This window comes from Narcine bancroftii, chromosome 7 (assembly GCF_036971445.1).
Source record: "Narcine bancroftii isolate sNarBan1 chromosome 7, sNarBan1.hap1, whole genome shotgun sequence".
Lineage (NCBI taxonomy): Eukaryota > Metazoa > Chordata > Chondrichthyes > Torpediniformes > Narcinidae > Narcine > Narcine bancroftii.
The window spans coordinates 166,176,569-167,216,015 of NC_091475.1; the positions used below are offsets into that span (position 1 = coordinate 166,176,569).

The 1,039,447-nt window shown below is 39.8% G+C and overlaps 7 protein-coding genes, 3 long non-coding RNA genes and 1 other non-coding gene across 40 annotated transcripts in view; 6 read left to right on the top strand and 5 right to left on the bottom strand.

Moving 5' to 3' along the window:
• Positions 1-36,887, bottom strand: part of LOC138739332 (uncharacterized) — a 49,726-nt gene extending 12,839 nt beyond the window's left edge. Inside the window, exons 1-3 of one of the 5 annotated variants that reach the window (XR_011342178.1) lie at positions 36,582-36,887; positions 21,777-21,854; positions 10,344-10,449 (exon numbers count right to left, since the gene is read on the bottom strand). This is a non-coding gene — a long non-coding RNA (uncharacterized lncRNA). Of the gene's footprint in view, positions 1-9,152; positions 10,450-19,486; positions 21,193-21,776; positions 21,855-28,171; positions 28,445-36,581 lie in introns of those variants that run through there. The other 4 variants (XR_011342177.1, XR_011342176.1, XR_011342180.1 and 1 more) reach the window with 4 other exon arrangements.
• The window catches only part of LOC138739328 (GRIP and coiled-coil domain-containing protein 2), a 134,642-nt gene extending 25,970 nt beyond the window's left edge, over positions 1-108,672 (top strand). Inside the window, exons 1-23 of one of the 2 annotated variants that reach the window (XM_069891140.1) lie at positions 36,804-36,842; positions 39,675-39,731; positions 39,874-39,958; positions 47,865-47,932; positions 52,697-52,801; positions 53,583-56,060; positions 57,534-57,606; positions 60,312-60,412; positions 60,504-60,593; positions 62,771-62,890; positions 65,770-65,934; positions 66,085-66,189; positions 72,079-72,241; positions 74,125-74,225; positions 75,459-75,536; positions 84,586-84,723; positions 92,799-92,920; positions 94,494-94,670; positions 96,282-96,499; positions 101,143-101,337; positions 101,738-101,877; positions 103,791-103,992; positions 106,540-108,672. In XM_069891140.1, the coding sequence (XP_069747241.1) occupies positions 36,837-36,842; positions 39,675-39,731; positions 39,874-39,958; positions 47,865-47,932; positions 52,697-52,801; positions 53,583-56,060; positions 57,534-57,606; positions 60,312-60,412; positions 60,504-60,593; positions 62,771-62,890; positions 65,770-65,934; positions 66,085-66,189; positions 72,079-72,241; positions 74,125-74,225; positions 75,459-75,536; positions 84,586-84,723; positions 92,799-92,920; positions 94,494-94,670; positions 96,282-96,499; positions 101,143-101,337; positions 101,738-101,877; positions 103,791-103,992; positions 106,540-106,607 (5,055 nt within the window). In that variant the 5' untranslated portion in view covers positions 36,804-36,836 and the 3' untranslated portion in view covers positions 106,608-108,672. Of the gene's footprint in view, positions 1-36,803; positions 36,843-39,674; positions 39,732-39,873; positions 39,959-47,864; positions 47,933-52,696; positions 52,802-53,582; positions 56,061-57,533; positions 57,607-60,311; positions 60,413-60,503; positions 60,594-62,770; positions 62,891-65,769; positions 65,935-66,084; positions 66,190-72,078; positions 72,242-74,124; positions 74,226-75,458; positions 75,537-84,585; positions 84,724-92,798; positions 92,921-94,493; positions 94,671-96,281; positions 96,500-101,142; positions 101,338-101,737; positions 101,878-103,790; positions 103,993-106,539 lie in introns of those variants that run through there. The other variant, XM_069891139.1, reaches the window with a different exon arrangement.
• Positions 108,673-115,460: 6,788 nt separating this feature from the next.
• LOC138739335 (uncharacterized) lies at positions 115,461-141,332 on the bottom strand. The gene is made up of 3 exons (XR_011342181.1): positions 140,896-141,332; positions 120,892-121,012; positions 115,461-116,546 (listed from the first exon to the last, which is right to left on the bottom strand). It is a non-coding gene; the product is annotated as an uncharacterized lncRNA (long non-coding RNA).
• On the top strand, positions 140,961-263,155 carry LOC138739333 (LIM and senescent cell antigen-like-containing domain protein 1). 8 transcript variants are annotated; one of them, XM_069891154.1, is made up of 11 exons: positions 212,032-212,122; positions 215,221-215,380; positions 222,663-222,729; positions 224,051-224,171; positions 230,197-230,346; positions 233,037-233,187; positions 254,985-255,077; positions 256,522-256,570; positions 258,685-258,760; positions 258,953-259,096; positions 260,857-263,155. In XM_069891154.1, the coding sequence occupies exons 2-11, from the start codon at positions 215,225-215,227 to the stop codon at positions 260,969-260,971; spliced, it is 1,122 nt and encodes a 373-aa protein (XP_069747255.1). In that variant the 5' UTR covers positions 212,032-212,122; positions 215,221-215,224; the 3' UTR covers positions 260,972-263,155. The 8 variants fall into 8 exon arrangements, with proteins under 8 accessions (XP_069747250.1, XP_069747252.1, XP_069747251.1 ...); XM_069891149.1 differs by lacking the exons at positions 212,032-212,122; positions 258,953-259,096 and adding an exon at positions 140,961-141,319; XM_069891151.1 differs by lacking the exons at positions 212,032-212,122; positions 258,953-259,096 and adding an exon at positions 172,334-172,437.
• Positions 263,156-267,563: 4,408 nt separating this feature from the next.
• Positions 267,564-355,030, top strand: ranbp2 (RAN binding protein 2). 7 transcript variants are annotated; one of them, XM_069891157.1, is made up of 33 exons: positions 267,564-267,896; positions 268,681-268,748; positions 277,424-277,535; positions 279,348-279,503; positions 280,270-280,500; positions 281,836-281,981; positions 282,861-283,056; positions 283,158-283,248; positions 287,616-287,825; positions 290,878-291,059; positions 291,135-291,310; positions 291,404-291,527; positions 292,084-292,245; positions 299,782-299,919; positions 299,995-300,144; positions 301,111-301,317; positions 302,210-302,293; positions 302,545-302,680; positions 303,552-303,646; positions 307,368-312,411; positions 312,514-312,636; positions 321,085-321,222; positions 323,672-323,755; positions 323,833-323,913; positions 323,994-324,086; positions 324,217-324,288; positions 337,949-338,151; positions 339,228-339,441; positions 348,605-348,691; positions 349,111-349,253; positions 352,372-352,645; positions 352,895-353,229; positions 354,552-355,030. In XM_069891157.1, the coding sequence occupies exons 1-33, from the start codon at positions 267,579-267,581 to the stop codon at positions 354,858-354,860; spliced, it is 10,182 nt and encodes a 3,393-aa protein (XP_069747258.1). In that variant the 5' UTR covers positions 267,564-267,578; the 3' UTR covers positions 354,861-355,030. The 7 variants fall into 7 exon arrangements, 6 of the variants coding, with proteins under 6 accessions (XP_069747258.1, XP_069747256.1, XP_069747257.1 ...); XM_069891155.1 differs by having other exon boundaries at positions 307,368-312,636; XM_069891156.1 differs by having other exon boundaries at positions 307,371-312,636.
• On the bottom strand, positions 349,411-373,204 carry LOC138739339 (uncharacterized). Of its 4 annotated transcripts, XR_011342187.1 has the most exons (4): positions 368,609-369,149; positions 364,693-364,942; positions 350,048-350,173; positions 349,411-349,681 (listed from the first exon to the last, which is right to left on the bottom strand). It is a non-coding gene; the product is annotated as an uncharacterized lncRNA (long non-coding RNA). The 4 variants fall into 4 exon arrangements; XR_011342188.1 differs by lacking the exons at positions 364,693-364,942; positions 368,609-369,149 and adding an exon at positions 372,989-373,204 and having other exon boundaries at positions 349,419-349,681; XR_011342186.1 differs by lacking the exon at positions 364,693-364,942 and having other exon boundaries at positions 349,419-349,681; positions 368,682-369,149.
• LOC138739338 (coiled-coil domain-containing protein 138-like) lies at positions 368,814-643,467 on the top strand. 7 transcript variants are annotated; one of them, XR_011342184.1, is made up of 16 exons: positions 368,814-368,978; positions 372,033-372,087; positions 372,549-372,666; positions 382,805-382,917; positions 385,970-386,151; positions 390,026-390,184; positions 393,670-393,789; positions 396,156-396,233; positions 396,926-397,039; positions 405,114-405,275; positions 410,251-410,370; positions 417,038-417,227; positions 421,745-421,921; positions 434,440-434,578; positions 436,087-436,326; positions 643,339-643,467. XR_011342184.1 is itself a non-coding variant. In XM_069891162.1 (15 exons), exons 1-15 carry the CDS (start codon positions 368,850-368,852, stop codon positions 436,229-436,231), a joined length of 2,001 nt encoding a protein of 666 aa, XP_069747263.1. In that variant the 5' UTR covers positions 368,814-368,849; the 3' UTR covers positions 436,232-438,023. The 7 variants fall into 7 exon arrangements, 5 of the variants coding, with proteins under 5 accessions (XP_069747263.1, XP_069747265.1, XP_069747264.1 ...); XR_011342183.1 differs by lacking the exon at positions 643,339-643,467 and adding an exon at positions 482,709-482,795; XM_069891162.1 differs by lacking the exon at positions 643,339-643,467 and having other exon boundaries at positions 436,087-438,023.
• On the bottom strand, positions 387,540-387,646 carry LOC138740200 (U6 spliceosomal RNA). Its single transcript, XR_011342739.1, has one exon. It is a non-coding gene; the product is annotated as a U6 spliceosomal RNA (small nuclear RNA).
• On the top strand, positions 541,279-922,082 carry LOC138739337 (E3 ubiquitin-protein ligase SH3RF3-like). Its single transcript, XM_069891161.1, has 10 exons — positions 541,279-542,489; positions 795,722-795,997; positions 798,577-798,672; positions 839,946-840,293; positions 855,812-855,918; positions 867,284-867,454; positions 868,837-869,084; positions 877,009-877,322; positions 913,929-914,269; positions 920,248-922,082. The coding sequence occupies exons 1-10, from the start codon at positions 542,115-542,117 to the stop codon at positions 920,414-920,416; spliced, it is 2,445 nt and encodes an 814-aa protein (XP_069747262.1). The 5' UTR covers positions 541,279-542,114; the 3' UTR covers positions 920,417-922,082.
• A 26,551-nt stretch (positions 922,083-948,633) lies between these two features.
• On the bottom strand, positions 948,634-1,015,542 carry LOC138739342 (septin-11-like). Of its 3 annotated transcripts, none has more exons than XM_069891172.1 (11): positions 1,015,525-1,015,542; positions 995,290-995,404; positions 989,378-989,573; positions 984,634-984,820; positions 972,055-972,216; positions 971,556-971,652; positions 969,880-970,048; positions 966,034-966,166; positions 955,322-955,512; positions 952,351-952,388; positions 948,634-950,187 (listed from the first exon to the last, which is right to left on the bottom strand). In XM_069891172.1, exons 1-10 carry the CDS (start codon positions 1,015,525-1,015,527, stop codon positions 952,382-952,384), a joined length of 1,260 nt encoding a protein of 419 aa, XP_069747273.1. In that variant the 5' UTR covers positions 1,015,528-1,015,542; the 3' UTR covers positions 948,634-950,187; positions 952,351-952,381. The 3 variants fall into 3 exon arrangements, with proteins under 3 accessions (XP_069747273.1, XP_069747271.1, XP_069747272.1); XM_069891170.1 differs by lacking the exon at positions 1,015,525-1,015,542 and adding an exon at positions 999,608-999,895; XM_069891171.1 differs by lacking the exon at positions 1,015,525-1,015,542 and adding an exon at positions 999,608-999,895 and having other exon boundaries at positions 955,318-955,512.
• Positions 1,000,004-1,002,728, top strand: LOC138739340 (ankyrin repeat domain-containing protein SOWAHC-like). Its single transcript, XM_069891167.1, has one exon. It carries the CDS (start codon positions 1,000,126-1,000,128, stop codon positions 1,001,986-1,001,988), a length of 1,863 nt encoding a protein of 620 aa, XP_069747268.1. The 5' UTR covers positions 1,000,004-1,000,125; the 3' UTR covers positions 1,001,989-1,002,728.
• Positions 1,015,543-1,039,447: the final 23,905 nt, after the last annotated feature.

A 1,039,447-nucleotide genomic window follows, 5' to 3' on the forward strand; every position in this document is an offset into this window, starting at 1 on the left:
CAAAAGACTAGCAAAAAGAATAAAGTGGCCAAATTTATGGTTAAATCAATGCAGGAAAGGCAACTTTTGGATATATGGAGGAGGCAGCACCCAAGGGAGAAGGAATACTTATATTATTTGAGTAGACATAAAACATACTCAAGGATTGACATGTTCCTGTTGTCTGCCCATATCCAAGGGAGAGTTAGGAAAACGGAATATAAAGCTAGATTGCTATCTGATCATTCACCCCTGTTATTAGCATTAGAATGGGAGGACATCCCACCAAGAACATATAGATGGAGATTAAACTCCATGTTACTTAAAAGACAGGAATTTAAAGAATTTATTGAATGCCAAATTAAAATGTACTTCGAAATAAATACAGAATCAGTGAAAGACAAATTTATATTATGGGATGCAATGAAAGCCTTCATTAGAGGGCAGAAAAATAAGTTATGTAACTAAGATGAAAAAGGACTACAATCGGGAAATAGAACAGTTGGAAAGAGAGATAGTAAGTACAGAAAAATAACTAGCAACAAGGGAAGATACAACAAAAAGAAGAGAATTGGCAGACAAAAAAAATACGAAACATTACAAACATATAAGGTGGAGAAGAACATAATGAAAATAAAGCAGAAGTATTACGAGCTAGAAGAAAAAGAACGCACAAAATATTAGCCTGGCAACTTCAAACTGAACAAGCTAAAAGAACTGTATTGGCATCAAGGAAAAAGGACAAACAAATTACATATAACCCAACAGAGATTAATGAAAACTTTAAGGAATTCTATGAACAATTATACTGAACTGAGAACGAAGGGAAAGAAGACAAAATATATGAGTTTTTAGCTCAAATTGAACTACCAAAATTGCAAGAAGAGGAGCAAAGCAAATTGATAAAACCATTTGAAATAGAGGAAATCCAGGGTATATTAAAAAAGCTGCTGAACAATAAAATGCCTGGAGAGGATGGACTCCCAATAGAATTCTATAAAACATTTAAAGAGTTATTAATTCCTCCTCTCCTGGAAATAATGAACCAGATAGAAGAAACACAAAACTTGCCAGATTCATGTAAAACAGCAATAATTACAGTAATACCAAAGACGGGGAAAGATCCACTAACACCAAAATCATATAGACCAATATCTCTACTTAATACAGATTATAAGATAATAGCAAAACTATTAGCAAACAGATTGGCCGACTGTGTACCAAAAATAGTAAAACAAGATCAAACTGGATATATTAAGAAAAGACGAACAATGGACAATGTTCATTAATTTAATCCATGCAGTACAAGGAAATAAGATACTAACAGTGGCTGTTGCTTTAGACACAGAAAAAGCCTTTGACAGGGTAGAATGGAATTATTTATTCAAAGTATTAGAGGTTCAATCTTCCAGAAAAATATATTAATTGGATTAAAGCATTATATAAGGGAACATTGGCGAAGGTGACAGTAAATGGATATGTATCGAACCAATTTAAATTAAGTTGGTCAACTAGGCAGGTATGTCCACTATCTCCCTCACTGTTCACTTTAGCAATAGAACCATTGGCAGAACCGATAAGAACAGAAAATAAAAAAAGGGATAAAAATAAAGAAGAAGGGGTATAAAATCAGTTTATTTGCAGATGACATCATAGTATACTTAACAGAACCAGAAATATCAATAAAAGAACCTCATAAGAAATTGAAGGAATATGGAGAAATATCGGGGTACAAGATCAATGCAAATAAAAGTGAAGCGATGCCAATGAATTATGCAGATTACACAGAGTTTAAAAAAGAATCACCATTTAAATGGCAAACACAAGCAATCCGATACAAATTAAATTATCAGCCATTAATGAAGAAATTACAGAATGACTTAGTACATTGGAAAGAATTGCCACTAACATTGATAGGGAGGGTAAATTGGATTAAAATGAATATCTTTCCAAGGATACAATACCTATTTCAATCGTTATCAATTCCCTTAACAGAGAAATGTCTTATTAGTTCATAACAATGAACTAATAAGAAAATTCTTATGGAAAGGGGGAAAACCGAGGATAGCACTAGATAAATTAACAGAATGGAACAAACAAGGTGGTTTGCAGCTAACAAACTTTAAAAATTATTATAGAGCAGCACAATATCAGATTTTTATCAAACAAGGGAAAAACCAGATTGGACCAAGATAGAGCTAGATAAAATAGGGGAGAAGGTACCAGAACATATACTTTATAAGTGGGATGAAAAACTGGTGTAATGTAAAAGTTCACCAGTACTGCACTATTTACTCAATATATGGAAGAAGATTCACGTAGAAAGGAAAAAAACAAATTACCAATGACCAAAATTATTATTATTGATGCAAAATCAACTAATCCCTTTCACAATAGATAACTTTTCCTTTAGAGAATGGGAGAGAAAAAGAATTAAAAGAATAGAAAATTGTTTTTTGGGAAATAATTTATTAACATTTGAACAAATTAAATACAAATATGGAATAACTCATAGTACAATGTTTGGATACCACCAACTGAAAACCTACTTAAAGGACAAATTGAGAAGCAGACTGAGATTACCAGAAGGAAGCAGCTTTGAATATGTGATTTCAGAAACAACGATAATAAAAAGATTTATAACAAACATGTACATCAAGCTGCAAGATAAGGAAAATGATGAAATAAGCTATAAACCCAAACAAAAGTGGGAAAAAGATTTAAACATAAAGATAAAAAATGAAATATGGAAAAAGCTATGCTCCAGAACTATGAGAAATACAATAAACACGAGGTTAGGCATGATACAATATAATTGGTTACACAGGCTATATATTATGCCCCAAAAGTTAAATAAATGGGATCCAACATTGTCAGATAGATGTTTTTGCTGTAAGAAGGAAACGGGAACAACAGTACATGCAATTTGGGCATGTGAGAAAGTGAAAAAGTTTTGGGAAGATCTAAATCAGGTATTAAATAAAACACAAAAAGCAACATACCAAAAAATCCAGAGATCTTTCTTCTAAGTAATATAAGAAGTAAAGAATTAGGCCTTAAACTGGATGAAGTGCAAAGATTCATTATGATAGCCTTAGCTGTAGCAAAAAATGTATAATGTCATCTTGGAAATCAGAAGAGAGCCTGAGAGTACAGCAATGGTACATGGAAATGAATAAATGTATTCCATTGGAAAAAAATAACATATGATTTAAAAAATAAAGTCACATTATTTGAACAAATTTGGGAACCGTACATGGAACACAACAGAGAGGGTTTGCCTTGGACCTCCACCCCCTAAAATTATACAATGATAAGAAGACAAAATGACCTGATCCAGTGTGTAAAAGTAGATGACACAATTTTCTTGTTTATTTTCAATGTGTGATGACATTGTTTAAGGGTTTTATTGTATTGTGTATGTTGAACATTTAATGGGTTTGGAGGGGGGTGGGAAGGAGGGAGGGAAGGTAGGGGGGGAAAAAGGGGAGAAAATGCCACTGTGTATATTTAAGAGGGAAATGTTTGTATGTATTTTGATTGATATGGTTCATAGTGTGAATATTTTTATTTTAATTTAAAAATCAGATAACACCTAAAGCCAATATATAAATCTGGATTAGAACACTCAAGCCAGTTAACTGCCTTTACTCTGCTTTGCTAAAATATATACCCCACATCATGGATCTATTGGTTTCTTTACCTGTTACAGTGTCCAAAACAAATAGTTTTATTCACACAATAAAGTAACAAATCAACAACTATCTATCTACATCTAGAATGCAAATCATCCATTACAAAAATGCCACGGAACAGAAATGTAAAAGTTGTTCACCTAAAACAGCCATCAAGAGAACAGAAGCACAATCAAATCACTCAAAGTACTTCCAGGGGACACTTTCACTCAATTTTTATTTATCTTAGTCTATAATGTTTCTAAAGCATTCAAAATAGAATAAAGCTCAGCAACATGATCAAATATTTCTAAAACTCCTCTTCTTGTTTTGCATATCAACCACAGAAATTTCTTGCCAAATTTGCTGCTCAATTTCTTCTTAATAATTTTCATATCAGGTTTAAGCTTTCTCCTTCACCCATATTCATGTATGTTCGAACTTATACTACTCCATTACTCCTGCCTGATTATACCCAATTTTTGCTTCGTCAGTTTCTCAGCTTGTAAAGGTTCAAAGATTCCTTTTATTGTTATTTATTTAATAACACATTAAAAATGTAATATACATGATATATTTCAACGTTTGTCTGCCATAAAGCAAACAAAGAATTGCCATGAGCATTGCCTGGTGTCCCGAAAAATAGGAGAATGAGAAGCAAAAGAGAATCCCTTCAGAGACACTGAGTGTCCATGGATTCATCCTCAGCGTTCCCACAACCTCTGCAGCTGCACAGACTCCAGTTCAAACCATCAGCAACCCGAGCTCCAGATCCAAACCATCGACACATTCAGGAAGCCTTCAGTGCCAAGGCCCTTCGGGAGCCCTTCTTGCTTTTAACTCCATTTTGAAGTGCAATTCTGAAACAGGGCTCCCTTGATCCAATCTCCATCAGCCGCAGCCTGTGTGTGTCGAGTCTCTTGACTACAAGAATCCAAAAGCCCGCAGCCTTTATGGCTCCTTCAGCCACTAAGTCTGTTGCTGATTTGCTACTTTGATCACCTTCCCTGCAGGATCATCTCCCATGTTCTCCTTCTCAATGTGGGGCTGTTCTCCCCATTTCTGGTCCCACGCAATGATCTGCAGCTCTCCCTGAGTCTGCAAATCCTCATGCTAAGCTGCCCAGCACAGGTGCCACCATCTTGGACAGACTTTGTGTTTGCAGGATTTATAAAAAAATGTTTAAAGCCTCTACAGAGACATTGGCATTAGGACCAGGCAGTAGGATCCTGTGAAGCAGTGCTGTGGCTCTTCTCCCCACTCTCCCAAGTCTCCACCAGCAGCAGGGCTGCCATTATTGCAGTTAAAGAAATGCCACCATTTTTTTTAGAACTCAAGCTTGGAAATTATTACAGGTCAAATCTGTTAGTGTTCCTTGGGGCACATGACCTCCTAGATTTTGAACATAAGTTTTTTCAGCCCAATAAGTTTTATAAATGATCTGATAAACTCTGGGATCTTATTTTCTTTGTTAAAACCTGGTGCTTCATTGTTTTAAAGAAAATGGCCAATGTATACTTAGGGTTATTGATCTGCTTCCAATTATATCATCTTAGAAGAAACACAGGATTCGTAAAGGTGATGGTTCATTTAAGTTTTATTCTTTTTCTTTTAGTTTAACTATTTTACTTTCTGGATAGAGAACAGTTAAAAAACTGAGTATTTAATTTCCGTATGATTGATTTTACCATTACCTATTCAGTTTTCAAATTGCTTCACTATTTAGTATGGGTACTTCATTGGTCAAACCTGGTCATTTATTCTCTGAACCAGTTAATGATTCTATGGAGTACTTTCCACTTGAGTTTCTTTCTCACTTCTATTTATTTTAGTCTATGTTTCTTAGAATCGATGTTAAAAAGTTGCTTGTCAGTTTTGTCAATCTCTTTTATATTTTTGAAAATTTCAATTAAGTTAGCTCACGGTCTTCTTCCAAAAAAAATTAAACAATTTATTTCACCTCTCTTCATAACTTTAAATCCTCCAGAATAATCTTCCTTGTACTTCTCAAAAGGGGGTCTGACTATCAGCTAATGTAACAACCATATTCATTGGAAGGTCAAGCAAACCAACGTCACTGTCCTCTCTAAAGATAACAGTACTGAGGCTCAAGTTGCACTCAATTACCTACACTTGACATGACAATGGTTCCCATGTCTGACAATTCTTGAAACATTCTACTTGAGGTTTTATCATGGAAAGGATAAAGGCAGACAAAGCTTCTTGAAGAAATTCAATATCTCTACTGATTCTTGGGGAGCTCTGACCAACGACTACACAAAATGGAGAAAAAAAAATGAGGGTCTTACATAAGAAACACACAAAGGCCTATCCATGGGCTTCACGAACAACACACCCCTGCACCATCAGCCACTTTCACCCCATTTAATTACAAGACTGCAATTCCCATAGTGGTCTCATTAGGTTCCTCAGAACCCACTAAATGGGAGTGGAAGTTAATCATATTCAATCCTTAAACTTTTTGATTTTTCTATTCTAATCCTTTAGGAATAAATCCAAACATTTTTTCCCCAAGGCTATTTAACTCACCACACCAATTTCTGTTTTATTTCTTGATTCTTTTGCCCCATTTAGATTCTATAATGTAATATCCAGCTTCCATGTATTGCTATCAAAGATCTCCTAGTCACCTGCACTGAAATTCAATTGGAAGTTATATGCCCATTCTGCAAGTTCATGACTGAGCAAGATACTCTGATAGTAAACCAGCAGTTAGACAAATCATGTACCTCTTGCCACGAAGCTCAGGACTTAATGTCCCAACATTTACATTGGCCTAGAGCCTCCCTTTCAACAATCTAGGTCTACCAACATTATGGAATGCTATGATAATTGAGAAGTAAGAAGTCTCTGACTGAGTGAGACCCTAGGAAGGAAATTGGACTCTGGCATTGGAAATTGCTCTGGATGGGGATGGTGTATAACAGGAGATGAGTCTGGTGTGAGGAGGTGAGGGCATTGAAGAGGGATATTTCTGAGATTGAAGGAAGGGAAATTTAGGAAGAGGAATTCAAGAAAGGAATAATGTAAGGAAGATGAGGCTGAATCATTTTTAAAGAGGGTTAAAAAAAAAGGTGGAAAGATTTTTAAAATAATTTTAAAATTAACTTTTCCTTCCAAAAATTTTCATGACATTTCCTAGCTATTTCATTATTTGAATTGCAGGATGCATATGAAGCCACGTAAATCCAAAAGTATAATGTAGACAAGAAACATCTTCAAGTAACTCCCTATCAATCACCAGTCATGGTATCACCAAACACTGCTGGTCAACATATAGAAACATTTCACCAGAGATCCAGCTTGTGAATAAAGTTGGGAGATCAGCAAGTCATTTGGTTAGATAGAGACGGATGAATCTTATAGCTCAAATAATCCATGAGTAGTGGGTAGAGATCAGAAAGCTGCAATCACTCTGATAGGGGCTATACTATTTCCCCCCCCCCCCCCCAATAACCACTGGGTGGAAGAGGAACAGATGTGGAGTCAGGAGATGGAATACAAAAGCAACAGGATCCTCAGAGTTGGAAACTTCAATTTCCCCAATATTGACTTGGATGTCATAAGTGCCAGAGGTTTAAATGTGAAATAATTTGTTGTGCATCCAGGAGTACATAGCACGTAGATAGTGTTACGAGTTCAGAGGACCCCAAAAACCAGCAGCAATAGATATGCACCACAACACAGGGTTACTTAAACAAAAGTAGTTTTTAATTATAATTGAACAAGAAAACAGAATTGAACTTTAACTTATTACTTAACCTACCTAACCTACTTAATCCCCTCTCTAATACTAAGCGCAGGTGTGTGTAATGTATATTTAAGATTAGAAAAGTTATTTGGATCACTGGTTGCAGGCAATTCTTGGACTGTGCACAGAAGTTAGCATGAACCAAAGTTCACCCACTCAGGAGGGTTCTTGCTGGTTTTCAGAGAGAGATTCCTTTTCCAGGACATCCGCACCTGATTCTTTTCCAATCAGTCTTGCTGATGAAACTTGGCCCCTTCAGGGTTCTCCAGATGGTTCTCTTTCTTTCAGTCACCTCAGACAGTTAGTCTTCTCCTTTGACCAGACAGCCTTCCAAATGTTTGCCAGCTTTGTCCTTCTGGAACTGATTTCTGTGTCTCTCCTCTCTGTTTCACTCCCTCCCTCTCTGAGAGCCAAACTCTTCTGTCTCTGCCTGCAAAGATCATATGCTCTCCCAGACCAGCTGTATTCAGCACCTTTGCTGCAAATATCCTGTGTTTTAAAATGTGTGTGTGCAAGCTGCTCCAGCAATTCCTCCCAAACCACCTCAAAATACTCTATCACAATAGCCTAACCATGATGGGGGCTTTACTTGTTTTTGCATTAGTAAATGAGCTCTGCCAGGTGATCAGAGTTCAGTGGGAAACATTTTGGGTATAATGATCACTTAAACTTTCAAGATAGTTCTGGACAAGGAAAATTATAACATGATTACACAGGAACCATGGAAGAGTTAATTGGGAGCCCACAACTGACATGTGGCAGTTCTTTAAGGAGCAAACTAATTGGGAGTCCAGGACCAACGTATTCCATTGCAAAGGAAGGATAAGGATGGAAAGGTGGAAGAACGTTTGATGTCAAGAAAGGTTATGAACTTAATCAAGAAGAAAAAGGTTCAGGAAACTACATTCAGATAGGGCCCTGAAGGAATATATTGAAGGGAAGAGCTCAAAAGGACAGAACAGACCATGAACAGTCCAGGACATGCAAGATTATAGGAAATATCAAGGAATTTTATACACATCAAAAATAAGAGAGAGAATAGGATCATTCAAGAACATGAATATGAAGGGGTTGGGGGGCTATATAATCAGCTCAAAGCATCAAATATATAATTTTATTTGGTTGTCATATTCAGCACAGACAAATGGGCCAAAGGACCTGTTCCTGTGCAGTACTGTTCTATGTTTATGGTCTATGAATAAATATGTGGTCATCCATTTGGGTAATCTCACCCATCATCCATGTTAAATTTGTTGCAGACATTCCTCACATTGATCATCTCTTCAATTTTGTTTCATTCACAAATTTACAAATTATGTTTCTGATTCCAAAGTTTAAATCATTAAATTAATTGGTGAATAGTGTTGGAGAAGCAATGTAAATTATCTGACCAGCAATCCCAACATCTGGAATAATAATCCAGAAATTCATAGTCAAATTCCATCATACTAGCTGTGGAATTTAATTTTAGTTAACAGTCTGGAATTTTTAACAACTCTTCTTGGTAAAAATTATTATAAAAGCTAAGGAGTAAAACACAAAAGTCTGCAGACTCTGTGGTTGAAGTGAAAACACAATGCTGGAGAAACTTTTTTTTTTTTTTAATTTTTTTTTTTTTCACACCATAAATCACATTAGCCATGATATACACTATTTCTTTTTCACACATATACAGTGACTTTTTCTCCCCCACCCTTTCCTCCCAAACCACCCCCCCACCCCCCCCTCTCATCCATTTTAGGTATACAATCTAGGTTGCATTAAGCCAGTCAGACAATGTTGTCATTCAACAAAATTACACCAGAAATTCTACTGAGTCCATTCTTTTCTTTCCTTCTCCTTCCATCAACTTAGGTACTGTTTGTCCCCGGTAGGTTTTCGCTATTGTATTTAATGTAAGGCTCCTATACTTGTTCGAATATTTCAATCTTATTTCTTAACCAATATGTTATTTTTTTTTAATGGAATACATTTATTCATTTAAATTTGGTAGTTTCTTCCTTTTAATTTGGTTATGTATTCCATTAATATTTAAAGACATATAGTTCAGCGTAGCCCTTTTATATTTTGTTTATCTTCTCTTTCCGTTTTTCCATCATTACCTTTCCTCCTTTTCCATTTCTGTTTTCTTATTTTCAACTCTTTATAAGACAACATTCCTACAACATCTAACATTTTCCTTATTCTCCTATTTCTATCTTATTTATCCCCAATCTCCCCTTCCCCTCCTGAGTTGTCCTTTATCCCTTGTCGGACAACCACATCTCCCCTCTCCATTTGAATGCTGGAGAAACTTGATGAAGACCTCAAGCCCAAAATGTTGGTTATGTATCTTTATCTTTGCTAAACTGTAAAAAAAAATACACTGTCTGACCCGCTGAGTTTCTCCAGCTTTGTGTTTTTATTTTAGCAACAAAAAAAAATCTGTTTCAGAAGAAAACATCTGCCACATTATGGTCTTAATGTGACTCCAAGGCAGGCCTACCAATGTGGTTGACTCTTCCAAGAAAGGCCTTGTAAGCCATTCAGCTATCACCACCTTCTCAATGCTGCCCATATTCTTGAAAAATGAATTAAACAAAATGGTCCCAACACTAATCTTTGTGACACTTTGAAGCACCCTCTTTGCCATTCTTTCCAGAGAAGTATTTTGCTTTCAGGCGACTCAAAATGCTGCCACACCATACTGTTCAACCTAGATGTATAGCAAGTTCTTATTAATTACTTGCTGCTTCAAAAGCAAAAAATAATGCCCCAGCCCCCACCATTAGATCTTGTCAATATTAAGTATAATTGATTATATTGCACTTGCTTGATGCATGCATCTGCAACAGCAGGCATCAATCTCAGTAACATTCAGTGCAAAGCAATTTGCTTGATCAGCATCACATTCACAAAATTAAGCATCCCCCACTTACAAAATCAGTAGTCCAAGACTCCAATTTGTTCTAATTACAGAAGACACAATAACAATTTATGAAGGCTCATTCTTTAGAGTTGCCCAAACTTTCAATCTTCATCACCCTGGAAGACATGACAGCAGAAACATGGAAACATTGCTTCTACTAACTCTTGAACATATATTGTCATTCCTTTATAATCTTTAAGTCAGGTCCTAGAACTTCGATCTAACTGCATTTTTCACCATATAAACTGACGTATTTCAAGATTACCCAATATCAACCCTTAGGGATAGTTAAGAATTGATATTAAATGACAGTTGTGCCAGTGATGTCTGCCTCCTTACAATGAATAAAGCTATCCTATTTTTCTTAATCTGTGGTACAGCATGATGCAAAGGGTAATTACACAGGAAACTAATTATTATGCATCTTGAAAAAAAAGCATTTTGGAAAACATTTTACTCCAAATATTAAAGAAATTGATGGTCATTCAAATCATAATCCACTCAACTTGAAAAAAAAATCCTTAGTTCCAAACCATAATATGTCTTGACAAGGTACTGCTGAGAAAAGAGTTGTGAATTGATTGTTTATTGGTTCATCTCAACACAAGAAGCAGAACTGAAGATTAAAGATTAAATACAGTCATTCCCCCCTTATCAACAGGGGATTTGTTCCAAGACCTTGAGAGGATGCCTGAAACCGTGGATAGAACTGAACTCTATACAGGGTGTACACCCCTTAACATCCACAATAAGTTCTGTGAAATTGGGCCTTATGCAATGTGGACGTTGTGTGAACACCATATTGTATACTTAGCAAAGCTATATGGTATACTGTCATGTACCTGTAAACTTTTTATTCATAATTGGGGACCGACACAGGGCTGTGGGCAGAGAACGAGGCAGTAGAATCAGTGTGGGGACTGTCGTGGGGCTGTGGAGAGAGAGCGGGGCAGTGGGATCAGTGTGGGGACCGGCACAGGGCTTTGGAGAGAGAGCTGTGCAGTGGGATCAGTGTGGGGACTGACATAGGGCTGTGGGAAGACCGTAGGGCAGTGGGATTAGTTGGGACTGATACAAGGCTGTGGGGAGAGAGCAGACCACGGTTGACTGTGGGCAACTGAAACTGTGGAAAGCAAAACTGCAGATAAGAGGGAACCATTGTACAACAGAATGTCTAGATTGACCATTCTCAATCTTTTTTTTTGGACCTCTTAGGACCCTGCTCAAAATTTATGAGTCCCCTTCCCTGTAAAGCAGTCAAGTTTAGTTGGTTTCTTCTGTATTTTTCTCCTAATGATGACATAAAAACAGAAAAAAATATTTTATTCAGTCCATAGACCCCTCTCAAATGTGTTGTGATCTCAGGGGGTGGGGAGGTGGGAAATGGGATGGCCCCGATTTAGAATGGGTGTCTAGATGCTCCATTAAGAGGATAACCTGTCCCAGGAAACCTCTCCCTCTCCCCAAACCAAAGTCTTCATGCTCCCAGTGTAAGATGTTTAGCAAATCAGAGACAATATACAGAGAGCAAAACCTCAAAAAAAAAGCAGCAAGCTGCAAATAACATCAAATGTACTTAGTTGTCAATATATAAATAGAATCATAGAAATTAGGTCCCCCACCATTCAACACAATTATAGCTGATCATATAACTTAAGTACCCTGTTCCTGAATTCTGTCCACAACCTCTGATCCATATGGCCATAAGGGCCACATCTAACTCCCTTTTGAATAATTCTATTGAAATGTCATCAACAATTTTCTATGCTTAAAACGTTCCAAGGGTTTCTCCTCACCTCCGTCCTAAATGGTTTACCCCTTATCCTTAGAGTACTGTGGCCCCTTGTTCTGGACTTCCCCAACATCAGGAACATTCTTTCCATATCAAAACTAGAAGAATTTTATATGTCTCAATGAGATCCCCTCTCATTCTTCTAAATTAAAATGGCTAACCCTAGTCTATTCAGTTTTTCTTCATACATCAGTACTGTCATTCTAGCAATCAGTCTGGGGAACTTTTGCTGCACTTCTTCAATAGAAAGAATGTCCTTCCTCTGATTAGCGGACCAAATCTGTACACAATTCTTAAGGTGTGGCATCACCAATGCCCTATGCACTACATTAGACCTCTCGCAATAAAAGCCAACACACCATTTGATTTCCTCATTGCCTGCTGTACCTACATTTCAACTTTCAATAACTGATGCACCATGACAACCAGGTCTCGTTATACTTCCCCCTTTCCTAATTTGTCATCATTCAGATAATAAGCTGCCTGCCTGTTATTGCCAACAAAGTAGATCACCTTATATTTATCTGTAATATTCTGAAACTGCCATGTATTTTTCCCAATGCATTGCTTGAATTCACAAAAGCTAATTTGCAACAACAGTCTGGGGTCTGGAAGGAGGAGGGGGTGAGGATGGTTCTTTTGCTGGATTGAGATAGTGGGAAGGAATTGGTAAACTAGCCATCCTTGACAGTGTAGTGGGGATTGTGAAGGGTCATGTGAACTCTCCGTCTGGAACCTAGTGGGAATGTGAATTGTGGAGGGTCACATGACCTCTTCATCTGGAACCTAATTGGAAGTCGCATCACCTGTCAATCAAGGTTGGACTCTGCTCACCTATTACTGCACACCTGACCAGTGGCCCCTTTTAATATCTAGTGATTACATGGGCTGGATCCTCCATCTTACTGCATTAAAATGTCCATTACATGCAGTAGCTCTTCCTCTTTTGCTCTTCAGCACTGAAATGAACCCAGCAGTGGACAACACAGGAGGACTTGCTGGTAAGGTGTGCACTACATAGGGATTGTTGTATACTATTGTAGATAGTATGACCTGTGCCCATGTTAGATAAGAAGTGGTGGGTAGCACAATGTAGTCCTTGGTTGTGATGTCTGTATAAGTAGTTATTAGTATCTGTATTATTTAGTCTGATGTGACTGAGTTGTACTGTCCCTATGAGAGTATAAGCAGTTACTGGTATCAGTAGTATTAAGAGCGATGTGACTGGTTGCACTGTTGTGTTATTGAGAATATTTGCATGTGTATTCCCTGTTGCAATCCCCTTACATGTGCTTCAATAAAGATTATTTCATTCAGTCTGTGTCCAGATCACTATTCTTTGAACCCACAAAACTTTTCCCTTCTGACTCAACAATTTGTGCTGTGAGCAGGGTTCAAGGAGTCTCGGCTAGACACACGCGCAGTCACAATCTTTGTGTGGGTGTCTTGTTGTGTGTGTGTGTGTGTGTGTGTGTGTGTGTGTGTGTGTGTGTGTGTGTGTGTGTGTGTTATGGCATATTTCCTCACAAACAGGACAGGCAGGATCCTGCAGCTAGTTAGGGAGCCTCAGGGCATGAGAGTAGAAATCCTGGGTAGACTGATGGAAGTGCGAGGTTTAGTAAGTTAGCAGGTTTACTGGTGGAACACGGGACCTGGTAGACTGGGCTGACAGTTTGAAAACCACTGTTTTAATTGTACCTCATTGACTCATTATGTGCATGGTTTCATAACTCCAAAGGAAATGTGCCAATGACAATTTTTCTCAAGCAAAATATTTCACAAACAATTGGGTCTAGAGCAGTGATTCTCAACCTTCCCTTCCCACTCACATACCACCTGAAGCAATCCCTTACTAATAATCTCAGAGTACTTATGGCATAGGGATTACTTCAAGTGGTATGTGAATGGAAAGAAAAAGGTTGAGAACCACTGGATTACATCGATGATATCCTTCTCCAATGACCCTCAGAGGATGCTGAGGCACAGTCCCTAGACACTTTAATTACTGCAGGGATCCAATCAGACAGTCCTTTTCCTAAGAATACAGTGGCATTCAGTCCACGGAGAGATCCCTACTACCATCAAAAATAAAATTCTTAACACGGTGTTGCCCACCAATAAAGTGGAAACCCAGAGCTTCATTGGCCTCAAAGGCTACTGGTGATAACATATTCCCCACCTTACAATGATTCTCTGCCAATTGTAGCAGGTCTCCAGGAAAAAAAGCTACCTTTCGATGGGGTCCCAAGCAGAAAACACACTTTTAACAGGGCAAAACAGGTCACTGAGCAGCTACTGTCACTAGCCCCGCCCTCTGCCAAACTGGGGTCACCTTCAAGCTACAGGTTTCTGCCACCATTACAATGGCCGAGTGGAGTCTCTGGCAAAAGATGAAAGTTGACAGAGTCCCATTTGGATTCTGGACAAGTCCCTCCCTGAGGCTGCCTCCTGCTACAGCCCATTCAAGCGCCAACTGCTAGCATGCTACCTAGTGCTCATCGATATCAAGCACCGAATGACTGGTGAGATCATCACACTCAAACCTCACCTCCCCATCATGCAATGCATCGTCCACTGATGCCATTCACAAGGAGGGTCATTCCCAGTGGTCCTCCAAAGTAAAGTGGATGTAGTACATTGTGGACTGTGCCAAGGCCAGTTCTGGGGGCAGGGAGGAGGTGAGCCAACTGCATGAATAGGGCATGTCCTTTCCCAGAAGTGACACTTCCCCTCCCTGCAGTACACCTATCCCCCATAGCCTGGGGCCAGTCTTTTGACACCCTCGATCCAGACCAGCAGCAACAGGCCTGGTTCACAGACAACCTCAGCCTGTGGAAGAGCAGCAAGCACCTTTGTGAAAGGCAGCGGTGCTTCACCCCCCCAAAGGTAAGACACTTACACAAGAGGATTGGGGGGGGGGGGGTGTTCCAGTTTCAGTCAACAAGCCAAGGTAACCACAATAGCACTCCAAAAAAACCACAGGCCCCATTCGTTTTTACTCCTGGACAATGGTTAATGGCATGGCTGCATGGATGGCCCGGTGGCACGACATGGGCTGGGAAATTTACAGTTGCCCACTCCAGGGCCAGTAACACAGGTGATTTATCTCGGAGTAGGTTGGGTAGAGATTGCTCATGGTTCACCGTGTGGACCATACACCAACAGAGGCACAGCGGAGGCTGCACACAATGCTCCCCTGGACCATGCAGCATAAGTCTGTTCTGCCACCATGCATCCTGATCACACTGACCTCAATGCACTGGCAACATGGGCACACTATAAGAGCAGCCATCTGGGGTCCCACGGCACACGACAATGGGCAGAGAGACCAGGAGTAGTACTTATACATGACAAGGCTAGAACTGCAGAGGCCCCATCTGCCAACTGGTCAAACCACAGGGTTGGCCAATGGATCCACCAGATTACATTCGCCACAGCATGGGAGCAGGCCAGGTATGGCAGGTCAGCTATGTCAGGTTGTTAGCATGCCAAAATAAAGAGCAGTATGGCCTCACAATGGTTGACACAAACTTGAGTGTCCTGATGGCGGTGCCTTGCCAGGACAGTGCCATTAAAGGGTTACATTGCCTCTCTTCTATATGGAGTACCATGGGTGTACAGTCCGACTAGGGGACTCACTTCATGGGGACAAGCGTACAGAACTGGGTGGTGGAGGTTGGTATCTCACGTCTGCTGCACATGCACATCTCCTACCCCCCACAGGCATCTGACTTAAAGAAAAAGTTTGCATACTGACACCCAAACATATATTGCAAGGGTGGCTCAGTGTGCTCCAACAGCCAGTTGACCAGTTGAATTCACGCCCCAATGGGCAGGGTGGGGGGGGAGGGTGTTCCCCACTTTCATGCCATCTGGCATCCTCCGATGCCCCAAAACTGAAGAATTAGACATGCAAGACTCCAAGGAGTCCGGTAGAGTGTGGGTGCAGCAGCCACATGATCTGCTGAAAATAGGGGAGATCATGGCGCTTGGCCCAGGCAATACGCGAAGGGTCGCAATACTGGGAGAATTGAACCTTTCATGTTACCACACTAAGCAGACATGAGTGAGTTCTCCCAGACCCCTTCTCCCCTCCACCCCGCCCCCCCAACCACCCAACAGAAGAAGACTACCATTCAAGCTGCTCCTCTTCCTGCTTATACTGATCGGTGCTGTGGGAGCCTACGAATATGCATGCAGCACTACCACAACAGACAGTGGCACTTGCATCACTGCTCTGGCACATGCAGCTGAGGGTCTTTCACCTACGCCGAATCTGTCGACAGCTACCGGAGCTGCTTGTATGGATTCTCTTATCCAAAATATTCTTCTACTCCCCTCACCATTTTACCACCTCAATTCCAGTAATCCTTGCTGGGATGGGTACTTCATGAACTGGTTTCTTTTTACTCTCCATGCAATTTGCCATACACAGTCCTGACTCTCCCAGTGAGTCCACAAAAGGAGCACACCCTGGCTATGTGGTGCACCTAGTTCAGTCAGCACCGGTCTAAGCAATTAGTAAGAATGCAAGCAGGAATGGTATCCTGGCACGAGATGGCCAATAGTCCACAGCCCATCAATGGGGTGCACCTATGAGAATCACCAGTACGACCTGGATGACTGCCAGGCCAAATCTTGGCTTCCCACGAGACAGCAGGGAAGCAGCCATTTGGGATCCAAACGATAGGGAAGCACCCTGTAGGATGGCCACTGTAGTGGAAACACTGGGCAAAGAAAAGTTGTGGTACTTCAGATCAAGGTAAAGCCAGGTGACCTTACATTACCTGCTCAGAGACAAAGGTAGTATCAGTGCTGTTGTCAGTGAGGCACACTGCACATACATCCGGGGAAGTCGGCAAGACCACATATGAGAGTCAGTGACAAAAAAACAGATAAAGGCCCAGTTCTCGCAGCATGACACTCCATGGGGAGAACAATAACTTTTTAGGTCTGTGGACAGTTGGTAGGCTGTTGTCATTTTCTGAAACAAAGACTCTGCTCACCCATTAGTGTATTCCTGACCATTGGCCCTTTTAATCACCTTGTGATTACGTGAGCTGAACCCTCCATCTTACTCCACTATAAAGACCATCATGTACAGTAGCTCTTCCTCCTTTGCTCTTTATCACTGAGATGAATCCTGTTGTGGGCAACGCTGGAGGAGTTGCTGGTAAGATGTGCACTACATAGGGATTGGGGCTGCTGTATACTGTTGTAGTTGTAGATAGCATCTGAGCTGTCCCCACGTTAGACAGGGAATGGTGGGTAGATATTGTAGTCCTTGGTTGTGATAAGTCTATATAAACAGTTGCTCTCTTGGTGCCTGCCACATTGACCACCGCCAGTGGGCTGATATCGCCTCAAACCATGCATCTTGGCGCCTCACAGTTTGGCGGGCAGCAACCTCCTTTGAAGAAGACCGCAGAGCCCACCTCACTGACAAAGGGCAAAGAAGGAAAAACCCAACACCCAACCCCAACCAACCAATTTTCCCCTGCAGCCGCTGCAACCGTGTCTGCCTGTCCCGCATCGGACTTGTCAGCCACAAACGAGCCTGCAGCTGACGTGGACTTTTACCCCCTCCATAAATCTTCGTCCGCGAAGCCAAGCCAAAGAAGTATAAGTAGTGTTAAGTCCAATGTGACTGGGTTGTGCTGTGCTTGTGAGAGTGTAAGCAGTTACTGATATCGGTAGTATTAAGTCCAATATGACTGGTTGCACTGTGTTGGGTGATTGAGAATACTTGCGTGTGTTATCTCTGTTACAATCACCTTACGCGTACGTTAATGAAGATTTCTGCAGTCTGCTTGTGTCCAGACCTGCTATTTTATTAAACTTTTCGCTTCTGACTTTATAAGGCAGCTCAATTCAAATTTATTAATCAAATGTTTGATGTAGTTAAATTTTCAGCCTGAGTTAAAATAGAATTGAATAAAATCAGTGAAAACTGTACACAGGACTTTATTTATAAACGTAAGTCAAAATTATTAATAGCAAGCAGAGATACACCTATTTTGAAACATTTGATTGAACTATGATTGAAATAGATTATGAAAGGTGGAAAAGGTTTAATTTCTCAAAAACTGCCTTTATATCAAAATAGACCTTGCTTTTTCTATGGATAATAGATTTTTGAGGATTTGGAGTCCAATGGGGATTAAGAAAATAGAAGACTGTTTTGAAGTTTTTATTACTTTTTAATGAAGGAAAAATTTAATGTCCTAAATAATACAATAATACTTTTTTTTGTTATTATCAGGTTAAGGCTTTTTTGATTGATAAGTTAGGTCATAATTTTATACTACCTAGACAGAATGAATTATAATTATTGATATGCAAGGGTGGTATAAATAAGTTTATTTTAGTGATGTATAAATTACTTCAAAAAGTAGCTCCTAAATTAGGAATTCATAAATCAAGATTAAAATAGGAGGTTGAGTTAAATAGATAAATAAATGAAAATGACTGGATGCAACCACATAAAGAAAATATGACAAAATTATTAATGTTAGGTATAGACTTGTTCAATATAATTTTTTACATCAATTATATTTATCTTCTCAAAACTTAAAAAAACTTTGAACCCAACATTATCATATTTATGTTTTAGATGAAATCATGAAGTTGGTTTGTTTTTACATATGACTTGGAAGTGTTCTAGAGTAAAACCTTTTTGGTTAGAGATAAGAAATTTTTTTGGAGAAAATATTGGGGGTAAACTCCTACAAGATCCAATGTTATTTTTGTTGGGTAATATTAAAGTGGTTAGATCTAAATTAAGATTAACTATGTATCAAATTGAATTTTTATGATTAGCATTAGCTGTTTCTAGGAAGTGCATAGCCATTACTTGGAAATCAAATACGGACTAAGGAATGAAGAAATGGAACGCTGAATTGTGTTCTTGTATTCCACTTGAGAAAATAACTTATAATTTACTTAATAAGTATCTTTTTTTTTAAATATGGAGCCCATATTTACAATATATTGGTTTGAAAATTTGAAGGACTCTCTGAAAGCCTGTCCTGTTGGAAACCCCCAGTTCCATTATTATTTGTATTGAGACTTATATTTCTTTTTGACATTCTCCAAACTGTTTTCTTTTTCTTTTCTTTGATATTTTAGGGAAGGGTTGGTGGTGGGGGATGAGAAGGGAGGGAGAGGGGTTTTTTATATATACCACATATTGTTAGTACTTAATTTTTTAATTTAGTTTTATTGAATATGTATACATGGATGTGATTTTAAATTTCTTAAATAAAATGTTCAAAAATAAAACAAATTAATGACTTGATACAAAAGACACATACAAGCAATCAAATAAGCACATAGCAATTTATTATTGCTTCAAAAAGCGTTTTTTAAATGCATCACAGGAAAATAATTGATAGGAAAATAGATACTTTCCTTAAGAGAATATCACCTGCTGTAACAAAAATACTCAGCCAAAAAGGTGCACATTAAGGATATTTTTAAAGAAAGTGTGTGACATGGAGGTTAAAGCTGCCACTGATTATATGACTAAGGGTGAACACACAAAATGGGTTTCATGCATTCAAACTGCTGGGTTGAATGTGCATTGGAAATCAACTACACATGAGAGGCAATTTATAGAGACTAATTAACCTTTAATTTCACACATCTTTGGGTTGTGGAATTAAATGGGAGCATCCAAGAGAAACCTATGCAGTCAAGGAGAGGATGTGCAAATACCATATAATGACCTCCATGATGTTTCAGAGAAAGACACTTCTTTAAATAGGTAATCAAACAATTCACATGCCATTAAAGTGCACATTCCAGATTTTATTCAAGGTCTGATCATGTAGGAATTACAGCACTTTTTATACATATTTCTCTGATACATGTTAATCTTCCACAGGACCTGTTTTCCAGAATTCTGCAGGATCTTTTAAATACTTCTTGGCAAACTGTAATTTGGATACCCTACTTCTGTGGCTAACTAATGGTTTGCATCTTGCAGTGTGGCCTCTGTATTTCTGTTAATGAAGTCATTGACTCATCCGCACTTGCCTCCTGGAGAGTGTTTCTGATCTGTCAGACAAGCATTGGGGGATTTTTCTTCATTATGATGAGAATTCTTTGGTCATCAGCAGTGGAGATCTTCCTTGGCCTACAAGTCTTTTTGCGATTACTGAGCTCACCAATATGCTCTTTCTTCTTAATGATGTTTAAAACAGTTGATTTTAGTAATCGTAAGGTTTGAGTGATGCCTCTTACTGTTATATTCTTGTTTTTCAGCCTCATAATGGCATTGTTGACTTTCATTGGCACAACTCTGGTCTTCATGTTGAAAAATGGCAACTACAGGTGATCAAAACCTTACAAGCCTACCTCATTTATACCTGCACCAATGAACCAATTAAACATACCTGAGTACTTACAAACACCTGTGAAGCCAAATGTCCAAAACATTATAGTGCCCTGAAATGAGGGGAACTATGTATAAAAAGTGCTGTAATTTCTACATGGTCAAAACAATATATATACAAGTAACCGAATAAAATCTGAAATGTGCACTTTAATCACGTGTGAATTGTTTGATTACAAATTTAAAACTGTGATGCGCAGGGGCAAATAAAGGGAAAAAAATAGTGTCTTTGTCCAAAACATTATGGAGGACACTGTATATAGATAGCACTTTTTTTTCCTTAACACGTCATTGAATATTGAATCAGGAAGCACTGTGAGCAGAAAATCTGTCCAAAGATATGTTTCACATTATATTTAAATTCAATACGTCAATATTACCATTGGAGTACAGTATTTTGAGTGACAAAGCTCAATTGAAGATCATTTTTACACACAATTACAGTGTCAATATAAACCCATATAAAAGTATAATTTAGTTACTCTATTTCACTGCAAGGCATAGTTTTAGAATTAAATCCATCCATATTTCTTAGAATCATAAAAACTAAATCATAAGGTAGTATTTATCATCACTCTCTGGTCAATATATAGTGGAATGGAGTAGTCTTATTTTGTGGAATGAATATTGTCCTGACCTCATTAAAGTTGATCCAATGAAATTCAAAGGGTTCTGAGAAAATAGAAAATAACTGCAGATACACATTGTCATGTACACATAAACTTTTTGACAGTTTGCTGTTTAAATTGAGGTTAAATCTCATTACATCCAGTCACAACAATTTATTTATTTGTTTTTCAAACAACATTTTATAATGTTATATTCCCAACCAATCTAAAATTTTAATCAGTACATTATAACAACACTCCACAATCTCATCTGCTGCATCACCATATTAACAGCAACAACGCTGTGCACACAACCATGACCTGTTTTAAAACATGTTTGTGAAACAAAAAGTTTCACATTGCTCCAAGATTGAATTGGTATGGTGACAAATTCAGCTAAGAAAATTTCAGTCACTTCATTATAAAGTAGATTCATTATTTCACCAAACACGAGATGGATGGTAAATGTCATATGTCCTAGTAAATTGTTATTTAGTTACATTGCATTTTGTATGGTGCCTCGAGCAAGAGTTAAAACCAGGTCATTTTATCCAAGATTAATCATATACTTAATTTATTCAGGAACAAGTTAATTGTGTTAATATTGTATGTGTCCATTAAAGATGAACATTTGAGACAATTATATACCTGTATTGTTTAGTCCTAAAATTGAAGTAATATGATTCCATTTTTATCCATGCTTCTGCTGCTTATTTCAACCAAAATCTGAAAAGACAAAAAGTGGCATTTTAGATCGAGACCCTCAACAGATACTGCTTGACCCATTGAATTCTTACAGTGTTTCTTTTTGCAAATTCTCACATCAGCAATCTCCTATGTCTCAGTTGTCTGCCACCAAAATCTCACACTAAGCTTCGCATTGTTGACAGTAGCATGATTTATTTTAAATTAGAGATACAGCACAGTATCAGGCCCTTCCGGTCCACACCCCACACTACACAATTACTCCTGTGTGACCAATCAACCTATCAATCCTGTACATCTTTGGAATGTTGGGAGGAAACCGAAGCACCCAGAGGAAAATCATACTGTCATGGTAGTAGCATACAAACGCTTTACAGATAGTGCAAGATTCAAACCTGGGTCACTGGCACTGTAATAGTGTTTGCTAACTGCTGTTGAGGAACATTATCTAAGATTACAACAGGATCTTGATCAATTGGGTCAGTGGGCTGCGGAATGGCAGATGGAGTTTAATTCATATAAGTGTGAGATGTTGTAGTTTGGTAACTCAAATCAGGCCTGGACTTGCACACTAAAAAGTAGAATCCTTGGGAGACTTGTTGAACATAGAAATCTAGAGATATAATGTTCAATGTGAATTTATTATCTCATACTTAATGTGCAAATGCACCAAAATTCTTACTTGGTGCAGCTATACAAGTATATAGTTCCCTGAAAATGTCGACACGGGTATATAACAATATAAGGCGGCACTTGGTACGCCTGCATTCATTGTTTAGGGCATTGACTACATGAGTTGAAACACCATATCAACATGTTGATAAAGGTCACATTTGGAATATTTTATGTAGTTCTGGTTGCCTTGCTATAGGAAAAATGTCCTTCGACTGGAATAAGACCACAGAGATGTTATCAGGACTGGAAGGCTTGAATTATAGGAGAGGCTGGGTAAGATCGTACTTTTCACCCTGAAGAATGTGGGTCCAAAGAATGTCCTTATGGAGGTATACAAAATCAAGGTGGTAAATTGTGGAATTTGTTGCCCCAAGCAGTTGTGGAAGCTATGTAAAAGGGTCTATTTAAGGCAGAGATTAATAGGTTCATGTTTAGCCAGGGCATCAAAGGTTATGGGGAGAAAACCAGGTAGAGGTGCTAAGTGGGAAAATGGATCAGTGGGGGCAGACTTGATGTCTTCTGGTCTTATTGGTAAGGTGAATAGTCACAGTTTTTTTTCCTCCAGTTAAGAGTGTCTAATACTAGAGGGAGAGGTATCAGTTTAAAATTAAGGGAGAAAGATTTAAAAAGGACATGAAGGTGAATTTTTCTATACAGAGGGTAGAGCACATATGGAATGAGCTGCCAGAGGAAGTGGTGGAGCTGAATACAAGTTTAAAGGATACAAATAAGCATGTGAGACTAGCTTGGATGGGCAATAATTAGCTTGGATAAATGTGGACAATGTTCCTGATTCCTGCTGTGTGAACATATAGCTGAAAACTCTAATGACGTCCTTTTTACTTTGGGCTTATAGTTATACCATACATTCATTACACTCCAGATTCATCTCTGGACTCTCCGATTCAACATCAAACCACACCTTTATCCTATCTCCATCTACCTACATCATCCATGGATCTGCCATTGCAAATCCCTCACCGCGCTAATTACCATGCAATTGTTAGAATAATCATTTATTCTTTCCTCTGTCCCTCAATTTCCCCCATTGATAAAATGTTGTGCTTTGTTTTGGTTTTAAATTCTGTTGAGGTATGCATTATTCCCTATCTTTTATTGACTTGTAAATCTTCCATTTCCATTGCTCTTTTTCAGGGTTCCCCTTTTTTTTCCTTTTTTGGGAAGGAAGAAAATCTTAATGCTTTCCTAATAATTTTCTGTGTTTATTAATTGTCAACCTTAATATGAAAGAGTAATTGTTGATTCTCATTCTTCTTTCTTTCTTCTTCTTTGGCTTGGCTTCGCGGACGAAGATTTATGGAGGGGGTAAAAAGTCCACGTCAGCTGCAGGCTCGTTTGTGGCTGACAAGTCCGATGCGGGACAGGCAGACACGGTTGCAGCGGTTGCAGGGGAAAATTGGTTGGTTGGGGTTGGGTGTTGGGTTTTTCCTCCTTTGCCTTTTGTCAGTGAGGTGGGCTCTGCGGTCTTCTTCAAAGGAGGTTGCTGCCTGCCAAACTGTGAGGCGCCAAGATGCACGGTTTGAGGCGTTATCAGCCCACTGGCGGTGGTCAATGTGGCAGGCACCAAGAGATTTCTTTAGGCAGTCCTTGTACCTTTTCTTTGGTGCACCTCTGTCACGGTGGCCAGTGGAGAGCTCGCCATATAACATGATCTTGGGAAGGCGATGGTCCTCCATTCTGGAGACGTGACCCATCCAGCGCAGCTGGATCTTCAGCAGCGTGGACTCAATGCTGTCGACCTCTGCCATCTCGAGTACTTCGACGTTAGGGATGAAAGCGCTCCAATGGATGTTGAGGATGGAGCGGAGACAACGCTGGTGGAAGCGTTCTAGGAGCCGTAGGTGGTGCCGGTAGAGAACCCATGATTCGGAGCCGAACAGGAGTGTGGGTATGACAACGGCTCTGTATACGCTTATCTTTGTGAGGTTTTTCAGTTGGTTGTTTTTCCAGACTCTTTTGTGTAGTCTTCCAAAGGCGCTATTTGCCTTGGCGAGTCTGTTGTCTATCTCATTGTCGATCCTTGCATCTGATGAAATGGTGCAGCCGAGATAGGTAAACTGGTTGACCGTTTTGAGTTTTGTGTGCCCGATGGAGATGTGGGGGGGCTGGTAGTCATGGTGGGGAGCTGGCTGATGGAGGACCTCAGTTTTCTTCAGGCTGACTTCCAGGCCAAACATTTTGGCAGTTTCCGCAAAGCAGGACGTCAAGCGCTGAAGAGCTGGCTCTGAATGGGCAACTAAAGCGGCATCATCTGCAAAGAGTAGTTCACGGACAAGTTTCTCTTGTGTCTTGGTGTGAGCTTGCAGGCGCCTCAGATTGAAGAGACTGCCATCCGTGCGGTACCGGATGTAAACAGCGTCTTCATTGTTGGGGTCTTTCATGGCTTGGTTCAGCATCATGCTGAAGAAGATTGAAAAGAGGGTTGGTGCGAGAACACAGCCTTGCTTCACGCCATTGTTAATGGAGAAGGGTTCAGAGAGCTCATTGCTGTATCTGACCCGACCTTGTTGGTTTTCGTGCAGTTGGATAATCATGTTGAGGAACTTTGGGGGACATCCGGTGCGCTCTAATATTTGCCAAAGCCCTTTCCTGCTCACGGTGTCGAAGGCTTTGGTGAGGTCAACAAAGGTGATGTAGAGTCCTTTGTTTTGTTCTCTGCACTTTTCTTGGAGCTGTCTGAGGGCAAAGACCATGTCAGTGGTTCCTCTGTTTGCGCGAAAGCCGCACTGTGATTCTGGGAGAATATTCTCGGCGACACTAGGTATTATTCTATTTAGTAGAATCCTAGCGAAGATTTTGCCTGCAATGGAGAGCAACGTGATTCCCCTGTAGTTTGAGCAGTCTGATTTCTCACCTTTGTTTTTGTACAGGGTGATGATGGTGGCATCACGAAGATCCTGAGGCAGGATCTGTCCAGAGAAGAAACAAGCCTTCCGTCGCGCATGCAGCCATCTTCAGCGCAAACTCCGGGAGATCCAAAATGAGTGGTGGACTAGCCTCGCCAAACGAACACAGCTCAGCGCGGACATTGGCGACTTCAGGGGTTTCTACGAGGCTCTAAAGGCTGTGTACGGCCCCTCACCCCAAGTCCAAAGCCCGCTGCGCAGCTCAGACGGCAAAGTCCTCCTCAGCGACAAGATCTCCATCCTCAACCGATGGTCAGAACACTTCCAATCTCTTTTCAGTGCCAACCGCTCAGTCCAAGATTCCACCCTGCTCCAGCTCCCTCAACAGCCCCTAAGGCTAGAGCTGGATGAGGTTCCCACCCTGGATGAGATATATAAGGCAATCGAACAACTGAAAAGTGGCAAAGCAGCAGGTATGGATGGAATCCCCCCAGAAGTCTGGAAGGCTGGCGGCAAAACTCTGCATGCCAAACTGCATGAGTTTTTCAGGCTTTGTTGGGACCAAGGTAAACTGCCTCAGCATCTTCGTGATGCCACCATCATCACCCTGTACAAAAACAAAGGCGAGAAATCAGACTGCTCAAACTACAGGGGAATCACGTTGCTCTCCATTGATTCTCATAAATAACCAAAAAATGATTATTTTTCTTTTTTCTGTCCTTATTAAATCTATCAAAAATGGTTTCTTCTTTATCCACTCTGAATAAAAATACTGTAGGTTTTTCTATGATTTCTTTGAATGTTAAAATTGTTCATAAAACCAATGAAATGACTCAGCTGAGATGTATGTTGTATGGGTTAGACAAAAGTAAATCTATGTGCACTGCTCTATCTAGTGGTCCAACTCAGCACTAACATGCTCACTGATATATTTGCACTAACATGCTCACTGATATATTTGCACAACACGTGTCTTAGGGTCATGTCTCACTGCATGGTCTGATTTTTTTCCAATACATCATTTCCAAGGTCACCCATTCTTTCCTCTGTTCAGGCCTTTAACACCAATGATCAATTTCCATTGTCTTCTCTTCACTTTCTCTAATGTTTAAATATGATCCCTATTCCTCTGTGACCAGAACTGACCCATAATATTGACGATATAATATAACTGCTTAATTCTGCAACCTTTGTTGTATCTGGTGCACTGTGCTATTTCTTGATTTCATTGAACCAAATTGCCATGGAAGTTCTTGTCTATGATGATGGTGATCTGAAGAGGAGGTCAAGAAGGCACATCCTCTCAATATCTCTGACTGAAGGTCATTGCAAAAATATTACCAACTTTTCTGTAGTTATACTCTGGGCTCTCCCATTCCCAAAAACAGGGATATCCATGGAACCTCCTCTTTCATTAGTTGCAAAATTCCTCACCACCATTCAAAACTAGTTTACATGTTAAATGTTAATAAAAATGAACAAAACACTAAACTGAAATTAAAGTTAATTCTTATATTGATATCCAAACAAATAATCCTCTTTAATTGTGCTTGATCCAATAATAGCATGAAATAGAATTATGTAAATTTTAAATTTTATTTACAAGGTGACTCCAGCCATTTAAACCCATGCCACCCAATTACACCAAAATTAACCTGCAATCCCATACATTTTGAAGGGTGGAAGGAAGCCCATGCAGATATGGTGAGAATGTACAAATTCCTTATAGACAGCGCTGGATTCAATACTAGTCACTGGTGCTGTCACAGCATCTTGCTAATCGCTGTGCTAACTGAGCTGCTCTTACTTGAGAAATAAGTAACAAATTCCACTGTGTATATTTTAGAAGAAAATACCACCCTTGTTATCATCTACTCAAGGACTGTAATGGTTGGTGTAATACTTTAGTGTAATTACAATAGTTTTGAACCTCAGAAGCACTTCCCAGTTTCAATGGAATTGCCCTCCATTGAAAATCTAACATATACAGAATATTTACAAGGTATCCAAAATGACAACACACAGACTTATTGAAATACTTCTTTTAAAAATTTATCTATTAGCTATTTCATATGAAAATAAAAAATATTACATACACGTAATATTACGTATATGTATACGCTTGCTCTGAATTTAAATCATTGTTTAGTCTAAAATTATTAATTCAACAGTTAAATGTTTCATTTAAGTACACCAAAATTCAATTGTGTTTTGCAGTGTATCATGTTCTCTTTATAAAAGATCATTTGTGGTAAAGTCAATTCCATTTTATGTTCTCTAATATAACCAGTACAAATGGAATTTTTTTTTTTCAAAAGTCAAGCAATATGTGTGATTTGAACAAGCAAAATAATTTGGTTGTGCTCTTTTCCTTTGAACTAATTAAATATAATCTTTAAAAATGAGGGATGGCATGGTTAGTATGGTGGCTAAAGCAATGCAATTACAGCACAAATCAGACACTGTCTGCAAGGAGCTTATACCTTCTCCCCATATCTGCGTGGGTTTCCTTCGGGTGCTCTGCTTCCTCCTACCCTTCAAAATATATCTGAATTGTAGATTAATTGGTGTATTTGAGGGGCACAGGCTTGTGGGCTAGAAGGTCCTGTTACTATGCTGTATATCAAAATTTAAATTTAAAAAAGATTAGACATGGGGAAGACAGAAGGAAATCCAGAACCACAAACCTAGTTCAATTATTTCTAAACAAATTAAATTGGTGATGCTGGAATCTGAAACAAAGACACACATTGTGATGGACTGCTGCAGCAGTAAGCAGACACAAAACTCGAGAAAGACTGTACCACAGGTTTTATTCAGTTAAAAGTCTCTGCTAAGGTGGTGGCTGTACTGGTGACTCCTGAGTGACTGGCTTGAGAGGGGCCAGCTCAGGATTATATCCTGGGTGGTTGATTCACAGCCGGCTGGGTGGAGTTTGGTCTATTCAGGTTGGCTGATTGACAGCGGCCAGGTGTGATCTGTCCTTCGGTAATCTTCCTGCAGGTACAGAGATCACCCCCTGCAGTATCACCCAGACATTTTGGGCGAATTCAGCCAGTCAAGCAACACCTGTGGAAAGAGAAACCTATTGATGCTTCAGATCACGACTTTCTCAAAATGAATGATCTCTGAAATGATTTAACAGAGAAGTGTACATAATGAAATGACAAAAGAAGTAACAGCATAAGGAGGGAGACAGAATGTAATAAATAAAAATATATCTCAATTATTAAAAAAATTATACTTTGATGTACCATTTACCCCAGTTTGTTGAACACCATTCCATTTTACTCACACTCCTACTCTTCCCCATGTCCACTGAAGTATTTCCTTTTCAAGTACTTATTCAAAACTTCTGAAGGCGGCTGTTGAACCCATACCCACCACTTTTCTGGCAATGCATTCCAAAGCTTAACCATTAATGTTGTCATTGAGAAGGTAGTGGTGATCCATCTTCTTAAACTGCAGTCCTTCTGGAGAAGGTACTACCAGTTTATTTGAGACAGAAATTCTGGAATTTAGACCCAGTGATGATGGATCAAAATGATCTATGACTTATTGGTGAAGTTATATGTGCTGATGTTCCCAATGTGCCTGCTGCTTGCATCCTTCTTGAGGTTGTGGCTTTCACAATCGCTCTTGGAAAATCTCGGTGTGTAACTGCAGTGCATTTTCTAACCGATACACACTGGAGCCACTCCATGCTCATGATGGAGGGAATTAATGATTAGAGTGGTATACAAGGCCCAATGAAGCTGGTTGTTTTGACCTGAATGGTGTTGATCTTTATTGAGATATGCTGGAGCAACACTCATCCAGGCAAGCAGAGATTAGTCCTTCGTTTATGCCTTTTAGATAATGAATATTATCTGGGATATCACAAAGTCATTTACTAGAAAATGCACCTGTTCTTGTGGCCATGGCATTTATACGGCTAGTGATAACAAGATGTTGAAGGTGGGGGGGAGGCTTGCCAATGATAATACATCAAATGTCAAGGGTTGGGCTTTAGGCATTCTCTTGATGGAGATGGCTATTAACTATAACAATTGTATAGCAAATATTATCTCCATTTATCAACTTGTACTAACTATAGCCTTGTCTTGCTGCCTCATTTACTGAGTTGTTGCAAATGGAATTGAGCACTGAACAACGGATGTATTTCCCCACATCTGAATTACTTATGGAAGCAAATGAAGATGTTTGGTCCTAAGATTTGTGTTAATAACTCCTAAAGTTAAGTGTGGGGCTATGACAATTTTTCTGACAACTTGTCAAGTGTGGTCATTGTTATTGAGATTTTGTTGTTGTACCAAACTATTAACTGAATTTACACTCAACAGCTGCTGTGGTGGACAGGGAACTTGAGTCTCTATTTTGTCAATGCAGGTTTGTGGCTTTGCTGGTCTTGGCTGTTGCACCACCATTATATATGCAATTTCCCCCTCACAAATGCTCCTTTGCCCGCTGCTCGGTCTCACAGTCCTGAAATCATAGACATTTTATCAACTCAGAACAGGGCTACTAGCCTGAAAGGTGAAAGGGGTGGGGGGTGGGGGGGGAGAGGGGGGCAGAAGTCATCTGTACACTCTTTCTATTTCAATGTTGTATCCCATTTTTCCTGTCCCAAAGTTCAGGGAAGGCAGTCTTGGAAGTATGTAATTGGGTTAGGACCTTCAATACCTTTCTTAAGGCCTACAATTTTAACATTGTTTCTCCTACTAAAGTTTTCTAGAACATTAACTTTGTCCCAAATTCTGACTTTTTCATGGTCCCAAGTGCTAACAACTTTGTCCAAACTGGTTACCTAATCTATTGCATCTTCAAACTGCTCTTTAACAACATTTACTCTTTCATTTAACAACTCTATAGCCCCTTCCAGCTTTTAAAATATTATCAAGTTTCTTATTGTATTTTTCTCTTTTCTGTCCAAAGCTTTCAAAACATCATCTATAGTATGTCCAGACTTAACTTTGCCTTTTGCTTCTCCACTGCCCTGGCAGCCTCTTCTTCTACTGGTTAATTCCTCTGAACTCTTATCAGGGTCACTACTTTGTGATGACTCCTCTTCCTCGATTAGTTCTGACTTCTGTAATCGATCTGTTGAATCGCGTATGCGTGTAATTACGTGTCTGTGCGTTGAGTCAAGGGTTCCCCCTGAAATTTATTCTGTCATTGCCAGTGCCAATGACATCACAGCGCTGGAACCGGGGAGAGATGTCTCCAATTGGGAGGTAGAGCAAACTTCCTCTCCAGGTTTCTTACTGTGCGAGGGCCCTTGGTCCCTTGTACCTTCCTTCTGCCAATGTGTTCTGGAGGCCGCCAGGCGAGTCCTATTCTTCTTTAACCCCATTAATAAATAGGTTCAAATATTGTTTAGGGAAAGAAAGTTGTAAAAAAGTTAATATATTAAACCTTTTTTTTTACAAATTCTGATCTCTCACGTGAACCCCCTCTCCCCTCCGATCATTGTAGGGGATTTCAACTAGGCCATCCTGAAAAAGTCTCTAATGACTATCATCAAAATATTATCTGCGAAACCAGGGGAGCCAACGCACTTGACCACTGCTGCACCACCATGAAGAATGCCTGCTAAGCCATCCCACAACTGCACTTCGGCAAGTCTGATCACCCACCTGTACTTCTACCCCTGGCATACAAGAAGAGACTGACAACTACAGTATTAGTGGTGGAAATGGTGAAAGTATGGTTGAGGGAGATGGAGGAGTGCCTGCAGGACTACTTTGAATTGGTGGACTGGACCATATTCCAAGGACTCATCCTCAAACTTGAATGAATATGCCATTATTGTCACCAACTTCATCATGAGCTGCTTGGATGAGTGTGTGCCCATGTGTACATACTGGGAGTACTCCAACCAGAAGCTGTGGATGAATCGAAAGATTTGCAACCTACTGAAGGTGAAGTCATTTAAGACGGGTGATCCAGATCTCCACAGCAAGTCCAAGTATGACCTGCCATCTCAGCAGCAACAAGGCAATTCTGTGGGAAACTAGAGATAGTCAGATACTTGCCAGCTATGGCAGGGATTGCAGGCTAATTACATCCTACAAGGCAAGGCCAAATACCATAAATGCTTCACTACCCAATGAGCTGAACACCTTTTATGTTAATTTTGAAAAGGAGAACACAACGGTACCGATAAGAATCCTTGCAGAAGCTGAAGTCCCCGTGATATCTATCTCTGATGCCGATATCAGAACATCCTTCAACAGGTGAACCCTCGCAGGGCATCAGGCCCTGACAGTGTAGCTGGCAGGCAGCTGAAAATCTGTGCCAACAAACTAGCCAAAGTTCACTCTCACTCTCTGCTGCAGTTGGAGGTTCTCAACTGCCTCAAAAGGGCATGAATCATCCCAGTGCTCAAGAAGAGCAAAGTGAGCTGCTTTAATAGCCCCTATTCCACTGGCAACCTGTCTCAGGAATTAATTGGGACAGGGTCCAGCGGAGGAGGAACATTGTCCAAACGCCAGTGAAAAAATGGCGTCATTTCACGCCGAGGATTAACCACCTCTACCCCTACTCATATCCTCGGTGTTTGCTGACACCAGCGTGCTGATAAAACAAGTGGAAAAGGGACAGCAGAAAGTCACCTGTTTCCAGTTGAAGGTAGAACACTCCGATCTCCGGGGATGAGTGTGTTCAGTGGAAAAGCAAATAGAGTCCCAGTGAGGGGTGGCCCGGTGGAAATAGCACAAAAAGCTTCCTATCCTGGAGCACTGCACAGACAATTCATTGAGATGCCAGTGGAAAAGGGGCTAATAACTATTGTCCAGTAGCACTCACATCTAATGAGACAAAATGCTTTGAGAGTTTGGACATGAGACAACCTTGAAGAAGTGCTCAAGCCCGAAACGTCAGTTATATATCTTTGTTTCCCCCCCCAAAAATATATTTAATCTGTTCAGTTTCCATGCTCCTTTCACACCTTGGGCTTCCCTTATTAAGAATTTCGGTCTGTGCCACTCCTTTAAATGTGCTGTGACTCCTGTATGGCCCTCATTGAGAATGGCTGTTCTAAATTACAATGTCTGCTGATGGCTATCAGATGGCATTGTGTCTTCATTATCAATGCCACAACTGCCCAGCCTTATGGTAATTTATGGTTATTCTGATAGTCACAAGGATACAATTGTGGTTAAAAAAAGAGGTAGATGCTTGTCAAATCAAGAGAAAGTTGACATGAAAAAGCAAATTAAACAAGTCAGCTGTACTTCATCCATTCTCCACCTTGAAATTTGAAAGCAGTCCACAAGGAATTTGATGCTCTTGGAAACCTTAACTTTCAGATTTTCTCATTTCATTCACGAAGTCTTGTGGTGAACACCACAAATGGCAAAGATTGAGATTATGTTCAAACAAGAAAGAGCTATTATAAATTAGTTATAAATTAATTTTAATTCGGAATTTGATTCTGGAAAAAAAATCAGTGCATTCACTTTCTTGTAACTAAATAACCAACTGACAACTGAAAGCCAGGTATCAGTGTAAGTCAAGAATGCTAGGTCATCATGCAATACATCATCCAGATACCTGCCTTTACTATGCTTTGTGTACTTAAAACAACATTTAAATATTCCAAAACACATTCAAATAAATTATAGGAACTAGAAGTAGAACTAAATAATAATGTTTTTGGGATTTTTATTATATGCAAGAATTAGCAATTACAGTTAAAAAAAAACCCTGGATCTGGAACCTATGGGGATTGGTAGCTGCCAGGTGTGTATTTTTCAGTTGCTTGAGACATACTCTTGCAATGCCTCACTAATACTCCTGCAATAAGAATAAGCAGTTTAAAAGACAAAAATACTATAGTGTCCTTACAATGAACAAACTTCATTTGCATGATTATATAAACCTTAAACATATTTTCAGTATAAACCTTAAACATATTTTCAGTTACATTCATTGAAAACATTTAACCACTGCTGCATCTGCTGGTTCCTCCCCTCCTCAGAGCTGCCAGAAAGATAAACAATAACATTATAATTAACTCCCCTTCTCCCAAGTTTACAGATGAGGCCTCTGACCATGGAAACTCTTACAAAGCAAGGATAAGGAGACATTTTAAGAGAGTCACCCCAATGGCAAGCCGTATCAACTATCCCTTCATCCTGGGTGAAGCCATTGCTATTTCTCACGACTTTATTCAAAGAATTGCTACGAGCAAAGCAGATCAGGGCGCTCTGCTGGCTGAATATTTGCTCTCATCTTCACCGAAGTTTTATGTTAGCTCAGAGAATATTTACTTTTACAATTTTAAACTGGCATTTTTTTACCTATTATTTTATTCTTATTTATTTTCATTTTTAAAATGTATTTTCCTTGATTTTTTTTACTAGTTGCTTGAGATTTCCAGTTGCCTGAATTCCGTATACTAGGGGTTTTACTGTATCTCAAATAAGAATGTTGCTTGTAAAGAGAAAATGATAATTTCAGAGAAGTTATATTTGATTCCTCCTTGGTATGTGAAAAGGTGTATAACATAAAATGGTAGTTGAGAGATAAAATGGAGTCAGCTTTGAATGCTTTGAGAACTTGAAGAACTTTAAGGTTTTTCTGTGACGATGCTATGTCTATTTTTTAGTTATGTTGGGAGTTATGAGAGATAAAGAATATGGGTACTATTTAAAAAAATAGTTCGAAGTTTTGAATGGTATAAAAGGGGAGGGAGGCTACTCCTTTGCAATTGTTCAATCATTATAATAATTAAACTTGGGAGAAATCTCATCTTAGACTGGATTCACAGAAAGTGTGAAGCAGTTCAAATAGACTGCTGCTGACTGTGGTGGTCCACCACCAGTCTACTGCAAGAGTGTAAGGGGACAGGACAACACCTGGCCAGCTGTCAATTAGTTGGCCTGAATGGATCAAGCCCCACCCCATTGGGTGTCAATCACCCTCCAGGATATAAGCCTGCGACGGCCTCCCAAGGCCTCACTCAGAGTTGCTGCAGCCACAGCCAGCCTGGCTCTGTGGAAGTCTGTGGATTAAAGCCTGTTGTACAATCTTTATCTTTGTGTGTATCTGATTCTGGCTAACAATGCATCGCACTGACAGAGAGAGAGAGAACGAGCGAGCGAGAGAGCACAGGGAGAAGGCTACCTGACACTTGGGTTCCCACCAATATTTAGAGTTATTTCCTCCTGCATCTCAATGAAGTATTTTATAAGTACCAGTAGTCCTTATATATTCACAATAAAGTAATTTCTTTAACCTTTAACAAATATATAGTGCAGCCTTTGTGAATACCTCTTGCTGCTAGATCAGGAAAGGACATGAAATGAATTTTAAAATATTTTCTTTACATTCCTGAATGTCAGATTATAAAAATCAATTTATTAATAAATACAACTGATCTTTATTAACCTTAGAATAAGTTTGATATTGTACTGACAGTGTTTATCTTTATCTCAGAATTTTTAAAAGATTCCAATCTCTTTTTGAACATAATCCAGAATTTCACTGATCAACTATGCTAGACTGCAATGTATGCCATTGTCATGAGAAAAGTAAATGTTTGTATGCAAAGAAATCAATGGTAAAAGTTGTCCATGATAAGGTGTCGCCTTGAAAGTTCTTTAAGTCATAATGCACAAGTCAGGATGTGAGGCAATATGTTCCACTTATCTGGGAGAAATCACACTGCAAAACTATCTGCGAGTTCCTCTCCAAATCACCGTTCTTCCTTTGATGTTGGGCCTAAAACTTAATTCTTGGAATGGAGTGTGGAGGAACAATGAGAGCTTGGAGTCCAGATCCATAGATGCCAAGGTTGTCACATCAGTGTTTTAGTGGCTTTCATTAGTTGGGGGATTGAGTTCAAGAGCTGTGAGGTAATGTTGAAGTTCTACAAAACTCTGGTTAGGCCACAAATGGAGTATTGCATTTAGTTCTGATTGCTGGAAGGATGTTGCCTGGATGGGAGAATACATATTATGAAGCAATGTTGCTAGAACTAGGGCTGTTCTCTTTGGAACAACGAAGGATGAGCGGTGATTTATTAGATGTATATAAGACTATGAGGGGCTTAGATAGGGGGACAACCAGCACCTTTTCCCCAAGGTGAGAATAGCAAATACCAGAAGACACCAGTTTAAGGTGAGTAGATGAAAGTTTAGGGGAGAGGTAAGTTTTTTTTTTTTTTTTTTTTTTTTTTTTTCACACAGATTGAGCTGGGTGCCTTGAATGCGTTGCCAGGGGTGGTGGTGGTGGTGGTGGTGGTGGTGGAGGCTGGTTCAGTAAGGATATTCAAAAGACTCTTAGACAGTCACAAGGATGTATGAAAAATAGAGGATTGTGGGTATGAAGCAGAGGATTAGATTGTTGTGGAGTAGGTTGACATAGCTCAGCAGAACATTGTGAACTGAAGGGACTGTACTGTGCTTCTGTAAGGTTTTAAGTTCTAAATCCTACAATTAATACCCCAAAATTCTCTTTTGGTTCTTTTTAAAATATTTTTTATTGAATTTAACAAAAACCCTTTCATCAGGGATAACATAAATCAAATCGTATCATATCCATATCACAAATCAATTGTAAATTGGAAGCATAACCATAATTATTTCATTCAGGACATCAAATTCAATCATTATAATAATTAAACAATTCAATTATGTTCAAAATAATGATTAATACAAAAACTATACAAACAATAATGTAAAATTCCCCAAAAATTCAACTTTCAACTCATTGGCCACAATGGCTCATAACATTTCACACCACCTTCTCAGAGATTATCTAGCCTATCATATCCACATCCTGTATATGAACTTTTTAAAAAAAATCAACCTGGAAACAGAAATCAGGCGCCAAATACTTTGCTATCCTGTTGCTTCCTGCTCTTGGGCCAATATCCGATCTCATTTATATTCTGCAGTGGTCAATGGCCGGGTACTCGACCCCCGAATCCCCAGTGGCCCGAAGGTGGGGAAGCCAGATTCTCCCCAGGAATCTGAAAATGTTTCAATGCCAGCTCGGGCTGATCACGGGGCCACCAAAAATTCCACACACGTTGACCAACTTTTAAAGAGATGACAAACTAAAAAGCGGGTCTGACGGGGTGAAACCGACGATTAAAGGCCCGAATGATCAAGGAAGAAAATCATCAATTGCTTGGAAATTTGCGGGTCGACCCGAGAGAAACTATGAAGCTTTCAAAAGATTTAATCAGCGGCCTGACCTCCCATCTGAACTAGTTCCTCTTTGCACCCAATCGCAGTCCGTGGCAGCCAAACACGAGAGAAGAATCGTTTGAGCACCGGTCCTTCCCTCTACGCTCAGGGAGACGCCTGTTGCCATGGTGTCCCTGGCTTCCGGTGTTCGTTGCAGGCTTGAAACGTCAGCAGGCACGCGGCCGGAAGAGCTTGAGCTTGGTCCGGGAGTGGTGTAGGGGGGGGGGGGGGGGTGGGAGGTTGTGGGACCTGGGCTGAAAACCATGGAGGTGAGTGGACAGCTTTGGGCTTTGATGAGTGGCTATCCGGCTGGCCTCTGGTGCAAGGGACTCTTGTTGGGTGACAAGAACCTAAACTGTTGGATCACCGGTACTGCGTCAGAGCCTCCTCAATGCTCATCTTTACTATCGGCGTTAAAGATGACGTTTAAAACCCAATCTACTAATTATTCAGATTGCATCTAAATTAGCAAAGATTTAATCTTAAATATTGTCGTCTGTACCATCTACGAGCAGGATATTTGCACTGCAGATCCTGGGAGAACCAAGGTGTCAGTCATTTGAGATCATCAATGAGGCCCAGTAAACATTAAAACACGAAATCTACAGACACTGTAGATTTACAATTGCAATACACGGGAGAAGCTCAGCAGGTCAAACACTGTGCTTTACATAGCAAAGAGGATATGCATTCTGCTGTTAGCATTCTCCATTTATATTGCTTGTGGAAACGGGGAGCCCGCAGTTGCATAATACCATACCCCAGCCTGTGTCAATATTAATGATGTGCAATCAATGCAAGTTGTTGCGGAAAGAATCTTCTTTCTTTCTTTGGCTTGGCTTCGCGGACGAAGATTTATGGAGGGGGTAAATGTCCACGTCAGCTGCAGGCTCGGTTGTGGCTGACAAGTCCGATGCGGGACAGGCAGACACGGTTGCAGCGGCTGCAGGGGAAAATTGGTTGGTTGGGGTTGGGTGTTGGGTTTTTCCTCCTTTGTCTTTTGTCAGTGAGGTGGGCTCTGCGGTCTTCTGATGCATTTCACATAATGATGGAGGTTTACACTTAAATTGATGTCCACTTGCTTTTCTAGATACGCAGTCCATCAGTCCATTAATAGTGTACTTCAGTCAGCTAATATTATGTGCCAGCCCAAGAATGGGAATTGAACTCGTGATCTTTTAGCTCTGTTGGACCATACAAATTAGCCAAGTCATGATTAGGGGTGAAAACTTTTGAGGTTCCTGTTGTTTTGAATCTGTGTAATTTATTGAAATAAAATGCTATGTGTATGATGCCTGTATTGCAATTGTAATGTCAAAATTTGATTGAAACACAAGTAACCCAGTTATTTCCTTATCTGCCACTCTCTGGAAGCAGGGAAAGGGCTAATTGGTATTGCAATCATACCTTGGTTCAAGAAAATTTCTTTCCAACACCTTCAGAATCTTGAACCTTTGGTTCACTAATTATAGACTGCTCAGACATCACAAAAGGACTGTTTGCACTATTGTGTCACTTTTTTGCAGGTTACTGTGAATATTTACATCTGATTTATTTCTTGCCTTTTTAATTCATTTAGTTTACTATTATAGTTTATTTCTTGATAAGCACCTGAACAGCTGCAGAATTTTGGTGCATATGTATATTTTTACAACAAACTCATCCCCATCATATCTTGGGAGAGTACATAATATTAATAAGTAAATGAGATAATGGAGATTAATGCCTAAATACCCTGCTGTGAAATGTGCTTGCAAGTGAATAGTTTGTTAGGGCTGTGTCACTAATGGAAAAAGGCAATGTCTTAATATAATCACCACTACTTGAAAAATATAATAAGTTACATAAATTAATGTAACATTTTATTAAATAACCACTAATTGAGTTAATTAAGCAGGCAGGTTATGTAAAATTCCACGTATATAATACTGCTCAATATAACCGTGAAGTATGTCTTTCAAAGACTACATTATGTAAAGGAGAGCAGTGTACAGTACCTTTTTTGTCTCTAATGCCAAGATATATTTTTGGGAATGCTAGGATAACTTCAGGTTTTGGGACTTTCACAAATAATTAGTTTTTGATACCATCAGATTAATGATGTGCTTAATCAAGTAAAATTGCAACTAAAATGATGCTGATTATTTATTCCTTCAATAAAATAAGAATTTAAATGGTATTGAAGTGAAAAATGTTGCTACACATACATATTTTAAGAAAATCTGTCAAAATTCCAATGTATAGGTATGTTTATGTAATATCTGTAGAAGCCATGCAGAGTTAGATCTAATAATTTCATAAACATCCAGTTTATTCAGTGAGAATTTTTTAAACATGTCTGGGTAATAATATTTTGCAATACTGTTGATAGGTGAGATTTCAAGAAATTTATCCCAAGTGTTTAAAAATTTCCAAACGAACCACTGAAAATGGGAATGTTCTCTTGCAATGAGATCTCCAATTATATAGGTTGGAGAAAATAAAGAAAAGCAATATTTCGCCTTTACAGTGTTAGCGACAGACTGGGGTTCGAAGCCCATGCTATCTATAAGGAGTTTGTAGGTTCTCCATGTGTCTGCGTGGGTTTTCTTTGGGGGCTCCGGTTTCCTTCCATGTCAAAATGTACCGGGGGTGTAGGTTGATGGGGTGTAAATTTTGGCCCACTGACTTGTGGGCCAAAATGACCTGTTACTGTGCTGTATGCCTAAATTTAAAATGTTTAATGGGAATCCAAATGTGCACAGTGTGGATTCACTAGTTTTTTTTATTTAATGGTTAAATTTGCTCTCCCACTGTTTAAGCAGAAATGTAATTTTGTCAACAGTTTCAAAAAAGTTATGAATAGATGTTACTTGAAGAAAATAAATAATTTTATTGGAAAGAGATTCTTATTGCTGGATAGGAGTTAAACTGTTTTCAAATAGTATTTATATGGATAGAATTTGATTTTAAAGGTTCAATTTGAATTACATTTGCAGAATTTCTCAATTATTTATTACAGATAAAGGAAATAGGGAGTAATACTGTGAGTGCTGGTTTCATGTTAAAACTGTGCTATCAATGTTGCAAGTTGTTAAGATTCTATTTCTATCACTCATCAGGAGAATGGCTCAGATGGTGTGGCGTTGCCAGCAACTTCTGGAACAGGAAAATCGAAGGTTAGATGAAATGTCTTCTGTATTTTTTCTGAAACATTAACTGCAGGATTTCTCAGAGTTGTTCCTTATACATTTACATATCCTTTCTGAGTTCACATTGAAGTAGATCATTTCAAACTAATTCATTCTCTTGTATTTGCAGCTGGACACTCTATCAAAGGAAGACCTTATTAAATTTGCAAAGATGCAGGTGCTGCTTTTACAGAAGACAAAGACAAAATGCACTGGTAATTTGCTTTTAGTCCAGATTGGAAAGGATCTGCAGCATCATCAACACTTCCTTTTAAATGATTAAATAATTTGCATTCTTCTGCTGCTTAAATAGTGAATACTATTTAATGTATTGAAATATCTACTGCGGCCAGTTGCATGAGGAGGCTGAGAAGTGTTTTAATTCACTTGATCTTGATTGTTCAGTTTGGCTCAAAATAGGAAATTGATAAATCATTTTTGCTTGTCTTATTTATGCAATTCTAACAACTACATACAATAATGCTGTTGCATTTTTAAGTTCAATAACATGCCCAGAAGGAATATGACTGGCTGACCCAAATGATCAAATGACTAGCCCTCCTGTCTTGGAAGCATATCCCTATGTATAAAATAGTTTTCAGAGAATGGCATTCAAAAGTTGATGCCTAGAATTCCCATTGCACTCTGTCCAACTCCAAAGTTTAACCCTGCTGTCCAGATAGCAATTTAGTTTGGGCTATCAGCTTAAAAGAATCAAATGCTTCTGTAAACTAAATTTATTCAACTTTTTATATTTTTTAAATTTATAGGGCACTTGTAAATGAATATTTTCCAAGAATTCAATATTTATTTCAAAATGTACCTATGTCTATACCTCAAAAATTGTTTTGAATATTTAAATTTCTCTGGAAAGGGAAAATGGTAACAAATTCATTAGAAAAGTTAACATGGAAATATGAACACGGGGGATTACAACTTCCTAATTTAAAAAAATTATTATAAGGCAGCACAATTAAGATTTCTAGTCTCCATGTTTATTAAAATTAAACCACCTTGCATGGACATTGAATTAAATAAGATAGGAGAAATTATACTAGAGGAGTTTATTTATAAATGGGAGCCAAAATCTATAACAATAGATAAAGATGCTCCAATATTAAAACATTTGCTTAATATTTGGAATAAAGTTAAATTAGAAATTGATGGAAATCTTCCTTCATTATAAACACCATTAGTAAATCCTTTATTAATTTTTTCAAAAGATAACTTTTTTAAAAATATATGGAATAATAAAGGAATTTCAAAACTGGGAGATTGTTATGATAATAATAGATTGATGTATTTTGATCAATTAATTAAATGATATTCCTCGCAATACGTTATGTTTATTATTTTCAATTGTGAGCTTATTTAAGAGAGAAATTAGGATCAAAAATGGTTCTAAAAGATCTTTCAAATTTGGAGCAAATTATAGTTGATGGAATGATTATAAAATTTATTTCAGTTGAATATATTTTGTTACAAGAACCAACACCTAAAGTAGGTTTTTTTTTAATTCAAAAGAAAGGTGGAACAAGATCTAGACATGATAATAGATCAGCTGGATTGGCAAAATTTATGTAAAAGTGTTACGACTAATACTATCAATGTAAGATGTAGATGACTCCATTATAATTTTTTACATCAATTGTATATTACACCTCAGAAATTGAGTAGATGGAGTTGAAATTTATCAAACCAATGTTTAAAATGTGGAAAAGAAATTGGAACTTTCTTTCATCCCACATGGTCATGATTGAAGGCCAATTCTTTTTGGGTTTCTGTTAGTAAACTTTTGCAATGAATAACTAGAGTGATTTTTCTGTTAAATTCTGAATTATTGTTGTTAGGAAATTTGAAAATGTTACTCCTAAATTATTGTTGTCAGATTCTCAATTAAAATTTGTTAAGTTACCTTTAGTAATAGCAAGGACATGTATTGCAGTAAATCTGATGTTTTGTTAACATTAGACAGATGGCATGCTGAGATTCAAAGTTGTATTCCTTTAGAAAAGGATACTTAGAATTTTTGGGGCAAATATTCTTTATTTCTACAAATCTGGAGCCCATATGCTAGAATTATGAGGTTAAAATTATTTTTTTTTAAATTCTCCTGACCAGTGAAGTTCTCCCTGAAAGAATAACAATTTTATGATATTTATGGGATCCTTGATTGTTATCTGATGCAGTCTGAATTAGTTACTTTGCAGTAATGATATTGTGTATTTTAGTTATGGGATTAGATTGGGTTGGAGGGTTTAGAGGTTTTTTAAATTTTTAGGTTTTTTTATTTTTTTCAGCATTTATTTGTTAACATTGTATTATAGTTGTTTACTACTGTTTGTTATTATGATCCTATATATGTTGATTTTTTAAAAAGTTGAATTTGCCCATCTTCTATATCTTTGGCTCTCTCATCCCCATTGAAATCTGAATTTTATATGTTCAGTGTTAATGCTTATAAGTAGCCTCAGCCATAAGGAGACACAAGACTATGGATGCTAGAATCTGGAGCTCAGCAGTAAGTCATTCCACATGGATTTCAGCATTATTAAGGATGCTAAATCAATGTTTGGGATTTCCTCATTTGAAGGAGTGCAGAGGCACTGAAATTGATTCCAATTAAATGGGTAAATATTGATGATTTTGTTTGTTGGGCATTGTTTTTTTTTATTTGTGAGAGGCTTGAAAGGATTATTCAAATAGAAAAAGGGGAGAAACTAAAGTGGCACTGATCCAAGGCTATTAGATGGACCATCAATCTGCCGAAACAATTAGTGCCATTATTAACGGAAATGCTATCATACATGGAAGATGATTTGTGTCTTCAAATAATGTTACGGAGCATGAAAAGAAATGATGAGATTATTGATGGTGTCTTGAGGAAATTTCCAAGTTATTGATTGTGTCAAAATCATTAACAACACTATGAAGAATATAAATTTACATGGGAATATTTAATTTGGACATGCAAGTCCTTTTGGCCCTCGAGCCCATGCCGCCAATAACACCAAATTGACCTATAACCCTTCCCACCACCCAACACAATGCTGGGGAAACTCAGCAGCAACTCAAACAACATACTTTATACAGCAGCCAATATTTGGGCTTGAGCCCTTCATCAAGTTACGAGCAAACAATAGGCAGGGAGCTTGGATAAAATGGTGGGAGGGGCCAGAGGTCCACAGGCAAGAGAGGGAGGGGAGCACAAAAGAGAATGGGGAAGGGGATAGCTCTGTGAATGGAGAGGGAAGAAGGTGGAGAGCTGGAGGAAAGGAGACAGGGGAGAACAGGAAGTGGACTAGTAGAAACCGGAGAAGTTGATGTTGATGCCATCTGATTGGAGAGTGTCATCCTTCTCTCGTGTCCCTTCTCCTGCTGCTTATTATCCAAGCCAAACATTTTGGTTCTTCTGGGTAATTTTTCTCTTAAACAATAGTTTTCTTCTCTCAGGAAAAACTGTGTTTCTGGAGATTTGTTGTGTATGCACTCACACAATTAAGATTTGAAGACATGATGCTGTATCATCCTTTTACTTCTATTAGATTAACATGGCTACTGACACACAGAGTTATATATATATGGAAGAGTGACATCCTGAAGTGGGTGTCATGATGTTCAGCAGAGGATGTGCTTATACCCAACATTTCCCCCCCCCCCCCAACTGTGCCGTAAATGCTGAATGGGCCCCTTCTAACTAATGACATTACATTGGGCCCAGGACTACAAGTGGGAATTAGAATACATCTCATGAGTAATTATAATTATAAAAGGGGAAGTATTTACTAATAATCAGGGCACATAGTGCTTAAAATGCTCAGGTGATCTTCTTTCTCTTTTCGACTGCCTTGGCGTGGTATGCTGTGCCGATCTTTGCTCGGGACCTGCAGATAGTCAGGTCAGTGGTTGAGTTGGTGGTCTTAAGTGCATGTCTCAGTTAGTGGACTTGGTTGGGCAGGCCACGGCGGGTCTGGTTCCACCTCCTACAGTTCATGAGGCAGTTCATGGACATAGTGTCAGTCAATGCTCGTAATTGCTCAATGTGTCGCTTCCACATTCTGTCCCCAACTAGAACAGAGTATGAGCAGGGGCTCAATTTTGTAAGATTACTCCTACCACTCATGGGTCTTTATATTGTCTATAATCTTGTACCAGAACTCTCGCCCATTTCCAATGTTCTAGGTGAGGTTTGTGGCGATGCTGTTTTTTGCAATCGGAGACCCAGATCTGGATGAACTATGTCCAAACATTAGTTGTGCTGGGGTATGTTTTGTGGTAAAATGTGACGTGTTTCTGTATCCCAACAGGAAATCTGTGATTTTGTGGGTCCAGAAGGCATTTAGAAGTTTCATGGTTTTCATTGCTTTTTTGAATATACAAAACGTTCTGCCTCCCCATTAGTACTGGGTGATAGGGCGTGGACAAAATATGTCTGATATTGTTGCCGTGCATTTTTTTTTTAAATGTTCCGATGTAAATTGGGGCCCACTGTCCTTAACTAATGCATGAGGCAATCTGTAAGTGGCAAAGATAGCTTGTAAACAGTCAATCGTGGGATCTGCTTTGGTGTTTTTCAGCTGTGAAACTACTGGCCATCTGGAGTGTGCATCCACAGTTATTAGGAAAGTCTCACCCATGAATGGTCCAGCAAAGTCGACATGAATCTGAAGCTAGGTTTGGGTGGCCACTTCCATGGGTTAGCTTTGCCTTGCGGCATTTTTGGCTGCATTGTCTGACATCGCATTCTCTTAGTGTTGTTTCAATGTCTATGTCCACCAGACATGTATCCAGGCCAGGGCCTTCATGTTCACGAATCATACGCTACTGGATGCTCATCTTTTTCTGTGATTTGGGATAGTACCCACTGGTGAAGCATCCACGGCTAGTGTAACTTCTTTACTAGGGTCATAGTGGATCAGCACCTTATTTGTTGATGTTAGTATTTCCTTTAGTTGATCGACTGCTTTTAGTTTCTGTGTTCCAATACCATGTTTGATCTTTCTTGAGTAATTGGTTCAGCGGGCTGCATAGTGTAGACATATTAGGGATATGTTTTCGGTATTGATTAACAGGTCCTAGGAAAGACTGTAATTCCGATTTGTTGGTTGGGTATGGGGCCTTGCGAACGGCTTCTGTTCCTGCTGGATTCATTTGCACCCCCTCATTATCGACTGTAAATCCAAGATATGTTACTTAGGGGCGCATGAAGACACATATCCTTTCGTAATTGTATATTAGCCTGTAGTAGTCTGGTTAAAACCTTTTCAAGTTTTTGTAAGTGTTCACTGTCATTTCGGCCTGTGATGATGACATCATCTAGGTAACCCCCAACTGAGAGTCCATGTAGTAATTTGTTAATTGTTGCTTGAAAAATCAGACACTGCTGAAATTCTGTGAGGCCTGTGTGTAGGTGAATAGTCCCAGATGGGTATCGATTGTCAAATATTCCCGTGATTTTTTTTTTTCGTCCAATTCCATCTGTTGATAGGCTTGTGACAAATCTAGTTTTGTGAATTTTTGCCCTCCGTTTAGCACTTGGAACAATTCTTCTGCCTTGAGCATGGGGTGTTCGGGTATTTTGAGTGATGGATTGATGGTGACTTTTTAATCACTGCTAATGCGAATCTCACTGTTTGCTTTTCGTACGGGTATAATGGGCACTGCCCAATCGTTGTATTGGTTCTAATATGCCTTCATGTTTTAGTCTGTTTAATTCAGCCTCAATTTTCCCTTTCATAGCAAATGGGACTGTTCTGGCTTTAAAGAATTTTGGTTTTGCATTATCTTTTAATTGCAGTTTGGCTTGAACACTTTGATTTTCCCCAACTCTTGTTGGAAAACTACTGCGTGATTGTTGAGGATTTGGTCGAGTTCTGGCTGGGAGGTGTCCGTGTGGTTTACATTTTGTATTGAACCAATTTCCAGCCAGTCTAGGGGAATGTGTTATAGCCAATTTCTTCCAAAGAGTGCTGGTCCCTGGGTATCTACAATGTAGAGAGAGAGTGTTTTTGGTTGTTTGTATTGTACTTGGACGATACTTTTTCCAAATACTTTGAGTCTGTCTCATGTAACAGGTCTTAGAGTTATCTCAGTTGTTTTTAATCAGGAGGCGTGATAGCAAGCGTTCCTTTACATGTAATGGCATTAGGGATACCTCTGCCCCGAGTCTAACTCCATCTTCGGGGTGTCTGTTTATAAAGATTGCTGTGTTTCCTCCGTTTATTCCTCGGATGTGTAATATTCAGGAGCTGAAATTTCAAAGCTTGAAGCTCAGTCGTTGGGCTGTTATTGTCATCATTGCGAGGTTGCCTCTGTGTCTCTCTCTCTCTCTCTCTCTCTCTCTCTCTCTCTCTCTCTCTCTCTCTCTCTCTCTCTCTCTCTCTCTCTCTCTGCAATTGTTTTGACTTCAGCTGCCTCCTTATTTCCAGGCCACCTGTGCTTTAGAAGCAGACATCTAGCTTTGATATGTCCTTCTGTTTTGCAATAGTTGCACAGAATTTGTGAAGAAAGAGTTTTCTGGTGGGTGGTTATGTTTCCCACAACGGAAGCATTGTTGGTGGGAAGACCTCCTGACCAGTAGGTTTGGTTGACCCACATCCAAGTTTTTATCTGTCATTTTAGAGCTGCAGGTAGTTATATATAACCATATAACCATTCACGGAGCGGAAACAGGCCATGTCAGCCTTTCGAGTCCGCACCGGTTCAATAGAACAATTCCACTAGCTCAAACCTCCCGCTCTCTGCCAATAACCCTCCAAACCACCCCCCCCCCCCTTCACCTCCATGTACACATCCAACCTTCTCTGAAATGACAGAAGGGACCGTGCTGCAACTATCTCATTCGGAAGATCATTCCATTAGCTGTTAGGCAAAATAGTTCTTTAACCTAGAGGCACTTGAACTTTGTTCTGTATGCAATTTGTAGCCTAACATATTTATCCATTGCTAACAATTTTTGCCTTGCCTGGTGATTTGCCAGCCCCATCACTAATCTATCTCGCAGGGGCTAATTTAGAAACTGCTCGAAATGACAGTGCTCCGTCAGTTTGTGCAATGATGCCAGGTATTCACTTACTGTTTCTCCTGGTCCTTGTCTCCTTTTGTAGAATCATTGCCTTTCTGCCATAACTGGTGGTCTGGGGATTAAATGGTTCCTTAGAGTTGTGCATAATTCGTTGAATGTCTTCATCCCTGGATCCTCCAGGGCCAGCAAGGTCTTAAGGAGGTTCAATGTGTTGCTGCCCATAATACTGAGGAAGAGGGCACGCTTGCTGGATCTTCCACAATATTATGGGCTGTGCAGTAGTTATCCCAACTTTTTTCTGCTTTATTGAATTCCCCAAACTTTCCCTCCGCCATCTTGGTGCACTTTCACCTTGATCTTTTGGCGGGAACTTATTGGGGTTGTTAGGTAGTTGTTTTCTACCTTCTATTGTTTTCCTTCTCACGGTTGGTGTATGGAAAATGTGTAGGATTTGTTTTGTTCCTCGCCGCCACTGCTGTGTATGCACTCACACAATTAAGACTCGGAGACATGATACTTTCTTAGACTAACCTGGCTACTGACACACAGGGTTATATGTATGGAAGGGTGATATCATGACGTGGGCATCACAACGTCCAGCAGAGTCCGGCTTATTCCCAACATGTTTGTCACCTCTTTCCATCACTTCTCCTCAAGTATGGCTCACCGTTAGCAGATGATCCTTTAACCTGGAATTCCTTCCCTAAATGCCTCCCTTATTTGTCTACCTCACCTCCTTAAAGGCCTTAGTAAGATCAAATCAATTTGATTGTCCAATCTATTATCTCCATCTATATTCATTAGCATATTGATGCTTTGAAGCCCTTTGGCACAATTTGTTCAGTGAACTTCTGATTATAAAAACAGGCTTTTGGGTCTTGCCCCATTTTCCCAGTGACCAGTACATTTACTTTTAATTTATCTGACTGGATCATAGATCTTTCACTGTCTGGATCAACTTGTATCATCTGATTGCTGACATTTTTAATCTTTTTAAATTATTACGTTAATTCAGTGGTATTTTTACCTTTAAAATTGATGGCTTTTTAACAATATCTAATCAAGGTTTTTATACAAATCTTGTAATGTCATTTCAGCACTCGAAAATGAAATTGAACAGCTTAAAACAAAACCAGTAATTGAAGCTGATGATGCAGTCATCCAGGTAAAATCCAAGAAGCAGTTAATTGTAATGTTAACGTTGCTACTTAAAGGCTGCTCCAATGCATATCATTGTAAATTGTGCTTAAGCAGGTTTGATGGGTAATCACAATAAAAATAATTTCACTTTTGGGACATAGTAAGTGTAGCAATTAATCTAATGTTGTTAGTGCAGTGAACTGGGATTCACTGGTAGGATGTTGTGCTAATGGCTGCCCCCGGCTCTGCCCTCTTCTGTCCACATATAATCCTGGTTTCCCGCTTAAACACAGAACCTTTCTGAAAACTACTGTTTAACTCTACCGTTAGTTATGAGCGTTTGTTCTCCTTCTAGTTGTGAGAGCTTTTATTCACGCTACAATCTTGAGCTTATTCCCTAATGATGGAAGCACTACTCAAGCCAGGTGTGCTACTGATAGACCCTCTATCCTCTGATGCAGCTGAGGAGTTCACATACTGGCTAGACTACTTTCAGGCTTACCTGAATGCGACCAGAGACGTCTTACACACTGATGAACTCGGGAGGTCTGGACTCATTTTGAGGGTAGAAAGGAAAGGGGGACTGCTCTACGTATGACACTGCTATTGAGGCGTTGAAGGCATGGTAACTGAAGTCGGAGATCGAGGTCCTAGTGAGGCACCGACTCACTCTACGTTGCTAGCGGCCAGGAGAGACCATCAATGACTACCTGCTGGATCTGTGGAAGCTTCTCAAGAAGTGCAGGTACAAAGCAGTTATGGGCTTTGTTCATGAGAAAAAACCGATCCAGGACACTAGTCGCAGGGGTCTGCTCGAGTTACATGAGGCAGTGACTGCTTGAGTCAGGAAAGAAGGACCTGGCTAGCCATGACAAGCTGGCCAAATCGCTGAAACAGGCCAAGCTCGAGAACGACAACCTCGAAGCCAGTGAGCTCACTTACCCAGGTGAGTCCTTCCAAGGACCAGCTGCTCCTGCTACCCCTGCCCTAACAGCTGGCCCTCCCATGCCAGGGAGGGCTTTTTATGCAGCAAGAACCAGCAGCCCCCAATCTTGTTGCCAGGCAAAAGACTCAGTGTGTTTCAGCTGTGGCAAGAAAGGACATTGGGTGAGGGTTTGCTGCTTGAGGGAAGTCCACGGCCTGGATCGCTCCCGAATCAGATTTCAGCCTTAAGCCATCTGCTCCGAATTCACTTGCTGCGCAACGTGCCGACAGAGGGTGGTGGTGAGGAAACGGCGCAAAAAGGCTCGGTGACCATCATCATCAGAGGAAAAAGGAGGGTCGCCATCTTGCCGCGCCATGAGGTCAACGCCATCTTACCCATGCAGGGCAACCCAGGATGGTGGGGGCCACTTGAATGAGGAGCATGGAGTCTCCGGGGGCCTAGCCTCGATGATACTAGATCAGGTCAGACCTCACCAGCTTAGCAACGCTATAGTATCTGTAAAGGTAAACGGACATCCACTAAATGCCTAATCGTCATGGGCTCTACTGAAAGCTTCAAAAACTCGCGGACTGTGCTAAAATACAACCTGAAGATGTATCCTTCTAATTACCGCATATTTATCGCATCTCATTAGCATTCTACGCGTGTTCAACAAATTGTATGGTACACCTGTCATTTGTAGGGAGGAATTCTGTAAATTTTGCTTGTATATTCTTGATGAACTGTGTGCTCTGGTTTTGTTGGCTCTGGACTTCCTGTGTCACTTTAAAAGCGTGACCTTGGAGTATTCTGGTCCCCTCCCCCTGTAACGGTTCGGAACGGAGGGCCCCTAAAATCAGAACCCACGTGCAGTCTCTCCACATTAAATATTGACCCCCAACCTCCTCTCTTCCTGAATCTGTCCCAAGACTGCAAGCCCATTGCTACTAAGAGCAGGAGGTACAGTACAGCAAACTGAGAGTTTATAAAGTCTGCTGGATGAAGGTATCATCAAACCTAGCTCCAGCCTGTGGAGAGTACAGGTGATAGTGGTAAAGGCCCAGGCTAGTAATTGACTATGGTCAAACTATTAATCAGTACACACTCCTGGACGCATAACCCCCCCCCCCACCCCTCTTATTTCAGACATGGTGAATGATATTGCGCAGTAATGGGTCTATTCGATGATTGACCTAAAAGCTGCCTATCACCAGCTGCCAATCCATTCTGAGTACTGTCCATATATGGCATTTGAGGCTAATGATCATCTCTATCAATTCCAGAGGGTCTCTTTTGGTATCACTAACAGGGTTTCTATCTTCCAAAGGCAGATGGACAGAATGGTGGATGAGTATGGGTTGAAGATTACCTTCCCCATCCTTGATAATGTCACCATCTGTGGCCACACCTTAGAAGACCATGACACCAACCTCCAGAGTTTTCTCCACGTGGCTAAAGCCCAGAACCTCACTTATAACTCTGGCAAGTGTGCGTTCAGGACTAAACGGCTGGCTATCCTTGGCTACGTGGTGGAGAATGACATCATTGGCCCTGATCCCAATAGGATATGCCCCCTGTTAGAGTTTCCTATCCCCAGGACCATAAAGCCTTTGAGGAGGTGCCTGGGGTTTTTCTCTATTACGCCCAGTGGATCCCTCAATACGCTGATAAGGTTCGCCCTCTCTTGAAAGCCACTAATTTCCTCCTCTCGGCTGAAGCCCAAATGGCTTTTAACTACCTCTGGAACCACTTTGCGAAAGCCACCGTGCACGCAGCGGATGAGAATGTACCTTTCCAAGTGGAAAGCGATGCTTCAGACCTAGTCCTGGCTGCTACCCTCAACTAGGCAGGCAGTCCAGTTGCATCTTTTTCACGGTCATTACAAGGCCATGAGCTCCGGAACCCATCGGTGGAAAAGGAGGCTCAAGCTATTGTAGAAGCCGTAAGGCATTGGAGACACTACCTGGCTGGTAGAAGGTTTACACTCCTGACTGACCAGTCGCATTCATGTTCAATAATATCAAGAAGGGAAAAATCAAGAATGACAAAATTGCTAGGTAGAGGATCGAGCTCTTCACCGACAGTTATGATATTGCCTATCGGCCAGGAGCCCTTAATGACCCTCCAGATGCCTTATCCAGAGGAACCTGTGCCTCTGCATTGCGGTCTCTGCATAATGAGCTCTGCCATCCAGGAGAAACCCGCATGGCTCATTTTGTCAAGGTGCACAATCTGCTCTACTCCATGGAAGACGTCAGGGAAATGACCAGGTCTTGCCAGGTTTGTGCGGAGTGCAAGCCGCACCTGATCAAGTCATCCAGGCCCTTTGAATGGCTCAGCATCGTTCTTTTTTTAAAGGACCTCTCCTCTCCATGAACAGGAACACCTATTCCTCTCTGTCATTGATGAGTACTCCCACTTCCCATTCACCATTCCATGCCCAGACACGTCCACCTTGTCAGTTATGAAGGTCCTAGACTCCATTTTCACTCTGTTCAGGTATTATAGTGACCGGGGCTCATCCTTTATGAGTGATGAACTGTGTCAGTACCTGCTGGTGAGGGGCATCGCATCCAGCAGGACTACTAGCTACAACCCCCAGGGGAATGGGCAGGTTGAAAAAAAGAATGCTACAGTCTGGAAAACTATCAAACTGGCCCTGAAGTCAAAAGGCCTTCCAGACACACACTGGCAGGATGTCCTCCCCATGGCGCTCTCTCCGGTTGCTACTATGTACTGCGACCAATGCTACTCATGAGCTTCTATTCACTTTTAAAAGAAGCTTGGCATCGGGACCTACACTCCCAGCCTGGCACACCGCTCCTATTCTAGTCCTTCTTAGGAAGCTTGCGAGGAGAAGCAAGACCGACCCCCCCCCCCCTCCCCGCCAGGTGGAAAGGTGAAACTGCTCCACGCCAATCCCATGTACACTTACATGGAGTACTTGGATGGCAGGGAGGTCATAGTCTCCATCAGGGACCTGGCACCCACCAGAACAGAGTGTCCGTTGCCTCAGGTGCCCTGCGAGCCACGGTGCTCATTTTCACCGCCCCCAGTCAGGGCCTCAGGGATCCAGTTCAAGAGGAAAGTGCACCCCCCTCCATCGTCGAGCTGGAGACCCAGCCTGCCTTTCCTCCCTCACAAGGGGAACCACAGACCCAAGGAGTCCAAGACCCCACCCCCCTCCCCGGGATCTAAGGCGCTCCACCAGGATCTCCAGACTGCTTAAATTTGTAAATAACTGTATATATTTTTATTAATTGTTTCTGAACCCATGTTCTGTCTTCACTCACAGAATGCCAGATGTCTAGATGAAGGATTGTATTATAAATCTAGGGTGTTGTGCTGATGGCTGGCCGCACCTCCTGGCTCTACCCCCATCTGCTCACATATAACCCTGGTTCCTCACCTAAACCCAGAACCCTTCTGAAGACTACTGTGAGACCCTACCCTTAAGTTATAAGCTAACAAAAGCATTTGTTCTCCCTCCAGTCATGAGAGGTTTTATTCATTTTACAATTAGAGAGCCAGTAACCTGGGTTCAAATCTATTGCTGTCTGTAAGGTGGTGGTGCATTCTCCCCTCATCAGCATGGTTTCCTTGGGGTGCTGCAGTTTCCTCCCATATTCAAAAGACTCATGGGTTGCTAGGTTAATGGATACATAGGTGTATTTGGGCAGTGTGGGCTGAAAGGGCCTGTTACCATGCTGTATCGCTAAATTATTTTTAAATTAAAAATGAAATGAATTTTTCCATTAATATTTTTGTAAACTTTTGGTTATGTCATAATTTATAAGTTATGTTTTCAAGTGATTATCAATTGACTAAATGAAGTGAATTGCACTGTTTTGGTTCTTTGACCAGGAACTGACAACCAGGCTGGATTCATTACTCTTGGAAAAAGCAGAAGCTCATCAAAGCATGATTTCTCTAAAAAAGGAAAATGAAAAATGCAAAGAAGAATTAAAGGTAGTGATGAGCCATTGTTCTTGCCCTTGGACGATTATGTTCTGTACAGAATAGTGCAAATTACTTGCGATGTTTGGGATTGCTAGCTGAACTGCTCACACAACATTCTCACTGCACATTGGTGCATGCAACAATAAACTTGAATAAAATTTTGTATGAGTCTAGAAATGCTGCATGTATATATCCTGTGTGTCAGCATTAAATGAGAGCTGATGGCTTCATTCCCCTCCACTCTAAGTTGTGTTTATAATTTAAAATCCGTCATCTGGACATCTAAAATCTGGAAATCTCCAAAAATTGGCAAGTAGAGAGAGAGATGGCGGGCGAGAGACCGGCAGCGCGAGTCTGGCAGCCGGTGGGAGTCAGCAGCGCGACTGGAAGGAGGTGGGGGTGGATACAGCAGCACAATTCGAATGGGCTTAAATCTGGCTTTCCGAAATTTGGAACACACTGTCCACGAAGGGTCCTGGATAAAGGATCATGTACCTATATATACTTTTAAAAATCATAGTTCTAGAAGAATATTGATGAATTTGTGTTTTGTTTTAGAACTTTGTACTTCAAATTGATATAGAATTAACAGCGCTGATACTGTAAGACGGATATGTTACAATGCTCATTGGTATAATTTTCTGATGAAAAAGCTTCTGTAAATCAATGTAATTTTTTTTCATTGCATATAAAACATTTGGTTGAATATTACTTCTACCTCAATATAATAAGAACAGAATGAGCATCCATGATACATGTGCAATAATGAAATTATTCTTAATCTTTTAAGGATGCCTTCTCAAAAGAAGCAGCACTTCAGGATGAAAATGAATTGTTCAAAATTCAGCATTTAAACAAAATTGAAGCTTTATGTTGTGAATTAGAAACTGCTCAAGGAAAGCACAAAGATGAAATGACCAGGTTGGAAAATAAACTTCAGCAGTCAAATCTCGAACACGTTACCCACATTAGACAACTTGAGCAGCAGCTTGAAGTCTACTCAGTGTATCAGACTGAAGCAAAGAAGCTGGAAGAAGAATTAAATGAAGTTAAAAAGTCTTCTGAGGATCATATTTTGCAGTTGAAACAGCAATTAGAAGCTATAACCAAGGAGCAGAAGAAAGAATTGCAAAGGCTGCAAGAAATTAATAGGAACACTATTTCTGAAATTGAAAGTAAAATGAAGAACCTTCAGAAGACCAATCAAGAAGAACTGACAGTGTTGAAGCAACAGTTTGAATCTGCTGCCTTAGCGCATGAGCAGGAGCTTAAGAAGATGGAACAAGATTTAGTAGATAAGCATTCTCAGAAAGAGAAAAGTCTTGAGGAAGAACACATTGCTAATATTAGCACCTATGAACTTCAGTTGAATCAACTCAAAGATCAGTTAAGAAAAATGACAGAAGAACAAAAAGAGGGTCAGCATTTTCAACAAAATCTTCCAAAGGAATGTGCCTCAGACTCCAGTGAGCAGATGAAATCCCTCGAGAACTATGTGAGAAAATTGGAATCACAGCATAGTTTGATGGAAAGTGAACTTGCTTGTATGAAAAATGAAAAAGAAAATATAGAAATGGAACTGCAGCACATAAAAGAAGAGCTGTTTCATGAGAGAGAGGATTGGGAATTTAAGATCAATGAACTTCACCTATCCAAGGAAGAATATATGAGCATGGTTACAAAACTGACGGATGAACTTCATTCCGCTAATGACTGTTGTGAAAGGGCAGTGATGCAGCATTCCTCTGATATACAGGTTCTAAGAGAACAGCATAAAAAAGATATTTCAATATTAGAACAAACTTTACTTTCTGCAGCTGAAAATGAAAAATTAGAATCTCTTCTTAAGATAGATAATTTGACTAAGAATTGCCAAGCATTATTGGAAGAGAAAGAAGAGGCAGAATGTCAGTATGAAAATTTGCGCAAGACAATGGAAACATTACAGATTGAATTGGGAGAATCTGCTTCAAAGATTAGCCGTGAGTTTGAAGTTATGAAGCAGCAACAATCTGATGAAATTCATGATCTGCAGCAGAAACTCAGAAAAGTTTTTAATGAAAAGGATTCTCTTTTGGAATTGATCAACAAATTGAAGGCTGAAGTTGAGGAGACTGAAGAACTGAAGCAAATTGTAAGTGATTTTCAAGAGAATAATCAAGAACTGGAATCTTTAATACAGAAAAAGGAGGCCATTGTGATTGATTCTAAAGAACAAATGGATAATCTAATGAAAGAGAAGGAGGAACTATTGACAAAAATTGGAATCTTTGAAAAATCGATACGTACGTTGGAACAATCTTTCCTAGAAGAACAGGGTAAATGTGCCGAATTCCTACAAGAAATACAAGTTCTAAGTAAGGACAGATGTGAATTACAACAGAGATTGGATGAAGTTGCACATCATTTAAAAGAAACAGTTTCAGAAAAAAATACTTGCTATCAAAAATTAAGTGAAGTGGAAAACAGACTGGAAGCCATTAAAATTGAGAAGGAGCACTTGGACACTGAAACCAAAAAATTAAAGGAACTTGTGACAAAGATAGAAAAAGAAAAGGAATCATTGCAAAATGAAATGGTTATGTTCTGTTTACAAAATGAAAACATGGGAGCAAATGAAGAAAAACTTGGAGGTCTCAATGCACAGGTACAAGCCTTAATTCAAGAAAAGGAGAGATTAGAGATAGCAGATAAAGTTAAAATGCAGCAATTTTTTGATGTTAGATGTGCCATAATTAATATTCTTGAACAAGAAGCTTCCAGTTTTGCAATTGATACTAATGAAGTTAGCGTAATTGAGGCAATGCACTTACTTGAAGAATATGTGACAAAAATTAGGGAAGAGAAACAGTCTATGGCGCTTCTATGTGATGAACGCCTATTACATTTGCAAGAAGAAATGCAGTTGCAGAAAGATGCAAATAAAGATCAACAGGCTGAACTTGGTTGTTTAATTGATGACCTTGGAAAAGAGAAAACTCTTTTGCAAAAGCATCTAGATGAAGCATTGTTTGATAAGGAAGGTCTGCAAAGAGATCTGTTAGAGATGCAAAACTTAAGTGAAAAAATTAACCATGAGAATGAAAAGCTTCTCAGTCAGATTCAGAATATTACACAGAAGCTTGAAAACTTGGAAACACAAAAGCAAGAACAGAATGAGAAAAATGAGAAAGAAACAGCACAAGACAAGGAGGAAAAATTGAAGTGCCAGTTGAATGAAAAAGAATCTGAGCTGTCAAAATGTAAAGAAGAGCTTGAAACATTGAAGGTAATACAATAAATAATGCAGTAAATAATTCTAGGAATAACAAACGTATGTGGTGAAATATTGTGTTTGGGAAAATATTTCTGTTGGCTGTGTGCATTCAAACCCAAGCCAAGCTTCTAGAAATATTAATAGTCACTTCACTGGGAAATACAAGCATAAAAACATGTGTCCTCTGGTAAGGGTGGCACAGTTAGCGTAGCAAGGCGTAGCTAACCTCTGATAAGGGTGGCATGGTTGCGTAATGGCAGCGCATCGCTCTAACAGTGCCGGTGACCGGCACTTGGATTCGAATCCCATGCTGTCTGCAAGGAGTTTGTATGTTCTCCCTATGTCTGCGTGGGTTTTCCCCGGGTGCTCCGGTTTTCTCCCTCTGTTCAAAATTATTGTAGGTTAATTGGAGATAATTAGGTGGCATGGGCTTGTGAGCCGAAATGGCCTGTATAAAATTTAAAAAATATATAAAACTCTTTTTCCAGTTATGTTGCTTTGAATTTTAAAGACAAAGTTGTCATTGCTGGAAAATGTCTTTTTTAATTTCTTTTCACGATTAGTGTATTTTTCAAGGCATATCATAGTGTTTCAAATAAATTTGATGTTTAACCAAAATGAGTTGGGATCACTTTTATAAAATTATTTTTAAATTTTTTTTTCCCAACTTGGAACATTTTTTAAAAATGGAATTTGAAGATCATTGCCTGAATAAAAATTTATTGGCCATTCATAATTGGATGAGGGAATGAAGCACGTGAAAGATGCCTAGCCACAGACCCATTTTAGTCGCCACAGCTCCTGTATATTTGGTCCAATTAAATTTCTCTTTGAATGGCAAGTTCCCCAGTAGTCACGTGTGGCAATGGTGTCAGTATTTTGTATTAGAGATCATTTTTGCCTTTTGTATGTGTGGCACAATTGGTTTTGCCATTTTTCAGTCAATGTCTCAACCTTGTCCAAATCTTGCATAATTAATTTATCATGGTTTTGAACATTTTGAAATTATTGACCAACATTCTCTTGTAGCCTGAAAATGACTGAGATTGGCTGATCTCTGAAGCTAAGCAGGCTCAGGCCTGGTCAGTACTTAGAGGGGAGACTGCCTAGGAACACCAGGTGCTGTAGGGGTGCTGGACAAACTGAACACTCTTATGTCTGCCTTATGAAAGACAAAAAGTTAAAGAATTTCATGTATGTAATATTACTGAAGATGACACTTCCTGAGGAACTCCTACAAAAAAACTGCAATTGCTGGGTATCTGAAATAAACAGAAACACTTTCAAATGCTCAGCAGGTAGTTCAGGTCTACAGATGGAAAACCATTTTTTTTTTAATTTTTCCAAATCTTAAATTGACTATTGAGCAATGTTTTTGCAGAAATTGAGATGGATGAGTGTATTTTGCTTTCTGCTTCAAGAAAGTTTATAATGCAAAGAATCCTCAACTTAAAAGTAATTTTTGTTTTCATGCATTCGGTACAGAATTTGATGGTGAAAATCTCCAGTGAAGAGAATACCTTAAAAAACACAATTGTAGAAATGAACGAGAAAGTGGGTATGTTTTCATTTCAGTACTAGTTCATTTTCAATTAAATTTTGGGATGCAAGTATTCTGTTCAGTACCAGATGGGAACACAATATTTTATCAGAAATATTTTTATTAAAGATTTTTCCCACTGATACTTTAACTCTGACAATTTTTTAAACCAATCAAGCTCAAGCATATTGATTCTGTGATCACACCTAATAATTTCATCTGATTAAAGTAATATTAGACTTTAGTTGTTTCAAATGCTTTATTTATTTGATAAGTAATTTTGCTTAGGCTAATCTTTTAAATGTAGACATGATTCATTTAGGGGAGTGAAGGAAGTTTTGTTTCCCAACTGAAGCAGAGCGCCATTTCATTAGATGAAAGTTAATTAACTAAAATTATTCTATTTCTCCTGAGGAGGATAGGTAGCATTACCATTTTCTGCTTTTGTTACAGTTTTACAGTATCTTGAATATTTTTATATTAGAATGACTTAATGTGCTATCTGGTAAAATTAGTTCTCTAAACCAGGATGGTCTGAGATTTGACAGCTTGTAGAAAATAGTTGAGCTGCAAAGGAATACAATCATAGTCCGATCACTTGTGATTCATCATCTTTACAACAAAGTGCATTCATTGTGATATAATTTTAGAACGCACCAGTTGTCATCTTGAATATTATTCCAAAAACAATTAAAAAGAGCAATTCAAATTTTGTTTTCAAATTGGACCGTGTCTATCTTTGCAGTTTATGTTTCCTATCCACCAAAACTATAGTAGCATTATTTAGTGCACATGCGCAACCATTGTATAATTTTTATTGTCTGGTAATATATTCCAAGAAATAAAGTTGGTTAGCCTGCTGGTGTATATTTTAAATGTTTCTGCCACAGAACAACATAACCAGTGGAGCAAGGGCAATTACTTTAATTTCATCAGCTTCATTTTTTCTTAATGAGCATTCAAGATTACAAATTTTTTTAATACTTTCTGCATTTAAAATTAAAGGGAAGGTTCAATGTACAAACAATGAAGGTATGATTGCAAAGAAGAAAATCAGCTTATAATGTTTAAATCGCACATGGGATGTTCAAGTGCATATATAATGCAAATTGGTACATTTTGTTATAATTTCAAATAAATGTTTTAATCATTCCTCTTTTCAATTCCATAATGTCTGGCTTGCAGACTTCCAGATTTTATCCTCCTTAAATCAACTTGCTGTAAATTTTTGCATTCTTTTGACGTGCATATTCATAAACTCCACTGACAAAATCCGATGTGTTTTTAGAGCTATCTACATGCTATTACTTTGGCTGATCACTGCTTTTTTTTGTGTTTTCTTGAGGCAAAGAAGGTGGTTATTCAACCCATTATGCGAACTCAGCAATCCCTTACCTCACAAAATTCCCTATTTCCATTTCTCTCATGCCCATTAATGCTATTCTGTTTCCTCTATCATCCTCATAAATAAAAAATAAGTTGTGGTAACCTACCAGCCAGTGTATCACATAATGAGGGAGGAAATTAGAGCACACCGATTAAAATCAAAATATGGAACATGCAAACTCAACTCCGACCAGATCTGGGTTGCTGAAGCTGTGAGACACCAGCACTATCCATTACATCACATCACAGAGGTGCTCTGAACGATGGGATTTCAATTTTAAAATCCTCATCTTTTATATACAAATCTTTGTGGAACTTTCTACCTCACCATTGATACTTCTTGCATCCTTGTATTATAATGTCTTCTGTTCTTTTTCAGCTCCCATTATAGCCCTAACCTACTAAGTATGATTTTCAAGTTTCCAATCCTCTGTTATTACTTGTTTAAATTCTTAGGTATTGCATGCCACAGTAAATACCATACCATTTTGTAGTCTGACACATATCCTTTAATATATTATACATCCAGGCCTTCACAGAGAAAAAGCTGTCTAATTGCAATAGTGTTACAATCATCAGAAACTGGTGAAATTTGAGATTGTTTCCTTTGAGGTGGTTGTAGGCTTTTGACTTTGAAATCCATTTGATTGTAATTGCACAAAACATTAATAAGGAAGTGTGTTTACTCTGCCTTGTCTATTTTAAAAAAATCTTTTACTATGGAGTGCCAAAGCAGAGGTCAAATATTTTATGCATGACTAATCATGAATATTGAAAACTCTTTGCACTAACTTTAAAGGCACTGGTTCATACATTTGATAAATGAACACTGATTTCATTATTGGCCAAAAATTTGACCAGAATTAATAGCTTTAATTTTCTTTCAATTTTATTGTTTCATATTTCATTCCCCTATTTGGTAAATGTGTCCTGAACCACTTTCAACAAGGACCATACAAGGATCTGAAAGGGTTTACATTTACATAATGCCTTTCATTAATTTGCAGTGATAGTTAATGTATCTGAAAGAATTCTAAAAGCAAAAGCAGTGCATGCTGAAGACATTCAGTAGGGTTATTTTCAATGATTTAAAATCATAGACTCATTTAAAGATGCTATTTTATTTATAAATCCATTCAGCTTTATTAATAAAAACAGATCAACTATCACTCCCACATAAATTAAGTAATATTTTAATGCATTTGTATATTCGCATGTTTTTATTTTAACATCTTCCATCCTCAAGAAAGCAATAACTGAGGGATGTGGGAGGGGGCAGAAGAAGAGGACTAAAAGATTGTGATTTGGTTATTTAAAATGTTTTAATTTCAAAATAGTTGAACTGGAAAAAGTAAACAATGACAAGGAAAACCGAATAAACAAGATTAAAGCTGTGGCTGTGAAAGCTAAGAAAGAACTTGATGGCAGCAAAAAGCAGGTAAGTATCCAGTCAAGATTTTCTTTTTCCACTTGAATTTAATATTGTATAGGTGTTATTTGCATGTAAAGAAATACTTATTTTCAATTAGGTGTTACTCTTAACGGAAGAAATGGAGATTGTAAAGTCTGAACGAGAGAAACTGTCGAAAGATGTCATACAAGGATCTGAAAACTACAAGGTACTCTTTCCGGCACTGTGGAGAAAAATTGTAAAAGCAGAAGAATGTGATGTGTACACTTGCACTTACTTTAGAAAAAGTGGCATTTCAAGTGGATAGTGAACAATTCTGGTGTTTTTTTTTATAAAAGCTTCAGTAAAGTTTTAGCAGTGGTGTAATTATGCAGGCTAAGGGAAGTGTACTAAGACAAAGGTAAAACACAAAAGTCTGCAGTCACATGGTAGAAATAAAAACACAATGCTGGAGAAACTCAGCAGGTCAAACAGTGGATTTTATATAGCAAAGATCAATACATAACAAACATTTTGGGCTTGAGCCCTTCAATAAGGTATGACCAAATGCGGGCAGGGTGGAGGGGAGAGACGCGGGGAGGGGTGGGGGGGAGAAGCCCAGTCCCAAGGGCAAGAGGTAATAGGTGGATAAGGGAGGGGTGGTACACCAACAAGCAGGGGAGAAAGGGTGGCTCTGTGAATGTAGAGGGAAGGGGGTGGAGAGCTGGAGAAAAGAAAATGAAGGCAGGAAGAACAGAGAGGAGGCTAGCAAAAACCAGAGAAGTCTATGTTAATGCCATTCGGTAGGATTACACTCATAAATTGAAGGAGAAACATTTAATTTTCTGTCTCTTCACTCTCCAAATGGATGGCGTTAACTGACTTCTCTTGTTTTTGCTAGCTTGCTCTCTGTTCTCCCTCCCTTCCCTTTCCCTTTGTCTTTCCTTCAACTCTCTAACCCCTTCCTTCTCCATTCACAGAGCCATCCCTCCTCCCCCTGCTTGCTGGTGTTCTCTCCCTCCCTTATCCACCCATATTACCTCTTGCCCTTGGGATCATGCTCCTCTCCCTCCCCTTCCTCCCCCCCCCCCCCCCCCCACCATTTTGTTTGGGCACCTGAACACTTTTTTTTCATACCTTGATGAAGGGCTCAAGCCAAAAATGTTGGTTATGTATCTTTATCTTTGCTATTACAAAGTACTTTGTTTGACCTGCTGAGTCTCTAGCATTGTGTTTTTACTTGTATTAAGAGGAAACTCTGGTTATGAAGCAGAATCAACATACTGCAAATAATGATACGGTGAAACAAAAGAACATTCTGAAATATTCATCAGGTTATGCCAGATATCTTGTTGGTTATGCAGTTTTCTGAGTGGAGGGGAGGAACAGGAAGCAGTAGGTAATAGGCCAAGGAACTTTAATGAGTCGACCAATTGACTCTATCTGATCACTTTAAAGTATCTAAATTTTAAAACTCAATTGAGCAATATAATTGTTAATTCTTACCTCTTGCCCTTGGGAACATGCTCCTCTTCCTCCCCTTCCCCCACCCCCCCCCCCCCCCACCCCACCATATATGACATCTGCTGTCAAGAAAATATTTGGGATACAAAGGTGTCTCTACTTATTAAGAAAATAAACATAAGGTGTAATTCATTCTAGTGACTTTTCTCTATAAGATTTAAACATAATTAAAACTCTTTACTGCTTGTATTTCAGACCTAATCCTGGTAATTTGAATTCCACTGTGCAATTGTTATTTGTAATCCTCACTTTAGTTCAATGAATGGTTCAGTCATGGTTCAATGTATAAAAAATAGCCTGAAAATTTTCAATCCTTGTCAGAGTAGAAGGTGTTCATAGCATATGAGCTAGATATGAGAATTAAAGTTTACAACTGGTAATATAAATAATCACATGTTTAGCTGTTACCTTGCTGAGAATGGGATCTTTTCCATGAAAGGAAATTATATTGCCATCACTTGCTATTTTCCAGGATTTCTCCACTTTTTTTCTCTCCAAATTTCTTTGTGTTATTTCTGTTTGTACCGACTTTTCTACAAATATCAGATAGCTTCTGTGACCTCTTCTATCTAGTTATTATTTATGTAGTGGTATGTGCAGGTCCTTTCCTCACCAAACATCTAACAAACACTTTGAATTGAAAAGTGGTCAAGATTGGAGGAAAGGCTTTTTATTTTGGGGTTTTTTTTCCAACACAGGATCTTGAGGTATTCCTCCTATTATATTAGCTGAAGAGTGGGTAAGGTCAGATCATCCTATTACCATGGCTTAGGAGCTCATGGGAGGAAAAAACTGAGTAGTTTGACATTTAAATTAATGAACAACTCCCACAAATGAACATCCTATCACTGTTGTAGTTCCGATCATATTTCTTTCACTCAGAATCTTTTGTTGGAATATGAGAAGCAAGCAGAAAAATTGGATGTAGAAAAGGAGCGAGCAATTAACTGTGAAAAACAGATGGAGGATCTTACACAACACCTGCATGCATGTCTTCAACAGGTATGGTGCCAACTTCCATTTTCTACTGAGCAATATTTTTCTATTCATGAACACTGAAGACTGCTGCTTACAATAGGTGCCAGTCTTTTTCCACTGCATAATACAAGGAACCTATAAAGATGTAATCTGTAGGGGCAACATCAATATATGCATTTTTATTGCACCTCTAACATATGAGATGCCTAATAATACTTCACTAGGAGAGGTGACAGAAAGCATGTTAAGTTTTGAATATAGAGGAGAGAAGTGATGAAGTGAGGGTCTTGCCAAGATTGTAATAAGATGGTTGAAAGCTCTTTTGTTGTAGAATTTAGAAAGGAGATGATTGCACAGATTGGCACAAGGTGGAAAATTGTGTAAAAGGAGTTGTACAGTACAGCAACAGGCCATTCAGCCTTCAAAGCCCATGCTGAACTTTTGGCCCATCTATACTAATTCCATTTCTTTTCAATGTACATCTGTAAATACCTCTTGAACATAGTAAGCGGTTTGACAACATTAATCTTTTCGATCTTTCATGACAGTTGGCTCTCCCCTTTTTTTAAACTAAATTGCAGCAAATATAAAGCTGTGTTTATGCCATTATCTGATCTGAAATTTTAAAATCAGTAACAGGCATTGCTGCATAATTATTCCCTCAAACTAAAACAAGAACTAATAAGCAAACAAAACAATGTGAAAATAATAAACAATTCCAAATGTTAATCTCCAGCTCAATGCTAATTAGAAAGATTGCATCTTAACTAGTGGCAAAAGACTCAGTAACCTTTATCCTTAGCAGATTTTGCCAATCGTTTTATTTCTTTTCACACCTTGAGAGGGAAAGTAATCAGGACAATTTTCAGAATTTATTCTCACAAACAAGTCACAAAAGTCGGTGTTATGCGGCAGCATCAGAGTGTAAACATTCATATTAAAACCATCTTACAACATTACTATAAAAAAAATAATAGTGCAGTGTCTATGGTTCATTGATTATTCAGGAATCTGATGCGAGTGGGGAAGAAGCTGTCCTTGTGCTGTTGAGTGCTTGTCTTTAGGCTCCTGTACCTTTTTCCTGATGGTAGCATGGGTGGTGGGAGTCTTTGAGGATAAGGGGTCCTCTTTTAAAACACTGCCTCACATAGGTGTCCTTGATAGAGTGAAGTCTGGTGCCCGTGATGTCGCAGGCTGAGTTAACAACCCTCTGGAGTTTATTCTTGTCCTGAAAGTTGGCACTTCCATACCCAGCAGTGATGCAACCAACCAGAATGCTGTAGAAGTTTGAGAGTCTTTGGTGACGTACTGAACTGCCTCAGATACCTCGCAAAGTACATCCATGTGGAGGCTCCAGGACAGATCCTCGGAGATGTTGACACCCAGGAATTTGAAGTTCTGACCCTCTCCACAACTGAGCCCTCGACTGGGTCGTGTTCCCATGACTTCCTCGGGGTCCACAATCATTTCCTTGCTTTTTCTGACATTGAGCGCAAAGTTGTTGTCATTGCACCGTTCAACAAGCTGATCTCTCTCCCTCCTATATGCTTCTTCATTGCTCTTTGTGATTCTGATGACAACTGGTGTCATTGGCAAATTTGTACATAGCATTGGAATTGTGACTGGTCATACAGTCATGGGTGTATAACAAGTAGAGCAGTGGGCTAAGCACGCATCCTTGGGGTGCGCCTGTGTTGATGATCAGTCAGGAGAAGATGTTGTTTCCAATTCGTACTGTGGTCTTGCATTGCGAAAATCAAGGATCCAGTGGCAGAGGAGAGAGTACAGAGGCCGAGAGGTTGTAGCTTCTTGACCAGCACTGAGGGAATAATGGTATTGTAGTCTATGAAGAACAGCCATATGTATAAATTGCTGTTTTCAAGGTGATCCAGAGCTGAGAGGAGAGCCAGCGATATTGCTTAGGTACATTAATTCTGGCCATGATCCGCCTCTCAGAACATTTCATCACAGTAAACGTCAGTACTACTGGGTGATAGTTGTTGAGGCAGCTCACCTACTCTTCTTGGGTACAGGATGATTGATGTCCTTTTGAAGCAGATGAGAACCTCTGACTGCCACAATGAGAGGCTGAAAATGTTCATGAATACTCCAGCTAATTGGTTGCCACAAATTTTTCAGTACCCTGCCAGGTACGCTGTCAGGGCCTGATATCTTGCGAGGGTTCACCCTCTTGAATGATGTTGTGGCATTGCCTTCAGAGAGAGATATCATAGGTCCTCAGCCTTTTCAGGGATTCTTGTAGGCACTTTGGGTTCTTCTCGAAACGATCATAGAAGGTGTTCAGCTCATCAGGTAGTGAAGCAGTACAGCCACCAATTAACTGGCTTGGATTTTCCTGCATAAATGTGACCAAATGCAGGATTCTTGCATATTTGTTCGTGAACACAGAAGTTGCGAATGTGGTGGTACCTGCTTTCCAGAGCTTTTAATAACTAGCTCAGTTGGGGATACAGTAATTTCAGCTGCCAAAGTTTCTGACAGTTTTTTGTGTGGGCAAAATTTGTTCTGATTGCCCATAAGTAGAATTTACATTTTCAAGGATCTGCCTCTGCATAGGGCTGTCACTGCAGATTTGGTTGCATATTTCTCTGAAAGCTAACCATGGGGCATCATTGAAGAATATTTTGGACTTGGAGCATAGGGCAGTGTTAGTGACACTGGGAGCAAATTTTTTATCTGTGCTTTTTCGTGGTAAATGTATATAATATTAAATATTTCACAATGCAAATTGATTATTTTGGGGCCCCAATTATGCAAAATGCTACCTGAGTTAAATATTACATTATATTGAAACATTCTCCAAAATGTGAGCACTACAAAGAAATAAGCTTTGTATTTTTTTTAATTAATCAGTTTCTGTTTTTTCATTGTTTTGCATTTAGCATAAACAGTTGGCTTCAGATAAAGAAGATATCTTGGCTCATTTAGGAACTTTGCAGTCAAATGCCAAACAGCTGGAAATCCAGATATTGGAATCTGATAAAGCTAAGATGGCTGTTGAAAAGGAGCTAGAGGCCATAAAACTTGTTAAGGAGCAGATATCTAAGGTAATAGAAGCTGAATAAAGCACAATGCACAATGGCTTAGAGTCCTGGATTTACCTTTAGTGGAATTATCAAAGTTCACCCCCCCCCCCCCCGAATTATTTTTATCTTATTCAAATAATTCATATATTTAAAAATGTACTTGCATTGCAGGAGAATTGTGCACTGGGAAAAGAAATTGAAGAACTCAAGAAGCAATTTCAAAATGTGAAGCACCAACTTCAACAAACAGTACAAGAACTAGAACTTGTGAGAAAGGTAGGAAAGTTCAACTGATACAAGCCCATTGCATTCAAAAGCAAAGTAAAATGTGACTCTGGAAATACTGAACTTCCAGTATCCATAACTTTAGCTCTTTGCCCTAATCCTCCTTTAACCTCTGGCTCAAACATTGTTACAATTAAAATTAATGTAAGCTTGAATGGATTGGTGTGGCTAATATTGAAATGTATTATAACAGCTACATACTTAATATGATAATCCTTTTCTTTCTCTTTCTATATGGACTTTTTGGAAGACATATTTACCACTTTGGAGAATGCAAGTTGGTTTAGTTGTTAAGGGAGATAAGCAGTGAGAGGTGAATGAAGAGTATTTGGATATTAAAAAGAATCCTTGAAAAGATGAATAATATATTTAAATTTGAGTTTTAAATTCAATGGAATTAATGGGAAGACATATTAAGAAAATGAAAATTGACGTCGTATTCTGACAAGAAACCCATTTAGTTAATAAAGAACATCAAAAATTAAAAAGGGACTGGGTGGGACAAGTCTTAGCTTCTTTATTTAATTCTAAGGTGAGAGGAGTAGCAATTTTGATGCACAAGAGTCTCCCAGTTAAAGTGTGATAACTGATCCTGCAGGTAGATATGTTGTTGTACATTGTCATACATTCATAATTATGGACCCTTATGAATATTTATGCACCAAATATTGATGATAAGAAATTTATTCAGGAAACATTTCTTAATTTAGTAAATGCTCCTGAAAATATTTTAATAGGAAGAGACTTCAATTTTGTCGGGACCCAGCTTTAGACAAGGTCAACAAGAGTAACTCCAAGGGCAAAAGTTACTTCATTAATGAGGGGTTTACATTTAATAGATGCTTGGAGGAAAATTCATCCGAGAGAAAAGGATTACTCTTTTTATTCTAATAGACATAATTCTTATTCAAGGAGAGATTTGCCCAAATACAGGGTAGGATTATTGAAACTGAATATAAAGCAAGAATACTATCAGATCACTCTACACTGACATTGGAAATCACAATGGCAAATAAAGAGATTTGTTTATAGGTGAAGTTTTAATTCTTTATTGTTGATTACATTTAAGGAAATTTGTTTGTAGATGAAGTTTTAATTCTTTATTGTTGATTACATTTAAGGAAAGACTGGATCGTTACATGGATAGGAGGGGACTAGAGGGGTATGGACCGGGTGCTGGTCAGTGGGTCTAGGAGGGTGGAGATTTGCTACGGCATGGACTAGTAGGGCCGAACTGGCCTGTTCTGTGCTGTAAGTGGTTATATGGTTAAAAGACAAGACTTTTGTGATTTTATTAGAAAACCAATTCTAAAGGCATATTTAAGGACAAATTATGTTATACTTCTAGATTGAAAAAAGACATATAAGAGAGGTGGAACAATTAGTAAATAAGATTACTAATTTAGAAAAAGATCTCCAACAAAGGAATTCTGAAGAGAAAAAGAGGAAGTTTATTAATAAAAAAAATTAACAATACAATACAAACATAGAACCAAAAAAAAACAAGAATGAAACAGAAATATTATGAGTTAGGTGAAAAGACACATAAAGGTACTTTCTTGACAATTGAAGGCAGAACAAATTTCAAGAACAATTAACGCAGTGGAAACGGAGACAAATTCTGTTAATTAAAATTTTTTTACGATTTTACACCAAGTTATATCAATCAGAATCCCAGGGAGATGTTAACAGAATAGAAGACTTTTTGTCACATATATCATTACCAACATTAGATTTAACTGAACAAGCAGATTTAAATGCTTCCCTTTAAGAAAGGTGGAGGAAGCATTAAGTACTTTACAAAGTAATAAATCTCCAGGAGAAGATGGATTTCACCTGAATTTTATAAAGGGTTTAAAAATTTAGTGATACCTTTGTTTACGGATGATTTAAATCAGGCGTGCAAACCCATACTCTCTGTGAATTATTTTCAACAGCAATAATTACTGTGATACCCAAAAAGTAAAAGAGATCCATTAAAGTCATCATCTTATAGACCTATATCTTTATTATATTCAGATTATAAGATCATTGCTAAAGTTCTCACATATAGATCGACAAAATATTTACCTAAATTGATCAAACAGGTTTTGTGAAAAAGAGACAGTCATCTGATAATAACTAGATTATTGAGTATATATTGATCTAAGGGTAGCAGTATCACTAGATGTAGAAAAGGCATTTGATAGATTAGAATGGGAATATTGGAAAAATTTGGAGTGGGATAAACTCTTAAACTGGATAAGAGCTTTGTATAGGGAAGCCAAAGTCAATGAGGTGACAAATGATCAAATCTCTGCCCCATTTCAATTAACAAGATCTGGTAGACAAGGATCTCTATTGACACCAGCGCTATTTGTTTTACCTATAGAGCCTTTAGCAGAAGCAATTCGTAGGGATCCGATATTAAGGGTTTTTTAATTAATGAAGAGGAACATAAGATTAGCTTATTTGCTGGTGGTGTGTTGATATATCTGACAGAACCAGTAAATTAATTACAAAAGCTGCATTCAATGTTCGAAGAATATGGTACAGTTTCAGGTTATAAATTAAATTGGGATAAAAGTGAAATTATGCCTCTCGTGAGAGGAGATTTTACTAGTTGTCAAAGAAATACTCAGTTTAAATAGACGACAAGTGGGATAAAATATTTAGGAGTTTGTATGGATAATAAATTACAAAATTTATATAAATTTAATCATTTGCCACAACTTTTTAAAAAATAGTTGGAGAATATTGCCCATAGAGGGCAAGAGTGGGAAGAGTGCCCATAGTGGGAAGAGTAAATTGTATAAAAATGAATATATTTCCCAGAATTCAGTATCTTTTTCAATCATTGCCTATATTAATACTTCAAAAATTCTTTCAAGTATTAAATAAATATATTAGAAAATGTTTATCAAAAGGTAAACTCTCCAGAGTCTCTATAGAAAAATTAACATGGAAATATAAATTGGGAGGTTTACAGCTTTCTGATTTAAAAAAATTACTATAAAGCAGCCAAAATGAAATTTCTTACCTCTTTTTTTTGAAGAGGGGTAAAAATCTGCTTGGGTAAAAATAGAATGAAATAAAACAGGAGAGAGAAAAACTGCTGAAAGAGAAACTCCTCTATTAAAACATTTGATTAAAATTTGGCATAATACAAATACAGAAATTGGAATAAAGAGTAATTTATCTCTTAAATATCCTTTGGCTCATAACAGACTCGTATACTAGATAATCAAATTTTTGAAATGTGGTCTCATAAAGGAATAAGATATATTTGAATACTTTTATGAACAATTGATGTCATTTGAACAACAAAAGAATAAATATGGTATTCTTAATAATACGATATTTTACTATTTTCAAATCACCTTATTTAAGTGATAAGCTGGGTCCAACAATATATTTACCAAAGTGTAGCGATATAGAAACTCTAATAAGAAAGGGAAATACACAGAAATTTATCTTTGCAATTTATCATTTACTTCAAGTGTGGACCTCTTAAACCGGGGATTTGTAAATCTTGACAAAGATGGAAGACAGACTTAAATGTGATAATAGATGAGAAGAATTGGGCTGATTTATGTCAGGACTGTATGACTAATAGAATAGTTAGATGTAGATTGGTACAATATAATTTTTTTTACATCAGCTATACCTCACGCCACAGAAATTAAATAAATTGAAATCAGATTTATTAGATTAGTGTTTTAGATGTGGCAAAGAGGTGGGAATTTTTTACATTCAACGTGATCTTGTGATAAAGTAAGAACTTTTTGGCTGGAATTAGGAAAATTTTTAGAAAAAAATTAAAGGAGTCCATATTTCCATGAAGTCCAGACCTAAATTGAAATTAACTAGATATCAGATAAAATGTGTTAAAATTGCATTAGCAGTGGCCAGAAAGTGTATTGCAGTTGCTTGGAAATCTAATTCACACCCAAGTTTAGAATGATGGAATGAGGAAATGTACAGTGTGTTCCCCTCAAGAAAATTACATATCATTTAAGAAAAAAATGATATATTTTTACAAATTTGGTGCCCATATTTACAAAAAAGAGAATTTAATTTTTTAGATTTCTAAATGTTCTTCTTAGCCTCTAAGACCTGCGTGGAACCCTATTAATGATGAAATAGATATGAATTTTAGACTAGATGGATATTAATATTTTCAGCAGTCCATTCTCATTCTTTTCTCTCTTTTCCCCTTTATTCTAAAACACTTTACTATGTTCTTTCTTTTCTTTCCTGTATTTTTTCTTGGGATTGTAAGGGGGGGGGGAAGGGGGTATTATCATCATGTATTTGATATTCAATATATTATTCTATTTGTATTTTGAAATATATTTAACTGTATGTATGGCTAAAAAATTTTAGTAGAATATTTTAAAAAAAATAAACAAAAAAAAAGCTTGAATGGAAACTTTGGACAGACACAGAAATGGTCAGAGTTGGGAAAGGAGAATTTTGTCTTCTAAATTTTCCAGATCATTATGTGCATTGCGGCACCTTACTATTTTATTTTTAACTCTAGCCAAAGGCAGTTCAAAATCAGATACAGATGCCTAACCTTTTATGCTGGATTCCGAAAACTGGCAACCTCCAAAAACTCACTTGTTTTGGTAGATTACATCTGCTCATCAAAGACAGAGATTGGCATCAAACATGATCCGATGCAACCTTCGCTCAACCTCTGTGTATTCCGTTGCATTCCACATTGCTAATTAGTGGTATAATTACTTTATAAGTACCCTACCTGTCAAGCAGGACCCTTGCTCAACTGACATGGGAATATCCTGTGTCATTCCGCTACTTTATAAGTGCCTCCGAATCGTCATATACTGACGCCTGTCCAGGATTGCGGTGCTTTCATTTGGCCCGGCAGTGGCAGCTCAATGGCCATCGTCGCTATCCATAATTCCCCACGCAGCTGAAATCACTTTACCAGCGCTGGGGAACTGAAAAGATGGTCGTTCCTCTGACGCTGGTACAGCGGTCGGGGTGGGGGGGGGGGGAGAAAGATGGCAGCGCAATTTTGGCATGCTGGGTGGAGGAGAGATAGCAGCGCAACTTGGGTGAGCTAGGGAGAGGAGAGATGGCAGCGCAATGGGCGGGGGGTGAGAGATGACAGCGTGACTCAGGTGAGGGGGAGAAATGGCAGCTCAACTCGGGTGGGGGGGAGATATAGCAGCGCGACTTGGACGGGTGAGGGAGACGGCAGTATGATGTGGGCGGGCTCATAGGGACAAATCAAAATGATTCCAAAATCCGGAAGATTCCAAACATGGCAGGTATCTGGTCCTGACAATCTTGGATAAAAGTTTAAGCACCTTTAGCAATTATTGAAAGTGCATCCTTCAGAAATTTACTATTTGGCATGAGATGCAGTGGAGTGGACTGCCAGAAAAGAACTCTCATCTAGACCACTATATTATCAAAGAAAACAATGTTTAAGTCAAAATTGGTGCATAATATATTTAAAAAGGAGAAAAAAAAATTATGTCCTTGACCTGTGAAAATAATTTAACAGCTGATAGGAGTGCACACATTGATGTCTGGAGATAAACAAGATAACTTGCACAAAAAAAGTATGCACAGTAAATTAGATTGACAACCAGTTACTGTCTTTGATGGTGGTCCTGGTTAAAAATTTTTCATTGATGAGGGAAACAATTGTCTATCATTAAACAAGTAATGGCTTTCAATTTAATTTAGTCCGGAAGTGGTAACTCAAGCAATATTCGACAGCACTGAAATGTTCACCTGAATTTGTGTTCAGATCAAGAAAAGAGATTCGATTGCATACCAATGAAATAAATCCAGTACTACTGAGTTGAATATAGTCTATTTGGAATCTAAAAATAGAGTGCAAATTACTGTCACTGTTGCCAGGATGCTCAAAAAAGCACGCTAATGGACATGGAGATTGCAGATTATGAGCGCCTGGTGAAAGAACTAAACCTGAAAATTGCTGATCAAGACAACAGGATTGATGAAGCTGTAGAAGAAATGGCATCAAACAAACATAAACTGGAAAACATGGAAGATGAAATCAGTGAGTTCAGTTTTCAGAGTGGATTTAAAGTGACTTTGGTTAATTGGAAGGCTTTAAATTTTATTCCTGATTAACATGGAATCAGTGTAATTACTTAAACCACACTGATAAAAGCAATTTTTCTTTGATAGTGATGTCACAAAAGTGGTAGATTTACATGAAGCAAGGAACTGTATAAGGGGTGAGAGTGCAAAATGATGTAAAATGATTCAAGTTCACTATCTTTAATCTTATCACCACTATATTTTAATAACAGTGAAATTATTTCTTGTCCATTTTTCACACAGGTATCAAGGTTTTAAAGAGTACTTTCACCTTAATTTATCCTGATGTGAACAAATTTTTGGAAAATTAAATGTTTCAACTTGCAGATCAACTATATGCTGTTATTCCAATTAAGTCTTTATCTCAAAATTTTATGATATTGGAGTCTATCATAAAAGGAGTAATAGCAGAACACTTAGGCAGAAATAATAGTATAAGGGCTAGTCAGCATGAATTCCTGAAGGGTAAGTCATGCTTGACTAAACTTCTGGAATTTTTCGAGGATGTGACAAAGAGGGTAGACTTGGGAGAGCCAGTGGATGTGGTGTATTTGGACTTCCAGAAGGCCTTTGATAAGGTACCGCACAGGAGACTAGTGGGCAAGATCAAGGGAGCATGGTATTGGAGGTAAGGTGCTGACATGGATAGGAAATTGCTTAAGAAATAGGAAACAAAGGGTTGGAGTAAGCGGGTCTTTTTCAGGATGGCAGGATGTGACGAGTGGAGTGCCGCAGGGATCGGTATTGGGTCCTCAGTTGTTTGTAATTTATATAAATGATTTGGATGAGGGGATTATTAATAACATGAGCAAATTTGCAGATGACACTAAACTTGGTGGCGGTGTGAGGAGGATGTCAGGAAAATGCAGAGGGACTTGGACAGGTTGGGGGAGTGGGCTGCTGAATGGAAGATGACGTTCAATGTGAGCAAATGTGAGGTTATCCATTTTGGGGGCAATAATAGGAAAGCTGAGTATTATTTAAATGGAGACAAGCTAGGGAGTGGGGAGGTGCAAATGGATCTGGGTGTACTTGTTCACCGGTCACTGAAGGCTAACATGCAGGTTCAGAAAGCTGTGAAGAAGGCAAATGGCATGTTGGCTTTCATAAAGAGGGGATTGGAGTATAGGAACAGAGACGCCCTTCTGCAGTTGTACAGGGCCCTGGTGAGACCCCACCTGGAGTATTGCGTCCAGTTCTGGTCTCCAATTTTGAGGAAGGACATATTAGCTATAGAGGGTGTGCAGCGCAGATTTACAAGGTTAGTTTGAGGGATGGCGGGGTTGACATATGCTGAAAGGCTAGAAAAACTGGACTTGTATCCGATGGAGTTTAGAAGGATGAGGGGGGGACATGATTGAGGTTTACAAAATTATCAGGGGGATAGACAGGGTGAAGTCGGATTACTTGTTCCCAATTATGGGGGAGACGAGGACTAGAGGGCATAGTTTAAGAATACAGGGTAGGCCCTTTAGGTTGGAGTTGAGAAAACATTTTTTTACCCAGAGAAGTGTGAATCTGTGGAATGCTCTGCCACAGAGGGAGGTAGAGGCAGATTCGCTGATTATGTTCAAAAGAGAGTTAGATAAGACTCTAGTGGGCAAAGGAGTTAAGGGTTATGGGGATAAGGCTGGAAAGGGGTACTGATAGTAGTGATCAGCCATGATCTGTAAAATGGCGGTGCTGGCTCAATGGGCCGAAGGGCCTACTCCAGCTCCTATTGTCTATTGTCTAATTCCAGAGTAAATAAATTGTGTGTACTTGTTAAATTCTATGTCCGTTTCAACCAATTAAGTAATGTCTTCTGTAATAGATATTAAATTACATGGTCATTTGCAGAATCTCTTCTGAAAACACTGGAAGAAAATAAAGAGAAAAACACAAAGATGAAACAAATGCTAGTGAAAACCAAGAAAGAACTTACTGATTCAAAAAAAGTTGTGAGTAACAACATCTACAATGTTTCTAATCATTGTGAAGTGTTTTAGTACAAAATAAATGTTTTTATCAATAGTTGCATAATTAAATAAATGGCATCCTTGTTAGCCTCAGTCAAGTTTCAAGATATGACTTGTATATCTGTCAAAGTTTGACTAAGTCAGGAAGGTTGCTGAGACTTGAAATGACATAATTTTTAAGCGGTGAACATTTTTTTGCATAGTCATGGGAATGAGACAAGGAACTAGAGGAAATGGGAAGCATTCTTGCAGAAAAATAAACTGTTTATAGAGATTCCCAAGAGAGAGAAAATAGCATAGTATGGGTTCCTTGGCCCATGATGTGGTAACAACCTATATAAATCTATTCCACATCAATCTAACCCTTCTCTCCTTCAGCCCTCAATTTTTCTTACACCTATATTCCTATCTGAAAGTCTTTTAAATGTCCCTATACTATTGGCCTTTACCACAATCCCTGGCATTGCATTGCAAGCACCCACTTTTCTTTGCTCTGACATCTCTCCCAAACTTCCCTCCACTCACTTTGATCATTGCCACCCTGAGGAAAAAGGTGCTGGCTGGCCATCTGATTTATGCCTCTCATAATCTCTATTAAGTTGCTTCTCAACTTCCATCACTCCAAAGAGAAAAATCCCTTGCTTACTCAACCTTTCTTCATAAGATGTCCTCCAATTCAGGCAGCATCCTAGTAAATTTCTGCACCCTCACTCAGGCTTCCACATCCTTCCTATATGAGGTGACAGAATTGAACACAATACTCTTAAGTGTGGTCTAACAAGAGTTTTATAGAGCTGCAACATTACCTTGGTACTTGAACTCAATCCCCAGTCTAATAAAGGCCAGCATGCCTTCTCAATCAGTGACCTTGAGGGATCTATGGACTTGGACCTTAAGATTCTTCTGTTCATCTGATAGCCTGAAAGATCTACAGATTAAATGGTAAAAATGCCATAAAAATACAATTTTTTTTAAAAAATAACAGAATTCTAAAATATTGATGTTATTCTTGCATTAAAGTGGAAATACACTTTGTGAGGTAGTGTCAGATGAGATGTTTATATATTAATTTCTTTGAGTTTAAAAAATTTCATAAGATATAAAATAAAAAGTTTAATTGCACAACTGCAACTTTTTGTTAAATGGAAATTGTACCCCAAATTTTACTCACTGGGGTTGGCAGGAAACTGTATAATTGATATATTATGTTTTTAGGAAACAGAGCAATTAGTTCTTCAAGCATCTATTCGAGGAGATCTGGAATTTGCCCAACAGCAAGTGGAAAATTACAAGGTATCTTTTTAAAATGTATTTTTCAATTAAGTTCATGCAGATGCTGTCAAGTATTCTTATTGTTTTGACATTATATGCCAAATACCTGAAATAAAAACAGAATACTGGACATGCTTGGGAGATCAGGCCGCATTGGTAGAAAGAGAAACAGTTAATATTTTGTTATTCTAACCTATGACTTTAACATTAACTCTATTTTTGATTCTCGAGATGCTTGGCCTGCCAAATGTTTCCAGCAATCTTTATTTTATTTCAGATTTTCAGAATCTGCAGCTTTTTTAAAAGATTTCCATTTACCATGCTTGGCATGGTTTAGTGGGACAGTTATTTTCCTGTTCAATAAATGTAGACATTGAAATAGAGATGTCTTTTGAATACCATGAGTTTCATGCAGTGTTGGTTTTGTTGTTGATGGGAGTTGGATTCTGCTTGGATTGTATACACTATAACCATCTAAAGCTGATAATGTTGGGTTGAACATTTTTAATTTTTGAGAAGTTAAATATAACTGATGTAAAAGAAATTACATTGAACCAGACTACTAATATTAAAAATTTTCATCATATTTTCCTTACATAATTGCATTCAATCATTTTTATCTATTCGGCTATTTAAATCAGTGTCCCATCTTAATCTAGATTTATTAATTCCTAACTTAGGAGCTGCTATTTGATGTAATTTGTGCATTGTTGCCGACTGCCTCAAAGAAACACACACTTGCAGTGTGGGAATTTAAGCTCTGAGATTTATTGAGGCTAGAAGGGCTCCTTTTATACACTTGGAGTTCCCGCCATTTCTTTGATTGGCTGACGTCAGCCGCATGAATAACAATAGCGAGTAGGTACATTCTTGCAAGTGAATACCCTTCTTCCCCAGCCTATTATTGATCTGTTAGTTGGGCAGCTTGGCCAGTGCCATTTTAGGGCTGCTGGTCTTGTACTGCTCCAGCTTTCAAACTGCGCCAGTTTACTGTGTTAAGGGACGTGTTGCAGTGTTTACTACTGCGCACGCCACGTGATGTGCTGGCTCAATCTCCGCAGTGGTGGGCCGCCACAGTATCACCGAAATAAACATTTATACCACCCTTACATATCAATAATTCTAATTCATTCTGTCAAGGTAGTATCACCTAACTTATCAATCAAGAAACCTTAACGAGGTAATAAAAAAAATATTATTTTGGACATGAAATTTTTCCTTCATTCATTGAAAAGTAATAAATTTACTAGCTTCAAAACACTCTTCTATTTTCTTAAACCCCATTCGATTCCAAATCCTCAAAAATTGATTATCCATAGAAAAAGCAAGGTCTATTTTGATATAAAGACATTTTTTGAGAAATCAAACCTTTTCCACCTTTCATAACCTATTTTATTCCATAGTTTAATCAAATTTTTACTTTTAATAATTTTGAGTTCCATTTATAAATAAAGTCCTGCGTACAGTTTTCACCAATTTTACTCAATTCTATTTTAACCCAAATTTATCTACATCAAACATCCCATTAGTAAATTTCAATTGAGCTGTCTTATGGGGAAGTTGCAAACCTCCTAATTCAAATTTCCAGGTCAATTTTTCCAAACACACTCCAGCCATTTTTCCATTCCAGAAAAACTTCCTAATACTTGAATGTAAATCCTTTAAAAATTCTTGAGGAAGCCAACAAAGAATTGACTGAAAAAGATATTGAACCCCTGGAAAAATATTTATCTTTATACAATTTACCTACTAAAGTTATAGGCAAGTTATTCCACCTATTTCCATCTTCCTTAATTTTATTAAGATAAATAGTTCATTATTTAAATGATTATCAACTTTAATCCCCAAATATTTAATTCCATCATCTGGCCACTAAAATCTAGCAAATTCTCTAATTGTGTATAATCCCCTTTAATCAAGGAAATAATTCCACTCTTGTCCCAATTAATCTTATAAGCCGATATTTCACTATATTTTTCCAGTCTTATATTTATTTGACACAAATAATTTTTGGGATTTGTCATATAAACCAAAACATCATCATCAAATAAATTAATCTTATGTTCCTCTTGGCTAACCTTTATACCCTTAATATTAGAATCTTGTCTTATTAACACTGCTAAAGATTCAATTGCTAAAACAAACCAAGCTGGAGATAAAGGACATCCTTGTCTACTTGATCTAGACAACTAAAAAAAAAACAGAAGAAATTTGTCCATTAGTTACAACTTTAGTAGAAGGATTTTTATAAAATTTTAACCCAATTAATAAATGTAAATCCAAAACCAAATTTTTCTAAAACCTTAAATAGATAATTCCATTCTAATCTATTAAAGGCCTTTTCAGCATATGAAGTTACCACCACCATTAAATCTCCCTTCTTTTGAGATAAATGGAGTAAACTGATCAATCTAGCAACATCATCAGTGGATTGGTGTTTTTTTAATAAAACCAGTTTGATCCATATGATTTAAATTTGATAGATATCTAGCCACTCGATTTGCCAAAATTTTAGCTATAATTTTATAATCAGAATTTAATAAAGATATTAGCCAAAAGGATTCAGTTTTTAACAGATCTCTATCTTTCTTAGGTATCACAGTTATGATTGCATTTGAATTAGTTTCCAGTAGAGAATGGGTTTCCGCTGCTTATTTCAACACCTCCATAAAAGGAGGTATTAATAAATCTTTAAATTTCTTATAAAATTCAGTCAGAAAACCATCTTCCCCCAGTGACTTACCACTTTGCAAAGAATTAAGAGCCTCACTAATTTTTCTTACTGTAAATGGAGCATCTAAATCTTTCCAATCTTAACAATTCAAGGCAGACAAACTAATTTGAGACAAAAAAAATTATCAATTTTATCCTCATCGCTATCAAGCTGAGATCGATATAAAGTAAAAATCCTTAAATCAGTGGTTCTCGACCTTTTTCTTTTTACTCACATACCACTTTAAGTATTCCCTATGCCAGAGGTGCTCTGTAATTAGTAAGGGACTGCTTTATTGAGGTATGTGAGGGGTAATAAAATGTTTGGAAACCACTGTTTAAATTGTATCTAATTGACTCATTTATGTGCATGGTTTCATAACTCCAAAGGAAATGGGCCAATGACAATTTTTCTCAAGCAAAATATTTCAGTAACAATTGGGTCTAGAGCAGTGATTCTCGACCTTCCCTTCCCACTCCCATACCATCTTAAGCAATCCCTTACTAATCACAGACCACCAATGGCATAGGGATTACTTAAAGGGATATGCAAGGCGGAAAAAAAAGGTGAGAACCATTGCCTTAAATTAATCATTTATTTCTTGAGGTTTATAAGTAATTTTCTTCGAATTCTTCTTAATAGCATTAATTGTCCTAGAAGTTTGTTCGACCTTCAATTGCCAAGCCAAAACCTTATGTGCTCTTCTGTTTGGTTCCCTCAATCAATTTTTCAGTTCTATAAGTCTGCATAGTTTTATAATGAAATTTCTTCTTTATTAAACTTTTCCCTTACTAAACTTTTCCTTTTTTCATCAGAGGTGTGAAAATTCAACTCGCCCAGCAGAATTAATCAAAACCTGTCTTAAAAATAATTTTTTAAATATTTCTTAAATTTAAAAACTTTGAGATTTACTTGCTAATCAATATATTATGGCTGCAAGGAAAGGAAAGATTCAAACAATTAAGAAAACAGTTGCTAAAGAGATTAGTACAATTGAAGAAGTTGGGCCTACCTTTACAATGGAGCCTCAGGTGCAAGTTCCTCTTCCGTACTGCGGCAGCAAGGATTCGTACGACTCCAGCACTGTCTCTCCGGGGAGCAAGTGAAGATGGCGCTGGAGTCCAGAAGGAGACGATCGAACTGCAGACGACACAGGAACAACTGTGCATGCGCGAAAGTTCACACATGCGCAAAACGGAGCAATCTGTTTCCCTATGGGGAGCAGTTGAATTGATTAAGGCTATGGTTATAGTGTTGCTAGTCAGACCCAGCCGTTGATTCAACTAGATGTTGAATCAGGTTTATCTGCTAGCAATTCAAAGGGACAGAAGGCTGATGATCAATACAAAGAGAAGGAAGTAAAAGTTCATGAAGAATTGGAGGGAGCAGGAGCAGAATATGAAAAATATGAAGCCCAACTGATTCAAGGGTTTAAAGCAATGCAATTCAGATATCCTGAAGCCAGTTCATGAATAAACCTCTCTAATTATCAACCAAATGTTGTTAATGTGTAAACACATGGATTTGCAATTTATATCTGTCTGAAGTGATGTTAAAGAACAATTTGAATATGTTAAGAGTGAAATGAAAAATATTAAAGAAGGAATGGCAAAATATACTGAAGCTGTTGATAAAGTTAAAATTCAAGTCCAGAAAATTGAAGATGACATTCAAGATTATCGTTATGAAGTAGAGCAATGTAAAGATACAGTTATTAAAATGGAATATTCTGTAATGACTTGGGATGTGCAAAGGAAAGAACTTTTACAAAAGATTGATGTATTGAAAAATCATAGTCGCAGGAACAATGTGAAGATTGTCAGGTTGGTTGAAGATTTCAAGGGCTCTAATCCAGTACAATTATTTCAAAAGTGGATACCAGAAGTTCTGAGTCCCAAGAACTTTCCAAATGGACCTGAATTGGATACAGCACATAGGGCTAAAAGAAAGAAGTCATTCCTAAGACAAGCACCACGCTCGATTTTTTTTTTAGATGTTTACGTTATCAAGATGGAGAAATGGTATTAAGAGTGACGGTGCAAAATGCCCAAAAATACCAAGGTCCATTAACAGTGGCAAATAATAAGGTTTTTTAAGGTAATTTTTATGCAGATTTAAGTATGTCATTGTCAAAAGAAGAAAGGCGTTTAATCCTGCAAAATCAGTGCTTTGGGAAAAAGGGATATAAATTCTCTTTTCGATACTCAGCCACATTTAGTGTTTTCTGGAGAAAATCAATCACCATTTTTTATTGATGAAGAAGCAGCTTTGGAATTTGCAAATTCCCTTCTGAATATTAAACAAGATCAACGAATAAATGCTCAGAGTCAAGTGTTACAGTCAAATGCCCAGAGGACCACAAATTCCAGCAGCAATAGAAATTCACCAAGACAAATGGTTACTTAAACAAAAATTACTTTTAACTTTCTTTAAACATAAGAACAGGATCAAACTTTAATTTATTACTATTAACTTAACTTAACCCCCTCCAACTTCACAGTCCAATCTCACTTCTTACTCCTCCAAGTTCACCAGTATAGGCAATTCTCATGCTGTGCTTAGAATTTAATATTTATGAATCTTCACTAGGCTTTGGTCTTGAAAGGTAAATGGTTACTGCTCAGGAATGTTCTTGGTTGTTTTCAGAGAGAGATCTGTTGCTCGTTGGACACCCACAACTGATTCTTTCCGATCAGCCACGTGTCTTGCCTAAGAAACTTGCCCCATCAGGGTTTTCCAGATGATAGCCTCTTTCTTTCAGGTCACCATAGAGTTCCTTTTCTCTTTCTATCATCTCAGGCATAACATACAACCAGCCACCTCCTCTTGTATGGGCCACAAGGGCTTTAAACAGGCTGAGTTCAGAACTCGCAATCTGTCTTTCTTCTATTTTTTCTTCCTTGGAGATGTCAAATGTAATTGAAAGTTTGTATGGAGTGGTGGTCTAATAGGATAGGTGGTCAGAGTTCTTTAATTTTTGTATTTAAGAAATGGCAGTTAATAATGTATTAAATTTTATAAGTTTTAATATAAATGGCCTTAAAAATCCAATTAAGAACAAAAGTTTTAGCTTTTTTTAAAAAAGTTGATACTGCTTTTTTACAAGAGACACATTTAACTGAGAAAGAACATCAAAAATTAAAATGATATTGGGTAGGTCAAGTGAAAGACGGGTTACTATTTTGATTAATAAGAATGTACCTGTTAATATTTGATCTGTGGTCACACATCCTGCTTTGAGGTTTGTTTTGGGACATTAACAAATTTATTCAGAGATGAGAACACTTATGAGTATATACACATCTAATGTTGATGATGAAAGATTTATTAATGACTCTTTAATGTATCTTGCTGAGGGACATGAAAAGGTTTTAATTGGAAGAGATTTTAATTGTTGTCTAATCTAATTCTGGATAAGTCACGGAAGTCAGTTACTAGGACTAAAACGGCGAAAAGGATTTTGACTTTGAAAGATTTGAATTGATAGACATTTGACGAAGGGTGAATCCGAAGGAAAATTATTCTTTTTATTCCTATAGGCATGACTCTTACTCAAGAATAGATATGTTTTTAATGTCATCACAGTTACAAGGAATAATTATGCTTGCAGAGTATAAAGCTTGGATTTTATCTGATCATTCACTACTTTTTTACATCATGTATAGTTTCTGAAAAGGAAAAATTGTTTTATAGATGGAGATTTAACTCTATGCTGTTAAAAAGGGTAGATGTTTGTGATCATATAAGAAAACAAATTCAAGAAATTTTAGAAATTAATTCTAATTCAGTGCACAATAAATTTATTTTATGGGATGCTTTGAAAGTTTACTTAAGAGGTTAGATAATAAGTTATTCGGCAAAAATCTAGAAGGATTATGTGAAAAAATTAGATTACTAGGTGCGGGGGTTTTTTTTGACTTATGATTTTTTTCAACTTACAATGGGTTTGCCAGAACACAACCCCATTGTAGGTTGAGGAGCACCTGTAATCAAAATAATTAATTTCTGCATTTTTTGAGGTTGTCCTCAACTAACTGGTTCATGCCATATGCAAAAGTTATAATAGAGAATTGAGTCAACGATGTCTTGGAAACTCTAAGTATGCACAAACATAAATGAAGTCTGCTTTTAATACACAAACGTGCTGGAGAAACTCAGCGGGTCATGCAACATTCTTTATGTAGCAAAGAAACACAACCAATGTTTCTGGCCTGAGCCCTTGTGTAAATAAAATGGTGGGAACGGGATAGAAGAGGAGCACAGGTTTCATTTGGTCAGAGATTTTCTGTTATTTTCCTTGAACAAAAGTGAAAGAGGAATATTTGATAGCTGTAGATTCTGACTAGTTTTGATATTAAGAAAAAACCTCCTCCTACTAACTGATAGTACAAGGACGAGAGGTACAAATTTGAGATTTTGGGCAAGAGATGTAAGGAACAACATTGAAAGTGAAACAAAGTCTGTAGATGCTGTGATTGTAGTAAATGCACCAAAGTGCTGAAAAAATTCAACAGTCCTTGCAGCATCCACAGGAAGTTAAGATATATAACCAATGTTTTAGGGCAGAGTCCATCAAGGTATGAGCAAAGAGCAGGAAAGGCTGGGGGAGGAGGGAAGAAAGGGTGTCGCAAGAGCCTATAGATTAAAGGCCATTGGGAAGGGGGACTGATTCTGTGAATGCAGAGCTGGAGGACAGGCAATGGAAAGGGAGAGAAAGAGAGACACACACAAGGCTGGAACTAAGGAGACGGGGACAGGTGAAAGAAATGAGATGGGGTGGGGCAGAGGCTAATGAAAATTGGAAGATTATATCATTGCCATCTGGTTGGAGGGTGCCTAGATAGAATATGAGGTGTTTTTCCTCCAATTTGCAGGTGGTCTCAGTCTGGCAGGGCATATGAGACCATGGACAGACATGTCAGCATAGGAATGTGGCAGGACATTATAATGAGTTGCCACTGGGGGCTCCCCACTACTGCAGTGGACAGAATAAAGGTGTTCAATGAAGTGATCTCCCAGTCTACATCCAGTATTTCCAATGTAGAGGAAGTCAAAACTGGAGCATCTGATATTGATGACCCCTCCAGATTCACGTGTTGCTTCACTTGGTGGTGAAGGAAGTGGTGTGGGCACAGGTGTAGTATTTCTTCTGACCACGGAAGTGGGTACCAAGGGGTAGATTGGTGGAAAGGGAGGAGTGGACAAGGGAGTCATGGAGGGAGGAGTTCTTGCAGGAGGCGATGAGGGGAATATATGTCTGGAGGTGGGATTACATACAAATGGCAGAGGATGATGTGTTGGATGCAGAGATGGTCAAGTGGAATCCTGTCCATGTTGCGCATGTGGCAGAGGGAGCTAGGGCAGATGTGCGGATAATGGAGGATATGCAAGTGAGGGCTGATTTGATGGTGATATAGGGCAAATCTTTTTTTTGAAAGAAGGTGGGCATCTTGGATGATCTTGACCTGGAAGCAAATGCGACAGAGAAGAGGAAATTGCGAGAAAGGAATGGGATTCTTCCAGGGACAGGGTGTGAAGAGGTGTAGTTGAAGTTGCTGTGGGAGTTGGTGGGTTTGTAGAAAATGCCCGATGAGAATTTTTCTGCAAAGATGGAGACAGAGAGATTGCGAAAGGGGAGAGTGTTGCTGGAGATGGACCAAGTGAATTTGAGGTCAGGGTGGAAATTAGAAGCCAAGTGTTTAAAGTCGATGAGCTCATCCTGGGTGCATGAGGCAGTACCAAAGCAGTCATTGGTGAGGCAGTGGAAGAGTTGAGGGGACTTGCCTGTATAAGGCATGTATCCTGGATTGCTCCATGTAGCCAAAAAAAGACTGGCATTGCTGGGGTCCATGGTTACCCCTTTGACTTGGAGAAAGTGGGAGGAGTCAAAGGAGGTTATTGAGGGCGAGGACAAGTTCTGTCAGCCAGAGGAAGTTGATGGTGGAAGGGAACTGGCATCAACAATTTGTCTCCTGAGATGGAGACAAAGCAAGAAAGGAGAGTGTTGCTGAAGATTTAGAAAGAAAATTGGTTCAATGTTTGGGGAAAATCAAATATTATGGGATGAAAGAATGGGACTGACTAGATTGCTCTTTGGAGTCCCAGCATTGACTCAATGAGTCAAATAGCTACGTCCAAGACCTGATGCAATTGCAAAACTTAATTTTGTACCTATGCTTTAGAGTTATTTTAGGCCATTATCCAGAGTAATTACTGTTGTGATTACTAGAAAAATAAACACTTCCATACTTTATTCATTTTCTTGGTCCCTATATATTTCACAATGAAACTACAGTATATAGGTTGTAGTATTTAAAAATAGGTTTGCAGAAAACTAATTATGTTATCATGTTTCAGATTCAAGTGGCAGAGTTAACTGCTGAAAACCACAAGATTCATGAACAGTTACGTCAGGCAAATGAGCAAAATCATCGTACTTTGAGTGCATATACACAGAAGATGGCAGCTCTACAGGAAGAGTGCAATAATGCCAAGGTACAATCTTGAATGCATCTACAAGTTATCTGTGGTATGAAATTGGAGCAAAAAGAATGGAGTTAAAGGGAATTTGTATGCAGTGGAAGAACATGGGCAGTTGTTTTTCACCAAAGCGACATGGTTAGTATAGTGGTTAGAGCAATGCTATTACAGCACCAGTGACCCGCGTTGGAATCCATAGCCATCTGTAAGGAATTTGCATGATCTTTCTGTGTCTGCCTGGGTTTCCTCTGGTGCTCCAGATTCCTTTCATGTTCCAAAGACTTGCATGTTCAGTCAGTTAATGGTGTATTTGGGGATTGTGGGTTTGTGGACCAGAAGGGTCAATTACCATGCAGTATCTCTAAATTAAAATCATTGCTAGGACCAATGTGGTTCATATATTATTATAATAATAATTTAGTCTCTGATTTTAGAATCAAAACATTTTTGCAAATGACAAATTAAGGACAGATTGTCAATACTGAGGAAAAGTTAATAAATTTGCTGAATAGATTGATAATTATCAAATGTAGATATATATTTGCAAGAAAGAATAAAGAAGTAATTTGTGGGTTAAACTAGTCTGTGGATGCTGGAGAAATGGAACAAGACAAATAAAAAGTGCTGGAGTATCTCAGATAGTCATGTAGAATTCATGGAAAACAAAAGGCATCAACATTTTGGGTCTGAGCCACTCACTGGGAATTCCAAGATGGGGAAAATATCTAAATAACAAGGTTGGGTAGGGGTGGCAGGTGTATGTTGATGGGATGGTAAGAAAGGAAAGGTGATGGGGAAGGGGCAGAGGACTGAGAAAGATGCTCTATAATAGAATGAAGGAAGGGAAGTGGGTAGAGAACTGGAAGGAGGGTATAGGTGTCAGGCAGGGGGTAAAAACACTTTTATATATTAAGAAATAATTTATTACTTGGAAAGTTCATCCAGTAATAGTGGAGGGACAAAAGAATTTTGGAGTAGAAATGAATTCGTTATCAAGACCATTTTTTTAAGTTAGCCAAGCACTAGAGTATATTTTCAGAAAAGTAGTATTGGAAAAAGTAGTTAAACCTGCATCAAATCTCAGGCTTTCTTGGAGTAGATAAGATAGCCACATGCTGCTAGCCAATGAGGATTTCAGTGACCTATGGAGAGTTGCAACCCGTGCTGACATTCTCTGGCGGGCTAACGGAAGAAAGCGTGACATCCATAGGACAGGTAACCAGATCCCACTCACAGCAGTAGGACCATGCATCTCCAACATTAGTCCGGCAGCAGGGTTGATCAAATCCATTGTCAGTCAGCCAGGAGACAACAGCACACCTATTAGTGTTTCTACCATCAACAATGGAGTGCAGAAGCTTGCCGTTGCCGACCTCCCTGTGCGTTTCAGGGAAAACTCCGGGGCCAGCCGTTGCTGGTGGCTGGCCATCAAGTCAGCTTTTTATCTGTCTGGGATAGACATTCCGGCTGGCACTTCTTGGTGGATACAGGGGCTGAGATCAGCATGCTTCCCCCTTCAGTGCGTGACACACATAACAGAAAACCCGGGTCATCATTGAAAGCCACAAACTGCAGTACTATCCAGAAATTTGGTCCGCATAGGATCCTGCTTCAGTTCGGCGATACTAAATTCACGTGGACATTCACATTGGCTGTGGTCGCACAACCGCTACTGGAAGCTGATTTTCTCAGAGCACATGGCCTGCTGGTTGATCTAGAGGGATGAAGGCTCATTCATACCAACACTTTCCAGACCTTTGCCTAGGGGAGGCCAAGCTGTCAGCCCCGCACTCAGATTCCATTACTCTTTCGGACAATGAATTCACCAGGTTGTTGGAGGAATTCCCCACAATAGTTACGCTGCAATTCACCTTGACGAAGCTGAAACCTGGGGTGCAGCACCACATACTAACTGAAGGGCCACCACTGCATGCCCGAGCTTGCAGGCTCACTTAAGATAAACTTCGTATGGCTAAAGAGGAGTTTGAAAGGATGGAGAACATGGATATTATACAATGGACTGATAGGTCCTGGACCTCCCTGCTCCACATGGTATCCAAGGCCAAAGGCGGATGGAGACCCTGCAGGGATTACTACAGGTTGAATGAGGTTACTGCACCAGATTACCACCCGGTACCGCATTTACAGGACTTCATTTCCAACCTGCAGGGATCCCGCATCTTTTTCAAGATGGACCTGGTCCTGGGGTATCATCAGATCCTGGTCCACCCAGATGATATTCCAAAAACTGCTATTATTACACCCTTTGGCCTTTCTGAATTCGGAAGGATGTCTGTTGGGCTCAAGAATGCCATACAGACTTTCCAACGTTTAATGGACAGATCATGGAACATGATCTTGACTTTACTTTCATATACCTAGACAACATACTTATCACTAGCTGCAATTGTCAGGAGCATCTGTCCCACCTGCACAAGCTTTTCACTCATTTGAATTAGTTTGGGCTGACCATCAACCCGGCCAAGTGTCAATTTGGGAGAGTGACCATCAACTTTTTGGGTCAAAGAATCGACAAACACAGAGCAAAGCCACTACTGGCTGAGGCGATCTGGGCATTTGCTTAGCCCAGCACTGTTAAAGGCCTCCAGGAGTTTGTTGGAATGGTGAACTTTTATCGCTGGTTTCTACCATCAGCGGCTCGCATCATGCGCTCCCTCTTCGCCCTGGTGTCAGGCAAGGCAAGGGATGTCACTTGGGATGAAGAATTAGCAGCAACATTCGAGGAACCACTGGCTAATGCTGCATTGCTGGTCCACCAAGAATGGAAGTGTCCAGTGTGGCAGTAGGAGGGGTGCTTCAACATCGATGGGCTTTGGAATCAATTGGATTTCTTTAGCCACCACCTAAGACCACAGGGACTCAAGTATGGTGCTTTTGATCGAGAATTGTTGGCACTGTACCTAGCTATCAGACAAATCAGGTACTTTCTGGAAGGCAGGCATTTCACAGCTTTTACAGACCACAAGCCGCTTACATTTGCCTTCACTCAGGTATCAGATCCTTGGTCAGCTCATCAACAGAGATATTTATCATATATTTCTGTGTTCACAACAGCCATCATACACATATCGGAAAGGCCAACATAGTGACAGATATAACCATATAACCACTTACAGCACAGAACAGGCCAGTTCGGCCCTACTAGTCCATGCCGTAACAAATCCCCACCCTCCTAGTCCCACTGACCAGCACCCGGTCCATACCCCTCCAGTCCTCTTCTATCCATGTAACTATCCAGTCTTTCCTTAAATGTAACCAATGATCCCGCCTCGACACGTCTGTCGGAAGCTCATTCCACATCCCCACCACCCTTTGCGTAAAGAAATTTCCCTTCCCCTTTTAATTTTCCCCCTTCAATCTTAAACCATGCCCTCTCGTTTGAATCTCCCCCACTCTTAATTGAAAAAGCCTATCCACGTTTACTCTGTCTGTCCCTTTTAAAATCTTAAACACCTCTATCAAGTCCCCTCTCAATCTTCTACGCTCCAGAGAAAAAAGCCCCTGTCTGCACAACCTTTCCCTGTAACTCAAACCTTGAAATCCTGTCAACATTCTCGTGAACCTTCTCTGCACTCTCTATTTTGTTTATATCTTTCCTATAATTTGGTGACCAAAACTGTACACAGTACTCCAAATTTGGCCTCACCAATGCCTTGTACAATTTCATCATAACCTCCCTACTCTTGAATTCAATACTCCAATTTATGAAGGACAACATTCCAAATGCCTTCTTCACCACACCATCTACCTGAGTATCAGCCTTGAGGGTACTATTTACCACAACTCCTAAATCCCTTTGTTGCTCTGCACATCTCAATAGCCTACCATTTAAGCATATGACCTATTTAGATTTGCCTTTCCAAAATGTAACACCTCACACTTATCTGTATTAAATTCCATCAGCCATTTCTCAGCCCACACCTCCAGCTTTCCTAAATTAACTTTTAATCTACGGTAATCTTCCTCACTGTCCACAACACCACCAATCTTTGTATCATCTGCAAACTTGCTTATCCAATTCTTCACCCCTACTTCCAAATCGTTAATAAATATAACAAACAATAGTGGACTGAGGACCGATCCCTGAGGAACTCCACTAGTCACCGGCCTCCAATTGGACAAACAATTTTCTACCACTACTCTCTGACACCTCCCATCCAACCATTGCTGAATCCATTTCACTACCTCCTCATTTATACCTCCACCTTTTTTCCTAACCTCCTGTGGGGAACTTTGTCAAAAGCTTTACTAAAGTCTAAATAGACAACATCCACAGCTTTCCCTTCATCAACCTTTTTTGTAACCCTGCTGTCTCACCTGGCCATACAATCTGTGCAGACCTTAGCCCAAGGGTGGACTATGTGGTGCTCACAAAAGCGCAACAGGCAGACGAAGAAATTCCACGTTACGGAATAGGAGACTCGAACCTGCAGCTGGAGGAAATTTTGGTAGGCCCAGGGGAGCTCAAATTCCTGTGTGATGTATATACAGGTTGTCCTCGCCCAGTCGTTCCGGTGCCCCAGGTTGGTACATCTATCAATCAGAACAACTGTTCGGATGATAGCCAAAAGATTTGTGTGGCATGGCCTTCGAAACAGGTCAGCAATTGGGTGAAGACATGCATTTGTTGCCAGACATCCATAGTCCAGCAAGACTCGAAAGCCCCACTACAATCTTTTGAGCTGACGTATTGGAGGTTTGACCACATACACATGGACATTGTAGGCCCCTTGCCGGTGTCACGTGGTTCCCATTTTCTTCTCACTATAGTGAGAAGTTGTACCACCCACAATCTAATGGACTAGTAGAAGGGATCCACAGGCATTTGAAATTGGCCCTTATGGCGGGTCTGCGGGGACCTAACTGCATTGACAAATTGCCATGGGTACTTTTGTCGATACGAATGGCACCCAAGGATGATTATTGGTGCCTTATTGGCAGAGCTGGTCTATGGCATGTCTCTGATGGTTCCAGGAGAATTTGTATCAGACTGTGAGGACGAAAGGAGACCCACAATGATCCTAAGCAAGCTCCGCAATAAACTCGGTTCTTTACTGCCCATACCGACATCTCAACACAGTCAGGCCAGGTCCTATACCCCAGAACTTCCAAGACTGCAAGTATGTTTTCATACAGAAAGGAGCACATCGACCACCATTTCAGCATCCGTATGAGAGTCCCATCAAGGTGCTAAGATGTACTGGTTCAACGTATATTTTGAATATCTGAGGTAAAGAGGAACCTTTTGCCAATGACTGCCTCAAACCTGGATCTGGATGGACCAGTCGTGGTGAAGAAGGCTGCCCAAACAAAAAAAAATACAAACTTTGAGATCCACAGCAGGATTGCTGGTTCTGGATGGGGTGGGGGTGGGTGGTCATGTGGCGAACCACTTGCCAGCAAGCGAACCTGCTCCCAAAATGGCGGATGTGCTGTGGAAAACAATGGAAATTGACCTGCATCCAATACAGTTTTTTATCTGAGCTAATGACATCACTTCCTGTCCATGTGACAGAAACAGTATATATGAGTGTGAGCTTCAGTTAAATGCATAAAAGCATCATGAATAAATCTTTCACATCAACGTTAGGTGCATAAATGCTCATAAGTGTCCACATCTCTGAATAAATTTGACAACGTGCCAAAATAAACCTCTCAGCAGGATCTCCACCGATTGAATCTTAACAGGTAAAATCTTATGAATCAATGAATCAAAAGATTTCATTGTCTTAAAAATGTGTTGTAACTATTTCTGAGGTTGTAAGTAATCTTCTCCAGGGGAACACAACTATGTATTTCTGACTTCCAGCGGGTCAGACTCCGTACGCGCACAATTTATCGTGAGCACGGGGAAGTAATAGCGGCAATGAAACCTGCATACAATTATAAGCGAGAGTGGGGAAGTAATAGTGACAAAGAAGTACATACAATTTACAAACAAATGTGGCAATTGGGTACGTACAAATGGCAAAATTTAAAATTTTGATCTTGGAGGCAGTCTCGGGAATATCTCTTTGGCCTGAGTGCTATGGTATTCCGAGAAACAGGATATTCTGGCTAAGGCACTGCACCTTATCTCTAGGTCCTTTCAAACTGCCATGTGAAATGGGGTTAATCAGGCAATTAGCACCCCAGTTATGCGACAGTTTGAAAGGGTCCAATCAGAACAACCCTATCGGATCCCAACCGGGTCCCTGACCTACCTCGGAGGTCGTCAGGGAATCCAGTAAAACTTACCTAGGTCTCGTCCACAGCTGATTTGTAAAGTAAAATGGCCGACCCGCTTATTCTGGTGATTTCAGTGCTTGCATGTGTATGTCTCAGCGGCAGCTAGCATCTGAATATCCTTCCCATTCGACATTTGGACTTTGATTCTTAACTTCTGGCAGTACTTCCGGTGAGTGAGTGACGCGTCATTCACTGTTTCATCGCGGGGGCAGGATCCCCTTAAATTGCCAAGTTGGCAAATTACTGGCTCGATTCCCCCTGCAATTTGAAAGGTGCTTCCAGTACCTTTGCCCCAGTAATAGCACCCAGGTCCCAGGAAGGCTACCCAGGTGCTGCAGTTTGAACATTCCCAAGACCCATCCCCTGAGAGAGGAAATTAACATATCAAGTACCTCTGAGACAACATTAGGATGATTCTGCCCTATGGCATCAATTTAATCATCCCCACTACATCAGATCAAACCATAAATCTCTCAATTGCACACTATTTTTAACAATATATGGTTTCTTTTTAAAAAAGGCTTTTTAAATCATGACAGAATTAAAATCCTGCTTAACTCTGAAGCCTATCTTCAATCTATTTAGTTGATTTCTATCCTTGCAAATAATCACTGCATCTCTTTCCTCCCGACCCTCTCCAAAGCTTGTTAATGTGTTGCAGGAGGACATCATCTATATAATGGACGATTGACACCTCTGGGGAAAATTGTATGGGTTGTATAATGGAAGATTAACTGTGGTAGATAGTGGGACTATGGAATGTGTTTTGTCTCCTGTCCCAAGTAAATGCAAGTTGCTCTTGTGAGTTGGAATGTAGAATACTACACTCACGCGGTATATGCGTGTGTGTGCTGTACGAGAATGTTTTTACATATTTAAGACATGCTGTGCGTTGTATGCTTGTGCACTTTGAGTGAAAATACCGTTCTGCTTTTGTCGTTTTGGGTATGTGAATATCCTTATCTTTCATCCATTTTTAATTTTTAATGATACTATGATATAAATTCATTACTATAAAATGTCAATGAATTTTTGGAAATTTACATATCAGGATATTCTGTAGTTTATTTTTCCCCCCAAATTGTATGGCGCAAGAAAGAAAATGAAACCATAACAACAAATTTTAAGAAAGTTTAATTCACAGAAAATCTAAATTTGTGCCTGAAACTGCTGTTTTGAATTCTTTTGAGATTCATATTTGGTAACTATCAGATAGTAATGTGATTTTTGAGTTGATTAGCTGCACTTTTTATCTCATAGCAGGAGATGTGATTCTTTTTTGTTTACCTAAGTTGTTTTACTCAATCTTTTACTTTTCAACCTCTCTCATACCTTTCTCCCCATTCCTGCCATTCTATGATATGAATTGTTAACATTTAAATGTGGATAATGTATGAAATGGAAAATTAGTTTCCTTTCATTAAATCGTAATTTATTTTTGATATTATTAATTACTGAGATCTCAATGCTTCTATTCGTCAAGGTTCAATATAAACATGGATCTGGAAACCTGATCCTCATTGATCTCCACCCCAACTAAGAGCTTGCAAACAGTTCCTGCTGATTTAGAAATCTTGTCTGCTCCAATTAAACATCCGGTAGTTTATATACTTAAAAAGTTCACTTTGCAAAGCATGCATGTTTACCATACTTGGGAACAGGTAGAGAATTTCCAGAAGTGCAAACAACAGAATTAAGTAATCCTGATCAAAGAAACAAAAGTTTCCTAAGTAACAACTTTAAATGATTAATTCTGTTCTAATAAGGAGGTTACCTAAAATACGAGAGAACTTAATTCCATAACATTCTTGTACTGAATGATTTTTAATATTGCTTTATAGGCTGAGCAAACTGCAACGGCTGTAGATTTTGAAAGTTACAAAGTTCGTGTCCATAATGTTTTGAAGCAACAGAAGAATCGATCAGCTGCGCAGAATGAAAATGATTTGACCCAGCAAGAAAAGTGAGTATTAGAAGCCAAAAGGATTTTCTCCATTCTCTATCTATATGTTCACTCGAATGATTTTATACTCCTTCTTTCATTTGTGTAGGTACAAGTTTTTGATTTGAAATCTAATCCACAATAAACCCGAGCTCCTTTATGCCCATTCTGTACCTACACACCAGTTTAGGACAAGTTGGGGATTTGGATTGTGTCAACATAGTTTTCCGGAATAGTATTTATAATGGCTAATAGTAAAATCACGGTAATATAGTGAACCTCCAGAGCAGGGATGGCCAACTTTTTAATTTAGACATATAGTACATTAACAGGGCATTTCAACCCACGAGTCCATGCCGCCCAATAACTTACACCCCCGATACGTACTTGTGGGCCATAATTACCTGTTATCGGTATGTCTAAAAATTAGGTTGGCCACCCTTGCTCTAGAGCAGTGGTTCCCAACCTTTTACTTTGCACTCACATACCACTTGAAGTATTCTCTATGCCATAAGTGTTCTGTGATTAATAAGGGATTGCTTAAGGTGGTATGTGAGTGGAAAGAAAAAGGTTGAAAACCACTGTTTTAATCGTACCTAATTGACTCGTTATGTGCACGGTTTCATAAGTCCAAAGGAAATGGGCCAATGACAATTTTTCTCAAGCAAGATATTTCAGTAACAATTGGGTCTAGAGCAGTGATTCTCAAGCTTTCCTTCCCTCTCACATACCACCTTAAGCAATCCCTTACTAATCACAGAGCACCGATGGCATAGGGATTACTTCAAGTGGGATGTGAGTGGAAAGTAAAAGGTTGGGAACCACTGATCTAGAGGAACGGAAGTAAATTTAAAGGATTGTAGGAGTTAGATTATACTGATTATTGTCAGTGTATAGAAACAAATAGAAAGTTGGAATGCCAAGCTAAAATGTTTAACAAAAGATTAAGACTACATCAAAACATTCTGAATGTGTTAAAAATATTGCTTGCTAGTTTGGTTTTTGGCTTCAAAAATATTTGAACAAAATGTACATTAAATGCCTCAAGTTTAAGGAATGTTTAATCTGGATTGTTCAGAGCGTGGAAAGCGGGTAGACACTGCATCAAGAAAACAAGAATCAGGTGAGTTAAATGCGTAATATTGCTTCGTTAAAGTCCGGTTAAAAGGAGTAAATCCAGTGGAAAGAATCTTTGAAAATGACTAAGATCTCTTTCAAAGATCAAAGAGTGGAAGACATTCAGAACAGTGATTTGGAATGTTTCGTCTTGTTAAAGTTATGGTAAAATTATTTTAATCTCAGAATCATTAGGATCAGAGGTGAGAAGTGTTTGAAATGCAATTTTTTGGGGATGTGAGAAAATGCTGGATGATGATTTTGTGTATTTACCTGATTTATGTCATTTTAGAGAAAGCTTTCTCTCTCACTTTCTAATCTGTCAATATGCTAACACTATAACCACTGAAGACAAGAAAATAAGAATTTAATACCATCCTTGCACTGAACCAGATAATAATCTAGATTGCAATCCCATGTCATTTCAGGTGCCATGCAGAGATTATGAGGAATAAAGGCAATTTTTTTCTTATTGTAGGGAGCATCTCCAAAAGGTGATTGACCAGTTGAAAGCCAAGTTACAGGAAAGTCAGTGTAATCTGCAAGTCCGAGGGAGTGAGCTGCAGACTCTGCAGTTAGACCACGACATGTTGCTGGAACGACATAACAAGATACTGCAGGAAACGGTAACCAGAGAGGCTGAGATTCGAGAAAAGTATGTCAATCTCAATTTTTCATTTAAAAAATTGTAACCTGGAATATTTACTGTATAAATGACCTGGATATTTATTGGGGTGGGTAACATGGTTGGAAGAGTGCTAGAGGTTTCACAAAATTAACCAGATTCTTCCAAAATTGATAGTATATGTATGACATATCCTTATTACCTATTACCTCTTGCCTGTGCTCCTCCCCACCCCTCACCTTCCCACAACCTCCCCCTGCCCCCAATCATTTTATTCAGCAGCCAGTCTACATTTTGCTTATACATTTATGAAGGGTTAGAACCCAAAACATTGGTTATGTATCTTTGCTACATAAAATAGGCTGCGTGACCAGCTGAGTTTCTCCAGCATTGTGTTTTCATTCCTGGAATCATCCTTGTGAACCTTATCTTAACCCTCTCTAATGTTCCATTATATTCGGTGGCACATCATTGCAAATGGCTGCAATAAACAATTTGAAATGCAAGTCATCAAAATGTGCTCTTTACACAGCTGTATACATTTTCTTAACATTTAAAATTTTACTTATAGCATGATAGAAGCCAATTCTGTCCATTTAAACCCTTCCTGCCCAATTATACCCAAATTAACCTACAGACCTATATGTTTTGAAGGGTGAGAGGAAACCAGAGCACCCGGGAGAAAATCCATGCAGACACTAGGAGAAAGTACAAACTTTTTATGGACAGTGCCACATTCAAACCTGGGTCCTGGTGCTGTAATAGCATCAGTCTAACTGCTACGGTAGTCATTAAAAAAAAAAACCACCTGTTGGTCTGTTCACAGAAGAACCCTTTCACTACACTGGATATCTTGTGACAAGTTTGGTCACCTAATTACAGGAAGGATATCAATAAGGTTGAAAGAGTGCAGGAGAAATTTAGAAGGATGCTACTGGGACTTAAGGAACCGAGTTACAGGGAAAAATTGAACAAATTTTATTCTCTGGAGCGTAGAAGAATGAGGGGAGATTCGATAGCAGTATACAAAATTATAATGGGTATAGATAGCATAAATGTAAACAGACTTTTTCCACTGAGATTAAGAGAAATTGAAAACTACAGGTTAAGGGTGAAAGGGGAAAAGTTCAAAGGGAATATTAGGGTGAACCTCTTCTTGCAGAGAGTGGGTGGGATTATGGAATGAGCTGCCAGATGAATTGGTAAACATAGGCTCAATTTTGATATTTAATAAAAATTTTGTGAGGTATGTGAGGGTGTAAGTCAGTGGATCTAAGATGAATAAGAGTTTGGCACAGACTGGAAGGGCTAAGGGACCTGTTTCTGTGCTGTAGCGTTCTATGGTTCTTCAAAAATAAACTTTGTTAATATTCATGCAAGGTTTTGATGTATGATATTTTCTACTTTGTGATTGGATTCAATTTTTACTATTCATCCAATTGCTTAACAGATTATTTTAACGAAGATCTAGATTTATTTATTGTGCTAGAGTTCAAATTTGCATCATAGAATTCCTTATTTAATTAATTCTTCAATTAACAGGGATATCAGTTTGAGGGAACTTGCCACTCTTGTATGTCTCCCAAAAAGAAACTGTTGTTGAGTTCACCTTAATCTATGCATTTGTACAATAATTTACAGACTTTGCTGTGTCCAGTCAGAAAATGCAATGTTAAAATCAGAGCATGCTCAGATGGTGAGTCAGTTGACTACCCAGAATGAAACAGCACAAAGCCACTTTCATAAGCAAGTCCAGCAACTGCAAGAAGATCACAGAAAGACCGTTGAAATTTTACAACAGCAATTATCTACAATGGAGGCACAAATGGTACAGCTTCAAACTGAAACATGTTTATCAAGTGAGTGTTAATACTTGTCAGATTGCTCTCTGCTCATTTGAGATGGAGGATAAATTTAGAGATGATGCTGTGTTGATTTGAAGGGAAAAGGATCAGTAATACTTACATCTTTATATTTATTGTTCTTTCAATTTTGATCAATTAATTAGAGAATGCAAATCATTTGTTTTAATAATGTGGAAAATTTAATCAGGTTGTTACATGATTTTAAATTTAAAAGTACAGCATGGTTACAGGCCATTTTGGCCCATAAGTCCATGTTGCCCAATTTACACCCAATTACCTACACCCCCGGCATATTTCAAACGGAGGGAGGAAATTGCAACTCCCAGAGAAAACTCATGCAGATGTAGGGAGAAAATACAAACTCATTACAGACAACGCGGGATTTGAACCCCAGTCCCGATGGCTGGCGCTGTAAAGGCATTGAGCCAACCACTACGCCAACCATGCCGCCCAAACAGTTCATTGAGGGCTGGATGGGGTAGAGTTTGTTAAGTGTGTTCAGGAAAGCTTTCTTAATCAATACGTAGAAGAACCGACTCAAGAGAGGGCAGTATTGGATCTCCTATTTGGGAACATGATAGATCATGTGACAGAAGTTTGTGTTGGGGAACACTAGTGATCACAATACTATTAATTTTAGACTAATAATGGAAAAGAATAAAGGTGGGCCAAAGGTTGGGATTCTTGATTGGAAGAAAACAAATTTCGAGGGGATGAGATAAGATTTGGAGGGTGTGTATTGAGATCAGATATTTTCAGAGAAGAATGTAGCAGATAAATGGAGTGTATTCAAAGGAGAAGTTCTGAGAGTGCAGAATTGGTATGTTCCCGAGAGGATTAAAGGAAAGATTAGAAACTGTAGGAAGCCATGGTTTCCAAAAGATATTGGGAACTTGGTTCAGAGGAAGAGGTATGTATACAAAAGGTATAAACAGCAAGGCATGGATGAACTGCTTGAGTAATACAAGGAGTGTGTATTTTTAAAAAAAATCTCAAGGAAATTAGAAAGCTAAAAGGAGATATGAAGCTGCTTTGGCAGGAAAAGTAAAAATAAATCCAAAGGTACATTAAAAGTAAAAGAATAGTGAATGAGGGGGGAAGAGGTGTGTGAAATTTTAAATGATTTTTTTCTTTAGTATTCAAAGAAAAGAATATTGAGCCAGTGAATAAATATGGTAGGGAGCTCATGGATAATATAATGAGGGGGTAGTGTTGGCTATATTGAAAAAGATCAAGGTGGATAAATCTCCAGATCATGACAAAATATTCCCTAGGACCTTGAGGGAGGTTAATGAACAAATCATGGGGGCGTTGACAGAAATATTTAAAATGTCACTGGCAATGGGGGAAGCACTGGAGGGTGGCTCATGTTGTTCCGCTGTTCAAAAAAGGATCCAAAAGTAAACCTGGTAATTATAGGCTTGTAAGTCTGACGTCATTGATGGGTAAATTAATGGAAAGTGTTCTTAGAAATGGTATATACAACTATTTGGAAAGACAGGGATTGTTTTGGAGTAGTCAGCATGGTTTTTTAACGTGGTAGATTAAGTCTAACAAATCTTATAGAGTTTTTTGAGGAGTTTACTAAAAAGGTTGATGAGGGAAAGGTGGTGGATGTTGTCTATTTGGACTTTAGTAAGGCTTTTGATAAGGTTCCCCATAAGAGGTTAGTAAGGAGGGTGGAAGCATTAGGTATTAACGATAAAGTAGAGAAATGGATTCAATAATGGTTGGATAGGAGATGCCAGAGAGTAGTGGTGGAAATTTGTTTGGCGAATTGGAGACCAATGATGAATAGAGGCCTCAGGGATTGGTACTGGGTCCGCTGCTGTTTGACATGTATATTAACGGCCTAGATGATAGGGTGGCAAATTGGATTAGTAAATTTGCAGATGATATAAAGGTTGGTGGTGTTGTGGACAGTGATGAAGATTATTAAAGCTTACAGGGTGATATAGGACAGTTATTAAAGTGGGCTGAAAGATGGCAGATGCAGTTTAATACTGATAAATGTGAGGTGCTACATTTTGGTAGTGTTATGGGCCCAGAGGACCCCAAAACCCAGCAGCAATAGATATTCAGCAAGACAAATGGTTACTTAAACAAAAGTTGTTTTTAATTATCTTTAAACATGAAAACAGGATCAAACTTTAACTTATCACTATTAACTTAACTAACCTAACTTAACATCCTTCTAATTCTAAGTGCATGTATATGTAATGTGTATGTAAGTTCAGAAAAGCTCTTTGATTCACAGTCCAATCTCACTTCTCAATCCTCCAAATTCATTGGTTGCAGGCAATTCTTATACTGTGCACAGAATTTAACATTTATGAATTTCACCAGGCTTTGGTGCTTGAAAGGTAAATGGTTACAGCTCAGGAAGGTTCTTGTCAATTTTCAGAGAGAGATTTGTTGCTCATTACACACTCACAACTGATTCCTTCTGATCAGCCACTTCAGTGACTTGCTGAAGAAACTTGCCCATTCAGGGTTTTCCAGATGATAACCTCTTTCTTTCATGTTACCTCAGAGTTCCTTTTTGTTTCCCTCATTTCAAGTGAAACATTATGCAGTCAGTCCTCTCCTCTTGTATGGATCACAAGGGTTTTGACCAGGCTGAACTGAGCACTCACAACCCATCTTCAAACTGGGGTTTTTCCACAAGCTTGCCAGCTTGTCCTGTTCCAGTCCCAGCTTCTGCTGCTGAACTGTACAACTGAACTCTCTGTCTCTCTCTCAAAAATCTAGACTCCACAGCATGACCAATTAAAACCAACTCCTTATGTACATTCTTCAAAGCTTATGCAAAGGCACTCAGAGCCTGAACTGTTTGTCTTGAGCAGAGCACTCGCATTTTAAATGAGGTCTGTTTTGAAGTGTTTGTATGTGACCTACACTAAAAAACCTGCCACGATTTATCTCCTTTTAAAACATCAATATGCAATATAAATGATAACATTATCTGTCACAGGTAGGGCTAATCAAAATTGGACATGCACATTAAATGGCAAACAATTGATGAGTGCAGTGGAACAAATGGATTTAGGAGTCATGGTACATAATTCACTGAAAGTTGAATCACATGTGGATAGGGTGGTGAAGAAGGTTTTTAGTACATTGGCTTTCATAAATCAGAGTACAGAACACAGGAGTAGGGATGTTATGTTGAAATTGTATAAGGTATTGGTGTGGCCAAATTTGGAATATTGTGTATAGTTTTGGTCACTGAATTACAGGAAGGATATAAACAGTATATAGAGAGAGAGAGAGTTCAGAGGAGGTTTACAAGAATGTTGCAGGGGTTTCAGGGTTTGAGTTGCAGGGAAAGGTTGAGCAGGCTGGGACTTTATTCCCTGGATCATAGAAGGTTGAGGGGTGATTTGATAGAGGTATTCAAATTATAAGGGGGACAGATAGAGTCAATGTGAATAGGCTTTTCCCACTGAAAGTGGGGGAGATTCAAACAAGAGGGCGTGGATTGAGAGTAAAAGGGGAGAAGTTTAAGGGAAACATAAGAGGGAATTTCACATAGAGGGTGGGGGGAGGGTGGAATGAACTTCCAGCAGTGGTGGTAGAAGCAAGATCAAAGTTAATATTCAAGGAAAGGTTGGATAGGAGAGGTGTGGATGGTTATGGGTCAGTGGGACTAGGTGGGAGAAGATGAGATTGAAGTTAATACTCAAGGAAAGATTAGATAGGTATATGGACTGGAGAGGTGTGGAGGGTTATGGGCCAAATGTGGGTCAGTGGGACTAGTTGGGAGATGTTCCACATGGACTAATAGGGCCAAACTGGCTTGTTTCTGTGCTGTAATTGATTACATGGTTAAATATATAGAGAGCATGTTTTGCAAATTATCTGCAGCCTTACATGTATCATTTTAGAGTGGAGAAAGCTTTTGGATAATGAATTATTGAGTTTCATGTTTTTTAAATGTTACACCTCGTAATGAAATCATTAAATGTGCTATCAACCAAAACTTACTCACTAATTATTTGCTTGTTGGTGGTCAATTTAGTTTCTTCCAGGACCACTTGATTGAAGCATGAACAAAAGAATTAAAGTTAAGAGCCCAGATGGGAGCAGCTATGCTTAGCAAAGCAATATTTGACCATCAAAGAGTTGTAATTAAATTTAAATTAATGAGAATCAAAAGAAAAACATTGCAGTGGTTGGAAGACAGAGCAGAAAGCTAGATAATGTAATTGCTGGGGGCTGATCATTTGGTCACAGGACATTGCTGGAGGAGTTCCTCCAGGCAGTATTTTGGTGAGGTAAGAGGACAGAGAAATACGTAAAGATTTTCGGCACCCAATAATCCTCTTGCTCTACTTCAAACCAAATCAACATTATCCTTCTGTGCTTCTTGTCCCAACTAAATGGAATTATAATCCTGGATTTTTTTTAAGTGCATGTTGTTTAAGCTTTAGAAAACCTTTTTACGAAGCAAAAATTTTGTACATTCCTCTCAAATAACATTAAATTTGCTTTAAAATAATCCTGCAGCACCAGTGAGTGATTCAGGCAGAGCAAGAATGGGTGCTATGGGCAGATAGATTTACATTTTGGAAATTAGAACATCTCATTTTAAACTAGTTTTTTTAAAAGATGGTAACATAATTTTTGTATTTAAGGTTCTCCACCAGTTCAACCCCCGGGTAAGATGTTGCGTGACCGTAAAAACATAGACGTTTCTGTGTTAGATATAAATTCCATTGATCGTGAAGAAGGAGAGGGAATGGAGATGACTGAAACAGAGTCGGTGCCATCTTCTGACACCCCAGTTGGATCTCTTGAGCAATTGCTCAGTTTCCCTGAGAGTAATTCAGGTTGGTTGACAATATGGAACAATCTTAGAACAATATTATAACTTTCATCATCAAGCTCATGAGATTTAAGGCCATAGACTTCCTATGTCTTTTCGATATTTGTTATTATTTTGCAGAAAACTGTTTAATTTAATTATCCTCTGCAAAATGGACTAAATGCTGTATATTTTTAATATATTTGTATAGGCTAGAATTCAATGAAGATTTAATTGAACAATGCTAAAAAATACCAGCTGTCTGTAACCAAGTCTCTAGATAAAAAGTAGAAACGTCTTTTTCTCATGAATTGCAGGGAGCAACTTATTTTTCACCGTAAAGGAAGGACATACCATAATACAAATATGACAACATTTTAATTGACTCTGTCCACTTTTCTCATTTATTATATTGATGATTGTAGATGTTTCTCAGTGGCAGCCTGAGCCAACAAAAGAAGAAATAATTCAAAAGTTAAATAAAGCTACAAAAAATATTGACCATTTAAATGGACTCCTAAGAGATACAGAAGCCACCAATGCCATCCTTATGGAACAGATCACGGTAAGGATATTTATGACCAATGGAGCTTGACCACATCCCAAGAGTGAGCCTTGTCTGACACATTCCTTAAAACCAACCTTTTGATTGCGTCGACATTATATGCCCATTCCATATTAAATATAAGTGCCTGTGAGCGATGAGTACATTCTTGTCTATATGCTATTACCGGTAGTTACAATGCTCGTGTTGTTCACTTATGAAGATTTTTAAGTATAAGTGTGTCCATCTTTGCAGTTAGTGCAAAGGACACATCATTGTTCCAAAATCGGGGGTGGAGATGTCATGAAAATTTACTGTAAATACTGAGGTAAATTTGAGAAAAATAACCATGAAGAAGGCAATGAGAGAAGGTTTGATCTATAAAAGAACACAAATGTTTACTTGTGGTATTTTTGTATTTCTGTTTGGTTTCTAACAGTGAATATGCTTTAATTAGAAAGCAAAGTTGTTATACTTGAGTGTGGATATATTTAATCAGGTAGCCCTATCAGAATATAGAACATAGGACAAGGTGTAGGCCATCTGACCTCTCAATAAGGCCATTCAGTAAGATCGTAGCTAACCCGCTGTGGATTTGACACCCCCTACCCATGGCTCAAACATGTGTATGATTTTTTTTTTCAGAAATAGCTGACATTCTAGCTGTTTTAGTCTAGTGTCTAGTTTGCAGGTCCGACATGGATTTCTTGGTCAAGTAGGAAGATTTGGCCTTAATTATTTTGGTAATTGTTTGGTAACATTTCCTAGTCATTCATTTCATTGCAAAATGAGTTAACGATGCTGAATTTTGCCACCTGCGCTGAAAAAGAATTAGCAGTCAGCAATCAAAATCTTGGGCCATTCCCTTTAACTACATACTAAGGCTAACTGCAATTTACCATCTGCCATGACTGAGATGCGCCTAATTGATTCTGGATAATTGGCTGGAAAACAAATTATTGTAATTTGTCTCTGTCCTAAAAGAGAATTAAATTGCCTTATTTGAAATATTATGGCCGTAGTTATTCCAAGCCAAGTGGTTCTGATGAGATAATTACATTGGAAATAGTCTTTTGGCCACATTGATGTCAATTACTCAAATTTAATGCACATATGTTTATCACTCATCTTTGCTCATTGCAATTTTCTGTAGAATTGGCCTTGTTTTCAATACATGTTATTTATTCTGTTTTCACCTTTCTATGAATATTGTCTTCTGAGAAAATTATATGTTGCACAATTTGCTGTGAGCACAGACTCTAATCCAGCCCTCCTCCAAAGTGGGCCATTAGTATTGCTTTATCAAGAGTGCAAAATTCACAAGAAAATAATTGTGGATTGAAATCAACTGCTTGAGATGTTGGGTAGAAGCGTATGCAGGGCAGCGGGTAGTGCCGCTGCTTTACAGCTCCAAGGTTTGGGTCTTTTGACCCTGACTGTTGATTCTGTCTCCCATGGCAGCATGGATTTATCTTGGGTGCTCTAATTTCCTCCTGTAACCCAAATTCTTATCTGTTGATAAGTTCATTTATTATGATAAATTGCTTCAAGTAGAGGTAGATGGTAGGCATATTCAAGGTGACTTTGATGGGCATTAGGGGAAATAATAGGCTAGAGTAGCAAGTATAGACATGAAATTGTTCGGAGATACAGCACGAATTCCATGGGCCAGTAGCCTTAACGGAGAAGTTTGAAGAAAAGGGTAATTGCTTCCAAAAAAAACTCAGCAGGTCACACAGCTTCCATAGGAGGTAAAGATGTATAACCAATGTTTTGGGCCTGAGTCCTTCTATCCTCTGCAGACTTTTGTGATTCCATTGCTGTAAAATCTCTGCTGAGTCTTTGTGATGCAAAAAGCTACAACCCACAAAATGCTTTGTTTAATTGCATGTTCCTTTCTAATTTTTGCATTTTATCTCTTTTTTTCCACATAGCTGCTGAAAAGCGAAGTAAGGAGGCTAGAAAGAAACCAAGAACGGGAGAAGTCTATTGCGAACCTAGAATATTTAAAGAATGTTATGTTGAAGTTTGTATTCCTAAATGCAGGAAGTGAAAAGCAGAGCCTTCTGCCTGTAATTGACACAATGTTACAGCTGAGTCCAGAGGAAAGAAGTAAACTTGCTGCTGTTGCTCAAGGTAAAAGATGACATCTAACAAATGCTTACATTTGCACATAGACTTTCAATGGGCTTTTGCGCTGCAATTTGTAGTAATTAAAGAACAAAGAGTATGACATCCTTTTATGAAAATATAGGATATTTCTTTGGCTTGGCTTCGCGGACGAAGATTTATGGAGGGGTAATGTCCATGTCAGCTGCAGGCTCGTTTGTGGCTGACAAGTCCGATGCAGGACAGGCAGACACAGTTGCAGCGGTTGCAAGGGAAAATTGGTGGGTTGGGGTTGGGTGTTGGGTTTTTCCTCCTTTGTCTTTTGTCAGTGAGGTGGGCTCTGCGGTCTTCTTCAAAGGAGGTTGCTGCCCGCCGAACTGTGAGGCGCCAAGATGCACAGTTTGAGGCGATATCAGCCCACTGGCGGTGGTCAATGTGGCAGGCATCAAGAGATTTCTTTAGGCAGTCCTTGTACCTCTTCTTTGGTGCACCTCTGTCACGGTGGCCTGTGGAGAGCTCGCCATATAACACGATCTTGGGAAGGCGATGGTCCTCCATTCTGGAGACGTGACCCACCCAGCGCAGCTGGATCTTCAGCAGCGTGGACTCGATGCTGTCGACCTCTGCCATCTCGAGTACTTCGACGTTAGGGATGAAAGCGCTCCAATGAATGTTGAGGATGGAGCGGAGACAACGCTGGTGGAAGCGTTCTAGGAGCTGTAGGTGATGCCGGTAGAGGACCCATGATTCGGAGCTGAACAGGAGTGTGGGTATTACAACGACTCTGTATACGCTAATCTTTGTGAGGTTTTTCAGTTGGTTGTTTTTCCAGACTCTTTTGTGTAGTCTTCCAAAGGTGCTATTTGCCTTGGCGAGTCTGTTGTCTATCTCGTTGTCGATCCTTGCATCCGATGAAATGGTGCAGCCGAGATAGGTAAACTGGTTGACCGTTTTGAGTTTTGTGTGCCCGACGGAGATGTGGGGGGGGCTGGTAGTCATGGTGGGGAGCTGGCTGATGGAGGACCTCAGTTTTCTTCAGGCTGACTTCCAGGTCAAACATTTTGGCAACTAAATTCTACATTTCCTCAATCTTGCAAATTATTCACTTCAAGGAGTTTATAAATTCATTATCTTGATAATGTCCAACTCATTTCCCTCTAGTTCTCTTAATTACTGGTAGTTTTTTTTTAATCTCTAATTTTTGTTTATCTTCCCACTTCTGGTCTGATCTGTTTGACTAGATTTCACAGTTGGCAGTTTATGAATGGCTCCATTTGTAAAATCCAGACTTCTTTCCCAATCTCTTGATGACCTCAGTCTTTCCTATGTTCTATGCTCCCAATTTAGGTCTTAATACTATAGGTATTTTTTCAACAGCTAAGACTCAAACTCTGGAATTTCTTCCTTGAACCACTCCATTTTTCTTCCGGGACTTTAAAATTATATTAATTTGATCAAGCTTTGAGATAGTGTTTCATTATGTGGCTTTGTTTCAGATTTTGTTGGGTAATGCTCCTCTAAAACACCTTGAACTATTTTACTGTTATAGAATTTGTTGTTTATGATATCCTTGTTGTTATTTTTGATGCAGTACCCAAGTCATCATTCCTCGAGGTCCCTAAGCAACATAAAACTGTCAGATGACCAGAGCAGTTGGTGCTGTTGAAATCAGCTGTAAAATAAAGAGAATTAGGAGAAATGTAATCATCTGGAATTTTTTCATGGACTCCCCTGATATTTCTGAAGATGGTAATTTATTGGTAAAGTAGGGTGTTGCTTTGTATCCAAGAAAATACGGCAGACTCTCATTCACAAGCAGCCTGTGTTAACTTGCCATATTTCAGCCACTATTCAGACCTCTGGTAATAATGGAAATTCCCTCCTTCTTTGGCTTCTGCTCCTCATTCTTGGCTCCAGAGACTGCAGACTTGTGCCAACAAATCCAAAGAGAAATTGTTTTGTGATATTGATCATTATACTCCTTAAATAAGAGTTAAAAATAATATTCCCCATGGAATGAATTGTCAGACTTAAGTGGAGAATGAGTTTAGGCTCTCCCCAAAGAGAACATTGATGTCAAATAACCACAAGTAACCTTCCTCTGCTGGATTCATTACAGAAGTAGATCATGGAATGTCTTGTTCAAAGTGCATAGTAAGTGATTTTGTATTCAGGGGTAAAATAGTAGTATAACTTTAATTCAAAATTTGTATTGCCAGTAATCTGGCATGATCATTGACTTCTTGAAGATGACAGTCTTCTGGGAGAGGGTGACACATCAAGCAGAGAGCAAATGATCGCCAAGAAGTTGAACGAAAAAGTGAACTGCTGTTCAGTATCCAACCTGACAGTTGGAGGAGCATTGGCAGCCTTCCAAGCAGTCTGACCATCTACTAGATGAGGAATTTTCCATGTAGGGAGAAAATGCATGAAGGCATTTTTCCCTGTTCAACCAAATAAAACTCTAAAAACATAATCCTAGATCATTATTTCTCCATCATTATTAATTGTTTTATCTTCTAGTATTATGTAAATATAATTAAGACTTTCAACTTTCTCTTATTTTATGTTTAGGGGAAGAAGAAAGCACTTCCCGGACTTCAGGTTGGGCTTCATATCTTCACAGTTGGTCAGGACTTTGATAAAGTTTAATGCGATAAGATATTGAAGTTAACATTCCAGCCTTGCCATGATGAACAGACACTATTGGTTTATGGAGAGAAGACCTGCCTGTTGTTTCTCAAGTTGATTTTTCTACTGTGATCCCTACATGATTTGTAAATAACATTGTTATGTGTTCATTTTTTGGTCTTTTTTAATACTTCTAACTTTATATGGGGAAAAACATAACTGGAAGGAGATATTTTAAAGTAACTTGCACAGATGAATGATTGATCTTTGGTGTAAATTTATTATCTTATTTTTCTTATTCCAATATTGTAAAAGCAGTGTCAGCATGTATCTGATGATGCTTGGAGTGACCAATATAGTTACTTCATATACTACCGTAAAAAGTGCTGGTGATGTAAAGTGATCTACAGAAGTGGTAGAACAACTTAAAATGCTCAAGAAGAAATCTGTGATAGTGTGGGAAGTGGACATAATCCTATATTATCATCTATTTTAAATTAAAATAGCATCCATGTTCCTTTGCATTCAAACCCATTTTCTATTCATTCAATCCTGTAATTTTCTGTTTATTTCACATTTAGAGCAATAATTATTTTACTTGTGGAAACAATGGTTTAAATGCTGCAACATTAATCACAAACTAAATATTTGTCATGAATTAAACATGAATGGATTGTTTTTAATATATACAGAAAATTGTTTGAAAGCTTGGGGCTTGGTATTATAGGTACATAATAGTATAAAATTCCAATATTATGGGGTTATCTGTGTCATACTGACATCAAGCTTTTGGGGAAAATTAGGCTAATATCAATTTGGATCATTTGCATGTTTGAATTAATTCAAATCTACTGCATGCAGTAATTTAACTAGAATAAATTTATGCCAGAACGAAACTGAGATTGAAAGATTTGCACACCATTGAGAAGATTTTAAAAATGGTTTCTGGTGCCTCAAAGGCCAAGTGGGATATAATTTAAACAAAAATACGGTGAAGTACTCTTTACAGTGACTATTTAATTACATCTTTATTTTTTCAGTGAAGGGAACAAATGAATGATTTTGAAATGTATATGTGATGTACTTGCATTCTGAGACCATACCTTCAAGTTCATTCTTCATACATTGTTAAATCTGTCATTTAAAGATTCTTCTTTACATGTTGTTTTCTGTTTGTTTTTATTATTAGAAACAAGGTTCTACTAATTTCCCTTTTTCAGATTTTCATTAATCTCTTGTTTATAATGACTGAATCGCCAAGTGCTTCTCGTACTGCCTGAACTAGAATGTCGTGATGAGTCTCTGAATATGTTTTGCATTTTCACATGAATGCATCCAAAAGTTAAATTCCCCTGTTAAATCAAATCTTTGCCCTTAATTTTATTGACATTTTACTTTAAAGAGCTACAAACTATTTCTAATATATGACGCATCACTGTTCCTTTCAAAACTGCACTAGAAAAGGGCAATTCCATTTGTAATATGCAAAGTAAGAAATGTGAAGATTCATCTGGGGTCAGATGCTGGTTAATGTTGACTTTTAAATGGATTTTCAGCTGGTGGCCATTTTTTTTGTATTAGCACATTATGATAAGGACGTTCAAATGCAGCTGCACTTAGCTACTGTGTTGAATGAAGCACATTTTGTAATGCAATGTATGTGCAGTATTCTTGCCATATACATATTTTGTAAAATGATGCAGATGGACTATGGAAAAATCTGACCATTTCTTCTATGTGAAATCATATCTGTTCCATTCTCGTGGTAACCATTCCTTGAAAGCCAAGGATTGTGCCTGATTATTATTAGCAGAGTTTCAGTGAAAGCCCCTTATAATGTGAGGAATTCCCAGCCTGCCTTGCCACAGATAACAGTCTGCATATTTGTGATTCGCCTTGCAGATCAAATACATTTAATAATGTGAATGAAATACTGCAATTTCTTTTCACTGTATGTTAATTTAAATTCAGCCTTTGACATATTCTAGAGATAATGTACAGTTTGAGAGATGACTGCAAAGAGAAGCAGCAAAAAGTGAAAAAGCTTGTAAATTAAACAGTCTAACCTTTGAAGAATTTTGTCAGAAGTGTGACTTTGTTTTCAAATAGATATAAATTTATATCCCAGAAAACAATGTTAATAGTCAACTGATAGCTGATAAGAAAATCACTATTACTTTGGAACATAAAGTGTGTAATAACAACAAATCAAACCAATGCAAGGCTTACAGTTAATTTACAATTGAGAACAGTCAGAAATCTATTTAAGTGCATTTTGGTTTGAAAACTATTTTTGCAAAACTCAACATTTAATTTAGCATTAATGTTTCAATATGTTTTATGTAAACTTGAAATCTTTCAGAATCCCTATTTTGATTACAAATGGGGAGCTTCCTCTATTTATTATGATCTCTTTCTTCATATTTCAAATTCATGAGGCTCGGGTAATATATTTCAAGGAAGTTGAGAGTTGCTGGTATATGCTCTATTGGTTCTCAGCATGAGGTTTTTTTTCTATGTACTGTCCCCTTAATTTATCTATTGCCTATTTATATGGCAACCTCAATTTTATTGAACAATGAAGAACACCACCTTTGCAGCTCAAATTTCAAATTTATTGTCAAGACAACATTAATGACATACAACCTTGAGATTCTTTTTCCTGTGGGCTAGGCAGAATTTCTACTTATCAGTAACTAAACTGTATTTGAGAAGAAATCTCTCTCTACAAGTGTTTAGAGAGAAGTGTAAATGAACAAAGAAATGTTCAGAGTTCAATAGTTCAAATTTATTGTCAGAGTACCAGATGATGGACCAGACCAGATGCTTTCCTTGGATTCACTCTCCTGCAGGGAGTAAGCACACCAGTAAAAAGATTATCGGGGACGTGGGGGTACACAGTGGTTTTTGTTCTGATGGTCAAATTGGGCTTAGAAGGCATTGAGTGAAATACAGAAGTCTGCAGACACTATGATTGTAGTCGAAACACAGTAAATGCTGGAGGAACTCAACTGGTCTCACAGCATCTATAGGAGGTAAACATATATTACTGATGCTTTGGACCTGAGCCCTTCTTCATAAGCAAAAAGAACAGGCAGGTGTCTCAATAAAAAGTGAGAGAGGAAGGTGGAAGAATGGGAAGGAGAAGAGTCTAGACCAACAGACACGAGGTGTTAATTGTATATTGAAAGGTGAGAATTGATTTTGGCTCTGTGAAAGGCTCAGATTGGACCCCCTGCAATCCACTGGCGGTGATTGGTCGATTCGACTGCTATTGCTGCGGCCTATGGGAGTGGGTGTCTCATCCCACTTGCTGTCTACCCGATCATAGTGTTCGACAGCTATTTTCTGTGTCCTGTCTCCTATTGCATTGGATTTAGTTTTGTAGCAGGTTATGTCATTCAAATTATGCTTCACAACATGCAGGGTTGTCAGTTAATTTGGATGTAATTGGGTGGCAGGGGTTTAAATGGCCAGAATCTGCTTAAACTGTGGTATAAATAAAAAAAATAAACAAATTGGGTCCCATGCCACAGCATGGCATTCTTTCCATTCTCTTTTTTAATATTTTACTTAAGTTTTAAGAAAATATAGAATATAGGACTCAATTAATATAATAACAATAGCATCGAGTCCACGCTGCTGAAGATCCAGCTGCGCTGGATGGGTCACGTCTCCAGAATGGAGGACCATCGCCTTCCCAAGATCGTGTTATATGGCGAGCTCTCCACTGGCCACCGTGACAGAGGTGCACCAAAGAAAAGGTACAAGGACTGCCTAAAGAAATCTCTTGGTGCCTGCCACATTGACCACCGCCAGTGGGCTGATATCGCCTCAAACCGTGCATCTTGGCGCCTCACAGTTTGGCGGGCAGCAACCTCCTTTGAAGAAGACCGCAGAGCCTACCTCACTGACAAAAGGCAAAGGAGGAAAAACCCAACTCCCATCCCCAACCAACCAATTTTCCCCTGCAACCGCTGCAATTGTGTCTGCCTGTCCCGCATCGGACTTGTCAGCCACAAACGAGTCTGCAGCTGACGTGGACTTTTTACCCCCTCCATAAATCTTCGTCCGCGAAGCCAAGCCAAAGAAAGAAAAGAATATAATAACAATAATATATTGAATATAAAAACATAAGGTCTGAAAAAAATTAAAAATAAAAGGGAGAGTCCCTTCTCCCAGAACCCTTTCCCCAGATTGGAAAGGAAAGGGGATAGACAGCAAGGAATAGAAGGAGATAAAAAGAAAGAAAAAGCAACAGGAGCTAAGGTTCGACATCTCAGAGTCGCATCATTTTAAAATTATTGAATTTCTAATGAGTATACTAATTGACAAATATCAAAATAAATTATACAATCTGGGCATTTAAGTAATCTAAATAAAGTTCCCAAATTTCAACGAATATACTATATCAATTCCTAAGACTATAAGTAATCTTCTCAAGGGGAATAGAACTTTGCATTTCCATGTTTCAACGATCAATGTGAAGTTGGGAATTGGATTTCCACATTACTGTTCTACATTTCCTGGCTATTGACAACACACTTTTAATAAATTTAGATTTACTTCAGGACAAGTTACATTTTATAACTGCCAAATTCCTCAGTCGAGGCAAGTTCACCCCCACAATTTTTGTCAACGCTTCCCCCAGTTCTATCTAAAAGGGTCATAATTTCATGCATAACCAGGTGGGATGTAAAAAGGTACCAACATTTATGCCACACCTATCAGAAAATTTGGGTTTATTTTTATGCATCTTTTGAGGTGTGAGATGTAATTGGTGCAGAAAACTATAATGAATTGGTCTATATCTAGAATTAATTAAGGTAGTCATACTATCTCAACATAGATCTGATCAGCAATGCCCAAATCTGATTTCCCATCTCTCCTCTGATCTATGTAGTCCAGATTTAGGCTTTGATCTTGGATCATACAAATTAGAGATCAATTTGGTTGCACTCCCTTTTCGAATTAGAATTTCCATGGCTGAGCACATTGGTAGGACCATTAATTAACCCCACTTTTCCCTCAAAAAAATCACAATTGGCAATAGCGGAATAACGTTAGGTAAATTATATTTATTTTTATGTCCTTCAAAAGACATAAATTACCTCTGTTGATCATAACAATCTTCAATGCACCTGATATCATGTTGGTACCAGGTAGCCAAGATTCTGTTTCCAGTCATGGGTATTAAACTGTTTTGAGATAGAGGCATTTTTGAGGATAATTCCTCCTTTAATCCCACAAATTGTCTCCATTCTCATCCAGAATCTCCTCTTTGCCTAGGAGATAGCTTTCAGTAGCTGTACCTCCTCTTGTGTAGTGTGTAGCTGTAATACATGCTGATTGACCAACAACCTCTCTTTGTTCAAACTTGGAATTTGGAACCTTGATTACTTGTTCAACTCCCTCAAAGATCATTCCAATACTACAGCATTATCTCACCAATTGACTTAATTGGGTACAGCATTTCATCCATCTCAGCTTGCCTCCAAATTGATTCCTATCCTTTAAGACTTGATTACCCCATCTGGCCACCAACCTTTACAACTGCAATTATGCTTCCTGGCCTTAAGTTCCTCTCACCTCTATTGGTAAATTCATTTTAAATTGTTCAATCTGCCTCAAATGTATTTTTAAACTCCTCCCCCACTGCCAAAAATCTGAACAAATCCACCCTCTCAAAAGGATCTTCCTCTTTGAAGTAATTCACACTTTTGATAGCAGCTGTGACTTCAGGTGCCTAACTCTCCCTTTAATACTTTTTAAATCACTTTTTCATATGCACTCTTCCATGTACTTTCTCTCCTCTTCCACATCATTCGATCAACATAGAGAATGTTATGGAATTGTCTAGGGTTTTCTTTTTCTACATTGAAGTCCCTTTACAAGTAAAATAAACGTGGGTGTACATGTAGAGTAAGCATTCATATTTTGATTTCATCATGAAAATCAAGGCCCTTGATTTCTTTAAATCCCTAGATATTAAAAAAAATCTGTACTGTTGAAAGCCTGCCATTTTTACAGGTTCTTAATAATGTATCAGTTGTCTTGTATCTCCATCTAATATTTGTCATTGATTAGGGTGGCATGGTTAATGTAGGGGTTAGCGCAATACCGTTACAGTGCCAGTGACCCGGGTTCAAATTCTGCACTGTCTGTCAAGAGTTTGTACATTCCCCCCGTGTCTGCCTGGTTTTTTCCCAGGGACTGTGGTTTCCTCCCACTGTTCAAAGCATACTAGATGTTGTAGGTTGTTTGGGCAGCACGAGCTCGTGGGCCGAAATGGCTTGTTACTATGCGGTATATCTGTATAACTTGGCACGAGAATATTGCATTTCCATTAGATAGTTATCAGAATGTGAATCTAAATATGTATTTCCATTACAATTGGCTCAGTCTGATTCCTCAAAACCCAGAATATTTTTAAATGTTTATTATCTTAAGGATAGTTTTTAAAGCCATTATAAAGTCCATTCTCATACTGTCATGCAACAATAATATTGGTAATATGTGTATTATTGATTATTTAATCTGGATAGAATTAATCCTTTCCTGTAATTTTTGATTAAATATTAGATCTTTAATTTGTATTCTATTTCTTTCCTCTTGGCCTTTGTTAAGATCACTATTTTGTTATTTTCAATATTTAGCCAAGAAAGCAAACATTTATTGCACCTCTCCAATTGCTGTTGTAAAGGTGATAATTAAATACCTTGAACTGCTGCGAACTTGCTGGTGAAAGTGCTCCCATAGAGCTATTGGAGAGGGAGTTGTAGTATTTCGACCCAGTGATAATGAAGGATTGTCAATATATTTCCCAAGTCAAGATATTTTCCAAGCAGGTGTTGGAGTTTTCATACATCTTCTGCCCTTGTTTTCCTTTGGTAGGGATCATAGTTTTGTGGGATCCGCTGTCAAAAAGGTTTTGCAAGTGATTGGAAAGAATTTATAGATAGTAGGAGAATGAATATTAAAGGAGGTTGAAGTACCAATCAAGCAGACTGCTTAATTCTATCAGGAACAAGATTTAAGAATACTGTATTATGTTTTCAACTTTTATGATCAATGTTCATCAATAGATTTGATTACAAATATAGTGGTGAAAGTCCAATGTGCTGTCTACAATTACCCACTTTGCACTATCTACTATATCGAAAATGTAAACAAAACTTGTATTTTACTGGAGTTTAGAGGTAAAACTTGTTTTTTTCTGATTTCATACTACAAGAGTAAAGGGTGGATTAAATCATATATATTCAATTAATTTTCTTAGTAATATAATTAAAACAATACACGTGTTACCACATGGTTTCAGTTTCTTTTACAAGGCTAATATCCTTTTCATCTATCTAACCCTGTACTGTAACATTATTCAGGATGTCAATTATGTAAGACAAATATCCACTCTCGGGTGAATTCCTTGAAAAAAAAGTTTCTAAATTGTAAACTTTCATACCAACTCTGGTGAGAGCCATATATAGAGATCACTATTTTTCAATTTGAAAAGGTGCCATACTTTGGTTTGATGTAATGCAGCCTTAAAATGTGCATCTCCACAGCCAGAATAATATTGAAAATTTGATAATAAACATCAGCATAATCTACTAGAGAAGATGGAATGCAATCTAAACCAATATAATCTGTCCTCATCGACCATCCCACCAGTATCTGCATTCAGTGACTGTCCTTTGCTATTTCTGCTTCTTTCAGTGAAATTCCAGAATCAAACACAATTCCACACCCTCCCTTTCAAAGAGACCACTCTCATCACATCTCCCTAGTACGCTTTTCCATCTCCAGTCCTCTTCTTATGGCACTTTTCTAAGAAATGGCAGGAGATGCAACTATTCATTTAACTAGTCCCCTTGCACTATCCAGGGACCCAGAGATTGTGTTCAGGTGAATAAGCTATACAAGTGCACTTCCTCCAATCTAATTTACATTCAACGTTTATTTCATGATCTTTGTATTTGGTTTCTCCAATGTAGACTGCAAAATAGTTACCCAGAATACCACTGTTCAGCCCACAGGTGCAACCCCAAGCTTGAGGTCTGCCACTGTAATTCTCAGCTCACTCCTGTTCTGACTTGTCTGCACTGTCCTGCTCATGTCCAATTAGACCTAACACAAGGTGAAGAAACATTACAGCTCTTTTGTCATGGCACCCTTCAAGTCTCAACATTGAATTCAAGAATTTCAGATATCAAGTTTTTTTTCTAGATTAGAACTGGCCATTTTTACTGTTGGACTTACAATTTGTAATATTAACTTTTCTTCCCAGATAGAGATATTCCCTTTGTCTCATTCATCCCTCCTGTAACCCCTCTGCAATTCAAAAAGTGATGAATTTTCATTTTCCCATTTGGATTCTTTGGTCTGAAAAGGTCATTGCTTCTCTTACCACAGATGCAGCCAGATCTCCTGAATTTTTTTAACATTTTTATGTTTTTCTTGCAGGTTTTTGACTTTTCAACCCCACAAAAGAGAACCTCTCATCTTCACTTTGCCAGGACCCCAGTCTTCTCATGGTTCTGAGCCGCGGCAGATATAACATCAGTTCAATACCTCCTCATAAAATAACCTACCCATTTTTTTTCAAAATATATTTATTGAGCATCTATGTGCTCATATCTGTTTTTAATAAGTGAACTTTTAAAATCATAATATTGGCCAATCTGTGTACATCTTTCAGGTTAGGGTTTGTTATATTGTTTACATGCTCCATTAATGGGAATTTCAGGCAATTCTGTATATTTTATCAGGTACTTTATGTGCCACTGGAAACACAAATGTTTTTAGGCCTCTTCCAGAATGTTTCAAATGGTAAATCATCATCTATTTTGTATAACTGCCTCACATTCATATTTATCCTGAAAAACATGTTACTGAAGCTGCATTGCCTTTAAATATCACTTTATTTTCATACAACGTGCTTCTAATATTGTCATTTAATGAATACCAACTTTTCAATACAATTTGGAAGATTACTTGTGTTTTTATTTTATGCTTTGGTGAATAAAGTTGGTTTTCACTAAATAAAAACAACTTTGTACACATTCTTCAGATTTTGCTCCCATTTTTTTTTAAAACAGAAAAACCAACACATAGACACAAATGTTCACATATATCCTCAGAAACATGCCTGGGCCCCCATTCCCTGACCACCCTGGTACCTTCATTGACAGTATTATCGGTATATTAGCAATAGTACAGGTACAACCGTCTCACAATCTTTTCGTCCAAAAGCACTCGTAATTGAGAGAAATAAAGGTGGTGATTTATGGACACATTTTCTGGTGGAACCTCTTAATGTGCATTTGATTTTCTCCAGTTTAATAAATAAACTGATATCCTTAATCCATTATGTAATAGGACCCTTATCAGACTTCAAGAGTAACTGATTAGATGCTTGGCTAATAGGGATGCAGATGTTACCACGTCCTTCTGCAGGGAATTTAGGGAATTGTCAGAAAGGCCAAATATTGCTGCACACAGGCAAGGTTGCAAATTGACTTTAAATATTTTGGATGGTGTGTTGAAGACTCTGTTCCAGAACACTGATTTTGGGACACTGATGAAATGTGTGTCTCAGGTGGCAAGGCGAGCCATTATACCTGTTGCATTTGTCCTCTATTAGCTAATTAGTTGACAGGTTGGATTTAGAAAAGTGAACCATGTGCAGCACCTTTAACTGACTAATTCCAAAGGGAGCACAGGAGGTGGTAGAACAAATTCTCTCGAGGCTCTTCCAACGATTTCTCAATTTCCATTTCCAATTCTTGCTGCCATTCTGTCTTTATTTTAGAAAGTGAATGACTTTTAGTTGACAATAAAAAAGTTATAATTTTTTGAAATTGTCCCTCTCACTCCTGGATTAGCTGATCCTCAATCTCCCCAGAGTTGTTTGGCAGGTTTGGGAAAGACTTCAAAATAAAATGTTCAATCTGAAAATAGCAAAATAAGATATTTTGGTAAGCCAGGTAAGCCATTTGTGTGTGACAGAGAGGCGAAGCTGCTAAACACTCTGGCCACACAAAGATCTTTTTTTTTATTTTTATTTTTCACACTATGAACCATACTAACCAAAATACACACAAACATTTCCCTCTTGAATATACACAGTGTCATTTTCTCCCCTTTTTCCTCCCCACCCACTCAACGTTCAACCTATATGATACATTAAACCCATTAAACAATGTCATCACACAATGAAAATAAACAAGAAATTTGTGTCTTCTACTTTTAAACACTGGGTCAATTCATTTCGTCGTCTTCTTCTGTCATTTTAGGCGGTGGAGGTCCGCGGTAGGACTTCTCTGTTGTGTTCCATGTACGGTTCCCAAATTTGTTCGACTACTGTGATGTTATGTCTTAAATTATATGTTATTTTTTTCACAAAGATCTTGAAGACATTTGATACCTTTAGTTTGCCATGTTTTAAAAAAAAAGGATCAGTGACTGAAGGTGACTAAGTGATTGTTATTTAAGGGATCCAGAACTGATGTCGCCGTCCACTTAAACTGACGTATAATTTGGTACCAAATTTTTACCGTATTGAGCACCGATATTGAGCTGGATTGTCTGTGTGGTTAGTGGTAATTCTCAGAACATTTTCCAGTCTTTTGATATTCATCTCTAAAGAAAGCAATACTGCACATAGACCTCCAGATTACTACATGAAGAACTCTGTGTGATGTGTGGAGTTTCTCCAGCATTTTGTGTAACTAAAATCACAGTGTTTGGAGCCTTTCTTGTTTAAGACCATTGTACTCCAGACAAAGTCTCACCAAGCACAGTCTTCCTATTTTGGAATCCCGTTCCTCCAATAATAAATAACATTATATTAGCTTTTCAAATTGATTGCTATATGCGTACACCAATCTTTCATACATTACTCACGCATACAGCAAAGTCTTTCTGCAACTTCACCTCTTGTCATTTGGATATTATATTGAAACCACAATGCTGGAGAAACTCAGCTGGTAAAACAATGTACTTTATATAGCAAAAATAAAGACACATAACCAATGTTTCAGGCTTGAGCCTTTCATCAAAGAATAAGCAAAAGGTAGGCCGTCGCCCCAACAAAATGGTGGAGGGGAGGGGCAAGGAAAAGACCACAGTCCCACTGGCAGGATGTAATAGGTAGATAAGTGAGGGAGGGCACACCAACAAACAAGGGGAGAGGGAAGGCTCTGTGAATGGACAGGGAATAGGGTGGAGAGCTGGAGTAAAGAAGACAGAGGGATAAGGAAGAGAGGGAGAAATGGGAGTAGGCTAGCAGAAACCAGAGAAGTTGATGTTAATGCCATTGGGTTGGAGAGTGCCCAGATGGAAAATAAGGTGTTGCTCCTCCAATTTATGGGTGGCCTTGGTTTGACAGTAAATGAGACCATGGATAGATGCGTCAGCATGGGAGTGGGGCACAAAATTGAAATAGATGGCCACTGGGAGATTCCTGTCATTGACATGGACAGAGTGAAGGTGCTCAGTGAAGTGGTCTGCACCCAGTCTCTCTGATGTAGAGAAGGCCATCTTAGAGACCAAAACTGCACTGTACTCCAAATATGGCTTCACCAATGTCTTACACAACTTTTTCTATGTTGAACAATTTTCCAAAATGTTTCACCTTACACATGTCTTCATTAAATTCCCTCTGCCATTTTACAGGCCATTTTTCCAGCTGGTCCAGATCCCTCTGGAAGCCTTGAAAGCCTTCCTCGCTGTCCAGAACAATTCCAATCTTTGTGTCATCTGCAAACTTGCTGATCCAATTTACCACGTTATCATTCATAAGACCATAAGATATAGGAGCAGAGGTAGGCCATTCAGCCCACTGAGTCTGCTCTACCATTCTATCATAAGCTGATCAATTTTCCCACTCAGGATCTTCAAGATTCCATTATTGTCATGTAATGGAAACTTAATACTATACAAAAATTGCCTTTTGTCTGCTATAAGGCAGACAGATTCACTATCAGCAGAAACTGCTTGGGGCCTCTTACAGTCGGAGAAAGAGAAGCAAAAGAGAGTCCCCTCAGAGTCATCAAGTGTCTGTTGATTCGCTTCCAGTGCTCCTGCAGCCTGCGCAGCCACACTGACTCCAGCCCAAATTATCGGCAACCTGAGCTCCAAATCCGAACCTCCAACACAATTAGGAACCTCCAGCGCTCTCGATACCCTCTCGCATCTCTGTCTCGCCAGTCTCCAGCAGCCTGCAGCCTGGCAAGAGTCCTTTGACTACAGTCTCCAGCAGCCCGCAGCCTGTGTGGGTTTCTTGCCTTGTGTCACCAACAGCCCACCACTTCCTCAACCATAGAGCCCCTCAATGGTCTGCCACTGTGGTTACTGTGCCACAGATCATCTCCTCTGCTTCTCTTCAAATGGAGGGTGAGGGTGTTGCTGTCTCCCTGTTTTCTAGTTCCCTGTGCCAGTCATCTGCTTCCCTGGAGTCTGCAATCCCTTGTGGCTTCTCCCATCTTCTCCATAACTTTTGATATCCTAACTTTTCAAATACCTATCAATCTCTGCCTGAAATACACTCAATGATTGGACCTCCACAAATGCTTGCGACAGCAAATTCCAAAGGTTCACCATTCTCTGGGTAAAAACATTCCTCTGCATCTCTGTTTTAAATGGGCTCCTCTCAATCCTGAAATTGAACCCTCTTGTCCAAGACTTCCCTACTATGGGGAACAACTTTGCCACATCTACTCTGTCCAAGCCTTTCAACATTTGAAATGCTTCCACAAGGTTCCCTCCTCATTCTTCTGAACTCCAATGAGTACATAGAACAATACAGCAAGCAGAGTACAGGCCCTTTGGCCCTCGAGGTTGTGCTCACCCATATATCCCTTCTTATAAAAAAAGAACTGAACCCACCCTACCCCATAACCCTCTATTTGTCTTTCATCCATGTGTCTGTATGAGTCTCTTAAATACTCCAAATTTTTCCGCCTCCACCACCATCCCCGTAAAAGGCATTTCAGGCTCCCTCAACTCTATATGTAAAAAAAACACCCCTGATGTCTCTCCTAAACTTCCCTTTCTTAACTTTGTATATATGGCTTCTGGTGTTTGCTGATCTTGTTGGCTGTCCACCCTATTGCAGTGAACTGGAATTCACTGGTAGTGTGTTGTGCTGATGCCTGGCCCGTCTTCCATCGCTGCCCCCAACTGCTCACATATATAACCCTGGTTTCTCGCCTAAACCCAGAACCCTTCTGAAGACTACTGTGAAACCCTACCTATAGATAAAAGCTAATAAAAGTGTTTGTTCTCCCTCCAGTCGTGAGAGCTTTTATTTGTCCTATAATTTTATTAGCTTATTCCCTAACAATGGAAGCGCTGCTCAAGCCAGATACGCTGCTGATAGACCCTCTGTCCCCCAACATGGCTGAGGTCTTCACGAACTGGCTAGACTGCTTCCAGGCCTACCTGAACGTGAGCAGAGATGTCTTCCATATCGATGAACTCAGGAGGTCTGCACTCATTTCAAGGGTAGGAACAAAATGGTATACAGTCATTAGGGACTGCACTACATACGACGTTGCTATCGAAGCATTGAAGGTTCGGTACCTAAAGTCACAGAACGAGGTCCTAGTGAGGCACTGCCTCGCTCTATGTCACCAGTGGCCGGGGAGACTATCGATGACTACCTGCTGGATCTGTGGACACTTGCCAAGAAGTGCAGGTACGAAGTGGTTACAGAACGCATTCGTGTGGAAGAACAGATCTGGGTCACTCTACTCGAGGTGGGAAAGAAGGAACTGGCTAGTCACGTTGAGCTGGCTAAATCGTTAGAACAGGCCAAGCTCGAGAACAATGACCTCGAAGCCAGTGAGCTCTTTCACCCAGGTGAGCCCTTCCAAGGACGGGCTGCTCCCGCTACCCCAGCCCTGATGGCTACCACTTCGCATGCTAGGGAGTGATTTTTATGCGGCAAGAGCCAGCACCCCCGATCTCATTGCCTGACTAAAGACTCGGTGTGTTCCAGCTATGGCAAGTAAGGAAAGGCATTGGGCAAGGATTTGTCGCACAAGGGAAGGCCGGGGAAGTCCACGGCCTGCACCTTTTCCTGGATCTGATTCCAGCCCAATGCTGTCTGCCCCAAATTCACCCAAACCCACTTGCTACACTACACGTCAACGGAAGGTGGCAGTGAGGAAACGGCGCGAAAAGGCTCAGCAGCCATCTTGCTGGGACCCAAATTCAAACTCTCTGCCATCATAGTCGGAGGAGGAAGGAAGATGACCATCTTGCCGTACCACGAGATCGATGCCATCTTACCCATGCAGAGCAACCCAGGATGCTGGGGACCACTCAAGTGAGGAGTATGGAGTCTCTGGGGTCCTAGCCTTGATGGTCCTAGATCAGGACAGAATTCACCAGCTCAGCAACTCCATAGTAACTGTGAAGGTAAACGGACATTCAACATGGGCTCTACTGAAAGTTTCATACTCACAGACTGTGCAAAAATACAACCTGAAGATGTATCCTTCCAATTACCGCATATTCCTTGCAAGACATTGTATGGAACATCTGTCATCTGAAGGGGGTAATTCATTAAATTTTGCTTGTATCTACTTGATGAATTGTGCTCCTGTGTTGATGGGCCTGGACTTACTGTGTCACCTTAAAAGCGTGACTTTGGAGTATTCTGTTCCCCTCCCCCCTGTAACGGTTCAGAATGGAGGAACCCTAAAATCAGAACTCACATGCAGCCTCTCCACACTGAATATTGATCCCCCACCCTCTCTTCCCGAATCTGTTCTCCGACTGCAAACCCATTGTTACCAAGAGCAGGAGGTACAGCAGAGCAGACCGAGATTTTATAAAGTCTAAGATACAACTTCTGCTCGACGAAGGTATCATCAAACCTAGCACCAGCCCATGGAGAGTGCAAGTGGTAGTGGTAAAAGGGGAAAACAAGTCCAGGCTAGTAATTGACTATGGCCAAACTACTAATCGGTAAACACCCCTGGACGCATACCCCCTCCCTCGAATTTTGGATATGGTGAATGATATTGCACAGTATCGGGTCTATTCGACCATCGACCTGCAAGCTGCCTATCACCAGCTGCCAATCCATTACGAGGACCGTCCATAAACGGCATTTGAGGCTAATGATCATCTCTATCAATTCCAGAGGGTCCCTTTCAGTATCAATAACAGGGTTTCTATCTTCCAGAGGCAGATGGACAGAATGGTGGATGAGTATGGGTTGAAGGCTACCTTCCCCATCCTTGATAATGTGTGGCCACACCTTAGAAGACCATGACGCCAAAATCCAGAGATTTCTCCATGCGGCAAAAGCCCAGAATCTCACTTATAACTCTGACAAGTGTGTGTTCAGGACTAAATGTCTGGCTATCCGTGGCTACATGGTGGAGAATGACATAATTGGCTCCGATCCAAATAGAATGAGCCCCATTATAGCTCCCCATCTCCAGGATCTCAAAGGCTTTGAGGAGATGCCTGGGGATTTTCTCATATTACGCCTAGTGTCAATATGCTGATAAGGTTCACCCTCTCTTAAAAGCCACTGATTTCCCCCTCTCAGCTGAAGCCCAAACAGGTTTTAACTACCTCCAGAACCACATTGCGAAAGCCGCCATGGACCCAGTGGACGATAATGCATCTTTCCAAGTGGAAAGCGACGCTTTGGACGTAGCCCTGGCCACTACCCTCAACCAGGCAGGCAGGCCAGTTGCACTTTTTTTCTTCGGACATTGCAAGACCACGAACTCCAAAACCCATTTGTGGAAAAGGAGGGTCAAGCCATTGTAGAAGCCATAAGGCACTGGAAACACTACCTGGCTGGTAGGAGATTTATGCTCCTCACTGGCCAGTGCTCGGTCGCATTCGTTTTTATATCAAGAAGGCCAAAATCAAAAATGACAAGATTGCTAGGTAGAGGATCAAGCTCTCCACCCACAATTATGACATTGCATATCAGCCAGGAGCCCTTAATGACCCTCCAGGTGCCTTATCCAGAGGAAGCTGTGCCTCTGCACACACCGGCCAATTGCAGTCTCTGCATAATGAGCTTTGCCATCCATGGATCACCCGCATGGCTCATTTTGTCAAGGCATGTAATTGGCCCTACTCCATGGAGGATGTCGGGAAATGACCAGGTTTTGCCAGGTCTGCGCGGAGTGTAAGCCGCACTTCTACTGCCCCATAAAGGTGCACCTGATCAAGTCATCCATGCCCTTCGAACGGCTCAGAGTTGATTTTAAGGGACCTCTCCCCTCCATGAATGGGAACACCCTCTTCCTCTCTGTCATTGATGAGTACTCCCACTTTCCATTCACCATTCCATGTCCAGACATGTCCACTTCATCAGTCATAAAGGCCCTAGACACCATTTTCACCGTTCGGGTATCCTAGGTATAGTCATAGCAACCGGGGCTCATCTTTTATGAGGGACATCACATCCAGCAGGACTATTAGCTACAACCCCCGGGGGAATGGGCAGGTTGAAAAGGAGAATGCCACAGTCTGGAAGGCTGTTAAACTGCCCCTGAAGTCAAAAAACCTTCCAGACTCACGCTAGCAAGTTCTCCCTAAGGCGTTCCATTCCATCTCGTCGCTACTATGTACCACGACCAACACGACTCCTCATGAGCTGCTATTCACTTTCAAAACAAGGTTGGCATCGGGAACTACACTCGCAACCTGGCTCACCAATCCTGGACCAGTCCTTCTCAGGAAGCTTGTGAGGAGAAGCAAGACCGACCCCACTGGTGGAAAGGGTGAAACTGCTCCATGCCAATCCCATGTATGCCTATGTGGAGTACCTGGATGGCAGGGAGGACACCGTCTCCATCAGGGACGTGGCACCCACTGGAACAAAGGGTCCATTGCCTCAGGTGCCCTGTGAGCCACGGAGCTCATTCTCGCCACCCCCAGTCAGGGTCTCGGGGGATCCAGTTCAGGAGGAAAGTGCATCCCCCTCCAACTTTGAGCTGGAGAATCAGCCCACCTCTCCTCCCTCACAAGAGGACCAGGAGACCCAAGGAGTCTAAGGCCCCCTGGTGCTAGGGTGCTCCACCAGGATTTCCAGACCCCCAGACCACTTAAATCTGTAAATTTGTCAATAACTGTATATTTTTCAACCTTTTTTTCTGAACCCATGTTCTCTGTCTTCATTCACAGGGCCTAAATTCTACAGGAAGGGGTGAATGCAGTGAACTGGGATTCACTGGTAGTGTGTTGTGCTGATGGCTGGCCCTGCCTCCAATCTCCGATCCCATCTGCTCACATGTAAACCCAGAACCCTCCTGAAGACTATTGTGAGTCCCTACCCTTAGTTATAAGCTAATAAAAGCTTTTGTTCTCCCTCCACTTGTGAGAGCTTTTATTCACACTACACCAATCTATCCTTCTCATAATCTTGGAGACCTCTATCAGATCTCCCTCATCCTTCTACGCTCCAAAGTGAAAAGTCCCAGCTCTGCTAACCTTGCCTCATAAGAGTTGCTTCCCAATCGAGGCAACATCCTGGTAAATCTTCTCTGCATCATCGCTATAGCTTCCACATCCTTCCTATAATAAGGTGGCAAGAACTGAACACAATGCTCAAAGTGTGGTCTTACCAAAGATTTGTAGAGTTATAACACGACCTCTCTACTGAATTCAATCCCCCTATTAATGAAGCCTAGCATCCCATAGGCCTTCTTAAATATCCAATCAACCTGTGCAGCAATCTTGAGAGATCTATGGATTTGCGCCCCAAGGTCCCTCTGCTCATCCACACTCTTAAGTAACCCTGTACTCAGCTTTCTGGTTAGTCCTTCCAAAATGCATCACTTCACATTTATCTGGATTGAAATTCATCTGCCATTTTTCTGCCTAACTCTGCATCCTGACTATATCATCTTATAACCTTTGACAACCTTCAGCTCCATCCACAACTCCTCCAACCTTTGTGTCATCAGCAAACTTACTGACCCATCCATCTGCCTCTTCATCCAGGTACTTTATTAAAAAAATCACAAGGAGCAGGGGTCCCAGAACAGATCCATGCAGCACTCCACTAGTCACCGACCTCCAGGGAGAATACTTTCCTTCCACTACTGCTCTCTGCTTTCTTCCTTCAAGCCGATTTTTTATCCGCAGCCGATGTTCCACTGATCCTGTGTCCCATGACTTTCTGGATGAGTCTCTGGTGGGGAACCTTGTCAAATACTGCATTAAAATCCATGTAGACTGCATCTACCGCCCTACCTCAATCAATATTTATTTGTTACTGCCTCAAAAAACTCAATTAGACACAACCTTCCCTTCACAAAGCTATGCTGACTATCCGTGAGTAGACTGTACTTCTCCAAATGTTCATAGATCCTATCCTTAAGAATCCTCTCCATTAGTTTACACATCACTGGCATATGACTCACTGGTCTATAATTCCCAGGATTCTCCCTATTACTTTTTTTAAACAAGGGGACTACATTTGCCATTCTCCAATCCTCTGGCACACTGCTGAAGTACAGTCCAAAAGCCATCAAACGTTTTTCATAATCTAATCCCATTATTCCAGGAATTATTCTTTTCAGTCTTCTCTGTATCCTCTCCAATGCCAGCACATCCTTCCTTAAATGAAGAGCCAAAAACTGTACCCATACTCAAGTGAGACCTCACCAATGCCTTGTAAAATGTCAACATCACATTCCTGCCTGTAGATATGAATGTCAACATTGTATTTGCCTTCTTCACCACCAATTCAACCTGGATGTTAACTTTTAGGGAATCCTGCACAAAGAATCAAAGTCCCTTTGCACCTCTGAATTTAGAATTAAATCCCCATTCAAATAATAGTCTGACCTTTCATTCCTTCTACCAAAGTGCATGACCGTACACTTGCCAGCATTCTATTTAATTTGCTTCTTTTTTTCCCCCATTCTCCTAATCTGTCTACTTCTCTCTGCAGCCTCTCAATTTCCTTCTCACTACCTGCATCTCCACCAATCTTTATATCATCTGCAAACTTAGCGACAAAACTATTTATTCCATATTCCAAATCGTGAATGTAAAACGTAAAAAGAAGTGGTTCCAACATCGACCCTGCGGTACACCGCTGATAACAACAATAGGATCATTTTATTTCCACTCTGTTTCTTGACAATGCTCTATCCATGCAAGTATCTTTTCTGTAATTCCATAGGCTCTCATTTTGTGAATCAGCATCATGTCTGGCACCTTGTCAAAGACCTTTTGAAAATCCAAATATATAACATCCACTGCATGTTCTTTGTCTAGCCTGCTTGTGGATTCCTCAAAAAATTGCAGTAGGTTTGTCAGACAAGATTTTCCATTAAGTAAACTATGCTGACGTTGGCCTAACTTGTCATGCACCTCCAGGAACTCCATAATCTCATCCTTGACAATCGATCCTAACAACTTCTCAACCACTGATGTTGGACTAACAATCTAGAATTTCCTTTCTGCTGCCTCCCTACCGTTTTAAATTGTGGCGGGTCCCTTACAATTTTCCAGTCCACCAGAATCTATTGATTCTTGGAACATCATTACTAGTGCTTCCACAGTCTCCATAGCCTCTTCTTTCAGAGTCCGAGAATGCATCCCATCTGGACTTATCTACCCTTAGACCTTTCAGCTTCCTAAACACCTTCTCTCTTGTGATCAGGACTGCACTCCCCTCTCTTCCATTTTCAGTCCGAACCTGGGTTTCCCAATCTACTTGCATGTTAAAATCAGCCATAACATTGCCCTCCTGACATGCATTTTCTGTTTGCTGTTGTGATTTGTTGTTTGGAGATCTGTATATAATGGCCAACAGTCCTTTTCTTTTGCGATTTCTTAACTCAATCCATAGTGGTTCTACTGATCCTATGTCACCTCTTTTTAATGAGTTTATGTTTTTCCATATCAACAGAGCCACACCACCCCCTCTGCTTACCTGCCGATCCATTTGATACACTGTGTATCCTTGGACATTCATCTCCCAATGACATCCATCCTTTAGCCATGACTTCATGATGCCCACAACATCATATCTGCCAATCTGTAGCTGTAGCATAAGATCATTCACTTTATTTTTTATGCTGTGTGTAATTAAGTACAAAACGTTAAGCCCTGTATCTGTCACCTTTTCGACTTTGTGTCCTTGTTGTGTTGCAACTCATCCCCAAGGCTGCAATTTTTGCCTTATCTGCTTGTCCTTTCCACACAGAACTCCCTACTAGCTGTCTCTACTTGTTCGCTAATCGCCTCCACTTTGGTTCTCACCTCGCTGCCAATATAGTTTACACATCCCCCCAACAGCATTCGTAAACCTCCCTGCCATGATATTGGTTCCACTTCAGCTCAGGAGTAATCTGTCCCATTTATACAGGTCACCAGTTCCCCAGAAAAGTTTCCAATCATCAAAGAACTTGAAACCTGGAATATTCTTATCAGCCACTCAAATCTGTGCTCCCTTACTGTTCTGACCTTGCCCAGCTCGTGGCACCAGAAATAATCCAGGGATTACCACCTTGGAGGTCCTGGTCTTCAGCTTCTTTCCTAACTCTCTAAATTTACGTTGCAGTACTTCTACCTCACTCCTGCCTATGTACCATTATGTTCTATGACCTTTGGCTGCTGCCCCTCCCCCTTAAGAATATTCTGCATCCACTCAAAGACATCCTGGACCTGAGCAGCTGGGAGGCAACACACTATTGTGGAGTTTCTTTTGCAGCTGCAGAATCTCCTATCTGTTCCGCTGACTACTGAGTCTCCTCTGAGTATCGCTCTGCCTAACTTCACCCTTCCCTTCTGAGGGTCAGAGTCAACCAGAGTGCTATTGGTCTGGCCGTTGCCTTGTGTGGAAGGACAGGCAGATAAGGCAGAATTGCAGGCATGGGGATGAGTTGCAATACAATAACGTCACAGAGTTTAAAAAGTGACAAATACAGGACTTAAGGTTTTGTATTTAAATGCACACAGCTTAAGAAATAAAGTCAATGACCTTGTAGTACAGCTACAGATAGATCATTTCCCCCACCCCCTCCCTTCACCAGCATCTAAAGGGGTATTCTTGTTGTTGAGGGGATTCACCACAGGGGTGTTGTGCACTGGCTGTCTATCCCTCTTACCTCTCCCAACAGTCACCCAGTGACTCTTCAGTGTGACTGTCTCCTTATAGCTTCTGTCTCTCACACCCCCCTGCCTTCTGAATGATCCAAAGCACATCCAGCTCAAGCTCCCCAGCACGGTCTGCAAGGAGCTGCAGCCCGGATGCAACTCTTGCAGTGATACTTCTGCTGTCCCAGATTTCCCCACATCATACAATTGGAGCATTCCATTGCCTTAGCTTCCATTTCTACTATCTATCTGGGTTACTATGAAAAGATCTTACCTATTGCACATCCTCAGGCTCTTCTCAGTGAAGACTCTTGAGCCAAAGCCACTAACTCCCCACTCCTACACTAGGCCACTCACACACTGGTTCCTCTGCTTGTGCCTCCCTTCTTTTTATTTGCTACTGGCTCCATCTGTAGCACAGACTCCCACTAATCACCATTCTGCTTGCCTTTTAAACTCTCATGAAACAAAGCACAGCTCCATATCAGTGATATTGATCACAAAAAAACAATGGACCCAGCACTGATCCCTAAGGCACACCACTAATCACTGTCCTCCAGATCGAGAAGCAAGTATCGACTGCTACTCTCTGGCCTCTCCCTTAAAGCCAATGTCAAATCCAGTTTACTACCTCACCATGAATACCAAGTGACTGAACCTTCTTGACTAACATTCTATGTGTGGCCTTGTCCATGTAAACAAAGCCCACAGCCTTTCCTTCTTCTGCTTTCCTGATAATCTCCTCATAAAACTCCATCAGTACCGGAGTGCCAAAGGGCTGGGTTCTTATTCCCCTGCTCTAGTCACTTTACACCTACGACTGAGTGGTTCAGTACGACAATAACATCATCTACAAATTTGCCGACATCACCACAGTAGTGGGTTGTATAAAGAAAGATAATTAGTTGGCATACAGGAGGGAGATGGAAAACTTGGCTGAATGGTGCACCAATGACAGCCTTGCACTCAATGCCACCAAAACCAAGGAGCTGATTGTTGACTTCAGGAAGGGAAAACCAGAGGTGTATAATCCAGTGACAAATCATTATTAAGGGATCAGAGGTGGAGAGGTGGAGAGGGTGATTCTCTACCTCAGAGAATCTTTCCTGGACTCAACACACTGATGGCATCATGAAGAAAGCACATCAGTGCCTCTACTTTCTCAGGAGTTTGCGGAGGTTCGGTACGACAGCTGAAACACTGGAAAATTTCTACAGATGTGTGGTGGAAAGTGTGCTGACCAGCTGCTGGAATGTTCTGGTTCTCATGACCTGGTATGATGACACCCATACCCACAACTGTAAAACCCTCCAAAAGGTAGTAGATACAGCTCAAAACATCACAGCCAAAACCCTCCCCAACAGTGACAACATCTACAGGGAATGCTGCCATCAGAGAGCAGCAGCAGTCATCAAGGATCCATACCACCCAGCACACCCACTATTCTCGCTGCTGCCATCAAGAGGTATAGGTGTTACAAGACTCGCACCACCAGATTCAGAACACAGCTGCTACCCCTCCACCATCAGGCTCCTCAACAATAAACTCAATCAGAGACTCATTTAAGGACTCTTTGTTTACATGTATATGCTGCACAGTTTTTTGTTTGCACTATCAATAAAAATCTCAGGGTTGTATGCACTCTGACAGTAAATCTGAAATCTGCATGGTAGCTAAGATGTGGTGGCTTTGAATAGGGTGCAGAAGAGGTTCATCAGAATGTTGCCTCCATTAGACAGCATTGGTTATTGGAAGAGGTTTTGTCAAACTTAGTTTGTTTTCTTTGGAGTGTCAGACACTGAGGGGTGACCTGATCAATCTTCATAGAGTCTGAAAACTCTATAAGATTGGTTAAACATGATCTACCCGGTACTTGAGACACTACCTGGCTGGTAGGAGATTTATGCTCCTCACTGACCAGTGCTCGGTCCCATTCATTTTTATAATAACACGAGGGGAAAAATCAAAAATGACAAGATTGCTAGGTGGAGGATCGAGCTCTCCACCTACAATTATGACAGTTGACTATCCCTAATCTGTCTCTATCTATCCATCCAAATAGTCAAACATCCAATCTCTGAGAATACCTTCCAATAATGTACCTACCACTGACATCAGCCTCACCGGCCTATAATTTGCTGGGTTTCTTTTTGGAGCTTTTTTTAAACAAAGGAACAACATAAGCTATCCTCCAATCCTCTGGCACCTCACCTGTAGCTAAGGACATTTAAAACATATCTGCTAGGGCTCCTGCAAATTCTATACCAATCTTCCCTTAAGGTTCAAAGGAATACTTTGTCAGGCCTGGGGAGTTATTCTCCCCACCCCCACTCCCCACCCCCACTCCCCACTTATTTGCAAGCACCTCCTCCTCTGTAATCTGAATAGGTTCCATGATCTCACTGCTTGTTTGCCTCACTCTGTGCCAGTTTCATGAGTAAATACAGATGCAAAAAAAATCTCTTCTACTCCATACATACATAGCCGACCATTGTGATCTTTAAGAGGTCTCATTTTGTCTCTTACTATCCTTTTGCTCTTAATTTACCTGAAGAAGCCCTGAGGATTTTCCTCAGTGTCTGCCAAAGTAACTTCATGTTTTCTTTTAACTATCTTGAATTCCTTCTCAAGTTTTTTTCTTGCATATTTTATACATTTCAAGTACTTCATTTATTCCTTGATGCCTATACCTACTATATGCCTCTTTCTTCTTAACTTGATCCCCAATATTCCTCAAAATCCAAGGTTCCTTCTGCAAGTTAACTTTGCCTTTAATCCTAACTGAAAATTACAATCTGTACTCTCAAAATGTTGCCTTTGAAGGGCTTCCACTTGCCTCACATATCCTTGCCAGAAAACAACTTATCCCAATCCATATTTTCTAAATCCTTTCTCATTTTCTCAAAATTGGCCATTCGGCAATTTAGAATTTTAACCCAAGGACCTTCTCCATAATTATCTTGAAACTAATGACAATATGATCACTGGACCCAAAGTGTTCCCCTACACATTGAGGGTGACATGATTAGTGTAGTGGTTACAGCACCAGCGATCGAGACTTGGGTTCGAATCCCATGCTGTCTGTAAGGAGTTTGTACGTTCTCCTCATATCTGCGTGGGTTTCCTCCAAGTGCTTTGGTTTCCTCACACCCTTCAAAATGTACCAGGGGTTGTAGGTCAATTTGGTGGCACATGCTTGTGGGCCAAAAGGGCCTGTTTCTGTGCTGTATGTCTAAATTTAAAATAAAATAAAAAATAAAAGAAACATAATTCTATCAGCTATACTATCTTGTTCCCCAAAATGAGATCTAGTCTTGCACTCTCTCTTGTTTGTACCTCAATTGAGAAAACTTTACTGAACACATCTGATAAACTCAAAGCCATCTGGCCCTTTTACAGTATGGGACTCCCAGTCAATATGTGGAAAGTCAAAATCATTTACTATCACAACTTTATGTTTCCTGCAGCTGTCTGCTGTCTCTCTACTGATTTGTTCCTCCAATTCTTGATGACTATTGGGTAGTCTATTATACGCCATTAATGTGGTCATACCTTTCCCATTCCTCAGCTCCACCCCATAGCCTCAATAGACAAGCCCTCTTATCTGTCCTGTCTGAGTACAGCTGTGACATTTTCCCTGATGAGCAATGCCACTCCTCCCCTTTCATCCTTCCCACTCTATTGTGTCTGAAATAATGGAGCCCCAGCACACTCAGCTGCCAGTCCTGCCCCTCCTGCAACCAAAACTCACTGATGTCCACAATATCCTAATTCCATGTGCTAATCCATGCATTAAATTTGTCTGCCTTTCCTACAGTACTTCATGCATTGAAATAGATGCACCTTTAGAACATTATTTCCACCACACAGAGCCCTGCCTTTATATTGCAGTCTTAAGATGATCTTTTTCCTTCTCCATTCTATGGTTCCCATTCCCTATTATTTTTCATGTTTTCTAAATGCTCTAGTATAACTCTTTAATAGTTATTTATTTGTTAGATCTTTTCTAAATGAATGACAAGGTTTAAAAAAAACCATAAATTAGTTCAAATTACAATTTTCTTCCCAATTCTTGTTCTGAGTATACCAGCAGTTGTGGTTCCATGGCATTATAAAATCTCCTGCTAACTTCCCTTTAAATCATGAATGCCAGCCACTGATTGAAGAAAATGAATCAGATAAGCTTGATTTTGTCTTTTGAATTTTTCAGTGAATGCATATGCTTTCTGGCATACCACAGCTGATTGAGGTAAATTACAGGGCTCATACATGGGTTGGAACAGCCCTGTGATTTAGCACAGACTCGACCTAATAATAAGCATTAATTAATAATGCACCTTTCAAAAATTGCATGGATAACCAAACCAGACAAGCAGTACATTCCACACTATCTCTCTCATACCAATTAGTCATCATTCTTAGATACATGTTATTCTTTTTAACATGAAACATCATTTTTAATTACATTTTTAAAGTTGTTGAGGTTTCTGCAGATGTAATTGATAAAGCATTTCCAGATGCTGTGATCACCATGTTTATAATTTCCAACTGACCAAATTCCATTTTAAATGGTGCCTTATGCCAGTTAATTGAGGGTTATTAATGTTTAATTTAACAGAAAAGTTGGTCAAGTTTTGATACAATGTTGAGTGTCAGAAATGGAATGTTACTGGATCTTGGTGCTTGTTCCCTTTTGTTTCTTAAAACTTCCTCGTCTTTAAGAAAGAGTCAAAGTCCCAGATGATTATGTTTTCTCCAAAGAAATCTGAAAGGTCAGAGGATCATTTCATTAAAGCCCCTTCGCTCTGTTCTCTGCAACAGCAAGGATTTCCAAGTGGCCAGCCACTTCAATTCAACTTCTCTATCCCACATGTCTTCATGTACTGCTAGGTTGAGGCCACACTTAAATTGGAGTAACAATGCTTTGAATTTCATCTTGGTTGTCTGCAACCAGATGGTATCAACATCAACCTCCAATTTCTGATAACCCTCTCCTACCATTCTCCTTTTTTCCTTCCCTACCTCACTTTCTCTCATTCCTCTGACTCCATCCCTTCTCTTTTCCGTCTGTCACCTAAAGCCTACCTTCTTCTGAATCCTTTTTCCTTCTTCCTATCAAAGTACATCTTTCTAAAACCTCTGCTGCCTGCCCTATCATCTCTGCTCCTTTAATTTCTTCCTCTTCTCACCTATCACTATAAGCCTGTGGTCCTCCTTCCAGACCCCCTCCTTCTTATTCTGGCTTTTGCCAAATCTTGGCAACCCTAAAAAGGGGCCCAAGCCTGAAACATTACTTTCTATGGATGTTGTGTGACCGGCTGATTTCCCCCTGCACTTTGCATATTGTTCCAGTTCTCCAGCATCTACAGATTTCTTGCATCACTGCTAAATCCAAAAGCTTTTTTTTGTAGAAACATATATTTAGGATGTTCAAATCTTAAATTCATAGATTATTGGTATGATAGGGATTAAACCATATGAGGATAATTGAGCAAAGAGGCCCTGAAGCACACAATCAGTCATGATCTCACAGAACATGAAGCTTCCCAGAGGAGCATAATGGCCTTCTCCTGCTTCTATCATCTTAAAGCTGCAATTCTTAATAAGTTAAGGTCATGCTCTGATCTGTGCTTGTATTTCAGAGTACTTAGTCTGCGGTTTAATCCGCAGTCATTTAAAACAACTAATGTATGTTATGAGTTCTACTTGTGTTATGCTTCTTTTTCATTCTCTGTCTGGAAGAATATGAAGTGGATTGGATGAGGTTAGGGTGGAGCTTCCCCATGATGCCTTGGAGTTTTTATGAGTCCGCTGATGTCAACAAAATTTGCATGTGAATAAAAGCCACTTGGTTGTGCAGTGGCTGTACAGTGGAACTGGTAGAATAGGCAAGGACTTTGACCATGACAAGCAAAAGAAGCAGAGAAACTTTCATTTTTAAATTTAATGGCATACTGTACTTAAGCATTAAAGGTTCCAAATTATAACCCTTAAAGTCATTACCAGGGTCTAGTCTCATTGGATTGAAAATATCACACCTACTTTCAAGAGAAGTCATGACAAGCTGACAACTTATAATTACAAACATCATTGTGACCTGCTTGTTTCAGAAGAGTTAAGTCTGCTGAACTGATTTTGATTATGAGTGAGTAACATTCCAAGTGTACATTGCAAAATACTTAAACATTAAGGATACCTTTGATAAAATCTCACATGAAAGACTGCTACAAAAGTTGAAGGCAGAGGAGTCCCATATAAATCGTGGCAATGACAAAAAACTTCCAGAGGAAGCCATTGGTCTCATTCGAGGGAATAGTAATGTGAGTACTGGTGGAAAACATCAGAGGTTAGCTGGTATTTAACTGGCATTGAGCTATTCTACAAAACTGACAATTTGGAAATGTAAACTATTTGCTCATTTTTTTATCTAATACGTAATTAGAATGGGAAGGAGGTTAGTTCTCAAGTTAAGCAGTATGGCAAAAACTCTTTGATAATATTTGCTATCAGAAACAGAAGTTGACAAGTGTGAGTTTCGACACCTTAAGATCATAAAACCATAGGACATAATCAGAAATAGGCTATTCAGCCCATCGAATCTGCCCACCACTTAATCATGACCTGATCCATTTCCCCGCTTAGCCCCACTGCCAGCCTTTGCCTCATAACATTTGATGACCTGACTAATTCAAGAACCTAACAATCTCTGCCTTAAATATACCCAATGATCTGGCCTCTGCAACTGCCTGAGGCAACAAATTCCACAGATTTTACACCCACTGGCTGAAGAAATTCCTCCGCATTTCTGTTCTAAGTGGACCCTCTTCAATCTTGAAGTTGGGCCCTCTTGCCCGAGACTCTCCCACCAAGGAAAACAATTTTTCTACATTTACTCTGTCCATGCCTTTCAACATTTGAAATATTTCAATGAGATCCACTCCCATTCTCCACAATTCCAACAAATACAGGCCAAGAGCTGTCAAATGCTCCTCATATGATAACCTTTTAATTCCCAGAATCATTCTTGTAAACCCCCTCTGAACTCTCTCTAACATCAGCACATTCTTTCTTCAATGAGGAGCCCAAAACTGCTCACAATTCTCCATGAAGTCTTACCAGTGCCTTGTAAAAGCTCAACATCACACCACTGCTCTTATATTCAATCCCTCTTGAAATAAATGCCAGCATTGCATTTTCCTTCTTCACCACCAACTCAACCTGCAGGGTATCCTGCATTTAGGAATTTTTAATTTTCCCACATTTAGAAAATAATCTGCCCGTTTATTTCTTCTACCAAAGTGCATGACCGTACAAGAAACATACACTTTTTTCTTTATTTGTATACTTTTTGGTTTGACCATGTAGAAATTACAGCACTTTTTATACATAGTTCCCCCATTTCAGGGCACCATAATGTTTTGGACATAGCAATGGTGTATACCATATATTAAAGTAGTCACATTGAGTTAAGTACTTTGTGGCATACATATCCCTTGCATGCAATGACTGCTTGAAGTCTGTGATTCATAGATATCACCAGGTGCTGAGTATCTTCTCTGGTGATGCTCTGCCAGGCCTCTACTGCAGCCATCTTCAGCTCCTGCTTGTTTCAGGGGCTTGTCCCCTTAAGTTTTTTCTTCAGCCTATGGAAGGCATATTTAATTGGATTTAGATAAGGTGAATGACTTGGCCATTCAAGATTTTTTCAGTTTTTAGCTTTGAAAAACTCCTTTGTTGCTTTAGCAATACATATGGAATCATTGTCTTGCTGTAGGATGAAGCATCGTCCAATGGGTTTGGAGGCATTTACTCAAACTTGAGTAGATGTTTCTATACACCTCAGGATTCATTTTGCTACTGCCTTCAGCAGGTACATCATCAATGAATATGTGCACTAGTACCTATGGCAGTCATGCACCCCCACCACAATGTTTCACAGATGAGAATTTGTATGTATGCTTAGGATCTTGGACAGTTCCTTTACGCCTCCACACTTTGTTCTAATCATCACTCTGATATTGGTTAATTTTGGTCTTATCTGTCTATAAGACCTTTTTCCAGAATTCTACAGGCTCTTTGAAATACTTCTTGGCAAACTGTAATCTTGCCATCCTGTTTCTGTATCTAATTAGTGGTTTGTATCTTGCAGTGTAACCTCTGATTTTCTGTTCATAATGTCATTGACACATCCACACCTGCCTCCTGGAGAGTGTTTCTGATCTGTCAAACAGGCATTGGGGGATTTTTATTCATTATGATGAGAATTCTTCTGTCATCAACAGTGGAGTTCTTCCTTGCGGTTACTGAGCTCACCATTGTGGTATTTCTTCTTAATGATGATTCCAACAGTTGATTTTGGTAATCCTCAGGTTTGGGTGATGTCTCTTGCTTTTTATTCATGTTTTTCTGCCTCATAGCATCTTATTTGACTTTCACTGGCACAACTCTGGTCCTTGTGTTGAGAAATGGCAGCTCCAGACTCAAAAGGTGATCTAAAATTTAGAAGCAAGCCAAGTTCTCTAATACCTGAACCAATGAAGCAATTAAACATGCATGAGTACTTACCTGTGAAACCAAATGTCCCAAACATTGTAGTGCCCTGAAATGGGGGAACTATGTATAAAAAGTGCTGTAATTTCTACATGTTCAAACCAAAATGTATAGAAATAACCCTGAATAATATCTGAAATGTGGACTTTAATAACATGTGAATTGTTTGATTACAAATTTTAAATTATGGAGCACAGGGGCAAATAAAGAAAAAAAAGTGTCTTTGTCCCAAACATTATGGAGGGCACTTTAATTCTAAATTACAGCCATAGATCAGTAGAGGATATATTTTAGGACATACTGTTGAAGCTGTACGAAACTGCCTATAATGAATTAGAGTACTGTGTTAAAGTCAAGGAGGTGCCATTAAATATCTAAGTCATGAAAGCCTTGTGAAGGCTGTAAGGATGCTTCCTTGTCATATGAGACACCTTCAAAGATATATTTGATTATTATTTCAAAGTGAACCATGATTGCAGGGGGAAAAAAAAAATAGGATTGAACCAGTAAAAGCTAAATTCTAATCTGGTGTCAAAGAATGTACCTGCACATGGAAAGTGATTTCAAAGTGAATAATGTAAACACACCCTTTGGAACCATTGAGCAAATTGTTAGATACAATGAAAAATGATTTAAGCCTAATGGAAGGGTTTGTAAGAACCAAGTGCTTTCCAGTTATCTATATGAAGAACCAACACTGATCAGTCATGATCTTATGTAGAGCAGAGGTGGCATGAGGAGGTAAGAGGTCCACTTTTTAAAGTTTATCTTAACAAAACATGATCAATAAAATACACATATATTGTGGATCGTAATGATTAAAAAAAATATGATGGTGCTGCCAGAGCTGCTGGTACATAATCGGGGAGAGGGGAGCAGAGACATAGCACTCCTTCACATGGTCTGACTGCAATGCTGAAGCCTCCATACATGCTTTAAATGGCCTGTTAAAGGAGCTAATGGTGCTTTTATTTAAAATCTTGCAACCATGGGGTCTGTGCTCAAGAAGGCAGCGTCTGCACTGGCATGGCCTCAAGGGGTTGCAGACTCTAGGTGAGAATTGGACCAAAGGCACCAGAAAATGGGGAGACCCATAGTAGTGTACCAGCAAGAGGCTGAAGGACCCACGCAGGTTGTGAACTCTTAGCAACTTGCAGTCAAAGGACCCACACAGACTGTGGGCTGCTGGAGACTAGCTCATGGGAACCAGGAATCGGAACTGGGATTCGAGAGGGTGCTGAGGGCAAGACAGACTCCCAAAGGGCCTCAGGAGCTAAGAACTCATGTCTGGAGATCAGGTTGCCAAAGGATAGGACAGGGGTCCAAGAACGCTGAAGGTGAATCCACAGACACTCAGAGGCTCTCCTTTCCTTCTCTTTCATTTACTGTAAGGGGCGCCAGGCAATACTAATAGTGACTCTTTGTCTACCTTACGACAGTCCAAAGGAAATTGTGTGTAATATTACATTTTTTAAAATTACTTGACAATAAAAGAATCTTGAAACCTTGAAACAATAAGGAGACTGAGGCAATTGGTGCAGCTCACAGATCTGCAACCTCACACAGCCAGAGCCACCATATCCCAACCTCTGGCTCTGTCTGTATAGTCCTGTGATGGCATGGATTTTCTCAGAGTGCTCCAGTTTCCTCCCACATTCCAAAGATGAGTGGGTTGGGAAATCGCCCAGTTTATAATTTGGTGAAAGAATTTAGAGAGATTTGAAGAAAATTACGAGAAAATTTTGAAAATGCATTTAATGTAGAATCAGTATAAAATGGATGGTTGATGGCTAATGCCAAGTGGCCTGCTTCTCTGCTGTATCCATCTATGATTCTAAAATATTGTATCAATGGTTGCACAGTGTGGTGATTATCTGTGTCAGTGAAGAAAAGACAGTTAAAGACAGAAGCTCAGAAGGTGACATTGCTGTGTGTAGATTCTGAAGGAGGAGAAAGAATAGCCTTACAGATTTGGTCAAAGGAGACAAACTGATGAAAAATGACACAACTCAGCATATCAAGGGATGTACATAGGACAAAGGGGACATAGAGGCTTCGATGGCTCAGTGGTGAGAGCACTGGTCCTGAAAACCAGGGGTCACAAGTTTATTCCTCACTGGGGCTTCATTTCTGTAAGGGGTGCTGAACAAAGTGGTAGACAAAGTTTCATGTATGTTACATTTTAAAGGTCATGTTACATGACAACCTTTACCTTTAATGGACAATGGCGGTTGCCATTAATTGTTTATGAATTTGACCAGAGTTATATTGATATTGTGATCAGAAAAAAAATGATGATGCAATTTCAGTAAGGGTATTTGAGAAAAATGGCCAAAGAACAGAAAATATTCAAGAAAGAGACAAAATGTATTCAGTGGATGGCCCTGGGGATACAATTAAAGATGGATGAAATTGAGAAAATAATGTTAAGTAGAATAATATATGGAAGGCAATGTTAATAATTCGGTGCTGAACATTTTTAAAATTTGGATGTAGGTGGAACTGTCATAATTTATTGTTCGTCCCTAATTTCCCCTGTACTGAGGGTGTATTTAAGAGTGGGCCCAGACTCATATTAAAGGCCAGACTAGTAAATTACCTTCTCTAAATGATATTAGTGAGCCAGATGGATTTTTATGACATTGAGACATCTTCATCATTACCACTACTCAGACCAGCTATAAATGTAGGTGTATATAATCATAGAAATTTAAATTCTCCAGTTGCCATATTAAGATTCAAACTCTTGTCTTATTATCAATAGTCATGACCTCTGGATAATGATTGTGTAAATTTACCATTGTGCCTGCCACATTCACATGGGAAGAGGATCTAAGGTGCAAAAAAAACTGGGCTCACAGAAAAGTTCAGCTGATGTAGATGGATAAACCCCCAGTGATAGATGATCAAAACTGGCGCAGTTGGAAGCATAGGAGAAGTAGCAATTATTTTTTTTGTGTGTTACAGCATGGTAACAGGCCCTTCCGGGCCACGATCCCGTACCATCGAAATACACTAATTAATCTACAAACCCTATGTGTTTTGAAGATGGGAGGAAGCAGGAAACACACACAGACATGGGGCAAATGTACAAACTCCTTACAGACAGCACAGGATTTGAACCCGGGTCACTGGCACAATAATAGCAGTTCCCTAACCACTAATGCTAACCATCTCACCCTATTAGAGAATAACAGAAAGCAATGATTAGCAGAGATATCTGCACAGATAGGACTCGATCCCAGTCTTGTGCAAAGTTATGAGAATGTAAAGGGCGATCAAGACAAAAGGAAAATAAGTCATTGAAATATCCTTGCTTTCAAAGCCATTTTGGTTGAGAAATAACACAATGTGATCCTGCCAAAGTTTATGCTGGTTGACTAGAATGAACACGTCATCTGTGCTCACGTTGAAAGCCTACTTTCAAAAAGAGCAAAGATGGAGTTTGTCGTAATGGCAAAGGGTGAGTAATTTCCAAGAACTACTAGCACATCAAAACCAGAGAAAGAACATTTTTTCAGATCCACAGGGGAAGGATTTTGATTTTGGTTCAACTGTAAATGCAGGAGAATTGGTGGTGGGCGATTGAGGGTGAGGGTGGATGGGAAATAGTCAGCAAAAAATCAATTTGTAATTAAAACTTTGGGGCTAATAGGATACCAGAGATGTGCTTATTAGTAAGGATTGTAAAATTTATGAAGGGAAATATTACTGAAAAGAGGTCAAAACATTTACAGAAAACAAGAGGATTAGGTGAATGGAAAATTGCCCATAAGGTCCCTCTTACCTAAACCTCTATAGGGTCACCCCTCTGTTTTTTGTAGAGACCCAGCCTATCTAATCTCTCCCTGTAACTCAAGACCGCTAATCTTCGTGACATCTTGGTGAATCTCCTCTGCAGCCTTTCCAACCTTCCGATAACTAAGCAACCAGAACTGCGCACAGTCCTCCGTGTAATCTCACCACCACCTTGTGCAGCTATATCATGAGGTCCCCGTTTTTGCCCTCATTACCCTGCCCAATGAAAGCAAATGTGCCAAACACCTTCTTCATCACACTGTCCATCTGAGTTGCCACTTTCAGGGAACTATGCATCTGTGCAGTGCTGTTCAATTCGCCGTGTAAATCTTACCCTTATTTGACTTACGAAAGTACACCTCAATCTTGAAAGCCTTAAATTCCATTTTCCATTCCTTGGCTCATCTTCCCAACTGATCCAGATCCTGTTGTACACTTGGTCATGCTTCCCCTCTGTCCACCTCACCAGCACTTTTGGGCGTCATCTGCAAATTTAGTAATTATGCCAACTCCAATGCCATCGATAACAAACAATAGTGGATCCAACACCAACCCCTGAAGCCGCAGGCCTCCAATCAGTAAAGTCAGCCTCCACGAAAACCATCTTGAATCCAATTGGCCACCTCCCCTCGGATCCTAGTCTAACCTTCTATTCAGGGCCTCTATTAAAGCCCTTTCTCATCACCGTTTCAAGGATCTCTGAGCAAAGTGGTGAGACATGAACTCCCACTCACAGCCATGCGGACTCCTTTTTCTGAAAGTGTCACCATGCACTTTTTATGATTGCATGGACTTATAAACTACTCGCCTTGTTCCACAATGAATCATCGACACAGAAGTTATTCTTTAACTTACTGGTGTGTGAGATTCAGTATTGAATGTTGAACATCACCAAGTGAAGCAATCATATCGCAGGCAGCTCAAGGGTGTAAAAGTGGAACTTTTTCCTATTAGCAACGCGGGGTTCCGTTTGCAATCCCCTTTCTGCGTCGGCGTGCATGTCCACACCCCCTTTTTGCCTGTGGAAGTGATTACATTTCTCCACTGCCGCCACAAAGGTTCGTCGGCCAATTCGCACGGTTCCTCCCGCAGACCGGTCTGTCAGTGAATGATTGGCAGCTCGGAGGTGCGAGCGCGAGCTCTGGGTTGCCGGCAGCAGCATCGCCCTCGCTGGGGCCCCTCGGTCGCAGAGGCGACGGACGGCCGAGAGGGAGAAGAGAGGAGAGGACGCAGTCTGACAGTCACAGGGAATGTTTGCCGTTGCTGGAATGACCGGAAGGTAAAAAAAAAATCACAACGAGGCAAGAAAGTGCACTTTGCATTCTGCTTTCACGGTGCCTTGAGCTTGTCTTCATATTAATTTGTTTCGGCCAAGGCGGGCTCGGCGGGGGGGGGGGGCTGCAATTAGTGCTCTTGTAGTTTGTGTTCTGTTCAATGCATTAACCAAAACAATGGAAACGAGGCCAACCCCCCCCCCCCCAGCTCTTTTTCACGGTGATCGGAGGTTGATTTAGATTTCAGTCAAATCTGCTCCCCCCCCCTGACGTTTTTGAGGTGACTAAATGTGGACACGAGCGTCTTAGTCTGGAGCCACCACGCCCTGAAATGGCCAGATTAGTCATGTTAACTTCTTAAAAGAAGTTGCACTGCATCAAACTCTGCCCAACTGAGGCCTAAACCAGTGCTCCCCGCGAGTCCTGTATCGGGAACATTGGAGGGGCAGAGACGATTACTTTTTTTTGGCAAAACGAAACAATATTCCGGTGCAAATTTCAAATGGGAGGTCAGCTCCTCACGGGGTGCGGGAGCAGAATGGAAATGTCAACAGAAAGGGGGTGGGGGGAGTGGGGTGGGATGGGGTGGGGTGGGGGTGGGATGTGGAGGGGGGGGGGGGGGATGTCCACAATGAACCCAGAACATTACTCATCGCGTCGTGAAATCACCGCGAAGGCTGAAACTTCAAATGTCTTGACTATATAAGTCATGTGGGGCTTCATTTCCAGTCTGAGTTCACGTGGCTCGAAGTTTTTTTATTTGTTTCCATTCCGAACGATTTCCTGAGTAGTTTTTGAAATGATATTGTTTAAGTTAAACCAATTGTGAGGCAGCCTTGTCGAGATTTTTTTTGTATTGTACAAAGCATCTTATCTTGCATACTTTGCATGAGGTGGTTTCACTGTTAATTTGGGTGGATGGTCCTGGTCCAAGAGTGGCCGTATTTCCCTGGCCCATTGGGCTCACAGAGCAATCCTCGTCCTCCCAGATTCCTGGGACCTTTTCCTTGCATTTTCCCTCCCGTTCACTGACAGAGAGCGAGAGAGTGAGTGTGTGTGTGTGTGGGGGGGGGGGGGGGGTAGGGGGGGGGAGCACTGGACAGTAGGGAACTCACGAGGACGGAGGAATTGTGTGTGGTCACAGGACGATGGCATAAATTCCACGCGTCGCTGGGTGTCGGGATTCAACCCAGTTGCTGAAGATGTGAGATAGCAGCTCCAGCAAGTTTTACAGAAGACCTAGACAAGGGCGAGCGAGCAGACGAACAGTTGGTGAACAATGAGATTGCAGAAGAGAATGTGGATAAAAGAAGCCAGATTGATTGGAGGAGGTTGCAGAGATGGAAATTAATTTGCTGTCAAGCAAGAGAATTAGAAAATTGATCAGAATTTATTGCCATGAATGTATCAAAAAATTTGTTGTTTTGTGGCAGCATGACATTGCAAATATTGCTTTAAATTACATTTCAGAAATAAATAAGAGAAAGTAAGGCAGTGTCTGTCTGTGGTTTCATTGCCCATTCAGAAATCTGGTGGCAGAGGGGAAAAAAGCTGCCCTTGTGCCACTGGGTGTGCCTATTTCAGGCTTCTGTACCTTTTTCCCTATGGTAGTTGTGTGAAGAGGGCATGGTGAGGGTCCTTGAGGATAGAGGCTGCTTTCTTCAGAAACTTCCTCGTAGATCTCCTCGATGGAGAAGAGTCTGCTTTCAGAGTTCACAGCTCTCTAGTTTTTGTAGTCCAGTGCATTGGCATCTCTTTACTAGACAGTGAGGCAACCAGTCAGAATGCAAGAGTCTGGTGACATACCAAACTTCCTTAAACTCTCACAAAGTATAAGCACTAACAAGTCTCCTTCATGATGGCATCGACATGGAGTCACAGAATAGAACTTCAGAGATGCTGACACCTAAGAACTTGAAGCTCTTGGCCGTTTCTACTACTGATCCCTCAATGTGGCCTGGTTTGTGTTCTGATTTTCCCTTCCTGATGTCCACAGTCAGTTCCTTGGTTTTGCTAATGTTGAGTGCAAGGTTGTGGTTGTTTTGGCACCACTCAACGAGATGATCAATCTCCCTCCTTCATTGCCATCTGTGATTCTGATGACAATCATGGTGTTATCGGCAAATTTGTAAACTGCATTTAAATTGTCTCTAGCCAAACAGTCATGTGTCTAGAGAGAGTTGAGCAGTTAGATGAGCATGCATCCTTGAGGTGCGCCTGTATTGATCGTCAATAAGGAGATTTTTTAAAAAAAATTTAATATTCCATACAAGCAGTAATGACAATCGTTATAATACTACAATCTTAAAAAAAAGAAATTTATTACATATATGATGGTTTTCATCCTAAACCAAAAGTCCCCTCCTATATTTTAAAAAGTAAAAAATTATATAGGTATAAAAAAGAAAGAAAGAAGGGTTTTTTGGATTGCAGTACATTTCATCAGTTCTAAAATAAACATAAAGAGGAGAAATCTGCAGAGCCAGAGAGATAAGAAGGATATCACTACCAGTTTAATCCCATTATTTGAGTGTAAGGTCACCAAATTTGTAAAAACAGAGAATATTTATTTTCTAAATTATAAGTAATTTTTTTTCCAAAGGAATACAATTTTGAATTTCAGCTTGCCACCTTGGCAGAGTAAAAGATTTATCCGATTTCCAAGTAATTGCAATACATTTTCTCGCTTCTGCTAATGCTAATTTGACAAATTTCAATTAATAAATTGATAATTTCAATTTAGGAGTTGTACCTTCAATATTTTCTAATAAAAACAGATCGTGATTTAACAGAAAAATAACTCCTGTAACTTGTAAAAAAAACTTGTAGACAACCACATTTAAAACATTGATCTAATAAATCTGATTTCAATCTATTTAATTTCTGTGGTGTAAGATATAATTGATGTAAAAAAAAATTAAACTAATCTATACCTAACATTAATAGTATCAGTCACAGAATCTTTACATTTAATTTTCCAAAATTTGTTGATCTATCATAATATTCAAAACTTTTCTATCTCTGCCAAGATCTATATAATCCTAATTTAGGAGTTCCTAATTGTAATAACAAATCTATCAAAGAGAAAAAATTTTTGACCATCCCACTCCTAGTAAGAAGTTCTACCTCAGTATAATTAGACCAAAACATTGTTGCCCCTTATTTATCTCTCATATATGCCCTTAATTGAAAATAACAAAAAAGAGTATTATGTGATGTAGCATATTTGTTTCTCAGTTGTTCAAATGACATTAATTATCATTTTTAATAATGATAAAAGTCCTCCATCAATATTTTGATTTATTTTATTCCAAACGTTAAGTAAATTTCAATAGTGGTGTGTCTTTATCAGCCACGAACAATTTTGATTCCCACATATATAAATTCTTCTGATTTCTTTTCCATTTTATTCAGTTTTATGTTAACCCATGCTGGTTTTACATTTTCAAATAAAGAAGCAAGAAATCTCATCTTGATATTAATTCTTAAAATTAGCGAGCTGTAGTACTCCTAATTCATATTTCCATGTTAACTTCTCTATAGAAACTCTTGCCATTTTACCTTTCCATAGAAATTTCCTTATTTGTTTATTTAATTCTTGCAAAAAATTTTGAGCCATTAATATTGGTAATATCTGAAAAAGATATATTCTTGGAAATAGATTCATCTTTATACAATTCACCTTTCCACTAAAGTTATAGCTAAATTTATCCATTTTTAAAAATCTTCCTCGTTCTTTTTGATTAAAGGCAAATAATTCATTTTATATAAATTATTTAAATTACTTTGGCCATTTAAACTGCGTATCTCTCTGATACTGAGTATAGTAACCTACTGTCAAAGGCATAATTTCACTTTTATCCCAATTTATTTTCTAACCCAAAACCCAATTGGGCATATAATCTTTGTAAAGATGACTTGGGTTCTGTCAAATATATTAAAACATCATCTGCAAATAAACTGATTTTATGTTCCCCCTAACCATTAATTTGTAAATCAGAATGAATGACCTGGGCAAGTGGTTCTATAGCTAAAACAACTTAAATGACAGACACATGTCCATTTTTTACTACTTTACCTTTGGGATTATTAAATAATGCTTTAACCCAATTTTAAAAATTTGATCGAAATACAAATTTTTATGATACCTTAAACAAAAATAATCACACTAATCTACCTGAGTCTAAAGCTACAGCAATACTTAAGTCATCTCTTTTTTTGCACTAAATTGTCTTTTTTTTAAAAATAAACCCGGTCTTATCCATATTAATTAATTTAGGTAATAATTTATTCATTCCATTTGCCAAAACATTTGCTACTATTTTACATTAATAATGAGCTAGTCTATAAGATGAAAGTTTCAAAGGGTCTCTATTATTCTTTTTAGGAATCACAGTAATTATTGCCATCAAAAACGATTCTGGAAGAGAAGAAGTTTGTGAAGCTTGATGTAATAATTGCATAAACATAGGATTTAATAAATCTTTAAATTCTTTGTAAAATTCAGATGGGAAACCATATTCTCCTGGAGATTTATTACTATGTAAAGAGTTCATTGCTTCTCTTACTTAAGGAGGAGATGTTTCTCATTTGTTCTAACTGTGGTCTTCTGTTGAGGAAGTCAAGGATCCAGTTGCAGAGGGGCAGGTGCAGAGTCCCAGGTTTTGTAACTTGTTCACTAGCGCTGAGGATGCGATGGTGTGGAAAGCTAATAGCCTGGTGTCGTCTCAGTGATCCAAAGCTGAGTGGAAAGCCAATGATATTGTATCTGTTATGGGGTGATTGTGATAGTAGGCAAATTGCGGTGGGTCCAAATCTTTGTGTGGATGTGAGTTAATTCTGGCACTGACCAACCTCTCAAAGCATTTCATAATGGTAGATGTGAGTTCTACTGGGTGATAGTCTGAGGCAGCTCTTCTTGGTCAGATGTAAAGGTAGTAAAACAAATGCTAAAATATAACATAGGACTGTGAGTATACGATTGGTCTGTGGGAGAGGCCATGGCACTTGTATGCCCAATACATACCAACAATCCTGGAACAGACTCTCTTGTGGGGAGATATTACGAGGTGATCAGAGTTCTCTTGAAGAAATCCAGAATGGCATTGATTACTTAAAGTGGGGAACAGGTTGGTATTGAAAACCTTGAGCCATGAATCAGGATTACAGAGAAGCCCAGTGAGCATACCTGCCCGTCTGTGGGTAAAGTCTCAGTTTCCACATCTAATCAGTCACCTCCGAGTTCACAAAACTGAAATGGAAGCAAGTTGTCGTCCTCCATCCCGAGGAGCTGATTAAGATGGATGTGTGGATAGAATTTGAACTTGGGAAGCATTTCTTTTGGCCGAACCAAGTTTACAAAGAATGGAAGATGGTGCTGACCAGGACAATCTGGTGAATGAGACTGAGCATCATGTGACAGTGTAGTGTGTGTGACATTATTGAAGTGGAAGTGGGCAGCCTTTGTGATGGATGGTAAAAGACCTCGGGAGATCAGCGAAAAGTAGAATTCCAGTAGTTTTCATAGAAATATCAGGATTCATAAAAAGGTTGTAATGAGGCAAACTTGCCTCAGATATTACAAGACATTTTTAATTTTTTTTCCAACCAGTAGGGTGTCAGTTCTTCATAATGGGAATTTATTGTCATATACATAATTACAATGTACCAATGCACCAAAATTCTTACTTGCTGCAGCCACACACATACAAAAGATACACCAATTAAGTTACCACAAGTTATCGTGAGACATAGAAGAAATGACTATACAAAAGGATAAGTAAATAAATATTCACAGTTTCAGTCAGTGCAAGAAAAAAATAGTGCAGATAGATCTGGAATGATTTTTGGTGGAGCTCTACAGGGAGGTTGAAGACCTGATAACTTTTTTTGGGGGGGGGGTAGAAGAGGAAATATTGTTCTTGCATCTAGAGTTGCCTGACATCAGGCCTCTGTATCTTCTGCCTGAAGGTAGAAGAGATCATGGCCAGAGTAATAGGGATCCTTTATAATGTTGCTTGCCTCTCCAAGGCAACATCACATAGATGTCTTCAGTGGACAGGATGTCAATACACAAAATGGACTTGGCTAGGTTTGCCATTTTCTGCAGCCTTTGGCATTCTTGGGCACTCATCTTCCAAACCAGGCTGTGCTGCAGACAGTCGGTGTACTCTCTACTGTGAATCTGTAGAAGTTTGAGGGGGTATCCAATGAGATGCCAAATCTCTTGACAGAAGGTAGACACATTATGCAAGCAGCCTTCACTTGGATGGCTGGCTGCAGGAGAGGTTCTCTGATCGTTGGACTCTTCTGAACTCTCTTCACTGATGTCCCACCAATGAAGATCTGTGTGAGGTCCCTTGGTCTCCCCTTCCTAAAGTCTTGAAGTTTAGACAGCAAATGGTGACCTTTCATTAATATTTTTGGACTAAGGATTGGTAGATAGGAATCCTTGTTTATAAATCTTGCATTGTTGTCTGTGATAATCTAATTACACTTAAGTTTTTGATTAACTGTGCTTTCAGTTAACTTTTCAAGTGAGAGTTAAAAGATTAAAAAGTGTGGAGCACTGGGGAAGATTGGCTAGCTTGAAATATTTTCTCTGGTTTAAACAAATTAGAGTTCCACAATTTGGGCATATTTCTATTCATCCAAAGTTGCATCTTTTGTCTGTTTTCCTTTGTCCTTGTTCCTCCAACGAAAATTTTCTCAAGATCCTGTAAGTAAATACAGGATTATTCCATTAATCGGATTCCCTGTCTTCCGTTCAATTTCAGTGATGTGGTGAATGAGCTTATTGTGTCTGACACTGTGCCTTTGTAGATGGTAGAAAATGTTTGGGATTCATAAAGCATTACACTTTGCAGTACATCCAAGCTCTGACCTCATCTAGGAGGTACCAAATTCTTATGGTTAGTCCAATGAGTTTCATGGCTGAGCTTTCTATGTACACTTGGCTAGAGAATTTGAATGAAGGGTGTCCTTGAAGTTATGAAATCTATCTTAGTCTTAATTTCAAACCAAGCAGTTGAACAATTTTGTTTACTGGCTCTAGATTTTGCAGCTGAGGGAGCATCACAGCATCCGTCTTATCAAAACCTCTTAGAACAGAGTTAAACAAGAAAATGTGTAGATTCTTGGGTCTAATGCAGTACACAAAATTGCTGGAGAAATTCAGCAGGTAACGCAGCTTCTATAGCAATTACAGTAAAAGTCTAAAAATCCAGACGCCAGAAATCTGGGCACCTGAGAATCCAGACTTCTCAAACTTTTAAAATTCAGTGGGCTTTTGTGTGCATGCGCAAGTGCCATAGATGCACACAAGTCGCGGAAATTAAAGAATAATTTTTTTTGTACTTCTATTTTATATGAAAAAAGTTTCAATAAGCTATCAAAATTTACCTGTTCATCTCTTTTTTTTATTCTCCTTAAATATGGTCCAAGAATCCAGAAAATCCAGACCCACCCAATCCCCAAGCTGTCTGGATTTTAGGACTTTTACTGTACAGGGCATTCGATGTTTCAGGACTGAATCCTTGATCAGAAGTGTCTAAAGTCAGGCAAATGTTCGAATAAAAAGGTGGGGGACAGGGTAAATATCAATTCCCGTTTACTTCCTCTGGATGCCATGGAACATGCAGGACTTTGTGTACTGCACTTTTGAACTGTAGCTTTCTTAGATCACACTTCACTTTTCCAAACTCCTGTGACAATTGGTCAGTTGCCTCATCTGAGGAATTAGACCAAAACCATGCATGACACTCCAGTTGTAATATTGTCAAACTATTGCAACTTTTCTTTAATATATGTACATTAAAGTCCAGTTTACCATGTAGAACTGAAGACATCAGAGAAAAATTAGGCCATTTGGCCCCTTGAGATCTGTGTGAGGTCCCTTGGTCTCCCCTTCCTAAAGTCTTGAAGCTTAGATAGCAAGTGGTGACCTTTCATTAAGAGTTTTGGACTAGGGATTGGTAGATAAGAATCCTTGTTTATAAATCTTTCATTGTTGTCTGTGATAATCTAATTACACTTAAGTTTTTGATTAACTGTGCTTTCAGTTAACTTTTCAAGTGAGAGTTAAAAGATTAAAAAGTGTTGAGCACTGGGGAAGATTGGCTAGCTTGAAATATTTTCTCTGGTTTAAACAAATCAGAGTTCCACAATTTGGGCATATTTCTATTCATCCAAAGTTGCATCTTTTGTCTGTTTTCCTTTGTCCTTGTTCCTCCAACGACAATTTTCTCTAGATCCTGTAAGTATCCGCCATTGGAATCATGGATGATGTATTTTTCCTCTCAAGTTACATGGCATTCTCCTCCCTTCTCTCCATAACCTTTCACATCCTTATTAATTAAGAACCTATCAGCCTCCATTTTAAATATACCCAATGACTTGTATGTGACAACAAATTCCACAGATTCAGCAACCTCTTGCTGAAGCAATTTATCCACATCTGTGAGGACCCATGCTACTCTGCACATAGCTTTTTCCAGCTACTCCTGTTGAGAAAGAGATACAGAATATTAGAGCCAGATCCACCAGGCTGAGGAACAGCTTCATTTCACAGGCAGTGAGATAGCAGAATGACTCCTGAACTGCTAAACCAACTCCCAGTGTTTACTATTTATTAATCATAATTATTTTTTAATATCTGTATGTAAGACATGCATCTACACCAGCGTTGTCTCCGCTCCATCCTCAACATCCATTGGAGCGGTTTCATCCCTAATGTCGAAGTACTCGAGATGGCAGAGGTCGACAGCATCGAGTCCACGCTGCTGAAGATCCAGCTGCGCTGGATGGGTCACGTCTCCAGAATGGAGGACCATCGCCTTCCCAAGATCGTGTTATATGGCGAGCTCTCCACTGGCCACCGTGACAGAGGTGCACCAAAGAAAAGGTACAAGGACTGCCTAAAGAAATCTCTTGGTGCCTGCCACATTGACCACCGCCAGTGGGCTGATAACGCCTCAAACCGTGCAGCTTGGCGCCTCACAGTTTGGCAGGCAGCAACCTCCTTTGAAGAAGACCGCAGAGCCCACCTCACTGACAAAAGGCAAAGGAGGAAAAACCCAACACCCAACCCCAACCAATCAATTTTCCCCTGCAACCGCTGCAACCGTGTCTGCCTGTCCCGCATCGGACTTGTCAGCCACAAACGAGCCTGCAGCTGACGTGGACTTTTTACCCCCTCCATAAATCTTCGTCCGCGAAGCCAAGCCAAAGAAGAAGGTACTGTGTATCTATATTGACTGTATGTGTGTTGGTACTGCTTTTGCACCATGGATTGGAGATCACTTTTATCGTGTTGTACTGAAACAATCAGATGATAAATGAACTTGAATGGTCAATCATTTATTCTGAGGCTGTGCCCTCTGGTCCTAGACTCCCCCACTACTGGAAACATCTTTTCCATGTCCACTCTATCCAGCCCTTTCAATATTCAGTGTGTGTCTTTGTCTTTTCAGTTGTTTGCTGTTCTTTCGCATAGTAATTCTCCAATTTTAAATCCAATGATACCTATTGGTCACACCCAGTTTTCTACACAAAAGACCAAAAGAATTCTTTATTTCCTATGACGAACCAAACATGAGTGGCACTATCCTAAGACTTGTTGATCCTTACAGGATATTTTGTTTTGCTGTTGCCTAGCTTTTCCCTTCCCCTCCAAAACCTCTTTATTTGTTTTTTGGGGAATTGGGTATTCTCTGGCAACTTGACAAATGGTTGTTATTTCTGCGGGAAACTTCTGCAGTTGACATCGTTGGCAAGCCTTGTCCTGTCCTCAGTTGGCTAATGATTGCAATAGAATGCCAGCAGTTATGCAGTACCTCCATTGGTATTCTTGGCAAGGTTTGCCAATTCAGCATCAACCGGATAAACCAAAAGCCCTAACAAACACTGTAATGCCAGAGGATTGAAGCTCTTTTTTAAGGAGAAAAAATGTACTTGAGATATTTAAATTAGATTTATTTTCATTTTTATGATTAACTTTTTTCATTTGTTTAAAAAAATCCTAACAGTGTATAGGTTAATAGGGTGTAAAATAAGCACCATGGACTCATAGGGCCAAATTGGCCTGTCACAGTGCTGCCTGCCTAATTTTCTTGGTTTTAATTGAACAATAAGTTATTTGTCACCAGGAACATTTGCAGCATTCCAAGCTGATATCTGAATAGTGGTCATTATTATGGTTCTCCAATCGCATGTGGGGGATTTGCTCCTTTTATTATGATTGTTGGCGAGCTTTTTCAAAGAGCAATACATTGCTATTAGTCTATTGCAGAATAAAGAAGTAATCTTGTTGGTCTATTAAACTTCTCAAAATGTGTTTGCAACGGAGTTGGGTGTTTGGGATGGAACCAGTTTGTAATGACATGTTGAACATGCCTTTGTGCTGTGTAATTTGTGTTCATGCTGATCACATCTGCAGAAACTCGCATTGTGATATTTTCCACATGAGTGCAGTTTCAAATGACCGTTATGGAAATTTGTTATTGGATATTGTTATTTTTACATCGTGAGATCTGTGATGGCGGTAAGTTGTTTTTTCTAATCCATAAAAATACACAGTTGCTAAATAAACTACTATGATCGAAAATGTGTGAAACTATTTTGACATGTTGACAATGTGAATTATTGGACTTTGTGGTACAAATGAGGATGCCAGCAGCATCTAATCTTGCATATCATGTTAAAATAATGTTGGTTATCAGAAGTAAACTGAAAAGTTTATTCTTTTCCTCAAGTCTATTCCTCAAGTAAGTCGTTCAAGGAAATGCATTATCATCAATGAGTCTGATTTTTTTTTTATTTGTAGAAATCAGAGAATCGGAAATTTAACTGTGGAAAATGTGTATCTACAAATAGCAGCTAATAAAATTCTATGTGATATGCTGAAAGAGGTAGAGTTTCAGGGTAACACTAAAAGATGAAGAAATTGGTTAGGGTAATGTGTTTTCTTGCGATCAATATCGGAACTTTCTGGTTAAATTGTTCTAAAGATTTGATTATAAATAATATTTGTTGATTTTAATCACATTTGTAGATGACCTAATGAAGAGCATTTTATTGTCAGGAGAATTATTGAAAAAGTAAAAGCAATCTGTTGGAGGAAGTCAACAGTGGAGGGAAGGAATTGTTCACGTTTAGGAGTCGATAAGCTAGTTGAAGGGTGACCTTGGTGAGGGAAGGTGGGCGGTATGAAAGGTTGGAAGCAGTGAGCTAGAAGCCAGCAGGGGACTTGTGAACGAGGGAGGGGCGAAGAATGATGGGAAGAGTAATAGGTGGAGTTGCCAGATGTAGGCTGCTGGGTGAGGGGGGGGGGTGGTGGGAATGAAAATGAATGGGGGGCTGGAAGGGTCGTGGGAAAGGAGACAAAAAGGGGGAAAGGGGAGAAGATGAGGTGGATCAGAGGAAAGAGAAAGAGAAGAATACAAGATGTATTTGAAAGAATGTTTGATTTGCAAGGAATCTATTGATTTTAATAGCCTATTTGCAGATTTACACATTGCATCATAATCATTAGGAGTGGACACTTGGGCCATGAACTATTCGTTGAGAGTTATGGAGTAATGTTGGAGACTGTCTTGTCCCTTTCTTTATCTTTCTCCTGTTCTTGTTTTGCACCCAGCTTTTTATTTTGCACTTTTTTTAAAATTAGTTTTAAAGAGTTTTATTTTATTCACTTATATTACATTTAAGAGTCCTATGTGAGCACATCAATAACTACTGTAATGTCAACAGTTTTTAAAAAAAAACTGTTCAGTAGGGTATAGCTATTTTGATAGAAAATGAATTTTTGATGGTGCAGGGATTTTCTGGTCTAAAAATACCATTTTTCTTGCAAAGTAACTGGTTGAAAACTGCCAAGCTTAATACTGTTTGACCCGTGACTCCTTATATTTTTCTGGACGTGGCCCACAACCAAATAAGGTTTGGCCACCCGTGGAGTAAGGGATCACGAGTTCCGATGAGTTTATATAAAAAAAAAGAAACTTGAATAGTTATAACTCTTCTTGCACACAATTAACAAGCTGTTGATGTCTATGGTTTGGTGAGGTGGACAGGAAGTTGCAGGATGACAGTGAAATATTCATCTTCATTTATTTTCACCAGTGTATTTTTTTAAATAAATGTGTTAAGGACTATAACTTGTAGAACAAAATTTGATATTGGAGTTAAATAATAAACAGTGAAGGAATGGATGATTTGTATATTTTTAAATTAAGCTATTGAAATGTGCAACTGTATTCACTTCATTGATGTTTCTTTGCATTCAGATACCATGGAAGAGCTGGGATTTTTTAAATCTACTATTTGACTTTGTAGATAGACATTATACTACATATAATGCCTCGTTAGAGAACTTCAGTGCATGGTTATTAATTTACCTCCAGAATTGCTATTTGGCCCATAATTGTTCAGTGCATACTTTACACCAGGATGGCAGTATAATTTTTTTTGAGGGCAGTAATAGCGTTTGTCACAACACCTTCCATGAGCCACTTGTGGCTCTTTGTCGTAATGTATGGATCGTGGAACGTGTCGTGACAAACGCTATTACAGCCTTCAACAAAAAATTATACTGCCGTGGCAATTACGATTGTGTTCGAGACGTGGGTGAAATAACAAATAGAAATGCACCTGAAACACAAAAAAGGTATTTATACAGTTTAATAAAAGGCCTTGGTTATGAACTGCAGCAATAATTGCATAAACATTAATATTTCATCCAGGTTTCTTTAGTAACCAGCACAGAGGGAAAAATTCTGAAACAAACCTGAAAGCAAATAGAAACCAAGTGGGAGGGTGGCAGGTGTCGAATCACTTGTGGTCTGAATGTAAGGTTCAATAAAAAACACAGGGACTATCCACCAATGGTTTGCAGTGCAGGACCAGTGAAACAAAACATTATTGGGTCTTCTCTTCTAAATCTTACCCACGTTGCAAGCAGGGCTGGCCTGTGGCTTTATTGATGTCATAGTACTGGAGCCTAGGGGAAGGGGAGAGGTTCATTTTGCATTTAAGATAGGAGTCTCTGTCTTGTAAAGAAATATTGAGAACACTGCTCATAATTGTCAAGATTATCATCAAATAGTTCACGTTATATTGCAGGTAAAATGGACAAGCTTTCTGCAGAATCGAATAATGCAAAGCACTTTCAATTGCACAAAACTGGGCAGACACTACATCAAGCATTACACATTTTTTTTAGAAAACAACCTTTTTGTATGTAATCCAATTTACCTTTTGCAACAATATCAAAATAAACCAATTTGACAGTGGTGGGGCCAATCCAAAAATAAATGTAAAATAATAACATTCTATTTCAAATTAGCATGCAAGTAGGATTTGAAATGACACACGTAGCAACAGAAAAAAAATGAATCATTGCTCATTCAAGATTTGTCAGTGATACAAAAATAATATTGTTCATGTTTGCTCAAAGGTAGAACTTAAGTGAGGCAACATGTATTTCTTAATATTTATATAATTTTTTGTAACATATTGCAATCATGAAACATCTCAAACACCTGAAGTTTATCGTACGTGGCTCTTATGTTAAGTAAGTTTGGTTACGCCTACTGTACACTTTTTTAATTTTAGACGGTCAATATAAACTGTATTTGGGTTTCAAGAAGGGCATTGGGTAGACATTTGAAACTGAAGGATACAGAAATTGAGCGGGGAAAGTAGATGAGGCTTAAGATCAACTCTGATCTTGTTGAATGGCAGTTATATGGTCTACTTTAATTTTTATGTTCCTCCTTATCTTTTTCAACACATAGTTTAATTTTGTTCTACCCTCCATAAACACGAGGTTATCCAATACTCTGCTTCCAGCTCCTTCCACGCACTCCAGTTTCTGCAGAGCTACACTGGATCTGATGAAGCAGAGGCTTGAATCAACATTCTTGTTTATTTTTTCAAATCCTTTCATGTTGCATTTGACTTTTCTCAAATTTGATCTCCCCATCATTATTGGATATGTCTTCATAGCTGCCAAGGAACTAATCTCTGGAATTCCTTTCTCATGTTTTCCATCCATATATCTAATATGTTAAAGCACTTTTAGTAATCTGCCAATACATGCAGCCTGTTATCACATTTTATTTGATATCCTTTGTAAATTTTATTTCAAAGGTGTTGAACAAAAATTAACTTAAACAAGCTGGAGAAACTCAGCAAGTCACACAGTGATTATTTTTTTATTGTAGTGTTATGGGTTACATTATATATTAATATGTCTTTTTTTAAAAAAAAGATAGATTGTGGGGGTTTAGTGTCGGTCACTTCACAAACAGGTACTTACACTTCACATATCATTTAAAATACAAGAGCTTTGTTGAAAGAGAGACATCGTGTCCACAGCGACTTTGCAGAAACTTTGAAGAATCCCTATGGAGACTTCACAAGTAGGTGTTAATTGCACTGATGTTGTCTTTAAAGCACAGATGTCCAGGCAGAAACTAATTCTGGTGCAGGTAATCTATCCGGTTGCAGTTTGTTGTTCTAAGAGGGGTCATGTGGTTTTGCAAACAGAAAAAAAAGTGATTCTTAGAGAGAAAACTGTTCTGCAGTGGCTTTTTGAAGGCTGCAACATGATAATCTGGCAGCTTGTGTAAACCCCATTTTGAAGATGGGTTGTGAGTTCTGAGTTCAGCCTGTTGAAAAACCCTTGTAGTCCTTCCAAGAGGAAATGGCTGGTGTTAGGAGCCAAGAGGGCCCCAAATCCCAGCAGCAATAGATATTCATCAAGACAAATGGTTATTAAACAGAAGTTGTGTTTAATTATCTTTAAACATGAAAATAGAATCAAACTTTAACTTGTCTTCATTGACTTACTTTACCCCCTTCTAATTCTAAGCACATGTGTATGTAAGTTGCAGGCATTTCTTATACCATGCACAAAATTGAACATTTATGAAGTTCACCAGGCTTTGGTGCTTGAAAGGTAAATGGTATCACTCAGGAAGGTTCTTGTCAGTTTTCACAGAGAGATTTGTTGTTTCAGGACATCCACAACTGATGTACTTCTATCAGCCACTCCAGTGTCCTGCTGACGAAATTTGCCCCTTCAGGGTTCTCCAGATGATAACCTCTTTCTTTCAGGTCACCACAGAGTTCCTTTTTGTTTCTCTTATTTGAAGTGAAACATTAGACAGCCAGTCCTCTACTCTTGCATGAACCACAAGGGCTTTGACCCTGCTGTCTTCCAAAATGGGTCATTCTACAAGCTTGCGAGCTTGTCCTGTTCCAGTCCCAGCTGCTGTTGCTGGCTGTAACACTGTTGAACTGATGATCTCTCTCTCTCTCTCTCTCTCTCTCTCTCTCTCTCTCTCTCAGAGAAAAGCTTGTTTTACTCTCTGCTTGCAAAACCACATGACCCTCTTACAACAGCAAGTTCTCCTCCAGACAATATGCGGCACAAAAAAGCGCTCTAATCTGTTGCCTTTTGTAAACAACAATCCATTAGTGAAGTCTCTTGAACACTCTCCAAAGCTCTTGCAAAACTCTGAGGCCCTGATTATGTCGAGCATTACCAGAGCTCCATTGTTTCAAATAAGATCTGTTTTAAAGTGTTTGTATGTACCCTACTCTTAACAAACCTTTTCCAATTTATCTCCCAAAAAACGTGTGTGTGTGTGTGTATAGAGAGAGAGAGAGATAATATACTCTGTCACACTGGCTAGAGTGTTTCCCCTGAAATAAGGGAAACAAGAGGAACGCTGTGGTGACCTGAAAGAAGAGATTATCATTTGGAAAACCCATGATGGGACAAGTTTCTTCAGCAAGACACTGAAGTGACTGATCATGGGAAATCAGTTTGTGCTTGTCCAACGAGCAACAAATCTCTCTGAAACCAATGAGCGGTAACCATTTATCTTTCAGTACCAGAACCTGATGAAAATTCATAAATGATTAATTCTGTGGACAGAATAAGAATTGCCTAATACTGGTGAACTTGGAGGGTTGACCAGTGAGATTGGATTGTGAATCAAAGAACTTTCCTGAACATATACACATTACATAAACGTGCGCTTAGAATTAAAAGGGGGTTAATTTAGGTTTAGCTAAGTTAATAGTAATAAGTTAAAGTGTGATCCTGTTTTTATGTTTAAAGAAAATTAAAAGCAACTTTTGTTTAAGTAACCATTTGTCTTATGAATTTCCATTGCTGCTGGATTTTGGGGTCCTCTAGACTCGTAACAGTAGCAAAGATAAAGATGCATAACCAACGTTTCGGACCTGAGGCCTTCATCAAGGATTTGATACCTATTTGTATTGAATTAAATGTATTCAAATTGTCAGAAATAAAACTTCTCACACATGAGTCTCTTTAAAACTGATGACATGACAAGCTTTATTTACAAGTCTGCAGAGTTGGACTCAACTGGTTTCTCACCAGTTAAGCCCCGATACATACAGTGCATTGATTTTTATACCTTTATTATTTGCCCTTCCCCTTCTTATTAATACTGTTTTAATTGGTTAGTATTACAAAAACATTCTAAGTATAACTGCATTATTAATTATCACGTTCATTACGTACGCTGTGAACTCTACATTCACTGAATTCTGTTTCTCACACTTCTTATCAATCCTTTGTCTCCTGCATGTCTCTCACTATGACCATGAAAAGATAGGTTTAAAAAAACATATTCAGCAGCTCCTTCTGTCCTTGACTGCTAGTAAACTCTCTGTCCATTCTGGCTTCCCTGTTTATGATTAATCATCACATTTTAACTTAAGTCTTTTTAACCTAAATTCTCTATATCACACAAATCCTTGCAAGTTCTGAAGGTTCTGTAATTGAACAAATACATGATGCTTTCTCTGTATCAAAGAAATGCTGGATATTTAATAATTTTGCAACAATTCTAATGCATTCAAAATTAAGTATTTTTTTAGGAAATGAAGTGAAGCATTCAAGTAGCTCTTGCCTCTTAAATATCCCAAATTATTTACAAAATATGTTGGCAAGTATGTCATCCATTTTGCAGATTCCAAGATTCCCCAAATTGAATTGAATTGGTTGAAGGACTTATCCTGGTGTTTCTGATGGGATGTTAGGCAGTACATATCAACTTAAGTACTCAAGAATGAAAACAATGGGTGCGAGGCCATTTAATTCTTCCTTGAATAGTTCCTCTTTCAGATGGCACTTTTTTTAAAAAAAAAAGCACAATTGTTAATATTGTACAGTACATTTCTGATTATCTGAAATGTTCGGGTCCACATGTGTGTCAGTTAACTGTATTTTCTGGATATCAGAAAAATCGCTTTAAGCAGCCCGGTTTAAGTAGCAGAATACTTGTATCAGTTGTCACCGATCCCGACATCTCCTGCCTGGGAGCCCAAGGACCCCGCTCCAATCTCAGACACCTCTCCACACCCGTTGCCGAACTTTCCCAGGAGCCCAAGGTCCCCGCTCTGATTCCACCCCAGTAGCATCAGCATACAATGACGACAAAGAACAAAGAAGGTTTTTCAAGCATGAAATAAATTTAATTCTTACCAAAAAAAGTGACCTCTGCCTACAGAAATAAGATAAATGCAGCAACATTCAAAATGGAGCACGAGTGCTTTGTTGGATTCAAAATTGTGCTAACAGCGCGTCAGAGTCCCAACTTGAGCATGGCAGGTTTAAAAAAAATTAAACTTCTTTCAAATTGTGATGTCATGTCACCACTGAAAACATTTGCAGATAACTGGGAATTACAGTGAAGTGGTTTTCAGAAAATCGGAAACGTACTGCATAAAGTGATGTGTTCAATTCACATGATTAAAGAGATCCAGCCAGAAAAGTTTAACTTTTCATGGATGCTGAATTCTTCCAGCAGTTCTGTTCTCGTTCCCCAGCATCTGCAGACTCCTTGTTTACCCTCAAAACACTTTTTTTTAAAAGACCATGTCGCTATCTGTGTTTTAGCTCAAAGTAATAGATCTTTTGGAATTCTTTTGTGCTGTTCTCAATGCAATGGATATAATTTGCTAATTTTAATGAATGGTCACAGTGCTTCCAAAGTATCCAGATCAATTGATGTGATCGAAAGCTTTCCGCTCTTGTTTTTGTTTTTTTTTTTTTTTTTTTAAATTTTTTTTTATTTTTCACACCATAAATCACATTAGCCATGATATACACTATTTCTTTTCACACATATACAGTGACTTTTTCTCCCCCCCCCCCCTTTCCTCCCAAACCACCCCCCCACCCCCCCCTCTCATCCATTTTAGGTATACAATCTAGGTTGCATTAAGCCAGTCAGACAATGTTGTCATTCAACCAAATTACACCAGAAATTCTACTGAGTCCATTCTTTTCTTTCCTTCTCCTTCCATCAACTTAGGTAATGTTTGTCCCCGGTAGGTTTTCGCTATTGTATTTAATGTAAGGCTCCTATACTTGTTCGAATATTTCAATGTTATTTCTTAACCAATATGTTATTTTTTCTAATGGAATACATTTATTCATTTAAATTTGGTAGTTTCTTCCTTTTAATTTGGTTATGTATTCCATTAATATTTAAAGACATATAGTTCAGCGTAGCCCTTTTATATTTTGTTTATCTTCTCTTTCCGTTTTTCCATCATTACCTTTCCTCCTTTTCCATTTCTGTTTTCTTATTTTCAACTCTTTATAAGACAACATTCCTACAACATCTAACATTTTCCTTATTCTCCTATTTCTATCTTATTTATCCCCAATCTCCCCTTCACCTCCTGAGTTGTCCTTTATCCCTTGTCGGACAACCACATCTCCCCTCTCCATTTGGATTTGCGAATCCACTCGCAAGCGTCAACTGATTTTGCAGTGACCGCTATTTCCCCCCACCCCGCCTCCCCCAGAAAAGATTTCACTTTTCATATGTCACAAAGGTCCCTCTTTTAATTCCCTCCTTATTCTCTCTATTCCATTACCTTCCCTTATTAATTCTTGTCTATACTATCCATATTTTCCTCTAAGTACAGATACATTCATGTATGCTCATTGTCTCTATTCACTCTTATACCTCTTTACCTGCATACATATCAATCGTGATCATTTTTACTCTCATTACCCGTCTTCATCCCTCAGTCTATTTTTGTCTTTACCCACATACATATCAGTCGTGATCATTTTAACTCTCATTACCCGTCTTCCTCCCTCAGTCTATTTTTGTAATTGTTCTGCAAATTTTCGTGCTTCTTCTGGATCCGCGAATAGTCTGTTTTGTTGTCCTGGAATAAATATTTTCAATACCGCTGGATGCTTTAGTATAAATTTATACCCTTTCTTCCATAAAATCGCCTTTGCTGTATTGAACTCTTTTCTCTTCTTTAGGAGTTCAAAACTTATATCTGGATAAATGAAGATTTTTTGTCCTTTATACTCCAGTGGTTTGTTGCCCTCTCTTACTTTTTCCATTGTCTTCTCCAGTACCTTTTCTCTTGTAGTATATCTTAGGAATTTTACTACAATAGATCTTGGTTTTTGTTGTGGTTGTGGTTTAGAGGCCAATACTCTATGTGCCCTTTCTATTTCCATTTCATGCTGTAGTTCTGGACATCCTAGGGTCTTAGGGATCCACTCTTTTATAAACTCCCTCATATTCTTGCCTTCTTCATCTTCCTTAAGGCCCACTATCTTTATGTTATTTCTTCTGTTATGGTTTTCCATTGTATCTATTTTTTGAGCTAGTAGTTCTTGTGTCTCTTTAGTTTTTTTATTAGATTCCTCCAATTTCTTTTTTAAGTCTTCTACCTCCATTTCTGCTGCTACTGCCCGCTCTTCCATCTTGTCCATTTTCTTTCCCATTTCTGTTAAGGTCATCTCCATTTTATTTATTTTCTCTTCTGTGTTGTTTATTCTTTTTCTTAAATCCTTAAATTCCTGTGTTTGCCATTCTCTAAATGATTCCATGTATCCTCTAATAAGAGCAAGTATATCCTTTACCTTGCCTCTCTTTTCTTCTTCTATTTCACCATACTCTTCCTCTTCTTCTTCCTCTGGGTTGGCCATCTGTTGTTTCTTTGCTGCCCTTTCCTCCTCTTCTATCTTGTTTCTATTGTCTTCTGTGGTGTCTTCTTGCTGCAGGTGTTCTGCAGCTGTCGTTGCCGGCTGTGGAGATCGACTCCCCAGCTGGTCCCCCCTCCCGTCGGTGTGTTTTTTTTCATTCGCATCGCGCATGCGCGAAACTTCGCGCATGCGCGGTTGCGCACTTTTGTTCGGCTCTGCGAGCCATTTTTGTAGTCCATTATTTACCGACCTGAGGGAGCGGGTTTCTCTCTCCGCAGCGGGCCTCTTCGGACAGGTAAGGCCTTCACCTTTTTCCTCCTTTGTCTTCTCTTCCTCTCTTCTTACCGTTGCTTTCGACTTTTCTTTTTTTGTCGCCATCTTCTTTCCACCTTTATACTCACTTTTCTGTAACTTTTATTTCTGTGCCTTTGTGTTTTCTCTTGTTTTTCCCGACTTTTCTGGAGAGGGCTGGAGTTCACCGTCCGGCCACTACTCCATCACGTGACTCCTCCTCTTGTTTTTGTTTTGACGTTATATTGAATATGGCAATTTGGGCCATTCGTATTTTTGCTAGCTCAAAGGAATCCCATTCCCCCGTTTTAATTTCTCACATGCCTATCAACTGCAGCCTGATTAACCAAGTGCAGTTTCTGATAACTAATTAACCTACCTATCATCTTATCTTGGAGACGTGGGGGGAAAAAAATGGAAGCATCTGGGGCCAACCAAAACTCTCATGAGGAGAAGATACAAACTCCTCGCAGACATCACCAGAGGTCAGGATTGAACCATCTTTGCTGGACCTATAAGGCACCAGCTATACTTGATGCACGACTCTTTGTTCCTTTGGTTTGAGTTATGTTAAGAAGATGCCATGAGACTGTGGGTTCCAAAGTCGATGCATATGGTTTCCAAGACCACTCTCTCCTGACTTTGTATCAGTGTGCCTCTGGTGGCTCTATCCTCAAAAAATATATCTGAGGTCATTAGCATTGGCTGGGCTAGGTGAGTCTTTCTGTCTTGGATCTTGTCCTGTGAAGTTGGATAGTTTGGCCAGATAAGTATTTTGATCAACCTAGTATTCTTTGTTCAAAAGTAAAATGTCAATGCAGGAAATTTGACAGAAAAGCAGTAAATGCTGGAAATGCTCATCAGGTCAGTCAGCATCCATGAGAGAAACAGTGATAACATTTGGGGGTTGGGGAGATTCTTTTGAGAAAGTAACAAATGAAGTTGATGCAGGTAGGGCAGTAGATGTGTATATATATATTTTATTAATAAGAGATTTGACAAGGTCCCCATGGGAGACTCTATCAGAAAGAAATGATGCATGGGATCTGTGGAACCTTGGCTACGTGGATACAGAATTGGCTTGCCTGTAGAAAGCAGAGAGTAGTGGATGGAAAGTATTCAGCCTAGAGGACAGTGATGAGTGGACTTCTGCAGGGATCTGTTCTCGGATCTTTGCTCTTTGTGATTTTTAAAAAAAATATATATATAAATGACCTGGACAAAGAAGTAGAGGGCTGGGTCAGTAAGTTTGCAGATGATGCGAAGGTTGGAGGTGTGGTGGATAGTGTTGAAGGCTGTCATAGGTTACAACAGGATATAGTCATGATGCAGTTGGGTGGAAAAGTGGCAGATGGAGTTCAAACTGTGAGGTGATGCATTAAAAAAAAAATTTAATTGTTTGCATCACTACAGGAAAAAACTGGATAAAATGTTAATCAAATATCCACGGCCAATGATACAAAAAAGTACTTTTAATTTTTCTCCCCACCCCACCCAAAAGTAATAAAAGAAAATTTTCTTTGGCTTGGCTTCGCGGACGAAGATTTATGGAGGGGTAATGTCCACGTCAGCTGCAGGCTCGTTTGTGGCTGACAAGTCCGATGCGGGACAGGCAGACGCAGTTTCAGGGGAAAATTGGTTGGTTGGGGTTGGGTGTTGGGTTTTTCCTCCTTTGTCTTTTGTCAGTGAGGTGGGCTCTGCGGTCTTCTTCAAAGGAGGTTGCTGCCCGCCGAACTGTGAGGCGCCAAGATGCACAGTTTGAGGCGATATCAGCCTACTGGCGGTGGTCAATGTGGCAGGCACCAAGAGATTTCTTTAGGCAGTCCTTGTACCTCTTCTTTGGTGCACCTCTGTCACGGTGGCCAGTGGAGAGCTCGCCATATAACACGATCTTGGGAAGGCGATGGACCTCCATTCTGGAGACGTGACCTGCCCAGCGCAGTTGGATCTTCAGCAGCGTGGATTCGATGCTGTCGGCCTCTGCCGTCTCGAGTACTTCGATGTTAGGGATGAAGTCGCTCCAATGAATGTTGAGGATGGAGCAGAGACAACGCTGGTGGAAGCGTTCTAGGAGCCGTAGGTGATGCCGGTAGAGGACCCATGATTCGGAGCTGAACAGGAGTGTGGGTATGACAACGGCTCTGTATACGCTAATCTTTGAGGTTTTTCAGTTGGTTGTTTTTCCAGACTCTTGTGTAGTCTTCCAAAGGTGCTATTTGCCTTGGCGAGTCTGTTGTCCATCTCATTGTCGATCCTTGCATCTGATGAAATGGTGCAGCCGAGATAGGTAAACTGGTTGACCGTTTTGAGTTTTGTGTGCCCAATGGAGATGAAATACCTACCATTTAATATACAATAATATTAACATATACAATTATTAACTGTTATTAAAAATTACAAATGAAGAGGAGTGTTTAAGATAGAAGACGTGGGCGGAAAATTATCCATAAAATCCTTATATGGTTTACAAATACTAAAAATTTGCAACTCGATTCCTTAAACTATGCGTAATTTTTTTCCAAAGATATACAATTTCACTTCTTATTATGCCAGGTGATGCATTTTTATAGGTCAAACAAAGTCAGAGTATATGGTTAATGGTAAGATACTTTACAGTGTGGAAGAGAAGAGGGATCTTGGAGACCAAATCTATAGATCTCTTAAGGTCACTGCACAGGTTGATAGGATAGTTAAGAAGGCCTATGGTATGCTGAGCTTCATTAAACAAGAGATTGAGTTCAGGAGTCGTGAGGTAATGCTGCAGCTCGATAAATTTCTGGTGAGACCACACTTAAAATATTATGCTCAGTTCTGGTCACCTCATTACAGGAAAGATGTGGAAGCTATGAAGAGGGTGCAGAGGAGATATACCAGGATGTTGCTTTGATTAGAAAATGTGTCTAATGAGGCAGGTTTAGCTTTTCTCTTTGAAGTGATGAGAGGAATAGATAAGGTAGACAGTCTGCTACTCCCACCATGGCGAAAAAGTGCTAACACCAGAGAACATCAATACAAAGCCGGGGGTGGGGGGGGGGGGTAAGGTTTAGGGGAGACATCAGGATATCTCTGTGTGGAAGGTGGTAATAAATGTGGATTTTTCACACCACAAGGATTGAGAAAATTGTGCCCACCATGGAATATTTTTATTTTGACCCCTTTTGCCACTCGCGCACCACTCACTCTATCAACTAAACCTGCTCCTTCCACAAACAATTGTTAAAAGTTTATTGAGCATGCTCGCTCCAATGAAGTTCCATGCTGACAACTTCTAATTTCTCCTTAACGTGAGCAGAAATTCTGGAAGTATTCAGCAGACCATGCAGTTCCAGAGAAGGAAGAAACTCAGTTGACTTTTAGCTGGACGACCTTTCAACAGAATCAGGATTTTTTTAAAAATCAAGCCTGTTTAAAGCTTTAGAGATGGGGGAAGGGTGGAATGAATGTAAGGAAGTGTGGCGGATGGTGAACACAGCTGGTCTGTCTAGGCCAGATGTAAATAAATGCTGAATGGGAACTGAGCTAGGAGAAAGAAAGAGGAGGGTGCAGAGGTTAAAAATGGATGTGGTTGTTGGAAATCTGAAATGGAAGAAAATGTTGGATCTTCAGTTAGGAGAGGAAAAAAAGAGTTGCATATTAATGCCCTTCATCAGATCTGACCAGTTCTCGATACACAGCAGAAAAGCTGATTGTCTGAAAAGAGAATCACCAAAGAGAATTGGGGTTGATTACTTTTAGATTTTTAAATTCCTTTTTATTTGGATATGTGATCATTTTATTGTTAATTAGAGACTCGTGCTTTTCTATCGCTCCTTGTATTAATTGTCTTGTTATATCTGGATCAATTCTGCATGTTTTTAAAAAAAGTTTACTGTTGGCCTCCCTCGACTGACAATAAATTGTGCATTGTTTGTAAGTTGATTAAATTGAGTTTGTATTGGGTGAAAAGGCTGCTTTCTCATTTACTGCGCCACTACACATTGAAAGGCTAGTAGTTTTACTGCATGAATATTTTTTAAATATCACAACCAAAGGACTTATTTTTTAAAATTCAGTATTGAGTACCCAAACATCTCATGCAGAAATTGCATCAGCTAATTCATTGTGAATAAGAAATGTGATTGCTATGAATTGGTTGAAAATGTGAGTGATATTAATGGATTTCTGCTTTCATGTTCTTTTTAAATTTTGATTGGCACGCAGCAGGCGTAATTAAGGTAAGAAAATTTAAGATTTTTTTTAAGGAGCTACATCCCCAGAAAATACCAATTGCATCTAGATTAATTATTAGGAAGTACAAAATGTAATTGGTGAAAAGGCAAGTGATTTACAGCAGTATTAAAGCAATGTAATGGAGGTGAAGATTGCAACATTTGTGGGAAGGAAGTGGGGAGTTATTCCCAATTCATAACTTATGATTGCCTCAATCCTGATAATAGGTCATCAGTCCCAAAATGTTTTTCTTCATGGGTTCTACCAGCCTAGATAATTCCAACATTTTCTTTTAGATTTTTCAGCAAACTCTGTTTATTGAATTTTGCAAATTGGAGACATGATTACACATGTTGGTAGTTGAGCAGTTTCTCTCTGTGTTGGCAAAGTACATTTTAAATTTAGACATACAACACAGAAAAAGGCCCCTTTCAGCCCTTGAGCCAGTGCTGCCCAATTACACTCAACTAACCTACAACCCTGGTATGTTTTGAACTTTTGGAAGGAAACCCATACAGACATGGGGAGAACGTACAAACTCCTTACAGAGAGCACTGGATTTGAACTCTGGTAGCTTGTGCTGTTATAGCCTTGCTCCAACCAAACTGAATCACAAATTCAGGTTGAATTCCAAGATTGCTTGACCCTTGCATTCTATCATGAAAGGAAAATTTGTGGTCTTAGGCAGTGGGAAAACTTCTTGATTGAATGCATTATTATTCAGACATCTGTTTCCACTGAACAGAGAGCCTATTGATACTGTGAACTCCCCTGGAATCGCACCCTTTCCACAACAATCTGAATGCAGATGTCAGCACTCCAAGTTGCTTCCTCCCTGCTTATAAGCCAGCCTCATTGTGCTGCTGGACTTTGTGAACTCTCCTATTATCTTTATACACACTCCCTTCTTAAAGCAGGATGTACCGATATATCATAATCCTCCTCCTTCTCATGTCAGATGAATTCCTTGTGTGTTTGTGTGCAAAATATGGCTCCAGCTCCAGAAATGAACTCTATTTTTCTTGCATTTCTCTCCTCCTCTCATTTCTGTTCTTTTGCAGCCTTCACAGTTCCTTGTAGCTCTTGGTATTGTTGCACCCATCAAGGGAATCAGTATCTGTATCCTTCGGACACAAACTCCGCAGCCATGTCTCGCACATTCTCTCATAGAGCCCATACACTGGCTGTGGGGGGAGGGGGGTTGTTGTTACAAATCTTGCCAATCCACCACTATCTTGTTTGGATTCTGTCAGTTGAATATATCTTGCATTTCTTCTCAAAATTTCAGCCCATGGGTTGATTTAATCACACTGATTATATATGATAACATGATACTGTAGCCTTGAAATAATCATGGCCTGAACTTTGTCACCTTAAAAGCATCTTGATTTACTTTTTGTAAAGTGCCACATAGGATAACTAGTTTCTAAATTGAGTTTGATGTTTCTCCCAAACTGATATTTTCATTTGAAAATTTATCATTTCCCCCTGCACAGCACTGCTCTTCTCTTTTTTTCCACTGACATCCACTTTTAGATAGACTGTAGAAATAGTAATATTTCATCTGAAGGGGTCCTGTCGGACTCTGGCTTTACCCTACCCTCAATTTAGTCTATGTGTCGTCTGAGTCCAGCGTGCTCGTTGAATGAAGTGATAGGAGAAGGTATTCGGTTCAACAATCAGTTTATTACACAGCACAAGAATAAAGCTTAACAGAGCTCTGGTTCAGTCGTTAGTTCATTGGTCACCTGCTCAGTGAGCTATTCCCCAAGACTGACCTCTACTGTCCAGTCTCTACAATATATCTTTGGCTTGGCTTCGTGGACGAAGATTTATGGAGGGGGTAAATGTCCACATCAGCTGCAGGCTCGTTTGTGGCTGACAAGTCCGATGCGGGACAGGCAGACACGGTTGCAGGGGAAAATTGGTTGGTTGGGGTTGGGTGTTGGGTTTTTCCTCCTTTGCCTTTTGTCAGTGAGGTGGGCTCTGCGGTCTTCTTCAAAGGAGGTTGCTGCCCGCCAAACTGTGAGGCGCCAAGATGCACGGTTTGAGGCGATTTCATCCCACTGGCGGTGGTCAATGTGGCAGGCACCAAGAGATTTCTTTAGGCAGTCCTTGTACCTTTTCTTTGGTGCACCTCTGTCACGGTGGCCAGTGGAGAGCTTGCCATATAACACGATCTTGGGAAGGCGATGGACCTCCATTCTGGAGACGTGACCTGCCCAGCGCAGTTGGATCTTCAGCAGCGTGGATTCGATGCTGTCGGCCTCTGCCGTCTCGAGTACTTCGATGTTAGGGATGAAGTCGCTCCAATGAATGTTGAGGATGGAGCAGAGACAACGCTGGTGGAAGTGTTCTAAGAGCCGTAGGTGATGCCGGTAGAGGACCCATGATTCGGAGCCGAACAGGAGTGTGGGTATGACAACGGCTCTGTATACGCTTATCTTTGTGGGGTTTTTCAGTTGGTTGTTTTTCCAGACTCTTTTGTGTAGTCTTCCAAAAGCGCTATTTGCCTTGGCGAGTCTGTTGTCTATCTCGTTGTCTAGCTCAACCTTATCATACAGAACAAAAGTTGGCTTCCTTTGCTAGATTTCATTATCATACAGAACAAAAGTTGGCTTTCTTTGCTAGATTTCTTGCACAAGATTTATCACAAGTAATTTCCTGCTCTGCAGCTATCTGAGGTGCAGAGCTCCCATCTTAATCCTCAAGGCCAGAATATCCTGTTGTTTTGATCAGAAATCAATTCATACCCCAGATATTTCTAATTATTTCTTTGTTCTCATCTGGCCATATTCTTCTGTTCTACTCAACACCTCCTTCTGCCTTAGCTTTCTTACTGAGTTAGTTTCCATTCTCTTTGTTTCTGACAGTCTCTGTCAGGATTCTCTTTGTTCTTGTCTGGCCATTGACTCCTGTGCTCATCATCACCTCCTTTTGCCTTAACATTCCTACTAAATTGTTTCATACATATTCTCTCTTTTGTATTTGGGGAGCAGGCAATTCTAAACCTACTGTAATCAGCCAACTTTGCTACATACTGTGGCTGCCCCTTACTTACATTACTCTTTCCCTTCACCATGAGGTAAATATTAAATTGTTACATAGTACTGGATTCATGTATACAAACTGAATAGTACATAAGCATATATTCTACATATTTTCTATGATTAATTAACCCCTATATTCCAACAGTCCTCAGCTTTGTCTCTGTTTCTGTCTGCTCATCTGCTGATGCTCTCATTGATGACTTTGGATCTCCTCAAAATCTTAGAATCTTTTCCAAGGCCATTTATCTAAAACGATGGTTTTAAAACTACCCCCCCCCCCTCCCCAACTCACATTCTACCTTAAGCAATCCCTAAGCTATAAATACTCTGTGATTAGTAAGGGATTGGTTAAGGTGGTATGTGAGTGGAAAGAACATTTTTTGGGAAACCACTGTTTTAATCATACCTAATTGACTCGTTATGTGCACTGTGTCATTCTTTCTTTTCTTCTTTGGCTTGGCTTCGCGGACGAAGATTTATGAAGGGGGTAAAAAGTCCACGTCAGCTGCAGGCTCGTTTGTGGCTGACAAGTCCGATGCGGGACAGGCAGACACGGTTGCAGCGGCTGCAGGGGAAAATTGGTTGGTTGGGGTTGGGTGTTGGGTTTTTCCTCCTTTGCCTTTTGTCACCTCACCGCACTGTGTCATAACTCCAAAGGAAATGGGCCAATGACAAATTTTCTCAAGCAAAATATTTTAGTAACAATTGGGTCCAGAGCAGTGATTCTCAACCTTCCCATCCCACTCACATACCACCTTAAACAATCCCTTACTAATCACAGAGCACTTATGGCATAGGAATACTTAAAAGTGGAATGTGAGTTTGGGGCAGTTTGAAAACTACTGATCTAAAACATTAACTCTCTCCACAAATGCTCCTTAGCCTGAGTGTTTCCAATATCTTTCTGTAATCAGAAATCTGCATTTTCTGCTTCTTACATGTGACCAGTTTTTGCAAAGCATTGGTTTTCATTGTTCCATTATAGTAGCAAAGGCCAAGGTCTGATTCCCTCCCTCCATCTTCAAACTTCTCAATGCTGTCTTATTTTAGTCTCCTTAAATTTATGTTTTGTTGGCCAAGCTTGTGGTTTGATGTGTGTTAATATGACCCAGTGCCTAATTTAATCTTACAAAGAGTTAAAATTGCATTAAATAATCTTCTGTGAAACAGATTTAAAAGCATCATTTATGTAGTTGTTGAATTGTCTGTTCCCCAGATCTAACTACTGCCCAAAATACCTTTTAAAATTTCTTCTCCATAAGTGAAAATGAATGTATTTATTTTTCTTATTTGGTGTAAATTAATTTAATTTTAATTTTTACAAATATTTGTAATTTTGTTTTGAATATGCACAAAGTGGGAAAGGGAGAATATATTTTCATTTGTACTCCAGATCTGGGCATCAGTGACAAGGCTGTTGATTTGCTTTAATGTCCCTGTTTGCTGAATTTTACATTTATTTGAAGGGCCACATCAGTCATGTTTTAAAATAAACAAATCCAGTTACACATGGAGCTTCTCCCCTCCCAGTGGTTTCAAGTGGAATTGCATCTAGTTGAAACCAAAGTGACTTTTAACAGACTGACAATACAAGGTGAGTAGAAATACTCAGTTTAAAGGTTCTAGAACTGAGGAAGATTAGGATTCCTTGATTTATTCTAAATCATTCCCTAGTTTTTAGTTGCAGAAAATTTAGTCAATGAAGGATTTTTGACCTGAAATTCAGTTTACTTGCTAATACTAATGTACAATTTAAATTAAGGATATCTTGTTATCCACCAAATGCAATACACATTAAACTATTTATTTGAATGAAATTTGAATAACAGCTCACAAAGCATCTTGACATGAATGTTGAGTTCAGTAATCCATTTCATAACATCAGAATGTGAGATGTTGCATTGGTTCTGTTGTAACTATGGTGGATAGTGGTTGTCCAGGAGATGATTGCATCCTATGCTGTGCTAATGCAGCTGTTATAACGGCAGCTCCACTGCTGGTGAGGACCCAGGGACCGCTCCCCTGTAGGGTCCACCGCCCAGTCCTACTGCCAATAGCTCTGTACAGGCTTTAAATGGCCTGTTAAAGGAGCTGACAGTGACTGGGGTTGGGCTCAAATTGATGGTGCCTATGTTCAGCAACAGCTTAGGGGAGTTGGAGGCTCTGGGGGAGCAATGGACTAGCGCAGGACATGAGTAGAGGGGAGATCACCACTTCCCTTCCCCCCCCCCCACCCCCCCCCACTGCTGTTGAGTCTGACATCCTTGGGTATTTGCTCCAGAGAGATCTGCTCGAAGAGCAGGCAAAGCTTGTGACCTTTGGTTAAAGTGATCATCTCACTCATTAGGCGGACAGGGCCCTGTCCCCCAATCCGTCCATGTGCAGCAATTGGGTGGTGCACTCACGCTGGGAGAGTCCAAAGTGGGGGTTAACAGCTCTTTGAGGGCCGCATATTTGCCTTGCTCCGGAAGCTGCCTTAGGAAATCTACGACCCTTGCAGCTCTGTCCCTTGGTCGTGTGTGCTTGCGATGTAGATGTAGCGGGTATTGTTGGCGGTGATGTGTTGAAGCTGGAATTGACCCTCGGCCTGCTCAAACCACAAATGTGGCTGTGACACCCAAAAGGATGGGAGCCTGAGTGAGATCACGTGGATGGTTGCTGGCTCCGCTTGGTCTGTCATCTTTGGATCCACCTGCTGGTTGGACCTGTCGGGGTCACCAATGTAGCGTTCATGCACGCAGCCGTGGAGAAGAACAACACACACACCAAAGTCTTGAAGTTTATTGTACTGACCGTTGTGTTTATGTGGGCCCCAGGTGCTGACATTAAAGCACTGTGTCATCGGAGCACCGGCCTGGGATTCACCAGCATTTCTGCCACAGCTCGCTGTCTTCCCGCCATGTGAGATGTTACCTGAGATGACAGCCAGTGCCCCCAGATTCTTGAGGTCACTGTGTTCGTCGGCTATTTTGTGGGCCTGTCCGCGTGTCCAGGCGTGGGTCACAACAATGCTTTCTATTTATTAATATTCCTCCATTCAGAGTCCCACCAAAAATAGTGACACAGAAAGGGTACTGACCAGAAACATTGACTGTCCTTTTCTCTCCGTGGATGCTGCCTGACCTGCTGAATCCTTACCACTTGTTTACTCAGTATTTCTTTCAAAATGCTTTGTTATCATTCTTGCAAATATAAGGCATTTGAATTGGGTCAAATACAAAACAGGAAAAAGATGTTGCTGTGGATAAGTATATTTATAGTTAGAAAATGAATTGTCAGTAAAATATTAAATGTCATTCTAATGTATTTTTGGCAGCTGAAATGTTACTTGTTCCTCCCCATTTGCCTCCCATCACCCAAGTCAAAAGTAGATAACAGCTGATATTTCCCATATTAGGTTACAATGTCACCAGATGCTGTGTTCAGTAAAAAAGGAAGTGGTTTGATGTCTCGTTTTGTAATATGGGTACTTTTGCAAATTAGTGGTATGTTATACTTTAAGACTCAATGTAAGGGGTCATCTTGTGAAGAACTCCTCGGATGAAACTTGTAACTGTTCTTTCAGAATGTAAGTGTTTTGGGATTCCTATGTTGATATTCTTGAGAGATGGGAATTCCTTTCTGAATAATTATAGGTTTAATCTGCAAAAGGAACCGGGGTCAAGGTCCTATTGTGCAGGGTTGATGGAAAATTTAAGAGAGTAATTTTCTGGAATCGTTTGTTCATGGGAAGCAAGTGGTTTGGGAGAGGAGTAAGTGTCTTTTTCAGTAATGTGATCTTTCTGTGAGATTTGTAACTGGTCCTGGGAGAGTGTTTAAAGAAGGAATGTGAGCAGTATTTGAATATTTAAAATGTCTTTCCCAGTTAATTCCATTGAGCTGAATATATTTTGATTTCTACTTATTTCTTAAATCGGGAAGTTAAATGTTATAATTGGGAGAGCATGATGCTTTAAGGAGAAATGTTTTTTTTGTAAATTAATGTCTTTGGAGAGTTAACTTATTAAAAAAATTGATATTACATCTAAAATGTTGGTGATTTGGTAGAACTTCATGAAATATTTCTGTTTGGTATAGAGAAATATAAAAGTTCAAATTACTTGGAAATAAGAGCAGTTTACACCACCTTTTTACAGACCAGATGAAGTCTGATTTGCCAATATTTTTTGTAATTTAGAATTGTTTTATTAATACTGTTTGTTTCAATAAGTTTTCTTAAATGGGTTAATTAATCTTCACTGCATTTAAAACACAAGACCCTACACTCCACTATATGCCAAATATCAGTACTCATTTCTCGACATTCTTCCTAATATCAGTGCCCATTTCTCTGCTACATTTTCTAATCAAGCAACCTCTGTCAAAGCCCATTTTTTTGTTTTATTTCTTCCTGTCCCCCAGTGTTTGAACCATTTTCGACAAAAACCACTGAGATTACATCTCTACTTACTGCCAAACATCGTCAAGTTAAGTGATGACACATAAAGGAAACAGAAAAGCAGTACTTGTGTGCACAGTTTGACAGTTTAGTTTGGAATATTCCCAACGTCGTAAAAGAAATTTAAATCCAGAACTAATTTTTGGCAAAATTAGCACAGTCCACCGATGACAATAAAGAATTGGAATGCATGTCATCCTTTGCCAAGATCAACCAGAAGGAAATAATTATATTACATGAAAGGCAGCAAAGTGTCATATTTGAATATCTTCACACAAAAATAAAACCTGAGCTAAACTGTGTTTAGATGCATCACAAATAGTACTATTTGCCTATTTAATTTTGAACATTGAAGGAATTCTGGAGTGTAGGAATGTAACATAATGTGTGTCTAGGATTCTATTAGTTCTAGGATGAATAAGACCACATCATAACTGCTTTTGCAGAGGTGTGGCAAATCAAAATATGGACTTTTATGGGTGCAAGATAGGAAGTGATGTCTAATGGGGAGAACAAAATGAAGTTGGATAAGTATTAGAGTTGAACAAGATTTTTAGATTTTGTTAGTAATTAGCAACTGCTTAATGAAAAAATTTGATTTAAACAATTAAATCAAATACAAAATGCAGGATAGTTTCCAAAGTATTCTGGAGCCTATCTATAATTGAACAATTCAGACAAAATACACTTTTATCAAATCTTTCCCCTCAGAATCTTGGGTATTCCCTTAGTACATTGAGGCAAAGTACTTAGCCATGCTAATAAATCAGCCTAGGATTATAAAAAAAACATGGATGGCCTTGAACGGATCTTGCCTGCCTTTGTACAAGGTTATATAAATGACACGTACGTTCCTCATTCTAAAGCACAAGCAAATGGTTTTGTGTACCTTTCACCATGGAATTGTTCTCACTGATGTCCTTTGTGTGTCAATATGTATTTCCATTTCAATTTTGAGTGTTATTAGTCCCTAAGTATTTAAGTTCATTTTTTTTTCCAAATTTCTTTCTTTAAAAGGTTGTCATTTTCCAGAATATATTTTCATAATTTTACATTTTTAAATGCGAAATGTTCATTTTACATTGACTTTTTCTTTATTCTCTGAGTATATCTGAAATGCTTCTTGTTAGAAATTGTTCATTGGAGTATTGTTTATTCATAGTAATTCTTGTTTGTCTTTGTCTCAGGAAAGAACTTGCCTTGGGGAATTTTAAAGACTTGCTGTAGTTGGATTGTTTTTTTTCCCCATTTTTAAACACTGATCTGGGATTGAAAGTTTATAATGGTGTTAACATTGGGGCATCTCAAGCAGCCAATGAGATTTAAGATGAAGTTATGAATAAGATTTTTAACATGCTTGTAAATTATCCCTTGACATTAACAATGACCACATTATCAAAATGTTGTGCTTCTACTTTCATTTTAATAAGATCATTAGTGTGCTTTTTCATCTCGTTCCTAATAATATTAAAGCATCTCATAGAATTTACTGCACAAATCAGAAGACTAAGTCGTGTGTTTGGTGGGGAGGGGGGGGTGCTGAGGGTGGTATCAATCTTTTAGGAATTTCTGAAGATCTGCAGTTCTTGTCAAGTCCCTCGACTTGCTGGCTAAATCCGTATCGTCAACAGCTTCTTTGTTTCTTTCCAAAAGGTTGTAGTAGATATAATCAGCTCTGGAACTTTGGCCTCCACATCAGAAGTTCAGCATAAAACAAATAGCTTTGGAGTAATATTCAGAGAGTGCAGAGTTGTTTGAGATGTCACCTTTCAGAAGAAGTGTTAAACCGAGACCCTGACCATGTCTTTGGTAGACACAAGAGATCATGCTCTTTGAAGAAGAACAGGAGAATTGTCACCTCTTATGTCTTTGGTAGACACAAGAGATCATGCTCTTTGAAGAAGAACAGGAGAATTGTCACCTCTTATCCCTGATGATACTTGTCAATGCTATTTTTTTTTTTTGAAATTTGCTCAATGCAAATTGTCTTATGTCCTATATTACAAAAACAGTATATTCAGTTGGGATGCATCGTAAATGACAAGTCTTTATAAAAGTGCCATTTTTTTAATGTTTAATTTCAAACCAGACCATTTGGATTGAGAAGGATCTCTGTTGAATACTTGATGCCTATATGTGTGTAAAAGTGGAGTATAATTAGTAAAAAATTTCAAATGGTTAAATTACTAGGTTTCTGTTTCAAATTATTCAAGCTGCAATTAAATGCAGAAGGTAATGACTAATGACATAGAAATACTATACTGTGAAGTTTGTTTATTTATCACAAATACCTAATGCAGTGAGAGGGCTCTTCTATGAGCAGACTATTGGATGATCTCTAACATTCATAGAATCCAATTTACAAAGTATAGGATTGCAGTTAAAAGGAAGAAGAAAAGTTGCAGCAGAAAACACTGTCAATAGTTTGTCATTTAGTGGCTGTTGATCAGATTGAACTTTTAACTATTTTGACAGAACCCAGTTTACCACTTCCCTAATGTGAGGCAAGAGTGTCAGAGTGTGAAAGAACATCTTAGAATTTAATTCATCCAAGTAAATGGCATCTTTATATAAAAACAAACTGCTGGAGGAAAAAAGTGAGTCAAGCTGCGCTGCCTCTGTCAAAGCAAAGGAATAGAGTCATGTTTTTGGTCATGACCCTACACCAGGAGTGAGTGGAAAGGGGAGATGACCATATAGAGAAGTGAGAGGGAGGAATGAGAAGGGGGAGAATCATGAGGTGGGGAGTAATGGGTGGATAAGGAGGAAAACCACAGCAGAGAGTCTGAACAGTGCTTTGTGCTGATGGGCATGAAGACCCTAACAATGAACTGAATGATTATGGAAAGTAATGAATATGACCTTCAAGTATTTATCAATTTTTGGGGGGGGTGTGTGTGTTACCCACAACATTACAGTTCACGGCAAAATCCAGAAAGTTATTTCAAAGTTCAGTCTTTTAAATTCAGTGTTGAAGTGTAGGCCTTTGAAATTTGATGCCTAGAATTAATATTGAACTGGTGGGAAGGCTGGAGTTGTGGCTGCTACAGACTCGTGAATTCTCCTTGCGTTTCCTTTGAAGAAATTTCCATCCACACGAGCTGTGGTCATAACACTCCTGGTCCTTTTGGAGGCAAGACTCGAACTGGGCGGCCTCCACGAAGCTTCCAAGACCCTAGCACCAATCTCTCCAAGTAACTTCACTGCTAGTCACACTTAAAATGAAATAGCCTCTCCAAGTGACCTCCACTGTTAGTCACAATCAAAATGAAGCACTTTGCTTTCCAAAAAGACCCTCCTGGCACGCCTATCCATTGAAAAGGCCCAGTTATTCGCAGACCATGCTTGGCTCTGAATTCCACAGAAATGGCTGGTCACAAGAGCTGTTTTATCTTCAGCCATCAGAATGATTCTCCCTTGCAAAATTAGTGTCTTTCCAAATTAATTGAATTCTGGAACAGACTGTGATAAGCCTTCCCTCAGTTCTTCCAATGTATCGAAATATCGCTGTGCTGTGACTTGTACTTTGTGAAATGCTAACTGTGACCATTCAGTCCCTCCTGTCTTTACTATCTCTTACAGTGATGATCCCATTTTACTAAAACTGGAGCTCGTAATAGTACCAAACTATTTTTATGCCTCATCCCACTGACCCACACCCAGTCCATAGCCCTCCATACCCCTCCCATCCACATACATATCCAAATTCTTCTTAAATGTTAAAATTGAGCCTACATTCACCACTACAGGTGACAGCTCGTTTCACACTCCCACCACTCTCTGAGGAGAGGTTTCCTCTCGTGTTCCCCCTAAACATTCACCCTTAACCCATGTCTTCTGGTTTGTATCTCACCTACCCTCAGTGGAAAAAGTCTACCTACATTTGGAGAGAAACTCTCTAGATTCATGCTGTAAAATTGACATCTGCCAAAAGTCAGATGTTATAGGAGTCTATTAATCATCCATGAGTCACTGCTTTCAACACTGAAAGGAAGGGAGAGAATGTCCCATATCAGTAAAATGTGATAATTAAAAATTGAAATGTATTGTTTTGAAAGTTCAAATATTGTTTCAGTTGAATATATCCTGTTGGTAAAACAGCTATAATTTTAAACAAAATGTATTCTCCCTCTGCTGAGTATTTAGCATTGTCTTGTACAGAAGGGTGTGGCATGAAGGTTTGTACAGTATTGGACAAGTTTTAACAGATTGAAGTACATCATGGTATGTACTTTGCAAATCTTTTACATTCTTCCTCTTCTCAGGAGCAAAATAGTTTGCTTTATCAGGTATATTACAATTTGATTATATTCAGATTTTTAGTTAAAAGCTGTGTTTATTCAGTGCATTTATTCTAAAGCATTTTATTAGCACGTTTGTGTTTTGAAGTGTAGCATTGCTGTAATGCACTATCAGCCTGGCAGCTTAGACGTCCCATGCTCCAGTTTATAGAAGGTGACTTGAATCAAGAACAACCTTTTCCGATTCAGCCAGAAATGTCATCGACTAAAAATGCTGGATTGTAAAGTAATTATTGTACATCTTGTTGATTACATATTCATTTATATTCAAGTGAGGGCACAAACTGTGTACATATTGAATTTAAATTGATTTAGTTCTTGGACTAAATGTGCTTTATTTTCGTGAATTTTGTTATAGTGTGCTGACAGATATTTCAGCTGTCTGGACCCAATGTTCTCTGGAAGTCTTTAGCTTTCTGGAAAATCATCTCAATTTTTTAGCAGTGTTACCAGGGGATTTAGGGAGCCATTTTGGCCACATTTGCACATCCCAGCAGGAGGTCTATTCATTGCAGGAATATATTTATTAGACAAGTGTAATTTCTCCATTCTTTTATCAGTCTGCATAATTTTGCCTTTTTAAATGAAGATTGCTAGTTCCCATTGAAATCCACTTGAAGTATGGTTATGTTTAATTTGAGGCACAGATGTTCCTGTTGAATTTGATTGGAAATGACAGCATGAGACAGTTTTTAAAAATTTAAACAAAGTTTAATTAGAAACTTTTTATGGTTTGTTTCAACATTCTCAATGGGGGTCATATATGACTCCACCCCAGATGCCGCAGCACATTTAAGTAAAAGCCTCGTTAAATTTTCACCTTGTGTAACAACTTTTTTAAAATTTGGATATGCGAAAGACACACAAAGTGTCCTTGAACTCAACGAGGTAAACATTAGAGCAGGGGTTCCCAACCTGGGTCACATGTACCCCCAATGGTACATTTGCACTTTTCAGGGGGTACATTGGGTCTGAGAGAATAACCACTACTGTACAATACATGGTGTTGTAATCTGCAGTCAGATTGCATAATGTCATTTTTTTTATCCTTAATTTTTAGGGGTACATGGGAACCTATAAAAATGCCCAAGGGGTTCAGAGGAACAAAAAGGTTGGGAACCCCCGCCTCCGCGAAACCCCCGCCTCCGCGAGACCCCCGCCTCCGCGAGACCCCCGCCTCCGCGAGACCCCCGCCTCCGCGAGACCCCCGCCTCCGCGAGACCCCCGCCTCCGCGAGACCCCCGCCTCCGCGAGACCCCCGCCTCCGCGAGACCCCCGCCTCCGCGAGACCCCCGCCTCCGCGAGACCCCCGCCTCCGCGAGACCCCCGCCTCCGCGAGACCCCCGCCTCCGCGAGACCCCCGCCTCCGCGAGACCCCCGCCTCCGCGAGACCCCCGCCTCCGCGAGACCCCCGCCTCCGCGAGACCCCCGCCTCCGCGAGACCCCCGCCTCCGCGAGACCCCCGCCTCCGCGAAACCCCCGCCTCCGCGAAACCTCCGCGAAACCCCCGCCTCCGCGAAACCTCCGCGAAACCCCCGCCTCCGCGAAACCCCCGCCTCCGCGAAACCTCCGCCTCCGCGAAACCTCCGCGAAACCCCCGCCTCCGCGAAACCCCCGCCTCCGCGAAACCTCCGCGAAACCCCCGCCTCCGCGAAACCTCCGCGAAACCCCCGCCTCCGCGAAACCCCCGCCTCCGCGAAACCCCCGCCAAACCTCCGCGAAACCCCCGCCAAACCTCCGCGAAACCCCCGCCAAACCTCCGCGAAACCCCCGCCAAACCTCCGCGAAACCCCCGCCAAACCTCCGCGAAACCCCCGCCAAACCTCCGCGAAACCCCCGCCAAACCTCCGCGAAACCCCCGCCAAACCTCCGCGAAACCCCCGCCTCCATAGATCCCCTTCAATAGGGTCTGTCCTAGCTAACCTGTGCTATCTCCTCAGCATCTGTGACTGTTGCCTATCACCTTGGCTGTCGCCAGCTAGCAACTCGACAAAATGAGCCTCTTGAATGGCTGAGTACGGTACAGAATAGTAGCCTTATGGATGTCATATGAGAGATTATTATCCGGATCAATTCAAATATCCTCCACTTCACAGGCAATCTGCTCTAGAAGATGAGCTACAAGTAAACGGAATTTCATCTTCTGACTTGTCACACTGTGGGTTGAGAATCATGATCCTTGAGGATCATGAACCACGCCATGTATTGTTAATAAAAAGGGGGCAGGAAACCTCTAACTCATTGATTCTCAACCTTTTTCTTTCTACTCATATACCACTTTAAATATTCCTGATACCATAGGTGCTCTATGATTACTAAGGGATTGCTTAAGGTGGTATGTGGGTGGAAAGAAAAAGTTTGAAGACCAATATTTTAATCATACCTAATTGACTCGTTATGTGCACGGTTTCATAACTCCAAAGGAAAAGGGCCAATGACAATTTGTCTCAAGCAAAATATTTCAATAACAATTGGGTCTAGAGCAGTGATTCTCAACCTTCCCTTCCCACTCACATATACCCCCTTAAGTAATCCCTTACTAATCACCGATGGCATAGGGATTACTTAAAGTGATTGTGAGTGGAAAGAAAAAGATTGAGAACCACTGTCTAGCTTGACCTCTCTGACTGCTTCTGTAAGGGGTTTATTCTCATGTCTTTCCATTTTAACCTAGAAGGTGCTGTGAACCCATATGGTCACCACTTATAGCTCCAGTAATTTACCTAGGAGACACACAATTTAAAGAATACACTTCATTTTTTTTATACAAAATGGAGTTAACTCTTTTTTTTATTCTTCTCTAACACACACTGAAATCTTCATCTCGCCAAACCCCTCTTGCCTTTTCAATGGTTCTACGCCACACAGATGATCTCCATCTCCTCCTCCTGCATCCGAGATTGATCACAATGTATGTAGCCTTCTGAACTAAACTGCACATGTGCACTTTTACTCCCACCATGTGTCGCTTCAGATAAGTCATTAGTGGTGACCAGCACTGCTTCCAACTCAGGTAAGTAAGCAATTTCAACGCTACCTTTTCTGCCTCCAAGCTTGATTATTCTTCTAAACGTTTGGCCAAATTCCCAATGACAGATGGCCTGATGGAGATCGAGCCTCCTTTCACTCATTAAGTTCTGGAAATGTGGCATTTGCTGCTTGCTATTGTTGGAATGCCTGGACACCAGAAGTTCCCTTCAAAACCAGGGGCTACAGCCAATAAGATACAGTCCAATGCTTTCCTGTACTCCATATTAGATTTTGCTTGATTTCGCGCTCATTATTTTTAAATTTAGAGATGCAGTGCGGTAACAAGGCTCTTCTAGCCCGCACTGCCCAAATAAACCAATGTGACCATTTAACATATTAACTCCATACGTATTTGCAATGTGGGAGGAAATCAGAGAACCCAGAGGAAACCCACATTGATACATAGAGAATGTACACACACTTTGCAGACCACGTCGGACGGTAACCCAGGTCGCTGGTGCTGTAATAGCGTTATGTTACAATATCAGAATGATATTAGAAATACGCATTTAGTTTTGTATTCAGCCTTAAGGAATGTTAAGATATCCAAACTCATAAGTAAATTTTGCTAAATACTGAAAACGTCTCGGTGAGTTGGGAGTTAAATAAGATGTGTGTCATGCCTTTCAAAACTATGGTTGGGCAAAGCTGAAGTTATGCCTGTTTGGACTTGTGTGGTCAATCCTTGCATTAATTCAGTTGGTTTTGCTTTATGAGCTGTAAATAGACACAAAAACGTAGTTACAAAATAGTCTTGCGTAAAGGTGTTTTTTTTTCCTGAAGCAATTTACAGATCAAGTCATGTAATCTGTTCATGGAAGGAGGGGTGAGATTTGTAGTGAGGGTGGAGACTTTTTAAAACAAATGAGGTTAAGTGAAAGAAAGTGAGAAAATCATTGGATCATTTGTAATGTTGATTTGTGTGCAACGACAGACTGCTCACATGTTCACTCGTTGGTTAGATTAATACTGTGCATATGAAAGTTTCAAGGGGAAAAAAATCTCCCAGTGCTCTCTTTGGAAGGGTGTGTTCACATGAAAGCCGTGAGCCAATGCAATAACTGATTGCGTTTGTAAAGTAAATCAGCAGTATTGCAGGTGTAGGCATTGTGACAAATACCAACTCATCAAGTGTGGGGCTGGGCTACTAAATCAGGCTTCTTTAAAAAAGAGATCCTGAAATTCGCCATAGCTGTTCAAAACCCCAGGCCCACAGACCTGATCATGAATTTGCTACAGTTGAAGGAACTTTCTCAGTCTGATCTGTATCGAAGGAGGCTGGAGCGACATGACAGCTTTGGAACTGCTGGTTTAGAGAAGAGAAAGTTAAGGTGTGTATGTTTCGAGTTGATTATTAACCACACCTGCTATGTTTATATATTTTAAAAAAAAACTGTATTCCAATTTTCACATCAAAACAGCGACTTTGGAATTGGTGTTCTTACCTCAAGCGTGAGATGTATAATGTCAAAAGGCATTTGATTGCACATGCAAATGTATATACGTCTTGCATAACCTTGAGAAGTTGATTGGTATTCCTAAAATCGGTGTTCTTTTGGTCACCAATGTCAGATGTGGTGTTTAATAGTCTGTCAATAAATTTGCATAAGGATTATTTTGAACAGAACGTTTTGCACAGCATTTTTGTTTACAGGTATTACTGAAATTGATAATTTCCTGTAACATTGACATCTAAAAATTTGTTTCAAAAATGAAGTTGGTCTTTCAGTTACGATAATCATTTCTTGTTGGGCCCCTGGGCAAATGAGCCTCAATGAACTGAAAAGTATTTGGAGAGAATAGTGCTCTCTCTACCTCTGTTCTCTTAAAGGAATGTGTATGTGAGAGGGGGAAGAGAGAGATGAGCCATCTGTGTGACAGCAGGAGTGCTTTCATCTCAATGTAAGCATTTTCAAACCTTTTAATTTAGTTCCAATGTATCAATTCTGTTAACAAGTATTGAATGTAATACTTCTACAGATGTCACAGCTATAGATTCAACTTGTGGAGAAGATGGACTCTTACAATGGAATGTGCCTGTAGGGAACTATGGTGGAGTGCAATTTTCATTTCTGTGCAAAACGTAAAAGGTCACCATGTGATCCATAAGCCTGAAGCTAATAAAAATGAGTAGACTTGCCCTATGTGGAGGGTTCACAAACACTAGGACATTTTTTTCCATTTTGTTTAGTGATTTTTTTTTTCAAAGCTATATAATTGTATCTCTATGAATTTGTTTCAGGAAATCTTAACTTTTTTTTATTGAACCTAATCCCATTTGTCTCTTGGCTACCACATTATGATAATGATTTACTTCAATTCCTTTCAAAGAATAATTGATCTTTTAACATTTTTGTCATCTTTTTGCAACCTTTGCCCATTCTATAGATCACTAGATTAACATGGAAATATTTACAACACCAAGTATTTGTTTAATATTTGTGCTAAAGGATGAACAAAACTGATTCTTGAAAATGAAAAGCACATTCTACATATTGAAGATGAGTTTAACGCAGTGGAACTTTTTTTTCCAGATTCTTATTAATGCTTATTGGGTTATTTGCATTCCCACTTCATTTGTCTTTTTTTTTGTCTTGGCCCAAACAAATAGAAGTAGAGTGATTATTATTTTGTTCTGCGCTGTAATAACAAATCAAAAAGATTCCTTGACAAGTACTTTGAATCCATTATTCCCATACTTGAAAGTTGATAAATTTATCTTCAAGATCTATCTTGAATTTTATTTGAAATCTGAGAAGTAAAATATTTCAACAGTGGTTATACTGACGTTCACCTTAATTGTATGAAGTTTCATCTCACAAGTTTCAATATTAGATTTGTTTTTTTGAATTTCATTTTATTAGCAAAAAAGATGAGGGAATATGATGCAGCTATTATGTACAAAAATATTTAAGGTAGAAATAGAACATCATAAAGTTGGATTTCGTTTATTTTAATAAAACAGTTAATTATGAAAATCAATAGAACTGTAAATGTTGGAAATCTGAAATGAAAACCGAAAATGAGGAAAACGTCAGGGCAAGTAGCTTCCTTGCAAAAAGAGCTCCGTTCAAGAATTCTTCAAGAAAGAAACTTTTCAATTTAGACAAAGGGTGTTCAACCTGAAAACTACTCTTTCTGGAGATGTTGCCTAATCTGCCGAGTACTTTCAGCATTTCTTATTTTGAATTAATACTCACTTTTGCATTAATGAAAAGGGAGAGATTGGAAGGGGTGTAAATGGTAAGGCCCTGGAGAGTGTTGTAGAAAGTGAGTCCTGGGTATACCAATGTACTTCCTTAAAATTAGCAACCTGGTGGGACAAAAAGTGTTGGGCAGATTTTCCTCAATCTATCAGGACATGGAGTACAAAGTTAAAATGTATTGTCAAGAATACATACATGACATCACATACAACCCTGAGATTTCCCTGTGAGCCAGGAAGAATTTCTACTTATTGGTAACTGTAAACTGTATCCCAGAAAAAGATAAATGTACAAAAGGAAGAAATGTAAACTGTGCAACACAAAAAATAAATATTTAGTAATAAATGATGTTCAAGTTAAGTGTCTTTAAATGAGTGTTGTTAAAGAGTCTGATGATGGAAGGGTAGCAACTGTTCCTGAACCTGGTGATACAAAGCTTGTTGCTTCAATATCTCTTTCCTGATGGCAGCAGCAAGAACAAAGAATGTTCTGGATGGTGTGAATCCTTGATGATTGCTGCTGCTCTCCAGAGGCACCATTCCATGAAGATGTACTGGACAGTGTCCACTACCTTTTGCCAGGCTTTCTGCTCAGGTATGGTGCCCCCATGATGCAGCTGGTCAGCACACTTTCCACAACACATCTGTAGAAGATTGCTAAAGTTACCAAAGTCGTACTGATCCTCTACAAACTTGAGGAAGTAGAGACGCTGACATGGTTTCTTCATGATGGCATTAGTATGTTGAGTCCAGGTGAGGTCTATGTTAAAGCTGCTCAAGACTAATGAGATCATATTGGGAGTATTGTGGGCAGTTATGGTTTGTCCTTTGATAGGATAGATGTCATTAACCTGGAAAAGGTATATATTTAAAAAAAAAATTCTAATAAATATTTTCAGTCTCGGGGATGTGAGCTACAAGGAGAGCTAGAAAGGCTTGTATTTTTTTTCTTCTGAAGCTTAGGTGATTCAGGGATGATCTTTACAAAGGGTATAAAATTATGAGCAGTATAGAGAAGGTAAATAGTTTGGTCACTTACTCTGGATAGGGGAGTCTAAAACTAGAGCTATAGGTTTAAGGCGCAAGGGAAAAATTTGAGATCAGAATGGCAAGTTTTTATAGGAAGTGAGCTACCAGAGAAAGATGTAAAAGTTGGTTTTAAAAAAAAAAACCAGCATTTAAAGGACATTTATGCAGGTGCATGGATAGGAACAGTTGAGATGAATATGGGCCAAAAAGAGGCAAATGGGCCTAGCTGAGAGAGACAACTTGGTATGAATTGGACAAGTTGGGCCAAAGGGTCTCTTTCTGTGTTCTTTAACTCTTAACGTCATTAAGGAGCCCTGAATGGAATTTATTTCCAAAATACAGTAGAATAGGGTGTGGGAATCAGCATGGGAAAAATAAGGTCCAGATATCCAGTTAAATTTGGTTTGAAATTGGCAAATATACTGGAGCAAACATTAAAAGGCCACCTTTTGTTTCATAATCATAAAATTAATAAATCTGAATAGATTTGCTCCCAATGGAAGTATAGATCCTCATACAATCTCCCCCATTTGATCAATGTTAAAATAATCATCACTGAATTAAAAATAGAAAATACTGGAAGTATATCCTGCCTTGGTTTGACTTGCAAAATATATAATCTCATACATACCTGAATTAAACCCCATCTTATTTCTTCAGCTCACTTATCCAGTTGATCATGATTCAGAAACCCTTCCTCACTGTCCACTACACCAGTCGAGGCTGTCTGTAAGGGCTGGTGTCGCATGGCCTGAGATGTGTTATTGCTGCGTATCCAACTCTCACTTCTGTTAAATAGGAAGGGTCTCTGTCCTGAAATGTTAACTGGTTCTTCTTTTCATGGATGCTGCTTGTCTGACTGACTTCTTCCAGCATTTTTGTTTTCCTTTCTAATTTCAGCATTTGCAGTTTACCCTCTTTATTTCAATTTTCATCTTAGAGCAAATTTTAAGTATTGTAATTTGCCTATTCAGCTACTAAAATATTTTATCAGTCCTTTATCTTTCTGAAATTTAAAGACATAAAATAAATTATGGGACCATCTATGGCACAGAAGTTTGGTTAATTGCATTGGTATATTTCTGCTGAGTTTGGTACGATTCAGCAATAGAGAATGTAAATTTTTACAACATTTTGAATAAAAATAAATATTTGAAAACCATGTTGTGAACCTTCAATAAGAAGGAGCCTGCAAAATGCTGGAGCTCCAGTGTTGGGTTAGAGGAGAGTAAGTCTGGTATTTTAAAGGCACTCTTTTTAAAGCATTTTTCTAATTTTTTTATATATATACCCAAATATTCAGCATTGAGCCTGTTAGTTCATGTTATGAATAACTCTGGTTCAGTTTATGCTATTGTTTTGAATACAAGATAAAGGATGGAATGCCATCTCTGAGGATTTTCTTTGAACTGTGCCTGTACAAATGAAAATATTGTACCATAATTGAGGACCAAAATGATCTACCGTACCAATAAGAACAAAAAAATGAAATTTTGATTTAAAACAAGAAGTAGCTTGTTCTTGTATATGTGTTTCTGTTGTGTACGTTGTACATCGTATGCACCTCAGAAATTCTTTCAGCTCTAGTTACTAAATCTTGCAGTAAAAATGTGGAATTTTCCAGCATGAATTGCTCTTCGTTTTTATAGGTGGTTATTAGCAGCTGTCTTGTTCTCACCAAGGCTGGAGAAGTTGTTCTCTGTAATTGGTTTTAGGTTTTTTTTCTCTCTGTAATGACTAAGCTGCTGTGGAATGAGGTGGAGTTATTGTGAAATATACGCTAAATTAACTTTCACATTTTTTGGTCTGTTTTGGATTGGCTGCTGTGAAGATAGGCTTAAAACCACTTCCTCTTGAGAGTTCAAAATTTTGCCACTCAATTGAAATGCAGATTGATGACATTCTTTCATTGCTGTTGTAGTACATTGCAATCGTTCTGTAGTCAATCTACAGAATGAAGAACTATGTTATTAGTCTTGCCCAAGATTAGAAGTCTGAGCAAACAGTTGTGAATTGAGATGATGGTTAACTCCTTTAAATGTGGTAAGTGGTCAGGGAAAAAGGATGAGATTCCTTAAATTTATCATCAAAAACTTTCAAAATAAAACAGAAAATGCTAGCAATTCCAGAAATAGTGTCAATTAATACTGGAAGGATGTGGAGACTTTGGAGAGGGTGAAGAAGAGGTTCACCAAGAGGTAGGCTGGATTAGAGAATGTTAACTGAAAGGAATCTGTCCAATTAAGGCCATCCACAAGTCGAGGAACAGCACCTTTATATTTCATCTTGGCAGATTTCAACCAGATGGCATCAATGTTGACTACTTCAATTCCTGATAACCTCCTCCCTGGTCTCTCTTTCTCCATCCCTCTGTCTCCTTTCCTCTAACACCCCACCATCTTCCTTTCCTTAACTTATCAGAGAGCTCCCCTTCTTGGCCCTCTGCCATCTCATCTTTTCACCTCTTGGCTTCTTTCTCTCCTACCCTCTCACCTGTATCCACTTATCACCTCTTAACTGTTAGCAGGTGCTTCTCCCCTTTTTAAATTCAGGCATCCACCTGTTTTTCCAAATACAGTAAAACCTCCTTAGAGCACAGTAGTTGGGGTCCAAGATTTCATATCGCATTACAGCCGAGTCGCAGAACAGATGCATATATGTCAGAGTGCAGGGCGGCCGGCGCGGGACGCTGGGGCAGGGGCGTCCCGCGCCAACAGTCCCTGCCCCGAAGTCCCAGGGAGGGGTCTGTCAGGTGCGGTGGGTTGGGTTGCTGGCTGATTGTCATCAGCCCGCCCCTTAGCAGCTTGGGGTCCACGGACACCTGACCTATAAGCGATTCTGCAGATTAACGAATTGCGTTCTAAAGAGGTTTCACTGTACTTGAAGGACTCAGACCCTAAACGTTGATTGCCTTTTAATTCCTATGGATTCTGCGGGACTTGCTGAGTTTCTCCAGGACTTTTGTGTATTGCCCTCAACCCCAGCATCTTCAGATTTTTTGATTTACCTAACTAAAAGGAGAGGTTAGACAAACTTGGACTGTTTTCTCTGAAGTGTCAGAGGCTAATGGGTAAGCTGATAGAACTGTATAATATTATGAGAGAGGTTTTAGGTGGAGTTGTTCTCATGCCCACTACCCCACCCCCCCCCCCCCACCCCTTCCCTGTAGAGTGGAATAGGTCAAATATTTCAAAGGCATAGGTTTAAAGTGAGAGGCAGAGGGTTTTTGAAGAAGATTTAATTGGAATGGTAGATGCCTGAAACACACTGGCAGGGAAAAGATAGAAGCAGATGTCAGCAATGCTTAAGAACCATTTTGACAGATGCATGAACAGGCAGGGGATGGACGGAGATGCAAGGGACTGTAGATGCTTGGATATGAAGCAACAAATAATCTCATGGGGGAGTTCAGCACGTGAAGCAGCATCAGTGGGAGGGGAAAAAAAGTAATCATTTTAGACTCTGAGTACTGAAGGGAGATAGCCACTACAATGAGGAATGCCTGTATGGGTAAACCACCCAGACACAGAACAGACAATGCGGGATTCGAACCCCAGTCCTGATCTCTGGCACTTTGCTAACCCATGCTTTAAAGTGGTTGAAGCTTTTTTGTCAGGAAATCCTGAAATACTAAGTTTCTCTTTCCAGAGATGCTGACAAGTGTTTCCAGCTTTTTTTTTGTTTTATCTTGATTTAAATTTGCAGAATCAGTAGAGTTATGCTTGTGGTTCAGTAGATGCACAAGAATGTTGACAGGATTTCAAGGTTTGAGTTACAGGGAAAGGTTGTGCAGACTGGGGCTTTTTTCTCTGGAGCGTAGAAGATTGAGAGGGGACTTGATAGAGGTGTTTAAGATTTTAAAAGGGACAGACAGAGTAAACGTGGATAGGCTTTGTCAATTAAGAGTGGGGGAGATTCAAACTAGAGGGCATGGTTTAAGATTGAAGGGGGAAAATTATAAGGGGAACATGAGGGGAAATTTCTTTACGCAAAGGGTGGTAGGGATGTGGAATGAGCTTCCGACAGACGTGGTCGAGGCGGGATCTTTGGTTACATTTAAGGAAAGACTGGATAGTTACATGGATAGGAGAGGACTGGAGGGGTATGGACCGGGTGCTGGTCAGTGGGACTAGGAGGGTGGGGATTTGTTACGGCATGGACTAGTAGGGCTGAACTGGCCTGTTCTGTGCTGTAAGTGGTTATATGGTTATATAACAGTGGGTGATTGAAAAACAAATGCTCCGTGATAAGATTGATCATATGGAGAAATTTAGCGGGGGAAATAATATATGAATGATTGATTTAAAAGAAGGCGCAGAAGGAAGAGTTAAATTCTTTGAATCCTGGATTCCCAATGTACATTGTGCTGAGTCACTCAGTGGACAAGTACGGATTGAGAGAGCCCATCGAACCTTCGGATCTAGAAGAAATGAGGATACACATCCTCGACCAGTCCTTGTGAGGCTGCTGAGCTTCAGGGATCGAGAAGTAAATCTTAAGAGCAGCATTTAAGTACTCTAAAATAAATAATGCCCCACTGAAATGGGATGGACAAGAAGTCATGTTTTTCCAAGGTTTCAGCCCAGTGGTCATACAGAAATGAAAAGAATTCAACAAGGTCAAGCGGCAACTCCAGATGAAGAATCTTTACAGGTGGAGGTGTCTGAAGGTAACTAGTGGTTTTTCAAGATAAAACAAGAGGCAGAAGAATTTGTTCATGGACTTTAAGAAAAAAAATTACTTTGGAAGAGAATTTTATGAAGTTTGTATTTTTGTGGACGAAGTAAAGATGTATTTTTTCGAGTCATCTGATATTTATTAAGTAATGTTAACCTTATTGATACTTCAAAGAGAGCTCGGTGGGGGTGGGGGAGAGAATGTTGAACAAAGTAGCAGCAAGGCGTAGACTTCGGTCTAAAGGGGTGATGGCATCAGGAGGGAAGTTTATTTTAAAGATGACACTTTAGGGTGGGATTCTTCTTCATCCCTGGAAGATTCTGTGGGGTTCTTGTTTACGACACCATTAGACCAGGGACTTTTTTTTCCAAAAAGAAGGAGATCACAAGATTGTTTAACTATTTACTGTGACTCTACAGTGCAATGTTTGTAAATCAATGTAGATAAGTCGTTAATGTTTATAAGTTTTAACATTAATGTTTTGAATGGTCAATCAAGAGAGGTTTTTGGCTCACTTGAAAAAATTAAAGGCAGATGTGCCCTTTTTACAGGAAACATGACAAGTTAAAAAGAGGATGGTGGAGCACCTCTTCACTTTGTCGTTCAATTCTAAGGCAAGGGGGTTGCGATTTTAATAAATAAAATGTTCTGGTTCTCATAGAGAAGATGTGTGATGGTAAATTGTAAGATTTGTTCAGAATCATGGATGCTTCTTAACATTTATGCGCCAAACTATGATGACAAAACCCTTATGAAAGGTATATTTTTGAAATCTTCTGAGGGTAGACAAAATATTTTGATAGGAGGAGATTTTAATTTCTGTCTGGATCCAAAATTGGATAAATCTTCAAGAACAGTAACTAGGGCTAAGGTTGCAAAAATGATGTTATCTTGATTAATATTTGGAGGCAGAGTAACCCAACGGAGAGAGAAAATCTGAATAAGATTAATTATGTTCCTTTTGTTTAGTAAAATAGAACAGTACTTATAAAAATGGAAGGATTTGCCGATAACATTAATAGGAAGAGCGAGTTGTGTGAAGATGAAAGTGATGCCAAAACTTCGATACTTGTTCTAATCACTTCCTATATCTTAAGAATTTTTTTCAAATTGATAAACAAGTAAGACAATTCCTATGGAATAACAAAGTGCCCAGAATTGCATTGGTAAAACTAACCTGGGATTATAAATTAGGAGGGCTGAGACTTCCAGACTTCATATTTAAAAAAAAAATATATTATCTGGCTGCACAAGCAAGATTTTTAACTTTTTTTTAAGATAATTCACCAAACTGGGTTCATATTGGGCTACATTTTATGAATGAAGTACCAGCTAAAGACTTTATTTGACTTGATGCTCAGTAGCAGCAGCTGCACTGCTACTGAAAGAACACACAACCAGACGGGTTGAGCTTAGTGAGCAGAAAACTGGTTTATTGCTGACTGCCAAGCTAGACTTGTACTCCCAGCCCGGACCTGGCTGAGAGGGGCTGGGGGGCGCCGATGTCATTCGGGCGTTACGTGGTCCCCCAGCACGGGCTTCTGAGCCTGGTGCTGAGAAGAAGGGGAAACCCCCGACGATGCCATTTTGGCCGGCTGCCCCACCGCGTGGATTACAAGCGGGACCGGTTCGCCTGCCTAGTGGCATGCCGCCACACAGCCCCCCCACCTCCCCAGAACTGGCACCAATGTCCTTTTAAGCTGCGCAGCCTTGCTTCTTGGGCTGGGCCACAATCACTGTTTCAGTGGGGTTGAGGTGAGCTGGCTTCAGCCTGTCCACAGTAAACAGCTCCCTTCTGCTGCCGATGCCAAGCGTGAACATAGATCCCGAACCCTGTACGACCCCTCGTAAGGTCTGTGCAGAGGTGCTGCGGGCGGGCCCTGCTGAATAAAATCTTACTCTGCAGAGTGCAGCTTGCTGGGGATGTAAGATGGTCGTGTGCCGTGTCTGGGTGGCAGTGGGGGTGCTAAGGAGTCCCAAGTGGGCCCAGAGGTGGGGAAGTAGCTCATGTGGCAACCGCTGTGAGTTGTGAGGCACGTTGATGAACTCACCGGGCAGTGCTAGCAGTGCGCCGAAGACCAGCTCAGCTGATGACGCCTGCAGATTCTCCTTGGGCTTGGAGCGGATGCCCAGGAGCACCCAAGGCAGTTCGTCCAGCCAGTCGGGACCGGTGAGTCGGGCCATAAGTGCTGATTTAAAGTGGCAGTGCAGACGCTTGACCAGCCCATTGACCTGCGGATGATAGGCCGTGGTGCGGTTTAGTTCTATCCCCAACCTGTTGGTGAACTGTGCTCAGAGCGCAGAGGTGAACTGGGCGCCCTGATCGATGATGAGGTGATTCAGAACGCCGAACTGGGTGACCCAACCGTGCAACAGCGCTCAGGAGCAGGAGTCTGTGGAGGCATCTGGCATCGGGATCACCTCGGGCCAACAAATGGTGTGGTCTACCACCGTGAACAGGTAACGGTTGCCCTGGGAAACTGGTAAGGGCCTGACTATGTCCACGTGAATGTGGCTGAACCATTCTCGGATGTGCTCGAACTCTTGCACGGGCGCCCTGGTGTGTCTGTGCACCTTGGACATCTGGCAATGGATGCATGTTCTGGCCCAGCCCGCGATCTGCTTCCGCAGCCCATGCCAGATGAAACACACTGCCACCATACGGACCGTGGACCTGATAGAAGGGTGCGAAAGGTCATGAATATGGTGGAAAACTTGCCTGCACCACTGCTGGGGAACCACTGGTCGCAGGGTGCCCATGGAGACATCACACTGGGCAGTGCCCTCACTGCTAGGAGCCGAGAGGTCCTGGAACCACAGGCCCATGATGGCAGTCCTGAAGGCTTGCGTCTTCTAGTCCCGGGTGAGCTGGTCGAATCGAGGCCGGGTGTCAGTGCGCAGATGGCCAGTTGTGAGAATCCATTGGTGACCACGTTGTCCTTCCCCACCTTGTGCCGAATGTCGGTGGTAAACTCCGACACAAAGGAGAGGTGACATTGCTGGTGGGCCGACCAGGTATCCTTTGCCATTGCGAATGCCTGAGTAGGGGGTTTATGGTCCCCTCCAAGAAATAGCGGAAATGCCGCACCGTCAGGTACATGCCCAGTAACTCACGGTTGAAGGTGCTATACTTGCTCTCTGGTGGGCGGAGCAGTCGGCTGAAAAATGCCACCGGCTTCCATTCTCCATTCACCTGCTGCTCCAGGACAGCGCCGATGGCTGTGGCAGATGCATCAATGGAGAGCACCATATGCAGGACAGTGTGCAGGTGGGCGAGCATGGTAGCCTTCACGAGGGCATCCTTGGTGGCCTCGAATGAACTGCAGGTCTCTGGGTCCAGGTGAGCATTTTGTGCTTGGCTGTGATGAGGGCGAATAGCGGCTGCATGATGCGCGTGGCTCCTGGGATGAAATTGACCATACCCCCAAACTCCTGCAGTCCCTTGAGGTTGTCCGGGCGTGGGAACTCCTTGATAGTGGCGACCTTTGTATCGGTGGGCGTGGCTCCTTCGGCCACAATGGTATGGCCCAGGAACTGCATGCACTCTTTCCTGAACTGGCACTTGGCTGGGTTCATGGTGAGGCCGGTCGGCCAGCCAGGAGAAGAGGGCGCGCAGGTGGGCCTTGTGTTGCACCCAATCCCTGCTGGCAACGAGGATGTCGTCCAAGTAAATGAAGATGAAATCTAGGTCCCTGCCCACTGAGTCCATGAGGCGCTGGAAGGTCTGAGCGGCGCTCTTTAGCCCGAAAGGCATGCAAAGGAATTTGAACAATCTGAAGGGTGTAATGATGGCCATCTTGGGTATGTCCTCAGGGTGCACCAGGATTTGGTGATACCCGTGCACCAGGTCAACCTTGGAGAAAACCCTTGCACTATGCAGGTTGGCTGTAAAGTCCTGGATGTGAGGGATGGGGTAATGGACAGAAACTGTCGCCTCGTTGAGCTGTCAATAGTGTCCGCAGGGGCGCCAGCCGCCGAAGGCTTTCCAGACCAGGTGAAGCGGCGAGGCCCACAGGCTGTCGGAGTGTCGAATGATCCCCAGCTCCAGCAGATGCGAAAACTCTTCCTTCGCCACCTGGAGCTTTCAGGTGGGAGCCAGCGTGCCTTGGCATGAACCGGTGGACACTGGTGGAACACACCGTAGCGCGGTTAGGCAGCGGAGAACTGTGTCCTGGGGGGGGGCGGGAACTCGTCCAGGATTCACTGGAACTCATCTCTGGGCATGCTGATTGTGGCCATCTGCGGCTGCTCTGTGCGGGAGGTGTCGAGGCGAATGGCCTGGAAATGTCCACCAGGAGGCCGTGGGCGAGGAGGAAGTCGGCACTCAGGATGGCGGTTTGAAGGGACGAGATGGTGAACCTCCATGAGAACTTTCACTGGTTGATATGGAAATGGACTGTCTTGTTCCCATACGTCCGGATCTCTGTTGCGTTGGCTGCACGGAGGGGAGGTCCTCGAGGTCGGTTCCTGGATTCGATGGCCAGGATGACGCTGATCTGGGCCCCAGTGTCGACGAGGAAGCGCCGGCTGCTGACTGAGTCCTGCAGGTAGAGCAGGCTGTGTCCTTGGACAGCCGCTGCAATCATTAACAGCGGCCAGCCTGCTCATTTCCCTTGAACGAGCAGGGCTGACGACACTTCCGAGCCTTGGCTCTCCAGCGCTGGTGGTAGAAGCAGAGGCCTGAAGCGGATGCCATTCCCCTGGTTATGCTCTTGGTGGTCCCTGCAGGGGCCAGGTGTTCTGCCACAGCGCTAGGGGCAGGCTTGGAATGGTCAAGCCTGTGCCTCGTGATCTGCTGGTCCGCCGAGCCCTCTGGGAATCGCTCGAGCCATAGCACTTGAGCCGCCTTCTTTTTTTTAAAAATTTTTTATTTTTCACACCATAAATCACGTTAGCCATGATATACACTTTTTCTTTTTCACACATATACAGTGACTTTTTCTCCCCCCCACCTCCCTCCTCCCAAGCCACCCCCCCACCCCCCCCTCTCATCCATTTTAGGTATACAATCTAGGTTGCATTAAGCCAGTCAGACAATGTTGTCATTCAACAAAAATACACCAGAAATTCTACTGAGTCCATTCTTTTCTTCTCTTCTCCTTCCATCAACTTAGGTAATGTTTGTTCCCGGTAGGTTTTCGCTATTGTATTTAATGTAAGGCTCCCATACTTGTTCGAATATTTCAATATTATTTCTTAAACTATATGTTATTTTTTCTAATGGAATACATTTATTCATTTCTATATACCATTGTTGTATTTTCAAATTATCTTCCAATTTTCAGGTTGACATAATACATTTTTTTGCTACGGCTAGGGCTATCTTAACAAATCTTTTTTGTGCATCCTCCAAGTCAATTCCAAATTCTTTATTTTTTATGTTACTTAGGAGAAAGATCTCTGGATTCTTTGGTATATTGTTTTCTGTTATTTTATTTAATATCTGATTGAGATCATCCCAAAATTTTTCTACTCTCTCACATGCCCAGATTGCATGAATTGTTGCTCCCCTTTCTTTTTTACATCGAAAACATCTATCAGATACTGTTGGGTCCCACTTATTCAACTTTTGCGGTGTAATGTATAGTCTGTGTAACCAATTATATTGTATCATACGTAGCCTCGTATTTATTGTATTTCTCATCGTTCCAGAACATAATTTCTCCCATGTTTCCTTTTTTATCTTTATATTTAAATCTTGTTCCCATTTTTGTTTAGTTTTACCATTTGTTTCCTTATTCTCCTTTTCTTGCAGTTTAATATACATATTTGTTATAAATCTTTTGATTAACATTGTATCTGTAATCACATATTCAAGGTTACTTCCCTCTGGTAAACTCAAATTGCTTCCTAATTTATCTTTCAAGTAGGATCTCAGTTGGTAATATGCCAGCGCTGTATCTCCAGCTATACTGCACTTATCTCTCATTTGTTCAAAGGATAAGAATCTATTTCCTGAAAAACAATTTTCTATTCTTTTAATCCCTTTTTTTTCCCATTTTCTAAAGGAAAGGTTGTCTATTGTAAAAGGGAGTAGCTTATTTTGCGTCAATATTAGTTTTGGTAATTGATAATTTGTTTTATTTCTTTCTACACGAATCTTTTTCCAAATATTGAGGAGATGGTGTAATACTGGAGAAGTTCTATTTTGTACCAATTTTTCGTCCCATTTATATAATATGTGTTCAGGTATCTTTTCCCCTATTTTATCTAATTCTAATCTCGTCCAGTCTGGCTTTTCCCTTGTTTGATAAAAATCTGATAGGCATCCTAATTGTGCGGCTCTATAATAATTTTTGAAGTTTGGCAATTGTAAGCCTCCTTGTTTATACCATTCTGTTAATTTATCTAGTGCTATCCTCGGTTTCCCCCCTCTCCATAAAAATTTCCTTATTATTTTCTTTAACTCTTTGAAGAATTTTTCTGTCAGTTGTATTGGCAATGCCTGAAATAAGTATAGTATCCTTGGAAAAATGTTCATTTTAATACAGTTTATCCTTCCTATCAGTGTTAGTGGTAGCTCTTTCCAATGCTCTAAATCGTCCTGTAATTTTTTCATTAGTGGATTGTAATTGAGTTTATATAATTGGCCTAGATTTTTGTTTATTTGTACACCTAGGTATCTTATTGCCTGCATTTGCCATCTGAATGGGGATTCCTTCTTAAATTTTGAGAAATCCGCGTTATTCATAGGCATTGCTTCACTTTTATTTACGTTTATCTTGTATCCCGACACTTCTCCATATTCCTTCAATTTCTTATATAATTCTTTTATTGATAGTTCTGGTTCTGTTAAGTACACTATCACATCATCCGCAAATAGACTGATTTTATATTCCCTGTCTTTTATTTTTATTCCTTTTATATTATTATCTATTGCACTTGAGCCTTCTGAGCAACCTTCCTCGGGTCGGTAAAGTTCTCTTGGGCCAGTAACGGCTGGATGTCATCGGACTGATGGTCGAGGAAAATTCGCTTAATGAGTGGGCAGTTGGTATGGTCACCCATGAGCGCAAGCATCTCGTCCATCAGCTCCCCCAGGGACCTGTCCCCTAAGGCGTCGAGGTGCAGCATCTGAGCAGCATGCTGACACCTGGATCGTCCGAGGGATCCGGTGAGCACTCGCTTGATGGTCCTTTATTTGTCTTCAGCGGGCAGATGCTGAACGAGGTGCAGCACACGTTTGACGGTGGCCTGGACCAGGGCGGCGACCACATGGTAGAATTTGGTCATATCGGATGAAATTTGGCGGAGGTGAAACAGGGCCTCCGCGTGGCCAAACCAGGTCTCCGGCTCCTGAACCCAGAAGTCAGGCAACTTGACAGCTATAGCACTGATCCCAGGTTCGCTCATGTTGGGTTCAAAGACATTTGAACCAGTCGGGGTCACCAATTGTAGCGGCAGCTACACTGCTACTGAAAGAACGCACAACCAGACAGTTTGAGCTCAGTGAACAGAAAACTGGTTTATTGCTGGCTGCCGGGCTGGACTTCTACTCCCAGCCCGGACCTGGCTGAGAACCGCACTGAGGGGCTCTGACGTCATTCGACAATCATGTGGTCCCCCAGCATGGGCTTCTGAGCCTGGTGCTGAGAAGAAGGGGAAACCCCCAACAGTGCCATTTTGGTCGGCTGTCCCGCCGCATGGATTACAAGTGGGGCCGGTTCACCTGCCTAGTGACATGCCGCCACAGCTCCATCTATAAATAAAAAGGAAGACAAGTAACCCTATCTTGGTACATATGGTGAAAATATGTCAGGAAATTAATGAATGTATCGAGGGGGAGGAGTGGGTATTTTGCTAAGAGCTCTGTGTGTAACAATGTATTGTTGTCTATGAATATGGGTAACAGAATTCTAAATGTGGTTACAAAAGGGTATACATTGTAGAGTGGACTGATTTAAAGATGGTGTTTTGATGTTATTTGAACAAATGAGACAGACCTATGGTGTACCTAATGGAACATTGTTTTCTTCAACTGAGAGCTTTCACGAGGGAATGAAGGGGACAGGCATTGACTCTTCCGGATTTGGATGGGTAATATGCCCAAATTCATTACCAGAATGTATTTTACTCTTCATTTGGAAAATTCCAAACCTGGTCTGCAGAGATCAAGGGAAAAGTGGGAGGCGACTTGGGTGTTGCAATACCAGAACAATCCTGGACTGAAACTGGATAGTGAAACTTAAATCGTTAATGCAAGATATGGGTTGGTTCTGCGGGTATAAGCCCGCCCTCTGCTGGATGTCATGACGCCTACGTCATGATGTCACCCTTACATATATATAACCTAGAGCGTCAATAGCCATGTTAGTCTAATAGAAGTAAAGGATAAGAAAGCATCACGTCTCCAAGTCTTAATTGTGTGAGTGCATACACAGCCGTGGCGATGAGGAATGAAATAAACCCTACATATACTCCATGCACCAACCATGAGGAGGAAAATGACTATTTAACTACCCCAACAAATTTCTGCCAATAGAACAAGGTGAAAGTGTGCCAAGATGGCAGAGGGAAGTTCAGAGAATTCAATGAAGTAGAAGGAATTTGGGATAACTACATAGAATGGTTTAAGCACTACTGTGTAGCCCACAATATTGTGGAAGATCCAGTAAATTCCAAATATGCTCTCTTCCTCAGTATAATAGGCAGCAAAACATTTGACCTCCTTAAGACCTTGCTGTCCCTGGAGATCCAGGGACTAAGACATTCAATGAATTATGTAAAACTCTAAGGAACCATTTAAGCCCCAAACCACCACTTGTGGCAGAAAGGCAATGATTCTATGAAAGGAGACAAGGACCAGGAGAAACAGTAAGTGAATGCCTGGCCTCATTGCGCAAACTGGTGGAGCACTGTCATTTCGAGCAGTTTCTAAATTAGACAGATTAGTAATTGAGCTGGCAAATCGTCAAGCAAGGCAAACATTATTAGCAATGGATCAAGATGTTATGTTAGAGATTGCATACAGAACTGCCTGCAGCTCTGAAATGGTAGATAAAAACTTGGATGTGGGTCAACTAGACCTACTGGTTGGGAGGTCTTCCCGCCAACAATGCTTCTGCTGTGGGAAATACAACCACCGACTGGAAAACTGTTTCTTCAAAAATTCTAAATGCAACCATTGCAAAGCAGAAGGACATATCAAAGCTAAATGTTCGCTTCTAAAGTGCAGGTGGCCTGCAAATAAACAGGGAGCTAAAGTCAAAACTATTGCAGAGAGAGAGAGAGAGAGAGAGAGAGAGAGAGAGAGAGAGAGAGATAAACAAGCAATGATGACGATAACAGCCCAACGGCTGACCTTCAAGCTCCTGAAATTTCAGCTCCTGAGCTATTACACATCCGAGGAAACTCAACAATCTTTATACAGCTAAAGATGGAGATGGAGTTAGACACAGGGCAGAGGTGTCCCTAATGCCGTTACATGTAAAGGAACGCTTGCTACCATGCCTCCCAGTAAAAACAACTGAAATAATTCTAAGATTTGTTGCAAGAGACAGAATCAAAGTATTTGGAAATGTATGGTCCAAATACAATACAAACAACAGAAACCAAAAACACTCTCTATACGTCGTAGATACCTTGGGACCAGCACTCTTCGGAAGATACTGGCTGGAAATCAGTTCAATACTAAATGTAAACACAGACACCTCCCAGCCAGAACTCGACCAAATCCTCAACAACATCACAGTGGTTTTCTGACAAAAATTGGGGAAAATCAAAGGTGTTCAAGCCAAACTGCAAAGATGATGCAGAACCAAAATTCTTCAAAGCCAGAACAGTCCCATATGCTATGAAAGGAAAAAAATAAACAGATTAAAAAATGAAAGCATATTAGAACCAATACAGTAGTGATTGGCAAGTACCAATCATACCCGTATGAAATGCAAACAGTGAAATTCGCATTTATGGCGATTACAAAATCACCATCAATCCATCACTCAAAATACCTGAACACCCCATGCAGAGATCAAGGGAAAAGTGGGAGGCGACTTGGGTGTTGCAATACCAGAACGATCCTCGTAGAAGAGTTGTTCCAAGCACTAAACGGAGGGCAAAAAATTCACAAAACTAGATTTGTCACAAGCACATCAACAGATAGAATTGGACCAAAAAAAATCAAGGGAATATGTAACAATCATTCCCCATCTGGGACTATTCACCTACACACAGGCCTGACGGAATTTCAGCAATACCTGTGATTTTTCAAGCAACAAGGGACAAATTACCACATGGACTCTCAGTTGAGTGTTACCTAGATGATGTCATCATCACAGGCCAAAACGACAGTGAACACTTACAAAACCTTGAACAGATTTTAATCAGACTACAATTACAAAAGGACAAATGTCTTCATGCGCACCTCAGTAACATATCTTGGGTTTACAATTGACAATGAGGGGGTGCGAATGAATCTAGCAGGAACAGAAGTCGTTTACAAGGCCCCATACCCAACCAACAAATCGGAATTACAGTCCTTCCTAGGACCTGTTGATCACTACTGAAAACATATCCCTAATATGTCTACACTATGCAGCCCACTGAACCAATTACTCAAGAAAGATCAAACATGGTATTGGAACACAGAAACTAAAGGAAATACTAACATCAACAGATAAGGCGCTGATCCTCTATGACCCTAAGAAGTTATACTAGCTGTGGATGCTTCACCAGTGGGACGAGGAGTGATACTATCCCAAATCAAAGAAAAAGATGAACAACCAGTAGTAAATGCTTCGCGATATTAACCACAAACAAACGCAATTACACCCAACTAGAAAAAGGACTGGCAATAATTTTGATGTGGGGGGGGAAAAAATTCCAACAATATCTTTACGGGGAAAAAAAATCACCCTGACCACAGACAACAAACCTCTTAGTTTAATCTTGGAGCCACACAAAGGTATACCAATATTAGCTGTGGCCAGAATTCAGAGATGGGCCATGCTACTAGTGGTGTATAACTATGATATAAAACAAACCAGGAACACTCAACAGCCATGCAGATTCCTTAACACACATGCCGTTACCTGAGACAGAACAACAAGAAGAAATTATTAAATGGAGAGCAGAGGCAACAGCCATCAACCAAGAACAACTTCAACAACTGCCCATTACAGCCCAGTTGATCGGAAAGGAAACCTGAAAAGAGGCAATACTAAGCAAGATCGTATACTTCACCCTTAATGGGTGGCTCAAATCTGAAGTCATTCCAGAAGATCTAAAACCTTACCACACATGCTGCCATGAACTATTCGTCAAAGAAGGATGTTTACTATGGGGTACCCATACAATTATTCCAGCCAAATGCCAATCTACCATGTTATCAGAACTACACCACAACCATCCGGGAATGGTACGAATGAAAGCACTGGCCCAGATGCATGTCTGGTGGCCCTCCATAGACAGAGAGAATGAAACAACAGTAAGAGAATGCAAAGTATATCAGTCAGTGCAGCCAAAAATGCAGCAAGCTGAAGTTAACCTATCAAAATGGCCATCCAAACCCTGGTATTGAATTCATGTAGACTTCACTGGACTATTCATTGGTGAGACTTTCTTAATAGCTGTGGACACACACACCAAATGGCCAGTAGTTTCACAGCTGACAAATACCAAAGCAGATCCCACAATTGGCTGTCTACAAGCTATCTTTACCACTTATAGTTTGCCTCATGAATTAGTTACAGACAATGGGCCTTAATTTACCTCAGAACATTTTTAAAAATTTGTGCGCGATAACAATATCAGACATATTTTGCCCCTTCCCTATCACCCAAGTACTAATGGGGAGGCAGAAAGTTTTGTACAAACATTCAAAAAAGCAATGAAAATCATGAAACTTCTAAATGCCTCCCGGACACACAAAAATGCAGATTTCCTATTGGGATTCAGAAACATGCTGCATTCTACCACAAAATGCACCCCAGCAGAACTAATGTTTCGCCACAACCTACAGACCAGGCTGCCTACTGTTCATGCATATCTGGGTCTCCAATTGGAAAAAAAAACAAACAAACAATATTAGAAGTGGGCGAGAGAGTTCTGGTACAAGATTATAGACAATATAAAGACACATGGGTGGTAGGATTAATCTTACAAAAATTTTATGTTCTAGTGGGGGACAGATTGTGAAAGTGACAAATTGAGCAATTACGAACATTGATTGACACTAAGGTCCATGAACTGGTGGAGGTGGAACCAGACCTGCCACGGCCTGCCCTGACCATCCCACCCCACCCCTCTGACCGAGAGTTGGTGGAGGGAGTAGAGATGATTGTGGAGCCAAGGAGTCCAGTAACTGAGACATGCAGCCAGGAGGGCAGCGATGATCGGCAGTCGCCATCTAAGGACAGCGAAGGCGGGCAGTCGCCACCGACCCGACTACGGGTCCTGAGTAAAGACCGGCACAGCAAACCAAGCCGAGGCGGTCCAATAGAGAAAGAAGACCACCGAACACTTTAAGGACTATGAGCCCTGATTATTATTAATACTTCCCCTTTTATAATTATAATTACTCATGAGATGTATTCTAATATTCACTTGTAGTCCTGGGCCCAATATAATTTTATTAGTTTGAAAGGGCCCAGTCAGCATTGGGGGAGAAGGGGAAAGAGAAAGAGTGTTGGTTATCAGCCCACACTCTGCTGGACATCATGACGCCCATGTCATGATGTCTCCTTTCCATACAAATAATCCTGTGTGTCAGTTGCCATGTTGGTTAAGGATGAGAAAGCATCATGTCTCCGAGTCTTAATTGTGTGAGTGCATACCCCACAGGTTCAATATAACTTTTTACATCAGCTGTATCTCACTCTACAGAAGTTGCACAAATCGAAGCCAGAAATACCAGAATTGTGTTTGAGGTGTGAGGTAGAGGAACATTCCTTCACTCAACTTGGTCATGTGTGAAGGTTAGACCTTTTTGGCAAGAAATTTCTGAAGTATTAACATGAATTATCTACAAGGGTGACCTTTTCAAGTGATCCAGAGCTTCATTTGTTAGACAATTTTATAGACATAGTCATCTCGAATTTTCTTTGTTAAAATTGCACTGGCAGTGGCCAAAAAGTGTATTGCAATCATGTGAAAGTTGGACTCTCCAGTTATGTTGGCGAGGTGGTGGCAGAGATGGATAGCTGCATACCAATGGAAAAGATAACATACAATTTAAGGAATGATATATTTCTTAAAATATGGTGACCATATTTGAACTTTTGGTGCCCAACTCTGATAATGGTACTAAATTCAAATGTGATCTCTCCCTGAATCTTGAGGTTAATCTAAACTGTGAGCTCTGATGGTGTATCATATATGTGTGTGTGTGTGTGTGTGTGGGGTGTATAATATATACACACATACTAGTACAAACATTGGCAACACTGTTAGCGTAGCTGTTAGCTCAATCCTGTTCCAGTGCCAGTGAATAGGGTTGGAATCCCATGCCGTCTGTAAGGAGTTTGTTTATTCTCCTTGCACCTGTGTGAGTTTTCCTTGGGTTCTCCAGATTCTTGCCACCCTTCAAAATGTACTGGGGGTGTAGGTCAATTGAATGTAATTGGATAGCATGGGGTCGTGGGCCAAAAGTGCCTGTTTCCGTGCTGCATGTCTAAATTTAAAATTTTTTTTAAAAAAGCACCACTTGTGAAGTCCAGCAACTTCTGTGGAAAGAAAAATACCTCTAATGTATCTGTCAGTGACATTTTATCAGAAAATTAATATTAATAAAATTAATAATGTTGGTAAACTTAAACAATCATAGAACCCAGTATTATGAAGTTTGACAGTATATGTGTAACAAGTAAATAACTACTATTTAATATTTAAATGATTTTGAATAACAGCATATTTCCAAAGCTTTGTGTTGGTGTCCAATTTAATCAGCATTTGAAATTTAACCAGCATTTGTGTGTTCATAACAAATTTAACTGTTCTGTGCATTTAACTGGTGGGCTATAAATGAAGGAAGAACAAATGTAAAACCCGGAAATGGAAGTATTCAAAGACTCTGCTGGGGTTCTATCTAGTTCTATCTAGAGCTGCTCTCTGTGCATTTAAAGGAAGCAAAGGTAGTTTCCTTTTGACAAGTACCCATGGAAAGACTATTTGTGAGAAAGCCAACATTTGCATTTAGAGACTAAATTTGCATTTAAAATTCTGGTGTTTATCTGCACAACCAGATACACTTGGTTCTGCTACAGCGATCGTCTCTCTTCAGAGAGTCCGATAGGACTTTGCAGGAGAGAAAGAGGAATGGTTGGGGAGAAGTTATTTTTGAGCCTTTTTGAGAGAAGATCTGAGATGATTGTTTCCCACGGGTCATTTAACAGCAGGGAATAAATTAATCTGGCGTTGTAAAGTATGTATGCTAAACTAAAATAGCAACAAATATTCTATGCAGTGAGACTAGTAGATCAAAGTACCCATTTAGTATGCTCAAAATATTTACATTTTTACAGCAACTTTTCTGGCACCTCAGGATTCCCTTCAGTTACAGCTGACCAGTTTAATACACAACATTTAAACCTGGAAGTTTGTGAGCAGACAAATGCTAATTAAATTTCAGCATTAGTCACCAGTACAAAGCTTTGGAAATACACTGTTATTCCAAATAATTTAAATACTAATTTGCAGTTATTTGTTTGTCCATGTGTATCCTTTCAAACCAAGTAATGCTGGGTTCTGTTTTTGAAGTTATTTATCAACATTATATTAAATCTCTAATGAAGTGATATCACAAGCTAATATCAAGCTGCATAAGGACAAAATGTTTAGACAGAAAGGTAGCTTTCAAGGTGTGTCTTTGGTAAGGAAGAGAGGTAGTGAGGCAGAGATATTTGGGGAAGAATGTATATGTTATCAAAGGTGGAGTCATTTTAATTTGGGTTTGTGGAAGAGGTCACAGCTCTTTGAAGCTGAAGGATGTTATTTGGGAGTGAAGTCAAATAAATTGGTAAACAAGGATAGGAATTTTAAAATTTGGGAATGGGGAAATGCCTCTGGTAATTCTCTGGCTGCAACTGGATTGATGATTAGTTGGAAATGTGGGCAGGAAAATGCAGATGGAGTTTAATCAGGAGAAGTGAGAGGTCATATATAAGAGGAATATAAAAAATAACAAGACCCTGGAAACTTAATGTTAAAAGGGATCTTGGGTGCAACATTTTGCTCTCAGAAAATGGCAAGATAAAAAAAAAATCAAGGCTTATTGGGGCACTGAGTATTAATATGAGGAAACCATATTGTGGCCATGTTTGGAGTCTTGTATGCATTTGTAGTCATTGCATTGCAGCTAGGATATGGTGGCTTTGAAGAGGGTGCAGAAGGGGTTCATCAGAACATTGTATTCATTGCAGAATATTGGTTATTAGAAGAGGTTTTGTTTTCTCTGGAGTGTCAGGCACTGAGGGGTGACTTGATTGATGCTGATAAAATTTGAGAGATAGTTGGAGTCAGTTACCCCTTTTACACAGAGATCCCACTAAATTGGTGTGTCAATGACCCATGTTTAAAGGCAGTTTGGATAAGAACATTCACGCTGAACCAAGAAAATCCAGTTCAGTCAAAAGGAGGCAGGATGGGGCCAGAGCATGATGGCATGAGGAAAGGAAGTGGATCAAGGACTCACTTTGGGGAAAATTTTTAAAGCCTGAAAACAAGAACTTTTAAAATAATCTACAGATACCAAAAACCTCTGGAACCTACCTGTAACATGCTAGAAATGGCTGATAGAGGAAAGAAGACAGGAAAAAGCAAGTTAACAGTGAGTAAATAAATGAATGGGGAACTGAGGAAGATGGTGCTGGAGCCATTCAGATCTCTCCGAAGGAATATCAAAATGTTGTGCGCATGCTCGAAAAGGAAGAAGCTTCAGAATGGAGACTTGACAGTGGCAGAATGGAGGAACTACAACTTGGAACAGAGCTGTCAGAAACGCCTGTTCCTTTTTGACAGGTAATGATACAGAAGAAAAGGGAGACCAAGAGAAATTTGATGAAGAGCTAGAAGAAAGTCAAAATGCAACTATAAAAAATCTTTCTTCATTAATAATGGGGCAATTTTCAGATTTTAAGAGAAGATGTACAGAATATTAAAAGTGATATAAAGGATGTTGGAACCAACATGATGAAGTATGCTGCAGAAGTTAATAAAGCTACAGTTCAAAGAGTGGAATTGGATGTGCAGATTGTTAAAAAAGATGTTAACATTCGTATGGACCGAGTTGAGAACATTGAAACTTCTGGGAACATTTGGGAAATACAGAGGAAAGAATTGCTGGAAAAGATTAATATATTTGAAAATCATAGCAGATGTAATAATGTAAAGATTGTTGGTCTTAGAGAGAAGATTCCGAAGGCAGTGAGAATCCTGTGGAATTTTTTCAAAAATAGATTCCTAAAGTTCTGGGTGAAGAACATTTTCCTAATGGAATTGAATTAGAGAGAGCACATGGAGCATTAAGGAGGAAGCCACTGCCAACTCAGCCTCCCAGGGCTGTATTATTTAAATGCTTACGTTATTAAGTTAAAGAATTTTAAAAGTTGTGGTCCAAAAGCAAGACAAAATATGGGACCTATGGTGATCAATCCTTTTTTATTCTAATTTGGTGATGAACAGAAGAAAACAATTTAATCCAGTGAAGGTGATTCTTTGGAAGAAAGGTTACAAGTTTATGTTCAGACACCCAGCTACATTAAAGGTGTTTCTATATAATAACCAATTTTGATTTTTTTCGCGATGGCAGAAGAAGCAAGAATCTTTGCAGAATTTCTTCCTTCAATTAAAGAAAATCATCAGGGAGCAGGAGGTTCAAGTCCTCAATGAGAAATGCAAAGGGAGGTGATACAGATACAGCTTACACCCAAGAGAGCTGTACTGTTACAGGTTTTAAGCTGGGGGGTGGGGGGGGATAAGAATGTTTGTTCCCTTGCTTGCCTTATCACTCATGTGCCATATTGTGGTGGGATCCACAACCCGTATGGTGGAGGGGAGTAATGGTGTTTATTTTTTATACAGCATTTTTGGAGGAGTCCTGCATCTATCTCTTTATTTCTTTTCTTTCTTTTTCAGCATTTTTCCTTTGGGACAGAGACTTTCACAGGAGTAGCTTGTGTTTGATGATGGAGATCTGGGAGGGTGGGACTGAAAGAGAACTTGATTTAAATAATGGATGGGAATAAAACACTACATTTTCTTAGTTTTAATGTTAATGGGCTTCATAGTCAAATTAAAATAATTTTTTTGCTTATTTGAAGAAGATGAAAGTTGATATTACATTTTTACAAGAAATTCATTTGACTGAAAAAAAATTTTTTTGAAATTAAAAAGGGAATGGGTTGGTCAAATGGCATGAGGAGTAGTAATATTAATAAAGAAATCATTTCTGGTGAAAATTCAAAAAGTTGTATTGGATCCTGTGGGAAGGTATGTTCTGGTTCATTGTCAAATTTATTCTGAAATGTGAGCACTTATGAGTATTTATGCACCAAATGTAGATGATAAAGATTTTGTATGTGATACTTTTTTTTTACATTTGTCAGAGACACATAAAGAAATTTTAATCGGAGGTCATTTTAATTGTTGTTTGGATCCTATGTGGGATAAATCAACAAAATTGGTAACAAAAACTAAAATGGCTAAAACTACATTGAGTTTGATGAAGGAACTAAATTTAATAGATATTTGACATAAGTTAAATCCTAAGGAGAGAAGCTATTCTTTTTATTCCCATAGACGTGATTCTTATTTGAAAATAGATTTTTAAATATAATGTTTGCACAATTACAGAGAATAATTCATTTTGTTGAATATAAATCTAGAATATTACCAGATCATTCTCCACTTTTAATGGTATATACAATGCCTGACAAGAAATCTTCACCATATAGATGGAGGTTTAATTTTGTGTTGTTTAAAAAAAAAAGGGGGACTTTTGTGATTTTATAAGAAAATAAGTTCAATATTTTTTGGATATTATTTCTAATTCAGTAGAGAATAAATTTGTTATATGGGAAGCACTTAAAGGTTATTTAAGGGGACAAATTATGTTTTTCAGCTAAAATTAAGAAAGATTATTTAAAAGAAAAAGATTAGTTGGAATGAGATGTGCAAAAGAAATTCTTTGAAGGAAACAAGAGACAATTAATTAATAAAAAAAACTTCAATTTAATACTATTCAGACATATAGAACTGAATTTTTTTTTAAAGCAGAAATATTATGAATTTGGAGAAAGACCTCACAGTTTTTGCTTAGCAATTGAAAGCAGAACAGGTATCTCAAACAATTAATGTAGTTAAAAAACATTCTGGGACTATTATGTATAAACAACAAGAAATAAATGATTATTTTAAGGAATTTTATTCTTAATTTTTATTAATCAGATAAGTAAAGTGGGAAAAAGGCAGTTAAAGGGCAGTGTAAAAAGGCCTATTAATAAAAAATTACACATGAAAATCAACATATGCAAATAATTTTTTAAAGGGGATGGGCAAATTTAAAAGATTCTAGACCGAAGGTTAGACAGCAGCGTGGACTGGGAACCTTGTGATCAGGGCAGAAAGGAGTGATCTGAACACGTTGCTGTGATAACAAGATTAAATTACTTTTCTGTGCGTTTGGCTCAGCATCTACTTTCAGGAAGTCGTAAGCTTCAATTGTTCGATGAAGAACAGAAAGTTGATCTTGGTTATCAGGATTATTTTGCATATAGTTTTTATATTATCCATGTCTGTCTCGCTGTATTCAAGAGATAATGGCAGCACTCCTGTGCCAAGTAAAGGTGATTTACTGCTCTGCTGTAATAATTGTTAATATGTGTTGATTAATTTTTAACTCGTGAGTCACAACTCATGAGGTCAGATACTTTTCTGTTCACATTTTGTTTTATTAGCACGTAATTGATAGCCATAGTTTACATAGCCATAGTTTATAGAAGCCAAAAAAATTACATGATTTTATAAATTCCCCCCTTCCCCTCCCATTCCTTCCCACAGTCACCCCCCCCCCCCCCCGCCACATAGATAGAAGGAAGGAAGAAAGTCAAGAAAAGAGAATCACAAAGCAAACTGTGTATCCATTATATTTTAAAATATTATCTCCTACAACTAATCTCCTATAAAATATATAACTGAAAAAATACAACAATATTACCTAAAATACTTGATCAAAGTTTAATTCTATAAATATATAACAAAATTATATATAAAATAAGCTAAACTAATAATAGTTTAAATTTAAAAATAAAATGAGATGAGGTGAGGCTGGGGAGTGACCAAGGGCAATTTATAATTTAACAATTAGTTTAATAAGTAATTATAAAGTTATAACACCAATATTTTGTATATACAGAAACCAAATTTTCAGGAAGACTACATATTGATTCCTTAAATTATATGTAATCTTTTTCAGTGGTATACAACTTTGCATTTCTCCATGCCATCTATCTAATACCAAATCAGTTTCTAATTTCCATGAAATAGCTATACACTTTCTAGCCACAGCTAATGTAATTTTTAAGTCGTCTCTTTGAAACTTATCCAATTTTGATTCTGGATTTATCTGTGAGATGACCCCACAAAAGGAATAACATAGGATTCCTTGGGAGTCTAACACCTATCACCTGTTGAAAAAAATCTATTATACTAGTCCAATATTCAGCCTGCGACATGTCCATGTAGAACAGGGGTGTCAAACTCAAATTCACAGAGAGCCAAAATTAAAAACTTGGACTAAGTCATGGGCCAAACTAAATATTTATTGAAAATTTTCAACAACATCTGCATGTTTTCTCTTCTTTCAACATATGTAATGTTGAACTTTTTCTTATTAAAATAAATGTTTAATAATACTTTTGGTTAAACTCTTTCCAGAAGAAGCATTAACAAATGAGAAATAAAATATTCAATAAATAATATTTCTCTATAGCCTTTAAGCACCTTTTAAATGTATTTTTTTCACAAGACAAGAAGTCAAAAAAAAACAACTTGTTTCAATGACAAACAGGTTTGTCTTTTAAAATGATGAACATATAGTCTCCCTCCCATCTGTCTTGAAAGGTCCTGTTTTCTGTCTTTCGTTTGGCCATTTTTCGTAAGGGGTTTATTACACGTGAGTTGGGCGACAGGTCGCAGATGCTAATGAAAGTGAAGAGAGGAGGTGGGGGCGATTAGCGGGCTGACGGGGCGGCGCCAACGCATTTGCAAAGCATTCTGGGATTTGTAGTATTAGCTGTGCATGCGCTATACTGGCGCGGCGGCCAGCGGGCCAACTCTAATACATATTTGATATGATCTTGCGGGCCAAATATAATTATATCACGGGCCAAATTTGGCCCGCGGGCCTGAGTTTGACATGTGTGATGTAGAATGTAAAAATGTACCTATACCCTGTTTACATCAGAAATATTTATTTGAAATGTCTGGATGCAATCTATTTAATTTTTGTGGTGTAAAATATGACTGTTGTATAAAATTATATTGTACCATTCCATATTGCACATTTATTGTGTTTTTCATACTATCATAACATATTTGTGTCCAATTTCTATTGATTAAAACTATACCCAAGTTTTTTCCCATCTTTGTACTGAGGTCAGATACTTGTGCATGACTGAATGTAGGGATGGGCATTCTTCCACAGCAAACATGGACCAAAAGAATATATGTTGTAGCCTTTCACAATCACAGGCTGTCCAAAAACTATTTTGAGGCTATTGAGATGGAGTTATTTCTTTAATGCAGGAATTGAATGCCACAGTTTTTCACACATCAAAGTTTTGATGAGTGCAAAAAGTGAGCTTGCAATATTGGTTGAGGGTTAAAACATCTCAATTTCAACAATACCATGAATTATATCATGGGTAGAGGGTTTCTCATTTGGAAACGGGCAATGTTTTGATGTTGCCTGATTTGCATAAAAAGTACAATTCATTGTCATGTTGTGAAATAAATTTAATAAGGTTGGGATGCATGTTTATGGTTCATTGGTGACTTATTGAATGTCTCTGGCTATTATAAGGAATAACATTGATAAGATAAAAATTTTGGGTAAGTATTGTATGGTGATTTGATTCTTAAGGCAATAATGGGCAAAACGGGAGTCTGCAAACTGACTGTAATAAAGCATGGAATTGTAATAAAGCATGGAATTGCTGGAGGAACTCTGCAGGTCTTGCAGCATCCATAGGAGGTAAAGATATATAACTGACATTTCGGACCTGACCCCTTCTTCAGAGTATGAGTTAAAAGTGTCTTTTGTCAGTTGGTCTGTATTCCATTCCTTACTCATTTTTCCATCCCCACTCTTTTAATTCAGACACCTGTCTGCTTTTTACTTGTACCTTGAAGAAGGACTCAGGCCGAAATGTCGGTTTGCCTTTTATGGATGCTGCAAGACCTGCTGGGTTCCTCCAAGTTTTCTGTGTTTTTACTTTAAGACAATAATGACACCATATCTGCAAATGTTCTCTTTTAAAATGGTCTAATAGGAATAGTTATTCCAAACTGAACCATTTCAAGCAGCTGCTGTTATTGAACTCCTAGTTTGGAAATGTGACTGGCCTGTATGCCTATTTGTGGAAGAAGAAGAAATATTTAGAAGGCACTGCAACTAATCTGTCAACTGTTTTTAGAAAAAAATGTTTTCAATCAAGACGTCTAAAACTGCAAAGAGGCAATTGGCAGGCCTTTTTAATGAGAAATGATTTTGAATTCAAAGTGTACAGAATTGATTATATTTCTTATTATTCCAGATAGTTTTATTATCTGATAAAGTCATAAAATTATTTATTATAGCTGTGGGAAAAATTATGCCTGTCAGTTAGTCGAACTGAAGTCGTTGTATCCTGTATTTTGTACAGATTTCTGAATTTATTCAATCCCAAATTAATATTAGACGTTAAATATTTCAAAGTAAACCCTGAATTAGTATAACTGATGATGTAATGGGTAATTGTGAAATGCAGAGTCATGAGGCACATTTAATTCACATTACTTTTTGTTGTGTCAAAATTAGATGTGTTTATGTGTAGAAATGTTGCTTTATTAAAGAGAATAATGTTCCAATCAACCTTTTTTTTTACTTTTTGGGTTTCATTTGCGTGATCCAATAGTCAAAATAAACTTGGCAGCCAACTCTTGTAAACACGTTAAAACAGTAAAACCAAACCTAGCAAAGCTACCTCATGCCACTGCTATGCAATCCCATGCATCACATCCGTGTCATTCCGACCTTTCTCTTGGCTGAAGCTGTAACATATCCACAGAAGGTTAAGCTGACTCTTCTCACTGAGAGTTGGGAAAAGTTTACATCACTTTGGAAGAACATGTTTCAATAATTTACCAGATCAACTTTTGTGATGTGCACTAACGGTGACTCTGCTCAGATTTGGAGAGTATTAAATTTTGGATCAAATGTAATGGCCTCCACCATTCCACAGGAAATTCTTCAGACCACTATCAGTGGTGGCTCAGAAATTGTGGAAAGCAACGAGGGTGAGAAAGCTGTGTCTAAGTCGCAGAGAAGATGGAGTGATATAAAAATATATAAAGAATTCTGTGATTTTTATGCTAGATTGTAAGTTATTTTTATAATGGTGTGATTTGAGTTTTTTTTTGCAGTATTAAAAGCTTTTTTACATTAATGATCATTTAATTTCTGCAGAGCATTGTTCTATTTTTATACATCTAAGACCAGTAATGAACATAATGGTGCAATAACAAACTGGAATGTGCTATCACACAGGTTCTGTGTGACCTGTTGTATTTGCTATAAATGTGTCTTAAGTGTTTTTACTTGATCGAAGGCCTCTTGTATTGAGTGTAAGAACGGCTTATGTGGCACTGCTAAGGAAGGATTAAAAGGTGGGCCTTTTTTGTTGCAATTTCTGCAAGTCAATTACTGGAGGCTTTATTGCCAGAAATGGTAGTAAAATGATATTGACTTGCTGCCATGCTTAGATCAGTAATTAAGTAAGCAAAGCTAAGTCCATAATTTTGTGCAAAACAATGAATAAAGCTGACAGGCCAATATTAAATTATATGAACGACAGTCATTAAAGTAAAATAACAGAATAGATGAGAGGTCATCTGACTGAATTGTAGATTCTTTCTTGACACCTGAAAATTTCTAGCATTTTCCTATTTTTATTTTAGATGTACGACATCTGCAGCATTTTTCCATCAGCATAAAGTTGACAGATAATTTCTGTAAAAATGAAAAGCTGGGGAAATTCAGTGGATTAAACAGGTTACTTTATATAGCAAAGATACATAACCAATGTTACGGGCTTGACCTCTTCATCAAGGTAAAAGCAAAATGTGCAAGGACGCCTGAACAAGATGGTGGCAGGGAGGGGCAGTGGAGGAGCACAGTTCCATAGGCAGTAGGTAATAGATGGATAAGGAAGGGAGGGCACACCAGCAAATAAGGGGAGGGGTGAAGTCTCTGTGAATAGAGAGGGAAAGGGGTGGAGAGCTGGAGGAAAGAAGACAGCGGGATAGGAAAGAGAGGAAAAGGGGAAATAGTCTAGCAGAAACCAGAGAAGTTGATGTTAATGCTCTCTGGTTGGAGAGTGTCCAGACAGAAAATTAGATGCTGCACCTTCAATTTGCAAGTGGCCTTGGTTTGACAATACGAGGCCTTGGACTGACGTGTCAATGCAGGAGTGGGGCACAAAATTGCAATGGTTGGCCACTGGGCGATCCCTGTCACTGATGCGGACAGAGCAAAGGTGCTCAGCGAAGTGATCTCCCAGTCTGCGTCCAGTCTCTCTGATGCGGCTGCAGGGGAAGGTGCTAAGGGGGCGATTAATGGGAAGGGATGAGTGGACAAGGGAGTCATGGAGGGAGTGGTCCCTATGGAAGGAGGAGAGGGGAAGATGTTTCTGGTGATGGGGTCATGTTGTAGCTGACAGAAATTGGGGTGGTAGGTGAGAACCAGCGGAATCATCATTTTGTCGTCTTGGAGCAGAGGGTGCCAGTGCAGGCAAGTGGGAATTGGAAGAGATGTGGGTTAGGGCTGAGTTGATGGTTGTAGAAGAGAAACAATGTTTTTGGAAGAAGGAGGACATCTTTTTGTTTCTGTATTTGCTAATTTTTGTAGTATTAAATTTATTCTTTCCACTGAAAGAGTAGTTTATTATGCGAAGAGAAATTTTAAACTAACCCAGTAACACAATGGATTTTGAGTTGATGTACTTCACTAAATATCATTATAAACTCAGTTAGGTTTTCATCCACCTTGATCTCTTTATCATATGGAGGTGTGATGATAGAATTTTTTAAAAATGTTCCCAGTTGTTGAGCATTTTTGAGATAGACAGTGGAATAGGACATATGGCACAGAGGATAGCATCTATCTGTATTTCCTTAAGTTAATATTACAAAAAATTTGGCTGTCAGAATTTATTGTCAAGAACAAGGTATTGTTTTGTAGCAGCATTACAAATGCAAATATTGCTACAAATCATATTTGAAATTTAAATATATATGTGAAAAAGAAGAGAAAGTGAGGTAGTGTCTTTGTTCATTGTCCATTTAGAATTCTCATAGCAGAGGGGAAAAAACTGTTTTTCTGCTGTGTAATTATTTCTGATGCTCCTCATGCTCCGGTGGTTAAAAACTTGCTTTGTCTTTCAGAAATTTTTTTCTTTAGCTAGTGTTTCTATGGTTTCTAAGAATGCTTGAAAATGCCACAATGTAAATTTCTCTCATTGAATTCCCATTTCTCTTTTTTGTGGTGTTTTATTTCAAAAATGATCACCACATTCAAGTGATTTTGTTTTTATAATTTCTGCAAATGCTGAGGTCAGGCAATATATTTTGTTTAATTACACTTTAAACTAAAATGCACAAATACAGACAGAATTGTCATTGTATTAGTTTCTTTCAGGTCAATAGCTAAACTCCAAAGTGAGAAGCTGCCAATTTGGAGACTTTTATGAATCCTATTTACCTTTAATTGACATTTAGGAGGTTTTCTGAACTACCTGGTTAGTGTCTTTGTTAATGGGTAAATAGCAAGGCCTTAAACTAAGTAATGTTGCAGTTATTTTGCTCTTTTTCAATTCCATTGACACTACACAGAGTGAATATTTCATTTTGATTCAGTAGTAAGTGGGCTGATATCGCCTCAAACCGTACATCTTGGCGCCTCACAGTTCAGCGGGCAGCAACCTCCTTTGAAGAAGACCGCAGAGCCCACCTCACTGACAAAAGACAAAGGAGGAAAAACCCAACACCCAACCCCAACCAACCAATTTTCCGCTGCAACCGTGTCTGCCTGTCCCGCATCGGACTTGTCAGCCACAAACGAGCCTACAGCTGACGTGGACATTTACCCCCTCCATAAATCTTCGTCCGCGAAGCCAAGCCAAAGAAACTTATTGGAGCTTTAAAGTTTTGAAAGCTGGAAGTCTGGGAATTGCACCTCATTGGTAGCTAATTAGTTGTGTTGTGTGCAATGGTCTTTATAAAATGTATTTAATAGCTTTTCCTTTAATGGCATACAAGGTCTCTGAATGTGTGTTTATATTTAAAAAAAAACAGCAAGAGCAGTTGAAATCACTTTGATTTATCACTCACCTTCAAAGGTAAATCTTTTTAAAGTTTGTTTGGTTTGTGATGTACCTTGGAAGCCTAAATCTAACATGTTATCTTTTAACTTCATTATAGCAACATGGCAAATGCTCTGGCTAACGCCATGTGTGAGCGATGCAAAAGTGGCTTTGCACCCGCGGAGAGAATTGTGAACAGCAATGGAGAGCTGTATCATGAACAATGTTTTGTATGTGCTCAGTGCTTCCAACAGTTCCCAGAAGGGCTGTTCTATGAGGTGAGTAGATGTGTGTAGAGTCCATTGTCTTTTGATTAATTTCTCAGAAAAATGCAGATTGTTTCCTGAGTCGCCAAGTATTTTCTCAACTGGTCATGTCTTTGGTGAGTGCTGTGATCAGGGCTTGAGATGATAAGCAGAGGCTTTTAAACTGTCAAAAATGTTTTTTAAGTAAAATAAAGAAAAATTTTTTGAAAAATCTTAAAGCTGTCAATTAAATGCACAATATACATTGAAAGAAAGAAAAGTACAGTTAAACCCGTTATCTGGAATTCAAGCAACCAGGAAAAAAAATCGAGGAGAATAAATCATTTCTTTAAATTAAAATTTAATAAAAGCTTAAAATTGTAAAAGTAAATTTTCCCTGAACTAAAACATAAAACTTTGGTGAAGATGGGAGCAAATATTCAGACAGCACAATACCTTGTTTGTGCTTTGCTTGTAGCAGCTGTTTTAATAAAGTTGTGTTTGAATAAAAACGCATCTTCCAGGATGAAGAGCTAGTTAATGCCATTCGCCATTGAGGTGACTCTCTTAAAGTGCCTCCTTATCCCTGTTTAATAAGGGTCTTTATCTCAAGGGGCTTTATCTGGTGTTAATTATGATGACGGCATGGTTATTAGCATAGCGGTTAGCTGTTACAGCACCAACAACTAGGGTTTAAATTTAAATTTTGTATGTTACAGGAATTATCTGATTAAAGCAAATTTTATATAATTGAGGACTATAATGCTGATTTTTTTTTCAAAATTATTTTACATTTTGCCCCGTCTTCTATCTTAAATTGTTTATTCTTAATGCTGTACTGTACAAAGCTTAGTTAAATCATGTTTGGCCTGTTATGAAGTTATCCAGCCTTTGGCTGAAGACCAGGAATATCTCTGGTCTCGATCATTTGATGCATAATCCTGTTTCTTAATGCGCTGCTTTGGACGTTTCATCCTTGCGCCCATTATCCCTTCTGCCAAATTAGATGTATTCACCCTTTCAGCATTTATTAACCTTGTTTAAGGTGGTGCAATTTTAAAAAAAATCCAAAACAAAAGCATTGAAAACTGGGAGGAAAAATTACTTGGCTTCAGATAAATTTGGAAACAGAGTTAGAAATGAAGAATGAAGTATCCAAGATGCAGGGAGTTGTAGTATTCAAGGCTGAGCATGAATTAGCATGTATGCGCGTAAAGCTGTTTTCACTATTACCAGAACTCAAGAAATTAAGTGGGAAGTGGTCAAGCAGATTAGTTTATTTTATAATTTGGAAATGTTTTAATGTGCAGGCATTTCAATTCAACAAGTATATATTTTTATTTAAACATTTGAAGGTAATTGAACATTTTAAATGATTTTTAAAATAAAAATATTTTAAGAGCCATGTGATCTATGACACAGTCTGCTCACATATCTCAGTGACTCACAAAAGTACTGCTTTTAACACCAATGTTCAAGGCACCACCCACTATGTGCAACCAAAAAATTTAAGAAACCAAATGAGGATTAATATACTTTGAAGCAAGTGGGTTGAATATTGCAAAAATCGTTTATACCGATTTGGCATAAAAATAAACCAAAAAAGGTGACTCAACCGTGGATAACAAGGGAAATTAGAGACAGCATTGGGTCCAAAGAGAGAGCATATCAATTGGCCAAAAAAAGTACCGCAACCGAAGACTGGGAGCAGTTCAAGATGCACCAAAGGGATTAATCAAGAGAGCAAAAATAAATTACGAAAGTAAGCTTGCGGCAAATATAAAAACCGACTGCAAAAGCTTTTATAAATATGTCAAGAGGAAAAGATTGGTGAAATCCAGAGTAGGTCCTTTGCAGTCGGAATTAGGGGAATATATAATGGGGAATAAGGAAATGGCAGACCAATTAAATTCTTACTTTAGTTCTGTTTTTACAAGAGAGGATACAAATAACCTCCCAAGGATGTTGGGAAACAAAGAGACTAATGCAAGGGAGGAATTGAAAGAAATCAGTATCTCTAAGGACATGGTCTTGGGGAAATTGATGGGATTGAAGGCAGATAAATCCCAAAGGCCTGATAATCTACATCCTAGGATACTCAAGGAAGTGGCCATTCAGATAGCAGGTGCTTTAAGAATTATTTTACAGAACTCGATCAGTACCTATGGATTGGAGGGTAGCTAATGTTACCCCACTATTTAAAAAGTGGGGTAGAGAAAAAGTGGGGAATTATCGGCCAGTGAGCCTTACATCAGTAGTGGGCAAAATGATGGAATCCATTATTAAGGATGTAATAGCGGAGCATATGACTAGCAGAGAAGGGATCGGACGGAGTCAACATGGATTTACAAAAGGTAAATCGTGCTTGACAAATCTATTGGAATTCTTTGAGATGGTGACAGGTAAAATAGATGGGGGAGAGCCAGTGGATGTGGTGTACCTGGACTTCCAAAAGGCCTTCGATAAGGTCCCGCATAAACGACTGGCTTCCAAAATCAAGGCTCATGGGATTGGGGGCAAAGGATTGATGTGGATTGAAAACTGGCTGGCAGGTAGAAGACAGAGAGTTGGGATAAATGGCTCGTTTTCTGAGTGGCAGGCGGTGACCAGTGGGGTACCACAGGGATCTGTACTGGGACCCCAGCTGTTCACAATTTACATTAATGATCTGGATGAGGGGATTGGATGTAATATCTCCAAATTTGCAGATGACACTAAGCTAGGAGGGGTTGTGTGCACGGAAGAGGGGGTCAGGAAGCTCCAGTGTGATTTGGATAAATTGAGGGACTGGGCAGATACATGACAAATGCACTACAATGTGGATAAATGTGAGGTTATTCACTTTGGTAATACAAACCGGAGGGCAGATTACTATTTGAATGGCAATAGATTAAGAGATGGGGAAGTGCAGAGAGACCTAGGGGTACTTGTACATCAGTCTCTGAAGGCGAGCATGCAGGTACAGCAGGTGGTTAAAAAGGCAAATGGTATGTTGGCCTTCATATCAAGAGGGTTTCAGTATAGGAGCAAGGATACCTTACTGCAGCTGTACAGGGCCTTGGTGAGACCACACCTGGAGTATTGTGTGCAATTTTGGTCACCTTATCTAAGGAAGGATGTTCTTGCAATGGAGGGAGTGCAGAGGCGATTCACCAGGCTGATACCTGGAATGGCAGGAATGACTTATGAGGAAAGATTGCGCAAATTGGGATTGTACTCGCTGGAGTTTAGAAGATTGAGAGGGGATCTCATAGAGACCTATAAAATTCTGGCAGGATTGGACAGAATGGATACAGATGGGATGTTTCCAATGATGGGAAAATCCAGAACCCGGGGCCATGGTTTGAGGATAATAGGCAAACCATTTAGGACCGAGATGAGGAGGAATTTCTTGACCCAGAGGGTGGTGAATCTGTGGAATTCATTGCCACAGAGGGCAGTAGAGGCAGGTTCATTAAATATATTTAAGAGGGAATTAGATCTATTTGTTCAGTATAAGGGTATTAAAGGTTACGGAGAGGGCGGGGACGGGGTACTGAACTTTAAGATCAGCCATGATCTCGTTGAATGGCAGAGCAGGCTCGAAGGGTCGAATGACCTACTCCTGCTCCTATTTTCTATGTTTCTATGTAACACGATGGTCGCACCAGTAAATATTTAAATGGATTAAATATCATTCATGAAGATGCAAGTTCTGCATTCTCTTATTGAATTTTTTATTTTTCACACTATGAAATACACATAAACATTTCCCTCTTGAATATACACAGTGTCATTTTCTCCCAATCTTCCCCCTTCCCACCCCCTACCCACCCACTCAACGTTCAACATATACAATACATTAAACCCATTAAACAATGTCATCACACAATGAAAATAAGCAAGAAAATTGTGTCATCTACTTTTACACACTGGGTCAGTTCATTTCGTCGTCTTCTCATTCTATCATTATAGGTGGTGGAGGTCCGCGATAGGACTTCTCTGTTGTGTTCCATGTACAGTTCCCAAATTTGTTCAAATACTGTGATGTTATTTCTTAAATTATATGTTATTTTTTCCAATGGAATAGATTTATTCATTTCTATGTACCATTGCTGTATTCTCAGGCTATCTTCTGATTTCCAGGTTGACATAATACATTTTTTTGCGACAGCTTAGGCTATCATAATAAATCTTTTTTGTGCTCCATCCAAATCAAGATCTAAACATAAAGATAAAGAATGAAACATGGGAAAAGCTATGCTCCGGAACGATGAGAAATACATTAAACACGAGGTTACGCATGATACAATATAATTGGTTACACAGGCTATACACCACGCCCCAAAAGTTAAATAAATGGAAACCAACAGTATCAGATAGATGTTTTCGCTGTAAGAAGGAAACGGGAACAACAGTACATGCAATTTGGGCATGTGAGAAAGTGGAAAAGTTTTGGGAAGATCTAAATCAGGTATTAAATAAAATCACAAGAAGCAACATACCAGAAAATCCAGAGATCTTTCTTCTTAGTAATATAAGAAGTCAAGTTGTTCATTCTTGATGAAGTGAACCTTCACCTAGTTCTGAACTAGAGTTGAACAATTTCAGATCATTAGATGAAACCAGGAAGCTCATTTAATGTGGATCCATCTTTAGGATTCTGACCAAGTACAAGCTTTTTCTTTTGTTTTCCATTAAATGTCCTCTCCCTAATACTTGCCCTTTCTGTGTTCTTCACTTTTCCTCCTATCTGCATCAGAGTAAAAGTTTATCTTTTTTTCCAGTTCAGATCAACCTGAAATGTATCAGTTTTGCAAGATGGTGCCTGATTGCAGTATTTCCTGCATTTTCTATTTTTCAGACTTTTGTGTCATTTTAATTACAAAGAATCCTGGCATTTTTATATAGGATTATTATACAAGGCATCACCAATCCAAAGGAAAGATTATTAGCTCTCATTTATATCGGCATGACATCCATATTGAAACATTCTGAATGTACACTTCATTAATGTTCTAGAACACACATGTCAAACTCTGGCCCGCGATATAATTATATTTGGCCCGCAAGATCATATCAAAAATGTATTAGAGGTAGCCCGTTGGCCGCCGCGCCAGTATAGCACATGCACAGTAACCGCTGTGTCCCAGGGTGAGAGAGAGAGAGAAAAATCCTGGTCCTTGAAAAGTAGTGGTGGGTGGTTTTATAAACACGCTGTCGTGTCCCCCCGCCCACCCCCCCACCGCAGCGCGGCCTGGCCGGTGTCAGGGGAAGCCAAGGCCGCTTCCCAGCGCCCGGAACCCCAGTGGCACAGCGTTTCTTGGAGCTGCAGATGGAGTTGGGACGCTGGAGGGAAGATTGGGGCTCCCTGCCAGGCGGTGGGGCCGCCGGCCGCCCTGCGCCTTCCCACCGGACCAGCGGCGGGTGCCCAGAGTACACGTGGAGAGCGAGGCTGGTCGGGCAGGTAGGGTGGAACCCCCTGCCAATCTCGGGAGTGGCGTGGGCTGGATCGGGATTAGCCGCGCTCACCTGCTCCTCCAACGCTGACAGGGATCCCAGCGCGGTCCTGAGCGCGGAGACTGCCCTGGAAAGGTCCTGGGACACCGGCACGGAAAGAAAAGGGGGTCCGGGAGAAACTCAGCAGGTCAAGGGAGGTCCGGGAGAAACTCAGCAGGTCAAGGGGGGTCCGGGAGAAACTCAGCAGGTCAAGGTGGGTCCGGGAGAAACTCAGCAGTCAAAGGGGGATCCGGGAGAAACTCAGCAGGTCAAAGGGGGGTCCGAGAGAAACTCAGCAGGTCAAGGGGGAGGGGTCCAGGAGAAACTCAGAAGGTCAAGGGGAGGGGGTCCGGGAGAAACTCAGCAGGTCAAGGGGGGTCTGGGAGAAACTTAGCAGGTCAAGGGAGGTCCGGGAGAAACTCAGCAGGTCAAGGGGGGTCCGGCAGAAACTCAGGGGGGGGCCTGACCTCGCCAGGACCGTTGCCCACTCCCCCTCCCTGCCGCAGGCTGACCCGCGACTCACGGCGACGGGTCCGCTGATCCGCCGAGATGCCGCCCTGCAGCGAGAGCCAATGCCCCCACACTGTCGTTGTCCAACCCGATCGCCCGCAAACCCCGCCCTCCCGCACACAGGCCTGAGTAAGGATTATGAACTTTAATCTCAGGATAAAACGATCTTCCAATAGTTTCATGTCACAGTGATAAATATATTCCTGGTTAAAAATGGTCCTGCACCTGGATACAAGCTCATTAGGCATAAAACTTGAAAAGTGTGTAAATCAAAGGATATCTGTACCAATGGAAAAAGGGCATGGCAAATAACCCTGCTAGAGTTCATGCCCACAATCAGTCACCCATTTAATTGTTTCAGGAATCATGTTATTCTCCCACATTCTCAATAGCCCTCAGATTTTACTATTCGACAGCAACATTTGACAAATCCTCTATAGAGAAATATTATTTATTGAATATTTTCTCATTCATTAATGCTTCTGGAAAGAGTTTATCCAAAACTATTATTAAACATTTATTTTAATAAGAAAAAGTTTAACATTACATATGTTGAAAGAAGAGAAAACATGCAGATGTTGTTGAAAATTTTCAATAAATATTTAGTTCGGCCCTCGACTTAGTCCAAGTTTTTAATTTTGGCCCTCCGTGAATTTGAGTTTGACACCCCTGTTCTAGAATATCACTCTTTCAACATTTGTAACTTTCTCTTCTCAAACTCATGCCTTTACCCACCTACTTTAAATACCTTTTCTGTAACTTGGTGTTGGTTTTGTCTTGTAATACTCCTGTGAAGTGTCATTAACTTTACAAAAGCACTCAGAATTCAACATCTCTAACCATTCCACTTTGCTGTCCATGTTATCTTAATATTGACAAAAGAAAGAAACTCATGCCCACTGCATGTTTGCAAAAAAAATTATTTTAAGGTGAGGCCAAATTGCAGATCCTATCAAGATTGACGCGTATAACACAACATTTTATCATCCTTTCCGCAGGATTTAAATATGAAACATTTCAAATAATGCCTGATCATGTACTTTCCACAACCTAAAGAGATAACTTTATTGGGACCAGGTTGAAAAAATAATTATAACCAGCTATTGGGATACAAGCCAGATATATTCATTAGCATATAATTGTTGTGAAATAGTTTGGTAATTTTAAAATCATTTCTTCTATTTAAAAAGCATCCACATACACGCTGCCCATGTCTTGCACTTGTGTAAAGATTCAGTCTTAATTTTGTTTAAAGCACATTTTACAATTAAAATGAAGGCAATATCAGTACAGAACTAGTTAAATAATTACATTTTGTTTTTTACAGTTTGAAGGGCGAAAGTACTGTGAACATGATTTTCAAATGCTTTTCGCACCCTGTTGTCATCAGTGTGGTAAGTGGTCATCCTAAATTAACAAACAATTATTTTTGCTATAGTTTGAACTTTTTTGCCTACTTAAATATAGATACTTGTATTAATCTGTTATTATACATATTGAAGGGTGAAGCCACTCTTGGCAATGGACAATAATGTTCCCAAGCCAGAATGTATTCTATGCCCTGGATACGTTTGGTGCTATTTCAAGTGATGTTCCACACGAGGAATACAAAGTCATCCATTCTGAGAAGATGGCTGCATAATACAGCAAAACACACAGAAATGATGGAGGAACTCAGCAGGTCTTGCAGTGCCATTAGGAGGTAAAGATAAACAAAGAAAAGGAAAATAAAATGTCTCTATGTCAGAGAGACTGGAAGATTGCTTTGTTGGGCATCTTGGCTCTGTCCGCGTCAATAGTGTGGATCTCACAGTGCCCACTCTTTTCAATTCAACACCCTGCTGACACGTCTTTCAATGGTCTCATGCACTGCCAGACTGAGACCACCTGCAACTTGGATGAACAATACTTTATCTTCCATCTAGGCACCTTTCAACTGGATTGCATTAACATCAATTCCAGCTTCCATTAAAACCTCCCCCATATCCCTCTTTTCCCCCCCGCCCCCACTCCGTGCATGCTCTTTCACTCCTTCCATGCACTCTTTCTTCACACCCCATCCTCTCATAGTCAACATCATTTCTCACCTCTCCTCATAATTCATTTAACCCATTTTGGTGGTTGGTTCCTTAAGGAAGGGCTCAATCTCAAAATGTTGATAATATATCTCCTATGAAGGCTACAAGACTGGCTGAGTTCCTCCAACAATTCTGTGTGTTTTAACTACATCAGGAAGGAACTGTGGTTGATGTGAATGAGTTGGGCCAAAGGATGTTTCCTGCTATATAACTGACAATGAGCAACCAAATCTAGAATCTTCTTGTCCTTTGAATAAATGTAATAAAGTTTGATGTTAACATGTGCCACAGAGAATCTGATGGGAAATTTTGCATCTGGCTCATTCCTTGGTTACAAACACTGACCTTGTGACTCTTGTGTGCTTTTTGATGCCATTTGTTACCAGTCAAGATGCAGTTTGTGTGTTTTCTAATGTGGGGGCTTTTGCCTGTACTTTGAACAAAGTAAACCAAGCAGGAACTGGATTAACTAAAAATAAATTACTGGATTTTTCTATCCTTCAAAGGTTCAGCCATCAACACCATGAAGTTTATAGATGAAAGCACATTTCAATTTTGGATAGAGTGAAAAATAAGAAGAAAATACTGTCTCCTAGTATTGTTTTTTTTAATGTGAGTGCTGTCTTTTTCGTTATAGGTGAGTTTGTCATTGGCCGAGTGATTAAAGCCATGAACAATAGTTGGCATCCAGAATGTTTTCGCTGTGACTTGTGCCAACAGATTCTTGCAGATATTGGATTTGTAAAGAATGCTGGCAGGTTGGTATATTTGATGAACTTATTCTTATTAATACAGAAATTGTACTTCATACACAAAAGGGTATGGTGGTTACAAGAGGCTCCATTGTGTATTTATATTGCCTTTTTTTTGATCGTAAATTGACCACAGAATATTGCAATAAAGAATAAAGTCTATCAAGTTGTCTCAATTATCCTATCTTATTTTTGCATTCATTAGTGACTGTCCAACTCTGAGCTATAATATGAAATATCTGGAAATGGTTGGTTCTTACACTGCCCTGAAGAAGCTTGCAGCATTGTGCTGGTGCTCAGTTGCTTCCTTTGTAACAACTATAAACCATCTTTCTCTGTGCAATGTATAATTCAGCCATTGAAGCAACTTCTTTTTAACTTTTACCAGGACACCTTGATGCCAAACTGTCAAAGTGTCTCCTTGGTATCAAGGTCAGTCTTTCTTGCCTTATTGGAAGTTAGTTGCAAGGAGGCAATGAAGTCTGGCATTGAGTGACCCTAGCAAAGCTTCTGTTGGGTATTGGTGATTAAGTTATTGGAGAAGAGGTGCCACTTGACAACACTGCAAATAATAGTTTCTAGCATTATTGTGGGTAGTAATTAGTCAGACTAGTTTTGTCCTTTTCTAGTTTACTCTAGTAAAAGCAGCACTGAACTTGTTCAGTGACCATCATGTGTCCAAAAAGAATTGCTGGATTGGGAACAGGAAAAGGCACAATATATTTTCTTCAATTTTTTTATGCATTTGAATTATTATAATAAGAGTATTAGGTTCATTTTCCAACATTTGTGACTCAATATCACAATTGGCTTTGGAGAATATTTTAAGATTTTACTTCAAAATTGAACTGTGTTTGCCTTCAGTTTGTACTTCAATTAAATAAGTACAGGTACACGATCCTTTATCCAGGCATCTAAAATCCGGAAAGCTCCAAAATCTGGCAAATGGGGACCGGCGGCCGGGTGAGGCGACCGAGGGACAGGCGGTCGGGGGAGGCGGCCGGGCAACTGGAAAGGGGTGGGGGTGGATACGGAAGCACAATTCGGGTGGGCTTTCCGAAATCCAGAAAAATGTGAAATTCGGAACACACTGTCCCCCAAGGGTTCCAGATAAAGGATAATGTACCTGTATACCTCTCTCTTTTCAAACGTTTTATAGCTCTGTTATCAGCTTTCTTGATCTCATCACCCAAGTTCAAAACTTCTTGAAATGTCTAGAATTATTTTAGGAAAATGGAGTTGAAATGTGCCAACAAATTATTACTAAATTATCATGAACTATTTGATGAGATAAAGTGAATTTTAGAAAACCTAGGCAGTTTAAACATTCTCCATATTTGATAAGAAGAAAATAATTTATTGGACCAGAGTTGTTTCCAGTTATTATCCCAATTATCAATGAAGAGCATGAGAATATTTGAGGTGGTTTCTGCACAAAAAGAAAGAAAGAGTATGATTACATGTCTGGCTTTAGGGTAGGGAAATGAGTCTCTGAAATCCAAATTTGATTTATCAAAACATATTAATGATCAGAATTTTATACCTCATAGGTGGCATTGTTCAACATTTAATAGGTTGCTAGAATACAAATCAAGCAATTTTTTTGTTGAATAAAAATAGTTTGTGGTCAAGAACTACTTTCTAGTAGTGTTAACACTAGGGTGAATATCTTGGCTATTGTATTCTGTTGTAGTCTCTCCACAAAGGGAGTCTTTAAAAATTCTCCCCACAAATAAGTAAACAATATATTTGATGCTAGCCAACCAAAAGAAAGCATGGTTGATGACCGTACGATTCTGAAATATGGATGTTTTCTGCAAATGCTGATTGCCATCATAATTAGAGAAAATAAACAAGGTGATAAGGTAATCAGAAACACTACTGGGCCCTTTCAAATTTCCTTGTAAAATGGGGTTAACATGGCAATTTACTCAGTTAAAGATTCTAGGATCAGACTCTTTGAAAGACAAGACTGGTCAAAATCCACCCGGGTCCTGGACCTACCTCTGAGATGGACAGGGAACCTGGTAAAACTTACCGGGGCGTCATCCAATGCCGATTTGAAAGGGCAAAATGGCTTCCCTAAATCTCGTGATGTCGGTGCTTGCATGGGTGCATCACAGAGAATCCCTGGCTGGCTCAATATAGGATCAGTGGCCTTACCCATAATTCCCCCATGCTGCTGGAACCACTCTGGCATTGGCAGAGCATTCGCAGCAACCCCCCAGAGTCATTTCTGTACCTGATTTGGAGTGTTAATTATTTAGACATCTGGCAACACTGCTCAGCAGCACTGCACCCCTGCTGCCAAGTGTGGAGTTAGATGGGGGAGTTAAGTGCAGGGGGTGGGTAAATGACTGCTGGGAGCAAGGGGCCACTGATGGGGTTGGGGGTGTGGCATTTAGGAGAACTTTAAACAGAGCACAGGGAATGGGATTCCCTGTGGAGCTGCCTTTGAGTGCATGCCACGTCATCATGTCACCACAGGTGTGGGATCCCCTTAAATGGCCGGGTTATCAATTTAGCAGGTAAATTAGAAGGAGTTTAGAAGGAGTGGGAGGTACCAACTAGCCAGTAATCTCACTCGAGTCGTAGTTGGGGTACCCAGGTGCTGCAATTCGAAAAGGCCGACTGTTAACACTGTAAAAAATCATTCTGGGAGCTTTCTGCTTGTATTTGAGGCACCTGTATGACTGGAGATGTCTGGTTATGCATAAGTAGTAACAGGCAATGACAAGGAATGGAAAAAAAAATACAATAATAACCACACTAGCATCAAGTGTACAGCTGAAGCACACGGTGGTGTTCTCTTGTGTTTGAACATTCTGAGTGGTCACAATAAGTTGAATTGTTCCAAGTATTGCATTTACTCACACAGTAGCACTGATTATTTTTACATAGGGAATTTTCTGGAAGTTGATTGATCGAACTGAATGGACTATTGCCAAGTAACGTCAAAATTGATGCAGGTAACAAAGTAGAAACTTCAGTATAGGTCAAGATAAAAAAGGAAGCCAGTGATTCAGCAGGCTGTTTCCCCAAATGGCCAAGGGCTTTGAAGCACATGATAGGCAAAACACAATAGCAGTGTCAGAATGAGGCAGAGATCTGCTACTGCAAGATTTAGCATGTAGATGCTGCTTTTGGTCTTGGTTTTCATGCAATGGCCACACTGAAATGCTATTCTCAATTAGTCCAGCTGTAAACACAGTGCTGTAGATAGAAATGTAAATTAGTCTTTCTACAGATATTGTGGTCAGGTTGAAATTGGACTCCATATCCAACTGTAACTTGATGCTATTATAGTTGTGTTCTTCAGATACAGAAGATCAGAAAGCATTTAACTGTTGTAGACTGGAAATAATACAAGGTCTTGTTTAGACTAGCAGATTCATAAAACATCTATGTTTAAAGCAGTTTTCTGTAAGGCCTCTGATTATCTAATGTTGGAAGAAATGGTGAAGAAAACAAAAGAATCAAACCCAGAGTAGTGAATTACAGATTAATGGTTTTACAAAAAGAACTACTGAAAGTTTATGGTTTCAAATAAAAGAAATTTATGATCATTAGAAAAACAATAGTTATTTTGAACATGCTCAAAAACAATTTTCACCTCATGAAATTTTCCCAGCTTAAGAATCAAGAGCTTGTGTTGCACTGAGGGGTCACCTGCAGCTGTTTGAAGAATAACACTTTAGCAAGGTACAATTCCAGCTCTGTTGTGAAAGTAACTTCCCCTTTGTACTGAAATCGGGTATATCGCAGCTGTGATCTGTAGCACTGATAAACTATTTTCCTGAAACTATGAAGTAACTTCATTAGTTTGCAGGAAAAACTTCCTTTGGGAACAGCATCCAATTTAGATTGTTGTTTTCCTCCATAGAAATAGATGTTTCCTTTTCCTAACCATGGCCAAATCCTTCAGAACACTTAGCAGTCTGTGAGCATTGTGCTTTATAATCTATTTCCTTTTTCATGCTATCAGAAAAAGATTGGAAAGAAAAATAATGTTTCTATTGATGAAAATATCAATTTTAATCAAGATAAATGTTTGGGAGAGGAACAATGCATAAAGATTCTAAATCAGAGATTTGGTTTCCTGTGATACCAAGATGTGGTGATTGCACCTTGGTGTTTAATCTGGCTTTGTAGCTTGTTGAAAATGAAATCGGTCCTGAAAATACGACAATTAAATAAACTAAGCAAAATCCAAACTTTGAGATTAATATCTTTTACCATCACCTTTTCAGCTGCTAAGAAATGTTGGCCAGAATAAAAGTAGTGGAGTGATAGGAGAAGTTGGTAACACTGCCCTGCGGGGAGGAGGTGGGGGTGTCGACAAGAAAAGCTCAAAGGAACCATGTTGGCTGCTGAAGAAATAATGCACATAGCAGACAGATTCCTTGTACAAGTACGCTCCTGAAAAGAAGTTGCCTGGGAGCTGTTTATCAAGAAACAAGTTCCCAAGATGAACACTTTCCTTTGTTGCCCCTCTGTGTGTGAATGCAGCCCTACCTTGGCAGTTGAAAATGTTTTGTCTTCAGCACTGCAGTAAATGAGCTAGAAAGTGTCACATGTGGCACATATCTGCAGAGACCACCTACAAGATTTCTGAGAGTGTGGGCCATCCTGAGTTTAAGATCATTTAGGCATTATGTGGGTGCTACCATGTGGATGGCTAACTGCACAGACATGAATGGATCTCTCACTGTGGAATTGAAAATCTGGAGAAAGAGACCTCTTGTCAAATATCTTGGAATTCTTCTTTTTCTTTGGCTTGGCTTCGCGGACGAAGATTTATGGAGGGGTAATGTCCACATCAGCTGCAGGCTCGTTTGTGGCTGACAAGTCCGATGCGGGACAGGCAGACACAGTTGCACTGGTTGCAGGGGAAAATTGGTTGGTTGGGGTTGAGTGTTGGGTTTTTCCTCCTTTGTCTTTTGTCAGTGAGGTGGGCTCTGCGGTCTTCTTCAAAGGAGGTTGCTGCCCGACAAACTCTGAGGCGCCAAGATGTACGGTTTGAGGCGATATCAGCCCACTGGCGGTGGTCAATGTGGCAGGCACCGAGCTTTCTTTAGGCAGTCCTTGTACCTCTTCTTTGGTGCACCTCTGTCTCAGTGGCCAGTGGAGAGCTCGCCATATAACACGATCTTGGGAAGGCGATGGTCCTCCATTCTGGAGACGTGACCTACCCAATGCAGTTGGATCTTCAGCAGCGTGGATTCGATGCTGTCGGCCTCTGCCATCTCGAGTACTTCGATGTTGGAGATGAAGTTGCTCCAATGAATGTTGAGGATGGAGCGGAGACAACGCTGGTGGAAGCTTTCTTGGAATTATCTGTTTATTATTTGATGAACAACTTGAAATTGTAAGGGAACCTTCATGAAACTACCTTGACATGCAGTGACTGGGATCCCAATTTGGATGTTTTGTGGAGAAGGTAAAATTATGTAGCACTATAATCTATGAAAACATGAGAAATGAGGCTGTTTTATTTCTTGAGCTTTCATTGAGAGCCTCGGCTTTATTAAATGTTCACTCTTTATGTGAATCATGCCAATCTCTAGACAAGAGATTGATTACTCCTGTTTTAACATGAGTCATCTGACTGAGGGCAATATTTAATGTTGCTATCATTGAGACACTATTTGAAATTTGGTCAGGAATCCCAGGTCAACATACTAGAGTATGGAGTCTTCAAGCAGGACCAGGATGAGTGTGCTGTAAAAGAAAAGGTGGCATTGAGATATCATCAAGGAGGCCAGTATTACAGTCAGGGGGGGGAGGTTCTCCTTAAAAAGCTCTTCAAATGAGGCTGCAGGGGTAGAACATTCAATTCAATGTCACAATTCTGAACCAATGTTGGATTTCAGGAATGGGATGATTTTAAATTTTCAACCTGGGGTCATTTAGGATCAGGATGTTTAAATTCTTTTGGTTCTAAATTGAATCTTAGCCTTTTCTTTTATCTTAAAGAATGAACATCAGATGTTTTATTAATAGAAACTATTTATCATCTTTCTGCTTGTAGGCATCTCTGTCGTCCATGCCATAACCGTGAAAAGGCAAGGGGTCTGGGGAAATATATTTGTCAGAAATGCCATGCCATTATTGATGAACAGCCACTTATATTCAAGAATGACCCTTATCATCCTGATCATTTCAATTGTGCAAACTGCGGGTAAGCAATATAACGATTACTAATATACATTTCATTCAGGTGACTGCAAATCCACCGTATATTATGGGTAATTTATGGGGGTGGGAAGAGGGGGAATATCATTCATTATGTCGATTAATCTTTTAGAGGATGGGAGGATTTACAAATATTTTCAGTGAACATAGTTTAGATTTATTTATTCAGCAGTAATTACTTTAATCCACACTCCAATTTTTTTTTGTTTCCTTTTTCTTTGTTTTTACTTCTGTACCTTTTCATTCTCCTTTCCACTCCCTTCATGTTACCATCGATCCAACAATAATGTACAGTCTCAAACCTAAATACTTGTTCTGCAATAAGTGTAATCATTGAGTGCATGTGGGATTTTTTTAAACCATAAAGGTATTCTCAGTTCTGGTGATATTTATTTATCTTTTATGCTAAGAATTTATTACTGTATCAGAATTTTGACAATCTTCCTTTCATATTACATGATGTTCTGGACGTATTTGGAACAATTTTTGAACATGATCTGATTCCATAGAGTTAAACATGTATCTCAAGCTTCCAAAAACCTTTTAGTCTATAGTGTAACTGATAAAACTATCTGTATGTATTGCTCAATCGTATTAATCCAATAATAGAAAGGCAAATTAATTACTGATTTGGTGCATCTAATAAGGTTCTTGCTCGAAGCTACATGATTCAGTTTTGTCCCTGAAGGAGATATAAATAAATTAATGAAAAAAATAAATGAAGGAGAAATAAATAAAATAAAGGAGATATAAAATATACAGATTTCTTTGGAAGAATGTCAATTTGAACAATATATTAGGAACTGCTCATCAGCATGCGAGGAGAAAAATTAATTAAAATGTTTGACTTCTTGAGTGCACAAGACTTCTGTATTGCAAGTCTTATTTTATGAGAAAGAGAGGCTTTTATGTGCTGAGGTCACATGGTTATGACATTCACTACCTGGTAGAGTAATAGAGGATGGTTAAATATGTTTGGTGAGATGAAACTAATGTAAAGTGAATGCTACTAGACCCAAGCTTATTTCACATCGAGTCTTCTGAGCAAAACCTATGAACCAAACAAATCGCACTTTGTTCTGGAGAGGATGTTGAGAAGTCACTTTCTAAAACCCAGTTCAGTCTCCATCTTGGTGAATTTTTGCAACTTAATCTGAAATATTAAGGGACCAGCGGATCTGTGCTCCAGTGAAAAGTTGCCTCTTAGTTGAATAAGAACTCCTTTGCTATTCTTTATCCTGTGTGCCGCTGTTATTTCCTTCACTTTCTGATCCTGCACTGTCTTCATTTTAAGAAAAAAATAAAAGAACGTGTTAATGGTTGATTTCTCATTTTGAGATGACTGAAAATTTTCTTAGGACCATAGTCTTAGGACTAAATCATTTCAGATTTAACTGAAGTTGGTGGCTACTTGTGATCTCAACCACTTTGGATCTGATGTCTTCAAGATAACTTTCATTTCACATGAGTGTGCGCATCTTCTCTTTGCAAGATTTGTGAAATCCAACATGCATTTTAAGAGTTGTAACCCTGCTTTGGACCTCTTTTGGTCAGTTTTACTTTCTTTCAGCCCAGATAATTTTTATACAATAGGCCTTTTTTTTGGTTCCATAGGAAATGTCTCTTGGCAACATGCTGATACATTTCTTTTGAACTTTCCAGTGTAATTGCATCTTTTCTGTAACATGGTGACCAAAAGTAATCAGTACTTAAGGAGTAGGTTAACTATTGTTCAAACCATTGGTTCTCAACCTTTAACTTTCTACTCACATACCACTTTAAGTATTCCCTATGCCATAGGTATTCCCTATGCCATAGGTAGTCTGTGATTAGTAAGGGATTGCTTAGGTGGTACTTGGTGAAAAGAAAAAGGTTGAAAGCCACTGTTTTAATTGTACCTAATTGAATCGTTATGTCCACGGTTTCATAACTCCAAAGGAAGTGGGCTAGTGACAATTTTTCTCAAGCAAAATATTTCAGTAATAATTGGGTCCAGAACAGTGATTCTCGACCTTCCCTTCCCACTCACATGCCACCTTAAGCAATTTCTTTCTAATCACAGAGCACTTATGGCATACGTGGTAAGAAAAAGTTTGAGAACCACTGGTTTAAACAGTTCCACAATTAAGTACTTGCTCTTTTGTCTGCCTAGGCTAATAAAAGAAAGAAAAAGAATCCTGCTCTCTTTTTAAGCAGAGTGTCAGCTTGCATGCTACCTTTAAGAACTACACATGTACTTGCACCTCCATAGCCTTCCATTCATTGTATATTCCCTTCCTTTGTTTCACTTTCCTAAAATCTTACTGCTGTGGATTAAATTCCATTTGCCTTTTTCTGCACAACTGACCAGATCATGGTAATGAGTTTATTATCATACTCATTGTACAACGTACATATGCTAAAAAAATTTACTTGGTGCAGTTGAGCAAGTACTTGCAAAGAAAAATTATTGTAGTAAACAAATTAAAAGAGGCAATAAGATCTACATTTTTCCTACGGACCAAAGCTTTTCTCATTTCAATTACACAACAAATTTTGAGGTTTCAAAATTCAGAAAACCTTTTATTTGACATTTCTTTAACAATACACTAGAAATATTGAGCATATTTTCATTGTGAATTTTTATGTAGAAGATATATACATGGACAATATGCTTTGGTGCTTTATTTTAATCAGAAAAGAGTTGACTGCCGAAGCTCGAGAGCTGAAAGGAGAACTGTATTGTTTGCCTTGCCATGATAAAATGGGTGTCCCCATTTGTGGTGCTTGCCGGCGGCCGATCGAAGGACGCGTAGTCAATGCCATGGGAAAGCAGTGGCATGTAGAGGTAAACTAACTTGTGTCCTGTTCTATTTGTTGCTTTGACTATATCTTTCTCTGAGTAGAGTGGTCGTTATGAACATGTGATTTGTATATGTGCCCCAAATTTATGGCATTTCTTTCTGTGTTTGAGGCTACCACTGAGTGCTAAAAATTGGGAAAATCCTCCTTTATCATGGAATGAATTCAAGCAACCAGGGAGGGAAGGTTGCAGATCCCTTTATTACCAACTAGTAGGATACCCAGCATTGTCTGGGAAATAAAACACTCAGTTGACTACATGGTTGAAACAAAATACCCAAAGACTTTCATGGTAATTCTGCATAAATATATTTTTTCAAACACAACATTTATATTCTTTTTAACAGAGATGCATGGTTCAAATAAAGTTGACTTCTGGCATAACATTGACAAACAATGCTCAGCTAAGGGCTTCATAATAAACAATGTTCTTAGTTTTTTCATCTGAAGAGCAATGGCAAAATCAAATTAGATGAACAAGGAACAATTGACAAGGGACTAATCAGTATAAATGTATCAGCCTGAGCACTGAGGCAAGCCTGGTGTTGCTATTCTGTTTCCTGCTGCCTGCTCCTTGCCTGTCCAGAGGCCTGAGCACTGAGACAGGTGTATCACTACTGTTCTGATTCCTGCTGCCTGCTCCTTGCTTGTCTGGAGGCCTGAGTACTGAGACGGGTGTATCACTGCTGTTCTGTTTCCTGCTATCTGCACCTTACATTTCTGGAAGCATCAACAGTAGGTGAGACTGCTGTTCATCTGCTTTCTCTTGCTTTCTCCTTTGTCTAACTCTACAGGCTTGTGAAGAGCTTCTGCCAATGCTGCTTTGCTTTTTTTTGGGCCCATATTGAACTTTGTTTGGCCACTTGTTTTTATTCTGAATGTACATTGATGCACGACACTGTAACTAATTGAGGTGTCCCTAGTGGAAGTTCAAAAGGTTAAATTCAATGTGGTCATGACATTCAGCATCAAATGTTACCACAATTATAATAAACAGTAATGCAAGTCAGTACAAGCTGGTCAAAAAACACTTTCAAAGCAAGAATTTTATCCGATTACTCTCCATTATTAATGACATTTACAATGTTAGATAAAGAAGAATCAATTTAACTCAATGTTATTAAAAAGACCAGATTTATGTGATTTTTTTTGTTAGAATACAAATTCATATTTTTTTGATACTAATTCTAATTTGGTTAATGGTGAATTTATTTTATGGGACATAATAAAAGCATATTTGAGAGGACAAATTATAAGCTGTACTTCTAAAATTAAGCAGGGCTATATGAAATAATTGGATCAATTGGAATAAAGAGATAACATGTTTAGAAAAAGATCTGTAAAGATGGGCATTGAGGAAAAACATAGAAGATATAAATAAGAAACTTCAGTATAATACATTACAAACATATAGAACAAAGAAAGCAAAAATGAGAACTAAGCAGATAGATATGAGCTCGGTGAAAGGGCTCATAAGATCCTTGCTTAGCAATTGAAAGCAGAACAAGTTTCAAGAACAATCAATGCAATTAGAGTCAAATGTGGCTACCTACAAACCTCAAGAATCGATGAATTTTTAAAACAATTTTATTTTCAGTTATATAAACCAGAGTCACAGAGATATGATGATAAAATAGAAGTTTTTTTTGTCAACGATAAGGATACCAAAGTTAACTTTACAAGAGCAAGTGGAGCTGCCAGTGGAGGTGGGGAAAGCATTGAGCTCACTACAAAGTAATAAATCTCTGGAAGTAGATGGTTTCCCATCTGAATTTTATAAAGAATTTGAATATTTAATGATTCCTCCTTTTATGGAAGTATTAGGTCAGGTGTTGGTAACACACACACGCACTCCCGATATGTTTTTCTACTGCGATAATAACAGTAATACCAAAAAAAAGAGACCCTCTAAAGTCATTGTCATATTGTCCAATTTCAATGTTAAATGTTGACTAAAAGATTGATGAAATTTTTTGAAAGTTTATAAATATGGATCATACAGAGTTTGTGAAAAAGAGAAAATCTACAGATAATGTAACTAGATTCCTTAGTATAATACATCTAGCACAAAAAAGCAGAGGCCCAAGTGTGGCAGTGGCTTTGAATGCAGAAAAAGTGTTTGATAGATTAGAATGGGACTTTTTGTTGCAGGGGTTTTAAAGATTCAGGATGGGGCAGGTATTTGTAAATTGGGTTAGAACTTTATATAATGAACCTAAGGCTAAATTTGTTACATATGGACTAGTTTCAGGACCATTTCCATTAACTAGATCCAGTAGACAAGGATGTCCATTATCAGCTGCTTTATTTATTTTAGCGATTGAACCTCTTGCAGAATTGATTCAGTCTGACCCTGATATTAAAGGGTTTAAAGTTAATCAAGAACAATATAAAATTATTTGCTGATGATGTTTTGATCTAATTGACAGAACCAATAGGCTCGCTGTATAAATTATATTTGAAACTGAAGGAATATGGGAAAGTATCAGGTTATAAAGTAAATTGGGATAAAAGTAATATTATGCCCCTTACTGTTGGGGATTATACAGTGTCAACAAGATACCCAATTTAAATGGCCGATGAATGGAATAAATTATTTAGAGATATTGGTAGATAATTCAATTATTGGAGAAGATTTGAACAAGTGGATGTTACTGCCAATTAGCTAAGGTTAATAATGTACCCCCTCCATAAATCTTCGTCCGCGAAGCCAAGCCAAAGAGAAGAGAAAAGAGAATAATGTTAACATGAATATATATCTGAGAGTACAATATTTATTTCAAACATTACCGGTAATGACACCACAAATGTTTTTCATGAATTAAATATATAATAAATTTTCTTTGGAAGGGTAAGATGTTGAGAGTTACTTTATACAAATTGACATGGAACTTTGAGTTTGGAGGTTTACAGTTACCAAATTTTAAGAATTACTATAAGGCAGCTCAATTGAGATTTTTGTCTTCTCTCTTTGATGAGAGAGAAAGACCAGCATGGATTAAAACAGAAATTGATAAAATAGGAGAGAGGATATTGGAAAATTTTAGATATAAATGGGAATCAAAATTTATACCTGGGGAGAGAGCAGCACCACTGCAATTGATTAATATTTGGAATAAAGTAAACAACAAAATTGAAAAGAGGAGGGTTGTCCTGCCAAAAGTGCCTTTGATGCAAAATCAACTTATTCCATTTTCAATGGATAATCAATTTTTAAGCATTTTGTCTCGGAAAGAAATTAGATAGAGAGAAGATAGTTATGAAGAAAGGAATTTAATGTCATTTGAACAATTTTAAAAAAAAAAGCGGGATGCAAAATAAAACACTTTTGTTATTATCAATTAAGGGCTAATTTAAGAGATAAATTGGGTTCAATAATGTTATTACTGAAATGTGGTGATGTAGAAGTGTTGATATGTTATAGATATATAAATAAATTTATCTCAGCTATGTACACTTTATTGCAGAAGGGGACTTCCATACAGGGGATACAAAGGTCCAGACCATGATGGGAGATGGATCTAAATATTAACATTGATGAACAAAATTGGTCAGATCTATGCCAAATTAGTATGACAAATACTATAAATGTAGATATAGATTAATTCAATATAATTTTTACATCAATTATATCTCACACCACAGAAGTTAAAGATTGAAATCAGATTTATCAGACCAGTGTTTTAGATGTGGCCAGGAGATGGGTACATTTTTACATTCTACTTGATCCTGTCCTAAAGTGAGATCTTCTTGGTTAAATTTGGCTATTTATTTAGAATGGGTTACATCAATTAAATTTCCACAAAACCCAATGTTATTTTTATTAGGAAATATTGAAGAGATAAGACCAAAATTGAAATGATCTATATATTCAAAAAGAATTTGTAAAGATTGCCTTAGCAGTAGCAAGAACATGTATAGCAGTGACATTGAAATCAGATACCCACCGAGATATGGAGAGATGGAATGTAAAAATGCATAGCTACATTCCTCTTGAAAAGATTACATAATCTGAGAAATAAATATGTACTTTAGAAAATTTGACGCCCATATTTACAAATTGAGGGAATACATTTATAGATGTTTAATCTAAGCTTCGAACCTCGATAGCCTCCTTGGAAGTATTAAAAGATATAAATAATTAGAACTGTGTGGTGAGAGGTGCCCTTTAGCATCCAGGTTTTTATTCTTGTTTTCTTATCTTTTTCTATGCTTTTTCTTATTTTCATTTTTTTTTTCCTTGGGGTTTTGTTTGGGGAGGGAGTTGGGGTTATATACACCATCAAGCTTCATGAATTTTATACTAATATTTGACTACTGTATTTTGTACCTGGCTAGGATTACATGTCTGGAAAAAAAATTAAATGAAATTTTCAAGAAAAATACACTTTTGAATTTCATATGACCTTAAAGGTTAAATTCAATGTCGACATGACATTCAGCATCAAATGTTATCCCTTCTGAACCTCCTTGGACATATCTAGAGTGGTCCATATTGATTTGCATGCAGAGCAGACAAATAAACAGAAATACACATGCAAATATATATTAGATAATTTTACTATTAGGAAAGAAGGAAGCTAAAAAGCAGGACCTTGAAGATGGAAATCTCTGTATTGCTGCCTGTACCACATGCCAGCGAGGACAGAAATTGGAAAAGATGGCAGATGAATGTGTGGCAAAAGAGTTGGAGCAGGGGTTCAGATTTGTGGATGATTGGGATCCCTTCTGAGTAAGGTATGACCTGTTCCAAAAGGATGGTTGCTCCTCAATGGGATAGGGCAAATATCCTGGTGGATAGGTTTGCTATAGCTCTTGTCAAGGTTGAAACTAGTTTGGCAGGGGATCCACTGGGGAGCAAGAGGATGAGTAAGGATAAGCAGTCTAGAGCAAAATTGCAAGTGCAAGATTAAAGATTTAACTTGGGGTACTTTGGAAACAAAATTGAAAAGGGTGATATATATACAGAACTGAAGGTCTTGTATTTAAATACCCACATTCTAAGAAATCAGGTTGATCATCTTGTAGCCCAACTGGAAGTTGGCAAGTATGATGTGACCATTACTCTGTCATAGCTGAAAGAAGATTTCAACTAGGAACTAAATATCCATGGATACACAGTGTATTGGAAGGCAGGCAGAAGGAGTGGTGTGGTTCTCTTGGTTAAAAATGTTATTGTATCTTTGAAGAGAGGAGACAATGGATGGGGAAGATGTAAAATCCCTGTGGGTAGAAATGGAAAAACTGCAAGGGTAAAAAAGACCCTGATGGGAGTTGTCTATAGGCCTCCAAACAGTAGCCAGGATGTGGCATGCAAATTACAGAGGGAGGTGAAGAAGGCGTGGAAACTAAAATCAGAGGGATCTTTATACCAGTGGAATAAAGGAGGCTACAGAGGTATGAGAGAGGACCTGGAAAACATTGATTGGAAAGGCACACTAGCAGGGAGAACAGCAGAGGACCATTGGCTGGAATTTCTGCAGGAAATAAGGAAGGTGCAGGACAGGTATGTTCTTAAAAAAAATTGAATGGAAAATTGATGCAACTGTAGCTGACAAAAGAAGTCAATGACAAAGTAAACACAAAAACGACGGCATACAAGGAAGCAAAAATTAGTGGCAAGATAGAGGACTGGGAAGCTTTTAAAAGCATACAGAAGACCACTAAGAAGGTCATTAGGAAGGAAAAGATACTTTTTTGAAAGGAAGCTAGCAAAAATATCAAAAAGGATAATAAAAACTTTATTAAGTAAATTAAGAGAAAAAAAAGAGGTGAGAGTAGATGTTGGACCAATGGAAAACGACCTTGTAATGGGTGACGATGAGAAGGCAGAGGCACTAAATGAATCTTCACTGTGGAAAACATGAGGAGTATACCTAGCATTCAAGGGTGTCAGATAAGAGAGGTAAGTGCAGTCATGATTAGAGAGAAGGTGCTGGGAAACTGAATGATCTAAGGGCAGGTAAGTCTTCTGGCCAGATGGAACCAACTCTCAGGTTCTAAAAGATAGAGTTATAGAAATTGTGGCTGCATTAGTAATAATCTTCCAAGAATCAATTGATTCGGGCATGGTTCCAGTGGGTTGGAAATTTGCAAAGGGGACTTGCTATTTAAAAAGAGAGGGAGGCAGCAAGAAGAAAGTTATAGACGTGGTTGGGAAGTTGTTAAGCGTCGATTGTCAAGGATGAGGTTACAGAGTACATGGAGATGCTTGACAAGATGATTTAAAGTCGACATGGTTTCCTTAAGGGAAAATCTTGCCTGACAAAAATGACTGCAATTTTTTCAGAAAACCACAAGTAGGCTAGACAAAGGACATGCAGTAGATATTACACAGAGTATTTGGTCGGTGTTGGGGCCACTTCTTTTACACTGTTTCTTAGTTATTTGGATTGTGGAATAAATGGCTTGGAGGCTAAATTTCCAGATGATGGAAAAATGAGGGACCAGGTAATGTTGAGGAAACGGGGAGGCTGCAGAAGGACTTAAGACAGATTGGGAGAATGGACAAAGAAGTGGCAAATTAAATGCAATGTTGGAAAGTGTGTGGCCATGCACTTCAGTAGACTATTATTTAATTTTTTTAATTTAGGCATACAGTACTGTAACAGGCCAGTTCGGCCCTACGAGTTCATGCTGCCCAATTTACACCCATTAACCTACACCCCAGTACGTTCTTTTTTGAAGGGTGGGAGGAAACTGGACCCGCGGAGAAAACCCACGGAGAGAATATACAAACTTCTCACAGCACGGGATTTGAACCCAGGTCCGGTCCCAATCATTGGTGCTGTAAAAGCGTTGAGCGAACTGCTATACCAACCATACTGCGTGGATGGGGAGAAAATTCAAAATTTGGAGGTGCAAAGTGACTTGGGAGTCCTTGTGTAGGATACCCTAAAGGTTAATCTCCAGGTTGAGTTGGTGGTTAATATGGCGAATGCAATATTAGCATTTGTATCCAGATGAATCGGATATAACAGCATGTGATGTTGAGGCTTTAAAAGGCACTGGTAAATCCTCACTTGGAGTGTGGGGTACAATTATGGGCATTGGAGAGTGTTCAGAGAAAATTCACACGAATGATTTCTTGAATGAAGGGATTAGCTTATGAGGAGCATTTGACAGGTCTTGTACTGTACTACTTGGACTTCAGAGGAATAAGGAGGACCTCAGAAACACTTTGAATATTGAAAGGCCCAGGCAGAGTAGAAGTGGCAAAGTTGTTTCCCATGGTTTTGTGGGGTGGGTTCTCAGACAAGAGGGCACAACCTCTGGATTGAAGGTTGCCCATTTAAAAGGGATGTGGAGGAATTTCTTAAACCAGAGTGTGGTGAACCTCTGGAATTTGCTACCTTGGGTGGCTGTAGAGGCCAAGTTGTTAGGTGTATTTAAAGCAGAGATTGATAGGAATCTGAATAGCCAGCGAATAAAGAGTTACGGGGAGAAGGCAGGGGAGTGGGCTGAGTGGGGAAAATGAATCAGGTCATGATGGAATGGCAGAGCGGACTCTTGAGCTTACTTCTGCTGCTATATCTGGTCATAGTAACTATAGTAATTGGCAATGTATATGAAAAATTAAAAAATTGAAATCAATTTGGACAATGAGAATCTTCCTAATATAAATATTGCTCATCCTTCCCTCCCCAATTAATGAATTTAAATTGGATATAGTGGTGGGGAATACTCTTCAATCAGTAGTACCTGTATTATGTCATCAGAATGAACATTTAAGAATATTTTGTGTTTGCCATGTTTGAGATGCAAGTTAAATGACAGTCAGTAAAGTTAGTGCACGACCTGTTATAGGTGTTCTCATAAGCGTTAAAGTAAAAATGATCTGCTATCAATATTGGGGACATGGGGCTGACATGCCTGCCTAATGAAATAATCTCATGCACCTGAAGGAGTAGGCATGGCATCAGTTGAACACCTCATCCAAAAATCAATTCGTGATATAACATGGATTGTAGACCTAGAGTTGTGTTCACCAAAAGCCATTTGACTTGGAGATAAGATTAATAAACAAAATCAGAATGGATAGTAAATATCTACAATTTGTTTATCGTGAAACACGAAAGTCTACAGATGCTGATTATGGTAAAAAACAAAATACTGGAGGAACTCAGCAGGTCTCGCAACTTCCAAAGGAGGTAAAAAAATATTCAGAATAACCAGCGTCTTAGTGTTCTGGGGTTCTTTTGTTTTAAATGCAGTAGAGCAGGAAGGATCATAGGGGATCACAGCTGTGCTCAGACAGGACAGACTAGAGATCTCATCTACAGAGGTTTTATGGGTGAACTGAGGAATGGGAAAGGTATGACCATAGTAGGCAATTTTTAACTTTCCAAATAGTGACTGGGACCCCCATATCACTTAAAAGGGCAGGAAGACTTAGAGTAAAAATAATTCTGGAGAAACTCTCCAGGTCGAACAGTCTATATAGCAAAGATAAAGGTACATAACCAACGTTTCGGGCTTGAGCCCTTCAAGGTATCTGGAGTTTTACTTTCACTTTTGTGTTTTATTTGCTGTATGGCTTGGAGTTTGTCAAATGTGTTGAGGAAAGTTTTCCAAATCAATATATCAAGATACCAACTAGAGCGAGTGCAATACTGGATCTCACTGTGATCATAATGCCATTAGGATAGGTCTGGTCAGGTTGAAATCTAAATTGGAGAAAGACCAATTTTCAGTCAAGCTATCTAGTTTTCATGTGGTTGTATCTCCTCATTTTGATTAAATGCAACAATGGAGATACTTCATTAATTCATACGTTCTAAATGTTAAAGCCTTGAGAAACATTGGAACAAAGTATTTCAAACTTTCTCTGCCCTTTTTAAAGTTAATTTTAAACCTAATCCCTTAACTGCTTTATTTGGTATTGTTGGAGATAGTGTCATAACTTTAACGACATCTGGCGTACATGTATTAGCTTTTATTTCTGTTATGGCTAGGTGGGCGGTGTTGCTCAGATGGAGGGACAATACCCCACCTAATCGTGCTCAATGGCTACGTGATGTCGTGTCATGTTTAAATTTAGAGAAGATTAACACTCAATTTCCAATTTGAATTCAAATTTTCAAACACTTTGAGGACCCTTTTTGAATTTCTTTTATAATTTTTGATTTGTTATGAAGGTAGAACTGTTGAATAAGGAGGTAATTTATCAATATGATAAGCATTCCGTCTTTTTTTTTCTTGGTAGTTGGTTTAGATTTTCCTTTTTTATATTAAAATAATAATATATCAATACAATGTAATTTGTTTGATTAAAATGTGGAGCACCTTGGATGAAATGATATGATTTAAGTGAAATATATCTTTTTGACTTTTAACATGCATCCTTATGAACTCTGTATTTTTGGATGTGAAATTTCAATGATAATAAAAATATTTGAAAAAGAAGGGAGGATCTAAAAAGTATGGATTGGGATAGATTATTTTCCGGCAAGTGTTTGGTAAGTGGAAAGCCTTCAAAGTGAAATTTTGAGAGTAGAGTTTGTATGTTCTGGTAAGGATTAAGGACAAAGTTAACAGGCATAAGGAACCTTGGTTTTCAAGGGATATTGGGGATCTAGTCAGAAGAGAGAGGTTTATACCAGATATAGGCCACAAAAAGCAAATGAGTACTCAAATTGTTTTAAGAAAAAAAGTAGGTAAAAATGAGGGAAATCAGTAAGGCTAAAATAAAGACACAAAGTTGCTTTGGTGAATAAGATGAAGGAAAGTCCTAAGGGCTTCTATAGATATATTAAGAGAAAAAAGTCAAAAGGGACAAAATATTGAAGATCAGAGTAGTTTGCTATGTAAGGAGCCAGCATCGGACTTGTCAGCCACAATCGAGCCTGCAGCTGACGTGGACTTTTACCCACTCCATAAATCTTCGTCCGCGAAGCCAAGCCAAAGAAATTTACTCAGAAAACTGGGAAAGTAAGGAAAATGAGCAGTAAGGTCATGGAACCTATACAGATTTAAAAAGGAATTGTTTGCTGCTTAAAGTATATAAAAGTGAATAAATCTGCAGGGCCTGACAAGCTATTCTCTAGGAGTTTGAGGGAAGCTTATGCAGAAATTGCAGGGGCCCTAGTAGATGTATTTAAAATATCCTTAGCCACAAATGAGATGCTGGAGGATGGGAGGGTAGCTTTTATTGTTCCATTGTTTTATATAAAAAAAACATCAGAAGAACTATTTGGAAGGTGTTTGAAGAGATCAGATGTACAAATATGTGGACAGTCAGGGACTGGTGAAGCACAGCTAACATTGGCTTTGTGCGTGGTAGGTCATGTTCAAACAACTATATAAAGTTTTTCAAGAAGTTACCAGGAAAGTTGATGAAGGAAAGGCTGTGTGTCAGAAATAAAACTTCTCACACATGAGTCTCTTTAAAACTGATGACACGACAAGCTTTATTTACAAGTCTGCAGAGTTGGACTCAACTGGTTTCTCACCAGTTAAGCCCCGATACATACAGTGCATTGATTTTTATACCCTTATTGTTTGCCCTTCCCCTTCTTATTAATACTGTTTTCATTGGTTAGTATTGCAAAAGCATTCTAAGTATAACTGCATTTTTAATTATCACGTTCGTTACGTACGCTGCGAACTCTACATACACTAAATTCTGTTTCTCACCCTTCTTATCAATCTTTTGTCTCCTGCATGTCTCTCACTATGACCATGAAAAGATAGGTTTAAAAAAACATATTCAGCAGAACCTTTTGTCCTTGGCTGCTAGTAAGCTCCCTGTCCGTTCTGGCTTCCCTGTTTATGATTAATCATCACATTTTAACTTAAGTCATTTTAACCTAAATTCTCTATATAACAATCCACCCCTTTCTCTCTTTAAAATGTGTTGAATATATATATAGATATGAATGGGGATTTTAACCTGGGGAAGAGAAACGTTTTATGATACATTAATCTCATGCTGAAGTAAAAGTCTTACAGGGTCTCCCAGTCCCCCTGGTTGCATAGCCTGTTGGGCCATGGAAATCACCAGGCTGCGTAGACAGGGAATAATACAGGGCAAAATAAATAGGAGGAATAAAATACCTCCGATGACCCACAAGAAGGTACGCCACCAGGTTCCCCCAAACCATTTGTCCATCCAATTTAATTGTGCAAAAGGATGCCAGGTTTGAACCGGTACATGGGACAAAGTACGAATATTATCAGCGATTTTTCGAATGGCTTGGCCATTATCATCAATCTGTAAGCAGCAGTTAGTCAAATTAAGCTTTCCACATACACCTCCTTCCGTGGCTAGGAGATAGTCTAGGGCCAGACGGTTCTGATATATAGCAGAGCGCATTTGACCTTGCTGGGATGCAAGTAATTGCAGGGCTAGAGCTGTTTGATTTGTAACAATTTCAAGGACTGCTTGTAAGCAAATTATGCGATTTAACATATAAATAGGAATACGATAACCCCAGGATCCATCTTGAGCCCATGTAGCGGGACCATAATATTGAATTATGCGTTCTGGAGGCCAATCATCTCCCCATTGTCCCAAATGTACCTTGGTAGAGCGGGGCTGACGGTGTAATGTATCAAAAACCTTCACGCCTAATTTATGACCGTGATCGTGGGGTAGGAGGAAAAATTCTGGGCGGATTATTCCTAGGAAACAAGTTCCACTCCACTGTGAGGGAAGATGAGTATAAGCTTTATTACCACATACCCAGAATAATCCATTTGGGGATACTCCATACCCCCTTTCCCAAACTCTTTTAAGAACGGGGTTTGATTGGTATGGTCCTGTGATGGTGGAAGTGGTACAATTCCAAAACTGAATACTGCTATTAGACAGGGGTAGGCAATTAGTTTTAAAAACAGTGGATAAGAACCAAGTCAGGGGTTTAGGAAACCAAGTGAAAATACCAGGCGAAATGCGAATCCATACAGCTTTGCAGGGACTTTCTCCTACTGGGTATTTGCCGGCTCGTGAGAGACAATAAAAACCAGAGGGGACGTTAGAGAGAGACCAAGTTTCTCTTGATCTCGTTCGGTTAGTTGTCCAAATTCGGGAAATCATGGTCAATGAATTGAGGGGCTCCCCCCACCAAGGCCATTGCTCTGACATCCGTGGACCCCCGCAGACCCAACAATTGGTTACATTAAAAGTTCCTGCAATTTTAGTTGCAAGATCTACAAAAAGGTTATCTCCCCCAACTGCATTACCGAAACTTACATGGTTATTTGGATGGACTCGAACTAAGTCCGGCTGTCTTAAAGGGACAGGCATTTTCGAGTGTGGAGTGGAACTTTTCATTGGAACAGTACGCTGGTGTATGCAAAACCAGAGTCCATCAGGGCATGGTGGGCCTGAGTCACCCTTCCAACCGTTAAGAGGGAAAGGAGTGGTAATAGGAATCTGTATATAATGACCCATATTATTTCCTTCTTTTTCCACACAAGGGGTATATGGATGTTGGGTGGTATTTTCTGCCCAGCATTTCTCAGGAACTGAGGTATGGGAAATGAAATTACCTTCCTTTCTTCCCCAAATGTGGTCCTGAAACAGGACCACTGTGTCTCTGCATTTCTTACATTTCACACCTGATAAAGACATAGGCAAACTAAGAAAAATCAAAGAACATAACAATAACATTGTGAATCAAGTCTTTCTGCGAAATCGTAAGGTAAGAGGTTTTTCTCCAGGAACACAAGTCCAATCTGAGTTCGTATCAGGGTCCTGAGGCGCCTCTACAGGTCCCTTAAATCTGGATGCGTGCGTCCACCCCTTCTCTCTTGTTCGTGCTGCAGCCTCTGTAGTTAAGAGAACTTGGTATGGACCTTCCCACTGGGGCTGGAGTTTTTCAGTTTTCCAGGTCTTGATGAGAATCCAGTCTCCTGGTTCCACTTTGTGTAAAGAAAAGTCTAAAGGCGGTGTTTGTGCCAATAGTCCTCTCTTTCGTAAATCTGCAAGAGAGCGTGACAGTGCCTGTAAATAGTTCCTAACAAATATATCCCCTTCCCCCAAGGTCGGACACCCCTCAACTGTACTCCAGAAGGGAAGCCCAAACATCATTTCATAAGGGGACAACCCTACATCTTTTCGTGGGGCAGTACGAATTCTCAATAAAGCCAGGGGCAGACACTTTATCCAAGGCATTTTAGTTTCCACCATTAATTTTGTCAATTGCATTTTTAGGGTTCCATTCATACGTTCAACCCTCCCTGAGCTTTGTGGATGCCAAGGGGTATGTAATTTCCAAGAGACTTGTAATGCATTACAAATCAATTGTTGGATTTTTGAAGAAAAATGTGGACCCCTGTCTGAGTCTATAGAATCCATTATACCATATCTGGGGATTATCTGCTCTAGGAGGAGGCGAGCTACTGTAGAGGCTGTAGTATTTACTGTTGGGAAGGCTTCCACCCATCGGGTAAAGTGATCTATTATCACCAACAGATATTTCCATCTTTGGACTTGAGGTAACTCTGTGAAGTCGATCTGGATACGTTGAAAAGGGCGTATGGCTAATGGTTGACCTCCCATGGTCCCTGTCCTCATTACCTTCTTATTAATTTTTGTGCAAAGGTGACATTTCTGCACCTCCTGTTGGGCCAAGGTGTAGATTCCCTTACACACATATTCTCGAAGCACTGTGTCACATAAGGCTTGGGTGCCCCAGTGGCTCTGATGATGCAGGTGTTTTAAAATATTGCGAGTTATTTCTTTATTTAGAACCATTCTTCCATCTGGTGTCTTCCATGTTCCATCAGGCAACTGGCTTGCGCCCAGCTGAGCCATGTCCTTTTCTTCCTTAGTAGTGAAAATGGGAGCCTTTTTTATGCCTTGCCTTATTGGGATTAAGGTCAGCAAACGGACTTCTTGTTGCATGGCTGCCCTTTTGGCTTCTTCATCAGCCAGTCTGTTTCCAATTGCTGTCGGGGTATCTCCCCTCTGATGGCTTGGTATGTAGACCACTGCTATTTCCTGGGGTAATGTCAAGGCTTCTAAAGTCAGAGTAATCATCTGTTCGTGTGCCAATTCCTTTCCTCTTGATGTAATTAGACCACGCTCTTTCCAGATCTTACCAAAGGTATGCACTACCCCGTATGCGTAATAGTATAGGGATTAGGCACCACTGGGTGGCGGGTCTGAACAATAGCATTCAAACTTCTTAGATCTTGAACTAGGCGATAGGATCCATCTGACTTTTTCACTGGGAGTATAGGGGTGTTATAAGGTGACATGCATTCTTCTAATAGTCCGTCTCGTATTAAAGTCTCAATTACCGGCTGTAGCCCTTTTCTCCCTTCCAAAGAAATAGGATACTGACGTTTCCTTACCGGCTGATGACCTGGTATTAATGTGACATGTAAAGGTGGGATGTCCAGACCTCCTCGATTTCCCTCCTTATACCAGACTCTCTCGTCAATCTGCCGTTCATCCTCTTCCTTTAAAGCGCAGAGGTGGACTCGCACTTCTCCGTCCACAGGGAGAGCACCCAAACCTAGGAGAGCCTGTAAGTCCCTTCCTAGGAGGTTAAATCCAGCCGACGGTAATAACAAGAGGTCTTGTACCCCTTCTCTTTCTTCCAGTTTCACTGTTACTTGGGGAATTATTGATACCATTCTGGGAGCCCCTTCTATCCCAGAAATTGTCAAATTACTTTTTACAGGCTCAGTTCCGATTGGCACAGTTATTACACTACTTCGTTCCGCTCCTGTGTCCACCATAAACATCACCTCTTCTCCCTTGGGACCAATTTTTAGTTTTACCAGGGGTTCCCTCTTATATTTGGTCCCTAACATTTGGAACCCCTGACACCCCTAATCTTCTTCCATAAGTTCGAGGGCACGCAATTCCCTCTTGTATCGGGGGCATTCCCTCTTAAAGTGTCCTTCCTCATTGCAGTAATAGCACTTAACGAACCTCCGGGGTCTTCCCTCTCTTGGATATCTTGGATTGTTTAGAGGAAGGTTTTGTTTTCTTTCCCCTCTGGATTCAGCATTCATCTGTCGGATAGTCTGTACCATAACCTTTGTCGCCCTCTTTTGATCTTCTTCTTCTCTCTGCACATATACTTTTTGCGCCTTTTTTAACAGGTCACTTAGGGGTTTTTCGCTCCAGTCCTCCTCCTTTTCTAGTTTCTTTCTAATGTCCTGCCATGATTTGGAAACAAATTCAATTCGAATAAGCTGTTCACCCATTGGTGTACTAGGGTCCACGCCCGCATACTGTTGGACATTCTTTCTCACCCTCTCCAAAAAATCAGTAGGGGACTCGTCTTTCCCCTGGTGGTTCCCAAATGCCTTGGTGAAATTGTGACCCTTTGGCACAGCCTCTCGTATCCCTTTAATTGTCCACTCTCTATATTGTCTCATACTTGCCAATCCCTCGGGTGTTCGTTTGTCCCACCTGGGTTCATTTAAGGGATATTTTTGTTCATGGGGTCTGGGGTCCCCAGGTTGTTCATATTCCCACATGAGGAGGGCAGCCCGTCGAATCATCTGCCTCTCCTGGGGTGAGAATAATGTTCCCATTATTGCCTGCATCTCTTCCCACGTATATGTGTTTGGTCCCAGGAATTGGTCAAGCTGTTCAGCCAGTCCTATAGGATCTTCTAATAACTTTTTCATTTCTTTCTTAAATCCCCACACCTCTGTACTAGTTAGGGGAACATTCACATATCCCGTTCCCCCTCCCGGTCCTCCCATAGGAACTTCCCTCAGGGGATTTAGGCTTATTGAAAATTTTGATGGTCCTGGACCAGTCTGGGATCTTGTCCAGGGTCGGTTTACCGGTGGAAGTTTAGGGTCCGACTCCCTTAATTCATCCTTTTTTTCCCGGCCCCTTTCGGGGCAATCAGATTCATCACCTTTCCCCTCCGGTAATAAGCTTTCCTCGGGCGCAGTAGGCACCGGGGGAATATAAGGAGGGGGAAGGTTGTCCAGAGGTTCCCATTTCTTTTCTCCCGCTACCCTCAATTTAAAACATTTTGTTAAGGATCCTGGCCAGGGAACCCAACAAAATGCATATGCTGACTCTTCTTGATTCACCTTTGGTCTCGAATTTACATATATGTTTAATGCTTGTCTAACCCAATCCTCATCAGATCCAAATTTCGGCCACCAGACCGAGGAACCTTTAATAGGTTGTTTCGACCAAAGGAGACAATATTGGACCATCTTTTTCTTGTTTTTGTCTCGATATCTTTTACTATCCCAATTTTCAAACATTCTCCCCAAAGGGCTGTCAAGGGGAACTCCCAGGAATTGTCCTGAATTTTCAGATGAGCCCTTAGATTTTGATCCTCCCATTTTCCCACCTAGATCTGTTTATCGTTGCTGAGGACCCTCGCATTCTGGACCCTACTCCCTTCTTCTCAGACGCCTCGTCGGAGGTACTGTCCCTCCTTCGGTTACCGCTGAGGTTTCCCTGGGGTTGACCCCTCTCTTCTCGGCACTTCGTCGGAGGTGTTGTCCCTCCTTCGGTTACTGCCGAGGTTTCCCTGGGGTCTATCCTAGAGTCCCACGACAGGGTCCTCACGCCACGACAAAAGCTCTATACCTGATCTATTACGTTAGGTTTTTTATCCAAACAGGTGTATCCCGTTACACCTGTTACCCAATCCCCACACCACAATCGTAAGTCGTCACTTACCGGTGTCTTCCCGGGGATTGAACCGTCACCCTTCTCCTCTCCGTCTTGTCGTGTCACCTTGTCCGGATACCACTCGCTCAAGCCGCCCGAAGCGACGAGCAAGGGACTAGGAGCCGCTGAACTCAGCGGGGTGCACCGCCTCCGATGTCCCTCTTCTCGCCTCCCCTCACGGCCGGAGTGTAGATCCCGGACGAGCCCCCATTTGTCAGAAATAAAACTTCTCACACATGAGTCTCTTTAAAACTGATGACACGACAAGCTTTATTTACAAGTCTGCAGAGTTGGACTCAACTGGTTTCTCACCAGTTAAGCCCCGATACATACAGTGCATTGATTTTTATACCCTTATTGTTTGCCCTTCCCCTTCTTATTAATACTGTTTTCATTGGTTAGTATTGCAAAAGCATTCTAAGTATAACTGCATTTTTAATTATCACGTTCGTTACGTACGCTGCGAACTCTACATACACTAAATTCTGTTTCTCACCCTTCTTATCAATCTTTTGTCTCCTGCATGTCTCTCACTATGACCATGAAAAGATAGGTTTAAAAAAACATATTCAGCAGAACCTTTTGTCCTTGGCTGCTAGTAAGCTCCCTGTCCGTTCTGGCTTCCCTGTTTATGATTAATCATCACATTTTAACTTAAGTCATTTTAACCTAAATTCTCTATATAACACTGTGGATGTTGTCTACCTGGAAAGTAGTGTCACAGGTAGATAAGGTCATAAAGAGCTTTTGGCACATTGTTCTTCCTAAATCAAGGTATTGAGTAAAGGATTTGAAATGTTATGGTAAAGTTGTACGAAGCATTGGTTAGACCAAATTTAGAATATTAAGTGCAGTTTTGGTCACCTAACCTCAAGAAAGATATTAATAAAATTGAAAGAATTACTAAGATGTTGTCAGCACTTGAGGAAAGGTTAAACAGGTTAGGACTTTATTCCCTGGAGCGGAGAAGAATGAGGGGAGATTTGATAGAGGTATTTAAAATTATGACAGAGATAGACAGAGAAAATGTCGATAGGCTTTTTCCACTGAGAGTAGGTGAGATACAACCCAGAGGACATGGGTTAAGGGTGATAGGGGAGAAGTTTAGGAGGATCATTAGGGGGAATTTCTTCACACACAGGGTAGTTGGGAGTATGCAACGAACTGCCAGCTGAAGTGATGAGCGTGGGTTCAATTTTAAACATGAAATTAAAAATGTGGATAGGCACATGGATCGGAGAAGTATGGAGGGATATGGAATGGGTGTAAGTCAGTGGGATGAGGCAGAATAATAGTTTGGCACAGACTAGAAAGGCCATACTACACCAGGTTCCAAAAAAAAGAGTGCTGGGAAAACTTGGTGCATTTAAGTAACAGCCTGCTGAGTTCTCTAGCAACTTTTTGTTCCAGATTGCAGCATCTGCATTCTCTTTTGTCTTCATACCTTGCCACGTTCCACTTATTGGTGAGTTGGCTAGCCATTTGAAAATAGTGCTCCAATTTAATTGCCTGCCAATGCACTATGGATCCCATTTCTCTCCCCCCCCCCCCTATCTAACTTGGGCTTTTGGAGCAGAGATTTTGCCCAGCAATAACTTTCAATACACATCCCACTGAGGTATTCTGATTTGTTGATGTTGACTGTTTGGCAAGTGACAAGCATGGATTTAAACAACTCATTTACTTCTCAATAGATCAGTGTGCTCAGCATCAACATTTGGATATATCAGCACATATTCAAATATCAGGCATCTTGGGATCTTTCACTTAAGTGTGAGTTTCCACAGCAGCTGCATCAAACCAGACATGTTTGATCCCATTATTGACCTATTCTTAAATAATTCTTTGGTAATAGGCAATGGACATCATATTTTTTAGTGGGAGATGAGCCTCACCAAATGATTAGTGTTTTAATGGAAGAGAATTTTGGAAACAATGATCATAATCAGACAGTTACAGATAAAAGCAAGACTGGACCTTGGGGAGTGCTATCTATATTGGGAAAGGCTAATTAGGACAGTACAGTATTAAGCAGTAACTGGAGAGAGTGGATTAGGAGTGGCTGTACTTGGGTAAGTCCACATCAGATAATGTGGTGTAAAGCACAAGATCTGTTGACATTGTGATTAAGTGGAAAAAACACAAAGGCTGGAGAAACTCCAGGGCACAAGCCTGAAATGTTGGTGATGTATCTTTACCTTTGCTACATAAAGGCATTGTTTGACTAACTCCCACATTATCAGAAAAAACACACAAAGGCTGGAAAAACTTGGCAGGTCAAAGGCCAGCAGAAAGAAGAGGACAATAAGATTTAGGAACCTTGCCGATGAGAGGTGTTGCAAATTTGGTCAAAAAGGGGAAAGGAAGCATATGTAAGGCTTATGAAGCTAAAATCTGACAGGGATGTTGACAAATATGGGGTAAGCTAGAGAAAATGAAAACTGAATCAGGAAGCTAAACAGAGCATGAAATATTTTTGGTGTGTAGGATCAAAGAGAATCTTAAGGCATTTTATAAATCTGTTAAAAACAAAAAGGTAACTAGGGAGAGGGCGGGGGCCATGCGAAGACTAAAGGAGTTTGTGCCTGAATCCAGGGGAAGCAGATGAGGCACTAAATAACTACTTCACATTGGTATTCGCCAAGAAGGAGGATGGTGAGTCTAGGGAGGAGGATGTTGAAATTCTGGGGCATTAATATCAAAAAAGTGATGGTATAAGGCCCATTGAAGTACATTAAGGTGGATATGTGCTCAGGGATAGATGGGATTGAACTTGGGTTATGAAAGGAGGCAAGTGAGATTGCTGAAACCTTGACGAGACCGTTTTATGCCATAGATGTCGATCCAGAGAACAGAACCATAGCCAATGTTCCTCTGTTCAAGAAGGAAATGGAGACAAACAAAGAAATTGTCAACTAGCAATAGGGAAAATATCTGGGAAGATCCTGAGGAAAAGACTCTACTTGCATTTGGAAGTAGAGGTAGTCAGCATGGCATTGTGAGAGGGAAGTCATACCTTACTAACTTGATTGAGTTTTTAAAGTGACAAGTGATTGATGAGTGCAAGGCAATGGACAGTATTAAGTGTAGACTTCAGTAAAGGTGTCTTAAGACAAATTCCAGAAAATTTAAAGCACATACGATGCTCAGCAGATTGGATTCAAAATTATCTTGGAGTTGGTGATCAGTGCTGTTCTGCAAGGATTAATGTGCTGGGACCTTGGTTGTTTATATAGGAGGGCTGATTAGTAAATATGCAAGTTCCACAAAAATTGGCATAGTTCTGCATATTGAGGATATTTATCAGTGAACTCAACTGGAGATAGACAAGTTAGAAATACGGTCAGGGAAATGGCAGATGATGTATAATGCAAACAAAGGTGAGGTGTTGCCCTTTGAGAGATCAAATGTAGAGGAGAGCATAGAATAATGGCAAGACCCTTAGCAGCATTGATGTACTAAAGGACCTTGGAGAGAATGTTTGCAGCTTCCTGATGGAGCGATATAGAATACCTATAGAGTTGGAAAGTTGTGTTGCAGCTATATAAAACTTTGGGCCATATTTGGCCTAGTGAGGTTTTGGTCACCACATTACAGGAAGGATTTGGGGGTCTTGGTTAGGATGCGAAAGATGTTCATCAGGGCGTTGCCTGGATTGGAGAGTATTATCTGGAAGGACATTTTGGACAAACTTGGATTGCTTTCTCTGAAGTATCTGAGGCTGAGGGAATACTTGGTACAAGTGTGTAAAATTATGAGAGGTATGTATAGTCTTTCCCAGGATGGAAATGTCAAATACTAGAGGGCATATGTTTAAGGTGAGAGAGGGGAAGTTTAAAGGGGATTTACAAGGCAATTTTTTTTTTGGAGTTATTAGGTGTGTAGAATGGCCTGCCAGGGGAAGTGGTGCTTGAAAGAAATTTTCTTTTAAATTGTAAAAAAAGATCATGGACAAAATTATTAGTTGTGCATTAAAGTAACTAAACACAGTGACTTCAGAAACTGTAAAACTCTTGTTTGAAGCTATTTGTACATAGGCTTCTGTACTTAGTAGGCCGAAGAGAAAACTAGATAAATCTCACCAGGAGACCCAAGTTTTGCTTTGTTTTGAGATGCTGACCTTCACACATGTACCAGAGAGTTCGAGATTTTAATATGGGTATGTAGTTTAACAGTCATATTTTGAGCAATTATTTACCTGTTCAATTCCCCTCAAGCCATCTGCAAAACAGTTGCCACTTATCCCTTTATAAATCTTCTCCAACATCAGAATCATCTCCCAACACCATCTTACCCTTCTAAGCCTCAAAGATCTTCAGGTCCAATTCCTTAATGATTTCAGTTTTCTGTTGTGATAGGCAGAAAGGCCAATTCATCAACATGTGATACTTTGGGACTATCAGTGCCTTCTATCCATAAACACTCCACTTTGGTAAGGAAAATAAACAAGTGGTCCTTATGAGCTAAATTTGCCTTGTGTGTTGCATTATGGAACTATGATGGTGTGTTAAATATGGCCTCAGAAGTTGTGAATTAGATGGAAAGATTAGGTCTTATCAGCATAATCATGAACATTTTTTAGATGTGTGCCCAAATGTTTTTGTTTTTATTGTTGCTTAGGTCTCTAGTTAGTTCTAGTTGAGGTTGTAGCTATAGTTCTTTGAATGACATCCATATTTTAATCCCAGTTTCAGTACTCGAATTCATACATTTCAAAACTCATCAGCCTTTAGGCAGATAATGGGGTGGTGCAAGATTGCAGAAGTGTGAGGTTTATTTTGTTGTATTCCTGAAAAATAGATTAAATGCAAAAAAAGTGAAATTTTCAAAAGATCATGTTTATTTTGTGTTAGTGATATTCAGGAACCAAATTCAAGATTGTCTGAACAATTTGTTGATCCAACTTAAAACAATGAAGAGATTTTGCCATTTTGGGTTTTTTTTTCTTGTTTATTTAGTCAGTCTTGCATTTTTCATGTAGGCTTGTAAAATTAAAGTTTATAATGTAAGAGAGTATGAGAAGGTTCAAAGTATAGAGTGTAGTTTTGATTATATTTTGCCCTGAACAATTCATTTCTGCTTCACTTGTTGATCATTTCACCTTGCACTGACTGTTACAACTTTTGGAAGGAAGGATCACTTATTCAACTGAACATGTTACAATCTATTTGCAGCATTTTGTATGTGCCAAGTGTGAGAAACCATTTTTGGGTCACCGTCACTATGAAAGGAAGGGACTGGCTTACTGTGAAACACACTATAATCAGGTAAAATGAGAATACTCTAATTTAATAACAATTTAAATTTGTTTTACCTTAAATATGGCAATTTTGGTATGAGTTCTACATTTAAACATTGAGTTAGCATTTTTAATTCTAAAAGAATGTTGTAAATCTAGCATTTCAAAATTATTTGCTTAATGTATAGAAATGACCAGGTTTTTGTGTGTCTTTATTCACAATAGTATTTCAGATTATTTTTCAAACTATCCATCTTTGGTAAGTTTACATTTAGAACCTTTCAAGAGTCAGGAATACATTGATAAGTAAGCAGGAAATATTCAGGTAGCAAACCATGGTGATATAGTTAAGTCGTGGACTGATGTGCTGCCTGATGACCAGAGATTCTCAAGGAAACCTCTAGCTATTGACTATTTGCATCTCAGCTCATCTTAGACATCCACAAGAGACAGTAAAATGCACAACTTTTTGCTCCATCTGTCTCTTCAAGTTATTTTACTTAATGTAGTTAGTGCTTTTACTTTAATCTAAATGTAATATTTTTTAAATGTTCCAGAATTAAATACCTCAATCTGCCATGGCATTATAGTCAAGGTTCAAGATTATTTTATTGTCATGTAATAAAACGAAAAATTTCCTTTCCATAAAACAGACAAAGATTTGCCATCAGAAGAAATTGCCCAGTGCTGTTAAGTCAGAGAAAGAGAAGCAAAAGAGAGTCGTTCCCCCCCCCCCAAGTCACTGAGTGTCCATGGATTTGCCTCCTGCACTCCTGCCGTCATATGGCCTTCCAAATCATCAGTAACAAGAGCGCCATATACAAACCTCTGACATAATCAGGAAGGCTCCATCAGTCTTGGCACCCACTCATGCCACGGTTCCAATACCTGATACCCCTTCAGCCAGTCTCGAGCCTCTCTTCAGCAGTTCACAGCCTGGTGTGATTTCTTTGACCACAGTCACCTGTGAAAGAAAGCACCTTGGCAGTTGTGGGATTCAAACCCATGCTATCAAAATCCAGTGCCTTGAACCACTCGCCCTCGCTAGGTTTCAGAGACATCACTTGAGACCAACTGGCTACACAGATCCTGCTCCACTTCATCTGTGGGGTGTAGGATGTTGGTGATGGGAGTCAGCTCATCTGCCCATTATATCCTGAAATACTGTGGTCCACCAGGCATCACAGAATGAATACTGTTTAAAATGCTGAAAGAGCTCTATAAGTGATATCATGAGAATTTTTTTTTGTTTCAGTTTAACATACATGAAGAAAATGCCGTCTTTGCACCAAAGTCTGAGGTTGAACTTGCAGTGATAATTAGATGTTGAGAGAAACTACACTTGTGCCCTATTCGTTCTTGAAAATAGTATTGTTCCCCATTATAAGAAGTAGTTCAGTTGAAAAGCTTTTGTTTTGAATCTGTACCTTTTGATATAAATTACTTTGAACACTTTACAATTATATTTTCAGTTATTCGGTGATGTTTGCTACCACTGTAATCGTGTGATTGAAGGTGATGGTAAGTTTGCACTTTTTAAAATATTTATAATGGCGCACGTGTAAAATCTCTATTAACAGTTCCTTAGCCACTGGGACAGTTCCAGTTTGCTTCAATCGTGCTGAGATCCAGCCCCTCCTGGGAATAAAAAAACCCGACCAAGACCCCTCCACGCCCAAAAATTACTGACCTAAACTGCCATTTCTGTCAAAGGTCCTTGAAAAAGTTGCTCTTAGCAAATTATTGCCTATTGCCCTACCTACATCAAAACAACATATTTGAAAAATTCCACTCAGGTTATACAGCCCACCACAGCACAGAGTTGTCCTTACTGAGAGTATAATGACCTGCTCCTTGTCACTGACTCAGGAAACTCTGCCCTTCTAATTCTCCTCGGCCTTAGTGCAGTGTTCGATATGGTGGACCATACTATTTTAATAGATTGCCTCTGGCAGAGGGTTGGAGTCGAGAGAAGGGCCCTGAATTGGTTTAAATCTTATTTCAGTGATTAGGACTTTCTCAGTCAACATGAGCAAATTTTCATCCTTGCCTGCTACCCTTTTCTGTGGGGTCCCACATGGGTCTATTCTGGGCCCCAATCTCTTTTCCTTTTACATGCTTTCCTTTGGCCATATCATCCAAAAACATGGCATCTCCTTGCTCTGCTATACTGATGACACCCAGATCTATCTCCCCCAAAGCCCAACGATCAAGTAAAGATAACCAGCCTTATTGATGGTCTGGAGAACATAAAGTGCTGGATGGCTCAAAACTTCCTGCAACTAAACGAAAGCAAATCAGAGATTGTCCTATTTGCCCCCCCAACTACGCCAAAATTATTGCTAATAACCTTGGCAACTTACCCACCCTCATTAAACCACACATTGAATCCCTTGGTGTGAAATTCGATTCTATCATCAAGTTTGGCAAACAAGTCAATACAGTGGTAAAAACTTTATCCAGCTCCGCACTTTGGTCAAAATCAAATTATTCCTCTCACTGAAAGACCTCAAGGAAGTTATCCACGCCCTCATTTTCTCCCATTCAGACTGCTCTAATTCTCTTTATTATCCCATCATTATCCTGTCTGCATCTGGTTCAGAATGCAGCAGCAAGGCTTCTGACAGGAGCCACTATGGCTCAGGTTAGATTTTTAAAGTTCTTCAGTTTGTTTATATAGCCATCAAAGGACTAACCCCCTCCTACATCACTGATCTCCTAATGCCCTACTTCACTTCAAGACCCCTCAGATTGGCCACTTTAGGCCACTTGGTTGTTCAATGCTCAAATTGCAAACTCAGGGGAGATCGCACCTTTGCGATAGCATCCCCCAAACTGTGGACAATATTCCTCCCTCCATCAAATCAGTCCCTTCCTTTAACTCTTTTAAATCTAGGCTGAAGTTGTATTTTTTATTTGCAAGTGTTTTAAAGTGATTGTTGATTGTTACCATATTGTATGCACAATTCTAAACCTTGGGAACCCATTTTGTACTGCTTTTTAAATACCTGTTTAAGTTGAGATGTTATGTATGATCTGTACAGCACTTTGGTCAACGTGAGTTGTTTTAAATGTGCTATATGAATAAACTAAAACTTTTTTTTTAAATTACATGATTCCAGAATTTTCTATTCTGACATAGTTGCAGTAAAACTTTACAATCCAAAAAATCTGTTTTGCTGATATTTAAAATAACATTAACATATTCAAATACTTTATATTGTACTGTGTATTCTCTCTGGCTTCCTTTCATTCATCCTTGAAAGTTTGGCCATCCAAAAATATTGTACAAAATCAAATACAGTAAAACCCCTGTTATCTGGAATTCAAGCAACAGGCAAAAAAAATTGAAGATGGAGATAAATAGATTTTTAAAATATGGATGTTTAAAACTGGTTCGCCTTGCCATTGGTTCGCCACTCGCACAACACACAATCTCGAGCAACTGGAAAATTCATTTATCTGCATCTACTGATCCCCATAGGTGCTCGACACCAGGAGTTTTACTGTACTATTAAATAGTAAAACAAGTTTAACCCAACATGTACTGTTTCTATTCAGCCAAATGAGTAAGTACTAATTCAAAAGCATACTAGGAGTGTCATAGGTTAATTGTGTATTGCCTTTCTGTACAGTTGTATCTGCTTTGAATAAAGCTTGGTGTGTGAACTGCTTTGCCTGTTCGACTTGCAACACCAAGCTGACACTCAAGTAAGTACTTTTATCCCAGTTACTGTGTTTCCCAAATTATAAGCTTTTAATACTACCAGCTTCCTAATAACTTCCAAAGAAATTACTGTGTAAAGCAGCTGATTTTTTTTCTCTCTGTGATTCTTTATTTTTATTGTTCATACATTGCTCTCTCTGTTCTATCCTTTCCTATTCATTCTTTGTTTGCTGAAGAGACAAATTTGTTGAAATTGATCTGAAGCCAGTCTGTAAACACTGTTATGAACAATTGCCTGAAGAGTTAAAGCGGCGACTTGCTAAACGGGAAAGGGATGCAAAAGAAAAACAGAAAAAGAAAAAAATGATGGATATCTGCCTGTAAGGAATGTGTGTCTCTTCTGTCTTTGGTTAGTATCTTTTGACTTCCAACTGTCTTGTGTTTCTATCATAATTTTTGCCTTGTTTTCTCTCTCCTCTCTTCTCTTTGACCTATTTCTGTGATGTTGTCTGTCTGTCCATTACAATAATCACCTGCATTTCTGTATCTTCCTGGTTTTATCTATTTTAATCTTCTCCTGGCTTCCAAACTACATAAAACTTGGCCTCCAGTATGCTGCCCTTGACTCTCAAAGCCTTACTTGTACATCATGTCAATGCTCGTTGAACCACGTTAGCTTCCTGCTCATCAAAGCTCTGACCAGCAACTCATCAAATTTAATTTCTGATTCTCCTTTTCAAATGACTTCCCAGATTCTCCCTTTTCTACTGCTATGACCCCTTTTCAAACTATACAATCTTAAAGTCCCTGCGCTTCATCAATTCTGGCTTACATCATTCCTAATATTTGATACCTTCACCTCCAGAAATGATGCCTTCAGCTGGTCAAACCCAAGGTTTTGGCTTTCCTTTTCTCAAATTCTCTTGCTTTATATTTTTAAAAGATTTTTTAAGCTTTGGTCACTTGCATTAATACATCTTTCTGTATCTTGATGACAAGTTCTATCAAGTAATATTCCTGTGAACTATCTCAGAATATTTAGCACTTAAAACAACTTGTATTTATTTTAAATCTTTATAAGTCAAACATTTAAATTCTTAAGAGCATCATTCCACCAATTGCATATACACTAGCACCTACAGTAATATTACTTACGTGGTTTCATCTTAATGTTGGTCACTGCTTTTGTGTTAATAAGAAAATCAACACAGGATTCAGAAGCCCCATCAACCTGAACTCTCAAACATATTACATGAACATGTATTATCTCAAAATATATGAAATGAAGTACAGGTGCTCCCAACTTGCGACCTATCCATCTTGCATCCTTCTGCACATATGGCTGAATTTTTAAAAATATATATAAAAAAAAATAAAATTTACAAGGTTTATGTTGTATTTCACAAACTATAGCAGAGATACAGGGCATGTAAGAGCCAAAATATGCATATTTACTTTGTTAGTTGGCACAAATATCGTTAGGGCCCTACACTCTTGCGCATATGCTACCCAAACATCAATTCATGAACCCACTGTGCATGCGCCAACTGAAGACTTGCGCATACGCACAGGAAACAGGATGGCTGCACCTAGCCTAGGGACCCCAGGAGACGCTGATTAACAAATTAAGAATGCACATTTTGGCTTTTTCATGCCCTGTAACCTTGTTATAATTTGTCTAATACAACATCTGATTAAAAAGTTTGGTCTAAGACTTTGGTACTCCACGTCCGCGTACAAAATTCTGACTTGCGTCCATTTCGAGATGCGACCGATCCTTCAGTCCCAATCGTGGTCATAAGTCGGGGAGTAGCTGTATTTTGAATTGTTCGGGAGGTTGAACACCAACAAATGCAGAAAACTTAATCTGTTCATTTAACTTTTAAGTGTATATTTTACTCAATAGAAATTAAATCAAGAATATCATAAACATCTCCATGATTATCCTTGTGCTGATGGACATTGTCCTTTTTTGTCATGGGTCTCTTGTAAACTTTTTTTCTTTAATTTAGGTGGTATAAACTCTTGCTCTGGTTTCATTCATATTTAACAGTACACACTCCAAAATTGCTTGGCGTTTTATTCCACTTTATATTTTCATTTGAAATTGTGAGCATTATTGTTGATTTTTGTTCCATAGAAACAAGTTTGTGGAGTTTGATATGAAGCCTGTTTGTAAGAAATGTTATGAAAAGTTTCCTCTGGAGTTGAAGAAAAGACTGAAGAAACTGGCTGAAAGTGCAGGACGGAAATGAGGAATCCAATTAACAGCCAAATTCAAATTCAGAATGATTTCCAAATACAATAAAATTCTAATAATCTACTTAACAGCTAATATCACTAATCTGATATTGAATGTTGAAACACTGTACCATATTACCATTTTTAAGAATGGTGAATTTTTTTTTCTAAAATGGTACTGATCAGAAATGCCGATGATTTGGTCTTTACTCACTGGCCCTGGTTCCTGTGCTCCCTTTGAAACTCTAACTTGAAACATTAATTGTGCCTCTATATCGGATCTTAAAAGTAGAGTAACTTAAATAGTCCAGAAAATCTGATAGTTCAGCTCTACCGAAGTCCTGAGCATGCTGGATTAAGTTGTGCTGTACATTTTTTTGATCTGTTATTAGATTATTATCCTAAATCCAAATTATTTAAATTCAAAATGGCTGAAGAAGATTAGTTTTGATTTTTAACTTGCAGAACCACATCCATTTGTTCAGTTTGATATCTTTTCAAAAGTCATCAATATTTGAAGGTTGTTTTACCCTGTCATCTTGTGATGCTGCCCAAGTGTAATCAGGTTGGTTAAATTAAATGGCCTATTTGCATTCTTCCAGAAATTACAAAATCCGATTTACATGATTAAGCCTCCATATGTTTTGTATATTGTACCTTCCCTTTTGTTATTAGTGGTGAGATGGAGTTTGTGAATGCACACGGAGAATCCAAATCTCACTACTCTGATAGATGTCTGAAAGTTAACCCTGGGCTACGTCATCTCCAAAGTTTGTGAATTGGATCTTTTTTCTAAAATGGTATTACTTAACTGTATTTTCCAAAGATTTTGATGCATGCTGTCAAGCCTCCAAATGCATGTCCAGCAAATAAAAATACAATGAAAGTTTCCAGTGCAGGGAATTAATATTAAATGTGTTCACTTGTCGAAACAAAGCCAATGAGATACAGCAAACCTAAACATTTTAATACTATTTAAAGTGCTTTGATTTGCCACATGTAATAAATGTACCGTATTTTACTTACTATATTTCACACTGCTTACACTGTATCAAATCGGTGCTTTTACTCCATTAAAGAAATTTATGAACTTACATATATGAAAATTAAAGGAAGGCACGATTCCACATTCCTTCATTGTGTACTCTGCTAGATATTGATCAGTATATTTCAAAGTATATTCCAATGATATATTGTTAAACCCTTACTTTTTGTACAGTTTATAATCAATATCTTAAATTGATTATAAGAAAATGCATTAGAAATAACTGGAATATCTTGTGCATGAGAACTGCTTGTAGTGAAGATCAATGACCAATTTCAAACACATGGATGATGCACTTGATGAGCTTTAGTTTTGAAAACTATTAAGATAAAGTAAAAGAACACCTATATAGTTGAAGCAAGTGGTGATTACACCAATTATCATCTTCCTTATATATTTATGACTGATGTCTCACATAGTAATATTTTAAGTAAGAAGATGCTATTACAACAGCTACAGTATTGTTTTGACAAATATTTGTTTTGCATGTTTTTAAATTGTACAATTTGTTTATTGCTTTCAACATATTTAGCATGGTATTTACTGTAATAACTCGAGGAATAAATCCAATGGTTGCCCAAAGTGTACTTGAAAGAAAAACTGGTCGATTGCTATACTTGTACTTTTAATGTTCTGCGGAAAGTGTATTGAGCTCTCCAGGGAAACTTGATGGCTAAAAAAAAAACTTGGGATTGGTAGATCTGCAGAACATTTGTTCTTGCACCTTTTAATTGAAGGTGCTTTACAAACCACAATGAATGAAAATCTTGTTCTGTTTTATGGCTTAACATGCTAACAGTATGTATGAACTTCTCTTTCTTTTGGTTTTGTTGCAGTTGAATATATTAATTGTAATAACTGCTGGTGCTACGTGATGAAATTGATAGGATCTGGAAATGAGTTCATCTCGTATATTAGTTTTCTGATTACCACTGATACATTCTAGTGAAGTGGTTATTGTCATGAAAGTGACATCCGTAGATTAATTTATTGAAAACTATGAGTATTGATATTTGTCCAGATGAGTGTGCGGGGTAGCACATACTGAATTTATTTTCTCAATAAAGAATTTTTTTTGTGGGTATCTCCCATACAGAACCCCAGTATTCAGTATTATGTCATAAAAATAAATATTGTGAATTTTTGCACTTGGTCATATTGGCTGATTTGTATTTTATTTTGAAAAATTCTTGAAAATCACTATTGTATAAGTCAATTTATAGAGGTCATCTGTCAACAATTGGGTTAAACGATGAAAATTCTACTTTTCAGCTCGATGTTTATTTTGTTGGTAGTAATGAGTTCAAAGAGAATAATGCAATACTTTTTAATCCAGCATTTTTTCCCAAAACTTGCATGAAAATGAAATGGTCAAAGATTAAAACAACTTCACCTTAAGTAAATATATTATTTCTCTCAAATTTTGAATATGTAATCAACTTAATCTTACCTGAGCAGTTAAATTGGCAATTTTCCTTGATATCAAACTATGTTTCCTTTCTCATACCATTTATATTTATTTTTACAAGTAATTGTTATGCATTGTGCAAATGTAGACAATGGAATTGCTGTGCATCAGTGGATGATTTTCAGGGTCATTTATGTGATGCTCAACGAGATTTACATATATCTAGTACCTAAATATACCAAAATACCTAGTATTTTGATAAGGTTCTTCAGTGAGCAGACCAACAGGGTATCTCTAACATTCATTCAGTTGCATAAAATCAGTGAACCGGTGCGGACTCGAAAGGCCATTTCCGCTCCGTAAATGGTTATATGAAAAACATGATTACAGAGTACAGGCTTACAATGGAAAATCAAGATCAATTAACACCAAGCAAGGGCAACACAATGCCATGGTTGTGAATTTCATTCAGGATCTTCATGGCTGGGGGAAAGAAATGTTATTTAAGCCTCTGTGTACTTTCACATCCTCTAAGCCTTTGTTGAGAGAAGAGAGCATTTTCGTAGTTTGATGGGTTTTTCAGTATGTTGACCAAAGAATTGCTAAAGGCAGGTCAGCGTATCCATAAGTATAAATGGTTAGTCAGTGTTTTGGTTGTGAACCCTTTATCAAAACTCATATTGAATAGGTGAAATTACATGCATAAAGGGGATAGAAATGAGGGAGGAGCCCAAAGGTGATTGTTTAGGACAGAAGGTGTGAGAGTTCAAGAGATGGATAGAGAGTGAAATCACTGAGGGGTGGGAAAAGAAATTAGAAAAAAATGTATACGAGTAGGTAGAGATGGGAACAATGGAATCAGATGGGTGTAGGAGTTATCCAAAGAATTTATGCTATAACATTTAAGGCGATCCAGGAGGAATTGATGCATTGTTGCTCAGGTTTACATTATGCCTCTCCCTGCCAATGGATGAAGTCACTGACAGGAATGGTTTGGGGAGTTAAAATGATTGGATACAGGAAGGTAAGTGTAGACCCACAAATGGCTCAGGTGTTCACTGTTTTAGGTAAATCCTAACCCCATCGAATTTTACTGTTTGCATCTCTACCTACTTTGTTTCTTGATTATCCCATCAACATGTTTGTCCCAGGTCAGCTCATTGGAATTACTTTTAAGAACTTGAAGCTATCTATTCCTGATTTCAGCACCATTGTTGTGGACAAGAGTCTGAAGTCTGGGAGGGTGGGAGATAATCAAAATATAAGATTTGGCGATCCAAGATCTGAGGGGGTGAACAGAAGGGATTGTGAGGAAGAAGCAGTGGTTGCAGGCACCCTGGGCCTTGGCCCATCTGTAGGCATGGATGGGTCAAAGGACATTTATGCCACCAATGTGTCAGCATTAACATTTAGGCAGCAAAATCTGGTCTTTGGTGACTTGGGTCCCTTTTACCCCTCATTAAAGAAAACCATCAAGGCAATTTCCATTCCATGATTCTTTTAAAATATTTTTATTGAGTCTAACATATAAGCATATACACAGAATTGAAAAATGCATAATCATTTGTATACAAGCATGACAAAAAAAAGATATAACTACATCAACAATTGGTTATGATAGCTCAAAAACATTTAAATGAAATGATCTCTGCGTCCATGTTAAATTGGTTTATTGAAATAACGAATAAAATTTAAAAAAATTAAAAACTGAAACTACAACTAATCTACCCTCTCAATCTAATCAAGGTTGCCTTATATAATTAAAAAAAACATTAATGTGGAACCACTGGCAAATTCCTGGAGAAAGATTACATCATATATCCACTGTGTATGAGTCGGGGATGAATCTTTCCATTTCAATAAAATTGCTCGTCTGGCTATCAACATGATAAAACCTAAAACTTTATTTCAAAATCATTCATAATTTTTATTTAAAAACCATTCCATGACTCTTTGATCTTAATAGTTCTTGGGGCAACTTTGCTTTTATAATGGATCCTGGGTAAGAATTTTTTATTTTCTTTCCTCAATCCCTGTTCAAGATGCTAAGGCTCTGATTGATTCCAACCCTCGACCCTAAGAAATCTCCAGTACAACTATGGAGTGCACTTCAGGAACAGATGATTCTTGGGTAGGAGAAAATTGTGCATCCATTTTATGCAATGAAAATGACCCCAAAAAAACCAAACTTTCACATTGTGTTCCTTGTTGGTGGAGGAGGGGAATAAAAGTGAAATACATGAGACCAAAAAATAAATGGTGACTTAGTCATGCTATGTGCTTCATAGCTAATTTGCAATTACATTTCAGAAGTAAATCAAAAAATAAGGCACCATTTTTGCACACGGCAAAGCCACAAATAATACATAACTCCCTATTTCTGTTCAAAAGAATGCCACAAAATTCTTAATGCTCACCTTGGAGAGAACTGTGCCTTGATTTAAAATCTCATCTAACAGGCTGGCTAGAAAAGTGAAGTGATTTATTCAGTATAAGAAAGTTTTGAATTTTCTAAAGTCATCCTTTGGGGGGAAAAAAAAATGTCAAGTCACACAGTAACAACGAGGCCCTTTGGCTCAACTTGTCAATGTCAACTAAGATGGCATTCTGGGCTAGTCCCATTTGGCTGCATTTGATACAAACCCAATCAATATATCTATCCAAATCTCTGAAATGTCAAAATTGTACCTACTTCTGGCAACTTGTTCCTGATATGGACCAACCTCTGAGTGAAAATGTTACCCCTCAGGTTGCTCTTCAATCACTCCCCTCTCACCTTAAACTCCTACCTTCCAGTTCCAGAATAGAACTATCACTTTATCTATGCCCCTCATGATTTTATAAACCTCTATATTGTTGCCCCATCAGCTTTCTACAATTAAAGGAATAAAGGCCCAACCTTTCCCTATGGCTCAAGCTCTCCAGTTCTGGCAAGTATTTGAAAATAAAAATAAAGCTTAATATTCTGTCTCCAGCTAGAAGATAGTCCAAAAAGTATCTTTTTTTAATGTGATGCCGTTTATCTGAATTGCCCAATGGAGATTTCAGAATGCAATTTAGAATCAACCACATAGCTGTGGGCCTTGAGCAAACATTAATAGACAATGGCAAATCAAAACTGAGTTAAAGTGTAGTTGATGCAGGCCAAAGGGCAACTTTTACTGAGTTAATGGTCTTCTAGCAATTTCAGGTGTCTGTTTCTGTGTCCGTCCCCTGGCACAGACAGTAAATCAGTCATATGTTATGCTGCTGGGGATAAACCACGATAAGGACTCTTGCATCCTTCTCCACATGATGATGTTCTGCAAAGAGGTGGGTGTCTGACTCATCACAACTGCAGTTATATTGGGGACAGGATGCATTGTCGGTGATATACCCATTGTACAGGGAGGATCTGACCGGGAGGGCTCTCACTGCCAGCCAGGCAAAGTTCTGAACACTGGTTTAAAGGCCCCGGACAGTCTGCTCAGAGGACCTCCCCAAAGTATCCATCGGGTTCTCATCTCTGTGTTTGCAAGACATTTCATGCTGACCACTGCCTGATGGATTACGGTCAATGGTGTTTGGAAATTTTTTTTTCTACAAAGGAAAGGTAGTTGTGGCTAAGTCCAGCTTTTTTTTTTGAAAACTTTATTTAAAATTTTATAACATGAATACAATAGAGAATTACATTTAAAGAAAAATAAAAAAAATTAAAATGGTATGATTACAATATTACATCAGAAAACTACACAAAATAACCCCCCCCCCCCCCCCCGGCTAAGTCCCTGTGCAACAACAGGAGCTGGCCCATCCTTTCGCAGCACCTGGATGAGGCAAAACCTCAGGTGACCTTGTACTTTAGCTCCACGCTCAACCTGATGCACCCCCACACACCCCAAGGTAGTCATCCGATCGAGGGCCAGGTTGGCTCTGCCCTTGCCCCTGGTGTGTAGACGGTGACCCTTTCCATCATGGAACCGGAAGACCGCTCTGGGGACCTCCAAAGCGGAGGAGTGGGGAAAGGGCCACCTCGGAACAGCAGGCCCGAGAGGTACCTTGCACCTGATCACCTTTCCTGCGGTTGAAAAGGCCCACAGCCCTGATTTTTGTGCACCTTTGGACTCCGCTCCAAACTCTTCTTGTTGCTCCCCTTGGCCCCTCCCAGCCAGATACCTGACTGAAGGGAATGACAGACCGGTCCGAACAGTCACCAGAACATTGCCTCGCACTTCCGGTTTACCCGGGGCTCGACTCAGAGGCTGTTCCTGCATCTGAACAGAAGACGGCGACCTTCTCCCCGAGCGGCTCCCCCTGCCTGGCAACGTCACCCTCTTATGCCTCATCCTTTCCAATGGATTCGCCAAAGGGCTCTCCACAGCACAGAGAGCGGGACCAGACTTTCCGGTCAAAGGCCATCATACTTATCCTGAACGCGAACGTGAAGCCCTTTCCTCACGCATCGAAATTATTGGGCCCCAAATTACTGGCCCCGCGCAGCCGCACGGTAAATCTCGCGACTCTGACTTGAAAGGGGGGGGGGGGGGGGGATTGTGACGTCAGTTTGTTCTGTGAGCATGCGCGGAAGAGGAGTGGCGGGCAGGCGGGGGCAATAGCTGGCTCGTCGGTTGCGGTTCGTGCTGATGCGCGGTACCGACGCTGAAGCGCGTGTGCAGGTGGAAGAGGCCGTGCAAGGTCTGCGAGGGCCGGTGCTCACCGCATCTTGTGTGAACGGCAGCTGGGAGCTGCTCAGCAAACATGGTGCGTAGCAAGGCGGAGGTGGAGAAGTATGTGGCTTCGGTGGAGGGCGCCAAGCCGCTCTCGCCCCGCGAGGTGAGTGCCTGGATCCAGCATCGAGGGGATGAACTCACGGGAATGGGTCGGGCGCGGGCATCGCAGGCGGCGGCGGCGGCGTGGGCTTGTCGGGCCTTCCCTCCCTCCGTGGGTAGGCCGGAGTTGGGTCGTGCATCACGTTTTGTTTTCTCGGGCATTGAGACTCGGGAGGAGTGAGATTTGCTGGAACTTGAAGCAGTGTTTTCTGAACTGCATCATATGTTGCATGGTCCAGGATTGTTTTTCATGGCCTTATTTCGCGTGTTGAACACAATTGTTTTCATTTCCTCACGAAGAATAGTAACTATTTTGCTGCACTACTTTTTGGGCTTCAATTTGCCTGCGATGCCATCATTTGTGCAACTTAACATAATTTTCTGGAGAGATGTTTTATAACTGGAACATGGAATGGATTGTAACAAAAGTTTTTGGCTGTAATTTGTCTTACTTTGTCTTAGAAATCCCTCAAAGGATTTTTATTTGCAAAACTCTACTATGAAGCCAAAGAATATGAACTTGCGAAGAGGTAATTAATATATTCCTAATATCTGATGATACTGCCTTTATTTTCATTGGTGAAAGTTCAAGATCATAAGTCAAGTTGTCGGGTTTATTTACACTGAAGACCACCTGGCTTATTAACCATTCAGTAGTCTTCCAGATCATTTTAAAATGTGGACAGTGTTTTTGATTTTATTTCTGGTGACTTATTTGATTCCCTCTTTTCTTTCTTCTCCCCCCAGCCCCCCCCCCCCCCCCGAAAAAAAAACCTTTATATCAACTTTGCAACCATGAAGGAGGTGCTGCAAAACATACTGACTGTAACATTCTGGAAGTCATTATACTCTGGCTGCGGTATTATCATTGTGCCTCAACAGTAGAACAGAATACTTTTCCTTTTCTCCCTGTGTTAGCATCTTGTAATTTTGTGTACTTCAATTAAACATTCCCTTTATTCTAAAGAAAGCTAATCCACCTTTGTGGCTTGCTTACCAGAATGAAAATGATAATCTCTCTGGTCTTGTCACAATCTTCTGGAAGTGTGAGCAGAATTGCATGCAGTATTCTAGATGTTGCCTAACTTGCTTGGCCTCATTCTTTCCTACATAACCACCTTATTTTCCCATTCAGATTTCCAGGAATCGAGAGTTTGATAGGATGAGAGTTGACATTATTTACAATATATTGACTTTCTTGATGCATTGATAATTGCCTGGCAATGAGTCTAGAACCAAGCACTGTTATGGAATATGAGGCAGATTGTTGAGGGCAAGATGATGAAAATGTCTTTATTCAGAGTCATGAACCTTTGGAACTCTACACCTCAAAAGGCTATGAAGGTTTTATCAAGATGATCATTTGAAATTGATAGATCTCTGGGTGTTGGAAAAATGTGGAGTGATGCAGGAAATGGTAACGCAGATATATGGATGAATGCTGTAGCACCCATGAGAGGCTTGGAAACCTACATCCAACCATATAGTTTTATCTGTCATGCGGATGCCAATATTCCTCTACAGTATCCTACTGGTTATTTTGTATTCATTCCTTTGTCTTCTCTAAAGGCATGTCGCAGATTGAATTCTATTTCACTTTTTGCTAATCTAACATAAAATATTCTTCCATGCTATCAACCACTTGACTAATTTTATTTGCAAAATTTTAATTAAGATCTACAATCATGGGGGGAGGGAGGGGGTGGGGTTTTTTTGTGTTTAGTTTATTTTGTCTTTATTTTTATGTATTCTATGTAATTTGAAAATCTTAAATAAAATTTAAAAAACCAACATTAATCTATATAACTGATATATATATATATACTATGAAAAGCAAAAGAATTGACACTGAGACCTGTAAAGCTTACTGAATTCAGCTTTCCTGTCACTTAAATTCCTCTGATCATTGCTCCATGCTTTCTGTAACAGACTAAAAAAAATTAATTCTTGTCACTTCCCTTTAGATCGCAGTGTCTTTCATTGTTTGGGTCAGACTATCATAACAGGCAGCATTAAGGGTATTCACAATTGAAATAAAAACATGGAACTCTTTGTAGAAAGTATCTAAGAGGGCATTGATGGAAGGTTCCACCACTCTGAACATGTGTTCATGATCTACATTTTGTTACATTGTCATGGGAAATGGTTCAAAATGGTTTTCTTAGAATGATTTGGGGATTATTTTATAAAGAAAAAATTAACAGGTTGGGCTAGAATTATTGAGGTCAGGAACTGAGGATGTTTCACATTTTGGAAAAATTTGGGACAAAAGGGCAAAGTCTTGCTTATCTCTTGAGATTGGGCGTTTGGAATTCTTTACCCCAAAACGGCTTTGTAAACAGAATCCTTGATTATGTTCATAGTTGAGGAAGTTATTGATCTAAATGAAGAGAAGTAGGATGGGAAAGTGAAACTGAGAAAAGTTGGCTCATCCATGATCTTATTGAATGGAGGAATAGGATTGGGACCAAATGGCCTGTACTTCTATTTCTTATGACTTTAAAAGTCAAATGTTATCAACAATATAGTAAAACCATTATTTCCAAATTCATGAAATTAATATATCTGGTTCCTATCTCTTGATGTAAAGAGCAGTTCTGAATTTAGGTTGGAAAATTGCCAGTGGATGATAAAGTAATTGCAAGGCGACCGTGTTGAATTTACATGTTCACCTGTGATTGAATGCATTTCCTCTGGGTGCTCGCATATGCCAAAAGAGGTTCTGTAAAGTGCTCCTGGTGTGAATGGATAGAGGTTGGGGGAAGCTGTTAAAGGTATGGACATGAGAGCGGGAATATTTACAGGGACATGTAGGCGTATAGGATTGCTCTGAGAGTTGTCGTAAACTCAGTAGGCCAATTAGCTTTGTTAGGAAATATGAAGAATACAAGTGACTTCTTTCATTACATCACTTTCAGAAGGTGATCAAAAGTTTCATTTGCAGCCAATACTACTTGGAGTTATGACGAAATGGACCCTTTTGTCCAACTTGTACAGACTGACCAAGGACTCTATCTGAGCTAATTACCATGTCCCTCTAAACCTTTCCTCTCCACGAACTTGTCCATATGTCTTTTAAATGTTGTAATTGTAACTGCTTCTGCCATTTCCTGTAGAACCTCTTTCCAAATATGTATCACCCTCTGGAAAAACTTGCATCCCTGGTCCCCTCTACAGTTTTCTCCTCACCTTAAATCTATGTCCTCTAGTTTTAGACTCTCCTATCTACTGTGGCATACTCTGATATGTGGATGTGACCTTTGGATTTGGCGAAGGCAGGTTGTGCATGGTTTATTACTGCTGATAAAATTTAAAATGTGCGACTTTTGTCTCAGTTTCCTCATCTTTATTCTATATTTCAGAGTTTAATCTCAATTGATGAGGCTAGGTATAGAATTGTGCACATTTTTTCTTTTAAATTGGGCACGAGGTTTTTTGCTTTTCATGAGAAATTGGCAGTTGAGATTCCTTCTTTGAAATCCTAATTTCAGAAATAGAAACATTAAATTTCTACAGTAATTATTTCATACTTATTTGGATTGAAATCCACATGCATCATCAGCTGGGGTTTATTTACACGATCCTTGGCTTGAGTAAAACTTCTCGAAGATTCTTGTGGTCTGCTTCTCATTGCTAACATTCCTTACAAATGCTTGTCTGTTCCTGGCTAACAGGTCTTTCATGAACATACTCCAGAATTACTACTCTTCATTGAATTAATCAGAAATGTCCTGCAGGAGCATGTGATACAAAAAATGTAGAATTCCACTCAGCAGTTGATGGCTAAACAAAATTGTAATGTTGCTCTGCCATGGAAATAATATTGATGCAAAACAAAGTGGTTGTTCATTCTATTTACAATATGGTAAACAACAAGAATTTGAATTCGGCAGCAAGTGCTTTGGATCTTGGAGTGTAAGAGCTTGTTTCTTAGTTCTGTTCCATGTTGTCTTGTATTTCAGTATAGGGATCCAAACACTGTTCAAAAAAGTTAAGTAAGCTTTCAACACTCAAGTCATTTGATCAGGTGAATCCTAATTTGAGTTTCTTCAACATTGTTTTTACTTCAAGCAGTCAACAGACTTCCGTGTTTCATTCTTGCATCCTAATTTGACTGTCCTCAGATGGAGTTCTTCAGCATTTATCATAGATTATTTCTGAGGTATCAAATAAGTCTTTCCCAATCATATTTCTACCTTTCTGGAATTGAGAAAGTATCCCTTGTAAGTTTTCTGGGTGTTTGTATTGTCTTTTCAGGCAGCAAGAAGATCGGCAATTAGCCAAATTCACTAGCAGACCTTTGATTGTTGCCCTATTTAAAATTCCTGAGCTGATGCTATCCCACAGTCAATTTCCATTAATGTCTTCAGCCTATGCTGATTTAAGAAAAGGTTAACTTTATCTACTGCATTACCCATCACCAGTATTAGGCTCTTTAATTAACTTGGTGCAATACAAACTATGAACATGGCTCAAGGTAATTTTTATAACAAGCGTGTCTGAACCCATCACGATATGGTGCCAGAAGTGGAGCTTTGAGCCACAGAGAGAAGGACAAGCTGTGAAAGAATAAAAGTGAAAGAGGTGAGCTAAGATGGAGGACGGGCCTTAACATGTAGAGGGACCCCAGTTGAGAGTGGCGGCTCCTCCAGTGGTGACTTTTACAATAAAACCTTCAGAAGCCTTCAACTTCTCAAAGCCACAGGATTGGGAAAAGTGGATTTGAGCGCTTCAGACTGGCAAGTAATTTAAATAATTCCTCTGAAGCTAACCAGGTGAATACGCTGGTATGCTGCATGGGGGACGAGGCTGATGACGTACTACAAGGCCTAGACTTAACAGGCATGCAACAGCAGCAGTACGATGCAGTGTGGAGAGAGTTCGATTATTATTTGATGCCCAAGAAGAATGTAATTTACAAACAGGCGAAATTTAACAAGAGTGCAGCAGCCTGCAGAAACAGTAGATGCATTTGTTACACCCTTGTGTGCACTGGCAGGGAATTGCAAATATGAGGATCTGCACAACAAACCTTCACACGACAGACTAGTAGTGGGTCACTGTTGGAGAGGATGCAATTCGACAAAGACTTCGAAAGTAGTCACAATGGCTAGACAGTCAGAGGCAATAAAGCAGCTGCAAACCAACATGTGAGAAACGTGCAACCACATTAGCAGTAGACACAGTGCAATTTGAAAGGAAGACACCAGAAGTTTAAAGACAAAGAGCAGATGCCAGGACAGCAAAAACTTAAAACAATGATGCAGAGAAAAATAGAGCGCAAGACGTGCCCCAAATGTGGAAAACTACTGTTCCACCCAGCATTTCAATGCCCAGCCAGGAGTGCAGAATGCCACAACTGCGTTAAATGAGGATACCATGGAAAAGTCTGTAGGTCAACCCGCATGGTGAATAAGGTAGTGGAGGATGTGGAAAGATTGTTCCTTGGAGAAATAGTATCAGGCGAGGAGCCCTGGATGATCGACATTAACATAGGAGGCAGCAAAATGACCTTCAAAATCGACACGGGCTGATGTTACAGCCACTCACGAGCAAGTGTTTAAAAGAATTATACTCTTGAGGCGGCAAGCAAGGAAAAACACAGAAGCCACTCTACAGTCCGGGAGGAGTGAAATTAATGGTTCTGAGACTGGCAGAGAGAGGAACACCACAGGAGAAGTATACGTGGTGAGAGACTTGCAAGCAGGGCTGTTGAGCAGACCAGCTTCGGTGAGACTCCAGCTAGTGGCCAGATTGGATGCCCTAGACCAGGAGATGGTTGGGAAAGCATACTCCAAACTTAGCGACAGACTCGGGCTAGTATAGAAGCCATACGTCATTAAACTCTAGCCTGATATGAAACCATTTTCACTGAAGGTACCTTCAAGGGTCCCATTGGGGCTCATGGGCAAACTGAAGGGAGAGCTTGAAAGAATGAAGCTTGGAGTTATCAGCCACAAAGAGAAGCCTACAGAGTGGTGTTGCGGCATGGTAGCACCAAAAAGATTAAAGAAGTTGTTCACATTTGTGTGGACCTGACACTCTTGAATGGATTAGTGTGCAAAGAAAAGTTTATACCTCCTTTGATCAAATCCTAGGCAGGCTCACTGGTGCACAATACTTTACTAAGTTGACGCGAACGTGGGATTTTGGCAAATTCTTTTGTCAAAAGAATCAGCTCTTTATACATCATTTATCATGCCATTTGGCCATTACTATTTCAACTGCCCCTGAACACTTCCAGAACAGAAAAGTGGCCAAAGTTGCCAAAGGCCTGGAAGGAGTTGTCTGCCACATGGACGATATCCTCATTTGGGGACACGAAGGATCAGCACAACACAAGGATCCATGAAGTTCTAGAAAGGGCAGGGGTCACTCTTAACATGGCGAAGTGTGAGTTTGGAAGGAGACAGGTAAAATATCTGGGGTACATCATCTCAGCAGACGGCATGAGACCAGACAAGAGCTGTGCAGGATATGAAGGAGCCAACAAACGTTAGTGAGCACAGAAATTTTCCTCAGTATGGTGAACCAACTAGGGAACTTCATACCAAACTTGGCTGAAAAGGACAAACCACTGAGATACCCGTTGTCCAAGAAAAGTCAGTGGAGCTGGGGACATGAGCAACAGAGGACATTTAGTAACCTCAAGCGAGACCTATCATCCACACTGGTACTTCATCATATGGACTGGGAGCAGTCCATACAGAAGGAGGGAGGCAATTGGTCACCAGTTGTTTATGCTTCCAGATCACTAACAGAAACAGAGCAAGGGTACACGCAGCTGAAAAAAGGGACATGGGCACTGATTTGGGCTTGTGAGAGATTCAACAGTTTCATTTTGGGACCACAGTTCAAGTTGGAGATGGACCACAAACCCCTTGAGTCTGCTAGGTGGGTAAGCGCTGGATTTGCTGCCGCCACGGAAACAGAGGTTCAGGATGAGGCTGATGAGATACTCCTACACAATCTCACACACATCTGGTAAGAACCTCACAATTGCGAATACAGTCCTTCATTCCCCACTACTACAAGACGAAACCGCAGTGCTGACAAAGACCACATTAGGACATGTAGAGATGGAAAGCCTCAGAAAGCAACGGATACCTGACAGAGCTTCAAGAGCAACTATGTGCTGACAGTGTTCACGCGCAGGTCATGAAATACTGCATTGGAAGCTGGCCAGACCGATACCAGTTACAAGGACCAGACAAACACTACTGGCAAGAGAGGGCCATTCTGAGTGTGCACAATGGACTATTCCTGTGTGGTACGAGATTAGTTATTCCGGCTAACATGCAGAATGAGGTACTCAAGAAAATACTCGAGGGCCACCTGGGGGTTGTAATGTGCCAATCAACAGTATGGTGGCCAGGTCTGAGTAATCAAATGTAAGAAAACTGCTGATGTCGATAAATTCCTGACAGGCCATGGCAAAAGCTTGGCACAGACTTATTCACTCTTGGAGAACACATACTTATTAGTGGTGGACTATTTCTCTCGATTCATAAAAATAGCACAACTCAGTCTGACATGAACTACTGATGTAAATGTTCATTTAAAATAAATGTTTGCATGGCATGACATTCGCAGCAGATTACAAGTTCAAGCATCTGACCAGTAGCCCCAATTATCCACAAGGCAATGGCGAGGCGGAGCGAGCAGTACAATGTGAAGGACCAACTAAAGAAAGCAAAGGACCCTTTCCATGCACTTTTGGCGTACAGAGCCACACTGCTGAGCAACGGCTACAGACCAGCCCAATTGCTAATTGGATGTCACCTTTGCACGACTCTACCAACCCTTCCAGAGAGGTTGCAGCAGGAACTCCCGGACCTGCTACAACTCCAGAACAAGGAGAGGGAGAAGAGATGTAAGAATGCGGAGTGGTATAACAAGAGACACAGAACGAGCAACCTGTAAAAGCTGTCACCAGGAGATGAGGTGCGGTTCTCCGATGCAAGACAGCAAGGTACAGTAACTTCATTGCACCACAGCCCATGGTCATACATAGTTAGTGGACCACAAGGGACACTGAGACAGAATCACCAATATCTTATTCCCATACCAGAGTCTCCAGGTGAAAAGCAATAAGAGCATGGGCTGGAAATGGACACTCTTGCAAAGGCAGGTTCCGAGACTCTGCTGACTGAAACAGAGTTTTTCTGGCATAATGAGAATGAGGTCTGGACGAGAAGTAAAGAGACTGCAAAGACTGAATCTGGACATTAAAACACCCAGTCAAGAAAGACTTGTGTATTGTAAATATTGTATGTGTATTTATATCGGAATGCGTAAAGGTAACTGTAGCGGGCGAAGCCATAGAAAAGGGGGCTTTGAACGCAAAGTAAGGGGGATGTGGTGTAATACTATTGGTGGGACATCGAGCAGGCCGATGATGTCACGGGGTGGGAGTTCCGCATCTTGGAGAGGGGCTCAGAACTAACAGGGTAAAGCCTGTGCATGTAGATATTCACTGTATGGTAAAATAAAATAAACTATGATCGAGACGACAGGGTCAAGGTTATTTTTTTATAACAAGGGTGTCTGAACCCAACACAAAGATGCACATCCCTTACTGTTTCCTTTTATATCTTTTAGTGATACGGCATTTATTTATTTAGAACTGCTGATGCCTTTCATGTCTGCTCAGTTATATTTTAGCTCTTTAGAGACCTTATCTTTTTTTATGTAGTTATAAAATATTTTGGGTATTTCACTATATCTGATTTTTGTTGTACACTTACCTTGGCTTCCTTTATAATTCCTTAACATTTTATAATTCTTGTTTCTGGAGTGAGTTCTGTACTTGTAATAAGATTGTTTTATTTTATTCCTTTTAGTTTTTGAAGTGAGCTTGGATTTGGGAGTTTACTCGCCCTCTACCTATCCTTATTGGGAATATATTGGGATTTTTTTTTCGCTCCTTGAATGCCTCCCTACTGGCTTGGTTATCCTAAGGTTTTTCTGAAATCGTTTAAACATTGCTCCAATGCAAAAATTTATCACTGCAGCTGTGTGCTGACCTTCAGAAAGAGCCATCCAATTAGTCCCACACCTCTGCTCTTTTTTTGTCGCTTGAGATAATGTTTTACAATTCAGTATTTTTCTATTTCACTTTTTCTTTTTCATTCAGATGTTTTGAATTGTAGATTACTTTCTTGCTGATCAGAATAATAAGTTCTTTTTTTAAATGGATCTGCAGGCAGGTATCAGCATACATAAAAGTACAGGAAAGGGATCCGAAAGCTCACAACCTTCTTGGCCAGATTTATGAATCTGAAGGTGACATTGAAAAAGCCATTGGTTGTTACAAGGTATGGTTTAATGTGTGCATTCATTTGTTTTATTCTCTTAATTGTTAGAAATAGAAAAACAAACCCTCAGTTAATGACCTGTAACTGTAGATATTGCGGAATGACAATTGATCTTAGAATTTTAAATTTGATTATGGTACGTGTGAATGCATAATTTATCAGTCAGCATTACTAATTTATCACAAAATAATTCTTTATAGCTGGTGAAAAATTTCCCATTTCTGTTGCTAGTACAAGACTAAGCTTTAGTAGTTAAGGATGTAGTAGAAAACAACTAACAAATGGAAAGAATTAGTCTTTCACCATTTAATAAAATTTTGGTTAAAGATTAGGAGAATAATTTTAATTAAAACTCCTATTGTATTAGTGAATGTTATATGGGCCATGTTGTGCCTGATGGAATTGTATCTAATTTTAAAAAATGATTTATGGTTTGATTTCCTTTCGGGAAAAAGATACTGAAATATTAAAACCAGATCCACCAGGCTGAGGAATAGCTTCTTCCCACGGGTAGTGAGACAGCTGAATAACTACTAAAACTTCCCATGACTCTTCTATTAATTAATAATGTTTCTGTGCATATGCATCATTTGTCTGTTTGTTTTACGTCTTTGTGTGTTTGCACTGTTTTTGCACTGGACCAAAGAACACTTGGGTTATGTTGTTACAATCAGGTAACTTGATAGGTAATGCTTACTGTATTTTTACCTTTTTTAAAAACCTAAATGATCATCCGATGAACAGGTCATGACCATATTGACATACTTTCAAGAATGACATCCTGGTGTGAAATTGCCAGTGGTTGTTAGAATGTTAGTGGAGAGAAAGCAGGATCATCCAGTTGTTGTGGTCCATTTTGGAACCAATAATACTGGAAAGAATGGGTTGAGGGACTTCATAAAGATTAGTAAGAAAAAATTAAAGCTGGAAGTGTTATTTTCTCTCTTAATACTCCCATCACCTGAACATTAATTATGTCCCTGAGTGGCGAGGGGAAATATATTGCTAATACTGTTGATGTTTCTGGGAAAGGAAAGAATGCACTCCATAAAACCTGCCAAAACAAATTAAATAGTTTTGCACAGCATAAAACTCATTTGGATGTTTAAAGTTGCATATCGTGGGGAACTGGGATAGACAAAAATGACACCACCACTTGCAGGGATGTCTGTTTTTTTGCAATTATCAGGAAGTTGTAAGAATTGTGAATCCCTTAAAACGGATTATGGTGATGCTCTAAATGAAACTAATTCACATAATAAATAACTTGCACCAGTATTTACAGAAGAGGATTTTGCATGCAGGACATTCCAAGTAAAGTAGTGATGAATTGGGAGTAGTTATTACCAAAATGAACAGAAGAAAAATAATGAATAGAATTGTAAATGAGGTAAAAGAATAATGAACTTATTAAACTAACTGCAAAATTTTGAAGATCTTCAAATGTTCCAACATTAATGTTAGCATTTGGTTTCTTTTGCATTCCATTGTTGTTCTTGTGACAGTATATTTGGAACTAACAGTTAAAACTGCAGAAAGGGTTATTTATTATTTATTTACTGTAAGATACTAAACCATTGTTCTCTTGAATAATAGATAAAACATCATCTGGGTCATAGTGATTTACATGTTCCTTTTCTCTCTCAATAAGACAGTTGCACAGTTTATTTATTTGCACCTACAAGTGTTCACCTACCTGTTCTCTTTGGATGCTGATATCTGCATGTTCCCAACATTTTATTATAAAGCATAATTAGATTTTAAAATTTTATTATTTATTTAAATTCTTATATCACCCTTAATTCTTACCAGCGAGTTGTTGAACTAAACCCCGTGCAGAAGGACATTATTTTGAAAGTGGCTGATTTGCTGTGCAATAATGAAAACCTGATTGATGGAAAAGCTGAATACTGGTTGGAGAGAGCAGCCAAGCATTTTCCCGGTAATAGGATTGTTTATAAACTGAAGGTAAGCATAGTGCTTCTCTTTCAAAGTGAATGAAAATTCAAGAGCACAGATCCATAATCTGTTTTTAGCTGATTTTATTCTGGTGGTGTTTGCTCTTTGACTTTGAGATACTGGGTTATCCAGTTTACAACACAGAGGAGCAACTCAGTGCTGTAATGATGAGTTAGTTAGGTTAGCTCCTAGCAAAGAAGCTGTTGTCCATTTGCTAAATAGAGCCTATGTAAAGAGAAACATTGTTTAATAAGATGGTAGCTTTCCCCAATTTTAAAGTATAATTTTTACAGGAAATTGCTGTGAGTGGAAGGTTGTTGCATGCAGATTGTGCAAAAAAAAATTAATCTCCATTCTTGAAAAACAGTGTGGTAACTCTGCTTGATTGATGTCAATTGTCCAGGAGTATTTCTAACACTACATGCTGTGAATTTAAAACATTTCTTAAATTTCTGACAATAAAGACAAGTAGTATATTATAACCTTTAATGAATCTCCACACACTTTTTCTTGAGTGGTAATTTTATCTGTGTAGCAGCAGCATGTAAAAATTTCAGTGCATCTGTACATTATACTTTTATGACAATAAACTCGCATTCATGTGTGCTCTTGATGTATAGAATTGCAAAAATATATTTTAGTTTTTTGGTGTGTAGTCATCTTTTGATTTTTAAAAAGAAATTGTTAGACGAACTCTGTTCAAGCAGCATCTGTGGAAGCAAAGGGTTGGTTTATATTTCAGGTCATGACCCTGCATTTTGCTTTTTCTCTGAAGGAAAAGCTGCTGAGCTCAAAGGGACAGTTGGATCATTCTCAACTATTTGATCTTATTCAATCTGAACTGCATTCTAGACCAGATGATCCACATGTTAATATGCGCTTGGTAGAATTCTACTGTTCTTTTGGGAAACTTGAAGAAGCTGTGAATTTCTGCATAAATATAGAGAAGAGGAGAATACTTTCTAGAAATCTTGAATGGAATACCTGTCTGGTACAAACGTTAAAGGTAATCAGTTATTTTTGGAATTTTTATTTGCAACAGTTCCACCTCTTCAGGAGATCAGGTGCATAAAAAGCAATAAAGTATTTTCTGCTTGATGAACTTACTTCAATTTGATGTTTTTCTTATTTCTGACTTTTAGAGAAAGCTTGCTTTAAAAAAAAGTTCTAAAATAGACAATCTAGTGAATAGTTTGAGGTAGCTTGTTACGAGCCCAGAGGACCACAAAACTCAGCAGCAATATATATTCACCAAGACAAATGGTTACTTAAACAATAGTTACTTTCAATCATCTTTAAACATGAAAACAAAATCACACATTAACTTAACTAGCCTAACTTAAAACTAGCCTAACTTAACCCCTTTATAATTCTAAGCAAATGTGTATGTAAGTTCAGAAAAGTTATTTGATTCACAGTCCAATCTCACTTCTCATTCCTTCAAGTTCACTGGTGGCAGGCAATTCTTATACTGTGCACAGAATTTAATATTTATGAAGTTCACCAGGTTTTGGTGCTTGAAAGGTAAATGGAAGGTTCTTGTCGGTTTTCAGAGAGATTTGTTGTTTGCTGGACACCCACAACTGATTCCTTTTTAGTCAGCCACTTCAGTGTCTTGCCGAAGAAACTTGCTCCATCAGGGTTCTCCGATGATAACCTCTTTCCTTCAGGCCACCACAGAGTTCCTTTTTGTTTCCCTTATTTCAAGTGAAACATTAGGCAGCCAGTCCTTTCCACAAGGGCTTTGACCAGGCTGAACTAAGCAATCACAGCTCATCTTCCAAATGGGGTTTTCGCAAGCTGTTCCAGTCCCAGCTGCTGCTGCTGACTGTAGAACTGAATTCTCACTCTCAAAAAAAGCCTGTTTGACTCTCTCTGCTTGCAAAACCACGTGACCCCTTTAGAACAGCAAGTTCCACTCCTTGCAGCCTGTGGCTCCAAGAGTTCTTTCGTCTGTTGTCTTTTTGTAAACAACAATCCATTAGTGAAGTATCTTGGGCACTTTCCAAAGCTTTTGCAAAGGCTCTTGGCCCGATGTGTCTAGCATGTGTAGAGCTCCAATATTTTAAATAAGATCTGTTTTAAAGTATTTGACTGTGACTTACACTTTTAAAAAAAACTGCCCCAATTTATTTCCCAAAAACATATCAATAATCTGTCACAAGCTTACCATATTGTGTTTTCATTTGTAAATCAAAACTTTGGGAATGCAGTTGATAAGCTGGGATCCTTTCTCCTGTTCTTCCTGAATTTTGTTATCCTATACATTCCAGAGAAGTGTACATTTTCTTGCATTATAAACTTTATGTTCTATTTAAATGAGTATTTTTGTGTTCTGCAGAGATATATTAGTTCATCAAATGTCACAGGAGCTGATAAAAATAGATGGCGATCGATGCAGAGAGAATTGCTTCTGGCTTCCTCTAATCTTGTTTTTTTGATGATATCAAACAGAGATGTCCAAGATGCTGTAGATGCTCTAATGAGGTAATAATTTGTGAGTCTTTGGGGTGGGGCGGAGGGGGAGAGTCTGTTTTGTTTTCCTGGTAAACTTGGATTTCTGTTGAAAATTGATTTTGTGAGCAATTTGTTGCATACTGAAATCAACTTTTGTCAGCTCTTCACTTTCTGACCTTGCTGTTTTATTCCACTGGGCATCAGTATGTAGGATAAGCTCTTCTCTGAAGACTTGGAGTAGCAGCCAAAGCATTTTTAGATGACTTATTACTCTAATGTGGTCATCAGTTCTATGTTCTCTAATACTAGGAATTAAGCCTTGTATCTTGTGTGAGTTGACAATGCTTTAAGAAAAATAATCATGAACTTCAGTAATTCTTTCACAGTAAAATGACCCAAGTTACCTTGTATTCAAAGGCACAGTTATGGAATTTTGAAAGGCTGAGAAGAAGCAGTCAAATAAAGCCTGGAAGTGGCGTTGAATTCAGGGCAGGTTTACCTGAGATAACTGATGTGACATATCAATTTTGGCAAATTGTTTAGTGATCTCAAGTCATTTCATTTTCTTTTTTGCTGAATCAATACTACCACATCTACCTTTGTCATTTATTTTAGATTACTTTGTCAGATGACTTCAATAATTAACACTACTTAATGTAATCTTGAGATTAATAAACTGCAAATCATGGATTTTTTGATCCAGCGTGAAAGGGGTTAAATGTTTTTACTCAGTGTGGGTATCCTCATGGAGATGATGTGGATGAGGTCAGCCAAGCTTGGGATTGTTCACTCAGATTTGAAACACAAACAATTCCTTGAGTTTAGAATAGGAATTTGTGTGGATTGCAGAAACTGACATGTCAACTGTTGTGGAAAAATGGGCCAATTTCATGCTTGCTTTTATTTTAGTTTTGATCATACGATGCAAATTACAAAATCGTATATTACCAATACTATGGATGAACTTTCTGCTGCTTTCACTGAAATAAGAGGACATCTTTATTTGCATGCTGGAACATTACTTCTAAAGATGGCTCAACAGAATGAGCTCCAATGGAAAGCAGTTATGGATCTTGCTGCACTGTGCTATCTGGTTGCCTATCAGGTAGGGTTTCTTCAGTGTTCAAAAGATCTTGAATCATTATCTTAAATTCTTATTTTTCAATGGCATTTCTGTAATAAGAATATATGTATATACAATTGCAGGTTCCAAGACCCAAGATAAAATCTATCAAGGTACAAGATGCAAACAAGGAATTACTAAACTGGTTAGCATCAGACAGACAAAGTCAATCAGGTAATCTACTTCAAAGAAAAGTTCTTTTGACATCTTAAATCAGGCATTGATGCATCTTATGAAATGTCGTTGTTGGTATAGTTTTGAAAATGGGGTTAATAATTAGTTTAGAAAATACTATTACTTGGTTATTGATTTGTGGTTCAGACGTGCGTTAAATCCTGTATACTTCAAAATAATCTCATGAGATATTTATAACCTCGGAGAACAGACAGGATTTCAGAAAAATATTAATGTGGAACACAAAAATAGGAGCAACAACTTGCCCTTCTGAGTCTGCTACTTCAATCCAAATGACTGGTCGACTGTATAACTCGGTAGCATGTCCGTTCCCCCCCCCGCCCCATACCCCTTCATACCCCTTTTGTGCCTTTGTCTAGAAACCTATCTATTTCAAATTTTTTCAACAACTTGGTTTCCGTAGCTTTCTGAGGTGATGGAGAATTCACAGCTTCTGAGTGAAGAAATTTCTTTGTCTTGGTCTTCAATGATTTGCCCCATATCCTGAAACTGCAATCTTGCTTTAGGCTCCTTTGTTTTGGGAAACTTTCTCCCTGCACTTGATCTAGCCCTGCTACAATTTTAGACACTTAACAGAATTCTCTTACATTCTAAGGCCTGGTGGATGTCTGTGTAGATGACTTCTCCTCAAGAGTCGTTGCTGCACAGATTATTCTGGTGGATCTTTGCAAAAGTAATTTAATTGTTTACAGTGCTCTGGTTTGTATCTCACCTACCCGCATTTATTGTCTACACCCCTCATAATTTCAAATACCTCAATCAAATCTCCTCTGATTTTTCTACACTCCATGAAAATAATGTGCTAACCTGTTTAACCTTTCCCTATAACTCAGTTCCTGAGTCACATTTTTTCAATCTTATTGACCAAAACAGCACACAATACTCCAAATTTGATCTCACCAATGTCTTGTACATCTTCACCATAACATTTAGTCAAAGGTTGCAGAGGGATCTGGGCCATCTGGAAAAATGACTGAAAAATAGCAGATGGAATTTAATTCAGACAAGTGTGAAATGTTGCATTTTGGATGGACAAACCAAGAAAGGACATGGTAAATAGGGCACTGAGGAGTGTGGTAGAGCAGAGGGATCTGGGAATACAGATGAATAATTCCCTGAAAGTGGCATCACGGGTGGGTAGGGCGGTGAGAGCTTTTGGTATATTGACCTTCAAAAATCAAAGTATTGAGTATAGGAGTTGGGATGTTATGGTAAAGTTGTATCAGGCATTGGTGAGGCAAAATCTGGAGTATTATGTGCAGTTTTAGTCACCTAACTACAGGAAAGATATCAATAAGATAGAAAGAATACAGAGAAGATTTGCTTCAGGAACTGAGTTACAGGCAAAGGTTAAACAGGGTAGTACTTTATTCCCTGGAGAATCAGAAGAGATTTGATTGAGGTATTTAAAATTGAGGGGGAGACAGGCTTTTTCCACTGAGGTTAGGTGAGCTTCAAACAAAAGGACATGGGTTAAAACTGAAATGGGAAAAGTTTAGGGGGAACATGAGGAGGAACTTCACACAGAGTAGTGGGAGTGTGGAATGAGCTGCCAGCTGAAGTGGTGAATGCAGACTCAATTTTAATATTTGATTACTTTGGACAGGTACGTGGATGGGAGAGGTGTTGAGAGCTATGGACTGGGTGCAGGTTAGTTGGACTAGGCAAAAAAAAAATGGTTTGGCACAGACTAGAAAGGTCAAAGGGGCCTGCTTCTGTGCTGTAATATTCTATGGATAAATTCCCACTCCTATACTCAATACTTTGATTTATGATGGGCAATATGCCCACATCTTTCTTTACAATCTTATGATGGCGCTTTCAGGAATTATTCATCTGTATTCCAAGATCCATCTGTTCTTCCACACTCTTCAGTGCCCTACCATTTACTGTGTATGTCCTTTCTTGCTTTGTCCTTTCAAAATGCAGCACCTCACACTTGTCTGCATTAAACTCTCATTTTTAGCCCATTTTCCAGCTGGCCCAGATCCTTTTGCATGCTTTGAAAGCCTTCCTTGCTGCCATAATGCTTCCAATCATTGTCATTTACAAACTTGCTGATCCAATTTGCATCATTGATATAGGTGACAAACAAGAATGGTGCCAGCACCAATCCCTGAGGCACACCACTGGTTACACACATCCAGTCTGAGAAGCAATCATCCACCACCACTCTCTGGCTTCCCCCATATAGTCAATGTCAAATCCATTTTACAACCTCATCATGCATACTGAGCCTCTGAACCTTCCTGACTAGCCTCTCATAAGGGATCTTGTTAAATACTTTACTAAAGTCCGTGTAGACAACATCCACAGCCTTTCCTTCATCAACTATCCTGGTAACCTCCTCGAAAAACTCTGATTGGTTAAACATGACCTACCACGCATAAAGCTATATTGACTATCTCTCATCAGTCCATTCAGAAATCTGATGGTGAGGGGAAGAAGCTGTTTTTGTAACATTGGGTGTACATCTTCAGACTCCTGTACCTCCTCCCTGATGGTAGCATGAGAAAAGGGCATGAACTGGTGTTGAGGGTCCTTGATGATGGATGCTGCTTTCTTGAGACACTGCACCTTAAAGATGTCCTTAATGGAGTGGAATAATACCCATGATGGCATTGGCCAAGTTTACAACTCTGTAGCCTTTTCCTGCCCTGTGCATTGATATCTCCATACCTGAAAGCAATGTAACCAGTCAGAAAGACCTCCATGATACATCTGAAAAAAAATTGCAAAAGTCTGTTGGTGACCTACCAAATCTCCTTATACTCATAATGAAATACACCAGATGATGAACCTTCTACATGTTGGCTCCAGGAAAGATTTTTAGGGTCCAACTGCAATAATATAAATGACCACAATATTGCCAATACAGAAAAAAGATATTTATCTATCCATTTAGTTTTATTAGATGTTCCTCAGTACTGTGATATCTCATAGATTGTTGTCCTCTTGTTTAGAAAAACCTTGATGTTGCAACTATTGATTAGGCAAAAATACTACCCAATTGAACTGTAGTTGATATTAATGCTGATTTCCTTGAGATTTTTAGTTTTGACTAATATATGGAAGTTTTGTGGCGATGGACATCCTCGTGGCGAACCGGCCCTGCTTGTAACGCCGCACCTGCTGGGCAGCCATGAAAAGATGGCACTGTCGGGGGACCTCTGTGCCACGTGGGTTAGAGCAAGGCGCGCACCTCGGGCTAGCGTGGTGACGTCTCCGCCGACGGGCGCGAAGCTCATGCTGTCCTTAAGGGGGCGCGTGCCACGCTGTCCTTAAGGGGGCGCGTGCCACGCTGTCCTTAAGGGGGCGCGTGCCACGCTGTCCTTAAGGGGGCGCGTGCCACGCTGTCCTTAAGGGGGCGCGTGCCACGCTGTCCTTAAGGGGGCGCGTGCCACGCTGTCCTTAAGGGGGCGCGTGCCACGCTGTCCTTAAGGGGGCGCGTGCCACGCTGTCCTTAAGGGGGCGCGTGCCACGCTGTCCTTAAGGGGGCGCGTGCCACGCTGTCCTTAAGGGGGCGCGTGCCACGCTGTCCTTAAGGGGGCGCGTGCCACGCTGTCCTTAAGGGGGCGCGTGCCACGCTGTCCTTAAGGGGGCGCGTGCCACGCTGTCCTTAAGGGGGCGCGTGCCACGCTGTCCTTAAGGGGGCGCGTGCCACGCTGTCCTTAAGGGGGCGCGTGCCACGCTGTCCTTAAGGGGGCGCGTGCCACGCTGTCCTTAAGGGGGCGCGTGCCACGCTGTCCTTAAGGGGGCGCGTGCCACGCTGTCCTTAAGGGGGCGCGTGCCACGCTGTCCTTAAGGGGGCGCGTGCCACGCTGTCCTTAAGGGGGCGCGTGCCACGCTGTCCTTAAGGGGGCGCGTGCCACGCTGTCCTTAAGGGGGCGCGTGCCACGCTGTCCTTAAGGGGGCGCGTGCCACGCTGTCCTTAAGGGGGCGCGTGCCACGCTGTCCTTAAGGGGGCGCGTGCCACGCTGTCCTTAAGGGGGCGCGTGCCACGCTGTCCTTAAGGGGGCGCGTGCCACGCTGTCCTTAAGGGGGCGCGTGCCACGCTGTCCTTAAGGGGGCGCGTGCCACGCTGTCCTTAAGGGGGCGCGTGCCACGCTGTCCTTAAGGGGGCGCGTGCCACGCTGTCCTTAAGGGGGCGCGTGCCACGCTGTCCTTAAGGGGGCGCGTGCCACGCTGTCCTTAAGGGGGCGCGTGCTGTTTGAATAAGCAGTTCATTGAAACCTCCAACATGATCGTGATGAGTTTCAATCTGTGTAGCAGTCGCTACAGTTTGTTAATTTTTGCTTTACAGAAGTCCTGTAATATTCTAGCAAACCGTTCCTCCTTCTTTTTAGGTCACATGTTAATTAACATGATGGTTGGGAAGCCTGACTTTCACAATGAAGTGGTGGAGACCTTTGCAAACAAAAGTGGTCAAAATGCATTAATTGAAGCATTATTTGGAAGTCGATTAACTTCTGAAAGGTCTTTTCTAGCCAACGATGATATCAGCAATGTAACAGGAAAGCATCCAGATGTGACTGATCTTGTAAAATCGGATGATGGTAAGAACTTTGAAAATTTGAGATTTCAGTTTGTGTGAAGAGTCGTGCTGTTTTCCTATTTATTTCTGATTGTAACATAGAGCATGATGTTTGGAGTAGATTTCATTGTCCTTTTACTTTATAAAGTAAGGGAGGTGAAGTGTGCACTCATGTGTCACACCATCCATGCCCATCAATGTGATCACTTGTTTTGGTCCCGTTTGATAAAATTGCATCCATATCCCTCCAAACTCTTCCCATTTGTATAATTACCCAAGTCCTTCGTAAAGGAAATTCATGTACATGCCTCAACCTCTTTGTTTGGCAGCTCCTTCCAAATGCTCAACCCTCCGAGTGAAGAACTGTTCCCTCATATCCCCTTTAAATTCTACCACCTTGTTTTGTAGTTATGCCTTTCTGTCTTGTATTCTCCTGCTCTTGGAAGCAGATGGTCACTATTCACCTTATCCATCATCCTTTTGATTTTATGGACCTCAATAAGATCTCTCATCAGCCGTGATCTGAATGGCAGAAGGGACTCAGTGGACTGAATTGTCTAATTCTGCTCTGGCATTTTCTCAAATCAACTTATCCTCCCAAATCAGGAGAAGAACTTTGTAAACCTTTTCAATAATCTTTTGAACTTTATATCCTCCTTGTAGAAAGTCGATCAAAGGTGCACATGATATTCCAAGTGTGGCCACACAATCATGAACATGATATCGCACACTTGTATACAGTGCCCTGACCAATGAAGACAAGCATCCCAAGCACACTCTTAACCACTGTCTATCTGTTCTCCCATCTTTAAAGACCTTTTTATCTTCACCTTTGGGACCCCTGTGCTTCAAAACACTCTTGAGTGAATCTCAGTTAACTGAGTAAGTCCCGCCCTGGTTCAGTTTACTCAAACATATCACCACCCACTTCTCATAGTTGAAGTGCATCTGCCATTCCTTAGCCCACTTTTCCATCTGTGTTGTAAACCAAGGTAACCTACTTCATTGTACACTTTTGTACATTTTTTCGTGTCGTCAGCAAATTTGCTTTGCGACAAATGTGTTCAAATCATTTGTGTATATTTCAAAAAGCAAGGGTCCAGTACCAAACCTGAGGCACTACACTGGTCACTGTCTTCCAGTCTGGAAAACTGGACTCTGAATCCTTTCACTAAGCCAATTTTTTAGCCACTCAGCTAGCTGACTTTGCATTCTGTGTCCTGACCTTCCCTGCTAACCTATCATGAATGACCTTTACTAAAACCCATATAAATAACATCAACTACCTCTTCAAAAAAATCTTACTGAGTTTGTGAAACACTTTCCCACACAAATCCATGCTGGCGCTCTTTGATTTCCACTGGCCATTCATCCAGATTCTCTCCCTCAGTTCTCTCAGTAGTTTCCCTACCCCTGACATCAGACTAACAGGACTGTAGTTACCTAGATTATCCTTCCCAATATGTTTCCTTAATGATACCTCATTTACTGTGTATGTGAGAGAAACCGGTTTGATGGTCCCAAGGGTAACGAATCTGAACACTGCTGATTGAACAGTATTTTTACACACATAGGGGAGTCACAACAGGGGTAAAAGTCTCTCTCTCTCTCTTTCTTTCTCTCTCTCTCTCTCTCACTCTCTCGATTAAACGACACACTGGCAACCTTTCACTGATAGATAGGAATACCATCAAGTTACAACATATGATACCCACCACCCCTTGATGTCTCTAGCAGGCACAGCTCTTATCTAAACAAAACTAGGGACAGTAATTTCTAGACTCAATACTGTAGCTCCCAACCCTTTGTCTGCATGCACCTGGCCTACAACTCTCCTGTGTTGCCCACGGTTCCCAACCTAGTCGAGCTAAGGTTTGTTCCAGAAGAGAAAGGCAAATGTCTCACACGGTGGGCTTTATAGTACCACCTGCTGGAGATTCCAGCCCAGTTATTGATGAGCCAATTAAAGGAGCCATTGTCTAAGTGTGTGGTGACTTGTGGGCAAGGTTGACCTTGATTGGCAGGTGAGGTGATTTCTGACTAGATTCTAGATGGAAAAGTCACTTGCTCCTCCGCAATACACATTCCCACCAGGTTTCAGACAGAGAGGCCTGCAAATTCCACACTAAATTTCACTTCTCGAAGTCACTATAATCACAAATCATTACATACATCAATGTAGACTAGGAGCTTTCCATATAAATACAATAGAAAAGACAAAACCTCACCACCGTGAGAGTGATAGTAGTGATCCAGTGAATGGCAAAAGCCCACCAACTCCCCAGCTTCCCCAGGAGGAGTCATGACCCAAAAGGCTCACTTTGCATTTCAATTTTGTTGGTGGGCACTGCCACATTGAGGATTTTGTTTTTAGTGGCTGCGGGAATTTCTTCTGGAGTGTCATTGGATGCCCAGGAATAGGGCTGTTTGACTGGGGCCCTTTACCTTTTCTCAGTTAATGGCCCATCCTCACGACCACAGGGAGGTAATTAACATGTCAAGGGCTTGTGCTACAAGGGCTGATTCCTCTGAGGAGCCCTGGAGGAGGATATCATCGATGTAGTGGATCCTTCGTCCCAGAAGGAAAAAAGGACAGATGGCTCACATGTGGTGGACTTTATAGTACCATCAGCTGGAGAATCTAGTCAGGTATTGAAGGGCCAATGACTAGGTGTGCACTGACATGTGGGCAACCCGACCTTGATTGGCAGGTGAGGTGACTTCTGACGAGGTTCCAGGTGGAGGGGTCACGTGCCCCTCAGCAATTCACATTTCCACCAGGTTACAGATGGGGTCACATGACCCTCCACACTACACCTGACCACCTTCATTCCTTAGTAAAAGGTCCAATATTTCCCCTTCCCTTGTTGGCCTATCCACATTGTTGCAGAAAGTTATCTTGATCCACTAAATAAAGTTTACACCATTTAATCCCCCAACACTTTGGCATGTAATTATAAATTACGATTTAGATTAGCACATAATTTGGTTGGTATGTTGTGTCTTAGCCATGAAGTATATAAAGAAATTAAACTTTCAGTTAAAACTAGCTTTGTAATCTGGTCTTTTTTCAGGTTGTATTATGTTGCATGGTGGAAATTTGCAACACCTTGTCTGGCTTGGTTTGCAGCAGTTTTCAATGGCACAATTGCCTATAGTTCGGAATTGGCTGAAACGGTTATTTCCAAGATTGCCCCAGGAAACATCACGGCTTGACTCAAATGCTCCTGAGACCATTTGTATTTTGGATCTAGAGGTATGATTAAAAGGTGTGCTAGTTTTTAAGGTGTTTCAAAAAATAGATGATTCTGATTTGATAAAATATTTTCAGGTTTTTCTTCTTGGAGTGATATATTCAAGCTACACACAGTTACAAGATAAATCAGCTCGTCTCTACAGTTTACATCAACCAAAGTTCTTGCCACTATCGATAAGTAAACTACTCTACACAGAACGTCAAAGAGCCTGGTGGGATGCCGTCCACAGCCTGGTCTCTAAAAAAGCACAGTAAATATACTATTGTTTTTATCATCAATTGATGATTTTTGTACGATCAGAAGTTCATTGAAACAAAGTTTATTGCACTACCTTTCTATTCAGACCAGGTTCTTCAGTTAAATTAAGACTCTTAATCCAGCGTGATCTTGGTACCTTGAGGGCATTGGATAGACATGGACTTCAACCTGCCCTAATTATTCACTGGGCACAAAGCTTAGTCAATATAGTAAGTCTTAATTGGAATGCTTTAAATGTTGAATTGAAAATGTTCCTTTGGCTTTTATTATACTTGGAATACTTGGTGTTTTTTTTTAAACAGAATTAACTGCAGAACATTATTACATTTGTATAATCCTTTGACTTTTTAAAACTCAAAGCACTTCAGTGAACACATAATTTAACATCTATGAATTCTTATCGCCTTAATCTAGTTCATTCTGTTCAGTAAATAAATTCTTATTTCCAACTGTAGTGCCTGATATCTGCCTTTCCCTCACGTATTTACTGTTGCTGTGAAATCCACAATTTTGCTATTATTCTGTTTCTTCCTCTTCCCTCCCCCTCTCAGTCAAAATGACGTGCATCTGATCATAATAATGATGCAATGTTTGATTGAAAACATTGCCTATTTCTGAGGCTTTATCTCCTATTTATTCCATTCCTTTTTGAACCAGACTATATGAAGTCTAGCTTGTTTGCTTTCTAAGACAGTTAACACTGTTGTTTGTATGTGGTTAACATATTTAATAATAATCTTTCACCTAACTTTTTTCTTTGTTTAGGGAAGTCGATTAAATTCTTATTATGACCAGAAGGAATACATAGGACGGAGTGTCTTCTATTGGAAGAAAGTTCAGCCATTACTTCAGAGCATCAGAAACAAAAGGAATGTTCATGAACCCATTGATCCATTGTTCATGCACTTCTATAGTAAGGAAATTAAGGTACCTACGCTGACTCTAATTCATCCATGAACTGAAATGTCTCTGGTTAAATTTTTGATCTAACTTGCAGGTGTGTCTTGCCCTGCCTTGTGATATTTTTTATTATATGTAAAATTTTGAGAAGGCTTGGAAATAAGTGTACTATCTTGGCCCCATGTCATAACCATTACTGTTTTGCTATGTTGAGATTGTCCTCAGTTTTTCTAATTTTTATCCAATGATATCAGAGCTTTAAAATGAAAGTTACATCAGTCACCAGTGCAGGGCACTTTTTAAAAAAAAGTTATTAAAATCATTAATTGTCAATCTGAATCTAGACTGTATGATCTGTTTTGAATTTGAGTCTTGTATTTGCTTGGCACTGTTTCCATTAGTTTTCTCGAATTTCATCTTTGTTTTGGGACGACAGCTATTAATTTTTTTCTGAAAGCTGCTGTACTTTTAGTTGAAGGTTTAGCAATGGATTAAATATAATTACCTCATTCCTCCAATAAAATGTTCTATTTGATCCTGCAGCACATGCTATTTTTGAAGGGAGTGGCAGGTTCATCATCTAGGCAGAGCCAGGACCAATGTCCTGGGGTTGGTTTGCTCGAGCTGTTGGGGAAGGTTTAAACTAATGTTCCAGGGGGGATGGGAACAAGTGTAGAGAGACAGAAGGGTGTAAAATAAGGATAGAGCAAAAGGAAGTAAGGTGAAAAGCAATAGTGACAGGCAGGTAAAACCCAGGGCGAAAATCAAAAGGTAAATGGCATAATAATGTGGCTAAAGCAAGTCTGAAGGCCTTGTGTCTGAATGCAAGGAGCATTCGTAATAAGGTGGAGGAATTGAATGTGGTGATGGCTATTAATGACTATGACATAGTCTGGATCACAGAGACATGGCTTCAGGTGGACCATGACTGGGAGCCCAACATTCAGGGGTTACTCGATATTCAGGACTGATAGACAAAATGGAAATGCGTGGAGTAGCGTTGTTGGTTAGAGAGAAGGTGAATACAGTAGTAAGGAAGGACATTAGTTTGGAGGATATGGAATCGATAAGAGTAGAACTATAAAACACTAAGGGGCAGAAGATGCTAGTGGGAGTTGTGTACAGGCCACCTAATGATAGCAGTGAGGTAGGGATAGCATTATGCAGGAAATTGGTAATGCGTCCATCAAAGGGACAGCAGTTATAATGGGTGACTTTAATTTGCATTTAGATTGGGAGAACCAAATTGGTAAGGAGGAAGAGGAGTTCTTAGAATGTATGTAGGATTGTTTTCTAAATAAGCTATTCTAGACTGGGTGTTGAGTAATGGCAAGGGGTTAATTAACAATCTTATTGTGAGGAACCCCTTGGGCAAGAGTGACCACAGTATAGTGGAATTCTTCATTAGGATGGAGTGTAACAGAGTTGATTCAAATACAAAGTTTCTGAACTTAGAGGGGTAACTTTGATAGTATGAGATGAGAACTGGCTAAAATAAATTGGCAAATGGTACTTAAAGGACTAACAGTGGAAATGCAATGGCAATCGTTTAAAGATAGCTTGGAGCAATTACAATAAATGTACATCCCAGTTTGTAAAAAGAATAAATCAAGGAGGGTAGCACAGCCATGGCTAACAAGGTAAGTCAGGGAGAGTATCAAATCCAAAGAAGCAGCATATAAATTAGCCAAAAAAATTCCTGATGATTGGGAGAAATTCGGAGTTCTACAGAGGAGGACAAAAGGATTAATTAGGAAAGATAAAAGGAATTATGAGAGAAAGCTGGCAGGGAACATTAAAAAAATGACAAAAGCTTTTTATAGATATGTAAAGAGAAAGAGGTTAGTTAAGACAAATCTGGATCAGTTGCAGTCAGAAATGGGTGAATTAATCATGGGGTACCGCACGGATGGCAGTCTCTTCAATCTGAGGCGCCTGCAAGCTCACACCAAGACACAAGAGAAACTTGTCCGTGAACTACTCTTTGCAGATGATGCCGCTTTAGTTGCCCATTCAGAGCCAGCTCTTCAGCGCTTGACGTCCTGCTTTGCGGAAACTGCCAAAATGTTTGGCCTGGAAGTCAGCCTGAAGAAAACTGAGGTCCTCCATCAGCCAGCTCCCCACCATGACTACCAGCCCCCCCACATCTCCATCGGGCACACAAAACTCAAAACGGTCAACCAGTTTACCTATCTCGGCTGCACCATTTCATCAGATGCAAGGATCGACAATGAGATAGACAACAGACTCGCCAAGGCAAATAGCGCCTTTGGAAGACTACACAAAAGAGTCTGGAAAAACAACCAACTGAAAAACCTCACAAAGATAAGCGTATACAGAGCCGTTGTCATACCCACACTCCTGTTCGGCTCCGAATCATGGGTCCTCTACCGGCACCACCTACGGCTCCTAGAACGCTTCCACCAGCGTTGTCTCCGCTCCATCCTCAACATCCATTGGAGCGCTCACACCCCTAACGTCGAGGTACTCGAGATGGCAGAGGTCGACAGCATCGAGTCCACGCTGCTGAAGATCCAGCTGCGCTGGATGGGTCACGTCTCCAGAATGGAGGACCATCGCCTTCCCAAGATCGTATTATATGGCGAGCTCTCCACTGGCCACCGTGACAGAGGTGCACCAAAGAAAAGGTACAAGGACTGCCTAAAGAAATCTCTTGGTGCCTGCCACATTGACCACCGCCAGTGGGCTGATAACGCCTCAAACCGTGCATCTTGGCGCCTCACAGTTTGGCGGGCAGCAGCCTCCTTTGAAGAAGACCGCAGAGCCCACCTCACTGACAAAAGGCAAAGGAGGAAAAACCCAACACCCAACCCCAACCAACCAATTTTCCCCTGCAACCGCTGCAATCGTGTCTGCCTGTCCCGCATCGGACTGGTCAGCCACAAACGAGCCTGCAGCTGACGTGGACTTTTTACCCCCTCCATAAATCTTCGTCCGCGAAGCCAAGCCAAAGAAAAAGAACAAGGACATAGACATTGAATAACTACTTTAGTTCTGCCTTTACTAACGAAGACATTACAAATCTTCAGGAAATTGTAAGGGATTGTGGATTTAATGTGGGGAAGGGACTGAAGGAAATAATCGTGTCAAGAGGTTGTTAATTAAATTGAAGGGATTAAAGGTGGATAAATCCCCAGGGCCGGCACATTAGGGTTAAAATTTGCTTAAGGAAGTAGCCCAGGAAATAGTGAATGAATTAGTGATGATTTTTCAAAACTCTTTAGATACTGGATTAGTTCCTGAGGATTGGAGGGTGGCCAACATAACCCCACTCTTTAAGAAGGGAGGGAGAGAGAAATCGGGAAACTACAGACCAGTTAGCCTGATATTGATAGCAGGGAAAATGCTACAGTCAGTTATTAAAGATGCGATTGCAGCACCTTTGGGAGAGCAGTGGTATCATTGGAGAGTCTGTATGGTTTTGTGCACAGTATATGAAGTATGGTATTAAGGTGGTTAGAGAATTGGTTGACGGACAGGAAGCAGAGTAGAAATAAATGGGTTATTTTCAGAATGGCAGCCAATGACTAATGGGGTACGACAGGGTTCTGTGCTGGGGCCACAGTTATTTACAATATATATCAATGTCTTAGATGTGGGAATAGAAAGCAGCGTCTTGAAATTTGCATACAACACGAAGTAAGGTAGCGGGGTTACCTGTGTAGAGGATTCAAGGAGAGTGCAGGGTGACTTGGACAAGTTAGGCGAGTGGGCCAGAATGTGGCAGTTGCAATATAATGTGGATAAATGTGAGGTTATCCACTTTTGGATTATTATCTAAATGGTATCTGTTTAGGAAAAGGGGAAATGCAATGAGACTTGAGTGTCACTGTGCATCAGTCATTGAAAGTGGGCATCCAGGTAAGGCAGGCAGTGAGAAAGGTAAATGGTATGCTGGCACTCATAGCAAGAGGATTTGAGTTCAGGAGTAGGGAGGCCTTACTGCAGCTGTACAGGGCCTTGGAACACTTGGAATACTGTGTTCAGTTTTGGTCTCCTTATCTGAAGAAGGACATCCTCACCATGGAGGGGTTGTAGAGAAAGTTCACTAGATTAATACCAGGAATCGAAGGACTTTCATAAGAAGAAAGGTTGGATCAACTAGGCTTGTATTTGCTGGAATTTAGAAGATTGAGGGGGGAATCTGATAGAAACATAAAAATTCTTAGACTAAATGCAGGAAGGTTGTTTCTGATGCTGGGAAAAACCAGGACCAGGGGTCATGGCTTAAGGATAAGGGGGAAGTCTTTTAGGACTGAGATGAGAAAAAATTTCTTCTCTCAGAGTGGTAACTCTGTGGAATTCTTTGCCACAGGAAGTAGTTGAGGCCGGTTCTTCCTCAATATTTGAAAGGAGTTAGATTTGGCCCTTGTGGCTAAGGGGATCAGAGTGTATAGGGAGAAGGCAGGAACCGGGTACTGATCAGCCATGATCATAATGAATGGCGGTGTAGGCTTGAAGGACCAAATGGCCTACTCCTATACCTATTTTTCTATGTTTCTAACCTGTTATGAATTTTGTGACTTGTTCATGACAATAAATTCCGATCTGATCGGAATTTACAACCCTACAAAATGGCATTTCTCTGGACTACAGTGTGCTTATGCGCGCACACAATACACGGTACAAATAATGACTCTAAAAATCCATAGGATGTAGGAGCAGAAATGGCCAATTCAACCTATTGCGTCTGCCCTGCTGTTTAATCATTAGCTGATCCATTTTCCCACTCAGCCCCTCTGCTTGGCCTTCTCCCCATAACCTTTGATGCCCTGGGAAATCAAGAACCTATTAATCTCTGCCTTAAATACACCCAATAACTTGGTCTCCACATTCACGTGTGGCAACAAATCCCAAAGATTCTCTGCCCTCTGGCCAAAGAAATTTATCCATATCTCTGTTCTAAGTGGACATCCTTCAATCCTGATGTCCTCTTGTCCTAGACTCCCACCATGGGAAACAATCTTTCTACATCTACTCTCCATGTCTTTCAACATTCAAAACATTTCAATGAGATTCCCTCCCTCATTCTCTTAAATTCCAACGATTATAGGCAAGAACTATCGAACATTCCTCATATGATAATATTTTATTTCCTGGAATCATCCTCTGAACCCTCTAATATCCTTTTTAAATGAGGAACGCAAAACTGCTCACAGTACTCCAAGTGAGATCTCATTGGTCCCTTGTAAACTTCAACATCACATCCCTGCTCTTGTATTCTATTTCTCTTGAAGTGAATGCCAGCATTGCATTTACCTTCTTCACCAATGACTCAGCCTGCATGTTTATTTATTCTGCTAAACTGCACAACTGTACACTTTTTAACATTGTATTTCCTTTTCCTCTTCTACCCATTCTCTTAATCTGTGCAAGTTCTTCTGCAGCCTCTCTGTTTACACCATCGCTACCTGTTCCTCTGCTTAACTTCATATTATCTACAAACTTGGCCACAAAGCCATTCATTCCATAATCTAAGAAATTGATATAACATAAAGATGCAGCAACGACCCCTCTGGAACTCCACTGGCAACTGGCAGCCAATCAGAATATGTTCCCTGTATTCCGACTCTGCCTCCTGTCAATCAGTCCATGCTAGTATATTTTGAGGTCATACGGCAGCTCTTAAGTAACTTCGTATTTGGCACCTTGTCAAAGGCCTTCTGAAAATCCAAATACACAATATACACTGCATCTCCTTTTTCTAGCAAGCTTGACATTTCAAAGGATTCAAATAGGTTTGTCAAGCAAAATTTTGCCTTAAGGATACTGTGCTGACTTTGGCCTCTCTGTCATGTACCTCCATGTACTCCGTAACCACGTGATTGATGATGAACTTCAGCGTCTTCCCAACGATTGATCTCAGGTGGAATGGTCGATATTTTCCTTTACGCTGCCTCCCTCTCTTGAATAGTGGGGTAACATTTGCAATTTTCCAGTCCTCCGGGACCATGCCAAAATCTATTGATTCCTGAAAGATTACCAATGCCTCCACAGTCTCTACAGCTACTTCTTTCAGAATCCAAGGGTGCAATACATATGGTCTACCCTTAAACCATTCAGCTTTAGGAACACCTAGTAATAGTAACTGCACTCACTTACCTCCCCTAATGCCCTTGGCCATCTGAACTGCAGATGACTTCCACAGTGAAGTCCAGTGGAAAAATACTCCGAGCTCTCCTGCCATCTCTTGTCTCCCATTATTATTTCTCCATCATCATTTTCTTATGGTCCAATATCTACTTTTTAAAAACTATTGACACACTTGAAGCTTTTTGTATTCTCTGATATTATTTGCTAGCCTATTTTCATACTACTTCTTTTCCTTCCTTAATGAATTTTTTAGTTGCTTTCTGCAAGTTTTTTTAAAAAAACATCCCAATCCTCTATCTTCCCACTAGCTTTTGCTTCCCTGAATGCCCTCTTTTGCTTTTATGTTGGCTTTGGTTTCCCTTGTCAGCCACAGTTGTGACATTTTTTCCATTAGAATATTTCCTCTCTTTTGTGTATTTGTCCTCCATCTTTATTATTTCTTGCAGACATTGCAACCATTACTGCTCTGCTGTCTACCCTACTAGTGCCCCCTTCCAATCTACTTTGGTCATTTCCCCTCTCATGCCACTATAATTTCTTTTACTCCACTGAAAAACTGACACATCTGACTTTAGTTTTTCCTTGTTAAATCTCAAATTGAACTCAATCATACTGTGATCACTGCCCGCTAATGGCTTCTTTACCCTAAGTATTCTAGTCACTTTTGGTATATTGCGCAACACCCAAGCCAGAATACATTCTGGTAATTTCATGTTATTCCTTACCAACAGAGCCACACCACCCCCTTTACCTACACTGAATATCCTTGGACATTTAGCTCCCAATGATGTCCATCCTTTAGCCACGACTGTGATGGCCACAGCATAATGCCTGCCAATCTAGCTGTACTACAAGGTCACCACTTTATTTCTTATGCTGTGTGCCTTTAAATATAAAACGTTTAGCCCTGTATTCGTTACTTTTTTGACTCTCTATCCCTGTTACATTCCAACATCCCAGTTTTGCCCCTTTTTCTGTCCTTCCAAACTCCCTACCAGCTGTCTGTACTTGTGCAATATCTGCCCCTTCATTTTGGTCGTGTTTCTCCCCCCCCCAACTCTGCCCACAAATATTTTGGGATGATTTACTCAATTACAAAACTTAATTAATCACACAGCATGTGAAAAGAAGCTATTTCCCAGCCTAGCAATCGCGATTTTGATGCTTCTGTACCACCACCTTGATGGTAGTGGGTCAGAGGTAGTGTGCTGGATGGAAAGGGTCCTCAATAATTCTTTGAGCCCTATTGAAGCAATGCTCATAGGAAATGTCAATAATGAAAAGCGAGACCCCATTGATATTCTCAGCCATTTCATCCGGTGTAGGTTGGTGTTTCATTTACAGTGATGTTCATTCATAAAGCAAATTTTAATAACACAAATTTAAATTGATGTTTTGGATTCTCAAGTCACTGTTGGCAATGCATAAGTTATGATTTTGTTGTTTTAGGTTGATGAAGTTGATGATTATGAAAAGCAATCAGAAATTGCTTTTGCTACGCTTAATGTAGTCGATGGGAAAATTGATGAGGCAATTGCTGCTTTTGAATCCATCAATAATATTACTGCACATTGGAATCTTGCTTTGGTAAGTGATGGGAGGATCTTTTTTCCAAGATACATCAGCAACTACTAGTATAATTTGTATTTTTACTTGTTTTAGATATTTCATCGAAGGTCTGAAGAGTATGAAAATGGTGATGGGATGACACCTGATGAGCAAGAAGAATGTAAAAATTGTTTGCTCAGCAGCAGAGAATATTTAAAAAAGGTCCTGAACAAAACTGAAACTAATGTGGCAGCTATTAACAGTGTAAGTGTCCATTAATAGAGGATTTTTTTAATATAACATCACATTGTTGAAAATGTAATTGAGGATATTTAAGAGAAACGGTCACATTGTGTAAGGTTTATATTTTTAGTTGGTAAATTATGGGCAAAGTCATGGCAAATTAAAATACAAACATTAATAATATGGTTAATAATTATATTTCATTTTCACCATTAGTATTCATTTATTTAGATCCTAAATAACAATGATTATTCAGTGAATAGTTGAATGAAACAATGAAACAAGGTTTAACTTGTTGATCTAGAACATAGAATATTATAGCATACTGCATGCCCTTCAGCCCACAATGTGCTGACCTATGTAAACCTACTCCACAATGATCTGAATTTTCCCTACTTTACATCCATAATCCTCTATTTTTCGTACATCTATGTGCCAATCTAAGGATCTTTTGACTTAGCAAGAATGTATTCTGGCATTGGTGAGATTGAGTAAAAATAGGTCAAGGATATTATGGGTAGATATTTAGTTGTGCTTAAGTGAATAGTTGCTTGGTAGTTCTTGGCTCTAGCATGGCCATAGAGAAATATACAACAACAAATGCTGAAAACTTGAGTGAATAAAAAGAAGCTGGAGGGACTTGATGGGTCCAGCAGCATCCATGTAGAGAAATAATCAGTCTTTGTTTTGAGTCAGAACCCTTTATCAAGTAATTTGCATAAATTTTCCATGCCTTTCTAGGTGTTGTTTGCTAAATTACTTTATCCAATTCATTGAACTCACACAAGGTTTTATTTTGCATGGACATGTTTCCATAATTTTCCACGGCTCTGAGGAGGCTGTTTAAGTGACTTGTTCCGTTTCCGATGTTTTTTCCAATTTTTTTCCATCTGTCACGGGAAAAATGTTTCTGAATATTTCTCCCTATTTCAATTTTCCCTTGTCCTTTGCTTCAGTTATTTCAATTTAATTATTTCTTTTTGTCAGTTGCCTGTACCAATAGATGCAGTAACAGAAATGCTGGAGTTGGTAAATCAGCATCTTCAAGAATATAATGATGAGCTTGACCCTGGTGAAGAAATAAATGAATTTGCCCAGATAGCTGAAAATGGCACATCTCCAGAGTTGATACCAGCAAAGCATTCCACTCTATCTCCAATAAAGCCTAGTCCATCACCAACCAAAAGTTACAAGGTAATTTTTATTTTTCAAATTATTTTGAGTCTGATGCAAATAAATATTGCAAATTACCACTGTCCTGGTTTAGTTGAAAAATAATGTTTAAAGTTGTCTTGTAAGTATAAAGGCATCTTGACTTCTATTCTTTGCACTCCCTTGATTTCCCCTGTCATTGGTATCAAGTACATGCCTCCAGATAAATTCGGTTTCAATTTTAAACTTGTACTGCATCCATACCTGTATTTTTTTTAAAAAAAAAGCTATCTAATTGATAGTCTTAAGTTAGTTTGGTAAGACATTAGATTTGTTCAAACCTATGTCCTTTGCTTATGAACATGTTGTCTTCAAGCAGAAATCATAATGATTGTTCAAATTTTAATTTCCTTGCAGTTTCATTTGGCAACGTAGTGACTTAATAAATCGTGCTGCTGCTTCATCTCCAGCTACCACTATGATACTGAACTGCAATGCTGTCTGTGTGGAGTTTGCACCTGCTCCCAGGACTGCAAATGATTTCCCTCTGTGCCTTGAATTTCACTTACATCCCAAAATGTGCAAGTTTGAATGTTAATTGGCAACTTTAAATTACTGCCAAGTAGATGTAGGAGAATCATGGTGGTGTTGATGGGCATTTGAAAGCAGATGGATTATGTTGGAATAAAGTTGGACTTGGACTGAGAGCTGTCATAGGCTTGATGGGCTGAATGTACTCATGTCATGGGAAATGTAAAATATCTAGGAACTAGATTGTTTAAATTTACATTTATTGTCATGTGCCATAGTACAATGAAAAGGTTAGTTTGTTTTACAGGTAGTGGAAGATGTTACTTGCAGTTGAACTTCTCTCAATGCTGGGGATAAATTCCTGTTGAAGTGTGACCAAAATTATTTCAGATATTTTTTTCAGTGGTCTCCAAAGACTCCACCTCGTTGGGCTGAAGATCAAAGACATCTGCTGCAAATGCTTTGCCAACAAGTGGAACAGCTGAAGGTACGAAATGTCATTCAGTAAGTGTTTTATAATCAGCAAGGAATGAATCTTTCAGTGGAAGAACAGAGTAAAATTTGCTCTGAAGTCTTGTGTTGGAATCAGAATAAATTTCATAATTTAAACCTGTAGTGAAATGATGAAGGAAATTTTAATTCCCCTTTGTTTAGGAAATGGATTTTGAATCATTGTTTTGAATCAGTTCCTTGTCAGCTTTATGAGATGCAAATAATTTTCCATTTATAATGTTCCAGGGTGAAGTCCTTGAACTGAAACTGAATAATTCAAGTGCAACAGACTCTCCACGTCGCCAATGGCACACAAATAGTTATGATTCCCGAACAGAAAATTATCAAGGAGTACAGAGTTTTCAGGGGGCACCATTGACAGGTAAATGTAAAGCCATTAAAATTGCCTTATAATAAAATAATTAAAGAGATGAAATCTATGCATTGTGCTTTTAAGGGGAGCATCAAACTGTTATTTTAATACTACATATTTAATTATCAAGCAAAATGTCTGCAGATGCTAGATTGATGCATAATCAAAAATTTTTTTGGAAACTTGATAACATGGAATTTGTTTTAAATTGAAAGTTGCAATTCGATCATTTAGACCTACCACAAATAATTATTATTAAGGTACAAACTCCCTAAATTCAGTTTTTTAGGGAAGTTACAAATAATGTTAACAATAGGTTTCAGCGCCTTCAGGGAAAATTTTAATATTTAGAGACGAGAGGCTGCAGATACTGGAATTTGGGGGGGGGGGAAATGAGCTGCTCGAAAAACTCAGAAGATTGGGCAATATCTCTGGAGGCTAAGGGATGGCTGATGTTCCAGACTGGGTCTTGATGCAAGGGATCAACCTGAAATAGTGACCTTACCTCCACAGATGCTTAGTTCCTCTAGTTCAGTGGTTTTCAAACTTTTTCTTCCACTTGTCATAGGTGTTCTGTGGTTAGTAGTTGGTGGGGGTGGGTGGGGAGTTGAGAACCACTGCTCTAGACTCTATTGTTACTGAAATATTTTGCTTGTGAAAAATTGTCATTGGCCCATTAGAAAGAAGTTTGCAAACCACTGCTGTAGCTGCTCCTCTTTTTTTCTATGTTGTCATGCCTAAGAATAGGGACTATGGCTGTGCCAAATCATTAAAATTACAGTTGAAATGTTATTTAAGAGTATGTGTAATATATGAGTATTCAGTTTACTAGGGAGATGTTTGTGGAGAAGCTACAAAATTAATATGCAAATTATTTTAGTTGCTACCTCAGGGTCAACTGTGTTCTACAATCAATCTCCTACGTACAATTCCCAGTACCTTCTGAGAACAGCAACGAATGTGGCTCCAACCAAGGTACCCAGAGTGAGATTGTGTTTGGACCTGGATATAAAACATAAAGCATTGAAGCACAGAACAGGCCTTTCAGCTCATAATGTTGTTCTGAGCTATATAAACCTAATCCACAACAATCTAGCCCTTTCCTACCACACACCTATTAACCCTTTTTTTTGTTTTGCATCCATGTGCCTATTGAAGTCTTTGAAATGTCCCAATTGTACCAACCTCCACTACCACCCCAGCAATGCATTCCATGCACTTAACCACTAAAAGTGTTTTTTAAAATATCCACTCATCTTAAACATCTTTTGTTATTGTTGTCACCCAGAAAAGAGATACTGGTTCTCAACCCTACCTATGCCGCTCATAATCTTGTCTACTTCCATTAGTCACCTGTTATTTGTCATTCCGAAAAAAAGCCAAAGCTCGATCAACCTTGTTTCATAAGACATGTTCTCCATTCCCGGCAATGTCCTGGTAAATCTCCTCTGCAACCTCTTCAAAGCCTCTACAAGGGAGGCACAGTTAGTGTAGTGGTTAGTGTGATGCTGTTATAGCACCATTGATGGGGACTACGGTTCTGCACTGCCTGTAAGGAGTTTGTACATTCTCTCTGTGTCTGTGTGGGATTCCTTCCATCATTCAAAATGTACCAAGGTTGTAGGACAATTGGTGGTACGAAAGAGCCTGTTACCATGCTACATGCCTAAGTTTAAATTTAAAATCCATCCTTTAATGAGACAACCAGAATTGCATTCAATCCTCCCAAGTGTGATCTAATCAGTTTTGTAGGACTGCAGCATTACCTCACAGTGCTGTGTGCTGAAGTCAATCCCTATACTAATGAAGGCCAGCATACTATATCCCTTTTTAATCACCCTGTGTGGTAACTTTGAGAGATCTATGGGCTTAAACCGTAAGATCCCTTTGTTCTTCTACACTGTTAGGAATAAGAACATGAGAAATAGGAGCAGGAGCAGGCCATCTGGCCCATTGAGCTTGCTCTGTCTCTCAATAAAATCATGGCTGATCTGATTATTGACTCAACCCCACCAACCTGCCTTTCCCCATAGTCCTTGATTCGTTTTTTTATGTAAAAAAAATCTCTATAACTGAACCTTAAATATGTTTAATTAAGTAGCCTTAACTTCTTCCCTGGTTAGAGAATTCCAGATTCACTACTCTAGGAAAAACAGTTTTTCCCTTATCTCCGTCTTAAATTTACTCCCCTGAATCTTGAGGCTGTGTTCCCTAGTTCAGGTCTCATCTACTAGTGAAAACAATTTTCCTGCTTCTATCTTATCTCTCCCTTTCATAATTTTATTTCTTTCTATAAGATCTTCCCTCATTCTTCTGAATTCGAGTGAGTATAATTCCAGACGATTTAGTCTCTCCTCATAAGTCAACCCCTCATCTCTGGGATCAACCTGGTGGACCTCTTCTGTACTGTCTCCATGACCAGTATATCCTTAAGTATGGAGACCAGAACTGGACACCGTACTCCAGATGTGGCCTCACCAGTCCCTTGTACAGTTGCAGCATGAGCTCCCTGCTCTTGACTTCAATTCCTCTAGCAATGAAGGCCAACATTCCATTTGCCTTCTTAATAACCTGTTGTAGCTGCAACCCAACTTGTTGCGTTTCATGCACGAGCATTCCCAAGACCTTCAGCATGATGCAGTTTTACACCACAAAATAATATGCTCTTCTATTTTTCCTACCAAGGTGGATGACTTCACGTTTACTAACATTGTATTCCATCCGCCAGTCCTTTGCCCATTCACCTAACTTAACTATATCCTCTGCAGCCTCTCCATTCTCTGTACAATTTCCACTCAATTTAGTATCATCCACAAACTTGGCTACATTACACTCTGTCCTCTCTTCCATATCATCAATGTAAATGATGAACAGCTGCGGACCCAGCACCAACCACTGTGGCCCCCCACTTACCACTGTCTGCCAATCAGAAAAACACCCATTTATTCTGACTCTCTGCCCTCTGTCACTTAATCCTTAATCCATGCCAATATACTCCCCCCAGACTCCATCTGTATTTTATTGATAAGTCTCTTGTGCGACACCTTGTCAAAAGCTTTCTGGAAATCCAAATATACAACATCAACCTGTTCCACTCTATATACAGCACCCATTATATTCCCAAAGAACTCCAGCAAGTTTGTCAGACAAGACCTGGCCTTTCTGAATCCATGCTGCATCTGCCTGATGGAACCTCCTAGTTCTAAATGCTATTTCATCCTTAATAATAGCTTCAAGCATTTTCCTGACTACTGCCTTCATCCCTTTTTAAAAGATGGTGTGACATTTGCTGTCTTCCAATCTGCTGGGACCTTCCCAGAATCCAGAGAATTTTGGTAAATGATAACCAACACATCAACTATAACTCCTGGCATTTCCTTCAGTATCCTGGGATACATCCCATAAGGATCAGGGGATTTGTCTGCTTTTAGTCCCATTAGTTTGCTGATCACTATCTCTTTTGTAACAATTATTGAGGTCCTCACCTCCCTTCGCATCCCTATCACCACTCTGGCATGCTGGACATGTCTTCCACCGTGAAGACTGACACAAAATATTTGTTCAATCCCTCAGCCATTTTCTCGTAACTCTTATCAATCTCCCTTTCTCATCTTCCAAGGAACCTATGTTCACTCTAGCCATTATCTCTCTGTTAATTGCATCACCTCACACTTATCCAGATTGAATTCCATCTGCCATCCCTGCCCAGCTCTACATCCTGTCCATATCCTGTGGTAACCTGCCATAAATGTTTACAATATCCTCAATGCCCCCAACCTTTGTGTCTGCAAACTTACAGACTCGCCCCTTCACTTTTTTTGTCCAAGTTATTTTCAAATATCATGAAATGCAGGGGTCCCAGAACATATCCCTATGGAAAACTACTAGTCTCTGACCTCCAGTAAGAATATTTTTCATCTACTACTATCCTTTGCCTTCTGCGGCCAAGTGAATTCTGAATCCACACAGTCAAATTTCTATGGATCTCTTGCTTCATGACTTTCTGAATGAGTCTACAATAGGGGACTTTGTTAAAACACCTTAATAAAATCATTGTACAGCACATCCATTGCTTGACCTTCATCAATTTCTTTTGTCATGTTGAAAAATTCATAACAAAGCCCTGATGACTATTCTTGAAAAGACTATGCTTCTCTAAATGCTTATAAATCCTGTCCCTAAGAATCCGATCCAATAGGTTGCCCACCAATGATGCAAGACTCGCTCATCTACAATTCCCAGGATTTTCCTTCTTGCCTTTCTTAAATTAGGGGGCTTCATTTGCCATTCTCCAATTCTCTAGCACCTCTTCTGCGGCCAGGGATGATGCAGATATCATTGTTGATGCCTGAATGATCTTGTCCCTTGATTCCTGTTGCAACCTAGGGAATGTCTGATTCAGTCCTAGAAACTTGTTTATCCATATGATTTTAACACCAGCACTTTTACCTCAACTTCCACATGCTCCAAAAGTGTTCTACACAAACATTATATTCACCAAGGTTTATCTCCTTAGTGAAACAGAAAGTATTAATTTAGGGCCTCCCCTACCTCCTCAGCCTCCAGTCACATTTCCCACCTTATCCCTGTGGCCCTACATTAGTCATTTTGTTTTTCATGAACATATAGAATGTCTTTGTGTTTTTCTTAATCCTATTTAGTTATACTTTAACATTGCATGTTTTCTTTCTTAAAGCAGCCTCCTGCATATGGAATTGGTCGGATTCCACCACAACAGTCTGTGTATGGATATCAACAGCAAGCTCATACACCCCCTGGTCAAAACAATTCTGCATGTATTTATCCACGGGATATGTATGGGCCACAGTTGCGCTTTGAATCGCCTGCAACTGGATTACTTTCACCTTTTGGTGAAGAGTACTATAGCCGCAGTGCACAAACCAGTACAAACCCACCTTTACCAGAGCCTGGTTACTTCACCAAGCCACCTGCAGGAATGCATCTAATGAAGCCTGCAGAAACTAAAGGAAGATTTGGAGCACCTAATCAACAAATGCAAAATGAAGCTACCAAGAATTCTTTGGTTACTGGATTATTGCACTCAACACCAGCAATAACATTTAAATTTCATTCAAATTTCAAGAATAATGAAGGAGATTTTACATTTTCATCACCACAAATGAAAGCCCAGGCGCCACCTTCATCTTCTAATGATGGTCTCCTGGGAATTTTAACTGCAGGGAGATGCATAAAAAATGATTTGATTTTAACCCAAGGAATGCAAAGTCGGGGGTTCTCCTCCCAGGGAGTGCAGGATTCTTTTAATGACTTTTCAGCTCCAAAGCAAAACAAAAATGCATTCAACAATGTATTAAGTAACCAAGTATTTTGTTTCAAGGATATTGGTAAGATAGCAACTTCTAGAGATAATGCAGAAGACAAAGATGGTGAAAGTGAACATGACAGTGTTCCTGATGAAGATGGGCCACATTTTGACCCAGTGGTACCACTTCCTGACAAAGTAGATGTAAAAACAGGAGAAGAAGATGAAGAATTACTGTATTTCAACAGAGCTAAACTCTTCCGTTTTGACAAAGAGGCCAAAGAATGGAAGGAGCGAGGCATTGGGCATATAAAGCTACTACAACACAAGACATCTGGTAAAATTCGGCTCCTGATGAGACGAGATCAGGTTCTTAAGATCTGTGCAAATCATTACATAACAGCAGATATGAAGTTAAAACCGAATGCAGGATCTGATAAATCATGGGTCTGGTGTGCCTTGGATTATTCTGATGAAAAGCCAGTACCTGAGCAACTTGCTGTTAGATTTAAAACAGCAGATGAGGCTATATTGTTCAAAACCAAATTTGAAGAAGCACAAAACTTGGTTAAAGGGCAAAAATTTAAATCAAGCAGTGCATTTGTTCAAGAACCGAAAATGGGAATCAAAATGTCTGATGAGCTGAACTTAAGTGCTGTTAAAACTTCTGAAGATTCTGGATTTGGTGCCCAATTCTTCAAGAAATGCGGTGAATGGGAATGTAACTTGTGTTTTGTACGAAACCCTGCTACAACTTCTTTCTGTGTATCCTGTCAAAATCCTAAAACTAACAATAGAAAACAAGGCTTGCCTTTTACTTCACAAACCTTGTTGCAAAATGGAAATGCAATTGAAGGAACTGAGAATATGACTGCTTTTACCAAACCTGTAGGATTTGGTGACAAACTTCCTAACAATGATACAAAATCTGCATCTTTTCAGACAGCTAAACCTAATGGCAAAGTTCCTACTGTTACTTCATTTGGCCAGTCAGCCTTCAGTGAAAGAAAATCTACTTTGCCTAGAGACACTTTAGAAGGATTATTTTCCAGAAAGGAAGGACAGTGGGATTGTGGGACCTGTTTAGTGAGAAACGAGGCAGAAGTAACAAACTGTGTTGCCTGTCGGCTACCCAAGCCTAATGCCAAAGTTCCAGTGGTTACTCCATTTGGCCAGTCAGCCTTCAGTGAGAGAAAATCTGCTTTGCCTAAAGACACTTTAGAAGGATTATTTTCCAGAAAGGAAGGACAGTGGGACTGTGGGACCTGTTTAGTGAGAAACGAGGCAGAAGTAACAAACTGTGTTGCCTGTCAGGTACCCAAGCCTAATGCCAAAGTTCCAGTGGTTCCTCCATTTGGCCAGTCAGCCTTCAGTGAGAGAAAATCTGCTTTGCCTAAAGACACTTTAGAAGGATTATTTTCCAGAAAGGAAGGACAGTGGGACTGTGGGACCTGTTTAGTGAGAAACGAGGCAGAAGTAACAAACTGTGTTGCCTGTCAGGTACCCAAGCCTAATGCCAAAGTTCCAGTGGTTCCTCCATTTGGCCAGTCAGCCTTCAGTGAGAGAAAATCTGCTTTGCCTAAAGACACTTTAGAAGGATTATTTTCCAGAAAGGAAGGACAGTGGGACTGTGGGACCTGTTTAGTGAGAAACGAGGCAGAAGTAACAAACTGTGTTGCCTGTCAGGTACCCAAGCCTAATGCCAAAGTTCCAGTGGTTCCTCCATTTGGCCAGTCAGCCTTCAGTGAGAGAAAATCTACTTTGCCTAAAGACACTTTAGAAGGATTATTTTCCAGAAAGGAAGGACAATGGGACTGTGGGACCTGTTTAGTGAGAAACGAGGCAGAAGTAACAAACTGTGTTGCCTGTCGGATACCCAAGCCTAATGCCAAAGTTCCAGTGGTTCCTCCATTTGGCCAGTCAGCCTTCAGTGAGAGAAAATCTACTTTGCCTAAAGACACTTTAGAAGGATTATTTTCCAGAAAGGAAGGACAGTGGGACTGTGGGACCTGTTTAGTGAGAAACGAGGCAGAAGTTAAAAACTGTGTTTCCTGTCAGGTACCCAAGCCTGATGCCAAAGTTCCAGTTGTTACTTCTATTGGCCAGTCAGCCTTCAGTGAGAAACCATGTACGTCAACACAGGGAGCATTTGAGGGATTGTTTTCCAAAAAAGAAGGACAGTGGGATTGTGACTCTTGTTTTGTAAGAAATAACGCAAAAGCAACAAACTGCATTGCCTGTCAGGTGCCCAACTCAAATAATAGAGCTGTAGGAGTTTCAACAACTGCTTCTGCCCCATATGTTCTTGGGAATGTTTACCCTAAATCAGATGCACCTGAATTGGGATTTAAACCCAATTTTCCTGCATCTGGCATTAAATTTGGCCATGGTGATGTAAACAACACTGCAAAGTTCAAGGTTGAAGCATCATCTTCAAGGCCATTTTCCAGTCCTGCATTTGCATTTTCTTCTAATTCGGCTACTAGATTTACATTTGGCTTGCCGGATACAGGCAGAGATTCTACTGAAAAAGGCACTCAGCAAGGCTCTGCTACACTCTTTTTAAAAGCCTTTGCTGAACAAAAGGAGAGGGAGAAAAATGCTTCAAAACCTAACAAAGACCAAGTTGCAGCATCTGATATTTCAAGCCAAAGTCAAGATTTTATTCTGGGTAAAGATATGAATGTCTCTACCTTTGCTGATCTAGCAAAAACTGCAGATAAAGGATTTCAATTTGGCAGTAACGATCCTCGTTTCAAAGGGTTTGAAGGAGTGGGTCAACAGCTTTTTTCAACAAGCATTGCAACTGTAGTTGATGATGATGAACTGTACAGAACTGAAGAGGGAGATAATATCCATTTTGACCCTGTGGTTCACATGCCTGAAAAAGTAGATCTTATTACTGGTGAAGAAGATGAAACAGTACTTTATTCACAGAGAGTTAAGCTGTTTAGGTTTGATACAGAAAGCAGCCAGTGGAAGGAGCGGGGTGTTGGAAACCTCAAAGTTCTCCAAAATCAAGCTAATGGCCGCCTTCGTATACTGATGCGTCGAGACCAAGTTTTGAAAGTGTGTGCAAATCACTTGATCACTACCACGATGAACCTTAAACCCTTAATGGGCTCAGACAGGGCATGGGTGTGGTTGGCTAGTGACTTTTCAGATGGTGAGGCAAAACCAGAACAATTAGCAGCAAAGTTTAAGACTCCGGAATTGGCTGAAGAGTTTAAGGATAAATTTGAGGAATTCCAAAGATTGCTGTTGGATATACCACTACAAACACCTCATAAGCTATTAGACAATGGCAAGACTGCTCAACTAATACAAAGAGCTGAAGAAATGAAAAGCGATTTAAAAGACCTGAAATACTTTTTGAAAGATGAGAAAAGAAGCTTGAAAGATGAAGGGAATGTAATGCTGAGTTCTATATCTAAAAGCAACAGTACATCTGGCTTGCTAATCAAACCACATTCTGAAAGTACTGGACCTACATTAGAATGGGATAATTATGATCTACATGAAGAGGCTTTGGATACAAGTATATCTGGCACTACACGTGGGTCTCCTAGCACTAGTAGTCCAGTGAGGAAAAATCTCTTTCGCTTTGGTGATTCAGCATCTGGATTTAACTTCAATTTCCAGCCAAGCTTGAGCCCATTAAAATCACCTAAACTGAACCAGAGTGGGCTGTCTGTAGGTACAGATGAAGATTCAGAATTTGGTCAAGAGGAGGAGAAGGATGTTCAGCATTTTGAGCCAGTTATTTCATTGCCTGATCTGATTAATGTATCAACAGGGGAGGAAAATGAGCAAGTTATCTTTTGTCACAGAGCTAAACTTTACCGCTATGACAAAGAAGTGGGCCAGTGGAAAGAAAGGGGAATCGGAGATCTGAAACTTTTACAAAATTATGATTCTAAAAAAGTTCGGATAGTTATGAGGCGAGATCAGGTGCTGAAAATTTGTGCCAATCACTGGCTAAAACCAGATGTAAAAATAGAACCCATGAAAGGAACTGAAAAAGCCTTTGTTTGGACTGTAATGGATTTTGCAGATGATGTGCCAAAGGTAGAACAGTTGGCTGTACGTTTCAAGCAGCAAGAAGTTGCTAATTCTTTTCGAGATCTATTTGAAGAAGCCAAAAAGGCTCAAGTACAAGGAACATTAGTTACACCATTATCTTCAAGGGAAAATACACCAAGAGAATCTCCTTGTTGTAAGATTTCAGTGTCAATGCTAGAAGAGGCTATGAAGGAATCAGCAGAGCAAACAAGTGTTTGTGTTTCAACGCCAAGCAGTGCAGTAAAGTCAACAAGTACCAGCTTGGCAGAAGAACCTCGATCAAAATTTGTTTTTGGACATGATTCTTTGAAAACCATTTTTAACAATGAAAAAGAGAGACCTTTCACCTTTGGTAACTCAGCAACTGGATCCTTGTTTGGTTTCAGTTTTAAAGGTAGAGATACTGTGTTAAAAGACCAAGTACAAAATGACTCCTCTGCTGTTAAGAATAAACTACAGAATATAACTCACAGTGGATTTGATTTATATAACGCAGCTGGAGCTCTATCAAAACCTTCAATGGCCAGTTTACCTTCAAATTCAGCATCCCAATGTTTGGAAACTGCATTTGCAACTGGGGATAAATCTAAGGTCACAACATTTAATAGATCATCAACTGGTAAGTTTTACTAGCACAAAGAGCTCTTTACTTCCCAGCATACCTTTTCAATATAGTCCAGTGTAAGCACTGAAAGATGTTTTTGCATCAAAAATTTCTTTATCACTTTTGTACACACCACAATTCTTATATATTTTTCTGAGTTGCCCTATAATCCTGGAATGAAATCTACTCCAGTCATATAGTATTCCTTTCCTGACAACTGAAACTTGGTTTTACCTCCTTTGGCCTACAAGTTAGCTATTACCTATCTCTACTTTTGTTAGAATGCTGATGTCCACTCCATATAGCAAAGGTTTTCCATTTTCATAATTTCTTGTTCAAGAAATTTCTAAATTATTTTAATAATGAGAGGCTATCTTACGTATACATGTATAACTTGTTCTTCATAATTTCATGGAGAAATTTTCTCCAGGACTATACTTTTGATTTTTAAAGCCATTTATTTTTAATTATATCAGTAAAATCCCCATTATCCAGCACCTAAAGGGATCACTGATGTTGGATGTGCACATTTTCCAGTTGACTGAGACTCACACTGGCAATGCCTAATATACCTGTATGAAGAATACACTGTTTAAAAGACAAAAGACAGTGCAAAATGTAATTTGAAAAAATTAATTATGTAAAAGTACACTTTAATTAAGTAATTACCATAACTTTCAAAATTTATTTTTGAACCCCAGTCACAAGTGATGTAACAGTGTTGTGCTAGCCGCCAGACTAACCATGCTGCTATCACAATGCCCTCCCCAAAATGCCCCAGCGGCGAACAGCATTGACTGACTCTTCATCCATATGCCCAAGTCAAACCTTCAGTGCAACCCGACTCGCCTCCACACCAGTGCCCCAGTCAGGCCCTCAGCGCAACCTGACCCAAGTGGTGTCAGCGAGAATAATGCACGTGCATTGAGGAGCATTGCTGGATCAGCAGAGCAAATCCATGCGTGTCGAATGAAGACCCAGCATTTCCCCTATGGGGTCCATCCCCCCAATCTTACTCATTTAAAATTTTTATTTCGTCTTTTTTCTACACCAGTTGTTTGAGTTTCCGGTTGATTAAATTCCGGATAATGGAGATTTTACTGTATTCCAATTAAAAAAATAAAGTGCTCAAATCTTTTGTGATGGTTGTTTGCAAATTATATAGGTCATTGTCAATCATTTTTTCTCCAGAAATTCATTGGTAGCATGGATGTAAAAATTACACACATTATTTGTAGCACTATCTAGCCCAGGAGAAATGCAAGAACTACAGATGCTGAAATCTTGAGCAAAAGAGAAACTGGAGGGATTCAGCAGGTCTGGCAGCATCCATAGAGAAATGGGCAGTCAGTTTTTTTGGGACAAGACACTTCCTCAAGACTTGGTCTGTCTAGTCCAGGTTCTCTAAATGGAACCATCTTTTGTAGCATTTTTCTTAAGTCTAGTATTTGTAGGCTTTATAATGTATAAACGTTCTCCAATAGGAGAATTACATTAAAATTGCCTCAGGCGTCTACTAGGACTTGAAGACTTGGGGAGGCACAAGGATTGATCTGAATGTAGAGAATTTTCACATAATTATAAAGGCAAGGCATTTTGCTTCACCTTTCAGAAATGTGTTGTAACAATTATTTTTTAAACTGAATACTTTAGGTTAAATTTTTAACTAATTTATAGGATTTAACAATATTCAAAATGATTTTAAACATTATCCTAACTTCATGGGGGCGTGAAATGGGCAGAAGATGTTCATGCTCCTTTAGGTTGAATAAGTGGTCAGTGGCATCAGCATACAAGTACGGTTAGACTTTGCATTTGAAGAGGATCCTTTGTTTCTTGGTCACTTATTTTTATCTAGACACTTATGCAAGCATTCTTATTTTTAGGGTTTAATTTTAGTCTTTTCAAATCTAATCCATCTGCATTTTGGACCAACACATCTCTCCCTTGGTGTGAAAATAAAGGTATTTCTGGTATCTTGCATCAGTTACAAAATGATAATGGAGTGGTATTATAGAAAATAATATTACGATAGTACAATCTAACTTCTGCATGCAATTTTGTTTTTGTTTGGCTTTTTGAAAAACACTAAGCATGTGTTTTTGAGGGTATCAGGTGGGTAGAAATAGCTATGGTGATATCTTTTTAATCCTTAGCTGCTTATTTTTAAAGAATTCAAGGCATGTATAATGCAGACCCTTTTTCTTTAACTATACTGGTAATTTTGTGTTATACCCTTGTATTCGACTGGGAGTTGCCCAATTAATATTCTGTTGATCTGTGTGAGGTGTTCATTATAAATTACTACCATTATTGGCAAATTGTTTACTAAAACTATCTTCATGTGCACTATTTGGAGCTACTACAGTCTATGAACCTGTTTTTTTTTCATTGAAACTATCTTTTGGATTCTTCCTGTCTGCATTTAGCTCTTCACCTGCTTGCCTTTGGTGCTCCTCATCACTTTATAGAAGATTCTGTCAATGGCACTTTCAGAGTCAGAATTTATTGTCATGAACAAGTCATAAAATTTGCTGTTTTGTGGCAGCATCAAAGTGCAAACATTCATATTCTAAACCATCTCACAACAATAAATATATTTTAAAAAAAAGTCCATGAAAAGTAAGGCAGTGTCTTTGGTTCCAGAGTGCTGTTGGATTTCTACAGATGTACTAATGAGAGCGTGCTGTCATACAGTATTTCAGTGTGGTTTGGGAATTGTTCTGCACAAAATAGGAAGGCACTCCAACGGGTAGTGAAAACTCCCCAACAGATTGTTGGAATGCAATTGTCTACCATCGAATCTATCTTTTAGGGATAATGTTTGGACAAGATGAGGAATAACATGAAAGACGCAACACACTCTAACCATGAACTTTTTTACTCTCTTACCATTGAGCAGATGTTCTAGGAGCCTTCGCTCGAGAACTACTAGACTTAAAAAGAGCTTTTCTCATGAAGCCGTGATAATGTTAAATACTACTTCACGGCATTGAGCGGTGCTGCACTTGTATTTCAGAATCAGTAATTTTTTTTAAACAATTTATTAGAATAGTCCGGTCTTAGTGTACATGGTTTATTGTGTTTTTTATTGTATGTGTTTTAGTATTCTATTTTATATTCTGGTTTATGCTAATCATATTTCGATGTCATTATGCTGGTATACCAGCCAATAAATTGTATCACATCACATTATTCAAGAATCTGATGACAGCAGGGAAGAAGCTGTGCTTGTGCCGCTGAGTGCTCGTTTTTAGGCCCCTGTACTTTTTTCCTGATGGTAGCAGAATGAAGAGGGCATGGCCTGGGTGGTGGGGAGTCTTTTAGAATAGAGGCTGCTTTTTTAAGTCACCACCTCATGTAGATGCCTCGATGGAGTGAAGTCTGGTGCCTGTGATGTCGCAGGCCAAGAGTTTATTCTTGTCCTGAGAATTGGTGCCTCCATACCAGACTGATGAAAACAGCCAGAATCCTCTCTGTGGTCTTTCTTTGGCTTGGCTTCGCGGACGAAGATTTATGGAGGGGGTAAAAAGTCCACGTCAGCTGCAGGCTCGTTTGTGGCTGACCAGTCCGATGCGGGACAGGCAGACACGATTGCAGCGGTTGCAAGGGAAAATTGGTTGGTTGGGGTTGGGTGTTGGGTTTTTCCTCCTTTGCCTTTTGTCAGTGAGGTGGGCTCTGCGGTCTTCTTCAAAGGAGGCTGCTGCCCGCCAAACTGTGAGGCGCCAAGATGCACGGTTTGAGGCGTTATCAGCCCACTGGCGGTGGTCAATGTGGCAGGCACCAAGAGATTTCTTTAGGCAGTCCTTGTACCTTTTCTTTGGTGCACCTCTGTCACGGTGGCCAGTGGAGAGCTCGCCATATAATACGATCTTGGGAAGGCGATGGTCCTCCATTCTGGAGACGTGACCCATCCAGCTCAGCTGGATCTTCAGCAGCGTGGACTCGATGCTGTCGACCTCTGCCATCTCGAGTACCTCGACGTTAGGGGTGTGAGCGCTCCAATGGATGTTGAGGATGGAGCGGAGACAACGCTGGTGGAAGCGTTCTAGGAGCCGTAGGTGGTGCCGGTAGAGGACCCATGATTCGGAGCCGAACAGGAGTGTGGGTATGACAACGGCTCTGTATACGCTTATCTTTGTGAGGTTTTTCAGTTGGTTGTTTTTCCAGACTCTTTTGTGTAGTCTTCCAGTCTTCTAGAGCGCATCGGATGTCCCCCAAAGTTCCTCAACATGATTATCCAACTGCACGAAAACCAACAAGGTCGGGTCAGATACAGCAATGAGCTCTCTGAACCCTTCTCCATTAACAATGGCGTGAAGCAAGGCTGTGTTCTCGCACCAACCCTCTTTTCAATCTTCTTCAGCATGATGCTGAACCAAGCCATGAAAGACCCCAACAATGAAGACGCTGTTTACATCCGGTACCGCACGGATGGCAGTCTCTTCAATCTGAGGCGCCTGCAAGCTCACACCAAGACACAAGAGAAACTTGTCCGTGAACTACTCTTTGCAGATGATGCCGCTTTAGTTGCCCATTCAGAGCCAGCTCTTCAGCGCTTGACGTCCTGCTTTGCGGAAACTGCCAAAATGTTTGGCCTGGAAGTCAGCCTGAAGAAAACTGAGGTCCTCCATCAGCCAGCTCCCCACCATGACTACCAGCCCCCCCACATCTCCATCGGGCACACAAAACTCAAAACGGTCAACCAGTTTACCTATCTCGGCTGCACCATTTCATCAGATGCAAGGATCGACAATGAGATAGACAACAGACTCGCCAAGGCAAATAGCGCCTTTGGAAGACTACACAAAAGAGTCTCTGTGGTACACCTGTAGAAATTTACAAGAGTCTTTGGTGACATACCAAACCTCCTCAAACACCTCACAAGGTATAGCCGTTGGCAAGCCTTCTTTATGATTGTATCAACATGGAAGCTTCAGGACAGATCCTTGGAGATATTGACACCCAGGACTTTGAGGTTCTTGACACTTTACTATTGAGCCCTTAATGAGGACTGGGTCGTGTTCCCCTGATTTCCTGCTGAAGTCCACAATCATCTCCTTGGCTAACGTTGAGTGCAAAGTTGTTGGTGTGACACCACTCAATGTGCTGCTCTATCTCCCTCCTGTGCACTTCCTCATTGCTGTGTATGATTTTGCTGACAACTGTTTTTTTTTTGGCAAATTTGTCGATAGCATTGGAATTGTGCCTGGCTGCACAATCGTGGATGTATAATAAGTAGAGCAGTTTTTAAATTATTTAATTGCACCATATTGTTTGTACCTTGCTGACATCATTTGTTAATTTTTGCATTTGATGTCCAGTAGGAAACCTAATTGGTCCTCTTTGCATCACTGAAGGTATCATCTAAGTTGTATGAATCTCCCAAAAGCAGGAACCTCTAATTTGCATTTTGACTATTCATTGCAAGTCTAATGCTATTCCTGTGACATTTCAAACTATGGTGGCTGACATCTCATTAATGTTGTCCACCTGGTTCTTTTCCCTCGCTCTGTCATCCTGATGATGGTAACATTGCTTCACAATAAAATGTCTCACCAATTTTTTTTATTCTCTTCACCAAATGCATGTATTGGGACAGCTTGAATTATTTCAATTTTTCCTTAAACTGCTCTTATTCCTGCAGTGAACAAGCCATCAGTTTTCCGTATTCCTTTTGTCAATACCAGCAGTTTAATTTTCCCATTTCAAATAGAATGCTGTTAAACCTAGGCTTATGAAGCAAAAACTTGTATTAGAAATTGTAACAGTCATCTGCTGATCATGATCTCTAGAACCAGATTGTACTATTGTGTGGAAGCAAGGGAGGGGATTGCTGAGCCACTGGCAATAATCTTTGCATAGGTGCAGGAAGATTGGAGAGTCCAAATGTTCTCCTAACACAGGAAATTATAGACCAGTGAGTCTTAATTCAGCGATGAGTAAGCTGTTGAAGATTCTTAAGTAACAGGATTTATTAGCATTTGGAAATGCATAGTTTGATTGGGGATAGTCAGCATGGTTTAGTAAGGGGAAGGTCATATCTCACAAGTCTGATTGAATTTGTTAAGTACATAATAAAGCACATTGATGGTAGAGTGGTGGACTTGATTTAAGGCTCATTCAGAAAGTAAGCAGACATAGAAGCCAAGGAGGCCTTGCTTTGTGGATACAGAATTGCCTTGCTCAGAGAAGGCAGAGGAAAGTAGATGGTTTTTTTCTGCATGTAGGTCAGTGGCATTCTGCAAGGATCTTTTTTAGGACTTTTTGCAGTTTTCATAAATGACTTGGATGAGAAAGTGGAAGGGTGGCAAAGTAAATTTTCAGATTACAGGAAGGTTGGATTGTCTAGAGCAGGGGTGTCAAACTCAAATTCACAGAGGGCCAAAATTAAAAACTTGGACTAAGTCGTGGGCCAAACTAAATATTTATTGAAAATTTTCAACAACATCTGCATGTTTTCTCTTCTTTCAACATATGTAATGTTAAACTTTTTCTTATTAAAATAAATGTTTAATAATAGTTTTGGTTAAACTCTTTCCAGAAGAAGCATTAACAAATGAGAAATAAAATATTCAATAAATAATATTTCTCTATAGCCTTTAAGCTCCTTTTAAATTGTATTTTTTCTCACAAGCCAACAAGTCAAAAAATTAACAACTTGCTTCAATGACAAAGAGGTTTGTCTTTTAAAATGATGAACATATAGTCTGCCTCCCACCTGTCTTGAAAGGTCCTGTTTTCAGTCTTTCGTTTGGCCATTTTTCGTAAGGGGTTTATTACATGTGAGTTGGGCGACAGGTCGCAGATGCTAATGAAAGTAAAGAGAGGAGGTGGGGGCGATTAGCGGGCTGACAGGCCGGCGCCAATGTATTTGCAAAGCATTCTGGGATTTGTAGTATTAACTGTGCATTGGCGCGGCGGCCAGCTCTAATACATATTTGATATGATCTTGCGGGCCAAATATAATTGGATCACGTGCCAAATTTGGCCCGTGGGCCTGAGTTTGACGTGTGGTCTAGAGGTTAGAGAGAAATTGATAGGGTACAGAGTTAGTGGCAGATGTGGTTTAACTCAGAAAAGAGAAGGGATTTATTTTGGAAGGTCAAATTTGAAAGCAGAATACAATGTCAATGGGAGGACTCTGAACACTGGATAAGCTGAGGTTGTGTCCATGCCAATAGGACACTCAAAGTTGCTGCACAGGTTGACAGTAATAGAATCAAGTTAAAGTTGGTGGACTGCTAAGCATACAACTTTTTTAACAAAATATTACTGAATATCTAGGTTTTATCACAAAAGTAACACAGACCCGATATAAAACAATGGAATACCCCCCCTCTCCCCCCACGAATACAATTAAAGCACTATGCCTTAATACAGTTTTTTTTTTTAAAATCAGTGCGAACCTTAAATAGAATTTTGGTGCAGGGTTTGTAATTGGGGCAAAAATTAAATCAAAATTAGATAGGTCAACTATTGAGGGACACAATGGGCAAATGTACCCTTTAATAGTTCTGATGAAGAAAATGCAATTAAAGAGTAAAAATTAAGAAATCTGATCTTGCTTGGGGTATGGATGGGATTTGAAAAAAATGATTCAAGAAATATTAACAATGTCAGGAACAGCAGAGGTAATTAGGATAGCTTCCCAATGACTCATAGAAAATATGATAGATTTTGCATGAGGAATGAATTACCACCCAGGAGAAAAGCATTGTGACCATGAGCATTTGGGAATAGAAAGGATGCAATCCAACTGGGGAAAAATCAGAATAGTTGTGGCGGTAAATGGATGATGGAGCGATGGGGTGGATTGATGTGTGAAGGAAAGTAATCCAGTCATCGAAGGAAATTTGTGCATTACTTTGTCCCAGAAGACTATTTTTGTTTATTTGGTAAGAATTTGACAAGCTGATTTCTTGAGGTCAAAATTTAGAGTCAGGAAGAGAAAATTGTCGTTCATTGTGTAATTCCAGTTCAAAGTAAATAGCATGGGTTTAAAGGACTGTGCATGTTTTTTTTCTATTCACAAAATTAAATAGATTGAAGCAATAAAACATTTTTAAACATTCACGTTCTGATAGGGAGCTCTGGTAATGAAATTAAAGGGCAAGGTTATTTTTGCATGAATGACCCTGATGTTTGCTTCAGCATAAACTTTCTTATTTTACGTTTTTCTGCAAGTTGCTTTTAAAGTAGATTCTCTATCAAGGGATTGAAAAGTTTTCTGCATTTGGAGTTCACAGACATAATGAGCATGGTCAGATTTAGAGAAAATAGCCACTGTTTTAATACAGCAATAGTGTCTAATCTTCAATGCCAGTTGAACCAATGTATATTGTGATCAGTATTCACTAACATCTATCTTTATAGCTCTACTATTGATTTAGGTTTACTCACATTATTTGGATTGTCCTATTTAAGAGATTTTGCTTGCTAATACAATTAATTCCCTCCTAGTTGAAGATGAAGTAGTACAAATTACTTTTGTGTTGACACCCACGCCTGAACAAGAAGAGCTTGCAAAAGAACTGAAACTTCCTCCAACATTTTTTTGCTACAAGAACAAACCTGGCTATGTCAGTGATGAAGAAGATGGTAAGAATTGAAGACATTTATGTCCATTGTGGTGAAGGAGTTCATTTTGTGTATAATTATGTTAACTCTGTCATTAGCAAATTATGAAAAGACTGTGCAAAATGAATTGTCCACTTTGTTTTGAATCTGCCAGTTATCATGTTCGCAATGAAATGCTCGCTTTCCTTGCCTGCACTCTGACCTATTGATTCAATGTTTAGATTTGCCCTTTTTCTTCATACTTGCTCCTTTCCTGCCACTACTTTCTGGGCATCATCTCCATTTTAAGATTTTCCTTGTTTCTAAATCTGTCTAGCTTCTCTCTTCTTCAGATTTATGTCCATATTAATCTGGCCTCTTGTTCATCCTAGATTTAACTGGTAGTGGTGGTGCCTTTTTTCGTGTCAAAGCCAAATATTGAAATACCCAATGTAAATTCTCTTCCTCTTTAAACTAGCATTTCACCATCTTTTATCTGATTTCCTTGTGTCGCATCTTGTTATATTCAGCTCACTGATACTTGTACAAAGCCCCTTTGTATGATTCGTTCTGCAAGAGAAAGTGTTGTACATCTGAGTTGGAATGACAATACAGGGAAACTTCTAGCCAGTTGCATTTTCTGTTGCACCATATGGGTTAGAAAAGTATGGAACTGTTTTTGTATATTGATTTTTAGTATGATCAGATTGTGGTTACTATTTTGTTTTTAACCAAAGGAAAAATTATCAAATATACATGATATCGACCACTACATATCTTTATATCATCTGCAAACTTAGCCACAAGCCATTCATTCCACAATCCAAATCATTAACATGCAAGGTAAAAAGAAGTGGCCCCAACACTGACTCTTGTGGAACACCAGTGGAAACTGGCAACCAATCAGGATAGGATCCCTTTATTCCCACTCTTTTTCCTGCCAATCAGTCGATGTTCTATCCATGCTAATATCTTTCCTGTAATTCCATGGGCTCACATCTTGTTTAACAGTTTCATGTGCAGCACCTTGTCAAAGGCCTTTTGAAAAACCAAACATCCACTGCATCTCCTTTATGTCCGCTTGTGATTTCCTGCAAAAAAAAAAATTGGATCCAGGTTGTCAGAAAAGATTTTCTCAAGGAAACCATGCTGAATTTGGCCTATCTTGTCATGTACCTCCAGGTACTCAGTTACCTCATCCTTGACAATTGAATCCAACTTCCCAAACAACAATGTTAGGCTAACAAGTCTATCATTTCCTTTCTGATACCTCCCTCCCTCCTTAAATAGTGGTGTGACCTTTGTAAATTTCCAATCCCCTGAAACCATGTCAGAATCTTTTGATTCTTCGAAGATCATTAAGAATGCCGCTGCGAAGCCAAGCCAAAGAAAGACAATTTATACAATTACTTCTTTCAGAACCCGGGGATACATTGTTTGGTCTGAAAGACTTATCTGCCCATAGACCATTCAGCTTCCCAAGCATCTTCTCTCTGATAATTGTGACTCAACTCACCTTTTTTTCCTAAAAGCTTTGAAAGTCAGATACAGTCTAGGGTCTTCAACAGTGAAGGCTCATTCAATTCCTCTGCCATCTCCTTGTCTCCCAATACAATTTTTCAGTCTATCCATGTCCTCATGCACTGCCAAATCAAGGCCACCCATAAATTGGAGGAGCAAAACCTAGTATTCCATCTCGGCCCTCTCCAAACTAAGGCATCGACATCTAGTTTCTGCTAGCCAACTTCCTATTCCCTCTTCCCTATCCCTCTTCCTTCTTTCCTCCAGTTCTCCTCCCCTTTCCCTCTCCATTCACAGAGCTATCCCCCTCCCCCTCTTTGTTGGTGTGCCCTACCTCCCTTATTATGGCCTTTGGGACTGTGCTCTTCCCCCTGCCCCTCTCACCCTTCCCTTCCCACCATATTGTTCGGGGGCATGCCTACATTTCACTCATACTTTGATGAAGGACTCAAGCCCCTAAAATGTTGGTTATGTATTTTTGTTCGCTATATAAAGCGCACTGTTTGACCTGCTGAATTTCTCCAGCATTGTGTATTTTTTGTTTCTCCAGCATTGTTTTTTCTCAGCCTATATCTATTCTTGCTTTGTTTTTACTCTTCGTATACTTTTAAAAAAAGCTTTTAGTATCTTTTTTATCATTTGCAAACTTCCTTCCAAATGACCTAAGTTGCTTTCTGAGCTTTTAAAAGCTTTGCAGTCCTCGATCTCTGACTAATTTTTTCTTCCTTTTCTCTCCTTTTACTTTTCGGCTTTGACTTCTGTTGTCAGCCACAGTTATCATTTTTTACATTCAAATATTTCTTTTTTGGATCATACTGTCCTGAACCTTCCTTATTCCCTGCAGAAACTCCAGCCATTGCTGCTCTGTTGGTGTTCCTTTCCAATCAAATTCTTCTCTCTTGTTTCACGTCTTTGTCTTAAATTGCAAACAGCAGATTAATGTTGAATTTAACTAATATTTCTCTTCAAGATGAAGACTATGATGCTGCAGTTAAGAAGCTCAATGGAAGACTGTATCTGGATAAGCCCCAAAAGCAAAAAGCAGCTACAACAGGTACTGATGGATATTCTGCAAGGCATCTTGTAAAGTAAAAAGTTAGATTAACTGACTCCAAAATTTTCCACATCCAGGTGAAAGCTTGGAAACTGGCAGAAAACTGGATCTAAGGGAACAATTATATTCTGTTGATCCAGAATGTATGTCTGCAACAGGTAAATATGTTTCTCAATTTAAACTCATTTTTGGAACTAAAGTAACTTTTCTAATTGTGCTTTTATAATTAAAATATCAGCTGAAAGAAACCTTGGTGGAAATCTGCATCCAGATCAACCCAAAGAATGGTTCCCTCAGGATGCATCTCAGCATCAAGTCTTTACTGAAACAGGTAGAAATTTTGTAAAGCAAAATACTTTATTTTGAGCATAACCATATAACCATTTACGGAGCGGAAACAGGCCATGTTGGCCTTTCGAGTCCGCACCGGTTAAGTTTTAACAGCATTTTTTCTATTGAAGGTTCTTTCTTGGAAACTAATGATAGCAAGCTATGTTCTGATGATCAGAAGGAGCAAACATTCTCCACAAAAGGTATGCAAATTTGTAATGGTCCACTTAGACTCCTGATAGCATTTTAGCAGTTAGAACCATAGAACATCACAGAAACATGCCCTTCTAATTTGCACTAAACTATTTTACTGTCTTGTCCCACTGTCCATCGCCCCCCCCATCTACGTACCTATCCAAATTCTTAATGTTAAAATTGAGCTTGCATTCACCACATCAGTTGGCAGCTCATTCCATATTCCCACCTTTCTGTGTGATGAAATCCTCCTAAACTTTTCCCCTTTCACCTTTAGCCAATGTCCTCTGGTTTGTTTCTCACCTGCACTCAGTGGAAAAAGCGTATGTACATTTACTCTGTCTCGACGACTCATAATTTGAAATACCTCCATCAAATCTCCCTTCATTCTTCTACGCTCCAGGGAAAAAAGTCCTAACCTGTTTGACCTTTCCCTGTAACTCGGCTCCTGATGTAAGGGCAACATCCTAGTAAATCTTCACTGGTCCTTGCAGTTAGGTGACCAAAACTGCAAACAACACTCCAAATTTGGCCTTACCAATGTCTTATACAACCTCACCATAACATTCCAACTCCTGTACTCAATACTTGGATTTATGAAGGCCAAGATGCCAAAAGCTTTCTTTACAACCCTATCTACTTGTGACACCACATACAGGGAACTGTGTATCTGTATTCTCATTTCCCTCTGTTCTACCTCACTCCTCATTGCTCTACTATTTACCATGTATGTCCTTTCTTGGTTTGTCCTTCCAAAATGCAATACCTTACACTTGCATTAAATTCCATCTGCCCATTTGCATCCCATTTTTCCAATTGGTCCAGATCCCTCTGAAGGATTTGAGAAACTTCTTCGCTGTCCACAATGTCACCTATCTTCTGCAAACTTGCAGATCCAATTTACCACATTATCATCCAAATAATGAACATAGATGACAATCCACAATGGTCTCAGCACTGATCCCTGAGGCACATAACTAGTCACAGACCTCCAATCTGAGAACCAATCATCCACCTCCACTCTCTGGTTTCTACCGCATAGCCAATGTTGAATCATTTTACGACCTCACCATGAGTGTTTGAACCTTTCTGACTAATGTCCCATGTGGGACCTTTTCAAAAGCCTTACTAAAGAACAGGGTGACAATATTCACAGCGTTTCCTTCATCAATGTTTCTGATGACTTCAAAAAAGCTGTCAGATTATAAGCATGATCTACCACGCACCAAGCCATGTCATTGATTTATGATTTACTTGTGACAAAATTCCAGCATTTTGTGTTTTTACTTCAACCATGGTGTCTACAGATTTTTGTGACTTCTGACAAATGTCTCTGCTGCATCTGTTCCCACGATGAGGCCTTCTGGTCCAGATCTTCTGAAATGTCTTCCTTCTTCCACAAACATGGCTTCCCTTCCACCTCCACCATCATCAACTCAGCCCTTACCCACATCTCCTCCATTTCTTGCTCATCTGCCCTGGCCCTCTCTGCCGTCAGATGTAACAAACATAGAAACCCCCGCATCCTCAGCTACCACCCCACTAGCCTCCGCATCCAACACTTTTATCTGCTGGAATTTCCAGCACTTACTACAGGATGTCACCACCAGACACATTTTTTCCTTCTCCTCCCCTCTTAGTCTTCCGCAGGGTCTGCTCCCTCTGTGATTCCCTCATGCACTCATCTCTCTCCACCTATAGATCCCCAGCACATTCCCCTGTGCCTGCACCACCTCTTTCACCACGGTCCGGAGTCCCAAACAAGCCTTTCAAGTGAAACAACATTTCACTTGTACATCCAGAGGACTTGATTGCTGCATCTGGTGCTCCCTTTGTGGTGTTCTCTACGTCAGAGAGAGTGGTTGCAGATTGGGTGATTGCTTCTCTCACCACTTGATCTCTGTTTGCTACCACAGCGACCTCCCAGTGGCCAACCATTTCATTTCACTTTGCCAATCCTGCTGATCTGTTCTTGTGTCTCAATCTTGTTTCTACCTTTTGAATTAAACAAGCCTACTTTAGGTGTTTGTTCTTGTAACAAAATATACACAATTGAAATAAATTTTTTGGGTCATTCCATCAACTATAATTTGCTCCAAATTTGAAAGATCTTATAAAACCATTTCTGATCCTAAATTCTCTCTTAAATAAGCTATCAACTGAAAATAATGTATTGTGAGGAATGTCATAATTATTGATAAAAAAGACATCAATCTATCATCATAATAATCTCCCAGTTTTGAAATTCCTTTATTCCATAATTTTTTAAATCTTTTTTAAAAAATTAATAAAGGATTAATTAATGGTGTTTATAACAAAGGAAGATTTCCATCAATTTCTAACTTTATTTCAAATATTAAGCAAATATTTTAATATCAGAACATCTTTATTGTTATAGACTTTGGTTCCCATTTATAAACTCCTCTGGAATAATTTCTCCTATCTTAATTCAATGTCTACCCAAGATGGTTTAATTTTAAAAAAACATAGAAACTAGAAATCTTAATTGTGCTGCCTTAATAATATTTAAAATTAGGAAGTTGTATTTCCATGTTTAATTTTCTATTGACTTTCTTACCATTTTCCCTTTTCAGAGAAATTTCCTAACTTATTTTTTACATCTTGGAAAAAAAATTGAGATGTAGATATCGATAGAGTTTGAAATAAATATTGAATTCTTGGAAAAATATTCATTTTAATACAATTAACTCTCCAAATTAATGTAATAAGTAAATTTATCCATCTCTTTAAGTCATCTATCTTTTTAAATATTGGAATATAATTTGTACAAATTTTTCAAATTGCTATAAATACATAATCCTCTGTATTTAATCTTGTCTCTCCGTTTAAATTGAGCTTCTTGTCAACATTGTGAATAGTATCCTTTTACCACTTCCATTACTTATTTTCCCATATTCTAATAACTGACTATAAAGTCTTGGTAATGATAAATGTGGTTGAGTTAAATAAACTAATACGTCATCAGCAAATAAACTAATTTTATGTTCAGTCTTATTTACCTCAAACCCTTTCAACTGTCGGTCATCTCAAACTTTTTGTGTAACAGGCTCTATAGCTAAAACAAACAAAGCTGATGATAAAGGACATCCCTACCTACAAGATCTAGTTAAATTAAAAGATTTGAGATATCTGTCTATTTGTTATTACCTTAGCTTTAGGATTTCTATATAATGCCTTAATCCAATTTATAAAATTTACACCAAAATCAAATTTACTTAGAACCATAAATTTTAAAAATCCTATTCTAATTTGTCAGGCTTTTTCTACATTTAAAGCTACTATAACACTTAAATCTTCTTTCTTCTACGCTTAATAACCTTACTATATTTTCTGAAGTTTGTTTACTTTTAACAACCCATCTGGTCCATATTTATCAATTCAGGAAAATGTTCATTAATCCTATTCACTAATATTTTTGCTATAGTTTTGTAATCGACATTCAATAAAGATATAGGTCTCTATGAAGCTGGTTTTAATGAATCTCTATCTTTTTTAGGAATAACTGTGATTTAATTCTTAGTCCATTGCTTATCCAAATACTTGTATATCTGATCTCTTAGAGCACCTTCCAATAATTTAACTACTACTGATGTCAGGCTCACTAGCCTATCATTTCCAGGGTGACTTTGGGAATATTTTTAAACAATGGAACAACATGAGCTACCTGTCAATCCTCCGGTACTATACTCGTGGCTAAGGACATTTTAAAGATTTCTGTCGGACCCCCTACACGCCCCTATTAGCCTAATTCAGGGGCCATGAGGATTTCATGTCAGGCCCTGAGGATTTATCCATCTCTGTTTGCTTTAAGATAGTAAACGCCTGCTTTTTAACCTGTATAGGTTCCATGACCTCACTGATTGTTTTCCTATCCTCCCTTGACTGCCAGTTTCCTGAGTAAATACTGATGCAAAAAAACTCATGTACGATCTCCCCATTGCTTTCACCTCCATACATCGGCAATCACTCTGATTTTCAAGGGGACCAATTTTGTCACTTACTATCCTTTTGCTCTTAATATACCTCCCAAAGCAACTTCGTGTCTTCTTTTAACCTTCCTGATTTCTTGAGATTTTTCTTGCATTTTCCTGAAGTACCCCATTTGCTTCATGTTGCCTATACCTGCTATGCTCCTCTCTTTTGAACCAGATGCCCAATGTCCCTCGAAAACCAAGGTTCCCTATGCCTGTTAGCTTTGCCTTTAATCCTACTCTCAAAATGTCACCTTTGAAAGTCTTCGTATATCCTTGCCAGAAAACAACTTAACCCAATCCACGCTTTCTACATACTTTCTAGTTTCCTCAAAATTAGCCTTTCTCCAATTGAGAACCTCAACCCGAGGCCCACATCTATCCGCCATAATTAATTTGAAACTAATGCCATTATGATCACTGGACGCAAAATGTCCCCCAACACATTTGTCATCTGTCCTGTCTCATTCACTGGACCCAAAATGTCCCCCAACACATTTGTCATCTGTCCTGTCTCATTCCAAATAAGAGATCCATTTTTGCACTCTCTCTAGTAGGTACCTATTTATTGATTTGGAAAATTTTACTGAACACATTTGACAAGCCATCCATCCCTTTTACGTTATGGAAATCCCAGTTAATATGTGGAAAGTTAAAATCTACTATCATAGCCTTGTTTCCTGCAGCTGTCTGCTATCTCTCTGCACATTTGCTTCTACATTCTCAGACTATTGGGTGGTCTGTAATACAACCAAAGTCCTTCCTCGTTTCTCAGTTCCACCCACATAGCCTTAGAAGACGAATCCTCTGACCTGTCCTGACTAAACACAGTTGTAATACTTTCCATGACTAGCAATGCCATTCCTCCCCCTTTCATCCCCTCTGCTCTATTACGTCTGAAACAATGGAAGCCCAGAACATTGAGCTGCCAGTCCAACTCCTGCTGCAACCAAATTTCACTAATAGCCACAATGTCATAATTCCATGTGCCAATTCATGCTCTAAGCTCATCTGCCTTTCCTACAATACTTGCAATGAAATAGATGCTCCGGAGAAAATTTCTACCACATACAATGCTTTGACTTATAATGTTACATTCAGCTTTCCTGGAAGACTCCCAATGATCCAGAAACCTGAAGCCCTCCCTCCTGCATAATGTCTTTAGTCATGTGTTAAGCTGCATTATCTTCCTATTTCTAACCTCACTAGCATGTGGCACAGCTAGTAATTTTGAGATCACAATCCTGGAGTTCCTGACCTTCAGCTGAGCACCCAACTCCCTGAACTCTCTTTCCAGGATCTCATCACCTTTCCTACCCACATTATTGGTCCCTATATGGACCACAACATCTGGATGCTCACCCTTCTGAGAGGCTGTGAACTCGATCTGAGACCTTAGCACAAGACCACAACATTTGGATGCTCACCCTCCCTTCTGAGAAGCTGTGAACTCGATCTGAAACCCTAGCACAAGGGAGGCAGAACCTCTAATCTGTCTCCATAACTATGGAATCATCTATCATTACAGCTCACCTCTTCTCCCTTTTCTTAGCCACTAGACCAGACTCCAGGCCAGAGGCCTGTTCACCATGGCATGTCCCTGGTCAGTTGTCCCTCACAACAGTATCCATAATGGTATACCTGTTATTGAGGAGAATGTCCACAGGGATGCCTTTTCCCTTTCGCTCTCCTAACTTTCACCCAGCTGCCCTCCTCCTGCGTCCGAGTGTGAAAGCATCCCTGTAACTCCTATCTATTGCCCTCGGCCTTCTGAATGATCTGGAGTTCATACAACTCCAGCTCCAATTCTTTAACTTGGTTTGTCACGAGCTGCAGCTGAATGCATTTTTTGCAGATGAATTCTTAAGGGATACTTCTGTCTTCCCTGACAACCCACATTCTACAAGAAGAGCAATCCCCTGCCCTGGCTGCGATTCCCACTGTCTATGACTTAAGTAAATAAAAAATTAAGATAAATATAAATCTGTCCTTGCCTGTATCCACCCACTGTATCCTTTTTATTCCTTGAATAGGGTGGCCCTTGGTTCAACTCCTGGACCACTGCCTCAGGGCCTACTTGCTAAAGCCCCTTGGGTCAAAGCCTTTTATCACTTCCCCCCGGTACCTCACTTTTATTGTAATGTGATTGCCCAATCAGCTTCTTCCAACTGAGTCTGAGCTTTTCAAATCTGGCTTCAACTGCCTGGGTCATTTTGATACCATGAAGGAATCAGCTGATCATTTTGAAAGTAGTTTGCAAAGTGACACAAAACGGCTAATAATTAATGCTGTTATACATAATTAAATATTTTGGCTGATTTGTACACCACCATTGCTTTGGAGTCATTACCTATATTAGATGCAAGGATGGGATTTTCGTATTTAAGAATTCTAAAAAGCCAGACATAAAGTGAAGGGAGTAAGATATTCTCCAATTATTAATTTCACCATACTGAGATCTAGTGATGCATTAGTATTAGTGAGAGTGAAGCACAAAAGTCTGCGGACGCTGTTTATGGTAAAGACAAGTGCTGGAGGAACTCTGTAGGTTTTCAAGCGTCCAAAGGAAGTAAAGATATATCACTGACGTTTTGTTTCTGAGCCCTTCAAGTATGAATAATAAGCAAGCGGGTACCGGAATGAAAGGCTGGGAGAATGGAAGAATGTGCAGTGGGAGGAGTATAACAGACAAAAGGTGTTAGTTGGATATGGATGGAGGAAAGGTGAGAATTGACTGGAAGTGAATTGACTTTGACTCTGGAAGCAGAACTGGGGGAAAAGGAAACTGAGGCAAGGCCTACTCAGGCAAGGTCCCTCAATTCTTCTACATCAGTTACTTCTGTGCACCCCTGATGTGCTTGTTGACTTCATCCGCTTTGCTGTCAACTTCCACCCCGACCTTAAATTCACTTGGTCCATCTCGAGCAACACTCCCCTTTCTTGATCTCTCTATCTTGGGAGACAAACTCTCATCAGACATATACAAACCCACCAACTCCCACAGCTACCTTGACTTAACTCTTTACACCATGTTCATTCCTTTTTCTCAATTCCTCTGACTCTGTTGCATCTCCTCCTAGAATGAGGTCTTTCATGCTAGATCATAGATATCCTCCTTCAAACAATGTCTTCCCTTCTACCATTATCAACTCAACCCTCACCCACATATTCTCCATTACTTGCACATCTGCCCTGGCCCTCTCAGCCCCCACACATAACAAGGACAGGATTCCCCTTGTTCTCCCCATCCAGCCGCCACATCCAGCATAATCATCCTCCGCCATTTCTGTCATCTAGCATGATCTCACCAGCAGACACATCTTCCCTTCACCCCTCCACCTTCTGCAGGTATCGCTCCCTCTGTGACTCTCTCAACCACTTTCCTTCCCACCAATTGCACCCTTGGCACCTACTCCTCTAACTACAGGAGGCACAACACTTGCATCAACACCTGCACCCTCGTCATATGGGCCAAGTGAAGTAGCACTTCAGTTGTGAATCTTCAGGGGTCATCTACTGCATCTGGTGCTCCCTCTGCATTGCAGAGACTAGACGCAGACCAAGAGATCACATCGTTCAACACTTAACTCTGCCACAATTGCTGGGGTCTCCCAGTTGCCACCCATTTCAATTCCCCATCCCATTCTCTTGCCGACATGTCTGCCCATGGTGTCGTGCACTGCCAGAGACCCCACCCCCACCCCCACAAATTGAAGGAGTAACAGCCTCCAACTGGATGTCATTAACATCATTCAGTTTCAATTTGCAACCCACCCAACTATCTTTCTATAAGTTTTCTTTCCTCTAGCTCTCGGTCTCTCTTTTTGCCTCTCCCCCAGCTCTGCTTCCAGAGCCCCAAACAATCCCCCTCCCAAGTCAATTCTCACCTTTCCTTTCTCCTGTCCTATTCATATCTAATTAACACCTTTAGTTTATTGGTCTGTACTCCTCCCTCTGTCCATTCTTATCTTCTCCCCAGCCATTTTATTCAGGCACCTCCCTGTTCTTTACTCGCAAATTGAAGAAGGGTTCAGGCCAAAACTGTCTCTTTACCTCCTGTGGATGCTGTGAGACCTGCTGAGTTCCTCATGCATTTCTGTTTTATTGGTGTTAGTGAAGTCCTTAAATGGTTATTGCCCAGCAGATTCACGGTTTAGGCAGCCTCCAATCAGATCAAGGCAAGAACTTGCGAAGTGACAGGGATAACAGCCTCGGTGACAGGGTGTAGTTGATGGAGATGACTGGTGTGATCTGTTTTTTGGACTCTTGGTGTTTGGAGATCAAAAGCAAATGAAAAGACATTGAAGTTCTTGGCCCAGGCCCAGATCTGTTCAGAGACCATTACTATGAATAGTGGCATACCTCTAAACAATGATTCCTAATTTTTCTGGCTTGAGGAATGATACAGTTCTGTGAATGTCTGCAGTATTTTCAATTTAAATGACTGGTAAATTTAGACATACAGCAAGGTAACAAGGCCTTCTGGCCCATGAGCCCGTGTCACCCAAATACACCAATTAGCCAACAAACCCTGTACATTTTTGGAGGGTGGGAGGAAACTGGTGCACCCGGAGGAAAGCCAGAGTGGTCACGGGGAGAACGTACAACTGCTTAGGGACAGCGCTGGCGCTGCAAGTGTTGTGCTGACTGCTACGCTAACTGAATATTGGTATAAGAAAAATCAATTGTTCAAAAGATCCAGCTGTATTTTCTACAGTGGTGTAATTTCACTTTAGAAATTCTATTTTTAATACAAAAGTATTTTGATTATTAATTTATGAATGTTTAGAAACACAATTCAAGTTAATGACTTCCTTACATTTCTCAATTATCCCTATTTTATATTACCTGTCACAGGCATTCCCTTCGTATCACAGAATTCATTATCTGGTTTTATTAAAATCACAAAATTGATCTGAGTCATCAGATTGCTAGGTGCTTAGATTTCATCCACAAGAACTTTAGGCAAATTTAACCAGGGCTGTTTGTCCCATTCTCTTCCCCAGTTCAGAATCTCTGAGCTCTCAATACCATAGTCTGCAGCCAAGGCTTCTGTGTCCCACTCGGGAAGTGGATCCTCGACTTCCCACTTAACAGACTACAATCAAAGATGGGTAACATTTCTTCCATGATCACACTCAACACTGGCTCTCCAGTAGGATGTGTACTCAGCGTGTTATGCATCACAGCATGTTATAGGAGCTTTTCCAGATTAGAAGCTACAGAAGGTAATGAATGCAGCTCAGAACATTACAAAACTTCTCTCCCCTTCATAGACTATCTATATCTCCTGCCTCTAGGAAAAGCAGCAAACACACTGGAAAACTCATCACAACTCTTCTCCCTCCTCCCATCAGGGAGAATTCTTGGCACATATCAGCAGGCTTAAGGACATTTTCTTCCTTGTAGACATGAAATTTCTGAATGAACCCTACAACAGTGCTATCATATTGCCCTTGTGCTAATTGATCTTTTCATTACAATCCTGTACTCAGTAAATTGTGCTCTTTACACAACTCTATGTAATGCTGAGTATAACCCTGTGGTCTGTTGGGTGAAGAACTCTGGTGTACTCGGTATTTTGTGATAAATGAACTTTCTACCTAATTTGTTCCAACACGAATAATTTTGGTTAAGTTGATTTTACCTGGTCTTTGAAACTTTTTGAGATGTGGGCTAATATTCCAACCGTTTTGGATTACCCAATCCTGATTGAAGACCTGTAAGTAAAATTATTGTTGCTATGTCCAAGTGGATAATGTACTGGCATGTGATAGCTGCTGGCCTTGGAACACTGTCATCTAACCAGTTATGTTCAAGTACAAGTCAAGTTTATTGTCTTCTGATTGTGCAAGTACAATCTGACAAAACAGTGTTCTCCAGTCCTCTGTGCAAAAGCATGCAGATGTAACATACATTCAGACAAACAATACATCTGCAGGACAAGTATAATATCAATAAAAATAAATTGTTTTGTACAAATGAGTCTTGGATGGTTAGTATGAGCAGTTCTTTTGGTCATTCAGCATTCTCACTGCTTGTGGGAAGAAACTGTTCCTCAGCCAAGTGGTACTGGCTCTGATACTCCCATATTTCTTCCCCGATGGGAGCAGCTGAAATATGCTGTGTGCAGGGTGATAGGGGTCCTCAGTGATTTTGTGTGCCCTCTTCAGATAAAGATCCTGGTAGACCACGTCGATTGGGAGAGAGGTGTGGGAGAGAGGGAAGGAGACTCCAGTGATCCTTTCTGCCACTCCTATGATCCTGTGGATTGACCTCCAATCCATTTCTCTGCAGCAACCATACCACACTATGATGCAGCTGAACAGGACACTCTAAATGGAGCTCCTGTAGAAGGTTGACATAGTGGTGGCTGGTAACCTTGCCTCCTTCAGTCTTCTCAGGAAGTGCAGTCGGTATTCCGCCTTCCTAACAAGTGAGATGTTGAGTCTCCATGATAGTTAAGTGAACTCCAAGGAATATTGTGCTCTCAACTCTACTACAGAGTTGTTAGTGTGTAGTCCATGATCATTTCCTTTGTCATGTCCATGTTGAGACTCATGTTGTTGCCCTCGCACCATTTCACGAGATTTTCCACCTCTTCTCTAGTGTGATACATCGTTGTTGCTGATGAGGCCAACTACTATTGTCATCTGCAAACTTGATGACACTGTTGGAGCTGGATCTGACAATGCAGTCGTGGGTCAGTACTGTGAACAGGAGCAGGCTGAGCACACAGCCCTGAGGTACGCCAGTGCTCAGCATGACAGTGCTTGATATTCTACCACCAACCTGGACAGACTGTGGTCTTTCCGTTGGGAAGTTCAGGATCCAGTTACAGAGAAGCGTGTTGAGTCCTAGCTTCTCCACCAGCCTTGGGGAATGATCTTATTAAATGCCAAGCTGGTCAATGAACAGCAGCCTGGCTTATGAGGTGTTGTTCTCCAAGTGGATCAGGACAGAATGAAGTGATAAGGCTATAGCATTGTCTGGAATGGTTTCTATAGGCAAATTGAAATGGATCCAGTGTCCCTGTGAGATTGAGCTTTGATACAATTCATATGACTCTCAAAGCTTTTCACCATGGTGGAGGTCAGTGCCACAGGGCGGTAGTCATTGAGGCAGGCCCTGTTGCCCTCTTGGGTTCCAAGATGATGGTGGCTGACTTGAATCCTGCGGCAACGATGGACTGCTGCAGTAAGGTGTTGAAGATGTCTGAGGACCTTTGGTACCTGACCAGGTATGTTGTCTGCTCCTGCCGCCTTATGAGGGTTCATCTTGGATAGGGTTCATCTTGGATAGGGTTCATCTTGGATAGGGTTCATCTTGGATAGGGTTCATCTTGGATAGGGTTCATCTTGGATAGGGTTCATCTTGGATAGGGTTCATCTTGGATAGGGTTCATCTTGGATAGGGTTCATCTTGGATAGGGTTCATCTTGGATAGGGTTCATCTTGGATAGGGTTCATCTTGGATAGGGTTCATCTTGGATAGGGTTCATCTTGGATAGGGTTCATCTTGGATAGGGTTCATCTTGGATAGGGTTCATCTTGGATAGGGTTCATCTTGGATAGGGTTCATCTTGGATAGGGTTCATCTTGGATAGGGTTCATCTTGGATAGGGTTCATCTTGGATAGGGTTCATCTTGGATAGGGTTCATCTTGGATAGGGTTCATCTTGGATTGGGTTCATCTTGGATTGGGTTCATCTTGGATTGGGTTCATCTTGGATTGGGTTCATCTTGAATTGCCAGTGTCGCATAGCTGTTTGTGGATCTTCTGTGTGCATCCTCATTTTGCACAGGAGAATTCAGTTCTGGCTGATCTCGGACCATCCTATCCCGTCCTGAAGCTACCATCACAAGCTCTGAGAAATCCCCACACCACTGCATTCATGGTTTCTGGTTAGCCCTGGTTGCGAAGAATTTTATCTCAGTGATACCTGCATTGCACTCGCCGATGAAGCCAGTCATTGAGTTTGTGTCCTCCTATGTTTACATATTTGTTGTTGGTGGCTGCCTCCTCAAACAGCTCTAGTTTGTGGTATCAAGCAGTCTTGCAATGCTTCTAAGGCACCCCACCCTGCCCCCCTCCCTTCCCAGTCACATACTGATCTCTCTGCAAAATGACCTAGTTTGCTTTGCCAGCAGTCTGTTTGCTGGAGTTAGCAGGACAGATATGCGATCTGAATAACCAAGCTGGGGGAGAAGTGCAACTTTTTACATACGAGGGATGTTGGTGTTCACCTGATGCAGGGTGTTCTCTCATCTGGTGGTGAAGTTCTCATGCAGTTGAAACAGTGGTAAAACTGTTTTCAGGTGACTGAAGTCACCAGCAACAATCATAGCACTGCCAGGATGGGAAGTCTGGGCTTCGTAGATGACACCATAAAGCTCTTTCATGACTCCTCCTATGTGAAATTCTGCTGTATAGTTGAGGCTTTGAACATGAAACTAAGAGAATTGAAAGCTGTTCTTGCATTAAAGGACTCCAATCAAAATGGATTACCACTAGTATCTATCTACCTCCAGATTTATGTCAACTTGTTTTCAAGCATAGCAGAATACTGAAGGCCTTTTAGGGATCCAAGCATGAGCAAAGTCAAAGTTGACTAAGCGCTAAATTTTTTTTAAATGTTGACAGTTTGGGTTAGACAATTTCTGTGTAGAGAGAAAAATTGAGTTTTATGAGCATTGAATGCAGTCTACTAGATTGAAAGGAGTACATGTGAGCCAGGGCTTCACTGAGAAGGAATGTTTGAGTCCTTGAATGATGGATAAGGAAATGAAAAGAACATTTGCTTTTCAAAGGGCAAAAGAACGTGTATTATGATCTGTACAATAGCAAAACAAAATGTAAATTTAGTCACTGTGTTACAGAGCACTTCCATTTAATCTGCAAAGGTGGTCCTGAACTCCAACTCCCCCTTGCCCCTTTCTTTGGCATCCTACATTGTTTCAATATAAGTAAATAAATACCACCTCATCTTCATTCTAGGCATTTTGGAGCTGTCATTATTCATGACTGAATTCAATAATTCCAGAAAAACAGCCTTTGTGTCAAAACTGGCTAGTTCTTGAGCATGTTCATCAACCTGTAACATTAACTCTGTTTCTCTGTCTCCACTTTTCCATTTGAGTTTCCAGTATTTTTGGTCTTCCATCTCTATTATCTCTATTATTTAGCTCTATTTGCACATACTCCAGTCAGATTGGTCACAGTTAGCAAGTTAGCACCAACAATATCTTTGGCTCCACAGTATTACATCCATTATTCCTCCACCTGCCACCCAGGCTGCCATCAATTTCAAACACATTTCCGATTTTTGACAAAAGGTCATCAATCTGAAATTTTAGCATCTGTGAAGGAAAAAGTTACTGAACAACTGAATATTTGTGACATTTTATTTCAAATTTACAGCTGATGTTCTTTTCTATCTGACATTTTCAAATATTTAGTTGATGTTCTTGTGCTTTTAGACTGGTGAAGTTAGTTTTTTTGAATTTGAAATTGTAAATGTAAAATTTAGTTTTCCCTAGTTTTAAGCAAAATATGGGTTATGAGGAAATGGGTCCAGTCATTTTGAAATGGCATGATTTGGAAAGAAGCACTATTGATATTTTCCAAGTTTGGGCCAAAATGTTTCACATTTTTTGACAGTTTGCTCTTTTTGTAGACTCCTGTGCAAATAATTTGATAGAAGATGGTGATAAAGACTGTATCTTTGTCTGGGAGAAGTTACCAACCACTGAAGAGAGATCAAAAGCTGAAGAATTGTTGCTGCCTTCAACCTTTTTTTGCAATTTAAGCAGCGATACTGAAGGAGATAAGGATGACGACGACTTTGAGACTGAAGTTAGAAAAATCAGGGATTTTCAGGTGAAATAATTACATAATTGGATGAGCATATTAAAATATTGGCTCCTTATTTCTTTGATGGAAATGGATACCATTATCAGCTAGCAAATGTTTCTGGTGAAGTTAATATTCTTGCCGATTTGATATTTAAATTAATTTACTGGAGTTTAACTCTACCCAAATTGGGTAAATATTAATTTCTGTTAATCTAATTCTATTTTTTTTTAAATGTCCACGCTGTCAGAGCTGCTGCTGTTGCAGACCTGTGGGGAGCGGAGACAGCGCCCCTCTGCAGGGTTCTACCTCAGTCAGACTACTAATGGCTACATACAGGCTTTAAACGGCCTGTTACAGGAGCCATTGCTGGTTTATTCTGCAACTGTGGGGTCTGGGCCCTAGATGATAGCACCTGCATTCAGTTACACCCTCGAGGGGCTGCAGACTGGAGAAACAATGGACTGGCACAGAAAAATAGAACAACACCCTCATTTGAGAAAAGAGAAGTAGGGGATATGACCAATGGGATGGTGACAGTGGCGGAAAACCAGTGAGGGAGCTCTGTGGCTAAAGAACACACAGGCTATTAGTGTCTTGAGGCGAGGAACCCACACAAACTGCGGACTGCGATCAAAGGGTTCATGCAAGGCTGTGGACTACAGGAAACTGGCTGAAGGGGTACCAGGTATTAGAACTGGGATGCAAGAGGTCGCTGAAAGTTCCTGATTGTATCAGAGGTTTGGATCTGAGGCTTGGGTTGCCAATGGTTTGAACTGAAGTCTGTATGGTTGCTGAGGCTGTGGGTGTGATGTAGATGAATCCACAGACATTCAGTGACCGGGGGTGGGGGGTGCTCTTTTGCTTCTCTTTCTCTGACTCTTGGGGGCACTGGTCAATTCCTACTGATGGTGAATCTTTATCTGCCTTTCAGCAGATTAAAGTCAATTTCATGTATTTTTAAACCTGTTTTTATTTCATGACAAAAATGGAGTCGAACATCTTGAATTGATTTAGAGCAGTAATAGTTCTAATTTGCACATTCATTGTTACTTGTAGATTTTCCATAATAACTGTAGTAAAATAGTCCTTTTTTGCAACAGATAGAGCAAGAAGGGCTCATCAGTAGCTCCACTGATGCAGTTTCTACAGGACAGTTGAAGGAACAGCTGATGGATGTACCAACTGTTGCATCAGTGACTGAACCAGACTCCACAACACACGAAGTACTGAAGGGAGAAATTCCAGCATCGGATGATGGCAGGCCTATTGATTTATCAACTAAAGGAGAAATGGAACCTGATTCTACCACTCAGGGTACAAAAAGGGAAAATGGGGTGAATTAATGTGAAATTTTCTTTCAATTAATGAAAAGGAATTTTAGTGCAGCTCCAAATTTAATAATGGGGGAAGTGTTAAAAGCATATAAGAGGAAATAATTGGATTTTTTGAAACCATTGGATTGGCATTGTGGATCAAGCATTGCAATTGTTTGTAGGCCTAATAGGTTGCTGTTTCTTCAAGATGTTGAGGTCTTAAATTTTTTCAGAGAAACTGCTTGTGCAGTCATTTTTATTAAGACAGGTGAGCAAGGCTTTTTGGTGTTTCTCTTTTTAATATCTAAAAAGTACAAGTATCTCTTGTTTTGAATTTCAGTTTGTGATGAAACAATATGTTGTCTTTAGTATACTGAGCCTTCACAGCCCTGGTGAATTTCAAAGCAAGCAGTCTTTGGATTTTTTTCCTCCCTCATCTCTGAATTAAATGGCAGGCCCTTGAATTTAGACGTTCACCCTAAGAGAAACCCATTCCTACATCCACCCTGTAATTCTCCAAAGATCATTATTGTTTTGTCTCTAATATCTAAACTTTAAGCAGAATGGGTCTACTTCTTTCAAATCTCTTGTATGACAAAATTGAGCGTAGTAAGGGAGCTGCTCCGCTCAAGTTTGAAGGAAGTTACAGAAAATGGTGAATGCATCTCAGAACACAGCTTGGCTCCATGGATTCCATAGACAGCTCCCATTACCTGGGAAAGGCAAGCAACATAATAAAGGACCCATCAAATCCTGGACACATTCTTTTCTCCCCCAGCCCCTCTTATCATGAGAAGGCTCAAGAGAGTGAAAGCGTGCATCAACATTTTGAAATACTTTTTCCCACAGCCATCGAGCTCTTGAATGAACCATGCAACAATGCCATTATCTTGTCCTTAACACAAATTCTTTTTTGCATTTAATTATGCTCTAGAAATTGTGTTCTACTTTATCTAGTTGTATGGTAGAGCTAATTTGTTGCTAGACTACTTACAGAAGAATTCTCACTCATTACTTTACTAATAATAAACTTGCAACTCCCATCAGTGGAATAAGTCAGGTGAACCTTACTTTCACTGCTTCTTTTGAAAGGATATCCTTACTCAGCTTCAGGGACTATCCATTCACAATTTTTCATTTGTGATTTTGGCACTTCATAATGGATCATGACATCTTGCAATTCTTTGCCTTACTAATTGCTTGCTCTAGCTGTATTTTAACTTCTGGTGATTTGTATGCAAGGACACCCAGGTCCCTCTTGTATCTTTATATCTTGTATCTGTATGTCTTTCAACTTCTCACCATTTAAAAAAAATTGGCTCTGTTTCAAAGTGCATGACTTGACATATTTTAGCATGTTTTCTGTTTTTCTCATTGTTACAAGATCAAACCAGAAACCACAAGGAAGGCATATCACACAGGGATAAAGATGAACAATTACTTTATTAATAAAAATTTCACCTTCAAACTTTAATTCAAAATTCCCCCTTTTATAACAATGCCCTCTGGTTACTATGCAAGTCTCTATAACAGTGTAAAACTAATAAATTCCCCAGCCTAAATATAACATGTAATTAAAGTCTAAATTATATTTTCAACCACCCCACGGATAAACTTAGACACAAAACAAACAAGACTCACAAAACTTTGATCTCAACCGAAGCAAAGATCATAAACAAAATTCAGTTTGTTTGGTAAACTGAAGCCAAAAGATCTTTGAGAGAGAGAGAGCGCACAAAATTCAAAGTTGTCTTCTTGTGTTGCTTGCAGAGAGAGGAACAATGGCTTGGTCCAGATCCTTCTGGCTGCCTTCGGAATGTTCATCCCTTTTAAAATGCCCAACATTCTAAATGATTCTGCTTGGGCCTCCTTCCACTTTACAGCCACACCCAGTGGTGGTTTGTCTTCCAAGTCCAGAAATTTCTAGATGCACATGCCCAGTCCATCTCCCACTCTCTCAGCAGTCCACCTTCACCTTGGCTCTCAAAGGCAAACTGTCACTTTTTAACATAAAACCATACAACACATAGGTCAATAAACAACAAAAAACTCTGTAACACTCATACCTACTCAACCATTCAGTATCCTCTGCATAATTTAACTATCTCTTTGTTTCCATGCTGTTCTTCAATCTCTCTTGAATCAGTAAGTTTGTCTTACTCTGCAATATGAGAGGGCTAATTTCTACAGTATAAATAGTGGGGAAATCTTAGAAAGATCTAGCTCTTGACTCCTTTTAAAGTCCACATCTCGAGATAAGTAGTCAGATATTACTTGGTAAGCTTGAGACTTCCACTTTGCTATTTTTTTGGTAGCTATTGTAACTCCATTTTAGCAAGAGAAAGGAGCTTATTGTGGACTTAAGGAAGTGGAGATCGAGTATCCTCGCACCTGTTTTATTGGTGTGGTAGTGGTGAAAAGGATTAGCAGTTTCAAGTTCCAAGGCAATCACATTGGCTGACCTCTCCTGGTGTTATTAAGAGGTCTGAGAAGGTGGACTCGAATTTATCAGGATTTGGCATGTCATTGAAGATTCCATCAAACTTCTATGTGGTGTACTGTGTGAACTATACTGGTTGCATCACAGTCTGGTTTGGAAACGCAAGTACCCAGTAATGCAGAAGGGTGCAGAACATGGTAACCTCACTGTAGCGACTATTTTCCTTTATAGTCGCTTAGAGGATATCAGAATGTTGTTGTCTATGACTTGTTCAAACATCCATACTAAAGTTTAGTTTTCTAAAGTATATTAAACATTGTTAACATTATTAATCTGTTGCTATTCATTGTTACAAGCCATTAAACATTTGACAGTGCTAAAACTTTGTTAGACAGTCAATAAAATTTGTCCTATTGCTTCCATTTCATAGAACAAAGGAACTAAGCTAAGTATCATCTCTTTAGCAAACAAAGAAAAGCAAAGATGTAGCTAGGAGACAGCAAAAATATATAAACATCTTGAAATCCTGAAACAGAACATGTATGCAAGCACGGAATACTTTTAACCCTTACAATAATGACCCCTAATTATTATGATTTAAAAAAAAAATAATAATAATTATCACCACAAATAGAAATCAAATGTAGTTTTAGTTAAATGAAAGTCAATTATCAAAGCTCTCTGCTTGGAAAAGACAGATTTTGGTAATTGGTTTGTTCAGAAAGCCAGTTTTAGTCTTAATCTGAACTTGACGTACATATCCTCTTTTGTCCTGGATGGTATCAACAACCTTCCCCATCAATCAGGAATTTTGAAGCGCTGAATGGTCCATGATGATCATGACTTTGCCAGCCATGAAATTGCGCCTGATCTTCGACCATTTCTGTGGAAGATATTCTTTCACCCATTTTTTCCCCAGAATAAATCCGATATTAATTGCACCTGCTTCCACCTGCGATATGCATATGTCTTCCTTCTGAAACTGTCCCAGCGGCAACAAAGGCTTAGTCTTAAGAAGCAAAAGGCAATTTGGAGTAAGTGTTTTAACATAATTTGGATCTGTAGAAGTCTTAATGATTGGATGACTGTTGAGTATAGCTTCAACTTCACATAGAACTGTCCAAAGACCCTCATCTAGGATGGAATTGAGAACCTTTCCCATACACCTCCATGATGTGAGCCTGAAGAGGGATGGAAGATCCAATTGATTTTTTTCTGGAGTTGTACATCAAGAGTCAAATCCTGATCCAGTTCATAAACACTTTCCTTAATTTTTTTTTGAGCCCCACAAAGTTGATATCTTTGTTAGATCGTAGTTCTTTTACCTGACAAAATGTTATAACATTTCACGTCACTCCTTCCGTGCTTTACTCCCAAAGGTCCAAAATGATTAACTCCCAACATGTGTTAACAGACTCTATCCAGGGGCAAATCTGTCATCTGCTGTTGTCCAGGAGGAGTATTTATATGCTGACAAACAACACATTTCAACATAATTTTTCTGATTGAGCAAAAACTGATTTATTGCAGGCTGCCTGGCTGGTCTTATACACCCGGACCTGGCTGAGAGCCGCACTGGGGGACCCGACGTCACCGAGGTGTCACGTGGGTCCCCAAGTGCGGGCTTCTGAGCCCGGTGCCGAGGTCGGGAGGAAACCCCCGACGGCGCCATTTTGGCCGGCTGCCCTGCCGCGTGCTTGATAAGTGGGGCCGGTTCGCAAACCGCCACACTAGATCAATTTCAGTGATTCTGTTAGCCACGAAAGTTAAAACCTAGTGGTTTTATTGTTGATGTATTTGAGCACAGAGTTGCTATCAGTCCAAAATGTGGAATCGTCAGTTTCATCTGCAATTCTTTTCAATATGTGTCCATTCTGCTTGCCATGGTAGCAGCTGTCAACACCATTCATGGGATAGTGTTTGGTTTTAATGGAGCTACTCTGGCCTTTCCTATTGCAAATCCACAATATACCGGATATATATATCACAAAACCCAACACCCAACCCCAACCAACCAATTTTCCCTTGCAACCGCTGCAATCGTGTCTGCCTGTCCCGCATCGGACTTGTCAGCCACAAACGAGCCTGCAGCTGACGTGGACTTTTTACCCCCTCCATAAATCTTCGTCCGCGAAGCCAAGCCAAAGAAGAAAGATATCACAATATATCATGCAGTAATAGTAAACTAATAGTTCTGTAACTGTCTTCACATTCATCAGCAAAATGATGCAATTGAGCATATGTTACAGTCCAAAATTTGTGGGTTTGATCTTGAAGTCTTCTAGCTTTTGAAGATCCTATATCCAACGCATCTATTTCTGTATCACATCATCCCAACCAATCCTCTTCCTACACAAATCTTGCAGGATCTTCTTGGCAGTCAGGACAACTGGTGCCAGTCTTCCTAGAGGATCATATATTGAACTGACTGTTGATAGAATTCCCTTTCTTGTGAGAGGTTGGTCCTTCCAAAATGATTTTGAAGTTAAAAATGTCACAGTAAACACACCAATGTACACCTCACACCCTCTCCACAGGAAGGTGGTCGAAGTCTGTTCAAAATTCCTCATTTCTTTTGCCCTCTCTTTTTCAGGTATGGCAGCCAATACCTCGTGACTTACTTATCCATTTGGAAAGCAGAAAACCTCCTTTGAAAAAGATTGCTCTCAACTCATGATAAAGAGCTATTGCTTCTTTTACTATAGCTGCAGAAGTAAGACAGTCATCCACATAGAAGATGGTGCTTATAACTTGAGAGCTAAATTGTTCCATATTTTCCTCAGCACACTTCCAAAGGGCAAAATTCACACAGCTTGTTGATGAAGTCACTCCAAATAGGTGCCTTGTCATTCTGTATTCTACCATATTCTTTCACCTGATGGAACTTTGCTTCAGTGTCTGCAGTGATGACTACAGGTTCTTTTACAGAATCTAGTAAAGTTTTCTATCAACGTACTGGTCAAATCAGGACCCTGTAAGAGTTGAGAATTTAGTGAAGCCCCACCTCGGAAAGATTGCTCCACAATCAAACACCACTCCAAGTTTTTTCTTCTGTGGATGTTAAACCCCATGGTGTGTTAAATATCTTTTTTTTTTTGGCCATCACTACGTTTCAAGATATTATCTGGTACTTTCTCTGCATAACCTTTAAATATCTTGTCAGACGCACATTTGCTGTAGTCTGAATGAAAGGAAGAATTTGAATCATTTTATATTCAGCGTACGTTCTTCAACAACACTTCCATTATCAGGCATGCATATTCCCCTTTTAAAGGTAATCCAATGCAATAATGATCATTAACTAGCTTGGCAGTTTTTGTCATCGATTCCCAGAACTGCTGGTCTTCCTTTGAAGGTTCTTGGTCATCTGAGGCTCTTAGGAAATTCATTCTTGAACTGCAGCTCCCACAGCTTATCAAGTTTAACAATCAATACCTTGCTGATACTTAGCCTATTGGTTTTGAACCCATTTTCTGCCTCCTAATGGCCCATTAATCGTCCAACCAAATATAATTTTGAGAGCATAAGGTCCACCACCCACACTCCTTGCATCTAGTGTTTCTAGAGCTTTTGGTTCATCTGAACCAATCAGCAACTCTATCTCAGAGTTAATTTTGCATAAACAAACTTTTTTTCTAATGTGTCCACAGTTCAATATTGTTTTGATGTTGGATGTTTACTTCATGCACAGGCATAGTTTTCTGAATGTATACACCTGGGAGTTCACAAAAATCGTTACTATCCAGTCCAGCAATCTCTAGGCCCAAAATAATGTTGGTTTCAATGTGGTTAACTTGACCTATAGTGCTCAATAGAATTTTTGACATCCTTCCTTTAAGATTAAGCTTATTCATTAGCCCCACGGTGCAAAATGACACAGTGGTGCCTGGGTTAAGAAATGCGCAAGTATGCACTATTGCACTTCCTTTTTTGGACTTGACTTGCACAGGTACTATTAAAAGTTTGCAGTTGTTCTCTCCCGCCCTAGGAAGACCATTTGTCAACACTGAGGCTTCAGCACTCTTCATCTGCTTTTCTTGCTGTTTGGTCCTTTTCTATATTCTTCTTTTCCTGAAAGATGGGGCTGGGGTGGCTGGCCCGGGACATGTCGGGGCTGGGGACTGTCAGGCAGTGGGGACTGCTAGGCACCTGAAAGCTGCTAGCCGCTTTGCCTGGTGCTGCTTTCAGGTGCAATGGGGGATTCTCCAAGCCGGAGAATATACCTACAGGAGGAGGGTTAGGTAAGTGCTCCTCGTGGCTGTGTTCTCCACGTTCAGGTGGCCGCCCGACAGCAGCATTGGGGTAGAATAGGCAGCTTTACAGTCGGGTATTCTGGCCTGAAAATGGCTTATTTCAGATATCGCCTTAATATCTGACTTTGTCCCCACTCTGGATTGCCTATCCACGTCACCATCTTGTGGCACACCTGGCAATACCAAGTAGGTGCTCTTAGTTTTTTTTTCTGTCGGGTTTGTATTTTCAGCAGCCTTTTTCTATTGCTAAACTCAGACTCACAACGGGAATAGCTTTGGCTCCACTTGTATCTATGTGCCACTATTGCAATTCTTCTCTAAGTTCTGTGACCATCTTCTCAACACCTAGCTCCTCAGGGGCAACAGCTTCATTAGCAACTCCAGACGCCCTTCGTACTCACACATCAAACTTGCACAACAGTAACTCCAAAACCAAAACAGTCCTCAGGACAAGCGGCAACTTCTCCAACCTGTGTTCTAACTTTCAAGAAACACACAGAAGGAATCCTTAAGTAAGGATTGCTGCCTCTTAAGTGGCCTTTGTAATGTTGTTTACAAGTGTGCCTCCTTGAGTTTGAAATGCTCTATACAGAGCCCAATCGATCCAGTCCAAATTCCAAATCCAATTTCCAACTTTCTATTCTCTTAAATTCTTTGGGTTTTTTTGGACTAAATTGTAGCAACTATTTTCTTAGTGGCTTGGAGGATATTTTCTATACATTGTTACAAGCCATTAAATATTGTTAGACAATATTTGTTAGGCGGTCAATAAAGATTGTCCGAACATTCTAATTCCTTACATTTCATAGAACAAAGGAACTAAACAAAGCATCTTTATCTCTTTAGCAAACAAAGTAAAGCTAGCTATCCTTGAAGCAAAGATGTTGCTTGTTGGCAACAAAAATATGTAAACAACATCTTGAAAGCCATAAACAGAACATGCTTGCAGGCTTGGAATATATTTTAACCCTTACACCCACCAAATCCATCATTGACCTCCGTCCATTATAAACATTTTTCCAACATTCTCTGGATCCGTTACTAGATCACTTAAGAAAGGAGTGGGGAGTGAAATCGGGGAATTGTCGACAAGTTATCTTAAATTTAGTTATGAGGGAAAATGCTGGAGTCGATTATAAAAAGTGCAATTGTGGCATGTTAAGAGAAGAGTAACAGGATGGTCCAAGTCAGCATGGATTTATGAAAGTGAAATAATGCTTGATAATTTTTTGTGGGTATATTGGCCTATATGAAGGAATTGAATGCAGTAAATTTTGTTTGCAGATGGCAATAAGCTGGGTAGCAGTGTGGGCTAATTCCAAAAGGCCAATGAGACCTGGATGTCATGATGTTTCAATCTTTGAAGGTTGGAATGCAGATACAACAAACAGGCAGCGAAGAAAGAAAATTAAAGTTTTTTTTTGCGAGACATTTTGAATATAGAAGCAGGAAAATCTTACCGCAGTTGTATAGGGCTTTCATGAGGCCACTCCTTGTTTTGGTTCAGTAATTGGAGGAAGGGTATTCTTGCTACTGAAGGGATACAATGAAGATGTGTCAGACTGATTCCTGGGGTGGAAGGACCAGTGTGTTAATAAAGACTGAATAGACTAAGTTGTACTTGATGGGATTTAGAAGAACAAAAGGGGATCTTAAAGATTTGTAAGATTCTGATCGGATGAGACAGTTTAGAAGCAGGAAGAATGTTCCCAGTTGGAAGTAGTCAAGAACAAGGAGATCACAATCTAAGGTGAGGAGGTAAGCCATTTAGGACTGAGATGAGAAACTTTTTCATTCTGATTTATAAACTCATGGAACTCTATACCACAAAGATGTTGAAACCAGTTTGTTAGATATATTCAAGCAGGAATTGGATATGGCAGAAATGGAATACTGGGGTTGGATCATCAGCCATGATTGTGTTGAATGGTCATGCAGGCTCAAAGGGCTGAATGGCCTACTGTACCTGTATTCGAAGATATTATAATGGTTCCTAATTACCTTGGTCACACTCTTTTTGCTACTTCCTTTTGGCAAAGCCTGAAGTCTGGCACCTTTGGGTAGAACAACATTTCTTCCAACTATCGGCTTCTTGAGCCTTCCTGTACTATCTTCAGCATACTACTATAGAGCCAAAGATTTATCTGTACAATTTCACCATCACCTTTTCCCCACTGACTCCAACTATGAATAATTTCTTTACCTTTTATTTATTATCATTTTACTCGATAATTTATTTGAGATAAAAGGATAAATTATCATTTCATCATGTTGAAGTGGGCTCTGTCTGCTTTGAATTATGTATACAATGTAGCATTTTAAAATACAATGTATTTTTGGGACTATAGTTTGTATAGTGACATTCAAGGTGCTTTAAATTTGGTGATTTTAGTTATGTTTTTGATGGCAACATTTTTACTAAAGAATTTCAGTAGCATTTGTTCTTGATGTATTTTCTTTCCACTTTACAGAGAATGGCATTTTTACATTTGACTCTGCAGGATTTTCTTTCGCAGATTTGGCTGCAAAGAATAAAACATACACATTTGCACAGAAAGGTAACATCTGAATGCTTAATAATAGGCATGAAAATGGCCATTTATTTGCTACAAATCTTCATGTTCATGAAAGAAACAAAGTTTAATTTTTTTTAAAAAAACGTTTTCTGTATTTTATTTTCAAAAATCACTTTATCTAATTAAGCTGCTGCCTTTGAGTGTTATAACCTTCAATAGATACTAAAAAAAACTGGGTTATTGGCATTTTTTTGAAACTGAATTTACCCAAGCCAGTTCTAAATTTGGAACTCTGCTTCTTTCTATCTCAATTGTTGAAACTATTTTCATTGCTACAGTGCTGGTGTTTAAATTTTCTTTGTTTTACTTTCATAAATGGTCACAGAAGAATAATAGAATTAGATGCCATATTTTACTGTGTTTTTCCCTTAATAATACAAGTTTTTTCCTCCCTAAAAAAGAAACCAATTTTGTATGGGAAAATGCAGGATTTCCTGTTTTTAATTCGATGGTGACTCGAACTCCAGGCGATGCTGAAGATGATGGTGCTGATGTGATATCTAGTGAAGATGTCCACTTTGAACCAATAGTTTCTTTACCCGAGGTAAAAAGTAAACATTATGCCTTATCCCTGGATTTAATAGACTAATCCCAGTAACATTACTCTAGAACAAATAAATCATTAATTGATACAAATCATTTAGTAGTTAGTCATAATTGATTCATGAAACTGTGTCATTTGAGGTAATACTAATTTATTTAAATTGTACATATTATAATCTACATTTTAGCATTTTCAATGGACATAGTTTAAAAATTAAGGCATTTTTTTGAAATATTAGTTTCTCTTAAATTGGCTGTAATGTATTTGATGACTTGAGAATTTGAGAAAGAATACTGTAAAGAGTTAACCTTGTATAATTGAATTAAGATTATTTACTTCCTTTGTATATGTTTTCAAAGTAAAACAGACACCCAATAGCGTGGTCTTTCAATTGAGTTTTCCAGTGCCTCTTGTTCAAGAGCAATAAACTGCAGGTTTAAAGAAAAGATCAATATGAAAAATCATAGGATATTTCAGTAGTTCAGAATACTGAATTCCATTATTTTACACAATAGAACTGTCCTTCATTAATGCTAAATTGACTTGGTAATTCCTTAAAGATATCTGGACTACTTATTTAGTGAAATTTTCTTATTACTTGAACTTATTTTTGAGATGTATTTATTATGCTGTTTTCAGTTGTATGACTGTAATGCTATTTCTATTTAAATTAGTTTCAAAAGAATGGGTGAGGCATAGTGGGGGGGGGGGGTTAATAGTGGTGATGGCAGAATTTTAACACAATGGATCAAAATAAGTTACAGGACAATGAACACAGATGATTTCCACCCCACCTGATGGATGATGGCATATCTAAGTGATATGTGCAGGTAGACCCCGACTTGCCTTCATTCAAAACTGATTCTGATCATTGTAACTTCAAAATATCATAAGTCAGAACATCGCAAGTCCAGGTTTATCTGTAATGAGAAGAAAAAGGAAAATGCACCTGTAAATTCTAATTTTAAAGTTGTATTGGCATCTTTAGTATGCAGGTGAGCCCCATGTCATGGCCATTGGGTCCTGAAAATTTGCCCTTATGGATTTCTCAAATCACCATCTAAAAATTTTGGGTAGAAAAAAATGTTTGTGTGGGGGGGGGGGTGATAAAAGTAGATACTTAAAGTTGCATTTCTTGATGCACGTGCAGATGATGCAGGCAAATTATGAAATAGATGGTATTCCAGGGACACAATCCATCCCTCTTCCTCATAACACAGGCATCATCTACATTAAACACAGACTGAGGGAGTGACTTGGATAATTAAACTCTGGATTATACCAAACTATTCAAATAATGCATCCACCACCTATGACAGATTTATTTTAGAGTATTGAAAATATGTTCTCCTACACATTATTAAAAGTTGAATTGCCTTAATTTTTTTAGATAAAAAGAAATTAATTAGTAATATCCCTGATTTAAATTTGAAATATTGTCTGAAATTAAATGGACCGTCACAACAATTTGTATTTCAGAAGGTCAAATATATTGACATTTTCTCAGAGTAATTCTGCTGCTGTTTTGTTGACATTTTTTTTATTTACATTGCTTCATGTTGCCTACTAATAGAATTTCTATTAATCAACTATAACTACCACTTCACCTGTCAAAAGGCAGTCTTTTATTTTTTATGTTCTTTATTACACCACAGCCGTCAGCTAACGTGACCTTTTTGACATACGTAATATACAGATCTTAACTCTACTTGGTCATATATAAATACCATCTGTCCTGGATAAACTTGCACCTCTCACTTTGTTGGTTTTAGATTGGTCACAGTGTTTGAGCTACCGGAAGAAAATAGACACACATCCCGAGAGCACTTCAGTTTATTACAAATTTTAAAGCTGATATCAAACTACAATATGCAAGCCCTTCCCAATTATACTTATCAACGCCTGGACTGGTCCCAACTGCCGAAGCGAGGCAACGACCGCACACTTGTAGTAGGTTGTTGGAGTGCCGGTAGCAGCTTCTCCACCTCCCCCGACCGGGACATTGGCTGGACTCTAGAAGTTCTTCTTGCTGAGAGATGTTGCCACCTCTCGGAGAGTCTCAAACTTTAGCAGCGGGACCCTGGCTCATATTACCCAAAAACTGCTTACCCAAGCACCTATTCCCAGCACAATAAAAAAAGACAAGCGAGCAAGCTAGTATGCCTAAGCTTCTATCAAATAACGTAATTTTCAGCTTATCACTTTGAATACAATGGTTTATTTTGTATCAAGGTTAGGCCTCTGACAGTCTGTGACCAAAACAAGTAGGAAGATTAAATGTTCTTGATACACAGATGTCCTTTTGTCAGATAACTGCATCTCTGGCCCCTCGGTGGAATTTAGCTTATGTCTGCGGATTCTAAAAAAACTAGCAGGTTCTCAGCCTTGCAGAAGCAAAGGTTGCAAAAGTAAAAAAACATGGTTTAGATCTTCCATTACACCATCTGAAATCCAAACATTGTCTCTGTTATAAGTTTTTATTTAATCTTGTGTCTGTGGCAGCAGGACTTGTGTTACATTGAAGAAACCCACAGTAGAGTCCAATAATGGAACAAACTCAAATTCAGCAACCCAAATCTTTGTGTTTGTTTGGAGACTTGCTCATTTCACAATATTTACACTTGGCCCATCTATTTAAATACCTAAAGAGCGACAATTTTAAATTACATGAAACAGCATGTTCTAGTTAAGTGAATTATAGTAACTAATGATTCCCTGCTCCTCTTCTTGATAATCCTGCCCCTTTGTGTAAATGGTTAACCAACAAGACTAGGCATGTAACTAGCTGTTCCTGTTTCCAAATCCTGATCATTTAATTAGTTATCAAACCCTGAATTTTCCTATCAATATAGCTAATTTTCAATTTGTTAATCACCTTTTTAAAAAAGGAAGTTTTTGAGTACTATCTTTAAGCTGCAAATAAAGACTATAAATTTAAAAGCAACTATAACTGGCTTTTTGATTTTTTAAATACATCTTTGTCCTCTAGAAATTAGATTAGTAACTAATATCATATCATAATTACTGTCCAATATTGTCCCTTTTAGTGGGCTTAGATTTGCAATCAGATTTCTTTATTGTGAAAATCTGTAGAATAATGAATGTTCTGTGATATTAGGTTGAAACAAAATCTGGTGAAGAGGATGAGGAAATTGTATTTAAAGAAAGATGTAAACTGTACCGATGGGACAGAGACATTTCTCAGTGGAAAGAGCGAGGTGTTGGAGATCTAAAAATTCTCTATCACTCCCAAAAGAGGTGTTACCGAATTCTTATGAGGAGAGAACAGGTTCTGAAGGTCTGTGCAAATCACATAATTACTGATGAAATGGAACTTAAATTAATGAATTCATCAAGCAATGCATTTGTTTGGACTGCAACAGATTATACTGGTAAGTTTTTATCCTGCAATATTCAAAATGTAACTTATTTTTTAAAGGTGCTGCTGCTTATTGCTTCTTTATAGATTTTGTGGAAACAAATTTTACAATTCTCTGCAGTCTAAATTCTGAGAGAAAGCACAAACTTTGAGCAGTAAATCATTTGGATCACTTGCAAGACCATTCCATATAAATTTCACAAAGAGAAAATTGCCTCTTATAATTGAGTAGGAAAATAATAATCTGTTTTAAATATTTCAGATGGCGAAGCAAAAGTAGAACAATTTGCTGCCAGATTCAAAACTCCAGAGTTGGCTACTGTTTACAAAAAGAAATTTGAAGACTGTCAAAAAGCACGTTTGCAGCTCCAAAAATCTGAAGATTGCCAAGTTAAGTCCCAATCAGATAGCAACAATCCTGTTGTTTATTTGGATATATCAGCTGGTGAGGAGAACTTGGGACGAATTACCATGGAGCTGCTAGCAAATAAGGTTCCACGTACAGCAGAAAACTTCAGAGCCCTCTGCACTGGGGAGAAAGGGTTTGGATATAAAAAATCAGTTTTCCACAGGGTTATTCCAGGATTTGTTTGCCAGGTATCTATTAAACTTTGCTTATCAGCACTGTTAATTGAGCTTTTTTTGTTCTTGGCAATTGTTATATAAAATGTTTGTCTATCATTTTTTTAAATTGGCTCGGGTGATTTTTATCCAGAAAGTTGGCCAATCAAATCTTCCTAGCCATAACTAAATGGATTTAAAAGTTCCCTTTCCTGCTGAAAAGGATACACGTTTAGGCATTTGCAAGCCCATTCCATGAAACATGGAATGACATGAAACATACAGCATAGAAAGAGCCCAATAGTTAATTCTGCTGTTCATATTCAACACAAGCCTTTGCATATTCTATTCAGCCCATCTCATCCTTTGAGCAGTATATTCTGACTTGAAGACAGCATAGTGTTTTGCATAGCACTAATCCAGCTTCATTGACCTGGGACACTGTCCCAATGTCTGCGTGGGCTTCCTCCTGGTTCTCCAGTTTGCTCCCATATTCCAAAAACATGACGATAGTCGGTTTATTAGTCACATGAGTGTATTTGGGCAGTAAGGGCCTGTAACAATACCTTGTCTTTCAATTAGACTGTCAGAAGATTCTGTATTATCACAAGATTTGTTCATAATTTCCCATTTACTTCATTAAATTACTTGTTTCCTCCAATTTGGGATTCTCTAATGTGTAAAAACTTACAAATCAAGCTCATTTGAACAATTACAAATTTTGAACACGTCGTTGCTTTCTAAAGAAGAAAGCTCCTATCCTCCCGTGACTGCCTTGCTCCAGTTATTTGGCATGCATCCTAGTTGTTTGATTGTGATTTAGAGCTGTACATGTGTGCAACTAGGATTTGGGTTTAAATATTGTAGATACCTGGATTGATCTTGAGCTCAAAATGTATAGCTTTAGATTTCAAATTAATTGAAAGTAGAAAAGCTGTCATCTTCTATAATGTAAGACTGACTTTTTTTAAGGATAAATTGTTACCAGTTTCCCTTGCTAAATTGCTGAGGTGCTGCATTTGAGTTTATGCTAAATTATTTGCAACCTGAATTTTGCAGACAGATTTATTATCAGCTGATAATAGTTTGCATGTACATTGTACATCTGTATCAAAATCTTTGCTACACCCAAGTAGGTACTAGTAATAAAAATTACAATAGTATCTATTAAATATAAATGATGGTTGATATTCACAGTTACAGTTTAGAAGGAAATATCTTAAATTTTTTTGGATCAACAGATCAGCATATAGCAATTGAGAACAAAATGTGTAAATATAAGCAGAATGAGGTTTGAAGCTGAGATTGGCTGTACCTTTGCAATGCTCATCATCTAATGGAACTGTATTCTGTTTCAGGGTGGAGATGTCACTAAAAACAATGGGACTGGTGGAAAATCAATTTATGGTGGTAACTTTGAAGATGAAAACTTTTGTTTACAACACACCTGCCCTGGATTATTGTCCATGGCAAATCATGGCCCAGACACCAATACATCACAGTTTTTCATCACACTGAAACCAGCGCCACATTTAGATTTGAAACATGTAGTTTTTGGTTATATAATAAAAGGTATGGAGGTTGTGAAACGAATTGAAACATTTGGCTCAAAAGATGGCCACACAAGTAACACAATTATGATCAATGATTGTGGACAAATATCTTAAATGGAGAATACTTGCTTCCCTCTGTGTTTATTCACACTTGTGTAAGGAGTTCAGTGGTGTATTACTGGATATTCCCATGGTGCAAAACTATACTGATCTAAATTTTGGATGTCAATTTTTGTTGGATATTGCACGTTTCAGAATAAAAAAAATTTGACGAACATCAACAAGCAGTGGCATCTATCTTGAAGTCATAATGGTTTTGATGTTTGCCGTTCTGTCAAACTATAAAAGGAGCAGTGTTTTTAAACTTGGCAATTAGGATGGAGAAAATTAGTATATTTTGGGACAGAATAGCAGGTGATATTTCAATTTCATTCCCAGATTTGGGTTAAATTTTCTGATGGTAATTTACTGTCTTGATGCCAAGAATTAAGTTCTGCTATCAACATTGCAAATACTGAATCACATTGATATTGTAAAATGTAAACTTTTTTTTAACATTCTCTAGTATTTGCTAATGTTTGTGATTGGCTTTGTAATTTTAAATTGGTAAATTTAAAATCAAATCCATAACTTTATACATATTTATAATAAAGGAATAATTCTCTAAGCAGTTTCTTTAGGTTCAAGTTCATGCAAACTTTTTAAATGGAGGTGTATACAAATGCATTAAATTTTAATTTGAAATCATTTAGAAAGTGTATGTATTTCTTTTGCAACACCAAGTTATTATAAAGTAAAATATTTTCAAATGTTGCTGCACAAGGCTCCTTCCATAAGAACTCTTTGTTTTCCTAACTATGCCGAGGCTGTATATTTCTCTATACTGTTGCATCTTACTGGAGTGGAACTTACCTATATAGCAAATAGGATATTTCAATTGATATTGCCTCCACTGCAGAACCAAGAATCACTAACTTCAGTGATTGAGGTGAGGTATAGATAAAACTTGTGCACGTGTACCTTCAGAAGCCAAGCAGAGTCTTCAAGACATCAAACACAATGTAAAGCAATACTCTGCCCTCCTACATACATACCACTTAGATGTGGGCTATCTAGGCCAGGCACCTACCTCAAAAGAGTGAACAGATTCTGCTATTGCTGTCTGCAAATTCTCCCAAGTTCACCAATGAGGTAAATGAACGAAAGTCAGCAATCTTTTCCAGGTTAGTTGTTGAACTAATTTTAAGTGCAACCTTTGCCCCACCCTATCCTAATGCAGAAAACTATGACTGCCCTTTGATATGCCTGACAAATGAGACTGAGCAGCTGGACAATTTAAATTGCATTTACCCAAAATGTTCAAATGAGTGGTTATGGTGTGACTGCTTTATAGATGGTGCTAATTTTTTGTGAAATTTTTAAAACCCACATTGAGATTTTCCTCCACTTGGATCAAATGATCTTTAATATGGGCAGTGATGAAAAATTATTTCACGATTTCACATGCTTTTGTGACCATGGTTATGGTGAGAACTTTATAATGTTGCCTGCCTACTTGAAGCAGTGTCTTCCATAGATATGGGAGTGGGGGATAGGGTGGTTGGACCCTTGATGGACTTGACTAGATGTGCCTTTTTCTGCAGCCTTTGCCTTCCTGGCACTTGAGTTTCCAAACAATTTTGATGCAACCTGTGAGTATAATTTGTGTAGTACACTTGTAGATATGTGATAAGAGTGGCTTCTTAGAAGGTAGAGATGTGTGCTGCCTTCTATTGCCATGATGTGTTGTCTCTGAGAAATGTCCTCTGATATGAGGACTTCGAGGAGCTTGAAGGTATTAACCATTTCCACCACTGTCTCAAGACAGTTGCATGGTCCCCTAGCCTCTTCCTAAGGTCCACAATAAGCTCCTTGTGGTCTTGTTGATTCTGGCACCACATAACTGTGGTGGCATCAGGGAATTTGTAGATTGCATTGAGGGTGCTGGATGTTGCCAACTGCATGAATAGGGATCTGCTGATGAAATAGAAGATCAGGTTGCAAAGGGACAAACAGTCCAAGATCAGAGGTTGATTATTAATTTTCCTGGTATGATGGTGTTAAATACAAATATTGTTAATGAATAGTTGCCTGATGTAGGTGTTCTTGCGATCCAGATGATGAAATGCAGAGCAGATGGCCACCGCTATTCATCTGTTGTGGGAATAGGAAAATTGAAGTTGGACCAGATCCTTCCTGAGATCAGAGTTGATTTGCTCCTTATCCAATCTCAAAGCACTTTATCACAGTAGATGATTTTTTTTTTGCCCTCGCTTCTCTCAATTAAAACATCTCTGCTCTGTCCTAAATTATCTAACCATTATTCTGAATCTGGTTCCAGTCCAATATGATTAATCAATGAAACCTATTTCTTGTTTTGGCCTGTAAAGGTATAAAATTATTTTACATCTTCTGTTTCTTCTAAACTCCAGAGAATACAGTTTATGTGTACTCACATCATATTATGTTTAGTCCCTTCAACCAAATTTTGATGATATTGTGAAAACCTGAGGTACAGGTATGAATTGTGGCAACCCAATAACTTAACAATTTTTTCCCCATTCTTTACTTTCTTCCCAATAATCATTTCTGTATATTTAACCAAATTCCAAATATAGAGCAACCTACTGTTTGAGACCTTATTGGCCGCTTCAGAAGATCCAAATATTGTTTTGTTTCATAAATCCACAAATCCTCTGTGCAATCCTTATTTTCTTAAAATATTATTTTTTACACAATTATAGATTCAAACAATTCCTTTCCTTGCACTACGATTGGCAGGTTGTAGTTTCTTGTTTCCTGAAACCACAATTGCTATTGTACAATCCATAAGAAAGTATTCCAAAGTCCACAGAACTTTGTGACTACAACTTTGTATGCATGCTTGTGCCAAACAATTGCCCGAGAACCTTGCAGGAAGATTTCACATGTAACCACTTAGCACTTTCAGCCCATGCTCAGCATTGTATTAACTATTGTCAAATTCAATTTGAAGTGGTGCTACTGCTTTAGTCACCACACTTGCCCCATAAAGTGATCTGATTTAATTTGCTGAAACTCCCCCCCCCCCCCCACCAGATAGTATTTTTCTCTGTTTCAAGAATTGCATAATAGCCATTGTGTTACTATTTTTATTGCCATCTTCAAGTTGCAGCGAGTGCACAGTATGCCAGTGTGTGCTAGCTTGAGATTCTTTGGCACTTCCAAACTCTGGGTATGAGTTTGTTCATAGGGGTCAGTGCACCTGGAAGTGTTAAATGGTGTTGACATCTCCTTGCTGCTCAATGCTATGATCCTTTTTAAAAATCTAGCCCCTCAATCTGAGTCTGTCCAATCTACTCTCTCAGTGAGTGATGCATGCTAAGAGATGATATTTGAAATTGGATGCATGCATGGAATCTAGATGCACAACAATGCATTCCTTTAAATTGGACATAACTCCAACCAAGTTCTTGTAGTATTGATGTGCACCTTCATTGTTTCCTCAATCAACAAGGCAACCTTAAATGCCTAGTGTAAAACACAAAAGTCTGCAAAGACTGTAATTGAAATAAAAACAATGCTGGAGAAACTCAGCATATTGTATATTAGCAAAAATAAGGAAACATGACTAATGTTTTGGGCTTGAGCCTTCAAGATATGAGGAAAATGTAGGCAGTTATCCAAACAAAGTGGTATGGTAGAGAGGCAGGGGCACAATCCCACAGGCAGGTGGAAATAAGTGGATAAAGGAGGGAAGGGACCAGGAAACTAGGAGAGGGAAGGGATGGGAGAGATGGAGGAAAGAAGACAGGGATGAGGGAGAATGGGGAGTAGGCTGGCAAAAGTTAATGCCATCTGAAGAGTGCCCAGAAGGAAAATTAGATATTACTCCTCCAATTTATGAGTGGTCTCAGTTTGACAATACATGAGGCCATGGACAGAAGTGGGGTGCAGAATTGAAATAGTTGGCCACTGGGAGATCGCTGGCATTGATGCAGATAGACCAAAGGTGCTCAGCGAAGCAATCTAGTCTGCTTCCAGACTTTCTGATGTAGAAAAAAAACATTGGGAGCCCTGAATGCAGTTGATGACTCATAGATACACAAGTGTTGCTTCACTTGACTGTTTAGGGCCCCTGATTGAGGTGTGGGCTCAAGGGTGGCATTTTCTGCAACCACAGGAAGGTGCCGTGGGGGCAATTAATGGGAAGGAATGAGTGAACGAGAGAGACATGGACAGAGCTGTACCTATGGTAAGTGGAGAGGGTAAAATCTGTCTAATGGTGGGATCCTATTGTAAGATGGAAAATAGAGGATAATTTGTTGGATGCAGGGGCTGGTGGGGTTGTAAGTGAGGACAGGGGAATCCCTTGTATCTGGGGGCAGAGGGGGGCCAGGGCAAATGAGCGGGAAATGGAGGCCAAGTGGTTAAGGACTGAGTTGATGAGGGAAAGCCACCACATTTTTTGAAGAAGGCAAGCATGGTCCTCATCATGGTTCTCAGAGCATGTTTAAATCATATTAAGCATTCCTGTTCCACCTCACTTGATTCTGCTGTAAGTTCAATATTTGCATTACCTTGTCTTCTCATGTCCAAGCTACATGGGAATTACAGTCAATTATATTTTTATGCCTTATTTCTGAGGAAGGATCTCTGACCTGAAAAATATAATGATTTCTCATTCCATTGATATTCCTTGCTGGCTAAGTGCTTCCAATATTTTGGGCTTGTTTCAGATTACATCATCTATATTTTTATTTTTTTCCTATTTCTTTAACCATATAATACTGGGCCATGTTAAATATGCATATTGTACATTTAATGGCAGGATGCCCTATATTTTGCAACTACAAAATCTGCAGCTTTATTGCCTCTTTCATTTGCATGAACTCTAATTCCCCTCTTGTTACATCCGCATTTTTCTAATGCAAAGACAGCTCCCTTACTATTATTGACATGAGCTTGTGTCCTGCTTTGTATAGGAAAATAGAGCTATCAACAAGATATCCTATGTTGGAAGTAGTAACTTGCAACTGTGATGCAACAGTATATAAATATAAACCATGTTGTACATTTGTGACAGAGTATATAGATACGTTTTTGGGAGATAAATTGAGAAAAGTTTGTTAGTAGGTTGCATACAAACACTTTGAAGCATTGTATTTGAAATACTGGTGCTCTGCTAATGCTAGACATATTGGCTCCACAGCTTTTGCAAGAGCTTTGGAGAGTGCCCAAGAGACTTCACTAATGGTTTGTGGTTTACAAAAGGCAACAGGTGAAAGATCTTGTCTGATCTGCTTTCTGTCTGGAGTAGAGCTTGCTGTTCTAAGAGGGTCATGTGTTTTGTAAGCAGAGAGTGTCAAACAGTCTCTAAGAGAGAGACCGAGATCATTCTACAGTGTTACAGCCAGCAGAAGCAGCTGAGACTGGAACAGTACAAGCTGGCAAGCTTGTGGAAAGCCCCATTTGGAAGATGGCCTGGTCAAAGCCCTTGTGGCTCATGCAAGAGGAGAGGACTGGCAATCTAATATTTCACTTGCAATAAGTGAAACAAAAAAGAACTCTGTGGTGACCTGAAAGAAATAGGTAATCATCTGGAGATCCCCTGAGGGGGCAAGTTTTGTCAGCAAGACACTGAGGTGACTGATGGAAGTACATCAGTTGTTGATGTCATGGAACAACAAATCTCTCTCTCTGAAAACTGACAAGAACCTTCCTGAGCGGCAACCATTTACCTTTCAAGCACCAAAGCCTGGTGAACTTTATAAATGTTAAATTCTGTATACAGTATAAGAATTGCCTGCCACCAGTAAACTTGAAAGAATGAGAAGTGAGATTGGACTGTGAATCAAACAACTTTTCTGAACTTACACACACATTACATACACGTGCGCTTAGAATGAGAAGGGGTTAAGTTAAAGTGTAATTCTGTTTTCATGTTTAAAGATGATTAAAAGCAACCTTTGCTTAAGTAACCATTTGTCTTGGTGAATATCTATTGCTGCTGGGTTTCTGGGTCCTCTGGACTCGTAATACATTCAATTAAAGATGTGCATCATGCAATTTAAGTTATCAATGCATTTTGTTATGTGACACACTAAATTTGAATTTAAAAATCTAGCCCCTCAATCTGAGGGTAAGGGTTAGTCAATCCATCTGCTTAAGTTATATTTAAGTCTTTAAATCTAAAATTAAATTCAGAATCATGAATTGAAATATTTGGAAACTATGTTGCTTCCTCCATAAAATGTTTTTGATGGTGCAGTAAATACTCTTTGCAGACGATGCCGCTTTAGTTGCCCATTCAGAGCCAGCTCTTCAGCGCTTGACGTCCTGCTTTGCGGAAACTGCCAAAATGTTTGGCCTGGAAGTCAGCCTGAAGAAAACTGAGGTCCTCCATCAGCCAGCTCCCCACCATGACTACCAGCCCCCCCCCCCCCACATCTCCATTGGGCACACAAAACTCAAAACGGTCAACCAGTTTACCTATCTCGGCTGCACCATTTCATCAGATGCAAGGATCGACAATGAGATAGACAACAGACTCGCCAAGGCAAATAGCGCCTTTGGAAGACTACACAAAAGAGTCTGGAAAAACAACCAACTGAAAAACCTCACAAAGATAAGCGTATACAGAGCCGTTGTCATACCCACACTCCTGTTCGGCTCCGAATCATGGGTCCTCTACCGACATCACCTACGGCTCCTAGAACGCTTCCACCAGCGTTGTCTCCGCTCCATCCTCAACATCCATTGGAGCGCTTTCATCCCTAACGTCGAAGTACTCGAGATGGCAGAGGTCGACAGCATCGAGTCCACGCTGCTGAAGATCCAGCTGCGCTGGGTGGGTCACGTCTCCAGAATGGAGGACCATCGCCTTCCCAAGATCATGTTATATGGCGAGCTCTCCACTGGCCACCGTGACAGAGGTGCACCAAAGAAAAGGTACGAGGACTGCCTAAAGAAATCTCTTGGTGCCTGCCACATTGACCACCGCCAGTAGGCTGATATCGCCTCAAACCATGCATCTTGGCGCCCCACAGTTTGGCGGGCAGCAACCTCCTTTGAAGAAGACTGCAGAGCCCACCTCACTGACAAAAGGCAAAGGAGGAAAAACCCAACCCCAACCAACCAATTTTCCCCTGCAGCCGCTGCAACCGTGTCTGCCTGTCCCGCATCGGACTTGTCAGCCACAAACGAGCCTGCAGCTGACGTGGACTTTTTACCCCCTCCATAAATCTTCGTCCGCGAAGCCAAGCCAAAGAAGAAATAGGAATGTGACTGTTCCTTTAAGACTGCTTGCATGTCCTTAATGTACCAGCTCCTTGGGTTATAAATGACAAACTTTTAAAAAGAATCAATCCTATGCAAATTATTCTATTCATTTTTAAAATGTTTCTCAAGCTAGTCATAGTAATATATTTCATGACATGACAAATGATTGGCTGTGATAGCCAATGTCCCAACAGCAATATATAAAAATGTAATTTCTGGTATAAAGAAATCAGTTTATAAATAGTTCTCAGTAACTGAACCCTTCTGTTACCCAGGGACTGCCTTATATTGCCTTTTAGTTTGTGAATCACTGATTTCAATAAAAGATGCTTTATCTGATCTGAGGTAAATGTTAGGATTAATTTCAAAAAGTAGCTGAGTTTCCAACAATATAGAAAATGTTATAGAAAATTGATCATGGCATTTTATTAAACAAGTAATGTGACTAAATCACTAATCATTTTGTTTCCATCTTAAACTACATAGACACTTCTATTTCAGGTCTGAGGGAACATAGGACACATCACTGGTGTAGACTGTGTCTGTACTCATTTTGGAGATCTGGATAGGCATACATAATTGGAGACGGTGAATCTGCCAATTGGAACCTGAGGCCTCAGTCACCTTAATGGAATAATTTGTAGTATGGTCTTCGTTGTGTTGCACTCACGTAATGAAGGCTCGGATATGCAATGCTTTCTCATCTTTTACTTCAATTAGACTAACGTCGCTACTGACACACAGTGTTTTACGTGGGTGTCATGATGTCGAGCAGAGGGTGTGCTTATACCCAACATTTATTCTCTTCCCCCCCCCCCCCACAATGCGAAATGCTGACTTGGCCGCCTTTGAACTACAAGTGAGAATTAGAATACATCTCTTGAGTAATTATAATTACAAAAGAGAAAGTATTTATTTGTCAGGGCACATAGTCCTTAAAGTGCTCAGGTGGTCTTTCTCTTTTGGACTGCCTCGGCATGGCTTGCTCTGCTGGTCTTTGCTCAGGACCCGAAGATAGTTGGGTTGGGTTGGCAGCAACTGTCCGTCTTCACTGCCCTCCTGACTGCATGTCTCAGTTTCTGGACTCCTCGGCTCGGTGACTGTCTCTGCCCCCCCTCACTTGGCCTGAGGGGTGGGATGGTTGGGGCATAGCCATGGCAAATCTGGTTCCACCTCCTCCAGTTCATGAGCCAGTTCATGGACATTAGTGTCAATCAATGCTCGTAATTGGTCAATGTGTCACTTCCACAATCTGTCCCCCACTAGAACAGAGTATGAACAGGGGCTCAATTTTTGTAAGATTACTCCTAACACCCATAGGTCTTTATATTGTCTAAAATCTTGTACAAGAACTCTTGCCCACTTCCAATCTTCTATGTGAGGTGTGTGGCAATGCTGTTTTTTTATTTTTATTTTTTGCAATCTGAGACCCAGATCTGGATGAACTGTGGATAGCCTGGTCTGGAGGTTGCACCCAAACATTAGTTCTGTTGGAGTGCATTTTGTGGTAGAATGTGGCATGTTTCTGTATCCCAATTGGAAATCTGCAATTTTGTGTGCCCAGGAGGCATTTAGAAGTTGCATGGTTTTCATTGCTTTTTTAAAAAATCTTTGTACAAAATGTTCTGCCTCCACATTAGTACTTGGGGTGATATGGTGTTGACAAAATTGGTCTGAAATTGTTGTCGTGCATAAAGTTTTAAAAATGTTCTGATGTAAATTGAGGCCCATTGTCTGTAACTAATTAGTGAGGCAATTCGGTCAATTGTGGGATTTGCTTTGGTGTTTTTCAGCTGTGAAACTACTGGCCATTTGGAGTGTGCTTCCACAACTATTAGCAAAGTCTACATGAATCCAATGTCAGGGTTCGGATGGCCATTTCCATGGGCAAGCTTCAGCTTGCAGCATTTTTGGCTGCATTGACTGACATACTTTGCATTCTCTTACTGTTGTTTCAATGTCTCTGTCTATGGAGGGCCACCAGACATGCATCCAGGCCAGTGCCTTCATTCATACCATTCCCGGATGGTTGTAGTGCAGTTCTGATAACATGGTAACTTGCCATTTGGCTGGAATAATTTTGTGGGTACCCAATAGTAAACATCCTTCTTCAACTGATAGTTCATGACGGCATGTGCGGTAAGGTTTTAGATCTTCTGGGATGACTTTAGATTTGGACCACTCATTAAATGTGAAGTATAGGATCTTGCTTAATGTTTCCTCTTTTTGGGTTTTCTTTGCGATCATCTGGGCTGTAATGGGCAGTTGTTGAAGTTCTTGGTTGATGGCTGCTGCCTCAACTGTCCATAAATAATTTCTCATTCTGTCTCAGGTAGCGGCATGCATGACAATGCATCTGCATGACTGTTGAGTGTTCCTGGTTTATGTTTTATATAATAGTTACACGCTGCTAGTACCATGGCCGATCTTTGAATTCTGGCTGCAGCTAATACTGGTATACCTTTGTGTGGCCCCAGAATTAAACTAAGAGGCTTGTTGTCTGTGATCAGGGTATATTTTTTCCGTAAAGATATTGGTGGATATTTTTTTACACCAAAAATCATCGCCAGTCCTCCTTTTTCTAGTTGGGTGTAACTGCATTTGCTTGTGGATAATGTTCGCGAAGCATACGCTACTGGTTGCTCACCTTTTTCTGTGATTTGGGATAGTACCACCCTTAGTCCCATTGGTGAAGCATCCACAGCTAGTGTAACTACTAGGGTCATAGTGGACCATCACCTTATTTGTTGATATTAAGTCAAAGTTGGAAAAGTCAAGAAAAGTAGAAATGTCTGAAGATTTAAAGAATTTAAAATGTCACCAAAGAAAGAAAAATCAGATGCAGTAATACAAGAAACCGAGCAAGAAAGAGATCAAGATAAAAAAGAAAGCCCTACCTTGAAGAAGGATCCAGGAGGTATTTGAAAGGTATTGCCAAGGGGAGATGAGCCAGGAGCCGGACACGCATGCACAGAATAAAGAAAAAGGAGGCAATTTTATAAAAGACTCGAAGGTTGAATATCAAGCAAGAGTTTTATCTGACCATTCACCTTTAATTTTGTCAATTGCATTGGATGATGAACAAAATATAGGTTATAGATGGAGACTTAATACAATATTCTTAAAAAGAAAAGATTTGTGATTTTTAGACAACAGAATGTTTTTCGAGAAATAATTAAAATTCAGTAATGAACAAATCACTATGAGATTCTATGAAGGCATATTTAAGAGGTCAAATAATGTTATACTTCTAAGATGAAGAAAGAATATATAAAAGAGGCAGACCAATTAGAAAAGGAAATATTAAATCTAGGGAAGAAATTGTGTGTATCGAAAAAAATGAAGAGAAAAAAAGATTATTGGAATAAAAAAAATAAGATTTAATACAATACGAACTTATAAAGTAGAAAGAGACATAATGAGAACATGACAAGTATTATAAACTAGGTGAAAAAGATCAGAGTATTTGCATGGCAATTAAAAGCTGAACTAGTATCAAGAACAATAATTTCAACAAAGTAGGTAACTGATCAAATCACCTTTGAGATGCTAGAAAAAAAGATAAATTTAGAGATTAAAATTGTATCATTCAGAATCTTGAAAGATGAAAAAAAAGGAATATTTATCACAAACTAAATTACATGTTAAATGTGGATGAAACATTAGAGTTATCTAATCCTTTTTCTGAGATAGAGGAGTATGAAATTCTGATGTGATTAAAAAACAATAAAGCCCCGGAAGAAGATGGTTTTCCCCAGAGTTTTATAAAGAATTTAAGGAATTATTAACTCCTGTATTAATGAGAGTATTAGATCAAATGAGAGTCACTTGATTTGCCAGAATCTTTTAAAATAGCATGAATAACAGTTATTCCAAAAAAAGGAAAAGATCTTTTATAACCTTCCTCTTGTAGTCCTATCTTGTTATAAAATAAATTTTAAAATTTTATCTGAACTATTAGCTAATACATTAACTAAATATTTACCAAAATTAATAAATATGGATCAAACTGGTTTTATTAAAAATAACTAGATAATATAAATTTCTGAGTTTATTAAGTGTAGCACAAAAAGAAACCAACAGAAGTGATTGCATTAGATGCAAAAAAAGCAATTGATAGGTTAGAATGGGACTTTTATTTAAAGTATTAAGTACATTTGGAATTCTAAATGTTTTTATAAATTGGGTAAAAGCATTATATAATCAACCAAAACCTAAAGTGGTCACAAATAGACAAATATCAAAGCCTTTTCTATTAGAAAAATCATTTAGACAATGGTGTCCATTATCACCATTTTTATTTGCTTTAGCTACAGAACCTTTGGTGGAAACAATTAGAAGAGACAATGAGAATAAAGGTTTTGAGATGGGTAATAAAGAACATAAAATTAGTTTATTTGTGGGTGTTAGTTTATTTAACAAAACCAGAAATATCATGGTGTAAACTAAATGTTAGATTGCCACATTGACCACCGCCAGTGGGCTGATATCGCCTCAAACCGTGCATCTTGGCGCCTCACAGTTTGGCGGGCAGCAACCTCCTTTGAAGAAGACCGCAGAGCCCACCTCACTGACAAAAGGCAAAGGAGGAAAAACCCAACACCCAACCCCAACCAACCAATTTTCCCCTGCAGCCGCTGCAACCGTGTCTGCCTGTCCCGCATCGGACTTGTCAGCCACAAATGAGCCTGCAGCTGACGTGGACTTTTACCCCCTCCATAAATCTTCATCCGCGAAGCCAAGCCAAAGAAGAAGAGATTAGCAGAATATAGTTTAGTATCAGGCTATAATGTAAATGTTGATGAGAGTGAAGTGATGCCTATGGATTTTACATAAAGTTTAAAAGGACAAAACTTAAGTGGCAAAAAGAAGCAATTAAAATAAATAGAAATTTAAATAATTTAATTTAAATTGAATTATTTACCAATATTTTTAAAAATGAGGATGATTTTTAAAAATAGGAAATGTTTGCCAATAACTTTAATAGAATGGGTAAATTGTATTAAAATTAATAATTTTCCAAGAATACAGTATTTGTATACAGTGTTTTTACAAGAACTAAATAAAAAATAAGGAAATTTATTTGGAGAGATAAAATGCCAAAAGTAGCCTTGGAAAAACTGGCTTGGAAATTTGAACAAGGAGGATTAAGATTATCAAATTTTAAAAATTATTACAAAGCAGCTCAGTTAAAATTCTTGTCCTCCTGTTATAAAATTGGATGAAAAAAAGAGTGGGTTCAGATTGAAATGAATAAAATAGGAGAAATGTATTCAGAGCATTTTTTATATAAATGGAACAATGAGTTATTGAAAAAGACAGAAGTACCAATTTTTAAAGCATTTGCTTAAGAGATGGAATTGAATCCATATTGAAAGAGGAATTAAAAATTATCAAATACCTCAGATGTTTTTAAAAAAAAAATCAACTTTTTCTTTTTACTTTGAATAATTCTTTATTTTGATACCTGGTAGAATAAAGGTATACAGAAGATTTAAAAAAAATTTTTGGTTCATTTTTATGACTTTTGAACAAATGAAGGAGAAATATGAAGTAAAAAATAATACAATTTTTTCATATGATCAACAAAAATCATAAATAAAATGGAAATTAGGTGCTAATTTAAGACTCCTGGAACAAAGTCAATTTGAATATTTAATTACAGATGCATTTATTGAGATATTTACTAATATGTTTAAACTTACAAGAAACTTGGGGGAAAAAAGAATTGTATAAAACAAAACAAAGATGGGAAAAAGATTTAAATATGCAATTTCAATAAGAACTTTGGTCATGGTTATGCCATGTGAGTGTAACAAATGCAATTAATGTTAGCTATCAAATGGTACAGTATAATTTTTTTTACGTCAATTTATACTATACTCCATATAAATTAAATGAACTTAAGTCAAATTATTCCTATAAATGCTTTAGATGTGACCTTTCTACATTCAGTTTGGTCCTGTGTTAAAGTGGAAAATTTTTGGAAAGATTTGAGCATATTATTAGGACAAATTATGGAGATAAAAATACAAAAAGACCTGAGAATTTTTTTAAACTTGGTAATATATAACACTGAAGTTAGATAAGTATCAAGAACAATTTTTGAGTGTAGCAATAGTGGTAGCAAAGAATGTGTGGCAGTAAGGTGGAAATCAGAAAATTTTCTAATGATGGACAGATGGAACACAAATACAAAACTGTCTACCTTAGGTTAAAAAAATACTTGTCGTTGAAGGATTCAGATTGGGGACTTTTTATAAGACTTGGGAACCATTATATAGAATCTGTAAACAAAAGTCCATTCTTATCACCCACTCCTCTCCATTAATAATTAAATGAAATAACATGAATAATGATTAATATAGAGTTTAGGTGTTTTTCCTTTTTTTGGGGAGAAAAATAAGTTTTTGTATCATTTTGTATTGAATAGTATAATGTACTTTTGAATAATTGTCATTGATACAAGTGCGAAATAAAATTTCCCAAAACCCCGTTAATTTGAAGTTTATTTCAGATTTTCTGCATCTGCACTTTTTGCATTTCAATTAAAATGCACTTACGTATTGATGCCAATAACGTATTAAATGAGGAAAACCGAAGATTAATGTGAGCAATTGTTTCCAATGGTCTCACCCCAGAAATCCTGAAGAAACGAAGTTCATTTGGGGAAAGAATTGGGGCCTTTCCCAAAGTGCTTGGAGCTCAGGCCAGGCGGGCTCGACCTGGCTGCCATAGCAACTGGCCCGAGCGCTCCAGATTCAAATTCCAAACGGTTCCGGCAGAGACGCGGCCACGAGCACAATGGAGGACCTGGATTCGGATATCGAGAGGCTGAAAGATCGCTATCTTGGCCGTTGGGAGGTGGACGACTCGAGAGGAGTTTCTTTTGGCCGTTCCATCAAACCACGACTCATTAACTTCGAGGATCGGGTGAGCGAAAGGGGCCGGGCCCAGCGGTGGCGGCTCGGAGCGGCACTCCGTCAACGGTGGCGGGCCGGGACGGGCCGGGTGGCGGGTCACCCGGAGTGGGAACCCGGGAGCGGTGGCGCCCGGACCGGTGTGGGAGGGTCTGAGGTGAAGAATCCAGGTTAAGTGAACACTTCTTACACTGAAACGCCGCGCTCTTGTCAGATACACCACCGGTCTCTGGAAGCCTGCTTGCCGGGTTAAGACCTTTTATACAGCAAGCTGGCTTCCCGAAGCGAAAGAGGCGGGACATGGGGCACAGCAGCGTCACCGCCTAATGTGATGACCATCGGATTTGGTGGCTCTGGACACAAAGGTTTGCAATCACAAGTAGCTTTTATTAACAAAAACAATCTAGAAGAGTTTTGGAAAATGTGAATGGGAATAAAACCCATCCCCACAATTTATAAAGAGTGTGGGAAAATGTTATGGAAATAAAGCACGTGTGCACAATTTATAAAAGGGTGGGGGGAGGTTAAACAGTACACAATTACTGTACTATTTAACCTTTTCCCACACTCTTATAGATTGTTTTATTCCCATTAACATTTTGCCACAATCTTCAACAAATTGTTGTGTTCATAAAAGCCACGTGTGATTGCAAACCCTTGTGTGTCGACCCACTGGCATTCACATGCAGTGCGCTTAGTCGAGTCCCCTGCTCAACTCACTGTGCCCTTGACTGTGAGCCTTTTCTGGACCCAACATCACAACGTCACCTTCCCTTGCCATTTCAACATGGCAACACAGGCCTCTCGTTTTAGACTAGTTCCACATCAATGAGCCGGGTAAGTTTAGATCCTCCAATCTGCTATCAATGCTTTCACACCGCTTGAAAGATGGATAATACCCGTCTTTCAAGTGCTGTGTAAAAGGGGTAAGAGAGGGGAGGTTTGTGCCTCGATGGAATGCCACTTTCTGCAGCCTTGCTACCTGGGCATTCAAATTACTATACAACCATGAGATTGTGGGCAATCTGGGAGTTGGGGCGAGGGAAATTTGTGGAGAATCTTGGAGTGGGGGGGGGGGATTTGTGGTGAGTCCGGGAATTGGGAGGGGCAGATTTGTGGTGAATAGGGGAGTTAGAGGGTGTTGTAGGGAATTTGGAAATTGGGAAGGTATATCTAGAGTTGAAATTAAACCTTGCTGTCCCATTGCTTCATTTCATGCAGATGTCTGCATACTTGGGGATGGAAAGGATTGGACAAGATTTTAGTTAAAAAATATATTAATGGCATACACTTAAATATAAACTATACAGCAACTTGTACCACAGAATTATGAACTGTTAAGTTGATTTCCAGCTTCCAGCATTAATTGTGCAGAAATCAATGTAGGTGATTTTCACAATTACTAAATTTACACATTAATTATCAATTAAACACAACAGAGAAAGTATGTTTGGGGAGAAAATAATAGTTCACTGGGGAGATTGAGGAGCATTTCAGTCAGATCATAGCAGGATAGGAAATGGCGGTCTGATTGAAAACTAAAATCTTTGTGGGAAGTTTTGGGTTGTGATCGGAGGATTTGTGGAAACAAGTTGGTGAGATGAGTTAAGGGGTTGGGTACATGGAATGATGGGAGGCACTAGTAATGAGGTGGGCAATGAACAAGATACAAAGTTAAAGGAGGAATAAGATGGGTTGTTTAGATGCTCAGGAGCCAAAGTAACCCTTCACTTTGATTTGTTTTTCTCCCTGGTCAAACATGTGATCAGATTTTGCATCAAACACAGAATGTAATTTGATACATCTGCATGTTCAACAATCTCCATGCATTGCTAACATATCGATTAGATATGATTTCAGCATTTGGTCTTCCACCATGAAAACTTTGGGTATTCAGTGTTCTTCTTTTTTCTTTGGCTTGGCTTCGCGGACGAAGATTTATGGAGGGGGTAAAAGTCCACGTCAGCTGCAGGCTCGTTTGTGGCTGACAAGTCCGATGCGGGACCGGCAGACACGGTTGCAGCGGCTGCAGGGGAAAATTGGTTGGTTGGGGTTGGGTGTTGGGTTTTTCCTCCTTTGCCTTTTGTCAGTGAGATGGGCTCTGCGGTCTTCTTCAAAGGAGGTTGCTGCCCGCCGAACTGTGAGGCGCCAAGATGCACGGTTTGAGGCGAGATCAGCCCACTGGCAGTGGTCAATGGGGCAGGCACCAAGAGATTTCTTTAGGCAGTCCTTGTATCTTTTCTTTGGTGCACCTCTGTCACGGTGGCCAGTGGAGAGCTCGCCATATAACACGATCTTGGGAAGGCGATGGTCCTCCATTCTGGAGACGTGACCCACCCAGCGCAGCTGGATCTTCAGCAGCGTGGACTCGATGCTGTCGACCTCTGCCATCTCGAGTACTTCGACGTTAGGGATGAAAGCGCTCCAATGGATGTTGAGGATGGAGCGGAGACAACGCTGGTGGAAGTGTTCTAGGTATTCAGTGTTAATATATCTGTAACCAGTTACTTATGATTTAAATGTGCTGCCAGGATATTAATATGAAGCACATGAATTTTCTTGGCTACATTTCACCCCATTAAATTGTTAAATTCAGGTATCCACAAATGGTTTTTTATTTATATTTTTACAAGAGTTAACTGCACAAATTGTTCCCATCAAGGGAAAGTGATTCTTAGAGTGAACAAGAAAAGCACCATGCGATTTAGTATAAACTTACTATTTTCTGATTTGTTCAAGATGCTGAAATTTATGAAAAAAATCACAAATTATCCCATTGGTGTTTTACTGCATATATAAAACTCACTTCTTAAATTTAAATGAGTAACAATTAAATTTGAAGTACAGTACTCTGATGTTAAAATGCATCGGAAATAATTCAAGGTTAATATTGTGCAGAAAGAAGTTGTAGTAACTTGTCCTTTGTGTCATTTGGCACAATATGACTGGTGTATATTAAGTGTAATGTAGTTTTAGATTGTTGTAATATTTTGTACAGGGAACTTTGGACATTTTGATTTTTGATATCTGATTTAAAAATCCTATATATTTTCATTATTTATTTTAGGTCTCTACAATAAATATAACCAAAAATAATTCAAAAGTCAATTCACTAATGGAAGGTAAGGTTATAAAATTCTTAATTTTGTCTTGACTGAAATAGTAATTGCACCCATTTGGAAACTTGCTTCAAACAATTCTCTGGCAGTGTATTTTTAAAATTGAGTATATTTTAAAATCACATCATGGATGTTTGATAACATTTGTTCATTGATGCCATTTGAGTTTGAGGAAGCTAGAATATGAGCAAGAAACAGGACATCTCAGAAAACTGATTGGGGGGAAAAAATGTAGTTAGAGCAACTGGAAAGAAAGTTTTAGAGTCATTTATAAAGGAAAGTGTTACAAGCCAGAACTCCTTTTTCTCTCTGCCGCTCTTTCACATGTGCATGTCTGCCCACCTCCCTTGCTTGTATCCCTTCACTCTTGATATGCATGAAAACTTTTAATATCCTCCCTTTCCCCCCCCCCCCCCCCATGTTATTATGCATTCTTAGTACCTCAAAGCTGTCTCTGTCCTTAGGTTTTATGGAAAGACCTCGTATGAAGTCACCTATATCTGGCCTGACGTACAGCGAGAGAAAGCACTACAACATCTTATTACATAATCTATATAAAACAATAAAGCTCAATTATGCATGGTAAGTTTGATCATCTTTTGATGTGTGGTTAAACCAACAGCATCTCCTGCATATAATACTAGAATATTCTTTTTCACAAGATAATGTTAAAGACAACAAAACAAAATAACATTAAACAGGAAAAAATCCTTTGCATTCAGCATTAGATACAAATAAGTTTGTAAATGTCAAAGAAAATTGAGCATCAATTTTCATTTGAGGACAAGTTAGAATGTTATAAGTATTCCTGTTAAGATGATTACATATTAAATGAAATGTTCAGTCTAAATGGGTATTGGCAACTTAAGGATTAAAGAATAGTTGTCATTAAACTGGGTTCTACCTCACATGGTCTCTTTCTCCATACATCTGTCAGATTCCTCCCCATCATGTCTTGTATTTCTGAAAAAGACTAAAATTGGGAGTGAACTGAAACTAAGGATACGCTGGAGGGGACACAATGGCATAGTGTAGCAACTGTGTCGCAGTGCAAAATGAAGAACAAGAAAAATGATCAGATGTAGTCAAGTCGAAGTTCAATAAAAGTAATCTACTCTGTCACCTGCAGCTTTTGAAAACCCCACGCGTTCCAAATAACATCATCACATTGTGACATCAGATGTCACTCGGAACCTCCCGTGCCAGTTCATTTAAGCCTCCAATAAGCCCACTACAATAGCACTTTACAAATCTGTGAATGTTGTTTTGCTCCATCAGTTCCTTTTTTTTCTATTATTCTTGTGATCTTAATGAAGGCAAGATTCACATGCTGTCTTGACTAATGGACCATCCTGAACCTGTAGTGGAATGAAAATTTGTGAGGAAACTTCTTTCAATTTTTCTTTCATTCAGTGCTTAAATTTACATTCACTTTTTGGTAAAAGTATCATGACAATACCAACAACTTGCTATTAGAAGTCACTGGATCATAGGATGGTTTACTGTCTCGAGTCTGTGGATCAACACAACATAACTGATTTTATCTGCAAGCCAGATATATATAAACAGTGCATTTATTTAGTTATTTTACTTTCTAATATGTACGCCATAAACAGTTATATGGTAACCTTTTCCCAAAAGTTCCAATAGCCATTCTCATCCTTTTTTGGCTATGGCCCCCTGAGGACTTTGCTCAAAGTTTTTGAGCCCTCTTCCATGTAAAGCAGTCAAGTTTGGTTGGTTTCTTCTGCACTTTTCTCCTACTAACTACATGAAAAAAAAACAATTATTATTTCAGTCTGTGCCTCCCTCTTAAATGTGCTGAGGCCCTCCCTTGGGAATGGCTGATCTAATCCATCTATGTCTGGTGCCCTGCACCCATCTCACTTCCTCTCTGAATTCTATTTTGCATTCTTCACTCTCCAGTGTCTTTGAGATCAAGGCAGCATTTGGCCAAGTATAACATGGAGAAGCTCCGGTAAAATTAAAGTTGATGGATATCAAGAAGAAAGCCCTTCAGTGGTTGAAGTCATTCCTTGTATTATAGAAAGATGTTACAATTGTGATACATTACCCATTCTCATACCAGAATATCAATCTAGAAGTTCCTCTTGAGAGTTTCCTATGCTGACTCTTCTTTAGTTATTTCTTCAGTTACCTCTGTATCATAAGATAAGAATTGAGGATGTTTCTAAATTAATCAATAAGATTTACTATTTCTCAGAAAATGAAGTAGTCCATGCCAGCAAGACATTGCGAGCATTTATTTCTGGGATGACAGGTGTCAAGTAATATTCACACCGCACGAGTGCTGCATAATGGGCCAGAATTATAATAAGAGAGACTCTAATGTCTTACTATTGACAGTCAATGTTTCTAACCATTGCTTTGTATGACATCCAGGGTTTACTTTTGATCAGACTTAACTGGACCAGACACACTGATGGAGTAGCTGGCATCCTGTATGTTGTGGATTACAAGAGATAACTCATGAGCAGGATAAAATGCTCTTCCCCAGATCCAGACAATACAGGACAAAGTAGCTCACTTTGTGGTGGCATTAAATCACTCCACAACAGTGCCCAATAGTTGCATTGTGTTATCACTACAAAATGTACTATAACTACTCCAATAGCAATTCCTAGTTCACTGATTTCAGGTTCCCACCACAAACACCACCACCATCCCACATTCTCAAGTTGCATGGCATCCTTATTTGGAAACCTATCACTCTTCCTTCATTGTTGCTGGATTTGTAACTTGGAACTCTCCCCCAACAATACTGGGGATATGTCAACACCAGAAGGACTGTAGTGATTCATGAAGATAGCTTATTATCAACATCCTGAGTCATCACCTACATCTGGCCTGACGTTCTCTTCTTCTTTAAATTTTGTTAGTAAACAAAATTGCTAGATTTAATAATTTTTAAAATAAATGTTAATAATTCTTACATAATATGGACAATAGCAAGTAGAGTCTGCTCAGCCTAGTGAGTGAAACACAAAAGTTTGCAGATGCTGTGATTGTAGTAAAAATACCAAAGTGCTGGACTCAGTTGTTCTCAAAAACAAGTACAACCTGACGAAACAGCATTCTTCGGTCCTCAGTGCAAAAACATGCAGATTGTTAGGTCTGCTTTGTTCATGAATGAGTGAGACAAACACCAGACTGAGTCGAAATCAGGGTTCTTTGTTCTTTATTACCGGATTGTAACACTTGCGACTAACGATGTTAGCCGGAGAATGCATTCTGCCGTTATCAGCAAAATGGTGATTTTTTATACCCTTGGATATGTGCTTAGAACATCATCATATCATTACTTGTCCAATGACTAAAACTGTTGCTATCCTTTCCCTGCTAGCTTCCTGCCTCTCAATCCATCAATGTCTCTCTTATCTTGTAAGTACAAGGATGCATTCACATCTTGTTACTGCCCCGTACATTCCCATCTCATGATGTTTTACCTAACAGGAGTACAAGGACACCTCCCCTTCTTGTTACAGCCTTGTACAGGGTAACTCCCTACACATTCCCATCTCATGATGTTTTACCTTACAAGATGCACAACCAGGCATAACACACATACAGACAAAGATTATGTATTATATCTATAAAAATAAATAAATGTTGTTTAGTACAAATGAGAGCTTCGGATGGTTAGTGTGAGCAGTTCCTTTGGACATTCAGCATTCTAACTGTCCATGGGAAGAAGCTGTTCCTCAGCCTGACGGTGGTGATTCCGATTCTCCTCCACGGGAGCAGCCCTCTTCAGACAACAATCCTAGTAGATCACATTGATTTTTTTTGGGGGGTGGGGGTGGGGGTGGAGGGAGACTCAGTGATCCTTTCTTGCCACTCTTATGGTCCTGTGGATTAACCTCCAATCCATTTCACTGCAGCAAATATATCACTCTGTGATGCAGCTGTCCAGGACGCTCTTGATAGAGCTCCTACAGAAGGTTGACATAATGGTGGCCAGAAGCCATCCTTGTTTCAGTCTTCTCTGGAAGTGCAGTCCCTGTTGCACCTTCCTGACAAGTGAGGAGTGTTATGGACCATGGACTGACCTTTTGAACTGTGGACTGTCATTATAAAGGATGGATTTCTGCTAAGGACTCAGTGCAACTTGTGGTACAGCTGAGTGCTGACTCACCAATTGCTTGGAACTTTTAAGAAAAATGGGAGAATCCAGCTGTAAAGCAGAGAGCAGCAGTTGGAGCGGCAGAATGGCAGTTGGACTGTCAGGGCAGCTGGAGAGCTGTGTGAAATGAACATGCCTGATAAGGGAGGACTTGGAAGTTTACTGCAACACAACGTCAGTCATTTCTCTCTCCAACATACAATACGAAATCCTTTGACATCAGTTAAAAAACTGAACTTGGACATTGAACTTTGAGATTGAATTCAGTGGACTGTTTTATTTGGACTGACTTACTTGACTGACTGACCTGGGGTTTTTGGGGATTTTTCCTTTTTTGAATATTGGGCACAGACTGTAATAGTCTGGGTTTTTCACATACATACTGTTTATAAATATATATCTGTATATTTGCTATAGATATTTATAGTGGAGTTAACTATGTTAAAACATTATATTGTTAATAGACTTTAATAAATATAGAGTTAAAATGTAGCCCTTTTGAATTTCGTCTTCTCTTGCTGGTTTGAGACATAACGGGAGATATTGCGTGTCCACAATAGGTCACTGGTTAAAATGCTCTCCACTCTCCCTACTACAGATTTGTTAATGTATAGTGGAGGGTGGTAATTCCTGGTCCTCCTGAAGTCCATGATCATTTCCTTTGTCTTGCCCACGTTGAAACTCAGGTTGTTATTCTCGCACCATTCCACGAGATTCTCCACCTCTTCTCTGTTGTATGACTCATTGTAGTTGCTGATGAGGCCAATTACTGTTGTGTCATCTGATGGCACAGTTGGAGCTGGATCCGGCAGTTATAGATAATAATGTGAACAGGAACGGTCTGAGCACACACCCCTGAGGTGTGCCAATGCTCAGCATGACGATATTCTGCTACCAATCTGGACACACTGTGGTCTTTCTGTTTGGAAGTCCAGGGTCCAATTACAGCGTGAGTCCCAGCGAGGACAGCTTTTCCACCAGCTTCTGAGAAATGATCGTATCAAGCGCCAAACTGAAGTCAATGAACAGCAGCCTGGCATATGAGATGCCGTTTTCCAGGTAGGCCAGGTGGAGTGATAGGAGTCTAAAGGAGACAAAGATATATTGCTGATGTTTTGGGCCTGAGCCCTTCTTCAAGGAATAAGAATAATGAGCAAGAAACAGGACATCTCAGAATACGGATAATGCTGGCTGGGGGAGAAATCCAGACCAACAAAGGGTGTTAATTAGATATGAAAAGGGTAGAGGTGGTCACCCATTTAAATTCCCCATCCCATTCCCTTGCTGACATTCTGTTCATGATCTTATGCACTGCCAAACTGAGACCACCCGCAAATTGGAGAAACAGCACCTTATCTTATGACTGGGCACTCTCCAACCATTAATATTGACCCCTTGTTTTTGTAAACTTCCCTCCCCATTGCCTTCCTCCAGCTCTGTTTCTTGCTTTTCCCTGTCTCTTTTCGCACAGACATAATCAATTTTCACCTCTCCCTTTATCCAGTTAATACCCTTTGTCGGTCTGGATTCCTCTCCCAGCCAGCATTGTCAATATTCTGAGATGTCCTGTTTCTTGCTCATTCTGCTTATTCCTTCAAGAAGGCCCAAAATGTCAACAATATATCTTTGTCACCTATGGATGCTGAAAGACCGGCTGAGTTCCTCCAAAATTTCGTTATGTTTTTACTGTGTAGAATATTGTTAGGAAAACTCAAGAAAATGTCACTCTTGTCACAAACTTGATAGAAATACAGCTGGAATCGCCAGAAGTTTGGCGATTCATAATATTCATGAGTCACAATATATCTAAAGCTGAACCATGGATCATATTTGAGACTTGTTTTACTTAGATATTTGTCTCTTTATAAAACTAAACAACTTCAAAAATGTTAATATTTTGTGAATTTCTTTGTTTAATTTAAATCCTGTTGAAGTAGATTTAGTGTAGCATCTTCACTTAGTATCATTAGCTATCTTTTGAATGAAATATATTTTTGTCATATCCACATTAATTTAGACACTTCTTTGTTGAGCAGTTAGCATACTTGATTCTCAATAAAATGGTGCAACATAATCATGTCAGCTACATAACCTGAGAGATGATGTCATGCATTCCCACAACACTCTTCCAGTCCTCAAAATACTAGTATGTAAATAATAAGTTAACTAAATTTCATGTTAAAGTATATATATTTCTGTTAATCAAAACTGTTATTATTACTAATTATCTTACACCTCTTCTTATGTCTTTGTCACTGCACATAATCCTTAAGATGTGCTTGGGTGGGGGGGGGGGGGGGGGGGCAGTGTCTGTCTCCCTGGGATCTCCTTGGGAGTGGAGAACACCGAACAGGGGTACGAGTTTTCAACCTTTCCAGAGCAGCTAAATTCTCCTTGTTCCTTGGCACAATGGCTTGCCTCTTGGATGCTTGGCCAGTTTCTTGCCCTGGCACAGACTTCTTCGCTGGTATTTCTGTAACTGGTACCGGAGCTTTTCAAGGGGCCACAAAATCTGGCTCTTCCAAGGTAGAATTGAAACTGTAGCCTTTGATTTCTCTTAGCTGGTCGATGTGTCTTTTCCATATGTTGTCTCTGGCCATGGGGTTAGATTTTTAGGAGCACGCTTCTTACCCAAGTCTCTTTATTTTGTATGTAGTCTCTTACAAGTACTGATTCCCCAATCTCTAGAGATCTGGTTGATTTGTTTGGTGATATTGATTGTTGGATGAGGACTCTCATATTTGGGTGTACTGCATGAAATTGTGTTCTTAAATTGCGTCCAAACATCAATTCTGCTGGCGTGTGTTTTGAGGTGAAGTGCAGGTTGTTCTATATGACAGCAGAAAATCTGTAATATTATGGTTCCAAGATGCTCCATTTGACTTTTTGGCCTTCATTACCCTTGTAAAAGTCTGTACTGATTAAAAACCTTAACTGTTTCATCATTCAAGTACCATATATGATTTTTTTTAAATTATTGATTTAGCGGGCTGCAAAGGGTAGACCTATTAGGAATATATGAGATCTGTGAATGTCTTTAGTGCCCACTGTATCCATTCTGATCCTTTTGTGGTCAATTGTGAACCCTAAATATGTTACTGAGGGTGCCATAAAGACACACTTGTCTTGATACAGTCAAACTTTAGCCTGTTCTATCTTGGCAAGACTTTTTCCAGTGTAGCTAGGTGTTCTGCATCATCCTGACCCATTATGATAATGTCATCTCAGTGGCATCCAAAATGTATTCCTTATAATAACATTCATCACTGATTGAAATATCCCTGTTGCTGATGATATCCCATATGGTATTCTCGTATATGTAAACTATTATTACAGGTTATATTATATATTAATATGTCTTTAAAAGAGAGGTTGTGGGGGTTCAGTGTAGGTCACTTCACAAACAGAGTAACAAAGTATGATGTCTCATTTAAAATGCAAGAGCTTTGGGTGAAGCTAGACATTCAGGCACCAGTGATTTTTTGCAAAGACAAAACTGCTTTGGAAAGAATTTCGAAAGCAGGTACAAATGAAACAGTCCAGGCTTAAAGTGGTGATAAGATCTTTCGAGGATTGGGTTTTGGAGCCTCGGAGGGGTGTTCTTGTTTTTACAAGCAGAGAGGGGAAAAAATCCAAGCAGGGTTTCTCTTTTAGAAAGAGAGAAGTCAGTTCTGCAGTAGGTTTTGAAGAGTGCAACATGGCAAGCTGACTTGTTGAAAAACTCCATTTTGAAGCCAGGTTGTGAGTTCTGAGTTCAGCCTGTTGAAAAACGCTTGTAGTCCTTACAAGAGGAAATGGCTGGCTAGACTGTTTCTCCTGAAATACAAGAAACAAGAAGAACTCTGTGGTGATCTGGAAGAAGAGGTTATCATTTGGAAAACCCATGATGAGGCAAGTTTCTTTGGCAAGACACTGAAGTGACTGATCAGAGGAAATCAGTTTATGTGTGTCCAACGAGCAACAAATATCTCTCTCTGAAACCGACGAACCTTCCTGAGTGGTAACCATTTAACTTTAAGCACCAGAGCCTGGTGAAAATTCAGAAATGTTAAAATTCTGTGCACAGTATAAGAATTGCCTAATACCAGTGAATTTGGAGGAGTGAGAAGTGAGATTGAACATATACACATGCGCTGAAAATTAGAAGGGGATGAAGTAAGGTTAAGTTAATAGTAATAATTTAAAGTTTGATCCTGTTTTCATGTTTAAAGAAAATTAAAAACTTTTGTTTAATTAACCATTTGTTTTGGTGAATTTCTATTGCTGCTGGGTTTTGGGGTCCTCTTGGCTCATAACACTACCCTAGGTGGGTTTTGATAGCCAAGTGTTTTTTTAAAATTTTGGATCTAGTGAACTTTTTCCCCCATTCAGGGCTAGAAATAGTTTTTCCGCTCTTGAAATTGGATGTCCAGGCACTTGTAGGCCTTGGTTTATTGTAGCCTTGTAATTGCCACAAATTCTTATTTCACCATTTGGTTTTTTGACTGGTACAATAGGAGCAGCCAGTCAGTATATTGAAGTTTTTTGATTATTCCTTCCACTTCTAGTCTATTCAGTTCAGTCTCAATTCCCCATTTTATCACAAAAGGTACTGGTCTTGGTTTAAAAGACTTAGTTTTTGCTTTAGGTTTTACTTGTATTTGGACTTGGACTCCCTTAATTTTTCCCTGGCTTTTTCCAAACATGGATTGGTATTTCAAGAGCACTTGTAACTGATTTCTCGTTTCCACTCTTTGTACCTTCTTCACGGCCCAAATTTCCTTCCAATCTAGTGGAATGTGTGTCAACCGATCTCTTTTCAATAATAATCGTCCTTTCGTCCCTGCAATATAGAGATACAGTCCTTTCTTAGTACTTCCTTTATATTCATTGTTTACATTTTCCTAGCACTTTGATTTTTTCTCTCTCCGGCAATTGTCTTTAAAACAATGTCATTCCATTTTATGTCAAGCTTTGGCAGTAGTTTTCAGATTTTTTTGACATTAAGGATACAGCAGCCCTTGTGTCGAGTTCCAAGTGGACTCATTATTATTATTGATTTTTATTTGAACAAGAATTTCCGACATGCTATTACTTAAGATGAGAATATAATGTACTGACACTGTTCCTTCTTTTTTGGTACTCTGACTCACTTTCTTCATCTCCCCTAAAACGTTTAACCTTGGAAGATCATTTCTTATACCTCATTGGTGGGGTTTTCATCCTACTGTTGCCCTCTTTCTGTTTCTTTATGTTCCATCTTGGGCATATTGCCTTGGTGTGCCCCACCTTATCACATAAGAAACATTTAGCATTTTTGAAAAAATAGTAATTAGGGCTAAGGTTGTTCTTTCCACACTGGAAACATTCTCGTCAGTCCATTTTCTTGTCCATTTTCCCCCTGTATAATCTTGGTATTACGTCGGGCCATTTCGAAACCTAATGATATGTCATAGGCGGACTTGATTCCTTTGTACTTAAACAATCTTTGTTGGGCCTGACCATTCACTAACACAATGACAAATATGTCTCTCAATGCTTTGTCTAAAAAGGTAACACAATTACAAGTTTCGGATAGCTTACACAGTTCAGCCAGATATTGGCTAACTTTTCCAAGATTTTTGTTTTTGGTATAAAGTTTAAATCTTTAGGCAATTACTGATGGTTTTGGTGACACATGTTCTCCAACCAGGTCACACAATTCTTTATAAGATATAGAATTTGTTTTTTGAGGTTCCATTAAAGTTTTGATCAGACTATATGTTCTACTTCCCACTTCACTTAAACAATATCTGTTTTTTCTTATGGATCTCAGTATTAATCATATCATAGGCCTCGCAGTACATATCAAATCTATCCACTTAATCAAGCCGGTCTTCGGTCTCCTTGGATTCTCCAAAATGCCCTTCCGCCATTTTCTCTTACTGCTGAATACTTGCTTTCCTCCTTTTTTGATTCTGACGAAATTCTTTCATTTCTGATTTCTTTTTACCTTCCATCGTCCGGATTTCAGATTTAAAAAAAAATCTTCTTTGCCAGTCTGTCATATCCACATTAATTTAGACACTATTTTGTTGAGCAATTGGCATTCTTTATTCTCAGCAAAATCATGCACACGCAAAACAAAATCGCCGTTGCTGCATTATTTACATAATCCTGTCACCCGCATAACTTGCATGATGACATCACGCATTCATTCCTACAACAATTTTTCTTGACCTCATTAAATAAATCAGTGTTTACAGTTATATTAATAGATTATTTATTGTCCAAATGTATGTATAAAGTGTAATGTAATTCGAGGTACAAATACATATAATAGCTCCTTCAAGAATGTGATGTTAATGTTTTGTTCATGACTCAAAGAAAGGTGTGTAAAAAAATTTTTTTTTTCATCTTCAATCTGTTCTAAATTACTTCACGGCCATTGAAGTACTTTTGAACTTTAATTTTATCTTGTGGACAAAACAACCTTTATTAATTTTGTTGATTATCTCAGTAAGCACACATCTGATTCTCTATGTGAAGAAAATGTTTTCTACAAATTTTAACTTGACTAAAGCAATTTGATTATTTAAAATTTCATTAAATTAACAGTGTTGATAATGACTATCCTCATGACTCAAACGAAGAATTAGAGAAACATTTGAGTGAGGAAGAATTCACAGCACACAAGAAGCAAGATATTGAACAGTTTTACTCTGAAACTGGTAAGTATTAATTAGGGTTGAGCTTCTGTAGTAATATTTTGTGTTTTGATATTACTTAATTTAATAAGTTGGAGACAGCATGTTTTTTTCTCTCTCTGCTTAGAGGGAAATAGCAGAGAAACAAATTATTGTTGCAAATGTTTTTTCTCTTGTAGTTGAAGGTTTATGTGGTGTGCTTGGTCTTTATCTTGTCAAGTTTTCTACTGATTGCCAATGACTTATTATGGAGTCTGAATCTGGTTCATTCACCCAACATGAATGTGTTGTGTACAGTTTTGCCAAAACTTCCAAAAGAAACAAGTATTTCAATCATGTTTTACAATGGAAATTCTGCTCCAAACTTCTTTCATTCTTGGACAATGAAAATATTCTTTTTTTTCCTGGAATAAAATGAGAAAATGGCTATTTCCATTTTGTAGGTATCAATAAAACAATTTTGTCAGGTACTTCCAGGCATGAATCACCCTTGGAGTGCACAGGATAATAAATTTGTTGCATGTTAATCTGGAGCATTGCATGGGCACAAGAATGGTGTTTTCCTGGGAGTCCCTATCCTTGTGTTCTCTTGTGACAGTCTTGCCTTTCCAGCACACTTCAGGAAGTCTGCAGATATTTCATTTGCTAATCCTTCATTCTTCAAACTTAGATTTCAGCCAAATTGGAAGTTCCCTTTTTTTTTTGCAGTTGGCTTTTTGAGCACATTAAATCCAAACTAAATTTAGAATATAGTTAAGCAGGAAAATCTGCAGATGCTGTACAATACACAAAAGAGTTGGAGAAACTTAGCAGGTCACACAGCATCTATAGGAACCAAAGGGTAACCAATGTTTCGGGCCTGAGCTTCTTCATCAAGGTGTGAGCCAAAGCAGTCATCTTAATAAAAAGGTGGGGGAAGGAGGGAAGAAGGGGCAGGGAGGAGGAGCATAGGCAAAGGCTATAGGTGGTTGTGGGTGGGAGGACAGAAGAAAAAAAAACTAAGGTGATAGGGAGAAAGGTAGCCCCCTTCCTTTTATAGAGCTACCTCCCCTCCACCTATAATTTCTCAACTTTTTTTTTCTTCTGCCCTCCCACCCATATTCACCTATGATCTCTCTCGCCTGTTAACATGTGCTCTTCCCTTCCCCTTATTTACTCCTCTCCTCCCCCCATCTTTTTATTCAGGTGCCTGCCTACTTTTTGTTCATACCTTAAAGAAGGGCTCAGGCCTTGGCTTTCTGTAGTTGTTGCAAGACCTGCTGAGTTTTTCCAGTACTTCTGTGTATCACATTAAATTTAGAATATATTGTCTTGTCAGTGTATTGGATGTTTTTACTCCAAGACTTGCTATTTCTTTTAGAGATAGAATGCACAACATTTTGTCTTAAATTCCAGATCTAGTGAAAATGAAATGGATTTGTATTAGAACAGTAGGTATCCTAAAAAACTTCACAGCAAATTAAATGTAGAGCAGAAAACTTGGGAACCATACAGCTTCAAAAGTTACCATTTATATTACTGAACAACTTTACATTTATTTTCATATGTGTCATTGTATACTATACTTTTACTTTTTTTGTGGAATTTGTCATCCATCTTTGTTTGCTTGCAGTAAATGGCTTCTTAATTTTATCACCTATACTCTTGTGCTATTAGATAGGTGTTACAGAGTTCTGTGTTGTGTATTGGGCTATGTGTTGTGTGGTTTTGTGTTGGAAAGTGACAGTTTGCCTTTAAGAGCCAAGGTGAAGGTGGACTGCAGAGAGTGGGAGACGGACTGGGCATGTGCAGAAGATGATCTAGAAATTTCTGGACTTGGAAGACAAACCACCACTGGGTTTGGCTGTGAAGTAGAAGGAGGCCCAAGCAGAGTTATTGTCTGGGAAGCAGTATAGAATGTTAGGCATTTTAAAGGGGATGAACATTCCGAAGGCAGCCAGAAGGATCTGGACCAAGCCATTGTTCCTCTCTCTGCAAGCAACACAAGAAGACAACTTTGAATTTTGTGCTCTCTCAAGATTTTTTGGCTTCAGTTTACCAAACAAACTGAATTTTCTTTATGATCTTTGCTTCGGTTGAGATCGAAGTTTTGTGAGTCTTGTGTGTTTTATGATTGTTTTGTGTCTAAGTTTTTCTGTTGGCTGGTTGGAAATATAACTGAGACTTTAATTACATATGTTATATTTAGGCTGGGGAATTTATTTGTTTTACACTGTTATAGAAATTTGCATAGTAACCAGTGGGCATTGTTATAAAAGGGGGGATTTTGAATTAAAGTTTGAAGGTGAATTTTTGTTAAAGTAATTGTTCATCTTTACCCCTGTGTGATATGCCTTCTTTGTGGTTGCTGGTTTGATCTTGTAACATAGGGAATTCCAAAATAAGGCAATAAGGCTTGGTGGATATGTGCATTGGTGGATAACTGTAGGAGATAATCTTCTAAGAAGTGTGTTGTCCTTGGAGATAGCAGACGACATTGCTTCTTTCATTAATGTTGAGTTGAGGCATAGAAGGGAGCAAAAGTTTTCTTGTAAATTCATAAACTAAAAAAACACACAATGCTGGAGAAGTCCAGCAGGTCAAACACTGTCCTTTATGTAGTAAAGATAAAGATACATAACTGATTTTTCAGGCTTGAGCCCTTCATCAAAGTATGAGAAAATGCCAGCAAGCATCTGACTTTCCCATTCTTTTGTTTGGATACTTGCAGGCATTTTCTCATACTTTGATGAAGCCCAAAATGTCAGTTATGTATCTTTACCTTTGTGACATAAAGGACACTGTTTGACCCACTGAGCTTCTCCAGCATTGTGTGTTTTTTACTTCAACATGGTGTCTACAGTATTTTATGATTTACTTTTAAGTTCATAAACTACGTTGACCATCAGCAAGAACTTTCTTTCTAAAAAAAACGGAAGATGATTAATGAGATTGTGCATGCCAAGAGCAAAATTAGATTGGTATGAAAATGAAATAGCAGCCATTTTTAAATAAACTTGTTTATTTTTTCATTATAACAATGTGAAAAACAATTTTCCTTCTAACCAGATGTTTTTAACCTTGTTTTTATCTTTAGATCTTACTTTGCCTTCTGGTTTAGCTTCTACTGATTTTGCATCAGCTGCAATTAGTCTCAATGCCAGTGTTACAGAATTTAAGAATGGAAGTTTTTCAGAATCTCAGGATAACTCCTGTCTTTTACCATTTGAAATATTTCAAATTCAAAATGAGTTAACAACCATATGGCAAGACTTGCAGGTAGGGTTGCAATATCTAAATCAATTTAGTGGTCATAACTGCAATAAATGTCTAACTCCAAATATTTTCTGATTAAGCACAACCTTGAAAGAAAGATGTTTTTTTTTCAACTTTTTGCTTTTAATTTATTGTTTTTAAAATCTTGATGAACTCACTGAAACTGTGCTTCCTTAGGTTTAGTTTCATTGGCCCACAGTGAATGTACCAAAACTGTAAAATAAGTGAATATTACTGTCTACCGATTGAATTTTTAAATGTAATGAAGCAACGTACATTGCTATCATTATTTTTAATTAACTTGCATTTCATTATGCATTGTAGTACCTGTAATTGTGCTTGAGGAAACAACCTGACATACAAAATTAGGGGAAAATCAAAATTTTTCAAACAACATTGTTCAAAATTTGTGTTTTTTTTACTAAGAACATGAGAAATAAAAGTATTCGGTTAAGAATGTTGATTCAATTAAGAATTCAATAAGAATGTTGCTGACACTCCACTTTCTTGCTGAATTTCCATATCCTTTCATTCAAAATTTGATTTTATCCACAAGTGTGCTCAATCACTGAACATGAACAACCTTCTGGAGTAGAAAGTTCTAAAACTTACAATGTGGAGTGAACAAGTCTTTCAAAACATTATTAAATCCAGGTTCATGCTACCAAATGGCCTCTATCTTTTCTTTGAATCTTGTGTTTGCAAAGTACCAGCTATTATTTGAAACATATGATATTAAAATAGAATGAATAATAGAACCTAGAACATTACAGCCCTTGATGTTGAGCCAACCTACATATTCCTACAAAAAAAGTTCTCAACCCTTCTTACCTCATAACCCTCTGCAATTTTCATCTATGTGCCTATCTAAGAGCTTCTTAAATGGCCCTAATGTTTCAGCCTCCAGCACCACCCCTGACAAAGCATTCCAGGCACCCACAACTGTCTGTGTGGAGGAAAAAAAACTTATCCCTGAATGTCTCCCCCTGAACTTTCCTCTCATCACTTGTACAGGTGTCCTCTGGTATTTGCTTCGCCCACCTTGGGAGAAAGGCGCTGGCTGTCTACCTTATCAATGCCTCTCAGAATCTTGTAGACTTCTATCAAGTCACCTTTCATTCTTCTTCACTCCAGAGAGAAAAGCCCTCGCTCTGCTAATCTTGCCTCATCAGATTTATTTTCCAATCCAGGCAATATCCTGATAAATATCCTTTCCATCCTCACCACAGCTTCCACATCCTTACTATAATGAGGTGACTGGAACTGAACATAATATTATGTGTGGTCTCACCAGAGATTGTAGAGTTGCAACATGATCTCTCGACTTTTGAACTCAATCCCCCTACTAATGAAGCCCAGCATCCCATAGGCCTTCTTAGTATTTCATGTTATAAAATGCAGAATGCTTCACAAATTTGCATTTCATCCTTGCGCAGGGGCCATGCTAATCTTCTCTGTTTCATTCCAATTTTAGTACATGTGCTGCCAGAGTGAGCACTAGGCCTTCTTAACTATCCTATCAATTTGTGTGGTAACCTTGAGAGATGCATGAGTTTGGACCCCAATGTCCCTCTGTTCCTCCACACTGTTAAGTAACTGACCATTAACCCTGTACTCAGCCTTCTTGGAAAGAGTCATCAGAGTGTGATTGAATTTCTCATACAAATAGTTCATCTGAAAACAAGTGTATTATGTCTAAACGAGGGAAACTACAAGGGGATGAGGGAGGAGATGGCCAGGGTAGATTGGGAGCACAGGCTATATGGAGGGACAGTTGAGGTTCAGTGGAAGATTTTTAAATGTGCTCAACAAAAGTAAGGATGGAGACAACCTGCCTGGATAACTAAGGAAATAAAGTAAGGTAGTAACTAAAATTCATGCATACAAAGTCACCAAGAGCAATGGGGAAACTAGAAGTTTGCAAAAATTTAAAAAAGCGGCAAGGAACCACAAAGTGAGCAATAAAAAGTGAGGAAGACTATAAGAAAGGATTAGCACAAAATATAAAAAAGGACAGTAAAAGTTTGTATAATTGTATGAAACGAAAGAGGATGGGTAAAGTGAAGGTTGGTCCCTTGGAAGATGAAATGGGGGAATGACTATTTTGTGTTAGTCTTCACTGTGGAGGACATGTTGAATATGACAAAGGTGTTATGGATGTGATGGTAACTGAGGACCTGTATGCAATAACTATCACTAAAGAAGTAGGACTCAGAAAATCTTGGGGTCTAAAGATAGATAAGACCCCTGTTCCTCAGGATGCACCCTAATGAAATGCATCCCAGGGTACAGAAAGAAATGGCAGAAGTTATCGTCAAGCCTTTGTTGATAATTTACTAAAATTCATCTGGACTGGGCAGGTCTCAGTGGATTGAAAGATGGCGAATGTCATGCCACTATTCAAAAAAATGATGTAGGCAAAAGGCAGGGAACTATTGGCCAGTTTGATATCTGTAGTTGGGAAAATGCTTGAAGATTTAAAGAAGAAATAGTGAAGTATCTGGAGCAAAATGAATCCATCAGGCAGGCGCATCATGGATTTAGCAAAGGCAGTCCCTGTTTGTCAAATTTACTGGAGTTCTTTAAGGAGATAATGAGCAGGGGTCAGTGAGATAGAGACAGAGATTGAGAGATGTATCGGAAACGAGAAAAGTAAATTTGAGGACAGGGCGGAAGTTGAAGACGAAGTTGATATAATTGACAAGCTCATTATGGGTGCAGAATATTAATATGGTCATTAATGTAGCGGAGAAGGAGTTGGAGACATTGCCTATGTAGGTTTGCAACATGGATTGTTCCATGTAGCCAATATAAAGGCATAGCTGGGGCCCATATGAGTACCTATAGTTACACCTTGATTTGGAGAAAATGGAAGGAGCTAATAGGGTGAGTATCTGTTCTGCCAGATGGAGGAGTGTGATTGTGGAGAGGAATAGATGTCTCTGCTATTCAGGAAGAAGTGGAGAGTCTTGAGACCTTCCTTATGGGGGATGAAAATGCCAGGAAGAAGCTGAGAGCCTTGAGGAAGGAGGAGTATTGGCAGGGGGAGGGGGGGGGGTGTGTAGGGGAGGTAGTAAAGATTGGTGGTGGGATCCAATATTGAGAGGGTTGTTGGAAGTTGAGGCAGGATCATAGGCATGGGGGGGGGGGGGGGGGAATGTGTATTTTGGTATTCGTTACTTTTTTTAAAGATGGTTATCAGAATTTGTTTTAATCAAAGGCTTGTGGAACTTTATCCAAATTGTACTCAGAGTATGTTTAGGAAAGAATCTATAGACCTGACAATGAATGCAGCAAAGTTTCAACAAAATTGTTCTAGGGCTTAAGTTGTGAAGAGATTGCACAAACGAGACCTATACTCCTCTTTGTTGCAGCAAGTTAAAAGGTGATTTGATAGACATTTTATCGGATTTTGCAAGAAATTGATGGGAGAGTAGAAACTATTTTCAGTAGTGGTATTCCAGAATCAGCAAATATAATAGATTTTGATGTGGACTTTTGGGAAAATGTTAGGAAACACATTCAAATGGCAGATTCACATTTAGTATTGAACTCTCAAGATATCTATGAATTCCATAAATCAAAAGTAAGACTCTCCTAAGAAGATGAAATTTATGTTAAAAATCAGCTCCAAAACCTGGCAGAAATGAGCCACTGGGAAACCATTTATTCAACACTAACTGCTTCTGTTGGGAACAACTATGAACCTTATGTTAAAAGGGTCAACTTTTGGGTATTTCTATTTTTCTGATTTTGTTTAGATGTTTCATTATTTGATAGTCCTCAGCACTTGAAATAAACTGATATTTTGATTTGGGTTCAACAATGTAATGATTCATAGTTTATAGGTAAATATTCTGAATTTCATATCATGCAGAAAGAAAGTGTAGCGCTACAGGAGTACAAATTTCAGGTCCAATCACGTGAACAACACCTAGCCAACAGAGAAGCTTTACTCATCAAACATCAAGATGCAATAACAAAGTTAAGAGTGGTGGAAGAAGAGGTCCATGCCAAGTTTAAAAGTATGAAGGAGGTATGATCAACTACATTGAAGTATTTACATGCTATTCTAAATAAATAAAAGGGATCTTAAATGTATAACTTTTAAAGGGATATTAATGGCTTTCATAATTGTCAGAAATCTGGAGTACAATACATAGTTGAATGTAAATATTAATTTAGCAAGTGAAGACATGTTCCCCAATATTTCAGCATATTTTTGCATTGAGGAGTTGCTCCCAAATTTGCTTCCAAATTGATTTATAATTTTGTTGATCTCAACCACATGAGTATGTTTACTTTAGAATCCTAATATGTGGTAAGAAAATTATCATTAGGAATTCTTGCTGACACTTATTCAGTATTTCTGCTGTAGCTGGGTGTGGGAATTCTGAGTAATGATTCCTAGAATCAAACCTTCAAGCACTAATTTAATGTTATTCTCCCCATTCCCATAAATTTCTTTCAGATTCTACCATTTACCTTCATACACTGACCACCCAGGGCTGAAAGTGTTAAGTTTGCATGTTCTTGTAGCTCCATCAGTTTTCTCTGTCGTACTCCAGTTTCCTCCCAGACCTAGAGATGTTTGGATTGATAGGTTAATTGTGAGTGGAAAGGTAGAATCTGAGGGAAATTGTTGGGAATGTGGGGAGAAAAGGTTACAAGGAAAATGAGAGATGAATGGGATTGCATTGTGAATGAAATTATGTTCCAGAGTATGAATTTGACTTGTGTCCAAACTGATAAAGTGTGAGTTTTTCTCCATGAGCTGTGCATGAAACAACTTTGGTCAATCCACTAGACTCTCAATTTTTAACAAATTAGTTTGTTAACAAGCTCACATAATGCATTGACAATGACTAAACTTGTTTCATGCACAGTTCATGGGAAGAGACTCACACCTTAAGAGTTTGGATTTAATTCAAGCCCACATTCTGGAACATGATAATCTTCAAGCTGTAAATCAGGAATCGAATTCCATCTTTCAGTATAACATAAAAGTACGGTTTTTTTCAGCATACTGATTCTATAGAATCAGAATTTATAGCCATGAACAAGTCACAAAATTTGTTTTGCGGTACCATCACAGTGCAAACATTCATATAAACCACCTGACAAAAATAAATATAAATAGTGCATGAAAAGTCAAATAAGGCAGTGTCTTTGGTTCACTGGCAATCCCATTCACTGATTTTCCTTATAACCAATTTCTCTCCACATTCCCAATAACACTTCCTCTCCCCCCCCCCCCCTCCCCCCCACCCCAGATAGATGTCTGGTTGTGGTGGAGGAAAGAACTTGAAGGCTTTTGGATCCTGTTATGAAATGGGGGGGGGGGTTAATTTAAATCTTAGTTTAGGTACATTTCACAAAAGACATCTCATTTGAAATGCAAGAGCCATGCCTTAGCAGAGACTCCCTTGTCTACAGTGACTTTGAAGAGTGCTTATGAAGATTTCACAAGTGAGTGTTAATTGGACTGATGTTGTGGAATTGAAATGGACTATTGTCTTTAAAGGAGATGTCCAGACAAAGAGTTTTGTGTTTTTGAGTTTTGTGTGCCCGATGGAGATGTGGGAGGGCTGGTAGTCATGGTGGGGAGCTGATGCAAGGATCGACAACGAGATAGACAACAGACTCGCCAAGGCAAATAGCGCCTTTGGAAGACTACACAAAAGAGTCTGGAAAAACAACCAACTGAAAAACCTCACAAAGATTAGCGTATACAGAGCCGTTGTCATACCCACGCTCCTGTTCGGCTCCGAATCATGGGTCCTCTACCGGCATCACTTACGGCTCCTAGAACGCTTCCACCAGCGTGGTCTCCGCTCCATCCTCAACATTCATTGGAGCGACTTCATCCCTAACATCGAAGTACTCGAGATGGCAGAGGCCGACAGCATCGAATCCACGCTGCTGAAGATCCACTTGCGCTGGGTAGGTCACGTCTCCAGAATGGAGGACCATCGCCTTCCCAAGATCGTGTTATATGGCGAGCTCTCCACTGGCGACCGTGACAGAGGTGCACCAAAGAAGAGGTACAAGGACTGCCTAAAAAAATCTCTTGGTGCCTGCCACATTGACCACCGCCAGTGGGCTGATATCGCCTCAAACCGTGCATCTTGGCGCCTCACAGTTCGGCGGGCAGCAACCTCCTTTGAAGAAGACCGCAGAGCCCACCTCACTGACAAACGACAAAGGAGGAAAAACCCAACACCCAACCCCAACCAACCAATCTTCCCTTGCAACCGCTGCAATCGTGTCTGCCTGTCCCGCATCGGACTTGTCAGCCACAAATAAGCCTGCAGCTGACGTGGATATTACCCCTCCATAAATCTTCGTCCGCGAACCCAGGCCAAAGAAGAAGAAGAAGACAAAGAAATTGATTAATCTTTTGCCAGTGCCACGAATCCAAGTCTGGTTAAAGCTTGCTGTTTTAAGAGGAGTCATTTGGTTTTGCAAACAGAGAAAAAAAAACATGCTTTCTCTTTGGAGAGAGAGAGAGGGAGAAAGTTTGAGTTTAAAGCAGGAATTGGTGTTGGTTTGCAGACCTGCTATAAGACCCATTTGAAGATAGGTTTTGAGTTCTGAGTTCAGCTTATTCTAAACTCTTGTAGTCAATTACAAGAGGATGTGGCTGGTTAATGTGATTTATCCTGAAATAGGGGAAAGAGAACTCTCTGTGGTAACCTGGAAAAAGAGGTTATCTCTTGGAAAACCCATGAGGGGGAATGTTTCTTTGGCAAGACATTGAAGTGACTGATTGAAGGAGATCATTTTGTGTGTGTCCAATGAACAATGAATACCTTCCTGAGCAGTAACAATTTGAGTTAAAGCCCCAGAGCATGGTGAAGATCATAAATGTTAAATTCTGTGCACAGTGTAAAAAATTGCCTAATACCAATGAACTTGAAGAAGTGTAAAGTGAATAATTGGATAATGAAACAAAGAATTTTCCTGAACACATACACATTAAATACATGTACACTTAGAATTAAAAGGGGGTTAAGTTAATAGTAACGTTAAATATTGATCTTATTATTAAGTTAGAAGCAAATTAAATACTTTTTTTATTTAAATAATCATTGTCTTGGTGAATTTCTGTTGCTGCTAGTTTTTGGAGTCCTCTGGGCTCGTAACAATACAAATTTTTCACTTTTTAGCCATGTTCTAATCTGATTTGCACATAAAATTGAATCTTAAGCAAACACTGAAGAAAATAGAGATTTTTTTCATCTGCCTGAATTGGAAAGGTTAGCATCATACAGTATGATTACTTAATATGATTGCATTCAGAAAATTAGTCCATGAATAATGAAGCTCAATAGATGGGAATTTTTCTTTGTCACTTGATAGTAAAATTGGTATTGCGAGTTGGTTATGATTATTGAATATACCAGCTACAACTATCCACTGAAATTGGTGGAAATTAAAATTGTGTTATTTCTGTAATGTGTTCAATTTTACTTCAAAGTGTAGCAAGTTAAAAACCTCCTCCTATATTTGCCTCCACAGCAACATGCTGTTGAAGTCAATCAACTCACAAATGCCATAAAGGAAAAGATAAAAGAAAACAAAAGACTTAAATCCTCCTTTGACTCGTTAAAGGAATTAAATGACTCCTTGAAAAAACAGGTAAGAATGTTTTTTGTGAACTTTATAATATGATTGTTCTAACTGGTAGAGTCATAGGAAATGAAAAGTAAAAATAGAAAATGCTGGAAATTCTCAGCAGATGAGGCTGCATCTGAGGGAAGGGAAACAACTAATTTTTAACGTTGAACACTCTCTGTCAGGACTGAGAAGACAAAAGAAGTTTGTCAAGCTGCAGGGACAGGGGAATGTCTCTGATAGGGTAAAACTGGGGTGACTTGGGATAAGCTGTGAAAAGGCTATCTAAGAAATATGGCCAGTGAGTGAATGGGAGCAGTTAGAGATTGAGAACAGAGACAAAGTAGTGTAGGACTTGTGAAATGTAGACAGAAAGACTTGTGTGGTAGGTCAGGTTGGGCATGTCCTCCACACTCAGGATAAAACAGAAAGAATAATGGGAAGTTGTATGGAAGTCTTAGACTATTGTGACTATTTCCTAAGCATAATAAACCTTCAGTAAGTGCAACAGATACAAGTCTGTTCTTTGACAAGTACATTTGTGAATGGTCTTTTTAATTCTTTTTTTCTATTATTTATAATATTAAATAGCACCATGATTTGCAGAAGCCGGAAGTAAGTTGAGTATCTTTACTAAGGTTATTTTAAGTATCTGTCTTCTGTGAAATATTCTTTTTACATGAAAATACTTGGTGTTACACTTTTTTGACATTCTGTCAATACCACGTAAAAAGAATAGTTATGCTGGCTGTTATCGATAGTTACATTCATTCCACTATTGAAATTTAGTCCCACATTTCTATTCATTCACTGTGATGATAGATTTGGGCTCTTGAATATCTTGGTTAGCTCTCCCAATCTCAATGCAGAGATTTAGTGGGCAGAGAAATGTAAGTTCCTTTAAATTATTTTGCTTTAATTTTTAAAAGAAATTGTATATTTTATATGTTTTTAGTTAACTTTTTTATTTCCTGAACAAAGGATGATGACTACATGATCTGGTCCAATGCGGAACAGAGAAACAACAAAAATCAAATTTTTGTAATACCTCAGCCTCTGTTGTATATTTCGTATTGTTTCTTGACTTAATCACTCTGATGGACCTATATCTGATCCATCAGCAAAGATGCTTTTTCACTGTCTCCACCATTCTTCTCCTCTACCCCACCCACCCACCCACCCTGCTATTCTTGATCTTTCATTCAGTTTCCAACTTACTGTTTCCCAGACTCCCGGATATGTACTTCTGTAAACTCCCAATTTGACTGCATTTCCATTGTCTACAGTTTCTCCTACATTAAATCTGAGATATTCAGCATTCTCTAGCAATATCTTATCAAATTTTACATCATAGAATTGTGACAGCATAGAATTAGATCAATTGACCAATTACATTTCAGCTGCAGATAGAACACATGTTCAGTCCCTTTCACTCTTCTTTCATTAATCTTACAAACTATTCCCTCAAGCATCCTTCCTATTTTGTTTTGAAGATGCTCAAGTTCAGTTTTCACCATCCTGGATTGTTTATTCCAGAACCAAACTATACTCTGAATTTTAATAAAAATCACAGTCTCCCTGCATCTTTGTCTAAAATGTTAAATCAATGATTCAAAATTATTTGCTTCAATCGTGCTTCTGATTTTTTTCTGTGCCAGCATCTTCAGCTTAGTTTGCTGATTGTGTTCAAATATCTGGAAATCTCATCTTTTTATACTTTCTGCCCATACACAAGTTATAGTCTTGGTAACTGACGATAATTTGAAGTACTTTAATTTTTTTTCTTGGTCATATGCCACTTCTTTTTTACAAAAATCAAAAGGTGATTAGCAGAAAATAGCTATTATTCATTAAAAGAAATAACATAATGAATCGCAGAAATCTGTAGTTAAGTTCCCTTCCTAGAATGAACTGCTGATTTGTTTCAAAAATCTTTTTCTGGAGCTGATCCAAATAGTAGATTCCAAACCCTTATGCTGAGCCTGTTGTTTCTATATTATAATATTATAAAGGGTGTTGTTCTGAAATACATCTAGATAATAAATAAATTGTTATTCTTCCCCAGCAACCCACCCCCGCAAACACCAAAATAGAAAGCCATCAAACTAAATGCAACAGAGTTTGGTTGGAAAAATATACTTCAGATGCTGGAAATCTGAAGTCATAATAGAATAGATCAGAAAATACTAGGCTGCATCAGAATCTGTGGAGAGAAACGTTTTATTTTAATAATCTTCATGATATCTGTGAGAGTGAATTTTATTCTGTATCTTAAATTTTTTGCAGTAATTTGTGAATTCTGTGGAGACGAATTTGTTATTTGACTGCCATAATGTGTAGGTTGTATTTATAAGGGATTATCTTTGTATTGCTGTGTGGCTATTTTTCAGATTAACAATGTAGCACAACAGAACAAGAAGTTGGAAGTTCAGAACAAAAAGACTCAAAGCCGTTTAGAAAATCTGCAAGTGAGTTATAGGTGACTGGAGAAAACTTTTCAAAAACCATGGAACAGTGAAAGTAATGAAAAATCTTTTTATGCCTCTCCAAACTACACCTTTTTCTAGATGTCTATTCTCTACCACCAGTACTGATCAGGCTATGAAAATCTAATCTTGGATTAGTCAAATGGCCTAGGTATTAAATAGCATTCTATTTTTTTTATTCTGGTTTGAGAAGCAATACAACCATTTTGTGTTGAGCTGAAATTTTTTTTGACTACTGTCTGGCTTGGACCCTAATGCAGTTTTTGCATGAGGAATGAACAGGGTCTTATCCACAGCAAGGGAACTAGACTAAGTTAACATTTGTCCTGGGAGTGAACGTCATCGGAGATGACAAAACAAGGTGGATTTGACATAACCTGCCCCCCCCCACTCCCACCCTTAGTCCACACAGTCCTTGCCCTCTTGCCCACCACATGTGCTTTGGGTTGGGTTGTGGGGTGGGATGGAATGTTCAGGCCAAGCTGATCATGGGTCCAAGTATTGTTCAGTGTTCTAAGATTTCAACCAAAACCAGAATTTTCAACACTGGCAAAAAGCAATGAAATTCTTTCTCTCCGTCTCTTTTCTTTTTAGCAGCACTGATTAAGCTATATTCTAGTATTTGTTGTATGTCATAATTTTACAAAATGTTTACCAATTATACTTCCTTGTAGAGGAAGCACGATTTACAAGTGGTGCAGAAATTTCGGGAAAACCTTTCTATTGGTGTAAAGGAGATCGGATTGGAAAAACAAGAAAAGATTCAACCTGTTTGTAGAAGCAATCATGTAAGATATTTTGCTACATTAGTTGATGTTGATAGAATGGAAGATTTGTTGGGTACTTATTTGTAAAATTCAGGTAATATAATTTTACTTCTAGTATTTGGCACACCCAACTCCCTATCATGACTACCAATAACAAGAAATTTTAACATTCCATATCCACTTCAGCTGTTCCATCTTCATCCCTATCATTTTAATCAAGCCATACCAATTTTCAAATTATTTCTCAGCCTCCTGACCTAACAAGCCAAATTAGACGTAAACAAGAAATGTGCAGATACAGAGGTCGCGTGCAGTGCACAGAAGTTATAGCAAATCTCAGCTGATCATACAGCTTCTATGGAAAGTAAAAGGCAGTCAACATTTCAGGCCTGAGCCCTTCTTCAGGTGTGCTGAAAATCAGATACACTCCCGAATAAGGTTGGGGAGAGGAGGGGAATGGGAGGAGCACAGGCTAGAAGGTAATATAGGTGGATACCGGTGTGAGAGGGAAGGAGCAGAGAGGTGATGGGGAGAGAGGAGAGGGAGAAGAAAGATAGCTGTCTGATGGGAGAAGGAAGGAAACAGATTGGAAATTTGGAAGGCGGGAGTACATGAGGAAAAGCGAGAGAATGAAGGAGGGGTTAGTAGAAATTGGAAAGTTGGATTTGATTCTGTCTCATTGGAGATTGCCAAGTCTGAATACAAGATGTTTCTCCAATATACTAGTGACCTCAACCTGGCAGCACATGAGGTTATGGACAGGCATATCAGTGTGGCAGTATGGTGTGGAATGTCCAGCTTAGCCAAATTTGACATCTGCTCCATGACTATTCTGCTTTACTGCCTCATCCATCTATTCTTAATTATTTAAGTTCCTTAGTAATACTTAATTTAAATCCCACTGGATCTTGAGATAATGTGATTGAAAAGGTTATTTGGATGCCAAAACTAAGTCACAGTTGTTTGATGAGATGTTCATAATAATACAGATCAGAGGTAGGATAACATCAACCAGCAGACAGGCAAGTAATGCAACAATTAACCAACAAAGGAACTGATCACATGCTCCCTTTTATACTAAAAGCTAGTCTAAGCCTGTTAGATTAAAAACCCATGCTGAACTGGTACAGAAGCTAAACACAATCTTGCTGGAGGAACTCAGAAGATCAAGCAGTATCACTGAGAGAAAAAGAATGGTTGATGTTTCGAGTTACAACTTTTCTGAGTTTGGTATTTGCAGTCTCCTGTGTCTCTCCCAGTGAACCAGTTGTGGAGTTTTAGCTTTTCAGATAGACAAATATTTACAGGCAACCAGGTGACTACAAACAGATAAGCACACATTTAAAAAAAAGCTAAAACTACAAGGAAAAATATTCATTTTAATACAATTCACTCTTCCCAAAAAAGTTAATGGTAAGTCTTTCCACCTATTTAAATCAAATTTAATTTTATTTTATTTAATAAAGGTGTATAATTTAACTTATATAAATTACAATAATTAGCATCAATAACTATTCCTAAATATTTAATCTTATTTGACCATCTCCCAATTTACTTTATATCCTGAAATTTCCCCATATTGCTCCAATTGTCTTTGTAAATGACCCAACGATTCTTTAGGATGCGTTAAGTATATTAAAACATCGTCTGCAAATAAATTAATTTTATATTCATCTGAACCTAGTTTAATACCTTTAATATTAACATTTTGTCTAATCGCTTGAGCCAATGATTCTATTACCAATGCAAATAAGGCTGGTGACAACGGCATCCTTGTCTAGTCGATCTACTTAGCATAAATGAAGATGATATTTTTCCTTTTGTCACTACCCTAGCGGATGGATTTTTATATAAAGCCTTAACCCAATCAATTGTCCTGGGTAAACTTGTACCTCTCAGTTTGTTCGTTTTAGATTGGTCACAGTGTTTGAACTACCGAAAGAAAATAGACACCCACACGAGAGCAGTTCAGTTTATACAAATGTTTATTACAAATTCAAAAGCTGATTTCAAACTACAATATGCAAGCCCTTCCCAATTATACTTATCAACGCCTGGACTGGTCCCAACTGCCCAATCGAGGCAATGACCGCACACTTGTAGTAGGTTGTCGGGGCGCCGGTAGCAGCTTCTCCACCTCCCCCGACTGGGACGTTAGCTGGACTCTAGAAGTTCTTCTTCTTGCTGAGAGATATTTCCACCCCTCAGAGAGTCTCCACTTCAGCAGTGGGACCATGGCTTATATTACCCAAAAAATTGTGTACTCATAGCTTATCTCTTTGAATAAATGATTTAATTATCTTCAAGGTCTCCTGACAGTCTGCGACCAACAGAAGACAACTGAATCTCTGGGCCTCATGGTGGAATTTAGATGTGTCTACTAATTCATATGCATCCTGGGCCTCATGGTGTAAATTAGATTATGTCTTCCTATTCAACTGCATCCCTATGGCCCATGGTGGAATTTAGATGATGTCTTCTGATGCAACTGCATCCCTTCTTGCATAAGCTGGTCTAAATCCTCCATTACTTAAGAGTGGTCCCAACTTAAATTTCTCTATCAAAAGCTTTTTCAGCATCTAAAGCTGCTATCATTGGTTGATTGAGTTGCTTTCTCAAAACATTAATCAGTGAAATCAGCTTAACAATATTGTCTTGCTGAATATCTATTCTTTATAAATCCAGTCTGATCTACGTGAACCAAATGAGGTAAAAATTTAGCTAATCTATTAGCCAAAATCTTTGCCACAATTTTATAACCTACATTCAATAAAGAAATCAGTCTATATGAACCAACTTTCAATGGGTCTCTATCATTTTTTGTACCCGCTAGGGTAGTGACAAAAGGACAAATATCATCTTCATTTCTTTTTCTTTGGCTTGGCTTCGCGGACGAAGATTTATGGAGGGGGTAAATGTCCACGTCAGCTGCAGGCTCGTTTGTGGCTGACAAGTCTGATGCGGGACAGGCAGACACGGATGCAGCGGTTGCAGGGGAAAATTGGTTGGTTGGGGTTGGGTGTTGGGTTTTTCCTCCTTTGTCTTTTGTCAGTGAGGTGGGCTCTGCGGTCTTCTTCAAAGGAGGTTGCTGCCCGCGGAACTGTGAGGCGCCAAAATGCACGATTTGAGGCAATATCAGCCCACTGGCGGTGGTCAATGTGGCAGGCACCAAGAGATTTCTTTAGGCAGTCCTTGAACCTCTTCTTTGGTGCACCTCTGTCACGGTGGCCAGTGGAGAGCTCGCCATATAACACGATCTTGGGAAGGCGATGGTCCTCCATTCTGGAGACGTGACCTACCCAGCGCAGTTGGATCTTCAGCAGCGTGGACTCGATGCTGTCGGCCTCTGCCATCTCGAGTACTTCGATGTTAGGGATGAAGTCGCTCCAATGAATGTTGAGGATGGAGCGGAGACAACGCTGGTGGAAGCGTTCTAGGAGCCGTAGGTGATGCCGGTAGAGGACCCATGATTCGGAGCCAAACAGGAGTGTGGGTGTGACAACGGCTCTGTATACGCTTATCTTTGTGAGGTTTTTCAGTTGGTTGTTTTTCCAGACTCTTTTGTGTAGTCTTCCAAAAGTGCTATTTTCCTTGGCGAGTCTGTTGTCTATCTCGTTGTCGATCCTTGCATCTGATGAAATGGTGCAGCCGAGATAGGTAAACTGGTTGACCGTTTTGAGTTTTGTGTGCCCGATGGAGATGTGAGGGGGCTGGTAGTCATGGTGGGGAGCTGGCTGATGTCCCCATCAGCCAGAGTAACAGTAATTAATGCCTTGGAAAAGACTCAAGGGGGGGGGGGGGAACCTGTATCTGTAGCTTGTTTCAATACATCCATAAATATTGGTAGCAATAAATCATAAAATTCTTTATAAAACTCTGAAGTAAATCCATTTTCACCTGGTAATTTCCCACTAGGCATAGCCGGTAAAGCCTCTTTAATTTCAAAATCTGTAAAAAAAATTATCCAACTCTTTCATATCTTTTTCATCCAATGATGGTAAATTCAACTCTGACAAAAATGATTCAATTCAGTCATTATCCTGCATCCCACCGGAAGTATACAAGTCTTCATAAAATTAATAAAATTCTTCATTAATCTCCTGGGTTTATTGGTAATGACTGAACCCTTTCTAACTGCACTTATCGTCCAAGAAACTTATTCCGACTTCAACTGCCAAGCTAAAACTTTGTGAGCATGTTCTCCTAACTCATAATAATGTTGTTTAGACCTTTGTAATAATTTTTCATATTTGTATGTAAAGTATTATAACATAACTTTAATTTAGCTAAATAAGCTTTTTAATCTTCTGTTGAATTTTGATATAAATCTTTTTCTAAGACCTCAATTTCCTTCTCAAGATTTTTACTTTCAGCCAGATATTGTTTCTTAATTTTAGTTGAATAACTAATAATTTGGCCTTTTAAATATACTTTTAAAGCATCCATAAAGTAAATTTACTTTATACTGAATTCTCATTTATCTGTTTAAAAAAATGTTTAATGTGATCTCTAATATATTCAATAAATTCAGGTTGCTTTAACAACATCATATTAAATCTCCAACGATATATAGTTTCTATATTTTCAGAACCTTTACCAGAAATTAATGATAAAGAATGATCAGACAAAATCCTACTCTTATATTCAGCATGCATAATTCTACCTTGTAATTGTAAAGAATCATGTCTGGATGAATAACAAGAAAAATATTTTTCTGTTGGGTTTAATCTTCTCCAGATCTCAACCAAATTTAAGTCCTTCATAATTTTTGACAACTGCTTAGCCATCTTTGTTCTCTTCAGAATTTTTGGAGATTTATCCAATAGCGGATCCAAACAACAATTAAAATCACTTCCCAACGAAACATTTTCATTCGCTTGATTCAAATTTAAAAATGTTCCTTTACAAACTCTTCATCATCCTTATTGGGTGCATAAACATTCATCAATGTCCACACTTCAGCAAAAATTTTAAAATTTACAACCAATATTCTTCCCACTGTTGCAAAAAATGAATCCAACATCAAAGGAAACTTTTTATGTATTAGAATAGCCACTCCTCTTGCTTTGGAATTAAAAGAAGATGCTTCTATGTTCCCTATCCAATCTCTTTTCAATTTCTGATGTTCTTTTTCAGTTAAATAAATTTCTTGTAAAAAAGCAATATCAGTCTTCATCTTTATATAAGCTAACATTCATTTCCTTCTAATTGTATTATTTAATCCATTAACATTAAAAGTTGCAAAATTTAAATTTGCCATATCTCTAAATCCCTCTAGGGATGGCACCTCATATGGCTTCACAATCGAAATACGAGCTCCTTAAAAATAAGAATAAAAGAATACCCCCCCAAAGAGAAATTTAAAAAAAACCCTCAAAAAAATTTTAAAAGATAAAAGAAAAACTACAACAAATAGTGTAGTACCCCCCTCAGTTATACGGATGTGACCAATGTCACCAGTGGCAGATGATTCTGGAAGCAACCGAGTTTTCCACATCCTCCCAGACCAATCTGTAAAGTATTTAAAAAAATTTTGTAAATTCATTTTGATTAGCAGCCTCCAATATACGATTGACCTGGTCATCATCATCGATATCAATCAACTGCAAAGACTCTTTTCTTCCCATTCTTCACCTCCGGTAACTTCACAAATGGCTGGTTCATCAGGTCCTGATCTGACCTGTTGTATGGTAGAGAATTAGCAAAAATTAAAGCATCATGATCAATTTCAAAAAACTGAGCTTAAAAATTCCCTTAAAACACCTTCAATACTGCCGGAAACCGAAAAGCAAATTTATATCCCTTTTTCCACAAAACCGCTTTAGTTGGATTAAATTCTTTATGTTGTTAAATTATTTCTTGATGTAATTATGTCAGAATAAAAAAAACACCCTATCTTTCTTAACCAATAAAGGGCCCTGATTTTTCTGGGCATTTTGCACAGCAAGATGTAAAATCATCTCACAATCCTGTTAGCGGAAACATCGAATAAGAACTGGCCATGGAGTTTGACCTGGAAAAGGTTTTCTCCTTATTGCTTGGTGTGCTCTATCTAATTCCAAACCATCCGAAAAAGCCTCAATCCCTAACACCTCAGGAATCCACCTCAGAAAGAATTTTACCTGTTGCTGTCCTTCCATATCTTTTGGGAGCCCCACAATCTTGATATTATTGCGTCGACTCTGATTTTCCAACGAGCTATCTTCTTCAGCAACTCCCTCTTTTGAATTTCCCAACAAATAAAGGAATCCTCTATGTAATCCATTCTGTTCCACTTGATCTTTACAGTCAAAAAAAGTTCTTCAATCTTCTTAAACTTGTCTTGTATATTATCAACAGCCATCAGACGTTTATTAACATCAACTTTTACAGACAAAACATCCATTTTCACCATTGAAATTTCACCACATATATCATTCATTTTCCCTTTCAGTAAATTGCACATTAACAGCAGCAAAACCTTGATTTACTTGCAAAACCAAATTTTCTATCTGTTTGGCAATGTTCATTAAAACTGGATTTGTAGTTTCAACTCCAATAGGTACAGATTTTAAACCTTGAGGCCTACCTTCCATTATTCTTGCTGCCTCCATAAATAGTTCTTCTTCTTGTAAAGCAAGAATTTCTTCTTCCTCTCCTGCCGTTGCTTGGATCTGGGCCACCTGACTGTGGGTCTGGACCCCCCCCCTCCTCAGCCAGGTTGATCTCGTCGGCGCGGCCGAGGCCAAGTCCCCCCACAGCCCGGGCCCTATCCAACTACGCTCGCATGCATGAGTTGCTGCGCACACCCGACTCCTCTGCAAACCACACGTGTGCGTTGCTAGATACGACGCTGCGCATGGCTGAGTCACCGGCCGTATACGCGAGCCCGATATTACGCACCTCACTGTGCGTCTTCAACACGTCGGCCGCGCACTGGTCGCTGGGCATGCGCTCACCCTGATCCACTGATGAACTACGAATGCTTAGCATGGATTGGGATGCAAGGTAGGTGCCAGCGTTGTATTTAACTTGCCGGTGGAAATCCTTCCTTGGAGGTCTGGGGATCGCTTCACTTGACTCCCGAGGTTCCTTCTGGAAGGTAGGCCGAAGTTCTTCTGCACTCTCTGCTCGTTTAAACATTTTTTTTTTCCACCAATTGTCCTTTTATTTTCTTCATTGCTGCTGTAATTAATGTTTAATCAACCTCTTATCACTTTAAAAACTTTAACAAAAACTTGTAAATTGGGGTTTGATTAGTTCAGTCGGGGAGAGGTGTCTTCTCACATCTTCTCCCTATGCCATCTTGCCACGCCCCCCAGCTCTGTCATGTCTTAATTGCATTTTATATCAAATCCTACTGCAAGACTTGCTTTCCAAGATTCTTGAGTATATTATAATATAATTGTGTTTGTCATTCTCATAATTCCTTTGCAGATTAGATCCTGTGCAACAAATATATGTGATAATATGTCTGGTCATCAAACCATCAGTGATAGTGATGTGGTTGATAAACATTTATAGTCTTGCATCTTGACAATAAGGGAATATTGATTGAGATGAGTAAGAGTGAAACCAATGAAGCATGTTTTCAACACTGAAGTTTCATTTTGCCCACACATTTACCACAGGGATATTCCAAGGTTCCATCGTTGACTTGGTAATTTTCCTTATAAATGATGCCTCATTGGAAAAGACTTCCAAAAATTAGGGCAGAACCAAAAATGTTTATTCTTCATAGTTCTTGAAACCTACTTCTAGGCACTTTTTTTCAGTGAAAGACAGTTGAATTTCCAACATAGTATTGAGGAAGTGCTACATTGTTTTGAACACTGAATTACTTCTTTTTTGGACTTAAATATCCCATGCATTAGATTGAAGTCCAGTGCAACCTGGAATGCACTTCTGAAGAAGCTAATGGTTGGCAGGTACTTGAACAACATTTAAGAAATATTTGGATGAACAATTAAATTCCAAAGGCATAGTAACCTCTGCTGGTAAATCGGATTATTATGCATAAATGATGATCACCATGAGGCAAGTCTGTGTCTTTGCTCTATGACTAGGATTTTAGTGAATTGATAACTCACATTTGAAATCTCTCTTTGCATTTCAGCCTTCTTTAAATCGTGGTTTCTGTGAGCTACTTGGAATGCTTCTGGACTGGACCTCAGATGGTTATCTTTGCTATTTAACTCCAGAGGATGAAAATGATATTCAAAAGTCAATAGGCCCCAAATATTTATCTAGAAAATCTGTTCAAGAGATGTGTGTGAAGGTAATCCTATTTTTATTCCTTCACAAATATTCTTGGGTATTTGTACAAATCAGTGACATTGCTGTACATCTAATCCAGATTGTTTTCTCTGGTGGCGAAGTTCACATGCTGTTGAAACCATGGCAGGACTGTTATCAGGATGGCATGATTGATGTCACCAGCAACAATTATAGCACTCTCGGGGTGGGAACTCTGGGCTTCACAGAAGGCACTGTAAAACTACTTCATAGCTTCACCCTCATTAGAAAAAGTTGGAACATAGACTGTGGCAATCAGGTTGGCCAAGAATTCCCTGGGCAGGTAGAAGGGTCTGTATTTCACCAGGAGGTACTCTGTCTCTGCTGAGCAGAAAGTCTTCACAACAGAGACATTGGTGAACCGGTTCTCTGATGTAAATGCATAGTCCCCCTCCTCGAGTCTTTCAAAAGCAGCAGGGTTTCTGTCTGCCCTGCAGGAGATAAGGCCATCTAGCTGGATCTCTGTCTGGAATGGTGTCCTGGAACCACATTTCTTTTACCACCAAAGCACAGCCGCCCTACAGTACTCTCTGGTTTAGATGCAGCCTCAGATAATCCATTTTCTTCTCTTGCAATCTTACATTTGAGAGTAATAGCTTGGAGGAACAGAGGGGTCTTGGCATCCAAGTCCACAGATTCCTCAAGATCATCGCACAAGTTGATGGAGCAATTAAGAAGGCATATGGTGTGCTGGCCTTTGTAAGTCAAGAGTGTCAAGGTTGCAGCTCTATAAAATTCTGGTTAGGTCACACTTAATATATTCAATTCTGGACACCTCATTATAGGAATGATGTGGAAGCTTTAGTGGGTGCAGAGAAGATTTACCAGGATGCTGCCTAGATTGGAGAACATGTCTTATGAAGAAAGGTTGAGCAAGCTATGATTTTTCTCTTTGGAGTGACAGAGGATGGGAGGCAACTTAATAGAGGTCTACAAGGTTATGAGCAGCATAGATAGGATCAACAGCTATTACCTTTTCCCCAGGGCAGCAGATGCTAATACCAGAGGACGTGTTTAAAATGATGGGTTAAGTTTAAGGGAAAAGTTGGAGGTTGGTTTTTTTACAGAGTGCTGGGTACCTGGAATACATTGCTGAAGATGATAGTGGAGGTTGGTACAATAGAAACATTTAAAGGACTCAGATGGGGACATGGGTGTAAGAAAAATGGAGGGTTATGGGTTTTAAGGGAGGGAAGGAAGGAGGTGATGGATCTGCAGTAGGTTTAAGTAGGTTGACACAATTTGTGCCTGTATTGTGCTGTCCAGTTCCATGTTTTGACTTTATGAATGCTACAAACTCTGGTGATGCAGCAAATCGATAATTGTATGAAGTTCCAAGTATGTCATGCAGAGACTTGTTTCATAAGAAGGAATTTAATTTTGCATAAGGTTGTTATCAGAGTAGTGTCAGATTATTGATACATGCAGATAGAAGTTACAAAATAGGACTCCAGCCATGGGAGCCACATGTGTCACAAGGTTGATGTTTAAAATGAATTGATTGAAAAATGAATTAAAATTATGATCCTCCTCATTGCTTGCTTGTACAAGTTAATTTAAAGCCTACATTGGACATGTGAATGCTTGTTCATTTGACAAATCTAAACTACTTTATGCCTACAGACGTGTGTAGCCTGGAGATGTTCATATGGTCTCTGTTTAATCATATTTTAAAAGTAGATATTCCTGAACTGTTAGGATTTGTTTTCTCTGCTTTTGTTATTGTGTATTAATATAGCACACTTTGCATCCTTTTCAGGCCTTTGAAATATGCTCTATGGCCATTAAGGCACTTTATAAATCTGGTCACTGTACATTGTAAGAAATATAATCATAGTCAAAAGCTATTTTAGTAACTGAAGAAGGGGCAGCAGTTGGCATCAAGGACAATTCTGCTCTTCTGCTTCAGACAAGTGCATCAAGAAATGTTACGTTTACCTGAAAGAGCAGGCATCTTGCTGGAAGATGGCACCTTTGACACCTTCAGTATTGTGATGGATTTTAAATGTAGGTGTTTTACTTTGGCCTCTTGTGTGGGTTTTGAACCCAACCTTCTGATTTGGCAGTCATGAAGACACCTTGCCTTTGTTACATGTTTTTTCTCTTAAGGTTTTGCTTTGACAAATGATTGAAATACCTATTAGTTTATCATCACAGGGAAGAGAAAGGGATGACTGAAAATATAGAGGTGTAGCCACGTGCTACTCGAAAGAAGACACACATACGTAGTGTAGTCAGGTTAAGCTCTGAGTTTTATTAGGGCTCAGGCCCGATTTTTATACTTGGACTGTTCCTGCCATGAACCCCCCCCCTTGGATGACATCACAACATGCATAACAAAAGATGGGGTTACCCGGGCGCGGATACTTTCCTGCATAACAATGGCCTTCTTCCCTGCACACTGTCCCTGTCTGTTGGCTGCGCAGCAAGGCCAGCGCCATTTTTGGGCCATTGCCCTTTAAGCTGCCCTTGTCGTTCACCCACTGGTTCGCTTGTTGGGGTCAGTGCCGCTGTGTGGGCTACTGGCCTTTGGTTGAGCTCGATGCCTCATGAATCCCCACCCCCACCAGAACTGGCAGTATTGTCTTTGTAATTGTCCTTGGTGCCTGGAGGCAAAGTCTCTGCAACCTTTGGTGGCCTGCCTCTTTGGCATGGTGCTGGTGTCTCGACTGGGCGTGCCGGGTCCAGGTATGCTGGCTTCAGCTTGTCTGTGGTGAAGACTTGCCTCAGACCTCCAGCTCGAACGTGGACCTTGTTGTAGATGGTCTGGAACGTACCCTCGAATGACCTCTGGCCTCTGAAGTGGTGGATGATGTGGACCCCTGAGAATGAAAACATACTCACAGTCTTGCAGGCCTTTGGGTATGTGTATCCTCGTGTCTCTGTGCCTGGAAGGTGGAATCAGGGCCAGTTTGCTGACTCTTTCCCTTAGCCTGCTGAGGAACACTGCATAGTTGTCCTGCTGTCCTCCTGGGGTTGGTACGAATTCTCCTGGGACTACCAGTGGAGCTCCTTAGATGAATTCATCCAAAGAGGTGTTGAGGTCCTTCTTGCGTGCTGTGCAAATGCCCAACAGTGCCCATGGTAGCTCGTCTACCCAGTTGGGTCCTTGGAGTCTGGTTGTGAGCATGGTTTTAAGTGGAAGCACTCTATCAATCCATTGGACCGTGGCCGGTAAACTGTTGTGTGATGCAGCTGGGCACCCACAGGCTGGTGAGGTTGGACCACAGACAGGAGGTAAACTGGGCCCCTCTGTTGGATGTGATGTCAGACGGTAACCTGAACCGTGCCATCCAGGACGAGATGAGGGCCCGAACATGTCTGCCAGCGGGATTGCTTAGGCCACCTGATGAAGAGGTTGACCATCATGAACAGATAGCGGAAACCCTATGATACCGGCAAGGGTCCTACTATGTCCATGTGGATGTGGTTGAACTTTTGTTTTGTGAGCTCGAAGTGCTGAGGAGAGGTCTTGGTATGCTGCTATACCTTGGTTGTTTGGCATTGTGTGCACGCCTTTGCCCACACGTGGACCTGTTTTCACAATCTATGCCACTTGAATTTGCTGGATGCCAGCCGGACCGTGGTCTTGATGGATGAGCCAGTCCGTGATGGAGTTGAAAACCTGTCATCTCCAAGCTACCATGATGATGGGTCTGACCTGACTGGTGGTCATGTTGCACAGGAGGGTGGTGTAACTTGAGCAGACTAGGATATCCTGGAGCTACAGTCCCGATATGGCAATCCTGTATTAGGGCATCTCCTTGTCTTTCTGCTGCGCCTCTGCCATTGCCACAAAGTCTCCTCCCCTTGATAGTGTGTGGATACCTTGCCTGGGCAGTTGGAGTGTCTGATCTGGGATGTGCCAAGAGAGTGGCATCCACCAGGGCTTCCTTGGCCTTCATGAAGGCTTCCGCTGACTCCTCGTCCCAGGTGATGTCTTTCACCTTGTCTGCTATCCGGGCGAACAAGGGCTGCATGATCTGGGCAGCTGAGGGGATGAACCTGTGATAGAAATTGATAATCTCCGCAAACTCCAATAGTCCCTTGGTCATGTTGGTTCTGGGGATCTTCCAGATGGCCTTCACTTTACTGGGTAGTGATGTGGCTCCTTCTCTGGTTATCCTGTGACCCAAGAAGTCAATAGCCTCCAATCCGAACTGGCATTTGGCTGGGTTGGTCGTCACACCGAACTCGCTCAGTCAGGTGTAGAGGTTGCGGAGGTTCACCCACCGTATGCTCCTGTTGGTTCCTGCTCACCACCTCAATGTCATCCAAATACATGAAGGTGCCATCCAGGATTCAGCCCACCGCATCCATGAGTCGCTGGAAGGTCTGTGCAGCGTTCTTTAACTCGAATGGCATTCAGAAAAATTCGAAGAGGCCAAACAGGGTGATGATGGCGGTCTTTGGGATATCATCGGGGTGCACTGGGATCTGATGATATCCCTGCATGAGGTTCACCTTGGAGAAGTCCTGGATTTGCGGCATGGAGTACCGATCTGGTGTTGTGGCCTCATTGAGCCAGCAGTAGCTGCCACATGGTCTCCAGCCCTCAATTGCTTTGGGTACCATGTGCAGGGGAGAAGCCCATGGGCTGTCCTTTCGCCATACGATGCTGAGCTCCTCCACCTTCCTGAATTCCTTCTTTGCCAGCTGGAGCTTCTCCGGAGAAAGGCACCTTTCCCTTGTTTGGAGTTGTGGGCCCTGGGTCAGCATGTGGTGCTGTACTCCATGTCGGGGGATCACTGTGGTGAATTGAGGGATGAGCACTGCAGAGAACTCGGCCAGGACCCTGGTATACTTGTTGCCCAATCTCTGTATGGAGTCCAGGTGGAGTGCTCTGATCTGGGTATTTTCATCATTTTCTGTTTTTATTTTTAAGTGGAGTATTTTGCTTATTTTTACATTGCTTAGGTAATACAAGGGTTTATTGTGTCCTGCCCTTTTTTCTTCAGATCCTGCCCTTGATCACAGCACAAATGTATTTAATGCCACTTGGAGATATAAAAATGCAGCTTGCACTAGTAAAATTCATATACTGGGCTTTAAGGCACATAGATAGAAGAGGGACACTGGTAAGTAGAGAGATATTTTCTTCTTTCAACACTTATGCAGTATGTTTGATATTCACAATGGAATCCAAAAGTGTTTATTTTAACACTGGTTGTGTTCAGAATTGTTTTTAAAGGAGGACTTTTATCCATAATGCGGTATAGTAACTTTATGATTGGAATGGCAAGTTAAATAGTGCTTCTAATTTAATATTATTCTATAATAGTACCCCAAGAGATAATCTAGTTCTACGAATGTAAGATAACCAATATTTAAATTTTAAATATTTTACATTTGGACATACAGCACAGTAACAGGCCCTTCTAGCCCATGAGTCCATGATGCCCAAATATCCCAATCAACCTACAATGCCTGTATGTTTTGAGGTGTGGGAGGAAACTGGAGCCCTTGGAGGAAATCCACATAGATAAGGAGAGAATGTACAAACTCCTTGCATATTGTTCCAGATTTGAAGCCAGGTTGTGGCACTTTAACAATATTGCACTAACTGTCACACTAAACGTGCCACCCTTCAGCTTTTGGTCCAGAAAGTATAGTTTTTAATGTTGTTATGGGAAGCCAGCATCTGCACACACAATTATTTTCTTTAGGTTAGTAATCCCCAATATTGTCCATAATTCTACTGCAAGATTCAAGTATAAATGATCAAAATTTCACTACTTTAGGTCCTCTGTTAGTTTGGATCAAGCAGTTAACAGATCGATCCATACTCTGTTTTGCATTCCAATCATAAAGCTTCCATATTTGCCATTGTATAGGATGACTCTGTGTAGGACGACCCCAAAAGGTTGATTTTGAGTGATACTCTTTGAATAAGATGACCCCCCCCCCCCAAAATAAATCTGCCACTTATCACTGACCAGTGGATGCAGATCACAATATTTTAATAACACATTATCATTTAAAAGTTTAAATTTTATTTGGATGTATTATAACAAACCACTGTCAGCTCCTGTAACAGGCCACTTAAAGCCTGAACAGAGCCAACAGTAGTCAGACCAGGCGGATGGACCTCACGGCGAGCACTGAGACTTCTCAAATAACTAATTGGGCTTGCACAAGAGTGCATCGGAGCTGGCAGGAAGATGGCAGCGACGTTGCTACTTTATCGTCAAGGTAAGGATTTTATACTCTTTGAATAAGACAAGTCCGATTTTAAGGTGAAAATTTTAAGTTTTGAGGATCATCCTATACAATGGCATATATGATAATCAGTAAACTCCAAGACTGGGGCTCAGTATCCCACTGTGTATTTTGGATCCCAGATTTCCTCACCTCCAGTCCCCCAATCAGTGCAGATTGGCAAGAACATCTTCTCCACAATCTCCATCAACACCAGAGCACTACAAGGTTGCATATTTTGCCCCCTGCTTTACTCAATAAACCGATGACTGTATAGCTTGGTCTGACAACACCACCATTCACAAATTTGCATGTATAAAATAGGGCGATGAGCAGCATACAAGAGGGAGATTGAAAACTTGGCTGAATGGTGTACTAACAATGACCTCTTACTCAATGTCACCAAGACCAAGAAGCTGATTGTAGACTTTAGGAAAGGAAAACTCGAGGTGTACGATCCAGTGATAATTGGGGAATTAGAGGTGGAGAGGGTGAGCAAATTTAAATTTTTGGAGTTACTATGTCTGAGGACCTTTCCTGGACCCATCATACTAATGTCATTAGGTGCTTTCAAACTGTCTTGTAAAATGGGGTTAAACGGGCAATTTGCCTGGTCAGCGCCCCACTCACAAGGCTGCTTGAAAGGGTTGGACCCGGTTAGTGTGTCCAAAGTCAACCAGGTCCCTGCACGCTGGCATCACAGGGAAACCCTGGCTGAAGTGTCTGTGGTAATCGGGATTGGGGGGGGAGGAGGAGAGAGGGGTCGCTGCCAGGGCCTGGGGTGGAAAAGGTGAGATGAGAGGTCGATGTCACGGATGGTGGGGTGGTGCCATGATCAGCAGGAGAGGGGTCCAAGGAGGGCTACCCAGGTGCTGCAGCTCAAAAGCCCCTATTGTGAAGAAAGCATGTTAGCACCTCTACTTCCTTGAGAGTTTGGGAGCTTCGATATGTCATCAGAAACCATTTACAGTCTGCTGACCAGCCTCATCACAGGGTATGAGGGCACAAATACCTCTGCACAGAAAGCCCTGCAAAAGGTCGTGAACATGGCCCAGCTCATCACAGGCAAAACTCTCTTCATCATAGAGAAAATCTAGATGGAAGCTCCCATCAGAAAACAGCAGCAGCAACAATCATCAAGGATCCACGCCACCCAGGACGTGCTCTGTTCTCGCTGTTGCCATTAGGAAAGAGATGTAGATGCCACAAGACTTGTGCACCAGGTTCAGGAACAGTTGCTACCCTTCCACTGTCAGATTCCTGAATAACACTCATTTAAAGACACTTACTTTGAACATCATTTATAACTGAATCCTTATTTTTTCTTTATTGCACAGTTTACATTTTTCTTTCTTCATGAATCTGCACAACTGTTAGATACCACACTGTTTATCTTAAATGTTGTAGAACAAAATATACTGTACTGTTCACAGTTATTGAGAATGGTCTGTTGTATAAGGAAACACAATTTAGATCAGGATATTCCATATTTTGTTTAGATTTCATCCTAGTGTAAGATATAGTTGAGTTATCAATAAATGGAAGTTGTGCCTGGCCTGCAGGAAAAAAAATCTTGGGGTTGTATCATTTCTTAAATTGATGAGAGTTGTGGGAAAATTGAGCTACATAGCCTGTCTGTACTATTGTTAACATAAATGGATTATCCTTGAAGATGATTATAAGAAGGCTAAGCTGAAGGGAGAAAAATTTCAAACATTAAAGTTTTTTTTGTATATCATCTTCAAGGATAATCCAAAAAAGAAATATTATATGATAATTCAAATACAATGTACAGATACACTGAAATTCTTGATTGCGGTAGCCATGCATTATGTAAGATACACTAATAACAAAAGTATAAATTAAAATATTCTCAATATGCCATGAGATAGAAAAAGAGATAATAAATACAAGAATAGATAAATATTCACAGTTGGAGTTAGTGCAAAAGAAAAGTGATGTTTTAAAAATATACATAAATCTTTTGCTGGTCCCAGAGTAGTTTATGGTTGAGGTTACGGTAGTATGGGAAGGTTCAAGAGTCTGATAGTTGATGGAGAAAAATCTGTCTTGAACCTTGAGATGAGGGCTGTTATAATGCACTCCATTCGCACACTGACGTGCCCTTGTGCTCAGACAAACCAAGGCTACCCTCGAACTGGAGGAACAACACCTCATATTGCATCTGGGCACTCTCCAACCAGTTTCTCTCAAACCCCTACCTTTAGTCTCTTTCCCTTTCCTTATCCTTCTCTCATTTCCTCCATCTCCCCATCCCCTTCCTTCTCCATTCAGAGAGCCACCCTCTTCACCATCACTTCCCAACTTTTTTTCTCTTCTACATTCTCATCATTATCCACCTATGACCTCTTATCTGTTAGCCTATGCTCCTGCACGTTCCTCCCTTTTCTCCTCTCTTCTGCCCCCCCCCCCCCCCCCCCCATCCCCACCTGTCAAAAACCCTGCCTGCTTTTTGCTCATACCTTGACAAAGGCCTCAGGCCTGAAAATTTGGTTACTGTGATGAAGAGAATAGGTTGGATGGGTTCAAAGAGTAACAAGTTCTGGGCATGTGTTGGTGAGATATTTTATATTTACATGCAGGGGAACACATTCAAAGGCTCGTATACAACAGTGGCATGCAATTCATATGCATCAGATGCTGGTGCCATTCCCAATAATATGCTGGGGTTACACAACAAAACGCAAGCATTATACACTACTCAACAGAGAAACCATGGTCTAATTACAACTTTGAGAGTAAGATGTTGTTCCTCTGGCATTTCACAACCAGATTCTCAATACCAGTCCTATAGTCTGACTCGCGATTTCCCATAATTCAGCCCATGATGGTGTCGTCAGCTGATTTATGGATTGTGTTGGAGCTGAACTTGGTGATGCAATCATGAGTTTAAAGAGAATCGAGGGTGGGTGGGGAATAAAGCACACAACCTTGAGTTGTCAATGATGGTTGTTAACAAGCAGTAAGTGATACTGCCTGTCCACACTGTTTGGGGTCTATCAAGGATCCAGTTGCAAAGGGAGGAACATTCCTGAATATTCATTAATGTTATGTGTTCTATTCACTGATTGTTACATTTTAAGTGAAAGAAGTTTGAATATTGTGAACTGTAGAATAGGAATTTATCACAAATGATTTGGATAAAAATATATTTCTAATACAAATTAATTTTCTCATCTGATGTTACAGAAGTGTTTTCTATTGAAAATAAAAAATGTTTGAACATTTAATAGGTATAGGTGCAGCATTTACTCTGTAATAAATCACAGTGCCACTTGGACCATTAAGAGTTTACTGGCTACATGCAAGGATAATCCAGTTAGGCCCACTTGCTCCCCCCCACCTTCTTATACATGTGCAGTATAACTCCGATTATCTGAATTGGGTGGGACTGGACCTATTTCAGATAAATGTTTTTTTTGGAGAATTAGTCATTTTTTAAAAAACAGCCCAGTTACATCAGCAAATCACTTGTAACAATGTTTAAACAACAACAAACAACAAGGGAAGGCTTTTTAAGCATTAAAATAATGCTTAATTCTCACCAAAAAAAAATGCTGGCCACCACCGATCACCAAAAGAATCCACTGAGGCGCCGCTCCTGCCCGGAGCCCGAGGTTCCCGGTCCTGCCTGGGAGCCAGACTTCCCTGGTCAATTCAACTCCGAAAAGGAAATTTTGGATAAATGAAGATTTATGATTTGTTTCGGATATCCTCATTTAACTGAATTTTTAAAAAAATATTGGATAAATGAAGATTTTGGAGAATCTGTTTTTGGATAATTGGAGTTGCACTGTACCTGCATGATTTTGCTCTTACCTTGATGAAGGGCTCAGGCCTGAAACATTGGTCTATAGGTGCTGTGTGACCTGCTGAGTTTCTCCAGCACTTTTGTACATTGCACAACAACCCCAGCATCTGCAGACTTTCCTGTTCTCTCCAAAGCTCTGCTAATTCTTTTTATTTATCTAGCTCCATTTTGAACACCACAATTGTATCTGCCTCTATTATGATCTCCAATTCCGGACCCCAACTCTTTTGAATGATGTTCCTCTGTCCTTGGTCCTTCTGCCTTTGAGAATAGTTTATGTACTTTGGCTAGACCCATTAGGACTTTTAATGTCTGTATAAGTTCCCATTTCAGCCTCCTTGGTTTCATGTAACAAATAAAAAATGGCAGTGCTACAGCAGCGCTGCTGCTGGTGCAGACCCGCAGAGAGTAGAGAAGCAGCACTCCCCTGCGGGGTCCTACTCCTAGTCCAACTACCAACGGCATTGTACAGGCTTTAAGTGGCTGGTAAAGGAGCAGACAGCGTTTTACTTTAAAATTCTGTGACTGCGTTGTCTGGGCCCAAGGTGGTGGCACAGAGCACCAGTAACATGGAGAACATCCTGCTGAGAAGGAGAAGCAGAGGAGATGACCTTAAGGATGGTAACCATGGTGGAACTCTGTAGCTGAAGGATACACGCAAGCAGTGAGCTGTTGGTGACTTGCGGATGAGGATCCCACACAGGCTGCGGGCTACTGGAAACTGGCTCATGAGAACCAGGTATCGGAACCAGGATTCAAGAGGATAATGAGGGAAAGGTGGGCTCCCAAAGGGCCCTAGGAGCTGAAGGCTTCCTCATCATGTCAGAGGTTTGGAGCTGGGCTCAGGCTGCTGATGATTTGAAACTAGAGGCTTGTGCAGCTGAAGAGGCTATAGAAGTGCTGGAGGCGAATCCATAGGCTCTCTATGTCCCTTTTGCTGGGCAATGCTAATGTGTCCTGGCCAGCTGCATCACAGTGTGATAGGGTGGCTACAGATAAATAGATCAAAGGTCAATCCACAGGACCATAAGAGTGACAGAGAGGATCCTTCCGTCCGCCCCCCCCCCCCCCCCCACAATCAACTTGATCTACCAGGATCGTTGACTGAAGAGTGTGTGCCAAATCAATGAGGACCCTTCCACCCTGCCCAAAGTTTCTTTCAGCCACTCCCATCTTGCAAGAGATACAGGAATATTAGAGTCAGCCACACCAGGCTGAGTTTCTTCCCAAGGGCAGAGAGAATGCTCAACAACCAAAGGAACTGCTCACACTAACCATCCAAGATTCTCATTTTCATGAAACAATAATATTTATTTATTTGTACCGATGAAATACTTGTCCTGCATATGCATTATTTGTCTGTATGTGTGTTTGTCTGGTTGTGTGTCTGCATGTTTTACACTGATGACTCGAAAACACTATTTTATCAAGTTGTATTTGTACAATCAAATGACAATAGATTAATGGTGAATTTTATAGTAGACTAAAAGCAATTTTGTACATTTCTGTTTTATTACATGACAATTTAAAGTCCTTACTTCCTGAAATTTAATAATTTTGTCCAGCATCTCTGTAAGGTCTTCCCATCTATCCAAAATACCTTTAATTTCTTACTACAATTTTAAAAAGCTGGTGAAGATTTTGTTACTAATAATGGATTGTTACTAATAATAGTTCAAGTTTGAAGTAGTAATATGCAATCATTTGAACATTAGCAGATAGTGATTACTTCAACTATGCGACGACTAGGAGAAGAACTGTTCCAAGGAACATTGAGTCGAACAATGAATGCTAGTTGTTCAGAGGCTGCAGAAATTAAACCAAAAGTATCTGCATTCTTCAGAAGTTCTAATCTTAATGTCCGATTTTTGTCAGCTCTCAGTATCCTCAAAACAATTACACAAGGTGAGTAGATATTCATTCAGTTTTACAAATATTGAAGAAACCTACAAACCATAACTGAGATCTTCCTTGTTTTCAGTAGAACTGGTAGATTCTTACACCAGGGATTCTTCTCAGAAGTTTGGAGCCTCATATGTTTTTGGCATTAAAAACTTTTAAGAGTAACCTAAGTGAAATGCTTAGACTATATTAAAACCATTTTTCAGTGCCCCAAATGCTTACAGTTGTAAAAAGACTAAACAGCATTGCTTCTATGCCAGAGCTTTGCATGACAAATTCTATTCTCCAAAGATGTACAAGATTTATAGGTTAAACTAGTCACATGGGTGTATTTGGGAGGTGCGTATTCATGGGGCGCAAGGGCCTGTTACTGTTAAGAATAAATTAATTACTACTCATCTTCTTCCCATATACTCCGCTGCAAGTATATTTTGCATTTTCTCTGTTGTATAGTGATGTTTTTCTCAGTTCTCAATTTTAGTAACAATTTTAAACATATTTCTAACAAACCTACCCACCATCCCTATCCCAAAAAAAAGAACAGAAATTCTATTGCATAGCATAGTGCAACGTTTATGCGCATCATACATTGAAAATGATTGGGCACTATTTGTGTAATTTGTAAAATTTGTTAAATTAGATTGGTTCATCTGTGTGTATAATGCCTTGAGTGTGTGCAGTAGTATCCAATCACATGCAAGCAGATTTAGGATGTCACTGGAAATTAAATTGGACCCATGAACAACATAGATCATGCATAGAGAAGGAGGCTTTCACAACAAAATTTAGTGGACACCTGCTTGATTAGGTCCAATGTTGACAGAATTGTTGGCACTTAGTACCTAGTGTTCTTTAATTACTTACTGGGTGCTGCCCTTTGCCACCAGATTCTGGCACAATTAGGATCCAGTAGCCAATCACAGCCCCACCAACCTCACTCACTTCTCATTTGATGACATGACTAAGCCCTTGAGGTCTCACTTCTCTTTATTCTCCCACATGCTTCTGTCCCCAGACATTAAATGTACAATGCTTGATGTGCATAGGCCCTTTTATTTTGTACTGACACACCCTTACATAAAACCATCATGCAATGTAGGAAATGTTTCATTCCTGGTGTAGTGAACTAAATACTGAATGCTGGTTATTTTGTGGAGTTCTGAAAGCTCCAGTAAAATGTTCTGAACACAATACTTTGCGAAGACTTGGAGTGAGTGGAGCACAGATTTACTAATATCAGCAACAGAGGCTAAATCAATGCACTTTATGTGAGGTACACTAAAGATTTGTTTTTCAGGATTAAATTTAGAAAATGAACACAATGGTAGTTGGCATTAACAACAAGGTGGTTGAGAGGCTTGTACAAGGGTGCAAGAGCAACAACCTGAATCTTAACATGGAGATGAATGTGGACATCAGGAAAATAAAGGACTACTCCCCACTACATATCAATGGCTCCATCGTGTAGAAAGAGAGTGAGAAGCACAAAGTACCTTGGCGTCCATTTAAAGGACAACCTATTTTGAACCCACACCTCCTCATTCGTCAGGAAGCCGCAGTAACTTATACACTTCCTAAGAAGGGTGAGGAGGGCAAAATCATCATAAAAGCAATGTTCTATAGGAGCACAATACCATTTCCTGACTGGCTGCATCATGTGGTAGCTGCAAAGCATCAGATTGAAGGTCAGAATGAAGGGTGATTAAAATTACTGAGAAGATTGCAGGGGTTTCTCTTTCCTCTATCAACAATGACTACAGCCTTTAGTATCTTTGAAACACTACCCTCAAGTAAGAGGTACAGGAGCATAAAAACCAGGACTGTCAGGCTGCGAAACAACTTCCCACAGGCAGTGAGATTGTTGAACAATCCTAGAAATTTGTAACTTATTTTTACATATAATTTATTTTGGATTGCTCCGTTTGCATGTCATTTGTGTGTTAGTATGCACTATGGTTCGGAGACATGGGTTGTAGAATATAGAACATTATAGCACAGTACATGCACTTTGGCCCACTGTGTGGTGCTGGCCAATATATGCCTTCCCAAAAAAAACTAAATTCTCCCTACCTCATATCAATCTATTTTTCATTCATCCATGTACCTGTCTAAGAAACTCTTAAATGCCCCTCTTGTTCCAGCTTCCATCACCACTCCTGGCAATGTAATCCAGGTATCCACAAATCTCTGTTTTAAAAAAAAAACTTACCCTTGATGTCTCCCCTAAACTTTCCTCCCTTCACTTTCTACAGATGTCCTCTGTTGTTTTCTAATCATCTTGGTGAAAAGGTGTTGGCCATCTACCTTATCTATGTCTCTCATAATCTTATAGACGTCTTTTAAGAGACTCTTAGACATATACATGGATGAAAGCAAAATGGAGGGTTAAGGATTAGAAGTTCTAGTGCTTTTTTTTAAAAAAGGGAATATATAGGTCAGCAAGGGTCACAGAACAGATCCCCACGTAACTTCACTAGTAACTGACCTAGAGGCAAAATACTACTACTCTCTGCTTTCTACAGACAACCTAATTCTTAATCCACACAGCCAAGGTTCCATGGGTCCCATGCCTTATAACTTTCTGAACAACTCTCCATGGGGGACCTTGTCATATGCCTTACTAAAATCCATAAACACCACATCTACTTCCCTCTCTTTATCAATTTCTTGTTACCTCCTCAAAAAACTCAATTTGGCTCATGAGGCACGACCTTCCCCTCACAAAGTCATGCAGACCACCCCTTAGAAGACTGCTTTTTTAATTCCTTGTAAATCCTGTCCTTAAGAATCTTCACCAATAGTTTGCCCACCATTGATATAAGGCTCATTGGTTATAATTCCCAGGATTCTCCCTATTATCTTTTTTAAACAAGGGGACCACATGCACCATTCTCCAATCCTCTGGTACTTCTCTTGATGCCAAAGCCCCCCCAATCTCTTCCCTCCCTCCCTCCCATAACAACCTGGAATATATCTCATTCGGTGCTGGAGATATCAAATGCTAATGTTTTTAAGAAGATCTAGCACTTCCTCTTTCTTAATCTCAATTTGGTCCAGCACATAAGCTTGTCCTATTCTGACTTTGACCAACATCAATTTCTCTGGTGAATACTGAACTAATGTCCTCTGCCTCCAGGCACATGATGCATCCTTTATCTTTAAGCGACCCTATCTTCATTCTTGTCATCTTTCTGTTTTTCACATATGCATAGAACACTTAAGTTTTCCTTAATCCTAATTGCAAAGGCCTTCTCATGCCCGCTTCAAGCTCTTCCAGGTCATTTCTTAAGTTCCTTCCTGGCTACCATAGAATTCTCATGAACCTTTGCTTTTTTTCTTCCTAAATGTTTGCTTTCTTCTTCCTCTTAACCAGCTCTCTCAACTGTTTTGTCAACCATGGTTCCCTTTTTCTACCATCTTTTCCCTGTTTCAGTGGAACAAACCTATACAGGACCCTGCGCAAGGCCTCTAAACATCCTCTACATTACTTCTGCGCTTATTCACAACAACATTTATTCCCAGTTTACTCTCCCCATTTCCTGCCTCATCGCATTGTAATTGTAATTCCATGTACTAATCCATGCTCTTAAGTTCACCTCCTTTATTCCTAATACTCCTCGCAACTGGGAGGCAACATAACTCTGGGAGTTTCTATCTTGTTCACATACATATGTGTACAATATATGTATAATCAAATGAGAATAAACTTGAACTTGAAAATACTTCTATTTAAATAGGGCAGAAAACGTTGGAATGATCCTGCATCTAGCCATCAATGCAGTGTATTAATTCTGAATCTAAACTTTTGTTAACCAGAATTATGAAAGAATTTGGAAAAACTCATTTGGAATTATAAAATTATTATAATACAGGAGGAAATGATTTGGCCCAGCTGGCTTCCTGTAGCTCTTTGCTACTAAACCCATTTTCCTGCAAATCTGCAAGTTATTTTCCCTCAAATGCTAATCCAGTTCCAACTTATGGTCTTAATTGTTTATGATTTTGTTTTAACCACTCTTGCTAGTGGAGAGTTCAAGATCGTAACTTCTCTGTTAGCAAAAAAATCAATCTTTGTAAATTGGGCAGCATGGTTGGTGTAGCGGTTAGCACAATGCCTTTACTGCACCACTGTTTGAATCCCATGCTGTCTGTAAGGAGTTTATACATTCTCCCCATGTCTGCATAGGTTTTCCCCAGGGGATCCGGTTTCCTCTCACTATTCAAAATGTACCAGGGATGTACCAGGGTAATTGAGTACAAATTGTACAACACAGACCCGTGGGCCGAAATGGCCTGTTACCTTGCTGTATGTCTAAATTTAAATTTAATTTAAATAGTTTCTCCATCACATCAGCCCATCCATCCATCTAATCTTGAATGTGAAATCATAATTCAGAAATGAAAATGCTACCAACTGGGCCAAGCTGATGCATGGTGATGTTTTGTTTTGCTTGCGTTTATTTCTTGCTGTGAATATGATATTGAGATTTTTTTGTATCTTGTTGCCTTTTCATTCATAGTAGATTATTTGGCTCAAGTTTTTGACACCCTACTTGCTGATCTGAACACTGATGAAGGCAAGGCTTTATTCGTGGAGTATCAAGCTTTGCAGGTTATACTTCATTACTTGAAGCCCTCAAGTAAAAATCTATTGTGCCGTGCTGTTGATATCATTCTACAAATGACAATGGAATCACGTAAGTAGATCTATTAGAAACTCTCAGATACAGAAAAATCTGTATTATTATTCCAGTAATAATCCACATTATTAATCCACTAAATTATCCATGTGTTTTTTTAGTGTACGAAAAAGACAAGCAATATTTTAAACAGCTCTTTAAAATATCTGGAATTACCGTAGTAAATTCTTATTGTAATTATTATTAATGCACATGGGTTTGTGGTTTAATATCTGATTCTTAAGATTGAAGTTAAGAGTTAAAAATTTTACTTTTTATGATCAGTCAAATTTGTGATGTGTTGATAAACTAAATTTAGATTTGAATTGATTAAATGAAAATCATTCATCAATTTCAGCTGATAAGCTAAATAGTATCGATAGAGTACCACGTAATAGATATAGTCGATTTAAGGCCTATGGGATTAAAAGTCAAAGATCTGTATATACTGGAAATCTAAAAATAAAACAGGAAATACTGGAAATGTTCAGAATTTCATCTGTGGAAAGAAAAACTGTTAATGTTTCAGGTTGAAGACCTTTGCTGTATGTTTTAAACATACCAATGGATCTAGGTGGATCTGAATTGAGAAGGGTGGAATTTCAATTGGATTCCATGTGAGATGAATTTGACCATGGACTTTTGTTAAGAAAAAGAGATGTGGTTGGGTATGTAGGTTTTGGTAAACATTTTAATGAAGACCAGAAAAGAAACAAACCATCAAGATGAACAAAACAAGAAAGACGGAGGCAAATCATGTCAAACGTAAAAGCTCAGCTTCTTTGCAGTTGGAATTTCTAGGTGATAGTAAGTCGAATGATAATCTAATTTTTTTTTAACTGCTGATACTGAAATAAAAACAAAAAATTATGTCACAGCACTTGTGGAAATAGAAACATAATTATAATTTTCTGTCAATGTATATGATTGGATAAGGGACTTGAAACAGAGAGCAGAGGTTGGGATTGTGGTATATGGTGGCCTTAGCAGCAATATTACATTTTGATTTTGGGATTAGAATCTGAAGTGACTGTTTCCATATTTTCTATGGTTGTAGTGAGTAAAATAGAACAAGGAACCAGTGGATATAGTACATTTGAGCTTCTGGCCTAAGTTAAATTTATGTACGTGGAGTGGGGACAATTTACTGATGTGGATTAAAGATTAGTTAATGAATAGAAAACAGAAACAGGTTATTTGGGAGTTGGGTGGCTATGACTTTGGAATAGTACTGGATCCCCAGATATTCACCGGTTTGGATCAAGTGTCAAGATTACTGTTCAATGGCAAGTGAGTTCAAGTTCTGAATAGGATGTAGAAAACCCTGGGGGAGGCAGGGTGGGGAGAAGGTGAAGAAATGTAGACAGGTTACACGAAAGGATAAAGACATGACAGAAGAAATATAATGTGAAAAATATTGCCCATCATTTTGGTATATATAAAAAAATGAAAAACAGAATATTTTCTAAAAGGTGTTGTCCAGGTGAACCTGGTTGTTTTACTTATGAATCATTGAAATTTAAAACTTGGGCTGAGCAAGCAGTTGAGAAAGCAAATACTATGTCTATTCCAAAAGGATTTGAATACGAGATGTTTTGCTCGATGTTGAGCCCATTTAAGAATACTTCTTAAATAGAATGCAGTCTTATTGTCCTTTCTAATGAAACATATTTGCAATGGAGGGAGTGCAGCAAAGATTCACCAGATTGGCTCCTGGAATCGTAAATTTATTATCTGAGGAAAGATTAAGCAGGCTAGGACTGAAGTTTGTTTATTATCATCTGTCTGTACATATACTGTACAACCAGACAAAACAGTATTTCTCCAGATCATGATGCACACCCACATATACATAATACACATCAGAAAATAATCACATGTATACATGAAGATACTGTATAATATAGATTTCAGATTTATTGTCATACATACATGACATCACACAACCCTGAGGTTCTTTCTCCTGCAGGTCAGGCAGAATTATTACTTATTGGTAGTACAAAAAAACCTACACAATGTACACATACAAATAAATATAACTAACTGAAAAAATAGAGAGAAGAGAAAAAAATAATAAAGTGCAAAAGTAAGAGTACTTTTATGAGTCTCTGATTGAGTTTGTTGTTGAGTCTGATTGTGGAGGGGTAACAGCTGTTCCTGAATGTGGTGGGGTGGGCCTTATGGCAACTATTCCTCTTTCAGAACAGAGAGTGTGCTGAGTGGTGTGGATCCTTGATGATTGCTGCTACTCTCCAATGGCAGCTTTTCCCGTAGATGTTTTCTATGGTGGGAAGGGGTTTGTCCATGGTGTCCTGAGTTGTGTCCACTATCTTTTGCAGGACTTTACGCTCAGGGGTATTGGTGTCCCCATTCCAGGTGATGATGCAGATGTTTATCATACTTTACACCACACATCTGTAATAATTTGTCAGGGTGTCCAATGTCATACCAAACCTCTGCAAACTCCTGAGGAAATAGAAGCATTAGCCTCTTTTAAATTGCAGCACCTGGGTAGTCCTCCTAGGATCCGGATCTGATTACTGGGACAAAGGTGTTCGAATAATATGAAAATTCCTTCTCACTTGGATGTTGCCTCCTCCATATATCCATAAGTTTCATTTCCTGCATTGATTTAACTATAAATTTGGCGACTTTATTCTTTTTACTTGTCTTTTGTCCAGCTTTATCCAACATTGGGCCCAAATTAAAGTTAAAATCCTCTCCTATCAATATATTTCCTTGTGTGTCTGCAAACTTCAAAAAATATCCTGCATAAACTTTTGATCCTCCTCGTTAGGCGCATATATGTTGAGCAAATTCCAAAATTCTGAGTATATCTGACACTTTATCATTGCATACCTCCCTGCTGGATCTATTATTTCCTCCTCTATTTTGATTGGTGCATTTTTGTTAACTAGTATGGCTACACCTCTTGCTTTTGAATTATAGGATGCTGCCGCTACATGTCATACCCAATCTCTCTTTAGTTTGTTATGTTCCGCTTCAGTTAGATGCGTTTCCTGCACAAATGCTATATCTAATTTTTCCTTCTTCAATAAATTTAGTAGCCTCTTCCTTTTAATTTGGTTATGTATTCCATTAATGTTTATAGTCATATAGTTCAACATGGCCATCTTATATCTTGCATACACCTCTTTGCCACCTCCATCCCCCTTTTCCCCATTTTCATCTCTTCGTTTTCTCTTATTACACTTAATGTACAACAACGTATTTAAGACATAAAGTAACCCTGCAGTTCCCACATCCACTAATAGCCTTAACCCCAAAAGTCCCCCCCCCCCCCCCCGAGTTGCCCCATATCCCTTGCCGGGTAACCACAACTTCCCTTTTCATTTGGATTGCAATCTTGTTCTCAGCATCAACTGATTTTGCAGTGACGGTTATTCCCCCTCTACCTAGCCCTCTCCAGAAAACACTTTTTAAAATCACATATAACAAAGCTTTCTCTCTTTTTCTTCCCCCTTACTCCCTTCCTTCCTTTCTCTTTTCCCTCTTTAGTTCTTTACATATACATTGTTTTTACATCATTATATATACTTTATCGCCATTCTCCATTCTTGTTACATCTCTTCTGTCCTGCAAACGTTCTGTGAATTCTTGCGCTTTCTCTGGAACTGTGAACAGTCTGTTTTGCTCCCTGGGTATAAATATTTAAGCATGGCTGGATGTCTTAACATGAATTTGTAACCTATTTTCCATAAAATCGATTTTGCTGTATTAAACTCCTTTCTCTTCTTTAAGAGTTCAAAACTTATGTCTGGTTAAAAAAATATTTTTTGACCTTTGTATTCCAATGGTTTATTATCTTCTCTAACTTTATTCCTTGCCCATTCCAGTATATTTTCTCTTGTCGTGTATCTCAAAAATTTTACTAAGATGGATCTTGGTTTTTGATGTGCCTGTGATTTCGGAGCTAATGCTCTGTGTGCCCTTTCTATTTCCATTTCTTCCTGCATTTCTGTCGTTCCCAGAACCTTCAGGATCCATCCTTTTATAAATTCCTTCATGTCTGTGCCTTCGTCACCCTCCTTCAGGCCCACTATTTTAATGTTGTTTCGCCTACTATAATTTTCCAACATATAAATTTTCTGAGATTACAACTTTTGTGTCTCTAATTTTTTTGTCACTTTCTTGCAACTTTTCTCTTAAGTAATTTACTTCCATTTCTACAGCCATTTCCCGCTCTTCCACATTCTCTACTCTTTTCCCTATTTCTGTCATTACCAATTCTAACCTTTGCATTTTATCTTCTGTTCTTTTCATTTTCCTTTTAATTGCATTAAAGTCTAATGATAACCATTCTTTTAGTGATCTCATTTGTTCTTCAAAAAAGACTTTATTTATATTCTGTGCATCAGTTTTACCTTCTATTTCTCTGTGAAGATCTTGGTCTTCTTCTTCCTCTTCTGTGTCTGTATCTGTGTGTCTTCTCTTCTTTGTGTCTGTGTCTCTTCTGTTTTACCTGATGAGCTACTTGTATCTCTTTGTCGGGCCTCTTCTTGCTGGGCCTCTGTTGCTGGTCCTCCCCTTCTGGGCTGCTAGTCTGTTGTGCTTCCTGATGTTGGTCTTCTTGTCGGTCATCCCTCCATCTTTCTCCCACATCTGCTTCATTGCTCCCTCTTCTGCTGCCTTCCTTGTCCTCCAGCTGAGCGCCCTGGTGTCAGGCATCCCTCAGCTGTTCGCTCTGTGACAGCCCGCTCCTTTGCTGAGCCCCCCTCCCGCCGGTGTCCTCTTTCTCACTTTTGTTTGGCTCCGAGAGCCATTTTTGTAGTGCACCGGCTGGTGGGTCACGACTCCGCAGGGCAGGCACTGACCTCGAGGGTCGGGCACTCCTCGCCACCACAGCGTCCTGTTCCTTCGTGCAGGTAAGGCTTTCTTCTCTGTCGACCTTTCTACTTTTTTTTCAGTTGTTTTTACTTTCTCCTTCTTGGAAGCCATCTTCTTTCTCTTCTCTGTATCTTTATCTTCTATTTCTTTTATTTGTGTTATGCTTTGCTTTTTCCTAGCTTTTTTCCTATTTTCCTAGAGAGGGCTGGTTTTCCCAACTGGCCACTACTCCATCACGTGACTCCTCCAAGTTGCCTGGTTAACCCCATTTTACATGGCAGTTTGAAAGGGCCTACTGATACACCTTCATGATGCAATTATTTTGTGGCTCCAGGAAAGACCATCTGAGATAGTGACTCCCAAGAATTATAATTTGCTCACCCTCTCCACCTCTGATCTCCCATCTGGTTTTCCCTTGTTGAAGTCAACAATCAGCTCCTTTGTTTTGGTGAAATTGAGTGTGAGTCTATTATTGGTGCAAAATTCAGCTAAGATTTCATTCTCCCTCCTGTATTCAGTTTCAGAATCAGAATTTATTGTCATGAACAAGTAACGAAATTTGGTGTTTAGCAGCAGCATCACAGTGCAAACATTCATATTATGAACCATCTTACAGTAATAAATATAAAAAAATAAAATAATAGTGCACAAAAGTCTTTGGTTTGTTGATTATTCAGAAATCTGATGGCAGCGGAGAAGAAGCTGTCCTTGTGCCACTGAGTGCTCATCTTTAGGCACCTGTATCTTTTTCCAAATGGTAACAGAGTGAAAAGGGCTGTTGACTCATCACCTCTTTTTATACAACACACTGCCATTGGTATTGTCAGTGAATTTGTAAATGGAGTTGTTGTTGTACAGAGCAACACAATTATAGGTGTAAAGTGAGTAGAACAGGAGGCTAAGAACATAGCCCTGTGATGCTCTGGTACTGATGGATTTTGTGGCAGAGATGTTAATACCAATCCTCACAATTGTGGTCTGGAGGTGAGGAAATAAAGGATGTAATTACAAAATATCGAATAAATATGTATAAATATTTTGGAATGATTTGCTTGGTTACAGGACATCATTCAAAAATCTCACTGCCTGTGGGCAGAAACTATTTCCCAGCCTGGCAGTCCTGATTTGGATGCTCCTGTACCTCCTTCCTGATGGTATTAGTCAAAGATACTCTATACTGGATGGAAAAGGTCCTCAATAATTCTTTGAACTCTAGCTAAGCATCCCTTCCAGTGAATGTCGTGAATAGAGCAATGGGAGACCCTGGTAATCTTTTCAGCCATTTTGGCGATCCTCTGTATTGGCTTCCAGTGTAGAGCTTTGCACAATAGTACACATTTTCCATAGTACACAATAATACAGCCAAATGAGCGGCTGTAAAATAATGTTGTCCTCAACCTCCTTCAGAAGTACAGGCGCTGCTGAGCCCTACTGACTAATGAGGAGGTGTTGTATGTCCAGGATAGGACATTATATGCACACCAGGAACTTCGAGCTCTCCACTTTCAAGTTTATAAGATTGAGAGACAATTTCATGGAAACGTACATATATTTGCATCTAACTCACAATATTTTTGACAAAGAAAATGCAGACGATATTTTCCTTGATTGGGATGTGTATACACTGTGTTTATGGTCTCCAAAATAAGGGGTCAGATATCGGACAGAAGGAAAAGGAATTTCTTCAAACACACATGGATATGTTTCAGAAAGTAGAGGAATTGAGGTATACTGGGCTAGAACAGGAAAGCATTGCTGAGGTAGGAGCAATTTATTATTTGACAGTGTTCTGGATGAGGTCTCACCAGAGTCCAACATAATTTTGTTAAGATATTCTAACTAATTTACTACAAAGGACACATATCTGGGACATTCTTAAATATATGCTGAACTTGCATATTAATGCAGAATGATTCTTGCACAAGGCATATTAGACCTTCCAAAGACCAATTCTTTCACATTTAGACCTTTTTCTCTCCTTTTCATTGGCAGTTGATGACTTCACATTTTTCCATCTTCTATCTGCCATTTACTTTCCCATTAACTTTGCCGTATTGTTGCCTAATTGTAACCAATTGTCCACACAACTTGCAGTTGTGATTTTATGATTGGCAAATTTGGATGTATTGCTATTGTTTTATTTGCATCTAACTCACAATAATTAAAGTATCAAGTGTATTAATAAATAGAATGATATTCTTCTTTGTGTTAAATGATCAATTGTAATATAAAGGCAAAGTATGAAACATTTTGCAGTATTGCACAGTAGAAGCTTTGAATATCTTGAAAGGTCTAGATAGCAACACCTTCACTTCCAAATGAGGTTGAAGCAAGCAAGGCTACTGGCCACCATTTTGACATTATGTGGACAATGAAAAACTTGCACGATGACAGTTTACTTTCAGGCAAAGCCAGTGTCACTTCCCGTGGATACCAGGGAAGGTGGCGCCTTATTTAATCTGAATGCGCAAAGGTTTACTTCCATTCGCTTGAAGAGGAAGAATATGCACCTCAGCGACATTTCCAGTAGTGCTGGTGAATTAAGGGACTGCAGACAGATATACAACATGCCAGAACTATCAGGAGTACCTGCAGTTTTGACAGCTGGTGATCAATAGAAGAAAGGAGATGAAGATGATCAAGAAGATAGAGAGGAAATACGGGGGAGTCAGGTCTTGGGGAAAAAAAAACAATATGAAAGATTTTTACTTACTAATAATGGGTCAAGATCAAGTTATAAGGGCTGATATTAAAGATGTTAGATCTGATATGAAGATTAAAAGTGAAATGTTGAAGAATGCTTCAGAAATGAAGGAAGTTAAAGCAACAGTCCAAAGAGTTGATTTGGATCTGCAGGGAGTTAAAAATGATACGGATATCTATATGGATAGAATTGAAAGGGTTGAAAATTCAGATACACTGGGAAAAACTGAGGAAAGAAATGATGAATAAGATGAATATGTTGGAAAATCAAAGTAGATGGAATAATGTTAAGATTGTGGGACTTAAAGAAGATTTTGAAGGAATTGGCAACCCTGTGGAATTTTTTCAAAAATGGATTCCTGGAATCGTGGGAGAAGAAAATTTTCCAAATAGAATTGAATTGGAAAGGGCTCAGAGCTTTACAGAGAAAACCACTGCCAAATCAGCCACCTGGAGTTACATTGATTAAATTTTAAAATTGGCAGTCCAGAAAGCAAGGCAAAACATGGGATCTATGGATCTATTATTGATGGAATTAAAATGTTCTTTTATGCAGATTTAAGTAAAGCAGTGATGGATAGAAGAAAACAATTTAATCCAGTGAAGGTCATTCTTTGGAAGAAAAGCTATAAGTTTGTTGTTGTTTTTGGTGAATGAACAACCTAAGTTCTTTATAGATGAAGAAGCACAAAGATTTGCAGAGTCACTTCCCACTATTAAGGAAGAGCGTCAAGAATTATTGAGTTTAAGTCCTCAACGAGAAGTTCAAAGAGAGGTGCTGCAGATCCAAATAACACTGAAGAAAGCTGTGCCAAACCAGATTGTAATCTGTCAAAGAGAGTCTCAGTTGAAGCTGGAAACCCAGATGGAAACATCTTTAATTGATGATGATCAAGTTAATGTGGACCTTGAAGCAACAGGCAAATATTTCCTAATATGTAATTAATTAATTTTTCCACAGGGTGGGGAGGGGATGTTGGATGTTCTTCCTTGCTTGCCCGAACCATTATGTGCCATATCATGGAGGGAAATAGTGCTGTTATATTTTTATTCAACACTTTTTTGGGGAGTGTGGGGGTTATAGTTTTTTTAAGTAATATTTTATTTTTGTTTGGTTATTAATGAACTTTTCCTTTTTCTATTTTTTCTTAAGGGACAGAGATATACACCGGACTCGGTTAGAATTGATAAAGAGACCTGGGAGAACAGAATTAGAAGAGATTTTGATTTGGGATAATGGATGATAAAAATAAATATTTTTTTTTTGTTTTAGTGTTAATAGGGTAAACAGTATAATTAAAAGTAAAAGAATACTGTTATATGAAAAAAAATGAATGTTGATAATGATTTTTTACAAGAAACTCATTTGACAGAAAAAGAACATTCTAAATTAAAAAGGGATTGGGTAGACCAAGTTATAGCTTCATCTTTTCATTCTAAAGCAAGAGGAGTAGCTATATTAATTTAAAAAACATGACCAGTAAAAATTTTTGATACTATAATTGATCCTGGATATATGCTTTGATTAATTGCCAGATTTATTCTGAAATGTGGATGCTTATGAATATTTATGCACCAAGTGTAGATGATGAAGATTTTAAAAGAATACTTGTTTACTTTTAGCAAAAGCACAGGAAAAGTTTTTAATATGAGGTGATTTCAATTGTTATCTTGATCCATTATTGGATAAATCAATTAAAACGATAAGAGCTAAAGTGGCGAAGGCTATATTAATTTTATGAAGCAATTAAATTTAGTTGATATTTGGCGTAAGTTGAATCCTAGAGAAAGAGATCATTCTTTTTATTCTCATAGACATGACTCTTACTCAAAAATTTATTTTATTATTGGCACAGTTACAAGGAAGAATTAGTAAAGTTGAGTATAAAGCAAGAATACTTTCTGATCATTTGCCACTTTTATTAATATGTTCAAATTTTAGAGATTTAAATACTGAATTATTAAAAAGAGTAGATTTTTGTGATTTTATAAGAAAGCAAATTCAATTATTTTTAGAGGTCAATTTTAATTCAGTAGATAATAAATGTATTATTTGGGTTGTGTTAAAAGCATATATGAGGTCAAATAATAAGTTACTTGGCTAAAATTAAAAAGGAATATATAAAATAAATAAATCAATTAGAATGGGACATAGGTAACATGAAAAGATTTACAAAATAATTGTTCTGAAGAAAAGAAAAAACAAATAATAAAAAACTTCAATATAACACTCTTCAGACATGGAAAACAGAAAAGTTAACCCAAAGAACTAAACAAATATTATGAATTATGAGAAAGAGCTCATAAAGTTTTAGCATGGTAATTGAAAGCAGAACAGATATCTAGAGTCATTAATCTAGTTAAAAATCTTCTGGGACTATTACATATAAATCAGTAAATGATGAAAATAAGATTAATAGTTTTTATCTCATATTAATTTACCTAATCTGAATGATAGGGAGCAGAAAAATTTGAATGTAGTATTTATGGCAAGGGAAATTAGTGATGTGATGTTTAATGCAAAATAACATATTGCTAGGAGAAGATGGATTTCCTGTAGAATTTTATAAGAAATTTAAAGATCTTTTAATACCTCCATATTTACAAACTGTTTCTATTCAAATTTAGATGAATATTGAACCTACCCTTTCTCTTATAGGTCTCTATAAATATTTATATGTTTAAAAGTATCTGAAAGTGAAGTGTGACAGAGTATATAACTGTTTACAGCACGGAAACAGGCCATGTCGGCCCTTCGTCCGCTATGGTTCACTAGAACAACTCCACTAGCTCAACCCTCCCGCTCTCCGCCCATAACCCTCCAACACCCTCACCTCCATACACACATCCAACCTTCTCTTAAATGACAGAAGGGACCCTGCTGCAACTATTTCATTTGGAAGATCATTCCATTCTGTCACCACTCGCTAATTGGAAAAATATCCTCTAATATTTCTTCTAAAGTTTTGCCCCCTTACCCTTAACTCATGCCCTCTTGTTCCAACCTCCCCTCCCCTCAGGGGAAAGAGTCTGTTTATGTCTAGTCTATCTATTCCTTTCATAATTTTAAATACCTCTATCAAGTCCCCTCTCAGTCGTCTATGTTCCAATTAATAATGTGTTTGGGAGATAAATTGGGACAGGTTTGTTAGAGTAGTTCACATACAAACACTTTAAAACAGATCTTATTTAAAATACTGGAGCTCTGCCCCATGCTAGACATGTCGGGGCCAACAGTCTTTGCAAGAGCTTTCGAGTGTGCCCAAGAGACTTCACTAATGGATTGTTGTTTACAGAAAGGCAACAGATGAAAGAGCTTGTCGGAGCCACCTTCTGTCTGGAAGAGAGCTTGCTGTTCTTAGAGGGTCATGTGGTTTTGCAAGCAGAGAGAGTCAAACAGGCTTTTTCTCTCAGAGAGAGACACACACAGAGATCACTTCTACAGTGTTACAGCCAGCAACAGCAGCTGGGACTGGAACAGGACAAGTTGGCAAACTTGTGAAAAACCTCATTTGGAACATGAGTTCTTAATTCAGCCAGGTCAAAGCCCTTGTGGTTCATGCAAGAGGAGAGGACTGGGTGCCTTATGTTTCACTTGGAATAAGAGAAACAAAAAGGAACTCTATGGTGACCTGAAATAAAGAAGTTCTCATCTGGAGAACCCTGAAGGGGGTAAAGTTTCATCAGCAAGAGATTGGAGTGGCTGATTAAAAAGGAATCAGTTGTGGGCATCCTGAAACAACAAATCTCTTTCTGAAAACCAACAAGAACCTTCCTGAGTGGTAACCATTTACCTTTCAAGCACCAAAGCCTGGTGAACTTTATAAATGTTAAATTCTGTGCTCAGTGTAAGAATTCCCTGCAACCAGTGAATTTGTAGGAATGAGAAGTGAGATTGGACTGTGAACCAAAGAACTTTTCTGAACTTACATACACATGCGCTTAGAATTAGAAGGGGGTTAAGTTAGGTAACTAAGTCAATAGTGATAAGTTAAAGTTTGATTCTATTTTCATGTTTAAAAGATAATTAAAAGTAACTTTTGTTTAAGTAACCAGTTGTCTTGGTGAATATCTATTGCTGCTGGATTTTGGGGTCCTCTGGGCTTGTAACAGAAGTTACTCCTGTTGTGGTTTTCTTGTCCCTCTTCTTTTCTTCAGTTTGGAGGGGGATGGGGTGGATTTATAGGAAGTTTTTCTTTCTTTTATATTTCTTACCTTACTTTTATATAAAATACCATATGTATTTGGATTGTTTGAAGTACTCTGTATTGTGATATGTTTGCTAAGTGGTTTTATAGTAAATAAAATATTTTTAAAAGTTGAGAAGCATATGAGGGTCTTCTTTTCTTCTATTGATGACATTCACCAGGATCATTGCTAAACTAGTGCTCAAAGAATTATTAAGGACCCTTTCCATCCAGCACATGGTATCTTGGATCCACTACCATCAAGAAGGAGGTACAGGAGCATCCAAATTAGGATTGTCAGGCTGGGAAATAGCTTCTTTCCACAGACTGTGAGAGTGATGAACATCCCAAATATTTATATATTTATTACAAATTTTATATGAATACGTGTGTGTGTTGTGTTTGGAAGAGTATCGGGTTCGGTGAGTTCACAGAGAGATGAGTTTGGACACAAGTTTTACAATCACAGGTAACTTTAATGAACACACTGGAGACAAATGGGAGAACATCAAAGACAATCATTTACAAAACAGCAATATAGACATTCACATTGACTATTCCCAATCCACAATATTCCAGTCAGGCAGGCAGGCCACGTGTTTCTCCACAATCCACATATAACAGTGGGTGAGAGATTGTTATGTGCTCTGTATTTTGTGTGTATGGGTGTGCACCATGGTCCAAAGAAATATTGTTTAATCTAATTGTACATGTAGTTAGATGATCTTAAACTTGAATCATTGCATTCTGAAAGTGTGGAATGAAATAAACCTGTTTTTTTTTCTTATTTTTTCACAGGATATTTACAGAACTTCCTCGACACATGCAGCAATGAATCGTGGTTCTGCACTTGTTCCATGCTTCTGAAAAGCTCTAAACTGGAGATACATGTACTAGAGAAACTCAGTGTCGTCCTACAGAAACTTTCTAAAATAAAGTATGAAAAGACTTATGCAAAAGTGACTGAATTTTTAACATTGTACCTAGAGTAGTTTCAAAATTCTAAAACAAAATTTTAACTCTCATTTTAGATGGATTTTGGTTCATAATTGTAGTTGCCATGTTTTTGATTATTTGCAAAATTAAAATAATATTTGGTGAAGATGGATTTTATTTTGAAGGCCTCCTTTGCATGCATGCACACAAACCCACTAGTTAGAAATATTTAGATGCATTGTGCACTAAATTAATTAGCACTGATAGAGAATTTCTATACAAATGTAATCTGGGAGGGCATTGAAGAATGCAGTAGAGCAGAAAGATCTAGGAATAACAGTTCATCGTTCCCTGAAGGTAGAATCTCATGTGGATCAGGTGGTGAAGAAGGCTTTTAGTATGCTAGTCTTTATATATCAAAACATAGAATACAGGAGTTGGGAGGTGATGCTGAGACTGTTCAAGGCATTGGTGAGGCCAAATTTGGAATAATGTGTGCAGTTCTGGTCACCAAATTATAGGAAGGATATTAACAAGGTAGAGAAGATTTAAGATTTACCTGGGTTTCAGAATGTAGACTACAAAAAAAATTGAGCAGATTAGGTCTTTATTCCTTGGAGTGTAGAAGGTTGAGGGGGATTTGATAGAGGTATTTAAATTTATGAAGGGGGTAGATAGACTTGATTTGAATAGGCTTTTTCCTTTGAGGGCCAGGAGAGATTGAAACGAGGTCATGAGCTGAGAGTGAAAAGGCAAAAGTTTAGAAATAACATGAGGGGGAACTTCTTAACTCAGAGAATGGTGGCTGTTTGGAATGAGCTTCTGGGAGAAGTAGTGGTAGCAGGGTCCATTTTGTCATTTAAGGAAAAATTGGATAGATATATGGATGGGAGGGGAATTGAGGGTTATGAGCAAGGTGCAGGTAGGTGGGACTAGAAGGGACGAGATGTCCTGTTACCGTGCTGTAATTGTTCTATGGTGTGTTTTGATTGGAATGTAGGTTACATGTTGACTTCTTTCTGCTTGCTCATTTCCAGCATTGTGGCATTCAATCATTGCTAATTAGCTGGATGCAACAGCAGGTGATGGATTTCATGAGTGGTCGGCACTTGTTAAATCTAAATTACACCTCTTAAGAGAGATGTCTGTGACTGGAACAGGTGCTGCAAGGCATTTTTACAAATTTTGTGAATGTGAACTTTTGAAAAAAAGTGCTACAGTCAGATGTTAGGCAATGGGTGTAGATATCCATTGAGTTAAATGGCATGAATATGTGTGCAGAGGAGTAGGTGTAGTCATGAACCCTGGTTGAGATTATGAATAGGTGAATAATGGCAATGTAAATGACTGAGATTATTTGTGCATTTAGTTGGATATTTAATTGCAAGATGCATACAGAGACCTTGACCACTTATCAGGTAATAGAATGCTTTATCATAATCCATGCCCTCATCATTAAAGCATAATGTAAATAAATAAAGCAACTAAAATGTATATTTTTTTTAACAGAAATAATAAGAAATTATTTGAAATGTTCGCAATCCACATCCTGGTTCAAGAATTACACAGAACAATGGCTCCAGAGCACATGTTTCTGACCAAAAATCTTCAATCTATTTTGTGCAACTTGGGCATAATTAAGGACACAGCATAGACAGCTGTTTGTGCAACAACCATTCAGGTCAATGAAAATCTATCTGTGGACACTAAGAAATTCAACGCTGCTTTTTTGTACTATTTTCATCACTGGTAAGCCTTTTGTATATTTGAGATTTAGTACTTTGTCAAATTTCAACATGTTTAAATGTTCACATTTTTAATGATACCCAAATAAATAATTATAGGTAATGGAGATTGTACCTCTAAACAACCAAGACAGGGTTCTTGTAAAAAGGTGATTAATATCCATAACTTCCAATTTAGAAAATTGTGGTTTTGAGGATTATCAAGGATGACATCCTCCATAAAACAAAGGGAAGTTGGTTTTTTTTGGGAAGGGGGGACATTACTTCTGTTCTTTATCAATTCAGGATGAAAATGAAAGGAAACACAATTTGCTGAAGGAACTCAATAAATCAATTGGCACCAGTAGGAGAAAAAGAATGGTTTACATTTCAAGCTGAAACTCTTCATCAACACTGATGAAATTTGGTACAGAAGCAGTGTAAAGAGAATAAGGTGGGACAGGGGTCCCATGCGGGATTGGTGAACCAAGCAAAGGTTGCTTCTGAGGCAAAGGATGGAGCCAGAGGACTGGCAGGTGACAGATAAAAAGAGAGAAAGGCAAGATAAAGTTGGAGGAAGATGAGTTATGCAGGGGGGAGTGGGTGGTTAGAAGACCAAGGTAGCCAGTGCTGGAATTTCATGTAGAGTAGGTGAGAATGGTGGTTATAGAAAGAAAAATGAGTTGGAACCCAAGGGGGTTGGTGGGCTGAGAGGAAAAGGAAGTGTCCAGTGGGGATAAAACCAAAGAGGAAGAGATGGGAATGGGTGGTGGGAAGGGTGAGAGCAGAAGAGATACAGAAGAAAGGAGAGAGACTTGTAACCTGTAACTAGAAAATTCTTATGTTCAAATCACTGGACTATATAGACTGTCCAGGTAGAATATGAGGTGTTATTCCTCTAATTTATGTGGGCTCTCACTCTGGCAGTTGAGAAGCCCAACAGATGGGACAGTTGGGAATGGAAAGAGGAGTAAAATAACACAAACCACTTTCCTTAGTCCTGATAAGATTTGGCTTGAAATGTTGAACGTTCTTTTTCTTCCACTGGTGCTGCTTTATCCACTGAACTCTTCCAGCAGTTTGGGTTTAGCTTTAGATTCCTGCATCTGCAGTATCCTGTCTGCCTCTAGAATGAAGATGAACCTGTTCTTTATTAAATACTAGCAAAAATGAAATGGCACCATGTTTTGTGCCTCTTGTATCTGAACTGCTGGTACGTTTTTGACTTTGGACTTTATATATCTGCTTTTTTTTTGTCCATGCTTCTATTACTAATCTATAACAAGAACTTCGTGTAAAGAAGTAGTTGGAAAGTGTAAGTCAATTCCTTTCAAAATATGTGAGGATCATTTTCAGATCTTCGAGAACAAAAACAATTTTGACGATAATTTTATGTTCTTTTCTCGCAATCTTAAATCTTTTCACCATACAACGCCAGTCCAGGTAGTGGAGAATCAATATTACAATCAAATATTTCATTGTCATTCCTTAATTTAGTGATATAGGTAGTGATTCTAATAGCTTTGCATAAAGTGTTATGTAACTTTCTGTACTTATTATGTTTTCCAAATACATCATGTGTTGATATATTTTATTATTATAAAATGAATAAAAAGATTGAAAAAGAAAGAAATGCAGGTAATGCAAAGCTGTGATGAAAACAACATATTTCTAAGGAACTTTCCTTGCAGTAATGTAAGGTGACATTTTATTTACAAGTAGCAGAGTAATAAACACTAAGTAAAACAATATTTAGTAAATCTTGCATTAGAAATAACATTTGTCCAGTTTAATCGAGATTTTCATAAAATTAGCATGAGATTGACAAAGTAATTTTCTTTGCAATTAAGACAAACTGAATGTAAAATACTATTTAAAATTTTTCAGAAAAGTAGCTGCAAATAAATAATCAGTATGATGCTTCACAAATTAACTATATGGTATGATCAGGAAGTCCTGGGTCTAAACTTTTCATTTAGTCTTTCTTAACATTGCATTACTTTCTGCTTTACAGTGCCCTCCATAATGTTTGGGACAAAGACACTTCCTCTCCCCCCCCCCTCCCTTATTTGTTCTTGTGCTCCAGTTTTAAATTGGTAATTAAACAATTCACGTGTAATTAAAGTGCACATTCCAGGTTTTATTCAAGGTTATTTTTATATATTTTGATGTAACCATGAGGAAATTGCAGCACTTTTTTTGAACATACCGGTCATTCCGGCATTTCAGGACACCATAATGTTTGGAACATTTGACTTCACATGTGTTTTGATTACTCAGGTATACCTGCACCAATGAAGCAATTAAACACAAGAGAGCTAGACTTGCTTCTTGGCTTTTAATCACCTTTGGAGTCTGTAGTTGTCATTTTTGAGGACCAGAGTTGTGCCAATGAAAGTCAAAGCAGCCATTATGAGGCTGAAAAACAATAAAGCAGTAAGAGATATTGCCAAAATCTTAGAATTACCAAAAATCAACAGTTTGGAACATCATAAAGAGACTGGTATTCCAAAGAAGATCTCCACTGCTGATGAGAGAAGATTTCTCATCATAATGAAGAAAAATCCCCAAAAGCATCAGAAACATTTCAGGAGGCAGGTGTGGCTATGGCTATGTCAATGACTACTGTCTGCAGAAGGCTTCATGAACAGAAATACAGAGGCTACACCACAAGATACAAACCACTAATTAGCCACGGGTGGCCAGATTACAGTATCTAAAGGAGCCTGCAGAATTCTGGATAAAAGGTCTTCTTGTAGACAGCTTAGACCAAGATTGACCTGTATCAGAGTGATGTGTGACAATATAGATATGTTTTTGGGAGATAAATTGGGGCAGGGTTTTTAGTGTAGGTCACGTACAAACCCTGCTGCAATTTTATCTCCCAAAAACATATCTATATTCTGTCGCAGATGGCAAGTGTAGAGGCATAAAGGAACTGTCCAAGATGCAAACCATGGCAAAGGTGGTATGCATTGTATCTTGCAGTGTAGCCTTTATATTTTTGCTCATCAAGTCTTCTGCAGACAGTATTCATTGACATATCCACACCTACCTCCTGGAGAAAGTTTCTGATATGTCGGACATACATTTGGGGATTTTTCTTCATTATGATGAGAATTGTTCAGTCATTAGCAATGGAAGTCTTCAGTGGATTACCAGTCCCTTTGTGATTACTGAGTTCACCGGTACGCTCTTTCTTCTTAACGATTGATTTTAGAAATCCTAAGGTTTGGGTGATGTCTATTATTGTTTTATTCTTGTTTCTCAGTCTCAATGGCTTTAGTCCTCATGTTGGAAAATGGCAACTATTGACTCCAAAGGTGATCAAAAGCTTAGAAGCAAGCTAGCTCTCTGATACCTGCAGCAATGAAGCAATTAAACATACCTGAGTAATCACAACCACTTGTGAAGCCAAATTTCCCAAACATTATAGTTTAGTGGCAGCACTATGAAATGGAGACTTCAACGGAGTACGAGGGTGAAACAAAAACTGACTTTATTATTTGAATTCACTGCATTGCCCTGTGGGGAATGCCCAATTCTGGTGACGTATGTGCTGGCTTCTAGAAGTGACGTCAGCGCATCGCTGTGTCATTCCTTAGCCGGCAGTGCGCCACTCGGAAGTGGGGGGGTGGGGTCCCTTAGCTCTCACGTGGCATCAACTGTGGGCTTCTCGGTAGTGAAGGAGGGCCCGCGCAATCTTGACATGGCAGATTATTGCAGCGATTCGGCCTGTCCACCCGCACGTTCACTCGGCCCGCTACACCACCCCCCCCAGAATTGCCACTGCCGCCTGAGCAGTTTAACTTGCAGGCTCTGGGTGGTCAGCCTCTGTGCCTGACCTGGGGGTCCAGGGCCAGCAGGTTGGAGTCCAGGTGTGCGGCTTTGAGGTGGTCAACTGTGAATCAGTTTGGTTGGCCACCAATGTCCAGTGTAAACACGACACCATCTCTCTGTAGTATCTTGAACAGGCCTCGTATGGGCGCCGTAGGGGGTTCCTTCCTGACCTCTCCTTACAAAAACATAGTTCGTGGACTGCAGGTCTGCAGGGACGTTGCTGGGTGGCAAGCCATGTAGAGGCAGTTGCGGGGGGCCAATCACCCAGTTTCACCCTCAACCTCTGGAGGACATCTAAGGCGCTGGCTGTAGGCTGGACTGTTGAAATGGATGTCCCAGGAATGGTGAATGGGAAACTGTACACCATCTCTGTGGATGAGGCTGGCAGGTCTTCCTTTTGTGCCATGCAAATGCCTAGGACTACTCCACCCAGTTTCGGCCATGCAGTCGGACTTTCAAGGCAGCCTTCAGGTGGCGGTGATAGGCCGTGGTGTGGTGTGCTTGACTGCCACAGAATTTAGTCAGGTTGGACCAGAGTGAGGAGGTGAACTGTGCCCCTCAGTCCAAGGTGATTTGGGTTGGGACAGCCCTTGCACATGTCTGTGTCGCATGCGGGCATAGGTATTGCCTCCAGCCAATGCGTAAAATGGTCAATCGTCGTGAACAAGTACCATATTCCTTGGTTCACAGGGAGTGGGCCAACAATGTCTACATGGACCTGCTCAAATCAGTGTTGCGCAGCTCGAAAGTCTGGAGTGGGGTGGTATACCTTGGCACGCTAGAATTGTAAGCAGGTTCAGGCCCACGTCTTGACAGAGGCTGTGCCAAACAAACATGTCGGACAGCAGGCAGACTGTGGACCTTATGGAGTGGTGAGATAGGCCGTGAATCTGGTCAAAAACCCACCATCGCCAGGTCGTGGGTCGGATAGGTCTGGGACAACCTGTGGAGACTTCACACAGCAGGGACGGGCCTCCTGGTGAGGGGCAGAAATCGCTGACCTTCAGGCTGGTGATAGCCATCCAGTAGGCCTGGATGTCCGTGTCATCTGTCTGGTCCTTAGTGAGCTGGGAGATAGAGCTTTCCTGAGGTTGTGGCAATCGTGAGTCTGGATAGCACGTCGGCCACCACGTTGAGGAGAGGTGTCACTGTTGTCTCGCTGACCACAGGTCCGAGACCTGCCGAGTGCGAAGGTTAGCAGTTTGTGGTCTGTGTAGGTGGTGTATCGCCAGGTACAGGGCCAACAGTTCGCAGTCGAATGCACTGTATTTTGGCTCTGGCATTTGAAGGTGCTTACTGAAGAAAGCAAGGGGGTGCCCGTGCTCATCGACCTATTACTCCAGCACTGCACCCTCTGCTCTGTCTGACGCATCTGTTGTAAGGGCCATGGGCGAGGAAGAGTCTGGGCGCACCAGCCCCTTGCCAGTGCCGTTTTAGTGGCGTGGAAGGCTTCTGTGGTGTCTGGTGTCCACTGAAGCATCTTGTCGCCAAGCTTGAAGAGGTCGAACAGGGGCTGCATGAGGGTGGCTGCTCCCAGTAGGAAGCGATGATAGAAATTAACCATCCCCAGGAACTCCTTTGGTCATGCTCATCTTGGGGAAATTTTGAATACCTTCTACCTTGTTGGGCAGTGGCATGGCTCCCTCTGGGATAATGAAGTCTATTGTCTCTAAGCCACACTTGGCCAGATTCACTGTGAGCCTAAAGTGCTGCAGTCTATTGAGCAGGAGGCTCAGATACATCTTGTGAGTGCTGACAATGAGGACGTCATCTAAGTAGATAATGAAATCAAGGTCCCTGCTGACCACATCCATTAGTTGCTGGAACACCTGGGCTATGTTTTTTTAGTTCAAAGGGCATCCACAGGAACTCAAAGGCTGAAGGGTGTGATGATTGCAGTTTTTAGAATGTCACTGCATTGTACCTGGATCTAGTGGTATCCTTTGATGAGGTCTGCCTTGGAGAAAACTCAGCATCCTTGTAGCCTCGTGGCAAAGTCCTGAACGTGTGGGATGGGGTATATGTCTGGGACTGTCGTCTCATTCAGCTGTCTGTAGTCGCCGCATGGGCTCCAACCACCGGAGCTCTTCTGCACCATGTTGAGTGGGGAGGCCCACAGGCTGTTCGAACAATGGATGATCCCCAGCTCCACCATGGTGGCAAACTTGGCCTTGGCTTGTTGGAGCTTGTCTTGCGGGAAGCGCTGGGCCTGTGCATGCACTGGGGGCCCGGCGATCTTTATGTAGTGCTCCATGCCACGTGGCAATCCTTTGGCATGAGGCTACAAGGATGCTGAGTTTTCTCCAAGGTAGACCTCATCAAAGGATACTACCAGATCCTGGTACACTCCAGCAACATTCTGAAAACTGCAATCATCACACCCTTTGAGTTCCTGTGGATTCCCTTCAGACTAAAAGAAAGTCATCGAAGTTTGGGGCCAGTAAGGCGGAGTACCTGGCCAGTAGGCGGGCATACCCATTTCAGACCAGGCCATGGATCCCTAATGTCAGGAAGGAACGTTGCCACAGGGTGAGGGGGAAAGACTGGACATGGTAGCATTTACTAACCGGAATCTTGTAAATTTGTGTGCCTGTGGGAAGTCTGCACCGAGTAATTCCTGTCCCATGGCTGCGATTATGCACTCCCACTGAAAAACCATGTCTGGGATGATGACCAGGCAGGTCCCGTGGCTCAGGATGGAGGATCCTTTGGCCGCTTGCAGGGGGAGGCCCTTGGGGTTGTGTCTGACCTCAAAATACGTCAGCAGGACGAGGCTGATTTCTGTGCCCGTATCAACTAGGAAGTCACTCTTTGTCCATTGGTCTCTGAGGTAGAGTAGGCCTTTCAGAGCGCCATCTGCCAAGGCCACTATCGGCGGCCGGCTTGCCCGTTTCCTGTCACCACGTTAAGATTGGTAGTGGGCTATGAGGACGGTGGGGGGTGCACCACTGGGCATTCTGGCCCCATTGGTGGAGGTAGAAACAATATTCTCAGAGCTTCTCTGCCTGTTGTGTTGCTGCTGTGCCACAGCCACTGTTGGGGTTTCTATCAGGCTGGTTGTGATGGCGGAGCTCTGCTGTGGGGTGCGGAAGAGTCTGTCTGCCTCCTTGGCTACCAGGTGCGCGGTGCTGAAAACCATGTCCGTAACTGCCAAGGAAACGTGTACCGGCAGCTTGGAGAGGAACAGGGCCTCAAAGTGGAAACAGTCTGGATGCCCATCTTCCAGGGCCACCATCTCATGCATGAGCTCAGAGAGATTCCTATCGCCCAGGCCCTGCATGTTTAAGATCCAAACGGTGCGCTTGTGCCAGCCAAGTTCTAGGGAGTCGAGGAAGAACCTCTGAAATTGCTGTAATTATGCTCCATTGGCAGGTTCTCCACGAAGGAGCTTACTTAGGCGTGCCAGAACTTGGTGTCCTCTGAGATGATTCCCCTGATGTGGAACTGGGACTCAGCCAGTTCCTGGGCTGGTTTGCCCAGAAGGGCAGTAAATCCACACTCACTGCATTGGTCACAGCTGCGACTAGTAGTAGTATATTCTTGCATTCTGATGCATTGGATGCAGGTTCCAAGACATTGCAACCGTCGGGGTCACCACTGTAGCGACACGAAATGAAGAGACATCCACTCAGTATGAGGGTGAACCAAAAATTGACATTATTTGAATTTGTTGCGTAGCCCCTTGGGGAATCCCCACTTCTGGTGACGTATGTGCCAGCTTCTGGAAGTGATGTTAGCGCATTGCTGTGTCACTTCTCGGCTGGCAGTGCACTACTCTGAAGTGGGGGGTTCCCCTAGCTCACACGTGGCATCAACCGGGGGTTTCTCAGTAGTGAAGGAGTGCCCACGCAATCTTGAGATGCCAGCTGTTGCAGCGATTCAGTCCGTCCACCCGCGCAGTCGCTTGGCCAGGGTAAGAGAATCAGTCACCAGGGGACGACATAGGTTTAAGGTGGAGGGGAAGATATTTAACAAGAACCTGCTGGGTCACTTTTTTCACTGCCATACAAGAGGTAATAAGTGTATAGAATGGGCTGCTGGCAGTGGTTAAGGCAGGTAGTATGAAATGCTTAAGAAAATAAATGGACAGATGGCTAGATAGGATAAGTTTAGAGGGATATGAGCCAAACACAGGTGGGTGGGACTAGTGAGTGCAACATTGTTGGCAAGTTGGGCCAAAGGACCTGTTTCCATGCTGTCTGACTCTCTAAAGTAAATAAAGTACAATTTGTACATTGTGATATCAGAAGTTATGATTACCTGCTTTCCTTAAAAACTTTCAACAAAATTGAATATTTGCATACATATTCTTTAGTTATTTTTTTTTAAAGTTTGTATATTTTAATATTCCATTCTCAACTGGTAGAATTCTGGATTGGGGAAAATCAACATTATAAAATTTATGCTTTGAATTAGTGTAATATATTCCTGAAATATTACCTTCTGTCAAACTGCACACTTTCTTGCATATTTCATGTATCTTTTCCCTCTGTGACTGCATCTGGAAGAATAATAATTTAAATAATCCACATTTGGCAAACAAAACAAAAACTGTAGTTTACTTATGAAAGTGGAGAGATTTGCAAACAATGAAGATTTTAAAAAGAAAAATGAAAAACAAAAGCTGCAGGTATTAAAAAGGTGAAACAAAACACTCAGCAAGACACACAGCACCCCCACACACTCGGTTCTCGCTGCTACCATTAGAAGAGGTACTGTATAGGTGCCATAAGACTCAGACCACCAGGTTCAGGAACAGCTGCTACCCCTCCACCATCAGACTCCTCAACAACAAACTCAATCAGCAACTCATTTAAGGTCTTCTGCACTTTATTGCTTTTTTGCCTCCGTATTGCAGTTTGTTTACATGTATACAGTTTTTGGCACAACCAATAAATGAAAATACTGCCTCACCCACAGGAATAAGAATCTCAGGGTTGCATGTGAGGTCATATATGTATTATGAAAATAAATCTGAAGTCAGTGGAACAAGAAACAGCATGAACGTTTCAGATCTGAGACCCTTTGTCAAAACTGGGAGTGAAAGACAAAACATCTGTTTTAAGCTGTAGAAAAGGTAGATAAGACAAAAAGAATATCTGATAGTTTGAGGTCAACTTCAGGGAGAGGTAAATGGGGCGGTGTCCAGTTGAATAATTGTGAGTTTAATACATTTTGAAGGGGGGGGGGCGTGGCAAGATGGCGTAGAATCTAGACGTGTAACCTCGACCTCTCTGGCCAGACTTTTAAGTACCCGTTTTTTAACCCTTTGTTTTCAAGTTTAAAATTTTGTAATTTTAAAGTATTAAGGAATTATTATGGCCACTAATGGTAACCTCAAGTGCAGAAGAAGTTACATTTTCGAAGAGCTGAAGATTTGGGGCCTAGACGACTTGATACAGCCCCAGGCTCAATCTCTTCATTGTCTAAACCTCAAAGACTGCCTGTGGGAGCTGAAATAAAAATGTCTATTGCTCACCAAGTGAAGGATGGCGCTGGAATTACTTGTTCTCCGGAAGAAGGTGCGTGTTCCCAAGAAGTGGACCCCGATTTGGAAAGCCTTTCGATTTCAACAGAGGGAGCACGCAGGAAGACGACTCTATTGTTGGAAATCCATCAGGTAGCATTTCAATCTGAAGGAATCGCTTTTCTTCGTGATTTGATGAAAAAACAATGAGATGCGGGGGGAGACCAGCGGCGACCCCCTGAGGAAGCCGGGGTGCTGTCGCTGGGAGTCCAGACTGTTAGGTCTGCTTTGTTCATGAATGAGTGAGTCAAACACCAGACTGAGTCGAAATCAAGGTTCTTTGTTCTTTATTGCCGGATTGTAACACTTGCAACTAACAGTGTTAGTTGGAGAAGGTGCATTCTGCCGTTATCAGCAAGTGGTGTTTTTTATATACCTTAGGATACGTACTTAGTAAATTATCATACCATGACATTGTCCAATGAATAAACTGTTGCTGTCCCTCTCTGCTAGCCTCCTGCACATCAATTTGTCATCCCCACTCTTATCTTGAGAGTACAAGGTCACAACTGCATCTTGTTACGGCCCAGCACTGGGTGACTCCCTCTACATTCCCAGCTCATGATGTTTTTACCTAACAAGACCCACAGTAAAACTTTTAAAATGCCTTCTGTTGAGTTGCAGCAGGAGCTGCAGTTACCTTGTTCTGCCACTATGTCAGAGAGAGCAGAGCTGAGCTTTACCGAATCACAGTGCATGCAATTAAATGCTATTGTTCAAGCTGTTATAAAACCTTTGTTGACATCTCAAATGAATGAAATGGTTCAAATGAATGCTGGTATAAGTTCAGAATTAAATATGGTTAAGACACGTGTGGATGCATCTTAGGAAGAATTAAAAAAAATTCAGACTGCTTTTTTTGGACTGTAAACAACAAGTGACTTCTAACACAGAAAAAGTGTTGAAGATGTAAAAATCGTCCTAGAACTAGGAGAACATGAGAAGGAGCGAGAAAGAAAAATAGATTACTTGGAGAATCAAAGCAGAAGGAATAATGTGAAAATTGTTGGTTTGCCAGAAGGTTTAGAAGGGCAAGATCCTCTTCGTTTCTTTAAAGACTGGATCCCGCAAATATTCGGGCAAGAATTTTTCTCTAGGGTATTGGTACTGGAAAGAGTCCATAGAGCTTTAAGAAGAACACCCTCAGCTGGTCAACCACCGAGACCGGTAATAATTCGATGTTTGAGTTATTTGGACAGAGAAGCAATACTTCAACTTGCAGTGCAAAATGCGAGACAATGACAAACTCCATTATTGATTCAGAATAGCAGAGTCTTTTTTTATCCTGATTTGAGTCAAGAGGTTATTCAACGTCGATGTCGATTCAATCAAGCTAAAGAAGTTTTGTGGCGTAAAGATTATAAGTCTATTTTTCGCTACCCTGCAGTGTTGAAGGTGTTTTATGGAGACTATCAATTTCGGTTGTTTGAAAATGATCGTGAAGCAATGATTTTTGCTGATTCATTGCCAGATGTAAGAGGACAAAGACGTAGTCCACCATTATCTCCTAAAGAAAAATCTGGTTGTACTGGAAACGGAAGAAATGGGAAAAACGGGAATGGAAAGAGTCTACCTCCTTCTGAAATGGGATCTCTGAGATTGGAATCTTTTGGATGAAAAGAAGAATTCTCTTATTTATTTTTTTTATTATGATATTTTGATGTTATTGATTGTTTGGCTGGGGAGGGAGAGATTTGCACTAAGTTCTTTACTAGTCATCAGCCACTGGTGGGTGACCCACACCCAATTTTTGTTTAGGGGATTACTACCTTTTGGTATTTTTTTTTGGGGGGGGGATTTTTTTTCTTTATTTTTTTTAAATTTTAGTTTTTAATTTGTGATTTTTTTTCTATTGGAGGGCCTATATATGTTGATTTGAGTTTTTATATAAAGATATTATTGGTATTTAGTAATAATAGTAGGGATGTCAAAGTTGAGGTTTGCTACTTTTAATGTTCAAGGATTAAATAGTACGATTAAGCGTAAGCGAGTCTTGGCGTATATTAAGAAAATGAAAATTGATATTGCTTTTTTACAAGAAACACATTTGAATGTGAAAGAAACCATGAAATTAAAAAGGGACTGGGTTGGGCATGTATATTCTTCTTCATTTAATTCTAGAGCTAAAGGTATAGCAATTTTGATACATAAAAATTTATTTTTTGAAATACAATCAATGGAGGAAAAGGCAGGATGTATTCTTAAATTGAATTGTAAGATTTTTAGTGAATTTTGGACTTTACTTAATATTTATGCCCCAAATGCAGATGATGAAATATTTATTTCAGATGCATTTTTATGTTTGGGTCAGGTTAATGATAATATTTTAGTTGGTGGTGATTTTAATTGTGTTTTGGAACCTTTATTGGATAAATCTCCGAAGAAAGTTAAGAAATCTAGGATGGCAGTTCAGGTTCAAGCGTTGATGAAAGATCTTAATTTAGTAGATATTTGGAGACGTCTTAATCCAACAGAGAAAGATTTGTCCTTTTATTCATTTAGACATGATTTATTTTCAAGGATTTACTTTTTTTTTTAGTATCGGCACATTTACAAGGGAAGATACAACAAGCGGAATATAAAAGTAGGGCGATTTCAGATCAATCCTTGTTATATTTTACATATGCAACTTCTGAGAAAATTCAAATAGCTTATCGTTGGAGATTTAATACAATGTTAAAAAATATGGAATTTATTGATTTTTTGAAAAAACTATTTTTAAGAAAATTCTAATTCTGTTCAAAGTACTTTTGTATTATGGGATGCTATGAAAGCCTATTTGAGAGGACAAATAATTAGTTATACTTCTAAAATAAAGAATAGATTAAATCAGAGTCTTGAATTAGAGAAACAGATCGATGAGTTAGAAAAGGAATTTCAGAAAGATGCTACAGAAGATCAGAAAATAGAATTATCTAGGTTGAAATTGGAATAATACTTTACAATCTTATCAATTTGAATGTGTGATTAATAGGACTAAACAGTATTACGAATGGGGAGAGAAAGCACATAAGGTATTGGCGTGACAATTAAAGAAAGAACAGATTTCGAGGACTATTAATGCTGTTAGATGGAATTCTCTTATTACTTATAAATCTCGTGAAATTAATGATGAATTTTATTCATTTTATAAAAAGTTATATACATCTGAAGGAAAACAATCACAATTTTTTTTTTAAATCACAGTTGAATTTACCGATATTAGAGAATGCAGATATACAGGAGTTAGTAGAACCATTTACTGATTCAGAAATTAAAAAGGCTATGCTGGAAATGCCGAACGGTAAATCGCATGGTGATGATGGATTTTCGGTTGAATTTTATAAAATATTTTATGATGATTTATCTACAGTGTTTGGGGATGTATTACATCAAGTTGGAGAACATTATGAATTACCTGAGTCTTGTTCTAGTGCTTTAATTACAGTAATTCCTAAAAAAGATAGAGATCCTTTGAAAGTATCTTCATATAGACCAATTTCGTTGTTAAATATAGATTATAAAATAATAGCTCAGATATTAGTGAATAGATTGGCTAAATTTTTACCTAAGTTGATTCATATTGATCAAACAGGTTTTATAAAGAATAGATATGCTTCAGATAACATTTTGCGTGTGATTAGTTTGATTAATAGATTTCGATAATCTTTAGATCACCCGATGGTGATATCCTTAGATGCAGAAAAAGCATTTGATAGAGTTGAATGGAATTTTTTGTTTAAAGTTTTGGAGAAATTTAAGTTTGGTCCTTTTGTTGGTTGGATTAGGGCTCTATATAGTAAACCGGTAGTTAGAGTATTGACGAATCGTTTGATTTTGGAATCTTTTAAGTTAACTCGATCAACTCGTCAAGGTTGTCCTTTATCTCCAGCTTTGTTTGCGTTAGTGATTCAACCTTTAGCACGGTTGATAAGACAAAATACACAGATACAAGGTATGAAAGTTTTAGATGAGGAGTATAAAATTAATTTATTTGCTGATGATGTATTGGTGTATTTAATAAACTCAGCTCAGTCACTTTTGCTCTTGAAGGAATGTTTAAGACAATATGGATGTCTTTCTGGATATAAAGTTAATTGGGGAAAAAAGTGAAATATTACCAGTAAGTGAAGGAGATTATTCATTTTATAAGAATATTATTAATTTGAAGTCGACTGATCGAATTAAATATCTGGGTATAATTTTGAATGTTTATTATTAATCTTTATATAAATTAAATTATGCTCCGTTAATGAAAAAAATTAAAACTGATTTGATTAAATGGAAAGATTTACCTATTAATTTAATGGGTAGGATAAATACAATTAAGATGAATATCTTTCCACGTATACAATACTTGTTTCAATCTATTCCGTATATACTTGATAAATTTTTTTTACAAGATTTGAATAAAATGGTTAGGGATTTTTTTTATGGAGGGGTAAATTTGCGAGAGTAGCTTTGAATAAATTAACTTGGAAATATGAGTTAGGGGGACTACGTTTACCACATTTTCAAAATTATTATGAAGCAGCCCAACTTAAATTTATACGTTTATTGATGGATTTGGTACAGCCTCCTAGTTGGGTTAAAATTGAGATGGCAAGTATTCCTGAGTTTGAAATACATCAATTTTTGTTTAGATGGAATATAAATTTGTTACAACAATATAATGTGCCTATACTAAAATATTTAATGAAGTTATGGATAAAGAAAAATAAAATGACAGGCTCTAGGGGTAAATTATCGGCTTTGACTCGGTTATATAATCAACTTATTTCTTTTTCAATACATAATCAAAGTTTATTGAATTGGAGATTTAAAGGTGTGAAAAAATTGGGAGATTATTTTAAAGAGGGTAAGTATTTTATCTTAATCAGATGAGGGAAGGTTTTGGTATTGATAAGAACTCTTTATTTCTTTATTATCAAATTTGATCTTTGGTAAAATGTATGTTTGGTAGAGATATGATTTTACCTAAAATGACTAAATTTGAGACTTTTCTTATGAAGGTACCAGAGAAGGGTTATATTTCATCTATGTATCAAATATTACAGAATGGTATGGATAAAAAGGGTTGGGATAGATCTAAAATTAAATGGGAAGTGGATATTGGTTTTACTTTTTCTGAAGATGATTGGTTAGATATCTGATATGATAGTGTAACTAGATTGATAAATGCACATTATGCAATGATTAATTACAATTTTTTTTACATCAATTATATTTGATACCTGAAAAATTTAAAAAATATGGTTTTCATGAATCAGATTTGTGTTTTAGATGTGGTGATACGGTTGGAACTTTTTTTCATGCTGTTTGGTTATGTATACATATACAATCTTGTTGGAAGAAAATTCGATCGTTTTTAGAATACCTGTATAAGATTAAAATAGTTTTAGATCCAACAGTATTTTTATTGGGTAGTTTGCAACCTCTGAAAGGTTTGGGATTAGATAAGTTTCAGCTTGCTTTTGTATATTTAGCTTTATCCGTAGCGAAAAAATGTATTGCTAGTACGTGGAAAGATACAAATATGATTGATATTAATAGATGGCATAATGAGATGAAACATTGTTTAATAATGGAAAAAATTACATGTTTATCATGATAATTATAATTTTTTTATTAATAAGTTGCCCTTATACTCAGAATATTTAGATTTTAATATGTATATTTAACTTTTTCTTTAATATTCTTTCTTTTTATGGCTCTCCTTAGGAGAGTTGGCTGAAGGGGGGGGGGGTGTTTCTTTTCTTTTTTTTCCATATAAAAAAAGTTCATGTATATGCTTAATTGCTCTATATGTCATATTATGTTTTTTGAACAAATAAATAAAGTTTAAAAAAGGAAAGAAGGGGAAGCTTCAAAATGTAAAAAAGGAGGATTTTCTCAGCAATATACATAAAATATGCAGTGATTTCTAATAGTGCTGGCTGGAGAGATACTCAAAATCTGCACTCAAAATCTGACAGATGAGGAATTCCTAAATGTAGCACTAGAGGGAGCACTGAGATGGTGCAGGCAGGGAAAGAAAATCAAAGGTAGTTAGTTGCACCATTTCGCTGTGATGACATGCAAGTTGGAAACATTTCAGATTGCCTGCTTCTGTTTTAGTTGGCAGATTCAGTGAAATGCAACAAAAACAAGGCAAAGTATTATAGAAAAAACCCAAGTTACATTTTAATACTAGCATTCCATGCCTTTGTGTCACTTTTTAAGAAGTTAACAATCCATTGAGTCTCTGTTTTAAGAAATCTGGGAACTTACTACGCACCCACATTCAAAATCGGTAAACCCTCTGATTACCAATCCTGGCTTCTGTCATCTCTAGCTTTCCTTAGCAATTATTATTCTTCAATCTCATCTAAGTGCTGGCCTGCATTTATTCCCAACAACCTCTGACACCTGATCCCTGCCTGTCAACCTCACACTTTCTCTCACCACTGGGAGATCACTTCACTGAGCACCTTCGCTCTGTCCACATCAGTGACTGGGAAATCACAGTGGCCAACCACTAATTCTGCGCCCCACAACCATGCTAACATGTCTGTCCATGGCCTCATATGAGGAGAAACACTTAATTTTCAGTCTGAGTACTCTCTGGATAGCATTAACACTGAATTCTCCATTTTCTGCCCAACTTTTTCCATATAGTGTGTGGAATAGACAGAAGAGCTGCCAGAAGAAATGGTAGAGACAGGTACAATTATAACATTTAAAAGATATATGGACAGGTACAAAGATAGGAAAGGGTTTGAAGGATATGCTGACATATGGGACCAGCTTAGATGGGCAATTTGATTGTCATGGATGAGTGCCCTGTAACAGAGTCATTTTCTATGCTGAAACCTTGGTGCTGGTCTCCTCCTCGCACCTTGATATTTCACACAGACATTTGATAAGCTCCAGGGATTTAATTTAACCCTAATTCTCCTTCTATGCATTGTCCCAGTGAAGTTCTCATACAAGTCTTCTGGAACAGAATTCATCAGCCAGGCTGCAGACACCTGAATTACCCCTTCCTTGCCTTGGCTGGAGGTTGCTTATGCCCACTGACTCACCATGCACAGAAAAGTCCCTGCAGTGAACTGGAATTCACTGTCTATGTATTGTTCAGATGGCTGGTTCCACCCTCACCTACCCCACTATAAACCCTGGTTTTCCTGCCTTACCTGAGGACTATTGTGTTGACCAGCCATTGATTGTAAGCTATTAAAAACATGTTTGTTGTCTTCACTTGTCTCTGAGTGCAATCAGTCACCTTACTGTCCCCAAGCCTAAATCTGATCACAGTAAAGGCACAAGAAAATACAGCTAACATGCAGTGTCAATTTCTGTGAGAGTGACTGAAATTTAACATCACATGCCAGTGTGTCTTTAGTCTTTCCTGGGTTTTGAATCACTGCTGGACAATGAATAAGTTGGTATAGTAAGAGAATAAATAAAGATTGTTTATGCTTCCACTATCTGCAGTTGAAAATTGATAAAGTGTGTGGGATGAGCCTTACAAGAAGAATTAGATATGAAAATAAAGCATCAACTTCAGTGATTTCAGTCCCACCACCAATTCACAGCATTTTCTATTATGGACAATGTGGTCTCCTGGTGGGGATCCAGACTCTTATTTACTTTCAGTTACCTGCTGCAGTAATTTATCTGACAACATTTCCTGAAAGAGAAAGTGTGTGTGTCAAAGTGTTTGGGTTCTGTGAATATCATGGTTAAATAGCCAATTGTAAGCTGTAAGATGTGGCTGCAAGGCTTAAATCAGCAGTAAATGTGTCAGAATATAGTGGAGATGTTACTAAGAGGGTGGAGGGAGTGTGGGATATTTGACAATGTCTGAGAAAAGGAAAGCAGTTGGTTCGATGGGCCTTCGAAGGTGTATAACTGAACTTTATGCAACACTGCATCCAGGTCAGCATATCACCATGGGCACTCATTTCCTTTCTTACTAGTGGGTAGCATCTCTTTCCTTTTCCACCTCAGTAAGATCTCTAGAGCAACATCACTTTCTCCTATATTACGCAATATGCTTTTTCAAAACTCATTGTGACTTTAAATTGTACAAACAAAGTTCAATTGGGATGTGTTACTTTTAAAATTGTTCTCTTCTGCTGAATAATCAAATTCATTTAACCACAATTGTATTAATGATTTTCTAGAAAGTTTGCATGCTTCTTGCAGTAGGGTGAACGTGTGCAGATTAATTCAGATTTCAGAATTTTTTGTAAGAGTACATACATGACACCACATACAACCCTGAGATTCTTTTTCCTGCAGGTGAGGCAGAATTAATACACATTACCAGTGCAAAAAAGCTACACAATGCACACGTGAAAACATCTAAAGAAACTGACTGTACAATACAGAGATAATTTAACAAAAAATAAATCATTGAAATGTAACAGTAAGAGTCCTTGAGAATTGTTAAGGAGTCTGATGGTGGAGGGGTCCTACTTTTTAGAATTGAATTGCAGATCCTGATTCCAGTGCTGTCCTGTTACCTCTAGTCATTCCCTGGAGTTGAAATGCAGGGGGTTTTGAATTAAAGTGTGGCATATTATTGGGCCCCTATTATTCCCTAACTTATTTGGATGTTGGAAGAAAGAATGCACGTAATAAGTTTGCAGTGCAGCGTCCTGCTAACTGGGACATGACCCAGTACACAAGCTGAATGCGGTAACTGTGCAGACCCTGTGAGAGCCAGTGACCTTCATCTCAGGAGACAACCCATACAGTGGGAAACAACAAGCAAAGCGGGAATGCCGACCAATCTGAGGCCGCGGTACTGTGATGTCACTCCTGTCATCAGTAGCATGGAGACAATGTAAACAGAGCTGCAAGTGTAATAAATCAGCCTTTGACTTCTTGGGTATATGTCATTCTTTCCACACTTCATGGTAGCATGCACACTACATTGGTGAATCCGGCAGGTCCAACCGCCAGATGGAACCAAAGATGACACTTGGTGACTCTTCACACAATTTTGTTGAAGGTGGGCATTCTGGGTGTCACAGCCACATGTGTGGTTCAAACAGGCCGAGGGCCAGTTCTACCTCCAACAATGACACACGTTACAACATGGTGAGCTCACTCAACCAGGACACGGCAGTAACTTCCTGCGGCAGCCTCCATAGCAAGGCAAATACAATGCCCTCAAGCTATTAACCCACACCTTCGGCCTCTCACAACACAAGTGTGCTGTCTGATTGCTGCATATGGAGAGATTGGGAGACAGGGCCCCGTCCATACACATGAGCGAGATGCTCATCCTTGTAAACTATTCTTGCACCTCTGGCCACCTGAACTCAAATACAGTACCTTTGACCAGGAGCTATTGGCGTTGTACCTGGCCGTCAGGTATTTTTTTGGAAGGTAGATAATTCAGGGTCTTCATAGACCACAAACTGTTAATCTTTACCTTCCATAAAGTGTCGGCCCAGTGGTCAGCCAGGCAGCAGCAATACCTCTCATGTCTTGAGTTCACCACAGACATTCAACACATTGCAGGTAAAATCAACATGGTGGCCGATACACTGACACACCTTGCGATCGAGTCAGTCCAGTCCCTGTCCCAGGAATAGACTATTCAACCCTAGCTAAGGCACAGCAGGAAGACCCTGAGATCCCAGCACATTGGATGGTAGTTCCCAGGCTCAGGCTGGACGATATCGCCATCGGCTCTGGTAACCAGACACTCCTCTGCAACGTATCCAGTGTCAAACCCTGCCCCATCATGCTGACAGCTTGAAGACAGGAGGTCTTCGTCGAAGTGCACAACTTGGCGCACCCAGCCATCAGAACCTGTCAAAATGGTGGCTAGTAGGTTCCATCTGGTACAGCCTCCAGAAACAAGTCAGTCAGTGGGCCAAGACCTATGTGTTATACCAGATGTCCAAAATGCAGACATGTCAAGGGACCCCCTCCCCCAAGACTTTCAAGCCAGTGTGACGTAGGTTCAGCCACATTCATATTGACAGTGTAGGGCCACTACCAGTCTCACATGGGGTAAAATATATCTTCACTATGATTGACCACAGTGTGGCTGGAAGCGGTCCCGCTGGCCGACACAACCACCGAAACCTGTGCTAGAGCACTGATTAACACCTTGGTGTCAAGATTCGAAGTCCTGGAGCATACGATCTCTGATAGAGGTACACAGTTCACTTGGGGACTCTGGGTGGCAGTGGCCAACTTGCTGGGAACCCAGCTGTACCACCCTCAGGTCAACAGGTTGGTGGAGCAGTTCCAAACTGGGCAGACAAGCTACCCTGGGTCCTCCTGGGAATCCTCTCTGCGTTGAAAGAAGATTTCAATGCTTCAGCAGCCAAGATGATGTACAGTGCACCATTGGTGATACCAGCAGAGTTCTTGGCTGCTGCCAAAGACACGGAGGACCCGATGGCCTCATTGACAAAGCTGAGGGAAAGACTGTGTATTCTAGCCCCTCTGGTCCACAGCCAGGCCAAGTCCTATGTCCCCAAAAATTTAGAGACCTGTGAGTCTGTTTTCGTTCAGAGGGGTCACAACAGACACCTCTGCAATGGCCATATGAGGGGCTGTACAAAGTAATCAGACACAACGGGTCGACGTGTGCTAGATATTGACGGTAAGGAAGAGACTTTCACCATCAACCGTCTCAAGTCAGCACATCTGGACATTAGCCAACCAGTATCTGTGATGCTGAGGTAGGCCACCAAAAGCGGCAGACAGCGCTCCGATCACCAGTTTAGTTGGGGGGGGGGGGGGTCCTGTAGCGGCCCACTAACTGGGATGCAACACAAGAGGCCCAACGAACGCGGCAAGCATGGAAGCCAATGACCTTCGTCCCAGGTGACAACCCACATGGCGGGAAACAACAAGCAACAGCAGGAATGCTGACCAATCCAAGGCTGGCACTGCTGTGATGTCACTCCTATTGTCAGCAGAGGGGAGAGAATACAAGTAGAGCTGCCAGTGCAATAAACCAGTCTTCAACTTCTTGGGTGTGTGTCATTCTTTCCACACTTCGCGGTAGCGTGCATGCTACAGCAAATAGCATTCTAATAGGAAGAATAGTAATTTTAATCAGTTCCATTTAAAAAAAAAGACAGAGCGTGGTAACAGGCATTTTCAGCCTATATGCCCATGCCATCCAATTGACCTGCAATCCCTGGTACATTTTGAAGGGTGGGAGGAAACTTGAGCACCCAAAAGAAACCCAAGCAGACACTGGGAGAACTTCTTACAGATAGCATCAGGTTCGAATCCCGGTCCTGATCACTGGCCCTGTAACAGCATTGCACTAACCGCTATGCTAACTGTGCCATTCTTCAATCAAGTAGATTAATTACAAGCTACATTTTATTACAATTACAGTTTGTGCAGGCTGACTTCCAGGCCAAACATTTTGGCAGTTTCCGCAAAGCAGGACGTCAAGCGCTGAAGAGCTGGCTCTGAATGGGCAACTAAAGCGGCATCATCTGCTAAGAGTAGTTCACGGACAAGTTTCTCTTGTGTCTTGGTGTGAGCTTGCAGGCGCCTCAGATTGAAGAGACTGCCATCCGTGCGGTACCGGATGTAAACAGCGTCTTCATTGTTGGGGTCTTTCATGGCTTGGTTCAGCATCATGCTGAAGAAGATTGAAAAGAGGGTTGGTGCGAGAACACAGCCTTGCTTCACGCCATTGTTAATGGAGAAGGGTTCAGAGAGCTCATTGCTGTATCTGACCCGACCTTGTTGGTTTTCGTGCAGTTGGATAATCATGTTGAGGAACTTTGGGGGACATCCGATGCGCTCTAGTATTTGCCAAAGCCTGAAGAAAACTGAGGTCCTCCATCAGCCAGCTTCCCACCATGACTACCAGCCCCCCCACATCTCCATCGGGCACACAAAACTCAAAACGGTCAACCAGTTTACCTATCTCGGCTGCACCATGTCATCAGATGCAAGGATCGACAATGAGATAGACAACAGACTCGCCAAGGCAAATAGCGCCTTTGGAAGACTACACAAAAGAGTCTGGAAAAACAACCAACTGAAAAACCTCACAAAGATAAGCGTATACAGAGCCGTTGTCATACCCACACTCCTGTTCGGCTCCGAATCATGGGTCCTCTACCGGCACCACCTACGGCTCCTAGAACGCTTCCACCAGCGTTGTCTCCGCTCCATCCTCAACATCCATTGGAGCGCTTACACCCCTAACGTCGAAGTACTCGAGATGGCAGAGGTCGACAGCATCGAGTCCACGCTGCTGAAGATCCAGCTGCGCTGGATGGGTCACGTCTCCAGAATGGAGGACCATCGCCTTCCCAAGATCGTGTTATATGGCGAGCTCTCCACTGGCCACCATGACAGAGGTGCACCAAAGAAAAGGTACAAGGACTGCCTAAAGAAATCTCTTGGTGCCTGCCACATTGACCACCGCCAGTGGGCTGATAACGCCTCAAACCGTGCATCTTGGCGCCTCACAGTTTGGCGGGCAGCAACCTCCTTTGAAGAAGACCGCAGAGCCCACCTCACTGACAAAAGGCAAAGGAGGAAAAACCCAACACCCAACCCCAACCAACCAATTTTCCCTTGCAACCGCTGCAATCGTGTCTGCCTGTCCCGCATCGGACTTGTCAGCCACAAACGAGCCTGCAGCTGACGTGGACTTTTTACCCCTTCCATAAATCTTCGTCCGCGAAGCCAAGCCAAAGAAGAAGAAAGTTTGTGCTCATTGATATAATTCAGAATAAGTTATCTCAACAGCCCTTCAGAAAATTTATATATTTTTAAAAACTTTTATCATGTTACATCATACCTTTGTATGCTTTTTGTAAAATAGGAGAGTAGCCATTGATACCAGTGGTACTGCCTGAAGTGTTTGAAGACAAAGTGGTTCCCATGCCTATAAAACAATTAGGGATTCAACTATTTCTATAGAAAATGTCAAGAACTTTAAAGTTAGATTTCTCAGGCAAGAATTTTAAATTTAAATTGGTAGATTCCAGAATGTATCACAATAATAACATCAAATTAATAAACTCAAACTTAGCAAAAAGTAGAAATGTCATGTCGATAAGAGAAAGGAATTAATGGTAGGCTAGTCCTATCTTTTAGAATTTAAAGTTGGAGTATTCTTTATTTGAATATTCATAGTCTCCACAGGCATTCGTTTGGGATCGGGGTGACTTACTTCCACTCCAATTTTGTGACTTCTGAAGTGACTGAAAAGACTTAACAATAACAACAGACCCTTCCCAAACGGGCAGGACAGTTGGGTGGGTAGGTTGAGAGGTGATCTTATCATTCTGCCAGCTATGCAGGACTCCTGTAAGTTAATGAATGGACTCAAAGCTCTTAATACCATCCTGAATGTTCCTTCTCCATTCTGAACAGCCATGAGCCATGTATTCCACAGACATTATTTCAGCTCATAGTTTATTTTCAAATGTCCATTTGTCATTCCTGGAGTAGAGAGAATTCTTGTGATCCACAACCATAAGGAAATGGAAATTTTTCCTGCTCACTTATTATTGGAAGCCCTTGTGAACATTTGAATGCAGTCAATGGGTGTCAGCACTTACTTAAAGCCAACAATGCTGCAAATTGCAATGAAAATAAAGCTGTTTAGTTCATTTCTTCACAAGCAGATTCCTTGGGCGAGCTCTCCTATGCATTGTTGAGCAGCAAAGCAAGTGATGTCTGAGATTTGCTGTAATTACCTTGGAAAATGGACACTGACAGCAGTCCAGGCTCAAAAACAAACCTGAAGAACATCCTGCAAAACATTGCTTATCTCAGTGAGTGCCTCAGGCTACCTGACCCTATCAATACATGATTCATCAGAAAGGTCCAGGTAGAATGTGGAGAATGTGAGAGATCTGTCTTTGCCTCATGTCCCACCTTCAGAAGAAGTAAATCAGCAGCTAAAGGCTGCAATATCAATACCTGTTGTTGCACGTCCTGAGGAATTTGATAGATATCTGAAACTGAGTGCAATTTACTTGGATATGCAGCAAGGTCTCCTGATATCAGCAGGGTGTTCCCTTAAATAGCAAGAAAAGTATTCCAGATGCTCCCGGTTCTACTGAGACTGTTCCCCAACAACTGTGGCCCAAAGTTTTGAGCTCTTCCATGGTGTAGGACAAAAGTCAACATTACGTGAGTAACACTTTGGATAGGGAATTGATTGGAAGTTTTAATCTTCACCTTCCACAAGAGCAGACAACTCCGGGTAAAATGAAATTTTTGTGTAATTAGTCCCTAAAAATGGATAGTACAAGATCCAAATTTCAGTCAGCTAGTTCCTCCTACACATGCGAACTGTTGGCATCCCATCATTGCCCTGGAAAAAGTGATGATAAAGGTGACAGTTCTTGTGTTAAGGTACTCCGTAGGTCTATTAAAACAAAAGAAATAGAAGTCTTCTCTGTCATTTATTGATTGTGGCTGATCTTGCCATAGACTCTACTCCACCTTCCTACCTTTTCTCCATAAGTCTTAATTACCTTCCTTTTGCAAAAATCTGTCTAACTTTGCTTTAAATGTACTTAATGCTTCCTCAGACAGAGATTTACTATCCTCTTAGAAAAGCAGTTTCTCCCGTGACAGAGTATATAGGTATGTTTTTGGGAGATAAATTGGGAAAGGTTTGTTAGAGTAGGTCACACACAAACACTTTAAAACAGATCTTATTTGAAATAATGGAGCACTGCTAATGCTAGACATGTCGGGGCCTCAGAGCCTTTGCAAAAGCTTTGGAGAGTGCCCAAGATACTTCACTAATGGATCGTTGTTTTCAAAAAGGCAACAGATGAAAGAGGTTGTCAGCCGCAGATTGTCTAGAGCTGTTTTACGAGGGTCATGTGCTTTTGCAAGCAGAGAGAGTCAAACAGGGAGGGTGGGGGGGAGAAAAAGAGAGAAAAAAGAGAGAGATCAGTTCAACAGTGTTATAGCCAGCAACAGCTGGGACTGGAACATGACAAGCTGGTAAGCTTGTGGAAAACTCTATTTGGAAAACGGATGTGAGTTCTTAATTCAGCCTGGTCAAAGTCTTTGTGGTTCATGCAATAGGAGAGGACTGGCTATCTATTGTTTCACTTGGAATAAGAGAAAAAAAAACTCTGTGGTGACCTGAAAGAAAGAGGTTATCATCTGGAAAACCCTGAAGAGAGTAAGTTTCGTCAGCAAGACACTGGAGTGGCTGATTAAAATGGAATCAGTTGTGGATGTCCTGGAACAACAAATCTCTCTCTAAAAGGACAAGAACCTTCCTAAGCGGTAACCATTTACCTTTCAAGCATCAAAGCCTGGTGAACTTTATAAATGTTAAATTCTGTGCACAGTATAAGAATTCCCTGAAACCAGTGAATTTGTAGGAATGAGAAGTGAGATTGGACTGTGAACCAAAGAACTTTTCTGAACATGTGTTTAGAATTAGAAGGGGGTTAAGTTAGGTTAGTTAAGTCAATCGTGATAAGTTAAAGAATGATTCTGATTTTATGTTTAAAGATAATGAAAAGCAACTTTTAAGTAACCATTTGTTTTGATAAATATCTATTGCTGCTGGGTTTATTGGTCCTCTGGGCTTGTAACAATCCGCATCACTATCCTAAATCTACTTCCCTGAATCTTGACACTATGTCCCCTAATTCTAGTCTCACCTACAAGTGGAAACAACTTTCCTACCTCAATTTTATATGTTTCCATAAGATCCCCTCTCATTCTTCCAAATTCCAGTGAGTATAATCCCAGGTCACTCGATCTTTCCTCATAAGTTAATGCCTCATCTCTGGAATCCACCTGGTGAACTTCCTTTCCACCGCATCCAAGGTCAGTGTATATTTTCTCAGATAAGGTGGCCAGAACTAAAGGTGTGTCCTCACAATACTCTCTACAGTTGCAGCAGAACCTCCCTGCTCTTAAATTCAATCCTTCTGGCAAATGATGGCCAACATTCCATTTGTCTTCTTGATGACCTGTTGTGCCTGCAAACCAACCTTTTCCAATTCATGCACCAGGCTCCGAAGCCCTTCTGAATGACAGCATCCTCAATCTTTCACCATACAAATAATAATCTGATCTTTATTTTTCCTTCCAAAGTGGGTATCCTCAAATTTAACAACATTGCCAAACTTTTGCTCACTCACTTAACCTATTTGCATCTCTCTGTAGACTCTTTGTCTCCTCTGCACAATTTGCTTTTGCACTCACTTTAATGTCATCAGTAAACTTCAATATGTTATACTGGGTCCCCTTTTCCAAATAGTTTGGTAAGGAATTAGAGAATTTTCATCAAATGAAGGAAAATTGATATACTTACAATCAGAATAGATTTCTAAGTGCTTGCTATGTTATGAGTCCAGAGGACCCCAAAACCCAGCAGCAATAGATATGCACCACGACAAATGGTTACTTAAACAAAAGTTGCTTTTAATGATCTTTGAACATGAAAATAGAATCAAACTTTAACTTATCTCAATTGACACACTTAACCCTCTTCTAATGCTAAGCGCACGTGTGTGTAAGTTCAACGAAGTTCTTTGGTTCACAGTCCAATCTCACTGGTTGCAGGCAATTCTTGTATTGCGCACAGAAGTTAACATTAATAAAGTTCACTAGGCTTTGGTGCTTAACAGGTCAATGGTTACCACTCAGAAGGGTTCTCATTGGTTTTCAGAGAGAGTTTTTCTTGTTTCACATCACCACAGAGTTCTGTTTCTCCTATTCCAAGGGAAACAGTGGACAGCCAGTCCACTCCTTTGACCAAGCCGTCTTCCAAAGCTTGCCAGCTTGTCCCTCTGGAACCAATGTTCATGTCTCTCCTCTCTCTCTCACTCCCTCCTCTCAGAGCAAAACCTATTTTTTTCTGCTCTCTGCCTGCAAAGATCATATGACCTTCCAGGCAGTAAGTTCTGTTTTCCAGACAAAGCTGCTATGCCTGTTATTACATTTGTTGCTTTTTCAAACAGTCCATCATGAGTCTCTTGCAAAAATTCTGTGTTTTAAAGTGTTTGTGTGTGTGTGACCTGCTCGAACAAACCTTCCCCAATTTATCTCCCAAACATTTCTATATACTCTGTCATAGCTGCTCTTGTCTTTCTACTGTGTTGAGACTGCAAGTTAAGTCAAATGATTGCATTTTAGCAAAATTTACAATGGGTTAGAGAAAATACATCTTTCAAAAAGATGTATGCTTGAGAGATGACTTACATTCCTTGGTATTTGGAGGTGCTAGTGCACAGGAATGGCAAACCTTTGTATAGGTGTTTCTTGATCTGCTATCTCGGGTGCAGAGGTGGTAAAGAAATTACATATAAAAGTAAATTTATATTCCTAGCAAATTATTACCCAACATGAAGGATAATATTTTTCAAATGAAAGATTGTACAAATAGAAAATTATTGTGTCACTATGCCAATTGCCAATCAACAGAATTACATCATTCAGGCATTTTAGAAATGATCCCTTGGGTCCCATTCCATCTTTCAGTAGCCCCTTTTCCACTGGCACCTTGTCCCAAGAATTTACTGGGACAGGGTCCAGTGGAAAAGAAATGTTCCTTTTCCACTGGACCCTGTCTACTTACGACCCAATCGCTACATTTTTGACACCTCCCTATTCCAAGAATTTTTTTTAAATCTTGCTTTTGAATATATTCAGTGACCCGACATCTATAGCACTTTACTGCAGAGACTCCAAAAGATTCACAACTATCTGAGAAGAGATGTACAATTCCATTTTTGATCAAAGAACATTCATAATGTTTATGGAATTCATCTCATTGTGAAAAAAATCAACCATACTTTTTCTTTTACTATTCGTTAACTTCCTTCAATTAAAACAAATAGACAATTCTTTGCATCAATTCCTGAATAACGATCATGTATTTTCTGCAACAGTCCATTTAGAGTCAACCAATACTTTTAGTATAAAAAGTAGAAGCAGGATAGTAGATTGTTTTGGATGAAGAGGTTTCTCTCTGATCCAATATGGTGCAACTTAATTTTTGTAAGTTCTAGCAATTATCTACACATGGAGCTGAGATCAGAGGTGAACATTTCCTAGAGTAAAAAGCTATACTCAACAAAACTACGACAGTTTTGTAGTTAGGGGAATATTGTGGGCTGAACTATTTTATCAGTGCCCATTTGAACATCCTGAATCAAAGCACGTTCACCAAGAATCAAATTTGATTGTAAGGTGATTCAAAGCCAGGTCTCTCTGTTGCAATTATTTTGCTGCCAACTCTACAAAGCAACAGGATCAATGTGCATTGCCAAAATGAGAATTTAAAAAAAAATACTGGTGCTGCTATTACAGCAGTGCAGTCACTGGTGCAGACCTGGGAGAGCAGAGACACAGCACCGCTACAAAGGGTTCAACCACCCGGTCGTAATGCCGACAGCTCCGTACAGGCTTTAAATAGCCTGTTAAAAGAAGCCGACGATGTATTATTTTAAAATTCTGCAACTGTGGGGACTGTGCCCAAGGTGACAATGCCTCTGCTCAGCAGCAAGGAGTTGCACACTCTGGAGTAGGAGCAGACACAGGGCACCAGAAAAGGGGAGGACATCCCCTCTCCCCATTGAGAAGGAGAAGCAGAGGAGTCAACTCTACAGCAGCAGACCAGCAAGGAGATCATTGGCTGAGGGACCCACACAGGGTATGGTGACTTGCAGTTGGGAGACACGCACAGGCCGCTGGAGACTGGTTTATGGGAACCAGATATCAGACCTAGGATTCGAGAGGGTGCTAAGGGCAAGAAGGGCTCCTGAAGGGCCTCAAGCATTGAAGATCCTAATCATTCGAGGTTTAGATCTGGAGCTCAGGTTGCTGGTGGATCAAAGAAGAGTCTGTGTGGCTGGCAGAGATTGCTGGGGCACTGGAGGCAAGTCCATAGACACTCACTCACTTGCCTGCTTCCCTTTCTCTTACTGTAAAGGGGTGCCAGGCAACACCAATGCCAACTCTTTGTCTGCCTTACTGCAGGCAGAAGGCAATGTTGTGTAATATTACTTGTTCAGTACTATTACATGATAATAAATGAATCTTGAGTCTTTGTGATTGAGTATTGGATTTTATGCCAGACCACAAGTGTACAAGGCCAAAGCTAATGGTGTCAGTTTTCTCTTCCACCCATCTGTTCAAAATTACTCTCCCAATTGTGAGATAGCTAAAACAAACTCAAGAAAACAGAAAATTCACGATTACTGTCTTAATTGTAAGACAACCAAAACAGAAAATTCACAAGAAATGAACTACTGAACATGCCTAATTACAATAAATTACACACGAAATGCAGAAACAATGAAATATCAGAATTTGAACAAGCATCAAATGTCCAGAGAAATTTTTAAAAATGCTGAAATATGAACAGATGAGATACGTTGTAATGAGAGCATATTTAGAAAGGTAAAAGATAAATGATGGAAAATCCAGACAAAGATAGCCAATAAAACAAAGCAATGATAATTATATTAAAAATATTAGAGAATGGGGCAGAAATTTCAGGAAGAGAAATAGATTCAAACGGATTGGGCCATAATAAGGAAAATGGAAAAAAAAGGTACAGAGTCTACCTAAAGGATAGGGAGGTACAATGGGACATGTGACACAAGATGGCATGAAGCCAACATTTGATGAGAGGAGTCACGTGATGGAGTAGTGGCTGGTCGAGTGGAACCAGCCCTCTCCAAAGAAAAAAGTTTTAAAAAAAGCTCAATAAACATAAAATACAGGAAGAGAAAGATAAAGTTACAGAGAAGAGTCAGAAGATGGCAACCAAAAGAGAAAAAGTAAGAATAGAGAAAAGGGAAGAAGGAAAATCACTGGAGAAGAAGGAAGAAGGCTTTACCTGCACGTCGGAGCAGAGAGCCAACGTGGAGAGGAGCAGCCGATCTCCAATGTTGGTGAGATCCAAAAGGAACGGTGTCCTCCTGATCGGCGGACTTCAAAAATGGCTCTCAGAGCCAAGAAGAGGTGTACAACTGCACAGGCGAAGAGTTGCTCATGCACAGTGTGCAAGTAAAAAAGGTTAACGCCAGCGGGAGGGGGACTCAGCTGAGGAGCGGCCAGCTGAGAGATGCCCAGTATCGGGGCATTTGGCTGGGGGAAGCAAACAAGAAAGAAGAAGAGTAGTGAGAAAGAGAATGAAGGGCAGGAAGAGGATGAGTGGCGGGGGGCCCAGCAGCGGGTCGGCCTGCAGTGGGAGGCCCAACAGCAGGAGGCACAGCAGCTGGAGGCCCAGCAAGGATACAGAAGCAGCTCGCCAGAGAAGGATGAAGACACAGATACAGAAAAGACAATGACACAGACATAGATACAGACACAGAAGACGACCAAAAATTTCAAAAGAAAGAAGAAGGTAAAATAGAAGGACAAAATTTAGATAAAGCCTTTTTTGAAGAACAAATGAGGTCATTAAAAAAATGGCTATCATTAGAATTTAGTTCAATCAAAAGAAAAATGAAAAGAGCTGAAGACACAATGCAAAGCTTAGAGTTGGTCATGGCTGAAATAGGGAAAAGAGTAGAAAATGTGGAGGAACAAAAAGCTGCTGTAGAAATGGCGATAAATTATTAGAGGGAAGTTGGAAGAGAGCGAAAAAAAAATGAAAGACAAGATTTATTGTCACAAAAAATTAACATATTGGAAAACTACAGTAGGTGAAACAACATAAAAATAGTGGGCCTGAAAGAAGACAAAGAAGGGTCAGATATGAAGGAATTTATAAAAGAATGCATCCCAAAGGTGTAAGAGATTCACATGAAGAAATAGAAATCGAAAGGGCGCATAGAGCACTCGTACCAAAACCGCCACCACATCAAAAACCGAGATCCATATTGGTAAAACTTCTAAGATATACGACAAGAGAGAACATACTGGAGCAGGCAAGAGAGAAGGTTAGAGAAGACAATAAGCCATTGGAATATAAGGGACAACAAATATTTTTTTACCCAGATGCAAGCTTCGAACTTTTAAAGAAGAGGAAGGAATTCAACACAGCGAAAACAATCTTATGGAAGAAAGGTTATAACTTTATATTAAGACATCCAGCAGTATTCAAAGTATTTATTCCTGGGGAATAAATGGACCCAAAGAAAGGCCAAGAATTTGCTGTATAAAGATTTAAAGATGGATAAGAGAAGGGGAAGAAGCGGAAAAAAGAGAGAGAGCTTTGTTATATGTATAGGAAAATATTGTTCTCGGAGGGGGCTAGGGGGGAGAATAATGGTCACTGCAAAATCAGTTGATGCTTGCGAGTAAGTTTGCAAACCGAATGGAAAGGGGAGTTGTGGTTGCCGTCAAGGGACAAGGAGCAATCCAAGGAGGGGAGGTTCATTTGGGGTTAAAGGGTTATTGCTTGTGGGGATTGTTGGGGTATTTCATGTCTTAAGTGCATTGTCATATATTGAGATTAAAAACTTTAAAAATAGTAATGGAAAAAAGGGGATGGAGGAGGTGAAGAAGCAGAAAAGAAGTGAAAATAAAGATATATGATGGCCACGTTGGACTATATGACTATAAATATTAATGGAATATATAACCAAGTTTAAGTGTATCCCATTGGGAAAAAAAAATCACAACAATTTAAAAGAGGAAGTTACAATATTTGAAAAAAACCTGAGAACCATATATGGAACATAATAGAAAGAGCAGACCTCTGATCACCACCACCTAAAATGATCAGAAGATAAACACAATCAGATTTAATATGTATAAGTAGATGATACGTCGTTTTTGTTTGTATTCATTTTGTATAAAGTTATTGTTTTATTGTATTTTATATGTTCAATATTTACTGTTTTTGGAGGGGGGTGGGAAGGGGGAAGGGAGAGATGGGGGAAGAAAAGAGAAAATGTCTGTGAATATTTAAAGAGATGCATCTGTAAATATATTGGTTGATATGGTTCATAGTGCGATAAATAAAGAATTACCAAAAAAAAGCAAACATTTGATAACATCAGCCCAGTTATCCAGAAATTATGACCTGAAAATCACTGACCCACTCTCATCCATTGTTCACAGAATGACATTTTAATGAGCAAAACACAAAAGTCTGCAGGCACCATGACTGAAGTAAAAACAATGCTGGAGAAACTCAGCAGGTCAGGCAGTGTACTTTATGTGGCAAAACATCAGACTTGAGCCCTTCAACAAGGTATGACCCAATCCCTCTGTCTCCTTTCCTCCAGCTCTCCAACCCCCCTCCCTCTCTATTCACAGTCCCATCCCCCTCCTTCTGTTTTCTTCTGCCCAATCTCCATAATCCCACTTTTGCCTGTGCTCTACCATTTTATTAAGACAGTTGCCTACATTTTGCTCATTCCTTGATGAAGCACTCAAGCCCAAAACATTGGTTATGTGTCCTTATCTTTGCTAAATAAGGTACACCATTTCACCTGCTGAGTTTTTCCAGTATTGTGTTTTTTTTACTGACATTTTCATTGATGTTTCTTCATGATCAGTTTACATGTAGGCAAGATTCTAATCAGAGCATGGAATTTGTTGAGTCTGGTTGAAGTCCCTGCACTCACTAACAAGACTGCAACTGTCTTGTATGTATCCATGAGGATAAACTTATTGTTTGAGGAAAAGTTTCACTCATTTGGGGAGGCTTTGCAGACCTCCTATCATGATGTCATTTCGCCCATGTTTGAAGTGGCTCAGGAAATCTACCACCTGTTAAACCTGTCACTAGTGCCAGGAACCTATCTCAATCAAGTCCTCTAAGTAATATGCCCTGCTTTAACCAGTACTCTCTGAAGCTTGCAACCCCCATCAGAATCCTGAGTTCCTGACCCCCACTCTTGACCAGTGGTTTGCATACCCAGCCCTGATTTCTGACTCTATTCATTATGCACAACTATCACCCTCTTCCCTTCCTTCATGATCTTTGTCAGCCAATACATACTGACGGCTCACTTCTATACTGTCTCAACTCTTCTGCAACCTGATGCCTTGACCTATCTTCCAAATGAAGCTCCGTTGGTTAACCATGCAGAAGCTGAGGAGTGGCAGATGCCAGATAGAGAGAGACAAGAGAAATAAGAAAAGCAGCAGAGTTAGACAACACTATTACAGCAGCGCAACCCAGGTTCGAATCTCCAGGAGTTTGTACGTTCTCCTCGTGTCCATATAGGTTTTCCCACAGGTGTTCCAGTTACCCTACTTCCCCACCGTTCAAAAAATGTGCCGGGTTTGTAGGTTAATTGGTGTATTTTGGCGACACAGGCTCTTTTTCTGGAAAGGCCTGTTATTGTGTTGTATGTCTACATTTTAAAATTTAAATCTCTTAAAAAAAAACTGGTCAGGTGGAGGAAGAGGAATCGTACAGGGGGTAGTGGGTGATCAGAAGACATACTGCCAGTGCTAAAATCTGATAAAGAGAAATTATGAAAATCATAGGGAAAAAAAGACGAGATGCCTCTCTCCATCTATTCCACCTCTGCCTGGTTTGCTCATGCCACACCCACCCCACCATGTCCTCTTTACACTGCTTCTTTGCTAACTTTCCTCAGGTCTAATCTCCTAATGATGTTCCTTTGATCTGATGAGTTCTTCCAGCAGATCGTGTTTGGAGTCAAATTTTTGTGTTGAAATTCCTACATTGCACCTCTTCCTGTTTTCTGACACTTGGCTAATTTTCTATCATTGTTTCTTTCATTTTATGGGTTTCATTTTCCAACAAATATATTTTTATTTACAGCACAGTTGAAGTTAATACCAGTCATTGAGACCTGTGCCACCCAATTACACCCAATTAACCTACAACCCTGTACATTTTGGAACATGGGAGGAAACCAGAGCACCCGGGGAAAATCCACGCAGGGAGAACATACCGTCTCCATACAGACAGCATCGGATTTGAACCTGGTTCACTGGCACTGTAATAGCATTGTGATAACTGCTACTCTAACTGTTGCAGATCGTCAAGAAATATTAATGTTGTCTGATTGGGGCAAACATTGGTCATCAAAAATAACAAATACATTCAATGCCATATTTGTCCAGAAAAATGTTTAGTTATCAAAATCCTTGAGTAATAAAAGTGGTTTCTTGAAGTTCTATCATAATTAGCTACTTTATGCAACCAGGAAGTACTACTGCAAATTTCAACACTTTTGGAAAAATATATTCGATGCACCGCTTTGAACTGAATCAGACTGTGCCTAGCCCACAAGGAGTTGTAAATCAAGCCCAAAATTGACGTCCAATCTTCGTTTGAAAAAGAGATATTGAGCTCATTCTCCCATTCAATTTTAATCCCAACTAGCAGAATAGTTTTCATATTAAATAAATTATAATATAGGGTAGATATTATACCTTTATGAGTGAATTGTAATTCAAATTGTTCATCAATAAAATTTGGATCTGAAAGAATTGGAAATGTTAAACCTTGGAACAAACAAAATGTCGAATTTAATAATACCTAAAAAAAGTGTCAATTTGATAGATTAAATTTGATCATCAATTGTTGTAGAGATATGAAATGTTGTTGTATAAAAAGATCTTTAAAACTTTAAATTTCTGAAAGATTCCATTATTGAAAATCTGCTTCTAAAATAGCAAGTTGAAATAGTCATTAGATAGGTCTTGATCCTGTAGTTCCAAAAAAAATTTCCACCTTAACTCCAAATCTTAAGTCTATGTATCATTATTAAATTTAATGGTGCATCAAATACGTTTTTCCCAAGTTAAACTTGCTCAAATTTATCCAGATATTAACTCACTCTGTGATAAATTTAAAATTTACTATGCCTCTTTGTTTTGGTCATGTCATAAATTGCAAAATTATTGGACTGATTTTTTTTTTTTTTTTTTTACAAAAGAACTTTTTTGACCATTTTTGGGATTAATTTGGATCTATATCCAGTAATTGCAATATTTGGCTTTTCCAGAGACAAACATAAAATGCGAAAATGGCTATTTCCATTTTGTAGGTATCATTAAAACAATTTTGTCAGGTACTTGCAGGCATGAATCACTCGTGGAGTGCATAGGATAACAAATTTGTTGCATGTTAATCTGGAGCATTGCATGGGCACAAGAATGGCGTTTTCCTGGGAATCCCTGTCCTTGTGTTCTCTTGTGACAGTCTTGCCTTACCAGCACACCTCAGAAAGTCTGGAGATATTTCATTTGCTAATCCTTCATTCTTCAAACTTAGATTTCAGCCAAATTGGAAGTTCCCTTTTTTTTGCAGTTGGCTTTTTGAGCACATTAAATCCAAACTAAATTTAGAATATAGTTAAGCAGGAAAATCTGCAGATGCTGTACATTACACAAAAGAGCTGGAGAAACTTAACAGATCACACAGCATCTAAAGGAAGCAAAGAGTAACCAATGTTTCAGGCCTAAGTCTTCATCAGGTGGCCAGAATACCCCGATGTAAAGCAGATATTCTATCTCTATGTGGCTCTTGGCGTACCCACCTGAAAGAGCAGGAGGCGCCTCCAAGGCGCACTTTCTAACGCCGGAGCACCGAAGTCCCCCAGGCACCTGAATGCAGCTGCTTGAAAGCTACAGTGGGCAGGAGCCAGAGTGCACTCCGAGGCGCCTCCAGTGCAGCTGTCCCTTTCAGGTGGACAGCGCAGCGCTTTCAGGGCTGCCACCTGAGCGACGATTCCAAAGCTCCGCATCCGCTTCTGCAGGCGCATTTTTGGTGAAGAATGCACCTGAAAGCAGCTAAAGACAGGTTTTAGCATTCTCCACTTTACTAGCAAGAGCAGCAATATTAATGGAGCCACTCCAGCTTTTCCCCTTACAAATTCACAATGTACTCAATAACTAAATAACTGACCATTAGACATTATGTCCTTCTTAAATTTGGAGAAAATTAGGTATAATGTCACTAAAATCAAGATTTCCTTTGATAAAATCTGGAGTCCATTTATGGCTTACTTTCACAATTGGACTAATTAGGTGTGATGATGGTTGTTACTGGGCGTGTTTTGTTTGGATCTCCCAAGGCCGTTGCTTGATTATCTCTACTTACAATATGAATTACAACAGTTGTTCTCAACCTTTTTCATTCCACTCACATATCACTTTACTCCTGATAAAAACAAAAAAACTTCATCATATCACTTAATTTCACAATGTGTATTTTTAATTTGAAAAAATGCAGGAACTTTTTTCGTTAATTTAGATATATTTCTGGTATTGCTTCTCAATACTGCCTTAGATTATTTAAGTGGTAACCCAGTTAAACTTCAAGAAATCATGATTGGTCTAACCCTTTTTCCAAAAGTAAACAACAAATTCAGGAATGACCTTAAAAACTGAAGAATAAATCAAGGCTAAAAATATGTGCACCCATGCAAGGAGTTGAGACAATTTATGAAAGAATGTGTCAATCTTGAGCAAGGCAATATTGATAGATAGGGGTGAGGTTCACGGCATTTAAGGGGAAAAAATTAAATCCATTGCAAGTGGTGGTAAACTCTTTCTCCTTCTTCTTTGGCTTGGCTTCGCGGCCAAAGATTTATGGAGGGGTATGTCCACGTCTGCTGCAGGCTCGTTGGTGACTGACAAGTGCGATGTGGGACAGGCAGGCACGGTTGCAGCGGTTGCAAGGGAAAATTGGTTGGTTGGGTGTTGGGTTTTTCCTCCTTTGTCTTTTGTCAATGAGGTGGGCTCTGTAATGTATAACTATCTTGTCAAGCATGCCTATTGACCGGTTGTACCTGTGGCCCCTCCCCACAGGCTCCTGAATAAAGGGGGCTGTGCAGGACAGCAAAGATATATTCTCGTGAATTAAAACTTATTGGTTTCTCCGCAATAGTCTCCTGAGTGATTAATGGTGCATCAATTTAATTCACAAAGTTTTCTACAATGGAGAAAATCCTTAAACCAGAAAAACTGGAAATCGACCCTCAATCACCGGAGACATCTACCAGCTTTGAAAACTGGCTGCACGTTTTTGAAGCATTCCTGCAGACCTCCTCTACCATTATGCAATCAGAGACCGACAAACTGCAAGTACTGCACTCCCGGGTTGGCAACCTGGTGTACTCTATGATCAGGGATGCCACAACGTACCAGGAGGCCATGGACACCCTCAAATGCAATACCTGTGCAAGATCTACATTGTCTATGCTAGCCTTCTAATGACCAGAAAGCAACAACCTGGTGAGTCAAACACTGAATATCTCCGAGCCCTGCGAACACTTGGCAGGGCCTGTGAATACAAAGCCGTATCCGCTGTTGAGTATATAAGAGGACCTGATCTACGATGCCTACGTCATGGGGATCAGGTCGAATTACATTTAACAGAGACTTTTGGAGCAAGGGGAACTCAACCTGCAGAGAGCAATCAAGCTGGCAGGTACACTGGAGGTGGTTCTCCAGAACATGGAGGCCTACTTGACTGACCTTGTGCAGCTATCCTGGGACACACCACCACCCCTCTGCTCCACTAACAACCAGACTACAGCAGCAGAGTTCCGCGAAACCCTCCCAATGTTCTCGACTGGCTCTGGTAATGACCCAACCACAGCTGCGGTGTTCTGGGAACCCCCAGAGTACTACTTCTATGGCTGGGCAAGCATCAGAGGAAAGGTTGCCCAGCGAAGGATTCAATTTGTTCAAGCTACAGAAAGAAGGGCCACAATGCCAAAATGTGCAAGTCCAAACCCATTCTTAGCAACATTGCGTGCAGATCGTGGGGGCAGTCTTCCGCAGCAATGCTATCACCCGGGGCTGGCAGCGCCACGTGCAATCTGTGGGGGCCGCCATCTTGGACACCACCTTCAGGACCCAGCTGCACCGTGTGTGGGCCACAGATGCCATCATCTTCCACATCTGGCAGCACCACATGCAGACCAGGGGCTGCCATCTTGGAGACTGCCACCTTCTACTACGGAGATGTGTAGCAACCTGACCCTAGTCTCCATCACTCTCAACCAGGACAGTCTGCACTATAGACGACACATTCCTTTTTCTAATATATCCTAATTTCAATGTACCATCTTCCAAAACGTGAGCTGCAATATCCCAAATTTCAATCTCTTTCATCCAACAAATCAAACTCTTTGGCTGTTACTTTATGTAGTTTTAATTCATTGATAAAACTGATAAACATTTTGCATTGCTTCGCATTAAGGCTTTCATAACAATAAATAGCATAATATTTACTGTATAATGATTAAAAGATATGTGGAGATCTTAAAAGTATTTTAAAAGATACAAAAGCTTTTCAAGAGATACACAATTCAAATAAATATTTCTTGTGCTCACACTTCCTTCACATCTTATAGAATGAAAGGGCAAGCCATTAGCCTGGGTGGATATTATGACATATTACATCATAGTCACTATGGTAATACAACAAACAATAGCTCTCTGAAAGAGACAGGCACAAAATTAACTAAGAATTAAAAACACAAGGTTTTAACCTTTACATTCTGCCCCCTAATTATTATAATAGACATTAATGGCTACTATGTAATAATTATTATTACAGATGCAAAAAGTAAATATAGTAAGTATAAGATTAGAAATCAAAACTTTCAGCTTCCTGTAAAAGACAGATTTTAGTCATAAGTAACCAGTCTTGGTTTTAATCCACTCTTGCCAAATGATACCTTTCTTGTTTGGAACTGTATTCACAATTTTCCCAAGCAACCAAGAATTTCTTGGTGAAGAATTGTCCATGATAATTACAATAGCTCCACATACAAAATAGTGTTTAGCTTTAGACCATTTCTGTTATTCATGTAATAATGAAAGATATTCTTTATTCCATCTTTTCCAAAATAAATCTGCTAATGAGGGTTCATGACGTGAAACTCTGTCCTGTGGCAAATCTGCCATTTGTTGTTGTCCAGGTTTATCATTTGCATATCAACAATTAACACATTTTGATACAATTCTTTTAATCAATGTTGAAGCACCAAATATGCAACATTTCTAGTGCAGTTCTGATTACATGTAATTACAACCACCATGACCTGTTTTCTTATGTACATGTCGAACAATCAAATCAGAAATAGTAAATTCCTTATCTAATATAATTGGATGTTTCACTTCTTCTGGCATTATTGCTTTTTCCAATCTTCCTCCTACGCTCAATACATCATTTACAAGAATAGGATTTAGCTTGTAAACCAGACTTGTTTTTGAAACATTCAGATTCTTCTTCAATTTTAATATCTCATCAAATGCCTTTTTCTGACAAAAATGAATTATCTCTAATTCAGCATTCGCCACCTTATCAGCTGTTAGGTGACGTCTCTTTTGAGTCTTCAGATTCACTTTTTTGATATGATTTAAAAGCATAGTTTTTAACCCAAGAATCCATGCTACAGCCTTTTTCCAAACGAAACCATGAACAGTATTTACATTAGTGTTTTGGATTTCAGGATCCTCCATTGAAATTTCTGTCAACTCTTCTGGATTTTGAGATCGCAAAAGGAATTGAGGGCTGGACTCCCACGTGTTGGCTCTTTTCAGAAAAGATTGAACTTTTGACCCTCGTGAAGCTATATCATCTGGATTATCCACTGTTTTAACATATCTCCATTGATTATCATGCAAAACCTTTTCAATTTATTTAGTCCTGTTAGTCACAAAAGTACAAAACCTTGTGGTTTTGTTATTAATGTATTTAAGCACTGATGTATTATCAGTCCAAAATAGTCTGCTAACTCCATCTGTAATTTCTTCTGCTCACCATAGTAGCAGTAGTCAGTTCCATTCGAGGTATGGTGACTGGTTTTAATGGAGCCACTTCAGCTTTTCCCCTTACAAATTCACAATGTACTCAATAACTAAATAACTGACGGGACCAAAACCATCTTCACTTGCATCATCAAAGTGGTGTAACTGAGCAAATGTGGCAATTCCGAAGTCTGTTAGTTAAAACATCTATTGACTTCAAAATTTTCTAACATTTTAAGACTCAATCCAATTTATCCAATCTTGTGCGATGGATTCTGGTATAGTTTCATCCCATCCAAATTTTCTTCTGCACAATTTTCTTGCTGAATTTTCTTGGCTATTAATACTACTGGTGCCAATATTCCCAAAGGATTGTATATTGAATGTACAATCAAAAGAATACCTCTTCTTGTTAAAGGCCATTCTTTCAAAACAATCTTGAATTTGAAAACGTCAAACTGAACACACCATTGCACCCCTAGAATTCTTTGGGCAGGTAGAATGTCACAATCTAAATCAAGATGTTTTATCTCTTTTGCTCTTTGTCTCAAGAGTAACACCCGACACATCTCGACTGTTGCTAATCCATTTTGTAAGGAAGAAACCTCCTTGATTACAGATCTCCTTTAACTCTTGATAAAGATCTAATTGCTTCTTTTTCTGAAACCACTGAAGACAATCATCAACATAGATATTATTTCTGATGATGTTTATAGCGCGAGAACTAAATTGCTCTTCATTATCTTCAGCAAGAGCAAAATTTGCACCACTCGGTGACGAAGTTGCTCCAAATAGACGAACTGTCATTCTGTATTCAATCACATCTTTGCTGTAATTACCATAAGAATCACAAAAAATCACTGTCTTCTGATGGTACTTTTACTTCATGAAAAATCGCTTCAATATCTGCAGCAATTACAATAAGCGCTTTAAAAAATTCTTATCAGCATGCCTACTAAAGTACTGGTTAAGTCTGGACCTTGAAGAAGTTGAGAATTCAATGAAACTCCTTGAAATGATGCTCCACAATCAAATACTAGGCAAAGTTTCTTCTTTTGTGGATGTATAACCCCATGATGTGGTAAATACCATTTTTTTTTTTTTAATTAAAAAAAAATCTTTATGTTCCAAGATATTTTCAGATATCTTTTCTACATGACCCTTGGCTACCATGACCAACATGACATTTGCATATTCCAAATGAAAGGATGAATTTCTCTTGAATTTTTTTCTTTAAATTCAGCATATGCTGTTTTGAAATTATTTTACTACCTGGGATACAAATTTCCCTTTTCTTCAAAAGTAATGACCATCAACATGATTCACAGAATTTGAAACTAAATCCAGAAACTGTGTCCTCCTTTGCAGGTTCTTGAATATCTGTGAGACATTCATGAAAATCAATTTTAAACTGTTGTTCCCACAGATCATTAAGTTTCACATCTGAAATTCTGTTGACATTCATGTTGAATGTCTCTTGATCATTATTCATTTTTCCCAATGGTCCATTAATTGTCCATCCAAGCAATGTTCTTACAGCATAAGGTCTGTCATTTTGACTCCTTATTACTTCTAGAGGTTCGAGAGCTTTTGGCACATCTAACCAATGAACATCTCAATCTTGGCATCAATCTTAAGTAATCAAACATCTTTTAGATGAGCCTGATATGGAATATTCTCCCAATTCACAGGCATAGTCTTCTGAGTATATACACTTGGAAGATAGCAAAATTCATTGCTATTCAAACCAGCAACCTCTAAACCTGAAACTATATTAGTTTTAACGCTCCTTTCATCATTCATTGTCTTCAATAAGATCTGGTTTATTAATTAATTCAACAGTGCAAAATTATGTGGTACTTCCTGGATCAAGAAATGCAGAGGTCTTCAGAACGAAGCTCGCCTTTTTAGCCTTAACCTGCACAGGAACTATTGAGAAACCTTTGTCACCGGCCCCAGTAAGGCTATTTGTCTGAACTGAAGCATACTTTCTGACTGTCTCTTTAGCCTTGGACTCAGACTGTTTGACTTACTTCTCAACTCTACTTTGTTGAGTACATAGTAACTTGGGATGCTTTAAACTGCATATATCACAACTGAGTCACTTATTACAATCTTTGCTGATACGTCCTTTACACAAGCAGCCAAAACATATTCCCTTCTTTAAAAATGTTAATTTCTCATCATGTGACTTTTTCTCCAATTGTGAACATCTTTCTAAAGCATGCTCATTTTTGCAATAAAAACAGCTTTCCTAAACAGTCTAATCTTCCTTTTCCTTTGTTTCCTTGTTCTTTCCTGTATCTTGTATCTGACACAGCAGTAACAAAGGTACTTCCCTTTGGTTTCTGTTAAGACAATAACTTAAAACTATTGAGGCATCTTTAATATTTCCAAATACTGGTACAGTGTTAATATACTCATCCACAAAAGTGGTATCCTTTCTGGGAAATATCTGGGAAGAATCTTAAACTCTGCAGCTTTCATGTTATAAGGCAATTTGTCTATAATAATCAACAGATTGGCAAGCAAATTTAGCTCTTGCAAATGTACACTACTTCCCACGGCATTACAACACCCTCTCAGAAAGAGTGCATATGCTTATAAAGCTTTTGTGCCCACTGATTTTATTGTTGACCAAGAAAGAATCTTGTCTATATGGACCCTTGCGATTTTATGTTCATTGCCATAATGATGATGTAATAATTCTTTTTCCCTTTTAAAGCCTTAGACTGGATCCATATATTGGCAACATTTGACTAATTCCTTCACCTGTTCCAAGTAATTAAGACTATCTTTAGCATTTTTAGTATTACTTTCAATGTGATGTTCAAAAAAGTTCATGAATGTCATGTGGCATGGAATAGATCCTGGGGGCAAACTCATCTATGGAGACCAACTTGGCATTCTGATCCCATTTGCCTGAATTTGATCCATAGCCTTCCAAGTCCGTCCTATCCAATGTCTGTCCCAATGAACAGAATTGGACATATTTATGTATAAGCTGCAGCCCCTGTAGCCTGAGGCAACAATCTCAGGTACTAGACTCTCTCCCTCTTAGGAACATCCCTCGAACAAATGAAGGATCAGCTGGCATCCAAAAAGACTGGATTCTGAATAATTGAGAGCTTGAAGCCTTAATCTCTCGCAGTCAGAATGATAAAGCAAACATTGTATACCAGTTAGATACTATTCACACTCCAACAAAATTTAACCTGCAAACTTACCAACACAAAATAAAAAGCCTTGCCCAATTGCAACATCATTCTATTAACACATAAAAATATAGTTGTCTCTTCAATTCCCTTAAACCTGATAATATAAAAATATTATTTTGTTATTTATATAATTGAACACATTTATCTGTCATTTTTGTGCATAAAAATTGCTTGAAAACTGTACCATTTTTGTTTTTCCAGCTATCAGTACATTTTTAAAAAGTATTTTTTCTAAATCTTAAATTTTACAGCAAATATGAGATGATCGATCTGAAATACCAGTCTTTCCCAAGACAATGTATTTTCAGACTGACAAGTTTAGCTGTACTGCAACATATAAAGATTGAATTTCTGGTGGGAGTGCTTGTTTTCCACTTCTTTCTATACTCAGAGCATACTGGGTACAATGAATTCAAAATTACCCATTTTAAAAATTGCTGTTGACAAGTATAAAATTCTGAAATATCGCTAAATATTCTTCATAATAATAACCTCCTCACTCCACAGTCTTATGTGCATTTTAAAAGTAAACCTAACCATATAGTGTTACCTCCAGCCATTTCTTTAAGGACCACTGCTTAAATCCCATGTGGACCAGGTTCTCCTGAGGTATATTTGCTGTATGCAGTGCACCCCAATTGTGCATTTCACTGGAGGCCCAAATCAGTAACAGTCTCCTGTAAATCTCATCACCTGATGGCTGCTTCAGGTTAAGAAGCAAGGAGCCTCTTTTACTGCCTTTACCAACATGCTGGGTAATGTAGAGTGAATATGTACTAGAGCACTAATTTACTGTACCTGAAATTAGTTGTCAACAGTCAATTAGCAGCAACTCAATAGGTTATACTGTCCTTAAGTAGTAAAGACTGATACAAAGAATTGAAAGCTTTCCATCTTGTTATAGTGCATAGGAAGATAATAACAGGACATGCCAATGTTCTCATTTTAATCTACCATGTTCCCTTGGTTAATGCAAATACAAGTCCCCAACAATATAAGCAGTCAGACACATACCTTACATACCAGTATTACCAACACATTGATTGTGTCTCAATTTTCTTGTACAATCATGCAACTTCTAAGTATCAGAAGAAAATTGGCAGCAAACAGGATTAAAAACATAAACAGATGTATTCAATATGATTATCTGGACTAAGCATTTTTGCAGCTAGGTTGTAATCCTTGATGGTGGCAGAGTGAATAATCGTCTAAGTACCATTTGTAATTCCTATTAATATCTTTCTTCACAATCTATACATATTGGAATAGAGAATATCTGGATTTGAAGAGTACTAAAGGATAAGCCACATTATAGAAACTAACTTCCAGAAATATAATATACAGTATGGGCTTTTAAAGTTTCTATATTTTAAGTTATGCAGAAGAATCTAGCATACTCAATCCAAAGATATTTTTGTGAATTTAAGTTATTTCGAAATAGAAAAGAACAATAGGATCACAATGTCTGCTAAATTTTCCCAGGTTTCAGAGACTATAGTATTTCTTTGCACCATTAAAAAACTACATAAAACCTAGTGTTTTACATCCACAACCTAATGCTTGTGTGATGTAAAAAAAAATCACAATTTCAAATGCACTTCTATTAACTTTAATTACACAATTTTTTTCACATTCATAATAAATTACCGTTGTTAAAATAGGAAGAAAAAAAATCCTTGCAACATGTTGCACTCAACCAGTGCTAAGCTGTTAAAAAATACTCTATGATAGCTGTCAGGAAATCTTAATTCATTCCAGCATACTGATCTGTGAGATCTTTGCTGAACCTGATAAATTCTTTATTCCTTCCAGGTGGTTAAATCAAACCTCCTGTGCTTCAGGTAACCAATTCATCAGCCATCACAACTTCCTGATGTTTGGATAATTGAAATGGTCTTATTTTAACCAGCTGCTAAAGACAAATGCTGCCAGCTAACTAATACTGACAGGTAGCCCAACCCATTTGAGACAAAGGCAATTAACATCTCACCTAGGACTTTTACACAATAAAGGAAAAATGGAAAAATTCTGTCAACAATTTGCATACTTACCTCCAGGGTGGTCATTTGTCAGAGGGTGAATGTCGTATTCATTAGCTCAGTTTCTTATGGAATGCCTGCTCTGTAAAAATGTATAGGGGTCTTGGTGGAAAAATTACGAGATGGAATTTAGCAAATAAATTCCATCAGGGCATTTTTACACTGCCAGCGGAGCAGAAATTTTCTGCTTCTCAGCGGCAGTGTAAAAGTGCGTACTGCCAATAAAACAAAATAGGGAGCTCTACAATAGTGGTTGTGACAAGTCTATGAAACACACAAGTCTGCAGATGCTGTGATTGTAGTAAAAACATAGAAATGCTGGAGGAACTCAAGTAGGTCTTGCAGTGTCCATAGGAGATAAAGATATATTACTGATAGTTTGGGCCTGAGATGTACGAGTAAAAAGCAGACTGGCACCTGTATTAAAAGATTGATGAAAAGAAGAATGGGAGGGGGAGGCATACAGACCAACAGACAAAAGGTGTTAATTGGATATGATAACAGGACAGGCCAAGAGGAAAAGTGAGAATTGATTGGGGGAGTGTGTATTGTGGAGGATCATGTGGCCTGTTGTGAGCGAGGGAATAGATTTGATGGATCCCAAAAGCAAGGAGTCTGAATACAGTCTGACAGTAAATGACTTTGTTTACTGAAGATGCACATGGGAAGATCTCAACAGGGATAAGGTATACACACGCACACACAAAACAATGAACTAGAGTACACAGTGCAGTTATATACAATCAAGGAAAAGAACCAATAAGGTACCTGCCACCCCTTGACTCAGTGCAGGCACAGCTCTGCTACTTTGGACACTAAGATGCTCCCAACCCTTTACTAGTCCGCACCTTACCAAACAATTTCTCCAGCGCCGTACCATGGTACTCGGCCTGAAATGAAGCAGGGTGGTCCCTCTGAGGTGGCAAAAGAGAGCGAGACAAGCGCACATGGCATCCTTTATAGTACTGGAGGACTGGGAGTCTAGCCCAGGTAATCTACAGGGAGCAAATGGCCATTTAAATAGCCAAGTACAAAGGTACTTAAAGGAGCCAATGGCCAGATGTGCACTAATAGATTGGGTGGAGCCAAACCTAATTGGCAGGTGGTGTGCCTTCCAACCAGGTAACGGGCAATGCTGTCATGGAAAAGCCACAACCTTCACAAAACATGGCCTCTCTGTCTGGAACCTGATAGGAGTATGGGTTGCAGAGAGTCATCTGACCTATCTGGGTGGATCCTAGTCAGAAGTCACCTCATCTGCCAATCAAGAGTTAGATCTGCCCATGGGGGAGGCTGAAGTTCGATCAGTCCTCACAGGTCACATAGATGGGTCTTGCATTGAAAAAGCTGAACATGTGCAGTGTTCTCTCTCTCTCTCTCTCTCTTCCTTTCCTCCCCCCCCACCCCACCCCACCCCCTCAATCCAATCACTGAACTCCAGGCTGCAGCACATGGGTAGCTCCAGAGAGCCAAATGCAATGGACCCATCTTGGATCCTGAGCCATGGGCAGTACTGGAGACTAGGTTCATTTGACATACTTGTTAGTTGTAATTAATTTACTGTTTGTTAGTGTGATGCTACCATGCGTTTAAACCCTCACATTCCCAATTGGGAGCTGAGAATATTTAGCAGTGATTTATTCACACTCAGTGTGTAGTTATTTGTTATTATTGCTGTGTATGTGTTCATTATTTGTCACCATTGCTGAACTCCAGACTGTGAGCCACAGGCAGCTCCAGAGGGTTGAGCCAATGGGGCTGCCCCAGATCCAAAGCAGCAGTGACACTGGAGATCAGGTTCATGTGTACATACTTGATAGTTACACAGTATACCATGCCTGTGGGTGGTGGGTGCCGAAGAAGTTAAACTCTGGTGTTATGCCTCAAACCAGCAACAACAGAAGACCCAATTCAAAAGGGTTAAATTTTAACCATAACTTTATTAATGACTATTAAAAGGATGTCGTATTGAACTTTGGAGAAAGAAATGACTGATGTTGAGTTGCACAAGCTTTATATATATCATTTTTCAAGGCCTCCTTAGATAACTTCCCTCGGTTCTCAAATTGTGCATTTTAACCCTTCATTATCTTATGAGGCATGTGCCTTTCATACAGCTAGTCACTGCCACTCTAACTCCCATTCTGAACATTCCATTCTCTAGTCTGCACAGCTCAACCAAACTGCACCACAAGTCACAGAGCTCCCAGCAGAATTCCATCCTTTATGATGACAGTCCACAGTCTAAAAGGTCAGTCTATGGTCCATAACACTGGCTATACTATGCCTGTGGGGGGGTGGGTGCTGAAGAAGTTAAACCCTTATTTCTCGGTATACCGTGCTGGAGGGCGGTGGCTGCTCAAAAGGTTAAACCTCATTTCTCGGTATACGGTGCCGGAGGGCGGTGGCTGCTCAAAAGGTTAAACCCTCATTTCTCGGTATACCATGCCGGAGGGCGGTGGCTGCTCAAAAGGTTAAACCCTCATTTCTCGGTATACCATGCCAGAGGTCGGTGGCTGCTCAAAAGGTTAAACCCTCATTTCTCAGTATACCGTGCCAGAGAGCGGTGGGAGGAGATGGATTGGTTGGATCTGTTGTCAAGAAAGAAACAAAGGGCTTTGAAGCCTTCAATATCTGGGATGGAGCTGTATAGTGATTGGATGTCCATGGTAAAGATGAGGTGACAGGTCTAACATGGGATCAGAGAGATACTGTAAGGCAGGAAAAGTATTGGAAATGAAACAGATTAATAATAAAGACAGACATACATAAAAAGGTGTATACTAAAAATGGTTTAGATTTGCAGCCTAAAGGTCTAAATGTGCTCCATGAATAAGGCTCACCAGCAGCTGTACTTCGTGAGGAGTGTAGAGCTCGTCGAAAGAACCAAAGACTTGTTGATCCAAACCAAGGCTTTTATTAGCAAAAGACAGGAGCTCTTCACAGGTGGCCGACCAGTCCGGAATGATCTGACCTGGCTAGGGACACAACCCTTTAAGGCCCAGACAATAGGCGTGGCTTAGCTCTCAGCCAATCGCTGTAAGCACAGTCTAGATACAGTAACTATATACACTATGTACATTGGTGATAGATCTGTACTATCACATTCACCCCTTCTTGGAGAACTGACCATGGAAAAATAAACAAAAAAAAACGAGGGAGAGAATGAAAGGAAGGGGTAAGTCAAGGACTGTAGCGGTCAGGGGGTCTGACCATCCGGCGTGACCGCCGTGGTGCCGGGATTGGGGTCGCAGGGATGGTGTCGCCAGCGGGCTCGTCGGGTGCGACTGCTCCGTCGCTCAATTCCCCAGTCGTGTTGTCGGCAGGGTGGCCCGGGTCGTTGGGGTGCTGTTGGTCCTTCTGTTGCGGCACGGGGCCTGGGGAATAAAGAGTTGGGGAAGGTTGGGTTGGGGGGTTTGCTGGGTCTACCGCTTGCTGAGTTAGGTCCCGCACCGAAACAGTGTCCTCCCGCCCGTCTGGGAACTCAACGTAGGCATAATTTGGGTTCGCGTGGAGTAGAGTCACTCGGTCGACCAAGGGGTCATTCTTGAGTGCCAGACGTGGCGTCGCAAAAGGACGGGGCCAGGGACAGTGAGCCATGCCGGTAGAGTGGTTCCTGATTCGGATTTCCTCGGGAAAAGGAACATCCTTTCATGGGGGGTGGCATTTGTTGCAGTACATAGGAGGGAGCGGATGGAGTGTAAGGCACTAGTGAGAACCTCCTGCCAGTGAGACCTTTAGACCGGAGAGCCAGTGTAACCGCTCTCCATATGGTGGCATTCTCCCTCTCGACCTGGCCGTTACCGCGTGGGTTATAGCTCGTGGTTCTGCTTGAAGCGATACCACACTCCAGAAGGTACTCTTGCAGCTCCACGCTCATGAATGAGGACCCCCTGTCACTGTGGATGGAATTGGGGTATCCGAAAATGGCGAAAATACTGTGAAGGGCCTGTATCACTGAGGTGGCAGTGGTGTCTGGGCAGGGCACAGCGAACGGGAAGCGGGAGTACTCGTCGATGGCCGTAAGGATGTAGGTATTACGGTTGGTCGACAGTAGGGGCCCCTTAAAGTCTACGCTAAGACGCTCGTAGGGGCAGGTGGCTTTGATAACGTGGGAGTTATCCGGACAGAAGAAGTGGGGCTGGCATTCAGCGCACACCGAACAGGCTCGGGTCATGGAGCGGATCTCCTCGACTGTGTAGGGTAGGTTGCGCGCCTTGACAAAGTGGGCAAACCTAGTGACCCCTGGATGACAGAGCGCCTCATGGAGTTTCTGTAGTCTGTCCATCTGTATGCTGGCGCACGTCCCCCTGGAGAGCACGTCAGGCGCGTCGTTGAGCTTACCAGGCCGGTACAGGATGTCATAGTTAAAGGTGGAGAGTTCGATTCTCCATCTGGCGATTTTGTCGTTTTTTATCTTACCACGCTGGGTGTTGCTGAACATGAAGGAGACCGCGCGTTGATCAGTCAACAGTGTAAAGCGCCTCCCAGCGAGGTAATGTTTCCAACAACGCACCGCTTCAACTATGGCCTGGGCCTCCTTCTCGATCGAGGAGTGTCTACTCTCCGGACCCTGGAGGGTTCTGGAGAAGAAGGCTACAGGCCAACCGGCCTGGTTCAAGGTGGCTGCCAGGGCAAAGTCAGATGCATCGCTCTCAACTTGAAAAGGGACAGACTCATCGATCGCGTGCAGCGTCGCAGCAGTGATGTCGGATTTGATTCGATCGAAAGCAGCTGTGGCTTTGGTCGAGAGGGGAAAGGAGGTGGTCTTGATAAGAGGACGCGCCTTGTCGGCGTAGTGTGGAACCCATTGGGCGTAATACGAGAAAAGGCCCAGGCAGCGTTTGAGAGCTTTCTGGATATGGGGGGGGGGGGGTAAGTCCATTAGGGGACGCATGCGGTCAGGATCTGGCATGACAATCCCGTTCTCCACCACGCAACCTAGAATAGCGAGTCGTGTGGTCCGGAAGACACACTTGTCCAAATTGTAAGTCAGGTTCAGCCGACGAGCAGTTTGAAGAAATTTGTCTAGGTTGGCGTCGTGGTCCTGCATGTCGTGGCCGCAGATGGTGATATTGTCCAGATACGGGAAGGTAGCGGTTAGCCCGTTCTGGTCCACCATCCTGTCCATTTCCCGCTGGAAGACCGCGACACCATTCGTGACCCCGAATGGTACCCTGAGAAATTGATATAGCCGCCCATTCGCTTCAAAGGCCGTGAATGGTCGGTCCTCGCAGCGGATCGGGAGCTGGTGGTAGGCCGAACGTAGGTCAATGGTGGAGAAAATGCGGTATTGGGCGATCTGGTTCACCACATCTGTGATGCGTGGCAGGGGGTACGCATCCAGGAGCGTGAAGCGGTTAATGGTCTGCCTATAGTCGACCACCATCCGTAGTTTTTCCCCGTTCTTGACAACCACCACCTGGGCTCTCCAGGGGCTTGAACTGGTTTCAATGATGCCCTCATCCAGCAATCTACGCACCTCACTCCTAATGAATTGCCTGTTTTCGTAACTATATTGCCGACTTTTGGTGGCCACAGGCTTCCAGCCAGGGGTGAGGTTTGCGAAGAGTGCTGGCGGGTCAATCCGGAGTGTGGAAAGGCAGCAGGATTGGCCCCGGGGCACGGGGGCGGGTTGCTCGGGTGCTTCGGGGGTGGGGCGATGGCAGACCGAGAGGGGGGCGTGGGGTCCCCCAAAGTGTAGGGACACCGTTCTGAACTGACACTGGAAGTCTAATCCCAGCAACACTGGGGCGCACAATTGGGGAAGGATGAATAATTTGAAGTGGGTGACCGTTACGCCCTGTATTTCCAGCGTGGCGATGCAATACCCCTTTATCCCAGTCGAGTGCGACCTCATCGCTAATGAGATCCTCTGGGTAGTGGGGATAATGTCAAGTCCCCAACGGAGGGCCAGATCTGGCTGGATAAAACTGTCAGTTGACCCGGAGTCAAATAAGCAATTGGTGTAGTGTCCATGCACTTTAATCAGTTCCATTGCTCTGGTGAGGGGATGAGAGCATTGCTGGTTTAGTGTTATTGAAGCAGTTGACAGGGGAGTTTTGCGCGATGACATCACGCAACGGGATGACGTAGTCAACACTCGAGGAGCAGGTTGGAGGACCTCCAGGAAGTGCTGTTGTGGCGGCGTCGGCGGGTGAATGGTATGTAGTGGGGTTTGTAGTTGCTCGCGATTGGCGGTGGGTAGGTCGTTGGTCGCGGCGGTCGGGCCCTGGCGGTCGTCGGCGATGGACGCTAGGGTGAGTACCTGGTTGGCCGTGGGGGTGTCTGTGGCGGCGGCAGCAGCGGCGGTAGCGGCGGCCCCGGGGGTGTCTGTGGCGGCGGCAGCAGCGGCGGTAGCGTCGGCCCCGGGGGTGTCTGTGGCGGCGGCAGCAGCGGCGGTAGCGTCGGCCCCGGGGGTGTCTGTGGCGGCGGCAGCAGCAGCGGTAGCGTCGGCCCCGGGGGTGTCTGTGGCGGCGGCAGCAGCAGCAGTAGTGTCGGCCCTGAGGGCGTCTGTGGCGGCGGCAGCAGCGGCGGTAGCGTTGAGTGTTCCGCACGGGGGCGAGAGGCGGGCCAACACCATAGTTGCGAGGGTGGGCTGCCCCTTCCGGGTTCGGCGTCTCCGTGACGTCAGGTGTGCCGTGCAGGGGAGCCCTCGCTCTCATTGGACGAGAGCTCTGGGGAAGAAGAGTTTGAATGGGATAGTGGCGGTTGGGCTTCACACGAGGCACTGTGTTTGCCGGTGGCCATTTTAGACCTACAGACTGCAGCAAAGTGGCCCTTTTTAAGGCACTTCTGGCACCTGGCTTTTCTTGCTGGGCACTGGGACCCGCTGTGCTTGTCCCTCCCGCAGAAATAACATCTTGGGTTCGCAGGGGGCAGTGTAACAGCAGCCGACAGGCCGTCAGTATATCGGGGGGTGGTAGGGTAGAAGGGCACTCTACTCACATCAGAACGTGGGGTCCAGTCCCTAGAGAACTCGGTGGACTTTAAGTCTGCATCCTCCATTGTGATTGCAATCCGGGCCACGTCCTCTAGTTTTTCTACCCCTTGCTCAAGCAAGCGCAGTCTCACTTCGTTCGATTGGAGCCCGGCCACATAGGCATCCCGGACGAGATCATTTGTGATCTCGGCAGCAGTTTTGTCCACACAGTTACAGTCCTTGCCCAATGCCTTTAATACTTGTAAATATGCCCTGCTGGACTCGCCGGGCTGTTGCTTCCTCGAAGCAAGCACGAGCCGGGCATGAACTCTGTTCACCGGTTGATTATACAGTTCTTTCAGTACCTTTATGGCTGCGGTGTAAGTGGTCTCATCCTGGATGTTCTCGTAGACTCTCAAGGACACCATAGACAGCAATGCTGTTAGACGCTGGTTATCCTCCTCCACCTCAATGAATCTCATGAAGTTTTCAAAGTTCAGCAGCCAGAACTTAAAGGCTTTGAAGGCTGTGGCTGACTGTGGGTCGATATCAAGTTTTTCTGGCCGAGTTAAACGCTCCATCCCTTTCAAAAAAAATTCTTTTTGCTAATAAAATTTTAGAGCTCGTCGAAAGAACCAAAGACTTGTTGATCCAAACCAAGGCTTTTATTAGCAAAAGGCAGGAGCTCTTCACAGGTGGCCGACCAGTCCGGAATGATCCGACCTGGCTAGGGACACAACCCTTTAAGGCCCAGACAATAGGTGTGGCTTAGCTCTCAGCCAATCGCTGTAAGCACAGTCTAGATACAGTAACTATATACACTATGTACATTGGTGACAGATCTGTACTATCACAAGGAGTTTGAGGAGATTTAGTATGTCAGCAAAGACCCTCAAATTTCTGCAGATGTACAGTGGAGAAGATTCTGACTGGCTGCGTTGTGGTCTGGTATGCAGGGGTCAATGCACAGGATAGAAAAAAAAACTCCAGAGTTGTTAACTCGACCAGTGATATCACAGGCACGAGTGTTCACTCCATCGAGCACATCTACAAGAGGCGGTGTCTGAAGAGAGCAGCCTCTATCCTCAAGGACCCTCATCACCCAGACCATGCTCTCTTCAGCCTGTTACCATCAAAAGGAGATACAGGAGCTTGAAGGCAAACACTCAGCAGCACAAGGACAGCTTCTTCCCCTCTGCCATCAGATTTCTGAAAGGACAATGAATCACATGCACTCGCTCTCTTTCCATTTGTTTTGCACTATTTATTTTGAAATGTAATTTATACCAATATTTGCACGATGATGTTACTGCAATACAACAATTTTTTTACATGTTCATGGCAATAAATTCTAATTCTGATCATTTTAAAAATTCTCTCATTTTCACTTCTTTGTAGTGGAAATAGTGTAGCCTTTTGTTCAACATTTCCCCATGGTACAGAGACTGGATTTTGAGATCAAATGCAGGAAGTAAACCTGCATCTTATACGTTTCACAAAGTGTTTAACTCTCAAGGTGCTGCAGCATATATTATGAAAAGAGAAAAGGGAGGGGGTTGATCATCACTCTTTATACTAGGTGAAAACTACAATTTTAGGTTGATAGTCTTGCTGCTAATTAACCCCAGCAATGCAGCCTGAAACTGAGATAGCCTGTTAGCTGCACTCAAATCTTTGAGACAATTACATAAAATATGATCTATTCGAGAATTCCATTTTATTGAGATGTACAAATTGTTGATTTAGAGTTACTTTTCATATCATTCAAGAGTTCAGTGTCTCCATTACTTTCATTTATTCACAGGTGTATTTACTTATTAGCATTGCAATATAGTCTTAATTCAATTCTACAAAAATATTGAACAAAAGGATAATATAACTAAACTCCTCTATACTGAATGGAACATTGCTCTTGAAATGCCCATTTTAATTGCAGAACACACTCCTTTTATCTATCTCTATCACAATCCTTTTATCTATCTCGACACCTTTGCACTTCTATTTTACTTAGAATATTCCCATCATCAGTTCAAATTTTGGGCTTTTAATAGGCATCCATTCAACTTGTTGCTGTCTAATTAAACACTAAGTGTTTAATATTTTTAAGGTAGATATATGATGAGCAAGGAGGTGAAAGGATAAACCAAAGGGAGTTAAGGTTACAATGAGGTCAACCATGATCTTATTAATGGTGAAGCTAATTTGATGGGTTAAGTGGCCTACTCCTGCACTTGGTTTGTTAGGCTATAAACCTTTATATTTTGAGGGGTCATTCCAACCTGCAACCATATTTGATATTAACCAATTAGCCCGAGAATCCCTATTTGCCCAGATATTGTATTTCAAAGTCGGTGACTTCATATTTTATTCCACAAAGACATTGTGAAGTAAAACAACTGAGCTTCAGAGTTTCCCAAGATTGCAGGCATTGCCACCAGAGGTACATCACCATGAATGTTTCACAACAAGCGTGTTTAAATCCATAATATCAGGCAGATGACTTACTGACTGAATATGCAGCATGCTGCAGATCAAAAGTCATTATGATGCCTTCATTCTACACCAGTCCACTAGACATCAAATCACTCCCTCCCCTCCACACTTCTTGATCCCCAACTATTGGGTCAGACACTATCAGAGGAAAGATTTACCCCAAAAGTGGATGACACACTAGGATACTCATGAAAAAAATGTTGAGGGGGAATGACAGTCTTAGCACCATAGAAAATTAATGGCAATGTCTGGAGGGCTGCTGAAGGAAGAAAGGAGGAAGATGATCCATGACCCAGACTAATCATTTCCACTAGTAATGGGTTCAGAGCCCAGCAGTCACAACTCTTCCAACAGACATACGTGCTATTTAAATATAATGAGGGTTTCTGCCTGTACTAGCCTTTCAGTGATTGAGTTCCTGATCTCTAACACCATCTGGGAGCTTTTTGTCATCTCACCTTCAACCCTACCAATTATTTTACACCTCTGCCCTCTGATTTTTCACTTTGGCTTGAAAAGTGGGTTCTTCTTATTTACTCATAATTTAATACACCATAAACAAAATCCTTGTAAATCTTCACATCTTCTCCACTCTTTTTAATAAACATCAACATTAACCCTTCCTTTGTATAATTACAGACCACATGACTACAGAAGCAACATTGATGCTGATTGAGTTTGTTTATTGTCATCTGATTGCCCAAGAACAACCCGACAAAAAAAATGAAAAGATTGAAAGAATAAGCCCTTTCAGTATATTTACAGGAAACTCATTTAAATGATAATGAGCATGGAAAACTAAAGAGAATGGGTTTCACTAATTTGTTTTTCTCCTCATATAAATCAGGACATAGGAAAGGAGTTGCTATTCTCATCTCAAACAAGCTAAATTTTGATAAAAGTATTCGAAATGAAAGATAAGGAGGGCAGATATATTCTAATAAGGGGGAATATAGACAGGAATCCAATTACTCTATTGAATATATGCACACCTCCAAGAAGTGATATTAATAGTTTGGGTTTTTTTAAACACATAAGTAATGTTAATTTCCCATATTAAATCAGCATACTTGCCTTCAGAATGGCCATTCACATTGGTAGGTGTTTACATTAAATAAGGTTGCGATACAGTGATTTCAGAGTTGCAGTGATTTCGGAAGCTGGACGATTGAGGTGGGCGTAGGTTGAATGAAATAACTGAGTTTTTTTTTAATGTTGTGTAAAATTCTGTTTTCAGAGGGAGACCTCCCCAGTCCTTTGTCCCCATTAATCCCCTCCCCATGGGAACCCTCTCTTACCTTCGGTAGAAAGATGACTCTCAGGCCCCAGCACCTGGTGAGAGAGCAGCAGGTAGTGGCTGGATCAGTACGGGATCAATAGCCATCTTCCTTACCCAAAATCCCCCATGCAGATCTGCCAGAACCATGGACATGCAGAGCAGTTCCAGCTGCATGGGGATTATGGGTAACGAAGATGGCCATTGCTCTCACATTGAGCCGTCGCCGTGAGCCAGTGCGGCACTCCGGTGAACTCCAGGCTCAGCAGTACTGCACATCTGCTGCCGTGTCAGATGGGGGAGGGGCACAGATGACCGGAGGCTTATAGTGAGGCGCTTAGGTGTATACATTAGTGTATTGTTGCAGACAGCCTGCAGTTCAGTTTAGACTGCAGGCTGTCCACAAAATGTCTAGGGCTGTCACAGGAAAAATTCCGGATGGGAATTAGTTTCTAATTCCTGTCTGGAACTTTTGACACAGCCAGCATTGTGGGAATTTTCTGAGAAGTTCCTTTTATATAGCAGCAATGTAAAAAAGCATCGTTCCTTTTTTTGAATATTTTATTTATGATTTTCCAATCTTAACTCAAACAGTTATCAACATTATCAATGTCAACGTTAACAAAATCAGCATTGACTACAATTTACAACTATCAATTCTATACAAGGTTTTCTGCAGAGTTCAAGCTCTTTCCATCCCCCTCCCTCCCTCCCCACCCTCAACATTTAACACTTAACTAACCAAAGTTACACACGTCATTGAAGACACTCACAACAAAGTTATCGGGGGCTTATGGGTTTGTCATGACATGGCATTGAGTATTCTGTGCCTGTGGGTGGTGGGTGCTGATGCTATTTTCTTCTCTTGACTTTTCCTGGTTGGGATGGGATGGACCCCCCCCCCCCCCCCCACCACCCCCAACCAATTGAGGAATAGACAGGGAAGGTAGGGCAGCAAGGGACAATGGTGCACACTATAATTGTGCTCGTATGGAATTTAGGTATGGTTGCCAAATTTTCAGGAAGGTGTGGTATTTTTCCTCAAGTTTAAGTAATTTTCTCCAGGGGAACACAGCTTTGAATTTCTGGGTTCCAGCGAGTAATGCTCAGACAGGAGTCAGATTTCCAGACAGCCGCTATGCACTTCCTGGCCACTGCCAATGCGATCATTACGAATTGGATTTGAAATTTGGACAGGTTCATCCCAAGTCTTATGTCCATTATGTTTCCCAACAGGAACTGCTCTGGGACCTTCAGGAATTCTTTACCTACAATTTTTTTTCTAGGACTTGGCCTAGTTCCACCCAGAAGGGTCTCACCTTGGTACATGTCCAGGTTGCGTTCACAAAGGTTCCTGTCTGAATGCCACATCTGAAGCATTGGGTCTGGTAAACCTGGTTTAGATCTGTTCAATTTTTGTGGCATCCGATATAGCTGGTGCAGAAAGTTGTATTGTACAAGCCTGTACCGTGCATTAATGATGGCAGTCATGCTGGTCCGACACAGGTCAGACTAGCACTGCTCATCAATCGTTATTCTAAAGTCCAACTCCCACGACTGCCTTTATTTGTGAGGGCTTGGTTTAGGTCCTTCTGCTTGGAACGAGAAATACATTGCCAAGATGAACTTCTGTGCATTCAGATCATGGCCTCTATGTCACTAGATGCTGGTAGGGCCATAGATGGACCTAATTTGTCCTGCAGGAAAGATCTTATCTGAAGGTAACAGTGGAACGTCTTATTTGAAAAATCATACTTATGCCTGAGTTATTCAAATGACATTAGCTACCCCCACTTAAAATGTCCTCTACGCACCTGATACTATTTTGACACCAGGTGTCCAGGATTTTGTTACCTACTACCAATGGTAATAATCTATTTGGAGTCAGGGGTGTTTTTGGGGACAGCACCCCACCCCCCACCTCCCCTTGATTCCTAGATATTGGTTAATTTTATTCCAAATGAAAATAATGTGGCAATGCACATGTTTGCAGCAGCGAACTGAACCCGCTTGTTATGTGCGGGCGGCGGGGCAGCTGCAGCAAGGATAGCGTTGCGGGATCGTCTCTTCCGGTACAGACCGGAAGGGCACGTACGCGCTCGTGTTATCATGATGCAAGCACTGGTGCCTAAGGGGCAGAACAGAGTCTTGCTTAAAGGCTGTGCACGAGATTCAAATAAAACCTGTTAGTTGTGATACCTGAGCACACAGCCTGCCGCTTCAGTCTCTGCGCTGCGGTCACTCACTACTCACTACATTTGGTGACCCCAAAGAGTCTCCACATCCTGAAGACTCGACTCAATGGAACAAGCAGCTGTTGGCGCTGTTGCATTGAAGCTGCCGATTTTCTGGACGAACAGGCCCCGTACTTGGTTTGGCTAAACAGAGGCCCATTTCCTGATCAAACAGTTAACCTCTGATTCGACAAGATACTTCTATGTCATCAGCTAGCTCGACCAGGAAACTGCCTCACAAGTAGACAACCTCATTCTGGAAAGAAAAGGAAGGTAAATACATAGCTCTGAAAACCTCCTCATTACCATGTACGGCTTCTCACGATGCGAGCGAGCAGCCAGGCTATGCACTTGGATGGTCTGGGTGATAGGACCTCCCTCAGCCCTCATAGACGAAATGCTCATGATGGCAGAAGGGCATAAGCCCTACCTCATGTTTGAGCAAGCATTCCTCGAGAAAATGCCCAAGGACATCAGGGTCCCCTTGGCCGATGTGGATTTCAGTGACTCACGCAAGGTTGTGGCATGTGAAGATGTCCTCAACCACTGACACGAGGCAGTAAACTTCATCAACCGTGTCTCGCATCCACCACAGAGGACAACGCCCAAGTCCAGTCCACCATATGAGCAGGCCATTCCCCATCAGAAAGAAGAGGGGTCAGATCCCAAATTATGTTTCTATCACCAATGTTGGGGGGCATCCGCCCACGGGTGCCATCAGCTATGTTCATTCCTGGGAAACGAAGTGGTCAGCCACCACTAATGGCTGCAGTAGCTGGCCGACAAAATAGCCTTCTCCATGTCTGGGACAGCATTTCAGGTCATGGATTCATCATGGACATGGGCCAGAGATAAGCGTTATTCCTTCTATGGCGCTCAAAACACGCACAATGCCCCAGGGACCTGTCCTTCGAGCCGCCAACAACACTGCAGTTCGAACCTTCAGCAAAAGGCGGATTCCTGTGTGTTTCAGGGAGAACACTTTCAAATAGTCCTTCATGCTCGATTCGGTGGACAAACCCCTGCTCGGTATGGATTTCCTACAGGTGCACTCTCTGCTTATTGACCTCCAGGGCAGACGACTAGTCCATGCAGAGACTTTCCACATGGTGCCCCTTGGCAAGTCCACCCAGCTCTCTTCCATGGAGACCAAACACTGGCAGTACAGCCACCTCCTGGTGGACTATCCCTCCATTCTGTGGTTGCAGTTCATGGCTGACATGCCCAAACATGATGTCCAACACCACATTGCTACCTCTGGCCCACCATTGCATTCGTGTGCCTAATGCCTGGCACCAGATAAGGCAGAGTTTAGGCGCATGGAGGAACTGGTCATCCTTCGTAGGTTTGATAGCCCATGGGCCTCACCCCTACACCTGATGTCCAAGTCCAATGGTAGTTGGAGGCCCTACAGTGATTACAGACATCTCAACAACACAACACACTGGACCGCTACCCAATTCCCCATATCCAAGATTTTGCAGGTCTCCACAACGCAAAACCCTTCTCCAAGGTTGACCTGATCCGGGGAGACCATCAGATTCCCATGCACCCAGATTACATCTAGAAGACTGTGATCACCCCTTTTGGCCTTTGAGTTTCTACGCATGCTGTTTAGGTTGAAAAACGCAGCATAGACCTTTCAGTACCTCATGGACGCGGTCAGAGAGACTTGCCTTACCTCTTCATATACCTTGATGATATCCTGTTAGCCAGCAGCTCACCCAAGGCGCACATGAATCATCTTGACCAGCTGTTCACTCGCCTCGCACAGTTCAGCCTCACTGTCAACCCAGAGAACTGCCAGTTCGGCCTCACGGAGATAGACTTTCTAGGCCACAGAATTACCCCAGCGGGAGTGACCCCGTTGCCAGCCAAAGTTGAGGCCATCTGGCAGTTCCCCAGACTGACAACACTGAAGGGCCTTCAGGAATTCGTGGGCATGATGAATTTCTACAACAGATTTTTCCCTGCAGCTGCCAAAATCATGCACCAGCTTTTCACGTTGATGTCAGGTTCATCAAGGGATCTTGAATGGACAGAGGAGGCTCACAGCACATTCGAGCAGACTAAGGAGGCCTTAGCCAACACCACGATGCTGGTACACCCATGTATGGATGTACTGACAGCCCTCACAGTGGACGCTGTCCTGGAGCAGTTCGTGACTGACTCATGGCAGTCCCTCCCCTCGCTTTCTTTAGTAGAACACCTGCACTGCCAGAGTTGAAGTACAGCGCATTTGACAGGGAGCTGCTCATCCTCTACCTGGCTGTCCGTCACATCCAGTACTCCTGGAAGGGTGACCGTTCACTGTCTACACTGATCACAAGCCTCTAACTTTCGCCTTCTCAAAGTCCTCCGACCCGTGGTCAGCCCGACAACAAAGACATTTATCTTATGTCTCTGAATTTACCACTGCTATCCAACAGTTGTCGGGAAAGCACAGCATGGTTGCAGACGCACTCTCCAGACCTGTGTTCAATGCCCTGTCACGGGGAATTGACTACTATGGTCTGACCCAGAGACACTCAGCTACAGAATGGCAATCATAGGTTTACAGCTCAAAGACCTCCCGCTGGATGCTGATGGTGCAACACTCCTCTGCAATGTTTCCACTCATCCCCACCCATTGGAAGAGGACAGTTTTCAACATGGTCCATGGGTTGTCGCACCCCTCCATTAACACTACGGTATGACTGGTGTCAGCGAAATTAGTTTGGCACGGCCTGCATAAGCAGGTCACAGAATGGACAAAAACCTGAACAGACTGCCAAGCATCCAAGGTCCAGCAACACACCAGCTACAAGACTTCAACAATCCTTCCTGCAGGTTTCAGCATGTACACATTGACATTGTCAGGCCCTTGCCAGTCTCCTGAGGACCGTGCTACCTGGTCACAATGGTGGACAGGTACACTTTTTTGGCTGGAGGCCATACCCATCCCAGATGCTACTACCAAGACAAGTGCAAGGGCATTCCATTCACATTGGTGTACCAGCAGACATTACGACAGACCGAAGTGCCCAATTCACCTCCACCCTGTGGACGGAGCTCTCAAAGCTCCTGGGCACCCATCTTCATTGTACCATGGCCTACCACTCACAAGCAAATGGTCTAGTCGAGAGGTTTCATACCCACCTCATGCTAGGGCTGATGGCACGCCTCTAAAGGCCCAGCTGGGTGGACTAGCTACCCTGGGTGCTACTGGGGATGCTCAGAGCACCCAAGGATGACCTCAGTGCCTCCTCTGCTGAAATTATCTATGGCGAGACCATTTCAGTCCCTGACCAGTTCCTCCTACCTTCAACCAAGCACCACAGCCCTCCTCGAGAGGCTGAAGCACAAGCTGGATTCACTTGCACCATCACTGCCATCACGGCATGGTCAGCCGCCCTGCAGCTTCCCCCTGGACTTGGCCTCTTGTGGCTATGTATTCATGCACAGAGGCCTGCACAGGAATCCCCTTCAGCAGCCTTATGAGGGACCATACAAAGTCCTGCACAGGAATGCATCCACATTCACTCTTTACATTGGGGGCAAAGAGGAGCTGTTCACATTGGACCAAATGAAACTGGCCCATTTGGACTTGTCACATCTGGTACAGGTCCCACCACCAGTGCGCAGAGGATGGCCATCGAGGCAGGATACCTCACCCATGATGCAATCCAGGACCATCGGTGCTGTTTCTTGGGGAAGGGGGGTGAAGGTTGTGTAGCAAAGCAAATGATTGCAGTGCCGAACTGGCCCCGCTGGTAACATACTGGCGTCAGGGCAGCCATGACAAGGATGGCGTCACGGGACCATCGCTTCTGGTACAGACCAGAAGAGCACGTATGCATTCGCATCATGACGCAAACACCAGTGAGCAAGGGGCGGAACAGAGTTGTGCTTAAATGCTGTGCGCAAGATTCAAATTAAATCAGTTCCGATACCTGAGCACACAGCCTGCCGCTTCAGTCTCTGCTGCATAACTCACAACACGCTACAATAATTTGTTTTAGTATAGGCCTGCCTGTTTTCCCAGATAACAATTTAGCATCCCATTTATAAATAAAGACCTCTGCTACCTTCTTGCCTACGCTATGCAGATCAATTTGTGCTCAGGATGGTACATCTCCCCCTTCAATGAGTGAGGCAATTCATCTCGACTGGGCTGCCCAATAGTATTTCTTGAAGCTTGGCATTTGTAATCTGCCCAGATTGTAAGCCCAGGTCAATTTTTCCATTGAGACCCTGACTACCTTTCCATTCCATAGGAATGTATGTATTTGTAAGAGCAAATTTTGAAAGAACCCCTAGGGCAACACCACGGGCAGCGATTGGAAGAGATACTGAAGTCTCGCCAACATATTCTTTTAACACAGTTGACCCTGCCCACTAATGTAATGGGCAGGGATATCCACTTATTTAGTTCCTCCTCAATTCTCCCAAGCAAGGGGGTATAATTCTGTTTATACAAATTATTCAGGTTCTCTATTCTGACTTCTGGATATTTGATCCCATTTTATGGCCACTTTAAATAACTATTTTCTTGATATTAACTGTAAGAAATAACAGTTCTTTGTAATATGAAAAAAGGAAGACTATTCAGTTCTGAAATGCTTAAAGAGGAACATTTATTAGAAAAACAAGATTTTTAATCAGAATTTGCAGATGCGACATTATGTTAATAGGAGAGTTAAAAATGTAACTAAGACAAATACATGTTTGATACAACTGTTTAGAAAAGCTTACAATTCAGATAATGGTAGTAAAATCATTTTAAGTGTACATAAAGGTCTTTCAAATCTTTCTTAAAATATTTTTATTGCATTTAACATATGAACTTATACAAATTTTTAAGGAAAATACATAACAAGTCATCTCATATAACATACAAGTACAAAAATGGAACTACATTAGACAGTTCCATAATCCATGAAAAACAAGTATTTAAATTAATCTATGATAACCATCTTGAAGACCATATTTGCCAAATTAATCCAGATAAAAATTGATTTAAAAAAAAGCAAACAAAAAAACTAAATCTAATCTACCCCCTCCCTCTAGTCAAGGTTACCTTTGTAAAAGAAAAGGGAACTCATGGAATGGATAGTGACCTCCAGACATCGGACAGAGAATCTCCAGAACATTCAACAATCTTAATTCTTCCAATCATGATAGTATTTTATGAATGGGCCCAACATCTTTACAAATTGAAACTTTCTATCTTTAAATGTTGTATCTAATTATCTCCAAACTTAAATAGGACACTACATCATGTAACCACTGTGGGTGGGAAGTTGAAGAGTCATCTTTCCATTTCAATAAAATTGCTCGTCTGGCTATCAGTGTGGTAAAGGCTAAAACTTTCTCCTGAGTTGCAGACAGAGGTATATAAGGCTCACATAAAAAACTAAACAAAGCAACTAATGGACATGGTTCTATTAACAATTTTTCAGATCAAAATAAAGTTTAGAAAATATCTTTCCAAAATCTCTAAATTTTGGCACCCCCAAAACATATAGATCAGTGAAGCTTCAAAAATGTTACACTTCTCACAGTGAATCAATCAATATCTGCATAAAAACAAGATAATTTGAGCTTGGACATGTGTTCTATGTGCCACCTTGAATTGTAATATACCAATGCCTTGCACAAAATGAAGAATCATTAATCAAGCTAAAAGTACCAATCTTCATCTGAAAATGTTATATTCAAATCTTGTTTCCATTCATTCTTAATCCCAGCCATTGATCTTAAATCCAATAAATCATTACAAATATATATTAATCCACCATGAAAAAAAATGCAAGTTAAAAATTGAATCAAGGATATTAGTATTTGAGATTAGATGACAGAATGCTTGGATGGAACAAAATATCTAACTTGCAAATGTCTAAAAAAAAATCATACTGGGAAAAATGGTTTAACTACATATTTCATAGGTCTGACCTTATTCTTACAAATCAATAATTAGGTTCTAAAAAAAAATCACTCCCTACTTGTATATAGTTTTCTTCTTTCGTTGTTCTGTCTTTCTTCTCCCTGTAAGTGTATACCTCAGCTAAATATGTGGAAAATATGAATATGATATGTATGTATAATATCTGAGATTCATCTCATGGAAATGTTTGTTTAAACCAATAAAAAATAAATTTACAGGTAGATATGAGCAAAACACAAGCAGATTAGACTTGTATGGGTGGGACATTTTGATCAGCATTTGCAAGTTAGGCAAGAGTCTGTTTCCATGCTATATGATTTTACAGCTCTATAAAATCAACATCTAGGGAGAGGAACTTTATATAATGTGGAAAGACTGGAAAAGCTGATGTTTTCCTTAGAGGAGATAAAATTAACAATGACCTAAATTGGTGTACAGGTAGTGCAGGCAGCGGTTGTCATGGCAGTTCTATTCCTGCTGCAATTGCACTGCAGCCTCCGAATTTACAGTGGTATATCGCACCTATGCAGGGTACCTGGTTGGTTAGTGGGGAGTATACGGAAGCCTGTGGACGCAAGCTGCAAGCTCTCTCCCCTTCCAGTAATGTAAATACGTTTATCTTGTTCAGTAAAGTATTTGTTGTGGTTCACTGCCTATACTCATTATTTTAAGCACAGAACATGGTGTCAGACGTGAAGACTCACAACTGAAGAAGTGCCACAGTGAGTAATTCAAACAACATTTGTGAAACCTCAAAATGGCCAGCGCGTTTAGATGGCATGATCCCATGGTGATCAAAGGAAACATGGCCAAGAACTGGCACAAATTCGAACAGGAACATGAGGCAGCACACAGTGATAAGCCTGCAAGTACCAGAGCATACATCTTGTTCAATTTAGCGGGCACAGAAGCCATTGAAGGGGAGAGGTCCTTTGTCTACACAGGTGAAGGGCTTGAAGGGAATCTCATGATCCATGCAGCCAAAACAAGGAAGGACCCCAAATACCTTAAATGAAAGTTTAGGGAGATGAGCAACCCTCAGAAGAATATAACATTGGAGAGACCAAATTTAATAAAAGGGACCAGAACCCTGACGAGTCCATAAACTCATATGTAAGTGATGTAAAAATTAAAGCCAAAACCTGCAACTTTGGCACGCTTAGTGATGAACCGATTAGAGACCGTATGATATGCGGAATCCGTGATGACCGCATGAGAGGGGCACTACTGCGAGAGGGCAACCTAACTTTGCAGATGGCCATTGCAACATGCCTTACCTATGAAGCTTCTGAGGAGAACAGCAGAAAACTGACTGCTTTACAGCAGCCTACCGCAAGTATTTACACAGTACAAGCTGGACCGGCAAACAGACAGTGGCCAGACGATCAAAGAGGATGCTCAGTTCCCCAGACAGGCCGTTCCACACCCAGGATTGGGTGCGGCAACTGCGGGGAAGACCACTTTCCGAAACAGGAGATGTGCCCAGCATACGGCCAGCAGTGTCGAAACTGTGGCAGACGAAACCACTATAACAGGTGTCGTAGGTCCAGGCAGCGAGCCTCTGCATGGACCGGACCCAGGTGGGCGGTCAATCTACTGGAGCCAGGGTACAGAGACGGAGAGTGTGACCCAGACGACGAATACCAGGATGACAGAGTGTCTGCAAGAATGGCTGCCCACATCAGAAGTAATAATGAGACATTCATGTTCATGGAGGTAAATGGCAAAATGGCCAAGATGAAAATAAACAATGGTGCAAAGTGCAACGTCATGCCAGTGAAAGCTTTCCAACAACTAAAAGACAAGGAACGAGTACAACCATGTGCCAAATCTACAAGCTGAGTGCCTTATGGAGGTAGTAAAATCCCTACCACAGTTGCAATGCCGGATACAAGGGAATTCTCATGTGCTACCTTTCTTTGTAGTGGAGAAGGATGTCAAGCCTCTGCTTGGCCTCACTGCGTGCATGGATATGGGACTTATTTACTTTGGCGCTATTGTCCATCAAGTAAGTCTGGCGGAGGATTATTTTTCACAAGCAGTTTTCTCAGAATATAGTGAACATGTCACCAATGAGCTGGGAAGGCTCCCAGTGACATATTCCATGCAGCTCAACCCAGAGGTGAGACGCGTGGTTCGTCCAGCACACCGCATTCCCATGGCCATGAAAAAAAGGGATAAAGCTGAGCTGAACAGAATGGGTGTCATAACACCGGTTTCAGAACCAATGGAATGGGTCTCGTCCACGATGGCTACAAAAAAAGGATGGACAGCAAATTTGCATCTGCATCGATCCACGAGACCTTAACACAACTCTCAGAAGGCTGCATCACCCTATGTGGATGGTAGGGGAAGTGGTCGCACAGATGGCTGGCTCAACAGAGTTCTAGATGCGAGGAAATCATTCTGGCAGATATCACTTGATTGTTGTTCGTCCCTGCTGACCACTTTCAGCACAGCAATCGGCCGGTACAAGTTCTGGAGAATGCCATTCGGTATCAATTCGGCAAGTGAGGTGTTTCAAAGGGTAATGGAGCAAATATTTGGCAGGTATCCTTGTGCCATCATTGTTTTTTTTTTTTTTTTTTTTTTTTTTAAATTTTTTTATTTTTCACACCATAAATCACATTAGCCATGATATACACTATTTCTTTTCACACATATACAGTGACTTTTTCTCCCCCCCCCCCTTTCCTCCCGAACCACCCCCCACCCCCCCTCTCATCCATTTTAGGTATACAATCTAGGTTGCATTAATCCAGTCAGACAATGTTGTCATTCAACAAAATTACACCAGAAATTCTACTGAGTCCATTCTTTTCTTTCCTTCTCCTTCCATCAACTTAGGTAATGTTTGTCCCCGGTAGGTTTTCGCTATTGTATTTAATGTAAGGCTCCTATACTTGTTCGAATATTTCAATATTATTTCTTAACCAATATGTTATTTTTTTCTAATGGAATACATTTATTCATTTAAATTTGGTAGTTTCTTCCTTTTAATTTGGTTATGTATTCCATTAATATTTAAAGACATATAGTTCAGCGTAGCCCTTTTATATTTTGTTTATCTTCTCTTTCCGTTTTTCCATCATTACCTTTCCTCCTTTTCCATTTCTGTTTTCTTATTTTCAACTCTTTATAAGACAACATTCCTACAACATCTAACATTTTCCTTATTCTCCTATTTCTATCTTATTTATCCCCAATCTCCCCTTCACCTCCTGAGTTGTCCTTTATCCCTTGTCGGACAACCACATCTCCCCTCTCCATTTGGATTTGCGAATCCACTCGCAAGCGTCAACTGATTGTGCAGTGACCGCTATTTCCCCCCACCCCGCCTCCCCCAGAAAAGATTTCACTTTTCATATGTCACAAAGGTCCCTCTTTTAATTCCCTCCTTATTCTCTCTATTCCATTACCTTCCCTTATTAATTCTTGTCTATACTATCTATATTTTCTTCTAAGTACAGATACATTCATGTATGCTCATTGTCTCTATTCACTCTTATACCTCTTTACCTGCATACATATCAATCGTGATCATTTTTACTCTCATTACCCGTCTTCATCCCTCAGTCTATTTTTGTCTTTACCCACATACATATCAGTCGTGATCATTTTAACTCTCATTACCCGTCTTCCTCCCTCAGTCTATTTTTGTAATTGTTCTGCAAATTTTCGTGCTTCTTCTGGATCCGAGAATAGTCTGTTTTGCTGTCCTGGAATAAATATTTTCAATACCGCTGGATGCTTTAGTATAAATTTATACCCTTTCTTCCATAAAATCGCCTTTGCTGTATTGAACTCTTTTCTCTTCTTTAGGAGTTCAAAACTTATATCTGGATAAATGAAGATTTTTTGCCCTTTATACTCCAGTGGTTTGTTGCCCTCTCTTACTTTTTCCATTGTCTTCTCCAGTACCTTTTCTCTTGTAGTATATCTTAGGAATTTTACTACAATAGATCTTGGTTTTTGTTGTGGTTGTGGTTTAGAGGCCAATACTCTATGTGCCCTTTCTATTTCCATTTCATGCTGTAGTTCTGGACATCCTAGGGTCTTAGGGATCCACTCTTTTATAAACTCCCTCATATTCTTGCCTTCTTCATCTTCCTTAAGGCCCACTATCTTTATGTTATTTCTTCTGTTATGGTTTTCCATTGTATCTATTTTTTGAGCTAGTAGTTCTTGTGTCTCTTTAGTTTTTTTATTAGATTTCTCCAATTTCTTTTTTAAGTCTTCTACCTCCATTTCTGCTGCTACTGCCCGCTCTTCCATCTTGTCCATTTTTTTTCCCATTTCTGTTAAGGTCATCTCCATTTTAATTATTTTCTCCTCTGTGTTGTTTATTCTTTTTCTTAAGTCCTTAAATTCCTGTGTTTGCCATTCTTTAAATGATTCCATGTATCCTCTAATAAGAGCAAGTATATCCTTTACCTTGCCTCTCTTTTCTTCTTCTATTTCACCATACTCTTCCTCTTCTTCTTCCTCTGGGTTGACCATCTGTTGTTTCTTTGTTGCCCTTTCCTCCTCTTCTATCTTGTTTCTATTGTCTTCTGTGGTCTCTTCTTGCTGCAGGTGTTCTGCAGCTGTCGTTGCCGGCTGTGGAGATCGACTCCCCAGCTGGTCCCCCCTCCCGTCGGTGTGTTTTTTTTCATTCGCATCGCGCATGCGCGAAACTTCGCGCATGCGCGGTTGCGCACTTTTGTTCGGCTCTGCGAGCCATTTTTGTAGTCCATTATTTACCTACCTGAGGGAGCGGGTTTCTCTCTCCGCAGCGGGCCTCTTCGGACAGGTAAGGCCTTCACCTTTTTCCTCCTTTGTCTTCTCTTCCTCTCTTCTTACCGTTGCTTTCGACTTTTCTTTTTTTGTCGCCATCTTCTTTCCACCTTTATACTCACTTTTTTGTAACTTTTATTTCTGTGCCTTTGTGTTTTCTCTTGTTTTTCCCGACTTTTCTGGAGAGGGCTGGAGTTCACCGTCTGGCCACTACTCCATCGCGTGACTCCGCCCCCTGCCATCATTGTTGACGAAATACTGGTGGGCGGTACGTCACATGAAGAAGGTGACGAGAATCTGCGAAGGGTGCTTGACCAGGCTTGAGAAGTAAATCCGAGGCTCAACCCTGATAAATGCAGGTTCTGCCTCGACCAAGTCATGTATGTGGGCCACATATTCACCAGTAGGGACTAAAAGCTGACCCTTTGAAATCAAAGGCCATCAGCGAGATGCCAGCACCCACAGACATGAGGTCCTTGCAAAGATTCCTGGATATGGTGAACTATCTGGGAAAGTTCATACCAAATGCCAGAGAATTAACAGCTCCTCTCCGATAATTGACCTGCAGGGACACAGAGTGGATTTGGCACCACCAGCAACAGGATGCATTCGCGGCCCTCAAATGTCACATATCCTGCCCCCGTCTTCTCCTACTTCGACGTGCGCCGACCTATGCTGCTAACCTGGGATCCTTCACAGTATGGCCTAGGTGCGGCATGTCTACAAGATGGAAAACCAGTGGCGTATGGATCCAGATCTCTAACAGACACAGAGACAAAGTACGCCTAAATTGAGAAGGAACTTTTAGCAATATATTTAATGAATATACATATGGAAGACCAATTACTGTTGAAACTGACCTTTTGGTAACAATCATCAACAAATCTATCCATGAAGCACCAGTGAGACTTCAGTGAATGATGCTCCATCTGTAAAAGTACAGCATCACTCTGATCCACAGATGTGGCAAGGAGATGGACCTAGCCGATGCCCTTTCACGAGATACTGGAAAGTGCACTACCCAACATTCTGAGGAAGAGGACACCTTTGATGTCATGACAATAAGCCATATCACCTTGGCCCATCTCAATAAGCCTTGGCAGCACACTGCGGATGACAGGACAATGAGCTCCCTGGGCAGGTTCATTTCAGGCGGCTGGCCAAATAAACACCGCAGTTTGCCACTTGCCATACAGTCATTCTTTCGCTATTGGGATGAGCTGATCGTTGATAAGGGAATCATCATGAAAGGCCAAAAAGCGGTGATCTCTGCTGCACTACAAAAACTGTATGTGGAAATCTTACATAATGCCAGGCATGGATGCAACAAAATGCCGGGCAAGGGACACAGCTTTCTGACCAGGAATGTCCGACCAGATAGACAAGGAAGTCTAGCCGTGTGTGGTTTGCAACCATACCAGGCCACACCAGCAAAAGGAGCCACTGCAACTGCACCCAGTGCCCACCTTACCATAGTCCACAGTAGCAATGGATATTTTCAAGGGGCATGGACAGCATTATCTGGTATTGACTGACTCATACTCTGGTTGGTTTGAAATAGACTCATTGCGAACTACTATTTCAGAAGCAGTGATCAAGAAACCGAGTCGCCATTTCTCAGTACGTGGAGCCCCACACGCACTCCTGTCCAACAACGGTGGCCAGTTCGCTAGTCAGAAGTTCCATGAATTTACCTCCTCATGGGATTTCAAGCATATTACAAGCAGTCCAGAATATCCTCAGTCTAATGGGCTTGCCGAAAAAGCTGTAAGAAGCACCAAGCAACTCATGGAGCTCTGTTACAGAGACAAAGCAGATATCTTCCTCAGTTTGCGGAACCTGAGAAATGTTCCTCGGGATAACACCTTGGGCTCGCCGGCGTAGCATTTGATGTCCCACCAGACCAGGACGACTCTTCTGGTATCTAAGAAGCTCTTGGAGCCTCACGTCAAGGATCCTCAGGTCATTAATGCTCAGCTACTATACAAATGCCTTACACAGAAAAAAATGTTATGATAGGTCAACCAGGCCACTGACACCCTTGCTGAAGGACAGGTGGTTTGGCTCCAGACTCTAGAAGCGTACGACTGCCAAGGCATTGTGCAATAGAATTGCAACGAACCGAGGTCATACCTCATCAAGTCAGGCAGGAAAAACATACTGGAAAAATAGAAGGCACATCCTCTCGGTCAAAGAACCAATATTTTCGGATGAATATAGAGACCCAGAGGACCAGAAATAATAGGGAGCCCCATCTCTGTTCCAGAGAAAGTCATGAGTGACACAGACAACATCCCAACAACCGCAAATGAGGGTGATTTTCCGGTGGAGCCGCTGCAAGCCTCAATTTCTGAAGGATTCTATAAGACACAGGCGGGCATGTCTGCCGGACTAACCTGCGATATCAGGACTGATATATATGTGTGTATATATTTTGCTTAGTTGCTGTTGGTTTGATTTATGTAGATGTGGAATACAATATGTGTGGGGGCCAGCTCAAGAAAGGGGATGTAGGCAGCTGTTGTTATGGCTGTTCTACTCCTGCTGCAATCACGCTGCAACCTCCATAGTTACAGTGGTGTACTGCGCATGTGCAAGGAACCTGGTTGGTTAGTGGGGAGTATAGAGAAGGCTGTGGACACAAACTGCAAGATATCCCCCTCCCCCTTCCCAGTAAAGTAAATACGTTTATCTTGTTCAGTAAAGCATTTGTTGTGGTTCACTGCATCTACCGACTCTCTTCTTTCTTTGGCTTGGCTTCGCAGACGAAGATTTATGGAGGGGTAATGTCCACGTCAGCTGCAGGCTCGTTTGTGGCTGACAAGTCCGATGCGGGACAGGCAGACACGGTTTCAGCGGTTGCAAGGGAAAATTGGTTGGTTGGGGTTGGGTGTTGGGTTTTCCCTCCTTTGTCCTTTGACAGTGAGGTGGGCTCTGCGGTCTTCTTCAAAGGAGGTTGCTGCCCGCCGAACTGTGAGGCGCCAAGATGCATGGTTTGAGGCGATATCAGCCCACTGGCGATGGTCAATGTGGCAGGCACCAAGAGCTTTCTTTAGGCAGTCCTTGTACCTCTTCTTTGATGCACCTCTGTCACGGTGGCCAGTGGAGAGCTCGCCATATAACACGATGTTGGGAAGGCGATGGTCCTCCATTCTGGAGACGTGACCTACCCAGCGCAGTTGGATCTTCAGCAGCGTGGATTCGATGCTGTCGGCCTCTGCCATCTCGAGTACTTCGATGTTGGAGATGAAGTCGCTCCAATGAATGTTGAGGATGGAGCGGAGACAACGCTGGTGGAAGCGTTCTAGGAGCCGTAGGTGATGCCGGTAAAGGACCCATGATTCGGAGCCGAACAGGAGTGTTTTTTTCACCAGAAGGACCGTAGCAGTTCTCAAGCCCATTGCGAAATTTTCCTTCAGAACGTGGATTCGGACTCGGCTGCCACCGCCTTCCCTGTGCCCGGACCGGGGCCGCCGCCTACCGACTCTACTCATTACTTTAAGCACAAGAATGAACAGGTAGTCCCTGGGTTACAAAAACTCATATTTATGAACGGGTTGTGCCCCTATTCGTGCGTACACATTGTGTCCCCAAAAGGTGCATGCGCATAGTTACCTCACGAACGCCAAACAAGAACTGTAAATACCTGTTCCACCTTGTGTATAAATTCAGCTTATGGCCAGACCCAGGTAACAGAACTTATTTTTAACCTAGAGACTGCCTTTATAACTTTACAAGTGACATTGCAGGAGCAAGCATAGAAAATTTGTTCACCAGAGGTCAGAGATTTAAAATAACTAGTAAAGGCACTAGTGGAGGATTGTAAAGATTGCAAAAGCATGACTTGCAAGGTAGTATGATAAGATTCAATCGGAAATTAAAGAGAGGATGAAGAGGACAAACCTGAAGGGTTACAGAGAAAAGACAAAGTCATTATAAAGATTGATTTCATAAAGGTTTGTGGCAACACAATCTGATCTCAACCTCAACTAAATGCCTCTGGTAACTAGATTTGGTTTATTTAAAAAAAAAGATCATTGCTCTTTCGTCTGAAAAGTGGTTATTACCACAAAACACCATTGCTTTCCTGCCCTGACATTCTGATGTTAATTCTAAAGTACAAATGTGAAGGGGTACAAATAATTCTTGTGACATGTAATTATAATAAATTTGCAACACAAAACTGCATTTCAATCGACTGAAAAACTTAGAAATTTCAAGTTTATGAAGCAGAAATATGAAAAATTAGTCAGTGCAGTGCATTATTAAAAAACAATTTTCCCAAAGAAATTTTAAGACAAATTATTTAGAAAAATACCCAAAACTTTTCTAGTGTCTGTAAAATCTAAAACTTTTGTATGGAGCCAAGATCTTTATACCCTAAAGAAAAATACAAAAGCTTTTTGTACCGAAAAGACACACAGATAAAAACTGCATTGTCTGCCAAGATTGTTGGGTATAATTAAAATGGCTTTTTTTTCCATGTAGTACAAGTGTTGCCAAGACTGAACAGGTATCTGGAATAATTTGCATTTTACTGGTTATATTTTTCATAAAGAAAATGGATAGGCTCTTTAGATATTTTTTTTAAAAAGTTGTAAAGTGAAATGCAATTTGCAGTTTCCTCTTAGTTGCTTTACAAATTTACAAAATGTTACTTGCTATATATTTAATGATTAAAGACTTGTATATAAACTATACCTTAGATGCCTGTCTTTTGAAGTTAATAACACACATGAAGTTATCATACACGAAAGAAACTGATCTACCCATTTCATTCTTGATCATTATTAATTGCAGGCTCTATGCAAGTATTCAGATTTTTTTCACGCTCTAAAGTGTGTAAATTAAATGATCCATTCTTTTCCCCACTCAAAAAAAATCACAAAATCAAAGTTGAAGTGTCACAAAGAGAGCAGTATGAAAACCATTTTTTTTGGCCAAATTGCTTGAATCCAAGCTTTTCTCTCATTATCAGATGAAGTGGACTCACCCACTAGATTTCCATCGTATTGCAGCCTGCAAATTTATATATTAAGGTACAAGCCTGCAAATCAGGAATGCATACTAGTATTTGAAAAATAGGAGATCGATGGTTTTGCAAACTGCAATTTAGACATGGTTACTCAAACTATTCGCTGGGACACGTCTTTTTATTTCGACCACAGATGTGTTGCCTCTGGAAATAAATTAAAAACCCTCTCAAACTGAAAAGTGAAGGTACAGAGAATCATTAATGTTACAATCAAGACCAAATATATACTCCTCAAAGAAATCTTAATGATCGACAACATTTATGTAACTATATGTAAATATCCTTCTGATATTACTATTGGGATATTAATTCTGAATATGGACTTGCAGTCAAAAGCAATTAGTCATTTCCAAAAATCAAAGAAAAATGGTCTTGACCAATTTCATTGGATTAAACGATAAAACATTTTTTCTGCAGTGCAGTGTAGCTTTTTTCAGTAGCTACTGTTAAAATTCATTTTTATTTTATTTGGATACCTTGTGTAGTATTTTATTAATCAAAGTCTTCAGTTTGCATTGTTTTCTTTTCAAGAATTAGGATGATTAACAACCCTAACTAATCACTTTCTGGATAAAAGTCTGGAATACATCAAGAACCACATAGATGACTTCTTGAGTTAATGGATTGGGCAGTGTTCAAGGACTCAGCTGAGTATATGAATGATTACATCAGGGCTGTTACATACTTCAACAAAACAGCTGTAGATGAGTGTGTCCCCATCAAATCTTTCAAGGTTTTCCCCAACCAGAAGCCCTGGATGAATAATGAAATGAGCCAGATCACAAGCATTTAAGTCTGGAGGTCCAGATCAATATAGAAGGAGCAGTATGACCTACAAAAAGCCTGGAAGATAAAGTGGAGGCTCCAGATGAAAATGGAAACAACAAGGGACATCCGACAGCTGTGGCAGGGGCTAAATGCCATTACCTGCTACAAAAACCAAATCTGTTGAAGTAGCAGACAGCGAAGGTTCACTCCCAGAAGAACTTAATGCCTTCTACATACTATTTGACCACAGTAGCAGCAAAGATCCAGGCCTCTACACTCCCATGTGCCTTGAAGATTCCATCCTATTCATATCAGAGGATGATGTGTGTGCTGCCTTCAGGAGAATGAATCCAAGCAAAGCATGCAGTCATGATGGAGTATCTGACTGAGTATTAAAAATCTGTGCTGACCAACTTATCAATTTATTCATGGATATCTTCAATATCTCACTCCAGCAGGACATAGTACTCACCTGTTTCAAACAGGCATCAATCTTACCAGTGTCCAAGAAGAGCGCAGCAACCTGCCTTAATGGCTATCAACCAGTAGCACTTACATCAGTGGTGATGAAGTGTTTTGAAAGACTGGTGTTGAAGCATATCAGCTCCTGTCTGAGCAGCAACATGGATCCATTCCAGTTCACCTGTTGTGGCAACAGGTCTGTAGTGGATACCATCTCACTGGCTCTACACAAAGCCCTGGAACATCTGGACAGTAATGATGCATTCATCCAGATGCTCTTTATTGACTGCAGTTCAGCATTTAACAACTTCATCCATCAAAACTGATCAATAAACTCCAAGACCTAGGGCTTAACACACCACTGTGTAATTGGATCATGGATTTCCTTATCTCCAGACCACAATCAATGAGGATTGGGAAGAACATCTCCTCCACAACCTCCATCAGTACCAGAGCATCACAGGACTGCATTCAGAGCTCCCTGCTCCACTCATTTTACACTTATGACTGTGTGGCTCTGCATGACAATAACACCATCTACAAATTTGCTGTGATACCATGGTAGTGAGTTGTTTAAAGAAAAGTGATGAGTCAGCATTCAGGAGGGAGAGTGAAAACTTGGCTGAATGGTGCACCAACAACAACCTTGCACTCAATGTCACTAAAACCAAGGAGTTTGTTGACTTCAGGAAGGGAAAACCAAAGGTATATGATTATGATCATTGGGGGAAATCAGAGGTGGAGATGGTGATCAAATTTAAGTTGTTGGGAGTTACCATCTTGGAGGATCTTCCCTGGACCCAACACACTAATAATATCATGAAGAAACCGTGTCAGCGTCTCTACTTCCAGAAACCCTGGCAAATTTCTACAAATTTCACAGTCTGATATGGGGGCACCAATATCCCTGAGCATAAAGCCTTCCAAAAGATTGGGGACACTGCCCAGGACATCACAGGCAAACCCATCCCCACTATCGAGAACATCTACAGGGAATGAATGATGCCATTGGAGAGCAGCAGCAATCATCAAGGATCCACACTATCCAGCACAAGCTCTGTTCTCACTGCTACCATCAGGAAAGAGGTATAGGTTCCACAAGACTCACTCCACCAGGTGCAGGAACAGCTGGTACCCCTCCATCAGACTCATTTAAGGACTGACTTGTGCACTTTATTGATTTTTTAATTTTCTCTGAAATGCACAGTTTGTTTACATTCATTATCTGTTTATAGTTCATTATTTGTTTACATGCATATGTTGTTTACAGTTTATTTTTGCACTACCAATAAGTGGTAATTGCCTTGCCTGCAGAAAGAATCTCAGGGTTGTATATGATGCCATACATGTACTCTGACAATAAATCTGAAATCTCATTAACATAGGAAGGTGGAAATAGATGAGCATAACCCAAAAGGGCCTTTATTATCAGTACTTTACCATTTACTTTTGTGAGCCAAAAACAATTCAAAGGTTGTTGTTCACCATTATTAAAATTGAAAATCAAAATAGAAAATGCTGGAAATACTCAATAGGTCAGTCAGCATCCATTGAAAGGGAAGCATAACAACAGTTGAAGGTTTTAAAAATATGGAGTAAAAGAGAAAACAAGCTAATTTTAAATTGCAGCAAGGTGGGAGAAGGGTGGAAAAGGCCACAGGAATATCCCAGAAGACAAAATAGACAGCAGGTGTTGGAATACAAACAGAATGCTGATCCTAGTGGATCAAATCGCATCTCTGGAGGTGTATGTTAGTGTTTCAGGTCTGGAGCTTGAATCTGACAGGGTGAGGCCAGGGTTGACGTGGAGCTAAACTGTGAAGCTCATCCAGCCAGAATGGTTGGACTGAGAGAATGTGAAAATGAACATTAAAAAAAACTCTGAAAGATGTGTCCTGCAGATCTGGTTGTTTCAATTGGCTGAAATGAAATTTCTGACTAATTGAAGTGGGCAAAATCAATTTCTCCATCCATTGTACACCCTGTTCTCTTTTCCTTTCCATCAAATGAGCTCATTTCTTCATAAGCCATTCTCACTAGCTGGTCTTCATTGCATCACTTCAACCTTATTCAGTGGAACAAGTCATATTTGTAATTACAGGCAATTTCAGAGTAAATAAAAACTTTCTTCAAAATAATATACTGACAAAACACTGAATTTCATGACTTGTTGATGACAATAAATCCTGATTCTCAATCTTTCTTCCAAATAATATAGCGATGAATCTCTGTCACCAGGAACAAACTATTTTGTCTAAAGCTAATTTCATTATTTCTCATTTTCTCAATCATTCTTCCAAATAATATACTGACAAAACACTGAATTTCATGACTTGTTGATGACAATAAATCCTGATTCTCAGTCTTTCTTCCAAATAATATAGCGATGAATCTCTGTCACCAGGAACAAACTATTTTGTCTAAAGCTAATTTCATTATTTCTCATTTTTGGAAGTAAGTCCATGGATTTATTTCTGACATTCATATTAATTAAAATTGGTGGAGTGACAAGTGCCTCAGTCCTTGCACATGTCAATTAAATCTTGATAAACTTTGATTATGAATACATGATAGATTATGGTGAAAAACAATAAACACATACTAAAATGTCTGCTTTTTCTTCATTTCACAAAGGAAATCCAACAAAAATATGGAATTAAAGCTTATATAATATTAATTAAATAGGAGAGGCTTCTTGCCGATATAATCTGTACAAATACACTAACAGCCAAATTCGAGACATTGTTCAATTTACAGTAGCTGTGATATTGCTGAAAATGTCATGAAAATATTTAAATATTTATGCTTTAAGGTAGTTTCCAAACAACCAATTGATTAGAATGCTATAAAACACAAGATAAGAGAAAGCTGAACATAATCTCTGATCTGAATAAACTGAAATGCTGAGATCATTGTCAATCTTTGGGAGATATTTTTGTAATTCTGTTTTAGGCTTATGTCAATTGAATACATCAACTTAACTTGCCTGTGATTCCAAGATGTTTGGGAAAACTCCCCACACATAATCTCTGTCTTCCCTTAAAAGTTGATTTATTAGCTCTATATCAAAAACAAACTTGCTTGATTGCAACCAGAGCAAATAGAACAGATACTTAAATCCCATGACATAAAAATATTCTACATTATATATTCAATAATTGATCAACCATCAGGACTGGAAACGTTTGTTTCATCTAATTAATTCAAAATGCAGCAGATGGGATCTGGCAGTCATCACTACTGTAGCTGCCAGCATTTCCTGGCTTTCTTTCAGAGAAGAACAGCAAGTGCCCCCTTGAGCAATTTTTCCCCACCTTCAAATCCACTGCTCATGAGCTAAGCCATGGCTCACTGTAACAAAGTCCTCTCCAAATATTGAGCATCCCAGCAGTCTTTCAGCCATTGCATTAGCTCTTGGTACAAAATAACTTGCAACAAAAAAATAACTTGCTATAAAAGATCCTGAATTCCTGTTTGTTGCTGTCCTCTGTGTTCATGATTCCCATCTCAATTAAAATAGGAAATGCTCGAAAAAGGACAACATCTGCAAAATCCATATTTCAGATCAATGACAGGCCAGCATTACTTTAATGATGGGCAAATAATTGGAATCAATTACTGTATGAGGGGCAGAACAAACCTCCACTTGGAGAGCCATAAATTGGAAGAACTTGATTGTATTATTTGAGGAAGTAAAGAAAGTAAACAAAGAGTCAATATGGAAAGCATGTTTAAAATAACTTGTATGGTTTTAAGAAGACACATAAAAGTAAAAATTCAAGGGATGCAATGGGACTAAAATTTTCAGTTGTCTCAGTGGCAAAAGGAAATGGTTCTATTTGTAATTGAAAGGAAGACGAGTTGTGGCTGCCACAGACTCACGAATTCTCCTTGCATTTCCTTTGGAAAAAAAAGTCTATCCACACGAGCTGTGGTCACAATGCTCCTCGACCTTTTTGAAGGCAAGACTCGAAGTGGGTGGCCTCCACAAAGCTTCCAATACCCTGGGATTGGTCTCTCCAAGTCACTTCACTGCTAATCACACTTGTAATGAAGCAGCCTCTCCAAGTGACCTCCACTGTTAGTCACAATCATAATGAAGCGCTTTGCTTCCCAAAATACCCTCCTGGCACAGGTCAATCCACCAAAAAGGCCCAGTCATTCACAGAGCATGCTTTGCTCGGAATTCCACCAAAAAAGCTGGCCACAAGAGCTGCTTCAAAAAGATGTTTGCTCTTCAGCCATCAGAATGGTTCTCCTTTTACAAAATCACAATGTCTTTGCAAATGTATAGAATTCTGGAACAGACTGTGACAAACCTTCCCTCAGTTCTCTAATGTATCAAATGATTGCTGGACTGTGACTCGTGTTGTGCTTATGTGAAATATTAAATATTGAATGTGACCATTCAGACCCTCCTGTCTATAATATCCCTTACAGTGATAATCCCATTTTACTAAAATGGGAGCTCGTAATAGTAGTGGAAGGAAAGTATTCTGCCTGGAGGTCAGTGACTGGAGGAGTACCTCAAGGATCTGTTCTTAGATCCCTGCTCTTTGTAATTTTTATAAATGACTTGGATGAAGAGGCAGAAGAATGGGTCAGTAAGTTTGCGAATGATATGAAATTTGGAGGAGTTGTGGATGGAGCTCTAGGTTGTCAAAGGTTACAAGAGGATATAGTCAGGATGCAGAATTGGCTAGAGAAATTGAAGATGGAATTCAATCTGGATAAATGTGAGGTGAAGCATTTTGGAAGGACAAACCAGAAGACTGAGTACAGGGTTAATGGTCAGTTACTTAAGAGTATGGATGAACAGAGGGACCTTGGGGTCCAAATCCATATATTCCTCAAAGTTGTCACACAGGTTGATAGGATAGTTAAGAAGGCCTATGGGATGCTGGGCTTCATTAATAGAGGGATTGAGTTCAAGAGTAGAGAGATCATATTGCAAATCTACAAACCTCTGATGAGGCCACAGTTAGAGTACTGTTTTCAGTTCTGATCACCTCATTATAGGAAGGATGTGGAAGCTATGGAGAGGGTGCAGAGGAGATTTACCAGGATGTTGTCTGGATTGGAAAACAAGTCTGATGAGGCAAGGTTAGCAGAGCTGGGACTTCTCTCAAGAGCATTTATGGATGAGAGGAGACAATAGAGGTCTACAAGATTATGAGAGGTATAGATCGGGTGGATGTCTGTTTCCAGGGCAGGAATAGAAAACACCAGTGGAGACATGTACAAAGTGAAGGGAGGGAAGTTTAGAGGAGTCATCAGGGGTAGGTTTTTTTATGCAGAGTATTGTGGGTGCCTGGAATGTTTTGCCAGGGATGGTGGTGGAGGAAGAAACATTGGGGTTTTTAAGAGATTCTTAGCACATGGATGGAAGAATTTAGTACTTTCTTTAAAAAAAGGAAAGTATGGGTCGGCAGAATATCAAGGGCTGAAGGGCCAGTACTCTGGTGTTCTATGTTCTAAATTATGGTGTGGTATTTTGCTAGAAGGAATAAGAAGGGGCATTGTGAACTAGGGATACATTTTAAATGGGGTACAGGAAAGGGAGATCAGATTATATTTACCATATATACAGTACTCATGTAATAGTCAAATTTTGTGGACTAATTTTTAGGGTAAAATTTAGGGAGCCAACTGTTACCCGCATACTACTTTAGACCATGGTAAGTACCTGTGTTGTTCAAGGTGATAGGAGTTCCAATGGGTGAGTGGGCAGCTGGTAATGGGTGGAAAGTCTGGATTCATGGCGTCAGGAGCTTGGATGGGCGGGCAGCCAGGGCTTAGGTGAGAGTTGGCAGTCGGAGCTTCGGGAGCTTGGATAGGCAAGCTGCTGGGCCTAGGCGAGGGTTGGCAGTCGGGGCATCATGACCTCAGATGGGTGGGCAGCCAGGGCTGAGGAGTTGGGAACTCCAGTGTATGGGAAACTGGAGACAAAAATGTGGGGGGGGGGGGGGGGTTTGATGTTTACATCATTTGACTATTACACAAATATAGACAGTACATGGTACATTCAAATTTGATGAGAATGTAGTTAAAAAGGAACTTGGAACCCTGGACTTAAATAAAACCATGTTTAAGAACTGAGGCACTATGATGAAGCTTTTAAAAAGCTCTAGATCAGATGGAATTGGAATATTATGCCTAGTTCTAAAGACCCACTTTAAGAAAGATGAAAAGGCACTAGAGAAGATTAAGAAGAGATGTGCTAAAATTATTCCAAGGATGGGGATTGAAGAACTAGTAGAATTCTCCTTTGAACAGAGGGAGGTTGCGAGGAGATGTAGAAAAGATACTTAAAATCATGTATGATCTATAGAAAGAAACAGTTCTCATTTGGCAGAGGGAGCAAAAGCTAAGGGGCAAAGTAGGAAGTTTAATTTGTCACAAAATACCTAATACACTGAGAAGGGTTTCTTCTGTTAACAAACTAACAGGTTATCTTTGACATTCATGCAGCTGTGCAAAGTGCACAATTTACAGAGGATAGAATTACAATGATAAGGAAGATCAATTAGCTCCGAATGTGGGCAGCATGAAAGCACTATTATGGGGTTCAATTAGGAGCCTGATGCCTTCAGAGGAATCTGTCTAAGATTTTTGGGAAAAGAATCAAAAGTGATAAAGGAAGGGGGGAAATACTGAAGTATTTAGGATTTGGAACAGACTAGCAAAGGTAGTAGTAGAGGCAAGTTCAATTCTAGTACTCAAATGGGAGTTGGATAAATAGCAGAATGGAAAACAATTGCAGGAGAAGTGGGAGAGGGCAAATGATTGGGAGCAGCTCAATTTCTTTTGCACTGAGCCAGTGCAGTCCTAATAGTCCAAAGTCCCTTCCTCTTCTCCAGATATTCTTTGATTTTGCAATTTTGTGCATCTAGGAAGTAGCAGCACAGGTTAATAAGGTGGTTAAAAAGGCATAGAAGATCTAGTCCTCCATAGAACATCAGGGCGTCGAAGTTATGGTAGAATTGTATACAACACCAGTTAAGCCACAGCTTGATCATATCATTCTATGACTGTATTAGAAGGAGAAAAGATGTAATTATGCAGGTAAAATATTGAACAGATTGGAGGATGATGCTAGAAATGGAAAGTTGAAGTAATTTAGAAATATTGGGTATTAGAAATGTAATAAAACAAAATTACCTTTACAGTCTAGCATATACAAATAATTTGCATCAACCTTGTATTGTTGGATAGTACTTGCCACAATGCACATAAGATAAGAATGTTCAACATTTAAATCCTTTCTTTAGCTACAATGAGTCAAAAAAGTATTAGTTAAATCAAGTAATAGCTCTTTTTCTCTGTTAGCACATTCCAGTTATTCTTGAAGACTTGGTAACTATATATTCTAAAAATGAATCGAGCACTTTTCACCTATCATTTTAACATGTGCTTCCATCATTTAAAATGATTACAAAATTGCATGGAAATTGATGATGTACTGAGTTATTTTTTTAAATTAAATACCTTGTCATTGAATTATAGAATTTATAACACAAGAGAACTGTCTGTCTAAAGCAGGGGTGTCAAACTCAAAATCACAGAGGGCCAAAATTAAAAACTTGGATTAAGTCGTGGGCCAAACTAAATATTTATTGAAAATTTTCAACAACATCTGCATGTTTTCTCTTCTTTCAACATATGTAATGTTGAACTTTTTCTTATTAAAATAAATGTTTAATAATAGTTTTGGTTAAACTCTTTCCAGAAGAAGCATTAACAAATGAGAAATAAAATATTCAATAAATAATATTTCTCTATAGCCTTTAAGCTCCTTTTAAATGTTTTTTTTTCACAAGCCAACAAGTCAAAAAAATAACAACTTGCTTCAATGACAAAGAGGTTTGTCTTTTAAAATGATGAACATATAGTCTCCCTCCCACCTGTCTTGAAAGGTCCTGTTTTCTGTCTTTCGTTTGGCCATTTTTCGTAAGGGGTTTATTACATGTGAGTTGGGCGACAGGTCGCAGATGCTAATGAAAGTAAAGAAAGGAGGTGGGGGCGATTAGTGGGCTGACGGGCCGGCGCCAACACATTTGCAAAGCATTCTGGGATTTGTAGTATTAGCTGTGCATGCGCTATACTGGCGCGGCGGCCAGCGGGCCAGCTCTAATACATATTTGATATGATCTTTGCGGGCCAAATTGACATGTGTGGTCTAAAGCATTTTTGCAGGCAGAAAAAGAAGTGCTCAGCCTAATCCCACCTTCCTGCATTATTCCTTAAATTTGCAGAATACAACTCGGGCAGTAAAAGCCAAAGAAGTTTGTTTTTAACTTTTAAGGATCATCAAGGTCTGGTAATCCTTGTGACTTTCTCTTTTTTCTCTCTCTCACTCCTCCTCCCCACTTCCCCCATCCTCCTGCCCACACTTCTGCCTTCCCCCTGTCCCCATTAAATAACAGGAAAAAAATTGCTTCTCATTGATATTTCCCAACAGTAGGATGCCTAAAATAGCAAGCAAAGGTAAAAATTTCCACCACAGAGATTTTTACTACATAGATTTTTGAACAGTTTTAAAAGTGAAATCTTAACAACATGAAATTGATGCATTATAAACAATAAAAAAAAAGGTATGTAAATAGACACCTGATACAAATTAACCATTATAAAGTGAACACCATTGTCGGAGAAGTGGTGTTGGTGAAAAATATTGGACTATAAAAATGTACTTTACTGCACTTATTGTTCAAGTCAATATCAAAGATGATTTGTGAAGTTTAAATATGAAGCTTTTTTGAATGAGTCGACCATGGGGACCTTGTCGAATGCCTTGGTACAATCCGTATACCCTTTTTCTACTACCTTACTTTAATCAATTTCTTTTGTTACTACCTCAAAAACTAATTTAGGCTCATGATACAAAACCTACCCCTCACAAAGCCATGCTAACCATCCTTGAGAAGACTATAAATCTCAAAATGCTCATAAATTCTGTCCCTAAGAATTCTCTGCAAAGATTTGCCCACTATTGACGCAAGACTCATTGATTTATAATTGCTGGGATTCTTCTTATTTGCTTTTTTTAACAAGGGGACCACATTTGCCATTTTCCAATCCTCACCTCCCCTGTGGTCAGAGTGGACACAAAAATCATGGCCAATGCCCCAGCCATCTCTTCCCTCACTTCCTGTAGTAACCTGGGATACATCTAGTTAGGTTTCAGGGACTTATCAATCCTAATGTTTTTGAAAAAAATCCTCCTTCCTAACCTCAACATACTACAGCACACAAGCTTGTTCTGCATGGACCTCACACTGATCAAGGTCCCTCTCTCTGTTGAGCACTGACTCAAAGTATTCATTTAGGACCACCCCTACCTCCTCTGCCTCCTTTATCCTTCAATGTCTCCACTTTCACTCCCATCATCCTTCTGTTCTTCACTGTTGATGTAGGTTTCTTTACTGAAGGCATTTATCTATTTAATGATCAGGTGGTAGGTACATTTTATCCTCTCCTAGGTGGTGTTTTTGACCACTCACCACCTCTATTTGGTAAAGTGTCTCAGAGAAGTATTTCAAATTTCATCTATATTGATACATACTTGTCTCCTTTAACCAACACCCACTCACTTTAGTTATCCACATCATTAATATTAACTGCACAATTCTAATTTATTCTATTCAGAAGTCTCCCCCCCCTCATTTTCTCTGCTAATTTCAAACAAACTGGAGTCAATTAAAGTGTGAAGTATCAAAATGTGATGGACTCAAAATAATTTAAAGTATTTGATAGAGGGACCGTGAAAGGTGAATTAGCATTTAAAATGTTAAATTACATTTGCTCTCGCATTTGAAATAGAAAAATAAAAATTTTAAAAGTGTTCCATTTGTTTTTAAAGTGTTTACACAATGAGCATTCGTCCATTGTTTCCATTCGTAACTTGAACAGACAGTGAAACACACCTCGCCGACTGAGAATCTACAATAGTTGATCATTGAATTCCCGTTCTTTTGGTTTGTCACCTTCCAATTTGCGAAAGGACACTGACCTGGGACCATGCGGATTTCAGCAGCACCATGTAAAGGATGGAGTAGGAAGCAGCAGGTAAAGGATGGAGTAGGAAGCAGCAGGTAAAGGATGGAGTAGGAAGCAGCAGGTAAAGGATGGAGTAGGAAGCAGCAGGTAAAGGATGGAGTAGGAAGCAGCAGGTAAAGGATGGAGTAGGAAGCAGCAGGTAAAGGATGGAGTAGGAAGCAGCAGGTAAAGGATGGAGCAGGAAGCAGCAGGTAAAGGATGGAGCAGGAAGCAGCAGGTAAAGGATGGAGTAGGAAGCAGCAGGTAAAGGATGGAGCAGGAAGCAGCAGGTAAAGGATGGAGTAGGAAGCAGCAGGTAAAGGATGGAACAGGAAGCAGCAGGTAAAGGATGGAGTAGGAAGCAGCAGGTAAAGGATGGAGTAGGAAGCAGCAGGTAAAGGATGGAGTAGGAAGCAGCAGGTAAAGGATGGAGCAGGAAGCAGCAGGTAAAGGATGGAGCAGGAAGCAGCAGGTAAAGGATGGAGTAGGAAGCAGCAGGTAAAGGATGGAGTAGGAAGCAGCAGGTAAAGGATGGAGCAGGAAGCAGCAGGTAAAGGATGGAGCAGGAAGCAGCAGGTAAAGGATGGAGTAGGAAGCAGCAGGTAAAGGATGGAGCAGGAAGCAGCAGGTAAAGGATGGAGCAGGAAGCAGCAGGTAAAGGATGGAGTAGGAAGCAGCAGGTAAAGCATGGAGCAGGAAGCAGCAGGTAAAGGATGGAGCAGGAAGCAGCAGGTAAAGGATGGAGCAGGAAGCAGCAGGTAAAGGATGGAGTAGGAAGCAGCAGGTAAAGGATGGAGCAGGAAGCAGCAGGTAAAGGATGGAGCAGGAAGCAGCAGGTAAAGGATGGAGTAGGAAGCAGCAGGTAAAGGATGGAGCAGGAAGCAGCAGGTAAAGGATGGAGTAGGAAGCAGCAGGTAAAGGATGGAGCAGGAAGCAGCAGGTAAAGGATGGAGTAGGAAGCAGCAGGTAAAGGATGGAGTAGGAAGCAGCAGGTAAAGGATGGAGTAGGAAGCAGCAGGTAAAGGATGGAGTAGGAAGCAGCAGGTAAAGGATGGAGCAGGAAGCAGCAGGTAAAGGATGGAGTAGGAAGCAGCAGGTAAAGGATGGAGTAGGAAGCAGCAGGTAAAGGATGGAGTAGGAAGCAGCAGGTAAAGGATGGAGTAGGAAGCAGCAGGTAAAGGATGGAGTAGGAAGCAGCAGGTAAAGGATGGAGCAGGAAGCAGCAGGTAAAGGATGGAGCAGGAAGCAGCAGGTAAAGGATGGAGTAGGAAGCAGCAGGTAAAGGATGGAGCAGGAAGCAGCAGGTAAAGGATGGAGTAGGAAGCAGCAGGTAAAGGATGGAGCAGGAAGCAGCAGGTAAAGGATGGAGCAGGAAGCAGCAGGTAAAGGATGGAGTAGGAAGCAGCAGGTAAAGGATGGAGCAGGAAGCAGCAGGTAAAGGATGGAGTAGGAAGCAGCAGGTAAAGGATGGAGCAGGAAGCAGCAGGTAAAGGATGGAGTAGGAAGCAGCAGGTAAAGGATGGAGTAGGAAGCAGCAGGTAAAGGATGGAGTAGGAAGCAGCAGGTAAAGGATGGAGCAGGAAGCAGCAGGTAAAGGATGGAGTAGGAAGCAGCAGGTAAAGGATGGAGTAGGAAGCAGCAGGTAAAGGATGGAGTAGGAAGCAGCAGGTAAAGGATGGAGCAGGAAGCAGCAGGTAAAGGATGGAGTAGGAAGCAGCAGGTAAAGGATGGAGTAGGAAGCAGCAGGTAAAGGATGGAGTAGGAAGCAGCAGGTAAAGGATGGAGTAGGAAGCAGCAGGTAAAGGATGGAGTAGGAAGCAGCAGGTAAAGGATGGAGCAGGAAGCAGCAGGTAAAGGATGGAGTAGGAAGCAGCAGGTAAAGGATGGAGTAGGAAGCAGCAGGTAAAGGATGGAGTAGGAAGCAGCAGGTAAAGGATGGAGCAGGAAGCAGCAGGTAAAGGATGGAGTAGGAAGCAGCAGGTAAAGGATGGAGTAGGAAGCAGCAGGTAAAGGATGGAGTAGGAAGCAGCAGGTAAAGGATGGAGTAGGAAGCGCCTTTCTGCATTATGGGCCAAATAGTCAGAGCCTGCAGGTCATTGTGCCTGTTGCCAGTCCAGCCTTGCACTCCGACAGAGTTTCAGCTTGTTCTCCTATTTCTTCCTCCTCCCTGCATCACATCTGGAGATGTCCACACAGCTGGAGGCTCCTGCACGAACTCGCGTCTCCTCGGTCCAGGCCGATCCGGCGGCCACGCTCCAGCATGCCCTGTTTCTGGCCGGCAGAGCGCACAACGGTGGCTGATGGGCTCTCAGATCCTCGACGGTTCCTCAGAAAGGCTTGGGGAATGGATAAACAATATCCCATTTTCAAACCCAATGGAACCTTTCCCACTCTGGGTGGTTTCTTTTGCTTTCCTTGCCCATGCATTTCATGGCCCTATTAACTTCCGCTATATCTTGCACTCTTTCGACAGTGTCTGGATGTCTTTTTAAATTTAGACATAAAGCCTGGTAGCCAGTGCTACCCAATTAACCTATAACCCTGTACGTTTTGAAGGGTGGGCAGTCACAGGGAGATCAAGCATAGTCTTGCCAGACAGTGCAGGCTCTTTTACAGTCTGGGTTGTTGCCTTCCCACATTATTCTTTTTCTCCATAAAAGCTGGGGAACAGGTAACTATGGCACAACTTTTCACCTTTTCCTGGGTGCCATCTCTCGGCTCTCACATGACATTGGTGAGATATCACTGGTGAGATCAGCTTGAGACTCCATACTGAAGAGATTGAGTGGCTTCTGCTTGTTCCTCCATCAGTCACTGCTGAGTCAGCTTATTGAGACTATTGGTACAGAGGTTCTTATCACATCTTTCCTCCACAATTCCCTCGTGCCTTCATCCTTCCCTTGTGCCCACAGGACAGGAGGTGCAACACTTGCACCCTCAACACGGTCCAGGGCCCCAAAAAGGCCCTTCATGTGAAACAACACTTGTACATCCAGAGGACCTATCTACTGCATCCAGTGCACCCTTTGTGGCATTCTATACATCATGGAGACCAGTTGCAGACTGGGAGATCGCTTTGCTCAGCACCTCTGCTCCATTCGCAACCATAGCGACCTCCCAGTGGCCAACCATTTCAATTCTGGGTCACACTCCCACACTCACATGTCTGTCCATGGCCTTGTGTACTATCCCACCCAGACCACCTGCGGATTGGAGGAACAACACCTTAATTTCCATCTGGGCACTGTCCAACCAGATGGAATTAACATTGACTTTACTGTCTTCCACTAAACCTGCTTGCCTTTTCTTTCTCCTCCCTTTATTCCTGTCTTTCCAGTTCCTCTATCATCCCTCCTCCCCCTCATTGCTATTCTCCCCCTCCTTCATATCTCCACCTATCATCTTCAGCCTTTCTCCCACTCTTTTGTTCGGACACTTGGCAGCATTTCCTCATATTATGATGAAGGGCTCAATCGAAACATTGGTTATATACCTTTGCTACATAAAGGACACTGTTTGACCTGCTGAGCTTCTCCAACACTGTTTTTTACTTTCCCACTTCATGTCATTTCTGGCCAGAAACTGGAGATTGAGACATCCAATCTTATTGCATCTCTTGCAATCTGTCTGGAAGACCAGACAATGGTTCGTGCAAACAATAAGACTCCGGAAGAAATCAGTGAGTCAGGCAGCATCCAGGCACAAGTGTCAATCAACATTTCAGATCAGGACCCTTTATCAAGACGATTATGGGAAAGTGGGATAGCAAGCATAAAAGGGGGGAGGTGGGAGTTGGCAAGGGAAGGGGTCTAGAGGTGGATTGAAGTATTTTGCCTTGCATCCAAACGCACCATCTAGTTATCCTAGTCTTCATCTGAGACCTCAGGAGCAGTACAAATAGCTGTTTGCTCTGTCAATTGCACGCACATTCTTTGCCTCTTGCTTTACAGCAGCCCCCTAGTACCAGATCTCTCCTTTCTTTGCAATGTATTCCCCTAATCTCGTGCCTTTTGTGTTTGGAGTGTTTCTGTTTGCACTGCTTTCAGAGGCATTAGCACAATGAGGCAGCTCATTCATGTTGTCCAAACTAACATTCTGAGCTAATTCCATTTGCCTGCATTTACCCACTATTCTTCATAACTCCTTCAACCCATATATTGTCTAAATGTCTTGTGAAAGTCATGATTGTACTGGAATTGCAGCAGGACTGATTTAAAAAAAATATGATCACTATTCACAAATCACATAGCACTGTGCAGTACTCCTGTTATAGATCAAATGAATTTCCATTTGTTCTGTTTGTCTTCTATTGTAATCTGCAGCTTTCATTAAAGTCAAGGGAACTGTAAGTGCTGCATATACTTTTGTTACTTGGCCCATTGAAACACCACCCCATCCTCAGTACTAGAAAACTAAAAAGATTTCTTGCTCCTGATAGAAACAAATGTATTCTTCATTTTCTGCCAAGTATAAAGGGGTTGGGTGATAGCACCCTCAGTTGATCAGAGAGATGCTTTTACTGTGGAGAGTTCTTCACCTCTGGATATGACCAATCTCTCCTGATGCATTTCCAAAAGGCACCCATGAATCTGTGATGTGGAATATTGGATGGAGAGATTTTGGCCTCTCCAACAGGAATAACTGGAGTATTGCCAGAATTTAATTTATTGCCACAAAATCTATTGGAACCTAGGATTTTCATTTTTCCAGTAATATGCAAATGTGTTGCAGCTCCACCTCTGATTCAATGGTCCAGTCATTTTGCAGAAAGTCTAACTCAAATCGCATTCTACCATTTTCAGAACGACTTGTTTAATTCACCTGACTTTTTTTATGATACACCCAGTAGACATCCATTCTGGCCATTGAAATCTGTGCTGCCCAAGTACACCTAATTAACCTATCAACTCTGTGCATTTTGGAGTGTGGAACACAACTGGAAGTCCCAGGAAAAACCACACAGGTCACAGAGAGAACAAACAAACTCCTTACAGACAATATTGGATTTGAACCTTGGTCACTGGTGTTGTAATAACGTTGCGCTAATTGCTACAATAACTGTGCTGCCCTGATATGAACAAGCAGATTAAACACATTTAACGACCGGTAAAAATATTAGAACAAAAATGCTACTGCCCAAAAATATGCATCGAACATAAAATAGAAATTGTGTTATAATGCAAAAATAGTTTTACCACTAGGTAGTGGCCTTATTATTTAGTGGTATCTTAGAATGATTACTTTTAAGATTTCTTTGAATAATGGATATTTTTGTAATTTAGTAATGTTTCTCTTTACCAAAGATGAAGCTGATCTATGTCTCCTGTTATCAATATTTAAAAATTGCTAAGGAAATGTTAACCATTTCTACATTTCTTTTACCTTATTGTATACAGGCAGGTGGAAAGTTGTGCCATGCACAAAGTGTGCATCATTTTTCACTCATGATTTTTTTTGCATATTTCACTCTATAATTTTTATTCTCCTGCGGGTATGTCTGCTTGTCTGCCCTTAGTAAATGTTTTCTCTTGTTTTTGGAAATTTACGATCAGGTGTAAGACTTTTCTGCTAATATTAGTTCATGCCAGTATCACTCTTCTCATGCTTCTCACCACTACATTTCTGGCCAGGATTCTCTTTACGATAATATCTCTTGTCCAATCTGTAAGAACTTTAAGCATTACCATTGGTAACTTCATTTTCAACCATTTGACTAGATTTCATTCTTCGATTATTCCAAATATGCTCTTTTCCATTTATAGTTTTCTTTATTTATTTTCCTTATTTCTATAATTATTTCAATATCATACAATAAGAACATAAGAAATAGTATTAGAAGAAGACCATCCGGTCCATCGAACCTGCTCTGCCATTTAATGAGATCATGGCTGATCTAATGATAGGCTTATCTCCACCAACCTGCATTTTCCCCTACTTGTAAAAATCTATCTAACTTCGTCTTAAAGATATTTACTGAGGTATCCTCCACTGTTTTAATGGGCACTGAATTTCATCAATTCACTGGCCTCTGGGAAAACCAGTTCCTCCTCATCTCTGTCCCAAATCTGCTACCCTGGATCTTGAAGCTATGTCTCTGAGTTCAAGTCTCCTCCACTAATGGGAACAACTTACTTACCTCTGTCTTTATGCCTTTCATAATTGCATCCATTTCTATAATATCCCCTCTCATTCTCTTAATTCAAGCAAGTATTAGAAGCTTTTATAGCTTAAGAAAGCAAATTAAAAACTAACAGCCAAATATCAGGAACGTTCCCGTTAAGCCGATCAAGTAGACAAGATTGCCTTCTCTCCCTGGCTCTATTTGTTATGGTGATAGAACAACTAGCAGAAATAATCAAAAGCGATCCTGAAATTAAAGGCTTCGAGGTCAGTCAAGGTCAACACAAAATAAGTTTGTTTGCCGATGTACATATCTGACCTCTTCCAGTGATCGCTGGAAAAATTGCAGGAAACTTTAACAAAGTATGGAAGAATATCAGGGTATACAATAAATATGGATAAAAGTGAAATTCTACCTTTAACAAGTCAGGATTATGAATGATATAGAGCAAGCAGTATACTCAAATGGAAAAATGAATGGATCAAATATCTGGGAATTTTGCTTGATAACAATTTGAATAATTTGTACAAGTTGAACTACTTTCCCTTGCTGGTGAATATAGAACAAGACCTACAAAAATGGAAGGACGTGCCCTAACGTTAATAGGGAGAGTTAACTGTATCAAAATGAAGATGATGCCAAAAATTCAATATTTGTTCCAGTCGATACCAATACATTTACCAAAAAAGTTTTTTAAGACTATAAATAATTTAGTAAGACAATTCCTATGGAATAATAAAGTACCAAGAATAGCATTTAAAAAATTGAATTTGGATCATAAACTAGGGGGACTGCAACTTCCTGATTTAAAAAAAATTTATTACTTGGCTGCACAGTTAAGATTTTTGGAACCTTTCTTCGATACAAACCCACCAAAATGGGTGCATACAGGATTACATGGAATGGATGAAATGGTGATTAAAGATTTTATTTATAAATGGAATTTAAAATTAATTAGGTAAAAGATTGGCAGGATATTAACGATAATATAGGAAGGAAAACTGGAATTTCATTAAGATCGCCATTATGTAATATCCCGATGCTACCTATGATAATGGGAAATAGGATTCTAAATATATGGCTACAAAAGGAGATCGGTCATATTGCAGACAGCTACAAAGACGGTTTCTTAATGTAATTTGAACAAATGAAGCAAACCTATGGAATTCCAAATGGTTCTTTCCTTTGTTATCTGCAATTAAGGGCTTTTCTAAGAGAAATTTGGGGTAATGTGATTCCTCCAGGAGTAAGTCAAATTGAACACACATTATGGATGGGTAATATACTCAAATTTATTACCCAAATATATTATGCCCTACAAATGGAAGGGAAAAAGCCTGGGTTACGTAAATCAAGAGAAAGATGGGAAGCAGATCTGGCAAGAAATATAGCAGAACAATCTTGGTCTGAATGATGCAAAGATGGGGTAACCTTGACTATTAATGCGTGGTATGGCTTGGTGCAATATAACTTATTGCATCGTACTTGACCCCACAAAGACAACACAAATCAAAACCAAAAAATATCAGATAGATGCTTTCGATGTGAATTAGAGGAAGGAACACTTCTCCACACTGTATGGTCATGTACAAAAGTTCATTCTTTCTGGCAAGAAATATCAGAAGTCTTAACAATGATTACCAGAGTTAACTTTCCAGGTAACCCTGAACTATATAACCATATACAATTACAGCATGGAAACAGGCATCTCGTCCCTTCTAGTCCACACCAAACCAAGAACACTCTTCTAGTCCCACCTACCTGGAAAATTTTATAGATATTAGCAATAACCTCACAGAGTTTCAAATATCTTTCATTAAGATTGCATTGGTGGTAGCCAAGGAATGTGCAGCAGTTTCATGAAAGTCAGATACACTGATTGCCCTAGCACAATGGATATCAGAAATGGACAGTTGTATATCTATGGAAAAGATCGCATATAACATAAGAAACAAATATGATATATTACTCAAGATTTGGCAACCATACTTGAATTATGTTGCTTCACAAGTACAATAATGCTGCTGTAAATTCATGCTCTTCTCTCGATTTTATATCTTTTTTAATAGAATGTAGATTGTAAGCTTTGACGGTAGACTGAAAGACACAATATTCATCTTTTTTTGTTAAAGGGAAGGAATAGTGGGGGGGGGGAGATAGAATGTTTATTGTTTGAAAATTTTGTTTTATTTGATGTTTGGTTAATATTTTAAATAGCAATTGTTATATTAATATACAGATATTTATGAAAAAAATTGTATTTTTTAAGAAAAACTCATACTTTACATGTAAGCTGTAAGCAGCTATTTTATTTATGTGAAAGATGTATATTTGATATATGTTTGAAAACCAAAAATAAAATATTTTATAAAGAAGCAAATTAAAATGCCAAAAAAATTATTAGCATTGGAATAAATAACTCTTGATGGGAATGGACACTATTGGATGGGATTGAAGCTTTGTGCTTATTGAGTATAGAATGGTCCAGAGTGGCTCAGAATCACAAGGCTACTTCATTACCTGCCAGTCTAAAGGAGTGAACTTGGGCATTCCCATTGCTGTCAATGCCAATTTCTGTGTAGGCTCAAAATGATGCAAGGTCTGAGCTAACTGATGATGAAGTTTGTATGGTCCAAGAGAGTGACACTTTGGTTTACAGCTTCATAATTACAAGATCCTGGTCATATGTCGCAAGGATTTCCTGATTTTTTTGTCTGATAATAAAATGCAAATACTTTGCACTTGATTGCTGACAGGTTGGAAAAAGATACAGAATGTTCAAAGTAAACTTGTTGCTACAGCATTGAATTGCTGTTAAAATATTAAAACACAAAGGAAGGTGTTTTTGCCATTGGCATGTAGCACCGAAATGAAAAGATGCTGATTATCCCCTTTAATGCTAAATCTCTTGAAAGCTGCATAAATGTTAATTGCTAGAATTTTTTTTCAGGTTGGTTTTCCTGGTTCATTTTAATTTAAAAGCAGCCTTCCAGCATGACATATATTGCTCATTGGAAACTTCACTAATGGGATTGCATCAAAATCTCTCAATGCAGGTATGGTGTGACAGTAGCAAGCTGTTATTGGAGATGAAGCAGAGTGGAAACAGCATCATATCCCTCAGTAAACCCTCCTCCTCACTTCTTCCCAGCCCTTTCCAACCCTCTTCCATATCCTTTGTCTTATTTGATGCAATATAAATTTGAAAATGAATGAAGACAGGAATAGAAAGGACAATAGTTTTTCTTCCCCATGACAAAGATCTTCAAGTAGAACAATTGGTACAGGGGGCAAAACTGGCAGATTGGATGAGTGGCAAAAACAACCCCCCTCCCCCCCCTAAAAACATAACTGATTCACCAATCTTCTTATCTGTGTAATCTCCTTTACATTAAACCAGAGGTTACCATACTCTCTGAATTCTAACATCCTGCACAACATCAGTTACAATTGGCCTACTATTGCTTTTAGCAGTCCTGATTCGAAAGATCCAGAATTCAGTCTCTCAGCATCTCTGCCTATTTATTTATTTTTCTGTTTTTAGATCTTTGACCAAATCAGGTCATCTGGCCAGCTCTCTATCTCTGTATCTGGTAATTCTATGGAAATTCTTAAGATGATATTCTGGGTTAAAGATGCTAACTAATGATTGTTTTGCAAATACATAATAATATTGGGAAAATTCATATAAACAGTCACTAGGATGAACAACTGTCTGAACAAAAGAGTGGGCGAAAGGCTGAAGATGATAGGTGGAGATATGAAGGAGGGGGACAATAGCAATGAGGGGGAGGAGGGATGATAGAGGAACTGGAAAGACAGGAATAAAGGGAGGAGAAAGATTTAGTGGAAGGCAGTAAAGTAAATATAAACAGTCACTAGGATGAGCTTACTATAATCATTTGCCAAAATAAGATTTGTAAGTAATACTTTTGCAATCTTGTTCCTAAATGACTAAAATTTCTTGCAATGGTTAAGGAAATAATCAAATAATCAGTGTTCTCATAAAGGTCAATCAAATTTGTGAGACAGGACCTCCCCTGCAAAAAGCTGACTATTCATAATGTCCATGCTTTTCCAGGTGTAAGAAAACCTTGTTCCTAAGAATATTCTCTAATAATTTTCCTACCATTGATGTAAAACTTACTGGCCTATAATTTTCAAGATTATCCATATCGTCCTTTGTAAACAAAGAAACAACTTTGCCTCTTAATAGCTGCCCTTCATCTACTACATGTCAGCCTTCAACACCATTATTTCATCAATGCTGGTCAACAATCTCCAAACCCTGGGTCTCTGCACCCCCCTCTGCAACTGGATCCTTGACTTCCTCATCGGAAGACCACAGTCATTATGAATCAGAATCAACATCTCCTCCTCACTGATGAATACAGGCGCACCTCAAGGATGCATATTTGAGGTGCCCACTGCTCGACTCACTATACACCCATGACTGTGTGGCTAAACATAATTCCCATGCTGTCTACAAATTTGTTGATGACACCATAGTTGTCAGCAGAATCAGAAATGGCAATGGGGAAGTGTACAGGAGGGAGATAGATCAGCTTGTTGAGTGGTGTCACAACAACAGCCTTGTACTCAATGTTAACAAAACCAAGGAGATGATTGTGGACCAGGAGGAAGTCAGGAGTACATGAACCAGTGCTCATTGAGGGATCAGCAATGGAGAGGATCAAAAACGTGTCCAATTCCTGGATGTCAATGTCATGATGGGTATGTCCTGGAGCCTCCATGTCGATGCAATCACGAAGATGGCTTGCCAGCAGCTATGTTTCATGAAGAGTTTGAGGAGATTTGGTATGTCACCGAAGACTCTCAAAAACTGCTACAGGTGTACCTGTATTGTGGAGAGCATTCCAGATGGTGGCATCACAGTCTGGTACAGAGGTGCCAATGCTCAGGACAGGAAAAAACTCTGGAGGGTTGTTAACTCGGCCTGCAACATCACGGTCACCAGTCTTCACTCATTCTTCAGAGGACATCTACATGAGGCAGTCTTAAGAAAACAGCATCTATCCTCAAGGGCTCCCGCAACCCAGGCCACGCGCTCTTCACTCTGCAGGAAAAAGGTACAGGAGCTGAAGACAAGCACTCAGTAGCACAAGGACAGCTACTTTCCCTCTTCCATTAGATTCCTGAATGAACAATGAACCATAGAAACTGCCTGACTTTGACTTTTTCTTGCACTCTTTTTATTTATTTTGTAAAGTGGTTTATATAAATGTTGCTACTGTGATGCTGCTCCAAAACAGAGGATTTTGTGACATGTTCATGACAATAAATTCTGAATCTGATTCTATTCTCGAGTCTTCTGGGACCTTGTCAATGGCTTAAAAAAAAAAGGATATTAAGATCTCTATCAAAACTCCAGCTATATCCTTCCTTGCCTCTCTCAGGCAGTGGTAAATCCCATCAGGCCTTGGGGACTTATCAACTTTAATGTTTTCTTTCAAGAGGCTCAACACCTCCTCCTTCCTAATATTAGTGTGCCCAAAGTTATCAACATACCTGTTCTCATTATTTCTTGCCCTCCCTCCTTGGTGATACTGATGCAAAGTACTCATTAATAACTTCACTCACTTCCTCTGGCATGAGGCATAAACTCCTTCCCTTGTCTTTAAGTGAATCTGCCCTTCTTATCTTGATTGCCAAAGATGGTCACTTTTTTTTCTTTTACTTTCTTCTTTAAGTTCTTTCTTGATTTCTTTTTATGCCTCAAATGCCTTGTCCAATTTCAGCTTCCTAAACCTTACATATACTGCCTTTTTTTAACTAAATTTATATAATCTCTTATCATCCAAGTGTCATCCTGTAACATGCTATCCTTAACTTTCATCCTTACATCTCTCACGTCAGATTGGATTTACACAGGGCCTGTCATATACTGTTGTCATTATATTTAGCACTTTCTTTTGTGGACCAGTTTTATCCTTAACTATAACTCTTAAAACTTACAGAATTATGATCACTGTTTCAAAAAAACATTTATCTGTGACCCCGACCCTGACTTGAGTCTCCTACCTCTGCTGCTCACCAAGTCTTCAACCTTCCCTGCTGTACAACAGAGCCGTTCGTGGTTACTTTATTTTTTAAAATTGATTCAGAACTCATGAGAGCAGCTGTCTTGTTTTCCCCAAAACAGTTGAAGTCATTATGATGGCAGCTGGTCCGCCAGTGCATACTGGGTTCAGGAATTTTTCCCCTCCCCCTTCCAAAATGGCAAACATTGTCTTTACACCAGAAAACAAATTGTGCAAAGCAACTTCTGCCTCAGTATGCCAATATAATTTTCTTTGAAGTTCCAGTGTGACATTTTAGCTTATGGTGTAAAATGACCCGGACACCCTTGCAATAGCAATGGGACTAGTTCAAACACAAGCACTGTGAGCACATTCAATATGTTTTTGTTTTTTATGAATATCATATCTTTCAGGCTCTTTGGCTTAAGTCCTCCTGTTATAACTGCTTTTATCCCTGTTTATTATGCGTGATAAAACATAATTTAGTCCTGCATTTGCTTCCCCAGGATAACTTTATGGAAGCACCCTTGTGCCATTTTCCTTAAGAATTCTTTATTTTCTTTTCTTTATATGTAATAGTTTTCCTTCTGGGAGATTCTAAAAGAGGCTTCGATACCATGACTTTATAATTGTTATAGATCAACATTGACAAGGATAGTTGATGATGACTCTTTCTCTGGGAGATGCATTTTTTATTTAACCTGTCAACAGGCAAAAGGTTAATCCTCGAAGAAATGCAGCATCCTCAATGACTACCAGGAATCACAGGTCCATGACCACTCAAAGTGGAGACACACCAAGTGCTGGAAAAACTCAGCAGGTCAAACAGTGTCCTTTATGTAGCAAAGGCAGAGATACATAACTAATGTTTGGGCTTGATCCCTTCATCAAAGTCTCATACTTTGATGAAGGGCTCAAGCCCGAAATGTTAGTTATGGTTTCAACCACGGTGCCCACAAAATTTTGTGTTTTACTTCTTTTACTATTCAAAGTGAAGAAGGTGATTTGGCATGGAATTTGAGACCATGCATCAGATACACATAGGAACCCTACACAAGTGGTTGATGGAATACAGCATCTCACCAACTACTCACTGCTTGCATCATTGGTACTTTTTGCCTGTCTATGGAAGAGTCTGTGGTTCCCATATTGGACTCCATTGCCATCTCAGAACCCACAAAACCAAAGTGGAAACAAATCATCCTCAGTGACAACTCAGAGAAACATATTTTCCCTTCAATTAAATCACAAGATGGGAATAACCCCATGGTTCAGAATTTCCAAATGAAAAATCACATACATATACACTAGGGAAGCTAGGTATGTACATGAAATGAAAGGAATAGAATGTGTTGATAGAGTAAAACAAAATAAAGAGAGAAAATGGTGCAGAAACAAAGTCCTAAATGGTCACAAATATGTTAAACTGTAAGATAAAGAAAAACAAAAAAATATTAAGCTTGTGATATTGTTAATAAGTTAATGTTTAATGAATGGTGGACAATTGAGGAGTGCAGAGCAACAAAGGGATTTAGGAGTTATGGTAAATAGTACCATCAAAGATGATACTCAGGTAGATAGAGTGGTGAAGAAGGCATTTGGAATGTTGGCCTTCATAAATCGGAATATTGAATTCAAGAGTTGGGATGTTATGATGAAATTGTACAAAGCATTGGTGAGGCCAAGTTTGGAATACTGAGTGCAGTTTTGGTCACCGAATTATAGGGAGGATATAAACAAAATAGAGAGAGTGCAGAGAAGGTTCACGAGAATGTTGACAGGATGTCAGGGTTTGAGTTACAGAGAAAGGTTGAGCAGCCTGGGGCTTTTTTTCTCTGGAGTGTAGAAGATTGAGGGGGGATTTGATGAAGGTGTTCAAGATTTTAAAAGGGACAGAGAAAGTCAACGTGGATAGGCTTTTTCAATTAAGAGTGGGGGAGATTCAAACTAGAGGGCATGGTTTAAGATTGAAGGGGGAAAATTATAAGGGGAACATGAGGGGAAATTTCTTCACGCAAAGGATGGTTGGGATGTGGAATAAGCTTCCGGCAGAGGTGGTTGAAGCAAGGACGTTATTTACATTTAAGGAAAGACTGGATAATTACATGGAGGGGAGAGGATTGGAAGGGTATGGACCAGGTGCTGATCAGTGGGACTAGGAGGGTGGGGATTTGTTCCGGCATGGACTAGTAGGGCCAAACTGGCCTGTTCTGTGCTGTATATGGTTATATGGAAACATTTATGATTTACAAAAAGGGCTTTTATAATGAAGTTCTGTGGAATAGAGCACCCAGAAGCTAAAAAACAAACAGTTATGGATGAGATAAGGGAGGGAACTGAACACATGATTGAAACAATAGGTCTTTGAACACAGAAAAAGGAGCAAGGGGAAATTAGGAAAGGCATTTGAAGAATCATCAAACAATGGCAGAGCATAAGAATCCAGAGCTCAAGGATCAAAGGCACCTACTGCATGAGACCAGAAAACACACTGCCATTTGTGCTGGTGATGGGACTGGGTTCTAATTTCAAAAAGAGAAAAAGAAGCGATAAATTTGAGGATGTCATGAAAGAGAATGACTCCAGGACAGACATGTTCAAATTCTAGAGGCATTTGTGGAATGTGTTGCAGAAACCAGAGGGAAAAGAAAACCATGGAATGGAGTATCAGCAGTGAAACGTCAAAGTAATGGTGATCTTGGTGTTGGGAAGGTTACAATGGTTGAAACTGCTTAAATATAACAATATTTAGGATTTAGATTTCAACTATTCTATGGTGTAAATTCAGAAAACAATTCAATAGCAAATCTTCAATGTAAGACTGAATATTGAATTGACTTTAAAACGATTATAATTTTAAAATGTATCTGCTCCTATATATCCACATATTAGAAAGCCACACAAAGTAAGACTTCAGTCAGTTCAGAATTTTAATTTAAAAGAAGGAATGTAGGATGTTAGCAAGAATTAGTCAGAGAACAGAGATCATTAAACATTTACAGGCTATCTATCCATCATTAATAAAGTGACAGATTCAAAATATATTGTCATTGATGTCATAAGCATATAAATAATTAGAAATATATGGATGACTGACTGTCATATATCACTAATGCCCAACAATTATGCAGCCTTAAATTTAGTACCAACGAGTACCTACAGTTGCATATTATTTCCAGCTTTGCAAAACATTTTGCTTTAAAGAATTAGGATTATGCTTTTTGAATCAAAAGGTTTCAGAAGGTTGAAGGGTTATATATTGTCATATACTTGTGGTGCGCTGCAGTGTGAACAAAACAAGCACAAACAACGAAAACTATATCTCAGGTTTTAATTAGCTTAAAACTTGCATACAAGGTTCAGTATCCCTTCTAGCTCCGTGTGCTCTGCTCCTGCCAAAGGGCCGATGTGAGCCTTTATATGAGGCCAGTGATTGGCAGGGAGTAGGTGGAGCCACTTTCCCAGGTTACCTCCCTGCAGGTACAATGGGTTGCCTCTTGCCACTATTTTGTCCAAACACCTCTGAAGGAGTGGATGACTGGTACAGAACAGGCCACATTGCATTACTTAAAAGAAGACATGCCAGAACAGGCTCTAAGTCATGGCGAGCAGGGTCGGAAACTCACTTCAAAGAATTTCCTGCCCGAGATGTCTTGGTGAAAGACAAATATTTTCTTGGCTTACTGGGGACATAACAGAAGTTAACATTCATTTTTTGATGAAAGACTGTTATTCTATGTCAAGAAATTAAATAAGATTGCTCCATATTGATTGGAATTTAAGAAGATATTTAATTTTGAAGTGAATGGCAATATAAGTGCTGAAAGGCCACTTCCTCCAGATGAAGAGCCTAGGATTTAAGGAAGATAATCTCAGGATAATGTTACTCATTTGGGACTAAAATGAGGAGAAATTTCTTTAATCAGAGGTTTGTGGAATGTTTGGAACCCTCTATCCCAGTGAACTGCAAATACCAGTCAATTAATGAGTTCCAGGCTGAGGTCTGTTTCACTTAATTCCTTTGGTGTCTTAAACACTGAAGGGATTAAGGGAAGCAGACATTGGGTTGGAAAGTGGATGAGGTACAGGATAAGCCATGACATTGCACAGAGCAAGCTTGAGGAGACATGCAGACTGTTCCTGTTTCTTATTCTTAGGTTCTTACTTTGACATTTTCTCAATTTGCACAGCTAAATCAATCTCCAATACCTCATCCTCTCACTTCCTTCTGAATTGTTAATCAGACCATCTGTGCTATTTAAATATGTAAATTATAAGACTTTGACTAGCCTACCAGCATCTTTGCATTATTCAGGGATGATGAGTATAAGTTCCAGAATCCATAATGGAATATCCCAATTTCTGCTGCCAGTATCGATTCTCTCCGTGGCATTCTTCCTGTTCTTGGATTCTTCTGGGATAGAAAAAATAAGAAACACAGCACGTTTCCCATTCTCCATATTTTCCCTCCTGCTGCACCCATTAACCAGGTAGGACAAAAAGAGTAAACTCTCTCAGATATTTTAGCACAAGGTAAAGGCTTTCCAACATTTCTTTCCACATCAAATATTGGTTAAGTTTAAATTTGTTTTGCTTCTCTCCTACTTTTCTTCTTGTGGGAATTTGTGTCTTTGTTTGCAGTAAAGACATAATTCATATTATTGTTAATAACAGAATACAAATTTAATGTTAGCATGCTGGCAAAAACATAGGCAGAAACATACACGTGGGCATTGTAGCTTGTACGATATTCCAAACAATACTACAGGATTTTAGTTCACAAGGTGATAATCTTAAAATGATGCATACAGTTTTAGGGTGAATAAAGGTCTACTTTCTGAAATATCTTTTATATTAATAATACCATAAAACAGCACAGAGGCTATGAACCAAATACTGGTAAATCAGATTAGTATGGATAAGTAATGGATGGTACTTGACAGCCAGCAAAAATATGATGAACCAAAAGGCTTGATGACTATGTTGATGAGCATTATAATAACTTAGGCTTTGAGAAGCAACGAAATCTAGTCTGTATTGGATAATTATCTGGAGGTTCTGACTGATGTACAGATGGACCATTGTAACCAATTACCATTATCTTCATTCTCTTTCCTTGTATAATTTTAGTAAGCTATATATTAACTGGACCTAAGAATTTTCTGGTTGATAATTTATTGATCCATATTTCCAACTTTTGCATGCTGATTCTTGTCTGAGAATGCTCCCAGGTTTGATGTCTAAATCCTCGTGTTATGGTCTTATATTAGCAGAAGGTGCAACTTTGTTGAACAACGTTGAAATAACCTGCGCCAAGATTTCAACTGGATTCAGAGACAAGTAGATAAAGCAGTTCTTGTTTCAATGCACATGGATTGGTAATTCATTGGGTGTGATGGTGCAATGGCTGCATCACAGCTCCAAAGATTCAGGTCTAATCCTTGGGGGCTGTCGGTGTGCACTTTGCAAATTCCCTCCTCGACCACATATGTTTTCCTGAGGTTCCTGGGTTTCCACCCATGCGCCAAAGAAAGGGTGGTTGGTAGATTAATTAGCAGCTGTAAATTGCAACTGGTGCAGGTGAGAGTTAGTAGGGTGAGTGAGCAAAGTGATGGGGAGGGAAGAGGAAACATTAGCGTAGGTGCTTGCTGGTCAACATAGATGTACCGGCATATTTCCGTGCCAGTACACCCATTTTTTCCTTCTGCTACATCCATTAGCTACAGGGAGAAGTAGATTCTTGAATAAATACTCTTGCATATTTTTGCAGATGCATAGTGAGGAGCATTCTGACTGGTTGCAATACTGTCAATGCACAGGACAGGAAAAGGCTATAGAGAATTGTGAACTCGGTCAGCACCATCATGGCTATTAATCTTCACTCCTTTAAAGACATTTATAAGAGGTGGTGTCTCATGAAAGCAGCCTCTATCATCAAAAACCCTCACCTCCCGGGCTTTACCATCTTCACACTGCTACCATCAGGAAGGAGGTACAGGAGTCTGAAGAGAAACACTCAATGTTACAGAAACAGCTTCTTCCCCTCCGCCATCAGATTTATGAATAGTCAATGAACCACAGACACTTCCTCACTTTTTTTCTCTTCTTTTGCACTAATTTATTTATTTTTTAAATAGTGTATTGACAGAAATATCATCTATAGGAATTTTTTCACCTGTAATGCACAATACTGCTGCCACAAAACAACACATTTCATGAGACATGCTCATGACAATAAACCTGATTCTGATTCTGAACATTGGACACCAAATTGCTACCTGAGAGATATTAAATTATCAAATACCAGATGGAGCAGCCACCACTAAAAATTGTTCAGCCAGCAACTTATCATTACAGGTTAATATTGCACGCAGCCATCCAGAATTCCCAAAGAAGCCCTTCAGTTTCTTTTCAAAACAACCACTGAAGCTCAGCTAACTCAGTGTTATTTGTGCTCAAAATTCTGACAATTACTGTTCTATTTTTGCTGGTGTTCAATGTTTGTAATAGGTGAAATTATCCCCGACCTTGTACACTGTGCACACTCAATGTTTTTCTCACTACTGCATGTGACTTTTGCAACTCCGTGGTTCCAGTGAAGCTTAAGGCTTATTTGCCTGAAACGCAATGCGTCTTTAAAACAACGCTGTCTGTTGGCGGAGCTCTGTGGGTTGAGCAACATCAGTGGGTGAAAAAGAATGATCAATGATTTGGGCAGAACCACTTCATCAGAATGGAGGAAAGTTAGTGCAGAAGCAGTGAGTAATGGCACAGAGAAATCACAGAGTCAGTTTTTAAAAGCTTCCTCTTTGAACGGGACAGTTCATGAGCTGCTTTCCAACAACACCAAATGGTCATACCTCCCACTGTGTCCATTTTCTTCAGATGATTGCTCAGAGGTACTGTAATTAGTTGAAGATGCTTTTTGCTGTTAAATGTGGCCAGTTTTTCAATCAATAACCAGACAAATCAGGGTTTATGGATGGTAAAACTTAAGCAGGCATTCTCTGTGACTCTCTGAATAGAAGTAGCTTGTTGCCATTGAGACTTAAAGAAATAAGTACTCACACAGTTTCTAAAAGTTGATCTTAATTTAACAGTCAATTAAGTTTCTTACTGAGAGAATGGTGCAATGTTAGAATTGTCATATTTTAGATAAGAAGTAAACCAAAGCCTTGCCTTCTTTTCCAACACTTCAGAAAAATAATTAAGATCTCATCAAATTCCAGAAGAGGGAATTCTTCTCTTCTCCTCATTGCCATTCTTCCAACTGACACACCACAAAAATGGATATTCACCTCCTTCCATCTTATAGAAACAAGCACACATGACAATATTCACAAACCCATATAAATATGACAAGTGAACTGCTATATATAAAGATTACACGCATATATTGCTGTTTCATAAAATGGAGACATAATGCTGGTACCTATTTTCTTGCCTCATACTTGCTACTGTAAATGCTTTAACCAGAGGGAGTACTCTTAAAAGGTTTACTTTAACAAAATATACATTGAGATATTTTGCAGTGCAGTGGTGTAATGGAGTCAATTCACGGATCAGTTTGTACATAAGAAAACTCTCAAGCAATAATTCCTCAATTACAAGAGATTCCAGTTTAATAATTTATGTAAGAATAAATGTTAGCCAGGTATTCAGGGTGCACATCATTGCTTGACCAAATAATGTCAGTGGGATCAGTGAGACCTTAGTGCAACATTTTAAAAGAAAGACGGGACCTTGGATATTGATGCACTCGCTTTGAACCGTGCTGGAACGTCAGTGTGGAGCATCCTTTCTGATGATTCCTACTTTATATACATTGGATTATATTAGATATAGGGTTCAAAAAGGGTTGTTCCATATTAACCAGCTCATGCTGGTGTTTCCACACTAAATTGAGCTTCCAGCTATCTTGTTGCATCCAAATCGATCAGCATCAACTTCTCCCTTTCCCTTGACATATTTCTCCATCCTCCCTTTAAGGCCTTCCACGCTACTGCCCTCTGTGCTAGCATGTTCCCCTTAATTCACTATTCTGAGGGAACCCTTTATCCAAGTTGAGATCAGTGGTCTCTCATTAAACTTTTCCCCACATTCTCCTTTCCTGAGGAGTAAGCCCTTGATCCCATAATCCCCATCAACCTTTTCTGCACTCCCTGTAAGTTTTCTAGCAGGATGGACAGATCTGTCACACAGTGTTGTCTAACCACAATTCCATATGGCGTCCCTCTTCCATTTCTGGAAACAAGAAACCAGATGTCGGGGTACACGATTTGGCCCCTCATCCATATTCACCTGACTAGTCTTTGACCTCAGCTTCATTTTCTGATATCCCAAGATCTCATCCAGGTCCAAAACTCATCCTCTCTCTCTGTTTGAGTATCATCAGCTGAAACCTTGGGACTAACCTGTGATGCAATGTTTATCGAAGAGAGTTTGGTTTCCGCATTTTTGGGGATAAACATGACATTGACATCAAAGCTCTTTGATCCCATTAAATAAGCGGAGTGAACTATAATGCAGGCGGAGAGGCTCCTCCGACGTTTTTGCAGAAACCCGTGGCGAACTGTCCGGCCCAATTGCAGTCGGAAGTGTCTGGGAAGCCACCAGTTTTCCACGAGAGGGCGGCGCGACCAAGCCTTTCCTTCACTCGAACTGTTGCTTGGAACTGGCCGCATTTCCGTCTCTCTGACGCTGTCGGGGGCTGGAGAGAAGAACCCCGCACGAGGGCAATTGACATGTTGTGGGGAAAGCGCCTCACGCCGGCTCCTTGACACGTTTGCCGCCGTCCCCGACTTGCAGCGAGGATCGGAACCAAGTTGTTCCCGCCGAGCCCAGGCGCCAGGAGTTGGTGCGGAGTTTGGAGCGAGCGGGGGATGTTGCAGAACCGACCTGTTTCTAATTAGTATCGACACTGCGGGCTCCAGCCGCCCGAGCCGCGGCCGGAGGAAGGCGCAGAGTTTCTCGCCGGGTAAAGGTCGCTGTCCTGTCGAGAGAAAACTTTGGAGGAAAGCCAGCGTTTCGAATGATATCTTTTCTCTCAAGGCTCTGATTCGTCGTGTGTTCCAGGAATCGAGAAGTTCTTGTTTGGACGCTTGGTGAAGATTTGGTGGCTCGGGTCAAACCCGTCTCCTGGGACCCGAAAGTGGGATTGTTCCGTTTTGTTCATTTAACATCAGTATTGATGTTGATTCGACTTGTCCAACTTGCATCGTCTGCGAGGGCGATTGGGCTTCAACGCTTTGGGACTTTAAAGGTGAATTAACAGACTGATGCGATAATGTGGCGAAGGCTCCCGGAGATGGGCAGTTGCTGCGAGCGACCAGCTCCCAGCGGCTTGTGACACTGCTACCAGGGGCTTCTGACTGTCTCCCCCCCCCCCCCACATAAAAATGCAATGTGTCAAAGGTCATCACCGTCTGGTTTGGTGGGGGATGTAAGGTAAGCCTATTCCCCGGCCCCACGCTCCAAGATGGACGAGTATTCATTGCTCGACCTTCTGGAGTGCTCTGTGTGCTTGGAGCGGTTGGACACCACGGCCAAGGTGCTGCCTTGCCAGCACACCTTCTGCAAGCGTTGCTTGGAGAAGATTGTCAGCTCCAGGAATGAACTGCGCTGCCCCGAGTGCAGGATCCTGGTGGACTGCGGGGTGGACGACCTGCCCGCCAACATCCTACTGGTGAGGTTACTGGATGGGATTAAACAGAGACCGAGAAATGGGAGGTCAGTGCCAACGACAAGCCCAGGGTCACTGGCCTCGGGCATCGCAGCTTGTCCAGTGTCTTCCTCTCTGGGGACGACTCAGAAAGATCACTCCGCCACCGCCCATCGCAGTTCTCCGGGCAAGGTAATGGCTTCATTCCTCTTATTACTTATCGTTCTGTTTTTCGAGAGCAGGTTCGCGGGTGATGTATTAGATGTTTGGGAGCATGACATGCCTCAGTCGGGTCTTGACCCCCCCCCCCCGGGTCTTGACCCCCCCCGGGTCCTGACCCCCCCCCCCCGGGTCCTGACCCCCCCCCCCCGGGTCCTGACCCCCCCCCCCGGGTCCTGACCCCCCCCCCCGGGTCCTGACCCCCCCCCGGGTCCTGACCCCCCCCCCCCTCCTCAAGTCATGGTGTTCCAAACTCGCATTTAATGATAGTTGACCAAGTTATCCTGATATTCCAGCTTCTATCCCCCAGATATTACAGTTTTACCAATATGATGTGCTTCCTTCCAACTTCCATGAACTCGTTTGTCCACGTCTTTATGCGCGCACCTCTTCAAGCGACGAGAGCCCAAATAAATGGTAATGGTGCAGCAACCCACGTGGAATGGACACGATCTCAGACAGTTGCAAAGATGATTCATCAGGGATTATTCAGCATTCTGAATGGGTGTTGCATTTCTGGCTGTTCGGTTCAGGCAGAAAATTGCTATTTGGTACCAATGCAATGGACTGAAGCTTGCAAGGAAATGGAATACTTGAAGCTGGAAAGTAACTAACTCGCTAATGTGCTGTGGAAAGACCTCTTCTCTTTCTCATCGCCTCCCCCGCCAAATATTTCTCTTGGGGAACCAGATGGGGATGAGGAACACGGATGTCAAATTGACAAATGGGTGGGTTAGTTTCTGTTTGCAGGCTGGCAGCCGTTGGTGTATAGTTTCAGAACACTAGAACCATACATGACATGTTACAATCCTGTAACTGCACGACTTCTCTTGATTTGAGCCATGAAAGTCAGGTGAGCTAACAGCAAATGTTTGATTTTTTTTAAAGAAAAAAGCCACAATTGGCAAAGTTGGGGCAAAAATACATTTGTAAGGACCAACAAGTGTCTTTTAAATGGATTTCCATATACTGTAATGTATCGAATGTATGTCTAACAAACAGAACTTCAAACTTAAAATTTGTAATTTTATTTATATATTGTATGCTTTTGATTGGTTATTTTCTGGAGTGAGCTTTAAAAAAAACCCCAGTGATGGGGTTGAAGTTTACTCCTGGGTTACCTAGCACAAGATTTATTGTTTCTGGCAGGCCTGCCATCAACTGCTTCTTGTAATTAATGTTTGGGGGTGCCTCACTCATGGATCCATTTCATCATCCACTCATTTAAATCAGATGGAGGGCATGTTATCTTTTCTAAGATTCCAAATGCTCACCTTGTATTTGATACTGTTAACCTGAAACCTGGTTTTATTTCACATTTATTCAAACTGAGGATTGATGCAGTTCATATTGTTGAATCTTTTTAGAGCTCCTCATTTCTCTTGTTAACTTCCATCATTTTTTACTACTTTCTTTGAACTGCAGTGCATAGATGCTTTAATTTTTCAATACTCGCTGATCAAATGTGCTAATATAATTTTGATTTTTTTTTAAACAATGTGACTCTCTTTGAAATGATCTTGTGCTGGAGAAATGGCAAACAGTATCAACTGATATTAGAGTCTGTACGACACTCAATTCACCTTTCTGAGCATGCGAACTATCTTGTGAAGAAAGTGCAAAGAATCTTGTCCTGCAAAAAACATATCTGTTAAATACATTGAAATGCAAAGCTAACACAAGTACTGTACTTCCATATGTCTGGTTCACTTGTGGGTAAAACACTATGTTAAATGCAGGGGTTAAATTTATTCTGTCAGATGGCAGGAGTTCTCAAGCATTTTTTATCCCTTTTGAGGATTGGAAGTGAATGTCAGCAAGCTACTTGATTGAAGAGTAGGTTGTGGCCATATCCCCAATCTGCTCATAAGTAGATGACATGCACTTTTAGTATCAGTCTTAAGGCCCTGGTGCTTAGTGCAGCCTGTCAACTCTGCTCTGACTGAAATCAATTAAGATGCAGGCAGGTGATCAAATAATAAATCCCACTTTGCATTCTTTCACCATTGTTTGTGGAATAATCAGATGAATTATTGAGTAAAAGTTTATGGCCTTGAGTTAAGCAGGAAAACCTGGAACAGACTGTTCAATGTCTTGCCTAATTCCTGATGAGAATGAAATTGATTGGGTATTCTCCCACCTGCTTCATTGTTCACTTAAATTTTTGGCAATCATTTTCCACACTGAGTTGTAAATTAGTCACATTGCAACATTTGTAAGTAGATTTTTAATTATTTCAACTGTTCATAAATACTTTGGTATGGTATTTGCTTACATATATAGTAGCCTCCACTGAACTCAAAGACAATTTGTGCATCCTTAGACTTGTGATTGACCACTGTATATAAATCTGCTTCTGACCTTTCTTTGCAGCAGGATTGATGACAGGTGTTTAGAATTTATTTGATTGATCTTTTCAATGATGCTGTTTTGATTGAGATTCACTAAATTCATTCAGTTGGCATAATCACATTTTGATGTAATTAATTCAAACTGAATAGATTGTCTTCATAAATTGGAATTAATTGTGATAATGCCAGGAAATAGACTCTGGATTGTATGTGGTTTGGAATTGATAGGATGTCATTCTGAACTGTATTTGGGACAAGACTTTTTGTTAGCCTTTGTTACTTCGAGATTTCCCTATTCCAACAGTTTTCAGGCCAGCGTCCCATGTAAACTTGGAGGTGTCTGAGACTCTGCTACCTGAGCCTTGACTAGCATCATTTCATTCACCCATCAACGATAAGCTTGCTGATTTCCTTTGGATCGTGACTAAGCCTTAACTCAGTTGTAAATCTCTCGCCCTTGTTTTCAAAAGACTTTTAGCCTCTCCCTCACCGTAATCTTTAAGACATCTGAAGTGTTTCAGTTCTACTTGACCATGAATTGTCAATCATACCAAAGGCATTCAAGAAAATCAGAAAAAGATTTGGGTTTTTCCCAATGCAATGTAGAACAGAAATTGGTGGTTTCAGCTTGGTGATTCTCATGTGTGGAAGTTCTCACATCTGTCAGCATTTTGACCAGATGCTGTGATATTTGAAACTGGTTCCTAAAGGGACATCCTACTACAAAGCAACACCTTTCCAGCCACCTGAGCATGTTTGTTCCTGAATGAATGGATGTTACAGTAAAGGAGGTAGACTTGAGTACATTAAAAACACCTGGATAGACTGGTGAAGAGTAATACATGCAGGGTGCATATTATTTGTGCAGCATTCTATAGCTAAGTTCTAGTAGGAGGTTACCTGGCAGGTGCCAATAGCTCCTTTTATATTTGCATCCATTCAGTGTCCCAGTTAGGGATGGCATTTTTGCTGTTCACACTTGGCCACTCTTAAACTGGGACACTGCATGCTTTCGCACTTACAAGGAGCCATCCCTGGGGATAGGACTGTTCTACCTTCAGTTGGAAGTGTCCGAATGCATTTCTCAGTTTCACACTTGGCTGATTGCAACACCGGCATCTGGAGATACAGGGGTTTTTCAGTAGGGGAGGCAGTCTATCTGTGGTATGAGATGATGTCATTTCACATCTGCTTTCAGATGATTTTGCTTTCACACTTGACCCTTTTTCAGCCAATTGGACCTCATACAAGTATGAAGTGGGCTTATAGCCCCTTTTCCACTGGCACCTTGTTCCAGGAATTAATGGTGAATGAACCAGTTAAGGGTCCAGTAGAAAAGTAAAACAATCAGCACAACGGCAGCGAATCACACTGGGGATTGACAGCCTCGACCCATACTCATATCCCTGGTGTCAGCTGACTCTGGCATGCTGATAAACCAAGTAGAAAAAGGACAACTTCCATCCATTCCATTCCATTTGAAGGTTGACTCTCTGATCCCCAGGGTGAATGTGTTCTGTGGAAATGCAGACAGTGTCTCAGTGAAAGGTGGCCCAGTGGAAACAGCTTCCTATCCCGGGACTCTGTAAGGCCAATTAACTGGGATGCCAGTTGAAAAAAAAGGTCTTCCAAGGACCAGTGTTCAGTCTATAAATACTTACATTTTGGGAAAACTCCAATACAGGCAAATGTCTATGCCTGTTCTTGAAGACTGAAGAAAACATAGATAAAGCCACCTCTTTCTGAGAATGGATCCTGGGTGACCTAAGTAAAGTAGTGGTGAACAGCAGGCCTGGAACCATTCTGAGGCTAAGAAAGTATGTGCGAAGAAGTAAAACACAAAAGTCTGCTGACACCGTGAATGAAGTAAAAACACAATGCTGGAGGAACTCAGCAGTTGAAACAGTGTCCTTTATGAAGCAAAGATGAAGATGCATAACCAACATTTTGGGCTTGATTCCTTCATCAATGTAGGAGCAAAATGTCGGCAGATGGCTGAACAAATTATATAGCAAAGATAACATTGGGTATGTATATTTACCTTTTCCATGTACTGTACAGTAAAATACACTGTGTAACCTGCTGAGTTTCTCCAGCATTGTTTTTAACTAATTATGTGTGGAATTGCATTTGAGTTTGCACAAGGCCACAGGTTCTGGTGAAGGCTAAGAATGCTGTTTAAGTATTGGCCCATTAATTGTCATGGTTTTGGGGAGATTTAGCTTTGTTTAATCCTGGAACACTGTATTTCAAGATTCAAGATCTAATTTATTGTCGTAGTAATAAAAAAGTCACATTACGTGACATTCCCTTTTGCCTGCTGCAAGGCAGACAGACTTGCCACTGGTAGAAATTGACTAAGTGCCTCTCACAGTCAGACTTGCAGTCAGAGAAAGAGAAGCAAAAGAGAGATCCCCGCCCCAAAGTCACTGAGTGACCGTAGATTTTGTAAAGAAAAATGAGGCGGTTTTTAAACCAGTGAGGTGAGGATCTTGCTGCAGGTGAATTTTGGGTGCAAGTTTAGTATAATTAAGGGGAACTTATGCCAATATTAAGGTTATTTATGGAAACAAAAAAAAAACCCCAATCAGAGGTCGGGAGTAGATTTGTTTAATTTGGAGCTAAGGTATAAGGGAATGAGAGCATTGCTGCACTCCAGGTTAAGACAATTTTCTTGTTGGTGTTCATAGGTTATAGTCCATTCAGGAATCTGATGGTGGTGGGGAAGAATCCATTTTTGTGACAAGTGTGTGTGTCTTCATGCTCCTGTACCTCCTCCCTGATTTGTAGCAGTGAGAAAAGGGCATGACCTGGTGGTGAGGTCTTTGATGATGAAGCTGCTTTCTTGAGGCACTGTCTCTTAAAGATATTATTAATGGAGGGAAGAGTAATACCCATGAGTTTACAATCCTCTGCAGCCTATTCCTGTCATTGGTACCTCCATACCAGACAGTGATGCAATCAGTCAGAATGCTTTTTGGTATACTCAAGAGTCTTAGGTGACATACCAAATCTCCTCAAACTCCTAATGAAATCCAGCTGCTGGCAAGCCTTCTTTATAATTGGTCGCAGGAATCTGAAGCTTCTTATCCTCTCCACTGCTGGCTCATTGAGGAAGGGTGGTTTGTGTTCTCGGGCTTGCCCTTCCTTAAGTCCTTCCTTAGTTTTACCAATGTTGAGTGCAAAGTTGTTGTTGTGATACCACTCAACTAGCTGATCTATCTCCCTCCAGAATGTTTCTCATTGTTGTTTGTGAATCTGATGACAACCATGGTGGGTGTCATGGGCAAATTCGTAGATGGCATTTGAGTTGTGCCTTGCCACCAAGTCATGGGTGTAGAGGGAGTTGCGTAGTGGGCTAAGTATGCATCCTTGAGATGAGCTGGTTTTGATTGTCAGTGGGGAGGAGATGTTGTTACAATCTGCACTGGCTGTTGTCTTCTGATGAGTAAGTTAAGGATCCAGTGGCAGAGGCCCAGATTTTGAAACTGAGGTCTATGGCCTGTTTCCGTGCTGTAAGTGGTTATATATGGTAATCAATGAAAATCAGCTTGATGTAGGTTTTTCAGTTGTTAAGGTGTTCGAGGGCTGAGTGGAGAGCCAATGACATTGCATCTACTGTGGAATGATTGTGGAAAAAGGTAAATTACAATGATTCACGTCTTTGCTTAGGGATGAGTTAATTCTGGCCATGACCCACCTCTCAAATTATTTCATCACGGTAGATGTGAGAGCTACTAGGCGATAGTTATTGAGGCAACTCACTCTGCTCTTCTTGGGCACCAGTATGATACCCTTTTGAAGTGGGTGGGAACCCCTGACTGCAGCAGTGAATGATTGAAAATGTCGTGAACACTCCAGATAATTGGTTGGCACAGATTTTCACTATTGTGCCAGGCACATTATCAGGGCCTGATCTCTTGCGAGAGTTTACCCCCTTGAAAGATATTCTGACGTTGGCCTCTGAAACAGATACCACAGGGTCGCCAGCTTGTGCAGAGATTCTCATAGGTACTGTTGAATTCTCAAATGTAGTACGAGTAATTCACTTGTATCTCCTCAAATTTGGTGCACCGAACTTCAAAAGGTGATCATCTCTACATTGGAGGAATCGCATACAGATTGGGTAATGGCTTTGCTGGGCACTTTTATTTAGTCTTCAAGGCTGATCCTGAGCTTCTAGTAGCCTATCACTTTATCTCCTACAACCCCCCCACCCCACTTCCCTAACTCACCCACCCCTTCCAACCCCCCTCTAATCTACCTCAAAAAAGAAAGAGGAGATCACATAACATAAAAATTCATCAGTTAACTACCATGGTTTGGAGCAACACCACTATCATGCGGAAAGAGTCTTACAATATGCTTACACAAAAAATAATCCATTTCAGCTAATGACATAATCTCATTCTACCCAATTATTTTTATAACCTGATATCTCACCACACTGCTCCAATCTATCATGTAAGTTCCTCAAAGAATTCAAAGGTTCTGTTAAATATATCAAAACATCATCTGCAAACAAATTTATTTTAAATTCATCAAATTTCACCTTTTAATATTACTATCTTGTCTAATCACTTGAGCCAAAGGTTCAATAACTAATGTAAATAGAACTGGTGACAAAGGGCAGCTTTGCCTAGTCAATCTACTCAACATAAAAGGTGAAGATAACTGTCCATTTGTCACAACTCTAGCAGTAGGACTTCTATTTAAAGCTTTAATCCAACCAATAAAAAAAAGGGCAAAATTTAAATTTCTCCAAAACTTTAAATAAAAAAAAACTCCACTCTACTTTATCAAAGGCCTTTTCTGCATCCAACAAAATAACCATTGGTAGGTTAGATTCCTCGCAAGAAACATTAATTCAAGAAATCAATTTCACAATATTATACTGATTTTTAATAAAAACCCGCCTGATCCAAATGAATTAAATCTGGTAAATATTTAGCTAACCTGTTAGACAGAACCTTCACTACAATTCTATAATTTCCAGCATCCACAGTATTTAATTTTTATTCTTCTTGAATTGGAATCAACTGTAAACTCGACTGAAGTCAGAGAATTTTTACGTGGCTTAAGATGTGAAAATTCATAAATACAAGTAGCTAGGAAGTTGAAAGATTTTGTGTAGCTTTCTTTGTTCTCTCTCTCTTCCACATAAATGCCACAATGCAGCTTGAATCTTTAACACACTTCACTTGCCTTGTGACATCAAAATTGCAAAGCAGTGTTTCTGAATCTAACAAATAGCTCAAAATCTAAGCTTCTTACAATTCCTGGCCCAATTCTTGCATTCATATAGCATCTTTCATGGCTTCTGGGATTCTCTCAGCATTTGTGCTGAAGACTGTGGTATGCTTCCTGAATGAGGTTTAACATCCTGATGAATGCCAAAAGTTTCTGATCTCTCACTCCTTTTTGAAACATGATTTCAGTTATTTTCTGTAATTATTATTTTTGCGTTGGTAACAAGAATTTGAAAGGAAGAATGAAGGACTATGTAGTATTTATTTTGGCTTCTGGAAATACAAAGAGTAGAGAAAAGAACATTTGGAACATTTGCCTTCAACAGTTGGGGTATTGACTACAAGTTTTGGGGCATCTACAAGACATTGGTGAGGCAACAGTTGGAATATTGTGTGCAGTTTTCGTCACCTAGCTATGGGAAGGATATTATGAAGTTGGAAAGGGTATGGAAGAGGTTTATGAAGGTGTTACCAGAATTAGGGAACTTAAGTTGTTATGAGAAGATGAATAAAAAATCTAGGGACTCACACCAACCAGGTTCAAAAAAAGCTGCTACCCAGGGGTGGAGTCATATGATGGAGAAGTGACTGGTCCAGTGGAACCAGCCCCCTCCAGAGAAAAGTTTTTTAAAAAAGTGGTAGAAAAATAAAGCTTTGATCTACAATACTAAAAAATTGTTAGTTAAACATTGCATCTACTGAAGCCTGAAGATGGTATCAAAGAAGGGGAAATTCTTAACAATTAGTAAAGAAGAAGTAATGAAAGTGTCCGAAGACAAAGAGGAAGGTCTTACCTGTGTTCTGGATCCGGGAACTCTCCTAAGGAAGGCAACCTGAGCTGCGAGGTCAGTGGGCAAGCAGCCTCAGGTGACCCAGGGCAGACTCCAGTGGTGGCTTAAGCTGGGGAAAGAGATGCCAATGCGCATACGTGACTCCAGAACGCATTTCAAACAAGGCAAGGAAGAGTGCAGACGTCGGCAGCAAGCCGTTGCAAGCATTATGGAAACAAATACAGAAGAAACGATTGTGCAAACAGGCTCAATATCGAATGAACAAATGGATCCAGAGACAGAAGTTTTGTAAGAAACAAAGAAAGATACAAAAGAGAGTGAAAGGTAAAAGCCAAACACAAATGGTAGATATAAAGTACTTTGATGACCACTTGAGAATACTGATGGAAACATTGATGTCAGATTAAAGTTAATAGAAACTGTATACTGGAAACAGATGTAAAATTTCAATGCATGGAAAATGTAATGATTGATATGAAAAAAACAATTTGAAGAAGTAGAAGAGAGAGTGAAAGGCGTGGAAATGGACATGACTGTTTTAAAAGAAAAAACGGAAACTATGATTAAAGAGGTTACGAAGTCACAAGATATATTGGCCCTGAAAATTTTAGCAGACATAAAAATAGTGGGCCTGAAAGAAGGTGAGGAAGGCACAGATATAAAAAGATTCTTAAAACAAAGGATCCCACAAATTATAGGAATAGAAGAACTTCAAATAGAGATTGAAATTGAAAGAGCACACAGGGCTTTGTCACTGAAACAGCAATTGCAGCAAAAACCACACTCCATTTTGGTTAAGCTACTACAATATCCAACAAGGGAGCTGGCTACTAGAAGAGCGAAAGAAAATGAGGGGCCATTTGAATATAATGAGAATAAAATATTTTTTTTACCCAGACATAAGCTTTGAACTTTTAAAGAAGCGCAAGGAGTTTAACTCAACAAAAGCTACAATTTTGTCTTATGTTACCTGGCAGCTTTAAAAATATTTATCCCTGGTGGACAAAATAGACTTTGTTGACCCAGGGGAAGCTCGATACTTTGCTGAATGATTGCCAAATAATCAGCAAGGAAAAGAGTAATTGATATAACAAAAAGACAGTTAAAGATAATTTATAGAAATATGTTTGGATGTTAATATCTTGATTACATGAAAGCTTTGTTTAATCTTTTTAGAAAATATGTTGTAAATTCTCTGGGGGAGGCTGGGGATGGGGGAGGGACTGTCTGCTGCAAAATCACTTGACAATTGCAGTTTATACCTCAACACATGAAGTTAAGGGTGTTGTGGTTGTCTTCCAAGTTAGCATAGACAGCTTCTCATTTTCTTCTTTACATTTATTTAGTCATCTTCTAGTTCTTTTTTCATGTTATTTGTGTCATCATGTATAGTTTAAAACAAAAAGTAACTCTCAAAGGTATAATTTTGGAGGAAAAGTGTTGGAGGATTTGAAGGCATGTTATATAGGAAAATGTGGGTTAATAAAATAAATACATTGAAATTTATGACTATTAATATTAATGGAATGCACAACCAAATTAAAAGGAAACAAATTTATTGATATTAAAAAAAAGAGAAAATAGATACACCATTTGTACAAAAAACACATTTCACAGAGGCAGAACATCATAAACTGAAGAGAGACTGGGTAGGTTATGTATTAAAGTTATCTTACAATTCAAAAGCTAGAGGTGTAGCTATCTTATTAATAATTTGGCTATTAAAATAGAAAAAGTAGTCACAGACCTGTCTCATAGATATGTTGTGAGAGCATGTCAGATTTACTCGGAATCTTGGAATTTATTTAATATGTATGCACCTAACGATGATGATCAGAAATTTATGCAAGATGTTAAAAAAAATTATCAAACACAAAAGGGCTTTTTTATTAGGTGAAGATTTTAATCTTAGTTTTGACCAGTTAACAGATAACCTGTTAATATCACAAAAATAAAGCCACTAAATTCACATTAAGCTCAATGCAGGATATGACCCAAAGGAAAGATTATTTATATTATTCTAACAGATATAAGACTTCGTCTTGGATTGATATGTTTTTATTGTCTGCCCAAGTACAAGGGAGAGTTCAAAGTATTGAATATAATGCATTTGGATCATTCGGCCTTATGGTTAACAATTGCTCTGGAGGATATTCCACCTAAAGGATATAGTCGGAGAATTAATCCCATGCTGCTTAAAAAAAAACAAGATTTTTGAGAGTTTATAGAACAACAAATTAAAATATAATTTGATATTAATTCTAAGTCTGTAACAGATAAATTTATATTATGCGATGCGATGAAACTTTTATTAGAGGGCAAATAATTCATTATACAAACAAAATTTAAACAGAACACTGCCAGGAAATAGAACATGTATATTACAAATATATCAAGCGGAAAAAATATTATGAGAACAAAACAAAGATATTATGAATTAGAAGAGAAAACTCTCAAAATTTTGGCTTGGCTGTTGTAAACCGAGCCAGAAACAATAACTATTGTAGCAACAGGGAGGGGGAATAACTAGATTTCATATAAACCACAAGAAATACATGATAATTTTAGGAAATTTTATAAGCAATTGTATCAATAAGAAGTCCTAGGGAAAAATACTGAAATAGATAAATTTTTGTTACATATCAAACTATCCTCAATAAAATTTGGAAGAACAATGCAAATTAGCAAATCCCTTGACTGCTACAGAGGTTTAGGATACATTAATGATTCTATGAAATAATAAAGCACCAGATGAAGATGGATTTCCCACGGAGTTTTACAAAGCTTTCAATAAGTTATTAATTCCGCCCTTTTCAGATGTAATAAAACAGGTGGAAGAATTTACCTGAATCTTGTAAAATAGCAATAATTTCAGTCATACCAAAAACAGGAAAAGTCCCTCTGTCACTATCTTCATATAGACCAATATCCTTATCAAATACTCAAAATCGTAAAAATATTAGCAAATAGATTAGCGAAATGTTCACCATAGTTGATGAAGTCAGAGAATTTGTTAAAAATAGAAGGTCAGTAGATAATGTGTGATTCATACAGCACAATCAAACAAAGAACCAACAGTGCAGTAGCTCTGGATGCAGAGAAGGCCTTTAAAAGGCTTGAATGGAGTTTCCTCTTTAAAGTAATACAGAAATTTAAATTACTGGAAAGATTTATTAATTGGATCAAGGCCCTATATAATGGCCTCAAGGCAAAAGTGTTAACTAATGGGCATATTTCAGATTATTTTAAATTGAGTAAATCAACTAGACAGGGATGTCCACTATCACCTTCCCTCTTTGCTTTGGCTATAGAACCATTGGCAGAATTGATAAGAACAGACATAATGATAAAGGGAATAAAAATAAAAGATGAAAAATTTAAAATTAGTTTATTTGCAGACAATATTATTGTATATTTAACACATCCCGAAAAATCAATAAGGATGTTACATACTAAATTGAAAGAATGTGGGGCGATATCAGGATATAAAGTCCATACTTTTAAAAGTGAAGAGATGCCAATGAACATAGCTGATTATTCACAATGTAAAAAAAAAAGTCTCCTTTTAAATGGCAGATACAGGCCATATGTTTCCTAGGTATCAGATAATAACTTAAATCATTTAAGTTAAATTATCAACCATTAATTAAAAAAATGCAAGAGGATTTAGAGAAATGGAAGGATTTACCGATAACTCTAATAAGGAGGGTAAACTGCATTAAAATGAACATATTTCTATGATTACAATACTTATATCAAAAGTTAGCTATTCCCCTGTTTTTAAAAAAAAAATTGAATAAATTAATAAGAAAATTCTTATGGAAGTTAAGAAACCAAGAACAGCTTTGGATAAGCTAACATGGACATATAAACAAGAATGATTGCAGTCACCAAATTTTAAAAATGACTGGGTGGCCCAATTAAGATTTTTGTCAAATATCTATCAGGTAGGAGAGAAACTGGCTTGACTTAGGATAGAACTACATAAACTAGAGGAAAATGTTTGGAACATTTACTCTATAAATGGAATGAGAAACTAGTGCCACATAACAATTTATCAATATTACATCATATATTTAAAACATGGAGTAAAATACATTGAGAATGAAAGATGATAAATTATCAAATACCAAATATGTTTATAAAACAAAATCAATTAATTCCTTTTACAATGAATAATATATTTTTTAAGGAATGGTCAAGAAAAGGAATTGCAAAAATAAAAGACTGCTTTCTGGGCAATATTTTACTGACATTTGAACAGATGAAAGATAAATATGGAATATCACATGGTTCAATATTTTTATATTAACAATTAAAACATTTAAAAGAGAAACTGGGAACTGACTTAGTTGCCTGAAGTTAGTTGCTTTGAATATTTAATTATGGATACTTTGATAGTTTAAAAAAATTATTACAAATATGTATATCAAATTACAAATCAAGGGAAAAGATGAGGTAATGTATAGAAACAACACTGGAAAAATTATTTAAATATACAAATAAATAATGAAACTTGGAAGGAATTATGTGCAGGTACCATGACAAATACAATAAATGCTCTGCATCGGATGATACAAATATAATTAGCTCCACAGACTATATGGGAGGATTTAAATTCAATATTAAATCAAATTATAAAAAAATAAGATACCAAAAGACCCAAAAAAATCTTTCTTTTGAGCAATATAAAGGATAAAGAGTTACAATTAAAATTAGATAGATCTCAAAAACGATTTATTATGATTGCATTAACAGCAGCAAAAAATATATATAATGATAACTTGGAAGGAATTATGTGCAGGTACCATGACAAATACAGTTGTGGTACATAGAAATGAACAATTGTATTCCATTAGAGTAAATTACCTATAATTTGAGAGACAATTATGCTCAATTTGAACAAATTTGGGACACCTATATAAAGTTTATTAGTAACCGCCAATTTAAACCTCCAACTCTTAATGAGATATGTTATATTCCTGGAAATAGTGAAACGTAAAATTTAGATGACACGCTTTTTCTTCTTTCTGTTTTTTTTCTTCGATAGTTATTTGGGAGGTGGAGAGGGAGGGACTTTGGGGAGAAAATGGAAAATGTCACCGTGTACGTATACGTACTGAGTTTGTGTATATATCTTTACTGATTTGGTATATTGTGACATATTAAATTTTTAAAAAATTTAAAAAAAGAACAACTGGTACTCCTCCACCATCAGACTCCTCAACAACAAACTCAGAGACTCATTTAAGGACTCTTCCTTGTACACCTTATTGATTTTCTTTGTTCTCTGTATTGCACAATCAGTTTATTTTCATTCATTTTCTGTTTACCGTTCTTTTACATGTTTTATGTTTACACTGTGTACAGTTTATTTTTGGACTATCATTTAGGGGTAATTCTGCCATATCTGCAGGGAAAAGCAATCTCAGAGTTGTATATGATGTAATGTAGGTACCCTGACAATAAATCTGAAATCTTTTCTGAGGTTGAGAGGGGATATAACTGAGATCTATAATATATCTATAATAGATAAGGTGATTAATAACATCTGTTTCCTAGAGTAGAAGTAAAGGGAATGGATTTAGAAAGAATGTAAGGGGACAATTCTTCACTCAGAAGGTGGTGGGCACATAGAGTGACCTGCCAGACATAGTGGTGGAGACAAATATATTAGTTTACTTTTTTTAAAAAAAAATCCTCCCTCTTGGATAACCTGGATGGGAGAGGCTTGGAGGGGAATGGGCCTAATGTGGGTAAGTGTGACTAAACCAGAAGGGCACGTTGTTCATCATGGACAAGCTGAGCCTGTGGGGCTGTTTCCTATCGAAAGACTCAATGATTTTATGTGATTGAAATTGACAGACATCTAAATCTTTACCAACTTCATTACCATGAAAGAAAGTCCGCACTAGTCTGATTTGCAGCATTACCTGGCCCAGGAAGTTGTGGGGTTTTTTTTTTGAAGTGCTGATGTGTGCTTGGTCTCGAGGAGAAATGGTGCTGATATGAATCAATGATTGTGGGATACTAGTATACCAGAACTTCCAATATACTGCATGGATATCAGAATTCTGTTATACAGAAAAGGAGTTCAACTGCATTTCACCCTTTGAGAGTCATCTTTCTTGAACAGCATGTAACTGTTACTGAACATACAAGAGAACATGCTATCTTGGATCTGGTCCTGTGCAATGAGACAGGTAAAATTAGCCATCTTGTAGTCACCCTTGGCTTTTGGAAAGTAATCACAGTGTGACTGAGTTTCTCTTATAAATGAAGGATGCAATAGTTTGCTCTAAAACCAGTGCATTATGCTTAAACAAGGGAAATTACAAGGGAATGAGGGAGAAGTTGACCAGTGTAGACTGGCAACACAGGCTATGTGGGCAGGTGGTTGAGGACTTTCAAAGGGATTTTTTATGGTGCTCAACAAAAGTATATTCCAAAGGCAAGGACACTAGGGGTAGGGGCAACCAGTCTTGGATAACTAAGGAAATAAAGGAAGGCATTAAACTAAAAGCTCATGTGTACAAAGTTGCCAAGAGCAGTGGAAAACTAGAAGTTTGAGAAAACTTCAAAAAGCAACGAAGAACCACGAAGCGAGCAATACAGGAAGGGAAAGTATATTATGAAAAATTTAGCACAATATATCAAAATGGACAACAGAAGTTTTGATAACTATGTAAAGTTGAAAAGGGTGGCTAAAGTGAACATTGGATGTGAAGGGAGAATTGATATTGAGAAATGAGGAAATAGCTAAGGCTTTGGATGACTATTTCATGTCTGGGTGGAGGACATGTCTCCCTTGACATAAGATTATAGATGCGATGGGAGGTGAAGATCTGGATACAATAGCTATCACGAAAGAGGTAATGGTGAGAAAACATGTGGGCCTAAAAATAGATAATTCCCATAGTCTCAAGATACTGAAAAAATTGGCAGATATTATAGTAGAAGCTTGGGTGTTAATTTACCAAGATTGTGGCAGATTGGACGACGGCAAATGTCATGCCACTATTCAAAAAAGGATGATGGCAACAGACAGGGAACTCTAGGCCAGTTAGTTTAACATCTGTAGTTGGGAAAATGCTTGAAGCTATCATAAAAGAAATAGTGAGGCAGACACGGTATGGATTCAGCAAAGGCGTGTTCTGTTTGACCAACCTATTCGAGTTCTTTCAGGATATAATGAGCACAATAGATAAAGGGGAACAGATGTACTTTTTTTTAAATCTGGATTTTCAGAAGGCATTGAATAAGGTGCTGCATAAAAGACGTACATAAAAAAGATGCAGAAAGTTGGGGGTGATGTATTAACATGGATAGAGGATTGGTTAACCATTAGAAAGCAGAGAAATGTGATACCATGATTGCCAACATAAAACTATATGTAAGTGGTGTGCCACAGGGGTCAATGCTGGGCCCACAACTGTTCAGAAAACACTACACTCTGTCCCCTCTTCCAGATTGTTAATGTATATTGTGATGACCCAAGTTGAGTGGAAAAGCTAATTGTGCAGAGGATATGGGGAGTCTGCAGAGAGAGGTTAAGTGAATGGGCAAGGGTCTGGCAGATGGAGTACAATGTTGGTAAATGTGAGGTTATCCACTTTGGAAGGAAAAATGGAAGATCAAAATATTATTTAAATAGCAAGGAATTGCAGCTATGCAGAAGGACTTGGGAGTGCTTTAGCATGAATTGTAAAATGTTGGTTTGCAGGTACAGCAGGCTATCAAGAAAGTAAATGGAATGTTGGCCTTCATTGCTCGAGGGATTGAATTTAGGAACAGGGAAGATGTGTTGCAACTGTACAAGGTACTGGTGAGGCCGCATTTGGAATGTTGTGTACAATTCTGGTCTTCTTAATTGAGGAAGGATATACTGGCTTTGAAGGCAATGCAGAGGAGGTTCACCGGATGGATTCCAGAGATGAGAGGGTTAGCCTATGGGGAGAGTTTTGAGTGATCTGGGACTGTACTTGTTGGAATAAAGAAGAATGGGAAGAAATCTTATAGAAACAAATTTATGAAAGGAATAATTAAAATGGAAGTAGGCAAGTTGTTTTCAATAGTAGGTGTAACTAGAACAAGGGGGCATAGCGTCATGAATATGGGTAGTAGATTTAGGCCAGTGATGAGGAGAAACTGCTTTTCCCAGAGGGTAGTGAATCTATGGAGTTCTCTGCCCATTGAGGCAGTGGAGGTGACCTCAGTAAATATATTTAAGACAAAGTTGGTTAATTCTTTAAGGGAATTTAGGGGTATGGAGAAAAGGCAGGTAGGCGATGAGCCTATCATCAGATCAACCATGATCTTATTGAATGGCGGAGCAGGCGCAACAGGCCAGATGATCTACTCCTGCTCCTATTTCTTGTTTTCTTCTGTTCTTCCCCAGTCTGTTCATTGAGTATCTATTCCAAATACTTCCAACCTGGTGTAGGAGTTTTTCTCTATCCATCTGCAGTCTTTCGGCTAGGATTGTAGGACAGAGACTTCCCAAATTCATCATCCCCTGTATTTCTCAGTTTAAAAAGAGAGCATTTGATCTTGTTTGCTCTTAAGGCATTTCAATTTTTCTATGCTTTGATACAGCAGGTGCCGAAGAAACCATTTAATCATGGGATTGATAAATGGAAGACTTTCATTGTTTTACATGCACTATAAATTAATGACACCATTGTACTGTAGCTGAACAAAAATACATTATGGATGCATTTTCTATAAAAATTACGCTGATAATACCTCCTCCCCTTGATTGCTTCTGTCCTCTCCCTCCCTTCTCCACCTATCACCTCCTGCCTTGCGAACCCCCCCACCCCCAGCACTTTTGTTCAGATGCCTGTCGAGATTTTCCCATATCTTGATGAAGGGCTGAAATCCGAAGCATCTGTTTTGTATTTTTACCTTTGTTCTATAAAGGACACTGCTTGACCTGCTGAGTTTTCTCCAGCTTTGTGTTTTTTACTACATAAATGCAATTTGTTGCTATTTATAGCATGTGAGATTCTAGCCAGAATTGACACCTTCCTGATAAAAAAACATCAAGTTGGGTCAACCTCCTACTTGTCTGATTCTGTGGAATCCAGCTGGCAGATAAATGGACCAAGGTATTTAAAAGTAATTCAGTTCCTATTTTTAAGTTGTGCAACTTCCTACATTTACATTTTTATTATAAATTCAAAATTAAAGATTCTAGCTTAAGCATCACATTGTAATTAGATAAAGAAGGAATGCATCTTTTAAATATTTTTATCATTAAACTGACAAGTCTCAGTTTAGGTCTCAGCTTCTACACATTGGCAGACTCTTGCCCTTTACTAAGAGTAAACAGCCTCCCATCGCACATTATGTTTTCCCACATCTCCATAAATCTGTGGGCGTTTCACTTGGAGCAACAGACCAAGCAAATATGATTCGCATATCAAAATCTACTTCATGAAACTATCATGAAGTTCAGAGATTTATAGCTAATATGGTTTGAAAAAGAATAATATTCATTATGCTTCACTGATGTCAATTGGAGCTTCAACTTTGCAATCTAGAAATTAATATTAACATTAATAGGAATCCTTAAAGATTTTCCACTATTCATATTTAATTGGAGATTAACTCATTGAATTGTGAGAAAGGAAATGTCACATGAGCAGGTTAAATATGGTAACGATTTTTCCCACACAGCATAAATCCACGAACAATAATGAGATGAGCAAAAAAAAAAATTACAAATTGCGTGGCAATATTGTGTCAGCATGGAATTGGCAAGCTGCCTGCTGCCCACTTGTAGCATGGCAACAGTGCATTTTGCACCTGAAACAAAGATGTATTTCTTGTATGGTTAAGCATGTATAAATTTAATTAGTGAAGCAGATTCAAAAAGAATTAGTAAAGAATGCACTTTCAACAATTTGATCTTGAGCAAGGCCCTTGACAGCTCCAGCAGTTAGTCAACAAATACTCTTATCATCCTCTCTCATTCAGACCAAAGTTTAGGTGGGAATGGATCTCCGATGATTCAGTGACTTTTGAACATGTTCACTGCTGACCATTTGCAAATCAAGAGTTCTTGCCATGCTAAGATAAAAGCATGATCTTGGATTAAAACAGAATGGGAAAATGATCTTAATATGCCTATTTCAGAAGAAGATTGAATTGCAATTTTGTCCCTTATCCACGACTCATCTCTGCGCTAGGTAGTTTGATTCAATATAAAATGGTGCATAGAGAACATTTTTCTAAAGTTAAGCTCACTCAAATCTGCCCAGATATGAATTCATTGTGTGACAAAGGTAAAAGATTTGAAGCCTCTTTGATACATATGTTTTGGTTTTTGGCCCAACTTAGCAGAATATTGGACAACTATTTTCAGAATATTTTTGGCCACTTTTGGGATCGATCTAGAATCATGTCCGTTGATCGCAATGTTTGACTTCTCTAGTAACGTAAACGTATCTTTAACATCTAACCAAAAACGGGTCTTAACATTTTCTACATTACTGGCTAGAAGAGGAATATTGCTCAAATGGAAAGAGGACTTTCCACCCACCCATAGACAATGGTTACTGAATATTACGTCCTTTCTAAATTTGTAAAACATCAGAGATAATGTTAGGAAGATTAAGATCTCCTTCGATAAGTCTCTGGGTCCATTTATAGCTTACTTTCATATTTGGAGTGATCAAGGTGCAGGGATGCAGTAAATGAGCATGTTTTATCAGATCTCCAGAGGCTGTTGCTCGATTTCAAGTCTGCTTGAATACCAATATCAACCTTGGTTGGTGGATGGGGTTAGATCTTTATAATCAACCATTTTTATTTTTTCTTTCTTTTTACTTAAAAAAAAAACTTTTCTCTATATATTTGGATTGGAATAAGAGTCCATGTATTATTATTTCTATATGATACCAATCCAAATGTATATTATATTTAATTTGTATGGACTTGTATGGTTGTATAATAAAACTCATTAAAAATATTTATAAAAGCATAATCTTTCTCTCATGCCAGTTGATTATGAAGTTTGCAACCATCTGTTCAATCTGAGAATCCTTTGAATACCTAAATTACGTTGATGGCTGTATCCCAAAAATCAAAATTTGTGCTTGTCAACAATCTATCAAATTAATTGAAAAAATTAAAACACTGTTAAATACTTCAAGCAGTTTAGGCCTTTTTGCTTCTCTTTCTGATCTTTGGCATAAAGGGTTTGGTTATGTGCCTGAATCCTGCCTCCATCCAGGATTGCATTCACATGGACAGATATGTTGGCTGATATAGGGTTGGATTTTGATCAGCCCCCACTGCCCTGTTGTATTCCCAGTGCCTTTGCCATGTGCAGCTGTGTGGCTCTATGTGAGTTTAAGGTTTCAGTGCTGCAATCAAGCTGCAAACCGAAGAGCCCAGGACTGTAAGCAGACCTGATTCCCTTGACATGATGGCCAATGCCAAAGGCCTATTCAGACAGCACTGGAATCACTGAAATAGTAAAACAAATCTGCTTAAACCATTTATCTCATGTCAATAAAAATTGAAAGTGAAGAAGGAAAAACTACCTTGACCATTCCGTTCAGGACTGTGGCTCTGTTCAAATGATTGTGTAATTTTTCCAATTCTTTTCATTGCACAGAACCTCTGGCTGGGGCAAAGCTCTTTGGCCAGATACAGATTGTATTTGAGCTGACTAAGAATTGCTGGAGGAAGTCAGCAGGTCATGTAGTATCCATGGGTAGAAATGGTCGATCAACCTTTTGGGTCGGAATCTTGTTATCGAGGCCAAGATAAAATGTGTAAAATTACATGTAAAGGGGAAAGAAGCGGAGGGAGGTCCCAAAGGTGGTAGAGTGTAGGACAAAAGGTGCAAGAGGTAGAGACAGGTGGAGGGGGCTACTATTGGGAAAGGGGGTGAGGAAAGAAATGTTAGGGGGAGAGGAAAAATTGAAGTACAAGAGTAGGAAAAGATGAGCTGGAAACAGTAGAACCAAATGGGGATGGGGTTACCTAAAATGAGAAAGGTCAATGCTCATGCCATTATGTTTAAGGCTGAGCAAGAGGAATGTGATGTGTTGTTCTTCAAGTTCATGTTTGGCCTCATCCTGATCATGTACGAGGCCAAGGACAGACATGTCATTTAGGAATAGTTTTGAGGAGTTAAAATAATTGACAATAGGAAGATCAAAGTTAGACCCCTACAGATTGTAGTATTCAGCAAAGCAGTCGCCCGATCTGTGTTTGGCCTCACTGATGTAGAGGACACCACACTAACGGCGCCAAATGTAAGGGGGTGGCATGGTTAGCAAAGTGGTTAGTACAAAGCTATTACAGTGGCAGTGATCGGGAGAGGGGTTTGAATCCTGTGCTGTCGATAAGGAGTTTGTACGTTCTCCCCATGTCTGCATGGATTTCCTCCTGGGGCTCCAGTTTACTCCAAATGTTCGAAATGTTCTGGGGGTATAGGTTAATTGGGTGTAATTGGGCAGCACAGACTCTTGGGCCAAAAGGACCTTTTAACATTCTGTATGTATAAACTTAATAAAAATTAAATTTAATAAAAGATATTAGGTTGATCGATGTGCCTCATGTCTTTTAGTGGCTCTGGATGGAGATGAGGGAGGAGATGTAGGGACACATTTTGCACTTGCGGCATTTACAGCAAAAAGTGCCTAAGAGAGTGGAAGGGTGAGTGGGTCGGGAAGAGCCAACTGGGGACTCTCAGAGAGACTTGCTGCTATGAAAAGCAGATTGGGGTGGAGAGGCAAAGAAGTGTCTGGTGGTGGGGTTGCACTGAAGTTGGCAGAAGTGTGGGAGGTTAATTTGAGGGATGTGGAGGCTGGTGGGATGGAAAGTGAGGGGCAGAGGGAGTCCTCATTCTGTCAGGGAGGTAATGAGATAAGGACAGTGTATGAGAAATAGAGGAGATACAGGTGTAGGCTTGATCAATAACAGTAATGTGGAATTCATGGTTATTAAAGAGAGAGGACATTTTGAATGGTCTGGAATAGAAGTTCTCATCCTTGGAAAGGAGGAAATGGAGGAATTCTGAGAATGGGATGGCATCCTTGTAAGGGATAGAATGGAAAGAGGTGTATCCAGGTAGCTGTAAGGTTCAGTGGGTTGTAATATCAGTAGATAATTTGTCCCCTGAGATGGAGACAGAAGTCAAGGAAGGGGAGGAATGTGTCAGAAACAGTCCAGATAAATTTAAAGGCAGGGTAGAAACTAGCAGTGAATTTAATTAAATTATCAAGTTCTGCACCAGGTGCAGGCAGTAGCTTCAATGCAGTTGTTGATGATGTGCAGGAAGAGTTAAGTAGTGGTACCCAGGAACAATTGGAACAGGGACTGTGTCACATTCTCAACAAAAAGGCAGGCATAGCTGGAGCTCATGTGTGTGGAAGGTGGGAAGAGTCAAAGCATAAGTTGTCAAGTAGGAGGACAAGTCCGCCAAGTGGAGGAGGGCATTAATTGATGGGGACTGAACAACTCTTCAAGGAAGAAGCAGGAAGCCCAGAGACCTTTCTGATGGGGAATGGATATGTAAAAGGATTGCACATCCATGGAGAAAATAATTTGGAGGAGGCTGGTAAATTGGAAGTCTTCAAAGAGGTGGAAAGCGTGAATGGTTTAGGTAGGGACTGGATGAGGAGATAAGTTCGGTGGGGTAGGAACAAGCTGAAAAAATAGCTCTGCCAGGTCAGTTCCATTAGTGACTTTTGGATAGGAATGCAGGATTGGAGGCAGTATTGGTGAGATCCCTGAAGTGATGAGGATCTGTGATGGTTTGAGGGATATCCTTCTGAGTTCCTCAGTGGTGAAGTTAGGGTATTTCAAGAATTCACCTGCAGTGACATCTGACCACCAATACATATTTGATTTTTCTGCATTTGGGGAAGTTGGGAGCCCACTGACCTGTGCACTGCAACTCACCATCACTTCTGTGAAGAACACTCGCTTCTCAAAGCAGAATTGTACATAACTGCTGCTCAGGAATACTCCTTTTTTTGAATATTTTATTTTAAATTTTTCCATACCTGTAGTAGTTGCAATTATTATAATAATACATGATATCAATAAACAAATTAAAATTGATGGTTTCATCCTATCCCAAAACCTGCTCCCTCCCAACCACCCCCTCATTAAAAAAAATAGAGTAATATGATATAACTTTATAGGTACAAAAAAAGGGAAAATAAAGAAAGTCAATCTTTGGATTGTAGAAAAAGATGTTGTCAAGTACATGTCTCTAGATCTATTGTAAACACTTAGAGGAGAATCTTGTGGGTTTAGAGGCATAGAAAGGACATCTTTACAAATTTAATCCTATTATGTGGGTATACAGGTGTCAAATTTGTAATAACATAGGGTATTTATTTCTCAAATTATAGGTAATTTTTTTCCAAAGGAATTCAAGTTTGAATTTCTGCATGACACCTTGGATAGATAGATCACCAGAGATAGATCTGATTTCCAAGTGATTGTAATACATTTCATTGCTACTGCTAACATTAATTTAAGAAATTCCAATTGGTAGATCGATAATTTTAGTTTGGGTCTTGCACCTTCAATATTTACTAATAAAAATAAATCAGGACTTTATGGACTTAACGTATTCCAAAAATTATGTAAATTTGCCAAAAGGGCTGTACATTAGGACAAGATCATGTTGAGTGTATAAGAGATCCTACATCTTCACCACACCAAAAACATTGATTCGATAAATCTGATTTCAATCTGTTCAACTTCTGATGGAAAAAAAAAGTTGTCTTAGAATAGTCTATATCTTACATTAAGAATACTAGTCACTTAATCTCTACACAAATTCTCCGATGTTCGTTCATCAATTGTAATATTTAAATCTAATCCCCATCTTTGTCCAGATCTATAAAGTCCTGGTTTGGGAGTTCCTGCCTGTAAAAATAAATATACCAAAGAAATAATTTTTTTAACAATTCCACTCCTAATAAGTTCTGCATCAATATAAATAGATAAAAACATAGTTGGTCCAAGCTTATCCCACAAGTATGCTCTTAATTGAAAATAATAAAAAATAGTATTCTGCGGTATGGCATATTTATTCCTCAATTGCTCAAATTACATTAATTAGCCTCTTTCACAACAATCTTCTACATTAACAGCCCCTTACGATTCTTGAACATATGATTATCCCTTGAAGAAAACTATAAGAGAATTTTGGATCATTGGCATTTTAGGCGATATAGACCCTCTTGAACCAACATCACCATTCATTTTATTCCAAGTATTAAGCAAATGTTTAAATCATTTTTTTTGCTCTAAATTAATTATTCTAAGCAATTTGGTGACTTGCTCTGAGGATTCTCTCTTTTTTAATGAAATCTGTCTGATCCATATTTATTAATTTAGATAACTATTTATTCATTCTATTTGCCAAAATTTTTGCAACAGATTTAAAATCCACATTTAATAATGAAATAAGATGAAGGTTTTAAAGAAACTCTATCTTTTTTTAAGGAATCACAGTAATTATTGCCATCGAGAATGATTCTGAAAGAGTATGCATTTCCAAAGCCTGTATTAATAATTGCATAAATATAGGCATTAATAAATCCTTAAATTATTTATAAATTTCAGATGGAAAACCATTTTCACATGGAGATTTATTACTTTGTAAGGAAACCATAGCTTCCTTTCCTTTACTCCAGTAAACGGGGAATTAAGTTCAGTTTGTTCTTCCAAATTTAAAGTAGGAAATATTATCAGTGATTAAATAATTATCTATTTTACTTTCTTCTCCTAAAGACTCTGAAGTGCAAAATTTTGAATAAAAAAAGATATGTAATTGCATTAGTGTCTTTTTTAATTGCATTAATCATTCTTGAGGCCTATCCACCTTTAATTGCCATGCTAACACATTGTGACCTCTCAGCAAATTCATAATACCTTTGTTTTGTTCTTGTGATTGCTTTCTCGGTTCTATAAGTTTGTAATGTATTATACCGAAGCTTTTTATTGATCAAATTTCTATGTTCATCTTCAGAAATACGCTTTTGAAGGTCTTTTTCTAAAACTGTAATTTCTCTTTCTAATTGTTCTATTTCTATCATATGCTTCTTTATAATTTTAGAAGTTAAAGTTATAATTTGACCCCATATATGGAATGCCTTAAAACATATAATAAATTTATCATTTACCAAATTCAAATTTATATCACTAAATGTCCGAATTTGAGTTTGAACAAAATCACAAAAATCTTCCCTTTTCAACACAAAGAATTCAATCACTATCTATACATTAACTAATCCTTATCAGGCATTTCCATCATTATGAACAAATGCGAGTGAGCAGATAAAATCCTGTTTGTAATCAAAGATCCTAGTTTGAAATTGAGCCAAAATTAAAAATAAATCAATTCTAGAATAAGAGTCAAATCTACTGGAATAAAATGAATAATCTTTGTCGCTAATATGGATTCTTCTCAGTATATCTATTAAATTCAAATCTCTCATTAAACCCAATGTAGCTTTAGCTGCTTTTGATCTCATCAATCTGTCCAATAATGGGTCTAAGCAAAACTTAAAATCCTCTCCTACTAAAATATTTTCATATGCGTCTGCTAAATTTAGAAATGTATCTTGAATAAATTTCTCATCATCAACATTCGGACCATACAAATTAAGAAAAAAAGGCTACATTTCTGAAAATATTTGACACTCATTACATATCTCCTTGCAGGGTCTGAAATAATATTTTGGACTTTATTCAGATGATTATATTTTTAATCAGAATTGCCACCTCTCTTGCTTTAGAATTAAACGATGACATTATGTGCCCTACCCAATCTCTATATAATTTCAAGTGTTCTTTTTCAGTTAAATTGTTTCTTTTTTAAAATTTTCACACTATGAACCATATCAATCAAAATGCATACAAATATTTTCCTCTTAAATATACACAGTGGCATTTTCTCCTTTTTCTCCCCCCCCCACCTTCCCTCCCTCCTTCCCACCCCCCTAAAAACTCATTAAATGTTCAACATATACAATACAATAAAAGCATTAAATAATGTCATCACACAATGAAAATAAACAAGAAAATTGTGTCATCTACTTTTACACACTGGATCAGGTCATTTTGTCGTCTTCTCATTTTATCATTTTAGGGGGTGGAGGTCCGAGGCAAGCCCTCTCTGTTGTGTTCCATGTACGGTTCCCAAATTTGTTCAAATAATGTGACTTTATTTTTTAAATTGTATGTTATTTTTTCCAATGGAATACATTTATTCATTTCTATGTACCATTGCTGTATTCTCAGGCTCTCTTCTGATTTCCAAGTTGAGATTATACATTTTTTTGTTACAGCTAAGGCTATCATAATAAATCTTTTTTGCGCTTCATCCAGTTTGAGGCCTAATTCTTCTTGTATTACTTAGATCTATGGATTTTTTTTTTGTTACATTGCTTTTTGTGATTTTATTTAATAACTGATTTAGATCGTCTCAAAACTTTTCCACTTTCTCACATGCCCAAATTGCATGTACTGTTGTTCCCATTTCCTTCTTACAGTGAAAACATCTATCTGATGATGTTGGATCCCATTTATTTAACTTTTGGGGCGTGGTATATAGCCTGTGTAACCAATTATATTGTATCATGCGTAACCTTGTGTTTATTTTTCATAGTTTCAGAGCATAACTTTTCCCTTATTTCATTTTTTATCTTTATGTTTAAATCTTTTTCCCACTTTTGTTTGGGTTTATAGCTTATTTCATCATTTTCCTTCTCTTGCAGCTTGATGTACATGTTTGTTATAAATCTTTTTATTATCGTTGTTTCTGTAATCACATATTCAAAGCTGCTTCCTTCTGGTAATCTCAGTCTACTTCCCAATTTGTCCTTTAAGTAGGTTTTCAGTTGGTGATATGCAAATATTGTACCATTAGTTATTCCATATTTCTACTTCATTTGTTCAAATGTTAATAAATTATTTCCCAAAAAACAATTTTCTACTCTTTTAATTCCTTTTCTCGCCCATTCTCTAAAGGAAAGGTTATCTGTTGTGGAAGGGATTAGTTGATTTTGTGTCAATAATAATTTTGGTAATTGGTAATTTGTTTTTTTTTCCTTTCTAAGTGAATTTTCTTCCATATGTTGAGTAAATGGTGCAGTACTGGTGAACTTTTATATTGTACCAGTTTTTCATCCCACTTATAAAGTTAATGTTCTGGTACCTTCTCCCCTATTTATCTAGCTCTGTCTTGGTCCAATCTGGTTTTTCCCTTGTTTGATAAAAATCTGATAGATACCTTAATTGTGCTGCTCTATAATAATTTTTAAAGTTTGGTAGCTGCAAACCACCTTGTTTGTACCATTCTGTTAATTTATCTAGTGCTATCCTCGGTTTCCCACCTTTCCATAAGAATTTCCTTATTATTCTCTTTAGTTCATTGAAGAATTTCTCTGTTAAGGGAATTGGTAACGATTGAAATGGGTATTGTATCCTTGGGAAGACATTCATTTTAATGCAATTTACCCTCCCTCTCAATGTTAGTGGCAATTCTTTCCAATGTTCTAAGTCGTCCTGTAATTTCTTCATTCATGGCTGATAATTTAATTTGTATAGGTGGCCTAAATTATTATCTAATCTAATACCTAGCTATCGGATTGCTTGTGTTTGCCATTTAAATGGTGATTCTTTTTTAAACTCTGTGTAATCCGCATTATTCATTGGCATCACTTCACTTTTATTTGCGTTGATCTTGTACCCCAATATTTCTCCATATTTCTTCAATTTCTTATGTATTTCTTTTATTGATATTTCTGGTTCTGTTAAGTATGCTATAATGTCATCTGCAAATAAGCTGATTTTGTACTCCTTCTCCTTTATTTTGATCCCTTTTATTTTATTTTCTGTTCTTATCAGTTCTGCCAATGGTTCTATTGCTAAAGCGAACAGTGAGGGAGATAGTGGACATCCCTGCCTAGTTGACCTACTTAATTTAAATTGGTTCGATACATATCCATTTACTGTCACCTTTGCCAATGGTCCCTTATATAATGCTTTAATCCAATTAATATATTTTTCTGGTTGGTTAAACCTCTGTAATACTTTGAATAAATAATTCCATTCTACCCCGTCTAAGGCTTTTTCTGCATCTAAAGCAACAGGCACTGTTGATATCTTATTTCCTTATACTGCATGGATTACGAGGGGCCATACAAAGTCCAGCGGAACTTTCACCCTGGACGTTGGGGAGAGAGAGGAACTTTTTACGGTGGTCCAGCCTATCTGGACTTATCACAGCGCGCACCCTGGGCAGCGATTATGATGTCACAATGTACCAGGTGACTGAGCTCATGCTGCCCTTAAAGGGACGTGCTGAATTTGAATAAAAACAGTCGTTAACGACCCTCAACGTGGTGGCTGTGTTTCTTCCACTGCTCACACCACCACAATACCCATTCTTTTTATCTTCCTGTTTAACCCATTAACATTGAAGTTTACAAACTTAATCACATTTCTCATCTAGACCAAATATTGTCAATCCCACTCTGTCACCTCCTCCTGCAAATCTTCTCAAAATCCAACAAAATTACCATGTTGCAGGACACCCCTTCTCCAGAAAACCAAAAAAAAATAGAAAAGAGAAATAGAAATACAGAAAAATATATATGGTTACATACTTATACATAACAATGTAAAAGAAATCCCTCCCAATAAGTATTGTCTAATACAACACTCCCTCAAATTTACAGGTTGTGACCTTGGTCACAAATATACATAATACCACAGCAATCGACACCCGCCACTCCTCTGTAGCGTGTTGAATGACTCAAAGACTTGTTGACTCAAATTAAGGCTTTTATTAATAAAAGACTGGAGCGTAGTACATCGACGTCAACCAATCCAGACTGACCTGGGTCTGGTTAATAGCAGCCCTTCATGACCTGGCCAGTAGGTGTGGCTACGGCTCTCAGCCTATCACTATATGTAAATATACAGTGATGATAGGATCCCATACCATCACATCCTCCCAACTCCCTTGGTACATTTAATTATACAAGATTTAATCATTTAGTTAATTAAGATTAATCAATTTATTAATTAACAACAATTAAAATATCTTTCCAGAAATAAAAAAAAGGATAAAAAATAATATTTCTTCCATTTCTTCCATCCCAGTTGTAAACTTAGGATAAAAAGAAAAAATTGTTCATTGCATCAAGTCCACAACTGCTTCTAAAGGCTGCACTTCAGGAAGACCCTGAGCATATTCTTCCACCTGAGCAGCATTAATTAAAAATTCTGTTCTGTTCTCCCAGAGCAAAGATCTTCAAGGTCACCAGATATCGAAGAACAAATTTATAACCTTATAAAGAATTTTTTAACTGGAATAAATTCTTCTCAACAGAACTTCATTCGAATCAGGGTAGAATAGAATTCTATCCCCTTCCCATGACAGAGGACCTTATCGTTCCCTTGCTCCTTTCACGGCAAGACTTAAAATTTTCTCTGTCTTGATAGCACAAAAACTTTGTTAATATGCAACACAGTTTTTGATTAGGGAGATGTTTTGGCTCAGAGCCTGTAGGCTCTTTCAGTTTCAATTATATTTTCAAAATTCTCCTCTCCCAAAACTTTAGGAATCCAATCTTGAAAGAATTGAACCACATCTGTACCTTCTTTTCCTTCTGAGAGACCCACTATTTTGATATTGTTTCTTCTACTAAAATTCTCCAATTCATCCACTTTATCTGAAAGCTTTTCATTTACTGTAATTAAACCAGTCGTTGTATTTTCTGCATTAGATTCCCTGTCTTCAACATGCTATACATCATTCCTATACTCTTGTAATTTTTTCTTCCATTTTCTCCAACTTCTTCATTTTTACAACGTCCCACACTATATTAGTTTCTGCTTTCATTTCTTTAATTGGATCTGTAGTACTTGAAGTGAACTCCTGTGAGATCTTTTGTATTTTAAACAATAAGCTCACACTACCTTCAAACCCTTTAATCCTTCTCTCATTTCCCCTTTCATTACTTTAATCTGCCACATTATCATTATGGATAACTCTTCAGTTTTAGTCTGTGGAGTAATTTTTATTTCATTAAAGTACCTCCTCTTCCTGTACTTCATTTTCACCTTCAGCTAACGAGCCCCCTCTGGAACCTGATTCTTCCTCCTCAGGTGCCGAATTCAAGGTTCCAACATTTCAACAAGCAGTTGCTGCACTTCCAGTAGTGCTTCAGGCTTAGTTGCGCCGCACATGCATGATTCACTTCGTGGTTCCTCACTGCCATTTCTTTGTTGAAATGGACGCTCCAGAGACTCACAAGACTGGGAGGCAGCACGAACTTCAGGACCCTGCTTTGTCATAGAGGTGGGCCTCACTTCTTTTTTCTTCTCTTCCTGCCGGGTTCCAGAGGTCATTGTAATTCCTTTTTCTTTGTTCAGAGACATTGTGAGAATGAAGTAGAAAGGTTTAAATGTATTTTAAAAATATTTTTAGAATTGGAACGCTACTTAGCACTTTTTAAACTAATTTGCTAAGGGAGTCAGGAGCCTATGTGTTAATCCTATGGCATCACGTGATGTCCTCCACTGCTCAGGAATACTCTGTATATTGAAAGCTGCATATGCCTAGAAATCTGGTTACTATTTACATTTTAGGCACATACAATTGGAACTAGATTTATTATAAATTGGAACTAGATTCATTTCCAATTTATTTTGTCACTCCGGAAACCTGATCAGTTGTTCTATGTCAAGATTGCATGGGATGACATTGATCTCCAAGTATACTTGCAAATTAAGTCAATGGTTTACCATTCTTGTCCCCCACCATTCCACTTGTTTTTACCAACCTCCACTTTGAACCCTCCACCCTGCAATCTGCTGCCTTCCACTCATTGCCTCCCATCCAAAGCATTCACTATGAAGTGACCTCTCCCTGTTTTCCACATCTTCACGTCCTCAAACCACTTGCCATAGCTGGAGCATGTCCCCTGCTGTCCCCACACCTCCATCTCCTGGGTGCAGCACATGCCTGCTGCCCATCCTGATGTCATGACCTTGGAACAGAATGCTGGTTGGCATTCATCCAGATTTTATCTCCAAAGCTATACTAATTTTTTCTGGATCCCTGCTTCAATGTACATCCTGAACAATCTTTCTAGCATTTCTAGGCTAAAATAATTATTACATGATTGACTGAAAATTTTTAATAAGAAACTTTGGGGTTTGTTCAGAGTTCTTGAATAAATTCTTTGAATACCAGGGATTTTATTGGATCTGTAGTACTTGAAGTGAACTCCTGTGAGATCCTTTGTATTTTAAGTAATAAGCTCACACTGACAAATATGACTGCAGATAAATGTTCTAAAGCATGACTTATTTGCAAAGATACCATTGGATGGATTTATTCCATACTGGTTTACATTATGCAATGTGTTTAAATTTGATGAGAGAATTTTCATTCCACTGTTGAGTCAATTTGGAACAATCCTCACTGTAAGACCATTGTGGATTTGATCATCCTACATGTGTTCAATGTTAAAGGTCAAATGTTTTGTCTCTCATGTTTCCTATTTTTAGTAAATGCTCCAAAAGATGATGAGTTCTAGTTATTATTTTGGAGAATGAGTGTACAGAAGGCAAAGGTCTACAAATACATAAATAAAGCTGCACTTTACACCCTGTTCTATGTCATGTGATCATGATTATACACTCCACATATCAGTGCAGTCAATCTTTTAAAGCATTGAGTAAAAACAATAATTTCAAACCAGAGTATAGGTATGAATGACCCTTGGAGTTCAACAGCATGAATGGGCAGGTCCTCTAGGATATAGATTAAACCTCATCATTTTACACTCTACTTTGTGTATTTGTAAATTACATTTTCTGTTTGAGGCAACAACAACATCAACACTGACCAATAAACAATTTTTTTTTTAAATGTAGAGATAAGACACGGTAACAGGCCATTTCGGCCCATGAGTCTGTGCCGCCCAATTTACTCCCCTAGTATGTTTTGAAAGGTGGGAGGAAACAGGAGCCCCTGGAGAAAACACATGCAGACACAGGGGCAATGTACAAAATCCTTGCATGTTCCCAAGAGTTTCCTAGTGGCTCTCCACAGCTGGTTGAAGGTTAGAAAGTCCCCCAAATTAGAGTAGCCACTTCAAAATTTATTTCAGGTATCTCAACTTTGCTGGTATGCTGTATTCATGAAATAGTTGGGAATAAAAATGGCAAGGGGTTGTCATGTTGAATGCCGTAGATACCCAGTTATTTGGTTAAAATCTCTGAATGAGAAAGCTGTCTACTGATTCCTATAAATGCACATAATCAATTAATTATTCAGTATTTGTGTTGCTTCATCTCAATGCATTTTGTACTGAGGTCAGGTGATTCTGTTGAGGGATTAATATTAACACTGACCCAGATTTGTGTGTTTGGCTGGATTTGGAATAACATTGTTATTCTTAAAGAATAGAGGGAGTGGAGATAACATGGCTTCAGCACTCTTGCTGTCAGTGGAATTTTTAAGCCTGCAGCTATAACATTTAGCTCCATTTATTGAACATTTATGCAATTCCCCTATCCCCAGTTAAGTGATTTTGGACATTCCCACTGCACTTGCTCTATTATGGAGAATTAACTTGCCAATGTTCACAATGAGGATTACACAGAGCTTACTTTGAATTTTGTACTTTTTTTTAGTAATTTTAGTCTGTTAAATTTTTTAAAAATTAAAAATGTTCAGAGCAGATGGACAATGTTCCTTTTCAGTTTATCAGTGACTGAGCTATTAACATTATTTAAGATGAATTCTGCTTGGAATAAGGAAACCTACAAATATCTTTTTTTCCAGTGTTTTTCCCATCCCCCATTTTTGTCCTGTTATTTCATGACAGATGTCATAGTAACAAAGCAGGAACTAGTAGTCAGCTGGCAGACTCACCCAACTGACTCTCATTCAGGTGAATCCAACAGTGAAGGGCATCTCTTCTGCTTAAGCAGAGGTCTGATTGAAACTGCAAGGTGAGTATCTGCCAGATCTTAAACATGCTGACCATCAGATGACTGTCCAGGGAATAAAATCCTTTCCAATTCATGGAGGCCACAGCCATGGAGAGTAAAATAAAACCGACCCATGCAGGTATAATTTATAATCTCCAGGACCTTTTTAAAATTTTGTCATTTGACAAAATGGAACATTCGTGCTTAGTACTATTTGATCTTTCTTTTCATTGTAACTCTATACTCTGTCAATTTAGGTATGAATGTTAAAGATACTCAATCACTCAAGATACTCAATGCAGAGGAACCATTCTCACTGTTCAAGGTGTAATGTGACATGATCTCTTTGCATGGTGTTGCCTGTTGCTCACGGTGTGGGGAGGAGGTTGTGAAATAAAGAAATTGCTCACACAAACACTGCGTTAATTTTTTTGTACATTCAAAATCCTGCATTTGCATATGATCTATCGCATCCTTTTCAGAACACTGCAGAGTTTTGCATCAAGGAAGTTTTTTTTTTAAAGTGTCATCACTTTTGATTTGGTAAATGTAGATGATTCTCCAAAGACAGTTTTAAATTAACTCTAGACACAAATGTTAAGGGCTGAAGTCATCTGACCTTCAGGTCATCTTGCAAGATGTGGCACAACTCTGTCACATTCACTTGTGAATCATCCCCTCAAGCATGCTGCACTGACACTTCCAGGTCTCAATGATGCATTCTGATTCTTTTTAACTACCTTTTATTTATCATACTTTATTAATCCAAGAATTTCCACGGTATAAACCTACTATGGAGTAGGACTAAAATAACCAAAATAAGAGTTGCGGTAAAGGCCCCTGAACAACAATGTGACATGAATAGATATGTATAAAAAAACAAGAATAAAATTCAGGGAGGGCTTTTTAAAAACTCTTCCATAATGTCAAGGTACCAATAATCTTGAATGCCTATTTCCTCCTGATTAATGAAATACCAAGAGGCTGCTGGGAGAACTTGAATGTTGTGTGAATGATTACAGTACATTAACTATTTAAATCAATAGCAAAAGAAAATGCTCTTTGAAATGTGAATGGCACTAAATGCCTCGAGTGGATCTATTTAATACTAATTTCAGCCAATTTATAGTAGATATTTTTGTATATAAGGTTATCTAGGATTGAAAATCAGCAGAATGTATAGGTATGAAGAGACGTCAAAGTTGAGGCTGATGCTGCCCTTGCTGAACTTTTATATATGATGCTATCCAACACTTAGGAAGAGGATCCCTTGGTCATATGCTCTCCTAGGTTTAGGTCATGCAAGGCAATTATTGCATCCTGGCCATGAATGACTTTTGTATTTGGATGCTTTCTACCCAGATTGTGAATCTTTCATTTCTGTGACATTTGTGCACCTTAATTGTGGTTTTAATACTAAGATGCAAATAAAGTCCATGCCGTCTTTGCAGAGTTATTAATCAGCCAGAAATCCCTGCTCCAATATAACATGTGCCACATTTTGCTTGTGGCTACCATTGACAGTCACTATAACCACTGAATTTGAGTCTTTGGTAAGCTCATGAATGTTTTTTTAAAAAAAAATGTAGGGTTATGGATATGTGGTAGATAAGGATTAGATTGTTATAAAGTAGGTTTATATTAGCCAGCACAATATTGTAGAAGTAGGACAAAATGCCTATTGTGTGCTGTAATTTTCTATGTTCTTATGAATTATAATTGTTGAGAGATTTCTAGGAATTAGTTGCTTTCTTCCAGCCCCTGGATTATAGGGATGTCAATAAATTGTGTGTTTATACCTCCGAATTTATTCCAGATTATGCCAGCTCATCACTCTATTGAAGGAATAAGAATGGAAAATGCAAATACCTACTGTATAAATTGCAAAGGATACTCTGGTTTCCGCACAGGAAGAGAAACTTGATAAATTTTGTAAATGATTAAGCTCTTTTAATTATCAATGGATCAACTAAATATCAGTGTTGGAGCTCAGTTCTGGTATTATCTCATTCCATAACTTCATGCTGGAATTTACCATTATTCATCCTCAGATCTTGCAATCTGGAATAGTAATACAAAACTGGAATTGGACAGACTTGAATTTCTGTATTAATGAATGCCCTTCCACTCTTTCTCTTCCCTCCCCTACCCCTCACTCTTTACAATCATTTTTTGAATTATCTTTGAATATTAAGCAAAGTGAAACTTCCAAGTTCTAGATCTTTGAGAAAAGAGAATCAAATAATCTGAATTAACGGTAGGTAAACAGAGGTGAGGCACAGATTAGTCATGATCTGATAGATTGGAATATTGAATTCCAAAGACTGGTTTACTCCTGCTCCAAAAAAATGGTAGTTTAGAGTGAGATAAAGACTAATGATGGTTCTCCTGCTGATCTGCATCATTTAACGTACAGCAAGGCAATTGTTGATATCACTCACACCATCTCTGGTAACTTCTATCTTGTCACATAACCACAATCCCTACTGTTAGAGCAAGGAGCTAGAGATGATGATGCTTCCCTATTGTATTTGTTTTCCAGCTATATTGTCTACTATTGTTGCCTTTTTTTGTACTTTGGCCAATGACACAGAACAGAGCTGTAGTCAAAGAACCATAGAGCATTACAGTACAGAAAACGGGCCCTTTGGCTCTTCTAGTCTGTGCCAAACTATTATTTTGCCTAGTTCCAATGACCTGCACCCATTCCATATCCCTAAATATCCTCCCATCTGTGTACGTGTCCAAATTTTTCTTAAATGTTAAAATTGAACCTGCATTCACCACTTTAGCTGCCAGCTTGTTCCATACTCCCACCACTCTCTGTGTGAAGAAATTCCCCCTAACGTTCTCTTTAAACTTCTCCAATTTCTCCTTTAACCTATGTCCTCCAGTTTGTATCTCACCTAACCTCATGAAAAAAGCCTACTTGCATTGTCTCTATCTATACCTATTATAATTGTTTTTCTCTATCAAATCTTCTTTCCCCCCCCCCCCCCCCACCCCCCACCATTCTTCTATGCTCCAGTGTATATAGCCCTAACCTATTTAACCTTTCCCCTGTAACTCACTTCCACAAGTACTGGCAACATGCTAATAAATATTCTCTGCACTCTTTCTATCTCATTGATACCTTTCCTGCAATTAGGTGACCAAAACTGCACACAATATTCCAAATTTGGCTTCACCAATGCCTTGTATTCATTACCATAAACATCTGAACTCCTATTCTCAATAGTTTGATTTATGAAGGCCAATGTGATAAAAGCTCTCTTTATGACCCTATCTACCTGTGAATTGTGTATCTGTATTCCTGGACCCTTTTGTTCTTCTGCATTCCTCCGTGCCCTAACATTTACTGTGTATGTGCCATCTTGGTTTGTCCTTCCAAAATGCAACACCTCAATTAGCCCTTCCAATTTCCTATGGTATGTTACAATCTTCTATTGGTTGATGCCAAATGCATCCCGTAATGAACATGTGCAGTAACCAAATAGGAATACATGAAGAACAAAAGTAAATGTAAATTTAGTTGTTCTGAAATCATTTTTAGTTCAATTAAGAAATGTACAGTGAATGAATAAAAAATCATGCGACTTCTGATGGTGCTGAGACTTTTTATTGCTTACTAATTTTCATATGGAATTGCGCCTCTTTCTCAGGAGGTGATTTCACACTGCATCTGTGAAAAATTCAAATTAACCTTATTGACTGAGAAATTGTGAAAATGCTTAGAGCATTAGTTATGAATTGGATTTTAAAACAGCTCATTTTTGGGAAATGCCCATGATGTGATGAAAAATGTCTTTAGAGTCAAGTTGCATTAGTCTGTAACACTCCAATATTTTTACATGTGTAACCTATATTTACACCAAGTAATTATAACATTTTGGATAAGAAGGAAAAGATTTGTATTTGTTAATGATGGAGCTTTTAATTCTTTCAGATCTATTTCCATTTGAAGTCTGGAGTTGATTACAATAAAGAATAGTTTCATTCAAGCATAGACCCATCAAACCCATCAATGGCATTTTGGATCCAATTTAGAATAGTATAACACATTTAAATTGTGCTTCTCACTTCTCTATCTTATTTCAGTGATACGTCTTGAACCTAAAGTAGCCTTCAAAAGCTGCACCTGCACTTGGAATAATCCTTTCTCTGGTTAGAAATGAAACCTGTAATGGTGTCATTTGTAACTTGTCTGCATATTGTGAGCATTCGTAATGTGACACGAGCAGCTTGAGGCTGCCCTCTGGTTCACATTGTTGGTAACTTAAAATGCTGGCTGATGTTTGACTTTTTGTTTGTTTTTGAAAATTGCAGCATTCCAGAGACATAATTAATTTTCTAGCTATCCTAATAACACAACCAGCTTTCAATATACAGTAAAACCTTTTGTATCCAGCATTTACAGGGATTGGTAGATGCCGGATAAAGGAGTTTTCTGGGTGCTTGAGACTGTTGTGTGAATGGAGAACTAATGGCGAAGTGTGCCAATTTTAAACTTTTGTAATATTTACCCATTTATTTTCCACATGTTTTTTGACAGTTGTTTGAAGTTTCTAGTTGCTTGAATTCCAAATAACAGGAATTTACTGTAGTAAATGAATGTATTGTTGCATGTAGTGAGCAAGTGCAGTGAAGAGACTGAGATAACAGCTGTGAGCTCCAGTATCACAACTGCTTTATTTTGAATCTTGCACTGAAGCCTTTAAGCCTGATCTAGGTCCCACGGCTAACATCCCGATGACGCAAGCGCGTACGTGACCTTCTGGTCTGGACCGGAAGAGATGGTCCAGTGATGCCATCCTTGCTGCGGCTGCCCCGCCAAGCACATGTGACAAGTGGGTCCAGTTCGCTGTTACAGAATGTGCTGTCGCCACAGTATGCAGTTTTATTTGCAGTTGCAAGGAAGAAGATTTTATGTTTATTCAGTTGAGAGATGGTATGTCTCTCAATCTAATTGCCTTTTTATCCTTCGATTAGTTTATGTAATTAAAAACTCATATTTGTTGGTCTTGAATACTGGTGCTTGGGAATTCTTCGAGTTTGAGTTTCCATTGTTTGTTACCAAACTGATTTGTTCACTCCTCTATGCATAGGATGGAGGTGTTAATTGGGGAGAGGAATAATAAATGTTCATTATCAGGACTTTGAGATAAATATATAAAACCATGAAGCAAGTGGAAGAGGGATGTTTTTTTACTTCTCTGACACTTACTCAATAGCCTTTCTAAATACTTATCTAATTATGTTCTAACTATAAATGCAATTTATTCTACTTTCAATGAATTTATTAATAACACAATTTCCTCCTGTGAAATAAATTCCATATTTCAGAATGGCCAAACTAAAGTGGAATGATTGGCCTAATTACTTTTTAATAAATAATTTGTTGACTCATACATCCAAGATACACATGCATTCCCAGGATAACCTGCTTTTTTTTTAACCCTTTTAAGATTTGTTGTATCGTGTTTCTTAGGTTTATTCGAGTTCTTTATCTACAGCAGAATCAGGAAGTACCTCCCTAATGATTAGAAAAAGCAATGTGAAGACATTTTATACCCTCACTACAAACCATAAAGGTTTTGGATAACTTGCTATCTCACTCTAATGGTTCATGACGTAATTCTAATAGTTTGTGACATGATTTGACCTTTACAGCTGTATTGATGGTTTGTAATTCTCAGATAAATCTGTTAGTCGAAAAGTGTAAGCCATTGTTTTTGCTGGCTCTCATGACTGATGTCCTTTGAAAAAGAACTTGAGTAGTTGTACCCATTCCATCTGAGAGTTTATGGACATATTCCCACTATAAATCAATGCATTTTAAGATATTACATATCTCATTACAACTTGCAAGTGACCTCTATATCAACCTTAAAGGTTCACGATTGATTGAGTGATCTGGGCAAAACTGCTCTATTGCCCTGTTTAATTTTTCATTAAAATACTAAGAGTAGGATCATTTAAAAATATTTGCAGAATGACATGTCTCAATTGTATAACATGGAAATGAGATAAGAAGCCAAGAACATGTAGTTTAAATGGAGAAGGGATTAATTTGTGGAATAAGGAAAATCACAATAAGGATCTTTTTTTAAAAAATCCCATAATTTAGAGTTTCTTCTGCAAGTAATCTGCTGTGATATAAAGGAGGGCTGAGAGGTGAAAAGGTTTTTTTGGTGGGGCTGGGGGTTGGGGGGGGGGGGGGGGTAGAAACCATAAGGAATTGCTTTGTTTTCAAAATTGCTGTGCTACATCAATTTACTTATTGTCATTGTGGCATTATTTTGTAACCAAATGTTTATCAAAGGAATAGTTTGTTAACCTGACAAATTGCCAGACAGTATTGTGGGAAAAGTAAGATGCTGCATAATACCAAATAATTGAAATCCTTCACCAAGACCTTGCTTAATATCAGCATTCAGGAATTAAATGACTTTCTGGACTGTATGTAAATTGAGGAGTTTTACTTTTTGGAAAAAGCTTTTTGCAGAGGTGATGGTGGTTTGACAAAACATTTTGTAACCTTTTCAATCTTTAAAGCTGTGATTAATGAGACAATGTCCCACATACAGATTTCTAGAAGTACTTTTCAAAGTTGCATTCATGAAAATGTGGTTCGGTAACTGAGGACTGAAGCTGTCGTTTAGCTGAAAGATTCTTTTTTTTTCTTTGGCTTGGCTTCGCGGACGAAGATTTATGGAGGGGGTAAAAAGTCCACGTCAGCTGCAGGCTCGTTTGTGGCTGACAAGTCCGATGCGGGACAGGCAGACACGGTTGCAGCGGCTGCAGGGGAAAATTGGTTGGTTGGGGTTGGGTGTTGGGTTTTTCCTCCTTTGCCTTTTGTCAGTGAGGTGGGCTCTGCGGTCTTCTTCAAAGGAGGTTGCTGCCCGCCAAACTGTGAGGCGCCAAGATGCACGGTTTGAGGCGTTATCAGCCCACTGGTGGTGGTCAATGTGGCAGGCACCAAGAGATTAAATAGCAGAAATTCACCTTTTGTCACTTGATCTAAAGTATGGAAGAACATCGGCCATCAATTGTAGTCAATTTTGACGTTCACTTTCAATAATAATGATAATGATGTATTTTCCCCTCCAGGCTCAAAGTGCTGTCTGTTTACAAATTCATGATGGTCATCTACTAAGAGTGGACTCTATTTTATGCTGACCAATCAATTTAGTAATTTCCAGACTTTTAAAATTGATACTTAAGATAGATTTCTGAGGGGCTATACAGTTCCAATGCAAGCATCTTATTTTATTTGGTAGTACATCATTCTTGGTTTTAAACCTAGTATCTATAATCTTGCATTTCTAATGTTTAGAAATAGAAATGAACTTTATACAAATTAAAGCATTTTCTGCCAACTCAGAAGTTAGCTTAAGACTCTTTACAGATGGAACCATTTGCATTGGGTGCATTCAAATTTTCTCTGGCCAAAAACATAGCATTGCTGACAGTAATACCAAAAGCGGGTATAATTACAAACAAAATGAATCTTGTTTGAATAAACTGCTGTTTTTTGACAAAAATAGCCCATTCTTTGCCCATGAACATAGTGTGCCATCTCCCCTTGTGCTCTTGACCCCTTTAACTTTGACCTGTCCTCCATTATCTTCTTGATTGGCATAATTATTTATTTGGAGCTGAAGCTTATGAGATTCGTCTGACCAAAACATTGATGAACATAGGAGATAGAGTAGGAATATTGGGCAGGTACACAAATATTGGTATCTTTTTTAATTAGTGGAGCCAAACTTAACTTGTTGGAATTGAATGTTATACAAATATGGCATGTACTACAGAAGCAAAGACTCCCTTCCTAGATTAGCAAAATTAGTTCAAAAATCCCAAGTGTCCATCCATGGCTCCTTCCTAACAACTTCTTGTTTACCTTTTTCACCATATCTTGTTTTTTATTATTTTCTTATCATTAGTAACATTGCCAGTCTTGAGAGTACCTCTAATATCCAAAAGACAAAATCCATTCACAAACCTTATTCCTATCATAGGTTCCAACCCTCTCTTCGACTGAGCTATGCTTTATAACCAAGCTGAGTTTTGGATGTATTAAGCCAGTGGTTCTCAACCTTTTTCTTTCCACTCTTTCCACTTTAAGTAATCCTTATGCTATCAGTGCTCTGTGATTAGTAAGGGATTGCTTCAGGTAGTATGTGAGTGGGAAGAGAAGGTTGAGAATCACTGCTCGAGACCCAATGGTTACTGAAATATTTTGCTTGTCATTGGCCCATTTCCTTTGGAGTTATGAAACTGCGCATAACAAGTCAATTAGGAATGATTAAAATAGTGGTTTTCAAACTTTTTCTTTCCACCCACATACCACCTTAAGCAATCCCTTACTAACCACAGAGCACCTATGGCAGAGGGAATACTTAAAGTGGTATGTGAGTGGAAAGAAAAAGGTTGAGAACCACTGAATTAAACACTATCTTTCATGCCTACTTGGTCATGCCATGTAATTTCGAGACTTTTTAAATTGATGCTTAAGATAGATTTCTGAGGGGCTATACAGTTCCAATGCAAACATCTTATTTTATTGGGTAGTACATCATTCTTAGTTTTAAACCTAGTATCTATAATCTTGCATTTCTAAGCACACTCTTGGATCCAGTTTTCATTGCTTCACTAGTTGTGGCACATCCACACATCCCTAAGGCAAATGCACTGGAATTCTAAATCTTAGTGTCCTAATCTCAAAGTCTTCACTTTAAAACTAGCAGTATGCTCAATGTTCTATGTGAATTTATCATCATGCAGCAAAATTCTTACTTGCTGCAGCCAAACAGGCATCTCAGATAACCCAACCAAAGTAGTAAAAAGTTAAATGAGCACAAATGCCAAGACAGGTGGAGATGATAAATATCAAAGGATAGACAAACATTCACAGTTGCAGTTAGTGCAAGAAAAACAAAGTGACGTTTCAGTAGTGCCAGCTGATCTTTTGTTGGTCCTGAAGTAGTTTATGGTTAGGGTTGGAGTAATGCAGAGAGGTTCAAGAGCCTGATAGCTGTTGGATTAAAAACCTTTCTTTCACCCTGACATGTTAGACTTCTGGCTTCTGTGCATTCTGCCTGAAGGGAGTAGTGAGAAGAGATTGTGACCAGGGTTATAGGGTCCTTTATAATGTTGGCTTCCCTCGTGAGGCAGTGCCTCAAGTAGATGGAACATAGAATTTAAAAAAAATTTAGACAAATACAGCACGGTAACAGGCCATGCTGCCCAATTTACACTCCATTAACCTACACCCCGACACATTTTTAACGGTGGGAGGAAACTGGAGCCCCCAGTGAAAACCCATGCAGACACGGGGAGAATGTGCTATGAATAAGCAGAAATGCTGAAAGAGCTCAGCCAGTTAAGCAGCATCTGTGGAAAGAGAAAGCATTCAAAGTTTTGGTTCAGCTGACCTGCAACCTTGTCTGTATTTCTCTCTCCACAGATGCTGTTTAACTGGCTGAGCTCTTTCAGCATTTCTGTTTCTTTTCCATTATTGAGCATCTGGAGTATTATTTATTTGCCATTTAAAATGAGTTTTATTTGATCATGTTGCATTGTTTTTTGTTCAACTAAGAACCCCTCCATGCATATTACAGCCACTGAAGTTATTTAAAAGGTTATACCATGGGAACCACAGAAGGAAATATCTAAATGAAGGCCATTTTGTTGGGCAAGAATGTAAACTGTACAGACTGTCCTCATGATTTAACCCTTTAATCATACATTGTCTCTAATCTCTCAGGCAAATAAACACCAACGTTTGGTATTCATCATAAGTGGAGGGCAAGTTGTGCTTGATGAACCTTATTGTTGACAACATGACAAAAGTATTGATCAAGGAAATGTAGAAGGAATTTTTATACACAGACACGAGGAAAGCATTCACCAAAGTTTTTGGCTAGAACTCATGAGATGGAATGAATGAGAATTGATTATTATATGTGTAAGTGCAATGGATAGCTGCACTGAACTTCATGCAGCTACACAGGTACATAAAGTATAACAACAATGTCTCAATTAAATTACCAGATTAAAGGGGATAAAGCGGAAAAGATGTTCATATTTGCAGATGCTGCAAAAATGGTGGTGTTGCAATATTATAGACAGCGTTTTGGTGGTTCTGGAGGAGATAAGGTTATACTGGATGTCAAGAGCCAGAGGTGGGGGGGGGGAGGGACTGTTCTTGAACTTGGAGGTGCTGCATTTATCTGCCCAAAACATTGGCTGACAGAAGAAACAGAATACGAATATTGGACAGGTAAACAAATAGGTGGTGTTTGACCAGTGGAGTCAAGTTCAGCTAATGGAATGGAATGCTACATTTTGAGTTATTTTAACATTTATTTTAATTGCTCTTTCTAATGAAATGAAATTTGGGTTGCTTTCAAGTTAGACTCCAAACCTAAATCCTGAGGGGTGGGGGTTTGAACAACAATGTGAGCAACATTACTTGGTCGTCATGGACAAGAGCTGAAGGGCCTGACTCCATGCTCTGTGACTTTGCCATGCTGTCTGAGGTGGGGGCTGAACCAGCATTGGGTAAGAATGTATTCCCAGTCCACTGAAAATGCAGGGAAATAGAACTTTTAACTTTGTAGCTGTGAGATCAAGCCTGCCATCATATCCAATTGGAATTGAACTCCTACTTGCACATCTCAGGGATTTAATATCCATTCTGAAAAATATTTCAGCAATGCAATTTGTGGGATGTATTTTGGGTATCCCTATGGTGATCTACAACGTCAAAATTTGTTATGTTATGCTACAAAAATGAATGCATTTGTTCAATTGCTAGTATAAAATGTAGGAAGCAATGGTCTTTTCTGATCTTTGACTTCCTGAAAATGTTACAGTCCCTAAAGTTCCATTTGGGAAGTTTGGTAACTCTGGTAACTTGCTAAAGCTAGAGCATGTGCATTGATGACTGGAATGCAGTGGCTCTGTAAATAGCATAACAGATGCATTCTGCAGTTTTTTTTGGTTTCATTTTCTAAACAGTTTGATATTTAGTGATGTTTAATGAGAACGAGTTTATTGCCACATGTACAGATGTGCTGAGATTCTTGCATGCTGAAGCTACACAGGACTGTAAAAGACACTAACAAGAAGTACAAGTTAACACGAGAAAATATGATCAATATAGAAGGTAAAAATTCACAGTTGGAATTAGTGCAAAAGTAATATTCCAGTGAAAATGGGTGAATCATTGGTGATCCTGGATTATTCTTCTGGTTAGGGTAGTATGGGGAGGTTCAAGAGTCTGATTGGGAGGGGGCGAAGGAAGAGAAATTTAAAAAAAACCTGTTCTGGAGGTGCTGATCTTCAAGCTTCTTATGCCTGAAGATGGAAGCGAGAAGCACGTATGACCAGGAAAATGAGGATCCTTTATGATGTTGGCTGCCTTCTTTATGCAGTACCTCATGTACAGGTCTTCAATAGATGGTCTCGATGAGGAAATGATGACGATGCTTTTTTTTCATTCACTGATGCTATTCCACCTGTCAAGTTCCTCCAGCAGACTGTGTTTTGCTTTAGATTCCAGTCTCTGATGTGTCTTCAGTGAGTAGCAGGGCAGTGCCTCTAATGAATGGCTAGATTTGCCACTTTTTGCAGCCTCTGTGTTCCTGGGCATTTGACATTCCAGACCAGGCCATAATGCAACATCGATATACTTTCCATTAAACACCTGTTAGAGTATTCAATGACATGCCAAATTTCCTTGGAAAGTAGTGTTTGTGTGCCTTCTATGTGGCTGACAGCAGGAGAGATCCCCTGATATATTGACACCCTGGAACTTGAAGCAACAAACCCTTTCCACTGCTATCGTGCAATGAAGACTGGTGTATTGTCCCTTTCCTAAAATCCACAAAAGAATTCACTGGGGTCCTGCTGATACTGAGAGAAAAATCATTGCTCTGGTACCACACAAATGAATTCTTGATCTTCATCCTATATTCCGATTCATTGTTAATGCCTGCAATTTGGGCAACAATGGTGGTGTCAGCTGCGGAGCTCAACTTAGCTATGCCATTGTGGATATGGATAGAATAGAGCAGCGACGAAGTAAGAATCTTGAGGTACCTTGTGATGGTCAGTGAGGAAGAGGTATACTATGAGGCAGGTCTTGTTGCCAATCCTCACTATTGGGGTCTTCTGCTAAGAAGGTCAGGGATCCAGCTGAAAAATAAGGAACAGTCCCAGTCTGAGTTTGATCATTAGATTTGCTTGTATGATGCCATTCAATGCTGAGCTGTAGTCGATGAATAACAACCTGATAGGAGTGTTCCGATGAGCTCTCGTCTTCCTTTCTGAAATTTGTGTAAATGAAGGCTATATTCAACAAAACAAATAATAGACTAATTTTTACAATTGCTTCACTGTATCATATTACTTTGAACATTTATGAAAAGAATCCTTTTAGATATTCAGCTTGTTATTACACTGCATAACTTTCAATGGTAAGATTGTTTATGTCTAAACACTGACTCTTCTCTCTTTAAATAAATCTGACATCTGTCTTTCTGTCTGTCAAGCCTCTCCCGCTATGGCAGCGCTCATGTATTACTGCCTGCTATGGGAATGTGCATTCAGTCTGCTCTCCTTCTCAGTTAATGAGCAAAAAGTATCTGACGCCGCATTGCATGAATCATGATCCCACTGAAAACAGGACAAGCTCTGTTTTAACATGTGTTTCTGACAGTAAATCACCCAGGCTCTATTTTAAATCTATAGTTATTCATTTTGCAAGGGACATAGATGGGAGTTAGCATTAAATATAATGATGGTTTAGGGTAGCCATTCTCTCCCTTTTTTTGGCTATGGTTCTCTTAGGACTCAAAGTTTATTGACCCCTTTCCCTGTGAAGTAGTCAATTTTACTTGGTTTCTTCTGACTATCTTCATTGTGCCAAATTAAAACTATTTCATGTTACTGAAATGGATTTGTGCATGGGAAGCTGTCACCAGACTGTTTAGTCTATTTGGTCTGGATTGTAGCATTAACTGTGTATATGAGGAATTGTTTGCATCAGTCTTCCTGTCTATTTCACGTCACTAAAGATTCCCACACATGATTTAAAAACATACCGGTATTTTTAAAATTTCAATTCCTTTCTTCCTTTGAAGCTAATAGAGCTCCCTCCACGCTCCCTCACTGAGGATCATCGTTTCATTATTAATTTTTAGTATGCCCTTAACATGGACCTAGTGGGATTATTGCTCTGCACTATGAACACTATTCATTGAATGTTAAAATGAAGCTGCTTCCTCTGGGATTTATTGTGGTCTTTTTGAGGAAATGTTATTCACAAATATGGCTAGCTGCCTTCAGATTATGGTTTATCACAATTCCATGAAGAGAATTTTTTAAAAATTAAAATATTCTGTCCATTACCCAATCTTCTCCCATCGGATCCTAGGAAGATCACACATGTTATCTTCTTCGTGCTGAGAAAAATTCTGTTGTAATTTTTTCCTCTTAAAATTATTGACTGATCTTTGGTGTTTTGTATGAATGGTCATGTACTGACAATAACCACACCAGCAGTGTGAGTATAAGACAGCTTTAATAAACTAATATGTACACTAAGAGGTCTTATCTCTCTCCAAGACGAACCCGGAAGGCTAGACTGTAGATCTGGACTACTTTATATACAAGGTCACCAGGATGACCCCTGGTGATTTAGTGGTGTGATTACCTATCACCACATTCACCCCCCCTTAAAAAAAAATTGTTATTCCCCCACCCCCCCATCCCCTTCCCTTGTTTGTAAGTTCATAAGTCGAACATTTTTTGTGGCTTCCGTTGCCCTCTGGACCTCCTCGGCAGTGGTATGGGGTGGGAAGTGTGGTCTGCCTTTCGGCCTTTCTTGGTGGAGGTGTGGGAGTGGTAAGTACTTCTGTGGTCTTCTCCGCATTCCATTACGATTCCAGTATAGCGGTCCCTCACCGTCTCTGTCCTCGGATGCACATGCGTGCTGGTCGTCCCTGGATTCCATTCCTCAGGAAGAGTCTCCAGGTGGGTGGGAATGTGTGTTGGAGCAGAAGCAGCTTCCATCCTAGTAGCTCTGATATTAGTTTATTAAATTGTACTGACAATAACCACACCAGCAGTGCGAGTATAAGACAGCTTTAATAAACTAATATGTACACTAAGAAGTCTTGTCTCTCTGCAAGATGAACCTGAAAGGCTAGACTGTAGCTCTGGACTGCTTTATATACAAGGTCACCAGGATGACCCCTGGTGACCTAGTGGTGTAATTACCTATCACCACAGGTCATTCATGCTAAGAAAGGAAGGCTTGAGAAGGCGAGTACTCTTGCTGTTATAACTTTTAATTATTTCTAAAAACCCATAAATTCACTGAGCCATTGAGAAAAATCAAAATCACAGTTAAAAGTCTGCTCAAATCTTTGAGTCACACCAGGCTGCCTCATAATTAATTAGGTCTGAACCAAAGTCGCTGTTATTTTATTGGCATGGCTTGGCAGGTAATCAGTATTCAGCAAGTTCCCACAGACCACGCATATGAAAGTTTTGTAGTGCATTTGCTGGATTCTGAGTACTTGCTCTTTGCTTTAAGTGACAAAGTTACTTAGAAGATATACAGTAGACAGTACAGCTGAGGAACAAGCCATTCAGCTCACAATGTCTACATTGAACGTGATGTCACATTAATCTAATTCTTGTACATCAATCCATCTTAACAAATGAGCATCTTTTTTAAAGTCTGCTCTTATGACAATGAAGCACCATTCAGGCCTCCATTGAAATCTCAGCTTTGATTAATTGGTCAATTATGGCTTGAACTGGTATATCTTCTGAATGAAAAGTTGGAGTATTATCTGCAAGATGAAAAGTTCAAAATCATTTCTGAACAACAGAGCAGGCCACTGATACTGGGCACTCGAAGTGGAGTTGCTGTTTTATGGGCTTTGTTAATGACATTCACAGCTGTTGTGAATCTTGGCTGTTGATTTTGGCCCAATTGATCAAGCATGTCATGAGCAACACTATATACAATTCTTATCACATAGGGAAGGTACATATCCGGTAATCAATTTTAAAGCATGCAACTAAACTCCTGGTCACCGTTTTACTGACCCCAAGAAGACCGAAGATTCCATTAGCTCTCACCCCTTGATCATGAGCGAATCTAGGTTCTGGGAGATGGCAAAAAAACCCCAGCAAATAATTAAAGCTAAGCAAACAGTTTAATTCTTGCATTGAAGTCTGTCATGAAGAGAGGGAAATTAGAGAGTTTTGTACTCTGAATGCTGTCAGATGTTAATCCCTGGATGTTTTCTGCTAAGTCACTCTGATGGATCTTTTCAGCTTGTCCAACAAATCTTCTGAGTTTTGTGGGTCATCGTTCTTGTAAACATGAGAGATAGATTTGGAGAAGGGGGAAAGTGTACAGATTGGAATCCAGATTACTATTTTCACAGGTGAGCAAAATAAAAGTATAATGTAAATGTGGATTAAGTGGTTCGCAGATAGTGTTTTGGTGTTTCAGCCCACCACATGCTTACTCTTTGATATCTAATCACCTCAGAGTAAATTAAAATCTGCTTGGGATCTGAATTGATCTGCCGTAACTTCTCTGAAGTTCACTTCAAGGCTGTTATTTTGAGTGTGGTATCTTTCTTTTAGGTTGCACTTAATGGGTGGTTGCAAACCTGTTAACGCGATTTCAGATTGCAGAAACAATTTATTGTCATGAACAAGTCATGAAATTCAGCGTTTGGCAGCAGCGTCGTAGTGCAAACATTCATATAAACCATCTTGCAACATAATTTAAAAAAAATAGTGCATGAAAAGTAAGATAGTATCTTTGATTCAGTAATTACTCAGGAATCTGATGGCAGGGGGGAAAAAGCTGTTCTTGTGCCGCTGAATGCTTCCCCATAGCAGAAGAATGAAGAGGGCATGACCTAGGTGGTGGGGGCCCTCGAGGACAGAGGATGCTTTTTTAAGACACTACCTCTTGTAAATGTCCTCGATGGAGTGAAGACTGGTGCCTGTGATGTTCCAGGCTGAGTCAACAACCCTCTGGAGTTTATTCTTGTCCTGAGCATTGGCGGCTCTATACCAGGCAGTGATGCAACCAGCCAGAATGCTCTTCACGGTGCACCTGTAAAAGTTTACAAGAATCTTTGTTGACATACTGAATCTCCTCAATCATCTCACAAAGTATAGCTGCTGACGAGCCTCCTTCTTTATTGTGTTGACCTGGATGCTCCAGGGCAGATCCTTGGAGATGTTGATGCCCAGGAATTTGAATTCTTGACCCTTTCCACTACTGAGCCCTTGATGAGGACTGGTTCATGTTCTCCTGATTTCCTCCTGAAGTCCGCAATCATCTTCTTGGTTTTGATGACGTTGAGTGCAAGATTATTGGTGTGACACCACTCAATGAGCTGATCTATCACCCTCCTGTACATTCCTCCTTGCTGTTTGTGATTCTACTGACAACTGTGATGTCATTGGCAAATTTGTAGATAAAATTGGAATTGTGCCTGGCCACACAGTCGTGGTTGGCCAGATTACAGATTAGCTGCCTGAATGTTTAGTCACAGATAAGCCACCTTAATATTTAGTGACAACAGGGGGTGGTGGTATTGGGGACAGGTGACTGCTGTATATGGAGAATAAAGAGCATGTTTTATAAGTGCAGCATATGAACATTATCCTGTGTTTGCTCAGGTTGACAACCTGCCACTGGTGCTTGAGCAAGTTCCTGACCTTGGTGATGCCAGAAGCTTGTGCATAAAATGGTGAGAGACTTGAAGCCGTTTTTTAAGTGGCTATCATAAGTGATCCTAGCGAAGTCATGGAGGCATATTGAAGCTTTGTATGTAATGTGGAGGCAAGAGGGGTATAAAATAATAAACAAAGTTCAAATGTAAATTTACTTGGCTTGATGTGGTGTCAAACCTGTTACTTTGTGTGCTAACTCTTTTTTTTTCTCCAAATAAGACATGTGCTGACATGATATAACAAGTTCTTAAAACCCAAATATGTAACCCTTTTGGAATACTTTTGTTCTTGATTTTTTTTTCTTGTGCACTTTAAGATTTGTGTGTTGTTAATGTCCATGTGCCTGAAAGTGCAATTGCGTAGGTATTTTTTAAATGTTATTTCATGTGTGGGATGACTGAATGCCTCCAAATCAGAATCCTGCCTGTCAGAATGTAATGTCCAGAGTCCAAATGATTATATGCAGTACATTTCCTTGTTGTTTTGCATGTTTTTCAAAATTCAACCAGAAACCTTTGGGTATGAGTTGCCCATGTGTGTGTGGCACAGTCAGTGTAGCAGTTAGCCCCACACCAGCAACTTCCGTTTGAATCTGGTGCTGTTGGCTGCTCTGGTATCCTCTCATCCTTTAAAATGTAATGGGTTTGTAGGTTAATTGGGTATTTGGGTGGCACAGGCTCTTGGGCCAGTAGGGCTTGTTTAAATTTTTTAAAAACAATTAAATGTGGCCCTGACAATTTATATGCCAGTTGTACATGGGATGTCATTGATCCCTGTATAAATGGGGAGACATCATTCCTTGTTATACTTAATCAACATTACTTGTTTAGAAAGATTTGCTCTTCTATGCTTTTGTTGAAGATTCTCTTCAGCTACAACATAGTTTGGTTTAAATGTATTTGTTATAAAATAGTGAGAAGGATTCTTGTGTGTCCAAATACATCATGTGACCAATTAACCTACTAAACCCATACATCTTTGGAAGGAGAGAACAAACTGAAGCACCCGGAGGAAACCTATGCACACACGGGGAGACCGTACCTGGTCCTTACAGATGGCACCAGATTTGAACTCTGGTCGCTGGAGTTGTAATGGCGTTGCACTAACCATTGCGCTAGCTATGCTCCCTGTTTATTAATTATTTAAATATAATTTATTATTTAATCAATAATTATTACTGTTGAATGGTAGTACAAAAATGTGCTGGTTCAGTAACTCTGACCCACTAATTGTTTCTTGCTCATGTTCAACTGGTATTTGGATTTGGGGGTTTTCGATGATTTAATTTTGAGATAATTACAGGAATATTTGAATGTTGATGAGCACTCTCAAGCAATATAAATTTGAAGTTTGGCAGATTTGATAACTTTTTTAAAGTGGAATTTGGGATTGCAGAGTTGAGTAAAGCAAATGGCAATACCCTGATCTAAGTTGTTCTTGAAGGTCAAGTGTCACCCATAAAAGCACCATGTACAACCATCTCTTCGGAAGACAGAAGCATACCCTTGATGTTCTTTTAGATATGAATACAGCCTGGAAAGCAAATAGTCGTTAAAGTAAGCAAACAACGAATTGGAGGAGCTCATCGGGTCAGACAGTATCCAATAGGCAAAATGGTCAGTTAGCATTTCTGGTTTGGAGTCTTTATCAAGATTAAAGGGAAAGGGGTGATGTCCTATATATGAAGGGGGAAAAGAAGCTCAAGGAGCAGCCTTGTGGGTGAGGCGACAGAAGATGTGAGAGGTGGCAAGATGGGTTGAGAGAGACCACTGTTGTGGGGGGGGGGGGGTGGAGTTAGAGAGAAGAGAGGAAAAAGTAAGTACAGGAATAGGTAAAGAAGAGATAGAAAGAGTGGCACCATTTATGAGTGGGGCAAAACTTGAATGAGCTAACCTTGTTCACAGTGCCTTTTATTGTAAAATTGCAGAATGAAGTTTGTTTCAGGAAAAGATATTTAAGGGTATTAGCAACTGAAATCTTAAATTAAAATCAATGACTTATTGTTTGTAAATATTTTGCCATTAATTACTAAACAATTGGATTTGCACAGTTCTGATAAAAGGAAATAGAAAGTAGATGCTGTTTTCACTAGGTAGGGAGAGGAGGAAGTTTTAATTGGATGTTTAATTTTTAACCAGTATTACGAGCCCAGAGGACCCCAAAACCCAGTAGCAATAGAAATTCGCCAAGACAAATGGTTGCTTAAACAAAAGTTGCTTTTAATTTTCTTTAAACATAATAACAAGATCAAACTTTAACTTAATCCCATGTAATTCTAAGCATATGTGTATATAATGTGTATATGTTCAGGACAGTTCTTTGTTTCACAGTCCAATCATTCACTTTTCATTTCACTAGGCTCTGGTGTTTAAAGTTAAATGGTTACTGCTCAGAAAGGTTCTCTGTGGTTTCAGAGAGAGATTTGTTGCTTGTTGGACACTCACAAAATGATTTCCTCCGATCGGTCACTTCAGTGTGTTGCTGAAGAAACTTGCCCCATCATGTGTTTTCCAAATGATAACCTCTTCTTCCAGGTCACCACAGAGTTCCCCTTGCTTCCCTTATTTCAGGAGTTGCACACTAGCCAGCCACTTCCTCTTCTAAGGACTACAAGGGTTTTGAACAGACTGAACTCAGAAATCACAACCTGTCTTCAAAATGGGGTTTTTCAAGCCTGACAGCTTGCCATATTGCAGTCTCAACTGCTGCTATAGATCTCTCTCTGAATAATCCTATTTGTTCTTTCTTCTCTCTGCTTGTAAAAACCAAAAACCTCTCCCAAGGCTCCAAACCCAGTCTTTGAAAGATCTTATCAGCACTTAAGCCTGGACTTTTCCATTTGCACCTGCTTTTGAAATTCTTTCCAAAGCAGTTCCATTATCCTTTGCAAAGCCAATCAGAGCCTGAATGACTAGCTTCAACAAACCTCTTGAATTTTAAATGCGAATGTCCTTTGTGAAGTGACCCACACTAAATACTTCACAATCTATCTTTTTTAAAGACACATCTATAAATGATATATAATATAACTCATAACATCAGTTTCAACATTCAATACAGCACTGAAGCTGGTTGGATTATTTCAATTTTGGCCCAGTTTGTCTTTGCACCTACTGCTTAATATCTTTTTAAAAAGATAACATGAAAACTACATCTGCAGGTAGTTTTCACTTAAGCGTTTCCAAAAGATTAATTTGTTTCAGCACATTACCCAAATTCACAAGAGATCATACTAGAACAGACAGAAATGTTTTTAATGTATTAGATAATTTAAAAAAAATTCTTTCAGTCAACCACAGTACAGCGAATATATATTAATATCATATCATTAAATATAAAATGTACTCCTCTATGCTGCAGAGAATTATTCAGTCATATATTTATAGCAGAGCCAAGGGTAAGCTTCTATTTGAAATGTGATTATATTGGAGTCAGAAGAATGAATCAATAACATGATCAAATGTTAATTTGAAACATTAAATTTCTATTTAATTGTAGGAAGGGCAGGTGTTCTTGTATTGTCACAGAAAGCCAATGTGGTTTGAATTTTGAATTCTCATAAGTGCAGATGAATTATTGTTTGATGGTGCTTTTGTGGAAGGTTCTTTCACTTGTCAGGAAGGAGCAACAGCTCTGCACTTCCTTAGAAGTCTGAGATGGGCATGGCTAGTGGTCACCATTCTGTCAACTTTCGGCAAGAACTCTATCGAGAGCATTTTGGCTATCTGCATCACAGTGTGTTGCTGTAGAGCATCAGATCGGAGGTCAATCCACAGGCCCATAAAAACAGGATCACTGGGGTCACCCTCTCCTTAAACCCCCTCCCCCCCACGTCGATGCGATTTACCAGCATCTTTATTTAGAGGGCTTACAAAATCAGGGAGGCCCCCTACCACCCCACATACAGCATCTTCCAGCTACTCCCGACAGGAAAAAGGTACAGGAGTATCAGAACCAGAACCACCAGGCTGAGGAACAGCTTCCTCTCACGGGCAGAGAGATTGCTGAATGACTGCTAAAACAACTTTCCATAACTCTACTATTTATGAATATTTATTTTAAAATGTTTTGCACTATTCTGCACTGTGGATTGGTTTCGACGGGCTGTACTGGTAAAATTGGACCACAAATAAACTTGGACTAGAGTTGTACAGCACTGAGCAGGCCCTTCAACTCAATCTATCCATGCTGACCAAGCTGACATTCTGGGCTTGTCCAATTTGCCTGCATTTGGACAATATCCTTCTAAGCCTTTCTTGTCCATCCATTTGTTGTAATTATGCCCTCTTCTATGACTTCCTTTGACAGTTTGTTCCAGATGCTGACCAGCCTCTGAGTGGATAAAGTTCCCCTTCACGTCCCTCTCACCTTAAACCGATGGCCTCCAGTTTTATAATCATCTCCCATGGGGAAAAATAAAGGCAGTGAGCATACACTTTTTCATCATGGCCCTTGAAATTTTATAAGTACGATCACCTTCTGCGTTCCAGGGAATAAAAATCCAGCCTAAAACATGTCCCTTTATCTCGATCCTTTCAGTCCGAGTGACATTGTGGTGAATCTCCTCTGCACCCTTCCCAATTTGTTGAGATCCTTATTTCCTCTTAAGGAAAAGTATTCTTGCTGATCGTTTTCCAAAGGTTCTGACTGTTTAAATCCAATGCAAAAGGTAATTTTTCAGACAGAGCCCTGCAGAGCCTCAGAAAATGGCTGATTTTCTATCATAGGTAGATATTGTACAGTTATACTTGTTTTCCAAGCCCTTGCTCATAGTCAAGAACTGTACATATTGTTAGAAGTTCATGAACTGGTAGACAAGAACAGATACAGATGTATTACCACCAGACTGATGAACAGTTTCTTTCCCCAAGTAGTGAGTATGCTGAATGACCAAAAAAAAACTGCTTTCATCCAACTATCTGAGATTCTCATATTCATGAAACAATATTTACTTATTTATTTGTATAGATGAATTACTTGTTTGCATATGTATTGTTTATCTGTATTTGTGTTATATATGGTTGTGTGTCTGCATGTTTTGCACCAAGGACTGGAGAACACTGTTTCGTTGGGTTGCACTTGTACAAGCAGATTATAAGCGTGACTTGATTTGTATATGGGTGTATGACATTAACACAGACCTTGCGCAGGAGTTGCGCAGGAGCTTTGTTCTCCCCGCAACAACTTTAGGTGTGCTGTCCTTTCCTAGTCTCAAAGGTCCAGGCCCTAACGTTGACTTATCATTTCTCTCAATGGATACTGTCTGATCCATTGAATCCTCCAGCTTCTCATTGTTCATTCAAGATTCCAGCATTTGGAGTTAAAGTCGGTTGAATTGGGCTGTAATTGCATTCATCCACAAAATGGGTTAAATGATAAATTACTGTAAATTGAACTATTTATTTCACATTACCCTTTGTGTCTGTGTTCTAAAGTAGGAAAATTCTTTATTTGTGATCACTACACTTATATGAATATAAGAAATAGGAGCAGGAGTAGGCCATCTGGCCTATCAAGCCTGCTCTGCCATAATGAGATCATGGCTGATCTGATGATAGCCTCATTTCCACCAACCTGCTTTTTTGGCATTTAATTCCCAAACAATGTAAAAATCTATTCAACCTTGTCTTAAATGTATTTACTGAGGTGCCTCCACTGCTTCAATGGGAAAAGAATTCTACAATTTCACCACTTTCTTGGAAAAGCAGTTCCTCCTCATCTCCATTCTAAATCTACTCCCCTGAATCTTGAGGTTCTGTCCCTTAATTCTAGTTTCCCCCACCTATGGAGTCAACTTACCTATATCTTATCGATGCCTTTCATAATTTTATGTTTCTGTAAGATCCCTTCTCATTCTTCTAAATTCCAGCAAGTACAGTCCCAGATGACTCAATCTCTCCTATTAGGCTAGCTCCTTCATCTGTGAAATTAACCTGGTGAACCATCTCTGCACTGCCTCCAAAGTCAGTGCATCCTTCAAGTAAGGAGACCAGAAATGTCTGCAGTGCTAGATGGGATCGCACCAGTGCCTTGTACAGTTGCAGCATAACCTCCCAGTTATTAAATTCAATCCCTCTAGCAATGAAGGCCAAAATTCCATTTGCCTTCTTGATAACTTGGTGCACCTGGAAATCAACCTTTTGCGATTCATGCACAAGCACTCCCAAGTCCTTCTGCAAGGCAGCTTGCTGCAATCGCTTGGTATTTAAATGATATTCATGCATATTTAAATAATATTCATGTAATATTTATACACTGTGCACAGTTTATTTTGCCCTTCCAATAAGTGGTAATTCTGCCTCGCCTGCAGAGAAAAGAATCTTAGAATTGTACATGATGTCGTGTATGTACTCTGACAATAAATATGAAATCTTTTGATCTTCCATTTTTCCTTCCAAAGTGGATAACCTCATATTTGGCAACATTGTCCTCCATCTGCCAATCCCTTGTCCATTCTCTTAACCTATCTATATCTCTCTGCAGACTCTCCGTATCCTCTGCATAATTTCCTTTTCCACTCAATTTTAGTGTTATCAGTAAACTTGAGCCCCTTTTACACAGCCTCTTCAAGGCAAGAATATTGCGCCATGTTTTTCTGCGTAAAAGGTACAAACGCAGAATGGGGGGGGGGTTATTGTTGTTCTGCCTTTAAGCCAAGAGTGGTGGTAGTCACAGCGCTGAATCACATTATGCAGGTGTTTGTTTGGTTCAGCATATTTAAAAATAAAAGCAAAGCCAGCTTAATGATGGGTCTTCTTTACATCAGTTTTGTGGGATCTCTGTGCAAAAGGGCTTTAGATGCACTGCATCTCATTCCTCCAAGTTTACTGGTTGCAGAAAATTCTTATACTGTGGACAGAATTTAACATTTATGAAGTTCACCAGGCTTTGGTCCTTGAAAGGTAAATGGTTACCTCTCAGGAAGGTTCTTGTCGGTTTTCAGAGAGAGATTTGATGCTCGTTGAACACTCGCAACTGATTCCTTTTAGATCAACCACTTCAGTGTCTTGCAGAAGAAACTTGCCCCATCAGGGTTTTCCAGATGATATTTTCTTTCTTTCAGGTCACCACAGAGATCATTTCTCTTTCCCTTATTTCAAGTGAAACATTAGGCAGCCAGTCCTCTCCTCTTGTGTGGACCACAAAGGCTTTGAGCAGGCTGAACTTAGCACTCACAACCCATCTTCAATATGGGGGTTTTCCACAAGTTTGCCAACTTGTCCTGTTCCAGTCCCAGCTGCTGATGCTGAACTGTAGAACTGAATTCTCTGTCTCTCTGAGAAAAAAACCTGTTTGAATCTCTCTGCTTGCAAAACCACATGACCATCTTAGAACAGCAAACTGCATTCAGACAGCCTGCGGCTCCAGACCTAATCCTCCGAGTTCTTTCATCTGTTGCTTTTCAAAACAACAATCCTTTAGTGAAGTCCTTTGGACACTTCAAAGTTTTTACAAAGGCACTCTGAGCCGGGCCTGTCTGGCTTGAGCAGAGCTCCAGTCTTTTCAAATGAGATCTGTTTTGAAGTGTTTGTATGTGACCTACACTATAAACCTGCCACAATTTATCTCCTTTAAAACATATAATATATAAAAATATAATATAACCTAATCTATCACAAAAGAGACTCAAAAATCTCCTGCCTCATAGCTGCCAGCACAAAAGGCCTAAGCCTTCCTGTGGAAAAATTGCACACCAACTTTTCACTCAATTCATCCAGGGTCACATCTTGAAGATGAAAACCACAGTTGATCTAGCGGAACTGGATGAAATCAGGATCAGTGTGCAAACATAAAAAATACCCTCACTCGTTTCTTTCACCGCATCACGAAGTCGGCTTTATTTTCATTATTCAGTAGACACATAGGCATGTCTAGGGTATGGCAGCCAGGGCATGTGGCTTGGGTGCCACTTGGGGGCAGGCCACGGACCTTGCCCACCAATCCTTGTAAGGGTTGAGAAACAAGTGTGTATGTGCTATTCAGGAGTGTGCATTGAGTCAGTGTAGGTGTTGTTGACACCTTCTGCCACTCAATGTTGATTCCCTTGACTTGTCTGTGCCTCAGAGGCACGAGTTCAGCATGCCCTTTGCAGCCGGTGTCCTCACTCACCCACCAAAACCTGCACATGTTCTGCTGTGGGCTTCCTATTAAACCCAGGAATGAGCATTCTCTGAGGGTTAGGGTTCCAGCACCAATTCTCCTTTAACGATGATGTTTAAAAAAAAAGTTCTACACTGTGTGTGCGGCAAGCTTGGAAACCAAGTGATTGAAAGTTGGCAATTTTTGGCATGCACACACTGGCATAGCCTGGAAAATATTGACCCAAGCCCGACTCCCCCAACATCCCTTGTCTGATTTATTTCAAACAGAATACTTTTCAGACCAGCGAAAGAATAATGCGCATTAGTACTTTTATTATAACTGCTGAGAGAGGGTTTAGAGTCTGATGTCAGAAGCACCAATCACTGGTGCTTGGCCTACAATGGAGCTCCCGATGCTGGACTCCAAACCCTCTCCCCAGCCTGCGCTGGATTTGAACCCTCCCATCGGCATGCGCCGGATCGCCGGCATCTGAACCCTTCCCTGTACCTGCACTGGAGTCCCAGACTTTGAACCCTCCCCTCGGCCTACGACAGAGCTCCTGACTCTGACCCTCCCCATCCCCTGTTGGAGCCAGGGCTGAGGAAGGTGTGCACTGAAGGATGAGTTTGAGCATGGGCTTTGGCATCTTCCTGCTTCTTTCCCACAGGGTGCTTGACGCCGAGAGTCATCTTTCCTCCAAAGTTAAGAGAGGGTGCCTGTGGGGTCAGGGACAGCCACTCAACACCTTTAACTTTGGCCGCTCACTGTTTTCATTCAGTGAATGCTGGCCTTTTAAAATGGAAACAACTGTTGTGTTTTTTTAAGGTGTAGATTATTTTCCATTATCTCAATATATTCAACACAACATTGGATATGACTATTTTTGGGTTCTACACCAGTGAGGACAGGCAGGGAAGTGGGTGGCGTGGGAGCAGCGATGGATGGTTGCAGGTTGAAGTGCATTTTAATGGGGGGGGGGGGGGTGAGGGGCTCTTGGTTGAGCAACAATGAAGTTTTAAATTGGGGATATAACATGGTAACAGGCACATGAGCCTTACAGCAACTAAATACACCCATTTGATCATTTAACCTACTATCCCCGTATATCTTTGGAATGTGCAAGTTTTCCAGAGGAAACCTGGATGGGAGAGAACCTATGAGCTCCTTACAGTGGTGGATTTGAACCTGGGTTGCTGCCGCTGTTATAGCCCTTGGACTTATGCCAGCACTCGAGACTTGTGTGCAATTATGGTGGCTATGACTTAGGGTAAAAAGTGATCAAATGAGAGACGATGCACAAAGGATTCATGAGAATGTTGTCTGGATTGGAGGGTTTGAGTTAGAAGAGATTTGACACTCTGGGACTTTTCCAGGAGTGAAGGACTGTAACAAGTTTTATAAAATTGTAAGGTATCGTAAAAGGTATTCCAGGGTAGGGGAATCTAAAATTAGAGGACATAGGTTTAAGGAGAGAGGGGAAAGATTTTAAAGGGACCTGAGGGACAAATTTCTCCACACAGACGGTGGTGGGGTATGTGAAATAAGCTGTCAGAAGAGGTAGTAGAGGCAGGTTCAGTTAAAACATTTAAAAGACATTAGACTGGTACATGGGTGGTGACAGGTGAGAGAGATGGGTTTAATGCTGACAAATAAGATTAACTTGGATGGCATTTAGGTCAGCATTGATAAGTTGGGTCAAAGGCTTTATTTCTGTGCTGTATGACTATGAACTCTCTTGTAGCTTCAAAAAGGAATGTAGGTTAAAGGGGTGTAAATTGGGTGGCATGGGCTCGTTGAGCCGAATTGGCCTGTGACGGTGCTGTATATCTAAATTTAAAAAATAAAATTAAAACATTTACCTTGCTTAAATTTTCAATAAGCTCTGAATTTCTGATCAGACAGCACATTAGGCAATGTGGAGAATGTTTGGCTGACGTGCCAAGTGGCTCTTTGTTAAAATCACAGCAGTAAATGTCTTTTATTTGGCATATTTAATTATCATTTTGCATTTCAAATGAGTTATCATTTAATTATTTAGCGTGATAAAAGCTTGTCAAATTTGTACAATAACTTCATTAAAGCTATCCTCATTTTGAGTTAGATTCTCTCGAGAGCTATCGCATCATTCTTAAATTGCATTGACCAAAATAGAGGCTGAACCATTGTTTTCGACAGGCTCCACATGAACTCTTTTGTACTCTTAAATATCTTTTTATGAAGCTAAGGGTTACCTTGTGTTTTTTTTAAATTACATTCTCAATTTATCCAATAATCAAAGATCTACAAGAGGCAGTGTCACAAGAAAGCAGCCTCTATCATCAAGGGACCTCACACCCTCTTCTCACTGTTACCGTCAGGACGGAGGTACAGGAGCCAGAGGACAAACACTCAAGGGTACAAAGATAGCTTTTCCCCTCCGCCATCAGGTTTCTGAATGGACAATGAACCGCAGACACTGCCTCAGTTTTTCTCTTTTACATCTATTTATTTTTAAAAATGCAATTTATAGTGATTTTTACACCTGTAATGCACAAATACTGTGGCAAAACAATGAATTTTGTGATACATGTCCATGAAAATAAATTCTGATTTTGACATGTGTTTGCCACATTTCCTTAATATTTGTATCTTCCTATATTATTTTGCCATTCTTCATTGATGCTACTACAATGTACAGTTTTGCACTAGTTGGGATTAAGTTCCATTTCCGAGATGTTTATTCATTCAACTATCAATGTCTCCTCATCATTTATCACACCTCCATGTTTTACAGCTTCTAATGGTACTCTGCACAAACTGTTCATGTATTTTAAGAAGGATGTTGGCTCTGGCTCCATCAATCATGAGTCACTATTACTTACTTTCCTCTAGACCAGAGGAAGTGGTTTGTTGACCAGACTGTTTCTCTCCCGATGGCAATTTTCTCTCCATTGCTTCCAACAGCTATTATTCTGTGGGTTTCAATTTTACTGCAAAGTTTATCAGCTACTTTTTGAAAGTTCATGCACAAACCAATCACATCGCATCTGTTCTTTCAATAAAAACTTGAAACAGTTGTTTAAGCAAGATTTACCTTTGTAAAAATTTTGTGCTGGCCTTCCTTTGTCAATCTAAACTTGTCTAAATCACAATGAACTTGTCTTCAATCATGATTCTTCCTTGATGCTCTGTCCAAATGTTAATAGGGTCTTGCTGTGTTTAAGAATGAATTGCTCCTCTTTTTGTGTTCTGAGACCATACCCTAACTGTGCATCCATAAAAGGCTTTGTTTTATCCTTGCCAATATAGTTGCTGCCTTCTTTCCTCAACCTACTCCTTCCTGATCATCCACAGATGATGATTGAGCTTGGAACCCTCTCCTTTGTGGTCTAGGCCAGCCATTCTCAGTGGGGCTCTTTGTCCTGCCATTTCCACGGCCTGTCCTGGGGAGCACAGCACATTGGGGAACTGTAAATTTTTTATGCAGTTAGTAGGAGAGAAACCAATTAAATGACTACTTCACAGGGAAGGGAGCCATAAACTTTGATCAGGATCCTAAGAGGGCCACAGCCAAAAGAAAAGTGGAAAATGGCTGATCTAGGCAGTGGAATTGCATCTTGAGAACTTTGAAATGTTCTCTTCCTTTTGATACTTGTGGCCCAGGGGGATGGGTTTATTGTTGTACTCTCTGGCTATATTTCGCTATGGCATGGAAGGGAGTTTTTCTGCCCATTAGCTCCTTGTCAACTCACAGAGTATTCCCATTCCCCCACCAGTTTCCCCTGAAACTTGTGGAGAGACATGCCAGAGACTTCACACAGCACTTTTAATATGGGAAAATATGGTGGTGTTATTGTGCAAATTCTGATACTGAGGCTCAAAAGAAGATATCAGGACAACATGTAGGTTTAAAATGGGAGGAGTGTTAGAATGGGAGGAGGAACAGAGAAGACTTGGGGTGGAATCTGAGTTTGGTGTTTGGGCAGCTGGAGGCAAGGATGCCAATTAAAACCAAGGATAGGAGCAGAATTGGTGCCTGTATTTCAGAGATGGCACTCAGTTCATTTTTACCATGTGAAAATATTATTTGTCAGACTTTTCATGCTGTTTAATAATCCATTGAACTGGCAGAGAAGTTAATGACCGAGTTAGACATGCATCCCTCAAGGTGTCCTGTCGCTGTTCACGTCTGACTGTAGAATTTGTACCATCAAGTTTATTTTAATTAAATAATTGTGATGGGGATAGCCAATCCTAGTAATGATCAAGGGGAGCAGATGCAGCCTAGAGAGCCATCCTGACCTGGATGTTAATGTTCACTTTACATCAATGAAAAATCTCCCCCATTTTGCATTAACTAATTATACCTAAACTCGTGAGCACAAAAGAGACTGCAGATGGGGAATATAAACCAAATATTAATCTGCTGGTGGTGGTTGAGTTTAAGGCTGAGGATCCAGATTTCTACAAGAAGTCCAAGTGCGATCTGCGGAAGGCTATCTTTGCAAAATGTGGCAATTTCGGAGGAAGCCAGAGACAGATACACACCAGCTATGGCAGGAAGTGCAGGCCGTTACAGCCTACAAATCCAGGGCTGTGATGCTTCATTACCCGATGAGCTAAACACCTTCTATGCCCACTTTGAGAAGGAGAACCTAACAGTGCCTTCAAGAATCCCTGCAAAGGCTGAGGACACTGTGATATCTGTCTCTGAGGATGACATCAGAACATCATTCAAGAGGGTGAACCTTTGCAAGGCATCAGGCCCTGATGGTAGTGTACTGAAATTCTGTGCCAACCAACTAGCTGGAGTGTTCATGGACATTTTCAATCTCTCAATGCTGTAGTCAGAGGTTCCCAACTGCTTAAAAGGGGTATCAGTCACCCAGGTGCCCTAGAACAGAGTGAGCTGCCTCAATGACTATCGCCCAGTAGCATTAACATCTACTGTGATTAAATAGTTTGAAAGGTTGGTCATGGCCAAAATTAACCCTTCCTAAGCAGAGGTCTGCACCCCCTGCAATTCACCTATCATCACAATCGCTCCACAGCAAGCACAATATCACTGGCTCTCTACTTCATCCCTGGAATCACAAAGAAGGCTATACTTTGTGAGGTGTTTGAGGAGATTCAGTATGTCACTGAAAGCTCTCAAAAACTTCTGCAAGTGTGCTGTGGAGACCATTCTGGCTGGTTGCATCACTTGTATGAAGGTGCCAACACTCAGGACAAGAAAAAAAACTCCAGAGGGTTGTTAACTTGGCCTGTGACATTGCGGCACCAGACTTCACTCCATTGAGGACATCTACAAGAGGAGGTGTCTTAAGAAAGCAGCCTCCATCCTCAATGAACCCACCACCCAAACCATGCCCTCTTTGCTCTATTACCATTGGGACGTTAAGGTAAGGAGCCTGAAGACCAGCACAGCAGCACAAGGACAGCTTCTTCTCCTCTACCATCAGATTCGGAGTGATCAATGAACCAAAAGCCCCTTTTCCATTGGCATCCTAGTTAATTGACCGTGCAGGGCCATTTCCACTGGGCCACCCTTAACTGGGACACTAATTGCTTTTCCACTGAACATAACTCATCCCTGGGGATCAAAATGTTTTGCCTTCAACTGGAAACAGGTGACTTTCTGCTGTCTTTTTTCCACTAGTTTAATCAGCATGCCGGCATCAGCTGATGCCGGGGATATGAGTGGGGCAGAGGCTCTCAATCCCCAGTTTGAAATGATGTCATTTGATTCCACTGGACCCTATCCCAGTTCATTCCCTGTTAATTCCTGGGTCAATGTGCCAGTGGAAAAGGGACTAAAGATAATTTGACTTTTTGTGCACTATATTTATTATTTTTATAAGATGAATGTTTGCCCTGTGACGCTGCCGCAAAACAATGAATTTCATGACTTGCTCATGATAATAAATTCTGATTTTGAGTAGCATCAGTGGCTGGTCCAAAAATGTCAACCATTCTTTTCTCCCACTGACACTATTCTACCTGCCGAGTTCCTCCAGTAGATTGTTTATAATGGCAAAACCAACATTGTTCTTGATTTATGATGTAGTGGTCAATAATCTAATTCTTGTCCGCTGCCAACACATTATTGAACCCCACAGAAACAGAAAGAATAATGGGCTAAGACCAAAAACATTGACCATTTCCTCTGATGTTGCTCAAACGCAAAGTTCCTCCAGAAGATTGATTATTTCTTCCCCCCCCCCCCCCCCCCACCGCTCTCAGATCCTGGTGTCTGAACTCTCTTGCATCTACAGGAGAACTTTTTAACTGTAGGATCCTACCCTTCCCTGCAATAAGATTGTGGCTGATGTGTCTAGAACAAAAAAAAAGTGCAGGAGAAACTCGGCAGCTCGTGCAACATCCATGGAAAGCAAAAGGCAGCCAACATTGTGGACACAACTGAAGAAAGGCTTAGGCCCAAAACATCGACTGCTATTTACTTTCAGTGGATGCTGCGTGACTTGCTGACTTGCTCTGGCATTTTTGTGTGTTGCATTTGACCTGCAGATTTATTTGATTACCTCATGTGGCTGATCCACAGATGAAACTCCAATAATTCTGTCTGATTTTTGGAAAATCTCACTGGTTCAGCATGTGGCATATTGGGTGCTGCTTCCAGTGATACCAGGACCTGAGTTCAAGTTTATTATCATCTAACTGCACATACACAACCCATTGAAACAACATTTCTCCAGACCATAGGGCACATACATGCACACACAATACACAGTACATAATTAGCACATAAAGATATATATAAAAAATATACACATATATTTTGGGGTGATTTACACAGGTGCCTAACCTTTTATCTGGGGTCGTCAGAACTGGACACCTCCTGCTGTTCGGAATCTTCTGGATTTGGAATCATTTTAAAATGGTGGGGCCTTTAAGAAAATGCAGTTTCAAAATCACACAGAACGGGGGTGCGGGGTGAATGTAGATAAATAAAGACCATAGTAGCACTAGCATGTTTTTTTAATTTTAAAGTAAAACTTTAAAGTAATTGGGAGGGTGGGTGGAGATGACGCTTGTCAGGGAAGGGTTCTTATAACGATCGCGCAAATCAGCAACTGTGCCTGACGGGGAATTGCTCTTAAGGTGATGATCACACTAATTAGTGATGGCACACGCCATTAAGGGCCACATGTTAGGAGATGATACCACAAATTATCAACGTGGATCATGATTGGTTACATGGGAGTTGAGCAAGGGTTGTGTTGGATCATGTTTGATGCCAAATTCCATCTTCGATGAGCAGATGTCATCTACTGAAAAAATTGCTGGTTTTTGGAGATTGCCAGGATTCGGAATCCCAGATAAAAGGTTAGGCACCTGTTCTCAGTTACAGAATTCTGTTTATCAATCTTGCAGCCTGTATGAAGAAGCTGTTTCCCAACCTGGTAGTCTTAATATTGACACTTGCATATCTCCACATTGATGGTTGTGGGCCAAAGATACTGTGTGCTAAATGGAAAGGGACTTCTATAATTCTTTAAAGCCTATTTAAACAATGCTCCTGGTAGACGTCATCAATAGAAGATAGTGTGACCCCAGTGATCTCAGTCATTTTGATGATTCTCTGTATTAACCTCTGGCCCAATGCTTTGCAGGTACTGTACCACGCAATGAGACAGCCAGACAGGACACTCTCAATTATGCTCCTGTGAAAATTCCTGAAGGTGGGGGCAGTAGCCTTGTGTGTGTGTGTGTGTGTGTGTGTGTGTGTGTGTGTGTGTGTGTGTGTGTGTGTGTGTGTGTGTGTGTGTGTGTGTGTGTGTGTGTGTGTGTGTGTGTGTGTGTGTGTGTATGTGTGTGAAGAAGATATCCAACTTCACAAAGGACCCTCATCGTCCCGTCCAGTCTTTTCTACCTTTAGGAAGAAAGTCTAGGTTCAACAGGTTTTTTTTCCAAAGGCTATTAGACTTGTGAACCTCCCCTTACTACCATAATCAAAAATTACTCTGAAACCATCAAAAGACTAATCTACACTATGAAACACCACTTTGATTATGTTACGCTACTGTGAATGTTTATCACGGCTCTTATTTCATTCTGTACAGTAATTTTATATGATTGGAGGATTTTTTTTGCAAAGTACCTGTTTGGCATGTTGTAAGAATTTTGGGGCATATGTACATTGTACTTGAAGTATGATAAACTTGTTATCATTATTCCTAAAAAATGGTCGATACTTTGTAGCATCTCAACAGAAGGGAATCGTGTGTATTACAGTGTGAATTGGAATAAAGACCAATAGTTTAGTGGCATTAGAGTGGCAGATTTACCAAAATTCTGAGCTTGCTGGATTAATGCAGTTTCAATCCACCCATCATTTTTCCTCATTTCCTTGATGCTTTTGACTATGGAAAAAATGATAACCTTCAGATTTTAAGTTACATTCAGCAAGAAATAGCATGGAATTAAAAGAAAATCTAAATTTCTTAACATTGGAAAAGGTTCTAATTTTTTGAGTGTGCCCTAATGCATTTAGACCAGTGGTTCTCAACCATTTTTCCCCCCACCCAGATACCACTTTAAGTAATCCCTTACTAACCACAGAGTACCTATTGCTTAAGGTGGTATGTGAGTGGGGGGTGGGGGGGGGGGGGCGGGGAAAGGTGTGAACCACTGATTTAAATTGATCCTTGGAAATAACACTGGACAACAATTTTTTTCCCAAAAGATTTGCATCCTGGGGGAAAAAATTGGGGATTACGTTAGATAACTTCAAGCTGAACACAAATATCATTTCAGATTTGCTGTATCACGTAGGAAGTTGGAGAAACATAAAATTAACTTTTATTGAATTTAACATGTTTAATCACATAATATGCTGACATATTGCATTAGTTCAACTGACCTAAAAATACTTTACTGCTGATTTTCATTTGTACTCAGCATCTGATGCCTCTCGTGTCAGTGTCCAACAATAGTCGGCCAGCACTGATGGATTCCAGTTGCCTTGATACTGTTTTTTCATGGTTGCAGAGTTCTGGTGAAATCTTTCACCATGTTAGTCACTGACTGCAACATGATCAGCAGGGAAGACGTCCAAGTACGTACGCAGGAAATGAATTTACGATGATGAGTTGCATTTCATGGTTTTGAATACTTGACGCTTGTTAAAAATATAGCAGGAAATCACAAAAATTGGTTATATCTACAAAACGGTATTTGGTAGGAAAATTTTAAGGCGATTTTTTTTTTGTGATCTGCTGTCCAAAATCTATAAAGTGTGCCAAAAAGTGTTCAGGCAGCAAAATCTTTGTCCACTGTAATGGGCTGGATGGCCCTAGATCCAAGGAGTTTCCTGCACTAACTGTTTGGATACGGAAAGTGAACTGAGAGTAATTCTGCAGGACTGAGTGGGCTCTGCTCTGTTGCTGAGCTCTGGTATAGAATTCAAAACACCTTGGTGGCCTCCGATCTGCTGATAAGAGGTTTCCGACCTGTTTTAAATGTCTTTGATGATCTGAGACTTGTAAAAAAAAAATGCTGTTTAAGTCGACCTAAATATTTTTAAAAACAAAGAACAGAAACCACTTTCAAATGGTAGAAAATAATTAAAATAAAGTAGAATGTGCAAACTGCAACCCAAACTTTTCTCAAAGCATCAATGACACCATTCAAATGAATGGGCTTGCTGTACCTACACCAGCCAGTGGAAGTGATGGGAATGCGGTCAGTGCTCCACCTCTGAAATCCCTCAAAGTCCAATGCAATATCACATGCACTGGTGTGTGCACAAGTCTCAGAGGGCTTCTGATGGCTAGTAGTTTCCTGCCGAACCATAGCTAAAGGTCAATATTATCTAGCCCAAGAGAATGGAAGTTCAACCTTGAATGTAGTCTTCATCCACAAATATATATCTTGAACTTGTATGGATTATTAAGACACGTAGGACCTGGGAGGATCACTCTTCGGTGGCCATTGACGGCTCTATCATCGAGATTGTCAAGAGTATTATGTCCCTTGAAGTGCACTTGGCAGAGAATATCACCTGCGTCCTTGACATAAGCTCCATAGCCAAGAAAGCCCAGCAATCCCTCTACTTCCTGCGAAGGCTGAGGAAAGTTCACCTCCCACCCTCCATCCTCACTACATTCCACAGAGGATGTATTGAGAGCATCCTGAGCAATTGCATCACCACCTGGTTTGGAAGCTGTACCACCTCCTTCCACAAGACTCTGCAGAGGATGGTGAAGTCCGCGGAAAAGACCATTGTGGTCTCTCTTCCTACCATGACTGACATCTACATCACATAAGGCACACAGAAAGCAATAAACATTGTGAAGGACTTCACGCACCCCTCATGTAAACTGTTCTCTCTTCTGCCATCTGGCAGGAAGTACTATGGCACTTGAGCCTTTGTGTCCAGATTTGGCAAAATTTTTTACCCCCAAGCCATCAGGCTTCTGAATTCCCAGAACATATGTGGATAGTGTACTTTGGACATTTATTGTATATGTCTTAATATTTTAACTTCTATTTTAACTTGTATTGATTTAAATCTACTCCATGGTCCTGGAAAGATGCTATCTCATCTTTACAGTGAAATATATGGTATGAACAACAAATAAAGGTGACTTGACTGACTCCAGTGATATTTCTCAGGCCTGGACCGGGCCTTGAATTAAGTCTCATGACTAACTACAATACGACTCTGAGAAATTGTTGAGAATATTATCCATCTCTGGGATGGTGTTACAAAGGATTTACTTTGATGGGGATGGGGGACATTCCAGGTAAGAGTACATTGTCAGGGAGAATGGAGGGATCATAACATGGATCATAAGGTAGAATCAATTATAGAACATTTACAAAAAAACTTCAGACTAAAATTATTCCAAGTAATTTCTCCAGAAAGGTATATGGGGATTGGAAGTGTGTGGGTAATGGGGAAGGTGTGGGTGAAAGGGGTTGGGATCTTTTCGGTGGTTGGAAGGGAAATCTTAATTAAATAAATAAGAAAATCTGCAGATACTTGGGTGTAGTGCACTACACAAAAGTGCTGGAGAATGACAGCATTCATGCAACCTCCATTGGAGGTGAAAGACAGTCAATGTTTCTTCATTGGGACTTGTTGAGTCTCTCCAGCACTTTTGTGTACTTTAGTTCTGACTTTTGCATGAAGTAGTAATTCTTCTCTATGAATTAGAACAGTAATTGGAAGTACACAATACTTTGTTGTCATTTTGGAACTGGTGCAGCAATTCTCTTTTTTGTATATTGATTTGAAAGCAGTTGAGAAAGCTATTTATCAGTCTGTAATGAAGACTTAAAACAAATGTTGAGCAATTATGTCAAACATTTATTTCTGATCAAAATACTTCAATAAAGTACAAAAATTCAAATGTGTTTTCTTTCGCCATCCTTTTTCAAAATCAAACATGCTGAAATTCCCAATGACTTCTTGCATTGTCCGGTTTAAGGTGCCAGACAATTGTCTATTCCACTCAACCTATCCTACTGCAGCCCAGCTTAAATCTAGTAATCGCTTTCTCAGTCATCACTATAACTTTAGCTTTGGAATCTCATAAAATGCATCACTAGTTTATTTTTCTTCACTATTTTTATGATTAGTGCTCCAATATCTTACGGTCATATGCTGAACAATAATCAGGTAATAATGCACATTTTAGAGCCCATCATCTCTTTCCAATAACTCTTACCCCTACATCAAGCTGAACAAGACTGAAACTGTTTCATGGTCATTGAAAATTCTTGTTAAACAAAATAACCAGTAATCTGCTATCCTTTCAGCTGCTGAATGTAAAATTATTGTTTTGTGGTGGCCTTTATATTCTGACTCTAGCCTTTGGTTCATCTTCCACACTTCCGTTATATGGTGGAAGAATCTTCAATGAATCTGAAAATACTGTATTCGCTGCAATTTCCTTCCTCAATCTCTACCTCCGTTTTCCTCCTCATCTTTTAAAGCCTCCATAGAAGCTAATCCCAACCTTTGTCTTCCTTTATGGATTGGTTCTGTTTTTATTTTGCAGGAGAAATGGTTCTGCTGGAGGCTTTTTAATCACTTCTTGAGATAGGAGCCAGGTTGCCATAGTAGAATCGTAGTAGATCAGTTGGCTCAGAGCAATCTGGTTTCAATACACTATTTATATTCAGTTTATGGATGTAGCTACCAGAGACAATGCATTACTCAATGAACTGCTGATCTTAGCAGGAATTTAGGCCAAGCCTTTCTGAAAGAATGTGCAGAAATGTTTCCCCATCCACATAAATTACTGTGCAAGCTCATTTTAATTTAGAAATTCAAGACTGATTGAATGCTAGCTAACTGCCTATAAAATAAGATGTGCATCTTGTTTTATAGGTAGTTAAACTTCTTAGTCAATATTATAATTATAATGTCAGGTGGCCTTGTGCAGCGTCTTTATAAAAATAGTTTTACGAGTCACTCTTCGCTATATCCTTTGATATTGCAGTGTATGTAGCTGTCCATTCTTTATTGGGGTGCCCATTTTATAGCATTGTTTATAGAATTCTCTTCACTTTTCACATCACCAATTTAACATAAAACTCATTAGAATTTTCTCTATAACCATTAACAGGCAATTACTGCACTGCATGGGATGTGAATTATAATTTGTAAATTTCTCCAGGGAATTTTTGTCATTTACCTCATAGTAAAGATTGCTTTTGTGACCTGTCAGAAATTTGTTTCAATTTTTTCCTGTTCTAATACCAATTCCAGTAACAACCAAGAACAACTTCATTGTATTGATAATGATATGGAGGTTGGAATGATTTCCAGTGCAGACTGTGATCTGTGGTTAATTAATTGTTGCGTCACTTATTTTTTTCAGCAGGCTTTGCTGCCAGCTCACGTTGCGTCTGTGTGTAGTCTCTTTATTGTCTGGCTGCCAAGTAATGTTTCAGTTTAATATTGGTAGACTTCACTTTGCTAAGCCGCTGGCACTGGACTGACAAACACTTCTCATGTGGGCCTGCACACAGTAAAGATCACCTCTACTGGGACAGCTGCCTGCGACTATTTACCATCAATCACTGAATGTCGAGCAACCTGCTCTCTCCATAACCTCGTTATCCATAGAGCAATATTTGCTTAGTTATGCCTTGCCCTATCTCTCCCCCCCCCCCCCCTTCCACCAGTACACACACCACACAGTTCTAGAAATGTTATTTAAAATTTTTATTCATTGCTTTCATTGGATATCTTCTGTATCATGTAATGTAATTTCTCGAGCAATGCTGTCTGTGCTGATGAGAGTGTGAAGTAGTTTGGTGTCTCTGATTTGGAAAACTCATGTGCAGGGTATTCAGCACTTTTGCCATTGGCCATATGCTTTACCTTTGTGGTATTGTTTGATTGTTCTGTCGTGTCATTTTCTAATCCAGGGCATTATAAACTATAACCTATAATAGCATTATTTCCTTTAATTTTCTTTATTAATGTCACCAGTAATCTGTTAGATTCTAAAGGTGTCTTACCTACATTGCTTTGAACCCATAATTTTCATGATGGGACCATGTGTATCTCACCTACCACTAAGGTGAGCTATCAGTATAATTACTAGGTTACCAATCTGTAGTTTTGATAACTAAGGTTGCAGTACCTTTGAAAATATTTGGGATTCATCAACTAAATTGTTATCAACATCAGGAATAATGTTCAAAATGCTTACAGCCATTATGAATAAAATCATAATCCCTCAAAGGAAAGGTTGGATCAAGAAATAAATATTAGCAGAAAGGAGATAAAGGGCAATTAGTTTTTAGATCAGAAGAATGGTCTTTGAAGCTGGCTTTCATTCAAAGTCACTGGAGCATAATTTACTGACATAGAATGGCTGTTGTACTGCGGTCTGTTTAAACTGTTTGGAGCCCTAGCATGTTTCATAAACCAGAATCTTTGATTTTATTCTGTATTAAGATACGTCAAGTTAGATCATCCCATTGAAGCTAATTGTGATTTGCAAAATTAAAATTGCTCTCTGTGGTTTCGGACTGAAACTCTGGTATTCACAGAAATGGTTTGTGGTGCAAGGTTTGTACTATAGATGATTGTAGCAAATAGTTAATCTGTGAAATGCTCATTGATATTCATTTTTAATGCAATTTAAATTTTGTCATGGGGTTAGTTTCTAATCCATGCAGAAAAATTAAATACCATACATTTTGGCATACTCTCCCCCTCCTTTTTCCAGCCTCATTTTAAGGGTTTTATGGTATATCCGGCATATGTCGACCCCCCCCCCCCCCCCCCCATTTTCTGGCTGCCTGAAGTGCTCCATTAACTGGCATACAAGTTGACCCCCCCATCCCCCAAAGCTCATGATGCCTGAGATGGACCATTGACTGGCATATACTTCAATCCTTATAGATTGCGCAGATTGATCTGCTGAGTGTTGGCTGGAGGTGATAGCTATCATGGAGGGTCCATTAACACAACGCAGCACACAATGAAAATATGAAGCGAGCTTAAAGTTGAAAGTGATATAAAAGGCCAAGAAAGCAAACAATTATGCTGCTGCAAGAAGATTTAATGTGCATGAGAAAATGGTAAGAGATTGGAGGAAGAAGAGGCTTTAAGAAAAATACCAAAAAGGCAATGTTCTTTGAGAAAAGGAATCACTCGTTGTCCAAAGCTGGAAAATCACATTGCAGCATGGATACGTGAACAGAGGCAAGAGTGCTACATAGTCACGCAAAATAAAATAAGAACATTTGCTCTGCAGTGGGCCAAGTCTCACTCGGTAATGATTTTGAGGATACAGTAGGATGGAGCAATTGTTTTATGCACAGGATAAATCTGGTATTATGCCAAAAAACTACACAGAAATTACCAAAACATTTTGATCATAAAGCTGTAAGTTTTCACCAGTTTGTTATAAGTAACTGGCAGAAACACCAGTTTGCATTGGCAAATATCAGAAACCCCCATGAATTTTGACATGATAGGCAATAGAACAGCAGAATGGAACTGTGCAAACCAGAAGTACTGGCAAGAAAGGACCAGGTTTATTGTGGTCTTATCGTGCATGGCCAATGGAACAAAGTTAAGACCCATGGTACCCATATGTTGACTGTTTAAAGAGTGAGAGTATGGATGTATTTGCTACCATCTTTGCCTCGTATAATGATAGCGAGAGTGATTTTAAAGGGTTCTAATTGTGTTGTTTTCAGTCATTTTTGAAGAGTGCTATTTTTAATGGAAATCTCAATGAAAATCTTTAGCTGTTTTTTTTTGATTTTCAAGGGTCAACATACACTGAATCGGTTTTTCAAGGGTTGACTTGTATGCTGGATCAGCATGGATTGGATTTTGAACTGAGTTTAAGACCTCAAAAGTATATCTGGCATAAAAGTTGACCCCCATTTTTTTGAGAGAGATATTTTTGGGTTTCACGACTCGACTTGTAGGGTGAAATATATGGTATAGGCTAGCATAGCGTTTAACAGAATGCAGTTGCAGCGCCAGTGAACAGGGTTTGAATTTGGCGCTGACTGTAAGGAGTTTGTACATTCTCCCTGTGTCTGCGTGGGTTTCCTCTGGGCGCTCTGGTTTCCTCCCACCTTATAAATCTAATTGGGGTTGTAGGGTGTAATTGGGTGGCATGGGCTCATGTAGAACTAACATGGTCCCCCTAAACTTTTCCCCTAAACTTTTCCCCTTTCACTCTTTACCCATGTCCTCTGCTTTTTATCTCAGCTACCCTCAGTGGAAAAAGCCTATCTATATTTATTCTGCCTGTCCCCCTCATAATTTTAAATACCTCTGTCAAATCTCCCCTCATTCTTCAAGGATTAAAGTCCAAACCTGTTTAACCTTTCCCTGTAACTCAGTTCCTGAAGTCCATGCAACATTCTAGTAAATCTTCTCTGTACTCTTTCTATCTTATTGATATCTTTCCTGTATTTAAGTGATCAAAACTGCATACAATACTCTAAATTTAGTCTCATCCATGTCTTGTACAACTTTACAAAAATATCCCAACTCCTACATTCAGTACATTGATTAATGAAGGACAAATTGCCAAAAGCTCTTTTTACAACCCTATCCACCTGTGACGCCACATTCAGGGAATTATGTATCTGTATTCCCAGATCCCTCTGTTCTGCCGCATTCCTCAGTGGGAAGGGAAGGTTGAGAACCACTGCTCTAGACCCAATTGTTACTGAAATATTTTGCTTGAGAAAAATTGTCTTTGGCCCATTTCCTTTGGAGTTATGAAACCCTGCACATAACGAGTTAATTAGGTATGATTAAAACGGTGGTTTTCAAACTTTTTCTTTCCACTCACCTACCACCTTAAGCAATCCCTTACTAATCACAGAGCACTTCTGGCATAGGGAATATGTGAGTAGAAAGAAAAAGGTCGAGAACCCCCGATCTAGATCTTATGAAATGCAGAATGTCAGCCAGTAGGCTTTTTCTGTAAACTCCTTGCTGTCAAATTCATTGCCATCCATTTCAATTGCAGCCAGTCTGATTACATTGATTCTCGCTCCAAATGGATTGAATGATCATCCAATTCAGCTTTCATATCGTTGCCTCCCTTCCTTCCTTTCAGTGGAGTTGAAATTTAAGCCCTTTGTTAAGAAAGACCATTACTTTTCTTGACCAAAATTAAGATAGAGAAATTCACAAAAGGAACAGTGAAATCCAGGAATTTTCCCAAAGGAATTGGTCACAAATTTTACAATGAATCTCCAATAACCTTACAAAAACACCATTGATCATCCCCAGTGTTGACTGATCCCAGAATTCTGCAATTGCACTGAATAGTTCCATGAAATTAATAGATTATTCTCCCCTAAACCTCAATTGGACTTCATAACAATTGGATTATTCCTTTCTTTTTAAAATAATTTTATTGAGTTTAACATATAAATGCTGCATACAAAGTCTCTAATAAAACAAATAACAGGTCACGTCATATACACATCACAAATTAATATAAATGTAAATCAAAAAACCCATTCATATTTGTTTATTGAACAATATTTCTCAAAAAATAATTCTGGATAGAAACTAAGTGAACTATACTAGACAATCCCTTGGTACAAAGGGTAAATTCTATCTAATGATACGATCTATGATAACCATAAGTAAACCCATATTTAACAAGTTAATTTTCAATAAAGGAATAAAAATTAAAAAATGAGAAAAAAAGAAACAAAAACACCTATAACTATATCTAAACTATCTCTTCCCTCTAATCAAGGTTGCCTTGTAAAAAAAGATGTAAAAATATGGATTCCTAGATTATTCCACAGGTATGCAAAGATTGAGGCTTGCAATTGTATCTCCATTTCAGAGAGGAACACCATTGGTATTCTGCAAATGCACATTTCTTCTCTGAGCACTTGAAGAAGGAGAGCCATCCCTGTCCACACTTTGCTGCTGAACTGACCCAACCTGAAATACTTCACCTTACAACTCTCAGCTCTGGCCGCATGCCTAGTGCGCAGTCATTTTCTACCCAACAACCGTAGAAAATTCAACGCAGAAACAGGCCCCTTCAACCTTTCTAGTCTGTGCCAAATCATTTTTCTACTAGCCCCAGTGACCTACACACTCTATGCCTCTCTGACCCATGTACTTGTCCAAATTCTTCTTAAAATTGAGTCCACATTCACCACTTCAGCTGGCAGCTTGTTCCAAACTCCCACCACTCACTGTGTAAAGACATTTCCCTCATGTTCCACCTAAACATTTCCCCTTTCACTCTTAACCCATGTCCTCTGGTTTGTATCTCACCCACCCTCAGTGGAAAAAGCCTATTTACATTTACTCTATACCCTCCTCATAATTTTGGACACCTCTATTAAATTTCCCCTTATTCTTCAACACTCCAGGGAATAAAGTCCTAACCTGTTTAACCTTTCCCTGTAATTCAGTTCCTCAAGTTCTGGCAACATCTTAGTAAATCTTCTCTGCATTCTTTCTATCTTATTGATATCCTTCCTGTAGTGAGGTGACCAAAACTCTACACAATATTCCAGATTTGGCCTTACCAATGTCTTATACAAATTAACATAACATCCCAACTCCTATACTCAATACTTTGATTTATGAAGGCCAATATGCCAAAAGCACTCTGTACAACCCTACCCACCTCTGATGCCACTTTCAGGGAATTATGTACAGGGAGTCCCTGCGTATGAATGAGATCTGTTTCTACATCTCTCTTTAAGTTGAATTTGTAAATAAGTCAGAACAGGTACATAAGTTCTTATTTAACATCAGTTAATCAAATATTTGTCTTAGTACTGTAATAAATAAATAAACAAATCTTAATAGAGTTTAGATAGAAAAAAAAGGAAAAAAAGTGATTTAAAAATTAACACTCTCATTCCTCGATGTCTTGTATATCAGAAGAAGCATTCGTGAGGTAACATTATGAGCATGCATGAATTGGAGGGACAATTTGTTCATAAGTATGAATTGTCCATAAGTCTAATGTTCACAACTCAGGGACTCCCTGTACCCTCACTCTACCGCAATCCTCAGTGCCCTACTGTTCACAATGTATGTTATTTCTTGGTTTGTCCTTCCAAAATGTGGCACCTCACACTTGTCTGCATTAAATTCCATTTGCCATTTTCAGCCCATTTTTCCAGCTGGTCCAGATCTCTCTACAAGTTTTGAAAACTTTCTTCACCTTCTACAACACCTCCAATCTTAGTGTCATCTACAAACTTGCTGATCCAATTTACCACATTATCATACAGACCACTGACATAGATAACAAACAACCATAGTCCCAGCACCAATCCCTGAGGCACACCACTAGACAGGCCTCCAGTTTGAGAAGCAATCATCCATCATGACTCTCTGGGTTCTTCAATCCAGCTATTGTCAAATTAAGTTTGCTGGTTCACCATGAATACCAAGCACCTGAACCTTCCTGACTAACCTTCCATGTGGGACTTTGTCAAAGGCCTTACTAAAGTCCATGTAGACAACATCCACAGCCTTTTATTAGTCAACTTTTCTGGTAGCCTACTTGAAAATTCTAAAATTGGTTAAACTATCCAAATACTTGTATATCCAATCTCTTAGATCACCTTCCAATAATTTAGCTACGACTGATGTCAGGTTCACTGATCTATCATTGCAAGGGTTAGTTTTGGTGCTTTTTTTAAAACAACAAAAGTACTTGAGCTGCCCTCTAATCCACTGGCACCACATTTTAAATATTTCTGCCAGAACCCCTGCAACTTCTACACTAGCCTTCCTCAAGGTCTGAGAGAAATCTTGTCAGGCCCTGGTAAATTATCCAATTTATTTGCAAGCACCTCCTTCTCTTTAATCTGCATAGATTCCATGATCTCACTGCTTGTTTTCCTTTCCTCCTTCAACTTTGCAAGTTTCCTGAGTGAATACTGATGGAAAAATATTTAAGATCTCCCCCCATCTCTTTTGGTTCCATACATAGCTGACCATTCTGATCATAGAAGGGTCCAATTTTGTCCCTTACATTGTCTGCCAAAGAAACCTCATGTCTTCTTTTAGCCTTTCTGATTTATTTTTTGACGTTTTTCTTGCATTTTTTATACTCCTCAAGAGCCTCCTTTGCTCCATGTTGCCTATACCTGCTATACACCTCTCTTCTTCTGAACCAGATTCCCAATATCCCTCGAAAACCAAGGTTTCCTATGACTGCTAATTTTGCCTTTTATCCTGACAGGAACATACAAACTCTGTACTCTCAAAATGTCACCTTTGAAGATTTTCCACTTACCACACATACGTCCTTGTCTGAAAACAACTTATCCCAATGTACACATTCTAGATCCTTTTTCACTTCTTCAAAATTGGCCTTTCTCCAATTTAGAATCTCAACCCGAGGACCAGAGCTATCCACTCCATAATTATCTTGAAACTAATGGCATTATGATCACTGGACCCAAAATGTTCCCCTCCACATACTTCTGTGACCTGTCCTATCTTGTTCCCTAATAGAAGATTCAGTATTACACTTGCTCCAGTTGGTACCTCTATTATTGATTTAGCAAACTTTCCTGAACACATTTGACAAATTCCAAGCCATCCTTTACTTTTACAGTATGGGAATCCCATTCGATGTGTGGAAAGTTAAAATCCACTTTCACAACCTTTTTGTTTCCTACAGCTGTCTGCTATCTCTCTACAGATTTGCTCCTCCAATTCTCAATGACTATTGGGCGGTCTATAATACAATGCCATGAGTGAGGTCATACTTTTCCTGTTACTCAGCACCACCCATATAGCCTCAGTAGACGAGACTATATCATATTTTCCTTGATGAGTAATGTCACTCCTCCCCCTTTCATCCTCACCCCACCCCACTCCATTTTATCGCATCTGAAGCAACAGAAGCCTGGAACATTGAGCCACTAATTGTCCTGCATCTAACTTTCACTAATGGCCACAATGTCATAATGCCACATGCCAATCCATGCTGGGGTTGTCCCCAGTAGGTCATCTGTGCCCCCACCTCCTCAACAGTATCCAAAATGGCATACTTGTTATTGAGGGGAATGGCCACATGGATGTCCTGCACTGCCTGCCTGTTTCCTTTCCCTCTCTTGACTGTAACTCATCTACCTTCCTCCTGCCTCCTGGGTGTGATAGTGTCTCTGTAACTCCTGTCTATCACCCCGTCTGCCTCCAGAATGTTCCAGAGTTCATCCAACATTAGCTTCAATTCCTTAACTCAGCTTGTCAGAAGCTGCAGTTGGATGCATTTCTTGCAGATGGAGTTGTCAGGGATACTGCTGGCTTCCCTGATGACATTCATTCTGCAAGATGAGCATTCACTTGTCTTGGCTGCCATGCCCTGAACTATCTGCCCGTTCCCTTTCCCTCTCTTGACTGTCACCCATCCAAAGGGGAAATTGTGACAACTGTGGGTCACTGTCAGTCCAAGGAAGAGGTTTTAGCACTTTTATTGCTGTTCAATGAGACACTTAGCTGAAATCAGATAACTTCATTAGGCACCCATGCAAGCCACTGCAGGCTATACCAATGTTTTCCAAAGTTCAGTGTTTACAGGGGGATTGTTACTGCCTATGATCCATTCACTTTTTCAGGATTGAGCTGCTGATAAACTTCGTTGAAACTGCAGTCATACTTCATTATTGCAGACATTGACATGGTGATGACTGGACACTTGCACGTCTGCAAATGATGGGGCATTTCTAGCTTCGATGCCATTGAGTATCCAGATGTCAGTAGTGGTCAAACAATCTTATTGGTGTTGATTATTGTCCAGTACTAGTATCCAGATCTTACAACTTGTGGCTATATTTCCTGAAGAGTTGCAAATAGAATTGAATGCCACAGTTTCTGTTGTTCTTCTGCTGTCTGACTACTAGAGGATGTGTGCCTTTTGGGACGAATGCCATTCTTAGTTTGGTGGAAATAAAGTCAGTAGGTTTGCAGCTAAACTGGCTCGGCCTAGTACAATGGCACAAGAAAAGGTTGGCACGGTTACCATGTTGGTTAGCACAATACTGTTACAGCACCAGTGACCAGGGTTCGAATCTGGCACTGTCTGTCAGAAGTTGGTATGTTTTCCCCATGTCTCCATGAGTTTCCTCCGGGTGATCCGGTTTCCTCCAACCATTCAAAATGTACCAGGGTTAAAGAAATCAATTTCACAATATTATCTGCTGAATACCAATTGTTAATAAAACCAGCTTGATCTATATGAATCAAATTTGGTAAATATTTTGCTAATCTATTAGCCAGAACCTTGGAAACAATCTTATAATCCACATTTAATAAAGAAATAGGTCTACAAGATCCCACTTTTAATGGATCCCTATCCTTCTTGGGAATAACCGTAATAAGCGCACTGGAAAAAGAATCCAGAAAGGAACGAATCTCTGTAGCCTGTTTCAAAGTATCCATCAGTATAGGGATTAACAAATTCTGAAACTCTTTGTAAAATTCAGAAGTAAAACCATCCTCTCCCAGAGATTTCCCACCAGGCATTAACTGTAATGCTTCCTTCACCTCCCCAACAATTTTTTAAATCTCTGCATCCTTTAGAGATGGTAAAGCCAAATCAGACATAAAGTTGTCGATTTCAGCATTATCTTAAGTATACAATTTCTCATAAAATAAACAAAATTTGTAATTGATTTCTTGAGGTTTAAAGTGATCAATGAATCAGGTCTAATAGCATTTATTGCCATAGAAGCCTGTTCAGTCTTTAATTGCCACACTAACACTTTGTGGGCTCTTTCATCTAACTCATAATAATGTTGTTTAGTCCTCTGCAATAACTTCTCAAACTTATAAGTTTGTAATGAATTATACCACAATTTCAAATTGGTTAAGCAGACTTTTTTAGTTTCCATAACATCCCTCTGTACTTATTTCTTCAAAATTTCTATCTCTATCTCTAATTTATTAGTCTCAGCTAAATATTGTTTTTTTTTGTTTTAGCTGTATAACTAATAATCTGTCCCCTCAACTAGCTCTTCAAATCATCCCACAAGACAAATTTACCATCAACCGAATCCACATTTATTTTCAAAAATGACTGTATATGATCCCTCATAAACTTAATAAAATCAGGATTTCTCAACATCAGCTTAAATCTCCATCGATATGTATTCTCCACTGTCTCAGAACCAATACAAGTAATTACCAACAAAGAATGATCAGACAAAATCCTATTCTTATACTCAGCCTTAAAAATTCTTCTTTGTAATTGCGCTGATAGTAAAAATAAATCTATTCGAGAATAGGAATCATGCCGGGATGAATAAAAAGAAATCTCCTTCTCAGTAGGGTTCAACTTCCTCCAAATCTTTACCAAATTCCTATCCTTCATTTTCCCCATGTCTACATGAGTTTCCTCTGGGTGATCTGGTTTCCTTCTCCCATTCAAAATGTACCAGGGTTGTCAGTCAATTGGATGCAATTGGGTGGCACGCTCATAGGCCTAAAGGGCCTGTTACCATGCTGTAGGTCTCCATTTAATTTAAAAAAAAATATTAACCCCTTCAACAAAATTAACTGCTGGGAATAAAGAGCTTCACAGTCATTCTGGGCCATAGTGTTTTATAAAACATCCTGAGAAGCAAGAGAAAATAGCTGCAGTTGCTGGAAGGCAATGCTGAGCTACATTGCTAAAGACTAGGAGCATTAACATTACCCTACAAAGTGCCAGCAGTTTGAATCATATGGGATAACCCAGAAGAGCTAGTGCAGAAGCAGGTGGTGAGGAATAATTACCAACATTCAGTTCATCCCCATCCACCATTATCAGGTAAACAGTACTTTCACTTGCTCAGGCCCAAAACTCTGAGCTTCCTTTTAGCTCTTAAATCCACCTCTTAGGCCAAACTTTTCATAATGTGTCTTAGAATTTTACAAGATCACAAGACAAAGGAACAGAAGCAGGCCACTAGGCCCATCGAGTCTGTTCTGTAAATCTACACTAGGCTACTCTATACTAGTTCCAATTTCCCCATATTCCTTTGTGGTGGTACACCACCGGTCTACTGTAGGGGTTTCTGTACCTGCAGGGGTGTACCGCTGGCCTGTTGCAGGGGGCAACCTCTGTACCTGCAGGAGTGTAAGGGGGACAAGACAACACCTGGCCGGCTGTCAATCAGTCGACCTGAATGGATCAAGCCCCACCCAGTCAGGTGTCAATCACCCTCTGGGATATAAGCCTGTGCTAGCCTACCGAAGCTCACTTAGAGTTACTACAGCAACAGCCAGCCTGGCTCTGTGGAAGTCTTAGATGATTAAAGCCTGTTGTACAGTCTTTACCTTGTGTGTGTCTAGTACTGTCTAACAGTGCACCACAATATAATCAACAAAGACTTCCACAGAGCCAGGCTGGCTGTAGCTACAGGAACTCTGAGTGAGACTTCGGAGGCCGGCGCAGGCTTATATCCCGGAGGGTGATTGACACCTGACTGGGTGGGGCTTGATCCATTCAGGTCGACTGATTGACAGCCGGCCAGGTGTTGTCCTGCCCCCTTCCATTCCTGCAGGTACAGAGGTTGCCCCCTGCAGTAGGCCTGTGGTGTACCACCACACTATTGATGTCCTCACTAATGAGAATTTCCTTCTGTGGCTGCTGTCAAATATTGTCATGTGTGAAGTAGCTTGGGATGGATGGTTGCAATGAAGCAGGCTTCCATTTTATCTTTTTGAATTAAATGAGCCCAATCTTAAGCCATGTACTTTTTGTGCACTAACCTTGCTGTGAAGTGGTATATTGATTTGTAGCAGGGAGAAACTAGAAAGTAATCCATCAGAAGGTAAATGAGATTAGAACAGTAATGTGTGGCTTATGATGGAAAAAAAGGTTCAGGTCTGCTCCTCCATGCTCTTCAGTACAATAATACATTCTTTATCAGTGATCACTGGACAACTGCTCAAGAACTTGAAGTGAAGCTGGCTTTATTTTTGCTCTTTCCTGAACTTAGATGAGGGGCCACACCACAGCTATTTGGCCCTTCATTGACACATGTCAGAGCCTTTATTTACACAAGGAAGTGGTTTGTGAGGATGCTTTAACAAATCTTAACTTAAAATCTGGTTGACTGTTGGTCAGACGTTTTCTGCTCTTGCAACTTTGGAATTGGAACTTTTTTTGCCTGTTTTGCCTCTATAGTGAGCTTCAGATTTCACTGATTGGGTCTCATGGTTGTTTACTGCCATGCATTATGCAATGCCTTTGATTCTGCTCCCATGAGTTCATGGTGCAGAAGACTGACTGGAAAGCAGCCATCTGGAACTACTTCCACTAAATGTTGTTGTCTTGGTTTGTTGCTGTGGAATGTGAGTACTTTGTATTACAATGCTGAAAGCTTGGAAGAAAATTTAGATTATCAAAGCTCAACCATAATGTTATTTTTTTTAAAGCCTTCAATGCTAATTACACCTGAAGGTTGTATAATTTGAAGATGTTTCATTCGTTAGAATGCAAGAATTCATTTGAAAGGATGTTTTCCAATCTATTACAAAATGAGAGGTATGCAAAATATTTGATGTACCTGTAACTTGGTATCCCATTTTGTCTGATGATACTTTTGTGAAGTTTCTTGTGATTTGGAGGTGGAGAACAAAAAGTATTGTAGTTTTCTTACTGAATGCTGCATGCTGGTATTACTGCTGAATGTTTACTCACCATTGTTTATGTCACTATATCCTCTGGTTGTGTTCATCCAATCATGGTATCATAGAATCTTACAGGAGAGGAGGAGATCAATCGGATTCCCTTTAAAATTGTGGCTGGAAATTGCAAACCTTAAAAGAGACAGAGATTAGATTGTGAGATCAGAATGTTCTGAGATTTCAGGACAGAAAACTATTCATTTCCTCTCTCGCTTTTGTGACCATTATTTTGGATTGATGACTTGTGGTTACTATCTGACAGTGGAAATGGTTTTGCACTCTTTATTCTGTTGAAATCTTTCATAATTTTAAAGCCTTCTATTATGTATTCCTTAAACTCTTCAACTTTAAGAACAATCCTAGTCTCTCATCTCTGATATTATCCAGATAATCTCTATTTTTATCCTCTCCAGAGCATTAACATCCTTACTATATGGAAAATTGGCTGATTTTCGACATTGAAAATGCCACAAGACTGAAGTAGCATCGCTACTGTATAATTTCTGGGAAAAAAATGGTATGAATAGTTTGCAAGGAGCAGCTGGGACAGTAGAATGCTCTAATTACAGGAAATTTGTGAGAGCACACTTGTCCCACATGACTTCACCTGCAAGAGGTGCATCCAGCTGCAGCTCCTTCCATACCGTGTTAGGGTGCTGGAAATGGATGAATTTTGGATCATTCGGGAGGCAGAGGAGTGATGGACAGAAGCTAGAAGGAGACAGATGCACCCAAAAGGCAAGAGGCAGGTGACTGCTGGGAGAGTGAAGTGGAATAGGCAGTCAGTGTAGAGCACCCCTGTGGTCATTCACACAACATTGTATACTATGGGGGGGGGGGGGGTGGAATATCTACCAGGGAACAAGTCATAGTGGTCAGGTCTCTGGCTCAGAGTTAGGCCTTCAGCCAACAAGAGAAATGGAGAGGAGAGCTACGGTGATTGGGGATTTGATAAGGGAACAGACAGGAGGTTCTCCTGGATCAAGACTCCTGGATGGTATGTTGCTTCCCAGGTGCCAGGGTCAGGGACGTCTCAAATCGAGTCCACATCATTCTGAATTGGGAGTGTGAGCAGCCAGATGTTGTGGTCCACGTTGGTAATAATGACATAAATAGGAGTAGGTCCTGAAGAGGGAACAGGAAGGAAGCAGAAAAGGAGGATATCAGGGGTGGTATTGCTGCCTGTGCCATGCACCAGCAAGGATCGGGAGAGGAAGTTCTGGCAGATGAATGTGTGGATGAGAATTTGGAGCAGGGGTTCAGATGTGTGGATCATTGGAATCTCTAATGGGGAAGGTATGACCTTTACAAAATGGATTGGCTACACCTGAACTGGAGGGACCAAAATCCTGATTGGCAGGTTTGCTTGAGCTGCTGGGGTGAGTTTAAACTAGTTTGGCAGGGGATGGAAGCCAGAATGTAAAGGAAGAGAATAGAGTGGAAGGTGGAAAGGATGTTGCAATGTGTTGTGGGTTTGTGTGGAAGAACCGACAGGGAAGGAAACATAAATGTAGTCGCTTGGAGGGTTTGAAGTGTGTCTATTTCATTGCAAGAAGTATTGGGAATAAAGGAGATGAATTTGGACCATGGATCAGTATGTGGAACTACAATGTTGTGGCTGTTGAAGAGAAGGTTGACACAAGGACAGGATTGGTTGATGCAGGTACTGGGGTTTAGATGTTTTAAAAGGGATAGGATGGAAGGTAAAAGAAGCAGGGGAGTAGTATTACTGGTCAGGGATAGTATCACAGCTGTAGAAAGGGAGGACACTGTGGAGGGGGAGTTTACTGAGTCAATGTGGGTGGAAGTCAGAAATAAGAAGGGAGCAATCACTATATTGGGAGTTGTCTACAGCCCCCAAATAGCCCACGGGACACTGGAACAAATAAGTAGGCAGATTTTTGGAATGGTGCAGAAATAGCAGGATTGCTGTCATGGTACATTTAACTTTCCAACTCTTGACTGTTATCTCCTTACTCCAAGAGGGATAGATGGGGCAGAATTTGTCGGGTGTGATTCTTGACACAGTTTGTGGACCAGCTGACTAGAGGAGAGGCCATACTAGATTGAATACTGGGTAATGAACCTGGTCAGGTGACAGACCTCATGGTGTGGGAACATTTTGGTGATAGTGTCCTGAACTTTAACATAGCTATGGACAAGGATAAAAGCAAACAAAATGGTAAAGTGTTTAATTGGGGAAGGGCTTTTTATTAGGGGATGAAGCAGGAATTTGGGAAAATAAATTCAGAATAGAGGTTCTCAGGAGTAAGCACAAAAGTAATGTGGAGGATGTTTAGAGACCACTTGTGCAGTGTTCTGGATAGGTTTGTTCCACTGAGACAGGGAAAAGATGGAAGGATAAGGGAACTGTAGTTAATAAAAGAGGTGAGGCAGCTAGTTAAGAAGAAGAAGAAAGCATACAGGAAGGCTGATGAGAATTGTATGGTAGCCAGAAAGGAAAGTAAGAAAGGTTTTGGGAGAGCTAGAAGGGGGCATGAGAAGGCTTTGGCAAGTAGGATAAAGGAAAACCTGAAGGAGTTCTATGCATACGAGAAAAGAAAGATGACAAAAGTGAAGGTAGGGCCGCTTGAGGATAAAGGATGCAACATGTGCCTGGAGGCAGAGGAAGTTGCTTCAGTATTCACCAGAGAAAAGGACCTTGGTCAAGGTGAGGTCAGAATAGAATATGCTTATGATTAAAAACAAGACCAGGTGAGATATACCCCAGGTTGCTATGGAAAGGAAGGGAAGAGATTCCTGGGGCATTGGCAATGATCTCCGCATCCTCTTTGGAAAGGAAGGGAAGAAATTCCTGGGCCATTGGCAATGATCTCCGCATCCTATTTGGAAAGGAAGGGAAGAGATTCCTGGGGCATTGGCAATGATCTCCGCATCCTCTTTGGAAAGGAAGGGAAGAGATTCCTGGGGCATTGGCAATGATCTCCGCATCCTCTTTGGAAAGGAAGGGAAGAGATTCCTGGGGCATTGGCAATGATCTCCGCATCCTCTTTGGAAAGGAAGGGAAGAGATTCCTGGGCCATTGGCAATGATCTCCGCATCCTCTTTGGAAAGGAAGGGAAGAGATTCCTGGGGCATTGGCAATGATCTCCGCATCCTCTTTGGAAAGGAAGGGAAGAGATTCCTGGGCCATTGGCAATGATCTCCGCATCCTCTTTGGAAAGGAAGGGAAGAGATTCCTGGGGCATTGGCAATGATCTCAGCATCCTTTTTGGCCACGAGAGGTGACAGAGGATTAGAGAATGGCAGATGAGTGGTCCCCTTGTTTAAAAAAAAACATAATGGGGAGAATCCTTGGAATTGTAGGCCAGTGAGTCTTACATCATTGGTGAGCAAACTATTGCAGAGTATTCTTAAGTAAATGATTAAATTTAAATTTTTAAGATTTGGACAAACAGCACAGTGACAGGCCATTTTGGCCCATGAGCCCATGCTGTCCAATTTACACCCAATCAAACTACAACTCCAGTATGTTTTGAACAGTAGGAGGAAACTGGAGCTCCCAGGGAAAAGCCACTCAAATACAGAGAGAATGTACAAACTCTTACTGACAGTGCAGGATTCAAACCCAAGTCCCGATCGTTGGCACTGTAAAGCATTGTGCTTACCGTTATTGCCAACCATGCTGCCTGCATTTAGTAAAATCTTTTCAGGAATAGTCAGCATGATTATGTGAGGGAAAGGTCATGCCTCACGAGCAAAATTGAGTTTTTTTGGTGGTGATGAAGGTAGTATAATAAACGTGGTGTATGTGGATTTTAGTAAGGCATTTAACAAGATCTCCTATAAGGCATGGAAACCATGGCTGTGTGGATTTAGAATTGGATGGCCTGAATAAAGCAGAGAATCGTAGTGGATGGAAAGTAATCTGCCTGGAGGTCAATGACTAGCAGAGTTCTGCACGGATCTGTTCTGCACCTCCTACTCTTAGTGATTTTTAAAAAATAAATAAATGACCTGATGACGAAGTAAAGTTTGCAGATGATTCAAAGGTGGGATAGTGTGAAGGCTGTTACAACAGGATATTCAGATTTATTATATACATGACATCACATGCAACCCTGAGATTCTTTTTCCTGAAGATGAAGCAGAATTACCTCTTACTGATGGTGCAAAAAAAGTACACATTAATAAATAAATGTAAACAAATTGACTGTTCAATACGGAGAGAAAAAAAACCCAATAAAGTGCAAAAGTAAGAGTCTTTAAATGCATCCCTGATTGAGTTTGCTGTTGAGGAATCTGATGGTGGAGTGGTAGCAGCTGTTTCTGAACCTGGTGGTGCGAGTCTGTGGCACCTATACCTCTTTCCTGATGGTTGCGAGAACAGAGCGTGTGCTAGGTGATGTGTATCTTTAGTTTCTACTGCTCTCCAATGGCAGCATTCCATGTAGATGTTCTTGATGGTGGGAAAAGTTTTGCCAGTGATGTCCTGGGCTGTGTCCACTACATTTTGCAGGGTTTTATGCTCATGGGTAATTGTGTCCCCATACCAGACTGTGGTGCAGTTGGACAGCACACTTTCCACAACATATCTAGAAATTTGCCAGGGTTTCTGATGTTATATCCAACCTCTGCAAACTCTTGAGGATCAAGAGGCATTGTCATGGTTTCTTCACGATGCCATTAGTTTGTTTGGACTAGGAAAGAATCACAGAGATTCTGACTCTCAAGAGCTTAAATTTGCTCACCCTCTCCATATCTGATCTCCCAATGATCACTGGATTGTATACCTCTGGTTTTCCCTTCCTGAAGTCAACAATCAGCTCCTTGATTGTGGTGACATAGAGTATCAGTATTCAGAAATGTGGCAGGTGGAGTTCAATCTGGATAAGTGTGAGGTGATGCATTTTGGAAGGTCAAATGTGAAGGTATAGTTAATTGTAGGATACTTAACAGTGTGGAAGAACAGAGGATTCAAATCCATAGATCTTTTAAGATTGCCATGTAGTTTGATGGCCTATGGGATGCTGTGCTTCATTGGTTGAGGGATGAGTTCAGGAGTCATGGGATAATGCTGCAGGTGAGGTATAAATGCCTGGTGGAACCACACTTAGAATATTGTGTTTAGTTTTAGTCACCTCATTACAGGAGGATGTGGAAGCAATGGAGAGGTCCAGAGGAAATTTACCAGAATGTTGCCTGGATTGGAAAATGTGTCTCATGTCTTATGAGGCAAGGTTAGTAGAGCTGGAGCTTTTCTCTTTGGAATGAAGAAGGATGAGAGAAGATTTAATAGAGATCTGCAAGATTATAAGAGATGGGTGGTCACGTGATAGAGTAACGGCTGGTCCAGTAAAATCATCCCTCTCCAGAGAAAAGTATTTTAAAAAAGTGTTAGGAAAACAAAGCTGAGTCTTAAAGCTAAAAATTCAGTAATTTAACATTGAAGGAAAAGTTTGAAGATGCCACAGAAGGAGGAGAAAGTCGCATCGAATAGTAAAGAAGAAATAAAGGAAGTGTCGAAGGACAAAAAGGAAGGCCTTATCTGTACCCTGGATCCAGGAACTCTCCTGGGGAAGGCAGCCTGAGCTGAGAGGCCGGTAGTTAAACAGTGTTGAGGCGATGTACCGAAGGATGGGCTCCAGCGATGGCTGGCGGAGTAGGAGAAGGGGATGCTAATGCATGCGCAAGGAGACGAGCATGCACAGCACGCATTCCAATCAAGCCACGGATGTGTGCCACCACAGTATGGCAGAATTATATGGAATCTTGGAATTTATTTAATATATATGCGCCTAACATCGAGGATCAGAAACTTATGCAAGACTTATTTTTTTTAATTATCAGATACACAAGGGCATATTTTATTGGGTGGAGATTTTAATTTTACCTTTGATCTATTATTAGATAAAACCGGGAAAAATAACAAAAGGAAATAAAGCAGCTAAATACACATCAAGTTCACTGCAGGATATGAAACTAATAGACATATTGGAGAAAACAACACCCAAAAGAAAGATTATTCCAACAGACATAAGACTTACTTTAGGATTGATATGTGTTTATTGTCTGTCCAGGTACAAGGGAGAGTTCAAAATATTGAATATAAAGCAAGACTTTTATCGGATCATTCGCCCTTATGATTAACAATTGCTCTGGAGGATATTCCACCTAAAGGGTATAGATGGAGACTTAATTCCATGCTGCTAAAAAGACCAGATTTTGAAGGAATTTATAGAACAATAAATTAAAATGCATTTTGATATGAATTCTAAGTCTGTAACAGATAAATTTATATTATGGGATGCGTTGAAAGCTTTTTATGAGAGGGCAAATAATTAGTTATACAACCAAAATTTAAAAAGAACACTGCCAGGAAATAGAACACTTGGAAAAAGATATAGTAATTTTAGAGAAGGATTTAATGAAAAGAGAAGATATTGGAATAAAAAAGACAATTGACCAAAAAAAATCAAAATAGGATACATTACAAACATACCAGGTGGAAAAGAATATTATGAAAACAAAGATATTATGAATTAGGAGAGAAAACTGAAAAAATTTGGCTTGGCAGTTGAAAACAGAATAAGCAACAAGAACTATTGTAGCAACGAGGAAGGGGAATAACCAGATTTCATATAAACCACAAGAAATTCATGATAATTTCAGGAAATTTTATAAGCAATTGTATCAATAAGAAGTCCTAGGGAAAAATACTGTGATAGATACATTTTTGTCACATATCAAATTACCCTCAATTAGATTTGGAAGAACTAATGGGCATATTTCAGATTATTTTAAATTGAGCAAATCAAATAGATAGGGATGTCCACTATCACCTTCCCTCTTTGCTTTGGCTATAGAACCATTGGCAGAATTGATAAGAACAGACATAATGATAAAGGGAATAAAAATAAAAGATGAAGAATTTAAAATTAGTTTATTTGCAGACAATATTATTGTATATTTAACACATCCTGAAAAATCAATAAGGATGTTACATACTAAATTGAAAGAATATGGAGTGATATCAGGATATAAAGTCAATACTGATAAAAGTGAAGTGATGCCAATGAACACAGCTGATTATACACAATGTTTTAAAAAAAGGAATCTACTTTTAAATGGCAGTTACAGGCCATACGTTTCCTAGGTATTAGAACAGATAATAACTTAAATAATTTGTTGAAGTTAAATTATCAACCATCAATGAAAAAAATAAAGAAATGGAAGGATTTACCAACAACTCAAATAAGGAGGGTAAACTGCACTAAAATGAACATATTTCTGTGATTATAATACTTATTTCAAACGTAGCCTATTCCCTTAACTGGAGTTTTTTTTTCAAAAACTGAATAAATTAATAAGAAAATTCTTATGGAAGGTAAGAAACCAAGAATAGCTTTGGATAAGCTAACATGGACATATAAACAAGAAGGATTACAGTCACCAAATTTTAAAAATTAAGATAGAACTATATAAACTAGAGGAAAATGTTTCTGAACACTTTAAGTGGAATGAGAAACTAGTGCAACATAACAATTTACCAATATTACATCATATATTTAAAACATGGAGTAAAATACATCTAGAATCAAAGATGATAAATTATCAAATACCAAATATGTTGATAAAACAAAATCAATTAATTCCTTTTACAATGAATAATACATTTAAGGAATGATCAAGAAAAGGAATTGCAAGTATAAAAGATGGCTTTCTGGGCAATTCTTTACTGACATTCGAACAGCTAAAAGATAAATATGGAATATCACATGGTTCAATATTTTTATATTATCAATTGAAACATTTAAGAGAGAAACTGGGAAATGGTTTAAGGTTGCCTGAAGTTAGTTGCTTTGAATATTTAATTATAGATACTTTAATAGTTAAAAAAATTATTACAAATATGTATATCAAATTACAAACCAAGGGAAAAGATGACGTAGTGTACAGACCCAAACAACATTGGGAAAATGATTTAAATATACAAATAAATAATGAAACTTGGAAAGAATTATGTGCAGGTACCATGACAAATACAATAAGTGCTCGGTATTGGATGATACAAATATAATTGGCTCCATAGACTATATGTTACATCTCAAATATTAAAAGAATGTAACCCGACACTATCTGATAAGTGTTTTTGCCGTAGAAAGAAATTGGTACAATGATGTATTCAATTTGGACATGTGCAACTTTTGGGAGGATTAAAATTTAATATTAAATTGAATTACAAAGAACAAGTTATCAAAAGACCTAAATTTTTTTCTATTAAGCAATATAAAGGATAAAGAGTTAAAATTAAATTTAGATAGATTTAAAAAATGATTTATCAAGATTGCATTAGTGGCGGCAAAAAAATGTAGAATGGAAAATGGAAACACCTTTGAAAATACAGTGATGGTTCATAGAAATGAACAATTGTATTCCATTACCTATAATTTAAGAGACAATTACGCTCAATATGAACAAATTTTGGACCCCATATATAAAGTTTATTGGTAACAACCAACTTCAGACCTCCAACTCTTAATGAGACACGTTATACTTATGGAAAAAGTGAAACATATAATATTTTGATGAGATGCTTTTTCTTGTCTTTTCTTTCTGTTCAGTTCTCTGAGTTATTTGAGGGGTGAAGAGGGAGAGGGGCTGGGGAGAAAATGGAAAAAAGCCATTATGTATATATACGTACTGAGTTTGTGTATATATCTTTATTGATTTGGTATATTGTAACGTATTAAATAAAATTTTTTAGAAAAGATTATAAGAGCCATAGATAAGGTAGACAGCCAGCAAACACCAGAGGGCATCTGTACAAAATGAAGGGAGGAAAATTTAGGGGAGACATCATGGGTACTTTTTTTTTTTTACACATAGATTTGTGGGTGCCTGGAATACATTGCTGGGGCGGTGGTGGAGGCTGGATTTAAGAGATTCATAGACAGGCACATGGATGGAAAAATAATAGGGTTATGAGATAGGGAGGATTTCATTTTTATGTAGGTTAGTACAACATTATGGACTGAAGGGCCTGTACTGTAATGTTCTATGTTGTATGGTGCAGCCTTCTTTCATAAATGTAGATCATCATAATGTAACAATCTAACCATAACTATAACATTTTCCCACAATCCCACATTAAAAGCACCAAACTTTTTTTTAAATTATAACCCACTGAGTCTAAACAACTATCTCCCAATGCCTGTGTTGACAGTTGAAGACTGCACATTGAGAAGTGAGTTCCTTTAACTGGAGACACATGTTGAAACATGTTTTGTTAGAGTAACTGACTGATGCTAAATTAAAATAGGATTTTATATTATCTCTAAGGCAGTTATTGAAGCAGTCTTGGAAAATGATTTTTAATGGATATTACTTGAAAAATTAGGTCATTTACATTTTGAACATATAATTATTGTTTTTTTGGATGTCAATAATGAACTAGTTTAATTTGGTCTCTTAAATTGGGTCCATGTCCATTATTAAGATAGTGTTGCATTGTAAAAGTGCTGTGGCAATATTTGTAAAAGGAGCAGAATAATTACTCGACATCACTAAAACATACTCAGTGTTCATTATTGCGTTGCCATTGGTAGGTCCTTGCCGTGCAGTTTAGCTGCATGTTTGCCAAAAATTACATCTGTGTTTGCATCTGGAAAGTCCATCCATGGCTGTGGAAATTTTTGGAAGGTCCTGAAATTCTGAAGATGCTTTGTCATGGTACCCTTTTGTTCCCACCAAATCAGAAGCCAGCTATTAAACAGTTGACTAGTTTGGATTTACTTCTGAAGTACTGAATCATCAGGTCATTTAGTGAGTTGGGTGGCAGAAATATACACTGTATTGAATATATTTCATTCTTAGCAGAGAATAGCTGTTGACTTTTATCTGACTTTTTCAAGACGACAGCTGTTCATCTTTCCATTCATTACAGCTATCCACTATTCCACAGATGGTGTGGGATGTCCCTAAGGGGACGGGTCGTGAATAGTTTGTAAGGGTCCTTCTAACACATACAGCGGGTTGCTTTGCTCATGAACTGAGGTTCTTGATACCATCCCGAATGTTCTTCCTCCACTTTGACCAGTCATGGGACAGAGGTTCTCAGCAGCTGTTTGAGAATGCTGTGTTTCTTCAGAGAGGCTTTGAGCACATCCTTTCATTTTCTTTCCTCTGTCCTGTATAATCTCTTCCCTTGAGAGTTGGAGTAGAGCGAGTTAAAATTTTGTTCAGTTTTAAGTTGGCTTCTAGTTTTAATGCTAATTTTTTTTTGCATTTCAGTGGAAGCAGAGAGGTACATTTCTAAAGCATCTCCTGAATATAGGGAAATTCCAAAAAGCTTTCTTACAATCAAGGATTAATATTCACAAAATGAACATGAAAGCCGCAGCAAAAACAAAATGCTGGAGAAATTAAGCAGGTCAGACAGTGTACTTTATATAGCAACGGTAAAGCTACATAACCGATTGTTGCGGGGTTGAGCCCTTCATTAAGGTATGAGAAACAGGTCCCTGTCTACATTTTGCTCATACCTTGATGAAGGGCTGAAACCGGAAATGTTGGTTATGTATCTTTGTCTTTACTATATAAAGTACACTGTCTGACCTGCTGAGTTTCTCTGGTTGTGATGCATTGACTTCAATCACAGGGTCTGCAAATTTTTGTGTTTTACTCATGAAAACTGCAGCTCTTGTCCAATTTCTTGTAAGCCAATTCCATTTACCAGCCTTCTTTGCCCTTTTTTCTCCATCTTTTTTCATTGTAATCCTGATAAAAGGCTTGCAAAGTGAAATATACTGAGATTATGATGTATTTGTATGTGTGCCTGCAAGCAATAACACTTTAATTTTTTCTTGTTTTTGATGCCAGCTTTTAATGGCTGAATTGTGTAGCATTGATTCCAGGTGGCAATCAGAAAGGTTAGAGTTGTGTGTGGCTTCATCTTCTGCCATCTCATGATAACTTGCTGCTTGATTATCTGTCAATGAGCCAAATCTCGGAAGTTTTAGGTGTACCATTTCATCTCTACTTGACTGTGGTTCTTTAATATCATTTTCTTTAAATAAATTACTAGTGAAATTAATACAGAAGGTATTCTTTGAATATCCTATTGAAATGCACATAAAGTTAATGTGTTTAATCTCTGGTGGCATCATCGTGATAGAACCATGGACCTGTACACCAACCTGCCCATGACGACTAAAATGTCCTACCCACACCTACCTACCTACCTGCGCTTGGCCATATGCCTCTAAACTTATCCTATTCATGATTCCATCTGACCTTTTCTTAAACATTGTAAACAGTACTTGCCTCAACCATCTCTGGCAAGCTGTTCCATAAACTCCCCACTCTCTGTAGAACAAAATGTATCGCTCAGGTACCAATCAAATCTCTCTGCCTTCACCTTAAACCTATGTCCTCTGGTTATCAATTTCCCCCTACTCTGGATAAAAGACTCCATGCATTCACCTGATCTATTCCTCCTATGATTGAGATCATGACTCATCCTCCTGCACTCCAAGGAATAAACTAAATATAGCTGAGTCCTGGCAACATCCTTGTAAATCTTTTCTGCATCTTCTCCAGTTCTATAAAATCCTTCCTATAGCATGGTGACCAAACCTGCACAATACTTCATATGGGGCCTCACCAATGCCTTGTAGAACTGCAACATGACCTCCCAACTTCTAAGCTCAGTACTCTGACTGATAAAGGCCAACGTGCCAAAAGACTTTTTGATCAGCCTATCTACCTGTTGCTTCACTGTCAACGTGGTATGCATCTGTACTCCAAGATCCCTTTGCTCTACAGCATTCCCCAGATTCCTTCCATTCACTGTGTTGCTCCTACCCAAGTTAGACTTCTCAAAATGCAACACCTCATATTTCTCTGGATTAAATTTCCTCTGTCCAACCAATCTAGATCCTGTTGCAATCTTTGCCATAAGATTTCACTCTCTACATTATCAGACACTTTAATATAATCCTCAAACTTGCTAATCATATCACACACATTTTCATTTAAATCATTGATGTGGATGATTAAAAAGCAATGGGCCCAGCACTGATTCCTGCGGCACATCATGAGTCACAGGTCTCCATTCCAAAAAAAACCCTTCCACCATCATTCTCTGCTGTCTTCAATGAAGCCAATTTTCATCCAATCTGCAATCTCACCTTGGATCCCATGTAACCAAACCTTCAAGACCAGCTCACTGTGCAGACCTTGTTGAATCTCTTGCTGAAATCCATATACAGCTCTGCCCTTGTCAACCTTGGTCATGTCTTCAAAACACTGATTTGTGAAAATGACCACCCCTTGCAAAACCCTGCTGACTATTCCTAATCACCCTTGTCCATCCAAGTGCATGTACGTCTTCTCCCTCAGATACTCTCCAGTAACTTGCCAACCATAGATTTTGCACTCACTGCCCTATAATTTCTGGCCTTTTTCCTGCATCCCTTCTTGAATAAAGGAACAACATTGAGGACTCATAAATCTCAGCCAAGGTATCTGCAATTTCCTCTCGAGCTTCCCAAAGTCTCCTCGTATATACCTGATCAGGCCCTGGAAGTTTGTCTACCTTCATATGCATCAAGACCTTCAGCACCTCATAAACTGTAAGACTGATTGTTCTCAAGACACTATCATTGACTGCCCCAAGTTCTCAGTCTTTGGGGACCTGGCCCATCTCCTGTGGCTCCACATGAAGTTGACTGGATTTGATTCCTGAGGGTACCCATTTTCTCTTTGGTTTCCCTTTTTCTTTTTATGTACTTAAAATCTCAGGATTATCCTTTATTATCTGCCAAAGCTATCTCTTGCCCTCCTGATTTCTTCTTTTAGCTTGCTCCTCAGTTCCTAAAACTCCAGGAATATTCTTTAGGCAAGCAACTTGTCACATGTCTCCTTGCTCTTGACCAGAACCTGAATTTGCCTCAACATGCAAGATTCCCAACACCAGCATGCCTGATCCTTTCCTCTAATAGGAGCATGCATGTCCTGGACTCTTGTCAACAGAGATTTTTTTAAAAAGTCCTATATTCCTTAAGTTCATTTTCCTTCAAACAGCCTGTTCCAATAATCTTGAGCTAGTTCTTGACTTGTACCTTTTAAAGTTAGTTTTGTCCCTATTCTGAATTTTAAGTTCATTTTCCTTCAAACAGCCTGTTCCAATAATCTTGAGCTAGTTCTTGACTTGTACCTTTTAAAGTTAGTTTTGTCCCTATTCTGAATTTTAATTTATGGTCCTGTCCTGTTATCTCCAAAACTATCTTCAACCTAACTGGCCCCCAAAGGCCACACACAAACACTTTACCCACTTGTCCCTCCCAATTTCCCAAGGCTAGATCAAATAGGGCCCTCTCCCTTGTGGGGCCCTCTACATATTGCCAGAGGAAGCTTTCCTGGTAATGGTAACTATTAGTAGAATCCTGCAGATCAAAATAATTCCTCTGCCTGCACATCATTCACCTGACTGGTACCAGATTCCAGACTCTAGATTGTGGAATATACAAGATGGGAACATTGGACAGCTGCTTCTTGAGTCCAGCTGGGATTATATCTCCTGCTTCAGTTTAAGCCAATGGCTGGGGTGGGTTTAGAAGCAATAATAAGGATACGGAGCTTGCCGCAGAGGTTAAAAAAAATGGTGTGAGAAAAAATTATGGCTGTTATTGAGCTAGAAAAAGAAAAAGCACCTCACCCAATATTGGGTGCCCATTTTGAAGCCTTATTTCATTGTGCAATGAGGGGCCAAGAGAGCTGGTAAATGAAGACTGATTTTTTATTTTTGGAATATACTTCATTGGCACATCCTTAGTTCTGAGCATGACTTGCTTCCACTATAGTTCCATGTGTCCTGAAGCAACTTGTATGAGACTGCAAATTCTATCACATATTTGGCACATAGAGCTTGATGGGATATTTTGTGCATCTTCCACCATCTGCATTTGGTCCATGAGGCTCTCGATGTTCTGCACACTCTTAGTTGCTTCTCAGCCAGTTTGAACACACTTGAAGCAGAGGTTCTCACGAGCTGGGAAAGATGGCGTCTCTTTTCAAGATAACTTTGGAACATTAGTCTTTTTCTTTCTTCTAGAGGTGGAAAGTAAAACCAGCTCTTCTATCTTGTACAGTGCTCTCCATAGTATTTGAGCAAAGACACCTTTTTCCTTTATTTGCCCCTGTGCTCCACAGTTGTAAATTTTTAATTAAACATGTGATTAAAAGTGCACATTCCAGATTTTAATAAAGGGTATTTAGTGTACATTTTGGTTTGACCATGTAGAAATTACAGCACTTTTTATAAATAGGGCCCTCATTTCAGGGCATAAAATTTGGGACATACCAATAGTATGTATATTAGTTATGTTTAGTACTGAGTTACATATACCTTGCATCTTCTACAGTGCCCTTTAATGCATCTTCAATGCTTGAAGAGTGTGATTTGTAGACATCACCAGGTGCTGAGTGAATTTCCAGTTTTTAGCTTTGAAAAACTCCTTTGTTGCTTTAGCAGTAGATTTGGAATCATTGTCTTGCTGTAGGATGAAGCACCGTCCAATGAGTTTGAAGGCATTTGCTCAAATTTGAGCAGATGTTTCTATACACCTCAGAATTCAATTTGCTACTGCCATCAGCAATTACATCATCAATGAGGGTAAGTGTGTCAGTACCTGTGGCAGCCATACATGCCCAGGCCATAACACCATGTTTCACAAATGAGGTGGTATGATTTGGATGTTGGGCAGTTTCTTTACACCTCCACACTTTGCCCTTGCCATCACTCTGATGCAGGTCGTATCTGGCCACAAGACCTTTTTGCAGAATTCTGCAAGCTCTTTTAAATACTTCTTGGCAAACTGTAATTTGGCCATCCTGTTTCTGTAGCTAACTAGTGGTTTGCATCTTTCAACATGGCATCTGTATTTTTGTTCATGAAGTCTTCTGTCTCCTGAAGAGTGTTTCTGATCTGTGAGACAGGCATTTGGTGATATTTCTTCATTATGATGAGAATTCTTTGGTCATCAGCAGTGGAAGTTTTCCTTAGCTTACCAGTTGGGCTAAAGGTGATTATTTGGCTCACCAGTATGCTTTTTCTTCTTAATAATGTTCAAAACAGTTGATTTTGATAAGTTTTGACAAAATCTCTAACTGTTCTTGTTTTTCAGCCTAATGGTTTCTTTGACTCTGGTCCTCATGTTGAATAATGGCAACTGTAGATTCCAAAGGCAATCAAAAGATTAGAAGCAAGCCTAGCTCTCTTATACCTGAACCAAGAAAGCAATTAAACATATCTAAGTAATCACAAACACCCAGTTGTGAAGCCAAATGTCCCGTACGTTATGGTATCCTGAAATGAGGGGATGATGTTTTTTTTTTAATGCTGTAATTTCTACGTGGTCAAACGAAAATGTGGGCATTCATGACCCAGGGACAGCCTAAATTCAGAATAATGTTTTATCAAATCTGAACTTATGTCAGGTTGGCTTCACTTCTGCCAAAACAAACAGATACTGTGGAAGACGGCCAGTAAAAGTGGCACAAGAGTATTCATTCAGTCTGAAACAGAGCATGATTGCCCCATACACATCAAATATCTGAGGAAAACTAAACACATAAGAATGAGTTCCTATAATAATAAATACAAAGGTTCCACATATGTACGTACATGCACCAATCCTTTGAATGACAGAACTAATTTACCCTCTTTTCTCTTTAAGTATTCTTATCAGTCCTGGGTGCTTTTGATGAAATTCATTACAATATTGCAGAATTATGGTTGCCATATTGAGTAATTTTTTTTCAATTTAAATTTAGACATACAGCACGGTAACAGCCTCTTTTGGCTCATGAGCCTATACCACCCCATTGCCCTTCAACCCTGGTGCATTTTTTTTTAAGGGCTGGAGGAAACTAGAGCAGCTGGAGAAAACCCATACAGACACGAGGAGAACGTACATACCCCTTACAGACCCCTTATAGACAGCTGTAATAGCATTAAGCTAACCACTACACTAGCCATGCTGCCCTGTAATTTAAGAGTATTTTCTAACTTAAAGACAAAATCAACTCTGGATAACTGTAAAATCAGAACGTTCATTACCTGTGGAATAATCTGTATATGAGATATTATACCTTACTCACTCCCTCTTAAAGATTAAGTGCTGAGTAATTCGATTCAGGAAATCCACTTGTAATAAAAAAAAATTTAGAGATCACTCACCCCTAAATCTTTCTGATATTTTTGATTCCTGTGACAGTGTTTTTGTTCTTGTACAACCTGTTTTGAAGAATGGCAATGTTGATCCATCTGCCATTATGATATTTCCAAGAAGACATGAAATGGTCTATAATGGATTAGGCCATTTCCAGTGGTTAGAGAATTGATGTTGGGGGATTAAGTATTTTTAATGGTTTTTTTTCTGTAGTTGATAGGATAGAAGTACGAAAGAAACCAAATAACTTGAAGGGGGGGGGGGGCATAAAGTTAGAGCAGAGTCCTCAGGGGCCATTGTCAATAAAGTTTGAGAATGGCTGGTTTAGATGTTGAGTATAAGGCCCATCTACTTGGAAGTTTCAGTGAAAGTGCAATGTTGGCTTAGAGAGGATAGAGCTTACATTCAATATCCACAAATAAATATCCTTCAGCAACATGACTTGGCTTTACCACATTGCCTTCTGGTAATTATCATGATGTAACTTAGAAAACTTGGATTAATTTTCATATTTCAAGAGCAACCTCGTGACAAAGACAGACTGTGGTATGATCAATAACCACCCACAGACATGAAGCAAGTAGTCAAAGGCTTTATTAACCAGAAAACCTCAGCATGCCTCTACACGCTGCTGGCTCACATTCAAAGCAGGTATAGAGGGAGAAGACCTCCCATGCCCAGTCCAGCATGGCCATGTCTGTAGTACTGTGTTCCACCACAAAGACATTAGTGAGGAAATTCAAGAATCCATTCTTGTCATGTAATAGTACAGAACATGTAATGTAACACAACATTGCCTTCTGCCTTCCGCAGGCAAAGAGTCACCATTAGTGTTGCCTGCACCCCTTGCAGTGAGAGAGAAAGAAAAGCAAAAGAGTCCCTTCAGACTCGCTGAGTGTCCATGGATTCACCTCCAGCACTCTCACAGCCTCTTCAGCCACACAGACTTCAGTTCAATCCATCAACAACTTGACTCCAGATCCAAACTTCCAATACAATCAGGAAACCTTCAGCACTTGAGGCACTTTAAGAGCCCTTCTTTTCCTGAGCACCCTCTCGAATCCCAGTTCCAAATCCTGGTTCCCATAAGCCATTATCTAGCAGCCTTCAAAGCACCACCACAGCCTTGTGTCAAATGAAAATCAAACTGACAGCAATCTCCTGGTCCACTGGGCACTAGTGATCCCTGCTCTGACACCTGGACTATCCTACAGCAGGCATTTCAAGCCATGGAAATGTACCACAAAATTCCCTAAATTCATTGGAAAGATAGGCCACAAATGTCAGTGTTGTCTCCCAGACCAACATCCCCAATTATTGAGGCCCCAATTACTCTTAATCATTAATGTTGGGCAGGCCAGGTTGGTCATATGTCTGACATCCAGCCTTGAAACAGGCACTTGGTTCCAAACTCTGTCATGGGAAGACAAGAGGAAAGATTTAAGGATGTGCCTAAAACCTCCTTGAAGAAATGCAATATCCCTGCTGACACCTGGAGATCTTTGGCCCATGACTGCTCAAGAATATTGGGTAGTATTACCAAGAACCTTGATGCTATGCATCAGGAGACTTGCTCCATAAATAACAGGAAATACCCACCACCCACCTGCCCGACCCATTCGCTTACTGTCTGCCTCATGAGGAAATGTGGATCTCACATTAGCCTCATTGCTACCTTAGAACCCACAAAACCACAGCAGAAGTAACCCTTAGAAGGCATAGTTTTGGATACTGATAAAAGTCAGATTTTGGTTAATGGCTACTTGATTTCTAAATTCAATCTCCTGTTTCATGAGAATTTAATCTACATTTGGATGCCAGAGACAACCTTATTTTGATACAGAAATATCAATTGAACTCTGAAATATATGGACATTTTTATTCTGGAAATGTTTTTACTTGAATATCTTTGCTCCCAAAATAATTCTCCATGGATTTGTTTGGCAGCAGTTATGACTTTTGCCTTCATAGTCCTGTGTGACACTACAATAAGCAGATTTAATAATCATTATAGGTAATGAATTGTTTAGTCTGTTCTGCGTGACAGAACATATTTATGATCAGCTGATTTCCGTCTGCCCAAGGACTCCAAATTGTTCCTGTTCAATGGGTTAAAGCAGTTTTGTGTGGTTCCTAACTTTATAGGATTCCCTTCTATCGTGTGTTTGTCAACAGCATCTTTTTGTATTTCAATTTTCCAGTATTCACTATTTATCTTTGAAATTCTATCATATTTCAGACTGGAAAAAACTGAAGCAATACTTCGAATCTTTTAAACAGATGTGTTGGGGGAAGAAACATGTTTGATGTCCATTGAACCTTAAACTTGGGATTTTGGAAGCTACAGATGGTGGTATATTCAGTAAGAGAGTGATGTTCCCAAAAATAAGGAGAAATGTGCTTACCAATTGATGTAGAGAAAAGGTATTATTAAAATTAGAGCAGCTACGTGGTAACTGAGAGGAGTATATTTATTAAAATGTTATAGATAATCTTATTCAAGCAGCAAGGGGTGCTGAAATGAACTTGTCCCTTTTCATTCCATGCCTCATTTATAAGTAACTACAGCCACTGTGCACTTCGCTCATTCAACAATGAATCACTTAACACATCAAAATCCAATTAACACTATATTATGAAATTTCCCTTTTCAGGTTCTCAGTTGCTGGGCAAGGGCTTCTTGATGATACAGCTGCTGAGTACTTAAACATTTTTGTTCAATCATCCATCTGTCTATTTAAATTTGTTTCTACCTATGTCAACTTAACTTCCCATTTTATCTTTCTAAATTAGCTGACTAGCAATGTGACCTTGCAGCACAATTCTTCATGAGGCTTTAATTGGGCAGAGTTGGGAATGAAGATCATTTTAATAAAGCAAAATCTAGCTCCACAGATTTCTCAAACATCTCTCTGGATCACTTCATGGCCTTGGGTTTCTCTCTGTTTGATAATCTGACATTTGATTTGATGATGAGAAAGGTCATTACATTAAATATGGGGAAGACTGAAGCCCTTGTCTCAACCACAAACTTGGCGATTCTCCCCATTAGAGGAGACCCTGTAAAACTGAGCCTGACTGTTTTCAGCTTGGATTTTATTGTTTATTTGTTTGTTTGTCTCTGGGCAGAGTTTTTGTCCACATACCTACCCTATCATTATGACTGGATGCTTATTTTCTCCCCGTTACACGAGACCCTGTGGAACTGAGCCTGACTGTTTTCAGTTTGGATTTTCTTGTTTGTTTGTTTGTCTCTGGGCAGAGTTTTTGTCCACATACCTACCCTATCATTATGACTGGATGCTTATTTCCTCAGCTGAAACCATCATCTAGGCCTTTGTTATCTCTTGACTGTGCCAAGGTACCTCTGGCTGGCTTCGCACCTTTTATGAATTATAGAGCTAAAGCCAAACCCCTGCTGCTGTGTCTTACTCCCCATCTCTTTCATCTACCATTCCCCTTTGGCCTGGCCATTTTCTCCTGCCCTTTCATCTAATCCCTCCATCACTCAATATTTGCAACATCAATCCTAAAGCTCTCTCGATCTCTGCTCTTCAGCATTGCCCTTCAGGGGGTATCCTGATTTAATTGTTGCCATGATGGCATGTTCCCACAGCAAAAGTCCGAGATCCTGGAATTCCTTCTCTATCTCCAAAAGCTATCTTGTTCAAATCTGCAGACGTGCATATTTTCAGCTCAGCATCAAAGATCCTTGTCAAATTTTTATATGATAATGGTTATTTAATGCCCTGGAATGTTTCACTATCCTAAATATATTGTAGAATTGAATGTTGTTGTCAGAGTGGATTTTGATCTTTTTATTATTTATCATTCCTCTAATATTCCCCATTTCAATTTGTCTTTTGGTTGGAGGAGACTTCTGCTGACCAGCAACGTAACAAATCAAACGGAATTCAAACAATATGCCATGTTCTGATGTGATTTTTTCAGTGAGTACGCTACTAACTCATTAAAAATAGCCAGCACATTTCCCCAGAACAACGATAGTAAGGCCCAGAGGACATCTGTTTCAGGGTGAGTGGAGGAAAGTTTAGGGGAGACATCAGAGACATGATTTTTTTTTTACACAGAGTGGTGGGTGCCTGGAATGGATTGTTTGGCATGATGCTGAAGGCTGGTACAACTGGGACATTTAAAATATTCTTGCATTGACATGTGGATGGAAGCAAATTAGAGGGTTATGGACTGTGAGGTTGTGAAAGATGAGATTGAGGTTGACACAGATTTGCACAACATGATATGCTGATGGGCCTGTGCTGTGCTCTAACGTTCTATGCTCATTTAAAGGCTCAGAATACTAAAAGTTATGGAGCAGAAGATGATTGTGCCTTTTTAAAATGAGTCAAATTAATCAAGAGAAATAGGACACTATAAATGCGGGAATTTCAAAACAAAAACAGAACATTTCAAAAACAGCAGGCCAGGCTGCATCCATGGAGAAACAACCAGAGTCAATGCCCCATGTTTATCAGAGCAATTAATAAAGGATCATTGACCCAGCCATGGGCTTTCTGTCCCCAATGATGTTGAGTGCTTCTAGCATTGTTGGTTTTCGTGACTATCTAAATCAAGTTAAACTAATCCTACTTGTCATCTTGGAAGCAGCTTTTAAAATTGTGGCTTGTCAGGTGCTTATCTAATTTTGATATAGTGGGAATATCTGCTTGAGACACCCTTTGAGTGAGTCTTGGATTAGTTGGTTTGTTGCTGCACAGTGAAAAACATTTGGCCCATTAAGTTTATGCCAGCTCCTGATGGCTCATCATTCCTCTTTTCCCCAGCACGTAATTTCCTTCGTTTTGTTGGATTTTGTATGATTGCATACATAGTGGTGCAAAGCCACGAGTTTCCTTGAGCTACCTTTCTTAGCCCTGTCCTCTCCCCATCTCACTTTTCAGCTTTATCTTCTACCCTGCCACCTGTATCCACATATTACCTCTTACCTGTTAGTTAATGCTCCCCACTTTCCTCTTCCTCTGTCATCTCCTCTCCTGCTCTTCCCACATTTTTATTCAGATGTCTACCTGTTTTTCATTACTCCTGATGAAGGGCTCAGGCCTGAAACATTAGTTACCTTTTACTTCCTTTCCTATGGATGCTGTGTGACTGCTGAGTTTCTCCAGCACTTTTGTGTATTGCGCTCACCCTCGCCATCTCCAGATTTCCTTGTTAGCCGCAAGCTCCTAAGGTTTAATTCCTTGGTCTCTTCAGTGATGGCTGCTTCCACAGGCACAGAACTAGATAGGTGTACTCGGTGTCCTGGGACTAGAAAAAGAGATTATGCAAGATTATAATTCTGATTGCTATTTGGTAATTCCTCTCCATAGTTTACATTTGAATGTATTTTTCTCCAGACAGAAATATTCCATAAAATGGGGGTGTGAGAAGCTGCCATCCTTGGGACTGTGATGCACCATTGGTCAATGGCATTGAGAGAAGAAATTTCATTTTTGAAATTTTGGAATTGTTTTTCAATAACTGCAGTTTAATATCTGAAAAAATTATGAAGATGTAAACCAGGACAATCCTGTGTTCCAGCAATTTTTAATATTTATTTTTGTTCACTTTGACCCAGTGGTAATTCTGCTTCACTTCCTCTCACATGATAATTGATGGAATATCCCTTACCACCAGCCTCTTACTGAGTGGGCACTGGTTCTCCATCCATTTTCCATAGGATTACAGAGTTCCACTTCACCCACTTCTTCAATCAGCATTATGACCTGTGAGCAATCTGGGATATCTAATGAGCTTCTCCATTTCTGGCCTCCTTTGCTTCTTTGATTTTAACCACTGAGAAAGCAATCTTATTTTTAAATTTCTGTCTATAAATCATTATTTAGTAACTTTTATCAAGCTTTTGCTCGCCAGTCCAAACTTTTTTTTTTGCAGTTTGATATCAGATTTTGTTTAATACCCAGAGGAATAAAGTTGTTGCTGGGTTCTCAGCAAAGAGAATTGTTAAGTGTTGAATGGCTAACTGTTGTTACCAGCGATATGAAAAGCCATCTTGCTAGACAACCATCCTTATTACTATTTTCCCATCTCATCTGCTCGTGCATTAAGAAATGAGAATTGAAAAAGGAAAAATAACTGTGGATTTTGATTCTGTGTCTCAGATTTTTTTTGTAGTGTTTTATGAATTCCAAAAGAATGAATTTTCATCACCTGACCAGCCTGTAAAGAGCGGGTTGCCCATATAGGAAACACACGCTGAAAGCAGGGTGATGGAATTCGGGAAATTGAGAGGAATAAATGGAAGAATTTTAGAAAACATAGGGATGACATGCTAAATGATCTTGAAATACTGCAAGTCTACATGAGTCTTTTAAAAGTTGAAAATCATCTAATTTGAGGCGTACTTGGATAGTGGGAACTTTAACTACATCTTAATCTCTATGTGAGGGGTGCAGGACAAAGTGGCAACTCTGTCTGCCTTACAGTAGACAAAAAGTTAAAGAATTTCATTTATGTTACATTCTAAATGTAGTATTACATGATGATAATGGAACCTTTACAGAATGGAAGGATAACATTTGATGTGAAGTTTATCATGTCACTGATATTGAGTTAAAGAAAATGTCTCTTAACAGGTGACCATCTTGAAATTTTTTTTGCCCTCAATTTTCACAAAATATTCTTATGAAAAGTCACTTTACAATATATACTGGGTGTGGTGAAACACTGTAAAACATGTATTGTACTGGTTGGCCTGCCCCGATACTGTAACTCCTCCCCTTCAGGATTCCCAATGATGGCGATACTGCCCAATTGCCTTCCTTGGTACTGTCTTGGAATTGGGCCAACAGCACGTAAGATGTGCATGTAAGTTTATAGTGATTAAAGCCAATTAATCTCAACTTCTGACTGTTGGGTCTAATTGATAGTGCTACACTGGGTACAAAATGTATTCCAATACAAGGGCACAAAATTGCTGGAGGAACTTAGCAGGTCTTGCATCATCCATAGGAGATTTGTGTGTTTCACTTAAATATAAGGGATTGCAGTTCATTGTGGAGACTCTTAAAATTATCATCCAGCATCTCTCCTCTTCATTTAAATCTCATCAAGTTAATGTTATACAACTTTACATTTTGACATAGTATCAGGATGGTTGCATGAGATTACAAAAGATGTAGTTTTAGGGCTTATGAAGAATATAAAGGTGGATAAGTCTCCGGGACCAGACGGGATCTTTCCCAGGACATTGAGAGAAGTGAAGGAGGAAATAGCAGAGGCTCTGGCGGTAATTTTCCAAATGTCATTAGATATGGGGATAGTGCCGGAGGATTGGCGCATTGCGCATGTGGTTCCGTTATTTAAAAAGGGTTCAAGGAGGAAGCCTGGCAACTATCGGCCTGTAAGTTTGACGTCTGTGGTAGGTAAATTAATGGAGAAAATTCTTAGAGATAGTACTTATAAACATCTGGATAGACAGGGTCTGATCAGGAGCACTCAACATGGATTTGTGGGAGGAAGGTCATGTTTGACCAATCTGATTGAATTTTTTGAAGAGGTGACTAGGAATGTGGATGAGGGTAGCGCAGTGGATGTTGTCTATATGGACTTCAGTAAGGCCTTCGATAAGGTACCACATGGAAGGTTAGTTAGGAAGGTGCAGTCTTTAGGTATAAATTTTGAGATAGTCAAATGGATTGAACATTGGCTGAAAGGGAGAGGCCAGAGAGTGGTAGTGGATAATTGTCTGTCAGGTTGGAGGCCAGTGACCAGTGGTGTGCCTCAAGGATCTGTATTGGGCCCATTGTTGTTCGTTATATACATTAATGATCTAGATGATGGGGTGGTGAATTGGATTAATAAATATGCAGACGATACTAAGATAGGTGGAATAGTGGATAATGAAGAAGGTTTTCAAGGATTGCAGAGGGATTTGGGCTGCTTAGAAAAGTGGGCTGAAAAATGGCAGATGGAATTTAATGCTGATAAGTGTGAGGTGCTTCATTTTGGTAAGAAGAATCAGAACAGGACATATGTGGTAAATGGGAGAGCATTGATGAATACAGAAGAGCAGAAAGATTTAGGAGTAACGGTACATCGTTCCCTGAAGGTAGAAACTCACGTGAATAGGGTGGTGAAGAAGGCTTTTAGTATGCTGGCCTTTATCAATCATTGCATGGAATATAGGATTTGGGAGGTGATGTTGAGACTGTATAAGACGTTTGTGCGGCCTAATTTGGAGTTCTGTGTGCAGTTCTGGTCGCCTAATTATAGGAAGGATATAAACAGAGTGGAGAGAGTGCAGAGAAGGTTTACCAGAATGTTACCTGGGTTTAAGCATCTAGATTATAGGGAGAGATTGGACAGATTAGGTCTTTATTCTTTGGAGCGTAGAAGGTTGAGAGGGGATTTGATAGAAGTATTTAAGATTATGAAAGGGATAGACAGAGTGGATGTGGATAGACTATTTCTGTTAAGAGGAGGAAAGATTAAAACAAGAGGACATGAGTTAAATATTAAAGGGCAGAGGTTTAGAGGTAACATGAGGGGGAACTTGTTTACTCAGAGAGTGGTAGACGTGTGGAATGAGCTTCCGGGAGAAATGGTGGCGGCGGAGTCAATTGTATTATTTAAGAAAAGGTTGGACAGGTGTATGGATGAGAAGAAGATGGAGGGTTATGGGCATTGTGCAGGGAGGTGGGACTAGAGAGGGGTGTTTGGTTCGGTGGGGACTAGAAGGGCCTAATGGCCTGTTTCCGTGCTGTAAATTGTTATGTTATGAATTGTTTGGTGGTTTTCTGCAGAAGGGAGCTATAAATTTCAAGAAAGCCCATTCCACGTTTGCTGTTATCTGAGTTGGGTGAGATGCTGTAATAAATTGATAAAATAGTACCTCTGCTGGAAAGGAATGAGATCAAAAGACTGTTACACCAGAATAGGAAGCTATTTAGCCCATGCCAGCACCTTAATCTGATCCTTGCATTATCCCAGAGCTAATTAATGTACCTCTCTGTGTAGATGTTGAAGAGAGTAAGGCCAAGCTTACCTCTGTGCCTTAACTACATTTAAGTAGTCTGCTGGAGTACACTGCCTGGACTAACAGATGATGAATTTACCATTGGTGTATGGATTGCCAGAATTACTGGAACATTTAAATACAGGGACAAATAGTAATATCATATGAAGAGTATAGGGACAAAATTGGGAGTTTAAATCTTGTATGGATATGTGATATATTTGTGATACAAAAGATTAAAGGAATAAAATATGGGGTCAGGTAAACTTAACCCCCATTTTAAATAATCTTGAAGGTAGCTTCAAGCCAGCAGTTGGAGTGTGTATGTAATGTCAATGCTGTTCACCACCCTTGTACAGATCAGTTGTGTACAAGTGATCTTGAATTGGTTTTTGCATTCTACTGCCACTTTGTATTTCTGGATGTTTTCATGAATGTGCATATCATGAGTACCTGTAGATTATTGGCAACAATATTTAGTGAATAGGTTTACAATACATTTCAGGTGCATGTCATACAGAAACATTGCAATGATAGACTTTGAGGCAGTTTCTTTTGACATCTGCAAATATGTAGTCCCACTGTCATGAGAAATTTATGCCAGTCATGTATTAAATCCAAACAGATTAATGCAGAGATTAACTTGAAGATGAGCATTATCAAGTTGGAGGTAATCAATTAATTTAATCTGAATGTTGCTTGGCTACTAGCCATTCAGCATTGCTCTTCCAGGGATTTTGATGAAATATAGAACTTGAATGCACTTGCATGAGATCATTTTGAGGCAACTGATTTTAATCCTAAATGCTCATAAAATGGATCATGATGAATAACATTTGGTTAAACTTTGATCTATCCTTTGGATTTTTTTTTATATACACTGTTTGGCCTTAATGATCCAATTGTCCATATTACAACTGTGATGGCTTCCAAAAGTACTTAATCAGCTGTAATGTAACATAAGCCTTCCTAATATGGTGATAAAAATGTCAAATAAATCAGTCTTGTTTCTTTTAATGATTTTCGGAAGAAATAGCTTTGACGATGATGGAAGCTGAATGAATGGAATGGGTCATCCAAGTGTTGATAATATTGGGGCAATTGTGTATATGATATGCAGCTATAACCTCAATGGAGCAGACCATGTGGGATTTGAAATCCGGAATCCTGAATTTAAATTCCAGTGCTACGGGAGTTAAGACAACATGAAAAATGTAATTCAGCAGTAAAAATACCAGCCAATCTTTCCCTGTTCAAGAGTAGGAAGCACAATTAGACAACTCCCAAGCCCCTTTCAATTTCTACCACCCACCCATCATCCCATCACACATTTTCCACTGCCTACTTTTCTTTTCGAGTCCTTGCCCTTTTTGACTTTGCCTCTTTAATCCTCTGGTCATTTTAAAAAATTCCCTGAACCTGTTGATTTCTGCTTGTTTTACTTTCCCTAGTGACCTCTCTCTCTGGTTCTCATTTCACTTCCATCCATTTCCCCTTCATTCCAATAGCATCCGCCTACCCTGCACAGAAACAGCTCACCCCATCGTCCCAAAGACAAGGGGTGAAGCGATTCATTCGCATTTCTAGTTCCTTTCCAAATTGTATTACATTCACAACTCTAAAGTTTTTCCCAAAATAACTTTGCCTTGAAGATAAGTTCCCTTTAATTACTGAGGTGCAGCCATTTAAAACTGTAATATCGTAGCCTTTTGATTTAATCCTACGTTATCCACCATAGTAACCCCTGTTTCAAAAGAATTAGAGAGTGCTTTTTGGATTACTGAGAAATGACTTTAAATCCTCTTGTGCTTACCTTTTGGAGTTCTCAGGCAGGAAATGGACAGGGATTTGGGACAAAACTTTTAAACTGTGTTCAGCAAATAGCACAAAGTTAGATTGAAAGATTCATATCACACAGAATAAAATTAAAAATAAAATGGTGGTCAACATGGTACTACTGAGATTTTGACTCAAGGGCTTGAGATATTATTAAAACCTCAGTAGATGTGATAAGTGTGCACATTTTGAAGCAATTTATGTAATTCAGCAGCCAGTAATTTATCAGCAATTATATGGCGAGCTCTCCACTGGCCACCGTGACAGAGGTGCACCAAAGAAAAGGTACAAGGACTGCCTAAAGAAATCTCTTGGTGCCTGCCACATTGACCACCGCCAGTGGGCTGATAACGCCTCAAACCGTGCATCTTGGCGCCTCACAGTTTGGCGGGCAGCAGCCTCCTTTGAAGAAGACCGCAGAGCCCACCTCACTGACAAAAGGCAAAGGAGGAAAAACCCAACACCCAACCCCAACCAACCAATTTTCCCTTGCAACCGCTGCAATCGTGTCTGCCTGTCCCGCATCGGACTGGTCAGCCACAAACGAGCCTGCAGCTGACGTGGACTTTTTTACCCCCTCCATAAATCTTCGTCCGCGAAGCCAAGCCAAAGAAAAAAAAAGAATTTATCAGCAACAAGCAGTTAACTTTTTTAGAATAACAAATATGTTGTCAGAATGCAAATAAATCGATATCCTTGTTCCTAAAACCACTGTTACAATACAAAAGAAAATGTATCCAAGGAACATGCAAAAGTGCTCACTGCAAACAAAAACAAAATGTGGATTAATGTTGGAGCAGATGGGTTAAATAGAATTCTAGAATCAAAGCACAAGTAAATCCAGAAAGTGCATTGCTTTGTTTATCACTTTTTAATGGTGAGGCTGGATTTGTAAGGTTCTATCACTACAGTCCACAGAGTGGGAATGCCATTTGGTGATTCCTATGATAGAATATTGGAGCCAGAACTGAGGCTTGATTGCCTTGTGCTCTTCAAGACTGTTAGTTGAATAGTGTAGCAATGCAGTAGACAAAAACTGTGTCAGTTTATTCTGAAGAGTAATTGCACCTTCAAATAACTGTTTCATTTCCGTCCACATGAAACACTTTTTGAACTATAATTTGTATGAAATCCTCAGTGCCAACTTGTAAGGAAAATGTACTGTAAGGTGGTTTACATGTATAACATCAATGAGTTCATTTATATGATTGTCTTCAACAATATTAAATTTCAAGGGGTGCACTGCTGGCATTACAGGGCACCTTCACAAGTTATTACAGATACATGCTGTTCAAATGCTTCCCAAACACAACAGAATGTATTCAAAGTACCAGGGAGTGGCATTCACTTTTTCCCTGGGTGTTTAGTAGTATTCCATTACTGAGACTATTAAGACAAGGATAACTGATCACTTGAAAATTGGGGTCCACTAGCCAAGAATCAGAGACCTATCCATCTGTATCCCAGAAACACCACATTATACCTTGATTTCTGTGATGAGGGGGCTTGGGTTTTCCAAGTCACTCATTACAGAGCAATGTTAAATGTTGCTAGATAACTCTTGTGCCAGGACCACTTTCTCCATGAGGTAGAGGTTGTGGTGACTTTTAACTTTCTGGATAGCTTCACAAAGAAACTATTCTCTTTAATATACTGCTTTAATATGCACTCTAATCCACAGGATTAGAGTGGTCACCAAGGCCAACTACAAAATAATATGTTTTTGATTTCAGTGAGGTGAGAGTAGCATCTTGGGCATTGGGATTTCCCACCTTGCAGCCATTGATAATGCATTTGAGAGCTTCAATTAATAATCTGCCTGAAGGGCTCTCTGTTCATGAAATGTCCAGCTGTTGCATTATGGGAAGAAATTATTTGTGGTGAATGCTGTGCCTTCACAACTGTTTGTCCTGCAGAGGTCAGTGCAGCAGGACATTTTTTTGAATACTTTATTTAAAAAATTTAAGCCACATTACATTCAAATCTAATGATTTATATACAATAAACTTCCACCCCAACACTCCTCCCTCCAATCCCTCCCCTTCCCTACTACCCCCCCACCCCAAAAATAGAAGAAAGAAAGAAGATACACTCATCAATAACATAATTAAGTACCATGGAATAGGGTAACGCCATCTCAACAGGCCGAAGAAAGTTCAAAATTTTAAACCCATATAATCCAAATAAGGACTCCACATTTTACGATTTAAAAAAAAAAGGATAATTATTACATAAATTGTGTTATCTTTTCCAGTGGAATGCATGATCTCAATTCCATATGCCATCGTTGAAAACTTAAATCAATCTCATTTTTCCATATAATCGCTATACATTTTCTTGCTGCAGCAAGGCTAATCTCAAAAATGCAATTTGATACCTACCTAATCTCAATTTCAACCCCAACATTTTAACATTACCTAATAAAAATAATGTTGGTTCCAACAACAATTTAATCTTAAAAATTTTCTCTAAGACCCCTTAAGTTGCATTCAAAAAGGTTTAATAGTTTCACATAACCAAGTAGAATGTAAAAAAACATACTTCTTTATGACATCTAAAACTTAAATCTGAAGAAATAAAATTATATCTCTTTAATTTTTCAGGAGTTAAATATAACTGGTGTATAAAATTATAAAGAACTAATCTATAGCTCACATTGACAATCTTAGTCACACACTCTTTCTATAAATTTCTCCAATCTTCCTGATCAATTGCTATTCCCAAATCTTTTTTCCCCCTTTAATCTAGACTTGTGCAAATCTATCTTGGGCATTTTACTCTGTAATAATGAATACAAAATAATACAAAAACAGCTTCTTCCCCTCCACCATCAGTTTTCTGAATGGACTGTGAACCACAGATACTGCCTCACTTTTTCTGCAATATTTTATTTATTGATTTAAAATGTATTTTGCAATTTTTGTCCTTGCAATGCTGCCGCAGAACATTGAATTTCATGACACATGTTCATGATGATGAAGGTCTGATTCTGATTGTTTAGGGTGTTTAGGGATGTCGTATTTCAGATGTACTGATCTGAGGCGCCTGCAAGCTCACACCAAGACACAAGAGCAACTTGTCCGTGAACTACTTTTTGCAGACGATGCTGCTTTAGTTGCCCATTCAGAGCCAGCTCTTCAGCGCTTGACGTCCTGTTTTGCGGAAACTGCCAAAATGTTTGGCCTGGAAGTCAGCCTGAAGAAAACTGAGGTCCTCCATCAGCCAGCTCCCCACCATGACTACCAGCCCTCCCACATCTCCAAAAATCAAAACGGTCAACCAGTTTACCTATCTCGGCTGCACCATTTCATCGGATGCAAGGATCGACAATGAGATAGACAACAGACTCGCCAAGGCAAATAGTGCTTTTGGAAGACTATACAAACTGGAAAAACAACCAACTGAAAAACCTCACAAAGATTAGCGTATACAGAGCCGTTGTCATACCCACATTCCTGTTCGGCTCCGAATCATGGGTCCTCTACCAGCATCACCTACGGCTCCTAGAACGCTTCCACCAGCGTTGTCTCCGCTCCATCCTCAACATTCATTGGAGCGACTTCATCCCTAACATCGAAGTACTCGAGATGACAGAGGCCGACAGCATCGAATCCACGCTGCTGAAGATCCAACTGCGCTGGGTAGGTCACGTCTCTAGAATGGAGGACCATCGCCTTCCCAAGATCGTGTTATATGGCGAGCTCGCCACTGGCCACCGTGACAGAGGTGCACCAAAGAAGAGGTACAAGGACTGCCTAAAGAAATCTCTTGGTGCATTTTTGTTGAATGACAACATTGTCTGACTGAATTAATGCAACCTAGATTGTATACCTAAAATGGATGAGAGGGGGGGGTGGGGGGGTGGCTTGGGAGGAGGGAGGGGGGGGAGAAAAAGTCACTGTAAATGTGTGAAAAAGAAAAAGTGTATATCATGGCTATTGTGATTTATGGTGTGAAAAATAAAAAATTTAAAAAAAATAAAAAAAAGAAATCTCTTGGTGCCTGCCACATTGACCACCGCCAGTGGGCTGATATCGCCTCAAACCGTGCATCTTGGCGCCTCACAGTTCGGCGGGCAGCAACCTCCTTTGAAGAAGACCGCAGAGCCCACCTCACTGGCAAAAGACAAAGGAGGAAAAACCCCAACCAACCAATTTTCCCCTGCAACTGCTGCAACCGTGTCTGCCTGTCCCGCATCGGACTTGTCAGTCACAAACGAGCCTGCAGCTGACGTGAACATTTACCCCTCCATAAATCTTCGTCTGCGAAGCCAAGCCAAAGAAATAAGAATTTCAGTTGTACAAAATGTTGGTGAGATCAGACTGAGTATTTGCACAATTCTAGTCACTCAGCTAGAAGATAGATGTTATTAATTCAAGATTATTTTATTGTCATGTAATAAAACAGAAAATGTGATACTGTAGCGAGGTCGCTATGGCTACAGTTAGGTTATAGCTCTTGGTTATAGCCCTAAGGCTGTAGCTCGAATCTGCATGAGAAGAAAGACACACACACACACACCAGTAGAGTGTATTTGACACTGAGTTCATTCAGTGGCAGCTCTGCCTTTTATAGTTAGCTTGGCCGCATCACCACCAGAGTGTGACTTGAGAAGGCTGGCTTCCAATTGGTTACCTTGAATGCCCGGGCCCCGATTTGGCCCCCCTGCGATCCACCAGCGATGATTGGTCAGTTTCACCACTCTGCCAGTAGCCTATAGAAATGGGTGTTTCAGCCCGCACAATGCTTTGCTGGTCACCATGTTTGACGGCCATTTCCTGTGTCGGCCCAAAGGACAGGCCATGGGCTGTTACAATACAGCATTACTCGAAATTTCCTTTATTCTATCGCAAGGCAGACAAATATTGAGTCTTTTGACTGCAGTCAACAATAGCCTGCATCCTACGTGGTATCTCGCCTCTGGAAAATTCACAACGATGTTACCAGAACTGGAGGGCTCAAGTTATAAGGAGACATGGGGTAGGCTGAGACCTTTCTCCCTGGAGTGTAGGAGGGTGCTTCATGTAATCTATCTCAACAAGATGTATAAAATCACAAGGAGCAGAGATTACATGAATGTTGTCTTTTTCCCAGGCTAGGGCAGTCTGAAACTAGAGAACATTGATTTAAGGCGAGAAGGAAAGATTTAAGAGGCTTTGAGGAGCAATTTCTTCACACAGAACAGTGGGTACATGGTACAAACTGCCAGAGAAAGCTGTAGAAGCGGGTACAATTGCATGTTGAAAAGACATTGAGACTATTGCATGGATAGGAAAGGACCAGGAGAATATGGGCCAAATGCAGGCCAATGGGCCTAGATCAGGTAGAAATGGATATGTGGGGCCAAAGGGCCTGTTTTTGTGGTGTATGGCTCTCTGACTTTGTGTTCTGCCTTTTTTTTTTAATTACCACTTTTTGGAAATATAAAGACTGGATTTGTGAGGTGGGTTCTGTCCTGCACAAATCCATGCTGACTTCTAAGCAATCCCTCCCTTTTCAAGTGATCGTGTATCTTGTCCTTCCCACTGATGTATGCCTCACTTGACTAGTTTCCAGACTTGTCCCTACTGCTCTTTTTGAACAAGAGGACATTAGCTGTTCTGCAGTCTTGTACTTTGCCCATGTCTACCGAAGATGCAAAAATCTCAGAGCCTTGGCAGTCTCCTCCCTTAGCTTGCTGCCATAAGCCCTGGAGGTTTATCCACCCTGATGTGCTCTATTTTGTTTTGTGATTTAATCAATTAGTGAGTTTAATCAAAATGATTAACAACAGCCTCACATTTCATCTTGCAACATTGTGTTACCTGTGGAGATGGCACCACAAATTACTTTCATCCAATGCAGGGTAAAAATGCAACTGCACTCTCCAGACAACTATGAAAAATGTAATTCAACAGTAAAAATACCAGCTGTTATAACCAAAAATACATTTGTCAAATTAAAACAGTAACATTTTAACCACTGTGAGCGCTGCTGCACGAATAATTCTGACACAAAGTCCACAAACTGTACAACAGGCTTTCATTAGCTTAAACTTGTACACACCAGATCTCAGTATACTCCTGGGCCCATGTGTCTGAATGATCCCAAAGGGGCCTGTGATTGACAGGCGGTAGGTGGGGCCAGCCTCACAGGTTGCCCACCTGCAGTTACAGTGGTTTCCCCCTGCAGTAGGCTGGTCTCCATCGGGCACACAAAACTCAAAACGGTCAACCAGTTTACCTATCTCGGCTGCACCATTTCATCAGATGCAAGGATCGACAGACTCGCCAAGGCAAATAGCGCCTTTGGAAGACTACACAAAAGAGTCTGGAAAAACAACCAACTGAAAAACCTCACAAAGATAAGCGTATACAGAGCCATTGTCATACCCACACTCCTGTTTGGCTCCGAATCATGGGTCCTCTACCGGCATCACCTACGGCTCCTAGAACGCTTCCACCAGCGTTGTCTCCGCTCCATCCTCAACATCCATTGGAGCGCTTTCATCCCTAACATCGAAGTACTCGAGATGGCAGAGGTCGACAGCATCGAGTCCACGCTGCTGAAGATCCAGCTGCGCTGGGTGGGTCACGTCTCTAGAATGGAGGACCATCGCCTTCCCAAGATCGTGTTATATGGCGAGCTCTCCACTGGCCACCGTGACAGAGGTGCACCAAAGAAAAGGTACAAGGACTGCCTAAAGAAATCTCTTGGTGCCTGCCACATTGACCACCGCCAGTGGGCTGATATCGCCTCAAACCGTGCATCTTGGCGCCTCACAGTTTGGCGGGCAGCAACCTCCTTTGAAGAAGACCGCAGAGCCCACCTCACTGACAAAAGGCAAAGGAGGAAAAACCCAACACCCAACCCCAACCAACCAATTTTCCCCTGCAGCCGCTGCAACCGTGTCTGCCTGTCCCGCATCGGACTTGTCAGCCACAAATGAGCCTGCAGCTGACGTGGACTTTTACCCCCTCCATAAATCTTCGTCCGCGAAGCCAAGCCAAAGAAGAGGCTGGTGTGAGTAGATAAAAGCTCACACTTGACTGGAGGGAGAATGAACACTTTTATTAGCTTAAAATACAGGTAGGGTTCACGAATAGGCTTCAGAGGGGTTCTGGGTTTAGGTGGGAGACCAAGGTTACATACGGGCACCAGGGGGAGGAGTGGGAAGCGGGACCAGTCTTCAGTACAGCACACTTCCAGTGAATCCCAGTTCACTACAGCTGGTAGGAGTGCGGCTAGTGTAGTGGATGAATCACCACAGTCACCAACATCAGAATCTGTTCTCTTACATATTTTTAGTAAGGTTTTCTATATTTGTGCCATGTTCACTCATTTTAGTGTGTTCTTTTTGCTGTCCTCTTTTAAATTTTAAGTTAAACGCCAAATGGTTGCCACAAATGACTTAGCTGTTCACATTATCATGGTTATCATTTGTTAGAAACTCATCTTGTCACTCATCAATACTTAGGAATATATTTCAGCTAAATTCCAACAAAGGAAGGTGAAAGTAAAGGTTAGGACTTGTGAAAGGATCATTCTGACCCATACTCTGTAACACTTTTGAGTGTGTCAGTACTACACAAGCAGATCTTGACAGTGATGTATAGCAGATGGAGTAAGCTTTGCAATTGGATAAAGCTTCTCTGGAGGTTATGTGCCAAGCAGGGATTGTTGTCATCTGGTTGTAGGCAGTAAAGCACATGTTGATGTGGTGTTGGTATCTGTTTCAGGATTTAAAATTTTGGCATTCCTTGCTGCACTGGGACATCTGAGAGTAGGCCTCAGAACATGCTGTTATACCAGATATAGGAGCAAAGAGAAAACATTTTAAATATGACTCTGCTTAGGTTAGAAGACCAGCTTTAGATGTTCCCCACTGGGCAAGTGAACAGACATGTGGTTTTCAGGTTTCTTCTTTACTGCTCTGGAATTAGATCCAAACAGTTGATTGAAGAGAGTTATCTTCAGTTTGCCTTCCTGTGTGACTGCAGTCATCTCATGGTGCAGTTAACTTTGGGTAGTTGCTTCATGGGGATAAGCCTGTCAATCAAGATTGGTTTTCAAAGAATGGAAAGTACATTTCTGGAGTACAGCGAACTGTGTGGTTTAATCAAGCAAAGGAATTAATCTGAAAATGAGTTTAAAAATCACTTTTAAATGGTGTCAGAAGAACTGATGATAATTGTAGATTGCATTTGTGTGTTCACACCATGCTGACATGAGAATTCATAATTGGGAACTGAATTATTATGCAATATTAAATGATTGGACAAAGAAGTACAGGGGTCAATCAGGAAGTTTGCAGATGAGACAAAGGTTGGAAGTGTTGTGGATAGTGTAGAAGGTTGTTCTCCAACGGGATACAGAGTTGGAAGGAAAAATGACAGATGGAGTTCAATGTGGATAAGTGTGAAGTGATGCACTTTGGAGGGTCAGACGTGAAGGCTGAGTACGTGGTTAGTGGCAAGATTCTTAAAAGTGTGGTGGAACATTGTAGTGTGGATTGTGGAGGGTCATGTGACCTCCTGGCTGGAACCTGGTCAATGGTTTGATCCGCCCACAGGTGAGTCTGATGAACGATTGGTCCTTGCAGGTCTCATAGATGGGTGCTGCATTGAAAAAGCTGTCTGTGTGTGTTGTTTTATAAAATTTTAAAAAATTAACTTAAATTTTAAATATTTAGACATTTTTCAGAAAAGGGAATTCACAAAAAGGCACACGCTAATGTACACAGCTCACAGGCACAGTATATTGAGAAACAAGGGTTTAACTTGTTAAGGACCCAATACCCACAGGTACAGTATTCCAAGAAACCAGGGTTTAACTTGTTCAACTTGCTTTAAATTTAAATTTAGACACTACAAACAGAGAGATCTTGGGTCCATAAATCTTTCATGTTTGCCAAGCAGGTTTTTAAAAATATTTTATTTTTCCATTATTCATTAATAAATTTACATAATCTTTAAACTTTTATACTCATCAAATATGTTAAATGTTTACAAAACCAAAAAAAATCCACACCCACCCCCCCACCCCCTTTTTCCCCTCCCTACGCCCTCCCACAAATACAAAAATATAACTTTACACACTGTTAGAGCTTTTTTTTCCCCTTGATTCTTGTTCTGGGATATCTGGCGCATACATTGATACATTGAAGGGCCATATTTATAATTGGACCCCTGTGTAATCCAACTATGATTGTCAATCTTAATGAATGTATTGTATTTATTTTTTTTAAGTAATAATAATTTTCTCCATGGGTGTACAGCTACATATCTCTTTGGCCCATCGAGCAATGAGTGGGGTTGAGTTGGACTTCCGAATGATTGTTATACACTTCTTGGCCACAGCCAGGGCTACTTTAACAAACAAATTTGAAATTTAGTCAGTTTGCCCAGAAGGTACAGCTCTGCGTCATATGTGACGAATGTCCTGTTATTCTTGTTGGTGATTCAGCGATTTCATGCCAGAAGGATCTTACCTTCACATATGTCTAGGTAGAATGTAGGAAAGTCCTATTTCGATGCCACACCTGAAGCACATTTCAGATATTTCAGATTTTGATTTGTGTAGATTTTGTGGTGTGAGATAAAGTTGATGTAGGAAATTATATTGAACAATTCCATCTTTTACATAAATAGTTTATATAATACTGTTCAGATACCAATCAGAACAACATTTCTCTGGTATTATAACACCTAAATCCAACTCCCAACTCTTCTTCAACCTTTGTAGGCCCAACTTAGCGATTTTTGCCTTTGAGAACACAATACATCCTAGTTATAAATTTGGGGGTATTTCTCAGTCGAAAACCCCACCATTCATTGCTTGAGGGTTGGACCAATGTGGGGCCCCACCTCTCTCGCAGAAAAGACCTTAACTGAAGAAAGCAGTGGTGTGTTCCATTTGACAAATCATATTTCTATTTTAATTGTTCAAAGGTCATCAGTAGTTCTTCTTCATATCTGTCTTCAATGTGTCCAATTCCTTTTTCATACTAAATATTTAGAATTTTATTGCCCAAATTCATGGACAATAGTTCATTCTGGCACAGTGGTGCTTTTGGTAATGTCCCCGCTTTTTTTCCAATGCTCTCACTAATCTCATGCCAAATTTTAATCATTTGTATTAAAATTAGGTTGCTTTTTTTTTGTTATTCATTCGAAATTCCATTTGTAAATAAAATCCTTCGCTGCCACCTCTCTCATGCAATCCCATATGGATCCATGAGGGAGAGCTCTCTTCTTCGAAAAAGGATGGGAGAAACCTCGACTGGGCTGCTAGATGATGTTTTTTAAATCTGGTAATTTAATCCTCCTAATTTATATTCCCATGTCAATTTTTCCATGGAGATCCGAGGTACTTTATTATTCCAAAGAAATTGTCTTATATGACCATTAAGTATCTTTTAAAAACAAATCCTAGGTAAAGAAATAGGCAACAACTGAAAAGGTATTTCATGCAGTCAACCCAACTTGTGTTAGGCCAGGTCCTTCCATCTTTGTAAATCATCCTCTAACTTTCCAAGCAAAGGGAGATATTTAAGTTTATATCAGTTTTTTAGATTATTATCTACCAATATTCCTAAATATTTAATTCCTTCCAATTTCCATTTAAACTGGCTTCCTTTTTGGTATCTTTCATAATCAAAATTTGTTAATGGCGTAATTTCACTTTTTTCCAAAATTAATTTTGTAATCCTAAACTCTCCCATATTTCTCCAGTGTGGTCTGTAGCTTGGCCAAGGACATGACCAAGACAGATAAATATAACACCATATCATCTGCAAATAAATTAATTTTATGCTCTTCTTGTCCATCTCTGAATCACTTTATGTCTAGGTTCCTCCTTATAATTTCTTCTCTCGGTACAATCACCAGAACAAAGAGACCTGGAGGCAATGGGTACCCCTACCTGTTGGATCAACTCAAAGGAAACATTGATATCATCTGTCCATTAATTATAATTTTGACCTATGGGCACAGGAGGGAGGGGACGAACTGCGTCCCGCACAGGAGGGAGGGGACGAACTGCGTCCCGCACAGGAGGGAGGGGACGAACTGCGTCCCGCACAGGAGGGAGGGGACGAACTGCGTCCCGCACAGGAGGGAGGGGACGAACTGCGACCCGCACAGAAGGGAGGGGACGAACTGCGCCCCGCATAGGAAGGAGGGGGCGAACTGCACCTTACACAGGCGGGAGGGGATAAACTGCGCCTTGCACTGGAGGAAGGGAGGAGGTTAACTGCCCACCGCACTGGAGGGAAGGGTATAAACCGTGAGAGTAAATTATATCAAAAAAATTCTCAAAACAACGAGTACTCAATCTTGGGTCTGGCTGAGTGAGGTGAAGAAACTAGATTAATTAAAAAATCAGATAATTACTGAAATGTTGGGATGATACTACATGGTGGCAAAATAAATTGCATAGAGAATGCAAGGAGGTGCAAAGAGATGTAGACAGGTTAAGTGAGTGAGCATGGGTCTGGCACATGGAAACAATATTGGTGAATGAGGGAGGGAAAAATAAGATTGTGGTGGAGTAACTTTCTATAGGCTGCCACAATATTGTTCTGAAGGGCCTATTCTGTGCTATATAATGTTCTATGCTCTATGTTCTACAATGCAAGATTTTAAAAAATTTGTTTTTAAATTTAGATATATATCATAGTAACAGGCCATTTTGGCCCACGAGCCCATGCCGTCCAATTAACGTACACCTCCAGCAGGTTTCAAACGGTGGTAGAAAACTGGAGCCCCTGGGGAATACTAACACAGACATGGGGATAATATACAAACTCTTTACAGACAGCATGGGATTCATCCCCAGTCCTGATCGCTGGGGCTGTAACAGCATTGCACTAACCAAGCTGGGATCTTTCTCTGTAAGGAAAAATAGGTGAGATTATTATTGAAATGAAGAAAGATTGCAACATGCTGCCATGCAAACAGTGTTGGAAGTCCTGAGTATGAATCGCAAAAGATTAGTTAGCAGGTGCCAAGAAGGCAAATAGAATGATGGCCTTCACTGCTGGAGGGACTGAATTTCACAGTAGGGATACTCTGCGGCAACTGTCCAGGATATTAGTGAGGCCATACCTGGAGTTCTACTTGGATTTTTGGTCTTCTGACTTGAGAAAGGATATACTGGCTTTGGAGGTGGTGCAAGGGGGGTTGACCAGGTTGATTCCAGAGATTGACAGGGTTAGCCTTTGAGGAGAGATTGAGTCACCTGGGATTATACTTCCTGAAAAACTGAAGAAAGAGAGTGGATCGAATATCAAACTGTTAAATTAGGAAAGGAAGGAAAGTTGTTTCCATTAGAATATGAGACTAGAACTTAGGGACATAATCTCAAGTTTCAGGGGAGTAGATTTAGGATGGAAAGGGTGAGGAGCTGCTTTTCCCAGTGAGTAGTGAATCTGTGGAATTCTCTGCCCAAAGAAGCGAAAAAGACTGCGTCTTATATTTAAGCCAGAGTTAGATGGATTTTTACAATGTCGGGGGATGAAGAGTGTTGGTAAAAAGGCAAATAAGATAGCGTGGAATCCACAGCCGAATCAGCCTCAATCTTATTGACTGGTGGAACATAGTCAATGGGACAAATGGTCTAATCCTCCTATTTCTTATATTTATGACATCATTCTGGATACTTGAAACTTCTGCCTGATTTGATCCATAATTATCTTGTGAATACAACTGCAATCCTCATCTTAATTTATTTCTATAGATTTAATAGACTTTCTTCAGTATATTTAAACCAAGATTATGACTAAAATAGCAGCCTTCATTCAAAGGATGACATTAGAATTGATCCTGTTCATTTTACTTAGACATGGAATGTATTTAGAGCCGTGTGTTGCAGAAGCATTTATTGATGCTCCTGTGGTTATTGAAAGCCTTGAGCCAGATGAGGCCAGCGTCTTGATGGGTTTTTCGTACATCGTCATTGATGGCAGCAATTTTCCAGTTATCAGGATGTTGTAATGAGGTTATAAAATTCAGCACTGTTCAGAAAATCTGATCTGCAAAGTATGATCCTGAACTGTAATCTTCATATCGGCACTGTATATATCAGGTTCCAAGATACGATCTTGGGAAAGATTAACCTTGTTAAAGTAAATAAATTCTTGATTAAATGTGGCTATAATTTCAAGCAAAGCAAGTGTGCTTATAATTAACAATCCTATTTCTGAAATAATGCTTCACCAAGCTTCAAGTAATGAGTTGGAAATGACACTACACTTCAGTGACCTTTGCTTAAGGTTCTGTTCGTAAAACCTTTAATTGTACAATATTAATCTAATACTGCTGAGATAATGGATGTAATCCATTAGTAGTGACCTGAGGTTGGACAAGGCAAGGGAGCAACGCTCTGAAAAATCACTTGCATAATGTCTGCTAATATATCAGCAGAATTGCAAAGGTTTCCCAAACTTGTTTATCATATGAAAGAAAGGATGTTCCATTCAAATTGAATGCTTCACAAAATCAGCCCATCCAAAAGCACTCAACAGAACAGAGAAGCAGGAGTCAACCATTCAGCACCTGGTGACTGCACTTCCTTCAGTAATATTTAAGGTTGATCTTTTATCTCCAAGCCTCTTTTGATCACTGATTCCCTTCAGGTCCAAAAATCTATTGATCTCTGCCATGGATGCACTCAATGACAGCCTCCACAGCTGTTAACCAAACAATTCCAATGATTCATTACCTTTGTGTGAATGAAATGTTTGCTTTACTTTTTTTTGATATTTTAATGCATGATTTAGACACTATGTCAGGGAAGATTCTTCTGTCCATTTGCTTCATGTAAAATTTGGGATTACGTCGTCTTTGGCAAAAACCCATTCTTATTAACCTCCCCAAGAAGAATGAACCCTGCAATCCAGGAGTCGATCTGGCGATCCATTACATTCCTTCAGTCCTTGGGAGGAGATTGAGATCTGTGCACAGTATTTCAGGTGTGCTCACACTAGGGTCCTCTGTAATGGCAGTAGCACACTGTAACATTTGCACACATTGCCTTGCAGTGGACGCAATTGTTTTGCGTTGATAACTGCTTGCTTTATGCGCATGCTCCCTCTGAGCATTGTCCTTTCATTCTTTGGCCATTTAAAATGGGCTTCATCTGAAATTACTCCTGTTCACTGCATGCATAAATGAACTGATTGCAGGAATTTACAGAAAGAACTGTCAATAACTGAGGTTCAAAGGAATATTGAGTTGGAATATTGATAAGTGATTATAGTTCGGGGAGCAAAGGTGGACCAATTCAGAAGACTACAAATGGTAGCCCAGCAATTTAATCACATTGCATTGTTCATTTCAATTTTGGAACCGTACATGGAACACAACAGAGAAGTCCTACCGCGGACCTCCACCACCTAAAAAGACAGAATGAGAAGAAGACGAAATGAACTGACCCAGTGTGTAAAAGTAGATGACACAATTTTCTTGTTTATTTTCATTGTGTGATGACATTGTTTAATGGGTTTAATGTATCGTATATGTTGAATGTTTAGTGGGTGGGGAGGGGGGTGGGAAGGAGGGAGGGAAGGGAGAGGGAAAAGGGGAAAAAATGACACTGTATATTCAAGAGGGAAATGTTTATGTGTATTTTGGTCAATATAGTTCATAGTGTGAAAAATAAGAAATTTAAAATTTAAAAAAAAAATGCTGCATGTTTGCAAAAGCACTTTGGAGAATGAAATTCAGTCATGACGATTTCTGTCTGCCTCATCCCACCCCTGAAATATGGCAGGGTGTTTCACACTCCATTGTAAACTTGATACAATTCAGCTTCATGCACTTTAAGAAATAACATGGCCAGAGAAATTTGTTGTTCTTGTTCCATGATTTCTGGGCTATTAGTGCTGTATGGGAATCCTACAAGATAAGTCCAATACTTTGGATTGAACTTGTAAACACCACCACCACCTCTCTCCACCATCTTTGCCACTCAACAGTCATGAGGCTAATGTCTAGACTTCAGAGTGTGGGATTCAGTCAAAGGATGATGGTGAAAAGAGTTGTGTGTGTGTGTGTGTGTGTGTGTGTGTGTGTGTGTGGAGGGGGGGGTGGGGGGGGTGGGGGAAGAATCACATCAAAGGTGAACAATTCACTGCCAGACTCCAAGAAGGGTAGATGCTTTAAGTAGAACAGAAGCAGGTCTACTTAATGCAGATCTGTGTGGAAGTCTACAATTGAATCACCCAAAGCACATCTTCTATGCACAAATGACTCACCACATTAGCCATTCAGTTTTCCATGAATTTGCAATCCATACTATATAAAAACATTTGCACTGCCTGATAGTTTTTAACCTGTTGAATATAAAAGATGTGAAACATAGAGAAGTGATTGAAGCAGAGATCCTGCTAACTTTTAATAGTACTTTCTGGATGTGTGATACTTTAAAAGGATGTGTGATGAATGGCAGAGAAATTAAATGGGACTAAAATAGAGCAAAATACTATTGTTAGAAATCAGGTTTATTTTTGTTTTCAGGGGAGGTTTAGAGGAAATGACAAAGGTTACATAATAGGAACAATTCATAAAAATACATTTTTCAAGAATTCTTCAGCCTCTGCAATGGTGTACAAGGATTTATTTCGTTCTGTGACAAGCTAAGAATTGATTGGTTCTCCAATGGAGATTGAAGTCCAGGGCCACAGACCAAGAGTAATCTTTGACCACAATGTAAAGTCTGCATGAACAGGTACAAATGGAGAGATGTTGCCTGCAGGTTTTCACACTGTAAACATAGGACAAAGACCGGCAGCTGTTCTAATAATAATGGGTTTTTGTTCAAAACAAATCGGGGCCACATGATCAGCACTTTCTATCCTTTGAACACAAGCTTAAAAGATGCAGCTTTTGTCAAATTGTGTTGACACACATTGGTCAGTCAGGGCTGATGTTATGAATAATCCATATGGGTATCAATGCCAGTCTCTGTTTAAACATGGAAATCATTTCAGATAAATGGCACCAATCCTGGACTGATTTCCTCTTGAAGATTATATGTTAAATAAATTAAGAATTTAACTTATTCCCAATAATTTGAGATAATTGATGTTCTTCAAGGTATTCTTTTGTTTAATTTAGTTTAAATGTCAACCTACAAGGTTTTATAGAAGCAAAAGCACAATTTAATTATATGCAGGATGGTTTAGCCAGATACTTGTGATACGACTTTTGTGAATGAAGTCCAAACTTGATTTTCTCAAGAACATGAAAAATTTCACATGCTTCATTCAGAACAAATAGTGGAACATTGAAAAAGTTGGCACCATCCAGTGATTTTTCATTATAGCTTTGCATGACACCAAGTTCTCATTCATCTGCTAATTGATGTTTAAATGTGTGTGCTTATGCATGTCCTAAACCTCTGTGGTTCACCAGTTTGAACTCTGCTCCCACTATGGTCACTATGCAATTGCAGGATTATCATTCAGTTTTTCATTAAGGATGTAGAGCAAAGAATTCTTGATGTCTTGGGCATCTAGACATAAATTTCCCATCAGAAAACAAAAATGGCATTTTTTAAAAAATGAATGTAACTGTTAGTCTCCCTTGTAGAATGATTTTTATTTAAGAACAATTTGCATTTCACTCTCAGCAAACAGCACAATTAATTTGTAAAGCTGTTTAATTTGTATCTCTCACTGCATCTCATTCCTCCAAGATGCTGCTTATCATTCCGAAGGTTTTGGACACCTTTTGCTTCTAATCTTCTATTGTGGAGCAGAGTTGTACTTTTTTTTAGAAGCGCTCCATTTTGGATGCTTGACTATGTTGAAGGACAATATGTGAGGAAGTTGTTCTTGTTCGACCATAGATCTCACTCCATAAGTATTTCTCTTAATAATAGCTCTAAGTGGCGAGACCTTACCCCAACTGGCCCATTTATTTACAAAAAGCTTCATTGCAATCATGAACTCCATCTCAGTGATCTCTGGTTTTAGATCCTACCAGCCTATTAAAATGAATAAGCAGAAAAGAATGTGCTGATACTCAAGGTCAGAAACAAAATATCCTCCGCATATTCTTTTTGTGATTAGGGAGATAACAAACATGTGGAATTTGTTATTTATAAAAGCAAATCTTGTTAGGTTCATCAGAGCAGGCTCAATATTGTGAATTCATCAACATGCTTTTTCATTTAATCATAAACCAAAATAAATTGAAATTTGTCAAGATGACAAGCTTCTGGCTAGCCCCAGGGTTCAAACAGTAGGAGCACATGCTCTACAGCTGCAACAAAAGTTGAACGTATGGCTTCGACATTTGTTCTTCCTAATTATTTAAGACTAAAGAGAAACATGATTGATCTGGCTGACCTTGCTCTATTTCAATATGTGCAGCTGACCAAACATTAGAAATTAAGAAGCTAATTGCATCAGCTCATGTTAAGCTCCTTGTGCTTCTCCATTTAAGGACCCAACAGAATTTGTCAAGGTCTGCGTTAAGACATGTGTAGCAACAGGCAGGTGGTGGAATATTTATGATTCAGAATTTGTAGAACTTGGGTGGCTACATGGGTTTGAGTGAGAGAATATAGACTTTGTGACTTTGAAATTCAACAAAGCAAACAGAAGAGAGTTTATCAGTTTCCTTTTTTTTAAAATCTGGGCTATTAAGCCTGTTATTTTCAATGCTCCCCACTCCCATCCCATACTCCCCTTCCACCAATCACAGGGTACTGCGGAGTTAGTTGCTTGCAGAATGTTGCCCAAGGCTAATGTTGTTTTGCAATCTTTCAGTTTTCCATAATGGAAATATATTTTGTGATTTTGTTTTTTAAACTTCAAATAAAAGGATGTAGGCCGAGAAATTCAGTCATGTGGCAATCTTTCTTTCAGCACACAGCATCTAAAAATTATTGTCTCCCCAGAGTGGAATGTAGTGAAGTTTTCAGATATATTAGTACCCAGGCATTTCTGACCTAGATTTACCCATGCACATCTGATGACTTTTCCTATAAAATTACCCAATTGGAAAGTAAGATGAAGATCTGTGGTCACTGGATGAAGATCTGTGGCCACTGGAAGTGCAGTGTGGAGAAACCCAGAGAAAAAGTGTGGTGGAGCATCACCTTCAATCCTGAGGGACTTCCTGAGAAGAAATGGTGCCAATAAATGTTTGAATTAAATTGTTTATTGCCATATATACTAAGATACATTGGAAAAACCTATTTTGCATGCTATCCAGTCAAGTGAGCCTATCCTTGGGTACAACAGCAAATGCAAAAGTAAACAAAAGTTTAAGGTACAGTGCTACAGAGAAAAAGTACAAGGCAAGGCAAAGCTGTGCCAGGGCAGCATCATTTTACTATTGAGATGCTGTATCTGTTCAACATCAAGGAAATACCTGTCTGAATCTGGTGGTGCATGTTTTCAAACTTTGGTATTTTTTGCCCTTTGGAAGGGGGAAGAAGCTAGTGTGATGGGGGTGCAATGCATCTTTTAATATGTTGTCTGCTTTCCCGAAGCAGTGGGAATTATAAGCCTCCTTCACACTTGCATGTGATCCCAGAAATTAACTGCCAATCAGTCTTTAAAGTGCCAAGTGTGAAAGCAAAATCAGCTCAACGCTGACATCAGATGACATCATCTCATGCCAGGGATTGAAGGCCTCGACCCCTAGTATAATCACCGGCATCTGCAGATGCCAGCTTTGCAATCAGGCAAGGGTGAAACGGGTAATTGCATTGTGGGATTGAAATGACCCAAGTTTTTGTGTGAGTGCAGGAATGTGAAGGAAGAAAATATTAAAATTAAGTATAAACTTTGCCATGGGAAAGTTGTAGTGGGAAAGAGAGAGGGGAAATAAATAACAATAAACAGCAAGAGCAGACCATTTTTAAACAGTGTGGGAAAGTTGGTAGCACAATAAGCGCACAATTTATAAAGATGGTGGGAAAAAGCAATGGCAGACCTCACTTCCCAGAATGCCGTGCAGCAGAGAAACACCTCCATAAATGTTCCATTGCTGCAGCCGGTCATACAGCCCTTTCTCTGCTGCACGGCATTCTGGGAGGGCAGGTCCGCTATCGCTTCCCCCCCCCCACGGTATTTATAAATCCTCAACATTCATTGGAATGACTTCATCACCAACATCGAAGTACTCGAGCTGGCAGAGTCCGCAAGCATCGAATCCACGCTGCTGAAGACCAAACTGCGCTGGGTGGGTCATATCTCCAGAATGGAGGACCATTGCCTTCCCAAGATCGTGTTATGTGGCGAGCTCTCCACTGGCCACCGAGACAGAGGTGCACCAAAGAAGAGGTACAAGGACTGCTTAAAGAAATCTCTTGGTGCCTGCCCCATTGACCACCGCCAGTGGGCTGATATCGCCTCCAACCGTGCATCTTGGCGCCTCACAGTTCGGTGGCCTGCAACCTCCTTTGAAGAAGACTGCAGAGCCCACCTCACTGACAAAAGACAAAGGAGGAAAAACCCAACACCCAACCCCAACCAACCAATTTTCCCTTGCAATTACTGCAACCGTGCCTGCCTGACCCGCATCAGACTTGTCAATCACCAACGAGCCTGCAGCAGATGTAGACATTCCCCTCCATAAATCTTCGTCCACGAAGCCAAGCCAAAGAAGAAGAAGAATTTATAAATTGTGCCCTATAGTGTTGCAAACTTTCCCACGTTTTATAAATTCAGCACTAAAGCGCTACCAACTTTCCCACCCTGTTTAAAAATTGTCCACTATTGCTATTTATTGCTAGCACTTTGCCACAGTCCCTTATAAAAGTTTATATAGGTCGGCACAGCAACAACAGGAGCTGAAGAGCTTGTATTGTGCTGTACATAAAGCTTAATTATATTATAATTAGCAATGATTAATTTTATTCAAATATAAGATCATAATGCATTGATCAGGATTTAGGGCAGGTCCACCATCACTCGACGCGTCATGACATCACCAGTAGAAGGTAGAACAGTCCTAACCCCGGGGATGGCTCCTTGAAAGTGTGAAAGTGTTCACTGTCCCAGTTTGGAGTGGTCAAGTGTGAAAAGCCAACCCCCCAACTGAACAGCCAATTTAGTGGGACGCAAGTGTGAAAGGGGGCTCTAGACTGAGGGGAAGTTGGTTTGAGCGATGGCCAGAGGTTCATTTTCAATTCTTGGTTATTTCTTGTGGTGGTGGGCAGAGCAGTTTTTGTATCAAGCTCTGATGCATTTGGACAGGACACTTTCTATGGTGCATCCATGAAATTGTCAAGGGATGTTCGGGACATGCCGCATTTTCTTTAGGCTTTAAAGAAGCGGAGACATTAGTTTGTTGTCCTGGCTGCAGCATCAATGTGATTGGACAAGCACAGATTATTAGAGATATGTAGACAAAAATGAAGTTCACCTGCCATCTCCTCCTCATATACAGTACAAGTCCTAAAATCAGCACTGCTCAAGAATTGTGTCGGTCCCGATTGTCATATTTTCTGCTTTCTTGGGCAGTACTTTTAAAATTCAAATTTAAGGAGAATAAACATGTACATTTTGATAGTTTATTAACAAAACATTTTTCAGGTAAAGTACAAAATCACAAATGTTTTCTTACATTTCTGAGACTTCCACGTGATCGCTTGTTGACACTGGGCATCTGTGCCCACATATACACGCACGCAAAAGCCCAGAGTTATCGAGAAGTCTGGATTCTCAAGGGGTCTGGATTTCTGGCATCTGGATTCTTAAACTTTTACTGTAGATGACTTAACTGGAAGGCATCGCAGCCGGCAATGCATTATGAAAACACCTTGTTTCAGGAGCGTCCAGTGATGAGCATACTACCAGCAACTTGGACTAAGTTCCCTACCATTGTCCAAGCTGCAAATTCCCAAGCACAATTTGTGCAGCAAACTCCTGTGTTATCTCAATTCAGATCATGTAAATCAGAGCTTGCGGAATCCACAAATCACTACCCCAAAAAAAATCAGAGATGCTGAAGAATAATTTGCTCCAATGGAATTTGAGCGCCAATTTTATTTTTAATTCTCATTTGAAGCCGCATCATCACATATGCAGATTGTGCGACTTTGCACTGCAAAAAACATCGCAATACTGAAAGTTTTCTGGAAACACAAATCCCCCCCCCCCCACCTGCAGGTCTGGTTACCGCCCCTACCCTCAAGTGATGTGGGGATGTTGCCTATAATAATCTCTGGAATGTAAAGGTGAGTCGTGCTTAGAAGTCTGACGGTGGCTGAGTGAATGTCTGAAGTGACGGAAATGATCATTAGCTCATTTCACTCTGGAAGAAAAAAATTCACTTTAAGTTGGATAATGCTGGGTTTTTTTAAAAAAAAAACTGGCTTTCAAATGAAATGTTTTTAAACCCTCTTCACCATATAACCATTTACGGAGCGGAAACAGGCCATGTTGGCCTTTCGAGTCCACACTGGTTCACTGATCTCTTAAAAGAATTGAAAATATATTAATAGGACTTTTAAGAGCTTTGTTGAAAATATAGGACAGTACTAGCAAACTAACTTAATCTTGAGTGTTTAAATTTCCTTTTCCTTATGTAGTCATTCTGTTGACTTTGCCATCTTCTGCTCATTCTTCACATAGATGAAAGCAAGCATCTGCCATCAGACCTTCCGCAGCTATTGCCAGTATAAACACGAGCAGTTGAATAGCAAGAGGAATCATGAATACAGTTTTTTGTTTTATGGTGAAAATCTAATGGTCTCGCTGTTCAATCTTGACGTTGGTGAGAGCTGAGGTCATAACACCATGATCACTAGGGCTATTTAATATCTCTGCAGAGAAAATAAAATGATTTTGCATGTTACTGAAAATCTGGCAGGGTATACCTTGCAACAGAATTATAGCTATTGTAATAGCGTGTTACGTTGCTCTTACTTAGTATGTAGTGACTTGTACCCTTTTCTCCCTACAATCTCAGTTGTTTGTGATTCGTTTCAACTATTGAAAGATGCCTAATTATTTATAGCATTGCAAATATAGATGAAAATCTATTGTTTAGTTTTTTACAAAAGCTCAATTTTTGCATCAACAATGGCTAAACCTTTTAATGCTGAAAGAATTGAGCCCAATTTCTGATTATTTCCAGCTGCTCTTAGGTTTTTGTGACCCTGCTGTTGTCGAGCAATAGTCCTCTGTTGGAACGAGCAAGTTTTACTCTATCTGATCCAGGTTTTGTTAGAAGATGGTTGCCAAAACTCTATAAGATGTAAATAGGAGATGGTTTGCAGGAAATGACTCCTTTATTCTTGCATTTTGGCTGCATATATTCCCTTGGAATTTCACTAACATGCCAAAGAGAAGACGACAAACATTCCCATCCTATTAATGCATTGTTTCAGGCAATGGGAGCATACTGGATTAGTAATCTGGAGCCTTGATCTAATTATCCAAATTCAACATTCTAAAACCAGAATAGTAGATGGGGAACTTGTTAAATAAATTAAAATGGGAAGCTAGTGTTGGTTGTCATAAAACAATTGGACTGTGAAAAGATCCATTCCTGAGCCTTAGATGCTAACTTTATTCCCCATACATTACCCAAACCAAGGTGTGTTTTCAGAATGTACGTGTTACATGCCCCATATTGTCAGATGGCTTGCCCTAACTTGGAGCAGGCTACATAACCAAGGGTGGGTCAAAAGCATCAAGACTGATGGAGTTCTGATGAATATAACAGTCATATTAGGCTCACGCCCAAGGGAAAAGCTACCAACTCACCGTTGATAGTTTTGTCGCAACTGCATTAATCGTCGTTGGTTTTAAGAATTACATTATAGAAACAAAATCCTTTAGTTTCAAGGACTCCCTCCATGCTGCATGGAACTTTCATTATGCTAAATAGGATAGATTTGCAACTGATCAGACAGTATAAAATTGCACATCGACAAGAGACTTCGTGCCTGGAGTTTTCCTCAGTCTACCATTACGATCATCCGGGTAACTCAACTCTGACTCAGTGAAGGTTTGGAAGAAAATGCTACCTGCAACTCTACCCATTTAACAATGGTGAAGTTGTCAAGAGAAGTGCATGACACATGGCGGAAGCAGCCTACTATTGAGAAAACTAAGTGATCCAGTGGATCTGGAAGCGTTTAAGCAGTCCTGTCACATTCAGTTGTACATAGAGTTAGGCATTAAGACAAAGATGGTAGATGGAAGGCCATCATTCCCTTCCTCAATGACAGCAGAGGAATATAGGGTAGTAAAGTTTTTACAGCCAACTTCAGTCAGAAGTGCTAAGTTGTTGATCCATCTTAATTTGATTCACTTCAGATGAAACATTTTTAAAAATACAGTATACAGGAGTGGCCAATCTTTTCATTTTTAGTTTAGACATGAAGCACCGTAACAGGCCATTTCGGCCCACAAGTATGTACCAGGGGTGTAGGTTAATTGGGTGGCAAGGACATGTGGGCTGAAATGGCCTGTAACAGTGCTGTATGTCTAAATTAAAAATTGAAATGTGCGCCATCCTTGAATAGACCGTGGGCCTCCATGACACATTGGCTACAGTGCTGAAGACCTATACCTCAGAACACACCGCACCTGGGCTTATGCCATTCCAGTACTCATCTAACTGACAATGTAGAATGTTGTCCAGGTAGGTCCTGTTCATAAAATGGAGCACCAACTCAACGTGGGCAGGAACTATTGTAGCATTCTATCCTTGGATACCCTCAAAGTGATAATGCTGCTAAGTAGCATGGACAAAAGTACTGGATTGTAGACATTGGAGTTACTGCCTTTTTGTACATTAGACAGCAATTAAACCACTCCTTGTGCTTGCAGCCAGCACAAGATAAAGTGAATGTGGCTGCTGGATATTGATCCCCTCAGCCCTGGAACTGAGGTGCAGTGTAGTTTCAGGAATAACATTGAACTTTCCTTCATCATCTTGGGATTGGGGGGATGTTCACATATGATGTTCACTTATGTTCAATTCCATTTACAATTATGTCAGATCATGAAGAAATCTTTGTCCAAGTTTATCCAACAACATTTTCCACTGTGTGTGTCATGCTTCACCATTGTTAAATGGGTAAGAGTTGCAGGTGGAATTTTCTTCCAAACCCTCACTGAGTTAGAGTTAAGTGCAGAGATGATCGTAATGTTAGACTGAGGAAAATGGCAGGTATGGAGTTACAGATTGTCTCTTTTCGATGAGCAAGTCTATCCTATAGTGAAAATTCCACATAACATGGAGGGTGTTCTTGAAATGAAGGAATTCAATCTTTGATAATTGGTAAATTACATTTATACTTCCGATTAACATTCAATGATATTAAAACAATCAGCAAACACTGTATGAAGTAGACATGTTAATTCAAAGGAGTCAGCGTCGTCCAAAAGCTTAACGTTCAGTGACTGATTATTTTCTGCCAAGCGATGTGTAATCTTCTTAAAACCCTTTGTCTCTTTTACATTGTATCAAAACCCATGAAAATCACCACCCAGGACGAAAAAAGCTAGTTTAAATTGGGGCAGCATGGTTAGCGCACTGCTATTACAGTGCCAGCAATTGGGACTGGGGTTTGAATCCCATGCTGTATAAGGAGTTTGATCCTTCTTGTGTCTGTGTGGGTTTCCTATTTCAAAATGCACCGGGAGTTTGTAGGTCATTGGGCATAAATGGGCAGCACGGGTTCATGGGCTGAAATAACCTGTTACTGTGCTTGTATGTTTAGATTTTAAAATTTAAATTTAAAATTGTTTCATTATTATTATGTTCCACCATCTATTTGGTACCTAACAGACCTGTGAGTGGACATAGAGTGAACAGTTTCAAAAAGTGGCTCTCAAGGACCTTGTGAAGAACAATCAGGAATAGCCGTGAATACCTTGTGTGTGTATATACATAACAAAAAACAATCCATAGTTTCAATGCAAGTAACTGGGCAGTATGAATAAGGGTTGAAAAGTAAGTGGTTTTTTTATATCACGACACAGCCTTCAGCACAGTCCTTTGATTTTGCTCTTTCTTGCATACCTTGGTAGCGAAATGATAACAGGTGACTTGTATCGGAACTGACAGTTGTTATTAAATGTTCAGATGGTTGCAATGTTCTACACTCAACTGTGCTCAAATACATGCTGCCTGTCTGCCTATTTATTCATCCTTGACTCGGCTGGCTTAAAGCGCCTTCAATTCTAATTTTTAATGTTGTGTTTTTAATCACTGGACAAGGTATCTGGGTGGTGTTATGCCAATTCGGCTATCCATTGCCAAAGTCCTAATGATTCTTGAGGAGTGCAGTATTTTGTACAGGAAATAAGTGAGCAGTTAAGGTCTACTAGTCTTGGATTTTAACACGAACAAAAGGAGAATTTGTAATTTTTCCAGACTCCATACATATTAGAAAGGCTTTTGAATTAACCTGACTACTTTGAACAGAGATCTTTTTGTCTATAATCAAAGAGTGCCAGCAGTGTGGATTTCTTTCCAACTATAGGACTGATTTTTAAATGTCTCTGCTAAGCACAATGGTTTACTGTCATGGTAAAATCTGTGTTTCTGGGCAAATGTTGTGTTTTCCTAGAGGTTCCTTGAAACAACTGACTAACCAAGCAGATGGCGTCAGACCTGAAGGAGTCCTGGTTTTGAGTTAATTCTGCTCAGTAATTTGTAACTGTTTTTGTGCATTTTGAACAATATATGAGTTGTTTTATATGCCTTCTGTTCAATGTATCCCTGCATCATCTCTGAATGAAAGGCAAGACTTGCAAATCCACAGCTTGGGAATGAGCTCTGGTGAAAACTTGGGAGGAGACCTTGTGATTTCCCTTCAGGAGAGAAAGCTATTTACTCTTAAATCATTTAAATGGCCCCTTCCCACGTACCCTTTACCTCATTATAATTGCAGATTTGATTTAAACAGGAGACTGAATGGTGCTGAGAAAGTTAGACAGGTTTGTGTTTTATGCATGTCTTAATTGGTTATGCAATCTATTATTTTTGAGTATCTTTCCTCCAAGCTCTTTTTTCATGCAACAATTGCAAACAAGACCATGGTTATCTGATCTAATCTCTGTACTGGTCATTAGGAGTTTTGATTATGTTTTACTGTGATGCACCTTGCATAATGTATATATGCACTGAAACTTTCACTAGCTTTAGTTTTGCAAAAATAACACATGTTGGATTTCTGTTTCATTTCCATCTCCTTCCATAAAGGGAAGAACATGAATTTTGTGGGTGTGTTGTGGTGCCCATCCTTGGAATTGTCAAAACTGACAAATGATCAGTGTGGGGAACTGTGGTTGAGTGCTGTGCATGTTAATTTTTGGTTTCATAATATCTCTGGCTGCAGTGTCATATCCAGATTTGCCAGTGTTTTCCTCAGAGTTGTGCTTTAAATCCCTCACGTAAGCATGTTTCTAAATATTCTTTCTTGACGTTGTCCAATTTGACCCTTGACTTCATCTGATGAAATCATCGTCTACACTTGCTTTGACTTGGACAATTTTCTCACAGAGATCTGCGTTAACTGATCTCTTTATTTTGCATCTCTGCCCACACTTAGTTTTGCTCACCATCAACCTCTCCCACGTAACTTATCCCCAACCACAGTCCAGTTACAACCTGTGCCCTAGAACCTGTTTCAAAATTGTATTCATTTTAAAATTCCTCTATGAACTTGTTGCACTACATTAGTGTAACGTTCTCGAGCCTTACATTCCAGCTCATTCTTTCACTCTAATTATTTAATAATTATTCCCTTTGTGAGCCTGCATGAAAAACACCTCTTGCTCATTCTATCCTGGTTCTAATGACTTGTTTCTCTCCTCTGCCTTCAGCCTTTCTCCCTTAATTCTTTATTTCCTGCTGCATGCTCAATTCAGCCCTCAGAAAATATTCCCAGACATTGAAGCTTCATTTAAATTATGCAATATCCATACTAGAGCAGCTGTTATGGTTTACATGCATGTGGTTGCAAGCCAAATACAAAACTGCCAGGGTTTGCCAAAGCCAGCTGATTGAAATTGCAGTTTCTGGCTGGTCCTCTGTCTAGACCACCCTCTTAGTGAAGATCAGGCATTGTTCATTAGATTTTCAAGAGGCACTCTTTTTCTAACTGGTTTTGCCAGAGCAGTCTCTACATAGTGCAAAAGCAGCACCATTCTTCTGAAAATCATTCTTAAAAGTAAGATGTTGTTATGGTTAAATGATAGTATTTGGTTAAGATTTTTGATATAGTGGTTGTTTAAGGTATATCTTGAGTTTTATGTTCTGGCTGCATTTTTGTGCATTTTTGTGTTTGTTGGCTGTGGTTAATTCCTGTTTATTTTACTTCAAGCTGTGTATAGTACCAAATAATCGATGTCAAAATGTTTTCAGTAAAGCAACTTGGAGAACAAAGAACAGTGATTATTCCCACCTGATCAATTGGAATGATAATTGGACCCAAGATCTTTCAACTTGACATATTTAGTAATGTTTATGGATGATTTATTGCACGTCACCATGAGCATAATCATCAGGTTAGATAGATAGCACATTACAGCAAAACTTAGAGATCTTCTTTGCAATCCCTAATGTTTTTATTTAAAATTTAAAAATTTTAAATTAAATTAATTAAAAAAAAATTAGACATGCTGCAATGGTAACAGGCCCTTTCGGCGCATGAATCTATGCCGCTCAATTTATGCCAAATTAACCTACAAACCCCCGGCACATTTCAAACAGTGGGAGGAAACTGGAGCCGCTGGGGATAAACCCATGCAGGCGTGAGGGAGAACGTATAAACTCCTTACAGACAGCGCAGGATTCAAACCCCGGTCCCGATCACTGACGTTATAAAGGCATTGTGCTAACCACTTCGCCAACTGTGACACCCTCACAAGGCCCTCGCAAGATTGAGCTATGATTCTGGTCCGCCATTGTTTCATAGTTGGAATTGTCCATGGAGATGCTTTGGTGAAAAAAATAAATGCAGTGAACTCTTTGAACCCACCCTTGTTTCTAGATGTCAGGTAATTGTGGGCTTACAGTGTTGGAATGTCTGCTTCAGGCCAAGGATGTTGGACAGGATTGCAATAAAGCACAAAGGTTTGTAGTGTGAGAAAAGATCCCTGATCTGATAATGTGCTGAATGCCTTTAACTACCCATTTCCTTAATGTTACTGGATGTCATAAAATTGACTTTTTAATTATGATTCTAAACAGATGATTTGTTATTGAAGTTTTATATTAGTCTGTATTTTATTGTAATGAGGGAAGCAAGAGTTAATTTGTCTTAGTGTTGATATTACAAAGGTATAATTTTTTTCTATTAGGGTTCACTACTTCTCAGTTTTGAACATTTAATAGTTAACCCTAAGAAAATCTTGGATGGGGGAAGTTCAGTTGTGCACCCCCATCTCTGAAATGTTGCCTCATGCTATAAAGGTAGCTTTTTAAGTCACAAGAGTACCTGAGAATGTGGTAAAGCTATTGCCTGAGATTAATGCCTTACTAGAGTGAATGTGGCCACTTTGAATAAATGAGTTTCTTCTCTTTTGCAAGAGTTACAAGGCTGCTTAGCTTGGATTACAGCAAGTGATTACATTGAGCCTTTCGACGGACTAAAATCAAGTGGTTGATGTTTGCCACAGTTACATGCAACTGTGTGAAAATGCAGCAAAAATGTAAAACTAGCTGTTTAAATGTTATTAATATATTAGAAATTGATTAATTTGTCAGATTATTTAATCATAAAATAGGTAGATAGGGAAGCCAATAAACAATCCTCTGTGACTGTATTTTGGTTTGTTAAATTGTGATGGGAGATGGGGTAGAGCAAACCTGCAACATCCAATCAAGAGAATGCTTATATATGAATAGTTGAGGACGAGGATCAAGCAATGTGTTGCGCGTTGTCTCCTTCAACCTGTCTTCTGCATATATTGTGCTTTTCATGTAATTCTAGCCACTCTATTCTTTCTTTTGAAGAACACCATCTCTATAATTCTTCCTGGAATTGTGTTAGGAAGGAACTCTGTAAATGTATGAATCTGTAAGATATACCCATCCCTATCATGCCAGTAAAATTTTTTGCTGTATGCAGCTGCTTTATACAGAGTGCAGTGCTATTTAGGAAAGACAAAGGAATAAAATATTTATGTTGGCTATCTTTTTAAAGGTAATGAGCCACTCCTCTTCATGTAGATTTTATTGAAGCCACACATCAACTTATTCTAGCTTTCACCACACCAGCATGCAGCATTGGAAACAAGGATGATGATCTTGCAGTACATTTACAGATTGGAGGGTATGATGTTGTGGCCATTACTCAGTCATGGCTAAAGGATGGATATCATTGGGAGCTGAGCGTCCAAAGATACATAATGTATCGAAAGGATAGGTAGGGGGTGGCGTGGTAAACAACAATATCAAATCTTTGGAAAGAAGTGACATAGGATCAGAAGAGGTCGAATCCTTATGGATTGAGTTAAGGAATGGTAAAGGTAAAAGGACCCTAATGTCCGGAACAGCAGCTAAGATGTGGACTACAAAATACAACAGGAAATTTAAAAAAATGGTATGTCAGAAGGACAACTTCTCAATAATCATGGGGGATTTTAACATGAGATTGGACAAGTCAGGTCAGTATGGGATCTCAAGAGGGAGAGTTTGTGGAATGCCTATGGGATGGCTTTTTGGAGCAGCTTGTTGGTGAACCCATCAGGGGATTAGATGTTTTGGATTGGGTGCTATCAAGTGAACCAGAGGTGCTCAGAGAACTCAAGGTAAAGGGACCCTTAGGAGGCAGTGATCACAATATGATTAAGTTCACTGTGAAATTTAAAAGGAAAGGCTAAAGCCTGATGTGTCGATATTTCAGTGGAGTAAAGGAAATTACAGTTGTATGAAAGAGGCTCTGATCAAAGTCTATTGGAAATGCACACTATCAGGGAAGTCAGCAGGTTGGCAATGGCTGGAGTTTCTACAAAAAAATGTGAATGGAAAAGTGAGGTAATTGTGGTTGACTAGGGAAGTTAAGGACAAAGTAAAAGCAAAAGAGAGGGCAGACAAAGAATCAAAAATTAGTGGGAGACTTTTAAAAAAAACTCAGAAGGCAACTAAGAAGATGATTAGGAAGGAAAAAAGAAAAATTATGAAAGGAGGTTAGCAAATAATATCAGAGGATTCTCAAAGCATTTTTAAGTTTATAAAGAGCAAGCGAGAGACAAGAGTAGACATAGAACCATTAGAAAATGACGCTGGAGAGATTGTAATGAGAGACGAGGAAATGGCAGAGGAACTGAATGAATATTTTGGAATCGGTCTTCACGGTAGAAGACATTAGTACTTTCCAGACTCTCCAGGGCTGTGAAGTGAGTGCTGACAAGATCACGAGGGAGAATGTACTTGGGAAGTTGAATGGTCCAAGGGTAAATAAGTTTCCCAAACCAGATGGAATGCACCCTTGGGTTCTGAAGGAGGTTGCTGCAGAGATTGTGGAGGCATTGGTAATGATCTTCCAGGAATCAATGGATTCTGGCATGGTTCCTGAGGATTGGAGAATTGCAAATTGTCACTCCACTGTTTAAGAAGGGAAGGAGGCAGCAGAAAGGACACTATAGACCTATTAGACTGACGTCGGTGGTGGGGAAGATGTTGTCAAAGATGAAGTTAAGGAGTAACTAGAGAAGCATCATAAGATAGGTCCAAGTCTGCATGGTTTCCTTAAAGAAAAATCTTGCCTGACAAACCTACTACATTTTCTTGAGGAGATAACAAGCAGGATAGACAGGGGAGAAGCAGTGGATGTTGTGTACTTGGACTTTCAAAAGGCATTTGACTATTTGCCACATATGAGGCTGCTTAACGAGATGAGAGCTCATGGAATTATAGGAAGGATACTAACAGGGTAGAGCATTGGTTAATAGGCAGGTAACAGAGAGTAGGAATAAGGGGATCCAATTCAGGTTGATTGCCTGTTACTAGTGGTGTTCTGCCAGGGTTAGTGTTAGGGCCGCTTCTTTTTACAATGTATATAAATGATTTGGATAATGGAGTAGATAGGTTTTTAGCTAAATTTGTGGATGACTCCAAAATAGGTGGTAAAGCTGATAGCTGCATAGAGACTTGGATCGATTAGGAGAATGGACAAAGTGTTGGCAGATCAAATCCAGTTTTGGGAAGTGTACAGTCATACTTTGGTTGAAAAAGTAGACAGATAGACTATTATTTGGATGGGAGTGAAATTCAAAATTCGGAGGAGCAAAGGGATTTGGGAGTCGTCGTAACTAAAAGTTAACCTCCAGTTTGAGTCAGCAGTGAAAGCGAATGCAATGTTGGCATTCATTTCTAGATGAATAGCATGCAAGAGCAGGAATATAATGTTGAGACAATAGGGTGCTGGTGAGACCTCATTTGGAGTACTGTATACAGTTTTGGGTGCCTTATTGAGAAAAGGTGTGCTAGAATTGGAGGAGAGGGTTCAGAGAATATTTACTGGAATGATACCAGGAATGAAAGGATTAGCACATGAGGAACGTTTGTCGGCTCGTTGGAGTACAGAAGGATGGAGGGAACCTCATAGAACCATTTTGAATGCTGAAAGGCCTGGGCAGAGTAGATGTGGCAAAGTTGTTTCCCATGGTAGGTGACTCGAGGACAAGAAGCCACAGTTTTAGGATAAAAGGGTGTCAATTTAAAACAAAAATGCGGAGAAATTTCTTTAGCCAGGGGGTCGTGAGTCTGTGGAACTTGTTGCCACAGGTGGAAGTGGAAGCGAGGCAGAAATTGATAGGTATTTGATTAATCAGGGCATCGGTTATGGGGAGAAGGCTGGGGAGTAGGACAGAGTGATAAGGATTAGCTCATGATTTAAATGGCAGAGCAGATCTGATGGGCAGATTGGCCTACTTCTGCTTATATATCCTGTGTGATCTTGTGTGACCAGTCCAAGTTTGGTATTGATTTATTTTAAATTTGTGCATTAACAAAATTGCAGAAACATTAGGACATTAAGAATAAAGATCAATGACAAAGAACAACCTCAGCGGGTATACATTTTGTGTTCTGAAGCCAATTATACCATTGATTCCTCCTGGAGGTTTTTAAAATGGGGCCTGATCCTAGTTCCATAAACACTAGAAGGTAAATAGGACTACTTAAGGAAAAAGGAGACAGCATGTGCCTGGAGGCAGAGGAGTTGGGGAGGTCCTAAATTAATACTTTGCTTCAGTGAGGTCAGAATAGAACAAGCTTATGTGCCGGACATGTTGAGATTAAGAAAGAGGATGTGCTGGATCTTTTTAACCATATAACAATTACAGCAGAGAAACAGGTCAATTCGGCTCTTCTAGTCCATGCTGAACACCTTCTCCCACCTAGTCCCAATGACCCGCACCAACCCCATAACTTTCCATGCCCCTCTCGTCCACATGCCTATTCAACTTTTCCTTAAATATTAAAAGCAAGCCCGTAAGTACCACTTTGCCCGGAAGCTCATTCCATTCTCCCACCAATCTCTGAGGGAAGAAATTCCACCTCGTGTTTCCCCTAAACTTTTCCCCCTTCAATCTCAATCCATGTCCTCTTGTTTCAATCTCCCCTACTCTCGATGGAAAATGCCTATCCACATATACTCTTTCTGTACCCTCATAGTTTTAAATGCCTCTATCAAATCATCCCTCAGTCTTCTATGCCCCAGAGAGTAATGTCCTAGCCTCTTTAACCTTTCCCTCTAACTCAAATCCTGAAACCCAGGCAACATTTTTGTAAATCTTTGCACGCTCTCTATTTTGTTGATGTCCTTTCTATAATTTGGTGACCAAAACTGCACACAATATTCCAAATTTAGCCTTACCAATGCCTCATACAACTTTAAGATGACATCCCAACTCCTATACTAAATACTCTGATTTATGAAGGCCAACATACCAAAAGCTTTCTTCACCACCCCATCTACATGTGACTCCACTTTCAGGAAATTATATACCAGTGTTCTACTGCACTCCTCAATTGTCTACCATTTAACGTACATGACCTTTGTTGATGATTCCTACCAAAATGTAGCACCTCATACTTACCAATATTAAACTCCATCTACCATCTTTCAGCCCACTCTTCTAACTAGCCTATATCCCACTGCAGGCTTTGAAAACCTTCCTTGCTGTCCACAACACCACCAATCTTTGTATCATCTGCATATTTACTAATCCAATTTACCACACTATCATCCAGATCATTAATGTGTATGACAAACAATAATGGACCCAGTACCGATCCCTGAGGCACTCCAAGTAAAAGTTAAAACCCTCTGTTTTTAATTTTTAGTTAATTTTGTGCCTGTCTCTTTAAGAGATCTATTGTTTGTAGTGTTACCATAGTGACTATGATGTAATATGTCATAATATCCACCCAGGCTAACGACTTGCCCTTTCATTCTACAAGATGTGAAAATTTCTCTTTGAACTTTTGTCTCTCTTGAAGTTTTTGTATTTCTTTAAGCTTTTGTATCTCTACATACTTTTATATCTCTTTATATCTTTGTACAGTAAATGCTTTGTTATTCACCAAATCTTGTTACGAAACTATGCAAAATGTTTCTGTTCTATCGGCGAATTAAAACAACATAAAGTAACAGCCACAGAGTTTGATTTGTTGGATTAAATAGAGAGAAATTTGGGATATCACAGCTTTGGAAGATGATACACTGAAATTAGGATATATTAGAGTAAGGAAAATGTCATCTATACCCCACTAGTCGCCAACCTCCAAGTTGACAAACAATTTTCCACCATTACTCTCTGGCATCTCCCATCCAACCATTGTTGAATTAATTTCACTACTTCAACATTAATGCCTAATCATTGAACCTTCCTAACTAACCTCTTATGCGGAACCTTGTCAAAGGCCTTACTAAAGTCCATATAGACAACATCTTCTTAATAACCCCCTCAAAAAATTTGATCCAGATTTGTTAAACATGATCTACCACACACAGAACCATGTTGACTTCTTAAAAACATTAGGATTGACAAGTCTCCAGGACTGGATGAGATTTAGCACAGGTTCCTATGGAAAGAGAGGGTAGAGATTGCTGGGGCTCTGGCAATGATCTCTGCATCCTCCTTGCCATAGAAGAGGTGCTAGAGGATTGGCAAATGTCAAATGTGGTTTTATTGTTTAAGAAAGGTAATAGGGAGAAACTTGACAGCTATAGACCAGTGAGTTTTACATCAATGGTGCACAAACTATTGCAGAGGATTCTTAAGGACAGGATTTATGAGCATTGAGAAGTACAGTCTCAGGGATAGTCAGCATGGCTTTGTAAAGGGAAGGTTGTGCCTCACAAGCCTGAGTTTTTTGAGGAGGAAACAAAATAAATTAATGAACTTGGGGGCAGTAGATGTGGTGTATATGGATTTTAGTAAGGCATTGATAAAGTACCCCATGGGAGATTCATTCAGAAAGTCATGAGGCATGGAATTCATGGATGCTGCACAGGTTGATAAGATAGTTAAGAAGGCCTATAGTACACTGAGCTCCATTAGAGGATTGACTTCAGGAGTTGTGAGGTAATGTTGCACCTCTACAAATCTCTGGTGACACTACACTTAGAATATTGTTTTCAGTTCTGGTCACCTCATTACAGGAAAGATGTGGATGCTTTGGAGAGGGTGCAGAGAAGATTTACCAGGATGTTGCCTGGATTAGAAAGCCTAGAGCTTTTCTCTTTGAAGCGAGAAGGGTGAGAGGTGACTTAATGGAGGTCTACAAGATTATAGACACATAGATAAAATGGACAGCAGCACCTTTTTCCCAGGATGGGAGTAGCAAACACCAGAGGACATCTGTGCAGAATGAAGGGAGGGTTTAGGAGGAGAGATCAGGAGTAAGTTTTTTACACAAATAGTTGAAATCATAGTTGGGGGTAGTGGTTGAGGCTAGAACAATAGGGCCATTTAATAGACAGGCACATGGATGAAAGAAAAATAGAGGGTTATGATGTAGGGAGGGTTTCATTTTTATTTTTAGGTATATATAGGTCAGCACAACACAATAGGCCAAAGGGCCTGTATTGTGTTTCAATGCTCTGTTCTAAACCAATACGAAAATACATTGGACATGTCTATTATGGCAGAAATGGCATAATATATGCCAAAATGGTCTTCTACCATGCTGTATCATTAAAATGCTTTATCCTCTCTTTGAAGTGATGTGTTATATTAGAACATTAATATAATTAGAAGGCATTAGAACATAATTACATATGTACTATATATTAAAGCAACTCCTTCAAATGGGTAAAATACTGCACAAATTTCAATGACATTATCTCCATGGTCTTCAAATAAAGAAAACCTATTGGCACTTCCACTGTCCATTCATGTGGAGCTTCATGTCACAACAATGTAGTGGAAGAGCCATTTTTGGTTGATCACCAGGTGAAAATATCACTGAAGCTGCATCACTTGCCCCATTGTTAACGTGTCATTCATAGAACCTTGAACCCTTCCTTTCTTTCTGCACCAAATCTGCTTTCCTGCTTTACTCTTTCTTTCTGACCCTTTTCTCGTCCTCGTTTATTTTTGTGAGGTACCTGTTATATTTCACAATTATCATCAAGGCACGGTACCATAAAAATCCACTTCAGTATAAACCCTTCAATATCCATTTTCCTTTCTATAAATATAAACATTTTCAATATCTTTTTTTTTCCATACTCAGCCTTTGCTTGTACTGGCTGTCTGTTTTTCAAAATCTGTTCTCACCTATGTGAAATCTCTCGATTACTTCATCCTCAAATAAACCATGACCCATTCACCCTATCTAAGAATGACACAGATTCTTTGTTTTCTAAGATTTGATTCCCAGCCTGTGCACAAAAACGAGATTTTCCACTGCGTTTCAGTACGCTGTACAATAAACTCTAAACTCCTTGAATTCATTACCATTTTCACTCTCTACTATACTTCCTCGCAGTGCGGAGTCTGGTTTTGTTCTGCTTATTGTACTAAGATAGCTAGAACTAAAGTCTGTATCATTACAATAAACCATGAAGAAAGTGGCTAATACATTCAGTACAGTGTTAGTAATTTGACCAGACACATGTGTAATTCAAGTTGCTTTCATCCTTGTATCTTAATATCATGTCTTGCTGGTGGAACTGGACTCTGTGGGATCAAATTGTGGGATCAAACCCATTTTAAATTCATTACATAAATCAGCTTGACACCCACTGCAGTGCTGATGGAGAGTCACATTGTTGGAGCTGTCATCTTTTAAATTTCATGTTAAGCTGAGGTGTTATTTTCCTGTAAAAAGTTCACACTGATCTAATGCGATGAAGATGAGGAAATGTTTCTCAGTTACCCAAGCAGTATTCATCTCTCACCCAATGTCACCATAGTAGTTCAGCCTGAAATGCGCTTTCTTTCCACAGATGCTGTCTGACGTGGTGAGTATTTCCAGCAATTTCTTTTTTTAATTCACCAAAGTAGTTTAAATTATTGTTAAGCTCATTTGCTATATGGGAGCTCTTGCAAAAATCTGTGCGACGCAAAGCTAATTTGTAGACAGGAAGATGTGCAGTGAAAGACTTTGTCCCTGTCTGTCCTCACTTTTTTAAGATTGCATCTGATTTTCTTCAGTTCATGCTTTTGATCACTTTCCCACCTCTGCACCATGGCTCTGAATTTTGCTCCTTTATCTAGCTGCCCAGAGTCTACTTTGCTCACTTTGAAGATGCAAGGTTTCAAGAATACGTATGTAGGGCTGGCGCTCAGCCAAGAGCTCAGCTGTCTGAGAGCTGTTCAGCAGGGCGTGGAATCCCTAGGGGGTGCTGTATGTGAAATCGATCACCCTTGATGTGAGACATTGCACTTATTTGCTGAGGGGGTTGGAACTGAATGCCAAACTGCCTTCTATTATTTCCCACTTCGTGGTGTCTCAGAGTAGAAATCGATTCTCAGCAGGCAAGAAGGGGAGACAGGCAAGATGATTCAAGCTGCCTTACATTTCCTGCATCCCTGATGAGTTCTAAAGTAGATGTTTTCATTCTAAGCAGTTTACAGCATTTTCTAAAACCTGTTTTACGGTCGGGTCTTTGAGCCAACACGTGGGTCGTCGGAAATATTGCAAATGCATCTAGTGAATGAATAATGTCCGGGGTTGGCTCCACAGTTATCAAAAACATCTCTCACATAAAATACATGACTAACAAATGTTTCCAATCTATCCAATTATTGCTGTGCAGCTCCTTAAATGCCCTTTAAACAATATGAAGAATCCCTTCTAATGTAGCCAAAAGGTATTGTAAACAGGATAAGGAGTGGTGTCCTCTGTTTCAATTTATTTCTCTTCAGGGTATAAGTCCATTATTTTTTCCTTCAGTCCTGCCATCCCCTTGGGCCGATCACTGCTGACATCTGAGAAGCTGAATTTGCATCGCCTTTAAAAGTTCCTGTGAGCCAGCAGCCAATTCCCCCAATGTACACGTATCCCAAGGCCTCTGCTGCAAGCGATGTGCCTTTTTGCAGTGCTTTGTGCTCTCTATGAATGTGCACCAGCTCCATGTGCCTCTACCACACCTGGTTAGTTGAGGTGAAGAATTTAGCAGCACAGGACCTTCACCCTGCAGCATAACCTAGGGTAGTTTAGGTCAATTTAGTAGTCGAATATGCTCAAAATTTACCTGCAAATTTAATATATCTTTTTTTGTTGCACATGAATAATCAGGTTACAGAATGACCTGAATTTTCCAAACATCATTCATTAATTCATGAAAGTTGTTTTCTAACAACTGATGCAAAATTATGCAAAAGTACTAATAAAGTTGTGAAGCTTTAGGTTTGATTTGTTTCAGTGTTTATGTTATGAAATGCTATGCAAGAAATATGATATGTTTATATAATTTCTGATATGTCAGCATTATATTCTTCCAGGACAGCACAGATAAATACCCCTCTACTCTGCCTCTTCAATGGTCCAGTCTGGATTTGAGTTAAAAATAAGTTAAGGTGCTGTGGAAATAACCTCTGACATTAGGCCAGAAGTCCTTTTGAAAACTCTGCCATGATTTGAATAATCCCATTTCAGTTTGACCACTTCACTGCAACAATCTGGCTTCCCCCTGCATCCCACTCCAGAGATTGAACCCTGCTATTTTCTTATGATTTTGTTGTAATCTGCAGTTGCCTGTCCAACATGTTGGGAAGAGATGAAAAGTAGCCCCAAATCTTTCAGCATGCCTCTCCCTAGTTCCTTGCAATCCCCTCGCACAACACCATCATCTTTTTTAAAACAAATCTTGCTATAGATCATAGTTGTGTCCTAGCAACATGATGTTGGCTTCTTCAGACTATCATAGGGACCTGTCAAACTTGGAAGTGATTTCTATAGCCCACGATATCAATTCTCAGAAGTTAATATTGTTCATTAAAATCTACTGTGATTTGCGCTGTAACCCTTAGAATTCCTATGCACCTGTGTTCCAAGAAGGAAGATGGTGTGAAAACTCTTTAATCATTATTCCAACAAAAGTACTGGACCTTGATGCTAATGTCTAACTTTGCAAGATAATTGAAATTTCAACAATTTGTAGAGCACCTTTAGTGATGCATCCCTTTGAACTAACTTTCAGGATTTGATATCGGGCCATATGAGGCAAGGTGACCCAAAGAGGGGAGGTAGAGAATCAGGTCAGGTTAGCTTTAAATTGCTGAATTTTGACTTTATAATTTTGTTTATATGGTGAATGGCCCAGCAGCTACAGCCTGCCCATCTCCCGCCATAAAGGACTCGACACCACATTCTTCCTCTTGCCCCGAGCTACTCAATCAATTGATTCAATGAAAAAGGAATCAATTTATTTTGATATATTGGGGTTTGAACTGATAAACTACCTTTTTATCCTATTAATAAATTCCTTTTAGCCTCCTTTGAAGAAGACCGCAGAGCCCACCTCACTGACAAAAGGCAAAGGAGGAAAAACCCAACACCCAACCCCAACCAACCAATTTTCCCTTGCAACCGCTGCAATCGTGTCTGCCTGTCCCGCATCGGACTGGTCAGCCACAAACGAGCCTGCAGCTGACGTGGACTTTTTACCCCCTCCATAAATCTTCGTCCGCGAAGCCAAGCCAAAGAAAGAGTAAGGCAGTATTCCATTTAAATCCTTTTGGTCTTTGCCATTGCCAAAACCTTCAGTGTAGGCCTATCTTTTCTCAATTTTCACTTGCTGTTGTTTGCCTCTGAATGTTAATATCTGTTACTTTACCATCAGATCTCATAGTTCCCCAATACGCCCCAACCTCCTGGCAGCTGAAGTCAATCTGCAGACTTAATCAACTCTCAGATTCATGGAATATCCAGCCATTCTTTTAAAAGTGGTTTACTATTTTGCTGTTCATTATGCATGTAAGAATGCTACACGTAGACTTAAAATTGTCAGCATTGAGCAATTGGAAGAAATCTTGGCCACCATTACCCATGACTGAGTTGACAGCCCTGTTTTCTTTGAAATCAATCAGAAGGTTTTACATTCAAGACTCATTCTAAAGACTTGAGCATAAAGAGCTAAACTCTTCTCTGCACAGCGAAAGGATGCTGGCATGCTGGAACTGTACTACTTTGGATAAGATGTTCAATTAGATTTTGTTGCCCTTCAGGGAGATGCTAATGGCCTTGTGCCACAAAGGAGTAAATGGGCTTTCCTTTTATAAACTTTATTTAGTATTTTTTCAATAAAAATAAACAGACTTTTACAGAATAAGTAATCTAATAATAAAACAGTAAAACAAACCTATCCCCTCCTCCCTCCCACAACAGATCCCTAAAGGGAAGCATTAAAAAATAAACAAAAACATTCAGTAATTTACGATATTACTAAATTCATATTCTTCCACACCTTAACAAAAAAATCATAATTATTATGTAAATTATGTTATTTTCTCCATATAGATACACGACTTCAACTCATCATGCCATTGAACTACATTTAACTCTGCTTCATCTTTCCAAGACATAGCAATATATTTACGAGCAACTGTTGATGTTAGACGAATAGACAATGTCTGAAACTTATCTAACCCCAAGTCCACTAATGGAGTAAAATAACCGAACAAAGGAAATTGAATTTTAAACAAAGTTTGAAGAAAAATCCTAATTTTAAACCAGAAAAAGGATGAACTTTATCACAAAACCAAACAGAAGATAGAAATGTTCCAACACATAATCCACACCTCAAAAACAGATCGGAACGACTAAATCCATAGTTTTTCAATTTTTCAGGGGTTAAGTATAACTAATGCAAAAAATTATAATTAACCATACTATATCTTACATTAATTAATTTAGTCAACCCATCATAACACCTATTTTCCCAATCCACCTGACTAATCTCACAACTTAAATCATACTCCCATTTAATCCTAGATGTATCTAAAGTTTTTTAACCATTGTATCTTGTAATAATGCATACATTTCTGATATAAAACCTTTATCTGAAAATGTGAAACCATAAATTCAATTTAGTTAACTTAGAAATTTTCATTTCTCTTCCAAAATTATCTTTCACTAATGCCCTAATTTGATAATAAACAAACAGAGAATTCTCTAAAATCCCAAATTTCTCTTTAAGCTGATTAAATGATAAAAATTCACCTTCTTCAAAAAAATCCTGCAATCTTTTTATTCCTTTCATCCACCAATCTTCTAAAACTCTATTATTCAATGAAAAAGGAATCAATTTATTTTGATATATTGGGGTTTGAACTGATAAACTACCTTTTGATCCTATTAATAAATTCCTTTTAGTCCAATTTTCTAATAAATGTTTCAAAATTGGTACATTATATTTCTGTAGTAAGGCAGTATTCCATTTAAATACAAACTGATGGGGACAAGGATCCAATATCGCAGCCAATTCCACCCTAGCCCAACTAGGAGGGTTCGAAATATCTAACATACGATTAATAAATCTTAATTGAGCTGCTTCATAACAATTTTTTAAAATTAGGTAATTGCAAACATAGGAAGTAGGAACAGGAGTAGGCCGAAAATGGCCCATCGAGCCTGCTCCACCATTTAATACGATCATGGCTGATCTAATTTATGACCTAACTCCACCTACCTGCCTTCTCCCCATATCCCCTAATTCCTCTATCATGTAAAAATTTATCTAACCGAATTTTAAATATGTTTAATGAGGCAGCCTCAACCACTTCCCTGGTTAGAGAATTCCAAACATTCACTACTCTCTGGGAAAAACTATTTTTCCTCATCTCTGTCCTAAATCTACTCCCCCGAATCTTGAGACTGTGTCCTCTCATTTTAGTTTCCCCAGCCAGCTCAAAAAACCTTCCTACATCTATCCTATCCATACCCTTCATAATCCTATATGTTTCTATAAGATCTCCTCTCATTCTTCTGAACTCGAGCGAATACAATCCTAGATGATTTAATCTTTCATCATAAGTCGACCCCTTCATCCCAGGGATCAACCTAGTAAACCTCCTCTGGACCAGTATATCCTTCCTCAAATATGGAGACCAGAACTGGACACAGTACTCCAGGTGCAGTCTCGCCAGTACCTTATACAGTTGCAAGATTACCTCCCTACTCCTGAATTCAATTCCTCTAGCGATGAAGGCCAACATTCCATTTGCCTTCTTAATAACCTGCTGCATCTCCAGCCTAACTTTTTGCGATTCATGCACAAGCACTCCCAAGTCCCTCTGCACAACAGCATGATGTAGTTTTTCACCCTTTAAATAATATTCAGCTCTTTTATTTTTCTTGCCAAAGTGGATAACCTCACACTTACTAACATTGTACTCCATCTGCCAGACTTTTGCCCACTCATCCAGCTTAACTATAATCCCTCTGCAGACTCTCCACATCCTCATTACAATTTGCTCTTCCACTCAATTTGGTGTCATCTGCAAACTTGGCTACACCACATTTTGTCCCCTCCTCCAAATCATCAATGTAAATGATGAACAGTTGTGGGCCTAACACTGACCCCTGCAGCACCCCACTTACCACTCTCTGCCAACCTGAAAAACCCATTTATCCCGACTCTCTGCCTCCTGTCAGACAACCAATTTTCAATTCAAGCCAATATACTTCCCCAGACTCCACTTTCCTGTAACTTACTGATAAGTCTCTTGTGCGGCACCTTATCAAACGCTTTCTTGAAATCCAAATATACAACATCAACCTGTTCCCCTCTATCCACCGCACCCATTATATCCTCAAAGAATCCTAACAAGTTTGTCAAACAAGATCTTCCCTTTTTAAAACCATGCTGCGTCTGCTTGATTGAACCCTTGCGTTCCAAAAGTTTCACTATTTCAAACCTCCCAAAGCATACTGCCAGGTCAATTTATGCAACGCTACTCTTGCTAATTTTCCTTTCCATAAAAATTCTTGAACTACTTTATTTAAATCTTGAAAAAAGGATTTCAGGAGAGAACAAGGAATCGATTGAAACAAATATTGAATTTGCGGAAAAATATTCATCTTTAAACAATTTACTCGAGCTATTAAAGTTAAAGGTAAATCTGCTTTAATCTTTCTCATTAATGGTACATAATTTAAATTATACAATGATTGAAAATTTACATAAATCATTATTTTATCAGTCCATCAACATTTACTAATTTGTCTAGATTCATCTTAATTTCCTTCAGAAATTGGTAGTATTTCACTTTTATCCCAATTCACTTTATATCCAGATAATTTACCATATAATTTAAACAATTTTGCAAATAAATTAAAGATTGATCCGGATTAGTTAAATATATCAAAATATCATCAGCAAATAAATTAATCTTATATTCATCCTGTCCAATCCTAAAACCTGTAATATTCTCATTCTGCCTGATAGCCTGAGCTAATGTTTCAATGACCAATGCAAATAGGACTGGCAACAAAGGACAACCTTGACGAGTTGAACGTGTTAATTTAAAAAAGGAAGAAGTTTGACCACTTGTCGCCACCTTTGCTACAGGATTATTATATAATGCCTTCACCCAACCAATAAATAAGGGTCCAAATTTATATTTCTCCAAAACTTTAAATAAAAAATTCCATACGACCTTATCAAAAGCTTTTTCAGCATCTAATTATACTACCATTGGTAGGTTGGGTTGCTGACGTGAAGCATTGATCAATGAAATTGTGTTCTGAACAAATTGGGTCTGGACCTGTAGGGATCCAGACCAGATGCAAGGTTAAATCGAAGGCTGATTTAAAGAATTGGAAGAAGAATCGTTGATTGTTGTTGAAGAGAAACAAGGTAGACCTCAAGGAGAGGACACTAACTTTGAAGCTGTTTTTACTATTTTGGAATCAATGGCACATCAAATGGACAATATGTCAATGCAAATATCTACTCAGATGGAACATGGTTTTATGAATATAACTGAAAAAATGAATAATATTTCTGATGAAGTTTCTTCTCTTAAAAAGGAAATTTTTCCTGTTAAAGGTGATGTCAATAAATGTTTGAATTTGGTGGACACAGTTCAAGATAATTTTAAGAAAATGGAAGGTGCCTTTCAAGTTTGTAAGGACCAAGTGGAATGTAATAAACAGAAAATAGAGAAAGTGGGAGATTCTTTTGTTGGATGGGAGATTCAGAAGAAAGATTTATTGAAGAAGATAGACTCACTGGAAAATTAAAGTTGTCAAAATAATGTTAAAATAGTGGGAATTCCTGAAAGAATCGAGGGTTCAGATTCAATAAAAAAAATTTTAATGGATTCCTGAGGCATTGGGATTGGAGTTTTTCCCAGAAGGTTTGGAGTTGATTAGGGCTCATAGGGATTTAAGGAGTAAACCATATCCAGGTCAACCACCACGAGCTGTTTTGATTCGCTGTCTAAAATGTCAAGATAGAGAAACTATTTTGAGAGTAGCAGTTCAGAATGCACGTAGATATCAATCCCCGTTGATGGTACAGGGAAATAAGTTTTTTTTCTATCCAGATCTGAGTCAAGAAATTGTTAGGAGATGTAAAGAGCTTAATTCTGCTAAAGAGGTGCTTTGGAGAAAGGGTTATAAATTTTCTTTTAGATATCCTGCAGTATAGAAAATTTTTTATGGTAATTTTCAATGAGGATTTTTTGAAAATGATTATGATGATTTAATCTTTGCTAATTCTCTGCCTGATAGAGCTGTTGAAAGGCACTCTTCACCTTAGAGGAGGATATCTGAGAAGAAGAATGGAAATGGGAATGGGAATCTGTCAAAGAGCTTGATTGATATTGATGATCCGGAGCAAGTTTTGGGATTAAGATCAATGGGATTAAAATTAATGGGGATTTATATTTATCATTTTATGAGTCCGATTAGGGGAAGAGAGGTCGCTGAAGTTGTCTGCCACCTGTGGGTGGGGGGGGGGGGGGTGGAATTTATTTCTGTCCACATCCAGCTAAGTGGGGAGTTACTACTTTGTAGTGCTGTTTTGTTTAGTGATAATTAATCAAGGGAAGCTTTAAGATTAAATCTTTTTTTGAATTATTAGAAGAGATAGAAAGAAAGGGGGGCTTTTAAGGGGAGTTTTAAGGGTTTTTATTTAGTTAGTAGAAGGGATAGAAAGTTGAGGGTTTTTTGTATTTGTTGTTTGAGTTTTACTTTGATAATAATGTCTAATATAAATTTTGCAACATTTAATGTTCTAGGTTTAAATAATCTGATTAAGAGGAAATGTGTTTTAGCTTATATAAAAAAGATGAAAGTTGACATTGCTTTTTTGCAGGAGACTCATTTAACTGAAAAAGAACATTTGAAATTGAAGAGGGACTGGGTTGGTTATGTATTTTCATCTTCCTTTAATTCAAAAGTAAGAGGAGTGGTGATTTTGATTCATAAGAAAATACCATTTGAACTTGTTTCTTGGTCGGAATCAGTTTGTTGTATTTTAATGATTAGTTGTAAATTGTTTGGTGAGCCAGGTCTTTATTGAATGTGTATGCACCTAATGTTGATGATGAACAGTTTGTGTCTGAAGCTTTCTTAACTTTAGGTCAAGCTAAGGAGAATATTTTGATTGGGGGAAGACTTCAATTGTGTGTTAGACCCATTATTGGATAAATTTCCATAAGTTGTGAAAAAATCGAAAGCAGCAGTTCATTTGGTTTCCTTGATGAAAGATCTGAATTTGAAAGAGGTCTGGAGAAGATTAAATCCTACTGAGAAAGATTTTTCATTTTATTCTTCAGGTCATGATTCATTTTCTAGGATTGACTTTTTTTTAGCATCAGCAAATTTGCAAACACATTTCATTCAAGCTGAATATAAGAGTAAGATAATTTCTGACCATTCTTTGCTGTATTGAAAAAAACCAGAATTTGTAAAATTTATTAAGGATAAAATTGCTATTTATTTAGATTGAATAAGAATACAGTCAGGAGTAATTTTATTGTATGGGATGCTTTAAAGGCATTTCTACATGGTCAAATCATTAATTATGCATCAAAGGAAAAGAAGAAATTTCTGGTAGAGTCTCAGTTGTTGGAAAAACAAATAGTAGAGTTGGAAAAGGAATTTCAGAGGAATTCTACAGAAGATGATAAGGCTTTTTTGACAAAATTGAAGCTAAAAGATCTAAGCAATGTTATTACGAGTTAGGGGACAGAACACATAAAGTCTTGGCATGGCAATTGAAAACTGAACAAGCTTCAAGGATTATTAATGCTTTGAGGAAGGACAATTCAGTTACTTTTAAACCTCAGGAAATTAATAACCAATTTTTGTCACCTTATCAGAAATTATCTGCTTCTGAGGGAGTGCGAGATGATGGTTCTATTGAAGCATTTTTGTCAGAGTTAAATTTACCAATATTGAAGGAGGAGGATGTGAGAACGTTGCATTCTCCTTTTACAGATTTAGAAATAAAGGATGTCATTCAACAAATGCCTAATGGGAAATCACCAGGAGATGATGGGTTCACTGCTGAATTTTAGAAAGTTTTTTATGATAATCTGTCCTCTGTATTCATGGATGTTCTTAATCAGGTAACTCGGGAACAAGCTTTACCAGACTCATGTTTGAGTGCAATAATAACAGTTATACCAAAAAAAGACATAGACCCTTTGAAGGTTTCTTCTTATCGACCAATTTCTTTATTAACTGTGGATTATAAAATAATAGTGAAATTATTAGCAAATAGATTAGCAAAATATTTACCACAATTAGTACATTCTGACCAGGCTGGTTTTATTAAAGATAGATATGCTTCGGATAATATTCTTAGAGTGGCTTTCCTTGATAGTTGGGTATAATTCCCTCTCACACAGCATTACAGGAACAGATATTTGGTCATGAACACATTCCTGTTTACAGGAGCTTGCTATGTGGAAATATATTCAGCATTTCATTGGTTGTAAAAATCTTTGCTATGGCCTGAGGTAAGTGATAAATTTGAATTTTGAAACACTGATCATGCATGACTTCACCCTGATGCATCAGAGTGATATTTTATTGGCTACACCAACGACCAGTATTTTTTCCTGTGCAGGTATATAAATATCCCTGGGTCATTATTACAACATTGGTGCCCAAGTATGTACCAGTTCTTGCTTTAATTGCAAGTCTCATTCAAATGGGGTGAATATTGAACATATTTTTAAATTGATATTTAAATTTCAGTTTCGGATAGTTCAAAGTTCAGGCTTTTTGTCAGAGCACATACATGACATCACGTATGGCCTTGAGATTTTTTCTGTGGGCCAGGCAGAATTTCTACTTACTGTACTCAAGAAAAGATGCACATACAAGAGAGAAACGTAAACAAGAAGGCAGTGTAAGCAAATTGAAATACAGAAATAAATAATGTGAAAAGTAAGAGGCCTTAAATGAGTCCTTGATTGAGTCCTGATTGTTTAGGAGGCTGATGGTGGATGGGTAGCAACTGTTCCTGCATCTGGTGGTCTGAGTCTTGTGGCACCTATATCTTTTTTTATGATGGCAGCAATAAGAACAGAGCATGTCCTGGGTGGCATTCCACATAAATATTCTTGATGGTATGGATAGTTTTGTCTTTGATGTACTGGGCTGTGTCCACTACCTTTCTGCAGGGTTTCCCAATCCGAGATATTGGTGCCCTCGTACTAGGCCGTTATGTAGCTGTTCTGATCTTTGAAGTACTTGTATCAAATGTCGTGTTTCCCAATATATTTGCATTTTCTTTCCATAATTAATGTGGCATATTTTATCCTTAGTGTTTTTTTATAAAGCTTTATGTTGCTTTTATTTTGAGTGCAGCTATTATAATGAGCTATTAAATTACATAACTTAAAAAAATCTTGGGTGCCTGCAAGAAAACAGAAATAGATCCATCTGCCATAATAGCAGGAATCTTCGAGTGGCCACCCATATCAAACCCCATTCCCTTGCTAAAATACCTGTCCATGATCTCATGCCCTGCCAGACTGAGACCACCCACAAATTGGAAGAACACCTCATATTCTGTCAGGGCATCCTTCAACCAGATGGCATTAACATTGACTTCTCTGGTTTCCATTAGTGCCCCACCTCCACCCCCCCACCCAATCTTTCTGTATGTTTCCTTTCCTCGAGTTCTGTCTTTCTCCTTTTCTTCCCATTTCTCTCTGCCTTCTTTCACAGATCCAAAAACAACCACCCCTCCGCCAATAAATTCTCACCTTTCCTCTCTCCTGTCCTCTTTATCGAATCCAATTAGCACCTTTTGTCTGTTGTTCTATATTCCTTCCTCTTCCATTCTTCCTGTTTCATCAGTCTTTAATATAGTCACCTGAAGAACCAGTTAATGAAGAAACGGAAGGTTGTGTAGTTAACCAGAAATCATGGCTCTTATTAGTAGAAACTTAATAATACAATAATGAATGATAATGGGCGCATACATAGTTATACCCAAGGGGAGTGTCTCTTGTTGTAGAGATAATACACGTCCAATGTCAGGAGAGCAGACTAACCACAGTGAAAGACTGACAGCATGACACAGATTCATCACAGCACCTGCCTACTTTTTTCTCATACCTTGAGTAAGGGCTCAGGTCCGAAACGTCGGTAATATATCTTTACCTCCCATGGACACTGAAGACCAGCTAAGTTCCTCCAGCATTTCTATGTTTTCAGCAGAATATTTCCAATCATGAGAAGATTACTGGAAGATTATTTTTATATGTGCTTTTATGTGGTGTGGTGAAGTGAATGCCATGCAATTGCTTTTATCTCTCTCATTTGTCAGAACATGAGGTGAATTTTAATGGTCTGAAGTAAGGAGATAATTGTGAGGATAGAACATTGTGAATAGTCCTGTCATTGGTGAATCTCTGAATTCCTTGAAAGAATAGAATATGTTAGTTTGCTGTCTCCTATCGATTATGGAATACTCAGTCAGTCAGAAGTGTTCTGTTTATGCTACTGTACTAATGTGTTTAAATTGACTTTGTCTTAAAATGAAAACCAGTAAATGTATCCTGTGGGAATAAATTTCACAGCAGTAAAGATTTATTCCAAGTGTTTATTATAAGTGTGACTGTTTCAGAAGAAATCATATCAGCAGGCAGGAGATGAAATGTCATGTGAAATAGAGGAAGATAGTAATATGTTAATTGAGTGTTATCCAGTTAATTAAGTAAAAATATGTGGTATCCAGTATGAAAGCTTGTAAATTGCCTGTGTTGTTTGCTGGCTGGAATAACTAATGTTCATAGATTCCTGACCATTTCTGGCATTCATCAGCTTATTAATACTTAATTTTTATTTACTAACTTGTTGAGGGCCAGTTGCAGGACTCCATCCCTCTTCAAGGAAAAAGAAAGATCAATTTAAAAAAATTCATGCTTTGAGCTTCTGGAAATCTGTAGTGGGAACAGATTGTCCTTATGCAGGGATCCATGAAATTGCACACTGATTTTAGAGGAAAATTGGCCTGGAAGGTCTACCACTGATTTCTCACCTGGAAGTTGATTGCTCGACAGATTTCACCGCCAACCAACATGCCCCGTCCTACCTTTAATGCTTCTCGTTCATCCTCTTGCACAGTAGAAGCATTCTTGACAATTTTCCTGATGTCTCTTTGCTGCTCCAGGCAGATGATAAGACTGGAAAATAAAATCTAAAATTTCCTTTCTCAGCAAATCATTTCATTTTATTCATTTTTAAAAAAAAAGTAATATTTTTCATTGTTTACCTTTAAGCGAGTCGATTTCAAACACAAGCTCGAATATCACGTGGCAAAATCAAAAAATTACCTGAAGTCTGGTGTTAAGACCACACAAAATCTTAGCATGGCAGCTTAAGACAGAGCAAACTAAGAAAACGGTATTGGCAACAAGGAAAAAAGACAAACAAATTACATATAATCCAAAAGAAATTAAGGAAAACTTCAGAGAATTCTATGAACAATTATACTGAACTGAAAACGAAGGGAAAGAAGGGAAAATAGATGAATTTTTGACTAAAATTGAACTACCAAAACTACAAATAGAGGAACAAAATAAATTAACAGAACCATTTGGAACAGTAGAAATACAAGAGATAATAAAAAATTTACCAAATAATAAGACACCAGGAGAGGATGGACTCCCAATAGAATTCTACAAAACATTTAAAGATCTAATAATACCGCCCCTCCTGGATGTAATCAACCAGATTGATGAGACACAAAACTTACCAGATTCATGTAAAACAGCAATAATTACAGTGATACTAAAACAAGGGAAAGATCCACTCTCACCAGCGTCATATAGACCAATATCTCTGCTAAACACAGATTATAAGATAATAGCTAAACTATTAGCAAACAGATTAGCAGAACAGGTACCGAAAATGGTAAATTTAGACCAAACTGGATTTATCAAAAAAAGACGCACAACAGACAATATTTGTAAATTTATTAACTTAATTCATGCAGTAGAAGGAAATAAAGCACCGGCAGTAGCAGTTGCTTTAGACGCAGAGAAGGCCTTCGACAGAGTAGAATGGAATTACTTGTTCAAAGTATTGCAAAAATTCAGTTTACCGGAGAAGTATATTAATTGGATTAAAGCATTATATGAGGGACCGTTAGCGAAAGTGACAGTAAATGGACATGTATCAAAGCAATTTAACTTAAGCAGGTCAACGCGGCAGGGATGCCCACTATCACCATTATTGTTTGTGCTTGCTATAGAACCACTAGCAGAATCGATAAGAATAGATAATAATATAAAAGGAATAAAAATAAAAGACAGGGAATATAAAATCAGTCTATTTGCGGATGATGTGATAGTGTACTTAACAGAACCAGAACTATCAATAAAAGAACTATATGAGAAATTGAAGGAATATGGAGAAGTGTCGGGATACAAGATAAACGTAAATAAAAGTGAAGCAATGCCTATGAATAACGCGGATTTCTCAAAATTTAAGGAGGAATCCCCATTCAGATGGCAAATGCAGGCAATAAGATACCTAGGTGTGCAAATAAACAAAAATCTAGGCCAATTATATAAACTCAATTACAATCCACTAATGAAAAAAATTACAGGACGATTTAGAGCATTGGAAAGAGCTACCACTAACACTGATAGGAAGGATAAACTGTATTAAAATGAACATTTTTCCAAGGATACTATACTTATTTCAGGCATTGCCAATACAACTGACAGAAAAATTCTTCAAAGAGTTAAAGAAAATAATAAGGAGATTTTTATGGAGAGGGGGGAAACCGAGGATAGCACTAGATAAATTAACAGAATGGTATAAACAAGGAGGCTTACAATTGCCAAACTTCAAAAATTATTATAGAGCCGCACAATTAAGGTACCTATCAGATTTTTATCAAACAAGGGAAAAACCAGACTGGACGAGACTAGAATTAGATAAAATAGGGGAAAAGATACCTGAACACATATATAAATGGGACGAAAAATTGGTACAACATAGAACTTCTCCAGTATTACACCATCTCCTCAATATATGGAAGAAGATTCATGTAGAAAGAAATAAAATAAATTATCAAATACCAAAACTAATATTGACGCAAAATAAGCTACTCCCTTTTACAATAGACAACCTTTCCTTTAGAAAATGGGAAAAAAAAGGGATTAAAAGAATAGAAAATTGTTTTTCAGGAAGTAGATTCTTATCCTTTGAACAAATGAGAGATAAGTACAATATAACTGGAGATACAGCGCTGGCATATTACCAACTGAAATCCTACTTGAAAGATAAATTAGGAAGCAATTTGAGTTTACCAGAGGGAAGTAACCTTGAATATGTGATTACAGATACAATGTTAATCAAAAGATTTATAACAAATATGTATATCAAACTGCAAGAAAAGGAGAATGAGGAAACAAATGGTAAAACTAAACAAAAATGGGAACAAGATTTAAATATAAAGATAAAAAAGGAAACATGGGAGAAATTATGTTCTGGAACGATGAGAAATACAATAAATACGAGGCTGCGTATGATACAATATAATTGGTTACACAGACTATACATTACACCGCAAAAGTTAAATAAATGGGACCCAACAGTATCTGATAGATGTTTTCGATGTAAAAAAGAAAGGGGAACAACAATTCATGCAATCTGGACATGTGAGAGAGTAGAAAAATTTTGGGATGATCTCAATCAGATATTAAATAAAATAACAGAAAACAATATACCAAAGAATCCAGAGATCTTTCTCCTAAGTAACATAAAAAATAAAGAATTTGGAATTGACTTGGAAGATGCACAAAAAAGATTTGTCAAGATAGCCCTAGCCGTAGCAAAAAAATGTATTATGTCAATCTGGAAATTGGAAGATAATTTGAAAATACAACAATGGTATATAGAAATGAATAAATGTATTCCATTAGAAAAAATAACATATAGTTTAAGAAATAATATTGAAATATTCGAACAAGTATGGGAGCCTTACATTAAATACAATAGTGAAAACCTACCGGGAACAAACATTACCTAAGTTGATGGCAGGAGAAGAAAAGAAAAGAATGGACTCAGTAGAATTTCTGGTGTATTTTTGTTGAATGACAACATTGTCTGACTGAATTAATGCAACCTAGATTGTATACCTAAAATGGATGAGAGGGGGGTGGTGGGGGGGTGGCTTGGGAGGAGGGAGGGGGGAGGGAGAAAAAGGCACTGTATATGTGTGGAAAAGAAAAAGTATATATCATGGCTATTGTGATTTATGGTGTGAAAAATAAAAAATTTAAATAAAAATAAAAAAAGTCTGGTGTTAAGACAAGTTTATTCTCTGCAAGTGATGATCTGAAGAAATTCTCCTTCCAAGTGCCAATGCAAAATAATCAGGAATGATATGAAAGTGGTTAAGGTACACATGTATCCAACTCTCTTTAGGATCATTTGCAGGATGTTCGTGAGTAGTTATTAGTATTCTTAATTGTTTCTTTCTTAAACTAGATGGCAAGGTAGTAGAACCTCCTATTAGTTATTCCAGTCAGCAAACAACACAGGCAATTTACAAGCTTTCATACTGGAATATTGTCCATTTTCAGTCTCCAATCTACTAATCATACTCATGGACCCTGAGAGTCCCTCTAAAACCTTTCTATCGATGTACACGTGCAAATATCTTTTAAACAGGATAATTTTACATGCCTTTACCACCTCTGCAGCTCCATATACCACCCCCACCTGTGTGTTTTTAAAAAATTACCCTGTTTAAAATTTCCCACCTGACCTTAAACTTAAGCCCTCTAGTTTTAGATTCTCCTACTCTCAGAAAAAAAGACTTTGTGTATTTATCTCACCTATGTCTTGATGGTTTTATATACCTCTTTCAAATCACAAAGACCTTGAAGCCTATAAGGCTAACTTTGAAAGGAGAGTTCAAAGGAATTGTCTTGGAGTTGGGTTGCTAGTGAATGCAGTCCAAAGAGGGTTGTAAACACCATTTAAGACTAAATAAAGGCGCAAGACCGATAGTCAATGTCCAAAAAGAACTGAATCACAATTTGCTTCCCTTTGGACACATTGGACTTTATTTCACGTGATGAAATGCTGTTGCTCAAAATCCATTCAGAAGCCTGGCATCAAACTGACAAAAACAACTCAAGGGAGAACAGATAAAAGGAGCAGCAGTTAATGCTGAGTCGAATCCTGGCCAATATTGTCTCGATAAGGTGTAGAAAAAAAAAGCACTAAAATTAAATTTTAAAAAAGATTTCTGTAATGCAGGATTTTGTGGAAATATAAGAAGATTAACACTTTTGACTTTTTGTTTTGGATGCAGGAAGCCATCATGGGCAACAATATTTGATTTCTTCTTGAACATGATTCTGCACACAGGCAGCAATCAATGTAGATTTCTATTTCTACTTCACCCTCCTCTTTTGCTGTGTTAAGTACTTGCTGTTGAAATTAATGTCAATGGGAAGGAATAACAGTAAAATCAAACACTAAACAGCAATGATCAGAAGTCTAAATATATCATTCAAAGGTGCATTTACAGAAAAGAGGAAGAGAACCCAAAGATGCACAAAGCATAGCAGATCAGTAATGATCTGCGAGAACAAGCGCATCTTTGGCAATCTGTTCAAAAAGCATAAAGCAAGTACAACAGTCAATAAGATCACGAGAAATGAACAGTGGCTGTCCGTTTCTCTTGATCTTATTGACAGTGGATATCAATGGTTGGATGATGCGGGCACTTGATATAATGCCACATAAAAGGTTATTGCACAAAATAAAGCATACAAGGTTGGGGTAATATATAAATATGGGTGTCAAGATTAGTTAACAAAAGAGAGAGGGTTTGTAAAAATTGGTCATTTTCAGATTGGCCATAAGGATAATTTCTGAGGGCTCCAGTATTTATGCCTTAGATGAAGGAACCAAGATCTCTAGTGCAAAATTTGCTGTTGATATGAAGATAGACAAGTTAGCAAGAGAGGAGGGCATAAGGAGGTAAAAGTTGGGTAAGCAAGCATTAAGCTTGTGTAGATGGAGTATATGATGGAAAAATGAAAGAAGAATCCAGAAATAAGAAGCAGGAGATTAAAAGATGTTGAAGTATACATGCATATGGCAGTCCTGGTACATGAAATACTCAAAATTAGCAGGCAGGTACAAGAAGTAATAGAAAAGTTACTGGAAAGATGGGCTTTATTACAAGGAGTATGGAGTACAACTTCTAATGCAACTTTGCAGGACACTGGTGTCACAGCACTTGGAGCATTGTGTGCAGTTTTGTTTAGTAACCGAATTGGCAATGTCTTTCTTCCAACTCTGCCTTTGATTGTGTACAAGTGCAAGCATAACTTCCATTGTTTATTGAGTGAGATTTGGGTGGCCATGGTTCTCATTAGTAGTTGCTATAAGGTGAAAGGTTTTCCATTAATTCTGAAGGTTACCTCCATCCCTGAGAGAAACTTGTTGCCGATTAGGTGGAGTATTGTGGACAGTAAGATCTGAAAAAAAAAATGCATTTGGGCAACATTGCTACCTTCTTTGACATCAGTTTACACCGAGATTAATTCTTTTGTAGACCTATTGGATAGGGTCATGGCATCAAGAAGCAATTATTGAATATTTATTGGTTTTGGAGGGGAGTGGGAAGGGGGGAGGGAAGGTATGGGGGGTAAAAGGGAGAAACTTAATGAGAAACATTTGTATACATTTTGGTTGATATGGTTCACAGTGTGAAAAATAAAAAAATATATTTAAAAAAAAAAGAAGCAATCATAAGGCATAAATAAATTTCTCTGAGTAATGACTTATGAGGAAAGATTGCGCAAATTGGGATTGTACTCGCTGGAGTTAAGAAGATTGAGAGGGGATCTCATAGAGACCTATAAAATTCTGGCAGGACTGGACAGAATGGATGCAGATGGGATGTTTCCAATGATGGGAAAATCCAGAACCTGGGGCCATGGTTTGAGGATAATAGGCAAACCATTTAGGACTGAGACGAGGAGGAATTTCTTGACCCAGAGGGTGGTGAATCTGTGGAATTCATTGCCACAGAGGGCAGTAGAGGCAGGTTCATTAAATATATTTAAGAGAGAATTAGATCTATTTCTTCAGTATAAGGGTATTAAAGGTTACGGAGAGAAGGCGGGGACGGGGTACTGAACTTTAAGATCAGCCATGATCTCGTCGAATGGCGGAGCAGGCTCGAAGGGTCGAATGACCTACTCCTGCTCCTATCTTCTATGTTTCTATGAGTAGCTGAATGGGAAAAGGATACTCCAGTCCTCCTGGTTGTTAAAGTAAAAGGTCTTCAAATAAAGCCATGTATTGTGGTACTTTCTGACTTTGCACAGTGAAGATTGTGTCCACTGTACTTCCAGAGGATGGAAACCACACTGATTTAGGGAGAATTCACTGGCAGGAAGTGGTAAAGGAGGAATCTCACCGTGACTTTCCCTGGCAGTAGCAGAGAAAAGCTTAATGAGTTAAGGCAGTCCACTTGCCTCCTTTTTTGAAGTAATCTCTATGGCCCCCCCTACTGAAACCTCTCATTTCCATGGTTGGCTGATGAAATTATGGGAAACAAAAAGATGGCACCTTACAGGAGCGATTCTGCATGCACCTCCGAAAAGAATCATCACGTCCATTCAGACCAGCGACAACCTGAACCCACAGCCACAGAAACCAACTTACCAGCAAGTAATGCTATACTAAGTATGTTGGTAGATCTTGATTATTAGGAATGGCAAACTCTGGTGGACTGCAGGTGATTCAAGCAGCTGACGCATGGGCCATTTAAAGACCTCAGGCAATTCGAACAGACGATGCACTCGCAATCATGCGGATGTAGAAGGGGGTGACAGGTTACACTAAGATGCTGGGTCCTGAGGCCTCTGCTTCCTACCATATTCCTGGTCAACCTACAATCTCTGGAAAATAAACTGGATGAACTCAGAGCCAGATTACAGCAGCAGTGGGGATTGCTGGATGATGTGCTTTTCCGAGACATGGCTGAATGGATGCATTCCAGACACAACACTAAAGCCAGTGAACTTAACCCTCCTCCACGCAGATTGGACACCGATGTCAGGGAAAACCAGAGGAGGGGGCATTTGCATCATCATCAATTCATCATGGTGCATAAAGTTTGACTTGAAACTTGGTTACGTCCTAGTCCTGCTCCCCCTCACCTGGAACATCTGGCGATCAAATGTTGCCCATTTTATTTGCCAAGGGAGTTCATCGTCATCATCCTGGTCACCGTGTATATTCTGCTGCAGGCTAACATCAGGCTAGCCTGGAGATGCTGAGCACTGTGATCAGCAGCCATGAGACAGCACACCCTGATGCCTTCCCGACCATTGTAGGGGACTTCAACCAGGCCAACCTGAAGAAGTCTCCAATGAACTATCATCAACACGTTATCTGCAAAACCAGAAGAGCCAACTCACTCGACTACTGCTACACCACCATAAAGAATGCCTACCAAACCCTCCCACAATTGTACTTTGGCAAATCTGATAACCTGGCTGTATTTCTACTCCCAGCATACAAGCAGAGAATGAGGACTATGGCACGAGTGGTGAAGACTGTGAAAGTATGGTAGAGGAGCACCTGCAGGAATGCTTTGAATCGGCCGACTGGACCATATTCAAGGACAGACTCAAACTTGAATGAATATGCCACGACTGTCACCGACTTCATCAAGCAAGACCTGCATGGATGTCTGTGTGCCCATGCGTACAGACCATGAGTATCCCAATCAAAAGTGGTGGACGATTCAAAAGATTCACAATCTATTGAAAGTGAGTTTGATCGCATTTAAGACCAGTAATCCACATTTCTACCAGAAGTCCAGGTACTACCTGCAGAAGGCTATCTCAACAACGAAGAGGCGATTCCAAGGGAAGCTAGACACAGAGTCAGATACTCGCTAGCTATGGCAAGGATTGCAGGCCATTACAATCTACAAAGCGAAACTGAACACCATGAATGGCTGTGATGCTTCACTATCTGATGAACTGAGCCCATTTATAGTTGCTTTGTAAAGGAGAACTTAATGATACCAGGGATAATCCCTGCAGAAGTTGACAAGCCTATGATATCTCTCTGAGGCCAACATCAAAACATCCTTCAAGAGGGTGAAACCTCGCAAGGCATCAGGCTCTGATGGTATACCTGGCATAGTACTGTAAATCTGTGCCAACCAACCAGCCAGAATGTTTACGAACATTTTCCATCTCATTGCTGCAGTCAGAGGCTCCAACCTACTTCAGAAAGCCATCAATCATCCCGATGCCCAGGAAGAGCAGAGTGAGCTGCCTCAATGACTATTCCCCAGAAGCACTAACATCTATTGCTTTGAAATGCTTTGAGAGGTTGGTCATGGCCAGAATTAAGTAAAAACACACTGAAATGCTGGAGGAACTCGGCTCATCTTTTTCGTGTCCATAAAAAGCAAATATATATTGCCAATGTTTTGGGTCTGAGCCCTTCTTCAAAGAATAAGTAGAATAGCCAGAAGTAGGAAAGAAAGACTCAGAATTCAGACTGCTGGCTGGGGGAGGAATCCAGGCCAACAAAAGGTGTTAATTAATATAAGGGATGAATTTATCATATTTGTGAGAAAGAAGATGGGAAAGGGGAGACAGAGTTGGGAGAAGGATATGGAGGAAGAAGCTGTGGGGGGGGGGGGGTGGTGTGTGGTTTTACAAAAGCCAGTGAAGTCGATATTAATGCCATCCAGTTGGGGGATTCCCATTCGAAAGATGAGGTATTGTTCCTCCAATTTGCAGGTAGTCTCAACTGGTAGTACATGAGATCATGGGCAGACATGTCAGCAAAGGAATGCAATGGAGAATTAAAATGGATGGCCACTGGGAGATCCAACCTATTGTGGCAGACAGAGTGATCTCCCAGCCTGCATCCAGTCTCTCTGATGCAGAGATGACCAGAATGGGAGTATTGGTTGCGCAGGTAACACCTGCAGATTCACAAGTGAAATGTTGCTTCACTTGGAAGGACTGTTTGGGGCCCAGAATGGTGGTAAGAGAGATGTAGGTACAAGTGGAGCATCTCTTAAGGACACAGGAGTAGGTCCCAAGGTGATGATTGGTGGGAAGGGAGGAGTGGACAGGGGTTTCAAGGTCTGATTCCTCAGGAAGGCAGAGAGGGGAATATGTGTCTAGTGGTGGGATCATGTAGTAGATGGCAGAAATGGAGGAGGAGGATGTTTTGGATGCAGAGGCTGGTGGGGTGGTAGGTGAGGACAAGAAGAATCCTGTCCTTGTTGCCCGTGGGGACAGAGGTGTGGGTAATGTTGGATATGCGGATGAGCACTGAGTTGATGGTGGTGGAGAGAAAGTCACGTTGTTTGAAGAAGGAGGACATCTATGATGATCTGGCATGGACTTTCATTTTTTACTCATGGCCAGAATTAACTTGTACCTAAGTAAACTTCTGGACCCTCTGTAATTTATGTACTGCCACAATTGCTTCACAGCAGATGCAATCTCAATGGCCCTCCACTCAGCTCTGGATTACCTAGACAACAACAACATCTACATCAGGATACTCTTCATCCAATACAGCTCACCTTTCAACACCATCATTCCCTCATTGCTGGTCAAAACGCTCCTAAACCTTGGCCTCTGCACCCCCCTCTGGATATATGTTTGGTCCAATGGTCTACTCCATCTACACCCATGAATTTGTGGCTAGGCGCAATTCAGATGCCATCTATAAATTTGCCAATAAATTTGCCAATGACACAACGGTTGTAAGCAGAATCACAGATGGCAATGAGGAAGAGTACAGGTGGGAGATGGATCAGCTAGTTGAATGGTGTCACAAAAACAACCTTGCACTCTAGCAAAACCAAGGAACTGATTGTGGAATTCAGAAAAGGTAAATCAGAAGAACACAAACCAATTCTCATCAAGGGGTCAGCAGTGGAATGGGTTAAGAACTTCAAATTCCTGGCTGTCGACATCTCTGAAAATCTGTCCCGAGGCCTCTGTGTCAATGCACTCACAAAGAAGGCTCGCCATTTCCACACGTGTGTTGTGGAGAGCATTCTGATTGGTTGCCGTCTGGTATGGATGTACTAATGCACAGAACAGAAAAAGACTACAGAGAGTTATGAACTCAGCAAGCATCATTACAGGCATCAGTCTTCACTCCATTGAGGACATCTACAAGAGGCCATGTCTCAGAAAGCAGCCTCTATCCTCAAGGGCCCCATCCCCCATCGCCACCTCAGGCCATGCTCTTTTCACAGTTCTACCATAAGGAAAGAGGTACAGGAGCCTGAAGACGAACACCCAGCAAAACAAGGACAGCTTCTTTCCTTCTGCCATCAGATTTCTGAATGGACAATGAACCATAGACACTACCTCACTTTCTCTGTTTTTTTGCACTAATTTGTTTATCTTTTTGAATGTAATTTATAGCAAAATTTGCATCTGTAATGCTCCCACAAAACAATGAATTTCATGACATGTTCATGACAATAAATGTGGATTCTGGTTGTGACTGAAGCTTTTCCCTGCTGAGTTTCAGAACTGCAAAATCCAAACTTATTGCCATGAACATAACACGAAGCATCTTGTTTTGTGATGGTATCACAACGCAAATTTTTTTTTATAAACAACCTTACAAAATAAATAAAAATAGTGCAAGAAAAAGAAAAAGTTAAAGTCGGACTGCATCTGTGGTTCATTATTCATTCAGGAATTTGATGGCAGAAGAGAAGCTGTCCTGCTGCTGAGTACTCGTCTTCAGTCTCCTGTATATTTTTTCCTGATGATAGCAGAGTGAAGAGGGCATGGCCTGCGTGGGGTGGAGGGGTGGGGGTCCTTGAGGATAGAGGCTGCTTTTTTAAGGCACCGCTTCTTGTAGATGACCTTGATGGAGTGAAGACGGATGCCTGTGATGACATGATGGGTTAACAACCCTCTGGAGTTTTTTCTTGTCCTGAGCATTGGCGCCTCCATACCAGGCTGTGATACAACCAGTTAGAATACTCTCCATATTACATTTGTTAGAAGATTTTGAAATTCTTTTGCGACATACTGAATCTCCTCAAACGTCTCATGAAGTATAGCCCTCTGGTGAGTCTTCTTTGTGATTGCATCAACATAGAGGTTCCAGGACAGATCCTCGGAGATGTTGACATCCAGGAATTTGAAGTTCTTGACCCTTTCCACTAAGCCCTCATGAGGACTGGTTCGTGTTCTCCTGATGTCCACAATCATCTCCTTGGCTTTTCTAATGTTGAGTGCAAGGTTGTTGTTGTGACACCACTCACCACTCCATTAGATGATTTATCTTCCTCCTGTGCATTTCCTCATTGCCGTCTGTGATTCTGCTGACAACTGTAGACTCATAGGCAAATTTGTAAGTGGCATTTGAATTGTGCTTGGCCACACAGTCATGGATGTGGGGTGAATAGAGCAGTGGGGTATGCATGCATTCTTGAGGTGCGCCTGTTTTGATCGTTAGTGAGGAGGAGATGTTGTTTCCAATTCGTATTTACTGTGGTCTTCTGGTGAGGAATTTGCTCTGATGAAGGAAGGATCCAGTTGCAGAGCCCCAAGGTTTGGAGCTTGTTGACAGGCATTAAGGGAATAATGGTGTTGAAGGCTGAGCTAATGGTCTATGAAGAGCAGCCGTATGTACGAGTTACTGTTTTCTAGGTGATGCAGAATTGAGTGGAGAGCCAATGATATTGTGTTTGCTAAGGAGCAATTGTGATGCTGGGTTAATTGCACTGGGTCCAGTCCTTAGGTACATGTTAGTTCTGACAATGACTAACCTCTCAAAGCAAAGCATTTCATCACAGTAGATGTAAGGGCTTATTGAGGCAGCTCACCCTGTTCTTCTTGGGCACTGGGATGATTGATGCAGGTGGGATCCTCTGACTGCAGCAGTGAGAGATTGAAAATTTCTATGAACACTCTGTCTAGTTGGTTGGCACAGAATTTCAATACCCTGCTAGCTACGGCATCAGGGTCATTCAATCATTCAGGTACACCATTCAGTCGAGTTACAATTTTTTCTTGAGGCATCATTTTTCTTTGGTTCAAATGTGGATTTTTTTAAAAAAAAAAATTTGTCAGTCAGATACGGTCAGAATGCTGGCCCAAATAGGCTGCTATGGAATGGACTGCAGGGGATTCATATCAAGGGTAGGCTCTGTCCCTGTTATATTCACCTCTGTTCTCAATTCTTAGAGTGGAGGGTCCTTTGCTTTTAGGGTCAGAGATGTCTTGACAGCATGTCAGTAAGTCACAGAACTTTTGAACCTCTCTCCAACCCCCATCTGATCTTTGGGTCGCTGGTTTTCTGCTGGGCCTTGGCCTTCAGGTACCTGAAGATCTGTTGCTTATTTTCCTTTTCTTGTGAATTAACAGGGAGCTTCCATCCCAGGACACTTACATTGGCAGTTAATTAGCTCCTTGATCATTCTCATCAAACAGTCCTGGACTGTTTGAATTAGGGAATGTGGAGGATCGGTGTCAATCCTCGACCCAGGTTCTGGGTTAAGGTTCCAATTAGCAGTTTACTTTCCTGAGTCCTTCATTCTTCAGACCTTTCTTTAACCAATTCCTTTTATTTTATACACAGCCCTGTGGGTGGTCCATCCCCTTGGTAGAGGATTGAGGAGCTCTCCGAGCATATCCTTTGGTTTGGCTTCGCGGACGAAGATTTATGGAGGGGTTAAATGTCCACGTCAGCTGCAGGCTCGTTGGTGGCTGACAAGTCCGATGCGGGACAGGCAGACACGGTTGCAGCGGTTGCAGGGGAAAATTGGTTGGTTGGGGTTGGGTGTTAGATTTTTCCATCACAAAAACAATCTTCCATATGACAAGCATTTAGGGTACACCCTGTTCATTGACAAATTGTGTCAGATCAATTGCAGAAATATGTCTCCTTTTCCCAGGGCATTGTTTTTGCAAGTCACATAATGTGGGGAACTCCAGGCTAGTGGAAATTTACTAGTTCAGCTAAGGTTGCCAGGAAACAAAAGTCATGGGGCCCCTCACTTCTCTGAATATTTAAAACCCTCTCAGCATTCTTTCACAAAGCAGCAAGGCACATCAGCCTACACCAGACAGACCAAGAGTCTGTCCACTGGTGTCAATTACGATGGAGTTTAGGCAGCCCATGTGCTGTGGACACTGAGTCTTCACATTGTCTGTGTGTAGCCAGGTTGTCTGTGATTCACTATCTCAGAGGAGCTGTCTTTGTGGAGACCTTGTGAGCTTTGATGATAATTGTATTTTTGTTGATGATTTGGGCTAAATTGATAGATGTAACAGAGCAGATTAGGCAGTGGTAATTCCAGCAGTCTCTCACAGATGTCATAGTATTGATTGACGCAGATACAGTTGTGATCTCTCACTCAATTCCAACATGCATGGTCCCAGGAGTTGCCGTGATGTTTGACGCATGTTTATTTGATGAAACAGGTATTGGTTACCATAAATTGCTCTAAGTATTTTGTCTGGTGTAGGAACTGTTGAAATTTTCCTTCCAATTTGCCGAGGGTCAAAGGATTTCATAGACATAGCAGTGGACACAGATGATCTTTCTCAATCTCTCTTGCTTGCCCCCTTCCCCCTTGCAACCTCCCCACACCCTCATCCTCTCCCTGTTTCACTCCTCCCTCTCTCAACATCTGACACCCTTGCTGAAATTGGCTCTTTGTTTCTCCCCTGCCCATTAACTCCCATTCCCTTCTCCACCCCAGCCACTCTCCAGCTACTCCAGGTGGATGTTACCAGATCTATTGGCTGTCCTCCTGACAACTCTTCAGCCTTCTTCACACTCTCAGCTGCCATGCTACCCAAAGCTCTTTCCCCACTGGTCCAGAGCCATTGTGCACTTTCATGTACAGTTTTGGTCACCGTCCTACTGGAATGGTATCGATAAACCTGAAAGAATGCAGAGAAAATTGACAAGGATATTGCTGGGACTTTGTTTATAACATACACCCATCAAATTAAAAAAAAGATGTTGCTGGGACTTGAAGAGCTAAGTTATAGGGAAAGGCTGAATAGGTTGGGACTTTATTCCCCAGAGCATTGGAGATTAAGGGGACATTAGATAGAGAAATACAAAATTATGAAAGAATATCCAAACAGTTTTTTTTCCCAGTGAGGTTAGAACTAGAGGACATTCTTTAATGGTGAAATGTTTAGGGAGAACTTCTGGTGAGAGGATGGAACAAGGTGCAAGCAGAAGTGGATGCAAGTTTGAATTTGACATTTAAGAGAGGGCTGGCTAGGTACATGGAGGGCTATGGTCTGGATGGAAGTTGATGTGACTAAGTGGAATACATAGTTTGGAAAGGACTAGAAGGGTCAAAGGGCCTGTTCCTATGGTGCAGTGTTCTGTGGTTCTAACTCCCACCCCCCCCCCCACCACCACCACTAATATTCAGCACTCATTTACCATACAACAATCTCCCTGTATCGTGTGAAACAGTTGATGGGTCCCAGTGGTGAATTTCCAAGTAATGTATGGAGGTTCATCTGGCAGGAATAGAAACATCTCTCTCAGTCATCATTAATACTTCATGTATCCAATTACTCTAAATGAATGGGACCTTTGCCTCTCTCACTATTCCTAATTTCATAGGCTCCTCTTACTTTCACATTGTATGCAATCTCTTGTTCCCCTTGAAGGGCCCCTGTATCCCCTGCTGTCTCTAATAGCAGATTTCTTAGTCTCCTGCTATCCCTAGGCATATGAGACCTCTAACTCCTACTATTCCCTAAACCCACAGGCCTCTTTTATCCTGTCTCCTTTAAACTCATCGGGTTTCTATAAGATGAATCGATCAGCATCTGGTTGGGTGGTAGCCTATGCTTTGAGTAATGGATAGTCTTTGTTGGAGCCCAGTGACTGGGCTCTGGATTTATATTAAGTGCTGCATCTTCCATCTGATCTGCATTATCTCTTCAAATGTCTTATGGAGTCTGAACGCATTCCTGTGAAGTTGGTGCTCTGAACTCTCACTACCAGCATCTTCCGTTGTAATTTCAGAACTGGTCTTGTTTCACTGCCAATTCCCAGGTTTTTATTGAACAAAAGGTTTTTATAAAAAAAAAAGGGGGATTCTGAAAACAAAACATAAATGTTTTAGAATCAGCAAGTGAACATCTGTGGTGAGAACAGACCGGATAATATTTCAACTCTTCACTTTTCATCAAACCTGCAGATTTTCTATGTCCCATCTTCTCCACTTTTCTCTACTCCAGCTGTCCACAGTTGTCGTTATCCAAGAGTTTATTGTTTTCTTCAGTTATTTAACACTGCATTCCATTACATGAATGTGATGACGCCACCTCTCCACTGGTTATTTTCCCTCTGATTCAGTTCATATATTTTTATGACTGCTTATTTCTCAGTTCCAAAATAAGCTTGAAATATTAATTGTCCATACAATGCAATTCCTGACTGCGGTTGCCTCTCTCATTCTATGTCATTTTCCCAGGTGAATTTTATTTTATTTTTAGTTCCACTGGCCAGAACGTTCTGATGGGCACAGAGCTCCTTCATCATTGGCATCAGTAGCTGAGGAGCTTATTGTTCTGCAGAATGCTGTGATAAAAGGACATCTTTAAGAAACCAATCAGATAAAAAGGAATGAAAAATCATTTTCTTACCACCAGAAATATTACTCTATATTAATCACAATTAGTGAATTGTAAACTGCATTGCCAACTGCTTTATAATGCAAGTGATCCCAGGAATTAAGCGCCAATTGGCCTTCAAAGTGTCCGGTGTGAAAGCAAAATCAGCTCAATGCTGGTGTCAGATGACGTCATCTCACGTCGGGGATTGACGGCCTCGACCGGGTGTCTGCAGACGCCAGCGTTGCAATCATTCAAGTGTGAAATGGGAAATTGCGCTGTGGGATTGAAATTACCCAAGTTTTTGCGTGAGTGCAGGAACATGAAGGAAGAAAGATTAAAATGAAGATATAAACTTTGCCGTGGGAAAGTCGCAGAGGAGAGAAAGAGAGAGGCAATAATTACCAATAGCGGACAGTTTTTAAACAGTCTCGGAAAGTTGGTAGGATTATAGCGCTCAATTTATAAAGGCCATGGGAATAAGCAATGGCAGACCTGACTTCCCAGAACGCTGTGCGGCAGAAAAACCCCCTCCATGAATGCTTCGTGCATGCAGCTATGCATACAACCCTTTCTCTGCCACACATAAATCTGGGAGGACAAGTCCGCCATCGCTTTTTCCTATGGTAATTATAAATTGTACGTGATAATGCGACCAACCTTCCCACACTATATAAATTATGTGATTGACCGCACAAATTTTTCCACGCTGTATAAATTGTGTTCTATGGTGCTACAAACTTTTCCATGCTGTATAAATTGTGCACTAAAATGCTACCAACTTTCCCACCCTGTTTAAAAATTGTCCACTATTGCTATTCATTGTTAGCACTTTCCCGCGGTCCCTTATAAAGGTTTACATAGGTTGGCACAACAACAGGGGCTGAAGGACTCATACTGTGCTGTACATAAAGGTTAATTATGATTAATTTTGTTCAAATAAAAGATCATAATACATTCATCAGGATTTAGGGCAGGTTCACCATTGCTTGATGCGTCATGACGTCACCAGTAGAAGGTAGAACAGTCCTAACCTCAGGGATGGCTCCTTGCAAGTGTGAAAGCGTTCACTGTCCCAGTTAGGAGTGGTCAAGTGTGAAAAGCCATACCCCCATTCCTATCCCGGGACAACTGAATGGCCAATTTAGTGGGACACAAGTGTGAAAGGGGCTTTAGTTCATACTTAAATGGTCCTTAAAAGCAACAGGAAGGTTGATGAACCATTTGGTAGAGTGGCAGAGGGTAATTTCAATGTAGACAGGAAATAACAGATTTAAACAAGTTTGATTAGATCTTGGATCATGATGCCATTATTGGAGAGCAACATCATGACACATTTGATGAGAATTTTTGTTGTGTTTTCATAGTCATAGAGTTATGCAACATAAAAAACAGACCCTTTGGCCCAACTTGTCCATGCCTGCATGGGACCTGAGCTGGTTCCATTTGGACCATATTTTCTCTAATCCTTTCCTATTCATGTACCTCTCCATATATCTACTAAGTGCTGGAATTACACCCACTTCTACGACCTCCTCTGGCAGCTTGTTCACCACCTGCTGTGTGGAAACACATGCTCCTCATGTTTTCATTAAAGTCATCATAAAACTACAGCCTCTTGTTTTAGATTTCACTATACAGTGGAAAAGACAGGAAGTTCCATCTTATCCATGTCCCTGTGGTTTTTGAAACCTTTATAAGGGTAGCACGCTGCCTCTAATGCTCTGGGGAAAACAGTCCCAACAGATCCAGTCCTTCCTTGTAACTCAAGCCTGCCAGTCCCATCAATATCCATGTAAAGCTTTTGTGAACTTTCTCTAGATTATTCACATTCTCCTTTATTGTATGATGAATAGAGTTGCACACAATATTCCATCAGATATAGGAGCAGTAGGCATTCAGCGCATCAATTCCATTCTGCCATCCATTATGAGCTGATCTATTCTCTCACTCAGCCCCACTCCCCTCCCTTCTCCCCATAACATTTGATACCCTGACTATTCAGATACCTATCAATCTCTGCCTTAAATATTCCCAATGGCTTGGCCTCCACAGGGGCCCTTGGTAGCAAATTGAGGTTCACCACACTCTGGCTAAATAAATTCCTCCGCATCTCTACTTTAAATGGGCGCCCTCCAATCCTGAAGTTCTAAGTGCAGTCTGACCAACATCTTGAACAGCTGTAACATGACATCCCAAATTGTGGTTCACCACACTCTGGCTAAATAAATTCCTCCTCATCTCTACTTTAAATGGGCGCCCTCCAATCCTGAAGTTCTAAGTGCAGTCTGACCAACATCTTGAACAGCTGTAACATGACATCCCAAATTGTGTATTCACTACCCCATCTGATGAAGACAAGTGTGCCACGTGGCTTCATCATCTCCCCGACTGTCTGGTTTTCACTGCTGAAGAAAGACTCATAGTTTTTAGAATAGGGATTGAAATGTAACTGTTATGATATATGAACAGCAAGCACAAAAATCAAATATTTGCAGCTTTATGATCAATTTGATCATTTCATACAGAAAAGGTTTATTTTGGAGGTTGGTGCTGCTTGAAATGTCTAATTTGAAGAGATTAAGCAAGCACAAAATTAGAAAGAAATTAGAGTGGACCAGACTTGCCAAAGGCTTTTAACAGGCAAAAGTGGGGGTGTTTTGACAGGACTGATCAATACCCTTTCACTAGTTGTTTTTTTTTAAATTTTTTTATTTTTCACACCATAAATCACATTAGCCATGATATACACTATTTCTTTTTCACACATATACAGTGACTTTTTCTCCCCCCCCCCCCCTCCTCCCAAGCCACCCCCCCACCCCCCCCTCTCATCCATTTTAGGTATACAATCTAGGTTGCATTAAGCCAGTCAGACAATGTTGTCATTCAACAAAAATACACCAGAAATTCTACTGAGTCCATTCTTTTCTTTCCTTCTCCTTCCATCAACTTAGGTAATGTTTGTCCCCGGTAGGTTTTCGCTATTGTATTTAATGTAAGGCTCCCATACTTGTTCGAATATTTCAATATTATTTCTTAACCTATATGTTATTTTTTCTAATGGAATACATTTATTCATTTAAATTTAGTAGTTTCTTCCTTTTAATTTGGTTATGTATTCCATTAATATTTAAAGTCATATAGTTCAGCGTAGCCATTTTATATTTTGTTTATCTTCTCTTTCCGTTTTTCCATCATTACCTTTCCTCCTTTTCCATTTCTGTTTTCTTATTTTCAACTCTTTATAAGACAACATTCCTACAACATCCAACATTTTCCTTATTCTCCTATTTCTATCTTCTTTATCCCCAATCTCCCCTTCCCCTCCTGAGTTGTCCTTTATCCCTTGTCGGACAACCACATCTCCCCTCTCCATTTGGATTTGCGAATCCACTCGCAAGCGTCAACTGATTTTGCAGTGACCGCTATTTCCCCCCACCCAGCCCCCCCCCAGAAAAGATTTCACTTTTCATATGTCACAAAGGTCACTCTTTTAATTCCCTCCTTATTCTCTCTATTCCATTACCTTCCCTTATTAATTCTTGTCTATACTATCTATATTTTCCTCTAAGTACAGATACATTCACGTATGCACATTGTCTCTATTCACTCTTATACCTCTTTACCCGCATACATATCAATCATGATCATTTTTACTCTCATTACCCGTCTTCGTCCCTCAGTCTATTTTTGTCTTTACCCACATACATATCAATCGTGATCATTTTAACTCTTATTACCCGTCTTCCTCCCTCAGTCTATTTTTGTAATTGTTCTGCAAATTTTCGTGCTTCTTCTGGATCCGAGAATAGTCTGTTTTGTTGTCCTGGAATAAATATTTTCAATACCGCTGGATGCTTTAGTATAAATTTATACCCTTTCTTCCATAAAATCGCCTTTGCTGTATTGAACTCTTTTCTCTTCTTTAGGAGTTCAAAACTTATATCTGGATAAATGAAGATTTTTTGCCCTTTATACTCCAGTGGTTTGTTGCCCTCTCTTACTTTTTCCATTGTCTTCTCCAGTACCTTTTCTCTTGTAGTATATCTTAGGAATTTTACTACAATAGATCTTGGTTTTTGTTGTGGTTGTGGTTTAGAGGCCGATACTCTATGTGCCCTTTCTATTTCCATTTCTTGCTGTAGTTCTGGACATCCTAGGGTCTTAGGGATCCACTCTTTTATAAACTCCCTCATATTCTTGCCTTCGTCATCTTCCTTAAGGCCCACTATCTTTATGTTATTTCTTCTGTTATGGTTTTCCATTGTATCTCTTTTTTGAGCTAGTAGTTCTTGTGTCTCTTTAGTTTTTTTATTAGATTTCTCCAATTTCTTTTTTAAGTCTTCTACCTCCATTTCTGCTGCTACTGCCCGCTCTTCCATCTTGTCCATTTTCTTTCCCATTTCTGTTAAGGTCATCTCCATTTTATTTATTTTCTCTTCTGTGTTGTTTATTCTTTTTCTTAAATCCTTAAATTCCTGTGTTTGCCATTCTTTAAATGACTCCATGTATCCTTTAATAAGAGCAAGTATATCCTTTACCTAAAGATGAGCAATCAGCGGCGCAAAGACAGTTTCTTCCCCGCTGCCATCAGGTTCCTGAATAATCAATGAACCAAAGAAACTGCCTTCCTTTTCAGGAACTATTTTTTTTGGGGGTCGATATTATTGTTGTAAGATGGTTCATAATATGAATGTTTGCTCTATAACGCTTCTGCAAAACACCAAATTTTGTGACTTGTTCACGACAATAAATTCTGATTCTGGCCATTTTTTTCTTAAATTTTCCACACACAATGTGTTGGACTGAGCAGAACTCAGTGGACAATGGACAGAGATTAAAGAAGTTGAAGTGTGAATCCAAAGTCATAAACACACAGATTTGTGTATGTGAATTACACCCAGGCTGTCTCTCAGTGCAATGGCAGTTATAGAGTAAAAACTGTGCAGTGAAATTGTATAATATTAGTGATGAGATATCAATAGGAATGTAACATTCTGATTTTAATGATCTATCAGAGCTAAGCCTCTATATTGTCATCTTCCTGATCCTGATAAATGTTTAAATTGAATTCAGATACTGAGAAGTTGCACGGGTTTTATAATTGATGAATTCTTGTGTTGCTTGCTTTTGGCAAAGGCTATTCACAATTTAGATAACAACAGGGGCTTTTTTTGGAAAGCTCAAGCTTCTTTCACAAATTAATCACCGAAGAAGCAATTGAATTTCTGTTAGAAGTTGGAGCATGTCTAAATTGTTGTGTTGAATTATCGCATACACCCCTTGGATAACAAGAAAATGCACAGTGCACGTTTCTGAAAAAAGTCGAGATTGTGTTTAGTCAAACTGAATTTTAGTCATCTCTCATTCGCCAAGCAGTTTTGTGGCAATGATGCTTCGGAAAGCTAAATAGGACGATCTAGTCCTCACTCACCTTCTGAGATGGAGCCTCGCATCACCCTCAGAAACAGGTGGTGATGCTGCACAGCCACCTATTCAGGAAAGTGACTCTTCAAGGACAGTTTGGAAGAGTGGCAAGACATGTTGGTTTTATGTTGTCAGTTCTGCACAAAATCTAATGAAGCTCAATTAATGTCAGTCAATTTTGTAAAGATAATGCAGAATACTTATTTCAAAGAAAACATCTCGGGATGGGGACCACATCAGCAATTGGTTGTCCTTCGTTACCATGTGAAGATGGGAGTGAACCTTGTACCTTTGCAGTAATAGCAATACAGTAGAGAGTTTATAATTTATACTTAATAGTAAAAGATAATGAGTAATATAAATCTAAGGCAGATTGATAGTTTTCCCATGTGGTTGCTACTCTGTAATGATTCTGGATTTGGAAAGCACTGTTCAGATGAGCTTGACATGTTGGAGCAATGCAATTTCTTGAGAGTAGAAACCCCAGCCTTATATCTCTGAGAGTGAACGTATACTCATCAGCCAAATCAATCTAAAAATCTGCTGACATCACCACCCTTGTTGGCCGAAATGATGAGCTGGGACACAAAATGGAGATCGAGAATCTGTTCGCGTGGTGCCAGAACAGCAATATTGTTCTCACTATCACCAAGACCAAGGAGCTTATTGCTGATATTAGGAAGGAGAGAGTGAGGGACCTATCCACATTGTCAGATGGTGGAGAAGGTAGATCCTTCAAGTTCTTGGGTGTCCATGTTTCAAAAGTCCTCTCCTAGAGCCAGCACACCGAGGCAACTATGAAGAAAACACTCCAATGCCGTTACTTTCTAATGAGTCTGGGGATATTTGGCACACAGTGGAAAGCATACTGACTTGTTGTATCATAGCCTGGTTTGGAATTTTGAATGCCCAGGAAACCAAAAGGTAACAAATGTAGTTGTCCATCACAGACTGACCTCCCATCCATTGAATGCATCGATGTGGTGCTGCCTCAAGAAAGGTGTCAACACCATAAAGGATCCCCATCACCCTGGTCACAACCTCTTTTCACTGCTACCTTTGGGCAGAACTGACGGAAGCTTGAAGGCCAGCACCTGTTACAATCTGCGCGTAACGAGCAGCAATAGACAATGACAATAGACAATTAGTGTTTCATTTTAAAACACTAATTTTATTTCTTACTTATAAAGTATAGTCTTAAATCTTAAACTGTACTTAACACAAAATCTATTCCCAACTATGAGCTAGTGTGTGTGTGTGTGTGTGTGTGTGTGTGTGTGAGAGAGAGAGAGAGAGATAGACCCAAATCATTACAGTCCAAACCAAAATCTAGAAAGTTACTTCAAAGTTCAGACTTTTAAATTCAGTGTTGAAGCATAGGCCTTTGAAATTTGATGCCCAGGATTAATAATGAACTGATGGGAAGACTGAAGTTGTGGCTGCTACAGACTTACAAATCCTCCTTGCGATGCCTTTGAAGAAATGTCCATCCACATGAGCTGTGGTCACAACAGTCCTGGTCCTTTTGTAGATAAGACTCAAACTGGGCGGCCTCCGCAATGCTTCCAAGACCCTGGTGTTATATAGTCAGGATAATTTGAACTATTTTGTAACCGCGTAAGAATACACCCTTTAAGAAGCCTCCCAAGTAATTCAAGAGGCATAACACATGGCACCGGTCTCTCCAAGTGACCTTCACTGTTAGTCACAATCAAAATGAAGCACTTTGCTTCCCAAAAGATCTTCCTGGGGCAGGTCAATCCACCAAAAAGGCCCAGTTATTCACAGAGCATGTTTTGCTCTGAATTTCACAGAGCTGCTTCAAAAAGCTGTTTTCTCATTAGCCATCAGAATGGTTCTCCCTTTGTAAAATCAGTCTTTGCAAATGTATTGAATCTGGAACAGACTGTGATAAACCTTCCCTCAGTTCTTCTAATGTATTGTATTGTCACTGGGCTGTGACTTGTGATGGTGCTTGTGTGAAATGTTAACTGTGACCATTCAGTTCCTCCTGTCTATACTATACCTTACAGTGATAATCCCATTTTACTAAAACAGGAGCTCATAATACACCTCAATATTGAAATTAATCACAAAAGTCTGCAGACACTGTGATTGTAGTAAAAATACAGAAATGCTGGAGAAACTCAACTTCTAGAGAAGGAATAGATATATGCCAGTGTCCAGAGAAGGTAAGGGTATATGGCAATGTCCAGAGAAGGTAAGGATATATGGCAATGTCCAGAGAAGGTAAGGATATATGGCAGTGTCCAGAGAAGGTAAGGATATATGGCAGTGTCCAGAGAAGGTAAGAATATATGGCAGTGTCCAGAGAAGGTAGGATATATGGCAGTGTCCAGAGAAGGTAAGGATATATGGCAATGTCCAGAGAAGGTAAGGATATATGGCAGTGTCCAGAGAAGGTAAGGATATATGGCAGTGTCCAGAGAAGGTAAGGATATATGGCAGAGTCCAGAGAAGGTAAGGATATATGGCAGAGTCCAGAGAAGGTAAGGATATATGGCAGTGTCCAGAGAAGGTAAGGATATATGGCAGAGTCCAGAGAAGGTAAGGATATATGGCAGTGTCCAGAGAAGGTAAGGATATATGGCAGAGTCCAGAGAAGGTAAGGATATATGGCAGTGTCCAGAGAAGGTAAGGATATATGGCAGTGTTTAGAGAAGGTAAGGATATATGGCAGTGTCCAGAGAAGGTAAGGATATATGGCAGTGTCCAGAGAAGGTAAGGATATATCGCAGTGTCCAGAGAAGGTAAGGATATATGGCAGTGTCCAGAGAAGGTAAGGATATATGGCAATGTCCAGAGAAGGTAAGGATATATGGCAGTGTCCAGAGAAGGTAGGATATATGGCAGTGTCCAGAGAAGGTAAGGATATATGGCAGTGTCCAGAGAAGGTAGGATATATGGCAGTGTCCAGAGAAGGTAGGATATATGGCAATGTCCAAAGAAGGTAAGGATATATGGCAGTGTCCAGAGAAGGTAAGGATATATGGCAGTGTTCAGAGAAGGTAGGATATATGGCAGTGTCCAGAGAAGGTAAGGATATATGGCAGTGTCCAGAGAAGGTAAGGATATATGGCAGTGTCTAGAGAAGGTAAGGATATATTTTTGGCATTTTGAGTCTGAGTCCTTCAAAGTGTTTCCTGCTTTTCTGCATACCCTGAAGAAGGGCTCAGGCCTGAAACATCAGTAATACCGGTATATCTTTATCTCTTATAGATACTGCTGAGTTCCTCCAGCATTTCTATGTTTTTATCTCTAGATTCAAGAACTGTTTCTAACAGCTATCAGGCTCTTGTTACACTGGCATCACAAAAGGATTATCTGCACAATTGCAAAGTCATTTTTTTTGCACTAGGATAACTGAGAATATTTGGCATTGTTTTTTATATTTATTGTCCCTTTTTATTTGAAACTTTTTCAGTTGATTCATAATTTTTTTTAACCAAGTACATTTTTGGGTGCAGCAAGTAAGAATTTCAATGTGTGACAATAAACTGATTATCATTATTCAGTTGAACGTATTAAAGAAAAGCCTTTATCATGAATGGTATTCAGGTTCTCAACTGTGACTGTACCATCTGGGCAAGTAAAGGATATTGCAACATGTTCCTAACTTGATTTTTGTTGATAAATGGGCGTTTTTAAAAAATCTATTCATTTTCCAGGATCGGGCTGTCACTGATGAGGCTAGCTTCAATGGCCCTTCTTGGCTTGTCTTCGCGCAGGTGATGACATGCTGCCAGAAGATGATTTATTCATCACTGTGTAGCTAGCCTCAGACTGGCCTTTCCATGGGTGTCCACGGGGGCAAATCCAAGGTATTAATTTTATTTAAATAGTCATTTAATCACTTTATTCAAAATGTCTTGAAATGGTAATTTAATTCATTTCTAAATGCATGTTTCTTTAGTATCTTTATTCATTTTTATCAAGACCTTGGCTATTCAGTAAATATAGCGAATATCCTCGTGTGCACCAAATAAAGAGGGTATAGAATTATTTGACCTTGAATGAAATGATCATCAACAGAAATGAGGTAAAGGTTATGTATGGCATTTTCTTGCTGCCATAATACCTGCAGATAACCTGTTAATGTCCGATGATAAATGATGCTCCCAAATATTTTGAAAGATTTGACCCACTGATATAAAAATGGATTACATGTAGGACAAGCTTAAATTAGCTGAATGGTGTCCTTCCCTGTCAGCAGCATATAAAATATATCCACAGGTGTTGGCTGGTGTTAAAACTGTGCTGGAACCTGTACATCGTGACTCTGATGTTGGATACAGTGACTGGTGCAGTGGAGGTACATTAGTTAAATTACTGGACGTGACTGAATTTAAAAATTCAGTTATTTTTAAATGGACATGTCTATAATAATGGTGCCCATAAACTACCTGTTCTTGCCTGGTGACTCTGTTATTGACTAGTGACACACTTGATTGTGCTATGAGAAACATATAAAACTGAAAGGTGCACCTGGGCCTACAGCAACATTGATCCCAGCTCCATCATCCTTCCTTACCAACTTCTAGAGTATTGAAGAGCTTCTCATGGGCTTGTTAAGCAACAACTTGTTGTGGTTGACCTCCTAAAATTGCATCCAACATACAACATGCCAGACACCACTGCATATTCCCTGGGTTTATTTTCTCCTGCGGCAGGACAGACCCACCAGTGGGAGTATGTGGGTCCAGGCCAAATATGGGCAAGGAGACCTCTTCATGATTACTACCCACCATCCTTCTTCAGCTGATGAACCTACACTTCCAAATGGAACTGCAAGGGCATGGAAATTATGTTGGCGGAGACTTCAAACATTTGCTTCTACCACCACTGCCTGAATAAGGAGGACCTAGTTTCCAAAATGGACTGTCAGCAGAAACCTACCCAGCAATGCATCAGATGAACCTGCCCACGAGACGATTGATGGGAGAAAGCACTACATAGACAAGGAAGAGTGAGGGAGTACAGGCAATGTTTTGCAGCACTGCTCCATGGGGTCCTAGTCCCTGGAAATTCCACCCAGTGGCCACATAGATTGCCTGTAGAATGGGAATGATGGGTGGCTTATAGATCAGATTAGATTCAACTTCATTCTCATTGCTCCAAGTACATTACAAAGCCAATGAAATGCAATTAGCATCTAACCAAGTGCAAAAAAAAGTGCTTTTTACAAATAACTGTGAATAAAAACAACTGAATAAAAGCAAGCGCATCAAAAACTCTGGAAGTCCACCACAAAAGCAGACTAACACAAGAATATGCATCTCCAATGACCTGGCCGGGTCCATCCACGTTGACTGACTTCTTTTTTGAAGAAAATATTTATTTTCATTGCAACACTGAATGGCTGGTATGTTTTTCTCCCCCTTAAATAATTGAATTGCTTTTGATACTTTCCAATATCTAGGAGAATGTGGAATTTTAGAAGCTGGAATTTAATGCTTCTATTCTCCCCTTGACCACCTCATTTCCAAAGCTGAGAACACAGGTTATCTGTTCTTGAAGATTTATTGAATTTCAGTCCAATTAATATCTCCAATACTTTTTATGAAAATAATGCTCGAGTTTCTCCACTGTTTCCTCAATAATCTTTGTCTTATACAAAGGTGGATTCAAGATCTGTATCTGTGGCAAGGTCACTATTGCCCCTCCTAAACTGCCCTTGAGAAGCTCTCTGTGTACTGTGCTGGTGGCACTGTCCTCACTTCACCCACCCAATATCGAACTCCTGAGTCCCGATCCTAATAAAGAATTTCCATCTGACAAAAGCACTTCTGCGGTTATTAATACATTGTCACATTTTTTCTTTCTGACGGAAATCCCCGTTCCTGCGTGGAGCACAAGGTCTCCGCTCCTGCCAGCAGCCCTCTCTCTCCCCTCCCCCCTCTTTCTTGACCTCTCATCTCCCCTCTCCCCCTTCAATCACCCCTTTCTCTCTCCCTCTACCCCTCTCTCTCCCTCTCCCCTCCATCCCTCCCTACCTCTTTTCCACCTCTCTCCCCTCCATCCCTCCCTATCTCTTTTCCTCCCTCTCTCCCCACTCTCTCACCCTCAGGTGCTGGGCAACTGGTGTTTGGGATTAAATGCATGTGGGGTGTAGTGTTCCCCACTCCGTCCTGGAATTAAACCCCATCCAGGTTAGAGGGTCCCTTTTAAATCAGAAGGCTCATGGTTCTGTTCAGCTATGTACATAATGGAGTACCGCCCAAAAAATGCATGCCCTTAAAAGTAGCTGAAAACCCACAATCCACGTGGAATTTCCCATAGTCGATCTTTAAAACAAGCCCAATTGTACATGGAAATTGCCCAACTGGCAACTTTATTTGCCAATTTTTTTAGCGGGGGGGTGCCATTTCAGTGCTTGCCGTAGGCACTATTTTACCTAAATATGCCACTGGATGATTGAACTGTTGGAGGCGCTTGCTGGGCCTTGCGACTAGTTATGGGAGTAGCTGCCTGCAGCACATTTTGTAGTGGTGGAGAGAAGTCCAGGATAGTTCTTGAGATGCCAGTCAAGATGCTGTCTCATCAAAGGTGTACAAGCTTTCAAAACTCTTCCTACTTGCGTGATGGATTTAGTTGTTCTTCACAGTTGCTTAAATGTTCCCAAGTTTAAGACTGCATCCACTTTTCTTTCAGTTTTTCTTACTGTCATGCTGCAGTTAGCTTCCAGCGTGGGAAGTGGAATTAATTTTCAGAACTAATGCAGTCCAGAACTGAGTAGCCAAGGTGCAGTATGCAGGTTCTAAAACTGAAATACAACCCCCCCCCCCCCCCCCCACTTGATTCATTCACTGAAGTATGTGAAGGTATGGGCTGTGGACTTGACTTCTGCAAGATAGCCATCTTGTTGAAATGCAACTGACTTGTGAAATTCCTGGACTGTGACCATTCCAAGTGGAGAAGGTGCATTGGAGATGTTAATGAGAACCTGGAGCAGTGAACAGAAGCTCTGAATAAATGGCGGGGAGAAGGCACCACCTCTGGGTCAAGCGAGAAGAACATAAGATTAATTTCTTTGCTGATGACATACTGATATATCTGACAGATCCAGCAATCTCTTTGCAAAAATTGCAATTTAAACTAAAGGACTATGGGCTAGTTTTGGGATATGTGGTGATATAACTCTATGCACTGGCTGCCCCCCCCCCCCCCAGGTGTCTCCCTGCCTTAACTTCTCTCTCGATCCTACCCACGTGACCCCAGGCCATAAAAGTCGAGTCCCCTCTCCTTCCCGCTCATTTTCCTAGCCTAGATCCAGGCCAGCAGTCTCTTGCTCAATAAAGCCTATTGTTCCCCTCAGTCTTCTGTCTGCGTCATTATTGGGCTACCAATAGCGCCCAACAATTTATTGAGCAAGATTTTTGAACTCTCCGGTTATTGAGAAATTGCTGCGCCCTGAATAGCTGGAAGTAGACCCCAAGTACCGGGTGCATCGGTACTCTTCGAGCAGTGGGTGAACTGTTTTAATAATTTCCTCGATGCCGCTGCGGAGGTGAACAAAAAGAAGCTCTAGATCCTTCAAGCACGAATCGTCCAGAAGGCCTACCTGACCATCCTAGGCTGCACGACTTGCACCGAGGCGATGGCTGAGCTGCAGGTGCTCTATAAACCAAAGGTGAACTCGGTTTACTCCCATTACTTGCTGGTGTCCCGGAAACAACAGCCTGGTGAGTCTGCTGAAGAGTTCGTCTGGTCTCTGGTCACACTGGGAAAAGACTATTTGGGGAATCTCACGGGCCCCGGCACGATATCACTGAACCAGTGCGTGGAAGAGCTGATCAGAGACGCCTGTGTGTCGGGGTTAAGGTTGGACTACATCTGGCAAAGACTCCTCGAGGAGGACCTGCTCCCACTCAAAAAGGCTATCGAACTGGTCAGAACTCTGGACTCGGCCCAGTGCCAAGCAGTGTCAATCGCAGGCAGAAGCAGGTCAACTGTTGACGTTCCACCAAGAGGACCATCAGCCTGGGACTCAGCGTCAGGCATCAGCGACCCGACTGTGGCCACAATCACGCCGACTGCATCGTCGAGATGCAACTTCTGTGGGCAAGCCAGGCATGTGAGGCACCTCTGCCCCGCAAAAGGAGGGACGTGCTTGGGCTGTGGAAAGAGGGGCCACTATCAAAGGGTCTGCAGATCACGAGCAGTGCGGCATGCGTCCCTGAAGAGCTTCCAGTGCTGATCGTGTGCGTAGTGGGGGAGCGCCATCTTACCGGCCACCACTCCCAACCTCAGCCTACCACTCTAGTGATTTCACTTCCGACCACCACGACTCCACTTCCGCCGGCTTCTTCATCCGAGGCTGCGTGGTCAACATGGAGGTCACCATCTTGGGTGGGCCTCCCAACCGACGATGACGATGAAGGAACACCACTCACCACTCCTCACTTCAGTGACACTGAATCAAGCCAGTCCTCACCCGATCTCGAACTCGGATGATGCAGATCAAGGTGAATGGACATAAAACTGTCTTTTTGATGGCGACAGTACAGAAAGTTTCGTATACCCCAAGGTGGTCCAGAGACTTTCCCTCCCGGTCTGACACATGATCAGGATAGTTTCAATGGTGGCTAGGGACCAACAGACAAGTATCTGGGGGTATTGTGTAGCGTCGCTGATGGTGGGGGGGGAATGTTTTAACGACTTTGTGTTATTAATCATGCCCTGCCTCTGCGCGCTGATCCTCCTAGACCTTGACTTTCAGAGTCAGTTTAGGAGTGTGACAGTGGCGTTCAGAGGCCCCCAACCACCATTGACAGTTCACAGCCCACAGCATTTGGATGACCATCCCTGAACTGTTAGCCAGCCATCGTTACCGTCCTGTGGCCCCAGCACCCAATCTCCAGCACTGTCCAGTGGTATTGGCACTTGGTCCCCGGCACTGTCCAGTGGTATTGGCACCCGGTCCCTGGCACCATCTAGCGGTCCCGGCACTGACCTGTGGTCTCACCACCTTAAGGGTGCCCCCTCTGTCGCTGTTCACGAACCTCACCCCGGATTGCAAACCCATCGCCACCAAAAGTCGGTGCTATAGTTCGGAGGATATGCAATTTATCTGGGCTGAAGTTCAGCGACTCCTGGCGAAGGGAATCATAGCCCTAGCACCAGTCCCTGGAGAGCACAGCTCCTCATGGTCAGAGGGGCAGGCAAGCCCCAGGTGGTAATTGACTATAGTCAAACCATCAAACACTTCACCCAGCTGGATCCTGCTTCACCATATAGCTGACTTTGTCAATAAGGTCGCCAAATACAGAATTTTTTTGACTATTGACCTCAAGTTGGCTTACCACCAACTCCCCCTCCATCTGAGAGATCGAATCTATACCGGATTCGAAGCCGACCGGAAACTCTTTCATTTCCTTTGGTTGCCCTTCGGCATTACTAACGGTGTTTCTGCTTTCCAGAGAGTGATGGACCAAATGGTGGAGGAACACGGGGTGACAGCAACCTTCCCCTACCTTGACAATGTCACCATCTGTGGCCATGATCAGCAGGACCACGACGCAAACCTTGCCAAGTTCTTGCATACGGCCAAGTTACTTAGCTTGACATACAATAAGGACAAGTGCATGTTCAACACAGAGCGCCTGGCCCTTCTTGGATGCGTCGTGGCACATCGTGTCATTGATCCAGACCCTGACTGCATGCGTCCACTTCTAGAACTCCCTGTCCTGAACACCCTGAAGGCGCTGAAAAGATGCCTAGGCCTGTTCTCATATTACACGCAGTGGGTGCCCAACTACACCAATAAGGCCCATCCCCTAATTCGGTCAACCACTTTTCCACTATCGGTAGAGGCCCAAGCTGCTTTCAATCAGATTCGAGGAGACATCGCTAAGGCCATGATGCATGCCATGGATGACTCCATCCCCTTCCAGGTGGAAAGCAATGCCTTCGACTTTGCACTGGCCGCCACGTTAAACCAGGCAGGCAGGCCGGTAGCATTTTTTCCCCGCATCCTTCATGGTCCCGAACTTCGGCATTCCTCCATCAAGAAGGAGACGCAAGCGATCGTTGAGGCAGTGCGCCACTGGCAGCACTACCTAGCCGGTAAAAGATTTACCCTGTTGACTGATCAGAGGACAGTGGCCTTCATGTTCAGTGCCAAACAACGGGGTAAAATCAAAAAAGACAAGATTTTGAGGGATTGAGCTATCCACCTACAACTATGACATCTTGTACCGAAGCACAATGATCCTCTGGACGCCCTATCCCGAGGGACATGCGCCAGTGTGCATCTTGACCGTCTCCAGGTCCTGCACAACAGTCTGTCCCACCCCGGGGTTACGAGGCTGTATCACTTTATCAGGTCAAGGAACCTCCCGTACTCTGTCGAGGATGTTTGGTCCACGACCAGACGCTGCCAAATCTGCGCTGAGTGTGAGCCTCAGTTCTACTGGCCAGAAAAGGCACACCTCATCAAGGCCACTCGTCCTTTCGAACAACTCAGTGTCGATTTCAAGGGCCCCCTCCCGACCACAAATAGGAACGCCTACTTCCTGACGGTGGTGGACGAGTTTTCTAGGTTCCCCTTTGCAATTCCCTGCCCAGATATGACTTCAGCCATGGTCATCAAGGCCCTGATCAGTATCTTCACCCTGTTCGGGTACCTTGACTACATTCATAGTGACCAGGGGACCTCGTTCATGAGTGAGGAGCTGCATCAGTACTTCCTGACCAGAGGCATAGCCACCAGCAGGACCACCAGCTATAACCCCAAAGGTAATGGCCAGGTGGAAAGGGAGAATGGCACCGTCTGGAAGGTGGTGCTCCTGGCCTTGAGGTTCAAAAACTTGCCAGTGTCCCGCTGGCAGGACGTTTTGCCTGAAGCCCTCAATGCTATCCAGTCGTTACTCTGCATCGCTACTAACACCACCCTGCATGAACACCTCTTTGCTTTCCTTAGGAGGTAGGCGAATGGTTCTTCCATTCCTCCCTGGCTGACATCCCCAGGGCCGATTCTCCTTGGGATGCACATCAGAGGCCATAAGACGGATCCACCAGTTAAAACGATACACCTCATTCATGCCAACCCGCAGTATGCATTTGTGAGGTACCTGGACGGCCACGAGGACATTGTGCCCATAAGAGACCTATCAAGGGCCAGAGACCCCAAGACTGCTTTGCTGGGTGTTGACCATGCCGCGGACTCGATGGTGCCACATCTAAGAACAGCCCTGGAGTCTGAGCCACCTACCCGACAGCTGGACGTCCAGGCTCCTACCACTCCTGCAGCTACGGAGGACCCCCCCCCCCCCCAGTACTTAAACAAAAGTACTCCAGGAGTCCACCGCCAGCACCCAATCCCCATAGTTCCTGCAGTGGACACTCCCCCATCAGCCCCCTTTCTGGAGGAGTGCCGTACTGACACACTGGCGGTCTGGCAGACAGAGGAGGCCGTCTGTGCGGCTCAACCTCTAGCCGGTGGGGTCGTCCGCTTCATCAACTTGTTTCTTAATTGTTAAATATTTCTGTATTACTATTGTATTGCCGCCAGGTTTTGTCGTTACTAGTGGGATTTTTTTAAAAAGGGGGGTGAATGTGGTGATTTGGCTGTATGCACTGGCTGGCCCGCCCTTCGGAGGTCTCCCTGCCTTAGCTCCTCCCTTGATCCATGTGACCCTGGGCCGTAAAGGTCGAGACCCCTCTCCTTCACGTTCATTTTCCTAGCCTAGACCCGGGCCAGCAGTCTCTTGCTCACTAAAGCCTATCGTTCCCCTCAGTCTTTGTCTGCATCATTATTGGGGCTACTGATAGCGCCCAGTAAATTTGGATAAAAGTGAAATTATGCCACTTACAGGATGGAATTGTAATCAAATTGAGAGAAATTCATAATTTGTGGCACTAAATGGTATAAAAATATTTTGGGATAAAGGTAGATAGTAATTTACAGAATTCATATAAGTTGAACTATCTTCCCTTCTTATGTAAATTGAGACAGGTCTTGGTAAATGGATGATTCTCCCAATAACTCTTGTTGGCAGGGTCAATTGTATAAAAATAATAATGTTGCCAAGAGCCCAATATCTCTTCCAGACATATCCATTCCATTACCTCAGACATTTTTTCAAGGCTTAACCAAAAGCATCAGGAAATTCCTCTGGAAGAGTAAATCACCCAAAGTTTCTATTGATAAATTATTATGGGATTATGAGATGGGAAGTTTGACCCTCCCAGATTTCCAGAAATATTATTGGGCAGCCCTAATGAAGTTTGTGGTCTCCCTCTTTGTACAGAGGAGATGAGCCTTCTTGGGCAAAAATAGAGCTACATAAGGTTGGAGAGAGAGGATACAAGAAAATTTTATATATAAATGGAATTCAAAATTAATTTTGGGAGTAAAAGATGTATATTAAAACATATAATTAATATTTTGAAAAAAATAAATGATCAAATTGGGACTAAAGTGGGCCTATCTTCTAAAATGCCTCTAACTCAAAATAGGTTTATTCCTTTAACAATGGACAAAAAAATCCTGGACACCTAGTCCCAAAAAGAGATCAGATATACTGAGGATCATTATGAATAGGGACAATTAATGTCATTTGATCAACTAAAAACCAAATATGATATAACTAAAAACACTATCTTCTGCTATTTTCAAATAAGATCTTATTTAATGGACAAATTGGGCCCAATGATGGCCTTACCACAGTGCAGTGAAGTAGAGAGTCTGGTTTGAAAGGAGACTACAAAAGAAATTTATTTCAAAAGTGTATTTCCTACTTCAAATGGATACCCCAAAACAGGGGTTACATGAATCTGGACCAGTGATTCTCAATCTTTTTCTTTGCACTCACATACCACCTATGTCATAGGTGCTCTGTGATTAGTAAGGGATTGCTTAAGATGGTATGTGGGTGGAAAGAAAATGTTTGAAAACATGTTTTAATTGGACCTAATTGACAGTTTCATAACTCCAAAGGAAATGGGCCAATGACAATTTTTCTCAAGCAAAATATTTCAGTAAAAATTGGGTCTAGAGCAGTGATTCTCGGCCTTCCCTTCCCACTCATATATCACCTTAAGCAATCCCTTACTAATCACAGAGCACCGATGGCATAGGGATTACTTAAAGTGGTATGTGAGTGGAAAGCAAAAGGTTGAGAACCACTGATCGAGACAAAGATGGAAGAAAGATGTGAGTATACTGAATGATGAAAAAAGATGGTACGACTTATGTTGGGACAGCATGACCAATACTATTAACGTAAGATATAGATTGGCGCAATACAATTTTTTGCACCAACTATATCTTGCAGCACAAAAATTACACAAATTTAAAATCAGAAATATCAGATCAATGTTTTAGATGTGGTGAAGAAACAGGAACCTTTTTGCATTCATGTTCGAAGGAGAGTCCTTTCTGGGAAGATTTGGGAATCTGCTAGAACAAATCACTAAGATTCGATTTATACATATACCGGAATTGTTTATATTGGCTAATATAGCAGATGTAAGACTTAAAATGAAGCTGTCAAAACACCTATTAGAATTTGTAAAGATCACATTAGCACTGGCCAGGAAGTGTATAGTGGTTTCCTGGAAATCTGATTCCCATCTAGATATACCATATAACAGTTTACAGCACGGAAGCAGGCCATATCGCCCCTTCAAGTGCGCGCCAGTTCACTTGAACAACTCCACTAGTTTCTCCCTCCCACTCTCCAACCATAACCCTCCAACCCCCTCATATCCATGTACACATCCAACCTTCTCTGAATGACAGAAAGGACCCTGACGCAACTATCTCCTCTGGAAGAACATTCCATTCGGCCACCATTCTCTGAGTAAAGAAGCATCCTCTAACATTTCCCTTAAAGTTTTGGCCCCTTACCCTTAACTTATGCCCTCTTGTTTCAAACTCCCCTGTCTTTAGGGGAAAGAGTCTACTCACATCGAGTCTATCTATTTCCTTCATAATTTTAAATACCTCTGTCAAATCCCCTCTCAACCGTCTATGTTCCAATGAATAAAGACCCAGTCTCGTTTATCTTTCTCTGTACTCTTGATGTTGTAAGCCAGGCAACATCCTTGTAAATCTTCCCTGCACCCTCTCCACCTTATCTATATTCTTCCTAGAATTTGGAGACCAGAACTGAACACAATACTCCAAACCTGGCCTGACCAATGCCTTAAACAGTCGCAGCATCACCTCCCAGCTCCTATACTCTATACTATGATTTATGAAAGCCAGCATACCATATACCTTCTTAGCCACCCTGTCTACATGGAAATCTACCTTCAAGGAACTCTGTACCATAACTCCAAGATCCCTCTGTTCCTCTGCATACCTCAGTGCCCTCCCCTTAACTGCATATTTTGGTTAATTTTTCTGAAATGTAGCACCTCGCACTTGCCTACATTAAATTCCATCTGCCATCTTTAAGTCCATTTTTCCAAACAAACCAAATCCTTCTGTAATCCAAGAAAACCTTCCTCACTATCCACCACTCCCCTGATTTTCATATAATTTGTATATTTGCTTACCCAGTTAACCACCCCCTCCTCCAAATCATTAATATAAATGATAAACAACAGGGGACCCAGCACTGATCCCTGAGGCACACCGCTTGTAACAGGCTTCCATCCTGGCAGACAGTTGTCCACCATGACTCTCAGCTATCTATCTTCGGCCACCTCTGAACCCATCTCACTATCTCTCTATTAATCCCTAGTGACTGAACCTTCTTTACTAACCTTGCATGCGGAACCTTATCAAAAGCTTTACTAAAATCCCAATAGATCACGTCAACTGCCTTACCTTCATCCACTTTTCTTCTCACCTCTTCAAAAAACTCAACAAGATTCGTCAAACATGACTTGTTTGGAAAGCAGAAATATATGCTTGTATTCCCCTGGAGAAAATTACAGTACTTACAACCTTAGGAAAAAAATAATGTTTTTCTAAAAATTTGGAGTCTATATCTTCAACATGTAGGTGTAAATTAGTAAAGATGCCTCCCCCTCCCCCCACATCCACCCTCAACTCCCTGCATCCCAGAACCATCTGGGATTCCGGGCAAGTCAGGATATTTGTCCATTGGCAGGAGATGGATGAATCTGATCAAATCTTTTTCTTGTTTTTGTTCTTTTTTTTCCTGTTTTTTCTTTTCTTACTCAAAGTCAACATCAACTGATAAGATTATATTTCTTTTATGGAATTGATGAATTTCAAGTTTTCTTGTTGATTTGAAAATATAAATAAAATAATCAAACCTCTCAAACTATCTCCCTCCCCGCCCCCCCCCCCCCCCAACATCAAGGCCATTATTCACCATCCAGTGTAGACTCTATGGTTTCTCCAATCCATGACCCCACAGTCACCTCAAATCCTACAAAACAGTGAAATTCATTTCTGATATCTGGCTAAGAAGATGACGTCTTTTGTCTTTTTCAAAAGTTTGGAAAATGTCATGCAATTGTCATGCTCCAAATTAACTGTTCCATTTTCATTAAATCTTACTTGTGTTTCTCCCAACTATAGTTGAGTGGCCAAGTCTGTAGATGTTTGGAAGTTTGGGATAAACTGCTCATCGATTTGGATACAACTTGTTTCTTCCTTGTTGCATACCTGTAATGAAAACCTAGGTCACCCTAAAACCAAAGAATGGCAGTCACTATAAACCAATTTCATTTTGGCCTCTTCCGGTTGTGGCTCCTACCCACTTTACAGTAACGCCTAACTGATCTAAGCCTGAAATGCACAAGATGCAGAAGTTGTTAGAAAAATGTAGTGCTTACATTTTTTTCATTCTCAAACAAATGCACCATCGGAATGAAATTAATAACAATAGAGCAGATTGAATCCTATTGACAAGTGGCACAGAAATCACAATTTTGGCATAATTTGTGTGTCAATATAATACACAAAATTTGGGCCCAGTGCCATGAAATGGTGAAATAAGTTGCAAATTAATAGCTCTGATTCAGGCCAGGTGTTCTAATCCACAACCAATGATTGATTCTCACCCTGACAGGATTAGTCCCAATGTAATATACAACATTTACAAATCCTTGTGAAACTGGCAAACTTTCTGAACTCTTTCAGATGCCTCAACAATGGCATGTTGAAATCAGATCAGACATGCTTGTCTTTTTGGGGATGAGTGGAGATCTTTTAATTTAATTAATTTTAATGTTAATTTAGACATACAGCATGGTAACAGACCATTTCAACCCATGAGCTCGTGCCACCTAAATACAGCCAACTAACCTACCATCCCCAGTACGTTTCAAGTTGTGGGAGGAAACTGGAGTCTCCGGGGAAAACCCATGCAGACACAAGATTGTACAAATTCCTTACAGGCTGCAAGGGATTCGAACCCCATTCCCGATCAGTGGCGCTGTAGCAGATTGTGCTAGCTGCTACACTAACCATGCTGCTCAATCTATCCTTGTCCATGTTACAAATCGGTGTTCAAAGATGGGATTTTTACTTATTCAAGTTCCACTGCTTAGAGTCAAATTCCTTCATTTCAATCCATTCCACCATGAAGGGTGATGTGGATATTTTATACATACCAGTGCTGTTCTTATTAATCTCTCAAGAGCATCTTTTAGAAAGGAATTTTTGCCAAACAAAATCTCCCTGTACTGTCCTCGCTCATATTTTCAAAAAGTCTACAAAAATACCTCCCGCTGATCAATTGCTACTTGGGAATTTGACCTTTTCTGCTCCGTGCTCTATAAGATGCAACATTTGAAACTTCACAGTGGCGAGGTAGTTTAGCTGGTGCAGAATTGTTTAAATGCCATTAATATGAGACACATGATTCTGATCCTTGCAAACCTACCAGCACGAATACTGCCATGGGGAGTTTAAAAGTGAAAATCTGGTCATTGTTTTGCAGAGACTTAATAAATCAAATTTGGTTTTTCTTACAAGCAGAATTTTTTTTAACCAGTGTTTTGGGAATTGCATTGCATGATTCCATCAAGTCTGCTGGCTTGATGGGACTGAACAGGTCAAAAGGTCATTTTCTGCTATTGAGGCATTAAGACATATTCATCGTTTTTTTTTAAAGAGGTTGGGAATAGCGAAATTCCACACACACTTTCACTTGGGAATTGCTGTTTTGTGCTTTAGATTAGCATTGACTGTATTGCTTTCTGGTAGATTTTTCCCAGCATGTAGTGAGGTAAATCACAGCTCTGTTTCTTGACATATGGTGAGCTATCTGATCCCTTCTGTGGTAGTTTTAAGGCTTGTTAACTCACTTTCCCTGAGCTCAAGAGAGGAATGTCACTGGGGATTGCTTTCCTCTATTGATCTCAGCTCCACTTTTATTGGTCTGTGGAGAATAGAATTAATCTTCCAATGTTCATTCACTGGAGAATCGCAAAAGCCCCAAATATTTTCAGTGAGGCAATCTATAAACTGCTAATCAGAAAAAAATACAACAGATTTGAATCTTATCTGAATACTAACATGGGCTGTAATACTAATTTTAACTTTAAAATAAAGTTGTGGGCATAGACTAAGTCAGTGGTTTTTAAACTGCCCCCCTAAACTCATACCACTTTAAGTAATCCCTATGCCATAAATGCTCTGTGATTAGTAAGGGATTGCTCAAGGTGGTATGTGAATGGGAGGGGAAGATTGAGAATCTCTGCTCTCGACTCAATTTTTACTGAAATATTTTGCTTGAGAAAAATTATTATTGGCCCATTTCCTCTGGAGCTATGAAATCATGCATATAACAAGTCAATTAGGTACAATTAAAACAGTGGTTTTCAACCTTTTACCTTCCACTCACCTACCACCTTAAGCAATTCCTTACTAATCACAGAACACTTATGGCATAGGGATTTCTTAAGGTGGAAGGTGAGTTTGGGGGGGCAGTTTGAAAACCACTGGACTAAGTGAATCAGATCTAGTTTGGATCAACAAGTAGAATTTCAGATTAACCGATAGTTTAATCAAAGATTCACTAGATCAGATCAGTAATCATTTAAAAATAACATTGAATCCAGGACAGCTGGATATGTTCAGTTCAAACATAGTGTAGATTAGGGACATAAATTAGTCCAGGCTGCCAATTTGTTCTACTGCCAGATGCCCTAGGAAGACAACCCTGGAGCGGTGCCAGCCCTAATCTCAGCCTGTGAGGTTATTTTGGCAATCCTCCAGGATTATCTTGCAATCTTTAGGATTTGACAAGCAATTCTGTTGGTCACCTGAGAGATTAACTGATGGAGCACAGTCTTGTTGGGATTCTGCAAGAGTACACTGGGGAAACGACTGGTTTAGGATCCATGATACCATTGATAAGCAGCTGTGTGTAGTATTTTCTTAGGTTTACTACGATTAATTGTTTGTAAATATTTCTAGCTTTTCAGTTCACTACTTAAAAATACTTGCATTGTCTTAAATAATTGTAAAGGTCGGATTTTCAGAGATGGTATCACATTAGTAAATTTATTCTTTACATCCTTTTGCAATGATTTTAATGTTGGAAAGTAGAGAGATTTAATCAACAATACTGGAATTGCTGTGTTTTCAGATGTAAAGTAATATTTTCATAGAATTTGGTCATTGAATATTCGGTGATAGAATTGCTTGAGGTAAATCTAGAAATCACTTCCTTATCAACCCTAGTATCTTCAATCCTTGGATATAGTTAGAAAAACTGTTAATCTGCTACAGTGCCATTTAGTAAATTACACAGTGTACCAATAGGATTAAGAAATAATTGAAAGCAAACTAACTAGATAATATATCATTGCCATGAGTGAAATGAATATTCCATAAGTAGGGTAGATTTTAAAGTGATGAAGGTCAGTTTCAAAATTATTATTACACACTGTTGGTTGTGTATAAATCAGTTGGGAAAACTTAGAATGGGTCCTGGGTATCAAGAGAAGATTATGCCACTGATTCTAATCATGAGTATTAAAAATTATTCCATTTGTTTTACCTTTCTTATCATAAAGTAGAGGACCATTTATTATTATTTTAGGGTAGCATGCGCGCTACCGTGAAGTGTGGGAAGAATGACACACACTCAAGAAGTCGAAGACTGATTTATTGCACTGGCATCTCTGCTTATACTCTCTCCCCACCGCTGACGACAGGAGTGTCATCACAGCATTGCCAGCCTCAGATTGTTTGGCATTCCTGCCATTGCTTGTTGTTTTCTGCCGTGCAGGTTGCCACGTGGGACGAAGGTTGTTGGCCCCTGTGGGATCTGCACAGACACCACGCTCGTCAGCAATCTTGTGTACTGGGTCACGTCAAGATTAGTGGGCCCCTACACTAGACTTTCCTCTTGCCAGTTTATGTCCTTGTACCATCTTATCATTGTTTTGCTTGAGAGCTTGCTATAGATGAAGTTACAGGTATGCCCCTTTATGTTGACAGCTCCACCAGCTGCTTTTTTGTAAAAGCAAACAAGTTTTTTCTTGCTTTACGCAAATTCACTTTTACGAAAAAACCTGTTCGGTTTTACAAAAAAATGGCTCATTACTGCATGGCTGATGGGCCTATCACAGGGCAGCCGGCAGGACTGTCACAAGGCAGCAATTGGGGCAGTCAAAATTCGCTGTCTTCCCCATTCTGGTAAGTGAATACTACAAGAAGGATATTAATAAGACTGAAAGAGTGCAGAGAAGATTTACTAGGATGTTGCTGGGTCTTCAGGAATTGAGTTACAGAGAAAGATTAAACAGGTTAGGACTTTATTCCTTGGAGCGAAGAATGAGGGAGATTTAATAGAGGTTTACAAGATTATGAGAGGTACAGACAGAGTGGATGTGATAAGGCTTTTTTCACTTAGATTAGGGGAGATAAATACGAGAGATCATAGTTTACATCTGAAAGGGGAAAGGTTTGGGGGAGCATTGGGGAAAGCTTCTCAGAGAGTGGTGGGAGTGTGAAATGAGCTGCCATCTGATGTGGTAAATGTAGGCTGGATCTTAAGTTTTAAGATACATAGTTGGAAGAGGTCTGGAGGGTTATGTAATGGGAGTGAGTCAGTGGGACTAGTGGAATAATGGTCAGCACAGACTAAAAGAGCTGAATGGCTTGTTTTCAGTGATTTAGCGTTCTACGTGCATACATTATTTCTACTTTATATAAGATTTATCATATCATTCCTGCTTATACTACTGTATATTTTGACTTATAAAATCGAGTCATAAAACTAAAAAAAACTCTCAACAAATAGAGGTCAACCTGTACGCTGGATATACTTTTGAGACCTTAAATTCAGCTCAAAATCCAATCCACACTGATCCAGCATATAAGTCGACCCTTGAAAAACCAAAAAAAACCCCAACTGCAACAAATTTTCATTGAGATTTTTATTGAAAACAGCAACAAATTAGCATCCTTCAAAATTGCTCTCATTGTCTAAAAACAACACATTTAGAACCCTTCAAAATCATTCTCGCTACCATCGTCTGAGGGAAAGTTGGCAGCAAGCACATCTTTAAACTGTCATCATATGGGTCCCAGTCTGTATCTGATCAGGCAGTTTCAGCTTCGTCATCAGTGACCTGCAACAAATAATCTTCCGTGCCATTGATTGCACAAGAGATGCTACACTTTTTAAACGATTTTTATCACAGTTTCTATTTTAACTTTGTCCCATGCCTTGAACACGAAGTTACACAGCACATCAAGTGATGCAGCACACATTTCCCCGCCTTTTGTAAATGACTTTTCTGTACTCGACATCCATTTATTCCATTCTTCGCACCATGGTCTTGAATGGCTTGTTCAAGCAGTCATCGAGAGGTTTCAATATAGACATCAAACCACCCTGGATAACTGCCATATAAGTATCATGTAGTGCAAATCTACTTTTAGTCTTCACAGTTAAGTGGCTACAAAATATATCCCAGACCAGCAAACTCTGTTCCTTGTGTAAACCATCTGGCTGCCTGTTCCACACATTGTCCATCCATAGTTTTACACCATCTTCATCCATCCATCCTTTTTCATGAAAAGTACCCTGCAGGGAATTTCATTTTTGATTTCATTTTGTGTTTGAAGATTAGCATGGGTCTTAACTTTATCCCATTGGCCATGCACGATAACATGCACGGTAAACCTGGTCCTTTCGAGGCCAGTACTTCTGGTTTGCACAGTTTTAACATCTTTCCATTACACTGTTCTTTTGACTATCATGTCAAAATTCATGGGAGTTTTGTCCATGTTTCTGATATTTGCTGACGCAAACTGGTGTTTCTGCTGATTCTTTATAATAAACTGGTGAAAACTTACAACATTATAATCAAGATCTTTTGGTAGTTTCTGTGCAATTTTTGTTTTTTGGCATAATACCAGATTTTTCCTGTTCATGAAATGATTGCACCAGCCTATTGTAGCCTCAAAATCATCACTGAGGCCTGGGTGCAACTTGGCCCACTGCAGTGCAAATGTTCTTATTTTATTTCGTCTATGTGGCAATCTTGCCTCCATTCATGTATCCATTCTACAACGTGAGTTTCCAACTCTGGCCAATGAGTGATACTTTTCTCAAAGAGCGTTGCCTTTTTTGGTATTTTTCTTAAAGACTCTTCTTTCTTCCTCCAATATTTTACCAGCTTCTCATGCACGTCAAATGTTCTTGCAACAGCACAGTTGTTGGTTTTCTTGGCCATTTCTATCACTTTCAACTTAAAACTCGCTTCATATTTTCGTCGCGTGCTGTGTTGTGTTGATGGACCCTCCATGATAGCAATCACCTCCAGCCAAAGCCCAGCAGATCAATCCACATGATTTATAGGGGTTGACATATACGCTGGTCAACAGCCCCTCTCAGGCATCACGAGTTTTGGGGGTCAACTTATTTGCTGGTTAATGGGGCACAACAGACAGTCTGAAAATTGGGGTTGACATACACTGGATATTTCATTAAAACCCTTAAAATGAGGCTAAAAAAAGAGGGTTGACTTACTCGCCAAAATATATGGTATATGTTAGTGTTATTTTAGGTTTTAGATTTGGTATGATTTGGTGGGTTATTTTTGGGTCTGGGAACTTGCAAAATATTTTCCATAGAAATCAATGGTAATCACTTCTTCACTTTATACTAGTTCAGCTTATGAAAGGTTCTGTAGGAATGCTCTAGTTTCGTAGAGCGGGGTATACCTGTATTCTTTTTTACTCGATGTCTGAAGAATTTTGTTTAACGATTGTGACTGCAATGGATTGATAGAATCTCCGGGAAATTGTTCAAAGACCATCACTCAATCTTCATTACCAATCATTTGGATGAAGGTTACTAGAAGTCCGTTTATTAAATTTGTTGACAAGAGTTTTGTGCACATTGACAGAGAGAGAATTCTAACATCGCTCGTTCCATTTAATGCTGATATTTGGTAGCAAGTGATGTCTTTGGATTACAGAATCTGTTGGAAAATGTAAACCCTACAGGAGATGAGAAAAGGAGCTGAGCAGGAGAAAGGCCTTAGAATGGGAGTCATTACTTGAAAAACAAAAATGTCTGTGAAATGCACTCTGTGGTCTTGGTATTCAAACACACGATGGTGGGCCCACCCAGCTTCTGCAGGAAGGCATATCTCAACTAGGAGTGGCCATCTAGAAAAGGGTCCTTGGAAGTAAATGACACCTGGTATTCTGTAAAAAAAATTGTATCTAATAAGTTGTGCTCAGCATCTAACTTTAATAAAATGTAATCTGGGTGAAGTGTATATGCTCAAGTGAAATTTCCAGGTATCTGTGTTTGCTGATGGTACCACCAAAGTGGGCTGTGTAAAAGGGGGGCAATGAATCAGCATATGGGAGGAAACCTGGCTGAATGGTGGATCACCAACAACCTCACACCTTGATGAAGGGCTCCAGCCCAAAACGTTGGTAATGTATCTTCACCATTGCTGCATAAAGGCACTGTCTGACCTGCTGAGTTTCTCCAGCATTTGTGTGTTTTTTCACTTCACCACAGTGTCAACAGAATCCTGTGTTTTACCCCCCCACCCCCACCCCCACCCCCACCCCCACCCCCAACCTTTTATTCAATGTCACAAGATAATGGAACTGATTGTAGACTTTAGGAAAGAAAAATCCAAGCTGTGTGATCCAGTAATCATTGGGGGATCAGAGGTGGAGAGGGTGAGCAACTTCAAATTCTTGGATGTCATTAACGCAGAGAATTGTCCTGGATCCATTATGTAAATGGTATTACAAAGATAGGATGACAATGCCTGTACTTCCTCTGAAGCCTACAGAGGTACGGTATGTCATCAGAAACCTTGGGGAACTTCTTGTGGAAAGCGTGCTGACCAACTGCATCACAGCCTAGTATAGGGCCACCAATATCTCTGAGCAAAAGATGCTGCAAAAGGTAATGGACGCAGCCCAATCAGGCAAAACTCTCCCCACCAATATATGGAATATATCGTTCCACCAGGTTCAGGAATATTTATTACACCTCAACTATCAAGCAGTAGGGGATAATGATACTCATTTAGAAACTCATTTAAGGACCCATTTGCTCATTATTTAATACTGCATATCTACATTTATATCTGCATGTGCACAGTTTGTTCACTGTTTACAGATACTGGTATAGAAATTACCAAGCCTGGCAGAAAAGCAAGAATCTTAGGTTTGTATGAGTGTCATGTATGCACTCTGACAATAAATTTGAACTTTGAACTGCAGACTTTGTTCCCAAATTAATTTGCTTCTTCTCAATTAGATTATGGGCTTGTAAAGGAACCACTGAAAGGATTCACATCCTGTCAACTTTATTACTCATGATTACTTGAATAATGCAAGACTTTAGAGAAAAGAGGCTTCACAATTGAAAGTTTCGCAAGAAATTCCAGAAAGGTCGAAAGAAACCAGAGTATATTTGATGGAGAAGTGCTCATTTACAAAATAGATTTGAAAAACAACTTCATCCAAAGACGATGTCCACTGAAAGCAATGCCTGGTGCAAAGTCGTAGACTGGGGTGTTGGAGCTCATTTATGAAAATATAACAAAGGTTCATAAGCTTCATTATCTTCAGTGTAAAATTGCGGCAGAGAGTTGGACAGGTTGTTTGAGTGGAAGCAGGGGCTGGGTATACTAATATGTAACGGCTACTAGCACTTTCTAAAGCTAGGTGTTTAATTGATAAGAATTGAAGTAAATTTGAACCATCTGGGGTTTGTAGAATTGTGCTATCTAGAGGAATGTTTTCTACTTCCTGCTGTGGCAGACACTTTGAATGTACTTGGGATCAGGCCTTTTCCATAATGAGTCAATTACCTGGAAAGTGGGTATGTGAGTGCAACTCTTTGAAATATTATTTTTCAGAAGAAATGAAGTAAATCTTTTCTGGAAAATTAGAAAGAATCTAATTAATGTGCCATCATGGGCACCAGTCTTCACTCTTAAGGACATCTATAGGAGGCAGTATCTTAAGAAAGCGGCCTCTATCGTCAAGGATCCTCACCATCCACGTCGTGCCCTCTTCTCACTACTACCATCAAGAGAGGGGTACAGGAGCCTGAAGATGAACACCCAGCAGCACAAGGACAGCTTCTTCCCTTCTGCCATCAGATTTCTGAATGGACAATGAACCACAGATTTGAGCTCACTTTCTCTTCTTTTGCCCTAATTCATTTTATTTTTAAATGTACTTTATAGAAATATTTGCACCTGTGATGTTGGTGCAAAACAACAAATTTTGTGACATGTTCATGATAATAAATTCTGGTTCTGAAGATCATTTTGTAATAAAGTAGTAAATCCTTAATTTTGATATTTTTTCCTTTATTTCGCAGAACACTGTCAGCCTCCAGACATGACTTCAAAAGTGAAATCCCACTGCTCATAAATTGAAATTGCACATTTTCTAATTTCTTGTAAATTATTGAAGTTGCACTGTGTTTTAAATGCTGCAAATAAATACCCACTATTAGAAATTAGTTCTATGGCATAGCAGATACAGTAAAATGATTTTTCTTGATGTTTTTGAAATTTAAAGTCATAATTTAAAAAAAAACACTTGAAAGGAATTGTACATAGGAGTTAAAAATGCTGATGGGAGAATTATTTGCATGTATGTGAGAGGTGTTCTCCAAGATGTAAAAACACTGTGAAATGTGATTTTCTGCACTTCAGTGTATTTGTAATAATGTAAGAGATTAGAGTGAGACTGTTGTAGAATGGTTTAGTAGTTAAAATTTGCAATATAAATCCTCATTCTGAAGTGTTAAAGGAAGTTGTGGTCTCACTTTTCTAAGAAATGTCTGGGAGCGGCCTGCACCTTGATAATGTGTGTTCTTAAGGTTAATTGAATTGATTGTTGGGTCTTACTAATCTCTATTCTACCAGCTGTGAAAGGCTGATGTAGGCAGATAGACATACATGAAGTAATGCATCTTACCAGCAGTCCTTTGAGCTTTATCGATTTTTCCTGGTAAGTTAAAGATCTGTGGCTGATTAATGCTGATGTTCCGCTAATGATATGAACTGCTGACTGAAATCCTAAAAGCAGAGACGTGCACTTTGTACACCAGCAATGGAGCGAAACAGATTGATTCTTAACAATGATAATTCTGATGGTATTTGACTGCACAAGTCAGCACAATATAGGAAATCACAACATTATCAGCATGAAGGTGGGGGCATGTGTAAATTATATGTACTTGTCTATGCCAGACTGCTTCAGTCTTGCAGCTGTGCCTTTACTCTGCCATCGACATTGATTCTTCCATCTTCCATTGTAATTTGAATCTGTTTTTGCATACAACTTCTGACTAAGGGACCTTTAGGATGTGTGTGTGGAATGCTAGATCATAAGTCAGTTGACTCATGGAATATGTGGTTTAAACCAAAATAAACTTGACGATAAATAAAAGCATACAAAAACAAGTAAGTACTGTAGACTTAAATCCTGATGCCTGTTTTGGTTTTGGTCCCATTGAGAGGTTTGGTTGCCAAATGACTACAAGTTGATCCCACGCTGGAATGGGTGGAGCTTCCCAATTAGAGAGCTAATTAAAATATGCATATTAATATTGTTGGCACAGCAACACCTCAGATACTTAACTGGTGAAATGAAATCAATGTCCAGGAAGCAATTGGGAAAATTCCTATCTCAGTTCTCGATGAAGGACAGCTACATTTTAAAATATCATTAATTGCTTGAATGTATGCCAATTCCATCTTGCAGGTTCTCACGCTGCAACCACATGAACCTATTGCTCCCTAAGTTCCTTTATAGCAGGGGTGTCAAACTCAAATTCACGGAGGGCCAAAATTAAAAACTCGGACTAAGTCGAGGGCCGAACTAAATATTTATTGAAAATTTTCAACAACATCTGCATGTTTTCTCTTCTTTCAACATATGTAATGTTAAACTTTTTCTTATTAAAATAAATGTTTAATAATAGTTTTGGATAAACTCTTTCTAGAAGCATTAACAAATGAGAAATAAAATATTCAATAAATAATATTTCTCTATAGAGGATTTGTCAAATGTTGCTAGTGTGCTGTCGAATAGTAAAATCTGAGGGCTATTGAGAATGTGGGAGAATAACATGATTCCTGAAACAATCAAATGGGTGACTGATTGTGGGCATGAACTCTAGCAGGGTTATTTGCCATGCCTTTTTCCATTGGTACAGATATCCTTTGATTTACACACTTTTCAAGTTTTATGCCTAATGAGCTTGTATCCAGGTGCAGGACCATTTTTAACCAGGAATATATTTATCACGGTGACATGAAACTATTGGAAGATCGTTTTATCCTGAGATTAAAGTTCATAATCCTTACTCAGGCCTGTGTGCGGGAGGGTGGGGTTTGCGGGCGATCGGGTTGGACAACGACAGTGCGGGGGCATCGGCTCTCGCTGCAGGGCGGCATCTCGGCCGATCAGCGGCCCCATCACCGTGAGACGCGGATCGGCCTGCGGCAGGGAGGGGGAGTGGGCAACGGTCCTGGCGAGGTCAGGCCCGAGCCCTCCGGTTCCGGGCGCTGGGAAGCGGCCTTGGCTTCCCCTGACACCGGCCAGGCCCCAAAACTAGAGTCCACGGTGAGACCCTGCAACGTAAATGGAGGAGGTGGGGGTGATTAGCAGGCTAACGCCAATGCATTCTGGGATTTGTTGTATTACTGTGCATGCGCTATACTGGCGCGGCGGCCAGCGGGCCACCTCTAATACATTTTTGAAATGATCTTGCGGGCCAAATATAATTATATCGCAGGCCAAATTTGGCCCGCGGGCCAGAGTTTGACATGTGTGCTTTACAGATTTCTTAATCAGAAATCACAGTTATGAGACCTCATTGCCATGAATTATAATGATGATTGACTTGGAAGACCAAGCAGTGCAGCTCACAGAAGCAAATCTCTGAATTGTTTATTAACTGTTCTGCTGTAATATAAAAGTATCCCCAGATGCTTTTGGCTCCTTGATATTGCCTGGAACAGTGGCCTGAAAATGAGAAAAAGGAGATGGCGCATGAATTCCAAAATTAATCAAAATGAACATGAAACTGAACATGGTCAAGATATCCAAGCAATTCAGAGAGGTGTGTAGAGTGTTCATTTGAAACTCACCAAAATGGAGTACATGCAGGGCAGGGTCAGCGCCAGAACGGGTCTTCTAGGGGGCGTTATGGTAACCCGGGGGGGTGGGGGCACAGTCCAACACTCGTAAACTCACTCAGCAGGGCAGGAGGCGGTTTGGGGGGGGGGTGTTGGTACCGACTTGCCAAATGAACATTAACGTCCGCTGCTTTTATTGCGTGAAGGGTCACTAGCGTCCGTCAAGCTAGACACAAGTAAACTTGAGACGCAAGTGACGCAGGCAGGTCAGCGTCAGAAACTCTCTCAGGGGGACGCCGCTGTCATTGAATTCCCCCTCATTGTGCATGCACACAAGAAGAACATAGCCGTGCATGTGGCATTTAATGGGTATTGCCTTTTCTCGCACATAATTTACCCTCCATTTGGGGATGTAGGGCTATACCCCCAAATGGAGAACAAATTAGCATCCAGCTTGAGGTGGCGCCGGACAGAGGGCTCAAAAGTCGGACTGTCTGTCCTAAAACCGGATGTCTGGCCTCCCTAGTTGTGTGTAATAAAGTTAATGGAATGTTTGGCTATGTAGCCAAAACAGGTGAAGATATGAAGTGTGAGGATGTTTCAATTAAACTGTGCCATGCTTGTGAAAATGCCCGGCTAAATTTACTGCACTGCAAATCTTGCTTTCCCCTTCACCTCACCACCCTTTTCAATCTCCCGCCTGCCAATTTTATCTTATTGCTCCACTGATGTTATCATTGCATTAAACTTCATGGAGCACTAATATTGCCGCCCTGTTAAGCTTCCCTCCCATTATTCTTGCTGTCACATTAATTATACCATTCCCCCTTCACCTTGCCTTGCTTTATATACTGTCCACTAATATGATTGATGGGATCTCTGATGGGGGAAGAATCTCTAGGTTTCTTTTAGGTTGGAAATTAGGATGCCATTGTTTGCCATTTTAGTGTAGATCTACCGCAGATGTGTGGCCCCGATAATGTTAGGATTCTCTTGGCTTCTTAGCACTTAAAAGTTGCATTTTAAACCATTTATGGTGAGTACCAAAAATAATGATTCTGGACACCTTGTTATTACTTTATAATCTGGAGTTCCAGAGTAAGTAAAGAGGTGAGCTAAAATCCTACAAAATTCCAATGTTCTTTTTATTAACATGTTAAAATATGAGGTTTTGACTTTTTCTCCTGTTGATTAGATGTTTGCTTCTCCTCAATGTGATCCATCCCTCCTGCAGGTAATAAGTATTGACTCTGTGTAACTCTAAGAGAGCTGGAACCTTGTCCAAATGTGGCTGGTGTTGCCAATTGCCCATGTTTGAACCCCAGCAATAGGTGTGAGAAGGCATGACAAATGAGTTCCTTACAGATGTGCAATGACCAGCTGAGATCAAATGTGCCCATTTCCAGTGTAAATTCAGAGAAGAAAACAAATTAAAAGGCTACTTTTATTCCTGTCAAGATCAGCATTGTAAGGCACATGCATCAGTTTAATTTGGAGAAGATAGAAACCATGATGTTCATTACATGAACAAAAGAAGCTGGAGGGTCTCAGCTGCTCAGGCAGCATCACCGATGGAAATGGTCAATCAGAGTTTTGGGTCAGGACCCTTTAAAAGGTCTCGACCCAAAACATTAACTGACCGTTTGTTTCTCTCTAGAGATTCTACCCGACCAGCTGGATCCCTCCAGCTTCTCTTTGTTCACTCACATTTCCAGCATCTGCAGGCTTTATTTCTCCCGCATTTGATTAAGTCATGGCCCATTTTCTCATTTTGTAATGAAAGATTTATCCTGATAGATAAATAACTCTGTATATTGGAAAGGGAATCTTTGATTCCACATTGGAAGATACTTATTGTATGATAACAATGTGATTGCACAGTTTTAAATCTGAGACAGATCATAAAATGACTGCCTGCTGACTCAAAGTATGTGGTCAAAATCAGTTTTCTGTGTAGGAAAGCAGTTAATTAACTTTTAATCTTCTGGGGCATTGTCAGTCTAAGACTGACATAAATTTCTGATCACAAGAATATTGTATGAGACAAAGTTCTAAATCAAAACGGAGACTGTCTTGATGACATTATTTTTAATCTTTGTGGTTAAAAAATTTGAAAAGCACATTTATAAATACACAGGGCAGAGCTCCTGTTGTAGGAAGATAACCTGATAAGAAACAAAACCTCATTGATTGGCAGAAAATGCAGATTAGGTGCTTGTATCTGGGATTTTGACATGTGTCGGTGATTTATATAGTTCCACATTCATTCCATTTTCAATAAGTGGAATTAATTCATTCTGTTTCAGAGATTAATTGTACCTTCAGCAGCAGCTTTTGAAATTCAATTCACAGCTTAAGGGAGGTTCTTGTGAAACCTCTTTTATTATTAGACTTTGATTGACTGAGCTTTGCTAACAGTCTGCAATAAAACCACAGTATTCTTGTATATTGCATTTGGCTTGATAATGGAAAGATTACCAGAGGTATAGAATGGCTCTTTATTTAAAGGTTAGCACGGTGCCAATTTGGAACCTAAATTGTGTGCTTTGGAAAAAGATCCAAAATGAAAATTAAGGCATTTTTTCTAGTTATTTCTTCAAACATAAACTTAAACATGAATTTAAAAACTAATTGCTTTAGATTTTGTTTTGTCCAACAATTTTGATTCTACCTTGCTTTCCATGTAAATTGCAATTCACCTGAGCACATTTTTTAGTACAATTTATACTATTCAGTAATATTTGCTTAAAATGTGGATTCTGGAAATGTGTAAAAGTAGCAGATCTCAACATCAATTGTTGTTCACTGATTAATGCTGGTCATCCCAATTTGTATCATGGTCACCCACTCACATCATTAATTCATCAGGTTGCCCACTGTGATGTCAATTAGTTACCTTTATGAATTGCACAGCCAAAAATGGCACAACATTTTGGCATACGGAAATTATTTCTTGCTGTTACCTGTTCCAAACATAAAACCTAGTCAGTCACATACAACACAGAACAAATTCTTGTCCTGTTCACATCAACTGAATAGGCATTCTGGGCTGGTCTCATTTACATGCCTCTACCACCAAGAAGACCCAGGGCTACCATTTCACTTGAATAATGAGCTTGGCTACCTCCAAGACCATGTCCTTTAATTGTCACAGATTAACTCAGCATGGAAACATCTGCGCTGACTGTCCTTGTGTAAATACTGCAGGGTTATCAAGTCAAGTTTATTGTCATCTGATTTTACAAATACACCCTGACAAATCAGCATTCTCTGGTCCTTGGTGCACAACATGCAGACACACAACCAGACATAACATACATACAGACAAACAAAATATATGCAAGACAAGTATTCAGATTATGGACCATGGACTGACCTTTTGGATAGATTTCTGTTAAGAACTCTGTTCAACTTGTGGTACAGCTGAGGGCTGACTCGCCAATTGCTTGGAACTTTTAAGAACAAAAGGAGAATCCAGCTGTGAAGTAGAGAGTGGCCGAATGGCAGTTGGACTGGCAGAGGGCAGCTGGAGAGCTGTGTGAAATGCACATACCTCCTAAATGAGGATTCATAAGTTTACTGTAACACATCAGTCATTTCTTTCTCCAACATTCAATACAATGTCCTTTGTTATCAGTTTAAGAAATGAATTTGGACATTGAACTTTGAGATTGAATTCAGTGGACTTTTTTTTGGCTTGACTTACTTGACTGACCTGGGGTTTGGGGGGATTTTTCCTTTCTGAATATCGGACACAAACTGATATCTGTATATTTACTTATAGTGGGGTTAATTGTGTGAAGACATTATGTTGTTAATAGTCATTAATATGGAATTAAAATTTACCATTTTGAATTGTGTCTTCTGTTGTTGCTGGTTTGAGATGTAATGATATACAAATAAATAAATAGATATTGTTTTGAGAATATGAGAGTCTCGGATGTTAGTGTGAGCAGTTCCTTTGGTCATTCAACATTCTCTCTGCCCGTGGGAAGAAGCTGGTTCTCAGCCTGGTGGTGCTGGCTCTGATACTCCAGTATCTCTTTCCTGATGGGAGCAGCTGAAAGATGCTGTGTGTGGGGTGGAAGGGGTCCTTTGTGCACTCTCTTCAGACAATGATCCTAGTAGATTATGTCAATGGGGCAGGGAAACTTCAATGATCCTCTCTGGCACTTTTATGGTCCTGTGAATTATCCAACAGTGCAGAACATGAAGCAGCACATAGATGTTGCCCATCCAGAAATCAGGTCCTGATGCCGGAGCTTGAACCAAAATGTCAACCGTCCCCACCTTTACAGATGCTGCCTGACCAACTGAATTCCTCCAGCAACTTGCTTTGTGCTCAAGTTGAATTGAATTGACTAGCACATGAATTAAACCTGAAAGTCAGTCCTCCACTAAAAGATTGTATTAAGGCATTAAATTTTTTTTAATCTCCTTGTTTGCTTTTGTTCCCAGACTGACTGAGCAAGACTGTTGATGTTACTGCTTTATCAAGTAGTCACCAGCCATTTGTTTGATGAAATGCACTTAGCCATTTTGATGTATCTGTACTGAGTGTGAATTGGAAATTCCTGCCAGCCAGTGCTGAATTATTGAATTAGCTATCTACTCTGAACAATAAACTTATCCTTGTCAGGGTATTACTTTTGTACCACAGTCAAATGGATATTCCTCATTGCAATCCTGAACCACAATTCCCAGCAGGTACTTCAGTGGAATCTGATGCTGTTCTCAACGGGCATCTACATTTCATGTTTTGCAGTGGATTCTGTGAAACAGTGATTGGAAGCTGGGGCATTTTTCAGTAATCCTCAATAATTTGAGTACTGTTGGGGGGACAGCCTAGCTGGGGAAAACAACTGTGGCTTAATCTTGGCGCAGGGTTGGCCCCTGTGGCTCAGAGGGTAGGGAAAGGAAGAGGAAGGAAATAGTCATAGGGGACTCAATAGTTAGGAGGACAGATAGGGGATTCTGTGGACACAGTGAGAAGAACCGGTTGGTGGTTTGCTTCCCTGGTGCCAGGGTCCAGGATGTTGCTGCTTGTGTCCAAAATAATCTAAAGTGGGAGGGAGATAAGCCAGAGGTTGTGGTACATGTAGATACCAATGACGTAGGGAAGAAGAGTGAAGAGGTCCTAAAAAGTGAGTACAGGGAATTAGGTAGAGAGCTGAAAAGAAGGACCGCGAAGGGAGTAATCTCAGGATTACTGCCTGCGCCATGCAACAGTGAGAGCAGGAACAGAATGAGGTGGAAGATAAACATGTGGCTGAAGGGATGAAGCAAAGGGCAGGGATTCAAGTTTCTAGATCACTGGGACATTTTTTTGGGGAGGTGGGACCTGTACAGAAAGGACGGGTTGCACTTAAATCCCAGAGGGACCAGGATCCTGGCAGGGACATTTGCTAAGGCTACTCAGAAGACTTTAAACTAGAATGGTTGGGGAGAGGAAACAAAGCGAAGGAGAAGGTTAGATTGCAAACAGAGAAAGCTTGTAGACAATGTTTAGGGGTAGATAGGCAGGTGATAGAGAAGGAAGATGCTCTGTACAAAGATGGAGGGGAGATGATAGAAAAAGAATGTAATAGAGTTGTTTGTAAAGATAGGGGCAAACAGAAAATAAGTAGTGGGAAATCTCTGAAATACATATACTTTAATGCTAGGAGCATTGTAAGGAAGGTGGATAAGCTGAGGGATTGGATAGACACTTGGCAGTATGATGTGGTAGAGATTAGTGAAACATGGTTGCAGGAGGGATGTGATTTGGCAGTTAAATATTCCTGGATTTCATTGCTTTAGGCATGACAGAAATGGAGGAGCAAGAGTGGGTGGTGTAGCATTGCTTGTCAGGGAAAATGTTACAGGTGTGCTTCGGCAGGATAGATTAGAGGGCCTGTCCAGGGAGGCTGTATGGGTGGAAATGAGGAATGGGAAAGGGGTAGTCACACTTATAGGGATGTATTATAGGCCACTTAATGGGGAAAGAGAACTAGAGCAACAAATTTGTAGGGAGATAGTTGATATTTGTAATAAGCACAGGGTTGAGATAGTGAGAGATTTTAATTTTCCAAATATAGACTGAGAAATTCATTTTGTGAAAGGGCTGGATGGATTGGAATTTATAAAATGTGTGCAGGATAGTTTTTTAGAGCAATACGTAGAGGTACCGACTAAAGAAGGGGCAGTGTTGGATCTACAGTTGGGGAATGAGGTAGTTCAGGTGACGGAGGTATGTGTTGGGGAGCACTTTGGATCCAGTGATCATAGTGCCATTGGCTTCAATGTAATTATGGAAAGAGATAGGTCAGGACCTAAGATTGAGGTTTTCGAGTGGGGAAAAGCTAGATTTGAGGAGATGAGAAAGGATTTACGAGGAATAGATTGGGATGATTTGTTTTATGTAGTAGGGGAAATGGAGGTCTTTTAAAGGTGAGATTTTAAGGGTACAAAATCTTTATGTTCCTGTCAGGATAAAAGGCAGAGCCATGGCTTTAAAGAGATATTGGAAACTTGGCTCGTTAAAAGGAGTCCTACAATAAATATAAGAAACAAAGAATAAAGGAGATGCGTGGAGAATACATTGAATGTAAAAAGAATCTTATAAAAGAAATAAAAGATAAAAGAAGGTACAAGGTGGCTATAGCAAATGGTGAAAATAAATCCAAAAGGTTTGTATAAATATGTTAATAGCAAAAGGAGAGTGAGGGATAAAATAGGTCCATTAGAGAATCAGAGCAGACAACTGGTGTGGAACCAAATGACTTGGGGGAGATTTTGAACAAGTTATTTTCTTCGGTATTCACCAAGGAGAAGGATATTGAATTGTGTGGGGTAAAGGAAGCAAAGAGGGTAATTATGGAAAATGTAGTGATTAAGAAAGAGGAAGTACTGGAGCTTTTGAAGCATTTAAAGGAGGATAAGTCTCCAGGTCCCGACGGGATTTTCCCCAGGACCTTGAGAGTAGTGAGAAAATAGCAGCAGCTCTGACAGTGATTTTTCAAATATAATTGGAGATGAGTATAGTGCCAGAGGATTGGTTCCTTTGTTTAAAAAGGGTTTGAGGAACAAACCTAGCAATTATTGGCCTGTAACTTTGACGTCTGTGGTAGGTAAGTTAATGGAAAGTGTTCTTAGAGATATATATAAGTATCTGGAGAGACAGGGTCTGATCAGGAATATTCAACATGGGTTTGTGTGTGGAAGGTCATGTTTGACCAATCTTGTTGAATTTTTTGAAGAGGGTGACTAGGAATATTGATGAAGGGAAAGCAGTGATGTTGTCTATATGGACTTCAGTAAGGCCTTCGATAAGGTTCCGCATGGAAGGTTAGTTAGGAAGGTTCAGGTGCTAGATATTAACTTTGAGATAGTCCGATGGATTCAACAGTGGCTGGAAGGGAGATGCCAGAGAGTCGTGGTGGATAACTGTTTGTCAGGCTGGAGGCCGGTTACAAGCGGTGTGCCTCAGTGTTCTGTATTGGGTCCCTTGCTCTTTCTCATTTACATTAATGATCTGGATGATGGAATGGTAAATTGAATGTAAATATGCGGATGATACTAAAATAGATGGGAATGTGGATAATGAAGAAGGTTTTCAAAGTTTACAAAAGGATTTGGTCTGCTTAAAAGAGTGGGCTGAAAGATGGCAGATGGAGTTTAATGCTGAGAAGTGTGAAGTGCTTCATTTTGGAAGGAATAATCAAAACAGGACATGTGTAGTAAATGGGTGGGCATTGAGGAATGCAGTGGAGCAGAACGATCTAGGAATAACTGTGTATCATTCCCTGAAGGTAGAATCTCATGTGGGTCGGGTGGTGAAGAAGGCTTTTAGTTTGCTGGCCTTTATAAATCAAAGCAAAGAATATAGGAGTTGAGAGGTGATGTTGAGACTGTTCAAAGCACTGGTGAGGCCAAATTTGGAATACTGTGTGCAGTTCTGGTCCCAAATTATAGGAAGAATATCAACAAGGTAGAAAGAGTGCAGAGGAGATTTACGAAAATGTTAGCTTGGGTTTCAGAATCTAGATTACAAAGAAAGATTGAGCAGATTAGGACTTTATTCCTTGGAGCGCAGAAGGTTGAGGGGGGATTTGATAGAGGTATTTAAGATTATGAAGGGGATGGATAGAGTTGATGTGGATTGGCTTTTTCCCTTGAGGGTAGGAGAGATTGAAACAAGAAGTGATGAGTTGAGAGTTAAGGGGCAAAAGTTTAGAAGTAACAGGAGGGGGAACCTCTTCACTCAGAGAGTGGTGGCTGTGTGGAATGAGCTTCTGGGAGAAGTAGTGGCGGCAGAGTCCATTTTGTCATATAAGGAAAAATTTGATGGGAGGGGAATGGAGGGTGATGGGCAAGGTGCAGGTTGGTGGGACGAGAAGAGAACACTTGGTTCAGTGGGGACTAGTAGGGCCAAGATGGCCCGTTTCATGCTGTAATTGTTATATGTTTATATTGGAAATTGAGACCGGTTGTAACACCTTGTCCACTCTCCTGGCTACGTTTAGAAGTACATTTCTCCTTTCGTCAGGCTGTTCCTCCAAGTTGGGTGAATCGCTCCTACTGCAGTTCTGAGGTTGTACTGTGAGATGTACAGTGGGCCACAAGTGGGACAGGTGATGCAAGGCAGGGCAGGTGCTCTATGTAAGCACGTTGAACATATCTTCTGATAATGTTTAGCAAAATCTTGATTATAGCTTGGCTGTGTTAGATGTCACAATCATTGCCAGTTCCATTTTCTTCAGAGTCTCATCCATAGGTATACAGTTCCTATAATTATTCCTTAATGGTATTTCAGTATAATGTTTGCTATGTACTTAAAAAATTGGACGAAGTCAATCAGAGAGATCTTTGCCATAATTTCTTCCCCATGCTGCAGCAATGAGATTTGAAACTGAATGTTACTGGGTTGGCTCAAGGCTCTGAATTATAGCTAATTGGGTTTTCAGCTGCTTGTGATTGTAGTAAAAGCACACCAAAATGGTGGAGGAACTCAACCGGTCTTTCAGGATCCATAAAAGACAAAGGTAGATTGCCAATGTTTTGGGCCTGAGTCCTTCAAGGAATAAGACAATGAGCCAAAAGTAGGAAATCTTAAAGTCTCATAATTCAAAGATTGATGGCTGGGGAGGTTACCTTGTGTTGGAAATGGACTCCCTACCTTGAAAGTAATGCAATAGGTGCCTCCCCTGTCGCTTTGCTGACTGTACCTGTACCTATCACCAATGCTGGACACTTGGGCTCTTCATTATGATGAGGCATCAGTTTGTACAGTCAAGAAAACAACAAACTTGGTCTCATTTTGTAAGCATTTAAAATCACAAACGAAAGGTTTAATTTGGCTGGTAATAGGAAAAAATAAAGAATCCTAGAAGAAGCCCATGCACAGTCTGGTTCTGGACATTAACCTGGAAGTTGCTTCCAGAGATTCCTAACTCCACCTCAGTGAGTATTTCACAGTCTCAGTGATTGGCTTGGCATTGAAATTACTACAGTCGTGAGAACGGGGCTCAGAGAACATAAAACACAGAAACAGACCCTTCAGCCCATGTGCACATGCTGATCGTGATGCTAAATTAAATGAAATCCTTGCTGTTTGTACCTGAAACTAATCACTCTAATACCCGGAATATTCATTTGTTTCTAGAAACTTCAATGCAACTATCATATCTGCTTTCAGCATGACCCCTGGCCAACCTGTTCCAGGCACCCACCATTCTCTGTGTTTATTAAACAGAAACTTGCCCCACACATTTCCTTTAAACTTGGGCTTTCAATATGTGTCCTCTAGTATTTGAACTCTTTCCCACTATTTTTTTTACCTACTGCAGCAGAGAAAAAAATAGAGTTGGTTAATCCAGGGAAATGTGAATACGTAAAACAACCAAGAAGGTGATAATTATATCAAACAGTCTCTCTAGCTATAAAATTTATCTATAGGATGTTTTTACTTCTTCAATAGTTAATAAGAGTTGGAGATTTGAAGATAATGTTTCCTTATTTTTTTCATCTGAAATATGCAAACCTTAATTCGTACAGCCAGAGTTTTACAGCACAGAAACAGGCTCTTTAGTCCAACTTGCAACACGCCTACTTGGTTGTCTACTTAAGATAGAACCACTTACCTGAGTTTGTCCTGTTTCCATCTCAACCTTTGCTGTCTCTTTACCTGTGTAAATGTCCTTTAAACTTTGCAATTGTCCCCACCTCTACCACTTCCTCTGGCAGCTCAATCCACATGCCCATCATCCTCTGTGAACCAGGTAGCAGAAGCGGGATTCAAGAGGATGCTAAGGACAAGGAAGGCTCCCGAAGAGCCCTGGGTGCTGTAGGTTTGCTCATTGTGTCGGGAGCTTGGATCTGGGCTTGGGCTGCCGATGATGTGAACTTGTGAAGCTTTGGGAGTGCTGGAGACAAATTCGTGAATAGTCGGTGACTCTGGGAGGGGACTCTCTTTTGCTTTGCTTTCTCTGATAGTAAAAGGTGACGGGCAATGGTCATGGCAACCTTTTCCTTAAGGCAGACTAAAGGCAATTTTGTGTAATATTACATTTCTGTTTTATTACATGACAATAAATAGTATCTGATCTGGTCTCTGTATGTAAAAAAGGTGCTCCATAGGTCTCCTTTAAATCTTTCCACTCTTGCCTTAAATCTATGCCCTCTAGTTTGAGACTCTATTCTGGGGGGAAAAATTATGACTATTGACTGCATCATTTAATTTTGTATATCTCTATAAAATTACTTATCAGCATCCTCCCAATCTATCCATCCTTCCCTTTCAACCCTGCCAGTAACATCCTCATGAATTTTTACTGCATCCTTTCCAGCTCAATGACAACTTCCCACTGGCTGGGTGACCACTAGCATGCATAATTCTCCAGGTGTGATTTCACCAGCACCTTGTGCCATTGTAACATGAAATCTTCACTCCTGAATTTAATGCCTTGACTGAACATTATCACTTAATATTGTTATCTATGCACAATGCATACAAACACAATATTACTGGCTCTCCACTGAGCTCTGGATCACCTAAAAAACAACTCATACATATGGCTGCTCTTCATGAACTACAGCTCAGCTTTCAACACCATTATTCCCTCAGTGCTGGTAAGGAGTTCCAAAACCTGAGCCTTTGCACCTCCCCTCTGCAACTGGAACCTTGACTTCCTCATCAGAAGACCACAGTCACTGATTATCAACACAGTTGCACCTCAAGGTTGTGTGCTTAGCCCACTGCTCTACTCACTGTACACCCATGACTGTGTGGCCAGGCACAATTCCAATGATATCTACAAATTTGCCGATGGCATCACGGTTGTCAACAAAATCACAAATGGCAATGAGGAAGCGTGCGGGAGAGAAAGAGATCAGCTCGTTGAGTGGTGCCACAACAACAATCTTGAGTTCAACATCAGCAAAACCACAGAGATGATGTGAACCAGTCTCATCAAGGGCTCAGCATAAAGGTTAGGTTAGGAGAGGATCAAGAACTTCAAATTTGTGGTTATCAACATCTCTGAGAATCTGTCCTAGAGCCTCCATGCTGATGCAGTCATGAAGAAGGCTCACCAGCGGTACACTTTGTAAGGAGTTTGAGGAGATTCGGTATGTAATTGGAAGGCTCGTAAAAAACTTCTACAGGTATACCACGGAGAGCATTCTGGCCGATTGCATTACTGTCTGGTACAGCAGTGCCAAAGCTCAAGACAAGAAAAGCTCCAGAGGGTTGTTAACTCGGCTTGTGACATCACAGGCACCAGACTTCACTCCATCAAGGACACTACAAGAGACGGTGTCTTAAAAAAGCAGCCTCTATTCTCAAGGATCCCCACCTCCAGGCCATGCGCTCTTCACTTTGCTACCATCGGGGGGGAAGAAGGTACAAGAGCCTGAAAACAAGCACTCAGCGGCACAAGGACAGCTTCCTCCCTTCTGCCAACATATTTCTGACTGATCAATGAACCAAAGACATTGCCTTACTTTGGCTTTTCAGGAACTAATATATTTTTTGTTGTGTGGTGGTTTATATAAAAGTTGGCTCTGTGATACTGCTGCAAAATAGCACATTTCATTACAATAAATTCTGATTCTGAAAAACGTTTTCCTTTGTTTGCCTATAAAGTCACACAGAGGAGCCAATGAATCTGCCCTGCTATTGAGACAAGAAGAAGTAAATGAGGGTCCCTTCAATTATCGAGACCATGGTTTGCAAGGAAAATCCTTTCTCTCACAGAGTCCCTTCCAGTGACCTATCCACGACTGACTCAATTGGTAGTGATCATGTAATTTTAATCTAATTTATACTTCCTGCTTTATACCTCCTGGTTTTGATTCAGCATGCCTCAGTGTGGACTTTTAAGCCTGATTGCTTGAAATGTATTTCTGCATAATTTTCAACTTAAAAGCACCATGGATTTGCCCAGAGCGAGTGATGCGTTGGATCAGAGCAAGATTCTGCTCCAAAATTTGCAAAGCCCTCATTGCAGCTCTCAGTGAATTGAACAGTAGGCAACATGTCAGTCATTGGTGTATTTAGTTTAATATTAGAGGACAAACCACCAGTATTTAGAGACTTGCAGCTGTGTGAGAAATTATGTTATGCTACTAAGAAGCCTAATCACTGCATCAAGAACGGTGTGACCTCACTGAGAGAAGAAAATTCTGTCAGCAGGGTAAAAATGATTTGTATTCTTCATTATAACACCATTAAACCAAAAGCCCTGATAAATGGTGCATTCAGTGTAGATATCTGAAATACCATTACATTCTTTTAAAGAGTTTCTTATTGCAATGTGCTTCTACTATAAGATTATTTGAGCAGCTGAATCCAGATTCTTTTGCTTTCTTTGAGATAATTTACCTTTTTTTTTAGGGCATTTAAAGGGTTAAACCTTGTGCCCTTCCCTTCACACAATTTGGAACAGTGTGGCATTAATGTGGTTTATTACCATTCAAAGAATAGGCATCCAGACATTCTGAACCAGTAAATTACATCTTGAAAATGAGCTAGTCTGGGCAGCGCTATTGATCAAACAGAAGGATTACAAGGGGACTGAGGGGATGAAGAATGAGGCAGTGTGGCAGCCCGATGACGTATGCTGGCGTTTTGTCATTCGTGTCTTGCTTGCTCTTTCAGACAGGCAGACTGATTAATTTGGCTGTGTAAACTGTCGCACTCAGACAATCCGTTGGTAATATGAGATTAACTCATATAAATGTAAACAGCTCCAATCAATAAGAATAATTTAAAAGCTTGAAATCCCTCAAGTTAACAGCACACTCTTAACTTTGTTGGACTGGGATTTAATTGACCAGGTCACAGAGAATATGCAATAATCCTCGGTAGTGATCAATTTTACTGAGATCTATTTGTGTTTCTTTATATTCAGATTTAAAGGCAAATTAATGGGATGGGTGTGTAGATTGAACCCTTTAGAGTGGGTAGAAGATGGGTGGAAGGATTTAATTCTTTACAATATGAACCCTGGCACTAAACTGCTAAAAAGATGTCTGCTTCTGGTAAAACCAGGGCAGGTGTGGAGACAGGCATGTATCTGGCTGCTGACTGCCATCAGTAATTATAATAATCATTTCCTTAATCTATTAAATGTTGTCATATGGCCATCAACTCTGATATGTCTTTGTTTTATATCTTTTGCTATAATATGCTGCTCCTCTTGTAGGGAATAAAGTCATTCCAAAAGGACATATCTTTTGTAAGTCAAGGAATGACTGTATTTAAACTGAGGCTTTGCACTGCAGATTTTATAATCAATTTGAATTTAAAAGGCCCTAGGCTGGGATCTCCAAGGTGCAGGATAGCTACCTGGCAATTGATGGGGAGTGCACTATAAGAAGGAAGGGTGCTTTTATAGGACTGCTTGTGGCTGAAGAAAGAATTCTAGCCCCTTGGCTGTCCAGCGTAACCTCCCTCAATCTGCTGTACCTCGAATAATATGACTTACTGTACATGGAACACAACAGAGAGGGCCTACCGCGGGCCTCCTCCCCCTAAAATGATAGAATGAGAAGAAGACAAAATGAACTGACCCAGTGTGTAAAAGTAGATGTCACAATTTTCTTGTTTATTTTCATTGTGTGATGACATTGTTTAATGGGCTTATTGTATTGTATATGTTGAATGTTTAGTGGGTAGGGAGGGGGGTGGGAAGGAGGGAGGGAAGGGAGGGGGAAAAGGGGAGAAAATGACACTGTGTATATTCAAGAGGGAAATGTGTGTATTTTGGTTAATATGGTTCATAGTGTGAAAAATAAAAATAAAAATTTTAAAAAAACTGCTGTACCTCCTCCTGCGCCTTCTTTCACAATCTCAATCACAATGAGTCTACCCTCGCTCAGTGATCTCTCTTTCTCTCACTCTCTCCTCTCACTTTCCTCGGCTGTGACATTGTCTTGCTTTTAAATTTAACAGGACCTCAAGAATATCAGTCGATCAAGGTCACACCACTCCCTCCCAATTAGATCAGCGTTAAACTTGAGAGACAATGGGAATCAAAAAATGGATATTATCTTTTTCATATGAGTGGTGAATGATTTTTATGCAATTATAATGTTGATGATGTATTTTTAGTATAATAATTTCACACAACTGATGATGCATTTAAAATTCTCCAAATTTATTAAGCAATCAAAAAGATTTGCATTTATTTGGTACCAATTAAGTATTTTTTAAGTGTAGTCATTACCGTAATATAGGAAATGCAACAGCCAATCTCCTGACCATTAATAATGCACAAGTCAGGAGCACATTGGGATGTTCTTCATTGACCTGGATGTGTGCAGTACCAATAATTCTTAAAGTTCTACATATTCAAGATAATTGAATCCCCTGCCCGCACCATTAACATTCATTCTGCCCACTACCAGTACAAGGAGATAAGAGAGTGCTTCACCTCCCAAGCCCTCAGCCTCTATCACCAAGGCAGATGAGGACAGCAGGTGCATAGGTTCACCACCAAATGCAAACTCCCCTCCAAGTGGCACACTGTCCTGACTTGGGAATATTACGCCAGATTTTTATTGTTGTTAGGTCTAAACCTGGAACTCCTCACTCAAAAGTTCCTTCACCTGATGAGCTGCAGCAGCTCACTACCATCTTCTCAAGGGCATAAGAAATAGGAGCAGGAGGAGGCCATCCAGACTGTCAAGCCCGCTCTGCCATTTAATGAGATTATGGCTGATCTGATGCTGACTGCAGGAAGGGTCTTTTGAAGCACATGACCAGTGGGCACAACGCTGCCTACGAACCAGGCGGCAGGATCAGAAGAGAACTATATCCACCACCATCATTGAAGCAGCTTGGAGAGGTCACCAAGGTCAGCGAGAAATCCGCAGCCAGGTGCAGGCTGCAGCGAAGATCCAGGCTTTATACTGAGGTTACCAGATCAGGAAATTATTAGAGAGCATTGGCAAGCACCTGGAGATGTGGGAGGGAGACGGTCCGGGGGGGAATCCAGGGAAGTATCCACAGATGCTGTCGGGTGATAACTCTGAGAATGTCCACCTGCACATGAACGTGGTGTGGGATCTCCAAGCCAGAGAGGTGGCAAGCTAGAGAGCACAGCTCTAGGCAGAGGAACCAGCAATTTGGATCAAGCGCAACACTGACTACAACCCCTGCAAAGTGACCATACATGTGAAGGCGTCGGTGGCAGACATGCTCTGAAATAGGTACCCTGCATGCTCCGTCAAAGCACATGGCCAGCCAGAGATAAGAGGGGAGATTGGCACTATCCCTAGAATTAAAAAAAATACAGCCTACAAATACACTGGGTTGAGTGGGGGGGGTGGGTCACAATACCTTGTTTTTCGGGACAATGCCTGCGAATGCCCCCCCCCCCCACCTTGGCACCGACCCTGGCAGGGTTGTTGTTCTGACAGCAATCAACTGGCTGATCTATCTAACTCCTGTACGCTTCCTCATTGCCGTTTGTGATTCTGTTGACAACTGTGGTGTAATTGGAAAATTTGTAGATGGCATTTGAATTGTGCCTGGCCATACTACTGTTGTAGAGCAAGTAGAGCAGTGGACTGAGCACGCATCCTTATGGTGCGTCTGTGTTGATTGTCAGTGAGGAGGAGACGTTGTTTCCAATTTGTACTTACTGTCATCTTCCAGTTGCAGAGCAAGGTGCAAATACCTGGGTTTTTGGAGCTTGTTAACTAGCACTGAGGGTAAACATTGGTTTTGAATGTTGAGCTATAGTCAATGAAATCTAGCCTGATGTATGTGTTTCTGTTGTCTAGGTAATCCAGGGCTGCATCTGCAGTGGAGCAACTGTGACAAATTACAGTGTGTCTAGATCTTTATTTGGGTACAAGTTAATTCTGGCTATGACCTATCTCTCAAAGCAATTCATCACAGTGGATGTGAGGGCTACTGAACGATACTCATTGAGGCGGCCTACTGTATTCTTCGTGGGTACCAGGATGATTGAAGCCCTTTTGAAGCAGGTGGGAACCACTGACTGCAGCAATGAGAGGTTGAAAATGTTTGTGAACACTCCAGCTAGTTGGTTGGCACAGATTTTCAGTACCCTGCCAGGTATGCCATCATGGTCACCTTGTGAGTGTTCACCCTCTTGAAGAATGTTCTGATGTTGGCCTCAGAGACAGATATCACAGGGTCGTCAGCTTCTGCAGAGATTCTCAAAGCAATCATAAAAGATGTTTATTCATTGGATACTGACGCAGACAGCTGTTTATGATGTTTGGCTTCACTTTTACCATGTAATGGTCTTCAATCTCTGCCATAGGTGGCAAATAACCTGCACCCTGGGATGGTCTGCACACTCAAATGTCCACATGTGCGTATGTGACTTTAGTTTAAAAAAAAACAGAAATCCTGGAGGATCTCAGCAGGTCTCAGAGTCCATAGGAGGTAAAGATATTTTGCTGATGTTTCAGGCTTGGGCCCTTCTTCAGACTTCAGATTTATTGTCAGAGAACATACATGACATCATATACAACCTTGAGATTCTTTTTTCTGTGGGCAAGGAAGAATTACCCCTTATTTGTAGTGCAAAAAATAACTGTACTCAGTGTATACATGTAAACAAATTTTTAAAACTGTAAACAGATATCAAATGTAAACAAATTGTGCAATGCAGAGAGAATTTAAAAAATTAAAGTGCACAAGTAAAAGTCCTTAAATGAGTCTCTGATTGAATTTGTTGTTGAGGAGACTGATGGTAGAGGGGTAGCAGCTGTTCCTGAACCTGGTGGTGTGACTCTTGTGGCCCCTATGCCTCTTTTCTGATGGCAAAAGCATGTATAAGCAAAAAAGTATGTTTATTAGTTATATAATGTATATAAAATATAATATATAAAGTATAAGGTATAAGCAAAAATCAGGAAGGCATCTGAATAAAAACTGGAGAGAAAAATGGGGAAGAATGAGAGGTGAAGGGTCCAGACCAACAAAAGGACTTAATTGGATATGATAAGAGTAAAGGTTGGAACTGATTTTTGCTCTGTGAAAGGAGACTGAGGGTAAAAGGAAGAGAGAGAGCAACAGAACTGGGGGAAAGGTGATTTCAGGCCTGCCGATGTGCACCTGCACCTTGGAGGTTGCACAGGAGCCTGACATTAGGGGTTGCCAGTTTGAGGCTTTGACATGAAAGAGCTCAACATAGGATTGATGGAGAAGTTCCCAGATTTACTTTTCATGAGGTGATCATCACAACCGGGGCCTTTCTTGTTAACTATGCGCAGCACCATGCCACATGGAATCTCCCTAATAACCCATAAGAAAGGTTTGCTTTTCCATCTTTATGGATACTTTTACAAGCCCAGAGGACCCCAAAACCCAGCAGCAATGGATATTCACCAAGACAAATGGTTACTTAAACAGAAGTTGCTTTTAATTATCTTTAAACACGAAAACAGGATCAAACTTTAACTTATTACTATTAACTAACCTAACTTAACCCCCTTCTAATTCTTAGCATATGTGTATGTAATGTGTGTGTAAGTTCAGAAAAGTTCTTTGATTCACAGTCCAATCTCACTTCTCATTCCTCCAAGTTCACTGGTTGCAGGCAATTCTTATACTGTGTAGAGAATTTAACATTTATGAAGTCACCAGGCTTTGGTGCTTGAAAGGTAAATAGTTACCGCTCAGGAAGGTTCTTGTCAGTTTTCAGAGAGAGATTTGTTGTTCGCTGTACACCCACAACTGATTACTTGTAAACAGCCACTTCAGTGTCTTGCTAAAGAAACTTTCCCCCTCAGGGTTCTCCAGATGATAACCTCTTTCTTTCAGGTCACCACAAAGTGACTTTTTGTTTCTCTTATTTCAAATGAAACATTAGATAGCCAGTCCTTTCCTTATGCATAAACCACAAGGGCTTTGACTAGGCTGAACTAAGCACTCACAACCCATCTTCCAAATGGGGTTTTCCACAAGCTTGCCAGCTTGTCCTGTTCTAGTCCCAACTGCTTCTGCTGACTGTAAAACTGGAGAACTGAACTCCCTCTCTCTCAGAGAAAAAGCCTGCTTTTCTCTCCCTGCTTGCAAAATCACTTGACCCTCTTAGAACGGCAAGTTGCACTCCAGACAGCTTGCGGCTCCAATTAGTTCTTTCTCCTGTTGCCTTTTTGTAAACAAAATCCATTAGTGAAGTCTCTTGGGGACTCTCCGAAGCTTTTGCAAAGGCTCTTGGAGCCAGACTGTCTAGCATGAACAGAGGTCCAGTATTTTCAATGAGATCTGTTTTGAAGTGTTTGTATGTGATCTACACTTAAAAAAAACCTGCCCCAATTTATCTCCCAAAAACATATCTATATATCTATATACAATACAAACACAGCATAATCTGTCCCAATATCTCTGTTTTGAGTCGTGACAGACAACAATTAGAATGGGGTTATTGAACAGAGCATTGCTTTTGCAGATGCCTGCACCTGCATCAAAACTTGATGATCATGAATTTCATGATTGTACTGATTAACAACATTTAAGGTATTGTTATCTTGACAAATGCAGCTCATTATTCTGTGTTGTATCCTTTGAAAAGTAATGAAAATTTAGGGTGGCAGCCTTAGTGCAAGTTGTAAAACGTCTGTACAGCACCAGCACTCAGGATGGGGGTTTGAATCCTGCGCTGTCTATAAGGAATTGGTATGTTCTCCCCGTGTCTGCATGGGTTTTCCCTGGGGGCTCCGGTTTCCTCCCACCATTTGAAATGTACCGGGAGTGTAAGTTAATTGGGTGTAAATTAGGTGGCACAAACTCGTGGGCCGAAATGACATGTTACCGTGCTGGGGATGTCTAATTTTTTTTTTAATCACAAAAATTGAGAATGGCTACAGGCATGCATTAGATGTATCCATTCTGAAGCACAGCCCCACCTCTTCCCCACCCCCTCCACCATATCCTTTTCCTCTCCAGATTTATAAATATTTAATTTAACTTAAAGATATGCAAGGTAATAGGCCCTTGAAGTACTTTTTATGTAGCAGCTATGAAGCCCATTGTTCATCTGCAGGTGAGTGATCATTTTCACCAGAGGTTACTCTCTGTGCTTATCTGCCCTGCTTTCTAAGAATTTAACAAATAAAATACCACGTATAAAATATATGCAAAAAATAATTGAGCTTTTGGATATAAAGATATATTGTGCAGGACAAAAGCTTGAAAAGATGATTTCCTGTGAGAATTTGTCTATTTTTGATCTCTTCAAAGCTTATTGCTCAGAGAAATCACTTGCATTTAAAATCCCTTCAGCACAGGCTGTTGATTTTAAAAAGGAACAAAAAAATTTTGAGGTATTCTCCAATGCATTCATGCTCAAATTTTGTATCTTTTTGCATTACATTGGTTTGTAAAATATTGTAAATTGAATAGCTTTGGAATTTTATTTGTGGTTCGTTCGCTGCAGAACGATTTACAATCTGAGTCAAGTGTGTTGCAACCTTTAACGTGCAAACAAGGCTTGAAGATGCAAGAATAATTTTCAGGGGATGAATGGGCATGCTGAATCTTTTGATACAATGATTCATTTCATGTAATCTTCTCAGAAACAGTTAAATTCTGACTCTTCCTGTCCTGGTCATTTTATACTTTTAAACAAAAATTCCAAATCAAAGTGAGATTTGATTATGTTCTTCTTGCAGGACACCATGCATCGAGAGCCGGGAATTGGCTGCCATTTGTGACTCTCAGATAGATAGAAACATTGAAGTGTCTATTAATCACTTTCATAAAGACAAGACTTGTCGGCAGGCAGGAAATTCTTTATGTACTCAATACACTTGAGCAATCAGAAAGGTTATAAAACATCTCTAGCCAAAGCCAGGTGAACTATTTTCTAATTAGCATGTTTTACTCTTTCATTTATTGTACCTCCAAGTTTTGTGTCATTTGGAAATTGAGCTCTGTGCACCCTAATCCAAATTGTTAGTGTGCATTAAGGAATCCAGCAGTTCCAGAACCAACCACCGCTCACTTTCCTCCATTATGAAAACAGCCTATCATTACTAATACACACCTCCCTCCCATACCCTCCTTCTATAGGGACTGCTCCCTCCATGATTCACTCGGCCACTCATCCCTTCCCACTAATTATCCTCTTGGCACCTTCCCCTGCGGCTGCAGGAAATGCCCCATGTGCCCACGGTCTCCTGTTGAGGACTTCTCTGCATCAGAGATACTGGACACAGACTGGGAGATTGCTTCATTGAACACTTTTGCTCTGTCCGCATCAGTGACAGGGATCTCCCAGTGGTCAACCATTTTAATTCTGCGTCCCACCCCCACGCTGACATGTCTGATCATGGCCTTATTCACTGCCAAACCAAAGCCACCCGGAAATTGGAGGGCCAACACCTAATTTTCTGTCTGGGCACATTCCAACTGGATGGCATAAACATTGACTCTTGTTTTCTGCTAGACCACTTCCCATTCTCCATCTCTTCCCTAACCCTCTGTCTTCTTCCCTCCACCTCCTTCTCTCTCTACTGTCAGAGCGATTTTCCCTTCCCCGTTTGGTGATGTGCCTTCCCACCCTTATCCATCTATTACCTCCTGCCTGTGGGTCTTTGCTCCTACCCTGCCCTTCCCCCATCATTTTGTTTGGGCAGCTACCTACATTTTGCTCATACCTTGATGAAGGGCTCAAGTCCAAAACGTTGGTTACACCATGTATTTTTTTTGATGTGATATAAAGTACACTGTTTGACCTGTTGAGTTCCCTAGCTTTGTGTTTTAACTATCATTACTACTTACTGTTGTATTACTTTTTAATCTATTTTATCCCATGGCCCTGAGTGATTATAATAAGTTGATTAAGAAATACTTCATCAGGCACTTTTTGAGATGAGAGTTCATTGTCATATCTGTATGTTTGAGGTTCTGATGCACTAAGATTCTTGCTTCAGCCAAATAGGTGCATAAGATACACCAACTATAATAGTATAACAAAAATAATTACCACCATATGCCAGTTACTGAAAGTAAAAAAATGTTATAGCAGTGCAGACAGATCTTTTGGCGGTCCTGGAGTGGTTTATGGTGAGGGCAGTGTGGAGAGGTGTGAGCCTGACATCTGTTGGGGATAAAAACTGTTGTTGAACCATGAGGTTCCAGATTTAAGGTTTCTGTATGTTTTGCCCGAGGGTCACAGCAAGAAGAGATTGTGACCAGGGTGTTGAGGGTCCTTTATCTACACACACCGTTTCACTTAAGCTAAGATATAGACATAGACCTCGGACATCAATTGGACTCTGACAATGGTAAACCTATATTCAACCCCATTCGCACACTATAAACAGGGACTCTTACACACGCTCCTTATTCCTTGATCATCGGGGGTTAGGCTCTATTGCAAGTATTGATCTATCGCAATGCTATGGCTCAGCTTCAATGTAGTGCACACTTTACCTGTGACCTCCCAGCGATGTCCACAGTAGCGGACTGGCAGGGAGTGGTGCCTGGGCCTTGGACCATGAGGCACAGAGAGCCAATGTGCTCTGCATTGGTGCTAAATACAGTGCTAGTCTTTGCTGCCAGCCAATGATGACCCTAGGTGATTAGTCAATGGCGAGGTGTATGCTAATTAGTGGCCAGAGTGCAACCTTGACTGAAAGGTAATGTGACTTCTGAATACATTTCAAATGGGGAGGACATGTGACCACCCATAATACACACATTCCAGACAGGCAGGGAGGCCACGCTTCCCCCACATACAACTTTGCACAGTAAGCTGATAGAAATTTGATAGAAAATAATGGTGTACCTTCTTCATATATGCTTTGATATGCAGGCTCCAGTAAAGTTCCTCCGAGAACTTGAAGGTACTATCTCTCTCCACTAACATCCTATCCATGAAAACAGGTGTGTGATCCCTCAGCCTCCCATTTCTGAAGTTCACAATGAGTTCCTTGGTCACATAATTGCTGATTGCATCCCTAGTCATTGAATGTAGAAATTTCCTCATCTCTGAGATTAAATAGGCCTGCAGATACCAAATTTATCCCTGCGTCCTCTTTTTAAACAAGTATGTCATATTTATAATTTTCTAACCCTGAAGTACAACTCCAGAAACTATCAATGTTTTTCAGATTATGGGCAGGACCTCTGCAGCTCATTCCGTTCCAGCAACCCCTCCAGATCAGATGATTTAACCGCCTTGTGTACATCTGACCTCTTTATTCATTTCATCCTCTCGAGAATCTAATTGACATTTTCCATTGGTGAACTCCATCTCTTGCAATGCACTCATTTTCAACCTCTCTGTCCATGAGTAAATTTCACCTCTGGCCTCTGATGCTTTTAGGCCACCTCTTCTCACCATCTTTTCCAGTTTACAGGCCTGCAGATTATTTTTGGACTCCCTTCTCTGTTCGACAACAGTCTTCCCTTATGCTTGCGCCTTTCCTCTCACTTCCTTTGTTAGTTCCCTGCTGAGGTTAACAACTTGGCATATGTTGTGTGCTTTTTGTAATGGTGCTCTTTTTCAACATCTTTTTGGTCATCAATGAATCTTTAGCTTTCATTTCCTCACTTCTTCATGAGTATGCACCTAGACTGCAGCCAGTATATTTCCACTTTGAAGACTATTCTGATTTTGCTTACCAAGCTTTGATTCCCATGTGCCCACACGCAGCAGTTCATCATGTTCCTTTGAAATTGATCCTTCTCCAATTGACAACTATTACTCTCGAGTTGTCTGTATAATTTTCCATTGCTTTTCAAAACATTGTGCTGTTTTTATTTCTTAAGATATTTTCCCCATTGATACTTGCTCCACTCCAAGATCTAAATCCAGCAATGCTGCCTCCTGAAGCATGCCCAATCCATAAGCCACCAGGCTAGCTGGGGTCAAATGCACTGACCCTCTCCCTGACAAGTAGTTGGGCTGAGAAGACTGCCCTGGTTGCTCTGGTCAGGTCACCAAGTGCTGCAGAGTTAAAACTGCGTGCAAGTGTTTTTTAACATCAGTATCCTGAGTCAGAAGCCAACCTGATTGCAAGCTTGGCTCATTGTCAGTGTTGCAACCCATCATCCGGGAAGAGCTGATGAAAATGACGGGGAGAATAAAATGTAAATGGTGGATATGGGCAACTAATATTGTGGCAGGGCATTCTATACTCTATTTACCTGCTGCATTTTCAAAGATCTAAAGCAGTCATGGTGAAATTTAAATGGTAATAAAATCCAAGATATCACTAATGTGTTTAACAACAATGTGCCTCCTTTCCCCCCCCTTTATTTTCTGTCACCAGTAAGTCTATAGGTGCCTTCCTCTCCTCACCCCATGAGACCCTGCCGACACTAAATCTCAAAGTGTGCAAGTTTGAGAGGGTCGTGTTTGGGTTTGAGATTGTACATTTTTATGGTGCTGCCTCAGTTTTGGAGTTGGACTTCCTCGTTATTTAATTGGATGATTGAGGAAACTGGGTCTGTGACTGCAACTTTGCATAGCTTTCATCAGGAAGGTTATGTTCCTCATCAGCTGTCAAAATGGGAATAAGTTGTATTTTGGTTATTGAGGCAATGATGGCAAATTTACACTGAAGCTATTACAGTCTGTGTGATGCAAAGGATATAATTGCCGACACTTCCAGGGGTGGCTCCTGATGATTTCTTGTGGGACGGAGCGGCTGACGACAGTCTCTTGATTTCTGGTGAGTGGTATCGGCCCAAAATGTCAATGATCTTTTGCCTTCCATGGATGGTGTCTGACCCAGCAAGTTCTTCCAGCACTCTGTGCATTGCACCAATTTTTCAGCATCTGTGGACTCTCGTTTGCCCTGCTGACGATCTCTGATGGGTGTGGGTGGCCACTGATGCTGTTCATTGGATGGATTGGCCATCAGTGTACTTTTCTGGTGAACCTTTCAGAGGTTAAAACTGAACATTATTTGGTCATCAGCAATTGTAAAAGTTGTAAATAGATACACAGTAGAAGCAACAAAGCATGGGCAAGGATGAGAAAATTGCTTTCAGCTCATCACAGCTGACCTCCTTGTACAGTGACATTATCAATACTGTATTAGAACGAGCTTTAAAAATCGATATAACAGCACATTAATAATTTACAGCTAGTTGTATCACAAAGTTCAATTTTAGACCTTCTCTGTGATAGTGTGGGGAAGCTCCCAACAGATTTCCTGTAATGAGCATGCCCCTGGGGCACCTCAGGCTGCATGGGTCAGAGAGATGTAGGATTGTTTCAGGAGTTCTCAGTTGACGTTAATAAGTGGTATGGAGTGATAACTCCAATCAAGAAATGTGAAAAACTGAATCTCAAATTGAGAAAGCTCTCAACAGTGTTCAGCACATGGAAGGAGAACGGAATAATCTTCCGGGGATGTGCACTTCAATCTTAGATTTATTATTATAATCAAGGGTCTATGGGGGTGTATGATTACAAGGTCATAGCCATACAGCACAGTAACAGACCTTTTGACTCACTATGTCTATGTCAACCATTAATTCCCAATCTGAGCTAATCTTATTTTCCATCTTTCATCCTATCAAGGATATCATTACTCCTCCAACACCCAATGGCAGTAACAGAATTTATATTATTAATGATCCTACCGGTCAACATGTCTGGTTTTTGGGAAGATCCCAGGGGAAAAAAAAGCGATGACAGCAGGAATGTGCAAACTCCACACAGTTAGCACCCAAGGTTGGGATCAAACCCAGGTCATTGAAGCTGTGAGGCAGCTGCATTAACTGCTGTGCCACTGTGTAGCCCAATTATCTGCCAAATATTGACCAAGTTGTCTTTGGGTGTGAAACTGAAAGCAGGAAGCAGCTGTGACCATGGTAAGGTTGTTAGGATTATCAATCAGAAAATGTTAACTATTGGGATAACAGTGGCTTATTCATAGCATCTTGGTGCAGATATGGTCCCAAAATGATTTGAATATGCAGCTGATATAGCATTTGTGCATATTTAACAGGAATGGATGTTTTTTGCCATTTCAGTTCTGAGTAGAAAGCCCTGCAAAAGAGAGTGTATATAGCCCAGAACAACACAGGCAAAACTCTCCCCACCATCAAGGACAACTACATGGAACACTGCTGTCAGGGAGCTGCAGAAATCATCAATGATCCACACCACCCAGGACATTTTTTATTCTCACTGCTGCCATCAAGAAAGAGGTAAAGGTGCCACAAGGCTCATACCACCAGGTTCAGGTATAGATGCTACCCCTCCAACATCAGACTCGTAAACAATAATTTCAATTAGAGAGTCAATGAAGGACTCTTACTTTACACATTATTTATTATTATATGTTTCTCTCTATTGCACAGTCAGTTTACATTTCTCTCTTTTCTACATGTATCTTTTTCTTGAGTAGTTTGCGCCATTGATGAGCAGAAATTCTGCTTGGCCCACAGGAAAAAGAATCTCAGGTTTATATGTATTATCGTGTATGTATTCTGACAATAAATTTGAACTTGAACTTGAAGCATTCTCACCTGGAAATTAAATCATGCCATCATACTCCCACATTCTTTGTACTCCTCAAGGGATACCTTCGAACCTGTCTGCCTGTATCTGATATAAGCCTCCGTTTTCTTTCTGATTTGTGCTTCTAGGTATCTCTTGTTTACCAGGGATCCTTTACCTTCCCATTCCTGCCCTTTACCTCACTGGGAACATTTTTGTCCTGCAGCTTGCTGTTTGTCCTACTTTCTTAAACATCTCTCATTTCAAAGTCGTACTTTTACTCTCTAGCATTTGCATCCAGTCAACTATAGGAAAATCCTGCCTAATCTTGATGATACTGGCTTTGCCCTAACTTAGGATTTTAATTTGAGGACCAGTGTTATCCTTTTCTATAACTATCTTAAAGTCAATAGAGTTATGATCACTGGTCCCAAAGTATTCCCCTACTGATTCCTCAGTTACCTGACCTACTTTATTCGCCACTAAAAAATCCAATATTATCCCTTCCCTACTGGGCCAATTACTTTATGAGAGCAAGTTCTGCAGGGCACACTTAACAAAGTTCACCCCATCCAATCCCCTAACATTCTGGCATTCTCAAGGTTCAGATTTATTGTCAAAGTGTATACATATTATCACTACAACCCTGAGATTCTTTCTTTTGGTGATGGAGGGGTAGCAACTGTTCCTGAATCTGGTGGTGTGAGACTTGTGGCACCAACACCTCTTTCCTAATGGCAGCAGCAAGAATAGAACATGTCTTGGGTGGTGAAGATCCTTGATGGTTGCTGCTGCTCTCCAACAGCAGTGTTCCATGTAGATGTTCTCGATGGTGGGGAGAGTTTTACCTGTGATGTATTGGGCAGTGTCCACTACCTTTTGCAGGGCTTTTTGCTCAGAGGTATTGGTGCCCCCATATGTGGCCATGATGAAGCTGGTCATCCCACTGTCCACTACACATCTGTAGAAGTTTGCCAAGGTTTTCAATGACATAGCAAACCTGCGCAAATTCCTGAGAAAGCACCGAAGTGCTCTCTTCACAATGACATTCGTGTGTTAAGTCCAGGAAAGGTCCTCCTAAATAGTGACTCCCAGGATTTGCTCACCTTCTCCACCTCTGATATACTAATGATCACTGTATTGTACATCTCTGGTTTCCCCTCTGGAAGTCCACAAGTACCTCCTTGATTTTGGTAATATTGAGAGTGAGGTTGTTGTTAGTACACCATTCACCCCTTTTATACAAGCCATTACTGTGGAATTGTCAGCAAATATTTAGATGGTGTTATTGTTGTACCGAGCTACACAGTCATGTTGTATGAATCTTTGCTGTCCAGGTGTTCCAGGACGTTTTTATAGAGCCAGTGAGATGGCATCTGCCATAGACCATTTGCTGTTGTAGACAAATTGGAATGGATCCATGTCATCGTTTGGATAGTAACTTCAACACCAACCTGGAAAATCACTTTATCATTGTGGATGTGGGTGCCACAGGTCAATAGTCTTTTTAGGCAGGTACAATTGAGGCCTGTTTGAAACAGGTGGGTACCACTCCCTGACAGACTGAGATGTTTAAGATACCAATGAATACACTGGCAAGTTGGTCAGCACAGGTTTTTAGAACTTGGCCGGTATGCCATCCAGATTGGATGCTTTCCTTGTCAATTGATGTCCACTCCAAGCTGTTAACAAAATGAATTCAATTATCACTCTAAAATAAACCAGATTTATCTTCATAGATTTAACACCATGCCAGTTTGAATCCACACTACCCTTTCTCCTGCCCTTTGTTCTCTTCATCTGGCCCATCCACCTCAATTGTTCCAGGACCAGGAGAACCAAATCTGAAGTCTTAGAATGAGTTGCTGCTAAATTGTAAGTTGCCACACTTCAGCAAAGCTATAACCTGCTCTGTTCATCCTTATCCACTAATTAACTGTCTTCTTTTACATTGTGAGCTAAATTTGTCACTTTAATTTTGGTGTTAATGAATTTGTGGTGCAATAGCACAGGAAAATACTATAAGCAATTTTTAGCATTTTAAAGAAAATCTAAATTCATTAACTGAAGAAGTAAGTGTACCTGGAGAATGTAAATATCAATTCACTTGTGGTATCTATATTGAGGTAGAAAAGGGTAAATGTTTCACACAATTCACAAATCTATTTATAGTTCATTGTTGCCCGTGCCCAAAGCTACCCTCCTTAACTCTGCAAAACCCTTGGAAAAATGGTGCAAAATGAGCTGTTTAAACTGTTTCTTTGTGATTTATTTTGGAGGAAGTTGGAAGGTTGGTCCTACCTTGTGAAAATTCTCTTCCCAACTATTCCCTTCCTTCACCCATCTCATTTCTTTTTAAGATCAATGTATGATCTATGTCGGTTTAGCTTTCAAAATGACTTAGTATTAGCAATAGGTTCCCAATCTAGCAAATGTCTGCAAATTCGTCTTTTCTGTAATCACTAGAATATTAAAGGTGACGGGAATATTTCTTAGCAGCCAATAAGTACCAGGTCCTGGAGATATTTGGACTATCTTTGACTGTAATTATACTTAAAACCACAAATTTGACTGTGTTCCAGATATTTATTAAGTTATTTTCTCCAATGGTATATACTAAAAGAATAGCATTGATTGATGTGAAAGATTTGTTTTTTTAATTTCAAAATTTAATTGCAATGTCAAGTGTGATAGTACAGATCTATCACCAATGTACATAGTGTATATAGTTACTGTATCTAGACTGTGCTTACAGCGATTGGCTGAGAGCTAAGCCACACCTATTGTTTGGGCCTTAAAGGGTTGTGTCCCTAGCCAGGTCGGATCATTCCGGACTGGTCGGCCACCTGTGAAGAGCTCCGGTCTTTTGCTAATAAAAGCCTTGGTTTGGATCAACAAGTCTTTGGTTCTTTCGACGAGCTCTACAATTTTATTAGCAAAAGGAATTTTTTTTGAAAGGGATGGAGCGTTTAACTCGGCCAGAAAAACTTGATATCGACCCACAGTCAGCTACAGCCTTCAAAGCCTTTAAGTTCTGGCTGCTGAACTTTGAAAACTTCCTGAGATTCATTCAGGTAGAGGAGGATAACCAGCGTCTAACAGCATTGCTGTCTATGGTGTCCTTGAGAGTCTACGAGAACATCCAGGATGAGACCACTTACACCGCAGCCATAAAGGTACTGAAAGGACTGTATGATCAACCGGTGAACAGAGTTCATGCCCGGCTCATGCTTGCGTCGAGGAAACAACAGCCCGGCGAGTCCAGCAGGGCATATTTACAAGTACTAAAGGCATTGGGCAAGGACTGTAACTGTGTGGACAAAACTGCTGCCGAGATCACTAGCGACCTCGTCCGGGATGCCTATGTGGCCGGGCTCCGATCGAATGAAGTGAGGCTGCGTTTGCTCGAACAAGGGGTAGAAAAACTAGAGGACGTGGCCCGGATTGCAATCACAATGGAGGATGCAGCCTTAAAGTCCACCGAGCTCTCTAGGGACTGGACCCCTCGTTCTGATGTGAGTAAAGTGCCCTTCTACCCTACCCCTGACGGCCTGTCGGCTGCTGCTACCCTGCCCCGTGCGAACCCGAAATGTTATTTCTGCGGGAGGGACAAGCACAGCAGATCCCAGTGCCCAGCAAGAAAAGCCAGGTGCCAGAAGTGCCTTAAAAACGGCCACTTTGCTGCAGTCTGTAGGTCTAAAATGGCCGCCAGCAAACACAGTGCCTCGTGTGAAGCCCAACCGCCACTATCCCATTCAAACTCTTCTTCCCCAGAGCTCTCGTCCAATGAGAGCGAGGGCTCCCCTGCACGGCAACGCCTGACGTCACGGAGACGCCGAACCCGGAAGGGGCAACCCACCGTCGCAACCATGGTGATGGCCTGCCTCTCGCCCCCGTGCGGAACACTTGACACTACCGCCGCCACAGCCACCCCCGGGGCCGACGCTACCGCCGCTGCTGCCACCGCCACGGACACCCCCGGGGCCGACGCTACCGCCGCTGCTGCCGCCGCCACAGCCACCCCCGGGGCCGACGCTATCGCCGCTGCTGCCGCCGCCGCCACAGACACCCCCGGGGCCGACGCTACCGCCGCTGCTGCCGCCGCCACGGACACCTCCGGGGCCGACGCTACAGCCGCTGCTGCCGCCGCCACGGACACCCCCGGGGCCGACGCTACCGCCGCTGCTGCTGCCGCCACAGACACCCCCGGGGCCGACGCTACCGCCGCCGCAGCCACCCCCGCGGCCAACCAGGTGCTCACCCTAGCGTCCATCGCTGACGACTGCCAGGGCCCGACCACCGATCACGAGCAACTACAAACCCCACTACTTACCATTCACCCGCCACAACAGCACTTCCGGGAGGTTCTCCAACCTGCTCCTCGAGCGTTGACTACGTCATCCCGTTGCGTGACGTCATCCCGTTGCGTGACGTCATCGCGCAAAACTCGCCTGTCAACTGCTTCAATAACATTAAACCAGCAATGCTCTCATCCCCTCACCAGAGCAATGGAACTGATTAAAGTGCATGGACACTACACCAATTGCTTATTTGACTCTGGGTCAACTGACAGTTTTATCCAGCCAGATCTGGCCCTCCGTTGGGGACTTGACATTATCCCCACTACCCAGAGGATCTCATTAGCGACGAGGTCGCACTCGACTGGGATAAAGGGGTATTGCATCGCCACGCTGGAAGTACAGGGCGTGACGGTCACCCACTTTAAATTATTCGTCCTTCCCCAATTGTGCGCCCCAGTGTTGCTGGGATTAGACTTCCAGTGTCAGTTCCAAACGGTGTCCCTACACTTTGGGGGACCCCACGCCCCCCTCTCGGTCTGCCATCGCCCCACTCCCGAAGCACCCGAGCAACCCGCCCCCGTGCCCCGGGGCCAATCCTGCGGCCTTTCCACACTCCGGATTGCCCCGCCAGCACTCTTCGCAAACCTCACCCCTGGCTGGAAGCCTGTGGCCACCAAAAGTCGGCAATATAGTTACGAAAACAGGCAATTCATTAGGAGTGAGGTGCGTAGATTGCTGGATGAGGGCATCATCGAACCCAGTTCAAGCCCCTGGAGAGCCCAGGTGGTGGTTGTCAAGAATGGGGAAAAACTACGGATGGTGGTCGACTACAGCCAGACCATTAACCGCTTCACACTCCTGGATGCGTACCCCCTGCCACGCATCACGGATGTGGTGAACCAGATCGCCCAGTACCGCATTTTCTCCACTATTGACCTACGTTCGGCCTACCACCAGCTCCCGATCCGCTGCGAGGACCAACCATTCACGGCCTTTGAAGCGAATGGGCGGCTATATCAATTTCTCAGGGTACCATTCGGGGTCACAAATGGTGTCGCGGTCTTCCAGCGGGAAATGGACAGGATGGTGGACCAGAACGGGCTAACCGCTACCTTCCCGTATCTGGACAATATCACCATCTGCGGCCACGACATGCAGGACCATGACGCCAACCTAGACAAATTTCTTCAAACTGCCCGTCAGCTAAACCTGACTTACAATTTGGACAAGTGTGTTTTCCGGACCACACGACTCGCTATTCTAGGTTGTGTGGTGGAAAACGGGATAGTCATGCCAGATCCTGACCGCATGCGTCCCTTAATGGACTTACCCCCCCCACATACCCAGAAAGCTCTCAAACGCTGCCTGGGCCTTTTCTCTTATTACGCACAATGGGTTCCAAACTACGCCGACAAGGCACGTCCTCTTATCAAGACCACCTCTTTTCCCCTCTCGACCGAAGCCACAGCGGCTTTCGATCGAATCAAATCTGACATCGCTGCTGCGACGCTGCACGCGATCGATGAGTCTGTCCCGTTTCAAGTCGAGAGCGATGCATCCGACTTCGCCCTGGCAGCCACCTTGAACCAGGCCGGTCGGCCTGTAGCCTTCTTCTCCAGAACCCTCCAGGGTCCGGAGAGTAGACACTCCTCGATCGAGAAGGAGGCCCAGGCCATAGTTGAAGCGGTACGTCGTTGGAGACATTACCTCGCTGGGAGGCGCTTTACACTGTTGACTGATCAACGCGCGGTCTCCTTCATGTTCAGCAACACCCAGCGTGGTAAGATAAAAAACGACAAAATCGCCAGATGGAGAATCGAACTCTCCACCTTTAACTATGACATCCTGTACCGGCCTGGTAAGCTCAACGACCCGCCTGACGCGCTCTCCAGGGGGACGTGCGCCAGCATACAGATGGACAGACTACGGAAACTCCATGAGGCGCTCTGTCATCCAGGGGTCACTAGGTTTGCTCACTTTGTCAAGGCGCGCAACTTACCCTACACAATTGAGGAGATCCGCTCCATGACCCGAGCCTGTTCGGTGTGCGCCGAATGCAAGCCCCACTTCTTCCGTCCGGATAACTCCCACGTCATCAAAGCCACCCGCCCCTTCGAGCGTCTTAGTGTAGACTTTAAGGGACCCCTACCGTCGACCAACCGTAATACCTACATCCTTACGGCCATCCACGAATACTCCCGCTTCCCATTCGCTGTGGCCTGCCCAGACACCACTGCCACCTCAGTGATACAGGCCCTTCACAGTATTTTCACCATCTTCGGGTACCCCAATTCCATCCACAGTGATAGGGGGTCCTCATTCATGAGTGCAGAGCTGCAACAGTACCTTCTGGAGTGTGGCATTGCTTCAAGCAGGACCACGAGCTATAACCCACGCGGTAATGGCCAGGTCGAGAGGGAGAATGCCACCATATGGAGAGCGGTTACACTGGCTCTCCGGTCTAAAGGTCTCCCCACCTCTCACTGGCAGGAGGTTCTCACTAGTGCCTTACACTCCATCCGCTCCCTCCTATGTACTGCAACAAATGCCACCCCCCACGAAAGGATGTTCCTTTTCCCGAGGAAATCCGAATCGGGAACCACTGTACCGGCATGGCTCACCGTCCCTGGCCCCGTCCTTTTGCGACGCCACGTCCGGCACTCAAAGAATGACCCCTTGGTCGACCGAGTGACTCTACTCCACGCGAACCCACATTACGCATACGTGGAGTTCCCAGACGGGCGGGAGGACACTGTTTCGGTGCGGGACCTAGCTCAGGACGCGGTAGACCCAGCAAACCCCCCAACTCCTTATGCTCCAGGCCCCGTGCCGCAACAGGAGGACCAACAGCACCCCAATGACTCGGGCCACCCTGCCGACAAAACGACTGGGGAATTGAGCGACGGAGCAGTCGCACCCGATGAGCCCGCTGGTGACACCACTCCAGCGACCCCAATCCCGGCACCACGGCGGTCACGCCGGATGGTCAGACCCCCTGACCGCTACAGTCCTTGACCTACCCCTTCCTTTTCATTCTCTCCCTCGTTTTTGTTTTTTTTTTTTTTTTCCGGGTCAATTCTCCAAGAAGGGGTGAATGTGATAGTACAGATCTATCACCAATGTACATAGTGTATATAGTTACTGTATCTAGACTGTGCTTACAGCGATTGGCTGAGAGCTAAGCCACACCTATTGTTTGGGCCTTAAAGGGTTGTGTCCCTAGCCAGGTCGGATCATTCCGGACTGGTCGGCCACCTGTGAAGAGCTCCGGTCTTTTGCTAATAAAAGCCTTGGTTTGGATCAACAAGTCTTTGGTTCTTTCGACGAGCTCTACATCAAGTTAATGTTTGGAGTTCAGATTAAATAGGCTATTTTTACATTTTATTCCAATTTTCTACAATTGAAACAATTATTTATGTGAATCCAAGATTGCAAGTTAGCCATGAGACTAGCCTTCATTCTGCAAATTTTATCCATGTGAACACTTATCAAGTTACTGGATTTTGTTCTAATATGATGTTATTATGAAATTTGCTTTCAAAATGACAATATCTGAAGCCATATTTCATAAATCAATGAATATTGTTTCTTCGTTATTGAGTGGATTGTTTACATCTTTAATGGTGCACTGTTTAGCAACAAAATTTCTGGGGGTCGGAATTGCAGCATTGATAGGAGCTATCTACAACTAGGCTGCTCTCTCAACTTGGCCATTACAAGCCCTACAGTTAGAACTGCCCAGTGTTACGTTGCGGACCAGCAGCAATAGAATTTCACCAAAAGACTGTTATTGTTTTTCTTTTAAAATAATATATTTATTTATAACTACTAATAATATAACATTTTAATTAAATTTACTCCAACTATGCATGAATATATGTGTGTCTGTGTGTGTGTGTGTGTGAGAGAGAGAGAGAGAGAGATACCCAAACCATTACAGCTTAGGCACAATTCAAGAAAGTAATTCCAAAGGTCAGTCTTACAAATTCTGTGTTGAAACTCAGACTTTTAAACTGATGCCCAGAAGTAGTCATGAAGGAGGTGGGAGAGAGTGAGTGACTGGACTGCTGAAAACTCACGAATCCTCGTTGAGTTTCTTGCTGGGAAATATCCTTTCAGACGAATGGTTGTCACAACTCCCTTTTTTCTTGTGTAGGAGAAACAAAACAAGTGACTTCCACAATGCTTCCAAAACCCAGGCACGGGTCAGTCGACATGACCATCACCTTGTCACGATTCGATGCAGGAATTCTCCTGCTTCCCTTACCCAGAAATGGGTCAATCAAAGTGACCTTTCCTTTGGTCTTGGTGGTTCAATAATTCCCTTGACAGGGAGAATCAGCTGAATTGTCCATTTCACACAGAGTCACTCTACCTCCAGGTTCATCAGATGGCTGGTGGTCAATAATCAACAATCCTGTTTCTTTAAATGTCCGTCTCACATGACTCTCACCACCTGTGTTCATCAGATAATGCAACCATTGTTCTTTCTCTTCCTCCAGGGTATCAACTTTGAGTACAGTCTGTACTTGATGTGCCATCCAGTCTCTCCACAACTGTGAATGGTTTCAACTTGTACTAACGCTTAAAGTGACAGACACACTAAATGAAATGAGAGCTCCTAATAGCAGAAACATTTTTATAAAGTTGCAGACATTTTCATCCTGGCAGGATAAACTGTTGCAATGATCACTAACTTGAGATTATACATGAATCTAGTCAGAGTGAGTTTGAGGCCTATGAAAAAGGATGTGGATTACACTAATCAAAATTTTTTGTTTTTATATTTTCAATTACTACAAAGTAAGATAGTTGTTGAAACTCTGCTCCTCCTGGGCAGAATCCCTTTCATTTTAAAGGCTGCAGAATAGGGTTGAAAGATAAAGCAGTTTCATGTGTTTTTCCTCAATAATAATCTTTAGTGACACTCATATATAGTGGGATGAAAAATAATTTAATACATTTTCAGAATTGGCATCTCATTGGTAGAGGAATGTCAGTATAGAAATTAATGAAGTGGTGGAATTTGGGAGCAAGAAGGAGAAGAGCTGCATACCCCTTTGAAAAAATAACTGGAACGGTTTTCTCTGTCACTTGCACAGGAAAAGAACATAGCAACAGCAGGATGTAGTGACAACTGCGTTGGTATCAGAATCACAGATTAGAAATGGAAGACAACTTGTGGCCATCGGGTCTATTAAAATTAATTGTGTGTTAAATGTTTAAATAGGTTGCAAGGGTTCCAGGGGTACAAATATACAAATCACTGAGCGTAACGATGGAAATTAATAAATTAATTTTTATAAAGCAGTAATTGAACATTTTTGGAGAAAGTGTGGACTGAGAACATGAGTAAGAATTACCTAGCAACCAATCAGTCTAAAGTCATAAATTAATTTAAAATGTTTTTATACATATATGCAGTTATTCAGATAAAATGGAGATTGTCCAATTAAATACCTTGTGTGTCTTTAATAGCTTAGAACCATCGAACACTATAGCACAGAAATAGATGGCTAACAATGACAGTATAAAATTTAGTGCTACAGTTAGAGGAGCTGCTGCTTCACAGCTCCAGTGACCTAGGTTCAATCCTGCCCTTCAACACTTGCTGTGTGGAATGTGGATATTCTCACAATGGCTGTGTAGGTTTCCTTTGGCTGCTCCAGTTTCCTTCCACATCCCAAATACGTGTAGATGAGTAAATTATTTGGCCAGTGATAATGCAAAAACTGATATTGATTTCAAGGTTTCTGCACAACCTGTTGTTCCCAGAGATGGGTGCTTTTATGGTTCTTCCTCTGCATTTCAATCTCAATGGTAGACCTCAAAGCTTCTCTTCTGGCAACATTGCTCACATCTCCAGTGTGCAACCCTTCTTTACAAAAGGTGTGCTCGATGCTTGTGGCAGAAAGAACCGTTGATCTAGCCTGGACTGCAGTCTGGAACCCATGCACACACTTGTCCAGCTGTCATTTGCCAACTATTTAAATGAGAAACCATTGAGCAGAAGCACCCACAGGAGGAAGAGAAATGAAGAGAGAATATGGAGAAAGAAGAGGAGGAATTTGCAGGGAGTTTCATTCTGCACAGAGTGCAAGTGAAGCAATAATTTGAGAGGGATGCCCGTAATCCACTGCTCTACTCTCCAAAAGTTCCACATTCCTTGTTTTTCTTCTGTCAAGGATCATCCTCTTAGCCGTGATCCAAAAGAAATGGCAGACCCAAAATTTCAATCCAAATTTATAAATAGAATTATATTATTATGCAAACTAATGTAAATGAATCAGCCTTGTACATTCCCTTAATAAATAGCCTGACTTGTTTTAATGCTCTGACATGGTGTAATCTCATCATCTGGTGAAAGGCTGAAGATTCTAAGTGGAGTGGCTGCAAATAGTGAATTACCTCCTGGTCTTCAGAGCCCAGAAGGTCAGACTTCAGAATGCATCTTTTGGAATTGGCAAGTAGCTGGGTGAATGCGTTATCCTTCGAGAAGACAAACAGGGTTCCAATCCTTGGAGAGCCATAATCCCACTTCAATAAAGTTGCACCAGAAGAGTTCTAGTCATCCATTACAGGACAGATGTAGGTCCAGGACATCCTGTAAGCCTACTTTGAAAGCTAGACTCTGGAGGCTTGATATACCAGGTTGGGTTTGGATGGCACCAAGCTGGCCTTGTATGACTATTGTTGTGTTCAAGCAATTGGTGGAAACTGCTTGTGATGTCATGGAAACTGAAAAAAATAATAATTGGTAATAGGGTCCTTGTTGGGCCAGTAGTTGTACTGATTAAATTGTCTGCTGCTTCCATGCTCCAAGCTCTTGTAATTTTTCATATCAAGTCGCTCAGAACACTCCATGCTCCTTGAATGTAAGCACAAGCTTCCTGGAAAACGTCTTGGTTCATTACTTCATTAATCAGCCTTCTGTAAAGGAAATAAAAACTGCAAATGCTGGAAATCCAAAGTAAAAGCAGAAAATGGCAGTGATAGGGCCTGCTGACGTAAGGGACCTTGACCTGAAATACTAACTCTGTTTTTCCCTCTGCTTCATGTGCTGAGTATCTCCAGCACTTTTGTAGCTCCTGTATGTGCCCTCTGTTGCTTGCCTGCCCCATCAGAATCCTCCATTGAGATGGCCCACACTGCAGCTACTGGGCCCCAATGGTGACAGGAATGGGTGATTAATAAGGTGCCAATCAAAGGGGCCTGCATAGTTCTGAATTTGTGTAGCTGCGCTCAACTGGACAAGTGGAGAGTATTTCATTACATACCTGGCTTGTGCTTTGTAGAGGGTGAAAGGCTTTGGAATGTCATAGGGGATGATTGGTTGCAGAGATGTTCAGCCTCTAACCTTCTCTTGTAGCCACTGTAATTAGATAGCTGATCCAGATGAGAATCTGATTAATAGTGAACCCCAAATTGGTAGGGTTTGGCGATGACAATGCCATTAAATATCAGGATACGTGGTTAGATTTTTCTTTGTGAGAGATGGTCAAATTTTGGCATCATTTTTGGTGAAAATATTACATTCAGCCCATGCCTGAAAGCTCTCTATATCTTGCAGGATGAAGTCATAGACTGATTCTTCCACTGAGGGTTTGCAGATTGAATTGAACATGGTGCAAATATCAGCAAAATTAAACACAATTGTGGGAGGAATGGATGAACAAACGATTTGGAATGAGATTTCAGAAAGATTGGGGAAAGAAGTGGGGAAGTGAGAGGGTCTGTTTGAGTTGGAAGATGAGGATGCATCGAGAGAGAAAGATAATAATCGGTACTATGGGAATTGTAAAGAATTGAGAAACCCAAGTGAGAGATGCAAAGAACTGGGATACCTCACTTCTATCAATGTCATGAGGTCATGAGGTCTAAGAGTACTATAAAAAAAAACCTCACTGCTCAACTTCGAACTTAAATCTTTTATGTTAAACAACATCAGTAATAGTTTGTGACAGCTCACAGTTTGGCCAGTATGTGATCCTCATTGACTTTCTCCATACCTAAGCTTGTTTAAGTTTTAGTGCTGGAGTAGCTTGACAAGGCCACAAATATTCTTCTCAATCCAGGATAGAGAATCAATAAATATTAATTAAATCTTCAGGAGAGGTGGTACAAAAAATTATTACTTGGACTTGGAGTTAATTAAATGGAGAGTCAGAAGCCATCACATCACCATTTTGTTATGGTGTGTCGAGTGCTGCAGGCACAGTCTTAAGATTTCTAATGCACTAATTTTCATAATTATTTTTACAGTACCTTTTTCAGGTGTGAGGGCTAAACGTTGATAATATACTGACAATAGTGATGGTTATGAATAATTGTTGAGGATTTTAGTCCCTAAGAGATGCAAATTAATCCTTTCTCAGAATATAAACGTAGAATGTTAAAAATATACAGCAAGTTTAAAATCAGAGCTGTAAAATCCAACTTACTATTGAAGCAAATTTATTCTAATATGTCACCTATTGTTCATGTTTTCAATCCAGGACATGCCATCCAGCATATTTGTTATCTGGACATAGGATGCAGGTCATCATCTGATGATGACCTGTGACAATATTAACCAGCAGAGAAGCTGATTTAACACCAGTGCTGCGTAGTTGGAGTCCCAAGGTCCACCTAATCTTCCGGCTGACCTAGTGTTCAGCAGCAGGAAGGACATGAGCAGTGGAATGTGAGGGGAGGATTAATTACTTACAGGTCAGTTGCTGATTGATTTTTATCCTTTGTCTGAGGGTTAGGATCTTTCTAGAGTTCTGCGGTTGTCGAGAGTCAACAGGAAGCCATGTGCCCGTTGGTGAAGGCCTCTGTCTTCTTGCTTCTGCTTAGAGCAGCTGCTGCCTAATGTGGAGGATCAGTAGGTGTTGCCCGTGCGCTGCAGCAGGACTAAGGCATGCCAAGCAGGGAAAGCTTCTGGAGGAGATGGAGGGGATGAAAGACTCTCGCAATAGGACACATCTAACTGAATTCTTTTGGCAGCAAGTTTCTTGCCTGATATTTTTGAGAACCAGTAATGACATCTGCTTGCAAGTTCTCTCACTTCTCAACCCACATTTTTAACAACTGGATCAGGGGATCCCAATTAATGTCAAAGAAACCTTCAGTGTCATGCTGTCCAAAGGCCTGTATAATATATCTGCCACATCTTGTAGTTTGTTTCCCATTTTTACATTGGGGGGTATGAAGGGTACACTCAGTTTAAAGGAGGTGATTTCCTGTGTAACAGAGCAAGCACACAGTTCGACAAGGATTGCCATCTTCCCAATGCTGTATGCCATTCAGTTCGTGGATTCCTTGCCTGCCAACGTGTAGCTGTGCCGCACCTATTCTCTCAAGATCCATTTGGTTCATGACCATTCACACTGCATCACGTTGTTCAGTTCCAGGTATTTTGGCAACAGACACACTGCCTTCAAACAATAACTTAAAACCTGACTACTGGGCATAGGAATTATTGGCTCTTGATTACACAACTCAACCCACACAGTGCTGTGCATGCTACTAAACAGTATGCGATAGGGCACATCACCGGCGTGATGAAATTATAGTTCCACCACGTGGATTGCAGTACCTAGCAGAGCAAATCTCAGGATGGAGATCCATTCTGTGAAATATTTCCTATCACCCTTGTCTTTCTTAGAGGCTACAGGTTTGAAGACAGCTGTTGGATTAGCCAAGGTGGTTAACTACACTGCATTGTATAAACTGTGGATAGTATATTGGCAACACTGTACATCAGTGATGGAGGGAGAGAACTTTTGGGATGGTTGATGGAATGACAATCAAGTATAAAGCTTCTTGAGAGCTGTTGGAGCTAAGTTAAGAGAATTCTACCATGCTCCTATCTTGTCTCTCCAAGATGGTAGAAAGGACATGGGCTGTTAAGAGGTAAGTTACTTGCTGCAGGATACTCAGCCTCTGACCTGCTTTTATAGCCATAGTACTTATATGGTGGTCCAGCTGGGTTTCTAATCAATGGTGACTTCCAGATTACACTGGACAATGAAGATTTTTCTTCCTGAGAAGAAATACACCCTTTGGGTGTATTTTATGGATATTTGGGCAGCTGATCATGAAAATCACCTTAAACTTTTCCTATCACGTACTTTTTTTTAGATTAAATCTATTTTTGTGATTTTTTTCTGTCAAACTTTAAATCTACTTCAAGCATGCAAAACCATGAAGTGCAATATGTAACTGAAAATTAATTTTCTGCATTCGCACTTCGACTTCTTCCCTGCTGACCTTGGTCCAGTCAGTGACAATGGTGAAATGTTTCAAATCGATCCCCCTATAATAAACATATTACTGATTCTCTAAATATCAAAATCTCTCTTCATTGAATATTCTCAGGAACTGAGCCTCTACTGCCCTCTTGGGTACCGTCTGAGTGAAGAAGTGCCTTCTCATCTCTGACCTGATATAGCTGGAGGTTTATTTTAGGACAGTAACCTCTGGTTTCAGAGACTCCAGCCAAGCAAAATATCCTCCCTGCATCAAGCCTGAATTTTGAATGAACTTGCGTATCAATCTCCTGAATGAAAGAGAGTACAGGCCCAGTCTGCCTAATCTTTCTTTGCACCTGAGGAATCAGTCAGGATGTACTCCCTCTCTTGCAAGAATTACCTTAGAAAGAAGCACCATTCCCTGCACTCTTTCACAAGGACCTGTTTAGTTTCATCTTCATTTCGATTGCTTTCATTACCTCATGTTTTGTAAATTAGAAATTTATTTGCAACTCATAATGTGCAACCTCATTTCAGCAATTGCCAATTTCTTTGCCCTGTGGATATTGGATGTGCAGAGCAGCACCTCAAAACACATTTCAGGAAACTTGAAAAGCATCATGCACCAACTGCAAGATTTTTCATTAGATACATGATAGAACTTGTGCATAAAATGTTAATTATTAGTCTGTCAGAAATCTAAATTTACTTATTACAGTTTTTAAATTACACTTTAGCATTGCATTCTACTCTAAAGGGTAAATGTACTCTCAATGTCCTCTCAATTGATGTGTTGTCTGTGGCTTGAGGTTCAGCTGCTGGAACTACGATTTTGATGCTGGGAGTTTGTGGCAAGTAACCAGTAAATGCAGTTACTGGGCCCAAGAACATCTAAAGCCAAATGCCTAGAAAATCAGACCCATTTGTGACAGTAACAATATGAACAAAGTCCATTTCCAGCTTAAACAGAATAATTTGGGAGCATTGGCTGCAACTCACCTCTTTTGTGGTTGACACAATACAGCTGTTCTGCTTTCCAGCCATTTATGTAATTGAAAGGAACATTTGTAACTTATATATTCAGAACTCACTTCTGGCTGCTTGAGGATCATCCACAGCCCATTCATTCTGCTGATGCAAGCTGGCTGACCTTTCCTACATTTAACAGGTCAAATACACCTGAAGTAAGGGCCTTGGTGGTCACGTCGAAGGGAACTATATCCTGTGGAGAAATCGACGTGGTGATGAATGTCCAGTTAAAACGAGTCGTCAACATCATCTCAAGAGGGCCACACCTACTCATCAAAGAGTCTATTGTCAAAGGTCTTTGGAAAATCAGGAGGCTGACTAGACCCCTCTGAAGACGGAGGCAGCCATTGCTTGAAAGAATGCCACTCCATAACCACAGGCTTTCTGTGTGAAGAAATGGTCCCACTCATGCAACTCTCAGGTCATTATGGATCTTCTCATGGTCTGTGCTGTGGTTCCCTGAACCACATTCATTATGTATTCATCATTCAGTAATGTGAACTGCTAGATACATTGCCCTCCATAATGTTTTGGGCAAGGACACTTTTTTCATTTATTTTCCCCTGTGCTCCTGTAGCGCGAATAAAAGCTCTCATGACTGGAGGGAGAACACACATTTTTATTAGCTTATAACAAAGGGTAGGGTCTTGCAAGAGTCTTCAGTAGAGCTCTGGGTTTAGTCGGGAATCCTGGGTTATATATGAGTAGATGGGGGCGGAGCCTGGATGAGGAGCCAGTCATCTGCACTATCCATCACCAGTAAATCTCAGTTCACTGCAGCTCCACAGTTTTAAAATTGTAATTTTAAAAATTCACATTCCAAATTTTATTCAAGATTATTTGTATACATTTTGGTTTGACAATGTAGAAATTACAACACTTTTCATACATAAGCCACTTTCAGGTGGCCACAATACCCAACTGTAAAGCAGCCCTATTGTACTCCTATGAGGCTGAAAGTGGAGAACCCAGCCAGGAGGTTTACCTACCTAACATTTCTCCTGTAGGTATAATATCCTGCTTCGAGAATCCCTCGTTGCACCTGAAGCCAGCTCAGGCAAAGCTGCTAGCAGCTTTCAGGTGCCTAGCAGCAGGCAGGCTGTTGGCAGTCAACTGGCGACCCGCTGACAGCCACCCTCCCCTCTGCGGACACCTACCCTCTCTGCTGCTGACACTTACCCTCCCCACTGCATGACAGTCCCCCGGCATGGGACTATGGGGCTGGGGCGGCCAGCGGGGGATTACGGGGCTGGGGTGGCTGGCGGGGAACTATGGGGCTTATGCACGCACACAAAATCCCACTAAATTTAAAAGGTGAGAGCTTTTGATAAGTCAGGATTCTCGGGGTCAACCGTCCCAGTCCTGTATTCCCCCTCCAGCTGCCCCAGCCCTGCAGTCTCGCCCCAGGGGGCTTCAGACAGTGAGGAGGGGGCTGTCAGGCAGCAGGGAGGGGGCTGTCAGGCAGCGGGGAGGGGGCCGTCAGGCAGTAGGGAGGTGAGCTGTCAGGCAGCAGGGAGACAAGCTGTCAGACTGCTACCCCTGCCCGGACTCAGGAGCCTGCGTTTGCTCTGTGGCCCCTCTCCCCTCTTTAGACTTTTCAGGTGGCAGAACACCTCCTTCAGCGCTGCCACATGAACGTCTCTTTGCAGACACTTGCAGCCTGCTCCGGAGCTGCATTCTCCAGGCAATTCCACCTGAAAGCGGCTATAGTTTCACCATTTCAGGGCACCATAATGTTTGGGACATTGGCTTTTCAGGTGTTTGTGAGTACTCAGGTATGTTTAATTGCTTCATTGGAGAAGGTATAAAAGAGCTAGACTTGCTTCTAAGCTTTTGATCACCTTTGGAGTCTTTAGTTGCCATTTTTCAACATGAGGACTAGAGTTGTGCAAATGTAAGAGGACCACACCTCTTATGAGGCTGAAAAATAAGAATAAAACAGTAAAAGACATTGCCCAAACTTTAGGATTACCAAAATCAACTGTTTGGAACATCATTAAAAAGAAAGAGATAAACTGGTGAGATCAATAATTGCAAAGGAAGACCTCCATTGTTGATAACAGACAAATTCTCTTCAAAAGGAAGAAAAATCCACAGGTGTGGATATCAATGACTACTGTTCACAGAAGACTTCATGAACAGAAATACAGAGGCTACACTGCAAGATGCAAACCACTAGTTAGCCACAGAAACTGGATGGCCAGATTACAGTTTGCCAAGAAGTATTTAAAAGAGCCTGGAGAGTTCTGTAAAAAGGTCTTATGGACAGATGAGACCTGCATCAGAGTGATGGCAAGATCAAAGTGTGGAGGCATGAAGGAACTGCCCAAGATCCAAAGCGTATCACCTCACCTGTGAAACATGCTGGTGGGGGTGTTATGGCCTGGCTGCCACAGGAATTGGCGCATTTATCTTCATTGATAATGTAACTGCTGATGGCAGTAGCAAAGTGAATTCTGAGGTGTATAGAAATATCTTATTTGCTCAAATTCGAGCAAATGCTTCCAAACTCATTGGTTGGCGCTTCATCCTACAACAAGACAATAGTCCCAAACATACTGCTAAAGCAACAGAGGAGTTTTTCAAAACTAAAAACTGGAAATTCTTAGCCAAGTCAGTCACCAGATCTAAATCCAATTGAGCATGCCTTTCATATGCTGAAGAGTAAACCTCAAGCAAGAACAGAAAATGGCTGCAGTAGAGGCCTGGCAGAGCATCACCAGAAAAGGTATTCAGCACCTGGTGATGTCTGTGAATCACAGACTTCAAGCAGTTGTTGCATGCAAGTGATATGCAACAAAGTACTAAATATGACAGCTTTATTGCTATGTCCCAAATATTGTGGTGCCCTGAAATAAAGAGACTATGTATAAAAAGTGCTGTAATTTCTACATGGTCAAAGTAAAATGTACACAAATACCCTTGAATAAAATCTGGAATATGCATTCTAATCACATGTGAATTGTTTGATACAAATTTAAAATTGTGGAGCACAGGGGCAAATGAAGTAAAAAAGTGTAACCTTATCCAAAAATTTATGGAGGGCCCTGTAAATTGAGAGGCTGGTGCAACCTAGAAGAACGAATCAACAGGACAAGAACTACTTTCTTCTTCCCTGGTTCCTTCCTCCTGCTCCAGTTGCAGGGCACCACCATAGTGACAGCCAAATGAACACCAGCTTACAGTAATTGTGGGGGATACTGTAGACATCCTCAAAATGTGGTTTTGATGCCATTATCATGTACAATCCACAAAGTAGCCACATACAGGGAACAGGCCCAGGGGCTAGGAGCTTGGAGAATGAAAGTGTCTGGGAGAGCAGGAAGAGGTAGAGGATGGAAGAGAGGAACATTAACCAAGCAGCTTTATTTGTTCAGACATTGCCTCAGTTTTTGTGGGGTTACTCCTACAGGAACTGTGCTGTGCACCAACTGAAGTATTCAGTTTGCTCCAAGTATCAATGAATAGCAATCGCTTTTAATACAAAGTATGAGAATAGTTGAATCTAATTTCCTTCACGCATTTTGTGAACTGGAGCCAAATATCTTCTGTGAAAGATTTTTCTCTTGTCTCTCGTGCTCATGGTGACATGATTTGAAATTGTTGCTCTTACTTTGTCTCTTTCTGAGGTGATTCAGACATTCAATGGCATGGGGTGAAACAGTATATAGAAATGTTTCTGGGAGATAAATTGGGAAAGGGTTGTTAGAGTAGGTCACATACAAACACTTTAACACAGATCTTATTTGAAATACTGGAAACATAATGGCTTCTCACACCTTTTTTCAATACCTTTGATGAGGGCTCAAGAGACATTACTAATGGATTATTGTTTACCAGGGCAACAGGTGAAAGAGCAGTCTGCAGCTGCTGCTGTCTGAAAGGAGAATATGCTGTTGTAAGAGGGTCATGTGGTTTGGAAAGCAGAGAGAGTCAAACAGTCTTTCTCTCAGTATTGTGTGTGTGTGTGTGAGAGAGAGAGAGAGAGAAGCAGAGAACACTCTGACTGTGTTTCAGACAGCAAGAGCAGCTGGAACTGAAACAGGAAAAGCTAACAAGAAACCCCAGTGTGGAAGATAGCTTAATCACAGCCCTTGTGGTTCATGCAAGAGGAGAGGACTGGCTGTCTGATGTTTCACTTGGAATAATAGAAACAGAAAGAAACTCTGTGGTGACCTGAAAAAAAGAAGTTATAATTTGGAGAACCCTGACGGGGCAAGTTTTGTCAGGTGACTGATGGAAGGACATCAGTTGTGAATATCCTGGAACAACACAACTCTCTCTGAAAACCAACAAAAACCTTCCTGAGCGGTAACCATTTATCTTTCAAGCTCCAAAACCTGGTGAACTTTATAAATGTTAAATTCTGTGCACAGTATAAGAATTGCCTGCCACCAGTGAACTTGGAGGAATGAGAAGTGAGATTGGACTGTGAACCAAAGAACTTTTCTGAACTTACACACACATTACATACATGTGGGCTTAGAATTAGAAGGGAGTTAAGTTAATAATAGATAAGTTAAAGTTTGATTCTGTTTTCATGTTTAAAGATAATTAAAAGCAACTTTTGTTTTAAGTATTTGTCTTGGTGAATACCTACTGCTGCTGGGTTTATGGGTCCTCTGGGCTCGTAACAATGGAAGACTCTAATTCAATGCACAAATTAACTGGAGTGTGGGAAATCCAACTGAAGGTAAGTGGTTTGAGAAAAATAAAAATAAATGGGCTTTTGGTCAGGTAAGGAATTATCAGTATCGAGCATTGCTTTATTCAGGGCTGCAGTTGTCATTAATTGTTCTGCACTTTGTCTTTCAGAGCCTTCCACAGTTGCCATGTGCAAAGGCGCTCTACAATTACGAAGGGAAGGAACCCGGTGATCTCAAGTTCTCTAAAGGTGACCTCATTTTTCTACGACGCAAGGTAGATGAGAACTGGTATCACGGCGAGCTGAATGGTACCCATGGCTTCTTCCCAGCTAGGTATATTCAGTGCATCAAGCCACTTCCACAGCTGCCGCCTCAGGGCAAAGCACTTTATGACTTTGAAGTGAAGGATAAAGAGCAAGATAAAGACTGTTTGACTTTCTCAAAGGTAAACAGCTATTTAACAGATGTCCAAGATATTTGTTTATGACTTGGAGACATTTTACTTTCATGCAAGTAATGTTTGGCTTCAAGGCATCTCTAACTTTGGAAAGTTTGGAAAGCATAAGAAACTTAAAACATTTTTAGCAGTTCTGTTCTCCAAATTATAGGAAGGATATAAATAAGGTAGAGAGGGTGCAAAGAAGGTTTATGAAAATGTTGCCTGGATTTTAGTATCTTGAATACAGAGAAAGATTGAGTAGACTGGGACTTTATTCATTGGAGCATAGGTTGAGAGGGGATTTGATCGAGGTATTTAAAATTATGAAGGGAATAGACAGAGTAGATGTGAATAGACTCTTTCCCCTGAGGGTAGGGGAGATTGGAAACAGGGGTCACGTTAAGGGTTAGGGGGCAAAACTTTAGGAGTAATATAAGAGGAAGCTTCTTCACTCAGAGAGTGGTGGCTGAGTGGAATGATCTTCCGGAAGAGGTAGTTGTGGCAGGGTCAATTCTGTCATTTAAGAGGAGGTTAGATGAGTATATGGATGTGAGGGGGTTGGAGGGTTATGGGCAAGGGAATGAGTAGGTGGAACAAGTGGAGTTCACGTAAATCAGTGCGGACTGGAAGGGCCGATATGGCCCGTTTCCGTACTATAAATCGTTATATGGTTATAACAATGGTATTGCATTGTTTCTGCAGGTGTTTGGATTCCTTTAAGAGTTAACAAAAGTGCTTGCTCTCCTGCATTTTATGGGAGTAGTTAACATTCCATGCCATATGACCCAATTTTACAATTGGTATCCTTGACCTGAAGGAAGGGACAGAGTGCAAGGTACTTAAGTTTGCCACTGACAAAAATAGATTCAAGGCATGTTATGATGAGGGTTTTAGACTATGCATTTGAAGGTGTGGGTTGAGTAAGTGGGTGAAAGTCTTGTCATGAAATTCAGTGCAGACGAGTGTAGTACAGAGGGATTTAAATTTTCCAGTGCACAAATCACATACCACTGGTGCAGCGAGTAGTTATGAAGGCAAATGCCATACTGGTGGGTTTTTTTTGCAAGACGTTTGGAGTTTAGAAGTGGGAATTATTGTTATAATTGTGTAATATACTAGTGAGGCCACACCTGGGGAACTGGGCACAAGTTTGGTCCCCATATTTAAGAAAGGGTGTATTGGCATTGGAAGCAATCCAAAAGAAAATCACTAGGATAATTCCTGGGATGAAAGGATTATCCTTTCATGAACAACTAAAAAAATAGATTTGCATTCTTAGAACATGAAAGGACAAGGGTAATTTCGTATTGAAACATAGGGGTAATATTGACATATTTCCACTAGTGAGATCATTTTGAACCAGGCAACATAATTACAAGGTTGTGGGTGGTCATTTAAAGCTGAGATCTGTAGGAAATTCTTGCAGAGGGTGATGAATGTCTGGAATTCTCACCCTCAGAAAGCTGTAGGGGCCAGATTACTGGGGATGTTCAACAAGGAGAGTGGTGGAAGTTGAGTTTGCTGACTGGAAATCTAACCAGAGATGTATTACAGAAATCGTACTGGGATCTTTGTTGTTTCTCAGATTTACAAGTAACTTGGATAAGAATGTAAGTGGTCCAATTAGTAAGTTGCTCATGTCGCCAAAATCGGTGGAATCCGGGATAGTAAAGAGGGTTGTCTAAGGATACAGAGGGACATAGAAAGATGGAAAGTTGACCGCATCATTGGCAGATGGAATTGAAGTGTGAGATAATGCACTCTGGGATATCAAACATTGATAGGACATGTACAGCAAACGGCAGGGACCTGAGGGATAGTGATATGCAGAGAAACTTGGTGTTCAAGTTCATAGTTTCCTGAAAGAAAGGACACAGGTGGATAGGGTCATGAAGAAGGCATATGGGTGGCATGGTTGCTGTCATAGGCTAAACATCGAGTACAAGCATTAGGACACCATGCATTGAAGAAAAGTTGTTTTGGCTACACTTGAAGTATAGTGTACAGTCCTGATTGCCACACTGCAGGAAGAGTGAGATGGAAGGGGAAGGAGCACAGACTAACAGGTAAAGAGGTGGTGCTCCTCCCTCCCTTCTCACCCACCTTTATATTCGGGTATCTACCTGTTTTTCTATATTCTCAATGAAGGGCTCAGGCCCAAAATGTTGATTGTCTTTTAATTTTTATGGATACTGTGTAAACTGTTGAGTTTCTCCAGCACTTTTATCTATTGCACTCGACCCCAACGTCCACAAATTTTATTGTTTACACTCACCAATTTTGGTCTGTTGATTTATTTTTTTCTTCCCCCAAGTATGAATGAAAATCCCTCCACAGCACTAGCGTTTTGTCTTTCACTTTTGCCCCTCATATCCTGAGATTCCAGACCCAGTTCCTGCTCTTGTTCTGATGTAATGTCTCTGTGCTGCACCCATATTCAGTTGCACAGTAAGATTTCTATCCCACCATCGCTTTGAAGAATCAGAAGAAACAGGAAAGTTATGGGAAACTCATTTAGACAGCTGTTTTTATCGATATTGTGCGTTTGATTTGACTTTTAACATGGGTATCATCTTTGGTTTCAGGATGAGATTTTGACTGTCATAAGGAGAGTGGATGACAACTGGGCTGAAGGAATGCTGGGGGACAAGATAGGAATATTTCCGCTTTTGTATGTTGAGGTGAGTCTCTCAAAATAATAATATCCTAGTTTCCATTATTAAGCTTCAGATTGTGTTTGAAGTAATCAATTGTGTTTCCAGAATCAATACTTCCATTGATTTGCTTTACATGATTGTTTGTGTTTGCTCTGCTCTTTCTTATTGCAGGTGGAGGAGGAAGGTCAAAGTTCATTTTGCTCAAATGGTGTTTTAACAAGAAATTATTTTTGTCATGTTTGAATTCTGCGCTATTTGAACTCCTGACGTTTGTTTACATTCCATTAGCATCTGCCAGTCTGAAGCTGGCAAAACAAGGAACTGAGCAGTTTTGAATAAGTCCGGATTCTGGGTCTGCAGAATGCCCTCTGATCTTGAGTTATCACTGAGTAGAGCACCTGGAATGTAGTCCAAGAAATGTAACTGGAGTACTAATGACACCGGGCCCCTAGCTGATATAATAAGGTATAGATGTGCCAGGTGTGCATGTAGGCCACACAGAAGGGCCTCTAAGAATGATGGAGATGTCGGGAATTGAGAGTCCTTCAAAGCTGTTACCTGGGAACCTTCCACATTCTCTTCCAAAGGTTAGCAACATTTATCCAACATTATGTGGGAGAGAGAAGAAAACTGATGCATTCTTCACAACAGGGTTAAAATGTTACATAAAATCTACAGTACAGAAAAAGACCATTTGATACTGGTGCTTCGAACACCACACGGCTCTCCTCTAATATGTACATCATCTCAAACTCTACAAAGTATTCCACTTCTCCCTTCACGTACTCCTCCAGTTTCCTTTTGAAAGCATCTAATGTATTTGCTTCAAGTGTTTCCTGTGGTGGCGGGTTCCACATTCCAGACACCCAATGGCTCAAGAAATTTCTTCTTTGTGTTCATAATATCTTGCTCTTCTGTGCCCACGCTCAGGAAAACCCACAGTACTCCCAGTATCCCTCTTGTTCAAACCTTTCATTACTTTAAGGAACTTTTTCTCTCTCCCAAAGATTCCAAATCTGTTCATTCACTCGTTAGTTGTCATCTCTTAGTTTATATAGAAGGTCTTATTTTACATAGAAATTGTAAAAGTTTTTCTTTTTTTTTTCATCGGATTCTTTTTTTGAGATAAATGTTAGCCTTGTGTGACAGGCTGCGTCTATTTTGGTAATCTGCACACAAAAGTTTTTTGTCAGCCTGTTACTGTCTGATTTCAAGCTTCACACTTGACAACACATATGAGTCCAATTAATTCCACTCATAATCCTAGAGCAGCTACAAAATTCCATTGATAGATGAGGAATGTACCAATAAATTCCAATGCTGCTTAATAACCGTGAATCTGTAAGCAAATAGCTGGCAACAAACATCCAGCAAGGTGGAGAATAATGCGATAAATAAAGTAGTTATAACAATAAATGCTTGAAGAATTCAATGTAATTTAATGTTTCTCTCTTTGCTGGTTTAAAATCTTGATGATGATTATGTTCCTCCAAATTTTAAATTTTGAGATACAGTACGGTAACAGGCACTTTTGGCCCACAAGCCAATACTGCCCAAATACACCAATTAAACTAAAGGCCATGTCTGTTTTTGAAGGGTGGGAGGAAACTGGAGCACCCAGAGGATGCCCGCGCAGAAATGGACAGAATCTACATCATCCTTACATAGAAAATAGGTATAGGAGTAGGCCATTTGGCCCTTCAAACCTACACCGCCATTCATTATGATCATGGTTGATCAGTACCTGGTTCCTGCCTTCTCCCTATACCCCCTAATCCCCTTGGTCACAAGGGCCAAATCTAACAGCATCTTGTTGGCACTGTAATAGCATTGTACTAACAGACTTGAAGTTATACATATCAGTGATCTGGATAATGATATGGTAAATTGGATCAGCAAGTTTGCAGATGATATAAAGATTGGAGGTGTAGTGGACTGTGAGGAAGGCTTTCAAAGCTTGCAGAAGGATCTGGACCAGCTGGAAAAATGGGCTACAAATAACAGGTGGAATTTAATGCAGACAAATGTAAGGTTTTGCACTTTGGAAGGACAAACCAAGGTAGGACATGCACTGCAAATGGTAGGGCACTGAAGAATGCAATAAAACAGTGGGATCTGGGAATACAGATACATAATTCCCTGAAAGTGGTGTCTCTGGTAGATAGGATCTACATTGGCCATCATAAATCAAAGCAGTGAATATAGGAGATGGGGGGATATGGTGAGGTGAAGTTGTATAAGACATTGGCGAGGACTAATTTGGTGTAATGTGTAGAGTTTTGGTCACCTAACTACAGGAATGATATCAATAAGATTGAAAGAGTGCAGAGGAGACTTACAAATACATTGCCAGGACTTGAAGAACTAAGTTACAGGGAAAGGTTGAAACATGAAAGTCTGTAGATGGTTTGATTGTAGTAAAAATACAGAAATGCTTGATGAACTGAGCAGGTCTTGCAGTGTCCATAGGAGGCAAAGATAAATAACCAATGTTTTCAGGCCTTCAGAGAGACCTGTTGAGTTTCTCCAGCATTTCTGTGTTTTTACTACAGGGAGAAGTTAAACAGATTAATATTTTATTCCCTGGATCGCAGAAGATTGAGGGGAGATTTGATAGAGCTATACAAAATTATGATGGGAATAGATAGAGTAAATACAAGCAGGCTTTTTCCACTGAAGTGAGGTGATTAAAAAAAACCTAGAGGAAATGGGTTAAGGGTGAAAGGGGAGAAGTTTAAATGGAACATTAGGGAGAACTTACACAGAGTGGTGTGAGTATGGAACAAGCTGTCAAGTGAATACAGGCTCAATTTTGACATTTCAGAAAAAATCTGGAAAGGTACATGCATAGGAATGGATTGATCTGGTTGCAGGTCAGTGGGACTAGGCAGAAAAATAATTTGGCACAGACTAGAAGGGCCAAAGGGCCTGTTTCTGTGCTGTAGTGTTCTAAAATTTAAATATAGACACAAAAGTACAGGCTCTTTCAGCCCACGACCCCATGCTGCCCAATTACAATCAATTCACCTACAACTTTGGAAGCTGGAAGCTGGGAGGAAACCAGAGCACCCAGAGAAAGCCCTTGCAGACACGGAGAGAATGTGCAAACTCCTTACAGACAGCGTGGGATCTGAACCTGTGTCGCTGCCACTGTAACATCGTTGTGTTAACTGCTACACCAACCGTCCCATCCTATAATCATACACACTTGTATACATATACATATGCATTCTATTCTATAATTATATATACACATATTATATCTCTTTTCACAGAGCTAAAATCAATTCTCACCTCTCCTCCTATCATATCCAATTAAGACCTTTTGTTGGCCTGGACTTCTCCCCCTCCCAATCAGTCTTTTGTCTTTATTCTAACGTCTTCTTGTTCTTTGCTCATTCCTTGAAGAAGGGCTCAGGCCCTAAACGTTGGTAATATATCTTTACCTCCTATGGATGCTGCCAGACTGGCTAAGTTCCTCCAGCATTTCTGTGTGTTTTTATTCATATGCAACAAACCAAGCAAATTTTCTCCCACCGTGTGTTTTAGATTTAAGTGTCTGCTCTGGGAGAGACTGACCTTCCACATTCCAGTCTAATTGTGAAATCACATAACGTGGGTGCCAGATTTTGTGAAATGCTGAAGGCTGTTGAAGTGTAAATGTTGTGACAGAGGACTTGCAATGTGACCAGACAATGGAAATAATGAATAAATCAAGTGTAATTAATTTTTAAATGCGTAATTAAAAACAAGAATTGCTAGAGAAATCCCCAGGGTGCCTTAAGTCATTCCGTTCAAGGCACAAAAGTTTTTTGCTCTAGAAGAGTTATTCATTATACTAAAAGTTACAGAGGAAAAGCGAAATCATTGTGGCACAGATAGTGAGGCAGTTAGCGCAATGCCATCACAGCACCACCGACCCCGGGTACAAATCTACTTGTCTGTAATGAATTTGTATGTTCTCCCCAAGTCTGTATGCGTTTCCTCCGGGTGCTCTGGTTTTCTCCAAATTTCAAAGACAAACTGGGTGAGTAGGTTAATTGGTCACACAGGTGTATTTGTGTGGTGTGGACTCTTGGACTAGAAGGGCCTGTTGCCATGCTGTGTCTCAAATTAAATTAAAATTATGAGCATTTGGTTCACTCATAGTGGTCTCTGGTTAGTGAAACTGCCAATTAGTCATGTAACAGTAATGATCAAATTGGCATTCATGATTAAGTTAAGGAGACAGGACATAATTGCCATATATCATGGGTTCAGACTCTTTGAATATAATGGTTGAATTGAAATCCATGTTGCTGGTAAACCAGTAACCACTCTTATGCAGTTGTTTGAAATTAGAATTCCAAGCTCACTACCTCACAGTTGGAACAATATCCGATGTTGCTCTAATTTACCATGCTGTGGTGATATAACCACTTCTATAGTCGCACTCCTTCTGGCCTACTGCAGGCGGCAACCACTGTACCTGCAGGTAGGCAACCCAGGAGCCAGGCCCCATCATGCCGGCTGTCAATCACCAGCCCTTATAAAGACCTGAGTCGTCCCCTTCTTAAATCAGTCAGGCACGTGGAACCAGAGGCTACAGAGACCTGGTGTTCAACTTTAAGCTGATTAAAACCTGTAGTACAGTCTTCTCGAGTTTTGTGTTTGTTTGCTGCACCACAGAACATCACAATTTAATCAGTTAAAATTCTGAGGACGGTGGAGTGATTCCTCACCCTTGAGAGGTTGGACATAAACCCTCAGCATCCAGATACTCCAGTATACTTTGAGATCTGGAAGCATGGGCTTTTCAGGCCATCAGAGATTGCACAGACTTTGAACCTGCAATGGCCATCCTGGAAGGTATGTACTAGCCCCCGACAAATATACTCTACGCCCAGTACCTGCTCAGCATCAGAATACAGCAGCCAAGTGAGACAGCCAACGCTTACCTGGGGTTTCTGTGAGAGCTACCACGCCCGTGCATTTTTGAAGCTGGAGTGACTGTGGGGGAAGTGGAGCGACTTGTCCGAGATGCATACAGGTGAGGGCTGCAGTTAAGGGCAACTCAACAGAGACTGTTGGAGAACAATGCCTCCCTCGTCAGGATCATGGAAGTGGTCCGCTCCCTAGAAGCTGCAGCCAACCATGTGGAGGTCTTTGATGCTCGCCTCCCCCACTGGCTGATACCGATGACAGCAGAAGTCGCTGGAGGGCCCCGCAAGGTCGAGACGATCGCCGCTGCTGACGCCAGCCGCCACTGTAAGTACTGTGGGACCCGGTTTGGATCAGACAGGTGCAGCCAAAAGAACTGCCCCGCGATGAATTCGCACTGCTCCCAATGAGGGAAGAAAGGCCATTTTGCTAAAGTGTGCCTCTCCAAACCCACCAGGAGTGCTCCAGCCCTCCACCACCGGCTGAGAGTGCCTCCCGACCCTCTGGTCCCCTCTGCGTGTGAGTGCTGGGTGACGCCATTACTCTGCCCGCCGCTTCTACCTGCACCAACATCACTTCCAGCCCAGCTGGCAAACCACATTGTCATCTTAAGGCGACCACCAGACCACTTGAACTTATAAATACCCTAGAACACCGCTCCCCCCCGGGGACTCATTTAAGGGAGTGAATGTGGTGATATAACCACTATACTGGCCACACTCCTACCAGCCTACTGCAGGGGGAACCACTATACCTGCAGGTAGGCAACCCAGGAAGCTGGCCCCACCAGTGTCAATCACTGGCCCATATAAAGACTCGAGCCGGTGCCTTCCTAAATCAGTCGGGCACACGGAACCAGAGGCTACAGAGACCTGGTGTTAACCTTTAAGCTGATTAAAGCTTGTAGTACAGTTTTCTCGAGTTTTGTGTTTTTTGCTGCACCACAGCGCACCACATATGCGTTGGTGGATTTGGGTGAATCTGCTCCTTCACTCACATCTCCGCATGAATGCTTCTTATTCCTTTTAAGCTACTGCTGCAGACTTGCAAGAGCACTTTATTCTCACCATGATCTTTTAATATCAGATCCTGACATTGATTGGACTCAAGTACTCAGGCCTCCCCATCTCCCCAATGTGAGTTGCACTCAAGAAGATATTCTGTTATTTCTGCAGGTTTATGGAAGAATCGTTTTAAGTAATTTGGATTTTGTATGTCCAGTGCAAACATTATTCTTGCCAGCATGTCTTTGTTTTCATCCTCAAGTAAGAGGAGGTTAGTCTTGCACAGAAACTTGAATCATTTTTTAAAAAATGTCCTCTTGGCATGGAATTGAAGAGGAAAAGGGTGGGAGGCCTAAATCCATTTCCCGTTCACAATGATTTATGCATCAATTAAAGCCACAGTCCTCCAGATTTCAGATTTTTGAAGTATTTGCCAAATTCACTATTCCCACAGCAGATAATTTCTTTTTAGAAAACTACTTTGTTTGGATTAACATATTTAAAAGGCCACTCCTAAATCAGAAATGCTCAGTTCATATTATTCATTAATTCTTTGTTTTCACCATTTAATTCAGTCTTTCTTAAAAGTGCTGTGTAATTCAAATTACTTGACAATTCAGTTTTTTTTACTGCATGACTGAGAAGATGGAACCCAAAATTAAGTTTGCATTTTGTTTTACTTGCTCTAAGATATGGTGTCAGGCTGTGACTTTGTCAATTGTAGACTCTTGCTGTAATTCTGGACTTTTGTTTTGAGAAGCAGTGCCTACAATTTCAGGCAACATACAGTCTGGGATAAAATGCCCTTTCTCCACCACTTCAAAGCTCTGAATGAAAATAGAACTTTGTAGATTGCTCCACCCTAAGAATTCAACTCAAATGTTATCAATGGAAAAAAAGTGTGTATTTTGACAATCTAATTTTAAAAAAAATTAAATGCCGTTAAACAAGAAAATCTGCAGATGCTGTGAAAGTGCAATTCGGTGTCGCAGCATCCACAAGATGTAAAAGGTAACCAACGTTTCGGGCCTGAGCCCTTCACCACTGTTTTGGTCACATGGAGCAATGTTGTAATTAGGCTTCACCTGTCACATAGGAACCTATAATCTCATCGCAGATGCTCATTGGGATCAATTGTTTACATGTTTATGTTGTGTGGAGTTTATTTTTTGCACTACCAATTTGAAACACCTACAGACAAAAGGAATTTCAGGGTTGCATGTGATGTCATGTATATCCTCTTGACAATGAATCTGAAATCTGTGGGACCAAGGCCATCTATGAATGGTGCATGACCTGCCGAGTTTCTCCAGCACATTTGTCTAATGCATCTGCAGACTTCATTGTGTAACTCCATTCAGCTGCTCCACAGCAAAGTATCTGTGGTAAACGATTGTTATGTATAATTGTCTGGTCAGTAATTTTGCGTAATTGACAGTGCATCAGTCTCTTCAAGGGATGCCTCCCCCGAAGAAGGCCCAGGCACAAAATGTTGGGTTACCTTTCATTTCCTATGGATACTGCATGACCTGCAGAGTTTCTCCAGCTCGTTTGTGTATTGCACAGAAAATGCAGTAAATGTTTAGCAGGTCAGAGAACAGCTATGGTGAAATTTAAATTAAATATATTTATTAACCCCAGTGAAAAGTTCCGTGCCATTCAAAGCCCAGCAAAGTCGCCACACATTGCTGCCAAAGACAGTTCAGAAGCAGCAAGTGGTCGACAATCGCCCTGCATCCTCCCAGAGCCCCTGTATCCAGCTACATGCTCTTCATTGCACATCCTTGGCCCCTGGTCCCAGTTAGGATTTCAAACCAATGGCCTTTAGGCAGAACGGATCAATCATACTAATACTGGAATAGATAGATGCTTTAAATCTGAATAATAAAAACAGTGTTGGAAGCAGGCAGTACATCAAACAGCATTGCGGAGAGAGAAAAACCGAGTTAATATTTCAGGTCACTGAAATGTTGCATGCTATCAACTGGTAGTCTTTCATTTTTAGCAGTATTTTCCCCTCTGTTGATTTCTCTTCATGCTGTGGTACCAATATAGAGATGTTGTATGCCTTCAGCTTGTTCATCCATTGATCCAATGAATATGGACAAATTGTTTTGGTAGCATGGAGCATCATTCTAATTGGGCTTCACCTGTCACCTAACAGCCTATGACCTCACCAGCAGATGATGATAGGGATCAATTGTGGGACCAGGGCCAGTTTTCCTCTTCCAGATCTAGTGTCCAGCAGTCATTTGAAGCCTCCAGCACCGTCACAACAGTGCTTAGAAGATCAAGAGTGGAGAGAGGATTTAACCAGTGTGGCTCAGTTCTTAGCACTGAAAACCTGCTGTTCCTTTGTGGAACCCCATATTGAGTTCTCTCCAAGGTTCTTGGCCTGTTAATATGTTCTTTTTGGGAGTTAGTATATTTTCTCGTGTGTGCATTTCCAGGATAAGATCTTTCACCAGGTTGTTCTTTTTGCTCTTGTTCTTTCCTTTCAGGGAGATTACATAAGAATCAATTGGTTTATAAGCAAGGGAGAAAAAAAAACAGAAGTTGAGCTAGCTTACATAGTTGTCAAGTGCGAGGACAAACCCAGCCAATAATTTAGACTCCTGCCTGCTTCCCAGTGGTGTAAGTTTTATGCTCACATAGCTTTATATTGGATGTTGACAGAATCCACCTTGACTGGAATGCTGCTTCATCAATTTGTAGCTGGCACAATATTTTGGAATGGTGCTATTATTATGCTCTAAAGTGAGTTGCTACCTTTAGGAAGAGTTATGATTAGAACTGAAAATGAAATATCAAAAAGTCTTGCTCTCTATCAAAAAAAACCTGTCACTATTCAAAATGACCCAATGTAAAAAAAAAACACAAAGACTATTTCCTCTGGTTTCCACTAATCTTGAAGAAGCAGGAAGTCACCAATGTAGCGGCCACTACACAGAATGAAACACACCACTAAAACGCTGGGGGTTTCAAATGAACTGTTTAGTCAAACTTCGTGCGTGCCCTAATTAAGGGCGGCCTGAGTTCTGCCCCCGCGTCGGCGGTGACATCATTACACTCGCCCGAGATGCACATTTTGGCCGATGGCACCATCTACTCGCGGCTGCCCCGCCGGTTCGGCGATACAAGCGGGGACCGGTTCACCACAAGTGATGTGTGCCGCCACACAACCCACCCCCCCAAAACCGATTTACGCATCTTGCCACTTGGGCAGCCAACCTCGTCGTTTCGGTCGAGCCATCATTACTGGCTGACTAAGGTCCAGATGTGCCGCCTTGAGTCTGTCGACTCTGAATATCTCCTCCCTGTCCCCAATGTCCAAAGTGAATGTCTTCAGGACTTTGTAGGGGTTCTCGTAGGGGTGCTGCAAGGGCGTGGGGTGTGGGCCTCGCAGGACAAAAACGAAATCAGCTGTGGCCAGTTCTTTGGGGATGCAGGACGGGTAACTGCTGTGGTGGGTCGGTGATGGGGGCACTAGTGAGGCAAACTTATCCCGCAAGTCTGCCAGCAAGGACTGATTCTCAGTCTCGGAACCAATGCTTGGGCCGAAGAACTCCTTGGGTAGCTACAACGATGTTCCATAGACCAATTCCACAGACGATATTTGTAGGTCTACTTTTGGAGCTGTTTTGATGCTGAGCAGGACCCAGGGCAATTTGTCCGTCCAGCTGGGGTGAATTGAGAGCTGACTTGAAGTGCTCCACTAGACCTTTGGCTTGGGGATGGTATGTAGTGGTATGATGGAGCTTGATCCCCAAGAGGTTTGCCAGCTGAGACTAGAGGGGGAATATGAACTGGGCGACCCTGTCGCTTGTCATGTGTGCCGGGACTCCGAACTTGCGGATCCAGTGGGCGAGTAGGTTCCTGGAGCAGGACTCAGCAGAAGCGTCTCTCAGAGGGATGACTTCCAGCCACCTCATCATGTGGTCGACCACCATCAACAAGCAGCGAGCATCCCTGTTTGGGACCCATGATGTCGATGTGTATGTGTTCGAACCTCTTGGCCGAGGAGTCAAACTGCTGTACCGGGACCTTTACGTGGTGCTGGACTTTGGATCCCTGGCACTGCATGCAGTTTCTCACCATCTGGACTACCTGTTTCTTCAGGCCGTGCCACAAGAAACGTTCTGCCACCTTGCGAACCGAGGTCTTGACCGAGGGGTGAGCTAAGTCGTGGACCATGCTGAAGGCCTGTGGTCTCCACTGGGGTAGGATTACCGGGCGCAGCGAGCCAGTGGAGACGTTGCAGAGCAGCATGTCAGGGCTGTCTGGCAGTGTGAGGTCCTCGAGTTGGAGGTCCGTGATGGTGGTGAGGAAAGCTTGTGTTTCTGCGTCCTCCTTCTGCGCCTGTGCTAGCTGGGCATAGTCCAGGCCAGGGCGCCAAGCAAGTTGGTCGTGAAGTCCTGTATATGTGGGATGGGGTATTGGTCCGGCGTGGTCGCGTCGTTGAGGCAACAGTTGTCCTCGCATGGGTGCCAACCCCCGGAAGCCTTTGGGACCATGTGGAGGGGGGAGGTCCAAGGGCTATCCAACCTGCAGATGATCCCCAGCACCTACAGTTGGGAGATCTCCTCCTTTGCCAGTTGTAGCTTGTCAGGGGGAAACCGCCTGGGTTTGGCGTGGAGGGGTGGCCCTGGGTCAAAATGTGGTGGCGGACTCTATGTTGGGGCATGGCTGAAGTGAACTGTGGCTCAGAATGGCGGGGAATTCATTGAGCATGCAAGAATACTTGTCCTTGGGGGCGCTGATGGAAGCTATTCCCGGATCGCACATGTTTGTGGAATGGAGGCAAACGGATTGGAAGATGTGGACATGTACCAACCGTTTGCCCTTGATGACCACCAACAGGCTGTGCACTCGGAGGAAATTGGCTCCCAGCAGCGCTGTGCCCACCAAGGCCAGTAAGAACTTTCAGCGAAACCTGTCCTTGCCAATCTCAATCTGTGCGCTGCGTGTGCCGAAAGTCTTGATAGAGGATCCGTTGGCTGCCCATAAGGTTGGACCTCGTGCGCAGGTGCGGGTCTTGAGGAAGCACACTCAGTTCTGCTCGACCAGGCGTCTACCAGGAAATGCCGGCCACTGGACTTATCAATCGCATGCAGGAGGCTGTTAGTGCAGCCAGCCGTCGTAGCCATTAACAACGGCTGACCAGGTCGTTTCTCTGAAATGAACAGGCAACCTGCACTTGTGGGCTTGGGGCTCCCAGCGTTGATGGTAGAAACTCCAGGTGGGGTGGTGTTCTTCCTGTTTGTGCTTGGCGGTCGCCTGCGGCCGATTGAGTCCTGGGCGGGTGACCTTGTTTGGTCCACCAGAGCACGTCTGCGTGGGGTACGATACTGCATGGGTCTGAGAAATCCTCATCTGCCAGCAAGAGTTGGATGTCCTCTGGCATCTGCTCAAGGAAAGCCTGCAGGGTCTGTAGCCCTCTATGATGGCAGATAGGGTTCTGTCACCCAGACCATCCAGGTGTAGGAGCCTGGTGGCGTGCTGCCACTGGGAGAAGCCGAAGTTCCCGAGGAGGAGGCTTTTGAGAGTGAGGTATTTACCTTCCTCTGGTGGGTCGTGGACGAGGTCATTCACCCTGGCTGCGGTATCTTCGTTGATCGCGTTCAATGTGATAGAACATCATGGCTTCTGAGGGGATGCGTCTGAGGTGAAACTGCACCTCCGCTTGCCCGAACCAAGTGCGTGGGCGATGCGTCTAGAAGGGGGAATGTTTCTCCGTGACCGTGTTGATTGTTGTTGCAAAACCATCTGGGCTCGCTGGGGTCACCAATGTAACAGCTGCTACACAGAATGAAATACACCACTAAAACGCTGGGGATTTCAAACGAACTGTTTATTCAAACTTCGCACACGTCCTTTAAGGGCGCCATGAGCTCAGCCCCCGTATCGGTGGAGACGTCATCACGTTTGCCCAATGTATGTACTTTGGCCTTAGCCACGAGGCACGGAAGTCCCTTGACGATGCCATCTTTTTGTGGCTGCCCCGACGGTGCGGCGATACAAGGGGCTGGTTCATCACGAATGATGTGCGCTGCCACACCTTCTACATTTAGCTTCAAATAATGTGGCATTTTGCTCAGAAATGAATCAGAAATAGATCTGAAATGATCGATTTAAGCCAGTGTTGAGCACATTATTTGGAGCAGCCATTCTCAACAGGGTCCCTACAAAACCCCCACCCCACCCGGAAGCCACAGCATTTGAAGTAAAAACCTTGTTTTCTTTTCGCCTCACGTAACATAATATTGGTAAATTTTTTTATGTAGTTGGTAGGAGAGAAGTACAGAAGAAACTAAATCTTGCCCATAAACTTCGAGTCCTAAGGGGGCAATAGCCAACAAATGGTTGAGAATGGCTGGTTTAGACCAATGAAGTATTATCTGGAATACTCCAGTCAAATGTGATCCTTGCCTGATGCTGAGTCAACTTACCCACTTTTTGCCCCAATGATGGGGGAAATGAATGATGAAGCAGTACAGGGTAATTAGTCTGAAGATACAATCACACAAATAGGCCCAAAACTTTTTATGATTATTTTTTTGTTTGCTTTGTCGAATACAGTAAAACCCCTGGTATCTGGCACCTATGGAGAATGGTACAATGAATAATTTTCCAGTTGCTTAAGATTGCAGGTTGTGTGATTAGTGAATGAATGGCAAGGCGTGCTAATGTTAAAATTCTGCATTTTTTACCTATTTATTTTCCACCATTTTTTTTTGCTGGTTGCTTGAATTCCAGTTTTTCTTTGGCTTGGCTTCGCAGACGAAGATTTATGGAGGGGGTAAAAAGTCCACGTCAGCTGCAGGCTCGTTTGTGGCTGACAAGTCCGATGCGGGACAGGCAGACACGGTTGCAGCGGTTGCAGGGGAAAATTGGTTGGTTGGGGTTGGGTGTTGGGTTTTTCCTCCTTTGCCTTTTGTCAGTGAGGTGGGCTCTGCGGTCTTCTTCAAAGGAGGTTGCTGCCCGCCAAACTGTGAGGCGCCAAGATGCACGGTTTGAGGCGTTATCAGCCCACTGGCGGTGGTCAATGTGGCAGGCACCAAGAGATTTCTTTAGGCAGTTCTTGTACCTTTTCTTTGGTGCACCTCTGTCACGGTGGCCAGTGGAGAGCTCGCCATATAACACGATCTTGGGAAGGCGATGGTCCTCCATTCTGGAGACGTGACCCATCCAGCGCAGTTTTTACTGCATTTTTAATAGGCCATATTTTAAAAAATATTTTAAAAATGTTTCATGTGTGACTTCTCTTTTCAAAAATCAACATTTTTATAAAAGAAAAAGAAAATATGCTGGTTGACGTAATATATAAAATTGAAACTGAATGAAACACAAGTAACATAGTTGTACTTCCATTAACTTAGTTCAGCAAAGAATGCGCAATGACTCACTTTTGTGTCAGTGAACTGGTCCATCTGGGGAAAAATGTATGGAATCTTAATTTGATTTGGTGAGTTTCCGCTCCAAATCATCTACATTCAAGTGATTTATGCACCTTGTTTTATCTAAATAATCGAAGTATATCCTGTATCGAAGTATATCCTGTATCCTTCCACCAGCGTTGTCTCCGCTCCATCCTCAACATCCATTGGAGCGCTCACACCCCTAACGTCGAGGTACTCGAGATGGCAGAGGTCGACAGCATCGAGTCCACGCTGCTGAAGATCCAGCTGCGCTGGATGGGTCACGTCTCCAGAATGGAGGACCATCGCCTTCCCAAGATCGTATTATATGGCGAGCTCTCCACTGGCCACCGTGACAGAGGTGCACCAAAGAAAAGGTACAAGGACTGCCTAAAGAAATCTCTTGGTGCCTGCCACATTGACCACCGCCAGTGGGCTGATAACGCCTCAAACCGTGCATCTTGGCGCCTCACAGTTTGGCGGGCAGCAGCCTCCTTTGAAGAAGACCGCAGAGCCCACCTCACTGACAAAAGGCAAAGGAGGAAAAACCCAACACCCAACCCCAACCAACCAATTTTCCCTTGCAACCGCTGCAATCATGTCTGCCTGTCCCGCATCGGACTGGTCAGCCACAAACGAGCCTGCAGCTGACGTGGACTTTTTTTACCCCCTCCATAAATCTTCGTCCGCGAAGCCAAGCCAAAGAAAGAAAAGAAAATCCTGTATTACTCTGAAATGATTCTTTGGGACAACTTGGTTAACTCAATGTGAATTGAAAGTCAGAACTGATCAAAAGGCATGGTCTTAAAATTATCCTTCAAAAGAAATGTGGTAATATGTAACAAGTTCTCTTAGATTTTGATATAAAGTCCTATGAAAATGAATTTCAAATCCAGATGACATTCTGGCATTGATTTGACTCACTTTAAGGAAGATATTTGCTGTTTTTTTGAAATAGGTAGCACAAATACATCAAAGTAATTGCCTAGGAAGTCCTTAGTTCTTTATTGCAATGCCAGGATATTGACATCAATGGAACGAATTTCAGACCAAATATAATGCAGTCACTAATATATGGCATATTTAGTGTAATTGATGGCAAATGAATTTTTAAGCAAGATCAATGTTTCATTTCATAATAATAAAATACAATGTCAGTAGGATACTTGCATTGTCTTACAACACATTAGATTACTTGACAGCAAAAGCTATTGGCAAAGTGTTCTAGTTCTTACCTTGCAAAGTTCATTGAAACCACCAACTAACCCAGTATAATCAGGAAGCACATGTCAAAGAATGGTGACTAAGTTGCAACTCTGATCAAAACATACATTGCTCTATCCTGATTTTATAAATGTTTGCAAAAATGTTTCAACGCAAGGAAACCTTCAGGGTTTATATTTGAAAACATGTTTTATGCACTTCTAATTCTCTAATTCCTCACTCTCTCTCTGTAATTTGCTCCAGTTCTTGAGACATCTGTGCTCCTACTTTTGTAGCAGCTTTTTTTGATCATGCCTGAATTTAGTTACTTTGCCCTGGTGACACTGCCTTCAGTGGCCAAGGCATTAAGACATTAAATGTCATTAAACTATTCCTCCTTTCGGACTCTACATAAAATCTATCCTGTGGCGGCCCGCCACCACGGAGAACGAGCCGGCACATCGCGCGGCGCGCGCGGTAGTAAACAGCAGCATAGCACATTGTAACATGTCCCTTAGCACAATGAACCGGCGCAGTTAAAAGCTGGAGAAATACAAGATCAGCTGCCCTAAAATGGCGCTGGCCAAGTGCCCGGCTAACAGAGCAATAGCAGCCTGGCAAAGAAGGCTATTCACATGCAAGAATGTTCCCACCCGCTATTGTTATTCGTGCGGCTGAAGTCAGCCAATCAAACAAACGGCGGGAACTCCAACTGTATAAAAGGAGCCTTTCCAGCCTCAAAAAATCTGAGTTTAACACTGCGAATGTATGTGTTTCTTTGTAGCAATCGGCTACATTCCCAAGTATCAAGATTTTATTTCTTTCTCAATATCCATTTGTGGCGAAATACTATTTTACTACTCATTCGCCTTGGAAGTTCTTAAGGATGTTTTGCTACACTTGGATGATTGTATCTGTACTTGTTAGTAAGGAGGGCAGGAGAGTTGGTCTCCTACAGAATTTTTTTGTTTGTTTTTAGTTAAGCAGGAAAGTCTGCAGACCCTGGGATTGTTGTGCAATACACTCAGGTGTTTTTCTACAGCACTTTTGTGCGTGACATTTTTGTTTGTTTTCATTCTATCCCAGGAAAGAACTTAAGCAACATGTTATATTAAATATGTGTTTTGAAAAGCTCTGCATTTTTTCTCTTTTGCATCAGTTATATAAATATACAAGAATTCAGCGGGCTCTGTTACATAAGGTGTACTTCACTGAAGTGGCAAAGAGATATCAAATCAAAGGATCATATGGATTGATGGTAAAATACAATTATGGAAACTGAAAATGTTTACAAATGGCCTTCTATAACTTGCTCTACCAAAATAATCGAGAGATCAAATATTTATGTAAATGTTAAAATAACTGAAGCAAATTTTAGTTTAAATCAATAATAAAGTATACACTTGTACATTCTTATATTGATCAATCTTGGGGCCACACCAGATAGTTGAACTCTGGCTGATTTCTTACAGTGCCAGTCAGCTCCCTGCTTCTGCTGCATGGAAATCATTTCCTCTGGTTATAAGAATATGGGTTTTCTTTCATGGCAAACCATTCCCCAACTCAACAGCTCCTCGAATCCTCCCTGCAAGTCCATTTGGAAACCTTTGAGCTAAACTGGAGTGGGGATGGGGAAGGGAATGGTTGCGCTGCAGACCAAGTACATGACCAGACCAAGTAATCGAGAGTGTGGACTAACAATCTACAGTTCTGTTTAACATCACACCACAGCCAGCTGTGAATTCTAAAATCAGTCAGTTGTCTGGAACAAGAGAAAAACTAGTTATTAGTAATAATCTGACAGATGTTGCTAAATACATATCTGGTACACTGATACCGTTTGGGAAGGATATCTGCCAAGCCCGTTTGGTCTACATGCAATTCCAGACCAATTAATATGGTTGATTCTTAAATGTCCTTTGAAATAACAACTCAGTTCAAGGGAGTTAGGGATGAATAATTAATTACAGTACAGAAACAGGTCCTTTGGCCCACCATGTCAATGCCTGTCATCAAGTACTTGTCCATACTATTCCCATTGATTTGTACCCTGTTATGCCCAAGAGATTCATGGTCATGCTGCTGACATTTGTAGGTATACATGACTGACACCTTTTCAGACAGTACATCAGATTTTAACTAGCCTCTGGGTGGCAAAAAAGTCTCTCTCAGTTCCCTTCTAAACCTTTCACCCTTCTGATCTTGGGCACTTCTGCCATTTTCTTTGTACACCTCTGTCTGTTCCCCCTTACTTTCTCTGCTCCGAAGGAAAACAGATCCAGCCTATCCTCTCTCTCTCTGGTGAAGCCTAGATCCTGAAAAATTAATAAATTTTTAAAAATGCATCATTTTGAATTTGGATTTGATCGTTCAACATCTGTGTTTCCTGATAAGTAATTATGGGAAAGGGTTGAATGGTGATCACAGTATGGAATTGGCCCAATAATCCATAGCATATAAGAGCACAAAATGTCATCTCTTCAAATAAAAACTGTCACACAAACCTTGGAAATACCCATATGAAATATCAAACGACAAAGAGAAATATGCACAGAGAAAAGGAGGCAAAGCAGTTCCCATCCTTTAAGCAAATCTCACAGCAGTGTATAAATGATGAATTAATTCCCATGAAACCCCACAAGTCTTACAAAAAATAAAATATATAATCAGAAACACACGAGAAACTGTAATTCAATTCTATGGAAAGTACATGTGGATAATATTATGGGACAGCTCATCAAAGTTTATTCACACCAATGTGCTCAAGGAATTTGTTTTGTTTGGGTTTTTTATGCAAGATGAAAATCCTTCAGATCTGTCTGAATGTCTGATACTTTTTGTTCAGCTTGCAGAGACGTTAACAAGATATTGTATTTATAGGGGCACAATTACTTTTCTACAGCTCTTTTCCCACATCCTGTAATTTAGTATGGTGGGATTGGTTGTCTATGGTTTATGATTTTTTTTCACACAAAAAATTATTTAAATTGTAGTCTTTCAAATGGATGGCTTACGATTGGATTATCCTAATATTAACTGTTCTATTGGGGTTATTGATATGACTTAATGCTATAGATACTGTTGAATTTGGCTTGTTATTCCAGCAGTTACTTCTGGCACCATGTTTTACTTAATGTCTCTCCTGATCTCTGGGTACTGTGAATGTTGACACTGGGGCCTACTGCATATTACTGTTCATGCTTGCCTCTCTCCTGATCATTTAAATCATAGTTTACAAGAATACTAAGAATAGGCCATTCTTGACGAGAATACTGGAAACCTGAAATAAAACGGAAAATGCTAGAAGTGCTTAGCAGAATAGACAGTAGCTATGGAGAAACTTTTTTTCCCCCCTTTTTCTCCTCTGGGAGTGAAGGGCATTCCTAGGTGGACCCTCCAGGCATCTCCTCCTGCTCTATCTTTCTCAAATTGTCTGTGTTCTTTTATCAATGTTCTCACTAGGTAACTGCTCCCATTCACTCTTTGACCAGATAGACTGGGTTCCACGCTACCCCCATGGTCACCCTGGCTTTATCCTGTTAGACACATCCTGCCCTCCCTACCTGCTGCTCAACAAACATCATCTGTCTCCTTTCCTGTTCTGATGAAGGTCTATGACCTGAAATGTTTGCTCCATTTCTCTTCCAAAAGATGTGGCCTGATTTGCTCAGCGGGTTAAGCGGTATCTGTGGAGGCAGAGTGATGGTTATGTTTTTGGTTGTAAACCTACATGAGAACATGAAAATGTGGAGAGAATATGACCATTATTAACAGCTGCTTGACCTGCTGAGTTTCAGTATTCCTGGTCCACTCACAATTGCATTAGCCATTTTGGCTCCAATGCAATCTATATACTGACGACACTGCTGTTGTTGACTGAGTAATGGGAAATGATGAGTCAGGATGCAGAATGGAGATTGAGAATCTGGGTGGGTGATGTCAGAACAACAATCTTGCTCCCAATGTTACAAAGACCACAGAACTGATTGTGGACTGAGTGAAGGGGAAGCTGACGGACCACACACCTCTCTCTCCGCATTGATAGGATGAAGGCTCCGCATTGATAGGATGAAGGTGGAGAGGATTACTACCTTCAGTTTCCATATTGGAGGCTCTCTCCTGGACTCAGCATAGAGGCAACCATAAACAAGGCACATCAACACCTTTACCTTCTAAGAAGTTTGAGGAAATTTAGCATGTCATTGAATACTCTATCAAACTTCTGCTGGTGTATTGTGGAATGTTTACTGACAGACAGCGTCATGACCTGCTTTGGTAATTTGCATTTTCAGGAACAAGAAGGTAACAAACATAGCTAAATCCACCATGGCCTCCAATCTCCCATTCACTGAAGATATCTATATGAAGTGCTGGCTCAAGAAAGCAGCCAACATCAATTAAATTCAAGATCATGTAATGAAAACAGTGCCTTATTACAGGTAAAATTGCTTTTACCTGCTGTAAGGCAGAGAGCCTTGCCACTGGCAAGAATTGACTGAAGTGCCTCTTCCAGTCAGAGAAAGAGAAGCAAAAGAGAGATCCCCCAGAGTCATCGAGTGTCTGTGGATTCGCTTCCAGTGCTTTTGCAGCCTCCATAGCCATGCAAAGTCCAGTCCAAAGTCCATCGGCAACCTGAGCTCCAGATCTGAACCTCCAATACAATTAGGAACCCTTCAGCACCCTATGCACCCTCCCGCATCCCGGTTCCAATACATGATACCCCTTCAGCCAGTTTAGAGCTAGTCTCCAGCTGTCTGCAGACTGGTGGCAGACCCTTGACTGCAATTTCTAGCAGCCCACAGCCTGCGTGGGTTCTCCGCTGCCTTTGTGGGTACTTCAGCCGCAGAACCCCTAACTGGTCCACTGCCATAGTCACTGTCCCATGGGTCATCTCCTCTGCTTCTCCTTCTCAGACGGTAGGGGGGGCCTCACAGTTTTCTGGTGCTCTGCTCCAGTCCTCCGCTCCCCTGGAGTCTGCAACCCTTTGTGGCTGCTGCCGATCATAGGCACCGCCATCTTGGGTGCAGACCCCGCGGTCGCAGGATTTTAAATAAAACTACCATTGCCACATTTAACAGGCCGTTCCAAGCCTGTTTGGAGCTAATGCCAGTCGGTCTGGGCGGTTGGACCCCCATCATGCTGGTCACAATCTCTTCTCAGTACAACCGTGGGGCATCGAAGTCCAAAACCTATCAGTCCATCAAACCTTCCCTTACTGCCCTAATCATAAATTGTGCTGGTTCTTCAAAAAGGCCTGTCTGCTCTATTGAAATGTCTCTTTTTTTACTTGTACTACTGTCACTGAGATTATTTATTATCTATCTTTTATACTTAACTTTTTCTGAACAGCAATTTAATGTATACTATTAGAGGATTTGTCTTTTACAGGGTATCTGGCTGCAGCAAGTAAGATTTTGCTGCTTATGAATGTTGTACTTGTGAGTATGCCAATAAACTTATTAAAAGATTAGTGGGATCATTGAAGTCAATGGAAGCTATCTCCTTTCAGTTCTCATATTTCTAATTTTACAGCCATTTCTGCTGTTTGTCATGAGTGATTGCATTGTTTTTCAATACATCCACGTTCATCACAGTAGCATGCAAAGGTAGGGGGAAAGATGATGTAATCCCGAGGTTTGTTGGATGCAGTGTGCTCTTTTAACTGCAGCAGTGTTATTCTGGAACATCCCCACCCAGGTGTACCTGCACTGAATGATAATTTCAACAATGCAGCCTTCTGATGTTATGAGATGCAGGCTTTTCACATGAAATACCAACATGCCAGGAATACTGGCAAAAATATTTTAAATAAGCAATGCCTGCTTGTAAAATTATCATTATTCAGTGATCTAAAAATGATCCTTTTTGAGACTGGCCCTCTTTAATACGGTTGCTAGCTGAGCAGGTTTAAACAACAGACTAAACCAAGGGAGAAGTGTGTGCAGAACTGTGTTTGTGTAATTGGGTGCTGTCGCCTGGTCAGATTCATTAGATTGTTTTCTGGGAAGGCTGTGTATTTGAAGGATGATCCCAGTGGACCCCTAAGGGCATCCATTTTCTCTTCCTCTTTACTCATTAATTTGTTTTATTCTGTGCATTAATAAAATAAAATTCTCTGCAAAGAGAGTATTATTTGTTTGGAGAAATAGCCATCTTCTGAAATTGGAGTAGGGGTCCTGGGAGCCTGTCATTGTTTACGACGTATCAGCAGGAATTTGCAGTCACCGAGGGGAAAGGGGTAATACACAATACCATGTGAACATCATTCTTTTTTTAATCTGAGACATTCTTCAGCAAGAAATATCTATTACAGTCCATCTGTTAGCACGTAAGTGGTCAGTCAAATATTTGGTCTGCGCTGATGTTTCTGTTGTGCACAGCCTTGGGGCAGCAGTGAAAAGGAAAAATAATTTTGCACATTGAAGTCTAAAAGCAAGCGAGCTTTCGAGCAATAGTCCTGTATTGGAAGCAAATTAGTATTTTCCACTGAGGTGTAGAACTGTCTTAGAAGCACATTGTATCATCGTTAGGTCACAGAGTAGAACCAGTTCTTCGGAATTTGGGCTAAGATTCTGATGAATTCTTTCTATGTCAGGAAGCATGTGAGAAAGGGAGCTGCATATTATTATGGTGGGGTTTTTCACCAATAGTCCTTCTTTATAACATGCTTTTAAGCAGAAGGACACTGCTCCATCTTCCTATCTCCCTCTGGTTTAAATACCTATCATCTCATCAGAAATCCTGCTTAATGTAGTCGAAGTGTTCACACAACTCTTCCATCGCTATTTTGTTCTGGTTGTTTGCTTCTAACACTGTCCTCATCCCAAAATATATTTTCAAGCCACCACACTGATCATCAGTCAAGGGAATTGTGGTAAATTGTGACATTTTGTTCATCACGCTGGCTAAAAGCATCAGTCCTGGGATGAAATAAATCTTCCCAGTCTGAAAAGTTTGGGAGCATGGTATATGTTGCATGCAGCCACGGGGAGGACTGGATCACGCCTGACTTGTTTGATTTTAAAAGCCAAATCTCAGGAAGTATGGTAAAGTTAATTTCTACTATCTTCTCACCTGTTTTTGACTAGAAACTGAAACATCAGAGGTAAAAATTAATGCGGACATTGACAATCCTGCAAAGGAAATTAATTTACTCTCGGAATGAGAAAAGATTCAAAGAACAAAGACAAAATGGCTCAGTGATGTCTGTCTTCAAACAGAAGATTCTACATTGTGATCCAAAAACAGTGTGATCCTCCATCAATCACCCAGGAGACTACTGTGGTGAAACCAATAGGCTTTATTTCACTTGAGAACGTAGCATATCCATACTGTTTGGCTGTCCTGCACTGAGTTGCAGGGGGCTGTGGAACAGCCACCTTTATACAGGAGCCTGTGGAGAGGGGCCACAGGTACAACCGGACAATAGGCATGCTTGACCAGATAATTATACATTACATTCACCCCTTGTTTTTAAAAAGAGTCCTGCAGGGTGGAAGTGGAATTTACAAAGTTACACGTTTATAATTTAAAAGTCATAAGTTCAGCCTATCAGGCTGTCTGGTTGTTCGCTGCGACCGTTATAGAACTGGTTGCGGCTGCAGTGCAGTAGCGGAATCCTGGACAGTCTTGGGTGTATCCATCAGTATTGTGCTGTTGGGTAGCCACCGTGCCTGGTGTACCCTCTCTTGGGGTGGAGGCAGAATACCAGAGGTCAGGTGCATCATGTGCCTTCATCATTGAGGGTGATCAGCAGGGTCCCTGAGGGAGTCAAATCTCTGATGGAAACTGTGTCCATCCAGATATGCATTGTAGGCATATTGGGGGTTGGCATGGAGGAAGTGGACCCTTTTGACCAATGGGTCAAACTTATGGTTCCTCACATGCTTCCGGAGCAGGACGGGCCCCGGGGATGTCAGCCATACCAGTAGTGTGGTCGCTGTCACAGATTTCCTGGGGAAGGAAAACATACATTCGTGTGGTGTAGCATGAGTGGCGGTGCACAGCAGGGACCTGATAGAGTGGAGGGCCTCTGGGGAAACCTCCTGCCAGTGGGAGACTGGGAAGCCCTTTGTCTGCAAGGCCAGGAAGATTGTCTTCCAGACTGTAGCATTCTCCCTCTCCACTTGCCATTGCCCCAGGGGTTGTAACTCGTGGTCCTGCTCGTGGCAATGCCTCTGTCCAACAGGTACTGGCGCAGCTCATCACTCATAAAGGAAGGACCCCGGTCACAGTGGATATAACTGGGGAAGCCAAATAGAGTGAAAAGGCTCCGCAGAGCCTTGATGACTGTGGCAGTGGTCATGTCCAAGCAGGGTTTGGCAAATGGAAAGCAGGTGTATTCGTCATAATGATAGGAAGTATATTTTACAGTCAGTGAAGGGCAGGTGTCCTTTAAAGTTGACACTGAGTCACTCGAAGGGGTGAGTGGCTTTAATAAGTTGTTCCCTGTCTGGCCAGTAAAAGTGCGGCTTGTACTCAGCAGTTCTTTGTCATGGTCCTGATCTCATCAATGGAGTACGGCAGGTTGTGTGCTTTGTCGAAATGAAATAACCTGGTGACTCCAGGGTGACAGAGACCATTATGGAGGTTTTGCAGTCAGTCAATTTGGGTGCTGGCACAAGTCCCATGGGAGAGGCCTTGTTAAGTTTTTTTGGTCTGTACAGGATATCATAGTTATTGGTGGATAATTCTATTCTCCACCGCAGTATTTTATTTTTGATTTTTCCCTACTGTTGATTGTTGAATGTGAACATGACAGCACGTTGATCAGTCAGAAAGGTGAATCTCTTACTGGCCAGGTAATTATGTCAGTGCCGCACTGCCTCAACAATGGCTTGGGCGTCTTTTTTGACTAAGGAGTGGCAAATCCTGGGCCCTGCAGGGGGTGTGAAAAAAATGCGACTGGCCTGCCAGCCTGATTAGGGGTGGATTCATCCACAGCATGCATCGTGGCCTTGGTGATGTCGAACTTGATGTGGTCAAAGGCTGCATGAGCCTCCTCTGCCGGGGGAAGGACGTAGATTTGATGAGGAGATGGGCCTTTTCCCCATAATTTGGTAATTTGGTACCCACTGAGCATAATAGGATAAAAACCCAAGGTTCCTCTTTGGGACCTTGGCTGTGTGGAAGGGGAAGCTTGAGGAGTGGTCACATGCGGACTGGGTCTGGGCCAATGATGCCAAACTCCATGATACACCCAAGGATGGCTAGGCGAGTTGTGCAGAACTCGCACTTGGTCTTGTTGTACATCAGATGAGGAGCTTGGCTGTGTCGAGAAACCTCTGGAGATTGGCATTGTGGCTGCAGATGGTGACGTTGTCAAGATAAGGGAAAGTGGCCCGCAACTCGTACTGATCCACCATATGGTCTATCTCCTGCTGGAAGACCAAGACACCATTCCTGATGTCAAAGGGGACCTGCAAGAAGTGGTAGAGGTGGCGATCCGCCTCGAATGCCATATACTAGCGGTCCTCTGGGCAGATGGGTAGCTGGTGATATCCCAACTTTAGGCCAATGGTCAAGAAGACCCAATTCTGGGCAAATTGGTTAACCATGTTGGCGATTCACAGAAGGGGGTATGAGTCCAATTGAGTGTATCTATTGATGACCATTCTATTCTTTTCCCCGTTCCACAATACTGCGCTCACCAAGAGCTATTGCTGGCTTCAATAACCCTTTCCTTAAGAAAGCACTGTACCTCTGCCCAGATGAAGACCCTGTCCCCAGCGCTGTACCGTCTGCTTTTAATGGTGACAGCTTTGCAGTCAGGGTGAGGTTGGCAAATAGCGATGGAGGGGGGACTTTAAGTGTGGAAAGCCTGCAAGTCGTGCATGGTGAGAGGTTAAGTTGGTGGACATGTATGGCAGGGGGTTGGCTATCGAATTTCTGATTATGAACAGTGAGAGCTGAATGGGACCCATCGTCATGCTTTTAAGGTGACATTGAAAATCAAGCCCCAACAGTACAGCAGGGCAGAGCTGCAACATTATCATCAGTCTAAAGTTGTCATATACAATACCCTGCACCTTTACAGTCACATTATAGAAACCCCGAACGTCCGCTGTATATGACTTGGATGGCAGGGACATTCTAGTTCACCGGCAGTGCTATGATGGAGAGGATCCACACCACGTTTGGATGAATAAAACTGCGTTCTCCCACTATCGAACAAAACTTGTCACGTGGCCGTTTACCTTGATGTCCATCATTGACCTGGCGAGTTGGTGCTGATTTTCCTGGTTGAGGGTGATGGAGACAAGGGTCAGGTCACTGCGCATTGCTGCAGTGGAAGATGGCGGCCCCCAGGGCCTGCACACAATATTGCCGTGGCCCGCACACAGCGCAGCTGGGTCCTGAAGGTGGCGTCCAAGATGGCGGCCCCTACAGATTCCACGTGGCGCTGCTGGCCCTGGGTGATGGCAGTGTGGCGGAAGATGGCCCCCACGATCTGCATGTGGTGCTGTTAGTAATGGGTTCCTCTGATATTTTCCCAGGCTACAGAAATAGCACCTAGGGGGTTCCCAGAACACTGCAGCTGTGGTCGGATCATTCCCAGAGCTGGTTGAGAACGTTGGGAGGGTTTTGCGGAGCACTGCTGCTGTAGTCTGGTTGTTAGTGGAGTGCAGAGGTAGTGGCGTGTCCCAGGATGGCTGTGACCAGGGTGACTATGAGGTGACTGTTGTTGTTCAAGAAGACCTCCATGTTCTGGAGAGCCATCTTCAGCGTACCTGCCAGCTCACGTGCTCTCCACAGGCTGTTTCCTTGCTCCAAAAGCCTCTGTCGTATGTAATTCGACCTGTTCCCCACGACGTAGGCGTCCCAGATCAGGTCCTCTGTATACTCCGCAGCATACACAGCTTTACATGCACAGGCCCTACCGAGTACTCGTAGGGCCCGGTGATATTCGGTGTTTGACTCACTGGGTGTTTGTTGTGGTCATTTCTGATCTTACGCAGGTATTGCCCTTTGAGGGTATCCATGGCCTCCTGGTGTGTTGTGGCGTCCCTGATCATGGGGTACACCAGAGTGCCGACCTGCGAGTGCAGTACTTGCACAATGGTATAGGAGGCCTGCAGGAATGCCTCAAAACAGTGCAGTCAGATTTTGAAGCTGATAGATGCCTCAGGTAATTGAGGGTCGATTTCCAGTTTTTCTGGTTTGAGGATCTGCTCCATTGTAGGAAACAAGTGAATTAAATTGATGCACCATCAATCACTCAGGAAGACTACTGTGGAGAAATCAATAGGCTTTAATTCACTTGAGAACATAGCATATCCTTACTGTTCAGCTGTCCTGCACTGAGTTGCAGGGAGCTGTCGAACAGTCACCTTTATACAGGAGCCTGTGGGGATGGGTCACAGGTACAACTGGCCAATAGGCATGTTTGACCAGATAATTATATATTATCGTGGTTTACCACACAGTGTACTGTATAGTAAGCTATCAGTCTCATCCATTGCTTCATGAAAAGATACCAACAAGAAGCCAGATTTTTTTGCACAAAAAAAAGAGTAAGAGTCCACCCTGACAGTCTGGGCTGATCTTGTGGAGTCCCTGGTGGCACGAAGGAGATCTGGAACCAGACTTGTTCCCAAATTCTTAATGACCGTTATCCCATTAATATCAATTTCTCTGGTTTCCGTTAGGTCTAAACCACCCTCCTGTTCCCAAATTCTTAATGACCGTTATCCCATTAATATCAATTTCTCTGGTTTCCGTTAGGTCTAAACCACCCTCCCCTTCTTTTTTTTTCCTATCCCATTGCCTCTTTTATTCCAGCTTCCCAACCCCTTCTCCATTCAGAGCACTACCCACACCCGCTATCATTTCTCAGTTTTTTTTTTCTCCTCTGGCTTCCCACCCATATCTTGCTTGTGACCTGTGCTCCTCCCCTGCCTTTCTTCCCTCCTCCCCAACTTGTTCATTCAGGTGCCTGCCTGCTTTCTGCTCATATGTTGATGAAGGCCCGAACTGTTGGCTATTTTTCTTGGCTGCATGACCTGCTGAGTTTCCCTAGCACTCTGTCTATTGCACGAATAAAATTGTGATCGGTTTTTGAAAATGTTTGCAGCAATGATGATATATTCTGTGTGGATCACACACGTGAATATAAACCTACACTGCCTCAGAGCTGAAGTTCTGGACAGGATCAGCTACACAAAGACACTGCAGCTATAACGTTGCTGCTCTGACTTTGGTAATGAATCTGCAGACTCACTCTGGTGTAAGTGGGCCTTTAATTGAATATCAGCTGAGATTGGCTGCAGTCTCCCCCTGCATTCACTAGAGATGAAGAATTGGAGCACGTCTGCTTGATTTGTAAGCTTCATACAGTTAGTTTTTATCACGAAGGTATGTGGACTCACAGCCTGCTTATGCTGGTTCCGAGCCAATTTCAGCTTCCAATTCCTGGATCTATCTAAGACGGTCTGTGATTAATTTGTTAACTCTGTATGTAATTTTGGAGAGCGGCATGCCAATAACAGGTAACCATGAGCTGCGTTTCATTGACATTTGTCTCATGCCTAATAATTAAGTTATTCTCATGTTTTTCAACATGCAGTAAAGTTAGTGGTGGTTTAGTGCATCGATTGCCGCAAAGTAAAATTAGTTTGGTATTGCCATGTTTTACTCCAACTTACCAATCAGTGATAATAATGCTTAGAATGAAAGTAAACCTTCCGAGAAATTTCTCACTTTTCCTGGTTGATCGGGCAGTATTTTGGAAATGAACTGAGATTAATTGCACACAGATGTTTAACTGTCTTGACTGTAACTTTGATTTTTCTGACCGTTGTTAATCTCAAGGAAGAATTGTAATATTCAGCAGTAAGAAAAGTTTGCTCTGTATGGTAATAGCAAAGTCCTCCACAATTAAACAAAATAATATGTCAGTACCGTTGTTTGTAGATGGAGAGGCAGAGCAGCCTAAACCTATTTATATTCCCTTCCCAATGAGTGCTGGTAGTTCCGATCTTATTGAACTTGCCATTCTTTTCACTTACTTCTACCTTTCAATAGTGTGTCTCAGCTTTGTTCCATTTGGGGAGTGTTGTAGAGCAAAGGTTTAGAGAGTTCAAAGTTCAAATTTATTGTCAAAGTACATACATAAGATCACATACAACCCAGAGATTCTTTTTCCTGCAGACCAGGCACAATTTTAACTGATCGGTAACTGTAAACTGTATTAAAGATGTGTATTCAAAAAGAGAGAAGTATAAACAAAGAAAGAAATGTAAACAAACTATTCAATGCAGAAGGAAATAAATAATCAGTTATAAATACTGTGCAGAGTAGGAGTCCTTAAATGAGTCACTGAATGAGTCGGTTCTTTAGGAGTCTGATGGTCACAGGGTAGCAACTGTTCGTGAACCTGGTGATATGAGTCTTGTGGTACCTATACCTCTTTCTTGATGGCAGCAGTGAGAACAGAGCATGTCCTGGGCAGTGTGGATCCTTGAACAGCGTTCCATGTAGATATTCTCAATGGTGTAGATATTCTCATGTAGATATTCTCAAGAGTTTTGCCTGTGATGTACAGATACATAGTACCATGAAAGTGGAGTCACAGCTAGATAGAGTGGTCAAAGAAGCATTTGGCACATTGACCTTCATCAGAGTATTGAGTATATATGTTGAGAGACCATATTGCATTTGTATAAGACATTAGTGAGATTCCATTTGGAGTATTGTGTTCAGTTTTGGTCACTGTGCTACAGGAAATATGTCAAGCTGGAGAGAGTTATCCATTTTGTGACAAATAAAGTTAAGATATTAAGAGAGATTTCAAAAAATTGTGGAGTTGAAGCTAACAGAGACAGGGAGGTTGAGGTTATCAAAAGATTTTAAGATAAGGATAAAACATCAAGAGCTAAAGAAATTCATGGAATGATGGACATTGGTAGAGTTTCAGGTGAACATGTGTAAGATGGATTATGAACTAGAGAAACATTGGAATTACGAAGATATAGAAAGATTTCAGCTTTGAATGGGTTGAGGGAGGACTAGATGTTACAGAGTAGAAAGCAATCTTGGCAATGGAGTTCACATATATATAAAGAACATGACACTAGTATTGCCAAGTTTCAGCCTCAGATGGTGACTGGAGAGAAGGATAGAGGCTGTCATCAGAGATCTGAGTTCAAACTAAGAGAAAGGCTTCTGTCTTCCAGATATGGGGAAGAAAATCTGTTCATCCAGTGATGGATATTGGATAACCAATGTGACAAATCAGAGACTTTGCTGTAAATAGTGGATCATGTCAACTTTTCTCAGCATGAGAGCATCCAATGTGGATGGTTGAGTGACAGAATAGCAGCTGTGATAATAACTGGAGGGATTAACACCCTGCTGGATATTAAACCCAATGTTCCCACTGTGATTGGCGCTCATGCTGGTTGTGTTTTATGTGTTTGTTATGGGTTTAATGATGCCACATTCCATTTTGTAGCACTTTAAATCCCAAGTGGAAACATTCCTGCTGCCCGGCATTCATCATCTATCACTCACAGCAGGACCATGTTTTATTGGAGATATTTTCTGTGTTATGTCACTATTTAAAGGGCACATATTTCAACCTCAAGGCTCCACTTAGTCATTTCTGCACCTGAGAAATCTGCAGAGGATCTTTCAGCACTCGGGTATGGAAAATGGGTTGACTCTGTCCTTGTATAATATGGAAAAGGGCATCGAGGACAAACATGCAAGGGGACCTCAAGAAAAGAGCACTCCAAACGCCCATGTCTAAAACCTTATAGAAGAAGATTTTCACACAAGCACATTCATTCAAAAGCTACATCTCTCTGAACATGTGTGGGCTTGAGATCACTAAAGCAGCCATCACACAGATACAGGACCTCCATGTGAAGACCTGTGGATTTGAACACATGCACACTGTTCTCCCTGGGGAAATGAAAGTCAAGTTAACCCATAATTACCTTGCCTTCAGTCAGTCACCACAGCCTCCAACATGCTGCATAGATTTCTGGCCACTGCTGTTTTGGACAGATTTCAGAAATGGTCTATTCTCACAGGAATGATTACATTCTTTTCAACATTTACAGAGGGAAGATGGGATAACTAGCTTTCCAAGCTGAGAAGATGTCACAGACTGCACTCATTAGAGCACCTGTTAATACGCTTGAAGAAGAAGTGCCTGTCCCATGGCCAAGATGGTGCACTCCCATTGGAAAATGGCATCTGCAACATGGATGGAGACCAGGCGGGTCCCGTAGCTGGGAATGGAGGACCCGTTGGCCACTTATAGGGGAAGGCTTTTGGCATTGTGTCTCGCCTCAAAGTACGTGGGTGGCATAAGGCTAATCTCCATACCGGTGTCGATGAGGAAATCCCTCTTCATCCTCTGGTCTTTGAGGTAGAGCAGGCCTTTCTGTGTGTCAGCCGCCAAGGCCACTATTGACAGCTGGCCTGGCCATTTCCCGCTGCTGGGTTGGCTTTGGTGGTGGGGTAGGAGCATGGGGGGGGGGGGGGGGGGTGCACTGCCAGGCATTCATGCCCCATCGGCGGTGGTAGAAACAGTACTCACTGTTCTTCTCCACCCGCCCTTTACATTGTTGCTGGGCCGTGGCTACCGCTGGTGCTTCTGGTGGGTTGGGCGGGGTGGCGGCGCAGATTGCGTAGACTGGCTGTATGTGGAAGGAGCTCAGCTGTGACGTGTGGAATAACCTGTCTGCATCCTTGGCTATGAGGTGGGATTAGGGTTAGGCACTGAAATCCATTTCCAAAATTGCTGAGGCTACATGCACTGGTAGTTTCGAGAGGAATAGGCCCTCAAACAGGAAACAGTTTGTGTGCCCGTCTGCCAGGGTCACCATCTCATGCATTAGCTCGGAGGGGTTTCTGTTGCTCAGGTCCTGCATGTTGAGGATTTTGATGGCATGCTCGTGCCAGCTGAGCTCGAGAGTGTCGAGGAGAAAAAGTCAGAACTGCTCGTACTTGTGCTCTATCGGTGGGTTTTCTATGAAGGAGCTTACTTTGGCAGCTGTGGCAGCATCCAGGGTGCTGATGACATGCCAGAACTTGGTGTCCTGTGAAACAATTCTCCTGATGTGGAACTGGGACTCAGCCAGCTGTAGCCAGTTCCTGGGCTGGTTTGCTCAGAAGGACAGTAGATACATGTCCACTGCATTGGGAGCCGGTGTTGCAACTGTGCATGTAGCTGGATGCTGTATCCTGCTGCGTTCGATGCTGATTCCAAAAAACCATGGAACTGTCAGGGTCACCACTGTAGCGACTGCTGCAGCAGCGCTATGGAGTAAGGACATGTCCACACAGTGTGAGGGTGAACCAAAGAGTGAATTTATTGGTTTGAATCCACCACGTCTCTGCGCTGGCCCGCCCACATCTGGTGACAAACCCGCCAGTTTCCAGAAGTGACGTCACCACATTGTGATGTCACTCTCCGGCCGGTGGGGCGCTACGCGGTAGTCAAGGGCGGATTAGCCCGCACGTGTCGCTCGGTGCGGGCTCCTTCTCGACAGTGAAGGGGAGCCCTTGCCATCTTGGACCAGCCGCGAGTTGCGGCGATTTGGCCCATTTACTCACGTGGTCCTTCGTCCCGCTACAGTAGGTTATTTAGCTGCTGGAGAATGGGGAGGAGGAGGGTGAGGGTAGAGGAATTGATAGTGGATGCATGAGGGAAAATGGGAGTAGTGTGGCTGCATGTTGCAGTGCCATTGTCAGAGACAGTATGAGAGCCTGATAGAGGAGAATGCTGTCACACATTCCTTTCTGCTGATGTCAGGAAGGCAGGTACCAGAGGAAGCATAATTATAGCAAGATAGCAGCTGATATACGAGCAATTCTCCCAGTGTCATCCATGCTCCTAATGCCCCCACCTAAAATTTGGTAGATTTGGTATGGAATGTATGCATCCATATAGATCCACGATCCAGAGACTCTGGGCATGTTTTGTATCCTGATTAACAGAACTGATAAAGAAAGAAATGTCTTGATTCATAAATATATCTTCCAATCGATGTAACTGAAACAATAAATTTTAGCAAAGAACCCAATGTTATAAATTACCTTTTGCAAACACTTTGCCATATGGAAGAATTCTACTAAATGTTATCTCAATTTTTAGTCTGCTTTAAGCACAACCACAGCTGCTTTATTCAAACGTAGTCTCTACGTCATCAACCATAAAAATCTAAACACTGAGTCACAATCTTTCTGGAAAAGTATTCAAAGGACCTGTTCTGCAGGTGATGAATTTCTGAGGTTTAGGGACCTTACCTTGCCATGATGTGAGCTCTAACATTGGCAGTGTCAATAAGTCTTAAAGACTGCCTTCTGTACAAATGCTACCTGCTCATTTGTATTCATCCATGATCTGATATTGCTGCACAGAGTCTTAAGGTCTCCCCTGACATTACAAATCATCTGCAGTACCAATAGTAGGAATGAAAGCTCACCATGAAATGTCTGTGAAATAACATTGCAAATTGTATTATCAACTTTCTCAAATGATGTAATAGAAGTGTAGGTAGAATTTAATAAAGCATCACTGAAAGAACTGAGAAAGGACAGGACAAATACTGTGAGATCCGTCAGAATTCCAGATAGTTTTTCAAAATAGTCAACTATGAAATTCAAGTATATTGTGATTCTTGTGTTGAAATACAATTTCTTTGCTGCTTGTTACATTAAGGGCACTGAATTTCCATGTGCTTACTTGGTCCCTTCTGACTTAATTTTCATGTGATTCTGTGAGAACTGTGATGATGCTCCTTCCCTGTACCTGCAGCCAGTCTTCTGGAAGGCTGATTGATTTCAACATCAGTGGCCTCTCTGGATGGCCACAAATAGTTATTTTTGTGACAGGCCCATTTTCAACCTATGGTATCCTCACCAGAACTGGGTGTAGGTGAGGAATGTAAGCAAAGGGATGTATGTAAGTACATGTGAAAGCCAGTAATGGAAAGATCATTGCTAAGAGTCTTAAGGAAGGGAGCACTCAACTATTTGACTGAGACCTTCAGCTTACCAAGGAGACGTTGCTGTAAACATCTGCAGATCATAGATGTTTACTGCAGCAAAGAATCCTTCTCTGCTGTTACTGGCCTGTGACATGCATTTTCCTCCTGCTTAACTGTGCTAGATTGAGGAGCAATAGGGCTGGTGCCAAGTGGCATCCAGCAGAGCTTCACTGGATACCCCACACCTGCTGATGTGTCAACCTCACTCCACCTCCACTTGCATGTGTCCGTCTGGCCATGTAGCTCTGAGCTGGCCATAGTGGAAAATAGGGATTATTCTCCCAAAGCATGAAGTGACAAATGTTTGGATGGATTTCAGTGTGGTCTCCACAAGCAGTGGCTATCAGCCTGGTTATACCCCTGTACCATTCTTTTTCATGATGCTCAGCTATGTTATCTTAGCCAGAACTATTGTGTCCATGCATCGTCTGGTCAGATTCTGACCATCCCCACTTCCTGTTTGGCCAAGTGCAGCTCTCTAATCCAAATTATCTCATCTCACAAAGCATTCTGGCTGCCCATGCCTTATGGTGCTGAAGTCTGAACTGATGCAGCTTGAAAAAAACACAAGAACTGCAGAACAAACCAAGGGAAGCCGGAGAGCCTCAGCAGGTCAGGCAGCATTCTTGGGGAGAGATGGTCGGTCAACCTTTTGTGATTGGGATTCATTTATGATTTGGGCACACACTTACTCAGATCTGCAGACTTTCCACTATTGGAGTCCTTGTTTGGGTGCCACCCTGGTGTCTCTCTCACCCTCTTGCTGCTGTTAGGGAGCTATGTTTCCCCTGTGTCTTTCCACGACAGTTCAAAAGAGAAGCAGCACATTAATGTCTGTAGATGTTACAAATAAACTATAAATGGACATGAGATCAGTTGAAGAAAGGCCAGTAAGATGAGGAAAGAACAATAGAATATTCGATAGGATTAGTTCTGGTCCTATACAGTGACTCAAAAATTATGCCTGACCAAGAATTTACTGCTGCACAAGAAAATGAGCAAGAAAAGGAACAAGGAAGAGAGGCCGACCTTAAGAAAGGATCCTGGAGCTGTCCGTAAGGTAGAGAGGCCAGAAACCGGGGAGACCTTGGACACTGCTGCACAAGGTCTCCCCTGACAATGGCTGCTGACATTGGGTGAAGAAGTGACTCTGCGTACACGCGAAAAAAATTTTTAAAAGATTCCAGACATTCACAGCTCCAGTGATCAAGAAGAAAACCTGGAAAAGCAAAGGAAAGAACAAGAACCACCTACAATCAAGAAAAAAAGTAGAAAAAGGTGCAGAAACTTCTTTAACTTCTGGTGAATTGAAACAAATGTTAGTTTAAAGGGAATGAATTAGAGATTCAAAATCTTAAAGATCAAATGAAGAAAGCACAAGTGGAAGCAGCTGCTAGGTATGATCAGTTAATGCTAAAGAAAAGACGTTTTGGAAAATTTTAGTAGACGGAAATAATATCAAGATTGTTGGACTTAAAGAAGGGGACGAGGGTCAAGACTTGGAAAAATTTCTGCAATGGTGGATACCAGAATCTTTGGGTCAGGCTGCATTTCAAGGTGATTTGGAGATAGAACGAGCCCATAGAGCACTCAGACCTAACTGACCAAAAGTCCCGTTCAATACTTGTCAGATTCCTTCTATATGAAGTAAGAGTGAAGATATTGGAGCTGGCAGCGAAACAATCACCTTTCATTTATAATGCAAATAAGATTTTTTTTATCCAGATATAAGTTTTGATTTGTTGAGAAAGAGAAAGGAGTTTAATCTGGCTAAAGATGTATAGTGGAAAAAAGGCTATGCGTTTGTTTGAGATATCCAGCTGTTTTGAAAGTATTCATCCCGGGAGGGAGGAATAGATTTTTTACTGAGCCTAATGAAGCAAAGGTATATGCTGATTCATTGCCTGTTAAAGATCAGCAGATGGTTGTAGACACTTGAATTCATTATATAACTGAGAGGTTTTGCTATAACTGAAAATACATTGAGTTTCAAGAGAGTTTAAAAGGGGAGGAAGGATTTACCTATATTGTGCGTGATCTAATATACTGGATAAGATTAATGGATTAAAAGATCTATTGATAAGTTTATAGTAAGGGGTGTTGTGATGTTTTGAGTGAGTTAGTGGGGAATGTGATGCTGACCACTACACTATCATGGGCACTAATGCGACCAGTTTTGCATCCCATACAGATCTGAGTAATAGAGACACTTTAACATAATGTGCCTCTTGGGTTTTTACTTATCTTTCTTCTTTTTTCTTCCTTTCTTTTTTTTTGGTTCTTAGCTTGGATTGTTTATAGATGTAAGATATTATATGGGGAGGGTTGGGTTGGATGGGAAGATAGAGGGGGACGCTGAAGGGATATAGGTTTTAATTTTGATGTCTAATGGCAGGAAAATTGTCATTTATTAGTATTAATATTAATGGAATTCATAATCTGATAAAGAGAAAAGGGCTATTGAATTATATGAATTTATGCAAGAAACTCATTTAACTGAAATAGAACATATGAAATTAAAGAGAGAATGGGTAGGAAGGGTATTTTCTTCTTCATTTAATTCTAAAGCCAGAAGAGTATCAATATTAATAAAAAAAAGTTACCAATTGAAATACTGGATGTAATGACTGATAAAGTGGGAAGATATGTAATATAAATTGCAAAATATATTCTGAATATTGGACCTTGATGAATATATATGCACCAAATGTAGATGATGGCAAATTTATGCAAGATGTTTTTATTCAGTTAGCTAATGCAAAATGGAAAATAATTATGGGAGAAGACTTTAATTGTATCTTTGATTCCAAGTTGGATAGATCAGGAGGAATTATGGTTAAAAATAAGATGACAAAGGATGTGAAAAATTTTATGAATGAAATGAAACTTGTTGATAGTTGGAAAAAGATGCATCCTGGTGTTAAGGATTATTTGTTTTATTCTTATAGGCTTAAGGCATATTCTTGTATAGATGTGTTTTTAATCGCCTCTCAACTCCAGACAAGAGTTCATAGTATTGAATATCAAGCAAGGATATTGTCTGACCATTCACCTTTAGTAATGTCAGTTTTACTGGAGGAGGAGCAAAATATAGGATATAGATGGAGGTTTTATGCAGCATTGCTGAAAAGGAAAGATTTTTGTGACTTTTTATCGACCTGAATGAACATTCTGTAACTAATAATTTCATGCTTAATTTTATTAAGCTTCAATTTCTTTAAATCCAATATTTTCCTTTGTTCATCATTCCTTCAATTTTGCTATTCTTTTTCCATCTTTATTATTTCCTTTCCAAAGAATTAACTTTGCACATACATTCTCTTTTTAACCTTAGCTGTATAAATTAATACAGTACAAACATATAGAGTAGAGAGGATACAAGACGAACCTGACAAAAATATAATGAATTGGGAGATAAAGCTCATAAAATTTTAGTATGCCAATTGAAGACTGAACAAGTATCAAGAACAATAGTAGCTATAAAAGAAGATTCGGATAATCTTACTTACAAAATACAGGGTATTCATGATGAGTTTATGAAATTCTATCAGAAATTATGTCAATCGGAATCTTTGAAGGATGGGGATAAAATAGATGAATATTTGTCCAAAATTACTTTACCACAGTTAAGCATAGAAGAGAAGATAGAATTAACAAATCCATTTGCAGTTACAGAATTATATGATATATTGATGTCTTTACCAAACAATAAGGCTCCAGAGGAAGATGGTCTCTGGAGTTTTATGAATAATTATTAATTCAGATATTTATGGGATTGTTAGATCAAATGGAAGATCTTTGGGACTTACCTTAGTCATTTAAAACTGCATTAATAACAGTTATTCCAAAAAAAGGGAAGGACCCTCTGCTTCCATCTGCATATAGACCAATTTCACTACTGAATACTGATTATAAAATTTTGTCCAAACTAATAGATAATAGATTAGCTAAATATTTACCTAAATTGATTAATATGGACCAAAGAGGTTTTATTAAAAATAGAAGATCAGCAGATAATATTGTTAGATTTTTAAGTTTAATAGATATAACCATATAACCATTTAATAGCATGGAAACAGGCCATGTCGGCCCTTCGAGTCTGCGCTGGTTCACTTAAACAACTCCACTAGATTCCCCCCCTCCCACTCTCTGCCCATGACCCTCCAAAGCTCTCACATCCATGTACACATCCAACCTTCTCTTAAATGACAAAAGGGACCCTGCCGCAACTATCTCTTCTGGAAGATCATTCATTCTGCCACTACTCTCTGCATGAAACAGCATCCTCTTGTTCCCTTACCCTTAACTTATGCCTTCTTATTCCAACTTCCCCTGCCCTCAGGGGAAAGAGTCTATTTACGCCTAGTCTATCTATTCCCTTCATAATTTTAAATACCTCTATATGGCTCAGAAACAAATAATACCATCAGTGGCTTTAGCTTTAGATGCAGAAAAGGTGTTTGATAGATTAGAATAGGATTATTTATTTAAAGAACTGAAGGTTTTTGGAATTCTGACAAACTTTATAAACTGGAAGGCTAAAGGCAAATATCAAAATCTTTTTTGTTAGAAAGATCATCTAGACAAGGATGTCAATCCATTATCTCCTTTTTTATTAGCTGAGGTGATTCGAAGTGATAATGAGATTGAGGGTTTTAAGATACTTGATAAAGAACATAAAATTAGTCTTTTTGCAGATGATGTAATATTATATCTTACAAACACTGAAAGCTCATTACAAATAGTAAATGATCAATTGGCGGAGTATGGGTTAGTATCGGGTTTCAAAGTAAATATTGATAAAAGTGTAGTGATGCCAATAATCAAGACAGACTATGTTCAAGTTAAGAAAAGGACAAAATTTAAATAAGAGATTGGTGCAATTAAATATGTAGGAATTTAAATAATTTATTTATTAAACCTTTATTGAGGAAGATTAAAGAAGATTTATTAAGATGGAAAGATTTGCGAATTTCTTTAATAGAAGGATTAATTGTACGAAGATGAATATTTTTTCCTAGAGTACAATACCTTTTTCAATCTTTACCAATTTTTGTACCAATAATGTTTTTTCAGTATTTGAATAAAAATGCAAGAAGATTTATTTGGAGGGATAAAACACCTTGGATGGCATTGGAAAAATTAACATGGAAATTTGATCAAGGGGGACTTCGATTGCCTAATTTTAAGAATTATTATAAAGCAGCTCAACTTAGATTTTTGACTTCTTGTTATCAGACCAATGAAAAGATTGCATGGGTGCAAACTGAAATGAGTAAAATAGGAGAAAGTAATTCTGAACACATTTTATATAAATAGCATGAGGGATTATTAAAAGGAAAATCAGATACACCAATTTTGCAGCATATACTCAAAGTGTGGAATGGAGTACATGTAGAAAGAGGAATGAAGAATTTGGCTAAAATGATATCAAATCAAAATCCTTTCATTTCTTTTACGGTTAGTAATCATTATTTCGATGTTTGGTATAATTTTGGAATTTAAAAAAGGGAATTTTTGGTGATTTTTTGTCTTTTGATCAATTGAAAGATAAGTATAATATACCACAATACTATTTTTTCATTATCAACTTAAATCAGATTTAAGAAAATTAGGGAGGAATTTTAAATTACCATTTGAATATCTAATAATGGATACATTTATTAAAAGAGTTATTACTAATATAAATATCAAATTACAAAAAACTATTCAGAAAAAGGATTTATTCAAATCCATATTCAGATGGGAAAAGATTTAAATATACAGATTCAAGAAGAAGTATGGTCAAAATTATGCTATGAAAGTGTAACTAACTTAGATATCAAATGGTACAATTTAATTTTTTACATCAATTATATTATACTCCATACAAATTGCATGCACCTCATTCGAATTGTTCTGATCAACGTTTTAGATGTAATAAAGAAGTAGGATCTTTCCTGCATGCAATCTGGCAATGTGAAAAGGTAGATAAGTTTTGGAAGGATTTCAGTATTTTATTGGAATGAGTTTTGAAGACGCAAATTTTGAAGGATCTCAGAATATATTTATTTCCCAATTGAAGCTAGATATTTATCAAAAGAAGTTTTTAAGTGTAGCAATAACAAAGAAATCTATAGCTGTGACATGGAAATCTGGTGATATTGTGGGGTTGAATAGATGGCGAATGGAATTACTAAATTGTACAGGCACACGATCCTTTATCTGGACATCTAAAATCTGAAAAGCTCCAAAATCCGGCAAGTGAGGAGAGAGGCGACAGTGCAAACCAGGTGGCCGAGTGACCAGTAGAGCGAGTCGGGCCGCTGAGAGACTGGCAGCGCGAGTTGGGTGGGTGAGAGACTGGTAGAGCGAGTCGGGCGGCCGGGAGACCGGCAGCTTGAGTCGGGCAGGCGAGGAGGGGGAGACTGGCAGCCCGAGTCGGGGGGGCGAGGGAGGTGGGGGGAGACGGCAGGGCGACTGGAAGGGGATGGGGATGGATACGGCAGCACATTTCTGGTGGGCTTAAATCTGGCTTTCCGAAATCCAGAAAAATCCAAAATTCGAAACACACTGTCCCCCAAGGGTTCTGGATAAAGGATTGTGTGCCTGTATATCATTAGAGGGAATAACGTATAATTGACAAAATCAACCAGAAAAAATTGATAAGATTTGGAACCCCAACATGGATTTTATTGCTATGAATTTACCTGCAGCGTTCACCATGCCCCTATCCAATCCGCCCTAATTAGTTATGGTTTAAGATTGTTATGTAAACTCCAATTAATTAATTCAAATATATAGGTTTATTAGACTCGCTTTTTCTTTTCCTTTTCCTTTTTTCCCTACTTTTTTGGGGGTGGGGGGAGAAAATATATAAAAAACTATTACTTTTGTGTCATAGTTTGTATTATTTTTATGTTATGGATAAATACTGTATATGTTTTGATCTAAATGGAAAATAATTTTTTAAAAAAAATCATGACTATACCCTGCACCGCAGAGCTTGCAAACTGACTTGCAAAGGAGTCAACTCACATGAGAGGTCAATCTGTGATTTCTGGTAACAAAAGAAAACGTTACTGTGTTTGTAGCCACTTATTAAGGTGGGATGCATCGTGAGGGTTTATAAGGCACTGGTGAAACTTCACTTGGAGCATTGTGAGCAGTTTTAGGCTCCTCATTTAAGAAAAGATCTGCTGACATTGGAGAGGGTTCAAAATGGGTTCACTACGATGATTCTGGGAATGAAAAGGTTACCGTATAAGGAACATTTGTCAGCTTTTGTATTTGTTACAATTTAGGAGAATGGGGGGGGGGGGGGTTGGTATTCACATTGAAACATTTTGAATGTTGAGAGGTGTGAACAGAGTAGATGTAAAAAGGTTGATTCACATGGTGGGAGAGTCCAGGACAAATAGGCACATATTCAGGATTAAAGGGCATCTGCTTAGAACAGAGATACACTGGCAAGTCTGTGGAATTTGTTGCCACAGGCAGTTGTGGAGGCCAGGTCATTGGGTGTATTTAAGGCTGAGTGAGATTGATAGGTTCTTGATTAGCCAGTGCCAAGTTTGAGATAATCTCAAACAATGTTTGAGATTGAAATCCTTCATTGAGTTAACAGTTCCTTTTCCACCCCCAGATTGATGTGGATTTTCTTCATAGTTGTTTTAAGCTCTGGATAATATTGTAGAGCAGAGAGATCCAGGAGTACAGGTAGATAGAACCCTGGCATCACAGCTAGACAGGGTGGTCAAAAAAGCTTTCATCATTTTGACTTTCATCAGTCTGAGTATTGAGTATAGAAGTTGGGAGGTCATGTTGAAGTTGTATAAGATGTTGGTGATACCCCAATTGGAGTATTTAGTCACCATCCTACAGGAAAGATGTTGTCATGATAGAGAGGGTGCAAAGAAGATTGTTGAGGATGTTGCCAGGACCTGGGAACATATCGGGAGAGGCTGAGCAGACTACAGCTTTATTCCTTGGAACATGGGAGAAAGAGGGGTGATCTCAGAGAGTAATACGGCATCATGGGAGGAATGTAGAGTCTTTTACCTAGAGTAGAGGGAATCGGTAACCAGAGGACACCAGTTTAAGGTGAGGTGAAAGAGATTTAACAGGAATCTGAAGGGGTTTTTTTTACACAGCGTGTGATAGGAGTATAAAATGAGTAGCTAGAGTTGATGGTGAAGCAGCTACTATTGCAATGTTTAAGAAAACAATTGAACGAATACATGAATAGGTTGGATTGAGTGAAATGTAGGACAAATGCTGGCTGCTGGGATTCATAAATCTTCTCTGAACTCTCTCCACCTTGACGACATGTCTCCTATAGCATGGTAGCCAAAACTGAACACAATACAAGTGTGGCCTCACTGTGTCTCATACAACTGCCATACGACCTCCCAACATCTATTCTCAGTCCTCTGATTAATGAAGGTCAATGCGCCGAAAGCCTTTTTGACTGCCCTCTTTACCTGTGACACTACTCTCAAGGTACTATGTATCTGTGCTCCTATATGCCTCTGCCCTACAGCATTCCTCATTTCCTTACTCCTCATGGACTTCCCAAAATGCAACATCTCACATTCCACTGTATTCAACTATTCCTCTGACCACATGGCCCAACCATCATTATCTTCCACTATTCCTTCTCCTACATTCCTCTGCTTCATACTGCCTTGATTATGAGGAAGTGTGTTGACTTGCTCGATAAGATTATTTTTACTGAGCTTCAATGACTTTTGTTTATTTCTTTCACACAGCTTAATTCTACTGCAAAACAACTGATTGAGATGGATAAAAAGTGTCTGCCAGTTACTCAAAACAGTGATGCAGCTCCATCAGCTGCTACCAATGCCAGCCCAGCTTCAAGCTCTCCCTTAAGCAGTGCCGGGGCTGCTTGCGCTGTTCACAGACGTATCGATGGCAAGAAAAATGCCAAGAAACGACACTCCTTCACTTCGTTCAGCATGTCGCACAAGTCTTCCCAATCAATCAGCAACAGGCATTCGATGGAAATCAGCGCACCACTTCTCATAAGTTCCAGTGATCCCAGAGCTATTGCAAAGATTGGAGAAGTTCCACCTTTGTCATCTAGTGCTCCTACCCAGGTAAAATCATCTTAAAAATATATGGGCTGTTTCTTCAATCGATCTAAAATTACAATCAGGAATTGCAATATTTTAGCCTTTTATAATCCATAAGGACTGTAGTTCATTTGTAGAAATCTGGAGGGAATTCAGTCTATACTCTCCCTCAGAGTTAATTCTTGGTCCTGTGTATTGAAAGAAAATGCATCGCAAAAATCATATGAAAGGTCAACCATATGAAAAAATATTGAACGTTATTAATTAGTGTGCTCCAGGAGACCACTGAGATTGCCAGAGTGGAACGCAGGAAATATTACACTCATATGGAACAGCTTTGCAGGTTTGATTATGGGGATTGCATCATTTTTGATGCCCAGTTATGTGAACCATAAAATCCCAAATTTGCTGATAAATCCTTGTCATTCTGAACAAAATCCAATGCTGTACTCATGAAGTTGCTGAACTAGTGTCACATCTAACTTGTCGAAGGGGAAGATTCTCTGTCATGCATGAACCAGTGTCAGGTCTCACCTATTGAAGGGGAGATTCTCTATCATACGTGCTGTAGCAACAATCAGTGATCTGTAAGTCAGAATGTACCTGTCACTTAATAAGAATTATGAACTTTTGGCATTTTAGCAAAATTTTCAGCCACATACAGCACTCTCCATAATATTTGGGACAAAGACATGTTTTTCCCTTTATTTGCCACTGTGCTCTAGAGTTTTAAATTTGTAATCAAACAATTCACATGTAATTAAAGTGCACATTCCAGTTTTTATTCAAGGTTATTTGTATATATTTTAGTTTGACCATGTAAAAATTACAGTGCTTTTTATATATAGTCCCCCCATTTTAGGGCACCATAATGTTTGGGACATTTGGCTTCACAAGTGTTTGTGATTACTCAGGTACATTTAATTGCTTCATCAGTGCAGGTATAAGAGAACTTCCAAGCTTTTGATCACCTTTGGAGCCTGTACAGGTACATGATCCTTTATCTGGAAACCTTGGGGGACAGTGTGTTCCGAATTTCGGATTTTTTCGGATTTCGGAAAGCCCACCCGAATTGTGCTGCTGTATTCACCCCCACCCCCTTCCAGTCACCTGGCCGCCTCCCCCAAGTGCCAGTCCCTCGGCCGCCCCGTCTCTCTCTCCACCTACCGGATTTTGGAGTTTTCCAGATTTTAGATGTCCGGATAAAGGATCGTGTACCTGTAGTTGCCATTTTCAACATGAGGACTAGAGTTGTGCCAATAAAAATAAAAGAAGCCAGTAGGAGGTTAAAAAAAATAGGAATAAAACCATAAAGGTCATTATCCAAACTTTAGGATGACCAAAATCTACAGTTTGGAACATCATTATCAAGAAAGAGAGTACTGGGGAGCTCAGTAATCACAAAGGGACTGGTAGACCAAGGAAGATCTCAACTGATGATGACAGAAGAATTCTCATCAGAAAAAAGAAAAATCCCCAAAGCTGAAGATGACTGCATCAGAGCATCACCAAAGAAGATACTCAGCACCAGGTAATGTTATGAATCACAGACTTCAAGCAGTTATCTTCTACAATGGATATGCAAAAGGCACTAAACATGAATACTTTAACATACATACCGTTGCTGTGTCCCAAATGTTATCGTGCCCTCAAATGAGGGGATCTTGCATATAAAGTGCTGTAATATCTACATGGCCAAACCAAAAAGTATACAAATGCCCTTGAATAAAATCTGGAATGTGCACTCTAATCAAATGTGAATTGTTTGATTACAAATTTAAAACTCTGGAGCACAGCGGCAAATAAAGGAAAAATGTCTTTGTCCCAAACATTATGGAGGACACTGTATATACTGTAGTAGAAATCAGAAATATATGGAACAAAGTCATATATGTGAACTTTTAAAAAAATTTTACTAATCATCCAAACAATCTTGCAGCAATAGAATATCAAAATCTGACTAATGTCTCTTCTTATTCCAGAGAGCAAGTGGTTATTTATTATTTGTATAGTTTCACTAATTGTTGGTTCCCTACCTCACATTATTTAAAGACAGACGAAAGATGAAATTACCAGTAATCAAAATACTATTTTTTAAATTCTATTACATTAGAGATCCCAAGAAATTATTACGCAGGAGCCATTGCTTTTATGTGGTAAAGGAAAAAAAACTCAAACGTCTTGATTAATAAATGTGATTGCTTAGAACACAGGTACCAGATTTGTTCCAGGTCCTCTGTATATGTGATACACTTACACACAGATGGATCCAATCACTTGCAGTTCAGTCAAGTGAATTCTAGTGAACATTATGGCATTGTGAAAATCTCTTTCTCCATCTATTACCCTAGAATTATTATGCCCAAAACCAAAGCCCTCCTCCACTGATTGCTTCTCCAATGCCCTTATGTCACCCTTGGATCTCAGCATCCCACCTCCGAGATCTTCTCCCAGTTTCTCTCAGCTGCAGCCCCACTCCACCCCTATAGCCCACAGTCCAAACTTACCTGAGTTCCTCTGTGCTTCAGGAATAGAATATTTTTTGCCCCAGAAAGTGCTTTATAAAAGACGTGCAGAAATATTGATAGTGATAAAGGTGAACCTGTGGTTTTGATGTACATAGGATTTCCAAAAGGTAGCTAATAAGATGCACTTACAAGTTAGCTCCACAAAATAGGGACCTAACATGTTGAGGGCAATCAGAAATGATGGATAAGTTGGAACTGCAGGATGTCACAGGGATCAGTGTGTGGTCAGCTATTTACAAGTTATACTAATGATTTAGATTGAAGAAATGGAGTATGTGGATGGGAGAGAACTATGAGAAGGGTACATGGTTGGATGTTGGATTCATTTGCATAATTCACATATAGAAATGTTATAGCACACATCAATTAATTGGAATGGGCCTTTCTTGTTGTAAATCAACCAAGCAGAGTCTTCATGCCTCTATTTTATCAAATGTAATTGTTGCCATTGCCAATGGACCAGGCTTATTTAAGCCTAGAAATTGGATCAATAGGTCTCAATCTCTGGTCTTCACCAATAATTCATGATAAAATGAGGAAGACATCACACTGAAAGGGGTGAATTATGAATGAAAGTTCACAAATAGGTTTGCGCCATTGCTGGGATCAGGTAGCGCCTACTCCGAATTTCTACTTGTGTACTGTGGAGAGCATTCTGACTGGTTGCGTCACTACTAGTATAGAGATGCCAATGCACAGGACAGGATAAGACTACAGAGAATTGTGAACTTGACCAGTGCCATCAAAGACATTTAAGAAAGCAGCCTCTATCCTCAAGGACCCTTACCACCCAGTGTTCTTCTCACTGCTACCATCAGGAAAGGAGGTAAGGAGCCTGAAGACGAAAACCCAATGGTACAAAAACAATTCCTTCTTCTCTGCCATCAGATTTATGAATGGACAATGAACCACAGATACTACCTCACTTTCCCTAATTTATAGAAATATTTATACTAATGACGCTGCTGCAAAACAACAAATTTTGTGACATGCATGACAATAAATTCTGATTCTGATTCCATTCTCCTGATCCCTGAGAACTGGTGGTCCATGGAAGAAATTAGATGAAACCATTTGATCCTGACCGTCTGTCAACATAGGAGCCTTGTGCCCAGCTGTGACCCACACATACACAGTGTTAGCCAAGTGTAGTGCTAAGCAGTTGCAACGCTCAAGTGGATTGCAGAAGAGTGTAGGAATTAACACCACAGTCTAACACAGCTGTTCTGTCAGTAACAGCGCTCTCTATATATCAAGCAATACTAACTCCTAAAGATACTGATGCTGTCATTCCAGGGAACACAAAGTGACGTACCAGTGTAGAGGATTTTAGGAAGATAGAACAGAGGCCAAGATGATTTTTCCTCTGGTGGAGGAATATAGTATCAGTGTTCTCAGGATAATGGGCAATCCCATTAAGAATGAGAAAGGAGAATACTTTTTTTCTCTCTCAGGAATGTAAATCTTTCAGATTTTCAATCTTGAAAGAGCTGGGGCAATGAGACATTCATTTTATACTTTATCATTTTTTTTTGGACTAAGTGAATGGAGAGCATTCAGGTGTTAATGGCAATAATCTTATTCAGTGACAAAGGCCGCCATGTGCTTCCAGGTTTGTGTAATCTTATTAAGATTAATACTGAACATTTCATCCTATCTCACATTCTTGTTTTTCACCGATTCATATCTCTGGAGGCACGTTATGACATTTTGCCCCAATAATACCATAAAAACTGTAGAATTGTAAGTTGTATGTCTCATTTTATTCAGTTACTTGTATTCAATACTTAGTTGCCTGTAAGACCAGTTGTACAAGAGATTAGCAAACATTTGTTTTTGCCTCAAGCTTCACTAGAACATATTTCCTCTCATTTTAAGGTTCTCAGATTTAAAGTGTTTGTTATTGTGAGTCATGGATTAATGCAGCATAGAAGCAGACCCCTTGGCCCATTTAAAGCATGCCAACCATCACGTACCCCTCTGTACTGCTCCCATTTACCAGCACAGTCTATAATCTTCCATACCTTGGTATATAGGAAACAGTAATGCTGGATTGCATGTTCAGTGGTGTAGATTTCCAATTTTCTGTTAAGATAGTTGAGAAAGTGCACCAATTTCTCTACTTTCTGGGTAAACTAAGGGAGTTTAGCATGAATCCCCCCACCCCTATTCCTCAACCATTTCTACAAGTGCACTATCAAAAGCACACTTGGTGGATGCATCACAGCATGATATGGGAGCTGCACTGCTCAAGATTGGAAGAAGCCACAATGGTAGTGAATGCAGATCAGAGCATCAAGGAAATTTCTCTCTCCTTCATGGAGTCTACCTACATCTCCCACCATCTAGGAAAGGCAGATAACATAATGAAAAACCCATCACATCCTGAACCATTGAGGAGAAGGCTCAAGTGTGTGAAAGTACACTTTAAGATGCTTAAAGGTAGGTTCTTCCCTGCAGCTATCAAGCTCCTGAATGAACCCCACAACAGGGCTGCATTTGGTGTGTGCTAATTGATCTTCCTTTGTGTTCTATACACAGCTGTATGAATGTTAGAGATAACCTGTTGGTCTGTTAACAAAAGAACCCTTCTTGCTTTATTTTGTAACAAATAACCTGAAAAATTACTTTATGTTTGTCATATATTAATGTAAAAAAATGATTCTCTGCAGTTGTTTGTTACAGTTAATGGAGAATAAAACAATTGCAGTCATCTGGTAGACTGTTTTGTGTTAGGATTTCTAATTCTAATACCACCTGTATTTATATACAGCTCGGACTTTTCTCATAACTGTTGACACCTTCTGCCATAAACTTGCTAAAATATACTGGAAAGATATTTGTGTTTATTTGGCAATAAAGTTATAATTAGTGCATTAATGGAAGCTCTCAGGATATTCCTAACTTTGACCACACAAAATGACTCATGTTTGAGGCAATGAAGTTAATAAAGATTTGAAGAATATGATCAGTTTGTTGTCTGAGGAAAACTTAACCAATTTCAATTAGGGACATGAATTTTTAATAATCTGGTGGAGGAATTTAAAGGTGAGGAAATGATTTCACAGAGAATTCAAGTTCAAGTTTATTATAATCGACTGTACATGTTCAAACTGATGAAACATCATTCTCCAGAGCAGGAAATCTATGAAAAGAAAAATCAGGTATGTCACTACGGCAGAAGGGTTTGAGGAGCTTCACAGTGCATGACCTTGATTTATCAAAGAGCTCATAAAACATGTTTTAACTGGAGCATGAGTAAGAAAATTTAGAATTAGTTGGAATCAGATAGCTTGAAGGTGATACAGTACATTTCCAATTACCCAAAATGCTTGGGTCCGGATGTGTATCAGTTAACTGCATTTTTCAGATATCTGAGAAATGCCTTTAAACAGCCCAGTTTAAGCAGCAGAATACTTGAACTGGCCATCGCCGAGCCTGACACCTCCCCACCACCATCACTGAGCCCGACAGCTCCCCACTGCCGTCACCGATCCTGCCTGGGAGCCCGAGGTACCCGATCCGATCCCAGCCCAGTAGCATCAGCATAAAACAACAACTAAAGAACAAGCAAAAGTTTTTTGTGCATGAAATAAAATTTAGTTCGTACCTTGAGTGCGCTTGAGGACACGAGAGCTCAGTTGGATTCAGAATGGCACTAACAGTGTGTCAGGGTCCCACTGGAGCACTGCAGGTAAAAATAATCAACTTTAAAAAAACGTGTGACATGTCACCGCTGAAAGATTTTGCAGATAACTGAGAATTTTGGTGAAGTGGTTTTCGGATAATTTGAAATGTAGTCTACAGTAAAACCCCTGTTACCGAAATGCAAGCAACAGGCAACCTCAAGCAACCGGCAAAAAAAAATTGTGGAAAATAAATAGGTAAAAAAAGTTGAAAGTTGCCGCACCTCGCTATTAGTTTGCCAATTCTGCAATACGCAATCTCTAGTAACTGGAAAATGCTCTTATCCAGCATCTACCAATCCCATGGGTGCTGGAAATGAGGGCTTTTCCAGTAGTTGGAATGTAGGCTGTCGTCTTTAACAAGAGATGGTTAAGAGGGTAAAGGGATGTGAAAATAAAGATTTTGAAATGAATGCTTCAAAGAGCTGAGAAGGGGGCGGGGGAACATGAATACAGTGTAGATTTTTTTAAAAGCCACAAATGTTGGATATCTGAAACAAAAGCAAAAGGAGCTGGAGACACTCAGCAAGTCAGAAAGAGAGTCAACAACATCTGCAGAAAGAGAAACAGAACAAACATTTCAGGTTGAAGACCCTTCCTGATTATTGGCGAAGAAACAAAAAAAAGCGAGTTTTAAGTTGCAGAAAAGATTGGTGGAATATCTGTGATCCTTTCAGACCTGGATTACTGTGGAAATGAGTCATTTATGGGGCAGTTAGAGATCGTGAGGAAGAGCAATGTGGTGCAAATAGCAGGTCAGGGTGTAGGAATAGAGGAATATAAACTGAGCCAACCATCAGCAGCAAGAACAGCCAATCCTGATCTAGACAGACAAAATTATTGTGTGGTGGAATAATTTGATACTGAGTCAGACGGCTGCAACGTGTCCAGATGGAAGTTTGTGCTGTCACTTAAGCTTACATTGGGTCTCCCTAAATAGTGCAGGCGGCCACAGTAAGTGTGATCAGAGTGGCAGTAGAATTAAAGAGGCAGGAACAAGCAGCACAGGTCCTCCCTGCGGACAGAACGTTGCTTTTGAATGGGAATGTACGTCATTGTAGAATTGGAAATAGTGATTTTATGATAAATCGTTTTTGGTGTTTGAAGCCAAACTCATTATCAAAATGCAAAATCAAAGCTTTTTTTTTGAAGGATAGAGGAGTAGTGAAGTGAAGCAAAGGATCCCAAGTCTGGCATGTTGAAATGGGAAAATGTTGGACTGATCATGATCTTAGCCCTTCTAGCTAATGGAGACAACAGTATCTCTAGTTAGCAATCTATTTATTTATTTGCTTGTTTGTCCATTTATTTGTTTAGCATTTATATTTACTTTTTTTTGTCTTGGCTTGTGATAATGTAATAAATACTATTGTATCTAGTGGACATGCATGGCTGCTGCAAGTAAGAATTTCGGTGCATTTGTACATTGTACTTATGTGTATGAAAATATACTGTCAACCTCACCATCAAATAACTGGTAGACTTATGTCCTATAGTGCCATACTGGAGATTCAGCCTAATTTTTTATATTTAAATCTCTGCATTTAGTTGTACAGGTAAAATTGGGAGTACGTGCCTTGATTTATATCACATGCCACTGACGTTTTCAAAGCAATACATTGAAAAAATAGTATTTTCTTGAATGGGATGTGTGATTACATGATTTTTCTGTGAATGTTCATCCAACTTCTCAAATGGACTGCAAACTTCCCATGGATATGTTATGTATAGTGCCAACTGACCTTGTGGTTTGCTTATTTGGAGCTTTGCTGAGGGAGGGGAGGGGGCTTATTGATTGAAAGCAGATTTGAGTTTGGGCAGTCATCCACTCAACCAGGCTTTTGTAATGTTATATGCAGTGCAGCCATTTCGAAGGCCACTCGCTCTCATTATTCTGACTTCTACAGTGTGCTACCTTTTAAACACTTAAACCTTCCTTTACCATAGGAGCTTCTGTAGTGATTTTTATTTACGCGAGCTGTGACAGACACTGAAGCTCCAAGAATGCAACTGGGGATACTGAGGGAAGAGATCAAGTCCACACAGTATTCTTTCAGAGCTTGAGAGGTTCCATGTTCCTTTCTTGAATTTTCTGGTTAGCAAAGCATGTGGAGGCTGAAATTTTCCAAGTCATCCATAACTTGCAACCCTTTGTGGGCATATCTCCAGCTACTTACTTGCACCAATCTGCTGATCAGGTTCTGTCAGCTTCCAGCTTGTTCCAGGGCTGGCTGACTTACACCATGCAGAGAATGCTCAAGTCATGGAAAGAAGATTTTTCTTGTGGTGGACGCAGTTTATCCAGGCTGTTTGTGAGATTCATTTAATCTCAGGCAATCTGTATTTCCTACCATTATTTCAGGGCTAGCACTTTGTGGAGAGTTGGATGTTGAGAGGTATGGAACTTCAAGAGCTAGAGAATGTAGGCTGATGTGAATACAAATTTAACATTTAAAGATGGATAGGGTGTAGAAAAATGTGGAATAAGTGCAGCCCTGAGTGCCAACCTGGTCAGCATGGACCTGTTCGGTGCTGTTTAACACGAGATAAAAGGCAGGTTCTGAGTTGAAGGCCAGACTATCCAGGCAGGTCTTCACCACCAATGAGAGACTCCCAGCAGGATGATTGCAGCAAGGGTCCTGCGGGAACAAACAATGTGGCCAAGGTTCAGGCTGCTAACAAGTTGGGGACAATGAAGATCTGCTTTCCGGAGTAATCAATATGATTGCTAGAGTCTTGTTCGCTGATGCTTGGTAACATAGATAAACACTGCTGTCAGTTCTATAACTGGTAGTTTGTGCCCTACTTTATTTTGTGTTTTAAATGGGTATCATTATCATCCATTCGAATGACCTGCAAAGTAAATCTGGAGTTGAAACTTGTATTTGCCTTGACTTGTGCATTAAATAACAACCTTCAAGGTTAAGCATCAGAAAGCAGCCAGTTTTCAAGGAACTCTCTCCAAGACAGCTGGAGCAACTGTAGAGGGAATATACATGGGAGGGAGGAAGAAGAGCATTTCCTCAGGGTTCCTGCTCCTTCATTTGTGATCATCCATCTTGGTTCGAGTCCTTCTTTTTAGTTGGTCGGTATGGATTCATCATTCTGATAGAGATTGCTGTGTGTCTCTGCTGTACCACATGTAGAAAGGTTCCACTAAACCAGGGGTGGGCAAACCACGGCTCTCAAGCCATATGCAGCTCTTTGACATATAATGTGTGACTCGCCAAAATATGATTCCTGTCTCAGCCAATATACAAGCTGGTGCTCACAATGGTAGCTTCAGTGGGCGTACTTGTGATTGAAAATATTTGGGAAGTACAGTCTACTGTATCTTTGGCTTGGCTTCGCGAACGAAGATTTATGGAGGGGGTAAAAGTCCACGTCAGCTGCAGGGTCGTTTGTGGCTGACAAGTCCGATGCGGGACAGGCAGACACGGTTGCAGCGGCTGCAGGGGAAAAATGGTTGGTTGGGTTGGGTGTTGGGTTTTTCCTCCTTTGCCTTTTGTCAGTGAGGTGGGCTCTGCGGTCTTCTTCAAAGGAGGTTGCTGCCCGCCAAACTGTGAGGCGCCAAGATGCACGGTTTGAGGCGATATCAGCCCACTGGCGGTGGTCAATGTGGCAGGCACCAAGAGATTTCTTTAGGCAGTCCTTGTACCTTTTCTTTGGTGCACCTCTGTCACGGTAGCCAGTGGAGAGCTCACCAGGATCTTGGGAAGGCGATGGTCCTCCATTCTGGAGACGTGACCCACCCAGCGCAGCTGGATCTTCAGCAGCGTGGACTCGATGCTGTCGACCTCTGCCATCTCGAGTACTTCGACGTTAGGGATGAAAGCGCTCCAATGGATGTTGAGGATGGAGCGGAGACAACGCTGGTGGAAGCGTTCTAGGAGCCGTAGGTGATGCCGGTAGAGGAACCATGATTCGGAGCCAAACAGGAGTGTGGGTATGACAACGGCTCTGTATACGCTTATCTTTGTGAGGTCTGAGGCGCCTGCAAGCTCACACCAAGACACAAGAGCAACTTGTCCGTGAACTACTCTTTGCAGACGATGCCGCTTTAGTTGCCCATTCAGAGCCAGCTCTTCAGCGCTTGACGTCCTGCTTTGCGGAAACTGCCAAAGTGTTTGGCCTGGAAGTCAGCCTGAAGAAAACTGAGGTCCTCCATCAGCCAGCTCCCCACCATGACTACCAGCCCCCCCACATCTCCATCGGGCACACAAAACTCAAAACGGTCAACCAGTTTACCTATCTCGGCTGCACCATATCATCAGATGCAAGGATCGATAATGAGATAGACAACAGACTCGCCAAGGCAAATAGCGCCTTTGGAAGACTACACAAAAGAGTCTGGAAAAACAACCAACTGAAAAACCTCACAAAGATAAGTATACTGTATATATCCAAGTAAAAGTCAATCCCCCTATTTTTGGCCTTGGTTGCTTGCCCATCTAAGCTCCCGATGCCCCAGCCACTGTCACTCACCCAGGCAATGGCCACATGCCCTCCAGAGCTTCCAACTGCAGATTCTCACCTAGGCCCCAGCCGTCTGCCCACTGGAACTCTCAACACCCCAACTAACTGCCTATCCGAGCTCCCCACAGCCCAACCATGGACTTACCACCCATCTGAGCTCCAGGTGCATCGAGTGACGCAGATACTTACCACAGTCAAAAGTAGTACGTGTGTAATGATTGAACCTCCCCCTAAATTTTACCTCAAAAATTGGTCCACAAAATTCAACTTTTATTCAGAATGCCTATATATAGTACAAGTACTTTTTTTAAATTATTGAAACTAATATAAATTAGCAGTTTGAAAAGTACATACATAAGAAATACATATATTTCTTCATATTTTTGTAACAAAATGTGCATGTAAGAGTAAAAATGTGTATAATGTTTTTTACGTCTTGCGGCTCTCAAACATTTAAAGTTTATCGTATGTGCCTCTTATGTCAAGCAAGTTTGGTCACTCTTACACTAAACAGTGGGATACACAATGAGACTGAAATATGTGTACTGACAATAACCAAATCAGCAGTGCGAGTATAAGACAGCTTTAATAAACTAATATGGCTCTGGACTGCTTTATATTATAAGGTCATGGGGATGACCCCTGGTGACCTAGTGGTGTAATTACATATCATCACATTCACCCCCCCCTTAAAAAATTGTTATTCCTCCCCACCCCCTCCTCCTTCCCTTGTTTGTAAGTTAATAAGTCCAAAATTTTTTGTGGCTTCCATTGCCTTCCGGACCTCCTCGGTAGTGGTATAGGGGTGGGGAGTGCGGTCTGCCTTTCAGCCTTTCTTGGTGGAGGTGTGGGAGTGGGAAGTACTAGATGGCCATGTGGCCGTGTGGGCTGGGGATCCTCTTGTATGGGATTAGGTCCTGCCATCAAGTCTAGGGTGGTGAGGGAGTACCCAGGGTCCTGATTTCCAGGGTGGGTGGTATAGTCCTCTGGGGTGACTCGATGGACGACTGTTCTAGTGACTACTGCTGCGCTCCTTGTTGATCAATAGACATCTGTGTTTCCTCCGCGTTGTTCACACATCCGGCCGGCGTGGATCCCTGGTGGCCACTGAGTCTTCTCTTCCATCTGGGAATATGATGAAGGCGTACTGAGGGTTCGTGTGCCTCAACTCCACTTGATCCACAAGCTGGTCCGCTTTGTGGGGTCTGCAGTGCTTCCGGAGGAGAATAGGTCCCGGTATCACCATCCATTTAGGCAGGACTGTGCCTGTCGTGGCTTTCCTCGTGAAAGAAAAGATACGGTCATGTGGGGTCATGTTAGTGGCAGTACACAACAAAGAATGTATAGAGTGTTGGGCTTCTGGCAACACTTCTTGCCATCTAGTAATGGGCAGATCTTTTGCTTTTAAGGTCAAGAGGACCGCTTCTCAGATAGTTCATTTTCCCTTTCGACTTGTCCATTCCCCCTGGGATTGTAACTTGTAGTGCGGCTGGTAGCAATCCCTCTCTCGTGCAGGTACTGCTATATTTCTGCGCTCATGAATGCAGCACCCCTGTCCGTGTGTATGTAGTTCGGATACCCAAATATGCTGAAGATGGGTTGGGGGCATTTTATAACAGTGGCTGCTGATACATCAGGATATGGGATTGTGAAGGGGAAACGGGAATATTCATCTATTACGTTTAGGAAATAGACATTTCTATTATTGGACGAGAGCGGGGCTTTAAAATAAAGGCTGAGGCGCTCAAAAGGTTTGGTAGCTTTTATCAGGGTGGCTTTGTCTGGCCGGTAAAATTGCAGTTTGCATTCCGCACAGATGGGGCAGCTCTTGTTCACTGACCTCACTTCCTCTACCAAAAATGGGAAGTTTTGGGTTTTAATGAAGTGAAACAGTCTAGCGACCCCCAGGGTGGCCCATTGTGCAAGCTCTGCAACTGGGACGTGTGGTTAAGGATGGCACAAGTACCTCTGGGCAGCACATCCGGGGGCTTGTTGAGTCTCCCGGGGTGGTATAGAATGTCATAATTAATTCTCCCCCTGTTCTGGTTATCAAACATAAAAGTCACAGACTGTTGGTCCGTGACAAGGGTGAAGTGTTTGCACGCCAGATAATGTCGCCAGTGTCTTACTGCTTCCACAATGGCTCGGGCCTCCTTTTCTACTGTTGAGTGTCTTACCTCTGATCCCTGCAAGGAAAAGGCAACCGGTCTTCCGTCCTGGTTTAGGGTGGCTGCCAGATCCACATCGGATGCATCCGTTTCTACTTGAAATGGGATTGACTCATCTATGGACTGCATGGTAGCTTTAGTGATATGGTCCCTAATGTCCCTGAATGCTCTGGTGGCTGCTGGGCACAGTGGGAAAACGGAGGCTTTTATAAGTGGGCAGGCCCTGTCGCCATAGTTGGGGACCCATGGGGCTTAGTAAGTGAACAGTCCCAAACACCTTTTTAGTGTTTTCAGCGTGTGTGGCACTGGGAGGTCTAGGAGAGGGCGCATACGGGCTGGGTCTGGGCTGATTTTCTCGTTCTGCACTATGTAGCCCAGGATTGGCAACTTCCTGGCGCTAAAGACGCATTTGTCTCTGTTGTATGTTAGGTTCCTTGGCTGCCTAGAAGAAGCATTTTAAATTCGTGTCATGATCCTCCTGAGTGTGGCCACGGATTGTCACATTGTCTAAATAGCTACTGGTAGACCTTCTGTGGGGCTTGTGTCTGCTGGAGGAGTAACCTGGGTGTTTGGAGCTGTTGGCTGAGTCTCTGGCTTTGGGACGTTTGCTTAGGGGGATCCCAGCAGTAGCGTCAGGTCTCCGTGGTACTGGGGAAACTGCTGCTGGGGGAGTGACGGTAGCGGTATCTGCTTTCCCTGGCTCTGGAGTGGTCAGGAATTCTGCACATGTGTGGCGATTGGGAACACGACATGTGGAGATCCTTCCACCTGCGCTTGTAGTGGACCCTTTCTGATCGGACTGGGTTTAGGGTCGGCGGCACCTGTACTGGCGAACCCATGGGCAGGCAGGGGTCTTGGCCGTTTCTTACCTGCCCTATCGTACTTCTGTGGTCTTCCCCACATTCCGCCACGATTCCAGTACAGCGGTCCCTCGCCGTCTCTGTCCTTGGATGCACGTGCGTGCTGGTCATCCCCGGATTCCATTCCTCAGGAAGAGTCTCCAGGTGGTTGGGAATGTGCGTTGGAGCAGAAGCAGCTTCCATCCTAGTAGCTATGATATTAGTTTATTAAATTGTACTGACAATAACCACACCAGCAGTGCGAGTATAAGACTGTTTTAATAAACTAATATGTACACTAAGAGGTCTTGTCTCTCTGCAAGATGAACCTGGAATCTGGAATGCTAGTCTGTAGCTCTGGACTGCTTTATATATAAGGTCACAGGGATGACCCCTGGTGACCTAGTGGTGTAATTACATATCACCACATTCATGTAATGATTGACCCCCCCCTAAATTTTACCCCAAAAATTGCCCACAAAATTCAACTTTTATTCAGAATGCCTATAACCCTAACCCTAATCCTAACCCTAACCCTAACCCTAACATACAAGTACTTTTTTTAATTATTGAAACTAATATAAATTAGCAGTTTGAAAAGTACATACATAACTAAATAATATTACATATACGTATTTCTTCATATTTTTGTAACAAAATGTGCATGTAAGAGTAAAAATGTGTATAATGTTTTTTATGTCTTGCAGCTCTCAAACATTTAAAGTTTATCGTATGTGGCTCTTATGTCAAGCAAGTTTAGTCACTCTTACACTAAACAGTGGGATACACAATGAGACTGAAATATGAATAGTAAAATCAGAGGCTGGACGATGCATTAATGGGACAATAGGGTTACTTTAATTCAGCTTGGTTTAACCAATCCATTAACATTTGTCCTCAATGCAAGTAAAGAATGATTGTGACATTTGCCTGCTCTCCTTACATCATGTTGTCCTTTTTTCTTCAACAATCTGTCCTCTCTAATCTTGTATGTTAACATAATTTATATCTCAACTAATGAAGGAAGTGAGTTTTACTTTCTCAAACAGTGTGTAAAGAAGTTGCTCTTGCATTTCCATTCTATCATTTATTGTAGATTCAATGCAGGGAACAATCTATTTATCTCATATTCACAACTGTGGCTGCCATTTTATTTCAATCAAATGATCAAACGTAATTTTGTGATATTACTGGAGTGCTCAATTCTTGTCACAATAAGTTAAACTTCATTTTAATAAATAATAAAAGAATCAGACCTCATCTTTCATTGAAAGGAGAGTTCAGTATAGTCTAAGTGGCTGAACTTTAAATAAATACAGTAGGTGGAAGTCTCTTTGACTAAATACAGAGTAGGGAATTTGTAGACAGGACAGCAGTCATCACTAAATTGATTGGCACAGCTGATTTAACTGGATAATTTGGCTCTTGTAATTGCCAATCAGCTAACAGTGGGGTGGCATGGTTGGTGTAGTGGTTAGCACAATGTCTTTACAGTACCAGCAATTGGGACCTGGGTTTGAATCCCGCTCTGTCTGTAATGAGTTTGTACATGTCTCCCCATATCTGTGTGGGTTTTCCCCAGGGGGGTGTCTGTTACTGTGTTGTATGTCTAAAAAAGTTTTTAAATTTTTAACATTTAAAAATCAGGTTAAAAGTAGTTCAAAACAATGAATGTTTAGAAGTAATCCCTGTGATTATTGTACAAAATCCATGTATCTGATGTACTCACTGCAATAATGAATATCTCTCTACTTTATATTTTTTATCTCTTTTGCTTTCTTTGAATATTGTGATGATTTAATATAATATGTACATGAAAAACTCTCATTACTTATTATTTTATAGGCTTCATGTCTTACTGCCAATGCAGTTGGTGGTGCAGTGGGTCCAAGACTGGGAGCTGCCTTAGGGGAACAAGGAACAGCACCAAAGTCCCAGTTACCACTCAATATGTAAGTGATGGTTTCGAATTAAAGTACTATCATCTGAATATTGTGACTATTGCAGGAATAGGGAGAAAAGCAAGAAATGGGCAGCATGGTTAGTGTAGTGGTTAGTGCAACGCAGGGACAGCACCAGCAATCCAGATTCAAATATGGCGCTGTCTGTCTGGAGTTTGTACGTTCTCCCTGTGTCTGCAAGGGTTTCCTCCTGGTGCTCCAGTTTCCTCCCACCATTCAAAACGTATGGGGGTTGTAGGTCAATTGGGTGTAATTGGGCAGCATGGGCTTGAAAGGCCAGTTACGCTATGTCTAATTGGTTTCAGATCACATATCATCCATGCATCACCCTTCTGCCCCAAGAAACCGCTTAGCGGGAACACATTATATAGTTACTTCAGGTGACAAAGACTTTGAAATGAGGACACGATAAATTCATCCACCATGCTTCTTGTTTGTCCATTCCTCTTGTACCAAACAATTGTTAGCTAAATTGGAATAGCTCAGGTGAAAGGATTTGTAAATACTTTTAGTGGATGTATGATTATGGTTCTAAACTTAAACATTTTATTTGATGCTCCCTTTATCTCTCTTCAATGCATTTCAGAATGTAAAGAGATATAGAAGCAGGACAATTTGGTAGAATAGGAAACAAAGGCAGATATGGGTTGATTGAACTGGATGACTTGTTTGTTTGCCCCCCCCCAGCCCCCACCCACCTAGAATCACAGCTCGTGGTTTCCCTCATGATTTTTGGTGACAGGTCTGACCACCAGCCCTATATTATACAGTACATCTTGTTCTTCTCCCTGGAGTGAAACAACAAAGTCTGAAGATGCTGTGATTGTAGTAAATACACAAAAGTGCTGGAGAAACTCAGCAGGTTCCTGCAGCGTCCATAGGAGGCAAAGATATATAACCAAGGTTTTGGGCTGAATTTTCCAGCACTTTTGTGTATTTGTTCCTTTCCCTGCTCCCTTAGTCCCAAAAGTTCTTTTCCTTCTGATATTTATTCGGTTCCTTTCATTTCTTCAGAGTCTTTACAGCAAACAAAATTAACAAACTTTGCATATTATATACATGAGAATGATGGAATTTTGAATCCTGTCATTGAACCTGTTTCTTTTTTATTGTTTACAATTAAATAAAGATTTTAAACATATGCAGTCCTCCAGTCACTTAGCACTTTTGCCAAACATAATTCTTGACCCCTCTATCTATTGAATCAATCCCATCATGATTTTAAATACTCTTGTTATATTAAATATTCAATATTCTGAACACATTGCAACTTCCTTGATTTTAAGGAAAACAGCAATAACTTTTCCAGACTATTTGCATAACAAAAGTTTTTGCTAAATTCCTGTTTGATCCTCTTAAAAGCTACCTTTTCCCTAAAGTGTAGTACTCAGAATTAGACGCAAACACCTAATATGGCATCTTTTATGAAGGTTAAACACGGATGTGATAGAGAAGAACCATCTTACTAACTCTAAACCTCCCAGAGTGCAACAGTGTAGTTTCCACTGAGGCAACACAATGAGGAGACCCCATTTCCAAAGGAACTTTGACAGACAGTGGACAAAACTAGGGGAGGGGATTTGTCTTCAGTCAAAACTGTGATTTTTTTTAAACGTTTTAAGGCATAGTTGAGAATCATACAGCACAGAAACAGGCCTATTGGCACACCAAATCCACATCATCCATCAGGCACCCTTTTTTTTTAACTCTAATTGCACCCGAACCAATTTTATTCTCTCCACTCATCTACATACTAAGGAAAATTTACAGTGATGAATTAACCTGCCAACCTGAATGTACAAGCTCTACACTCTTGAGGGTATGACCGAACATGAGCTGTTGGAACAGTGGGACAGCAGGTCTACCAGCTCTGCCACTCTGTGGGGTATTGTTAAAATTTAAGTAAACAATTTAAATTAATTAAAAAGTTGAAATGACTAATAGAAACATTATTTTAAATTGTTTCTTTGAAATGAAAGAACCTCACCCTTGCTTCTTAAATCTTTGCCTCAGAATCCCCATTAAAATCATTGGTGACTTTGATCTTGGCTGAGGTTTGACTTGGGCAGGGGTTCCAGGACTGGGAACACTTTTGGTCTTGCAAATCTGTCTGCACATCCCCAGACTTGCGCCTTTGACAACAGATGCTGCAGTTTCAATGGCAAAATGCCAGCAATACCATTTGAAATTGCCAGCTTTAGAAAGTGTGGTCTCGCTCCATGTGTATCCAACACCCTTGCAACAACAAGATTATAATGTAGAAGGAAGGGTATGTTTACTAGTCACTAAAGTGACTTGGAGCAGCCTAAATTCTCTCAGTCTTTTGGGGAAAGTGAGAATCTGGCATGTAAGTGCAACTAATCAGAGTTTCTAGATGCATACCGGTAGTATTTAGATCTACTTCACAAATACATATTTGAAGTCGTCCGCTGTCTCTAATTTGTCATGTTACTTGGACACCTTGACATTGGGTAGACTGAAGCAAATCCCAATTAAATGCAGACCCTTCTATCTATCCCGAGCATTCTCATTAGTGATTCTCACCAGAGCTGCACAATGCGATCAGTAAACAAGAGATAGCCCAGCCAACGCACTACAAATCTTAGTTGGCGACTTTACCAGGTCTCTGTCAAGAAAACCCTGCCTACCTACCACCAGCATGTAACTTGATCACTGCTCCACCAAGATAAGGAAGGCCTACCATTCTTTGGCAAGTCTTATCAGTTAGCTGTGCCTTCATACAGACAGAGCCTAAAAAGAGATGTTCTGGAGGTCAGGACAGCTAGAAGGCGGTCACAGGAGACTAAAGAACGGTTACAGGACTTCCATGAATCAGCGGATTGAGCGGTGTTTAAGGACTCTGCTGAGAATCTGAACGAGTACACTGAGGCTGTCACAAACTTTATCAAAACAGCTGTGGATGTATGTGTGTCCCCCCACCAAATCATTCAGGGTTTTCCCCAACCAGAAGCCCAGGATGAACAATGAAATCCCGATCCTGCTGAGAGCCAGATGAGTCATTTAAGTCCAGAGATCCAGATCAGTACAGCAGGAGCAAGAATGACCTGCAGAAAGTGAAGTGGAGATTCTGGATGAAAATGGAAACAATGAGGGACACCCAACAGCTGCGGCAGGGCCTAAATGCTATAACCTGTTAGAAAACCAAATCGAGTGTAGTAGGAGATGGCAAAGCTTCTCTCCCAGAGGAACTCAATGCCTTCTACACCCAATTTTAACAGCGAAGAACCACCCCTTCACACCCCCACGTTCTCTGATGATCCCATCCTGACTGTATTTGAGGATGACGCGCGTGCTGTCTTCAGGAGAGTGAATCCGAGGAAAGAATCTGACCCGGATAGAATACCTGACCACATATTAAAAATCTGTACTAACCAATATCAAGATATTCATGGATATCTTCAATATCTCTAGCAGGCTGTGGTACCCACCTGTTTCAAACAGGCGTCAATCATACCAAGAAGAGTGTAGCAACCTTAATAACTATCGACCAGTATCACTTGTATCAACAGTGATGAAGTATTTTGAAAGGTTGGTGATGAAGCATTTCAGCTCCTGTCTGAGCAGTAACATTGATACAATCCAATTCGGCTATCGAGATAACAGGTCTGTGGCGGTTGCCAGCTCACTGGTTCTACACAAAGCCCTGGAACATCTGGACAGTAAAAATGCCTTCATCAGGATGCTTTTTATTGACTACAGTTCAGCATTTAATGCCATCATTTCCTCAAAACTAATGGGCAAACTCCAAGACCTGGGAGTTAACACTCCACTGTTTAATTGGATCATGGGTTTTCTCACCTCCAGACCACAATCAGTGAAGATTGGGAAGGACCTCTCCTCCCCAATCTCCATCAGTACCAGAGCACCACAGGGCTGTGTTCTAAGCCCCCCGCTCTACTCACTTTACACCTATGATTGTGTAGCTCAGTATAACAATAACACCAACTACAAATTTGCCAGCAATGCCACGGTAGTGGGTTGTATAAAGGAAGGAGATGAGTCAGCGTACAGGATGGAGAGTGAAAACTTGGCTGAATGCTGCAACAACAACCTTGCACTCAATGTCACCAAAACTAAGGAGCTGATTATTGACTTTGGGAAAGAAAAGCCAGAAATGTATAATCCAGTGATCATTGAGGGATCAGAGGTGGAGAGGGTGAGCAAGTTTAAGTTCTTTGGAGTCACTATCTCAGAGGATTTTTCCTGGACTCAACACACTAATGGCATCATGGACAAGCACGTCAGTGCCTCTACTTCCTCAGGAGTTTATGGTGGTTTGGTGTGACATCAGAAAACCTGGCAAATTTCTACAGAAGTGAGTTAGAAAGTGTGGTGACTGGCTGCATCACAGTCTGGTACGGAACACCAATAACTCTGAGCGTAAAGCCTTCAAAATGTTGAGGACACAGCCCAGGACATCATTGGCAAAACCCTCCCCGCTATTGAGCACATCTACAGTGAACGCTGCCATCGGAGAGCAGCGGCAATCATCAAAGTCCCTCACCACCAAGCGCACATTCTGTTCTCGCAGCTGCCAACAGGAAAGCGGTACAGGTGCCACAAGACTCACACTACCAGGTTCAGGAACAGCTGCTACCCCTCCACCATCAGTCTCCTCAACAACAAACTCAATCAGGGACTCATTTAAGGACTCTTACTTGTGCATTATTGATTTTCTTTTGTTCTCTCTGTATTGCACAGTTTGTTTAGATGTTTTAGACTGTGTACAGTTTATTTTTTGCACTATCATTTAGTGATAATTCTGCCACACCTGCAGGATAAAGGAATCTCATGTGATAATAAATCTGAAAATCTGAAGCAAATATCTGGTCAGCATGATCTGATCCCATCCCCTCTTTGACCATGGTCCAAAGCTGTATTGTACCATTTTACAAACTTAGTGTTGTACCGGACCCCAGAATAAAATCCACCATGTTTGTCCCATTTCCATGATTGACTTCTTTTATCTTTTCAATTCAATTGTCATAGCCATGCAGTAAAATGCATTCTCTTCAGATCACCATTACCATACTGACCATCAAGAATTAATCCCATTTAGAGTACTAAAATTGAATTGTATAATGCTTAATGAGGTTTGGATTTTGTTTTACGATGGTGGTTTATGTAACTAATATGATGATAGATGTGAAGTTAGTTGATATTTGGTGAAGGTTTATTTTTATAGAGAATGTTTTTTTAAATCTTTTTTTCTCATGCTACAATTCTTTTTTAAGAATTGATTATTGTTTAATGTTTTTTTTTGTAAGTGGGTTTTTTTTCTCTTACATATATTACTAATCTTATTAATCCTTCATTCTTTATTGTGGGGGTTAGAAGGAGGGGGGGTTGGATCAATTTGAGTCAGTTTATTAATGTTGTATAATAATTATTGGGGGGGTATAGTTTGTTTAGATTACTGATGTTGTATTGTAATTTCATTATTTCATTTTTAAATTTTTTTAAATGTAATCTTATATCTTATTCATGTTATAAAATCCTAAATAAAGTTAAAAGAAAAGAGAGAAAAAAAAGAATTAATCCCATTTGTTAGCTGGTCTATAGCCTCCTAATTCTTGGCCATTCAAGGCTAAGTCTAGGTACTTCCTAAATGCTATTTTATGCCTTAGTTCATCTGTTGTTGCAACATTCAACTCTCCATATGTGACTTCTGCAACCTTTTTTGCTGTCCTCCCAATTTCATCAAAAAGTATCAACTCGTTCGAAGCTCTGTTGCCTGTATCCTAATTTAGTTAACCCACTTCACTTTCACCACAGCTGCAGCCTTGAGTTTAAATTTGAACCTTGTTAAAGGTAAAGGTTCCATTATTGGAACATAATACGACATTAAGAATGTAACATACATGAAATTCTTTTTAACTTTTGTCTACTGTAAGGCAGACAGGGAGTCACCACATTGTTCAGCACCCTCACGGAAACCTACAGCACCTGCAGTCTCTCCTCCAAATACTGTCCAGTCCTGTGCCTGCTTAGCTTCCAGGATCAGACAATTCCAGGCATATTCAGGCTATTAGGTTCTTCCTAGTACACTATCTCTTTTTAGGTCTTTACTCTCTGCCAACCCCATAACTATGTCACTGGATCAATAATATAAATCTGCACTATTGAAGCACCACTTTTTATTGGATGAACTACAACTGTGAATGTTTATTTTATCCATTCTTTAGTATTTATTATCTGTATTTATTATACACATTCTGGTCATTTAATTTGTGCTATTGTTGGTGATTCTTGCATACCAGTGTGACTGCAGCAAGTAAGAGTTTGACTTAGAATATGAAAATTTATTGCCTCTCACACACATATACAATATATAGACATATATACACACACACACACACACTGTGTGTTGTATATCTGTGAGTATAAATATAAAACATTAACTCAAATTACAATTTTTTTTAAAAGGTTTGTTTCCTGAAAAAATTGGGGATTATGATAGACAACTTCAAGCTGAACACAGAGATAAGTTCAGATTTGCTGTATTAAGTAGGAAGTTGGAGAATGATTAAATTAACTTTTATTGAATTTAGCATGTTTAATCACATAATGATGCTGGCAACTGACCTAAAAATGTTTTGCCACTGATTTTCGCTTGTATTCAGTGTCTGATGCCTCTCATGTCAGTGTCCAACAATAGTCGGCCAGCATTGGTGGATTCCAGTTGCCCTGATATCACTTTTCCATGGTCACAGTGTCCTAGTGAAACCTTTCACCCTGTTCGTCACTGACTGCACCAAGTTCAGCAGGGAAGACGTCCAAGAGCGAATGCAGAAAATGAATTTTCACTGACATGTTTGCACTTCCATGGTTTTGTATGGTTAAAGTTGATTTAAAATGTGACAGAGAAACACAAAAATAGTACAGGATAGGAAATTTTTAAGGTGATTTTTGTGTTCAACGGCATAATATCCATAAAATATACCCAAAAGTGTTCAGGAAGCAATCTTATAACAATGGACAATCTTCGTTGTCCAGTGTTATAAGCACAATGGACAGAGGGACCAATATTCATGATGCAGCTATGCAGTTAAATATATTAAGGCGCAAGTTCCCAACATGCATTTACTGAATAATGTATAATCACTACCACTACTTTATTCTGCAAATGCAAGACCAGATAAGCTTCAGTATCTGTTCAATGACTTTCAAAGCACAATTGATACCGATAAACTGTTATGCTCTGGGCAGAGATTATACCATCTAATTATTTCTAATAACTCGTCACCTGGATGCTCTATAAATTCTGTTTAAAATTCTAAACAATTGTTTTATTCCAGACCATTTTATTGTACCCTGATTCAATTGCAAATTCTGTTGAGTTCTGCCAAACTATTTAGAGATGAACCAGTTTTGAGAAAGAACAGGGAGGAAATTGGCAGTGAAGGTGAAGAAATGCTTTCTGCATGAGAATAGGGATCAGCATGATGACAGTACCGGAAGACGGGGAGAGGAAGAAGCCTTATGTACACCTGAATAAGGACAGTTTCATATAATCCCACAGAGATGAGTATAATTTAGATAATTGGTTTTCAAACTGCGCCCTCCACCCCCCCCCCCCCCCCAACCTCACATTCCACCTTGAGCAATCCCAATGCCATCAGTGCTCTGTTATTGGTAAGGGATTGCTTAAGGAGGTATGTAAGTGGGAAGGGAAGTTTGAGAACCACTGCTCTAGACTCAATTTTTACTGAAATATTTTGCTTGAGAAAAATTGTCATTGGCCCATTTCCTTTGGAGTTATGAAACCATGCACATAACAAGTCAATTAGGAACGATTAAAACATTGGTTTTCAAACCTTTTTCTTTCCACTCACATACCACCTTACATCATCCCTTACTAATCACAGAGCACCTATGACATTGGGATTGCTTAAGGTGGAATGTGAGTTTAGTGAGGGCAGTTTGAAAACCACTGATTTAGACCCATGCAGGTTCTCTTTGCTTTTGTAATTGTTCTTTGTTGAAATTATACAATCTCATTCTCTAGTGTGAATGAATAATGAAAATGCTGTGCTTTCCATTTGGTATCCTTGGAAGTAGCTGCTTAATCCAATACTCATGGAAAGAACTGGGGCTTTGAACAGTTAACAGAAATTCTGGAATACTTGTATATAAATTTGAAACAGGAAATAACCTCAGGGTAGATTTTATTTTTCTGCTTCTAACAGATCAGTGTGGGATTATGTAAATGAAGAATGTGCTCGATTTTTTTAAAAATGAAATCTTATTTCACAATAGCTTACAATATCAGCATATAGCACATGTACCTTGTCTAATTATCAAAAAATTCTGTGAGCTTCAACCAATCAAACATAATTTTGTGTTCTTAGATTCAATGGGGAAAATCACACGAATGCATCTTGAACTCCACAGGATTTTCATAAGATACTCTGATTTCATGGTACATGCTAATATAAATCCCTGGCAATGAAAAGTCAGTTGTAGAAATAGTCAGGGAGCAGCTAAAATACAAAGGATGGTGCTTTTCTAATATTGATCTTGCTTATTAGAATACGTTCTTGCTGGAGATGAGTTATATTTCAAAATTACTTTGGTGTTACATCTCACTGAAATATACAATTTATTATTTAGCATGATGAGTTTGTGACAGAGGATTTAATAACCACCTAGAAATGTTCAGGAAATTAATGCATTAACAAGTTAATTAAATCTATTGCTGTCCTTGTCTTGAATGCAGGAATGAAACTTTTGACCCTATAGGGAAAACAATGAATGGATTTGAAGACATTTATCTCTATAAGACACCTCAAAACATGTCAGGCAATTCATTACCTTTCAAATTAAGTCACTGTTACTTTAAGGGCAAATGCTGCCGTCAATTTGCACATACCTGTATATTCAGAGCTCAGTATGTAAATTGACTGCAACTTTAGGATGAACCCTTGTGTCTGCATAAATCAATTTGCTCTTTCCTTAGACTGTGAAAATCTTAGTTGTCAGCCTATCAGTCACAAGGTAGCCATCTTGCTGCAAACATCCAGTTTTATTCCAAGCACACAATAGGATTAGGTCAGCAAACAATAAAATGGGTGTGATTATACTGTTTTTTTTAAAAAACTGCTTCACAAAGTTCAGCTTTTTTTCTTCCTGCATTTAGAGAGATCTTTCCAACATTTGTGGTGATTTTAACAGGACAGGAGAATACAATGATCCTCAACAACTGCCAGCAAACACCTCTTGGGATGAGCAGTATAGGGATTTTTTAAAAATATATATTTATTGAGTAGCAAAAGCAACTTTGTACACATTATACAGATCTTCATTATGCTCCTTTTTTCTTTAACAGATAAACCCCAACACACATATACACAAAGGTTCATATACACCCTCAGATAAATGCCTGGGCCCCGACTCCCTGAGCTTGGAACCATTGGTGACAGTATCATCGGCATATTACCGACAGTACAGGCATAACCGTCTCACAGTTAGTCATTTACTCCGAAAGCACTTGTAATTCAGAGAAATTACACATATAGGGTTGCCATTTAATTACAAATTTTCTGGTGGACCTTCTTAATGTGTATTTAATTTTCTCTAGTTTAATAAAAGCATAGGGATTTTAATGTCAACTTGCTGGACACAAACATTATAGAAGTTGGAACAAAGTTTACCACTTGCACACAAAGTTGACGTTAAAAGGTTAAATACATAATTTTTGTTGCTAATGCGAATAAATGACAGAATAATTCACTGCCTCTTGGAGAGCTTGAGGCTAATGACACCCTAACAGTGATTCTTTTAGTCACTGTCACTTGATGCACCCTTGTGGTCTGACTCATTTCTCGCTATACTGCAGGCGAACAGCTGTGTTCTCAATTCTGAATATATTTCACTGTATACGTTGTCAAAGAAGCTCAGGCAGCTTATATAAATGTCTGTTTAAAAGACATCTCAGCCAAGAGTATTGGCCTAGAAATTGCAATGCTACATGAAAGGTACACAAGTTGATTGTTGCTTGGCATTCTGACGACTACCTTGTGGACCTGCAGCAGCCAAATTTAATAATGCCCAAGGCCGATTATGGATGCTGAGATCAGGGCCAGGAAGGAGACGAGCTAGCCTGGCTCAGATCTGGCCCTCAGGTAGTTCAGACAATTGGGGAGTTGTGATGAGGACATTATAATTCTGCAACAGGACACAGATAAATTGAGTGAGTGGATGAAAGCCTGGAACAGTGAATTTAATGTGGGGAAGTGTAAAGTCGCATACTTCAGTAAGAGGAATCACAAGGCATTATCATCTACAAATGAGTGTTTAAGGTATCAGTGTCCTCAATATACCAGTGCATGAACCACAAAATGTTAACAGGTAGGTCCAACCAGTAGTTAAGAAGATAAATAATATGTTGGCCTTCGCATAGGTGTTGATTTAAGAATGTGGAGGTTTTGTTACAGTTGTACAGTGTATTGTATTAAATTATTATCTCTTGCATCAATTTCCAGCAAAATATTGTTTTGCACACTCTCCTGCTTGGGCAGAGCAGGGAGTGAAATAATGAAAACAAAGTGTAGGGTGAAGTCAAAGAATGCAGGGAGCGGTGGTGCAAGACAAAGTGCATGGTGGGGAAAATACAGTTAAAACACTGAAGTGGCATAATCTTTTACCAACGAGAGGTCAAAGCAACACATTAAAGTCTTAGTTATTCAAGAATAATTAAGGACATTCAGATGGAATTAGAAGCAGCATTTGGCCACAGAGCCCCTTGAGCTCGTTACACCATTTTAAAAACCTCCTGGCTGCTTCTTGCAACCAATCTACTACCAACAAAAATCTCCCATCATATTTCGATACCTCCTGACCACCCTTACATCATGATATGGGGACCAGTTTTGGTATATAAATTTATGGACAAATTAATCAGTGTAAACCTGTTCCAATCTGCTCCCTCTAACTTTACACATGGTCATTAAAAATCTCCCATTTTATGTTGGACTAACTCGGTTATGCTCCTAATAAGGAGGAGGTTTGTTTTTTTTTAGGTTTCCATGTTTTGATCTATCAATACAAACCAACAGATCTGGAGTTCCAGTGGAGAATAATAGAAATGAAGTGAAATTGATGGGTTCTGATCAGTAAATGATAGCTCACTTACCCCCACTGAATAAATTTTGATTGGCCTCCTTGGGATGGCAGTATTCTCACAGCCTTGATCTTTATGGCTGAGAATACGAGTCGTTTACGATGGGCACGTCCCTAATAGCTGTTCTCCAAGTAGCATTGATTATTATTTGACAGAGGTGTACAGACTAATGCAGGGTGGCACTTGCTTTTCATATATCATTTTGCATTTCAGTTACATGGCCATGTATGCGTACAAGCCACAAAAGGCAGATGAGCTGGAGCTGCGGAAAGGGGAGATGTATCGTGTTATTGAGAAATGCCAGGATGGATGGTTCAAAGGCACTTCACTGAGGACAGGAATGTCTGGTGTCTTTCCTGGGAATTATGTAACTCCTGTGTCCAGGTGGGTGCATCAGCAGGTGAGAGCATTATTGAGACCAGCTAAGGCCACCCCACTATATGATCTCAGTAAGTTGTAATGAGTTAGGAGGGAGAGTGGCAGAAGGAATAAACATTTTGGGGCACTCAACATTGTTATAAGCACTAGAGAGTTGTTGAACTGCTTTCTATAAACAATATACTTAAATTTTTTTTTAATTATTCTGTGCTGTCATTCAATCAGAGTGAAATATGAAAGTCTGCAGACGATGTGATTGTAGTCAAAACACAGAAATGCTGGAGGAAGCCAGCCGGTCTTGCAGTGTCCGTAGGAGATAAAGATACAGGGCCCTCCATAACGTTTGGGACAAAGACACTTTTCTTCCTTTATTTGTCCCAGTCCTCCACAGTTTTAAAATTTGTAATCAAACAATTCACATGTAATTAAAATGCACGTTCCAGATTTTATTCAAGGTTATTTGTATACATTTTGGTAGAAAGGATGGCCAGATTACAGTTTGCCAGGAAGTATTTAAAAGAGCCTGCAGATTTCTGGAAAAAGATATTGTGGACAGATGAGACCAAGATTAACTTGAATCAGAATGATAGCAAGAGCAAAGTGTGGAGGTGTAAAGGAACTGCCCACCACCTTTGCCATGGTTTGCATCTTGCAGTGTAGGCCTCTGAATTTCTTTGCATGAAGGTCTTCTGAGGTCACTAGTCATTGACATATCAATACCTGCCTCCTGAAGAGCATTTTTGATTTGTTGGACATACATTTGGGGATTTCTTTTTCATTATGATGAGAATTCTTCTGTCATCAGCAGTGGAGATCTTCCTTGGAATGCCAGTCCCTTTGGGATGACTGGGCTCACCAGTACACTCTTTCTTCATAATGATGCTCCAAACTGTTGATTTTGATAATCCTAAGGGTTGGGCAATGTCTCTTCTGTCTTATACTTGTTTTATGGCCTCATAATGGCTTTTTTGAGTTTCACTGGCACAACTCTGGTCCTCATTGTTGAAGAAAAATAGCAACTACAGACTCCAAAGCTTCGAAGCAAGTCTCTCTCTTATACCTGCACCAATGATACAAATTAACATTCCTGAGTACTCACAAGCCCCTGTGAAACCAAATGTCCCGAACATTATGGTTCCCTGAAATGGGAGATCTATGTATAAAAAGTGCTGTAATTTCTAATTTAAAACTGTTGAACACAGGGACAAAGAAAGGAAAAAAAGTATTTGTGCGAAACATTATGGACGACACTGCATATTACTGAAATTTCAGGCCTGATACATTGGTAATATATCTTTAACTTCTATGGATGCTGTGAGATTGTCTGAGTTCCTCCAGCATTTCTGTGCCTTGTCATTCAATCGGCCATGGTATGTGTTTTGTTTTAGGGCTCCCTTTGGAGCAACTCAGACGAGAAATACGATGCCTGGAGGCGCTGTCCAAACCATGAAAGGAAACTCTTCACCAGGCCACCCAGCAGTAACCTGTCTTGTGAACAATGGAGTGAGACCCATCCCTCCCATCGCCAGTCCTCCTGTTCAGCCACAGCTTCATACATCCAGTCCACAGCTCAACAACTCCTTGAGATACTCAGGGCAGCAAACTGTCAACCAAGCTCGCAACGCAATGCAAATGGGTATGTCATGCATATTATTTTTTTCTTTATTCCAAGCATAATGCACCTTTGCAATGCACTTGCCTCAATGACATACTGCTGTTTTGTTGTAATCAACTTGATTAAAAAAGTTATATTTGCTGCGAATAAGTAACTATTTGCCCAATTTATTCTTTGCCTATGCTTCTTGTGAGGTTCCTTACAATGTCCATAATTTCCTCCTCTTCATGTATACGCTAACTGCTCTTCGGTAGATTTTTGGTATTCAGATGATCTCTTCCCTACTTTAGCAAGTTCTATTCTCTTGCCATTTCCATAAAGCTACATTACCTCTGCCACAGTGAAGCCAACCCTATCATCCAAAGCATAATATGGACAAAGGCAGGGCACATCAAAAGGAATATTTTAAAACTTTGCTGTTGATTGATGTCAGCTCTATTTAACCCATTTTCATTTGCGTGGGGCTGTCACTTTAAAAGAACACATCAAGCTGCAGGCCCTGCAAGATTTGGAGATTGACTGTGGGCTAACAAGCTGGGACAGCATGTACTAATTTTCATTACTTCTGAAGAGTGAGGAAGTGTCCCTGGAACACAGGTGCAGAGAATGTGTGACCAACATATTAAAGAAATGGCACATTGTTTGATCAGGAGCTATTTTAAGGAAGCAACACGGGAGCAGCAGCTCTCTGAGGAAAATTGTGCTGAAGTGGCTTCGATGCCCAAAGGTAAGGTCACTTTTGAAGGGAAATTATTTAAACCTATCGTGACCATTGTGATGGCCATTTTGGCTGACCCACGAAAGGGTTCTGGAAGCTCTGTGAAAGCCACTTGCTTCGTTTCCCCTAGAAAAGTAAAAGGGGAGTTTTGACTACCACTCAACTGAAAGGACATTTCTCAGGGAGCAACTCAACAAGGATTTTGTGAGTTTACAACAGTCTGTCATTCTTTTCAATCTTTTTATTAATCACATTATATGTAAATAATATATGAAAATAGGAATACAAAGGGGAAAATAAATCACAATATTTCATCATATGATATAGCATATTGTATTACACCACAATTAATGAATATGTTCTTATCTCCTCAAAGTGAAATCTTTAAAAAAAACATTTTCTTATTATATAAACCTTTATCTAAAAAAAAGAAAGAAAAAAATCTGGACAGCCTATCCTAAGAATTTATTAATAAAATGTATTGTCTGGTCTTCACCACAAAGAGAAAAGAAATAAAATATAGTCTGGAGGGGAAGATAGTTATACTAAGTGTTAGGTCTGCTTTGTTCATGAATGAGTGAGTCAGACACCAGACTGAGTCGAAATCAAGGTTCTTTGTTCTTTATTACTGGATTGTAGCACTTGCAACTAACAGTGTTAGTTGGAGAAGGCGCATTCTCCCGATATCAGCAAGTGGTGTTTTTTTATACCCCAGGACACGCACTTAGTAAATTATCATACCATTACATTGTCCAATGAATTAGCTGTTGCTACCCATCTCTGTTAGTCTGCTGCACATCATTCTTGTTAGTGCAAAGCTTATCTTGAGTGTACAAGGTCACATCTGCATTCTGTTACTCCTTAGTACTGGGTGACTCCTTCTCCGGTCCCATCTCATGATGTTTTTACCTTACATAAGTCACGTGGAAGTAATTTATCAAAGGTCACCAAGTCTCTTCAAATTTAACAGAAGCTCCTAACTTTCTCTAAACTTAAAGATGACATAATTTGGGAGAGCCACTGAGTCAAAGTAGGTGGATGAGAATCTTTTCATTTAAATAAGATAGCTCTTCTAGCCACCAATGTAGAAAAGGCTACAACCCAATATGTGGAAGTGGGAACTCATCCCACTTCTGGAAGTATAATTCCAAAAAGAGCAGTCAATGGGTTAGGTTGCAAACTGATATCCAGTATAGCTGACAAAGTCTTAAAAATATCTATCAAATACCTCTCCAACATAGGACATGACCAAAACATACAAGTAAGAGAAGCCACTTCTGATTTACATTTTCTATTGTGGTGAAATGCTTCAAGAGGCTGGTCATGGCCAATATTAACACGTACCTAAGTAAAGATCTGGACACTCACTGCAATTCACCCATCATCACAGTCGCTCCACAGCAGATGCAAAATCACTGGCTCTCCACTCGGCTATAGATCACCTCAAAAAATAGCAATTCATACATACAGCTGCTCTTCATAGGCTACAGCTTGGCGTTCAATACCATTATTCCCTCAGTGTTGGTCAGGAATCTACAAACTGTTGCTCCCCTCTGCAATTGGATCCTTGACTTTCTCATTGGAAGACCACAGTCATTGGATGCTACATCTCCTCCTCACTGATCATCAACACCCCAAGGATGCATGCTTAGCCCATTATATGCCCATGACTGTGCTATCTACAAGTTTGCTGATGACACCACAGTTGTTGGCAGAATCATAAATGACAATGAGAAAGCATACAGGAGGGAGATAGATCAGCTTATTGAATGGTATATTGACAACAACATTGCACTCAACGTTAGCAAAACCAAGGAGATGATTGTGGACTTCATGAGGAAGTCGAAGGAACACGACCCAGTCCTCATCGAGGGTTCAGTAGTGGAGAGGGTCAAAAACTTCAAATTCCTGGGTGCCAACATCTCTGAGTACCTTTCCTGGAATCTCCATGTTGATGCAATCACAAAGAAGGCTTGCAAGCGGCTATACTTTGTGAGGTGTCTGAGGAGGTTCGGAATGTCACTGAAGACTCTTGTAAACTTTTACAGGTGTACCATGGAGAGCATTCTGGCAGGTTGCATCACTACCTGGTTATGGAGGTGCCAACTCTCTGGACAAGAATAAACTCCAGAGGGTTGTTAACTCGGCCTGCTGCATCAGAGGCATCAAACTTCACTCCATCAAGGACATCTACATGAGGCAGTGTCTTAAAAAAGCAGCCTCTATCCTCAAAGACCCCCACCACCCAGGCCCCTCTTCCTTCTGCTATCATCAGGGAAAAGGTACAGGAGCCTAAAGACCAACACTCAGCCGCACAAGGATAGCTTCTTGCTCGCTACCATCAGATTCCCAAATAATCAATGAACCAGAGACACTGCCTTACTTTTCGTGCACTGTTATTGATATTATTATTACTATATTTTATTTTATTTTATTTTTTTACAGTAATGTAAGATGGTTCTAATATGAATGTTTACACTATGATGCTGCAGCAAGACACTGAATTTCATGACTTGTCCATGAGACTAAATCCTGATTCTGATTCATCTATCACAAATAGGACTAACGTTGGAAAAAAATACATACTAATTTGTCTTTTGACATATGAGCCCGATGTACCACTTTAAACTGAATCAAAGACTGATGAGTGGATATTGAATAGGTATTAACCAATCCAAAAATCTTCCATAATTCCTCTGGAAGATGTAACTGAAGTTCCTCTTCCCAGGACCTTTCAATTTTTTCATTAAAATTTGATTGCAATCTTAATAACATTATAAAAATTGCCTATTAAACCCTTATGAGAAGGGTTCAAATGGAAAAAAAGGTATGAACTAAATCCAGTTGGTACAATGTTGGAAAGTTAGCAGTAAAGTATTCAGAAAATTTCTAATTTGTAAGTATCAAAATTATATTTAGTAGATAATTGTTCAAAAGACATTAAACTACCATCTATAAACAAATCAGAAAAAGAAATTATTCCTTTAACTTTCCAAAAAGAGAAGGCTTGATCAATTATAGTGTCACCCTGGTCTCTCCCACCTCATTCGCAAACACTTCTTTGCCTCAATTTAAGAATTTGCATGTCAACACTGAATTTCTGAGACGGAAATTTGAACTGATGTTCCAGAATTGAGCTTAAGCTGTAATGCTTAGGGTATTTTATGTATATATATATAGATATATACACACACACACATGCACACACACAGTTTTTTTTTATTTTTAAAATTTTTTATTTTTCACACCATAAATCACATTAGCCATGATATACACCATTTCCCTTTCACACATATACAGTGACCTTTTCTCCACCCCCCCTCCCTCCTCCCAAGCCACCCCCCCACCCCCCCCCCCTCTCATCCATTTTAGGTATACAATCTAGGTTGCATTAAGCCAGTCAGACAATGTTGTCATTCAACAAAAATACACCAGAAATTCTACTGAGTCCATTCTTTTCTTTCCTTCTCCTTCCATCAACTTAGGCAATGTTTGTCCCCGGTAGGTTTTTGCTATTGTATTTAATGTAAGGCTCCCATACTTGTTCGAATATTTCAATATTATTTCTTAACCTATATGCTATTTTTTCTAATGGAATACATTTATTCATTTAAATTTAGTAGTTTCTTCCTTTTAATTTGGTTATGTATTCCATTAATATTTAAAGTCATATAGTTCAGCGTAGCCATTTTATATTTTGTTTATCTTCTCTTTCCGTTTTTCCATCATTACCTTTCCTCCTTTTCCATTTCTGTTTTCTTATTTTCAACTCTTTATAAGACAACATTCCTACAACATCCAACATTTTCCTTATTCTCCTATTTCTATCTTCTTTATCCCCAATCTCCCCTTCCCCTCCTGAGTTGTCCTTTATCCCTTGTCGGACAACCACATCTCCCCTCTCCATTTGGATTTGCGAATCCACTCGCAAGCGTCAACTGATTTTGCAGTGACCGCTATTTCCCCCCACCCAGCCCCCCCCAGAAAAGATTTCACTTTTCATATGTCACAAAGGTCACTCTTTTAATTCCCTCCTTATTCTCTCTATTCCATTACCTTCCCTTATTAATTCTTGTCTATACTATCTATATTTTCCTCTAAGTACAGATACATTCACGTATGCACATTGTCTCTATTCACTCTTATACCTCTTTACCCACATACATATCAATCGTGATCATTTTTACTCTCATTACCCGTCTTCATCCCTCAGTCTATTTTTGTCTTTACCCACATACATATCAATCGTGATCATTTTTACTCTCATTACCCGTCTTCATCCCTCAGTCTATTTTTGTAATTGTTTTGCAAATTTTCGTGCTTCTTCTGGATCCGAGAATAGTCTGTTTTGTTGTCCTGGAATAAATATTTTCAATACCGCTGGATGCTTTAGTATAAATTTATACCCTTTCTTCCATAAAATCGCCTTTGCTGTATTGAACTCTTTTCTCTTCTTTAGGAGTTCAAAACTTATATCTGGATAAATGAAGATTTTTTGCCCTTTATACTCCAGTGGTTTGTTGCCCTCTCTTACTTTTTCCATTGTCTTCTCCAGTACCTTTTCTCTTGTAGTATATCTTAGGAATTTTACTACAATAGATCTTGGTTTTTGTTGTGGTTGTGGTTTAGAGGCCAATATTCTATGTGCCCTTTCTATTTCCATTTCTTGCTGTAGTTCTGGACACCCTAGGGTCTTAGGGATCCACTCTTTTATAAACTCCCTCATATTCTTGCCTTCTTCATCTTCCTTAAGGCCCACTATCTTTATGTTATTTCTTCTGTTATAATTTTCCATTGTATCTATTTTTTGAGCTAGTAGTTCTTGTGTCTCTTTAGTTTTTTTATTAGATTCCTCCAATTTCTTTTTTAAGTCTTCTACCTCCATTTCTGCTGCTACTGCCCGCTCTTCCATCTTGTCCATTTTCTTCCCCATTTCTGTTAAGGTCATATCTATTTTATTCATTTTCTCTTCTGTGTTGTTTATTCTTTTTCTTAAATCATTAAATTCCTGTGTTTGCCATTCTTTAAATGACTCCATGTATCCTTTAATAAGAGAAAGTACCTCCTTTATCTTGCCTTTCTTTTCTTCTTCTATTTCCCTGTACTCTTCCTTTTCCTCTTCTTCTTCCTCTGGGTTGGCCATCTGTTGTTTCTTTGTTGCCTTTTCCTTCTCTTCTTTCTTGTTTCTATTTTCTTCTGTGGTCTCTTCTTGCTGCAGGTGTTCTGCAGCTGTCGTTGCCGGCTGTGGAGATCGACTCCCCAGCTGGTCCCCCCCTCCCGTCGGTGTTTTTTTTTTCATGCGCGGTTGCGCACTTTTACTCGGCTCAGCGAGCCATTTTTGTAGTCCATTATTTACCGACCTGAGGGAGCGGGTTTCTCTCTCCGCAGCGGGCCTCTTCGAACAGGTAAAGCCTTCACCTTTTTCCTCCGTTGTCTTCTCTTCCTCTCTTCTTACCGTTGCTTTCGATTTTTCTTTTTTGTCGCCATCTTCTTTCCACCTTTATACTCACTTTTCTGTAGCTTTTATTTCTGTGCCTTTGTGTTTTCCTTTGTTTTTCCCGACTTTTCTGGAGAGGGCTGGAGTTCACTGTCCGGCCACTACTCCATCACGTGACTCCTCCCACACACACAGTTGAGGGTTAAATTAGATAAGTTAAGTAGGATGAGGTGTTATATTATTGGGAATAAATAATTAAAATATTATTTTAAATATAATGCTGTCTTGGCTAATTTCTATTACTGCTGTCTTGAGTACATAACACATGATAGTCAGTTACTTCTTTGTGCCTCAGATGTTATAACTAATCGAGTCCCAGAGGCCAGCTGACTACATGTATCTTAGTAATGTATCCTGTTTTATTTCCTGAGCATTTGAGATTTTTGGCCAACATTTTGGGGATTGATTTGTGTGACTCCACTCATTTATAATAAAGCCTACAAACTACTACTGGGTGAATAAATTGTGTGCATTTTCTGTTACATGTGTTTCTGGAGACTTTTGGCCTCTAGGCAGCACAAGGACATTTCAATTTAACACAGCTCCATGTCAAAAATTCTGGGCTTTGAGTATGCATTTTGAGAATACATAATTATTTTTATTTCTGGTGTAATGTTTCCAATATTAATTTTCCATCATTAAAAATATTATAAATTAGCGATCTGGGATTCAGAGGAAAATGTGTTTGTATTTTATCAACTGACCACAGTTAAACATGACAGGTTGTGGACTGAAGGAGAAGGTATATAATATTGGAAGGTCCGCTGCATCCATCTCTTGGACGTGATTCTCCAATCTCTCTCCAACTGCTCCCAGCTCCTGGTGATGTCACATACAGCAGAGCCTTAAAACAAACTGACTTTTTGCTCATGAAAGCAACAGTCCATTTTTTTTTACTTTGTGGTTGTTTCTTTTGCTTCCTTAAAACCTAATTATGAATTGTTGCTTTGATGTGGTTTTGTCATCTGCTGCCTAATGACAAACGTCTTCAAGGAAAGCACAATAGAGAAAACCTACCGGGGACATTCACTACCTAAATTAACGAAAGGAGAAGGAAATGAAAAAAATTGACTCAGTGGAATTTCTTGTTTATTTTTATTGAATGACAACATTGTTTGACTGGTTTAATGTATCTTAGATTTTGTACTTTAAATGGATGGGGGGGGAGGTAGGGAGGGTGGGATGGGAGGAGAGAGGGGGGGAGAAAATGACACTATATATTTGAAAAGGAAAATGTATGTATCATGATCAATGTGGTTTATGGTGTGAAAAATAAAAAAAATTTTAAAAAAAAGGAAAGCATAACCAGAGTGCAGCATTTCAGAGAACTGGTAATAGCATGGTTATTACTGTCATGTTTCAGGAGTTAAATTTAAAGCTTGAATTGTTTAATAAGAAAAATCAGTGAACAGAAGAATTTCAAAGGCCATTAATTTAATAATTTTTTTTTTGTTACTTAGGACTTGGAAAAGGCTTAGGGGGATATTATATATTAATAATTTAAATGATCAAATGTAATCTGTAGAATCCCAGGTATCTGCAGCTATTAGAAAACACCATCAGGATTGTGAATTATATTGTGTATAATTTTCTGCTTTCCTTTTTGTGTTTTAATGTGGGCATAATCATTATTTGAAAATAATCTGAGGAAATAATATCCTCAATATTTGCTGCAAATCAAGGGTCACTCGTTAACCAACACTTCTGCAATGCTTTACTTTTTTTCGCAGCCCATCCTGCTGTTCAAGCACTTGACCGTCCAACGGCAACTGTACCACCACTGAGAACACAAAGTCCTCCCACCCGAATCCCTGCCACTGTGGTGAGACCGCAACCTGTGACCTCTCCACAACATGCTCATCAAACCTCTGGAGCTCCTGGTACCAGACCAACCATTTCACTCACCTCAGCAGCTGCAGCAATTACTCCACCAAATGTTAATGCTGCCAACTTGAATGGAGATACGATGGGTGGTCCAGCAACTTGCAGCCAATCAAACTCTGCATCTGCAATACCCAAACTGGAAGAGCGGAAAAGTGAAAGGGTAAGTACTACTGTGTGACTGTTCATGGTGGGGTTTTCAAACCTTTGGACTCTGGCTATTTTTAACCTTTCATAATATATAAATACTCCGGACTGGGCCCATGGGTAAAACAGAGTTACTTGATCTGTTCAGTCACTGATACCACATTGTATCTGGCTGGTCACTTTCCTGTTCATACTCTACATAGTCCTACATACTCAAACAATCATTTTGAATATTCTTACATCTACTTCCAGTACTTTTTCTTCTTGTAGATCTTGGCGAAGCAGCTGTTTTACCCCAACCTTTGCAAAGATACACTTTACAGTACCAACACCAGTACAAATAAGTTGGTGGCTGGTTATAAAACTAGTCCGGGAAAACCGGGACACAGAGTATATGTGCTTGTTGGTAGTTCCAGAAAACAGGGACATGGAGTATATCCACTTATTGGTACGCCTGCAAAGACAGGACACCGAGTATATGCATTTGTTGGTAGTCGCAGAAAACCAGGACACAGAGTCCAAAGTATTAATTTCCTCTCTCGCAGAGGGTACTTTTCTACCTTGTATTTTGGAGATCATATATGTGTGATAATTAGTGGCTGGCAGGTTATACTGAATATTTTAAACTATATGATTGAAGTGCCACTTAATGAAGAAGACGAAGGCAGTGTAGTCAAGCAGTAATCATGGCTTTTATTAGCAGAAACTAGTGACACAATATTGAAAGACAATGGGTGCATACACAGTTATACCCAAGGGGAGTATCTTAAGTGGTAGAGATAATACATGTCTAACTAATGTTAGTAAAGCAAGACTAAGCAGAGAGAGAGAGACTGACAGCTCAACATAGATTCACTACAATGATTGACTAGATAATTCTTGGGCCTTCAACAAAGGGCCTTCACATGTTCAGTTTTATTAGTTAAATCATCCTGTGTTTTAATGACCATGTTATTTCATCTGAAAATGGTTACTCTGTTGTAATATCCCGAGCCATTGATTTCTATTTGGGTGGAGTCCTAGAATAGAATTTTGCCTCACTTTCAACTCAGCATATGGTTAAAATTTGTTTATGCTCTCAGACATAAGATGCATTCTCGGGAACTTGTCTGGCATGTTACTGGTACATTCTTTATCCACTTTAAATAATAAGCCCACTGTTGTACAGAATTTTTTAAAATTTCAATTTAGACATACCGTGCGGTAACAGGCCATTTTAGCCCATGACCCAATTACATTCAATTGACCTACAACCCCTGGGAGGAAACTGGAGCCCTTGTGGGGGGGGGGTGGGGTTGAACCCACACAGACACGGGGATGATGTACAAATTCCTGACAGACAGCACAGGATTTGAACCCCAGTCCCAGTTGCTGGCACTGTAACAGCATTGCGCTAACCACTAGGCTAACCATGCCCCCCCCCCCATGACCGCAATGTTTTTTCACCATTTCTGAACTATCTTTAGAAATACTTGTCTATAGCCAAGTATTTGGCTACTGAAAAAGTCAGCTTTCTGAACCATGTGAAACAGCATAGAATCCTGGCTGGCCTGCAGATGTCAGGATTAATACTCTTGAGAGAATGAAGGGGAAGCAGCATTCATCAGTGAGCATATTGATGGGCTGAAGAGAGTATTAAATATTTTGGGATTAGATCTATTATCAGGGATGAGGTTTCAGGTACTTGGAGGTCCACTATACAATAGGCCAAAGTTAGCATGGTTTCCTTAATGGGAAATCTTCCTGACAAGCCTGTTGGAATTCTTTGAGGAAATAACAGGAAGGACTGACAGAGTCAGTGGATGTTGTTAACTTGGATCATCAGATGGCTTTTGTCAAGGTGCCACACACCAGGCAGTTAAGCAAGATAACAGCCTGTGGTATTACAGGAAATATATTAATGCAGATAGACTGGCAGGAGGCAGAGAGTGGGGATAAAAGGAGCCTTTTTCGTTTGGCTGTCACTGATTGGTAGGAGGGTCACGTAGCATTGAGGAAGCACCAATTCTGCAGAAGGACTTAGACGGATTAGGATATTGGGCAGGGAAATGGCAGATGGAATGTGGTGCAGAGAAGTGTACTTTGATGGAAGAAATAAAGGTGTAGACAATTTTTGAAATGGGCAACAAATTTTGAAATCAGAGGTGTGGAGGGACTTGGGAGTCCTCATGCAAGTCAGGTTGCATGTAGAATCAATTGTATGGAAGGCAAATGCAATGCTAGCATTCCTTTCGAGAGCATAGAATATAAAAGCAGGGATGTAATGTTGAGGCATTATAACACATTGATCAGAGTGCTCTTAGAGTATTGTGAGCAGTTTTGGTCTCTTATCTAATGAAGGATGTATTGGCATTGGAGAAGGTCCAGAGGAGGTTTAAGAGAATGATTTGTGTACTCACTTGAGTTAAGAAGAATGAAGGGGGAATCTTATTAAAACATTTGGCATACTGAAAAGCCTGGAATAGAGTGGTGTGAAGTGGATGATTCTGATGGTGGGGCAGTCTGGAACCAGCAGGCAGAATACAAAAAAACTCCCTTTAGAATAGAAATGAGGAGGAATTTACTTTCCCAGAAGATGGTGAATCTGTGGAATTCATTGCCATGGCTCGGTATGGAGGCCAAGTTATTGGGTATATTTAAGAGTGATGTATGTAGGTTCTTGATAAGGAAGGGAATTAAGAGTTACGAGGAAAAGGCAGGAGAATAGGACAGGCTTGATGGCCTACTTCCACACCTATGTCTTATGATCTTCAGCTGCTTCTTCCAATGGCTGGGATTCAAACATTTATACTTATCAGGACCTGCTAGATTATTTGAAAACAATAAAAACAGCCAGATTGTATTGGGAGTAAGGCTCACTGCATACTTTTACAAGATCAAACTAGCAACCACAAAGAAGGCATATCACACAGGGGTAAAGATGAACAATTACTTTATTAACAAAAATTCACCTTCAAACTTTAATTCAAAATTTCCCCCCCCCACCCCTTTTATAACAATGCCCACTGGTTACAATGCAAATTTCTATAACAGTGTAAAACTAATAAATTTCCCAGCTTAAATATAACATATGTAATTAAAGTCGAGTAAGTTTTATTTTCAACCAGCCCACAAAAAAACTTAGACACAAAACACACAAGACTCACAAAACTTCGATCTCAACCAAACCAAAGATCATAAACAAAATTCAGTTTGTTTGGTAAAGTGAAGCCAAAAGATCTGTGAGAGAGAGAGAGAGCACAAAATTCGAAGTTGTCTTCTTGTGTTGCTTACAGAGAGAGGAACAACTGGCTTGGTCCGGATCCTTCTGGCTGTCTTCGGAATGTTCATCCCTTTTAAAATGACCAACATCCTAAATTGCCGCCCAGACAATGACTCTGCTTGGTGGTGGTTTGTCTTCCAAGTCCAGAAATTTCTAGATCATCTGCCCAGTCCATCTTCCACTCTTTGCAGTCCACCTTTACCTTGGCCTTGGCTCTCAAAGGCAAACTGTCACATTTTAACATAAAACCACACAACACATAGGTCAATACACAACACAGAACTCTGTAACAATACCTAGAACCGAATTGTACAGACCTTGGGAAACTGCTTGATATTCTTTAAACCAAGTACTGTAATAAATATATTGATTAAGTATATATCCAACCAATGTTCACCATATCTACTTTTAAAGGCAAATTGCATATAAAATGTGTAATAAAAATGCAGAAAAATGGAAGAACATACAAGGTTTAGAAAGCATAGGACAGGAAGGGAACATGAAAATTATTTGGAAGGTGCTCAAAAAAGGACTTGGGGGAGGTTGAATGGGGCATGAGGAGACCTTAGTAAGTAGGATTAAGGAAAACCCTAAGGAAGTGGTTCTCAACCTTTATCTTTCCATTCACATACCACTAAGTAATCCCTATGCCACTGCTGCTCTGTAATTAGTAAGGGATTGCTAAAGGTGGTATGTGAGTGGGAAGAGAAGGTTGAGAATCACTGCTCTAGATCCAATTGTCACTGAAATATTTTGCTTGAGAAAATTTGTCATTGGGCCATTTCCTTTGGAGTTATGAAAATGCGAGTGAATTAGGTACAATTAAAACATTGGTTTTCAAACTTTTTCTTTCCACCCACATACTGCCTTAAGCAATCCCTTACTATGGCATAGGGAAATACTTAAAGTGGTATGTGATGCAAAGAAAAAGGTTGAGAATCACTGGCCTAAGGCATTCTACATGTATGTGAGGAACAAAAGAATGATGAAGTTGAGGGTAGGACTGATTTGGCATAAAGGAGAAATGTGCCTGAAGGCAAAGGAGGTAGGAGAGGTTCTAAATACTTTGCTTTAGTGTTCACTAGGGAGTAGCATCTTGGTGAATGTGAGTATAGTGTAGAATAAACAAATATGCTGGATGGAGTATGCTGAGGTTGAGAAAGAGGAAATGCTGGATTTCCTTAAAAATATTCAGATAGTCAAGTCCCATGATCAGATGGTATATACATACTCATGATCATTACAGGAAACAAGGGAAGAGATTGCTGAAGCATTGACAATGATGTTTTCATCCTCCCTGGCTACAAGACTGGTACCAAAAGATTGGAGAATGGCAAATGTTGTCCCCTTGTTTAAGAAAAGTAGGAGGGAGAACCCTGGGAATTATAGACCTGAGTTTTGCGTCAGTGGAGGGAAACTATTGGAGAGGATTCTTATAGACAGAATTAACAAGCATTTAGAGAAGTATAGTCTTCTCGGGAATATTCAACAAGGCTTTGTGAGAGACTAGTCATGCCTCCCAAGCTTTATTGAATTCTTCAAGGAGTTGACAAAGGAAATTAATGAAGGTAAGGCGGTGGATGTGGTGTGTATGGATTTTAGTAAGAAATTTGACAAGGTCCTTCATGATAGACTCATTCAGAAAGTCATGAGGCATGGGATCCAAGGAACCTTGGATGCAAGCATTTAGAATTGACTTGCCTGCAGAGAGCAGAGAGTAGTGGTAGATGTAATATATTCTGTGTGGAGATCAGTGACTAAGGGCATTCCACAGTGATCTGTTCTGGGACCCTTGCTCTTTGTGATTTTTTTTCAATAACAGATGAAGAAGTGCAAGGGTGGGTCAGTAAGTTTTCAGATGATACAAAGGTTGGTGGTGTTTTGGATAGTGTAGAAGGTTATAGGAGGACCTCAGTTTCACAAAGATTAGCGTATACAGAGCTGTTGTCATACCCACACTCCTGTTCGGCTCCAAATCATGGGTCCTCTACCGACATCACCTACGGCTCCTAGAACTCTTCTACCAGCGTTGTCTCCGCTCCATCCTCAACATTCATTGGAGACGGCAGAGGCTGACAGCATCGAATCCACGCTGCTGAAGATCAAACTGCACTGGGTAGGTCACGTCTCCAGAATGGAGGACCATCGCCTTCCCAAGATCGTGTTATATGGCGAGCTCTCCACTGGCCACCGAGACAGAGGTGCACAAAAGAAGAGGTACAAGGACTGCCTAAAGAAATCTCTTGGTGCCTGCCACATTGACCACCGCCAGTGGGCTGATCTCGCCTCAAACCGTGCATCTTGGCGCCTCACAGTTCGGCGGGCAGCAACCTCCTTTGAAGAAGACTGCAGAGCCCACCTCACTGACAAAAGACAAAGGAGGAAAAACCCAACACCCAACCCCAATCAACCAATTTTCCCTTGCAACCGTTGCAACCGTGTCTGCCTGTCCTGCATCAGACTTGTCAGCCACAAACGAGCCTGCAGCTGACGTGGACATTACCCCTCCATAAATCTTCGTCCGCGAAGCCAAGCCAAAGAAAAAGAAGGTTATAGGAAGTTACAAAATGATAATAGACAAAATGAACAAAGTTGATAGGGTGGTTACAAAGGCGTATGGTGTATTGGCCTTCATTAGTTAGGGATTTGAGTTCAAGAGCCATGAGGTAATGTTACAGCTCTACAAAACTGGTTAGATCGTACTTGGAATATTAGTCTAGTTCTACTCGCCTTCTTATAGGATGTAGATGCAGAGATTTATCAGGATGTTGCCTTGATTAGAGAACATGTCATATGAAGCAAGGTTGACAGAGCTGTTGGTTTGGGGCAATGAAGGACAAGAGGTGACTTAGGTATTGAGAATGGTGATGATGCCAGAGCTGCTGTAACAGGAGTGCTGCCACTGGTGCGGACCTATGGAGAGCGGAGACACAGCCCTCCCGGAGGATGCAGCTGCCCAGTCCGACTGCCGTAAGCTCCATGCAGGCTTTAAACGGCCTATTAATGGAGCTGACGGTAGTTTTATTTGAAAATCCCACAACCGCAGGGTTTGGCCTTAGATGGCGATGCCGATGATCGGCAGCAGCCTCAAGGGGTGCAGACTCTGGGGAAGCAGAGGATTGGTGCAGGGCACCAGAAAATGGGGAGAAGACCCCCCCCCCTCATTTGTGAAGGAGAAGCAGAGGACATGACACAAGAGACAGTGACCATGGCAACGGGCTGTTGGTGACTCAAGGTGAGCAAACCGCACCAGCTGCGGGCTGCAGCGACTTTTTTTTTAAATCCTGCAACCACAGAGGGCTGTGCTCAAGGTGGCCGCACCTGTGCTGGGCAGCATACCATGAGGGGCTATAGACTCTAGGTGAGCAACGGAGAGCGCAGGGCACCAGAAACCAGGAGAACACCCCCTGTTGAGGAAGAGTATAGGATAACGAACCTACAGAAACCAGCGATGAACTCAGTGGCTGTGGAAACATTGGAAGCTAATCCACAGACACTCGGTGACTCTGAGAGCACTCTCTTTTGCTTCTCTTTCTCAGACTGTAAGAGACGCTCCAGCCCATTTCTGCCGATGTTGTATCTATCTGCCTTACGGCAGATGAAAGCAAGTTTTGTGTAATATTGTGCTGTTTTTATTACAAAAGTATACAAGATTACAAAGGTGGACAGCCAGCACCTATTTCTCAGGATGACATATCAAAAACAATATAGCAACGCTGCCAGAGCTGCTCTAATGCATTGCCACTGGTGCAGACCCAGGAGAGCGGGAGGCGGGGAAACAGGGTCCTACTGCCCGGTTAATGCTGCCAGCTCTGCACAGGCTTCAAGCAGCTTGTTAAAGGAGCTGACTTTTTTTTAAATCCTGCAACCACAGAGGGCTGTGCTCAAGGTGGCCGCACCTGTGCTGGGCAGCATACCATGAGGGGCTATAGACTCTAGGTGAGCAACGGAGAGCGCAGGGCACCAGAAACCAGGAGATCACCCCCTGTTGAGGAAGAGTATAGGATAACGAACCTAAAGAAACCAGCGTTGAACTCAGTGGCTGAAGGGCCCACACATGCTGTGGGCTGCTGGAGACCTGTGGGCAAAGGACCCACACAGGTTGCGGGCTGCTGGAACATGGGAACAAGATTCAAAAGGGTTGGTTCTGAGGTCAAGAATGGCTCCCAATGGGCTTCGGTCAGGCGCTGAAGGCATAATCGTACTGGAGGTTTGGATCTGGAGCTTGGGTGGCTGATGGTTTGAACTGGAGTCTGTGCAACTGCAGAGGTTGTGGGAGCTCTGGAGGCAAATCCACGGGCACTCGTTGTCTCTGAAGGGAATCTCTTTTGCCTCTCTTTCTCCTATTGTTTGGTGCGGGGGGCAGACAATGCTTAAGCACCTGAAGCAATCCCTTACTAATCACAGAGCACTGATGGCATAGGGAATACTTGTGAGTGGAAAGAAAAAATTGGAAAACTACTGTTCTAATCTGTTGTGGTCACACTAGGAAACTTTCTCATGGCCAGTTGATGAATGTAATATTTTTAAATTGCAGGTACTCCCTGACTTGCAACCCATGCAACTTGCATCCATCCACACATATGACTGAAAATGCGTTTTAAAAAATTAAGAAAAATATAAAATTGACATGGTTTATGCTGTATTTGACAAACTATAACAGTGATACAGGGCACGTAAGAGCCAAAATGTGTGTACTTACCTTGTTAGTCAGGGTCCGTAGGCTGGGCGGGGCCATGTTAATTTCGGAGTACATACGCTAATCTTTGATTGGCGCAGGCACAATTTGCATATTGAAGCTTGGTTGGCACATGCGTGTGAGTTCAGGGTGTGAATTCAATATCATTAGAGTGCTTAATTCTTGCGTATGCGCCCACGGAACTCCAGTACGCCCATGCCCGCACGTGCACCAACTGAAGACTCGCCCACGTGCACAGGAATCAAAATGGTCACGCCCAGCCGACAGATCCCAGGTCGCTGATGAACAAGGTAAGCACGAACATCTTGGCTCTTGTGCTACATCCCAGTTATGGTTTGTCAAATACAACATAAACCTCAATTTTTTTTTTAACAATTCCAACATGCGTACATTCTGAGACATGACCAATCCTTCAGTCCGAATTACGGTCGTTACTTGGGGAGTACCTGCACTCAATGACAAGTTAGGGATGAGATTTCATAGTTCACTCAAGTGCATCACCTACTGGTTAATAATCAGAACTGCACTAATTCAAGCAACCTTTGAACAGCAGTTTCATAAGCTTACAAAATAGAAAAATTAGTGCTGATCTTTAATGCACATAATTGCATACGAGCGATTTATCCCAAGTTAAATTGCTTAGTAATTATTTGTCAGTGAACTGGCTGTTGTTGAGAAACTGGACAGGACATCTCTCTAAAACAATTTATGTAAGTGTGTCTGACATTGTGCCAGTAATAGAGCCAATGAAGCTACAAGACATACATGCCAAATTTCTAAACATCAGCATAAATTGGAGCTTTAGATGCGACTTACAGCTGTTGAACACTTACAGTACAACAAACAGTTGAGGGTAATATACCCACATGGATTGATAGAAAATAAAGTAGAGGCTGGTACAATAGATGGTTCTGTTTGTAAGGATTATTAGAAAGAGGTGACATGGGAATCGGAAGATATAGAATCAGTGTGAGTTGAGTTAAGAAATAGCAAGAGTAAAAGCACAATGTTGACAGTTATTTTCAGACTCTAAACAGTAGCATGATGTGGGCAACAAATTACAACAGCAAATAGAAAAGACATGTCAGAAGGGCAATGTGATGGTAGTCATGGGGGATTTTAACCTGCAAGTAGATTGGGAAAACCAAGTTGGGACTGAATCACAAGAGAGGGGTTTTGTCAAAAGCCTGTAAGATGGCTTTTTAGAGCAGCTTGTTGATGAGACCATGAAGGAATCAGCTGTATGGGATTGGATGTTGTGTAATACACCAGAGTTGATTAGAGAGCTTAGAGCAAAGGAACTGTTAAGGGGCAGTGATCACAATATGAATGAGTTCAATTTGAGATTTAATGAGAAGAAAATAAAGTCAAGTGTGTCAGTACATCAGTGGAGTAAAGGGAATTACAGTGGCATGAGAGAAGAACTGGCCAAAATAGATTAGGTGTGGACCCAAGAACAGGAATAATGAAGTTTCTGTGAGAAATGAGGAAGTTGCAGTATAAATACATCCTAAAAAAGAGGAAATATTCAAATGGAAAAATGTCATACTGTGGTTGACAAGGGAAGTAAAAGCCAATGTAAAGCAAAAGAGCATAAAAGGAGGCAAACATTAGTGGAAAGTTTTTTTTAAATAAACTTCCAGAAGGCAACTAAAAACATAAGGGGGAGAAGAGGAATATGAAGGTAGGCTAGCAAATAACATTAAAGAGGGTATAAAAGGTTCAAGAGCAAAAGAGAGGTGAAGGTAGATATAGGACTACTAGAAAATGATGCTGGAGAAATAATAATGGGAGATGAGGAAAAGGTAGAGAAACTAAATCTTCACTGTGGAAGACATTAATAGTGTGCCATATGTCAAAAGGGTATCAGGAAGGGAAGTGAGAGCAGTTACAATTTCAAAGGATAAGGTGCTCAGAAAGCTGAATGGTCGAAGAGTAGATAAGCTGGACCAGATGGATTGCACCCTTGGATTCTGAAGAAGTAGCTGTAGAGATTGTGGAGGCATTGGTAATGATCTTTCGGGAATCAACAGATTCTGGCATGGTCCCAGAGGACTGGAAAATCACAAATGTCACCCCACTATTCAAGAAGGGTGCGTAGCAGCAGAAAGGAAATTGTAGACTGGGTAGCCTGTCATCAGTGGTTGGGAAGATGTTGGAATCTATTATCAAGAATGAGGTTTTGGAGCACTTGGAGGCACATGACAAGATAGGCTAAAACCAGCATGGTTTCCTTCATGGAAACTCTTGTTTGACCAACCTATTGAAATTCTTTGAAATGACAAGCAGGCTGGATAAAGTGAATGCAATGTTGAGTATTTGGATTTTCAGAATGAAAATGAGACTAAGTGTCACAAATGAGGCAACTTAACAAGAGCCCATGGTACAACAGAAAATATACTAGCATGAGTAGAGCCATTGGTTGATCTGCAGGAAGCAGAGTGGGAACACAGGGATCATATTCTGGTAGACTGCCAGTTGCTAGTGGAGTTCTACAGGCATCAGTGTTGGGGCCACTTCTTCTTGTGTTGGACATCATAACCAAGTTTGCAGATTATATGAAGGTAGATATTATTAAGGAAATGCAGAGGCAGCAGAAAGTCTTGGACAGATTAGGAGAATGGGCAGAGAAGTGGAAAATGAAATACAATGTCAGAAAGTGCACGGTCATGCACTTTGGTAGAAGGAATAAGCGGGCAGTCTATTTTTTAAAGGGAGAGAAAAATGAAAATTCTTAGATACAAAGGTACTTCTGAGTCCTCATTCAGTATATCCTGAAGGTAAACATACAGGTTGAGTCAATGGTGAAAAAGGCAAATGCAATGCTGACATTCATTTCAAGAGGAATATTAGAGCAGGGATGTGATGTTGAGACTTTACAAGATGCAGGTGAGACCATTTGGAGTACTGAGAGCAGTTTTATGCTCCTCATTTAAGAAGGGATGTCCTAATATTAGAGAGGGTTCAGAAGAGGTTCACAAGCATGATTCCAGGAATAAATATGAGGAATATTTGATGGCTCTTGGCATGTATTCGTTAGAATTTAGGAGAATGATGGAGAATCTCATAGAAATGTTTTGAATGTTGAAAGGTATGGACAGCGAAGATGTAGAAAGGATGTTTCCCATGGTGGGAGAGTCTAGGACAAGAGGGCACAACTTAAAGATTGAAGTGCACCCAGTTAGAACAGAGAAATGGAGGAATTTCTTTAGCCAGAGGGTGAGGAATTTGATGCCACAGGCATTGGGTGTATTTAAGGCAGAGATTGATAGGTTCTTTATTAGCCAAGGCATGAAAGAATATGGGGAGAATACCAGGAACTGGGGCTGAGTGGGAAAATGGATCAGCTCAAGACTAAATGGCGGGGCTGACTCAATGAGCTGAATAGCCTATTTCTGCTCCTATGTCTTATAGGCACATATAGAAGATTCAAGCATAAGGATGTAAAAAGTTATTGGTGTGATATGAGAAAGTTGTGCCAACTGACATACACCAACTACACAACAGTCTGTCGAAAGGCCTGTGCTGTTCTCTGCAAAACTGCTGGCTAAGATCATGGAGGGGTGGAAAGCAGAAAGGAAATATTTATGATGGGTGAAACTAAGTGAATTTTCAAATCCACATTATTGGCCATTGTTTCCTTGGCTTGCAATAAAATCTGATCCACGTTTATAAGATTATTAGCCACTAGAAATTACCCCAGTTTGTAGCGTGGTTGAACTAGGGGGGTGTTGAGTGGATTATGGTGTGGATAAAATGGAATTATTGTGGAATTAGTATAAATGGATACTCAATTGACACAGACTTGGTGAGTGAAAAGGCCTGTTTCCATATTGTATAACTTTATGATTCATTAAACTATCCTATATTACTCACATTTTTAAAATTTAGACTAAGAGCATGGTAACAGGCTCTTATCGCCCATGAGCCCGTGCTGTCCAAATACACCAATTACTCTGGTATGCTTTGAAAGGTGGGAAGAACCTGAAACATCCAGAGGAAACCCACGTAGTCATGGGGAGAGCATACAAACTCCTTATAGACAGTACTGGATTCAAACCTGGGTCACAGGCACTGTAATAGAGTTGCGTTTGTTACAAGTCCAGAAGTCTCCAAAACCCAGCAGCAATAGACATTCACCAAGACAAATGGTTACTTATAACAAAATATGATTTTAATTATCTTTGAACATGAAAACAGAATCACACTTTAACTTATCACTGTTGACTTAACTAACCTAACAACCCCCTTCTAATTTTAAGCAGATAAGTTCTTTGGTTCACAGTCCAATTTCACTTCTCATTCCTTTGAGTTCATTGGTTGCAGGCAATTCTTATACTGTGCACAGAATTTAACATTTGTAAGGTTCACCAGGCTTTGGTGCTTGAAAGGTAAATGGTTACTGCTTAGGAAGGTTCTTGTCGGTTTTCAGAGAAAGATTTGTTGTACAGTGACACGCACAACTGATTACTTTTTTAATCAGCCACTTCAGTGTTTTGCTGAATAAATTTGTCCCCCTCAGTGTTCCCCAGGTGATAACTTCTTTCTTTCAGGTCACCACAGATTGCCTTTTTGTTTCTCTTATTCCAAGTGAAAGATTAGACAGCCAGTCCTCTCCTCTTGCATGAACCATAAGGGCTTTGACCAAGCACTACAAATGGGGTTTTCTGTAAGCTTGCCAGCTTGTCCTGTTCTAGTTGCTGCTGCTGTCTATAAAATTGTAGAACTGATCCCCCTCTCTCTCTCTCTCTCTCAGAAAAAGCCTATTTGACTCTCTCTGCTTGCAAACCACATGACCCTCTTAGAACAGCAAGTTCCCCTCCAGACAGAAGGCAGCTCCGACAAGCTCTTTCATCTGTTGTCTTTTTGTAAACAACAATACATTAGTAAAGTCTCTTGGGCACTCTCCAAAGCTTTTGCAAAGACTGTTGGCCCTGACATTTCTAGCATGAGCAGAGCTCCAGTATTTTAAATAAGATCTGTTTTAAAGTGTTTGTATGTGACCTACACTAAAACCTGCCCCCAATTTATCTCACAAAAACATATCTATAATCTGTCACATGCTTACCAACCACTAGGCTAACCATGGTGTCTCACATTTTCATCAACCTGGGTTTCCACTGGTTCTTATAGTTTTCTCCCATATCCTGAAGATGTGCTTCCAGGTTAAATGGCTACTGTGCATTTCACCAAGTATAAGTGGGTAGTAGAATAATCAGTGGGAAGAGCAAATATTGTTATACGTTTCTGTTGTTAAAGAAGGTGGGAGACAGAAAAAAGGAAACTATAGGCTGATTAGTCTGACGTCAGTAGTTGGGAAGATATTAGAGTCAATCCTTAAGACTGAGGTGATGAAATACCTAGAGATGCATGACAGGATATGTCCAAGTCAGCATGGTTTTTTAAAGGGTAGATCCTGCCTGACCAACCTATTAGAGTTTTTTTGAAGAAATCTCAAGTAGGATAGACAAAGGAGAGACGGTGGATGTTATCTATTTAGATTTTCAAAAGGTTTTCGATAAGTTCCTGCATATTAGGCTGTTAAATAAGATGAGGGCCCATGGAATTACAGGGAAGTTATTAAACTGGATAGAAAAATGGCTGATAGGAAGCAAAGGGTTGAAATTAAGGGTTCTCATTCTGGATGGCTGTCTGTAACAAGTGGTGTTCTGCAGGGGTCGGTATTGGGGCCACTGCTGTTTACAATTTATATTCATAATTTGGGTTGTGGTATAAATGGTTTTGTGGCCAAATTTGAGGATGACACCAAGATAGGTGGCGGAGTAGGAAGTGTAGTAGAAACCGTAAAGTTGCAGATGGATATAGACAGACTAGGAGACTGGGCAAAATAATGGCAGATGAGATTTAACATAGAGGAATGTACAGTTGTACATTTTGGCAGTGGAAATAAAGAGGCAGAATACTATTTGATTGGGGTGAAAATTCAGACCTCGGATGTGCAAAGGGACCTGGGTGTCCTTGTACAAAGAAACCTAAAAGTGATTGACCAGGTGAAATTGGTAGTGAAGAAGGCGAATGCTATATTGGCATTCATTTCAAGAGGTGTTGATGAGGCTCTATGGGGCACTGGTGAGACCTCATTTGGAGTACTGTGTGCAGTTCTGGGCCCCTTATCTTAGAAAGGATGTGATGTTGTTGGTAAGGGCGCAGAGGAGATTTACTAGGATGATTCCCGGAATGCAAGGGCAAACGTGAGGAGTGTTTGGCAGCTCTTGGTTTGTATTCATTGGAGTATAGGAGAATGAGAGGAGATCTCATGGAGGCATTTTATATTTTGAAGGTTTAGATAGGGTGGATAAGATGTTTCCCTTGGTGGGTGAATAGAGGACAAGGGGTCAAATTAGAAGTTATCCATATAAAACAAAGATTAGGAAGAACTTCTTTAGCCAGAGGGTCGTGGATCTGTGGAACTCATTGCCATATACAGCAGTGGAAGCCAGATCACTGGGAGCATTTAAACAAGAAATAGACAAATATCTCTTTAGTGATGGCATCAAGGGATATGGAGAAAAGACCAGAAATTGGAACTAGTGCAGAGTAGCTTAGTGTTGATTTATGGAACAGACTCGATGGGCCTAGTGGTCTGCTTCTGTTCCTTTGTCTTGTCTTGTGATCTTGTGAAATAAATGGGGTCTGGCACTATATAGTACTTTGAAATTTGGCAGCAACTAGATAGGTTGGATGGCCTCCAATGTTGCAAGAAAATATGAATATAACAGGATATACCCAGACCCTATTTTAATAGACTACACAGGGTATAAACCATCCTAACATAACCACATTCAAGCCATTGGACTCGATAGCAAACTGGATGCATGGAAGATTGCCCTACTACTTACTGTGGTGGGACCTCAAGCACTAGAGGTTTTCAACATGTTTATTTTTGCTGAGACAGAAGACCAGGGCAAGTTCAATAAAGTTACTGAGATGTCTGATGAACCCTGCTCACCAAAGAAAAATGAAGTGTTTGAGAGGTACGTGTTCTGCTCATGCACACAGCTGCAGGCAGAGAGCTTTCATATTTTTTTTAATGGACTTGAAATTGAAAGCAAGAACATTCAATTTTGGATCGCTGCAAGCAGTGGTAAATATTTAGGTGCCGGAGCTCATGAAAACGGCAACAAGGAAGTTTGTTGAGACTTCAGAACAGTGTTTGGGGGGGAAGGGGGTGCTGATGACAAAAGGAGGCAGTTGGCTGCTGAGAACCAAGGGGGGAGGGGGACAGGAGGGGCTTCTTCTGCCTCTGTGATGTGTCGGAGCACTTCCGTAGCGGTCCTGAAGCGGCCCAGTTAAGTGCGGGAGTGGCGCTCCAGTGAGTTCCGGCAGCACTGCACCCCTGGCTGCAAGATTCAATGATCTATGATCAAACTGAGTTCAGAATTACTAACAAGGAAGTTGGAGAGAAGTTGCTACGAGAGATGGAACTTACCTTCGCTGGAGCTGTGAAGATATGCCATGCCGATCAATTAGCTCTGCAGCATGCAAAAATATTCAGTGTTAGTGAAAGGGCTGATGAAAATGAAGACAGAGCTGTAGCCACAGTGTCTGGACACACACATAGACAGAGAATGAGAGAGGAAACAACAAAAAGATGGAGAGCCATTCAATTCTAAACAATGTGGCACTCAACATGCTCCAAAACAATACCCAGACTATGGAAAAGTCTGTAGCAAGAGCAAAGTACAAAATCACTATGCAAGCAATGTTTTTCCAAAGGGAAACAAAACAGAAATGAAAGTGTGCACACTTGAACTGCCCTCAGTGAAGCATTCTTCATGAGCACGGAGGCGCAGGAAGGTTTCAAACCAACAGACACTGAACAGCCAAGCATGAACAGAGTTGAGCAGGACAAGTGGATGGTGCCAGTGAATGCAAATGGAGCAGATATTACTTTTTCAAGCTGGACACAAGGCAAAGGCCAATTTGATCTGTGAGCATGACATCAGGGTAATGAAGATAAAACCATAGATACATACAAATTCTGTTCACAAAAGGTACGTATAGACTCAAGGTGAAAGTTAAAGGTAAAGAGCAGCACCTCAAGTTTGCAGTAGTCCAGATGGACATGACTCACTGCTTGGTGACAAAGCATGTGAAAAGTTAAGCCTAGTTAAGAGGGTGTACCACATTAACAGCATCAATTTCCAGACATCTTCAAGGGATTTGTTGTTCTACCATACAGTTAAAGGAGGATGCACAACCAGTAGTGCAAGCCCCAAGGCAGGTTCCAGCGCCACTAAAAGACAAGCTCAAGTAGGCACTTGACCGAATGACATCACTAGAGTTCATAAAGAAAGTGGAGGAGCCCACAGAATGGGTGAATTCAATGGTGTGTGTCAAAAAGAACAGTGACCTACATGTGTGTATGGATCCAAAAGGCTTGAATGCCAATATAAAGAGTGAACTTTATCAGATTCCAAACAGGGATGAAAATACAAGTTAGATGGACGGTGCAAAGTTTTTCACTAAATTAATGCATCCCAGGCCTGGCAAATAAAACTGCATGAAGATATCACAAAATACTTTACATTCAATACACCGATTGGCTGATACTCCTGTCTGACGATGGCTTTTTTAATTTTCTTAGCTCCGGAAGTATTCCACAGGACAATAGACCACAACATAGAAGGCATAAATGGGGTACATGTGCACATGGATGATATGATCCTATAAGGATTCGCACAAAAGCACACAATGAGAGGCTCATCAAAGTGCTACAACGCATCCAAAAGTATGCATTAAAGATAAACAGAGCAAAATGTCAGTTTGGTATGAAGGAAATCACCTTTCTGAGAGATTAGCTGTCAGAGGCAGGTGTGGAACCAGACAAGAGCAAAGTGAAAGCAATTCTAGAGATGCCAGACCTACTAACAAAAAATATTGAAAGTCCTGGGAATGATCAACTTCATTGGTAGATTCATTCCAAACCTGTCTTCCAAAACAATGTACCTGAGGAAGTTATTACATGACAAATGTGAATTCAAGTGGACAGCCAACCACGAGGAAGAATGGGGACAACTGAAGACTATTCTAACTACAGAACCAGTACTTTTGACGTTCTTTGACCCATCCAGGATGAAAATAGCTATGGATGCTTCAAAAGATGGAATAGGTTCCAGATTACTTCAGGCTGTGGGAGAAGATTGGAGGCCAGTTGCGTATGCATCAAGGACGATGACCACATTTGAATGTCAATGTGCACAGATAGAGAAAGAGTGCCTAGTTCTGGTCTATGGACTCAAGAAATTCCACAGCTACGTGAATGGTATAATGGCAGAGACAGACCACAAGCCATTAATCGCCATAATCAAGAAAAATCTCAGTGGGATATCATCATGTAAATAATCCATAAAAGGACTCCAAATTTTATGAAAATTAGTGTTAGCATACAATGTGGAATACCTGATCTTTTCTAGATTAAGGCAAAACATGACATAACCATTGAGTACTAGTGTGTGGAACAGTATTTTTCGATTTTAGTAGGATAGCTCTTCATGCCACAAGAGTTGTTAATAGTTTGACGATTATTGGATGAAGAAAATATCTTGTTAATATCATCTAACACTCCAAACAAAGCCGTTAAAGGATTAGGTTCAAGATTAATGTTAAATCTGTCACATCGGGGAATTAGATCAGGAAGTATACAGGATAATTTGTTTTTAGACTAATGTACTGATGTACAACCTTGACCTGGATAAGGGAATGTCGAGCACGTAGTGAAGAAGTGTTAATTAAGAATCAAATACCAATTTTTGTCTGAGATAGAAAACTAGAACATGCTCCCATGCTCTTTTAATCTTATCGAGGAAAATCTGATGCAATTTTGAAAGTATATCATGTATAAAAGTTGTTAAACCTTTCTGGAGTCCTTTTATGGACTTTTTCCATGGTCATTAAATCAGTTTGCCTTAAAACATTGAATGTACTTATTTCTTTATGTACATGGTTTATTCTTCAGTTAGTAATATAGAATCAGCAGAACTATCCGACCTTTAATGTTATGTCAAAACATCCCAGGTTTTCTCCGTGGGGATAAGAGCTCTTTTCTTTGTGTTTTCTTTTGCCATTCTGAAAACATTTTACAGGGAAGGGGTATATCACTATTGTTTTATTTTTGGAAATGTACTTGTATTCTCCATATTTTGTAACCTTGTGTTCTTTATACAATGTGTGCTTGTTCTATAAAACTCAAATATTGAAAGAGAGAGGTCACCACAAATTCAAAGACTGATAATGAAGCTACAACATCATGACTTTGAATTGGTGTACACCAATTGCTGGCTGATGCATTGACAACAGAGTGAAGCACACAATTAGAGATCCACAGAGACGGATGTGAACCTGATCACTGAATCTCTCCCTGTATCTGACATGAAATCCAAACAGATCACAGCTTAAACAGTTCTACAGAAGGTCATCAAGCATATGAATAAAGGTTGGCCTAGAGATGAATGTCAGCCATACTACAACATCAGAGCAGAGTGTTGTCAATGGGGTTCCACTCAGACAGAGCAGAATTATCATTTCTCAACTCAACGACAAGATATGCTGAAAAGGCTACATGAAGAGGACTTTAGAATGGAAAAATGCTAGTTTATTGGCCAGGGATAAATGCTGACATTGACAGGATGGTCTCAAGCTGTGAGACATCTCAGAAACATTACACAAAGCAGCCAAAGGAACCCATGAACATGACTGACTTACCAGAGGAGCCATGGCAAAAAGTTGGGACTAATCTGTTCCATCTGGATGGAAAGAATTACCTACTGGTTATTGACTATCCATCGAAGTATCCCGAGGTTGGGCTGCTTTCCAACATTTCTGCTGCCTGCTTGATCAAATGTATGAAATCAATCTTTGCAAGACATGGAATTCTTCAAATTGTTTACAGTTGTAGATAATGCCAGAACTTAGCAGAAGAGTAGGATTTTCAACATGTCAATTCAAATCCTCTGCATTCCACAGTCAAGCAGAGAAAGGAGTTCACATAGATAAACAGCTGCTTAAGAAAGCACAAGACGGTGGCTCAGATCCTTATCTAGCTCTGTTGAGTTAACGAGCTTCACCACTTGAACATGGCATGTCACCCGCTGAGCTCCTGTTGTGACTATGCACCACACTTCCCTACATTGAAGATCCAAACAAGAACAGAGATGTCAAACAGAAACAAAAGCTTCTGCAGAGGAGACAAAAAGCAAACTATGACAAGTCACAAAAAGCTTAGGGCCACTGGCACAATATGACACAGTGAGACCCAGAAATTCTAACACATAGGACAAGAAGGCCACTGTTCTGGAGGATGTAAATCTGAGTCCTACACAGTCACAACAAAGGATGGTCAAATACTGAGGAGGAATCGAAGGAGCCTGCTGAAAATACAAGTGGTGCTGCAAGAACAAATGCAGAAGGTCCAGCCTGCACAGCAACAGAGGAAACACCACCAGTGCTAGACAGTAGTGAACCAGTAGAGCTGACACAAGCACCTGTGTTGAGAAAATCCACACACGTTATTAAAGCACCTGACAGACTGAATGTCTAAAAGGAACTGCACACTTAAAAAGTTTGTGCTGCTCCTGCTTGTGTTTGTTTGTGTTTAACTTTGAATTGAAATGAATGCCATATCACCGTGTAATGTTGCTAGATCAGTGGTTCTCAACCTTTTTCTTTCCACTCACATCCCTATGCCATAGGTCGTCTGTGATTAGTAAGGGATTGCTGAAGGTGGTATGTGATTGGAAAGAAAAAGGTTGAGAACCACTGCTAGATTGACCATCTTAAGGAAAAAGGGTGTGGTGATTGGGTTTTGGTGATCCTTCTGACCACTAGAGGGAGTTGGAGAAGAAGAATGTTCCACCTTAGGTTCATTGCAAAATGGATACCCCACAAGGTCATGAGTTGTTAATAAAATAGAAGTAAATCAAAAGAACCCAATTTATTTTAGTACAATAAAAGAAACCTCACTGTGGATACTGAGACCCAAAACATCTGAATGGCCTTTTGACTCCTTGCAATGTCAAATGTATTTGATCTTAGAGGCAATTAAAATCAAATTATATGAAAAAATATAATTTAAGAAATACATTGCAAATACCTTAATTAGAGATTAATTAAAATGTTAAGCAAAATAAAAACAAATTGCACATATTTTTCACTCATAAGCCAACTATCGCTGACATAATGCAGAGGACTTGGATGCAAACTAATCCCAGTAGCTCAGCTCTGGTTGATTGTGCATGTCAGAAATGAGCTACCCATGAAGTAAGAGATTGCTGGCAGTTCTCCATGCAAACCGGCCAGATTCAGCCCCAGTGTTTCAGTATTAAATTTGATATAAAAGCTGTCTCCACAATGGAAATAAGGAGGAGACTGAAAAAGAGTTAGTCCCTATTTTTATATACATTTATATGGCAACTCATCTGGATCTGAAGTGGGATTGATTAGTTTCCAGATGAGTAAGGATCAGTTGAATAGTTTATTGTCATGTGCAGTGTTACACTTCTAAAAAAAAATTTGTTGACCAGGCAGGTCAACTCACACAGCAGGTAATACAATAGAAGTAAACAATAATGTTGGGTGTAGTATTTCAATTAGTAGCATAAAAGAGTACACTTGCAAACTATGCAAGGCCATCATCTTTTCCCAGTGAGAGATCCATTTAAGAGTCTAATAACAGCTTTAAAGAAATTGTGCTGGAATCTGGAGGTTCATGCATCCTCTGCCCAATGCTGAGGATGAAGAGTACAACTGGGATGGGTTCTTTAATATGTTGACACCTTTCTCGAGACAGTGGGAGGTGTAGTCAGGGTCAATGGAGGTTAGGTTAGTATGTGATAACCTGAGTTGTGTTTATGACTGTCTGTGGTTCCTTATGGTCATGGGCGAGCAATTGCCATACTAAGCTGCATTATACATTGCACAGGATACTTTTGATGGAACATCTGTAAAAGTTGGTAAGGGACCGAGGAAACCTGAATTTCCCATTTTCTGAGAAAGTCTTTCATGTGCTTTCTTGCTTTTTAACATTGATACAGTTGGACTGGGACAGTTTGTTAGTGATTTTCACTCAAAGAACTTGAAGCTCTCCACCTGAGCGCCATCAGTACATCCAGGGACATAAGCTCCTCTCCATTTCCTGTAGACCAGCTCCTTTGTTTTGCTGCCAAGGCAGAGATTGCAATCAGATTCTCCACCTCCTTCCTATTCTCCTCTCATCAGTGTTTGAGATACCTACAATGATGGTATCATCTGCAAATTTGTAGATAGAGTTTGAGTTATGTTTGTCATACGGACATGCATATATAGAGTGTCGTAAGGAACTGAGTGTGCAACCTTTTAGGGCACAGGTTTTAAGGATTATTGTAGTAGAGGTGATGTCAGTAATCTTCACTGTTTGTAGTCTGCAGGTCAGGAAGTTGAGGATCCAGTTGCAAAGGTGTTTGCTAGGTCTCAGAATTTAGAGATGAGTTTATTTGGAGTGAGACATGGGTGTCCTTGTTAGTTCCAGAATTGTGTGACAATTCTCTGCTGCTATGCATTAAAGCAGCCCCGTCACCAAATTACTCATTCTTCTGAGGGAAGAGAAAATCAAAGATCAAGTCAATCTAGAACTACAAAAAGATTCCAAAAGTTGTGAATTAGCAACTTAGCACTGCATTGTGGGACACAAAAACAAAGTAAAATAAATGGCTGATTAAAATCTTGAAGTCTCAAGACACTTAACGTGCTCCTAATATTTGCATCAAAAGAAACCATGATTGGTTTTTAATAAATATGCACACAGAGAAGCCATTGTCGATTTTATTCTGCAAACTTCCAAGAGTCCTCTGCCAAATATATTGGACAGATGCCAGCTGAGTGACAAAAACCTCTGTAAAAGTCACTCTTTATTATGTTACGAGCTCCTGTTTTTTTAGTGAGTGTCACTTTAAGGGCTAACACAGGCTTCAAACCATTCACAGCAAAACTTTTCACAGCTCAGACAGAAAGGCACAGTGAAATATTGACTATAAAGAAAGTAATGCTCTGGAAGAAGACAAAAGAACAAAGATGTTTATTTAGGAGAAACAGATGGTGAGTGAGAAGGGACTGGGACACTTGAAGACAGTTTTTCAGCCTTAGTTGTAGCAAAAAATGTATTATGTCAACCTGGAAATTAGAAGATAGCCTGAGAATACAGGAATGGTACATAGAAATGAATAAATGTATTCCATTGGAAAAAATAACATACACTTTAAGAAATAACATCACAGTATTCGAACAAATTTGGGAACTGTACATGGAACACAATAGAGAAGTCCTACCGCGGACCTCCACCGCCTAAAATGACAGAAGGAGAAGAAGACGAAATGAACTGACCCAGTATGTAAAAGTAGAAGACACAAATCTCTTGTTTATTTTCATTGTGTGACGACATTGTTTAATGGGTTTAATGTATCATATAGGTTGAACGTTGAGTGAGTGGGGAGGGGGGGTGAGGGAGGGTGAGGGAGGGGGAAAAAGGGGAGAAAATGACACTGTGTATATTCAAGAGGGAAATGTCTGTGTGTATTTTGCTCAATGGTTCATAGTGTGAAAAATTTTAAAAAAATAGAGTTAGATGGACAATTCTGATGATTCTCTTTGTCAGGAGAATTATTGTTGAACCACTGTGACCATTGTAATGGTCACTTTGATTGACCCATATCTGGGTAAAGGAAGCAGGATCATTCCTGCATTTGGATTGTGACCATTCTTTTTTTTTTTTTTTAATTTTTTTATTTTTCACACCATAAATCACATTAGCCATGATATACACTATTTCTTTTTCACACATATACAGTGACTTTTTCTCCCCCCCCACTTTCCTCCCAAACCACCCCCCCACCCCCCCCTCATCCATTTTAGGTATACAATCTAGGTTGCATTAAGCCAGTCAGACAATGTTGTCATTCAACAAAATTACACCAGAAATTCTACTGAGTCCATTCTTTTCTTTCCTTCTCCTTCCATCAACTTAGGTAATGTTTGTCCCCGGTAGGTTTTCGCTATTGTATTTAATGTAAGGCTCCTATACTTGTTCGAATATTTCAATATTATTTCTTAACCAATATGTTATTTTTTCTAATGGAATACATTTATTCATTTAAATTTGGTAGTTTCTTCCTTTTAATTTGGTTATGTATTCCATTAATATTTAAAGACATATAGTTCAGCGTAGCCCTTTTATATTTTGTTTATCTTCTCTTTCCGTTTTTCCATCATTACCTTTCCTCCTTTTCCATTTCTGTTTTCTTATTTCAACTCTTTATAAGACAACATTCCTACAACATCTAACATTTTCCTTATTCTCCTATTTCTATCTTATTTATCCCCAATCTCCCCTTCACCTCCTGAGTTGTCCTTTATCCCTTGTCGGACAACCACATCTCCCCTCTCCATTTGGATTTGCGAATCCACTCGCAAGCGTCAACTGATTTTGCAGTGACCGCTATTTCCCCCCACCCCGCCTCCCCCAGAAAAGATTTCACTTTTCATATGTCACAAAGGTCCCTCTTTTAATTCCCTCCTTATTCTCTCTATTCCATTAACTTCCCTTATTAATTCTTGTCTATACTATCTATATTTTCCTCTAAGTACAGATACATTCACGTATGCACATTGTCTCTATTCACTCTTATACCTCTTTACCTGCATACATATCAATCGTGATCATTTTTACTCTCATTACCCGTCTTCATCCCTCAGTCTATTTTTGTCTTTACCCACATACATATCAGTCGTGATCATTTTAACTCTCATTACCCGTCTTCCTCCCTCAGTCTATTTTTGTAATTGTTCTGCAAATTTTCGTGCTTCTTCTGGATCCGAGAATAGTCTGTTTTGTTGTCCTGGAATAAATATTTTCAATACCGCTGGATGCTTTAGTATAAATTTATACCCTTTCTGACCGATGGTCAGAACACTTCCAATCTCTTTTCAGTACCAACCGCTCAGTCCAAGATTCCGCCCTGCTCCAGCTCCCTCAACAGCCCCTAAGGCTAGAGCTGGATGAGGTTCCCACCCTGGATGAGACATATAAGGCAATCGAACAACTGAAAAGTGGCAAAGCAGCAGGTATGGATGGAATCCCCCCAGAAGTCTGGAAGGCTGGCGGCAAAACTCTGCATGCCAAACTGCATGAGTTTTTCAAGCTTTGTTGGGACCAAGGTAAACTGCCTCAGGATCTTCGTGATGCCACCATCATCACCCTGTACAAAAACAAAGGCGAGAAATCAGACTGCTCAAACTACAGGGGAATCACGTTGCTCTCCATTGCAGGCAAAATCTTCGCTAGGATTCTACTAAATAGAATAATACCTAGTGTCGCTGAGAATATTCTCCCAGAATCACAGTGCGGCTTTCGCGCTAACAGAGGAACCACTGACATGGTCTTTGCCCTCAGACAGCTCCAAGAAAAGTGTAGAGAACAAAACAAAGGACTCTACATCACCTTTGTTGACCTCACCAAAGCCTTCGACACCGTGAGCAGGAAAGGGCTTTGGCAAATACTAGAGCGCATCGGATGTCCCCCAAAGTTCCTCAACATGATTATCCAACTGCACGAAAACCAACAAGGTCGGGTCAGATACAGCAATGAGCTCTCTGAACCCTTCTCCATTAACAATGGCGTGAAGCAAGGCTGTGTTCTCGCACCAACCCTCTTTTCAATCTTCTTCAGCATGATGCTGAACCAAGCCATGAAAGACCCCAACAATGAAGACGCTGTTTACATCCGGTACCGCACGGATGGCAGTCTCTTCAATCTGAGGCGCCTGCAAGCTCACACCAAGACACAAGAGAAACTTGTCCGTGAACTACTCTTTGCAGATGATGCCGCTTTAGTTGCCCATTCAGAGCCAGCTCTTCAGCGCTTGACGTCCTGCTTTGCGGAAACTGCCAAAATGTTTGGCCTGGAAGTCAGCCTGAAGAAAACTGAGGTCCTCCATCAGCCAGCTCCCCACCATGACTACCAGCCCCCCCACATCTCCATCGGGCACACAAAACTCAAAACGGTCAACCAGTTTACCTATCTCGGCTGCACCATTTCATCAGATGCAAGGATCGACAATGAGATAGACAACAGACTCGCCAAGGCAAATAGCGCCTTTGGAAGACTACACAAAAGAGTCTGGAAAAACAACCAACTGAAAAACCTCACAAAGATAAGCGTATACAGAGCCGTTGTCATACCCACACTCCTGTTCGGCTCCGAATCATGGGTCCTCTACCGGCACCACCTACGGCTCCTAGAACGCTTCCACCAGCGTTGTCTCCGCTCCATCCTCAACATCCATTGGAGCGCTCACACCCCTAACGTCGAGGTACTCGAGATGGCAGAGGTCGACAGCATCGAGTCCACGCTGCTGAAGATCCAGCTGCGCTGGATGGGTCACGTCTCCAGAATGGAGGACCATCGCCTTCCCAAGATCGTTTTATATGGCGAGCTCTCCACTGGCCACCGTGACAGAGGTGCACCAAAGAAAAGGTACAAGGACTGCCTAAAGAAATCTCTTGGTGCCTGCCACATTGACCACCGCCAGTGGGCTGATAACGCCTCAAACCGTGCATCTTGGCGCCTCACAGTTTGGCGGGCAGCAGCCTCCTTTGAAGAAGACCGCAGAGCCCACCTCACTGACAAAAGGCAAAGGAGGAAAAACCCAACACCCAACCCCAACCAACCAATTTTCCTTTGCAACCGCTGCAATCGTGTCTGCCTGTCCCGCATCGGACTGGTCAGCCACAAACGAGCCTGCAGCTGACGTGGACTTTTTACCCCCTCCATAAATCTTCGTCCGCGAAGCCAAGCCAAAGATACCCTTTCTTCCATAAAATCGCCTTTGCTGTATTGAACTCTTTTCTCTTCTTTAGGAGTTCAAAACTTATATCTGGATAAATGAAGATTTTTTGCCCTTTATACTCCAGTGGTTTGTTGCCCTCTCTTACTTTTTCCATTGTCTTCTCCAGTACCTTTTCTCTTGTAGTATATCTTAGGAATTTTACTACAATAGATCTTGGTTTTTGTTGTGGTTGTGGTTTAGAGGCCAATACTCTATGTGCCCTTTCTATTTCCATTTCATGCTGTAGTTCTGGACATCCTAGGGTCTTAGGGATCCACTCTTTTATAAACTCCCTCATATTCTTGCCTTCTTCATCTTCCTTAAGGCCCACTATCTTTATGTTATTTCTTCTGTTATGGTTTTCCATTGTATCTATTTTTTGAGCTAGTAGTTCTTGTGTCTCTTTAGTTTTTTTATTAGATTTCTCCAATTTCTTTTTTAAGTCTTCTACCTCCATTTCTGCTGCTACTGCCCACTCTTCCATCTTGTCCATTTTTTTTCCCATTTCTGTTAAGGTCATCTCCATTTTAATTATTTTCTCTTCTGTGTTGTTTATTCTTTTTCTTAAATCCTTAAATTCCTGTGTTTGCCATTCTTTAAATGACTCCATGTATCCTTTAATAAGAGCAAGTATATCCTTTACCTTGCCTATCTTTTCTTCTTCTATTTCACCATACTCTTCCTCTTCTTCTTCCTCTGGGTTGACCATCTGTTGTTTCTTTGTTGCCCTTTCCTCCTCTTCTTTCTTGTTTCTATTGTCTTCTGTGGTCTCTTCTTGCTGCAGGTGTTCTGCAGCTGTCGTTGCCGGCTGTGGAGATCGACTCCCCGGCTGGTCCCCCCTCCCGTCGGTGTGTTATTTTTCATTCGCATCGCGCATGCGCGAAACTTCGCGCATGCGCGGTTGCGCACTTTTGCTCGGCTCTGCGAGCCATTTTTGTAGTCCATTATTTACCGACCTGAGGGAGCGGGTTTCTCTCTCCGCAGCGGGCCTCTTCGGACAGGTAAGGCCTTCACCTTTTTCCTCCTTTGTCTTCTCTTCCTCTCTTCTTACCGTTGCTTTCGACTTTTCTTTTTTTGTCGCCATCTTCTTTCCACCTTTATACTCACTTTTCTGTAACTTTTATTTCTGTGCCTTTGTGTTTTCTCTTGTTTTTCCCGACTTTTCTGGAGAGGGCTGGAGTTCACCGTCCGGCCACTACTCCATCACGTGACTCCTCTGGATTGTGACCATTCTGATGATCATTTCACTTGACCTATGCCTGGGTTTTGGAAGCATCGTGGAAGTCACACATTTCATTTCCCTTATGCAAGGAAGAGGGGAGTTATGACAATCATTCATATGAAAGGACATTTCTCTGGGAGGAACTCAACAAGGATTTGTGAGTTTTCAGCAGTCTGATCATACAGTCTCACACACCTTCTTCATAATTACTTCTGAACATCAGTTTAAAAGTCTGGGTTTCAACACTGGATTTCTGAAACTGTACTTTGAATTAACTTTCTAGAATTGTGCCTAAGCTGTAAAGGTTTGGGTATCACACACACATATACACATAGGTATATTCACGCATAGTTGCGGTTAAGTTTAGTTATATTGTTCGCAGCTATTATTAAATATATTGTTTTAAAAATAACACTGTCTTGATGAATTTTTCTATTGCTGCTGGTCTGTGACATAACAATTAAAATCAGTCAAGATGGAAAGGGTACAGTTTTCTTTAGGTGCTCTTAGTTACAAGTCTAAAGAAACCATAACCGCTGTCAGGAATCATTGAACTAATCTTCCCTGCTGAAGTATTAGCTCAAAGGAAGTCACCAAGGATTGTTTGAAAGCCAGGACAAGACAAAAAAAGTAAAAATTCAAAATATAAAATAAATGCAGATGATTAGAACGTATTATGCAAACCAAAATCATTGCCTGCACTTTATTTTTACATTTGAACTCCTACCCTTTTCCAACCAGGAAAGTTTGTTCCAAAAGTAGCAACAGATGTTCTCTGACTAGAGCATTGATTTTCCAGTTTCGGCAGGCTCTGATTAGTCAGTTTAGTATATGGCTTAAAAATCAGTGTTGATGGAAGTTTTGGAGCAGGACAAGACCTTGGTATGGGTCACGTACCTTAGGTCTTTAATTTACCAATTTTTCTAATCAGACATATTTTAAGAAAACATTTTTAAGTAAAAGCCGAAATTAAAAATCTCAAAATAAATCACTTGTCCCTACTTCTTGATATCCCAATGGATATAGTTAAAATTTCTAAACTGCATTGAGCAACATGCTAGCACTGTAGTGCAATTGTCATTTGTCTGATTTTTCCACACTGGCCAAAATTATTTTTGAGAACAGTCCACCAGTGGATGGATTTACATATTCTTCCTAATGATTTTCCTTGCATTATTCAAACCTGAACTGTGGAATGTGAACATGTATACTCCAATTTCCTTTTCACTGAATACTTAAATTGGCAAAGGGGAAAATGATTTAGAAACTAATTAGAAAATGTTTTTGCATTAATCCTTTCTCTTTCCAAATTGCAAAGCTTTCTGACATTTTTTTAGCAAGAAGAGAAATAATGTCTTCCAGATCTTCATACTTAAGATAAAAAAAATCTGTTGAAGTGAATGCACTTTAAATATTTATGTCCTTCAGAATGGCCACAGAAAATTATTAAATCCTATTATTATGGAGCAGTAATATTTGATACTCAGAAATTAGAATTGAACCCAAGCTCACTAACAAGACCTATTGGCCATTTCCTACCACTACCTGCATATTAGCTATTTGTAAATATGAGTCTTTATTATTCAGAGTTGGGTGAATATCATTTGTCCTCAGTTGGCTCCATCATAACCAATGGTTATCAAAATACAATGTGCTTTGCTTGAATATGTATGCAGTAAAGTAGTTCAGAAAATTATGTAAAGAATACATATAATATTGAATACTAAGATTGTAATTGAAATATGTAATAAATCGATTTCTGTTGTGATTACATCATATAACCAATTACAGCACAGAAACAGGCCAGTTTGGTCCTAGTCCAACCTATTCTCCCACCTATTCCCACTGACTTGCATTTGGCCCATAGCCCTCCACACCTCTCCCGTCCATATACCTATCCAACCTTTCCTTGACTATTAACATCGATCTTGCTTCTACCACCTCTACCGAAAGTTCATTCCACACCCCCGCCACCCTCTGATTGAAGAAATTCCCCCTCACGTTTTCCCTAAACTTTTCCCCTTTTACTCTCAATCCATGCCCTCTTGTTTGAATCTCCCCCACTTTCAATGGAAAAAGCCCATCTTTCCCCCTTATATTTTGAATACCTCTATCAAATCACCCCTCAACCTTCTATGTTCCAGGGAATAAAGTCCCAGCCTGCTCAACCTTTCTCAGTAACTCAAACCCTGAAACCCTGGCAACATTCTCGTAAACCTTCTCTGCACTTTCTCTATACTGTATATCCTTCCTGTAATTCAGCGACCAAAACTGCACACAATATTCCAAATTTGGCCTCACCAATGCCTTATACATAACATCCCAACTCTTGTATTCTATTCTCTGATTTATGAAAGCCAACATACTAAATGCCTTCTTCACCAACCTATCCACATGTGATTCAACTTTCAGAGAATTATGTACCATGACTCCTAAATCCCTTTGTTCCACTGCTCTCCTCAATTGTCTACCATTTAACGTGTAGGTCTTATTTTGATTAGTCCTACCAAAATGTGGCACCTCACATTTATCATTTATCATCTGTCATCTTTCAGCCCACTCCTCTAACTCTCCTATGTCATCCTGTAAACTTCGATAAACTTCCTCACTGTCTATAACACCGCCACCTTTGTATCATCTGCAAATTTACTAAGCCAATTAGTAACCCTATCATCTAGATCGTTAATATATATGGCAAACAGCAGTGGACCCAGTACTGATCCCTGAGGCACTCCACTAGTCACCGGCCTCCAATTCAACAAACAATTTTCCACCACTACTCTCTGACATTTCCCATCCAACCATTGCTGAATCCATTTCACTACTTCATCATTGATACTTCCACCTTCCTTACGAAACTCTTATTAAAAGCCTGACTAAACTCCAAATAGATAACATCCACCACCTTCTCCTCATCAACCTTTATAGTAACCTCCTTGAAAAACTCTATAAGATTTGTTAGACATCATCTACCACGTACAAAACCATACTGACTACTCCAAATCAATCCCTGACTTTCCAAATAGTTGTACATACCATCTCTAAGAGCATTTTCCATTAATTTACCCGTCATTGATGTCAGACTTACAGGCCTATAATTACCAGGTTTACTTTTGGATCCTTTTTTAAACAGCAGAAAAACATTCCAGTCCTCTGGCACTTCCCCCTTGACCAGTGACCAGTGACATTTTAAATATTTATGTCAATGCCCCCATTATTTGTTCACTAACCTCCCTCAGGGTCCTAGGGAATATTTTGACAGGACCTGGAGATTTGTTCACCTTGATATTTTTTCAATATAGCCAACACCACCCCCTCATTAATTCTTATATTATCCATGATCTCCCTACCATATTTCTTCATTTCATCTGGCTCAATATTCTTTTCCTTAGTGAATACTGGAGAAAAAAAATTGTTTAAAATTTTGCCCATCTTTGATTTCTCATGGAGCCTACCCCTTTCATCTTCAAGGGATCCAATTTTATCCCTCACTATTCTTTTACTTTTAATGTACCTATAGAAACCCTTTGGATTTATTTTTACTTTGCCTGCCAAAGCAGCTTCATATCTCCTTTTAGCCTTTCTAATTTCTTTAAGATTTTTTTTTTTTTTTTTTTTTTTACACTCCTTATATTCCTCAAGTGGTTCATCTCTTCCTTGCTGTTTATACCTGTTGTACACATCCCTCTTCCTCTGAACCAAGTTCCCAATATCTTTTGAAAACCAAGGCTCCCTACAGTTTCTTACCTTTTCTTTAATCCTCACCAATTCTGCACTCTCAGAACTTCTCCCTTGAATATCCTCCATTTATCTGCTATATTCTTCCCTGAAAATATCTTATCCCAATCCATAACCTCCAAATATTTTCTCATCCCCTCAAAATTTGTTTTTTTTCCATTCAAGAATCTCAATCTTTGGCCCACCTCTATTTTTTTCCATTACTAGCCTAAAACTAAATATTGTGATCACTGGACCCAAAGCTTTCCCCAACACAAACCTCTGTCACCTGACCTATCATGTTCCCGAATAGGAGATCCAATACTGCCCCCTATCGAGTCAGTTCTTATACATATTCATTAAGAAAACTTTCCTGAACACACTTAACAAACTCTACCCCATCCAGCCCTCTTAACGTATGGGTGTCCCAGTTAAATCTCCCACAACTACCGCCTTATGTTTATTACACATAGATGCAAACTCCTTACAAATTTGTTCCTCTAATTCTCTCAGTCCATTTGGTGGTCTATAATACACTCCCATTAATGTATTAATGCCTCTGCCATTCTATCCAAAAAGCCTTGCTGGATAATCCCACCAAACATCCTGCCACAGCACTGCTGTAATGTTCTCTCTCATAAGCAATGCAACTCCTCCACTTTTTATTTCCCCCTGTTAGATTATGCCTAAAAATACAGAATCCTGGAATATTTAACTGCCAAACATGCCTTTCCTACGACCAAGTTTCACTGATAGCCACAATATCGTATTGAGAGAATGTCCTCCACAAATATTCCTTTTGTAACCAACTACCTTTATCTTCTTCCCTCCATTTATTTTTACGTTCTGTTCCCTCCGTTCCTTCCAATCTAGGTGTTCTTCCTCCCTAATCTCCATACTCTCATTCTGATTCCCACACCTCGCCAAACTTGTTTAAACCCTCCCCAACAGCTCTAGCAAACCTGCCCACCAGGATATTGGTCCCCCTCCAGTTCAAGTGCAGCCCGTCCTTTTTGTACAGCTCTGACTTGCCCCAGAAAAGATCCCAATGATCCAGAAATCTAAACCCCTGTCCTTGCACCAGCTGCTGAGCCACTCATTCATCCTCCACAGCCTCCTATTTCTGCCCTCACAGGAGCATGGCACAGGCAGCAATCCCGAGATTGCCACCTTGAGGTCCAGTTTTTCAACTTCTTCCCTAACTATTGTAAGGTAAAACATCATGAGATGGGAATGTGTAGGGAGTTACCCTGTACAAGGCTGTAACAAGAAGGGGAGGTGTCCTTGCACTCCTGTTAGGTAAAACATCATGAGATGGGAATGTACGGGGCAGTAACAAGATGTGAATGCATCCTTGTACTTACAAGATAAGAGAGACGTTGATGGATTGAGAGGCAGGAAGCTAGCAGGGAAAGGATAGCAACAGTTTTAGTCATTGGACAAGTAATGATATGATGATGTTCTAAGCACATATCCAAGGGTATAAAAAATCACCATTTTGCTGATAACGGCAGAATGCATTCTCCGACTAACCTGGTTGGTCGCAAGTGTTACAATCCGGTAATAAAGAACAAAGAACCCTGATTTTGACTCAGCCTGGTGTTTGTCTCACTCATTCATGAACAAAGCAGACCTAACACTATGTAATCCCTCTTCAGGACTTCATCCCTACTTCTAACTATGTCATTAGTCCCCACATGGACCATGACTTCTGGCTGCTCTCCCTCCCCCTCCAGAATGCTGTGGACATGGTCAGAGACATCCCTGACCTGGCATCTGGGAGACAACATACCAACCGGAAGCCCTGATCTCATCCAGCAAATCTCCTATCTGGTCCCCTAACCAGCGAGTCCCCAACTACAAGAGCCCTACTCTTTCCCACCCCCCCCCCTTTCCTTCTGAGCCAAGAGTCCAGCCCCTGTGTCAGAGGCGCAACCTCCAGGACTTATCCCCTGTAGGTAGTTTCTTCCCCCGCCCCCCCCCCCATGGTATCCAAAGCAGTATACTTGTTGTTGAGGGGAATGGCCACAGGGTTACTCTGCACTGCCTGTCTCCCCCCTTTCCCTTTCCTCAAAATCACCCAGTTCCCTGACTGTTGGGGGTGACTGCCTCCCTATAACTCCTATCTATTACTGCCTCTGCCTTCCTTATGATCCGCAGTTCATCCAGCTGCAACTCAGTTCCCTAACCCAGTCTTCCATGAGTTGCAACTGGATGCACCTTTTGCAGGTGTAGACATCTGTGCTGTCCCTAACCTCCCACATCCTGCAATCGGAGCACTTCAGATTTATTTGCCAGCTGCTGTCACAATCTTGGTGTTAATAACTACAATCCTAATTGCATTTAACCCTGGAACTAAAGTAAAAACAAGATATCCTGGAAATGTTCTGCAGGTCAGGTTACATTTGAGAGATGAGACACCTGAAACTACAAGGCCAAGATCTAGTACAAGTACTCCATGCCTCAACCTGGACAACACAAGCCTGTGAGAAACATACAAGATGCTGGAAGAACTCAGCGCGTTAGGCACAGCATTCATGCAAGGCAAAGAATAACTAATGATTTGGGCCAAAACCCAAAATCGGGAATACCAAGAAACAGGAAGACACCCAAATGAAAAGGTGGAGGGAAGCAGGAGGAGCACAGGGGAGATGGGAAAAAAATGGAAAAATGAAGCAAAGATGTGATCGGAGGCAGAGAGCTGAAGAATTTGCACGTGGCAGCAAGAGAGGGGAAGAAGCAAGAGGAATGGGACTAGAAACATAGGATAAAGCTAAGCAGGCAGTTGAGAAAAAAAGCGAGAGTTTACCGGAAATTGAGAATTTGATGCTGATGCCATCTAGTTGGAGACTACCAAGGAATACAAGGCACTGTTCCTCCAATTTTCCAGTGGTCTTAACGTGGCAGTACAATAGGCCACGGATAGATGTATCAGTATGAGAACAGGAAGTGGAATTACTGGGAGATCCTGGATTTTGCAGAAGATGGAAAGAAGGTGCTCAACACTAGCTTTTCTCTTGTACCAAGATGAGGTATACTAATCATAAGGGCATGTTTGTCAGTGTGTAGAGTTAAGGAGACGGCATTTTAATTATGGATGCCATTAACTACTAAAACAGGAAGAGTGTGGTTATTCTGGAGAAATGTAATTAAGGAGAATGTGGTCTGGGTTGTCCAATTCATGTTACAGGCTTTGCTTGTATCACATGCTTCCTGAATGACAAATAATGAAATGGCAGGGTATTTTATTCCCATCTAAAACACAAATTTTAACCAATGGGAACTCCTCAATTCTTTTAATCTCTTAGACAAACACAAGAACATGATACAACATGCTTATAATTCTACTGAGTCCATTCCATGATAGTCATGTGGAGCTTTGACATCATTTAGTCCACACCTAATGATCTTTCAATGTGGACTGTGATTGGAAAAGATTGATGCAGTTTCACCCAGAAATATGGTTTACCTGATTCACTTTGGGTAAAATTCATTTTTAAGAGCTCTGTGATCAAGAACAGTTGCACAATTTAATTTCTAGCGACAGGAACCCAAAAGGAAATAATCTCGAGGGATTATCATAGTGAAATACTGCTGAATACAGAAACAGGAGAAAAGTGCAAATGAACGCAAATTCCAGAGCATCAGAACTGATTTTAGATGGACTGAGACCTACAATTGTTAGATAATTTGCTTTGCAATTATATTTGACATAAAACTGTTATAGGAAGACTTTTTCTCACAACAACTGGAAGGAGATTAAAGAGCTTGGCAGAAAGATGTGAACTGAAAGTAGATTCAGGAGAGAGTGGCAAAGATGGAAGAGCAAGGTTGAGGAAATGTACTTTCCACATTCTATAATTAAAAGAATGTAGAAGGTAGTGGAAAAGTTAGAAAATTGGCAATAAAAACTTTACACTTATACAGTACGTGGTTTAAAACAGTATGTGAACTAGATACAAGCACTTGTGGAAATTGGAAAACTAGTTACTAGATGAATTTGGCAGAGAAGTGGCAGATGGATTTCAATCCAGATAAGTGTAAGGTGATGCATTTTGGAAGGACTATCTGAAAGGCTGAGTACAGGGTTATTGGTCAGTGACTTAAGAGGGTGGATGAACAGAGGGAACTTGGGGTGCAAATCCATACATCCCTCATGGTGGCTGCACAGGTTGATAGGATAGTTAAGAAGGCCTATGGAATGGTGGGATTCATTAATAGGGGGATTTAATTCAGGAGTAGAGAGGTCATGCTACAACTCTACAAATCTCTGGTAAGATCCCACTTCAGTACAGGAAGGATGCAGAGGAGATTTACCAGGATGTTGCCTGCATTTGGAAACAAGTCTTATGAGGCAAGGTTAGCAGAGCTGGGACTTTTCACTTTGAATCGTAGAAAGATAAGAGGAGACTTAATAGAGGTCAACAAGATTATAAGAGGTATAGATAGGGTGGACAGCCAGCACCTGTTTCTATGGGCAGGATCAGCAAACACCAGAGGACACATTAAGGGAGGGAAGTTTAAGGGAGATATCAGGAGTAAGTTTTTTTTATATATAAACGCAGAGAGTTGTGGGTGCCTGGAATGCCTTGATGATGGTGGAAGCTGAAACACTGTGGGCATTTAAGAGGCTCTTAGACAGACACATGAATAGAAAAAAAGAGCATTATGAGGTAGGGAGGGTTTAGTAATTTTTTAAAGGAAGGGATATATGGGTCACCACAACATCGAGGGCTGAAGGGCGTGTGCTGTACTGTTCAATGTGCATCATAGCTATGTTATTGTCTACAATTTTGTTTACCTGAAAACAGGGCGTGACACCACTAAAGTGCAGAGGATATTTGAAGATATTGGTGGGATAGAAGAACCATTAGTTTTGATTTAAAAATAAATAAGAGTATTAATTTTCCTTGAGGCTGAAAGAAAAATTAATTAAGGAGTAATCAATGATGAGGGGTCAAGGGAGATTAGTAGCTAGAGAAAATAGATTTAGCAGACATACATAGAAGGAATGGAGGAAAATAATTTTTCTCCCAGAATGATGAGCTCTAGAACTTGCTGGAATAGACTGAAACCCTTTATCAGGTTTATAAAACAGATTGATGAACACTTCAAGTGCTAAAATTTTAAAAAAAAACTATACTAAAAGCTGGATAAGCCTTTGTCAGCTATGTAAATGCAATGGACCAAATGGCTTCCTTTCCTTCCAGAAATCTTATAGGTTTAATATAAAGAGTGTGCAATTCACTCCAGCTTTGTTTTGGTTGATCACATGCTTTTGTTTTGCATGGAATTTTAAGAAAATTATGTTATACATTACTGTAGTAATGCTGCACTTGACAGGAAAATAACACCTGGTAATGGCCTCACTTCTTAATGTAATAAAATCAATGGTTGTATAGAACTTTTAACCCATTCCATGCATCACGTTTCAGATACATGGGCAAGAAGTTTGAACAACATGCTGATGAGCAATAATAGTTTTAATCAAGAAAAATCCAAGTTGTCAATCTTCATATATGACTTTTATGTCACTGGCCTAGAGAAGCTTTAATGATGCTCTAAATTTTCCTGTCAAAGCTGGTAATATACGAGCTTGAATGGGTTTAGCTAAGCAGGCAATGAATCCTTTAGGGTTTAAGTGACTGGATAATTGATGGCAACTTCTGCTTGATACCGATTCACTGTAATGGAAGAATTAGGTGCATAGAGCCGGTTGTGAAATTTCAAATGGCCGAATAAAAAGCATGTGATCAAACAAAAAGCAGAAAATAGACTATGGAACATTTAGAAGCATTGAATTTTCTTGGCTTGTTTCTAAAATAAAAATGTTGTATTTATTTTAGAAAGAGAAGAAAAGTGGACTCTTAAAACTTTTGTCAGGAGCATCTGGAAAGAAGAAGTCTCGCTCACCTCCATCTGTGTCTCCAACTCATGATCACCAACAGGCAGCAGCAGAGACCACCATGCAAGGAGCTATGGGTCCTGAAGTTCCTTCTGTCTCTAGCCATGGGAGAGCTGGATCTTGCCCTCTAGAAAGTGAAATGAAAGGGGCAATGGGAATGGAGCCACTGCACAGGAAAACTGGCTCACTGGATTCCAACTTTTCCATTTCGCCACCCACAAGACAGTTATGCTCCTCTATGGTTGCAATCCGTCCAGAGCTTAAGGCACTTCCCTGTGAAAGGTAGATATTTTTTTTTTTTAAATACAGCATTTGTTATTTGCTTGTTGCCTTTAATTAAATAAAAATGTTAGTGAAAGTTTAAATGACATGTTGAGAGCCATGTGTTAAAATGTCATTAGAGTATAAATGCACAACAATCAAAGAACAGGCTGTTGGAATTATTTTCCCAATGCAATAATCCCATAAGGATTTTCTAAGGCTAGGAATTGATTTGCCTAATACCAGAAAAAAGAAAAATCTATATTAGATAAATTATAAATCTCATTGGGACTGTGAGAGTGGGACTGTGAATGAGAGGAGGAGCATTTAAAAAGCACCATGAAAGGTCGGGGCTTGTTTAAATCTCTCCATTGGCTGATGAGCTATAGCCAATAAAAAGAAGGGAAGCTCCAAAGGAGCAGCCATTGTGTAGTGGCCCAGTGTAAGAGTAGGATTTTGAGGCTTTGGCTCAAGAGGCTTCGGTGGAAGGCAAGGCAAAGATAGACTTTCCTAATTAATACAGTGGGAATGGCAGCCAGGGCAGGGACATGGATCTGTTGCAGGAGTGGACAGTCAGGGAAGCCAAGAGCATCCCTGACGACTTCATTCGTGGAAAATGCATCCAACTGCAGCTCCGCACAAACCCTGTTAGGGAGTTGGAGCTGGAGTTGGATGAATTCAAGATCATTCAGGGGGCTAAGGGGGTGAGTTACAGGGGCACAATCATATCCATGAGGCAGAAGGAAGGACATTGGTAAGAGTCAGGAGAGGGAAAGGGAACAGGCAGTGCAAGGTACCCCTGTGGCTATTCCCCCTCAGCAACAAGTGGATACTGCTTAAGTGCATAACCTATCTGAGCAAGGCAGCAGTCAGACCAATAGCACTGTAGTCCGCTCTGAATCCCAGAAGGGAATCGTGAAGTCAGGTAAGAGCAATACTCATGGGGGACTCAATAGTCAGGTGAACAGATAGGAGATTCTGTGATCACAGAAGAGACTCCAGGATAGTGTGTTACCTTCCAGATGCTTGGGTCCAAGATGTCTCTGAGCAGGTGTTGAATATTCTTAATGGGGAGGGTGTGCAACCAGAGGTTATGATACATATTGGTACCAATGACAGAGCAACAGTGGAATAGAGGTCATGCAAAGTACCGTAAATATTTGTGTATAATGAGTTTCATGTAAAATGCGACCCCCCCCACCCATTTTTGAAAGGACAAAGGAGGAAAAAAATGTTACCTATGTATAATACAACCCCTCCTCCCCTTGCCCACGTAAGTCGCGCTGCCATCTCTCCTACCCCCCCAACCTAGTCTCACTGTCGTCAATGTAGTTGGCTTCTGATAATGAGTGGTTCAAAATGAACCAGCAAACATCATACTTCCCACTGAGCTTTCAATGGTTGCATCTTCAAGTTGTATAGAATGTATCAGCAGCTGAATACATTGTTAAATCTGGCAGAAATTTTTTTTTAAATTTACTCCTGTGTATAATGCGACCCCCCCCCCCATTTTGAGCTTGAATTTCTGTACAAACTTTTCGCATAATACTCGAATATTTATGGTAACTACACCCAGTGCTATGTGCCAGGGAAAGTTAGAACAGGAAGATACTGGAGACAAATGAGTGGCTGAAGAGATGGTGTAGGGGCAGGGTTTTAAGTTCTTGGATCATTGGAAACTTTTCTGGGGAAGGGGTAATCTCTAGAAGTGGGACAGGTTGCACGTGAACTCGAGGGGAAACAGTACCTTGGCTGGGAGGTTTGCTAATGCTGCTAAGATGGGTGGAGGATTTAAACTACATTTGAGGGGGCTGGGAATCAAAGTGAAGAGGCAGTTAGCTCACAATTAGGGACAGCTGATATGGAGTTTGTGTGGAACCACAGCCAGATAGGGCAAATTTGCAGCCATTGGGGTGAGGTGCAATGCAAATGGACAAAGTCAAAAAGGTAACAATTACAGCACTAAAGGTTTTGTATTTAAATGCATGTAGCATATGAAATAAAGTGGATGACCTTGTAACAGCCCTGATTTACCACAGCTTAGAAACAAATAAAGAATACACTCACTACTTTCTTTCATCACACCAATGAAGTCGGCTTTCTTTACTATTCATTAGACACTGCATTTTTCATTCTCCCCAAACACCACCCAGCTAAACGCCTCCGACCTTCTCTTTGGCTCACTGCCTCACAGGTGATCCTGACACTCTCACTCTCCTCTTTCCGCATCGGAGATCCATCACCTGTATACTGACACAATACATCTGCGCATGCACGCTATAAACCCCATGCGTTGCGTCACTTATGTCGTCAGTGAGTGATACCACTCCCAATGAAGGTAAGAATGCCACCCCTCCACACCCGCCAGCTATTCAAGGGAGCGTAACGGTCCAGAGGGCTGACAGTTCGGCCCGATAATGCAAGACTGGCGATGCATGGTCCAACTGGCAAGGGTGCGACTGGCTCTCTGGCTCCAATGCAGAATGTGGAGCATCGACATGTGCTGGCTTCAACCTGTCAATGGAAACCGTGTCAGCTTTTCCATTCCTGTCGATCACAAAAGTCTTCAGGTAGCGTCGCAAGACACGAAAAGGACCATCGTGAATGGGCTGAATTGGTTTGCAAACACCATCAGCATTGTAAATCATTCGGGACATACCCTGCACGTGGCACTTGCTACATAGGAGTAGGTTGGAGTAAACACACGTTTTCCTGAAGATGATCAACATAACTAGACGGATAATAGAGCATTGTGCTTGGATTCACAAACTCACCTGGCAAGGTCAATGTAGTGCCAGATACTAGTTCTGACGCTGAACATCCAAGATCTGCCTTAACGGCAGTACGCACTCCAAGGAGAATCATGGGCAAACATTCACTCCATGAAGATGTATCACCACCTGCTATTAATGTTAACCTCAATTGTCGATGGAAATGCTCCACAAGGGCATTGACCTGTGGATGGTAAGCCATAGTGAGAATAATCAGTCACCTCCTTGAATGGCTTGGAGGCTGGGAGTGGGGTACTGTCATGGTCACGTACTTACCTTTGTTGGGGGTGGTGTTGGCCGCCGCTGATAACATAAGTGATGTAACGCACGGGAGTAATAGCATGCGTGGACAGATGTGTTAAGCGTCAGTATATAGGTGACGGATCTCAGTTGCAGGAGGAGAGTGAGAGTGTCAGGATCACCCGTGAGGCAGTGAGCCAATGAGAAGGTCGGAGGGGTTTAGCTGGGTGGTGTTTGGGGAGAATGAAGAATGCAGTGTTGTGTCTAGTGAATAATAAAGAAAGTTGATTTCATGGTGGGCTGAAAGAAATGAGTGGGTGTATTCTTTATTTGTTTGTAAGCCGTGGTGAATCACTGCTGTTACAAGTCCTCGTGCCAGGTATCCTGAAGGTAAATTTGTATGTGAAGTCAGCGGTGAAGAAAACAAATGCAATGCTAGCATTATTTTCAGGAAGAATAGAATACAAGAGCAGAAATGTGATGTTGAAGCTTTATAAGGCACTGGTGAGATCTCACATTGAGTATCATGAGCAGTTTTGTGCTCTTAAGAAAGGATGTGCTGAAACTGGACAGGATTCAGAAGAGGTTCACAAGGATGATTCTGGGTATGAAAGGGTTATCGTACAAGGAGCATTTGACAGTCCTTATACTGAACTCTTAGAATTTAGGAGAATGGGGCGTGGGGGGGAATCTCACTGATACATTTTGAAAGTTGAAAGGCATGGACATAGTAAATGCAGAAAAGTTGTTTCCCATGTTTGCAGAGTTTAGGACAACGGGGCACAACGTCTTGGGCGCCGCTTAATACAGAGATGTGTAGGAATTTCTTTAGCCAAAAGGTGGTAAATCTGTGGAATTTGTTCCCACAGGCAGTCGTGGAGGGCAAGTCATTGTCTGTATTTAAGACAGAGGTTGTTAGGTTCTTGATTAGCCAGGGCATCAAAGGTTATGGCAAGAAGGCCGGGCAGTGGGGTTGAGCGGGAAAATTTGATCTGCTTCTGATGAAATGGTGGGCCAAGCTTGGTGAGCTAAATAGCCTTTTCCTACTCCTATGTCTTATGAACTTGTGGTCACTCAAAAGTGCACAAACTATCTATTGATGCTTCATTTCAATACCTGCCAGATAATACAATGCCCTGAACAATGATTCTGCTGCAATTTGGATCATGTTAATTTTAGGCAGTTCCTAGATGGATCCAATGGTGATCAAGCTTATGTTTGCAGCAACTTGCAGAAGTTCAATGAACTGGCTGAAATAACATAACATATAACCATATAACAGTTTATGGCACTCCGCCCATAACCCTCTAACCCCCTCTTATACCTGTATATATCCAGTCTCCTCTTAAATGAAAGAATTGACTCTGCCTCAACTATTTCCTCCAGAAGATTATTCCATTCAGCCCCCACTCTCTGAGTGAAGCATCCTCTAATGTTTCTCGTACTATTCAAATTCCACAATAGTACAATGTATGTTTTGGGACTATTTTAGAACATCAATAGCAATCCGTTGGAGGTCATTGGATATGAGGATTAATGGATGTTCACATATTTCTTAAAATTACAATTGGTTTCTTAAAACCTCAGCCCTCCACAAGCAAGTATGAGCTAATCCCAAGTACTTATTTATTCTAAACTGGTCCATCCACTCATTAACTTGGTCCATGCTGGTCTGCAGTGCCTCGATTTCTAAATTTGTAAACTTGATTTCTAATCAAGGAACTTCATTTCTTGCTTATCCTTTATCAATTTTACAACTCTAATTTCCGTACTTCCAATTCTGATCTCTTGTGGCTCCAGAACTTTTTTAAAAATTGCCCTACTGCTATCAATTAAGTCCCAAATTCTAAAGTTATTTTCCTAATCTTCTATCATTTATTCACCCTGTATGTCACTTTGTAAAACCAGCCTTTTTATAAAAACTTTTGTGATATGTGCATTGCTACAAAAATCCAAGTTGTTGCTCTACCACCTTGGTACTCTCTTCATATCTTCCTTGAAACGAATACCATTGCCTTCAATGTGCCAGCAAAGCATTTGATTATCTGAATAAAATATCAAAATCCCCATTGGATATGCCCCTTGTCTATGCTTCAATAATATGGATTACTTAGAGCAGGCACCTCAAAGCATTGGACAGATATTTCCAAAACTGTATCCACAAAATCCATCAGGAGATCAAGGAAACCAATGTTGATGTCCTCACATTGGCCAATATTCTCAGCTTTGACATTCTAGTCAAACTTAGTGAACTCAGACGGGTAGGTATCACATTGCTGAAATACGTACACTTTCCAAGTTACATCATTGCAAGAGAACACCAGGTCGACAGAAAAAATAAGGATGCTCTCAAAAATCATTGTAAATGTTTAAACATTCTTGTCAGAATACTTGATCCATGACCATTCAAAATGAACACTAGGCACTGGAGACAGCATTGAGAACCTCAGACCCAGCTTCCAAACTGCCCATCAACTACCCCCATCCCATCTATGGATCTTGGAAGATATGGAATGAGGGCGACATTGAAAATACCTGAACTGGCTGTCTTATTAAATATTACAAGTGGATTCCAAGATTTGGTCATGATGTTCACAGGCTTAGTGGTGCAGTAATTGGGAAACATGATTATTCTACTTTTTTTTTTTATTTTCAATTCAAAAGAAAAAATTATTAATAATATTGTTTTGAAAAATTTCAGATTGATTCTGCAACATAATGCTGTCCAAATGTTTCAAATTAGCTTACATAAGTGTGAGAACAATTATTTCTCCCAGAATGAATTATAAATTCATTATTTAGTTTAGAAATAGAAAATAATAGTTTGAAATCAATAAGTTGAGTATGAATTAAATAGAAAAGGCAAATTACAAGAGGATAAGTTGCTACAGCAGCTGTTTAAACAAATTAACTAATAGAACATGGTATTTGCTGAATTTGCATAGCAAGAATCACTCCTAATCAAATTTTATTTATCTCTTTTGACAGATATCGTGTACTTGTTCCTTATCCCCCACAGAGTGAAGCTGAGATAGAACTGAAAGAAGGTGATATAGTGTTTGTTCACAAAAAACGGGAAGATGGATGGTTCAAAGGCACATTACAACGAAATGGAAAAACTGGTTTATTCCCAGGAAGCTTTGTGGAAAACTTCTAATTAGCCTGTGCTTACCTAGAGCTGCTGTTTTATTATTGATCATTATGAGTGGTCGACATTAGATATAAGTAAATAAACTATTAAGCACAAAGTCACAGGAATCAAGAATTCACTGCCATTGTCACTTCCAAAGAAATTAAGAGTCCTAACTAATAATAATAGCTTTTCATTAATGGAATTGTTGTATAAACATGTGCATACTTAAGTATGTTGAAGCAGTGCCTTCCCCATGAAGCCACAGACTAAAACACAAATACATCTGCATTTAAACTAGACTGAAGTACATTTATTCTTTACTGTGTAAATTATAAATTTGGACTTTTTTTTTTAAAAAAGAATAGAATTTTGATATATCATAACTTATTTGGTAAGATTAGCACAAATAATGAATGATTGTATGTGAGGTGCTTTCTCTGACAGGTAATTATGATTTTTCTTCTTGCAGTATAATTAATTATCAGGAAAAGATTGGAGCTGTCTAACATCAGAGAAAAAATATTTACCACTAGTTGACTAATTTATTGCTTGTTCAGTTATATTGGTCAGACACATGACTTTAAGTCACAATTTGGGTCAGTCAAATATAAAGTTGGAACAATCGTATACCACATGAATGTGAAAAATATTTCATCATTTTAATGTCCATCGATTGGAAAATACAGAGTGATACCAATTTAAAAGCAAGTTCACAAGAGAAATATACATCACTAGTCTATTATCAACGTGCTTTGAAGAATTCAGAATTTTTCCCCCTCAAATTGCAACGTCATAGTCATAACAGATTAGGGGAAGCAATCACATTCTGTATGAACAAAGGTACAGTAAAACTCAGATTACCTGGTATGCAGTTCTTTGGAAATCCCAATGGTTCAGCATCTGGCTCACTCTTTAACTTAGAGTGAGGGTGGGTGCACAGTCATGGATGGGATCTGGAGTGTCAGTCTGGTGTTTTGCCAAATTGAAATTCACTAGTCCTCCAATCTTTGCAATTGCGTAACATTTTTTAAAAAGTGGAAAAATTATTAATCAACTGCATAATATGTTAAAAATATTAAATAAAACCAGAAGTTTCTAGATTCAGTAAGTCAAGTTCAACCAAAATCCTGAAGGTATTGGATTATCAGTGTTTTACTATAATGGGAAATAAAGCAAATTAGCTGTTGGGCAGTAAACCAACCCAACCAGTTACATGCTTTAAGTACACATCACACAAAGCTACCAGATGATTCAGGCCTCTTTGTAATACTTGCTTGTTTTCATCACTTTTCCCAAACAATTTTTTGTGCTCAATTAATCTGGAAGTTACCTAGAGCGTAAAATGCTGATATGGGGCTACCAAAACTTGATAAGTAATAATGCTCACTATCAAAGTTTTTGGAGAACATTCAAGTCGAATAAAGGTTGGGAATCAGGGGTATACAGCAACACCCACCCCTTGCTGTATGTATACAAAAAATGTTTATTGTCATGGATGCAGACATTTAACCCCACTTAGGACAGGCATGCACCCTTCAAAGATGGAAGGTTAACATTTTCACTCCAGCTCTTGTTTGTTTAAATATACTCAATGAGATAGAAATCCATACCCCTTTGTTATGCTTTTTTTAATTATGGAGATCCAGTAGCACATGCCAGTGTATTATAATAAATTATTTTTATATTATGATTACGCGGTTGTTTGCAGCAAAGCAATTTAGCCTGGGCTACAACCAGTGGATTGATTGGATAGGATTTCCACTTCTGATGAGCCAGTTACAGTCTTAAGAGTCTATCAATGGAAAAGACGACATTGATTATGGGCCCCAACACTTACCATCTGGTGTTGGGTTCTTAAAGGAAGATAGTGCCTGTAGAAGTAGATCACCCTTAAAAAAAAAACTTTGGGGATGGAGGAGCTGCAAGAATTAACACTGTGGGAAATGTAATAAACTATGTGATAGCTTGCTCCATGAGTTAATGGAGTGAAGTAAATTTATAAAAATTAAGTAAGGCTTTTTAAAATTACAGTCATTCTCCTGACTTTTCTATACCAGCAATGACAATTTTCATAGCTGACCTCTGAGGAAGTTGCCCACACAGATCCTGTGATCTCAGCGACATGAAATGTAAATGTTTAAGGCAATTCCTGGCATCCAGCAGCAGCAGCATGGGGTCATCAACCTTATTGAAATCCGATCACAAAAGCAATTCAGAAAATTCAGCACAATTTTTAACTAATATTTTGAACATTTCAGAAGTTAAAAAAATAGACGAACATACATGATTATGCCAGAAATTAAAATATCAATCTGCTCTCATAACTTAATTATAACTCAAGATTCCTTTATTGTCATACATATATTACACAAAATTGACTTCTGCTTGCTATAAAGGCAGACACAAGAGTGGCCATTAGTGTTGCCCAGCATCCCTGACAGAAAGGGAGTCCCCTCAGAGTCACTGAGTGCCCGTGGATTTATCTCCAGTGCTCCCGCAGACTGCAGCTGGCACAGACTCCAGTTTAAACCATTGGCAACTCAAGTTCCACATTCAAACCTCTGACACAATCAGTAAGTCTTCTGCACCCGAGGTTCTTCGGGAGCCATCTTTGCCATCAGCACCCTCTCTTATCCCAATTTCAACACCTGGTTCCTATGACCCAGGTATTCTCCAGCAGCCCACAGCCTGTGCAGGTCCCCCGACTGCAAGTCGGCAGCAATCTGTGTAGGTCCCTCAGTCGCTGAGCTCCATTGCTGGTCCTCCGCCTAGGTCACCGGCCTGCAGGGTTATCTCCTCTGTTTCTCTTTTCAACTGAGGTGTACTTCCCATTTCTGATGAACTGCACGGGTCCACTGCTCCCCAGAGTCTGTAACCCCTCGAGGCCACTGCTGAGAACAGTCGCCACCATCTTGGGGCACAGAGCTTTTGAAAACAAATCGTGATAAACCTCAGAGAGATTGTTTAAAGATCCTACTTCTCTGGTACAATTTACCAAGATCTAATGACATTGTTCTGTTAATAACATTCTTCCTTCTGCAAGTTGGTTGTAGGTACAGGTCCATTGTATTGGTTGCTATATTTGACCAACAAACATTGCTTAGTTGTCAATGTTTCTTTCAGTGACCAGGTTTCAAATATCTCAATTATTTGATTATATTAACCTGTGCTTTACCACAGGGATAACAAAATAAAAAATCAAGTTCCATGAACACAGCCATTCTATTCCCTTTAATGAGAGAGAAACTGAAACCAGTGCTGAGGTGAAATTAATGTTTTAATTTGCTACTTGCAGTGTTTTACACTTGAAATTGTTCTGAGAACTGATCTTGGGAGAATTGAGCCGCAGAGAAGGTGAAATGTGCACGCGATTAAACAGAAAAATTCATATATTTAGTCAGATGATTTCTTAAAAAGTCTGTTTTTTTAAAAAAAAAGAATGACAACTTTGAGATGACTTGGGATTTATTTTATATTTGGATTAGAAAATATTTGGCATCCATCTTGCCGAAGTCAGCATATTCACCACTATTTACTATACTTCATTAAATGAATGATTTAAATTATGATGTATTTACATTTAACTAATCGGTAAAGAATAGGCACATGCTGAGCTATCAGACTAAACTAATGCAAGAACATATATGGAAGCCTACTTGTAAGATATAGTAAAATCCCCGTTATACGGAATTCAAGCAAATTGCAAAAAAGTTGCAGAAAATAAATTGGTAAAAAAATAAAAGTTTAAAATTGGTACTCCTAGTTGTTAGTTCACCAATCATGCAACATAGAATCTCAACCAACCAGCAAATTCACTTATCTGGCATCTACCAATCCCCATTGGTGCCAGATACCAGGGGTTTTACTGCAACTCCAATCTGCAAAACAATAATTTTGTTTATAGTCAAGCAAACAAAGATTATAATGGCTGAACTGGATTTCATGCCCCTGTGCTGGTAATCTCAACAATTAATTGATTTTTCACTTTTACCGGAATTATGCCAAATTGTACAACTATTCTTGCATGAGCAACAAAAACAAATCTCATTATCAATTTACACATCAAGTTCCAGATTCTGCAGATAGATATCCAATTCAGTTACATGGTTGCCCACAGTTATTGAACAAACACTTGGAAGAATTTCTTGATAAATTAATTCATTTGCAAGCCCATTATGCCATTGCATAATGAAACTGATACACATCACTCTCCATCTAAACAGGTTTCCTAAGTTATATTTCATGACGTCAGTGTCTTTTTAAGTATGCTTTTGAATTTTCATTACAGATGCATGGAGGGGTAGAATTAATGTGAAAAAACACTGCCATTGCTGAGCCAGTCCAATGTCACTGCTGCTTGCAACTCACTTGGAAAAGATTTCAATTGTAAATAATAACGAGGAACAACAGCAATTAAGCATTGTTTTCTTTGTACATATAATACCGTTGACATTAAATATCAAATCCTGCAAATGTTTTGGTAAAATAGCAATTGTGGTAACAGGATTGCCACAACACTGTCTTACATCACATTCAATCTCTTTACAACATATCTCAACCATTCAAGTTTATTACTCATTCTGATACCAACACAGGAGCAAGTACCACATCGATGGAAATAAGCAGCCATTCAACACTGAAGAGTAATTACATTGGGTGCTCAAAATACCAACATAAAAACATAAAGGTTTAACTTCCTCTCAAAATTCCCAAAGTTAATAGAAAGAGTGGAGTGGTGTCTTGTTGTAATGTTCCTTACTGTGTCTCGTTATTCCTCACCATTTTTGTGAATTGCTTAATCTCATACAAGCAAATAATTATTTCTGCAATCATTCATTACATAGTGCAATGCATATATTGAGTGTAACTGGAGGAAGTGTCAACTGCTTAAAGTCATTTCATTTACTGATTAATTTGAAGAAATTACTGTTTTTAAATTAAATGAAAATCTGATTTATCTTTTTCATTTTCCTTCTAAACCAGTATCCCCTTTTAGTTGTAAATCTTTCAGTTCTTTAAGCTCATGGTGGAATCCTTTCAAAAATTAGTTAAGAAGAAGTCTTTTTAATTTTTCTTTTTTCTTGTTTGCACAAGCACTTAAGACTCTGGATTGAAGGAGTTACTGTGCTGAATTAACATCAGCAAAAATACATGCTTAATGGTCTTCAATCATTCAAAGACCTTGTCATTTTTATTCATCCTACACAAATGATTAACCAAGCCAACTACAAGTTTAACCCCCTTCCAAAGATCATTGTCATTTTCTTTTTATTATAAGCCAAAATCAAGAAACAATTTTTAAACTAATAAAATCAATTAAGAATATTTAAGGGCTATTACTATTCCATAATAGTAAACATAAATACAAAGTACTAAATTGGTAAACAGTGCTAAATGACTTCATCTGGTGCTTTTGGAGTATGGCTTTCAAAAGAAATACAAGCCTTGCCCACAAGGGCAATAACTTCATTATTCTTTACATAATGATAAATATCTTGCATGTAACTATTTGGAATGATAATTACCCCAAAACTGAATTTATTATGGTTGCAACATCCCTTAAGTAAATGAAAATGTATCCCAATTAGATATGAGCCCTAAAAGTACATTGCATTCAGTAAATTGTGCACTGATTATTCAAATGGAAATTCCTTCCTTACCAAACAAAAATAAATCATAAGGAATCATTTAAGTGATCTTTTTACTTATTGAAAATTCTAACAGTTATTTGAAAAGGTAAAAATATATTTTAAGACAGTATTTTGAGAATGGTCACAACTACCAAAAATGTCTTAATTCATGGCTTTTAAGTGGTTACACTTCATTTTCCAAATTGTACTTCCTAATTGTTGCACTCATTTGATGGGACAAAATTCATTTATCCTTTTTTATGAAATGGTTTTTTTTTTGCACATATACATTTGTGAGATTTTGTTAAACAATAATAAAATATTAAATATAACTAAATTTCCCATGGATATGATCTGGCAATTAACTCTTTTGCGTACTTCTGTTTCATATTCTTTGAGTGATACACTCGACCAAACTAACTTCAGACATACTTCAACATTCCCAAGTATAGTTGAATCAACACAGAAAGCATGCATGGTTTTCATTATAGCATTTTTTAAAAAGAAAGCTGAATGTGGAATAAGTGATTTAACATTCAGGCTTTATAGGCTTTTACAAATGTACCTTGAACTCAATTCCATACAGAACCATTAAAATTTTTTTCCCCCACATTTTAATATGGCATGATTACTACTGCTGGTCAACAGTGCACAAAATAATAAAAAATAGTGAATTACATATCAACAGGCCTCTGACAAGGTAATGAAAACTCAAATGTACAGGATTTTAGCTAAATTAAGCACAAAATACCACATAAATAGTTATCTATAAATAAGGACCCTGTAATAGTTGCATTTTTTTATTTCTGATGGCAATCACTTCTGCTTTGTGTCCTTTCCCATTGATTTTTTCAAACTTTATTTAAAAGATAACAAAACATAACAAGAAAATTTTGCATTAACACCCATCCTGCCCTCCTGCTCCTACAGTCAACTCCCTTAAGGGGAGCAAAAAATATATATATAGATTATATATATAAAAAGAAAATATTATAAATGTTAATAACATTTCAAAGTATATCTAAATGCATATATTTCAAATATGGAGACCACTTACTAACAAAAGAAGAAGAATTATCATGTAAATTATAAGTAATTTTTTCCATTACAATACATACTTTCAATTCATTATGCCAACATGATATACTAATCTCATTATCATCTTTCCAAAGTACTAGCAACACATTTACACGCTACTGATAACACCAAACGGACAAAAGCAATTTGAATTTTATCCAATCCCATTCCCCTTAACGAATACAAATTTCCCAACAAAAAAATCATTAGATCTAACTGTAATATAAAATTATATAATTTCTCCAAAACTACTTTAATTCTTTGCCAAAATTATTGAACTTTAGCATAATTCCAAACAGCATGTAAAAAAATTTCCAATATATGAGCCACATCCAAAACAAGAATCTGAATTACTAAACACAACTTTTTAAAAAACTTTTCAGGGGTCAAATATAATTCATGTAAAAAATTATAATTAACCATTCCATATCTTATATTAATCAATTTAATTACATTGTCCTGACACATATTCTCCCAATCATCTTTGGAAAAAATAAATACTAAATCACTCTCCCATTTAAGTTTAGATTTCTCCCAATCTGTCTTATCCATACTATCTTGTAACAAATTATACATAAATGAAATATAACCCTTTTTCAGTATAGAGGAAATCAAAGATTCAAATCTAAACAAAATAGGTAAAATCATCTCTCTATCATAATTATCATTTATCAAAGCTCTAAGTTGATAATTGCAAACAAAGAATTTACAGGTATATCAAATCTTTCTCTCAATTGATTAAAAGAAAGAAATTTCCCCTCTACAAAACAACCTTGTATTGTCTTTATACATTTAGAATCCCAAATCTTTAAATGATTATTAAACATTGAAAAAGGAATAAGCTGATTGTTATACAATGGAGTTAAAATTGATAATTTATCTTTCGACCCTATCACCCTGTTTTTTTAAATCCAGATCTTTAACAAATGTTTCAATATCAGCATATCATATTGCTGTAACAAAATCAAATTCTAACAAATTATAAATTCATGTATTTCAACCCTAGATATACACGCCATATCCATTTTAGCCCAGCTGGGAGGCTGATCTAAATCCATCAATCTACTAATAAACTTCAACTGGGCCACTTCATAATAATTCTGAAAATGTGGTAATGTAGTCCGCCCAATGTATACTTCCCTGTAAGTCTATGCAACGCCACTCTGGCTAATTTACCTTTCAATAAAAACTCTCGCACTGCTTTATTAAAATCTTGAAAAAAGCTCTTAGAAAAGTAAACAAGGTAGTGACTGAAATAAATATTGAATTCGAGGAAGAATATTAATTTTAATACAATTCAGCCAATCAATCAAAATTAATGGAAGATCTTTCCACTTAATCAAATCTGCTTTAATCCATCTTAATATAGGTACATAATTTAATTGATATAATGATTGATAATTCGTATCCATAAACAAACCTAAATATTTAATTTTACTTGTCCACCTTAATTTTGTAATAGTTTTAAATTCAGAATAATCTCCCACTCCAACTGGTAAAATTTCACTTTTATCCCAATTAACTTTATATCCTGATAGTTCTCCAAATTTCAGCAAACACTTTTGCAGTTGTTTCAACGACCGTTTCAGTTCTGTCAAATATACCAACACATCATCCGCAAATAAGTTAATTTTATATTCTTCATCCTTAACCCTCATCCCTCTAATTTCTTCATTTTGTCTTATAGCCTGAGCTAATGATTCAATAACCAACACAAATAAGGCTGGTGACAACGGGCAGTCCTGTCGAGTTGAATGAGTCAGTTTCAATGGTAAATAAATCTGTCCATTTGTCACCACCCTAGCGAGCGGGTTCATATATATAAAGCCTTAACCCAACCAATAAAAGGGCCAAATTTAAATTTCTCTAACACTTTAATTTAAAAAATCCCACTTAACCTTATCAAAAGCCTTTTCTGCATCTAATGCAACCACATTAGATTGCTTTCAATATGCGTTGACCAAAGCAATTAATCAAAATATATTATGTAATGAATTTCTATTCTTAATAAAACCTGATTGATCAATATGTACCAATTTAGGTAAATATTTAGCAAGTCTATTAGCTAATACTTTCACTATAATTTTATAATCTACATTTAATAAAGAAATAGGTCTATATGAAGACACTTTTAATGGATCTCTCTTTTTTTGGAATGACAGTTAAAGCACTTGAACATGATTCTGGTAACTTCCGATCTTCAGTAACTTGATTCTAGATTTCTCCAAATACATTAAAGAAATCATCATTAAAAAGTTTATAAAATTCCACAGAGAATCCATCATCCCCTGGGGACTTTCCATTAGGCATTTCCTGAATAACTTCCTTAATTTCAAAATCCATAAATGGAAATTCCAATTCCTGAACATCATTTCCATCTAATACCAGTAACTTTAATTTAGATAAGTAAGAGTCAATAGAACCATTATCCTGTTTCCCCTCAGAAGTATATAATTATAGATAAAATGAATAAAACTGGTCATTAATTTCCTGAGGTTTATAAGTAACTTTTGAATTCTTCTTAACAGCATTAATAGTCCAAGATGTCTGATCAGCTTTCAATTGCCAAGCAAGTACCTTATGATCTTTTTCCCCAACTTATAATAACATTGTTTAGATTGATTAATTAAGTGCTCAAACTGATAAGTTTGTAAAGTATTATAATGTAATTTCAACCTCGCTAATGCAACTTTTTTATCTTCTGTTACATCTTTCTGAAAATCTTTCTCTAACTCAGCAATCTTACTTTCTAACTCTAAACTTTCTGCCATGTATTGTTTCTTAACTTTCATAGAATAATTAATAATCTGCCCCCTCAAATAAGCTTTTAAAGCATCCCTTATTACAAAATGACTATCCACAGACTTGACATTCTCGGTCAAAAATAAAGAGATATGTTCTTTAACAAAAGTAACAAACTCTATTTTTTCAATAACATTGCATTAAACCTTCATCTAAACGACGGACGTACTACCTCAGAACTTTCACAAGAAAAAAGTAATAATGAATGATCTGATTCAGCTCTTAATACTCTACCTTGTAAATGCACTGATACCAAAAATAAATCAATTCTAGAAAACGAATCATGTCGTGAAGAATAAAAAGAAAAATCTTTCTCTGTAGGATTAACTTTTTCCAAATATCCTCCAATTTTAAATCTTTCATTAACACATTAGTTTGTGTTGTCATCTTTGATTTCCTTATACTTTTTGGATTTCTATCCAATAAAGGGTCCAAAACACAGTTAAAGTCATCACCTAAAACTAAAACATTTTCATTAGCATGAGTTAACAATAAAAAAGCTTCTGAAATAAACCGCTCATCACCTATATTAGGGGCATAAAGATTCAACAAAGTCCATGATTCAGCAAAAATTTTACAGTTCACTCTTAATACTCTGCCAGCGTACCCCTCTGGATTCCAATTCAAATGGTAAATTTTTATGAATCAAAATCATTACTCCTCTTGCCTTAGAATTAAAAGAAGAAAAAAATGACCAACCCAATCTCTTTTCAATCTCAAATGTTCTTTTTCAGTCAAATGTGTTTCTTGCAAAATAAAATATCAGTTTTCATTTTTTTTATATTAGCCAATATTCTCTTTCTCTTAATTGGATTATTTAATCCCTGAACATTAAAAGTTGCAAAATTCAATTTAGACATCCTTTTTAACTACTAATATATTTTCACACAATAAAATAATGCTCCCCTCTATAATTCTTCCAAGAAAAAAAATCCCTCAAAAAAAAAAAAAACAAAATTAAACCACCCAAAGGTGGAATCGGCAGATGACTATCAAAGTTTTCAGTGTCATCCACCCCCTTCCCCAGCCAGATACATATTTATTATTTAATCAAACACAATAGAATATAATCCATATATTCAGCCCAATGATTCAAAGCCCATTGACTGCTCCGGATCTTCAACACCAAGAAGACATTGTGTCAACTCTTCTTTCTTTCCATTCTTTCCATTTCTATGTCCATTTCCATTTCCTCTCCTCTTAGGAGACAACGGAAGAGAACGCCCATTCCTTCACAATTCCGGCAAAGAATTAGCAAAATCCAAAGCATCATGATCATTCTCAAAAAATTGAGATGGAAAATTTCCATAGAAAACCTTCAAACTTCCAGGATAATGAAAAGCAAACTTGTAGCCTTTTCACCACAAAACATCTTTAGCCGTATTAAATTCTCATCATCTTTTAATAACCTCTTGGCTCAAATTAGCATAAAAGAACACTCTTGTTATTTTGAACCATTAATGGAGATCGATTCTGCCATGCGTTCTGTACTGCCGTACGTAAAATCATTTCTCTATCTTGATATTTTAAACAACAAACCAAGACTGCTCTCGGTGTTTGTCCTGGAAGTGGTTTTCTTCTCAGAGCTCTGTGAGCCCTATCCAGTTCCAAACCTTCAGGAAAAAGCTCTTTACCCAACACCTCTGGGATCCAGTGCTTAAATTTTTTTTTATAGGGTCAGCACCTTCAATGTCTTCTGGGAGACCAACTATTTTCACATTATTCCTTCGACTTTGATTTTCCAACAAATCAATCTTCTTCATTAAATCTCTTTTCTGAATCCCCCAATCAACAAAAGAACCTTCCATTTTTTCCATTTTTTCTCTATTACGTTCTACCTGAGTTTGACACTCCGAAAAGGCAGTTTCAATTTTCTTAAAATTATCTTGCACAGTATCAACTGATTTTATACATCTATTAATATCACTTTTAACTACAGTAATTTCCTGTTCCACAGTTGACATTTCATCACACAAGGTATTCATTTTTATTTTCATCTCCATAAATCCTTGATTCACTTGAGGTGATATTTGTTTTGACATATTATGCATTTGACAAGCAATCCCTTCCAAAACAGTAAACACTGAATCCAGTCCAGATTCCACTTCCACTTTTTGAGATCCACCTCCTTTAACTGCAAGCTCCTCCTCCTGGACGAATTCCTCAGAGTTCCTCTTCCTCAGTCATCGCAGGTCCTTTGGCTGAACAGCTGCGGGTCTGGACACCCAACGCTGGCACCCCGACCTCTTTGGGATGCCGGCGTTCGGGCTCCCCCACAGCCCACACTTTATCCAGCAATTCTCTGGTCCTTTCCCATTGTGATGCCTTCTCAAACACCCAAATAAAATGGCAGCTAATTTGACAATGATAGCCATACAAGATCCCATGTTTTTTTGGGGATGTCCATGGGACATTTCCCTTGTACCAAGGAGGGAAACAGTCTCTTCTACTAGATTTCTGTCTCTGCCAAATAACTGAAATTGTTATCAAAGTTACAATGACTGTGACAAATCTATCCCTTCACCACCCGATTGTGGCAAATTTCCCCTAAAGTAGAAAATTAAATGAGCATTTACCTGCACAAAGTTTGATGATCATTATTCGAGCAATGGGAGTTGGTGGGTCAATGTGAGATCCCATCCACACAGCCATTCCTTTACAGTCCGGAGGGGAGAAGCCACTGAACTTAAATGCGCTAAATTAAACAAATCAACCATAACACATATTCATTGCAACCAAAACATCTTTACCCATAAACAAGAAAAAAGAGGTGGGCACATTGATTCACCAACTCCCATTGCTCGAAAAATAATCATCAAACTTTGCACAGGTAAATGCTCGTTTAATGTTCCATCATTCTTCGCAATGTACAATGGTTTGCCAATGTGAGAGTTTGTATCTCAGTGGCTTATCCCCTTTAGGTGGTCCGACAGACCATAATCAGTTCAATGGGTTCCCCTTCCACAGCTTTATTCAATCCATCATGTATAGGATGGAAGCAATGAAGCTCTGCCCCTCTGAATTTAAAGGTTTGTTGTAGAATCTATTAAAGGTTCTCTCATTGCTCCATCCCACCTGGCGAAGCATATCACATAAAGAGACCTCGGCCCTATTGGCTGCCGAAGTCACTGCCTCTCTAGTTGAATGGGACCCAAACTGAGAAATATCCACTCTAGCCACTCTCATGTCCTTCCGCAGCCATCCGGTCAACATCTGGGCGGTAGTCTGCTGATGCAGTTTTTTTTTTAATATAACATATAGTTATTTATTTAGCTTAATATTAGTTTTGTACATACAACATATCTTTTTAAACAATCCAACACACATCTTCCCTTTATGCATACAATGAAAATTTTGTCCCAATCCTCCCTTGCCTGTTATGTTTAAAAATGTCTGTAACTTGAATGCTTACACGGTCCTCCGCCCAACGAATATAGTCCATATGAATGTTTGTACCCTGTGGGCCAATGTCAAGGCCACCAGCATCATCAGCTTATGGGACAGGCTACACGTCCAAACTGGAAGTGGGTGACAGTAGCCTTCGATGTTCCAGGACAATCTTTATGTCCCAAATATCCTTATATCAGGGTTCCAGAAGACGCAAGTGGAATACTTCTTTCATAAACCTTTTGATCAGGGGGTGGTTCATCGACTCATGCTCAAAGTCCTGGAACATCAAGAAAGCAGCCAACACACACCTTGCTGTATTCACCCCACTGTAGCTGGCCCCCTGCAGATAGAACATATCGGTTAGAAAAGTCAGTATGCCTCCGATAAAGGCTCTCTGTTCATTTAGTCCGATTTGGGCACAGTACTTCTTCCATGTCCCCTCATAGGAGGCATACTGTTTCTGAGTAGACTTTCTCCAAGATTCCCGCAGAATGTCCAGAGTTCTAGGCTGCGGAGTGTTTATGTTGATCATTGCTCTCTGATCCTGCAACCTAACAGACTTAAGTGAGACAATGGAGGAGATATCCTTGACACCAGTTGGATTAGTAGACCTCTGCTTTTCGTAAACACTAATGGACTCCCCGTCATAAACTAAGGAGTATGGGGAACCAACATTGGTAAGGCCAATTAGGAATTACCAGCAATCCCATGGCACCATCTTCCTGTATTTTATTCAGGCCTTTGCTACCAAGGCAAACGGGGAAAACACATAAAAGTTCAATTTTGACCAATCTAGCGTAAAGGCATCAAAAGCCTCCGCTTGGGGATCTGGCAGCCAGGACACGAACCTCAGAACCTGGGCATTAAGCCTGGATGCAAACAAATTGATCTCCAGCACGCCAAAGGTGTCTACTAAATATTTCTTACCCAGAGTAATGGTATATGGATGAGAAGAAGATGGAGGGTTATGGGCATTGTGCAGGGAGGTGGGATTAGAAAGGGGTGTTTGGTTCGGTGCGGACTAGAAGGGCCTAATGGCCTGTTTCCATGCTGTAATTGTTAAGAGTCCACTCAGTGCTATCATTGAATTTTCTGGACATCAGGTCCACCTGTATGTTGATCCCATCTGGCAAGTAGGCGGCAGAAACCCAAATGTTCCTTTAAATGCACCAGTGCCAAGTCTCAATGGCTAATTTGTTACAAGGAGATTTAAAACCTCCCATATTATTGAGGGAGGCCACAGGTGAAGTGTTTTCTAACCTCAGCAGTACATGAATGTCAGCTTCCCTCGCACAGAAAGACTTTAGAGCTAGAAACCCCACTAACATTTCCAAATAATTGATGCCTGATTTAGAGGCCTCCCTGAGCTCTATGTCCGTCCATATGCTCCCAGTAAAGACCTTTAGATTCATGGCTCCCTATCGCCACATTTCCGAGCTCGATCCTCACATAAGCCAATGAGATATAGTCGATTCACCTTGCCAGGTTGGATCTGGCCTCACTTGTTACCCTCATGGGCTTGTCAAAGTGTCCCCTGGCTGCCTTAAGAGCAGATATTTTGTCCCTTTCCAGGAACCTATAATATAGCGGGCCATGATGTATCACCGGGAAAGCTGCCACTAGTTTCCCAATCAACTGGCCACCTTTCTTATGTAGGGATGACACTCTGTCTTGAGCCCTCTGCAGGCTGTCCTAATCTCTGCCACTTTATCCTCTGGCAGGGTAAATTTCATGTCTTCTGCATCAATAATGAAGCCGAGGAATTTTAACCTCACTGATTTCTCAGGATGTACAAGAAATCCCACATACCTTAATAATCTTGAGGTGACTGCTACTGCCCTTTGTTTCCTCAAACGATCTGCCCACGATAAGAGTATGGTCTAGGTAACCCATTACCATCTGCCCCTCTTTCCTGAGCTTGGCAAACACCAGCTTCAGTAACTTGGTAAATGCCCTGGGCGCCAAACTGTGTGCAGCCGGGGTGGGCTGTGACAGCCCTGCCTGCCACATGGCCTCCAGCACCACACCATCCAGCCGGCTCCTCCGGGCAGCTGCCAAGCCTCACTGAGCCCAAGGTGCCACCACCGGCCACCTGCACCATCGAGCCTCGGCTCACCAAGGTACTTTCTGTGTAGTTGTCCCGCGTATTGTGGCGCTCCAGGTTGTAGCCACTGGCCATAAGGATCTTCATAGCAGCCACCATAAGACCACGCCGCTCCTTCCGATGGTCATGCCATTGCTTTCACAATCTGCTCAGCCACCGTGCAGCCGAATTTATTGTGCCGCCCGGTCTTTGCTTAATCTTCTTCACCACTGTGACCAGTGCCTCTGTCTTGTCTGTCGATGGTGCCACCAGTGGCAGCAGGGAACCAGCCACCACGGAGAACTCCACGTCCATGTCATCTGGTGCCCACAAGCTAGTGTCAATACCACTCACCACAGCTGCACTCCATGCAGGATGAATGGAAAAAATGGTCACCTTCACCTTCTTTACCCATAATCTTCCTCGCAGCTGGAACTGTTCTGCCAGCGCCAGGGAAACAGTGGTTCCAGCTGCATGGGGGATTATGGGTAAGGAAGACAAAGATGGCCATTTTGCTTTCATCCCACATTGCACGAGGTGCCGGAGTGGCCCCAAAGTAGCCCAATGAGATGCCGGACCAGAGTGGCACTCCAGAACACTCAAGTATCACTGCACCCCGGGATGGAGATTAGTTATTAGGCTAAGGACTCTGATATTGGGGAGGTAAGGCGAGGACAGTGGCGCTCCCCCTCCCCCACAAGTGGTGCCCACCTGCCATACCCTAGATACGCTAATGTTTCAAGGAGCTTTTCAATGTATTCACTAATCCTATTACCAGACCACATCATTTATTTATTGTATATCTGTGCTCCAATGTTGCTGCAGCAACATCAAATCTCTAAAGCACATTTATTTACATCCCTGCTGCCCATCTAATATCTCTCATGACTTTGTAGTGATGAGCAACAAAATGTACAATTCAAAGTTGAATGTGTGTTGCATACACAATGAAGCACTGTTCACAATTAACAAATTATTTCAATCTTCAGTTAAACACTTTAAAGATACACTCAATGACATTAAATTTCTTAGCCAAGATCTTTGTCATGTAACTGGTTCTGCAAAATATAGTTCTTTTCCATCAATTCAGCAAATTACCCATGTTGTAATTCAATGACAATTCTGAAAATTTTATAGAATAATGGAAAAGTACTTTAATTGTTCAAATTCTGAAAACACACTGATTCCAAAAATCTGAAGCGTGGCTGGATGCCTCTGAACTCCTGAGCTAATCATCTCCCTCCAGTGATTCTAAAATTTAATCTTTTAATAGTCAAAGAATTGCTGAAGGAACTCAGCAGGTCAGACAGCAATCATGGGTAGAAAGGGTCAGTCAACCTTTTGGGTCTGAACCTTAAGAAAAAATAGGTGAAACTACATGTATAAAGAGGTACGAAGATGGGGAAGAGCCTGTAGTACAGGACGGAAGGGAGGTGGAGAGACAGGAAGAGGGAGAAGCTATGAGGAAGGGGAGGGTGTGTGGGGAGGGGGGGAGGAGGAGGAGAAGTACAGGAGTAGAATCAGATGGAGAAGGGAATTAATTACAATAATGAATGTTCATGCTGTTAGGTTAAGGAATATGACATGTCATTCCTCAGATTTACATTTATACTTAAGTTTTCCAGGCTATAAAGATGGCATACAGCAATGAGGAGTCTTTGATTTACGGATTCACAGCAGAGAAATGGGCCATTCCTGCACTTTATCTATGCCAACCATGATGCCCATCTCTGCTAATACTGGTTGTCTACATTAGACTAGTTTTCCTCTGCACCTTGAGCAAACAATGAATTGCTGAACTCAGCGTGTCAGATAGCAACCATTGGTAGAATTGGTCAGTCAATAGTTTGGGTTGCGAACTTCTTGATGACCCAAAACACTGACTATCCCATGGATGCTATTGGACTTGCTTCGTTCCTCCAACATATTATTGGCTGAAGATTCTAGCATATGGTCTCTTTCTGGTTCCCTCAATACAGTACCTTTTGAATTCAAATTCCTGTCCAAATGTCTTTTGAATGTTGTAATTATGTATGCTTTTACCACTCCCTCTAGTAATTCATTCCAGACTACACCAAACTCTGGGGGGGGGGGGGGGGGGGAAGGGGAGTATCCCTTATCTTCTTTAAATTTCTCTCCCCTCACACATTAAACCCATGTCCTCCAGCTCAAGACTCTACCTTTGGAACAGGATTCGGTCCATTTTATCCATGCCCTTCATAATGCAATAAACCTTTATGCTCACATCTCTCAGCCTCCTATACTCCAGTGAGGATAAAGACAGCCTATCCAATCTCTCTCTATAATCAATTTCAGGCAACATTTTGGTGAATCGCTTCTGCACTCTTTATTGCTATCACAAGATTCCTCTGGTTTGTCAACTAGAACTGTATACAATACTCTAAATGCGTTCTAACCAATGTTTGGTACATCAGCAAAATGACATCTAACACTTTTGCTCAATGCCTCAGCCTATGAAGACAAGTTTAACAAGTGCCTTCTTCACGACTCTATCCAATCATATCACCTTGTTCAGGGAGATGTGTCTTGCAACTCAAGGACTCTCTGTACATCAACATTCCCAAGTTCGCTGTCACTTATAGAACTACAGAACATTACAGCACAGAAACAGGCCCATTTGGCCCTTCTAGTCTACGCTGAACCTTTTTTTGACATCCATAGCCCTCCATATCTATGTACTTATCCAAATTCTTCTTAAAGGTTCAAATTTAGCCCACATTTATCACTTCAGCTGGAAGCTCATTGCATACATACTCCCACCACTTCCCCCTCATATTCCCCCTTTCATCCTTAATCCATATCCTCTGGTTTGTATCTCACCTACCATCAGTGGAAAAAGCCGACCTACATTTACTCTCATCTGTCCCTCTGATAATTTTAAATATTTCCATCAAATCTCACCTACGCTACAGGGAATAGTCCTAACTTGTTTAACCCTTCTCTGTAACTCAGTTCCTGAATCCTAGGCAGCATCCTAGTAAATCTTCTCTGCACTCTTTCTATCTTGTATCATTCCTGTAGTTCGTCTGTGCGCATATATTTTCTACCCAAACCATTACATCTTTGGCACAATTCTGGAAAGTCAATTCAAAGATCAGTCTTAGAAGTGATTAGAATTAAGAAGGTTGGAGACAGTGATCAGACCATTGAAAAATGATAAATCCTTAATGAAGGAATTCACCTGCTTCCTTGACCCAGATATGGGTCAATCAGAATGACCATTACAATAGTCACACTGGTTCAATAATTCTCCTTACGAGAATTAGCAGAATTGTCTATCTCACAAAGTCATTCCACCTCTGTATCCATCAGATGACAGGCTGATGAATACTTAAGTGTCCCAAACACTTGACTCATAATTGTGTGACTCTTTCTCACCATGTTTTTCCTGTTCTTTTGTTCTTAGTTGAGAGCATCACCTTTGTTTATAGTTTGAACCTGATGGTATGTGAAATACTGTAAAATCTGTGAATGTTTGCAGCCTGCACCAACCCCCAAAGTGTATCACTAAATAAATTAGAAGCTTGTCATACCTCTCCAACAAAGAAAATTTTGAGCTGTAAGAACAAAATTTTAACTGCAACCTACAATGTTTGAAATACTACATTCATACATGATATAATACAAATATAACATTTTAAGCCACATTGCAAACTTACACCTTGAAAGACAATAAGCAATTACATTGGCCTTGCCTTTAATTGAGTTATCATTAAATCATATTCTTGCAGAATTAGACTCCAGTTTCGTTATTGTCTATTTTGTTTTTAATTTTACTCAAGAACACTAAGGGATTATGGTCAGTATACACAAGTGGTCCATGAGCTGTACAGATGTGAACATCAAAATGCTGATAAGCCAGTAGAATAGACAATAATTCTTTCTCTATGGTTGAATAATTATTTTGATGTTCATTGAATTTCTTGGATAAGTAAGGCACTGAATGGTCAATATAATCACAACCATTCTTTTGTAATATCACAGCTCCTGCAGCTTCATAATCAACATCTACTGCTAAAGAAAGTGGCTTCACAAAGTCAGATGACTGAACCAAAGGCTGGTGACTTTCAGTTTATCATATGCTTCCTGACAAAGTTCTGTCCAAATTTTCCACCCTTCTTCAGAAGGTTAGTCAAAGGGAGGGCGATATCAGCAAAATTTTTACAGAACACCCTACCATTCTCAAAAACATCCTAACAGCTTTCCTACCTGTAAGAATGGGAAACTGAGAGATCATCTGAACTTTCACCTGGACAGGCGCAAACTTGCCCTGACCAACAACATAACCAAACTAAGTCACAGTAGTATGACCAAATTCATTTTTAGCTAAATTAACAGTAAGGTTTGCTTTTGAAAGCTTGTCAAACAATTTCTCTAACTTAGAGTTATGTGCTTCCCAGGTGTCATTACCCATAACCAAATCATTCGCATTTTATAAACCTTGAATCATAGAATGAATCATTCTTTGGAATGTCCCTGGAGCATTTTTCATTCCAAATGGTAAAACGTAATAGTCATAAAACCCTGACTAGGTTAGAAATGCAGAAATTTCCCTACATCTGTCTGTTAAGGGAACACACCAGTAACCTTTTAATAAGTCCATCTTCATAAGAAACTTTGTCTTTCCAATCTTGTCCAGACAATTATCCACTCTAGGGATAGGATAAGCATCTGTCTTTGTTACTGCATTAAGTTATCTATTAACTGTCCCATCTGATTTAGGGACCAGGACACAAGGTGAACTCCAATCTGAGGTAGAACGTCTAATAATATCATTCTTTAACATGTATTCAATCTCTTGATCTACCAGTTTACATTTTTCAACATTTATTCGATATGGATGTGGTTCAATAAGTTTTGCATCTCCAACCTCAACATCATGACATGTCTGGAAACAAGTTCCTGTTTCATTTACTCCTTTTCTTGGGGCTGAAGATGAGCCAATTTAACATCCAAATTCTGCAAAATACTCAAATTAGACAGATGACCTGGGACTATATTTTGTTTGAAGTGACCTTCACAAGAGTCAGCTCATGTTCGCTAGACTCCTTAGTTCTGTCAATATCCAATACCTCTGGTGAAAGTCATTCCTTGCTAAAGGCCAAGTTCTAATGGCAACTCTGCATCTTATGTCTCCAATCAGGTGTTCTAACTACATAGCTGACTTCATTTACCTTTGACTCTTTCTCATACGGGCCTGAACATTTTGCCTGAAGGGGATTAGAATTTGTTGGGAATATATTAATACTTTATCCCCACCTCAAATGTTCTCACCCTAGGGTTTCTATCATACCAGACCTTAATTTTGCCTTGAGCCATTTTCAAATTCTCTTCAGCTAATTTAAAGACTTTCTGCAAACGATTTTGAAACATAATAACAAATTCAGCTGCACGTCCTCATTAATCCATTGTTCCTTCAACAACACTAAAGGTCCTCCAGCTTGATGCCCAAACACCAGCTCAAAAGGGCTAAAACCTAATGATTTTTGTACAGACTTGCAAACAAAAGTCAATGGATGTACTTAACCCAGTCTTTCTCACGCTCAAAACAATAGGTCCTTATCATGGTTTTGAGGGCTGAATGGAACCTCTCCAAGGCCCCTTGAGATTCTGAGGACATGATCTGGTTAGCTCCCAATTTATAAACTATCTGCTGAAACAACTCAAACATGAAATTACCTCCCTGGTCTGATTGGATCTCTTGAGGCAAACCAACTAAAGTGAAAAATTTTATGAGCTCTTGACACAGTTTTAGCTTTAATATTTCCAAATGGTACTGCTTCTGGAAACCTGGAGGCTGTACACATGACAGTTAACAAATACTGATGGGCAATGAGTCAACACAATCCATAATAACCAGAAAAGTGTTCATCAAAAGCAGAAATGGGGTGTAAAGGAGCCACTGGGGGGCCCTGATTGGGTTTACCCACAACCTGACAAATGTAATATGTCTGGCAAAATGTCACATCATTTCTTAAACTAGGCCAATCAAATTGTTTCATTGTTTAATACATATTTTCCTTACACCAAGATGACCACCCAAGGGCATGCTATGGGCCAAGGTTAAAATTTCATCCCTATAGGCTTTTGGAACTACAACCTGGTGAACTGCCCATTCTTTACTGGCAAAGATATCAAGTGGTCTCCACTTCATCAACACGCCATCCTTGAAATAATATCCAACTGGCAATTTCTTAATTTCATCATCAGAGAGAGCCTTATCTCTCTCTTCAGTCAGATCAAGATCTGTTTTGCCCTCCTCTAAACTCTTCTCAGGATTATGACAAATCCTTACTCTTGGGTTTAACACCAGAACTCTAGACCAATAAAAAAGGATGTAAAGCAGTGGTTTTCAAACTCCCCCCCCTAAACTCACATTCCACCTTAAGTAATCCCTATGCCGTAAGTGCTCTGTGATTAGTAAGGGATTGCTTAAGGTGGAATGTGAGTGGAAAGAAAAGGTTTGAAAACCACTGTTTTAATTGTATCTAACTGACTCGTTATGTGCATGGGTTCATAACTCCTAAGGAAATGGACCAATGACTATTTTTCTCATGCAAAATATTTCAGTAACAATTGAGTCTAGAGCAGTGTTTCTCAACCTTCCCTTCCCACTCACATACCACCTTAAACAATCCCTTAGTAATCACAGAGCACTTATGGCATAGGGATTACTTAAGGTGGAATGTGAGTTTAGGGGGGCAGTTTGAAAACAACTGAAGTAAAGGTTTTGGCAGGTCATTACAACCAGAGTGCTGTTTTGCACTATCACAGATTCTGGTTTGAAATCAGTCTGCACAGCACAATCTGCACTGGCAAGCTTCTTAGCCATAGCTCGAGTCACTGCACAGGCTGGATATACATCAGAATCTGTCTTTGCCTCCTCAATGACTTGCTTAGCTGACAATCTCACAAGAACAACTTTACCCTCTGCAAGGCCATTTCAGAATAACAATGAAACTCCCTCAACTGGTAAACTTGATTGGATCCCTATCGTAACAGGTCCATTAACTAATTCTAATTTCAATCTCATCCTGTGCAGAGGTACCAACTCTGGATCACCTCCCAGACCTCGAATCAAATTTATTTCATCCATGGCAGTCTCATCGCAAAACTCCAAAATACAGTCCAAAATGAGTGACTCTGCAGCCCCAATATCTCAAAGGAGGTCTGGAACCCTTTTGGTTTCTATGTTTTTCATCTCTTTGAATACAAGCATCTGGCAATGCCTCCTTATCTCTCTTTTTCCTCAGCACCAAACAATTTGCTATCACATCACCAGGTTTCTTACAATAGTGGCAAAGGGGATCCAAAGGATTTTTCCTTTTTTTTGTTTCCCTGCTTCTATACCCTTAGCATTACTTCCTGATTTATTTTCTAACTTACATGGATAGTCCATATTTCCCTTTTTGAAGGTTCTACTTTGTACATACTTAATCTTCTGAGTCAAAGCATAGTCATTCGCTAATTTAGCAGATTCCTGCCAAGTTTCCACTCCCTTCTCATCTATAGTTTTACGTCATTAGGAACACATCTTTTAATTTCCTCAATTAACACCAGCTCGCTCAGTCTATTATAGTCACCATTTAGATCTTTTAATTGAACCATCAGTCAAAACACACAGCCTTGTCATATACAAAAATCCATACAAGACTGACTGGTTCACTGATTTTCTCAAATTTCTTATTTTTTTATCTAAAAGCTTCCTAAAGCAATTAAAAAGCCATAAACATAGTTTGTTTTACAGTCTCATAAGCAGCAGCTTGTCTGATTGTAAGGGCAAAGTAAGCCTGTTGGGCTTTCCTTTTAATCACACCTTAAACTCTCAACAACTTTTGAAATGCTGGAACTATTTATCAATCTCAGCCTCATCAAATGCAGGAACTAACCGAACCTCCCTATTGGTCACAAACCTCTCATTAGTAACAGAAGGTGGAGCTCCTTCTTTCCTCTTCTCTTTCTCAAACTGCCTTTGTTTCTCTGCTTCCTCAAGTTTATATTTTTCTAACTCAAGCCCCTCTCCTTTCTCCACCTCAAATCTTGGTTTTTCTAGCTCAATCTGTTCCAACTTTACCCGCTGCTCAAGGAATTTACTCTCAGGAAACTGTTCTAACTCCTCCTCCCAAACTTCCCCACTATATAGGGTTCAACTATAACTCTGGATCTCTGCCTTTTTCCATCAACAGTTTTACCATCACAAGTTCCATCTTTTGGGCAATAAGCATCAATTCATCCTCTTTTGTCCTCTGCAAACCTGCAGAGGTTGGCGATCCCAAAAACTCATCAATATTCATTGCTGCTGTTTTTCCGCACACACAAGCCTTTTAATTGGCTTCAAAAAGGAATTTAACCAATCAAACAGAAAATCAATCTATCAATAAGCTCCGATTTTGGTTAGATCTCGGACGAGCCCCAAATTTGTTACGTCGCAGACCAGCAGCAATTAATATATTTATTAATGACTACTAATAATATATTATTACTCCCCTTTTCCTCACACATGGAGAAAAAATATGCGACTTCCACGATGCTTCCAAAACCCAGATACGGGTCAGTTGAAATGACCATCACAATGGTCACTATTTAATGCAGGAATTTGCCTGCTTCCTTTACCCAGATATGAGTCAATCAAAATGACCATTACAGTGATCACAGTGGTTCAATAAATCCCTTTAAGTGTCCAAAACACATGACTCATTGTTATGTCACAGACCAGTAGCAATAGGAAATCGTCAAGACAGTGTTATTCTTGAAATAGTATTTTTATTATTAATTATCAATCATATAACACCTTATCTAAACTTTTCAGCGTCAGTGCTGCTCAATTGCTCAGCAAAAGGAGGTTGAGCTGTAAGGCACTCCTTCCGTTCAATAGCCTGCAGGTCACCCTTCAGCAATGTGTAGTACCTGTTTCACCTCCCAATCAGGGTCACATGAAACCATAGATTTCAGACAGTGGATAGTTTTTACAAGCAGATTCTACACACTGGAATTTATGGTTGGACACTACAACTGAAAAAGGCAATGAGAAACCACTTCAGTATTTTTCCCACCTATAATTATGAACTCAACATCAACTACAGACTCAGCTTAAAGATGGAGTCTTCACCGAAGGAAAACAAGGGAGGCAACAACTACAACTCAGAGCGTCAGAGATTGTGACAGATGGAAAGATATGATCACCTACCCCGAATGGCAAGGCACCTCAATCATGATCGAAACTTATCTAAACTTAATTCACACCATGCAAGAATCTACTTATATTTATGTGTGTGTGTGAATGCCCAAACCCATTACATCTTAGGCACAATTCTGGAAAGTTATTCCCAAGTCAGTCTCTGAAATTCCAATGTTGACACGAAGACTCTTAAATTGTGCAAACTGATTACGAATACAGTGGGACAGACTGAGAGACAGACTGTTACAAACTCACGAAAACTTGACAAGTTACTTTCCAGAGCGAATATCCTTTCAGACAAGTGATAGTCACAACTCCCCTTTTTCCTTTTCTATGGGAACCAAAATGAGTAACTTTCACAAAACTTCCAAAACCCAGACACAAGTCAGTCCAAATTGACCTTCACAATGGTCACAATCCAAATGTAGTATTTCCCCGCTTCCAAAAACTCAAATACATGTCAAAGTGACCTTTCCTTTAGTCACGGTGGGATTTAATAACTCCCCTTCAAAATGACTTTTCCTTTTGGTAACAGTGTAGATCAAAAACTTCACCTGGCAGGGAGAAACAAATTGTATATAATCAAACAATGCCACTCCAGCACAGTATTCCTTCAAAGGGCTGCTGTTTCATTAAAATGACCACTGATCCCAAAATATGCTGTTCCTTTAAGTCTGTCTCTCACATGACTCTACACCTCAGCATGGATAAAAGCAACACATTTCCTCTATTCTTTTCAAAAGTAGTGAAGTGGGTACACACTATACTAGTTGCTGCCAAACGCAATTCTCTCCACTGTTATGAATGGTCGCAGCTCATACATAGCCCTCCATTTGTTAACCCTTAAAGTGACAGTCCCACTAAAATGAAATGCTTCATAGTTCATAATCATGTGACTCCCTCAACATACAAACTCTATTCTCTCAAAATTTTTACCTTTGACGGTCTTCCACTTACCTCGCTCGTCCTTGGCCGAAAACAACGTATCCCAATGCACACATTCTAGATCCTTTCTCACTTCCTCAAAATTGGCCTTTCTTCAATTTAGAACCTCGACCCAAGGCTCAGACCCATCCTTCTCCATAATTAACTTGAAACAAATGGTATTATGATCACTAGACCCAAAGTGCTCACCTACACATACTTCTGTCATCTGTCCTATCTCATTCTCTAATAGGAGATCCAGTATTGCACTCTCTCTAGTTGGTACCTCTATACATTGATATAGAAAACTTCCATGAACACATTTGACAAACCATCCAGCCCTTTTAGAGTATGGGAGTCCCAGTCAATATGTGGAAAATTAAAATCTCCTGCTATCACAACCTTGTGTTTTTGCAGTTGTCTGTTATCTCTCTACAGATTTACTCCTCCAATTCTTGCTGACTATTGGGTGGTTTATAATACAAGCCCATAAGCGTGGTCATACCTTTCCCATTCCTCAGCTCTACCCGCATTGTCTCAGTAGATGACTCCTCTGGTCTGTCCTGCCTGAGCACAGCTGTGATTTTCCCCTGACAAACAATACCATTCTTCCCCCTTTCATCCCTCCTGTTCTATCACATCTAAAGCAATGGAAGCCTGGAACATTGAACTGCCAGTCCTGCCCCTCCTGCCAACAAGTTTCACTAATGGCCACATTGTCATAATTCCATGTGCCAATCCACACTCTAAGCTCGTCTGCCTTTCCTACAATACTCCTTGCATTAAATGTTGTGTACAGTTGTTCTTTGCACGACCAGTTAGTGATAATTCTGCCTTGCCCGCAGAGAAAGGAATCTTATGGTTGTATTTGAGATCATGTATGTACTCTGACAACAAACCTAAATGCTATTAGGGACGCTTGGAAGATAACAGCCAATTTAAGGTCTTGTTTAAATAATTAGTAGGTATCTTATTAAACAAAGATTTTCATCTCAAATTACAAACTTTTTTAGTCTGCTAACAAACAATACTCTGTGGCAGTATGCCATTAGGCAGGAGAACAGGCCCCATTTGTCGCGCACACAGCGAGGCAGCCGACCAAAATGGCGCCGTCGGGGGTTTCCTCCCGACCTCGACACCAGGCTCAGAAGCCTGTGCTTGGGGACCCATGTGACGCCCCGGTGACGTCGGGGCCCCCCCAGTGCGGTTCTCAGCCGGGTCTGGGCTGGGAGTATAAGACCGGCTAGGCAGCCTGCAATAAATCAGTTTTTGCTCACTGAACTCAACCCGTCTGGTTGTGCGATCCTTCAGTTAGCAGTGTGGCCGCCGCTATAATTCCACTGAAATAGCCATTTTACATAATGGTAATAGAAAATACAAAATGCACTAATTCTCCCTTTATAAATCATCTAATTCTGCAAACCAAATTGCTGAGAGTAAATTTTGAATATTCTTTGATTGCTTTGCAAAATGCAGACAATTAATAGTTCAATAAGTAATATAATTCAAAATGCAAACACCAATTTTGCAAATGAATCTTGGAAAATGGAATACAATCGCATTTTCAAGTCCCAAATAATTAGTCACATTAAAATCCAATGGGTGATTCAGTTAGGAGGTACATATCAATTAGAAAGAAGCAAGGAGTGAAGCGAAGTAAGCCACTGGAAATGAAGACAAATCAAGGCCAATTAACAAAAACTTCTTTCTGATCAAATCTGGAGTCAGGCAAGGTTGCCTCCTTTCCTGTGCCTTATTTGTATGCTTAAGTCTTTTGCCAAATCTATCAGGAAGGACAAGCACGAAAACTAAATCCCAAGGAATCTCAAGGCACTCAGGTCAGAGCCTCTCAGAATATGGACAACTAAGCATGAATTACTAAGTCTTTCAAATTTCTTGTTTTCTAATGAAAAAGAGCTCATACAACAAAACTCAGTACAGAATGCTGAATAAATACAAGTCTAAGTTATATAAAAAAAATGTTTATTGGACGTTAGATGACATTCCCCAAATCTAATAGGCTACCACTAGTTTAATGCTCCCAACTGGAGATGAATTTCTTACCTGTTATTTTCTCACATTAGAAATAAATGTTCTTAAAAGCTGCAAAGATTAAAAATGAACTGCAGTAAAAAGCAGAATAAGAGTTATGTGTGTTCAAATAAATGTAATAATTGCTTCCAACGTGATGAATTGAATCTTATAAAGACTCTGGTTGACATCGTCTTCTTATTGTTGACTTCTCTCATAGAATGATACAAGCTTTCTTCCAGATATCTACTTTGCGATTAGGAACTTGCACATCCAAAGAACGTTAAAGCAGCTGAAGTTACCAAATATAACTAGACATTAGAAATCATTCATAAACACACCACTTGATGTCCTAAAAGCAGTACATAAACCGCAATACCTTGAGAGGAACTGCTTCGTCTTCTTTATAACTTGAAATATACTCACCATGTCAACCCCATTTTTCAAATCCTGGCAATATGACAAGTATAGGAGCATCTTGGCCTACTAATGACCCAAGTATGGAAATCCAACTTTATGCAAATTTTCCCTACATTTTTTACAGCATTTTTTCAAGCTGGTAATAATAAATCAAAATTATGTTTTACAGTATTCATTAATGACCGGATAGAATATATTCATTAGTTTAATAACAGGGAATGTTAGGGTAATTATTCAATGAAATTATAACAAATGTATGTAGAGTAATACATTAAGGGTTATTACAGAAAAACAGATATTTCTGACTTACTGAGCACCATTGGCTTAGAGAGTTTTTGAGAACAGAGAATTTTGTGTATCCTGAGGAATGTCTGTATGTTTTCTTTGGCTTGGCTTCGCGGACGAAGATTTATGGAGGGGGTAAAAAGTCCACGTCAGCTGAGAATTTTGTGTATCCTGAGGAATGTCTGTATGTATAGTTATGATAAAAGGTCACTAATACAAAATGCTAGTCTTTCTCTCCAGAGCCTTCATCACCTGAACATTTCCATAATGTTATGTTTTTACTCCAAGTGCAGTGATAGGGAATGCTTCAAGTCAGTAGATTCACACAAAGGAATACTGCTTGTAAAAATATCAAGCAGAAATAACTCTTTAAAAATATAAATATTAATGCAGAATAATATTGACACTTCTGAAAACCTTTATTAAAGAACAGAAGTAAAAATACTTGCAAGTCCATGGGGTTATATCACTGAATCATTGCCAAAAGACCTCTGGAAGCCCAGAGATGTCCTGATAGATATGACACCAAAATTACAGGAGATCATGAAACCACTGCATTTTTTTTTAACCCTCTCAGCTATGTAAATAAAATACATCCATTTGACCAAGATATTTTTGGTGAGCAACTGCAGCCAAGTTATCAACTTATCTTAAAAAAAATCCTCATTTCAATTTTACATAAAAATCAAAAGAAGAAATTCACATTCAATTGACTCAGATATTTTCCAGATCTGATGAGCAAAGTACAAATTTTTTTTAAAAATACTGGTAACTTTTATCATAAATTATTGTCAGTTTATAAAGTTAATGTAAGTGTATTTGTAAAGATTTTCAAAATTAGGATAGACAAATTTTTAATTTGACTGCAATGCTAAATACCACAAGTGATGAGCAACATCTTGGAAAGTTCTAATGCTAATGTTTGATTAATTGATGTTAAAATAAGCCTGCACTTAGAAGAATAAAACATACCAACAGGTACAATAAAATATCACAAGGTTGTTCACTACTGTAATGTGAACAATGAATCACAATTTCAAATATCTCAAATGTAACTTCAGTTTTATTGTTGTACTTGTGAAGTTAAAAAATGATTAAACTTTGTCCAAAATTGCATTTGAACAGCGAATTATAATAAGCCATTATACAATAGTAAAGCAATGATCACATTTCCTGAATTAAAACAATCTCTCAAATGAAACCTGTATTTCAAATCATTGCTATTATTTATAGAATATGTACCAACAATTATGCTATTTATGGACTATTGTATTTAAACAACTAATTTTTCTAACTGGACCCATTAATGTAAGATAAAATAAGCTCCAACAGCAAAAGAAAACAGGTATCATCAGTTTGAGAATATTTTGAAAGGAAGTATCTGTGGTATCAAATATTCAGAAAAGTTAACCTGTTTGGCATTGCGTTCACAACTATAATCTAATACATTAAACCTGAAAACTTCCTTCAATCCATGGAATAACACATGAAGAACACTATTTGCTCCAGATCAAATTCAAAAATCTCTCGTCTCTCTTCAGGGTTGGTATATGATTATTGATGGTTAAATAAAATGTTTAAGTGATCATAATGCAGATATTGAAATCTTAATGTATGCATTAAATTTAAAAAAATTCAATGCTTTCCAACCATATACTGAAATTGATATTGAAAAATATAAAATTGTTATAAATACAAATATTTCCCTGAAAGACACTTCAAGGCAAGGTCTGTCTCTACAACTGGAATTAGCACCCTTGTTTAAATATATGCCTTATAATATACAAAGGCAGTGCATTTGGCACTATTTATGTGACTAACATTTTGTTACAAGTTTTAATCCATTTAAACAATCTAGAAGGAAAAAAGCGACCAGTAAGAAACCTTCGATCTTTGTTTTTTCAGAGCAGAACTTTCAAAGTTCTTGATAACATTCCAATAAATGAAGCGTGATCTAAGATGAAAGCAAAGAATTGATTGCTCATAGTAATTTTAAAGAAACCAGCACTAATACTTAAAAACTATTCAGATAATTTTTAATAATACTTACCGAGCTGTCAAGTGCTGCACAACACTTAGAGTTGCTATATATGGAAGTAAATGACAAAACATGGTGCATCTCCTAATGTGACATTTAATGCAACAGATAACGCAGACCCCAGTTCCAATAACTCAATCAATAATCTACAATTACCTTTGACTTTTAAAAATACAGTGCATATAAATATCCATTTTGTAAGGCCAATTGACTTTACAATCTTCCTATTTCCAAGTTGCATCACAATTATTCATCAGGTGAGACTGGTAATGTATTATCATTATCTCATTATGCATTATCTCAACGGTCTTTCAGATTTGCAAAAACTCACATCATCAGAAAGAATTAAGAGAGGATAAATATGAACACATTTTGTGAGAAAGAAAATTGCGCGTTTTGTATGTTGCACTTATTGTATAGTAAAAAAGTCCAAAGTGAGAGTGAAGAGATTCACCAGGATGAGATTTGAGGCCTTGAGTTAAAGGGAGATACTAGAGAAGTTATGTCCTATTCCCTGGCCAGGAGTCTTAGATACAAATAAAATAATGAGGGTCATGGATACAATGAATGTTCAGTCTTTTTTCCCCCCAAGGCAGACGATTCAGAAAGGGCATAGGTCCAAGTGATGGATGAGAGATTTAAGAGACACCCAAGGGACAACTATTTCACTCAGAGGGTAGTGCGCATCTGAAACAAGCTGTTAGGATGCTACAGAAGTGGGGACAATTTTATCTTTCATAAAGACATTTGAACAGATATATTGATAGGAGGGGAGGGTCAAGAAAGATATCGGCCAAACACAGGCAAATAGAATTATCCTGGAATGTCAACTAGGTTGACGTGAACAAGTTGGGCTGAAGGGTCAGTTCCGTACTTAAAAAAAAAAGAAAATTTAGTGAATGTATGAAACAGTAAGCAGAAAAATGGATAAAGAACACCAAAAACATTAAAATTCGACTGATTTTCCTTTCTGGGGAGAGATTTTCAGTTGAAGAAAATTACTTTTTGATAGTGTGCCAGATATGTGGATTCTCTCTGATAGAAATTATTTTCTTTTTTTTTCCCCTCAAGTTTTCAACTAACAACAAGTTTTTAGTTTACTATTTACAAAGGAATTTAGAAAGGAATATAAACTAATATTTGAAATTTCTGTTTTTCCCCATGTATGCAGTCTTCTGCTATTTTCAATATGTGCATAGCATACACAATTAATGTTCTGTAATTTTTTTTCAAAAAATCTGATGAACAGTAAAGGACATTGGATTGAAGGGTCATGAGGGGGAAAAAAATTCAAAATGGTGCTTTCACTCCTCAATTTCCACAAAATCAAAAATACAACTTTAGGTAAATAAAAATGATACCAAACCCTCATGTTTAGATCATTTTAATAAAATTAAGGCCTAGACACCAGCTGAAAATTGTCAGTTCAAGTTTTACTCTTGCATTCCTCAGGGTCCAGAAATCACCAAGAACACAAGATCCCAACGCATTATTCAGAACAATTAATGCAAGAAAAGAATAAATGTTTGGGACAATATTAATCCTTTTTATGAACATCAAAAAAAATCTTAAATTTCATTACTAGCTTTTGCAAAATAGCTTTCTAGTCAACGTTGGGATACATAACAAGTACTTCTTGAAGTGGATCACTTCGGGACATCCACAATCTAAAATTCACTCCTCGTTCCCAAGAAGCCCAGTTTCATGCTTTTTCTCAAATCCATCAGTGATCAGTAGTTTTGTTACAAGTTACAATATACCAGTAATAGGTTTTTTTATTTCCAACAACAGCAGTTCATGTATTATTTTTTTAACCCCACAGCAGCTCAAATAATAAAGACTGTTATGTTTAAATATTCCTGCAAGAGATTGGGCATTATTTGGAAAATGAAGTTAAATGAATTGCCAAATTTTAAATTTTCATGATGGCAGCCAATTAGTACATAATGCAAAAGGAAATTAAACCAGAAGAGCACTTTAAACTTGTATCAGCCATTCAACATAATACAATTTTCCTAAGTGCATTTGTAAAGTACAAAGGAAATCATGAAATGACACTTTGTTCGAGAGTTTGCTTACCATACAAAAAATTGAGGTGTGGCATCAAAAATTAGTAACTGGAAAACAACAATGCAAGAAAAAAAATGATATTAGTGATATATATTGACAGTTTAAAAAGTGCCATAAAGAGACAAGCTACTAAATAATTACAGTGAAATCTCCATTATCTGGCACTCAATCAACTGGAAACTCCAACAATTAGCAAAAAAAACCCAAATAAATCAGATTTAAAATAATAAAAGCGCGATAAGTAAAAGCACAATAAATAGAAGTGCAATAAATAAAATAAAAATTGTGGATGTAAATGTTCCAAAGCAACACACAACCCCTTGGGAGCAAGCATTCATCTAGTGGAGTGCCCAATCATGCCCCACCGCAACTGCTCAAAGTTTCAGTAAAGTTGTATTTGAATTAAATGGTTGCGTCCAGGATGAGGAGCCAGCTGATGCCACTCACCACTAAGGTGGCTCTCTCAAGATATCTCCCTATCCCTGCCTGGTAGGAATCTTTATCGTTATTAGTATATTAAATATATTAGTAAGGCTTAATCTGTAAACTTGGGGGAAGGAGAGGAGTTCATTATGATGGCTTAGCAGCTACTAGAACACTGTAACAGCGCTTGGTATTGGGGTTCGAATCGAAAGAAAGGTGCGCCAAGGGCCTGACCAGGACACTTGCATGGAAGTAAGTCAGGCTGCATTTTGCATGGTCTTTTGTCTTTTAAACGGTGTATTCTTAATTCAGGTATATTAGTTAGACATTGTAAGAGCAAGTCTCAGTCAAGTGGAAAATTTGCATATCTGGCATCTGTGATCCCTATATGTGCCAGATAATGGGGATTTTACTGTATTCACTGTTAATGCAGAAATGAATGAAATCACAAATTAATGCTTAATATTTAATACAATGAAGGAGGCCATTTGGCCCATTGAAATGCCAAGCCAATAGACTTGATGTGTCCCATTCCCTCTTTTATTTCCCCATTTTCTATCACATATCCATCAATTCTTCTGCCCCTTAATTATGCTCTGTTATTGGGATATGGTCGGAAACTCGACAACCTGGGGGATATCCATCTGACCACAGGGAGAACATGCACTCTTCACAAAGCCGGTTCCCAAGGTCAGGTCATTGGAGCTGTGCAGCATTGCGCTGCCTGTACTCAGCTTTAATAATGATAACTGCACATTTGTTTGCAGGAAACTGGAGTTTTAATTAGGTTCATGTCACTTCCACAGACTATTTTTAGCTCAACACCTTAGATTATACTGTCCAGATTTAATGACTCCTACTATAAGCTCCTGTTTTCATTTAGAGATTGTCACTTTAAGGGCTAGTACCAGCTGCAACCATTCACAACTGAGGAAAGAACTAAGTGGCAACAATCAAGTACAGCACGTACCCACTTTGCTACTTTTGAAAAGAGAGGAAATGTGTTGCTCTTCCAGGGACAGGGGTGGATAGAGCCATGTGAGCGAAAAACACTAAAGGAAGAGCACACTTTGTGAACAGCAGCTATCTGAAGGAACACTGTTGGAATGGCTCTGTTTGGTGATGGACAATTTGTTTGATTCTTCCTATCAGGGGAATTATTGAACCCCATCACGATCAAAGGAAAGGTCATTTTTGAAGGGGGCTTGTTGAAACACCACGATCAAAGGAAAGGTCATTTACTTATAGAACCACTCCGCGACCAAAAAAAGGTCACTTTAACTGACTCCTGCCAGGTTTTTCAAAAGTAAAATGGAAGTTACACGTTTCGTTTCCCCTCATCAAGAAAAAGGGGAGTTGGGACAACCATTCATCTGAGAGGATATTTCTCAGCAAGCAACTCAACAAGGATTTGTGAGTTTTCAGCAGTCCAGTCACTCAGTCTCTCCCACCTTCTTTGTAACTATTTCTCGGGACCAGTTTAAAAGCCTGAGTTTCAACTCAGAATTTCCAAGACGCAACTGTGTTCCGACTTTCCAGAATGGTTTGGGTATTCCACACACAAGTATATTCACGCATAGTTCGAGGTTGTTTAGATAAGTTAATTAAGGTGTTATATTATTAGTAATTAATAATATTTTAAAAATAACACTCTCTTGGCGAATTTCTATTGCTGCTGGTCTGAGACACAACTCTCCTCTTCTGTCACTGCAACCCATCCTTCTGGGGTCTCCTTCCCCTCCATCCATGTGATCTACCAGCATCATTGCCTGTTGAGGGCTAGCAAAGTTATTAAGGACCCTACCACCCCACAAATAGCATCTTCAAGCTACTCCCGTAGGGAAGGAGATACAGAGGTATCAACGCCAGAACCACCAGGCTGAGAAACAGTTTCTTCCCACGGGCAGTGAGACTCTGATTGACTGAGGAACTGCTCATGCAAATCCCTCCAAGATATTTATACCTGTACTGCATAATACTGTAAATCGCTTGGAAATGTGTCCCATGTCTATATGTGTTTCCAAGCTTTCTTTACACAGAGGACTTAAGAACACGGTTTCATCCAGTTATACTATACTTTATGATAAACAAACTCCTAGTCCATCACTTCCTATTCCCACTGCGCACTGCTTGATGGTTGCCTCTTCAGTCCACATTAATTAAGTATCTGAGCAAGTTGAGAAGATGGGTACAGTGGTACTGGAGGGAGATGTCGAGGCAGGCGTAAACAAAAAATGACTGAACGTCTCAATTAAAATATGTAAAACACCTGATGCTAGAAAGACTCAAGAAGTCAGGAGGAACAATCGAAAGACAAACAGCATTTCATCACTATTGAAGTAAACTTTGATTTTATATTAAAAATAGTTTTTTTTTTAATGACATTTCTGCCCTACCAAAACGACCTGGAAGTAAACTTTTCATCTTAGGTTCAGACAATGTTCCTATTCTGTTGAAAGAACTCTGGAATAGTTAAGTGAAATTGGGAGTGTTTATTATATTATATTAAGTATAACACTATATTATGCTTTAAAAATTACATAAAATCTGTACCTACTTTTTGCGGTCCTTGTCTTTCTTCAGATTCATTTGTGGTGTGGTCTGGAATGCCTGACCTTGAAGCAATTCAGCTGCAGCCTTCCTCTTATTAAAGTTACCCATCTCTTCATCCAAGAGGCTTTTTTTCTCATCTAATTTCTTTCTTTCATCCTGGTGCATTTTCTTCAAGTGTTCAAATTTTTCTTGTAACTGCCAAAAGATTTTTTTTTAAATGGTCATCAAACTTGCTCTCCACAAGATGGCAGCAAACCCCAGTACAGACAATATTCCTTACGTGGTACAATGCTGGACTTCTCCAGCTTTGGCAGTTGTTCTGTACATATCGATTTCCAGATTTCCATCACTCACTTCAATTCACCCATTTTTCTTTTGTGAAATTAGATCTCCCACCCAATTCAAGTAAACAATCAATACACAACTTTATAAAAAAATATATAATTTAGCCCACTAAAAAGTTGGATCTCTATTTTAAAAAAAGTCAAGGTTCAAGTCCTGATATTCACTAGAATAAGCCATCTTGAATCAGTAATATTCACTTCCAAAATGAAAGATTTATAGTTATACCTGTTATGTCTGTTGTTACTTGGAAGGCCTCTTAAGTAACATAAGAGATGCAAATTTCAAATAACAAAAGAGACTTACTTACTGATGCCTTCCATACACTCACATATACATATGCTCCACAGTGGTGCACTACAGTAAGAAGGTGTATTCTTATGCAGTTACAAAATAGTTCACATTATCCTGACTATATAACATCCCTCCTTTCAAGATAAAAATTTAGTGTTCTTTATCACTTTTGTTTCCAGTGCCACTGAAGTAAATGAACTTGTACACTAGTTTATTTACACAACTATTTTTAAAGTTTTTATTGATATTGCACTAGTGGCAGTATGTTCCTTTGCCATCTTGTGGATTTGGCAGCGACCGCTGGGCTCTGTGTTGCTGGTAAACGTGTAGGTGATGTTACTTGTTGTGCTTCACCGGACAATTGCTGTGTTGATGTTTCGGTATTAGTGGTTGTGGTCTCTTCACTTGATACCTCACTTGATACTAGTGTTGCAGATTTTTCTGGTATTAAAGCTTTCTGCTTCATCACATCTTATGTCGGCTGGATGTGAATTCACTTTCTCCTCAGCTGATTGCCAGAGTCTGTCTTGACAATATATGATCTTGGTGTCTCAGCTTCTCGATGACCTTTGCTAGGTATGGGTCTTCTTTTGTTTCACAAAACTTAACTAGTGCATTCCAGTTTGTCCCTGTCTTTTAATGAATCCATGACCTTTGGGGTAATATGGAGATGACATAATGATAACAAACCCATACTCTGCAGCCAGCTTTCTGAATTCTTGTGACGTGAACTGTGTTCCATTGTCACATATCACTTGCTCAGGTATTCCTTGTACTGTAACAATATTAATATTTGGGAGAATTTATAAGATTTAGAGTATGTCACATACATACATTTTAAAACAGATCTCATTTGAAAGACTGAAGAATTCACATTGCAAGATCTCTGGAGAATGTAAGGACCTTTCACAAGTAGGTGTTAATTGAACAGACGTTATAAAATGCTTGATCATTGTCTTGCTGGAGTCATGCTGTCTTTCAATACCCTTTCTGCAAAAGTGTTCACAGAAAGGTCAATTCTGGATTTTGTTTACCTAAGATAACAACTTGAGAAGAAAGAACTCCTGTTTACTGCAGAAGGTGGGGGTTTTGCAAGATATGAGTCACATGCTCTCTTTGGAGTTTCAGTTGGAAAAGAGAGTTGAGTTAACAGCTCAGTCAGTCAGTGTGTGGGACACTGACAAGTAACTGAAAAGTGCAATCCAGGGAAAACTGTTTGAAACTGATGAAAGCAAGTTCCAGAGCAGTAGATGGCTGGATGTGCTATCTATCTGATGTTTCTCTTGAAATAGAGGAAGGAATGGAACTCTGTGGTAGCTTGAAGAAAGAGGTTACCATCTAGAAGACCCTGATGGGGCAAGTTTCATCAGCTAGACCCTGAGGTGACTAGTGGTGGTACCTCAGTTGTGGAAGTCCTGGAGCAACAAATATCTCTCTGCAAACCCGACAAGAACCTTTCTGAGTGGTAAACATTTACCTTTCAAGCACCAAGCCTGGTGAACTTTGTACATGTTAAATTCTGTGCACAGTATGGTGATTGCCTGCAACCAGAGAACTTGAAAGGAGAAGTGAGATTGAACTGTGAACCAAAGAACATTTCTTGAATTTACACACACATTACATACATATGCGCTTAGAATTAGAAGGGGGTAAATTTGGATTAGTATAGTATAAGAATAGAGTTAAGTTAAAGTTTGATTCTATTTTCATGTTTGAAGTTGATTAGAAATAACTTTTGTTTTGAAAGCCACTTGTCTTGGTGAATGTCTATTGCTGCTGGGCTCATAACAGTACAGCAAGGAGCGCATTCATTTCTGAGGTGATAGTTGATGCTCTCAGGTCTTTCACCCTTTTGACGAATAGAAACTTAGAGAAGTAACAGGCTACTATTAAATACTACTCTTGATTCTCAGTGAATAAGTCTGCTCCCACTGTGTTCTATGGCCTGGCAGGTAATGCTGTGGAAATCATTTTCTCTTTTTGTTTTGTTTCTGTACTTTTGGCATACTTTCTTCATCTGGATCTCATAATTGACAGATCAATTGCAACTCACAGCAGCTATCCAGACCTAGAATTACTGATCTGTCTGTGTCTACCATAGAATATATAGAGGATGTTCTTTTCTTTGACAGCCATTGATCTTAGCTCTCTCTAGCTGCTTTATCATGGGTCCAACATAGGCCGTTAACATGGCATTTGCTGTTTCCAATGCACCGTCTTTTGGATACCCTTTTATTATGTTCTCTGGGAACTTCTGGCAGTAGATCCTGAGTAGAAGAACATTGCATTGTGATCCAGATTCCAGCTTCACCTTTAGGTTAAATATCGTAGGCTTGTTCTGGGTTGTCCTCTGTATTTGGATCCATGTGTGCAACTCGCTTTCTTCTTTCATCTCACCTGACATCTCATGAAGGTGTATGGATTCTATAATCCAGTTTCTGGGTGTCGGAGTCCTCATTGTAGTTTCCTTTTATGTGGTGGATTTTCTTCTTGTCTTTTTTCTTCACTAGTATTACTGGTTTTTTGTTCATGCCAGACTTGCACATCTTCATCCAGTCATTTACCTTACCACAAGCTCTACATTCAGAACTGTATGCGGGACATACATTTCGGTCATTGAAGGTGTGTTGTCTGCCACACTTCCTGCATGTCTTGTGGTTTTGCACTTTTCTGATTGTGTTCTTTATAGCATCAACCCTTCCTTCTCTTTGCTGTGGGTGGGTCTGCATAGATAGGGATTTAATTTGTGTTCTCGTGTACTCGCTGTGTCTAGAGCTTCAACCAGCTTCAAGCTATCCTTCCCTATAAGAGACTTGCACATCGGGATGGGCACTACCCCATATTAGTTGATCAACTAATCTTTCCTCTATATCCTTAAATCTGCATTTTGCACCAACAATTTTACATCTAGTGAGGAAGTTAACATCAGTTTCATCTATGTCTTGCATTAAGCCTTGAAATTCATAGCATTTAATTCAAGTTGAGAAACAAACTTTGCAAATATCTGCTCTGGATCATTTTTTTTCTCCACCTCTGTAAGCTCCCAGCTATTAAGCAAGTCAAGGCCTTGCTCCCCAACTGACCTTCTCCTCTGCTGTTGCATTTTTAAAATAGCTTTTGAGAGCTAAATTGCACTTCTGCTAAAACGATTCAACAATGTCTTCAGCCTCCCCGTCCATCACTGGGTGAATTGCTGGAGCTCCAGCCATTTTTTTTTCCCAGTAATTTTTTTTCTCTTCTTCCCCTCGTATTTCAGTGACTTACAATCAATTACATGGCTTTAGTCCTATTCTCTTATACCACTGCCACCATGGTATGTCTCTGTTGTTATTTGGGAGGCTTCTTAAATAGCTTAGAGATGCAAGATTCAAATAGCAGAAGAGATTTTACTTACTGATGCCTTCCACCATCTCAGGGAACTGTTCACAAACACTCACATACACATACTCCCCACAGTGGTGCCCTAGTTACTACAGTGTGAAGGGTGTATTCTTATGCAGTTACAAAATAGTTTACCTTATCCTGATTATATAATACCCAATTAAAAGTTTAACACTCAGAACGATAATAAAGCTCTTTACAAAAAATGAAGCAGCTACAACAGGTCAGAAATGGTGAATTCAACACAGGGAAAATAAATTAATTTTATCACTTCACATTAATGTATAAAATTTGGTTTACATTTTTAATTTAAACTTAGCCTTATCATTTTGTCTTTAATCTCACAAATATTAAATACATGCCCAGAGCACCCTAGTCTGGTGACCAGATATTTAATGCACACATAGATACACACTAAAGAGTAGATCACTTGGCTCCTCAAGTTGCCCCACCATTCAATATCATCTGTCCCAGGCCTTAACCCCACTCCATGTCAATTGCAAATGGCCTCAATTCCATGCTCTTACAAAAAATCTGTTCATCGGCTCTTTATGTGCCACAGTGATGAGAGATTTATTGTCAGAGTACATACATTGCACTACATACAACCCTATGATTTTTTTTCCCCTGTAAGCAAGGCAGAATTCCACTTATTGGTAATGCAAAAAAACTGTGCACAACATAGGTGGTGTGACATCCAGCAATAGGCAAGGAGTCTCCCCATATACTGTCAGTACACGGTGTACTTTTTGTTCCACTCAATGTTATAGACAATGTTACAAACTGCAGGTAGAATGCCAGTTCAGGTTGGGCTCTGACCACTGGTCAGTGTACACCTTGCCATTGGCTGGTTCAAATCACTCTGCATCCTTATTGCTGGAGCCCTTGTATTTAGCACCACCACAGAGGACACTCACTCTAACCCTGGATACCACTCCATGCCAGGATGCTGCTGCAGTCATCACTTGGAAGGGTCGCGGGTAAGGTGCACACTGAATTGAAGGTGAGACGCAGTATTGCTATAGCTCAAATAGCAATAGATCAATTCTGGCCATAGATCCGCCACTCTCAATTGATCAGGGGTCTGAGGGCGTGAGAACACCTTTGTGGGTATAGTGGTACCAAATCCACCTCCCCTTATTCAGGGGTTTGGGAGGGTGTTTATAACCCCTACTTCTAGGGTGTGCATCACCTGTATAAAATAATACATGTACTGTCTAATGCTCTTCCCTGTTTGTTTCCTGTTACGATCGGTTCCCATGCTCCCTTGTAAATTGTGTGTCCCGCGCTTATAAAGAGAAAAATCAACAGTACAAGTTATCTATATTTCCAAACGGCCCCACCACTCCCCCCCCTCCACTGAAATAGAAGAAAAAAAACAGATCAGAGAAAAAGAAACAGAAAAGCAGGAAAAGAGGAGGAACTGGAGTGATCTGGGATCCACTTCAGAGGATTGAATTCCTTTTTGTGCCTAGATCTAAAAATAGGGAAAAGAACAAGGATGTAGAACTCAGGGACAGAATAAATATCCCTAAATATTCAACCCTGCATTCTATAAGTATGGCTGCCATACTTGCAAAAACAAATTATACTTCTTTAGATTTTAAGTAATTTTCTCCAGGGGAACACTACTATGCATTTCAGCATCCCATCGGACTATATCCAGAAGGGAATTATACTTCCAAGTAACCACAATTCTATTCTGGCTATCACCAATGTAATTTTAAGAAATTCTAATTGGTAGTTGGACAGCCTCATTTTGGGTCTTATGTCCACAATATTTCCTATGAGAAACAATTCTAGACTTTGTGGCAATTGTTTCCCAATAAGCTGGTCTAATTCTTAAATTTTCCCAAAAACGTTTCTCTTTAGAGCATGACCAGGTGGAATATAAAAAGGTTCCTGTTTCTTCACCATATCTAAAACATAGATCCAATATATTAGAATTTAATTTATGTAATTTCTACAGGGCAAGAGGTTACATTTATTGTATTGGTCATGCTGTCCTGACATAAATCAGACCAGTTTTTAACCACCAATACTGATATTCAAGTCTGATTCCCATCTTTATTTTGATTGATATAACTCCCACTTGTAAGTTCCTAATTGAAGTAAGAAATACATTGCAGATGTAAACTTCCTTGTGTTCCTCTTTCAAATCAGAATCTCCATTTCACTGCACTCTGGTAACATCATCGCTTGTCCTAATTCATCTCTGAAAAAAGCTCTTAACTGAAAGTAGCAGAAGATTGTGTTGATAGGAATATTATATCTATTTTTTTTTAAACTGATCCAATGACACAAATTGCTCTTGCACGTAACAATCCTCGATATACCTGATCCCTTTCTGAGTCCAGGCATGTAGAATCTTATTCAAAGGAATAAATCTATTTTGAGCCAATGGCATTTTGGAAATAGTTTTCCTTTTAGAAATAGATTTAGTGCCCCACTTACATACAAGATCTTCTGCTACTCTCTCTCTGACTTTGTGAAGTTCAATTTCCACCCATGAAGGCTTGTCTCTTCCGTCAAAGAGGGAAGTTAACAAATTTCATCTGGGCCACCCAATAGTAATATTTAAAATTTGGGAGTTGAAAACCCTCCAAAAGGTATTTCCAATTTTTCCATGGAGACTCTGGCTAACTTACTTTTCCAAATATAAAGTTACGTTTAATTGCAAACCCTTGTGTCCAGACTCGTCTCGCTTTGAACCCACCGAACCTGACACTTTCTCACACATGTAAACAAACCTACTGTGTAATACAGAGATATCTTGTATAATACGGTTTTGAACAGCAAAGGTTTTGATAATAATTTTAATATAGTAATAACAAAAAATGGTTAAATTTTATTAATATAGCATTACCAACAGTGGTGCAATAATTTAACTTGTCAGCAATAATGCTCAGTGCTCGGTAGTGCTTATTCAACTTCATTATTGCTTAATTTGTTTTAGTAGCGCTCTAGATCTAGACTAAGGCCATGGCTGCTCTGTAATATTTTCATTGTGTTGTATAAAAGTGCACCCTTACAAACAATATGAGTGTAAAAAGGAAATGCAGTGAAGGTAATAAACATAAATGGCTATTACTGGAAAAGAAACTGGAAATTATTAAGCAACATGGAGATGGTGCATCATTTGCTAAAATAGCATGAGACAAAGCATGAATGAATCATCTGTTTGAACTCTAATAAAGATAAAGAAAATGGAATGTCAACAGCATCTTATATAGCTAAAGTGACATTAGACATAGAAGCTCAGCAATTAAAAATATGGAACACCTTTTAATGATCTGGATTGAAGATTGCCAACCAAAAAAAGAATTCAATAAAGTCAAATGACAATTCAAGTTAAAGCAACAAGCCTCCACTGGACATTAAAAGAAAATGAAGAAAATGGAAATGAAGGGAAAACTTTTTCAGCAAGTCATGGCTGGTTTTAAAACTTCAAAAAAAAAAGCATCTTGAACAAAGTTATTTGGAACAATTAATCACAGATATAAATATTAAAAAGTCTATTTCAATTATGTATACAATTTTGCAAAAAGGAATGAATAAATCAGGAGTTCATGTCAAATATGGGAGAAAGATTTAAAAATAAATATTCAAGAGGAAACTTGATTAGAAATTTGTGAGGATAGTATGACTAATACAATTAACGTCCAGTATGGAATAGTACAATATAATTTTTTACATCAACTATATTTTACTCCACAGAAATTAAATGGATTAAATTCTAATTTTTCAGATAAATGTTTTAGAGCAATAAAGAAATAGGTACTGTTTTTACATTCTACGTGGGAATGTTCAAAATCAAGACTCTTTTAGATAGAACTGGGTTTATTTTTGAAAAGAGTTACAAAAGTCAAGTTTCCTCAAGATCCAATTTTTTTTTTTTAAACTTGGAAATATTTTTGACAGAGAATTGAAATTGAAATTAAATAAATATCAAAGAGAATTTGTTAAAATAGCCCTAGCAGTAGCTAGAAAATGTGTAGTAGTAACTTGGAAATCAGATGTGTATTTGGGAATGGGTAGATGGCATACTAAAATAGGTAGTTGTGTATCACTTGAAAACAACTTGGCCATCATATTTACAAATTATAGGAACCAAGTTGTAATCGCCCAACCTGAATCTTCCAACTTCTAAAATCAATAAAATTAAGATATGTTAAGATTTTATTTAATAGTTTTAGTAAGTTTTTTTGTTATAAATGTTATCCAGAGGTTTTCTTTTTTTCCTTTTCTATTGGGTTCTTGGGGGAGGGGGAAGATACGAGGGGAATTTTTTTTTATTTTTTAAATCACCATTTATTAATTTTTTCATTATTTTTGAATTAGCAATTTATGTACAAGTCTTTTTTAATGGATAAGTGAAATTAAATTTTAAAAAATTTTAAATTGTGAGCTCCATAATGTTCGAATTACTGGCGAATCTGCAAGGGCTGATGGTGATGCAGCTGCAAGCTTTTCAACTGAACTAAAATATTTTATACACATTTGCATAAGAGTTCTAGGTAAAAGAATAAACAATTATAGGATTGGAACGTATTACATTAAAGTACACCCATAACATGGAAAATTTTTGGAACATATTAACTATGTTATACAAAGGTATCCCTGTACAGAGAGGGGGAAAAGATGTGAAAAATTAAGTCATTAAATGGGTCCCTGATTGAGTTTATTGTTGAGGAGTCTGATGGTGGAGGGGTAGCAACTGTTCCTGAACCTGGTGGTGAGTCTTATGGAACTTGTATCCCTTTCCTGATGATTATCAGCAAAAAGAGGACATGCTGGGTGGTGGGGATCCTTGATGATTTCTGCTGTGCCCTGATGGCAACATTCCCTGTAGATGTTCTCGATGGTGGGGAGTTTTTTGCCTGATGTCTTAGACTATGTCCACTACCTTTTGCAGAGCTTTTTGCTCAAGGCCATTTGTGTCCCCATACCAGACCATAATACAGACGGTCAGCACACTTTCTACTACACATCTGTAGAAATTTGCCAGAAACTCCACAAACTCCTGAGGAAGTGTGCCATTAGTGTGTGTTAGGTCTGCTTTGTTCATGAATGAGTGAGTCAAACACCAGACTGAGTCGAAATCAAGGTTCTTTGTTCTTTATTGCCGGATTGTAACACTTGCAACTAACAGTGTTAGTTGGAGAAGGCGCATTCTGCCGTTATCAGCAAGTGGTGTTTTTTTATATACCTTAGGATACGTACTTAGTAAATTATCATACCATGACATTGTCCAATGAATAAACTGTTGCTATCCTTCTCTGCTAGTTTCCTGCACATCAATTTGTCATCCCCACTCTTATCTTGAGAGTACAAGGTCACAACTGCATCTTGTTACGGCCCAGCACTGGGTGACTCCTTCTACATTCCCAGCTCATGATGTTTTTACCTAACATGTGTTGGGTCCAGGAAAGATCCAAAAAGATAGTGACTCCAAAGAACTTAAATTTGCTCACTCTCCACCTGTGATCCCCCATTAATCACTGATTGCACACTTCTGGTTTCCACTTCCTGAAGTCAATGATTTTGGTGAGATTGAGTGTGAGGTGGTTGTATTCTATTCACATCCGGGATAGAATTCCAGAGACAATCTGAAATCGCAAGCATGTTGATATTTCTCCTTGCGTTGACATATCCCAGTAAATTATAGCAGGATAAGATCTTCCATTTGCTGCAATGTTGCAGAATTTTTAATTTGGCTAATTTAATGAGTGCATGTGGAATTATGTTTATGTGGAAATAATATCACTCATATTGTCTCACTATTTACAACTTTTCAAAGCTTTTAAATTCTAAAGACAGATGTTTGTAACTTTGATTTTTTTTCTTAAATAGTGTAGCGGCCGTGAAGCAGGCCGAGCGGGCACAGCACAGCATTGCAAACTGTCGCCGGCGCAGTTCTTCAGCGGGCGTGCAGAGCCATAAGACAGCTGGGTACACACCCATTTAATGGACCACACGCGCGCGGTGCTGCATGCCGAGTAACAGCACATTGATTTACAGAGTCTCCTGCCGAAAGACACAGGACGCTCACAGCGCTCAATTTAAACCTGCTGGTCCCATGGATCGGCAGCAAACTCATAATGATGTCCCACTCCGTCCTATGGAGCCCAGGATGTGAGGTATATAAAAGAAGCCTGTAAAGTCTAAATAAAAGTCTTGTGTTGACTAACCTGGTGTGCGTGTATTGCTTTAGTAGCTCTACCAAAGTAGCCGCTACAATAGTGCATTTTTAAACAATTTTTTTTTTTTTTTTTTTTTTTAAATACATGTAATCAGACTACATTCCACATGACCCTTTACTTAGCTATGTCCTATCACAGCTTTCACATCAACGTTATGCAGGGCATTAAGAACTGCATTATCACTCAGACTTTTTGGTCTTGTTGTTAGTGAAGGAAATGTTGTGCATGGCAGAAATATTGTGAATTATTAATTATGAACAAAGTTACATTACAACAAATATACCTTCTGTTTCAACACAATGTATTCCACAAAATAGAGAAAGGTGATTACTGAATCAAAATTGCTAACTCCATACAATGCTTAAGGCACAGTGTTCCACAATTAATTCTAATTATTGTCATTTAAATTAGCTGTGCTCAGATTTCACACACTATTTGCATATAATGTAGAAATCAAGTTTTGTTCAAGATGTAAAGGAATTAAATGTTTCATTACCTCCCTTTCTGCCTCTTTTAGTTGAGATTCCTTTTCTTTAACTCTCATCACAAACATTTGCCTCATTTCCTCTTCTTTTCTGTGCAGCTCACCGAGAAACTCATTTCTCTTTGCTTCATATGTTTCTTGAAGGCTGAAAGAAAGTATCATTTCAAATTCATCCTAGATACTATCTAGTCAACACAACCATGATGATATTACTCAGATATTCAAATATTTCAGACATCTTCATATACATCAATTTTTTTAATTGATAAGAAAGCACCATGAGCAAAATACACTTCATACATCAGTTTTAACAATATTAGCTTCTCAAAAGTAAAATATTACACAAGCTGGAAATCTAAAACAGCAGAAAATGTTGAAAATTTTCAGCAGGGAAGTATTCTCTCTATGGAGAGAGAATCAGAGTCCACACAGATTATTTTTTGGTTACAAACTTGCAGACTACTTTGGTCACTCAAACATTGCAGTTGTTCCTGCCTATAGGCCATACGTCAAACTCAGGCCCGCGGGCCAAATTTGGCCCGTGATATAACTATATTTGACCCGCAAGATCATATCAAATATGTATTAGAGCTGGCCCGCTGGCCGCCGCGCCAGTATAGCGCGTCTAATACTAATACTACAAATCCCAGAATGCTTTGCAAATGTGTTGGCGCCAGCCCGTCAATCGCCCCCACCTCCTCTCTTTACTTTCATTAGCATCTGCGACCTGTCGCCCAACTCACATGTAATAAACCCCTTACGAAAAATGGCCAAACGAAAGACAGAAAACAGGACCTTTCAAGACAGGTGGGAGGCAGAATATATGTTCATCATTTTAAAAGACAAACCTGTTTGTCATTGAAGTAAGTTGTTTTTTTTTTGACTTGTTGGCTTGTGAAAAAAAAAACATTTAAAAGGAGCTTAAAGGCTATAGAGATATATTATTTATTGAATATTTTATTTCTCATTTGTTAATGCTTCTTCTGGAAAGAGTTTAACCAAAACTATTATTAAACATTTATTTTAATAAGAAAAAGTTTAACATTACATATGTTGAAAGAGAGAAAACGTGCAGATGTTGTTGAAAATTTTCAATAAATATTTAGTTCGGCCCACGACTTAGTCCAAGTTTTTAATTTTGGCCCTCTGTGAATTTGAGTTTGACACCCCTGCTATAGACTTTCAATGGAACACTGTAATTATGGGAGTCTGTTTGAATAAGACATGGTTAGTTTATTAATCAATCACAGTGAAGTAGAAAAAGTAGAAGGCAACCTAACCAGAACTCTCTGATTGACAAGTGGAATAAAAGAGAATGGCATCCAAGAGATGCCATCCTGAGAACATACATTAAGAAATAGGAATAATTGAAGGAAAGAAAATAGTTTGGGGCTACCATAATTAAATACATTGAACATATTTTGGTAGCCCCAAACTATTTTCTTTCATATAGAACCAGAGCATTACACCACAGAAACATGCCCCGTTGGCCCTTCTAGCCCATGCTGAAGTATTTTTCTTCCTAGTCCCACTGACCTACACCCAGTCCATAGGCCTCCATATCCCACCCCCCCCCCGCCAAATCAAGTATCTGTCCAAATTCTTCTTAAATGTTAAAACTGAGCCTGCATTTCTCACACCCACCGCTCTCTGTGTGAAGAAGTTCCCCCTCATGTTCCCCTAAATTTTTCCCCTTTTACTCTTAACCCATGTCCTCTGGTTTGTATCTCACCTAACCTCAGTGGAAAAAACCTATCTACATTTACTCTGTCTATCCCCTTCATAATTTCAAATGCATCCATCAAATCTCCCTTCATTCTTCTACGCTCCAGGGAATAAAGTGTTAACCAGTTTAACCTTTCCCTGTAACTCAGTTCCTGAAGTCAGGGAAATATCAAAGTTAAATCTTCTCTGCACCCTTTCAATCTTATTGATATCTTTCCTGTAGTTAGGTGACCAAAACCTGCACACAATACTCCAAATTTGGCCACACCAATGTATTATACAACTTTACCATAATATTCTAATTAATATGCTCAATACTTTGATTTATGAAGGTCAATATGCCAAATGCTCTCTTTACAACCCTATCTAACCGTGACTTTCAGGGAATTTTGCACCTTCATTCCCAGATCTCTCTATTCTACTGCACTCCTCAAAGCCCTATCATTTACCCTGTATGTCCTTTCAAAATGCAAAAACCTCACACTTATCTGCATTAAATTCCAATTGCCATTTGCATCTCATTTTTTCAGCTGGTTCAGATCCCATTGCAAGCTTTAAAAAAACCTTCATTGACCACAACACCTCCAATCTTAATGTCATCTTACCACATTATCATCCAGATCATTCATACAAATGACAAAACAACAATGGTCCCACCACCAATCCCTGAGGCACACCACTAGTTACAGGCCTCCAATCTTGAGAAGCAATCATCCACCACTACTTTCCAGCCATTGTTGAATCCAATTTACTACTTCACCATGAGTGCCAAGCATCTGAACCTTCCTAACTAATTCCACCACCACCCCCCCCACCCCACTCCCCAATGTGGGACCTTGTCAAAAGCCTTACTAAAGCCTATGTAGACAACATCTACTGCCCTTCTTCGTCAGCTTTCCTGGTAACCATGTTGACTACCCCTAATCAGTCCCTGGCTAATTAAATAATTGTATAACTGATATCTTAGAATGCCTTCCAATAATTTACTTATGACTGTTGTCAGGTGCACCAGACTATCATTTCCATGGTTATTTTTGGAATTGACAATATTAATACCTAAATGGTTTGGATACAAAATAGGCAGTTTTGGTCGCTGAATTTTAGGAAGGACATCAACAAAATGGAGAGCGTGCAGAGAAGATTTACAAGAATGTTGACTGTGTTTCAGGGTTTGAGTTACAGGGAAAGATTAAAGAGGCTAGGACTTTACTCCCTGGAGTATAGAAGACTGAGGGATGATTTGATAGAGGTATTTAAAATTATGAGGGTACAGAAAGAGTATACATGGATACACTTTTTCCATGGAGAGTGGGGGAGATTGAAACAAGAGAACATGTATTGAGATTGAAGGGGGAAAAGTATAGGGGAAATTTCTTCACTCAGAGGGTGGTGGGAGTGTGGAATGAACTTCCAGCTAAAGTGGTAGATGCAGGCTCAATTTTAATATTTAACAAAAAGTTGGATGAGAGGAGTATGGAAGCTTATGGGATGGATATGGGTCATTGGGACTAAGTGGGAGGTGGAACTGGCCTGCTTCTGTGTTATAATTGTTAGATTGCTATATGGAGTTCTGAGAGACAGGATATATAGGTATTTGGACAGCTATGGGCTGACTAAGGACAGTCAGCATGTCTGTGCATGGTAGGTCATGTTTAACAAATCTTGTGGAGTTTTTCGAGAGATTACCAAGAAAGTTTTGTGACAGAAACATAGCTTGGACACATTGTTAACAAATAATTAGATAGTGGCAGAGGTACGCAATTTGTACAGGAGTATAAACTTGAATCCTGAATGTTTTGCTAGAGCAAACTATAGTTGATTAAATGAAATGAAAGTGGAGAAGAGAAAGGAGGCAAGGTTCTATGAATTCAGAGATCTTTGCAATGCAAGAGACTAGTCATGTGCAAAGATGTTTTAGTAATGATTAAACAGGCCAAATGAATTAAATAGTCCCAAATTGAACACAGTAGATATAAGGAGTAACTGCATTGAGGCATACAGCACGGTAACAGACCCTTCCAGCCACAAGCTCATGACCTACAATCTCCGTACATTTTGAATGGTGGGAGGAAACAGAAACACCCAGAGGAAACCCACGCAGACACGAGAAGAATTTTCAATTCTAATTTGTACCTGACTGGCTTATTATTTGGATCTGTGTCTTTGAATCCCATCTCTTCTAATTTGCAACGACGATAAAGCTCATAGTGCCTGGTGTGAGTCTGCTCTCTCAAGTCTTCCATGTTCACACAAACAAGCATCTCTCGCAGCTTTACAAAGTCACTGTGGTTCTCGTTTTCAACTGAAACAAATTTGAACTCTTAATACTGAGTTGGAAAAAATCTTGGAAATAATATATGTGGAACATAAAAATATTGTTTATCCATTTAAAACCATTGCCACAATCGTTTCAACTCTAGAATAATTAAGAAATATCCTTAAAATTCAAAGGATGATCCAATTAATTATTTTTTTATATTTAATAAATCAGTTAGAGACTTAAAATGACATACAATATAAAAGGTGCAAATGTAATTAAGGATCAACTCGTAAAAATTAACCAAATGTTCACCACAACCCCTAACCCCTCAGCCCAGAGTCCCAAAGTCTACTTCATTCAATTCAGCAAATTGTATTCATACTTCAAAATATGATAGCCTGTGCCACAAGATGCACTATTCAACATTTATCACAACTGAGCTTGTACAAGGCTGGTTTCTTATGACCAATGTTAAGCTACTCTAGGGAAGGCCTGCCAGTTCAGTGAGTTATCCAAGAGTTCAAACTGCACCGTATTTTAAAAGAATACCTTCACAATACCTTGCATTTAATAGCAAATCAACAAAAACTCTAGGAGCAGTTAATATTTTAAACTCAACTTTAATCATACAAAAGGACCATTCAGCTACCATGTAGATCTTTATGCAACAGTGGACCCATTTGTCCATATTACATCTGTATCTTACTATCCCTTGCTGACTTAAGTGTCCAAATACATTTTATACCTCATAATTGTATACAATTCCACCAAGTCTTCAGCAGCACATTCTAGATGTCATCCTCTATGTTTAAAAAAACATTTTACTATCCCTTCTCTCGCTTTAAACCTACGCCCTCTTGTTTTTGATACCACAAACATGGCGGAAAGGTTTTGACATTATTAATTCCTCTCACGATCTTATGTACTTGAAAAGATGCCTTGGCATCCTTTGTTTCACGACAAAAATTCCAATCTATCTAATTGTTCCCATAACTAAAGCACTCTCTCCAGTGCAATTATAGAATTCCTATAATGTAGGACTTGAACTGAACACAACATTCCAAAAGCAGCCTAAACAGTGTTTTGCAAAGTTACAACATGCCAATTTTTATCTTGTATTCCCTGACCTATGAAAACAAGCACACCACACGTGTTCCTCATGATGTTTTGCCACTTTCAAGGAACTATGGAGAGACTCCGCGCTACTGGAAGGGGGTGGGGATGGATACACCAGCACAATTCGGGTGGGCTTAAATCTGGCTTTCCGAAATTCGGAACACACTCTCCCCCAAGGGTTCCGGATAAAGGATTGTGTACCTTTACAACCACATTCCTCAGTTCACTACCATTCACTACACATGCAACATCCCTACTGAACTTCCAAAATCCAAGGGTCCAAGATGAAATGGTAATGAAAACAGTTTTTCAAAATCTTCCACAGAATCAAAAAGAAATGTAGAACCTAAATATCAAGAAAGTCAAATAGATGTACCCTCTCTATTGTCTAGGTTGTATGTATCAAAATCTTTGAAGAGTTCTATTTGCTTACCTTGAACAACTCCCCAGGGGTACTGACGAGCTTTAACCATTTTATTCCCGACTTTCACTTCCTCGGTACTTCCAATTACAGCAAAGGGAAGATGGCCCTAAATTTTAAGGTATAAAAGGAAATGACATACAAACAACTCTATAGAACTTCCACATGCTTGACTTTATTCTCTTTTAGGTTCATAGAACACAAATCTTAAAATTAAATGGTTCCTCCATCTGCCAACATTCATTTCATTTTGGAAGCATTTGCCTGGAGTTTAAAAATAAACATTTAAGATACACAAAAGTTCAAGCTATAATTTAACACCTGCTCTTTTAATGAGAGAAATTTAGTCAAGCAGTGCTGAAAGTATGCAGCTATATTTTGCCACAGTTAAATTAGAATATTTTCTCAATTTGATATTCTACTTTTGGAATACACTTCTACCTTTATCCCATTGACGGTTTAGTTCAATTCAGCTTTAAAAACCAATACAATTTTGCATTAAATTACTTACATTCATGGTTGAATTAATTTTTGCCACTGTTTCATCATCGATTGGAAATTGATAGATCTGTACACCATTGCTAACCAGTTCACCCATTATTTTGATTTTAAATTTATGAAGTTCATTTTTAGCAATGGTATCGGCCTTCGCAATCACTGGAATGATGTTCACCTACAAAAACAATGTCATCCATAGCTATTATAAAAGGTTCTGGAAGGATAAATTACATTTTTAACATAAGTTTTATTAAAGTAAATACCACACAATGAAAGATATCTCTCTCTGCTGTACAAAAATTCAAATGCACATTGCTGCTTACATTGCATTGTTAAAATCTGTTGCCTGAAACTCAATTTCTCTAGTTTTATAACAATGCAACATATGAGTTGCAGAGGGAACGAAAACAAACTGACAAGTGCAAGATGATATAATTGACAAGTTAGGTAGGGGGGGAAATAATGTCTCCTAACAATTCCCACCCTCCCCACACCAAACACCCACCAAGAGGCTGTGGAATCTGGAATTAAAGTCGCAAATGTATTGGTAATTAAGGACCAAAAAAAATAAACCATCAACCAAATGGAAGTTTTGAAATTCTCTATCAAAAGCATGTTGGATTAGTAGGCCAGCCAGATAGCAATAGATATGGGGATATTATAGGAATCAAGGAAAAAGGGATTACTCTGAGAAAATGGAACAAAAGTAAAAGATCAGCCGTGATCACAGTGAATGATAGAGCTGACACTGGAGTTGAATCACCATGCTATTTTATTTAGTGCAACACAACAAATGATAATCAAAATTCCTAAAAATAAGAAAATCTCAGAGTAACTAAAGAGAATGCATCCATTGCTAAGTTTTGTATTTTCACTCATATACCGCACAGAAAATCTTAAAACTATGTAAAAACATTCTCGTATAGCACATCCATGCATATACCACAAGCATGTAATATTAGTCGGTCCTGTCCAGCACCTTCATATGTCCTAAGTCACAAAAAACAAAGCAATACATGCGCAGATAACATTATCAGTGTGTAGAGCTATCACCTGTATTTGATCTAGCCTAATTCGTATAAAAGGCCCTCGCAGTTAGCACTTTGCATATTACCTTTGCGATCTAGAGTACCAGTAGTTTTCACAAGGTGAGGAATCAAATGAAAAACTTACACCACCAACTTCAAACTGAAAGCAGTTACGATAGCAGCAGAAACCAGCAACAGAGCGGCAGCAAGAGAGTTCGAGGTTGACGAATCATCCTTTCGCCATTGAGAAAAGAGAAAGACGAGCTTGAGAAGCAGCCGCCACAAAAACACGCACATTGTGGCCCCAAAGCTAAATGGCTCGAGTTAGAGTCTGACTTGAAGGAATAGGTTCTTAGTTGAAGAGAACAAAATCAGGCTGCAACTGCAATTATCATTCAGATGAAAGCAAAGCGATTGGCATGTGAAAGAGGCATCCCAGATTTCAAGGCGAATTTTCCATGGATATCAAAGTTTCTGAAGCGAAATGGATTGTCAGTAAGAACTAGAACAACCGTAGGTTAGTGATTTCTGGAAGATTGGGAACAAATGAATATTGATTTTCGCTGCTTCATAGCCAATTAAATTTATGAACTTAGAATCACACCTGCGGATGATATTAACATGGATCAAGTCCCAATTACCTTTGACATCCCCGCCACAGGAACTGTGGATGCTTCTGGAACAAAAACTGCGGCCATAATCACGACCAAACATGAAAGGTCGTGCTTTATTGTAGTCCTGCAAGTGGCGCTAAATTGATGCCAGTGATAATATTTAAGAGTAACAATGTCGTGAGAAAAACTGCTCAATTCTGTGATGGTACACTGTAACAAGAAAGATTAAATGGACTCCAATGTTATGAAACTGTGGGTGGAAAGGTGTTACAGGCCAAGACCAGGCTGTTTTCCGCCCCCCCCCCACCCCCCCCAAAGAAATTGTTATTCGTATTGGATTCCATGGCAGCCCAAAAGGAGAATTCAACACAAAATACAAATTCTGTGGCCACCCACATTGCAGTAATTGCAGCCATTCAATATTGCTATTAATCATCCATTCAAGACGTTCATCAGATCAGAATGGGAGGAATGGATGTAGAACAGCACTCATGAATTCACCCTAGCTGGACGCTTGAAAAGAGCAACTTCTACTGAAGTTTGTGAATGGGTTGCCAGAGCATGGGATAAGATAACATCAGAAACTATACTAAGTGGTTCAGAAAAGCCAGCATACTGATGATGAGGATCCCACCACTGATGGCAAAAGCAGCGACTGTGATGACATGTCAGTACCAACTGCAGTAACAGAAGGCTATCCTAACATATTTTAATGAAGACAGTGAACAATCCGACTTTGAAGGATTCAAAGGTTTTACGGATGATAATGAAGAAGATGAATAAAGGATGACATTAACTTGCTAGTTATTTCAGAAGTTTTGACTTCAACATATTGTCCAGCATTTTACTTGTTATGATATGGTTTTTGACTTCAGCATTTTTTCCATTCAAGCAATTAAATTATCATGTTAACTGAGAACCAGTTGTTGCTCAAATAAGTTCAATTTTATAGATTTTAAAAATCTGGTATAGCACATATCCACAGATAATGCACGGTGGGTTACCCGAATGGTAAAAAAAAACATACAATGCACGTGTTATAGGCACAAAAATATGGTAGTTATAGAAATAATTTGGTCAAATGAAATGACTTTCACAATAACTTGTGGCTTAAAAGCACACGATCCGACATGGCTTTATTGAAAAAAAAATCTGCTCATCAACTTGCGTTCTGCAAATTATTTCTTTTTAAATGTTTGTTCTATAGAAACTAAATACAAGATCACCACAACCAAACTTAAAAATGGACTCTAAAAATGTTGCCATCATATGGCTAGGAATTAAATGCACTTTCTACCATTTTAGGAAATATGCACATGAACCAAATTTCACAAAAATAAAACCCTTATTCAATAACCTGTTTGCTTACCTTCTAAAAGCAAGGATCAATCCTTCCATTTCAATATTTTGAAGAAATATTCTTTGGCACCAAAATGTTTTACTATGTTCTTTCAGATCAATTGTGTCAAGATGAACTACAAATCACAGTTTTGCTTTTGAAATTTAGGAGTATATAATTTTATTTCTATTTTGTCACTTAGACCATGGGCCACCAACAATACAACTCCAGCTAGTTGCCTTTGTTCCATATTTCCTTAATATCCCTTTAAAAATTGCTCAATTTCAGCCTTTAAAAAAACTTGAGTTGATCCAATTGCACCATGCTTGGGAGACTGGAGCAGAAATAAAGTTTCAGATTTTCACTACTGAACACAAAGTGGTTCTAATAAGGTTTGATCATTTGGAATGATGTTAATGTGCCAGATTTCCCCAGAGTAAATACTTTTCACTCTCCAGAAAAACACTTACTTCAATTAAAATCACCTTAATTTATCTAAAGAGAACAACCATTTAGCTCATGGAACCTTTCCTGGCAACTTCAATATTAAGCACTTACAGCTTCTTGAAAGATGATAGTGAAATATTCTTCATAAAAGAGCTTAAATTAACCCAAAGCCTGACAATTAAAGAAAGGGTTAAATAAATCATTAAAAAAAGTGCTCTTCACTGCAGGTATATCTGACTTTTTCATTCCAGGAAACATTAAAAGAAGAAGTGAACTCTCCTTAAGGTGTCCCCCCCGTTACAAGTTGGGGAATGAGTTCCATGACAAGTCTATAAATCACAATTTTCCATCATGCAAAGCTGCAAAATTTGCACATACGTCAAGAAATGAGAATTGAACAAAAAAAATGCACTGACATTTTCCCCTACAATTTTGTGAGAACAACTTTTTTAAATTCTGTATCACAATTTTTTTTGGTAATAGTTTGCAAATTCTGTAAAGGCATATTTCCATTACCGAAACTACCATAAAGCAGGAGTCACCCATATTCAATAAATCCAAATGCACATTACAGTTGCCTGAATTCTGAGTTTTACCAAGAATTTTGATATCTTAACTCCTGCTACTTTTGCCCATTTGTATTTGCAACTGCAAACCTCAAAGGATCTTCTTGCTAATGGTGCTCTTTTTTAAAGACCTTACTGATTTCATTGATTTTATCTTCTGTGCATTTCCGATTATTCAATGTATGGAAGCTGATTTGAATCATCCAGCATACAGGACAGAATGTGAAGAGTAAATATAAAAATAATTGCAGTTTTGAAAAAGTAAAATGAAAGATCAAAAACCCAACAATATTTCAGAAGGCCGCAGTAATGGGAAGAACTTTGGCTATATCATTATAACTGGGAGAATTCAACTTTGTAGCAATAGACAAAGTGACAGAGCTACCAACTACAGTACAATGTTGCTTTAAGATGAAGTACTGAGTTAGTGCTTGTGTCTTTACCAACGATGTTCATCTCAATAATTAAGGGTGCAAGTTAAATAAAGGGCTATAAAATCTGGCACATTACACTTGCTATGTTTGCAATTCATGCATGCATGCATGCTCAGGGTGGTAGCACAGTCCATCATACAGGCTCATCACCTCAAATATGGATAGAGTTAACAATCTATGGATGGCAATAATGATTAGATACCAGTATCCTTAAAATAGAGCAAAACACTCAATAATCTCACAGAAAAATGAACATCGTTTCATGTTTAAAAGGAGAAGCCATTCCCATACCTTGCAACTTAGTTTTTGTTAAATAATCAACTATTATCAAGTAGTTTCATCTAATTTTTTTGATCATTGCACAAAGGTTTGCTACTTGCTAGAGTCCTTAAAAGCTGAGGTCTACAATGTGATGTGCCAAATGAATGACTGACTTCATTATCAAGGCTTAGAGTCATATTAATCATATAACCATACAGCACAAAAACAGGCCATTCAACCCAACATCCACATGCATGTAGTATTAGTCGGTCCTGTCCAGCACCTTCATATCTCCTACAAGTCACAAAAAAAAGTGAGCTCCTGTGTTGATCCCATTTCCCCAGGACATGGTCCATTGCTTCAATGCCTCAACAATTCAGGTCCTTATCTAGAAAGTGAATATGCCATTAGCAACCCAGCTTCAACCAATTTCTCATGTATTGCATTCCAGGTACTTAAGACTTTCTGGATGTAAAAAGGTGTCCAACATATCCTCTTTCAGTCTTCTCCCCCTTATCCCAAATCTATGCCTTGTTTTATATCTCTGATACGGGGAAAAGTTTCCTGCAGCCTATATCTATATCCCTCAATTTTATATACATAGTGTTCCCTCTTAACCTCTTCTAATCCAGAAAGAACTAACAGCTTCTCCTCACAACTGAACTACTCCATCCCAGGCAATTTCCTGGTACATTTCCTCTGCACCTTTTCCAACACTATCACCCCCCTCCCTGAAGCATGGTGACCAGAACTGCAAACAATATTCTAGCAGAGGTCCAACAAACCTCCTTTCTTTGGTATTTAATGCCCTGACTAATGACGCTCAGTAGCCCATATGCCTTCCTAACTCTGTGTTGCCACCTGGAAAGATTTATGGATTTATATTCCAAGGTTCCTTTGTTCCTCTATGCACCATAATAGGGTCTAGTGGAGTACATCCAAGCCTCATTAGTGCTTCCAAAATGCCTCACCTTACATTTATTGGAATTAAAATCTATTGTAATTTTCAGACCATTTCACCAACACAATCTTTCTCTGGAGCCCAAGCCTACCTTCCATACTGTCAACAATTCTACCAACCTTGATATAATTCACAAACTTATCAATGCCTCTCAAATCCAGCTAGTCACATGGATTGCAAACAGCAAGAGTCACAGCACCACACCTTTGGGACACCACAAGTCACAAGCATTCAATAACAAAAACTAACCGTCTACCATCATCACCCCTTTGAAAAAGCCAATTTCAGATCCAGTTTGTCAACTTTCCCTGGATCCCATGAGCCCTTTTGAACCAGTCTCATTGTTTACACAAGGGCTGATAAACTCATGGAGCCCAAATAAAATAACTACAGCAATAGATCTAAATAATGTGTTTTGGAGGAAGTAAAGAAGTTGTTCATATTACCAAGGCATTTCTACTTGTCTATTTCTACTTGTCTATTTTAAAACAGAAAAACACATTTGTTAATAACTTGATCAATTTCCAGACTGCTCCTTTGAAATTAAATTTTCTATCTATTGCTCTCACCATAATCTGATCAACAGCCAGGTATATTTTGATTAGCTGGAGGTGGAAATAGATACCTGTAAATGTTTCCCCTTTACTGCAAAAGAACAGGGCACAATAATAATACCTCATTGCAAATTTATAATCTTTAATACTTCAATGCAATTTCATTGTAGACAACAAATACTTTTGAGATGCATCATTGAGTAAAATTTCCACACAAAAAATGTTATTTTGATATCAGTGTTGCTAAAAAGTTTCAGAACAAAAGTTTCAATTAGAAGTAGTCCATTCAATCAACTTTTCCATACAGATTCAGATAAATTAAATTAATAATTCAAGTAGTCAAATTCATGATGAACCATGCAAATAGATCATTCTTTTCCAACACAATCAAAATGATGACCTGAAGCACATCAACCAGACCCATGATCAAAATACAGTGGTTATACTGTACACATCTCCTGTTTGAATCAACTCTTTCTGCTGTGCTTACATGTATACAGCAAACTCACCTTCAATTTTATCAGCTTCAGCTACTCTACAGGATCATACATTTTACATCACTCCAAACTTTCCCTTTAATTCTTTATTTGATCAATTAATGGACTTTGATCCAGGCCACTACCACTCACTGCATAAATATGTCTTTTCTCATATCCACCCTGCATTGTTTGTCCATAATCTTACATTAATGTGCCTGAAACCTTGTATTCTTGAAAAGGGAAAAACTATTCTTTGTTTCTCTTATCTGAACAAATCATACTACTGTAACCTCCACCAGATCTTCCCTTAAACTCTTCCACTTCAAGAACAATCTCAGCCTCTGCAATCTACTAATCTTATAAGTAAAATACCTCACCCAAAGAACCATTCTGGTAATACTCCACTCTACCCCAAGTGCATTGCCTTACCATTTCTCGGTTGAATCATCTAATAATTAATTTGGTTGCCTTATAGTTGATTGGTATTGCCCCTAGTTCGCCTTACTTACATGTACTTGGAAGAAGTTTCTTCAAATGATATAAATTATTTCAGAATTTAAAAACTTATTGATGTGAATCTACAAGTATTTGAAGAACTGTAACTGCAGAAGAGGAAAGTAGAGGATAGTCCCAGTACAAATTTTGGGGTGAAGTCATGAATGCACAGATAAAACCCTGATGGAGTATAGTTCCCCCAAAATGTGACACCTTGACTAGGCAGGGCATAAATGGGGAAATGTCAAGGGCACAGGGAACTATAATCACAATAGGAAATTTTAATCTAAATTTTGATTGGATAAACCAAACTAGCAAAGGTATTACAGAAGACTAATTTTCAGAGTGTATCAGGGATGGTTTCTTAGAATGTCATGGAACTTACGTAGAAACAGGCCATTTTAGATATGGACTTGAGTAATTTGTAATTAATAAGAGATTTTGTGGTTAAAGATACTCTTTGGAGGATGCCATTGTAATAGAATTATAAATGCAGCTTCAGGATGAATTCAACTTGACAATCTTCATATCTACCTTAACAGAAATACTTGCTTTTTTTTTCCATCTCCAGTCTTTTCTGAAATTAACAGCATATTTGTTCTCTCCCCTCTCCAATTTTCTTGAAAGATTATCAGCCTGAACCATTGACTATTGTCTGAACTGCTAAATACACAAGTCTGTTAAATCATTACAAAATATAAAATATATAACTCAAGAAATAGTAGCTGGTCTATAAATAATTATAAATTAATCCTTCCCCCCACCAAAAAAAAACACTCACTGATTCAAAGACATCAAGCCTAATCAACTACAAACACCATGAAAATATTCTATGAGATTTTCAATACTTTTGTTAAATCAATTTTTGAGGTCATTAGCATTTTGGTAGAGACTATTGAGTTTATTAAAAGGCTAATTGATCCTACTAGGTTTCCTTTCATTCTTCTCCAATGTCTACTTATTTTAGCACAGCAAATCTATTAAATATTTAGATTTCTCTCATTTCTTCATTTAACAGCAAAAGCCAAGATAATTTAAATGTACAGGCCATACACCAGTATTTGCAATTGATTCACCAAACCCATTTCTGAGATTGGCAAATTCCCTAGAAACCAGTAATGAAATCAATTGAATCTTTTAAAATAAATTAGACTTGTGAATACAATTGATTTTCTATATTATAATGAATATTCTCCAACTCTGGCATAGTTTCAAATCTCTGCATCCTCTCTAGTGGTCCTGAAGTAAGATCAGTAGTCAAATTTATTGTTATCTGATTGTACAAGTACAACCTGATGAAACAGCATTCTCCACCCAAAACATCAATTCCTCTTCTTCACCATATGATCTGCTAAGTTTCTCCAACAGTTTTTTTGCACCATATTCCAGCATATGCAGTCTCATCTCTCTCTCCAATTATATTGAGACAAAGTTTATAGATATGTTTTGGGGAGATAAAGTGGGAAAGATTTGTTAGAGTAGGTTACATACAAACACTGTAAAACAGATCTTATTTGAAATAATGGAGCTAGACATATCAGCTCCACAGCTCTTGCAAGAGCTTTGGAAAGTGCCGAAGAGACTTCACTAATGGATTGTTGTTTAGTAAAGGCAACAGATGAAAGATGTTGTCTGAGCCGCCTTCTGAGAGAGGGGGGGGGGGGAAAGAGAGAGAGAGAGAGAGAGAGAGAGAGAGAGAGAGAGAGAGAGAGAGAGAGAGAGAGAGAGAGAGATCGATCATTCTATAAAGCCCCATTTTGGAAGACAGCCTGGTCAAAGCCCTTGTGGTTCATGCAAGAGGAGAGGACTGGCTGTCTAATTTTTCACTTAGATTAAGAAAAACAAAAATCTGTGGTGATCTGAAAGAAAGAGGTCATCATCTGGAGAACCCTGAAGGGGGCAGGTTTCATCAGCAAGTCACTGGAGTGGCTGATTAAAAAGGAATCAGTTGTGGATGTCCTGGAACAACAAATCTCTCTCTAAACTGACAAGAACCTTCCTGAGCAGTAACCATTTACCTTTCAAGCACCAAAGCCTGATGAACTTTATAAATGTTAAATTCTGTGCACAGTATAAGAATTGTCTGCAACCAGTGAACTTGGGAGGAATGAGGAGAGATTGGACTGTGAACCAAATAACTTTTCTGAACTTACACACACATTACATACACGTGCGCTTAGAATTAGAAGAGGGTTAAGTTAGGTTAGATAAGTTAAGTTAAAGTGTGATTTTGTTTTCATGTTTAAAGATAATTAAAAGCAACTTTTGTTTGAGTAACCATTTGTCTTGGTGAATATCTATTGATGCTGTGTTTTGGGGTCCTCTGCTCTCATAACAATATATGTTCTTATATGGGGATCAGAAATGCACACTATCCTAATGTGACATAACTATCTCCAACAATCATTCTGTATTCCAGGTTTCAGCCAATAAATTCTCCCACTTTGGACCTTCTTTGCTTAAAGTTCCTTGTCACAGATTCAATCATCACCAGTGCAAGTTCCTGGTTTATCGGTCTTTTTCCTAAAAAGATTAGTAGCTCGTCACCCTCTTTGCCACAATGAAAAGGACAGTAATCAAAGGCTAACTATATCCTTTTTGTTTCTCTCAAGACTTGGATACACCAAATATGCCAATTGACATATTGGCTACTTTTCATCAATTAAAGCTCAGCTTTCAACACCATCATCTTCTCAGTAGCAGTCAGCAAGCTTCAAAACCTGGGCTTCTGCAAATGGATCTTCAGCTTCCTCATCGGAAGACCAGTCGGTGCAGATTGGTAACAATGTCTCCTCCTCACTGACATTCACAGATGCACCTCAAAGATGCATGCTTTGCCCACTGCTTGATTCTCTCTACACCATAACTGTGTAGCTAGGCACAAATCTACAAATTTACGAATGACACCATAGTCGTCAGGAGAATCACAGACAGCAGTGAAGAAGCATACAGGAGTGAGAAAGATCAGCCAGTTGAGAGGTGTCTCAACAACAACCTTGCACTCAACTTTAGCAAAACTAAGGAATAGATTGTGGACTTCAAGAAGGGGAAATCAGGAGAGGAAAGGGTTAAGAACTTCAAATTACTGGGTGTCAACATCTCTGAAGGTCTATCCTGGGAACTTTGTACTGACGTAATCATGAAAGCTCGCCAACAGCTATACTGCATTAGGAGTTTGAGAAGATTTGGTATATCACCAAAGACTCTTGCAAACTTCTAACTGGTTGCATCACTGGTATGGAGGTGCCAATGCACAGGACAGGAAAAGGCTACAGAGAGCTGTGAACTCGGCCAGCACCATCATGGACATTAGTTTTCACTCCATTAAGGACATCCACAAGAAGAGGTGTGTCAAGAAAGCAGCTTCTATCATCGAAGACCCTCACCACCCAGTCCATGCCCTCTTCTCATTGCTACCATCAAGAAGGAAGTAAAGGAGCCTGAAGACAAACACCCAATGGCACAAAAACAGCTACTTCCCTCAGCTATCAGATTTCTGAATTGACAATGAACCAAAGATACTTTTACACTTTTTCCTCTTCTTTTGCACTAATTAATTTTAATTTTTTTTTTATATAAAGTGTTTACAGAAATGTAATTTATAGAAATTTTGCACAATAATGCTGGCACAAAACAACACACTTTGTGACACATGTTCGTGACAATAAATTCTGATTCTTCTGGCCCACTTTCAAAGATTCTAGACACTATTTCTTCCTCTGATACCATATAACCAATATATCACACTTAATTTCTGCAATTTTCAGTTTATAGAGAAACTGAAGATGCCAAGTCTGTATTTACTGGCGCAGAGGAGGTAAAGATATAATTGAGCTTCAAATAGGTTAGACTGCAAGAAACTGTTCAGAGAAAGATAAAAATAGAGGTCATAAACTTAAGGTGAAGGGCAAGAGATTTAATCTAACAGGGGCCTTTTTAATTAAACACAGAGAGCAGCGAGTACTGGAATACACCACTCCAAGAGACTGGCAAAAGCCTCTTGACAAGATAAAAATGTCTAGATGAGCATTTGAATTGCCTCGAGGCTAAGTGTTTGCAGATGAGATTAGTACAGATGTGGGCACATGGTCAGCGTGGATATAGTGAACCAAATAGTTTCCATATTGGATGATAATTTTATTGTCTACATCATCCCCTTATAAAAATGGATCCCGTATTTATTTACAATCACGGCCGGGTTCATTTCTCACATTCATATGTAGATTAGGAATTACTTGAGACCTGAAAGATAATCTTTCATTTGATGACTTCCTGAATAACAAAGAATGGAGATCATCTTCATTTCAAACCTATCTTAACACTCCATCTCTAAGAAACAAAATGCTTTCTAAAAGATCTTCTTACCAAAATTTTTTTGAAACTCAGCAATACCTTTTTGAGTACATTTTCATTGTCAAGGCACATACCAAAACTTGTGGTTTTGTATGAAATTATAAACAATGAAATGAATAAATATCAAAAAGGATTCAGAAGACAATTTATCCTCATTCTCATCCTACATGGCAGATTAATCCTTTAAATCAGAATATTCTGGATTCCCTTGAGACAAAAAATTATTTTCAAAAATATTCTTAATACTAACAAAGAAGAAAATCAAAATTTATTATGAAGAATTTTCTGAATGCAATTTATTTTTGTCCAAGACATTTTTTTCCCTTGAGGGATTAAAAGTTGAAAGAACCTATTGTGTTCCAACAGAATACAAACATTCAAATAAAATAATTTTCAAATAAAGTTACAGAGGCTTCTTAATTTTGAAAATGCATAAAATAAATACATGTTGAATGTTTACTAAAATACTGCTTTATAACACAATCAGTTTAAATATCCAACATTATTTTATTATCAAATACATCATGCAAACAAGGCATTACTTCATTTCAAACAGTTAGATTTTCCTACTAGAATTTTATAAAAAAAACAAAGCAAGACTGGAGTGATGGTCACAATTGAGGAATTATAATCACATGGCAGGGTTCTCATTCAGCCCATGTTATAGAGAAACAAATGATACATTCAAAAATCACATCATAGCCAAGCTGAGTACAAAATCTTTCATATTGTAAAACTCCAATAACATGGCACATTCAGAACGCTGATGGTGCTGGGCATACTTCCCAGACTATCAGATGTTTATAGATAAAGTATTACACAGTATTATACTGGAATACATTTTATATGAAACGAAGTTCAAAGTCAGTGCAAAAAATAAATTTAAAAGGGAATCCATCACAATATACACCCCATATACCAAACCAGCATGTTTTATAAACATTGGGATAGCAAATAATCAATTTTACTTTATCAAGAGTATTAAGGAAGCATAAACAAAATTAGTAATGCACCTTCAAAAATATTTTGATGCTTATTCTTGAAAAATAAATCTGACCTACCTTGCTGTCCAGTTTTTTCATTGTGACTAAATCTAATGACTTAAGAGAATGGCCAGTGGGAGAGATGAAGTACAGACATGCATGGATACGGGTATCATGATAATTGTGCAATGAACGTTTAATCTTCAATTCTTCTTGTAGATAGGCTTCAAACTGTGCATCAATGTAGTCAATAATAGGTTTATAGCTAATGAAAAGCAAACACGTGAAAAACAGGGCATGAATATCGATTATATATTGTTCATTGCTAACATATGCTCATCGAGCCCGCTAGACTTGATGCATGCTCAAATGTTTTTAATGGCAATTAAATACAGAAATGTTAACTCTATACAAACATTAACTTAGCCAACAATGTTTCTCATTAACTGCTGGGAACTGCCTACTCAAAGCAGCACTCAGGGTGTCACTGAAAGGTTTAAGACCATGAATTGAGAGCATGCTGAAAAGTGAAGAAATGGACTACCTCCAAAACTAATCAGCTACCTCAGATTCCACTGTACTAGAATGCAAGCAAATTACCAACCAGAAAAGATTTTGCAGTACTTGAGACCTGACTTGTGGTAAACATGCCACTTTTTAAACTGAGTAAAAACATATCAGCATTTTACACAAAAGGTGTCTCTTTTACTTATATTTTAAAAAGTCTTTGCTTCATCCAGATCAAATTCTTGGGAAAGACTCAATTAAAAAAAACTCAAAACTAGTTCTAATGAAGCATCTATAACCTGATTCAACTAATCTGCTGCTCTTCCCACAGATGCTTCCTGACCAATTGGGTATTTCTAGTATTTTCTGTTTTATTTTCTACTAAAAATCTTCTTTTATTTTAATAACATAACCAGCATTGAAAATTTTCACAATATTTTCAAGAAAAAGTAAAGAGAAAATAAAGGACTGGCAGTAAAACATGGGCTTACTTGAGGAATTTAAACTGAGGAAGTTAGAAACGGGGAGAAATCTCCAACATAATAAATGTATTATTTTCTCATTTTAAAAAGTGTTGGAACATTCAACAGCAAAAACAGCTGTACTGTACACAAGTGCAATATATCATTGCACCAAAAACCTTACTTGCTGCAGCCACAAAGGTATACAAGATGAAGGACAAAAGTAAAATTTAAACTCCACTGAAAAACAAATTTTTTGTGGACTTCAAAGATTAAAGTGAAAAGAGAGGACTAAATACAGTCAAACTGCAGATAACCCAGAATACTTTATAGGTACCAAGAGATGGAAATCACAGAAACCCTGACTCTAATCTTCCTTGGCTATCAGGAGCACATTAAATAAAAGGAAACTTGATAAATGCAACCAAACTAGTCCAACATTAGTGCCAAAAAAAATTACTGCCAAGATCAAAATTAAGCCTCAATTTGAGAAGCATTGGTTAAAAAGAGGAAAGCACCCCTTGATATTACAGATGATAAATCTGGTTTGTAAGACATCATTTGAAGTTGAAGTAGGTGGGGCTGATGGCAGCATTGCAAACAGCACTGCACAAAAAAAACGAGAGAAATATGCAATTAGAGAGAAAGTAGTTACAGTACAACTCCGATTATTCAAAATCAGATTCTCCAAAATCCTCAGTTATTCAAAATAAATTAAAATTCAGATGAACGAGGATATCCAAAATCCTCATTTATTCAAAATCTTTTCGGAGCTGAACTGATTGGGGACATCAGGCTCCCGGCAATTGTGGCAGTAGCAGGACCTTCGGGCTCCTGGTAGAAGTGGGGACTTGGTGGGGAGATGTCGGTGATTGGCGGGAGCCAGCATTTTTTTGGTGAGAATTAAACATTATTTCAATGCTTAAAAAGCCTTCCCTTGTTTGTTGTTGTTTTAACACTGCTGCACGTGATTTGCTGTTGTTACTGGGCTGTTTTTAAAAAAATGACTGGTTCTCCAAAAAAAAACATTTATCTGAAACGGGCCCGGTCCTGTCCATTTCGGATATTCGGAGTTGTACTATACTTGTACAAAGAAAAACAGAGTAGAGGTAGATAGAAGCAGCATACAATTTTTAATTTGTCATTTTGCAAACATATTAAAGACAGTACATATTATAACAGACTAGAGAAATAGGCAGACAGAATTCAATCTGAACATGAATGGAAAACATTTGAGGTCCAATCTGGAGTGCATATACAATTTAGATGTTATTCGAGGGAAAACAAGATCACAGGGGACTTAATAACTAATTATAAAGTACAATGCAGGTAAACAGCAAGACCTATCTAATTTTGCAAAGTCAAACTACAAAAGCAAGGTTTCATTAATATCATTCAAAGCCAAGTCTGAAAGGAGGCAGAGAGTCGGGATAAATGGGAGTTTTTCAGGTTGGCAGGTAAGTAGGGTGCCGCAGGTGTCAGTGTTAGGCCCACAACTGTTCATCTTTTACATTGATGACTTGGAGGAGGGGACAAAATGTGGTGTAGCCAAGTTTGCGGATGACACCAAATTGAGTGGAAGAGCAAATTGTAATGAGGATGTGGAGAGTCTGCAGAGGGATAGAGTTAAGCTGGATGAGTGGGCAAAGGTCTGGCAGATGGAGTACAATGTTAGTAAGTGTGAGGTTATCCACTTTGGCAAGAAAAATAAAAGAGCTGAATATTATTTAAAGGGTGAAAAACTACAGCATGCTGTTGTGCAGAGGGACTTGGGAGCGCTTGTGCATGAATCGCAAAAAGTTAGGTTGCAGGTGCAGCAGGTTATTAAGAAGGCAAATGGAATGTTGGCCTTCATCTCTAGAGGAATTGAATTCAGGAGTAGGGAGGTAATGTTGCAACTGTATAAGACACCTGGAGTACTATGTCCAGTTCTGGTCTCCATATTTGAGGAAGGATATATTGGCTTTGGAGACAGTCCAGAGGAGGTTTACTAGGTTGATCCCTGGGATGAAGGGGTTGACTTATGATGAAAGATTAAATCGTCTAGGATTGTATTCGTTCGAGTTCAGAAGAATGAGGAGATCTTATAGAAACATATAGGATTTTGAAGGGTATGGATAGGATAGATGTAGGAAGTTTTTTTGAGCTGGCCGGGGAAACTAAAACGAGAGGACACAATCTCAAGATTCGGGGGAGTAGATTTAGGACAGAGATGAGGAAAAATAGTTTTTCCCAGAGAGTAGTGAATGTTTAGAATTCTCTAACCAGGGAAGTGGTTGAGGCTGCCTCATTAAACATATTTAAAATTCGGTTAGATAAATTTTTACAAGATAGAGGAATTGGGGGATATGGGGAGAAGGCAGGTAAGTGGAGTTAGGTCATAAATTAGATCATCCATGATTGTATTGAATGGCGGACCAGGCTCGATGGGCCATTTTTGGCCTACTCCTGTTCCTACTTCCTACAAGTAGAAATACAAATTGATTGGCAAAAAATGTACAAAATGTTCCTTCCCACCACTCTGAAACTGACTAAGCTCTGAAAACTACTACTTGGCAGAATCGGATTCTATAAAAAGCAGCGAGATGTAGATAACTAATTTGCAGGGTTTGTGAAAAACTGGACTAATTAAACTAGGCAATTTTAAAGAGGTGGCAGCGGCAAAATTATGGGCTGATAGAAAATACAAAATTTTCTTATACAAAATTGTTCTATACTTGTTCCCACAAAGGATGAAACCAAGTTCATTAGAGCAGACAACCGACTTCTGTTTAAAAGAAATGCTTCTCAATGCACAGAGTATATCATCATAGTTGCTCAGACTACTTTTCATGATCAACAAAACTTGGTCAAAATCCCATTTAATGTAGTAAAATAAGTCAAGGAGCTTCACAGAGCATTTTATTAGATTTAAAAAGTATTTTATCTTGACAAAAAGCAAATAAATTCTAGAGCCTAAACGCACAAGTTAGATGATGGCACAACCAGTCATCATTGCATAGAAAGTTGCCAGAGAGTATAGGCCTGCTATATCATTCAAAGTGATTGTGACTGATCATTCACTCTTGTGCCCCGTTCTTGCCTTCATCTTGATTTTTTAAAGCATTAAGGAACACAACTACTTTCTTCTTGAACATATTTAATGATGTAATCACTGCTTTTAACATTAAAGAATTTCACAAAATCCCTACATTCTACGTGCAATTTCTCGTGTTTAGTTCTAAATAGTATCCTCTCTATTCTAACACCTTGGCCCTTGGTCTCAACTACCCCAGCTGTGGGGAACAATCTCTCCAGTCCTGTTTAAATTTATAGATTTTCATGAAATATTTAATCTTCAAAACTCAATTAATTTAAGTCCAACCAACCTTCTATCTTCTCACAAGTCAGTTTGGCTATCCCAGAATCAGTCTGGTAAACATTTATTGGACTTTCTCCATGGCAAGAACAACCTTCTTCTGAAGGAGGCCCAAACATCAAAAAATTCTTCAGATGCTGATTCACCAAACCTTTTACAGCTGCAGCCACACATCCCTGGCCATGGTATCAATACACTTCCTTTCTTCTGTAAATTATGAGTGTCTTTCTGACTTCAGACCTAAAGTAAATTACACATTTACAGTATCTACTTTCCACTACATCTGACACTCAGATACTCAGCTATCTTGTTCAAATTACATTGGTGACTTTGCATTTTTCTCACACCTCACATTTCCCCCCCCCCACCCCCACCCCACAACTTTGTAGCCTGCACATTTGGAAAGATTACGTTCGAGTTCCCACATGCAAATAATTTGAGATATACATCAAAAAACTGGAGCCCTAGCATTGATGCCTGCAGCTCCCCTACTTACCTATCTTCTTTGTTTATCTGGTCTCCAAAGCCCACTGAATTTACAATGGTTAGTTTTAAACGCGCAGTACTCTCCTGTAGTTCATAAGTCTGGGCCTTCAATTTTACTTGGTTTTCATAATGTGTTGATTGGCAACTCTCAAAGCTGGTGTTGAATAAAGTATCCATAAGTGTTGACTTTCCAATGCCAGTTTCCCCTGAAATTATAGAACAAATGATGTTAACTGCAATAATACAAACAGATGTTCTAGATCATACAGGTACACAATCAATCCTTTATCCAGGACCCTTTGGGGGTGGGGACGGACAGTCTGTTCCGAATTTCAGATTTTTCCTGATTTCAGAACAAAAGCCAGATGCCCCAGATTTAAGCCCACCCGAATTGTGCTGCCGTATCCAGCCCCTTCCAGTCACATTGCTGTCTCTCTCCCCCCTCGCCCACCTGAGTCGTGCTGCCATCTCTCCACCCCATCCAAACCTAGTCACGCTGCTCTCTCTTCTCCGCTGTACCAGCACCAGGAAAAATATACCGATTTTTGGAGCTTTCTGGATTTTAGATGTCCGGATAAAGGATTGTGTACCTGTACAAGGCACAAAGATGCATCTTATCTCTGATAATGATGAAGTTATTGTCACAAAAGACAACGACAAAGTACATATGCACCAAAATTTAATTGCTGCAGCCAAACAGGTATTTTGTAAAAATCTACAATAGCATACTTTAAATCACCCTTGTTTAGAGAGAAAATAAATATGAAAAATACATAAATTACAGTTAGAGTTAGTGCAAGAAAAAAGTTCAGTAAATAAAAGTGCAATAGTGCAGAAGGTTTTTGTGGTCCTGGAGCAGCTTATATTAAGGGGGGATTCAAGAGCCTGATAACTGGCAGGGGGCTTGGCCATGCAAAGGAGCTAGACAGACGTGTCTTAGATGAGCTCACTGTGAAGAATTTTAAAAACATAGTGAAAAAATTCTTAATTTTAATCCTTTAAACTATGTATGAACAAGAGAGCAAACAACAAAATCAGAAGAGACACCAACTCAGCCAGAAACATTGAGTGAAAGCCCGAAAGCACAAGAGCGGTCCTGGGACCGACTGAGCCCAGCAATCCTGCGGGGGTTGGTGCAAGATCTGAATATAATCCTGGATAAGATAGAGACTTTAGTCAATCGTTTTACAGGCGTTGAAACCGCATTGAGAAATATATCAAGAGAAAATTACTGAATTTAAAGAGTCAAATGATGATTTAATGGAATAAATGGGCCAAGAGGAATTTGTCTTGGTTAAAACACAAGAAAAGCTGAAAACTTTGGAAGAAGACAAGAAGAGGTGGGCCTTGGATAAACAAGCTACATGGAGAATTTCAGCAGATGTAATAATGTTCAGATATTTGGTTTGAAGGGAGAGACCCGATGAACTTCTTTGAAATTTGGATCCCACGAGTGTTGGAAGAAAATAAATTCAATGGAGAACTACAAATAGAAAGGGCTCATCGGACCCTCAAATGCAGAAGACCTGATGAATGTAGTTTCCCTACAGGAAACACACCTTACTAAATTGGAACATGCCAAATTAAAAAGAGGATGGGTGGGGCAAGTAAAATCATCTTTCGGTTCAAAAGTGAGAGGAGTAGCAATTTTAATTAACAAAAATATACCATATATCGAATGACCAAGCTGGGAGGTTTATAATGGCACATTGTAAAATTTATGCAGAATCCTAGACATTCATGAATATTTACACTCCAAATTATGATGATGAAGCCTTTATGAAGGATATCTTTTTAAAAGCTGCAGAAGGTAGACAAAATGTATTGGTCAGGGGGAATTTAATTCTGTCAAGATCCAATATAGGATAAATCAACGAGAACTGTAACAAGGGCAAGGGCTGCAAAAGTGACGCCATAATTTATGATTGATATCCGGAGGCAGCTCAACCCCACAGAGAGAGACTACTCGTTCTAAAGGGTCCATGATTCACATAATTTAATTTTAATGACTTCACAATTAAAAAGTGAGTGGCAAAAACAGAATACTTGGTGAGGCCACTGTCACACCACTCACCATTAATCTTAACTATTGCTATAGAGGAAAAACAAGAAAATGTGTACAGATGGCATCTTAATGCCACATTGTTGAAAAGGACAGATTTCTGTGAGTTTATTAGGAGACAGATAGAACTATTTTGTGAAACAAATCTCTCTTCCACTGATAACAATTTTTTGATATGGGATTACGCTTAAAGCTCATATGAGAGGGCAATTTATTTCTTATACAAAAAAATCTTAAAAGAGAACAGAATGCAGAACTGGATGGTTTGGAGAAAGAGATAAAAGACTGGAGAAAGAATGTCAGAGGACATGTTTACAAGAAAAATATAGTCTCTTAGAGAATAAAAACTGAGATATAACATTACAAATATATAAAATGGAAAAAATTATTTTAAAAACTAAACAAAAATATTATGATTTAAGGAGAAAGAGGACACAAGTTCTTGTCCTGGCAAGTGAAGTCACAGAAGTCATCGAGAATGATAAATGCAATTGTCACATTAGCCAACATTTTAACAACCAAAAAGAGATTATTGATATCTTTATTTTTCAACAATACTATATAAAAAAAACTATATAATCAGAATTATTAAGATTTGCTAATAAGATGGACAAGCTCCTAGTGAATGTTATGCTTCCAAAATTAGAAGAGAACAGAAGGAGTTAGATGTCCCTTTCACAAGAGAAGAAATTGAGAAGGCTCTGAACATTTTGCAGGCTAATAAGTCTCAGGGGGAGGATGGGTTCCCATCCAAGTTCAATAGACAATTTAAGGATTTGTTGATACCTCATATAATGGAAATGCTAGACCAGACAGTGGAGACTCAGTTTCTCCTGGACTCTTTTTCAACAGCTATTATTAGAGTGTTGCCGGAAAAAAAGTGAGTCATTAAAAACTTCATTTTTTGAATGATGATTATAAAATATTGGTGAAGGCATTAGTTAATAGACTGGGACAATATTTAACTAAATTAATACATACAGAGCAAGTGGGATTTGTTTGAAGGAAGACACGCCTCAAATAGTCTGAGTAGGCTATTCAGTACATTAACATACAGCTAAATCAAAATTGAATTCTAGTACAACAGTCTCCCTCAACGCAGAAAAGGCATTCGACTGCTTAGAATGGCCTTTTTTATTTAAAATGATGGAGAAATTTGGAATAGGTAAAATATTTATAAATTGGATAAAAATGTTTTATCATAAAACACAAGCCAAAATTATAACCAATAATCAGATGTCAGGGGTTTCCCCTCTGAGTAGATCGAGTAGACAGAAGTGTTCCTTGTCTCCAGGGCTTTTTATTCTTGCGATTGAACCGCTGGCAGTGATTACTAGGAGAAATCCAGATATGAAAGGCTTCAAAGTTGGACAAGAAGAACATAAAATCAACCTATTTGCTGATTCTGTACTATTATATTTATCTGATCCGGCTAAGTCTCTGGAGGAAATGCAAACAACACTAGAAAAATATGGTTATAAAATTAATATGGATAAAAGTGGATAAGAAGTAAATTGCAATTGCTTGAAAGTCCAACTCTCATAGAACAATGGACTGCAGAGAGATAACTGGAGAAAATGACATAATCTAAAAAGCAAATATGACTCATTTGCCAAGATACGGCAGCCATATTTAGACTATGTAGGATCCCAATTATAATAATAGTGATAATAATAGGTGCTGTTACAATATAAACAGATGTGACTTCCCTGCATAGATTTTTTATGGATATCATAAATGTGAGCTCTGACTTTGTATGGATTTATATTTTGTGGGGAAGGAGGGAAAAGGAGGGGTTTTTCTTTGTTGGTAAAAGTTTAATATATTGTGATACTGAATATTTTACTATGTATATTTATTTAAAAAGTTAAAAATAAAATATATATATTTTTTAAAAAGAGCCTGATAACTGTAGGAAAAAACTGTTCTTAAACTTTGAGGTTCTGAACCTTAGGCTTCTGTATCTTCTTCCACAAGATGAGACAGTTTAATATTAGAGTGATGGGGATCCTTTATGATGTTGGCTGCCTTCTTAAGGCAGTACCTTACGTAGATGGGAGGTCGGAGCTAATGATGAACTAGGTTATGCTTGCTACCTTCTGCAGTCTTCTATGCCCCTGGGCACTTGATGGCTCCAAGAGAAGTCCTCCAATATGTATACTCCCAACAAATTGAAGGTACTAGCCTTGTCCACTATCATCCGATCATTGCAAACAGGTGGGTGTATGGTCCCTCCTCTAGATAGTTGTAAAGGGGAAAATGCTGATTATGTTTGAGAAAGAAATCAATAGATATTCAGATTTCAAGGGAATTGGGTGTTATGGGAGTTAGTGCAAGAAATTAGTGCTGAAAAGATCATCCATAATCTCTGAAAAACAGAGCTAACCTGATGGGCTGAATGGCCTGCTCTTTTTTTTGCTGCATTCTTGAGTTATGGGAAGGTTGCCTCTGCTTTAGCTGCTCGAGGGTGACTATATGAGAAGCATGCAGGAAGTCAGGGTAAACAAACAATACTTGAAAAAATTTTAAATGAAACACATAGACAAAGCAGATCAAAAGTTGATGAAAATACTGCCACTAGAGATGGAAAAGCACACAAAAGGGCACCTATAACATCTTTGGCATTTTTAGAGGATGCAAAACAGTGAAATATGAAACCTGGTGCACACACTTCAAAGAATGGAGTTTTGGAGTAACGAGGTTTTGTGCATGAAGTAAATTTTCATACATAGTAACTGAAAAAATAGATCGGTGACCCTCAGAGATGGTTGCAGTCAGCTTGGAGCTTGATGACTGGTTGTGGATAATCAGACACAAACTGTTAATTTTCTATTTAAAATGCAATTAAATTATGTAACAAAGAGCTCTATTAATTAAATTCACTGTTGTCAATCCCATGAGATCTATCCATAATACATGCAGGTGTGTAATTAAGAGCCAGCATATCTCAAATATATCATCCAAGAGGGCTCAGAAGTCTTCTGAAAATGCACCTCAATCCCAATTTGATCTTGTCTGCCACTGATCACATGCATAGCCTTTTACAGCAAAAAGTAGGGAATGCAAAGAAGTTCTTTCCTACCAAAGATTTGTTCACTTCACCAGTCCTACTGCAAGGTCACTTTATACAGATGAAAGCAAGGATTAAATGTAGGCAACATCGATCTACGATTGCATTGTTCACTACTGCTGAAAGGATTAAGAACTCTGCATTCTTTATACTCTTCAATTCCCTATCAGGTTTTGGAATTTTAATCCCCAATTCTCACAGAAAAACTTCTTCATGCTCATGGGCATTCAACTCATCAAATGAATTCCTCCCGACTTTGAGCTTCATAAAAAGCATACATTTTGTTTGTTGTAGCCCTTCTGTTTAGAATCAAATTTTCATTTTAATGCCACTGACAATGAGGTTAAAAATATGCCTTTGGGAAGGGTGGGGGGGGGGGGGAGGAAAAGATGGGGGAAAAAAAGGACTGCATAGGGGAAAGACAAGAAGAGGGAAAAGTATCATGGGGCATGCTGGGGAAGGAACAGGATGAAAAAGGTGGAGGAGAGAGGGGCGCGGCTCTTTTAAATGAGATCATCTTAATTTGACCACCTTTGCTCCATTTTCATGGAAGTTCGTGCCAACTAATAGGGAAAACTTTTAATGACAGTACTATTATCTTTCAAATAAGAAAAAAAATGTGATTTCTTCATAAATTGTCTCAATCAAAATTTTTATTTGACTACTTATTTTAGTTTTTCTTATCCAAGAAATAGCAATTCTCCCCATATCCAATAAAACTGATCACAAACACCTTTAATGACCACCCTTCAGCCAAACAGAATTGAAATATTAAATGATCAAAACTTACCAACACAAAGAATATTAAAGCAAAATCCCTGGGAGGTAGATTTATTGACTAGTTGATCTGGTAAACTGTCAAATCCCACATGGCCTGACAAGGAAAGTGGACGGACACTTTCACTCTGCAGAAGTGAAAAATTTTTTATAAAAAGATAAATCACAATTAAAAGATTTTCAACTTCAATACATTTTACTGGCATCAACAATAATGAAAATGTATTATTTATCAATACAAGTTTTTTAAACTGCCTTTAACTAGTACCATTTTAAAGATTGTGTACAATTAATAAGAATAAGAAATTGTCATTCAGTCCCAAGCATGTAACCCATACACTCACACAATTCTCGATTGCAAGGGTCAACAGTTCTATTCAAGTGCAACATTCTTTGGGAATAGTTTAAGAATTTTTTTTTATTCCCAGTGGGATGAGGTCAGTTTTTAAGTATTCTTCACCATTTCCAATTTTACTTGCCTCTGTGAGCACTATTTACGATTTTTAGTCCAACAATTATTTTCCAGTTAAGCAATATACAAAAATAAACAATCCAAAGAAGGTATTCAGCACATCACATCACTTCACTGTCACGTAAACCAGTCATTCCCCACCTTGAGGTGCAAGCAAGCGTGACAATACAATTGTAGTTTTGTAGCAGCCCACACAAGGAGATGTGAACCGGTCCGCAAAATGGCTAACGAGCACGGCAACCACGCGGACCTGGGAGTGACCTCTGCACGGTGGGAACATGGGGAACTCTGGCAGGAATGCCAGCCAAACCGAGGTCGGCCCTCCGATGATGCAGGCCCCTGACGTCAGTGCAAGGGGCCCACGTAAGCAGAACTGCCAGTGCCAAAAAAGCACTGTTCTATTTTGACTTGTCATGTGTGCCTTCTTTCCACACTCGTCAAGTGCGCATGTTACATTGGTGACCCCCAACAGGTCCACCTGGCAGTTGACCCGAAGATGATTGATCAAGCAGAGCCACCAACCATCCACACAGTCTCCCTCAGGCTCTCGATGTTCGGGGAGTCGCACACACGGTTCAAGCAGGCCGAGGCCCAGTTCCAGCTTCGATGCATCACTGCCGACAACACCTGCTACTTCTACATTGGGAGCGCCCTCAATCAGGACTCAGTGGCAAAGGTCGTGAATTTCTTACAGAAGATTCCGGAGGAAGGCAAATAAGCGGACCTCCAAGAGCTACTAAACTGTACTTAAAGGCTTTCCTGGCATGAGCACGCCACCCAATTGTTCCACACGGACGGACTGGGGGACAAGGGTCCGTCCACCCTAATGATCGAGATGTTCGCGTTAACTGAGGGACACAAGCCTTGCCTGCTCTTCAAGCAGATCTTCTTGGAGTAGCTGCCTGAGGATATATGGCTCTTGCTCCCAGACGAGGACTTCAGCGACCCTCGGAAGGTTGTTGCCCAGGCAGACATGCTCTTGAGAGCAAAGAAGGATGCCAGGGCTGTCGTAGACCATATCAGCAAGACCCATGAACAGCCCCCAGCAAGATCAAGGCAAGCAGAGAGGCAAGTGAACACCCCGGGCAAGCTACACTACTACCACCAGCGATGGGGTGCAGAGCACTGTCAAGGCTGCCCACCCTGCAGGTTCAAGAAACGTCCTGGCCAACTGTCATCGATGACTGCGGCAGTTGGCACACGTAATAGCCTCCTCCACGTCTCAGACTCTCTATCGGGCAGGCGTGTCCTGGTCGGCACAGGCACAAAGATAAGCATCAGCAAGATAAGCATCTTACCCCCTTCAGGCCTCAACACCTGCTGTGACAAACAGAGCCCAACATCGAAGGCAGTCAACAGCTCCTGCATTTGATCTTCGGGACCCACACCATCCCCCTTTGTTTCAGCAACTGCTGCTTTACATGGATCTTTGCCCTCGCGGCAGTGGCGCAACCGCTCCTGGGAGCAAACTTCCTTCGGCCTCATTGCTTGCTGCACGACCTCGAGGGACGGTGCTTGGTGCATGCCAGAACCTTTCAGACTCTGCCTTTGGGGGAAAGCCAAGCTACCTGCCCCCAACCTGGACTCTATAACACTTGGACAATGAACTCGCCTGGATTCTGACGGAGTTCCCCTCGATAGTGGCACCACAGTTCTCCACGGCCGAGCCAAAGCATGGGGTAGGGTCGGGCACCACATACTGACCAAGGACCCCCACCCCACACTCCATGCCAGAACACACTGACTCATGCCCGAGAAACTCTGCCTGGCAAAGGAGGAGTTCAAAAAAATGGAGATCTTTGGGACTATGCAGCGCTCTGACAGTCCCCGGACCTTTCCCCTCCACATGGTGCCCAAATCAGCAGGGCATTGGAGACCATGTGAGGACTACCACCACCTCAATGAGGCCACCATGCCCGACAGATACCCCATGCCCTACATCCAAGACTTTGCCGCCAACCTGCATAGGGCACAGGTGTTCTCCAAGGTGGACCTCCTCTGGGGAGTACCATCAAATCCCAGTTCACCCCCCAGGATGTCCCCAAGACTGAAATCATAACCCTCCCTTGCTTTGTTCAAATTCCTCCTCATGCCCTTCAGTGTAAAGAATGCAGCACAAACTTTCCAGCAGTTGATGGATGCAGTGGGCCGGGACCTCCCATTTGCATTCACCTATTTGGACGCAATCCTCATCGCCAGCCACTGCCACAAAGACCATGCCGCCCACCTGAGGCAGCTGTGCACCCGACTGAGTGAGTTTGGGCTGATCGTTCACCCCGCTAACTGCCAGTTGGGTCTGGACACCATCAACTTGCTGGGGCACAAAATTAACGTGCATGGGGGCCACGTCCCTCCCCAAAAAGATTGAGGCGGTCCTGCACTTCGCTAAGCCATGCACGGTGAAGACTGCAGGAATTCACTGATATGATAAACTTTACCACAGGTTCCTACCTGCAGTGGCACGCAAAATGCGCCCCCTTTGGACCGATGACCAGCGAAGCAAAAGACATTGCCTGGGACAGGAATACTCCAGGGCGTTCCAGAGGGCCAATGGCGCGCTAGCCTATGCCATCCTCCTGGTTCACTGCTCTAACTGTCAATGCCTCCAGCACAGTGGTAGGGGTCGTGCTAGAACAACTCATCGAGAATCCATGAACTCCACCCTCCAGAACTCAAATACAGCGCTTTTGAATGGGAGCTGTTAGTGCTGTACCTGGCGGTAAGGCATTTCCGTTACTTTTTGGGATTGCTTAAGGTGGGATGTGGGTGGAAAGAAAACAGTTTGAAAACCCCTGTTATCATCGTACCCAATTGTGTGCATGGCTTCATGACTCCAGAGGAAATGGGCCAACGACAATTTTTCTCAAGCAAAATATTTCGTAACAATTGGGTCCAGAGCTCAGTGATTCTCAACCTTCCCTTCCCTCTCACATCCCACCTTAAGCAATTCCTTTACTAATCACAGAGAACTGATGGCAGAGGGATTGCTTAAAGTGGGATGTGGGTGGGAAGAAGGAGGTTGAGAACCACTGCGATAGATCCAAGATTCACGGCTGAGGACAGGATATCATCCAAATGGCCCAGCGAGCCCAACCCAATCCCCGCCCACGGTGCAACCCACATTCCAGAGAGAACAACCGCTGCCTCACTCAGGAATCGTCCTCAACGTTCACCAAGAAGCTCGGCTAATTGAACGGGCTCATTGTCCACCAAGTGTTAAGTGGAACCCAAAATCGTCCAAAGTTGCGCCCCCAAAAAATGTACAAATTGAACAGTTGACAGAGTTTGATTCGCTCACTCACACTGGGGGGGGGGGGAGGAGAAGGGAGGGGGGAGGAGAAGGGAGGGGGGAGGAGAAGGGAGGGGGGAGGAGAAGGGAGGGGGGAGGAGAAGGGAGGGGGGAGGAGAAGGGAGGGGGGAGGAGAAGGGAGGGGGGAGGAGAAGGGAGGGGGGAGGAGAAGGGAGGGGGGAGGAGAAGGGAGGGGGAAGAGAAAGAAGGGAGGGGGAAGAGAAAGAAGGGAGGGGGAAGAGAAAGAAGGGAGGGGGAAGAGAAAGAAGGGAGGGAGGAAGAGAAGGGGGGAGGGGGTTCCAGCTCCACCCTTGGCTCGAATCCCTCTCTCAGGACGAAGAGTGTACAATTAAACTCGACCCGCCCGAGTTCTCATCTCTGCCCCCCCCCCCAACCGGTACCAAATTAGGACCATCGTGCCCAACAACCTGGAACCCGCACGCCCCACCTTGGCATGTTAACTGGCCGGGAACAACACCCCCCCCCCCCCCACCCGGTCAGTGACCTTGGTCAACGTCCACTGCGCGGCCCCCGGCCAACAAATAAGACGGAAAGAAAGGGGCTGCTCACCATCTGCCGGGCGATTTCAGCAGAAGCCATTGCAGACCGACAAACAAGAGACTGCAGTCCGTCGGCGACTGGAACGCGCCAGCTCCCCGCTCCCACGGCGATCGGGGCTCGGCTTCGGCCGGGAAGGGGAGGGGCGGGGAGAGAGCGGGCAAGCGAGCGCGCCTCACGAAACCAAGGGCAAGCCTTCAGGAGGACATGCAACCTCGCGTGAATTCTCCCGCCTCACTGGCTAGAATTGGGCCGCGGCAAATCTGCGGCCATCCCACTTTTTAGTCAGCGTTCAGTCCCCCCCCCCCCCCCCCCCCCCCCCCGGGGTCCTGGTGGTTGATCCTTGATTGGCAGGGAGCCGCCAGGGGAGCGGGAAGTGATTGGTTGCGGGGAGGGGGGGGGCGGTGCCTGACCCGCTGGTACAGGCTGATCCATCGACGTCCTCGCACTCACTCCGTCCGCCTGGAGACCGGGGCGGCCCCCGGGATGTCTTCCCCTTTCGCCGCCGGGCCCCCGCTCATTTAAAAGCCATGGCCGCGGAATTGAGCTCGAAAGCTGTCTGGCAGTTCGTTTCGGGGAAAGGAGGGAAGGTGGAGAGTGCGGAGCTGCTGGAACATTTTAAATCTTTCCTGAACCACCCCAAGTCGAGGGAAAATGCTCGAGCACAGTTGAAGGAGTTGGTGAACAAAGTGGGGCTTGTGGTCCAAGAAGGTGGGGTGAAGTCCATCCGACTCAAGAAGAAGTACCGGGGGGGAACAGAATGGCCTGAGGCGTCTGCCGGCGGGGGGGGTCGTGGAAGGAAAGAGGATGGCGATGCAGTGGAAAATGGTGACAGGCCATGTGAAGCAGCCCTCCCCTGCCAAGCACCTGCGCCGTTGCCAGCGCAGCGCTCGGGTGATGGAGCTTTGATGGATGCTGCCGGCTTGGGCTCACCCCTCGGGCTCGAGGGCGGCAGTTTGGACGAGGCGTGTGCTGAAAAATGGCACGAAAGTCATCGGGCTGCAGTCGTGGAGCGGCGGAGGACCCCACAAGATGGGCGAGTCGGGTGGGCCGCCCACCTCTCTATTTCGCCCGAAAACTATTCAAATCTAACCTTCCAAGAGGGGGGTCGTGTTCCAGCGGAACGTTCCCGTGTGGCCACACCGGGGACCGAATCCTCTCAAGGTCGTGCTGAGGTGGGCGAGAGGCTGCCAGCACACCCACATTCCAGCCAAGCTGCTCGAAGCGGTGCAGACCCGCTCGCCGACCCCCAGCCTGGCCCTGATGGAAAGAGTCCGGTCGCCGGGAAATGGACGGAATGCCCCGAATCTGTGCAACTGGTCAACGTGGAGGCCAGCGGACACAAGAGCCGATCGAAGAGTGACCGCGTGAGATCGCCCGCCCAAATCAGGACGAGCCCCGATATGAACCCCAGAAGATCCTCCCGAAAGCGCTTGCAGCGCAATCAGGCGGTCAATCGGTTCAGCGGCGTGTGCAGCGAGGAAAACACGACCCATAGTAGCGAAAGCTTAAATACACCTCGGTCGAGCAGGAAGAATTTTAGAGAACTGATGATGAGTGGCTCGCCCCAACTAAGACACAGCCACACACCTGCTGTCGCTTTCCCAAATATTAAACCAGGAGATCCGGAATTTGGAAGAAACGATGTTGACTCCTCCTCTTTGCCTGCATCAAAACTGGACAATCCAGACAGTGGATCAGTCGCACTTGATCCCTTGGAACATGAATGGATGTTACAGGCCTCGGAAGGCAAATGGGATAGTATCGAGACACTCCTGGCAGCTGATCCAAGTCTAATCACTTGGAAAGATTTTGTCACCGGATTTACATGCATTCATTGGGCAGCAAAACACGGTAAACCGGAATTATTGGCCATGCTTTTCAATTACGCAAGAAAACATGACATTTCCATCAATATCAATATGAGATCGAGTGGGGGTTATACTCCTCTCCATTTGGCTGCCATGCATGGTCATACGGAAGTAGTGAAGCTGCTGTCTGGTGCCTATGATGCGGATATCGATCTGAGGGACTACAGTGGGAAAAAGGCTTGGCAGTACCTGGGCCAAGACATTTCTGAAGAATTGAAGACTCTTATTGGGGCGTCTGGGAACTCTGAAAACGCGTTGCAGAATGGGATTGGGCGTTGGAGGCTATCTAAAGTTCTTCCTGCCAATTTGACATACAAGTTGACCAGTGGTGCTGAAGAAGAAGTTTATTTTGGCATGCCTGCAAAGGTGGTCAACCGGAAAACTTCAATGAATATGAAGTTGAATAAAATAAGGTTTAAAACACAAATTATTCAGTCTTCGCCCTCTCTTGGGGGACAAGCTGATCAAAGGGATCCCAAAAGTGCATTGAAACTTAGACCCAAGTCAACTATTTTTGGATAAAATAAACATTAAAATAAAAAGAAGAATCAAATGATTTGACATTTTATTTTATCTACATTACAATGAACATAGTTATTCATTGTTTCAATCTGATGTTTTTCACCCCAGGCAAACGTATGGCTATTTCTTAGGTGCCTTCCAATGCTCATCATTTATAAATATGGATTGCATGCTGAAAGTAACACCGGTAATTGCACTTGTTTAATTGAATTAAGCTTTGGGTTTGTAAGAGACTTTGTTTTGAAATCATTATACAATATTGCCATGTCAAAAAAGCAGGAAACTATTAAGATGTTACATAAAAATACAGTATATTTTTTATAGAACAATAAGGTCAGTCCAACGGTTACAGTAATAGAGTTGAGTTTATATTGTATGGTAACTGTTGTGATGGCCGACACTTCAGTGATGTTAAAGTGCTTGTGTCAAATTGGTTGTTCAAGTGAAAATAATTCTGAAGCACAGTGATATAATTCGAGTAGTTTAAAGAAAAATGTAGGATTTCATTTTAGAAATGCTGCCTTAATTTAGTCAATAAGGTACTTCTTAAATTGCTGTAAGTTTTCTAACTTAAAAGGGCAGCTGCTACAAACACAAATTACAACTGGATATGCTGCTTTGAATGTATGTACTAATGGTGGTTAGTTACTTTTGGTAAAACAGCTAGTGTGATTCTAATTGGAGGGAGGGGGTATTTTAAGGTAAGGTGACATTAAATATTACTATATAGGAATTGTAAATCTAAAGCCTCCTGTCATTCTTAGGTTATATAAATAGGACTTTTCAGCCACTTTCGTTAAGATAAAAACATATCAGAGAAAACTCTATTTTTCCTTAGGAATAGGAAAGAATTAAGAGTAAGCTCTTCTAAGTTATAGTTAAAATGTGATTGTTTTTGAAATTAAAGTGAGAAACTGAGCAAGAACCTTGGAATTTGTATTTATTGGTGAAATTAAAAACTACAATCAAGTTTGTCGTTATAATTTCATGCTGCTGGAATCCTGAGAAATCCTAATATTTTATGAAGCTTGCAAGGAATACTGCCAATAAATTGTTGAACTCATCACTGACCCAGTGCAACTGCTGGAAGAAAAAAACATTTCGAAAGTTGTTGTTGAACTGAATATGTCATGCTTGTGTTGCTTTGAAAATGCCAGCAATGCATTTTCAAAACAAATGCTTTTAGATAAGTGGCACATTCATTCCAGACTTACTTGAACTAAAAGATGTGCACACAGGTTTTACTTTGTAAAGGAAATGAGTGATTTTTTTAAAAATGTATTTCAATTTGTCTTGCAACCTACTTATGGTTGCAAATTGAAAACTGTATCCCTAACTCACTGTTTAATTTAGTTTCTTCAGACTTATTGAGAGTCCTTAGTTTTCTTTATGCAGATTAAAATTGACTTGTTTTAAAAATCTACTCTGCATTTAAACATCAATAACTTCTCATATGGAATAAACTTGGGCTTGTTGTAATGAAGTGTGTGAATTACATATAAATGTTCCCACAAGGCTGTTGAAGGCTGATAGAATATTCTACGACGTGCCAAACTTCACACTCCTTAGAAAGCAGAAGCCTTGGTGTGCCTTCCTCATGGTTGCCTCAATGTGTGAGTGAGGAGGAGGTGATGTTGCCAATTCCATTGATTGGGGTCTGCCAATGAGGAAGTTGAGGATCCAGTTTGTAGAGTCTCAGATCATTTGCCTTGGTCTCAAGTTTTTCTGGTATGATGGTGTTGAATGCTAAGCTGTGTTCAATGAACAACAGTTTGACATAAGTAAACTCTCCCTGACGGCTCTAGTAAACTTGCCTGCAAGGACATTGAGTTCAGAGCAACAGAGATCCCAATGAGAGTTGTTAGTGCTTTGTCACTGAGCTTATTTAAGATCGACATCAATAGATTTTTGAATATTCAAAGATTTGAAGAATATGGGGAAGTAGTATTCAGATAAAAGTTTAGACATGATCTTATTGAATGTGGAGCAGATACAAAAGGTCAGATGTTCTTGTGTTCATTTATGGTAATTTTATCAAGTTCTAAGAATTCGGTATATATCTTCAATTAATAGTCTGAAATTTGTTTAAATCAAATTTAATTTTTTGTCGTAACAGAGAAATATGTATTTCTGTTTTTGGAAATACACTGTTTTTGAAATGGGGACATCCACAGTCATTTATATTTAATATTTGATGTGGACGTTTACCTAATTAGAATGAAGCTATTCAGGGATTTACAAATAAGCTTAAATATCTTTGAAATTAATGTGGTTTTGAAAATTCAAAGAATATCCTTCCAGAACCTTTATAGAATCTATTGAATTGAATGGGGTGGTTCTTCCAGTTCAGTGAATTTTACTGTTAGAAATATGCTACCCTGTTACAGAATTTCATAAAATTGTCCATTTAAATCATGTCTGCTTTTCCCATGCCCTTTGCTCTAATTAGACACTAAAATAAACTAACTGTACATTCCAAATTATTTGCTGTGTCACATCAAATTTCTCCTTAATAGGAATGTCCAGATTTGAAACGCTGAGCTAAGCATGTTTCCACCATGATATTTTCAATTTGGAATATGAAAAAAAAAACAAATTCTTACAGATAATAGTGTATTCTGTTTCTTATTCAGCTCTGTTCAACCAAATGAAGTAGTGAAGGTAATCAACAATTCCTAAACTAGCATGTTAGCATCCATATGCACCACACATAGCAATTGACTGTGAATATATTAAGCAAGTTGTATAATGAACTGGCATATGTTTTGTAGCCTGATGACCAATGCCAACATCTCTGCAGCATTGCTGACTCTAGGCAAGACATTCAAACAAGCAAATAACAATTCACTCTTTGTGTCAAATGAGTTCAACTTTCTGTATGTGCACATAGCAACTCATTTTAATGACCTATTTACAATTTAAACCTACATTATCACATTCTGCCAATGACAACGATCTGTAAAAGATGATATGTTTTGAATATAGTGTATATTGTTCAAGTAGTTACATTACAAATTTCCAAATGATTAAAAATCTAAAGTAGAATCTGTGAAGATACTTTGTTTTTTTTTTGGTTTGTTTGGTTTAATCAAAGGTAATTGATCAATAAAATGGTTTCTGTCAGCTTTGCTCAATTTTAATGCCAGCTAAATTATTGAAAACATTTACCTCTGCCAGTTACTATGGAAATCATCCCATCAATAAAAATAAGATATGTGAATAAAAGTAGATGGCCATCCTTTCTTCCAGCTGTTCAAGCTTCAGGAATTACTGTGTGCTTCAAGCCCAACATGACTCAGTGAATGTAAGGTTGTGATTCTTGTCAGGACTTGACAACAGAAAACATTTTTTTTCCCCAAGAACTGGCTCAATAATCATGTGCTGAATGGGGGTTCTTCCTATTCCAAATAATATACTTCCACATCTACAGTACTTTAATGTTAAATATATATTTGAAATTAATTATGTTGCATCTGAGTAAATAAAATTAACAAAAATATTGATTTGTTCAAATGACATTCAGATTATTCTGAGGGATATTCTTTAATATTTTGTCATTAATGATTCTTCCTGTATTCTTTGTTTTTTCTAATTTATTTTACATTTTATCTCCAAGTGCATCAGAATGCATTAGCATGCTCGAGAAGAAATTTTCATTTTTCTCACTAGTTTGTAAATCTCTCATTATCACACTCAATTACAGCAACATTGTGAGTAGAACTTCATTCAGAGCCAATAAAAATGGAAGAATTCCTTTTCTGAATTCAAAAAGATGTGCAGAATTAGTAGGTTAATTAGTCACATGAGTGCATAACTGGTTTATGGGCTGGAAGGGCCAGTCACCATGCTGTCTGCCACATTAAAATAATTACTTTTTAAACCTTGGCCCTAAATATATGGAGTTTTCATGTATTCAATGTTATAGAAAAAAAAATCCTCATGACATTACCATGACAAATTCCAAATACTGAAATAAACAAATTGAGAGAGTGGGGAAAAAAACCTGCTCGGCAAGAATAATTGTATGAAGCAATATGTGCCTTGGGGTTTTAAAACTTAAACATAAGCTTCAAACATTCTTAATTTAAAGACTGGCACACAAGATTGTTGCATTTTAGCCAGCAAGTGAAAACAGATGTTAGTTATTTGCTTGGCCCACTCAAGTCATCAGATTTCATACAACACCACTGAAATCAAATCATATTGTTCTCAATATTTCACAGAGTGAGAAGTACTCATTTAGCCCTGCAGCTTGCAAAAAAAGTGCCACTCCCAAGTGGAATGACTCTTGAAAATTTCAGCAAACTCATTTGCCATTGATCACATTAATGTTGTTGATTATTCATTGAATTCATACTTTTGATTTGTTTCAAAGATGTTTAGAATGTGGCATTCAAAAAAAACTGATGATTTTATTTGACCCCTGATGGCACCAAAATTCTACAAGTGCAAATCTTTGGTATGAAACCAGGTTTTGAAAGTGCTCAGTTATTAATTGGGCATTCCAGTATCCTGCATATATATATATATATATATATATAGTTCACTCTGAATAATATTAGAAGTGGAGTTACAGGAAATAGTCCCAGGTGATTAAATACCTAATTGTGGAGCAGGAGGGCAAACTTAAAAGCAGCTGAGGAAATGTGCAATGTTAAATTCAGGTTACCATCTACACCAGTGAGGTCTGGAACTTATTGCATGAAAGGGTGTGATCTCTTCTTACATTCAAAAATTAGCACCTTAAAGAACTGTAACCTACAAGTTGATGAACCAATACTTGGGAAGTGGAAAATTTAAATATCTCCCATGTTTAGCTTGTTTGGTCTCCTGTATAAATTTCTAAGATTCTGTCATGGCCAATACTGCATAATTGAAAACTTTTATATTAAAGAGCACATACACATAGAAGAGCTGTAAACATTTGAAAACCTTTATTAAAAAAAAATAATGGAATCCCTAATTTGAATTAAAAATGTGCATTATCCAGAGAATGTCAATAACAACTACGTGATATTCCAAAAAGCTACCTCCTGGGTGAAGTGGAGATTCTGGATGAAAATGGAAACAACAAGGAACACCCGACAGCTGTGGCAGGGCCTATAACCTGCTACAAAGCCAAATCCAGTGAAGTAAGCAGAAAGCAAAGCTTCGCTCCCAAAGAAACTCAATGCCTCTACTGATGACAGTAACAGTGAAGAACCACCCCTCTGTTTGTCCACATCCCCTGGTGATCCCATCCTGTCTGTATCTAAGGATAATATGCTTGCTGCCTTCAGGAGAGTGAATCTGAGGAGAGCATCCAGCCCAGATGGAATATCTGGCCGAGTATTAAAAATCTGTGCTGACCAACTTACCAATGTATACATAGATATCTTCAATCACTCACTCCAGCAGGACATAGTTCCCCTCCTATTTCAAACAGGCATCAATCATCCCAGTGCCTAAGAGTGTAATAACCTGCCTTAATGACTATCGACCAGTAGCACTTACATAACAGTGATGAAGTGTTTTGAAAGGCTGGTGTTGAAGCATATCAGCTCCTATCTAAGCGACAATATGGATATGTTCCAGTTCACTTATTGTAGCAACTATTTATGGTGGATGCCATCTCCCCTCACTGGCTCTACACAAAGCCATGGAACACCTGGTCAGTAAGGATGCATTCATCAGGATCATCTTTATCAACTATAGTTCGGCATTTAGCACCACCATCCCCTCAAAGCTGATCAGCAAACTCCAAGATCTGGATCTAAAACCCCCACTGTGTAATTGGATCCTGGATTTCCTTACCTCCAGACCACAATCAGTGAGGATTGTTAAGAACATCTCCTCTACAATCTCCATCAGTATTAGAGCTTCACAGGCTATACTCTTAGCCCCCTGCTCTACTCACTTTACACCTATGGCTGTGTGGTTCAGTACGACAACAACACCATCTACAAATGTGCTGATGATACCATTGTAGTGGGTTGTATAAAGAGAGGTAATAAGCAAACAGGAAGGAAGTAAAAAAGATTGGGATAAAGATAAGTTGAAATGGGAAAATGATTTAAGTTTTACAATAGCTGAAGAAGCCTGGATGGAAATTTGCCAGAATAGTATTCGGAAATTGATTAATGCTAGATTAGCGATGATTAATTATAATTTTATACATCAGTTATATTTAACACCGGAGAAACTAAAAAAGTTTGGCCTTAGTAAGTCGGATTGCTGTTTTCGTTGTGACCAGATGGCTAATACTTTTTTGCACACTGTCTGGCTTTGTGATCGATTGCAACAGTTTTGGAAAGGTATTCAATCTATACTTTATAGTTTATATAATATCTGTCTTGTATTAGATCCTGATATATTTTTATTAGGGAATATGCAATCACTAATTGATTTAGGTTTAAAGGATTATCAGATTTCCTTTATCTATTTAGCGTTAGCTGTGGCTAAGAAATGTATAGCACTTACTTGGAAAGACAGAAATATATTAACTTTAGATAGGTGGCATTTGGAGATGAAATCCTGTTTGACCATGGAAAGGATATCTTTTTCAATTCAGGATAGGATGTCTTTTTATAGGTTAAAGTGGACTCTGTTAAATACATGCATTTAAGTTTGCTTTAAATATGTTTTTAAGTGTGATATTTTAGTATTGATAACTTTTTTTTGTTAGTATCTTTACTTGTTATGTTTTATCTTTTTTTTGTAAGTGGGCTTTTTTTCCTTATATATAATATTGTTCACTTTATTAACTCTTCACTCTTTATTTTGGGGGGGGTGGTTAGATTAATTTTAAGTTAGGTTATTAATGTTGTGTAATAATTATTTGGGGGGGGGTTAATTCAGAATAGGACATATGTGGTAAATGGGAGAGCATTGAGGAATACAGAAGAGCAGAAAGATTTAGGAGTGACGGTACATCGTTCCCTGAAGGTAGAAACTCACGTGAATAGGGTGGTGAAGAAGGCTTTTAGTATGCTGGCCTTTATCAATCATTGCATGGAATATAGGAGTTGGGAGGTGATGTTGAGATTGTATAAGACGTTGGTGCGGCCTAATTTGGAGTTCTGTGTGCAGTTCTGGTCGCCTAATTATAGGAAGGATATAAACAGAGTGGAGAGAGTGCAGAGAAGGTTTACCAGAATGTTGCCTGGGTTTAAGCATCTGGAGTATGGGGAGAGATTGGACAGATTGGGTCTTTATTCTTTGGAGCGTAGAAGGTTGAGAGGGGATTTGATAGAAGTATTTAAGATTATGAAAGGGATAGACAGAGTGGATGTGGATAGACTATTTCCGTTAAGAGGAGGAAAGATTAAAACAAGAAGACATGAGTTAAGAATTAAGGGGCAGAGGTTTAGAGGTAACATGAGGGGGAACTTCTTTACTCAGAGAGTGGTAGCTGTGTGGAATGATCTTCCGGGAGAAATAGTGGCGGCGGAGTCAATTGTATTATTTAAGAAAAGGTTGGACAGGTATATGGATGAGAGGAAGATGGAGGGTTATGGGCATTGTGCAGGGAGGTGGGATTAGAAAGGGGTGTTTGGTTCGGTGCGGACTAGAAGGGCCTAATGGCCTGTTTCCGTGCTGTAATTGTTATTATTATTATTATTATTATTATTTATTTAGTTTACCGATGTGGTACTGTAATTTTATTATCTTACTTTTATTCTTTTTAAATGTAATCTTCTATTTTATTCATGTTATAAATTCTTAAATAAAGTTTTTAAAAAAAAACAAACAGGAAGGAAATTGGAAGCTTGAAAAAGGTTTGAAAACTACTGTTTTACTCATACTTAATAGACTCGTTATGTGCATGGTTTCATAACTCAAAAGGAAATGGGCCAATTACAATTATATTCAAGCAAAATATTTCAGTAACAATTAGGTCTAGAACAGTGGTTTTCAACCTTCCCTTCCCACTCACATACCACTTTAAGCAATCCCTTACCAATCAATTTATGGCAGAGGGATTACTTAAGGTGAAATGTAAGTTTGGGGGCAGTTTGAAAACCACTGGTTTAGTATGTTCTTGTGTCTTCAGTCTGAAACTAACCTTTGCAATATTGAGCCCAACTGCACCTACTATTAAACAAGATAATTAATGCAAATACAGCAAATTTTTAGTTTAGAATTTGCCTAAGATTATAGGCTTTCAACAATTGTATTGATGTAGCAGAACAAAGGTCACAGCAAATGATCAGATTGCAACACTTAGCAGCATTAGACAATGTGATAATTCAGTGGCTACTTTAAAGAAATCTTGATATTTCCTTTATTGTATAGGCCAATATCTGGATATTGAATATCCAGAGCAATAATTTACAAAATTTGTATCCAAAGAAAGGTATGTAAGCCTTAAGGCACTTTCAGGTGCTCCATGGAAGATCATGTGCTGGCAGTTACGGTTGGGGGAGTGCAGCTGGCATGTTCAGGTGGCCGCGGAGAGGACGCCTTTCTGTCACTTGAACGTGCCAGCTGATGGATAGCTGTCTACCATCAATCGCCAGCTCCTCGGGACTGTGGCCTAGTCCAGCCCATGCTTGCTTGATGTCATTTACAACGCATCAAGACATGACTGACAAACAATATCAAGACACAAAAAAGTCTCAGAGCTCAGCCAAAAAAAACCAAATTAATGGTATATTTTGAGTTTGCATCTAGCGCATTTTTTATTTGCAGCTGTACAAATGAATTTCACCCTGCATCCCTCAGGTTCCCGATCAATTCTCATTTGAATAATTAGACTGTTGATCATACCGCTGACAGCGCAATAAAAAAAACAGCCCTGACAGTAAAACAAACAGTTCCTCAAGTATGTTGAACAATTATCAACCCATTGCGCGATTTATCAACATTACGGCATCGCTGCTGCAATAAGTTTGGACGGTGGATACTGCTTGACTTGCGCTGCCTGTTTCTCCCCCTCGCCCACCCAACGCGCTGCCAGTGCCTCCAACTCGCGCTGCCGGTGCTGTGTGTAAAAAAAAACACTGAAACCCAGAGTTGATGGCTGACGACATTGCCGCAACATCATCAGCCTGCCCCCGGCAGCCCGGCTGCTTTCAGCTGCCACGGGGGATACTCCGAGCAGGATATTACACCTACTGGAGAAGGGTAAGATAAGTAGACCTCCTAGCTGGGTCCTCCAGTTTCAGATGGCCACCTGACACCCACACAGGAGTACAATGTGTGGCTTTACAGTCGGGTATTGTGGCCACCTGAAAGTGGCTTTCGTCTCAATATAGAAACAATCACACATCTCACATTGTATTGAATCTAAATAAACTAACAGTTGGTGTGCTACTGCACCTTGACAACAATGTTTATGCCGTGTCTTCCTTTAAAAAGAGGAAACTTCACATAGCGCATGTCACATTTCCACAGCTATGTGCAGAGTTTCACTATGACAATGGTTGGTTCGTGTTATCAATTAACTATCCATTTGTGAAAAAAAAACTCTCTGGAAATCATGGATCTCTTGTACAAATGGCCAGTGATTTGTATCCAAAAATTGTGAAATAAAAAGTTGAACAGCAGTGCTTTAGAAATGTGTTGCTTGACAAGGTGATGCACATGGGTGTTCGGAACAATTTCAAGTCATTTCAATATTCAGTTCCCTGAGCTTCCAGAAGATAATTTCCTTGGCAGTAAACTTTTCTCTTTGAGCCAAATCATAAACATAAATTTTAAATTATAATACTGTACTAGCGTTAACTTGCAGAGCAACTCCCAAAACAAGTTTCTACAAAGCATGATAATAATAGATCTGATTGGAGAGTGCATCAAAATATCGAAATGAAACAGAACTTATTCTATGAAATTGAAGTTTTGAGAAATGGTACCCAGTCCAAGTGTGTGCCAGGGCAAGTAATGTCAACCTGTTTTGTGGCTGAGCAAAATACCAGGAGCGCTACTACTACTAATCAGAGATGCAGAGGGACAGAGGCGTCCTCAAGCAAGATTCCCTAAAGGTTAACTTGCATTTAGTTACCTAAATGCAAGTTCAAAGTATAGAATAAAATCTTAACTAAATACGTTACTTCATGCCAAAGAGTTTTGGCTTGTAAACAACACAAGATTCACGGGTAGCCGATAATTTGATGTTCTGTCCACTCTTCCAACATTATTTTTTTTATCTCACACTCACCTTTTATCACTAACATTCTAATGTTGAAAGCCAAGGAAAAATTCCTCCAGCAGCCAGGCCACTCCCCCTGAGCACATTCCCCAAAAGTGGTGCCCCCCCATCCCCCAAACTGTGTGCTCACTGCCCAGCCCCCGGTGATGCGCCGGTGGGCCACCAGTTTACCAAAGGAGACCGAGCAGTGAGCACGCAGCTCAAAAAAGCGCCACCTCCGAAGAATGTGCCTGGGGGAGCGACTCCCTGAACCCCTAATCCCACCAACCCCCCCCCCCCCACTCCCCAGCTACACTACAGGTTCTGGGACTGTACTCAATGGAGTTTAAAAGAATGAGCAGGGATCTCATGGAAACCTATCAAATACTGAAAGGACTGGATAGAGTTGTCATGGAAAGGATATTTCCTTTGGTGGGAATCTGATACCAGCCACTAAATACAAAAACAACCCTTTCTTCAGAATTTCTTCATCCAGTGATGAATTTGTGAAGTTTGTTGCTTCTGAGAGCTGTGGGGACCAAGTCATTGAGGATATTTAAAATAGAGATATCAGGAAGAGCATAAAGAGTTATGGGTAGAGAGTGGGTTGAAAAGGATAGTAAATAGGCCATGAAGGAATGGTGGGATCGACTTGATGGGCTTAATTGTGCACCCATGTCTTCCTGTTCAAACCCCCCTCCCTGTCTCTGTGACCTCCTATGTTCCCCTGTTCAAACCCCCCTCCCTCTCTGTAACTTTCCCTTCGCTCCCGCCCCTGTTCAAATTCCCCTGTCTGTGACCCCCTCCCCACTCTCCTGTTCAAACCCCCCACCTCTGTGAACCCCTCCGCTCCCCATCTTCCTTTCCAAAACCCTCCCTGTCTCTGTAATTCCCTCTGCTCCTGTTCAAATTCCCCTGTATGTCTTATGGTCCTATGGTCTTATGGAATTTGAGTAGTTAGCCTTGGACATTAATGGGGCTGGTACATGATTGGATTCAGGACCAGGAGACCGGGGAGTAGCTGGAATGGCAGATGATTAGATCGAAAACAGCCTCCTGTTGTCTGGCTATCTGTAATTGGATTGAAGGTTCAATCTGCTCACCATCCACAAGATAAAAGGTCCCTATAAATTTTCCCCCATTGTACAAAAATGCCCTCATCTTGAAGGCTCACATTAAGACCCAACAAAAAAAGCACCAGAGTGTGGTGCATGTGGTGGTGCAACAAGCAGACACAGGCTCTAATCCATTGAAAGTCTGTACACCAGTTTCAGTCCCGAAGGCACCACGAGTGACTGGCCCAGGAGGGGCCAGCTCAGATTTATAGCCAGGTTGGTTGATTGACAGCCAACCAGGTGGAGTCAGCCCCTTAAGTGGCCTTCCTGCAGGTACAGAGATTGCCCCCTGCAGTCGGCTGGTGGTCATATCACCACACAGAGTTAAATAAGAAAGTCTGCAATTGCTGGGATCAAGTGCAATACACAAATGTGCTGGAGAAACTCAGCCAGTCATGCAGTATCTACAGGAAGTAAAGGATAACCAAAGTTTTGTGCCTGGTCCCTTTGTCAGGGCTCATGCCTGAAATGTTGGTTACCTTTTACTTCCTATGGATGCTGTGTGACCTGATCAGTTTTTCCAGCACATGAAAACAAGAACATCTTCTCATTTCTTGGGACCCACCTCACATCAAAGACAAATCTTGGGTGGCATGGCAGTTAGCACAACCCTGTTGTGTTTAGAACTTGGTTTTAAATCCAGTGCTATCTGTAAGGAATTTGTACATTCTCCCTATGTCTGCGTGGATTTTCCTGGGGGCTCCAGTTTTCTCCCACCATTCGAAACGCACTAGGGGTTGTTGGTCAATTGGATGTAATTGGCCAAAAGGGCCTGTTACTGTGCTTTATCTCTCAATTTAAAATTTACATTTAAATTTAATTTTTTTTTAAATTGACCATCAGTGATGAAATTCACCATTGCTTTCATTTGCCATCGCAGGTTTTGATCTTATAATGACATAGAAGGAGACCATTTAGCCTATCACATCCATGCGAGGTGTCAGGGGACTTTAACTACTCATCTACTTATAAAGTAGTCCTGTGCTTTATTCTGTCTCAGATATGTCTATCAAATATTCTTCTGTTCTTTTTGCCATTAACCTACACCAAGTAGTAATTTACAGAATGCAGTTAACCTAACAGCCTTTAGGATGTGCGAGGAAACTGCATTGACAAGAGGAAGTCCATTCGGTCCAAATCCTATAAAGTCTGCCAAGATGGAACCCTAAATTAAATTCAAATTTGGGTCCCTGGAGCTGTGAGGCTGTAGCGCTAACCGTTGCATCATCTTGTTTCCTGGTTGAATGAAATAAAGGATATTCAAAGATCAAGACCTTTGACCTGGCATGAAACTCACTGTCTACCAGGCCACAGTAATCCATATCCTTCTATGTATTTCTGAGACCTGGTCTACCTAGACCAGATACCTCATCATTGGAAAAATCTAATCAACTTTGTCTTCCCCTGGGAGTTTACTTATGGATATGATCAATTAATTAGCCTCCTTCTATGTCATTATAAGACCACAGCTTGTGATGGTGCTTTGAAAGCAATTGTGATTTTCACCATTGATATTTGCCTTTGATAAAAGGTAGCTCCCAAGAAAATTAGGTCTTTATATTTGGGGAACTCTCTAAATCACTGGAAGGATAAACAATCCAAGGTCAGTGACCTCTCGTAGGTCAGCATCCCTAATACTGATCTCCAGTTACATTGGGGTAGCAACATTGGATAGTCCATGTTGTTTGCATGCCTAACACCAGATTCCCAGTACACCTTCCCAGGAATGCCTTGTACATGATTGCTTAAAATGGAGAAGGAGCACTTGGGATGATATGAAGAACCTTGAGTCTGTACATCAGGAGCATTCAGAAGCCCATCACAAAGTCAGATGAAAAATGCAACTTCATGGATTACCCACCAGCCCAGCATCTCTTGCCCCATTAGTGACTCTTCCAGTCCTCATATTGATTTAAGTAAAAACACACAGAAATACTGGAGGAATTCAGCCAGTCTCACAGCATCCATAGGAGGTAAAAATATATTACCAACGTTTTGGGCCTGGCCCCTTTTCAAGGAATAAACAAAGAACAGGAAGACATTAGAATAAAGACTGAAGACTGGCAGGAGGAGGGCCCCATAGTGACTTTATCTGTCATCTCAGAACTCATAGAATCAGAGTGAAAATAAGTAGTTCTAAATCCCAGGGGATGGCTTAATAAGAAAATGCTATTTTTTTAAAACGCCAGACTTCAAGATATAAAATTATAGAGCTAAAAGTTCATTATAATCTCCTAATGACACAAGAGGCCATTTAGTCAATTGGATCCATACTGGTTCATCCAGGATGAAGAGCTGGTTGATGCCACTCACCATTGCGTGACCCTCTTAAAGTATCCCCTTATCCCTGCTTAGTCAGAGTGGTCCTGGTTAGAGGCTTTATCTGTAAATTTGGGGGAAGGTGGAGATAATTATAATGTTATTGTCCATTTTTCATGCAGTTCCTTGGAGGGGGAGGAGCCTGCAGATTCAGCGACAGATAAAGGTTTTCAAAGAATGTGACTGAAAATAAAGTAAAATTCTTCGTTAAAACAGTATATTCATGCAAGTAAAGTTTGTTCAGTGTAAGTAGAGTGTAGTATTTTTGTCTTTTGTTTTTTAAACTGTTTATTCTTAATGCAGGTGTAATAGGCATTTTAAGAGTAAGTCTCAAGCAAATGGAAAATAAACTTATCTGACATCTTCCAATCCCCATAGGTGCTGGATACCACAGGTTTTACTGTCTATCAGAGGTGATAAATGGTTGCACCTTTAGGAAAATTTCCTGCCAGTAGCTCTACAGTCGATCAATTTACTTTACACTGTAGGACAGGATTCATTTGTGAGTTTGATATATGACTGTATTTCAACATCTGTCTGCATTTGCATTTTTAATTGATGTGGATTTGTGATAAAAGTGCAACTGCCCTGAAATTAATTTGTTGCATCATAAATTCCAATGTAAAGCATTGCTTGACCTATTGTACACTAAGAAACACAGATCCTTCTAAACTTTCTCGGAACTCTAAATAATTTGTTTGCCTGGAATATAAACATTGGCATGGACTTGTTTGGTTTCATGATCTGTTGTTGTTCACCAAGTTCCATGTAACTGTATCGTATGCAATTCATTTGAAAGCCTGTGCTAAGTTGACAATGTTAATGTTCAAACTTGTTTGAGATTGTGGTAGATGACTGTCTGGCTGACAGTTATCAAAAAACAGAGTACTATTTTTCTGCCTGAGACTTCATTAAATTGTGGAGCTTAAGCAGATTGCAACTTGCAAGACAAATACAGATGGGAAAATACAGTGGGCCTCTCTTTTTCTATTCGTGAGAAATCATGGGGGAGGATTTTGATTTGATCACCTTCAGATTTAAAGTCAGTATTCATGTCTGACGTAAAATGAGGCCTCACGAGGATCTGTCAACGAGCAATGAACAGCAACAATAGATTGCTTAGCAGTTTCATGAAGAATTCAGAATCAGAATTTATAGACATGAACATGTCACGAAATTCATTGTTTTGCAGCAGCGTCACAGGTGCAAATATTGCTATATATTACATTTTTTTAAATAAATAAATTAGTACAAAAGAAAAGAAAGTGAGGTAGTGTCTGTGGTTCACTGTCCATTCAGAAATCTGCAGGCAGGGGGGAAGAAGCTGTTTTTGTACCGTTGGGTGCTCGTCTTCAGGTTCCTGTACCCCTTGCTGATTTGAGCACTGTGAAGTGAGGATAGAGGCTGTTTGGTGAAGATGTGAAGGTCCTCAATGGAGTGAAGATTGATGCCAATGATGGCTCTGGCCAAGTTCACAACTCTGTAGTTTTTTCCTGTCCTGTGGATTGGCACCTCCATTCCAGATGCAACCAGTCAGAATGCACTCCACAGTACACCTGTAGAAATTTCCAAAAGTCTTTGGTGACATACCAAATCTCTTCAAACTCCTCACAAAGCCTAGTCGCAGGCGAGCCTTCTTTGTGATGCATCGACATGAAGGCCCCAATACTGATCTTCAGAGATGTTGAAAACCAGGAATTTGAGGTTTTTAACCCTGCTCCACTATCCAGTCATCAAAAACAGAAAGACTTGCATTTATGTTGGACCCTGTATGTACTCAGGTTGTCCTTAAGCACCACACTGAGTTCTTTGATGCATAATTCTTGTATGTTAAGGTGTGGGTATTAGTTTACTTTGAAAACAAGGGTCCCACAGTTATATGAAATGACCACTTTTGTCATTTGGCTGAGGATTGGAGGTTGGTAAGGATAACTTTCTTGTTCTTCTTTAAATATTATTAAGAGGGCAGCTGAAACGTTGGTCTTATTGGAGTGCAGCATACCTTCAACTCAACTGACCCTGCCAGATAAAGGTGCGACTTCTAAAACAGACAACTGGTGGTATATTTAAAGGCAACTATCTTACCCCCAGAGCCCTAAAAACATCTCCCCCATCAATGGAGAATTCAGAATTCACGATATCGCTCCACAGCAGACCCAATATGGCTGGTTCTCAATTCAACTCTGGATTACCACAAAAACAGCAACATATACATCAGGCTGCTCTTCATTGACTACAGCTCAGCCTTCATCACTATTATTCCTCAGTGCTGGTCAAGAAGCTACAAACTCTGGGCCCCTGCACCCAACTTTGCAACTGGATCCTTAACATCCTCATCGGAAGACTGCAGTCTGAATGAATTGGAAACATCTCCTATTCACTGATTATCAACATTGGAGGACCTCAAGGATGCGTCCTTAGCCCACTGCTCTACTCATACCCTCATGACTTTGTGACCAGGCACAATTCCAATACTATCTACAAATTGCCGATGACACCACAGTTGTCAGCAGAATCACCAACAGCAATGAGGAAGCTACAGGAGGGAGATCGATCAGCTCGTTGAGTGGAGTCATCCCAACAATCTTGCGCTCAATGTTACCAAAACAAAGGAGAAGATTTTGGACTTCAAGAGAAAGTCAGGGGAACACGACCCAGTCCTCATTGAAGGCTCAGTAGAGCAGGTTGTCAACATCTTCAAATTCCTTGGTGTTAGCCTCTTCAAGGATCTGTCCTGGAGCCTCCATGTTGATACAATCATGAAGAATACTTGCCAGCGGCTATACTTTGTAAGGAGCTTGAGGAGATTCGGTATGTCACCGAAGACTCTCAAAAACCTCTACAGGTGGATCATTCACCTCTGATTTTCCCTTCCTGAAGTCAACAATCAGCTCCTTGTTTTGGTGATATTGAGTGTGAGGTTGTTGTTGGTACACCATTCAGCTAGGTTTTTAATCTCCCTCCTTTATGCTGATTCATCATCTCTTTTTATACCACCCACTACCATGGAATTGTCATTGAATTGCTAGATGTTGTTTCTGTTGTTTTGAGCCACACTGTCACAGGTGTAAAGTGAGTAGAGCAGGGACTAAGTATGCAACCCTGTGGTGATCCAGTACTGATAGAAATTGTGGAGATGTTCTTACTAATCCTCAATAATTGTGCTCTGAACTTGACGAAATACAGGACCCAATTACACAGTGGAGTATTGAGAGATCTGTCTTTGAGTTTGCTGAGCAGTTTTGAGGGAATGATGGTGTTAAATGCCGAACTGTAGTTGATAAAGAGAATCCTGATATATGTACTGTTCAGGTATTCCAGGACTTTGAGCCAATGAGATGGCACCTGTTGCTGCAGTAGGTAAGTCGGAATGGGTCCATGTCGCTGCTCAGACAGGAGTTGATCTCTTCAACACCAGACTCTCAAAACAACTTATCACTTTGGATGTGCCACTAGTCGGTAGTGAATTAGACAGATTACCGCACTCTACTTGGGGACTGGTACGATTGAGGCCTGTTGGAAACAAGTGGGTATCACACCATGCTGGAGTGAGATGTTGAAGATATCCGTGAGTATATTAGCAAGTTGGTCAGAACAGGCTTTCAGCACTCAGCCAGATACTCCATCCAGACCGGATGCTTTCCTCGGATTCACTCTCCTGAAGGCAGCCGGCATGTCACCTTCAAATACTGATAATAGAGCAGTGGTTCTCAACCTTTTTCTTTCCACTCACATACCACTTTAAGTAATCCCTATACCTTAATTGCTCTGTGATTAGTAAGGGATTAGTTAAGGTGGTATGTGAGTGGAGAATCACTGCTCTAGACCCAATTGTTACTGAAATATTTTGCTTGAGAAAAAATTGTCACTGGCACATGTCCTTTAGAGTTAAGAAACTGTGCACATGTCAATTAGGTACAATTAAAACAGTGGTTTTTCCACCCAACGTACCACCTTAAGCAATCCCTTACTAATCACAGAGCAGCTATGGCGTAGCGAATATTTAAAGCGATATGTGAGTGGAAGGAAAAAGGTTGAGAACCAGTGCAATAGAGTATCATCAGGGAATTTAGGGGTACACAGAGGATCTTCCTTGTTCTGGTGGTCAAATTAGGTGTAGATGGCATTGAGTTCATCTGGGAGTGAAGCATTGCTGCCTTCTACTGCATTGGATTCGGTTTTGCAACAGGTTATGTCATTTAGGCCCGACCACAGCTGCCGGGTAGCCTTCATTGTTTCCATTTTTGTCCAGAATTACCTGGCAGATGGCTTTTCATAGGTCATACCTGTTCTTTGTGTCGTATTGAATCTCCAAACTTAAATGCTTATGATCTGGCTCTTAGAAGGTTCTGAGTATCATTGTTCATCCAGGATTTCTGGTTGGGGAAAACCTTGAAGGATTTGCTGGGGACATACTGTTTTGATAAAGTCTGCCATGGCCCTGGTGTAATCATTCAGATCCTCAGCTGAGTTCTTGAGCACCACCCAATCCATTAGGGGTTGACAAATTGGTTTGTAACATGAGTTTAACCTGCCAACTTAGCAGGTTATCTACCATGTACTGGCCAGTTGGTGGGTAGAATTTTAAAAAACTGCACAGGTGGGCAAACCACCTCAGAGCATTTCCAGCAGCATGGGGAATTATGGATAAGAAGGACAGCCATTGATCCTGCCCCAACTCTGCTCCCCACTGGCCCACTCTGTTCACCACCAGCCCACTCTGCTCCCATGGGTAAGGACAGCTATTGCTCCTGCCCCAACCGGGCAATTTAGGGTTCCAGTGTATAAGGGCCTGCAGGGGCCCACTACATGGGTAGGATACATGGGTCCTGAGCAGCCTGTTTGTAAACCTCTACTGACTCAAAGCTGTTCCATAACCTTTCTTCAGCCTCGTGCAACAACCTTCTGGCTGTCCTGATCTCTGGAGCCTCTCTTTTTAGGCTCTGTCTGTATGCAGGCAGAAGAAGCACTGCCAGGTGATGTGACTTTCCAAAATGTAGTCTTGGGAAAGAACAGCAGACCTTCCTTATCTTAGTGTATCAATGATCAAGTGTGCTGGGACTTTTGGTACATCAAGTTATGTGCTGGTAGTAATTGGGTAGGGCTCTAATCTACTCAACTATATTCTTACCCTTTGTAACCTAGTCTCCCAATACACTTTCATCCTGCCTGTTCCCCACTACAGTTCATATCTTGTCCCTTGTCCTGTGGAATGCACAAGACTGGGGCTGGGACACATAATCACCATTGATAATTTGCTAAAACCACTTGCTATCCCATTTCATCTTGGAATGCAAAATTAACATGACCTATTTTCTCTACTGCTAAAAATCCATTTTCCATCTCCCTTCCATCTCAATACCAAAATTAATTGTGAAAAATTAATGACCTTTTGCAACTAAAATTAAGCTAATCCACTCCCTTGCTATAGTACTTCGTTCCTTGCCCTGGCTCAATCGAAGATATTTGCATCCTTGTTAAGTACAGGTCCAATGCTGGAAGCCAGGGCAATGGCTAATGTGCCTTTCTTTAAAAAAGTCCACTGTTTTATTTTTAAAGTTTTGTTTGTTAACACTCTTAAATAAATAAATTGATGACAATTCTGACTGAAAAATTCACAGTTCCAGGTCTTAATATCTTTTTGTGGATTCACAAAATAAAACTGTTGACTATTTTGTGCACTCCCTCTAACATAGAAATCTTTACGCAGGTGGACCAGACATTCCAGATACAATCTCACTCAAACAGATTCTCTTTGGAGGATGGGTGTTAAATACTGGCCATATTGTCCAATTCCACCATATCTCAGTTCAACTGCAACTGAAACCCTGATTCATTCCTTCACTATCTCAATTGCTTCTCTATTCCAAAGCACTTCTGGTTAGCCTACCCAACATAAACTTTAAGTAACTCAAAATTCTGCAGCCTTTATCCAAACAATTATCATCCCATTCAGTCATGTACTTGTTAACCTTCTTTGCTTGTGAATACTTGTGAATACTTGTGAATACTGGCAAGTAGATTTGCTAGAGCTGTGGGGGTAGGTTTAAAATAGCTTGGCAGGGGGGTGGGGAACAGAGGGTGAGAGCAGTGTCCAGGCTATCTAGCTAGGAATAAAAAAGATAAGAAAGGTAGGATGGAGATTAGGGTAGAAGGTAAAAAAGAGAATATATGTGAGGGTCATTCTCTGAGATGCATATGTTTTAATGCAAGAAGCATAGTGAACAAGGTAGATGAGCTGAGAGCATGGATAGATACTTGGGGTCACGATATTGTGGCAATTAGTGAGACCTGGCTACAGGAGGGGCAGGACTGGCAACTTAATGTTCCGAGATACATTTGTTTTAGATGTGATAGATCAGGGGGTAAAAAAGGAGGAGTTGCTCTGCTTGTTAGGGAGGACATTACTGCCGTGAGGTGGCAGGATGGTATGGAGGGATTGACCAGTGAGGCTGTTTGGGTGGAATTAAGGGGTGGAGGAGGCAAGAGGGTGCTAATAGGGGTGTATTACAGACCACCAAATGGGCCAAGGGAATTAGAGGAACAAATTTGTAGGGAGATAACGTATATGTGTGAAAATCATAGGGTAGTGATCATGGGAGATTTTAACTTCCCATACATTGATTGGGATACCCATACGGTTAGAGGGCTGGATGGGCTGGAGTTTGTTAAATGTGTTCAGGATTGTTTTCTAAATCAGTTAGTAGAAGAACCGACTCGGGATGGTGTAATACTGGATCTCCTGTTAGGGAACGAGCTAGGTCAGGTAGCGGACATTAATTTTGGAGAACCAATTGGGTCTAGTGACCATAATTCTGTTAGTTTTAGGGTAGTTTTAAGGAAGAGCAAGGAGAGGCCTAAAGTTGAGGTTCTGGATTGGAAAAGAGCAAATTTCGTAGGAATAAGAAGGGATTTGGGGAGTATTGAGTGGGACAGGATATTTTCAAGTAAGGATGTTAATGAAAAATGGAGGTTATTCAAAAAAGAAATTTTGAGGGTCCAGAGTAGATATGTCCCAGTCTGGATCAAAGGAAAGGTTGGAAGTCATAGGGAGGCTTGGTTTTCGAGGAATATTGGAAATTTGGTTAGGAGAAAAAGGGAGGTGTACAAGAGGTATAAAGAGCAGGGAGCTGAGAAGTTGAAGGAGGACTACAAGGAGTGTAGAAGGAATCTTAAGAAAGAAATTAGAAAGGCCAAAAAAAGGCATGAAGAGGCTTTGGCTGACAGAGTAGAAATAAATCCAAAGGGTTTCTATAAGTACATTAAAAGTAAAAGATTAGTGAGAGATAAAATTGGACCCCTTGTAGATAGCGAGGGTATGCTGAGTGAGAAGTCTGAGGAAATGGGGGAAATTTTGAATTATTTCTTTGCCTCGGTATTCACTAGGGAAAAAAATGTTGAATCAGTTGAAGTAAAGAAAAATAGTGGGGAGGTCATGAAGCATATAAGGATAACTGAGGAGGTAGTGATGGCTGTGTTAAAAAATATAAAGGTGGATAAATCTCCTGGACCGGACAAAATATTCCCTAGGACACTCAGGGAGGCTAGTGGACAGTTAGTGGGGCCATTAACAGAGATATTTAGGATGTCACTGGCCACGGGGGTGGTACCAAAGGATTGGAGGGTGGCGCATGTGTTCCTCTGTTTAAGAAAGGGTCCAAATGCAAACCTGGGAATTATAGGCCTGTACGTCTGACATCTGTGGTGGGCAAGTTGATGTAAAGTGTTCTGAGGGATGCTATTTTCAAATTTTTGGAGGTACAAGGATTGATAGGGAGTAATCAGCATGGTTTTGTCAGGGGTAGATCATGCTTGACAAACCTGATTGAGTTCTTCGAGGGGGTTACAAAATAGGTTGATGAAGGGAAAGCTGTGGATGTTGTCTATTTGGACTTTAGTAAAGCTTTTGACAAAGTTCCCCACAGGAGGTTAGGAAAAAAGGTGGAGGCATTAGGTATAAATAAGGAGGTAGTGAAATGGATTCAGCAGTGGTTCAGAAGGTGTCAGAGAGTAGTGGTAGAAAATTGTTTGTCCAATTGGAGGCCGGTGACTAGTGGAGTTCCTCAGGGTTCGGTCCTGGGTCCACTATTATTTGTTATATATATTAACGATCTGGATGTAGGGGTAGAAAATTGGATAAGCAAGTTTGCGGATGACACAAAGATTGGTGGTGTTGTGGACAGTGAGGTAGATTACCGTAGATTAAAAGGTGATTTAGGAAGGCTGGAGGTGTGGGCTAAGAAATGGCTGATGGAATTTAATACAGATAAATGTGAGGTGCTACATTTTGGAAAGGCAAATTTAAATAGGTCATATACATTGAATGGTAGACAATTGAGGAGTGCAGAGCAACAAAGGGATTTAGGAGTTATGGTAAATAGAACCCTCAAGCCTGATACTCAGATAGATGGTGTGGTGAAGAAGGCATTTGGAATGTTGGCCTTCATAAATCGGAGTATTGAATTCAAGAGTAGGGAGGTTATGATGAAATTGTATAAGGCATTGGTGAGGCCAAATTTGGAGTACTGTGTACAGTTTTGGTCACCAAATTATAGGAAAGATATAAACAAAATAGAGAGAGTGCAGAGAAGGTTCACGAGAATGTTGACAGGATTTCAGGGTCTGAGTTACAGGGAAAGGTTGTGCAGACTGGGGCTTTTTTCTCTGGAGCGTAGAAGATTGAGAGGGGACTTGATAGAGGTGTTTAAGATTTTAAAAGGGACAGACAGAGTAAATGTGGATAGGCTTTTTCAATTAAGAAAGGGGGAGATTCAAACTAGAGGACATGGTTTAAGATTGAAGGGGCAAAATTATAAGGGGAACATGAGGGGAAATTTCTTTACGCAGAGGATGGTGGGGATGTGGAATGAGATTCCGGCAGACGTGGTCGAGGCGGGATTATTGGTTACATTTAAGGAAAGACTGGATCGTTACATGGATAGGAGGGGACTAGAGGGGTATGGACCGGGTGCTGGTCAGTGGGACTAGGAGGGTGGGGATTTGCTACGGCATGGACTAGTAGGGCCAAACTGGCCTGTTCTGTGCTGTAAGTGGTTATATGTTATATGTTATTTTCAATTTTCTACATGGCTTTGTCCCTCCCTTTTTTAATATTCATAGCCATGAAATTCCCAGCATAGCAGAATTCATTCATTGCTAAGCTCTTGAACATCCCTGATTGTTAAGTCAATACGCTCCAAGATTTCCTCCCCAAACCATCTCCATTTGCCTATTTCTATTTAAACAGGAAAGTCTGTAGATGCTGTGTTTGTACTTCAATACACAAAAGTGCTGGAGCATTCATTGCAGTAGATACACAACCAAATTCCAGGTCTGAGTCCTTTGTCAAGGTATGAGAAAAGAGCAGGCAGGTGCCTGAATAAAATGGCAGGGGAGGGGGAGGGGGAAGAGCAAAGGCCCACAGGCAAGAGGTCATAAGTGGATATGAATGGGAGGGCAGAAGAGGAAAAAGCTGGGAAGCGATTTCACAAGCTGTATTTCAAAATCTATATTTTGTTTTCTGTATATTAATTAACTTTATTTTAGATTTCCTCACTTCTTTGTAGTATGTGGCTGTTATTAGTTGATGATCCCCTTTCTTGTCGCCCTTTTGACAAACAGCATCGATTCCAGGGAGATGACGTAATAGATCAGATGCCAGATACAATGTGTGAAGTTCCTCCATCAAGTTTTACAAAATTTCTGTGAGCCAGCAGCTGTTAGTGAATTATATTACAATTCTAGTACTTACGAAATTAGCATGTAAAGTTACTTGTTCATACATTGTACTAATTTTTCCAACCTTTACTCATGCATTCATTGGAAATTGTATTGCATGCATCTGGAAACAATTTTTTAAATCATTAACATAAAAGCAGGACTTCATGATTTCCTTTATCGCACTATAAAATGATTATGGTAGTATTTCCACACACAAATAATATTAAAGACAAATATGATTTTTTATTGGATAAAGGTGTACTTTCATTAACACAAAATGATATATAAAACAATCACGCCCTCTGATGGAAATTATTGGATAAGCTATTAAGTTGACTAAATTTTTACAAATTAAAGGTGGGTTAAAAACAGCCTATACTTCTCAAAAGCTTTTCTATTAAATACATGAAATATTGTTATATATAAATTGAAATTTGTCTCGTGACACTTTATTATTTGTCAAACTCAAATAAATAAAAATGATAAAAATACTGACTTCTTGTTATAAAATTTCTCCAATCCATGGAATTTCGCTCCTTCTGAAATGGAATGGAAATTAACTACATTAAGATAATTAATACATGGAAATGTAGAAATATAAAAAAATAGGTGCAGGAGTAGGCCATTTGGCCCTTCAGGCCTACACCGCCATTCAATATGATCATGGCAGCTTAGTACCTGGTTCCTGCCTTCTCCCCATACCTCTTGATCCCCTTCGCCACAAGGGCCAAATCTAACCTATTCTTAAATATTGACAAGGAACCGGCCTCAACTACTTCCTGTGCAAAGAATTCCACAGATCCACCACACTCTGAGAGAAGAAATTTTTCCTCATCTTAGTCCTAAAAAAACTTTCCCCATTATCCTTAAACTTTGACCCCTGGTTCTGGCAGCCAATTCTGGATATTAATAATACATTTATTTCCTTTCTGTTCTTAATTACAGTATGTTTACACCAGGCAAAGTAATTTATTCATGGTAATAAAATTGATTTAGCTTTGCTCGCATTGTAGACTTGTTATTAATAAATTAAAATAATCTCTAATGTAGCTGTTTTCTCAAGGTCAAAGTTCAAAGTTCCTTTTATTGTCATGTAACAATATATAAAAATGTAATATACATGATATACTGTATATTTTGGCATATTAGTCAAGTCGTGAAACCCAAAAAAATTTCAAAAAATGGGGATTGACTTATACACCGGATATACTTTTGAGTCCTTAAATTCAGCTCAAAATCCAATCTGTGCTGATCCGCTGAATATATCTACCCTTGAAAATAAAAAAAACCTAAGTGTGACAGATTTTAGTTGAGATTTTTATTGAAAACAATAATTAATTAGCACCCTTCAAAATTGCTATAATTGTCTGAAAACAACACATTAGAATTGTTCAAAATCACTCTAACTATCATCGTATGAGGCAAAGATGGGAGCGAGCACATCCATACTCTCACTGTTTAAACAGTCATCACATGGGTCCCATTCTGTATCTGACAAGCCGGTCTCAGCTTTGTCATCAGTGTCCCACAATAAATAATCTTCCATGTCATCAATTGCACAAGAGATACTGCACTTTTTAAATGATTTTATCACAGTCTCTACTTTAACTTTGTCCCTTGCCTTGAACACGAAGTTACACAGCACATCAAGTGATGCAGGGCACATTGCCCCGCCTTTTGTGAAGGATTTTTCTGCACTCGACATCCATATATTCTATTTCACGTGCACATGGTCTTTGAACGGCTTGTTCAAGTAGACATCGAGAGGTTGCAATACAGACGCCAAATCACCCAGAATAACCACTATGTAAAAGTATTATGTAGTGCTAATCTACTTTTAGTGTTCTCAGTTAAGTGGCTTCGAAACATATCCCAGACCAGCAAACTCTGTTCTTTGCGTAAACCACCTGGCCTCCTGTTCCACACATTGTCCATCCATAGTTTTACACCATTTTCATCCATCCATCCTTTTTCATGAAAATGTACAAAAATACCTGCAGGGAATTTCATTTTCAATTTAATTTTGCGTTGGAAGATTACCATGTGTCTTAACTTTGTCTCGATGGCCATGCTCGATAACACCAAGGTAAACCTGGTCCTTTCATGGCACAGTTTTAACACCTTTCCATTTCACTTTTCAATTGCCCATCATGTTGAAATTCATGGGGGTTTCTAATATTTGCCGATACAAACTGGTGTTTCTGCCAGTTATGTATAATAAACTGGCGAAAACTTTATGATCAAGATCTTTTGGTAGTTTCTGTACAATTTTTGTTTTTTCAGCATAATACCAGATTTTTCCTGTTCATGAAACAGTTGCACCAACCTACTGTAGCCTCAAAATCATCACTGAGGTCTGGGTGCAACTTGGCCCACGGCAGTGCAAATGTTCTTATTTTATTTCTAGTGACTGTGTAGCAGCCTTGCCTCTGCTCACATACCCATTCTGCAATGTGATTTTCCAGCTCTGGACAATGAGTGATTCCTTTTCTCAAAGAACATTGCCTTTTTGGTATTTTTCTTCAAGTCTCTTCTTCCTCCTCCAATTTCTTACAATCTTCTCATGCACATCAAATTTTCTTGGCCATTTCTATTTCTTTCAACTTAAATCTTGCTTCATATTTTCGTCGTGTGCTGCATTGTGTTGAGGGACTTTTCATGATAGCAATAACCTCCAGCCAATGCCCAGCAGATCAATCCATGTGATATACACGTCGGTCAACTGCCCATCTTAGACATCATGAGCTTTGGGGGGGCGGGTTTGATGTCGGTCACCTCAGGCAGCCAGAAAATGAGGGTTGACTTATACACTGGAATACCATAAAAACCTTAAAATGAGGCTGAAAAAGGGGGAGTCAACTTATATGCCAAAATATATGGTACTTCAACTTTGTCAGCAATGAGGCAAACAAAGAGTTGCCATAAGCATTGCCTGGCACTGCTAATAATGGGAGAAAGAGAAGCAAAAGAGAGTACCTTCAGAGGCATCATGTCTGTGGATTTGCTTCCAGTGCTTCTCCTGCGGCCTCTGCAGCTGCACATACTCCTATTCAAACCACTGACAGCTAGCGAACATGATCTAAACCTCCAATATGATCAGGAAGTCTTCTGTGCCCAAGGCTCTTCAGGAGCCCTTTCTCGCCCTCAGCACTCTCTTGAATCCAAGTTCCGATACCTGTTTCCCAAGAACCAGAATCCTGCAGACCTCAGCCTTTGTGGGTCCTTCAAATGCAAAATGCCAGCAGCCCGTGTGAATCCTTCCTTCTGCTGCTGAGCCCCTTACTTTTAAAATTTTTTTTTTCACACTGTGAACGATATCAATCAAAATACATACAAACATTTCCCTCTTAAATATACACAGTGACATTTTCTCCCCTTTGTTCCCCACCTTCCCATCCCCCTCCAAACCCATTAAACGTTCAACATATACAATACAATAAAACCATTAAACAATGTCATCACACATTGAAAATAAACAAGAAAATTGTGTCATCTACTTTTACACACCTGATCAAGTCATTTTGCCTTCTTATCATTTTAGGGGGTGGAGGTCCGAGGCAAGCCCTCTCTGTTATGTTCCATGTACGGCTCCCAAATTTGCTCAAATAATGTGACTTTATTTTTAAAATTATATGTTATTTTTTCCAATGGAATACATTTATTCATTTCCATGTACCATTGCTGTACTCTCAGGCTCTCTTCTGATTTCCAAGTTGACATTATACATTTCTTTGCTACAGCTAAGGCGATCTTAATAAATCTTTTTTACGCTTCATCCAGTTTGAGGCCTAATTCTTTACTTCTTATATTTCTTAGAAGAAAGATCTCTGGATTTTTTGGTATGTTGTTTTTTGTGATTTTATTTAATACCTGATTTCCCAAAACTTTTTCACATGCCCAAATTGCATGTACTGTTGTTCCCGTTTCCTTCTTACAATGAAAACATCTATCTGATAATGTTGGATCCCATTTTTTAAACTTTTGGTGCGTGATATATAACCTGTGTAACCAATTATACTGTATCATGCGTAACCTTGTGTTTATTATATTCTTCATAGTTCCAGAACATAACATTTCCCATGTTTCATTTTTTATCTTTATGTTTAAATCTTTTTCCCACTTTTGTTTGGGTTTATAGCTTATTTCATCATTTTCCTTCTCTTGCAGCTTTTTTTTTTTATTTTTTATTTTTTATTTTTCACACCATAAATCACAATAGCCATGATATACACTTTTTCTTTTTCACACATTTACAGTGACTTTTTCTCCCCCCCCCCTCCTCCCAAGCCACCCCCCCACCCCCCCCTCATCCATTTTAGGTATACAATCTAGGTTGCATTAATTCAGTCAGACAATGTTGTCATTCAACAAAAATACACCAGAAATTCTACAGAGTCCATTCTTTTCTTTCCTTCTCCTTCCATCAACTTAGGTAATGTTTGTCCCCGGTAGGTTTTCGCTATTGTATTTAATGTAAGGCTCCCATACTTGTTCGAATATTTCAATATTATTTCTTAAACTATATGTTATTTTTTCTAATGGAATACATTTATTCATTTCTATATACCATTGTTGTATTTTCAAATTATCTTCCAATTTCCAGGTTGACATAATACATTTTTTTGCTACGGCTAGGGCTATCTTAACAAATCTTTTTTGTGCATCTTCCAAGTCAATTCCAAATTCTTTATTTTTTATGTTACTTAGGAGAAAGATCTCTGGATTCTTTGGTATATTGTTTTCTGTTATTTTATTTAATATCTGATTGAGATCATCCCAAAATTTTTCTACTCTCTCACATGTCCAGATTGCATGAATTGTTGTTCCCCTTTCTTTTTTACATCGAAAACATCTATCAGATACTGTTGGGTCCCATTTATTTAACTTTTGCGGTGTAATGTATAGTCTGTGTAACCAATTATATTGTATCATACGCAGCCTCGTATTTATTGTTTCTCATCGTTCCAGAACATAATTTCTCCCATGTTTCCTTTTTTATCTTTATATTTAAATCTTGTTCCCATTTTTGTTTATTTTTACCATTTGTTTCCTCATTCTCCTTTTCTTGCAGTTTAATATACATATTTGTTATAAATCTTTTGATTAACATTGTATCTGTAATCACATATTCAAAGTTACTTCCCTCTGGTAAACTCAAATTGCTTCCTAATTTATCTTTCAAGTAGGATCTCAGTTGGTAATATGCCAGCGCTGTATCTCCAGTTATATTGTACTTATCTCTCATTTGTTCAAAGGATAAGAATCTACTTCCTGAAAAACAATTTTCTATTCTTTTAATCCCTTTTTTTTCCCATTTTCTAAAGGAAAGGTTGTCTATTGTAAAAGGGAGTAGCTTATTTTGCGTCAATATTAGCTTTGGTAATTGATAATTTGTTTTATTTCTTTCTACATGAATCTTCTTCCATATATTGAGGAGATGGTGTAATACTGGAGAAGTTCTATGTTGTACCAATTTTTCGTCCCATTTATATAATATGTGTTCAGGTATCTTTTCCCCTATTTTATCTAATTCTAATCTCGTCCAGTCTGGTTTTTCCCTTGTTTGATAAAAATCTGATAGGTATCTTAATTGTGCGGCTCTATAATAATTTTTGAAGTTTGGCAATTGTAAGCCTCCTTGTTTATACCATTCTGTTAATTTATCTAGTGCTATCCTCGGTTTCCCCCCTCTCCATAAAAATTTCCTTATTATTTTCTTTAACTCTTTGAAGAATTTTTCTGTCAGTTGTATTGGCAATGCCTGAAATAAGTATAGTATCCTTGGAAAAATGTTCATTTTAATACAGTTTATCCTTTCTATCAGTGTTAGTGGTAGCTCTTTCCAATGCTCTAAATCGTCCTGTAATTTTTTCATTAGTGGATGAGTTTATATAATTGGCCTAGATTTTTGTTTATTTGTACACCTAGGTATCTTATTGCCTGCATTTGCCATCTGAATGGGGATTCCTTCTTAAATTTTGAGAAATCCGCATTATTCATAGGCATTGCTTCACTTTTATTTACGTTTATCTTGTATCCCGACACTTCTCCATATTCCTTCAATTTCTTATATAGCTCTTTTATTGATAGTTCTGGTTCTGTTAAGTACACTATCACATCATCCGCAAATAGACTGATTTTATATTTTCTGTCTTTTATTTTTATTCCTTTTATATTATTATCTATTCTTATCGATTCTGCTAGTGGTTCTATAGCTAGCGCAAACAATAATGGTGATAGTGGGCATCCCTGCCGCGTTGACCTGCTTAAGTTAAATTGCTTTGATACATGTCCATTTACTGTCACTTTCGCTAACGGTCCCTTATATAATGCTTTAATCCAATTATTATACTTCTCCGGTAAACTGAATTTTTGCAATACATTGAACAAGTAATTCCATTCTACTCTGTCGAAGGCCTTCTCTGCATCTAAAGCAACTGCTACTGCCGGTGCTTTATTTCCTTCTACTGCATGAATTAAGTTAATAAATTTACAAATATTGTCTGTTGTGCGTCTTTTTTTGATAAATCCAGTTTGGTCTAAATTTACCATTTTCGGTACCTGTTCTGCTAATCTGTTTGCTAATAGTTTAGCTATTATCTTATAATCTGTGTTTAGCAGAGATATTGGTCTATATGACGCTGGTGAGAGTGGATCTTTCCCTTGTTTTAGTATCACTGTAATTATTGCTGTTTTACATGAATCTGGTAAGTTTGTGTCTCATCAATCTGGTTGATTACATCCAGGAGGGGCGGTATTAATAGATCTTTAAATGTTTTGTAGAATTCTATTGGGAGTCCATCCTCTCCTGGTGTCTTATTATTTGGTAATTTTTTTATTATCTCTTGTATTTCTACTGTTCCAAATGGTTCTGTTAATTTATTTTGTTCCTCTATTTGTAGTTTTGGTAGTTCAATTTTAGTCAAAAATTCATCTATTTTCCCTTCTTTCCCTTCGTTTTCAGTTCGGTATAATTGTTCATAGAATTCTCTGAAGTTTTCCTTAATTTCTTTTGGATTATATGTAATTTGTTTGTCTTTTTTCCTTGTTGCCAATACCATTTTCTTAGTTTGCTCTGTCTTAAGCTGCCATGCTAAGATTTTGTGTGTTTTTTCACCTAGTTCATAATATTTCTGTTTTGTCTTCATTATATTCTTCTCCACCTTATACGTTTGTAATGTTTCATATTTTATTTTTTTATCCGCCAATTCTCTTCTTTTGGTTGTATCTTCCTTTATTGCTAATTTTTTTTCTATGTTTACTATTTCCCTTTCCAACTGCTCTGTTTCCTGATTATAGTCCTTCTTCATCTTGGTTGCATAACTTATTATTTGTCCTCTAATGAATGCTTTCATTGCGTCCCATAGTATAAACTTATCTTCCACTGATTCCGTATTTACTTCAAAGTACATTTTTAATTGTTTTTCAATAAATTCTCTAAAATCCTGTCTTTTAAGTAGCATGGGGTTTAATCTCCATCTATACATTCTTGGAGGGATGTCCTGTAGCTTTACTGTCAGTATTAAGGGTGAATGGTCCGATAGCATTCTCGCTTTATATTCTGTTTTTCTTACTCTATCCTGCATACTAGCTGATAACAAAAATAGGTCTATTCTTGAGTATGTTTTATGTCTAGTCGAGTAGTATGAGTATTCCTTTTCTTTGGGTTTTGTTTCCTCCATATGTCCACAAGTTTCATTTCTTGCATTGATTTAATTATAAATTTGGTTACTTTGTTCTTCCTGTTAATTTTTTTCCCCATTTTATCCATATTTGGATCCAAATTCAGATTGAAATCCCCTCCTATTAGTATGTTCCCTTGCGTATTAGCTACCTTCAAAAAGATATCTTGCATAAACTTTTGATCTTCTTCATTAGGTGAATATATATTAAGTAGATTCCAAAGCTCCGAATATATCTGACATTTTATCATAACATATCTCCCTGCTGGATCTATTATTTCCTCTTCTATTTTAAATGGCACATTTTTGCTAATTAATATAGCCACTCCTCTTGCTTTTGAATTATACGATGCTGCTGTTACATGTCCTACCCAATCTCTCTTTAATTTCTTGTGCTCCAATTCAGTTAAGTGTGTTTCTTGGACAAATGCTATAACTATTTTTTCCTTTTTCAGTAAATTTAGTAGTTTCTTCCTTTTAATTTGGTTATGTATTCCATTAATATTTAAAGTCATATAGTTCAGCGTAGCCATTTTATATTTTGTTTATCTTCTCTTTCCGTTTTTCCATCATTACCTTTCCTCCTTTTCCATTTCTGTTTTCTTATTTTCAACTCTTTACAAGACAACATTCCTACAACATCCAACATTTTCCTTATTCTCCTATTTCTATCTTCTTTATCCCCAATCTCCCCTTCCCCTCCTGAGTTGTCCTTTATCCCTTGTCGGACAACCACATCTCCCCTCTCCATTTGGATTTGCGAATCCACTCGCAAGCGTCAACTGATTTTGCCCCACCCAGCACCCCCCAGAAAAGATTTCACTTTTCATATGTCACAAAGGTCACTCTTTTAATTCCCTCCTTATTCTCTCTATTCCATTACCTTCCCTTATTAATTCTTGTCTATACTATCTATGTTTTCCTCTAATTACAGATACTTTCACGTATGCCCATCGTGGTCATTTTTACCCTCATTATCTGTCTTCATCCCTCAGTCTATTTTTGTCTTTACCCACATACATATCAATCGTGATCATTTTTACTCTCATTACCCGTCTTCATCCCTCAGTCTATTTTTGTAATTGTTCTGCAAATTTTCGTGCTTCTTCTGGATCCGAGAACAGTCTGTTTTGTTGTCCTGGAATAAATATTTTCAATACCGCAGGATGCTTCAGTGTAAATTTATACCCTTTCTTCCATAAAATCGCCTTTGCTGTATTGAACTCTTTTCTCTTCTTTAGGAGTTCAAAACTTATATCTGGATAAATGAAGATTTTTTGCCCTTTATACTCCAGTGGTTTGTTGCCCTCTCTTACTTTTTCCATTGTCTTCTCCAGTACCTTTTCTCTTGTAGTATATCTTAGGAATTTTACTACAATAGATCTTGGTTTTTGTTGTGGTTGTGGTTTAGAGGCCAATGCTCTATGTGCCCTTTCTATTTCCATTTCTTGCTGTAGTTCTGGACATCCTAGGGTCTTAGGGATCCACTCTTTTATAAACTCCCTCATATTCTTGCCTTCTTCATCTTCCTTAAGGCCCACTATCTTTATGTTATTTCTTCTGTTATAATTTTCCATTATATCTATTTTTTGAGCTAACAGTTCTTGTGTCTCTTTAGTTTTTTTATTAGATTCCTCCAATTTCTTTTTTAAGTTTTCTACCTCCATTTCTGCTGCTATTGCCCGTTCTTCCATCTTGTCCATTTTTTTCCCCATTTCTGTTAAGGTCATATCTATTTTATTCACTTTCTCTTCTGTGTTGTTTATTCTTCTTCTTAAATCATTGAATTCCTGTGTTTGCCATTCTTTAAATGACTCCACGTATCCTCTAACAAGAGCAAGTATATCCTTTACCTTGCCTTTCCCTTTATCTATTTCACTGTATTCTTCCTCTTCTTCTTCCTCTGGGTTGGCCATCTATTGTTTCTTTGTTGCCCTTTCCTTCTCTTCTTTCTTGTTTTCATTGTTTTCTGTGGTCTCTTCTTGCTGCAGGTGTTCTGCAGCTGTCATTGCCGGCTGTGGAGATCGATTCCCCAGCTGGTCCCCCCTCCCGTCGGTGTGTTTTTTTTCATGCGCGGTTGCGCACTTTTACTCGGCTCTGTGAGCCATTGATGTAGTTCTTTTTCCAGGTAGTGGGCTCCTCTCTCCACAGCGGGCCTCTTCGGACAGGTAAGGCCTTCACCTTTTTCCTCTGTTGTCTTCTCTTCTTACCGTTGATTTTGATTTTTCTTCTTTTGTCTCCATCTTCTTTCCACCTTTATACTCACTTTTCTTTAACTTGTATTTCTGTGCCTTTGTATTTTCTCGTTTTTCCCGACTTTTCTGGAGAGGGCTGGAGTTCACCGTCCGGCCACTACTCCATCACGTGACTCCTCCCCTTCTCTTGCAGCTTGATGTACATGTCTGCTATAAACCTTTTTATTATCATTGTGTCTGTAATCACATATTCAAAGCTGCTTCCTTCTGGTAATCTCAGTCTGCAATTTTCTATTCTTTTAATTCCTTTTCTCTCCCATCTCTAAAGAAAAGGTTATCTATTATAAAAGGGATTAGCTGATTTTGCGTCAATAATAATTTTGGTATTTGGTAATTTGTTTTTTTCCTTTCTAAGTGAATCTTCTTCCATATATTGAGTAAATGATGCAATACTGGTGCGCTTTTATATCTTACTAGCTTTTCATCCCACTTATAAAGTATATGTTCTGGTACCTTATCCCCTATTTTATCTAGCTCTATCTTAGTCCAATCTGGTTTTTCCCTTATCTGATAAAATTCTGATAAATACCTTAATTGTGCTGCTCAATAATAATTTTTAAAGTTTGGTAACTGCAAACCACCTTGGTTGTACCTCTCTATTAATTTATCTAATGCTATCCTCGATTTCCCCCTTTTCCATAAAAATTTCCTTATTATTCTCTTTAGTTCATTAAAGAATTTCTCTGTTAAGGGAATTGGTAACGATTGAAATAAGTATTGTATGTTTGGGAAGACATTCCCATCAACTCCCTATCAACGTTAGCGGTAATTCTTTCCAATGTTCTAAGTCTTCCGGCAATTTCTTTATTAGTGGTTGATAATTTAATTTGTACAAGTGGCTTAAATGATCTAATCTAATACCTAGGTATCGGACAGCTTGTGTTTGCCATTTAAATGGTGATTCTTTTTTAAATTCTGCATAATCTGCATTATTCATTGGCATCACTTCACTTTTATTTGTGTTGATCTTGTACCCCGACATTTCTCCAGATTCCTTCAATTTCTTACATAATTCTTTTATTGATATTTCTGGTTCTGTTAAGTATACTATGATGTCATCTGCAAATAAACTGATTTTATACTCCTTCTCCTTTATTTTTATCCTTATTTTATTTTCTGTTCTTATCAGTTCTGCCAATGGTTCTATTGCTAAAGCGAACAGTGAAAGAGATAGTGGACATCCTTGCCTAATTGACCTACTTAGTTTAAATTGGTTCAATACATATCCATTTACTGTTACCTTCGCCAATGGTCCATTATATAATGCTTTAATCCAATAATATATTTTTCTGGTAGATTGAACTTCTGTAATACTTTGAATAAATAATTCCATTCGACTCTGTCAAAGGCTTTTTCTGCATCTAAAGCTACAGCCACTGTTGGCTTATTTCCTTGAACTGCATGAATTAGATTAATAAATTTACAGACGTTATCCGCTGTTCGTCTTTTCTTAATAAATCCAGTTTGATCTTGTTTTACTATTTTTGGTACACAGTCGTCCAATCTGTTTGCTAATAATTTTGCTATTATCTTATAATCTGAGATTATAAGATACTGGTCTATGTGATGCTGGTGTTAGTGGATCCTTCCCCATCTTTGGTATTACTGTAATTATCGTTGTCTTACATGAATCTGGCAAGTTTCTATGTTTATTTACTTCTAGGAGAGGAGGAATTAATAACTCTTTAAATTTTTTATAGAATTCTATTGGGAGTTCATCCTCTCCAGGCGTTTTATTGTTCGGCAGCTTTTTTAATATATCCTGTACTTACTCTATTTCAAATGGTTTTATCAGTTTGTTTTGCTCCTCTTCTTGCAAATTTGGCAGTTCAATTTTAGCTAAAAACTCTTCTATTTTATCATCTTTCCCCTCCTTCTTAGTTTGTTATAATTGTTCATAAAATTCTCATTAATCTCCATTGGATTATATGTAATTTGTTTGTCCTTTTTCCTTGATTCCAATACAGTTCTTTTAGCTTGTTCTGTTTCCAGACTAATATTTTGTGTTTTTTCTCCTAGTTCATAATACTTTTGCTTTATTTTCATTATGTTCTTCTCCACCTTATACGTTTGTAATGTTTCGTATTGTATTTTTTTGTCCGCCAATTCTCTTCTTTTTGTTATATCATCCCTTGTTGCTAGTTCTTTTTCTGTACTTACTATCTCCTTTTCCAACTGATCTATTTCCCAATTGTAGTCCTTTTTCATCTTAGTTACATAACTTATTATCTGCCCTCTAATGAAAGCTTTCATTGTATCCCATAATATAAATTTGTCTTTCACTGATTCCGTATTTATTTCAAAGTACATTTTAATTTGGCGTTCAATAAATTCTCTAAATTCCTGCCTTTTAAGTAGTATTGAGTTTAACCTCCATCTTTTTGTTCTTGGTGGGATGTCCTCCAGTTCTATTGCTCATAACAGGGGTGAATGATGAGATAGCATTCTTGCTTTATATTCAGTTTTTCTAACTCTCCCTTGAATATGGGCCGACAACAAAAACATATCAATCCTTGAGTATGTTTTATGCCTACTCGAATAATATGAGTATTCCTTGGGTGCTGCCTCCTCCATAAGTTTCATTTCCTGCATTGATTTAACCATAAATTTGGTCACTTTATTTGATTGGTACATTTTTATTAATATAGCTACACCTCTAGCTTTTGAATGATCTGATGCTGCATATACATGCCCTACCCAGTCTTGCTGAGCCCCTTGCTGATTGCTGCAGTGGTCACCATCTGGTAGGGTCATTTCCCATACTTATCCTTTTCAATGGGGGATGTTCTCTGCACTTCTGGTGCCCTCCACCAGTCCTCGGCTCCCCTGGAGTCTGCAACCCCTTGAGGTATGCTGCCCAGCACAGGTGCCACCATCTTGGGCCTAGACCTCCATGGTTGTAGGATTTGAAAATTAAACACCATCGACTCCTTTAACAGACTGTTTAAAGCACGCAGAGCCATCAGCAATTCAACCAGGCAGTAGGACCTAAGGAGCAGTGCAATGCCTACTACCCATTCTCCTGGGTTCGAACCAGTGGCAGCACTGCCATTACAGCAGCTGCAGCAGTGGCAACATTTTTATCCCATTTCTGACTATAGTGATCCTTTATTTGTACTGGAGTAAATCTCAATTACACTTTTCCTGATTTAATTCATATTGCATTTATTCTCGATGCTATATACCCTGCATTTGACATTTGATTGTACATAATGGCAGTGCTTGCACTGGTGTGGATCTGGGAGGGCAGAGACATAGTGCTGCTCTGAACGGTTCAAGCACCAGGTCCTAAGATAGGTGTTAACCGGCCTGTTAGAGGAATCAATGGTGTTTTTAAACAAAAATCCGGAAACCGTGCGTGTTCCCAAGATGGTGGAACCCATGCTTGAGGTAATGAATGAGCCAGGGAAAGAAGTGTTTGAGAGGTAGGTGTGTATGTAAAAAACAGCTTTTTAATGTGAACTAGTATGCATTGAAAGGGCATTTCAGAGTACACAGGACACACCAAAAGAATAAAAATCAAAGGGAGTAACCCATCATATACAAAGACATATGGGCAGCCCAGTTGGCATTGCAGTTAGCGCAACACCTTTACAGCGCCAGCGATCGGGACCAGGGCTCAAATCAATCCCATGCTGCCTGTAAGGATTTTGTATGTTCTCCCCGTGTCTGTGTGGCTATAAATTGGGCAGCACGGACTCATGGGCTGAAATGGACTGTTACTTACTTTTCTTAAATTTCGATAAACACAGTAACATTTTAAAAAATACAATTTAAATGCTGGAGGAACTCAGCAGGCCTTGAAGAGGAGAAAAGATCTGTAAGTGACATTTTGGGCCTGAGCCTTTCTTTAAGGTATGAGGAAAAGCAAGCATTTCCAAACTAAAAGGCTGGGGAGAAGGGTAGAATGGGCAGATGGAAGAATACAGACCAACAGGAAAAATGTATTACATACATATGGAGAGGAAGATTGGAGAGAGGAAATGTGAGGTGATCAGGGGAGGTAGGCATTTTAGTATTTGTGATGCAGAGCTGGGGAAATAAGATGGAGGCAGAGACAGGGGCAGAGGAGACTTGGGGAAAGATGGGGTGGAAAAGGAAACAGAAATCAGAGAAGTCGATATCAATGCCATCCAGTTGGAGGGTGCTCAGATGGAATAAGAGGTGTTATTCCTCCAATTTGTGGGTGTCCTCAGTCCGGCAGTGCATGAGACCATGAACATGTTGGCAAGGAATTAGGTGAGGAATTGAAATGGGTGG

Excerpts from the sequence above, each read along its gene's own strand:
- LOC138739333 (XM_069891154.1), top strand. The coding sequence starts at position 215,225 with ATGGCAAATGCTCTGGCTAACGCCATGTGTGAGCGATGCAAAAGTGGC. Across the intron at positions 222,730-224,050 it reads ACCCTGTTGTCATCAGTGTG|GTGAGTTTGTCATTGGCCGA; the intron begins GTAAGTGGTCAT and ends TTTTCGTTATAG. Across the intron at positions 230,347-233,036 it reads TTCAATTGTGCAAACTGCGG|AAAAGAGTTGACTGCCGAAG; the intron begins GTAAGCAATATA and ends TATTTTAATCAG.
- ranbp2 (XM_069891155.1), top strand. The coding sequence starts at position 267,579 with ATGACAGACCGGTCCGAACAGTCACCAGAACATTGCCTCGCACTTCCG. Across the intron at positions 283,057-283,157 it reads GCTATCTGGTTGCCTATCAG|GTTCCAAGACCCAAGATAAA; the intron begins GTAGGGTTTCTT and ends ATACAATTGCAG. Across the intron at positions 292,246-299,781 it reads TCTATAGTAAGGAAATTAAG|GTTGATGAAGTTGATGATTA; the intron begins GTACCTACGCTG and ends TTGTTGTTTTAG.
- LOC138739340 (XM_069891167.1), top strand. The coding sequence starts at position 1,000,126 with ATGGCCGCGGAATTGAGCTCGAAAGCTGTCTGGCAGTTCGTTTCGGGG.
- LOC138739338 (XM_069891162.1), top strand. The coding sequence starts at position 368,850 with ATGGAGGACCTGGATTCGGATATCGAGAGGCTGAAAGATCGCTATCTT. Across the intron at positions 372,088-372,548 it reads AGTCAATTCACTAATGGAAG|GTTTTATGGAAAGACCTCGT; the intron begins GTAAGGTTATAA and ends CTCTGTCCTTAG. Across the intron at positions 372,667-382,804 it reads ATAAAGCTCAATTATGCATG|TGTTGATAATGACTATCCTC; the intron begins GTAAGTTTGATC and ends TTAAATTAACAG.
- LOC138739342 (XM_069891170.1), bottom strand. The coding sequence starts at position 999,637 with ATGGCTTCTGCTGAAATCGCCCGGCAGATG. Across the intron at positions 972,217-984,633 it reads TGAAAAAACTGGACAGCAAG|GTGAACATCATTCCAGTGAT; the intron begins GTAGGTCAGATT and ends TTGTTTTTGTAG. Across the intron at positions 970,049-971,555 it reads CCCCTGGGGAGTTGTTCAAG|TTGAAAACGAGAACCACAGT; the intron begins GTAAGCAAATAG and ends AATTTGTTTCAG.
- LOC138739337 (XM_069891161.1), top strand. The coding sequence starts at position 542,115 with ATGGACGAGTATTCATTGCTCGACCTTCTGGAGTGCTCTGTGTGCTTG. Across the intron at positions 795,998-798,576 it reads ACTGTTTGACTTTCTCAAAG|GATGAGATTTTGACTGTCAT; the intron begins GTAAACAGCTAT and ends CTTTGGTTTCAG. Across the intron at positions 877,323-913,928 it reads AAGAGCGGAAAAGTGAAAGG|AAAGAGAAGAAAAGTGGACT; the intron begins GTAAGTACTACT and ends TATTTATTTTAG.